Source organism: Ochlerotatus camptorhynchus, unplaced genomic scaffold (assembly GCF_037179485.1).
Source record: "Ochlerotatus camptorhynchus isolate MF236.1 unplaced genomic scaffold, CSIRO-AGI_Acam_v1.1 ptg000062l, whole genome shotgun sequence".
NCBI classification, from domain to species: domain Eukaryota; kingdom Metazoa; phylum Arthropoda; class Insecta; order Diptera; family Culicidae; genus Ochlerotatus; species Ochlerotatus camptorhynchus.
The window spans coordinates 3,581,368-4,728,130 of record NW_027040552.1 but is presented as its reverse complement, the minus strand read 5'-3'; the positions used below and the strand labels follow the sequence as shown (position 1 = coordinate 4,728,130).

Sequence of the window (1,146,763 nt, the reverse complement as noted above, 5' to 3'; positions counted from 1 at the left end):
GGTCGAAACGGGGTTTTGATCCCGAAAACGTCTGGTTTTTCGCCAAATTTCATTCGTCCTTGACAGAGGCTCGTCACTTACTGACTCGTCGCTCAGTCGGGATCTCTCTCCTCCGTTCTGCTTCGGCCAGTCGTTTGCGATCCTCTCCATCCGCCCACGATCGTAGGTAGCGTAGAGCGCTATCAGCTACCTACTGCTATCAGACGGCTCACGCGATCCACACCGTCGGGCGTTGATCGCCCCCACTTCAAATCGACCGTTAGCTACACTAACAATTTTATTTACCCTACTCCCCACATCTAATGATGGAAAACAAAATGTTACCCGCCGGTAACAGTATACAGAACCCTCATAAAACCCAAAATGTTACTTGGGCGGCGAGACAATGGGGGTTGGTGCAGGCCCTACAAGGCAGCCGTAAAAAACAAAAGTACAGGAAGCAAGCAATGTAAATACGAACCGGAACAATCGGCATAGACCCAAGCAACGGAAACGGACTAACGATTGGAAACTCGGAGCATGGAACTGCAAGTATCTCAATTTCTTGGGAAGTACCCGCATTCTTTCCGATTTATTGAGGGTCCGCAAGTTCGACATCGTAGCGCTGCAGGAGGTTTGCTGGAAGGGATCGTCGGTACATACGTATAGGGATGGTTATACCATCTACCAGAGCTGAGGCAATACAATACTACTGTGCAATACTGTACTAGCAAAATTAAATCCATCTTTGGACTGGTGTAACTTCGTTGAATATTGTTCACTTTTTATTCTTCAAGAAGCATTCAACTGGAAAACTAATCAAGTTTTGTGGCAATGGAAGTGACCATGGTTACCGGATACTCACATTGAAAGTCTCCTAAGAATTCATTTTCATTTATCCTCACAAATTCCTTAGATTTCTCCTCTTAATTTGCTCCTATTTCGTTGTCTTTCACCAACTTAATGTAATTATCCTCAGAATGCCCTTGGAATTTTCCTCTGAAGTTCACAGGAGGAGAAATTCCTATGAGTTATAATTAAAATTTACTTTGAATTCTATTCCAGGTTTTTTTGAAATTCTATTCAAAACTATCTCAGGCTTCTCATGAAATCTAAAATTCCTCAGAACTACCATGAAAGCAGATTGCACTTAATGTTTTTCTCATAGATTGTTTTTCCCAGAGCTCCCATGGATTGAAGTTTTTCGAAATTATAATAAAATTCTATGAGCCTTAAAACTGTGCAAAGAATTTGACTCAGTTCAGAATTTAAAAAAATTGTGGGAAATATGCATATTGTAGAACAATCATCTGAACAATCTGATTTTTTTAAATGTATTTGTTACTGAAGATCAGATTAGATTGATCTTCAGTAACAAATACTCTTTAAAGTTTAACGTGTGAATGAAAATAAGTAGGAATACTAAATGTTTTTATTTTAAAATACATTATTTTCTTTGAAATGTTCTTAGTAAAGAGTTAATAAATTTCCTGAGTAACGATAAGATTCCCTGAGACTTCCAGGTGTTTTCAGGAAACATAAAATTCCCTGAGAATTCCCGGTTTTTCAGGTTTTACAGGTAGTATACACTTGAAGGTTTAGTCATAAACTTTCTATACACGATACACGCCGCCATCGCAGAGGCTAACACAGCTTCTACGCCGCTGCCGCCGATGAAACTGCGTGTCACTAGCTTGTTCACAGCATCGATACGCAGTTTACGGGCTTTGTACTCTGAGAGTTAATAGTACTTTAATCGTTTTTCAATAAGTTACACTATTTAAGCTACAAAAATAGATGAAGGGAATAATAAGCACAGTTTTTAACAAACCTCAGACGGATCGAAAATTGAGGATCACCTGTGCTTGCTACCATGGGAAGGAATGGGCTAGTAAAAGTAGAAGGGTCTGTGCCTAGGGGCACGAACGGAAGCTTGAAGTAGGACCGCTAGTGGACGGAATAAATGTGAATAGCATTTAGTTCTTTTAATTGATCAATTATCTATTATCTCCGTTTTTGAATTGTAGGCGTACCAAATTTGTAGTATTTTTTTTCAAAGAGAAAGTTGATTAAGAGAATCAATCAAAATCACTTGCACCCCTGCTTCCAAGTTTGGTTACAAGATTACAACTCTGGAGAGCATTTTGTATGGTCGTTGGGGGCTTGTGGTTCTGAATATGGACAAACAAGCACAGATAAATTCTATTCCAACTCTTTACTGATGTAAGCTTCATGGCCCTGAAAAGGGCCGTTTTATTGAAGAGGATATCCATGGCCACTTACGCTTGGCGTGTTTAGTGTAGGTGACAGCATCTTGGACCTCATTTTCCAGGAACACCTTCAGCACACCTCGTAGATCAGACCGGAGATACGTTTGACACCACCACGGCGAGCCAGACGACCGATCGCGGTTATCTCGAAGAACTTTGCGATGACGCTTAGCGCCTCCTTTTCCTCCTTTGTCACGACCAGTCAATTGTTGCTTGTTAGGTGTGAAGGAGTGGACTAGCCACCACCTTCCTACTGCTGCTATTGCTGTTCAAAAGCAAAAATGAGCTAATGACATACAGCAGCGCTCTTTATATCTTTTCATGTTACAGCAAAATGATGTACAACCAAGTGGTATAAAAGCTACAAAGACTCCTCCCATTATGAGTAGTTTGCTATCAAGTAGCGACACTGGCTCTTTTCCTTTTGCGTACACGGCGAATGAGAACGACCCAAATTTGAGTTTAGTTCACTCATAATGGCCAAAAGTACAGGAACTCAGCGATGAGCGATGAAAACCTAAAAAATCTGCCAGAAAATGAGGAAATTGACGAAAATTTTATTCAGTCTCGGAGTAGTACCAATATACTGAGTGAATCCAATCTTTACTTTTCTCAAATTCGGGAATTTTTCCCTGGAAAATCCTGGAAAAACCTGGGAAAACATGAGGAATATTTACTCATCGCTGAGTTCCTGCACTTTATATCTTATTTCTGAGATAACTAAACTCAAATTTGGGTCGTTCTAATTTCCGTGATATCACCTTGAAAGATATCGGCGCCGGTGGTTAGCGTGATTACCTCTCATCTCTGATCACGCCTTCCTTCGGGAAGTAAAGCCGTTGGTTGAGTTGATGGGTCGATTGGTAGGGTCCAGGTGTGGGAGCTGCCTGCCTGGCGTCGGTAGCATTGGAGCTCAGTACGGAAAACAAATCTCGCGTCACTTTTCAATAGGTCCTATCTACATTGATCGGTTCTCTTCATCGACACTCTCTTTCGTAAATAACTCGGCTTCACAAATGTTTCCTGCCGTCTTCGTCGAATTAGATGCTAGATTGTTGCTTCTTCCATCGAAAATATTCGGCCGTGGCGATTCAAAGTTGATCAAGGTTGATCAAAATAATTTGTACCCCTGCTTCCAGTTTGATTACAGGAGCATTTTGTGTGATCGTTGGTTCTGAATATGGACAAACAGGCAGATGAATTCTATTTCTACTCTTTACTGTAATAAGCTTGGTGGCCCTGAAAAGAGCCGTTTTGTTGCCAAAGTTGGTGATGATTTAATCTTCGAAACCAAACAGAGTGCGTCTCTGTCACTTCACTTGTTTAGTGTAGGTGACATCATCCCGGATCTCACTTTTTAGGAACACCTTCAGCACACCTCGTAAATCAGACCGGAGATACGTCAGACACCGCCACGGCGAGCCAGACGACGGATGGTGGTTATCTCGAAGAATTTGCGTTTGTTTCTGAATATGGCGATGAGTGTGCAAAATATTACGCAATTCCATCCTCCCTATTCCCATGCGCCCGGATCGGAGGCGAATGCCACTTCGACTTGTTTCGTCTACTTACTACTCTCTGACGACTGTGCTGGGAAAGCAGCACATGCTTGTAGGTAATTGGTGGATTTGCTAGTTAATTCGACACTTTTGGACAATATTATACATTTACCAGTTTTTCGATGGTATCGATGCGTAGCCATATATCTGATCGATTGGTGATAAATTTATTGAAATTGAACCAGGGGCAGCTGAGTTACTAACGTTCAAAATCTTTCTTTATTTGTTACATGTTCCATTTTCGGTTTTCACAAAGTGTACCCCAAAGACCAACTAAGTACAATCTCAGTAAATGCTTTTTTTTCCAATATTAGGGGAACCCATAACAGGTTTCTAATAAAGTCCATTATTGTTAAAACACTTCTGCCATTTTTAAACATATTTTTTTTAATTTTCGTCGTTTTTTGAATAATTATTGATCAAAAAGAAGTTCATACGGCTTTCCGCCCACACTGCAACTTTAGGAGCTGCAGTTTTTTCTGGAACGTCTACCCTATTTCAAGGAAAACCAAATGCTCATTTTCGACTCCGTCCAAGCATTTGTGTCGAATTTCTTTCTGAGGAAAATAAACTTTCCGCCACTGCACAGCGGCTTACAAGCGCTGAAACGTGCGTTTTATCATTTACACAAAAACCGATTATTTTAGATGCGTAGAGTTTGGTTTCCCATACGACTTTGGAACAGTTTTTTCTACTCTCACAATAAGCATATCGATTGAGAAAACTATTGAAAACTAATGATTTTTTATGTTGATTCAGCAGCGCTTTAGTTCTTGAGTTTGCTTCGTATGCTTTTCCCGACTTCGAGTTGTTGGCCTTAGAAAAAAGTGCGATTTTTTTGCTCATCAAATATAAGAGATAGAAACATACTTCCAAAGACAAAATGGTGCATATTTATAGTACACACAAGTTTTTAGAACATGTCAATGACGGAAAATTGCTACCCGAAAAGTAATTGACAAACATTGATTTTAAAAGTATTCAATCAAAAATCTGACATAGCTCTAAAACGGTAAGATAAAGAGAGTCTTATTCAAAAATTAATATTATCTAAAACTTTGCAGAAGACACACTATCTCGACTTACAAAAAAAAAATTGTTTCTATCTTCCTGCTAGGTGGATTAATCTTGAAAAAGTTAAGTTCCAAAGAACGAGCTAATCATGTAACTTCTTCAAATACACTGTATGTCTAAACGAAACCGTTTTCGCGTAAATAATAAAACACACGTTTGAGCGCCTTTAAACCACTGTGCACTGTTATTGTCGTGCAGCGATGAAAAGTGCCACCCCGACATTTTCTGAGTGCGACTATATCCATAGATACGTCTTACACCATACCATCCGTGCATTTGCTGTTTTCCACGAAATTTGCTCAGCTGAATTTTCAATACCACCGAGCGGGAAAACTCGTCACTCGTACGGCTTCGCAAATCGATAGCCGGCGTGTTTATAATTTTTCTTGTTGATTTCGATGGATAAGGGCTCCTGTGGTAAAATACAAATTCGAAAGAAAATTAGCTTGAACATTTTAGCTAGATTCAAATGCGTTGACAGTGCAGGTTTCGAGTTATCATTTTTATAAGAAATAGATATATGGAATGTAGTAAAATGGTGTTTGTCAGCTGGTCCCGCTGCATGACCCGCCGAAAGATTTGGAACATCCGTAAAATTGAGTGCTGCGTAAATTTGATCAAAGTAGGCCTTGATTTTTTCTGCAACTAGGGGAAATGTCGGCTTCGACAATACCTTAACCTATTATCGTCAGCGGGGTAAACAACGTCCTTGAGAGACTAATTTTGGCATGTGGATACATTGTGTTTCAGAGCATTTACTGGCCAAATTTAAGTGCTCTAGGACTTTGTTTACCCCCTGACGATAATAGGTTAAGGTTTTGCCGAAGCCGACATTTCCCTTATATGGAATGAAGAAAAATTGTAATTTTGACATATAAGCTGACATTTCACATAGAATCTGAACAAACCAAGGCCTACTTTTAAATAAATTACACAGCAATTATTTTTACAGATGTTGCGAATCTTCTAGCCATCTGTTAAATATTTGGATCCAATGACCAGCTAATATATAAAAATTCACCATTTTACTACATTTCATATAGTTGCAGATAAAAATAATGGCCTTCTTTGATTAAATTTACGAATCAAGATCTTCCAGATCTTCGGGGGACGGGAGGCATCTGGAGGCCACTTAGAAGAAATGACCAGCTAATGTTAGAAGTTGATCTTGCAGGCGATGTAATGGTTTTTTGCCTTTTTTATTTCGTGTTCCGTCTGTGCTTTCATCCACACAAGCAAGCATTTGTCTTGATTTTTATGTATAACATGGCAGAACGACGCACACACTTGCCTCGAATCTCTCCAGCAGAAAAAAGCATACGAAGTCAAGTGTGAGAGGAAATGAGCGCTTCTTGTTTGCTTTTAGGCTATCCATATTCAGAAGCATGGAAAGAGCAGTGGAAAAAGCACAGGTCTGATAATCACAACGTTCGTGGTTCGAGTCCCAGTCGGCAACCTTTTTCCAATTTTTTTCGACATAATTCATTTCACTCACTAATACACTCCACATTTTTCGGTCTCCAATTCTCTTGCATTGGACCGCAGCTAGGTATATTGCATCCTCGGTTCATGCGGTCTCCACTTACATCCTCTGATGATGAATCCCACATAATTGTAAGCGAATCTTACATCCACCGGTTGGGTGTATATATAAATAATCGCCATTTTACTACATTCCGTTAGGTGTCATAACAAATCAAGGCCTACTTTTATAAAATTTACACAACAATCAATTTTACGGATATTCTGGATCTTCTGGCGGACCATCTGGTGACCACCCGGAGCCAATGGTTCAATGAAATTGCTGAGGTTTTGACAGAACTCTATATACAGTAGCGTCAAAAGCATGCTGTGGTGGGTTCAAAACTTGACCATCTAAATTGATCACTTACCAGCACCAGCTAATAATCAGCAAATACCATTTTTCCACATTGCATATAAATGCGGAGAAAAATGAAGACCTACTTTGATCAAATTTACGAAGCAATACATTTTACGGATATTCCAGATCTTCCGGTGGGCCATCTAGGAGCAATGACTGGATAATATTTTAAAAATCACACAGCAATCAATTTTACCGATGTTCCGAATCTTCCGGTGGGTCAACTGGCAACCTCTCGGAGCCAATGACCAGCTACCATATCAGCAAACATCATTTTCCCACATTGCATATAAATGCAGATAAAAATCAAAACCTAATTTACGAAGCAATACATTTTACAGATGTTCCAGATCTTTCTGATCAACTGACAACCTGGAAATAGTGGAATACCTAGCTCTGGTCCTCACACATTCCTACTTCACGCCTCCCCGAGTCATATGATAACAAAAGACTACCAGCTAAAACATGGACACAGCTGGGTGGCGTAGCCTGGGCAATGTTGCCAGTCCAGCAATAGCAAAGTGAAGAGGTGCGACGCGAACACTGGCGCGGTAACCATAGTACGGTGATAGAGGAAATGCATCACCAAACCTGAGCGTCTGTCCACCATGGAGGTGCGGCTCAATACGGCGTCTGTTCTCCATGTTAAGAGCGGCTGATCACCGTCCTAGTGCCAGCGTGGGACTCTAAACAGAGCTGTGCATGATGGTCCCCCGGAGAGACAGGGGATTGGGGCAGGCCCTGGAAAAAAAATAAAGTTGCAAATACTGAAGAAAGAAATACGGATCGGAACAATCGGCACAGACCTACGCGACGAAATAAGGATCTGCCCTCACGAAGGGAGACCCGATGACGAGAAAGAAGCGTTATATGCGCAGCTGGAGCAGGTGTACGACGGCTGTTCGCAACGGGACGTCAAAATCGTCATCGGCGACATGAACGCTCAGGTAGGACGGGAGGCAAACAGCCTGCATGCCGTATCGAACGACAACGGCCAACGATGCGTGAACTTTGCAGCCTCTCGGGGTATGGTAGTTCGAAGTACCTTTTTCCACCGCAAGGATATTCACAAAGCCACCTGACCAACACACAGAAAACCAAATCGATCAAGTTTTAATCGACGGGAAATTCTTCTCCGACATTATCAACGTCCGCACGTACCGCAGTGCGAACATAGATTGGACCACTACCTAGTTGCAGTATGCATGCGCTCAAAACTCTCGACGGTGAATAACACCCGTCGAAGTCGAACGCTGTGACCCAACATTGAGCACGCCGGAGTTGCCCAGTATTACGCGCAGCAGCTAAAAGCTGCACTACCCACGGAAGAGCAGCTTGACGCAGCTACTCTTGAAGATGGCTGGAGGGACACCCGTTCCGCAATAGATAGTACTGCCAACAAGCAATACGAAACTTACAATTTTAAATTGGCTCACTACTTGACTAGCCTATTGGTCCCAAGCAAATCGATTAACGTATCCCATTCTTGTCAAAATTCTAGTACTACACAATGTTTGTTTTGATTCGCTATGAAAATTTGACAGATAAAATGAGGGGTTAGTGGATTTTCCTATGTTTCGAGGGGTGAATCGATTAGCTTGGGACCGAAGATAGTACCAGAGCTGAGCCAAAAAGTTGAGCACGTTTCTTTGAGGCCTACTAGTCTTAGAGTTACCTCTATGGTACTGCTGCAGCGGCACTAGGTAGTGCAATCCCGGACCGAAGAAATGACTGGTTTAACGGCGAATGCAAACTGTTAGTAGAGGAGAAGAATGCAGCACTGGCGAGAATGCTGCAACACCGCAAGAGATTGAATGTGGAGCGATACAGACAAGCGCGGACAGTAACCTTCTCACGAAGGAGTGTGAGGTGATTGAGAGGTGGAAGCAGTACTATGACGAGCACCTCAACGGCGATGGAGCAGAAAACAAAGGTGGCACGGCAACAGACCTTGGAGCACGCGCAGAAGACGAAAGGATACCGGCCCCTGATCTTCAAGAAGTTGAAGAGGAGATCGGTCGGCTGAAGAACAACAAAGCAACTGGTGTAGATCAACTACCAAGTGAGCTATTAAAATACGTTGGTGAAGCACGGAAGGAGGAGATAATACCGGAGGAGTGGATGGAAGGTGTCGGCAAGTTGGATTGCTGTAACTACCGCGTGATCACACTGCTAAGCGCCGCTTACAAGGTACTCTACCAAATTCTATGCCGCAGCCTGTCAGCATTTGCAAGAGAGTTCGTGGAGCGATACCAGGCGGGATTCATGGGTGCCCGCGCTACCACGGACCAAATTTTCGCGATTCGGCAGGTTCTGCAGAAATGCCGCGAATACAAAGTTCCCACACATCATTTGTTCATAAACTGACGCGATTGGTCAAGGCGACGATGGATCGAGTGATGTGCGTTGTTCGAATATCGGGGACACTCTCGAGTCCCTTTGAATCTCGAAGGGGGTTACGGCAAGGTGATGGACTTTAGTGTCTGCTATTCAACATCGCGTTAGAAGGTGTGATCAGAAGAGCTGGGATAGACACGAGTGGCACGATCTTCAGGAAGTTCATCCAGCTTCTTGGCTTCGCCGATGACATCGACATCGTGGCACGGAACTTTGAGACGATGGCGGAAATGTACATCAGACTGAAGGCTGAAGCTAGGCGGATTGGACTTGCCATCAACGCATCAAAGACAAAATACATGAAAGCAAGAGGTTCTAGGGAAGACAATGTTAGCCTCCCACCCCGAGTTCAGATTGACGGTGACGAAATCGAGGTGGTCAATGAGTTCGTGTATTTAGGCTCACTGGTGACCGCCGAAAATGATACCAGCAGAGAAATTAAAAGACGCATTATGGCAGGGAATCGTGCCTACTTTGGACTCCGGAGGACGCTCCAGTCGCATAAAATTCGCCGCTGCACGAAGTTGACTGTCTACAAGACGCTGATTTGACCGGTGGTCCTCTACGGCCACGAGACCTGGACTATGCTCGTGGAGGACCAACGCGCCCTTGGTGTTTTCGAACGTAAGGTGTTGCGTACCATCTACAGTGGAGTGCAGATGGATGACAGAACGTGGATGAGGCGAATGAACCACGAATTACTCCAGATGCTGAGAGAACCATCCATCGTCCACATTGCAAAAATTGGGCGTCTACGGTGGGCTGGGCACGTCGTAAGAATGCCCCACGACGACCCAGTGAAAATGGTTCTAGAAAGCGACCCAACAGGAACAAGAAGAAGAGGCGCGCAGCGGGCAAGGTGGATCGACCAAGTAGAAGGCGACCTGCGTACCCTTCCCAGACTACGAGGCTGGCGAAGTGTGGCCATGGATCGAGTAGAGTGGAGACGACTTCTTCGGACAGCAGAGGACAACAAGGCCTTAGCCTGATTTGTGAGGTTTGTAAGCTAATATATAAAAAATCACTACATTCCATATAGTTGCAGAGAATAATCAAGGCCTACTTTGATCAAAAATACATAATAATTAAGATTAAAGTTGATTCGAGTCACTGGATGGCCTTCCGGTGGATACTCAGTATTTTGAACCAGGTTGTGGGTTGGTTTTATTCAAATATTAATAAGCACTACCCATAGATGCCTGTTGTTTTGGATTTCCAGCACCACCTTGTTCTAGACGACTGGTACCTTTTCTCCCACTGATGTCCTCTCGGTAACCCGGAATAAACCGGAACCACTAGGCCAATGTGTTCCAATTTTAAGCAGACCATAATTTCGAACATTTTTCTACTCACATTGAGAATTTCGGCCAATTTCAGCGTTAAACAAAAAAGTTATACCCATGCAAACATTGCTATTAGTATGCCTGTTCGCAAAAATATAATCCGCACCAAGTGCGTCAGGCCCTCCCCAAAAGTAAAGCAGGTGGTGTTCATTTGAAACGCTGATAACTTTTCGAGGGTAACTCGGATTCGCATCCAGTCTTGAGACAAGATGTTCCCAATACTCCAAAAGATCTACATTTCGTTCACGAAAAAAAAAACCCACTACAGCCCCACCTAGAGCCACGAATGTGAAAGTGGCTCGCTTCCCCATACATTTGGTCGATTTTCCTTATGCAAACTTCAAGCCATTTCCCCATACAAACTTCAAACTCACGAGGGGTTCCCGTGAACCAAATGACTTCAAATTTTGGCAGGGTCTTTCCGACCCTCCAAACTACCATGCCAGGGGGTAGCGTTTGAAATCCCAGGATTGACCTATTTTGTGTATGCATAATCCGACACAAAGATAACATTTCTCGATTACTTTTTCGGAGGGACGTATCACACTGAAAATAAAATTTCGTTTATACAACGAAATCACTCGTTTGTTTTCTGCAACGAAATGCATTTGTATATTGTATGAAGCTAGTTTCGTTAGAACTGCCACACTCGCTATCGCTACACCCAACCAGCGGTCCACAAGTGTTGGTTGTGGATACCGAAAAATATGGAGTGTGTAAGTGAGGATGGGTAAAAATAACTTCATCATTGGAAGGAATAAATGACAAAAAAAATAAAATTAGGCTTCATACCGTACTCGACTCATGAACCTTGCGATCGTTTGATCTGAGCTTTTTCCATCGCTCTATTTGTGCTATGAGAAGAGGTAAAGCTAAAGGCAAATAAGAAGCACTCATGGAGCGGTACTTCGATTTCTCTTGCTTTTTCTGCTGCTTGCATGTATTTTTTTTTCTCTAACATAAAACCACGGCGATGATTTATTCTGGTAGCTTGCATGTATTGGTCAAACCGACAATATTTCTAAAAAAAATATCCCATCCCCAACACACAATCAGCACTTTAGGAGACAATAAGCGCATATGTTGGTTTGATTGTACGAAGATGTATTTGTATATTATACGAATAAGGCGTAATATTGACATTGCGCCAGATGACAGGAAGAACGAATGTTTCGTACCATTTATGAAAGATGTGTTGTAGGTACGATATTCATTTTTACGAAACGGTTTTCAGAGAAATAACGAAAATACATTTTCAGTGTATAAAAAGAATAGAAAAACTTCTAAATGGATCAAGGCGTTTCCCTAATAAAAAATAACCATAAACGAACGATAACCCAAATCATCGAACTATTCAACAAATGGTTTGGATGATACTCAGAACACGTCGTTAAGCAAATTAACCATACAATTTTTATTAGGGTTTCCTTTTTTGAAAATATAAGAAAAGGAAATGATTAATTCTTTGGATATACGATAAAGAAGGGAATATGCTCTTCTTTTAATATATGAAAGAGAACATAATTAATTCGTTAAATATATGATATGACACTCCCTACTTTAAATATGTAAATAATATGAAAAGGAAAGGAATATTCCCTTCTTCGAAAATATAACAAAAAGAAAGAATTAATTATTTGGATACACGTTAAAGAAGGGAATATTCCCTTTTTTGAATATATAGAAGAGAACATCATTAATTCGTTAAATATATGATAAAGAAGAGAATATTCCCTTCTTAGAAAATATAAGAAAAGGAAATAATTAATTCTTTAGATAAACGATAAAGAAGGGAATATTCCTTTCTTTGAATATATAAAAGAGAAAATAATTAATTCTTTGGATGTATGATAAAGAAGGGAATATTCCCTTCATTTAAAATATAACAAAAGGAAATAATTAATTCTTTGGATATACGATAAAGAAGGGAATATTCCCTTCTTTGAATATATAAAAGAAAACATCATTAATTCGCTAAATATATTATAAAGGAGGGAATATTCCCTTTTTTGAAAATATAAGAAAAGGAAATAATTAATTCTTTGGATAAACGATAATGAAGAGAATATTCCCTTCTTTTAATATATAAGAAAAATATATAATCAATAGCTTTTCGCAAGGGATTCGGGGTAATGACCATTTGGGATAATAACGAGTGGAATAATGTTATAAATTTGTAATCGGTAGTTCAACGTTCCATGCACCGATGTTTTAATCCATCACGAGAAATTTTTCAACTCAGGTCGAACAATTCTTCAATAAGGTTTAACAGTTTCCGACTGGTTGAATTCGATTGCATAATAGACCCTTTGACTTATTAACTATTATTATAAAGAGCTAAAAAATTGTTTGGAATTGATAAATTCATAGTTCCATAAGAGTAAAAATAGTGTATTATCAATAATAAAAAAAAAAGAAAAGTGAAAATTACTAATTTCATCATCTTTTCTGGGGAATGATTTTCTGGGGAATGGTACATTCTGGGGATTTTTTTCTGGGTAATGGTTCATTCTGGGGATTTTTTCTCTGGTAAATGGTGCATTCTGGGAAATGGCATTCTGGGGAATGGCTTTCAGAGGAATTTCATACCATCCCATCAGATAGGGGAAATTTTCCCTTACCTGATAGTGGTGTTAGTATGCGTTACGCCAAACCGACGATCTAACGCATTGTTTACAAAAGCAGATACGTCCCTTCGAAAAAGTAATCGGGATTTGTAGTTGTTGTATTCTCGATGAAAATTTCAAATGGTCCTATCTGCTTTGATCGATTCTCTTCATCGACTTTCTCTTTTCATAACCACTGCTATGCAAACAGATTTCGCGTTAATTTTACCACATAGTTTGATAAAGGAGGTTCTTATCTAGCGTCCAAAATGTCAAATACAACAGGGAAAGGTTTTGCAGCTGAGTTATTGACGAAAGAGAAAGTCGATGAAGAGAATCGATCAAAGCAGATAGGACCATTTGAAATGTTCATCGAGTATTCATCATGGTTGTGCATCAAAATTCTCAGTGGTGCATTTTACCCGCGCAGCCGCTATTTATTTAGAATGGTAAAGCAACTCCAACCAGACCCCTGAGACCAAGCACTAAACAAAGAAGAAACGTAGGGGTAAGAGGCAGAACAAACGACTGTAGCTTCTGTGGGTCCATGCATAAATAACGTAGCATGTTAGGGGAGTGGAGGGGTCTGCAAAATTTGTGACCTTCTATACATTAGGTTAAGGAAAAAAAAAGCTAGGAGGGGGGATATGAGGGTCGAAAATTGCCGAAAAATATGCTACGGCAATTAAGAATGCTCCCTGTCTGTATTCAAACAAAATAAAACGAGTGTAGGTTTTGGTTCATACGTACTTTCGAGTAAAATAGAGGCTTTCCTGTGCCTTGTTTGCTCATCGTGAAACAACACAAGCAAACGAGAAATGGGAAAATATGAAGTAAGCACACACCGGACCTACAGTTGCGAACGACCATCTCGTATCTGACTGAATAGGAAGGCCGGCCGGAAACGAACGAGAATCAGTACGGTCAGGCGTCAGGTCAGGATGTGGAAGAAGGGTGCAAGCCGAAGAGTGGGCGTCACGAGTGCGCGCAACTATGGCTTCCTCCATTTTCATTTTACTTCAAATGAATAAAGCGACGGCATATCGCTGCTTCGTCGCGATAGAAAGGAAACTTTGGAGGGAGGAATAGGAAGCAAATGAAAAAGAAAACATCAAATTCAATTGCGTTTCCATGGAAGACAATAGGGGAAAATTGGGTACTTTTGCCATAGAAGTAATGTGCATGTTTAATGCTTGAAGGCTACTGTAACTATTTGTTTCATTTTAGAATGAACATTTATTTTTCTCTAGCGCAAATACTTTAACAATCTTAGACTAGCTCAAAATGTCAAAAAATTTGTAAGATTCGGTAATTTTCTCTCATGTGCTTCATAAACCGTCATTGGTTACTAATATGATAAGAGGTATTACTGATTTTCAATAAAAAAGGTTTTTCTTCACAACAAGACCATGCTGGAGGTGGCTGAGTTCGATTCCCGGTCCGGTCTAGGAATTTCTCGGGTTGATAAATTTCTTGACTTCCCTGGGCATAGAAGTATGATTGGACTTGCCACACAATTATACTAATGCAAAAATGGTCAGGCATCGAAAGCTCTCAATTAGCAACTGTGGAATTGCATCTAGAACACTAAGGTGGGAGCACACAATAAGCTAATATGCAAAAAGCAATAAGCTTGGAATGCAAATAATAAGAACAAAAAATACATATATGTAAACGTTTAGATATTGATTCCAGTCCTAATATTAGCATGTTTGAGGCCATATACATATTTTTTTAAGTTTCTGTATTTACCTCAAAACTAGTGATTTTTTTATGTATGCCATTTGATTACCTACACTGCTAAAAAAAAGTAGTGTAAATTTCCGTTACTATGATGCACATAAATGGAGCGTCATGTATCATTCAAGTTTACATTATAGATCGTGTAAATTTATGAGACATGTCATGCAATATGCCATATATTGTATGCAACTGTCCACCTTTGTTTGCAACATTTCTTGCAAGCTGTTAGTTTACGTGAAAAGGAAGTTTACATGCTTGAATGTTTGCATGCATGGATGTTTACATCACCAGTAAAATTCAGATTTTTTTGCTGTGTATGACTCAAAGCGGCAATGGTGACGTAGGACTACGTGGTCTTATATTATAAATCTTATTTGTTAACTGCAGCAGGAGCTTGTATTTTGTGTAGGAATAGGAATTTGAGCGGGGTTCTCTCTGTTTATACTCTTCAGTATGACGCGCTTGACATACATGGCCCACAGCGACTCACGAAGAGCTACTGATTCCGATCAATAGCGGTGCGGCTTCTTCCTCCTTCTATGGATGCTCATGTGGGCTGCAGCTCGCCTTTTGCAGGCAGCCTTTCGTTGTGTACTGGAGAGCACCACCACTCACCACGCGGTGATTGAATAAATATCGTTTGGTGCGATCGGATGAAATTCAACTTTGGAACCTGTGTTAGGAAAATCACTTTTCGCAGGCAATCGGTGCTAATTTAAACTATCATAGCAACAGTTGCCCATTCGTGCAATTTCCAATAGTGACATTTTGAAAAATGATAAAGTCTTAATTTTGTAGGATGCGTAGGAATATTTCTGAACGATTGGTGGTACAATTATTGAAATTGGTCCAGGGGCAGCTGAGTTATTAACGTTCAAAATCTTTCATAATTTTGTTACATGTTCCATTTTCGGTTTTCACAAAGTGTACCCCCATATAGAAAGTACAGACGTAGTCCTATCATTCAAAGGACTTATGCATTATATCCTTAAATATGTAGAATTTTCCAAATGTCATTAAATGTTCTTTTTAATCATTTCATATTTAAGCTGTTAATGTTTTCCCCTTCAATAATCTTGATGAGAACAGAATATTCTTATCGGTTGTTTTACCCCACGATTCCATTTCGGTTATAAAAAGAACACTTTTTTAATCTGTTCTAATATTTACGAGTCAAATGTTTGCTTTTAGTCTGTAGTTATGATGTGCCTGGAACTATTCAGTTAATTGAAAATCACTCGAATTTCTCGGTATCATTAGTGATGATTTTCTAAGGATAACCAAACTGCCCCATGTCCCTCTATGTGAGAAAAGAATGCTATGTGGGGTCCCATTTCTTTTTCCAAACACTGTCGAAGCTGGTGGTAGAAGGCAACATTTGTATACTTACAGTGAAGGCGTAAGGCAACAACATTGTATACACGAGTACACGGCAATGAGAGTAACGCAAAATTGAGTTGACTTTGACTAAACATTGCAAAAATTGGAGTTACTCACTAATCCCACTTTTTGCAATTTTGAATTGAATTCGACTCAATTACTGAGCTACTATCATCAGCCGTGTACTTTGAAAAAAACATGTTTCCTATGGACATCGGTAACCACACTCGGAAACACAAATCTCACCTTTGAATTTCGATTTTGTTAAATGGCCAGTCATGTTTGAAGTGAACAATCAAGTTGTAGCCTAAAAGCTCCGCACTTCACGCGCTTCAAAGTGTCTGAGACCTGAAGATTCTCATAAGAATCATGTAGGAAAATTTTGAAGATTGTCCCTAATAAAAATTGTATGTTTAATTTGCTTAGCGACGTGTTCGGGGTATCATCCAAACCATTTGGAATTTTGGAATAGTTCAATCATTTGGGTCAGCGGCGCCGGTGGTGTAGTGGTAAGCGTGATTGCCTCTCTCACCCCAATGGGGCTGGGTTCAATCCCAGTCGGCGCCGTCGGGATTTTCTGAGGCATAAAATCTCTGGTCACGCCTTCCTTCGGAAGGGAAGTAAAGCCGTTGGTCCTCGGTCCATGAGTTGATGGGTCGGTTAGCTAGGGTTCAGGGTGGGAGCTGCCTCCCTGACGTCGGTAGCATTGGTACTTCAGTACGGAAAACACATCGAAAAATCAATCATTTGGGTTATCGTTCGTTTATTAGAGTGGCTGAGACAAATTTTCGAAACGATTTTACAGTGTTGGTGACGTATTTATATATTACTAGCTGAGTGTGCCCGGCCTTGCTCGCGATTCAATATTAGCTTGAGTTTATGAGCCGATTAAAAAAAAACATACTATATTGTGCGTAGCCCCCGTCTTAACTAAGGGGCTACACCCTATTACCATCTCCTTATACCCCCACATGCCAAATTTGGTTCCATTTGCTTGATTAGTTCTCTAGTTATGCAGAAATTTCTGTTTCATTTCTATGGGAGTCCCCCTTACATAAGGGGGAGGGGTCTCAAACCATCATAAGAACCTTTCTCGGTCCCAAAAACCCCTGCATTCAAATTTTCTCGCCGATCGGTTCAGTAGTTTCCGAGTCTATAAGGGTCAGACAGACGGACAGACATACAGACAGACATACAGACAGACAGACAGAAATTCATTTATTTATATATATATATATATCTATATATATATACATATATATATATATATATATATACATATATATATATATAGTGTATACATATATATATACTAGCTGAGTGTGCCCGGTCTTGCTCGGGATTCAATACTAGCTTGAGTTTATGCGCTGATTTAAAAAAAAAGCATGCTATATTGTACGAACCCCCCCCCCCTCCTATTATCTAAGAGGCTACCCCCTATGATTATCTCCTTATACCCCCACACTCGCCCCCACATGCCTAATTTGGTTCCATTTGCTTGATTAGTTCTCGAGTTATGCAGAAATTTCTGTTTCATTTGTATGGGAGCCCCCCCCCCCTTACAGAAGGGGAGGGGTCTCGAACCATCATAATAACCTTCCACGGCCCCAAAAACCCCTGTATACAAATTTTCACGCCAATCGGTTCAGTAGTTTCCGAGTCTATAAGGGTCAGACAGACAGACAGACAGAAATTCATTTTTATATATATAGATAGATAGATTCTCTTTTCCCATCCAAAAAAATGTAAATCTCCACTAACCTCAAGACAACCGCGAGTACTCGGTCCAGTTCCTTTCACTTTATATATAAGACAGTAATAACATAGAGGTAACTCTAAGACCACTGGGTCCCGAAGAAAATCATTATTATTTTTGGCTCACTCAGTACCAGAACAACGGTCCCAAGCAGTCCCAAGCTATTTCACTCACCCCTGCATGTTCTGCATGAATCCACACACCCCTGATGTTAACTGTCAAACTTTCATAGCGAATCAAAACAAACATAGTGTAGTAATAGAATTTCAACTAGAATAGGGTACGTTAATCGTTTGCTTGGGACCAATAGGCTACTAAAGTGGTGAGCCAATTTAAAATCGTTAGTTTCGTATTGATTGTTGGTAATAATGTATAACGAAAATGATAACTCGGCTCTGTAAAGTTTATTCAAATGAGCCTATATAAATAAAGTAATTAATAAAAAAAAGATAGATAGATAGATATAATGGATCCTCTGAGATGATCCGGGAGAAACGCCCGTGCCGCTTGAAATGAATGATGAAAATTTCCAAACCAACAGATCCCCAATCGGTCCGTTTGGATTCAGCAGTCAAATTCAGCATGTTGTGGCTCTACACTTGGGCGTCAAAAAAAATCGATAAATTTACTTGCTCACCCCTAGAATGGCATACTAGACTGTTAAAAACAATAGGGGATTTCTTTTACTATCGGACTGGTTTCATTTTCATTTTGTAGTGCAAGGTGGGGCAGAAAGAGTGCAAGTCAATCCAAGGCCGATAGTAAAAAAGGGGTAATGGCTGAATCGCCACATGCAGGCTACATGATCACCATGGGAAGGGATAATGATTAGATTGAGGTAGGTGGTTGGATGTTTTTTGGATTGAGTTGGTCACGATGCTACAAAATGATATGGAATCTAAGCTGGAAATAATTTGAAATATGATTGAGTTATTTAGAATTCATTACTGAGAGTTCTCCTCTGCTTTGAATAAAATTTAAGCTACTTAAAACTGACGATACTTGACTTAGCGTGTTCGTCTAGATTCTAAACACCGTATGCAAAAAAGAAAAAGAAAAATCCGTCATTTATAAACCCTTGTATCCTAAAATTTAGGAAAAAAATGTTCAAAAGATTATATAACATTATAATAACCCGGAGCGGTTCAATTGAATATCGTACTCCACAACAATAAGACTTAAAGAAAATAGATTGGTCTCACCCGATATTCTTGAAATAATTGACGTTTTGAATAAAACATTGCCATTTTCAGATTTTGTGTTGTTAGTTTACTTGAAGGTCTTGTACTTAATGCTTGATTCATCTTTAGTTTAGTATTTCTACGAATTGACTCTATAAATAGATAAAAAACAACGATTTTCGCCCAAAAACTCTAGACCGAGTGCAGAACCTTTATGATGATACATTCCAAACGTGCATACCCATAGAAATAAATCTAATGTCCATAAAGGATTGACTAACAAAACAGATGATTTCTTTCTTCTTCTTCTTCGCATTTCAAGCATATTGCATATCGCATATTAGCTTATTGCGTGCTCTCAACTTAGTGTTCTAGATGCACTTCCACAGTTATTAATTGAGAGCTTTCGATGCCTGTACCATTTTTGAATTAGTATAATTGTGTGGCAAGTCCAATCATACTTCTATGCCCAGGGAAGTCGAGAAATTTCCAACCCGAAAAATTCCTAGACCGTGCCGGGAATTGAACCCAGCCACCTCCAGCATGGTCTTGCTTTGTAGCTGCGCCTTTACCGACTGAGCTAAGGGAGGCCTCACAGATGATTTCTACTGTAACTAAATCCAGCATTCCTACTAGAAAATCAAATGCTATGCTTAATCATTTATTATTAGTTCAGAGCAAAAAATAATGTACGGTGATGTTTAATCTGTTAATATGCTTTTACAAACGGGTAAAAAAATCGGAATGACAAATTTTCCACATTATCACAGCAATCCAAAAAAATAATAAACATATAATCTGAAAAATATTTTCCTTGAAAATATTCGCGGTGAAGAAAATTCGCAAGGAAATCCGGAAAAACCAAGAATAATTTTTCTAATGATTTTTATCATGCTTCAATATTTTTTTATCTTTCACTGGTGAAAGTTTCAGAGTAGTGTCTCTTACCGATTTTGAGCTATGACCAAAAAACTAACGGCCTTGGGGTGAAGGAAAACGCGATAGCCAATAGGGGGAGAGTGAGTGCCACAACGAAAAAAGCTATAGGCATAAGACAGTGATTCATCCTCTAATCTATGGGAGCTCTTCGAAATCGCCATGAAGTCATGGATTCCTTTGCAGTATATCGGGTGAGATCTTTCCTTTATTGTTCTCTTAACATTCATTTCATTATCATATGACACATTATATGCTGGGTATGGGAAGGTCCAACCAGGGCAATTGATTGAAGCGATTTGGATGGGGAGAGTGGAATTGCCAACTTCCTGTCGTTAATAGATCGTGAATTGAAGGCGGTGTCTTCTTCGCCACTCATTTAGACATCTCCTCGTGCGATGGCTATACATTACCGGGTTGTAGGATTTTATTGTTGGAAGGAGATTCTCTTTGATCCCGCGGACTAAGCGTAAGTGCCTCTGCTTACAGGTTTGCCCTCCGTTTTTGGCCTTTCATATAATGGTAAATTGAATACATCAGGTGTTGTACGTGATCAAGTCGTACGAGGTGGACATTCCACTATCTTATGGTTGTGCCTGCAACAATGAGTGGTTTCCTTACTGTACTTATTTATTTATTTATTTAATTGATTCCATCAACAGGCTTCAATAAGCCCCAATGATGTTAAGTAATACAAAAAACAACATGATTGTCTGTGCTTAAAACTTAAACATTACACTGCTATTCACGGTTACCTGTGCCCGAAAATATCGAGGTGAAACTACGGCGAAGCGTCTGACGTGGTACGTGAAAATCGAACACTGAGGCAACTCTGTTGAAAACTCGCTGCAGTCCGTTTATTGCTCCATTCATTCCGTAGTTCGTGCGACGAAAGGGAAGTCTCAGCATAAGACTGTTTCTTAGTGCACGTGGTCGTACATTCAAATCGATTTTTTTCGAGGATAGTAGGACAATCGATTCTCCCTTGCAATGTATCGGCAACAAGTAAAGCCCTTGCAGCGTCTCTTCGGGTCGAAAGAGTTTCCAAACCAATCAGCTGACATCGGCTTTCATAGCTAGGCAAACGGAAAGGATCTCTCCAAGGCAATCACCGAAGGGCGAAGCGTAAGAATCGGTGCTGGACTGATTCGACTCTTTCAACACCATTGTTGTAGCTTGGATTCCAAACTGCTGAGCAATATTCAAGGACTGATCGGACCAGTGAGGAGTACAATGACTTCAGGCAATAAATATCAGTAAAGTTTTTGGTTATTCTAAAGATAAAGCCTAGTGTTCTGGAAGCTTTATCAACGACATACGAAATATGCTGCTTATATGTGAGTTGCGAATCCAAAATGACTCCCAAATCCTTTACGTGGCTCACTCGTTCAATTGCTGAACCCAATAGGTTGTAGTTGAAGATGATTGGTTCTTTTATCCGAGAAAAGGAGATTACTGAGCATTTCGCCGGGTTAACTTCCATTCGGTTCAAGGTGCACCAGTCAGCAAAAGCATGAAGCTGGCGTTGAAGAAAGTGACAGTCGGCAATGGAACGAATCCGAAGGTAGATTTTTAGATCGTCAGCATACGATAGTCGAGGTCCGTCAAGCACATAATTCACATCGTTGAAGTAGAGCAGGAAGATCAAAGGTCCAAGGTGGCTACCCTGGGGTATCCCCGATGTAGCAGGATAAGTATCAGATCGGTAATCGCCTATGGCAACCATCAGTTGGCGACCGGTTACATACGATCGAAACCATTGTAATAGGTTACCATTGATCCCAAGTCTGTCTAGTTTAGCAATAGCAATAGCATGGTTTAGCTTATCGAACGCTGCTGACAGATCGGTATAAATCACATCCGTTTGAGCTCGGTCAACCATGCTATCAGTTACATAAGATGTGAGGCATAGCAGATTGGTGGTGGTGGAACGACCTGACATGAAGCCATGCTGATCATCACTCAAAACATGCTTGCAGTGAGAAAGTAGCGGTTCCATTATGACTAGTTCAAAAAGCTTCGATACGGTGCTCAGTGAGGTAATTCCACGATAGTTGTTGACATCTCGTTTGTTTCCTTTTTTGTGAACAGGAAACATGTGAGCAAACTTCCAGCAAGAAGGAAAAATATAAATATAATTGGAACACGTGACAGAGCGGAGTCAATAGACTATCGATATTCTTCTTGAGAAAAACGGACGGGATTCCATCGGGTCCAGGGTTGCAAGAAGATTTCAGCTTGGAAGCAGCTCTTAAAATAGTCATATCGTTGATGTCGATGCCATTTAATGTATCGCCGTGCATTGGAACGTTGCTTGCTGCGAGGTTAACATATTCGTCAGATAGGCTCTCGTCAGTGAAAACATCGGCAAATTTGAGAGAGAAGAGTCGGCAAATCTCCTGATTTGTGGATCCCACTTCGCCATTGAACACCATGGACGATGGAAGACCGGATTCCTTTCGCTGCTCGTTTACATAGTTCCAAAAGGATTTCGGATGTGATCTCATCCTGCGCTGAATTCCCTGCTGATATCGCGAATAGCTTTGGCGACTGATCCGTTTGAATTGATGGTTTAGTCGAACATAATAGCATTTTAATTGGAACGTACGGTACTTGGTGTATTTGCGTAGTGCAGCTCTTTTAGTAGATTTCAGTCTACGGAGCTCCTTAGTCTGCCATGGATGATGAGCTGTTTTCTGGTGACTTATCTTCGGGACATGTCTGTCGATAGTATACGCCAAAATGTGTAAAAAGGTTCTTGCGGCTACCTCAACATCGTGATGATCGAGGATGTTTTCCCAGTCCAAGCTGGAGAGCAAGTCTGAGATGCTGCGGTAATCTGCTTTTCGAAAATCGTAGGACACAGCAACGGGTGTTTCGTCGAAATCGTGAAGTAACTTGCTCTCCACAGTCACAATCAAAGGAAGGTGATGTGGAGTTGGTTTCACTAGTGGAGCGGGTGCACAGGAGATGAATGGAGCGACATCCTGAGAACTGACGAAACAAAGGTCCAAGCTGCGGTTGTTCTCGTTGACTACATGATTGATTTGCGATAACGTAGACGTACTGTAGCTATCAAGAAGCATAGTGGCTCCACAATGGAACACTGATCGTTCTGGATCCGGATACAGAAAACTGCTATGGGATGGTTGCCACGAGATACCAGGTAAATTGTAGTCTCCCAAGACAATAACCTCGTCAATAGCAGTTGCGCTTTCCAAGACAGCTTGAATTGAACGACAATAGGCGTCGATGAAATCTATATCTCGAGCTCGGTTTGGAGGTATGTAGACCACACATACAAACAACGTGCGATCCGCTTGGTCCACAGCTGCCCAGATCTGCTCTACGCTGTTCCACAGATCATTTTCAATTGCTCTGGCTTTCACTTCAGAACCGACAGCCAAGAGGACACCACCTCCCGTTGATTTTCGGCTGTTGCGGGGGTTACGATCACAACGGAAAACCTCGTATTCAGATCCAAACACTTGATTGGAGATCGTGCGGGAGTCGAGCCAAGTCTCTGTGAGAGCAATAATATTATAGCATCGGTCAGATACGGATATACGATAGTCTTCAACGTTCGAGTTCATCCCGCCTACGTTCTGATAGTAAATAGTGACGTCCTGGTTAGTACTAGCAACACGTTGAGAATCAGAAGGTGGGGCTGCATCGGAGAATCCAGTGGTGCAACCCGCACTTCGAGTGTTAGAGAGTACCGATACAGTGCTGAAATTCGGAATGGCGTCAGGCGGTGAATGTTCAGAGTTATCATTGTACTTGCCTGGCATAGCAGGCTGGAAGACCCCCGAACCCCTACTAACAACAGGACCAGGACGACTGTGAAGAACGCTGGCTGGTACTGGCAGGACCGTGTTAGAGGGACTAGGGGCTTCCAAAATGCTATTTTCAGTGCGTCCTGGTTCCAAAGGTTGATGTATGAAAGGGTGTGCAATTTCCTGTGTACGGGAAACTTTTTTACGCGATGAAGTACTAGGTCGAATCGAGTACTTGCCTGTACTGCTATTAATTTGAATTTTTTTACCTGGTGTCTCATTTTCCGGCAGGTGCTTCCAAACATTAATATTTTGTAATCGTAAAATTGAACATATTTGTAGTTCTTTGGCCAACGTTTCAGCTCAATTGATCATAAGTTAACAAAGCTACATCATGTCATGCGCTGCTATTTTATCGAAACAGCTGTACATGACCAAAAAACTAACGGCCTGGAAAATTATGGTCCAACATATCTGAATTTTTCCGAAATTCGCATACTTTGAAAGTCCACTGAAACAAGTTGGGTAAACGCTCCTATAGTTGCGGTACGTTAGAATCCTGTAATGTACCCTAAAGCCCTCTAGTAAAAGTATGGACGACTGTCACCACAAAACTGAAAAAAAAGCTGTTCCAATCGAGCAAAGCGGTGCATTTTGACGGTTCGATTGGAACAACTTTTGACAGATGTCCATACTTTTATTGTAGGGCCGAGACGGGACTTGACAATCGACCTTCTCACTCTTCTTAATGGTTTTGATGAAAGCCCTTCGAATATTTTTGCGTGGTGTTTAACGGAGTTGAGTGATGCCAGGATTACAGAATGTTTTTTATATTTAAATTTGGGTTTGATTCGGAGTTTCAACAGCAGTTTACCTCCTTGTATATCAGTTTTGCTCATCACAATAAAAACAACCATAAATTGACAACAATATCCATCGTTTAAAACACGCAGTGCACTCAATTTTTCACCTTTCCTTTTGCAAATGTAAACAATTAACAACGCCATTGACGTCAACATTGATTCCGGCATCACTGCCAGTCAGATTGCTGCGATCCCTCTGTCCTGTTTATTCCGCGTTTGCTACTGTCAATCCGACCAATCAGCAACTGGCTCGTATTTGACAGCAAATTGGCTCTAAATCGCTGCCCGTTTGTCAAGTCCCCTCCCAGGTTTACCCTATCATAGAAAAAAAAACTTTTTTAGCTAAATAAAAAGGAAATTATCGCATAATCTATAATATAATATAATCTGAAAAATGTTTCCGATGAACATTTTCACGGTCGAGGAAAATTGCTTAGCTTAGACTGACTGATTATATCAATGGTTGCTACTCCGTGATTGCTCACAACCATTAAAATTGCGCATTGAATTAACTGAATGGGGTTGGAAATTACATTCCATTCTCATTGTACAAGTTTCAGTGACTTCAAATTCTAAAAATCAATAACGGCGCCAACCTCGTCCTTGCAATCTGGTGGAAGTAGAAAAACAGGGTGGCCAACGAACCGGGAATACCGGGAAATATCCGGGAATTTGAAAAGTAACCGGGAAAAACCCGGGAATTCAACGAGAGAACCGAGAAAAATAAATTTACCGTACCATAGGAACAAATTTTTAAACCAGAATTTCAGAATAAACCCTTGAAACAGAGTGATTATTTTCCAAATGAATGTCTAAAGGGTGTCCAAATTGCATCACGGTAAATACGCTGTAGAAAATTACCCATTGGGTATTTTCTCTTGAAAATTTGGGTAAAAGTAGTTTAGAGTGTATTGTTTACACTGTATTTTTATCGCTGTCAGTTTTTCGAAAGTTGCAAAAAATGGCGTCACCCGAAAAGTAACATCGCAAATTGATTTTGCGCAAGCACCTGGAAAATCCTCAACTCTCCTCATCGGGACATCGAAAAACAACTCGGAATCATGCAGTCAACGGTGAGTCGTGTGATTAAACGTTACCTACTACGAAACTCTGAGCATCGGACGAAAGGAGAAATGCGGTCAGAATAGATGTTCTATTAGTGATAAGGATAACAAGCGTGTTGTGAAAGCGTTCAAGCGGAATCCCAATGCTTCGGTCAGGGATGTAGCCAAAATGTTGAATATGTCCAAGTCTTTCGTTCAGAGAGCCAACTGTTCTTCACCGCCCAGCACAAGTTTGATGTTCCGGAGGAAGTAAGGAAGCAGAAACTTTCAAAGTTTGCCAAGAAATACATGATATGGCAAGCGATCTGCTCATGTGGCAAATGGAGTGCGACGTTCATGACTACCGTGACTGTAAACGGAGAGATCTACCTCAAGGAGCGTCTACAGAAGCATCTGCTTCCTCTGTTGAAGCAACACGAGGGCCCTACGATCTTCTGGCCGGATCTAGCCTCGTGCCACTATTCAAATATTGTCCTGTAGTGATCGAAGACAACGTGGTCACTTTCGTACCCAAGAACATGGATCCCCCCCCCGCCCCCCCTCAACGCACCGGAACTAGGCTATTATAAAGCAGACACTACGGGAGGTCAAATCTGAGGAAGACATGAAGAAAAAGTGGGTTTCCGTACAGAAGAAGCTGCAGCCAGATGTTGTACAGAACCTAATGAGTGGAGTTAAGCGTTATGGTATTGAAGTTGAATGAAATAAATATGCCAAAAACTTACTTATGAATTATATTTTTTGGGACACCCTTTAAGCACTTTTCTTCTTAAGTCATAGTGTTGTTCATGATCTAGTTTTCGCCACCGCGGAGACTGTTCTGATCCTCAAGTATCGCAACAGACTTATCAGCCCTGCCTGGTACACGAATAATGGAATTCTGCTCTGAAATATCTTTAAAATTTTCAGAAATGAACCAGAAAACGCCGCTTAGAAATTACCGTTGAATTATTTTTTTTTATTTTCTTGAAACCCCTTGTAAGAATTTGATTGGAATTCTTCTAAGAGTTTCCCTTGAACCTATTCGGAGACTTTGATTCCTTTGAAATTCTTTTCAAAATTTACTTTTAACTCTATTCAAAACAGCAGAAATCCTTCGAAATTTTATTTAGAAACCCCTTGGATAATTTTAAATATTTTTTTTTCTAATTATCAACATTTTTTTTTTGCAATCAATTTTGTTGGAGCTCTGTGATCAATCTTTCGCACTAGGGTTCAAATTATCACCATAACACTCTTAGGACTCTGTTTCTTGTTGGATTCTCATCGTAATTCTATTGATATGCTTCTTAAAATTCATCTGTCATTTTCCTCGCGATCCCCGTAAAAATCTCCTCAGAACCACGTAGGAATTTTCCATAAAGTTTTCTTTTCACAACTCCTTTTGAAATCTTCCAAAATTATCTAAGAATTCAATTTAGAGTTTTATTTAGGGCTTAAACTGCACGATATTTAGGTATACGATTAACCTTCCTTTCATATCATTTCCAATTTCCTTCGCTCAAATCAGCCAAGAGCCAAGCCAAAAAACTGCATGATCGAACGTATTTGTATTATCTACTATTTCAAGAACACACAACACTACGATGAAAAATTCCGACTCATCACACCGTCACAACCGAAAAATAGGGGAATTGAATGTAATGTAAGGCCCATACAAAAATTCAGCAATCGACTAAATTTTCAATAGTGACAAAAATATCCATTAGTATCGTCCCAATGACGCGTGCATCTAGATAAAATTGATAAATAGCAGATTTTTAGCGATGGGCTCAATCTTAGATCCATTGGCCAACATTAGAGCCATTTCCCCTACATAACAAGCGTTCAAGATCCGGGAATGGAAAAAAAGAGAATGTGAGAGTAGCACACAAAGCACAATTCAAGAGCAAATTTTCATTATGTCGTAAGTAACATTCGCACCGATCCGAGAAAAATAAAGTTTTGTTTTGATGACCGAAAAGTTATTCCTATTTCCAATTATACACATATAATCTCATAGTGATAGCAATGTTTAACATATTTAACCGGGTTTTAATCATACAAATGCCAATCGCTAGCTTTCATGCTAAGAAATACTGGTTTTTGAGTCAAAAGTTATTATACGTCGTTTGGTGGCCCCTATTGTTATTTAAGTCAAAGTGTATTTACCAGGATATTCGGGAGAATTATCAATTACGTCTCCTTACGTGCAGCCCATTCATCATTTTAGGACCACCGAAATCATCTTAGCAACAAACAGTTCGATTTATTCACTTTAATAATGAGAAAGCAAAACGACGAAAGTACACTTTTCACGGGTTTCTCAGTGCTGTTACTTAAGGCAAACGGCATCTCCATAGAAATCGGGTGACTTAAGTAACATCGAAAACTATTTTGATCGGAAGGTGATTACGTCAAAAAGCAATTCGACTGGTAAATAAATTTAAAAATGGGATGTGATCCTATATTCGGACAGTATATAGTGTAATAGCAGGAGCATCGATTGACACTAATAGCTCGACTTTGTTTACCTTTGTTACATTCGACGTAATGAAAATTTGCTCTTGAATTGCAGCAGCAATTGAAGAACAAAGCGTTTACAACTATAGAATTCCATAAGATTTAAATATCATCGTTCCACAAAACACAACCGACAAATGTAAAACCCACTCGAGAGCAAAATGTATGCAAAAACCTACTTTAAATAAATGCTCACGACCCACGCCCGGAGCTTATACAAAACACGACCGTATCGGTCGGCTCTCTTTTCACGGAGGAGGAAATTTGCAAAGAAAAGCACTAAAAACCATCTTCCGATAAATTACTTTTCATTTTCAATTACTTTTCTCTTGAAAATCTCTTATCTTTCACTGGAAATTCCGAGTGGTATATCTTACCATTTTTGAGTATTTGCCGAAAAACTAATGGCCGGCTACGCGCTATTCGATGAGAATTATAAATCAAACAGGAAACGATAATTTTCATAGCATTCCTATGACTTGTCGTTAATTTTTCGGTTATATCTAAAAAACGGTGGAGGCACCATTTTGCAATTTTCTCCAGTGAAAGATATGAAATTTTCAAGCATGAAGCATGAGCACCAATGCTACCTACGCCAGGGAGGCAGCTCCCACACCTGGACTCTACCTATCGACTCATGAACTGGGGACCAACGGCTTTATTTCCCGTGATGTTATGCCTCAGAACATCCCGGCGGCGCCGACTGGGATAGAACCCAGACCTGCTGGGGTAAGAGGTAATCACGCTAACCACTACACCACCGACGCCGCTATTTTCATTACCCTGTCAATGGTTTTTCCTGATTTTGCTGGCGATTTTCCTCCACCATGAAAATGTTCGTGGCAATAATTTGTCAGATTATATTTTTAATGCTGGGATAATTTCCTTATGTTACTACACACAACGATCTTTCTATGATGCGTTCATGAGTTATAGATTCTCAAAGTAGGTATGAGAATTTCGGAAAAATCAGAGAAGTTGAACCAACATTTTTATTTTTTTAGGTCATAATTCAAAACCGATAAGTGACACCACACAGCAAAAAAATAATGTTGATATCGCATCAAAGTGGATGCACTTCAATCGTGTCGAAAATATGATGTAATATTACCTGCCAAAATGGACAAAATTATCATTATTACAATGCATGAACTAACATTACGCTGCTTCAACTACATTTGGTTATTTTTGTGGCCATAAAAATTGCAAGAGATTTTCGACATAATCGAAGGGCATCCTCTTCGATTTAATACTAAAATTTATATTTTGCTGAACACTCTGAAGTGTTCACCAGTGAAAGATAAGGAGTACCGAATCATGAAAAACCGGGAAAATCTTCGTTTTCAGATTATATTGTTTATATATTGCTGAGATAATTTTCTTATCATTTCATTTTCAATGCATTTTCAAAGTAGGGGAAATGACGGCTTCGGCATGACAGACTATTTTCGGCAACCCAAATTGAAAAACTATTTTCACTGGATTTTCTTACGAAAACACTTCGCTGAATGCATGCAAACGATTCTTTATGCTTTCAGCTTCAATTTGACTATATTTTTACCACTGAGAAAAAGCAATCTAGCAGGGTTTTCTTGAAATGAAACACACGCACTACACATTGTAGCTGATTTCGAGCTGCCGATAATAGAACAGCAGATTTACATGCAGTTCAAATGAAACGGTTGCTGAAGAAAAACTGGTTGCCGACAATACTCGCTCTCACTAGAGAAGATTGGAGCTTTGTAAAAGCGTTTCAAAACAGTTTTTGACAATTCTTTCGACTGAAATTGTTAGAACAGCTGGCAGCAAAAGATTGTAAACAAACCAATACTGCATATGTGTGCGTTCCATAGAGAAAAAGGCTATAGAAAGAAGGTCGCTGCTTAGGTTGCCGAGAATACGTAAATTCCCCTACGTGATGTCCGCATTTTTTTCTTAACTCCATCCTGTGGGCAAAATTTCATAAAATTCGGAAACTCTTCGGCCCATTTTAATCGATGTTTAAAAAAAATCCCCGATAGGGGAAATGGATGTAATGTCGGCCTAAATGCCCCTAATTTGGGCCCATACATGAATTCAGCAATCGACTATATTTTCAATAGCGACCAAAAATATCCATTAGTAAAATTGATAATTAGCAGATTTTTAGCGATGGGCTCAATCTTTGATCCATAGGCCAACATTAGAGCCATTTTTTTAAGCTATTATTAGATTATTCATGAAATATCTAAACAAATATGTTTTGAGGTTGCACGCTTAACTTTTCTGGAAAAAATTCTGAATTATTTCCAATAATGTATTCAAAGGTCTGGAAAGATAACCGACGCTCGGTTATTGTAAAGTTGAAAGCATATGAAAATTTACAGACAATCCCAAATGGTTATTGACCTCAATATTTTCCGCCGTTCGTTCAAAATACGCATAAATCTACCAGTAAAAAAAAAATCCCCCCTCAGCGAGACTCCCTTTCGTTTTATATTATTCAGTGCGTTTTCACATGTTCACGACCGGTAATTTAAATTAGCACACATCACTGATTCTCCCTTCCATCTTCCGATCAGTCCAGACCATCATCGACGGTAAGTTACCTGCTTCTATTTATGTATTGATGAGCACTTTAAGAACTTGTTGACGAAAGGTAGACATGAGAAGAAACATCTCCTCCACAATGCTGGCAAACTCGTTGTAGCATCATTGCCGACTCCGTCTCGGTTTTGATCAATGAATTTCTTCTTACTAACTAAGCCTGATGAAGAGATGCGTTTTACCTTGTTTTACTAACCAGTGACAAATAAACATCTTGTGACATCAAAACTGAACTAACTTGAATAATCTTCTGATCTACACAAGTTTCCCATAGACCAAATCTTATAGCAGGTGCTGTACGCTACAAGTGGAGCAACACAGTCAACATCAGTGTTGCTGCTTTTGAAAGGTATTGGGCCGAGAAAAATAAGATACGAAGAGTGATCCTCGCATCCTTTCCTTGGTTGATTGAGTCCAGTTACGATCACCCCGTTTCATTGTCTGGTTTACGTACACGTCATATTCCGAAGTCATCTCCGTCCGGTTCAACTAGTAGTGGTGGTAAAGTTTGATGAGAATGACCACCCAGCAGATGACATACGTAAGAAGGCATATTATACAGACCCAACAGGCGCTACCTTTTTGCTTCCTTTTTCTACGCTATTTATGTGGGCACAGAGGGAGAGGTTCAGAGGTGCGTAGATGTTCATTCGTGCACCAGGCAGGGCCGATTTGTGTGTTGCGATACTTGAAGATCAGAACAGTTTCCGCGGTGGCGAAAACTAGATCATGAACAAGATTATAACCTAAGAAGAGTGGTTCATTTTGAGATCATCTATTTTTAGATGAATAAAAAAATCGGTATACTTACTACCCAACAAACCAAACCCCCCCCCCCCTCCCCTTACCTGTCTACGTGCTTTATGGACATCCCATAAAGTTTATTTGAGTTTGTATTTCAGCCAAACTTTGCTTAGATGTTTATTTCGATAATTCGATTTTAGATTTGGTTCTGAAGTGCTTTGCTCTATTATTTTTTTTATGTTTGTTACACTACCATATAGGACTAAACAACATCATTTCGTCGGCGACAAATAGCAACCCGCACAAACGGCTGCTATGGAAACGTAATATTAAAACGATGAAATGCTCCTTTCCGTGTTTTTTAGTCAGAGGAGCAGAACGACGTTCAAGCGTCTGAAATGAGCTTCAAAAAGAGCTTATTTTAGAACCTTTTTTAGAAGCTTTTTTTTTTTTTTTTATTAATGCGTTTATTTTTCCAGGCTCATTTGCCGTAGCTTTGCGGAGCCGATATTCATCGTTTGGGTACAAAATTACTTAAAACTAACGTTAGTAAAGCGGGGGCCGATTACTCGCGGCTTTCTCGAGGTTAGGGGTAACAAATTGTAACAAACGGGTGGCAGGGTAGGGATTGAGAACATAAGGTTTTTTATAGCAATGTGCTCTTGATCTAGAACTAAGCGACATACTGGAGAAAAAGACAAACATGGGGGTACACCGATGGAGACCTAGCAACTTGAGAGAACACAAGATGACACTAACTACTAAATCCTCAGATCGATCCGTTTTAAAAACACATAAATTAAATTGAAATAATCGGGATCTCGGCTCGCCAAGATGTCTCTAACGGGCCGCATAGGTTGTTTTCCTCGGGCCCTGAGGGATGTGGATAACTCGGATCTAGCAACACAATGGAGGGTGCATGACCAAAGCACGTGGTCGATATCGTGATAGCCACTACCACAAGCGCACAAATTGCTGCCTGCGAGCCCGATTCGGAAGAAATGCGAGTCTAACGAGTAGTGATTGGACATGAGCCTTGATATAACGCGAATAAAGTCGCGGCTCATGTCCAACCCTTTGAACCATGGTTTGTTCGACACCTGTGGGAGAATAGAATGTAACCATCTTCCCAGATCACTCTCATTCCATTTTTGTTGCCAGTTGGTGAGGACGTGCTGACGGGTAATTGAAAAAAATTCCGCAAAGGCGATTTGTCGATCAAAAATATCGCCTTCCATAGCGCCCACCTTAGCTAGCGAGTCCGCTTTCTCATTACCCGGAATTGAGCAATGAGATGGGACCCAAACTAAGGTGATAGTATAGGAGCAGTTAGATAAAGTACTCAATTTAGCTCGGATTTCGGTCAGGAAATACGAGGAGTGCTTCATCGGCCTCATTGATCGAATAGCCTCCAACGAGCTAAGGCTATCAGTAAAAATAAAATAGTGATCAGATGGTAGTGAGGCAATTTGCTCTACTGCGTAAAATATGGCTGCTAGTTCCGCAACGTATACGGAACAGGGTTTTTGCAGTTGATATGAGGCGCTATGAAATTCGTTGAATACTCCAAATCCAGTGGAAGCGTTTATAGTTGACCCATCTGTGAAAAAACTCTTATTGTTACTAATATGGTGGTACTTGTTTGCAAAAATTAAGGGAACAACCATCGACCGATGGTGATCTGGTATTCCACGGATTTCTTGCAACATGGTCAGATCAAAATTTACAGAGGAACTATAAAAGTCTTGGAGGCAAACACGAGAGGAATTGAATGAAGAAGGGCCAATCTCCAGCGTCATGTAATCGTAATAGAGACTCATGAATCTTGTTTGAGGATTTCTGTCGAGCAGCTTCTCAAAGTTTTCTATTACCAATGGGTTCATTACTTCACAACGGATAAGAAACCGAAAGGACAGCTCCGCGAAACGATCTGTCAGTGGAAGAACACCCGCGAGTACTTCGAGGCTCATCGTATGCGTCGAGTGCATACAGCCAAGCGCGATTCGGAGGCAACGGTATTGAACTCGTTGCAGCTTCAAGATATGTGTTTTCGCCGCGGATTGAAAGCAGAAGCTACCGTACTCTAGAACCGACAAGATGGTTGTTCGATACAACCTGATCAGATCTTCCGGGTGTGCTCCCCACCAAGTTCCGGTAATTGTACGAAGAAAATTGATTCTTTGTTGGCATTTTTGTTTCACATACGCAATATGCTTTCCCCATGTGCTTTTGGAATCGAACCAGACACCTAAATACTTGAAAGATATACTTTGAGTGATTGTTCTACCCTTTAGTTGAAGCTGTAACTGTGCAGGATGATGCTTCCTAGAAAAAACAACCAACTCAGTTTTCTCCGGAGAGAATTCGATACCCAGCTTCATTGCCCAAGTAGACAAATTGTCTAAGGTATCTTGCAATGGTCCTTGCAGGTCCGGTGCACTTGGCCCTATAACGGACACAACCCCGTCATCTGCAAGCTGCCTAAGCGAGCAATTTTCATCAAGACAACCATCAATGTCTTTTACATAAAAATTATAAAGAAGGGGGCTTAAACATGAGCCCTGGGGGAGACCCATGTAACTAATTCGTGAAGTTGTCGAGTTTCCATGAGAGAAGCTCATATATTTCTCAGACAACAAGTTGCTCAAATAGTTGTTCATAATTGGTGAAAGCCCACTATCGTGGAGTTTATCCGAAAGGACATCGATACAAACAGAATCAAAAGCCCCCTTAATGTCCAAGAAAACTGAACCCATTTGCTGTTTTTGCGCATAGGCCAGTTGAATTTCAGTTGAAAGCAACGCAAGACAGTCGCTCGTTCCTTTGCCTCTCCGAAATCCAAATTGCGTATCTGAAAGTAAACCATTCGACTCGACCCATTTGTCTAGACGAAAAAGAATCATTTTCTCCAACAATTTCCGTATACAGGACAACATCGCGATGGGACGGTACGAGTTATAATCCGACGCGGGTTTACCGGGTTTTCGAATGGCGATAACTCTTACTTCCCTCCAATCATCCGGAACAATGTTGCGCTCCAGAAATTGATTGAATAAGTTCAACAAGCGTCTCTTCGTGACGTCTGGGAGATTTTTAAGCAAGTTGAACTTGATTCTATCCATTCCTGGAGCTGAGTTGTTACATGAAAGGAGAGCAAGTGAGAATTCCACCATCGAAAACGGGGAATCTATTTCGTTATTACCCGACGGACGATCACGAACGTTGGTTTGAACCGGTACCGAATCCGGGCAAACTTTCCGCGCGAAGCTGAAAATCCATCTGTCCGAGTACTCCTTGTCTTCATTAATCGGTGATGACGCGTTTCGCATTCTCCTGCCGACATTCCAGAGTGTTCTCATGGAAGTCTCTCGCGACAAACCATCGACGAACCGACGCCAGTATCCGCGTTTTTTTGCTTTAATTAAGTCCTTAAAGGTTTTCTCGAGGTCGGTGTACCGCTCGAAATCCCCGACCTTACCGTGTTTGCGGAAGCGTTTAAACGCGGCGGACTTCTCGCTGTTCGCGTCGGTGCAATCCTTATCCCACCACGGGGTGGGAGGTCGCTTGCGGACGGAAACACCCGGAACACGTTTCGTCTGTGCTCGCAGCGCACAATCGATGATGACACGCGCGAGAAAGGAGTACTCGTCCAGCGGAGGAAGTACGTCAACCGATTGACTGGCATCAAGAACCGCGGACGCGAATTTTCGCCAGTCAATGTTTTTCGTAAGATCGTACGCGATGTCGACCGAGTGAGTAGAAGATGAACCATTGGTAATAGAAATTTTGATTGGCAAATGGTCACTACCGTAGGGATCTTGAATTACTTTCCACGAGCAATCCAACGATAGTGAACTCGAACAAAGTGAGAGGTCTAATCTGCTTATTTTTGCTGGAGGTTTGGCTACTCGTGTTGCTTCCCCGGTGTTCAGAATTGTCATTTTGAAGAAGTCGCACATGTCGTATATCAAGGTTGAGCGGTTGTCGTCGTACAGTTCCCCCCAGCCTGTACCGTGAGAGTTAAAATCTCCCAAGATCAACCGTGGCTCCGGCATAGCCGTGCAGATATCCGCGAAACTTTGACGAGAGATCGCGGTTTTCGGTGGAAGATATACTGAGGCAATACTGAGGCATTTACCTCGAATATTAACCTGACATGCAACTACTTCAATGCCTGTCACTGAAGGCAGATCGATTCTATAGAAGGAATGGAGCTTGTTGATCCCCAGAAGCACCCCTCCATACGAATCTGCGCGGTCAAGGCGTATAATGTTGAAATCGTGGAAAGCAAGATCGTTGTCTGAAGAGAGCCATGTTTCACAAAGGGCAAATGCATCAGAAAGTGAGTTGTTAACTAAAAATTTAAATGTGTCAAGTTTTGGCATAAGACTTCTACAGTTCCACTGAAGAACAGAGATCATATCCCCGACCTCATTCGGAGAATTATCCATCAAAGGATATGATCGATGCAAGGAAGGACCACCTAGAAGCTAGTTGCTTCAAAAGAGTTTTCACCATTGGCAGCACTAAATTAATAATGCTCCTCGTTGAGTCAGAGACATTGAATATACTGAAGAAGCTATCCACAATACCAGAAAACGTGAACATGGGAGCATGTTCTTGCTGATTATTCAGCTGATTTTCTGGCCGAAAAACTGGAACATCTGGGGTTTTAGATGATCCTGGAAGTGACGGAAAGTTCTTGTCATAATTACAAGGTTTATAACCCGGTGGAATGGGTTTCGGTGAATTTCCGTTACCTCTTGATTTTTCCAAGGTGGAAGGGTGGTCCGTACGAGTGGCCTTACGAGGCTTTTCGGTGGTGTGTTTTTTTGCTCGTTTTCTCGTATTGCCTTTAAAGACAAACGGACTATCCTCACCGACCTCTGAGTCAGAGTCTAGATCATCAACTGGCAAAATGGAGAACGTGTTACTGCTTTTTGGTGTGGTCTGAGAAGATGAAGCGGTATTCTTCAAGAGTTCTGCTAGAGTTCTCTTGGAGCGAGCTTGCAGAGACCGCTTAAGTTTTTCTCCCTGCTGTTTATACCTCGGGCAGTCAGTCAGGGTATGTAGGCTTTCCTTGCAGTACACGCATTTTGGAGGAGCACCGCAAGGGCCCTCTTGATGTTGCTCGCCACACTGATCGCAGCGTGGTTTGTTCGAGCAGTAGTCCGATGTATGACCAAGTTGTTTACATTTCGAGCAGTTCATTACCCGAGGTACAAACAGACGTACAGGCAGACGAACCTTGCCAATAGCGACGTAGTGAGGTAACGCTGAACCCGAAAAGGTCACACGAAACGAGTTTGACAAGGAATACGTTTTTTTGGAGCCTACTACGGATACTGACTGCATTTGAAGGCAGTCCAATATCTTCACCTTCGGCAGGGCACGGTTTTTAAAGATTCCGAAGGAATCGGGACCCAAGAAATCATCACTAGTCAAACTCGCTTCGGTGACCACTCCTTCAATTTCTACCTCACTACTGGGTATGTAGACTCGGTATTCCAATGAAAAAAGCTCGCACGCAACAATTTGGTTAGCCTGCTTCCGGTCATCAACGGTAACGCGCAGTTTTATTGGTGTTACCTTGAAAATATCGGTAACGGCCGAAAAATGTGTTGTTAGATCCTTAGAGATCCTCGGAATGTTCAAAGGTTTTTGTTTGGGCCGGAAAAAAACAACCCATGGGCCTTTCGAGGCTTCTGGGTAAGCCTTTAGGCGGGGGAGCGCAGAGATTTTTGGGGGCAATGGTGTCGGGGGTGCAGGACGAGGAGGTGATGGTGGGGGAGAGGGTTGTGGGGGATACCTTTTCTTGGGATATGCTCCAGTATTTTTGCTGGAGAGCGAGTCAACTGGGACGTCAAGGGTTTCCATTTCCACAACTTCCTCGAGACTTTCGTGTGAGGAGGAATTAAGAGTTTCGTCGTCTGAGATGGAAAGCGACCATCCCCCGCCTTTATCATTTTCATCCATTGCGGTTAAATATCGCCGCAATGGTGTTTTTGGTAAATATTTTACAAATAATTACAGTAATTTCAAATAATATCAAAAATAGAAAAACAAAAATGCAAAAATAAACAAAAAAAAAAATTGATATAGTTTTACTCTACTAAAGAGTAATATGAAAGAAACAAAAAAAAAAAAAAACCAAGAAAAAAAAATAGAAAAAAAAAATATATATATACTGAAAAAAAAAATTTGGATCACCCTAACTATACTCTACTTAAAAATAGTACGAGAAAAAAAAATCAAGAAAAAAAAATTATAGATATATACTATTTACAAGATTTTGGATCACCCTAATTATGACCCAGCCTAATCTAATACTGGACCATGCGGGAAGATGCGATACTGGTGAAAACAAAGCGACACGGTATACCTATTGCACTGAGGCGGCAGATGACTGGTGCGATGCTATTGTATTCCCCAACGGCTGTTGGGTCGATAGCCTTGCAGCTGGTATGCCTCTTTCGCCTCGGTAGGCAATTTAACGTGCTTTCGTTGTTGCTATCAATGGGCCGATAGTGGTGATGATTTTACAGATGTTGATGTTAAAGCTGGACCGTAATCAAAGCGCTCGGCGTATGATTAACGGCTTCCTTACTCGCGCACTAGTTGTCTTAACACTATGCCAACTAACTTTGGCGAGAAAAAACCCTCGCGTGGGGAAAAACTCAAAAACTCAAAAACTAGTGTCGTACAACGAGACCGATGCGACTTGACCGGCTCAGCGTGCGAGACGGAATGTTTTTAGAAGCTTATTTTTTAAAATATTATTTTAGAAGCTTATTCTAGAAGCTTGCCCATCGCTACGCTCCTCTAGCTAGAAACAACATGGGCAGGACAGTAAATCTAAGTCGCTACCCAGTAATAGAGCATTTTTCCAAGCTTCTTAATCAGATTATTGTTAATTCATGCGTGAAGTAGAAGATTACAAAGTTTTTTTTTTAATTTGCTATCCGTCGATGTTTGTTTTTCATTTATACTGACTTATCTGCTGCCTTCGATAGATTGAATCACCGCATATCAATCGCAAAACTGGACAGACTTGGTATCCACGGCTGCCTTTTGCAATGGTTTCAGTCATACCTCACCGATCGCTATATTACTGTTGTCATTGGTGATCACCTGTCCCGTATGTTTGCTGCCGCGTCCGGCATACCCCAGGGTTGTCACATGGGACCGCTGATTTTGCTGATTTACTTCAACGACGTGAATCTAGTAATTAAGGGACCACGAGCTCTTACGCAGATGACCTTAAACTCTTCCTTCGAATTCGCTTGAAGACTATTGCTTCCTTCAACGTCAGCTGGTGTATTCTGAATCATATGGAGGTTAACCCGGCCAAATGCTAGGTTATCTCTTTTTCGCGCAAGAAAGAGACTATTGTGTTCAAGTAAGTTTTGTCACCCAAATTAAGAACCTAGGTGGGTCTCCCCACTCATTGGGGCATCTTTCTTTTTGGGGGCTTGTCTTTTTGACCAATTGGCTGATCAAGTTGCTGGAAGGAGATTCTTTGTTTTTCCGTAGATGCGTATAGGCGACTTTGCCTATCGATCTACCCAATCCGTTTTTGGCCCTTCATACAGCGACATGTTGCGGACAATCAGAGGTTATTAAGCTTGATCAAGACAAACAGAGAAGAGAGCCCACTGCTGTCGGACTTAGTTTCCGTGCTACAATGGTTTGGAGTTCCTCAAGGCTCCCATTTAGGACCGCTTTTATTTATTCTCTTCGTCAATGACATATCTTTCATTATTAAGAAATTGAAAGTTTTAATCTATGCTGACGATATTAAACTTTTTTTGGAAATAAAAGATGCCAAAGACATCATCACTTCAAAGAGGAAATACAGATATTCCATACTTGGTGCCAAAAAAGCCTGCTACAATTAAATATAAAAAAATGTAACTCAATTACCATTAGTAGAAAACGAATCCTACCCGATACAACAATCACTTTAAGAAACCATATCGTAGAAAAGTGTGATAGAGTCAGGGATCTAGGTGTTATTTTGGACTCAAAACTTACTTTCACCGATCATTATAACACAATTATTAACAGAGCTAACAACACGCTTGGTTTCATAAAACGTTTCTGCTATAACTTTCACGATCCGTATACGATAAAAACATTGTACATTGCTTATGTAAGGTCGATATTAGAATATTGCAGCATAGTTTGGTCTCCTTTTTCAATCACACACGAAGAAAGAATAGAGTCCGTTCAAAAGCAGTTGCACCCCACAAGTTAGGTTGGACTGTATTTCCTCTGCCATCTTAAATACACAGCTCGGTGTTTGCTCATAAATATCCAAACATTAAAAGAGCGTCGTTAATTTGCTATGATTTCTTTCGTAAACGATATCGTATCACATCGCATTGATTCTATAGAACTATTGTCATCCTTAAATTTATATACACCATCTAGGCATTTACGAAATAGAAATATATTTGCTACAAATCGTTATAGTACGAATTATGCCAAATTTGGACCCTTGAACCAAATGATATTTTAATTCCTCGCATAACGTCAGCTAGAAGTAATGTTTTAACTTGTTCTCAAGACATTTTATAAAAAAAAATATGAACAAAGACAAAATTGTAAAAATAGCTCTTAAGAAAACAATTGTAAAACGGTCTACACATGTTCTCCTTGAGCAAGTTGACATCAATGCTCAACCCAGAGCCCTACGGACATGCTCGGCATATACAGTTTTGGTCACGAACTGCTCATTTGCTAATAACTTTGCACAGAGTTGACGAAAAATAATTCTTTTTGAAGCAGTAGATAGAATAGAGTTTAAACTTGTTATAGATACGCAACAAAAAGTTGATTTTAATTCTAGTAATAAACTATATTTGTTTTTGCGTTGTAAAAATGAAGTGAGAAATGCTCGCTGCACATCTCGGACTTTAAGTGTAAAAATCCATTGGTGTTGGTTCAAATATTAAGATTTACCCTAAGAGGAAGAGGTGACAATTGGCTTCTTCCTCTTTTATTTCTATCTCTATCTGCATCTTTATCTATCTCTATCTCTATCTTACGCACATAAAATCGGCCAACAGGAGCTGGTTCACGTTTGACAGAAAAGTGGTTCATTTTCGCCCCGGTATTGTCACCTCTTATCTAAGGATTTACCGAGGGGGACGACTCTATCTACGATGCAAAAAATATTGTGTTTTGCTGTGGCTAGCTGCTCGCACGCTGAGTACATAGAAAGAAGATTGATGTCGATTCTGAAGATTTCCTGTAAAAAGATGATGCGCGATGCAAGTAGATGCGCGAAATGAAAGAAGATTTTTCGAAGATTAATGCACTAGTATGAGTTTTTTGAGCATCTACGATTGAGATTTAGATGTGTCGCCTCCCTCGAGATTTACCTACTCTTTGCATATCTATAGTAAACTATGATCCTAATCTATCAATAACTTTAAAGAAAATCAAATTTAGGGTGTACAACTGTGCATGCCAAGCATGCCTACGGAATAATTCAATGCTTTTTTTTTTCCTTGGTTTGTTTTCCGTCGATCTTGTTTTCCGTGCTGAGCACCAATGCTACCGACGCCAGGAAGACAGCACCCACACCTGGACCCTACCTATCGACCCATCAACTCATGAACCGGGGACCAACGGCTTTACTTCCCTTCCGAAGGAAGGCGTGATCAGAGATGTTATGCCTCAGAACATCCCGGCGGCGCCGACTGGGATTGAACCCAGGCCTGCTGGAGTGAGAGGTAATCACGCTTACCACTACACCACCGGCGCCGGTGATAATTCAATGCTGCGCCTGCCCATACAACGAACTAATTATAGCATATTTGGCGCAATCGGTGGTTTACAGAGACTCTTCAATAGGGTCTTCGCGCTATTTGACTTTTACCTTACTCGCCAGCAGATTCACCGGAGGTTTAGTTCGTTTTTTTTCTAGATCAGTTTAGTTTGTATAGCAATGTTCCTTTATTTACGAGCTGACTATTGACTTAGTGATTTTTGATTTTAGTACTTTTCATAGTTGGTTGGAAATGCTATCTAACATGAAGCTTTAGTGTGATAATTTATTAGCTAGAGAATGATCTTATAAAAGGGTAGGTAGATCGTTCCGTTACAGTACGGCAGTATGAAAGTTGAATAAAAGTTGAAAATGAACGAAGAGCCATTAATGCGACACTGCAAGTCAAACGCACACTCTTTGCCTAACCCGTACGTTGTACGCGAAGATTTGAAATACTTTTCATGTTTAGTTTAGGTTACATCATTGGGGCCAATGACGCCTGTTGATGTTAAATAAATAAATAAATTACATATGAAGCGAAAACTTAATCATATTTTGTTGTGGAGTGTTATGGTTTTTAGAAGCTCGATGACCCTGAAGGCATCGTTTTTGCTTAATGAGTAGAATATCATGAGTTTAATCCTAAGCTCTTCCACAACAGAATAAACCGCCATTGTTGGGTTCCGAGAGCATAAAGCGCAGTTAATAACTAAAAGCTGAATTGTTTAAACCATGCATTTCGGAAACGGTGTTTGCGTGATCCAGTTTGGAAGACATTTTTGGCTGCTTTCGGGGACGTCGCTTCATTTGAATAACTTTTTGTTAAGTCGGTCGTACGCAAAAGAAGTAATATTTGAGTTTTAAAAATGACGTGTTAATTGGAGATCCATATAAAATTCTTCTCATGATCAGTTTTTATCGTCGTCGGAGAAGATGTCGCCCGGATCGAAGCATAGTAACAACAAATTGAACGGAAACTTGATCGTAATTGTTTTGTGATATAAGGTGCTTGGTGTCCTAGTGGTGACCGATTTTGTTTACTGTGCAGAAGGCCGTGGATTCAAACCCAAGCTTCTTCACACTATGCAATCGTTAGAACATAAATTCAGCATATCGTTTACCAAAACGAATCCTGCTGCAAACCCAACCCTTTTATCCAACATCCGAGTGATTTCTCGTGGAAGTGCAGAGGTGTTCTTGGCTTTCATTAAAGCGAGTATTACGTCAACATAAGGACTGTTCATTAAAGAAAGTAGACACCTCTTTATCAATGGCTTAGGGTTAAAACGTAACGAAAAATTGTGAATTTTCGCTCTGTGTAAAATCATTGTTTATTTTGGCAACACACCTGAAAAAAATTAGAAATTTCGAACGATGGGTCGGATCAGTTTATCAACTCGCAGATTGATTCTGCTCTAATGGTTTTCCGAAAATTTGTCATTTCGATAATTGGCAAAAAGCGTGAAGTGCAGTAAATCTACAGTGTTCAAGATTGTTAAGAAGTTTGGAGAAACGTGTTCTCTTGAAGATTTACCGAAATCAGAGCGCAAAAAGGAGGCATCGGACCAAAAAAAGGAGCTGGCAGCAGTACGCCTTTTGAAATCGCATAAACCGTGTTCCGTTCGTGAAATTGCCAAAAAATTGGACATTAGCGTCGGAGCTGTGCAGAACATCAAAAACGTAACAATATCAGAACCTACAAGAAACAAAAAGCACCCAAAAGGACGGATTCACAGAAAGCTTCTTCGAAAATACGGTTACGGAACTTGTATGACGTTCTCCTTAAAAACCGAACCGGTGCATTTTGATGGACGACGAGACGTACGTCAAATTGGATACCAGTACACAGCAGAGCAGAGGACAGATGTGCCTGATGATGTGCGATACATCCGAACCGAAAAAATTGCAAAAAAAAGGTTTTGGTGTGGCACGCCATTTGCTCCTGTGCCTTGAAGAGTTCTTCGTATTTCACAATGGACACAATCAATGGTGAAAATTACAGAAAAGAATGCATCAAAAAACGGCTTCTACCCATCTACCGAAAGCGTACGGATCCTCCATTGTTTTGGCCGGATCTGGCATCTGTTCACTATGCTTCTGCTACGTTGGAGATGCTCAAGAAGGAAAAGTCGATTTTGTTGAAAAATTCCAAAATCCCCCAAACTGCCCTGAACTGCGTCCTATCGAAAGATACTGGGCAATAATTAAACGGCATCTTAAAAAAAGATGGAAGAGAAGCAAGCTTTGTTGACTGCTTCAAGAAAATTTGGTCTGCAGCACAGAGTTAAGAAGAAAGTTGTACAGAATCTAATGGGCGGTATCAAGAGAAAAGTCCGAGTGTTCTTCAGAAATGAGAAGTAAACATTCAAACTCACGTGAAATCGGTCAATATGTTGATTTTCATTTATATAACGTAAACTTATGAATTTGTTCGATTTTTTTTTAGTAGGCTGTGCGTGTGATTGAACCTAACGTTTGTTTTTTTCCGTGGAGTTTTTTTTTATCTATAATCGGTTGCTGATCTGGCCAAAACCAGGCCCAGGAGACAATTTCTAGCTCATCAGTCGCTATTATTTGCCGCTGAGAAGCTGTTCCGAGGCCAAGTAGAACCTCCACGAGGCGTTCCGTCATTCGCCCCATCATTAGTTCCATCATTCGTTGAGTCGCAGCGTTTAACCTGACTATTGGCCACGAAAAGGCTTGCCAAATGCACATCAAAAATCGACTACATACAACCGAACATTTTTTTTATCTCAAATCGACGGAAGACATTCCGCGCAACTAAACCGAACTAGTTCACGTTGATCTGCGTCAAGCTTTGGACTACAATTTGGAGTTCTACATCAACACATGTCAGGCATCCTTCAAGTTCAATTGGCTAAACTTGGTGAGTTCGTTCCATTTTGTAAATTTTTATCTTTTCAAACCTGTACCGTTGGGAGCAGGCATGTCTAAACGCAACACTACACTGCGTACTGCCTCTTTTACACACCACCAAGAGCTTTGAGTTGTACGCTCCGGACCAGTGCTCGATAGAAAACACCAAACGCAGCGAACAAGGCACCGGTACCGGTGCCCGTGCATAATTGTTTGCACCGGTGTATGGATCTTCGGCAAGCACCAAAGCCGAGTGTTTCTGACTTCGGCAAACACCGCAGCCGAGTGTTTTCGATTTCGGAAAACACGCTTGCTGCTCGCAGGTATTTTCTTTGGGGCGAGGGCGACTTATGAAAGATTATTTTGTTACACAAGGTAGGGGAATTTACGTATTCTCGTCAATCTAAGCAGCGTCCGCACTTCTATTAGCATTTTCACAGCGTCACGCACATATATGACGTGTCTGTTTGTTTCAATTCATCTGCTGCTTGCTTCTCCATCTATTCCAATCGACAGAATTCTTCAAAACTGTTTGAAAGCGTTTTTACAACGCTCTAAACTTCTCAGGTGAGTGTGACTATTGTCGTCAACCTCTTTTTCTTCGGCAACCTTCCCATTAGAACTGCGTGTTAACCAGCTGTTCTATTATCGGCAACTCGAAATCAGCCCCATTTTGTAGTACGTATGTTTCATTTGAAGAAAAATCTGGCATAACAGGATTGCTCGGTCCTACAAATATAATCAGATTGAAGCTGAAAGACTAAAGAATTGTTTGGATACATTCAGGGAAGTGTGTTGATGGTAAAACATAGTGAAATTAACGTTTAAATTTTGGTTGCCGAAAACAGTCAATGGGTGCCGAAGCTGACATTTACCCTAGTTCTAAAACGCGTCTAGAGCTAATAGACAAGTGATCAAAGCAATGGTCTCATAATGTCAATGTCCAAGGTTCGATTCTGGTCTGCCACCTTTTTTTTTACTTTTTTGTCAACATTTTTTGATAAGGTAAATCTATGAAATTCATTTAGATTTATTTTGGCGAAAAAGCATAACGCAATCTTATGAATCTTATGAGCTCAAAGGATCATCTACCAGGATTATTAAAAATACGCTAATCACCCACTTCGAAAAAGTGTGTTTCTGTTGCCGTCCACCCACTGGTATTTCTTGGCTTTATGTTAACAAATTGAACATTCCACAAACTGAAAGTATTCCGCGGGCCCGAGCACCACTTAATGGTCGTGAAAATCACAATACAAAACCGTAAGAGAATCTTGCCGTCTCTGGTTGAGTGTAAGATCAAAGAAGAGTTTGCTCCTGAAACGATATTCAGTGAAAACTTAAAGTTAGTTTTAGGTGAAGCGGTCGGGAGTCACGCCAATAGTGAAAGTTATTAAGTGTAGCAATGGTCACACTGTGGTACGGTAACTTAATAGCACTATATTCTATTTGGTTCTATCAAATTATTTGTCTTTTCCAATTGACTCATGAACAATCGATCAAATATCTACACTTTCTTGCGCTCGCAAACGATTACAGTCGACTGCAACTCGAACCACTCACCAATAAGTCAGTAATTCTTGTCCGAGTCCATTGTGTTTTTTTTTTTTCATTACCCATGGGGACGCCGCATGAGGAAAACTGCATAATGTGTAACAGTGATATGGGAACATCATGTCATCAGGTCGGGATTAAGTTAGAAATATATATAAAAAAAATACAAAGCAGACAACCCAGCGCACATCATAATAGGAGGAAAAAAGTATCAAATGTGGCTTTGGACGACGTCGTCGTTTGCCGTTGAACAGCAGAAGGAAAAATTATGGAAAAAGGAAACAAACCATCAAGGGTGGTGGTCTGGCTGGCAGGCGGCTCGAGCAGGAAGACGACGAGGGCAGCAGTGTTTTATTTATATACATAGGGATAGTTTGCTGGTGGGTAATATTGACGGTGCAATTTGCGGGTGTTTGGTCGTCCAAGTATATCAGGCAAATAAGTATGATACCAAAGTGCTAGGGGTGATCAAAGCTCGGGAAGTTGATCACTAGACCGTTCAATTTTCGTTTCAAAACAATCCTTTTTCATGATATTGTTGTAAGATAATTTGTTTAGTACACAGTTTAAAAAAAAGTAGTGTAAATTTCCGTTACTATGATGCACATAAATGGAGCGTCATATATCATTCAAGTTTACATTATCGATCGTGTACATTTATGAGACATGTCATGAAATATTCCATATATTGTATGCAGCTGTCCATCTTTGTCCATGAATATTTACATCACCAGTAAAATCCAGGATTTGTTTCTGTGGCGTAGGCAAGTACAATCGCTGCCTGAAACATTCTTGGTTTCCAGAGTGCCATCGTATATGTCTGCTCCTCGACAATTATGGTCTGAAAATGAAAATTTACCGGAAGCATCCAGATCCTCTGAAGAGTGACGGCGTACATCATCATGATGAATCAACTTCTGTTTGTTTACTGTGACGCTCTGCCGTCGGGATCATGGAAGCCCCCGAGCCCCCCGCCACAGTCGAGTAGTTTCCGCCAGCGACCTGCAGCCGTCCCGGCCCTGTGTGCGTGCCTAGTGAAGGGGTCTTCCAACCACTTACGGCAAGTATGTGGTCCAGCCTTTCTACGACAGGTGATCTTTTGCTCCGTTCTCGGATCCTGGACAAGTTACAATTGGCTCGCACTGAACACTCTAGTGGTTTACGAGTCTACTATCAGAATACTAGGAAACTCAAGACTAAATTGGACGATGTTTATCTGGCTGCACTTGACGGGGAATATAATGTTTATGTATTCACAGAAACTTGGCTCGATGGGAGGATCAATTCAGTGCAACTGGTTGACGTCTCCTTTACTGTCTACAGATTCAACAGCATTCAAACCACGTGTGGCCGAAAGAGTAAATCTTTCGTCACTACAGGTACAATCAACAAGGCGATTTACCAGAAAGAGTGCCTGCAGAATCAATTGCTACCCTTCACAAAAGCCACAAAGAAAACCCTTTGTTCTGACCCGATTTGGCATCATGCCATTATGCTAAAACTGTGATGGAGTGGTACGAAACAAATCAATCAAGTGAATATTGTACCAAAAACCACAAATCCGCAAAATTGTCCAGAGCTACGTCCAATCTAAAGATATTGGGCTCTGATGAAGCGGAAGCTTTCTGGAAAGAAACAAGGAATCAAAGATATCAATCACTTCCAACAAATTTGGACCAAGACGGCCACCACGGTATCTGAGGAGTCTGTACAAACCCTAATGGATGGAGTTAAGCGCAAAGTTCGAAAATTTTATGCAGATACCGAATAACTATGTTTTGACTTCGTGAATTTTTAAATCATGTCCCATGAATCTGAAATAAACAACTACAATTGAAATATATTGCGAAATTTGTCTTTTACTTAATTTTTGTTGTATCCGGATTATTGTGGATACAGACCTTATTATTCCCCAATAATTCATACCTTGAGTTTGAAATACTTAATTTAATAGCTAACTTTTCAGCATATACTAAGCTAATACATCAGATAATAGCCTCGAACACCCCTAGTAACGATTCGAACGGGATGCATCCAGTCTACGTTAGGCCTACTATTGGTGACGAATCTTCACGGCCTCCGTTCCGTTCGCTCCCGTTCGATGGTATGACGATTGCGGGATTGAGGAGACCGGAGAGAAGGGTGCCATCCGCTACATGGCACTATCCTTATGGTCGACTCACACCCCCTCTCTCTTCTTTGCTTTATTCTTTTATGCTTGGTCCGTACCACACGCCTGTGTTCTTCTTGCATGTGTTGTGTGCTTGTATGTAAAACGAGGAGTCCATCAAACGAGGTTCCTCCTGATGATGTGACGTTGAAAGGGTCGGTCGATCGGGTGAACGGAACGGACATCGCATTATGTCGCGCCGATAGTTGGTATGTTTTTGTAGTTTGGTTCAGTCCACGAAGTACCCTCAACCTGTCAATATCGTTTCCTTCCATAGTCGAGATATCGGTCGGTTCGATTCGATTCTTCTTTTTTGTTTTTTGCTCTTGAGAAAAAGTGGTCTTTCGGATCCTAACACTTCCCCGTACTCGCGACAATGTTGCCGTGCTAAGAAATATCAGGATCATTGGTGATCTCCGATCGCGAATAACGGTGCGCGATCGGTGCATCCTTCACGAGCTGTAGTGTTCTTGCGGATTCGACTTTCAGAGTAGAAAGTCTAAAAAATCGCAACAGTGATGAGCAGGTGTCAGCGAGCACGTGAAACAGTGAAGATCCTCAATTGCTCTAAAAGTGTGACCCAAGTCATCAGAAGAATAAAGTGTTACTTATTATGATACACGCGAGTGTTAAACCAAACGTAATCCAGTGGCTTACGCATGCTTAGAGGCTACATGTGTAGAATTAAGGAGTTTTGTATGTCTCATGAATTCAATGTGTTTTCACAACAACTGTTAAGTTTTATTCGTTATATTTTTCTCAACCACTAATCTCTCATTCTGGGTAAGTCGAAAAGATGCAATCATATTTGGAATATTTGGAACATAAAATTAAAGTTAAATTTATTGCAAAAAATGCAACCTTCCATTTCTTGCGTATTTCGTAGCGTAAAATGCATCATCTGAAATCGGAAACCTGCCCTATGAAGCTATGCGAGTGTACAAATCAATTCGTTCGTTAATAACAGTAAACCAAGTTGCCTAGCATCCGCTTTAATTTACCGAAATTTGGCAAAACCTATTCTGTTCATCAAATCTGATATGGTGTAGGAGAATCCAAGTCTGCCTATGCAAGGTAGCAGGTCACTTTTTTGAAGTCAGTCACTAGAAAGTCACTTTTTTTTCATATTCACTATTTCTTAAAATTTAGTCACTAAAGTCACTTTTTTACGACCAATGTTGAGAGTGAAGAATTTGACTTTAAAATCTCACATCGAATCACAGCTTGATTTTATGTTAGAAAGATTAATTAAAAATCAGTGTGTTGAAGCTGACAAGATAATTGTCAGACCAATTGGACGGAATTACTAATATTTTTATTTATTTTTTTCAATTCCGTGGACATGCAAGTCCGTTATTTTCTAAATTTGTCCAGATTGTTAAATTTCATCTTTTTTTCTTTCCTGTGATCGCCAAATTGCGATAGACCTATCACAAACTTTCTGAGGTTTCGAAAAAACAATACTAGATCCAATATTCTAGCTATTTTGCTTCTTGATCGTGAAAGTTTTCCAAACCCAAGATGTCAAGAAATGGTCTAGGAAAAATTTCATTTTTTTTTTATTTTAAAGGACAGAAATTTCAAAAATTCTTTAAGCCCGGAATCTTTAGTATTTGTCAAACATCGAGAAAAAAAAAGTAATGTCACAAATATTGAGTTCCTTTTAAGACTATTAAACTGGATTGTTTTTTTTTGCGGGGGATTCGGAATAACTGTCACTTTCAAAAATGGTCATAACGATTGAACGCTTGCATGATTTTTTTGATATCAGTATATTCCAGATATAAAGACTGGAACGCGCAAAAATTAGTCCACAAAAAATCGTTTCTTTCAGTCAAAATTCATGTCACAAATTCTCCTTATTTTTATTTTGGTAGTTCAATTCATATATTTAAAGGAAAAAATGTTCGTTTATTCTTTTGGTTTGCCAAATCCGAAATGCCAAACTTTTTTTTTTTTATATTCCGTTTGACCAAGGCCCAATACCAAGGGGTAAGACAGCTCTTAATCACGAGCAATTTTAGAGTTGCTTTTGAGGCACCTCGAGTAACTCACATTTCGCAGTGAGCAAAATCACCGTCATTGGCTTTCTCAGTTTTCGCATCAAAGCAACATTTGGAGGTGCGAAGCCGAAAAGTTGCTGTCAAACATAACAACAACAAATAGAAACATCCGGCGTGAAGTAATAGAAAAACTCAATCCGCCGGACCAAATATTTCCGATCCGACAAATTATGTGTGCCCCGTACGTCATCTGATACTAGTAGAAGCGATCCCATTGATGGACAACCTGCCACTGGATAATACTGCGATCTGAGCTCTGGATTACTACGGCGACGTTCTGCTGCCAGTGGGTACCATCCCACTTCTGGTGCTACTGATGTGCCTTCTGGATAATCGTGATATGGTGCGATACACCACCAAGATTTTTGTGCGGCCGTTGACGCGGAAGTCTATATTTCTGCGTGTATATTTCTTTCAGAAAAAAAAAATATTTTTCATCGTTAGTTTAATGATGATTTTTTTTCTATTATGTATTATATCCGCAGCATGTTTCTTTCTTCAGTTTCTCGTCGGCAAAGTCCATAGCGATGATCCTGTACTTGTTCAGATCAGATTTACTATTGAAAATCTTCGGATCACCAAGAACCCTTTCCTTGCATTCTTTCTGAACCATATGCAGGATTCGATTTCGTCCAGTAGATCAATGATGGGATTACAGTTCGGACGACGATCGAGGATCGTACTCACCGGCTTCGGCAATGGCGGCTACACTGGATACTCTGGCCTCTTCTATACCGGTGATTTCACGTTCTCCTCGGTGGACATCTGAAAGCGATTCCTCTGGTTTTTTTTATGAGAACAAATAGCCTGTTTCCACCTACCTTCAGTTAATTCACATCCAACTTTTCGAGACGGAAAAGTACGAACAAAAATCACTTCCAAAACAGTTACAACAGCTTTGGAATCATTCCCAGCATAGTTCGAGCCGTTTTCCGGACAAATTCCTTTTGATCCAAGTGGTACTGCAATTCATATCGTTTTAATAGCAGATCTGAACAATCTTACTATGTTTACAGACAAAACTGATGTCTAATATGAGATAAATTTTTTCAAAGAGAGTAAACGGAGTAGGCTGAGAGAAAAAATCGATTAACGTCGATTGAATTTTGAGTTACATTGAGTTACTCGCGAGTTACTCACTGCAAAAAAGCAGCTCAGAGTAAAGCAGTCTCACCCCTTGCCCAATACCGTTCGATAGGGCGGAGTTCTGGGCTGTTGGGAGGGTTGTGGTCTTTGGGTACCACAACCACGTTGTTCGCATCGTACCACTCGATTGCCTTTTTCCCATAGTGGCAGCTCGCCAAGTCCGACCAGAACACCACAGGTCTATTATGTTGCTTTAGGAATGGTAGCAGCCGCTTTTCCAGGCACTCCTGAACGTAGATCTCTTGATTGATGGTTCCCGTAGTAATGAAAATGCCGCTTTTTCAGACCACACGTGCATATGGCCTGCCAGACGTGATATTTTTTCGGGAACTTCGATAGATTGATGGTTTTGAAGATTTCAGCCACCTGCCAGACGTGATATTTTTTCGGGAACTTCGATAGATTGATGGTTTTGAAGATTTCTGCCACCTTCAGCCACCTTCCCTTTTGCTGATGCGGTATAAAACTCCTCTCCCGGAAGCAGCTTGAAATCCGCCTTCACATAAGTTTCGTCGTCCATGACGACACAGTCGAACTTTGTACAGCTTTCGGGACCGCTGCTTTGCCGACGTGTTTTGTTTGTAATCTCGGTTCGCCACCTTCACCTTCTTAAACGTCGACAACCGACAACAGATATCGAATTTTTAAGTCCTAGCCCCTGGAGCAGCCAGGATTTTCGTCTGGAGTGAGTTTGAATAAATGCCGGGACTAAAAAAAATACATCTTGGGAAACAATTTCCACTGATTTCACCAAATATCAAGTTTCCCACTTCTAGGGAAGCAAGGGTGATATCATGGGATGCAGATAAAAATGGTTGCTTAATATACATTTTCACTAAAAATAGACCACACCGATCAGGAAACCATTGCTTTGCCGGGAATTTACTATGTATAGAACTATCAATAAATTATAAGAAATTTCCAGTGGAAGCTGAGGGATACTTTTGGACCGGTTGAAAAGAACTTCGGAAAGTTTGGAAGTAATTTCCGGAGGAACCTGGCAGTATCGGTTAAGAGATAAAAATCCAGGAAAAGTTTGAAGAAATTTCTGGGGGAAGTCTGAAAGGGCTTTAAGGGTAAATCTGAGGACACATTCAGATAAAGTTTAGAGAAACTTCCAAGTTGGCAGACAATTCCGGAGAAATTTAGCAGGACTTCTGAAAGATGAAACTTTCGAAACAAGTGTGGAAAAAATCTCCCATATGGAGGATTGGAAAATCATTACATTCATTTCGTGCATTCTTTTACATTCATTTGTTTCTAATTTCTTTATCAAAAAATTCCATAAACTGTTGTATGAAGCTTTTGTAGGTTGCTAAGTTGTAGCTAATATCTTAACCTACAAACGCTATGAAATTTTACGAAATTCTGTTGATACACAAAGATAGAGGCAAATCAAAGTAAATGAATGCACGAAATGAATATAAATGATTGAGAAAAACTTCAGGAAGAAGTCAGAAGCACTTCTGGAGAATGTGGGAATAAACTTCCAGATAAAGTTGTAGGAATTTTCCAGAGGTAGTCATAATAAACTTCTACGGAAAGTTAGAAGAACCATATGGAGGAAGTCGTAAGATCTTATTAAAAAACTAGAACTAGCTTCCGTAGAAAAATGAAGGAAACTTCCAGGGAAAATTCTGGTGAGTTAGAAAAAAAAAATCAGTAGTGGAAGACACTTTCAGGGGAAGTAAAAATAACATTTGAAAAGTATCCGGGAAAATCTGGAAAAAACCAGAATTTTTTTCGACTCAAATTATTTTATAGTTTACGAAGTTAAACTTAAGAATTTGTCATGATTTCTGAACAATACAGATCTCAACTTTATCAACTCATGTGTTATGCTTCTAATTCATTTATTATTAAATTAATTAATGTTCAATCCAAAATTTGAAAATTGTTTTAGATTAATGATATTCATTTTATGCAATGGTTCGAAGTAGGATTTGCAACGTGTTATGTTATAAACCCAGAACAATTGCGATATTTTTTTCTTGTATTTTGAAAACCGAACTTATCAATATATCATATTCAGAATTATCATGAAATTCTATAGTTACTCTCCTCGCAATTACCTTGGAATTTTCGTTCGAATTCCCTAGAAATTCTCCTAAGAATTACCTTGGAATCTTTCATAAATTTCAATGCAACTACATGTTTCATTAATTAAATATCTTTGAAATTCTTCTAAATATTTTCAGGCTATTAACCTCTGAATATGACCCTTCTGATATTTTTGAAGTTCTTTTCTGAATCTTCTTCAGTATTTCGAGAAATTATTCTCAAAAAAAAACCCATTGAAATCTGTTCATAAATCTCTTTGAATTCACTTTAAGATTAATCTGGTATACTCCTCACGATTGAAATACAATTCTCTTTGGAATCACCTAGGAATTAAATTCAGAACTTACTTTCGTCCCTCAAGTTATACCTTAGAATTAAGCTAGGACTTTATCTTAAAATTAGCTTGGAATTCTGCACTCCTTTAGAATTTTTTCCAGGATTAGGAATCCACCTTAGCTTTTCATTTGAATTCATTTCCATAGGTATTCTCGGCTGAATTCTATTTAAAATCTTTAATTTTTTAGGTCCTTGAAATTTCTTTCAAGTTCCAAAGTCTTGAACATTTTTGAGGGTAAGATCGAAGATCTTAATTTTTTTTCAATTGATGGATTTCTTCTAAATAAGGATCACGAAGGTTTTTAAAGGCTGACTAAAAGTTACTTGGTACGCAGAAAAAAGATCTGTAATTCGTTCAATATGTTTAAAAAGTCCGTTAAGGGAAGTTTACCGCACCGAAAATAAAAAAAAATATTTTCGACACGTTTTTATTATCATAATAATATCAAAAATCCAAGAAAATCAGTTTCTTCCTTAGATTCTTGACAAAAATTACGTGTACAAATATATTTTCTATCTCATCATGAAAAAATATTGGACTCTCAGCAAAACCGAAAAGTTGATGTTTTGTGGTTTTTTGAGTCCAACTTTGAGTGTACAAAAAATATTTTAGCACATGAATTTTCTTTGGCAAATAAGAAAAAAAATGTGAATTTTTTTTCGGCACGTTAAACTTCCCCTTTATGGTTGCTTTACAGAATTTGTATTGCCCATCAACGCCCGCACACTGGAAACGGGTACGGAATCAGCGTATTTCTTTCATTTTGCCCGCATTTGCTGGATGTCCTTGACTGTCGAAGTCGCTACTTTGAAATTGCCCAGTATTTTTCGATTGGTCGGAATTCCGGGCAGTTCGGAGGATTCGTTAGCTTGGGGACCACCTTAAAGTAGCGGCAGCTAACCAAATCGGGCCAAAAGATGACATTGCCCCTATGCTTGCGGATGAACGGCAATACACGCTTTTTCAAGCATTCTTCGATGTAAACTTGGGATGTCATCGTCGAGGATGTGGCGAATGTTTCCGTTTTCAGGCCACAACTGCAAATCACTTGCCAAATCATGGCCTTCTTCGCGAACTTGTTGGCAAACACGAACTTGAATCTTCCCGGCACATCCCCACGTCCAGTCGCGATGGAATATTTTTAACCTAGAAGCTGCTTAACATCTAGTTTGACGTATGTTTCGCCATCGATCAAAGTGCAACCCTTGTGTTTCGTCAAAACATGGCCGTACAAGAGCTTTGTACGCTTTTTGGCCTCGGAATTCTGCTTCATGCGCCGGTTTGGATGTTTACTGGCTCTGTACGACTTCCCAACAAACAATTTTAGTTGCAGATCAGCTTATACAGACAAAAATTAGCTGCATAAGGCAATTTTCGGCTGTATAAGCTAGTCTGCAGCTAAAATTGTTAGTTAGGTTGTATCCGTCCCTGGCAAGGCTGTTCCGCACCGTTTGAAAGTTTGAGTTTTACCTTTTGGCCACATCTCGGATCGAAAGACCGGGGTTGGCTTTAACGCACCTCAACACCTTGCTGCTCAGCTGACGATCCATGGTTCCAGTTTTTTCGTAGGTCCACTGATTCCTTTCCACACTCAGGGTTTCATCGTAGGTTTTGAGCACTCGACAAACTGTTGTTTTCGGCATCTTCTGCACTTTAGCCGGCTTGGAACCGGACCACTCCGGATTTTCCAGGTGTTTATGCACAATTTTTTTTCTTCATTCGAGTTCCTTTTGACGTTATTTCTGAACGCGGTCGACTTTTTTGATCAAACTTGCACCAGTTGTTGTCTATAAAAGTGTAAACAAATCACTGTCAAAGATTTTCGATTCCCAACACTAGAGGCGTGCTAGCGGCATAGAGGTAACTCTAAGACTAGAAGGTCTCGAAATAACGTGCTCAACTTTTTGGCTCAGCTCTGGTACTCCCTTCGGTCCCAAGCTAATCGATTCACCCCTCATTTTATCTGTCAAACTTTCATAGCGAATCAAAACAAACATTGACTAGAGTGGGATACGTTAATCGTTTGCTTGGGATCAATAGGCTAGTCAAGTAGTGAGCCAATTTAAAATCGTTAGTTTCGTATTGATTGTTGCTAGCGGTGCGTGAGGGGCGTACCAATTTACTGTTAATCAGCCTTTATAATGCATACAAAATCTCGAAAATATGTCTAAACATATGACCAATCTAGAGAATTTTCTTAAATCCCAATTTTACTGAATACTTTCGTTTCTTGCTGAATATGAACAACCGGGAAACTTTTGCCAAATCTAGTCAAATCTACGTGTCCGCCGCTTTAATTCCAGAGTTGTTACAACTACGCGGATTTTGCGATTTTACGAATTAAAGGTATTTAAGAAAACCTCAGGAAAGCTAATGTTAAGCTTAGGGAAGGCCAAATGTTCCACGGAGTAGTTTAGGTTTCTTTCGAAAATTTAATAAAAATAGTTAGTGCTTCGTAAACCTTTATTAGATTAGGAATGCTCGGAGAGAGAAAGTCGTAGAAATTCCAGAAAATTTAGGGGACCTCAGAAAAGTTCAGTGTACTTTCGATATGCTATAAAAAATTAAGATACATCAAAAAGCTTTTAAATATAAAAGTAGTTCAGGAAACCTCATCAATATTCAAGGAAGTATAAGGTATTTCGTGAATGTTCCCGGAATTTTGAAGAAGTTCAAGACAGGCTCATCCTCAAATGTTATAGTGTACTTTATTCATAAAAATTGGCCTAAAGGTGGGTTTTGCTATTAAAAGCTGAAAGCCAGTTTTTAGTCCTATTGGTCCTCTAATTGGCCATATTTTAATAGTAACAGTTTTTCATTCTTTACCAAATTTATTCCGATACAAGGTTAGGACCTGTGCGCTGGTCCACTCATCGGCGGCGGCGATGTGAAAACCATTTTTGTCTCGATGGCAGCGGCGTGACGCCGTTGATTTTGGTCGACGTATGGCCATAGAGAAAACTTTAAGACCAGAAGGTCCCAAAGAAACGTACTCAACTTTTTAGCTCAGCTCTGGTCATACTTTCTTTTGGCTCATTTTATCTGTCAAATTTTTATAGCGAATCAAAATAAACATAGTGTAGTACTAGAATTTCGACTGGAATGGGGTACGTTAATCGATTTGCTTGGGACCAATAGGCTAGTCAAGTAGTGAGCCAATTAAAAATCGTTAGCTTCCACCATTTGGTATGATTATGGTGGCCGTCAAATGTTCATTTGTTACAGATAGAGATTTTTGGTAATTGTTGGACAGGTTTGATGGGTCCCACACACTTAGATTTTTTTAGCCAAAATTTGCACCACCGAGCAGGCTCGGCATTTATTTTTACTGAGATCTCAGCAAAATTTATGTTTGTTAGCCGAGACCTTGGCAAAATTTCCGTTTGTTAACTGAATCTTGACAAATTTTTCACTGAGATCCAGCAAAATAGATTGCCGAGCTGCTCGGTGGTGCCCATCTCGGCAACAAAAAAATTAAGTGTGCAGAATGTTATGAAACTTTGCTAACAGGTAGCTTCATATGAACGAAAATAAAAATTTAAAAATCTTGGGGAGGCCAATTTTCTCGGAAATTTTTAGTTGAATTTTCCTAATTTTCCCGGACATCACGTACTTTGAAAATTCTCAACTCATGAACCAAGAACCATAGAAATATGTAATAAGTGAAATGATAAGAAACTTATCGCAGCAATCCATAAACAATATTTTCAGAAAAATGCTTTCATGGTTGAGGAAAATTGCAAAGAAAAACTGGAACATGTACGATTATGGCCATTAAGGGCCTACACGGGAAAAAATACGATCTCCGAAATGAGATAAATGACTCATGATTTCATGAACACAGCGTATTTTCATGTTATGAAAATACACCATGAATAATATTCATGATATCATGAGCAACTTTTGCGTAACGCAGCAAACATTCCCAAAATCATGAATCATCCGAGTTGAAATCATGAGCTAAATTCATGGGTTTAACTTTTAACCAAAAAAATGTAAAAAGAATAAAATAATGCAACAAACTGGATTCGAACCAAGAACCTTGACATCACTAAACCCACACTTTGACCACTAGACTATCAGTTGTTGTTTAAGTTGGAAGGCAAAAGGCGAATAAGAGATGCCTATGTAGTTCGGTTTATGAACACGGTTTGCCAAGTACGTGTAACGCTTTTAGCGGTCTTGATTCCTCTGCATTATGAAATCATGAATTTCCATCCCGAAATCATGAATCATTGTTACGATTTCAAGGGATGGCTAGTTTTTTCATTTCATGATTTTTTATTCATGAAAATGGAATCGGATTTGTTTCCGTGTAGGCACTTTGTGTGACACCCAATAAAACATGTTGTTTTAGAACTATTATGTGACTAAGTTTCGCATGATAGGCTTTGGCTCAAGCAAGACTCTGACCACAGGGGTACCAACAACTTGTTCTGATATGAACAATGTAGCCCTGGTTACTCATTATGGCTTCCATTAATCTTGTGTTAGATTTCTCATTTGTAGGGATTTCGCGGATGCCGAAAGTGATGAAACTCGGCTTTTTTGTGCTACAGTTGTCAGCTCTCCTTTTGAAAACCTTTTCTAATGTTCAACGAATCTCATTCGCTTTTTTAGTGGTATTATTGCACCGATGAATGCCTTAAACATCCATCTTGAAGATGAATGAGAACGATTTGGAATTACGATTATGTGAAATTATTAAATATTAAAAGTTTGATACGCGAAGGGGCTGACAAAATCGGGTCATTACTGTAATATGTAATGCAGTGCTTTTTTATGATGGATAAGCATATTGAGTCTGATCATAGCTATTCTATCATCGACCTGATATTGCATTAATATTTTTCGATATTAACCAAACATCGTAGGGGAAATGTCGGCTTCGGCAATACCTTAACCTATTATCAACCGGTGGAAACTAATGATTTTAAATTGGCTCACTACTGACTAGCCTATTGGTCCCAAGTAAATCGATTAACGTACCTCTTTCTAGTCGAAATTCTAGTACTACACTATGTTTGTTTTGATTCGCTATGAAAATTAGACTGATAAATTGAGGGGTTCGTGGATTTTCCTATGTTTCGAGGGGTGCATCAATTAGCTTGGGACCGAAGAGAGTACCAGAGCTGAGCCAAAAAGTTGAGTACCGTAAAACGGGGTATGTTTGATAATGCGGGTAACTTTGATAGTAGAATACAATGATTAAATTTACTCTCTGCGCCTTTTCCGAATTGGAAACATTGGTTCCATATTGTAGATCAGGGCATTTCCGTTGATATGGTATATAGTTTTTATATTGTATGTGTTACATATTTTACAAACATATTAAAATTCAATTTTCTTCTTTATCAGCTGTTTGAAAAAGCATTCAAATCATCACTTATGAAATGTATTTCTAATATAGCCATCACAAATAAAATGTTGTATTCTTATTACTGATGATGTTTTCTGATTATATACTCATTCAAAGTTGCATATTTCAAGAACTAAATTATTTGAGTTTCACGCATTTTCTTCTACATTCAACGAGGATTATCAAAGTAACCCTAAATCAAAATACTGATGTTCGGTCACAAGACTAAACAAATAGTGCAAATGATTTAATTTCCGTCAAGCATATTACTAACGAATTGACTCAAGGATCGTCAGTCCTTGTTTTGAAAAAATAAAATTTGGAAAAAATTAATTGCTGTAAAAATATTTAGAATAAACTTCAAAATACTATCAATGTTACCCCGTTTTACGGTACGTTTCTTGGGACCTTCAAGTCTTAGAGTTACCTCTATGCTATTATCTTCAGGGGGTAAATAAAGCCCTAGAGCTCTCAACTTTGGTCAATAGATGCTCTGAAACACAATGTATCTACATGCCAAAATTGAGCTCTCAAGGACGTTGACGATAATAGAATAAGGTTTGCCGAAGCCGTCATTTACATTTGCACTTCTTTTTTTAATTCATCAAAAAACTACAGTGCTTCGATGGACAATCAACTCTGCACACTGTGCCGAAACACAGCATGACACACTGTTTGGTACATTAATGCACACTTTGACAAGTAGGACACAAACAATATAATATAAAACGGCATCACTGTTGAGTGAGGCCGTTTTATATTATGTTGCTAAGGTTTACTACTCAGTTCAATATTGTGTTTACTCACAAATTAAGCTAGTTAATTTGTGAGTAAACACAATATTGAACCGAGTAGTAAACCTTAGCAACATAATAGTGAAGAGTGTCATACATAAAACTGGTGATACAAGGATTCAATCATGAATTTAAAAACAATAAACGGGTAACGGTATTGAGGATCCTTCGAAAAATTCTATAAGTGTGAAGCTGTAAGCGTGAATTTTTCACTTCCGAATCACAGCCAAAATCCCAGCTATTCGGGCCTCAGTCGAGTTCATCTACCCCATGGGCGGTCCAGAGTCTTTTGTCGATACGGCAGTCAAGATGGCTGAAACGGATTACCTCTAGAGACGATTCGTTTTCGTTTGAGGATGGAATAATGGTGAAAAATGTCTGACGGTTGCCTTTGATGATAAATTTTGAAGGTCACATCAACAATTTCATCAATATGAAACAAATAGATCCCAACTAAACGACGGGAATGGCGGAACACCTACAATATGCTTTTATTCGTACGAAAAGTACCATGCATCTTGCGAAGATCGGATTTAATTTTGGAACGATGAGCATCGAGCATCTATAACGTGATGAATCCTCACATTCAGTATTGTGAAAATACACCAAAACTCACTTTGACTCGCGAACTTTTTCCTTGATGAACTTCGTGAAATATTGCGAACTTTTCCATCGCTGCTCACATTCTCGGCCATTTGCTATACCCAAAGGTCACATGTCAGGCTGTATTCCAGAATACACTTCTTATTTTTGAACTTAACACTTTATACTGTCGTGGATATCCAATTTCGAAGCATTAGAGCAGAATCTTCTGCGAGTGTTGAGGTACATTCACAATTTTGTTATGCAGAATGAACAATAAAGAAGAAATCAAGCTTATCATAAGGGGCGGCCAGATTTGAATCCCAGTCTTGCCGAGTATCCTCGCGACGTTAATTTTCACATTTTCTCCTGTGTTTTTCAATCCACAACTAAAACATTTGAAGAACAAAAATCAGAAAGCACACAAATTATACAAAAAGGAAAGCACTAGCACAAATTTACAACACTATCATAACATATGCAACCAACTCAACACAGCCATTAACACTGCACATGAAGAATATAATCGTAAAGTTGAAAATGAAGTCAAATCATACCCTAAGAACTTTTTCAATTATGTAAAAACTAAATTGAAAAGTAATAATTTTCCGTCACGAATGCATTTTGATGGAAATGTAGGTGAAAATCCTTCTGAAATCTGCAATCTCTTTGCAAATTTCTTTCAAGAAGTATACACCACATTTTCTGAAAAAGACTGCGACCGCGACTTCTTTGCATTAATTCCCGAAATCTCTAACAACATATCTGTCAATCAAATATGTCAACATGAAGTCCTCAATGCACTAGAAAATTTGGACGCATCTAAAGGACCAGGACCTGACGGAATTGCACCTGTATTCTTGAAGAATCTTTCAGAACAATTTACCCTTCCTTTGGAACGCCTTTTCAATATGTCTATGAAAAATGGGAAATTCCCTGAAATTTGGAAATCGTCTCATTTGGTGCCTAAAGGGTGTCCACGATGAAATTGCCACACACAAAATTGATTCGCAAAATTCGAGTTTTCATCCGATTGCCATCAAATTTTCAGGGATTGAGAAATAACTATTAAACTTCATTTTACCATTTTACTCGTATTTTATTTACAGTCCATACGCAAATGCCCGCACCTTGGCCTTAACCCCGGCCATAAGATTCTGCACAACCTCTGAATCAACCGTTTTTTGCATGTAAACCCATACTTTCTTCAGTTCCTCGACTGTCTTCACTACCTTAGGTCGTTTAAGAAGGTGCTGCTTCATAATCGCCCAGTACTTCTCGATGGGGCGGAGTTCCGGAGTGTTGGGAGGGTTGAACATTTTCGGCACGAAATTGACCTTATTGTCCGCATACCACTTCAGCACGTCCTTGGAGTAGTGGCATGAGGCCAAATCCGGCCAGAAGATTGTTGGGACGTTGTGGGCCTTCGGGAGAGGAAGCAGCCGCTTCTGGAGGCACTCTTTTATGTACACCTGTCCGTTCATCGTGTCCTGGGTCACGAAAGGTGCACTCCGCTTCCCGCACGTGCAGATGGCTTGCCAAACCAGGAATTTCTTCGCAAATTTGGACATCTTCTGAGTGCGGACATGCTCCGGAACGCTGAACTTATCCTTGGTCGTGAAAAACAGGTTGCCGGGGATCTGTTTGAAGTCGGTCTTCACATATGTTTCGTCGTCCATGATGCAGCATTCAACTTTCGTCAGCATGTTGAGGTACAACTTCCTGGCACGGGTTTTGGCGGACTTGTTCTGCTTCTCGTCGCGATTAGGGGCCTTTTGTACCTTGAACGTTCGAAGCCCAGCCTTAGTTTTGGCCTTCTGGACAAAACTTCGGCTTAGGTGCAGCTTCTTAGCAACATCCCTAACGGAGGCGTTCGGATTTCGGTTGAAGGCCCCAACTACGCGGTTGTGATTTTTGATGTTGTACGGAATACTTTTTCCTTCACTTCTGGGCTTCCGATCGGTGGTCAACCGTTCCTCGAACCGCTTAATCACTCGCGACACCGTGGAATTCGCGATTCCCAACGTTTTAGCGATGGAACGATGCGAGAGATCCTTGTTCTCGTGATGAATGCGCAAGATTTTATCACGCACGAGCTGTTCTTTCGACTCCATTTCCGCGAGTTTTGATCACAGGACTTTAAAACTTGCAGGATGTAAATAATGCACTATGAACTAAATTCACCCAAATTTTCATTAAATTCTACCGAACGGTTAAAAAGTTAGAGCAATTTCATAGTGTGGCAATTTCATCGTGGACACCCTTTATTTGCAAATCAGGCAAGAAATTTGACATCCGTAATTATCGTGGAATTGCCATTATCTCTTGCACCCCAAAACTGTTTGAATCAATCGTAAACGACAAAATTTTTCAGCAAGTAAAAAATCAAATTACAAACAAACACCACGGCTTTTTTAAAGGTCGTTCAGCTACCTCTAATCTTCTCGAATTTGTAACCTTCATTCTTAACGCAATGGAAAATGGCAAGCACGTGGAAGCTCTTTATACTGACTTCAGTAAATCATTTGACCGAATCGACATACCATTATTACTCTTTAAATTGCAAAAAAATAGGAATGGAATCTAGAGTTCTGAATTGGCTCCAATCATACTTAACTCAACGCAAACAAATAGTTCGTTTTCAGAATAAACTTTCAGAACCTATTTCGGTCACCACTGGGGTGCCCCAGGGTTCTCATTTAGGCCCAATTCTTTTTATTTTGTACGTAAACGACATTTCCTACATACTTAAAAAATAAAAGTTCTTATATATGCAGACGACATGAAGCTCTTCATGGAAATAAGTAATTCTATCGATATTATCCAGAATGAAATCAACGTATTCAACACTTGGTGTAGTAAAAGTCTACTCCAACTCAATGTAAAAAAAATGCAACGCAATTGTATTTAGCAGAAAAGTAGAAATATCTCTTTTTGAAATATTTTTAGGCAACCAAAAAGTAGAAAAATGTAAAATTGTAAGGGATATAGGTGTGATGCTAGACTCCAAACTCACTTTTGTAGAACATTATAATACAATCATAACGAAAGTAAATAGTATGTTGGGCTTCATTAAGAGGTTCAGCTATAATTTTCAAGACCCATACACTATCAAATTATTATATATTACATACGTAAGACCTATTCTGGAATACTGTAACCTGGTATGGAATCCGTACATTGCCGTCCAAAAACAATTCCTTTTATATGCCCTTCGGAAATTGAATTGGACCGCATTCCCTCTTCCATCATATGAAGCACGCTGTATGCTCATCAACTTACAAACACTCAAAGAACGCCGCGAATTTGCAATGCTTTTCTTCATCAATGACATTATTTCACATCGCATAGAATCATCAGAAATACTTTCACAATTTAACTTCTACACACCCTGTCGGCATCTAAGAACACGAAAATTATTCTCAGAAAAATCACACAGAACAAATTACGCAAAAAATTGCTCCTTCAATCGAATGATGCGACAGTATAATCTACACTGTGAAGTCATTAGCATCACTATGTCAAAAGAAGAAATTAAAACCAAACTAAAACATTATAGAAATAATGCATAGTATGTAGAGTAAAACATTGTAACCATTGTATGTAGTCTACTTTGCTTGACGAAACTAAATAAAATAAAATAGAATGAAGGTGAAAGCTTGCCATGATCCATCAGAGAAATTGAGAATGTAAACACAATCAATAAAGTCATATAAAACTGTCGACGTTATGGTTTTAAGATCAAATAATATTTTAATTAATAAAAAATAGAAGAAAATTGAAAACACCATGTTTGATGTGGTTTATTTGTTTTAAAATTTTACATTGGCGGCGTATCAAAAATGATCACGGCGCGCGCCGGCACAAAATCGTTCGTCACGGCGGCATGTGCAAAAGTATCAGCGGCGGCTAGATAGATTTCCTCTGTTCGGGACATAAATCCACTGCAACCAGTTATTGCGGTATCCTTCGTGTACTTAGTTCAGTGCATCACTATTGAGAAATGATGATGATGAATGATCATTTCGGTTGATTTCCTCATGGTTGAATTCGTCATCAACTGATGAGCATCCATATGACTATGCTCCAAATAAAGGATGATATTCATTAGAAATATTTTTCACTTGATATTCATTAGATATTCATTACTAAACCGATTGTTTACATTCCCATATTGAATAGCAATGAACAGCCATTCATCATGGATACAAAAATTACTTGTTGGTAGAGGAAACTTCCACCACGAAATAGACAATTCAGACCAATTGAAATCAAAAGGACGTAATTGCATTTGTAAACAGTGGCTTTAGCCGTCGATAGATGACTATCATTCTGCAGAGAGCAATACGCATTCCAACTGAAGGCTTTATCCCTTCTCATAACAATGTTCGTCCTGTATTCGAACGGAAAATCATCTGATTTCAAAACAACCGTCATCCGGTTGCAGCTATCTTTCGAAAAAGCGATTTCGATGTTTCGATTTGAATGATCTGAGGTTTCATTCGAACGGGACGGTGGTTTGGTACAGTGTATGAGTTCATGCAGGTTTTCCCAAATATGAGTAAATTTCGTATGGAAATAAAATGCTCTGAGTCAATTGAATTCAGTCGCTGAGTTCTGGTTGGCCGTGTAGATGATAAAAAAACTGCCTAGCTCATTGATCAGTTCACGAAGATTTGCCGCACTCTTCTCTCACCCGTAAGTTTTGACAGTTTTGGGTGGTTTGTTTGGGCTCCCATTCGTTGCTATCTCTTTTACTCAGAAGCAAAATGATAGGGAGCAAAAAGTGAGGTTAGGGACCGTGCACTGATCTATTGTTTCCTTGTTTCAAGATAATTCTCGGACAACACGGTAACCGCAAAATACCCAATAATGACTACAAAGTAAGCATTTTCGAGGGAAACTGAGACTACCCATTAAATGAGTAAAATTTTAGCCATTTATGAGTAATTAAAACTACAAAAATAAGTAGTAAGTATTCATTTTTGAGCACCAAATACTCATAAATAGGTAATATGTTTACTCATTTAATGGGTAGTCCCAGTCTCCCTCGAAAATGCTTACTTTGTAGTCATTAGTAGGTATTTTGCGGTTACCGAGCCGAGTCTGGTCACTATCAACAAGACTTAAATTGTAAAAAATTAAGATGTATTCCTTTGATTACGATTGATTCCCTAGTTTGAAGTAGTTCGGTGGTAAATCTTAATGCCAGTAACGCACCACGAAAATGTAATTTACCAGCCTTTACCAGTGTTGGAAAAGTTCGCGATATTTCACGAAGTTCACCAAGGGAAAAGTTCTCTAGTCATAGTGAGTTTTCGCGAACTTTTCCATCACTGGCCTTTACTATCGTCGCTATATTCATAGTCTGGCGGATAGAATTTCGATCTATAAAAAAGCGGAACCAATTCTATATATTTTAGACCAACAATTGAAAAGGTACTATCAAATTTATAAACAAAACGTTGATTATTTGCATTCATTTACATTCATTTGCCCCTAACTTTTTTCATCGACAGAATTCCTCAAAATGATGTATGGAACTTTTGTAAGTTTTGCTATTACCTACAACTTTTGTTAACAACTCAAATCCGTATCTCTTATGCAGTTGATCTTCATCATCCGCCACTAGTCGTCTGCTTACCATCTCTAGTTGATGAAGGTGCACTGCTGCTGAATGCGAGTGATGAGCTTGCGTTAGACTATAGCAAGATTGATTTCGATGTTCTAATGGACTTCCTTTCCGTCACTGACTGGGATCTTCTTTTCGATGGACTGAATGCTGATGAAATGGCTGAAACGTTGTGTGCTGTGCTAAATAATTGGATGGATACAAACGTACCGATTCGTCGGCCTGCTGTTTCTCCTGCGTGGAGCACCGCTTTGCTACGAAAACTAAAACGAAAAAGAAATGCTTCGCAACGTAGACTTCGGCGATACCGTTCCCTGGCAAATAAGCGTAGTTTTCACTTGGCGTGTAACGAGTACCGTAATCTAAACTCTTCGCTCTACAAATCGTACGTTTTACGAGTGCAAACTAATTTAAGGCGAAACCCCAAGAGCTTTTGGAGCTATGTAAACTCGAAGAGGAAAAATTCAACAATGCCTGCAAGCGTTTTTTTTTCAATGACGTTGAATCGTCGATAGGCGGGGAGAAATGTGAGCTTTTTGCTGCTCATTTTTCGTCGGTTTTTGCCGCAGAATCCATCACCTCGACTGAACTTGTCTCGGCTGTTTCGGATATGCCTTCAAACCTTGTTGACATAAACACTTTTGAAATAACGCCCGTTATGGTAACTAATGCCGCCAAGAAAATGAAATGTAACTTCTCGCCTGGACCAGATGGCATTCCTTCTGCAGTGTATAATCGTACTATTGGAGCGCTTGTTGAACCGCTTTGCAGAATCTTCAACAAATCTTTTGTAGAGTCGAAATTTCCTGCAATCTGGAAAGAGTCATTTATGGTTCCGGTACACAAGAAAGGAGATAAACGTGACGTTAAAAGCTACAGAGGAATTACTAATCTCTCTGCAGCATCAAAACTGTTTGAGATAATTGTGAGTGGTTTCATTCTTGAGCACACCAAATGCTATATCTCTAGTGACCAACATGGCTTCATGCCTGGACGATCGGTTACCACAAATCTTCTAGATTTTACCACGACAGGTTTTGAGCAACTGGAAAATGGGGCACAAATAGACGTCATCTACACTGATCTAAAAGCAGCGTTTGATACGATCAACCATGACATTATGTTGGCAAAGCTATCCAAACTCGGTGCGTCGGACCGTTTGACTTCGTGGTTGTGCTCCTACTTGACTGACAGGTCTCTGCGAGTGAAACTCGATTCCAGTACTTCCTCGTATTTCACGAACTCGTCAAGTGTACCACAGGGTAGCAATCTTGGCCCGTTGCTGTTTGTGTTGTACATCAACGACGCACTTCTTCTACTTGGAGATGGCTGTAAGCTTGCGTATGCCGATGACCTAAAGCTGTACTTCGTGGTGCGGACTGCTGAGGATTGCATTCGTCTTCAATCGGTATTGGATCTGTTCGTTGATTGGTGTCGTTGGAATAAGCTTACCCTCAGCATTCCTAAATGTATGGTAATGTCGTATTACTGCATCAGGCAGCCGATTGTTTTTGACTATGCCATCAACGGTGTGGTTCTTCAAAGAACCGACCAGTTCAGCGATCTTGGTGTTCTACTGGACCATAAGTTGACGTTCAACCTCCACCGCTCTGCTCTGATCACAAAGGCGAATCGCCAGCTAGGTTTTGTGTCGAAAATATCGAAGGACTTCATTGACCCACACTGCCTGAAAGCTCTCTATTGCTCACTTGTGCGACCAATCCTGGAAAATGCCTCCTTGGTCTGGTTTCCTCATCAGTTGACTTGGAGCTTGAGGATCGAAAGTGTTCAGCGCAAGTTTATCAGGATAGCATTACGTAATCTACCATGGCGTGATCCGCAAAATCTCCCGCCGTATTCTGATCGCTGCAATCTGCTGAGCTTGGATACTCTGGAATGCCGACGGAAAAATCAGCAAGCAGTTTTTGTTGCCAAGCTATTGAATGGTGAGGTCGACTGCTCGAGGCTTCTCTCGCTGTTGGATATCCGAGTACCACCGAGAACATTACGAAGTGGTACCCTTCTCCAACCGCGGTACCATCGAACGGCGTTCGGTTACAACGAACCACTAACAACTATGATGCGTACGTTTACGGCTGTCGAAGAATTATTCGAATTTGGGGAATCTTCATCTCGCTTTTTGGCACGGATTAGAAACACTTGAATTGTTTTAGGTTTAAGGTTGTTTCATGTAGACAATAGTCCGATGAATAAAATTAAATAATAATAATAATAATAATAATGACGAACCAGAGCGAACAGAAGCCACTACTGTTGTTCCGTGAATGTATTTTACATTCACTGAAAAACAGTAACAAGTTCTGCCTGCTCTAATTCTTGATGCAGAAGAGATACAGATTTGAGTTACGGGCAAAAGTTGTAGCTAATAACAAAACCTACTAAAGCTCTGAACATTATTTTGCGGAATGCTGTTGATGAAAAAAGTTAGAGGCAAATGAATGTAAATGAATGCATGAAATGAATGTAAATGATTTTCCATGCCTGCTGGTCACTCGACCCAGTGTGACATTCGAGCTAATCTCTCTCCATGTGAGCATAAATTAATAAATTCTTTACAATGCAATTTCGATATCGTTTGATATGAATAAAAATAATCGAACGTTGCGTTGGCGCGATTTTGATAGAAGGTTGACGTGGATCTATATCAAATTTCTCGTTGCAACCCTGTAATTCGTGAAATTTGACATAAATGTTTTGAAAGATATACAAAATCGTGCGTTTACCGCGCACTCATACTTAGCCTGTTTCTCATTCATCGGTGAATGTTTATAGAATCCACAAATGGCCGCTACTTTGGTTATTTTGCCTATGTTTTTAGGAGCGGATTCAAAACAAACTGCCTTGGCAACCTGTGCTTATGCAGTTTCTAGCAACACCGCCAATGCCATCAAATAGACGCTGCTCGACTAGCTCTGGCTTTGACAGTTTGTTTGGCTCAAAACCAGCCAATCCGCTACTCTCTTATCCTAGACCCTCTATAATGTCCCTTATGTCAGCCTAAATAACCTCAATATAAAATCCAGATAAATGCGCAGTTTTGGTAATGTTTCATTCAAAAATAATCATTTGTACCGTTCAGATGCCCATTGATCTAGGAAAACTGTGAAAACAAAAGATTGTCATCGAGAAGGTCCAATCTTATATTTTTTTTTCCGGGGAGCGTCTAGAGTCCAGTCACAAACAAAACCAGAAATCCAAATCTAATCAAAGTTTTAGCAAGCGAGCCAATTGAAATGGGGCGTTGCCCATTCCCAGCTTTGAAATTGCATTCGATTCTCCTGTGTGCACATTTATGCTCTGCCGCTTTCCCATGATGATTCCAAATGCTGGCACGTGATTGGTTGGTTGTGCTTCAAGCATAGCAGCAGCAGCACAAATTGGTGCGCGTCGTACTGTGTATTTTTCTCTGTCTCTCCTTTTCCGTCATCGGTGTTGGTTGGAAGAAGAGGAAACGTGAAACACGTTATTGCTAAAAACGATGAATGGAAACGGAATTCCTACTTGGGTATTGGTTGTTGTCATGACCACGCGAGCATAGCAACGGGCGGTCGATAGAGGCGATGATGAACATGTTTCGCAGTCCACAAGGGAACGATGCGGAAAGAAATTCTAGGGTAGATGAGGTAATTTTGAGCTTTGGTGAACGTTATGCAATGTTTAGAGTGGATTACAAATTGTATTATTGAAATGTAATGCTCTGGTTGAATCATAACTATTTCGTTATATAGCTTTAATGATTACTTAATACATCAAGAGTTTCAACACCTGAATTTGTCGTTCCTTTACAGATCATCCAAGCGTCAGAGATTGCAACCATAACGACGGCTTCGAATCCCGGGAAGGTGGAGCTATGTATATATCATGCGGGAGTGCCGATAGTACAACTCCCATGGAGCCGGAAACGGGATACGTCCCGAATAATCCCCTATTTGGGATGCCCCTCGACAGTCCGCAGGTGAGTAACTCGGGGGAAGTTGATGGCAGGAAATTGTGAAATCATACTACATATTACTACATACCATGATGGACCGTCGACGCTTAGACGACTAGAATTCAGTCTCGATTTTCATCTCGGGCGATTCGGTTCAACGGTTATTGCACGGGTTTCGGAAGGTTCTCTCGGATTTGTACTTTGCAAGTGAAAGTGAAAGTGTTTCTGAACATTGGTGACTGGATATGCTTGCTCCTAAGAAGCTACCCATGAGGATTAAACAAGTGTGTTCCCACTTTCTATTGGAGTAGATCGATATTCGCTTAAAGATAAAAGACAGCCTCAAGGACGAGAGTGATTGCTTGACTTGAACATTATTTTTTCCAAGGATTACATCAAAGAGGTGAACATACTAAAACAGTGCAAGATGTTACAAGATGTTGTCGGAGAAAATTACGTGATTACGTGATTGTCATCTTGACATCTTACTCGTATACTGATGTGATAGTTTGCATTTGAAATAATTAAAGGAAACTTTTTCTTGAACCAAAATTGCTATGATGATTTACAGTTATTTTTATTGGATTTTTGAACGGGTGCAGTCATGTACTAATGTAAAATAATGAGACATAATTTATGGAAGCACCATCGAATCAATTATTATCTAATGCAAACCCAGCTAGTTTTTAACAGCCACTGGATAATTATAAACATTCATTGGATGGATGCAAATTATGGTATTTTCACTCCAGGCCCGGTTTTACAACCTGACAACATATTCGGACTCATTTGGTTAAAAACTAACTTGACATAAACCTCTGCTCTGGTTAGAAATTTATATTCCAATATACTATTGGAGCACCAATCTTTTCGTTCATATCTTGGGATTGTACAACTCGTACAATCCATGTGAATCGATATTTTCAATATAATTAAAATTCAAATATAAATTAGTTGTCTTTGGTAGGATCTAGAGTGGGGTACCCGGAACATGGCCGGATGTGGCCAATGTGGTCCTGGACACTCGGCTTGGCTGTCATTGATCTTGTTTTTATTTAATTTTGATGCTATTTGATCCGACCATAATATCTTATCGGAATAATGCACTGCAGAGCAATCACAACACCAGTCGAGTGTTCACCTCATGCGAGTTAAGTCAGGACGTTTGCATCGTCATTCTGATAGATTTGCTTTCAGTGGTTGAACCAAGTTGGCTACTTGTCGGCACGGACTGATATGAATCAGGATCCAGGATTCAAAATAATTAAAGGAGGTGTAATATGTCCCACATGAAAAAAAGAGGACAATGTGTAATATGTGAATAAAGTGCTTGCTCAGATAATCTTCCATCATGTATCGTCGCTTAGAAGTATATTTTTTTTTTTGAAAGTTAGCAATGCAGTTTTGTTGACCGGCCTTCAAATCTTGACGTTGCAGTAGATCACACAAAAGTATCAGAAATATAACCGTGAAGAGCTATGGAAGATTATGAACAAGAACGGGTTTCCTAGAAAACTACAGTACAGTGGTGTGTGAATATATCGAGTGCACCAAGGTGATAGTATTTCCTGCCTCCTGTTCAACATTACTATTGAAGGTATTTTGAAACATGTGGGCTATAACAAGCGGAGCACGATCTTGAATAAATCCACCCAGCTCATTTGCTTTGCTGACGACGTGAATATTACCGAAAGAACGTTAGAGGCGATGGTAGACCAGTACACTAGGCTGAAATAGAAAGCAGAAAATGTTCGCTGAAGGTAAATTCGTCGGATACAAAGTATCTATCGACTCGACTGGTGGAATCGAGCGCGATATAGCACGCATCGGAAGAAGTGTGATTATTGACGGAGATAAAACATCAAAGAGGTGGATAATTTGTTCCTCAGATTATTTGTGCCGTCGAATAACAACTGCAGCAAAGAAATTCTGAGGCGAATTATTGCTTGTAGTCATGGCAGTACGGAATCCACAAAGCCTTCAGGGCTGGTAAGCTTCATCAAGCAAGCTGATAAGACCGACAGTTCACGAGACGTGGTCGAAGAATCTGTCGCGGTTAGTTTGGTTTTCGTGTTAGTTTAGCACAGTATTGAACAGTAGAAAGATACCATGGCCGTTATATACCAGAACGTTATTGAATGTTTCTGGATTCGTTCCGCTGGCTCCAGAGCAATGGCCGGAACATATTCCGGCGAGTATGGGTCTTCAGAACACAACTTTTCAAAAACGTGCTAAACCCACCATGCGATAAATCAATTCACATGAGAATTCGAAAATAAGATCATTGAGAGCCATGATGAGAGCCCAGCACCATGTTTACCATCCGGACATGTTACGGGTATCCCCGGGGAAGTGGTAAAACCTTTTCAAATCAATATCCATCATGCGACAGAATGAGAATTCAAATACATATCCATTGGCGGTCATATTGAGGATCGTAAGAGCTATATTGGCCACATCCGGACATGTTCCGGATACGCTAGGGGAAGTAGACGGAATCTGTCTTGAGTCAAATATCACGATGCTATATGTTGTTTAAAGCACTGTCCAGACAGAGCAGTTATTCCATGTAACATTGCAAGTTTTTATAGCATTCTACAAGTCTAAATCATGGTCTACAGAACCTTTATAAAACCAGAAATGTTACTTGGTATAACATGTTATAACGGTTGTCAAATAATTGTAACATAGAAACGACCATCAAGATAGCGCTATAACATGCTATAACTCTGTAGTCTGAACGTACTATAACATTCTTAATCCTATAGAAGCAAGCCTAAAAACATAGTTGTGACGTTATTTTATAGTTTATTCAATAAAATCTTATTTTTTCCTTATGGGACTGACTTGCGGGTATTTTTCACTGTGACAATTTGACTTGGATTTGTTTTAAATTTTTCTTGAACAAACCACCATGTTTCAATAGCACATAGAAAGATAGTAGGGTAAACGCACCTATAATGGAAGTACGTTAGTGCAATGTGTTCCTATAGTGGCGTATGGAGAGTCCATATTAGTGGCTTATAGGAACATGTTGTACTAACGTACTTCCACCATAGGTGCGATTACCCTAGTATTCCCCTTCAAGTGGATGAAAATAATCCGCAGTTCCATTAATCGTATGCCAAGGAGCGAACTTTTGATCTGACGCTACCGATGAGCTTCAGCACAGATTCCTTAGCGGTAATTTTGGCCACTTTTGTCCAGTCTTTTTTCAAATTCTTCTGTGTGCAGCTGATTTTTTTGCTATAATCTTCTATACACATGTACATATCATGCCTCATATACGGATTTATAGGATATTACAGGATGTGTCAACTTTTTTATCACGATATATTTATTTTATAGTTTAAATAAGATTTTCATAAACTGCTCCTACGAAGTCAAAACTAAGTTAAATCAGCTGATGCCATGTGGAATATATATTGCAATACCTGCTAAAGTACTATCCATTTTTGCAAATTAATGTGATTATTCCAACACGATTAAACAACAGGCAAGTTTGCACTGATGAAATAATGAGTACTGGGCATTGTTACCCTGCCTCTGAAGTATACAATGCATGCATTCAGAATCTGTTTTGACTTATTTCGAGAAATCGACTTTTGGCCAGCTAGCGTAGAACAAATACCCCTCCGTGCGCGTGGTGTAGTGGTAAGCGTGATTGCCTCTCACCCCAAAAGGCCTGTGTTCAATACCAGTCGGCGCAACCGGGATTTTCTGAGTTATAATATCTCTGTTCACGCCGTAAGTAAAGCCATTGGTCCCCGGTCCATGAGTTGATTAGTCGATAGGTAGGGACGTTCTTTTCTTTTCCCTTCGAAAAACAGAGTTTTGTCTGTTTGGCGCTTGTCTGTATCGCTCCACATTCAATCAAGTGCGGTGTTGCAGCATTCTCACCCGTGCTGCATTCTTCTCCTCTACTAACAGTTTGTATTCGCCGTCAAAGCAGTCATTTCTTCGGTCCGGGAATGCAGTACCTAGTGCCGCTGCAGCAGTCCTACCTATGGCGGACCGGATGTCCCTCCAGCCATCAATCTATGTTCGCACTACGATACGTGCGGACGTTGATAATGTCGGAGAAGAATTTTCCGTCGATTAGAACGTGATCGATTTGGTTTTCTGTTTGTTGGTCAGGTCTACAGGTGGCATTGTGGATATCTTTTCGGGGGGGAAACGTACTTTGGACTACCATACCACGGGCGGCTGCAAAGTTCACGCATCGCTGGCCGTTGTTGTTCGATACGGGATGCAGGCTGTTTGGCCCGATTGTCGGTCTGTACTTGTACATTGCCTCCCGTCCAACCAATCACGCGTTGTCGCATCTTACTCAGCACTACTCGTTTATGGTGCTACAGATTTAGTAGAAAGTCGCCACTCGATGCCCGCTTTCCGTACCTTTTGTCCCGTGCAACAAACTTCCTGTAGTGCTACGACTTCGAAGTTGCGTGGTTCAAGTTCGTCATATATTGACCTACCGCAATCCGGGAAGCCGAGCGATTTGCAGTACCATGTTCCGAGTTTCTAAACGTAGTCCTTATTTCGTTGTGTAGGTCTGTGCCGATTGTTCCGATCCGTATTTCTTTCTTTGGTATTTACGTTGTTGACAGCGTTGATCGTTACCAGCCCGGCCAGGGAGTGAGAAAGCAGTCACGTTTATCACTATACCACTGAAGCCGTCATCATTAAATCATTTAAAGAAAAATATTGCAAGAATCCTTAATGTTTGTATGCCATTCGAAAGGGAAACGTCAGTGCTTTTATTTGGCATATTTGGAAATTTTTTTTTTTTTCAATTTTAGGCGGCCATATTGAAATAAACTGGATTTTTTTTAAAGAAATTTGTTTTTCATAAGCTTACCTTCCACCAATTTAAAAAACTAAGGACGCTATTTGAAAACTGAGACTTGGTCCTATAAAATACTTATTATATTATGATAGAGCCACTCGTTTTTCGTAGGGAAACAGAAGAAACAAAAATTAATCATCACTACTTGACTTGGGTGCATCGATTAGCTTGGGACCGAACAGAGTACCAGAGCTGAGCCAAAAAAGTGAGCACGTTTCTTCGGGGCCTTCTGGTCTAAGAGTTACCCCAAACTACCCAAAAAAGCAACAACACATTCCACCTCCTGCCAGATGGTGATCAGGGCTCTGATTCAAAGGTTGGTGAGGGTCGTCCCTTTGTCTTTAACGGCAACCCGAGGAAGCGATCCTAAACAAACGTCATCCAAAAACCTCGTAAGGTCTCTCGTATGGACTCTCAACCAACCTTGACAAATTTAAGAGGTAGCGGAAATGTACCAAAACCCCCACCACCTTGTAATTTTAACAAGGACTTTCCACCACTTCCGGGATCATCTAAAACCCCAGATATCCCAGTTTTTCAGCCAGAAAAACAGCTGAATAATCAGCAAGAACATGATGCCATGTTCACGTTTTCTGGAATTGTCATCTTCAATATATTCAATGTCTCTGACTCAACGAGGAACATTATTAATTTAGTGCTTCCAATTGTCATATGTAGCTTAAATCATTTACACCACTGTAAGAATTGAACTTACTAAATTTGCCGATAAGACAGAAAAATGCATATCATGCAATTGCACTCACGTCAGTAGCGTTCACTTCTACCATAGCCTTGACAAACATAATTATTCATTTACCTTTCCTACACCCAGAACAGCGAACGCGAATGCGCGGATCATGTTACATCTTTCAATACGCTAATAGCCTAGCAAGCACATTGACACCAATGAAACAAACATAGAATTGTCACACCGTTTTAGGCATCTCACTTTGCCTACAGTAATTAAATATAAATCACACTATGCCAATGCAACAAATTATAAAATGTATTATGACAATAACTCCGTATAGAAACCCCAGCAGTTGATTAATAAAGACAGATACTTTCGATGAAAGAATCACTTTGGATTGCGATCCTCTCCTGCCCAACTTGGGATACACAGGTTTGGACACCGCTAAAAGGAAAAGAAATTCCCCAAGGTTCTGCGATCCTCTGAGATGAGGACACCGCATCCATTCTTTGATTATGCCGCAAGCCTGCTTACTTGTAAAAGGGCATAATACAATTGTGAAAACTCTTTTGAAGCAACTAGCTTCTAGGTGGTCCCTCCTTGCATCGATCATATCTTTTGATGGATAATTTTCCGAATGAGGTCGGGGATATAATCTCTGTTCTTCAGTGGAACTGTAGAAGTCTTATACCAAAACTTGACACATTCAAATTTTTACTTCACAACTCACTTTGTGATACATTTGCCCTTTGTGAAACATGGCTTTCTTCAGACACCGATCTCCCTTTCCACGATTTTAACATTATTCGCCTTGATCGAGCAGATTCGTATGAAGGGGTGCTTCTCGGAATTAATAAGCTCAATTCCTTTTATAGAATCGATCTGCCTTCCGTGACAGGCATTGAAGTTGTCAGGTAAATATTCGAGGTAAAAGCCTCAGTATTGCCTCAGTATATCTTCCTCCAAGAACTGCGATTTCTCGCCAAGGTTTCTCTGATATCTGCTCAGCTTTATCTGAGCCTCGGTTGATCTTAGGAGATTTTAACTCTCCCGGTACAGGCTGGGGGGAACTGTACGATGACAACCGCTCAACCCTGATATACGACCTTTGCGATAACTTCAATATGACAATTCTAAACACTGCGGAAAGTAACACGAGTGGCCAAACCTCCAGCAAGAGAAAGTAGATTAGACCTCTCCCTCAGTTCGAGTTCACTATCGTTGGATTGCTCGTGGAAAGTAATTCAAGATCCCTACGGTAGTGACCACTTGCCAATCAAAATTTCTATCACCAATGGTTCATCTTCCACTCGCTCGGTTGACATCGCGTATGACCTCACGAAAAACATCGACTGGCTAAAATTTGCGGACACGGTTCTCGGTGGTATTGAATCGGTTGAGATACTCCGTCCGCTGGATGAGTACTCCTTTTTATCGCGACTTATCGTTGACTGCGCTCTTCAAGCACAGACGAAACGCGTTCCGGGTGTTTCCGTTCGCAAACGACCTCTCACTCCGTGGTGGGATAAGGATTGCACCGACGCGAACAGCGAGAAGTTCGCCGCGTTTAAACGCTTCCGCAAACACGGAGATTTCGAGCGGTACACCGACCTCGAGAAAAGTTTTAAAGGCTTGATTAAAGCCAAAAAACGCGGTTACTGGCGTCGGATCGTCGATGGTTTGTCGCGAGAGACTTCCATGAGAACACTCTGGAATGTCGGCTGGAGAATGCGAAACGCGTCATCACCGGTCAACGAAAACAAGGAGTACTCAGACAGTTGGATATTCAGTTGTGCGCGGAAAGTTTGCCCGGATTCGGTGTCGGTTCAAACCAACGTTCGTGATCGTGCGTCGGGTAGTAACGAAATAGATTCCCCGTTTTCGATGGTGAAATTCTCACTTGCTCTCCTCTCATGTTACAACTCAGTTCCAGGAATGGATAGAATCAAGTTTAACTTGCTCAAAAATCTCCCAGACATCGCGAAGAGACGTTTGTTGAACTTATTCAATCAATTTCTGGAGCACAACATTGTTCCGGATGACTGGAGGCAAGTAAGAGTTATCGCCATTCGAAAACCTGGTAAACCCGCGTCGGATTATAACTCGTACCGTCCCATCGCGATGCTGTCCTGTATACGGAAATTGTTGGAGAAAATGATTCTTTTTCGTCTAGACAAATGGGTCGAGTCGAATGGTTTACTTTCAGATACGCAATTTGGATTTCGGAGAGGCAAAGGAACGAGCGACTGTCTTGCGTTGCTTTCAACTGAAATTCAACTGGCCTATGCGCAAAAACAGCAAATGGGTTCAGTTTTCTTGGACATTAAGGGGGCTTTTGATTCTGTTTGTATCGATGTCCTTTCGGATAAACTCCACGATAGTGGGCCTTTACCAATTATGAACAACTATTTGAGCAACTTGTTGTCTGAGAAATATATGAGCTTTTCTCATGGAAACTCGATAACTTCACGAATTAGTTACATGGGTCTCCCCCAGGGCTCATGTTTAAGCCCCCTTCTTTATGATTTTTATGTAAAAGACATTGATGGTTGTCTTGATGAAAATTGCTCGCTAAGGCAGCTTGCAGATGACGGCGTTGTGTCCGTTATAGGACCAAGTGCACCGGACCTGCAAGGACCATTGCAAGATACCTTAGACAATTTGTCTACTTGGGCTATGAAGCTAGGTATCGAATTCTCTCCGGAGAAAACTGAGTTGGTTGTTTTTTTCTAGGAAGCATCATCCTGCACAGTTACAGCTTCAACTAAAGGGTAGAACAATCACTCAAAGTATATCTTTCAAGTATTTAGGTGTCTGGTTCGATTCCAAATGCACATGGGGAAAACATATTGCGTATCTGAAACAAAAATGCCAGCAAAGAATTAATTTTCTTCGTACAATTACCGGAACTTGGTGGGGAGCCCACCCGGAAGATCTGATCAGGTTGTACCGAACAACTATCCTCTCGGTTTTAGAGTACGGTAGCTTCTGCTTTCAATCCGTGGCAAAAACACATATCGTGAAGCTGCAACGGGTTCAATACCGTTTCTTCCGAATCGCGCTTGGCTGTATGCACTCGACGCATACGATGAGTCTCGAAGTACTCGCGGGTGTTCTCCCACTGACAGATCGTTTCGCGGAACTGTCCTTCCGGTTTCTTATCCGTTGTGAAGTAATGAACCCATTGGTAATAGAAAACTTTGAGAAGCTGCTCGACCGAAATCCTCAAACAAGATTCATGAGTTTGTACTATGAGTACATGACGCTGGAGGTTGGTCCTTCTTCATTAGCCTCCAATCGTGATTGCTTTCAAGCCTTCTATAGTTCCTCTGTAAATTTTGATCTGACCATGATGCAAGAAATCCATGGAATAGCAGATCACCATCGGTCGATGGTTGTTCCCTTAATTTTTGCAAACAAGTTCCACCATGTAAGTAACGATAAAAGATTTTTCACAGATGGGTCAACCATAAATGCTTCCACTGGATTTGGTGTATTTAATCAATTTCATAGCGCCTCTTATAAACTGCAGAAAGCATGCTCAGTATACGTTGCGGAACTCGCAGCTATATTTTACGCAGTAGAGCGAATTGTCTCACTACCTTCTGACCATTATTTCATTTTTACGGATAGTCTTAGCTCATTGGAGGCTATTCGTTCAATGAGGCCGATGAAGCACTCCTCGTATTTCCTGCCTGAAATACGATCTAAACTGAGTGCTTTATCTAACTGCTTCTATACTATCACCTTAGCTTGGGTCCCATCTCATTACTCAATTCCGGGTAATGAGAAAGCGGACTCGTTGGCTAAGGTGGGCGCTATGGAAGACGATATTTTTGAGCGACAAATCGCCTTCAACGAATTTTTCTCCATAACTCGTCAGCAAGTCCTCATCAGTTGGCAACAAAAATGGAATGATGGTGAATTGGGAAGATGGTTACATTCTATTCTCCCACAGGTGTTGAACAAACCATGGTTCAAAGGGTTGGACATGATCCGCGACTTTATACGCTTTATATCAAGGCTTATGTCCAATCACTGCTCGTTAGACTCGCACTTCTATCGAATTGGGCTCTCAGGCAGCAATTTATGTGTGTGTGGCAGGGGTTATTATGATATCGAGCATGTTGTTTGGTCATGTACCTTACACCGTGTTGCCAGATCTGAGTTATCCACATCCCTCAGGGCCCGAGAAAAACAACCCGCGATACCCGTTAGAGATGTCTTGGCGAGCCGAGACCTCGACTATTTGAATTTAATTTATGTGTTTTTAAAACGGATAGATCTGAGGATCTAGTAGTTAGTGTCATCTTGTGTTCTCCCAAGTTGTTAGCTGCCAATCGGTGTACCCCCATGTTTGTCTTTTTCATCAGAGTGTCGCTTAGTTCGAGATCAAGAGCACATTGCTCTCCAAACCTTATGTTCACATTCCCTACCCTGCCATCCATTTGTTACAATTTGTCCCCCCTAACCTCGAGATAACCGCGAGTAATCGGCCCCGCTTTACTAACGTTAGTTTTAAGTAATTTTGTAATCTAATCAATGAATATTGGCTCCGCAAAGCTACAGCAAATGAGCCTGGAATAATAAACGCATTATAAAAAAAAAAAATTAAAATATCTTGCGCGTCTGGTAAACATGATCCAGGAAAAATTGAAAAATAATGTTAAATTTTAAATGGCTTGCGCCCCTTGCCCCTAAACATGTTACGGAATCAATCAATCAAAAATGGTACAATTGAAGTGGCCTGTGCCCCTGATCAGGGAAAAAAAAAAAGTTAAATAATACCACTGAACTGTTAAAAAGTTCAACTGATTGAGGTTAACCACTAACGGTGCAAATCCTGATTGGCGGACAAAAGTTGGCGCTACTTAGTGGCGTAAGATAGAAATTTTGACATGATGGTGCTTTCAAATTTCTTTCACGGTGAGGTATGGGAGAGTAGTTTGGAATCATATAAAAAAGATCGACATCACTTCGGAATGTACTGAATCACTTGAGAATAGTTCGGAATCACTTCGGAAAGTACTGAATCATTTCAGAGAGCACTGAATAACTAATGAAAAGTTCTAAATCACTTCAGAAAAGTTTGGACTCACTTCGGAAGTGCTAAATCACTTCAAAAATGTTTTCAATCACTTCGGAAACTACTGAATCACTTAGGAATGTATTGTATCACTTTAGAAATGTTCACTTCTGAACGTACAGAATCGAATCAGAACAGTTTGGAATCACTTCAGAAAGTTCTGAATCACTTCATAAATGTTGAGAATCACTTCACAAAGTACTGAATAACTTCAGAAAAGACCCAAAACACTTAATAAATATTCGAAATCACTTTGGAAAGAACTGAATCATTGCGGAAATTTCACTTTGACAATAATTGAATCACTTAGCAATGCACTGAATCACTTCAGAAATGTTCGGAATCACTTCGGAAAATACTGAATATCTTCAGGAATATTCGGAATCACGTTGGAAAAGTTCATGATCACTTCGGAAAGTACTGAATTATTTCAGAAAGCACTGAATCACTTCGGAAAGGGTTGAACCACTTTAACCTTGGAATTTCTTCGGATTATATTGTATCACTTCAGAAAATTTCGGATTCACATTGGAAAGTACTTAATCGTCCCAGAAAGTTTGTAATCATTTCCGCAAGAACGGAATCACTTCGAAAATAATTTAATTAGTCAGGAATGCACTGAATCACTTCAGGAACGTTTGGAATCACTTCAGAAATACTGAATCGCTTCAGAATGTTCAAAATCACTTCGAAAGGCACTGAATCATGTCAGAAAGTACTGAATCTCTTCAGAAATGTTTGAAATCACTCCGAAAAGTATTGAATAATTCCAGACAGTTTGAAATCAATTATGAAAGTAATGAATCACTTCAGAAAAGCTTTTAAATTCTTCGGATACTATTGAATGACTCCCTTTGGAAAATACTTAATCTTTCCAGAAAGTTTGCAATCGCTTTCGTAAAAATTAAAAAAAAAATCCGGAAAGAACTGAACAACTTCACACAATTTCGGAAAGTACTGTATTAGTTCTTTCAAGTTTACAATCACTTTTTCAAGAGCTGAATTACTTTGTAATAACTTCAGAAAAGTTTGGAATCCCTTTGAGGAGCACATGATCATTTTATAACAGTTCAAAATCTATTCTGAATGAATTGAAACACTTTAGAAAATCTCGGAATCAGTTTGAAAAGTACTTAATTACTGCAGAAAAACTTCAGAAAGTACTGAATAACTTGAAATAGTACAGACAGTATTGAGCATGAGAATGATTAACCGCTCGCGGTTGCTAATCCGTTATTACCAGATCACCTAACAGAGAAGCAAAAAACGATGCGTTGGGCTAGCATACATCTGCAATGTTTAAAAACTGGTAATCACATACTTTACGATAGGCAATAACAGAGCTGGCCGCTTCCAAATGTAGGTCAATTGTAAACTATCAAAAATCGAGAGATCCTTCTCACTTCCACAAATTTTTCAATAGTTTTTCAACAGGATTAACTTAAGAGAGTATTGATTATTATCGCTAAGTCACTCAATTGTGACACATCAAAAAGATCTCGATTTTGGTAACATAGATGAAGTACAGTCAACTCTCCACAACTCGATGGCCACTAGTTCGATATCGAGTTATATAACCACATTAAAAAAGAGTGTCATGGCTACTGCGATAGCTATGTTTCCAAAAACGAGATCTGTCTATACTGACATTACATTATATTAGGAAAGTTTGGAATCACTTTGAAAAAGTTTAGAATCCCTGCAGAAAGTACTGAATAACTTGAGAAAAGCTTAGGATCACTTTGGAAAGTACTGGACCATTTCAGAAAAGCTTAGCACGTACAGAATAACTTCAAACAGTACTGAACTTTACAAAAGTTTTAAATCACTTCTGGAAAATTGGAAACACTGGATCCGTGTATTCAGCTCATAACATATTTAATAATTTCAGAAAAGCTTGAGTTCAGTAGGGAAAATGTTGAATCGCTCAAAGATAGACTCACTTCCGAAAGTGTTAAATTTTCTGGACTGATTTAATACTTTCGGCAGTAATGTCACGAGTTCGTGGGAACGTCTAAAACAAGATCCTGCTATTAACGTAAAAACCTGGCACTGAAATAGTTAACGTATCGCCTATTAAGGTTTCCAAAGGTGACATCACTGTTACACTGTTGAATCAAACGGAAAACTAATTCTGCTTTCAATGAAATCAATTTGATTACTGATTTTGCATTCATAAAGTTTGACTGAATACGGGCCTGTCGTAAATGGTTAGCATCCATGCTTCTCATGCTGAAAGATTTGAGCCCAAATGTCACCTCGGGCTAGTAACGAATGACCTAAAATGTGTTAAACAAAACAAATAAACAATAATCGTTAGTTCAACGGCAGATGAACTTAAAACAAATTTTAAACAAGAAATTAACAGCAGAACTTCAACCTAAGTTGCTTTGATTTAAAAACTCTTGACTGCATATTGAAAGCACAATATGATATCAGACTTCTGTGGCGAAAATTGAAATCAAAATGAGTTTTCATTATGATAGGAACTGCAAACTTTAATATCGATTTGCTTTCATTTTGTTAACCGACTTTGCTCGGGTAGCCTGTCATCTTCTGCGCGTGCTCCCAGGTCTGTTGCCGTGCCACCTTCGTTTTCTGCTGCATCATCGTTGAGATGCTCGTCATAGTATTGATTCCACCTCTCAATCACCTCACTCATAACCACCGGGATCGCAGTGCCTAGTGCCGCTGCAGCAGTCCTACCTATGGTGGACCCGATGTCCCTCCATAAGGATCGTACAAATTCTAGCTACAACCTCTCTATATTGCTCTACTGCATGAAATAAAAGCTGCCTAAAAATGAATATGTAACATGTAGATATCTATTGTATAAATATTTGTTCCACCTATGATAATGCCTAACATCTAATAATCACCACTGACGAGACGAACATAACCAACAAGATGTTACCTACATCTTTAACAATGAATGTATTTGCATTGCGATAATATTTCTGGTTTTTGGCAAACCGCATCTAACTGAGAATTAAATCCCGCTCTTTTGTTAAATTTTCCCCAGGAATGTCCATCTTCTTGCGGTGGGAGCGGTTGTTCTAGCTGTCAGGAGAGCACATCTCTTCCATTGCCAGGCCTGCACGGATCGGATTTCGTCGACTGCGGAAACTGTCTCGACCACAACGGTGCGCTCAGGTAAGTTCGAAAGGAACATTCAAATCAGCACAAAAAAAATAAATAATGCAAAAATGGTTACCATCTCTTATTGGCCACCGGCCAGGCAGTTTAGTAATTCGGTTTACTGTTGCGGTGTAGCTCTGAAATACTGAAAGCAGTAATCCGTGCATCAAAGCTATGGTTCACGAGATATCAGCGGCAGAGTTGTAGCTGGCTCATGTGATGGACCCGATCAGAACTAGCTACCTCACTGTGAAAGGTAATCACTCAATCTACCGGTTCTCATACATTTCTCATAAAAAGAGCAAACATATTTGAAGTAGGTACGAAAACCGCATGTCGCCAGTATCTGCCGATTGAGTTTCTTTGCGTTTTGGCTGAAAGACTATGTTGAGGGTCAACCAAGCCAAAACGTCATCGTGGGAACCGCATTTTAACATCGGATCATGGCCAACGAAACATAATTACCTACGCGACTGCCACGACATGGACCCGGGACCGTCCGCTTCTTATCAAATAGATTTGCACACTCAACTGAGTCCAGTTGAGGTTACCGCACATTGTATTTGCACTCTAAAACCAGATCGGTGTCGATTACACGTAGGGCCTTACTCTGACCACTTACCACCACTACTGATCTGGAATGGATGTGGATGCTGCTGGAGATGGGAACCATTTTGCCATTATTTTTTCACATCCCATTCCTATCTTGTTCTCATTTATTCGACATTTACAGTTCACAAAACCACCTAGGCAACTACTGGAGCGAAGATATGAGCACATTCCCAGGGCTGCCACCATTGGACATCGACCCGTTGCCCAGCCTGTTTCCCTTCTCACCTTGTGGTGCTACGTACAAGTAAGTTGACGACGTTTTTAGGAGCTAAGTAGACGGCCGAAGGGAATTGGATTGCAGCGCATGGAACGAGTTCATTTAGCAGGTCTCTATTTTCGCTGACGCATGTAAGGTGATCTGATGGAAAATGGCACTAATCAGGGGCTAAATTTGATCGGAGTGTGGTTTTCATTACTCCCGTGATAGTTACTTGATGCTTATCTGATCCGATCAAATGAACAAATAAGCTTCCAGTGCAGATTATCTATTTTGAAGCGTGAAAGGTGTACTAGCCACGTTTAAGGGTAATTTAGCGATTGTAAAATTGATTTTAACGGAGAACAAGCAAAATCAGTTTCATCGCTTTCGACACGTTGAAGTCACTCGTGTATTTCTGTGAACATCGTATTGATACCAGTATGACACAAATGTTGAAGTAACTATTTGTTGTTACAAATTATTTTTAGAAATACCATTCACGGAATCAGTCAGTTGAATGTTCAGTAAATGTTGAAGAATGTACTAGGGTAATTGACGGCTTCGGCAATACTTTATTCTATTATCAACTGAGGGTAAACAACGTCCTTGAGAGCTCAATTTTAGCATGTGGATACATTGTGTTTCAGAGCATCTATTGGCCAAATTTGTGTGCTCCAGGACTTTGTTTACCCCTGACGACAATAGGTTAAGGTATTGCCGAAGAAGAAATTTCCCCTATGTAGTTTGCAAATCGCAAAAAGAACGACGATTGTTATTTTTGAATGTTTCGTGTGCTGCCACCGAACAGCCGCAGATCAAAAGGCTTGGGTTCAATCCCAGTCAGCGCCGCCGGGATTTTCTGAGGCAAGGGAAGTAAAGCCGTTGGTCCCCAGTCAATGAGTTGATGGGTCGATAGGTAGGGTCCAGGTGTGCGAGCTGCCTCCTACAGCATACAGCATTACAGAAAACAAGACTGACGAAAAACAAATCAAGGGAAAAAATCAGTGGCAGAGAGATCAGATCAGAGAATCATATCTAACTTCCTACTGTTTGTATACCTTTAATCATTTATAAAAAACAACAAAAAATCTATGAAAATATGACAGAAGCTAATGAAAACATGACGACCGAAAAAAAAACTCGTCCGTCGTCTCGTCAGTTCCGTTCCTGCTCCAATGGAATATGAACAGCTTTGTTGAAAAATATCAGAATATTGTTGAAAACCTCGGTGACCTGGAAATGCTGACCCAAAATGATCCTCCATCGATTATTGTTCTCCAGGAGATCAATAGGGTAACCACTGAACAAATGGATCTAACGCTCCGGGGTAAATACCAGTGGACCACTAAACGGGGCAATAACATTCTGCAATCTATCGCTATCGGCGTTCTAAGAAGCATCCCTTCCCGCTTCATCGAACTGGATACCGACCTACCCTGGTGGTCTGAAGAGACAAAAGCGGCAGTAAAAGCTAGACGAAAGGCACTTCGGCGTGTCAAGCGCCTCCCAGCCAACCACCCTCAAAAGGAATTAGCCCTACAAACATATAGAGAACGGCACAACCAATGCAGGCAGACTATCCGGGATGCCAAAAGAAATAGTTGGACCGACATCCTGGAGAGCATAAATGCTTCACAGTCGCCCGCGGACCTGTGGGGAAAAGTTAATTCCCTTAGCGGGAAAAGGTGCACCACACCGCTCTCAATCGAGACTGGCGGAACAAACATCCTCGACCTTGATGCCGTAGCTGAGGAGCTCGGCACCTATATTGCCAAGCTTTCCGCTATCAACCAATATGAGCCCACCAAGACCATCTACTGCGGATATCACCAATTTCCAAATTCCACAAGACAGCAAGCAAGCAAGGTGCTGGAACCATAGAGGTAACTCTAAGACCAGAAGATCCCGAAGAAACGTGCTCAACTTTTTGTCCCAGCTCTGGTACTATCTTCGGTCCCAAGCTAATCGATACACCCCTCGAAACATAGGAAAATCCACGAACCCCTCATGTTATCTGTCAAACTTGCATAGCGAATCAAAACTAACATAGTGTAGTACTAGAAATTTGACTGGAATGGGGTACGTTAATCGATTTGCTTGGGACCAATAGGCTAGTCAAGTAGTGAGCTAATTTAAAATCGTTAGTTTCCACCGGTGCTGGAACGCATGGTCAATCGTCGACTTCGCGCTGCATTGGAGGAAAATTGATATCTTGGCCACCGGCAGCACGCCTTCCGGGCAGGAAAGGGAACCTCCTCGTATTTTGCTTCGCTGGGAGAACTGTTAAAGAACACGTAGGAAAAGGGCCACCACGCGGAGATCGTCTCCTTGGATATCTCCAAGGCCTTCAACAGAACATGGACGCATGCTTGGCATGCACAGTTGTACACAAAAACTGTTCATTTGTTAATAACTTTTCACTCAGTTGTTAAAGTTTAGTTATCTTTAAATTAATTGATATATTAGGATCATAGTTTACTGTTGACATGCAAAGAGTATGTAAATCTTATCATTTGAATCAACACTGTGAAAAGTTATTAGCAAATGGGCAGTTCGTGAGAAAAAACTGTGTATGCCAAGCATGCATGGCCGCCGTTAGTACTTCGAGAGCTCATCACCTGGGGATTCAAGGGAAGTATCCTTTCCTTTATCCGAGGCTTTCTGGCAAGACGATCGTTTAAAGTCACCGTGGGGAACACCAAGTCTTCTTCTTTCCCGAAGGAAACAGGGGTGCCGCAAGGCTCGGTTATCGCGGTGACGATTTTCCTAATAGCGATGAACGGGATCTTTACTCGTTTGCCACTCAACATCCACATTCTCGTCTACACGGATGACGTGCTAATTATGGGGCATCGCAAGGACCCACATCCAAGCATAAGCCGCTGTATCGGCAGTTGCCAAATGGTCGGCCACGTCTGCGCTTCAGGTCACCGATTCGGCGGCGCTTCTATCAAGATCGAGGATCAACCGATCCCCCTGAAAAAAAAAACGATATGCATCTTGGGCGTTCTAGTTGATCGACACTTAACCTTCACGAAACACTTCCAGAGCGTTAAGGATAGTTGCAAGACCCGCATAAACCTTATCAAAACAATCTCCATGCCGCACCGCACTAACAACCAAGCTATCCGGCTGCATGTAGCCAAGGCTGTTATTGACAGTCGTCTACTCTACGGTCTGGAGCTCACCGCAATGGCCAAGGACAAACTGTTGCAAGTCCTTGCACCAGTTTACAACGACTACATCCGCGTAGTTTCAGGTCTCCTGCCCTCGACGCCGGCCGACACAGCCTGTGCTGAAGTCGGTGTACTTCCTTTCCGGTGTTGAATCGACACCACAGACGCCATCAAATCATCGGGTAACGAATGGATCTATCTCCTCGAGGAGGGAAACAGAATTCTCCGTACAGCAGCCAATACTGACCTCCCCCCAATAGCCAAGAGCCACTGACTGGGAGGAAAAAGTTGGCAATCGTTAAACATCGAAAGTGGAATTAAGGGCAGGAGACAACTCGCCGGCGCTCAAACATGCCGTCGCGGAGATGCTAAACTCCGGGTACCCCAGGCATACGCACCGTTTTACGGACGGGTCCAAATCGCACAACGGAGTTGGGATAGGCATTGCGGGAAAGATCTCGCCAACGAGCTTGAGCCTACCGCCATAATGCACTGTTTTTTCTGCAGAGGCTGTGGCGATTTTCGAAGCAGCAATCACATCATCCGACCGACCAGTCCTAATCCTCTCTGATTCACACAGCGTAATATCTGCTCTCCGGTCCAACATGCCCACTCATCCGTGGATTCAAGGGATCATCAGACATGCCCCCCTACACAGTATTCGCTTGAGCTCCGGGGCATTGTGGCATCACTGGCAACTCCGACGCTGACTGACTGGCCGGGGTGGAACCATCTGGTGCCAGGTACACCGATGAACTTCCCCTTCCGGACATCAAGCGATGGGTCGAAACTTCCATGCAGGCTAGGTGGCAAGAAGAATGGTTGGCAAACCAAGGACCGCTTCTAAGGAAAATCAAGGAGAGCATGCGTCCATGGAAGTTCCTTTGGGAACCTGAAGGAGCAACGAGTCATCTCCAGGTTTCGCACAGGTCACACCCGGCATCCACACGATTTCGGTGGAGGAGTTTTCCGCAAGACTCCGATCCTGGCTACCCTGATCTCCTTCCTGAAGGGCGCTGGTTTGTTTTTCAATGTTTCATTCCTTCCTTTCGGTCGTCGGGGCATCTCTACCGGACGGGGCACCGCCTTCCACGGTGGAGCTCTGCCTTGTTCGGATTAGTCAATAAGTTAACTCAATGTCAATGTACTAGTTTGTTCTTCTGTGTTTCCCAAATTTGTAACTCTGTAAATTCCAACTGTGTTTTTTTCCAAGGCAGGCCTTATACCTCTGATATTTTTTTCCTGCAAAGTGAAGAACTAGCCAATGGCTAAAATTCAATAAAATAAAGAAAGAAAAAAAAACAAAACTCGTCCATCCTCATATTTATAAATACAGGGGATAGACAAAATTATCGGGACAGGAAAAATTGTGTCCAAATCAAATGGAATTAAGAGGAAGTTCACCGTTCCGACAAAAATAATTACGTTTTGATTTTTCTAAAAATATTGGTAAGAGATTTCAATTGATAAAACTACAGGGCTGTCCCTTGGGATTGTACGCAATGGTTACGTAGGACTACGTGGTCTTATATAATACATGTTATTGTGGTCTTATATTAATACATGTTAACTGCAGCAGGAGCTTGTGTTTTGTGTAGGAATAGGAATTTGAGCGGGGTTCTCTCTGTTTATACTCTTTAGTATGACTATGATTGCCCTGAAAAGAACCTTTTGATATGAGTCCTGATGAATGAAGGCGGCTTAGTGGAATTCCTGTATAAAGAGAAAGGGAAGGATTAGTAATTTCCATTTAATTTTCGAGTCGAGTATTAGTACAAGATACTGAAGAAGCCTGCACATTGTAGACGAAATACGCGTATCTGTCAGGATAAGCAAATAAGGTAGTGGAATTAAATGGAAATTACTAATCCTTCGGCGAATTTATGATCCTGTTTTACGTCATGGTTCTTTCTCTATGCCTGTTCAGATAAATTAGTACTTTTATTTATTTTCTCTACTGCGCTAAATCAAACGAGTAGAAATAAGAAGGGATGTCGGTTACGCGCGCGAATAATGGAAAATTCGATAAATATTTAATCGAATAGCTGGAAAAATCTTTACGATTAATCGTTAATCGAATAATTAGACTTTTGGGTATCCCTAGAAAAAAGATGTAATTTCATGTTTTTTGGTGGTCCTTTGAAAGTGTCGAACAGCAGAATTGCAACCAGCAAGTGTAAAACGCTTTAAACGCTGTCCAGACTGGAGAGTTATACATTTTATAACGGTTGCAACACAGAAACCACCATCAAGATAGCGCTCTAACATGTTATAAATCTGTAGTCTGAACGTACTATTACAGACTGGAGAGTTATAACGTGTTATAACGGTTGTCAAATAATTGCAACACAGAAACCACCATCAAGATAGCGCTATAACATGTTATAACTCTGTAGTCTGAACGTACTATAACCCAAGAACCAAACGCGGTGCGATGCTAGTGTTCATTGCTATGAGGACGACTGAATCAAGGGACTTAGAATGAGCATGATTGACCGCCCACGGTTGCTACTCTGTTATTGCCAGACCAGCTGTAATTAAAGGGCGAACACGAAATTATTGCGACACCGAAAATGTCATGCCAATTTTCTTATAATGTTTAGAATCAAAGCAAAATTTTAGGGTAGTTTAATACATATATTTACTTCAAAAATCAAAAGAAAAATTAATCGATGGAGCCTTGAGTGTAAAATTGAACGCATTTTCGCTTGATGCCCTCCATCAAAGTCTTTACAGTGTCATCCGGTACCAGTTTCTCAGTTTTTTTTTCATTTTCTTAACATGTCCTTCTCGTCTTTGACTGTCTTCTTGCTCTTCCGAAGTTCCCGCTTCATTATTGCCCAGTACTGCTCAACCGGGCGCAGCTCCGGACAGTTTGGCGGATTCATGTCCTTTGGAACAAAATGGACAGAATTGGCCTCATACCACTCTAGGACACTTTTAGAATAGTGGCATGATGCCAAATCTGGCCAAAATAGCGGAGCTTCGTCGTGCTGCTGCAAGAACGGCAAAAGGCGCTTCTCGAGGCACTCAGATTTGTAGATCTCGCCATTTACTGTGCCCTTTGTCACGAAAGGCTCACTCCTCAGTCCGCAAGAGCAGATGGCCTGTCAAATGAGATATTTGGAGGCGGACTTCGACATTTTCTTCTTCTTAAATTTGTCGTCCACATCGAACTTGCTCTTGCCGGTGAAAAACTCCAACCCCGGAATAGCATAGCATAGCATAGCATAGCATAAACCAGGTTGCACAATGTCGTAGGTGGTACGAGCTCTAAACTGTTGCTAAGAAGGAGGCGCATCCTCATCCGTTGCTGTTAGATAGTAATTTGTGATTAATTACTACCTCTTAGATAAAGGATGTGTTTCCCTCCAACAGACCAGAGCTGTCCTGGCCACGTCCTTGCACCTGTCGGGGATGGGGGAGGAATGTTAGTCCGACACTTACTTAAGAGAGATGCAGAGAACTCTACGACCCCTCATAAGTGTCACGGTAAGGGTGGAATTTTGTTAGTAGGGAGGGTAAGCCATAGGATACGCCCAGCCGGCGTTGCTGGCAATCGTTATGTCAAGTATTTAAGAAATAAAACCTGTAAATCATTTATCCGTTGACCGTTGTTGCTGCCCATTACCTAAACATATTATTCAAAACCGTCTTCATATTCCGGATTTGCGATACGTTAACGCTCGATCCTGTTGCTCCTTTGGCCCAAGAATTCGGTTGTTCCTAAACATATGCACAATCCATTCTGATCGATAAGATGTTCTCATGTGTAAAATGTTGTTTATAATGTGTGAAATCATAGTTTGGAATGAATATTCGTGCATGGTTTTTTTCAGTGTTGTGAGAATGAGTATGCTGAGACTGTGAATATGTTTAACGGGTTTCTTTTTATTTTTTGAATGGTGAGGGGAAAAGCCCGCGGGAGTGAAAAAATCATGTTATTTCTTCTCTCGTAGGCACAAAACCTTCACGTCTTTTCAGATTGTCAATAATAACACATTCAAACATTTTAAAATACTATAACAATACATCAGATAGTAGGTCGTATGAATAAAAGCGTTTACTTTACTTTTCCCGTAAGAAAAGCACGGGAAAGTAAAGTAAACTCTTTTTATTCATACGGCCCAGTGAGCTCAATAAAAAATAAATTCAACTAGAAAAATATGGAAAAAACATTAAATTTAGGCAAGATACGATTGATAATCCAAAAAACTCCAACCCCGGAATTTGCTTAAAATCGGCTTTTATATACGTTTCGTCGTCCATCACACAGCAGCCATATTTTGTCAGCATCTTCTCGTAGAGCTTCCGTGCCCGAGTTTTAGTCGTCGATTGTTGCCGCTCATCGCGGTTTGGGAAGTTCTGTACCTTGTATGTATGTAGTCCAGCTCTCTTCTTTGCATTCTGGACGTAGCTCTGCGACATGCCGATCTTTTTAGCCAAATCACGGCTTGAGACGTTGGGATTTGCTTTAATCATCCGCTTCACCTTTCCCTCCGTCTTTTTGTTCTCCGGTCCCGGTTTTCTTCCAGCTCCTTTGCCGTGGTCCAACGTCAACCGCTCCTGGAACCGCTTCAACACTCTGGAGACGGTTGAATGGTGAATGTTCAACATTTTTCCCAACTGCCGGTGCGACAGGTCAGGAAATTCCAGGTGTTTGGAAAGAATTTGTTCTCTCAACTCGCGTTGGTTCACCTCCATTTTCGTTGAATCGAAAAACACGACTTCGAGTTTGACAGCATGTACACAATACACATCAATGAGAAAGTGTGCAAAATTTGGTTGATTTTTACCCAATGGTAAAAAAGTTATGCCCTGTTGAATGTGTCGCAATAATTTCGTGTTCGCCCTTTACTGGCGGAGATGAACCAGCGTCTGGCTGAAAATCTCCTTAATAAAGACAACCAACCAACCAGCTGTAATTACACAGAGAACCAATAGACGATGTTTGGGACTAGAAATCATCCTCAATATGTAAAAACTTGTGATCTCAAACTAAGCAATACCAGCGCCAACCGCGCCCGAACACAGGTCAAGAAAGGAAGGGGTAGGAATGTGTTGACGTGACACTCGCTTTAATGGAAGCCGAGAACACCTCTGCACTTCCACGAGGAATCACTGGGATATTGGGTAATAGCATAGAGGTTAACTCTAAGACTAGAAGGTCCCGAAATAACGTGCTCAACTTTTTGACTTAGCTCTGGTACTCTCTTCGGTCCCAAGCTAATTGATTCACCCCTCGAAACGTCGGAAAAAGCAATAACCCCTCATTTTATCTGTCAAACTTTAATAGCGAATCAAAACAAACATTGCGTAGTACTAGAATTTTGACTAGAATGGGATACGTTTATCGTTTGCTTGGGACCAATAGGCTAGTCAAGGAGTGAACCAATTTAAAATCGTTAGTTTCGTATTGATTGTTGGTTTACGTTTACCACTAGGCAGACGAGCTCCTTTTTAATCATCGAGTTGCTGTTATTACCATGTAGTCATGTTAACAAATAAAACGATTGACGAATCTTGAATGTGGATGGGCTTGAGATTAGACTCAGGATGTTCTGCTCAGTAAGCAAAAACGGTTGCTTTAAGGCCACCGAGCCCCTCATATCACATTATACCGTTACTCAAGTTGTTATAACTATTCAAACCCGGCACCGACGGTAACGAAAAGTTTTTCAAAATACACGATAAACAAGCGATCTTACCATACATTTTTAATATGAAAGGACCTGGGACCGCGTTTTTCTGCTCAGTAAGCAAGCCACTGCAACCGACGATCTTTCAAATCCTAAAACTAAAAGCTACGAAAGAGTACTTAGGCCTTCATTAAGTTCCACTTTCATGCGACGTTCAATGTTTCGATTTGCTCTTTACGCATGGTTCAAGCAATCATAACAAGCTATGACCGACGTGACGATTGTTTAAGCTCTGGTTAAACAAGCTATTCAAATGAAATTACGTTCTCGAATTTCACTTGGTAATGAACAACAGAAATACACGATAATTCAAATAGTTTCAGCGGTTGATGGTTAATTTTAAATTTACTAACGGTACTGCCTACGGCGATTACGACGACAAATACGACGGCACCTACGACAACGACAACAGCGAATTTGTAACTTACCATTTGTCTATAATATTACACCTTTGCCCGGCACCTCCACTTGAGCTTTATGTCTGCTATCTGTCACTGTTTGCAAAAATCTCTAATAGCAATTACCTTTGTTGTAATACTTCCTGCATTGCCACGGTCATCTGGGAGCAGTGCTGCAAAATTTCGACAGTACACGGTGATATTGACAATTCTGCTTTGGTCACTCATTTGAGCTAACAGTCATAGTCAAGGCAAACCATGTCAATTGTCAATGACAATGGTGTCAGTGACGAACATGTGCAGATTTGTTTATTAGCTAAATTTGTAATGAAATTAAATAACTTGAGCAGAACAATTACATGGATCAATTTTAATGAACAAGTATCTACGTCCTGAGCTACTTGGATAACAATAATGTGACACAGAATGTACTAAATTACACTTTTTGTTACCAGGTGAATCTTTGTCATTGACGAAAAAATGAATGAGATTTTGACGAAGGTTTTTTGAGGATCAAGTCTGTCAGTGACTATGTGACGAACAATTTTGTCAATATCGCGCGAAAGTCTGTCAATGACAATGACAAATCTCAGCACTGTCTGGGAGGAGGTTCGCGTCTAGTGTTTTCCCCAGGAACCGTTAACGGCCACCAGCTACCGCCCGTTTTGTCTTGGGCGTATCCAGCGAGGCATCCTTCAGCTTGCTCACAATCTCCGACACTGGCGAGAGACCAGCAGACGAGCACTTTTGCAAGCCGTAAACTCGCTGATTCACGGCAACGTCGGTCACCGAATCACCACCAAAACTCGCGGCGGACACATTAGCGTTAGCGTTGTTATGATATACTTCGTAGATTGGATACTAGTGACACTCACGTCGCTTCTGAAATTCTCAGTTAGACTACTTTCAGGAATAATGCTGGGGAGTAAACATTGATTCCAATCTAAACAAGAGTAACAGAAGCATGACTGTCGCTATTCCCGGCCACGCCCATCTTTACCATAACTAGGGATAGGGAAGGAAATGTTGATGTAGTACTTATTTAACGAGAGGCCACCGACTTAGCGACACCCTCATAAGTGCTACGGAGTTGGAGGGTTGGGTAGGGTATTCGGTTAGGATTCACCTCAAGTTGGCGATGCAACCAAAAGTATGTATAGTTTATTTGTTGTTTATTTAATTTCTCGATAGCCGGCTATCGAAAGAACATATTCATTTTGTTTAGTGAACATGAATTTTAAGAGTCATGACGGAGAGCTTGGGATTAAGCCCATGATTTTCTGCTCAGTAAGCAAAAACGATCCCTCCAGGGTCATCGAGCATCTCAGAAGCATAACGCATCGCGACAATACAGGACTACGTTTTTGCATGATATGCAAATAATCTCCGAGGTTAATTTTCAATATCAAATATACAAATGTTGGTGGCGATTTCTTGTGCTGTGGAAGAGCTTGGGGTTAAATCCATGATTGTCTGCTCAGTAAGCAAAATCGATCCTTCATCGAGCATCTCATAATCCACAGGTGCTATACTGCAGAAACATGAATAAAGTTAGTGAGATAATACGATTAAGCGGAAGATTTGGCACCATCAAGCATAATGTCATCAATAAAAAAACTAAATTAATATGAATGCTTTATAAATTACTGCTGTTGTTTGCTCATCAATAGCTGGTTTTCAATTACCTGTAAAACATAAAACTTAAAGCAAAACGACCACCTCTCCCATGACCGAAAAGCGCTAATACGTGTTCAGGGAATTATCTGTGGAATAGATCCATCAGTTGGTCCATCATTCGAGTATGGTACTTTTTAGGTTTCTAGCATCCTAAAAACTGGTAATTAAATTTTTTAATGTTAATTAAATGATTTTAATAAAAACGACGCACCACCATAAACGCTGCGCCGGATCATGCCGTGTATGAGCACCTTAACCTCACAGCAAAAAAATTATTTTGATATCACATCAAAGTGGATGCACTACAATCAACAATCAATACGAAACTAACGATTTTAAATTGGCTCACCACTTTAGTAGCCTATTGGTCCCAAGCAAACGATTAACGTACCCTATTCTAGTTGAAATTCTATTACTACACTATGTTTGTTTTGATTCGCTATGAAAGTTTGACAGATAACATCAGGGGTGTGTGGATTCATGCAGAACATGCAGGGGTGAGTGAAATAGCTTGGGACTGCTTGGGACCGTTGTTCTGGTACTTAGTGAGCCAAAAATAATAATGATTTTCTTCGGGACCCAGTGGTCTTAGAGTTACCTCTATGCTACAATCGTGTCGAAAATTTCATGTAATTTTTATAACCACATAAATAAACAAATGCAGTAAAAGCACCGTAATGTCATGCATTGTATTAATGATAATTTTGTCCTTTTTAGCAAGTAATATTACACCATATTTTCGACATGATTGTAGTGCATCCACTTTGATGTGATATCAAAATTATTTTTTTGCTGTTAAAACTCTTCACACTTATTTACTTCAATGGAATGCCGATATCCTAATTCTCCTTTCTCTATAATAACTCTCTCTCCTCCACGCGCGAGGCCTCCACCACCACCACCACCACCCGATAAATTAGAAGAGCGAGCGACACGAGAGAAATGAAGAGAGAAATAGAACTGTTCGAGAATCGTTTCTCAAGTCGTCTCTCCCTCTCCTCCAACTTAAAGAGAAATGGCATGGCACGTCAACTTTATCGCTTCTATATTTCTATTTAAAACTAGAGATTGCTGACGTTTATCGTACGCACACTACGTTACGTATACATATACGCAAAATGTTTTCGTCGGGAAAAAAAAACTTCATAGCGGAAAATTTTCCCAATGAAAACAATCACTGATACAGTCACACTTTAGCTAAACTCGCGGCGGACACATTATCAGCACTTTCCCCAGCTAATTTACGAAAGCGTAACATCCGAACACGGTGAACTGGCCACCCGATAAGCACACTTGCACACCGCTGGTTACAAAAAACACACCCGTGCTAAGAAACAGATCCAATAAACGTCACTCGCGAAAGCAAACCCGTCATCTTCAAACGGCAAAAAAAAAGGAACTCAGTGAGCAATTTTGTGATACGGAATTTCCACTGAAAATCAACCGGGAATGCACGAATTTCATCACATCCAACTGCGAAACACGTTCAGAAGCACTTTTGATACATTTTCGGTATCAATTTCGGTCGAAAACACTTATTTTTTTTTGCAAAAATAATTGCGAGCGAACCAACATCAACACCGGCCGTGCCGGGCTCTTTCACGCACCTTCAGAAGTAAGGGACTTAGAAGCCGAGGGTTGAAAGTCAATTCTCTTCATCGATTTCCTTTTTTGGTGACCATGACTTCACTAACCTATTTCGCACTATTTCTGCTATGCTATTATATGCTGGCTACAGATCCAAGATCTGTTGCGAAACAACCGAGGTTTGTCAATTTCCTTGAAATCGGTTCCGGTAAAGTGACCAGTAATGTTAATCTTTTGAATCACGTCAATATGGGTATTTGAATGATACAAAATTTGACATTCTCGCTCCACAGTGCTCAAACGGTCCCAAGTCGGGTCCTGATTAGCCTCCCAAAATTTGAACTAATTTCGTAAGAAACTGTCTAGGCACAAACCATTTGAATTTTGTATGGAAATTACTATACGAAATTTAAACTTTTCGTTAGTTGTCTTGTAGCATTTTTCTATATTGCACAGATCAAAAGTTCTATAGCTATTCTTATGGAAAATTTTCTAAGCTACAACTTTGCAGATTTTAGTTTGTAAGCCAAACGTCAATTAAAATAGTTATTAATTGTTTAAGAGATTGATAATATGATGGCATGATCAAGCAACTGTTTTGTGGGCAACACTGTTGTCTGCAGTGTGACATAGAAGTCATGATTTTGGTGCTCTATTCTACGAGCCAGAAACGCCAAGGTTGCCTGCTAAACAGTTGATTGAGCATAATCATAAGAAATCAGTGGCTTGAATCAATTATAACTGTTGATGCTTACTTTCTATCGAAAAGTGATCTGGAACAAAGTTGTAGTTGGAAAATTTGCTACAAGCTCAGTTATCATTTTTTAAAGCAAACCGATCTGGTGAATTGTTAGATGGATATGAACAAAACATTTGGTTTTCCCATAGTAATTTCCATGTAAACTTTAAACGGTTTGTGTCTTGCCAGTTTCTTACCAAATGAATTCAAATTTTGGGAGGTTAATCAGGACCCGATTTGGAACCGTTTGAGCACTGTGCACCGAAAATGTTAAATTTTGCATCAGTCAATCCTCATGATTTTTCAGCGCGATGTCTCCAGAATCGTTTTCAGTATCACAAGTTGCGAAGGCCAACCTGGAGCAGGTTCTGGGTTCCCCGGGGGAAGTAGCCAATTTGGGACATGACCCATATCAATATCGGTGTCAAACTTCAAGATTTTTTAAGCCAATGTAAATATGTACTTAGGTTCGCATGTAAAGGGCCTTACAACAGCTTAGTAGCACGGAATTCAAAATAAAGCACGTAATCCAAAATAAAAGTGTGATTTTACCATTAATTCTGAATGTTCACTATTATCATTCACTGACTACTGCAAAAAAAAAGTGTTTTTGAACGTATTCTTTCATAACTGTTTAAAAAATAATCTGTCGAATTTCAACTTAGTTTTACTCAATATGGCGGAAGTGTTATATAAGTCCTTTTGAAAAAGTACTCGAGAATCGTTGAAAAATTTCTCAACGATCCGAAAATCGCAACCACACTTCTCAGCATGTGTGGAGCCTCATAGCCTAGTCAGTAAAGGCACGGTATTACCAAGCCGGAGGCGGCGGGTTCGATTCCCGGTCCGGTCGAGGGAATCTTTCGGGTTGGAAATTTTCTCGACTTCCCTGGGCATAGAGTATCATTGTGCTTGCCACACAATATACAAATTCATGCATTGGTATTGGCATCAAAAGCTCTCAATTAATAACTGTGGAAGTGCATTTAGAACACTAAGTTGAGAGCACGCAATATGCTAATATGCCCTAAGCAATAAGCTTGAAATGCGAACAAGAAGAGAAGACTTCTCAACATGATCTTGCTAAGGGCACCCCACTTTCTGGAACATACCAAGCTCTTTAATCCACCACAAAAATGTTATGATTAACAAATGAGATTTTACTGTGTTGTCCATGGAACAGATCCCAAGTTTGCTGTTAAAAAAATACAAAGTGTAGGCCGCGAAATCGTAGCTCATCGATCCTTGTTACTGACCATGCGGCTCCATTATTCTCTACAACCGATTCAATATCTTCAACTTCAAATTATATTAAATTGATATCGAGAGAGTAAAATTCCATTTTTGACGTCTCTTCAACAGCAGACCCGAACGTCCAACCCACGACGTGGCCGATGTGCTGTTGTCGCTGAAACACGCCGTCCTCAAGCAAAGCCCAGATCCGCAGCAGCTGCCCCAAGCACCATCGCCCAGCTTTGCCCCTCCGCAGGCATCACTTTCGTACACCGTCCACCCGCAGATGCTCCTGTCGCCGGTTAGCCATCACAATCACAATTCGCACTACAGTCAAGCTCAATCTCAGAGTGGATCATATCCCTCGAACTATTACGAAACGTCTTGTGCACAACATTCAACGCCAATCTATCCGAGCATGAGTGTGAACGTTAGCATGAACATGACAATGCACGGTTACGGTGCAGCGGATGGAACAATGCCAATGCAGTGCTCCCAGATGCAGTGGGGTCCTCAGACTCCGTCATCCTCGGTGAATGTCCTGTATCCACCATTGCTCAGTCCAGTGCCGTATCCGGCTGGTGCTACCTACTCGTTCACCGCTGACTTTAGGCCACAAAATCAAACGCAGAATCTATCACCAATACTGGAATCCTCAAAGAATTCCAGCTTACAGTCGCACCACCATAAATCGTACTATCAACCGAACGCGGCAGACTACTCGCCACCAAAGACTCCTCCGGAATACGAACAGACCGATTTTCAACTGAAAATGAAAACGGAAAAGTCGTTGGGAATCAACTACGAGGAGGAAGACGGAAGCGGCAGCGACGGTCAAAACGGAGACAACAAGCCGAACCTCTGTCGGCTATGTGGCAAAACGTACGCCAGGCCAAGCACGCTCAAAACACACCTTCGAACACACTCCGGGGAGCGCCCGTACCGGTGTTCGGACTGTAACAAGAGTTTCAGTCAGGCTGCCAATTTGGCCGCTCACATTCGCACTCACACGGGGCAGAAACCGTTCCGGTGTCCGATTTGCGATCGACGTTTCTCGCAAAGTTCTAGCGTCACAACCCACATGCGCACTCACTCTGGAGAGCGACCCTATCGCTGCCGGGCCTGTAAGAAAGCCTTCAGCGACAGCTCCACACTTACCAAGCATCTGAGAATACACAGCGGCGAAAAACCCTATCAGTGTAAGCTGTGCTTGCTGAGGTAGGTTACTGTCAAAACCGACGGTTCGCTTTGATTTCAATACATTCCTTTAATTCTAGGTTCTCCCAGTCCGGCAACCTTAACCGCCATATGCGCGTTCATGGAACAAATGGACAGGCTCTCATGACATGACAGCAGAAACAAACGCAGCAACCGCCTCCACCTCTTCCTCCGGGGTCTTTTACGCACCCCTACGGCCAATCTCCTCAGAACGCGCTCCATCACTACAGTCGCACTTCGTCTGCATTGATGGCCCCGGCAGCCGTACAATCCGTTGGTGTAGGTGCTCCGACCGCCACGGGAACGACAAGCACATCGACAGGCTCCAACTACGGAAGCAGCATGCCATTTTCCCCTGTCGGAACCAGCGCCAGCAATTCCTACAACAGCTTCAACTTCAAACCATTCCCACCGCCACCGCATCATCATCACCAGCTGTCCTACTTTGAAGAGTACCACCACTATCAACAGCAGCGCAACAAATACGATGATATTAACCTGTTTAGGAACAACTTTGTGAATATATTTTAAGCTCTCGTCTTTCTACTTCGCATCTCACGCGCATTCCTTCAGCTATGGAAGGTCACAATCAATATCTCAATATACTTGTGTAATAGCAGTTCTGATTGTTAGGTGTCAAGCAGCGCGCAGCAGTCGTTAATCGTTAATTCTAGTCAGCGTTTTTTTGAAAGGTACACAAACAGGAAATTGTAACTAATGGCGAATCAACGAGCAACCAGGTTATCAACTAGCAACATGAAGGAAAATTTAGACATTGGTAGCATTCTAGGATACTCCTAACTGTTTTCTGTACATGTTCCAAGTAGTTTGTACGAAGGATGATGGAAGAGTTTTGTGTGATTCAAGATAACTGTACTGAAATAAATCCAGTAACTTTTAAATAATATGTCGTTTCAATTGTAGAGAACCCCGCTCAACTGGGAATTCTTTTCCACTGGACTCGATCCTGAGCCAATCGCTTCCAGTCACACACGTTCAAGACCGGCCAGTTTTATCGAGGTTTTAAAGCATTCTTCAAGTCTAAATCGTTGTCTACAAAATTGGTATTTTCTTGGCGGGCTCTATGCTATCTTGTATTGTGCATGCGACGGGGTTCATAACATAACATGGCTGATAGAAATCCGCAAAAGATATCTCGGTAAAAATGCTGAAGTACTCTTCCTGTTTTCCTTAAGCATTTTTACATTTTCGCCAAACCCTGAGAAGATGATTGGAACATTACATAAAATCTTCGAACAATCTTCTATGTCTTTTGTGGGTTTCTATCATAAAGTAGCTCTAGCTCATCTAGCGACTGTCGGAGCAATCGACCGAGACTGTTTGTGTCGCTGATGCGCGTTTTCGCTTTTCGGTGTGTGGTCAGTGGTCGTCGGTTTGAATTTGTGTGTTTTTGTGTAGTGGAGTGGAGAGTCCCTCGCCGACTTGCAAACCGAAACGTTGAAAGGCAAACTTGCCGACGCCGGTGGTGTAGTGGTAAGCGTAATTGCTTTCTCACCCCAATGTGTCTGGGTTCATTCCCAGCCGAGGTAAGGAAGGGAAGTAAACCCGTTAAGGCCCAAGCGCAATGACAGCGGAAGCGGAACGGCAACGGCAGCGGAAAAGCCCGATCTGAGTAAGCCAACTTGTCGGATTGAAAACTTGTTGAAACCAAATCGACTTCGGTTAGGCATCTTGATGTCATTCGTGAGAGTCTGAATGATTCAGAGGTAAACGAGCCACTGACAGCCGAGAACTCAGTCAGTAGCTCAGTCAACACGTTTATTCTGCCGTGATGGTACCCAATATTTGTTTTGAATGACTGAGCGTACATTTTCTATGGAAAAATGACTCAATTACATGCTGTGTGAGCGAAGGCAAGCGGTGTGTGTCGCCTGCTCGTGAGTGACTGAATGTTTTTGTTGGCTCTTTCATTGCCTCGTCCTTTACCGTTTGGTACAAATGGTCTGCACAGAGCAATGGATTGAATAGTGCAGCGCTTTCACACTCAGCATAGGGAGTCAATAGTTTTAAGCTCTGACCATGAGAACCAATTTTTCAAGCTTTTCTGACAGCACTGCCTAGAACCAAGAATGTTTTCATTCGTTTGATGCCCTTTTTTATTTTTGTTGATTTTTTTTTTCTGAAGGAAACATCTCTCTCCAGCAATCGGTATAGGATTCCACCGAGGATTCCACAGAAAACTGATCGGGACATGGAAGTAACACTCACTCTCGCAATTGAAAAAACAGACAATTTAGCCTCTAGAATATCTGCAACTGTGTATGAATGAAGGAGCGGATAATAATTATCACGTCAATTATTGACTGATAACTGAAGAGAGATAGTTGAAGCAACAATCAATACGAAACTAACGATTTTAAATTGGCTCACCACTTTAGTAGCCTATTGGTCCCAAGCAAACGATTAACGTACCCTATTCTAGTTGAAATTCTATTACTACACTATGTTTGTTTTGATTCGCTATGAAAGTTTGACAGATAACATCAGGGGTGTGTGGATTCATGCAGAACATGCAGGGGTGAGTGAAATAGCTTGGGACTGCTTGGGACCGTTGTTCTGGTACTGAGTGAGCCAAAAATAATAATGATTTTCTTCGGGACCCAGTGGTCTTAGAGTTACCTCTATGGTTGAAGATGCTAATTTCAAATAACAGACTGTAGTGGTAATTTTTATACGATAGATGGAGTAGATGAAAGCATAGAGTTGATAGTTCCGTTAGAGTACGGCAGTGTGAAGATTGTATATAGATATTAGAATAGCAAGCTAGGACAACTGTTAAGGAAGGTACAAATCGGTTTTTTCATCTCTCTTTACCAAACTCCCCCTTTGGCAGGTATTATGTGTCAAACACAGCAAAATTGGCAGGTATTATGTGTCAAACACAAACTTTACAATATTTTCTTGTTGCTTACGCAAACAAAATATTATCAACAATCAATACGAAACTAACGATTTTAAATTGACTCACTACTTGACTAGCCTATTGGTCCCAAGCAAACGATTAACGTACCCTATTCTAGTCAAAATTCTAGTACTGCACAATGTTTGTTTTGATTCGCTATGAAAGTTTGACAGATAAAATGAGAGGTTAGTGGATTTTCCTATGTTTCGAGGGGTGAATCGATTAGCTTGGGACCGAAGATAGTACCAGCAACAATCAATACGAAACTAACGATTTTAAATTGGCTCACCACTTTAGTAGCCTATTGGTCCCAAGCAAACGATTAACGTACCCTATTCTAGTTAAAATTCTATTACTACACTATGTTTGTTTTGATTCGCTATGAAAGTTTGACAGATAACATCAGGGGTGTGTGGATTCATGCAGAACATGCAGGGGTGAGTGAAATAGCTTGGGACTGCTTGGGACCGTTGTTCTGGTACTGAGTGAGCCAAAAATAATAATGATTTTCTTCGGGACCCAGTGGTCTTAGAGTTACCTCTATGCTACTAGTCTTAGAGTTACCTCTATGGCTTTACTGGTTTGAGCCAGGATCTCAAGCATGAGAATTTGACGGCTGAGGAAGTACTTTTGAGATCGAAGTCGGACATATACATCACACTCTTTTAGATAGGTGATGTGGATGACGATCAAGGATGTGAATTTGAAAAAAACATAGTGTAGTACTAGAATTTTGACAAGAATGAGGTTCGTTACTCGATTTGCTTGGGATCAATAGGCTAGTCAAGTAGTGAGCCAATTTAAAACCGTTAGTTTCCACTGGTTGCTAGCACGCTCTCACATATCGCACCAATTCAACCGGATATGACAATCTCTATAGATACAATATTTTATTCGTATACGTATATTTACATTTCCTTCATAAAGAACCTCGTAAAGAACTGAAGCCTCATTGGAGTGATCGAAACGAAGCATTTTCCGATCATTTTTCATAGCGCTAACTCGACCGCTAATATGAAAAAGTCGATTCGATTTGGTTGCATAATGTGGTCCCGATTTTTTCAGATTTTCATTTTTAAATAGCTAAGATTTCCTCTGGACAACACGGAAGAAAGAACAACACGAATGCTTAATTTCCTACATGAAACGGATTTGTACAAAAAGCTCTAGAATAACAAATTACAAGAACTTTAGAATAACAAATTGCACAGGTGAAAGAAAGATTAAAAAACACGAAGTAGAAGACTAGAATAACAAATTAAAAGACTATAGAATAACAAATTACACAGGTAAAGATTATAGATACTATAGATTCCATAGATAAGCGGAGGCACAAAAAGTTGTTTCGGCAACCATGAAAAATAAATGATCTTACTGGCATCCGTGAAAAAGTTCATGCCATCATAGAGCTCTTCGTTGTGCAGTTTTGTTTTGTTTCGTGCGTAAAAGTTCAAAATGAAGTACAAAGCAAATCTTTGCAATAATGTATCGAGGAATGGTTTGCTTTATCTTTTCTCCTTCCATTGTCCGCGAAATAAATCGGAATGTGGAGTGTGGAAAGCGTTTTGTGCTCATAATATTACAATACTTCTCCCTCAAACAACACCATGATGACGTCATGCTCGTTTGGCTACACTAACTGACAGTTCGTTTGGCTACATTATACTTTTCCTCCGCTTATCTATGGAATCTATAGTATCTATAGTAAAGATGATAGAAAGATAAAGCAATTCGTGAAGAAAAGCGAAGTAGGAGAGTAGTATCAACAATCAATACGAAACTAACGATTTTAAATTGGCTCACCACTTTAGTAGCCTATTGGTCCCAAGCAAACGATTAACGTACCCTATTCTAGTTGAAATTCTATTACTACACTATGTTTGTTTTGATTCGCTATGAAAGTTTGACAGATAACATCAGGGGTGTGTGGATTCATGCAGAACATGCAGGGGTGAGTGAAATAGCTTGGGACTGCTTGGGACCGTTGTTCTGGTACTGAGTGAGCCAAAAATAATAATGATTTTCTTCGGGACCCAGTGGTCTTAGAGTTACCTCTATGGTAGTATCAACAATCAATACGAAACTAACGATTTTAAATTGGCTCATTACTTGACTAGCCTGTTGGTCCCAAGCAAACGATTAACGTAGCCCATTCTAGTTGAAATTCTAGTACTACGCAATGTTTGTTTTGATTCGCTATGAAAGTTTGACAGATAAAATGAGGGGTTATTGGTTTTTTCTATGTTTCGAGGGGTGAATCGATTAGCTTGGGACCGAAGAGAGTACCAGAGGTGAGCCAAAATGTTGAGCACGTTATTTCGGGACCTTCTAGCCTTAGAGTTACCTCTATGGTAGTATGAAGTGAAGCGAAGGAGAAATGTAATTGTTTGGAAGCAAAGAAGAAAAGAAGAGAGAAGCAACTGAATTGTAGCACTTACACTAACAAAAACACTTGCACACCATACACAATACACCAAACAACAAATCGAACGGACATGAATGCATCACGGAGATGTCAAATGTCCTTAATAAACAAAAAAAAAAAAGATTTCCGCTAATTCAATAATAAAGTATACCTGAAACAACTAAAATCATAAAATTTTCATAGAATAATAAAGAAAATGATTATTCCAGGGTACAAATATTTATAGAATTACTCGAATCTTATATTATCTTTAAAATTACCAAATTATTTACCAAGCAGTACACACAAACAACGAAAATATAGGTAAACTGAAATCACCCATAAATTACCCACAATTATTTTATTACATTGAAATTTCTGAGTAATTCAAAATTCACTAATTATTTTAATAATTTGTACTAAATTTCGATTACCGATCACCTTATACAAGCTTGTTAAAAAACCATCGGTTTCGCCGCTTGCAGAGGGAGGTGGCTGTCAAATACGAATTGGTTACGGGTTCTTTAATTTTGATAAATATATCGGTTTTTATATATCATCTGAAAGAGCTTCGTTTTCTGAGCACAGTGATATTTTTTTCACACCCATACACTTTCATCTCGATTTTTAAATCATGATTTAAAGCTAAATAATAACTTCACTGTTTGACACTAAACTGACAAACTGACAGCTCACTCCCATACAAAGTGACACCGAGCGATTTTTGCAAATGTAATCGTACTTATTTAAAATAGTTCCAGTGTACCAAAATTGATGAAATTTTGGGTTTGGGTTCAATTTTTAATGCAGATTACGAATATACATTTACCCTTAAAGAACCCAATTGGTTGCAAACGTAAACAAGCCATGAGAAACATACTGGGTTTGTTTGCGTTTGGAACCAATTTCATACAAGAATGATCAGTAGGTTGATTTGACAGCACGTACCCCCCCCCCCCCCAGGTTTTCGGTTGAGTTTTCCGAATTTAAACAACAAGGAAAAAATGACACGCTGAAAATTGTTCACCCTGTTGAAATAAACATGCTTGCTTTTGATTATAATTCAAATATACATATTTTTGTGGAAAACATGTTCTCAATTTACTTTGAACTATTCATATTTTTATATAATGAAAATATATTTTTGATTTATATGAACAAAATTTGGTTGCGTGTATCAGTGCGTGAAAATACATGAGAATCTCAAGCGTAAGATTTGTTTACCAGATTCGCACGCGAGTTTTCCAACACATGGTCAGGAGAGTTGCGATTTAGCGTAACTTTTAATCAGCTTTAGATTTGAAAATCATTTGAGTTTACATAGCGGAAATCTTCCAGCCACCCCTTGTCACATAGTGATCAATAACCCCCACCAGCGACGACGCCCATGATTACGAAACGCGTGTGAGAAGAAAATGCCGAGAAACGTCAAATCAAACTTTTTTCACGACAAAACGCTTACGCGGAGGCACATCAACCAGTGCATGTAAACAACCGACGATTTTTTCCTGATTTTCCTTAGTTTTTCATTGGTTTTCCACGGAATCTGACAAATTTAGATTTACGATCCCAGCACGATGATCAAACAACCCGTTCTCGCGGAATTGCAGTATTTTGTCAATAGCGTTTCGCTGTTGTACAAAGGAATCCCGCTGAAAGACTCGGCCGCCCTCGTCAAGTGCAGTCTGCACCTGCTGGAGGATCTCCCGTCGACTCGGGAAGCCGTCTTCGAGTACTTCTCCCTGGTCTTCAATGGAGCCGTGAAACTTTACCTGATAAATGTGGAGGTAGGTTTGAATTAGATGTTGTCATTTTTTTTAAATTAATAAACATCGTTGTTTTAGAAAAATATTCCAGATGCATCCCAGGACGACGATGCAATCCAGGAGATACATGAAACGTTGGAGCGGTTGGTGACTAATGGGCCACCGGCGTGGTCACCTTTGATCTCGTCGTGGTGCTTGAGGTTGCTGGGAGAGATATGCGACAAGAACAGCCGCAGAAGGCAACTGGATATTAGAACGTCGTGCAACCTGTGGCTCGGTTGCAATGCTATTCGTTGCTTGGTAGGGTTAACCGCGCTCTGTTTCAGCAAATTGAATGAGCAGGAGGTAGACGCTTGCATCACCGGACTGTTGAATACGTTCGCTCAGTATTCGCCGCACTTTGATTGGGTGGTGGCCCGACTGGGAGGATGCTTTCCCTCGAAGGTGATTTCAAAGATGCTGTACTGCGGTTTGAAACGGTTCACCGGGGAATATGACCAGGTTGATTCCGAAGTGGAAGTGCTGAGCTACTTGGCCGCTGCAAATGAGGAAGATTTGAAGCAATCTTTGAAGGAAATTTGCCAGAAGGAAACGATGAACAAGCTGGTGGTTCCCTATTTGTTGCATCTTTCGAAGCACTCGGATATCCTGGCTCAGGCGCTAGCTGCAGTGTTTTTAGAAAATTGTAAGTTAATACAGTGACGCTTGGGATTGGGTTTTGAATCTTTCTTTTTCATTTTTAAGATACGGACAGCCATCTCCAGCTGATCAAAACGCAAAGTAAATTTTGGCCCAACAGCTACAGCACCACTAACATAATTCACATCGTAGCCGGTCTGCTGTTGAAGATCAAAAAGGCCTCTATCCAAGTTCTACTAACTCTACCTCGAATAGCGGAGAAATTTTCCTGGTGTCAGGAACTGTTGGAAATGCTCTTTGTCGAGCTGGAAGCAATCGTGTTGGAAAAGCGAACCTGTCCGCTGTTGGACGATGCCACGAAAGAAAGCTCCAAAGAACTGCTGTGGCGATCGTGTCTTAGCGAATCTGCCCTGCTACAGCAGAGCGCAGTCCGTTCGATTTTGCTAGCTAGTCTAAAATCGTCCTACTTTTTGCATCAATCGATCGCCCAAATGTTGGCAGCTTCTTCAGGAACGGAAGCAAATGCCAGCAAGCCACACCTCAATGCACTGGTTCGGTTGCTCGGAGGACCACACGGTTCGTCCGAGCTGCCGAAAATTAAGCCTGGCTTCGAGATTGCCTTGGATAAGATGTTATTAACGCCGGGACGGAATCGGGAAAATTCGAACGTTCTGAAGAATTTAGTTGAAATTGTCAAATTGGAGCGGGATTCGTTCAATGTGCATCTTAAGAAGATGAATTGCGTGGGGATGTTGCAGGAGCTGCTTGGAAAGTTGCTGGCCATTTGGGAGATGTTGATGAATCAGGAGAAGCTACCCCTACAACAATCGATACAATCGTCCACAGTGGGAATTCAGGTAAGTCTTCTTTGGGCTTTGGATTTCGGCTTGGTGATTGTAACATTCATTTTCCAGAACGAAATCAAAAAAGTCAAGCGCGAAGATGGCGGGACGGAATCGATGGACACAGGCGAAGGTCCAAGCGCTATCTTCCATCCACCGCCCAGCATCACCTCCAAGTCCGATCAAATCCACATGCTAGCTAAACTCATCGACTGCATGGAACTTAGTTCCAAAGCCTTCGTTCTGAATATGTCAGAAACGTTAAAGCTGTCCCAACTGACCGTAAGGTACTTCTTCTTCTGCTTGGAACAGGCTTCCAACGAAGGAAATCTCACTTCCGAGGGCGATACGAACCACCACCGATGTTGTCAACTCCTGTCGAGACATTGTGCCACTAGGAAAGCAGCACGGACCGCTGCGCTGAGGGATATTCTAGAAGGTGCTCTCTATCTACATGGACATTTGTTTGGGTCGCACACGGAACCGGATACCGTCGATTATGGCAAACCGGACGAGCTGCTCATAAGGCTGAATCAGAAACAAGGAATAACGATGAATGCCTCTAGGGCGACTGTACTGCACGCGGGGGTTATTGGGCAAGGACCAAAGCTCCCGTTCAAGAAGCCCGATGGTCCAGAAACAGAAATGCAGAACCGGTTAATTAGTGCCATTGTGGCATGCTGCCAGGATTTGGAGCATCAAAATACGATCGATGGATTCAGCTACGTTTCGTTGCTGTTGGTTGAGCTCGTCTCACCCGATGTGATGTACAATGGGCTGCCTTGGCCGGAGGAGGAGTTCACCAAGGTGACCATGGAGCGAGACCTGCAGATTCGACGAATGTTCCGTAATAGTCCTATCTTGTGGTCGATTCTCGGTTTGATCGCTTGTTATAGACCAGCTCTGTGCTACAGTTCGGTCCTGTTGAGGGCTCTGTGCGCTTCGGCTCTGCACCAGTGGCGGTCGAAGTCCGCCGAAACGATGAACGGACAGAAAACGGAACTGATGTTCGTGACGACCAAATTGCTGGAACTGCTGGCCCTCGGACAGTTGCTTCCTCCTCCACTCAGCTATCTGCACATTGTACTGCCGTACCTGGATGCAAATGAGGTTAGATCCCCCAAATTCGTTTAAGCTATATAACAAATACATACTGCCATTGCTGCCTCTTTACAGGTCATCTACGTTCTGAAGGAATGTGTCTGGAACTACATGAAGGATTACGTCCCGTCCCCAGTGCTGTTCGTGTGCGATCCCACCGGATTTCATTGGAGAGATCCGCAAACCTCTCGGCCCCCACCGCAGTATACAAATCCTTTGAGGAACACTATGCAGAAGAAGTTGCCCAACATCGGTCATCTGTACCATCAGATGTTTGTTGGGCCGGAGTTGAGAAACCCGACCATTTCGAACGTAAACATGGTCAATGGGCTAGGGGGTGGTGGTCCGGTGGTGCCCCACGGACCGAATGTCAATGCTAATGGGAATGGAGTGCCGACGGTGGTACTGCCAATGGGGGGAGGACTTCCGGCTGCCAATGGGAATGGTGCGTTGAGTATGTTGAATAGCGGTGGAGGAACAGGACCCGGAATTATACCGGTCGTCACGCTCGACTAGGGTAAGACGAGTAGTTGTTTTTGATTGTCATCGTCTTTGTGTAAGATTGTAGGTAGACAACTATCGACAAGTAGAAATAGAAACGTTTACAGTAATTGAAATTTAAAGGTAAAACGTGTAATTTTTTTTTTTGGCTATATGGTTTGTGTTGTTGATTTGTGCCGAAAAGTTAGTGGATACAAAAGTTTGACATTATATAATGATAACATATGCCAAATTGTTAAAAATCACTTGCAATGATGATATATGAATGAGTTTTAATCTGGGACCAAGAACAGCGAAGCGGTACACACTAAGATTTTTTTACAGTATACCGTAATTTTTACCGAATATGGAACAGCTGAACATTCGGTAATCTATTCGGTATTTTTTTTATTTACAATCCGTTCGGTAAATTTTGTTCACTTTGTGAGCTGTCAAAATGTACGGACCAGGACTGTAAATTTTGCTGAATGATCGGTGAAGTTTGCAATATAGCGTTCGGTATAATTTTTACCGAATGGCTGTACTTAATTTGCCTGAATAAATCATTAATAACATGATTTTTATTGATTGATTAATCATTTATTTGACTAATCATCTATTTATTATCTATAAACATACATTTTCATCGTGCATCCGTATATAAAGTAAGAACCTGACCGTGGTTAGCGACCCAGTAGCGAACCGTGCACAAATTCGCTTTTTGCTGTTGGGGACGAGGTTTGTGTGTGAGATTTGGCCATTTAATGTCCATGTCGTCTGAAAGCAATTGTCCAAGAAATGAAGAAGCATTATATAATTTATACTTTCGATGTAAATTGGACGGATTATAGGAAAAAAGTAACGTCTTACTATTCACTAAGGATAGCTAAAGAACACTCAACTTCAAAATGACAGCAAAGCTTTACAGTGTGAAGTTTGCAAATCTGTTCTGTATTTTTTACAAAAGTCTGGTACATTACTGCTGTTTGTTTTTGTAAAAGATTATTTTTACAGCACATTCGTCACAATGTTTACAGTATTGCGGAATTGTAGCAATTTACGATTTAGATCAGTAATTTTGATTTACAGTTTTCGGTAGATTTCTATAAATTACGGAAATTCAGCAGTTTTGATTGCGGAAAATTGGTAAATCAATACTTTTACAAAGTTTTCGGTAAAATTTATATTTTACAGAACGAATCCAGCAAAAAAAAGTACCGAACAAGATTTAAGAAATTTGGTGTGTGCAGCGTGCTTCATATGATGGAAGAGGCAATGAAGTCCAACCTAATTTACGAAGAGCGTATAATAGAAATTGTTTTTGTACTGATTCTAATCCGAGTTCTAATCTTTCTTCGTGCGTGATTGAAAATGGAGACCATACAATGCTGCAATATTCCAGTACCTCACATAGGCAATATATAGTGTTTTAATTGTGTAAGGGTCCTGAAAGTTATAGCAAAAGCGCTTGATAAAGCCTAGCATGTTATTTGCCCTGTGAATAATTGTATTGTAATGGTCTATGAAAGTTAGCTTAGAGTCTAAGATAATTCCTAAATCCCTAACTCTTTCACATTTGTCTACAGTTTGATTTCCTAATGCAATTGAAATGTTTGAAGTTGTTCTTTTTCTACTAAATGATATTAAGTTACATTTTTTTACATTCAACTCTAGTAGACTTTTTTTGCACCATATGTAGAATATGTGTATTTCATTCCGGAATATATTGATGTCTTCTTCATTTCTTATTTCCAAAAAGAGCTTCATGTCGTCGGCATAAATAAGCAATTTAAGTTTTTTGAGAATGTAAGATATGTCGTTTACGTATAGAATAAAAAGGAGAGGTCCCAAATGAGAGCCTTGGGGGACGCCTGAAGTGACTTGAATTGGGCTCGATTTCTTTCCGTTGAATTTAATTATTTGTTGGCGGTTAGTTAAATATGATTCAAGCCATTTCAGGAGCCCTGACTTAATTCCAATTTATTGCAGTTTAAAGAGTAACATTGGTATGTCAATGCGGTCAAATGCCTTGCTAAAGTCTGTATAGAGAGCTTCTACGTGGTTTCCATTATCCATTGCATTCAATGAATAGTCTATAAATTCAAGTAAATTTGTCGAGGTCGAGCGACCCTTGAAAAAGCCGTGTTGCATGTCAGTAATTCTATTTTTGATTTGGAGAAATAATTTTTCGTTGATAATTGACTCGAAAAGCTTAGGAATGCAAGAGATAATGGCTATACCACGATAATTACGTACGTCAGATTTTCGACCAGATTTAAAGATAGGTACTAGAAATGAGCTTTTCCAAATTTTAGGGAAGGTTCCGGATTCCAGGGACATATTAAAAAGCCAAAACAATGGAGCAGTGAGTTCCATTGCTAGACATTTAATAAATACTGGAGGAATTCCGTCAGGTCCAGGACCTTTTGAGGCATCTAAATTTTTTAAAGCCTGCAAAGTGTCCTGCACTTGAAGTTGATTGAGGCCAATGTCCCTTGAAAATTCTGGATAAAATGCAAAATAATCGCGGTCACGATCTTCTTCAGAAAATGTCGTATAAATTTCTTGAAAAAATTTTGCGAATAGATTACAGTTTTTCCGAACTATCACCGACATTTTCGTCTAGGTGCATTATTGAAGGAAAATTGTCAGATTTTAATTTCGTTTTTACGTAATTAAAGAAGTTCTTCGGACAGGACTTTATTTCACGTTCAGTTTTTGCATTATATTCTTCAAATGCAGTACTGATAGCTAAATTCAGTTGATCGCATAGATCCAAATAAATTAATAAACTATTACTACTATTGTATTTTTTTATAAATTTTATGTGCTTTTTGCTTCCGATTTTTCAAGTTTTTTAATTGTCTGTTAAACCAGACTGGATTTTGTGTGTTTCTGTTACGTCTTTTTTTCTTCAAAGGTATTTCTTCCGAAATTATTTCTGTTAAAATTTTGTAGAACACGTCTATATCAATTTCGACATTTCCTACATTCCTTAAAATTAATTGCCAATTGACACTGTTTAATTTAAATTTTATTTTTTCGTAGTCTGCTAATTTGTATTCAAAGACTTCTTTGTATTCGCAGTCGTTGGGTCTTTGGTTTTCATGCATAAATAAAGAATATTCAATTGCTGTGTGAAACGCTTCATTTTTCCACAGTGGATTTAATGATTCGGTCACACAGAAATCTTCATAAATATTCGTTAGTAAAAAGTCCAAATAGCAATTTTGTTGGTTTTTGATGTGGTTAATTTGGGTCAGTCCTAAATTAGCAGTTTTGTCAAAAATGAACTGCAATGTTTCATTATCCCCAACGACTGGGAGTAAGATACATTCATATTCAGAGTCCAGAATGAAGTCAGCATGGCGTTGATTAAAGTCTCCATAGATGTGAACTTTAACCTCAGGAGGAAGGTCAGATAGAATTTGTTCAGCACTTTGGAAGAAGGCTTCATAAGTGCTTTTATGAGCATGGTCTGGTGGAAAATACACTGAGGCGAACACGTGCGTTTCACCGGCTATGTGTGATTTCACCCAAATATGCTCAAATTCTGTAAATTTTGGTGTAAAGATGAGTTCTGAGTTAAAATTGGCCGAAAGAGCTATAAGAACTCCACCACCTGACTTCTTCTGTGTTGCATGAGAATTTCTGTCGTCTCTGAATACATTAAAGGCATTTCCAAAGATTTCTGCACTTTTTACGCTTTCGTCCCAGCTTGTTTCAGTTGCCAGAATGACCGAAAAGGATGAGCATAATAAATGTTGATAAATTTCCTTCATTTTAGCTGGGCAATAAATCAAAATTTCAGTCGCATTCTGTCTGTGTGAAGAAATTGTTGGAAATACGACGGTTGATAAAGTATGGTCATTGTTATTATTAGTTACCTCAGTCTCATGCCGAGCATCGTTGTATAGAAATAATGAGTCTTCCTCAAGGTGCGTCAGCGGCGTTGAAAATTTACAGGATTGTAACATTTGAGGGCGGCCTCCCTAGTAGATTGTAGCCGTTGCGTGCGTTCACTGGACAGGAATGTACGGTAGGATTGCAGGTCTGCCAAGGCGTCGTTTCGAGTAATTCCAAGTTCTTCATGGACGTCCAGGAAAATTTCGTGCAGGAGATTTCTGTCTTTTGGTAGTCCTTCAGCTGCTAGCATTAGAATAGCACTGGTTTTGGTGATTCCGCGAATACATGTTGATGATGGCTGGTCATGCAGGAAGGAGAGGTAGGTCCGAACAATGTCCATAATTTTCGGGTCCCTTAGACGCGCCTTCAGGAAGCGTTGGTCGCCAGTTACGGACTGTTCAGTAAGTCTCACTATTGGCGGACGCATGGGGTCCAGAAGAGGAGGGTGTTCTCGCTCAGTTGGTTTTTCAGTTCGATAAGGGTTAATAGTTTCCCCTTTTTCGAAATTAATGAAATTTAGTCCGCTTTCTTTGGGTGGCCGAGAAAATTGTATTCGTGCAGCAGCCAAAAGTTCTTTATCCAAAGGTAATGCAGTGCTGTTGTAGAGATGGCTGCTTCGGGTCCTGTTGTTGTTGATGTTGTTGTTATTGCTGTTGTTGTTGTTGTTATTGTTGTTGTTGTAGTTGTTGTTGTTGCTGTTGTTGTTGTTGTTGTTGTTGTTGTTGTTGTTGTTGTTATTGTTGCAATTGCCAATAGTGTAGTTGTTACTGCCGCTGTTTTTGTTGGTATTGTTGTGGGGGTTGTTACCTGGTTTCTTTTCTCGTTTTTTGCGCCTAAGTCTGGCTTTTTCCTCGTTTTTTTTTTCCTGGAGACGGCGGGAATGTTGCTTGGCGTCATATTCTGTCCAGTCACGCTTCCATACTTTTTTATTTCCCAAGATTCGCCAGCTGGGGGCTGGTTCGTCAATTGTGTAATTCTTGGAAATGATGACGGCTGGTGTTGAAAGAGATTTTGCCATTTCTTCCATGTGAGATTTTATTTAGTAACATTGAGTACTTTGGGAGTCCGCTAACTCATTCTTGAGTGTGGAAATTATTGCAGGTAGTTGGTTAATTGAGTGCGTTGTTGTTGTTGTTATTGCCGCTACTGCTGCTGTTGCCGCTGATTTGGCTGCCGCTTTTACAGCTGTGCAGTATAGTCGCTATATTCATAGTCTGGCGGATAGAATCTAGGGAACCAATTGAGCTGTCAAATAGCGGAACCAATCGAGCAAATCACGACCAACAACAGAAAAGAGCACATCAGCTATTGCGAACAAAACTTCGGAAACCCTTTTCTCGTGACTCAAGGCTCGCCTACGCAAACTAACACCATCTTTGGGTTGGGGAAAGTTTTCCCTATCCGATGATGCCGGTAATTTGCGTTCGATTGGCAAGGAAAGAATAATCAACGTTTTGTTTATAAAAGTTGATAGTACTTTTTCAATTGATGGTCTAAAATATATTGAAATGGTTCCGCTTTTTGATAGATCGAAATTCTATTCGCCAGACTATGAATATAGCGACTATACTGTGCAGGTGTCCGCCGAAGGTGTGTCCAGAATTGATGAAATTGCATTTTTCATTTCAACAGCAATAAGTTTGTTGCTGCTGGTGACGGTCGACATGCTACGCTTAATATTGTCAAGCATTTCTTCAATGTGTTCAAGCACTGCGTCATGCGTCGCACTGAGGTTTTTGAAGTTAGTAAGCAATTTGTGATTTGCTTCCAAAGTATTGCCAATGTTTTCTTTGATGCCATTCAATGTTGTAGACAGTTCCTTCAGATTAAGTTCATTTATGAACTTATCCTGGCAGTCTTGGCACAAAGGCAGCATGAAGGTCCGAAGAATGTCTTCATGATTTCGCTGTGCACCAACACAACCTGCGTGAAAGGTCCGGTTGCAGGTGCCATGGCAGCGCCATAGAAAGCGATTGTCTTTTTGCACGCAATTCACTATTCCACACTTCATTGCACTCGCGTCGGATGATAAAAAAAAAAAAAAAACGTTTAAAATAAACACGGAGTTCGCGCGGGTCAGTTTTTAAAATATGATAAAAAAATTGTTTGGATATTTAAATGTATATACAAGAGCGCTGCTAAAGCGCGTCCGAACGCAAAGGTGGTTCGTTATGGTTGTTTTTATTGCGTTAAGTAAAAATGATGTACAAGGTGCTAAACTGTGGTAGAAACTCCGAATAAAATAAAAATAAAAATAGAAGAATCATTCTGCATTCCTGGCATCATTGGTCAATTCCGTCAAACACCATGCACTAATTTTCGACGGGCATTCATCAAAAACATTAAGAAGAGTGAGAAGCTGGATTGTCCAGTCCCGTCCCAGATTCATACCTCATCGTTGATATTGTTATTGTTACTGTACAGATAATAAGGCCCAGTTTTTTTCCGGCGTCTTCCGTTCTTGGTTGAAGGACATCGGAGAAATACCGGTGGGTGGACGGTGCCACCCACTGTAATTACGGAAGGAAGGACACAGATTAGATCGGTACGACGGAGGAGACTAGCAGACGACCAACGAATTGGTATGCATGAACTTGCTACTAGAATCAATATACTGTTAAGCAACTTATTTTTCTTGTTGTTTTAGAAGAAAGCAGATCCTCTAATTGGCTTGAGTCGAAGATTACGGACGTTTGCTGTTGGAAATATGAACGATTGAGAAGTAAGACAAATAAACAGGCATGTGATACTCATTAGCATTTTTATTCACTGATTGGTTTCCAACTTATTGGCTACAAAAAGAATATCCTTATTTTGATTTGACGCCTAGTGGTAAGCACATATGACGTGCTTTTCCCTTCCTTTTAAACATTTTATTTTTACCGTCGATGGGTGAGGGAGGGCTTAAGTTTTTTGAGGAAGGGCTATACTTCCTGATTCTAGGAGCAACTTATGCAGATCCGGTGATTGGCAAAATTGCACCCAGCTCCAGCAACTTTCAAAGCAGAGCAAACCAAAATGAGCAAATATTTTGATATCAGCTGGAAAAGTGTCCACTGGCAAATACTTACGTTTCAATGTTGCAGGGAAACTTGTAAAACGATTTGCTGATATTTCGCACATTATTATTAAAACAGTTGTAAACTTTGCAACACCGGCCCATTGTCAATATTTTGGAAACTTTCCACGGTAGTGCAGTGGATGCCTGGTGTTGTTTTGTTTATGCTTGTGAAAGGATTCATCAAGATGGCCGCTGCGCGAACGTCGTCATTGTAACAAACGTCATTATCAATTTGACAGTTGCGATCACTCGACATTCAAATTGACCGTTACATATTTTCGGTTACGGTCCAAAAACGAGTGTCACGTCGGTTTGTCGGTGATTCTAGTACCTACTTTAAATAAATTCCAGATGATCATACTGACCAATTTTTACGGGAGATTGGCACATAACTTTGATTTCAATAGCATTATGTTAAAAACAGGATTTTTTGGAGCATTCCAGATTTTTCTGAAAACGACCTGGCAACGCTGGTTGCGGCCGTGTACTGTTTTTCTCCGCGATGAAGATGGCCGGAAAATCCGCGTCACGACACTATCCTGTCAACCCGCAAGAGAGATTGAACATCACCTAACAACACGGGACTGTACAAGATCTGGTTGCCAACCCTAATAAAAATTGTATGGTTAATTTGCTTAACGACGTGTTCTGGGTATCATCCAAACCATTTGTGGAATAGTTCAATGATTTCGGTTATCGTTCGTTTATGGTTATTTTTATTAGGGAAGGTAGATGTTGAGGTAAGTCTTCTGCAAGTCAAACTCGCTTCTAAACATCTAGAGATAGCTAGATCGAGACGAGGACACGTGACGCCATTCTACAGCACTGTTCTAAACTTCAGCGAAAGTGGACAGACGATCGGCAACGCCAGCTATCTAACCTGAGCACACTATGGCAAACCCAGTATTTATTTATGGAACGTCATGGTTTAATATTTTGAGTTCTCCGGGAATAGATTGCGGGAAGGCTTAAATTTTATTATAAGGGTTCTTTCATCGAAGAGCAAAACTTTCCACGTATGTACCGTTTTCACTCATTTTTATTTTCTTTTCAATTCTCTGTTTATGTTTCCTCATGCAATTTCGTTTGTTTTCTTCTTCAATATATATAGTAACTTTAAATCTAGTTTGTTTGCTCATTTGTCCTATATTTTTCGTTAATTTATATACTTTTCTCGCTCTCTCTCACTTCTCTTCTTTCTCATTTATTACATAACCTATAAAACACCTTAGATTCTTCTCTTTTAATGCTTGTTTTTTTTTTTACATATGTGTATCTCAAATCTTATCAAATAGTATTTTATTGTAATGTTGTTCCTCTTTTCACCTGCAGCCCGCTCGGTTTTTAGTTATGTTGGTTTTTCTTCTCTTCAATGTTCGATACATATTTTTTTTTGTATTATTCTTTAATTATGTTATGGCAAGGAAGACTGGTTCTCAACTGTACCAATTTTGAGTGTGATTTTAGTTGTTTATCATTTTTATTCTTGTTCGGCGGGCCTCGGGTAGCCTTCAAATCCCTTTTCATAAACTCTATCAGTGACTAGTTCTCAATAAATTACATAGTGGTTGGTGTGTGTGTGTATTTGTGGGGTCTAGAATTTATGTTTTTATATTATATTTTTTTCTCTCTCAAAAAGGAACTCTCCGATTTTTGTTCTCAAATTATAAAATAGTTACACACAGTTTGCAATGCAAAACTCGCGGAATGAAAACACTCTCGATTAGTGGGTAAATATGATTGATTGATAGTGTGTGCTGATGAACGATCGTGTGAAGTAATACTTCTTTCAATTTGTTATTCTCGCTGCTTGCTACATACATATGCATATTTACACGTATATCAATCGAATGGTGTACGTACTACGTATTTTGCCTTTACTGTGTGAATCAGATTGATAAACGAAACGTGCTGAAAGTCGATGTTAATATCTATGCATCTATTCACGTAAAATGAGTAAAATTCCACAACCTGATCAGAAGTTTTACGCGATTTAGTCTACCGCATGGACAAGCAGTGAAACAGTTTGTCACTGACAGGATCACATTCGAAATTTTCTGGGTCAAGACGGCAGCAGCGCAATTCCAGGAGCTTGGTTTACTGATTCTTTAATTACCAACATCTTTCATCTACATGTTACCAGCAGTATTTTTAAAGACAGTTCAATTTCGTATATCAATCTGATTCTTCGAAACTAAAACTGGAGCAATCGAATGTTTTCTTAAATGTAACCCGGCAAATGGGAAGTTCCTTCAGTTATGTTATACTTTCTCTCATACATTAAACGGAAAGACCAGCCAAATGAGCCGGTTATCTGAGTGCGGTGGTGATTAACCCTACAACAAGGCATTTCAGTTTGTCTGACCTGATTTCAAAACGTATTTCTTTTTTGCAAAACTAATCCGTAATTTGCATACACTGAGCGTTCGCTCTTTTGCTAGCGTCGTTTTGTATATAAAAAAAATAAGATTACCACTAAAACTTAAAAGATCGATACACTACGATTTTCTTTACCATCACTAAAAACAAAGAGTAGGTGTACCTACGGTTCACTAGCAAAATAATCAACAAAATGGCATCATCAGCACTCGCATGCGGAACTCGCTTCTCCGTCCTCTTCTTCTTCCTCCTCCTCCTCGTCGTCGCTATTTCACGATTGTCGACAGTGGGACCACTTTCGCCACGAGATGCAGGACACGGGCTTCCGCGACCGTGACCGTTTGGAATTGCTGGCAGCGTTCGATGTCGTCGCCGCGGAGACAGTGGTCGCGTGCCGTGAGCTCACCTTGGGCGACAGCGAAAAGCTACGCATCTTCCGGTGGCTTTCCCGTTGGCCACTTTCGACATCGCCGGCGCCCTCGCCGGAATAGACTGCCATGGCGGCGGCGCTACTGCTGCTATTGTTACCGTTATTGTGATACTGCTGTTGATGGGGCTGGTGACGGTGATGATGGTGATTATGATGATTGTAGTTGGATGGATACTGCTGATGCGAGGGCGGATGCTGATAGTCATCCGAGTTGAACGATAGGGAATCGAAAGCGCCACTCTGTAGGTAGCGAGGATCGAGTGAAGCACTCTGCTGCTGCTGTCGGGCTATTTCCTCTGTAAGCAAAGAATGGGAAACGGATCTGGGTGTTAATTGGTACTGCATTGTTCGAGGTATGGGCGATTGAGGACTGCGATCAGCGGTAAGTAAGATGGGAAAGATTTTACATCCCTAATCCGTCTGCATTATGAGCTACAATAATGTTGTGGGCAATATGGCCAATGGGGCAATGTGGCCACTCGCTTGAAAATCAACTTAAACAAAAAATCTGTTCCTGGCTTCATGGTTGAAGCCTGCTTCAACTATCCATTTCATTTAAGTCTAACAAAATACTTTTCTCTAGAGCAAATATTCGAAAAATGTAAGACAAGCTCATAATGTCAAAACTGTTATAAGATCTCTGAATCAGAACATAAGGCCTATCAGTAGTTCCTTAGGACATGCTCGGGTGGGTTATCTGGGCTTGATTGCGAATGGAATTCGTTTGGGATAAATTCGAGAGGACTTTACTGGCTTGAGCCAGGATCTCAAGCATGCATGACATGAGAATACGACGGTTGAGGGAGTACTTTTTGAGACCGGAGTGGAACTCCAGACAAACTCTTTTAGATAGGTGATGCGGATGACAATTAGGGATGAGAATTTGAATTCCTGTAAGTTGTTTCCGTAGACGGGGGCTTTTTTACTGGGATAAGCATGGAATCATGTGCTTTCCAAAGTAGCCATAGGCACGTTATTTTGCCTTTTTGCCGATATACAGCTGAACAACGGCTATACCCGTGTTTGTAAGTTCTGATGAGGCGCGTATATAGCCAAAAAGGCATAATAACGTGCCTATGGTTACTTGCTCATCATCTTCGACTACGTCGTACAGACTGATTACTTAAAACATAATTTCTAATAATCTAAACCCCTTATTCTAGCACTAAACAAACGTTTGGTCAAAATAAAATCAAACTCGCTACAAACATCATTAAAGGAACGCAAACAAGAATTAAATCAAAAATTGAATCCAAAGTTCGTTCTGTGAAATGGGATTGCAAGTAACGGGGAATTACGGAATCGTCGAGGAGGAGTATTCCACGGAATCAGTTCCAGGAGTTCGGGACAGTCCACGTTGCCTGTTATGAGGTCGAAGATAAACAGTCGTTGCAATTTAAGACGCCTGGCAGAGAGGGATTCCAAATTAATCAGCTTGCATCGGAGATAGCTAGAAAGATTGGCTGGATCATTCCATAAAACTTTTCTGAATTTCAACCGCAAGGATATGCGTAGCGTAAAATGGAGACCAAACCGGGAAAGCATATTCTAAAATGCTGCGAACCAGCGAGCAGAACAGCGTCTTGAGACAATAAACATCGATGAAACCAGAAGCATGACGACGAATAAAATCAAGCACAGTATATGTTTGTCTGTGGTATATGCTTCACCAGTTACGATGTTTATGTGTTCGTTAAACCTTAGCTTTAAATCGATCGTAATACTTAGATCACAGATTGAATTTGCACGTTCTAGAGAATCCGACCCCATGTACAGGGGTTGTGAGAAATATAGGGTACTAAGGGATTCCATCCAGAATGAGCTGAAAAAAACCTGAAATCGTGCAAAGTATCATCCATATCTTCGATTTGGAAGATAATTTGCCCATATTTTCAGTATGATAGACCAAGTATTTTCCGAGGGGGACGACTCTATCTACGATGCAGAAAAGATTGTGTTTTGCTGTGGCTAGCTGCACGCACGCTGAGTAGATAGAAGGAAGATTTATGTCGATTTTGAAGATTTCCTGCAAAAAGATGAAGCACGATGCAAGTAGATGCGAGAAATGAAAGATGATTTTTCGAAGATTGTTTCGCTAGTGTGAGATTTTTTGAGCATCTAGAATTGAGATTTAGATGTGTCGCCCCCCTCGGTATTTTCCGCAGGAGAGGAGACCCTTTCGACTCAAGGGTAATCTTTGAAAAGGGCCTATGTGTTTTTGCACACATACTTAAAAAAAAATGTAGTTCGAAAACAGTTGGTTGTAGAAAAAAATTTACTAAGAAGGAGTTGTAGGAAACTAATAAGACTTTATAAAAAAAAAACGGAATTTTTTTTTCGTTTTTTTTACAAAAAAAAAATTAAAAATAAACCTCAAAATTCAAATAACAATAAAAATGTATTTTTGATTTTTTTTTATATTTTTTATAAAAACTTGAATAGAAAGCAGAAGTTTTGAAAACAACTCTAGGATGGACAAACTTTCAATAAAAAAGTTTTTCTAAAAGCAACTTTTGAAGCATTCTTGAAAATTTCATTATTTACGGCAAAATGTTCAGTTTGATGTTAGTATATGATTATAAAAATCATTTCAAACGATAGTGCTCATATTGATAAACTTCCTAAATATAACCGTTTTCGAGATATTCAAATTTACTTTCATCAAAATCAATTTTTTGTAGAAAATAAGCCATTTTCATAAGTTAATCGTGATTCTCCATCAGCATTGATAGGTTTAGCAAGATACACATATATTTACCTTCAATTTGTCTTTTGAGGATTGAACGATCAGACAACCCGTTTAGAATTTACAGGGGAAATGAAAATACTATTATTTTAAATATAGAAACCAACACAAGTTAAGTTGCACTTATTTTCATTATCAAGCGTAGTTTCATCCTATTTAAGTTGTTAATATTGATGTACCTATTCATCTTATTATTTTAGGTACATTATAATGTCTTCCATGGTATTTTTCATGAAAAAAAGAGCTTCTCTGTTAGAGTAGCTTAAATACCAAAACAATATTTATACCTGAATATCCAAATGGTACCTACGTTTGTATATAAGCATGACCATCCTTTTGAAAACAGACATCACTAAAAAATCTTTTTGAGTGAACAAGTATAATTTGAATATGGAATTCAAGAAGGTCGAGTGTTGCAAGCCGTTTCCTAACAAACGGTGTTCGTCAAAGCTTCGTAAATTATCCGAAAATTTGATTGAAATACATAAGTTCCTAGAGTGGAAATTTAATTTGGATACATCTCTATCAATCTGTGATACGTGTTGCTTGAATTTAAATAGAATCGAACCATGTGCTGAAAATCTGGAACTAGAAGTGCAACCGTCAGTCATGGACATCGCGGAGCCGTAGCCATCTACATCTCGACATGGCTTCGAAGAAATACCATCAACTACGTCAATAACAACAGCATCATCTCAGGACAGTGAAGAGCAACAATTTTCCAGGACGCATAATATTGAGCTATTCAACAAGGGCATAGCTGGTATGTATCAACGTATCGCCAATATCGACAAAAAAAATTCCAGAATGTTAACTATCCCCGGAGAAAGTATATGGACATTACCAATGGCATTAAGAAACGCATCTTCGGTTTTCAAGCGGAAGAAGATGACCTGGAGCAACTAAAATTGAAAGCTGCGGAACACAATGAGATGATCGGACAACTGAAGGAAAGATTTGCTGATCCAGGTTCATCGAGAGACGATCGAATAAGGATTCTGACGATTTTTCCGAAATCTTGGTCAACGCAAACGGTAATGGACGAGTTTGAAAAAATAAATACATTGTATTGCAAGCTCAATGCTTGGCAAAAGGGAAAGGAGTATTGGCCACCCCCAACGAAAGGTTAGGACACGGTTTGGATCCCGAAATTAAAAACGAGGTATTGCAGTTCTTCGAAACCGACCAGATAAGCAGAGCCACGCCAGTGCTAAACGATTACGTTTCAGTGAAGAAGGAAGGTAAGAAGATTCATATTCAAAAGCGACTTTTAGTTTGTACATTGCAAGAAGCTTTTATTAAATTTCAGGAAGTTAGTAAAAATAGCATTGGATTTAGTTCATTTGCAGCACTAAAACCAAAGCATTGCAAATTACTTGGTAGTTCAGGTTCTCACAATATTTGTGTTTGTGCCATCCATGAAACCAATTAATTTAATGCTTCATTGTCTTAGAAAATATTCATTCGAAAAAGATTTCAACCATTATTTTGAAGAAATATTATGCAGCTCATCATCCAGAACTAAACATTGTTATCTCCGCGAATGCGAACGTTGTCCAGGTCTCTCAGATTTTGAAAGAAGTTTTTCAGAAAAATTCGAGGAACAGGGTATGTCTGAAATATGTTTTGAACAATGGGTTTCAACTGATCGATGTAGTTTAGAGAAACTTGTAAAACCAGTAGATGGATTTGTTTCTTATTTTTGCGAAAAGTTGGAAAAACTGGTATCGCATGATTATATTAAAACTCAGCAGTCTAGTTTCTTGAGAAATACAAAAAATACTCTTAAAAATGGAGAAGTTGTCATTATTTGTGATTTTTCCGAAAATTATTCATTTGTTCTTCAAGATGCTGCCCAAAGTAGTTACTGGAATAATCAACAAGCTACTATTCATCCTTTTTGCATTTATTATTCAGAATCAGGTATAATTAAAAATTTAAGTTTGATCGTAATCTCTGAAGTTTTAAAACACGATACAATTGCGGTGCAAGTATTTATTTCAAAATTACTGACCTTTTTGCAAACAAAAAAATCCACATTGATCCACCGGGCAGGTGAATAGAACCTTTGTTACCCAGTATAATCTCCTTTTTTGATATTATCCATAGATATACGAGGCCTTAGAGGATATTTTTATTTTTACTGGTCTCAGTTTCTGCACTGCTCAATTGAACAGCAATTATTATTCAATAATCATTTGATTTATGTCCTCACGTTAATTTTCTAACATGACAATAATTTTAAGATATAATTGTTGCTTATCTATGAGGAGCTGACATGAGTTATACGTAGTGCAAAGTATATATAAATCACTTTCTTCTTCTTGGCTTACTGGAGCTTTATTACTTTATACTTAATCTGCTTTATTATGCTCTACATACATAAGCACAATTTTATTATATACAATATATACCAATAAAGTTAAATAATCAATCAGCCTGATTCTCTTAATCGATATTCTCTTTCGCGAATAACCCGAGTGCAATTGAATTTCCCATTCAGTGTGTTGATTTAGGCGCAAGCTAACTATAGTCGCTATATTTATAGTCTGGCGGATAGAATTTCAATCTATTTAAAATTCAATATATTGTAGACCAACAATTGAAATGGTACTATCAAGTTTTATAAACAAACCGTTGATTATTCTTTCCTCGCCAATCGAACGCAAATTACCGGCTTCATCAGATAGAGGAAATTTTCCCCAAAGATGGTGTTAGTTTGCGTAGGCGAGCCTTAAGTCACGAGAAAACGGGTTCCGAAAGTTTTGTTCGCAATAGCTGATGTGCTCTTTTCTGTTGTTGGTCGTGATTTGACAGCTCAATTGGTCAAACAGATATTTGACAGCTCAATTGGTTCGCGAGATTCTATCCGGCATGCTATGAATATAGCGACTATAAAGCTAACATCATCTTCTGTCGAACTGTCTTGTGAGCTTAGCGAGAAATTCATTTATGTTCCTGTGGTTAATCAAAGAGAAAGTCGATGAAAATAATCGATCAACGAGGAGAGGTCCTTTTCAAATGTTATGCGAGTTAAATTCGAACATTTGTGGCATCACTGCCTACGGCACCCCCAATAGACGAGTGCACGGATGGATTTGAGTTCACTCACTCGATAAAAAGTGACACAACAGCGGGGCCCTGTTTTCTTAAAATGAACACATGAATAATACTCGCGTAACATTTGAGACGGGCCTATCAACTTTTGTACACAAAACTTGTTAAGCCCTTTTCGCGTGAACCGAATACGTCTACGCAAACTTACAACACCATCGGGTAGGGCGTACATCGGTTATCGTGAAAAGGGCCTACAGTAATAAAAATTCAATGCGAAATTTCATGTGTACTTCTGGGTGGATTCTGTTTATGTGTGGACACATGAAAATCATGTGATATTTTACATGGAAAATTACCAATAAAAATGTGTCGATATTTAACAGTGTAGCAAATTGTTTACAAAAGTTGATAGCTCCTGTTCAAATGTTACACGAGCATTATTCCGGTATTCATTTACAGTAAACAGGGCCACGCTGTTATGTCAATTTTTTTCAGCAGATTAACATAAGTTTACCCGTGAACTCGGCAGGAGCTGATCGGTGACAGATTAATGATGTACGAGTTCTAATAGCGATTTTTAAAAAGGGTGATATATAGACCAAGGTTTAAAGCGTCAGTTACACTGTCCTCCTTGTGAATATTATATATATTATATAACATATAGAGACCAAGGTTTAAAGCGTCAGATACACTATCCTGAACAAAACAATGCAGGATGCACGCTATTTCTAAACAACTAGGATCTACTCATATCCCCCAAAATTGAGTAAACAAAGTTGGGACTGACAAGATGGCGAATGAACACCTGAATCCGAATGTTAATTTGTTATCTTGTCAGTTACAATCTAGTTCGCTCTATATTGTTTAGCCCTAATTCTAATGGAAATGAGTAGATCTTACTTAAATTTGGATTGTTTAGAAATAACGTGTGCAGACAGGTGGAAAAACTCTCTGCACACGGCCAACGAGATCAACCCAAATTTGATTTTACTTTACTCATTAATCGCAAAAAGTGCGATTTAAAGGGTGATACCAACAATCAATACGAAACTTACGATTTTAAATTGGCTCACCACTTTAGTAGCCTATTGGTCCCAAGCAAACGATTAACGTACCCTATTCTAGTTGAAATTCTATTACTACACTATGTTTGTTTTGATTCGCTATGAAAGTTTGACAGATAACATCAGGGGTGTGTGGATTCATGCAGAACATGCAGGGGTGAGTGAAATAGCTTGGGACGGCTTGGGACCGTTGTTCTGGTACTGAGTGAGCCAAAAATAATAATGATTTTCTTCGGGACCCAGTGGTCTTAGAGTTACCTCTATGGTGATACGGTCAAAATTTGGTCAATATCAACTTGACGTATTTCTTTCAATTTTGCATTTAAAAAACCTGAACACCCCTCATTTTGAAGGTGTGTGTGTGTAGAATGTTGCTCCTATTTTGATTTTGGAATTCACTCTTCAGTTGTCAAAATGCCGTCCAAGCAAGAAGAGCAGCGTATCAAAATTTTGCTCGCGCATCGCGAAAATCCGAGCTACTCGCACGCAAAGTTGGCAAAATCGCTAAAAGTTGCCAAATCAACCGTTACAAATGTAATTAAAGTGTTTGGGGAACGTTTGTCGACAGCCAGGAAGTCTGGATCGGGGGGAAATCGAAAACCGGAAGCCGCTGAGACGACAAAGAGAGTTGCCGGTAGTTTCAAGCGAAACCCTAACCTCTCTCTCCGAGATGCCGCAAATAAGCTGGGTGTATCGTCTACAACCGTGCATCGAGCCAAAAAACGAGCCGGACTATCGACTTACAAGAAGGTAGTGACTCCAAATCGCGATGATAAACAAAATACGACGGCCAAAGCGCGATCCCGGAGGCTGTACACGACGATGCTGACGAAGTTTGACTGTGTGGTAATGGACGACGAAACCTACGTCAAAGCCGACTACAAGCAGCTTCCGGGACAGGAGTTTTATACGGCAAAAGGAAGGGGAAAGGTAGCAGATGTTTTCAAGCACATGAAACTGTCAAAGTTCGCAAAGAAATATCTGGTTTGGCAAGCCATCTGTACCTGTGGCTTGAAAAGCAGCATTTTTATAGCTTCCGGGACTGTCAACCAAGAAATTTACGTGAAAGAGTGTTTGAATAAACGTCTGCTGCCTTTCCTGAAGAAACACGGTTGTTCCGTACTGTTTTGGCCGGATTTGGCATCTTGCCATTACGGTAAAAAGGCCATGGAGTGGTACGCCGCCAACAACGTGCAGGTGGTTCCCAAGGACAAGAACCCTCCCAACACGCCAGAGCTCCGCCCAATTGAGAAATACTGGGCTATTGTCAAGCGGAACCTAAAGAAGACCAAAAAACTGCTAAGGGCAAGCAGCAGTTCAAGGCAAACTGGCTTTCTGCGGCGAAGAAGGTGGACAAGGTGGCTGTACAAAATCTGATGGCAGGGGTCAAGCGTAAGGCCCGGCAATTCGGATTTGGAAAAGCGGAAGCCTAACTGAATATTTTTCCTGAATTTTATACTAATTGAACTTGAAAAAGAAATTTAATTTGATTTTTTAAATAAACGATTTCACCGATTTACACGCGTTTTCCCTTGACCAAATTTTGACCGTATCACCCTTTATCACTGCTAGACTAGATCTTTGGTTCTCTCATGCAGTGGTTTATCAGAGAGGGGAAGCTTAGTAATCCCCATTGCCTGCCCATGGCGCCATTCTATCGCGGCATGAGCCAGCAACGCCGGCCATAAACCTACCGTCTCCAGCACTCCACTAAAAAGCATGAAATTAAGCCCGCCCACCAGCATCAAGGTGCAAAAACTAGCCAAGGGGAAGGGCAACATAAAGGCCAAGGATTATGAAATAATATTGAACGACCAGGTATTTTTTCAAAAAAACCTTAATTTATTGAAAATATTTTGCTAATGATGTAATATTTTGACCAATTTTCCATAAGGCATTGCCAATGATGAAGACCGTCTTTCCTGATGGGAACGGAATATTCCAAGATGACAATGCTCCAATCCACACTGCGCGTACGATCAAATCGTGGTACGCAGAGCATGAACATGATTTCCTTCATGTTCCATGCGCAGTCACCGGACTTAAACATAATCGAGCCACTCTGGTCAACCCTTGAGGCCCGTATTAGAAATGTGTTCCCACCACCATCATCACTTAAAGAGTTGGAAAAGTATTTGAGGAGTGGGATAAAATGCCTATTGAAACTGTCCAAAATCTGTACGATTCAATTCCCAGACGGGTCCAAGCCGTTCTAAATACGAAGGGTGGACCCACATCATATTAAACATTCACTTTACATCCACAAATCTTTCTTGATAGTATTATTGAATTTTCATCAGTGTATCCGAAACTTTCTATAATGTCGAAACGTTACATCATCTTGTTCAGTGCATTCTAACTCAGTTCGATGCGTTGTATAAACTCAAACCACTTCCCCGGAGGTTTCACAAAAAAACTTGGCGGAACCAGTGTGATTCCGGATTCTCCAAATGATTGCAATTGAACTGGGTTTTGAAAATGTATGCCACTTTATGTGTTACAGGACCCCCGGGCAGGATTTCCTGTAAAAAGGTGGAGAGCGATCCGAGTAGATGGGTTTAGATGCAAGAGATGAAAAAAGATTTTTCGTAGATTGATCCGCTAGTGTGAGATTTTTCGACCATTTAAAATCGAGATTTAGATGTGTCGCACCCCTCGTTTGCCTCTAACTTTTTTCATCAACAGAATACCGTAAAATGATGTATGAAGCTTTTGTAGCTTTTGATATTAACTACAACTTATATTAGTAACTAAAATCTGAATCTCTTATGCATGATGAAATAGAGCTGGCAGAACATGTTATTGTTTTTCAGTGAATGCAATTTACATTCACTGAAAAACAATGGTGGGTTCTTATCGCTCTGATTCATCATGCATAAGAGATACAGATTTAAGTTGTTTACAAAAGATGTAGCTAATATCAAAGCCTATTTTACGGAATTCTATTGATGAAAAAAGTTAGAGGCAAATGAATGTAAATGAATGCACGAAATGATTTTCCATCCCTGCCTCCGGGGGCATCCTGGTAGTTCCAAGAGCAGCCAATGTGGGTAATAGTCCAATTCAAGTCTATCCAGTATTTTGCGATTGTTAATGGCCGTCGTGAGTGCCTATGAGTACCCATGTTTTGACATTCAAGGAGGAGTAATTATCAATATTATTCACTTTTCATATTGTGTACATTTCCTCAAATTTCTGTTGATTTTGATTGTCATTTACGCTGTTTAAAGTGGTTGCAATGCCAGCATGGTTTTAAAAATATAAATATTAAGTTGATTGCATAAAATGACAAGTGGCGTTTGCTTCAGGCATCAGGTTTACTCGATCCTTATGGGAGATAACATTGCGGCGTTTCACTCGATACGGCCATTCCTTTCACAAACCAAAGGCCCCGGGGAATTTTGTGCAAACGCGTGTTTGAGAAAAATCGGAATGCCGCGCGGTGTATCAAATCGACGGAATCCTACAATATTGCCTCCGTGTATAATGTTAAAAGTACACACATTAGAATTCACTTGGCAGCCATTATCGTGCGCAAATTACGGGATAACGTCTTCAAAATGCAATTTTCTCCTACTCAAGGTTTCCCGGAGGGCATTACGGCGGCCAATGTGATTAATGATCCAATTCAACTTTATAGAAAGCCTACTGATGCAAAACCATGAAGAAAGAGCTGTCGCACGGCATGTTTTGGTGTAAAAATGCAACTGTCCCCTACTACAGGTGCCCTGAGGGTACTCCGGTGGTTCCGGAAGTGATCCATTTAAAGTCTATAGAAAGCCTACGGATGAAAAAACCACGAAGAAAGAGGTGTTGTACGGCATGTTTTGGTGTAATAATGCAATTGTTCCCTACTGCAGGTTCCCCGTGGGTACTTCGGTGGTTCCAGAAGTGGCAAATGTAGTCAATAATCGATTTAAAGTCTTTAGAAATCGTACTGATGAAAAACCATGAAGAAAGAGGTGTCACACGGCATGATTTTTGTAAAAATGTCCCCTACTACAGGTTACCCCGAGGGCACTCCGGTGGTTCCGGAAGTGGCCAATGTAGTCAATTATCCATTTAAAGTCTAAAGAAAACCTATTGGTAACAAAAACCATGAAGAAAGAGGTGACATACGACATGTTTTAGTGTAAAAACGAATTTGTCACCTAGTACAGGTTCTCCCGGGGGCTCCGGAAGTGACCAAAGTGGTCAATGATCCATTCAAAGTCTATAAAAAGCCTATTGGTAAAAATACTATGAAGAAAGAGGTGTCACATGGCATGTTTTGAGTGAATGAAAGAACTGACCGCACTCAGAACCCTCTGAGCCGATTTTAGCTCTTGGTGCGTCATTTGCTTTGAAAATGGTTCTATTTTTGGCGTATGAATAAAAAACACAGATTAGTAACGGAAACCCTGAGAAAAACTCGTCACAAATTTAGCAATTTAGACATCCCTAGATCCCTAATAAACAAATACCATAAACGAACGATAACCCAAATAGTCAAACTTTTCCACAAATGGTTTGGATGATACACCGAACACGTCGTTAATCAAAATAACCATAATATTTTTATTCGGGATGCCCTCAGGAAACCCGGAATATCTCCGGTATCCGGTAACCATATTCACTTCCATTGCCCCATCAAAAAACTTGCATTGTTTTCCAGTCGAATGCTTCTTGAAGATTAAAAATCGATCAATATTCAACAAAGTTACAACAGTCCAAAATTGGACAAAATTTTGCTAGTACCCTATATTTTTCACAACCCCTGTAATTGTTGTGGTGATGGTGAATAACGTTGTTGCAGCGAGTGAAGGATGTTACCAACCAGTGGAAACTAACGATTTTAAATTGGCTCACTACTTGACTAGCCTATCTTGGTTGCAAGCAAATCGATTAACGTACCCCTAGTCGAAATTCTAGTACTAAACTAGGGTTACGGTATGTAATGTGGGTCTAGTCCTTTCATTCGGCCTATCACGCAAATAAATAATTAATTAAGGAATATTACACAAAAAATAAGGAAAATATTGATCACTGATGATTGATAAATGTGTACCACACACAAATCAATTTATATCACAACATTTCAATACATTTTCAGCTCTCGTAAGTAATAAAACTGGTTGAGAATATCACTCTGTTCGGAGTTTTTAGCCGCCATGACTTCTAAGGTTAAGATGGGAAGGTTGCACTGACGATCATCAAATGGCCTGATTATGGCATTTATTGAATGGAATTACCTGATAATACACACTAGACGTAAAACTCACAGTTACTGTTTGAATATTTTATGTTTATTTTAATTGTTTAACAACGTTTTCACAAGTAAATCATGGACCCAACTTTAGGGACACATTTCTTTTCTATGTTCCTAACTTTGGCCCATGAAATTCATTTGACAGCATATAGCAATAAGAGTAACGTCAACAATGTGGTTTGCATTTGGATGATAAGGAACGAACAGGAAGGGAGATTTTTTCTGCCAAATCTGTATAATGAACATCACAATGTTTTGATTTAGATATTCTGCGGTCGAAAGACGATAAGCGAAATTTTTAATTTTTAATTTTTAACTTGAGTGATTTAATGTAGTTTTCGTAAAATTTTCTCTAAGAAATGTTTTGAGGAATGAAGAGTATTAAGTTAACAGTGATAGTGATAAAAAAAAATACATAAGAAAACGTTACCAAGAGCGTTTTTTTTGAGAATCAAACAGGATATGACGAAGTTGCATCCATAAATAGACCCAATTTGGGGACAATAGACCGATATTACATACATTTCCCTGGTGAGTTTTTGTCTTAAAAAAAGTAAGTTTTTCAACTTTTTGCGGTTCCTGATAGCAAACGACATGATAAGCATATCTAAGCATACCATTTAGCAGTAGAATATCGTTTGCAGGTAAATTAATTGATGAGTTATGATTAAAAACGTAATCTATGGCTGCATATTAGACCGAGGTTAGGGACGTATACCCTATGTTTGTTTTGATTTGCTATGAAAGTTTGACAGATAAAATGAAGGGTTCGTGGATTTTCCTATGTTTCGAGGGGTGCATCGATTAGCTTGGGACCGAAGAGAGTACCAGAACTGACCGACTTCGGTAATTCATTTACCGAATTCTCAACAGCTGAACGGTCGGTAATGTTTTCGGTAATCGAGAAATTAACGAAAAATCTGTAAACTGGATCAGCAAAATTAGCTGTCATATTTACCGAACGATCGGTAACGTTTACCGATGTGCATTGCTTGATTTATAGTCGACTATACCGGAGAACTGTAATTTTGAGGACGATATGCAAATCGAAAATTACTGAGAGATCTGTAATTTTTTAAAAAGGTAACCGACTCAACTGTAATTTGCTTTAATATTGTTTCAAGGTGGCGGTCACTGCAACCCCTGTAAAAATTTGGCTGCAGTCGTCTTTTGTCGGAAGGATTCGGCGCTACACTGAAAACAGGGAAGCATTGGATGAAGATTCCAAATGCTGTTTTCAGATCGTCGCTAACGGGAATGGAACTTGGACCGACAGAAAAAGCAAGCAACAACATCGGCCATCTGTAATCGGTATTTATTTAGATAACGAAAATTAATTACTTACGGAAAATATCTACGATTGGCTCAACAGATTGGCATAACAGCCTCCATAATTTCACCTTTTTATTTTTCACAAAGACGAATGTTTTCAAAGTCGATCGAAAATCACAATATGGTGGATTTGACGTTTACCGAGACCGTTACCGAACTCAGAAATTGAACGCTTTGTTTACCGAAACTTCAGTAAAATATTTCATCGAAGTCAGTGATACAAAAATGTTTACCATTTTCGTTAAATTAAAAAGAAATTACCGAAATTCGGTCATTCCATCCTCTTCCGGTTCTACCAACTTAAGTTTGCCTTCCTCCTCGACAGCAATAGAAAGCACACAAGGACCAGACCACCATTCTTCACTACGCATCAGATCTGCTGGGAAGACTCCACGGGACACCAAATCCGCCAGGCTATGTTATGGCGAGATGTAATGCCATTAGTTGGATGTAAACAGCTTTCGAATTTTCATTACGCTTCAATCAGCGCAACACAATTTTCGAATACAACCAAAGCACAACATTTGCGGTTGTTAATCGCACAGCGATACACCTCAATGGAATTCTATGAAAAAAAAACCGATTTTGAACACAAAACCATAGAAGCATTTGGAGGAAGTCAAATACGTGACTGGTTGGAGCTATTTAGTGCTTCATGGGTCACTGGATAAAAGTATTTCCCTATGTGTGGGAATTTTTTGGACAAAAATAGGCCAGAAATGAAAACACTTATAAGATTCCTGAATTAAAACAATATCCATGAAACTGGAATAAAGCATTCATCTAGTCAAACATCACTCAGTGAACATCCAGGAGACATTTAAAAAAAGAACCTGAATTACGTTAGTACAAAATCCAAAAAAAACGACCACACCCACCCCTTCCACTCACCGTTAATATCGTGCTCGGTAAAGTACATCCCGGCATGGTCCCGATCCGCTTCGTAGTGATGAGCTTCCAAGTAAGGCAATACAGTGGAACGTCGTATAAAGTCCCCTTTCAAAGGGGGCACGGGCACGCATGGGCTCGTGGGCTCAGGTGCAAATTTGAACCACCTGAAATCATTTAAACAATTTGATATTCAACAACTCTTAGGAAATGTTTGCGTAGGAGAAAATTACTCATGGATTCGAATTTGTTGCAGACTGAATCGCTTCGTTGGATCCGCCTGCAGAATGTTGGTCAGTAAATCCGCCAGCCTGCTTTCCAGCCAATCAGGCGCCACCCATTCACATCTTCCTATGTTTTCCAACAGTTTGTAGATGTTATCCCCTTCGAATGGGTACAAACCCGTTGTAATGTTGTACCTGGAAGTGTTTTCGATTAGGAAGTGTTATCTGTGAACATGAAACGGCAAGATACATACAGCGTAACTCCGGTGCTCCATATATCCACCTTGAAACCGGAAAAGACTTCGTGCCCATTGGCGATTTCCGGCGGTTGGAACGCTGGTGAGCCTTGTCCGGTGGTGCAGTCGTCATTTGAAGCGAATACGTCTAAGGCCTGATTCGAACAAAAGAATCCATTTTATTCCAATTAAAAACTGCAATTGTATAAATCCTACCTCCGCCACTCCAAAGTCCGAAATCTTCAGAGTAAGATCCAACGTTAGCAGTAAATTGCCCGGCTTAATATCTTTGTGGATGATGCCACACCCATGAAGGTACTCCAGTCCGTCCAACAGTTGTACGAAATAATCATGAGCTTGATGCATGGGAAGCTTCTTTTCCGGAATGGAATCCAACATCTCCTGCAATCCTCCGACGCAGTATTCCATTATCAAATACATCTTCTGCTTTTCTTCATTGTACAGCACATCGAGCAGTTCAATCACATTCCGGTGGTGTAACTTTCGCAGTAGTTTGATCTCACGCCGGACATTCTGCTCTCCGTTTGGAATGCGTCGCAATTTTCGCTTGGTGAGTATCTGCAACAAAACGAACAAAATTAAACTTTTTCCAGCCATTATGCAACAGCCCCAACCCACCTTCACAGCCATTCTGCACAGCGTCTCCGAGTCGAGGACTTCCTTTACCTTCCCGTAGCTTCCCTCCCCGAGGACATCGCCCATCACATACTTCCCGACGAGTTTACACTTTTTCCGCTTCGCCTGATAGATTATGTCGGCGCTGTCCACCCGATTGAACACTATGTGGGCCGGATCGATCGACACCGACAGATCTAACTGTTCGATCTCGTCATCGTCGTTCATCCACTGAACTCCCGACCGTTGACTATCAACCGTCCGGTAGACTTCCTCCAATCCGTACTGGTCCGAGTTTCCATTACTATTCCCCTCATTTATCGAATCTGGATCATCCCCAGCGTAAGCGTACCGCTCTTCTTCATCCCGATGATGCCGCTGCTGCAATTCATCATCATCCTCGGGTTCCGCTTTGGGAGCTAGCATTCCGTTGTTGTTATTCGGCTGCTGCTGTTGCTGTTGGGTTTGCTTTCCACCCATTTTCTCTGACAGGTAGCACATCTCCGACGGGAAGGCAGACTCCACCTCCATAGTCCACGGACCCACCGATCCCTGCGCACTCACCCAAGGACACCACGAACGGGAAGCGCTCGATTTCACCTTCGGTAGTCACACGATAAAAACATTCGAATTTTCAACACTACACACTCCAATCGAGAAGAGCAGCAGGAGACACACACAGAATAAATAAAAACTTCTTTCGCAACAAGCAGACGAGGGCGCGATCCGGACCGAGAAAAACGAACCAGTGTTTAGATAATGCGCCCTACCAGCGCGGATCGCATGTTCCCGATGGCCGAACCGGACTTTTCCACTTCCGACTCGTACGTCCGCACGAATGAGCACAATTTTCACCACAATTTGGCACCCTCTACCAAGTTTTGAGGGGTTTTACCGTCTCTGAAAACGAAATCACACACAACACCAACTTTTCTCAAACGAAAAAATTTACGACCCGGTTGACATTTGGACGAGATTTTTCTTTTGTTTTTGCTTTCTTCTTGCTTTTGCCTTCGGTTGTCGCTGTTTTCGTTTTGATTTCGTTTTTCGTATTTCTGATTGGGGTTTCTGTTCGTCCGTCAGCTGTCAGGTGACCCCTTCAGAAAAAGACGTATGGTGAACACGGTGTTTCGCGAAAACCCATTAATGGGTACACTCAAAAATATAACTAAACATTGATAGATTACAATTTATTCATTTTATGGTTATGCTACATTTATACATTGCTCCGATTAAAATTTCTCTTTAAATTTATACCAACTTCGAATAACAGTGTAAAATTCGTTCAGTGTATTGACTTTTCTGACGTTGCGTTGCCGTTCCCGTTTTTCCCGAGGAGCTCCAGGCTAAACTGTACCAGTTGAAGCAAGAAGAGTGGCCACGGGGTGATCGTCATGCATCTTGCCGGCGGATAATTTCCGAATTTGAACAGGTAATTACGAGTGCTCGGATGGTTTGCAGATGTCCGTTTGATTATAGAATGACCTAACACTTTTTCTATTCTTTGCAGATCTCACCAATTGGTTTCCGCAAGGCAACTAGCATGTCGTGTTGGATAAGATTTGGAAGTGTGAAGACTCAGAACCATTCCGAGAGCCGGTAGATACCCTTGTGCATCCAGGTAAAGTCAAATTAGCGCAGAAACAGATCTTCGATGAGTTACGAATTACAATTATAATTTTAGATAACCAACAACGATGATGATAATGAGGCGGGTCTATCGAGACGGCTAGCCCGAAATGGAACAACTAGCAGGATTTCAGATAGGGGTTTCGTCCAATAATAACGTAATCGCAATCGCAAAAGCTGACCAAGAAGGCCACGACCAAGGCCATAATTGTCCAGACTGGAACGACTTGTGTCGGAGGGCTAATCATGTTCCCCGAATTCATATCAGCCGATGCGGATCTTTACTGTTTATCTTTCAGTTGTTGAAATATAGCTTCGACTCCAACTAACACATGAGTCCAAAGAAATAAATATATTTTACATATTTGTATTGCATTTATTTACCAAACCAACAACAAGCAAATAAAACTGACAGCAAGGGAAGCAACAATAAAAGCTAACACGAATAAATAAACACTATGCATCAAAAGAATAGATGCCCTTTATACATCCCCAGGTATAAACAATTTTTATACTAAGTTAGTAATCTCTCTCTTTATACCGATCTATGCGTCAGGCAGGAGAGTTGCGATTTAGCGTAACTTTTATACTATTTAGATTTGAAATTGTTTTGAGTGTATAAAAAAACACATTTCCGCTAAAAGTGCCCCTCCTCATTTAATTGGTAAACTATGGTTTACTCATAAATGGGTAAATGGGTGGTCTGTCAATAAATGGGTGTTTTTTCATCCATTTTCTTATATTGTGTTTAACGTAAAATGGGTGAAAAAATACCCATTTTTACAAATGGAGGATGCAAGCGCTCGTTGATGTAAAAATGTTTCTAAAACATTGAAAATAAATGCAGGTGTTCCGCTCAAATTTTTCACGAAACATTATAATACAAATTATCCATTGTATTGACTTATCCGTAAGCATCTCCAACGTTTTGGATTCTAACATTTTCCGGAGATCGTCTATTTTCGCCAAATATGCTGCGGACAGTAAAGGCCCAAGCGCAATGGCAGCGGAAGCGGAACGGCAACGGCAGCAGAAAAGCCCGATCTGAGTAAGCCTACTTGTCGGATTGAAAACTTGTTGAAACTAAATCGACTACGGTTAAGGCCCAAACGCAATGTGGGCGGAAGCGGAACGGAAACGGAAAGTTTGACAGTTGTCACTAATGACATCAAGATGCCTAACCGAAGTCGATTTGGATCTAACTAGTTTTCAATCCAACAAGTAGGCTTACTCAGATTGGGCTTTTCCGCTGCCGTTGCCGTTCCGCTTCCGCCGTCATTGCGCTTGGGCCTTTAGGCATCTTGATGTCATTTGTGACAACTGTCAAACTTTCCGTTTCCGTTCCGCTTCCGTCCACATTGCGTTTGGGCCTTAACTGTTTGCATTCCCAATGAGCCAGTGACGGAAATGAGACGATAAAATTTCGAAGTGTTTTTTCACCCATTAATGGGTAAAAAATATACCCATTATTCAACCATGAACTGATTCTTTAAATGGGTATTTTTCACCCATTTTATGATTTCAAAATTCCCCCATGTTTTGACAGCTGCATACATGGTTTGAAAATGGGTATTTTTTACCCATAAATGGGTTTTCACGAAACACCGTGAAGGTGAACACGGTGTTTCCCGAAAAACCCATTAATGGGTATAAAAAACCCATTTTCGCTAAAAGTGCCCATCCTTATTTAATGGGTAAACTATGGTTTACTCATAAATGGGTAAATTGGTGGTCTGTCAATAAATGGGTGTTTTTTCACCCCTTTTCTTTAATTGTGTTTACCGTAAAATGGGTGAAAAAATCAGAGTGGCCAGACATACCGATTTATCGGTAGTCCTACCGATTTTTGGGATGCCTACCGATTCACAGACGGAAGATTCAAAACTACAGATTTTTCACTTTTCCTACCGAGAATCACAGATTTTAAGGCTGTGTTCCATTTGGTAAATTTTCACTTAAACTTTACTCTTCGAAAATAAATTATAGTGTTCGAAAATTTCTGTTGTTGATCGTCCGATTTTTGAGAAGGTGTTTGTCGATATTGATGGTTTTGCTCCTCCGTTTCTGACAACATTAGAACACAGAGAACAGATTTTGAGGCTCGAACTAAATTTCTGTAAAAAAACTTGTGTAAATATTCCTATTCCATTTAAGCGCCACCAACCAACGCCGACTTCCCCACTTAAAAACCCTCTTTGACAACATGATGGCGCTGGCGTTGCACAACTTACACTAGACACTAAGTGCCGGTAGTGCCAAGTGGTAATTTTCATCCGAAAATTTATCGATGCTAGCGCCAAATTGGTCGAAAGTGGAAAATTTATAGAGGAAATCAGGAGATGATTGCGCCACGTAATGGCAACGTTCCCACTTATCTTTACACAAGTTTCTGGTGGAAGTTGGACGTCTGTTCTCTGTGATTAGAAGGAGAAAAGAAGACAAACTAGTCAAAAGTAGTTAAAAGTGAACTGGCCGTTGGGCACTTTTTTCTTATCGTGTACGAAAGATTTTTTTTACGTTTAATCGACTTTCTCTGCCTGATGATATTTTCCGTTTCTCCCTTTTTTGATTTCATATTCCGTTCGTCCCTTTCGTCCTACTCGAACTTACTCGTTATTCTTAAATGTTATTGTTAACATTCGCATATTCTTGAGGGGTACGAATTACTCATATCATTCAACCGATGGCTGTAGGACGGATGTCTTTCTGTTTACCTTGTGTTTAAAACTAATAGAATGTCGGACACCTAGGAAATCGTAAAGGAAGTACACCAGTATTGGCCATAGGTTCCTATTTTAGCCACACCTCAGAAAACCGATTAAATTGCAATATTCGTGCATCTTGGGGTCAAAATGTGTATGTACACCGATGAATATGATTTGTACCAACAAACTTAACGCAGCTGAACATCTCAAACTTGTAAACAACGTGAAATATCGTCAAAAGGTGGCCAAAATAGGAACATTGCCAATACTGGTGCGTTTACCCTGTTAAAAAATCGGTTCGAAAGTCCAAAATTGCACGTAATTTGTTTTCATCAACCCCCCCTCCGCTCACAAACGTTTCAAATTTTGGGAAAACCTTCTTAAGACGGCCTACCGATAACTACCGATAAAAGTTTTGAGAACCTACCGAAAAAAAAAAATAATCTGGCCACCCTGGAAAAAATACCCATTTTTACAAATGGAGAATGCAAGCGCTCGTTGATGAAAAAAACTTTCTAATACATTGAAAATAAATGCAGGTGTTCCGCTCAAATTTTACACGAAATATTATAATATCATATTGGATAATTTGTATTGACTTATCCGTAGAGGCCCAAGCGCAATGACGGCGGATACGGAACGGCAACGGCAGCGGAAAAGCCCAATCTGAGTAAGCCTACTTGTCGGATTGAAAACTAGTTAGATCCAAATCGACTTCGGTTAGGCATCTTTATGTCATTAGTGACAACTGTCAAACTTTCCGTTTCCGTTCCGCTTCCGCCCACATTGCGTTTGGGCCTTAAGCTTCTCTAACGTTTCGGATTCTAACATTTTCCGGAGATCGTCTATTTTCGCTAAATATGCTGCGGACAGTAACTGTTTGCATTCCCCATGAATCGGTGACGGAAATGAAACGATGAAATTTCGAAGTGTTTTTTCACCCATTAGTGGGTAAAAAATATACTAATTATTCAACCGTGAACTGGTGCTTTAAATGGGTATTTTTCACCAATTTTATGATTTCCAAAATCCTCCATTTTTTGACAGCTGCATACATGGTTTGAAAATAGGTATTATTTTTACCCATTAATGGATTTCCAGGAAACACCGTGAAAGTGATCCGTATCAGTCCAGCGTTGCCAGATTGTTTTCAAGCTTGTCGGCATCAAATGTTAAAAAAAAAATCGGTATTCATCGGTATTTACTCGGGTATTTACTGCTTTTTTAAATTTTATATTTTTGTCGGTTTTGAAGGTGAAAATTCAAATTTTTGGAATAAGAATGGAACATTTACAACAGTAATGGGAAAATATTTCCAGGGAATATTTGAATTTGCAACTGAAGGAAGCCGAAAAAACTTACAGAAAGCGAATAAATAAGTTCTTTTGACGGAAGCTTAAAGAAATTGGTAAGTTCGGGGTGCTTCCAAGAAAAATCATGGTTAACTTCTGGCGAAAATTTAAAGGAACTTTTGGAAAAAAAATCGGATTGCACATCTATTGGAAGCCAGAAAAGTTTCAGACATCGAAAGCAAAATCCAGACGCAGCCATTTCCAGGGGAAGCCAGAAGAAGCTCGGAAAAATCTTCCCATTCTATGCATAGAAGTCGGAAAAAAAAACCTACGGAGAGTGGCTTATGGAGAAACTTCCAGACGAAGACGAAAGAAAATTCTGTGAGAATTCGATAGATACATCCGGTAGAAGATTAATGGAACTTCCCGGAGAAGATTGAAGAAACTTGCTGGAGAAGACTGAAGAAACTTCCTGGAGATGCTGGAAGTAGCTTCCTTAGGCAGATTGGAAGAAACTTCTGGAGAAAGTCAAGATATTTCTGGAGATGTTAGCAAAATATTCCCTGAAGATCCTTACATGTTCTAATGATCCAAAAAACTTCCTGATATACATAAAACATCCCTGAAGTTATCGGAAAATTCCTAAAATATATCCTTTAATTCCTCGAAACTCCTTAAAAGTTCTTGCAATTTTCCAGAAATTAGTGCGTCTGGTTTGAAGTTCTCTGATCATCCTCGAAGTACACTGAACATTCCCTGCGTATAATGAAACTTCCGGAAAATCTTCTTTGAAGGTCCTGGACTATCTTGAAAATTTCTAAACTTCTTAAGTGCTCTCACAATTTTCTGGACATTAATAGAACATCGACATTGAAGTTTTTAATATTTCGAAACTGCCATAAGAAAGCACGGTACTTCGCTTGAAAGGTTCTCACAATTTTCTTATGTACTTCCCTAATGTTCCCAACAATTGTCATGAACCTCTCAGAAGTTTGCTGAAGTTTTCGAAAATTCCCTGAGTTTCTCTGAATTTTCTCGAAATCAATTAATCCTGATGTTCTCAGAGTATCCCTAAAGCTCGCCATAATGTTCTCTAAATTCTCCTGAAACAAATGGAACTGTTATGGAAACCATTAAATTTTCCTGCAGTTCTTTGGACTTGTGAACTTTCCGATATATTTCTGATGATTCCGTAAGTTCACTGGAGTTATCTGGACTGAGATCTGGACTTTCCCGAAATTCCCATGTTCTCGAATTTTAACAGAAGTTAATGAAATTGTCTTTATATTAACATACCTTTACAGCTCTTTAAACTTACCCAAAAGTCTGACCGTTTCTGCAGTTTCAGAACTTCTTAAAGGTTCCAGCAGTTTTTTGGAAGCTAATGGAAGCATCCCTTAAGTACCGGGGAAGCTGAACAAAAAATCTGACAGAAAAAGATGGAAGAACGTTTCGAGCGAAGCCAAACATCTTTAATTTTTTTTAAAATAACAATGCACTAAAGTCTTTTTTTACACGGTTTTTTTTACGCGGTTTTTTTTTTACACGGTTATTTTTACACGATTTTCCATGATTTACACGGTACGTTTTTAACGATTTCTCGACAACGATACAACCTATCGACTTGATTCCAATCACATTATCCGTTTCAAGCTATAGGTAATCGAATGGCATACTTAGAAAAAAATCACAATTTTTGGTGTATATACAGAAATTTTTAAAATATGTCTGTATGGACCATATCATGCTTTAATTACAAATGGCATCAAAATTCGATTTTTTAAAAACATTTAAGCATGCGAAAAATCAAAATCTCGTAGGTTTTTTTTACACGGTTTTTTTACACGGTACGTATCCCCCGTGTAAAAAAAGACCTGAGTGTATTATTTTTAGTTTTCTTGCTCAAATTTCCAAAGCATCAAAATTGTTGATTTAACAAAACGCATGGTTTATTTCAAGGGCAACATAAAAATTAATTCAGATACCATGATTGTTGATTGAATTATATTTTTTCGTTTAGTGTGGAGAAGCTAGAAACCGAACCCGTCATTCGCCATTTTGTTCAAGTGCCAGTAAAGTTTTGCGTATCAAAATGTGTTCCGGTTCCGATAATTTAATAATTATTGAAGAACTGGATGTAGAAAAGGTGTTGGTTGAAGAAATCGAGTTGATACATTTATTGAATAGTTATGGAATGTCCGAACGAGTTATTGAAGCGTTTCTCGGTAGGTAGTATCCTTTTTTATTCAGTTACCGTTTCCCCATCGGGATCCGTCTACGGAACCCGTCATCGGGATCCGTTTACGGAACCCGTCATCGGGCTTGTAGCTTTTAGTAAACACACTCACCAACCTGCAAAGAGATCTTGCTGCAAACTCCCCGCCGGGATCCAGCTTCGGACTCCCTACGGGGATTCGGCTTAGGACTGGTACACTTTCCTAAAAAAAACATAATTACATTACATTGCATTACATTAATAAATTCACATTTACTTACCAGAAAAAAACATTGAATCGCCACCAAAACTCGCGACGGACACATTATCGGCACTTTCCCGGGCTAATTCGTCGAAAAACCAAACTTTTCCCACTGCGAAAAAAAACTACACGGCCAATGAGATCAACGCAAATTTGAGTACAGTGTACTCAATATCGAAAAAAGTGCAGGATGAGTAAATTTGCCGAATGTTTTCCTGTGGAAAACCTCAAAAATCTGCCCTAAAATTAGGAAAATTTACGAGAATCCAGAGAATCCAATCTTTGCTTTTCTCATATTCGGAACATGAGGGAAATTAATTCAAAACTGAGTTCCTGCACTTTTTGCGATTTATGAGTGAACTAAACTCAAATTTGGGTCGTTCTCATTCGCCGCCCGCATAAGCAATAACCATAAGATGCGCCTAACATCCAATTCGGGATATCATACCAATTTTATGTGGTATGGTCGCACCATCTAAGATATCGTCAGTTTATGGTACACGTTTATTAGGGCGTATTTCGGAGATGAACTAGCCATAAGATAAAAATCTCCTTAATAAAGAACTAAAAAAAAAAATATTAGGGCGTGTAGTGCTGACTCAGGACAAAACAAGCTTTGCATGCGGCGAGAGACCGAGGGACAACAATTTACATCGTGATGAAGTTTGATTCTAATGTAACGTTAGGTTCTGTTGTCATTGGATGTATTCTGATGTCAAATTTTACATCGTCAAGACGTTTGATTCTGATGTAACGTTTGAGGCTAATGTATTTTTATGTACTTGAACGTCACACTGAAGTCTGAATACATTAAGGTTACAGCAATACACGTTAAAATTTAATGTGTTGAAGATGTCTGCTGATGTTTCCTACATTACAATTTCTATTCGGGTGATGGTCTTCGGCGACAGTGTCGTATGACAGAGCCCTAGACAGAGCCTGTTGTATGACATTTTAGTTTAGTACTGTAATTTGAAAGCTATTTTTGCAAGTGTCGGAAGAAAAGTCAGTCGATTATCACATAAAATGTGTCGACTACGGTGACCGCTTACAAGACTGGTCTTGATACGACTTTTATTCGCGTTCACACGGCACTGTTGATAATTTTTCTCTTCATGCAAAGATTGACAGTATCTTATGGGAACTTTCGGCGAAGTGAAGAGATAGATCGAAGGCCACCATGTTTCACGTTTGCATACTCAAAAAGCGGATACACTGAACCAAAACATCCGCAATACTTCGAATGGTTATTGCATTGCTCGAGCCCTTTAACAATATGCATTCGAATTTCGGATGATTTTCTTATGGTTGAATTCGTCGTCAGATGATGAACATCCATATGACTGTCATCCAAATACAGGATGATTTTCATTTGAAACATAAAGCATACAGCATTCAGAGGACAAACATTTAAGAATTGTGTGACATGCAAGTGCTTTTAATTAGATTTATAATTTGACTATCTACAATTCCATACTAAGCCATTCTATTATGGATACAAAAAAAAAAAATTCGTGGTGGAGAAAACCTGCTCCACCACGAATTAGCCAAACATTGGTTTTCATCCTTTACCTATGTTCGTACACACAAAGAACAAAAATTGTTCCTATAAAAATAATGAAACTTCAATTTAAAAGTTTCTTCAATTTTGTAGTTTTAACAACGAAAATATTCAAAATAAAAACATTTTTTTCGGATTAACAGTGTTTCTTTCAATTTCAACTTGTAATTTCAAAAGTTAATTTTTTTAAATAAAAGTCGCAGATCTTTCAAAACTTCCTCGTCATTGCGAAGGTTTTGGCATCACTTAACCTTCGTTTGCCGCTAAATTTGAAAGCGTGAAAAATAAACCGTGTCTTCTACGTTTCCACATTACTCTTCCGTCGGTATCTCTTTCGAACTGGAATCGGTTCCCAAAAAGTGGTACGCCACCTCTAATTCATTTTCATCGGATTGCAGGTGATCGTCAAAGCAGCCAACGGAGGGAAGCAATCTTAGATGAAACATAAACTCTATCATAGCATGGCGGCAATGATGGCGCTCTCGGGCAAAAGAAACAATTGATGTGCTGGAATTGACGGTAATTTGGTATAATTTTCAATGAATTTCCGATTGTTCTAATTGAGTTGTTTTAATTTTCAGCAGCCTCAGTCTTGCCGTAGGTAGGCAGCCTCAGTAGGTTACTCCCACCTCGACTCTCACCCCCATCAAGATGCCACTTTCATTCAAGTACCCCCACACCGCCACACCGAGTCCGTCAGGAGCAAATTATTCCAGCTTTGATCAACAATCTAAAATAATACAATTCATATTGTAAAAGCATCGGGAGCGTCACTTCTGCTGCTTTGAAATGGACAATATAATTATTATAAAAAATAAATTAGAATAAAAGGAATTTCCCTGGTTATTTCTTTTAAAAAATAAAAGTAATTGATTTAAAACTAATTCACATTTAAGATAAAAACGTATGTAATTGCGATTAAAATGCTTATAATTTGAATTAAAATTTGTTATACGTCAATTTAAAAACTATAGGCTTTCAGTTTGACAGTTCTACAATTTGATTTGAAAGTTTCAACTTTTAAAAGTAGAAAGAGAGCTACTTTTGAATTGACAGTTAGGGGACTTTAGTTTTGAATGCTAAATACTTTCTACCAAAAAGAACCAACGCTAACTTTTAATTTTACCAATGTTTTTATTAAATTTATTAACGATTATTTTTTGTGTGTAACAGCTCTGATAGCGATGCATATGCTTCCACCTCGTTTGTCAGCTCAGATCAGCAAATCAGCAAATGACGTTCGATAGAATTATTTACATCATCGTTTTGAATAATTTGCGTTATGGGGCTGAACCAATACCATATGCATTTCCATTTAGTATGACAGTCATTCTGCAGAGAGCATTACGCATTTCAACTGAAGGCCCTATCCCTTCTCATAACAAGTTTCATCCTGTATTCGAGAGGAAAATCATCTGATTTCAAAACAACCGTCATCCGGTTGCAGCTATCATTCGAAAAAGCGATTTCGGTTTTTTGTTTTGAATGGTCTGAGGTTTCATTCGATCAGAGGATGATGTTTGTGTAGAGTGTAGTATCATAGAGGTAACTCTAAGACCACTGGGTCCCGAAGAAAATCATTATTATTTTTGGCTCACTCAGTACCAGAACAACGGTCCCAAGCAGTCCCAAGCTATTTCACTCACCCCTGCATGTTCTGCATGAATCCACACACCCCTGATGTTATCTGTCAAACTTTCATAGCGAATCAAAACAAACATAGTGTAGTAATAGAATTTCAACTAGAATAGGGTACGTTAATCGTTTGCTTGGGACCAATAGGCTACTAAAGTGGTGAGCCAATTTAAAATCGTTAGTTTCGTATTGATTGTTGGTAGTATGGCTACTACACAGTTGCAAAATAGTGCTCGAATAATGAAACTGCAACTCAGCATTGCGAGAGGTGCGTTTGGTTTAGTTGTAAATTGCAACAGTCCTTATAAAATACAACAGCATTGCGAACGGCCTAAATAGGTAGTGTTATCTGCGAGGTTATCGAAATTTCGTGCAGACAAACGATGAGAAACGTGACGGATTTCGCGATATCTTGCTGCATGCTGCGATGTCCTACTTGGAAGCATGCGTGGTGCTGGACGAGAACAGCCGGCGTGAATGAATCAGAAGAATACGAATTTATTCGTGGCACTCGAGAGGACCGTGACACCGGTTGTAGGCATCCTTTTTGTTGGATTGAATGTTCCGGTTTATGTACCTGCTGTACAATATCCGCTGCCAAAGACCAACCCTTTTGTCGTAGGTTTTCCGTTATGCTAGAATGCACGTCTTACCTTCACCGCTGCCAAGACACGAAAGAGGATGAAGCCTCGTGCTGCGTGGTCTGGTGAGCTGAGTTGAGTGAGTTGTGCACGCTTCTTCGGACCTACTAGTCTTATAGCGAATTCGTTTATTATTCAGTTCCAACCTGGATCGGGTATCAAGATTGAGCCTGCTTGTTTTCTGACAAACGTCAGTTTGATCGTTTGTTTTTAAACCCAGCTCAGGTTGAGGTTCGCACTGACAAAAAGTTCGGTTTCGCACTGGGTTGGAACTGGTTCCAACCTCGATAATAAACGAATTCGCTATTAGAGTTACCTCTATGCTTATTCATTCCATAAGACAAACAACCTAGGTCCTATAAGAATGCATAAAAGGTATGTGTGACTGTTTATACATTTCATTTGGTACATGCTCTTCATTAACTTTTTGCAAGGCGTCTGCTTATTAGTTGACTTATACATTTTATGAATAATCAACAATAGAAATTTGCCAAAAGGTATAAGCTCGGGTATAAGGAGATTTCTATCCGTGTATAGAGGTAACTCTAAGACCAGAAGCGAGACCAGAAGGTGCTCAACTTTTTGGCTCAGCTCTGGTACTATCTTCGGTCCCAAGCTAATCGATGCACCCCTCGAAACATAGGAAACCCCTCATTTTATCAGTCAAACTTTCATAGCGAATCAAAACAAACATGGGGTACGTTAATCGATTTGCTTGGGACCAATAGGCTAGTCAAGTAGTGAGCCAATTTAAAATCGTTAGTTTCCAACCGGTGGTATTGAGCTGTGAACCATTTGCCGAGTTAAATTTAACTCGTGGTTAAAAGTGACATTTCGAAAGTTATTTTCTATGTTCGAACTAGAGTCGGTGTATAATAAGTCACGCCAAGAGTGAAGCCAAGTCTACCTATTGAACTGTCAAACCGGCTACCTATCGTGCAAAGTAAACAAACATTACGATGCTATGAAAGGTCCACGAAAGGTATTGCAATAAAATTTAAAACATAATTGAAGAAATGATCATAAACACGCAGTGAACATTAAATTGTCATGGGATACGTTTGGTAACGATCAGTAATGAGAATTTCTACTATTTTTTGTTAAGATGATTGGACAAAATCACTGATATAATGATTTACAACAGCTGCTATATTTTTTTGCTCGCTAGAAGTCATTTGAAGTTGATGTAGCAGTCCTCTGTTGCCAAGTGAAAAGAAAGGGAATCTTTCGAAAACCGTGATGCGAGTTCAACTGTTTTTCTCTTGGCGTGACTCATTATACACCGACTCTAGTTCGAACATCCCCGTGCTGTCGATCGACCGGTTTTCGAGCCACGGTTGTCAAAATTTAACTTCTTGTCTGTCAGAAATAACCATGCTCGGATAGCAGGGTTAATCGATAACTTTCCATCTGTCAAATTTTAACCAAAAGTTAAAATAATCCACCAAATGGTTCAGAGCCTTAGTATACGAAATATTTATATACTACTCTAGTCTTAAAAACGTAGATCTTCGACTATTCTAAGAAGTACATGTCTCTCATAAACTTGCAAAGTTTGATTTATGATTAGCCGAGATAAATTAGACGCAAACAAACCACGGCAATTTTGGATGACTTAACGATCACTTCCCAGTCAATCGGAGCACTTTGAAAGAACGACCAAATATATTTGTTACTTCTAATCCTATCAATTGACAGCGATCGTTTTAGCTTGCTCCCGGTTTACCGGTCGACCGTAAACGAAGCCATAAACTTGCAATAAACCTACGTATCCAAAGGGGAAAGATATCATATAGAAGAAACACTAAAAAATATGATCGATGGAATCAACGAACTAAACAGCCACTTAAAAACATGTCTATTTGTTTTGATTAATGAACTACAAGTAGCAGGTTCGCGCACCGCATCTGATATAGCTAGGTATCGCATGAGGTTGGTGATCTTGGGCAGAAGTGAAAAGAAATGCGAACGTGCGGACAGGTTCCTGGGTCCCGCAGCTATCAGTGAAGGCATCATCCTATTAACTCCCCTCCCCCCTCGGTTGAACTTACAGCTTTCCGACCAACGGTCGGGGCCTGAGTGCGAGTATCATGGTGAACTTAGACATGTTTCGCTTGCTATCGGTCTAGATCACATTTAATATCTTGAGTTATTTTCTTTTCGTAATTTATAGTAGAGGAACAAAAACAAAGACATCCCAAAGGGGGAATGGATAGCAGTTTTTGTTTTGATTAATGATCTGTCAGGTGGTAATCCGCTTGATTTGCCAAGATACTCACATTTATAAATTGGATAACGTGAATGAGTTCAACGATATGATATCGGTTGCCATAGTAACCGGTCAGCAAATTTGTCAATTCTAATTAAAACCACCATCATTTTGCATAAGAATTATCAGAGTATAAACGAAATCGAAACATGCTGAAGACCGGATACTAACGTCGATTTGCCATTCTGTTTGTCGTTTCGTCTTAAACCCGCTGGCCACAGCTAATCCTAATTTATGACTGAAAACATGCAGCCATCAGTGTTTTATAAGACTTCCCGTTCATATTTTGGTCGATTATAGCGATACAAAGGCAACGGACACATAAAACCGCAACAATTTCAGACTTGGCCGTTGTTATTCAAATTTACCTCAACTTCAAAGGTGGACTCAACTTCGCACGATAACAGTCGCACAAGATGATACAGTCTGGAAAATCTTGACATGGCATTTCGAAAGAAGTTTATCTTCGCCCTATCCTGTCTTATGTGTTGGCAGAAAAGGTGTACAATTTTTAACATATTAATTTTCCAGATCCGAGGGATACCTTTGGATGGCAACGCGCGGTCCAACTACGCAATAAATTATTAGAATACATCGCATGCGCATCGATCCAGCACGGCACACTGGATTGGGTAATGATAAAATCGTACGATGACAGTTGGCTGAAGCATCACCCTTTCGTTCGTTCCGTACCGCTCCGACGTGTTGGATAAGAGCTTTCACGGGTCATGAGAAAGGTCCGGCGGTCGGAAAAAGGGAATCGAGCATAAATCATGCGGCGAAGAAGCTGGCTGCGACTGCGAGACGGGAGAGTAGTGAAGAATGGATGGGTAAAATTGAGTTTGGCGATATGAATCTGCGTTTACTTTGAAAGGTAAACAAACCATCGGATAAACGTGTTTAGGTTGAACTATATTTAATTAATTTTTGCTACCCTTATTTGCGATAATGTATTAAGCCGATGGTCTATAACCCGATTATATATTTCCGGTTCGTTGAATGAAATTATTCGAATTATGCATTATTACGCTATAATTGGTCGCCCAACAGTCAGTTCATAAAGAATTAACATCAGTTATTTCTACTGATTGCTCCTTAAAATTTGAAAAAAAAACCTTAACGCCTCCGAATCAACCATCATGGGCGGCAGTTCGTACATGATTGTTAAATAACTCCATCGGTCGTGAATGAAATCTGATCCAATCGTCTGTTGCAATCCGATAAATATAAGAAAGGAACCGGCGCCTGATTGGATTTTGAATTCAATTCAAATCTTGCTGAAGCCAATCGGCCGATAGCCATCTCTCGGGGCACAGCAGGCCACATGTTAAACTGCGTGATTTTTTTTTTTTATTTTGAAAGAAATGGATCCGTTGTGCGATTCCGTCGTGCGATTTCGTTGATGCTCTACGAAAATGTAACAATATACAACCGCAGAAGAATACGGACAGGAGATCGGTTACGAGATTTTAATCGGAAATAATGTTTTAAATTACAGTTCCGATCGAATTAGGGAATAATATGCACCTTGTTGGATGTTTAAAACGTAGAACTACATTGGTTTGACACTATGCACTGGTTATATAACTAGGGTGGCATCTAGGGGAAATGGGTGTAATAGGCACCAGCGGCGTAATATGACCATTGACCTTTTTTAAAGTACGCAATTGATGTGAACATTTTGTTTGTACACAGTGTTGACTAAAATCAAGATCAGAAAATCAAAATCTGCAATCTTTCAAGATCAATATCACCTAAAATCGCAGGCACCAATATCACAAGCCATCATCAACACGAAAATCACACGTGGTTTTCGACCAATATCAGCCGTGATTTTCGATTCCCAAAATCAACCAGCATCAATATCAACCAAGATCAAAATCAACGAAAATCATAGAATTAGAAGACATGTAAAATTCAAGAGTTTGGGGCATTCCGAAATTCCCGTCAACATTCCGGGTGAAATTAAAATGGTGGATTTCAACCAAAGATGGCTTCCACAAATCCAAGATGGCGGACTAAAATCCAATATGGCAGCCCCCGGACAGGGAATATGCATCTAAACCCATGCAATATGGGTACCCGGGGAATGGGCTCGGTGAGAGGAAGTAAAAAATTGACATCCGCGCCATTTTGGAATCCAAGATGGTGGACCAAAATCCAATATGGTGCCCCCCGGCAAGGTAATATGCATCTAAACCCATGCAACATGGGTATCTGCGGAATAAGCTCGATGAAAGGAAGTGGAAAATTGACATCCGCCGCCATTTTGGAATCTAAGATGGTGGACCAAAAAAAACCAAAATGGTGGACCAAAATCCAAAATGGTGGACCAAAATCCAAAATGGTGGCCCGCGGACAGGGAATATGCATCTAAACCCATGCAATATGGGTATCTACGGAATGGGCTTTATGAGGTAAAGTGGAAAATTGACATCCACCGACATTTTGAAATCCAAGATGGTGGACTAAAATCCAATATGGCGGCCCGCGGACAGGGAATATGCATCTAAACCCATGCAATATGGGTATCTACGGAATGGGCTTGATGAGGTGAAGTGGAAAATTGACATCCGCCGACATTTTGGAATCGAAGATGTTGAACCAAAATCCAAAATGGTGGCCCGCGGACAGGGAATATGCATCTAAATCCATGCAATATGGGTATCTACGGAATGGGCTCGATAAGGGGAAGTGAAAAATTGACATCTACCGTCATTTTGGAATCCAATATGGCGATTTGAATCCAAGATGGTGGAACAAAATCCAATATGGCGGCCCCCGGACAGGGAATATGTATCTAAACCCATGCAATATGGGTATCTACGGAATGGGCTTGATGAGGTGAAGTGGAAAATTGACATCCGCCACCATTTTGAAATCCAAGATGGTGGACTAAAATCCAATATGGCGGCCCCCGGACAGGGAATATGCATCTAAATCCATGCAATATGGGTATCTACGGAATGGGCGCGATAAGGGGAAGTGAAAAATTGACATCTACCGTCATTTTGGAATCCAATATGGCGATTTGAATCCAAGATGGTGGAACAAAATCCAATATGGCGGCCCCCGGACAGGGAATATGCATCTAAACCCATGCAATATGGGTATCTGCGGAATGGGAATTTCAAATTTCTGTAAAGACTTTTAAAGCTCTTTAAGACGAATGTTTTATAGTCAAAGTTGTTGTCTATATCTCTTCTAATAAAAACATATGAATAAATAAAAATTGATTAATACGAGTTTACAAAATAACAAACCTATTTTTTCATATTTTATTGAGAACAACATGCGCTCTTTCAAATGCCATAAAAAACTGTTTTTTTGTTTGCTCCAACCAGAGATATTAGCATTTGAAGAGATCATACTTTCAGTAGAAAAACATCAAATCATATCGACAAGTTCTGTGCAGAAAAAATTTGCGCCTTCTAAAGATCTAAAAGTTATTTTAAAACACCTTTGCTGAGAAATTTGAAATAAGAAAACTAGAGCAAAACAACTGGTTTTTTAGAGACACCCTAACTCAATTCAAGAAAATAGCTATAAATCAGTCAATTTAAGAAAAAAATATTTTTACAAAATTGCTTGAAATTAGCTCAGCTTGTCGGAAAATGTATACATTAATTTCTTCAAATAAAAAAGTTAGATTTTTGATTTTAATGATAATAAGAACCACCCTAGAATCCATTGTCATAAAAATGAGGGCCTAACTATAAGGAACAACTTTGTAGAAGAGACTTTTGTCTGAAGTTTCAATTTCAGGCTCCAAACATCCTTTCACCTAAATCTGCATTCTGAATCACTGTGCACTGGGGCAAACAAACTTTAGAATTCCGTAAAGCATGACTAATGAACCTAAAAAATGTTGGTTTCATAAGACACTTATGAAGCGCAACTTATGAATGAGGCGAGGTGGCCCAAGTAACCAAAAGTTCTGATAAAAGGCTATTTGTGGCTTAAGCAGCTTGGTTGAAGGTGGTCTATAGAATTATAAGCAGCCTAATGTTTAAGTCGTTATAAGACCTTGAAAGTTCCGGTACCATAATTGAAGAGCATTCTAAGCAGCTTCTGGTGGAACTTGAACGGAACTTTTAGAAAATAAATTAAAAAAAGGTTTTTGTCCTGTACATCAATTTTATAATTAGTTTGCACTTTTATAAATGTTAATTCTAAAGTCAGGTCTTTATGGAAGTTATTTCTAAAGGCAGGTATGAAGTTTTTTTTTTTTTTTTTTGTCTTTATTTTAGAGATTTTTAGCCTGAGGCTAGTTCATCTCTTACAGGTATGAAGTGTATTGTATTGTATTAGTAGTAGTATTGAAGCTGTTTGAAAAATTAAACCCAGTCCTTCTGCGTGAGAGCCCCAGAACGAACCACTGCGTCATTTGAGATATATTAAAGTGAGCTGTTGTCCCACCTACTGTTGGAGTTTTCAGTGCCAGCTGACTGACTTGAATACGAAACAAAACACTTTGATGAATTTTACATTGGTGTTTGCCCGCATTGTATTTCAACACACTTGTGGCGTACTGCCACTGATCATTTCATATTTACGTACATTAATTTTTGTTCCTAAAAATTGCTTCATGTGGGCTATGACGGACATTTTGAGAAACTTTGAAGTTGCTAAGAAGTTCCACAGGGAACTTTTAAGATAATTTAAAGTTGCTAAGAAGTTCCACTGGGAACTTGTTCGGAACTTTGTTGTGGCCATGTTTTCAGCTTTGCCTGAAGTTCCTAAGAAGTGCTTTATGGAACTTTTTTGAACTTCAAGAGCCTCGTGTGCTTTCTATAGCTTCTAAAGTAGCCAGAAAGTTGTGTTGAAACTTTATGTGCACTTTATGGAACTTGAAAGTGGGTTTTATCGTTGTGGTGAAGTGTGCGGCATTTGAGTGTATGGAGTGGTACACACTTAATTTTTTTCGCCGAGATTCCAACAGCCGAGTAGTTCTGCAATTTAGTTTGCTGAGGTTCAGTAAAATAATTGCCAAGACTCAGCTAACAAATATCATTTTGCTGCGATATCAGCTAACAAACATATATTTTGCAGGTACCTATATCAGCAAAAGTAAATGCCGCGGTAATCGGCTGTTGGAGATTTTACCGAGCCAGATTAAGTGTGTACGGTGGTACCGTAGCCGATTGTAATAAAGAGATGAGTGTACAAGTGTGAATGTGACAGCACGATGTGCTGGCTTTTTGTTTTTTGGTGGAGGTGTACTGTACTGTTATGCATGACAGGGAAATGAGAGAATGGGAGGTATAGCGAAAGGTTGCCTAGAGTAAAACGAAAGTTGAAAATTATAATGTTTCAAAACAGCAGTCCTAACTTTCTGTGTACGGATTATAGTCAGAGTGAGCATTCAGTTTTTGGAAATTTTCATGCTGCATTTCATAAAATCGTTTATTCAGAGTAGATGTGAGGCTATTGTGTTTAGACGGGAGTTGTCCAAATAAGTGTTTTCTGTGATCTTGGCAGCCCAGGTTGGGTAGAGCTGGACAGTGGAGAGAGGACACAAATACATACGGTGACACGTGAGTGACCTCACTTGTTTGTGTTGTGACGACAGTGAATGACACATGGTTGTATGACAGATTTAAATTGGAAAGACTGTCCCTCTGATGTATTAGATTTTGCACCGTCGGGGTTAACCTCAATCTGATGACAGTTCAGTGGTACTGTTTACGTGGACTTAGTCGATTTTTTCTTGGGTGGATTTTCACGATAATTTTTCAGACTGCAGTGAGATGTAAACCACACTTCTGTAATGTCCACGAGCAACATCTTTTCAACGCGCTGTTCCTCGACAATTTTCAAGTTAAAATTCGGAAACGACTAAGTGCTTGTAAACAGTACCACTGAATTGTCAAAAAGGTTCAGCCGATTAACACTGAGTTCATTTGTGACGTCACGCTGCAATACCTAATGTGAAGGTGTGTGTTTACATTTCTCCAGGGTAGAAAGAGAATTAGGTTTTGCACCATCGGGATTAACCTCAATCTGATGACAGTTCAGTGGTACTGTTTACGTGGACTTAGTGGTTTTTTTTCTTGGGTAGATTTTCTCGATAATTTTTCAAACTGCAGTGAGATGTAAACCACACTTCGGCATTGTCCACGAGCAACATCCTTTCTACGCGCTGTTCCTCGACAATTTTCAAGTTAAAGTTCGGTAATTTTAGAATAATTAATTTCGAAAAAAACGACTAAGTGCTTGTAAACAGTACCACTGAACTGTCAAAAAGGTTCAGCCTATTAACACTGAGTTCATTCGTGACGTCACGCTGCAGAACCTAATTGACCAATTAGGTTCTGCAGCGTGACGTCACAAATGAACTCAGTGTTAATCGGCTGAACCTTTTTGACAGTTCAGTGGTACTGTTTACAAGCACTTAGTCGTTTTTTCGAAAAACAATATTCTAAAATTTCCGAATTTTAACTTGAAAATTATCGAGGAACAGCGCGTTGAAAGGATGTTGGTCGTGGACATTGCAGAAGTGTGGTTTACATTTCACTGCAGTCTGAAAAATTATCGAGAAAATCCACCCAAGAAAAAATCGACTAAGTCCACGTAAACAGTACCACTGAACTGTCATCAGATTGAGGTTAACCCCGACGGTGCAAAACCTAATGCACGGAATGAACTGCATGAACAAATTTGATGTTTGAGCGGTGCCGTGTTTACTAAAAATGAACACATGATTAATACTCGTGTAAAATTTAAAAATGACCTATTAACTTATGTACACAACACTTGTTAGACATTTTTCGCGCGAACCGAAGTACGCCCATGCAAACCAACAACACTATCGGGTAGGGTGAATTCTCCCTTTTCCGGTAGTGGTTTGGTTTGCGTGGGTGTTCTTCAGCTCGAGAGAAAAGGGCCTAACAAGTTGTTTATAAAAGTTGATAAGATGTTTTCTAAAGTTACGCGAGCATTACATCATGTGTTCATTTTTAGTAAACACGGCACCGCTCAAAAGTCAAATTTTTTCGTGAGTTCATTCCGTGCATTGGTCAATAGACGAGTGCACGGATGGATTTGAGTTCACTCACTCGACAAAAAGTGACACAACAGCGGGGCCCTGTTTACTAAAAATGAACACATGAATAATACTCTAGTAACATTTGAAAAGGGCCTATCAACTTTTGTAAATAATTTGCTAGGTCGTTTTCACGAGAACCGAAGTACGCCCACGCAAACCAAGAGCACTATCGGAAAGGGGAGAATATCTTCTGCCCTATGGTGTTGTTAGTTTGCGTGAGCGTATTCGGTTCGCGCGAAAAAGGCTTAACAAGTTTAGTGTACATAAGTTGATAGACCCGTTTCAAATGTTACGAGAGTATTATTCATGTGTTCATTTTTAGTAAACAGGGCCCCGCTGTTGTGTCACTTTTTGTCGAGTGAGTGAACTCAAATCCATCCGTGCACTCGTCTATAGTGATTTAGGTTTCTGCAATGAATGAATGTAAGGAGTGAATTGAGTCAACAGCAAGGATGGTATGCATATAAATTTAAATCTAAAAAGCTTAATTCCGTGCAGTGAAGGTTTGAATGAATATTAAGTAGTTGCAGTTTAATTACTTATTTGTAGACGCAAATGTGTATTGATTTTATTAGCTTGGTCAATGGCGAATTGATAGTGCGTACAGTTTGGTTGAATGAACATCCACGCAAAGTGTTGGTTGTGTGAAAAGATCATGAAATGGGGAGAAAGGCGTGTGGGTGTAGGTGTTCATTGAAGATATAAGTGATAATGATTGTATGGGAGAGACACAAGCTTAATTCCGTGCAGTGAAGGTTTGAATGAATATTAAGTAGTTGCAGTTTAATTACTTATTTGTAGACGCAAATGTGTATTGATTTTATTAGCTTGGTCAATGGCGAATTGATAGTGCGTACAGTTTGGTTGAATGAACATCCACGCAAAGTGTTGGTTGTGTGAAAAGTCATGAAATGGGGAGAAAGGCGTGTGGGTGTAGGTGTTCATTGAAGATATAAGTGATAATGATTGTATGGGAGAGACACAAGTGTGTATAGGTGTGTTGGCAGTGAATTGAACGTAGGGTGGATGTGCCGGCCTTTGTTATGTTTATGGTGTAGTATGTGTTCTGGATGCGACCTCGAGAATTCCATGGATCTCGGGTGAAACGTACCGTGATGGGGGAGTATGACCGTTCAAACCAAGACGACCTCAAATTATAAACAGCTTCCGGGGACGCCGTGTTATTTGCATAGCTTTGCTGCGTATGCAACCACTCGACGAACACTTGAAGAAATATTATTACATATTTAAAAATTTATTTTCAGCTTCAGCTTCATCATTGAAGAATGATGAAACAACTTTTGAGTTCGTTGATGACGGAACATCTTTGGATTTGTAACGTAATGATTAGTTTTTCTCAGCCTTCTCTAAAGTTAGATCCATTGTTTTAAATAAGATAAGTTTATTTTCAGATCGTTGAATATTTAAATATATGACATCACTAGATTTACATAATAATAATACACTTTTTTTCAGTTTTCATTCATGCGGGTTGTATGGATTTTAATTATTTAAGCTTGCTTTCAGCTCTTCGATGATGAAACACCTCTAGGATTATATTATAATATTTCATTTATATTATTGAATTTTGCATTTATATTATTAATATTCACTTTTTCAGCTTAGAGATGAACTAGCCTACAGAAGTTAAAGTAAAGTTAATGTAAAGTTAAAGTAAAGTTAAAGTAAAATTAAAGTTAAGTTAAAGTTAAGTTAAAGTTAGTTAAAGTTAAGTTAAAGTTAAGTTAAAGTTAACCCAACAAACAATTGCCTATTGAAGAAACGACTTCTTGACGATTTTATTCCACTTCATGCTTAATAATACTTGTACTATTTTCAATAACAACTTCTGTTCAGGCTTTGTTCACAAAAATCTGGAGAATTTATTCAACCACAACATCAAAATATTTAGTGTTGAATAAGGTATGTCGAGCAGCTTTTATTCGACTTACAAAAGTTGTAACAGAGCTTATTCGATCAAGTTTTTGATTATTCAGCGTTTATTAGACATCATTACTTCCTTAAACAGCGATGGTATAAAGGTGTATATAAAGACGCTTGATTCTCATGTGAAATAATTATACATTTATTAAACGATTATTCAACTACGGGATAATTAATCCGAAAATAAGAACGGGACAGAGCAGGGTTGTTCTTTCTCGTTAAAGATTGTTGTGTCATTACTTCTGTCGAAGCAGAAAATTAATTACATGCACACATGTCGTTGGATGGGAATCGAACCATGACCTTCCGATCACCAGCCGCTTGCCTTGCCATCTGAGCTATCCTAGAATACATCAAATGGGCAGCTTAATAAGTAATAAAAGCTTGAATCTGAAAACCTATCAGCACTCCCAGCCGTAACTCTAGCTAATGTGAGAATGATTAATTCATTCATAGTTGTTTAACATGAGACCAACGTTACCTCCCCATCTCTCTAATTTCGATGCAAAGGATGCTATTTTTTTTCAATAGATCTATGAATTGGTTGTCGTGTCGTGTGTGATACGATCTATGATTACGATTTAAATTAATTAGGCGTAGAAAATAAATTAAAAAAAGGGTTGAGGTTGGGATTGAACTCGCGACCTTTTACTTGGAAAGCGGAAACGGTAACCACTATGCTACCAATTTCGTTTTGTTGTTAGCCTGAAGCAGTGTTGTGGAATAATGAATGAATACGCCGTTTGTAAAGCATTTACAAAGCATGAAATCAGGGTTACTTCCACTCACTTGCTATAAAAAGATGTTTTTCGGAATTATGAAATCATGAAATAGTATAATGCTACTTAGTACTTGTTAGAAACAAGAAGAGGCCAAGAAGTATATGTTTGACACATAAAATCTGTCAATATTGCTTTCAGTGCGTCACAATCAGTGATTTTAGGACTCGTTAGCGCTCACTCAGAGTGAACGCTCACGAATCATAAGATTGCTGATTGTGACGCTCTTAAAGCAATATTGACAGGTTTTATGAGTCAAACACATATTTTACACCCTCTTCCTGTTACTTAAAAGTAGAATATACCATTATAACATCTAATGATTGCATAATTTCGAAAAATATTTTTTTATAGCAAGTGAGTGGAAGCAACCCTGCATGAAATTAAAACATGGACGCATAGTGGTATAAGAGCTATTTTGCTAACTTTATTCACCTTTATACAGAAATATTGTAAAGCAATGCAATGGAATCTAATAATGGAGCCAGAAAACATTTATAAGACGTCTAATAAAGCATTTTATTAAAACAGTCGAATTAAAGCGACAATGTATAAGCAAATAATACTTATTCCGTTTGTTATTAGATCAAACTTCTGGTTCTGAATCAGGAAGACAGTCAACGTTTATAAAGTTTTTAATAAGTTAATTAATCATATCAGAGCAAACGGCGGAATAAAGGCGCATCTATCGATCTCAATGAGCTTTTTTCAGCACATAATTCGACATCCTGTTTTATTCAGCATTGTACACTGTTATACAGCATTTATTCGATGTGTATGCTTATTTGTGACTTTGAATTGTTTGTTGGCAAGTTAAAGTTAAGTAAAAGTTAAGTTAAAGTTAAGTAAAAGTTAAGTAAAAGTTAAGTTAAAGTTAAGTAAAAGTTAAGTAAAAGTTAAGTAAAAGTTAAGTTAAAGTTAAGTTAAAGTTAAGTTAAAGTTAAGTTAAAGTTAAGTAAAAGTTAAGTAAAATTTAAGTTAAAGTTAAGTTAAAGTTAAGTTAAAGTTAAGTTAAAGTTAAGTTAAAGTTAAGTTAAAGTTAAGTTAAAGTTAAGTTAAAGTTAAGTTAAAGTTAAGTTAAAGTTAAGTTAAAGTTAAGTTAAAGTTAAGTTAAAGTTAAGTTAAAGTTAAGTTAAAGTTAAGTTAAAGTTAAGTTAAAGTTAAGTTAAAGTTAAGTTAAAGTTAAGTTAAAGTTAAGTTAAAGTTAAGTTAAAGTTAAGTTAAAGTTAAGTTAAAGTTAAGTTAAAGTTAGGTTAAAGTTAAGTTAAAGTTAAGTTAAAGTTAAGTTAAAGTTAAGTTAAAGTTAAGTTAAAGTTAAGTTAAAGTTAAGTTAAAGTTAAGTTAAAGTTAAGTTAAAGTTAAGTTAAAGTTAAGTTAAAGTTAAGTTAAAGTTAAGTTAAAGTTAAGTTAAAGTTAAGTTAAAGTTAAGTTAAAGTTAAGTTAAAGTTAAGTTAAAGTTAAGTTAAAGTTAAGTTAAAGTTAAGTTAAAGTTAAGTTAAAGTTAAGTTAAAGTTAAGTTAAAGTTAAGTTAAAGTTAAGTTAAAGTTAAGTTAAAGTTAAGTTAAAGTTAAGTTAAAGTTAAGTTAAAGTTAAGTTAAAGTTAAGTTAAAGTTAAGTTAAAGTTAAGTTAAAGTTAAGTTAAAGTTAAGTTAAAGTTAAGTTAAAGTTAAGTTAAAGTTAAGTTAAAGTTAAGTTAAAGTTAAGTTAAAGTTAAGTTAAAGTTAAGTTAAAGTTAAGTTAAAGTTAAGTTAAAGTTAAGTTAAAGTTAAGTTAAAGTTAAGTTAAAGTTAAGTTAAAGTTAAGTTAAAGTTAAGTTAAAGTTAAGTTAAAGTTAAGTTAAAGTTAAGTTAAAGTTAAGTTAAAGTTAAGTTAAAGTTAAGTTAAAGTTAAGTTAAAGTTAAGTTAAAGTTAAGTTAAAGTTAAGTTAAAGTTAAGTTAAAGTTAAGTTAAAGTTAAGTTAAAGTTAAGTTAAAGTTAAGTTAAAGTTAAGTTAAAGTTAAGTTAAAGTTAAGTTAAAGTTAAGTTAAAGTTAAGTTAAAGTTAAGTTAAAGTTAAGTTAAAGTTAAGTTAAAGTTAAGTAAAAGTTAAGTTAAAGTTAAGTTAAAGTTAAGGGGGCTTATTACCGATGTCACTTCACGGTGAAAACTTGTCACTTGTCGTCACAGTGAAGTGATTCCCATTTGTTTTATACGGCTATCACGGCTCTTATTACGAGTATCACTTCCTTATGACCGTTTAGTGACACCCGTATTAAGGCCCATCATCGGTAAGAGACGTGTGTGTGAGAAAATTTGCGAAAAAAACCTAACGGTACCGGTGGGATTCGAACCCACAATTCCCATTCAGTACACGGGTATATTATACATCGGTGGACCTATATGGTGCCCTTATATTTTTTCGCAAATTTTCTCACACACACGTCTCTTAACGATGATATGTGGTTACCTCTCAGCATGTTCAAACTTTCTCATAAACAATTAAATTGACTGAAAAGTCGTTAAACTTTAAGGTTATGATTTCCATAATTAATCAAACTTATGATGTCCATAATAAATACCTGTGTATTTATCCCAGAGTCAATGATTTCTTTTATTCAAATCAGATAGGGTAAATGGCTCTAATGTTGGCCTATAGATCTAAGATTGGGCCCATTGATAAAATCTGCTATTTATCAATTTTTTGATGAATGCGTCATTGGGACGCTACTAATGGATATTTTTGGTCGCTATTGAAAATTTAGTCGATTGCTGAATTTATGTATGGGCCCAAATTAGGGGCATTTAGGCCTACATTACATCCATTTCCCCTATCTCAAAAAGACCCTGAATTTTCATAACTTTTGTTCATCTGAGATTTCAAATTGTATCATACTTCTAAACTTATTTCTTTCTTACCTCTAATTTCTTAACTTAAGTTTTGAATTAATAGGGGCAATGCAGGTAATGTCAGCCTAAGTGTTCCTAATTTGGGCCCATACATAAATTCAGAAATCAACTAAATTTTCAATAGCAACCAAAAATATCCAAATTGATAAATAGCTGATTTTTAGCGATGGGCCCAATCTTAGATCGATAGGCCAACATTAGAGACTTTTCCCCTAACTGTGGAAGTGTTTCAAAGAACATTTGGTTGAGAGAGGGTATAAGCTCGTGTAAGAGCGTCAATCTCAGTAAGAAGAAGAAGAACTCTTACTTACAAATCAAATCCTTTGTATTCCTTTTCTAATCCAACACATTTCGCAATAATTTTACGTCAAAAACAGATATTCAGGTTTCTAGGTCACTGATTTCATATGTAAACGCCTATGCGCCTCAAATCTGCTATTTCCACCAACAAATCATCCACAATAATAATGCGAGATCGATCAATAGTGTGTGCGCTTAGCACAAACAAAAAAGCGCCTTGATTCGATTATTTCCACATCACCAATATGCCATCATGGATACATATGCTTAATCGGTTGAAAACTTGCATTTCTCGTGTACACCGTCACCACCGCCACCGCCGTCGTCACCATCGTACTGAACAAAGAATCGTTTCTGTTTTCTTCGACATGGAAAAAGTACTTCCAACAGATTGCAGTTCACTGTAAATCCGGAATTTGGTTTGCTCCCATGTCGCCTTCTCAAAGTTCCCAACCCAAAGATCAAGGACCTTCTGTCGAAATTCGATTTGCACAATCGAACTCAGTACTCTGGAACAATGTAGGCAACGAAAAGCGCTGACGCGTGGGTGTTCAGTTCCAGCTCCAGCATTTCATCCCTCAATTTGCATTGTCATCGCTAACTTGGGATCTTCAGCGCGCGAGAAAAAATTGACGACAACGACACGTCTCCGGCGATAGTGGAACGTTCCTGGACGACGACGACAACGACTATTTGTTTATATTACACTTTAAATAGCAAATAGTTACAGCTACAGCATGCTTTTTGCAGTATGATTCCTCTTGAGAGATGAACCCAAGAAAAAAAAAATGAGTGGTTGTCGTTTAAACAAATACGCCACAGCAGCGAGACCACCATCATGCCATGCATTATGATGGTCGTTCTGCAATACCTACATACAACTACAGGGAAGGCGGTGGGAGGCGCGGGTGTTTGGCATCCTAGAAGAGCCGTGAAATGTGTGGATAAACATGATCCGCGATGCATCCGTCGATGCATGCAGCTATACTGTGCAGTTCTCTAATGCCGCATCCATTCGTACCAGCGATAAATTGAGGTTAGGTATGAACTGACGAGAAACAATCACGTTTCGATCGTTTCGTCGGTTGATGCCTGAGTTGCAAATATCGATAGTATTTTGTTGTTTTCCTATGAAAACGGTATTGCTTTGGTTTTGGATTTAGAGCGTCTGGCTGAATTTTAACAAAGGATTTCTAAATCATCGGTCAACGATCTAGTACTTTATCAACAGATCAGATTTCGTATTATGAAAACGATGTTATGTGAAAAAATGATGTTATTGCCTACATTTAGGCGTGAACACAACTTCCCCCCGTTTTACGGTACTTGATTAAAAATGCTGTTTGAAAAGTGCGGTTAAATCATCTGGCGAATATTTTATCTCCAATGAGTATACGTGTTGGGATCAAGAGCAAACTTGTTGGACCCCGGCCAACAACGACGACGACAAAGATGGCTTCGATTCAAGCCACATTGCCACCAGCATACATATGTGACAACTACTTTGAGTTGTCAATAAGTCGTTTCCCGATTGCTGCGACGAAATTTTCCCCGTCCAACTGGCAAATGCTACGAGTTTCTTCGCCTACTTTTCCCAGCAATATATCAATCGGAAAACGAGGAATCTCTTGGACACGAATCGGATGAACATATTTTCCTAATGCATTCCTGCTCTTGTGGTCTCCCGAAAATTTATGCCACAGACAAGTCTCGAGGCTGTATGCCCCGAAAGTTTAGAGCGTATCTCAGAGAGTACAGATAAAATATGTCCATAACGAGCAAACACAACAATCGGACAGCCATTGCCGGAGGGTATGTGGAGATTTATAGCTGCACTTTTTGGATGACTTTACTACTTCTCGATATGTGTGGAAAGCAGCCGGGGGAGCGATAAAAAGGCCATTTCCGCACTTCTTACGCTTACGCAATCCATTACAAGACTCGGACATTATCCAGACTGTCTGCAGGGCGAAAGAGCGAGAAGAATCGTGATAGGCCAAATTAGGTCAGTTTATTATGTGAGAACATAGTGAGGCAACCCTCCTCCGCCTCCTACGATTGTCAGAATGCATTCCAATTCCAAACAAAAAAAAAAATCATCGAGAGTTATGTTTACATAAGAATCCTACACAAGTAATTAACAACATAATTAACTGAAACATGTGCCCGTTGAGCCAGACAAGAAGCATTCGCAGTCCTACTTACAAACAGATCACCAAAGATTAAGGCGGTTCAGCCGAAAGAACATGTGTTCGCACGCCTTCTCCTTCTCCAGTTCTCTTTGTGTGTCCTCTCGAGGCTTGAAATTGCGTCTTCTCTGGTTCGGTCTGGAGCGTGTCTGAGTGAACGATGCAGTTTATAAATACCGTTTACACACTGCACTGTTTGAATGGTCCGTTTGTGGGTTGCCTCTTGAATATCTAAATACTCCCTTCCTGACTCCGCCGAATAGAGCATCGAAGAGTGAGTACTTGTAATTTGTCTTTTGAACAACCGAAAAAGCGTGGTTGACAACGGGTGTTGATATTTGTGAGAAGATGCTTATGATAAATTACATAACCGAACACTGATCACTTGTCATTGTTCAGAGAGAATGAGGACATACATTGGAGGCTCACTTTGAACTTTTATTAATGATTAAGAAACCATATACAGTCATCTTTCCATTTCTCGATGTTCAAGGGACCATCGAGATATAGGTCCATGGAGAAACTAATGAACTAGATTTTTCTATCGACATATGGAGAGTAATTTGTTCCCAAACATTTTCTAGGGACCATCGTCCACCAGAGATGGATGCACACCATAATTTGTGCCGAGAGTTTTAGCTGTGCCGAAAGCTATGCCTAGCGCTGTGCCGTACGTATCGAAGTAAGTTATGAGTTTGGATACTCTGAATTTGTAATGACTTTTGTGATTATTTATGTTTACATTGGTTTTCTGGTTGGAGGAGTTTAAAAATGTTGATGTAAGTATTAATCTTTACAAATTCAGAACTCATTTGAAGCAAGCCATTTTGTCTCTATACAGCTGGAGGAAAGAGTCATCTCATGACAATTTCACATTACCAGCAGGGAAGGTCGGAACGGGAGCTGTCCAGTTCAGTCAGGATGCCAAGCGTGGAACCTACCACTGGATATGTTCCGGGCTGAGAACGACAAGTGTTCTGCATTGGAGCAACAAAATGAGAAGCACAAAGGATGATTCATCGATATCTTGTGTTCGCAGATTTTTATTGTTCAAATTAATTGTGCTTATGTGTAACTGAGTGAAACAAAACTGATCAATAAAGTTTTTCGGTTTTATATGATGATTAGCCCTTTGTTTTTCAGTGCTTTGGAAAAGTACGATTAATTTTGCCGGTTGGTGTCACCTTATTGGTATTTTGTTACTCTTGCTGCTTCTACTTATGCAGTTGCGACTGCATGCCTCGATTTCTGTACATGTCTTATCAGATTTTTTAATTAAAGAACCGAGCAAACAACTATGCTGTATAAGTACTCCTTGCCATGAAACCAGCTGTGTAATAGGTAACATAGCCGGGGAACATTAATCCGCTGGGTCCTATCGGGAGTCTGTTGAATTTACACACTTAGACAAAATCACCGACTTCGGTAATTCATTTACCAAATTCTAAACAGCTGAACGGTCGGTAATGTTTTCGGTGTGGTGGATAGAGTTGGTGTGAAATAATAATGATTAAAAAAAATGAATATTAAGTCATGTAATGAAACGCTTAATTTGAGTAAACCCAAATTAGCGTGATTGTGAATAAAATCTAACTATTATTGCTTTGTGAGGACAAATCCAAAGACAGTTAGCAGTGCTGTGTAAAAGAGGGAACATTCGTTGGGTATAAATATGGGTTATGGTCTCTGCTTGATCGTCAAGCAGTCCAGTCCGGTCTCGTCCACTCTCTCTCTCTCTGTAGAGTATTCGTTTTCGTTCGATAGTGTTCGCGTCTCTCTTGCGCGGTGTTAAGTGAAACATCGATTGATCCCAGCATGGGAAAACCGGCGCGTGGTCATGCGGTTGCAAGCTCGTCTGGGAAGCGTCCCTGACAGGAAACCGCCAACGCTCAGTCGGCATCGAACACGCTACTGTCAAACAACCGGTACGCCATTCTCGAAAATGGTGATGAACTGGAAATAAAGAAAAAGGAGAAACTACCACCCTTCTTCGTCAAAGGATTTCCGCCCGGGCTTCAGGAGAACATCAAATTCTACATCGAGCAAGGCTTAAAGTGCACCATGCGCATGTGCACTGAAGGCATCATGCTGATGGTACCAGCATGGAAGTACTACAACGCCATCGAAGAGCTGCTGAAGCGGGAAAAATGGGAATATTTCTCTCACGATGTCGAGGAAGACAAGCCGTTCAAGGTGGTCCTGCGTGATCTACCCGCGCTGTCGGATGAGCTGAAGAAGAACGGTCTAAAGCCGTTGCAAGTCTTCAAGATGAATCGGCACGACGTCTCCCATAAGTACCGTTACCAGCTGTATTTGGTCCACCTCGAGCGAAACACAACGTGTTTGAAGGACCTGCAGTGTATTCGGGCGCTTTTCCACATCGTGGTTAAGTGGGAACGCTACCAACCTCGCCCCCGTAACGTCACCCAATGCGCAAACTGCCTCATGTTTGGGCATGGGACCAACAATTGCCACATGGCTCATCGCTGCAACGAATGTGAGAGGATGGAGAACGCCGATCCACAATGCGCCAACTGTGGTGCAGCACATCGAGCTACCAGCAAGTCTTGTCCGAAGCGTGCGGAATTCATGGAAATCCGCAAAAGGGCCTCCCGCAGAACCAGCCGGGTCGAATAAAGGTACCGGCGCGCAATGAGCAGAATTTCCCCACCATTAGCCAACGGCGTCCGATTCCGATTCTTCCGCCACTACCATTCAACAATCGTTTGGCAGTTGCATCGGTCCCGCCAATTGCTGAGGTGCCTAACCATCCGGCTAATCCGAACCGTCAGTCCTATGCGACTACGGTTTCGTCCCCTCCCCCGGGACTATCGTGGCGTCGAGATGATGCCCCACCATCGCATTAAAACGAAGAGCTACTCACAACAGAGGAACTCATTACCATCATGACAGAATGTAATGCCTGGACTGACGGGCTTCGGAACTTCCAAGCATACAGCATGCTATACACGTGGAGCACACATGAGCTGAATGTTCTATACCTAACCCAAATCACATAACCAAATCCTTTTTAGATTATCCTTCAAATTTCACGACATGAGCATTGAGTCTCATGCTGACAATATTTTCCCATATTTCCCACATTTAGAACGCTTGCAATAAATTACTGCTAAGGTAAATTTCTATCCGAAGCATAAACAATTATACCAATTGAGTCATAAACATTGTGACTCTCTTTTCCCACGCAAAGAACCAAGCCATGAGTCAACGTTGTTCGCGATGCCACATGTGTACATGAAAGTTGTGCAAGTTAGTTTAGGTTGGTTACAAAGGGTAGTACTAGATTAAGTCTGTAGAATAAAACTAAAAGAAATGAGAAATAAACGACATTCGATGATTCGAGTTGAAACGTAAGAGTCGTTGTACATTTTATCCGAAGCCCGTCAGTCCAGGCATTACAAGAAGCAATCATCATCAAGCGTTCCTGCAGAACCGAGCAGAGCAGATTCTTGCTGCATCACGTTTCATCGACAATTATGGACCGTGAAACTATCAAGATCGCCAACTGGAACGCTTGCTCGCTCAAGAGCAAGATCATCGAGTTCGTTGACTTCCTCAACAAACAAAACATCGATATTTCCGTTATCACCTGAAACCGGTGGTAAACGTCTACCTTCCTGACTTCCGGCTTCTAAGACTTGATCGAACCAGCTCCACGGGAGGAGGAGTGGCCATTGCTGTAAGAAGAAACATCTGCTGTCGGCTTCTGCCGAGCTTCCAGCTGAAAACCATCGAAGCTTTAGGGGTAGAAGTCTCCACTCCTGTCGGCCCTATCACTATCATTGCGACCTACTGCCCCAAGCAAGTCACCATCAGGGACGGGTCGGCAGCAGACCTGCCGAGGGACATCATCAAACTAACTCGACGGCGCGAAAAGTACATCATCGCTGGTGACCTGAACGCCAAACACCAGGCTTGGGGCAACAGTCGATGCAACCAAAACGGCACCATCCTGAACGACGACCTGCAAGAGGCTCGCTACACCATATTAGCGCTGGACTGTCCCACCCGGTTGAGCCGGTCTGGTGTTCACTCCACGATAGACATCTTCATCAGCAACATAGAAGACGACATTTCGCTACCTGTGACCCATCAGGAGCTGAGTTCGGGTCACTATCCGGTGGTGGCCGAAGTAGGCTCATCCGTCAACCGAATCCAAGCTTCCCGACGCAACTACCATCGTGTCAGCCGGGAGCAGTTCCAACACTGTGACGACTCCACTGTCCTTCCGGAGATGCCCGAAGACGTTGACCGGTGTCTGCGTTCCATCGAGGAGGCGATATCCCCGGCCAGGGAACAACACGTGCCAGTATCCAGACAGGTGAGCAATACTCTGAAACTTGATAGAATTACCAAAGATCTCATCAGACTCCGTAACTCCATCCGAAGGCAATACCAGCGTTCTGGTTTACGTGTCTTGAAGACCCATTGCAATCGTCTTGCAAAAACCATCCAAGCCAGAATGGTGGACCTCACAAATCAAGATTTTGCTAACAAGATCCGCTCTCTCCCAGATTGTGCAAACTGGAAACTAACGAAAATCCTTAAAAAATAAGCCAAGCCCCATTCCACCACTGACCGCAGTGGATTGTCCCGGCGACCCAGTGGTTCATCTGATAACTCCTGAAGAGAAGGCTGCCACGATAGGTCAACACTTCGTCAGCTCCCATAATCTCGGACAAAACATCGTCAGCCCTCATGAATCTGAGGTTGCTAACATTCAGATTCCTAACATTTTTCCAAAGGAATCCGAGATTACGGCTGACGAACTGTTGGCCTTTATCAAATCATCTAAAAACATAAAGGCCCCAGGTTTCGACAACATCCTGAATCTGGAACTCAAACACTTGAGTTCCAGATTCTACAACCATCTGGCACTGATTTTTAATCAGTGCCTCAGACTTGGCTATTTCCCCTCGTGTTGGAAGTCAGATAAAGTCATACCCATCCGGAAACCTGGGAAGGATCCGTCCTCTCCTTCAAGTTATCGACCAATCAGCCTTCTCTCAGGGTTATCAAAACTGTTCGAAAGAGCTGTCTACCACCGACTCCTAACATCTGCCGAAGAAAACAACTTGTTACAGGAGGAACAGTTTGGTTTTCGGAAAGGTCGTTCGACCCATGCCCATGCGACCCATGAACATCTGCCATGGCGTTGTTGGACGTTGAAAAAGCGTTCGACAATGTCTGGCATGATGGCCTGGTGTTCAAATTGCAGCAGTACGGTCTTCCAATCTTCCTAGTGAAGATAATAAACAACTATCTATCGGACAGGACGTTCAGAGTCTCTCTGAATAGCATCACATCGGATGCTTTCAACATCGGTGCCGGGGTTCCACAAGGAAGCATCCTTGGCCCCATTCTATTCAACCTGTTCACCTCCGATATGCCAGCTCTCCCTGATGGTGGATCGTTGTCTCTGTTCGCAGATGACACATCCATCGTCTACAAGGGTAGGGTAATTGGAGCTCTGACTGCCAAACTTCAGAGAGGCCTGGACGTCCTGGAGTTACGGAGAGCTGACTCCATCTTAAGGTTCAGAGATTGCTGTAGATCGTCAGGGATCTGGCACGTTAGGTTAAGTTAGGTCAAGTAGGTAGAATAACAAATTAAAACATTCAAACAACATACATCACAAGAAGAAAATTGAAAAACATTACACAGTAAAACACAACATGTACAACACAAAATCAAAAAGTTCACCAAAGATGAAGAGCCCTTCTGGCTAACCTCTTGCCCTGTATTAGCAATTGTAAACCACATAACAAATCAAAATAAAGAAGAATTTTACTACTACTCGCAGAAGGCATTCTTGTGACGAACGTTGAAGGCGACGGACGAGCAGCAGCAGTAGCAACAGTAGCAGTAGTAGCAGCAGCAGCAGCAGCAGTGGAAGCTTAACAGCCGAGATTTGTGTAGCCGTTACCGAGGCTGGAAACCTCGGTCCGGTCACGACATTCGGCAATCGAGAACATTACCGAAATATCTGTAAACTGGATCAGCAAAATTAGCTGTCAAATTTATCGAATGTCGCGAAGTGTGATTCGGTGAGCGGAAGAGAAAAACATTTCCGAAATGGCGGACCAGCGGTTCTCGCTCCCGAAGCTGAGCAATCATAATTACCAATCATGGAAATTTAAAATGGAGATGTTGCTTATCCGTGAAGAAATGTGGAGTGTTATTGATACTGCAAAACCCAATCCGGTGAGCGACGCGTGGAAATAGATGGATACGAAAGCGCGAGCAACAATCGGTTTGTGTGTTGACGACAGCCAGACAAGTTTGATCCGAAACTGTACTTCGGCAAAGTATGTTTGGGACTCGGCTTGGGATGCACTCAAAAACTATCACGATAAGGGCTCGGAAGTGTATTTACTTAAAAAGTTGACGCGATTAGAACTTCCTGAAAACGGTTTGCAAGAATTTACGGATTTGCTGCAGCGCTCAACAAACATTGGAAGCAGAATAAGAGCTTATTCAGGCAAAAATATGCTTCTTCAGCTAAAAAATTGCTTATTCAGCTTTCAATCAGCTCAGTTTGTTGGGCGTATTGCAGATGCAGGTGAAAGAATTCCGGCGAAGTGGCAGGTGGCAATATTGCTTTGTTCGTTGCCTGAATCGTATGATCCATTGACGACAGCGTTGGAGCAGCGGCCAATAGCGAAGCTTACCTTGGATTTGGTGAAATCGAAAGTGGTGGCCGAAGCTGAAAAGCGTCGAGAGCGTTCCGGCGTTGCATCGGGAAGAGTCGTGGTAGTGCTAGTGTGAGTAGTGGCATGGAAACGCGTGTTTGTTTTCATTGCAAGAAACTAGCACACTTATAGCGAAATTGTCGTATGTTGAAGAAAGGTACAGCAGAAGGAAGAGAAGTGGAAGGAGTGAAAGCAAAACAGGTAAATGTTGACAGTGGACCGCTTGGTCACGGAGATCCGGCGGATTGGTTTGTGGACAGCGGAGCGTCGCGCCACATGACCGGCAACAGAAAATTATATTTTAAACTCGAGGAATCTGCTGGTGTAAGTGTTATGCTGGCTGATGGGGAGAAAGCGGATGTTTTAGGGACTGGCTCGGGAAGCATCGGCGGTGTAGATGGTGCAGGTAATCCTTTCGACATAATGTGATGTCCTTTTTGTGCCAAAGGTAACGAGCGGATTGGTATCGGTAAGTACTCTGGTTCGAAATGTTTTGATGTTGTATTTTCCGACAACGGCTGCGAGATTCGAAATCGTAAAGGGGAAGTTTCGGCGCTAGCAATGCGTCAGATTATGTACTCCGGACCAGGCGATGGTGAGTATCCACCCGTCGCAAACAGCCAACTGCCAGCATACCTGATTTGGTCATCGGGATCCGGAAGTGGTGCGTACAATTATTAACAATGGTCATGCTGAAGGGATGAAACTTGTCGACTGTGGAGTAAAGACAGTCTGTATCGATGGGGACGACACATCTAAATTTCAATTCTAGATGCTCAAAAAATCACACACTAGCGAATAAACCTTCGAAAAATCTTCTTTCACTTCTCGCATCTACTTACATCGCGCATCATCTTTTTACAGGAAATCTTTAAAATCGTGTAAATCTTCTTTCTATCTACTCAGCGTACGCGCAGCTAGCCACAGCAAAACCCAATATTTCCTGCATCGTAGATAGAGTCGTCCCCCTCGGTCTGCAGTACTTGTATGGAGGGTAAGATGTCGCGGATTCCATTTCCAAAGCATACAGATCATGAAGTTAAAGAGAAATTGGATCTGGTTCATACTGACTTGAGTGGACCAATGGAGGAGACACCCAGTGGTAACACCTTGATTGATGAATTTACTCGGATGACTTTCATTTATCTTCTGCGAAAGAAATCCAATGCGGCAGAGAAAGTAAAAGATTTCGTTCGATTTTGTAAGACGCAAATCGGAAAAACGCCCCTAAGGATCAGGTAAGATGGAGGTGGGGAATATGTTTGCAATGACCTACAGAACTTTGTCAGGAGTGAGGGTTTCTTGAACCAATTCACGGCTCCGTAAAGGATGATACGGTCAAAATTTGGTCAATATCAACTTGACGTATTTCTTTCAATTTTGCATTTAAAAAACCTGAACACCCCTCATTTTGAAGGTGTGTGTGTGTAGAATGTTGCTCCTATTTTGATTTTGGAATTCACACTTCAGTTGTCAAAATGCCGTCCAAGCAAGAAGAGCAGCGTATCAAAATTTTGCTCGCGCATCGCGAAAATCCGAGCTACTCACACGCAAAGTTGGCAAAATCGCTAAAAGTTGCCAAATCAACCGTTACAAATGTAATTAAAGTGTTTGGGGAACGTTTGTCGACAGCCAGGAAGTCTGGATCGGGGGGAAATCGAAAACCGGAAGCCGCTGAGACGACAAAGAGAGTTGCCGGTAGTTTCAAGCGAAACCCTAACCTCTCTCTCCGAGATGCCGCAAATAAGCTGGGTGTATCGTCTACAACCGTGCATCGAGCCAAAAAACGAGCCGGACTATCGACTTACAAGAAGGTAGTGACTCCAAATCGCGATGATAAACAAAATACGACGGCCAAAGCGCGATCCCGGAGGCTGTACACGACGATGCTGACGAAGTTTGACTGCGTGGTAATGGACGACGAAACCTACGTCAAAGCCGACTACAAGCAGCTTCCGGGACAGGAGTTTTATACGGCAAAAGGAAGGGGAAAGGTAGCAGATGTTTTCAAGCACATGAAACTGTCAAAGTTCGCAAAGAAATATCTGGTTTGGCAAGCCATCTGTACCTGTGGCTTGAAAAGCAGCATTTTCATAGCTTCCGGGACTGTCAACCAAGAAATTTACGTGAAAGAGTGTTTGAATAAACGTCTGCTGCCTTTCCTGAAGAAACACGGTTGTTCCGTACTGTTTTGGCCGGATTTGGCATCTTGCCATTACGGTAAAAAGGCCATGGAGTGGTACGCCGCCAACAACGTGCAGGTGGTTCCCAAGGACAAGAACCCTCCCAACACGCCAGAGCTCCGCCCAATTGAGAAATACTGGGCTATTGTCAAGCGGAACCTAAAGAAGACCAAAAAAAAACTGCTAAGGGCGAGCAGCAGTTCAAGGCAAACTGGCTTTCTGCGGCGAAGAAGGTGGACAAGGTGGCTGTACAAAATCTGATGGCAGGGGTCAAGCGTAAGGCCCGGCAATTCGGATTTGGAAAAGCGGAAGCCTAACTGAATATTTTTCCTGAATTTTATACTAATTGAACTTGAAAAAGAAATTTAATTTGATTTTTTAAATAAACGATTTCACCGATTTACACGTGTTTTCCCTTGACCAAATTTTGACCGTATCACCCTTTACTCTCCGCAGCAAAATGGGTTAGCTGAGGGGAAAAATCGTTACCTGAAGGAAATGACCATGTGCATGCTACTGGATGCGGGCTTGGATCTAGGGTTCTGGGGAGAAGCGGTGTTGACGGTGACATACGTCCAGAATCGTCTTTCGACCCGGTCTATCGGTGTGAGTCCGTTCGAAAAGTGGTATGGGAGGAAACCGAACTACGAACATTTCAAGATTTTTGGTTGTGAGGCATGGGTCCAAGTGCCAGCAGAGAAAAGGAAGAAGATGGAAGTGAAAGCAAAAAGATTAGTATTCGTGGGTTATTCAAATGAACACAAAGCGTTCCGTTTTCTGGACAAATTAAATGATCGTATTACCATTAGCAGAGATGTGAAGTTCGTTGAAAAATTTGATATGCTGCGTCAATTTCATGTGAGTGAACAACCAAAAGGTGTTGTATCGGAGGAACTTGTAAGGCCGGTGCCAGATCCGAAACCGAAACCAGTGAAGCCTATTGTGCATTCGGACGAAGAAGAGTTTTTCTGTTTTGAGTCTGATGAAGAAATGGAAAGCACTAGTGGCGGATAGCGAGAAGTGCCACACAGAGAAACCAGAGGTGTTGTTCCGGCTAGATTGAGGGATTACGAACTGGGTGGCAGGGTTACCAAAAGGAAATCTGTGTTTTTGTCCAAAAAAATCTTTTCATCTTAGTTTTTGTCCAGAAAATTTGTGATGAGATCTAATTTAATAATTGAATCCTTGAAAAATTTCCTTTGAAAAGTGATTGAGCCATTTTTATTATAAATTTATTTATTTATTTATTTATTTATTTATTTATTTATTCGTCAATCAATCAAATCGTAGACTACATATTAACATTAAGACTTATGTTCTATGACTTCGCAGGGTTCTGAAATATATTTTTAATTCTGTTGAGGGCATATTTAGGTCAATCATTTCATAATGATGATTATAAACAGTCATCATCTGATTTACCGGTCCAAATTTAGCGTAATTGGTCCGATGGCGATCTACTGCGAACAACTGTCGATTGCGTAATTGTCGGGAAGGTGCATACAAATTTAACCTTGACAATAGATCAGCTGAGTCAATGCGTTGCGAAATGATATTGTTTAATAAAGAAATCTTTGCGTAATCCCGACGTTCTTTCAATGTTTGAATGCTGATCAGCAAGCAACGTGCTTCATATGACGGGAGAGGAAAAGCCGTCCAACCTAACTTACGTAATGCATATAATAAAAATTGCTTTTGGATTGACTCTATTCGTTCTTCATGCTTTTTCATATAGGGTGACCAAACAACGCTACAATATTCTAAAATTGACCTCACATAAGCAACGTAAAGTGATTTAATTGTAAAAGGATCTTTAAAGTGGAGACCGAAACGTTTTATAAAATTAAGCATATTGCCTGCTCTATGTATTATTGTGTTATATTGGTCCACAAATGTCAATTTAGAATCTAGAATAACACCTAAATCTCTTACATTTTCACATTTTTGAACATTTTCATTACCTAATGTAATACAAAGATTTTGTTTGTCTAGTTTTCTACTGTACGTTATAAGATTACATTTTTTGATATTTAGTTTCAATAAACTTTTACTACACCATCTGTAAAAAACATGTATTTCATTCTGAAACACATTCATATCGTTATCGCTTCCTATTTCTAAAAATAGCTTCATGTCATCAGCGTATATAAGTACCTTGATATTTTTTAAAATAAGAGAGACGTCATTAATGTACAAAATAAAAAGAAGGGGACCTAGGTGCGATCCCTGGGGAACCCCTGACGTGACATGAATTGGCTTAGATGTTTTCTCGTTGAATCTTACAATTTGCTGGCGATCAACTAAATACGATCTAATCCAGGTGATGAGCTCCATCTCAATTCCCATTTTTTCTAATTTAAAAATCAGCATTGGGATATCAATTCTGTCAAACGCTTTGCTGAAGTCTGTATATAGAGCTTCTACTTGGTTACCTCTGTCCATTGCATTTAATACAAAGTCCACAAATTCCAAAAGGTTTGTGGTGGTTGAACGGCCTTTAAAAAATCCGTGTTGTGCACTAGTTATTCTTTGTTTTATTTGGCCAAAAATGTTTTTATTTATAATTGATTCGAAGAGTTTTGGAATGCACGAAATGATAGCAATCCCACGATAATTTCGAATATCGGATTTTTTACCTGATTTATATATGGGTATTAAGTAAGATTTTTTCCATACCTTCGGGAATATACCGGATTCAAGCGACATATTAAACAGCCAGCATAAAGGGGTTGTGAGTTCAGTTGCTAAGTTTTTCATAAAAGTAGGTGGGATTCCATCTGGTCCTGAACCTTTAGTGGCGTCCAAATCTCGTAGGCCATTCCAAATATCATGAAGCGAAATGTTATTAACGCCAACAGTAGTTGAAAAGTCAGGAAAATAAGAAAAATATTCATAATCACGATCATTATCTGAAAATTTCGTGTATGTTTCTTGAAAAAAATGGCGAAAAGATTACATATATCATCAGAATTATTACCTTCCTTTTCATCCAATGTCATTTTTGATGGAAAACTGCACGATTTCATTTTAGTTTTGACGTAATTGAAGAAGTTTCTTGGACATGATTTAATTTCATTCTCAGTTTTTATGTTATACTCAGAAAGTGCCAAAGAAATTGCATCATTGAGTTGATCACAAATCCTTAAATACTTTTCGAGATTTTCACGATTTTTATGTTTTCTGTATAATTTGTGAGCTTTTTGTTTACGATTTTTCAAGTTAATGATATGATTAGTGAACCAAACCGGATATTTGGAGGAATAATTGCGTCGTCTCCTTTTTAATGGAATTTCCTCGTGAATTACGTCAAACAGAATTTTATAAAAAACCTCCACGGCACATTCAACATTTACCTGATCCTTCAAAATGGTTTTCCAATTTAGTCCATTGAATTTGGTTTTAATATTATCATAATTAGCATTTTTGTAGTCGAACACATTTTCATACTCACTGTCGTTGGGGTGTTGAATCTCATGAACAAATATGGAATACTCGATTGCTGTGTGAAATGCTTCATTCTTCCATAAAGGAGAAATAGATTTACTTACACAGAAATCTTCATGTATATTCGTTAACAAGAAATCTAGGAAACAATTCTGTTGATTTCTTACATGGTTCATTTGGTTTAATCCTAAAGACGCCATTTTTTCAAAAATAAATTGTAATGTTTCGTTTTCCCCAATGACTGGGAGAAGAAAACTCTCATTATCTGAATCAGGTATAAAATCAGCATTGCGTTGATTGAAATCTCCATAAATATGAATTTTGAATTCAGGGGGAAATTGAAATACGATTTTTCAGCTATTTGGAAAAACTTTTCATACGAGGACTTACAAGCGTAGTCTGGGGGAAAATAGACTGTGGCATAAATATGAGTTTCACCAGCTATATTTGTCTTTACCCACACATGCTCAAATTCTTGAAACAATAAGTTCTGAAATAAATTTTGAAGAAATAGCAATAAGAACTCCACCACCTGACATTCTTTGGGTTTCGAGTAAGTCACGATCATCTCTGAAAACATTATAATCATTTCCAAAAGTTTCCTCACTTTTAATGTTCTCGTTCCAACTAGTTTCAGTGCCCAAAATAACTGAAAAAGAGGAACTCAGTATATTTTTATAAATTTCATTCATTTTTGTTGCGCTTTTCCTACGATTAAAATTTTGACAATGTACCACAATTTCCGTAGAATGTGTTTCAGATGAAATTTTTGTTTGTTCGTCAGAGCTTAGAATATTATTAAAAATATCGGATTCATTACCAGTCACATCCGGTTCGTCACAGTCTGCCTCAGAAAAGTGCGTCAGGTTCATCTCCTGCGAAACGTCGTGATCCTCGTCAATTTCATTCTCAGCCGCATCCGGTACGTCACAGACTACTTCTGAAGAGAGCATCAGATTAACACTCCGAATACGATGCCTCCGAAAAACGTGTAACGGCAAGTTTGCAACGGCATAACTTAGCCATTTCTTAATGAATTTCAGAAATTGTGGTACCTTTAGAATTACTAGGGTCTGCAGATTGTTTTCATTGTAAAAATATTGCAAATAGAGTCGTCTACTTTTTTAAAAAGCGAAAAGAGTTGTTACACGTTTTTTGAAAGGTGTGTTTGTAGGGTTTTGCAAGTGGCGCAAGATATGTAATTTAGATTAATGGGCACAAATGTTCACAATTAGCCAGAATACAGTCGTGGTTTCTATCTATGGATCCTGGAGACAACGGAACGGTCCTTGAAAAATCCGGAACATCTGTAAAATGGTCAATCCATGAACCTGATCCTAGAGCTCTGCGGTTTTTTTGAAAACATTAGGAACTGTGATATAAAAAATATTTGGGGTCGTGACACAAACATGTACATGGATGGCCATAGGACCGTCCTCAGGAAGATCCGGAACATCCGTAAAAGTGGTCAATCCATGAAACTGATCCTAGAGCTCCGCAGTTTTTTAAAAACACTAAGAACTGAGATGATAGAATGAATTTGGGGTCGTGACATAAACATGGACCTTAATGGCCATGCGACCGTCCTCCGGAAGATCCGAAACATTCGTGAAAGTGAAAAATTTACGAAACTGATCCTAGAGCTCCGTGGTTTTCTTGAAAACGTAAGGAACTGTGATATTAAAATGAATTTGGGATCGTGACATAAACATGGACCCAGATGGCCATTGGACCGTCCTCCGGAAGATCCGGAAAATTCGTAAATGTGGTCAATGTATGGAGCTGATCCTAGAGCTCCACGGTTTTTTCGAAAACACTTGGAAATGTCATATATAAATTAATTTGCGGTCATCATATCAACATGTACCTAGAAGGCCATGGGACCGTCCTCCGCAAGATCTAGAACATCGAAACTGATCCTAGAGTTCTACGGTTTTTTCGAAAGCATGTGGTACTGCGATATAAAAAAGAATTTGGGGTCATGACATAAACATGGACCCAAATGGCCATGGGGCCATCTTCTGGTAAGTCCAGAACATCAGTAAAAGAGGTCAATCAATGAAACTGATCCTAGAGCTCCGCAGTTTTTTTTTCCAAAAAAACATTAGGAATTGTGATATAAGAATGAATTTGTGGTCGTAACATAAACATGTACCTAGATAGCCATGGGACCGTCATCCGGAAGATCAAAAACATCCGTAAAATGGTCACTCCATAAAATTGAGAGGTGGAAGCATTACTATGACGAGCACCTCAACGGTGATGCAGCAGAAAACGACGGTTGTACGGCAACATACCTTGGAAGACGATAGGCTACCAACCCCTGATATTCAAGAGGTTGAGGAGGAGATTGGTCGGCTGAAGAACAACAAAGCAACAGGTGTTGATCAACAACCAAGTGAGCTTTTAAAATACGGTGGTGAAGCACTGGGTAATTGCCAAGATTTGGGAGGAAGAGATATTACCGGAGGAGTGCATGGAAGGTGTCATATACCCAATCTACAAAAAGGGCGACAAGTTGGATTGCTGCAGCTACCACGCGATCACAATGCTGAGCGCCGCCTTCAGAGGTTCGAGGTGGTCGATGAGTTCGTGTATTTGGACTCACTGGCGACCGCCGAAAATGATACCAGCAGAGAAATTCAAAGACGCATCATCGGGAATCGTGCCTACTTTTGACTCCGTAGGACACTCCGGTCGAATAAATTCGCCGCCGCACGTCAACTGACTATCTACAAGACTCTGATAAGACCGGTGGTCTTCTACGGCCACGAGACCTGGACTATACTCGTGGAGGACAAACGCACCCTTGGTGTTTTCGAACGGAAGGTGTTGCGTACCATCTACGGTGCAGTGCAGATGGATGACGACGTGGAGGAGGCGAATGAACCACGAATTACACAAGCTGCTGGGAGAACCACCCATCGTCCACATTGCGAAAATTGGACGACTACGGTAGCCTGGGCACGTCGTAAGAATGCTACACGACGACCCAGTGAAAAAGGTTCTCGAAAGCGCCCCAACAGGAACAAGAAGAAGAAGCGCGCAGTGGGCAAGGTGGATCGACCAAGTAGAAGGCGACCTGCGGACCCTTCGCAGACTACGAGGCTGGCGAAGTGTGGCCATGGATCGAGTAGAGTGGAGACGACTTCTTCGGAGAGAAGCGGACAACAAGGCCTAGACCGAAATTACAAGCAAGCAAGTCATAAAAATGATCCAAGAACGGAAAAACCGTGGAACTGTGATATTAGAATGAATTTGGGGTCTTAACGTAAACATGGACCCGAATGACCATGGGACAGTCCTCTGGAAGATCCGTAAAAGTGGTCCATCCTTGATACTGTTTTTAGAGCTCCGTAGTTTTGTCGAAAACACTTTGAACTGTGATATATGAACCGTCAGTTTCATTGATTGACCACTTTTACGGATGTTCCGGATCTTCCTGAGGACGGTCCTATGGACATTCAGGTTCATGTTTACATCACAACCCCAAATTATTTCTTTCATCACAGTTCGAAATGTGTGGATTTACTACTTTTACGGTTGTTCCGGATCTTCCGATGGTCATCTGGGTCCATGACCCAAATTCATTCTTATATCACAGATCCTAATGTTAAAAAAAATGCGGAGCTCTAGGACCAGTTTCATGGATTGTCCACTTTTAAGGATGTTCCGGATCTTCCTGAGGACGGTCCCATGGCCATCCATGTACATGTTTGTGTCACGGCCCAACATATTTTTTATATCACAGTTCCTAATGTTTTCAAAAAAAACCGCAGAGCTCTAGGATCAGGTTCATGGATTGACCATTTTACGGATGTTCCGGATTTTTCGAGGACCGTTTCGTTGTCTCCAGGATCCATAGATTGAAACCATGACTGTATTCTGGCTAATTGTGAACATTTGTGCCCATTAATCTAAATTACATATCTTGCGCCACTTGCAAAACCCTACAAACACACCTTTCAAAAAACGTGTAACAACTCTTTTCGCTTTTTAAAAAAGTAGACGACTCTATTTGCAATATTTTTACAATGAAAATAATCTGCAGACTCTAGGAATTCTAAAGGTATCACAATTTTTGAAATTCATTAAGAAATGGCTATGTTATGCCATTGCAAACTTGCCGTTACACGTTTTTCGGAGGCTTCGTAGTCGGCGTAAAGTTTTTTACCCACCGTATTCGGAGTGTTAAGCAGAAACACATTTTCTTCCTGCAAAGGGTGCGTCAATTGTGTTGAAAACACGAGTGCCTGCATGAGCACGCCTCATACGATGAAGCTGAAGTTGACCGGTTGGTTGGATGTGCTGTTATAGAAGGTGGAAATTCAGCACTCGTCGGGTACGGGTTCAATATCTCTCCCCTTCGAAATTGAATTGTAGGCCGATAGTTAACCGGCGGTCGCGAAAACTGATCTTTCGCTGCCGCAAGAAGTACTCTGTCAAGCGGAAGCAAGTGGTTGCCATTTTTTCTGCTTACTATGTGATTACCCTGAGCGCTGATGTTGTTATTGTTGCAGTTATTGTTGTAGTTGTTATAGTTATTGTTATAGTTATTGGAGATGTCTCTATTGTAGTTGGTGTGATTGGTGTTGCAGTTGTAGTCGTCGTTGTTTCTGTTGTAGTTGTTGTGGTTGATTTTATTGTTGCTGTTTTTGTTTCTGCTACGATTGTGTGAATTGTTGTTTTTGTTGAACATTTTTTGGTAGGCCCTTTTCTGCTTCCTCCGCTTACTAGCCTTTGCAGCCAATTTTTGCTGGCTCAGATGTCGTGATTTTCGAGCATCGTACTCCGTCCAATCAGCTTTCCACACCTTCCTGTCGCCCAAAACCCTCCAAGGCAAAACATAGATAAAAATATAGGGGAATTTACGTATTCTCGTCAATCTATGCAGCGTCTGCACTTCTACTAGCATTTTCTCAGCGCCACGCACATATATGATGTGTCTGTTTGTTTACATTCATCTGCTGCTTGCTTCTCTATCCATTCCAATCGACAGAATTTTTCAAAACGTTTTGAAAGCGTTTTTACAACGCTCCAAACTTCTCAGGTGAGTGTGACTATTGTCGGCAGCTTCTTTTTCTTCGGCAACCTTCCCATTAGAACTGCGTGTTAACCAGCTGTTCTATTATCGGCAACTCGAAATCAACCCGATTTTGTAGTGCGTATGCTTTATTTGAAGAAAAATGTAGCATTACTGAATTGCTCGATCGTTCAAATATAATCAGATTGAAGCTGAAAGGCTAAACAATCGTTTGGACACATTCAGGGAAGTGCGTTGATGGGAAAACATAATGAAATTAACGTTTAAATTTTGGTTGCCGAAAACAGTCAATGGGTGCCGAAGCCAACATTTACCCTATGTTCATAAATTACTTATGGCTCGACAAAAAAGAATACCTCTGACAGTTCTCATTCTCCTTTTCTATCCGCAAAAAAAAGCATGTATAGATATAAAAAGTTGGTGATGATAAAATTTCACTAAAGTGGAAAAAAATGTTTTGTTTTTAAACATCTCAAATTTAAATTTTTTAAATATTTGATCATTTTTTAAAAATCTCTATAAAATCTGTTTAAATCCTAAAAATCTGTAATCTGTGAATACAGAATCTTGGTTTTAAAAACTCCGAAAAATCTGTATAAATACAGATTTATCTGAAGTTTTGGTAACCCTGCTGTCAATACGAACCGGCAACATATAAGGAAGTTACCTGTTGTATCGAAAAGGAGCGATGCGAGAGGAGTTTTAGTCCTTGATATCTAACAATACGTGGGAGCTCGTCGAGTCACCAGTTGGACATAACATTGTCGGATGTAAGTGGGGTTTATCGGAAGAAGCTTAACGCGCAAGGGAAAGTGGAGAGATTCAAAGCAAGACTTGTCGCTCAGGGGTTCACGATTTGTTTCAGGTTATACCGAGGTGTTTGTGCCTGTGGCGATGCAATCAACATTTCGAGTACTTTTTGCAATTGCGGGTCACCGAAAAATGTTTGTCAGGCATTTGGACGTAAAGACTGCAACCTTTACGGGAAATTGAGTGAGGAAATATATATGCGGCAGCCACTGGGATTCGTCATTCATCAGAGTTCGACGAAAGTATGCAGACTCCGTAAAAGTATTTACGGGCTGAACCAGACTGCTAGAGTCTGGCATCAAACAATTACAGCTATACTATTGGATTTAGGTTTCAGCTAGTGCAAGTCAGATTCCTGTCTATATAGGAAGTGTATGGGTACGGAATGGATTTATCTACTCATTTACGTGGATGATATCCTAGTGTTATGCAAGCTGGAGGAGATGATAAACGTAATCGAGATGGACAAAGGATCAAGATTGTGAAGCTCGGAAACATAAACTACTTTCTCGGTATACAAGTACACAAGGATTTGAACGGATGGTACAGCCTGAGTCAAGATGCCTTCGTTGATAGGATTGTGGAGCGTTTTGGCCTGGGTGAAGCTAAGATGTCGAAGTATCCAATGGACCAAGGATATTTTAAAATTTGCAAGGATAGTAAGGAGCTGAATAACAATTTTGAATATCACAGTCTCATCGGATCTTTGCTATACCTTGCATCACACAGCCGTCCAGATATTGCCGCCAGTGTTGGAAAACTAAGTCGAAAGATAAGTTGTCAAACAGAACTCGATTGGAAGGAAGCAAAACGTATTTTACGCTACTTAATCTTCACAAGACAATACAGATTGAAACTTGGAGGAGATGTAAAGTGGGAGCTTGTGGGTTATAGTGACGCCGATTGGGCGGGCGACGCAAATGATCGGAAGTCATGTAGCGGTTATCTTTACAGTCTAGCTCTAGGAGGAGCTACTGTGAGTTGGACCAGCAGGAAACAAAGTTGTGTCACTACGTCCACCATGGAGGCGGAATATGTAGCCCTATCCGAGGCTGCACAGGAAGCTGTATGGCTCGCAGCCGGGTTTGCTCAAGGAACTCAATGAAGACCAGACAAACCCAATAGTGATCTTCGAGGATAATCGCAGTTGTCTTGACTTTGCTGTGTTGGACCAACAAAGAAAAAGGTCGAAGCACGTTGATACGCGCTACCATTACACCTGGGTCAGGCGGACTCGTAATGGATTTCGAACCAATTTGAACTGTCAAAATCGAACCATTTTTTACTGTTTTTATTAGAGCTCATATGGAAGAAACAGATAGGGAGTATTGTAATCTGAGTATAACGTAGTTGTTATTATTTTTGGAAACATATTCATAGTTTTGATGAATAAACGTATTTTTGTTTTTTTTTTTTAATTTATTAAAACAAATATAAACAAATAGAGTACAAAAAAAAATAGCAAGAAAATCTTACAGCATCATAGATTTGCTACTGAATCGTCTCTTCTTCACTTTCATCTTCTGCATGTATTTTAAACGATATGTTATAAATGAACGGATCAATTTTGCTTGAATATCATGGCATTTAGCACAGAACAGAAGAGGAAGTGCGAACAAATCGGTGAATCAAAAGGTGTTTCGTTTTTCTGCTCAACAAGCGATGTATTGTGGTAGCGTTTCACACGGGATTTCAATGTGCACTCATACTATCATAGGATGCTGTCTATCTAAACTGCAGGCAGAAGATGCCTTCTACCGCTAGGTGCGCTAGTGTTCGCAAATGACAAGTGGAGCCACTTTCTGATCCGAAGTTCCACTCCTGTGCATTTAGGCAAGTTAATTGGAATTTGGAGGAGTATGGAGAACATAGCTTTTTTAACATCCACACATCCACGTCGGACATAGTGCGCTGTATTTGTACAATGATGCATCATAATGCACACCATGTCCGACGCTTTATTGTTGTACAGAACGAGAGTAAAATCGAAAGTCGGGTGTGGGGTTTTCCGATGTCAAACGCGACCGAAAATAACAACGAACTACAACAGACTACAACCATAGAGGTAACTCTAAGACCACTGGGTCCCGAAGAAAATCATTATTATTTTTGGCTCACTCAGTACCAGAACAACGGTCCCAAGCAGTCCCAAGCTATTTCACTCACCCCTGCATGTTCTGCATGAATCCACACACCCCTGATGTTATCTGTCAAACTTTCATAGCGAATCAAAACAAACATAGTGTAGTAATAGAATTTCAACTAGAATAGGGTACGTTAATCGTTTGCTTGGGACCAATAGGCTACTAAAGTGGTGAGCCAATTTAAAATCGTTAGTTTCGTATTGATTGTTGCTACAACTACCAATCAATATTTCAAGAGAGTCACTCACAATCTTGCACACATTTGCTTTGTTTATTAATTTGACAACCGTTCGAACAGAGTAAAGCTTGCTGCAATGTGACTTGGATAGTGTCTGAAGCTGGCCGCGATTCGACTTCGCCAGACCCAGCATCATGGTGGGTATACAAATGGTGATACAGCTTTGTCACTATATAGGCGAGGAGGTCGCGGAGGGGAAAAGTGCAGTTTTAGAGCAAATTGTAAACAAACTCGGTCGCTGTCCCATACAAAAATCCAACATGCTGAATCATGAATTTGACACATTAGAACACCTATATGTAGTCACCTTGCCCAGCATTACACCAGGGAGATAGTTACGAAGAAACAAATCGAATTGCGGTACTGTCCAACGGATGAAATAGTAGCAGCCATTTTGACTAAGCGATTGGGATCCACCAAGGTTAAAATGTTTGCTATAGAAATGGGTTTAATCGAAGAAGCATTCCAGAGATGAGTTTGCGAGGATGAGTAGAGATTGCGTGGAGAGTGATTGCATATCGCGCAACAGAGGAAGAGAGAAAGTATCAACCATTTTGTTTTTCTTTACTGTACGAATGTTCCGCGAATAAAGACGGAGTAAAAGTTACTCCGTGTTCTTGTTCCTTCATTTCACCTGGTGTTTCCTTTTCGTAATTATTCCTGTGGTGTGCGCCTCCCAAGTAACATTTCAGGTTTTATAGCAGTTTTATAGCATTCAACAAGTCTAAATCATGGTCTACAGAATCCTCATAAAATCAAAATTGTTACATGGGCTCTGCCTTTATTCCGCCCAACAGAGTCCACTTCGCTAGGGATCTTTTTTTCACTGTTATAGTTTTCTCTGGCGTGAACAAAATAGTATTTACAACAATGATTGGCAACAGCGTTGCTGTTTTATATTAAATTATGTCAATTATAGCTGTCAACGTGTGCCCTTACGTGCCGGACAGTGTGCTATGCTGTGTTTTGGCACAGTGTGCAGAGTTGATTACCCCTTTGATTTAACTGAAGTTTTGGCCACTACAGTAAATTTGTTGTAATTTTCCTTAATTTAATGAATGTGCTCTGAAGCTCTTGATCTTGACTGAGGTAAATTTTCCTGAAATCTATTAGATTGCCCTGGAGCTGTCGAAACTCACTCTTAAAGATCTTTTAACTGTCCCCAATTTATATCAATCAGAACTTCTTAAAGGTTCCTACATTTGTTTTCTGATGTCAATAGATCTACCGTATTAAATTCGACCAACCGAGTTCGATACATTCACAAGGTAAAATATGTAATCTAGTAATCCAGATCGGCATCCAAACATGCCTTTATGCATTTTGGTGCGCGACTTTTATAAGAGGAGCATATGACGATCGATATTTCGCTCACTTTCGCTCCCAGAGTTCTGTGACCACTAATGCGCACATGCCGGTCCCAGTTTCAAATTCATTCATGTAGCATCACAACAAGTGATTTAAAAAAATCGCTGAGCTATGGATCTTTTTTACGAATTGACAACTTTTACGGATGTTCCGCATCTTCTGGAGGACCGTTTCTTGAGTATCCTGGTCTGTAGTTGGATCTTAACCTTCAATCTTCAGTCTTCATGTTTTTTTTCCTGGATTTGTGTTCCGTCGATCTTGTTTTCCGTGCTGAGCACCAGCTACCGACGCCAGGGAGGCAGCTCCCACCTATCGACCCATCAACTCATGAACCGGGGACCAACAACTTGACTTCCCTTTCGAAGGAAGGCGTGATCAGAGATGTTATGCCTCAGTTAGGAATATCAATATTGTCGACAAAAAAAAAATTAAAGGGTTGTGCCCTAGACACGTCCGTAATATGACATAGAACCACGCAAAATTGATGTTTGTCATGCATTTTTGACTATTAAACTTATTATTATGAATGGGGCGGGGCAGAACGTATCTTTTGTGCAGAATATGGATAAAAAGGCTGGACTTCGGATGTTAATCTAATTGCTTAAATAGAGGTACCAGATATGTTTTACAGTCAGTTGTTGGTAACTTACCAACATAATATCATGAAATCTCTTCGGATCACACCTTATTCAGATGTGACCGCAGTGAATTGATCAGTCAGTACTCGCGTGGAGGAGGAGTGCTCGTCGCGGTCAAAAACAACATCGTTTGTGAACCTGTCACTTTGCCGAACTGCGACCAACTGGAACAAGTGGCAGTTTGCGTAAGGTTGGGGCATCGTTCGCTTTACACCGTCACCATTTACCTTCCGCCGAATTCATGCTCCGACTTAGATTCAGCTCATGTAAAAGCAGTTCAGCATATGTCAATCCGTTCTTCAGAAGTTGATATTATTCTATCACTGGGTGCCTTTAACCTGTCGAATTTGCGAATTGGCATTTGGATGGTGATATAAATGGTTACATTCCCTCAAACGTTTCTTCGGAACACGAACAATTCCTCATCGAAAATATGTTTGTTAACGGCTTCCAGCAGATAAACAGTTTCGTCAACATGAACGGTAGACTTCTCGATCTCGTGTTCGTCAACCTACCTGAGTATCTAGACGTCATCGCACCATCTACGCCACTGTTACCCGTTGACAATCATCACGAGCCATTCATTTTACTACTCGACGAGAGCAGCGACGATCTGGCTGCAATGGACGACCAAGACGAGAGTTTCAACTTCGATTTTAAAGCATGTGACTACGATCTCCTAAGCAACGCGTTTGCTGGTATCGACTGGGATCTTCTACTGCAGAACAGAACAGTGGACGAAACACTTGCAGTTTTTTTTATGAAAAGCTGTACGAAGTTTTTATCGAGCATGTACTTCGGAAAAGTTTTCAGCAAACCATGGTGGACTACCGAGCTGAGATATCTCCGGAATAATCTCAGAAAATCACGCAAACGGTTCTTCTTAACAAGGGCTGATAGCGACAAAGTTATCCTCCGCGAAGTGGAAACGTCGTACAAGGAACTTCTTTTCTCGTCATATAGAAACTATGTATCGGGAATTGAATCTTGTGTGAAACAAAACCCTGCATCTTTCTGGGATTTTGTTAGGAAACAGAAATCTTCCACCCGTTCATTACGACGGAACTCATGAATCAACGCTGAAGCTGCTGACCTGTTTGCGACGTTCTTCGAGAGTGTGTTCACTAATCTGTCACCTGTACTTCGACATGACAGCTTTGCCCATATTACTACACATAACATCACGCTTCCTGTTCTCCAGTTTTCTTTAGAGGAAATTCAAAAATCTCTTGAAGATGTAGAATCAAACAAAGGGCCTGGGACAGACGGCATTCCTCCACTGTTATTGAAAAAATGTTCGTCCACACTAACATCTCCAATCGCTCGATTGTTCAACCGTTCGCTGCAGGACAGGACTTTTCCAACTGCGTGGAAAACGGCATCGATAGTACCAATCCATAAATCTGGCAGCTGTAATCGCGTGGATAATTATCGTGGGGTGTCTAAACTTTGCTGCCCAAGCAAGGTTTTGGAAAAGTTAGTTCACAAGGTCTTGTATAATGCCTCTTCCTCGATTATCTCGGAGAGCCAGCACGGGTTCATGAAACATCGGTCTACAACAACAAATCTGATGTGTTACGTCACCAAACTGTCTCGTGAAATTGAACAAAGAAGGCAAGTAGACGCGGTGTATATTGTATATCGGTCACTGATAAAATGAGGCACATAGGATTCCCCGATTGGATAACAGAGTGGCTCTTGTCGTACTTATCAAATCGAAATGCTTATGTGGTTGTTAACTCTGCACGATCCCATTCATTCAACATCATGTCTGGTGTACCGCAAGGTAGCGTTCTCGGTCCTCTAATCTTCAACATTTTTATTAACAACCTGTGCATACTACTTTCATCATTCAAACTTTCCTTTGCCGATGATCTCAAAGTGTATCGCATCATTGCCTCGTCTTTAGGCTGTGACGCTTTGCCGGATTATATAAACGTCATGCTTATCTGGTGCGGTGACAACGGCATGCGCGTTAACAGCAAGAAGTGCAAGATAATATCTTTCACTCGTTGTATCGGTCAAACTCACCATCAGTACTATATGGACGGTAAATTCGATCTGCGATCTGGGAGTCACCAACGATTCAAAGCTGAGGTTTAACGATCATGTAGGGATTATATCAGCCAAAGCTTTTTCGGTATTAGGATTTATCCGTCGACACGCTTCTGACTTCACCGATGTATATGCTCTAAAAACACTCTACTGTTCATTGGTGCGCAGTATCCTGGAGTACGCTGCACCAGCTTGGTCGCCGTATTACGTAACACAGACTCTGACGATCGAACGTGTGCAGAAAAGGTTCATAAGATTCGCTCTTCGTCAACTTCCTTGGAACGATCCAGAAAATCTTCCTCCCTATGTCGATCGATGCCAGCTGATTAAACTCGAACCTCTTTCTGCCAGGCGAGTCAACATGCAACGCTTGTTTGTCTTTGACCTCATCAAAGGATCCATCGATTGTCCTGCACTTCTCGAACAGATTCCACTGAATGCTCCACCCAGACGCTTCCGCCACTCGCCACTAATAGCAGTTCCTTATCATAGGACAAACTACGGCCATAATAATCCATTCGACTCGTGTCTTCGAGCATTCAATGACGTTAGCGATGAGTTCGATTTGAATTTGTCTAAAAATGTGTTTAGTAATAGGATTAAAGATAAGGTTTATGTTTAATTATAAGTTATTCAGTCTGTACGACTAAGTCGAAGATGGTGTAATAAATAAATAAATAAATTAAAATTATCATTTGTACATTTTTCAAATGTTTTTGTGGAATATTAAAAAAAATATTTCAGCAGATTCGTAATGTAAAATCCTATCGATTGGTTTATTTGGATTTTATTTTCATCTATAAATGACAAAGTTACAAGCGTTGAAAACCTAACACTATTTCACCACACATATTTTTTGATTTGCACCCCAGTATAGTCGACAAAGACGTAGTTCTACGTCAAAAAAACAATCACGAAACTCTGTGATCAATTTCCGTTCGAAGTTCGACGATAAGTTTAGCGACTATCGGTGCGAAAGCCTAAAACATAAATTAACAATCATGATACATAGCAACAACCGGTGCGTAGACAAGTTGCTAACTAAAATAGCAATGGCTAAAGTTGTCAAACTAGCAGACTGGATAGGAAAGCACCGGTGCGGGTGCTCTTAGGTTAGGTTATTCAATTTGATTAATTTTGATCGCAAACAGGAACGCTGAACACCAAATTCGATGGAGGGGGTTAATAGAATCATCACAATCAACTCAAATTAAAATACTAAAATAAGTTTGTAATTGCTAACCAGAATAAATTGAAAAAAATGCTACCTGTTCGACGGGATTCCAATTACCGGCAAACACCGACTTGCGACACACAATAAAGTCCTATACTCGTCATAGCGTCCAGCAGAAGAAGCAACGGCAAGGTCGATTTTGTTTATGTTTACGTTTTAGGTTTCGAAAAAAAAAAGAGTAGGCTGTGTGAGATACGTACGACCATACGAGAGACGCCTGCTGTTCTCACAAAAATATTGAGTAAAGTTGGACGGAGGGAGAGTGAGAGTTTGGATTTGTTTTGATTCTCTCTAGCCGTGCTGTTGAGAGTGGATTCTCATAATATTATAATTCCGTGTGTATGTGCAACATTCAACATTTCTTTTTTTTTATTATTTAACCGGAGATTGCTTCCAACCGGTGGAAATTAACGATTTTAAATTGGCTCACTACTTGACTAGCCTATTGGTCCCAAGAAAATCGATTAACGTGCCCCATTATAGTCGAAATTCTAGTACTACACCATGTTTGTTTTGATTCGCTATGAAAGTTTGACAGATAAAATGAGGGGCTAGTGGATTTTCCCGAGGGGGCGACACATCTAAATATCAATTCTAGATGGTCAACAAATCTCACACTCGCGAATCAATCTTCGAAAAATCTTCTCTCATTTATCGCATGTACTTGAATCACGCATAACATTTTTGCAGGAAATCTTCAGAATCGTCATCAATCTTCTTTCTAAATATCTACTCAGCGTGTGCGCAGCAAAGCACAACAAAACACAATTTTCCCTGCATCGTAGATAGAGTCGCCCCCCTCGGATTTTACTATGTTTCGAGGGGTGAATCGATTAGCTTGGGACCGAAGATAGTACCAGAGCTGAGCCAAAAAGTTGAGCACGTTTCTTCGGGACCGACTAGTCTTAGAGTTACCTCTATGGTATAAGGTCCTAACTCGGGTCCTGAGTAACATTGATCGATTGTTTTCATCGACCTTCTCTTTCGTTAATAACTTGGATACAGAACCATTTCTTGTATTGTTTGTCGTATTGAAAACTATTTACCTTTATGATAATACCTTCTTTCATCGATCTGTGTGCTGAAAATAGCTTGGAATGTCTTAACATGGCCTTGAGGTTGCAAAGAGAAAGTTGCGAAGAGAATTTGTGAATGTTACCTATGACCTAATGCATTGGTCGAAGCATATGAAAACATTCAATCGGCGCTGTCGGCTTCGGATTCCTCTCTGTTTTGATTCTCTTCGCTTTTCCGGTGAGAGAATATCGTTTGCGAGCACCCGACGCCTCGTGAGAATGTTTTGTTTATCTCAGCCGCCGCTGTAACGACTGAAGGAAGGAGCTGCTACAACGAGTACTACTGACGGCGCGGTGGTGATCCCCGATGTCCCTAAACATTCTGTCCGCTGTTGATTGCTTTTCAGTCTGTCGTTGACAGTCATTCGAACTGTAAGCGAGTGTGGCTGTACCGTCGTATTCTATCGCGCCTTTGGGAATGTGAGGGGGTGAGATTCAAACTTAGATCATTGGTAGTTTTCGTTGTTTTGTGTCTCGTAAAGATTCTCGTTCCTGTTTGAAATTGAAAAGACGCTTGGCTTGGGACGATTCAGATATTGTGGAAAAATCGCGCGTCGCTCTAGCGCGAGTGGCAGTTGATTTTGCCTGTCACGTGTGCCGGTGACGGAAATTAGCAAAGTAGTGTTCCAGTGTAGAGTGTTAATCGGTGAGGAAGGAAAAATATTTAGTGTGGATTAATAATCGCTAGTGCAATAAGATTACTCATGTAAGCGAGATCAGTGGCAGTCTTCGATTTCAACTGAGTGATGTCATTTAATTGATTGTTTGAGGTTTTTTTTTGCGAGAATCAATTAATGCGTTTGATGATAGCTGGAGGAAGATTAAGGTTCATCTTCATGTGATCACAGGCTACTCTGCTCGGCTTGGAATGCGAAGTGATGAAAACAGGAAAACGGAAAAATTAAGAGGAAAAGAAGCTGATGCTTTGAAGTTATACCGCTTGAGCTGGAGGCTGGAGCGTACGCGCTTGAGCGATTGTTGACAAGTCGCTAAGTGAGTGACGTGTGTGAGAATTCTCCTATTGGATTACAAGAATTCCGCTCTTTGGAACTATTTTTCGACTGTTGGTGTCGATTTTGGAACGTTTGTAGTACTAGATTGATTACATTGGTGATTCAAATTTGGAAAGTTCTATCGGCTCTTGTAATCCAGTAGTGTGCTCGGAAGATGCTTATTTGGTGAAAGTGCTCTGACGAAAGATTGGATTTTAAAGAAGAGTCAGATGACAAAAGACATCAACAATTTCCAGTGACTTTTTCACAGAAGGTAAGTCCCATTTCCTGTGGCTTAATTAATCGACTGCTACTTGTAAAACATTCCTCCATCGTCTCATATTTCACGGGATGACATTTTTTTCGCTGCGTCTCACGCCCCATGTTTTACACTAAAATAAAAACCTAGCTTAAAAAAGAACAACAATAATAGGTTCAAGTCGAAAATAGATATACCCCCACCGTCCCGTTTCCGATAGCCAATCGGTGTTGTGTTCAAGATCTGGAGTAGCAGGTTTCGATCTCCGTAAAACCCGTAGGGAACGAACGAAGTCTCACTACACCGTCTCCTCGCTACCCCTCAGGGGCAACACAATTTAATCATCGCTACAAATCTTTTCTGATCTTCGTCTGTCTCGTGGTCGTTTTTCATATGTACGCTCTTTTATACTTTTTGTTGTTTTCCGATAGGTTCTTTTCCACCTTTTCATTTTTGATACACTCTTCTATTCATATCTCCGACTCCGGCCGAAGCCAACCGGCCTCATCTCTTCTTCATTGATTCGATTCGGCAAAATAAAACAACAACAAAAAACTGAATAAAAAGACAACAGAAGGTAAAACAAAACACACGGTTCAAGCGAGCATCAACAATCCGCATGAATATTAAAGCCTGATCTGAACGAATGTACGTAGAGGAATCCGGTCCGTATTCCTCTCTGTCGTCGTCGTCGGTCCTCCACATATGACGCATCCCGTTCCTCGCGAGCTCGCTCTTTTTCGATTTCATTGTATTTTTTTTTCTTTCAAATCGGGATTCATCTTCATTCCTCTAGTTCTCCTTCATCATCTCATTCATCTTCGCCAGCACCGCGCGCGTATGTCGCGTTCTTGACTTGCGACCTGACCAAGGTCTTTTTTTTTCATATAATGCATAGATCCGAATGGAATAGATGCGAAGTGGTGAATTTTGATTCACCTCTTTTAGAGTTGGGGATTACATTTGACGTTTGGTGTTTTGGATTTTATTTTATTGGGTTGAAAACACTTTGGTATATGTATTATGTATGCCACTTTTGCCTCTACTTGAAGCTAACTGGTAAGTGTTTTCCCGTGTATCCGTTTGGAAGCTGATGAATCTATTCGGTTGTTTGATTTGTTTCTCGATGATGAATCCAAATGGGAATCGAAAAATGTACTTGAAATCCGTTTCCCATACATGAGATCTTTCTTGGTTTGGTTTTAGTATGGTTTTTTTTAGCAGCCTGAATAAGATGACCATCAAACATTTCAGTCAATTCAACCACGGCTGGATTTGATCGCTTTTGAATTGGCTTTCCGATGCGAACCTATAATTGGCTTTTCATTGGACTTCAATTCGATTTGGGATGAAATTTTTAATTTCATTTCTATCGTACTGATATATTATCACACACATTCTAGACAATCAACCAATCTTGGTTAGAGGATACATCATACCATGAATCATCGGTTCTCTATCTTACGTTAATTGATGTAGCTCGTTTTGGAAATTAAATAAACTTGTGACCCATAAATATTGGGACATATATTTTGACAGGTCAAAGTGACTTCAAAAGCATTAATGCTCGGAAAAAAATCCGTTCCCGAAAACGGGAACGGACCGTGAACTAAAAATCACGGCCAACTATCCAGAACAAACTTTTCTCAAATATACACCGTGAACTATGGTTCACGGCTGTGGTTCACGAATATGGGAACTCTTTTTTTCCCGTGTGACCTAAAACGTTACAAAACGGCATTACGACATCAGAATGCACAACGACCATCATGTGTCAAAATAGCTTAAATCTATAAAATAGGAAAAACATCCAAGATAAGCTTAATACTTTCACGCTCAGAATTGAAATACATCAAATATTAAAGGGTGTCCCACATCAAATTGCATCACGGAAAAAACGCTGTAGAAAATTACCTAGTTGACCGATCCTTTTCAAACTTTCACACCATAAAATATAACCCATTAGTAAGCTTTTGGCATATTTATTTCATTCAACTTCAATACCATAACCGTACGCTCGCATCTTACGCTTAACTCCACTCTTGCTGCAGCTTCTTCTGTAGGGAAACCCATTTTTTCTTCATGTCTTGCTCAGATTTGACCTCCTTGGGATGCTTCCGTAGTGCCTGCTTCAGAATAGCCCATTATTTTTCGATGGGTCTTAGTTCCGGTGCGTTGGCGGGAGGGGGGGGGGGTTCATGTCCTTGGGTACGAAAGTGACCCCGTTGACTTCGTACCACTCCAGGTCAACATTTGAATAGTGGCACGAAGCTAGATCCGTGTTGCTTCAACAGAGAAAGCAGACGCTTCCGTAGACACTCCTTGTGGTAGATCTCCCCGTTTACAGTCCCGGTAGTCAAGAACGGCTCACTCCGTTTGCCACATGATCCGATCGCTTGCCAAATCATGTATTTCTTGGCAAACTTTGAAAGTTTCTGCTTTTTTACTTCCTCCGGAACATCAAACTTGTACTGGGCGGTGAAGAACAGTAGCCCCGGAAGCTGCCGGAAGTTCGCCTTGACGTAAGTCTCATCATCCATGATCACACGACTCACCGTTGACTGCACGATTCCGAGTTGTTTTCCGATGTCCCGATGAGGGAGTTGAGGATTTTCCAGGTGCTTGCGCAAAATCAATTCGAGACGTTGCTTTTCGGCTGACGCCATTTTTTCCAACTGTCGAATAACTGACAGCGATAAAAATACAGTTTAAACAATACACTCTAAACTACTTCTATCCAAATTTTCAAGAGAAAATACCCAATGGGTAAATTTCTACAGCGTTTTTACCGTGATGCAATTTGATGTGGGACACCCTCTACAAAATTCTTACTCCTTGATACAAAATTCTCTATGATGAATAATGATCCAAATTCAATTTTTTTTTGGCTACTATAGATGCTGTTTGGTGCATGGAATATGAAAATGTACTTACCTTACCAATCAGGCTAAGGCCTTGTTATCCTCTGCTGTCCGAAGAAGTCGTCTCCACTCTACTCGATCCATGGCCACACTTCGCCAGCCTCGTAGTTTGCGAAGGGTCCGCAGGTCGCCTTCTACTTGGTCGATCCACCTTGCCCGCTGCGCGCCTCTTCTTCTTGTTCCTGTTGGGTCGCTTTCTAGAACCATTTTCAATGGGTCGTCGTGCGGCATTCTTACGACGTGCCCAGCCCACCGTAGTCGCCCAACTTTTGCAATGTTGACGATGGGTGGTTCTCCCAGCAGCTGGTGCAATTCGTGGTTCATTCGCCTCCTTCACGTTCCGTCATCCATCTGCACTCCACCGTAGATGGTACGCAACACCTTCCGTTCGAAAACACCAAGGGCGCGTTGGTCCTCCACGAGCATAGTCCAGGTCTCGTGGCCGTAGAGGACCACCGGTCTAATCAGTGTCTTGTAGACAGTCAACTTCGTGCGGCGGCGAATTTTATTCGACCGGAGCGTTCTCCGGAGTCCAAAGTAGGCTCGATTCGCTGCCATAATGCGTCTTTGAATTTCTCTGCCGGTATCATTTTCGGCGGTCACCAGTGAGCCCAAATACACGAACTCATCGACCACCTCGATTTCGTCACCGTCAATCTGAACTCGGGGTGGGAGGCTAACATTGTCTTCCCTAGAACCTCTTCCTTTCATGTATTTTGACTTTGATGCGTTGATGGTAAGTCCAATCCGCCTAGCTTCAACCTTCAGTCTGATGTACGTTTCCGCCATCGTCTCAAAGTTCCGTGCCATGATTTCGATGTCATCGGCGAAGCCAAGAAGCTGGATGGACTTCCTGAATATCGTGCCACTCGTGTCTTTCCCAGCTCTTCTGACCACACCTTCTAACGCGATGTTAAATAGCAGACACGAAAGTCCATCACTTCGCCATTCAAAGGGACTCGAGAGTGTCCCCGATACTCGAACAACGCACATCACTCGATACATCGTCGCCTTGACCAATCGCGTCAGCTTATCCGGAAATCCGTACTCGTGCATAAGCTGCCATAGCTGATCTTGATCGATTGTGTCGTATGCGGATTTGAAATCGATGAACAAATGATGTGTGGGCACGTTGTATTCGCGGCATTTCTGCATTTCCGCCTGGTATTGCCCCACGAACTCTCTTGCAAATGGTGACAGGCGGCGGCATAGAATTTGGGAGAGTACCTTGTAGGCGGCGCTCAGCAGTGTGATCCAACTTGTAGCCCTTTTTGTAGATTGGGCATACGACACCTTCCATCCACTCCTCCGGTAATATCTCCTCCTCCCAAATCCTGACAATTACCCAGTACAGCGCTCTAGCCAGTGCTCCACAACCGTATTTTAATAGCTCACTTGGTAGTTGATCTACACCAGTTGCTTTGTTGTTCTTCAGCCGACCGATCTCCTCCTCAACTTCTTGAAGATCTGGGGCCGGTAGCCTGTCGTCTTCTGCGCATGCTCCAAGATCTGTTGCCGTGCCACCTTCGTTTTCTGCTGCTTCACCGTTGAGGTGCTCGTCATAGTACTGCTTCCACCTTTCAACCACCTCACACTCGTTCGTGAGAAGGTTACCGTCCAAGTCCTAGCACATATCGGCTTGCGGCACGTAGCCTTTACGCGAACTATTGAGCTTCTCATAGAACTTCCGTGTATGGTTTACGCGGTACAGATTTTCCATCACCCCGCGATCTCGGTCTTCCTGCTGACGCTTCTTCCTTCGGAAAACCGAGTTTGTCTGTTCCGCGCTTGTCTGTATCGCTCCACATCAATCTCGCCCATACTGCATTCTTCTCCTCTACTAACAGTTTACATTCGCCGTCAAACCAGTCATTTCTTCTGTCTGGGATTGCAGTACCTAGTTCCGCTGCAACAGTACTACCTATGGCGGAACGGATGTCCCTCTTCAAGAGAAGCTGCGCCAAACTGCTCTTCCGTGGGTAGTGCAACTTCTAGCTGCTGCGCGTAGTCCTGGTCAACTCCGGCGTCCCGTAGTTGCTCAATGTTGGGTCGCGGCGTTCGACTTCGACGGGTGTTATGCTCCGTCGAGAGGTTTGGGCGGATGCATACTGCAACTAGGTAGTGGTCCGAATCTATGTTCGCACTGCGGTTGATAATGTCGGAGAAGAATTTCCCGTCGATTAGAACGTGATCGATTTGGTTTTCTGTGTGTTGGTCAGAGGCACGTCCCCATCTAGAACGGCGCAGAATCTCCAGGTGGCTTTGTGGATATCCTTGCGGGGGCAAAAGGTACTTCGAACTATCATACCCCGAGAGGCTGCAAAGTTCACGCATCGTTGGCCGTTGTCGTTCGATACGGCATGCAGGCTGTTTGGCCCGATTGCCGGTCTATACATTGCCTCCCGTTGTACCTGAGCGTTTATGTCGCTGTTGACGATTTTGACGTACCGTTGTGAACAGCCGTTGGTCGTACTCCAGCTGCACATAGAACGCTTCTTTCTCGTCGTCGGCTCTCCCTTCGCGTGGGCAGTGCACGTTGATGATGATGTAGTTGAAGAAACGGCCCTTAATCCTCAACTTGCACATCCTGGCGTTGATCGGCTGCCAACCAATCACGCGTTGGCGCATCTTACCCAGCACTACAAAGCCAGTTCCCAGCTCGTTGGTGGTGCCACAGCTCTGGTAGAAAGTAGTCGCTCGATGCCCGCTTTTCCATACCTTTTGTCCCGTCCAGCAAAGTTCCTGCAGTGCTACGACTTCGAAGTTGCGTGGTTGAAGTTCGTCATAGATTAACCTATCGCAGCCCGGGACGCCGAGCGATTTGCACTTCCATGTTCCGAGTTTCCAATCGTAGTCCTTATTTCGTCGCGTAGGTCTGTGCCGATGGTTCAGATCCGTATTTCTTTCTTCAATATTTGCAACTTTATATTTTTTCCAGGGCGGCTTGTTGGGCCTGCCCCAACCCCTGTCTCGCCGGGGGACCATTGTACACGGTTCTGTTTAGAGTCCCACGCTGGCACTAGGACGGTGATCAGCTGCTCCTAACATGGAGAACAGACGCCGTTTTGAGCCGCACCTCCATGGTGAACAGACGCTCGGAAGCCTTTCCTCTATCACCGTACTATGGTTACCGCGCCAGTGTTCGCGTCGCACCTCTTCACTTTGCTATTGCCGGACTGGCAACATTGCCCAGGCTACGCCACCCAGCTTTGTCCATGTTTTAGCAGGTAGTCTTTTGTTATCATATGACTCGGGGAGGCGTGAGGACCAGGGCTAGGTATTCCGCTCCTTCCAGTAAACTCACCATTTTGTAGTCATCTGGCCACCGTCATCTGGCCACCGTCATCTGGCCACCGTCATCTGGCCACCGTCATCTGGCCACCGTCATCTGGCCACCGTCATCTGGCCACCGTCATCTGGCCACCGTCATTCGGCCACCGTCATTCGGCCACCGTCATTCGGCCACCGTCATTCGGCCACCGTCATTCGGCCACCGTCATTCGGCCACCGTCATTCGGCCACCGTCATTCGGCCACCGTCATTCGGCCACCGTCATTCGGCCACCGTCATCTGGCTGTTCCATTCCGCTGTCATGATAGCCAACGTAGCCGCGCACACCAGACCAGATCGATCCGCCCAATAAACATTCAAGGTAAATTAATCCATTGCGTTAATTAGGACAGCGTACACCGAAAATTCCCCCTCGCCGACAAATCCTGGGATCCGGGAACAAAAGAGGCCTTTGGTGCCCACCCCAGTGGCTACCGACAGGCTTAGACCAGCAGCTAGGGGTCTAGGCACGTCCCCATCTAGGACGGCGTAGAATCTCCCGGGGTCCAACAGCAAAGAGTTTCACAGTTGACCGATTCATAAAATCTGGTCTATAGTAAATATACCATTAATTTGGTCCTTTTTGTAAAATTCTGTGCAGTGACAAGAAACACGTCTTCTAAAAATTAAAAGTACAAAACACATATTTACATTGCCGGCGTATCAAACATGTTAACGGTGGTGTATCAAAAATCATTATGGCGGCGCGCCGATTCAAAAACTAAATCTTTGGGTAACATTTTGAACTTTTTGTTAGTACAATTCTCTGTAATTTTTTTTACAGGAAACGATTAAAAACAAAAAAACATCTTAAATATTGTTTCCTATGTTTAAATTGCATCAAAAATTGTATTACCAAAATATTCAAAAATTAGACTAAAATTTCTTGTTTTAAGATTTTTGTATGTTTTCTAATGTCCATGGTATTGAAAAATCCAAAAGTTTGCATTTTTCATGGGTTTTTTTTTGATAAAATAATTTCAAACATTGAACAAGCCAAGGGGTAGGTCACTCCGCACACCAATTTTGGGTAATCTTTTTTGTCAGTGTGCCGCAAGTATGCTGATTGTGCCGGTATTAGAGCAAGCTGCGATTGTTTGTAAAATACCCATCCCGGCAACCCGGTATTTCTGACACCTTGAATGTTTTGGTTTGAAATCGCAAGGACAAATCGGATTGAGAATGACGCGGGAAGTGGTCGGTGTGCAAAATTTCGGTGTTTTGTGTTTCATAGCCCATAGGGTAATAAAAGTCCTGTGTTTTAGTGTTTTATAATGCCCTCAACGGCATACCAGAAACCTAGCCTTTCGGCCGGAAAGAGTTGGAACCGGTGGGGAGTATTGTTGGAGACCGACTATAGACTAGAGACTTCTTTAGTTTGTTTTGTGTGAGTTGCAGCAATATTTGAATTAAGGATACTAATGAGGTCTGATTAACTGCCTCTTTCTCTTGAGTCCACTCTAAAACCTACATTTCGTATTTAGATCTATAAGTGAACTGCTGGTCTGAGTTTCTCTGGTATACACTCAAAAAATTTATCACATATCTAATGGATGAAATCCATGTGATTTTCACATAGCTTTCCTGTGATCACATAGCAGCAAATCCCACCACAGAATCACATGAATATTATGAGGTCCATGAAATTCATATGAAAAATCATATAAAATTAACGTGATCGTATAAATGTTATGTGAAATTCAGATGAATTCCATTAATTTTGATTATGGATGAAAATCATGTGTGTTTACAATGGAAGCTACATGAAAACTATTTTCGGTGTATTCAATTAGAAGATGTTCCTGAACATACAGTCAAACAGCACGTAATGTTCTGAACAACTTCAATGACAGTTGTCCAGCTGTGCTCCCATTTTATTTACACCAATCTAACGCCTACGAGATTGTGCCGAAGGTATGCCGAAAATGTGCCGATGGATGTGCCCATCTGTGTAGAATATAATTCCGACACAATGTGCTGAGTTACTTACCCCTTGGAACAAGCACATTTCAAGAATTTGAGTTTTTAACACTTACTTTAATAAAATTGCCGTGTTTATCGCAACAACTTATTCACCGGCGTTTTTTCGATCAGAAGTGATGTTTATGTGAAAGTTAACATTTTGAAAAAAAAAAACAAATTACAAGGTTCAAAATGTCCGAATTTTAGCAAACATGTGAATGTCCAAACAAACAATTATGCAAAGTTTCATGCAAATCGGAGAAGGTCGAAATTCTACAATGCGTGATTTGGCGTAGATGTGAACAAAAGTGTGCTCCGTATCCTGATTTAGCCAGAACATTACAAATTCACTAATCAAATGATACCAAACAAAGCGACAAGCGTAATTCGTCAACATCAGAAGAAAAAAAAAATGTTCGCTCGTCGCAAAACTCGCGACCAATTATATCCCGCGTCAATCAGTCAAACAATCGGAATCGATTGCTCGCAAATTAATCCATCGCGCTCGGTTGACCCTTAAAATTGCGCCAGTCATACGTGCGTGCGATGAGAGACCACATCAAGCGGAATGAATGATTGAAAAGTATGTGTGTTGTGTGTGCGTGTGTGAGTCCTATGCACAATTAAATTGTTTGCCTATTCGCTTGTTTGTTGTCCGATTTTAGCACGTTTCCATCTAGGTAGGCAGGCAATTCCAATCCCCCATGTTTTGCACACTTCACTGTCTGTCATTTGTCTGCTGTTCGGTTTCGGAATTGGTTCGGTTCCCGTTTATCTGGTATGGTAAAAGCTGTCAGTTGGTTTAAATGATGTATGAGAAATTAAAAGGCCCATATATCTAACCCGAAAAGATTGGGAAATTGTGTGCAATTGCTGCCGTGGTTGTCCGCTATAAGCGGTATTGTATGTAAACGCATTAGGGAACACATTTTTCTAAAGCGCCCTCAAAGTGGCTTTCCGGCTGCCGACAACGAAGGGACGTGTCACATGTCCGCCCGGGGTATTATGGCGGTAGTTGCGACGGGCCCCGAAGTGCGATGTGGTGCCACATGAATAATTCATGTCGCTTGGACGATTGGCGAACGAAGAAAAAGGTTTGTGACGCCTGTATGGTCTGTTTTTACTCTTTTTATTTGAGGTTAGTAATGAATCCGTTCCGCATACCCTTAATTCATATTCGTCTAGATTTACATTAATACACCGTACATTTCCGCCGTTGTATAGTTCTAGACCACGATAAAACCTTATTAAGGTCTAACATTTCTTTTAGTTTTTGGCTTCGACAACCCTTCACCGTGAATGAATTCCCCTCACATTCACCTCAACCCCATCAAACTAATTCATTTTTATAATTTTACAACCGGATAATTTGTTTGTTGAATGCCTATTATTATTACTACTGCTTTCTGAAGTTGGTTCCCTTTTTTGGAATGCACACAGGTAATCACACCGCGCGCGCGCTCTGGTGATTGAGTGGAGTGTTTTGTCCACTAGGAAGGGCCCCAGTCTTGTCGGTCGGTCGGCCACCTTTTGACAACCGGATGCTCCCATTTACGAACATATGCGTGTACGTATAGATTCAGGAGATGCGTGCGCTCGTAGAACTATGACAAAAGCTCTTTGGGATTCGTTTGCGGTACACAACGAGCCAGAAGGCATCAATCACACCGGAGACCGCATTTAAATTCGGCGAGCGCACGCAGATCGATAGGCGACAAATAGGGCGCTGCTGGTTTTGTTGCGATCGAAAAAAAAAAAAACCGTTAGGCCTTAAGTGATTGGTTATGAATTTTGATCGATTTTTATTTTTGTGGATTGTATTGGTCCCGCTCGATCGGAATTTGAATTGGGACAGTTTACCTCTAGCGGATGGTTTCATTCATAGATCCCAACAAAGTCATCGCGCGTACTCCGATTGTATTCATCAACCCACGCACCATTTACGGTTTTTCGTATTTGTATACATGACGTCTCATTTGAATATTGTGGAGAGTCTTATCTCCGCCCGTTCGTCACAACCCACTCCGGAACAAACCACCGTTAATTGTCAATTATTGCCATTATTTCGTTATGGGAAAAAATTCAGCTGAAATAGTAGACCGCCGTTTACATTCAATAGCCCGCGCCCTTTTTCCACGGTTGAAAGCAGAGTGATTTGTTACTGCATTGTAGAGATGATTTGCGCTGCCGTGAGCATGTGGAAGGCATTGAACTCTTCGTTGCAACAACAACACTTATGAATACTAATCATGGAATATTCGTTGCGGAGTTAAAAGGAAAGGGGTGTAAGTCCCAAGCAGGATCAAACATTTTTATTAAGCCATTAACACCCGAATTGCTTCATATTTAAATTTGTTACAGTAGCATAGCATAGATCAAGCTACACAAATTTGTAGGTGGTACGAGCTCTAAGCTACTGTTAAGAAGAAGACCCACCTCCTTCCGGTACTGTTAGATAGTAATTTGGGATTAATCACTGCCTCTTAGTTAAAGGATGTTTCTCTTTCCAGCAGCCCAGAGCTGTCCTGGCCACGTCCTTGCAACTAATGGGGATGGGGAAGGAATGTTAGTCCGAATTTTACTTAAGAGATATGCAAAGAACCCTACGACCCCTCATAAACTTCACTTCATCTCGTTAAGTTTAAAACAATTTTTATTTTTTAGATATTTGTATATGCATTGTCTACACTGATTGACGACAAATAAATAAATAAATGTCACAGGAATTTCGGATTTCGTTTAGTTGAAAAGTAGTTAAGTTTAGTTTTCTTTATAAACAAGATTTAGGTAGTTGAAAAGTAGGCCAAAGGTTAAACCCAGTCGGAGTTGCTGGCAATTATTGTTTTTTTTAAAGTAAGTCTGTAATAAAGCTAGAAAATATGATCATTCTTTGCTGCTGCTCCCTACCTAAATACGAATAGCGTTACGATTATGCTGCTGAAAAGTAAATCTAAATGAATTTAATAACTGGATCAATATAACATAAGCATGAGATTTAATATGACCGAAAGTAAGTTGCAAAAAGGAATTCATGATCTGTTGACGTTTCGACTAAGAGTGGAAAATAAACTATGCTTGAATCAAATACGTTCTGATATTCTGCTAAAAGTACCTGATTATCTTCCTATGCCTACACAAATAAATTCTAGTTAGTCCGGTAGTGTTTTTATGGAAGAAAAATGTTTGCAATATACATAATCTATTATTATCTTATACTGATCCCATTGCAAACAATTTTAACCCGAAAGTTGAAAGATGATAGCTCTGTTGAGATTCAGTAACCCATTTCAGAATGGTCACTCACGTCCATTCCGAGGTTACTTTCACTTACAACAAGCCCCGCATACACGTAGTACCGATATAAAATGTATATTGGTACTGCGTGTACACTTCCATCATCAAAGCAATTCCTGCTTTGTAGATGGCACGTATTTAGTAGGATGCATTTAATATCTAGTTGTAATCAGTTAGATCTCACCGCTTATGTATTGTGTCCTTGCTGCTGAATCTTTGTCATCTCGATTATCGTTGAGTCCTGTTGAATAATCGGCATCTGTATTGGAATACTCTTCTCTCTCTTTCTCTATCACTTTTCGATGTTTTTCGTATCTCTTCAATTTAGTTGACTGCTGGTTAACTTTATGTGGAATTAAAATAGCGAGAAACCGTTGAAAAACTGACTATTCTTTTCCAGTTCTGATCGAGTGTAGCTCTTGAACAACACATCGTCACTTCATCTCCAGCTCCACCTCGATACGTAGTTCAGTATCAGATTACGCTAGAGAATTTCTCGATCCGGAAAAAGTTTTTCTTGTTGTTTTGCTCCTTCATGCTTTATTTTGATTCTCAGAATTTGCACTACTCACCGAATCTTCCACCTCCAGATTCTATGGCCCAGCATCGAAATGCTGGCGTTTGATGCTGCTTTCTCCAACTGCCAATAAACCGTGCTACCTTGATCCTGGTAATCGTATCCTGAGTTATCAGCGATAGTTAAGAAAAAACCTCAGGGCAAATTTTCACAATACAAAAAAAAATCGAAAAAAAAAACTTGACAAGGAAAAAAATATCCTTCATCTTGAAGCACAGCATACTTCGATATTCTCTAGTTAGTTTAATAATTCATATTACAAAATTTGTTGTTGTTTTTTATTAATTTATTTGATAAGGCTCCATCGAATTAACTTTACACAGCCAAGGATTCTTGTTCTCTATACAACACATTTTAAAACTATAGTGAAAAGGTACAACACAATAAACACTTTATCTTCAGCAGGTTTCATTGTATGGCAGTATCGCCAACGGGAGGTAGAGCGCTTCCATTACAGCAATGGACGCAAAACGTGGTCAACATTCACACACTCATCACGAAACGGTTACGATGCATCGACCGAAAGAACTGCTGATGTAGAACAATGAGGAGGACCTGGGACGGGACTTGAAAATCGGGTAGCGATTTCGAGCCAATTTGCTGTCAAATCCGAGCCAGTTGCTGATTGGTCGATTTGACAGTAGCAATCGTGGAATAAAAAATGACAGAGGGATCACATCAATCTGACTGGCAGTGATGCCGGAATCAATGTTGACGTCAATGGCGTTGTTAATTGTTTATATTTGCGAAAGTAAAGTTGGAAAACAGGGTCCACGGCGTGCTTTAAGCGATTGATATTCTTGTTTATTTATGGTTGTTTTTATTGTGTTAAGTAAAAATGATGTACAAGGTGCTAAACTGCGGTAGAAACTCCGAATAAAATAAAAATAAAAATAGAAGAATCATTCTGCAATCCTGGCATCATTGGTCAATTCCGTCAAACACCATGCACTAATTTTCGACGGGAATTCATCAAAAACATTAAGAAGAGTGAGAAGCTGGATTGTCCAGTCCCGTCCCGGAGGAGGACCACACAATGGTTGCTGCCGAGTAAACAGACGATCCCGTGCTCCAAACACATAAAGCAACGAACGATACAGACTAAACGGTTGCTACGACTACCATGACAAACTCGCTCTGTAAAACAGCTCGATCGGAGTGGTAGAAGGATAATGATATATTGCTTGCGTGCTTTGTTGCAATATAAACGAATGAAGACATAGCTTGATCTGAATCAAGAAAAGACATAACACAAAAATTTACACTAACACACGTGTATCATCTTCGGCTTTACTTCGTGAAGCAGCTTGCCAACAATTTGCTCGTTTCCTTCTACCGCCCCGAGTGTCACAGCTCACAGCACGGGCTACTTGTGATGCAAAAAAGGAAAAAGATTGTATCATTGTTGCTTTTCACTTCTGACATAGCGTTATCATTCGGTTCGTTGATCGCTTGTCATTTTGTCATTTGGAGATATTTTTGATTCCTTGCGTGACATACATTGAGAGTGGCCTGCTTCTGTCGACAGCCGAGTGAACACTGATTTTGTTGTTGTTGTATACTTCAACAAAAGTTTTAAAATACAAGTTATTCACAGCCGTCCCAGAAAGTCCTTTTTAAGCCTGGTACGCAGCTGAAAAGAAAACGAAAAAGTATTTTTTGAGGAATATTCCCAAAAGTAAATTTGACAGCTATAGAGAGGTGTCTTTTGCTAAATTTTGAGATCATAGGGATCGTCTAATTTAAAAATCAACAATTATCAGTTTTTATGTTGCTTAAATGCATCCAAAAACATCATTTTTACAACAAACGTTAAAATTACCTAATGATTGAAGTTCATCTTCGGGTCCAAAAGAACACCAATATCAGTCATATGATCTACTCTGCGAAGCGAAAAGTTATCAATGTGGTAGTCATATATGACCGGGCTCTTAGAGCGGTGGAATGTCATTACTGCACACTTTGGAATGCTGATGATGAGCTTATTGCGGCGGCACTAATCCACAAACAAATCTAGGAGAGGTTGAAGACGATGACAATCCTCAATCGAGTGAACTGTGACGTAAAGTTCAAGGTCACCTGCATAAATGAGAAGCTTGCATTTTACTCCCAACAATGCTGCTACATCGTTGAAGAATAACGTAAACAGAGGTGCTGGTAAACGTAGAAGAGACACAAGATCCTAGTCGTACTCGAAGAGTTCGTCCGGCCAAGTACGCATGTAGTCATGATATAAGCTGCTCTGAAGCTCCTAGTCGGGAAAGCTTACATAACAATACCTTCTGGTCGATCTTATCGAATGCGGCTTTCATATCAGTCGACTTGTGCCTTATCCTCCATCGCGGTGATGCATATACTGGTGCAATCCAATAAATATAAAGGTAACCGGATAACCGGATTTTAGAATATTCTATTGAGGTAACGGATGTTTTTGTCGGTTACTTGGGTGAAGAGTTTCTATTTTGGTCTGAAAAAGTAAGAGGTTGATTGGAGGAATTTCTTGCTAAAAAATTTCATTTGTGAATTATTCGCGATCAATCATATAAATTCGCGATTTTTTTGCTTTTTTCTAGCGTCCTGGAGAAAATCTTACCTTAATTCGAAGGGTTTCTGGGTAATTGACAAGGTCATGTGGTATCCGGTCATTGCGAGAATTTGTATGTACCATTTCAATACTGTTGCGCATTTAACCACAAACATTTGGCTGCTGGGTACATTATCGAAGAGCTTTGGGGGTGATTGTGGCTGGCAACAATAATTTATGGTGGTCCTTAAAAGAACCGTTTTGTCGTGATGGTAGAGTAATGCTATTAGGGTGTTCAACACGGATGAGGCTGGTGAGCTGTATGTTGTTTGGAACGAGGGTGACGCGCTTGGCATAGATGGCCAACAGCAACTCATGAAGAGCTACTGATACCGATCAGTAGCGGTGCGGCTACTTCCTCCTTCTTCAGTGAATGGACGCTTATGTGGGCTGCTGCTCGCGGGAAGCCTTTCGTTGTGTACCGGAGAACAATGTTAGTGAAAAATAATGTCGAATATTGTGGAAGTTCAAGGAAATATTGGTAAGTGCATTCATGTGAAACTCTTCGCAATTTCTCATGTGTCAATCGATTTACAGTTAATCGAAAGCGTTTCAAGAAGCCTCGATATCTAGCTGAAGACGAGGCGTTATACGTTTGGTTCCTGCAAAAACGGCAGCTAAACGTTCCTGTAAGCCACGAATTGCTTCAAGTACAGGCTCAGAAGTTCTATTCATCATCTATGTTCTGTGTTCCGAAGATGAATATGGTAGTCGTGGGTATGTTGACACATTTATCAAAAGGCATGATATTCGCTTCTTAAGATAACTGGGGAAAAACTGTCCAGTAACCTTGTGGTTATCGGCCAATATGTTGTAGTTTACTCACAAAAAATGCGTTGTCGTAATTTGCAACCTGTTCAAATATGGACGGTTCTTTGAAGCTTCCATTCATGTTAATTGGAAAATACATGTTAATTGGAAATCCACGACCACTGAAGAACCTAAAGAATCTTCCTGTCTACTACAGAGCATCCAAAAATGCGTGGAAGACGAGAGAGTTGTTCAAAAATGTGTTTTTTGAGCAATTCGTCCCGCTAGTTACTGATTTTTTTAAAAGAACTAGGCCATCCTGTGAAAGCAGTCCTCGTATTGGATAACTGTTCGGCTCATTATAGTACAGAGGAGTTGTGAACAGATGACGGAGCCATATTTTGCAAATTTTTGCCACCCAATACCACAGATGGATCAACATGTTATTCAGATAGTGAAGGCTTGTTACAAGATGATCATGACAAACGAGATTTATGGAAGAGGGGTTGATTTTCACGATAACGTCAAACGCATGGAACGCATTCTGAAATCTGCCATTCAGAAGTCCTGGAAAATATTGTACACGGAGACACCGGGTGATGAGGAGGATGATTTGTCATTGTACGTATTGTAAGAAAGAGGAACATAATGAATAATATTAACCAGTTGGAAACAATTAACGAGGAAAACGCAGAGTTCGAGATCCTGAAGGACGATGAAATCGTTGAGAAAATACTCAACTTATCAATTGATGACCGTGAACAAGAAAGCTTTGATAAGGCGTCTTCTCCGGCTCCTCTACGCCTTCGATTGCTGTCTTTTTTTTAACGCATCACATATCATCATCACCAGCAGCAGATCTGCATCATCATAAAAAATAAAATACTGCTGCTGGTGCCTCCGCTTCGGTCACCAGCTTGGGTCCTATTGGGTATTCACCTCTCACTACTAGTGAGATTAATCCTAATCACTCAGCGGCGATGAAGATTCGAGTAAATCAAAACAAAACAACTATCGAGCAGCTGCACCTCAAAACTCGAGCACTGATCTCACTTTCCACACAATTTCGAACTGTTTCGCTCTCTCCCACACACACAAGCATAAGCTTTTATCACTGCACTGTTGTGTGTTTTGACACTCCGGGAATCTTCTCGTTCCTTTGGTGTGCGATTGGTCTTCAGCAAGCACACTTAAGTGGACCGTACACGATTGCTTTTATTGACAATAATCGTATTGTCAATACATTCTATATTGACGTCAATACATCGAGATTGACAATATTTCTGAATTCACATCATCAATATTATTGTCAATAATTCCCCTTCGCTTCAATATATTGATGCGTGTGGGGTTTGCTTTACACCCCGCTGGTTCAAAACAAAAAAAAAAACACCCGTGTAAAGAAACGGATCGAACGGTGAGCAATTAACCACTTCATTCGAGCAGATGAAATGACGTTTACTAGCACTCGAACTTTGAAATGAAACATTATTTTAAGATTTTTCTTCTAGAACCTCGAGAAAAGTAGCCAACATTTGTGCGTTTCACAACAAAATAGAAATTAGTTGGTCCAGTTTTGTGGTAGTTTTCGCTGGTAGAAAGTCACGCCAAACCTGCTTGACAAAGTGGTCAATTTTTTAATACGGAATTTCCACTTAAAAACAACCGGGAATGCATGAAAACACGTTCAGAAGCACTTTTGGTACACTTTCGATATGAATTTCGGTCGAAAACACTTCTAGATAGAGCTGGAATTAGGGCGTAACAGCCTTTGTAAACAATGACTTATATCGATGATTTCTAGGAACTCAAGGCACGCCCACGCAAACCAACAAAACCGTCAGGTAGGTTCTACCAGATGGTATTGTTCATTTGCGTGGGCGAGCCTTGACTTTCTAGAAATCATCGAAAGAAGTCATTGTTTACAAAAGCTGTTACGCCCTAACTCCAGCTCTTTCTAGACTTAATTATTTTTTTCAAAAATAGTTGCGAGCGAACCAACATCAACACCGACCGTGCCGAGCTGTTTCACGCACCTTAGTTACAGCGCGTAAATAAACTGAAATTATAAACTATTACTCGCGATGCCGCAAATTTCTGGTCCGGGAGAAAAAAAACCAAACAACGCAGATAGCAATATCTCTTCTGATGCTTGTAAACATTAGAGTCGGTGAATAATGAGTCACGCCAAGAGAAAAACAGTTGAACTCGCATCACGGTTTTCGAAGGATTCCCTTTCTTTTCACTTGGGAACAGAGGACTTCTACATCAACTTCAAATGACTTCTAGCGAGAACAAAAAATTGCGGCTGTAGTGAATCATTATATCAGTGATTTTGTCAAATTATCTTATCAAACAATAGTAAAAATTCTCATTACTGGTCATTAGCAAACGTATCCCATGACAATTTAATGCTCACTGCGTGTTTATGATCATTTCATCAAATTTATTTTAAATTTTATTGCAATACCTTTCGTGGAACTTTCATAGCATCGTAATTTTTGTTTACTTTGCACGATAGGTAGCCGGTTTGACAGTTCAATAGGTAGACTTGGCTTCACTCTTGGCGTGACTCATTATACACCGACTCTAGTAAACATGATGACCGTCCGGGAGGCAGAGTGCCAGCGCTAATCCGGCAAATGCAGCTGAAAACTATGAAAGCGAACGCACGCACAAAACAGAGAGCAAACTTAAAAACAAAACCGTATCCGAAGGGGTTCGAAACTTCACTCACTGTTTTGCAATTCTAGGTGAACAGTATTACCAAAAGATTTGTAATTGTGATTTATTTAGTTTACGATACCCTGTTGGTTGTACCCTTTGTCAGGTCAAGGAAAATACATTTATAAAATATGAACTTTGGAAGCTAGAGATGGTTGGTTGTTGTTTGATGGCTATCGGCAGGTTATTCCAGGTGAAGGCACCGTCGACGAGCACACTTTTTCTTTCGGAAGTAGTGTGCCTCGGGATGGTGAAAGATCGAGCTCGATCCATTTGGCCCCTTGGAAGGTGTTGTTCAGGTAGGGATCCCAAGTACCCTTGGCGCATGAAACAGCTACCCTTGCCGCATGAAACAGCAAGTCGGTAGTTGATTTCTAGTTCGTGTCCATTCTAGACCATCGCATGTTTTTGTCCATGTGCAGGCCTAGATTTATGACTCTATCAGCTGCAGTGATGATTTCAGAGCAGAATACAATGTCGGTGTTTGTTTCTACCGAGCCCTACTTGCAAAAAAATAATTGCTTGTGTTTTCTTCGGGTTGGGGAAAAGCGCGTTTCGTCGTGCCCAACTTTCGATAATCGCCAGGTCCGAGTTAACTGTTGCAATAAGTACATCAACTTGGTCCTTGGGACCTGAGATGTATATTTGTAGGTCGTCTGCGTAAAGCTGATATTGACACTTCAAATCCCGTGGCAGGCTATTGATGTACAAACTGAAAAGGAGAGCGCTCAGACAGGAACCTTGTGGTGTGCCATCGGTGACTGGATGCTCGGAGGACGATGCATTGCCGAATTGTACGGTTTGGCTACGGTGACGAAGAAACGATGCAATCAGTTGGACGGCTCCAGATGTAAAGAAACATTCATCGCGTAGCTTATCCTTCAGCTTCTGATGGTTTACACAGTTGAAGGCAAGTGAGAAATCTATCAGAACCATAACAGTACATTGATTAGCATCAAAGCTACTGTAGATGTCATGGGTTATCTTGGTCAGGGATGTTGTTGTGCTGTAGCGTTTCCTGTGCCCAGATTGATTCTTTGCTAGTAGCTGAGGGCCAGCATTGTCGGTGTAATCGACAATTTGATCTAGCAAAACCTTCTCAAGCGCTTTGGAGATGGCAGGAAGGACGGTGATAGGTCGGAAGTCCTTCGGTTGTGTGGGGTTCGCTACTTTCGGAATCGGAGTGACGACTCCTTTCTTCCAGATGGCAGGAAACGAGTTGGTATCAATAGCTGCATTAAACACATTCACCAGTAGCGGCAAGATGAACGGGTATAGCAACTTTACGAAGGATATTGGGATGCCATTTGCACCTGTGGCGTTGGTTTGAATCTCCGCTATTCTTCTTACAACTTCTGTAGCATCAGTGTGTCGAAAACTGAATTGTTCCCCGTCTTGGTTATTGGTCCCGCGTTGTTCGACTGTAAAAGTTGCCGGTGCTAAGGTTTGAAGTATCTAAGATTGGGCCCATCGCTAAAAAGCTGCTTTTTATCAATTTTATCTAGATGAACGCATCATTCGGACGGTACTAATGGATATTTTTGCTCGCTATTGAAAATTTAGTCGATTGCTGAATTTATGTATGGACCCAAATTAGGGACATTTAGGCCGACATTACATCCATTTCCCCTACATAATTTGTCAATTCATAAAAAAAAATCACTGGATAACTGATCAAAAGACAGTTTTAACGTGTGAAATGCAGTGTCTTTTAAATTCTGTAAGTGCTGCTGAACGTTTGATATGTCTAGGCATCGAATTGAAAACATTTATTCCTTTATAATATACTGAATTTTTTGAAGCACAAGTCAAGAAATGTATTATATCTATGAAAGTCACTTCCTTTTTCAATTCGATCACACAAATATCGAGGCAGCAAACCGTTAACTACTTTAAAAATGAACACCATAGTCAAATATACAATTCTTTGCTTCACCGACAACCATTGCAAGGCGTCTAGCATCAAAGTTGAGGAAGTGAATCTATTACATCTCAAAATCAAACGCATTATTTTATTCTGCAAGCGCTGTAATCTCGATATTTGGGTTGAATTGGCCAGAAATAAAATGGAAGGGCAAAAGTCTAGATGAGGAGAGATGATTGATTTGTATAGCTGTATTTAACTGGCAATAGCTAAATCGTTTTTCAGTCGACATAGAATTCCATACTTCTTGGCAATTTTCTAGATGACATTGTCAATGCGAGAGTTGAACTTAAGTGTGTCATCAATAATCACGCCAAGATATTTAATCTCCCGAACGCGATCAATAGTCTCATTATCAATTACAACAGAGACTTTCTCATTTACTCGATTCCACGAAATTATCATAAATTTAGTTTTACTCGTATTCAATTTGAACTGCTTATACTTCAACCATCTATTTAGAGAACAAAAATCTTCATTCAAGTGTAAAACGGCATCATCTATATCGCAGTATCATCTGCAAAAAGATTAATGTCGCAAAATCGTAAAACACGTCGCAAGTCATTAATATACATAATAAATAACAGGGGCCCTAATACACTTCCCTGGGGCACTCCAAGGGTATTCCCCACGGGACTGGAAACAGAATCATTAAAAACAGTCCGTTGAGTTCTGTCAGACAAATAGCTTTCAAACCATTTATATGCAGTACTCGTAATTCCAAAGCGTTTGATTGTACTTAACAGTAAGGGCCTACAAATTGTTTCAAAAGCGCGTTTAAATTCCAAAAAAACAGCAACAATCGTATCTTTACACTCCAAGTTATTTTTCCACTTCGCTAATACCAAATTCAACGCGGTTTAACAAGAATGACCTTCCCGATATCCCGATTGTTCTGGTATCAACAAACTATTACTATTTAAATACTCCAACAGCTGGCCTTTAACAACAAGTTCTAAAATTTTCTCTAATGTGTGCAATAAACTCTTCGGCTTTAATCGTTCCAGCAACTTTTTGAATAGGGAACACTAAGGATTCCTTCCAAATTTGCGGCACATGTCCAGTTTGTAATGATTGATTAATAAGGTCCAGCAAGATGTGGCCAATGACATGAAAGCAATCTTGAATAACTCTAGCATTAACATTATCTACTCCAGCCGATTTTCCTAATGAAAAACAAATAACTCTAAGTTCATCTAATGTAATTGGGTGAAAAACTTCAAATCTACAACTGCTATTAACTGGCTGTTTTATTCCGTCAGGTTCATCGACCAATTTAATAGATTGATTAATCAATGAAACACTATCTACGAAATAATCATTAAACTTAGCTGCAATTACTTGTTCTGACTGTTCTAATGTGCCATTAAAAGTTATGGACCGCGGTTTGCAATTACTAGGTTTTAATAAAGATTTCAAAATTTTCCATAACTCTTTGCTGTTGTTTTGATGCTGATCAATCTTCCTTTGAACATATTCACAACGCGTTTTCTTTATCGATTGTGAATACTTATTACGCGCGATTGTGTACCTAGTCCAATGATTGTCATTATTAGATCTACAAAACTTTTTGTACCATTTGTCCCTTTTCCGTTTAAGACACAAAAGATCCAAATTGTACCAGCTGTTCGAGTTTTTCAAAGAAACAAACTTTTGCTCAACTAGTTGATTGGTACACGTTTTCAAAGCGTTATTAAGAACAGCTGTAGATTCATCTAAGTTACCGGCCGCGAATGGAAAATCCAGGCTTCTCTCAACAAGATGAGGGAAGCAGCTCTGTCACGTTTACGGATGTAGATGCACCAATATTCGTCAACTCTTCTGCGGTTCGGATTGCGTGAGTAGAGTGTATGAGCCAGGTCTCTTATGTAGATTGCTCGTTCGATTTCCGCCGTTATCCATGGTGTTCGCTTGTTTTTGACCATAATAAATTTTTGAGGGGCGTGATGATCCATAAGGTTACGCAACTCAGTGGTGAGTAACGTCGCTTTGGTGTTGGTATCTCTGGCGTTCAGAATGTCCTTATGGTTACATATCTGAAAATCGGCTTGGAGTCTAACAGTATCAATATCACGGAAATCTCTTACTACAACTCGTTGCGCTTCCTGTTTTCTGATTCAAACATCAGATATTAGGAATATGGTCTCCTGATCAGAAATGCTATTGGCGATTGTTTTAGCAGCAATGATGGTTTGTGGACGGACAGTCAGTTACCATGAGGTCAATAGTAGCAGCGCTCCTATCCGTAATCCTAGTAGGTGTTGTAGGGTGGATAACGACTCAGTGCTGCATGATTCCCTATCGGATGTGGCACAGATACATTGATGTTGTAGTCTCCTAGCAGGAATAGTTGGGATTGTAGATGACGGCGATTCCAATGTTCAGTTCGTTTATTCTGGTTTGGACAACGACAAATTCGAACCTCTGTCCGACAGGAACCATAGGGATTGAGGTTTGGTGGTTGGTGTAGCTTTTATCCCTTTCAAAACATACAGACCGAGCCCTCCACAGCATTTACCACCGCGGCCTCTGGTTGATGGTAGACAGTGCTTAATAAAGTTGTATGAAGGTAGACGGATCGGTCCGATCGGACTGGATGATTTGAGCTTAGTTTCTGTTACGCCGAAGAAGTGGTACTGGTTCCTGTGTAGTAGAAGTTTCATCCATCGATGTGGCATTCAAGGCCACGGACGTTGAGATGGCCGAGTCGCATGTTGTTGTTATTTGGCATATTGTAGGAGGTTGTGTGAATCGTTAGCGCGTTGGTAGTTACTCTTGGTGAGAACATTCGGATTCGGCGTCGAAGAAATATGCTATATTTTCTCATAGTTTATCAAAATAATGCAAAATGAACTGTGTTTCTTAATTTAAACATCATGATATAAGATACAATTCGATATAACATACATTCGTAAAATCAAAATGCATGTTATATCGAAGTTTACCTTTAATCGGAATTTGCTGGGCATCATGGTATGAATAATAATGAGCTGGGTAGCCTAGTGGAGACCGTTTATGCTTATTGAGCAGAATATCATGAGTAAAATCTCTAGTTTCTTCGTTCTATAGAGCTGTTAGGGTCGCAATGCAAACTCATCACATACCAAGGGGAATAATGATCTGCTACCTTTCCACTGACATTGATTCCCTTCTCATGATAAATGTGGAGATGCAGAGGTAGGTAGCAACACCTGTCATATTGACATGCGGAATCCGTACACTGAGAATGGACTGCCAATACCAAGCCCCGTTAGTTTGAATCTTTATGTATATTTCGTTAAATTTGGTCAATCGCGGTGTAGCAGCTGCCAATTGTAAAACTATCAATGCTCAAGCTCAGAACTTCTGGAGATATATTAATAAAAAATTGTCTAAGAATTTTAAAGAAAAAATTCACTCTCAAAGCTACCGAGGGGTGTATCGATTTTACTTCTATAATGCTATTTATCTAGTTTTCAGCCGTTTTCATGCTCTCAACTTTTAATTACGCTACCATGAAAATATCACACCGACGTTTCACATTGCCATGCAGCAATACTCCGTAGCAAAAATTACACTCAATTGTTGTGCTCTTCTGAGCCTGCCGGAGACCCCCAATCCACCCACGCGCGCAAGAAAAGGTTATGGGGAACCGCTTTTTCGTTGGTCTGTTGATGATGGCTGTCGTCGACCTACACGCGATAGACAAACAGACACACGGCGATCTCGTCGCTCTCGTTGTTGGTGCTGTTGCTGCTGGCTGCGGTTAAATTTTCGGCTGGAAAATGCGGAAACTTTCACTGTTTATGCTGCGCATTTATGCGCCCGTCTAGTGCCTAGGTAACGGACCGGGGTCGCTGGTTGTGGCAAAAGGACCGTAAATCGGGGCTCCATCACAAAAACAGCCCTATATAATTCTTCTCTTATCTGTTGCTGCGCCAAGCAACCGGCGGTTCGTTATATGAATAACCCACGCGTAAATTTCGGAAGATTCGTTTCGTCGTAGTCGTCGGGGAACCTTTTATTTGGCCTATCGCTCGCGCTCTTCTGATGAAAGATCAATCTGGACCAAATTAAAACTTTCGGGGAGGCATTTAAAACGTGTAAAAGTTTACAGTTTACGATCGTTCCGATGCTATCGGGATTTTTTTTTTCGGTTTTATTGTTGGAAAAAGCGGGTGTAAGATTAATGATTCTGCTTTTGAATGGAAAGTAGATTTGTTTGACTTGCATTTATAGTGCAGAAGCGGAAAAGGTGTATCAATGTAGCAACAATCAACCCAATAGAGCATACGTAATTACCGGGCTAAATTGGAAATTTTAACCCCACCATGTGGGTTCGTTCACGGTGAAGGGTCACGACTTGCGAGTGAAAACTTACAAACAAGTAAGTTTCTCATAGAATGTTAACTAATCGGTTTTCGAAGACAACTCGCGAAAAAAGACCATTATGGCCAGGGTAGACGCGATTCGCGACGCGACGCCACCAATTCAAAAGAATCTTATTATTTATTATTATTCCTTGCGTGAGTCGCATCGCGTCGCGTCGCGTGTCGCGTCTACCCTGGCCGTGGCCTAACACTTTCAATATATATTTTTGAAAGAGCCACTCGTTCGTTACATGTTAAGGCTTACACTTCTCCCCTCAAACAAGGCGTGGTGTTACAAATTCTCATCACAGCTGATCCGAACAAGCCGGCTGGACACGATAAAAAGACGAGTAAAGGAAATCCAGGAATGTAGTGGCCCAGCCAGATGAGGTCACTCCCAAGGCTTGTTTTATGACTGCCTCCTTTCCCGTATCCTAGCCTCTTCCCACTTGGCAACTTCCCCGGGTCCAAATAATTCTTCGATCGTTAAATTCGTTGTCAATCAAAATTAAGAAGCGGAACAACACGCAGTGAAAACATGCGTACCAACTTTGTATCCAACCGAAGAGATAGCTATTAATTTATTTTCCTTCTACCCCGCTTACTTCCCCCCTTCTACCGCATTTCAAACTTTAGTGCATCGTTTTCGATGTAAAACAAATTATTTCTCATGTATCTCTTTTGCTTAACAAACCAATTCTTGATTGTTATGGCCAACAACAGTCCATCCAGCAGTTTTACAATGATATCCCGCATGGCTTGCGCCCGCGCGCGCGTTGATTACAACTACGATGATTAATTCTAGGAAAAACTCAAAACCAGCAATCAACGAACGGAGGAACCGAACCGAAACCCGATGACGGCGACGATGAAGACGACGCCGGATGGATAAAGGGAAAAACAACAGTCACTTCAGTGTGCACTCGCCAACAAACTGTGTAATATAAGAAAATTAATTACGCTTTCAACATTCTTTCGCCGGTCCGTCCCCGTACGTGACTGGAAAGCGCTCGCTCTTTTCGTATTGACGGTAAAGTCGACGATCGACGACGACGACGACGACGACGACGATGACAGTTTTTCTGCTTCTTTGCGAGCTCAATCGAAGTATACCAACAACGAAAGACTGCTTGAAGAGTCCCTGGCCGGTTGCTTTGGTGACAGGTAGTGTCGGTAGCATGCTGAGAAAAATGTTGGCTTCATATAGACATCGTAGTAAGCGCGAAATGCCCGAAAACGGTTTGCGACGCGACATGGAACCATGTGGGACTCGCGTGTCAGTGAGACCGATTGCTGAAAAAAAAAGAGATCCGTCATCATGTTCTAGACATCTTTTTTTTCGGCACCGTAAACCGGGTATACTTTGGCCGTTGATATTTATTGCATTCGGATTTACAATGTTCATTTAGGCTCAGACACTCGGTAGAATTTAAGTAATGGTGGGTCAAATTTTTTGGATAATTCTATACAAAATTGGCTTTAAAGAGGTTATTTTAGAAAATATCACGGTTCTATTTTCTTTATTAAGGGGAAGCAGACCGCTCCGAAAAAAAGTTACGTTTTGATTTTTCTAAAAATATTGAAAAAAAGTATCAAAAATCTAAAAAAATCACATTTTTTCTAATTTTTTAAAGAAAATTCACGTGCAAAAACATGTTTTATAAGTCATTATGGCATAAAGTTGGACTCAAAAAACCACAAAACATCAACTTTTCGGTTTTTCTGAGAGTCCAATTTTTTTTTCATGATGGGATAGAAAAAAATTTTTTGCATGTAATTTTTGACAAAAATCTAAGGAAGAAACTGATATTCTTGGATTTTTGATAATTTTTCCCAATATTTTTAGAAAAATGAAAACGCACCGAAAATATTTTTTTATTTTTGGGCCGGTGAGCTTCCCCTTAAGAAGGCAAATCAACAAAACCAAAAAAATCTGCTTTTTAATATGACGGCCCTTTATACCTGATTTTTACTGAGAAGTGTTGAACATTGACTACATTTTTTGGAGGGTCAATTGGCTTTAGACGGGATAAATGTAATGATCAACCTTGTGTGTGTATGTGTGTGTGTGTGTATTCCATCTATCCCCCACTGACCGGCAGTGTTATTATGGAAGAACTCTCTCTACAATGTCACATTTATGGTCATTGTAGACCGATGTCAATCATACAAGTTCTGGAACAACAGGCAGCTTGCTGGTGTTAGAAGCAAAAATGTTGTAAACATTGCTGAGCAAGCGAATGCCTATGTCACGGCAGCACAACATTCCATATTGCTGTTTCGTGTAAAAAGATAAACATTACGATGAAATACGAACACCACTAAACATGCCCACATTTCACTAATACCAATAAGCCGGTTAGGCCAGACCTTGTATAATTGACATCGATTGTAGACAGCTTTAGTCCGGGAGTTAGACGATGATAGCTGATCTAGCAACCCATTTCAGAATGTCTGGAGAGTCACGCCCATTCCGAGGTTATTTTCGCTTACAATAAGCCCCGCATGTATGTATTACCTCTATCAATTGGATATTAGTATTACACACACACTTCCAGCTTCAAAATGTTCTTTTGAATCCTGGCACGTATTTAGTTTATGTTTTTTTTTATTGTAAAAAGTATTTGGACTGGTCTCACCATGTTAATTTGATCCTCCAATCCATGGGTTACGTAGTTCCGAACACAAATGTTCTTGCACTGCCATCCTGGGAGGATGTTCGCGTCTAGTGCTTTCCCTAGGAACCGTTCGTGGCCATCAGTTACACCCCGTCAAGTCTTGAGCGAGGCATTTTTCAGATTAGTCGCAATCTCCGACACCGTCAAGTGACCAGCAGCCGAACACTTTTGCAAGCGGAAAACTTGCTGATTCACGGCAACGTCTGCCACCAAATAACCACCAAAACTCGCGACGAACACATTATCAGCACTTTCCCGGGCTAATTCACCAATCGGACCGGATTAAAACTCGTCCACGGTGACGAATCTCTCAATAGAACTACGCGCCGAAAGTGTGGCATCCGAACTCGGAGAACCAGGCTCCAGGGAGGCAATTAAACCGACACCAAACAATTGAACTGAAGCTGCGACGTAGATTTTGTAGGTTAAATTCAAGGTCAACCGAAGCACTCAAGGCGGACCTTTTTTTCTTGCTTCTTTCTTTTGTCACTGCATGTTTCTATTTTTCACTTGCTATATTCTTCCCTTTTTTAATTCTATTTGGCTTCAAAACTGAACGCCTCAACACAGGAAATTAACACGACATAGTTGTAACTAAATGATAAAGTTATGAACACTTGAAACTAAATTTCAGCACACAAATTAACAAATTCAAGACAAAAAAAGCTTAATTCGCTGACGAAAAATACGCAGCAAAAGAAAAACACATCTGCTTTCAAGCGCGGCCTACTGCGATCATAAATGTAATGATCAATCTTACACTCTTAATCGCATACTGGATGTTCGGTACTTTTGTAGTGGACTACATTTGGCAAAACAAAGAAATTGCTACACATTCGGCTATATTTCCATGTTTAAAGGCTGACTAAAAGTAAATTGGTACGTACAAAAAGACCCGTAATTCGTGATTCAATAAGTTTAAAAAGTCCATTAATGATTGCTTTACAGTACTTTTATTAAAACTTTAAAGTTACAGCATTATATGGTCACATTTCTCCAGTTCGAACGAAATCTCGAACCTTCCTCTTGATGGAGCCCATCAGCGCCCGCAAGATGGAAACGGACACGGAATCAGCGCATTTGCTGGATGTCCTTGACGGCCCCGCCGCTTCGTCAGCGTCGCTGCTTTGAATTGCCCAGTATTTTTCGATTGGTCGAAATTCCAGGCAATTCGGAGGATTCATTAGCTTGGGGACAAAATCGATCTTGTTTGTCAGCATACCACTCCAGAACCACCTTGGAGTAGTAGTGGCAGCTGGCCAAATCAGGCCCAAAGATGATTTTGGATGTCATCGTCGAGGATGTGACGAATGGTTCCGTTTTCAGGCCACAACTGCAAATCGCTTGTGAAATCATGGCCTTCTTCGTGAACTTGTCGGCAAACACGTACTTGAATCTTCCCGGCACATCCCCACGTCCAGTCGCGATGTAATACTTTTGACCTGGAAGCTGCTTAGAATCGAATTTGACGTATGCTTCATCATCGATCAAAGTGCAGCCCTTGTGTTTCGTCAAAACACGGTCGTACAAGCGCCTTGCATGATTTTTGGCCACGGAATTCTGCTTCATGTGCCGGATCGGATGTTTACTGGCTTTGTACAACTTGTATCCTTCCCTGGCAAGGATGTTCCGCACCGTTTGAAAGTTTGTGGTGTACCTTCTGGCCACATCTCGGATCGAAAGACCGGGGTTGGCTTTAACGCACCTCAACACCTTGCTGCTCAGCTGACGATCCCTGGTTCCAGTTTTTTCGTAGGTCCGCTGATTCCTTTCCACACTCAGAGTTTCCTTGTAGGTTTTGAACTGGACCACTCCGGATTCTCCAGGTGTTTGTGTAATATATTTTTTCTTCTTTCGAGTTCCATTTGACTTTATTTCTGAATGCGATCGACTACTTTGATCAAACTTGCACCAGTTTGCTCTCTATAGATGTGTAAACAAACCACTGTCAAAGATTTTTGATTCCCATAGCGGCGCGTGAGGGACGTACCAATTTTTTTTAGTCAGCCTTTAGATCGAAAACAGAGCCATGAGTTACTGAAGGCCAGTATTTTCTAAAACCTTTTACTGTGTTCTGTTATTTCTGCTGTAAACTTAAATTCTATCCTGTGGTCCATTATTTCGGTAATACCAATTACTGGCTTGTCGGTAATCATTGTGTTATTTGTATTTTTTTTTATTACAGAGGCTTTACCCTTATGGGGCATTCGTCTCTGGTTAGTTATAATCACGCGTGGAATATCTGTCAAAAACTTCAAAAACATGCCAGTTTGTATACACTCGACAACCAATCCACGCCAGCAGTGAACACCTTACCAATAGAGCCACAAAAATCATTCAAGGAAATGAATACAGCTGCGCCAAGGGATCGGACAAGCAACTGTACAATTTGCCGGTCCACCATTGACCACCGACCCAATTGCAGCCCTCACGGTCTCAAAATTCTTCAACTTTAGGAAGGGTTAAACCACAGACAAACAGACATAACACATTGAATATTTCTCACTGTAAAACATCGTCGCTAAAACATTACCGCCATCTGTTGAGTATACTGTGGTGGGTAGTACGCTGAACAGATGGCGGTAGTCTGTAAACGTCAAACTCAAGGGAATTGGCTATGCGCGCCATAGGTGGCGGTACTACCAACTACGATACTTTTAAATTGACCATTAAATGCTTGTTCGATGAACAACTTGCGAGTGTATGTCTGTTTGTCTGTGGTTAAACCATCAACCAATACCGAACAGAAAACCAGGCAGAATACAACAACAAGACTGAATCGCCACCAACAGAAAACACTTCTGCAATCAAATTCAACACTGACCCTATGTGCACACCCATCGTAAGCTTGACGCAACAATCAGCTGATGGAGACGCGACACAAAATCATGGCTCATGCGAAAGCTTTACCACAGAGAACAGACGGTGAGGCTCGAACAAAATGTCTCTAAAAACTAGTGCAAAGATTCCTATTCGACTTAAGCGCCAATAGCGGTGACTTCCCCACTTAAAATCCTCTTTGACAACCTGCTGGCGCTGGCGTTGGAAAACTTACACTAGACACTAAGTGCTGGTAGCGCCAAGTGGCAATTTTCAACAGAAAATTTATCGATACTAGCGTCAAATTGGTCGAAAGTGGAAAATGTATAGAGGAAATCAGGAGATGCTAGCACCACGTAACGGCGATGTTCCAACTTATCTTTACACAAGTTTCTGACCGAAGTTGGACGTCTGTTCTCTGTGGCTTTACGGAGTCGAAATTCATTTCACTTTTTGCAATGCTTCTTAACACAAGAGTTAGTACAAGAGGTGTCCGAATACGTGCGGGTTAGTCGAGGTAATGCTACAATCTAATAACAGGTAGGGAAGGGATCAAGCAAAAGGAATACAAGGATGCGATTGATATATTTATCTCCATCGCCATTGAACGACTGTTGATCATGGGAGACGCAGTACGGTGACGGGAAGGTGCTCTTGATATCACTCAAGAAGTGCTTGGGAAGGGACAACGATGAGAGAACAGATGCTAAAATTGGCACACGCACAGGCAAAACACTACCACACTCTCAAACGTTAGTATTTTCAAAGTCAAAGTTGACGATCGACGAAAGCAATGGCCATTTATAAGCTAGTTGCTTCAAAAGAGTTTTCAACATTGGAATCATTAAAACATTAATGTTCCTCATGGAGTCAGGTACATTCAATATTTTGAGAATGCCGTCCACAATTCCAGAAAACGTGAACATGGCTTCATGTGATCCTGGCTGTGGAACTGGAACATCGGGAATCTTGGAAAAACCTGGAAGTCTCGGAAATTCCATATCAAAATCAAATGATTTGAAACCCGGGGGAGGGGCTTTCGGAACATTACCGCTACTTCCTGGTTTTTTCAAGATGACTCGAGGTTCAGTACAGGCCTCCTGAGGCTGTTGAGTGTTAATTTTGGATCGCTTCCTAGGTGGAGCTTTGAAAGCGTTAAGGTCAGAGCTCTGATCATCAACTGAGAGAAGGTCGAACGGGATACTACACTGGGGAACTCGGGTAGATGGAGGAACTGATCTTACGATTTCCGCGAAGAAACGCTGCGCGCGAGTCTTCAAAAACAGTTGAAGTTGTTCTCCCTGCTGTTTGTACTGTGGACAATCAACGAGGGCATGCGGAATTTCCAAACAATATGAACATTTTGGGGTGGCACGACAAGAACCCTCCGTATTTTTCTCCCTAGTCCCTAGCTTTAGTCGCTTGCATTTTGTTCAGTTAATTACCTTTGGTACAAACAAGCGCAATGATAGTCGGATTATCCCAATCGGGTCGTTTTCGGGTAGAACTGACCCGGTGAAGGTTGCACGAAAAGAGTTCTAAAGCGAGTAGATCTTCTTCCTGCCAACTAAGGGCACTGAATGCATTTGAATGCAGTCTAGTATTTTAATTTTGGGGAGGTTAGGGTTCTTCAAGACACCAACCCCGCCTTTGAAGAAATGATTGCGAGTCATACTCGCTTCAGTAACAACTCCCTCGATTTCAACTTCGTTACTTGGAATATTCACTCGATATTCCAGTAAAAATAGCTCAAAGGCAATAATCTTATTTGCTGGCTCACGGTTGGCAACGGTAACGTGCAGTTTATTTGGCCTCTCCTTCTGTAGCCAGCCCGGAAGATCCGACTTAAAACGCGTGGCTTAAGCGCCACTCCACAAGTGAGATCACATGCCCAATGTAAATTTGTCTGGTTGAGACTCTTCTAAGGGCGAGTCCATTAAATTTCCTAGAAAGGATTTACGGATCAGGCAAGCCGGCTTTCAACTAACCGTCCAAACGGGAAAACCCTATTATCTCCGTAAAATCACAAACACGATAATCATTCAGAGAGGCGGTGAGAGCTCACCCATACCAAAAAGACCTCTACGAATGAGAATTTATCCTCATTGGCAGTCTCGTCACTTGCCACTAAACGTCAAATTTAAGTGTGTAGTAGTTCATTGTATCTGCTTCCGAATAGCCGAAGATTTTGTTTGATTTCATTTTTTCTAGTGTTGAAAAAACGTTTACGAGCCTTACGCAAAACGTTTCGCAAATTGGCATTGACGAGAGCTCTGTAACTCTTTACTCCTATGGAGAAATCTCATATGTAACTGTCAGTCTATGTGTGAAACATGGCGGACTTTTTCTTATTCTATCACTCCAACGCAAAACCCCATAAGGAACTGTCAAAATGTGTGTGAAGAAACGTCACTTCGGGACTGGTGTCAAGGCGAATTGCTCAGCTCAGTCTGAGAGGAACTCGCTTATAAAGAGTTTCGTATAGTTTGTTGTAGAAGAGGTCTGCAACAACATCAACAGAATCACCTTCCAGAAGTTGTGTCCAGTTTATAGAAGTAACCAGTTTAAAATTCGGGAGGTTCCAACAGCTCGACAGTATCCGGTTCGATGATGAAAGCTAGGTCTAGAAGCCTACCATTCAAATTAACGAATGAATTGACTTAGATTAGCCCGCTAGCTTGCATCGGTTCCGTGAGAGCCAACTCCTGCTTCGTGGACGCATTAGATGGTAAATAACCATTCAATTCTTAGCGGTGCCGGTAGTGTAGTGGTAAGCGTGACTACCTCTCACCCCAACAGGCCTGGGTTCAATCCCAGTGGGCGCCGTCGGGATGTTCTGAGGCATAACATCTCTAATCACGCCTTCCTTCGGAAGGGAAGTAAAGCCGTTGGTCCCCGGTTCATGAGTTGATGAGTCGATAAGTAGGGTCCAGGTGTGGGAGCTGCCTCCCTGGCGTCGGTAGCATTGGTGCTCAGCACGGAAAACAAAAAAAAAACCATTCAATTCTTCGTCGAAGTTCCAATTTAGAAACGGGAGGTTGTAAACGCCATAATGATGCCGGTGTGAGATGTGTATGAATCCGGGCTGGAAAGCGGACGCAAATATATTCCAGTGATGAACAGCGAGCGAAGTAACACATTAATGTGCACAGCCACTTGCTCAAGATGGCCAACATTCTCGAACGAAACCACACGAATGCCTAGATTTGACAGCGATTAGGACACAACTTCCCCTGGTGAGAGCTCACTTGTACCTTGATTGTGGTCACACCGGAAGATGTGATAGTCTGGCGAAATCTCACAATGTTGAATTTTCGGTCAAACAAGGACGTCGTAATCGCAGCGATAACGTCAATCGGAGTTAGTTTGATCTCTCACGTTTTGGTAGTAGATGCTGAACACGGGATTCGTTTGACTATTGACTATTGGATGAGTAATGCCACTTTTGACATTACAGGCAGAAACGCTGGCTGAATACTGGATTCTTGCGGTCGATATAGTCGACACATCGTCCTGAACCCTAGCACTGGAGTTGGAACGAATATCAGGGAGCAACAGATCTACGGACGTTAGGTACTTGCCTGGAACAGCAGGCTGGAAGACCCCTTCCTTGGTGGAACTTGGTTGAAATAGTGTTTAAACAGTCTCGACTGTTCTGGGCGTAGAAGGAGCGTCCCGGTGTTTGCTGACTATCTTCTGCAACTGCAGCTCCTACATGATTAAGCTGAATCTTCTCCTGCGTTCTAGACACAGAGCTAAAATGATGTGTACTCTTAGCAGAAACTGTGCTGGGTGCACCCAATCGATTATGTAGGCTGAAAGCAAATATATCATATTAACAATATGATTCATTCATACCTTTTCCAAACATTGCAATGGCGACCCGCAAAATATTGCTTCACGCACCATCTAGCGTTGAAAAAGGTTAGCAGCAATCATTCGATTACAATCGAGGGGTGCGAATATAGCACTTATTACACAAGTAAGAGTCACATTATTTTCATTAATTACATTGTGTATATTACTTTAAAATTTGTCTAACATGTCACTGTTGTCATCAAATAAAATAATATGCTGAAATACATTCATTTGAAATATTAAACAAATTTTCATTTGGTTTACCCCTCGTGACGATAAACAAATACAGTGGTAGGCTTTTTGGCCACAGAAGTGCTTTCATCGCTAAAAATTTGGTTCGCCAGCTAAGCGAAAGAGTGGATCATATTGTTAATATAATATATCTGCTGAAAGGCTATGCATTTGCATAGGGAGAATGACGTTCAACCACATTTTACTTGCCTGTAATGGGTTTTTGGAAGACTCCCTCCTCACTTCTTACCACAAGTCCGAGACGACTTTGAAGGCAGGATACAAACGGTGTAGTCGATGATGGTGGGTAGGAGGAGTCAAGGGCTTCCATTATGCTATCTAAAGCGTGTCTCGGGGCAGAACGTGGTGTTCGATAGCTTCAAACGAGTGATAAAACAGGTAGACAGCTAAGATAAATGTGCTCAGAGCGAATGTGCCCAGCTTTACCAGACGTGTTGCTGAAAACCGAAGCTTTGTGAGAGACCGAAGGTTCTATATTGCAAATGTACTTGCCTGACAAGGTAGACTGGGCTGCCCTGTCTCCGATGGCGAACACAGGACCGAGGCGACTACGACTGGAACTGACTGGAGATAGCTCAACTGTGCCGAAAGGATAGATTGGTTCATCTATCCTTTCGGCAAGTGTTGAAAAGTTCCGAGAACTTCAGGGAAGATCAGAGAACCTCAGGGGCAGTTTCAATAACTTTTGGGAAATACCTAATAGAAATTTGAAAGAGCCGACGCCAGTGTGTAGTGGTAAGCGTGACTGCTTTCTGACCACAATGGGTCTGGGTTCAATCCCAGCCGAGGTCGGTGGGATTTTTCTGAGGCATAAAAATTTCTGGTCACGTCTTCCTTCGGAAGGGAAGTAAAGCCGTTGGTCCCGGCCCATGTGTGCTGAATGGGTGCGATATCCTACGCAGGTGTGGACGGTGCCTTCCTGCATATTCGACTGCCGTCAATGGATGGCAATCGATGCCTGTCGGTGATTGGCACTAGGTTGCGGAACAGAGACCGACATTAAATAAAGGAAAGAAATTTGAAAGATGTTTAGGGAACATTGTAAGAAAATTCCGTGCGCGGTAGTTTCGAAAACTTCAAATGAACTTCAAGGTAGTTCTATTAACTTCAAGAAAATTGTGGGAAGTTTTAGAATTCTGAAAAGTACAAGCAGAATTTTGGGGAAGTTCAGAAAATTTTACGGAAATACAGATAATTTTTTTTTTATTAAATACAGAGACATTAAAGAAAGTTTGAAGATTTATAGGGAAGTTATGTGAAGTTCAATGAACATCTGAAAAATTTCACCTTTGCCTTACTTTTAATCTGAGTACAGCAAATTACTGTCTCAATTCAAGTTATTGAAGTTTCATATTCACGCTTAAATTATTGACAGCTGTTGCCTGCTGTTATATAATGTAGCGAAAAGTTTCGTTATTATCGTTTCCCGGTTCTTATTTGTAAACGACAGCAAAACGACAGCAAAACAATCATGGTGAGATGGAACAGTGCTTATTGGCTTATTTTATCAAGGCGAGGACCTGGGCTCAATTCTTTATGAATGGTGCTCTTCCCTGTTAGTATTCTTTAGTTTGGATGATTAGAGGGAACCAAATTGAGTGTACATACGGTGTGGCCCCGAACTTTTTAAAAATCAGTAAGTAACCAGCTCTTAGTTTACCCTGACGGTAGTGACTAGAACTGTTGTGTTGCAAAATTTTCATCCAACGCATTGTCCAGTCGTTTACCGACCCAATAAAAAGTACATGATTTCATCAAATCCCAAAAATATTCTTTTGTCCATACTGAAAATTTAAGATTTTACCGAAGACAACATATCAAGAAGACTGGCAACTTTGCCTGAATCCGAGCGACAGACACAGTAGCGCTGTGCTCGAGCGAAGGTGGAAGCAACGCATAGAAAAATGAGCAAATGCACAAACCTTTCTTCTGAGGATGGAACCTTTGCTATCCAATTCGTTCTGAGCATTTACCTTTGAGTGGCAGATGACGCGATTGTGCCTGTCTCATGCTGGTTGTTTGAGAAAATGGAAGAGTTGCCAGTCTTCTTGATATGTTGTCTTTGATTTTACACAAATTTTTCAAATCAAATCAAAATCAAACAAGCCATACGCTTCTTTTTACGCAAAAATTTGATACTTCTAAAGGACACCCTTCGAATGGATAGTTTTCTACCTTTTTAGCTATTTGCAAATGAGGATTTATTGCAAAATTCGCCACAACCTAGTGTGGAATCAATATCATCAGAAAACTTTTAACTCACCTTGTGAGTTGTCTTATAAAGAGGTATCAGGTATCAGATTAAAATGTTTTATTGATAATTTGTATGCAACGTTTCGGTTAGTTCGAGACCTTTTCCAAAGGATCGATAGTTACAGTTTCTACAATGTTCATTCAGCTCACAAAAGTATAACATCACAGTGGTGTTCAACGGTATTATTGAGTCAGGCACATATATCTGGTAAAATAGCGCTCTCCGATAAGCATGAACGCTTTTTCTGAGATAGCACACAATTGCTATAAATACTCGTAGCTAATTTGCATCCCATCGCTGATGTTGTTTGTTTTCATCATTTATGTCATGTCATCGTAATTGTTCCCGATAGGTCTGCCTCCATCAGTTTGTTTTTCTTCTAATCGTCCAAAGATGGATCGAACGAACATCCCAGAAGCCTTGCTCGGGACTGGTTCTACATCGTTCGCTGCTTTGCTGATTACTGATCAAACACGTTAGATAAAAGCGCTGCTGGCTGCTGTTAACATACATCGGTTGGTCATCATTTTCATGCTGTGTGCGTGTGTGCGCAAATAAACGTGCGTTGCGTTGGGGTGACCCAACAGGAACCTCCTAGCAACACGAGATAACTAAAACAATTTTATATGCTTCTCAATGCCAAAGGTGATAATGGGCATTCCAGTTCGGCCTTCCTCCACCTCTGCCGGGTGTTTAAAAGGTGTTAACGAGTGGTGGAATAACGATGACGGTCCGAATATTTTGTCAGCGATCGAGCGATGTGTTAAAAGGGATGATATTTTAACAAAATGGCTGGATTGATTAGGTGACAAAAATCATGACGTGAGAATGCAGTTATGCTTTGTGAAGTGTCAAAACCTAAAAGCTACCCGCCATAAACGCAAACCATAACTTGACCTTACCAAAAATGGTTAAATATGGTTTATAATGCTTGCTCAATTTTAACAGAAAATGTTATGGAACTGAACGTTTGTCTGATAAAGTTTTAACCTTATGGTTTTTTGGAACTGTATCTTACAAATAATGGGTTGTTAAGATCCATTACCATTCAAAATAATTTCGGAAAGGGAACGATATTAAGGCCCATGCACATTAGATCCGGATCGGACGCGTTGCGGTAAAGTGACAGCTAAATCTATTGTCTAACTGTCAAATTTACGTCAACGCACCACAAACGGATCTAATGTGAGTGGCCCTTTAGAACCTTTTTACTTATGGTTTGAAAACTTTAATAGTAACTGTTATGGCAGCCAGTAAGGTCTATGGATAGTTTTGTAATATCGGTCAACTTTATGTGGAATATATCGCGAATTGGTAATCATTCATTTAAGGGCTACCAATTCGCGATATATTCCACATAAAGTTGACAGGTGTTACTGACTACAATAACAGTTACCATTATAGTTCTAAAACCATAAATAAAATGGTTCTAATATACCATTCATTATAGTTCCTTTTACGAAAATGTATGAAGAAAACACGAATTTTGAATGGTAATGTATTAATGCATGGTAATGTATTATTTGTAAGGTCCTGTTCCATAAAATCATAATACATAAGGTTAAAACTTCATTGGACAAACGTTCATGTAGAGTTCCATACCCATTTTAGTTAATGTTTAGCGAGATAATAAACAATTTTTAACCATTTTTGGTAAGGTTAAGTAATGATTTGCGTTTATGCGGATATACAATGAATGGTGAGAACTGATAGTAACATATAGCAACACGTACTGTGCCAGCACCATATTTGACGCGTCCCTAATGATGACGCACTCGTCTATTTTGCATCGCATCTCGATTTTGACAAGATATTTTTTGAAATTTTGTTACACCAGCATCTCTAGAGCACAGAAACTAATATTTGCAGAAGTAACATTTGAAAAATAATGATTGAAAGTAGTCGAACATTATTGAGTGTGTCGATTAAGGGACCGCTTCGAATATGGTGCCTCCACGTTACTAGTTGCATACTGGTTGCGGCAGCCTTTTCGTAGTTTCCCTAATTCGTCAATGCTCTATTCAGGCAGCTTCGCCATATACCTAGCGATCGGACCCATCTATTGCATTATTCGCGTTAATACGATTAGTTCGATTGTATCAACAAACACATCACGACCATCAGATTTGCCATGTGTGCATTCCGCTGACGATGGCCCGAGCCGGCTGATTGCATCACCGGCACCCTTAGGAGGAACAGTGTATCTCAAAATTGAGCGTACACCTGAATTTTTTTTTTGCATAGCTAGATTTTTGAAATCGTACCTGGAGGTTTAAAAACACTGTGCAACAAATCGAAACTTTTTTTTCTAGGACTGAGAAAGTTGACCATATTTGACTTTTTTGTAGACTTCTGAGTAAAAGTCCTGAACATACCTTTATCCTAACACGGTGATCGAAGTAGGCTGCGCATGAAGACTGACGTGTGAATTTTTGCTGCGTGTTTTTCTTCCGCTGATTTATCGATTTTTAATTTAATGCTGTAATGCTTGTAAAGTGTCGCGAAGCTTTTAAAACAATGTTGAAAAGTGCATAACAGAAACGCGTGTGAGTTCTGTGCAAGATGAGTGAGATTCAAAGCTCTTGCCGGGTAGCATAAGCAGCTGGCTTGTGGGGCACGAAGCAGAGGGTTGCCAATATGAATGTTTCGTTCTATTCTGCTAAGTTTCCCGAATTGTGCAGCCACTGGGAATCGTCAAAAGCCTGGAGTATGGGGATTTGAAAGGTTCATCCATTCAACAAGACGGAAGAAGCAAACAAAGATAAGTTTAGTTCATTTCGAGGAATCCATCATTTGATGTTCACCCAAGCAACCATAGGCACGTTATTTCGCCTTTTTGGCTATATGCGGGCCTCATCAGAACATACAAACACTGATATAGTCAGAGTTGGTTGGAAATGCTAACATGAAGCTTTAGTGTGATAATTTATTAGCTAGAGAATGATCTTTAGAAGAGGGTAGGTGGATAGTTCCGTTAGAGTACGGCAGTATGAAAATTGAATAGCAGTTGAAATGAGCGAAGGGTAATTAATGCGACAGTTTTTAAAGCAAGACGCACATCTTTTGCCTAACCCGTACGATGTACGCGGAGACTTGAAGTATGTCATTAAGTCTACAGGTAAAAGATGTGCGTCCGCCTTCTGCTCATAACTGACTGCGGCTGTGGAATAGTTCTAGCGATGTGTCATCACTACCTGACACATCTGATATAGTTGTTGTTCAGCTGTGCCTATGGTTACTTGGGCAGTTTATAGTCATAAGTACGTGCGTGCGTGCAAAGAATCATTACCAACATAGGAGAAAATTTGGTAAGATCCTTCCATTGCATTATTTTATGATTCTTCAATATTGAAAAAAATATTTACACATTACACACAACTACACATAGTAACTCGGAGCGTTTGGTACGGTATGTCCACGCATCCTTCCACTCCTGTAGACTCAAGACATGTTCCCATACGTTTCCAAGAATCATCTTTGCGGCAAATACAACGCAGTAGGCCTGCCTGTATTGATGTTTATATCATATCTCAGATATGCTGTAAACATCAATTAGACAAGAAAAATTATTAGACCTCATCTAACCTAATCATTTTCTAGGATGCTTTCTCGTACTGGCTGCGTTTGTATTAGATTAGATTAGATTAGATTAGATTAGATTAGATTAGATTAGATTGAACATACCTATATCCTAACACGTCCTAATTTTGTGGTACCGCCCTCTTTATGAAGTTTGGTATGTTGTCCCGATGTCGGTCGTATACTGCCTAGCTAAAGCAAGTTACGACGTTGCCTTCCAAGAGTTTTTTGTAGAAAACTACTCGAGCAATATTTTTCTAGAATATTTGAAAACGATATCTTGTTGTCTTACCCCTCGTTTGGGTGATTTTTCAAATTGGGTACCACCCTAAAAATCTAGAATTCATGTAAAATCACTGTAAAACCCTTAGTATGTGCTGGTATGTTGAGATTTCCATGAAGTAATTATTTTAACAACCCATAAGAATAAAAAACTCTAAATCCGATGATTTTAATCATACTTTATTGTTATTTTATTCTATTTAAAAATGTTATTGGCCTTTCCTGATTATAAGAAATACTTAATGGCCCGGATATCAGGAAGCTAGAGAAGAGTACAGTCTTCGAAAACAATCTTTTTACAAAGGAAAAAATTGCCTGGAGATGCGTTAAAGATGTGATTTATATTTGTTTCGGATAATGATAATCGATATAATCGGGCTGAACGATATAAATGTGCACATGCACATGTCCCTAATAATCCATTTCCTGCATTGCTATTTCGATGAACTCGAAAAACAATTGAGCACCGAAACCGATGAACACGGCGAAAGATTCCATCAGATTGCTGCACCATCTGAAGCTTGGTATGCATGCAAAAAATGGTATCTCTGTTGACAGAATTATGCTGGAACTTATTTGAAGCCGAGTAATTAATAGTTGCAATTTTGGTTTTTTTGAGCATTTCCCATAGCTTTAGATCTTTGAGTGAGTATTTTATAAGAAAAATCACCAAAATGAGGAATAATAGTATGTGTAATGGTTGTACTGTGAATTTATATGGATTTTACATTTTTGAGCGGGGGTGCCCAATTTTAAAAATCACCCAAACGAGGGGTAAGACGGCGATATATCGTTTTTAAATATTCTAGTAAAATGTTTCCCTAATCGTTTCTAACAAAAAACTCTCAGACAGCAATATCGTAACATGCTTTAGTTAGGCAGCATACGACCATCATCGGGATGACATACCAACATTCATATAGAAGGTGGTACTAAAAAATTAGGTCGTGTTAGGGTATAAGTATGTTCTAGACTTTTAATCAGAGGACAACAAGAAAGTCAAATATGGTGAATTTTCTCAGTCCTAGAAAGTTGTATTATTCTTATAATCAGGCAAGACCGGTAACATAAAATAACAATACAATATGACTAAGATCATCGGATTTAGAGTGTTTTCATTCTTTTGTGTTGTTAAAATAATTACTTTAAGGAAAATTCAACATACCAGCACATACTACGGTTTTTTTTTATAGTGAATTTCCATGAATTCTATATTTTTAGGGAGGTACCCAATTTGAAAAATTACCCAAACGAGGGGTAAGACAACGAGATATCGTTTTTAAATGTTCTAAAAAAATGTTCCTCAAGTAATTTTCTAAAAAAAAAACTTTCCGATGACAATGTCGTAACATGCTTTAGTTAGGCAGTATACAACATAGCAAAATTCATAAAGAGGGCGGTACCAAAAAATTAGGACGTGTTAGGGTATAAGTTTGTTCGAGACTTTTACTCAGGGAACCACGAGAAAGTCAAATATAGTGAATTTTCCCAGTTCTAGAAAGCCTTGTTGCACAGTGTAACTATTTCGATGGCTGCATTTTATTAAGGTGAAAATGCTTTTGAAAGCAATGACTTCAACCCCCGAATTAACGCAACTGCAAGATTACTCCTGCAAACTAACCATACCAGCTGGTAGTCGAAAAATTCCTCTGCTTGCAAGTGCGAGCTTTTATTCGCCAGAAATTGACGGCTAAAGGTATTGTTTACAAAGGAGATTCACCCTCTTGAAATGCTGATGAAGATTTATTTATTGATTTATCGGTATAGTTTTTTTTTTAAAGGCAAAAAGTGTGCGCTTGACTTTGCTCAAATACTACCTGCGGCTGTGGCATACATGCAGATAAAAGAACGTAAGAATTCCATAAGAAACACTTATAAATTTTAAACATTAGAAATGAGTGTTTTTTTTTTTTTTTTTTCTTTATTAGAGAGATTTTTAGCCATAGGCTAGTTCATCTCTTATTAGAAATGAATGTGAATTTCATTGATTTACCTTATGAAAAATAATGTTGACAAAAAAAAAATCGGAGCAGACTGGAACCGGAAAATGGATGTTGAGGTTAGGGGGCCCGTGTGTTGTCCACTCGTCTTTCAACGCTTGGGAATATGTAATGGTTAAAGGCGTATAAGAGCTGCCTCATGTTACTCGAAAATCATTCATATATGTTGTTCATAAGTCGAGCCTTATGAAATTCTTAGGTCTATGATTTTCGGGTAGCATGAGGCAGCTCTTATACGCCTTTAACCATTGCATTTTCCCAAGCGTTGAAAGACGAGTGGTCAACACACGGGCCCCCTAACCTCAACGTCCATTTTCCGGTTCCAGTCTGCTCCGATTTTTTGTCAACATTATTTTTCATAAGGCAAATCAATGAAATTCACACTCATTTCTAATGGCTAAAATTCATAAGTGTTTCTTATGGAATTCTTACATTCTTTTGCCTGCGTGTAGCAGTATTTGAGTAAATTCAAGCGCACACTTTTTGCCTGTAGATTTGAAGACATACTTAAAATCTCCGCGTACATCGTACGGATTAGACAAAGAGTGTGTGTTTGATTTGCATTGTCGCATTAATAGCCCTTCGCTCATTTTCAACTTCTATTCAATTTTCAGACTGACGTACTCTAACGGAATTATCTACCTACCCTCTTCTAAGACCATTCTCTAGCTAATAAATTATCACACTTAAGCTTCACGTTAGATAACATTTCCAACCAACTCTGAAAATCGCAAACTTTGCGTATGAAGTAACACAAAAACACTTTGAATGCAAATATACCGTTTTCATATGTCGTAATATTTTTTTTTGGAAAAAAAAACATGTTTTATATAAGCTTCTATAAAAAACTAGTTCAGGGATCAACTCTGTTTAGGCCTGATCTAGCATCCTGCCACTACCCTCGAAACATGTTGGAGTGGTACCGACCCAACGTAGTCAATTTTGTGCCAACCAACCAAATTCACCGAAACTTTGCCCAATTGAAAAATTCTGGCCGATTATGAAGACGGAACTTCGCAAACATCCCAAAACTATTAAAACAGAGCTGGAGTTGACGAAAATTTGGGGAAAAACAACAAAAACATTGGGAAAATTGGTTGTACAAAATTTGATGGGTGGAGTGAAAAGGACGGTGCGGGCATTCGGGATGATATTTTTTTTTTAAACTTTTTCAAGAGATTTTTAGCCTTAGGCTAGTTCATCTCTAGGATGATAAAATTGAATAAAACAAATTTTGTAAATCATAACTTATTAGTAGTTTTTCATTCCCTGAAAATTTCAAGAAAATCCTATATTCTGTTTTATTTTGGTGAGTAAATATGTGTGAGCGATTTTTATCGAATACACATATACCGATCAGTGTCTGTTTTTCTCATTTGCCCTCACACGCATTGACTATCGCTTCTACCCAGTGTAGATGAATTGCGGTTGTTTTAAAAATCTTCGCTGTCAACGTACGAGTGAAATGAACAAATGACCAAATAACTTCATTGTCTATCGATGAATTTGCGTTTGTTGATATTCATCAACGCTTGAGTTTCTAACCCAAAATTGTCAAAATCGGAAACGATCCTCAAGAGCAAAAAAAAAAAGTACAAGGGTCTGTGCCTAGGGGCACGAACGGAAGCTTGACGTAGGACCGCTAGTGGACGGAACAAATGTGAACATTTAGTTCTTTTAATTGATCAATCATCAATTATCTCAACTCTTTCCGTTTTTTGTTTGTAAGCGTATCAAATTTGTAGTATTTATTTCAAGGAGAAAGTTGATGAAGAGAATCCAAGGGACTGTCAACTTAAGTATTTTAGATTCATCTACCCGACTTTAAAAGGTGTATTTTGATTTTTCTGTTATTTATGAATTTTTAAGTTTTGTGCATTTTGGTATTAAAGTGTATTCAATTCACCCCTCACAGGATTTCCTTCCGAATTATATGAATGGGGCGGGGCGGAAAGTATCGTTTGTGCAGAATATGTAAAACAGGAGGGACTTCGAGAGATTGAACTCGTCAGAGCTGATTTTATTGGCTGTCTGGGGACTGAATATACACCCAAAGCGAATTATTCCCACTTCTCTCAAATTCTACATGGATTTTTAACACTTCCTACCAGCGTGCTCTGGAAAATGGTCGGACGATGATTAATCTCACCAATACATTCGGGCCTACAATACCACACCTTCTATAGAGACCAGGTTGAGCCTTGATAGCTAGTTGGTGACCTTGAGAAAGGCCCAAATAATACTCTTAACAAATTTATGGTGGTCCTGAAAATGACCGTTTTGTAGTGATGGTTGAGTAATGCTGAGCTGAGCACGACGAGCTACTGATTCCGATCCTAGCCTAGCGGTGGGACTTCTTTCTCCTTCTCTATGGTTGCTCATATGAGCTCTGCAGCTCGCAACTTGCAGGCAGCCTTTCGTTGCTGTTGTTGTTGAAAGCACTCCTGCTGCTGCTGCTGCTGCTGGACTGGACACCACCACTTACGGTGATTGAATGAGCAGCGTTCAGTGGGACCGCATCGAATTCGATTTTTAAGTGTGTGTTAGGGAATGCGCTGTTTTCAGACATTCGGTGATAATTTTGATCACCATTGCAACAGTTGTACATTTGTTTTTTTTTTCAAAAGTGACCTATTGAAAATTAACTAAGTATTCATTTTAGCAGATTGGTAGATAAATGTCCAATCGTTTGGCTTGTTTAGAATCAAAATCTATCTGCTATTGGTCGAAACCTGACCTCTTTTCGTAATGCTGTGCATTTTGGTTTTTTGAAATTGCGTGGATTCTATAGATCCTGTGGAGATCTATCTAGCCCTGATGTATGTGTTGGTAGAGGGAAAAATGTAAACTTTGCGGGAGACGATGTCTTAACACTCGAAAGCAATTTAGTGAAATATGAAGTAAAACAAATCCTAGCTAGTTTTGCATGATGATTTTGTTTGATTTTATTTATTTGTAAAGTCGCCGGGAAATACCAGCTTATGATTTGTTTTTTTTTATGATAACTCCTCACTTGAAAACATGCAAAAACCCACAAACAGGCTGCTTTTTCATGGTATACAGTGTGATAATTCAATAATCAATAAATTATCTCAACATTTAGTGGCAAACCATTCATAAATTTTGGTAACATATAAAAAATTCTATAATCCACATTAAATTTCTTATGTAAGCGCCGATTGAAACAATCTTTTTGACGTCACTACAAGGGTGATTGATTATACGAAAGAAACGAATTGCACCAATATATTCAGGCCTACAATTCTACACCTTATATAGACAGGTTGAGCCTCGATAGCTAGCTGCTTGCGGGAACTGATGACCTTGACCAATGTCCAAATGATAATCTCTCTCACAAATTTTTGGTGGCCCTGAAAAGGACCGTTTTGTAGTGATGGTTGAGTAATTCTGAGCTGGGTGTTCAACACGGATGAGGCTGCCGAGCTGTATGTCGTTTGGAGCGAGGGTGACACGATTGGCATAGATGACCGACCCGCAGCGACTCATGAAGAGCTACTGATTTCGATCCATAGCATAGCGGTGCAGCTTCTTCCTCCTTTGATGGTTGCTTATGTGGGCTCTGCAGCTCGCTGCTTGCAGGCAGCCTTTCGTTGTTACTGGAGAACAATTTTCAACGCCACACGCCGCTATTGCTGCTACTAATTTCGACAACCGAACACCATCACACAGTGGTGTGGTCGTTGGGAGCGTGTGGTTCTGAGTATGGCGATGAGTGTGCAAAATATTACGAAATTCCATCCTCCCTATTTGCACGCACCCGAGGATCGGAGGCGAATGCCACTTCGACTTGTTTCGTCTACTTACTGCTCTCTGACGACTGTGCTGGGGAAGCAGCATATGCATGTAGGTAATTGGTGGATTTGTTAGTTAATTCGACGCTTTTGGAGAATGCTGGACACTTACCAGTTTTTTAATAGTTTCTTGTTGAAAATCCACATTTCTGATCGAATGGTGATAAAATTATTGAAATTGGACCAGGGGCAGCTGAGTTATTAACGTTCAAAATCTTTCTTAATTTGTTACCTGTTCCATTTTCGGTTTTCACAAAGTGTACCCCCATATAGAAATCAAAGACGTAGTCCTACGTCAAAAAAAAAAATCAAATCCAGTTGGCCATAAATGATTATTTTGAATATTATCGATTGCAGAGCCTAAATCCTTGATATTATCATCAATTCTGCAAAAGGCAATAATCTTCCATCGATCTGAGTGAAAAAAAAGCAACATAATTACACGTTCCACAACGGTATATTTGTGTAAAACGAAAATAATCATTTCGGATTTGATACTCAAAATCATCCCCACCAAGACAACAGAACAGGGCGATAATGAATACGCATCTTTGAATGAACAAAAACAATTGTTGACTTCGAAACTCAGCGGTTGCCTTGATCAAGAACATGTTATCATGTCAAAATTCAAATTCATGCAGATAGTTGGTTTATCTTTCAATGTTGCCTTCATTTTCAGTTGACTGCTCGTGTTCCAATCGTCAGAAGAAAATGGAGCATCACTTAACCTTTCTAGCTTTGATGCTTCCAACGACCAACCAATCATATAATTACCAAAATCGGAATGTACGGTACGAGATGTCCACGTTTCATTCATTTATTGGATTCTGAAGCATTGTGTTTAAGTCCTCGATTTAAACAGGCCCGATGTTTTCTGAATCATCTTACCCCTTAAATACTGCACAGTAGGCCTTGCGGTTTTGATATGTAAAACGCATCTTTGATGTGAAACATATATCAAATAGACAAGAAAAATGATGTAGGTATATATATCATTTTCCAGGATGCTTTCAAGAACTGGCTGTGTTGGTGTTAGATTAGATTAGATTAGATTAGATTAGATGTTGCCTTCATTTTCAGCTTATTTGAGTGTAGAAGAAATGATGTTTATGACCACTGATACGGATACGATATACGGATGAAAAATCATGAAGAAAGAGGTACGGCGTAATTTGTAAAAATGCAATTGACCCCTACTACAGGTTTCCGTGGAGCCTCTCGGTGGTTCAGTGAGTGGGAAATGTGATCAATGATCCAATTTAGGTGATACGGCATCTTCATACAAAACAGTAAATTACAAATTACATACCTTAAAAAATGGGCCTGAATTGTATGAATAAGATCTGGATACATATTTCAATACTTTTTCACCAAAATATTGCTAATTCATTCACGCATTGGTAATATTTGCATTAAAACTACGATCAGCCGATTTTGTTCTGCTCACGGCATGCAATTTCAATAATTGTTTTCACTAGCTTTCACTTCTCAGAACCACACTAAAAACAATTACGACACGTGCTTCTACAAGCACTTTCAAGTTAATTCACTTTTAAAGACAACATTTACATAAATAATATCATTTGCATCGTTAAAAACGCGTGCCGCGAATAATTTTGCAAGCTGAAACTGTTTTGTTTACCTTTTTTCTACACACCGCATTACGAAAGTGTGTGTACGAATCATCTATCATCGTATCCAGTGTTGTCGATTTAATTGAAACAAAGTGTGTAAAAACAATGCTTTTATTGCTTTAAGGTGCTTAAACTGTGTTCAATTGAGAGACCATCACTAATAAATGTTTAAAACAATTTCTTATTTTGTTTCTCAAGACAAAAAATGAAAGTAAATGAACCTAGAAATCTTCCATAGAAAACACATGTGTCGTTCTGGTTGCACTGCTCGAAGCCATCAGCTGATATGCAAAAGGCGGCAAAAGGATGATTCAAAAACAAAAACATACACGATAAGAAAAAATATCTAGCGACCAGTTCATTTTTGCCTACTTTTGACTTTGAGTATAATCACGTTGAATCGCGTAATATATTTGAATATAATCACGTAATGATATTCACCTACTTTTGGGTACAACTATTTTTTTGGTAGAAGCGAATTGTCAATTCCACACTAGTTGAACACAATCAAATGAAAACGCTTCGACCCACATTACCTACTTTTGGCATCCTGCAATATGTGCCGAGATTTGTGAAAATGTGTCACTTTGGGATATTTTTTCTTACCGTGTACCTGGAGGTTTGAGCTCTGGAATCACTTTAAGACAGGTTGTATGTAACCAAAGTGTACAAAGTGTGATGTGAATCAATTAACTACTTTGATGACTTGACATGTTGGTCTTGTTGGTTAGACGCATAATTATTTTTTGTATAGGAAGGAGTGTCCTGGGAGGTGGTAGGTCTATAATATTGGCAAATTGAATAGAAATGTAGTGATTGTCTCAATATTGGATGATAAAGAGATATCTTTATCTTTTTAAAAATGACGAAGGTTGAAATTTACAGTAAGATGGACATAACTTATTCTTTTATCATCTGTTACACATTCGACCTAATAATAACGAACTCTAGCAGCTATGTTTACGGTAGTTGCGGTAGTGCATGATGTACACTCACACCACTACAGCATCAATGATAATCAATTCACTGACACATAGAAACAAGAGAAAAAAGAAAAAAAAAAGCGTGACGTATAGTATCACCTTAAAGTTTATAGAAAGCCTACTGATGACAAACCATAAAGAAAGAGCTATCGTATGCCACAGTTTGGCGTAAAAATGCAATTGTCCCCTACTGCAGGTTTCTCGGGGGGCATTTCGGTGGTTCCTAGGCGGCCAATGTAATTAATGATCGAATTCGAACTTTATAGACCTAATGATGCAAAACCACGAAGAAAGAGTTGTCACACGGCATGTTTTGCTGCAAAAATGAAATTGTCCCCTACTTAAGGTTTCCTGGGGGCTTTCCGGTTGTTCCGATAGTGGCCAATGCGATCAATGATCCATTTAAAGTCTATAGAAAGCCTACGGATGAAAAACCACGAAGAAAGAGGTGTCGTACGGCATGTTTTGGTGTAATAATGGAATTGTCCCCTACTACAGGTTCCCCCCGGGGGAACTCCGGTGTTTCCGGAAGTGGTCAATGTTGTCAATGATCCATTCAAAGTCTAAAGAAAGCCTATTGGTAAAAAACCATGAAGAAAGAGGGGTCACACGACATTTTCTTGTTTATTAATTTATTTGATAAGGTTCAACCGAATTAACTTTACAGAGCCGAGGATTCTTGGTCACTACACAATACATCTTAAAACTATAGTCAAAAGGTACAACACAATAAACACTTTATCTTCCGTTAGCGTTAGCGTTAGCGTTAGCGTTGTTATGATATACTTCGTAGATTGGATACTAGCGACACTCACGTCTCTTCTGAAATTCTCAGTTAGACTACTTTCAGGAATAATGCTGGGGAGTAAACATTGATTCCAATCTAAACAAGAGTAATAGAAGCATGACTGTCGCTATACCCGGCAACGCCCATCTTTACCATAACAAGGGATAGGGAAGGAAATGTTGATGTAGTACTTACTTAACGAGAGGCCACCGACTTAGCGACACCCTCATAAGTGCTTCGGAGTTGGAGGGTTGGGTAGGGTATTCGGTTAGGATTCACCTCAAGTTGGCGATGCAACCAAAAGTATGTATTGTTTATTTGTTGTTTATTTAATCTCTCGATAGCCGGCTATCGAAAGAACATATTCATTTTGTTTAGTGATCATGAATTTTAAGAGTCATGACGGAGAGCTTGGGATTAAACCCATAATTTTCTGCTCAGTAAGCAAAAACGATCCCTCCAAGGTCATCGAGCATCTCATAATCCACAGGTGCTATACTGCAGAAACATTAAAAAAGTTAGTGAGATAATACGATTAAGCGGAAGATTTGGCACCATCAAGCATAATGTCATCAATAAAAAACTAAATTAATATGAATGCTTCAAAAATTACTGCTGTTGTTTGCTCATCTAATCAATAGCTGGTTTTCAATTACCTGTAAAACATAAAACTTAAAGCAAAACAACCACCTCTCCCATGACCGAAAAGTGCTAATACGTGTTCAGGGAGTTATCTGTGGAAAAGATCCATCAGTTGGTCCATCATTCGAGTATGGTACTTTTTAAGTTTCTAGCATCCTAAAAACTGGTAATTTTTTTTTTTTTATATTAATTAAATGATTTTAATAAAAACGACGCACCACCATAAACGCTGCGCCGGATCATGCCGTGTATGAGCACCTTAACCTTAAAGGTTAAAACTCTACACACTTATTTACTTCAATGGAATGCCGATCTCCTAATTCTCCTTTCTCTATAATAACTCTCTCTCCTCCACGCGCGAGGCCTCCACCACCACCACCACCCGATAAATTAGAAGAGCGAGCGACACGAGAGAGCGAGAATCGTTTCTCAAGTCGTCTCTCCCTCCCCTCCAACTTAAAGAGAAATGGCATGGCACGTCAACTTTATCGCGTTTATATTTCTATTTAAAACTAGAGATTGCTGACGTTTATCGTACGCACACTACGTTACGTATACATATACGAAAAATGTTTTCGTTGGGAAAAAAAACTCATAGCGGAAAATTTTCCCGATGAAAACAATCACTGATACAGTCACACTTAAGCAATCTCTATATTGAAATTTTTTTCCGAAAATTCACGCGCAAAAACTTCCACCCTTCATTGATACGATGAAAAGACGGCCACGAATAAATATCAAAATCCCGATTTCACGACCATCCCCTGCCATAAAAATGAACATCACAACCCTCTCAAGGGCCACCCACATTAGATTCGTTTGCGTTGCGTTGACCTAAATTTTACAGTTAGACAATAGATTTAGCTGTCACTTTGCCGCAACGCGTCCGATCCGGATCTAATGTGCGTGGGCCTTCAGAGCCCCGGCAAAACGTCCAGTAAAACGCGAGTTTACTTTTTCGTTCAGGATGTACGATTCCAATACGCGTGCGAGCGAGACAAAAGAAAAAACAATCCCGTGAGCCCTGTGTACCACTACCACAAAACTTTTACAACGCTCATCGCTTCTCCTTCGCTAAAAAGATCAACAGATCAAAATATTCTCACACATCTCAACCAAATAACCTCAGAAATATTTATACTGTAGCACAACAATTTGCAAGTTGATCAAATTGAGAAAAATTAAACCCGCGCTTTCATGAATAAATACACCGAATCATTGGAATTTTGGGGTACTGAAAATCATACGTTGTTATATATATGAAACTTAGCTGATTCCTCGTAGTATTCAGTCCTCAAAAACTTCGATCTAGCAATAATGGCTGCATTTGCGACATCGACGCACACACACATTAACACACGCGATCTGATGAAGGCACTGCGCAACCGAACGAAAAAAAAACATGGCGGATCGTAAATCTAACTGATGTAAAAAACACGAATTATGACCGGAATGCACTGATTTTCTCAAAAACTTCAGCGTCCTGTGCATTCCTAGGTGCAAAACTATCACTTATCACCAATTTAACTATTTAATTCCGATATTAACACTCAAAATGAGATCAACATCGGATGCACGTGAAACAACAACCGACCACGAAGCCGTCACCTATCGGATCCAAATTTTCAACACACAATAAACACTTTATCTTCCGCTATCCAAAAAGCCTCCTCCATCAGAACTGGAGCCGCTTCCAGTAGTTTCATTGAATGGCAAATTGTTGTACGCCAACGAGGGTCAGAGCGCGTTCATTGCAGCAATGGACGCAAAACGTGGTCAGCACTCACACACTCATCACGAAACGGTTGCTTTCCAAAGTCGACGACGCATCGACCGAAAGAACTGCTGATGAAGAACAATGAGGAGGACCACACAATGGTTGCTGCCGAGAAAACAGACGATCGAGTAGCACACATCGAGAGTGGCCTGCCTGTGTCGACAGCCGAGTGAACACTGAGTCACACGACATGTTTTGGTGTAAAAATGAGTTTGTCGCCTAGTACAGGTTCCCCCGGGGGCACACCGGTGGGTCCGGAAGTAGCCAACGTGGTCGATGATCCATTTGAAGTCTATAAAGCCTATTGTTAGAAAAACATGAAGAAAGAGGTGTCACATGGCATGTTTTGACTGAATGAAAGAACTGACCGCACTCAGAACCCTCCCTCAGAACCGATTCCAGGGAAATGGCCGTATCTCGGTTGATTCTGAGCCGGTTTTAGCTCTTGGTGCGTCATTCGCTTTGGAAGTGGTTCTATTTTCGGCGTATGAACAAAAAACACAGATTAGTAACGGACACCCTGAGAAAAACTCATCACAAATTTAGAAATTTAAACATGCCCTCTGGAAACCCGGAATATCTCCGGTATCCGGTAACCATGGTTACTTCCATTGCCACATTATGAAATCTTATTAGTTTTCACGTAAGACTACGTCTGTGATTTCTATATGGGGGTACACTTTGTGAAGACCGAAAACATGCCGGAACATATAACAAAATTCTGAAAGATTTTGGACGTTAATAACTCAGCTGCCCCCGGACCGATTTCAATAATTTTATCACCAATAGATCAGAAATATTTCTACGCATCTATTCAAATTAAGACTTTATCATTTTTTTTTTCAAAATGTCACTTTTGAAAATTGCACGAATGTGTAACTGTTGCTATGCTAACTAAAATTATCACCGATTGCCTACGAAAAGCGATTTCCCAAACACAGATTTCTAAGTTGAATTCCAGCTGGTCTCACCAAACGGTGTTTATTCAATCACCGCGTGGTGAGTGGTAGTGTTCTCCAGTACACAACGAAAGGCTGCCTGCAAGCCCACATGTGCATCCATAAAAGGAGGAAGAAGCCGCACCGCTATTGATCGGAATCAGTAGCTCTTCGTGAGCCGCTGTGGGCCATCTATGCCAAGCACGTCACCCTCATTCCAAACAATATACAGCTCACCAGCCTCATATGTATTTAACACCCTAATAGCTCAGCATTACTCAACCATCACGACAAAAAGATCCTTTCCAGGACCACCAGAAATTTGTAAAAAAGTATTTGTTGAAAATTTGTCAAGGTCATCAATCGGATGTCAGTTCCCATATCAAAATAGAGCTGCAATTAGGGCGTAACAGCTTTGGTAAACAATGAATTTTTTCGATGATGTCTTGAAAGTCAAAGTTCGCTCACGCAAATCAAGATTACCATCAGGTCGGGTAAGACTTCCATTACCCATGTTGATTTGCGTGGGCGTGCCTTGAATTCCTTAAAATCATCGAGAGAAGTAATTGTTTACAAAAGCTGTTTCGCCTAATTCCAGCTCTATCTAAATATGTTTAAACCTAACATACCATGTTCTTGAAGGCAACATTGGGGATGCAATTTCAAAAACCAAAGTCGGTCGCGGCATGAAAGTGGTCTTATTTTGATCCAGAGATGATGGATTTTAATTCTTAATACGCCAATCGATCACACTTAAATCAGATCACCGAAGTCGGTAGGATTTTAACGGGTTTTTGAACAGCAGAACAAGTCGGTAAAATTTTCAAATGACCGTTGCACATGAGAAATCAGGAAAATGAATAAATTTTATTTTTCATGAATAAATGGGGCAAACTGAAAAAAATTCTGTACAAGCTCGGATTAAATTTATTAAAAATTGGATTTTTCACTGATTTTCAAACTTTTACCGAATGACGGAGCCCAACAAACATTGATCGCTGAATAAGAGCTTATTCAGGCAAAAATATGCTTCTTCAGCTAATTAATAGCTTATTCAGCATTTAATCAGCTCAAATTGTGTGTTGGGAGGCCTGGATTAGTGTGATAGGAATTTTTCCTACGATTTTGTTGAAATTAAGATTTTATCATTTTTCAAAATGTCACTATTGAAAAAAATTGCACGAATGTGTAACTGCTGCTATGCAAATTAAAATTATCACCGTTTGCTTGCGAAAGCGATTTCCCTAACACAGATTTCAAAGTTCAATTTCATCCGGTCTCACCAAACGGTATTTATTCAATCAACGCGTGGTAAGTGGTGGTGTTCTCCAGTACACAACGAAAGGCTGCCAGCAAGCAGCGAGCTGCGGCCCACATGAGCATCCATAGAAGGAGGAAGAAACCGCACCGCTTTTGGTTGGAATCAGTAGCTCTTCGTCAGTCGCTGTGGGCCATCTATGTCAAGCGCGTAATGCTGAAGAGTATAAACAGAGAGAACTCCGCTCAAATTCCTATTCCTTCACAAAACACAAGCTCCTGCTGCAGTTAACAAAATATAGTTTTAACTGATAGTTCTTTATAAACATCAAGCTAACCCATATTGGACCCTGCCAACCCACGGCACCTGCACGGTAATGTGAGCCATCAGAATGGTTCATCGGCTACGAAGTGAAGTACTTCTCAAATGTTTCAACTGTATCCTATCGTAAACTTAATATTATCACCAATATGCCCGCGGCACTTATATTGTTATATTGTTAAATTGTGTCCACACAGCTATTTGTCTTAACTTTAAGGACAGCTGTACGCTCAATTTTGAGATACACTGTAGATATAGCTAAACCTTCATATACCTCTACAGTGCACTAAATTACTACACGACTCGATCACTACTCCCGAAGCGCATCCATTAGGTGAACATCGTCAGGCATATGACGGAGGTCTACTAATAAATACTAAACTTTGCCTTACATAACCTCTCCCCAACAGTGTACTGGCTGACTTACTGCACTTGAAAGCGTGTGTGTCTGCTCTGCATTAATGACTACTTGGCTCTCATCATACCTACCTACACGTTTTACTATCATATGCCTGCATGACAGATTGTAAGCATATGAGCAATGATGACACCTAGCTCGTATATCCACACATCTCCATCATACGTGTCTGACGACACAACAACGTGTGAACGGGGAAAAGTTGGCAAATTGCGCACTCAGAATCCCGATGAATATCTTCGAGACGACTTGCAAATTAGTCCCAGCTTGGGTAAGACTAGACTAATAAAGAAAAAGCGTTCCAGAAATAAAACATCAACTATTTGGGCGTAGTTTTGTGCGCCGTAAAATTCGAACCGTCTGGGAAACTTTCCATCAGAAGCGGCTGCACTTGACGTCTGGCTGGAACCGTTGTTTGTGGTGGAAAATGTGCCGGAATGAGGGGCGGGGAAGTGGTTGACTAAATTCTATTTCGACTTGTTCCTCTGTTACACTTGTATGGTGGCGCAGCACTGGCCAGCTGCCCGATTAAAATATTTTCAGCGGGATTAGGGTTGGGTTGAAAATGCTTCTCTGAACATGTCCTGAAAATCTGGCAGTGAAGTAATCCCTCCGGACCTGAATTATTGTTATTCCGCATCATAAGGAAATCTTATTGTAACTTCATTTCTAATCGGGATGGTCGTAGAAAAATGCCCATTAAAACCAGATGCGCATTTAAAATAAAATTGCCCGAATATGCTGTCGTCATCGTGTCAGTATCCCGCCAACGGGCAGCCAGCAGCGTCTGAAGCTGCACCATTAAGATAAAACCTTCCGGAACAGCGGACAAAAAAAAACTCTTTTCAGATTCTATCCAGATGGCACGGAAATGCGGATTATACGTCAGCTTCGGAAAAATGGATTCAAATCGAAATCGAAAGTGAAACCGAGAGTGACCCACATTTGTCACACTTTCCCCGATTGTTTTAGTGAAGAGGGCCTGAACCCGTGATCTCCGACATCCTCTTCAAACATTCCAGGCGCACTCTGATTGACGAAAAATGGGTCCGAACGTCTGGAAGCTGACAACGACGACGATGTGGGGATAATTCATGCGCATTTTATAAATAAATTTCGGTTTCGTAACCTTCGTAACACAGATACCGGAGAGATATACATCACTCGTTGCTGACTGCAGCAATCGTCCGTGGCGAAGGGATCCGGATGGAAAGTGTGCGGGTAAATTGCATTTAGATTTCAACGGAGAAATCCTGGAGTTTGAAAGACAGGATTGTGCATCAGAGTTGGAATGTGGCGTTGACAAGGGCTGACGGTGGAAAAATTGAAAATCGTCCGGATTCTTCTCTGAAGGTGGGGATGTAGAATCAATCCCACGCTGCCGTAGGAGTAAACGATATGTCTACATTGTAGTTTTCATCGTTTCTGGCTGATAAAGGTTGGTCCAGTTAGAATCTGGACGCAGAATTTGCTTCATAGCAGTGCTCCCTAGTGATTGGTGTTTTGACAGCAGTTTGATTTGAAAGTGTTTCTCTTGAAGTGCTGTAGCATTCCACAATTCGTACTGATTTAAAAACGTTATGCCAAATGGAAGATGAGAAAACAAATTGATAGGGAGATATTCGTGATCAATCATGTAAATTCGAGATTTTTTTTTGAGGTAGGACTACGTCTGTGATTTCTATATGGGGGTACACTTTGTGAAGACCGAAAATGGAACATGTAACAAAATTATGAAAGATTTTGGACGTTAATAATTCAGCTGCCCCGGGACTGATTTGAATAATTTTATCACCAATGGATCAAAAATATTTCTACGCATCTGTTAAAGTTAAGACTATATCGTTTTTCAAAATGTCACTATTGAAAATTGCACGAATGTGTAACTGTTGCTATGCAAATGAAAATTATCATCGATTGCTTGCGAAAGCGCTTTCACACAGATTTCAAAGATGAATTCCATCCGGTCTCACCAAACGGTGTTTATTCAATCACCGCGTGGTGAGTGGTGGTGTTCTCCAGTACACAACGAAAGGCTGACTGCAATCAGCGAGCAGCAGCCCACACGAGCATCCATAGAAGGAGGAAGAAGCCGCAACGCTTTTGATTGGAATCGTGAGTCGCTGTGGGCCATCTATGTCAAGCGCGTCATGCTTAAGAGTATAAACAGAGAGAACCCCGGTCAAATTCCTATTCCTACACAAAACACAAGCTCCTGCTGCAGTTAACAAATAAGATTTATTATATAAGACCACGTAGTCCTACGTGACCATTGCGTACAACCCCATAGGCCTGTCCCTTGTATTTATTTTTTTATTTTTACTAGCGTCCTGGAGAAAACCTTTCCTTACCTTACCTACCTAGCTGAAGTGTTTCTGGTTAATTGACAAGGTCATGTGGTATTTGGTCATTGAGAGAATTTGTATCTACCACTTCAATACTGTTACACATTTGACCACAAACGATTTGTCTCTGGGTACATTATCAAAGAGCTTTGGGGGTTATGTGGTTGGCAGCGAGCGTCCAACGAAAATTAACTATTAGATGGCCCACAGCGACTCACGAAGAGCTACTGAATCCGATCAGTAGCGGTGCGGCTTCTTCCTCCTTCTTCGGTGAATCGAGGGCTCTTTAGGGCAGCCTTGATGATAGCTAACTGTTTGCGGGGAGTCTTTCATTGTGTACTGGAGAACAATGTTCAAAGCCATGCGCCAATAGCACTGCTGTTGCTGCTGCTGATGATGACCGACCGGACACACCTCGCACTACACGCGGTGATTGAATAAACACCGTTCGGCGAGACCGAATGGAGTTCGATGTTGAAATCTGTGTTAGGGAAAGTGCTTTTCCCAGGCAATTTGTGATAATTTTAACTAACATAGCAAACCATCCTCCGCTGGAAATGTTTCTTCCCGTTCAAGTCAGATGCCAGATTGATGATCCGCACCATGCTGACTGTGAGAAAAATGCCAAGCAACGTAAGCATCGTGCTTTACAGTCGTCTGACAGCAAGATTGGATTCCAACGTGCTAGTAAGGCGTATCGCAATTTGAATTCAGCTTTGTACAAGGCTCATGTCATGAGAGTGCAGACTAATGTTCGGAGAAATCCAAAAAGCTTTTGGAAGTTCGTCAATAGTAAGCGGAAAAGTTCATCTGTACCGAGCAACGTGATTTTTGAAGACGTCGAAGCGAAATCTTCCACTGAAAGCTGCGAACTGTTTGCCAGATTTTTTGCTTCTGTGTTTGACCAAACTCCTGCCTCTGAAATCGAAGCTGAGTCTGCTGCTTTAGACATTCCCATGGACTTCATTAGTCTGTCGACATTCGTAGTTACTCCTGCAATGATCATATCTGCTGCCAAAAAGTTGAAAAGTTCGCTTTCTGCTGGTCCCGACGGTATACCATCGATTTTGTTTTGCCGCTGGGCTGTTGACTTAGCTGAGCCACTGTCTGCAATTTTCACCCGGTCGCTCGATGAAGGGGTTTTTCCTGAGGTATGGAAGCAGTCATTTATGTTTCCCGTCTTCAAAAATGGTGACAAGAAAAACGTCAGGAACTACAGAGGAACAACGAGCTTATCAGCTGCGTCAAAGCTGTTTGAAATAATTGTCAGCGATATGATTCTACGCCAGTCGCACAGCTATATTTCTACCGTTCAACACGGTTTTATGCCTGGAAGATCGGTCACGACGAATTTACTAAGCTTCACCAACACTTGCATAACTGCTATGGAAAGCAAGGCTCAAGTTGATGTCATCTATACTGACCTGAAGGCGGCTTTCGACAAGATCGATCACAATGTGCTGTTGGCTAAACTGTCACGTCTCGGATCATGCTCTAAGCTAGTGTCTTGGCTGAACTCTTACCTAACGGGAAGGAAACTCCGCGTTAAATTTGACTCCTGTGGTTCTTCGACCTTCTGCAATACATCCGGTGTTCCCCGAGGAAGCAACTTGGGACCATTATTGTTCACACTGTTTTTCAACGACGTTGCTTCGAAATTAGGCTTGGACTGCGTGATTATCTACGCCGATGACCTGAAAATATATTTGGTTATTCGCTCAACTGAAGATTGTCACCGTTTGCAACATCTTCTAGACCTATTTTCTGACTGGTGCCATCGGAACAAGTTAATTATTAGCATACCGAAGTGCTCTGTTATGACCTTTCATCGTTCAAAACAACCGATATTGTTCGATTATCGCATCAAGGGTACTTCACTTAAACGAGTTGAAGTGATTACTGATCTCGGAGTTGTGCTGGATCCAAAACTGACGTTCAATTCTCACTACACTTCGATAATTGCCAAGGCGAATCGACAGTTCTGCTTTATTTCGAAAATTGCAAAGGATTTTACGGATCCATATTGCTTGAAATCCTTGTATTGCGCGCTGGTACGCCCAATTCTCGAAACCGCTTCTGTTGTTTGGACGCCAAATGATGTTTCCTGGACCGTAAGGATTGAACGTGTCCAGCGACGATTCATCTGGCTAGCACTGCGTCATCTACCTTGGCGCGATCCGTTGAACCTCCCTGCCTATTCCGATCGATGTAGACTGTTGGGCATGGACACCCTTGAAAGAAGGCGAAGACTACAACAGGCGACATTCGTGGCGAAGTTGCTAAGTGGTGAAGTCGATTCTCCCCGGCTACTTTCTATGTTGGACTTCCGTGCTGCTCAACGTCCTCTTTGGCAGCGGTCACTACTACAGGGCAGATTTCACCGTACTTTGTTTGGATATAATGAACCAATATCGTCGATGATTCGAGCTTTTTCGGTGGTGGAGGATCTCTTTGAGTTCGGCGAAACTTCTGGTCGTTTTAAAAATAGAATTACTAGTTTGTCAATTTTGTAGCTGTTTTGAAAATGTATTCTCATATTAATTAAGATCACATATGTCAGATGAATTACAAATAAATAAATAAATAAATAAATAAATGAACAGTTGCACATTCGTGCAATTTTAAATAGTGAACTTTTGAAAAATGATAAAGTTTTAATTTTAACAGATTGAAAAAGCACCGCCAATGTTTCTTTAAAATACATGGTTTGTTACATTTAAACTTATAGGAACTGACATCTGATTGATGACAAATGTCCAGAACATACTCTTTAACAAATTTATGGTAGTCCTGAAAAGGACTTCTTTGTCGTGATGGTTGAGTAGTAGTAGAGTGTTCAACACAGATGAGGCTGGTGAGCTGTATGTTGTTTGGAACGATGGTGACGCGCTTGGCATAGATGGCCCACAGCGACTCAAGAAGAGCTACTGAATCCGATCAGTAGCGGTGCGGCTTCTTCCTCCTTCTTCGGTGGATGGTTGCTCATTAGACTGATGTTAAATTTGACTTTTTCGCTCCACAGTGCTTAAATGGTTTCAAATCGGGTCGTGATTAGCCTCCAAAAGTTACAACTCATTTGGTTAGAAACATACTTCGCACAAACCATTTGAAGTTTACATGTAAATTACTATGGGAAATCTCAACTTTTTGCTCATTACCTTCTAGTCTTTTGCCATATTGAGCTGCGAAACAGCTCGATAGCTATTCTTATAGAAAATTTGCTCAGCTACAACTTTGCTAAAGATCGTTTCAATGTAAAACGAGACAGGAAATATTTATTAATTATTTAAGAGATTGGTAAACTTATGACATGATCAAGCAGCTGCTCTGTAGGCAACACTGTATTTTGCAGTGTGACATAGTAGCCATAATTTTTGTGTCCTATTCAACGCCCCAGAAACACCAATGTTGCCTGCTGAGTAGCTGAGTTGATTGAGCATGATCATAAGACATCAGTGCATTGAACCATTAATAACTTTCGATCCTTGCATTTAATCAAAAAGTGGTCTTGAGCAAAGTTGTAGCTGGGAAAATTTTCTACAAGTAAAGTTGAAAGCTTTTGAAGCAGACCGATATGGTGAATTATTAGATAGACATGAACAAAAATCTTGGTTTTACCATAGTAATTCCCATACAAACTTCAAATGGTTTGTGCCATCTCAGTTTCTCACCAAATGGGTTCAAATTTTGAGAGGTTAAGGAAAATTTCAAACTTTGCATCACTCTATTGCTCATGTGCGCTGCAGCTCGCTGCTTGCGGGCAGCCTTTCATTGTGTACTGGAGAACAATGTTCAACGCCACGCACCGATAGCACTGCTGCTACTGCTGCTGCTGATGACGACCGACCGGACAACACCACACACGGTGATTGAATAGGCAGGCACCATGGCATTCGTTTTTGAAATCTGTGTTAGCGAAATTTTGATCACCATTGCAACAGTTGGACATTTGTGTAATTTTCAAAAGTGACCTTATATAAATTGATAAAGTGTTCCTTCTAGAAGATTTGTAGAAAAAATTCCAATCGATTGGCTTGTTTGGAATTAAAATCCATCCGTTATTAACAGAGTTATAAATGGTCAAATCCTTACCACTTTTCGTAACGAGGTCGATTGTGGTTTTTTGAAATTGCACCCCCATTATGTTGCCAAAAGACGTAATCCTACGTCAAAATAAATAGAATTATTGTTTAAAACGTGTTTCTGATCAAATCGTAGCGAATAAAGACACCCGCGTAAATTCCGAAAACCACGTTTATTTTGAAAATCGCGTTAAAAGCGACTCCAGTGTACTTACTATGTAAAAATCGGAGGGTCAGTGATGTTTCAGACTGTAGTCAAATACGTTCATTTTTAACAGTCTATTTAATACACTGTATTTGAACCATCCTACCAACCGGTGGAAACTAACGATTTTAAATTGGCTCACTATATGACTAGTCTATTGGTCCCAAGGAAATCGATTAACGCACCCCATTCTAGTCGAAATTCTAGTACTAAAGGGCGAACACGAAATTATTGCGACACATTCAACAGGGCAAAACTTTTTTACCATTGGGTAAACATCAACCAAATTTTGCACACTTTCTCATTGATGTGTATTGTGTACATGCTGTCAAACTCGAAGTCGTGTTTTTCGATTCAACGAAAATGGAGGTGAACCAACGCGAGTTGAGAGAACAAATTCTTTCCAAACACCTGGAATTTCTTGACCTGTCGCACCGGCAGTTGGGAAAAATGTTGAACATTCACCATTCAACCGTCTCCAGAGTGTTGAAGCGGTTCCAGGAGCGGTTGACGTTGGACCACGGCAAAGGAGCTGGAAGAAAACCGGGACCGGAGAACAAAAAGACGGAGGGAAAGGTGAAGCGGATGATTAAAGCAAATCCCAACGTCTCAAGCCGTGATTTGGCTTAAAAGATCGGCATGTCGCAGAGCTACGTCCAGAATGCAAAGAAGAGAGCTGGACTACATACATACAAGGTACAGAACTTCCCAAACCGCGATGAGCGGCAACAATCGACGGCTAAAACTCGGGCACGGAAGCTCTACGAGAAGATGCTGACAAAATATGGCTGCTGTGTGATGGACGACGAAACGTATATAAAAGCCGATTTCAAGCAAATTCCGGGGTTGAAGTTTTTCACCGGCAAGAGCAAGTTCAATGTGGACGACAAATTTAAGAAGAAGAAAATGTCGAAGTTCGCCTCCAAATATCTCATTTGGCAGGCCATCTGCTCTTGCAGACTGAGGAGTGAGCCTTTCGTGACAAAGGGCACAGTAAATGGCGAGATCTACAAATCTGAGTGCCTCGAGAAGTGCCTTTTGCCGTTCTTGCAGCAGCACGACGAAGCTCCGCTATTTTGGCCAGATTTGGCATCATGCCACTATTCTAAAAGTGTCCTGGAGTGGTATGAGGCCAATTCTGTCCATTTTGTTCCAAAGGACATGAATCCGCCAAACTGTCCGGAGCTGCGCACGGTGGAGCAGTACTGGGCAATAATGAAGCGGGAACTTCGGAAGAGCAAGAAGACAGTCAAAGTCAAGAAGGACATGTTAAGAAAATGGAAAAAAAAAACTGAGAAACTGGTACCGGATGACGCTGTAAAGACTTTGATGGAGGACATCAAGCGAAAATGCGTTCAATTTTACACTCAAGGCTCCATCGATTAACTTTTCTTTTGATTTTTGAAGTAAATATATGTAAAATTTTGGTTTGATTCTAAACATTATAAGAAAATTGGCATGACATTTTCGGTGTCGCAATAATTTCGTGTTCGCCCTTTACACTATGTTTGTTTTGATTCGCTATGAAAGTTTGACTGAGGGGCTCGTGAATTTTCCTATGTTTTGAGGGGTGCATCGATTAGCTTGGGACCCAAGAGAGTACCAGAGCTGAGCCAAAAAATTGAGCACGTTTCTTCGGGACCTTATGGTCTTAGAGTTACCTCCATGATTCTACTGTGAATCCTTATGTTCTCTTGATACATGGGTACCGATAAACTGATAAGTAGATAGATAGTCAAACGGTCTAGTAGGCTAATATTGTTCTATATCTTGATCTCTCCATATCTCGATAATCTCTTCAATATCGAAATATGGAGAGTTGACTGTAGTAGATATTGCTATCACACACCTGAGTCTATCTCATGTGGTGGAAATCATTTCATCATCAGCCCAAATAATCGCTGCCAGTTATCATCGCTGTTTACATCGCTGATGGGAGTCAAGTGCCGATGGCCTTCTGGCAACTTAACGGATCATCATCTCCTAACAAACGGCAACAGCACACGCAGCAATTCTTCGACAGCATACAAGGAAGAACCGCAATCGAAAAAGGCCAAGACTTGACAAGCCATCACAAATTTGCATTCTTCTTGCGGGGGACCAAGAAGCGCCTGCCTTCCTCAAGCGCTTTTGAGATGACGTATGATTGACTGCTGTTTGGGATGGAATGGGTCAATCCGAACACGCGGGTGTGTTTCAGTTTCAAATTGCCCTACAGAGAAATCAAAACGGTGATTATCTAATGTCTAATTGCGAATCAAACTTTCCACTTTTGAAGCATGGATGACAATTTCTCCCTGCGAATTGACTCTATCAGCTGCCGCAGATCTGCACTCTAGTGGGTTGGGTTGGGTCCGCTCTAGAATACAATTCGTACTGATCACACATACACCCGCACGCACGCACGCATTCAATGAATGCTAACGAGCCACTCAAGCAGAAATTAAACGGGAAGTAAGCGTTTAGTTGTGAATACCAAAAGGTGCGTACCTAACTCGCCTGATCCGATGTAGGTAGGTTGGTTACGACGAGGAGGTCATTAACTCATAAAACATCGCCGGCAACAACGAACGTACATACGTTCGGCCGTAATGCTCGCGCTCTTCGCCTTGGCAGTTTGTCATCTTTCTGTTTAGATAGGTAGATTGGATGGAAGGAAATACGCCGCGCAGAGACCCGAACCGAGATTAAGCCAATTTTGCAAGTCAAGCTTGCAAATCTCCTCTGATCTCTGATCACCGTGCGCCATGCGGTGATGGGCAGGTCAATGGCGAATCGCGGAGGCAACGAGAACGAGAAGGTCGGTCGGTTGGTAAATAAATACGCGTAACATGAAATCGATTGATTTTGGTAACCTGATAGGGACGACGATGACTGGAGCTCTGTTGAGGTGAAGCTGCCAACGAACGGTGGGTGTTCTGTTTAAGCTGAAGATATTTGGTTTCTTCTTCCGGACGGATGGGGTAAATGGCGAAAGGACAGGATCAGGGGTGAACATTACCTTAATTTTGCTGTGAGATGATGGATCATTATTTTTTTGATTAGGTCAATATGGTACAGGATCTGGTCAGACAGTTTGAACACGATGAAATCAGTTTTTCTGCTTGAGTATTGCGTTTCTTTTGAAACTGTGAATCCGCACGCATTTATTCTTTGTGTATTTCAACAATTGATTTTTTGACGTAGGACTACTTCTGTGATTTCTATAAGGGGGTACACTTTGTGAAAACCGAAAATGGAACATGTAACGAAATAATGAAAGATTTTGAACGTTAATAACTCAGCTGCACCTGGACCAATTTCAATAATTTTATCAACAATCGATCAGAAATATTTCCACGCATCGATAGCAATACCTTCGACTTTTGTTTTTTTTTTACAAGAAACTATTGAAAAGTGGTAAATTTTAAGCATTGTCTAAAAGCATCGAAAAAATCAACAAATCCACCAATAACGTACATGCATATTCTGCTTCCCCAACACAGTCATCAGAGAATCGTTTCTAGACGAAACAGGTTGAAGTAGCATTCGCCTCCGATCTTCGGGCGTGTGCGAATAGGAACCACACAAAATACTCTGCAGATTTGATTTTGATCGATTCTCTTCATCGACTTTCTGTTTTGTTAATACATCTACGGCAAACGCATTCTTTGAAACGTTTGTTGTTCTGGATGATAGAAGAGCATAGCAGAAATAGTGTGAAATAGGTTAGTGAAGCAAGTCCACATCGTAAAAAAAATTCCAGCTATTCGATTAAATATTTATTGAATTTTAAATTTTTTGAGCGCATAACCGATATCCCTTCTTATTTCTACTCGTTTAATTTATCGCAGTAGAGAAAATAAATAAAATTAATAATTTATCCGAACAGGCATAGAGAAGAACCATGACGTGAAACAGGATCATAAATTCGCCGAAAAAAGTGTTAAGCGTCTTTCTGCTAAAAGTGGACCCTACACGATTGCTTTTATTGTCAATAATCGTATTTTCAATACATTTTATATTGTCGCCAATACATCGATATTGGCAATATTTCTGTATTCACATCATCAATATTATGGTCGATAATTGCCCTTCACGTCAATATATTGATACGTATAGGGTTCACTAAAGGCTAAGTTGGGAGAAGGAGTTTAACGAGAAAAACTGAAAAGGAGACGAACTTTAGCTGGATGGACACTGATATTCTACCGCCTGTTTCTATACAACGAATATTTTAGTTTAGAAAGGCACAGCAGATAAAGTGTATCCAAAATAAAAAATTCTAACTTTCGAAAAATTATTATTTTTTCATGTCCGATTGACAAGCGCCAAAACCGTAAAAAGAAGAGGAACTCAAGGTTGCAAAGACTCATTTCAGCTAAAATAATGTTTTTCGGAATAATAAAACCAAAAGATGGTATGATGGCATGTTTTACTTGTAACTTACAAGAAGAGGTTACAAAGTATGCGTTGGAAACATAAAACCTGTAAATTTTGCTTTCTATGAGTCACAATCAGCGATTTGCTGATCGCTGAGTGAGTGAGTGAGTGAGTGAGTGAGTTTGTGAAAAATCGCTGATTGTGACTCTCATGAAGTGAAATAAACAGGTTTAATATGTCAAACACATTATTTGCAACCTCTTCTTGTATCCTACCAATTCAAAATTTGACCATGGCATCTAATTATTTCATAATTTAGAAAAACATTGTTTTAGCTGAAATGAGTCTTTGCAACCTTGGAGGAACTTCAGCTGATATGCCCTTAATTGTTGCTTTCGTCCATACAGTAGCTGACCGAAGCTCCTCCCATTTGGTGGTGTCATTAGCATCTAGTGTTACGTTCGATGTCCAGTGCCATATTGTTTATTGAATCGCATCACAGGTTTTCCCTGTAGTATCTCAGGTGAATCACATTTCATCATTATCATTATTTTCAAAATTTTGAAGACGAAAACTATGACTCGCCGTTTGAGGGGAAGCCGTGCTCTGGTCAATTCTAGTTCCTGCATTTCCAGGCATCAAATTGCCGCTCTGATGGAGTCTTTTGTGGACAATTGCAAGCAGCAAATTGCTGAGGCTTTTGTGTAAGACCAGAAGTAGAAGACCAGCCGAGCTCGCCAGAGAAAGCGGAGAAACAGCAAACTATTCATGGACCGGAAAATTAGGGTACTTGGTAACAAACTGTTTGTTACCTTCAGCGTGCCGCTCATTTCTGCTCACCTGCCACATCTGATACGGTTGAATAGCTGATTGAATTTACACAAACGGCCCTTTTCAGGGCCACCAATTTATCTTCAAGATAGAGATTTTTTTTTTTTTGTCATTACTTTATTTGTACAGGCTCAATCGAATAAACTTTACAGAGCCGAGTTATCCTTTGCGTTATACATTGTTACTGTCTTATATTTAAAGTTAAAGGAACTGGACCGAGTACTCGCGGTCGTCTCGAGGTTAGTGGAGATTTACAATTTTTTGGGAAAAGGGAAGAAGGAGGTTTTAAATGTGGTTTACGATATAACTATTTAATTAATCCTAAAGCATGAAATTATTTCTATTCATCTTGAAAACAAACATTGAAAAAAAAAAACCCCAGACGTACAAAACACAAACTAAACACAAGGTTAATCAAACTTACAATCTAAGGTTAATATACTTAAAGTAAACATATATGAGTTTCATAAACTCTAGATCGCGTCTAGCCAAAATATCCCGAACTGGAACATTAGGTTGTCTACCTCGAGCCCGAAGGGAATCATAAAAATGTGATCTGACTCCACGATACTCCGCACAAGACCAAAGGATGTGATCAGCGTCCTGGTAACCTTGTCCACATTCACAGAGATTGCTGTCTCCCAACCCCACACGGAACAAGTGAGCGTTTAGACAATAGTGATTGGACATGAGACGAGACATCACGCGTATGAAGTCTCGACTCAAGTCCAACCCTTTGAACCATGCAAACTTCGACATCTTAGGGATAATTGAATGTAGCCATCGTCCCAAGCTCCCTTCACTCCATTGATGTTGCCAGCTAACGAGCGACTGCTGACGATAAATAGAGAAAAATTCACTATAGGCGATCTGTCGATCATAAATGTCGCCTTCCATAGCGCCCACCTTCGCAAGTGAATCCGCCTTCTCATTGCCCAAAATTGAGCAATGCGAAGGGACCCACGCGAAGGTGATGATGAAAGAGCGCACGGATAAAGCACTAAGCAGTTCTCGTATTTTCAAGAGAAAATACGAGAAGTGCTTTACCGGCCTAATGGAACGGATAGCCTCGACAGAACTGAGACTATCCGTAAAAATAAAGTAGTGGTCTGGAAGAAGTGAAGCAATAGTTTCCAAAGTGTAGTGAATTGCTGCCAGTTCAGCCACATACACAGAACAAGGAGCTTCAAGTTTTCGAGAGGCTCTATGAAATTCATTAAATACACCAAAACCAGCGGACTCCTCTATTAGAGATCCATCTGTGAAAAACGTTCTTGCAGAATCAACATGGCCAAACTTTGCAGCGTATAATGACGGAGCAATCATAGGACGATGATGCTCTGGAATTCCGCGGATTTCCTGCGTCATAGATAAATCAAAATTCACTGAATTGCCGAAATCGGAGAAGACTACACGATTGGGAATATTTCTTGAAGGGCTGACATCCTGTGTTAAATATAGGTAGTACAAAGTCATAAAACATGTTTGAGGATTTAGCTCCAGAAGCTTCTCAAAATTTGCAATCACCAGTGGGTTCATTACTTCGCAACGGGTGAGGAGCCTCAGAGATAACTCTGAAAAACGGACGGATAGTGGCAACATGCCCGCCAGCACTTCGAGACTCATAGTATGAGTCGAGTGCATGCATCCTAACGCGATACGAAGACAACGATACTGGATCCGTTCCAGCTTGATGATGTGCGTTTTAGCTGCCGACTGGAAGCAAAAACTGCCGTACTCTAAAACCGATAAAATCGTTGTCCGGTACAACGTCAGAAGATCTTGTGGATGGGCTCCCCACCACGTTCCGGTAATTGATCGAAGGAAATTGATCCTTAGTTGGCATTTTCTTCTCAGATACTCGATGTGGGATCTCCAGGTGCATTTGGAATCGAACCAGACCCCGAGATATTTAAAAGACATGGAATGAGTGATCGGTTTACCCAAAAGTTGAAGCTTCGGTTGTGCTGGGCTATGCTTCCTAGAAAAAACGACCAACTCAGTTTTCTCCGTGGAGAATTCGATACCTAGCTGAATAGCCCAAGTAGACAAATTGTCCAAGGTATCCTGTAAGGGTCCTTGCAGGTCAACCTCTTTTGGCCCTATGATAGACACTACGCCATCATTTGCAAGTTGTCTCAACGTGCAATTGTCACTAAGACAATTGTCAATTTCTCTAACGTAGAAATTGTACAAAAGGGGGCTTAAACATGAGCCTTGGGGGAGACCCATGTAGCTAAATCGAAAAGCTGTAGAGTTTCCATGAGAAAAGCTCATATGTTTTTCTGACAGCAAATTGTACAAAAAATTATTCATTAATGGAGACAATCCACAAGCGTGGAGTTTCTCTGAAAGAACTTCAACGGATACTGAATCAAAAGCCCCCTTGATATCCAAGAACACAGAAGCCATTTGCTCTTTCTTAGCAAAAGCCAACTGAATTTCCGAGGAAAGCAACGCGAGACAGTCGTTCGTTCCCTTACCCCTACGGAAACCAAATTGAGTATCTGAAAGAAGGTGGTTCGTTTCAACCCATTTGTCGAGGCGAAAAAGGATCATTTTCTCCATCAATTTCCGAATACACGACAGCATCGCGATGGGCCGATACGAATTGTGATCCGACGCGGGTTTATCAGGCTTTTTAATGGCTATCACCCTCACTCGTCTCCAATCGTCGGGAACAATATTGAGCTCCAAGAACTGATTGTACAAGTTCAACATGCGCCTCTTAGCGACGTCTGGGAGGTTTTTCAGCAAGTTGAACTTGATTCTATCAGATCCCGGGGCAGAATTGCCACACGAAAGGAGAGCGAGTGAAAGTTCGACCATTGAAAAAGGCTGACTGATTTCGTCTACCGAATTCACGGTTTCGCGAGGAATCAACTGCGACGGCACGGAATCCGGACACACTTTTCGCGCGAATTTAAGAATCCATTGATCCGAGCATTCCTCGCTTTCGTTGTTAGTAGACCGGTTACGCATTCTTCGCGCCGTACTCCAAAGCGTATTCATAGACGTTTCACGCGACAATCCGTCTACAAACTGCCGCCAGTAACCCCGTTTTTTGGCCTTGATGAGGCTCTTGAGTTCACGTTCAAGAGATGTGTATGCGTCGAAATGCTCGCGTGTTCCGCGTTTCCGAAAAAGTTTAACCGGTCGGACTTTTTACGGTAAACCTCCGTGCATTGTTGATCCCACCAGAGCGATGGTGTTTTCTTACGAATAGACGATCGCGGCACCGGTCGTGTTTGAGCTTGAAGTGCGCTGTCGACGATGAGATTAGAGAGGAAATTATATTCCTCCAACGGCGGAAGCTCTTCCACTGACGATACTGTATCATCTATCATGGATTGGAACTTAGTCCAATCGATGTTACGGGTTAGATCATACGCGACGTAAACGGATTCTGACGAGTTGAACCCACTGGCAATCGAAATTTTGATCGGCAGATGATCACTACCGTGCGGATCCTGGATTACATGCCAAGTGCAATCCAACGAAAGTGAATTGGAGCAAAAGGTGAGGTCTAATCTGCTACCATTCGAGGATGGACCAGCCAAACGTGTTACTTCTCCATTGTTAAGGATTGTCATGTTGAAGTTGTCGCAGAGATCATAAATCAAAGTAGAACGGTTATCATCGTACAGCTCCCCCCAGCCTGTACCGTGGGAGTTAAAATCTCCCATGATCAACCATGGAGCGGGAAGTACCGCACATATGTCGAAAAGTTGTTTGCGATTAACAGAGACTCTAGGAGCAATATATACAGAAGCAATACAAAGGCTCTTACCTTTAATGGTAGCCTGACATGCGACAACTTCAATACCGGGGAATTCGGGAAGATTCACTCTATAGAAGGAATGGCACTTTTTGATCCCCAAAAGTACCCCTCCTCCACGTGAATCCTCACGATCCAATCGAATAATGTTAAAATCGTAAAAAGGGAGATCAATTTCTGAAGAGAGCCATGTTTCACAGAGGGCAAATGCATCGCAATTATTGTTATGGACTAAATACTTGAACAAATCTAATTTCGGAATAAGACTTCGACAATTCCACTGTAGAACAGTGATCAAATCCCCGACCTCGTTTGGAAAATTATCCATCGAAGGAGATGATAGCTGCAAGAAGGGGCCATTTTGAAGTCAATTGCTTCAAGAAGGATTTCACAGTCGGAAGCAATGTGAGGACAATGCTTTTCAGAGGATCAGAAATGTTGAGGTATTTGAGAATACCGTCCACAATGTCATCAAATGAGAACAGCCCAGATGAAGAAGGGGTTTCTATTCTTAAAATTGGGGCATCAGGGGTTTTGGATGTCCCCGGAAGAGGTGGAAAGTCCTGGGTATAATCAGTTCTGCGGAATCCAGGAGGAGTAGAAGTCTCCTTTTTTCCACTACTCCTTGATTTGGGCAAGCTGATTTGGGGTTCTTGATCTGCAACTTTCCGCGAACGGATGCGTTTTCGTTTCCGGGCAGAACCTTCTGGAAAACTGAAAGAAACTCCCTCCTCAGCCAAGTCAGAGTCAGTCTCGTCATCTGACAAAAGAGAAAAGGGATTTTTGTCATTGGTCGATGGCGTGCATTTTTAAGCATTTCTGCAAAAGACCGCCTGGAACGTTCCTTAAGGGAGCGTTTCATTTTGTCCCCGAGCTGTTTGTACGCCGGGCACGACGAGAGAGCATGAGGAGGAGTTCCGTTGCAGTACACGCATTTTGGTGCAGTAGCTGCGCAGGCGCCATCCTCATGCTTCTCCCCGCATTTGGAGCAGCGTGCCTTGTTGCCGCAGTGGGAGGCCGTATGTCCCAACCGCTTACAATGCTGGCAGTTCATGACCCGAGGTACAAACAACCGCACAGGAAGACGAAGTTTTCCCAGCTCGATGTATTGAGGAAGGGCAGATCCAGAAAAGGTCACCCGAAACGAGTCTGTGGGGGTAAAACTCTTTTTACCCTCGCTGAGAGATACTGACTTCATTCTATGAACGGCCAGTATCTTTACCGGAGGAAGCAAGGGGTTCTTGAATCGGCCAACCGCTTGCTTCTCCAGTATCTCGGGGTTCAGACTCGCCTCAGTGACCACGCCTTCGTTCTCCACATCAGAGGCTGGAATGTACACCCTATATTCCAGTGTGAAAAATTGGGAAACAGCAATTTCATTGGCCTGTTTCAGGTTAGCGACGGTCACACGAAGTTTGTTGTGCCTAACCTTCGTTATTTCGGTCACGGCAGAGAATCGCTTTGTCAGATCATCAGATATCTGAACAACATTCAAGGGTTTGTTTTTGGGCTGAAAATAGACAACCCATGGGCCAGTCGAGTCATTCGGGTAGGCCCGCAATCTGGTGCTTTTCTCAGCCTGCCCATCGACAGACTGAGACGACGAACCAGGGATGACATCATCATTCTTCTGAGATGAATGGTCATCCATGTCGTCTTCTGACAAAACATCCATTTTGTTCAACTAGTGGGAGCGTAAAACGCTCTCCCACTGAACGCACAGACACAATACACAGAAAACACTACAAACACAGAAATACAAAATGAAAATGTAACTAATGGGGGAGTAAAAGAAACAAGAAAAAAAACAAAAACTTATCTGATAATTCTATACTACCACCGAGCGTTATATGTGTAGGCGTTTACACAGATGGCTGGGAAGCGACGCGCAGCGTGGATAACCTTCGCTGTGGTGCACTTGATCGAGGCGCGGCACTCAGCGCACACAGGCGCACGATGAATGATGAACGATATAGATGTAGAAACGGGTGCACACACTCGATGATAATGATACGTAAGCGGGTATGCGTGAGCGCGTATGCGTGACCACGCAACGATGATGCCCAAATTTGTTTGCGAATTTCCAATAGCACGGATTAATCTTTCCGAAAATGACACTTTCTACTAAAAAAAAAACTCACTTTTCGATCAATTTACCGGGATCTATGCCAGGAGTCACTTAGTGAGAAAAAAACTGATAAATTATATCAAGCGAATACCGAAAAAACTTCCAAAACAACGGAGCGCGAAACAAGTCGACCGTACTTCTTGCTAGGACGCAGTGGGATGAAGATAGAGATTGATATGACAGAACTACTCAGAGTTAGTTCAATGGACCGAGTAACTCGATGTACCTCAAAAAATGATCGATGGTTTAGAAATTCGAAGCTAGAAACCACCTGTTCATAATAACAATACTTACTGACATTGTCTGCAATTGTGACCGCAAAAAGGACAAATATTTTCTACGGCGACCACAAGAAAAGCAGCAGTGTAAGAGGATGCAACCAAGCTTCTAATCCTGAAGCAACCGGGCCGAGACTCTTCTGAGCAGGGTTCTGCATTTTCGAAACAAAGAAAAGAAAATGAGCTCTCCGCAGAATCGCTTAATTTCGAACAATATCATTTTCGTGTAAGTCATCATGTTTCTTGTTATCGAATCACGATGATCATCCCTCTTTTCAAACATGACTGGACTATCGTTTGTTCCGTTCGTCAAGTGCTTCAGTTCATTTCATTTGAAGCAAAGACTGACGCAATGAATGACTCGAAAACTGCTTCCTTCGTTTTTTCCACTTTCACTTCAATCCGGGCTCATTCGACTTGTCACGACCTGACGACGCAGGTATCAAAATATAGCATCCGGATAGTTTATCCGCACAATATCGGTTGCCGATAGGGATGGCATCCGGATTATATAGTAATAATATATTATTTTATATTAAACGACAATTAAATTAACGAGACCATCCTGGACTTCAAGTTGGCAGCCATAGGGGTCAGGTAAAATCTAAAATACCCTACGAAAGGTATGCTGAAAATCGATACCTGACGCCATTTTTAAAATCAATGCCCACTATCATTGATTTTAAAAAGTGTTAAATACCCTAAGATATGGGTATTTTCAGAACAGGAACAACGCGTAGATGCCAAAAATCGATATCCGAAGCTATGTTGGAATCCAATATGGCGACCATAGGGTTTCAGAAAAAGTGTCAAATACCCTACAATATGATTATTTTCGGAACAGAGAAAACGCGTAGATGCCGAAAATCGATATCAGATACCACTTTGGAATCCAATATGGCGGCCATCAGGGTTCAGAAAGTGTCAAATACCCTACTATATGGGTGTTTCGGAATGGGGACAACGTGTAGATGCCAAAAATCGATATCCGATGCAATTTTGAAAACCAATACGGTGACCATCCGGTTTCACAAAAAGTGTCAAATACCCTAAGATCTGAGTTTTAGTTGGAGGAGCTTCCACATGATTCCGGTGGAGATTTCCGATGCTGCCAACGGAGGTTCTACTGAATTTCTACGGAGTTGTCTCGCGTTCTCGGCGGAGCAGGTTTTGCGTGATTTTGATGTTGGCAGGGGAAATTCCGGAGGGAGCTTCTGCACGATTTCGTTTGAGAGTTTCTTTGCTACCGGAGAAGGTTGCAGGGAGATTTTCTTGAATTCTCTAGTTTAAGTTTTCTTTTCCTGCTGTGTTTGTTTATCTTCGCCTCGATGTATGTTTGTATGTATAGGTGTCACCGAAAAAGCGCATCCTTTGTTTTGATGTTCACATCCCCACGCAGAACAAAAATTTGTTGATTAGGGGAAATGGCTCTAATATTGGCCTATGGTTCTAAGGTTTATCAATTTTATTTAGATGAATGCGTCATTGGGATGGTTCTAATGGATATTTTTGGTCGCTATTGAAAGTTTTGTCGATTGCTGAATTTATGTATGGGCCCAATTTAAGCGCATTTAGGCTGACATTGCCCCTATTACATCCAAACAGCTGCACAGAGATCATTCCGCCGGTTGTGTAATATTACGTTGTACGATGTACATCGATTTTGCGAACAAAATTACATTTTTTTTGCTGTGCACTGAATGGTTGATGCAAACGATGGAAATTAAATGCATTTGATTTAAATTAAATGCTTATTCAATGGGCAATCTAAAAGTGAGACTCCCTTAGAATCTACCGCAACCGTCATGATTTTTTTCCTATTTCTGCATAACCTTCTCATCGTCCCATCAACACACTCCCGGAGTAATTTTGTCGCAGTCCATAGCTTAAGCCGCCACATCCGCTTCATAACTAGTTTCCACTACCCTACATTCAGGGCAATGAATGGAACCCCAAAAAATGTATGCTTTTGCATGAAATAGTTGCAAACAATAGCCGCACCTGAATGCATTCTATCTTTTTTTAGGCATTTTGCTTTTCTTTCCCTGGGTTTGTTCCGGGATGCACAACGCCATCCAGGAAGTATTGTACAATTTACGTAAAAGCTTCTGATGTGACTCTTTTCCCTATGTTGCGCTTTTCCGTTGTTAATGGTTGGACATTCATTCGTTTGTTTTGGAATGTTCCACTTTTAATTTTTTTTATTTTTGAAATTCCTCAATCCTTTCCATTTCCTTTGTTGGAGGAACATGGATGTTTTTGTTTACGTTTGAAATTATGTCGAGTAGTAGCAAAGTTCTGCCATTCGATCTAGAAGCCGCGATGTTCTGTGGTGTAATCATTATTTTACGACATTGTTCTAGTATTACACAGCAACGGCTCTACCCTATGATATTTATCCATTAGCGAAGTAGAATAGTAGCATTATTTGACAATACTTGACACAACATTTTATTACGCACATTTCCCTATGGAGTCGTAATTTTCCTGGTGTTACATCTGTATCCAAGTGGGAAGACTCTTTACGACCGTTTTCCCCTTTGGTTGATGAAGTAATGCCCTCCAAACAGCTAACAATTTGTCAAAAATGTGAGGTACTCACCTTTGACCTTGACAGTATTTTTTTTTCGAAACCAACCCAAAATCGCTGAAGGGATGATGGCATCGCAGCACACAAACTGTGCAGCAATGAGATCAATCATAAGAACTTCGAAATGGGTATATGTACTGACACACCGAAGAAAAAAATTAGTCATCATCCATCTTGTTCCGTGGAAAAGATGCAATCAAACTGGGTATTGTTCCCCATGTTCGGTACCGGCAATTTTCGGTCGTGATCCAATATTTTCGTCACCCCTCGCCAACCCGCCCTCTCCCTCTTACACACCTAGCATCGGTAGGTACCTATTAGCGATTGGTTGGTAATAAAACACCAAGTTTTTTTTTAAGGTGACGCTTCTCGACGCTAGCCCGCCGATTTCAGCAAAGTTTCAATCGTAAACGTGCGGTAACGTGAGGTTATAGTTAGGCGAGGTACTTATCATATTCACACTCCGTTGCAAGCTCACGTTTTTTTTTCTAGAAACTTGACTTGTTCAGCTTCTCCACTAAACAAGTAAAAACCCGACAACATAATCCCATTTTTTGCTCGTTTGTCTTCTGCTCTGGATGCCACCCTGAAAAAGGGAAAATGAACTGGATTCTCTCCAAATGACTCTCGTCTTGCGGTGGCGGTGGGTCGTGATGAGGTGGTCCATCTACCTTTTATGGAAGAAGAATTATGATCATGGCCTGAAGGAACTTTGCGTTCTAAAGTTACGCTCATATCGTCATCGTCGTCGTCGTCGTCGTGGTCGTTGAATGAGACAAGATAAGATGCCAAAATCTACATAGGTTGAGTTTGTCCAAATTTATGGCTACCGTGCTACCTAGGTTTGTCTTTTGCTACTTGTTTCTTCCCAATGGAGTAGTGGTAGTATGGTAGTATGTGAAGATTTGGACGTTGTGATGATAAAAAATGGGACCATATTATTTTGATGACGGTTTAAAAAAGTAAAACTTGGACGTTTTCAATGTTGCAGTTACTGGAGATAATATGTATTTGTGCATTTTGAGTTGTTCTTTTTTTTTGCTTGGAGTATTACATGTTTTCTATTGTAGATATTAGATAAAAAAATACTTATATCATTCTCCGTTTCTTCTATTTCAGGTGAAATAACTTTGTTCTTAGCAATATAAAGACTCATTTTTCAACTTCATGAACGTTGGCAAGGTAAGAATAAAGTATCCGTTAAATAGTTTTTTTTTCGCCCTGTCAATTTAGAATCGGTACGCTTACAATTGAATGTATCTCAGAATCTGTTTGGTTTTAAATAAAACATTAAAAGAAGAAACATTGGTTGCGTTGTGCACAAGACACGACCGCATGGTTGACGTAGTTCTTGATATTGATTTTAAATACAGTAAAAGTAATCCATGATTTCGGTCCTATGTACATGTTTTGGATTTCATACTTAGTAAAACTTGGTTCTATTACATTTGACTCCTAAATTGCAGTCATATATAAAGGCAGGGCTTTCCTCAGGTGATTCCTTGGAGCGCCCAACAATTTCCGTCATGATGGCTGATATTCTCTATCACTTCAAAATTTATGGAGCACAACTCTTGGACGCTGTTGTGACATCACTCATGAAATTGGAACTCCTTGTGTACACAGCGATTCACTTTCAGAATGCTAAAACAAATACACATTCAAAAACCGGGGTACGCAATTTTGTGCCTATTTTATGCAACATTTCGCAAATCTGGCTGTTATGCTTGCAGCCTGCAGGAGCAAATATTAAGCCATGAATCTACCATAAAAGACTTAGGCGTCCTACTTGATTTACAATTCACCTTGAAGGACCATGTGGCTTATGTTTCCGCTAAGGCATCTTCTCAACTTGTGTGTGTATGTGTGTACAATCTAACCCCCACTGTTCGGCAGTGTTATTATGGAAGAAAACTGCTTTTTATTACCCTTAAATTAAAGCAGGTTTAGTCCGGGAGTTAGAAGGTGTTAGCTCTATTGCAGCTCCAGTGACCCATTTCAGAATGCCTGGTAATTCACGACCACTTCGAGGTCACTTTTACTTACAATAAACCCCGCATGTTCACTCTACCTTTATCAAATGGATAATGGTATCATAAACACACTTCCAGATTCAAAAAATATTATTTCCAATTCTGGCACGTATATAGTTTTGAAATTTGTTCAACTGTATTAAATCGATTTGAATGGACATTTCTTACCAATTTTGTTTCGAATACCTCTTGATTCATCTGCTGGCAGCACTTACTGGCCCTTACCGGCGACCAACTCGTCTGCCCGCAAAAGCAACAACGCCTAACTCTCAAAGCTCTCTGGACGTCCCCTCGAAAATGCAATCGAGATATGTATAAGAACAATCTTCAACTGGAACGTACTCACCAAATCAATACATTCGGGAGCAAATTCCCGATGCTTATTTTTCTCTCGCATGCCCGTCGTCGTCGAACGGCAAAAAAAAGGGAACTCGGTGAGCAATTTTGTGATACGGAATTTTCACTGAACACGAATTTACGAATTTCACCACTCCCAATTGCGAAACACGTTCAGAAGCACTTTTGGTACACTTTCGATCAAGTTCTTTCGAAAACACAAAAAAAGTTGCAAGCAGCGAGCCAACATCAACACCGATTGTGCTGAACGCTTTCACGCACCTTGCAGCGCGTAAATAAACTGAAATTGGAAATTATCACTCGCGATGCCACTAAAATCAAATAACGCAGATTGCGACATCTCTTCTGATGCTTGCAAACATGTTGAATCACCTTTTCTTTCTCTATTCTAAAACTTCCCGGAAAGCGAGAAAACTACCAATCACACACGTATAAACGTCCGGGAAGCAGAGCGCCAGCGCTAATCCGGTAAATTCAGCCGAAAACTATAAACGCGAACGCACGCACAAAACAGAGAACAAACTTAAAACACAACCGTATCCAAAGGCGTTCGAAACTGCACTCTCACTGGATCCTCATCTATCACTGTCTGAATAATCCGTTACATCCTGCCTTGTCATGTTTCAAAATCTTATGAATAAATGCTTCAACTTCCCGGATGGCGGTCCGCTTGATTCACTCCATCTTGATGACCTTCTGTTTGCCTATAAGCCTCTTCCACTTTTCATCCTTCAGATACAAATCCGGAATCAGATCTTTTTTTTTGCACAATCAATTTTAGAGTTTTTTTAATCGTTCAAATTTGATAAAATCCATAAAAACACAGAGACTGTTTTTTTCCCTAAGGCATCTTCTCAACTTGGCTTCATTTTTCGTTTCGCCAAAGTTTTTAGGGACATTTTCTGTTTAAAAAGACTCTATTGTTCGCTAGTCCGCTCCACATTAGAGTTCTGTTCCGTAGTATGGGCTCCTTTTTACAGCAACGGGGTGAATCGTATTGAGGCCATTCAGCGAAGATTTGTACGTTTCGCCTTTCGTTGGCTACCCTGGAGTGATCCTTTCAATCTCCCTAGTTTATGAAAGTCGCTGTAATTTAATGTTCCTACAATTACTTAGTGTTCGCCGAGACATCTCTATGTATACCTTTATTGCTGATCTCCTACGATCGGACATTAATTGCGGTTCACTTCTGCACCAGTTGAATGTCAATATCAGACGCGTAAATTTACGTTCTTATTATTTTTTCAACATCCCGGCTTCTCGCACAAACTACGGCGCTAATGAGCCGTTAACTAGCATTTGCAAGATTTTCAACAAATGTTATAGCTGCTTTGATTTTAACAGCTCTCGTGTTAGGCTTAAGAATTTGTTTTATAATGTACTTTTTACTTTCTGACGGTTTCTGTTAACATATTTTAAATACAGTTAATTATGTTATCATTAATATCTTGTTATGTGTGTTCAAGCTAATGTAACTGTACTGAAATGATGAGATTTTGCGCCAACTAGTGTGGGCTTTTCCCTCCAAATAAATTAATACAATAAATAAACAGCTGGGAATGTTTTGATTTACCTAAATTAAGTTTTCATCACAACCCTACAACTGGTGAAAAGGATTTATTATTATATAATAAAAACCATATAAAAGAATCTAACTCTAGAATTGGATCTCGAAATAAATAATACAATGAATATAATATGCACACTACAAAAGGCATTTAACACTATTGAAGGAATTCCCAACATAACACATGCGTCAAATATATACTACAATAATGCAATGCGAAAAGCAAGGAAAATGGACAAGAAATTAGCAATTGCTTCAAATGATTTAATTTTCAAATTCGTCGATATAAATCTGTTCAAACAGATAGGTAATTCAATTCTTATGAATATTACCGTAATAATATTTGAAAGGCCTCAAATAGTAACAATCGATAAGGAAATTGAAAATATCCTAAATTATTATCATAATTCTCCTATAGGTGGACATATTGGAATAAACTGACTTTATAGGAAATTAAGACCAATATACTATTGGAAAAATATGAAAACATTTATTTCAGATTACATTAATAAGTGTAATCAATGTAAAAATAATAAGCATTTTACACCACTGCAAACTCATGCAGTAGTGACAACTGCACCCAGCAAGCCCTTTGACGTAGTGTCAATTGACACCGTCGGACCTTTCACAATGACTGAAAGAGGAAATCGCCACTGGCGTGCGCAGCCCTTTTAATTTGGGAAGGCCCACCTACCAAAAGGGGGCGCTTCATAGCTTTGAGGGCGCTAATAATTTTGAAGAGTAAATGTTTACTTACTTACATTTTCCTTGCTTTCCAGATTTTCACGATTTGCTTTGAAAATTTTCGAGGATTAACAAAAACTTTTAAAAACTGTTGTTTGTTAGACACATATCTTAATAAACATTTAATTTACAAAGTAAATAATATAACACTGAGACGAAGATCTCTGTAAAATAATTCATCCACTGAATTATGTTTTGCACTCCACGCCCAAGTAGGGTAGAGAACTACTTGGGCCTAATCGCCCATTTTGGGCCTATCGAGCAGAAAATTTCAAATTAATCCATGATCTCAGAGTTAACCAGTCAATTATGCATTTGGTACGATACTTTAGTTAATAAGCTACGGAACGAAGTCAATGCGATCGCGTGATATGTACCCATTATTCCCAAAAACAAAAGAAGCGCTCCGACTGAATCAATTTTTATCTTCATCCGATAGGCCGAAGTGAATTCATTGGCATTTCAATGCGTTAGACCGAGTTTAGAATCCATAGGCCGAGTTTGGCGTCAAGAAGCAGTGTTAGACTTTTGACAATATCCCAACGATTGGTTTCTCTTTATCAAATATTACGGTACATACGGAAAGGTAAATAAATGTTGAAGCCATCAGTAATAATAATATTCCGTTTGGTGCTAAGCTGCGCTAGATTAAGAAAGATAAAGTGTGGGTTGTGCTTAATAGGCCGGAAATGCGGTATTTAACCCTACAAGAGATTTTAGATGCAGCTTTAAAACTTTCAATGCACCTAAAGCTAACCATTTAGCTAACACTAAGTTTAACGCGGTTTCACAAGAATGACCTTCCTGGTATCCCAATTGTTTCGGTATCAACAAACAGTTACTATTTAAATATTCTAACAGCTGGCCTTTTACAACAAGTTCTAAAATTTTCTCTTATGTGTGCAACATGTGACATTTTCGCTCCACAGTGCTCAAACGGTTCCAAATCGAGTCCTGATTAGTCTCCCAAAATTTGAACTCATTTGAAAAGAAACTGACTTGGCACAAACAATTTGAAGTTTATATGGAAATTACTATTGGAAAACCAAATGTTTTGTTCATATCCATCTAACAATTTACCATATAGCTCTGCTTTCAAAAATGATAACTGAGCTCGTAGAAAATTTTCTCAGCTACAACTTTGTCCTGAACTACTTTTCAATATAATGTAAGCATCAAAAGTTAACAAAAATTCAAGCCACTAATGTCTTACGATTATGCTCAATCAACTGTTCCGCAGGCAACATTGGTGTTTCTGGCGCTTGGAATAGAGCACAAAAATCATGGCTGCTATGTCACACTGCAAGATATAGTGTTGCTCACAAAACAGCTGCTTGATCGTGCCATAAGATTATCAATCTCTTAAACAATTAATAACTATTTTATTTGACGTTTGGCTCAACAACTATATTCTGCTAAGTTGAAGCTGAGAAAATTTTCCATGAGTATAGCTTTTGAATTTTTGAACAGTGCCATATGGAAAAAGGTAAGAAGACAATGAACAAAAAGTTTGGATTTCCCATAGTAGTTTCCATATAAACTTCAAATGATTTGTGCCAAGTCAGTTTCTTTTCAAATGAGTTCAAATTTTGGGAGACAAATCAGGACCCGATTTGGAACCGTTTGAGCACTGTGGAGCGAAAATGTCAAAATTTGCATCAGTCTAGTGCAACATGTTGATGGGACGAAACTCTTCGGCTTTAATCGTCCCAGCCAGTTTTTGTATAGGAACTAAAGATTTTTTCCAAATTTGCGGCACGTGCCCAGATTGCAATGATTGATTAATGAGGTCCAGCAGAGTGTGTCGAATGGCATGAAAGCAATCTTGAATAACTCTAGCATTAACATTATCTACTCCTGCCGTTTTTTCCTAAACAAAAGCAAATATTTTTAAGTTCATGTAATGTAATGGGGTGAAAACTATCAAATCTACAGTTCCTATTAATCTGCTGTTTTATTGGGTCCGGTACATTAACCAGTTCATGTTGGGACTTTGGACCAACTCTATTTTTTTTTATCACTTTTCGGCTGGGCTCACAGATGACAGTCAAGCTGCCATCAACGTCGATGCCATGACAGCACCAACAAGAAACGTCATTGAAAAAACAGAGAGTAAGAGAAGAAGAGAAGAACGCTAAGAACCGCGAACACGCGTAATTTGTAACCGTCTCATTTTATCGTAAAATACAGTTTTAATTTGATTAACTTTACGTGTCGCGTTTTAATACTGCTATTCCGAAACGGCCACCTCGGACACACGCGACCGTAAAAGTGGCGACTCGGGAAAATTGTTTTTTCTCGCAGTGAAAATCGTCGGGAAAAGTGTCGCACGCACGGAAGAGACGCCGGCTCAACATGGATGATGAGCATAACCGCAATCTGGGCCCGGGAAATCAGCCAGCACCAGGAATCAGCGGACAACGAGTTCAGCAACCACCTGGAGTGAACACCCAGCGCACCGGATCGCAGCAGAATCATCACCCACAGCCAAATCCTTCGCATCCAGCTCCAAATCCGCAACCGGCACCAACCGAAGCAATTTTCGCCCACCTTTTCCAACAGCAGCAGACTTTCGCACACCAGCTCATGCAGCAACAGCAGGAGTTCATGCAGCAGCAGCAAACACTTTTTCATCAAGCATTGCAGTCGATTCGCGTTCAGGTACCTCCAAACCCTGATGATGATCCTGGATTCGCTGGCGAACAACATTAAAGAGTTTTGCTACGAACCAGAGGGAAGCGTCACGTTCGCTGCTTGGTACGCCAGGTACGACGACCTGTTTGAAAAAGATGCTGCTCGCCTAGACGATGAGGCCAAGGTCCGCTTGCTCATGCGGAAACTGGGTGCTGCGGAACACGAGCGATACGTAAGTTTCATCTTACCGAAGGTTCCGAAAAACTATCCGTTCGGTGACACAGTAAAAAAACTGAAAACGCTTTTCGGTGCTGTCGAGTCCGTTGTAAGCAAACGGTATCGCTGTTTGCAAATTGCAAAGCAACCTACCGAAGATTTAATTTCGTTTGCCTGTCGAATCAACAAGAGCTGTGTTGAGTTCGAATTGAGCAAGATGACCGAAGAGCAATTCAAATGTTTGATGTTTGTTTGCGGTCTGAAATCGGAGGGAGATAGCGAAATACGAACAAGATTGCTTTCGAAGATAGAGGAGCGGACGGACGTCACACTCGAACAGCTGTCAGCGGACTGTCAACGATTGTTGTGTCTGAAGCATGATACGGCAATGATCGAATCGCCAACGTCAGCAGCAGTGCAGTTCGTCAAACGTAAGCAATTCAACAAGTATCCACCGAAGCCCAGCATCGGATCCGCTGGAACCGGAACGAAACAAGCCAGGAACGTGCCAGCATCACCCTGCTGGAACTGTGGAGCAATGCACTTTAACCGGGACTGCACGTATAAGCAACACAAGTGCAACGATTGCGGTCTCGTCGGCCATCGTGAGGGGTATTGCTCGAGCGTTCGGAAAAACCCCAAATCATCGGCTTTCAAGTCGAAAGGCCGACCGAAAACTGTCTCAACGAAAACAGTAAGTCTTCTGGTAAATACCGTTAACAAAAAGCGTAGTTTCGTTCAAGCTCAAGTCAACGGAGTGGATGTACGTCTTCAGTTAGACACTGGATCTGACATCAGTGTTGTGTCAAAGCGGATCTGGGAGAAAGTTGGCAAGCCACCGATAATGCCATCTACGGAACGAGCCGCAACAGCGTCAGGAGATCCGTTAAAGCTACTTTTCAAGTTCGTCTGCACCGTATCAATCAACGGTGAGCAACGCCAAGCACAATTCTACGTGGTGGAGAAGTCCCTTCAGCTGCTAGGGATCGACATGCTCGATGCTTTCGGATTGTGATCTGTGCCTATCAATTCCTACTGCAACCGTGTCACCAGTTCTTCTACCACTGTGGACACCCTCAAGGCGGCATTTCCGGAAGTCTTCCGAAGTGAACTTGGATTGTGTACAAAAACAAAACTCAAGCTAGAGCTCAAGCAAGATGCAGTACCGGCGTTTCACCCTAAACGTCCTGTGGCTTACGCCATGTACAGCGCGGTGGATGACGAGTTGGACAGATTGGAGCGCGCCAAGATCATTTCACCGGTTGATTTTTCCAACTGGGCGGCCCCGATTGTAGTCGTCCGCAAGGCCAACGGCTCCATACGGATTTGTGGGGATTATTCTACCGGCCTCAATGATGCCCTGCAGCCGCATCGGTACCCTCTCCCGTTACCGGTAGACATTTTCGCCAAGTTAGCCAACTGCACCGTGTTCAGCCAGGTAGACCTTTCTGACGCCTTCCTCCAGGTGGAAGTCGACGAATGTAGTCGGGATCTTCTTGCCATCAACACCCACCGAGGATTGTACCGCTATAACCGTCTACCACCAGGAGTCAAGACATCACCAGGAGCATTCCAGCAGCTGATAGACACCATGTTAGCTGGTCTCCCGTGCACTTCTGGTTACCTTGATGACGTGGTTGTTGGCGGAAAAGACACTGAGGAGCATTGGACCAATCTTCGTGCAGTTTTGGAGCGGATTCAAGAATTTGGTTTCACCATCCGGCCAGAGAAGTGTACGTTCGCTCAGCCACAAATCAAATATTTGGGCTACCTGCTCGACCGCAACGGGCTACGACCAGATCCAGCGAAGATTCAAGCTATCACCGACATGGCTCCTCCCACTGATGTCTCCGGCGTACGCTCTTTCCTCGGGGCGGTTAATTATTACGGTAAATTCGTCCATAGAATGAGAACTCTTCGTTTCCCGTTGGACGAGCTACTCAAGGCTGGCACCGAATTCCGTTGGACAACACAATGCCAACAGGCGTTCATGAGGTTCAAGGAGATTCTTGCTTCAGATTTGCTCCTCACCCATTACAACCCGAATCTCGACATCGTCGTATCGGCAGACGCTTCTTCTGTCGGTGTTGGTGCCACTATCAGCCATAAATTCCCGGATGGTACCATGAAGGTCGTTCAGCATGCGTCGCGAGCACTCACACCGGCCGAGCGGAACTATAGCCAACCGGATCGCGAAGGCCTAGCCATCATATTCGCGGTAACGAAATTTCACAGAATGTTGTTTGGTCGGCGCTTCCATCTGCAAACGGATCACGCACCTCTTTTGAGGATTTTTGGCTCGAAGAAAGGCATTCCGGTCTACACGTCGAACCGATTGCAGCGCTGGGCGCTAACGCTGATACTGTACGACTTCACCATCGAGCACGTTCCAACAGCGAAGTTCGGTAACGCGGATGTGCTTTCTCGACTCATCAGTCAGCACGTGAGACCGGATGAGGATTACGTTATCGCCTCGGTTGCTCTTGAGGACGATATCAGGTCAGTTACCACCGATACGATTAATATCCTTCCTTTGAGTTTCAGGATCGTACAAAAAGCCACTCAGTCCGATCCTGTCTCAAAAAAGGTATACCGTTTCCTGCACGATGGCTGGCCAGCATCTAAGCAGATTTTCGACCCAGAGTTGAAGCGTTTTTGCGACCGTCAGGAGTCACTCACCACTGTCCAAGGCTGTATCCTCTTCGGCGAACGTCTGGTCATTCCTTCGTCGAACCGCAAGCGCTGCCTCGACCAGCTTCACCGAGGTCATCCGGGTATTCAACGAATGAAAGCCATTGCCAGATCGTACGTCTACTGGCCATTCTTGGACAGCGAAATTGCTGACTACGTCAAGTCATGCCGACATTGCGTCACCGCTGCTAAGTCTCCACCAAAGTGTGCCCCGGTACCGTGGCCAAGATCCAGCAAGCCATGGGAGCTATTATAAACAATGCATAAATATATCTCAAACAACATAGAAAAAATAAAACAGATGCGAGCACAGCAAACTAATTCTAAAATTAATGCAAGCAACATCAACATCAATAAATATTCCTAGCGACATTCGTTAACAACACCTGAGTGAGTACACATGACTCTATATCACAGTCTGAACTATTTCACAGTGTTGGGAAAATATAAAAAAATCAAATCTCACCAACGCCCAAGAGCAGGCTTGATTTTCGTAGACAAAAATCAACTAAAGGGTGTCCACGATGAAATTGCCACACTATGAAATTGCTCTAACTTTTTAACCGTTGGGTAGAATTTTATGAAAATTTGGGTGGATTTAGTTCATAGTGCATTATTTTAAAGTCCTGTGATCAAAACTCGCGGAAATGGAGTCGAAAGAACAGCTCGTGCGTGATAAAATCTTGCGCATTCATCACGAGAACAAGGATCTCTCGCATCGTTCCATCGCTAAAACGTTGGGAATCGCGAATTCCACGGTGTCGCGAATGATTAAGCGGTTCGAGGAACGGTTGACCACCGATCGGAAGCCCAGAAGTGAAGGAAAAAGTATTCCGTACAACACCAAAAATCACAACCGCGTAGTTGGGGCCTTCAACCGAAATCCGAACGCCTCCGTTAGGGATGTGGCTAAGAAGCTGCACCTTATCCGAAGTTTTGTCCAGAAGGCCAAAACTAAGGCTGGGCTTCGAACGTTCAAGGTACAAAAGGCCCCTAATCGCGACGAGAAGCAGAACAAGTCCGCCGAAACCCGTGCCAGGAAGTTGTACCTCAACATGATGACGAAAGTTGAATGCTGCATCATGGACGACGAAACATATGTGAAGGCCGACTTCAAACAGATCCCCGGCAACCTGTTTTTCACGGCCAAGGATAAGTTCAGCGGTTGATTTTGCAAGCTGTGATATCGCAGCTCGGAATATCAAGCTAACAAAACTCACCAACTGCAAATCTCACCAAACTGTGGTGAGATTGAGTTTAATGATGTTTGCTTTACACCCGAATGCAACCGAAACATCCATAACGGCTTGCATCAGTCCCTTCGCGTCTGCCATCGGTGAAGATTAAAAAGAGATAGATAGTGAAGATTGAAAAGAGATAGAAAACGATGTGTTATAGAATCATTTACATGGTAAGCCAAAGGCCGCATGAAACCCTGAATTAGGGTTCACTTGTGTGATGGACTTCTACCACCGAAACAGGTGTTCCGTAGGCAGCTGTGTCATTTTGCCGAAGAACGTTTCGCCGAAGAACATTCCCCCGAAGGACATTTCGTCGAATGGGTCATTTTGACGAGTGGGTCATTTCTAAAATGTAATACATTGATTGTACATTTGAAACATTTCTAAAAATGTAATACAGTGATTGTTTAATTTTTTGACGTAGAACTTTTTCTTTGTCGACTATACTGGGGTACAAATCATAAAATATGTATGGAGAAAAAGTGTTAGGTTTTGAATGCTTGTAACTTTGTCATTTATAGATGAAATTGAAATCCAAATACGCCAATCGATAGGATATTACTTTACGAATCTGAAATCTAAAAAATCTGAAATAAATATTTTTTTCCAATTTACTACAAAAATACTTGTAAACAAAGTTCAAATGATACTTTTATCTCTGTTTTCATGAAATAAACGTTTTCTCCAAACCCAGTCGTCATAATCGAGCTGGTTACACATCGTTCTGCTTGAACCTGAAAAGATATAAAACAGCGCTGCTGTCATGCCTCTGCTCATAGCCGTTTCGGACGGCGTGGCACTGGGTCCTGCAGCAAGCAGGAGCAAGTCAACGGTTAATGTGGTGTTTACATCTATGTGGATTTGGTAGTGCTAGTGTACTAGCACTGTGCAAAAAAGTAGCTAGCATAATGCAAGCTGAGCATCAGCGTCAAGCGAATACGCACAGATGTAAACACCCCTAGGTGTTGTTCATTAACTACGCAGACAGTTAGGGGGGGAGAGCAGTTAGAAATTCTCCACGGAGGTAGGAAAATCAAATTAATTTGGGTTATTAATTTTGGTTGAACCTATCCAAAAATAATTCATGTAGGACCTATTTTTACCGACGCTAATTTATCTCCAAGAAAGTCTGAGAAACTTCTTCTAAAAGCTCATAACGACAATGAAAAATATTTGTTTTAATGATCAACATAATTTTGATTTTATTATGTTTTCAAAAATAGCTCACATTTAACTTATTTTCTCATCAATATGACTCAATTTAGAACGTCAACAAGAGGAATGTTTGCCTACATTTTCAGAGTTTTTTTTGCAGCATAATACTACTAAAAGATGTAAACTTCATGCTAGCAGACTATTAATGCATAAATTTTATTGATGTGTTTGAATATTTGGCAAAATTACTAATTTATATTTGTATCATGGTTGAACCTAGTTGTTTCCTGCATTGGCTGTCAGGTGTGCTTCGGTTTGTTTAAAATTTCCTTTGCGCACAGCAACATAATTTTCTGTTTACTTTCATATTTACAACTTTCTTAAACAGAGCATAGAGGAAGTAAATGAATTCTCATGTGATCGCATAATGGATTTTGATCCAAGTCTAAAACTGGCTTCTTTCCTAGGGGTTTCCGGAAATTGACTGGATCCTGGCTATTCCTAATAACTGCCATTGAACTGGTTGTTGAATTTTAATGTGATTCAATTCAGAAACTGGTCACTTTTCCGAGGGGATCGAATCATGGCCAGGTGTGGCTAATGCGGCACTCGGCCGCCTAAATGACAACCATTGAACTAATTGTTCAATTCTAATGTGATTTTAGGTGTCAATTGACAATTTTTATTCGTTTGAGGTCGTAATTTGCCTTATGCCTCATACGAACTTTCGCTCTGCCTTTGAAATTCAATTATTGAATCCCCTTAATTTTCAATAATTGTTGTACTAAGGACCTACTTATTGGAAACCAAACGTTTGATTTGAGAAGAGTCACAGAGTATTCTATTTTGCATCATTCTACGAGCACGCTGCAAACTACATAATGATGATGCTTGATAATTTTATGTTAGGGTTGTCCTCCAACTTTGAGAACAAAGAGGTGCTTAAACCCCGTATGATCGTTATACCCCTTCCTCCCCTACTTCGCTGACATATGAACCAACATTTTGTTCAATATTGAAAGTGTCGTCTTATGATAAGGAGAAAAAAACTGATTGTTGCGTTATCATAAAATACAACCTTCACTCTCTTCTCTGCTTCAGAGACCTAATTTAAAACTAATGATGGAGCTACTGAAAAAAATAGCGTATTTTTGGCAATCGTTTTATCCCACAACATGCATGGCGTCTTAGTGGTCTATACTGGGGTGCTACTCCAAAATATATAACGGCTTGTTTAGGACCACACATTTGAATTTTCATAATTTATTACATTCCAGGAAAAATACTTGGACCAACATTGACCCATAACCGAAACAATGAAATACTTGGAAAATTTAAGATAGAGTATAATATTCAAAAATGCATGACATACATCAATTTTCAAACTGCAGTCGTGTCTTGGACACAATCCTTTAATTTTTTTGAAATCAGTACAACTCGAAAGAGCTGCTTATGTTTAAAAGAAGGAAGCATTCATATAAATCAAAAATATTGATCATTTGAAAATTTCTGAAATCAGTACAACTCAAAAGAACTGCTCATGTTCAAAAGAAGTAAGCATCACTTTAAATCAAAAATATCTATGATTTGAAAATTTCTGAAATCAATACAACTCAAAAGAGCTGCTGATGTTCAAAACAAGGAAGCATTAAATTTGAATAGTTTACCACAGGTTCCCAACCTTTTTGCTACAGCGGCGCATTTTGAAATTTTCTAAAAAATCCGCGGTGCACCAATATTAAATAGAAAAAAAGGGCAGATTTCTTTCTAGAGAATGAAGTTTTTTTTTGTTTTTATATAGGGGAAATGGATGTAATGTCGGCCTAAATACTTCGAATTTGGGCGCATACATAAATTCAGCAATCAACTAAATTTTCAATAGCGACCAAAAATATCCATTAGTATCGTCCCAATGACAATCTAGATAAAATTGATAAATAGCAGATTTTTAGCGATGGGCCCAATGTTAGATCCATAGGCCAACATTAGAGCAATTTCCCCTATTTTTCAATTTTACAAGCTTTTTGATCACCAAAAACGTACAAAATAAGGCAAATTTCCAATTTAAAAAGTGAAAATTCTGCTGTGAGTCACGTTGGACAGATGTTTTACATTTTTATCACCGCTACGACAGCAGCGCCACGGGTGGCCGGTGGTTGGTTGGATTTCACTATTGCAGGGGGAGAGATTTGAGACCACTTCTCAACTACAGAAGTGAACAGAGGATATATTGAATTTTGTATTGCATGTTTGAATATTAGGCACTGGTCATGAATGAATTTGGAAAAAACACATACGTTCCCTAGCTGGATTTTAATATATATTTTGTAATGAGCCCGCGGCGCACCTGAGAAAGCTTCGGCGGCCGCGGCGCCCAGGTTGGGAAGTACTGGCTTACCAGATTGAAAAAACCTAACCTTCTTAACCTTTTTTCGAGACCGATTTCAAAATTTACTAAGAAAAGTTCCAAACCATAGAAAATGGCTTGCTATTCGGCGAAATTACTCATTCGGCGAAATCAACCATTCGGCGAAATGACCTTCGGCGAAACGTCCTGCGGTGAAATATCACGCTCCCGTTCTTTAGTGCTATTCTTAGTAGGTCTAAACAACCACTACCGACAACTGCACGGCTTATGTAGGCTGTTCGGTTATAGAATATAACAAAACTTAACTTAACTTCTTACGTGACCGACCAGCCCCCGTACTGAGCAACAACAAATACAATACACAACTGGTGACATCAAAGCAAAAGCAGCAACAGTGGATCTGCTGCAGTAAACATGCCAACCAGCAAGCATGTTGAAATTGAACAAGTATCAATTACACGTTCAACATTTCACCAAGGCAGTTCTTTGAGGCCAAACAACCACAGCCCTTTCTATCATGACGACTCCGGAACGTTCATACCATCACATTTCACTGCACTGTGACATGCGACAGCCTCCTCTTCATTCGATTGATCGAACATATGATCACAGATCGGCAAAAGGTAGCCCAAGTGACCATACGGCTTTTCCTTCTTTGGTAACAGAAATCGAAAGTCGTTGTTGTTTATGTTGTAGGCCAGTTTTTCATTTACCTTCAATTTGTTCGCCTTATGGGAAGGAAAATTAATACCTCTGGAACGTACGGCTGCAACCGATACGTGATTACATTCCCATTTGCGGTACCAAATGGCCTGGTAGCAAGACTCAACGTGATTAATTTATGGATTGAAAGCATATTACATACTATCAATTACGAGGGATATTGGCTTTTAAATGTACCGTTTAAGCTTTTGAACCAACCGCGTCTTAAATAGGACAAATCTGAACTCATAAAACGAGACATTACAGAGACATTTGTGGCTTATCTATGACTCGTCTTATCGCTTCCCACACTGCCAGCGGTGAATTATATGTTTATCCGAAAAAAACATCCGACCAAACACCCACCACCCCATTTCGTTCCGTTTTTTAAAGGTAGATTTCCAACAAGCTTCCCATAAATTCTTCAGTAGTTAAGACTCCTTAGGAAAGAGCCCATTCCACTGCAATCTAAATAGGTGATTGACTTTTCTCTATTACCACTCATAACCGATGGGTCTGGCTCGGAAAGCTTTTCATCTTCATCAGTCAAGAGTCACTCATCGGCTTAGGCTTATGGCTAGGTAGCTCATCAACGTGTAATGGAAAACCATCATCATTCGAAACACACAGAAAAAAAGAATGGAAACAAACAGTCTCAATTAGTCAGCTCACGTCGGGATTACCGCTCTATTTCCCTGTTGGTTCGGCTCTGGTCTAGTGGGAGCAGGAGAAAAGTGCACTTCGTAATTAAATTTGTATATTACGAGCATTTCTGAGATAACGAAGCACCGCAGAGCCGCCACGCCATTTCCAGTACCTACTGCGATGCGTTGGATGGTCTACACTATACAGTGAGGAAGATGGGATATGTGCTTAATAAGGCGGCGTCCGTTAATTACGTAACGCTCCAAATTGACCCCCTTCATGTAACAAAACGTAACGCGGAAAGTATCACCATCTATTGAATACGTAATGCTCTGAAGGCCCCGGTATCAAACCACGAAATGAAGGTTTTAAATAAATGTTTAATTTGGTTATAATTTGTTTATTTCATGGTATTTTTAAATTTTCAAAATAAAAAATAAAAAATAAGCGTTCCATCGAGTACGTGGTTTTCAACAGTTTAACGAAAGCAAAGACATTCAAAATAGAGAATTAAGGCGGTACTCTTCAAAACACAAATGTCAGCTTCCACAAAACTTACAAATGCGAGATTGCTGCGCTACAAAAAACAGAGAGTAGTAATTTAAGTATTGTATGTTTTGTTGCAGTTGACATTTGTGCATTTGAACTTTCACGCTAAGACTACTTTAAAACACATCCATTTTGCGAGCAAGAATTAGCGATGACATTTTCTTTTCTGTATTTTCCAACTTCACTTAAGCTTTACGTAAAGCTTTACTGTAACAATTCGTATCGATAGAGGTGACCCCCTTCCCCCCCTATAATCGTAAAGTTATTTATGATCGCTGCCTAATAACTGGAATACTGAAGAAGGTTGGAACCGCGTCGCAGTCGAGGAGGTCGTCGCGGGCGAGAGTGCGTGCTTAAAAAGAATAAAAAAATGTGATATGTTAATTACAAAAATTCTCGCTGTATGCTCTCTGCTCTGCGGCTGCTGCTGCTGCTTCAGCACAGATGAGTGAGGGTTTGGCTGGAGTCTGTTTTGACAAGCGAAATAGTGTGTTTCGAGTTGAAGGGCACTTGGTGCCCTATCGGGTTGGAGGATTATTTTTTGGTATGAGGTTCACGATCAGCAGATGTCGCTGAAGCTCATCTTTGTCTGTTTTCAGGTTCTAGGTCTTCTGTAAAACTCATATATGATTTTAATGTATTAGAATTCCTCCTGCCTGTTATAAGAACATTTACCGTGAATATGGGATCACAAATTTGCTTTTATTTAGTACTAATTAAATACTCTCGGCGTAGCTCTAGAAAAAAAACTTACCCCAACAATTTTTAGCTCCCTCTGGATATCCTTTGAAGTTATACTCTTATTCATCTACTACTAGTCTGGATTCTTTGAACGATATGTGCATGTGCCCAGGAAGCCCTCAGAATTAACATTCAAAGGCTTCTTAAGTTATCAGTTTCGGGCCTGAACTTCATGAGTAACCAGCTCTGCAGAATGATTTTTGGGCACAGGCATTTTGATCTACACGCACCATTCTAGTCTAGGCTGCATCAAAATCGAGGGGGAAGAAAGTACTAGATTTATTCGATTTTTCCCGAGAAACCCTCTTAATTTCAATGGATTGACTTATATTCGATCAAATCCGTTTTATCCGATATAATCGCTCCTAAATCTCTAATAATGAATAAAACCGTTTTTCAAATATCGGTTCACATCTCTAATGGAGAAATGCTCTGGCGAAAATAATTTGCCGACTCTTTTATTCTACCAATGATCTTATTTATATAACGACGGGATTGACGTTACACTCGCTGTTGCATAAGATCAACAGGAGAATGAAAGAGGCGACAAATTCGCATTGTCGACCCTATTCTCGATTACATTGTGACACACGGCGAATGAGAACGACCCAAATTTTAGTTCAGCCTTTAGCTGCTTTCGCCAGCGACGACATTTCGTTAAGATGAGCACATCGTCGACATAGATCGCCGCGAACAGAATTTTGTTGCCAGTTAAAGGGTGATACGGTCAAAATTTGGTCAAGGGAAAACGCGTGTAAATCGGTGAAATCGTTTATTTAAAAAATCAAATTAAATTTCTTTTTCAAGTTCAATTAGTATAAAATTCAGGAAAAATATTCAGTTAGGCTTCCGCTTTTCCAAATCCGAATTGCCGGGCCTTACGCTTGACCCCTGCCATCAGATTTTGTACAGCCACCTTGTCCACCTTCTTCGCCGCAGAAAGCCAGTTTGCCTTGAACTGCTGCTCGCCCTTAGCAGTTTTTTTGGTCTTCTTTAGGTTCCGCTTGACAATAGCCCAGTATTTCTCAATTGGGCGGAGCTCTGGCGTGTTGGGAGGGTTCTTGTCCTTGGGAACCACCTGCACGTTGTTGGCGGCGTACCACTCCATGGCCTTTTTACCGTAATGGCAAGATGCCAAATCCGGCCAAAACAGTACGGAACAACCGTGTTTCTTCAGGAAAGGCAGCAGACGTTTATTCAAACACTCTTTCACGTAAATTTCTTGGTTGACAGTCCCGGAAGCTATGAAAATGCTGCTTTTCAAGCCATAGGTACAGATGGCTTGCCAAACCAGATATTTCTTTGCGAACTTTGACAGTTTCATGTGCTTGAAAACATCTGCTACCTTTCCCCTTCCTTTTGCCGTATAAAACTCCTGTCCCGGAAGCTGCTTGTAGTCGGCTTTGACGTAGGTTTCGTCGTCCATTACCACGCAGTCAAACTTCGTCAGCATCGTCGTGTACAGCCTCCGGGATTGCGCTTTGGCCGTCGTATTTTGTTTATCATCGCGATTTGGAGTCACTACCTTCTTGTAAGTCGATAGTCCGGCTCGTTTTTTGGCTCGATCCACGGTTGTAGACGATACACCCAGCTTATTTGCGGCATCTCGGAGAGAGAGGTTAGGGTTTCGCTTGAAACTACCGGCAACTCTCTTTATCGTCTCAGCGGCTTCCGGTTTTCGATTTCCCCCCGATCCAGACTTCCTGGCTGTCGACAAACGTTCCCCAAACACTTTAATTACATTTGTAACGGTTGATTTGGCAACTTTTAGCGATTTTGCCAACTTTGCGTGCGAGTAGCTCGGATTTTCGCGAAGCGCGAGCAAAATTTTGATACGCTGCTCTTCTTGCTTGGACGGCATTTTGACAACTAAAGAGTGAATTCCAAAATCAAAATAGGAGCAACATTCTACACACACACACCTTCAAAATGAGGGGTGTTCAGGTTTTTTAAATGCAAAATTGAAAGAAATAAGTCAAGTTGATATTGACCAAATTTTGACCGTATCACCCTTTATCTTGTAATCGGGATCGTAATCGGTTGAAACCAGACCAAACTTCTTCAAAGCAGCGTCCAGCTTCTGGTTCCACACGGGACTTGATTGGTTTAATCCATAGAGCGCCTTGTTGAGCCGACACACTTTCGACTTGTTGTGGGTGTCTTCGAAATAGGCCGGTTGCTCCATATATATCTCCTCGGATAGTTCCTCCTGGAGGAAAGCGGGAACCACATCCATTTGATCAATGTCGAGATTCAATCGTGCAGTCATAGCAAAGAGATATCGCAGGGAGCTGTAGCGTACAACAGGGGAGTACGATTCTTCGTAGTATATCCCCTTACGTAGCGAATATCCTTTAATTACCAGCCGGGCCTTGTAACGTGCTGGTCTTCCATCCACGTCTAGTGGATTGCATCGAATAGCTTTCCTGCCTGCCGGGAGATCCGTCAGGGTCCAGGTTCCGTTTCTGATGAGAGCTTCATGCTCCTCCTGCATCGCGGACTTCCAGTGTTCATCGTCGTTGACAGGGTCGTCAGAGAGAAACTGTGGGGAATCATAACCGGTACAACTGATTTCACGATTGGTAATACTTGCCTTGACGAAGGCGTCCCCTATCGCAAAGCATCAACCCTTGTTGAATATCCTCAACTGGTCTGTGACTGGAGCACGACGGGGACGCAGAACTTTGGGATGGTCTAAGATTGTCGACCGGATCATTGATGGCCTCACCAGTGTAGTTGCCAGTTACGTCGTCGCTGGTATGAGATGGACAATCCGAAAACGTCGAACCGGGTAGACCTTTGCACTGGATGTCAAATGGTGTGTACTTGCCTGGTATGAAGCGCTCCCTTTCGCTTCGCCTCAACGCCTCGTGTGACTCGGGCGGATATGAAACTGTTTGCGATGGGAGCGCAGCAGGAATCGTAACAGAGTCGTCAGCGCTATCGTAATCATCTTCAAAGCTGCTATCGTCATCTTGTTCGGGCAGATTCGTACGGTTTCCTCCCAGAATGTCATGGTTGTCGTCTGGCAAAACAAAATCCTCAAGATCCAGCCGAACCATCGCTAACTGTGGTCAACTCGCTCTCATGTGGGCTTCTTCTTCTTCTTTTTCGTCTTCTTCTTCTTCACGCTCCGTTGGCTCTTGGCATGCTGCTGGTATCCTTTCGTCGATAAACGTCACGTCCCTTCTTGTTCTTCGTGCTATAAAGCCGGTACGCCTTGCTTTCTTCATCAAAACCCATCAAAGCGTATCCCATTTACGGCGTTTCTGTTTCGGAATGTGTGACATCGTTATTGTTCCGAAAAATCGCAGATTGGACTAATCCGGTTTCTGTCCCGACCATGCTTCTTCGGGTGGTATTTGTATTCCTGCCGATGGTGATCGGTTGATCACATACACAGCGGCAGCTGTAGCTTCAGCCCAAGACATGTTTGGTAAGTTGAACTTCGTGGAACATACAACGGGCTCTCTGGACAATCGTTCGATGTTCCCGTTCTGCCATCCCATTCTGTTCAGGTGTGTACTCCACAGATGTCTGATGGCAGATTCTTAGCCGACGAAGGAAATTGTCGAAATCGCGATTCTTGAATTCCTTCCCGTTGTCGGTCCTCAACACCTTAAGCTTCTTGCCGGTCTGTCGTTCGGCCAAACTGCAGCGTTTCTTGAACACTTTCAGTACTTCTTCCTCCGACTTTGTGTGCAAGAAATACACGAAGATCCTGCGAGTTTTGTCGTCGATGAATTTTAGGTAGTAGCGACTTTCTCCGAGAGAAACTTCCTCCTTAGGACCACATAAGTCGGAGTGGACTAGCTCGAGAATTTCGGTAGGCCTGGTACCTTCCTTGCTGAACGGCAATCTGGTTTGTCGACCCACAGTGCAAATTTTGCAGTCATCGGCTTCCGATTCGAGAAAATCCACACCGGTCACCAAACCGTTTCTCAGCTGTTTCAGGCATTTGATTGAAAGATGTCCCGTCCGCTTGTACCACATATCGATTAACTTCGTTGACTGACACGCCAATGCGCTCCAGCTTGAAAAATCCATTTGATCGATGTCCAGTCGCGATTCGCTTACCATTTTGGTTAATCACCTCACAGCCTTGTTGTTTGAAAATAACGTTATGACCTTTATCGACAATTTTTTCGAAAGCAAATTAGCAGCCACCTCCGGTATTAGTTGAACTTCGTTGATATCAATCGATGATTATGAACACGTTGGATTTAATACCAAGGTTCCTTCCACGACTACCTCCATCACACCCTTATTCGCAGCGAAAATTTGTGCATTGGCTCGCTGCACGTTACTTAGCAACGACTTATTACGTGAGATGACGACAGGATCTCGAATCGAAATAAGGCTGTCCACGAGACAGTTGCGATCAGCTGACTTTTTTGTTTACCATGAACTTTTGACAGATCACAGTAGAACTGGCAGTTCATTCTCATATAAATTTCTGCTTTGTTTATGTTTACATTCAGCACCACTTACACCAGATCACTCACACACTCTAGATTTCTAGCTGTCAGTTCCACTGAGAAACGTCTCTGGGATCACCTTGTACCCGGGACGGGACTTGACAATCGAGCTTCTCACTTTTCTTAATGTTTTTGAAGAATGCCCTTCGGAAATTTGTGCGTGGTGTTTGACGGAGTTGACCAATGATGCCAGGAATGTATTTTTTTTCTATTTTAATTTGGATTTCATTCGGAGTTTCTACCGCAGTCTAGCAGCTTGTACATCATTTTTGCTCAACACAATAAAAAAACAACCACAAACAAACAACAATATCCATCGCTTAAAACACGCAGTGCACTCAATTTTCCAACTTTCCATTCGCAAAAATAAACAATTAACAACGTCATTGACGTCAATATTGATTCCGGCATCACAGCCAGCCACTACTGTCAAATCGACCAATCAGAAGCTGACTCGGATTTGACAGCAAATTGGTTCGAAATCGCTACCCGATTGTCAAGTCCCGTCCCAGTGAAATACCAGTCTTCGGCTTCATCCATCGAAGCAACCGACAAAATTGTGCAAAAAGCGTCACCCTTTTGACATTTTTCTTCGCTGACTCCTTCGAGGGACAAAAACGAGCAATATCGACGAATGACCTTCAGAACTGCAGTGCTTGTTTCTTCTTGATCCCTTGAAAACGGACGCTGGATCGATGGCTGTCGATGACTGTTGAACCTCCGGCAATAGCTTCGTTTTCACTACGTCGCCGGTTATCGTTGCTCCGGAATTTTCTAATGCCATGACCATGGGTTTATACGTTTCCGGTAACCCAGCAAGAAGCAGCATTCCAAGCCATTCTTCGTCAATCTTCAATCCGACTCAGTTCAATTGGTGAGCTGTACCAACCATCCTCGTCACGTACGCTTCCATTGGTCCGCAGCTATCCAGGTTGGTTGTGATGAGCTTGTAGAGAAGTCTCCATTTTCGCGTGAGGCCGCTGTCTTCAAATACCTTCTCCAGTTTCTTCCAAGCTTCACTGGCCGTTTTCGTATCTTGAACGTGGACGTACAGCGTTGGATCTAGGTCGAGAATGATTTTACCTCGGAGACAAGTTTCCTTCTTCATCCGGAGTAGGTTCCACGACTTAGCAAAACTCTTCAACTTCCAGATACGTCCGTAGAGCAAATTTCCACGTGTGTCAGTTTTCGCGACCGACAAGTCTTTCGATTGCCTGCATTCCGGAAGAAATTTGAACTCCATTACCTATTATGGGCCCATAACCTATTGAGCAGAGAGAAATTATTTGGTAAAATCTTACACTATTCAAGAAGTCGTAGGTTGCCACGTTGTTCGCTTCAATAATAGGCAGCCATTTGTCTTTTTGTTGAAAAATGTATGTCCTTCAATAATCGAGACTTCCTTGGACACGTCCATGCGAATGATTTGTGGAAATGCCATTGAATAAAGATGTAGAAAACATTGATTGCCCATTCACGCGAGAATTGTTTGTAGAGAGAAACCGAACCTCTACTCCAAGCTTGGGGTGTTATCCAGAAAATTAATAGGAAATCCAGCTCGAAGATGCTCTATTGTGCGATAAACATGCTGCAGAAAATGAGCGTTAAAGTTAAGAATTGGGCCTCGATGGGTTGAGAGAGGATGAGCTGTGCGGGACTGAATCGCCACCGCTGTCACTTCATCCGCTTCCAGAAAGAATGTTATGTCATGTCTTCATTTTGGAAGCAAAGGATGAGGGCGGTGACGACGCTAAAAGTGACGCAAATGGATGCCCCACAAAAGCACAAAACAAAGATGGATTTTTCTTCTCCTGACTGTGTTGGCGACCGCGATCGACGCAATTGTGATTAACTTCAAATAAAAACTACAAGGGACAGCCCTAGCCGAAAGCACTGCTGCTGCTGCTGATGTCGACGATTGGACAACACCACACACGGTGATTGGAACTAAATTCGATCAGTGGTTTTGGGCAGTCTTGATAGGTAGCTGCTTGCGGGGAGCCTTTCGCTGTGTACTGGAGAACACCACCACTCACCACGTGGTGATTGAATGAACATCGTACGGTGAGACCGGATGGAATTCAACTTTGAAATCTGTGTTAGGGAAATCGGTTTTCGCAGGCAATCGGTGGTAATTTTAATTATTTTAGCAACAGTTGCACACTCATGCAATTTTTAATAGGAAAAATTTTGAAAAAAAAACGATTAGGTCCAAAATTTAACAGGTGCGTAGAAATATTTCTGATCGATTGGTGTTAAAATTATTGAAATTGGTCCAGGGGCAGCTGAGTTATTAACATTCGAAATCTTTCATAATTTTGTTACATGTTCCATTTTCGGTTTTTACAAAGTGTTCCCCCATATAGAAATCACATACGTAGTCCTACGTAAAAAAAAACTATTCAATTATCGCGCCGCGAAAGTGTGGTTTACCTGTGATAAAGAATAGGACGACTCAGAACACAGCATTCACGCACTGCGGCGACAGTGATTCCTTTAATATATTACTTGGGGCTTTTAGGACACTCGGATCTAAATAAACAGCACGCGTATAGTTTGGTAGTTGAGATAAAACTGAACTGGTTTATTTACTCCGTGGGGTTTATATAGGGATTTCTAACAATACATGAGTATCTTACAGTGCATATTTACTCGTGTTGGTTCAGTACCTCTTGGTCGTTTAACGAATCGATCATTCAGTAGATTCAGAGACTGAGTCTTATGGACACGCTAAATATAATTTATTCAAACACTACAATACCTTCCTCCTTAAGTTAAACCTCCATTTCAATCCTATTTAGATTTCAAATCCTTGAATTCATCGTTCTATATATGGTTAATCTTCTAACTCATCATGCTTAATATTCGAATTCAATTAAATTGATAGAATTTAAAAATACACGAACTCTTTATCTTCTTTCCTTTTCTTTGTTCGAGTGGATCTTCTTACCACGGGCCGATCGTATTGATTAGTCGCAACTAAGCTTTGCATCTGTGGAGAATGTAGGGCATCTGGGTGGACTTCGCGTCTAGACGGTGGAGGTGCTTCGAATGAGGAATCCATATCTTCCTCTAAATCCTCATAACGCCTCTTCGTACCTCGCATTGAAACCGACTGAAACGCCACTTTGCGCCGTTCAGTTTTCGCTGGCACCCTCATTTGCCCCCTGTGGGCCGAAACTGGGTGAGAACCGATGGCAATCTGAAACATATTTTTGGAAAGTCTTTTAATAAACTTAGCCTCAATCCATCGCTGCGATACGTCATTTCTGTAATTTTTATAATATACCTTGTCTCCAATTGCCAACCTTGCAAATGGATCGAGGTCTTCGATCTCAAATCCTTTAGGATCCGGTTGAACTGTCACTGTTGGCTCAGGCAACTGTCTCTTGAAATTTTTCTTAGGATTTACCAAGTCTAGCAATGTTCTAGGTTTGAAACTTAACACCTTTTCTGAAGGATATTCTCCAGTGGAAGTGAGGCAAGTATTACGGTAATTGAACAAAAAATAGTTTAGTCGATCCTCCAAATCTAAATGTCTAAAATCTGAATCAATGAGAAATTTTTTTAAGACCTCTTTTGTCACTCTCACTAAACGTTCTGCTTGTCCATTACTCTGTGGATGGTATGGTGGACTTTTCATTACATTGATCCCTTGCCTCTCAAGAAAATTCACGAAGTGTGTTGAATTAAATGGTGGACCATTATCTGTCACTACAATATCTGGTAGGCCGAACCTAGCGAAAAAGCAATAAATTTCTTGATAACCTTTCCAGCATCTGTTCCAAACCTCATCCAATCTATTTCCAACCATTTAGAATGGCTATCGACAATCAGCAGGAAAGTATGTTTCTCAAAAAAGAAAAAATCTGCGTGAACTCTACTGAAAGCCTTGTTTGTAGGGGTCCACTCTGAAATAAACTTCTTTTCTGAGACAACAGCCATTTTCATACAAGCATCGCAATGTTTTACATAAGTTTCAATATCTTCATTAATCCCAAACCAATACACATTTCGTCTAGCTTGCTGTTTCATTTTTACCACTCCAGAATGGTTAGCGTGTAGAAGTTTCAAAAGCTTCCTCTGTAATGATCCTGGTATTACTACTCGATCCTGGAAAAGTAAGCATCCATCGACTTCTTCTAAATCCTGATGTTGGGAATATATATCTCTGAACCATTTATCAATACGCTCAGGCCAGCCATTTTTTATGAAAAACATTGTTTGTTGCAAATATAAATCTTTTCTTGTCTCTTCAGCTACCAATGAGAAATCAAGAGGAAATTCTTCAGAGAAATTCAGACTTTTGATAAAGTGTTTTTCAAAACTACCAGGAACCTCATCCTTCAGCGGAAAACGCGAACAAAAATCAGCGTTGCCCATTCTTTCCGAAGGCCTGTAAATGATGTCGAAGTCATAAATGGATAACTCCATTATGTAACGCTGAAGTCTAGTTACAAATTCCGGCCAGGTTTGCCAAGGATTCCAATTAAAGGTTTATGGTCGGTAAATACAGTAAATTTCTGCCCGTATAAAAATTTATGAAACTTTTTTATTGTTGAGACAACAGCTAAAGCTTCCAAATGTAATATGGGATATGACTTCTGAGCATTGTTTAATGAAAATGATACAAAACTTATTGGTTTCTCTTCACGATCAATCACATGGGAAATAACTCCTCCAAGTCCATAAGATGAGGCATCACTGCTTACAACAATTTGCTTTTTAGGGTCATAAAAGGTTAAAACGTTAGCATTAAGCAGCATTTTCTTACACTCGTGAAAAGCTTTGTTACAATGTTGATTCCACTCAAATTTAATATCTTTTCTCAATAGATAGTACAATGGATTCAAAACTGATGATAAGTTTTGAAGAAACTTTCCATAAAAATTGATAAGTCCAAGAAATGCTTTTAATTCAGTGACGCTAGTGGGTGGTTCAGCTTCATGAATCGTTTGAACCTTTTCCGGATTTGGTAGAAGGCCATCTCTTGTTATGATATGTCCCAAATAAGGTAACTCTTCAACGAAAAATTTACACTTTTTGTAATTGACCTTAATATTGGCCTTGTTCAAACGATCCAACACAAGCATCAATTGTTTATAGCAATCATCAAAATCTTTTCCAGCAATCAACACATCGTCAAGATAGCAGTATACAAATTCAAGTCCAATCAAAATAGTGTCCATAATCTGCTGAAAAATTGCAGCACTAGATGATGCACCTTGTGGGAGTCTATTGTATGAATATAATCCTTTAATTGTGTTAATAACAACAAATTGTCTAGATTTTTCAGAAAGATTTAGCTGAGTATATGCGGTTGTCAAATCGAGTGCACAATAAATTTTACAACCAGCTAGCGAAGCAAACAGATCTTGAGCAGTAGGTAAAGGGTAGGTGTTTGGAATTAGCACTTTGTTTATGGAAACCTTGCAGTCTATCACTAAACGTATATCATTATCCTTCTTGATAACAACTACAACTGGTGAAGCCCATAAACTCGTTTTAACTGGTGTGATGATACTGTCTTTCTCAAGAGCATTTAAATGTTCCAACACTTTTTCTCGCAAACGATAAGGCACATCATATGCCTTTTTAAAAATCGGCCTGTCTTCTCGAAGAACCAAATCTGCTTCAAATCCTACAATGGGTTTCGAAAAATCGCGGGTAAAAATACTATAATATTTAGTTTTCAATTCATTTAATAATTTATCTTTGTTGCTGTCAACAACAGTGTTATGAACTGACATTATATCAGAAAAATTATTTCTCCATCCACAACAAAACACATCTAACCAGTCTCTGCCTATCAGAGGTATGAATTTATGATCACCATCTAAAATAATGAGCTCAACTTGATCTACTTTTCCGTTCAGGGAAACGGTCACACATACTTTACCAAAAACTTTTAAACTAGAACCATTAATCACTAGCAACTTTTTCAAACAATTCCTCACAACAATATGGCTGAAACTTTTCAAAAAATCATCTCTGCTCATCACTGACACAGCTGAGCCACTATCGATTTCCATTGAATACCTTTTATTTTCAATGTTGGCTTTAAGGAGACAAGGTTCACTAATATTGTTGATCGATTCAACCATTAGACAAGGATAGTCACCTGAATCATCGCTGTCACTGTTATAGTCTACCTTTAGACGTTTAAAATACTCGTTTACTTTGTCTGGTTTCGAAGTTTCCTCCATGAATTTCACCGTCGTTCTCTGGGTGTCATTGTAGCGGTAACAGTTTTTTTGTATATGCCCCTTTCGTTTGCAAAAATGGCAGGTAAAATTTGCATATCTGCCACGGTTGATCGATCTGTCGCCTGATCGCGACCTTCCTCTATATGCTCTATGGTTCACATGAAAATCATGACTTCTACTTCTAACACGACTACGTTCTCTTTCAAACCTGTCGAATCGGCTATGTCTATTGCCTAAGCGATGTTTTACAGAATTTATGCCTACTTCAGAATTAATCGCTTGTGCCTGAGAAACAGATATTTCACTATTTTTTATCAACCGCTCTGCTGTCCGAACTGTTAAATTTTCTTCGTTCAATAGTCGTTTCTGAAGATCACGATCAAAAACACCGAAAACTAATTGGTCGCGAATAGCATCGTCACGATGATTGCCAAAATCACATGATTCCGCCATCAATTTGACCGCAAGAACGAAATTTTCCCCCGTTTCTGATGGACCTTGCTTCCTACACCTAAATTTATATCTAAGCACAATGGTGGAATCGATTTTATCGTATCTTTCTTTGAGCTTCTTTGTAATATCGGCGTACGACAGGGTTTTCAAATCTGTAGCTGGGTACAATAGTTTCAATTCTTCAAACACTGTGATCCCCGCTAGGCTAATAAAAATGTCCTTTTTGCGACTCGCTTCTATATTATTGGAAGAAAAGAAATATTCTACCATTTCAACATAGTTTGAAAAAGACGTGCCAGGCACGTAGGGGTCAACGGCACCAATCAAAGCCATTTTTCACTGCACCTGATAAAACAACCACACGGTGCACAAAGGTCAATACGATAATAGAAAAAGAGAAAAAAAATGAAGCACGTACCTTTTATTACGGCCCAATGGATGTCCTCAATGCTCTTGGAATTTCCAATGATGGTGTCTCCTATTATAGGACTTCCCTTCTGGTAGCTTCGGTCGTTCGTTTTGTTTCCGTTTTCATGCACTTTTTCTTCCTGTTCTCGCTTCTCAGCTGTTTTCACTGCACCTTACGTTTTATCTGGATAACTGATCTTTATTTTTATTTATTTTTTTTTTTCAACTAGTAGATTTTTACACTTCCCGTAGTCGTTTTACCAAATAAACTCTCACACAACAATAGATTAAATGCTTCTCCCGACGACGCTACGACAGCGCAAATCGTACGGGGTTAAATGACCTTGCAAAACGACCAGCAACAACAGCCACCAACACTACCGATAGCAGCAATCACCAACAGCAACAACCAGCAACACTCTTTTCTTTTCCACAAATTTCAATTGTTTTCTCCGGCAAGCTCACCTTGCGAGAAATCTCCAGTATAGAACAGCCGTACAGCCACGATTATAGAATTCTACAGCACCGTAGAACGTACTCACTACAATTATCTACAACCTTAAGACTTTTGGCGGTCTGCAAATCACTGCAGCCAATGCGTCGCGCCTGTACAATAGAAAAGCCTACTGCAGCGAACGAAACACTTGTATCACCACGATCACCACTCACTACCTAGTTTTCACTCTTTGTTTTTTTTTCCTCGTCGTCAGTTTTAATATATTACTTGGGGCTTTTAGGACACTCGGATCTAAATAAACAGCACGCGTATAGTTTGGTAGTTGAGATAAAACTGAACTGGTTTATTTACTCCGTGGGGTTTATATAGGGATTTCTAACAATACATGAGTATCTTACAGTGCATATTTACTCGTGTTGGTTCAGTACCTCTTGGTCGTTTAACGAATCGATCATTCAGTAGATTCAGAGACTGAGTCTTATGGACACGCTAAATATAATTTATTCAAACACTACAATTCCTAGGCACCGATGGTGGTTTCTTCGACGACAGCGACGGTGTTTCATCCATCCAATTCTTGACGTTAATCACTCACAGTATCTTCCGAATGCCGCACGCTATGAACGGTCGGTACCGTCTATGTTCGGATCGGATCCATACCAACGTTACTTCGGAGTCTGACCAGTACACGCAATGGTTGAACTGGAAGAATGAAAATAGTGGGATTCGTAAGACCACCACCATCAGCTCCAATCGAGTAATAGCGATGTTGTTCTCTACAGCGATCTTTGCTTGTAATTGCTGACACAATAGCACATTCCACCGTCCCGTCCAAGTAGACTCGCGTCTCCGAATACGTGGACCCCCACCGAATCGTATAGATCAGCACCAGGCTTTTCGGAGCAGCACCTTGGTGTTCAAAGTTTTCAGTTTGTATTCGAAAAACAATGTGCATTAATCAGCTAAGGGTAAAAAACGGATTGTTACAGGTTAGTTTCATCTTCCATCATATTTAAAGTTGAACACGGAAAAACCCGGACACATTAAAAACGCTGCCATAGGGCATTTGTTGAGTTTTTTTTTAATTCCACTGAATCAAGCCAATAGCTTATAGAATCACAGTAGGCATTGGTTGTCAGGACAAGTTCATTTGTTTACATCATGGCTTCATCAGCTTGCACACTCGAAAAGAAAATCCCGGTCTATCCGCTCCTGGCAGTTTTTGATCAATTCCAAGGCATGAATTTTATACCTCGATTGATTGGAAAAGTGCCTTGGAAGAATAGTAAAATCAAAAAGAAGTTGAAATTCCCCAAAAAGTTACTTGTCTGGCATGCAATCTGCAGTTGTGGGCTGAAAAGCAAAACTTTCGTTAATTCTGGGACCATGAATCAGCAAGTTTACCAGGCGGAGTGCCTACGGAAGAGACCACTGCCTTTTCTGGATCAGCATGAGGTGGATTGCTTATTCTGGCCGGACTTGGCAAGTTGCCGCTACTCAAATTCCATCAAACAGTGGTACAGCCAAGGGGTTGGTCACTCCGCACAGTGATGTGATGTGATGTGAATAGAACCCACCATCAGTGCAAGGATTACCTATGACTGCAGATACTTCACTGGTTGTAAAGTTCTGTCTGATGGTTTGTTGCAGCAGGGTGAATCAACTTCATTGAAGACCTTTGGAAGACAAACGACAAGATGTACGTCTATCAACACGTGACAAGGGACTGGCAAATCCACGAACCCTTGTCCAGTCTACAAATCCATTGAAACCCCCAAACCCAGCATATAATAATGTTTGATTAATGAAACGTATTCAAAAAAGGGATATTTAGAGAGAACAATCTTCAACTGGAACGTACTCACCAATGCTTGATTTTCTCTAGTCATTTTTAAACAATTCCTCCTCCAGCGAATCCAACCACACAATAACTAAATATCACTTTTCTTCTTCATGTCACTCTGTGCACAAAAGCAATGCACACCGCAAAAACCTAATAATAGATCAGCGCGGTCGAGTCACATAGTCAACAAAGGGAGCGAGAGCACACCAGGCACCAAAGCAACAGGGGAAAAACATCAGCACAAATCATTCTAAATAGAATTATCGCGTCCGGGACATAAAACTATTCAAATGCGAGCACCGAAAAACTACACGGCAGCACAAAGATAGCCCGAGCCCTAAAAAAAAAGCACGCAGCGGAGCAAAAACACACAACCGTTCTCGGACGCTTCTCAAAGCGGACTGGTTGGTCACTCCGCACAGTGTGCCAAAAATACAAACGGACACACCTGGGCACTTTCATTGGCACCTATGGTTAGAAATTTTCATGATATTTAAAGTTACTGGCAACACTGTAAATCTTTGTTGTTGACACAATCCGATTTTTGATTTCATAACTTCAACTGTAAATCTCCTCACAGCGGACATATTGCCAAAACATTAGGATGAGCGAGGTCATCAAGGCGATGACCTTTGCCAAGTACAACAGCAATCTGGAATTCTTCCGGATGGTACCGGAAGGCTTCGAGATCGGAGAACCTCCACTCAAGACGATCGAACTGTTCGAGGATCTGGCGCGGAAGGCTTTAGTGTTTCAGAACAGTTTGATCGAAGTTGGAAAGTTCCGCAAGCTGATTGAAAAGAAGACCATGAAGGAACTGCTACTGGTCATAATGTCGATTCAGAATGTGATTAGTGAGTTGATTAGTGGGGGAGATGGAAACCCTGAAGGAGGAAGTGAAAGGAACGTTGAAGATGGTGATAGATCGATTTGTGGCGAGGAGATTCGTGACGGGGCTGAAATCACAGCCGAAGGAGGTTAAGTGGAATTGTAAAATGTTTATTGGTCAGTTGTTGGGCTTGAAGGTAAGCTCCTGAAAGTTGACATCGGTGAGTTGGTTGAAGGATAGGTATAGCTCTTAGACACGGACTTTGGTGGCTTGAAATAGATTATTTAGGCTTTGCGGAGAAGAAGTCGTGGCGAAGTGTAAAGAGACCGGTGTTTTCCATGGTGCCAGCGATTGGAGCAGTTCGATAAGCATTTTAACATCGCGGTAGAACATCATAGAACTGATCCGAACGCAGCTTTTCGAACAGCTATAAGGTACGAATAGATTATTGAATCCGAGCCGCAAAGAAGGTCGTAAAGGCATCGGTGTCCATACAAAGGTCACCATCTGGCTGTAGTAGTTTTATCAGTGGTCGTTTAAAATGTTTGATTCCGTAACGCTTCACCACTTCGTTGATCAGCCTGAGGATCAGCCAACCAACATTCAGTTTCTTCATTCGTTTCTCATCGTAACTGACATATGTTGATGTATTCGCCTTCGATGATCACCGGTGTTTGCTTTTCTACCATCGACAGCAGGTGTTCTCTGGCCGGCACTGCTATTCACCAGAGACATCACGCTTCTCTCCATTTGTCCGATCGTTGGAATATCTTACCGTTTGGAAATATTAAACCCCACCTCCACCAGGGAAGTCTGATCCCGGTTGAAACTCCCACTAGAACGCTGGCGACGCATCTTTGATTGAGTCGATGGCTTTCGGGAGAAACTCCTCCCGGAAGCGTTCATCAGAATCTGAAGAGCTTCTGGACCAGTTTCCTCTGATGATGCACGCTCGCTACGTCTACTTACCAGCGTCACCTGTGGTTAATCCGAGTCCTCATCATACTCCAATCCAGTAGAAGTTATTGTCCTGTCGGAAATTGAGAACATTATCGCTCCAAGCTTCGATTCGGTGGCTAAGGCCGTTGCTTATTAGGTTCAGTGTAGTCCTTTTCCGATAGAATTTAGGAGCAACGAACCCAGATTCACGACAGTTAGGATCTGGGATAGGATACCACTGCTTGTTGTTTTGTTTCAAAACCAAACATGTGAACTGTCAAATTAATCGTGTTGCCAACCATACCAGGCACATTGAGAAAAAAAAGTGACAACCCCTTGGGTACAGCGAAAATTGCGTCACAATGGTTCTCAAGGAAATGAATCCGGTCAATACTCCGGAACTAAGGCCTACATACTAGAGGAATACTAGAAATTTGTGAAGCACATACTGAAGAAAAAGGGTGGAACTGCAATTGATCTGAAGGATTTACGAAGAAATGTTCGAGCAATGGCCTATGGTAAGAAGGAAGACTGAAACAATGGTCTTACAATAAGCATAATATCTTCTAATGTATAGCTGTTAAATTGAACTATGAAAAATGAAGCGCATTTTTACACCCCAACACTGTTCGGTCGTGTTCAACCTTTAGTTGCTTATCAAACAGTTTTCTATTGAATGACAGGAACATATTTGTATACGATGGTCAATTTAAAATCGAGAGTAAGACGTTTCACTCGTAGTTCTCACACCATTTCCCACATAGTGGTCCACCGAAGTGGACCACCCGTAGGGTCCAAAGTACCTTTGTTTGCACTTTTCAAACAACCTCGTCGTCTGATTGTATTTTTAGTAATATAGGCACACAAACGACACATCGGACGGTCCAAAGGTAATCAAGACCACCATCCTGCTGCGGTTTCCACTTCGCACTAAAAATACAATACATCTATTTAACTACACTTGTTTTCTCAACCGTCTACGATGCAATGACAGTTTAATTACGAGTGATTCCCGTGTGCGTGTGTTTGCGTTCGACGGCATGATTAATTGTGGGAAAATTTATTCCCACGCTTCCTCCTGAATGGATCTCTAACCACCAAACATCCGTCAGACGGGCTGCAGTTTGATTTATGATCCATCATAAGAAAATCCCCGGTGTTGGTATATCTTGTAGGTGGTAAACGAACGAAGACCGCAGACGGTTCACTCCATAACCAGACCAGTCAACCATTCTTACTTCCAAAACTGACTGGCAGTCTGTTTGCAAAACAGCAGCGCTTAGTGCTGTTTTCGGTGTCTTGATTCGATTAAATTTTAACGAAACGAAAACAACAACTCGAACAGTTTGGCTCGGTCACAGTGACGCCAAATTTGAGTGTTCAGTTTCAGTTCGGTTTCAATCATGATCTTCCTCAATTCATCACGCTGTAGGACAAAACTCGAACTCGATTCCTATTTTGAGTGCGACGAGGGAATGGAGCGGAGGGAGGAAAAGCGTGCTCAAAAGTCGCAAAGGAAAGGAGCAACGAACGGTGGGATGGATGGGTTGTGGCATGGGTGCGTGGGTTTGGATTTCCCAAGACGACGACGACGATGACAACAATTCGATAGAGGGACAACTACCGAAATGTGACACGACTGCGGGCGCATATAGACACACTGTATATGCCATATTATATAGAGCTAGATGTCATATTTTGATCCGTTCTTTCTCGGTCTCGGAAATGGGATTCGAGCAAAAAAGCAGATGTTTTTCTTTGTGGGGTTTAGGGGGGGGGGGGGGGGGGCGTGTGAGGTTTGGTTTCTTTATACTTGCCTGGAGCGAGTCGGGTGGAGCGCTGAAGGATTAAGGGTGAGTCAGAGAGATGACGGAATAGAAGTGGATTTTGATGATATGGATAGAACGGGACTTTATGGATATTATTACTCAATATTGTTGTTGTACTTTGTTATTTTTATATGAAGGGAGAAACAGATTGCTATTCGTATGGTTTGGCTTGGAAAGACAGTTTAGAGTGACGATGGTTTATTAAGCTCAAACTAAATCGTTTCTTATATTTTAAGAAAAAAAAACGAAACGAATTGTTCGTCGCGGTTTCGAATGAATTCACGAACTTTTCCCTTAATACAACCCACAACTGGCGCACAACGGTCTCGACTACTGTTTAGGCGATTTTATCCAACGAATTTTACATCTGAGCTGCCGTTTTGATGACTGTACCTTTTAACTTCAGTTTCCTCTTCATAATTGCCCAGTAGTTTTCAATGGGCCTGAACTGGGGACAATTGAGCGGATTAAAGATTTTCGAAACAAACTGGACTCCGTTGTTGTACTTCCCGGCTATAGTGACAACTCGCAAGATCCGGCCAAAATGTCACTGGACTATCATGAGACTGGATGAAGGGCAGAATTCGCTTCTTCTGGCCGCAGCTGCAAATTCCCTGCCAGATCATATATTTGCGTGCGAATTTATCAGCAAAATTAAATTTTAATATGCCAGGGACACCTCCCTTCTTTGGGGCCTTCGCCTTGTAACATTTTGAGCCTGAAAGCTCCGAAGTTGGCCTTTACATAGGTTTCATCATCCATGAGTATGCACCCACCGGACTTGGTCAGTAGGTTGTTATACAGCTCTCGAGGACGGGTTCTAGCTACGGTTTTCTGCTTGAGTGATCGATTTGGTTGCCTACTGGAGTGGTATGCCTATAAAGGGTGATACGGTCAAAATTTGGTCAAGGGAAAACGCGTGTAAATCGGTGAAATCGTTTATTTAAAAAATCAAATTAAATTTCTTTTTCAAGTTCAATTAGTATAAAATTCAGGAAAAATATTCAGTTAGGCTTCCGCTTTTCCAAATCCGAATTGCCGGGCCTTACGCTTGACCCCTGCCATCAGATTTTGTACAGCCACCTTGTCCACCTTCTTCGCCGCAGAAAGCCAGTTTGCCTTGAACTGCTGCTCGCCCTTAGCAGTTTTTTTGGTCTTCTTTAGGTTCCGCTTGACAATAGCCCAGTATTTCTCAATTGGGCGGAGCTCTGGCGTGTTGGGAGGGTTCTTGTCCTTGGGAACCACCTGCACGTTGTTGGCGGCGTACCACTCCATGGCCTTTTTACCGTAATGGCAAGATGCCAAATCCGGCCAAAACAGTACGGAACAACCGTGTTTCTTCAGGAAAGGCAGCACACGTTTATTCAAACAATCTTTCACGTAAATTTCTTGGTTGACAGTCCCGAAAGCTATGAAAATGCTGCTTTTCAAGCCACAGGTACAGATGGCTTGCCAAACCAGATATTTCTTTGCGAACTTTGACAGTTTCATGTGCTTGAAAACATCTGCTACCTTTCCCCTTCCTTTTGCCGTATAAAACTCCTGTCCCGGAAGCTGCTTGTAGTCGGCTTTGACGTAGGTTTCGTCGTCCATTACCACGCAGTCAAACTTCGTCAGCATCGTCGTGTACAGCCTCCGGGATCGCGCTTTGGCCGTCGTATTTTGTTTATCATCGCGATTTGGAGTCACTACCTTCTTGTAAGTCGATAGTCTGGCTCGTTTTTTGGCTCGATGCACGGTTGTAGACGATACACCCAGCTTATTTGCGGCATCTCGGAGAGAGAGGTTAGGGTTTCGCTTGAAACTACCGGCAACTCTCTTTGTCGTCTCAGCGGCTTCCGGTTTTCGATTTCCCCCCGATCCAGACTTCCTGGCTGTCGACAAACGTTCCCCAAACACTTTAATTACATTTGTAACGGTTGATTTGGCAACTTTTAGCAATTTTGCCAACTTTGCGTGCGAGTAGCTCGGATTTTCGCGATGCGCGAGCAAAATTTTGATACGCTGCTCTTCTTGCTTGGACGGCATTTTGACAACTGAAGAGTGAATTCCAAAATCAAAATAGGAGCAACATTCTACACACACACACCTTCAAAATGAGGGGTGTTCAGGTTTTTAAAATGCAAAATTGAAAGAAATACGTCAAGTTGATATTGACCAAATTTTGACCGTATTTCCCTTTACGTGCTGTTCCACTCATGCGTCGTGTGCGACGCTTATCCGTCCGTTGCTTGAAAGCAAATTACGAAGAAAACGAAATGGCAAGCGTTTTTATTATCGCTGCTTTTTTCCTCCCTTCCTTTCATTGGTGAAATGGTGAGCGGTCAACCGAGCGATGAACTCGCAAATGTAAGCATGCGCAATGTGTCGTGTGTTCGCATTGCGTTCTATCCGTTTGGGATTTTTCGTTACATGACCCCAGTATAGAAATGAAAGACGCAGTCCTAAGCAAAAAAAAAAGAAAACAAATGGAAATGTTTTTATAAATCTGGGATTGAAAGCACCTACTCAAAATGTGAGGTTATGAAACATTTCCAAGATTCCAGATATCGTCCTGAAGTTCTAAAACTTTTAAGATTTTTTTAATACTACCGAGAATACGTATTGAATATCTGGGAGGATTTGAAAAGAATTAAAGTGTTAAAAAAATACTGAAGAAATACTGAGGATGATTTCTTAAAGAAAATATGCAAGAAATTCTAAGGAAATTGTGATAATATTGAAATGTAGTTCTAAGAAATTAAGCAACGAATTCCGAGGGATTTTTGTGTAGATGAAAGAAAATATTGAATTGAATACTGTCGACGAAGTGATTCTCGAAGTAACTCGAAGCTGTAGACGTAGTACCGATGCAGCATAACCTTCGCCGCTCTTACTCCGAAGCATTTATATTCTTTACGAAGGGCGCCTGCGTAGGTGAACAAGACGCTCCAAATATCGCCACATCCATTGCTTCCAAAGGCAGGTTAGCGGAGTTCTGGCAGAAGTACAGCAGTGCGCTGCGGTCATCTTCACGAACGAACAGCTGGTAAAACATTTCTCTTACATCCGCTGAGGTCGCCCGCTCCGGATATGGGTATATGACGTGCAACAGCGGAGTCAGTAGATCTGGACCTATCATCAGCATCGAGTTGAATGACACTCCAAAAACCGGGGCTGCCGCGTCCCAAACCAATCTGACTTTGCTGGGCTTTTGAGGGTTCAACACTACCCCCAGTGGTAGACACCACGTGCGCCGAGGGTCGAATCGCTCCATTTCATCCGCTGTCACTTTGCGGGAATAACGTTTCTCCTGGTACTCGGTAATTTGATTCCGGATATTTTCGTATAAGTCGGGACTTTCCCGCAACCGTCGCTCTAGACATTCCATTCGTTTTATGGCCATCCGCTTGCTACCCGTGAATTCTGGAAACTGGTGAACTACCTTCAGCTCCTCACCAGTTTTCAGTAGACAGCTCAGCCCAAACGGGTCTTTGTGGCGGTTGGATCGTGCTCGCGTCCTTCTTTCAACTTGAGACTAGCCAATTAATTCACGCTATTGAGACCGATTTGGATTCCTGGAACTGCTGCCTGGCGCTGCGCTGACTTGGGTCCCACACGGGAAGATTTCTGAGATGCTCGAACTCTGTCGCTAGTTCACCGAACTTCATTGTTTGTTCAAGCATCCCCAGATTACCGACTGTGTAGACCTCCGATACGTTGTACCGACGATCTTTGTCCATCGTAGATATTTCCACCGAAACAACCCGTGAATTAGAGTAGTTTTTCTTTATTCCACCCAGTGCATGCACAGCGATTCTGACACTCCTTCTAGTCCTAGAGCGCCAACTAGCCTGTCTTCAATCAAGCATAAAAGCATATGTCTCCATTTTCCCTTTTTCTTCCATGCAGTGTTACCGGTATAACCCTGAACATATTGAACGAAGTCGGTAGACGGTGAATAGATACAGTAGCGTTCTTTCCCTTATCTTCCTGCTTGACACCGGAGAGTTATCGTAATTGAGAAAGCGATGATGACGTTTAAGATATTCGTTTATTCCAGAGACGATGTTATATAAGAGACGCACGACGCCAAAAGTTTCAATCGAACCGTCAAACGCCGTTCCAATCGAGCAATGTAAATAAACACGAGCGCTTCACGAAGAAAAGCGTGGGAAGTATTGAGATTGGGTTGAATTGAATTGTTAAGGCTGGTTGTCATTTTTAAAGAGATTTTTAGCCAGACACTGGTTAACTTCTTCTTCGCATTTCAAGCTTATTGCATATCGCATATCAGCTTATTGCGTGCTCTCAACTTAGTGTTCTAGATGCACTCCCACAGTTATTAATTGAGAGCTTTCGATGCCTGTACCATTTTTGCATTGGTATAATTGTGTGGCAAGTCCAATCATACTTCTATGCCCAGGGAAGTCGAGAAATCTTCCTACCCGAAAAATTCCTAGACCGGACCGGGAATCGAACCCGCCACCTCCAGCATGGTCTTGCTTTGTAGCTACGCCTTTACCGACTGAGCTAAGGGAGGCTGGCTAACTGTTGAGATATAAATAATTATAATTAAGTTTGCGTATGAAAAGTGAAATTGGTCGTTCACCAGCTGTATTCTCGTTAAGTTCTCACGAAATATTTGCTCCAGCGTAACGAAATACATCTACACAGGCTCTGTAACAAAGATCAAGGCGTTTCCGGTGTAATTTTTCAAGATAGTAAAATTTGTGAAAGACTTAAAAAAAAAGATAGATTTCACTCATACATGATAGGAAGCAACAATCGCAGAATTAATAATTTTGTGCAACGCTCTGTAGAATAAACCCTCCAATGTGGTATATTTGGTTTCACTCACAGTTGTCAAAAATTGAGTCTTCAAATACTTCCATTGAATAGCGATACTACCGATACGGTTAAAAAAGTATTCATTTTACCGTGAAGCTGAAGCAGACGACAGTCGCTCAAATTAAAAGTCACCTGAAGTAAACCCAAAATTGCGGGTTGCTAAACCCGACAGAAAAAGAAATTAGTTGGCCGTGCAACCAGATTTAGTTTTATTCTCTCCGCGCGTCTCTTATATAACATCGTCTCTGGTTCATTCCACATACCTGCCCATGGTCAACGTGCATGCGCTGTAAGACATCGACTACACAGCCTGTTCTCCTTCACTTTTTACATGACTTCGAAGCGGCCGAGTTGTTTCCCACCTCGGACGGTCTGAACGATTGTTCCGCATTTGCTGACTGCTCCCTTCTAGCAGCTTCCTTCCACTTCTTTGGTGACTCCGGTTTAGAATGGGCATTAATGTAAGCACGTTCTTTCCCCTTCGCTCGATCATCTCTTGTCTATAACTTAAATGTGCCCAATATATTCAATATGGAACTTGTATTGTCTGAAAGAGGTCTTCAATACCTTTTTAAATATCTGGACAACATTTTGCTTCACAGTTGTTTGTGCTTCTACACACGCTAAACAAATTTCTCTTACATCAAATGTAAGACTGGATTTATTACATCGTCTGATCATTATCGTATAAAACCTTCAAGAGGTGATTTTCTAGACGCAATTCATTAGGTGAAACAAGCGGAGCCGAATATCCCTTACTGGAGGAGTTCTTCATCAAGGCTGAATTGATGTCCTCCGATTAGTAGAGTTTTTCCTTCGAAGTACTTTCAAGCATTCGTTAAAGGGTGCTAGAGGTTCACAATCGACAATGTTCAGAGGTTTGGTAAGAGTTTCCTTTACCGTACACGTTGCACCTGCCGAGGCGATCGATTTCAACGCATTGCAACTGGCCGAATTTGAAAGATTGGGAAAGATGGGATTTTTCGGCACGGAACTGACGATGATCGCTCACTTTCGGTTTGCAACATTGCAGCAAGTAAAACAAAACATTTGAACTGTCAAAATACCGGGTTGCCAAACATACAGTTATTCACAAACAATGTCAGTCCGATGACTGGCACTCTCGGCACAGCGCGACACACTTGAGACACACCCTTAAATATTATATTTTTCAATACATCATTTTCAACGCTAAAGTATGTTGGTTACTTTTTTTTAACAAAAAAAAAGTATTACGATCGGCAAACATACTTTTGAATTTAAAAATCGAAAAATGATCCATAAAATATTGGAAAACGGTCCATAAAAAAACATCCAAATGATCCATAAAACATTGGAGAAAATTCTTAAAAAAAGGTGTGAATGATCCATAAAAAATATCAATATGATCCATATTTCATGGAATATTTCTAAAGAATGAGCATTGAAATTGTAAGAATTGCGCATAAACATATTGCAATTGATCCATAACATATTCAGTAGTGAACCTTAAACTAAAGAAAGTGATCCATAGAAAATCAAGTTTGCGCACTTAAAAATATAGCCATGTTCGGATTAACGAAAGCAACTTCCTCAGAGCAGTCTCGTTTTGGACAGCTTGAAGCTGAAATAGGTTTTATTAAACTAATATAAAATCTAAGCCAATCTTAATGCTTATAAGGGATGGTCCATTAATTAGTTCACGCAAATTTGGCCCATTTTCAACACCCCCTCCCATCTTTGTCACATTTTTTGTATGGACCTTAATTTTTTTTGTACGGCTCGTCACAGTTTCAAAACCCCCCTCCCACCTAAATGTGTGACATAACTAATGGACGACCCCTAATAAAACCTAGTTCAGCTTCAAGCTGTCCAAAACGAGTCTGCTCTGAGTAAGTTGCTTTCATTAAATGTCAGAGGGATCAACACCACCGTTGAGCGAAGAACAGAACAGCAATCGAAACTGTACGCTTTTGTGAAGGCCATGGCCACGTAGATGATATGGTCCAGTGATTTCTGGACCCATTATAGTTGTGCTGGTAAGACAACAGCTGTAAAGGAGGTTTCGTAGACGTGCTCGAAGTGCACAAATATGCTGAAGGTGCCGAAAGGAACCAAGAGGTCTGTCCCAAAAAAAACCACCCAGCAGAAAGAATAGTGCGAGGAGTGCCGGATCCGAATCTGGAAAAAGAAAGAGGTCATCCTGGAGGAATCCCTAGTCCTGTTGCAAAAGGAGAAAAGCGCAAAGAAGAAAACGCTGGAGGAAGAGAAATTCCTCCATGAAAAGCGATAGGAGGCTGAGCGGGAGATTTTTCAAACCGAGAGTTATCACTCTTTCAACAAAGATTTGGCTAGATTTAGGATTTAGGGATTCAATTATTATTTTAGTTAAGCACGCAAACGATGTAGAATGAGCTACTTACTAGTTACTTAGGGTAAATCAAGTATATAGCGTTTAGGAACAAATTGTAGGTTACCAGATGTTAGACTACACACTTAGATTTTTTTGCCGAGATGGGCACCACCGAGCAGCTCGGCATTTTATTTTGCTGGAAATTCAGCAAAAAATATGTTTGTTAGCTGAGATCTCGGCAAAATTCCCGTTTGTTAGCTGAATCTCGGCAAGTTTTTCACTGAGATTCAGCAAAATAAAATGCCGAGCTGCTCGGTGGTGCCCATCTCGGCGAAAAAATCTAAGTGTGTAGGTTAAGCAAGTATAGGGTTATTAAATTCAATATTTTCACGAATTCCACCTCCAACTAACCTACTTCGGTAGCTAGTTCACTACAAATCACTACAATTTAATGAAACGATAGGCATAGTAACAATTTTAGCCAATTAACTTGATTTAGTTGTATAACGTGTTCTAGATGGCTAGGAATTGTACCTTCTTTTCCTCTTTTTGTTTCGTTCTTACTCCAACCTATCTAAACTCACAGTTCCGATGAACCAAACCTGACGTCTGTCATTTCTGACAGCGATCGTTACCGTGCTCTCCGAATCTCCCACAGGGTTGTCGCTGGGCTTGGCGGTACAGGGTTATCCCGATATTCCGAACAGCCATGATCCATAAATTAGATGTATATTATTCACGTTTTGGACAATATATTATTGATTTTGATCCATAAACCATGAAAAAATGCTCCATTACTGCGTAACTACTAAGATTTACTGTCATGCTGTGTTTTTTTAGCTAGAGGTGCGGAGCGATGGTCAAGCGTCTAGAATTAGCTTCCAAAAGAAGCTTCTATAATAATCTTCTTAAGAAAATATGAAAAATAAATATTAATTTTATGGATCATACCTAGCGTAGGTGTTTTATTTATTGGTAGACGTTCTTATTATGGTGTGTTCCAATTATATTCTATGGGATATACATATGTTTTTCATGTTTTGGACCCTTTTTAAATATGATCAATAAACCTTCGAAAATTGCTACATTACTGCGTAGCTACTCAGGTTTACTGTTCTGCCCGTGTTTTTGTTTCGTCTCGTCAGAAGAGCGGAGCGATGGGCGAGTGTCTAGAATAAGCTTCTTAAAAAAGTTTCTAAATGAAGCTTCTTAAGAATATTATTATAGAATCTTCTTTTGGAAGCTAATTCTAGACGCTTGCCCGTCGCTTCACACCTCTACCTAACATACACCGGCAGGACAGTAAATCTAAGTAGATAAGCAGTGGAGAAATTTTTCAAGGTTTATGGATCAAAATTTAAAAAATATTGTCCTAAGCATGAATAATATACGTCTAATTAATGGATCTATATTTTTAAGTGCGCAAACTTGACTTTTTATGAATCATTTTCTTTAGTTTAAGGTCCATTGCTGAATGTGGTATGGATCAATTGCAATATGTTTATGGGTAATTCGTACAATTTCAATGCTCATTCTTTAGAAATTTAGCGGTACATTTTTACAATTGTGTTGCTAAATTTCACAGAAAATATTGATAATATTGATAATTTTTTTGGATCATCCACACTTTTTTAAGGATTTTCTCCGATGTTTTATGGATCATTTGGATGTTGTTTATGGAACGTTTTATCAATTCTAAAGGTGCATACTTAAGGCTGCCATTACGATCACGTCTCTGATCCGGTAAACTACTCTTAAGCTTATTAAAGTTTGAACGCATTTTACTGCCGTCATTGAAACAGCACAGTTATCCTCAACTCCAGTCTAGAAATATATAATCTTACCCCCTGAACCTTCCGAAACTTATCTCAAGTACGCACACTGGATTGCACTGAAATGAATACCACTGATTCTTGCATCGCAAAAACTTTCCACGGAAGAATAATTCTACCGGATATCGTCAGAACCCAGTATCTTCGACGATATCAAATCAATCATCGCCTGGCAAAAACAAGTAACCTGATCTTTCAGAAACAGGAACAAAACAAAAATGCCATAATCAATTCAATCGACGCGTCAAATCGATGCTTAGAAGCAGATGAAATTACACGTTTGTCCAAGAGTCGTCACCACCCGTTCCCAACAAAGATTGAACAGAACACTTGATTAGTGCTCGCGTTGTTCAAGTTCTGTTTTGGTCACACAGATATTTATTTAGGAATAAATCATACGCTGATTTACATAATTGTGCCGTTAAAGGTTTTGCTCTCTACTTCTGCTTGGGCCCGTGAACCAAAAGGAAATCCTCCAACCACCAGAACCACTCTCTGGAGGTCGTATCAGGTTACGTCTTAACGTGTGTCGTTGTCGTCGTCGTCGGTACGCATGTTTGGGTCCATTATGCAAATCGAGCTGGTCTCAAATTGTAGTAATTTGAACAATATTTGGTCCGACCCAATGCAACCACTTACGTCGGCTTATGGGACAATTATTCCTTTTCCGAATGAGAGGTGTGTGTGTGAGTGTCATTATGCTTTAACTCAAATCAACGATCGTGGCATATGGAGAGTGCATAAAATGGAATTAGAAAACTCTGTCACTCAATTGGACGCGTTTCTTTTTCGCGTTAATTCGAAATTGCAATTCCAAACAGTACCCATAAGTATGAGAGACAGCTCGGCATTACGACAATACCGCACGTAAGTACGCCTCTTAGACGGACAACGGAGTTGATTGCTGTTTAAATAGTGTAAAACTAATCTCGTTACGCGCGCGCGCGAGGTTGATTAAATGCGAGTGACTGACGAATGCGGGTGGTGGCGGCGGCGGTGGCGTCGATTCGGGAACTATAAAATGTGTAAAAAACCAGACCGAGCAGCACTTGAGCTGATGGGAGAGCCTTAGTGGCGGGGCTTTGTTCTTTGCCGACACACATGGGGCACAGTGGACGGCGGAATTTGCCTCCAAATGCAGAAGGGTGTGAATATGTGTAGTACGGTACTGGTCTTTTGAACCGATTTACCTAAAGTGATGATTAGTATTCTTGGCACAATTGCTATTCCCAGGAAATGGTTTCTTTTGGGCACTTTTTTTTTTTCAATCTATGCTAGATCATTTTGAAGAATGTATCAAATTGAACATCGTTTCACATATGAATAGCTGAATTAACCGATCCTTGTGTGGCCTTGTTTAATTTAAAACACAAAAATTATGAATATTTATGGAAACAAGTTCTCACGATCATTGCTGGAAGATCGGACGTTGCAAACTTGATTTTAGAAGCTCAAACAAAATTTAAACCATTGTAAATCTCCATCTTCTTGGCTATAGAGATTGCTGACGTTTAACGTACGTACACTACACTGCGTTAACGTTGGGTTAATTGACCTATCGTAGCTGTTTTAGCTTATATAGAAGGTAGAAACAAAATATGAGGGCAAAATACATTAAATTTTATTAGACCTGTGAGCCGTCGTGCCTTTTCGTCGCCACAGGTATTTTTTTAAGCCGGCGCAGCCAATGAAAATCACCTCGCGCTCCGCCGGATCAAAATCAGTCCGCCGGCGAAATTTATGTCTTATCTTACTTTTCCTGGTCCGACGCCCCTTAAGATTGCACCTGCTTCCCAATGTTACGGCACCTAAATCGGTTCGTGGCTGCTTGTCTCAAATTTCTTGACCGTCCACTTAGTCTAACCACCTTGCTCGCTGTGCTCCTCTGCGTCTAGTACCCACCGAATTCGAGGCAAACACCTTTTTTGCGGGATTTTCGTCCGGCATTCTTACAACATGTCCCGCCCATCGTACCCGTCCAGCTTTCGCGACTTTCTGGATACTGGGTTCGCCATAGAGTTGCGCCAGCTCGTGGTTCATCCTTCTCCTCCATACACCGTTCTCAAATACCCCGCCAAAGATGGTCCTAAGCACTTGTCGTTCGAAAACACCCAGTGCTTGCAGGTCCTCCTCGAGCATCGTCCACATTTCGTGCCCGTAGATAACTACAGGTCTTATCAGCATCTTGTACATGGTACATTTAGTACGGCGGTGATGTTTAACTGACCTCAGGGTCTTGTGGAGTCCGTAGTAAGCATGACTTCCGGAAATTATGCGTCTACGAATTTCTCTGCTGCAGTTGTTATCCGGCGTCACCAATGATCCGAAGTACACACATTCATCCACCAACCCCAAAATCATATCCCTCGATTGTCACGCTTCTGACTATGCGAGCCCTATCGCGCTTGGTTCCTCCAGCTAACAGATACTTTGTCTTCGACGCATTCACCTTTAATCCAAACTTCTCTGCTTCACGTTTCAGCCTGGTGTATTGCTCCGCCATGGCCCGAAACGTTCTTCCGACAATGTCCACGACGTCAGCAAAGTAGATGAACTGGCTGGACTTATTGAAGATCGTGCCCCGCATGTTAAAGCCCGCACGTTTCATAACACCTTCTAGCGCAATGTTGAACAGGAGATAGGAAAGACCATCGCCTTGTCGAAGTCCTTTACGAGTTTCGAACGGCTCCGATAACGCACCCGATATCTTCACGCAGCACTGTACACCGTCCATCGAAGCCCTGATCAGCCTGGTCAGCTTCCCGGGAAAACCGTTCTCGTCCATAATCTTCCATACATAGTAGTAAAACTCTTCTTTATTTGTGATTTGTTGCGTGGTTTACAATTGCTAATACAGGGCAAGAGGTTAGCCAGAAGGGCTCTTATTCTTTGGTGAAATTTTTGATTTTGTGTTTGTACATGTCGTGTTTTACTGTTGTAATGTTTTACAATTATCTTCTTGTGAAGAATGTTTGTTATTCTACCTACTCAACCTAACTTAGCTTAACCTAACCTAACATGCCAGATCCCCGATGATCTGTTGATCGGATCGCCTACAGCAATCTCTGAACCTAGCGATGAAGTCAGCTCTCCGTAACTCCAGTGTCTGAAAACCAGCGGTGGCGGTGAACCTCAGAGTTTCTAGTCCGCGATGGACTATTGACGATCATTCTCAGGATCTTATTCTGGATCCCAACTCTCCCAGATTTGCATCCTGTATTCTATTACGGGAAGGATGATTTGTTTTTAGACAGCAAGCTTATTTTTCAGGGACAGGGTAGACCTCCTGTTGATGAGTGGATACAATGATCTTATCAGGATGTTGCACTTGGTTTTGGTTTTGTCAACGTGCTCCCTGAAAATCAGCTTGCTGTCTAATGTTAGGCCGAGGTACACGACCTCTTTGGACCATTCCACCACTGTGCCGTTCAGGCATATCTTATTACTCTCCGACGGAACAAGTCTGGGAGATTTTGAGTGTGGAAGATGATGATCTGGGTCTTTGCCGCGTTGATACGGATCTTCCAGTTGTTGAAATATTCAGACAGGACGTCCAGGCCTCTCTGAAGTTTGGCAGTCAGAGCTCCGATGATCCTACCCTTGTATACAATGGATGTGTCATCTGTGAACAGAGACCACGATCCACCATCAGGGAGAGCCGGCATATCGGAGATGAACAGGAGGAATAGAATGGGGCCAAGGATGCTTCCTTGTGGAACCCCGGCACCGATGTTGAAAGCATCCGATGTGATGCTGTTCAGAGAGACTCGGAACGTCCTGTCCGATAGATAGTTGTTTATTATCTTCCCTAGGAAGATTGGAAGACCATACTGCTGTAATTTGAACACCAGGCCAGCAAGCCAGACATTTTCGAACGCTTTTTCAACGTCCAACAACGCCATGGCAGATGTTTTTGCTGGTGGATGGTCGAACGACCTTTCCGAAAACCAAACTGTTCCTCGAGTAACAAGTTGTTTTCTTCGGCAGATGTTAGGAGCCTGCTCTTTCGAACAGTTTTGATAACCCTGAGAGAAGGCTGATTGGTCGATAACTTGAAGGAGAGGACGGATCCTTCCCAGGTTTCCGGATGGGTATGACTTTAGCTGTCTTCCAGCACGAGGGGAAGTAGCCAAGTCTGAGGTACAGATTAAAATCAGTGCCAGATGGTTGTAGAATCCGAGGTAGAATCTGGAACTCAAGTGTTTGAGTTCCAGATTCAGGATGTTGTCGAAACCTGGGGCCTTCATGTTTTTAGATGATTTGATATAGGCCAACAGTTCGTTAGCCGTAATCTCAGATTCCTCTGAAAAAAATGTTGGGAATCTGGTGAACATTGGTTGAATTTTCAGCAACCTCAGATTCATGAGGGCTGATGATGTTTTGTCCGGGATTATGGGAGCTGACGAAGTGTTGAACTATCGCGGCAGCCTTCTCTTCAGGAGTTATCAGATGAACCACTGGGTCGCAAGGACGGTCCAGTGGGGTTAGTGGTGGAATTGGTCTTATTTTTAAGGATTTTCGTTAGTTTCCAGCGGATCTTGTTAGCAAAATCCTGATTTCTGAGGTCCACCATCCTGGCTTGGATGGTTTTTGTAAGATGGTTGCAATGGGTATTCAAGACACGTAAACCAGAACACTGGTATTGCCTTCGGATGGAGTTACAGAGCCTGATGAGATTTTTGGTAATTCTATCAAGGTTCAGAGTATTGCTCACCTGTCTGGATACTGGCACGTGTTGTTCCCTGGACTGGGATATCGCCTCTTCGATGGAACGCAGACACCGGGCGTCTCCGGAAGGACACCGTAGTCGACAGTGGAGTCGACACAGTGTTGGAACTGCTCCCAGCTGACACGATGGTAGTGGCGTCGGGAAGCTTGGAATCGGTAGTGATCCGAACTCAGCTCCTGGAGGGTCACAGGTAGCGAGATGTTGTCTCCCATGTTGCTGATGAATATGTCGATGGTGGAGTGTACGCCAGACCGGCGCAACCGGGTGGGAGAGTCCGGCGCTAATATGGTGTAGCGAGCCTCTTGCAGGTCGTTGTTCAGAATTTTGCCGTTTTGATTGCGTCGACTGTTGCCCCAAGCCTGGTGTTTGGCGTTCAGGTCACCAGCGATGATATACTTTTCGCGCCGTCGAGTTAGTTTGATGATGTCCCTCCGTAGGTCTGCTGCCGACCCGTCTCTGATGGTGACTTGCTTGTGGCAGTAGGTCGCAATGATGGTGATAGGATCGACAGGAGGGGAGAGAGAGGGGGGGGTCACGTTTGTTGCTCTTCAGCGCAACAAGGGTGGTGGAGCCCTTCGTGAAGTGGACCAGAAGCACTTGGTCACGATAGTTAGTATTGGGCATTGGCCGTCGATTCATTGGGTGGAGTGCCTCTGGTTTCAATCTGAGCCTCACCAGTTCATCTTTTACGGCAGGTTTCACCGAAGGCGAATCGTGGGTGTAAAACTCCACCGTACTGTTCTTCAGTACCGACCTGTACTGCTGTAGGCTGGAGCACATGATCTTAGTTCCTGCGCTTTAGATCTTGAATCGCGGGAACAATTTGAGTTTTGCCAGCTCATCCCTAAGCTTGGCGACGTCCTTCATTGGGGTAAACAGCGGGGGAATCCGCTACTTTTTGGCAATTTCAGCTGCGTCATCACCGCCATTTTCAACTCTGAGCACCGAGAATTGGTTGCTCTGTTGTAGCCGATTAGCTGCCTCATCCGAAGCAGCGATGGCGTTCATTTGGGCCTTTTTACTAGGGCCCTCCGTTGCACGAGTAGTAGAACGTTTGCGTACTATGCTTTGTTTGGAGGCAAGTGCAATTAGACTTGCCAATGTGCCTGTCGGCACTTCCACGACGTGGTTCACGAAGAAACTCGATAGCGGAGCGAACGAACGAACTATACTGCTAGACGGTCTAGCAACCAATGACCATGAGCGGAGGAACGACAGCAGAGCTCTTATTTAGTTTTACAGGTTCAAGCATAACGATGCACAACCAAATGGTACTCGATTATGACGACTTGGTTTGGGGAGAACGATTATGAGAGTTATTTTCTATCGATTGGTGTATTTGTATTTTATTTTCATATATAAATGACAAAGTTATAAGCGTTCAAACCTTACACCTTTTCGTGACAATCGCAATTTTAAATTTTCTATTTACCCCCAGTACCTTCCCGTAAGACGCAGTCCTATGTCAAAAATAATGATGATTTCATAAACGATTCTCAGGTCCGTTACTCATTGGAGAAGTCTATGTGGTGCGTTGTTAACCCAGAATAAGAAAAAACTTTGAGAGCTCAGTCGACTCTGGCACACAGAAACTTTTCAATGCGGATCAATTGAGATTGATAAATGGAAAGATACGTCAAGTGAAGGAATGGTCAGAAACAACAATAATTGACAGTCTGCAAATTCGGTTTGCATACCAGAGAAGATACGACAAGCTTATCAAGCGAGGGTTTCCATTTCCATCAACCAGGACTCTACTGCGTCGAGTTGAAGGCATTAATTTATCCGCTGGTAATAAACAAGCTATTCAAGAGCTCACTTGAACTCTAATCACATTTTCATCATAGGCATTCTTGACGATATCTTTGCTTTACTCAAGTACAAGATTTCAAACATGTCAGCCGCCGAAAGAGATTGTGGGTTGGTGCTAGATGAAATGAGTATTGATGAAGCTCGAGAGTTTTGTTCTACCACTAAACGTTTTGTTGGTAAATAACACAACGCTCCCTGATTTGTTAGCTTCTAAAGGCTTAGTACTGATGCTAGTTGGAGTAGAGCAGCGATGGAAGCAGGTTGTAGCCTATGAGCTCACCGGATGGTCTATTCCTCAAGACCACCTGAAGCAATTGGTGCTATCGGTTGTCCAGAGAGCAGAAGAAATTGGATTGCGGGTACAATTTATCACATCCGATTTGGGATCTGAAAACCAACGAATGTGGAGAGGAATGGGTCTTGCTTACGGGTGTGAAAACGTCATGAACGATTTATCCTTGGTTCATCCTGTTGATAAGAGCCGGATAGTCGAAATTGTCCCCGATCCGGTACATATTTTCAAGAATTGCCCCAACGGATGGATTAGTAAAGAATTTTTGCGGATCACCTCAACGGTAATAAAGATATTGGAATTTACTGCAAATTTACTAACACTTCTCTCTCGTTATCACCTCAAAGTTCAGATGTATTAAGAACATGGAAACCAGTTTAGGATGGCTCACTCAGTGATGCAAAATATCATGACACTCACGCGACACTCGTTTCCGCATCAACCGACTATCGCTGACAGAACGTTTTGTCACGCAGTGAGAGGCAGAGCCATGGCAAACAACAATCACCAGTAATCGCCGCTGCTCACAAGCAAAACGTTACACTCGCTGCTGATGATGAAAAGCACACCGAAAACAGTGAAGACTTCTGCAGTACGATCATGACAAAAAGCGAAACGACAGAAGAAAAGGAAAACAATGCCTACGCATTCCAAGTTCGTCTCGGCAGGCGCGACTGTGTGAGTTACAAACAAACCAGGCAACATTAAACGGAAGCTGTTGGGCTCACTCACCAACACACTTACATATGCAATCAAACCAGGAACTGCTTCAAAATGAGCACAGATGAGTGTCGTGATTGTCGGGAATGACCAGATCGGTGATGGATCACAACCGAAGACGACATTCACCAGTTGCTTTTAACTTCTTTCGTCAACTTGATGGATGGTCATGAAGAGAGCTTCGACGAGCACATTGATAGGAATGTACAAAGCGTTACTACCATCAGCTGTTTGACGATTGTGATTGTGATAGGTCGCAACTCTGTGGCTCACCGATTGTCTCCAAACGACGTAGCATTCCACTTGCCAGCGTCTTCGGTGGACAAAATGGAAGTTTTCAATGCCCCCAAGTTTTGCAATCGAGCGGTTGCTGCTGGTCTGCGAGTGGTAGCATCAGAAACTAATCAACCAGAATTGTTTCATCGAAGACTTAACAGCGTGGTTTGAAATAATCAACAACCGAAGTGGAGATCATGCTTTGCGGTGCGCTCGATTGGTGTATGATTTACTTGTTGGTGATGGAGGAAGATGGAAACCATAGAAGTCCGGATTAGTTATGTGCAGTGTTGGAAAAGTTCGCGATATTTCATAGTGAGTTTTCGCGTTGATTGATTTCCTTGCTCAGCGTCACGAAGATCAAAAAAGCACCGGAATAGAATCGTCATCTTCTACGGATTCCAATAACACTATCGATGTAGATTATGAAGTGCTCCAGGATATCCCACGAAGCCCTATCCAGTATAAAATGAACTCTCTGTTTCACATATCGGGATACATTTTAAAAAGCTTATGTAACAGATCCATCACTTGCAAAACATGTTTGCATATGGCGATCAGCCGGGATATATTTGAATCAGAATACCAAAAGTTTTCGTATTACCGGGCGAATGTTGGTAAGAAGGATTTATATTTCCCATCGATCAAAACTTTTGAGTTCTTCAAAAACATGGGAATCGTGCTCCGGAGTTCAACACAGGTCACAAATCTGATGCTCGACTGTTCAGCTGTTCAGTTCGTATTTTCGCTCAAGTTCTCGTTTCGATTTTGATTCGTTTTGTGCTGTCGCGTTGCGCCGTGGAAGTGTCGTCACCTTCTCGCGTTCTGGCAAGTTTACTTGAACTTGCAAACACGAAACAAATGGTGCGTAAACGTGCCAATGAGACAGCAGCGGGACCTTCAAAGAAGGTGCTAATCAACAACTGAAGCGCTCCCGGAAGAAAATTGCGCTGGTGACGCCGTTCCCATTGCTAGAAGAGAGCGGATTCCCCCACTTTTCACGCCGGTTAAGGATATTGCCAAGCTGGCAAAACACTAGCTGCTGCCTCGCTTCAAGCTTTGCAGCATCGGTATTAAAATCATGTGCTCCAGCCTGCAGGAGTACAATCAAATAGGATGTTTCCTAAAGGACAACAACGTGGACTTCTTCACGCATGATCTGCCATCGAACAAGCCACTGAAGGTGGTTTTACGTGGATTACCGTCGTTCGAGGCGGCTGCGGTGAAATCCGAGCTGGAGCGATGAACCGGCGTTGCAACCACAACACCAGCTTCCGTGACCAGTTGTTCCTGGTGCACTTCACGAAGGGATCCACCAGTCTTGCGGCTCTGAGATCCAAAATCCGGGACCTGTTTCTGGTCATCTTCAGTTGGGAGCATTACACACCCCAATATCGTGATGTTACACAGTGTATGAACTGCCTCCCCTACGGCCATGGCACCAAAAACTGCCATATGAAGACAAACTGCGGAAAGTGTGCTGGAACTCAGTCAACTGTGTCCTGTGAGCAAGATGATGACATAGAGCCAACGTGTGTCAACTGCGGTGGAAACCACCAAGCCTCCAAGCGAGTGAATATCCGTCGGAAGGCTACAATCAACAATCAGCCCGGTTGCCTCCGTAATCATCGTTCGCATTCTGCACTCACGGAAGTCCAGTTCTCCAGCCTCGTCGACATGTTCCGAACCTAGCCCCGCTTCTGCTCAACAACCAACAAGCCAATCCTGTGAGTATACAAATGGTTCTCAACAGTCGGACAGTTCAGCATCGTCTCGCTACTGTTGCGGCCCAGCCAATTCCAGGTTCCTCCACCCCCTCTGTTTTATCATACGCTGGTGCTGTCTCAGGTGAGCCTATCGACGATTCTCCGTTCACCTCGGAGGAACTTGTGACGCTCGTGGCCGAGATCATCATCATGCGTACCTACAAGACTCGATCTGAACAGCTACCGTGAAGCCATCAAGATCGTAAATTGGAATGCTTGCTCTTTGAAGAGCAAAAACATCGAGTGTGTTGACTTTCTCAACGAACAGCACATCGACATAGCCGTCATCACCGAGACTCACTTGAAGCCCGAGCTGAACCTCTTCCTTCCCGACTTTCGGCTCGTAAGGCTTGACCGCACCAGCTCCGGGGGAAGGGGAGTGACCGTCGCTGCGAGACGGAACATCAGCTGCCGGCTACTACCAAGCTTCCAGCTGAAAACTATCCAAGCCATCGGAGTTGAGGTGAGGACATCGCTTGGTCCAATCACCATCATCGCGGTATACTGCCTCAAGCAAACCAACATTAGGGACGGCTCGGCAGCAGACCTCCGAAGAGACATCATCAAGCTAACATGACGGCGGCAAAATTTCATCATCGCTGGCGACCTGAACGCCAAGCATCAAGCCTGGGGCAATAGTCGGCGAAACCAGAACGGCACAATCTTGTACAACGATCTGCAGGAAGCCCACTACAACATCCTGTGTCCAGACACTCCCACCCGGTTGAGTCGATCCGGAGCTCATGCCACCATCGACATCTTCATCAGCAACATTGGCGATATCATCTCTCAACTTATCGCCAACTCTGACCTCGGACCACTATCCGGTGCTGGCCGAAGTAAGTTCCTCGGCCAATAGTTTTCAAGTTTCCAAGTGAAATTACCATCGTGTCAACTGGCAGCAGTACTAGCGCTGTGGACACAGCAATCGACTATGACGTCCTACCGGAGTCGTTCGAAGAAGTCGATCGGTGTCTGCAAACCATCGAAGAGGCGATATTCCGTGCCAGGGAGCAACAAGTACCAGCATACATACAGGTGAGTCATACTCTGAACCTTGACAGCCCAACAAAAGATCTTATTAGGCTCACCTAACCTAACACCATTGGTAGGCAGTTCCAGCTTTCTGGGCTGCCCCATTAGAAGATCAATGTCAATAGGCTAACCAAAATTATCCAGGCAAGGATGGTGGAACTCAGAAATAACGATTTTGCCAACAAGATTCGCTCCCTCCCAGATTGTGCAAAACCATTTTGGAAGATGACCAGAATTTTGACTGATTCCTCCACTTTCCTCTGTTGGCCAGAACTCGGACCCATACCTACTCATAATCCCAGTTGGAAGGCCATTGTGTTTTAACATAATCTTGGCCAAACCATGGTGAGCCCTCAGGAGCCTGCCGTAATGGAGGCAATGTCTAGAGTCGCTGACACCCCCGTAGTAGTGCATGATGATAGTAGAATATCGGCTGATGAGGTGTTCGCATCTGTTAGAAGCACTAAAAACATGAAGGCTGCGGGTATGGATGGTGTAGTCAACCTCGTGTTGAAAAACTTGAGTATTGACTTCTTCAACCATCTTACCGTTACCTTCAACAAATGTTTGGAGGTTGGCTACCTCCCTGCATGCTGGAAGTAAGCCAAAGTGATTCCAATACACAAGCCTGGCAAAGATCCTACCAGTGCCAAAAGCTATCGCCCCATCAGCCTCTTGTCCTCCATCTCGAAGCTATTCGAAAAGTTGATATTCAACCGTCTGCTGGTGTTTTCAAATGATAATAACATCTTTCTCAAAGAGCAATTCGGGTTTAGGAAAGGCCACTCTACCATCCACCAACTCGCACGGGTTACTAACATCATCAAGGGGAATAAGTCCGTTTCCAATACATCTGCCATGGCATTGTTGGACGTCGAGAAGGCGTTCAACAATGTCTGACATGAGGTCTAGTGTACAAGCTGCATCGATACAACTTTCCGATCTACCTCGTGAAGATCATCAAAAACTACTTGTCGGGCAGATCATTCCAGGTCTACTTGAACAATGTCCCCTCTGATACGTTCAACGTTGATGCAGGGGTCCCTCAGGGTAGCCCGCTTGGGCCTATCCTATTCAACATTTTCACGTCAGACGTTCCTTCACTGCCGGGTGGTGGTATCCTGCCAATGTTCGCAGATGACACCTCCAACATCTATAAGGGTCGAGTGATCCGTGCTCTGGCGAGTAAACTACAATCAGGCCTGGATGTTCTGTCCGATTATTTCAAGAGTTGGAAGATTTGTATCAATGCAGCTAAAACTCAAACCATTCTGTTTCCACACTCGAATTCACCTCGGCTTGTTCCGCCTGCTAACGTCAAGATCCATCTTGATAGCACTCCCATTGAATGGTCGAGTGAAGTAGTCTACCTTGGTCTCACCCTCGATAGCAAATTGCTATTCCGATTCCATGAGGACAAGACATCCACCAAGTGTAACATCTTGATCCGGTCGCTCTACCCTCTGATAAACAGGAAGCCCACTCTGTCCCTCAAAAACAAGCTTCCTGTCCACAAGCAAATCATTCTGCCGGCTATTGAGCATGGTATGCCAATCTGGGAGAGTTGTGCTAAGTGCCATCACCTAAAGCTTCAGAGGATCCAAAACAAGATCCTCAGAATGATCCTTAACAGTCCACCGCGAACTCGTAATTCTGAGATTCACCAATTGGCCGGTCTTCAAACACTCGAAGAGCGAAAGACGTCCACGCTGAAAAGGTTCAGAGTCGCCTGTCTGCGATCAAATCACCAGATCATTCGTGATTTGGCAACCTAGTTTAAGTAGTTAGGTAGGTTATCAAATTTTTAAATTCAAACGAAAACAATCCCATGTATCATGTAAATTAGCGCTAAACGCAATCATCATATTAGAATAACCAATTAACTAGAACAAAGATGAAGAGCCAAAGGCAAACCAATTGCAATGTAGAATCGTAAATTTAACTACTACTCCGGAGTTCCACAACTCGTGGAGCTTCTTCCGCACGGTTTTCATTATCAGAATTTCAAGTTGGCGTTAATAAGGAAATATGTTATGTTCCGTCTGAAATCGGGGCAAAAGCGGAAGCAGCGTAAAAGGAAATTTGATAGCAGGAGTATGATGGTTTGAATTTAATTTCTTTAATAATAGCAATCGGGCAAAATAATTGTTTAATTTTGAGGATATTGCATTTTATACAAATCGAAAATAGTATCTTTTAAATTATCATAAAACTTCTTGTGGATGACTTCACGATATTTCAAATTTTCGAACAGATTAAATAATGTCAATTTTTAAAACAAAAAATCAAATTAAAAATGGTAACCGACTTTGGCACGGGTTTGCTTTTATCAACTCTATTCTTGTTACCACATGCACTACTCTATTTGAAAATACTATTGATGCCCATCTCGCTTTGTAAAAATACTGCATCAAAAAGAGGTTTTTTTTTTCTTTCGAAACAAACCATTCAATTTGAGCTGACGCATCCTGTCCTAGGTCTAAACTAGCAATGCTGCATGATAAATCCACGAAAATATATTGAAAATGTATTCCAAATTAGCCACGGGGGTGCATCTTCCCTTCTTACCCTTTTTTTTAACTAGTTCGTTTATTTGGTAGGCTCTATCGCGTTAGCTATACGGAGCCGATAGTTCATTGTTCTCTGTTTGTAACATAATTCACTTAATTCTATGTCTAGTAGGAGTTGGACCGAATACTTGACTTTAAATAATCTTTATTTCTTATGTTTGTGTGAATTTTTCAAGTGACACAGATGCGTCCTTTCAACTTTAGTGCATTTGAGATTTTAATTATTATTTACAGTTCCTAGTCCTATCAGGCCTATTTTAAAGTATGACCACCTTGGTGGGATTGGTTTGTTGTGAATTCGAAAAAGGAAACTACTTATAACTACTATTTACAACTACAACTAACCTACAACTACTATATACACCTAATCTACTATATACAAATTGCTTATCAAAGCATGTTTTGATAAATTACATTTTTGTGCAAATTCAGTCTTAATTTCGTTAATTTTGGAATCTATTTTGGCAATGCCTGCCTCTTCATGTAAATTTGTTATTCTAGTGTCGAAAGGACGATCAAGTACCATCCTCAGCACTCTATTCTGAGCGACCTGAATTTTGTTCCTGTGAGTCTGTGCACATGATTCCCACACCGGAGCTGCGTAGAGGATCGCAGGTGCTATGATTTGTTTGTAGACAGCCTGTTTGTTCACCCTTGAGAGGCGGGATCTGCGGCAAATCGGCGGATACAGACATCTAGCCAAGACAGAACACTTGATTACGGTTTTCTTCACATGCGAACGGAAGAGGAGCTTTTCATCGAACAACATCCCGAGATAGGTTACTTCGGCGCACCACTCAACCCTTGTGCCATCCATGATTACAGTACAAGATGGAGCCGGTTTCAGTTTGGGCGATTGCCGATGGAGGAACATGATCGCTTGTGTTTTGGAGGGATTGATTTTAATTTTCCACGTGGTGGCATAATCAGCAAAGGCGTTAAGGCATCGTTGAAGTTTGTTCGTTATTTCGCGAGGCATCCTTCCTTTGACGGCTATTGCGGTATCATCTTCGAACAGGAAAAACACGCAAACGTCTCCGAGGGGAGGAATGTCGGAAGTGTAAATGCTGTAAAGCAAGGGGCCCAGCAGACTGCCTTGCGGGACTCCTGCTGGGATGGAAAACGTGTCTGAAAGACAACCATTCAACGATACCTTAAACGACCTTTGCTGGAGGTAGTTACGGGTGATTTTAACCAGATGTAATGGAAAGTTCAAGTTACAAAGCTTGTACACAAGTCCATCATGCCAAACATCGTCAAACGCCTTTTCAACGTCTAACAAGGCCATGGCTGTGGACTTGGATACAGCTTTGTTACTTCGGATGTTATTCATCACCCGTACTAGCTGGTGATTGGTGGAGTGCCCCTTTCTGAATCCAAACTGTTCCGGAAGGAGAATGTTATTTTCCTCGACAAACTTGAGCAAACGATTGAGAATGCAATTTGCTGAGCACTGAAAGGAGGCTGATTGGTCTGTAGCTTGAAGACAATGTTGGATTCTTTCCAGATTTGCGGATTGGTATGATTTATGCTACTTTCCAGATGCCTGAAAAATAGTGCAGTTCCAAGCATCAAGCGGTTAGAAGAGACTGCACTTTCATGCTGAGTCTTTTCAAGATCAAGTTGAATATACCGTCAAACCCGGGAGCCTTCATGTTCTTGGTGCATTTCAGCGCTGAGCAAATCTGTTGTACTGTAGTCATATCCGCCGGAGGCACGACACAAGGGGAGGCATCTAGGTTTTGAACGCATTGCGCAACCTGATCTTCGAGCGGACTTTGGATATTCGAACCAAGCAAAAACCATGAAGCGACATGCTCGCCGATCGCATTTGCTTTCTCCTGTGGGGTTATTAAAAGCCGATCGTCATCATTTTCGACTCTGAGAGGTGGAATGGGTTTGGGATGAGTTTTCAGGCCCTTAGCTACCTTCCAGAATGGTCTGGAGCGGTCGTCCAGATTCTGGACAACACGCCCGAAACTTTCATTTTGGAGTGAGTCCATTCTGGAAGCAATCTGCTTGTTCAGATCGGCCATTTCACGTTTTTTGTCCAGATCTGAAGTCCTCTGAAACTGGTGTCTACGAACATTTCTCAGGCGAATCAAAAGTTGGGTGTGGGAATCAATGGCAATAAACTTACCCCTCACAGGAACTCGTCGGACGCACGCCTCGTCAGCCACGGTTATGGCTTGGTGGAGTCCCTCCAACGCTCGGTCGATGTCCTCCACGGAGTCAAGCGGCGGGTTATCGATGATTTGCCTGTCTACAACGCGTCCAAACTGGGCCCAGTTTACGCGCTGATAGTCCTTGCGCAGGCTTGAAGCAGGAGCCACGTTGTAGCCCAGTTTAGCCATCACCGGTTGGTGGTCGGAGCTGAGTTCGTTCAAGGCTACCGGCTTGGACAAGCCGATATTTGTCAGGAACAGGTCCAGCGTCGATGGGTTGCCCGCCGGTGAGATAAATGTTGGTTCATCCGAAAACCAAACGGAGTACAGCACATGCTGTGAGTGGTCGAACAGCAGACGACCGTTCTGGTTCTGCTGGTAGACGGCGATGAACTGGACGTATCCAGTCGACGACTCCACCTCCTTACCAAAGGCCTCGATGATAGAGGTGCGAATATGGGACATAGTGTGGTATTTTATTCCTTTCTTGACGACGACCGCAACACCACCCCCCCCCCTGGAGCTGGTGCGATCAAGGCGGATAATGTTGTGGTCAGGCAACCAGAAGCTGTCGCCGGACTTTAGATGGGTCTCGGTTAGAAGACTCACGTCGATGCTGTGCTTGCGGAGGAAGTCGGCAAGCTCAATCTCTTTTGCTCTTACAGAGCAAGCATTCCAGGTGACGATAGGTAGCGGCTTAGACGCCACACTGGATGATGAACTTACCGAGCACTTGGATCTGTTCGGGCTTATTGCGGCACTTACGAAGAGCACCGGACATGTTGACGAAAATTTCCATCAATTCATCCGCTGAGAACAGATCGGGGTTGTTGTTTTCCGTTGTTGGTTGTCTCCAGAATCCAGGGGGATGGAGAGCTTTGGCCAGCAGAATCACCGGAAGTTGCTTGGGTGGAATGCACCCGCGAATTCGCTTGCCTTTGCTGAGGAGCACGAAGAGGCGGGAAATCCTCCGTCCAAAATGCCGGAACTTTGTCCTTCTTGCGTCCTGGTTGGTTGTTAGTTGCCGCCTGTTTTCGGATGCGTTTGAAGTCCTTGCGTTTGGAGCACTGTCTGTCGGAACCTTGATGAGCACCACCACAGTTGGCGCATTTTAACGCCACGGCTCCATCCGCAGGGCAGTTGGAAGTGGCGTGTTCTTGAGCGCAGTTGCTACAGCGTGGCTTGATGTTGCAGTTGCGGGTACCGTGTCCAAAATTGAGGCACCGCTGGAACTGCATTACGTCACGATGGCCGCCACGGTATGGCTCCCACCGTATGATGATGGAGTAGATCGATCGGATGGCTTGCAGTGCATTGAGAGTCACCGGCCCTTTTTGGAAGTGTACCAGGAAGAGACAATCCGGGTACGTCTTCACGTTTTCGTCTCTCCTCGTCATCCGAAAGACAGCGATTGGGGCCAGCTTGTACCGGTCCTTGAGTTCTTCTTCGATCGCCTTGGGATCAACCTCCGGTAGACCCCTGATAACTACCTTGAAGGGCTTTTCACCGGGGATGTCGTGCGTGAAGTATTCCGCATTGGAGTCCTTCACGAATTTGACGGCGATTTCGTATTCCGCTTTCGTCCGGAGCATCACCTTATTGCCGATCCTGCTGATCTTGTACTCAGCTGCGATGCCCAGCGATGCGAAATCGCCAATGAGCGTCTTGAGTGGCACTACCTTCACCACCAGTGGAGGAAGCTTGACTTTCACCGCACTCGGGCCGGCAGAATTCTCGGTTTCGACGGCGTCACCGAAATCACCGATGTCGCTGGCGTTCGTCGCGGTAACATCGTCGCGTCCACTCGTACCATCGCACTGTCCTTGATTCTTCTTCCTCTTTTTCGTCCGCTTCACCGGGAGTGGGTTGGGATTCCCAACATCGGTGGGAAGAGTAGCGTACCTATTTGAGGTAGGTACTGAGCTACCCTCACCACTGTTCTTCTTCTCCGCTTGGTCACGAAGTCTGTTCCGGGAGCGCTGTCTTTCCATCACGCGATGCGACCGACACTACTGACGACGCGACGTGCAGTATATCTGCGAACGTTTGTAACAAACTAAAGGTTTATCGAACAACTCGACAGAGCGAGCAAAGACCGAACTGTACTGCTTGACGTTCAAGCAGAGAATGTGAGCTGGGCGCTGGGCCGAATACTCGCGGTTTACTCGAGGTTAGAGAGGTACATTGGCGTTGACGGCACCGTCGAAAAATTTGCTCTTCCAGCAAATATAGACAGTTTCATATGGGAATTTTCAGTGGAGTGAAAGGATAGTACAAAGTCCGCCATGTTTCACGCACAGTCTGACGTTTGCTTATGGATTTTCTCATAGGAGTAAAGAGCTACAGAGTCGCCGTCAACGCCAATTGTCGAAGGATAGGATAAGAGGAGGAGCTTGGGGGTAAGGTTTCGTTGTCTCATCAGAGTGTTGTCGCCAGTATGAATGGTAGTGCGGTTCTACCCAAGCAGCACACTTCGATCGAAATAAGCTGCTGCAACTTGATTGTGACTGGAATAAGTGGCACACAAGTAACCACAATTGTTCAGTGACATGTGTGCTGCTTGGGTAGTTTCGTCTGGAGTTCGACCGGCTATGGTGACCAGTGGGCGACGATGAGACTCATCGAGACGGGGGGACAAGACAAACAAAAACTATTAAAGAGAGACAAAAGACAAAGGAATTAAATTCTTATACTAGACATTTGAAGAAACACATAAACCGACTGCATATAGCAGATATCGCGAGTTCCCAACACTTCTCTGATAGGAACATAGGGTTGTCTTCCTTGGACCTCAAGGGTATTCAAAAGTCGCTCTCTGGCGGCGTAATTATCCGTACATTGCCAAACTGCGTGATCGATGTCATCGTAACTGTTTCCACACCGACAGATGTTGCTGTCCACAAGGTTTATTCTATTGAGATGATCATCTAGCGAGTCCTTCTTACCCTATAATTCTTTTAAATTCTCTAAACAAAGGTGACCACTCTTACAACAACAAATAAAAAACATAACGTTAGCATGGAAACTCATATTTTCTATCTTTTTTTCTTTACAGGTATTGCTCAAGGATGACTACTGTTTATTCCAGGTGAATTCATTTATGTTGATAAGTCTTTCATGTCAAACAACTATAATATATTTTTGTAATGCCTTGTTGACTCTTCATGATTAGATACAACATTGTATTGCATCGTCAAAATTCCCAACTAAAACAAACAGTTAATCACAGCAACCTTCCACTTCACACTGATTGTGAAGCTCGCATATCTGCCTGTAGCGTCTGGATCATAATCAAAAGCAAAATATTTACCCACCAGAACTGTATAAAAGTACGCATCGCATAAAGTGCCAATGCCGCTGTTCAGCGATACGCACGTATGACAGTTTTTTTTAGGCATTTCTTGGAAGGCCTTAAGTTCAGCGGTACCTTCGAGCGATCTGCGCCACCATCGAATGTGCGTGTGGGCATGTTTTAATAAAGCTTTATAATTCGTATAGCTCCGATCGTTGTTGGGTCCCGGTTTAATGATTATTTAATTCACCGCGGTTGCCGTCTTTTGATTAGTCAAACATGAGTTTTTTTTTTGTTTAACTGTTCCTCGGATCGGGCATCTGATGTTGCGTGACAATGTGAGAAATCGCGTTTCAATAGGGGTAATTAGGTAGCCCACAGCCGTTGGGGTCTGATTGTAGGGGTTTTCATTAGCACCAGCGTCCTCCCAAATGATGATCGTTTGTTATTGGGTGTCATACAATTATCGAATGTTATTCCGAAAACGAAAGCACTTTCACACCATCTTAAGGCATGCTAGTTTGTGTCAAAGTCACGGTCAATTACGGAGCCATGAATAAAAGTGTGGTTTTCGTCGTTTGTTTGGACTACTACGTTATTTGCATTTCGACTGATCACACTCAATGCCGTACAACAAAAGGTTGCTTTTTTTAGCTATTGATGGCTGCTAATGGATCAACAATAACAGTGCATTAGCCGAGAAATTCAACTTTCAAGCATCCAATTCTTTCCACCTGAATCGCAACAAGTTGTTCCGCCCACTTGCTTAAAAGTTTAGTTGAATAGGTATGTATTTACCCAGTCATGTACATCCACTTGTTGTCGCATGTAGGTGTCGCTAATGCTAGTTTATATTTGGTCAGCGCGTGGCGTGTAGCGAAATGTAAACAAATACCAGTCACCGTCTCATCATTACCATAATCGCCATGTGGGCCCGCGAAACTTTTGTAATCATGTGGAACAAATTTTTTGATACTATGCTAGGTATTATGGGCATTAGGCGATCGCGTGTGTCAGGAAACTGGCGGGATCCGATCTGATGGAGCAAAATTAAGCAGTTAATATGTTGACAAGCCGGATCGGGCTTCATGCTCGAACGGATACAGCCGGTTAGATCAGCTCAATTGTCTAATCAATGATTGTTTGTTATTGATGTTGGTTGTTGCTTTGTAATGTACATCGTAGCAATTATAACTGATTAAATATGGAGGGTTCAGCTCAGTCGACGATCAGTTGCGTCATGTTTTGATGACCTGTACTATAGTGTATTTATTCGTATGTTTAGACGACGTGATGCCGGCGATTGTGATCTGCTCGAGGAATTTCCACCAGACTGTACACTATCAGTAATAATGCAGTCAAGTTCAAGTGCAAGATCGAAGCAGTGAATGAATGATTGATGTAGTTTCATATGGAATTCCAGTGAATCGATGTTTCATTCCTAGAAACTGTTGATTTGAACTACCATTTAGTAAAGTATCCAGCAGTTTTTCTGTAGTTGGCACACGGTAACCGCAAAATACCCAATAATGACTACAAAGTAAGCATTTTCGAGGGAAACTGCGACTACCCATTAAATGAGTAAAATTTTACACATTTATGAGTAATTACAACTACAAATATAAGTAGGCAGAACAACAGCAGCATCAGTTTGCTCTATCTGATGGTGAAGTTAGTTTGCGTGGGCGTGTGGTGAGTGGTGAGCAATTCACGTTTAAAGTAATTGTTTACATTCGGCGTACAGGCTCTCATCACATGTTGTTCTAGCAGTGATACAGGTATATCTCGATATAACGTAACTGTCACTTTTGAGTTTCATCGTCGATTTCTCGCAAACAACAATTCAACCACACAAATTAACGTTGCGATTAGATAGGGGATTGTCTCACCTGTCCGATAGTATTGGTACTTTGCGTGATTGAATTGTTGCTTGTGAGAAATCGACGATGGAAGTGAAAAGTGACAGTTAAGTTACATCGAGGTATACCTGCAGTTCGAAGCGAGGAGGGCGACTCTATCTACGATGCAGGAAAAATTTCACTTTGCTGTTGTGAGATGCGTGCACACTTAGTAGATAAAAAGAAGATTGATGAAGATTTTGAAGATTTCCTGCAAAAAGTTGGAGGGCGATGCAAGTAGATGGATATAGATGCAAGCGATGAAAAAAGATTTTTCGTAGATTGATTTGCTAACGTGAGATATTCCGACCATCTAATATTGAGATTTAGATGTGTCGCACCCCCTGGTTCGAAGGGCCTAATCGGAATTGTAATGCACGGCCGATGAGATCGACTCAAAATTGAGTGGCTTTTCACTCAATATCGCCAAAACGTAGGTCCACTCATGGACTGTGTATAATGTTCCTCACTTTTCCTCAACATTTTACTCAGTCTAGGAGTATACGGCAGTAGAGTAAATGGCAGAGTTATTTACACATTGGCTGTTTTGTATTTATTAGCATGAGAGGCATTCTATCATGTTGTTCTTTAACAGCAACATGAGAGGCATTTATAGATACTAATATAAAATAACTCAACTGTTGGGTAGTCGTGTACGGGTAAACACCCTTTTTGAAAACTCGTTCGCTAGTTTGTTTTGACGGTTGGATTCGTGACTACAGAACATTACGGACATGGTATTTTCATACAAAGATTGACACTAGGCTCGGTAGAGTGACCGAATAAGAAAAAGTCGTCATGTTTTACGCATCCAGTGTCGTTTGCTCACGGTATTTTCCCACAGGAGTATAGAGTTGCAGAGTCGTCGTCGACGCGAATGGTTTCACCAATTCCAATACAAAGTCATCAAATAAAGTTCGTAGGCCATAATTAAGAACCCGTCTCAAAATAATGTCAATGATGTTTGGAATGGAAATGGAATATGGAAATGGAATATGGAAATGGAATATGGAAATGGAATATGGAAATGGAATATGGAAATGGAATATGGAAATGGAATATGGAAATAGAATATGGAAATGGAATATGGAAATGGAATATGGAAATGGAATATGGAAATGGAATATGGAAATGGAATATGGAAATGGAATATGGAAATGGAATATGGAAATGGAATATGGAAATGGAATATGGAAATGGAATGTGGAAATGGAATATGGAAATGGAATATGGAAATGGAATATGGAAATGGAATATGGAAATGGAATATAGAAATGGAATATGGAAATGGAATATGGAAATGGAATATGGAAATGGAATATGGAAATGGAATATGGAAATGGAATATGGAAATGGAATATGGAAATGGAATATGGAAATGGAATATGGAAATGGAATATGGAAATGGAATATGGAAATGGAATATGGAAATGGAATATGGAAATGGAATATGGAAATAGAATATGGAAATGGAATATGGAAATGGAATATGGAAATAGAATATGGAAATGGAATATGGAAATGGAATATGGAAATGGAATATGGAAATGGAATATGGAAATGGAATATGGAAATGGAATATGGAAATGGAATATGGAAATGAAATATGGAAATGGAATATGGAAATGGAATATGGAAATGGAATATGGAAATGGAATATGGAAATGGAATATGGAAATGGAATATGGAAATGGAATATGGAAATGGAATATGGAAATGGAATATGGAAATGGAATATGGAAATGGAATATGGAAATGGAATATGGAAATGGAATGTGGAAATGGAATATGGAAATGGAATATGGAAATGGAATATGGAAATGGAATATGGAAATGGAATATAAAAATGGAATATGGAAATGGAATATGGAAATGGAATATGGAAATGGAATATGGAAATGGAATATGGAAATGGAATATGGAAATGGAATATGGAAATGGAATATGGAAATGGAATATGGAAATGGAATATGGAAATGGAATATGGAAATGGAATATGGAAATAGAATATGGAAATGGAATATGGAAATGGAATATGGAAATGGAATATGGAAATGGAATATGGAAATGGAATATGGAAATGGAATATGGAAATGGAATATGGAAATGGAATATGGAAATGGAATGGAAATGGAATGGAATATGGAAATTGAATATGGAATATGGAAATGGAATACGGGAATGGAATAGAAATGGAATAGAAATGGAATGGAAATGGAATACGGAAATGGAATAGAAATGGAATGGAAATGGAATGGAAATGGAATGGAAATGGAATGGAAATGGAATGGAAATGGAATGGAAATGGAATGGAAATGGAATGGAAATGGAATGGAAATGGAATGGAAATGGTATGGAAATGGAATGGAAATGGAATGGAAATGGGAATGGAAATGGGAATGGAAATGGGAATGGAAATGGGAATGGAAATGGAAATGGGAATGGAAATGGGAATGGAAATGGGAATGGAAATGGGAATGGAAATGGGAATGGAAATGGGAATGGAAATGGGAATGGAAATGGGAATGGAAATGGGAATGGAAATGGGAATGGAAATGGAATGGAAATGGAATGGAAATGGAATGGAAATGGAATGGAAATGGAATGGAAATGGAATGGAAATGGAATGGAAATGGAATGGAAATGGAATGGAAATGGAATGGAATGGAATGGAAATGGAATGGAAATGGAATGGAAATGGAATGGAAATGGAATGGAAATGGAATGGAAATGGAATGGAAATGGAATGGAAATGGAATGGAAATGGAATGGAAATGGAATGGAAATGGAATGGAAATGGAATGGAAATGGAATGGAAATGGAATGGAAATGGAATGGAAATGGAATGGAAATGGAATGGAAATGGAATGGAAATGGAATGGAAATGGAATGGAAATGGAATGGAAATGGAATGGAAATGGAATGGAAATGGAATGGAAATGGAAAAGAATCTTAAGGTGAATTTAGATAAATCATAAAAACAGTGCTGCGTGGTGTGATGATTTTCTTTACTGATGCATGATTATTCATTGAATAGTTCAATCCCAATAATTTTGATAAATGAATTGTGGTCAAATTATGTGAGGCATACGATTACGGTAAATGATTAATGATTAATATCTAAAAAAGTAGAAGGGTCTGTGTCTAGGGGCTTGACGTAGGATCGCTAGTGGACGGAATTTTTAATTGATCGATAATCTATTATCTTAACTCTTAATGAGGACTAACACGAAATGCATAAACGTGCTACCAATTGACGTCTGCGGGAAGGTTTAGAGCTGGATGATTTACGCAAGTTTATCCTCTCACGTGAGACTCAATGACCCAAAGCTGATAGTATTTTCCCGAACACTGCTATAGGCACGGATTGATGATTCTTTGCTGTTATTTCTCTCCATGGTTCAAAAATATTTCAATTCTGTGAACCTGTTTCACCCACCATCTAGAGATCTTAGAAGAAATTCTATAGCGTAGAAATATAGTGGCCCTGAAAAAGGCCATTTGGAATCCAAGAGATTTACATGGTGGTACTTTCGGCCTAACGGAACGACTGCAGTGGAACGTCCGAAAGATGGTGAAGCTACGCAGAGAGCCTCCGATGATCGCGTCCTTCAGAGTACTATCAAATTTGTGGTGACCATCTCCGTCGCAAATGAAACTGCCATTTTAAATCGAAGCGAACAAACTGGTGTACTTGTACGCAGGTGATCATTGTAGTCAAACTCAGCTGTGTAACGTTCGAAGGATGTCGTTACGGTTGGTAATGCTTCTCATTCCGATGTCCACGTTCACTTTCTGGGTCTTTCAAATTAGTTGTGACGACTGTCCCCTCAGCTAATGGAATTGCAACTGATCACGTTCACTGAATTACAGTCTGTTTTAAACTTGCAGAATGGCTAATTGTAGTATTTTTCGTCAGAGCGTTCCTAGTTGACAGCATCCACACCAGACTAAGACGTGATCAGTCGAGCATTGAATTGGATTGTTGTGAAATAACAACTAGCGCTACTTGACTCTTTCACACCAATGTAAGTCAATGCCGACCTGATGACGGCGGCCTACTCATGCTGCCTATTGCGGGAAACCTATCCTCCGGTCGATGTGGGTACATTCGTCGTCGTCTTCGTATTGGTGCGATGCGTGCTGTTCTACTCATACGTCATGTTCGACGCTTATCCGTCCGAAAATGACGAAGAAAACGATTTGGCAGGCTTTTTTATTCCTGCTGCTTTTCTCCTCTCTTCCATTCATTGGTGAAATGGTGAGCGGTCAACCGAGCGGTGAGCTTGCTCATATGAGCGTGCGCAATGTGTCGTGTGTTAGATTTGCGCTCTATCGTTACGTCCGTGTTTGTGATTTTTCGTTACATGTCTGGATTTTGATTTTTTTTATTGTGACCCCCACTATAGAAATTAAAGACGTAGTCCTACGTAAAAAATCAGGATAAGTGACTATGATTAATCAGTAATCATTATTCATGATTAATTTTATGATAAATCACTAAGGGCTGTTCATTAACTACATAGACAGCTTAGGGGGGGGGGGGGGAGGTTTGTCAATCATCCACGGCCCATACAAGTTTAAAATTGTTGTATGGACAATTGTCTACGCAGGGGGAGGGGGGGGGGGTCAAGAATCACAAAAATTGTCCACGTAGTTAATGAACAGCCCCAATGCTCTGCATGATACATTGTCTATGTTGTTTTTTCCTTGGTTTAATTAATGTACTTGGAGAAATTTTGTAATGAAAGAAATTGCTATGATAATTGAACCGCTTTTCATAACATATAATGGGACTCAAAATACCTTTAAATGAGTAATTTAATTACAATAAAAGGAAAGATAGTAATTCATTCTGCTCGCTGTCATCACATTAAATTTCGTTTCTCTACACTGAAAATGTATTTTCGTTATTTCTCTGAAAACCGTTTCGTAAAAATGAATATCGTATATACAACACATCTTTCATAAATGGTACGAAACATTCGTTTTTCCTGTCATCTGGCGCAATGTCAATATTACACCTTATTCGTATAATATACAAATACATCTTCGTACAATCAAACCAACAACTGCGCTTATTGTCTCCTAAAGTGCTGATTGTGTGTTGGTGATGGGACATTTTTTTTAGAAATATTGTCGGTTTGACCAATACATGCGAGCTACAACAATAAATCAAATTACTCGTCGCGGTGGTTTTATGTTAGAGAAAAAAATACTTGCAAGCAGCAGAAAAAGCAAGCGAAATCGAATTACCGTTCCATGAGTGCTTCTTATTTGCCTTTAGCTTTACCATTTCTCATAGCACAGATAGAGCGATGGATAAAGCACAAAGCTGACGATCGCAAGGTTCATGGGTCGAGTCCGGTCTGAAGCTCATTTTTATTTTTTTGTCATATTTATTCCTTCCAATGATGAAGTTATTTTTACCCATCCTCACTCACACACTCCACATTTTTCGGTTTTCACAACCAACACTTGTGGCCCGCTGGTTGGGTGTAGCGATAGCGAGTGTGGCAGTTCTAACGAAACTAGCTTCATACAATGTACAAATCTATTTCGTTGCAGAAAACAACGAATAAATTCGTAGAACAAACGAGCGATTTCGTTGTATAAACGAAATTTTATTTTCAGTGTACCATCGCAATACTTCACACCGTTGAGCATGTTTGAATCCTATGACGTTTGCAAACCTGTAAACCTATTTACGAGGTCAACTCTGCTCTTTCAGAAAATATCTAATTGATTCCAACTTCCTACACAACGTAGTTCAAGTGAATGACCGCAAAAATTGTTTCAAATATATTCGTTTATAGTTATGAAGAATTAGCTTGATCCAATTATCTTCTTCTTCTTCTTCTTCTTCTTCTTCTTCTTCTTCTTCGCATTTCAAGCTTATTGCATATCGCATATTAGCTTATTGCGTGCTCTCAACTTAGTGTTCTAGATGCACTTCCACAGTTATTAATTGAGAGCTTTCGATGCCTGTACCATTTTTGCATTGGTATAATTGTGTGGCAAGTCCAATCATACACTTCTATGCCCAGGGAAGTCGAGAAATTTTCCAATCCGAAAAATTCCTAGACCGGACCGGGAATTGAACCCAGCCACCTCCAGCATGGTCTTGCTTTGTAGCTGCAGCTTTACCGACTGAGCTAAGGGAGGCCCCATGATCCAATTATCCAATCGTTGATTCTCGTATTTCCACAATTTGAAACCACCCCATTCCTTGCCATCAGAATGATAGGAAAATTAATTTAATCCCATCATCATACAGTCAGGTGCGAAACCTAATAGTCTTAATAAAGCCTAAATTGGCATTTGCCCCATCAACCATCGCGTGGTCGAGAGGATGATATTTACCTTCTTACCATCGTCACGATGATGATGGGACACCGACACACCGCATCAAAATTAGCGCTATTCGCATTAATCAAGAAGAACGTTTGCACACACACGCACTCGAGGGCCGTCGAAGGTGGGTAGGATTTCGACTTACCATCCTGAGCAGCCACGTGCTTGATCGTGTCATAATCGGAGCAAAGATTAAGCCGATTGCACAAACACTTACTCCGTTGGGATGGTCGGCCGGTCGGTGATATTAAGTGCCATCACAGCTTTCAATTTGACTCATGATGATTACAATGAAGAAGAAGAAGACGAAGATGATGATGATGATTATAATGATGATGAAGGTGATCGGTTTTCAGTCTTCTAAGCCTCCGGATCCGGAGTAAATCCCTGATGTTTTATGAATGAAGTTCCGAGAGGCACGGACAAGCGCAAGATGGGAATCGTGAGTCGAGGATTAGAATCCGGTTTCAACTGCCGCGGTAGAAAAGTCAGAACATTATCTGGAAGGTTTCATACCTTCCAAAGAAGTTGGGGTTCTTTTGATTTGCTTGGAGATAGTAGTGAACCAGGGTGATCCAAAAGCGAAAGATGAATGTTATTTTTTTAGATAGCCCAACTCATCCCGGTTCACCCTACTAAACATAAATCTTCGCGGTAGATTTGTGTGGAAAAAAAAACAGGCCAGTTTTGGAGGCCACCGACACTGATACCTATGGTCAGTTGCGTCAATCCAAAACATTAGAGAAACATTTATGCTAATAATAGCCTATTGGATTGTAATTTCCGTAGGCCACACTAGACGAAGCGGGCGATAATAGCGGCGATGATATCGGCAGAGCCGTAAGGGCCATTAATCATAATCCGTTATAGGAGGAAGCCACATCGTGTGTGTGCCATATGGCATACGATCGATGTTGGTACGCCTGCCAAAGGCAATTCGGCAATTGTGTAATGTCCACATAGCGGACTCTGTAGGTCACTGCCAATCGGAGAGAAAATATGGGGGACATTGAGCCTAACGCAGTTTCAATTACGATCGAGCTCTGTCAGCATTACGCGGAAGTATCAGTTTGGAGTTGCGTCCGATTTGGCAAACGCACACCAATCCGGACGGACGAACGGATGGGCGGAAGACATTAATAACTTGGTGACCCCGTTTTTTCTGCCGCCGTTAGCCAAGATGTCTAGTCACTGCTGTGTGCAGAGAGTGCTGGTTTGTGCCAGACGGGGTTTTTGTTGTCCGATTCGGCTTTCCCGGGCAACGCGACAGTAAATTGCATCTGCTGGAGAAGTATGTTTTGCTCGCGGTATGTGTTTACTATCCCGAGAGTACTCTACTCGCTCGCGACGACGACGGACTCCTTCCTCTAGGAGGGTAGTGAACCGGATAAATGGTGGCATTTTGGGCCGCCGACAGGGCAGCCTCGGTACAAGAATGTGTGCGTTGGTAAGCTAGTGGTGCTCGTGCGGTTGAGGTGTGAGGTAAAGTTGCGCAATGCTAAATGGGTTTTTGATGGGCGACAAAAATGTTCCAAGTCATGGATGATTTACTGTTCTGTGGGAATGGTGTCCGTGTGGTTACACTACAGCAGTTTGGCCTTTAGCAGTTAGTCATTTCGTTAGTAGAGAAAATGGCTAATTGAATCGCAGTTGGGGTCTAGACAAAGACTTATGCAGATTTATGCAAAGGAGAAACATTATCGTAGGGTAGTATTTCCATTTAGTTTGGGAACCTTCAAAACCATTTCTATAAAAAGTTTTCTGTGTAAATGTTTTCCGATTAGGAAAGAACTTTTGCATCTAGTCAAAATGACGTAAGCGGCAAAAATAAACAAATTGATGTTTTGCTTCTAACCGATTATAAAATAATGAAAATCAAGTTTTGAAATTTTATAGAATTATGGAAAATATATTTAATGAACTCCCTATGTAGTCTTCTTTCAATGTTTTCAAAATGGTTTTGAGACATCCTTTTATTCTCAACATGACTTTACTGTTAAAATTTGATGATACCACAAAAACTGCAGTAACGCTCCCAGTGAAACGGCATATGTGAAAAAACAAAGACATCATTTTTAATTAGCAGAATCCATACATTTAAAAATAAATTAAACATGCTAATGGATCATCATGGTTGGTTTTAAAACGTTTTGTTTACGAGGAACTTTAGGACAGTTAAACCAATTTCAGGAAAATGATAGAAATTTTACAGAAGTTCTGATAAATTTGGGAACGTTCAGGAAAACAAAACAGGAAAGTAGGAGCTATTACAAGAACTTTAGGGAATATCCGAAACATCTGGAGACATATAAAAAACTTCAGGTAAGTTCAAAGAACTACAGGAAAATGCAGAACTTTGAGAACTTTACGGATAAATTCCCAAGATTACAAAACAGTTAAATTTCGCGAACTATGATGATACAGAGAACTTTGCAACAGCTCAATTAATTTCAATAAAATTTCAGAAACTTTAGGGAAGTTCCGAAAACTTCTAGAAAAATTTAAAAACTTATGGACCGTTAAATTAAGTTCTGAAAAAAAAAAATGCAGGGACTTTACAGATGCTCAAAGAACAAAAAGTCCAGAAAACATATAAAAGTTGGGAGTCTAATAAAGCCAGGAATTTTAATGAAGTTCCGAGAATTTCAGGAATTTTTCGAAACCTTTATGTTAGTTCCATTAACATCAAAATAATGCGGGGTCCTTTAAGAATTAGAATTCCTTGTAACCTCTAAAAGGCCACCCACATTAGACCCGGATCCGATGCGTCGCGGCAAAGTGACAGCTAAATCTATTGTCTAACGGTCACATTTACGTCAACGCAACGCAAACGGATCTAATGTGCACAGCAAAAAAAATGTTATCGATCAATGTAATTCAAGCTGATGTATAAAATGATTATGGAATAGCAAAAAGCAGATACGATATTACATCAATGGATGTAATTTTGTTCGCAAAATCGATGTTCAGTCAGGAATCCTTATTGCCGGTATCCCTTATTGCCGGACCCTTATTGCCGGGCTATCCGCGAATAAGGATACCCACAGCTTATGGGATTTTCACTAATAGGGGCTATGGTGGATTATCTAATTTGTTTCAATATATAGAGCTATACTGTATTGGACAAAGTTGTTGTACTGGGATAGACCAACAAGCCTGTGTCATTGAATTTAGGTTAAATTGGGAACTACGCCGCTAGAGGCGCTTCACTTTTATGTTACTTATGACGGGCGCTATAATATATGGATCTTAGGTCCAACATAGAATATTCTGTGATCCTGGCCATATAGAAAGTTACTGTCTTGAGCAAAGTTGTTCAAGTGACCAAGTCCTTTCGGATGGTGGCCATATTTGTTCAGAACTCTCTCACTACGCAGCGCTAGTGTGCACATGATCTTGCTATATAAGCTGTATCTCAAAATCCTGGCCATATAGAAGGTTATTGTCTTCAGCAAAGTTGTTCAAGTGATAATGTCCTTTTGTATGGTGTTCATATTAGTTCAGAACTCTCTCACTACGCAGCGCTAGTGTGCATGTAAACTTCTTATATAAACTGTATCTCGAGAACCTGACCATATAGAACGTTGCTGTCTCCAGCAAAGTTGTTCAGGTGACCAAGTCCTTTCGGATGGCTATAGGCCCAACATCAATTGGCTTTCGAAGGGACTATGGACAGCCAAATTAACGTCGACTATGTACACCCCGATAATCCACTAGGAAGATGAATTTTGCCTAATTAATGTTTTAGGATATTTTGAAGCTCAAAATCTTGCCTCGTATTAATTTTCCTGAATAATGCATACCAATCATATTGCGTATAATTTGTATAATGTGTATAACATATTATTGAGCAATATGGCAACGTTTCGACTTCCCTTAGCAAATCTTGAATTTTTGCACTCTGTTCGACATTACTGTCCAATGTGCAGAAGCTTTCAAACTCGGAGAGTTGATTTATTCTTAACTCGATTTCTGCCAAGGTGAGATGAAAATATAATCCATATTCATTGTATTTAGATGGGTAAAGTTCGCTAACAATTTCATCTGCTGTAGCCGGTTCATCTCTTATGATTTCGTTGATTTCACCGTGTTTTTTATCCCCGTCGCACCAAACTTTCCGTGAATTTGTTGAATTTCGGACATGATCTACAAATCCTCATTGTCGTCCTCATCGAATTGTGAATTCACGAAATACGACGGAAGAATTTTCTCCAAGCAGTTTAGCAACGTGCTTTGTTTTATATCCTTTACACATCCAAGCAGTCGAAACAATTCTTGATGCTGAACTACTTTCGTTTATCCGCTAGTGAAAGGCCTTTATTCTCGGCTGTTTCCAGAAAGTTTCCAGAAAACTGAAGCTTCTTTTGACATACTTCAGCTTGAAATTTGTGATGATGCCTCGATCAAGGGGTTGAATCAAAGACGTGATCTTTGGTGGCATGTATAGAAGCATTATGTTGGGATTGCTTATGGTGGGCGGATGCGATGGAGCGTTATCAAGGAGCAACAAAGCCTTGAAGCTAATGTTCTTGGCTGCGCAAAAGTCCTCCAACTGTGCACTATGGGAAGTTCACATACAAATAGATGGCCAAAAATATGTCGATCTTTAAAACTGTTTTTTTTTGTTACCCTTGATGTGTGCGATAGCATTTTATAACTCATAACTCTTCAGTGAAATGGTTAAAATTAGGTTTAGTAGGGTAAAGTACGTCATCATCAGTATTTATGAAAATATCATTTTTTTTCCTTGGATTTATTTTCCGTCGATCTTGTTTTCCGTGCGGAGCACCAATGCCACCGACGCCAAGGAGCAGCTCCCACACCTGGACCCAAGGGCGTAGCCAGGTTTCGAGCTAGGGAGGGGCGAAAAAAAAATTACCATGGAAAATTTGGCCGAATGCCATTTCACCGAACGCCATTTCCTCGAAAGCCTTTGTGTTGCCGAGTTTAGGGGGGGCAGTCAACCCCCCCCCCCTGCCCCTATCTGGCTACGCCTATGCTGGACCCTACCTATCGACCCATCAACTCATGAACCGGGGACAATGGCTTTACTTCCCTGAACATCCCGGCGGCGCCGACTGGGATTGAACCCAGGCCTGCTGGGGTGAGAGGCAATCACGCTTACCACTGGAAATATCCATGTCTGGAGATATAAATGTTTTCAACAGCTCATTGATAGTTTGATGCCCGTATTTTGTCAATGAATCTGAAAAAACACTTTTTTTGTAAAATTTAGAGCCTATTCAAATATTACGTATCGTCAGAGAAGATACGCCCACGATTACCCCCTGAAATAACGGTACAAATGTATTACACAAAGAAAAAGTGCTTGATGAGGGATTGGAAGGTAAACCAGCAATCAATGTTTAGCGTTACGGACTATTTAAACTAGTCCCTTAAATAATACGTCGCAAATTACAATTCATAAATATCCTATGCATATTATCAAATCAGTACCTCTACCGAACTTTTTTACCTTAGCTTACCGTGTATTAGCGAACAAATACGTTGACAAAGTATGATCAAAAAGGTAAAGGCAATAGTTATTATAAAATATTCTGAACTTTTCCTTTTCATAATGAATAAATGAACCAGTCAAATCTCAAACATATAAAACAAATTGAAAATGTTAGAATAAGTATGTTGTAATAGATAGCATTGTTGTGTATTGAACAGAGTTATAAAAAAATAACAAAGAATAATAAAAAAATGCACAAGGGAAAGATTTAATAAAAGTTTCATGAAGCATAAAGAAGATTAAATCATATTTTCATTAACGTTATCAGAAACTGTGGTCTCGAAATCGAAATCTTCTGCAAAATCTTCGTTTAAGTCTGCTACATATTCCATTATTTCGTGTAACTCGTTTCTTTCTTCAGAGTTGTTCTCCACATTTGTTTCTCCATAGCTGTCGGGATCATCGAATACAAAGAAATTCTTCACAATTTCTGGCAGTTCAAGGGTTTTTCTGCCCTTGAGCCTCTTTCCTGGAAGGAAAATTGTATCAATATGTTGTCAGGATGTTGTTTACTTTATACGTACCAATCGAAATTGAACTTATTAACGGATCTGAAGAATTCATTGCACGAATGAAGACATCATATAAGTTATCTTCCCGTGATGTTTTCCTGGCATGAATTTCTCGATCTCTTCGATAAAATTTGTTACGACATTCGGAAGCCTCTTCTCCTTCCAACAGGTGCAGGAGAATAAATTATAATTTCTCCGCAATGTGCAAGTACTTTGTGTACCGATGCTGGAATTTTGTACCATGCATAACAGCGAAGGTAATGGCGGTATGTTTCTCGAGCATATACGTCTACATTTTGCGGGTTTACTGGTTGTTGACAGTTGATAGTAATCAATATATTTCTGAATCTGACAACCAAGTCATGGTCTATTTCCAGAATGCTGCTAAGCAGTTCAGTATCCGAGAAAAGTCTTCGACAAACATTCCCGGTTGTGCTGTTTCCCGATCCTCCTGCTCTTGGCTCATCAACCCGCACGCCAAATGATTCGTAGAGCTTCTTTGTAACTTCTTGTTTTCGTTTTTGATACACCTTTCTAAACTCTTTTGTGACCCGCCTGCTTGAATTGAATTCTGTATGAAATGTGAAGTAAGCATTCCAAAAACCTCATCCAGGCGTGTAATGGTGAAATTCCATACTGCAATGTCTCCAATCTTGACGAGAATCCTTTTTCAAACTCACTTTCATCGTTCATTTTATTTGGCGATGCACCACAAATAGGGCAACATTGCATTGAAGACGTGCCGGTTATAAAGGTCAAATTTTTTCCATCAATCATACTCATAACGAAGTCGAATAAAACTGTGACTGATTTTTCGTCAGATAATTCAACTTGAACTGGCTTAAGATTGCTGAATTCTAATTCAACTTCCTCTTTCGTTTTAAGTACAACTTCTTTGCTCTCTTTTATAAACTCCAATATTATTGGTCGACAAAACCGGACGCTCTGAGGCATTTGATTGAACCAAAAGATTTTGTTCGAATCATTGCTCAGTGAAAGCCGAATTGGTGTTGTGGCAGTAGCTAATAAATCTTCATCTGTTAGTGCTTGCTTCTGACTACAACTTGGAAAGTGTTGGTGGTGTTGCGAGTGCCCAGAAGATCCATCTAATCCCCATGTACTGAGAAGAATCAATTCTACATTTTTCAGGTCGTTTGAATCCAAGTATTCGATCATTTCAGCTTGTTGCATCACAATCAACCGTTTAACTGTATGTTCCATGAGATCTTGAGGGTTTGCCTTCATTGAAGAAAATAGATAAATATATCGAAATACCATTCAAACAGTTTATATATAATATAAACAAATGAATAAATATTTTATTGGGCAGTTTTCTGTCTTTAAGATCCTCGTGATCTTAATATCATCATTTTAAAAATGTTAAATAACTGTTTTAGGGATAAAATCTCCTATTAATTAATAACTATTTTAGGAATAAAATCTTCCCTGAAATAGTTATTTATTAAATGTATGTAGGAAGATGCAAAAACATATTTTATCAAGCAGTCGCACTTCAGTAAAACGATTAAAAATTACCTTAATTTTTTTTAGCTGTTATTTCAATCGCATTCACAGGTGGAGCACAAATGGCTTTCATCTTTCGAATACTCCAGTAGCTTGGGAATCGTGCAGGATCTGCACTATGTATGTTTTCATACTGCGATTTCGAAAATCCATTATCGATGAAGAAGGTAAACGCTTCTTCCGCTGACATCAAACCACGGTGCTTTTTCAACTTAACATACATGCTATGCGCGTTGTTTTGATTCTTCAGGATGTGGCCAAGAACGTTCATTAGATTGAATTGCTGACTATTGAAGGCTGTTCTTCTTGCAATCATCAGAACTTTCTCGGATGAATCCGATTTCCGATCAACTTCATTTGCGATTAGACGACGTTTACTTCTATCGCTAAGTTCTGAAAACTCTTTCTCAGGTCTTCCACGTTTACTGGACGAGGCAGAATCTTCGATGCCATCCTTTTGTATGAATTCGTCGATACCAAACGATGTATTGAGCCAGACTTTATTAACCCGATCGAACTTTTCTTTCTGTCTGTTTGCACTTCTCCACTTTTTAACGAATTTAGTGTAAACGTTTCTTATTTTACACCGTAGAATTTCTTTTTTTGACTCAATTATTTCATAAGTTTGACAAATTTCTTCGAATGTCGTCGTAACTTTGTCAACAATTCGTTGCTTAAAATCACACGATCCAACGATGTCCATATATTTCATTTTCACAATATTAAATACATTCACTCTAACCTACTTTTCAAACAGAATTCTGCAATGTTCGTTCAGCTGCACTTGTTGACAGTTTGTAGACAGTGGTGATGATGGATAAGGCGAGTAAAACAAAACCAAAACAAACACACCAAAATAAAACAACCTATTTTAGGTAAAATAAATAATCTTAAGTAGGAAAAATTTCACCTTCGGCATTTTTTGGCCAAAAGATGAAACGTTGAACTGATGATTATCATGATGTACCCTTACATAAAAAAAGCGCTAGAGTACATAATCGACTTATTTGTAATCCATCCGGTGTTTGATGAATGAAAACATAAAATTTTCAATTGGTGCTTTCTCGAGATAGAGCAAGTAAGTGCAGATGCAACCTTTGGTGAAAGTTAGCACTAGGATTGTACTTTATTCTCTTATGAACAGTTGAGCGAACCGAGGTGGACTTTTTTATTGCGACATGATTTAGTCTTGAAAAATCGTAATTTTTTGGTATTTTTTTCATGTGACTATTCAAAAATTTGATCGATTTGTAATGTTGATAACGCCAATGGAAAGCTTAGATTTCAAGCTTTAAAATGGTATGTTTCAATATTTTTACATTACTGTATAGCATATGGGAAACATAAGATGAAAAATACGCTTGATTTCTATGATTTTCCGCTTTTTTCAACTTTGGTAGCATGTATCTTCCGTTAGCCACAATATTATGTTGAAATATTTTCAGCTTGTCTTAACTAGAGTATGTACTCTCAATTGGCATATCAATATGTGAAATTAAAAATAATAAATTTTTATATTAATGGCCACCCTTCTCCCCATAGTGCTGTGGTGAGAAGCAGTCGTTTATCCAGTCCTCAAATAATTCTCGGGTCATCCAACCTTTCTTGTTGCCGCGATAATGGCTAACGAGATTTACTTCCTGTAAATTTTGCTTTAGAGAAAAACATGATTGAGAACCCTTGTTTGTACCCTTTCGGTACCGGCATTGTTTTCAGATGCTCTGAGATATAAGGTCTATGAAGCTTTTTTTTGTAAAACAGTTTTGTTTCATCATAGTTAAACACTTGGTTAAGGCAATACTGAACACTTTCAATTTCTTTTTAACCAACGATCAAATGGCCTCTACACGTCGTTCCCTTTCCGGAAATACCCATATTTTAGAGCATTTGACAGTTTTTCTCAAACCGTTTGTTACCATCTTGGATTACAAAATGGCGTCTAGCATCGATGTACAGTCTCTACACGTCGTCCCCTTTCGGGAAATATCCATATTGTAGGGAATTTGACAGTTTTTCTTCCTTCGCCCGGCATGCTATTGGTACCCTTTAGTAAGCTGCGGCTTTGTAAATGTCTGCTTTCGTTCGTATTTACTTGTGTCTCTGTAGTGTTGCATGTAAAGTTTATGTGTATAGGTGGATAGATATGGCAGAGTGTGCAATATGTAATTTGCGGATTAGTAAGTGATTTGCCAGTTATCTGTGTGGGTAAGTGTGCTCGTGAATTTCACTGCAAATGCATTACACTTACGCGGACTCAGGCAAAGCTTAATCACGGACAATGCAAATGTTCAGTTCAAGTGTGATAATTGTCTATCAGATCAGAGTTGCGACGAGCAGAATGATCTGATCTTGCGCGCCAAAAGGATAGAGGAAGAGATGAAGAATGTATTTCAACTCTCGGACTCGATCACTGGCATGCGAGATCACATCAGTGCTAACATTTGAAAACGGCACAAAAGCAATTTGTAAACAAATGGTTTGTGGGCCCTTTACTCGCTACGCGAAGAACGCCCACGCAAACCAACAGCATCGTCAGGAAGGGGAAAATTTCCCCTACCCGATGTTGCTGTTGTGTCGCGTGGGTGTACTTCAAGTAGTGAGTAAAGGGCCCACAAACCATTTGTTTACAAATGGCTTTTGTGCCATTTATGCTCAGCTGGGATTGAACCCAGACCCATTGGGGTGAGAAAGTAGTTACGCTTATCACTAAACCACCGGCGCCGGCTAATGATAATGATTATGTTTTTCAAGAAAATGCGAGTTTTGCGGATGTTGTAAAAAGACATAGTCGTGCAAGTAAAAGTAAAAATATTAGTAACAGTAATATTAACAGTAACATCAACAGTAACAGTAACAAACAGAGTAACCGTAAGACTCATCCGGTCATTGTGATTAAACCAAAAGAGTCCAAAAAAGCTTGCCAAGATACTCGTAAGTTTTTGAAAACACAATTAGATCCAAAAACACACAAAATCAGTAATTTCGCGAATGGTAAAGATGGCTCCATTATTGTTGAGTGTGCAACAGGAGCTAATCTAAATGATCTGAAAAATGGTATTGAAAGCAATCTGGGAGAAAAATATAGTGCTGTTGTTCCCTTTTCGGTGCCAAGATTGAAAATAGTCGGCATGAGTGATCAGTATTCCTCCGATGTCTTCATTGACTACTTAAAATGTATGATGACTACTTAAAATATAAATGATGTTAAAGTAGTGAAAATCCACGCTTCACTTATAACAAGTTTAGTGTTGTAATTGAAGTCGATGTCGATACGTATAAATGTTTGTTATGTGTAAAAACAGTAAATGTAGGCAGGATTGCTTCCACTCACTTGCTATAAAAACATATTATTCGGAATTATGCAATCGTTAGATGCAATAATGCTATGTTGTACTTGTAAGTAACAAGAAGAAGTAGTAAAGTATGTGTTTGACTCATAAAACCTGTCAATTTCGCTTTGAGAGCGTCACAATAAGCGATCTTATGATTCGTGAGCGTTCACTCAGAGTGAGCGCTCACGAGTCGTTAAATCGCTGATTGTGACGCACTGAAAGCAATTTTGACAGGTTTTATGTGTCTTACATATACTTCATGACCTCTTCTTGTAACTTACAAGTAGTAATTAGTATTATACTATATCATGATTTCATAATTCCGAAAAACATTTTTTTATAGCAAGTGAGTGGAAGTAACCCTGAATGTATGGTTTGATCGGTGCTCGATAGTTCCCGCGATTAATGTGTTGAGATGCTTCAAATGTGGAGAATTTGGACACAAGAGCATGGATTGCAAAAATTGTGATGGATGCTCTAGGTGCAGCCAACAACACAAAACGTCAGAGTGTACGTCAACTGTATTGAAATCGAACTCCTGGAATGGATTCGATTGTATTAAATGTTTGAAAATGAATAAAGAACGTAAAATGAACTTGGACGTCAACCATGCCGCATTTAGCTCTGAATGTTCGCTCTATAAAAGACTTTTTGATCAGAAGAAAAGCAGCTTGCGTTTCAATAAATAGCAGCCAAGTTCCAGGAATGTGAATCAATTCCATTTTTTGTATTTTAATATTGCGGGGTTGTCAACAAACTACGTAGCATTACGTCCAGGCTTGCTTCCACTCACTTGCTATAAAAACATGATTTTCTGAATTTTGAAATCATTATAAGTTATAATCATATTTTGTTCTTGTAAGATAAAAGAAGAGGTTGAAAGGCAAGTGTTTGACGCATGAAACCTGTCAAATTCGCTTTCAGATAGTCACAATCCGCGATTTTACGACTCGCGAGCGCTCACTCTGAGTGAACGCTCACGAATCATAAAATCGCTTATTGTAACACTCTGGTAGCGAAATTGACAGGTTTTATGAGTCAAACACTTGCCTTTCATCCGCTTCTTGTATCTAACAAGTACAAAATATCATTATAACATCGAATGATTTCAAAATTCAGAAAATCATTTTTTTATAGCAAGTGAGTGGAAGCAACCCTGATTACGTCAGATTGTTGAGGAAAAACGTCCTCTTTTAGTTTTATTATCTGAAACTCATATTGTAGAAACTGAAGCTTTTGATCAGTATAGTATTCCGGGATATATTGTTGCTGCTTGTTTATCAAATTCTAGACACACTGGCGGTGTTGTTATTTATGTCAAAGAATCAGTTCAATTCAACCTTCGTACCAACGAAGTTATTGATGGCAACTGGTTCTTGGGCATTACAGTTGTACGTGGCATGAAGATGGGTAATTATGGTGTTTTGTATCATTCTCCCAGTTCTAGTGACCAGCGTTTTGTTGAAATTCTAGAGAACTGGTTTGAGACATTCCTTGATTCTAGTAAATTAAATATATTGGCTGGTGATTTTAATATTAATTGGCGTGATAACCATAATTCGAATCATTTGAAGCGTTTAGCTGAGTTTTTTAATTTAGAGCAAACGGTAAATGAGTATACGCGTATTTCCAGGCACAGTAGAACTTTAATTGACCACGTTTATTCCAATGTTGATTCCATTTGTTCAGTTACTGATACTGATTTGAAAATAACCGATCATGCTACCTTAGTAATTCATGTCTTAGACCATGCTAACTATAATGATAATTTTGTAAAATTGAAATGCTGGAGGATGTATTCGAAGCAAGCTGTTTCGGATCTTGTTGAGAGGAGCGTAGATTTTCCATTCGTGGCCGGTAACTTAGATGAATCTACAGCTATTCTTAATAACGCTTTTGAGACGTGTACCAATTAACTAGTTGAGCAAAACTTTGTTTCTTTGAAAAACTCGAACAGTTGGTACAATATGGATATTTTGCGTCTTAAACGGAAAAGGGACAAATGGTACAAAAAGTTTTGTAGATCAAATAATGACAATCATTGGAGTAGGTACACAATCGCGCGTAATAAGTATTCACAATCGATAAAGAAAACTCGTTGTGTAATACGTACAAAGGAAGATTGATCAGCATCAAAACAACAGGAAACAGTTATGGAAAATTTTGAAATCTTTATTAAAACCTAGTAATTGCAAACCGCGGTCCATAACTTTTAATGGCACATTAGAACAGTCAGAACAAGTAATTGCATCTAAGTTTAATGATTATTTCGTAGACAGTGTTTCATTGATCAATCAATCCATTGAATTGGTCGATGAACCTGACGAAATAAAACAGCCAGTTAATAATAGTAGTAGATTTGAACGTGTTCACCCAATTACATTAGATGAACTTAGAGTTACTTGTTTTTAATTAGGAAAATCGGCTAGAGTAGATAATGTTATCAGAATGGACATGTGCCACAAATTTGGAAGGAATCCTTAGTGGTTCCTATTCAAAAAGTTGCTGGAACGATTAAAGCCGAAGAGTTTCGTCCCATCAACATGTTGCACACATTAGAGAAAATTTTAAAAATTGTTGTTAAAGGCCAGTTGTTGAAGTAATTAAATAGTAATAGTTTGTTGATGCTAGAAAAATCGGTATATCGGGAAGGTCATTCTTGTGAGACCGCGTTGAATTTGGTATTGGCGAAGTGGAAAAATAACTTGGAGTGTAAAGATACGATTGTTGCTGTTTTTTTTGGATCTTAAACGCGCTTTTGAAACAATTTCTAGGCCCTTATTGTTAAGATCAATCAAGCGCTTTGGAATTACGAGTACTGCATATAAATGGTTTGAAATCTATTTGTCTGACAGAACTCAACGGACTGTTTTTACTGATTCTGTTTCCAGTCCCGTGGGGAATAACCTTGGAATTCCCCAGGGAAGTGTATTAGGGCCCCTGTTATTTAATATGTCTATTAATGACCTGTGACGTGTTTTACAATTTTGCCGCTAAGGATTTAGATGATGCCGTTTTACTTTATTTTATTTATTTACTGTACACCGTCTTCGACTACGTCGTACAGACTGATTACATAAAACTAAAACTTGTTTAATCTAAACCTCTTATTCTATTACTAAACACGTTTTTGGACATGGTAAAATCAAACTCATTACAAACATCATTTAACGAACGCAAACATGAATTTAAACAGATATTGAATCCAAAGTTAGTTCCGTGGATTGGAATTGCCAGTAATAGGGAGTTACGAAATCTACGAGGAGGAATGTTCCATAGAATCCATTCCAGGAGTTCGGGACAGTCGACATTGCCGGTGATTAGGTCGAAGATGAACAGTCGTTGCAATTCGATACGTCTTGCTGAGAGAGATTCCAAATCAATCAGCATGCATCGGTCTGGATAACTGGGAAAATGACTGGATCATTCCATGGGAGCTGACGTAAAGCAAACCTCATGAAACTTTTCTGAAGCCGTTCAATCGTAAGAATATGCGTAGTGTAAAATGGAGACCACACTGGGGAAGCATATTCTAAAGCAAACCCCACACGTATCAATATATTGACGCGAAGGGGAATTATTGACATTAATATTGATGATGTGAATACAGAAATATTGTCAATACCGATGTATTGACGTCAATATTGAATGTATTGACAATACGATTATTGTCAATAAAAGCAATCGTGTACGGTCCACATAAGATACTACGAACCAGCGAGCAGAATAGTGTCTTGAGGCAATAAACGTCGGTGAAACCAGAAGCATGACGAGGAATGAAACCAAGCACAGTGTATTCTTTGGCAGTTACGATGCTTATGTGTTCGCAAAACGTTAACGTGGAATCGATCGTGACGCCTAGATCGCAGATTGAGTTGACACGTTCTAGGGAATCCGGTCCCATGCAGTATGGATGAAGAGTAGCTCTATTGCTGCGGGTGAAGGATATGACTTTGCATTTTTTGCTGTTGACTCGCATGCCGTTGTCACCGCACCAGACTAGCAAACGATTTATATCTTCTTGTACTGCAACACAGTCAGTGCAGGAGAAACAATTACACGAAAAAATTTTAGGTCATCAGCGTAAGACAGTTTGTACGATGAAAGCAGCTCACACAAGTCATTCACATAGATGATAAAAATAAGAGGACCGAGAACACTGCCTTGTGGTACGTCAGATGGAGTGTCGAAGGTCCTGGAGCGAAAAAAAAAGTTACAGACAATTTTTGATGTCCGTTTTATAACATAAATAGTCGCCCCGTAACGTGGGTAGCTCACCTTTTCCTGGTACGTTACGGGATGTAAGATCCACCACCGATTCCTAGTCGTGACTACTTCAAATTAGGGGAACAGGATTGTTCAGTAATCAAAAGAACACATCTTAGTCCTTGTTGCTTTTTATGCCTTGTTGATAGTGACAAGACTCGGCTTTGTCCACCGAGGATGATCTTGAAACAAGGAAAAAATTAGTTAGTTAGTCTTCATTCATGTGATTCCTAATCTTCTATTCGTTGTTTCCTAGTTTGAAGTGGTTAAGACTAGGGTTCTGATGCATGGTCAATATCGGTGTCATTTCTTAATTTTGTTGCTAAGGAATCCAATTTTGACTGACAAAGGGGCGCGCCTTTGGAGGGTGTTTCAACACTCCGAAGGGTATAAATAGCGGAACCTTTCAATTAGAGTCGGATCCTTGCGATAAATGCGAGAATGACAACTGTAAAAAAACGAATACTTCATCATTTATCAATAGTGATGGAGTAATACGACATGCACTAAACTAAGGACACAGGATGTACGGCGTATTACGGATATAAAGGACTGAACATAAAATTTGTTAAAAAAAAAATGTAATTTTGAAGCTTGTTTGGAAGATACCTTGACATTACTGAAAATTCCGGAGAACTTCGAGATTAGGGCGTACTTGCTTTCGTAAACAAACGCATCAATCACCGATTTCTCGCGAATCAAAGCTCATTTTCAAAAACCAACAACACAAACAGGTAGATGAATGATTTCTCTATCATTTGGTATAGTTTGTTTGCTAGATTGAGCTTTTATTCGTGAGGAATCGGGGATTGAAGTGTTTGTTTACAAAAGCAATTACGCCCAAATCAAATTTCGGGGTTGCTAGTGTAATAGGATGCTTTGTTGGTTCATTAACTCTCGATTACTTGTAATGTAAAAAGGCTAACTAAGAGGTGGACGCCTGAGCTTTTCCACATTTATATCGCTGTGAAGCTTCTGTAAACTCTAGAAGGAATTTATATCTGCAACTGAAACCAGTTCGATTTTGTTTGCTAACCTGGTTAAAATGTCATATTTAATTATCTTAAAGATAAATCGTCCAGCTCAAATCTTTGTAGGGGTAAGTTGTCTTAAATTTGACGACCCACCTTATTTCACAATAAGGGTCCAAAAGGCCCCTTTATCATAATCCGGCTCTTTGAAACCCATTCACAATTTTGATCATTTCAAGGGATAAGTTTGATTCTATACAAATACAGTTAAAAAGACCAGGTCAAAGCCCCACCAAGATTACCTCATAAGCCCTCATTAAACATACATTAACACTTCCCTCGAGTTCTGTCACGTTCTGTGTTGTCGTCCTCGTTGCAGTCGGATGGAATTTCTTCAATGAAAATTGTTTTGTTTCGCAGTATTTTTTTTCGTTTTGCTCCTAGTTGCATTCGAAACGGAACGGACAGAGCAAATTAAAATAAAAACCAGAAGAACTTGCTTCCATTCATAAAACATAAGCCTCGTAAAGCAAAATGAAAACAACATGAAGAACGTGCGGGTTTGTTGTGATAGTTAGTTTGGCCGAAGCTGATGATGCCCTTTTCCCCCATTGGTTGTTTGCGATAGCAGTCGCCCTACCATGCGACAGGAGCACATATGCGACGGAATGTGCGCAGAAAAATGCCATCGAACCGACCTTTGGGAAAGGTGCACTGCTTGTGGTGGCCAAGAGCGGGAGATGTCTCCACACCGATAAAACTTTGCTGCAGTCCAGCCACCACCACCGCCGGTAGCAGTGTCGGGTCCGATTCGATCGATGGTGTGGACAGAGGTTTGCCTTTTGTCGTTCCGAAATGGTAAAATATGGTTTGGAAAATCAATTTTCGATCTAGGCTTTTCTTGAACACAGACGAAGCAATTAAAAATCTGTTCTCTTTGGAAGGGTGGCTTAAATCGTTAATTGTTTACACATTCATAGTGTTGAATAAAAGCAAACATCCTCGATAGGTGGATTAATTTGCTTTTTTTTTCTACTATAACCTTTCTCCTGCCTGCATTCTGACTGGTTCAATTGTTTTCCGATTGTATCGCTTTCCAAGGTGGAAACTCGTTTGTGCTTTGTGCAACCCTTCGAGCAAAGTTTGAGAAGGTTCATCACTGTTCTGCTAAATGCCCTCACAAATCGAATAAGTCTTGATTTTGAAAACATTACTTTCGGAAACTTTTTTATAAATTGATCAATTAAAAGAATAATCCTCCGACATTATAACGAGAGACTTCAACGGAGCGCAAGCCACAAACCGCAGAATGTTAGAAGAAATAAGCAACAAATTGTTCATTTTTTCGAACGTTGGGTCTCGAATGGGTTTGGACTGCAGTCACGCAAGAAACAAAAGCAACGGATGGTCGTGTGTGCACCTGGTTGCTGGTGGTAGCAAGTTTTCAAGTTAAATGTTGCTTTCAGCAGAAAGGACAATTGCGGTGCCACATTCCAGCATGTGTGGAAAACGGGTAACAACGACTCTCGAGAGATGGTGACAGGTTTCCTCGCCCTGTAGTGGTGCTGCTGCTGATTTATTCGACTCTTTATAAAATATATTTATTTATCGCGATAAGAATTCATCACCCGCGCCGGTCAGCATTGGATGGCAAGGGCAAGTCGTTAGATGAGGAGAAACTTGGGTTCCACAGATGCAATTTCTATAGTGAGCTAATTTATGGTTCTAATTAATCGCTTCAGTTTCATGAAATCACGAGGACTGGTAGTTTCCAGATGATAATTTATTTAAATGATGTTTAGTAAATCTGGGACAGAACAAACTTTATTGTTTTTATGAGAAATTCGCAAAATTTTAAAGGAAATGAATTCATTATGCTTCAAAATTGCACTGTGAATCTGGCAATAACACTTAATTGATGTTAGCAAAACGGTTGCAGTGCATAAAAGAGAATTACTCCTATGTTAAAATCCAGTCCGCATCGTGCTCTCTTGCCGTGCGGATCTATTTGCTTTTTGCTGAAGGAAGTGTTACTACTACCTAAAGCTACAACAAATTTAAACAGCACTTTTCAGTGCTCAACCTGTAAAAATTTTCTACCTTGTTCAACTCTTATTCCTCTTCGATCCTTGTTTGGACCCTACCCGAGGTAATCCTTCTTGGATATCGATTTGGAAAATTCCTCTTCGATCCTTCAGATTCTTATAGTAATCTGCTTGGAAGTCGATTTGGATAAAACATTTACTGCCGCCATGGCGCCTAAACGCAAAAGAAAGGGGCAAACTCTTGACCCCCCTTCTGATGAAATTAATTTGAGTAATCAATTTGATTTGCTCACGGATGATGAGAATGATCCATCATCCAAGAAAAATTCTAGTAAACTTTCCCGGCTTAATGCCAAGAAGGAAAAGATTCCCCCTTTTGTGATAACCACTACCGATTTCCATGCTCTTCGCATGGAACTTTTGAATTTCGTGAAAGTTAAGTTTTCACTACAAATTGGACGTCGGGGTGAATGCCGTGTATTGGCTGAAACCTTGGACGGATTTAAATGTCTTCTCAAGTATCTTACTGAGAAGAAGCACAAATTTTTTACTTACGACACCAAAACTGAACGTGTGTTCAAGGTTGTCATGAAAGGACTGCCCAGTGGTGAATCCCTGGATCAGATCAAAGATGAACTGGCAAAATTACTTGGAGTTGTGCCACTCCAAGTAATCAAAATGAAAATGAAATCCCGTCCTGGCGATTCGCGCAACGGGATTTCTAATGATTTTTATTTAGTTCACTTCAAATCTAGTGAACTAAACAACCTTAAGGCCTTAGAAAAAGCTAGCCTTATGCTCCATGTCCGAGTGAAGTGGGAACACTTCAGGAAGACTGGAGGAAATTTCCAAAACCTCACCCAGTGCCGTAAGTGCCAGGGATGGGGTCACGGAACTAAAAATTGCTACATGCCAGCTAAATGCATGAATTGTGGTGATTCCTCTCACGCAAAGGACGACTGTCCTGTGAAGGAAGATCCTAAGAAATTTAAATGTTCAAATTGTGGTGAAAACCACAAATCCAATTTTTGGGAATGTAAGACTCGCAAAGCGATCCTACAATCTCGTTCTAACCGTCAGGTAGGAAACGCTCCACGTTTCCGACCAGGTACAAATTCCTCTGCTGTTAACAACGGTCAGCGAGGAACAAATTCTACATTCGTACCCGTAGGTACAAATATCTCCCCTGCTTCAAATGTTTCATCTGTACCTACTCCCCTCGCTGCTAACAATGTTCAGCGAGTTAATGGAGCTACCTATGCTGCTATTGCAGCGGGTAGAAATCAAAATACTAACCACCGTTCTAACGGAAATTTTGACAATTTTGACTTAGGAAGCATTACTGCCCCCAAAATGGAATTTTTACAGAATTCATTAATTGATATGATTTCTGATATGCTTAAATCTAACTCCATGTTTGATGCTATTCAAACTGGAGTAAAATTTGCAAATAATATTGTCATGACTTTAAAATTCAGTAATGGATTTTAAAGCATTAAATATTGTAAATTGGAATGCTCGATCTCTTAAAGATAATGAAGACGAGCTATTTAACTTTTTGAGAGTTCATAACGTGCATATTGCCGTTATAACTGAAACGTTCCTTAAACCTGCCCATAAGGTTAAGAAGGACGCAAATTACTTGATTTACAGAAATGATCGTCTTGATGGACCCTGTGGTGGCGTTGCCATCATTATTCATAGACGAATCAAGCATAAAATTCTTTCTTCATTTGAAACCAAAGTTTTTGAAACTTTGGGAGTTTCTGTTGAAACAAAATTTGGACAACTTACGTTTATAGCTGCCTATTTGCCATTCCAATGCGTAGGCCAGCAAAAGAATTTTCTCAAGGGTGACCTCCAGAAACTTACCCGTCATAGGTCTAAATTCTTCATTATCGGTGATTTTAATGCAAAACACCGCTCATGGAATAATGCTCAAAGCAATTCCAATGGTAATATTCTGTTTGATGATTGTTCTGCAGGTTATTACACTATTCAATATCCAAACAGCCCAACATGCTTTTCTTCTGCAAGAAATCCCTCCACTATTGATTTGGTCTTAACTGATTCATGTCAACTTTGTAGCCAATTGGTTACCCATGCTGACTTCGGTTCTGATCACCTTCCAGTAACTTTTGAAATATCCCAAGAAATAATTTGTAATCCCAACAGCTCTACTTTCAATTACCATAGAGCTGATTGGGAGCAGTATCGAACATTTATGGAATATAACTTCGATCCAAACATTCCTTTGCAAACCAAAGATGAAATTAATTATGCTCTTGAATCTCTGACTACTTCTATAGTTGAAGCAAGAGCTGCCTCAGTACCAAAATGCGAGGTTAAATTCGATTCAATTATAATAGACGATGATCTTCAGCTCTTGATCCGTCTTAAAAATGTCCGTAGGAGACAATATCAAAGAACACGCGATCCTGCCATGAAAGTTATCTGGCGGGATTTGCAAAAACAAATTAAAAAGCGATTCTCTGCCCTGAGGAACAAAACTTTTGAAAATAATATTTCTAAATTAGACCCGAGTTCCAAACCCTTTTGGAAACTCACAAAAATTTTGAAAAAACCTCAAAAGCCTATTCCAGCGCTTAAAGAAGGTGGTAAAATTTTGATCAAAAATTTGGAAAAAGCTCTGAAACTTGCTAAGCAATTCGAGAGTTCCCATAATTTCAGTTTGGGTCTTACTAGTCCTATTGAGAATCAGGTTGCTCGGGATTTTCTGAATATTTTCTCTCGGGAAAATATTTTTGATGATTCCTGGGGGACTGATTTGGACGAAGTAAGGTCTGTAACTAAAAAATTTCAAAATATGAAAGCTCCAGGTGATGATGGAATTTTCTATATCCTCATCAAAAAACTCCCAGAGAGTACCTTGTCTTTCTTGGTAAAATTATTTAACAGATGTTTCCATTTGGCATACTTTCCTGATAAATGGAAAAATGCAAAAGTTGTTCCAATTTTGAAGCCGGATAAAAATCCAGCTGAAGCTTCTAGCTACCGTCCAATAAGTTTGCTTTCTTCAATAAGTAAACTTTTTGAAAAGATAATTTTGAATAGAATGATGCTTCACATCAATACGAACTCAATTTTTGCAGATGAGCAGTTTGGATTTCGCCATGGGCATTCAACTACTCATCAACTCTTAAGAGTTAACAATTTAATTCGTTCAAACAAATCTGAAGGCCACTCAACTGGAGTTGCTCTTCTAGACATAGAAAAAGCATTCGACAGTGTTTGGCATGAAGGTTTGATTGCTAAATTGAAAAAGTTTAATTTTCCACTTTATATTATGAAATTAGTTCAAAATTATTTAACTGACAGAACTCTGCAGGTAAATTATCAAAATTCCAAATCTAATCGACTACCTGTTAGAGCAGGAGTTCCTCAGGGTAGCATTCTTGGGCCTATATTGTATAACATTTTCACTTCGGACCTCCCTGATTTGCCTCAGGGTTGCCACAAATCTTTGTTCACTGATGACACAGGCATTTCCGCTAAAGGAAGAAGTCTACGTGTCAAGTCAAAACTCAACTTATAATATTTCCACATAAGCCTAGAGCTTCGTTTTTGAAACCTAGTAGTAGTCACATAGTCACTATGAACGGAGTTCCAATTTCCTGGTCAAACCAAGTGAAATATCTTGGATTAATACTTGACCAAAAATTAACTTTTAAAGATCACATTGAGGGCATTCAAGCCAAATGTAACAAATATATAAAATGTTTGTATCCTCTTATAAACAGGAAATCCAAACTTTGCCTGACGAATAAACTTCTAATATTTAAACAAGTTTTTAGACCGGCCATGCTTTACGCTGTGCCAATATGGTCTAGTTGCTGCACTACCAGGAAAAAAGCACTTCAAAGGATTCAGAACAAAATTCTGAAAATGATTTTGAAGTTGCCTCCCTGGTACAGTACAACCGAAGTACATAGAATTTCGAATGTTGAGACTTTAGCACAAATGTCCAACAAAATAATTAATAATTTCAGGCAAAAATCGTTGCAATCCTCAATTGCAACGATTAATTCCCTTTATACTTAGATAAGATTTAGTTTTAGTTTTTAGTTTTAAGATATCAATTGTTATACTGACATGCAGGTTAAAAAACCTGTTTAAAATACTGAATTGCCAAGACATGAACAATGTAAAAACACTTAGATATATATCATAACAATTAAGGCTGGTACGTTACTGCAGTAACTGGAGCACCTAGGTTAAAATGAAATGTAATTTATTTTGAATTTGGAACAAATAAAGAGTTAAAAAAAAAAAAAAAAAAAACTCCTATGTTAAAATGTGCAAATATTCAGAAGGCTTTTGCTATTTCCTGTCTGTTAGATCTTGCGGAAACAATTTCCTGGACAGTTTGGCTAAGACCTGCTTTTCTTTATCAATCCGTCTCCGTTCCTAAGAAATGTTCAAATATTCAACAACCAGTAACATTATTAGATAAATTGTTCGAAGCAGCAACCACACCATTCGACCGACCAGTCCTAATCTTTACAGATTCACACAGCGTAATCTCTGCTCTCCAGTCCAACATGCCCACTCATTCCCTGGATGCAGGGGATCATCAGATATGCCTCCACCCCCTCAAACACAGTGTTCACCTGGGTTCCCGGAAGGTTTGCCTAAACTCCTCGAAATTAGATTATGCCGTATAGATGCTCACGATGGATCATTCTCATCATCCGTAAGCATATCAAATTGAATTTCATCATAAAGGGGATCAAGAGATTGCCCTTTTCTTTTGCGCTTAGGCGACATGGCGGCAGAACCAAGTTTCTCCAAATCTTCCAAGTCGATGGCCAAGCAGGATTACATACCTTGGGTAGGGTCCAAACAAGGATCGATGAGGAATAAGAATCAGATAAGGTAGAAATTTTACTGCTTGAGCCCTGAAAAGTGCTGTTTAAATTTGCTGTAACTTTAGGTAGCAGTAACACTTCCTTCAGCAAAAAGCAAATAGATGCGCGCCGCAAGAGAGCACCAGGCGGACTAATTGTGAAGGAACTGAAAATTTTTGAGGGAATTTAACCACATTAACTCACCTTGTAGTGATAGTGAAACATTTTTACACTTTTTTCTTGGTTGAGAAAGAATGTAAAGAAACGATATAATGAACCCATCAATCAGATTAAATTATCATATTTATGGCTATTCCAGAATAGATTTTGATGTTCTTTAGTTAAATTTGTTTTAATTACAACTCACCAAGCTAATGTACATAAACATCTTAAATTTAGTACAAACAATATAAGAAATAATTTATTAATAAATTAACGCTCTTACAGCAGCTGGGAGTGATACCCTGAGCTGAAATAGAGTTTTTTCTCAGTCCGGTTATAATAGGATCCGACTTTATAAGGAGCCTGTGCAATAAATCAGTATTAGAAACAACACTTGACATTTTCCGGGTATAATCTCTTCTAAACTCTTTTACGAATTTGTTATTCGACTCAGATAATCATCCAATTGACAGTCAATTGGTCAACCACTTCAGACCCATGAATGCGGACCTTATGAACAGATGGAGGCATATTAAACCAAGGATACTCATCAACAAGCTGCCGAACGGTATCTAAAGTACAGTATAAGCTTTAAATTCCTCCTTTAGTATGTTGTATCCTGATCAAGGAATCAAAAATATCTCCAAATGACAAAATGACAAGCGATCAACGAAACGAATGATAATGCTATGTCAGAAGTGGAAAGCAATAATGGTATAATCTTCTTCCTTTTTTCTCATGACAAGTAGCCCGTGAGACACCGCTCACTCAGGGCGGTAGAAGGAAACGAGCAAATTGTTGGCAAGCTGCTTCACGAAGTAAAGCCGAAAATGATACACGTGTTTTAATGGGAATTTTTTGTTATGTCTTTTTTCGATTCAGATCAAGCTATGTCCTCATGCATGTATGTTGCAACCAAGTAGGCAAGCAATATATGATTATCCTTCTACCGCTCCGATCGAGTTGTGTTATAGAGCGTCATGGTCAGTCGTAGCAACCGTTTTGTCTGTATCGTTGGTTGCTTTATGTGTTTGAATTCGCTGATCCTGATGCTAAACATTGTAGAATTATTCCACACCTATCTATAATTTCTTTGTTTAGTTCAGTTATTTCAGCTGATGTCATCGAGTTTTTAAAAAAATTCCTGGCCGTGTTGTCATCATTTGATGTGCCACTTCCACCGCTTCGACGTTTACCAATAACTAGCCCTAACCTAAATCTAAATTTACTTTGAATGTACCGTTTCCTTTTTTTTTAGAGAGTATTTTTTATCATGTGATCTAACTTGCCATTTTTTAAACTCCAGTCGATACGATAAATAAATAAAATATTCAAAGAAACGAATCCATGAATGGAGAGAAGATAACCCGAACTGGAATGCATCATCTTTTTTTACGAAGGCGGTCTGCAATACCTTGTAGATGAGGGGCGGGGATTTTTCCAAATGATTCTGTTTTCATCTGGAATGTTTGATGCCAGCTTCAGCTGAAGAGGGACGTAAGAGCTAACAAACAAGCTTCCATCATCCACTGAAGAATCTCTGCAGCATTGCTTGTATTTGCTATATCCAGTATTACCAACAATCAATACGAAACTAACGATTTTATATTGGCTCCCATACTTGACTAGCCTATTGGTCTTAAGTACATCCCATTCTAGTCGTATCCCATTCTAGTCGAAATTCTAGAACTACTTCGGCCTAATCGCCCATTTTGGGCCTATCGAGCAGAAAACTTCAAATAAATCCATGATTTCAGAGTTAACAAGTCAATTATACGTTTGGTACGATACTTTAGTTAATAAACTACCGAACGAAGTCAATGAGAACGCGTGATATGAAAGTTTGCACCCATAGCTCCCAAAAACAAAAGAAGCGCTCCGACCGAATGATTTTTTTTATCTTCATCCGATAGGCCGAAGTGAATTCATTGGCGTTTCAATGCGTTTGGCCGAGTTTTGAATCCGTAGGCCGAGTTTGACGTCAAGAAGCAGTGGTAGACTTTTGACAATATCTCAACGATTGGTTTCTCTTTATCAAATCTTACGGTACGTACGAAAAGTTAAATAAATTTGGATGCCATCAGTAATAATAACATTCCGTTTGGTGATAAACTGAGCTAGCTTAAGAAAGACTAAATACGGGTGGTCCCTAATAGGCCGGAAATAGGGTAGTTAACCCTACTACACTATGTTTTGATTCGCTATGAAAGTTTATGAGTAAAATGAGGGGTTCGTGGATTTTCTTATGTTTCGAGGAATGCATCGATTAGCTTGGGACCGAAGATAGTACCAGAGCTGAGCCAAACAGTTAAGTTTGTTTCTTCGGGACCTTCTGGTCTACAAGCTACCTCTATGGTATTACCATCAAAACCCCACTTTCCGAATAGAACGATATTTTTCTCTGTTTGGCTTAACCCTACCAGCTCGGACGTTGTTTGTTGATTTGAGTAACCGTATGATCTAGTAAGCTCTATCCTTATTTCAGCTGAGGTTTCAGTGACTTTTTCGTTTTTCGGAAAACATTTCTTTTTGGAACATAGCATCTTCTAATAGGTTGGTAAAATATTACAAGATGTTTTTTTTTAGTTAATCGCTTCTCTAAGTTATGAATTGAACTTTGAAAATCCTTTCGCCTTATCATCAAACGTATCCAGGAGAACTTTGATTGCAGAATCATCAACTTTAGACAATTATCTAATAATCTAATCTGATTATGGTTAATAAACTCATTAAATGCATATCGATTTATATCGAATTAATTTTGAATTTGGAACAAAAACAGAATTAAAAAAAAAAAAAAAAAAAAAAAAAAAGGTTACATAAATACCATCTTCTCTTAGCGCGATCGCTACATCCAGCAAAGTCACTTTTTGGCCTCCCACGATTACAGCTAACCCTAACAGCCCTTTCTTGTACAATTAGATTTTCTCTAAACATTTCAAGCATTCTGAACATTAGAAAATCATAGTTGATTTTGTTCTGTTTACTTTCTTCCAGTGTACCACAATTCATTTATATATGTAGCCAACACGCGTCCCACACTCATTAGCATTTTCGATATCCTTTCCATCAAGAGTTTCCATAACAATATCCGTCACTTGGCGGGTCTTATTTCCAAAATGTACATCCTTGGGAATGAGCAGTGAATTACCGATGCTGAAATAACAATATTATAAGAACTAATGTACCAACAGCCTCGTGTTGTTGGTAAACATGCATGTTCAAAAAAAAAAAAAAACCCGTGGACAATGAATGAGGTAAAATGGGCAGCTGAACCCAATGAGCTGGATTACCGAGGTGAAGCAATCACTCACACAACCACTGTACGATACACGCAAGTACACGCAAGTAGTGACGTCACTACTTGCGTTTACGTTGATTTTTTGGTTTACTAATACAACCCTATTTCACGATCTGCGCCACCTCTCTCTGTACCTCATTGAGCTGAACCATGTATTGTTAGGTTCCCCGAGGACAGGGTAACACAATGGAATACGACTTATTGCCAACGAAACTCCCTGATTTATTCAAATAGTATCAAAAACTTATGTTTATTTTGATGAATTGATTTATACCCAAGTAACAATTCAAGCTGAACATTAAGAATAGAAGCTGATTATTGGTTGATTTAAGGTGTACAAAGCTGATTAACATCAGGCTAAATATGTAGTTGATTAGTAGTGCATAAAGCTAATTGTATCCCCGTAATTCAACCTTAATAAGTTAGCTGATCTAAAGTTTGAACAAGCCTTATTTTAGCTTAACACTACTGCACAAATCAGCAATGCACTACAAATATTTTGATAGCCCGATTTGTTAAATGTAGTCAGTGTCACTCGTTGCATTTCTGGATTTTTTTTCTTGTAAATTCACACCCTACCTTTTCAATACCAAGCAGCGGCAGCAGTACAGACAAGGTAGAGGAGCTTTTTAGTAATAGCTCCAGGTAGAAGTGCGACGACGTCGGAAGTATTAACATTTGTATTTCTGTGTGGCATTAAAATAGCTTCCATATGAGCATCGAAATAAATCGCGCACATTGTGTTAACTCCACTTGAAAATGAAAGGAATGTTTTACTGTCACCAGTTGTTGTTTACAGTTCTGCATTGCTGTATAATACTCTTCCAGTTGCTGTTATTCAACTTAAATTTGACGTGTTTCATGTTAATGATCTTACCTTTTGCCACACATACTTAAGCATATGTCCAGTAGGTATGATTGATGCCCGTGACTGCCGGACTTATAATTACGATATAAATATGTTATTCCAATTAGTCAGCACCTTGTTGGAGTCCCATAAAAATTTATAAGATATGAAACGGTCTTCGACATTTATTTTAAAATAAAACTAGAAGGCTCAACAAGGGTTAGAAAAAAAAACTGTTATTTAATGCCTTAAAAAGCTTATAATTTATATAACTACTAAGCTTTTGGCTGAGTAAAATCACCAGATTCAGATGTTTAAAAGCTGAACAAAGGTTAACGTGGTCTATGTATAACAATTATTCAAACTAAGGCTGAATAAAAATCGATTGAACAACATTTGTTAAGCATGAAATTGTTACCTGGGTATCTTAATAAATCCATTGTATCCGATATAACCGCGCTCAAATCTCAAAAATGAATACTATCGTTTTTTATCGATCACATCTCTAGCATATCGGATCACATCTCTAACTATAACATGACAGTTAACGATATTTTGAGGAAGGATCGTCCCTTCGTGATTCAATAGAGCTTTTTGATGTTTAATTCGCGCATACTACTGCACCATTTAAATCGAACGAGTGCGAGCAAGAGGGAAACAGATAAGTGGGAAAACAAACCATCCATAGGAGCGGCGCCGGTGGTGTAGTGGTAAGCGTGACTACCTCTCACTCCAGCAGGCCTGAATTCAATCCCAGTCGGTGCCGCCAGGAATGTTCTGAGGCATACATCTCTGATTACGTCTTCCTTCGGAAGGGAAGTATAGCCGTTGGTCCCCGGCTCATGAGTTGATGGGTAGGGTCCTGGTGTGGGAGCTGCCTTCCTGGCGTCGGTAGCATTGGTGCTCAGCACGGAAAACTAGATCGACGGAAAACAAATCAAGGAAAGAAAAAACCGTCCATTCATCCATGTGCGTTATGCCTTGTTCAGACTACAGAGTTATAACACTTTATAGTGGTTTCGGTGTTGCAATTATTTGACAACCGTTATAACATGTTATAACTCTCCAACCTGGACAGCGTTTTATAGTACGTTCAGACTACAGAGTTATAACATGTTATAGCGCTATCTTGATGGTGGTTTCTGTGTTGCAATAGTTGACAACCGTTATAACATGTTATAACTCTCCAGTCTGGACAGCGTTTTAGATAGAGAAAGACGATTAAACGTCAAAAAGGTCTATAGAGATAGCTAAAGTGTGATTGTGTCAGCAATCTCTGTGTGATATAAACAATGTGAATTTGTCGTCTTTTTCGTTCGCTGTTATATGGTTGATGGAGTGTGAAATCGAACTATGTCGTCCATTTAAACAGCGGAAGAACGAGAGAGATGAAAAATTCACATTGTCTCATTGCAATAGAGAAAAAAGGGCGCGAAAAGATGTGGACGAAGGTCTTTCAAGTCGGAGGCGGAAGAGGACCAAATCAAAAGATTTTTGGTCGATGGCTGGATTTTGAAAGAGTTCGATGGACCAGATCTTACGAAAGAAATGCCTGGGTTAACAGCATAATACGGAGAGTACCAGAGCGAGCTTCTGCTGGTTTATCAATCGTGGAATGGTTTGGGTGAAGCTGGGTTTAGACTAGGCTAGTCAAATGATCAACTCAGTTGAATTCAATTGGCTTGAAAAGTTAAGCTTGGTTCAACTTTTTTCAATTCAAGTGAGTTGATCAAATCAGTTGAATGGCATGGTTGACACCAGGGCGTCACAATATCAGTTTCAATCGACCAAATCGATGCGACGAAGAGATTGCTGGCTTTCTTTTTCTGTTAAAGTCGAACAGCTTCGCAGCATTCTAGAACCTCAGTCGGCGTGCACAAACAAATGTTCAATCGCTTGTCTCTCTTTCTCCCGTCGCTCCATTGGTCTTCCTTTCAAGCTTCGGTGAAACGGATGAGCGAAAGAGTGCTCGACTTTGATAGTTTTCTCTTTCATGAAACACATCAACAGAGGTTTCATGACGTATATGACGGAAAATGAAATTACACATTTAAAGCATTTCTCACGTGAAAACACTTGAAGATTACACGTAATATGTTTAATTTATCTTCCATTCACAAATTTATCTAAAAAAAATAACGAAAACGGGACATAACGCATTTTAAACAAATTGAAAGAGCGGTGATAGAGTGTTCGTGAAAGGGGATTGAAAGCCATAATGAGGTTTCGTTTAACTAGAAAATCGACATGACTTACATTGAAAGCGATGAGCACAGCAACGACGAGAAGATCCACAGCCAGTGTTTCCTTCTAAGCGTGCTTCTTTTTCATTATCATTTCTTGCTGATAGTCTAGCTAGGCTTTATAGAAATGAAGCGTTGAACACGTGTGTATGAGAGAAATAAAACTCGAGTTCATTTTAGAGATTCGAAAATGTAGAGCCCTGGTTGACACGTTCAATTCGCGTTAAAGTCAGTTGAATTCAACTGACTTGCCCTGTCTAAACCCAGTTTAAAGGTTCGAAAGGGTTGGCACGATTGGGGTTTATGGGCCGTAGAAGAAGATGGTAGAGCTCGGTTTGACACTGAGAAACGCAATCTGCTAGATCTCTAATCCGGTCTTATTTAGTCCGCGGTAATTTTTCATGCCATTGCTATACTAATGTGGACTGAAACTGGCGAGTGTGATGATTGGGTGACCAAATATAATATACAAGTTAACATTATAAATTTCCATTAAACATTCCCCGCTTAATGCCAGAAAAGGAAAGGTTCCCCCTATTCTTGTAACCATTTCCAATTTCCAGTACCTTACTGAGAAACAACATACATATTTTACTTATGACAGCAAAACTGAACGTCTGTTGTCTTTAAGGTTCAATTTACTTTGATGCTTTTTCGAAAAATTCAAGAGCAGTTTTTTTTTTGACGCATTAGTTCAGATTGCAAAATGCTCACACTATTCGATTCCTTTTGCTATTCTACACAAAATGACGCGCGCTTTAAGCAATCTGAAATAATGCGTCGAAAAAAACTGCTTTTGAATTTTTCGAAAATGCATCAAAGTAAATTGAACCTTAAAGTTGTTGGTTGTCCAGTGGTGAATCCCTGGATCAGGTCAAAGATGAATTGACTAAATTACTTGAAGTTGACCCTGTCCAAGAAATCAAAGTGAAAATGAAATCCCGTCCTAGTGATTCACGCAACGGGATTTCCAATGATTTTTTTTTTTAAATTTAGTTCACTTCAAGTCTAGTGAACTAAAAGACTTTAAGGCCTTAGAAAAAGCTAGCCTCATGCTCTATATCCGAGTGAAGTGGAAACACTTCAAGAAAACTGGAGGAACCTCACCCCGTGCCGTAAGTGTCAGGGATGGGGTCACGGAACCAAAAGTTGCTATATGCAATTTCTAATGTTAATTTGAATATAAGTTCCGCGAACTACTAGCCGCAGCGCTGACATACATTCTATAGAACTTTTATGCAATATTGTTTGCGAATTAGCAAGAAAGCTTGTTTTCCGCGAGAAGGCCGAGAGATGTCGTTACTGAGGTCCTATTTTGAGATACTATGTTTTCAAGAAAAACTTTTTCAAAGAGTTACGTCTGTTTGTCTGTGCTTTACACAGAACTTAGCTGAAAATGAAGACAACCTGAACAGATGGACCAACTACACACTTAGAAAAATTCATGTAAATTTAGGTGCTTCAAGAATATATACGAGCGTCAATTTTGTTTACGTCTCATCTTTTATATCAAAGATGGATTCCATTACGTGTAAAATTAGTTATTTCTTAGTGTGTACCTTCATGAATTTGAATTTTGACATAACAGCATTCTCTTGATCAAGGCAACCTCTGAGTATAGAAGTCAACATTTGTTTTTCTTCATTCGTGGCTGGATGTGTATTATAGCCTCTGTTGTTGTCAATATTAATATTCATTTTCATCTTGGTGGGGATGATTTTGAGGATCAAATGCAGCCGGCGCCAGTGGTGTAGCGTGACTGCTTTCTCACCCCAATGGATCTGGGTTCAGTCCCAGCCGAAGTAGGTGAGATTTTTCTGTAGCATAAGAATCTGTGTGTTGATCAATCCTCTGCCAAGAAGGAGGGTTGCGGAAGCCACCACCATTGGTGGTGTCAGCACTATAGCCTACAGTTTTTATGCTATGTTTATATGTGCATTGACGACACGTATGCGTTAAAAAATCTTATGTGAATAATAATTAAAGAAACTTGAATTTTTCATGATTGGCTTGCCTAATTTATAAATTAATATAATTAATGTTTAATTCCTACATGTACGCACTTGTTGAACATTTATCACGATTATTTTGCAGCGCAACAAATCAAACACCAACAACTTTGGCTTCAAGCAAAATGTTCGTGGATGACGTTTCTGCCACCGGAGTGGTGTTGATGAATGGGTGTAATTGGTGATTGGCACTAGATATCGGAACAGAGACCGACGTTAAATAAAGGATGAAGAAGAAGAAGAAAAAGGATCAAACGAAAAATGATGATGATAAAATCTAGGTTTTAGGCTCTGGGGTCGACAATACTCAAAATAATTATTTTGCTCATAATGAATTTGATTATTTTGCTTTTGAGGATCGCTTCTGATTTTGACAATTTTGGGCTGGATAATCAAGCACTAACGAATATCAACAAACGCGTATTTGTTGATGTTTACTGCACTCACATGTTCATTTTGCACGTACGTAACAGCGAAGCTTTTCAATACAAACGCAACTAATCTACATTGGGTTGAAGCGCTACCCTTTGCTTGTGATGGTAAATTATAAAAACAGACATTGATTGTTATACTGACATGCAGGTATAGAAAACCTGTTTAAAATACTGAATTGCCAAGGTAGGAACAATCTAAAAACCCTCTTAAATATATATCATAACAATTAAAGCTGGTAAGTTACTGTAGTAGCTGAAGCACCTAGGTTAAAATTAAATGTAATTTATTTTGAATTTGGAACAAATAAAGAGTTTAAAAGTCTTTTCCTCAAGAAGAACATTAACATGAACAAAAATTGACCCCCTCCCCTTGCGTGGACAATTGTCCATACAAAATTTATAAAATTTGTATGGGCCGTGGATAATTGCCACCCCCCCCCTAATCTGTCTACGTAGCTTATGAACAGCCCCTAACGAGGTTTTTGTAAACGGTTTTTTTACATGGTACGTATCTCCCGTGTAAGAAAGACCTGAGTGTATATCATGTTCAGAACTTTCTCCACCTAATGCAATATCACACGAAAGTCCCATGTTGATATTAGTAAAGCATTTTCCTGGTTTTGCAAGCATTGTATAAAGTAAATCTCGGAAGAAATTCGATTGATATCTTGGAGGTAAAATATCCTTTTGATGAAAAGAATGGGGGCGAAATAACCCATTCGGTGCATTTTTTCAGGCGAAATGTCCTGTTCCACTTCCAGAGGACCAGTTTGTGAAAATTCTGGCCACAACACTAACAGGGCTATTCTGCGCGGCGTGTGAGGTGAAGTGACAGTGAAGTGAAAATTGTCACCTCGGGTGAGGTGACTCTCCATTTGATTTGCACGGAGAGTCACCTCACCCGAGGTGACAATTGTCACTTCACAAGTGAGAGCGTGTCACCTCACCTCACACGCCGCGCAGAATAGGCCTGTAAACTTATTGTGAAAACTAATCAACATGTGCTGATGAAACTTGATCTTACCGTAAGTTGGGGTTTTATGCGATTTGCACATAACAACACCCAAGTTCGTATAACTCTCATAAGTTTTAAATGTATCGAAGATCATAGTCCTTATTTGGTTTTCAGTAGAAAAACGTCTAAGGAAATAAATAAACAGCAGTGCAGTTTATTTTCAACATTTTATTATTAATATATCTTGGCCTCCTTAGAAATATTTTAACAAAATAGGAGATTTTTGATAAAAAATCACCTAAATCCCAAGTTGCACAACCCTGCATGAGTCAAAACCAATTCCATTCGATTTCTGATATTTTTTGATGATTCTTCTGGGGGACAGAAGATATAGAGTTTTGAGACATTTTTGTTTTATTTATCCCCAGTGTGCGACCGGTTTGCACACTCTTCCGAATAATTACGGATAAACCGAACTTTCCCCAAAGTCCTGTAAGAGAAAGTTGTGAGCCTTGAATTAGGGATGCTCTGAATGGAATTAGAATGGTTCCAAATACTTGAAGTTTTTAGATATTCAGTTTTTTTCAAATGGTTTCAAGATTTTGCCCCACCTTACTCTGTATACACTTATTTGTAAGAAGGATGAACCATACCTTGGATCTTCAAGAGTTTGTAGTAGATGGTTACGAGTCTTATCACTCATGAATGTTTTAAAATTAATCGTTTACACAAAGTATTTTGCAAATGACTTTTAATGCTAGTTCTTATGCGAAATGCTTTAACGTTAAGTTCCATCATTCAAACTTCAATCGATGCTGAGATTGTTGCCCTCTTGGGAATGAATCAGCCACTTTCAGACGTGGAGATCTATCCCGCACTAGTGCTACCAGAAACCCCAAAGGTTCGGCACCTTTCATCCACGAAAAGAAGACTGACGGAAAGCAAAAGTCCACCGCTCGATCGCGATTTGCGTGCACAAAAGCAATATTGATTGTAAAATTGAGAACTTCACGAAAGTGTAGAAGCCGCAACGAGCTTTGACGGACCCGGCTCTCACCGACACACAGTGGAACGAACCTATTGAAATCGTGCGTTTTTCTAATTGTTTGTAAATTTGTGATTTAACATGGGCAATGTCTTGGAAGAAGTTTATTGGACTAAAATCCGCGTATTAGGGTGATACAAAATTTACTTTTTTTTTTAATATACATAAATTAAGTTAGTGTTTTTACAAAAAATGTAGATCACATTAAAACAAGCAACTTTGCTCAAAACAGCAATTTCGTATCTCTAAACGTTGACGAGACATGATGCATTGATTGTGGAAAGCCATTGAAACCCGTTTTTCTTAAATAACTCTTTAATGCAATCATTTTATTGCTTTAAAATGTTCTACAAAGTTTATCATTGTATCAAAGTTTACATTCACAATGTGATCTATATTTTTTGTAAAGACACTAACTCATTTTATGAATATTAAAAAAAAGTAAATTTTGTATCACCCTAATACGTGGATACATCACCACCCTAATGGAACGAAAAGATAGACTATTTTAGTCCTCTAAACTTCTTCGAAGACATTGCCCTTGTTAAAGTACAAATTTACACGCAACTAAAAGAACGCATGATTTCAATAGGTTCGTTCCACTGTGCGATGCGATGATGGCACCGGAGATCAAAACAGTTCTGCCCCTTCCATCGTTCCAATAATGGGGGCGCACATCAGTAAATGGGTACAATAACAATAATACTAAGTGCACGGGCCAAGCATGAGCCCCTGCTCTGGAATCATATCTCGACTGGTGGATCGCGTCTTGCTCGGCAAAATTATTGTAAGGAAATTAGACGAGTGGGGCCAAAACGAGCATAAAGGGTAGTATTGTGTGCGGGCGCGAATGTTTGTGTTTTCGCCTATTGATGGCGGATGGAGGTGGAGGGGAAGATCAATCAAAACATGGACGAAAGAAACTGGAGGTCTTTGAATTAAATCGGCTATTCGGCGATGACGGCGATGGGATTGTTTAGGAGGCAAATCGATTGCCGCCCCTTCAGCTTCAGCACCGGTTCGGGCGCAGTCAGTGGTGAATGGGAATCGTTTGATTATTAGCAGTGGTGGTTGCGGGGATGTTTTCAATGGGAATTGGAAGTAGGTATTAGATGGATCACTATTTTTGAATCATCGGGGAAAATGTTGCTGATGAGAAATCATGATCGGCTTGGAATGGCTTTAGCTGGGCATTAATAGCTATTTGAGAGACCAATAGACCACCCGGTAGCGAGGTTGACCTTGCTGCGTCGACGAAGGAAATGTGGGGCGTTACGCGCGGAAAGCAACAGGCTGGAAATCCCTCCGAGGCGTTTTCGTAGGACGGCCAGTCTGGGCGGGAGAATTTAATTATCTCGGAAATGCGATACGAAAACGATGAACGTTTAAAATGGGTAGCCGATGCCGGCTTCTGGCCTTCCAGCAATCTGTGAAGTAAAATTGCGTTGCAGACGTCGGCCAAATTGAGGAAATTAATAAATTTATGAAGAATTTAATTCGATCATATTTGCAAGGTGTGTTCCAAGCAGACTTATCTGAAATTAAAACTGACAGCTTCTACAGTTCATTACTAGGCTAGCTGAACTCGATCCGGTTGTTTCGAACTAATTGTTAGCTATCTAATCAGTCATAATTGAGTTGCTGTCATCCGGCGGAGTGCACAACCTTCGCTTGCTAATGCGTTCCGATTCATTGCACCCGCCGTGCATGCCTTTCCGATGACAGATTTATCGGTTAGTAATGCATTTCCAGTGTTGGTGACTGCTTATATGCAGCGATTATTAGGTCGAATCAACTGCGTCGCGTCGCAGTCTTAATAGTTCCTACCTTCTACCAACCTTGCGCCAAGCAATGACTGTTCTGACTTCCATCAAGATTCAAAGATACTAATGGTAGGAATTTATTTGAAGCCCATCTCGCACTCAACACGAAAATTCCCTTCACCCTGTCAATCATGATCCTCGTGTCGCAAAAACAGATTATGAAACACCTTTCCCCACGAGCGAGCAGGACGAACCTGGTTTAAGCTTAATTACTAGACCATGTGCTTCTTGCCTTCATCACCACTGTTCCAAAGCGTATGATTAGAGTCAGTCACCGAGTAGCGATAGATTCCCTTTCCAATCTCCTCGAACAACGACGACGACGACGACGACGATGACTGTCACTGCACCGGGCGGTAATTACTGGTTTCGCGCGCCAAACCATTCGCGTCGATATGGATAACACGTGATGGCGCAAAAATTACGTACCCATAACATTGCAATCTCGGATGCAGCAAAACATATTTGAATATGTATTATGCGTATTTATCTATGCTCTCTCGCTCGGCTGCATATCTTGCCAATCAGCGCAACGTGTAGAGATTGATATTCAAATTAGCTGCTGTTTGGCTTATAGGTATCGGAAAGTTTTATCTTTTCTAATGTTTTTCACACTGCCGATGCTGGCTGGCTGGCTGGCTGCTTGCAGACTGGAAAAGCTAGAGGCGACATCCAGGAACGATTTTTCAGATGTTGATAAATTTGTTTGCTAAATTACGGCCGAGGCCAGCAGCAGCAGCAGTTTCCAGATCTGGTGAGATAAGCGCGATAGTGTGAGGTTGGGTGTAATGGTTATGTTGTAATTTGCGTGCGTGGTGAAGAAGTTTAATATTATGCAGAAAACGGGGGCGCGAGGGAATATTGATGTCTAAATAGTTGCATGAAATGTCGGCGAATAGGCAACTTTTGAGCACAGGCAGGTGTGAATGCATTGACTCGTAAAGTACTTAAATTTCGCAAAAATTCTAACACTTTCTGAAGGTACTGAGTTTTGTGAGTATAGACGGTTGTTCTCAGTGACCTAGAATTTTGTGGAGGTTCAAAGAAATGTTCCTAGAGGTATTAGGTAGCATGAACGTAACTGGACATTGATACTTACTTACCAATCAGGCTAATTCCTTGTTGTCCTCTGCTGTCCGAAGAAGTCGGCTCCACTCTACTCGATCCGTGGCCACACTTCGCCAGCCTCGTAGTCGGCGAAGGGTCCGCAGGTCGCCTTCTACTTGGTCGATCGACCTTGCCCGCTGCGCGCCTGTTCTTCTTGTTCCTGTTGGGTCGCTTTCTAGAACCATTTTCACTGGGTCGTCGTGCGGCATTCTTACGACGTGCCCAGCCACTGTAGTCGCCCAATTTTTGCAATGTGGACGATGGATGGTTCTCCCAGCAGCTGGTACAATTCGTGGTTCATTCGCCTCCTCCACGTCCCGTCATCCATCTGCACTCCACCGTAGATGGTACGCAATACCTTCTGTTCGAAAACACGATCCACGAGCACAGTCCAGGTCCCGTGGCCGTTGAAGACCTCCGTTCTAATCAGCGTCTTGTGCGGTGGCGAATTTTATTCGCCCGGAGCGTCCTCCGGAGTCCAAAGTAGGCACGATTCCCTGCCATAATGCGTCTTTGAATATATCTGCTAGTATCATTTTTGGCGGTCACCAATGAGCCCAAACACACGAACTCATCGACCACCTCGATTTCGTCACCGTCAATCTGAACTCGGGGTGGGAGGCTAACATCGTCTTCCCTAGAACCTCTTCCTCTCATGTATTTCGTCTTGGATGCGTTGATGGCAAGTCCAATTCGCCTAGCTTCAGCTTTCAGTCTGACGTGCGTTTCCGCCATCGCACAGTGGGATATTTATTAATTCTAGCTGGCCAAAAATATTTAACCACTCTAACTTGTCACAGACATCTTATTATTCAAGGATAATAAAATTGTTTGATCAAAAAAGGGTGGAGTCATATTTCGGAGGGGGGAGGGTCAAGTTATAGTGATGTTTTTTTTTTGAAAACTTGTAAGTCGTTAGGTATTCTTCGGATTTAGTTACCGTCAAAGGGTGAAATGTTGGGAACTAATAATACTTTAAATAAAAAATATATAAATACACTTACATCTGCGGTCAATAAAAAAGCACGAAAGGCCGAATTTGGTTTACAAACTTGCCGAGTTTGACATGTTGTAACTTTGTTCTGAAATTTTGACACAGAACCACAAATATGCTGAATTTTCCGCGAAGAAAAGGCCAAACTTTTTGAAACTCCTGGAAAAATTTGCGATATGGTAATAAATGTTGAAAATAATTGCGTTTTTGATATTCGAAATATTTCAAGAGCCTCATATTAAATAATTTTTCGTACACGAAAAATTCACCATAGTTTGGTTCTGCATAACAATATTAGCTATACTGAATATAACAAAACAAAGTTACATAAAAGTTGGCTAATTAACATGAAAATCCGCCTATTTTTTGGCTACAGGTGTAAAAAATTATAAGAAAATAAAATATTGACGTTGACGCAATGACGTTGACGTCAGTCATTGTAAAATAAGTTCAGCTAAAAAAGAACAAGATATTTATATTTTGCTTTGAGATTTAAGGTAAAAGTTGATGGAATCCACAAATGGCCGTTGTTTTGCCACTTCGATTTTTTGACGGCACAGATCACAGAAACTAAAAGGATTTCGTGTGCCAAATTATAAACACTCTTTTGCTGCACTGCAGCATCATGCTCAGAAACTTTGTAGTTTATGAAATTCGAGGCGCCCAAAATTCGAAGTGGTAAGGCAAAATAAACAAAATAGCGGCCATTTGTGGATTCCATTTACTTTCCCCTTAGGAAAATAATTATAGTACACCGAGTATTACACAGCAACAACATATTTAACAATTCAAAAACAAAAACAAAACAAGTAAAAAAAAACAAATGAAACGAAAATAAAACTTATTCCGAATTTGAGAAGACATTTTCTTGTTCATTAGAAATATCTGATTCATATGTTTCTTCAATCTCTAATTTTTCCAGCCAATCTTCGCTTTTTTGCATGAAGCCCTCTGAGAGTAACATTTACAATGTTTCTGTCATCAAAACCCTTGACTTTTTTCGAGGGATTTTTATTAATCCTAAAAGAATATTTATTGTCTTTCACGTATGATAATCATTACCTGTGATTTCAGAATCAGAACTAAGCAGCAGTCTGTTCAGTGCATCCATGTTGTATAGCTTCTTCTGACAACTGCCCTATTGGTAGCAGTGCATGTTCTATAACAATGGTACTGTGGATTAAAATTTTATGCAGAATTGGAGTCATCGGATACCATGGATACAGTGGAACGTATGTCTCCGCTGTTTCTTGAGTAAATGTTTCGAACTTTTCCGTTTCAATTTTAAAACCACTAGCTCGTGTCTCATATAATAACTTCAAGCCGGTAGATCAAACTAAAATCAAACCTGTTATTTGAGCAGCGGTTCCCGGATCAGCAAAGAACCTTAGACTAGTGTTGCCATCCGAATTTCCAAAGTCTGGTTTTGGAAAATCCACAAGGAGTCCCAATTTCTTTCTGAAGTCTTCTTGAATGTGTTCTTTTCTTTCTTTGACGATTTGCTTTTCATTGCCAGTTAACCGCCATGTTTAGATCGGCAACTTGTAAGAAAGATGTAAAATTGTCTCGAATCCTGGCATGAAAAATTGATAATCCGAATTTAAGAGAATCTGTGTTAATTTCCGTTTTAACACCAAGATTATTGAATTCCTTTGAACTTGCGCCACCTACATAATATTTCATCGCTGATGTCGTTTCACCTGCTGCATTACACACTTTCCCATCAACCATAGTGAGCATAAAAGTACATATGTCTAATATTGAACTGTTTGTCATTTAATGTAACTTGTGTTGACCGTAGCGAATTAATTGCATTTTTAATATATCTGATCTCTTCATTAATTACCTCAGATGATTCCTTGATAAACCTAATGTGGATTGGGCCACAGTAGCGAGGTGAAGATGGAGTTGGGTTTTGCCAAACTATGTTTGCATTGGATCCACATACTATTCTCAACTGTGGAACACGCTCGTATCAGAATCCATATCCATACGCACCTGATGGAATTATGAAACAAGAAAAATATACCTGAAAGGCAACCCCCCCCCCCTCCCCGCTCCCAAAACAAGGCCTTGACCGCCAAGGTTGCCGCCTTGACCGATGTATAATGAATGAAAATGTCTATAACTGTATACTGTGTACTTTTTTTGATAAATTCACCTATATGGACAGGCCATCTTCATTTTCCAATATCTCGAAAGATCGCAAATAATCGCAGCTGATTTTTTGCTATTATCTTCTATACATATGTACATATAATACCTCATATACGACTTTACAGGATATTACAGGATAAGTCAACTTTTTTTATCACGATACATTTATTTTATAGTTTAAATAGCACTTGAAGACAAGATTTTCATAAACTGCTTCTACGAAGTCAAAACTAAGTGAAATCAGCTGATGTCATGTGGAATACATATTTCAATACCTGTTTGATCACTATCCATTAATTGCAAATTAAGGTGATTATTCCAACAACAAGTAGATACACGAAAACAATGGCACTGCGGAACGATTTTTTCTAACAAACCAACACGATTCAACAACAGGCAAGTTTGAACTGATACCACAACGCAATCAGTTTAGAAAAATAAATAATGAGTACAGGGCAATGTTACCCTATCTCTGAAGTATACAATGCATGCATTCAGAATCTATTTTGGCTTATTTTGAGAAATCGACTTTTGGCCAGCTAGCGTAGAACAAATACCCCTCCGTGCATCGTCTCAAAGTTCCGTGTCATGATGTCGAAGCCAATAATCTGGATGGACTTCCTGAAGATGTCTATCTCAGCTCTTCTAACGCGATGTTGAATAGCAGACACGAAAGTCCATCACTTCGTGATTCAAAGGGACTCTAGAGTGTCCCCGATACTCGAACAACGCACGCTTTGACCAATCGCGTCAGTTTATCCGGAAATCCGTACTCTCGTGCATAATCTGCCATAGCTGAACTCGATCGATTGTGTCGTATGCGGATTTGAAATTGATGAACAAATGATGTGTGGGTACGTTGTATTCGCGGCATTTCTGCAGAACCTGCCGAATCGCAATCAGTCCCTGTTAGCATTGGCACCCATCAATCCCGCCTGGTATTGTCCCACGAACTCTCTTGTAAATGGTGACAGGCGGCGGCATAGAATTTTGGAGAGCACCTTGTAGGTGGCGCTCAGCTGTGTGATCGTGCGGTAGTTGCAGCAATCCAACTTGTCAACCTGTTTGTAGATTGGGCATACGTCGACTACTACGCGTGCTCCAAGGTTTGTTGCCGTGCCACCTTCGTTTTTTGCTGTATCACCGTTGGACATTGATGGCTCTTCTTAAATGTTGTTAGAAGTTTCAAAAGTTCTCTGGGTTCAATTTTTCAAGAGCTCTCAGAGCTTTTGAAGTGTCAGAGGCTCTTGGATTTATGAGAAGAGTTCTTGTTGTTCTGCTTTTTTTGCGAAAGCTCTGAAGTGCTGTCTGCACAGCCAAGCGGAACGCTCTCATGTCTTCATTACATTACATTAGTTTGATGTTGCATTTCCCTTTGTTATCCTGTATGACCTCGACCGCGCTGATCTATTGTTCGGTTTTTACGATGAGTAACACCTTTGTTCACAGAGTATGGTGTAAAAGAATATATATCGAAAACACGATCGATCATGCAGTGTTTGAATTTGGTCTTTGACTGATCATCATTGGCGATGAAAGTGCCAGCCAGCAAAAATGAAAATGATATGACAGAAAAGTTAATAGCACGGCAAGGGTCATTTTTACAATATAATGCTGATATATGGCTATATATATTATATATTATATCTATATATATATATATATATATATACATATATATATATATATTAGCCTTATATCAGAATTATCTTACACTTTTTGCATTAGTGGGCTTGAGCGTTACTTGGAGAGTACCGGGTCGTATTCTGCATTTCTGAATCTGAATAGATGACTTCATTTGGCCATTCAATGGGAGTATTATCAAGGTGGACTTTAAAGCTACCAGGCGGGACAAGCCGAGGTGAATTGGAGTGCGTAAATAGTATGGTCTGTCTTTTAGCTGCATTGATACAAATCTTCCAGCATTGGAAATAGTCGGACAGAACATCAAGGCCTGATTGGAGTTTTCTCATCTGAGCACGGATCACTCAACTCTTATAGATGATGGCAGTGTCATCCGCAAACATTGACAAAATACCACCATCCGGAAGGGGAGGAACATCTGACGTGAAGATGTCGAAGAGAATAGGACCAAGGAGGCTATCCTGGGGAACCCCAGCATCAACGTTGAACGTATCAGAAGGTGAATTGTTTAAGAAGACCTGGAATGATCTGCTCGACAAGTAGTTTTTAATGATCTTGACAAGGAAGATCGGGAAGTTGTACCGATGCAGCTTGTACACTAGACCATCATGCCAGACATTGTCAAACGCCTTCTCGACGTCCAACAATGCCATGTATTGGAAACGGACCCTTTCCGCTTGATAATGATAATATCTCTTCTTAGTTGGTGGATCGTTGAATGACCTTTCGTAAGCCCGAATTGCTCCTTGAGTAAGATGTTATTTTCGTTGGAGAACTCCAGCAGACGGCTGAGTATCAACTTTTCGAATAGCTTCGAGATGGAGGACAAGAGGCTGATGGAGCGATAGCTTTTGGCACTAGTAGGGTCTTTGCCAGGCTTGTGGATTGGAATGACTGACTAACTTCCAGCATGCAGGGAAGTAGCCAAGCATCAAACACTTATTGAAGACCGCTGCAAGGTGCTCAAAGAAGTCAACACTCAAGTTTTTCAATTCGAGGTTGACCACTCCATCGATACTAGCGGCCTTCATGATCTTGGTTGATTTAATCACTGCTATCACCTCATCAGCCGATATTCTACTTTCGTCAGGGACAACTACTGGGTGGCAGCGACTCTAGACATTGCCTCCGAAACAGCAGGCTGGTGGGGACTCACCATGGCATGGCCAAGGTTATGTGAATTCACAAAGTGTTGACCGAGAGCATTGGCCTTTTCAACTGGGGTTATGAGTAAGGATGGATCTTTGCCATTTTCCAGAATCAGCACAATCTGGGAGAGAGCGAATCTTGTTTGCAAAATCTTTATTTCTGAGATCCACTTGGATGACTTTGTTCAAGCGGTTGCAATTGGTCTTCAGGTTAGGCAGCCCAGCACGCTGGTACTGCCTTCGAATCGTGTTGCGGAGTCTAATGAGGTCTTCAGTAGGTCTGTCAAGGTTCAGAGTCTGGATACTGGGACAGGAAATCGCTTCATCGATGGATCGCAGACATCGGTCGATGTCGTCGGTCGTTTCCGGGAGGACGTCATAGTCGATACTGGTATCAACGCAGTGTTGGAACTGCGACCAATCTACCCGACGGTAGTTTCGTCGCGATGTTTGGAACTTGTTTACTGAGGAACCCACTTCAGCCACCACCGGATAGTGGTCCAAACTGAGTTCCTGATACACGACAAGTTGCGATATGTTACAAATGTTTTTTTTTTCTTTCCTTTATTTAACGTCGGTCTCTGTTCCGTAATCTAGTGCCAATCACCGACGGACATAGATTGCCATCCATTGACGGCAATCGAATGTGCAGGAAGACAGCTTCCACACCTGCGTAGGATATCGCACCCATTCAACACACATGGACCGGAACCAACGACTTTACTTTCCTTCCGAAGGAAGACGTGACCAGAGATTTTTATGCCTCAGAAAAATCCCGCTGACCTCGGCTGGGATTGAACCCAGACCCATTGGGGTGAGAAAGCAGTCACGCTTACCACTACACCACCGGCGCCGACTGTTACCAATGTTACTGATGTAGATATCGATGGTGGCGTGAACACTCAACCGGGAGGGAGCGTCCGGACTCAAGATGTTGTACTGCGCTTCCTGCAGATCGTTGTTCAGGATGGTGCCGTTTTGATTGCGTCGACTGTTGCTCCAGACTTGATGTTTGGCGTTCAGGTCACCAACAAGCCGCCGAGTCAGCTTGTTGATATCTCGTCAACCCCGATGGCTTCGATAATTTTGAGTTGGAAGTTCGCAGCAGGTGGCAGTTGATGTTCCGACTTTAGATGCCAATGTCGATTTCCTTGGCGTTAGGCCTGTCAAGCAGTTCGATATGCTTGTTCTTCAGCGAACGAGCGTCCCAATTTTTAATCTTTATAACTTCACGGTCCATACTTAGTAACAAGAGACTGGCACAGCACTGGCATACGATAAACCAGGGGCAATGGAGGGAGCTTGGTTCGGCTGGGCCGCTGCTGGGCTGATTGGCGAAGGGGGGCCGCTTTCTCTGTTGGAGAATACCCATCGGCGGTTCTAAGGGCTCGTTGATTGTTGAGGGGAAGCGATGCTAGGTTCGGGACCAGTCGATGGGACTGGATTGCAGGATACTGAGCGTCAGTGCGGTGGCGACCGATCTGTTTACATGTTGCCACCTTTTGGCGAATATTAATGAATTCTGCTCGCTTGGGGTAGTCATGTGTGTACTCGCGGTGGTTTCCACCGCAGTTGGCAAACTTTGGCTCGTTGTCATCAGCTTGACCACAGGACGCTGTCGTGTGGGTACTTCCACACTTGTCACAGCGTGGCTTGATATGGCAATTTTTCGTGCCATAGCTGTTCATGCACTGCGTTACATCACGGTGTTGAGGTCTGTACGACTGCCAAGAGATGATGACCTTCAGCCCGGCAAGTGTGGTGGAGCCCTTCATAAAGTGGACCAGGAATAACTGGTCCCGGAAGCCGGTGTTCGGCAAGGGTCGACAATTCATCGGATACACTACCTCTGGTTGTAGACCAAGCCGCTCCAGATCAGCCTTCACAATGGCTGCCTCGTATGACGGTAAACCTCGCTAAACTATCTTCAGTGCCTTCAGCGCTGGCTAATCATGGGTGAAAAAATCCACGTTGTTGTCCTCCAGGAAACTTCCGATCGCCTTGTACTCCTCCAGACTGGAGCACATAATTTTGTTCCGACGCTGCAGAGCTTGAACCGAGGCTGTAGGTTGTGATCTGTCAACACAGTTCCAAGCTGGTCGATATTCTTCATCGGAATGAAAAGTGAGGGAATCCGCTCCTTTTTTGTGATGGCAACAGTCTTCTTCGTAGGGCCTCCTACTGCTGATGCGCTAGGTCGCTGACGTACCATCTGCTTTTTTTTTGACGAGTTGGACCAACCTTACCAGAGCGTGTGACGATGACGACACTTCCACGGTGCGAAACGAAAAGACGAAGTACGAGACAAACTAAAACCGAACAACTCGAACAACTCGAGACCATGAGTTGAGGCACGACGGCAGCGCTGTTTTATTACTTTTCAGATTCAAGCAGCACGATGTGCAACAAAATGGTACTCGATTATGACGACTGGGTTTGGGGAGAACGTTTATTTCATGAAAACATTTATCACTTTTTATTTGTGAATTTTTCAACAGTTTTTTTCAAGGGAAAAGAAAATTAGCGATGTTGGAGAAGCCGTTTTGGAGATGTATTTCATTGAAATAAAAAAAAATTGTTCCGCAATATATACAACACATGTGCATGGAAACGATGAAGACGCAAAGTAGTTCACAATGCGTCTCCATCGAGTCACAACAGCTGTGACTAAAGAAATATATGAGTAACTTACAAGCTGGGTGCAACATTCAGTTTTGCCTGGGGGCTGTCCATAAGCCACGTAAACCAATTTTTAAACATTGCAGATTCTACCTTCCCCCTCGTATAATTTACTAAAACTTTAAAATAGGGTCCTTTCCATAATAAGTTGGAAAAAAATTCCACACGGCAGCAATGCCAAAATCTTTTTGCATGTTACTTCAGTACCTACGAGTAAAACCCATTGCCTACGAACAAGTGATATACCTATGAGTTGCAGCTTAGACTCGTAGGTATATCACTCACTCGTAGGAACGATATAATGCTTCACATAAAACTCCAAAGCATTAATATGAAATATCTCCAAAGCATTAATGTGAAATAGGTCATGCAATATGCCATTCGACGAGGGCTTACTTCAGTAATTTTGTGGCATATAGTACAAATAGTGCAAATAGTTAAACAACTAAGAAATTTAACTAAAATTTGTAGCATCAAAATTTCCCATACATTTGCTTACATCATAAGGTGTATTTCCTAACAAAGACATCACATAGTTGGTCCCAAACGAATCAAGCCGTTGCCGCATTTCCTTTCGAACTTCAAATGTGTTCAAAAGGCTCCACAAGCAGCTTGCTGTCAAGGCTGCCTGCAAGAACGCTCTACACTCAGAAAAAAATTCACTTAGATGTTACATAAAACCATACATAGATTTTTTCCATCTAGTTTTTCACGTAAATTTTACGTTTTTCATATGTGGATTGGTTTGAAAGTTCTAATTTCAATCCACATAAAACTCGAATCAGTAGTATACTGCCGGTGGAAGCATAACTGTCCCATGTTACAAAACACAAAAATGAGAAAACTGCAGTTAAAGGTTGAACAGACGTTTTGCTGCTATCGTAAAGCTTCACGGAAAAATTTGGTTCTACTTCGAAAAGCTGACGTAATATAACTATTCCATAGAAAGTTTGTCAAAATTTTACCAAAAAATAAATTTTTCCATTTAAAAATTTTCTGTGACACTTATGCCGCGAATTTCTCTGACGAGTTGAAAAATGTACGCATATCTGTCGCACTGTGAACAACTTCTCAGTTGCTGCTGTTATTATGTTTGACACTTCGTGGGTGACGTTAAGCATCATAATCCCAAAAAAGTTGAAATGTCACATGGGACAGTTATGCTTCCACCGGTAGTATAGGCTTTGGAAGTAAATTTCACTTTATTTTCATGTAGCATCTAAGTGAAAATTACTCGAAGTGAAAAGATCGTTGCCCAATCCAGTAGAAAACAACATAGATTTTATGGTACTTTCTAAGTAAATTTTATTATGTTTTTACTTAAATTTTAGTAAATTTCTTCGTAGCATCATCAATTGTTAGGAATTTTAAAATAATTTTTCAAGATAATAAAAATTGTATTGTTCAGAAAACTGATAATATATTCCTAATACAAAAATTACCATAAGCGAACGATAACCCAAATAATAGAACTATTCCAAACATGGTTTGCATGATACCAAAACACGTCGTTAAGCAAAATAACCATAACAATTTTATTAGGGATGTCTTATGTGTTCCAGCAACTTCCGGCCAGCTGCACATCCTCTGCCAATCTTCCGGGGGGGATCGTTCCTCGTCCGTCAATTCCTCGTTCTAAAAACATACCATAAATAAATGGTGTAGCATGACAAAAATAAAACATCATACTTATCAGAAAATTCAACAAATCCAATGGTATTTGTGAATGCAGCAACAACTCGTCATGTTATACACTCAGAAAAATTTTCACTTAGATGTTACATGAAAACATATATAGATTTTTTTCCATCTAGTTTTTCACGTAAATTTTACGTTTTTCATATGTGGATTGGTTTGAAAGTTCTTATTTCAATCCACATACAACTCTAATAGGAAGTATAGGATTTGGAAATAAATTTCACTTTATTTTCATGTAGCATCTAAGTGAAAATTACTCAAAGTGAAAAGATCGTTGCTCAATCCACTAGAAAACAACATAGATTTTATGGTACTTTCTAAGTAAATGTTATTATATTTTCACTTAAATTTTAAGTTTCTTCGTAGCATCATCCATTATTAGGAATTATAAAACTATTTTTCGAGAAAATAAAAATTTTATTGTTCAGATCTGTATTGTATTTCAGAGATGATGTATATTCCTATTAAAAAAAATACAATAAACGTACGTTAACCAAATAATAGAACTATTCCACAAATAGTTTGGATGATACCCAAACACGTCGTTAAGCAAAATAACCATAACCATTTTATTAGGGATGTCTTATGTGTTCCAGCAACTTCCAGCCAGCTGCACATCCTCTGCCAATCTTTCGGGAGAGATCATTCCTCGTCCGTCCATTCCTCGCTCTAAAAACATGCCATAAATAAATGGTGTATCATGATAAAAATAAAACATCATACTTATCAGAAAATTCAACAAATCCAATGGTATTTGTAAATGCAGCAACAACTCGTCAGCAATGCACCGTTTGGACGCCATGTTAGGTTTTGTTTGTGCCATCACCACTCAGAAACTTTCACACTATAAATTCATGTAGAATCTAAGTGAATTTATTTTACATGAAATTCATTTGAAACATATATATATATATATTCATCTAAGTATCCGTGGAGGTCCCAGAATTTTATTACTTACTACCAATGGAACAGCGCCATCTATGTGAACAATAGCCTTGACTTAATGGTTCATTTGGCCAACATCCTAGCGAAGCACAACTCGCATGAACAATTCTAGAAGTTACCACCACGTGTTGCAACCTGATTGGATAATGCAACTAACCAATCACTTTTCAGCAGCCACTATATAAGATTGCCGTCGAGCCGATCCCCATTCTTGTGCTTTTGTGATTACATAAGCGTTGGATAGTCCTTACTTCTTTTGAGGGCCATGCAACATCAAAATGGCTTAGAGATGAACTAGCCTAAGGCTAAAATCTCTTTAATAAAGCCTTAAAAAAAAAAAAAAACATCAAAAGGGCTCTTTTCAGAGCCACAAACCATCAAAACGGCCCATTTCGGGGCCACCACAATTTTCAAAGAAAGAGTTAGTTTGGAATATTTTCTAACACAAGAATAATTACACATGAACTGAAAAAGAATCTTATTAGCATTAAACGGAAAATGGACACTGACCAATTATTACACTTCGGAAGAAATTCACGGATGTCATAATAATATCGGGATTTTTAAATAACGTTCGTTCAAAATAGTTAACATATGTGAGCGTAGTCCTACGTCAACTGTTCGTAAAACCCCATTGGGCTGTCCCTTGTAGTTTTTTTTTATGAAAGTCTTATGTTCATTTGCCTCAGTGTAGGGTTTTTGACACTTTTTCTGAAAATCTATAGCTGCCACGTTGGATTTCAAAATGACACCGAATATCGATTTTCGGCATCTACGCGTCGTCGTTAGATACAAGAGGTTGTAAAGTATGTATTTGAACATAAAACATGCAAATTTCAATTTCAGAGAGTCACAATCAGCGATTTTATTATATGTGAGCGTTCACTCTCAGTGCAGAATCAAGAAGTTCTTCTAGTTTCCCCTCTATTGGATGCTTTCTAAGAGTTCAAAAAGGTACCCATGTTCCGAATTATTTTGTAATCGTTACCAGACTTGCATCCCATCAAACTCACAATCAATATACTACTAACGCTAGACTCATTCCATAGTGAGCGCTCACGAATCGTAAAATCACTGATTGTGATGCTCTGAAAGCGAAATTATGTGTCAAACAGATACTTTACAACCTCTTCTTGAAATTCACAAGTACAAAATATCATTCTAACATCTAATGATTTCATAATTCTGGGGTTTATGCTGTTACAATTGAAAATATGTTACGAAAAATGGGGTACACACTTAATCTAGCTCGGTAAAATCTCCAACAGCCGATTATCTCGTCATTTACTTTTGCTGATATCTCTGCAAAATATCTGTTTGTTAGCTGATATCTCAGCAAAATGTTATTTGTTAGCTGAGTCTAGGCAAATGTATGCTGTTGCTGTATGCTGTTACAATTAAAACTATGTTACGAAACATTGTGGTTCACTTTTGTAAGATTTCAATACTGGACAATAAATACGAGCAAAGTAAAGGTTCAAGTAAGTTGATTCAACTGACATTCGATCAATTGGTCAATCCATTTCAAATGGATTCGATTTTCTACGGAAAATTCTTTACCTTCTCATCGAAGGTGGAGAATATGCGTTCCTAAACGCATATTAACCCGTGTTTCTGATACGGTTACTGCTCCTTCCAACATCGTCCGGCCCTGGATCATGAAGGCTCGGCCGGCGCCCGAAGGTCAACCGACACACACCGTGCAATGAATGCATATTCATAAACTTTCATTGCGTTGGCCGTGGTCTGACAGACACGGTTTTATTTTTTCCCCCCATATAATACGGTACCATCCATGGACTGTATTCCGGCTTTGGTTTCGCTGCGACCCGATACGCGGTGCGGTGTCGTCCAATAACCAGGTGTAGGTACAAAAATTTCAATAAATCTTGAAAGGCCAAGAGTGGAAATGGCACCCCGAGGGCTTTTGCTGTCTAAGGGAAAAATTGCGGTGAGATATGTTGCGGAATGGAAAGAGTTTCAAGAGATGAATGGTTGTGCGAAAATATGAAATCAGAGCACGGATTTATTGTCTTGTGCGATGGTGGAGAATAAGAGAGAGAGTAGATAAGTGACTCGATGAAGGTGTCAAGGATCGGATGAAGTCTGCTTTTCTGTGAGGTATATTTTAGAAAATAACTTTCTTGTTACAATGTAGGGGAAATGTCGGCTTCGGCAATACCTTAACCTATTATCGTCAGGGGGTAACAAAGTTTTAAAGCACTCAAATTTGGCCAATAGTTGCTCTGAAACACAATATATCCACATGCCAAAATTGAGCTCTCAAGAACGTTTTTTACCCCCTGACGATAATAGATTAAGGTATTGCCGAAGCCAACTTTTCCCCTATATGTTGAGACTGCACAGATACTTTGTTTTTCTAGTTCATCTGGCTTGGAATTGGGCTATCCTCAACGTAGCTTTCTTCCTAAGTAATTATTAAAAAAAAAAGTATCTAATCAACAGAGGCGAGTTTGAGAGTGAGAGTTTGTTTGACGAATCATGAAAATGACGCTCCTTTCCTAATTGTTTAAACCAGCAAACATTTTTTTTTTTACGAATTCTCTTTATTAAGATTTGTGCCCCAAAATCTTGAAAATTGTTTGACCTTGCATTTTGGAATTTCCGCTATGCCTGAATTACCTGTATTATTTCGTTGGAACTCTTCACTGGTTGGGAGTTTTTTAAGAATTCCCTTTGAATCTTTTCCCAGAAAAGCTGATGGGCCCTTTTCTATTGTTGGTCCAGTGCATTATAACACACCATCGACTGGAAATGCTTTTGGCAACGGTAGTGATGAAACATCGCTAGAACTTTTCGACACCGGCAGACAGTACACTAGCAAGTCAAACGCGCACTTTTTTTGCCTGTAGATTTGAAGAAATACTTCAAGTCTCCTCATCCTTAATGTATGAGTAAGGTAAAGAGGTGTGCGTTGCGGAAATTATCACACTAAAGCTTCATGTTAGATTGCATTTCCGACCAACTATTTTCAAACGCCTGATCTTTATTGTAATAACTCGCGAAAATTTCCAGATTTTGCTTCAGTGTCTTGTTGCTGACGGTGCTTTGGCTGGCATTGAATTTCTTGGCGATATCATAATCCGCCAGTCCTGGGTTTGCCCTAACCGTTCTCAACACCTTCAAATGCAGCTTCCGATCCTTATTTTCACTATGACGCTTGCTATGATCCTGCTGATCGATAGTATGCCGGTCACGGAAACGTTTGAGAACACTGCATTATGGGTCAACTTTACGCGGAATATATCGCGAATTGGTAATCAGTAATTTACAGGCAACCAATTCGCGATATATTCCACATAAAGTTGATCGATGTTACAAAACCATCTATAGGCCTTACCGACTACCATAACCATTACCATTAAAGTTCTCAAATCATAAATAAAATGGTTCCAATATAGTTCCTTCCCAAAAATGTATGGAGAAAACAAGAATTTGGAATGGTTATTAAAGTGAGAGTTATTGCCATTCGAAAACCTGGTAAATCCACGTCGGATTATAGCTCGTATCGTCTCATCGCGATGCTGTCCTGCTTACGGAAACTGTTGGAGAAAATTATTCTTTTTCGTCTGGACAAGTGGGTCGAGACGAATGGTGTACCTTCAGATACGCAATTTGGGAGGGAGGGGCAAAGGAACGAATTACTGCCTTACATTGCATTCTACCGAAATTCAATTAACCTACGATCAAAAAAAAGCAAATGGGTTTGGTTTTCTTGGACATGATTTCGTTTGTATCGACGTCCTTTCGGACAAACTCCACACAAGTGGGCTTTCACCAATTATCAATAACTTCTTGACCCGTTCAACGACAAAACCACAAGCATCAATTGCTGGTCGTGGCAAGGGCGGCAAAGGTCTTGGTAAAGGAGGAGCCAAGCGTCATTGGAAGTTCTGCGTGATAACATCCAGGACCTGCCATCCATCGTCTGGCTCGACGTGGTGGTGTCAAGCGTGTCTCCGGTCTGATCTATGAAGAAACCCGAAGTGTGCTGAAGGCGTTCCTAGAAAATATGATCCGTGATGCCGTCACCTACACTGAACACGCCAAGCGCAAAGCCGTCACGGCCATGGATGTCGTCTACGCTCTGAGCCACAGGGACGCACTCGGAGGTTAAAACTTATCACCAACGTAACAAAACGGCCCTTTTCAGGGTCACCAAGTTCATTTAAGAAAAGAGTAAGAATAAAATTTATATAAAGTATCCCCTGCTTCCATGTTTGGTTACAAGATTACAAATCTGGAGAGCAGCGGCGCCCGTAGTGTAGTGGTAAGCGTCCCAGCAGGCCTGAGTGCAATCCCAGTCGGTGCTGCCGGGAAGTTCTGAGGCAACATGTCTGATCACGGCTCATGAGTTGATGGGTCGATACGTGGGGTCCAGGTGTGGGTAGCATTGCACAGTGGTCCAGAATGTAGATTTAGGTGGAATGATATGTTTTGAGCCTGAAATTGAAACTTTAGACTAAAAGTCTCTTCTGCAATAACTTTTTTATTTGAAAATTCTCATGAATGTTATCTTCTAGACACTTTTAAAACTTTTTAAGACAAATGTTTTATAGCTGAATTTGTTGCCTGTATCTCTTCTAATAAAAAAGATATACTCAAATATAGTAAAAAATATGAATAAATTTAAATTGATTTTATACGAGTTTAAAAAATAATATACCTCCAATTTTTTCATTTTATTGAGAATAACATACGCCCTTTCAAATGCTGCAAAAAAATTTTTTTTTTTGTTTGCCCCAACCAGAGATATTAACATTTGAAAAGTGTATATTTTTAGTATACAAACGTCAATAACTCTTGATCGGCGAAAGATATTGACAAGCTTTGTGCAGCAAAATTTGCGCCTTTTTAAGATCTAAAAGTTATCTCAAAACACCTTTGCTGATAAATTCGAAATAAGAAAAATAGAGCAAAAAACCTTTTTTTTAAGAGCCACCCTAACTCAATTCAAGAAAATAGCTCTAAATCGGCCAATTTAAGATATACAAAAAAGTTATTTTGAATTAAGTTGCTTGAAATTTGCTCAGCTATAAATTTGCTGAAAAATGTATACCTTAATTTATTCAAACAAAAAAGTTAGATTTTTGATTTTAATGATAATAGGAACCACCCTAGAATTCATTGTCATAAAAATGAGGGCCTAACTATAAGGAACAACTTTGTAGAATAGACTTTTAGTCTAAAGTTTCAATTTCAGGCTCAAAACATATCATTCCACCTAAATCTGCATTCTGTACCACTGTGCATTGGTGCTAAGCACTCCTAAATCTGCATTCTGTACCACTGTGCATTGGTGCAGAGCATTTTGTGTGGTCGTTGGGAGCGTGTGGTTCTGAATTGGCAACAACATGTTCCGCAATTGCATCCTCCCTATTCGTACACGCCCGAAGATCGGAGCAGTGATGCCACATATACAGATTTATCTGTAATCATACAGATTTTTGTCAATATTTTGATACAGATATCTGTATATACAGATTACAGATTTTTCAAAAATATACAGATTTTTCAGATGTCTCAAATGAGAGGAAAATATGTTATACTATTTTTTATATTTTTTAATTCCGAATAATAATCTTTTCTTACTTTTGAACAGCTTGAATTCAATCTGAGCATCGAACCCAAATTGTCTTTTTCACTAAATAAATTATCATTGTTTTAGCTTCGAATGGACTTGGAATCTTTTGAATGGACTTCTGATGTTCAGATGCTCTGATTTCTCGTTGGAAGAAATAGTAGTTTTCCTTTCTATTTGTCGGAGAATCAACTGGGTATATTGATATTTGATTAACAAAATTTAAGAAATAATGAATATTGCAAGGGGCAATCAAATCTGCACACTGTGCCGAAACACAGCATGAGCATGACACATTGTTCGGCACATTAAGGCACACTTTGATAAGGAAGACACAAACAATATAATATAAAACGGTACCACTGTTGAGTGTTGACGTTTTGTCAATCATTTCTAAGGTTTACTACTCGGGTCAATACTTTGTTTACTCACAAACGAAACTAGTGGGAGAATGTCATACATAAAACTGGTTATACAAGGATTCAATCAAGAAGTTGTAAACGACAAACGGATACCCACTGGTGTTGGGGATCATTCGAAAAAATCTGTAAGTATCCCAACAAACAATTAAAAGCCACAAATAAGCATATATATTGAATAAATGCTGTATAACAGTGTACAATGCTGAATTAAAAAAGTTGTCGAATTATGTGCTGAAAAAGCTCATTGTTCCACTCTGATCTGATTAATTTACTTATTAAAAGCTGTATAAGTGTTAAATGTCTTCCCAATTCAACGCCAGAAGTTCGATCTAATAACAAACTGAATAAGTGTAATTTGTACATACATTGACACTTTAATTCGACTTTTTTCAATTGATTTAATAACATGCTTTATTAGACGTCTAATAAATGTTCTCCAGCTCCTTTATTAGATTTCATTGCATTACTTTACAATATTGCCGAATAAAGGTGAATACAGTCAGCATAATCTCTTATACAACTATGCGTCCATATTGTAGTCACATGATTTGTAAATGCTTTATAAACGACGTATTAGATTCATTATTCGACAACACTGATTCAGTTTAACAACAAGGCGAAATCAGTAGAGTAGTGGTTACCGTTTCCGCTTTTCAATTAGAAGGTCGTGAGTTCAATTCCAAGCTCAACTTTTTTTTTATTTGTGTAGAACATAATTAATTTAAATAGTAATATCGATCACATGACTCACGATAATGAATGCTTTGATATAGTTTAGAATTTAACCGAACATCCTTTCTTTCAACTGGAGTTGTGAAGAGGCAACATTGGTATCATTTAAAACAACGACGAATGAATTTATCATTCCCACAGGGCCTTGAAGGAGCTAGAGTTGCGATCGGGAGTGCTGATAGGTATCTTCTTTCATGCAAGCTTTTATAGGCTATTGAGTTGCCCATATGATAAATTCTAGGATAGCCCAGATGACAAGGCAAGCGGCTGGTGATCGGAAGGTACATGGTTCGAATCCCATACAATAATGGCATGTATAAGTATTTAATAAATTTTCTAATATCTGTATGGTGCGAGCCACGTCAGAAATATTGAAATACAATACACTTAAGCAACACAAAACACCCTTCCCTCTCCCCCCCCTGTCCCCTGTCCTCTTATTTTCGGGTTAATTTTCCCACAGTTGAATAATCGTTTAATAAATGTATAATAATGTCTAATTAAACGTTACTTCACAATGAGAATCAAGCGTATACAGAGCATCACTGTTTTAAGGAAGCAGTGATGTCTAATAAACACTGAATAATCAAAAATGTTATCGTATAAACTCTGTTACAACTCATAAGTCGAATAAAAGCTTCTCGACATACCTTATAAACAACACCAGTAGTTCAATGTAGAGGTTGAATAAATTCTCCAGATTTGTGTGAACAAAGCCTGAACAGAAGTTGTTATTAAAAATAGTACAAGTACTATTAAGCATGCAGTTGAATAAAATGGCCAAGAAGTCGTTTCTTCAATAGACGATTGTTTGTTGGGATTGTCTGAATCGTGAATCTCTTCAAACCTAGCAAAACTAAGTCCGTCTCTTCCGATTTCCACAGCAAACATCACAGCGGATCGTGTTTTCATCTAGAACAGCTTCTATCAGGGCCTCACTTCAGTCGAGTTCATCTATGTACACCATGGCCGGTCCAGAGCGTCTTGTCGAAACGGCAGTCAAGACGGTTGAAACGGGTTTCCTCTAGAGACGATTCGTTTTCGATTGAGGATGAAATCATTGTGAAAAATGCCCAATGGTTGCCTTTGATGATAAATTCGAACGGACACACCAATAATTTTATCAATATCAAGCAATTGGATCCCAACTATACAACAGGGATGGCAGAACACCTGCACTATTCTGTCATTCGTATGAAAATAAGAGTACCATGCATCCTGCGAAGATCGGATTTAATTGTGGAACGATGAGCATCGGGCATCTATAGTTTGATGAATCTTCATATTCACTATTGGAAAAGTTCACCAAAACGCACTAGGACTCCCGAACTTTTCCCTTGATGAACTTCGTGAAATATCGTGAAGATTTTTCCAATGCTGCTCACATTATAGCCCACATGCTGCCCCACTGGAGGCTTTATTCCAGAACACACTTCGTATTTTTGAACATAACATTTGATACTGTCGTGTGTATCCAATCTCGAAGCGTACAACGAAGGATCAGAACAACATCTTCTGCGAGAGTTGAGGAACATCAACAATTTTGCTATACATAATGAACACTAAAAAAGAAAACAAGTTAGGGGAGGCCAGATTTGGCTCCCGGTCTTGCCGAGTATCTTTGGGACGGAAATTTTCAAATTTTCTCCTGCGTTTTTCCTCGAATATTCTTGTCAGTCAGTAGTCTTAATTGGTGTGGTCTTTGATAGGACAACCACAAGAATTTAAAGCGATGTCCATAGAATATTGAAAGGTGTTTCTGTAATGCTATACACAGCAAAAAAAAAATAATATCGATCAATGTAATTCAAGCTTATGTATGAAATAATGATGTAATAGCAAAAAAGCAGATACAATATTACATCAATGTATGTAATTTTGTTCGTAAAATTGATGTACATCGTACAACGTTATATTACACAACCGATCGATTGACCTGGTTGCAGCAGTTTGGATGTAATATTCAACAACTTTTTTTTCTGTGTATGCTCTTGAATCACCAATTGCCCACGTTTGTCATCTGTGTGGAGCTGACTGGATTGGGCGGAATCTTCTCGAGTTCTATACAGATCTAAGGCGCCTGATAAAGCACTTCCGCTGAAGTCTGTGGTGGCTGACAATCCTAATTTCAACTTATTGCAGTTCTTCAGGGGAAGGCATCATAATCAGCGATACGATAGACTTGGGTTATATCTTTGAGGACACGCACTTCTGGTTCGACGATGTTGCTTCAAGCGTGGGATTGAACTATGCTTGGTTTGATGGTTTGCAGTTCCTCTTCCACCTCCCGACCCACTAATGATCTAATGAGAATGGAGGTGAATGTTTACCATGATCCATCAGAGAAATTGAGAATGCAAACAAAATTATAAAAGTCATAACTTTCAGGGTTAACGGCGCCGGTGGTGTAGTGGTAAGCGTGATTACCTATCACCCCATGCAAGCCTGGGTTCAATCCCAGTCGGCGCCGCCGGGATGTTCTGAGGCATAACATCTCTGATCACGCCTTCCTTCGGATGGGAAGTAAAGCCGTTGGTCCCCGGTTCATGAGTTTATGGGTCGATAGGTAGGGTCCAGGTGTGGGAGCTGCCTTCCTGGAAGTCGGTAGCATTGAAGCTCAGCACGGAAAACAAGATCGACGGAAAAAACAACCAAAGGAAAAAAAAAACTTTCAGGGTTGCCAAACACCTTGATAAGCATACTTTAATTGTCCTTGATAGGTACGTTCGGCAGAGCGCTTGGCACAGCTTTTGACACAACTTATAACTCGGCACGAATTAAGGTGTGCAGAGTTGAACACCCCTTGAAATATTGCATACAATTCGACTAAACTTTCAGTAAAAGTTTTGTGTTAAAACTTATTGAAAAATAACGGAGTTTAAAAAAAAAACAAATGTCCAGATAAAGGCGAGGATAAAGGTTGTCATAATTGCAGACATACAAAAAATAAAATTCTAGAAATTGTGATAGTTACTTCATTAAGAAAATCTTCAGCCGGAAACAAATTCGCCTCTCACAACTGGAACTTAATGTTTTATATTTTCAATCTATAGCAAAGATACCCATCACTTAACAAAGTATTTTGTAGGATTTGGGGATTTTTCAAATAGGCAAATTCTTTAGAAGGCATGGCTGTGATTAGTAATTTTTCAAGATTCTAAACTTTGAACAAAGTCCTTCTAAACTATGAATTAACTCAATGAAGAGTTACGTAAAGCTGCACTAAGACCAAAATAAAGAAATTTTACAGATTTGTTTACAGATTTTTGTCGGTCAGATACAGATTAAAAAGATTTTTTGCGATGAAAATACAGATTGAAAATCGAAAAATGTGGCATCACTGGATCGGAGGCGAATGTCACTTCGACTTGTTTCATCTAGAAACCATTCTCTGATGACTGTGTTGGGAAAGCAGCACATGCATGTACATAATTGGTGTATTTGATAGTTATTTCGAAGCTTTTGGACAATGCTTGACATTTACCACTTTTTCAATAGTTTCAATTTGAAAATCAAGAGTCAAAAGCACTGTTATCGATGCGTGGAAATGTTTCTGATCGATTGGTGATAAAAATTTTGAAAGGGGTCCAGGGGCAGCTAAGTTATTAACGTTCAAAATCTTTCATAATTTCATTTTTCGGTTTCTATAAAGTGTACCTCCATATTTCCGAAAGACGTAGTCCTACGTCAAAATACATGCAAGCAGCAGAAAAAGCAAATGAAATCGAATTACCGTTTCAGGAGAGCTTCTTATTTACTTTTAGCCGTACCATTTCTCGTAGCACAGATAGAGCGATGAACAAAGCTCAGATCTGACTATAGCAAGATTCATAATTCGAGTCCGGTCTGATGAAGCCTTTTTTTATTTTTTTTGTCATGTTTATTCCTTCCAATGATAAAGTTATTTTAACCCATCCTCACTAACACACTCCACATTTTCAGTCTACACAATCAACACTTGTGGCCCACTGGTTGGGTGTAGTGATAGCGAGTGTGACAGTTCTAACGAAACTAGCTTCATACAATGTACAAATCAATTTCGTTGCAGAAAACAACGAATAAATTCGTAGAACAAACGAGCGATTTCGTTCTATACACGAAATTTTATTTTCAGTGCAGGCTCGCACTTCTATCGAATTGGGCTCTCAGCAGGGTGGCCAGACCTACCGATTTATCCCAAGGCTGTGTTCCATTTGTTCCCATACACTTCGAAAATAAATTATAGTGTTCGAAAATCCCTCTGTTGTTGATCGTCCGATTTTTGAGATGGTGCTTGTCAACATTGATTCCTGATCGGTCATAAATAAGTCTGCTGAAATTGCAGGTTTGTTTGAAATTTTTTCATCTGTCAAATTTAGGTGAAAATTCACCATTGGAACACAACCTTACTTATCTTGAAAAATGTTCGAAACCTATGTTTTGTTTTCCGTGTAGTCAGTCAGTTTGAACGAACGTAATGTGCTTTGCAACTCCAATCCAACGATAAGAAAAAAGCACCCAAAAGAAAGTTCTTTTCACTCATCTTGGCACTATGGTGCAGGAACCAAAAAGTATGTAAAGCGGCTCAAAGTAATGAATCGATTAAATTGGGTTGTTAGCGGAATAAAACAGCAAAAAAGGTTATCTTCCATTTAATTCCACTTAATTTATTTTTGCATCCATGACATATACGTATTTTGACTACCCCCTTAGGTTTTTGATGAGTCTTTAGTGGGAAATGACACTGATGAAGGCTGCACATCGTACATTGTAAGTAAATATGGAATTTTCCACTAGATTTCTACCCAAAAATAAGTTACTTGAACCTAATAGTAGGTAAATATGATTATACTCAACGTTGGGTTCCCACACTTTACTACCCCTGTGGGGTGGTTTTAAGGGGCCTCATAGCCTAGTCAGTAAAGGCACGGTATTACCAAGCCGGAGGCGGCGGGTTCGATTCCCGGTCCGGTCGAGGGAATCTTTCGGGTTGGAAATTTTCTCGACTTCCCTAGACATAGAGTATCATTGTGCTTGCCCCACAATAAACAAATTCATGCAATTGGTATTGGCATCGAAAGCTCTCAATTAATAACTGTGGAAGTGCAAGCAATAAGCTTGAAATGCGAATAAGAGGAAGAAGTGGAATGGTTTTGCTCCTCCGTTTTTTACAACATTAAAAGGAGAAAAGGAGACAAACTAGTCAAAAGTAGGTAAAAGTGAACTTACCGTGTACGAATGAGTTTTTTTTACGTTTAATCGACTCTCTCTGTCTGATGCTATTCTCTATTTCTCCTTTTTTTGATTTCGTGTTCCGTTCGTCCTACTCGCGCTTACTTGATATTCTTAATTATTATTGTTAATATTCGCATATTTTTGAGGGGTGCGAATTACTCATATCATTGAACCGACGAATGTAGGACGGATCTCTTTCTATTTACATTGTGTTTAAAACTAATAGAATGTCGGACACTTAGGAAATCGTACAGGGTAATTACACCAGTATTGGCCGTAAGTCCCTATTTTGGCCACACCTCAGAAAACCGATTAAATTACAATATTCGTGCATTTTGTGGTCCCCTAACCTCGCGATAGCCGCTTTACTAACGATAGTTTTAAGTAATTTTGTGATCCAAACAATGAATATCGGCTCCGCAAAGCTATGCCAAGTGAGCCTGGAAAAATAAACGCTTTATTAAAAAAATATAAACTACAAGCAAAGCTTGGCGCTAGTGTTAACAAAAAGTAATATGGAACCACTTTTGGATCCGATGTTCAATTTCTGTAAGGTTGGTAAGCCTGGTTTAAGATTTAAGCGGAGGGCGAGGCGAAGGGAAGAAATTGCACCTAAAATTTTGAAAATCATGATAATCACATCATATCGGGTTTCAACTACAACACCAAGGTTCCAGGCTTAACAACAATACACACACCATTATTGCTAGTGGTGGTACTGGTGGTTAAACCCATCAAATGAAAATCGACATGCTTGAGTCGCAATTCCGAAGATGCCGACTTGGTCGTCGGGTTAAGCATTTTATGCAAATTCCGAGCAAACATTATGTCACATTCTTTTAAAGCAATGATGAACGACTTCGTTTGGCAGAGCGTACCATCGAACGGCTTCGCATAAAATGTCACCCTACGGCGCGGTAGCGGCGGCCACGGTGGCGGTGAAGTTTCTCGAAAAAAAAAATGACAGAGTTTTCAACTTCCCCACGGGCAAACAGACCAGCAGGAAGGCAGGCAGGCAGGCAGTCAAGCAAGCAGATTAATCGATTTTCTGGCGTTGACAAAGTTTGTGGGTAACCTAATTTATTCATATTCGGGTTAAGGGAGGAGATTTGCATAAGAAATTAGTTTTGCGGAAGAATAGACTCGAATTAGCGCTCACGTGGAAGATTGATTCGGCTTAATCTTGAGGCAAACGAGAAGTTAATCCCCAGGTGCCGCTTGGGTGCTAGAAAAATGACTTACAATTAGCGGATCTTTCAAGAATGGCAGAACAATCAACGGCCGGGACTCTTGAATAGGCTACTTGCAGCGATCCCAGATCTGTATGAATGTCAAACGGCGCTCACGTATGTTTGGACTCAGAGCCAACAGCCACCCGTGTAAGGATAAGGAAGATGAAGGGCATGAAGCAATGGAAGGAACAAAACAACACAGATACATTCAGGAATTCATAAATCAAACGTCGCGGCGTGTGGAATTATTCATACATAATGTGCTTAAAAGATTTATAGCAATAATGATAATAAACGTCTAGCAAGCGCGTATGCGAGAGAATGTATGCGGCGAAAGAGACCCGTCAGATCGTGCCTTGGATGCTTGAGCCCTCGCGTCGATATGCTTCGGTTGCCTATCATAGCAAAAGATATAATGCTAATCTCAGCCAGCAGTCTATGCGAATCACAAAAGTGTTTCACAACTTTTCCGCTTTCGCAATTCTGTTTTCGAAGCGATAGAGGTGAGCAAAACGGTTCACCGTACTGAGTGATTCTGAACCGTTCCGTTCACTAAAGGGAACAGTACTCAAAAATAGGGTTCGCCGAATCCATTTCCTAGTACCATTTACATTTCTCCCCTGATTACCGTGTCCACAACAACTCGCTACCACCGATGTTCGCAGAAAATTAAGTTGTGGGACGATACCGGTGAACTTTTTCTTTTCGCTTCTTTCGGTTGTCCGAGGGCAAGTATGTTGAGCATGTTTCAAAATATTTTCCCCTCAACCGCGGCTGTGACTGTGTGATAAGAGGGGGCGTGAATGGATTTCAATTTTAATGAAACTCTCAACCCTTCAAGCTGACGTTGTGCGGGAGCTTGGGCTTTCTCTGATCTGATGGGAATCATCAAACCGCGAGAGCATATTCTTTTTCATATTGTGGAACCAGGGGGAAATAGGGGGGGGTGACACCTCCTGAAATTACTAGTTTCCATTCATTGAAATGTAATAAAGTAGTCGAGAGGGAGACACACGCGAGAGCATAAATATGTCATGATGGACGGCGATACCGATGCGATGTCCTCCTCCCGCCCCTGAAGCGAGACGGAGAATGGGACAATTGCACAAGGTGAGTTATGCTCAAGGTCCGGCTCCGGTGCGCGCAGTTGGATTTGGATTATGCGTGACAGATAAAAAATGGGATTGCGACTGCGACTGCGACGGCGACGACGATTTATAATAAGGGATCATGTCACGGCGTGTTCGGCTTTATGGGTTACTATTTTTGACAATGGAATGTCGCCTCCGGGGGGGTTTTGGTACGATTTGATGGTTATTGTTGGTAAGCTGGACTGCTTTTAATATAACTGATGTTCAGTTAAGCTCAATTGTGTTGGATATGGATTTCCAGTGACCTAATGGCTTTTCTTATTTCTATTTTCAGGTATGCACTTACTGATGAATGCATCATGAATTGTGGTATGTTATGTTATGCTAACGCTAATGCATCATGAGTTTGGTATGTTTTTTTAAGGCGTTTATCGCCATTGAACTGATTCGATAGGTAGATGACACTTAACCCATCCGGATCATGAATCAATCAGGTTTACAAGTTACAGCATAGTCTTTAGGTACATCTGCACATCTAGGTGCAGTTGAGAATAATTTAAAGATATATATGCATTGAAAGGAGCCTCAGATTGCCTACCCAAGTAACAATTCAAGCTGAACAGTAAGAACAGAAGCTGATTATTGGTTGATTTAAGGTGTACAACGTTGATTAACATCAGGCTGAATATATAGTTGATTAGTCGTGCGTGAATCTAATTCTATCCCCCTAATTCAACCTCAATATGTTAGCTGATCTAAAGATTGAACAAGCCTTATTTTAGCTTAACACTACTCCACAAATCAGCAATGCACTACACATATTTTGATAGCCTGATTTGTTAAATGTAGTCAGTGTCACTCGTTGCATTTCCGCTATTTTAGGTCTTCTAAATTCACTGCCTACCTGTCTAATCCCAAGCAGCGGAAGCAGTAGAGACAAGGTAGGGGAGCTTTTTAGGAATAGTTTCAGGTAGAAGTAGGCTGCGACGACGTCGGAAGAATTAACATTCGTATTTTTGTGTTTTGACTGCTATATTGCACTGCATTTTCAGACAGAATTCCAAAAACACAACTCAATTATGGCACTAAAACAGCTTCCACATGACGATCGAAATAAATCGCGCACTTGTGTCCACATTGTGTTAACTACACTTGAAAATGAGAGAAATCTTTTACTGTCACCAGTTGTTGTTTACAATTCTGCAGTGCTGTGTAAAACTCTTCCGGCTGCTGTTATTCAACTTAAATTTGACGTGTTTCAAGATAATGATCATACCTTTTGCCACACATATGCTTAAGTGGTCCAGTAGGTATGATTGATGCCTGTGAATCAGTGACTACGGGTTCGAATCCCGAAATGCAAAGGTAATTTTTAGACTTATAATGACAATATAAATATGTAAATCCACAATTAGCTTCACACTACTAATCAACTCTGTATTCAGCCTGCTGTTAATCAGCTTTGTACACCTTAAATCAACCAATAATCAGCTTCTGTTCTTACTGTTCAGCTTGAATTGTTACTTGGATAGTCAGCACCTTGTTGCAGTCCCAAAAAAAAAATTTAGGTATGAAGCGGTCTTCATTTTTTTTTCTAAATAAAATTAGAAACCTGAACAAGGGTTGGAAAAGACAGTTATTCAATGCCTTAAAAAGCTTATAATTTATGTAACTGTTATTCTTTTGGCTGATTTAAATCACCAGATTTAGATGATTAAAAGCTGAAAAAAAGGTTAACGTGCTCTATGTAAAACAATTATTCAAACTAAGGCTGAATTAAAATCGATTGAACAACACTTGTTAAGCATCAAATTGTTACCTGTGTAGTCAGCCTAGTCGAGGAAATTTTTAAGGTTGGAAATTGTCTCGACTGGAACGAATACCTATATTTAAGATGTCTGAATTGTGAATTCAATAGGGAATTTTCATGGAATTCTTTGGAAAATTCCGGCAGAATTATGAGGAAAAGTTCGACTATTGGAAAGGGCTTTCAGACTGAAACTCCCAGCAAATCTTCTGAAAAGATGTCAAGGGAGTTCCGAGGATAAATTCAAGTAAAATCTTAAATCGAAGGGTTGTTTCCAAGTGAATCCTAAAAGGAGAACTCCAATAGAATTACGAACACAATTCGAAAGGAGTGCTGGAAAAAATTCCAAGGAAATTCCAAGATGAATTCTAATGACATTTTTTGGTAAATTCTTTGGAGAATTATATGCTATTTTTGAGAAGTGTTTTCAAACGAGAAGCATTCGAAGAATCTTATGAGAATAATTTCATAGTATTTCCAAGAAAATTTATAATTCTACACAGCAAAAAATTAATTTTGCTATCACCTCAAAGTGGATGAACTTCAATCGTGTCGAAAATATGGAGTAATATTACTTGCCAAAAAGGTCAAAATTATCATTTATACATTGCATGAGCTGACATTACGCTGATTTTACTGGTATTGTTTATTTTTGTGGCCATAAAAATTATATGAGATTTTCGACATGATTGAAGTGCAGCCTCTTGGATATTGAAATTTATTTTTTTACTGTGTAGATTCAAGAGTATTCCGAGAAAAATTCCATGATATATCCGAAGGAACTCAATGGAGAGTTATTAATAGATTCTGAATAGAATAGAAAAGGGGCTTCAAAAACAACATAAATCGCAATTCCATGGCTGTTTCGGAAGAATATTCAGGGAATGCTAAGGAATTTTAAATGATGATGAAAGTGGTCTACCACTTATTGCAGCACGAAAACTAGTCCGATAGCTGTGGGCTCTTCTCACTGTTTCACTTGTTCAAGCTTAGTAACCTTTGACTGTCATCAGCAAATTACTGTTTGAAGGACCAAAAACGAATAGAAGGATGGGATTGTGAAGTATATACTATAGAGCATTTAATAGAAATTCTGTTGAAAGTTTCAAGGGAGTTCTAGAAAAATGGTGAAGGGAGTTCCGATTCGATTTTCAAGGTTATTGTGAGGAGAATTCTAAGAAAAAGGTGTCCAGTGAACCGGGAAAACCGAGAGAACTGAAAATTAGCCGGGAATCGAAAACAAAAGGTTGACTATGATGCATCATCGTATCACTGTGGTGGCTGTCAAAATGCCACACTTTAAAGCTGAATTTAAACCAAAATATTGCATTACTGTATATGTGACTTGTTGCAGATAATTCTATTTTGAATTTGTTACCGAAAACAGCATCAACATATTTCGGAATTTCTGGTAGACTTATTTGCTGTTTTGTTTTGATTCTGTGTTCCGTTTCGCATCGTTCCATTTCGCTTTTCTCCTTTCCATCTGCTAAATATTTAATAAAGCAATAATTTGCACGGCGTGTCAGTTTACCGAGAATCCAGGGTATTGTTTTTTTAACTTTGATCTTGTTTGTGTTTTATTATGTGTAATGATTGGCGAGAAACGCATCTGTCAAAATTTAAAAGTATAAACAATATTACAATGACGGCTTTTCAAAAACTATAACGATGGCGTATCAAAAATCATCACGGCGCCGCACCGACTCAAATTCAGCGGCGGCGGCGGCGCGCAGAATTAGTACACATTCCGGGCTCAGATACAAATTCATTTCCATGACATAGTTCTACACTAGAAGTGATTTCAATAGGAATCGTGGAGTTCTTGAAACCGTTTAAAAAATTGACCACTTTTACGGATGTTCCGGATTATTCTAAGGACCACCCAGAGCCCACATTCCGATCCCGATGTTAGTGGAGACCGCATGAACGAAGAATGTGATATAACCGATGCATGAAAATGGAGACCGTAAAATGTGAGTGTATTCGTCAGAGAAATGAATTTTGTTGAGTAAAATTGAAAAAAGTTTACCCACTGGGATTGCGATTATCAGACCTGGGCTTACTTCACTGCTTCGGAATATGGATAGGCTAAAAATGAATAAGTTGCGCTCATAGTACCATAACTCGAATTCGTATGCTTTTTCAGCTGAATTTGACAGAATCGTGACAAGTGTGTGCGTCGTTCTACAATATTATAAACAAATTGTTTGCTTTTATAGTTGAAAGCGTAGACATAACACGGAAAAAATACATATTATTAAATCGTCAGCAAGATCAACTTATATCATTCGCTGCGGTATGCGCTATGGAGGATGATCAATTAAATTCATTTTTCGTTTGCGTGTACAAGTTATTCAAACGAAATTAGGACTTAAGAATCAGTTTCATTAATTTACCACTTGTCTCAGAGTTTACAGTCCAGTTTCTGATCAGAATGCATTCAAACGCTGTCACTTCAACTGATTTTAAAAAAATCAAGAACGCTTGGAGTAGATCCCTTTGTATTTCGAATCCAGTTATAAATTTAAGCACGTTTCATCACTATATATCAGTGAAATCTTTAATCAGTTTTAATAATTGACTTCTTTTACTGATGTTTAGGATTATCATCGGATGGTATACTGGGACTGACACATGGATTGCGGCATTTCGGCACGTTCGGCACAACGCTTGGCACAGATAAATTACTCGGCACAGATCAAGATGTGTAGAGTTGAGTATCCCTTGCATCCAATTGAAAAAAAAAAAAAGGCGTTTCACAAATACGATTGCTCTATGGTAATTGCGTGGATAACCTTAGGTACATTCTTAAGAGAATTTCAATAATCTAAGTATAATTGTAACAGAAAGCTGATGAGTTTCTAAACTGAATTCTGAAGAGTGTTTTAATGGAAATTTTAAGCAATTTCTATGAAAGATCTCTGGAGCATTTCAAGGAATTTTTGGGTGAACTCCTATGCAATTCTAAGCAGAAATTAATGGAAATTTGAAAGCTTAATTCCATGGTAATTTCGAGAAAATCCAATGCAGAATTGTTTCGATTTTCAAAGTGAGTTTTATATTGAGATATTTATCTTGAGATATGAGTAAAACACAAGAATATACACGATATGGCTCTTTTTATTTGGTTTTATTTCATCCCTACTGTAACTTTATGCCAGCTCTTAGTGTTCTTTGAGCACATCCACAGTTGTTAAATGAGAGATATCTTACCAATGTTGCATTAGTATTATTGTGTGGCATGCTCCATGTCCAGGGAAATCGAGAATTTTTCCAATTCGGAAAATTCCTAGATTGGACGGAGAATCGAACCCAACCACCTCCAGCATAGACTTGCTCAATAGCTGCGCCTTTACCAAGTGAGCCAAGGGAGGTCCTGACATGATGCATTGTTAAATTTTGAATGAAGATTCTGAGATGATTTTAAGGAAATTCGTGAAAGAAAATCTATAGAAATCCTATGCCGAGTTTCAAGTTTCAAGATGATTCAGACATAACAAAGTTAAGATCGTAGACACTATTAAACGGTTCTGATTCTGACTGGTTTACAAAATACCCTTTGGGATGTGTGTTTTGATTGAATTTAAAAATTTGATTAGCTACCTACTAACGTGCCAGATTCCTAATGATCAGCTGATCGGATTGCCTACAGCAATCTCTGAACATTTGGATGGTATCTGTTCTCCGTAACTCCAGCGTCTGAAGACCAGCCAGGCGATGGACCTCAGAGTTCTTCAATCATGGAGGACTGTTGAGGATCATGTTCAAAAACTTGTTTTGGATCCTTTGTAATTTGAGGTGATGGGAATGTGCGCTACTCCCAGATTGGCACTCCGCATTCTATTACAAGAAGGATTATTTGCTTATAGACAGCAAGTTTGTTTTTCAGGGACAGAGTGGATCTCCTGTTGATAAGTGGAAATAAGGATCTCATCAACATTTTACATTTGGTTTTTGTTTTGTCAATAGGGGTATTCACTATGCACATTGTAAACATATACACTATCGTAAAAATACCAGGGTCAATTGGAGTGTAATGGAAGTTTACACATTTACGAAGGTGTATACGTTTACGATGCGCTTTGTGAATACCCCTAATGTGTTCCCTGATAAGCAGCTTGCTGTCGAGTGTAAGGCCGAGGTACACTACCTCTTTTGACCATTCCACCTCTGTGCCATTCAAGTTGATGTTATTGATGTTTTAGATACAGACTTGTTCCGTCTGAGAATGTTTGTAACTCGAGTGAGCTGGTGAACAGTCGAGCGACCTTTACGAAAGCCAAACTGCTCCTCGAGCAATAAGTTGTTTTCCTCGGCAGATGTCGATGGTAGACTGCTCTTTCGAACAGCTTTAATAACCCCGAGAGAAGGCTGATGGGTCGATAACTTGTAAGAGAATATGGATCTTTCCCAGTTTTCTGGATGGGCATGACTTTAGCTGACTTCCAGCACGAGGGGAAGTAGCCAAGTCTTAAGCACTGATTAAAAATCAGTGCCAGATGGTTGAAGAATCTGGAACTCAGGGGTTTGAGTTCCAGATTCAGGATTTGATCGAAACCTTAGGCCTTCATTTTTTTATATGATTTGGTATAGGCCAACAGTTCGTCAGCCGTAAGTTTTTAGGAATTCGATGGAGGTTGGTTGCAACTGCAGTATCGTATGAACTAGGCATGTTCAGTCCGAGATTATGCGATCTGCCTTCTCTTCAGGGGTTATACGTAGGGGTATAGGGGTACGTATTGGTAATGGCGAACGTTATAGTTCATTTCGCAGTGCTGTGATAAATATTCAATTCGCTGGTTCTCGTTCATTTTTTGTATTTTCCTTCGCCCGGCAAGCTAATTGGTACCCTTTTAGTAAGCTACGGCATTGTAAATTTTTGCTTTCGTTCGTTTTTACTTGTGTCTCTGTAGTGTTGCATGTAAAGTTTATGTGTATAGGTGATATATATGGCTGAGTGTGCAATATGTAATTTGGGGATTTTGGTAAGTGATTTGCCGGCTATCTGTGTGGGTAAGTGTGCTCGTGTATTTCATTGCAAGTGCACTACACTCACGCGGACTCAGGCAATGCTTATCACAGATAATGCAAATGTTCTATTCAAGTGTAGTAATTGTCTGTCAGATCAGAGTTGTGACGAGCAGAATGTATCGGTTTCGGATACCAAAATGCTGGGGGAAGCAATGAAGCAATTGTCTTCTGTTGCTGACTCTATCACTGGTATACGAAACAACGTTGCTGCTCAGATAGACAACGCGTTGAGAATTGGCATGGAAAAAATGCAACAAAATATGAACGATTCTTTAAGTTGCTTTGAAAAATTAATTAGTGAGAAATGGAATACGATGACTAGTTCATGTTTTGAAATTAGTACGGAAAAAAATTTAGCTGCAACGAATGGTGCATCTAGGACGGTTCATTCTGAATCGGACCGAAATCCCAGACGCAAAAAACGTAAATTTCAAAATAGTGACAACGATTTGACTGATGATGTTTTTCAAGAAAATGCGAGTTTTGCGGATGTTGTAAAAAGATCTAGTCATGCAAGTAAAAGTAAAAATATTAGTAACAGTAATAGTAACATTAACAGTAACAGTAACATTAACAGTAACAGTAACAAACAGAGTAATCGTAAGACTCGTCCGGTCATTGTGATCAAACCAAAAGAGTCCAAACAAGCTTGCGAAGATACTCGTAAGTTTTTGAAAACTCAGTTGGATCCAAAAACACACAAAATCAGTAATTTTAGGAATGGTAAAGATGGTTCTATTATTGTTGAGTGTGCAACAGGAGCTTATCTAAATGATGTAAAAACTGGTATTGAAAGCAATCTGGGTGAACAATATAGTGCTGTTGTTCCCACTTCGGTGCCAAGATTGAAAATAGTGGGCATGAGCGATCAGTTTTCCTCCGATGTCTTCATTGACTACTTAAAAAGTCAAAATGAAGACATCGCTATAAATGATGTTAAAGTAGTGAACATGTTTGAAAATCCACGCTTCACTTATAACAAGTTTAGTGTTGTAATTGAAGTTGATGTCGATACGTATAAATGTTTGTTATGTGCGAAAAAAGTAAATGTAGGGTTTGATCGGTGCTCGATAGTTCCCGCGATTAATGTGTTGAGATGCTTCAAATGTGGAGAATTTGGGCACAAGAGCATGGATTGCAAAAATTGTGATAGATGCTCTAGGTGCAGCCAACAACACAAAACGTCAGAGTGTACGTCAACTGTATTGAAATGTATTAATTGTTTGAAAACGAATAAAGAACGAAAAATGAACTTGGACGTCAACCATGCCGCATTTAGCTCGGAATGTTTGCTTTATAAAAGACTTTTTGATCAGAAGAAAAGCAGCTTGCGTTTCAATAAATAGCAGCCAAGTTCCAGGAATGTGAATCAATTCGATTTTTTATATTTGAATATTGCGGGGTTGTCAACAAACTACGTAGCATTACGTCAGATTGTTGTGGAAAAACGTCCTCTTTTAGTTTTATTATCTGAAAATCATACTATAGAAACTGAAGCTTTTGATCAATATAGTATTCCAGGATATAGTGTTGCTGCTTGTTTATCACATTTTAGACTCACTGGTGGTGTTGCTATTTATGTCAAAGAATCAGTTCAATTCAACCTTCATACCAACGAAGTTATTGATGGCAACTGGTTCTTGGGCATTACAGCTGTACGTGGCATGAAGATGGGTAATTATGGTGTTTTGTATCATTCTCCCAGTTCTAGTGACCAGCGTTTTGTTGAAGTTTTAGAGAACTTGCTTGAGACATTCCTTGATTCTAGTAAATTAAATATATTGGCTGGTGATTTTAATATTAATTGGCGTGATAACCATAATTCGAATCATTTGAAGCGTTTAGCTGAGTTTTTGAATTTAAAGCAAACGGTAAATGAGTATACGCGTATTTCCAGGCACAGTAGAACTTTAATTGACCACGTTTATTCCAATTTTGATTCTATTTGTTCAGTTACGGATACTGATTTGAAAATAACCGATCATGAGACTTTAGTGATTAATGTCTTAGACCATGTTAACGATAACGATAATTTTGTAAAATTGAAGTGCTGGAGGAAATATTCGAAGCAAGCTGTTTCGAATCTTGCTGAGAGAAGCCTGGATTTTCCATTCGCGGCCGGTAACTTAGATGAATCTACAGCTGTTCTTAATAACGCTTTGAAAACGTGTACCAATCAACTAATTGAGCAAAAGTTTGTTTCTTTGAAAAACTCGAACAGCTGGTACAATTTGGATCTTTTGCGTCTTAAACGGAAAAGGGACAAATTGTACAAAAAGTTTTGTAGATCTAATAATGACAATCATTGGACTAGGTACACAATCGCGCGTAATAAGTATTCACAATCGATAAAGAAAACTCGTTGTGAATATGTTCAAAGGAAGATTGATCAGCATCAAAACAACAGCAAAGAGTTATGGAAAATTTTGAAATCTTTATTAAAACCTAGTAATTGCAAACCGCGGTCCATAACTTTTAATGGCACATTAGAACAGTCAGAACAAGTAATTGCAGCTAAGTTTAATGATTATTTCGTAGATAGCGTTTCATTGATTAATCAATCTATTGAATTGGTCGATGAACCTGACGAAATAAAACAGCCAGTTAATAGTAGTTGTAGATTTGAAGTTTTTCACCCAATCACATTAGATGAACTTAGAGTTATTTGTTTTTCATTAGGAAAATCGGCTGGAGTAGATAATGTTAATGCTAGAGTTATTCAAGATTGCTTTCATGTCATTGGCCACATCTTGCTGGACCTTATTAATGAATCATTACAAACTGGACATGTGCCACAAATTTGGAAGGAATTCTTAGTGGTCCCTATTCAAAAAGTTGCTGGAACGATTAAAGCCGAAGAGTTTCGTCCCATCAACATGTTACACACATTAGAGAAAATTTTAGAACTTGTTGTTAAAGGCCAGCTGTTGGAGTATTTAAATAGTAATAGTTTGTTGATACCAGAACAATCGGGATATCGGGAAGGTCATTCTTGTGAAACCGCGTTGAATTTGGTATTAGCGAAGTGGAAAAATAACTTGGAGTGTAAAGATACGATTGTTGCTGTTTTTTTTGGATCTTAAACGCGCTTTTGAAACAATTTCTAGGCCCTTATTGTTAAGATCAATCAAGCGCTTGGCTAATTGGCAACACGGGCATACTATAGTCCAGGCGCCGAGGCAGAAACATGATCTGGCAGGGCCGCTGCGGCAGTGAGGCGATGCTGAGCTGAGGGAGCGGCTCGTTGATTGTTGATGGGTAGCGGTGGGAGATTTGGGACCAGGCGACGAGGCTAGATTGCCGGGTATTGTTCATCCGTGATGGCTGGTGGTTTACGTTTGTTTCGATGTCGGCCTGGCTGGTTGCTAGTTACCACCTTCTGAATTCCGTTCACTTGGGGCAGTCCCGAGTAGTGGCACGGTGAGTACCGCCGCAATTCACGCATTTTGGCTCGGTGTCATCAGCTTGAACACAGGTCGCTGTTGAGTGGGCCATAACACACTTGTCGCAGCGTGGTTTCATATGACAGTTCTTCGTGCCATGGTCGAAGGAGAGGTAGCTTGTGCATTGGGTCACATCACGGTGTTGCGGTTTGTTGAATTCCCAGTCGATAATGACCTGAAACAGGTCACGTATGTTGCTCTTCAGCGCAGTAAGGGTGGTGGAGCCCTTCATGAAGTGGATCAGAAACAGTTGGTCACAATAGTTGGTATTGGGCATAGGCCGTCGATTAATTGGGTGGAGTGCCTCTGGTTTTAATCCGAGCCTCACCAGTTCATCTTTAACGGCAGCCGCTTCGTACGACGGCAGTCCCTGTAAAACAACCTTCAATGGTTTAAACGAAGGCAAATCGTGGGTGTAAAACTCCACTGTGCTATTCTTCAGTAGGTCACTGACCGACTTGTACTGCTGTAGGCTGGAACACATGATCTTTGTTCCATCGCTACAGATCTCAGCCAATTTGCTGCGTCATTCGAAGCAGCGCTGGAATCCGTTTAGGCCTTCTTACTAGGGCCCTCCGATGCAAGAGCATGCTTTGCTTGGTGGCAATAGCAATTAGACTGGCCAATGCGTCTGTCGATGAATGCACTTCCACGACGCGAACGTAGCAATGAAACAAACTAGAAAAAACTCGAACGAACGAACGAACTATACTGCTAGACGGTCTAGCAACGAAAGATTGATGATCATTTGAACGTAGGACTACGTCTTTAATTTCTATACTAGGGGACACATGAAACAAAAAAAAAATCAGACATGTAACGAAAAATCCCAAACACGGACGTAACGATAGAACACAAATCGAACACACGACACATTGCGCATGCTCACATGAGCGAGCTCAATCCTCAGTTGACCGCTCAGTTGCCATTTTACCAATGAAAGGAAGGGAGGAGAAAAGCATCGGTAATAAAAACGCTTGCAAAATCGTTTGCATCGTCATTTGCTATCGAGCAACGGATGGATAAGCGTCGGACACGACGTATGAGTGGAACATGTACCCACATCGACCGGAGGAAATTCTTCACGCAATAGGCAGCATGACTGGGCCGCCGTCATCGGTCGGTCGGCATCGACTTGCACTGGTGTGAAAGAGTCAAGTAGTCACAACACTCCAATTCAATGCTGGCCGGAACACGTCTTGGTCTGGTGTGAATGCTGCCAAATACTTGCAACCAGGAACGCTCCAGCCCGTAGTAAAAACGTTGCATCACTTCTGATCGGCCACAGATGTGTCATGAGATCCGCCGCTGTGAGCCATCATTGTAAAGTGCGTTGCGCGTTACAGCGTCACCATCATCGGCATCGTGAAGCAATGTCATCTATGAATCAGGTCCGAGCGAGTGGACCGGCCTTTTTCAGGGCTGCCAATAAAAATACAGAAGGAGTTAAGATAATAGATTTTCGAATAATTAAAAGAACTACGAGCAAACACGTTTGTTCTGACCACTCACGGCCTTTGCGCTACATATTCCAGATCTTAGATGTAAAGTATTCATCACCTATTTCTCTTACTATCGGCTTATACTTACTGATATAGATATGTAGTAAAATAATCATTCATTTTAAAATTACTGGTATCATTAATCAATATTTTTGATCAGCTACACGGTAGCCGTCCCAAAAAGATCAAAAGGCCACAATTTGAAAGAACTAAATGCTCAACATATTTGTTCCGTCCACTAGCGGTCCTACGTCAAGCTTCCGTACGTGCCCCTAGACAAAGACCCTTCTACTTTTTTCTCCAATATTCTGAACTTTAAGAATCTGAGATTCCAGCTATCAGTATCACCGACATGGAGATTTTTTTCAAGTCTGTAATACGAAAAGTTTTTATACAGGGTGATTCAGAATGACTGTCACTGACATCAAAAATACGCAATCTAAATGGGTAAAATGGGTATATGTTCAAGCAGGGCTGTCATCTGATCACTGATCACTGATTTTCTGAAATATACAAAGTGAGAATCAAGCAAACACAAAGTTGGCTTGTTTTTCACCCTGCGCAAGAGTAAAGTAGCGGAGAAGAGAAGACAGACACACACCCAGAAATAACGAAAGCTCAATGTGTAGTCATTGCTCCGACGGCTCCGACGCAAAGAGCGCCACTTGGTGTATGGCTGCAAATGGGAAACCTAGCAAAAAGACAAAATTCTTCTTCATCTCCTATGCATGCAGCCGTGGTAAGCAAAGTCTGCAAAGAATTCAAAGAAGACATTAGCGCTTGTTGTATTATATTCACTCCCTGTGCCGCACGAAGTGTACCGCTCATTGTGTGGATCGCTTTCTCACAGATTAGTTGAAAAAGAGTGTGCGAAGTAAATGGGAGAACCACACACTCTTTGTCGAGTGTTGTGAGATGCATGCACAAAGTTGGTTTGCTAACGCTCTGAAGTGCTTTCCAGCACTGTGTTCAAGTATTTTTGTTTTAAAGAATATCAGCTTGTTTTGATAGTAATATTTGAAATTTCATTCGTGTCCGATTTCAAGCAGCCACGGACGTGAAAATGGAGCATGTCTTAAATCTTTATAAATTCGTGTGCTATCTTTTAGAAACTGCGATATCTCCGAAAGAATTAAACATTTATTTTTCGCATCATTTTAGAGGTAATAAGGAACAATGGGTGGAAAATACATTCAATATCAGAGCTTAGATGCATCGCCAGGACTCCAAAAGTGCTGAAACTAAAACGTGCGTGCCAGCTGTGGTTCATTTCCGGACAAATGTGGCTGGTAATTATAGGTAAAGTGACAGTTATTCCGAATCACCCTGTAATCTATTTGACTTATTCGTGGCATTACATCAAGAGTCTGAGATTGTTCATTGAAAGATATAAGTGCTCAGGGTTCTTGTTTATTTCCCCATGATTTAAATTCTAGTAGCCGCACTCTTTGTGGATTTGTGGATTTCCAACAGCAAAATTGGTATTCAAAAACCCGCAATGGAATCACATAGCATCGTATGTCAATCCACATGCAGCGGTTGCAATAGAGACATTTTGCCATAAAATACCACGCAAGCCCCATCTCTCCATCTCCATTTAGCAGAAATAGAAATCCAACGATACCTCCATTCTGCCGGCTCAACGTGAAAAATTAATGATATGCCACTTATGGGCTAAGATTGCCTAGGCAGGGTTCGTTGGGGGCTCTCGCATGTCCCACTGCCATTTATTTCAATTTCAGTTTACATTCCATTTAACGGAATCAGAGTAACGTAAAACGTTTAAGAAATATTTCCCCAACGTACGAATAAACGACCGACGACGACGACGACGACGACGAGGGCAGCAAAAGATGGCAATGATATAGCTGCTCTCGATGGTGGCTGTCTTTTCAGCATCCCAAATAAAGAAAATGCGACCGCCATGCATGTTCCTATAAATGAGCGAGAACAGAATAGAGGAAACATTTTGAGGTCGATAATAACGGCCGAACAAGTAAAAGCACTGCGAGTGGATACTTATGAGAGGATGTGGGAAGGTGGCGGTTGGTGCCTTCCAAACGACATCACAAAGAATCTCTAAAATACACAAACACGTGATTGTGTCTACGGGGACTCACGATTGTGTTTCCTCATGTTAGGATGCCTACATCGCTTTGTCTTCTATGTGGGTATTCCGAGAGCAGGCAACAGTGCGCTAGGTCATGGACGGGGAGCTTTCCGAATCTTACGTCACAGTTCGGAATGCTGGAAGGATGATTTGGGGGGAACGTCGTCATCTATGGAGTTTGCCAACCGATGATGATGTGGTGGTCGTTATTGCTTGTATGGTGCTTACCGAAGCATGGTTTTTATTGTTCTGTGAAAATTGTCATGTACAATTTGAACGTTACAAGCAAACGTTAAAAAATGCTTTACAACTGATAAATGTACAACCGTCGCATCGTAGCAGAAGTTGAACGACCTTGTTGCCAGTTGTTATACTCGAAAACCACTTGGTCGGTCCAGGAGGATAAATCGTCTTCGATAGCTGTTGTAATCAATTAACTTTATGATGATATTGTAGTTAATAAATAACTCGTTAAACAACGGAGCAGCAGGAAAGTACGGGGCCCCCTTTCTCGTAAGTAAAGAGTTAATTTATTACCTCATAAGCGTGTGTTCAGCAGTGTGTATTCAACGACCGACAGCGACGATATCGATAAACCAGGAGCACCTTTTTAGGAAAGCCATGCCCCGTGCCACAAACCACGGTTAACTATTTCAGTGCCGTAGTCAGGGCTGTGGGACACAGTTTACAAGCAGAGAGCATTCACCTCACTATGCCGGTGGTGCAGCTTATTCCGTCCACTTTCAGGATCTCGTGTGGAAAATTGATTTTTCTGTATTTTTCTGCTTCGCCTATCGTCTCCATTGAATAACAACAACGATGGGGAATTGCACATTGCAATGAACCGACAGATCGACCGACCGACCAACCAACCGCCGTAAAGATGCCAGTCAGTGCAATAGAAATGCATTCCTCAACTCTGCGGCGGGGCTCGGGCAAGAACACGATGCTGGAGAAATAAATTAAATCCGGGCTAAAGTAAAACAGAAAGAGAATTACGCTGCCAGATCCCGACGCAGATTCAGCATGGCAAAAGACCAAAAGTCTGACTGTGTCGGCTCTCGGGGTGCCACCGCGTGCTGCAGCTCCTCAGTCCCGTGCAAGGAAATGTGCAAAAAAAAAGCAAAACAGCAGAACCAAGCCGACGAAATCGATTTCTCTACACTTGCATGTTCGCGCTTCCTTTCAACGCTTATTTGATTAATAAATTAAGCTACCGTAAAATCGTGAATTGCCGGTCGAACGGTCGGCACTGCAGACGAGATGCTGCCGCACGCGATAGCGGAAAGCTGTCGCTAAAATTTATAGTTGACATGTACGACAGCCACAGATAGAGTCGTCTCCGGAGATTGCTGGGCTGTTGGGGCTGTTTCGTGTCTGGAGGTAAAGAGGTCTAATTTGCATCAATGTTTTAGCGAGGAGCTTTCCAAGCGTAAAAGGATCACCGAGCTTTTTGAAAATAACTCAAAGTTGAAGCTATTTTTACGGTAGATCCAGGTACATCCAGAGTCTTGAAACAGGTATCTGTTCGAATACCATTCTTTACGGACTGTGCTAATATTTTTTGAGGACCTCGGGCTCTCCCTTAGCTCAGTCGGTAAAGGCACAGCCATGCTTGGCATACACAGTTTTTGTCACGAACTGCTCATTTGTTAATAATTTTGCACACAGTTGACGTAACGTAACTCTTTTTGAAGCAGTAAATCATTCCTTTATTTAACGTCGGTCTCTGTTCCGCAATCTAGTACCAATCACCGACGGACATCGATTGCCATTCATTGACGGCAACCGAATATGCAGGAAGGCAGCTTCCACACCTGCGTAGGATATCGCACCCATTCATAACACACACATGGGCCGAGACCAACGGCTTTACTTCCCTTCCGAAGGAAGACGTGACCAGAGATTTTTATGCCTCAGAAAAATCCCACCGACCTCGGCTGGGATTGAACCCAGACCCATTGGGGTATTGGAAAGCAGTAACGTTTACCACTACACCACCGACGCCGGCTCAGTTTTTGAAGCAGTAGATAGAATAGATTTTAAGCTTGTTATAGGTACGTACAAAAAAGCAGATTTTAATTCTAGTATTAAACTGTATTTGTTTTTGCGTTGTAAAAATGAAGTGAGAAATGCTCGCTGCACATCTCGGATTTAAGTGTAAAATTTCATTGGTGTTGATTCAAATATTAAGATTCACCTACTCTTTGCATATCTATAGTAAGCTATGATCCTAATTTTTCAATTACTTTAAAGAAAAACAAATTTTAACAACTGAATGAAAAGTTATTAACAAATGGGCAGTTGGTGTGTACAACTGTGCATGCCAAGCATGGGCACAGAAATAGAGCAAGACCATGCTGGAGGCGGCTGGGTGTAAAGTCTCAGTGTGGACATTTTTTTTTTGCAAGGCGGAAACCTTCAAAAGGCCATCGTGTCACCGCTTGATGACTGGGCGCACAGTCGCGGTGACATGGTGTGTGGGATTCTTACCGCACTAAAACCTCCTTGGACGCATTGCCCTTTTCCCCCGGAACCACTTGTCTTATTACTTCGGAGGGGCCCTTCCTTACGCACCTCACACGCACCTCAGCTAATTGGCGCTTCCAGTTCACTGGTAGTATCTCCAATTTGTGAGCCATTTAGCTCCCAGCGTCGCGTTCTACTCGGCTAACCCCCGGTGGTGGATTCAGCGTACTCTGACGGTGAGTTCACTTTGCACTTGTGTGAGCACATTACTACTTTCTAGCTGGTCCTCTCGCCATTTTCGCTGCAGCGCTGACATGATCTGCGTTACTGCTCTGCTAACGGCGTTCAAGGTGCCCTCCTCTCGACACATTTCTTAGACGACATTTTCCGTGCTAAGCGCGAGCATCTCCTCTCGCACAGCTTCGAAGACCACGTGCTCTGGTGATTCTTCCACATTCCCACACTCCGGACAGAAGGGTGACGTTGTGTGTCCGAACCGATGCAGGTACTTCCTGAAGCAGCCATGACCAGACAGGAACTGCGTCAAGTGGAAGTTGACTTCTCCATGCTTCCTGTTCACCCAGGTCGAATGAATCGGTATTAGCCTGTGTGTCCATCTACCGTTCTCTGCTGCATCCCACTTCTGCTGCCACTTAGCCATTGACGCGTCCTCCGCCAAAGTGATGCCAATTGGGATCATACCGGCGATAACGCATACTGCCTCCATCGAAATGGTTATGTACGCACTCACGACTCGCATGGCCATGAGCCGGAACGTACTGCTCAATTTCCTTTGGTTCTGCTTCGTTTTCAGCGCTTCAATCCAGGCTGGACCTCCGTACCTTAGTATCGAAGAGGACACACCAGCCAGAAGAAGCCTCTTGCTGCTGCTGTATATTCGATGTGGCTGTTAAACCTAGGCCGGTCGTCGATCATCACTACCAGATACATCAGCACGCGCTTTGAAACAATGGTGTGCTCTCCAACGGTGATTTCTGCCCGCTGCACTGCTTTGCAGTTACTGACCAACATCACTTCTGTTTTGTGGTGGGCTATCTGCAGCTTCGCTCCTTGCATCCAGTTACCAATCGTATCTATCGCCTCGGCCGCCAGCATTTCCACTTCTTCCAGCGTCTCACCGGTTACCGTCAAGACGACATCGTCCGCAAAGCCAACGCTCTCAACTCCTTTGGGCAGCTTGAGCGTCAGCACGCCATTGTACATTCCGTTCCACAGCGTGGGACCTAGAATGGAGCCTTGTGGAACTCCCGCCGTGATTCTAAGCGATTTTTTCCCCGTGAGGTAGTCTGGAACCCTCATTCTATGGAGCGCCTTGGCGATTCCTCTCCGCTTCTGTTTGGAAGCTTTCTTGGCTCTGTCAATCACTGTCCGAATTGCATCCACCGTCGACCTTTCTTTACGGAATCCGAACTGCCTCTCCGACAATCCGTGTTCACTCTCCGTGCATTTCTTTCTTCAGGACAACAAAATGGACAGAATTGGCCTCATACCACTCCAGGACACTTTTAGAATAGTGGCATGATGCCAAATCTGGCCAAAATAGCGGAGCTTCGTCGTGCTGCTGCAAGAACGGCAAAAGGCGCTTCTCGAGGCACTCAGATTTGTAGATCTCGCCATTTACTGTGCCCTTTGTCACGAAAGGCTCACTCCTCAGTCCGCAAGAGCAGATGGCCTGCCAAATGAGATATTTGGAGGCGAACTTCGACATTTTCTTCTTCTTAAATTTGTCGTCCACATCGAACTTGCTCTTGCCGGTGAAAAACTCCAACCCCGGAATTTGCTTAGAATCGGCTTTTATATACGTTTCGTCGTCCATCACACAGCAGCCATATTTTGTTAGCATCTTCTCGTAGAGCTTCCGTGCCCGAGTTTTAGCCGTCGATTGTTGCCGCTCATCGCGGTTTGGGAAGTTCTGTACCTTGTATGTATGTAGTCCAGCTCTCTTCTTTGCATTCTGGACGTAGCTCTGCGACATGCCGATCTTTTTAGCCAAATCACGGCTTGAGACGTTGGGATTTGCTTTAATCATCCGCTTCACCTTTCCCTCCGTCTTTTTGTTCTCCGGTCCCGGTTTTCTTCCAGCTCCTTTGCCGTGGTCCAACGTCAACCGCTCCTGGAACCGCTTCAACACTCTGGAGACGGTTGAATGGTGAATGTTCAACATTTTTCCCAACTGCCGGTGCGACAGGTCAGGAAATTCCAGGTGTTTGGAAAGAATTTGTTCTCTCAACTCGCGTTGGTTCACCTCCATTTTCGTTGAATCGAAAAACACGACTTCGAGTTTGACAGCATGTACACAATACACATCAATGAGAAAGTATGCAAAACTTGGTTGATTTTTACCCAATGGTAAAAAAGTTATGCCCTGTTGAATGTGTCGCAATAATTTCGTGTTCGCCCTTTATACGATGCAGGATCCTGAACATGTCCGGGAACGTCAGGATCGCCGCCTTCAACGCCACGTTGGGAATTCCATCCGGGCTGGGAGCTTTATTCGCCTTCAACCTTTTCGCTGTTGCTATGAGTTCCTCGTTGGAGACTTGTTCAACGCTGTCTTCATCTTCCTCGCCATATGGGGTAGGTGGTCAGGTCGTCGGGTAATGCTGTGGGAAAAGTCCCTCCACCATGACTTTCAGCTTGTTGGGACACATTTCAACCGGCATCGTTGGACCTCTGATCTTCGCCATCGCGACTCGGTATGCGTTGCCCCAGGGGTTGGCATCGGCATCGCGGCACAGCTCCTTGAAGCTGTTTGACTTGCTCAGCTTTATCTTTCGTTTCAGTGCAGCCCTGGCCTCTCGGAACACCACCCTGCGCTCCTCAGTAGGGACGTAATATATCCAAAGAAGAAGTGGGTACTGTGGCACTGTATCATGCAAAATTAAACATCATCTGCAAACATACAGCAAGAGCCATTCAAGAGGTATGACTCCAGACGGATTTAACTATGATTTACAAGATCTAGATTCTAGATCTTGTAAATCATAGTTGAATCCGTCTGGAGTCATACAAAGAGTTGCAAAATCTCACGATTATCATGAGACCGCACGTAGCCAAAGGAAAAGACCAAAGCATAATTAAACGAATCTCACCTATGAAACTCACCACACCAAACCACGACTGACTTGTGGAGCTATCTGACAATCCTTCGAAAAATTGACGTTCAATCTGACATTCGGAACCTGAGTGTCGACTGAGTGACTAGATGATGAGACGTCAAGACCAAGACTGAGTGCGACACAGACAACAAGTAATGATTGTTGTTGTTTTGATGATCGTGAGCTTCGTTTTTGTGTTAACAAATCTGGAGAACTTTGAGAATTCTACGTATTTACTTTTGTAACATCGGGCCAATCACCGATTTCTCGCAAATAAAATCTCAACTTCGAAAGCATACACCACAATTAGGTAGATGATTGATTCCTATATCATTTGGTATTGTCTCCTTGCGAGATCGAGCTTTTATCTAATCGCAAACGGTGATTCACGTGTTTGGTTACAAAATCAAATACGTCCAAATCACAATGTTCTCCAGATTTATTGAAACAAAAACGAACCAGGCTTCAACATTATCCGGATAGACATGGATATTATAACTATCTGGATAGACCTAACTAGTGGATAGAAATAAACGGAGTCTATCTCTATGCACATATCTTTCCCTTCCGAATAATATCCAAGTGAAAAATTATCTGGATAATTTTAACTTGGATACTATTCAATATTTTTCTATCCGGATAGTATCCGGAGTACTCCGAACAGTTTATATTTAGAATAGGGATGTTTGATATCAAATATGTATCCATAAATATGGATATTTTTTTAAACAGGGACGACCGGTAGATGCCGAAAATTGATTTGCAATTCAGGATGGCGACCATATCGTATAATATTTTACATTTTTTTCTAACACCACCATCTGGCCACCATCTTGCATTCCAAAATGGCGTCGAACATCGATTTTCGTCCTTCACGCGTCGTTCCCGTTCCGGTAATACCCATATTGTAGGGTATTTCACAGGTTTTTATAAACCAATGGCCGCCATCTTGGACTTCAACCGGAAAACGATTTTCAGCCTCTACGCCTCGTCTCTTATCCGGAAATACCCATATTGTAGGGTATTAGCCACTTTTTCTGATACCGATGGTCGCCATCTTGGATTCCAAAATGATGTCGGACAAGGATTTTCGGAATCTACCGATCGTCCCTATCTCTAAAATACCCATATTGTAGGGTTTACCACTTTTTCTGAACCCAATGGCCGCCATATTGAATTCCAAAATTGCGTCCGACATGAATTTTCGGCATCTTTACGTCGTCACCTCCCTTAGCTCAGTCGGTAAAGGCGCAGATACAAAGCAAGACCATGCTGGAGGGGGCTGGGTTCGATTCCCGGTCCAGTCTAGGAATTTTTCGGGTTGGAAAATTTCTTGACTTCCCTGGGCATAGAGCATGATTGTACTTGCCACACAATTATACTAATGCGGAAATGGTACAGGCATCGAAAGCTCTCAATTAATAACTGTGGAAGTGCATATTGAACACTCAGTTGAGAGCACGCAATAAGCTAATATGCGATGTGCAAAAGGCTTGATATGCGAAGAGGAAGAAGAAGTACGTCGTCACCGTGCCGAAAATACCCATATTGTAGGGTATTTGCCACAATTTCTGATCCCAATGGCCGCCATATTGGATTCCAAAATGGCGTCGAAAATCAATTTTCGGTATCTACACTTCGTCCCCGTTCCGAAAATACCCATATTGTAGCGTATTGGCCACCTTTTTTTAACAAAATGGCCGCCATATTGCATTTCAAAATGGCGTCGGATATAAATTTATGCACTCTAGACATCATCACGAATTCAAAAATACGCATATTTATGGGTACATATTTTATATCAAACATCCCTATTCTAAACATATATAATGGATATTATCCCTACCCACTGCGTAAGATAGTTGTGGTCCCTCAATTACCAGATTCACGTCGTTGAAGTAAATCAGAAAAATCAGCGGTCCCAGGTGACTACCCTGGGGTATAAGAGTGATGCAAAATTTGAAATTTATGCTCCACAGTACTTAAACGATTCCAAATCGAATCCTGACTAACCTCTCAAAATTTGAACCTATTTGGTGAGAAACTGAGATGGCACAAACCATTTGAAGTTTGTATGGGAATTACTATGGTAAAACCAAGATTTTTGTTCATGTCTATCTAATAATTCACTATATCGGTCTGCTTCAAAAACTTTCCACTGTACTTGTAGGAAATTTTCCCAGCTACAACTTTGCTCAAGACCACTTTTTGATTAAATGCAAGGATCGAAAGGTATCAATGGTTCAATGCGCTGATGTCTTATGATCATGCTCAATCAACTGCTCAGCAGGCAACATTGGTGTTTCTGGAGCGTTGAATAGGACACAAAAATCATGGCTACTATGTCACACTGCAAAATACAGTGTTGCCTACAGAGCAGCTGCTTGATCATGTCATAAGTTTACCAATCTCTTAAATAATTAATAACTTTTTTCTGTCTCGTTTTACATAGAAACGGTCTTGAGCAAAGTTGTAGCTGAGAAAATTTACTATAAGATTGGCTATCGATCTGTTTCGCAGCTCAATATGAAAAAGACTAGAAGGCAATGAACAAAAAGTTGAGATTTCCCATAATAATTTACATGTAAACTTCACATGGGTTGAGCGAAGTCTGTTTATAACCAAATGAGTTGTAACTTTGGGAGGCTAATCAGGACCCGATTTGAAACCATTTAAGCACTGTGGAGCGGAAAAGTCAAATTTTGCATCAGTCTACTGGGGTATACCGGACGTGGCAGCGAACATACAGGACTGGTGATCACCAATGATAACAGTAAGACAGCGATCGGTGAGGTACGACTGATACCATTGCAAAAGGCAGCCGTGGATACCAAGCGTGTCCAGTTTTGCGATTGATATGCGGTGATTAAATTTATCGAAGGCAGCAGATAAGTTAGTATAAATGAAATCCAGTGGTGGTGTAGTGGTAAACGTGATAAGCTCTCATTCCAGCAGGCCTGTGTTCAATCCCAGTCGTCGCCGCCGGGATGCTCTGATCACGAAGGGAAGTAAAGCCGTTAGTCCCCGGTTCATGAGTTGATGGGTCTATAGATAGGGTCCAGATGTGGGAGCTGCCTCTCTGGCGTCCATAGCAGTGGTGCTCAGCACGAAAAACAAGATCAACGGAAAACAAATCAAGGAAAAAAAATACACAAATGACATCCATCTGAGAGATGTAGGCTCAGCAAGTTAGTGGAAGTGGAGCGACCAGCCATGAAACTATGCTGGTCGATACTAATATACGGCTTACAGTGAGCGAGTAACGGTTCCATAACAACGAGTTCGAACAATTTAGCAACTGCGCTAAGCGAAGTGATGCCACGGTAGTTGCCAACGTCCTGTTTGTTACCCTTCTTGTGCGCTGGAAACATGTGCGCTAGCTTCCAACAGGATGGGAAAACGCTGACGTCAACGGACCGTTGAAGAACGTGCAGCAGTGGAGACAACAAACCGTCCAATGGAATTCCGTCAGGACCCGTATTGTACGACGAATTAAGTTTCGAGGAAGCTCAGGAAAACATCTCGGGATTGATGTCAATTCTGCTCATGGTTTGGCGAGAAAGTGGTACGTTTGTTTGCATCGTGACGCTAATAACATTATAGTACTAAGAAGTCTGTGATTGAATTCACGATCTTCTGCTCAGTAAGCAAAACCGATCACCACTAGGTCACCGAGCCTTTACATCACAACAAATCACTTGTACCGACGATTGTTCGAACCCGGCGCCATGAAGTTTTTTGAATTAAATTACGTCGCAGGTCAACTATGATTTCGAGTCAGATTTGAGCATACGTCAGTTGCGAAGGATTGTTCGGACTCTTATTGTTGGAAAATGCGTCCGTCGTTTGGCATCCTCACCATGTCATGTGGTGCCTGAGGATTGAAACGGTTAATTTATCTGGCACTGGGAAACTTTGAAAAAACCCTGAAAATTTGCCACCGTATGCCATCTTCATAGTGCCGCCAAGTGCAATTTTCCATCTTCATATCGCATTTTTTAATCAAGCCTTATTTTTGAAGAGGGTCAATAAAAATAATAATAAGCACATCTTCAGAAAACTGTTAATCGGAAATGGTTTATCCGATCGGTTTGGTGCCTTGAGCAATGTTGTAGGTGATAACTGGGACTATTTGAAAAAAAAATAAGCACGGTCTAAAAAAATCTTTTTTTCTCAATAACAGTTTCTTTTCTATTTTTTTATTTGTTGATATGTTCTAGGGGATAAAAAAAATGCCAATGATTGCACTATAGGTCATGATGAAAAAATGATGAACAAAATTGTTTTGATTTTTTGAAAAATAGACAAATAGAAATAACTGCCAAATTTGGTCAAACAGTAGTGCTATCTACACAAATTAAAGTAGGTTTTGCACTCAAGCTACGAGTAACCGTGGTTCTAGCGAAAGTGAGTAAACGGAACGCAGAGTTGAGTCAGATTCCTCGGCCGTGCATGAGCGAACGATCACAACTCTCACCGTACCAAAGGAAATGAATTAGGTCTTTCTGTCTTCCCAGCTGACTAGGACTGACTCCAGTATCTCAAAAATTAATTACAAAAAAATCTGACTCATGACAATCGGATAACAGCCCCGAACGAATTGCAGCATTGTAACCAATCTTACCGGGCGCTCGTTGAAACAAATTACTCGCAAATTAAACCCCCATGCATCATTCTCGGGCCGGAATGCATCTGAGGGGATGTACCGGCCATAAGTTTACAAAGAAATGCCTCCATCTGAGGGCTTCTGAGCTTTGCCTCACTCTTTAGGTAGCCTCCGGTCAGTGGATGTTGGTTGGCACATTCATCATCCCATGTCCAGTGGCTGTTTTTCGCCTCCTGGAATGTGAATGAATGTGTGTGTGTTTTCAACTTATGAGGATAAATGTGCCTCCGGAACGGAATCTCCATCTGCATCCTTTTCGCCCAGTGCCATTTGCCGTTGGCCGTTGAAAAATTGGCTCAACACGCCTTGCAGCTTATATTCCATACTGGCGCGAGCTTTTAACGAGTGATGGTGGAAATTAAAAAAGCTGCCAGAGCGAGCCAAATTAAAAACACAATCCATTTAGCCCCTGTTTGATGGTGGTAATGCTTCACAATAAATTTGCGTCTCTCGTGGTCGTCGTTTATTACTTTTCATCCCATGCTGCTTCCACGACTGTGTGTGCATTGCTCTCGTAATTGATGATGATGCGATGGCTTTTTGCGAGTCAAGTGTAGGGGAATTAATCTGCCACGCGAAATTAAAAGTGAGGATTTTTTTTCGATTAAAACCATCTTCGTTAGTGTCAGGGGGTTGACGACGATCTTCCGTCAAAGTCTCGATTCAAAATATGTTGTGCTTGAGAAAAACAATGGAAATCACGTCTATAGCTCGCTCATAGCATTAACCCACATAAACCACACAAACAGAAAACAGTTGATTGCCAAGCAAGATATTGCACCACCGCCGGGTAGGGACGCCCACGCAAAATAGCATGAACATTGAACATATTGACTGTCGATTGCTTTCCCGAACTGTGCGCCAAACGACAGTAATCAACTAAACCCACCTCTCCCGCAAGGCAGAGAGCGTTTAGACAAAGTCGCCTCTCGAGTTGATTGAGCTGAAAGTAAATAGAAAGGTAAACTTTCCTACTGACATCGTACAGCTCCAGGACGGGCTGACTTCACTGCTCATAGGCTTAGGTATGGACTGGGAAAAGATGCCGCTGCGGAGATAAGCAAATTGTACTACAGCGAACGACGGCGACGACGTGGGATGTTTTGGGGGCGCAGTTTTCACATTATTGACTGACTGACAGACTGGAGTGTGGAGTTCGCTGATTGCGCGAATAGACGATCGACAGATCTAGTGCTATTCTACGACGTGCATGAAACTGGCTGGTGTGGCGCTGATGATGCCCTCAAGGGGTAATATTTGCTGAAGGATTTTTGCGTACACAGAAAGAGAGTAATTGAGATCTTTGGTCGGAGAAGGATCAAAGAAACCGTGAGCCAGTTAGGACGTGAAAGGAAAAATGACGGCTTCGGTACTTCTTTACCTATTATCGTCAGGCATGCAATTGCTGATAACAGCTAAAATGCTATTTTTTGGAAATTATTAAACTAACAAACACTATAAAGATAATTTTTATTTGTAAGAAGCAATAATAGGTGGTGAAGTTTGGGTATGACATATAAAATTTGTCAATTTTGCTTTCAGAAGGTCACAACCAGCGATTTTATGATCGCTGATTGCTCGCTCATCGCGTTGCTCATCGTTACAGCTAATCGCTATTGTGACCCTCCGAAAACTAAGTTTACAGGTTTTATGTGTCATATACACACTTTACCTTTATTTCTTGCATCTTGTAAAGAAGAATCATCATTAAAATATTTCATAGCTTCAAAAATCCGAAAAATAGCATTTTAGCTGTAATGAGCATTTGCAAGCTTGATTATCGTCAGGGGTGCAAACTAATAGCGAATTCGTTTATTATGCAGTTCCAACCTGGATCGGGTATCAGGATTGGGTCTGCTTGTTTTCTGACAAACGTCAGTTTGCTCGTTTGTTTTTAAAACCTAGATCAGGTTGAGGTTCGCACTGACAAAAAGTTCGGTTTCGCACTGGGTTGGAACTGGTTCCAACCCCGATAATAAACGAATTCGCTATAAGTCTTAGAGTGTTCTTTTTTTGCAATACGATGCTCTGGAATATATGATGCAGAAAATCTTCAGTCAAGGATTTCATTTACCCCCTTTGGAAAATACGGGTATTTGTCAGTATTTCTAAAACCGATGGCCGCCATCTTGGGTTCCAAAATGGCGTTCAACTACGATTTTTGACCTCTACACGTCACCACTGTTTCAAAAATAACAAAATTTTGGGGTATTTGACAGTTGTTCTAAAACCGGTGGCCACCATATTGGATTCAAAAATGGCGTCCACCTTTGATTTTCGACCTCTAGACGTCGCACTGCAGTGGTGCCAAGGGTATCAAAACACGCACTTTTTTATTTACGCTGAAATGGTTGATTAAAGGTACTTGTTGTCTTCTGAGAAGTTTCTTGGGTTACAACAATCCTTCTTATCGTAAAAGAAAATTAAAGAATAATCCACCTAAAAGTGAGATGCAATTTTTTTTAATATGATGAGATACAAAATAATTGTGCCCGGCAAAGCTGTAGAAAACATTTCTTTAAACAACTTTGCTCAAGACTATAACTTTCTTGCTCTTATAACTGCTGAGATATAAAGTTTTTTTTTGTGGAGGCATCGTTAAAATAAGTTTTGTATCTGTAACTTTTCTTACAATATTTCTACATGTCTGGCATGTTCTACTTAGATATTAGAAATATCAAATTACATATCTTCTCAGAAGACTGCAAATTGCTATCATTAATATTTGAAAAGTTATTCACATTTTTTGGTTGAAAACTACCCAACTTCCAATACCAATAACTTCTCAACTGACAAAAACGAGCAGGCCATTCTTTGAGCAATTGAAAGTACAAGAAAATGCAATAAAATGGTGAAGAAACTAGACCGCTCCCACGTGACCCTTAACCGAAATACTTGCACTGAAACTTGTCACTTTTCAGAAATTGAAATGGCGATTTTGTGAAACCACGGGACTGTTATCGAGTAGGTGTGAAAAGAGGCATACAAATGGATAACCAAGCAACCTGGGTTATTTCTTGTGACTAACAAAATGACTCGGGATCAAAACCAGACCACCCCCAAACGACCCTTGACTGAATCGCTTATGTACTTTGAATATTTTTCGATTTTGTCAATAAACAATACCGGCATTAATCCAGATGTAATCTATCGATGCAAAAGAATGTGGGAGGGAATGGCATCATGTAATAAATGATATAAATACTTGGATAAATTCAAGTAATAACTCTTATACTATCATCAGGCAGAGAAATTAACTGCGAGAGCTAAGAAAGCTACGGAATAGAAACGGCTCGTAAACTAGTCGATCTATATCTATGGTACTATCTCCCCGTGTCTGTTCATAAAGTGCGAAAGTGATTTCCCATTGGGCAACTATCTTAAGAGGCCCAGGAAAGCAGAAACAAAGATACCAAGCAATTGATGAATTTACGCGAAACTGAACCTAAGTTTGAAATCCAAATCCACAAAAGTGATGATGTACTAAAAAATATTCCATACAATTTGACAGATAGCAAAACGTCATTATCATTTTCACATCATTTCCATCTTCTGGTCGACCGTCACGTAAATTCATCAATACAGAATACACCACACAAGAATCTCTTATGGAATCCTCCGATCCGTTAATTTCCAACATGAGGGAACTACCATCAGGATCCGACTATCGGCATCCCCATCGGGATCCAGCTATCGGCATCCCCATCAGGATCCGGCTATCGACATCCCCATCGGGATCCGGCTATCGGCATCCCCATCGAAATCCGGCTATCGGCATCCCCATCGAGATCCGGCTATCGACATCCCCATCGGAATCCGGCTATCGGAAAACCGTCTACGAAAACCCCATCGGGAAACCGTCTACGGAATCCCCATCGCGATCCCGTTACTGAATCCCCATCGGGAACGGGATCCTTTCACTTCCACTTTTATATTAGTAAAATTGAACTAATCATTACCTTTATCTACTCCCTTTTGGAATCCGGCATCGGTTCCCTTTCGGATGCACTTTCCTAAAACGAAAAACATTTATTCACATATACTTACCAGAACAAACAACTTGTTCCGGGAACTTATTTTTGTTGCTCCTTCTCCGACCACAAAACAAAACACTTCGGCGCGCTTCGAGGCGCGCTTTTCTTGTTCTGCTGTCAAACAAAATAGCAACCCATCTCGGGTTGCAACTCGGTCTTCAAATTTGAAGACGCGCTACTACCCGGGAGTGCGTTCACGGTTAAGTTGCTATTTGGCACACCGTTTTAGCACCCCGTGGTGGGAGTCGTTACAACCCATGGGTTGCTAAAATGGGTATTAAACCCCGTTTACCGCCCTGCGGTGGAGATGCTCTAAGGTATTTGACAGTATTTCTATAAACCGATGGCTGCCATCAGCAACAGCCTTAGGGTACGGCCAGGGTAGAAGCGATTCGCGACGCGACGCGACCAATTCAAAAGAATCTTATTATTTATTATTATTCCTTGCGTGAGTCGCATCGCGTCGCGTCGCGTGTCGCGTCTACCCTGGCCGTCACCTTAGGCTTTGAACCATTTGGTGCTATCCGCTATCCGCTATCCGAGCGTGGTTATTTCTGACAGACAAGAAGTTAAATTTTGACAACCGTGGCTGAGTTCTCCTCGAAAACCGATCGATCGGTAACACAGGGATTTTCGAACATAAGAAATAACTTTCGAAATGTCACTGGTTCATAGCCTTAATGTACGGAAGAATACAGCACTCCTGCTTGTACATTTAGGAATCCATAGTCTTGTTTGTCACGAAAACTTGGGTTTTTTGTCCGCAGCTGCAAATACCTTACCAAATCATAAGCTTTCTTGCAAATTTATCGGTAAAAACGCATTTGAACTTGCTAGGGACATCACCTCGACCAGTGGCTTTATAGAACTTTGTGTCTGGGAAGCTGCTCATAATCCATCACGTACGTTTCGTCGTCCATGAGGAAGCATCCTTCGTACTTTGTAAGAATCTCATTGCATATCTTCCGGGCACGTCTTTTGGCCACTAGATCTTGCTTCAGTGTCCTGTTTGGTTCCTTACTGGCCCGAAAAGATCGAATTCCTACTCGCTGACGAATCCTTCTGACGGTGCTTTGGCTGGCATTGAATTTCTTGGCGATATTATTGCGCTCTTCTCCCTTAAATGGACTGCACAGTTTGAAAGTGCAACCATGCATAAGTGTGATTAGAAGTGCTATCTGTCAAGTTCTGGCATGCGCTGTTTTATTTATGACATCTGTCATTGTTTGTTTTGATTTTTCATAGCTGTTCGTTTTCCGTCGATTTTGTGGAAATTGATTATTTACAATAGGAACATGGCCAACGTAATCCTACAGAATGTTGAAAATAAAAGAGCTAGCACGAATACTAAGTATCATTGCCTTTATGGCTACTATTTCCTCGGGCTAACAAGAGCCAGGCTTGCAATTGTGTACCGTAAGAGCAAAACAACAATCAGCGGCTGGATAACATCCTACGAGGAGAATGGACTACTTTCCTCTAAGCAGCGGGAGTAAGTATTCCGGAAATTCAGTACACGACAAAGGCAATGGATTTTGGACCTCTACCATCAGAACCCGATTCTCTACCTTGAGGAATGTCGAGATCTTTTCTACCAACGATTCCAGATCAAGATTAGTGGATCATCTATCTGCAGAATTTTGCATGCTGAAGGATTGACGTGGAAGGCTTTGGAACGAAGGGCCATCCAAATTCTCCGTTACTGCTCAGAACTAAGTTCTTTTGACTGGGATACGTATCAACTAGTATTTCTAGACGAAGTGTCGTTGGATAACAGAAGCATCTTGAGGAATCGTGGCTACGGGATCAAGGGGAAACGACTCGTTTTCCGGGGTGAATTTGTGCGTCGTCCCAGGGCATCATTCTTATGTTTTCTGGGTTTGCATGGTGTGTTGGATTGCTTTGAAACAGAGGGAACATTAACCCGGAAGATATTTTTTGAATGTTGGCGTGAATTTGCCCTAAAGAACAACAAAGTACTTCAATACCCAGGAAAGAACTCTGTATGGATAATGGATGGCGCTCGCATCCATTGCGATGCCAACATCATTCTGTATCTTTGATCCATAGGCATCATTCCAGTGTTCCTACCTCCTTACTGTCCCTTTTTCAATCCGGTGGAAATGATATTCGGCATGATGAAATCACGAATTAGGAAAGTATACGTAGAAAATCGAAACGAAAACCTGTCCCATTTGGCTCTGGAAACATTTATGGGGTTGGAAAACTATGATTGTACCAATATTTATACTCACTGTGGATATTCACCGGGTGGAGTCTTTAACCCTTCAGTTGGGTTGTCGCAAAATGCTGGGCAGCCAAATTATGCTAAATGAGAGTGAAGTTAACAAAAGTGTGAGTAAAAAGGCTTTATTTGAATAAAACTGTTCAGGTACAAAAATCACGTATGTATTTGAAAATGATGATTCACGAATGATCAATATCATACATATCCGAAACGTTTTCTGCAAAGGAACGGCTTACTTCATTCTCCTCTGGTCTGAAAGAGTCCTGCATTGCTGAAACTAGACTCGAATTGATCGATGATCGAGCCCGCAGTGCACTAATGCGGTGCTTTACCCTCTGTCCCAGTGCAATCAATTGGTCGGCCTCTTCTTCCAATACTGTTAGCTCCGTTGAAAATGCGTCATTGATGGTGCTGGCAACAGATAGCCCATTTCGAGTACTTTCCAGCTGCACAGCTTCGGAAATAGGTACAGAGCTGAAGAACTTAATTATGGAGTACGGAGGTAACTCTGCCATTCTTCGTTCCCGTTTGTGTGCTGGAGCCGTGTGGATGTAATTTGCCCACAGCTTCCACGCGCTAGCGTGACCGGTAAACTGTCTTCCATGCAACTCTCGAAGCTCATTAGCCAACACGGAGAGAGACTGGTTGTTGGGAGCACCCGCTCGATCAGTATCCTGAAACTGCACCAATTGTTTGTTGACCAAATCCCACAGTTGCTTGCACGATACAGCCGTTGAGTAGATGTGTACATGCACTCGTATGTCCTTAGTGTCCCAGCTAATCAGCAGTTTGCTGTCAATTTGGTCAATGTTTATTCGTCTCCGATTCTTATTCTGCATATAAACGAATTTCTGCAAATCCTCATACGATGGTTCACTATCAGCCCAGGTAGGAACCTGACTTCCATTATCCTCGATGAAAATAACTTCACGACAAATGACCGGCTTCACAATTGTCCACACACTTTGCAGAATCTCCTCTACTGTATCACCGTACAGTATTTTTGAAGCTATCAAGCTACCGGATGTTTCTCTAACAAACCTACGCTTGAAGAATGATCCACACAGCGATAAATTATGTTTCTTTTCGCTTTTGTCCGTACTTTTCGCAGGCTCGTCAGGTTTTCCTCCATTCGTGTATGAGTTTCCTGCAGCGTCATCATGACCCAAAGGAAGAATCAGAGGGTCACAATCATCGTCGAGAGCTTCAATGGAGTATTGGTCAGAATTATCATCAAAGCTGACGTCGTAATCCACTTGATTCGTAGTGTCCCGATTCTCCTGATCCTCAGCGTTAGCCTCGTCATTGTCCATGTTGCTGCAAGCAAACATTATCAAAAGTTGAATCAGTCAATGATCAAAAGATAATAGAAACTTAATTTTACCTGGTAATCGTTGCTACTACAATATTTATTTCGACAACAATTTTCAAGCGCACAATTCCGAGGCAGCAGGAAACTTGAAGAAAACAACAACAATCAAATTTCAACTCTGTTTTGTTTCTGTTGACAATCTGAAGGATCGCTTCTGGCAGTGTTGCCAGGATGTATTGTGCATAAAAAAATTGTAAATTGTAAATCCAAAAAAGTTTTTTTTTTCTTTGTTATGATTTGTAATGACGCAAAAAACAATAACAAAAGATTACAAAGTACATGGGATAATTGTAGCGTGCAAATAGTGAATGCTTAGCACTTATATTCAAGCAAGTATTCAAGAATTTGTTAAATTATTTATCAATACGATATCAAATCTTTTCTGGCAACAATATAGCACAAGGATAAACTGTGATTTGAGAAGTGTGCTGAAAATCCAACTTTCAATGCAAACTGCAATATAATCCGACAGCCTTGGGTTTGCCCTAACCGTTCTCAACACCTTCAAATGCAGCTTCCGATCCTTGGTTCCACTAAGACTCTTGCTATAATTCTGCCGATCGATAGTATGCCGCTCACGGAAGCGTTTGAGAACACTGCACACCAATTTCAACGACTTCGCGTTTTTGGAACCTGAACACGTCGGATTTTCCAAGTGGGTGTCCAAAACGAGGGGGGCGACTCTATCTACGGTTCAGAAAAGATTGTGTTTTACTATGGCTAGCTGAGTAGATAGAAAGAAGATTTATGACGATTCTGAAGATTTCCTGCAAAAATATGATATGCGATGCAAGTCGATGCGAGAAATAAAAGAAGATTTTTCGAAGATTGATTCGCAAGTGTGAAATTTTTTGAGAATCTAGAAATGAGATTTAGATGTGTCACTCCCCTCGGTCCAAAATTAGTTTTAGGTTCGTGGCTTCCATCAAGATAACTTTTTTTAAACAACATAAATCGTGACGAACTTTTCAGCACTCAAAGAGGAAACATTTCAAAACAAACTGCTGTCAAAACATTCCAAATGGTTTTCCACATCAAATTGCATCACGGAAAAAACGCTGTAGAAAATTACTCATGGAGTACTTTCTCTGTGGGTAGAAGTAGTTTAGAGTGTATTGTTTACACTGTATTTTTATCGCTGTCAGTTTTTCGAAGAAAAAATGGCGTCACCCAAAAAGCAACGTCGCGAATTGATTTTGTGAAAGCACCTGGAAAATCCTCAATTCTCTCATCGGGACATTTGAAACAAACTCGGAATCGTGCAGTCAACGGTGAGTCGTGAGATTAACCGTTACTACGAAACTCAGAGCATCGAACGGAAGGAGAAATGCGGTCAGATTAGATGTTCTATTAGTGATCAGGATCACAAGCGTGTCGTGAAAGCGTTTAAGTGGAATCCCAATGCTTCGGTCAGGGATGTGGCCAAAAAGTTGAATCTGTTCAAGTCTTTTGTTCAGAGAGCCAAGGACCGGGAGAGACTGCATATGTACAAAGTGCAGAGGGCTCCAAATCGTGACGAACGGCAAAATACGGTGGGAAAGTCATGGGCCCGGAAACTGTACACCCAGATGCTGACGAAGCCTCATTGTCTCATCATGGATGATGAGACTTACGTCAAGGCGGACTTTCGGCAGCTTCCGAGGCTACTGTTCTTCACCGTCCAGCACAAGTTTGATGTTCCGAAGGAAGTAAGGAAGCAGAAACTTTCAAAGTTTGCCAAGAAATACATGATTTGGCAAGCGATCTGCTCATGTGGCAAACGGAGTGCGCCGTTCGTGGCTACCGGGACTGTAAACGGGGAGATCTACCTCAAGAAGTGTCTACAGAAGCGTCTGCTTCCTCTGTTGAAGCAACACGAGGGCCCTACGATCTTCTGGCTGGATCTAGCTTCGTGCCACTATTCAAATGTTGTCCTGGAGTGGTACGAAGCCACTTCGTACCTAAGGACATGAACACCCCAACGCACCAGATCTAAGGCCCATCTAAAAATACTGGGCTATTATGAAACAGGCACTACGGAAACATCCCAAGGAGGTCAAATCTGAGGAAAACATGAAGAAAAAGTGGGTTTCCGTACAGAAGAAGCTGCGGCCAGATGTTGTACAGAACCAAATGAGTGGAGTTAAGCGTAAGGTGTGAGCGTACGGTTATGGTATTGAAGTTGAATGAAATAAATATGTCAAAAGCTTACTTATGGGTTATATTTTATTGTCTGAAAGAAGGGTTGCTTCCACTCACTTGCCATAAAAAAATATATTTAGAAATTATGCAATCATTAGATTATATAATGATATGTTGTACTTGTAAGTAATAAGAAGAGGGTGTAAAGTATGTGTTTGATTCATAAAACCTGTCAATTTCCATTTCAGGGCGTCACAATCTGCTTACAAATATTAATTACCATCTAATGATTTCATAATTCCGAAAAACATTTTTTTATAGCGAGTGAGTGTTTGAAAAGGATTGGTCAACTAGGTAATTTCCTACAGCGTTTTTTCCGTGATGCAATTTCATGTAGGACACCATTTAGATCCGACCGCTAGGAGCGCTGCAGTAAAACAATCAGTGCGTCCAGATATTAAATGACTCAAGCTTTATGTCAGAAATTTCACATTTTCTCTTCCCTCAAGCAACAGAAAGTCTCACCCGTTGACCCATTTTTTCCACACAATTGAATCCATCCACAAAGGGCGAAAGTGCTTCTCCACCTAAACTGCCGACTGCCGTGCATTGCAGCGTGAAATGACAAATGACAATAAAAATTTAAAATCAAATAAATTACGAACCAGAACCAATTGTGTCAAGCCCGGTGGTGTGCAACACACACGTTTCCAATAATCATGAAATAATGGTTCCATCATACCACCCAACCCAAAACCCATCAAGCGAACGACCGGGAAGCATCCGAATCGAAACAAACCCGACGACGCAATCTACGGTGGCTGCCAGCAGCAGCAAACGAAAGAATAAACTTCTCAAATTGAATAATCACCTAATGGCGGCGGTGGTGGTAGAGCGCATCCATTGTTTGAGGAACCCCTCGCCTCCCTGTTTCCGATCTTCCATCCAGAACGTGGGTCACGTTTTCCCCGCCCGATGTCGCAATATGTCTTTATTTTATTTTGGGTCATTTTTCTTCTCTCATCGCCCGTTGGGAATTTGCCATTGACCTTTGTGTTACGACCGTAGGTATAGGTATACGAAATACAACAATGCTAATAGGATCAAAAGCAGATGCGGCGGATGTCCTTGAACTTGGGTTTCCGATTCGGGTGTCGGTAACTGTTGCACACGCTCGGAGCGATCCGTAAAAATTAAGCTGTTCAGTTGTTGGGTAAACATATTCTCTGATGATGACGACGACGATGGTCCACTGCAATTTGATCCCTTCGACGGTCACCGGTGGCACGTACCTACCCAAATACGTCGGACAAAAGGACGGTGCAGCAAGGTTTCAGCTCAGCCGATGACAGCGATGTTTATGCTCTGTCATGTGTTATGAGACCATTTGGTCGGATGTCTCTGTTGTCGACGCCGGTTGAACAATAATGTCTTGATTTGCACCGTGATTTGCAGTGTTGCAAAGCATCGGTATAATAAGTTAATTTTATGGAACGAGTGAACTTGGAGTAGAGTGGTGGGTGTGTCGATTTTAGCATTTCATAGCAATCGTCGCGAATGCTGGGCTGACAGCTGTACCTCAGTATAGCTGAATTTTATTTTTATTTACGACAAAAGGGAGAGAACAGTTTTGCGCGTTTCCTTTCGGGATTGTTCATAAACTAAGCAGACGGTTTTTGAGGAATTTTCCCTTCTCCTGTACGGACAATTATTCTAGGTGAATATGGCCATAGGCCGCCAAATTTTTAAGATGACTTTCAACGTCGATTTTTTGTGGTTTAAGAGTCATTCAGGCAAACCAACAGCAGCACCTGGTAGAGGAAATTCGCTCAATCAGATAATGCAGCGTTTCTCAATCCATGGATAGCAACCCACCAGTGGGTCGCGGGATGCCTTCATGTAGGTCGCTGAAATTCAGACAGCTTGAATTTAGATTTATTTAAAACAAAAATCGAAGATTATTGAATTTTTCTTTTGGCGTTATTATTTGATGTTGGGACTGTTTTGGCGATTTCATGTCATTTGAGTGATTTCATGGCCTATTTGAAATTTTTTTTTGCGTTTTTAGGACTATTTTGAATCAAGATTCTTTTACGAGTTCCTGTTTTCAAGATTATTAGAAGAGTTGCCAGACCGTTTAAAGAATTTTAGCATTTCCAGCCCAAAACGCTAAAAAATGTCAATTCTGTCTCGACCCCTTCCGATTTGAGTGAGACATTGCTCATATGTTCGCTGCTACGGTTGCAAATGTCGTTTAAATATGTTTTTTTTTTTCTTCACAGTAACTTTTAAAAAGGACCTTTTTTTTTAAATTTGAATATATTTTTTTCAAAAAAATCATAATATGAAAACTATTGATCTGATCAAAATTAGATATGAGAAGAAGTTGTAGTTTGTTAAATTAAATTTGAAGAAAAAATCACCGAAAGAAAAACTTTAGTAAATTATAATTAATAAAAACGTAAAACATTGATTATCTAAAAACAACCCCCTTCAAGCTATATAAATGGTTTTATCAGCAAAACTGAAGAAATAAGTCTTGAATGTGATATGGCCGTAGACAGGGTTTACTACTACTTGAAAATACGTCTTAGCTTGATGAGAGACAAACTTGAAATAGCATTTTATTTCAGACTATGAGAATACATTTATTTGTGCTTCGATTATTCGTCACTTGCTAGGTTTCTACCTCCAACAATAAGAATTGCCTCTAATGTTAACCTATGGATCGAAGATTGGGCCCATTGCTAAAAATCTGCTTTTTATCAATTTTATCTAGATGAACGCGTCATTGGGACGGCACTAATGGATATTTTTGGTTGTTATTGAAAATTTTGTCGGTTGCTGAATTTATGTATGGGCCCAAATTAGGGGCATTTAGACCGACATGACATCCATTTCCCCTATTCATAAATTCAGTGAACAGTGTACGCTGGTAGCTTGCTTAAAAAATTAATTTTTTTTTAATTTCAGTTTATTTTTAAATTTGTTTCCTTTATTTAACGTCGGTCTCTGTTCCGCAATCTAGTGTCAATCACCGACGGACATCGATTGCCATCCATTGATGGCAATCGAATGTGCAGGAAGGCAGCTTCCACACCTGCGTAGGATATCGCACCCATTCAGCGGTTTGGTAATAGTCCTTTCTCCTTAAGAAATGCCTCCAAGTTGGCAATGAAAAGTTCACACAGGAAGGAGGATAGGGGGTTTCCCATTGGGGCTCCTTTCGTCTGAAGTTACCTCGGAAAGAAAAGTAGATCTCTTCCATACAAAGGCGGGCCAGCTTAAGGTACGTCCGAACCTTATTTCTCCATGCTGCATCCTCTCGTTGTGTTAATAGCCAGTCCTCCAAATGGTTGATCGCTTCATTGACCGGTACGTTGGGAAAAAGATCTGTGACGTCGAAAGATACCATAATCTCGTCCTCGTTGATGTCTCCTGAAGATTGTAGATGCGTTTGTGGGTGGGGGAACCAACTGCAGACACGATCTCTCGCATTTCATTTCCCGGTTTGTGGACTTTGGGGAGACCTTTGATCCTGGGTAGAATGGGATTGGGTTCCCGTAAACGACCTGCTCCATCTCCTAATATCGATTTGCACTCCTTCAGTGCTTTCTCCACGCGTTTTACTATGTTCTGTAAGAGGTCTACTCGAAGCTGTCTATACGGTCCGTTGTTAATCTTCGTTGTCATCTGATTGTCGTAATCGTCCTTGGCCATGATAACGGCCGCGTTTCCCTTGTCTGCCTTTACGTAGTATACTGCTTTACTTTTTAGCTCCTTTACAATCAGAATTTCTTTTTCGTTGGTGCGACTTTGTTCCTGTCCGTCCTTGATTATGTTCGATGTGATAGTCCTAACCGTATTCTATGATGTTGTTGGAAGCGTCTTGGTAATCGCTGTTTCTATGTCAATGATGATCTGCTTGGATGTAACCGCGTATCCTAGCCCCTTGTTGCGGTGTGTCAATTGTTCTTCCGTGAATGCGGTCGTCGATCGGTTGACAACCAACCCATCAATGGAGTGAACCCTCGGCGTCGTTCGGTGTGTCGTCCGTCTCCGTTGAGACTCCTGTCGTAGTCTGTTTAGCTTCCTATCCTGCAGCTTCCGCTTCCTATCCGATTCGCACTCCTCTGCTACCTTGGCCCTAGACCGAAACTCCTGGAATTTAATTGGATACTCCTTGGCCAATTTGAGATGTAGATAATAACATTCCAAAACCTTCATGTCCAGTTTGCTATAAAGCCGTCTGATGCTATCCTTGATGAACTCTGCTTCCATCCTCTTTACTACGCTGGGTGGGGTGGGTGTCCTTACCTTAATCCTATGGCTTATAGGTATAACCTTATATTTTTGGCATTTCTTCAGAAATGCTACGTCCTTGTGAAGCGATGCGATAGTTTTCTTCAATCCGATGAATTTATTTGGCTCCGACGGCTTGGTTGCCATGATGAATCCTGATGAATGTGGGCGTCTTAGTGGAATACCTGTATAATGAGAGTACTTCCAACCATTCGTTCCAGCAGAAAATGACCGCCTTTCACCACACCACATGATTCATCGAATGCAGACTCTTCCACTCAGCGATACAGGAAAGGTTAAGGAATTACAGTACATCTTCGAAGCAGCAAGACTCAACGGATACAAGGAGACCACAATCCAGACAATCATCGATGAAAAAGCGAGAATTCTACAAAGGAGATTATTTACAACCATCCCCGCAGCACCTGAACCATTGAAACGAGTGTCCGTTCCAATCGATCAAGATATTACTTGTAAGTTAAGACCACAGTTACAATTCGTCCGGTAAATTTCCTTCAGCAAACGTCAGTCTGTGCGTGAAACATGGTGAACATTTCCTTACCCTTCACTCCAATGAAAATCCCATAAGATACTGTCAAGCTTTGCGTGAAGAGACGGCGCTTCACTGGTAGCATGGTGGAGTGAAGAGATAATACAAAGTTCGCTAGATTCATGCACAGATTGACAGATGATTATGGGATTTTACTACAGGAGTAAAAAGTGCAATGCAGAGTCGTCGAAAAAAGTCAATGCTTACTGAGCATGCAACCATAAATCTGCTTCTCTTTCAAAAGAGCCAATGTCGCAAACGTAAACAATTACTTTTTCCGCGAATTTTTCGAGAATGAAAAACCACTCAAGTAAACCACTACAATGATTATGTAAAAGGAGCGTCCCCTTATCTGATAGAATTGGTGGCTTACATGGATTGACTTTGAACTACGAGAAATTTACGGAAGAAGCCATTATTTACGTTTTCAACATTGGTGCTTGTGAACGCTCAGTATCTATATCATGAAATTTTTATTTTGACAGATCGATGGCCAACTATACCAGTTATACCACTGAGGCAATACAAAAAAGGGGCCAACTTTTACTCAGTTATTTTGCATGAAGTTCCACATATGTTATGTGGTTGTATCCAAGATGAATGCGAATGTTGTTGGTGATTTCAATCTTGCTTCAGTCAACTAGTCATCGAATGAAACAGGGTTCTTTCATCCTCGCTCTAATGGCTCATATATTACACATCTAGTAGCATCTTTCCGAGTTTGCTACAATACTGCTGATCTTCTGCAACGGAACGAGATCTCCAATGAAAATCATAGACTACTTGATCTATGTTTCCTTAGCCATGAACTCGCCTCTAATTGCTCAGTTCAAGAGGCACCCCTAGTTAAACGTTGTAGACACCATTCACCTCTGCAGTTATCATTACACTTAAATATATCAGGCTTGCACTTTTCGGGTTACCTTGTACAGCGTATCGTATGACTACCGTAGGACTGACTTCGAGGGAATGGCAACCTTTTTCGAAAGCATCAGCTGGGACGATGAACTCCGAGATCGTGACGCGAATGCCGTCGAATATTGTCGTGTATGCGATCGATCAGTTTGTACCCATGACAACTCCACCCATATCTAGTAACCCTCCTTGGACCAACTACCGGCTCAAGCGACTGAAGTCATCCAAACGAGCTGCCTTGAAGACATTTTGTAAACTCCGAACGGATGCATCGAAGAGGAAGTACAACCTCATTAACAAACAGTATAAGCGGCCCAACAAACAGTTTTATCAAGCCCATCAGCGCCATCTACAATCTAAACTCAAAGCAAATCCCAAGAGCTTCTTGAATCATGTGAACGATCAACGGAAGGAATCGGGCTTACCTTCTACAATGTACAATGCGGATCAAGAAGAATCAGATACGGAAGGAATCGCTGACCTGTTCATGTCACAATTCAGCAGTGTCTTCGTCAAAGAAAATTTACCTAACGAGCACATCGTAGCTGCCGTAAGTGATGTTTCCGTACTTTCTACTGTTGGGCCGCATCCGCCTATCTCGACTAATGATGTTGGTAGAGCAGGCCTTCGTTTGAAAAATTCTTTCAGCACTGGCCCTGATAGAATCCCTTCCGCGGTTATTAAGAACTGTTTTGGAGTGATACATCTTCAACCTCTCTTTGGATTCTGGGTTTCCCGACTGCTGGAAGGATTCTTTTGTTTTCCCTGTCTTCAAAAAAGGCAATAAGCAGTCGGTGTCCAACTACCGTGGTATCACTGCTTTATGTGCAGTCTCAAACTTTTTGAACTTTTGATGCTAGATCATTTAAAACACACATGCTCTAGTTACATCGCGACTGAACAACACGGTTTTATGCCGAAGAGGTCGACCACTACAAATCTTGTTCAATACACATCATCAATCATACGCTAGATGGAAAGAGGTCATCAAGTGGATGCTATTCTACACCGATATTTCTGCTGCTTTTGATAAAATCAATCACGAGATTACAGTGGCCAAACTAGAGCGACTGGGTTTTCACGGTTCTCTTCTTGCTTGGCTTCGCTCATACCTCACCGGTTGACATATGTCAGTGAAGATTGGAGATCATTTTTCTCAACCGTTCGCTGTTTCTTCTGGTGTACCTCAAGGCAGTCATCTGGGACCGTTCATATTTTTATTGTATCTGAATGACGTTCACTTTGCGATCCGTTGCCTGAAGCTGTCTTGTGCTGACGATTTCAAACTATGCTTTGTCATCAAAGATCGAAGTAATACATTTTTTCTTCAGCAGCAGCTGGACGTTTTTGCTGTTTGATGTGACAAGAACAGGATGGTATTAAATGCTTCTAAATGTGCCATTATAACGTTTTCCAGGAAAAAATCCCGCCAGATAACTTTCACGGCAGGATCGCGTATTCTTTGATATTGCCTCCTACGGACATTTTTCAGACGGATCAAGCTGAAGATCGTCGTCTATTATAATTGAATCGTATTTAACCTCGCATTTTGGTAATGAGGCAGCTCTTGCTTCAACTATAGAAGTAGTCAGAGATTCAAGAGCATAAATAACATCAACTTTGGTTTGCAAAGCAATATTTGGATCAAAGTACTTTTCCATAAATGTTGAATATTGCACCCAAACAGATCAATGGTAATTGAAAGTAGAGCAGTTGAGATTAGAAATTATTTCTTGGGATATTTCAAAAGCTACTGGAAGGTGATCAGAGCCAGTTAGCATGGGTAACCAATTGGCTCTCAAAGTTGACATGAATCAGTTAAGACCAAATTAATAGTGGAGATGTATTGTTCTCAAACTTCTGTGCAAAGTTATCCTGAATCGGATACAGGAGAAGATCGACGCGACTCTCCGGCAGCAGCAGGCAGGATTCCGTGCCGGAAGATCTTGTGTGGACCATATTGTCACGCTCCGCATCATCCTGGAGTTGGTCAATGAATTCCAAGAGTCCCTTTATTTGGTATTCATTTACTACGAAAAAGCTTACAACGGCGCCGGTGATGTAGTGGTAAGCGTGATTGCCTCTCACCCCAGCAGGCCTGGGTTCAATCCCAGTCGGCGCCGCCGGGATGTTCTGAGGCATAACATCTCTGATCACGCCTTCCTTCGGATGGGAAGTAAGGCCGTTGGTCCCCGGTTCATGAGTTGATGGGTCGATAGGTACGGTCCACGTGTGGGAGCTGCCTTCCTGGCACGTCGGTAGCATTGGTGCTCAGTACGGAAAACAAGATCGACGGAAAAAACAAACCAAAACATAAGTTGTCCAAATATTAATTCGACAGAATCTCCCGAAGATTAAAAAAAAAATGGTTTCAAATGAAGAGCGAATTTGATGTTTGGTACGTCTATGAATAATGATGGCATCGCCACCACCCTATGCAGACGATCATTTCGAAAAGTTAAATAAGTTACGTCCCTTTAACCTTATGGCCAGGTTTAAGAAACGTTTCAGTTATAACGGCAAAATGCACGTTTTCGGGAACGTGGAGCGTTTCCTACCTGTCGCTTAGAACAAGAATGTAGGATCGCTTTGCGAGTCTTACATTCTCAAAAATTAGATTTGGCATTCCTTTGCATTGCAGTTGTTGAAAGTCTTCGAGCTCGTATGTTTCGTTGCCCATTTTTTTTTTCGATTTTCCAGCTTTGCGAACCTCGTTACGAACTGCAAGGTTTGGATACTTCTCAATAATGGCTACCACCTTCTGGCTCATTTGTCGAGAGCATACTTTTCGATTTGTTCCGCTTCCAACCTTCCGATCCACTGGCCAAACGAATTGCACACACTAAACACGGTACTCTTCGGCAGTTGTAGCTTTTTGGCGAGATCGCGCACCGACAACGTTCGATTTTGCTGCCGTTCGTACAAAATGCGTTTGCGTGCTTCCACTTGATTTGACGCCATTTTACGAAACTGAACAAGAATGTAAACATGTTGTACTACGGAATAAAGTGGAGAGCTTCAGCTGTCATATAAGTGAAACGTTTCAGCGTGTAGGGAATGAAGGTACTAGATACAACTTATTAGAAACCTCTGGCAACACTGCTTTTGAGGAGAGTTGTGAATGGAGAGAATCGTCATTGAAATATCAAGTCAGTTATTGGTCTATTCTTGGTTCGTACGGATGGTTATTCTCGAAGCATTCAGAAAAGCATTCCAAAATGCGTCGTCAGTGTTCACTCGGTTGTAGACAGAAGCAGACCACTCTCAATGTGTGTCACGTGATCGTCTGTTTACTCGGCAGCAACCATTGTGTGGTCCTCTTCATTGTTCTTCATCAGCAGTTTTTTCAGTCGATGCGTCGTCGACTTTGGAAAACAACCGTTTCGTGATGAATATGTGAGTGTTGAACACGTTTTGCGTCCATTGCTACAATGGAAGCGCTCTGACCATCGTTGGCGAATCTGCCATACAAGTAAACCACTGGAAGCGGCTCCCGTTCTGGTAGAGGCGGCTTATTGGATAGCGGAAGATAAAATGTTTATTGTGTTGTTGACTATAGTTTTAAGATGTATTGCATAGTGAAGAAGAATCGTCGGCTCTGTAAAGTTAATTCGGTTGAGCCTTATCAAATAAATAAATTAATAAAAAAAAAATGCGTCGTCGAATCACGAAAATTGAATGATGAAGAACATTGAGAATAATTAACATTTCTAGATGCCGGCAAGATGGAACTTTCTTGGGACGAGATAAACGTGGAGGCACAGGTTGATCTGGAACTGAGGAAAGTACGAGAAGCAATCACGTCCGGCCATTGGGAACCAGGATTCCGCAGATTCGAATGCCAAGCATAGCATCCAAGAGTTTTGGGACCTTTGATTTTCAAAGACTGTAAAATAGTTCTTCCTAGCCTCCGACGCAAAGCATTATAATCGGCTCATCAGGGCCACATGGGTGCTGCCTCAATCAAGCGCATTCTCCGCGAGTATTTCTGGTGGCCAAAGTATTCGTCGAACAGTATGAAACTCTTATCGCGAAAAAAAAAAATCTTCCATTCCACTCTCTTGTCCTCCCAAGGTCCTTGGGAGATTCTACAAATCGATTTTTCACTGACAATGAGTTTGGGTATGGCGAACTCTTGGTAGTGGTGGACACCTATTCACGGTACTTGCATGTCATTGAAATGAAAACAATTGATGCCGAAGCCACAAATATGGCACTGAATCGGATTTTCGAGAACTGGGAATACCCGTTAGCTGTCCAGAGCGACAATGGTCCGCCATTTCAGAGTGAAAGGTTTATCAAGACATGGGGGGACGAAGGTGTTAAGATATGGAAATCAATTCCTCTGAGCGCCCAATCTAATGGTGCTGTCGAAAGACAGAATAAAGGGATAAAAGACGCATTGGCTGCAGCAAGAATCGAGAAAGTTAACTGGAGATCGGCGTTGGACAGATACGTTCATATGCATAACAAGGTCAGACCATTGTCCCGACTGGGAGTTACCCCTTTCGAGTTATTAGTCGGATGGAAATACCGAGGTACGTTTCCACATCTCTGGGAGACTCGTGGAATACTAGATCGCAATGATATACGAGAAAAAGATGCTCTTTCTAAGCTAGAAAGTAAACAGTATGCTGACAATAAAAGAGGAGCAAAAGCATCCAACATTGTGGTGGGTGATACTGGTCTAATATGCAGGCCAAAGCGATTGAAGAGCTATCCAACGTTTGGAACAGAAAAGTATACAGTGATAGCCCGGGACGGAGTCAAAATTGTGGTGCGCAGTGAACGTGGTGTTCAGATTTCCCGGAACGTACAGGATGCCAAAAAGGTTCCGGAACTCGACAGTGCACCAACAGGACCAACCGATACCGAAGGAGGTCCCACTGCTGATCTTACCGTTGATGAAGAATCTAGTATTCGGGGACGCTTCAGTTCATGACGATCCACCGAGGAAATCAAAAAGTAGAAGGATCTGTGCCTAGGGGCACGAACGGAAGCTTGACGTAGGACCGCTAGTGGACGGAATAAATGTGAAGAGCATTTAGTTCTTTTAATTGATCAATTATGTATTATCTCAACTCTTTTCGTTTTTGAATTGTAGGCGAACCAAATTTGTAGTAATTTTTTTCAAAGAGAAAATTGATTAAGAGAATCAATCAAAAGCACTTGCACCCTTGCTTTCAAGTTTGGTTACAAGATTACAACTCTGGAGACCATTTTGTGTTGTCGTTGGGGGCTTGTGGTTCTGAATATGGACTAACAAGCACAGATAAATTCTATTCCAACTCTTTACTGATGTAAGCTTGATAGCCCTGAAAAGGGCCGTTTTATTGAAGAGGACATCCATGGCCACTTACGCTTGGCGTGTTTAGTGTAGGTGACAGCATCACGGACCTCATTTTCCAGGAACACCTTCGGCACACCTCGTAGATCAGACCGGAGATACGTTTGGCATCACCACGGTGAGCCAGACGACCGATGGCGGTTATCTCGAAGAACTTTGGGATGACACTTGGCGCCTCCTTTACCAGACCTTTTCCTCCTTTGCCACGACCAGTCAATTGTTGCTTGTTAGGTGTGAAGGAGTGGACTAGCCACCACCTTCCTACTGCTGCTATTGCTGTTCACCACGCCGTCCGAAGCTAAAATGAGCTAATGCCATACAGCAGCGCTCTTTTACATCTTTTCAGGTTAAAGCAGAATGATGTGCAACCAAGTGGTATAAAAGCTACAAAGACTCCTCCCATTATGAGTAGTTTGCTATCAAGTAGCGACACTGGCTCTTTTCTTTTTGCGTACACGGCGAATGAGAACGACCCAAATTTAAGTTTAGTTCACTCATAATCGCCAAAAGTGCAGGAACTCAGCGATGAGTAAATTTGTCTCATGATTTCCTGTGGAAAACCTAAAAAATCTGCCAGAAAATGAGGAAATTGACGAAAATTTTATTCAGTCTCGGAGTAGTACCAATAGACTGAGTGAATCCAAAATTAACTTTTCTCAAATTCGGGAATTTTTCCCTGGAAAATCCTGGAAAAACCTGGGAAAACATGAGGCAAATTTACTCATCGCTGAGTTCCAGCACTTTATTTCTTATGTCTGAGATAACTAAACTTGATATCACCTTGAAAGATATCGGCGCCGGTGGTTAGCGTGATTACCTCTCACCCCAGCAGGCCTGGGTCCAATCTCAGTTGTACCCCTGCTTCCAGTTTGATTACGTTAGCATTTTGTGTGATCGTTGGTTCTGAATATGGACAAACAGGCAGATGAATTCTATTCCTACTCTTTACTGTAATAAGCTTGGTGGCCCTGAAAAGAGCCGTTTTGTTGCCAAAGTTGGTGATGATTTAACCTCCGAAACCAAACAGAGTGTGTCTCTGTCACTTCAAAACGTAGATGACATCCATGACCGCTTACGCTTGGCGTGTTTAGTGTAGGTGACAGCATCACGGATCTCATTTTTCAGGAACACCTTCAGCACACCTCGTAAATCAGACCGGAGATACGTCAGACACCGCCACGGCGAGCCAGACGACGGATGGTGGTTATCTCGAAGAATTTGCGTTTGGTTCTGCATATGGCGATGATTGTGCAAAATATTACGCAATTCCATCCTCCCTATTCGCACGCGCCCGAGGATCGGAGGCGAATGCCACTTCGACTTGGTTCGTCTACTTACTACTCTCTGACGACTGTGCTGGGGAAGCAGCATATGCATGTAGGTGATTGGTGGATTTGTTAGTTAATTCGACGCTTTTGGACCATGCTGGACATTTACCAGTTTGTCATAGTTTCTTGTTAAAAATCAACATTCGAAAGCATTGTTATCGATGCGTAGCCATATTTCTGATCGATTGATGATAAAATTATTGAAATTGGACCAGGGGCAGGTGAGTTATTAACGTTCAAAATCTTTCTTAATTTGTTACATGTTCCATTTTCGGTTTTCACAAAGTGTACCCCCATATAGAAATCAAAGACGTAGTCCTACGTCAAAAGAAAATCAAAGAAACCATCTAAATTTAAGGATATATTGTTACACACTATTTTCGAATAGAATTGGAGAGTACAAGTTCAATTAATGAACAAATAAATGAACACATATATAAAAATAGTCATACTAATATTAATGAATCAACCACAGAGTAGAGGTAGGGAAGAATGCAGGGAATGAAGGTACTAGGTACAACTTATTAGAAACCTCTGGCAACACTGCTTTTGAGGAGAGTTGTGAATTGAGAGAATCGTCATTGACATATCAAGAGTTTTTGGTCTATTCTTGGTTCGTACGGATGGTAATTCTCGAAGCATCCAGAAAGGCATTCTAAAATGCGTCGTCGAATCACGACACAGTGGTTCGTTTTTTTTTTTTTAATTCTTTATTTAAGAGATTTTTAGCCTTAGGCTAGTTCATCTCTAAACAGTGGTTCGTGAAATATTTCAAAAACTACACTGAAAGAAAAGCGTCCGAAATTTAACTTGGATAGGCTTTAGAATGACCGAAATCTCGCCTGATATGGGGAATCTTCAGTAACGACAGTTGATTATAATCATCGGAGCTTATCGCTAGTGGTACTGATCATGAGTATAACATTAATAAAAATTGCATTATCTTTATCATAATCGGTAATTTTGATACCTTGCAGTGTTGGAAAAGTTCGCGATATTTCACGAAGTTCACCATGGGAAAAGTTCGCGAGTCATAGTGAGTTTTCGCGAACTTTTCCATCACTCAAGGTATATTACAATGCGGTTAATGTTTTTTTGAGAAATCAGGACACATTGAGTTTTGTAATGATCGAAAGTACATTTTTAATTTTTTTTCTCATGAACATCTAAGTAAAATATTTTTGAACGAAAAAATCTGAAGCTACAATAGATTACAATCTAGTCCGAACGCTTAGCACCAGTATCACAAAATTCTACAAGCAGCTATTGCGGGAGAACACAAATCAACAGTTCCCATGTGTATGTACAAAAAATCAACAGAACAATATTTTCTTTCCTGCTAAAAGCATCAAACATTCCCACATGTCTAACTCCGTCCCTGTCCGCTCCGACAGCATGTCAGTGTGAAATACTGACAAAACAGTTCACGGGTGGTGGGTAATGGAATGGGTCATCTCTAGACACATCGTACATACTTCGGTTCTAAACTACGGCCGATTAGGTATGCGCTCATCATAGGGCGCGAAAAGATGCCGCCGCCGCCGCCGCCGCCGCCGCCGCCGCCAAGTTGTCCGTGCGGTCTCTGTTGACTGGTGAAATGGCAGTTCAATTTCTTCGAAACGGATTGGTTTGTACCTAGGACGTGTGCATCTAAATATCTATGCTACGCTAGGCGTCGTAAACGTAAACGGTTCTCCGTTTGCTCGTCTATCGTCACCCACAGACCACTGCCCTGGACTGGACTGGAGGTGAGGTGTGCAAGCGAGGGATGCACCGAATAAACAAATAAAATAGCTTCATATAATGCGTAATGATGGTCATAAAAGTGGATTATGAGCTGCTCTCTTCACAGGGCTTCGCCGCTTGACTTTCCAACGAAGCGACTAGCTTACAGATGGGAGACCCGAGCAATGTTTGAGATCAAATTGCAATCAAAATTTGCTGTTATGACGTGGCTTTTTTGATTACTCACTTTGATCTCATTTTGATTTAGCACAGCAAATCTGAGAGCAAAATTTCACACTGGGGAATCAAACGGGAAGTTCAAATCCTACCCTGGACAAGTCCAAAAATGTGGTGTTGTTATGTACACAACAGTTGAATCCACATTACCAAAACTAAAACTTGAAGTTAAGTTGCTTTCATTTTTAAAATATCTTGACTGCATAATGAAAGAAGCTTAATATGATATCATACTTATGTCACAACAATGAAATCAAAATGATTTTTTTTCATTTAGATAGGAACAGCAAATGTTTCTAGCGACTTGCTTTCAATTTGTTAAGCGACTTTGCTCGGGGATCACTCACCACTTCCGAGTGCGGTGGATAGGGTTTGTATACAGCAATTAATTCCAGTTTTTAGTTGCATTTTGGAGTATGCGTTAAGAGATCGAAGCTGGTGGATAAATTTGAAATTGATCGCTTTTGAAGGTAAATAGTTAGGTTAGCTGTTGACTGCCAAAGAATCGGTAATTATGAACCGCATCACCAACCCTATAGCAAAGCAAACCGTTTGCAAACGGCATAGGTGCTGAATGAGAAAAGTGCTTGTCGGCTACAACTGGAGCATGCTATTAGTATCAACCATACATAGTCAGGAAATGCAGCAATGTAATTGCCCATCAGTGTAAAAGTAAAAACATACACTCGTTACTTGATCTCGATTTTTTTTTTTTTTTACTTTACTGAGAACCTATCGTAATGATTGGCACGTGTACATCAGATGCATTTTCCAGCCACCAGCCAGCGCCTACTAAGCAAGCGCAGTTGTGATATTTTTTTAGGTTAGATCAACAATTCCCTTGAATCGAATCCGGAACATCTCCGCCTGAACGGCGTATAATCAGATCACAGAGGTCTGGAAATGGGAGAAAGTCGTTGTCTGCGGCGTCGCGTCGCCATCGAACGGAAACAATCATAAATACTCCTCACTGTCGAAGAGCTTATTTAATACTCCGCCAGGGAATCAGCCTCAGCTCAAGACATATATCGGAAAAAAGGGGGTATTAAAGTGAAATACAACCCACTCCATAGATCACTTTCAATCGTGTGGTTAAATTAAATAGATGCAATGATCCTCCCCCCGATTCCACGGAGCTTTTCTCACTCTTCTGTCCGAGAAAGACGACGATGAGATGCTTCTTTTCAATGAATCGCATTGTTTATGTGGCTCGGAGAGAACGTCCGTGTTCTTTGCTCCTCTTCCTTCCCTTCGGAAGGAAAGTGGTTTTTTTTCCTCGGTCTTTGCTAGTGATTTGCTAGTGAAAGACTATGCAGGGTATTTGAAAGAGCGTATAATTTATGCTTGAGTTATTAGATTCCCGTTTGAGTTATTATTATTTTCTATCGTTCAAACTTAAGTCCTGCACGGCGTTAATCGGCCTCGTAGAGTTTTCGTGAGGGGCTTTACCGAAGCAACACAATTTCATAACTCATCATTGATTGTACTTTTCTCAATTCTCATTTCAGATTATGAACAACAACAGTGCTGAAACGGCAAATTAATCGCAATTTTTCGCGAAACGTGGCGTCCGAACTGCGCAAAGAAAGATGTGAAATTTCGGATTTTGTTTTTCCCGGAATTGTATCGCAGAAGAACAATGACTCCCGGAACGGGTTCAACCCACAAGTAATACGAGTGCTGAACGATTCCAAGTGCGTACTCTTCGGGTACTGTGACTGACTCTGAGAGGGAGAGTGCGTCGGTTGTGCGCGCTCCGTAAGATGCCTTGGGGCTGTCTCTGTTCCAAGGAAAAGAAACGCCCGCAAATTAGCAGTCCCATCCTAAAGGTAAGAAACTTTCAATTGAACCAATTTCATTAAAACAGGGAGGGACACCATGCATCCATCCGGGGAACGGAAGATGATGATAGCTTCATTAGGATTTCAGCGCAAATTGAAATGTGCGTCACCTTCTTCGGTGTTCCGCGTGGCTCCCTTTTTAGCGCATGCTACGATGATCGACCCCCGTTGTGATTGGTTCATAAACGCCAGGTAAAAAAAAGAGAAAAGAAATAGCGACACAGCCTACTTCCGTTTCTGCGGAAGGGCTGAAAAAAAAATCGCTCAAACCGGGTTTCAAACGTGACAGCCGGCACACGTGCCTTCATGTGTGTAATAATAATAATTATCAACATCGTCATCAGCATCACCAAAGCGAATAAATTATTTCCGCCCATTACAACACTTCTTTGTCGGTTGTCATAATTTCAATAAAAATTAAAATGAAAAACAAACCGCACGATGCGTTCGGCGCTGATGGCCGAGTGCAGATAAGGCCACCCCAACTTACACAGTTCTCACACAGAATGGGCGGCAATAATGTAAATGGTACCGGAAAACTTCAAAGTTTTTGAGCGTGTCGAAAAGGTTGTTCTCAAATGAATAAACGAAATTGGTCTTAATATGCAAACAGTGCTGTCATGATACATTTGGAGCTGTTTATTTTACAAATTGGTTACAAAGTAAAACTAGGGTATAGGTAAACTTGTCTGCTATCAGGTCGCCATAAAAATTAAAACTACTTAATGATTCGAAAATTGGCTTTTCAGTTTAACGGTGGATCAAAACGCTAGGATGTTTTATGCCTGACGTTTCGGTATTTGGACTTTTTCCTTCTTCAAGGGATATAGAGTTGTACCATAGAGGTAACTCTAAGCCCAGAAGGTCCCGAAGAAACGTGCTCAACTTTTTGGCTCAGCTCTGGTACTACCTTCGGTCACAAGCTAATCGATGCACCCCTCGAAACATAGGAAAATCCACGAACCCCTCATTTTATCTGTCAAACTTTCATAGCGAATCAAAACAAACATTGTGTAGTACTAGAATTTCAACTGGAATGGGGTACGTTAATCGATTTGCTTGGGACCAATATGCTCAAGTAGTGAGCCAATTTAAATCGTTAGTTTCCACAAGGTCTTTTATTCAGTCCTGATTAAGATTCCAACTGTAACTCTTTTTATTGAAGACTGAAGGCCGAAACAAAATGACTTGTTCTTCAAAATCTTCAAACTTCCCCGATAGGCTTGACTTTTCTGAAGTTTTCGGAGCTTCCTTGAAGTAATTGTAACTGCCATAAAGATCAATTCAAACATGTTTTCTAGACTTAAATTTACCAGAAGTTTTTAAAATTTGCCGCAACTTTTCGAAAGATAACTGAACTGATCTGAAGTTCTTTGATGTACCCTGAAGCTCCCACAACTTTTCTGATTATATCGACACATCTTTGAAGCTTATGAAAGTTCCACAACCATTTATAAACTTCTCTGAAGTTTCCTCATATTTCAAGAAGCTATCGAATCTTGTTGTGATAAATGCGGTATTCCCGAAGCAAACTCGCTTTTTGTGGTGCAAGTAAGCTCAAAGCTGAAAGGGTTATTTATTTTTGGATTACATGACATACTACGAATTTAACAATTACTTTCATTTAGTCTCCGAAATTGAATGATTCTAGACTTCAAATTACAAATATCAACAATTAGGCTAAGATCTAGATTTATGGTGGATAGATATAATTTTAATATAATATAAATATAAGTTTTACATTTAAGTTAATTTAAGGTCAACCCCTCGTCACATAAGATCCCGACTGCTACTCACTTCTATAGCCTATTGTTGGACAAGATGATTGCTCCTTACATGTATGTGTGTGAGTAAGTAGCGCATTCGAAGCTGCACTTATCATCGAAATGCCCTACTTCTGTTCGAGGGGTGTTCGTTCCTAGCATCCGGATCAACAAGATTCTCAGCTTATCGTCGGTATAAGAATGGCAGTGGATACCAACGAAGCTCAACGTGGCCGATGAAACCACAAAGTGGGGAAGGAACCATCCTTCGAATCTGACAGCCGCTGGCTCCATGGACCCGAGTTCCTATACGAAAACGAGTAAGAGTGGCCGAGGGATTGCCGTGACGAAATCGAACCGACAACCGTAGAACTTCGTCCTGCCTTTGTTTGCAAGCATCTTGACATTGAACCGATGGTGAAAGTCGAGCGATTCTCGCGATGGAAGCGGCTAATACGAAGTGTTGCATACATCGACAATCGGATGCGGTTGCATAAGAAAACTCCATTGCTGCTGAACGGTGTTTGTGGCGGATGGTACAGTCTGACGGATGTCCAGATGAAGTTGCAGTGTTAAAGCACAATCAGTCAGTTCCTGCAAAATGTCGTCTCCTGGATCGAAGCAGCTGGTTTGCTAAACTCACTCCAGCAATTGACGAGTTCAACGTGATCCGTGTTGACGGTCGCATCCAAGCAGCTGACTTTATTGATCACGATGCCAGAAATCCAATTATATTACCACGAGATAGTCGTATCACTTAACTGCTGTTGGATTCGTATCATCGAAAGTTTCAACATGCAAACGACGAGACCGTGGTAAATGAGATCAGACAGAAGTTCTGGATACCGAAGTTGAGGGTGCGTCTGGTGAGGAAACAATGTGGATGGTGCCGTGTGTACAAAGCCGTTCCGGTTGCACCTAGAATGGGATCTCTTCCAAAAGCCAGATTAATGCTATTCTGCCGTCCATTTAGCATGGTTGGAATAGATTACTTCGGGCCATACACGATCAGAATATTGCGTCGACCAGTGAAGCGGTGGGTCGTTCTCTTCACGTGCTTGACTATCAGAGCAGTACATCTGGAGATAGCTGCCACCTTGTCGACGGATTCGAGCAAGAAAGCAATTCGACGGTTTGTAGCCCGTAGGGGTGCTCCACGTGAAATTTACACGGACAACGGGACCAACTTTGTGGGAGCAAACAACCCAAGTAACCAAAAGTTCCGCATTCAACGATTAAAATCACTTCCAAGTTCCATAAAGTTCAAATGAAGTCCCGACAGAACTTTCAAGTTCCATAAAGTTCAAATAAAGTTCCGACAGAACTTTCAAGCCACATGAAGCAATCCGCACTAGTCTTTATTAGTAACCAAATTTAATATACGTAAATATTAAACGATCAGTGCCCCGAATAAATCATAAATCTTATATCTATGCAGTGCATCAACATTCTATCCAAACATAAAAACAAATAATTAAAAAGTAATTTCCTGGATTCGAACCCGTGTATTTGGCATGCGATCTACGAACGCTAACCACTGCACCACAAATGTGTTGGAGTACCATGCGGGCAAACACCAATTTAAAATTCATCAAGGTATTGTGTTTCGTATTCAAGTCAGTCCACTGACACTGAAAACTCCAACAGTAGGCGGGACAACAGCTCACTTTACTATATCTCAGATGACGCAGCGGTTCGTGCTGGGGCTCTCACGCAGAAGGACTGGGTTTAATTCTTCTAACAGCTCCAATTCTACTACACCCAACCGGTGGATGTAAGATTCGCTTACAATTATGTGGGATTCATCATCAGAGGATGTAAGTGGAGACCGCATGAACCGAGGATGCGATATACTACCTACCTAGCTGCGGTCCAATGCAAGAAAATTGGAGACCGAAAAATGTAGAGTGTATTAGTGAGGTAAATTAACTATGTCGAAAAAAAAAAATAGGAAAAAGTTGCCGACTGGGACTCGAAAAACGAACGTTGCGATTATCAGACCTGTGCTTTCTCCACTGCTCTCTCCATGCTTCTGAATCAAGATAGCCTAAAAGCAAACAAGAAGCGCTCATTTCCTCTCACACTCGAATTCGTATGCTTTTTCTGCTGGAGAAATTCGAGGCAAGGGTGTGCGTCGTTCTACCATGTTATACATAAAAATCAAGGCAAATGCTTGCTTGTGTAGGTGAAAGCACAGACAGAAAACGAAATAAAAAAGGCAAAAAACCATTACATCGCCTGCAAGGTCAACTTCTAACATTCGCTGCGATGTTCATGAACAGAGGATGATAGGAAATGGAACTAACATTTATTGTAATAGATTTTTGGTTTGCGTGTACTAATGCCTATAAATCAATACACATTAATACCTGTCTGCGAACAACACACACCTTTTTTAATTTATTTTCTAAAAGTTCCGTTCAAGTTCCGCCAGAAGCTGCTTAGAATGCTCTTCAATTATGATACCGGAACTCTCAAGTTCTTATAACGACTTAAAAATGAGGCTGCTTAGAATTCTATAGATCACCACCAACCAAGCTGCTAAAGCCACAAATAGCCTTTTATCAGAACTTTTGGCTACTTGGGAAAGAACTAACGGAGGAAATACGAACGATCAATCAGCAGCTAAGCAACACCTTCACCGGTACCAACACTCAATGGAGATTCAATCCACCAGCGGCACCGCAGATGGGGGGATGCTGGGAGAGAATGGTTCGCTCAGTGAAGACTGCTCTGGGAGCACTTCCTACCGAACGCATACTTGACGAAGAGTCGTTCGTAACCATGCTCGTCGAGGCAGAGCATATGGTCAATTCTCGACCGTTGACATTCATCCCACTAGAGACCGCTGAACACGAATCCTTGAGGCCGAACCATTTCCTCCTCTTTAGCTCCGATGAAGTACGACAGCCAGTTAAACAGCCCGTGGATGAAAGATCTGCAAAACGAAGTAGCTGGAACATGATTCAACACACGCGGGACAACTTCTGGCGACGATGGATCAGAGAATATCTGCCAACTATTAGCAGAACAAAGTGGTTTCATAACGTCAAAACCAAGGTTGCAAAGACTCATTTCAGCTAAAATAATGTTTTTCGGAATAATAAAACCAAAAGATGGTATGATGGCATGTTTTGCTTGTAACTTACAAGAAGAGGTTACAAAGTATGCGTTGGAAACATAAAACCTGTAAATTTTGCTTTCTATGAGTCACAATCAGCGATTTGCTGATCGCTGAGTGAGTGAGTGAGTGAGTGAGTGAGTTTGTGAAAAATCGCTGATTGTGACTCTCATTAAGTGAAATAGACAGGTTTAATATGTCAAACACATTCTTTGCAACCTCTTCTTGTATCCTACCAATTCAAAATTTGATCATGGCATCTAATTATTTCATAATTTAGAAAAACATTGTTTTAGCTGAAATGAGTCTTTGCAACCTTGGTCAAAACTATGAGAGAGGGTGAGATAGTCGTCTTAGTAGATGAAAATGCACGGAACCGGTGGCAAAGGGGACGAGTTGTACGAACATACCCAGGAAAAAATGTTACAGTACGAAGGATGGATGAATCTGGCGGTATTTTAGGACGACCAGTCGTCAAACAAGCCGCGCTAGACGTAGATCCGAGCTGTGACGCCGAAGCGATAGTTCTGGCGTCACGAGGGGGGGGGAGGGAATGTTAGGGACGAACACCCCTCGAATCTAGATCTTAGCCTAATTGTTGATATTTAAAGAATATGATTTTACGAAAATGACTCCACTCCCTGTCGGGTGGCTTTACGGCATTTGGCCAGAACTTTAGCCATAGCCGTTCAAAAGAAAGATGTTTTCAACTCTCTGGTCGCTTGATTGATCAGTTCCTTTTGGGTTTTCAGGAGTTTCGGGAAGTTCGTGTGAGAGAAATACTTCAGGTCTCTGCTCACCTCCTTCCTGGGAGACTTGAAATAACCGGTCCCCTGCCAGTCATTGCCGTCGAGCAGCAGGTACGTCTCTCGTCGTCCATAATCACAACCACGTTGCACTTCGCAGGGCAGACAAGCACCTTTAGCCGCTGCTTTTGGGTGACTGCTTACGCTTCCTCATGACGAAGTCTATGTTGGCCAAATACCCTTTGACCGTCCTGACCCAAGGCCTTCCGTCTTCCGCTTCAGAGCTTGCTGCACCGGAAGACCGGTCACGCAAAACCGTCGGAAGGCCGGAATCCGGCTTGCGCTCGATGCTCTCACCTTTATCCAGAAGCGCCAAGATCTTGTATATGGGCGTTCGGCTGCTTGCATCATGGCTGCCGTAAACGAACTGATAGAGCTGTCATTTTTTTTTCAATACTTATATTTATTGACGATTCAACAGTGGGCCCATCACCAGGTGGCAGTATAATCGCATGAAAAATCGGTGAACTTTGTCTTTTTTTATGTAAATGCAAGCGTTATCTGATTTTCCTCGAAATACCTGGAACATCCCTGAACATAATGAATCGACTGAAAATTTTGTAAACTTCTCTAAAGTTCTCTGATCCTCCAAAGCTCTCGAAGCTTTGCAGAGGTTTTCGGAAATTATCTGAGTTTCGTGACACTTTTGTGAAGTTCCTGTAGTGTCCATGAAGTTATTTTAAGTGCCCTGAGGCTCTCGAAGCCATCCTGAAGTTCTTGCAATTCTCCTGTAGTTGTTGGTACTGCCCTGAAATAAATGGAAGTGCACTAAAATTCATTAAACTTCCCTGAAAATCTCCGAACTTCTGTGGAATTCCCAAAACATGTCTGTAGTTTTCTAAAAATTTCAACAGTTCTCTTGACTTCTCTGAAATTCTTCGAACTTTATTTTTCCTTGATTTGTTTCCCATCGATCTTGTTTTCCGTACTGAGTACCAACTCTAGCCGACACCAGGGAAGCAGCACCCACACCTATCGACCCTTCAACTCATGGACCGGGGACCAGCGGCTTTACTTCCCTTCCGAAGGAAGACGTAATCAGAAATGGTATGCTTCAGAAAATCCCGGTGGCGCCGACTGGGATTAAACCCCAGGCCGTTTTGGGGTGAGAGGCAATCATGCTTACCATAGGCACCGCTTTCCTGAAACTTCTTAAAGTTTCTCAAAATGTTGCTGACGCTCATGGAGCTGTCCAACGTCCACAGATTTTTAACTTGCCCAAAAGTCTGGACACCCTTGAGGTTGTGGTGACAGTCTTAGGATCTCTGAGCTCCCCTGATAATCTCTAGACCTATCTTCCCTGAGGTTCTTGGAACTTCTTTAAAGTTGCCACAATTTTCCTCAAGTTCTCTGAAGTTTTCTTGACTTTCCTGATGCTCTGTGGATATCCCTGAAGTTTCAGGTATGTTTTTATTCCGAATTTGACGCATCATTTTAAGAGTCTAATTTGATGGCTTTCAGTGCTTAAATAATTTAGAAATTTAATTAAAAATTCGAAATCCTTGATATTTTTCACGGTGAATTCTAATGAAAGTTCAAAGGGACACCTTGGAACTTTCATTAGAATTCACTCGAAATTGTCTTTCTTATTCCCTCAGAATTGTAACAAGTGTAAGTGTTGCGTCCAAGATTGGTGAGATCAATCGCGTGTAGCTTTCGTATATTTAGTTATTAAATTCCAGGAAAAAGCTTACATGTTCGTAAAAGGTAAAACGTCCCAGAATCCCCACGAACGTAGCCAGTAGGAGACACAATGCCACTAGCCATCACCAGAGCACGCTGTGTGCAGTCATGAATGGACGTCCATAGGGGTGGCGTAATCGGGGCCATTGCGTGGAGAATTCGTGGCACGTACGACGGTTCAACGGTCACGGTTCGGGGTCATAGTCCACCAAGAGACACAGTCATAAGCCTGGTGACCATTATAGACTACGGTCACATAGCGATAGTCAAAGCTAAAAATTATTAGTTTGAAGGTGCAAACTAAAGGTAAAGTGCTAAAGTGAGCTAAGTTGGAAGTTTGAAGAAGTTGTAGAGGAAGTTGCCACGAATCATTAGACAGCTTAGACCTCGCGGTTTTACCGTAACATTTGTGAACTCAACGTATTTTTCCGGAGTCGACCACGCTAATCGCCGGTAGTGTGTCCGAATCGCAGTTCGAGAATCTGATCCCTCAGCTACAGTGTGCGCCACCAATTCAGGCAAGTCAACTTACCCTTGTGGTTCGTTGAAACCTCGAGTCCGTCACCATACTCGAGGGGCGTACCGGACAGGTAGATGCGTCCACCCCTGGCCCAAGAAGGTGATGCGGTACCAGAGGAAGGAGAGGAACGACGACGACGGCAGTGGCAGGTGAAGGGGCCCCGAAGACAAAAGAAGAGTAGTGCTAGCACAAGGTAGGAGTAGACATCTAAGGAAGTGGGAGACCATCCATGAAGTGAGTGTCATCAAAGCGAATAAAGTGGGAGTTTGTCTTAAGTGAACTTTGAGTGTTTTCTTGGTTCGGGAAATTATCACGAGCGTGTGCCGACCTTGAGGCTTGGAGACGGGGGTCTCATCAGTGTTGGGAGTAACACCGCACTGGGACGTTACAGAATTGAATACTCTCGGAATTTCTTTGAAGTTCTCATAAAAACTCTCTTTGCATTCTTCTCGGAATTTATTTAGCATATTCATTAGAAATTAACCTGTAATCTTCTTTACAATCGTCATGTATTTTCACACAGAACCACCTAATAATTCTACTTTGAACTTAAACAACTTGGCGTTGTAGTCAAAACTACTCTATAAAAATACATACTTCCAAAAACTCTATTGGAATTTGTATATTACATATCTTATCTAGAATTCATTCTTAAATTTCCTATAAATTTCTTTGGAATTTTCATCAATATTATCGAATAAGTACTTCAAAGTGATTGTATCCGGAAAATCTAGTGGTTGAGAAGATTATTATTTTCCAAAGAGAGGACGAAGTGTTTATTTTCCCGGTTTATCATCGAAATTCACGAACTTCTCCCGGTGATTAAGTGTCTTGTATACAATAGCACTTATCCATCTGAATAAAATTATTAGAGATAGCAATCTCCTATCTAGTCAAACCACAGAAAACGAAACTAACTCAGAGAGTGAGTAACTTTTGCACATTCGTAAGAATACATTTCTAAATGCGTTGGTCACTTGAGTAACCTACGCAAAAGTGACTCACTCTCTGAATAAGATTCGTTTTCAGTGAATGTAGACTGCTTAAGCAAGCCTTTTGAATCAAATGTTACTAGCGCTGCATGGTGAGTGAATTCTGAACTTAGAGGCCAATCATGCGAAAGGTATTGTCAGTCCGAATAACTTCACTCAATACAGAAACCTGCTATCTGGCCATCCTGTCAAGTTAAAACATGGAATTTGACGCAAATTGCACACTGAGCTTCCCAAGTAACATTTTACGTTTTATGAAATACTACAAGGCTGCTATAAAACAACATTCATAAAACCCTGGTCAAGACGACTTTGCCTTTATTACATCCACCAAAATCTCATTAAGACTAGAGTCTGTCTAGTTGGCCCACTCCGAAAAGGTTTTGAAGGGCATATATTCGAGGCACTTCAAGATTGATTTGCTGCAAAAAGGTAATACTACGAAAGCATTGAAAACCATTTGAAATCCTTATCAAAACTACAATAAAAGCCATTTGGCATCAACACTTGTGCTATTTGTCTTTGACGCTTGCCAACCACATTGAAAATAAAGCATTAATCAAGATAAAAAAGGATACATAAATATCATCAGATCTTGCCAAATTCAGTGTTCAAAAATAAATCTTTCAAAAATCTTCTTACATTTCCTCATCTAATGTTAAAGAATTACAGAAAAAAAAAACCAGTTCTCATTTTGTGGTCTATTTTTAGGTGACATTAAATCTAATGTGAAAGATCGAAAAAAATAAGTCCGCCTTCGGAAATCGTTGATTAAACTTATTATTTTTAATTTAAGAAACAACGTATAGTTATGTTTTATATCAATCATTGCATCCAGCCGAGATAATTTAATGATTTTCGGAATCTCTATTACTGCCCATAGTTGAATTTATGAGATTAAAGTTATTTTCATGGAAAAACAAATGTAATAATAGCAATATGCCGGTGGCTTAAAACTTGATTTTCCATAGACCAATTGGGAAAAACCTATTTTGCTTTCATGAAATCGCGAACAAATACAAAACGTTTTAATTTGACTTTAATGAAGATAATTTGCAGCCTGAATTGTATTTATCTGAGGCCATTTTACTTGATCCTATTCCGTTTATTTTTATGACGGCATTAATGGTGCCTGGAAAAAGTTAAACGTCAAAATTTGTTTACATTTCGATAGTTTTGTTGCGCGATAATTGCACCGAGCTTCTACTTCTGCGTTGGATCAACAAGATGCGTCCTCAATAAGAACGATTATCGTCCATTGGAAGCAGTTCATCAGGAAGTATATCTGCATAACTTGGAACAGGTGGAAGCTCAATCGTTCCCAAAAAGGTTCCCTTCCCCCGGATGATCCGAGGAAGTTAATGTGCGCTTGCTTGGATTTTTGGAACAGTTGACCCTTTCGCCGAATGAAGCCACTGCAATGGTTCGGTGGGCAGTAAGTTTCCAGCTGACTGACAGTTTCCTGTCGGTAGTTTTCCGCAGTCCCAGTTTGGCACTGATGCATGTTACTTGAATCATCATCGAAATACGATTTCTGGAGTAAATAGGTTGATCTGTGTTTACTCATATCGTGTCACAAACGCCATTGACAATATGTTGGGTATTCCCATCAATTGTAAGCGTCTAATTTGACGGCTTCCAGTGCTTCGTGAACCGCATTCACTCACTCTTCTCAGTCGGCTGTACTGTCATTATTGACAGGTTCAGTCAGAGCTGCTGGGCCTCCCAGGAAGTTCTGGAATTGGAGTCTTTTTCCTTTCCGTCGACAGCATCGCTACAATTATTCCTCCTACTATCGCTAGTACTATTATTAGACAATTCCTTTGGCATTTCCTTGTGATTCTTCGTTTAAAAGCTCCAATCAATTTATTTTTCTCTGTCCCTAGGCGAATCCATATTTTTAGTTTAATTTGTAAACAGCAGGGAGTTTTGTGATACACTTTATTGACACCGAAAAGCAGCAATATATCAGGCATAACATTTGATAACGGCACAAAAGCATTTGTAAACAAAGTTTTTACCAACCAACAACATCATCGGATAGGGGAAACTATCACGTTTCTGAAAGTGGTATTGGTTTGCGTGGGCGTACTTTGATTCGCGTGTAAAGGGCCTTAGAAAGTTTGTTTACAAATGCTTTTGTGCCGTTATCAAATGTTATGCCTGATATGCTTTTTGCTCCCGTTTGAAACCGAACGGTTTTATAATTGCTTATATAATGATAAAATACCTTTATGGAGTATTTTGTCGTGGCATCAATAAAACAATACCGAGCAGGTTTCTGATTGACGAATTGCACAGTCTTATGCAGGGATAGAGTGCTGCTTTATATTCATTTTTAAAACCAGACCCGTTTTGACTTTATCTTCAGACTCTAAAAGGTTTTTAAGACAACAAAATGCTGAATGACTGACCAAGAATTTGTTGCACTTTTAAATGCTGTATTTAAACCGAAAAGATTGCTTATTGTCATTATAAAACAACAATAAATCAGTGTGAAAGCCAAAAGGCTGCCAAATTGTTACTTGGGTTGACTATCCAATATCCAATTTTTATCCGAGATGGCCAGCTAAATAACGAATGAAAACGAATATTACTCAGAGAATGAGCTTCTTTTACTGATTCGTATGGAGAATTTTTTTTTAAATTGTAGGTTACTCGTGCGTTGAATAACCTACGCTTTAAGAAAAAAAAAATCATACGAATGAGTAAAAGTGACTCACAACTGAATAAAAGTTATTCACTGCCTGTCTCGTTTTCAGTGTGCAACGCAACGAACACCCCTGTTTATCACTCGGCAGCCAAACGATGACTGCAGTCGAACTGTCTACGTTTCGCTTACTTAAGCACTTGGATTATCATTCTATGCCCCTCATTTTTTTCTGTATTTAGCTGATGTAGGCGAATAAATAGAAAAAATGCTACGATGTCCACGCTGAAGCGAACAAGTTTGAGGTCACCCGTCCAACGTGCAGCGCTGAATGATTATGCGGCTTCGGCTTGTGTTGTTAGGGACCAACTTTCTGATGGCTGTGTTAGGGGTGAGCACCTTGCGGTTGAAGAAAATATATTAAAAATTTGAATGTTTCCATATTTCTTAATTTTTTAACTATTTAAATATTCAGCATACTTCAAAAATCTTATAAAACTGCCGAATTGATCGACATAATAAAAATCATTAAAATTTATTGATTATTGGCCAAGTTATTAGCACTTAAATCCTGACCAAATTTCATTACTTTCCCTGGATTGGCACCCTTCCCAAAAGACGTAGTCCTTCCTCAAAAAAATGTTTATTGCCGTTATGAAACCACGAGAAATCAGAGTGAAAGCCTAAAGGCTGTTGAATTGTTACTTGGGGTGTCACCTAAGGACTTTACATTGCAATCTAACAGGAATCGAACCTAGAATTCCAATAGTTTGATGAAATATAATTGCAAAGTTTGCTTTTAATTGGATTTTTGCTATTCTTTAGATATGGCAACAACTGACTTTGCTATAACTCAGTTATGGTCCCATATTGATATTTTACCTCTTATATCAATCAAACTAAGAGAAATTTTGTTCTGTTCCACAATTTTCAGAGTAAAAACTTGCAATTGATTTGATGTTCTCGTCTACTCGTCATATTTTGTAGTTGTTTTTAGCAGATAAGTAATATGAATCTATGATCTGCAAAAATATTACACTTCCAGAAGCTAGTTTTCAAGACCTGTGGAATGTCACAAGTGTACCATTACTGCCGGATACAGACGTTATAATTAATATTTAACCTAAAACTGGTCAAAAATGGCCGTGATCCAAAAAATGACGTCGGATCCAAAATATGAATCTGAATCAGAACCGTAAAATACTGGCGCCAACTATCTGATAGGACAACGAAGCTCCATTTCAAATTTCCTCCCTTGATCTTATCCTGAATAATGGAAACCGCCTAATCTCGAATGAACCGCAAGCAGGTAGAGCTCGGTCCCATCCCTAGAGGCGTAGATTTAACTGATATTTGTGAAACAGAATTATCGGCTCCGTAAAGCTCTTGCGACAGAAATGAACAAATAAAAAAAACTTGGAATAATCTATTTAGGTAGGCATAAAACCCTTATACACTCACAAAGCCACATTATGGACGTGATCGAGGTTGTCCTGTCGGTGGTCCCGGTGTGCCTGTTGCTCCGTTCTCGAATTGATGTACGACAAATAAAATCACTATACCAATCCTAGGGGAAAATTACGATGCTGGTAAAATAAGACCCAGTCGATTTTCTTTTTCAATCAGCTTGAGCCTAATCCAGGTTCTCCGGTGGGCAATTAGACCTCACTGAAGTTGCTCCGTGCTCTATAGAGACACTTCAAACTCTAAATTATGTTAGTTTATAAGCTACAATGAATCCCTCTTGGGTTCTATTATTATTTAAAAGAGGTCTGGCAACTGAAAAACGCCTACCAAAAAACGGCCAACCTCTGTATATTCAACTCTTCTTAAATCGCTCCAAAAATTCAACCATGCTTTCCATCGCACAAACACAGTCAATCGAACGATCAGCTCACTTTATCCAATTATCATTGAAGCGCAATCGTCGAAAGCATCAGGAGGGCGGAATCCTACTCTTCCCTTCCTTTGCATTTTTCTTCCCACAAAACCCATCAATGAGACTGCCCGCGCAAAAAAAAACGAACCACAGATTATTACAGAGAGACGCTTCGCCGCCAATTGAGTGGATGAGGGAATTCTTCCTATGAATTTTGCGTGAAACCAATTTTCACCAATTTCAAATTGGCAAGATATGCGCGATATAGCTTACCCCCTAGCTACCACAGCACCTCATCGGTAGCCAACGGTAGTTATTTATGGGCTTCATATTAACCGAATCACGTTAATGATTGAGGCCCTCAACGGAATGCATTTCCCCCTTTCGTTCCCTAAATCTTTCCTCAAGCCAGTACGTATTGAACTGTAATTTGCGATTGCACTATTACGTGCCTGAAACTATTCCTTTCAACCACTCAAGCTGAGTAGATCGATTTGCGATTTACCTTTCTCAGTGTGGATAAAATGGACGGACTGGAAAAACGGACCCTTTAAAATGTCAAACACTTCTACCACCATATTGCCGGAACTACGACGGCGACGACGACGACGACGACATCTGCAATCGCAATTTTCCATTCATTCACAACTTTTTCCAACAACTCCGGCATTCTGTTGTGCCATTCAACACACAATCATCATCATCTTCGTCAAATGACCTAGATATGCATAGCACGTAGGGAGCAGCAGAGGAAGAGCTCCGTATTATTCGGCTTTGTTGCCGCATCGCTCTCGCCTGTCATCACCGACCGTTGTCAACGATGAAGGGATTGCAATTCTGTTGTCCCACGTTGCAGCGGAATTCCGCTGTCGCGTTGGACATTTTTGCGATTTGCACAAATTCCACCAGCATCGTGCATGCTTCTTTGCATTCTGATGCTGCGCTTTTCTTTTTTGCTCTGCATTTCACACCTTTTTTTGTTAGAGACACACAGAGGATTTCAAGTGCATTCTCCTTATTTTCGATTTCACACTCTCAGTGATGATGAGGGAAGGGGGTGAGGTACGGCTGACGATGGTGTCATACATTCAAGTTCATATTCTGTGATGAGATGTAGGCGAGCCGATGCCTCATAGAAAACTTATAATTTGAACATTTCAAATCAATATTGTGGAAAAATGGATCCTGTCACTTAACATTGTCAATACGAGACCCTTAACGTTTCAAGTTTAGTATATATTTTTTACCTAAAATACAAGGTTTCCAAAAATATTCGTAGTCTAAAATATAAGAAATGGGGATTTTTTTTAACTATCGGACAAATTCGGCCAAGGGTCTTCGCTTTTTATGAAACTTCACCCATAGGTAGAGTTAATATATATAGGGTAAATGGATGTAGTGTCGGGGGCAAACATGTGGGCCCATACATAAATTCAGCCATCGACTAAATTTTCAATGGTGACCAAAAATATCCATTACTACCGTCCCAATAACGCGTTCATCTAGATAAAATTGGTAAACAGTAGATTTTTAGCGATGGGACCAATCTTAGATCCATAGGCCCACATTAAAGCCATTTCCTCTATTAACAAAAGTAAATTTTGAAAAAAAATCAGGATTTTTTTTCCGGAAAACCTTAGTTAAAGTTTTCCGATTTTCTAAAACACCACCAACTTAAAAAAAACCATAACTTATGAAACAAGCATCGCACAGACAAACAGACGTAACTCTTTGAAAAAGTTTTTCTTGAAAACATAGTATCTCAAAACATAGGACCTCAGTAACGACATCTCTCAGGCTTCTCGCGGAAAACAAGCTTGCTCCCTAACTCGCAAACAATATTGCATTAAAGTTCTATAGAATGTATAGAAACGTCAAAGTGATCCGATGCCAGCGCTGCGGCGAGTAGTTCGCGAAACTGATAATATTCAAATCAACCGTTAAATGCGTGAACGAAGATACACAACGAAGAGTTACGTCTGTTTGTCTGTGGTCAAAGTCAATTAACAAAAAACACTTGAAATTTTGTCAACTATTCAATTGGAAACTAGCTTTTGATCAGCATTGTACTGATGGTCCTTGTTTGAATCGAACCCACACCTCTCAGTACGCTAGACGGTACCTCTACCACTATGCTACCGTAGACTTGATGCTACCCTCATCAATCTTACGAAGTTGTTGTCACCAGGCGATTGTGTGACCGGGCGCTTCCTCGACTTGGTCGAATAACATTTCGTATTAGGAATGACAACCGTTGAAATCGAAAACAGTAATCAGAAGTGTTTTTTTTTTTAAGAACCACGTTAACACAAAGTGAAATTCATCTGCTTGTGGAATTATTTAATATTGATATAAACCTAATTGCCTTCAATTAGTACAAGAATAGTGGTCTGGATTAGTATAATCTAAATATTATAAATCCGTCAGTCATTTAATTTATTAAATTCAGAATTTGATCTAATTAGTTTCCTAACCTAGATTCACCACAACCTAAATCTAAAGTTGAAAATAAGATAATTGGGATCTAAATTCGTTATAAATACTGAAATGTAAATACATTTGATAACTATATATCGATAAAATTAAAACCTAAATAAAATTGCAGGTTTGAAGCTGTAAGTAACAGCTAGCAGAATTTAAGTTTTTTGCTTCCAAACTATCGCAACATTTTCTTCAAAGATTTCATCGATTTCGATAACGAAAGGACTGAAACTAAGGATTCTACGACGGATGTAGCCCATAATCCAGGTGAAATAACCGCAATGCATTACATTGTGTGCGATCGTCCTGATTCGAACGATGATTTAGTGCAGTGTGATCGTTGTGATCAGTTCGTGCACTTCAGCTGCGCAGGGGTGAACGAGTCGATAGCTAACCCTGATCACAGTTTCCTATGTACTCAGTGTACAGAGAAGGATGAAATGATTGCAAGAGTATCCAGAAGTTCCAGCCAGGGATCTCGCAGTAGCCGAAGCTCGGCTCAGCTGGCATTAAGTTTGAAGAAGTTGGAAGAGGAAAATCGACGAAGAGGAAAGATTCAGGAGGATGCGATTGGAAGCAGAGGAAAAGTTATTGAAGCAAAAGTTTGAGTTACTTTGAGACAAGGCCAGCAATAGGAGTGGAGCTAGTCGACAAATAGTTCGGGAAAACATTGAGTCATGGGTTGAAAAAGGAGGTCAGATTAAAGGAGCAAACAGTAATGCTGCCGCGTCGTGCAGTAATCATCCACAACAGTCTTCGCCGAGGTAACCGCTCAACCGTTGGTCGTAACTGCCGTAGAACAGATAGAAGAACCGAACGTTTCGGTACAGGTTCCTCCGGAATCCACATTAATAAGTACTCCTAAAGATGCTTCAACAGAATCCAGCGTTCTTCCAGGTGAGATAGCTGAATTGAAGGGAAAGTGTACATCGTTTACGTTTGTACCAGTGTCATCGTCGGGGCCTGGTATGCGGTATAGATTCGGCCCGGTCGATTCGATGACAACAGTGTCACCGCCGGGACCTGATGTACCGGTTCCCAACACCATCTCAATCGTTTCATCCGCGTCAACAATGTCAATAGTGCCGAGATTAGCGCTACCACCGAGGCCAATTACAAGCGCACTAGTGACCATTCCGTTGGCGCCAGTGCTGCCCCCGACGTAAATTCCCAGTAGCAAACAACTACAAGCCCATACCGACAACAGCTATAAGTAATGTAGCAACAATAGTTGAACCAGCGAGAAGTGTTGCTATGGATCTCAACGTAGATATGATGAGTTCGTCAAAACCACTGCCGCCCCCCCCCCCCCCGTAATCAATGGACACTGTATTATTTCGATATGAGTAGGTATGCGCCAGAAGCGCTTCCTAAGCCAGTTCCATTACACAACGACAGTGCATTCGGGACCGAGTTCGGAACGTCAACGTCAGTACGCTTCTCGAGGGCCGAGCAGATAATTCATCATGCTGTTATTGGTCTTATAACGACAGCGCCTACGGTAAACAGGGCGTATCATGTACCTCCGTCACGTATTTCGTTCGTTCCACAACCACCGCCGGGGCTGGAATCTACATTCAGTCAGTGAATGTTTCGTTGCCGTTAGTGCCACCGCCGGGGCTTACCCAGGCTGAGCACAACATCCCAGCAGCTATGCCGTCTAATACGAACCAACCACCTAGGTTCCAACCATGGGATTGTCGTGTGCTTCCCGCGTTTCGTTCGTTGGCATCGGTGCCACCGCCGGGGCCCGATTTGCCGATATCACGCAGTTTCCCAACGATCAGCTCGTCTGCTGAAACAATGCCGTTGACGATTTCTGGTACTATTCCTCGTACACTAACCCAAACACAAGTACCAGGGCTTCCTCCGTCAGGATATGGACCCTACGTAGCACTAAACATGGACGTACCACGTCAGTCAGCGCCTTACGGGTCGGTGCAAAGTAATTCAACAGGCTGCGTGGGCCGTAATGCAGTACAAGTCGCGGCCCGACAAGTGATAACACGAGAGCTGCCGATTTTTTTCAGGAGATCCCCAAGACTGACCCATATTTTACAGTTCATTTCAAAACTCCAGTGAAGTATGCGGCTACAGCGATGCGGAAAATTTGGCACGTCTGCAGCGATGTTTGCGAGGGCACGCCTTGAAGGCTGTGCGCAGTCGACTTTTGATCCCGGAATCAGTTCCGCATGTGATGGCCACTCTACAACGATTGTATGGCCGGCCGGAGGTGATCATAAATGCTTTACTCAAGCAACTGCGTAACGTGCCTGCTCCAAAGGCGGACGACCTGAAGATGTTGATCAGATATGGCATGGCTGTACAGAATCTGGTCGAGCATATGGTCGTCGCAGAACAAAAACATCATCTGTCGAACCCTATGTTGCTCTACGAGTTGGTGGATAGATTGCCACCGAACTTCAGGCTTGAGTGGACGAACTACAAGCGAACAAGACTAGAAGTGAACCTGGCCACTTTCACCGAGTTTATGGCCGACTTGGTAGCAATGGCAAGCGATGTGACGATGCATGTTGATCCAGTGCCTGCAGCGTGTGCCAGGCAGGAGAAGAACACGTGTGAAAAACATCAGAAGGAGAAGATATTTACTCACCATTAGTACCCTTAATTAAAATTTACACTGCAACTAACACAAAACAAACTGAAGAAGTCTATTAATCATCCTCTACGGTTGGTCTCCAATAATGCTCCCCACCGGTTCCAACAATTCCGGACGCCGTTCTCGCCGCTGATAGACCGATGCTTTTCACATCATTAAAGGCTAAGTTTCTGGTCTGCCTTTGAGGGCATTATCACAAACGAAGTGACAGACTTTGGTGACGAACCTGCTATTGCAATTTTTCAGTGTATCACATGGCAACACTACTACTGGATTGTACTAGCATTTTCACCAAATGTACACTGAACCAAAACATCCGCAATACTTTGAATGATTATTGCATTGCTCGAGCCCTTTAACAATATGCATTCAAATTTCGGATGATTTTATTTTGGTTGAATTCGTCGTCAGATGATGAACATCCATATGACTGTCATCCAAATACAGGATGATTTTCGTTTGAAAATTAGCTATAAAACATACGGCCCTCAGAGGACAAACATTTAAGAATAGTGTGACATGCAAGTGCTTTTAATATTAGATTTATAATTCGATAATCTACAATTCCATACTGAATAGCCATTATAAGCCATTCCATTATGCATACAAAAAAATTTCGTGGTGGAGAAAACCTCCTCCACCACGAATTAGCCAAACATTGGTTTTCATCCTTTACCTATGTTCGTAACAGCTCTGATAGCGATGCATATGCTTCCACCTCGTTTGTCAGCTCTGATCAGCAAATGACGTTCGATAGAATTATTTACATCATCGTTTTGAATGATTTGTGTTATGGGGCTGAACCAATACCATATGCATTTCCATTTAGTATGACAGTCACTCTGCAGAGAGCATTACGCATTTCAACTGAACGCCCTATCCCTTCTCATAACAAGTTTCATCCTGTATTCGAGAGGAAAATCATCTGATTTCAAAACAACCGTCATCCGGTTGCAGCTATCATTCGAAAAAGCGATTTCGGTGTTTTGTTTTGAATGGTCTGAGGTTTCATTCGATCAGAGGATGATGTTTCTGTACAGTGTACTAGAATGTTTTGGTTCTATCTCTTTCACTATACTCAAAACTGAAATGTATAAAAAATGATAAAATGATACACTCTTTGCACACTGTCAAAGATCACTGCCCACAAAAACCAAGGGGAGAGGTGGCTGTCAAATACGAACAATCGTCGCCTACCTCGCATGCCTCGCATAACTGGTTCCAAACGCCAGTTAATGTTACCTCGGGAGTTCCACAGGGATCTCATTTAGGTCCTTTATTATTTATTTTATTTGTGGATGACGTGAAGTTTGTTTTAAATCGTTTAAATGTGCTCATATATGCTGACGATATGAAACTGTACATGGAAATCTTTGACAATTCTGATTTGCTACATTTTAAAAATGAAATTGATGTTTTCTACAACTGGTGCGTTAAAAGTCTGCTGGATATTAATGTTAAAAAATGCAATATTATATCATATTCCAGAAAAAACACTACTCTAGATTTTACATGTACTCTAGGAAACCAGCTGGTTGTAAGGTGCGATAAAATTAGGGACTTAGGAGTAATTCTTGACTCGAAGTTGACATTTGTAGATCATGTGAATACCACAATTCACAAAGCAAATAATATGTTGGGGTTCATAAAAAGATTTAGTTATCATTTTAAAGATCCATATACCATCAAAACACTTTATATAGCTTACGTGAGATCAATTCTCGAATACTGCAGTGTGGTTTGGGCTCCATACCATGAAACTTATATAAATCGTATGGAATCAGTTCAAAAACAGTTTTTGTTATTTGCTCTTAGGAAACTAGGCTGGACCTCTTTTCCCCTTTCTTCTTATGAGTCCCGTTGCATGTTGATAAACATTGAAACACTTAAGAAACGAAGAGAAATTTCCATGATTTCCTTTGTCAATGATATTATCTCACAACGCGTAAATTAAAAAAAAATATTAGCAAGATTAAATTTTTACGTACCATCACGCATGTTAAGAACTCGAAATGTATTTCAACTGTCACCTCACAGAACGAATTATGGTAAAAATTGACCAATTAATAGAATGATGAGAGTGTATAATAATTATTGTGAGCATATAGATCTAACGATGTCTAAAGATACAGTAAGGAGAACACTAACTGCTAGGATTTCATCTCGTTAAGTTTAAAACAATTTTTATTTTTTTAGATATTTGTATATGCAGTCTACATTTGCTGACAATTTCAAATAAAACGTATGTTTTAAAATAGCATGTAAGGCAACAGCACTATTGTAAAACGGTCTACACTGATTGACGACAAATAAATAAAATAAACGTTCAACAATAAAAAAAAAAAACGTAAACACGCCATAAGAAACATACAGCGTTTGTTTACGTTTGGAACCAGTTTCATACAAGAATGATCAGAAGGCTGATTTGACAGCACGTCCCCCCCCCAGACAAAAACAACTGTGCTTAAATCAAAACAAAAATAAAACAGCAAAAAAGGTTATCTTCCATTTAATTCCACTTAATTAATGTCGGTATCCATGACATATACGTTTTTCGACTACAATGTGCAGTCTTCATAAGTGTCATTCCCACTAAAGAACTTATCAAAATCTAACACCCAAGTACTCATCCCTAGGTAAAAAAGTCAAGATCATAGGTATAAAAATGAAACTACAATGTGTTGAATCGGAACCTACCTAACTAATAAAAAACAAAGATTTAAGTAAGTAAGGAGAAAAATCTATACAACTCTCTAATAAGGAAAATCCCATAGCTTTGGTAGCCATTAAATGGGGCCTTCCTTAGCTCAGTCGGTAAAGGCGCAGCTACAAAGCAAGACCATGCTGGAGGTGGCTGAGTTCGATTCCCGGTTTGGTCTAGGAATTTTTCGGGTTGTAAAATTTCTCGACACAATTATACTAATGCAGGAATGGTACAGGCATCGAAAGCTCTCAATTAATAACTGTGGAAGTGCATCTAGAACTCTAAGTTGTGAGCACGCAATAAGCTAATATGTGATATGCAATAAGCTTGAAATGCGAAGAAGAAGAAGAAGAAGAAAAATAAGAAAAAAAATGGAAGATAACCTTTTTTGCTGTTTGATTTAAGCATTCCGCTAACAACCCAATTTCATTACTTCAAAACAAAAATACTAGCCCATCTGGTGGCTGATGACCAGGGGTTGAAACAGTTGACGTTTTTTACCACACTCGCTTCGTTGTCGTTCGTGACAGTCTGTTTGTATTCGAACACTCATGCTCTACCGTCGTCTCTCTCACACAACACGAGCAGTAGAATAACATTCGAGCTAAAAGAAAATTATCAAAATAGCTTTGATTTGACATGTGTGATTTCGTTATAATTCCTCAATTTGGTGTAATTCAAACCATTTCTGATCAGAAATATTATTACTAGGACATCATTGCTTGCTATTTTCAGAATTAACACAAGCACAACATCAGCAGCTCTTATTATGAGAAAAACTAAAATACATACATTGATGACGTTCTTCGGTGACAGTGTCGTATGACAGAGCCTGTCATATGACATTTTAGTTTGGTACTGTACTATGATAGCTTGTTTTGCAAGTGTCGGAGGCAAAGGCAGTCAATTATCACAGAAAATGTGTCGACTACCGTGAGCATATACAAGACTGCTACAAGCCTTCTAAGAAAATTCTATTACAGCGAACCACATTATTTTAATTGATTTCTTCGCCACTTAGTCGTCTGTCACTTCGTTTGTGGTATTATAAAAGACTAAAACAAAGAACTTTTATTATCCTATGAACACAAAACACCAAAATTTCGCAAACCCGACACTTCACGAGTCATCCTTGATTAGATTTAGCCTTGAGATTTCAAACCAAAACATTCAAAGTGTCAGAATACCGGGTTGCCGGGATGGGTATTTTACAAACAATCGCAGCTTGCTGCCGGCACACCTGCGGCACATTTGTGGCAAACTGACAAAAAAAAGATGACGGTGTGGAGTGACCCACCCCTTGCGCCAAAATGAAATTTTTTCTCTGAATTCGAAATATTTTTATCGGATTTCCTATGCTTTATCGCCTTAAGGCCCAAGCGCAATGACAGCGGAAGCGGAACGGCAGCGGCAGCGGAAAAGCTCGATCTGAGTAAGCCTACTTGTCGGATTGAAAACTAGTTAGAATCAAATCGACTTCGGTTAGTCATTTGTGACAACTGTCAAACTTTCCGTTTCCGTTCCGCTTCCGCCCACATTTTCCTTGCGTTGTTGTGCACAGTGCCGTTTACGTTTGTCATTATCGGTCCAGTCAGAGCGCCATACTTTTTTCGACCCAAAAGTGCGCGTATCATGGTCACTGACTGGTCGATCAATTTATCCATTAGGCTGGGGGGTAACTCTGCAGGTGGCAAACGAGCATTAGTTAAATTGCCGTCCAAAGTGTTAATTGCGTTGGTAAGGGATTTTATTTCATTTAAGATAACCCCACTAACTGTGTTGGCAAAGTCTTTCACTTCATTCAATAACGGTGTTGACTGACTAGCATTGTGTGCAATGAGCAACCATGTCAATAGTTATGCTGCTCAAATTTTGAACCTCACTGCATATTGATTTCAGCTCACGGGACAAATCATCTGTACTCCTCTATGCGCTTTTTTGTAGTTTCCATTGAAATATTGAACAGCGACGTCAAATGGTTTTTTACACTGACGATTTACTAGTCAGCATTACTACCCGAGTTGTTTTGAATATCGTGCGATAGTGTCGACACAGTGCACAGTGGGCCGTTCTGAAAAAAATACGGTCAAAAGTCTTTTCTCGCCTTTATCAACGTTTTAGTGCCTAGGTGTATCCAGAGAAGTTTCTTCAAATTTCATTTTGCATCTTTTGAAATATGCACCTGAATTTTTATCAAGGGGGTATTACACTTAGAAAATCTAACTTTTTGTAGTTACAAGACAATGGGTTTATGCCTTCCTCAAAATTGTAGAAAATCAAATTTTAAGTAACTTTGCTCAAGACATCAAATCTCTACATCTTAACCCCACAGAGATATAGGTAGTTTTCTCTCAGGACTACTTTAAAAACGTTTTTTTTTTTTTAGTTTTTCTAATACTTAAGTACATTATATCAATCCAATTTGTTCTAAAAAGTTTTAGATAACGTAAAAGTACGCAATTTCTCTGAAAACACCAACTACTGTTGTTGACATAAGTGTGATATACAGCGAATTTAGTGTTAAATATACCAATTTTCAAAACTATTTTATTCAAAAATGTCAATGTTGTGAACCAGTACTCAACGTCATTAAGTTTTTCATAGTTTAAAGTATGAGCAAGCAACATATTTAATGTTATTTCATACATCACCATTTAAGCGAGATTCTACATGTTTTTCAAATAATGCTTCATTATACTGAGTTTATACCTTTATTAACGAATGTGTTAAAGTTATTTTAGATAGCACAACCGAATACTTTTATTTGAATGGATTTTCTTATAATATTTTGTCTATTACATGACAATTCTTGCTGAAAACTAGATGCAAATCTTTAAAAAAAAACCGGAAAAACTGCTTTAGCTTTAGTTTGTTGAACATGGATTGTAGCAAAATATTTAAAGTTAGATATTAAAATGTTCAGTTTCTGCTTCCGAGTCGCTATCAGAGTTTGCTTCTGACTGATTTTGTAGTAACTGCATTGCTGTCGGTGTCAATATCTGTGTTTTCTTCTTTTGCTGTTGTCGCAAACTTGCGATGTACCGATCAGAAGTCATCAGCAACCTTATGAATACATCATGGTTGCTGGCCTCAATGTATGCATAATAGGATGGATAGAAAACTTATCAGTAATTAATAATAATATTTGAAAATTATGGCATACCTTGAACACTTCCTTGAACGATTTTCACGAAACTTTTTAGGATCTTTGTTCCTACACTCCTGTGGCTCCTCCGACAGGCATCCAATGAGTACGATTGCTGCAGCAATAATATCCGCTCCATGAATCGGGACTCGGTGTACCGATCACGGCATGTAATACCACCCGAAATGTTGTATGTAGCACTTGGCAGTCTCATGGCAGAAGTCTTTGAAGGCACTGACATCGATGGATTGGCCGCATGCCAATACACTTAGAATTACTGCAAATTTCTCAACAAGTTCTTCATTCAGTCCGTTAACTTTGGATCCGCAAAAAAGCGACAGTGTTACCATCATTGCTGAATCCTGAGCCATGCTTCGGTATATCAATCAATAATCCGAGGCACCGCTTGAACTCTTTTTGAATGGTTTTCTTCCTTGCAGGCATTCCATTAACCGATATCAATAAATAAGATTATATTTAAAGTACTAAGAACCTAATGCGGGCATGTAGCGGAGAAACGCCAAATTGGAAGGTGGATTTATCGGCAGATCTGTATTTCATGGCATCAAGATCGTTAAATTGCTTTGGTGATGCAGACTTTTCCGTCTATCATAGAACACATCATGACATGGGGGGAGAGGTAGCTCATCGATTCTTCCGGTTCGCCTCCTAACATCGTGCTATAAGGTACCAGGCGATAACCAGGGTAGTTGATCGATAGCTCGATGCCGTCATTTCGTTGACGTCTGCAATGGGAAATTCTCATAGCAGGCGTTGACGATGGGACGTTGTCGAGTTGTTGAATAGCAACTATCGTGGAAACTCACCGATTACCTGTCGATCTGCCAAATTTGGAAAGACGTCTGCATTGAATTGTCTCATATAATAATATTCCGCCCACTATATCACAAGAAATTGCGAGTAGCTGAGTGGAATGGAGATAAGTTAAGCATTGGGTACAGGACCAAGTCTCTTCTGGGTGGTGCCAAAAGATGAGCGCAATAGAATCATCAAGTTGCCATAAGGCACGGAATGAGACTATTGCATGGCTGGGTAGTCAAAGTCTTCCATTCGTTAGTCATTTCAGGTGGATTAGAACAGGTTTAGGTTTAGGGTGGGCGTTGGCCAGATTTGGATTTTTCAGATGTAATCCTGGATAGGACCCTGTCATTGAACGTCGCGTGAAAGTGGAACTTAATGAAGGCCTAAGTACTTTTTCGTAGTTTTTAGTTTTCGGATTTGAAAGATCGTCGGTTACAGTGGCCTGCTTACTGAGCAGAAAAACGCGGTCCCAGGTCCTTACATATCAAAGAGATTTATGGTAAAATCGCTTGTGAATCGTGTATTTTGCGAAACTCGTTGTTGTCGTTGGTGCCGGGTTAGAATGGATACACAAATTTGAGCAACGGTATTATGTGATATGAGGGGCTCGGTGGCCTTAGAGCAACCGTTTTTGCTTACTGAGCAGAACATCATGAGTCTAATCTCAGGCCCATCCACATTCAAGATTCGTCAATCGTTTTATTTGTTAATATGACTACATGGTAATCACAGCAACTCGGTGATTAAAAAGGTGCTCGTCTGCCTAGTGGCAAACGTTTTTGCTTACTGAGCAGAAGACCGTGGGCTTAGTCTCAAGCTCCTTCACGTTATATGATCGTTAGGACATCAATTCAGCTTATCGTTTACCAAAACGAACCCTGCTGCAAACCCAACCCTCTTATCCAACATCCCAGTGATTCCTCGTGGAAGTGCAGAGGTGTTCTCGGCTTCCATCAAAGCGAGTGTCATGTCAACACAATCCTTCCCATTCCTTTCTTGACCTGTGTTCGGGCGCGGCCGGCGCTGGTATTGCCTAATTTAAGATCACCAGTTTTTACACATTGAGGATGATTGCTAGTCCCAAGCATCGTCTATTGGTTCTCTGTGTAATTACAGCTGATCTGGCAGTAACAGAGTAGCAACCGTGGGCGGTCAATCAAGCTCAAGCTCAAGCTCAAGCTATCATAGAACACACCATGACATGGTGAATTTTCACTCCATGCACATCAGTAGGCAGCAAACTTTGAATTTTCAAATCAAAATACTCCTTTTCTTTCAATGATGGTGCTGCAGTCTCCTTGACAAACTGCATACGGATTGGTCGACATAACCTTGTAAATGATGGTCTCTCATTCATCCATAGAATTTTGCTAGGATTACTTTGAACTCGTAATCGTTATGAAAACAGAGCTGTCATCGGAATCAGCACATGAAAATGTTTGCTTATAATTTGAATGATCCGATGATCCATCGAATCCCCATTTTGAAAGTAGGTTCAGGTCTTCACTGATCTCCGGTAAATCTAGCGATAAAATTCGTTTGGTAAAGGGTGTCCACGATGAAATTGCCACACACAAAATTGATTCGCAAAATTCGAGTTTTCATCCGATTGCCATCAAATTTTCAGGGATTGAGAAATAACTATTAAACTTCATTTTACCATTTTACTCGTATTTTATTTACAGTCCATACGCAAATGCCCGCACCTTGGCCTTAACCCCGGCCATAAGATTCTGCACAACCTGTGAATCAACCGTTTTTTGCATGTAAACCCATACTTTCTTCAGTTCCTCGACTGTCTTCACTACCTTAGGTCGTTTAAGAAGGTGCTGCTTCATAATCGCCCAGTACTTCTCGATGGGGCGGAGCTCCGGAGTGTTGGGAGCGTTGAACATTTTCGGCACGAAATTGACCTTATTGTCCGCATACCACTTCAGCACGTCCTTGGAGTAGTGGCATGAGGCCAAATCCGACCAGAAGATTGTTGGGACGTTGTGGGCCTTCAGGAGAGGAAGCAGCCGCTTCTGGAGGCACTCTTTTATGTACACCTGTCCGTTCATCGTGTCCTGGGTCACGAAAGGTGCACTCCGCTTCCCGCACGTGCAGATGGCTTGCCAAACCAGGAATTTCTTCGCAAATTTGGACATCTTCTGAGTGCGGACATGCTCCGGAACGCTGAACTTATCCTTGGCCGTGAAAAACAGGTTGCCGGGGATCTGTTTGAAGTCGGCCTTCACATATGTTTCGTCGTCCATGATGCAGCATTCAACTTTCGTCAGCATGTTGAGGTACAAATTCCTGGCACGGGTTTTGGCGGACTTGTTCTGCTTCTCGTCGCGATTAGGGGCCTTTTGTACCTTGAACGTTCGAAGCCCAGCCTTAGTTTTGGCCTTCTGGACAAAACTTCGGCTTAGGTGCAGCTTCTTAGCCACATCCCTAACGGAGGCGTTCGGATTTCGGTTGAAGGCCCCAACTACGCGGTTGTGATTTTTGGTGTTGTACGGAATACTTTTTCCTTCACTTCTGGGCTTCCGATCGGTGGTCAACCGTTCCTCGAACCGCTTAATCACTCGCGACACCGTGGAATTCGCGATTCCCAACGTTTTACCGATGGAACGATGCGAGAGATCCTTGCTCTCGTGATGAATGCGCAAGATTTTATCACGCACGAGCTGTTCTTTCGACTCCATTTCCGCGAGTTTTGATCACAGGACTTTAAAACTTGCAGGATGTAAATAATGCACTATGAACTAACTCCACCCAAATTTTCATTAAATTCTACCCAACGGTTAAAAAGTTAGAGCAATTTCATAGTGTGGCAATTTCATCGTGGACACCCTTTAGTGTGGTCTATTAACAATTGAAGCTGAATTTCAGCTGATATCTCAACACCATTATATTGTCTGGGAGACATCTTTCGCGATATTTGATCACCCTCTTATATAAGGGATAATTCTGTGAAACATTACATTGCTTTGTAGTATAAGGCAACAGCGTCCATTGGTCCTTGGAAAAGTCCCCATCAAAGAATAAGGACAAACCTTCGTCTTCAGTCATAGATCGCACACTTTGAGAATCGTTGTGCAATTTCCAAACCTGTCGAATTTGGGGATGTTTGTAATGCTTAATGCACAAGTTTGCCGTGTCCTCAGATCCATCTGCACGTGTATTCATTTCCGCCGCGTAAGCCAATTCCTCGCTTGTTCCCGAGCTTCTCAGAACTTTACTCTTCGCCTCTTGTTCTGCTTATTCAGCTCGGTGAACGATTTTTTTGGCTGTCCTTGGACTTTCTCGTGTGACATTTTTGGAAAAACGGGTCCCTTCAGCCAATCCGCAATTATTTGTCTTTTGAAATTCCAACCCATTTTGAAAGCACTTGATCCAGGACATTATGCATTTTGATTTCACGAGATTTACCTAGTTTCTCCTTCCATACTCCGAACAATTCATTGCGGGCCGGTTGATAAGCACTCATTTTTCACGAAAAATAAAACGCAAACAGTAATAAACACAACACAGCTATCACCGACGTTACCACTTTGACAGCATACACATAACATAAATGAACTCGATCATCAAAAATCGTCCCCATTTCAGTGATTTCAAGTTGTATAGAAAGATATCAATGTGGGGTTAAGATGTAGAGACTTGATGTCTTCAGCAAAGTTTTTTAAATTTGATTTTGTACAACTTTGTCCAAGACATAAACCCATTATCTCGTTACTACAAAAAGTTAGATTTCTTAAGTGTAATACCCCCCTAAATAAAAATTCAGGTGCATATTTCAAAAAATGCAAAATGAAATTTGAAGAAACTTCTCTGGAGACACCTAGGCACTAAAACGTTGATAAAGGTGAGAAAAGACTTTTGTCCGTATTTTTTCAGAACGGCCCCACTGTGCAGAGTTTGCAACTTTCGACGGTGTATTCTTATTTAAACTCGTCACCAATTATTTTAGCTGGAGCTCAATATTGTCAAAAAAAACTCATCAATCGCATTAAGCTTTTTGAAGTCAGCTGTTATGCGTAGATTGGCATCCGTTTGGGACTCAATTGAATCGATCAGCTGTTCTTGTTGGCAAAGAACCTTACGTGTGTCGATTCCCGTTTTGAGATGATGTTGGCAGTCCTCACAAAGTGGAATAATGTATGATGATATGACAAGCTCTTGATGACGTTGAACTCCAACACAAGCCGCATGATAATATTTACTACAAACTTCACACTTCCATAGGAAGCGATCGTTACTGATATTGCACGACTTTACACTGCAATTCATTTTGATGACTAAGACTTGATCGGGTCCCGCGCGTGAAAAAAAGGGATATAATTAAAAACCAATTGCGGAGCGTAATGGAAATACGTTTACACTCGGTGACGGTCTGCGAATAACCAAAGATTTAAGTAAAGCAAAGGAGAAAACTTTATACAACTCTCTAATAAGTTAGCATTCCTTTTTTGTTTCAGCATTCCGCTAACAACCCAATTTTTTCTTCTTTGCTTTAAGTTTGTTTATTATTAGTTAGGTATGTAGGTTCCAATTCTACACGTTGTAGTTTCATTTTTACCTATGGGATGAGTACTTAAGGGGGTCAGATTTTGATAAGACTTTAGCGGGAAGGACACTGATGAAGGTTGTACATTGTAGTCGAAATGGATACTAAAATTAATTGAGTGGAATAAAATGGAAGATAACCATTGTTGCCTTTTTATTTAAGCATTGCGCTAACAACTCAATTTCATTACATCAGGATATAAACAATTTCGAGCATCCCTTAAATCGCGATTAAGTCCATATTTACGGAGATAAATGGGTTTACAGATTTGGAAAACTCAAACAGTCATCAACCCAACTCCGAACAATTACCTTTGAATCTTAGAATTCTCCTCAGTTGTTGGACTTATCCCTTATAGGGTTACGGTATGTAATGTGGGTCTAGTCCTTTCATTCGGCCTATCACGCAAATAAATAATTAATTAAGGAATATTACACAAAAAATAAGGAAAATATTGATCACTGATGGTTCATAAATGTGTACCACACACAAATCAATTTATATCACAACATTTCAATACATTTTCAGCTCTCGTAAGTAATAAAACTGGTTGAGAATATCACTCTGTTCGGAGTTTTTAGCCGCCATGACTTATAAGGTTAAGATGGGAAGGTTGACTGACGATCATCAAATGGCCTGATTATGGCATTTATTGAATGGAATTACCTGATAATACACACTAGACGTAAAACTTACAGTTGCTGTTTGAATATTTTATGTTTCTTTTAATTGTTTAACAACGTTTTCACAAGTAAATCATGGACCCAACTTTAGGGACACATTTCTTTTCTATGTTCCTAACTATGGCCCATGAAATTCATTTGACAGCATATAGCAATAAGAGTAACGTCAACAATGTGGTTTGCATTTGGATGATAAGGAACGAACAGGAAGGAAGATTTTTTCTGCCAAACCTGTATAATGAACATCACAATGTTTTGATTTCGCTATTCTGCGGTCGAAAGACGATAAGCGAAATTTTTAATTTTTAATTTTTAATTTGAGTGATTTAATGTAGTTTTCGTAAAATTTTCTCTGTGAAATGTTTTGAGGAATGAAGAGCATTAAGTTAACAGTGATAGTGATAAAAAAATATACATCAGAAAACGTTACCAAGAGCGTTTTTTTGAGGATCAAACAAGATAGGACGAAGTTGCATCCATAAATAGACCCAATTTGGGGACAATAGACCCATATTACATACATTTCCCTGGTGAGTTATTGTCTCAAAAAAAGTAAGTTTTTCAACTTTTCGTGGTTTCTGGTAGCAAACGACATAATAAGCATATCTAAGCATACCATTTAGCAGTAGAATATCGTTTGCAGGTAAATTAATTGATGAGTTATGATTAAAAACGTAATCGATGGCTGCATATTAGACCGAGGTTAGGGACGTATACCCTATGTAAGTACCAGACTTGTGATTGATTTCCCAATCTCATTGCGCAAGATTATTGCAAAATGCACATCCGAAAAAAAAAACCATCACAACTACAACCCTTTCCCACTTCCCTAAATTGCTCCCGGTTCCCAAGACATTCAGCAAGTTCAGATCGATTCGATAATTTCTCTTTTAGCTGTATCATTTTCATCCCCTAGGGTGGTAATCTTGCCCAGCTCTGCACGTCTCTGCTTTCGATTATACTACTAACTGTGCACACTCCTTTTCGTTCACGGTCGTTCGTCGGTAGTTATGATAATGAAGCAGTTGCTGCTCGTTGGTGTAAAATACAAATCAGCCAACATAAAAGTAATCCCCCGGGGGGGAGAAGGACTCGACCAAGTGGATGCGTCGGCGTGCGAAGCGGAATTCCCATGGTCTTGTTGCGCCTAATGCAAGTTGTCTGTCTGCTCTCTGGTCGGTCGAGAATGCCCGCAACATCTGTTTTTCATATTTGCAATATTTTTTGTCGCTTTGTCGGGGCGGTTGCTCGCTCGCTTCTTCGACTGCGGTCAGTGGCTTTCGGCAGTGGTAGTTGGTATTATGATTCGATACAATTCAAAACACCGCTCTACGGGTAAGGCCGGGCAAGGCAGGGATGGAACTGTCGATTCCCAGCGGGATTCAATTACCTTTACGCTCGACCGAAGTCATTCCATCGGGCCAGGCCTCTGCCACAGCACTACTGACAGTGTTGCGGTGCATATGGACACAAATGGACGAACGCAGCAGGGTGCAATAAACAGTTTGTAAACCGCCATCAGATTTAATTTCTCGGCTTCAATGGAACATTAGATTCGATTTTACGGCCTAATGGCTTTCGCAGATGGAAGCGCGAGCGAGGAATGTGCGGTATTCGTTTTGCGTATATTTACTTTGTACCAACTTCTCGGGTAGAAATGAGTGACGAGTTGTGCATGGTCCCGGGATTTCCTCACTCTTCTGAAAGGCTTGGGATCGCTCGAATTTCACTTTCTCTTTCATCTACGCTGGGAGCAGAAGCCAAGAAAAGAACCATAATATCTCCTTCTCACTTTCAACGTCATAAAGCAAAAAAAAAAAAAATGTGGCAGTTGTTGCATTTCCTGATCCAAGAGTATCAAAAAAGTGGCACTTTTCAAGTAGCAACCGCAAACAATAAACCCTCGGGAAAGTCGATACTTTTCAACTTCTGGGGCCCCTTTGAAGCTTCTCTTTCGCCAGTTTCACCGGTAGCGGTGGATAAATATTTACGCTTTTCCCCTTGTTTTCTTCCGCCTCAGGAGCGTGGGTTGATGTTGTTGTTCCGTATTTGGAAATCACTTTTCAATGTTTCCGTGCAGTTTCAGCGCAAGTTTAGGGATTTGATATTACATACAGATTGTGCGTAAACATGAGCCGAGGTATTAAGCGCATCGATGAGTTTTGCCTGATGGGTTCTTTGGGAATTGGGTAAGGTCGTAATGCAATGATCTCTGATCCGATCCAGGGTTCGGGGGTGCGTTGAAATCGACACCCGCAGGTTTGCCCTTCATAAACTCCATCAGTCAAGCTATAGGGACGGCAAACGAGACATGTGTTTGTCATCGGGTGTTTGCCCGGTGTAATGCGACGACTGACAACACAATGTGCAATCTGCCGGAAAAGCTGATTTTATTGAACTTCTAGGTTGAAGAAGTTTGTTGGAAAAGACTTACGGTAATTACGTCATGATTGATTTCAATAATTTATTTATTTAAACTCAGAAAAAAGACGACACTCCCTATATCCAGAACAACATGTGAAAAGGGCATACAAGCTTTTTGTAAACAAACCTTTGTATGCCCTTTTCTCGCCACCCATATGACACCAACGCAAATCTTTAACATCACCGGGTAGGGGACACTTTCCCCTTCCCGGTGATATTGCTGGTTTGCGTGAGCGACCCTCGGTTGGTGAGAAAAGGGCATACAAAGGTTTGTTTACAAAAAGCTTGTATGCCCTTTTCACATGTTGTTCTGGAAGTGTCCCCTACCCGGTGATGTTAAAGATTTGCGTTGGTGTCATATGGGTGGCGAGAAAAGGGCATAAGAAGGTTTGTTTACAAAAAGTTTGTATGCCCTTTTCACATGTTGTTCTGGATATTGTGAATTCCAGAATTTTGAAAATTTCTTAGGTTTCGTCATTATCATAAATTGATGATGATGATGATGATGATGATGATGATGATGATGATGATGATGATGATGATGATGATGATGATGATGATGATGATGATGATGATGATGATGATGATGATGATGATGATGATGATGATGATGATGATGATGATGATGATGATGATGATGATGATGATGATGATGATGATGATGATGATGATGATGATGATGATGATGATGATGATGATGATGATGATGATGATGATGATGATGATGATGATGATGATGATGATGATGATGATGATGATGATGATGATGATGATGATGATGATGATGATGATGATGATGATGATGATGATGATGATGATGATGATGATGATGATGATGATGATGATGATGATGATGATGATGATGATGATGATGATGATGATGATGATGATGATGATGATGATGATGATGATGATGATGATGATGATGATGATGATGATGATGATGATGATGATGATGATGATGATGATGATGATGATGATGATGATGATGATGATGATGATGATGATGATGATGATGATGATGATGATGATGATGATGATGATGATGATGATGATGATGATGATGATGATGATGATGATGATGATGATGATGATGATGATGATGATGATGATGATGATGATGATGATGATGATGATGATGATGATGATGATGATGATGATGATGATGATGATGATGATGATGATGATGATGACTGGCGTTCGACGGCAAATAAGGTCGATGAGACCACTGTGCAAAATTTAATGGAAGGGGTTAAACGGAAGGCACGGCAGTTCGGATTTGGTAAACCAAAATAATAAACGAACATTTTCTCCATTAAATGTATCAAATGAACTACCAAAAGAAAAATAATAAGATTTTGTGATAAGAAGTTTGACTGAAAGAAACGATTTTTTGTCGACCAATTTTTGCGCGTTCCAGTCGTTACTTTTCGTTGTGTAACGAACTTTTCAGTCCCGGAGCACTTAATTTTACATGACATGTTTGTTTACGTCTCATCCTTTATGTCAGCGATGGATTCCATCACGTGTAAAATTAGGTATTTCTAAGTGTGAGTATAACTTGCATAGCAATTTGTTCGAGATTCTCGCAATCAACCAGATGCACGGCTTTACAATTCCGCATGGATTTCACGGTAATTAACCCAACAAACATTGAATGTTGAATAAGAGCCATTGATGTTCTAAGGAGCATACCTTTTAACGAGATTGACCTGGGAACTGATCTTCCCATAGTTGCTGTTCAATTGGAGAAGCCGGCAAACATTGCGATTGCTTGTGCATACCTGTCATGTGGGAGAGCGTTGCTACAAAATCTGTCAAATAAAATCACCGGCGTTTTCAGCAAGCTACCCGAACCAAGGATGTTTGTCGGAGACCTGAATGGGCATTATCCAAATTGGGGCTGTCCTCGTCCGGATCTTAGAGGAAGCATCCTAATGGACCTACTCGATCAGGAATACATGGCGGTGCTCGACCATGGAAACCCAACATTCTTCAATGGACCTCACGCCACGGCTATCGACGTCTCTTCGATCAGCCGTTCCATAGCAGGAAAAGTCACGTGGTGCTTTCGTCAGCCAAGGCCCCAGAAGTCACGAAAAGGCCTCGTTCACGGTACGACGAGGCTGACTGGGATGGGTATCAGTGGACAATTCTGTCGCTGATCCTCGAACGCAATCCGCTAACCATCCCGGATTTTTCTAAGTTGGTGTTAGATGCTGCATCCGCTACCATACCAAAGACCAGTAGCCTACCTGGACGAACAGCCCTCTGTTGGTGGAGCGAAGACACCAAAAAAGCCGTTAAAGCCCGCCGGAAAGCTCTACGGAAACTCAGGTGAAATCCGAGAGATGATTTTCGGCCATCTCCGGTTACGATAGCCACTTTCAGCGGTTGGCACAGCCTACCCGTACATCGGTCGCTGAGTTCAGCATCCTGCCTGACACGGACTACCTCGAGATCAACGAGCCTTTCTCCTGGGAGGAACTCCAGCACGCATTAAGCTGCAGCAAACCCCGTAACGTGGGTAGATCACCTTTTCGTGTACGTTACGGGATGTAAGATCTACCACCGATTCCTAGTATTGACTACTTCAAACTAGGGGAACAGGATTTTTCAGCAATCAAAGGAACACATCTTAGTCCTTGTTACTTTTTATGCCTTGTTGATAGTGTTAAGTCCTCGGGTTGCCTGGACCGAGGATGATCTTGAAACAAGGAAAAAATGAGTTAGTTAGTCTTCACCTATGTGATTCCTAATCTTCTATTCGTTGTTCCCTAGTTTGAAGTGGTTAAGACTAGGGTTCTGATGCATGGTCATTGTCGGTGTCATTGTTTATTTTTGTCGCTAAGGAATCTAATTTTGACTGACAAAGAGGCACGCCTTTGGAGGGTGTTCCAACACTCCGAAGGGTATAAATAGCGAGACCTTTCAATTAGAATCGATTCCTTGCGATAAATGCAATAATGACAACCTTATCAAAACCGAATACTTCATCATTTCTCAATAGTGATGGAGTAATGCGACATGCACTAAACTAAGGACACGGGATATATTACAATAGATCAAATTACTGGTCGCAGTGGTGTTATGTTCCGAACAGAGGAAAAAAATCCGCAGCAACGGCAAATCTGCGGGACCTGAAGATCTCGGGTATCCACTTTTAAAAAACCTGCATGCTTGAGATGCTCAACCAACTCTGGGTCTCGGATACCTACCCGACGCTGTGGAAGGAGAGTCTTGTCGTGCCCATCCCGAATGCAAACGAAAAAAGACAGGGACACATCTAAGTTCCCGCCGATCGCTCTCACATCCTGCATGGCCAAGGTATTCGAACGAATGGTGAACCGTCGAGTTAAGAAGTTCCTTGAGACCAACAGCTTGCTCAACCACCGACAACATGCCTTTCGACAAGGTTTCGGTACGTCCACGTACTTTGCCACTCTGGGGGACGTCCTCAAGGATGCTTACGACCTGGGAGGGAGAAGCAAATACTACACACAAAATCTAATAAATCAATCACAATATTGCGCAAGAAAATTCTTGGCAAATAAAAATTATCAAGTAATTTGTTCCCATAATGAGGGGTTTCGGTTTTTCGTGTCTCTGTTGTTTACGTGTTACCGTCGGATTACTTAATGCTTGTGGAAAGTTGGAGTTGAAAAATCACTTGTAAAGACTCGTAGTGAACCAGCCAAAATGAAGTGTCAGGTGAAATACTGCGGCCAGAACTGCAGGAATTATCCTGTATTGGATTTTTTGCGCTTTCCTACTAATTATATCACAAGATCCCAATGCATTAAGTTCTGTCGGATGGATTCCGGAACCGGCGAAATTAAACCAAGCTCGCGAGTCTGTAGCGTAAGTGTTGACGGTACAAGTGTTTTGCATTTTATCAATGTTGCTATGATCTTTTTTAATTATTCGCAGGCCCATTTCTTAGAGGACTGCTTCCGCGTCGATAAAAATGGGAAGAAAACGAAAAAAAAATATGCCGTTCCGTCGATTGAAGCTTTCTTGCTACCTCCTGAAGACGAACCGGAAGAGAGCGATCGGTTGTTGGACTTTTATAAATCCCGTCCCCCTACTCTTCGCCGGCTCTTCTGGATCATAACTACGCGAACTTTGCTGCTGTGGTGCCTGAATGGGTTGCTATTGGAGATGAAAAAAATGAACAGAACACTGAAGAGGATTCAGACCCGGAAGTCGCCAGGAACGATCTAGATTTGGAGGAAAAGTTCGAACCACAAAGTGAACCGGTCTGTGGTACAGCGTGTAACGAAGGAACTCATTCGGGCTCAAGGATTAGAGCTAGTGAGAAGGAAAATTCATTCAAGTTGCTCAGGTACCCGACCCCTGCAATTAATGGAATTAATTTAATTACGGCTACTTCCTGTGCCGGAGTTGAAGTTTTTGCGTGCCCCACGATGCTACCCGTACCCAAATATACACCTTACCCGATCCGAACTCAAAAATATTTTCTTCGTATACTCGTACCCGACACAAACCCGAAAATTTAGTAACCGTACCTGAATATCTCTACAACCCCCTCCATTTTGAGAAAAATATCAAATTTACGATATAACATGCTTGATACATTACAATTTAGATAAATTACATACCGATTCCTAAACTGAAGAAACGAAAATTTTGCAGTGCAACATGTTTTCAAGCAAGAAAATATTTTGTATTCGATATCAATACTTCCCATTGATTGATGTTTTATACTGCTGGCTCCCACTGACAGTTTGTGACAGCTCATTTCTGGCTTCACTTGACATTCACATTTTCCGAGTCTGTTTCTCCCTCCCAGCTTACGACCAGGAACACCACGTTGAAATCATCTCTTTGAGCATCTCCAAGGCTTTCAATCGGACGTGGACGCCAGCCGTCCTGAAAAAACTTTCAAACTGGGGCTTGAAGGGGCATATGATGTATTTCATACGAAACTTCTTGACCGACCTGTCATTCCGTGTATTGGTGGGGAACACGCGGTCGAAATGTTTCATTGGCATTCAGAGAAAAGTTGACACTCTTCACGAATCCAATTGGACAATCGGATCAAGAACCACTTCAAAGCAAGGGATGCATCCATGATTTTGCGCAGATCGATCTCCGAGTTACAACTATGCCTACCACGTAAACCGGTACACCGACGGCTCCCGATCGAGTGGTTCCGCAACAGAACTGCCTTCATCCGCAAAGTCAAAGGGTCAACTGAACCATGGAGCGAACTGGACAACCTGAGGGATCAACGCGTGATTTCGCGGCTTCGAACCGGGCACACCAAACTCTACTATAACTATGGTGGCCTGCCGTTCCGCAGAAGCTGCATCATCTGTGGGGTACCCTACACCGTCGATCACATCCTGTGCAACTGCCCGGAGTTCCAAAATCTTCGGGAGTCACTCTGCCTAACTTCCAGCATCAGCGATCTGCTCGAGAATGATATCTCGATATGATATGATATGATATCTTACATCCCCCGGAAGACACTTTCGACTTTACCTAGAAGTTTCTTCATACCTCCCAGCAGTTTCCTCGAACATCCCCTAGACGTGTCTCCTGGTTCCTCTGGATAGGCTCTTATATTTTCCCCAAGGCAATCCTGAGTTGTGTGGTTATTTTTAATAACATTATGTTTAGCATGGTTTTTGTACAAAAAAATGTTTCCCGGGAAGTCAAACTAGTTAAGTAAGAATCACTAGGAAGCTGGAATTTGGCCAAATGTTTTCAGAAGATTATTTTTAACTCATGAAAATTAATACTCAATCTCACGAAATCGGTCAAAGAGGTTTCTCATCTTGTTGCAGTACATGCTTGAAATGAGGAAACACATCATTAATAATTACTGTACAACGTGATTAGCAAAATTGTATATACAAGCATTCATAACGGAAGAGGGATATAAATTTCTGAGAATATTTAGTTAGAAAAAGTCAGAGTTAGGGTCAACTCTCTGCAGTAATGTCCGTTGTTTCCCCTGATACTCCTGCAAAAAGGCACCAATAGAACAGGAACGGAATGAATTTTCATCGTCTGGTATTGTTGTGATTATCCACATTGTTTTGTAGCTTTGCGGAGCCAATATTCATCGTTTGGGTTACAAAATTACTTAAAACTAACGTTGGTAGAGCGGGGGCCAGCATGGGAACATTGTTGAATGTAATATTTTATTTAGCTGTTCATCCCGGGTCAAAATAGGTTAGTTCTGGCCAAGTTCATAGTTCCTGTATAATAATTTATTTGATAAGGCTCAACCGAATTAACTTAACAGAGCCGAGGATTCATGGTCACTATACAATACATCTTAAAGCTATAGTCAAAAGGTACAACACAATAAACACTTTATCTTCCGCTATCCAAAAAGCCTCCTCCATCAGAACTGGAGCCGCTTCCAGTAGTTTCATTGTATGGCAAATTGTTGTACGCCAACGAGGGTCAGAGCGCGTCCATTGCAGCAATGGACGCAAAACGTGGTCAGCACTCACACACTTATCACGAAACGGTTGCTTTCCAAAGTCGACGACGCATCGACCGAAAGAACTGCTGATGAAGAACAATGAGGAGGACCACACAATGGTTGCTGCCGAGTAAACAGACGATCGCGTAGCACACATCGAGAGTGGCCTGCTTTTGTCGACAGCCGAGTGAACACTGAAGTTCATAGTTGATTCTATTCTGAAACTTATATGAAGTTTGTCAATGAGCGATCGTAGATGGGATGCAGGAACCACCACATCTCATTTTTTCATACTGGGACTGTCCAGAATCTCCTTTTGAATTGACTGGATTGTTTGGAATCCCCCTTGAATTTTAATGAATCCCCTTCAATATTGAGTAAAATCCTCCCTAAGATTGTCCGGAATCTCTCCTGGGATAGTCCATATTCCCTCTTTGGATTGTCCGAAGTTCCCTTTGATATTGTTGGGAAGCTGCACTGGGATTTTAATGAATCCTCCTTGGGATTGTCCATCAGAATCCGTACTATGCGGTTGCTAATGTTTGCAGTACTCGAACGACTTGGCAGTAAAGGAAAACATCTCTGACTGTTCCGTAAGGTCACCAAAAAAATCTTCCATCGATTTTGAGGGGCAGCTTGTAGTTCCATTCGTACACGTACAATACGAAAGTGCAATTGCCCTTCCATTGCCGAAAGATCTTCCTGGTTAAGCATTGCAAGCGCACCGTTTAAAATGTTGTTGTAATACGTAAATTTGCAGGCTTGACAGTATCGGTTGCTATGCGTATTTGATGTTGAGCAACGCGAGTTACTCAGAGTTAATCAAAATTAACTCAGATATTACTCATGATCAAAAGCTGTCTTGCCCCAAGACTGGCTCTGATTGCTGTTCGACGGACCAGGATCTGCGTTCAGCACCGGCTTCCACCTTGTATCATCCTCAATACACTCCCGAAATTCGATTCCTTATGGCCAAGATAAAGGATCCATAGCTTTAGACTTCAATTCGAGGCTGACTCCCACCTTGTATGATACGAAAGACAGTTTCGACAGGGGCCGGCCTCTTGGTATCAGCGATTTCACAAAAACTTCGTCCACATTCAAAGATTCATTGGCGAGTTTCTCGATGTCTGACTTGTAAGCTGCGGCTTACCTGCCAGCCTATAGCTGGCCCGATTTTACCCTGGCGGGGCGGCCTCGAGCAAGGGTACTTCCCCCAAAGACGTTCGGATTTGGGTGAAACAAAACAACAAAAAGAAAATGCAATTTTAGACGTCTATTATCCACTGCTGCTGTTCGGTGGGGCCCTTCGATGACGGTCTGGTGGCGGTTCTGCTGCTACAAAGCACGGACTGTGCTGAGCGGTTTCCTTATTTGGCTGCTTAGCAGCTGTCCTTAACACTTATCGGGGGGATGAGCTGGGCTCGTCTGTTGGAACCCCCCCCCCCCCCCCGACGACGTTGGTGACGAATCACCGGATTGCCTACTCGCCGTAGGCAACCCCGGCAGACACCGCAGTGTTTCTGCCCAAGCAAACTCACCTGTAGTACTGCCTGCTTCGTCCTGCTTGACAATTAACTGCGGTGGCGAGACTGGCTCTATTGGCTGAGCCACTACAGTCAGGATGGCGGGTGTTGGCCGGATCCTTGGTGATTAGCCAGAGAAGCGTAACGCTCCTTCTTCCCACAATGGCGATCCGACACCCTTGGTTGTTGCACCAAACAACACTAAGATGCGTCCTTGCACTCGCGACGCGATTGGAAATTCTTCTCGGGACTAAGGGAAAAACGTCTCCGAACCAAAAACCCGCGTAGACTCCACCGTGGCTCGAATTGTTCTCCTTTTCCGACAATCACGGACCATAACAAAAACCGCCATCGTTCTCCTGCAACCGCGTTCGACTGTCATGTTGATTATGTTTTCGCCTTCTTTTGCAGCGGGAAGAGAAACAGGACCTAATTTTATATGAAACGCGAGACAACATGAAACGATAATTTTTTCCTTAGCTAACTAAACTAACAACATAAAAAACTGAATAAAATTACGCGCAAATTTTACAAATTAAAATTATCCATGAAGGCATAGTGGTGAGTATGTTGCCGGCCGTGAAATGACAACAAAAACAAAACATAACAAACACAGCACACGCTCGTGTGAAACACGGCTTAATTACACTCGGTGGCAAAACTACACAAAGCGGGATTAATTGTAACACGCAGGTTACAGACTGTGAAACGTCGGGTGATATTTTGGTTAAGTAGACCCAGAACTTGTCTACCGATTTATCTACAGCGGCTGATGATACGTTGAGCACCGTCAAACCGATGCCACGTAGAATTTTGGCTGGTTGATAAGATGAAGCGTTTTCGTCATCACGCTTCCCAGACAACCAGAAGTCGTATAACAATGTACAGACAGTATCGTAAATTGCTACAGTTTAAGTCAAAATCGCATATTAGAATGGCATACCTCGCATTATGTTTAAGTTAAATCGTATAGAATGCAAATTTCCGACTTATATGCGATGACTCATTTTTCCGTCGTACTGTATCACAAATTTAATCGGATTACATCGTAAGACTTTTCAAAATGGATTAATTATTATAGAACAAATTGCATATGATGTTAAATCAACTCGTTTTAAATTAAACGAAAATATGCACGTTTATGGCCTCCACTTTTGTACGTATAAGCCATTTCTTTGCATTCTATACGACTTGTTTGTTTGTATATATGTTTGTATATCACGAAAACAACTTTGAATATACGTGCATTCTGGTTGTCTGGGTTTCTTTTTGGCGTGTTGGAATTCACCTTCACCCTTAGAAATAACTAGTTTTACACTTGACGGAATCCATCTTTGACATAAAGGATGAGACGTAAACAAACATGTCATGTAAAATTAAGTGCTCCAAGACTGAAAAGTTCGTTACTCGAAGAATAGTACGTTTGATTGATTCGCGTCTATTATTATTCAATTTTATGTCAAAATTGACGCTCGTATATGTCAGTCTCAGAGCACCTATATTTACATCTGTATATCTTGAAAATCCGAGGAAAAGGAGATAGTAGCACCGGAGACAGCTTGTTCAACCCTCCTTGGATCTCCTGTCTAATCTTGACTATCAGGCTGGCCTTTATCTCACTCTTAATTTCTTCAATTATTGTTTGGTAAGTATCGTTGAGTTCCATCGCAGCAGCATTCATGGGTGTCAGAGCGTTCTTAAAATGAGCATTACTCATAATGTTGCAGCAGCCTTTTCACATTCAGAAAATAGCGAATGGGATTCGAATTCTTGCCTTTGTATCTAACTATTCGTTAGCGTTAGGTATGATTCGAGCAATTTGAGCAATTAATTTTAATTTGAGTAGTAGGACGGGTATGTTTCCTTAGATATTCACCTTAATTTTTTACCATAGCTTCTTATTCTACTTTTTGCTTTCTCTTACTGAGATTCTAAATATCAAAATTGATCTTCAGCCTTGATCTTGACTTGCGCTTATTTTCTTGTTCTTCAATGTGACATTAGCATAGTTCTAAGGTTCAAAAACAAATGACCATACACCGAGCTATTCGTCATCACAAACAAAACAGAATTTCGATTCCCCATATTTACGACAAAACTAAATTCTAACGACGCCAAGATTTATTGCCCAAAAGAGCCAATAATCATGACACATCGTTACACATAATAAAATTCAATCTGTTGTCGTGTCCCTTTTCCCTTTCAACTCTTGCCCGGATAAAAACGACAACAGTCACACAGACTAATGTCTCCAAAGGAGCTTAGAAATTCCAAACCTCCAACGTAGAATCATCTAATAAAAAAGAAATATTCATCAACTAATCAATTTGTAAGGTTCTTTTTTCATCCTCACTTCCCATCTACAAAATATCCAGTAGCCACCGCATTGAACTAGACTGCAGTACCTAACCGTACGGGTAAAGCCATAAATCTCCATTCCTCTGATCATCCCATCCATTATCGATTAAGACGACGAACGGACGGGCTATGAAGAAAAAGTACCCCCTGTCATAGAAACCGCATTCCCAATCCGTCTCAGTTCTTTCTTTCTCGTTAATTTGGGCTTTTAAGAACCATAAAATTTAACAAAACGGACACGTTCCACGTTCTGCATCCATTGTGATGGGGAGTCGGCGTTTTATGCAGGCCCACTGCGATGCATATCAATTGCAGTCACCAAGTAATTCCAATATGGTGGATTCCAGTCTGCACTTGGCGATTCGGAAATCACATAGCTCGATTTGTACAAATTGTAAGAGTACGGATTTTTTACGCGTCGGATGGGGGTGCGTGAGCATGACCTTTGCTGTAAAAAAAAAATCCTTCCTAACCAAGCAGAAAGTGTTTACTCTGCCAGAAACTAGCGAAAGAAGTACGTTCCCATTATGGTGAATCAGCTGTTTTTCAATTCGCTTTCCGAACGTTCATTCCCTTCTTGACGGAAGAACGGTGCTCTACAGTAACTGGTAGCGGTCTCATCCCAGGTGGCCTTGAAACGGCAACGCATTGCGCCACAGTAGGCGCTGCTGCAGAATCCTCCATAAAATTTAACGACCACTGACTGCTTTTAGAGAGTTTATCGACAAGGCGAAAAATTATTTATCGCCCAATGCTCTCAAGCCGAACGAACGGATGCTAGAGGAAGCCTAAGTAAAGCTAGACAAAAGGGAGAGACCGTGCTAAACACAGAACAAAACATTATGAAATTCAATTAAGTTTAATTTTATCGCTCGCTTGATCTTGGCCTGTAACTAGACTTCTGCGCTCCGGCGGGCAGATGTTCGTCGGGCCTAATGGGACTTTATGGACTGGTGGGAAAATACCACGCGTGTGATATTGAGATCCAGGGCTGAAGTTCTGACCGGGCATTTTTTTATTTTTTTTTTTCTTTTCCAGCCCGACGAAACCGGAAAGCATCAGCTTCTGCCGGCCGTAAGACGCCCCCTGCTCAGAGCACCCGAGAAGCTCGAACAGCGCCTACTTGATCCGAACCTCAACGAACTCAACGACCGATCGTCGGCCGAAGCCAATGGCGACGAGAGCAGCGAAGAGTTTCCCAATGGCAACGGCCTCAAACGGGACAAGCTACAGCAGCAGCTAATCCAAAAGTCCAAACTCAAGTCTTCAAACCTCAAAAGTACCACCTACACGCGAAACACGGAAAATGACAAGTTGACGAGACACTTGAACAACGTTAAATTTGCGTTCGATGAACCGCAGCCCACCACTGCTGGCACCGCCGCGGCAAAACCAGCCGCAGCGACAGTCGCAAAAACAGTTCAGTCGGAAGAGTTGATTAAATTGGATGACGAGGCAAGTGCGAAAAGAGGTGAAGATCAAGTGGACCATAACGGCAATGGTAACTATGATGTCCTCCCACCACCGCCGCCGCCGCCGGAGGTCATTCTCCAGATCGTCGAAAATACCGACGAAAATAGTAACACCCACCTCCGACCCCCGGCGCCGGATGTAGTCAAAAGTAGCACCGAGAGCATCCCATACATCGATGACGAACAGTCCCAGGTGCTGCGCAGCCTGAACAATGACCCGAGCAAGCTTCGGAACTTTCACGATGCTCGAATCATCACCCTTACGCCAAAGAATGTCGGCTCCCAGGTGGAGAAGCTCCGGGGACCGTCGAGTCCGGAACTGCAGCAGCTGGTCCGGGCCAAACTGCACACCATCGAGCCGGATGTTACGAAAATCCGATTTACGCACAGCTTCCACATACTGGCCAGTGGTTGCTGCGATCGGGTCTGCCAGCACTGTCACCTGGTGCTGAGTCTGGATGTGGCCTTGCGATGTGCCGTGTGCGAGTTCACGTGCCATCAACGATGCGTGCAGTTGCAACAGGTGAGTGCGGTTTTGCTTTTTGTTTTCAATCAATTTATTAACGGTTTGAGTCCGAACTGAAAGCGTAACGCCTCCCTCAGCCGAAGCAAATAGCTTCGCAAATTATCCGAAAGGGGTCTTTCAGTTGGCGTTACAATACTCTCGCAGTGAGCGAATCAAAGTGCTCTCTTGCTCCGCTACTCCGCGAAATAGAGAAAGAGCGAATCAAAGCGCGGTTCCACTTTGGTCGTATTACGGAAAGCAAAACAACCAAATGAAATGTAAACATTGAGCGGTGGCCGGAATCCACCGCTCAGCAAGCAACACGTGCTCCCCTTGCTCTTGGTTAAATCGCGTAACCATCAAAATAAAACATCAAAACAAGCTTTGAAACGCAAAAGTACCGCTACCGAACCGACCGCAGCAGTGTCGGCCTTGATCGAATTCTCTTTCTCTCCAACAAAAAAAAAAAATAATAAAATCCGAAACTGTCTCCGAGTGATGTGCGATGGGAGTAAGTTGAATGTAATTCCCTGCGGTGATAAGATAACGATCTGAAGCTTGGAATCGATTTTTAATTGAATTGCTCAATACGAATGCGGGGCTGGGATTGCGAGTTGGCTATACGGGACGATTTTATAATGTTTCTTTTTTATTGCTGGCAGGGAGAAACTAGAGTGAGATTTATGGTGAATTCATTGTTATTCAATTGAAATTTGTGTAAGCCGATGGGAGGCAAATGATTTCTGCGGCACATGTGCTGTCTTAGTGGTGTCGGATCAGCGTATATTCACACAATGGATCAATGATGATGGTTAGATTTTGGATGTAGCGTTCTGATTGGTACTCATTTGATCCTTTTTGTATTGAGAGTGTTCATAACTCAGAATTGAGTAACTTTAAGGATTGACAGATAAGATAACGTACATATAACGTATGGAAGTGAGTGGGCAAGGGGCGGAACGCTCGCACTAGAGAATCCGGATTAAGAATCCACATGTTGCGCGAGAGCCACGAGAATCCAAATGTTGTTGGGAACTAGTACAGAATCTGGTACCTACAGCTGGCGACGAGGATGGCATCTTATACTGGTTACAGTAATTTGTAATTTAAATCTAATTCAGACTGCGGAGTTATGACACGCATCTATATATCACAGACGTAACGCTTCCTTCTGGATCATCGTTCACTCATTGCATCTCGGAAAATAAATGACTCACTCTATTTTTATCCCATAAAAATTTTACTCAGTTTCGTAAAAAGTGGAGCTACTCAGTGCTATGAGTAACTCGACTTTTTACGAAACTGATTAAAATTTGTATGAAAAAAAGGAAGTCAATTTGACTCAGTCTTTGAGTTACTTTCGACGGGCATGTGTATTCTATACTGTGCTCTTGATAAAAGAGAACCACCGGTCTAAACGTGGAATCTGGACTTAGAAAAATGGTGTACTTTGCCCAAATTCGCTCTATTATACTGGAAATAATATAACTGTACTTAAACCTAATATGAATCTAGGGAAATATATCTGGAGAACTTTGATATTTGGGCGTAATTGCTTTTGTAAACAAACACGTTAATCACCGATTGCTCGCGAATAAAAGCTGAATCTCGCAAACAAACTATACCAAATGATAGAAGAGTCATTCCTATACCTGTTTGTGTTGTTATTTTTTTAGATTCGCGAGAAATCGGTGCTTGTCGTGTTTGTTTACAAAAGCAATCACACCCTAATATCGAAGTTCTCCGGATATGTATGCTACCACAAGTCAGTAGTGAAGTTTATGCAGATGTGACAAGAAATTACCTGAAAATCACAAAATTTAGTAGAAGCACCTCTAAATTAGAGAGGGTTTAGTATAAAAGAGGAGCGGATTCAAAACAAACTGCCTTGGTAACCTATGCCTAGGTGAATTTTAGCAACACTGCCAATGCCACCAAGATAGGCGCTGCTCGATTGGCTCTGGCTTTGACTGTTCGTTTGGCTCAAAACCAGCCAGTCCGCTCCTTTCTTATACTTGACCCTCTCTACTCTAAATCATCACCAATTTTGCTGAAAAGTTGTCCAGAAGCTCATCTTGGATCCCGATATTTTTTTGTAAGAATGAAAAATTATACCTTTTGGGCAATAATTAATTTATTTTGCTAAAATTCAGCCATCTTGGATCTGGTGAAAATATGAAAATGGAGTACTTGAATTTTTTCCACAAATTAAAGCGTTGAAACGGTTTTTATGATCGAAATGTTGTCTGAGACACATTTTTCCTTCTCGGGAAAATCATCATAATATGTTTTTTTTTTAATATTTTAAGTAAAAATTTAAAAACAAATTACCCGATTTTATAAAATATATTTTGAATAAACGCCTTTTTTGATTTTACACTGAAGTGCCTAGATCCTTCTGGGCTACAACCCTGGATTTTCGAGATTTAAAAAAAATCAACTTTCAGAAGAGATTACTCCACAATCAAATAAGCTTTTCGTGATCTTAGAACGTCAATTTGAAGGTTTTTTAATATAGATTTACATAAGTGTGCCCACATTTTGCTTTTGTTATAGTAACTACAGTAAACAGACTGATTACCGAAAGGTATCATAATTGCCAAAAAATTGCCTATTTTCACCATGGGCGGGATTTTTTATTTCTTAATATTTTGGGCTCAAATTTTCATCACACTTTCGAAAACTCTTCTACTAGATGTGTTTCGAAGGGCCAATGATTTGAAAAAATTGGTTTTGAGATATGACCAGATGAGTGAGTGGTTGTTTTGAGCTATTCTGGTAGAAAATCAATGCTATTTAATTTTATTTTTTCTATTCTTAGAAGAAGAACATGACAGTTACGATAATGAATGGAAAGTGTGTTTTCAACAAATGAAAAATAAAGGTTCAACATTTATTTTTCTTTATAATTACATTAACAAAGCATTCTTGCTCGTGAGATTGTATCTAAAAAAAAAAGATCAATTAAGGGTTACATTCAAAGTGTTTTTATGTTACTTCATACGCGAAATTAGCAATTTTCAGAGTTGGTTGGAAATGCTAACATGAAGCTTAAGTGTGATAATTTATTAACTAGAGAATGATCTTTAGAAGAGGGTAGGTGGATAGTTCTATTAGAGTACGGCAGTATGAAAATTGATGAAATTTGAATATGAAGTTGAAAATGAGCGAAGGGCCATTAATGCGATAGTTTTTAAAGTCAAACGCACATCTTTTGCCTAACCCGTACGATGTACGCGGAGACGCGGAGTATCACTCGCTCATTTTCAACTTCTATTCAATTTTCATGCTGCCGTACTCTAACGGAACTATCCACCTACCCTCTTCTTAAGATTATTCTCTGACTAATAAATTATCACACTAAAACTTCATATTAGCATTTCCAAACAACTCTAATTAAGGGTATTATTCAAGTAGCAGCTGTCATCCACAACTGAAATTTTATGTACCTGCTTATCTATCTGATTTCATCGCACTTCTAAAGCACAACATTTTGGCTGTATCCTATAAGAATATATTTTCGACGAGGCTCGGTAGCTCAGTGGTTACCGTTTCTGCTTACTGAGCAGAAGGTCGGGAGTTCAATCCCAGGCCCGTCCCCTTACTTGCAATTTTTCACTTTGCCTTATTCTATACCCACTAGATTTTAATGAAACCAAATTCTTCTTTAACACCGATCACATCACTTACCACAGTGTGGGTCCTGATCTAAAAATAGAAATTGGATGAGTGCGCGCGCGTGTGTGTGTGTGTGTGTGTTTGTGTATTATAATCGCTCTACCAAAAACGATCCCTGCGTGTGCGTGCAACCTTTCCCCACATCCAACATCCCAGTGATTTCTCGTGGAAGCGCAGAGGATTTCTCGGTTTCCTTCACAGCGAGTATCACGTGAACACATTTCCTTCCCATTCCCTAGTTGACCTGCATTCGGACACGGCCGGCGCTGGTATTGCTAAATATTAGATCTCCAGTTCTTACACATTGAGGATGAATGTTAGTCCCAAACATCATCTGTTGGTTCTCTGTGTAATTGCAGCTGATCTGGTAATAACAGAGCAGCAACCGTGGGCGGTCAATCTGATTTCTGATTTCTGATTTCTTTTCCTATAAGAACATATTTTCACTTTTAGGACCACAATTATATTATATACAGAAGTAAATAAATGAACTAGGCCATATAACGAGAATTCTGCCTATAATATGCTACAAATAACATAAGAATATTATTGTGCCATCGGCGTGAAGGAATTCGAGGAAAAATAACTAAATATTAAATAGCTTTGATTTTGAACTACCTCAGACTCATCAGTTCATATCTCAAAAACTATTTGTCCAAATAATTTGCCCTTGGAAACACAAAAAGTAGAAGAGTTTTTCAAAGTGTGGTGAAAATTTGAGCCCAAAATATCAAAAAATAAAAAATCCCGCCCATGGTGAAAATATACCATTTTTTGATAATTTGGATACCTGCCGGTAATCTGCCTGTTTACTGCAGTTACTATATCAAACAAAAAAATATGGGTACACTTATAAGAGTTAACATTAAAAAACCTTCAAATTGACGTTCTAAGATCACGAATAGCTTATTTGGTTGTGGTGTAATCTCTTCTGAAAGATGATTTTTTTTAAATCTCGGAAATCCAGGGTTGTAGCCGAAAGGGACCTAGACACTTCAGAGCAAAATAAAAAAGGCGTTTATTCAGAATGCCAATATAAGCGTTTTGGCTAAGTTTAGTTCAAATCAGTGACATCGACCACAGGTGGTGTACCCACTTGAGCTGGAATGACCCATATACAACTTTGTCCCACACGTCACTTCGATCAGAAGTGCCATTTCAAAATCGTGATGAGTATTTCAGGCATTTTATTGAAAAAAAGATCAATAATGAGGGCAGAGGGTCGTTTCAGGACAATTCCAGAACATTAATGAATAAGATTCCAGAACCATTCTAAAATGAACTCAGCTCTAAGGGGCTGGAAAGCAATACTGGTATAATCTTCTTCCTCGACTCGAGACGAAAAAGTAACATTTTCTCCAACAATTTTCGAATGCGCTACAACATTATACGAGTTGCAATCTAACGCGAGTTTTCCAGGCTTTTTAATGGCTATAATCCTCATCATCCGGAACAATATTGAAAAACAAGTTAAACATGCGCCTCTTAGCGACGCCTGGGATGTTCTTCGACAAGTTAAACTTGATCCTATCAGCCCCCGGAGCCGAATTGGCACACGAAAGCAGCGCGTGTGAGAGCTCCAGCATTGAACAAGACTGGCTGATCTCGTCTACCGAATTTGTTGTTTCGCGAGGAATCATCTTTGCCGGCACGGAATCAGGACATACTTTCGCGCGAACTTGAGAATCCACCGATCCGAGTATTCCTCGCTCTAGTTGTTTGAAGACCGGTTACGCATCCTTCGCGCCGCGTTCCAAAGCGCAGGAGGTTTCCTACGGAAAGACGTTCCTGGGTCCGGCCGAGTTTGAGCTTGAAGTGCAATCTCCAAGATCAGAATTTTCTAATGTACGCTGTTGAATCGTGTTCGTTTGGGTTTAGTTACAAGTGCATAACGATCCGGAAACCGGAAGTTACAAAATAAGTCCAGGAGGCAACGGCGATATTCAGTGGAAGTAGGTTAAAATCGAACGTGCAAATTTTCTCCTGCAAAGTGCTACCATAGAGGTAACTCTAAGACAAGAAGGTCCCGAAATAACGTGCTCAACTTTTTGGCTCAGCTCTGGTACTCTCTTCGGTCCCAAGCTAATCGATTCATCCCTCGAAACATAGGAAAATCCACTAACCCCTCATTTTATCTGTCAAACTTTCATAGCGAATCAAAACAAACATTGTGTAGTAGTAGAATTGCGACTAGAATGGAGTACTTTAATCGTTTGCTTGGGACCAATAGGCTAGTCAAGTAGTGAGCTAATTTAAAATCGTTAGTTTCGTATTGATTGTTGGTGCTACTGCCTGCAAGCCAAAATGGGCGCGTATCTATCGGAACCACTCACAACGAAGGATTCGAGCGAGGAGGCAATAGATTTGCTTGCTTGCGGTTCCAGCTCGATGCAACGCTGGCTGATCAGCCAGGAGTAGTAGTTTCTACTGAAAGAAATGATCTCCATCACATCACTAAACATAACCACGAGCAATGACGAGGAACTGCATCCCAAATCCCATGATAAACAAAGAGCGAATGCATCCAACGAAACTTTTAAGAGCAAAAGAATCATTACCAACATAGGAAAAAATTTGGTAAGATCCTTCCATTGCATTATTTTATGATTCTTCAATATTGTACAAATATTTACACATTACACACAACTACACATAGTAACTCGGAGCGTTTGGTACGGTATGTCCAGGCATCCTTCCACCGCTGTAGATTCAAGAAATGTTCCCATTCATTTTCAAGAATCATCCTTGCGGCAAATACAACGCAGTAGGCCTGGACGTATTGATGTTTATATCATGTCTCAGATATGCTGTAAACATCAATTAGACAAGAAAAATGATTAGACCTCATTTAACCTTATCATTTTCCAGGATGCTTTCGCGTACTAGCTGCGTTTTTAATAGATTAGATTATATTAGATTAGAAGCGCGCTGTCCAAAATCATATTGAAGAGGAAGACATAACATTGTAGAATACATTTATTTTCCTTTAATCATAGTAGATAATGATCTCAAGTAGTTAACATTCTATGAGTACAGCAAAGTTCGATATTCCACATGTTTTTTTTTCAGAAAGAAAAGTGTAGAATACATTTACTTTTCGAGATTCAGATTCGTTTTTGTGCAATTCATTTTAAGGTGGTTTGCTGTGAGATCCTGATTCTTGCTACCATTTCGAAATTTTAAGTGCACAAATAGAAGCTTCCATGACACGTACTATAATGAAACTGTTACTCCACGTTTGCTGCGCTGCAGCATACATGCAGTAGAAATGTTAAGTGAAATGGAACTCTAATTTCCGAGTTTTGTGTAATTGAAAATTCGAGGTGGAAGTGCATTTATAGCCTATGTGGTGGCCATTTTTGGTCTCTACAAGGAATCACCTTAGTTCAGCATAAGGGGGAATTTGGGCAAAACTGTCCTTTTCTGGCATTCAAAACAAGAGGCGCTAGAATTTCCTGATGTTTTCATTGCATACCGGTGCAGTTTGATATTAAATTTCACGTACTGCATACAGTTACTTCAATTTGAAGCAGTACAGGGACAATTCGGGCATATTAGACCAATAACTGCAGTGCAATCATTTTTTACTTGAAAATAACTACCTATCAAGATTTGAGGAACGGTAAATTATAGGGGACAACAGGGTTAGATGGCCAGCTTAAACTTGAAGTGAAATTTAACCAAAATTGTTTAAAATTTCTACGATAAATTTAGTGATTATTGATCTTTTGAGTATTTTCCCTAATCACACATTGATGTTTAGAAAATTTTCTTTGCATTTGATGATGTTTTTTCACGAAACAAAAACAGCCTAATTAATGAAAAAAAAAAAATCATGCATTGGCCACCTCAAGGGGTAAGACTGCCACATGAAACATATCATGATCCTGGCCATATAAAAGGTTACTGTCTTCGGCAAAATTGCACAGTAAGTCAAGGCGGATAGAGAACAGTAGTACAGAATTTTATCACTATGCAGTGCTAATGTGCAAGTCAATTACCTGTGCAAAATATATCTTGAGATATTTACTATTTAGAATGTTTCCGTCTTCGGGAAAGTTGTTCAGGTGATCAATGTTTTCAAATTTGTGGGTTAGTTAGTTCAGAATTCTCTCATTACGTGACACTAGTCTACGTGTGCACTTCATGTAGATGTCCTGACTTCCTAGATGGTGAGGATTTCAAGATATAGCTTGTAGATACAGAAAGTTCACATGTACACTAGCGCTGGCTAGTGAGGGAATTCCAAATTTACTTGTGCACCATCACCATTTGGAATGCCTTGATCATCTTACTTATAATGCCGGTAACCATGCTTGGCATGCACAGTGGTACACACCAACTACTCATTTGTTAATAACTTTTCACTCAGTTGTTGAAATTTAGTGATCTTGAAAGTTATTGATAAATTAGGATCATAGTTTACTGTAGACATGCAAAAAGTAGGTAAATTTTATCATTCGAATCAACACCAATGAATTTTTACACTTAACGTCCTAGATGTGCAGTGAGCATTTCTCACTTCATTTTTGCAACGCCTTTTTTTTACGTATTTATAAGAAGCTTAAACTCTATTCTATCGGCTGCTTCAAACAGAACTATGTTTAGTCAACTCTGTTCAAAGTTATTAACAAATGAGCAGTTCGTGAGCAAAACTATGTATGCCAAGCATGCCGGTTACATAAGCTAGTTAAAAGTCCTGAACCTAGTTTTATGAATTGACTGCTTTTACGGATGTTCCGGATTCATTGGCGGATCCCCCCGGGCCTCCATATTACGAATTCATACTGATGACAGATCTACAAATGTTTTCCATGTAACAGCTTCTGTAATACCTCATAATTTAATGAAAACTGTATATTTTGCACTTCGAACAGACATGTGTTATCATTATAGTAACGTTACTTTATATATATGATAGCTCTAAAGCAATAAATTCCGTAAACAAAAATTAATAAATGCAGGCCGCCGCAATGTGCAATGTTTGCTTTTGTTGTTTATTTAGATTGTTCACTTGTTTTTAAGCTAGAATGTGTTCTACATCATTATTTTTTTTTTCTAGAGTTGATTGTTTTAATAATCTAAAGGATGGCCGTCTTTCCCCGTCGACTCCTAAGAGGATTCTATCAGATCAATGGTAATTTTAGGGAAAATGGGTCATCTGCCGGCGATGAAATAATCACCAATCGATTTGTCGCTATTTTTTACTCAACAAAGGTAGTTTTTAAGCACCTCAATCAGCAGCGAAAATAAGTTCCTCATTAGCCACTGATCACTGGCAAATCTGACAGACAATTTTACAACCCGCTGTTCCTCGAGAGGCAGCTAATCTAGCACAAGCCGGCGCCGGTGGTGGTGTAGTGGTAAGCATGACTGCTTTCTCACCTAAATAGGTCTGGGTTCAATCCCAGCCGAGGTTGGTGGGATTTTTCTGAGGCATAAAAATCTCTAGTCACTTCTTCCTTCGGAAGGATAGTAAAGCCGTTGGTCCTGGCCCATGTGAGTTTGAATGGGTGCGATATCCTGCGCAGGTGTGGAAGCTGCCTTGGATGGCAATCGATGTTCGTCGGTGATTGGCACTAGATTGCGGAACAGAGACCGACGTTAATTAAAAGAAAGAAAATAATCTAGCCAGGGGTTAAACTGTTGACGTTTTTTACTACACTCGCTTCGTTGTCGTGCGCTACAGTCTGTTTGTAGTCGTACTCTCAGGCTCTACCGTCATCTCTCTTACACAACACAAACGGTATAACAACATTCGAGCAAAAAGAAAATTATCAAATAACTATCATATGACATGTGTGATTTCTTTCTAATTCCTCAATTTGGTGTAAATTAAATCATTTCTAATCAAAAATATTATTACTAGGGCATCGTTGCTAGCTATTTTCAGAATTCACACAAGCACAACATCAGCAGCTGTTTCTATGACAAAGACTAACATACATACATTCGTAAAGGTCTTCGCGACAGTGTCGTATGACAGAGCCTGTCATATGACATTTTAGTTTGATACTGTAATTTGATAGCTTGTTTTGCAAGTGTCAGAAGCAAAGGCAGTCACTGAAATTGTATCAACTACGGTGACCTCTTACAAGACGGAGATGAAGTTTTCCCATGATGTGTATCCATCCTGCTCTTACTTGTTCGATTTAGATGGTGCAGTAGTGCGCATCGATTAAACTTCAAAACACTCTATAGCAATTCCCGGTGCGGTAGTTCCGTTATGGTGGAGGTGGCTAAAACAGCTTTAGCAGCGCACGTGATTTTCGACCAATTTCAGTCGTGATTTTCGATTCTCAAAATCAACCAGCATCAATATCAACCAAGATCAAAATCATCAAAAATCATAGGATTAGAAGATATGTGAAATTCTAGAGTTTGGGCATTCCGAAATCCAAGTCAACATTCCGAATGAAATTAAAATGGTGGATTTCAACCCAAGATCCCACATATTTGATTTTGGTACACCATATTGGATTCCAAAATGGCAGCGTATGTCAATTTTCAGCTTTCTCTCATCGAGCTCATTCCGTAGATACCCATATTGCATGGGTTTAGAGGAATATTCCCTGTCCGGGCCCACCTATTGGAATTCGGTCCGCCATATTTGATTCCAAAATGGCGGGGGATGTCAATTATCCACTTCCACTCATCGAGCACATTCCGTAGATACCCATATTGCATGGGTTTAGATGAATATTCCTAGTCCGGGGGCCACCATATTGGATTTTGGTCCGCCATCTTGGATTCCAAAATGGCGGCGGATGTCAGTTTTTCATTTCAACTTATCGAGCCCATTTCGCAGATACCCATACTGCATGGGTTTAGATGAATATTCCCTGTCCAGGGGCCGCCATATTGGATTTTTATCTGCCATATTTGATTCCAAAATGGCGGCAGATGTCAATTTTTCACTTCCCCTCATCGAGCTCATTCCGCAGATACCGATATTGCATGTGTTTGAATGCATATTACCTGTCCGGGGCCGCCTATTGGAATTTGGTCCGCCATCTTGGATTTTGGTCCGCCATATTGGATTCCAAAATGGCGGCGGATGTCAATTTTTCGCTTCCCCTCATCGAGCCTCTTCCGTAGATACCCATATTGTATGGGTTTAGATGAATATTCCCTGTCGGGGGCCGCCATATTGGATTTTGGTCCGCCAAATTAGATTCCAAAATGGCGGTGGATGTCGGATTTTCACTTTGACTGTAATACCAATCTTTTGATTTTTCGTTTGGTTTTTGTTACCGCAAAATCAGCTAAGGTTAAAATCAGCCTTGATGTTCTGCTGTGTGATTTTGCTACTCTCAAGATCAGCTAAGATAAAATCCGCCGTGATTTTCTGCAGGGTGCCTTCCATTCATTTTGACTAAATAAATGTTTTATGAAATTATGGAACAATAAGATATTATGATGATATTTTGAATGTGTTAGTTATAAGAAAAGATTGTAAAGTTTGTGTTTCACACATCAAACTTGCAAATTTAGCTTTGACAAAGTCACAATGAGCGTTTTTCTGATCGCCTCTTCGCGAAGAGTGAAGAGCGAAGAGTGGATGAAATAAATTACAAAATCGCTTATTGCGACTCTCATGTAGCAAAATTGGCAGGTATTATGTATCAAACACAAACTTGACAATCTTTTCTTGTTGTTTACAAAATCAAAATATTTTCATAATATCTTATTATCCCATAATTTCTTAAAACATTTTTTTAGTCAAAATGAATGGAAGGCACCCTGATTTTCTGTTTGTGATTTTGCTGATCTCAAGATCAGCAGTGATTTTCGACCGTTCCTGATTTTGGATTTTCTTGATTTTTTCCATCACTGCTCTTGACATACTCCCTTAAACTTGGAAGGCCACTTCTAGAATTCGAAAATGTTTCAACCTTTTGAATTTTCCCTACGAAAACATCTCGATTATCCTGCATAATAATACCAGTCCTATGTGCATTTTTTGCAACAATGAGTCCTTAAGTGAAATTGATTGTTGCCCGAAAGTTGCCTGTCTGGTCCTGAAAATCGAAAAACAAATCCAAATCGGCTCTGCGCTCTGAAAAAAAATATCATAATCACTGACATATGCACGATTACACGGTTATTCAGAAACAACACACATTTGAATGCTAAAAACTACAAGGGACAGCCCTATGGAGTTGTATGCAATGGTTACGTAGGACTACGTGGTCTTACATAACAACTATTATTTGTTAACTGCAGCAGGAGCTTGTGTAGGAATAGGAATTTGAGCGGGGTTCTCTCTGTTTATACTCTTTAGAATGACTATGATTGCCCTGAAAAGAACCTTTTGATATGAATTTTAGTTGGTACATGTTCAGAAATTTAACTCTTTTGGAAAATATTGGTGGCCGATGGTAGTAAAGCCTTTGAAAGATGATGATGACGTGTAGGCAGCTGTATCAGCAAATCGGACCGAACAATCCCATATTCTCCGGTTCAATGATTGGGCACTTGCAAGAGTCTCGGCCCGTCTGCTGCTCGACAGGGGTTGAACTGGTGTCTGCGACAGGTTGGAAGGCCGCAGAATATCAGTGTCCACCCAGCAAAAGCTCCTCCTCTTTTTAGATTTTCTCGCTAAACTCCTTCTTTCAACAAGTTGGTAAATCTTAACCCTTAGCAGAAAGACTTACAACACTTTTTTCGGCGAATTTATGATACTGTTGCACGTCATGGTTCTTCTCTATGCCTGTTCAGATAAAATTAATACTTTTATTTATTTTCTCTACTGCGCTAAATCAAATGAGTAGAAATAAGAAGAGATGTCGGTTACGTGCGCGAATTATTTAAAATTTGATAAATATTTAATCGAATAACTGGAAAAATCTTTGCGATTAATCGTTAATCCAATAATTAAACTTTTATGCATCCCTTGGAAATAGTGTAATTTCATGTTTTTTTGTGGTCCTTCGAAAATGTCGAACAGCAGAATTGCAACCAGCAAGTGTAGCCCAAGAACCAAAAGCGGTGCTATGCTAGTGTTCATTGCTATGACAACGATTTCCTCTTTTGCTGACCATGGCTCCACAAACCTATTTCACATTATTTCTGCTATGCTCTTCTATATCCAGAATAACAAACGTTTTAATCTATGAATGTGTTTGCCGTCGAGTTATTAACGAAACAGACAGTCCATGAAGAGAATGGATCAGAATTACTTGCACCCTGCTTCCAAGTTTGGTTACACGATTACAACTGTGGAGAGCATTTTGTGTGGTTCTGAATCAGTGGCGTAACAAGGCGAAATGGCGCCCATGGCAAGTACTGAGATCGCGCCCCCGATGAACAGCAGAACATCTTCAGGTCGTGTTAGTTTGACGTTCGTCCTCGTACTGATCATGATTCTGAAGTCCAAAATCTCCTCGTACAGCTGCTCACCATCAACATCACGGTTGTAAGTCTGGCCGAAGTTCTCGCACTTTGTCTTCAAGATGTCCCTGCTGATACCGGTACATAATCCCTCGACGTCGAGAAGAAAGCCAAACTTCGCATCAGTGTCGTGCAAACGAGTGAATCTGTCGTCCATCTCGGTGTGCAGGCGGTCGATCGTCTCCTTCATAGCTCGTTCGATTTCCTGCGTTGTTTTAAATCCAGCATCTTTAGATGTTTCGCCAGCCATTGTCTTCTTTCGTCTTGGTCGCCTTTCCGTCTCAACCTCCCACTCTTGACAGAGATTAAGCCCAACCTCCAGAGCTTTACTCACTAGTCTTTCCCTCTCGTTGTAGAAATGATCTCGTAGGCTTTCCAGGTATAACGCGGCATCGTGGAAGTTCATCGCCGGATCTTGCAACCTTTTCTGGACTCGGTCGATCGGGAGAAGCACGTTGGTCCAAAATCCAAGTAGGGTCAAAAATTCAGGAGTCAACATCCGGTTGTAGAGCTGCCTCGCTTCGCTCCGTGTGTCTGTGGTCTCCGTGGCACCATCCATCATGGCTTGAAGGACTTGGAGTATCTCGTCGAGGTTATTGTTGATGGGCTTCACCGCTTCCACCCTTGCGCTCCATCTGGTTGTTGACTCCGATTTCACAACTTTAGGAACAGCAATCTTGAGTTTTTCCCAGCGCTGAGTCGAGGAGGAAAAGAATACGTAGAGAGCTTGAATGGTCCCAAAAAAAGTCACCATCATAACGTCCTGTTTGGCTGCGTTGACACCAACCAAGTTGAGTGAGTGATTGCCGCAGTTCACGAAAACTGCCTGGTGATTCTTCTCGATGATCCTTTGTTGAACACCACTTTTGTGTCCCGCCATCACAGCAGCGTTGTCGTAGCACTGCGACCGGCAATCCTGGAGGTCCATACCGTCTTTCTCCAAATGGCTCAAAATGGTCCCAACTAAGCTCTCAGCGTCTTTCAGGTTGATCTGGATGAATCCTAGAAAAGATTCTGCAACACGTACCGTTTTCTTTGTAAAATCCACGTCCACATATCTAACTACTTCTGAAACTTGCTCACGGTGTGCTTGATCAGGGGTCGAATCAAACATGATACCAAAATATTTCGCTTGACGGATCGTTTCGAGCATATTTTCGCGAACCTTAGACGCCATCAAATGGATAAACTCGTTCTGTGTGGCTGCCGAGAGGTAAGAAGTCGATCCGGGACGATTTTTGGCATTTTTGAGGTGCGCTTGCATGACAGGGTCGAAGGCGGCGAGAAGTTTCAGGAGTCCAAGAAAATTCCCGACGTTAGAGGCGTCGTCCGACTGGAGGGATTCTCGGTGTCCTCGCAGAGCCAGGTTTTGCGTCGCAAGAAACTTGATGCAGTGAATAAGTCGTTCCAGGATGTCTCGCCATTTTTGTTTCTCCACATCAATCTCTGACTGCAGCTCCACATCGATCAATCCTTTGTTCTCGGCCAAAGTCCGTTCCATTTGTTTCCATTGAGTGAAGCATTCACGATGATTCTTCGACATTTCATGAACAGTCATGCGCTCAGGTGCTTTCGACTGAGGGTTTGATCGAGAAAAGAGCAAACAGCAGATGCAGAAAGCTGATTGCTTTGCTGGAGAATAAACTAGCCAGGACCGAGTCACCTTCTTCCCGTTCGCCAGTGTCCTTTTGAACCAGGATTTGTTCATCGACCGGTTGTTTGTTGGTGCAAACCGGTGCAAACGGCCCCTCGTCGTTCTGGAAATAGGTGGAACCCAACTGGACTATTTCCACTCTCAGAGAATCAGCAACCTTGACTTTTCCGGCAGCACCGTGAATTTCCAGAAGTCCAATGTCGTGCCTATTGATGACATTTGGAATGACGGGTCCCCTGGGATCTTGAGCAACGTCGCCAGCATCTCCAACCGTGGAACTGGCAGTGTCCGGTTCAGCGTGATCTTCAGTGGTTTCGGTGGATCTGTCTGATGTTTGGTCTTCCGGCTCCATCTCTGATGCATTAGAGTTCAAAGCAGCCAAACTTGACGACGATGAAAGGGGATCTGTAGGAGCGGGCTTTCCGAAAAAACTCTTCAGAAGCTGACTTGACTTCCTCTGTCTCCAACTTGCGCCTTTTCCGCCCCTCCGCACCAGACTCCTTTTTCTTTACAAGCGTACGTTTCATCGCCGTTTTCTATACGCTCTATAATATGCATATGTTTTTGATTAGACGAATAATTTTCAAACCTGACATTCACGAACTACGACCCTTATTATTCTTACCTCACATTTAACTAAGTTTTAGGTTGACTATGAGTTATTGGCGTTCTTGTCGAGTGCAGATGACAATCTGAAGCAAAAGTAACAGCGTTAGTGATACAACGAGGATATTACGGAAGTAGAATTTTTATTGAGGACTGTTGGACGTTACTGTACACAACGTTTTAAAACGTTAGATAAGATAAGTTTAAAAACGTTTTCAAAACGTTCAAACCGTTTAAATACAATGTGATCAAATCAAAATGTTTGATTTTCAAGTTCATAAAACTTTTTCAACACGTTTATGTAAAACATTCTCATATCGTTATTGACTATCGTTCGACTACATTTTAAACGTAGTTGAAACGATTTAAAAACGTCAGTGAGACATTCTTCTCACATATATGGCATTTCATTATCACGATAATACCCAAACATAAATACTTACTTGCAGACATTAATTAACAAACATACTTCATGATCAATTGCTTACCTCGGAGCTGAAAAGCACGACGACGAAAATATGCATTAGTAATGCTTCTGAACAATCTGGGCGCAAAAGTAAACAGAGTTTCTCTGCTGTTTTTATTGAAGCGACATCTACATGAGAGGTCGGTATGGTAGAAGCCTTTCGCTCACTGCTTACCCCCAGTTACGACTGCTGGTATCAACCGCGATGCGGGAGATTTCAAACCGCTTATAAGAATAGAATCACAAATCTCGTTAGCTTACGCGCTTGCAGCGCATTGCGGACTGTCAATTTACAGTCATAATTATCAGCATGTTAATATTTATGAGAACAGTCGATGGAATACTGAAAAAATGAGTTAGTTTTTTTCGCGATAATTTTTTATGACCTTACAAACTAAATATCCGCCGATCAGCGATCCCGGCGGGGGAGCAATCCGCCCAAACGAACCTTTCCGCAACGTCGGGCGCCGCTCATTCGCATCGGGCGCACTTTTCGTTTTCCGTGGGCGCGCTACGCGCCCAAATGTCATTCGCCGCGGCGCCCCCTCGACTGCGAAAATTTCTAGATATCATTAGAGTGGGTTTTTTGTGATCGCTTTTTGCGCCCAAAATGGTTTTGTACCCAAAAAATGTCCGCAGCCAAGGGGGCGCCGCGGCGCCCCCTCGACTGCGGCGCCCAGGGCAAGTGCCCTGTCTGCCCTACCCAAGTTACGCCACTGTTCTGAATATGGCGATGAGTGTGCAAAATGCTACGCAATTGCATCCTCCCTAGTCGCACACGTCCGAAGATCGGAGACTTGTTTCGTCTACTAAAGACTCTCTGATGACAGTGTATGGGGAAGCAGCAATGCTACCTCGACATGTTTTGTCTAGACACGATTATCTGATGAATGTGTTGGGGAAGCAGCATATGCATGTACGTAATTGGTGGATTTGTTAGTTATTTCGACGCTTTTGGATAATGCTTGACATTTACCACTTTTTTCAATAGTTTCTTGTTAAAAATCAACATTCAGAAGCATTGCTATCGATGGGTTAAAATATTTCTGTTCGATTGGTGATAAAGTTATTGAAGTTGGTCCCGGGGCAGCTAAGTTGTTAACGTTCAAAATCTTTCATAATTTCGTTACATGTTCCATTTTCGGTTTTCACAAAGTGTACCCCTATATAGAAATCACAGATGTAGTCCTACGTCAAAAGTTAACATCTAACGCCTTCCTTTTTTGAACGTCCTTGGGATGTCATTCCGTGCTATTGATTTGATTGAAAATCAAAACAAATCACAGTCAACCGGACGTAGTTGGTTGTAAAATCTCTTCACAAATTGCAGTATCCGATTTTCAATCTCCCTCCGCAAGCATCATAGGCGTATTTGAACGACTTTGTTTTGACTGTGAGAAAGTACCTATTCTCCCATTCTAGTTCGTAACAGAACTGCACTTCAAAGTTCGCTGCATCCCACACGTCTCTAGGGAAGAGCGCAGCATCTTTGAACGAACGTGTTCGGAAGAGAAGCCATTTATGTTTATTTCTTCGGTGTGTATGTGCACAAATCGATCGTTTGGTGTTTGATGCTTACCCTTTGAGCATCTCGGAACATGTAGGATAGCCGCACTTTCCAGGCATCCTCTTCATCAAACTCCCGCAGCATCGCTCCCCCGACCAAGGGGAGAAGTCATGGGAAACAGAAATTTATTTAAGAACTCTGTGGATGTAGATTCCATTAACCTTTGAAATGAAAACAATTAACACCACCGAGAAAGATCAACATTTGGAAAGTTTTTACACTTCATATTTCCTTCGCGTGCTCAACATTTCTGAGGTTCCAATAATTTTTTATGACCTTTCGGAGCGCAGCTCTTCCAGTACTAGTCTTCTTTTGAAAGTTTTGCCGAATGAAAAATGCGTTTTCCAGTTCGTTCGGTTAACCCTTTTTCTTAATGTATAAATTTTTCCCTCCGATAACCACAAAGCCCACACCGCAGCGAGTAACAGTGAATGCATAACAACAACCGTCAACAGTCGGAAAGAAAATATGGACATAAAATCACAAACATAAATGGCAATTATCTGTCACGATATGCCGCGCTCGGCTGCGGTATCCAAGTAGGCTTTTGGCAGATAAGTGCGATAGGTCACAGAGAAACAGAGAACACCGATTTATAAATTTGAGCATTTTCAAAACTTACAAATGGACCTCTAGTCTAGAATCTAGTGTCGAATCCGTTTGGATCACGAGATTCGCGATGTCAAAAATGCGAACTAATCGAGCTTATTTTCTTAAGAAGACATCCGTTTGTCTGTGAGGTCTGGATAAACCGTGTGCTGCTGCAGAAAAGGGCTCTTTCTGTGTGATGCACTTTTCATGCTGCCTATTCCTTGTGCGCTGAGCCTCCATTATACAGGAATTGAAATAAGTGGAACAACCAACCAACCGCCGTCATTCGATGAATGAACGGGAGACTCTCCATCCAACAAGACGACGTTGCGGTGTTTATTTCATCAAGTTTACGATCTCTGCCCGCATGCGTCGCGTCCGACCATCGCCGATTCCGTTCCACCCACCTTGCACTGTCTGTGTTGGTCGCAAAAGGACAAGTTTGTATCCCATTCATTCATTCATTCACCAGCTTTTGAACGAATCGCTGCTGCAAAAAAAATAAAAACCCCGAAGAAGGAAACTGGTCTGATTAAATAGCCGAGTTCCGCTCCGTATGCGAACTACCAAGCCAAGGCGGGAACCAATAAGGTATGTTGTCAAACTTGCATAATGGCGTTTCTCACACCCACTATTGAGACATGCGTTGATCTTGTTATTGAGTGTAGGCTTTGAGTTTGCTCCGGCGACAGAAGATTCGGATTTATGTCGTTTTCATTTTTGATACACTACACCGGTGTAGTGTAAGCAGCAATAAGCGCGAGTCATTGACAGCTCATCATCATTTGTTTGTAAACAAAGGTGCAACCGATAGCTACACCCTGAATTTTTTCGGTGCTCGGCGGTGTAGCACCGGTGTAGCTACACCGCAAAAATGAAAACGACATAAGATCCTCAAACTCTGTCTGTCTGTATCCTGAATTGTCAAACTGAGGAATGCGCGATTCACTAGTAAAGCAATAAATTTCGGGAACTGTGAATTGGTTCTTGTTTCTGATCCGTTTGAGTTGATTCCAAATACGCCATTGTGAACAATTCTCCTGGGAAAACTCTTCACTCACGACGAATCTCAGCATGTTTGTTTACATTCGGTGAAAACCAAAAAACTTGAACCTGCTGCACTGTACATAGGGTGCGTTGGTGTTAAATATACATACATGTGTAAGATGAAATTGACCGATCGGATGTAGGTTGTCGACGACGACTGTTACAGGAAGAGAAGAATGTGTGAATGAAAATAAATCCAAAGGCACGCCGCAGACAGTGCGAGAGAAAAATGTTTGTTTTGATTTTTTATAGCTTTTATGGGTGGTATTTTATTTCTTTTGTTTTGGTTTTTCTTGAACGGAAAGGACGGAATGTGCCAGAGCGAAGGCGTTTTCTAGAGCATGCCACGATGGAGTGCGATGGTTTGTGATTTATTTGCGGAACTCAATTGCTAGGGAGATTAGGTAACGACTTTTGACTTTATAAAAATGTCTCATAAAATTTTGATTAGTTTTCAGACTGAACATTTACAAGTCCAGGGTTTCTTCCATTCACTTGCTATAAAACATTGTTTTTCGGAATTATGAAATCATTAGATATTATAATGATAATTCGTACTTGCAAGTTACAAGTGGTGGTAAAGTGTGTGTTTGACTCATAAACCTGTCAATTTCGTTTTCAAAGCGTCACAATCAGCGATTTTATGATTCGTGAGCGTGCACTCAGAGTGAGCGCTCACGAATAGTAAAACCGCTGATTGTGACTCTCTGAAAGCAATATTTACATGTTTTATATGTCATACATACTTTACAACCTCTTCTTGTAACTTACAAGTACTAATTATCAAACATTTTTTATAGCAAGCGAGTGGATGCAACCCTGTTTACAACGCAGTTGTTAGAAATCAAGAGCAAATTTTCATTATGTCGTAAGTAACATTCGCACCAATCCGAGAAAAATAAAGTTTTGTATTGATGACCGAAAAGTTATTCCTATTTCCAAGTAAACACATATAATCTCATAGTGATAGCAATGTTTAACATATTTAGCAGGGTTTTAATCATACAAATGCAAATCGCTAGCTTTCATGCTAAAAATACTGGTTTTTGAGTCAAAAGTTATTATACGTCGTTTGGTGGCCCCTATTGTTACTTAAGTTAAAGTGTATTTACCAGGATATTCGCGAGAATTATCAATTACGTCTCCTTACGTGCAGCCCATTCATCATTTTAGGACCACCGAAATCATCTTAGCAACAAACAGTTCGATTTATTCACTTTAATAATGAGAAAGCGAAACGACGAACGTACACTTTTCACGGGTTTCTCAGCGCTGTTACTTAAGTCAAACGGCATCTCCATAGAAATTGGGTGACTTAAGTAACATCGAAAACTATTTTGATCGGAAGGTGATTACGTCAAAAAGCAATTTGACTGGTAAATAAATTTAAAAATGGGATTTGATCCTATATTCGGACAGTATACAGTGTAATAGCAGGAGAATCGATTGACACTGATAGCTCGACTTTGTTTACCTTTGTTACATTCGACGTAATGAAAATTTGCTCTTGAAATGGCAAAATCTCGAACTTAATGGAATTGACTTAATCAAAAAAGTGTCTTCAATTAATTGTTCACATAGGTATCGCCCACAATCTTATAATTCCGGAGTGATTTGAGATTTGGGCGTAATTGCATTTGTAAACAAACACCTCAATCACCGATTTCTGGCGAATAAAAGTTCAATCTCGAAAAGTAATAACACTTTGAGGTAGAGGAATGATTCTTCTACCATTTGGTATAGTTTGTTTGTGAGATTAAGCTTTTATTCAAGAAAAATCAGTAATTGTTTACAAAATCAATTACGCCCAAATCTCAAATCACACCGGAATTTCAAAAATTTATCATGGCCTACTATGAAAAAAAAAAAAAAACCTAACTTGTTCACCTAAACAGTAAAAGGATACTTTTTTTGGTCAATAACGTTCTAGACAAATGTATACAAAGTGAAACTACATGTTTTTGCTGAAGACAGTATGTGGCTATGTGCTAGGTATAACTTTGCAAGGAATGCACATAGCCACATACTGTCTTCAGCAAAAAAAAATTTTTTTCACTTTTTTTAGATTTGTCTAAAACATTTTTAGCTTTAAAAAAGATTATATAAAGTTGTATGTATGTATGTATGTATGTATGTATGTAAAGTAGCCACCATCCCTTCGAAGATCTTGTCTTGTATGCAGCTCCACTTAATAGCAAGTTCAATTTGAGCTACCGATCTGAATTCACATATCGCTGTATGAAGAGCCAAAAACGGTGGGGTGGACCCGTAAGCAGAGGCACTTACGCGAAATCCACGGGAATTTAAGAATCTCCTTCCAACGATACGATCCAACAAATCGAATAACGCAATTCACAATACTTATTAAGCTTCCTACAGGATGGTTTGTTAAGAAGGGCGCGTCAATCTCCATGAAACTGTTGGAGTAGAATTCACACCATCACAATCGAATCGGTAGGATAAAGAAAATGATAGTGTTTATTCCCTCCTAGACTCCGGTTGTCATACCACTCCAATCGTCCAGTTCCAGGTCAAATGATACCCTGATGCTCCCTCCCAACCCAGTTTTTATTTATATATATTGTAAACATATGTAATGGAGAAATGAAATATATCAGAACATTAAAATACGTAATAATGAAAATACATGGATGAAAAAACTGGTATTCTGCAATGAAAATAATAATTATTTTACATACAATATGATGCAGCTCTATGTCTCCTCAGCTCCCAATAAGGAAGATGTAACCCTGAAATTTCCAGGTTATATTATGCAAATAAATATTTTTAGCTAGAATGATACTTGATATTTTTGTGTTGTGTTATGTTGTGGGAGAGCTTGGGATTAAACCCATGATATTATTAAGCCAAACCGATCCCTCTAAGGTTATCGAGCATCTCAAAACCAAAACACTCCACGGCAAAACATGATTAAGCCCTCACCTGGTATGTAATGAACAACAGAAATACGCGATAATTCATATAGTTTCAGTATATGATGCAATATCACAACTGTTGATAAAAGGAACGGATCCCATCTTATTTAAGACCTGGATGACCGGAAATGTGTGTTACCAGGTTAATACTTATTTAAATGTAATAGAATATTGAAAATGCGTTATAAACACAAGATTTTTACAAAACAGATAATGGACGATTCAGATTTCTTTTTAAGCTGGCACTATGCTTCCCTGAAGCCGCTCATAATAGCTTACATTAAGAATTAAGTATAATAAAATGTAATTTACAATAATATTAAATGATGTAAAGTCAATAATGAAAGATATGTAGTACTATAAACACTATACATATACGATAACCAATAGCTAGCTAAGCTTAGATTTACTGCACATATCAATGGTTGCTACTCCGTGATTGATCAGAATCAGTGAAATTGTACAATGAATCAATTGAATGGGGCTGGGAGTTACCGTCCATTCTCATTGTACAAGTTTCAGTGACTCTATATTTTGTAGATCAATAACGGCGCCGGCCACGTCCTTGTAATCAGGTGGGAGTAGGGAAGGAATATTAGAGTGACCTTTGTTGTTTGTGGAATGGAGATTTTGTTAGTAAGTTGGGTTCGTTGGATCAGGATTCACCTTGATAAGTGATGCGACCATAGTTTTAAATGAATCAGTGTTATCATGCATTATACTTGGATTTTCCCGAAGCCAAAACCAAATGGAGTATCATTGGGCCTTATTACGGGTGTCACTACACGGTGATAAGCAAGTGATACTCAGAATAAGAGCCGTGATTACCGTACAAATCAAATGGGAATCACTTCACCGTGACGACAAGTGACAATTTTTCACCGTGATGTGGCATCCGTAATAAGCACCATTATAATATAAATCTGAAGACGTTCCATCATCGAAATGCTGAAAATAAACTTAGAGCATAAGCAAGAGCAAAATTAATCGTCCGCGACTGCCAACACCAAAGAACTGAAAACCAATTCTAACAAATCAAATCAACAGACAAAACCAGGGTGAAAGCTGTAAGAGTGAATCATTACAGTATAAATCTAATGATGTTCCGTCATCAAAAAGCTGGAAGAAAACTCAAATAATTTAAATCAATAGATCCGGTCTGAATGAAGGCTGCAAAAAGAGAATAATTATACAGCAATGACCCCATTTTGTCAGCTAGCAAAGTATGTGTATCTTAAACATTCATCTTGAAGGAGGAAGGTATGAAATTACAATTATGTGGAATTATTGAAAAATAACAGTCTGATGCGCGGAGAGGTTGACAGGATCGGGTCATAACTGTAATGTGAATATTAGGAAGATTTATCATCTTCAATTTATTCTTGAATTAACCTGGAAAAATGCTTGTGAATAATTGTTATACAGATAAATTAAATTGATAAACTAAATGGTTCAAACAACAACTCCAGCCTGTAGAAAAGCTGAAAATAGGGAATCTTTACAATGTGGATCCCCCACGGTCTTCTACTCAGTAAGCAAAAGCGGCAGCCACCAGGCTAGTCGAGCTGCTCAATTTAAATATTGGGACCTTATTTTGTGAAGTTCTTAAGAATACCGATAGAAAAACAATGTAAAAAAATAAAAGTTAAAAGTCTCATCCGAATCAAATGATTCGATACGCATTCATAGAAATTAAGTTTAAATAGACAAAAGTAGAAAAAAGGAACAATCTCACCAAATCAGTCCAACTGAATCCCTTGCAAGCAGCTATGTCACGCTTGGTGTAGTAGCTCCGATCATAGACCCGCCCTACGGGGATCAATCCTCTGGTCGAATGTAGTCGATTGCTCCATGACGGGAACACGAAGCAACCGCTCACAAAATCATACAACGCGTAAACAAACTGAAATAAAAAACTATCACTCGCGACGCCAAAAATTTCTGTACCGGGAGCATAAGCGAAGAAAAAAAACAAACAACGCAGATAGCGACATCTCTTCTGATGCCTGCAAACATGATGTATCACGTTTTCTTTTTCGATTCCAAAACTTCTAGGAAAGCGAGAAAACCACCAATCATACACGTATAACCGTCCGGGAGGCAGAGTGCCAGCGCTTATCTGGCAAAATCAGCGAACGCACGCACAAAACAGAAACAAACTTAAAACACAACCGTATCCGAAGAGGTTCGAAGCTGAATGTTTATGGTCGTGCAGAAAAAGTCGCTGAACTTCATGTTTATTACCTCCACGTTTTTATTGGCCTTTTCGACCAATGCTGAAAAATTTGGAAATGTTTGAGCTGGTTTGCTATTGCGCATGCTTTTTCGATGGCAGCATGGACGCTATCTGCAGCCATGAACGTATGTCCAGTTTCGAAAAACTTGAACGAAACTTTTCGAACACTAACAGCATTAGAATTCAGCTGCAGTTGTCCAGCCAGAAAATTATTTCCTCATAGCCGTTGAATCGCTCGATTACTTGGTGGAAACAGCTAGTTATATTGGTAGCGTGACGTCCTGCAGTCGACTCATCCCATAGATATGGTATTACATGAAGAATCTTTGCGTATTTTCCCATCGGTGCAAAAGTTTCGTTGTAAGTCAACAAACGTTGAGAAAATACAATGCTTTTAAATCCATCAAGCCTTGGTAGTTGTATCACCTAGAAAACACCATTTACTGTGGTTAATATACTGAAATGTATTTGTTTATTTGTCAATCATATTTTACCCACCTTTTGTAAATCAACTGAAACCACGGCGCAACCGGGTTTCACATCATCACCATCTTTTCGGTACGCATCTGGCGACATAGCTGCCGAACGCAAGTGCTGGATATATCTTTCGCATATCGAACAAGACTCAGTTTCGGCCGAGGATTCAACAGTGGCTGATGGGGCATGTTCTGATGTTTTTTGATACTGAGTAACCCAACTTGAAGATGGAAATGTTCATCTCCTTCAACATACGGCAATAGAATGGGTAGCTGACTTTTGGACAGTTTCCTGTATTGAGGTAGTGCTCAAACATTGCTTTTTCAGTCAAGTCGGATGGCAAATAGAACCTGTTGGGTGCATGCTCACGTCTGTAATGTGAAATGGTTGGGTTGAAGTAGTTGATGTGCGCCACTACCGAATCTCTCTTAGTCGTATCCCGGCTGTGCTTCCCTCGCTGTGACAATCTTCGGTTTCCATCCTCATCACCATCGACACATCGGTACATGACATTTCTGGCAATTGGCAAAGCGAAATGAAGCGGCAAGCAAAGCAACCTATGACATAGTGAAAGCGTTTTTAAAAACATTACAGTCGCGCGCGCAGTGCAAAATATTTGTTCAAATTTGTTTCAATGCAGCATGAATTCATCCGATGAGGAATATTTCGCTTCCTCAAGCACGATTAATTTCGTAATGAACAACAAAAGAGAGTTTGCAGTTCAACCGATCAATCGAAATAGAAGGCGAGATGAGGAGTTCTTCAGATTGTACGAAGATCTTTGTAAATATTCAGAGAAGTGTTGGTCTTACACAATAAGGATATGGACACATTCGATCTGATTTTGAATCTAGTAACATACAAGATTATTAGTCCACTTGAGATCACAGGCGTCAAAACACAACACGAACAGCTCTGTCGCTTTGCTGAACGCTGCACACCTCTTCGCATCGCTTTCACTATTGTCTTTTTCGTTTTTGCGGTGTAGCACTGGTGTAGTGTAAGCAAGAATAAGCACGAGTCTTTGACAGCTCAACATGTAAACAAAGGTGCATCCTATATCCACAGACAAACAGACGTAACTCTTCATTGTGTATCTTCGTTCACGCATTTAACGGTTGATTTGAATATTATCAGTTCCGCGAACTACTCGCCGCAGCGCTGGCATCGGATCACTTTGACGTTTCTATACATTCTATAGAACTTTTATGCAATATTGTTTGCGAGTTAGCGAGCAAGCTTGTTTTCCGCGAGAAGCCTGAAAGATGTCGCTACTGAGGTCCTATGTTTTGCGATACTATGTTTTCAAGAAAAACCTTTTCAAAGAGTTACGTCTGTTTGTCTGTGCTATATCTACACCCTAAAATATTTCGGTGTACGGCAGTGTAGCACCGGTGTAACTACACCGCAAAAACGAAAACGACATATGTTAGGTTTGGGCGATTCCCATAGAACGCTCATAGAGGGAGCTTTCACGCAAGCGCTTCGCTTATTGCCAACGCATCGAATCGCTTCTACTATGTTGTTGGCCTAAGACGGATTCTCGAAGCTCGGATGGATTTTCAATGCCTCTGGCTTTGCGCTCCGCCGAAGCTGCAAGTGCAACAATGGAAGCTCTGGATTTATCCTCAAAATTTTTCGTTACCGTCAACAAAACCATAAAACTCTTCATCAGACAATTCACTAGACGAGCTTTCATCCGTTCCGTACATCGAAAGTTAATTGAGCACCGACATTTTTCAAACTTTTCTAACGCCACTAATAACCGAAACATACAGTCGCTGTCAGAACACGCTCACAAATCGTCGCTCATATTGAACTGAAACAGCGTCGCTATAGACGAGTGCTTGGATGGATTTGAGTTCACTCACTCGACAAAAAGTGACACAACAGCGGGGCCCTGTTTACTAAATATGACCACATGAATAATACTCACGTAACATTTGAAACGGGTCTATCAACTTATGTACACAAAACTTTTTAAGCCTTTTTCGCGCGAACCGAATACGCTCACGCAAACTGACAACACCATCGAGCAGAGGAAATTCTCCCCTTCCCGATAGTGCTCTTGGTTAGCGTGGGCGTACTTCGGTTCTCGTGAAAAGGACCTAGCAAATTATTTACAAAAGTTGACAGGCCCTTTTCAAATGTTCCGCGAGCATTATTCATGTGTTCATTTTTAGTAAACAGGGCCTCGTTGTTGTGCCAATTTTTTTTCAGTAGATGAACTAAAGTTCACCCGTGCAACTCGTCTATGGCGATGTGACTAACTTGCGGTTACTTTTCTGATTCAGGGGAAATACAGGTAATGTCGACCTAAGTGTCCCTAATTTGGGCCCATACATAAATTCAGCAATCGACTAAATTTTCAATAGCAACCAAAATATCCATTAGTAACGTCCCAATAATGCGTTCATCTAGATAAAATTGATAAATAGCAGATTTTTAGCGACGGGCCCAATCTTAGATCCATAGGTCAACATTAGAGACATTTCCCCTATATGCAATGTAACCGCAAGTCGGTCCCAGTCAGATTTTGGGCATCCAAAAAATTTCTTTTGCTTTTGTTTTCAATATGTTTGATTAAGTATAGATGGATTCTATAAGAAAGCTCGTTAGTTGTCAAAGTTATTCATCCAAAATAAGCGTAGAACGAGAAAACTTGTGAAATCTTTGCGCGCTGTTTTCTCATTTTCGCTATTTTACAGATTGAACTCGTGAGAGCTAATTTTCTCACAAATTTGATTTTATTGGCTTTCTGGGGACTGAATAAACACACAAAGCGAATTATTCCCACTTCTCTCAAATTCTATTGGATTTTTAACACTTCCTACCAGCGTATTCTGGAAAATGGTCGGACGATGATTAATATCACCAATACATATTCGGGTCTACAATTCCACACCTTCTATAGAGACCAGGTTGAGCCTTGATAGCTAGCTGCTTGCGGGAACTGATGACCTTGACAAATGTCCAAATAATACTCTTAACAAATTTATGGTGGTCCTGAAAAGGACCGTTCTGTAGTGATGGTTGAGTAATGATGAACTGAGCACGACGAGCTACTGATTCCGATCCTAGCCTAGCGGTGGGACTTCTTCCTCCTTCTCTATGGTTGCTCATATAAGCTCTGCAGCTCGCTGCTTGCAGGCAGCCTTTCGTTGTTGTGGTTGGTTGTTGTTGTTGAAAGCACTCCTGCTGCTGCTGCTAGACTGGACACCATCACTTACGGTGATTGAATGAGCACCGTTCAGTGGGACCGCATCGAATTCGATGTTTAAGTCTGTGTTAGGGAATGTGCTGTTTTCAGACATTCGGTGATAATTTTGATCACCATTGCAACAGTTGGACATTTGGTATTTTTCAATAGTGGCTTATGAAAATTAACTAAGTGTTCATTTTAGCAGAGTGGTAGATAAATTTCCAATCGTTTGGCTTGTTTAGAATTTAAATATATCTGCTATTGGTCGAAACCTGACTTCTTTTCGTAACCCTAATAAATAAATATCATAAACGAACTGTATCCCGGATGGGTAAACTATCCCCCAAATGGTTTGGATGATACCCCGAACACGTCGTTAAGCTCTATTTTATGGTTATTTTTATTAGGGAATGCTGTGCATTTTGGCTTTTTGAAATTGCGTGGACTCTATAGATCCTGTGGAGATCTAACTAGCCCTGATGTATGTGTTGGTAGAGGGAAAAATGTAAACTTTGCGCGAAACGATGTCTTAACACTCGAAAGCTATTTTGTGAAATATGAAGTAAAAAAAATCCTGGCTAGTTCTACATGATGATTTTGTTTGATTTTATTTATTTGTAAAGTCACCGGGAAATTACCCTCCTTACATGAAAACAGGCAAAAACTCACAAACAGGTTGCTTTTTCATGGTATACAGTGTGATAATTCAATAATCAATAAATAATTATCTCAACATTTAGTGGCAAACCATTCATAAATTTTGGTAACATACAAACAATTCTATAATCCACATTAAATTTCATATGTAAGCGCCGATTGAAACAATCTTTTCGACGTCACTACAAGGGTGATTGATTAAACGAAAGAAACAAATCGTACAGAATGAAAGCCGAGGAAAAACTAATTGCACCAATATATTCAGGCCTACAATTCCACACCTTCTATAGACAGGTTGCGCCTTGATAGCTAGCTGCTTGCGGGAACTGATGACCTTAACCAATGTCCAAATAATACTCTTTAACAAATTTTTGGTGGCCCTGAAAAGGACCGTTTTGTAGTGATGGTTGAGTAATTCTGAGCTAGGTGTTCAACACGGATGAGACTGTCGAGCTGAATGTCGTTTGGAGCGAGGGTGACACGCTTGGCATAGATGACCGACCCGCAGCGACTCACGAAGAGCTACTGATTCCGATCCATAGCATAGCGGTGCAGCTTCTTCCTCCTTTGATGGTTGCTTATGTGGGCTCTGCAGCTCGCTGCTTGCAGGCAGCCTTTCGTTGTTACTGGAGAACAATTTTCAACGCCACACGCCAAAAGCACTGCTACTGCTGCTACTAATTTCGACGACCGAACACCACCACACAGTGGTGTGGTCGTTGGGAGCGTGTGGTTCTGAGTATGGCGATGAGTGTGTAAAATATTACGCAATTCCATCCTCCCTATTCGCACGCGCCCGAGGATCGGAGACGAATGCCACTTCGACTTGTTTCGTCTACTTACTACTCTCTGACGACTGTGCTGGGGAAGCAGCATATGCATGTAGGTAATTGGTGGATTTGTTAGTTAATTCGACGCTTTTGGAAAATGCTGGACATTTACCAGTTTTTCAATAGTTTCTTGTTGAAAATCAACATGCGGAAGCATTGTTATTGATGCGTAGCCATATTTCTGATCGATTGGTGATAAAATTATTGAAATTGGACCAGGGGCAGCTGAGCTATTAACGTTCAAAATCTTTCTTAATTTGTTACATGTTCCATTTTCAGTTTTCACAAAGTGTACCCCGATATAGAAATCAAATACGTAGTCCTTCGTCAAAAAATCAGGAAATCGAATGCCGCTAGTTTTATCTTGCGCAGACAACGAAAAATGCTCCATTTTGCCCGTTACTCCCCCATTTAATGCTGAAAGTAGTAGTTATTTAGCTTTATATACGACTGCTGGTTATCTAGAGCCATAACATGCAAAGAATGATCTGCAATGAATGATTGCAATTCAAACCCATTTCATACTGTGCAGACTTAATAGATGGCGCATTTTGCCACATTTCCTCCAAAACTCGTTATTTATTGGTAATTACTAACAGTTTTGAAAACTCTACCAAGATTTCAGACATAAGGGATATCATTTCTCAAATAAAAATGTCCAACAAATTGATTGGGGTATGCACCGGATAGTATTTATTTCGGGAAGCAGCTCATTTTGTCCTAGATTGTAGGCAGTAAACACATAATTTCTTTTGTATAAATGTCCAACGAATCGATTGGATCATGTATTGGATAGTGAGGAATTCAGAAAGAAGCTCATTTTTCCCTACAATGACAAAATAAGATTAATTGTCAGATGAATATGAGCAATCAACAACGCCAATTTCATCACAACAACAATAGGCCTGTTGATTATTGTCATGACAACAACATATTATTATTTTTCAATGTTTTAACAACTACAATCAAAGTTAAAGCAGTGTAAGTGAACATCAATCATTTCCCATCGAAATCTCCACACAAAATTCAAATAATTGGCGCTACCTCTAAACCTTCATTAATCTTTACCAGTTTTTGCACTGGGTCATATTTTGGGGTTATGAATCGAACTGGAAGGTGGCCTATCATAAATTCATCACTATACACATGTTCAACTTCGTTAACGAATGGCGTAAGTCGAAACAGCGTGCTGCGTTTGTCTAAGCCTTCTTGATCCACTCTCGGCCGATCACAATTGCGAGAAAACACCACCTGTTCGGTTTGGAAAACTTGCCATTGCACTAGACCCACGTTACAATCAACGTTCCTGCTACCTCCAGTAGATGCTCTTGAGTGAGATAACCGATATTCAGCTACTGATAAAGAGATAATCGATAAAGTGATATCGAAAAGTGCACCCGTTGATTCCACATTGACTTCTTCTTCCGTGCGAATTTAAACAGCTACGGCAGTGTTCATTGGTTTGCAGCGTAAACCAGTGTGCAGTGTGCACTCCTTTCCAGCAGCTATCAAAACTGTATGAAGCTGTCACAATCCTGACCTTTCGCCACTGCTTGGAGTTCCTCGTTGGAGACATGTATACGTTCGACGTCTTCGCCTTCTTCCTCGCCGAATGGTTTAGGTGGCCAGATCGTTGGGTCGTGCTCCAAGAAGAGTCCCTCCACGATGATCTTCAACTTGTCTGGACACATTTTATCGGGCGTCGTGGGACCTCTGATCTTCGCCATCACTAAAGGGTGATACGGTCAAAATTTGGTCAATATCAACTTGACGTATTTCTTTCAATTTTGCATTTAAAAAACCTGAACACCCCTCATTTTGAAGGTGTGTGTGTGTAGAATGTTGCTCCTATTTTGATTTTGGAATTCACTCTTCAGTTGTCAAAATGCCGTCCAAGCAAGAAGAGCAGCGTATCAAAATTTTGCTCGCGCATCGCGAAAATCCGAGCTACTCGCACGCAAAGTTGGCAAAATCGCTAAAAGTTGCCAAATCAACCGTTACAAATGTAATTAAAGTGTTTGGGGAACGTTTGTCGACAGCCAGGAAGTCTGGATCGGGGGGAAATCGAAAACCGGAAGCCGCTGAGACGACAAAGAGAGTTGCCGGTAGTTTCAAGCGAAACCCTAACCTCTCTCTCCGAGATGCCGCAAATAAGCTGGGTGTATCGTCTACAACCGTGCATCGAGCCAAAAAACGAGCCGGACTATCGACTTACAAGAAGGTAGTGACTCCAAATCGCGATGATAAACAAAATACGACGGCCAAAGCGCGATCCCGGAGGCTGTACACGACGATGCTGACGAAGTTTGACTGCATGGTAATGGACGACGAAACCTACGTCAAAGCCGACTACAAGCAGCTTCCGGGACAGGAGTTTTATACGGCAAAAGGAAGGGGAAAGGTAGCAGATGTTTTCAAGCACATGAAACTGTCAAAGTTCGCAAAGAAATATCTGGTTTGGCAAGCCATCTGTACCTGTGGCTTGAAAAGCAGCATTTTCATAGCTTCCGGGACTGTCAACCAAGAAATTTACGTGAAAGAGTGTTTGAATAAACGTCTGCTGCCTTTCCTGAAGAAACACGGTTGTTCCGTACTGTTTTGGCCGGATTTGGCATCTTGCCATTACGGTAAAAAGGCCATGGAGTGGTACGCCGCCAACAACGTGCAGGTGGTTCCCAAGGACAAGAACCCTCCCAACACGCCAGAGCTCCGCCCAATTGAGAAATACTAGGCTATTGTCAAGCGGAACCTAAAGAAGACCAAAAAACTGCTAAGGGCGAGCAGCAGTTCAAGGCAAACTGGCTTTCTGCGGCGAAGAAGGTGGACAAGGTGACTGTACAAAATCTGATGGCAGGGGTCAAGCGTAAGGCCCGGCCATTCGGATTTGGAAAAGCGGAAGCCTAACTGAATATTTTTCCTGAATTTTATACTAATTGAACTTGAAAAAGAAATTTAATTTGATTTTTTAAATAAACGATTTCACCGATTTACACGCGTTTTCCCTTGACCAAATTTTGACCGTATCACCCTTTACTCGATATGCATCGCCCCAGGGGTTGGCATCGGCGTTTCAGCAAAGCTCCTTATATCACTTTGATTTGCCCAGCTTTAGTGCGGCCCTGGCCGCTTGGAATACTAATCTACGCTCCTCTCTGTCTGCTTCAGATATTGCTCTTTGAATACGTCTTCTGGCTCTAAGGCAACTAGCACGAAGGGTGCTGAGTAGGTCATCCCTTATTTTTGGAAAATTAGAAATCTCATTGATTCAAACTCTTAAAATGTTCGTCTTGGCTTGAAAATGAACATACTTCAAGATGAAGTTCGAACGTCTATGTTTAGGGGTCCAACGGAATAGTAGTACAGGTGGCCTCACGCAGTAGAAAGCACGCTACTGTAGTGTATGCTCGATAAATATCAATAAGCCACTTCATGACATGGTCTTATAGGTCGACTGACGGCAGTTTAAAAACATTTTATATGGGAAATGGCTCTAATGGATATGTGATTGGGCCCATCGCTAAAAATCTGCTACTTATCAATTTTATCTAGTTCTAGATCATCAATTTTATCAATTTTATCTAGATGAACGCGTCCTTGGGACGGCACTAACGGATATTTTTGGTCGCTATTGAAAATTTATTCGATTGCTGAATTTAAGTATAGGCTCAAATTAGGGGCATTTAGGTTGACATTACATCCATTTTCCCTATATGAAACTGGATTGATATGAGACATGAGATGATACTACTTGCATAATCAATATGTTCTAGTTGTTTAAAGCTTTGGGGCGCTATCTCATCATTGCACCGTTATTTTCAAGTCATCGCATATTTCATTCCATAGAAGAATTAAATAATTGTTTTAGGCAACCCAATTCAATACATTTGTTTTACTAATTAACAAAGTTTCCAAGTGATGTCTTCTGTTTGTTTGGGAGTTTCTTCCGGAAATCTTCAACGTTGAGCAGCAGATTATGCAAGTCGTTTTCCTATTGTAGTCTTGCATAAGCTTGATCGATCTCTCCGCATGATCGTTCACCACTCTTAGGTTATTAACAATCTCTTCGCCTTTTTGGTACTCGCGATTTTTACTCCAGTCTTTTGCTAATTTATCGAAGAAGCACGTTTCAATATTCAATACTTTAAAAACTCCACAGTGTTCGTCGAGGCTAGCTCATCAAGAGAAATGTTCAGCTCAGTGATATTTCGTTTCTTGGGAGGATCGTCACTACCCCGTCTGGCTCTTATGGACTCAAACAGCTTCTCTCGTTCTTCAAAAGAGAAACCTATGTCGAATACAGACAGGCCAACAAGTTCCACGTTCCAGTACCACAATTGGGCTGAGAATTTTCTTTGAGCAGCGCCAGCAGCTTCCGGATGCGAAGACTCAAACACTTTCAGATCAACCAGGAACTTGAGGTTACTACGCGGTGCATATGTGGCAAAGGGTGCAGAAAACCATGTCAATGGCACTTCGTATTTTTCAGTATCAATAGCTTTCCAGTGGCCTTGAAATTGTTTGAAGATAGTAAAGTCGGGTCCGGTTGTCGGTCTCAAAATGGTGTAGAACACACTTTCTAGGTTGAGTTCCAAAATGTGGTGTCTACATGGCAGCCACAAAAGATTTGACCAAGTTGGCGCTAAAAGGTTGTCAAGTTTGTTGCAGAAGCGACTTTCTCCTTGGATCTGCGCCTTGCCGTTTTTCCGCGACGTATAATCCAGCATGAAGTGATTCGACTTTCGCAATACAATGTATTTCCACATCGCCGCAAAATTTTTGATCTGTGCTTATCTCTGGTCTTGCATTTTGACGTAGGACTACGTCTGTGATTTCTATATGGGGGTGCACTTTGTGATAACCGAAAATGGAACATGTAACAAAATTATGAAAGATTTTGAACGTTAATAGCTCAGCTGCTTCTGGACCAATTTCAATAATTTTATCACCAATGGATCAGAAATATATCTAAGCATCTATTAAATAAAAGACTTTATCATTTTTCAAAATGTTACCATTGAAAATTGCACGAATTTGCAATTGTTGCTATGCAAATTAAAATTATCACCGAGTGCCTGCGAAAAGCGATTTCCCTAACACAGATTTCAAAGTTGAATTCCATCCGGTCTCACCAAACGGTGTTTATTCAATAACGGCGTGGTGAGTGGTGGTGTTCTCAAGTACACACCGAAAGGCTGTCTGCAAACAGTGAGCAGCCACATGTGCATCCAAGCCACCATGAATTTGTAAAAGAGTATTGTTTTAACATTTGTCAAGGTCGTCTGTCGGATGATAGTTCCCATCTCAAGTTAGAGCTGGAATTAGGGCGTAACAACTTTTGTAAACAATGACTTCAATCATCGAGAGAAGTCAAAGTTTACAAAAACTGTTACACCTAATTCCAGCTCTATCTAAATGTGTTCAAATCCAACATATCATGTTCTTGAAGGCAACATTGAGGGTGCAATTTCAAAAACACAAGTGGTCTTGTTTTGATTCAGAGATGATGGATTTTAATTCTTAGTACGCCAATCAAAAGGAATTCTGTTACGATTCTGTTAAAATTAAGACTTTATCATTTTTCAAAATGTCACTATTGAAAATTGCACGAATGTGTAACTGTTGTAATGAAAATTTTAATTATTACCGAATGTCTGCAAAAAGCGAATTCCCTAACACAGATTTCAAAGTTGACATGCATCCGGTCTCACCAAACGGTGTTTATTCAATCACCGCGTGGTGAGTGGTGGTGTTCTTCAGTATACAACGAAAGGCTGCTTGCAATCAGCAAGCTGCAGCCCACATGAGCATCCATAGAAGAAGGAAGAAGCCGCACCGCTATTTATCGGAATCAGTAGCTCTTCGTGAGTCGCTGTGGGCCATCTATGTCAAGCGCTTCATACTAAAGAGTATAAACAGAGAGAACCCCATTCAAATTCCTATTCCTACACAAAATACAAGTTCCTGCTGCAGTTAACAAATAAGATTTATTTTATAAGATCACGTAGTTCTACGTCACCATTGCGTACAACCCCATAGGGCTGTCCCTTGTAGATTTTTTTCTGGATGAAATGTACTTTTTTTCCTTGATTTGTTTTCAGTCGATCTTGTTTTCCGTACTGAGCACCAATGCTACCAGGGAGGCAGCTCCCACACCTGGGCCCTACCTATCGATCCATCAACTCATGGACCGGGGACCAACGGCTTTACTTTCCTTCCGAAGGAGGGCGTGATCAGAGATTTTATGCCTTAGAAAATCTCGGCGGCGTTGTGTCCAGACAAGCTGAAGGTTGTGGTGGAGCGACTCTTCTCGGAGCACGACCCAACGATCTGGCCACCTAAACCATTCAGCGAGGAAGAAGGAGAAGATGTCGAACGTGTCTCCAACGAGGAACTCGTAGCAGTGGCGAAATATCAGGATTGTGACAGCTTCTTAGAGTTTTGATAGCTTCTTGTATTGAACTCAGGCCCTTTAGGGTAGAAGACAATCACGCCTACCACTACACCACCAGCACCGCTAGGATGAAATGTCACCCAGCATCGAAACATCAAACTACGACAAGATTTAATTACACTAATTTAGTACATTTTCTCACTCGGGAACACCTCCTTCAATAATGCAATGGGTGCAAGAAAAATATCAACATTCCACCATACTCAACACGCTCGCGCTCACCCGCATCTAAATGTAGGTAGGCGAACCAGTGTATGTGGATATTTACCGTCCGTCTCCGTAGTCACACCAGGCTAGGCATGCATTGTCAGTAAGCCACATGGCTTGCTGCTCTGAGACGGACGGACGGAAGGTGTGTGTTGTTGTTACTCGATGCATCCCACACACCCGGACGGAATCTCTCAATGGGAAATATCAACAACTTCAACCTTAAACCGTTTCAATGTGTGAGTAGTAGGGTGGTTCAAAATATTAGTTTTGCTCCAGCCCACTCAAACGATTCCAAAACTGGTCCTGATCCATATCCCTAAATTAATTTACAAGTGAACTTTCTATCTGTTCTTACAGCAAATTTTCTCAGCTACAACTTCGATCAAGACCAAATTTTGATTGAAAGTCTGTATAGTTAGTTATGAATTGGGAAGTTTATATTCTTCTGACATGATGCTCAGCTGGCAACATTGGTGTACTTGGCGAAGAAATAGGGCTAACAAATCCAGGCTACTATGTCATACTACAAGATCCAGTGTTTTCTTGACAGCAGTCGATCAATCATATGAAATAGCTATATGAGCTTTCGAAATCAATTAATTACTAATTTGAATCAATACGTGATCTGAAAGAAAATTGATAAAATCAATAAAAGAACATCTACGCAAATTTTTACAGAAAAAAGTTAGGACGATGAGAACAAATAGTTCCCTTTTCCCATAGCTATTACCATATAAATTTCAAAGTGCAGTATGAGATTGCAACCAAATGAGCTCAAATGTTGAGATAATGATATCAGGACCCGATTTAGAATCGATTGAGATTGGCCGTGCAAAAGCGATATATTGAACCACCCTAGTGCGCAGTGAGTAGGAAAAACCTGCTTGTTTTTTACAACTCCACCAACGCTTACTTCGCTCGCTTGGAAGGTAAATAGTAACGTAATGCAACCAAGATTCTCACTCTTGTAAGTCGCGCGCTCTCTCGCATCCGCTACTACGCTTCATAACACTACAACAGTACTTAACCTCAAAAACTCAGCACGGTGCACTGTGTTGCTGGTGGACGGGAGAGTAAAAAGCAAAACAACTCACACATCGGAGGGAAAAATACGACTCTTTGAAGAGTTCGTGCTGTGGAGTGAGTCGGTGCGAGAAAGAGGAAAAGCGCATTTTATTTTGATTCGTTGACGCGATCACACACGCTTTCGTCCGCCTGTTGTTCCGCGCGCGTTCGTTTCGTCTTCGTCAGTTGGTTTATCAAAACGAGTGTCAAGACAAAAAAAAGTGCTCGGTTTGCACGAATCCAGTTCGCTCGTCACCGTCGAACAACAATTATTTCGGGTGAAATGTTTACATTGTTTGTTTGCAGCAGCTACATTGTTTCAAGGTCCGGATTGTCGAAAGAAGAAGCGTGTTGAAAAGTGAGTTTTCAACGACCATCAGGAGCAGAGATAAAAGTGTGAGCAGCGGTGATTGACAAATGATGATTAATTGATGTGCTGTCGTGGTTTCCTCAGGTGAAAAGTGAGAACAAAATTTGTTCGGGGGGCCTCGATTGGTACGCTATTATTGGAGCGAAGAAGATCGAAAACGAAGAAAGTGAAAAGCGATAAACGCAATTGGCTGGTGCTGTGCTGCCGTGCATCTCAGCGATAGCGATCAAAGCAAGCGTGAAAAAGTCAATTTTCTTCGGATTGGGTTACTTTGTCACCGTTTTTTTTTTTTTGCTGTTGTAGTGTGCAGTGTTGTTCGATGAACAACGATAAAGTGTAAGCAATATTTCAGCGCTTTTCTTGGGAAGTCGGTGTTGGGTTTCCTGAATGATACGGCCAGCGAGCGATGCTTGAACCTCACACGTGAACCTACGCCACCGCCGACGCGGTTGAACGCATACATCTACAAATGCATTCACACGAGCGCAGCATGACGAGCGGGTTATCGATGGCTATCAATTCCGATGGTTGCTGCGATCGGTCTCTAAGTGTGGAGGCGCTCAAATCAGTAGGCGGTGGCTTGAATTGTAACGGGGAATTTAGCACACAGTATTTGGAAAGTTGCTGCCACTAAATCACGTGCGTTTGTGTGAAACTAAACTTTTTTTTTCCGGATTTCTCTTCTTTTTGGACGATCAAGTTGGTGCGAGTGCGCTCTTCAGTGATCTATTTTTGTAAACTCCTACGGCAGCACGCGACGACGTAGACGATGCAAATGGAAACTGGCAATAAGAGATCTATCTTCAGAATGCTATAATGTAAAGTGGTTCTTTCGACAAGGCGACGAAGTGGCAGCAGTGGTTGACAGATTTCTAGAGGGATACAGCGTTGGCGTTGGCTTCTGAAGTTCGCGGAACGGTGGTAGAACTTCACGGCGTGACAAGTGTGAAAAGCGTAGAAAATGAGTACAAATCTCGCTGATTACTTCCTGATCCCGAGGGCGTGCGCTGTACCCGGTACTCACATGAAGTACTGAATCCTTTGAAAAGCCGCACTGATTGTCGCAGTGATATTTTAAAGAGCTGTTGCGGTTTGTTTCGCCTCTGTCTCGACCCCGCACCAGGCCAGATCTTTTGTATTTTAAGAAAGACCAGCGGTGTGTGGCGGCAATGGACGACGACTACAACACGTTGTTTAAATAACGATAACGAACCGAGACGAGGTGCTGCGATAAGTTGGTGTAGAATAGTTGGTCTTCGTGGACCTGCTGCAACGTTAAGATAACGGATTCCTGAGGAATGTCTTGTTTACCTAGTACGTGACTTGTCGAAATTAAACGGCCTACTATTATGAGTAGTTTTTTTTTATCCAAAGCAACCTGTCAAGTTCTGTCAGATATCTATTCAAATTTCCATCGGAATCTATCAGTGATTGTCAGTCAAAGGCTTCGACGCACCCCTATTACCAAATAAGCTGCGTCACGTTCTTGCGCCCATCCACGGCATTCCAAGCAACGAAGGTGCCGCAATTATCTAGAAACAAATAACAAAATCAGACCGGCAGCAGCGGATTCCGGTCAAATATTTGCTTCTCTGTGGATGTCTGTACGTCTTGCAGCCGCAATCAGATGACTTCTTCGGCGACGTAACGCTAGTAGCGTCCTAATGCATTAATTTAATTAAGTGCTAACGTCGCCGATTCTGTTATCAAAAGGGCGGAATGACATTCTTTCACGATTCCCGGTGCTCGTGCGGGTCCAAGGTTGCAAAGTTGAAGAGTTTTATATCGAGAAGTCGAGATTGATGGTAGCTGATCCTGGTGTGGGCATTGCGTGTCGAAAAAAAAACTATCTTTCGAACCTTACCTAATTGGCTTGTTAGTGCCTACCTATAAGCTGATGATACAGAAACTTCGAGCTGCAAAGTAAAGACCATCCTTCCGCCCATCCATCCGGTAAAATGTGTTGCATAAACCGAAGAAAAATAGCAAGGCAGAAGCAACCTGGTCTGACCAGACCAGATCCTCCCCGCGCCTCCATCAGTGAATGATAGTCGTAATAACTATAATTGTTATTAGCAATTTTACACACGCATAATTTTGATTGCCTTAATAAGCCTCGCTCCTCTCACCTTGTTTGTGTACCTACCTTCGTCGTAGACTATCCGAGACCAACGAAGCGGGAATGGTTGGGGCAGGCTTTCACGCTTGCTTTCTGATTCCTACCTAATCAAACCAAGGTCGGTCGGTCGATTGGAGGTGGGATGGATGGAACAAGAAATGAAACATAGCAAGCTGTCTGCAGTCAACAAAACAAGCAAGAGGCACAACAACTTTATAACTTTGGTTAATTTTAATTCAATCAACTCTGACACTTGTCGCCCGCCAGTTATGAACTGACTGAATAGGACTGGATGTTGTTTGTTTTCTTTTCTCGGTTTAAGTTGATGAAAAGTGGAAGCGGGAGACGTGCAAATATGAAGAAATAAGTGAAAACTTGTTCCAAGAAGAAGAATAAGTAAACATTCAGCTGTGGCAACCGTAAACGAAAGCAATTTACTTGGGCATTATTAGGAAACGGTGTCTCCGAGCGTCGACCTGACCGGATTGTTTTGTAATTTGATGGATATAGTCTGAACATGGCGACCCTGGCAAAGCTTTCCAACTACGCGAAATGTTGCAAAACTAACGAACATCTCCTGCTTTAGCGTAACGTTGTTTAAATTTGTTGAAAAAAATCTCCACCGTAAAGCTTGTATGTTTTCAGAAACCCATCGACCCATCAACTCATGAACCGGGGACCAACGGCTTTACTTCCCTTACATGATCAGAGATGTTATGCGGCGCCGACTGGGATTGAACCCAGGCCTGCTGAGGTGAGAGGCAATCACGCTTACCACTTCACCACCGGTACCGCTGAAACGAATTATTCGTCGCGGTTTCGGAGGAATTCTTGAGCTTTTCCCTTAATACGACCCATCAAGCAGCGCACAACGGTCTCTCCACTGTCTCCACTGGCAATTTTATTCCACCAAATTACATCTGAGCTGCCCAGTAGTTTTCAATAAGCCTGAACTGGGGACATTTGGTTGGATTGAGGGTTTTCGGAACAAACTGGACTTCATTGTCATTTTACGATTGTTGTACTTCCCGACTGTAGGGAAAATTCGCAAGATCCGGCCAAAATGTCACCGGATCATCATGTGACTGGATGAAGGGCAGAATTTGCTTCTGGAGACATTCGGTTTTAGTAAACCTCCGAGTTCATCATTTTCTCAGTGACAAAAACCTTTGTCTTATAGTCGCAGTAAATTCCCTGCCAGATCATATATTTGCGTACGAATTCATCAGCCAAAACAAATTTAAATCTGCCAGGGACACCTCCTCGAGCCTTCGCCTTGTAACATTTTGGTCCTGGAAGCTGTTCGGAGTCGGCCTTTACATATGCCGTTTTAGTTTGAAGCGAAACCTCACCCGGGTTGCAACCTAAGAGCTGTAAAACTGATAGTTTCTAGACCAAAAATTGAAATAGGTGGAACAACCAAACGTAAACAATGGATTTAAACGCAAATTCCTCTAGAATCAAAGCACGTCCAAGCAATCTAACACAGTCATCTGATAGAGCAAACTTCATTTATCAAATGGCATTGTTAGTTTGCGTAAGAGTGTTTGGATTATCGAGAATTTTGTGTTTAAAACAATTGTTTACGTTTGGTTGTTCCGCCTATTTCAATTGTTGGTCTAGGTTGGAACGCCGAATTTTTTTCAAGGTTCATCAGTTTCGCGCATACATTCAATTCCCAGTGCATATTTAAGCTGAAAACTGCTTTTGAGCAATCGCTTGGCAGCTAGCTGTCATTGTCTTTTTGACTTTTCTATTTCAAGTCACACATACACATATACACAACATTTCAGTCCACCCAGTTCACCGCGAGAGGGATATTTTGAAGAAACTTACCCAGATTCGAACCTGGTTCATCAAACTAAAACGGCAATTAGGTTTCATCATCCATAAATATGCACCCATCGGACCGATCAGCAGGTTTTCAAACAGCTTTCGAGCAAGGGTTCTAGCTACGGTATTCTGCACTCAGTTCGATTTGGTTGCTTACTGTTGCGATATGCCTGTAAGCCTTCGCGGTAGTGAACTCGCTGCACTTTACTACGGGCGGCTCCATACTTTTTACTCGAATCGCGATCGGACATACCTGGGTTGCATCTGATGGACCTAACGACTTTTCCATGGAGCTGACGGTTGACAGTTCCACTCCGGCGTTTACTTTGATGCTTCCGATTCGTCGTCAAGGTTTCCCTGTACGTTTTGAGCACGCGCCATATGACTTGGATGGATTTTACATGTGACTGTGCACGTTTTTTTATACGCTCCTCTTGCATGGTGACTGTCTCCAAAACAAGAACGTTTTATGGACTGGAAAAATACACTGTTATTGTTATTGTTGTTGTCAACAAAAAAACGTCAAAAACTTCCGATATCGTCCACTAGGAGCGCTGTGATAACCAAAGTGGGTCATGGTTTAGGTCTAAAAAAAAAACAATCTAGAGATGACCACTTAAGTTCATTTGGTGATATTTGTGTACAACAATTGTAGTTTCAAAGAATTTTCAGTGTTCAGAGAAACTCTAAATAGAGGTATTCAGACAAATTAATGGATCTTCTACAAAAGTAAAGTAGACATGGGATTATATCAAGGCTCAAAGCAATACCTAGAAGACCAAAATCAACAATACAAGGTGATTAAATCCTCAAAACTGTTTCGGAATTGTATTCGTACAAACAATTGCAGAGCAATGCGTCGAAAATGATTTTTTCTGTAGAATGGAGCGGAGCTATTGTTCACCAACATGTGTGCGTGAGCGATGGAAATCTGGATCTGGAATGGTGATGCACTGCTCCCACCTCTTACCCCTACAAAGGTTTGAATAATCACGCCAAAATATTTAATCCCCCGAACGCGATCAATAGTCTCATCATCAATTAACAATCAACGCAGTATCGTCTGCAAAATCGTAAAACACGTCGCAAGTCATTAATATACATAATAAATAACAGGGACCCTAATACACTTCCCTGGGGCACTCCAAGGTTATTCCCCACGGGACTGGAAACAGAATCATTAAAAACAGTCCGTTGAGTTCTGTCAGACAAATAGCTTTCAAACCATTTATATGCAGTACTCGTAATTCCAAAGCGCTTGATTGATCTTAACAATAAGGGCCTGGAAATTGTTTCAAAAGCTCGTTTACGATCCAAGAAAACAGCAACAATCGTATCTTTACACTCCAAGTTATTTTTCAACACCGCAAATTCAACGCAGAATTATGAAAAAAACATCATTCTTCTGAAGATAGATCTGCGCCCTATCTGAATGGCGTGATCTGAAACTAATGAAGCGACTTAAACAAATAACTCGTATCCACCAGATCAACTTACAAACTTCCAGTATGTCAGAGCGCTTCGAAGTTGTCCAACAAAAGTAGTAGTATGACCCACTATGTACAATTTTAAAGCATATTTTTTGATCAATACAGGTTAATGTAGATTGCTGATAGCTAGCTAATTACCACAAATATAGTCAAATAAAGCATTATGCCAAAAAATAATTTAAGTAATTATAATTTTATTGGAGGTTTTCATTTAAACAGAGAGTGAATTTAAGTTAGGTACGTTGATCATGACCGATCAGAAAGTGTTCAAGGGATATTTGATGATGGAGTTTTCCAAACAGTATCATGCGTCTCCATAATTATTTAAGATTTTAAACGTTTTTTACGCAATTAGAATATTTTCAAGAGATCCACATAAAAAAACACTATTTTGGTCCTAAAGTAGCACTTAAGCATAATGTTTTTTATATGAGGTCGGGCTAAAATTTTCCGAGAAATTTACTTCCTTGGTCAGAGTTTGTATATAACCCGGTTTGGAAAGTTTAGTATTTAGTGAAAATGAGAGGTACGTTAAAAATGAATTACAAATTCGTAAAGAATGCATTTGGTACATCACATTTCCTGTGCCATTCGATTCTGGTTTAATTGCAAATTACGCCACTAGAGGCGCTTCAGTTTTATATTACTTATGACGGGTGCTATATGTATCATAGATCCAGCATAGAATATTTCGTGATCCTGGCCTTATAGAAAGTTACTGTCCTCAGCAAAGTTGTTCAAGTGATCAAGATTTTTTGGATGTTCATCTTATTAGTTCAGAACTCTCTCACTACGCAGCGCTAGTGTGCACATGAGCTTCCTATATAAGCTGTATCTCAACATCCTGGCCATATAGAAGGTTACTGTCTTCAGCAAAGTTGTTCAGGTGATCATATCCTTTTGTATGGTGTTCATATTAGTTCAGAACTTTCTCACTACGCAGTGCTAGTGTGCATGTGAACTTCCTATATAAACTGTATCTCGAAAACCTGGTCATATATAAAGTTGCTGTCTTCGGCAAAGTTATTCAGGTGACCAATTCCTTTCGGATGGTGGTCATATTATTTCAGAACCCTCTCACTACGTGGTGCTAGTGTGCACATGAACTTCCTTAATATGTTATGTCTGGAAAGCTTGTCCATATATGATATTGCTGTGCAATGTGAGGACACGAAACGGAATAGGGATGACGTGTAAAGAGGCTGGAAATCGATTTCCGACGCCAGTTTAAAATCCAAGATGGCGGTTATTGATTCGAGAAAAACTGTCAAATACACTACAATATGGGTATTTCCGGAAAGAGAATGACGTGTAGAGGCCGGAAACCGATTCAAGTCGCCATGTTTGAAGCAAAGCTGGCGGCCATCGGTTCAATAAAAACTTTCAAATACCACAATATAAGTATTTTCGGCGAACGACGTGTAGCGATCATATATCGATGCCAGACGCCATTTTGAAATCCAAGATGGCGGCCTTTGCTTTAACGTAAAATATTAATGGGGACGACGTGTATAGATCCAACATCGATGTCTCCACCATTTTGGGATCCAAAATGGTGGAAATTGACTTTCAAAGGGACATTTAGTTGCTATGGACAGGCTCGTATCAGTTCAGCACAGTTAACGTGGACCGTTTACGGGGTAGGTCTGGCGATTATCCACTAGCAACATGAATTTTGTCTAATTAATGTTTTAGGATATTTTGGAGCTCAAAATCTATCCTCGTATTAATTTCCCTAAATTAGGCTTACCAAGCATATTTCGTATAAGTTGTAAAATGTGTATAGCGTATCATTGAGCAAAATGGTATCATATTGTGGAAAATTCCTCAAAACAATTAAACGCTTTAGTTTGTTTTGTTTTTTTCTTTTCTTTCGTAAACTGTAGTTCTATTCCACAATGTATTTCCTCTTTTGATGACAAATAACCAATTGTCATGTTTTATGCATTCTAGTCACCCTCGTTCTTCCACTCCTTGATAAGGGTTTCGACTTCCCTTAGCAAATCTTGCATTTTTACGCTCTATTCAATTTTACCAACCGGTGGAAACTAACGATTTTAAATTGGCTCACTACTTGACTAGCCTATTGGTCCCAAGCAAATCGACTAACATACCCCATTCTAGTCGAAATTCTAGTACTACACTATGTTTGTTTTGATTCGCTATGAAAGTTTGACAGATAAAATGAGGGGTTCGTGGATTTTCCTATGTTTCGATGGGTGCATCGATTAACTTGGGACCGAAGATAGTACTAGAGCTGAGCCAAAAAGTTGAGCACGTTTCTTCGGGACCTGCTGGTCTTGGAGTTACCTCTATGATATTACTGTCCAATGTGCAGAAGCTTTCGAGTTGATTTATTTTGAACTCGATTTCTGCCGTGTTGGATTGAAAATATAATCCATATTCATTGTAGATAGGTCCAGTTTACTAATTATTTCATCTGCTGTAGCCGGTTCATCTCTTACGATTTCGTTGATTTCACTGTGTGTGAATTTGTTGAATTTCGGACATGATCTGCAAATCCTCGTTGTCGTCTTCATTGCATTGTGAATTCGCGAAATACGACGGAAGAATTTTATCCCAGCAGTTTACCAGCGTGCTTTGTTGTATGTCTTTTAGAACCACATCCAAGCAGTCGAAACAATTCTTGATGCTGAACTTCTTTCGTGTATCCGCTAGGAAAAGGCCTTCTCACTCTGTTGTTTCCATAAAAAAAACTGCAGCTTCTCTTGACATAGGGGAATTTACGTATTCTCGTCAATCTAAGCAGCGTCCGCACTTCTATTAGCATTTTCACAGCGTCACGCACATATATGACGGGTCTGTTTGTTTCAATTCATCTGCTGCTTGCTTCTCTATCCATTCCAATCGACAGAATTCTTCAAAACTGTTTGAAAGCGTTTTTACAACGCTCTAAACTTCTCAGGTGAGTGTGACTATTGTCGGCAGCCTCTTTTTCTTCGGCAACCTTCCCATTAGAACTGCGTGTTAACCAGCTGTTCTATTATCGGCAACTCGAAATCAGCCCCATTTTGTATTACGTATGCTTCATTTGAAGAAAAATCTGGCATAAAAGGATTGCTCGGTCCTACAAATATAATCAGATTGAAGCTGAAAGACTAAAGAATCATTTGGATACATTCAGGGAAGTGTGTTGATGGTAAAACATAGTGAAATTAACGTTTAAATTTTGATTGCCGAAAACAGTCAATGGGTGCCGAAGCCGACATTTACCCTAGTTCAGCTTGAAATTTTTGATGATGCCTTGATCAAGGGGTTGAATCAAAGACGTAATCTTTGGTGGCATGTATAGAAGGAATATGTTGGGATTGCTCATGATGGGCGGATGCGACGGAGCGTTATCAAAAAGCAGCAAAGCCTTGAAGCTAATGTTCTTGGCTGCGCAAAACTCCTCCAACTGTGGTAAGAAGCAGTCGTTTATCCAGTCGTCAAATAATTCTCGGGTCATCCAACCTTTCTTGTTGCTACGACAATGCACAGGGAGATTCGCTTTCTGTAAATTTTAATGACCCTTGGATTCGCGACATTGTTGATAATCAACGGCTTCATAATCAGAGACCCTTTCGTGTTAGAGAAAAACATGATTGAGAGCCCTTTATTGTCCCCTTTAGATCCCGGCATTTTTTTAGATGTTCTGAGACATAAGATTTGTGAGGCGTTTTTGTTTTTGTAAAACAGTTTTCTTTCATCGCAGTTGGTCAAGACAATACTGAACACTTTCAATTTGTATTGACCAACGATCAAATGGAATCAATTTCTGGCCTCTACACGTGATTCCCTTTCGGGAAATACCCATATTGTAGAGTATTATACAGTTGTTCTTGAACCGATTGATGCCATCTTGGATTACATATTGGCGTCTGGCATCGATTTACAGCCTTTACACGTCATCCCTTTTCGGAAAATACCCTATTGTAGGGTATTTGACAGTTTTTCTTCTGACCATCATCTCCTGGTCGGTGAGATCCGCCTACGCATTGCGCGGGTTCAACGGCGGGAGGAGAGACTCGGGCGGCGATTCAACACACGCCGACTGGAAGACCCAGCAGTGAAGAGATCGTTCGTCGAAGAACTCGAGGCTCGCGCAGCTAATATTCCGGAAGGTGGCAGCGTAGAAGAACAGTGGACGAGCATCAAGAATGTCTTTATTGAAACAAGCGAGAACAACCTGGGTGAGCTGCGCACTCAGAGGAAGGGGTGGATCACCGATGAAACCTGGAGGAAGATCGAGGAGCGGAGAGAAGCAAAAGCCGCGATAGAGCGAGAAAGGACCCGAGGAGCCAAGAACGAGGCCCGTCAGCGATATTCGGCTCTAGAGAGGGAAGTTAAGCGTTTCTGTATACGGGACAAGCGAGCGTGGATGGACTCCCTGGCTGATGAAGGGGAGAAAGCCACAGCAACTGGCGATATCCGCCTCCTCTATGATGTTTCACGACACCTGAGCGGGGCAAGGATGAACCCAAGGATGCCTGTGAAAGACGCGACTGGACAGCTCACCGACCCCACTGACCAGTTGAAACGTTGGCACTTTGAACAACTTCTCGAAGTTTCAACGGTCAACCAAACATCAACATCTCGGCATGATCCGCCAAGGGTGAGGCGCGTTACTCGCGTCAACACTGAAGCTCCATCATTGCAGGAGATGGAAGCAGCCATCCGAAGTATGAAGTCCAACAAAGCCCCGGGGATCGATCGCATATCAGCAGAGATGCTCAAAGCTTACCCCATGCTATCCTCACAAATGTTGCATCAACTATTCGTCAATATCTGGGACACCGCGACTTTTCCGGCCGACTGGATGCAGGGCATCTTGGTAAAAGTCCCCAAGAATCCAGCTGTATGAGACAACTGGCGGGGTATCATGTTACTGTGTATTGTTCTCAAAGTTCTGTGTAAAGTTATCCTCAATCGGATACAGGAGAAGATCGACGCGACTCTCCGACGACAGCAGGCAGGATTCCATGCTGGAAGATCCTGTGTGGACCATATTGTCACGTTCCGCATCATCTTAGAGCAGGTCAGTGAGTTCCAAGAGTCCCTGTACTTGGTACTCATTGACTACGAAAAAGCTTTAGACCCACTAAACCACGAACACTTGCGGGGCACTCTGAGACGCAAGGGAGTTCCTGATAAGATCGTCAACCTCATCGAAGCGCAGTACGAGGCTTTCTCATGCAGAATGTTGCACAACGGAGCTTTGTCTGATCCGATTCTGGTAATCGCGGGTGTGAGGCAAGGATGTATATTATCACCGCTACTGTTCCTCATCGTAATCGACGAGATCATGGTTGGAGCCGTTGACCGTGTACCGAACCGTGGGTTGCTGTGGCAGCCTATTATCATGGAGCATCTCAACGACTTCGATTCGGCTGATGATGTTGCGTTATTAGCACAACGGCGCTCTGACATGCAGAGTAAGCTCGACGACGCTCCTCTGAAGCAGGTCTAATCATCAACGTCAACAAGACCAAATCGTTGGATGTCAACACGGAAAACCGTTCCAATTTCACGGTAGCTGGGCAGGCAGTGGAGAAAGTCGAAAGCTTCCAATATCTTGGCAGCCAGATAGCGTCAGACGGCGGCACCAAGAGCATAGGTGCACGGATTAAGAAGGCAAGGGCTGCTTTTGCCAGTTTGCGAAATGTATGGAGAGCGAATCAGATCAGTCGACGCACCAAAATCCGAATTTTTAACTCGAACGTGAAGTCTGTGCTGTTATACGCCAGTGAAACATGGTGTGTATCAACGGAGAACACTCAGAAGCTGCAGGTGTTTATCAACCGATGCCTGCGGTACATAATTCGTGCCTGGTGGCCCCACAATTGGATCTCAAATTCCGAGCTTCATCGTTTGTGCCATCAGAAGCCGATAGAGACGGAAATTCGTGAACGGAAGAGGAGGTGGGTCAGCCACACACTACGACGGAGCGGAAACGAAACCTGCAAGCAAGCACTGGACTGGAATCCAGCAGGACATCGCAGCAGAGGCAGACCCAGAGGCTCGTGGCGGCGGAGCCTAAACAGTGAAATTAAGAACGTTGATCGAAATTTGATTTTGGCGCAGGTCAAGGCCAAAGCTAGTAATCGCCCAGGATGGAAATCACAAAGGCCCTTTGCACTCCTGGAGGTGCGCAGGACCGTTAAGTAAGATGGCTGCCATCTTGGATTTCAAAATGACGTCTGGAATCGATTTCCGAACTCTACATGTCGTCCCCTTTCCGGAAATACCCATATTGTAGGGTATTTGACAGTTTTTCTTGAACCTATGGTCGCCATCTTGGATTTTTAAATGGTGTCCGAAATCGATTTTTGGCCTCTACACACCATCTCTTTTCCGGTTCCTGTCCTCACATTGCACAGCAACATCTAATATGGACAAGCTTTCCAGACATAACATATTAAGAAAGTTCATGTGCACACTAGCGCCGCGTAGCGAGAGAGTTCTGAAATAATATGACCACCATCCGAAAAAAAAACTTGGTCACCTGAACAACTTTGCTGAAGACAGTAAACTTCTATATGGCCAGGATTTTGAGATACAGCTTATATACGAAGCTCATGTGAACACTAGCGCTGCGTAGTGAGAGATTTTTGAACTAATATGGCCACCATCTGAAAGGACTTGGTCAGTTGAACAACTTTGCTGAGGACAGCAACTTTCTATATGGCCAGGATCACGAAATATTCTATGTTGGACCTAAGGTCCATGTATTACAGCGCCATAAAAGTGAAGCACCTCTAGTGGCGTAGTTTTCAATTAAACCTGAATCCAATGGCACAGGCTTGTTGGTCTATCCCAGTACAGCAACTTTGTCGAAGACAGTATAGCTCTATATATTGAAATAAAGGAGATAATCCACCACTGCCTCCATTAGAGAAAATCCCATAAGCTGTGGGTATCCTTATTCGCGGTTCCTTATTCACGCCCCCGTTACCCCGGCAATAAGGATTCCTAACTGTATGTCGCTTACTTTTCGAGAAACAAAAACCCCCAAAATTACGTCTTTTAAGGCCTCCTAGGTAGGCGTGACGCCTTATACTGCTCGAATGATGTGATCTATTGCAGATTGTTTTCAAGGAGAGCATGTGTAGAGATGAACTAGCCTAAGGCTAAAAATCTCTTTAATAAAGCTTAAAAAAAATCAAGGAGAGCATAACATTTATCAATTATTCAATAAAACCTTCTTTTCTAGAAGGTTTCAGAAGAAAAGAAAACACATGACATTGTTCCATGGTAAAGTTTAAGTGGTGGAAAACGTAAAACGGATAAAGGTAAAGAGATAAATTAATTATATTGTGATTTATATCAATTTACCGAAATAACTTTTATTTTATGATTGAAAAAATCAGTATGTTTTTGTACGAATTCTACTCAATTTCCTATTTGAGAATTTCCACAGTTGATTTTAAACGTCGAATTAAGAGTTAACTTTTGATATCGGAATTTAAATGTATCAAATAAGCAAAAAACATTGTTGAATCTCATTCAACTTAACTTACCTATCATTTCTTATTACAGTGTTATTGCCAACTGTCAAAAGTCTAGAATACAAAAAAAAAATGGTTAGGAAGTCATTCTATTTATCTTTTCTCAACCTTAAATACGGAAGAAGAAAAAACCAAGAACCCTACGTAATCCGATACCGCTCTTCCGGATTCTAAATTGCACTTTCACGCCATCACGCCAGCAGCACGCGCTCCCGGGGATCTGTTTTAGTTTTGCTTCGCTTCAATTCCCATTACAGACCGTCGTCGTCGTCGTCGTCGCGGATTCCGGCTCCCGGAAACGTGTCGATTATCCCGATGCTTTTTAGAAAACCAGACATGCACCATAACAACATCGCCGTAAAGAACCGATGGGAGTTGGGAGCGTTGGTGTGTCTGCTATGCTATGATGATGGTAAACATAACCTACTTACGGCGGTGGTGGTGGTGGGACCGACACGACACGACGGACGTCGTCGTCGTTGTCGGCTGCTCCGATGCATAGTTTAGTATAGCTATTGGGTGCAGTATGCGTTTTATAGAATTTGCCGAACGATTTCTCGGAGGAACCGAAACACTCGATGGGCTCATAAGGAAAAACCAAAGGCGAAAGTAAATTTGAAAATAAATTATTTATGAAGCGCATAGAGAGCCGCTCCAACGTGCTACATGTGGTATATTGGAGCAATTGCTGCTACGTTTTCATAACAAGCAGTAGCAGTGCCAGCAGGTCGTCTCGGTTCTGATAACTTGGATCAGGTGTGGAAAGAGGTAGGCAAAGACTCGCTCGTGTAGGTGAGCGAACTCTAAACCGTACTCGGGGGACTGGTAGTTAATCATAGGAGTCTTGGCGACAGCCGTAAACACCATACCATCCGTCACGGCCAGCGGGATCAACGACGAGATTCACCGTATGGCTTTGACTTAGCGATAAAGTGGTCCAAATGTTGGTCGGCAAATAAGCACATATTTACATGATCAAAATGGTCAATACCTTTTGTAAAAGAACTTAATTTCAGTGTTTGTTTTTTTCGGGGCAAGACCTCTAAATCGTATTAATTTTGATTTCACAAATAGAATCGCATCATAAACCATTGAACCAATGTAGCAGTTGGGCGTCGCCTGCTGCTTTCATTTGGCCACTAGGCGCTATGTCTTCAGTTCAAACATTAAACGCTCGTGCCCGTATAACGTGCTAGAGCTGCTACTGGGCTTTAAAAAAAAAAACTTCCTCAAATACACTTTGTCGTCGTCTTCGTCGTCGTCAACGTCAGCAACGCCTTCTACGCTTACACACATGGCCTGCTTAGATCCATTCTCCGTCACCTTGCCCTCCGCATCTGCGCTTCCATAATCTACGGTTTACTTTTAACTAATTTTAATTTTTATTTGTCTATTTCCCGTGTTTATCCTCGACTTGGGTGAAGGAGAAATGCCAGTGCTCTAGTGCAGCAGAGAGCGAAAAAAATACTACTTTCAACATGTGCATTTTAAAGAGACTTCAACATATACCTACCCGACCTGCTTTTGTACTCTCTTAACATAGAAATCACCGTAGTTAGTTGCCGTCGAAAATGTTGTTGGCTCTTTGCATTCCATACCTAAGCTGATGATGATGATGATGATGATGATGATGACGTTTTCAGGCTGATGGATGGACATCTGACAAACTGCTGATTTTACGATGTTTTGCTGGAAAAAAATACATGCATTTAATGACAAAGTACCATCCATCTTTTTTTCCCCGCTCCTGGACGATGGTTTAGAATTTACGACTCGGTAGTAAATGTCATTCTCGCGGAAAATGAAGGCAGCATCAGCAGCAGCGGGTGAAGGTCGCGTACAAATGAGAGGTTCCGGTTACGGCACTATATTAAATGGTGCAAATCAGCTGTTTTAACCCTTCTGAATAGTGTAATTAAAGGATGTAGGGTATTACTAACAGTTGTTTTGAATACATTCCTGTGTCCACGCATGGAAATAACGTTTTGTCGGCAACGTACACATGACCGGATATTAAATCAAGAGCAAATTTACATTACGTCGAAAGTAACAAAGGTAAACAAAGTTGAGCTATCAGTGTCAATCGATGCTCCTGCTATTACACTATATACTGTTCGAATATAGGATCACTTCGCATTTTTAAATTTATTTACCAGACAAATTGCTTTTCGACATAATCACCTTCCGATCAAAATATTTTTTGATGTTACTTAAGTCACCCGATTTCTATGGAGATGCCGTTTGTCTTAAGTAACTGCGCAGAGAAACCCGTGAAAAGTGTACGTTCTTCGTTTCGCTTTCTCATTATTAAAGTCAATAAATCGAACTGTTTTTTGTTAAGATGATTTCGGTGGTCCTAAAATAATGAATGGGCTACACGTAAGGAGACGTGATTGACAATTCTCCCGAATATCCTGGTAAATACACTTTAACTTAAGTAACATTAGAAGGGCACCCAACGACCTATAATAACTCTTGACTCAAAAACCAGTATTTTTTAGCATGAAAGCTTGCGATCTGTTTTGTATGATTAAAAACCTGCTTAATATGTTAAACATTACTATCACTATCAGGTTATATGTGTTTAATTGGAAATAGGAATAACTTTTCGGTCATCAAAACAAAACTTTATTTTTCTCGGATCGGTGCGAATGTTACATTCGACATAAAGAAAATTTACTCTTGAAATGTTACTTACTAATTTAGTTAAATCCTAAGAGGAAGAGGAGACTTCTTTTTGTCTATGACGTGTTCTTTTTCTCTCGCGGAAACGACCGTGCAAAAATTATTTCATCATTGACGACGCAGTCGACTGTCAAAATACAAAAAAAATATATATTCCCTGTTGTAAAAATTCTCGCGTTTCTAAACGTTCACCATCAGACGCTGGTTCGCGTTTTAAAGTAAATTGGTTCAAAAAGTAAGAGGCGATGCAACCTCTGTGACGAAACTCCCAGATTTATATAAATTTAATGAAATAATATCTTTAATTTGATGAATCAATTCATATGTTCATGAATCCATTTTATCCGATATAATCTCTAAAATTATTCATACCGTTTTTTATCGATCGCATCTCTATCATATCGGGTCACAGCTCTAACTATCTCATGACAGATAACGAAATTTGAGGACGCCGCGAAGGAGTGTCTTGGTGCGTTCCAATCAGCGTTGCTAGGTAATTTTCTGAAAATTATGGACCAGTCTAAATATAAAATCTGGATATGCTCCAAAAATCCTGTTTTTAACATTATGCTACTGAAATCAAAGTGATTTGTCAATCTCCCGTAAAAATCAGTCAGGATGATCATCTGGAATTTATTCAAAGTCTACCAGAATGTTTACGAAATCCATGTTTAAAAAATATATAAAACCAACTTGTTAGCATTTCTAAAATCATCCAAAAGTTAAGAAAAGTATTGACACATTGTTTCCAAAAAAGTTTAAATATCCATTATGCAGCATTTCAAAATTGATTTAAATTTTTGGTAAAATACTGCAGAAAATATTTTTAGGATTCTGAAGCAGCAAAGAGTCAAGCAACTTTGATGGAATGATTTTTTTAAAACTAATAGTTGATTTAGTCCTGAATGTTTGATGCAGTACCAGAATTTGTCTTAATTTTTTATTAGTTTCAAATAATTGTAATATTACGCTAGGATTGATCCAATTTCATTCTTGACATCATACAACTCACAACACTTGGTAGACCAGTAGGCAATTTTATTTTAAACTAAAATTCTCCTGGCTGAAGTGAGAATCAAAGAAGCCTAACATCATAGAGGTAACTCTAAGACCAGAAGGTCCCGAAGAAACTAGCTCAACTTTTTGGCTCAACTCTGGTACTATCTTCGGTCCCAAGCTAATCGATTCACCCCTCGAAACATAGGAAATTCCACTAACCCCTCATTTTATTTGTCATACTTTCATAGCGAATCAAAACAAACATAGTGTAGTACTGGAATTCATACTAGAATAGGGTACGTTAGTCGATTTGCTTGGGACCAATAGGCTAGTCAAGTAGTGAGCCAATTTAAAATCGTTGATTGTTGCTACATCGTCGTACTCACACACAGTTTACCTAAACTACGGGAAAATCCACATGACCATTACCAATAGTTTATGCCAAAGAATAATATTATTACACAACAAAAATGAAAGTCTGAAAGCGTCATTTTTGAAGTCTCAGGATCTTAAAATGATTCTAAATTCTGGAATTTATATTTTTCCTGGGTCCCAGATCATGATTTTTTTTGTCAGCGGGAATTAACTTCATTTCCTAGAATTAACTAATCTTGATAATATCCAAACTTAGAACATTCCAAGAGTGCTAAGCATTATCTCTTGTAATCTCTTGTAAATCGCTCTTTGATTCCACAATTCCCTCAAACTGGTAATAATTTCCAAGAATTGGCATAATTTTGTCTCCTTTTTTCTCTATGAAATTCCCTTACATTATTCTTAATAATTTCCTTCCCAAGTAACAATTTTCGTTTAATGAGGGATCTGTAGACCATTATTTGGACTAGTAGAATGCTATAAAACCTCTATAAAGCTTGCAATGTTACTTGGGTTGGTACATTCTTCAGAATGACCGTCACATCGTTCTCAGACTAATCCTCTTCAGTATTTCCTAAGTACTCAAGTACTTTGCCAAAAAGGCCTTGAAAGTCTCCCAAAAATTGCCAGATTTCTTAAAACTTGATAAAACCTAATTTCCATACAAACATTGGACATAATTCCATTTAAATAATTCTCACCATTCGAATCAGCATTCTCCTTAAGTTGCATCTAAAGAATTTTCTATGATTTTTCTTCCAAATTCTAACTAGGGGAATTTACGTATTCTCGTCAATCTAAGCAGCGTCCGCACTTCTATTAGCATTTTGTCAGCGTTACGCACATATATCACGTGTCTGTTTGTTAACATTCATCTGCTGCTTGCTTCTCTATCCATTCCAATCGACAGAATTTTTCAAAACGGTTTGAAAGCGTTTTTACAATGCTCCAAACTTCTCAGGTGAGTGTGACTATTGTCGGCAGTCTCTTTTTCTTCGGCAACCATCCCATTAGAACTGCGTGTTAACCAGCTGTTCTATTATCGGCAACTCGAAATCAGCCCCATTTTGTAGTGCGTATACTTCATTTGAAGAAAAATCTGGCATAATAGGATTGCTCGGTCGTACAAATATAATCAGATTGAAGCTGAAAGACTAAAGAATCGTTTGAATACATTCAGGGAAGTGTGTTGATGGGAAAACATAGTGAAATTATCGTTTAAATTTTTGTTGCCGAAAACAGTCAATGGGTGCCGAAGCCAACATTTACCCTATTTCCTTTCTTCACAAAATCTCCATGCAATTGTCATCAGAGTTTGCAAAAGACAATTTATACCGTCTTCACTTCAATCAAAGGTTGCACCTAAACTTCACTGTAAGCTATTTTCAGAATTACCTATCTAGGGCAATTCAGAATTCTAAAGTATTTCAGACTGCTAAGGTTACTCAATATTTACAGGTACTTTAAAATTCTATTTAAAAATCTAATTAATTATCCTCAAAAATATCACGAACATACTTCAAAGCCTTGGTGGTTGTCTAGGTAGATTCAAAAGCCTTGCTAATTTTCCAAAGCTCAATTTATTGTTTTCAATCCTGAATAGTTTTCGATATCTCTAAATTCCAAAATTAGGAAAATTCCAAAATCTTATGTTTTTTTTTCACCGAGTTGCTTGAGAAAATATCCGATTCCGACGCGCCCATCTTGACCCGTACATAGCGATTCACCAAGTAAGATCTGAACCAATCCACAGCCGTTGACGAGACGCCAAGTATCTCCAGCTTGGCAAGCAAGATATTATGGTCCACTTCAATTGGACATGGAGCATAAGGCTAGTTTTTTTTTCCAAGGCCTTAAGGTTGTTTAGTTCACTAGACTTGAAGTGAACTAAATACAAATCATTAGTGATCCCGTTGCGCGATTCGCCAGGACGGGATTTCATTTTCATTTTGATTACTTGGACTGGCTCAACTACAAGTAATTTGGTCAAATCAGCTTTGACCTGACCCAGAGATTCATCACTGGGCAGACCTTTCAAGACAACCTTGAACAGAAGTTCAGTTTTGGTGTCGTAAGTGAAACATTGGTGTTGTTTCTCAGTAAGATACATGACGTTTCAATCCGTCCAAGGTTTCAGCCAATGCATGGCATTCACCCCGATGGCCAAGTTGAAGTGAAAACTTAAATTGAATGAAATTCAAAAGTTCCGTGCGAAGAGCATGGAAATGGGAAGTGGTGATCACAATAGGGGGGACCTTTTCCTTCTTGGCATTGAGCCGGGGAAGTTTAATGGAATTTCGCCTGGATGATGGATCATTCTCGTCATCCGTGAGCATATCAAATGGTTAGCCAGTAATCCATAGATATTGAGATATCTATCCCTGGACCAGCTACCCCTGCTCCCACACGATTGTTCAATCTTGAACTGTCTGTATTAAAAACAGTTGAACCTGGACGGATGTTTGGTCGTCCACTTTCCCAAACATTACGATCAATTTCTGTTGCTTTGTAAAAAAAATCTTCATTTTTTAATATAAGAGAATCAATATCAAACATTTTTAAGAATACTAAGGTGTCCTGTAAGATCACCTTCAAGGAAGTACTTTGTCTATTAACGCATTAAAGCGCTCCTTTCCGCTTCTAATTGGATAAACTGAGGCAACGGAAGAAGGTAAAGTAGAGCATCTAGTACTATACTCGGTGTACTGTTCATTTCACCAGTTATTGAGAGAGTAGCAAGTCTTTGCAGTCTCCCCAGCTTCTTCTGAGCCTATTTTTCACTAGTTTTCGGCGCAAAATCAATGACGCGTAGGATATTCTGGATCTTACAGTCGTCAAATAAATCCAGTGGATCATTTTTGGTTTTTAAACAGCATTTGTTGACTTCCAGTTATGTTTACTGTCAAGAATTACTCCCAGATACTTGTCTGTGCGTAAAAGTTCATAAGATGTTCCTTCCAATTTTAAGTTATGTATAGAAAATTATCTTTTCCGTGTGAATGGTACAATAGTGGTCTTAGAAGGATTTATGTTCAACCCCCCTCTTGAATGAGCCATCATGACGACCAAACACAATTTAAGTAGTTTGCATTCTATTTTCTGGGGCCTCCCTTAGCTCAGTCGCAACTACAAAGCAAGACCATTCAGTCTAGGAATTTTCCGGGTTGGAAAATTTCTTGACTTCCCTGTGCATATAGAGAGTATGATTGTACTTGCCACTCAATTATAGTTATGCAAAATGGTACAGGCATTGAAAGCTCTCAATTAATAACTGTGGAAGTGCATCTATGGAACACTAAGTTGAGAGCCCTCAATAAGCTAATATGCGATTAGTAATAAGCTTGAAAATGTGAAGAAGAAGACGTAGCATTCTATTTCTGATGACATTGTCAAATTTTCCACGTGCTATTATGCCTATATCAGTGGTTCTCAAACTTACGTTAACTGCGACCCATTTTGAGAAATTCCATAATCTCGCGACCCACTTGAAATACGTGGAATTCGAAGGCTCTAGAATCGCCAAAATTACTCTTAAGACGCCAGAAATTACCAAGAATCAATCAATTAGTCCTAAAACTTTAAGAGTTTATTAATGCCAAAAACAAATCGATCCACCAAAATGCCCCTAAAAACGCCAAGAATGTCTTGAAAAGGCTAACAGCATTGAATCGCCCTAGAAAGCCTTAATAGCCAGCGTCTAACAGTGCTGTGATTGCGAGTAGTCGCTGAAAGTCGACGGCTACTTAACACCAGACCAAAACATTTTAATTTTTTCGTCGGAAAAGCACAAACGAATTTGGATTACGAGAAGCGATGACAAATTTTAATTGGAAAAAACGCAAAAGAATTTGGATCACGAGAAGGGAAGTCAAATTCAACTTGGAAAAGCGCAAACAAATTTGGTTTGCTCGAAACGAAGTCAAATTTTACTTGGAAAAAAGCAATTGAATTTGGTTTATTCGAAACGAAGTCAAATTTTACTTGGAAAAGCGCAAACGAATTTGGATCACGAGAAGAGAAGTCAAATTTTACTTGGAAAAGATCAAATGAATTTGGTTTACTCGAAGCGAAGTCAAATTTTACTTGGAAAAACTCAAATGGATTTGGATTTCGAGAAGCGTAGTCAAATGTTACTTGGAAAAGGGCAATTGCATTTGGTTTACTCGAAACGAAGTCAAATTTTACTTAGAAAAGCGCAAACGAATTTGAATTGAGAGAAGCGAAGTCAAACTTTAATTGGAAAAATGCAAATGGATTTGGATTTCGAGAAGCGAAGTCATATTTTACTTGGAAAAGTGCAATTGAATTTGGTTTACTCGAAGCGAAGTCAAGTTTCACTTGGAAAAATGCAAACGAATTTTGATTTCAAGAAGCTAAGTCAAATTGTATTTGGAAAAGTGTAATTGAATTTGGATTACTCGAAGAGAAGTCAAATTTCACTTGGAAAAGGGTAAAAAAATTTGGATTACGAGAAGCGAAGTCAAATTTCACTTGGAAAAGCGCAAATTAATTTGGTTTACTCGAAGCGAAGTCAAATTTTACTAGGAAAAGCGCAAATGGATTTGGATTTCGAGAAGCAAAGTCAAATTTTACTTGGAAAAACGCAAACGAATTTGGATCACGAGAAGCGAAGTCAAATTTTACTTGGAAAAGCGCAATTGAATTTGGTTTACTCGAAAGCGAAGCCTAATTTTACTTGGAAAAGCGTAAACGAATTTGAATCACGAGAAGAGAAGTCAAATTTTACTTGATAAAGATAAAATTAATTTGGATCTCAAGAAGCGAAGTCAAATTTACTTGGAAAGCGCAATTGAATTTGGTTTACTCGAAGCGAAGTCAAATTTTACTTGGAAAAGCGAAATTGAATTTGGTTTACTCGAGCGAAATCAAATTTTACTTGGAAAAGCGCAATTTAATTTGGTTTACTCGAAGCGAAGTCAAATTATAATTGGAATAGCGTAAATGGATTTGGATTTCGAGAAGCGTAGTCAAATGTTACTTGGAAAAGGGCAATTTAATTTGGTTTACGCAAAACGAAGTCAAATTTTACTTAGAAAAGCACAAACGAATTTGGATTGAGAGAAGCGAAGTCAAATTTTACTTGGAAAAACGCAAACGAATTTGGATCACGAGAAGGGAAGTCAAGTTTTACTTGGAAAAGTTTAAATGGATATTGATTTTGAGAAGCGAAGCCAAATTTTAATTGGAAAAACACAAACGAAATTGGGTTGAGAGATGCAATGTCAAATTTTACTTGGAAAATTGCAAATGAATTTGGATTTAGAGAAGCAAAGTCAAATTTTATTTGGAAAAGCGCAATTGAATTTGGTTTACTCGAAATGAAGTCAAATTTAACTTGGGAAAACGCAAACGAACTCGAATTACGAGAAGCGATGTCAAATTTTACTTGGAAAATTGAAATTGAATTTGAATCGCGAAAAGCGAAGTCAAATATTACTTGGAAAAGCGCAATCAAATTTGAATTACGAGCAGTGGAGTTATATTTTCTTTTAACCATCAGGTTTAAAACGTTTATAATCAGCAACAACAAATTCCCCCTCGAAAAGCACTTTATTATTAATGGATCAATGAAAATACTGAGGTTTTGACAGAACTATGCTGTGGCTACCACAGTATATTAACCCGAACAATAGTCGAAAGTCCACTGGTGGCGGTGTCCTGATTGCTGTTCGGTCCGAGTTGAATGCTAGAGCCATAGAGCACGACATGTGGAACTGCGTTGAACAGGCATGGGTAGCTGTCAAGCTGAGCGATCGCACACTGTACTTATGTGTGATATACATTGCACCCGACCGAGTTCACGACATTGAACTTATAGAAACTCATTGTCGATCCGTTTCCACCATAGATTGTGCGTCACCTATCGATGAGATTATTGTTCTGGGCGACTTTAATCTTGCTGGTGTTTCGTGGAAACCTTCCCACAGTGGCTTCTCGACAGCTATAGCGCAGCGACGTTATCTCAAATCAATCCCATGGTTAACGAGATCAATCGTAGCTTAGACCTCTGTTTCGTAAGCGCTCAGGATATCTCGTCGGCTCCTTCTCCGTTCATCTCGTCGGCTCCTTCTCCACTCGTAAAGGAAGTTCCTCATCGTCCTCCTTTGATTATTACTGTTGAAGACAATCACATTCGGGATCTCGAAGACATCTCCTCTACGGTGTCTTACAATTTCCGGAAAGCCGATCATCGTAGAATCGCCGATGTGCTGTCAAGCATTGATTGGGAAAACATACTCGATTCCGATAACGTCGAAACCGCTGCTCAAACTTTTTCACATGTCTTGGCTTATGTCATTGACAGACACGTACCTATATAAGAGCGTTCACCAGATTGCATCGCACCTTCCTTGGCAGACGAACGAATTGAAGAAGCTGAAATCGATCAAGAGTGCCGCGTTGAGGGAAATTCACTAAATATCGAACGATGTCACTGAAACGTCACTACGTTAAGCTCAATTATCAGTTCAAGCGAGTCAGCCGTCAATGCTACTTGCATTATCTGCGAGGGATTCAAAGGAAATTCAAGTCGCACCCGAACTCTCAGAGAGTCCGGTCTACCATCATCCATGATATTGAACGGCGAAGTCGCTTCCACTCCACAGGAAGTCTGCCGCTTGTTCTCTAACAAGTTTGCAAGTGTCTTCTCTGACGAGAGCTTAACCAACGAATACGTGACTCTAGCAGTAAGCAACGTTCCACTTTCCGGTCAAGCTCTGGGTGGAATTGTTGTCAACGCTGAAGTGATAACAACTGCCGCACTAAAACTAAAGCCTTCTATCAACCCTGGACCGGATGGTGTCCCTTCAGTCTTTCTGAAGAAGCATATCGCTAACTTACTGTCACCGCTACAACATCTGTTCCGATTGTCCATATCGTGTGGCATTTTTCCATCGAACTGGAAATTTGCGCATATGTTCCCTGTGTATAAAAAGGGTAGTAAACGGAACGTGGATAATTATCGTGGAATTACATCGTTGTGCGCAATTTCGAAGTTATGCTCTCCCATTGCAAGCAGTATCTAAGTGAAGATCAACATGGCTTCACCTCTGGTCGATCTACTACCACGAATCTATTGTGTCTGACATCGTACATCACGCAAAGTATGGTTGAAAGGTCACAAACAGACGTCATCTACACTGACTTGTTTACCGCCTTCGATAAGATAAATCACGCCATCGCGATCGCCAAATTGGACAGACTTGGGATTAGCGGAAATCTCTTGAGATGGTTTCGCTCATATCTCGCCGATCGTCAGTTGGTGGTAGCCCATGGTGACTGCCACTCCGAAATTTTCGCAGCTACGTCAGGAATACCTCAAGGAAGTCATCTGGGACCGTTGATTTTCTTACTCTACTTCAATGACGTGAATTTAGTTATCGAAGGTCCACGACTATCGTATGCAGACGATCTCAAAATCTACTTACGGATCTGCTCGATCGACGATTGTCAATTCCTCCAACGTCAGTTTGAAGCGTTTGCCAGCTGGTGCCATTTTAACCGAATGACAGTAAATCCTGCGAAATGTTCAGTCATCACTTTTACCCGAAAGAAAGAACTAGTTATTTTTCACTATGCTCTCCGGGACACCATTATTGAACGTGTGAGCCATGTAAAAAATCTAGGTGTCATCCTGGATTCTCAACTTACATATAAGCAACACATATCGTACGTCGTCGACAAGTCGTCAAGGACATTGGGCTTTATCTTCAGAACAGCTAAGAATTCCTCCGACATCCATTGCCTCAAGTCACTGTATTGTTCCCTGGTACGTTCCATTCTAAAATATTGTTCTGTGGTTTTTCAGTGCGAACTACAACAATGGTACAGAGATAGTCGAGTCCGCTTTCTGCGATACGCGTTGAGAATGTTACCTTGGAGAGACCCGTTTCGTTTGCCCAGCTATGAAAGTCGCTGCCAGCTGATCGACTTGGAGCCGCTTCGCACCAGAAGAGATACTTCAAAAGCCCTGCTTGTCGCGGACACGTTACATGGCAGAATTGATTGCATGGCAATCTTGGAGCAAGTAAACATTAACGTCCAACCCCGAATGCTTCTTAACAATGTTATGTTGAGAATGCCACTACGTACGACAAACTATACAATCAACGGTACAATAGGCGGACTGCAGCAAGCATTTAATCGAGTTTCATCAGTATCCGATTTTCACCTGCCACGACCAACATTTCGGAGACGTTTCACTTCATTCTTCTCCAGAAATGGAAACAGTCAATGATCTTGTTTTAATGTTTTGTAGTTTTAATTTATGATTTTAATTTTAATTTTAAGTTAAACCATCATTGGGACCATATCGAGTCTGTTGATGCTGACCAATAAATAAATACCATATGATCGTCCATATACAGTAGCACCAAAAGCATGCCGTGGTTGATTCAAAACTTGAGCATCTAAAGTGATCAATTCTTAATTTAAGCCGTGTAAATTCCAACTCAGGTTTTATCCCATATAATTTTAAAAATTGATCTCCTGCGACCCATTTAAGGGCAGCTCGCGACCCACCAGTGGTTCGCAACCCATAGTTTGAGAAACACTAGACTTTATCATCAGCAAAGGCAATAATCTCGACTATTAAGGACCATAATAGAGCTCCAAGCACACCTCTTTGAGGACACCCTTTTACAGCTCTAACTGTTATCGATGAGCTTCCAACGTTTGCTGAGATTTTGCTTTTAGAAAGCATCTCATTAATCCACTTAACGATGCTTTTGTCAAATCCATGCTGCTACGTAGGGTTTTTCAGTGAGTTATAAGCAGTGCGTAAAATATCCACATCAATACCTTCAGAACACTGAATTTCACTAGCCACCTGCTGTCAGTATCAGTTCACACAGATAGAATATCAATATCATTCGCCTCATTGTCAGTGCGCAATTGACATTGACGCCGTAAAGGTACTTTGGAAATTCAAAGTTCTGCCTTAAATGTTTCTTGTATACGCCAGGTAATTGAGTACCGATCTTATGAAAACTCATCTTGCATTCAGAAAAGTTGATTTATTGAGATAAAAGTAAGATTTTCAACATTTCCCTAGTGATATTCATATGAACAGCAATATCAAAACCGTACCGCCTGATATTATGCTTGCCAAGAATATCAGTGTCGGAAGTGAAATTCAGTGCTAGTCCAATATCTTACGTCAATTGACATTGTTGACAGCACGCAGCACTGGTCATAAGATGCATTATCAAATGGTCCTTTAATATCATTGAACGCTGCTAGTGAAATTTCCTTTGATTCAAAAGATTTTTCTAAATAGTTTTGTAACAAGCAAGTTGTTCAGTTACCGAACGCCTCGAATTCATTAAGATTCTGTTCCCAGTTGATGCGATATTTCACAGTTCACATTACTTGCAATAAAACCTCAAATGATGAATTTCCCATTGTAATTTAATGCGCAAGTTGTAAACCTAAAAATCAAGGCCTCCTCAAATGTCACAGTAGAGTAGAACATACTGTTATAGAAGATCTGCCAGTTGCAAGCTGTAAACGTCCAACATAACCTCAAATCACTGTTGCAACCACGGGGATTGATTGCACACCTCGGTAATTTATGCTGCAAACTTGAATCGAATCCAGTCACAACATTACCCACTACATACTGAAGTGATACACCTTCACGAATAGCATATTTCCCTTTCCCATTTTCAAAGAACCTACCGCGCGATGTTGGATGATGCGCCACCGCAGCAACACACAGCCTGATCAATTGACGTTTATTAGCGACGGTCGATGATTGGAGTCGTAGGGTTGTGTGTAACCACATTCACCGAAGTTGATGCGCTCAAATGGGCATGAAATTTCAGGCGCTCTTGAGGAACAGGAGGCCGATCACGATCCCAGTGATGGACTCTCAGTTTGGACGCTTGGCCGAAGACAAAGTATCGAATCACGCACCGTTCGCCGTTGTAGAGAGATTGGTGTAATGAAGTCCGATCATTGCGGTGCGGTGGGTTGCATTTGCATTTGCTGGGTTGTTTACATTTCGACTCGGCTGGGAAACGAGTTATGATGATGATGATGATCATGCTTACCGATGCTGAAAAGTGATCGGAAGGGTTAGCTATAATGTAAATTGTTTACGATTTCCGAAAGGTAAACACAATATTGATGGGTGGATTGACCCCTCGTATGCTTAATTCCGATTAACAGAGTTGGGATTTGTTTTCTTACTTTCAGCTTGAGAGTAGTCAAACGTAGAACCGCTTTTGGAATTGGCTTGATTTATGAACTCCTACAATATGAAGAGCATCAACTGTGGCGGTGCAGTTCCTATATTTTAAGACCTGAAAAATGTAATCTGCTTTTGGTGGAAATTTAATTCTATTAAGTTATTAAGTTTAAGAGCACCACGAAGACCTATATGGTCCTAGTCAAAAAAGCACAGTCTGTTATCATACATATTTTTAAAAGGGATTCTCTGCAAAATATAACTTCTGGAATAATTTTAATCAATTCAATACAGAGCTGCAAAAAGGGCCTAACAGCTATAGTAAAAAAAATACTTCTCTCGATGATTTCTAGGAATGCAAGACACGCCCTCTCAAACCAACATAATGGATATGTTGGTTTAAGTGATCAACTCTAGACTTTCTAGAAATCTTCTAGAGAAGGCTTAGTTTACCAAAGCTGTAAGGCCTTTTCCAGCATAGGATTGAATTGTACATATTCCTATGAACTTTCACAAAAATTCACTGAATTTTACTTCCATAATTTTGAATTCCCATTTTTTAATCAAATTCCCATCCTGATGAATGTGGGCGTCTTAGTGGAATACCTGTATAATGAGAGAGAGAAGGATTAGTATTTTCCATTTAATTCCACTACTTTATTTGCTTATCCTTGACAGATACGCGTATTTCGTCTACAATGTGCAGACTTCTTCAGTGTCTTGTACTAATACTCGAAGTCGAGTATTAGTACAAGACACTGAAGAAGTCTGCACATTGTAGACGAAATACGCGTATCTGTCAAGGATAAGCAAATAAAGTAGTGGAATTAAATGGAAAATACTAATCCTTCTCTCTCTCAAATTCCCATGTTAAACTCTTCAGTATTATGTACCTTATATAACACTAAAAAAACGGTCCGATATTCGTGAACAAAAAATCACGATAAGCTAAATTCATGACTTAGTTTCTATAAACGTGATCGAGTAAGTCGAATTTTCATAAAAGTAATGTCAAATCCGTGAACTTAGTTCATGCTAGAGAGGATCTAGTATACGAGAGGAGAGAGGTAAGTGACTCCAGCACCATCCGGAAGCATTCTAGTATTACCTCTAGATTACAGTTGTACTTGGCAACGGTTATCGCCTTGATGATCTCGCTCATACTAATGTTTTGAAAATATGTGCGCTGTGAGGAATCCATGGCAGAACTTCGCAATCATTAACATTTTGACACATGCACAGAGCAGGTGCAGATTACAGTGTTGCCAGTAACTTTAAATATCATGAAATTTTCTATTCATGGGTGCCAATGAAAGTGCCCACACACTTAGAAACATTCATGTAAATTTAGGTGCTCTGAGAGTGACATATTCGAGCGTCAATTTTGACATAAATTTGAGTCATAACAGACGCGAAATATAGCTCAATCAAACGTACTTTTCGTCGAGCAACGATTTTTTCAGTCTCGAAGCACTTAATATTACATGACATGTTTGTTTACGTCTCATCTTTTATGTCAAAGATTGATTCCGTCACGTGTAAAGTTAGTTATTTCTAAGTGTGCAGGTGTGTCCATCTGTATTTTTGGCACACTGTGCAGAGTGACCAATCCCTTGATTTTACTCTACTCACCATTAGTTTGGTAGGGCAGTGTAACGATTGTCAGAAGATTCACTTTAATTTCACTGGTAAATTAAATCTCACGGAGATTGATTCTTAGCTTTATACCGTATCACACAAGTTGACGTCGCGTTCTGAAATGTGCAAATTTGTTGACGTTGATTTATTAAATTTTAAAACAACAAACATCTTTTGTACGTTTAGAGACAACTCGTTCAACTCAAACAGTGCAGACTCTTTTTGAACTACCTTTCCGATGTCCATTGTTTCAACATTCGTTTTTTTTTGCATTTCCAGAGTGTTCCATAATGGCTGACTCTAGTTCTTCTTCTTGCATTGTCATCTTACGATGTGGATTAGTGTTCTCAGTACTACAATCTGTTTGTCCATGATTAGGGGATCCTTTGATCAGTCGTTTTGCTTCTTCTTTGAAAAACTTCATGATTTGCGCTCATGCAATAATTAGGTAGTTCAGGTGTTGTGTTTGCAGGAATCTCAATAAGGACACTAATGCCTTATTGCGTCGCTCTGAAATTCTCTTGGGCTGTTTATAGCTCGTCTGAAAATGAGCTATTTTGTTGCTTCAATTTGGAATATAGGAAAGTCAAACTTCCTTCAGCAGTAAGGAGTTTCGCGTCACGTCTACCCAGAGCCTCCAATGCCATGCATAATGCGTCTTCGAATTTCTCTACTGGTATCATTTTTGGCGGTCACCAGTGAGCCCAAATAAACGAACTCATCGACCACCTCGATTTCGTCACCGTCAATCTGAACTCGTCGTCCCTAGAACCTCTTCCTCTCATGTATTTCGTCTTGAATGCGTTGATGGCAAGTCCAATTCTAGCTTCAACCTTCAGTCTGATGTACGTTTCCGCCATCATCTCAAAGTTCCGTGCCATGATGTCGATGTTCCGTGCCACTCGTGTCTATCTCAGCTCTTCTGATCACACCTTCTAACGCGATGTTGAATTGCAGACACGAAAGTCCATCACGCTGCCGTAACCCCCTTCGCGATTCAAAGGGACTCGAGAGTGTCTCAGAGTAGTAGTAGTAGTAAAATTTCGTTTATTTCTGTTGATTATGATGTATACATTGATTTTAGATTTCAATTGATTAGCCTATCTGGCTCTTCATCTTTGTTCATTGGATATTCTAATTTAGTATTTGCGTATTTCATCTAGTTAACAGAATACCCCTTGGGGGGTGTGTTTTGTTTTAATTGAAAAATTTGATAACCTACCTAACTACGAGTCTAACTTAACTAACGTGCCAGATCACGTATGATCTGAAGATCTGGTAAGCGTGATTACCTCTCACCCCAGCAGGCCTGGGTTTAATCCCAGTCGGCGCCGCCGGGATGTTCTGAGGCATAACATCTCTGATCACGCCTTCCTTCGGATGGGAAGTAAAGCCGTTGGTCCCCGGTTCATGAGTTGATGGGTCGATAGGTAGGGTCCAGGTGTGGGAGCTGCTTTCCTGGCACGTCGGTAGCATTGGTGCTCAGCACGGAAAACAAGATCGACGGAAAAAACAAACCAAAGGAAAAAAAAAATAAAATCTGAAGATCTGATCTCAGACAGGTGTCTCTGAACCTTTCCAAGGAGACCGTTCGTCGCTCTTCGAGAGGCTGAAGGCTAGCCAGGCGGTGGACCTCAGAATTTCGGGTCCGTGGACATCCAGGCCTGATTGGAGTTTTCTCGTCAGAGCACGGATCACTCGACCCTTATAGATGATGGCAGTGTCTCTGCTGTTTCCCCAGGCTTGGTGTTTCGCGTTGAGGTCCCAGGCGATAATGTACTTGCTCTGCCGCCGAGTTAACTTCATGATGTCCTCTCGCAGTTTTGATGCTGACCCGTCGTTTATGTTGACTTGCTGATAGATGGTGATAGAGCCAACGCAAGTGGAAACTTCCACACCGAATGCTTCGATGACTTGAAGATGAAAACTCGGCAGCAGGCTGCAGCATATGTTCCTTCTAGTGGCAATCGCTACCCCTCCCCCTCTGGAGCTGGTGCGATCGAGTCTGAACAATCGAAAATCAGGTATGGCAAGGCTATCTTCTGGTTTGAGATGGGTCTCGGTAAAGATACCGACGTCAATGTTGTGTTCATTCAGGAATGAGGCTAGCTCGGTCTTTTTTGCTCGGATTGAGCAAGCATTCCAATTTGCAAAGCGCATGTCGCGGGGCTCATTTGACCCCATAATTGTACAAAAGATAGCCTATGACCTGAATCTGGTCGTCGCGGGTTTTGCACCTTTTTATCATGTTGTGCATCTCGGTGAAAATACTCCACGTTTTCGCAGAGGTGTACAGCGACGGTTCACTTTCCTTTGGAGGGAGGTATGCACCATCTTGTCGCCATTGAAACCTGGGCGGGAAGCCAGGTGTAGCGTGTGCGGTATGAGAACCAGAGGGAACCGATGCAGCTGCGGCTGACAAATGTTTGTTGAGCGGCAGTGGAGGATGTGTACTTGATTCGCTTTGGGCAATCACGGCTAGTGGCTCGATGGTTGGATCCACAATTGATGCACTTTGGCTCTGCCTCGTCGGAAAGTTTGCATTCCTGAGTCTTGTGTGCGTCACCGCAGGACCCACATTTGGGCATGTGACAGTTCTGGGTGCCATGTCCAAAACCATGGCAGTTTGTGCACTGCGTGACAGGATTGTACCGATTCCATTTCACTATCGTGGTGAAAAGAGCGCGGATGGTATGCAACTTTTCCATGTTCACTGAATGTTTGACAAAGTGGACAAGGAAAAGAACGTCCCTGTAGTCCACACCGGTGTTGTGTCTCATCATCCGGAACACCTTCCCTGGCTTGCTGGCCAGCTCTTGCAGTTCCTTCAGTATTGTATTCGGCTCCGTATCCGCAAGCCCATGCAGCACTGCTTTGAATGGCTTGGATGCAGCCACGTCGTGTGTGTAAAACCCCTGCTTGTGATGTTGCAGAAATTTACCGACGGCTTCGTATTCGTCAGTTGTCCTGCACACAATTTTGGTGCCGGTGATGCAACGCTTGAAAAATGGTTTCAAGTCACATTTTTCCAGCTCATTTTTCAGAGCATCACTGTCCCGTTATGTGGTGAAAATTGGTGGAAGATTGATTTTTGCTACTGTAGTATCCGATGCTTGCTCCTGGATAGCCAGAAGCCGATTTGCGAAGGGCCTGGCGCTGGCGGCGCCTCCTCACGGTGGTGGTAGCTAACAGTGGCGTCAACGCGAGAAAGAAAGTTACGATAACGAGCGAATGTGAATAACCTGAGTAAAGCTAAAAGACACGGCCGAACTATAGATACTATAGATTCCATAGATAAGCGGAGGCACAAAAGGTTGTTTTGGCAGCCATGAAAAATAAATGATCTGACTGGCATCCGTAAAAAAAAGTTCATGCCATCATAGAGCTCTTCGTTGTGCAGTTTTGTTTTGTTTCGTGCGCAAAAGTTCAAAATGAAGTGCAAAGCAAATCTTTGCAACAATGAATCGAGGAATGGATTGCTTTATCTTTCCTTCTTCCGTTGTCCGCGGAATAAATCGGAATGTGGAGTGTGGAAAGCGTTTTGTGCTCATAATATTATAATACTTCTCCCTCAAACAACAACATGATGATGTCATGCTCGTTTAGCGTTAGCGTTAGCGTTGTTATGATATACTTCGTAGATTGGATACTAGCAACACTCACGTCTCTTCTGAAATTCTCAGTTAGACTACTTTCAGGAATAATGCTGGGGAGTAAACATTGATTCCAATCTAAACAAGAGTAACAGAAGCATGACTGTCGCTATTCCCGACCACGCCCATCTTTACCATAACTAGGGATAGGGAAGGAAATGGTGATGTAGTACTTACTAAACGAGAGGCCACCGACTTAGCGACACCCTCATAAGTGCTACGGAGTTGGAGGTTTGGGTAGGGTATTCGGTTAGGATTCACCTCAAGTTGGCGATGCAACCAAAAGTATGTATTGTTTATTTGTTGTTTATTTAATCTCTCGATAGCCAGCTATCGAAAGAACATATTAATTTTGTTTAGTGATCATGAATTTTAAGAGTCATGACGGAGAGCTTGGGATTAAACCCATAATTTTCTGCTCAGTAACCAAAAACGATCCCTCCAAGGTCATCGAGCATCTCATAATCCACAGGTGCTATAATGCAGAAACATTAATAAAGTTAGTGAGACAATACGATTAAGTGGAAGATTTTGCACCATCAAGCATAATGTCATCAATAAAAAACTAAATTAATATGAATGCTTTAAAAATTACTGCTGTTGTTTGCTCATCTAATCAATAGCTGGTTTTCAATTACCTGTAAAACATAAAACTTAAAGCAAAACGACCACCTCTCTCATGACCGAAAAGCGCTAATACGTGTTCAGGGAATTATCTGTGGAAAAGATCCATCAGTTGGTCCATCATTCGAATATGGTACTTTTTAGGTTTCTAGCATCCTAAAAACTGGTAATTATTTTTTTTTAATATTAATTAAATGATTTAAAAAAAAAACGACGCACCACCATAAACGCTGCGCCGGATCATGCCGTGTATGAGCATCTTAACCTTAAAGGTTAAAACTCTACACACTTATTTACTTCAATGGAATGCCGATCTCCTAATTCTCCTTTCTCTATAATAACTCTCTCTCCTCCACGCGCGAGGCCTCCACCACCACCACCACCACCACCACCCGATAAATTAGAAGAGCGAGCGACACGAGAGAAATGAAGAGAGCGAGAATCGTTTCTCAAGTCGTCTCTCCCTCCCCTCCAACTTAAAGAGAGATTGCATGGCTCGTCAACTTTATCGCGTCTATATTTCTATTTAAAACTAGAGATTGCTGACGTTTATCGTACGCACACTACGTTACGTATACATATACGCAAAATGTTTTCGTCGGGGAAAAAAAAACTTCATAGCGGAAAATTTTCCCGATGAAAACAATCACTGATACAGTCACACTTAAGCAATCTCTATATTGAAATTTTTTTCCAAAAATTCACGCGCAAAAACTTCCACCCTTCATTGATACGATAAAAAGACGGCCACGAATAAATATCAAAATCCCGATTTCACGACCATCCCTTGCCATAAAAATGAACATCACAACCCTCTCAAGGGCCACCCACATTAGATCCGTTTGCGTTGCGTTGACGTAAATTTTACAGTTAGACAATAGATTTAGCTGTCACTTTGCCGCAACGCGTCCGATCCGGATCTAATGTGCTTGGCCCTTCAGAGCCCCGGCAAAACGTCCAGAAAAACGCGAGTTTACTTTTTCGTTCAGGATGTACGATTCCAATACGCGTGCGAGCGAGACAAAAAAAAACAATCCCGTGAGCCCTGTGTACCACTACCACAAAACTTTTACAACGCTCATCGCTTCTCCTTCGCTAAAAAGATCAACAGATCAAAATATTCTCACACATCTCAACCAAATAACCTCAGAAATATTTATACTGTAGCACAACAATTTGCAAGTTGATCAAATTGAGAAAAATTAAACCCGCGCTTTCATGAATAAATACACCGAATCATTGGAATTTTGGGGTGCTGAAAATCATACGTTGTTATATATATGAAACTTAGCTGATTCCTCGTAGTATTCAGTCCTCAAAAACATCGATCTAGCAATAATGGCTGCATTTGCGACATCGACGCACACACACATTAACACACGCGATCTGATGAAGGCACTGCGCAACTGAACGAAAAAAAACATGGCGGATCGTAAATCTAACTGATGCAAAATACACGAATTATGACCGGAAAGCACTGATTTTCTCAAAAACTTCAGCGTCCTGTGCATTCCTAGGTGCAAAACTATCACTTATCACCAATTTAACTATTTAATTCCGACATTAACACTCAAAATGAGATCAACATCGGATGCACGTGAAACAACAACCGACCGCGAAGCCGTCACCTATCGGATCCCATGATGATGTCATGCTCGTTTGGCTGCACTAACTGACAGTTCGTTTGGCTACATTAAACTTTGCCTCCGCTTATCTATGGAATCTATAGTATCTATAGTCCGATCGTGTCTGCTAGTCAGACTGGAATGAGAGTGTCCCCGATACTCGAACAACGCAAATCACACTCGATCCATCGTCGCCTTGACCAATCGCGTCAGTTTATCCGAAAATCCGTACTCGTGCATAATCTGCCATAGCTATATTGAAGGTTTCGGCAAGGTTTTGCATATTAATTCGTCTTATCCCGGGAAAGTCGGCAATCCCGGGATTTGGCAAATTCAGGAATCGGTGATTTCCCGGGAAATTTACTTTCTACTTGTACTAACAAGATCTCATAAGTCTCTGCAATGTCTCCTCTGAAAATTCCATTAAATTTTCATAAGAATTTCGATGAGTTTATTCTTGGAGCACTCTAAATTGACATTAAACATATCTCTTTGAATCTTCGCAGTATTCTCTAGAAATGTTTCTAGAGATTCTCTTCCATTTTAAGTCGAAAATTCTTCAAAAAATCCAGGTTATTCAATTCTGCTGGAATCATACTCATTTTTTGACCTTCTTCGGAATTGTGTTTCATTGGAAATCATCGCGGAATTCCTTTTAAAAGCTGCTCAGAGTAACTTTTGCATAATCTTTAGATTTTTATACTTATTTTTATTCTTTATTATGATTCTATTTAGCTGCATATGGTAATGAAATTTTTATTCTTGCTTATACTAATTCGCTTCTGCAACTACTGTCAAGGAAAATAATTCAGACTGAGGAAAGGAAGCTGAGGTACATTGAAAAACAAATCTCTTCAGAATGCCGAAGAAATTATCGATAGTACTCATTTCGATTTCTCATCCTAATTCTCTTCAGAGCTATCTTGAGATGTTCTAAATAATGTACCAGAATTTCATCTCAAATTTTTCATAGTATTTTGTTTCATAAACTCATGGAATTTTCCCTTGAATTGTTTTGCAATTCTACCTTTAAATTCATTTGAAATTCTTCTCAAAATTCTTAAGAGAATTCTCCGAAATTCCAAACTCTTGAAAAAAAAAATCAAAGCAGCCCAATCTAATGGTTTTGAACGTTTCTTGATAGAGGTGGAATTAGGGCGTAACAGCTTTTGTAAACAATGACTTCTCTCGATGATTTATCGAAACTCAAGGCACCCCCAGGCCAACCAACATAACCAACGGGAAGGGGAAGACTTCCCCTACCCGATGGTGACGGTGATTTGAGTGAGCGAGCCTTGGCTTCCTAGAAATCATCGAGAGAAGTCATTGTTTACAAAAGCTGATACGCGCTAATTCCAGCTCTGTCTAGGTTTTTCAAAAATCCCACTCTGCCCCACTCTAGCTAACAAGGTCTCACAAGTACGCCACGTTCATGCAAAAGCTAACCTCGCTTTCAATTTGTATGCTTCAAAACTGTTCCATTCACTCAAATTCATCGATAAATAATGCTAATCTTTTCTTAATCAATTCCCCTGAAATTGCACCCAATTTCGCAAATCGTGTCACTCCCATTACTCACTTCGCAACCATAGGAAATCAACCTGCGTAATATGACATACGACATATACACTAAATTAGCAGCTCATTTGCACCTTCTCAGCGGCGAGTGGAATCGCTAATCGACTCGTGGCCGTCGTCATCGTCGCGATTGCTCTAGATCCGAATCCGATTGCATTGAATTCGTATAGCGTTGAATCCGATCGCAAAATACCGGTTCCTTGGGTGCACTCTGCGACGAAGACGACGGCAGGTAATCGACACGACACTCCCCTCCGCAGAGTAGACTGTGGTCTATCGTCAGGCAACGCTTGCTGGGTTTGTGCGGTTTAGCAGAAATATCGTGAACGTGAGATTTCGGAAGCCTTACAAATTCCGGTACTTTAGTTGAAATAAAAAAAATGGATCAATAACGGGGGTGTGAGGTTAATTGATTTCGACGTCAACGTAAAACTTGATGGTGTCTGTTTGGTGGATGACTCAGCTGCCACCACCGTGAGGTAATTAGTTCTAATGGCAAAAACAAATAGCCACCGTTGACTCAGCAGTTTGTGGTTTTTGGAAAATAGATGGGGATTGGTTAATCAATCTTCATAAAACTTGAACTATGGATAGAACGGATGTTATTAATCGATTTCATGTTCCTCGCCTTGTGGAAAAAGTATGTCGATTGTAAACTACCGTAGCAAATTTGATGGTAATTTTTATTTAAACGTCAAATTACTTTGAGAGACATTGAACCACATTCAATCAACTCCAAGAAGAAACCATCCAAATTGAAAGTTAAATTGTGTAAATTTTGACTCGAACTTAGTAACCGTAAGATTTTTAGTATATCAACCGATGTAAAATTAAAAAAACTTAATTCTCATCGATTGCTGACACACGCTTGAATTCAAACATCAAGTTCGGGTGTCGATCGGATGGAAAAAAAAAATGCGGATTCAACGGTGAAGGTCATTTGAATTAATGTTTCAACACTCAACATCCCAAATCCCCATCATCGGAATCGATTTCCATAGATTAATAAAATAAAGTGACCGTGTACAGCTTCTGTGAACTCACTCGCCACTGGCGGATCATCGTTAGCACGGAGCGTGAGATAACCCAAGGTCTAATCGTGCTGGGATCATCCGCCGCACGGTCGCTCGCTCGTTAGACTCACTTGGCTCGCTCTGACTCGCAGAACAACGGAATATGATATCAATTCAACATTGAGAGGTACTTAAGTAATTACTTAAGCAAATAATATGAACATCCTCCGGCAGTGACTAGAACCACTATTCGTTCGCCTGTATGTCTCTCTCGCAATAGAAATGTTACTTATTCCAATGGGAAGTTGTTCGTATATCGCGATCCGACCACCTCCCGCTAGGGGCACCCACTGCAACCGTATAGCGATGAACCTTTCTAAATGCAGATGATTGTTTCAATTAAGATTAAATCTTATTCGTCCTACTTCTCCTCCCTCATCCCGAATATTTGCTCCAGTTACATCTCGAGCGGGATTCTTCAGAATCGGCACAGACAGAGGAGAAGGATTGTGCCTGAGTCGATGCGGCCGGACCACCAAGACCAAAGCGAAGCGTGCCGATCCGATGACATGTTCATTTTTCAAAACCTGCCCTGTGCGCGCTCTTTCCCGATCCTCGGATGGTTGGTCCAGAATTGTCCGTTACTCTGCAATTAATCACTTTGCGGTGCGGATTGAGAGAGCTAGTGTGCACCACACCGCTATCGATTCATGCGTGGGATCCGTGTTGATGGTGATGTCATTTGTCATAAGTCGGCTGGATTAAGACCTGCTGATGAAGGGATTTGCGGAACTGCTTACTGTTCGGGTATCTTTGTAGGTCAGTTGATCTCGTGATGAATTTATGAGGAACGTTCACTGAAAATGATCGGAAGGCCTGCGAAGACTTGTTGCAAAACTTCTGGATCTGTAGATGTCATTGGAGCTAGGCTTTCAAAGACTAATTCCAAAATGGCGTGAGATCAATTTCTGAGCCATCATCTTTCATTCGAGATTATCGTTCGTTTGTACAGGAATACGCTGTATTCTTTTTCTTTAGTGATTTTTATTCTAATGTTCTAAAACAATTTTATAAAAAAAAAAACTTTTTAGAGATCTCAACAGGTGTCCCCCTTTAATGAACAAGCTGCGGGAACATAAGGAAAGTTCTTAAATCATTTTGAAAATATGGTAACTTCGTGGAAGCTTTGGGAACTTCAAAGCTGTTCCATTAGCTAAAACAAGAGCTCCAGGAACATTTAAGAAGTTTCTCGAAATTCCAGTAATATTTGGAGAACTTAACGTAAGTCAATAGAAATTTAGAGATGTGGACAAAATTCGAGAAAAAACTTCAAGGGATAGATGCCGAAAATCGATACTCGATGCCATTTTGGAACCCAAGATAGCATGCTTGGCATGCACAGTTGTACACACAAATTGCTCATTTGTTAATAACTTTTCACTCAGTTGTTGAAATTTGTTTTTCTTTGAAGTAATTTATTGATTATTCTTTAAAGTAATTTAAAGATTAGGGTCATAGTCATATGCAAAGAGTAGGTTAATCTTAACGTTTGAATAAACACCAATGATTTTTACACTTAAAGTCCGAGATGTGCAGCGAGCATTTTTCACTTCATTTTTGCAACGCAAATACATTTTAGCTAGCGCTCAACTTCCAAGCGGAGCAGACGTTTTATTTCCCTGGAAGCCACACGCAAGCTATATTTTTTTGCAATTTTCGGTTCGCCTCGTTTTAGTGGTTGTTTTCGCGTGTTCTTTTCGTCGCGATTATCACCGCGATGAGTGTTCGACGTGAAAACACGTTTCGCATCGATTATTCGAACGTGCCGAAGAAACCATCCTATGATGAACTTCGTGACTTTGTTGCTACCGAATTGGGTCTACAATACGAAGAAGTTCTTCGTCTCCAGCCAAGTAAGGTATTTGGATACGCCTTTGTGAAGGTCGTCAACCTAGAGCTAGCGCAGAGAATTGTAGCAGAACACGACAACAAGCACGAGACCGAAGTAGACGGCAAAACCTATAAGCTTCGGATCACAATGGAGGACGGGGCGGTTGAGGCGAAGCTGACGGACCTGTCCGAAAGTATCACAAACGAACAAATTACTGAATTTCTCTGCACCTACGGTGAAGTGCTCTCGGTCACCGATCATGTATGGGATAGCAAATATCGCTTTGCTGGGCGTCCGACTGGCGCTCGCATCGCGCGCATGATGGTGAACCGCAACATCGAAAGCTACATCACTATCGACGGTCAGTCAACGAGTGTGACATATATCGGACAGCTGCAAACGTGCCGCCATTGCAGCGAATTTGTACACAATGGCATCTCTTGTGTACAAAACAAAAAATTGCTTATGCAAAAAACGTAGGGGAGAACAGTACATAACGCACCCCCGGGGTAAGACGCACTTTTTCATTTTATTTTGAGTTTTTCTTGGAATTTTAAATCCAATTCTAGGATTTATCATGCAGGATTTTGAGTTCAGATACTATGCTAGAAGTGCTGCTTGATAAGACAACAAAAAAGTTACTTAAAAGCCATGAAAAACACAAATGAAAGTCAGCTGGTGCGTTCTGCCCAGGGGGTGCGTTCTATACCATTCTCCCCTACACGTATGTCAATGTGGCAAAACAACCGGGACCGAAACCAACCGCCCCGAAAGCCTCTGCAACGACGCAGAAAACACCATTCGTCAAACCGTTTGGACCGAAGCCCGGTGAGGGAGGAAAGCAACGAATCAATCCACTGACCCAAAGACCAAGTGCAACTCAACCTGCGCTAACTGCTCCGAAGCTGTCCACACACAACCCTGTCGAGCCGAAACTGGCGAAAACAAACCTTGCCGAACAAAGTGCTACTCTCATGGCACCACCGGCTTTGATAGGTTCAATCAGTAGAATGGTCACACGTCAAACCAGCGATGGAAAGGAAACAGATGGGTCATCGACTTCGGGAAGCTACAAGCGCCGAGGTGGTCGTCCTCCAGGCAAAAAGCAACGACATGACGATGCGAACGAGGAGGTAGACAACGAACTATAATGGATCTCAGCAGCTATAATATCACCTCGATTAATATCAATACCATCACCAACTCAACAAAACTCAAAGCACTACGAACTTTTCTACGAACGATGGATATAGACATCGCACTATTGCAGGAAGTAGAGAACGAGGAACTCAGCTTGCCTGGCTACAACGTCGTGTGCAATGTAGATCACTCACGAAGGGGGATGGCAATAGCGCTGAAAGAGCACCTGAAATTCTCAAAAGTCGAGAAGAGCTTAGACGGACGGCTGATTGCACTACAATATGTAACGTTTACGCTCCATCTGGTACGACCCTTAGAGCGGAGAGGGAGCGTTTCTTCATCAATACTCTCGCTTACTATCTCCGACATCGCACAGAGCACACATTGATAGCTGGCGATTTCAACTGTGTTCTACGGCAACGTGATGCAACGGGATACAATCACAGCCCCGCTCTCCTCGCAACCGTACAGCAGCTGCAGCTCCTCGATGTTTGGGAACAACTCTGTCCAAATATACCGGGCTACACGTACATTACACACAACTCATCTTCTCGCCTAGACCGTATGTACGTTAGCCAGGGTCTACGAAGTCAGTTGAGAACAGCTGATGCGCATGTTTGCTGTTTTTCTGACCATAAAGCCGTAACAACGCGAAGTTGTCTTCTTCAATCAAGCCGCGAACCTGGTTGTGGTTTTTGGTCGCTACGTCCACACCTGTTGACAACAGACAACATTCACGAGTTCCAGGTACGCTGGCAATACTGGACCCGCCAGCGTCGAAATTACCCCTCATGGATGCAGTGGTGGCTGTCGTGCGCTAAGCCTAAAATAAAATCATTTTTTCGTTGGAAATCAAAGGTTGCTTTCGACGATTTTCATCAGGAACACCAACGCCTATATGGAGAATTACGGCGAGCGTACGATGGCTACTACCAAAACCCTGCGATGCTGTCAACAATAAATCGCGTAAAAGCAAAAATGTTGACTCTTCAGCGCAGCTTCACGCAAGCATTCATGCGCGTAAACGAGTCCTTCATCTCTGGAGAACCGATCTCAATGTTCCAGCTGGGCGATAGGCGTAGGAAAAAAACAACCATCACACAACTGTGAGACAACGATAACCAACTCATCGATGATCCTGGTGCGATCGAACGACACATGCTTAGCTTCTACCAATCGCTATACGCTGCGGGTGAGACGGAAAGAGCAGCAGCAGACACATTCGAATGCGAGAGAATGATCCCTGAAAACGACCCGGTAAGTGAGTCCTGTATGAATGAGATAACTCCGGCTGATATATACACAGCCATCAAGACTAGCAGCTCGAACAAGTCTCCCGGAGGAGACTCTTTGCCACGAGAGTTCTATCTCAAAACTTTCGATGTCATCTGGAGAGAAATCACACTCGTCATAAACGAGGCAGTTAAAAACGATAACTCGGCTCTGTAAAGTTTATTCAATTGAGCCTGTACAAATAAAGCAATTATTAAAAAAAAATAAACGAGGCACTTTCAGGTAACTTCCCAGCTGATTTTGTTGACGGTGTGATCGTACTTGTGAAGAAGAAGAGAAACGATCGTTCAGCGCACTCTTATAGACCAATCTCATTACTCAACTTTGATTATAAAATCCTCTCTCGTTTTCATAAACAGCGTCTGGAGAGCGTGATGAGTACCCACCGAGTGGTCAGCGAGAGTCAAAAATGCTCTAACTTCGGCCGGAATATATTTCAAGCTACCCTTGCTTTGAAAGATCGAATCGCACGACTGACCAAATGTAAACAACGTGGTTTACTGGCATCATTCGATCTCCGTCACGCTTTCGACGTAGTGGACCGGTCGTTTCTTTTTCGTAACATGTGCTCGCTCGGGTTCAATCCAAATCTCGTTCATCTACTAAGCAAAACCGGAGATTTGTCGTCCTCTCGCCTGTTGATAAACGGGCATCTCTCGGAAGCATTCCCCATCGAGCGATCGGTTCGCCAGGGGGACCCACTCTCCATGCATCTATTCGTCCTCTATCTACACCCATTGATGAAGCGGCTCGAGGAGATATGTGGACCTGATCTCGTTGTTGCATATGCCGATGATGTGTCGGTGATCAGCACATGCCTGGCAAGAATGGAACTGATAAGTGAGACATTTCAACATTTCGAACGTGCCTCTGGTGCAAGGCTGAGCCTAGAGAAATCTGCGTCGATATCAGTGGGCTACACTGACGTCTTGTCACTGGCTTCGGAACGAAAACACCGTTCGTATTTTGGGCGTGACTTTCGCTAACTCGATACGGCTGATGAACAAGTTAAACTGGGATGAGCTTGTCGGTAAATTCTCTCGACAGATTTTTTTTTTGTTTATTAATTTATTTGATAAGGCTCAATCGAATTAACTTTACAGAGCCGAGAATTCTTGGTCACTATCCAATACTAAAACTATAGCCAAAAGGTACAACACAATAAACACTTTATTTTCCGCTATCCAAAAAGCCTCCTCCATCAGAACTTGAGCCGCTTCCAGTGGTTTCATTGTATGGCAAATTGTTGTACGCCAACGAGGGTCAGAGCGCGTCCATTGCAGCAATGGACGCAAAACGTGGTCAGCACTCACACACTCATCACGAAACGGTTGCTTTCTAAAGTCAACGACACATCGACCGAAAGAACTGCTGATGAAGAACAATGAGGAGGACCACACAATGGTTGCTGCCGAGAAAACAGACGATCGCGTAGCACACATCGAGAGTGGCCTGCTTTTGTCGACAGCCGAGTGAACACTTCTCTCGGCAGATTTATCTCCACTCTCTCCGTACTCTCACCTTGCACCAAAAAGTGATCCTGCTCAACACATTCATCACATCAAAGATATGGTATCTCGCATCCATTCTCACACTAACTGCCGCTCATACGGCAAAACTGACTTCTACGATGGGAACCTTTCTGTGGCGAGGCATCGCAGCAAGAGTTCCAATGCAACAGAGCTCGCGCGTAGCAGAGAAGCAGGTGGCTTGAAACTGCACTTGCCAGCTTTAAAGTGCAAGGCGCTGCTACTTAATCGACATGTGAATGATATCGCTTCCGTTCCCTTCTATAGGTCCACTCACCAAAATCCCACCCCCCCCGCAGATTGTCCTTGCCTCAAACTTATCCTTTTAAATCTCCCAACACTCCCTCCGCAAGTCCAACAAAACCTTACCGCCGATAGTATTCATAACCATTTCATCGAACAAACGGAAACACCCAAAGTTACTCGTGAGTATCCAGCAGCAAATTGGCGGCAAATCTGGACAAATATAATCATGCGACAGCTGAATTCAAGTGAACAAAGTGCCTTATTCTTGTTAGTCAACAGAAAAATTAAGCACCGAAAACTGATGTACCGAATGAACAGAACCGATGGTGAAAACTGCCTTCACTGTAACGCTGCCTGTGAAACACAGCAGCACAAGTTCAGTGAATGCGTACGCGTGGAGCCAGCTTGGAGGCTGCTGCAGCGGAAGATAACGATTATACTCAATGGATTGCGTACACTCTCGATAGAAGAACTATTAAGGCCTCAACTGGGGAACATAGAAAGAACCAAAAGACATAGAATACTCAAATTGTTCATAAAATATGTCACCTTTGTTATGTTGTGTAATAATGTTATTGACATAGCCTCATTAGAATTCGAATTAGATATCGAAGTTTGAATAATTATTTTGTAATTACTTTTTAAACTTTCTGAAGAATAAACAAATTTTACAAGTAAAAAAAAATGATAAAACATGAGCTCCAGGAACATTTAAGAAGTTCTCGAAATTCCAGTAATATTTGGAGAACTTAACGTAAGTCAATAGAAATTTAGAGATGTGGAGAAAATTCGAGAATAAACTACAAGGGACAGCCCTATGGGGTTCATAGATGCCGAAAATCGATACTCGATGCCATTTTGGAACCCAAGATAGCATGCTTGGCATGCACAGTTGTACACACAAATTGCTCATTTGTTAATAACTTTTCACTCAGTTGTTGAAATTTGTTTTTCCGTGAAGTAATTTATTGATTATTCTTTAAAGTAATTTAAAGATTAGGGTCATAGTCATATGCAAAAAGTAGGTTAATCTTAACGTTTGAATAAACACCAATGATTTTACACTTAAAGTCCGAGATGTGCAGCGAGCATTTTTCACTTCATTTTTGCAACGCAAAATCAAATACAGTTTATTTAAAAAGAACTATGCTTCGTCAACTGAGTGCAAAGTTATTAGTAAATAAGCAGTTCGTGACCAAAACTGTGTATGCCAAGCATGCAAAATAGTAACCACTGGTTTTCAGAAGTGTCAAATACCCGTTCAGAAGTGTCAAACCTCGAAAAATCTCACACTAGCGAATCAATCTACGAAAATCTTTTTTCATCTCTTGCATCTAAGCCCATCTACTCTCATCGCTCTCCACTTTTTTGCAGGAAATCGTCAAAATCATAATCAATCGTGTTTTTATCTATTGAGCGCGAGTGCATCTCACAACAGCAAAGCAAAACATTTCCTGCATCTTAGATAGAGTCGCCCCATTTTTGGAATCGGTATGACGCCTAAAGATCGAAATTTGATAAACAACGCAATTTTAAAATCCAAGATGGCGGCTTCCGATACAAGAAAAAGTGAGAAATTATGTCAAATACATATCAATATTGGTATTTTTGGATTCAGAATGACGTCTAGAGGCGGGAAATCGACGTCCGAGCCATTTTAAAATCCAAGATGGCGGCTTCCGATTTCAGAAAACGTGGGAAATACTGTCAAATACCCATCAAAATGGGTATTTATTTAAGCGGGGTGACGTCTGACTCCATTTTGGAATCCAAGATGGCAGTTTCCGATCTCAGAAAAAGTGGGAAATACTTATGCCGACCCATCAATATGGGTATTTTGGAATCGGGTTGATGTCCAGAGTTTGTAAATAGATATGCGACGCCATTTTGAAATCCAGGATGGTGGATTCCAATTTCAGAAAACGTGGGAAATACTGTCGAATACCAATCAATTTGGGAATTTTTGGAACAGGGACGACGGGTAGATGCTGAAAATCGATATCCGACGTCATTTTGAAATCCATTATAGTGGCCATCAGGTTTCACCAAAAGTGTCAAATACCCTAAGATATTGGTAGTTTCAGAACAGGGTTGACGCGTAGATGTTGAAAACGACGACATTTGTAGGGTATTAGACACTTCTTCTGAAATCTGAAGGCACCATCTTGAATTTAGAGATTTTATTGGACATCGATTTCCAGGCTCTAGATGTTACCCTGATTCCAAAAATAGCCACATTGATCTGTATTTGGCAGTATTTCACACTTTTTCCGAACCAAAATGGCGTCAAACATCGGTTTCTGACCTCTATACGTTACAATGATGAGGTATTTGACAGTATTTCCCACTTATTCTGAAACCAGAAAATGCCCTTTTTATTTTAAAGGTATTTGCAAGGATAAGTCACTTAGCACATTGAGACGAAATTATATTCGGCACAGCTTGGGCACATCCATCGACACACCTTCGGCACAATCTCGTAGGCATTGGATTGTTGTTAATAAAATAGAAGCACTGCTGGACAACTGTCATTCAAGTTGTTCACAACATTACGTGCAGTTTGACTGTATATTCAGGAATATCCTCTAATTGAATATACCGGAGAAACTCAGACCAGCAGTTTACTAATAGATCTAAATACGAAGTGTAGGTTCTGTAGTGAGATCAAGAGAAAGAGGCAGTTAATCAGACCCCATTGATACCATTAATTCAAATAATGCTGCAACTCATCAGAAGTTACATTTATAAGCCTCTACAGTCGATCATCAACAATGTTCCGCACCGGTTTCAACCCAAGATTGGTGTGCGGTGTAACCTACCCCTTGGGTATTTGACTCTTTTCCTCAAACCGAAGGCTGCTGTCTTGGATTTCAAAATGGCGTCGGATATCGATTTTCGGTTTCTAGACGTTACATTGATTTAAAAAAAACCGTATGTCTGGGGATTTGATAGAATTGACCACTTTTTCTTAAACCGGAAGCTACCGTCATGGATTTAAAAATCGCGTCGCATATCTATTTAAATCTCTAGACATCACCCCGTTTCCAAAATACTCATATTGATAGGTCAGCATAAATATTTTCCACTTTTTCTGAGATTGGATGCTGCCATCTTGGATTTCAAAATGCCGTCGGACATCGATTTCCGGCCCCTAGACGATATGCCGATTCCAAAAAATACTAATATTGATGGGTTTTTGACAGTACTTCTCACTTTTTCTGAAATCGGAAGCCGCCATCTTGGATTTCAAAATAGAGTCGGTCATCGATTTCCGGCCTCTAGACGTCATCCCGATTCCAAAAAAAAAAAAACAATATTGATGGGAATTTGATAGTATTCCCACTTTTTCTGAAATCAGAAGCCGCCACCTTGGATTTCAAAAGGGCGTTGGACATCGATTTCCGGCCTCTAGACGACATGTCGATTCCAAAAAATACCAACATTGATGGGTATTTAACAGAACTTCAAATTTTTTTCTGAAATCGGAAACCACCATCTTGGATTTTAAAATGGCATCGTTTATCAATTTTCGATCTTAAGGCGTCATGCAGATTCCAAAAATACCCATATTGATTGGTATTCAACAGTATTTCCCACGTTTTCTGAAATTGGAATCCACCATCCTGGATTTCAAAATGGCGTCGCATATCTATTTACAATCTCTGGACATCACCCCGATTCCAAAATACCAATATTGATGGGTCGACATAAGTATTTCCCACTTTTTCTGAGATTGGAAGCTGCCATCTTGGATTCCAAAATGGAGTCAGATATCGATTTTCAGCCTCTAGACGTCACCCCGATTAAAAAAATACCCATTTTGATGGGTATTCGACAGTATTTACCACGTTTTCTGAAATCGGAAGCCGCCATCTTGGATTTTAAAATGGCTCGGACGTTGATTTCCAGCCTCAAGACGTCATTCCGATTCCAAAAATATCAATATTGATGAGTATTTGACCGAATTTCTCACTTTTTCATACGACGGAAGCCGCCATCTTGGATTTTAAAATGACGTCGTTTATCAATTTTCGAACTCTATGCGTCATGCCGATTCCAAAAATACCCATATTGATGGGTCGGCATAAGTATTTCCCACTTTTTCTGAGATCGGAAGCTGCCATCTTTCATTTCAAAATGTCGTCGGATATCGATGTTCAGCCTCTAGACGTCACCCTGATTAAAATAAATACCTATATTAATGGGTATTTGACAGTATTCCCACTTTTTCTGAAATCAGAAGCCGCCATCTTGGATTTTAAAATTGCGTTGTTTATCAAATTTCGATCTTTAGGCGTCATCCCAACAAACAATTTTAGCTGCAGATTAGCTTATACAGCCAAAATTTGCCTTATGCAGCTAATTTTTGCCTGTATAAGCTAAGCTGCAGCTAAAATTGTTTGTTGGGATGCCGATTCCAAAAATACCCATATTTATAGGTCTGCATCAGTATTTCCCACTTTTTTCTGAAATCTTAAGCCGCCATCTTACTTTTAAAAAATGTCTTCAGATATCGATTTCCGGCCTCTAAACGTCACGACAATTCCAAAAATACCCATATTGATGGGTATTTGGCAGTATTTCCCGCTTTTCCTGAAATCAGAAGCCACCATCTTGGATTTAAAAATGGAGTCAGATATCAATTTTCAGCCTCTGGACGTCATCCCTTTTCAAAAATAGCTACACTGGAAAAGTTTTCACTTAGTTTCTATTAGGAACGCACATAATATTTTTCCAATAACAAAAATAATGATTGTTATATGAATATCACATAGCAATTTCCAATTATTGCATCACATGAAAGTTATGTGAAATTCACAAGGATATTTTCCACTGGTTATGTGATTTATTTAAGAGTGTATATCAATGGGTATCTGACAGAATTTTCCCTTTTTTAACTGAAAGCCATCATCTTGAATTTAAAAAAAAGGCGTCGCATATCAATTTTTGAATTTTGAACGTCACGCCCATTCCAAAAATACCCATAAACCGGATGCCACCGTCTTGGATTTCAAATGGCGTCGGTCATTGCTTTCCAGGCTCTAGACGTCACCACGATTTAAAAAAATACCCATATTGATGGGTAAACAAACAACTCTACAATGATAAATGTGGCATCCTCGGGCACAGGTCTTTGCATAAATGAACAATTCTAGATAGAGCTGTAATTAGGGCGTAACAGCTTTTGTAAACAATGACTTCTATCGATGATTTCTAGGAATTCAAGGCACGTTCACGCAGACCAACCTAACCATCGGATAGGGAAAGTCTTTCCCTACCCGATGAGGATGTTGGTTTGCGTGGACGAGCCTTGAATTTCTAGAAATCATCAAGAGAAGTCGTTGTTTACAAAAGCTGTTAGGCCCTAATTCCAGCTCTATATAGAATTAACAAAATTCAGAAAAACTACGCGAATTTGAATCGAACAGCTATGCTTCACTGCGAAAGTAAGTTCTTTAGACAATGAAAGACGTAATGAACACCAGTCAAGCCAAAACAAACTGCATGAAAACTGATCAAAAGTGGTCTTGTTGATGTTGAAGGGGATCTGCTCATAGAGAAGACAGAATGAGTTTCAATTGAAAGTGATGGTTGACAGCTTCGTCGTCGCTTGACGATTTTCGATTGAAAGTGACTTGGTTGGGCCCTGATTGGAACCGTGAAACATCCAAAGCTTTTGTGAAGAGATCGGACTGTTGCTCAGCTGTAGAAATTGGTTCTAATTTGAAGGTCCCATCAGCCATATGATCCTTGATGAAATGGTGCTTGATGTCGATGTGCTTAATCCGCTTCGATTCAGCATTCTTGGCTTGTCCTATCCTCGGTTATCTTCGTATAGTATGACAGGATCTGTTGATGTATTGGCGTTGAGGTCTTCTAGATGTCCGGCTGTTTGCGGCTGGCTCAATACACCGTTGAGCCATACACCTTAAACATGAAACTCGTGACTGACTTGCGGTCTTCTATATCAGTTGCCCAGTCTGCATATACGAATCCGACAAGTGATCTGCTATCTTCATTCCTCTTGAAGTGTAGACCTATGTCGTTTGTTCCCTTCAGGTATCTGCAAATCCGCTCCAGTGTTTGCCAGTGATTATCCATTGTTGTTTGCTGAAACCACCCCATATAGCTGACTGGGCGAACACATAGCATTTGATACATCAAACTACCCACTAGCTCCCGATATGGCTTGATGGTATGATCTCCCTCACGGCTCAGCTGAAGTCCTTTCTCCATTGCGCTTTGGTGGAATTGCAGTCCAACATTCCAAACTTCTCCAGAATCTTGATGGCAGTAACTTCTTGTGACAGCGTCAGTACACCTTGCTCCTGATCGTAGTTGAGTCGTATTCCCAAGAAAAACTTTGCTTCACCGCAATCGGTCATTCTGAACTCTTCGGCAAGACGGTGCTTCAGTGCTTCAATTGTTCTAAGGTTTCTTCCAACTATTAATAGATCATCCACGTAAAGCACCAGGTAGATTTAATCATCAGACAAAGGGGCAGTAATCATGTCTGGATCGATAAAATCCCAGTTTCAGCAGCGTTGAGTTGAAACGTTGTTTCAAACCTTACAGTGACCTCTGTAGCTTGCATACGCTGCCAGATTTCGCTTTCAGGGCGTTGAAGGAAGCCCTTCATTAACAGTCGTGCCTTGTGTTGGACTTGTCGTCCAGTCTCGTCCTTCTTGAGCCGGAACACCCACTTCATTCTGTGTGACTTCACACCATTCAGTTGTCATGGAGTTGAGCTCTTCGCTTACCGCCTGGTACCACAGTCATTACGCGGTCGTCACGAATGGCAATTTCAGTGCACGTTTTGGGAACATCTGACGAGGAGACACAATCCACAGCAGTTGCTCTAAAACCAGTAAGATAGTCAAGTAACTTACTCGGAAATTTGCGCTTCCGTTCGCTATGCCTCTTGAACGGTTCGACAGGTAGGCCGGAAGTTACGTCCAGATCTAAATGCGAAGGGAGCGTAGAGTTATCTGGTTCCGGTGGATCTTCATCTTCAATCTCATCATCGGTCAAGACTTGATCATCATCGTCTAATGGATCGTCCAAAACGGTATCGTCGATGATCTATAAAACTTGACGTCACGAGCAATCACGATTGTTGTTCTTGTCCCATATTCGGTAACCATTTGGTGCACATCTGACCATCAGCAGCTCACGGCTCTTCGCGTCCAGCTTCTTCCGATGTTGGTTCGGCCCCTACGCATAGGCTTGACATCCGAAAACACGTACCTTCTCAAGGCTAGGTTTCTTCCTGAACCACAGTTCAACTGGTGTGTGACTATTTGATAATGCAGAAGTTGGGCTCCGGCTTGCGAAGAAAACAGCCGTCAACACGGTTCTACACCACACCGACTTTGGTGCTTTGGATCCTATCAACATTTTAGTTCTGTTAAATCTCTCTGCAACCCCGTTTTGCTGCGGCGCCTAAGCTACTGTTGGTTCGATCTGGATTCGTCGAGCTTGTTTTCCGTGCTGAGCACCAATGCTACCGATGCCAGGGAGGCAGCTCCCACACCTGGACCCTACCTATCGACCCATCAACTCATGGACCGGAGACCAACGGCTTTACTTCCCTCCGTGATCAGAGATGTTATGCCTCAGAACATCCCGTTGGCGCCGACTGGGATTGAACCCAGGCCTGCTGAGGTGAGAGGTAATCACGCTTACCACTACACCACAGGTGCCGCTCCCTTGGTCTTGTAGGGCTTCTTCTGATTGCCCGAGCAATATTCACGCCCTTGATCTACTGTGAGCTTCGAAATCTTCGTTCCACAGGCCGCTGTCGACATGGCTTCAAACCCTTGAAATGTTTCAAACACCTCCGGTTTCTTCTACAACAGCGTTGATCTTCTTCTGGAAATCTTTCTTCATGCGACCCCTTTTGCCACAGACGTGACATTTTCTGCTAAACTTCTCGCTTCTTTGCTTCTTATGAAACTCTCGAGAAAATGCTGTAGGTTTCTCTTCGAAGCTTTGACCTCTGTTCGTAGGTCAACTCATTCTCCGGTAGGTTCTCGAGGGAAGTCAAGAGGGGGTCATATGACCCCGGAAAAGTTAAACTAAGTGCTGTACAGACATCGCATACTTCAAGTTTTGAACCTGCCACTCGGAGTTGCCGAACAAGGTCCTCAAACTTCAAAAGATGGGCTCGCAGTGACGTTCCTTCACTCAATTGAAAACGAGCGGGGCTTTCCACATTTCCTTCGTTGTAGATTTCTCCCGGATACATTCTAAGTACTCGTCCGACTAGCAGTGAAACTTGACCGCTTCTGCAGCTACCGCTGGAACATCCCACACATTCGAGGCTTCGAGGTATACCTGAACTTCCAAGTATCGTAGCCACTTCCGGAAAATTGAACAATTCCATGAGCAACTACTTCTTTTAGCTTGTCGCCCATAACCTATTGACTTTCAAGGCAAGTCTAGAGGGTATCCAGGGTCAGTCCAATGATTCAACATCCCGGGCATGTTTGTAGAACTTTAAGGGTATATCTAGAGTCTTCATAGGAATGTCAGAAATATTTCAATAGTAAGTCCTCGGGGTCTCTAAGAAAATTTCTGATGATGAACTCTAAGGTCAAGTACATACAACCTAACAAAAATCGTTAAACTCATAGAGTAGGTCAGACCACTTTTAGAGCTAATATAGAGGACATCCAGAACATGTTCAGAGGACTTCCTAGACACATCCAGGAGACTTCTAGAGTCAATTCAGAGCTCAGAGGACTTCCAAGGTTAGGGTCTCCCTTGGCTCAGTCGGTAAAGGTGCAGCTACAAAGCAATGCCATGCTGGAGGCGGCTGGGTTCGATTCCCGGTCCGGTATAGGAATTTTTCGGGTTGAAAAATTTCTCGACTTCCCTAGGCATATAGTTTGATTTAACTTGTAACACAATTATATTAATGCAGAAATGGTACAAGCATCGAAAGCTCTCAATTAATAACTGTGGACGTGCATCTAGAACTCTAAGTTGAGATCACGCCATTAGCTCATAGCTATTAGCGAGGAAGAACAAGAAGAAGAATAAGAAGAAGGACTTCCAAGGAATGTCTATGGAACCTACAGGTCCAGAGGACTTCCTGAGAAAGTCTAGAGAACTTTCAGAAAAAATCCACTAGACTTACAGGGAAAATCTTCAACGAACTTCCTGATCATCTACAGAGGACTTCCAGTACTAGTTCGAAGGACTGCAAAGGCAAGTTAAGAGGGCTTTTAGAATCCGTACAGTGATTCAACATCCCGAGGAATTTCGTAGAGCTTCAAGGGCAGATCCAGAGGCCTTCATGGAAAAACCACTTATGAGAACAGCTCAGAGGACACAGGCAGAGGACTTCCAAGAAAGATCAAGAGGACTTCCAGGACACATCTAGAGGACTTCCAGGGAAGATCCAGAGGACTTCCAGAGAAGATCCAGATGACTTCCAGGGCAGATCCAGAGGACTTCCAAAGGAGATCCAGAGGACTTCCAAAAGAGATTCAGAGGACTTCCAAGGGAGATCAAGAGGACTTCCAATGGAGATCCAGAGGACTTCCAAGGGAGATCCAGAGGACTTCCAAAGGAGATCCAGAGGACTTCCAAAGGAGATCCAGAGGTCTTCGAAGGGAGATCCAGAGGACATCCAAGGGAGATCCAGAGGACTTCCAAGAGAGATTCAGAAAACTTCCAGCGCAGGTCTAGAGGACTTTCAGGGTAGCTCTTCATCGAACTTCGGGACTAGTACAAGTTCAAAGCACATTTAAGGCAAGTTTAGTAGGTCCCAGGATCAGTCCAGTGACTAAACATTCTGGCAGTCACAAATCAAACTCCAATGCTAATTAGATAAAACGCAAAATATAAATCGTTAGACTTATGAGAGAGACTTCCAAGGGAGATAAAGAGGACTTCCAAAGGAGATCCAGAGGACTTCCAAGGGAGATCCAGAGAACTTCCAAGGGAGATCCAGAAGCAGGTTTCGAAGGCAGGTCTAGAGGATCAGGGCAGCTCTTCATTGAACCTCGGGACCTGTACAAGTTCAAAGCACTTTCAAGGCAAGCTTAGTAGGTTCCAGGGTCAGTCCAATGACTAAACATTCTGGCAGTCACAGTCACAACAAACTTTTAGAGCAAGCCCTTGGGGCTACCAAGTAAATTTCAAATGATGAACTCCAAGGCCAATTAGATAAAACGCAAAATATAAATCGTTAGACTTATGAGAGTGGCTCAGAGCACTTGTATATGATGCATAGAGGTTTTCTGGGGAAGATCCAGAGGACTTCGGGGGTAGATCCAGAGGTCTTCCGGAGAAGATCCAGAGGACTTCGGGGGACGATCCAGAGGACTTCCGGGGAAGATCGGAGGGACTTCCAGTAAAGATCGGAAGGACTTCCATGGAAGATCCAGAGGACTTTCAGGGCAATTCTACTAAACTTCCAGGATAGATCTTCAAAGAACTTTCTAACCATGCAGTCCAAAGTTCAAAGCACTTTCAAGGCAAGTTTAGTAGGCTTCCAGTGTCAGTTCAATTATTTAACATTACTGGCATGTCCGTAGAACTTCAAGGGCAGACACTAAGACAATCTTCAAGAGCAAGTCCCGCAAAGTTTCTGATGATGAACTCCAAGGTCAATTAGATAAAACGTAACAAAAACCCGCTAGAATTACGAGAGTGGTTCAGAGCACTTATATAGAATGCACAGACGACTTCCAGGGAAGATCGAGAGCACTTCCAGGGGCGATCAAAAAGACTTTCAGGAAGATCCAAAGGACTTCCAGGGAAGATACAGAGGACTTCCGGTGAAGATCCATACAACGTCCACTGCAAGTATTGAAGTCTTTCAGGATGATAGGCACGTCCAAAGGACTTCAAAGGTAGATTTAAAGAACAGTATCAGTTAAAAAAATATCAAGGGCATATCCTCAGGATTTCTAAAAAAAGTTTAGTTGATGAACCCCAATTTATCCCCCATATTAACCTTATATTGCAAAAACTCTGATTAGTGGGCAATAAGCAGGCTTGGTGATTAGTTTGGAGTTTAAAATATGTTTAGAGCATGTTCAAGAGATTTCTAGATGGATGTCTACAATATTTCTAGATCAAATCCAAATGTCTTCAGTGTATGGGCAGAAGATTTCAAGGATGATGCCCAATAACTTCAGGGTTAGGCAAAACATCGAGTAAGGGAGAGTTGACTTTAGTTTTATTAAACGAGTACTCCACCGAGTTTTTTTTTTTTTTCGAGTGTTAGTGTCCTAATTGCACCATGTCAACCGCTGAGCGAGCCATGTTGTGGTTCCTGATCTGACTTCCACACAGATCCAGGAAAATTGTGGGAAATTTTAAAAAGTTTCGTGAAAATCAGGGAAGTTCACGGAATTTCGGATAGCCCAGAGAATTTAAGACAAGTTCAAAGAATTTAAGGGAAATTAAGACAGTCTTGAATATTCTATAGAAATTTACATCTTTTCAGAAGTTATGTGAAGTTCGTGAAATTTCCAAGAATTTCAGCAAAATTACGAGAATTGTAAGCCCGATCTATGATCTGGAAGATTTTAGGAACTCTAGAGAAGAGCTACTATAGAAGAGCTACTATAGAAGAGCTACTATAGAAGAGCTACTATATGTGTTCAACCAGTATCAGTCTTCCGGCCCAAATCCACAGAACTCCAAAGAATACAAGGCAAACCAAGGATCGCTTCTAAGGAACATCAAGGAGAGCACGCGTCCATAGAAGGGCCGTGGGAACCTGAAGGAGCAACGAGTCGTCTCCAGGCTTCGTACAGGTCACACCCAGCTCTCACACGATTTCGGTGGAGGATTTTTCTGCAAGCCCTACGTCGTCTGTTATATTCCAGCCACCGTCGAGCACATCCTCTACGTGTGTCCAAAGTACGAGCTCGTGCGGCAACACAACGGCCTTTCGGGGAATATCAGCGTCATACTGGGCGACGAACCTTCGATCCTGGCTACCCTGATCTTTTTCCTGAAGGACGCTGGATTGTTTTTCAATGTTTGATTCCTTCCTTTCGGCAGTCGGGGCATCTCTACCGGACGGAGGAACCACCTTCCACGGTGGAGCTCTGCCTTGTTCGGATTAGTCAATAAGTTAACTCAATGTCAATGGTCTAGTTTGTTCCTCTGTGTTTCCCAAATTTTAAATGTCGTCCAACCAAAACTCTGTAAATTCGAACTGTGTTTTTTCCCAAGGCAGGCCTTATATCTCTGATATTTTTCCTGCAAAGTGAAGGACTAGCCAAAAAAACAAGGAAATCATCAGATGGACTCAAGTACACGTCCAGGACCTTCACGTCAAGTCTAGAACACCTAAATGAACAGCTTAAGGGAAGGTCACTTCAATTTGATCAAATCAAACAAAAACCCTCTCTAATTCTGTTATCAACCGAACAGTGATTCAGCTTGTCCCGGTATTCCTGGACAATTTCAGAAAACCCACTTTCCACTTGAACAACAAACAAACTTTCCCACCAACATGACTCATATCAACCGGTAGATCGACAAATGTATGTAACATCAAAAAGCCATTCACTAATTGCCCCAGACAAATGATAACGACCATCACTCGACTCATCTTGTATAAAAACTCCTCTGACAGTTCGAACCGACATCACTTGCACAAACAGTTCGCTAGCAGTAGTAACAATGAAGCTCTCAACACTTTTGATAACAACATTGGCCGTGACCATGGCCACCGCCTATCCTCATCAGCGACCAACCCGGGAAGAATTCCGCCTACAGCGTTTGGACCACTTCCTATCGATGCTTCCGGAAGACCTCCGCCTGGAAATTGAAGAATCCGTCCGGACCGCCGTAGCCAATGGGGAGCGTCCGCAGATTCCAGACCAAGTTCGCGATCAGATCCGAGAGCACATGGCCGATTTGAAGCAGCAACACCAAGAAAAATTGAACCGGTTCATGTCGATGTTGCCGGAAAACCTACAGCAAGAGGTGGAAGCACTCCTGGAGAATTCGGCTGCCAACGGAGAGTTTCCAAAGGCTTCCGAGGAGCTGAGGAACAAAATTCGGGAGCACTTTGCTGCTGTGAAAGATGACCGGAGACAACGGTTGAATAGGTTCTTGGGTTTGTTGTCGGAAGAATTGCGAGTGGAAGTGGAGGAGTTGCTGAGGAAGCCTCTGGTCAACGGAGAACGTCCACACGCATCGGAAGAGCTAAGGGAGAAGATTCGTCAGCATTTCCAGGGCTTGAAGGGAGTTCACATGGAGCGCTTGGATCGCTTCATGGCAATGCTACCGGAAGATCTTCGCCTGGAAGTCGGTGTGGTTCTGCAGCAGGCTTTGGTCAACGGTGAACGTCCACGTGCCCCGGAGGAACTCCGCGAGAAGATTCGGGAGCACTTTGATCAGCTTAAGGAAGCACATCGGGATCAGCTGGAGCTTTTCTTGAACTACCTGCCGACGGAACTTCGTGAACAGGTCAAGAGCGAACTTCGACAGGTTGGCGCAATTCATGGCCAGCGGCCTAGATTTTCCGACGAACTTCGCAACAAGCTTCGTGAGTATTTTGACAGGCTGCTGCCGGTTGAACTGAAGCAACAGATCCTGGAGCAAGTTCATCAGGCCCAGGAAGCAGGTGTGTTTCCGACTTTCAGCGATGATTTACGTCAACAGCTGCACCAATTCTGGGAACTGATAATGACTCCGCAGTTGCATTGAAGACTTTGTCTGGTTTTAGAAGTGTAGAATGATAAAGATAGCATGTCAATCATAGGTTTTTTGGTTTCACTTTCTCCTAAATAAGCCCTGCGAACCAAGCGCTTTAGTTTCAGTCCTAGGTGTGCCCACCGACTTGTTGATTTATGTAATTGATACAAATCTACACGCAGCTACTCCCGCATCGTGTCCGGCGCAGTGTTGAACTGTTCCCACACTATTCAAATGCGATCTGATTCCGAAACCTCTGGCCCTCCGCGCTGCCATATACGGACCCGAAATCCGCCGTGCCTTGATCAAAATCTGTCCGATGACTAATTATGGTAATGTGTTCATTAGTCAATCTCACTGGCGGTTAGTCTGTTTTTGGGATAGACCTTCCACCCACCTGCTTTCTGGAGCTATCTGTGATGCTGTGGTTAAAATTTCAAATATCGTAATTGCAAGCCGTTTGTTGAAATGGATATCCATAGGCGGTGCCAGAATGCTGTGCACTGAAGCTTTGTGCCCTCGAGCATTTTGTTCTTTATTATATGAAGAGCCACTAAATTGCGAACTAATCGGAAAGGACCTTGAAAGGTTATTAGTATCATTGAAAATGATCCCCAGCTACAGTCCCTCTAAATGATTGCCATTTCTCTAATTGACTGCCGTTTAGTTAATGAAGAACACATGTATGTTGTGTGAACAAACGTGACTCTTCGCTTAATTTTAATAAACGCGAGAACAGCAGTGTGAAGACGAGAATCGTCATAGTGAACTGAACTAGTGTGATGAGCTAGCTACTTGTTAGTAACGACAGGAGGAAATCAAGCATCGCGGCTGGCATTATCGCCCAACATTCAACAGCGTGACACTAGTAGACAACCTTCGATTTTTGTTTCATTGCAGAGTGCTGTGGCGTTGCTAAAATGGAGGCAGAAAGAATTGCCGGATAGCAGAGCTCCGTCGAACCGAAGCAGAAGAAGAATGGATGTACCGGTAAGTTTTTGGCACAATGATCATTTAGCATAAGTAAGCCCTCGCCTTCAAGTCCTTCGTTCTGAGCAGTGCCACCCGCCGTGTAGATCAAATCGGAGATTTCCTTTGCTCCAGCACAAAGTATTGTAAGAGATCTTATCGCAAAACAACAAATCAGACCGACACGATGAACTGATATAGGAACTTATGTATTGTTGTTGTTGTGGTTGTTGTTCAAGTACCCTGGTGGGGCCGGCCACACACGGCTTGCACTCGATCGCATTTAAATCGTCGCCGTTGACGGCGACGGCGACGACGACGATGCAAGTTTAAAGTGTTTAATAAAACGATCAACTTGACCATCCCATCGTTACCGTAGCAACACGTGTGGTCGCACTTTCATCCCTCTGCGGATGGGAGACGAGAATCCAGTTTTTAGTTGCCGAAAAGGTCATGTGATGGGACGGCTCTTGAAAGTGGAATGAGTGTGCACAATATACTGATGCAAAATTTGAAATTTCAAATTGGGTCCTGATTAGCTTCCTAACATTTGAACTCATTTATTAAGAAACTGACTTGGCACAAACCTTATGAAGTTTATTTGGAAATTACTATGGGAAAATCAAATATCTCAAAATTCACCATTTCACTCTGCTTCTAAAAATAATAGCTCTGCATGTAGGAAATTTGCTCAGCTACAAATTTGCTCAAGACTACTCTTCGATCGAATTTTAGGAACCAAAGTTATTAATGATTCAAGTCACTGATGTCTTATGATTATACTCAATCAACTGTTCAGCAGGCAATATTGCTGTTTCTGGCACGTAAAATTGACCACAAAAACCATGGCTACTATGTCACAGTGCAGAATACAGTGTTGCCCATAAAACAGCTGCTTGATCATGTCATAAGATTATCAATCTCTAAAACAATTAATAACTATTTAATTTTACGTTTACAGAGAAATAGTATTCTTCAAAAGTGTAACTGAGAAAATTTCACATAAGAATAGTTATACAACTTTCAAACAGTGCATTATGGTAAATGGTTGAAAGTCTATGAACAAAAAGTTTGGTTTTCCCATAGTAATTTCAATACAAACTTCAAACGGTTTGTGCCACGTCAGTTTCTTACCAAATGAGTTTAAATTTTGTGATTTGGAACCGTTTGAGCACTTCAGATCGAAAATTTCATAATTTTCACGGTCGCAATAGTGCCAACCGTGGTTCCTACAAAAGGATTATGTACATCGGAGGGAGAGTTGCCAAGAGGGAAATTGAATTTCAGCATGGGGTCAGACATCGATTTCCAGTCCCTACACGTCATCCAGATTTCAACACTACCCAGTATTTGACAGTATGTCCCTAGTTGAGGATGCTAATTTCAAATAACAGACTAAAGTGGTAATTTTTATACGATAGATGAGGAGATGAAAGTATAGAATTGATAGTTCCGTTAGAGTACGGTAGTGTGAAAATTGCATATAGAGAGTAGAAAGCGAGCAAGGACAACTTTAGGAAGGTACAAATCGGATTGATCATCTCTCTTTACCAAACTCCCCCGTTGGGGAAGGATGGTGAGGGGTATTCTCCCCGCCACCACTGGCAAAAAGAGATGATCACCGACACGCTCAAGTACCGACGATGTGTTTGAAACAGTTCTATCCATTTTTACCGCACTTAAGTTGTTATCTGAAGGAAGGCATCCAGTCGTAGGTTTGGAAATTGCAGCTATTGTTAACTCTACCACGGTATGTGCTCCTGTCATCGTCTGGATGGGAGCATACCATCAATTACTGCCATTGGTCGAAAGGTACAGTAGCAGCATCTACCCTACCCGTGTCCCTCGAGATCGTCAAGTCGACGATGACAGGAGCACATACCGTGGTAGAGGTAACAATAGCTGCAATTTCCAAACTTACGACTGGATTCCTCCCTTCAGATAACAACTTAAGTGCGGTAAACATCGATAGAACTGTTTCAAACACATCGTCGGTACTTGAGTAGCACAGTTATAAATACTGTTCTGGAATTATCGAAAAACTTCCCTACGGTATATTTCAAGCTAACAGTATTTTAAAACAGGTTCATTAATTTCAGTACAATTCGTATTCAATCTGATAATTCCAAACATTTGTGCATATTCCTGAAATTTCATAAAGAGATTTGATGTTCCTCTGAAAATCCCGGATCTCTCAAATATATTTGCTGTCAGCGAACCTTTTAAGAACTTTTCGAATCTGATTAAAAAACGGGGCTGTGTCATTTCGCCGAAGGACGTTTCGCCGAAGGACATTTCACCGAATGGGTCATTTCTCCGAATTTTAATCAAGAATCAAATTGAAAGAACTGGTCATGTTTTAAAGGAGGAATCATTTCTAGAAATCAAAAATATTGATTATTTAGAAAATAACTAAATCAATAAAACTCGAAAGAAAAGAAGGAAACATTTCTAAAAATGTAATACAAAAATTTTCTGAAATCAGTATAACTCAAAGGAACTGCTCATATTAAAAAAAGGAAGTATTGCATTGGAATAGCTTGCCAGGTTGAAAAAATCAAACCTTCTTAAACTTTTTTCGAGACTGATTTCAAAATTTACTGTGCTTTGAGAAAAGTTCAAAACAGTAGAAACGTCCTTCGGCGAAACATCTTTCGGCGAAACGTCCTGCGGCGAAACGTCCTTCGGCGAAACGTCCTTCAGCGAAACGTCCTTCGGCGAAACGTCCTTTGGTGAAACGTCCTTTGGCGAAACTTCCTTCGGTGAAACTTCCTTCGGCGTAACGTCCTTCGGCGAAACGTCCTTCGGCGAAACATCCTTCGGCGAAACGTCCTTTGGCGAAACGTTCTTCGGATTCCTATGGCAAAACGTCCTTCGGCGAAACGTCCTTCGGCGAAACGTCCTTCAGCGAAACGTCCTTCGGCGAAACGTCCTTTGGTGAAACGTCCTTTGGCGAAACTTCCTTCGGTGAAACTTCCTTCGGCGTAACGTCCTTCAACGAAACGTCCTTCGGCGAAACGTCCCGCTCCCGTTTGATGTTCCTCTGAAAATCCCGGATCTGTCAAATAAATTTGCTGTCCCCAAAACTTCTAAGAACTTTCCGAAACTGATTTTAAAAACAAAGTTACCGATTTCGGAGGAGTTCTGAAAAGTTCAGAAAAGTTCATGAGAATTAAAAAAAAAATTCGATCGTTCAGAAGATCTAAATACTTTGGAAATGTTATGGCAACTTCCTAGATGTTCTGGAAGCTTGTGGAAATATCTGGATGCTTCAGAGAATGAATGGTAACTTAGAAGAATTTAAAAACTTTAGAAAACTTTGGAGATCTATCCGAATCAATGGTCAAAAGTCTTGGGAATGAAGATAACTAACCAACTTTTGAGAAAATCTGGGAACATGGGGATTTCCCTTAAATGTAGGAGAATCTGGAGAACATGAAAACAGTTCCGGGAACTTAAGAAAATGTGTAAAATCTTCATAGAAGATCGACGATCTTGGGAACTTGTGATAATTTTTTTTTGAACGAAAGAATTTATGACAATATGAATGAAGTTCTTTCTGATAAGTTCTGACTGATAAGTTTTGTCTGATAAGCAGTGTTGGTTAAAATCAAAATCAGAAAATCAAAATCAGCAATCTTTCAAGATCAATATCACCTAAAATCACAGGCTTCAATATCGCATGCCATCATCACCACGAAAATCACGCGTGATTTTCGACCAATATTAATATCATATCGATTCCCAAAACCAACCAGCATCCATATCAACCAAGATCAAAATCATCGAAAATCATAGGAATAGTAGATATGTTAAATTCTAAAGTTTGGTGAATTCCGGAATTCAAATCAACATGACTGATGAAATTAAAATTGTGGATTTCAAACTAAGATGGCTTCCACAAATCCAATATGGTGGCCCCCAGACAAGGAATATACATCTAAACCCATGCAATATGGGTATCTACGAAAATTGACATCCGCCGCCATTTTGGAATCTAATATGGCGGACCAAAATCCAATATGGCGGCCCCTGGACAGGTAATATGCATCTAAACCCATGCAATATGGGTATCTGCGGAATGGGCTCGATAAGTGGGAGCGCAAAATTTACATCCGCTGCCATTTTGGAATCCAAGATGGTGAACCAAAATCCAATATGGTGGCCCCTGGACTAAGAATATGCATCTAAACCCATGCAATATGCAATGGGCTCGATGAAGGGAAATAGAAAATTGACATCCACCGCCATTTTGGAATTCAAGATGGCGGTCCAAAATCCAATATGGTGGCCCCTGGACAGGGATAAGTGGAAGTGGAAAATTGACATCCGCTGCCATTTTGGAATCCAAGATGGTGGACCGAAATCAAATATGGCGGCCCCTGGACAGGGAATATGCATCTAAACCCATGCAATATGGGTATCTGTGGAATGGGCTCGATAAGTGGAAGTGGAAAATTGACATCCGCCGTCATTTTGGAATCCAAGATGGTGGATCAAAATCCAACATGGCGGCCCCCAGAACCAGAGAATATGCTTCTAAACCCATGCAATATGGGTATCTTCGATAAGCGGAAGTGGAAAATTGACATCCACCGCCATTTTGGAATCCAAGATGGTGAACCGAGATCCAATATAGCGGCCCCTGGACATGGAATATGCATCTAAACTCATACAATATGGGTATCTGCGAAATGGGCTCAATGAGGGGAAGTGGAAAATTAAAATCCGCCGCCATCATGAAATCCAAGATGGCTGACCAAAATCCAACATAGGAGCAGTTATTAGAGCTTCGTTGCGGTCCTAAGAAAACGAGAAAAACAACAGTGGTTCAGATAATTTTTGAGAATTTGAGGGCAGTTCCATTAAGTTCAGGAAAATAGCTAGAACATTCTAGATGCTCCGAATATTAAAGATAGCGCAGAGAGCATCAAGAAAATTTGGGGAACTTAATTAAAAATAGGAAACGTTACAGAGGCTCCAAAAAATCAAGGAAGTGCAGAAAATGCGTAGACCTTGCGATGAATGAAAGGAAATACCGAGATTTTCAGGGAAGTTTCATGAACAAACTGCGAGATTATAAGAGAAGTACTTCTTTAAAAATGTTGTCACCTCAGAGAAGTTTCCAGCAATTCAAGGCAGGTCAATGAGCTTTAGGTAAACTGCAGGGAACCTTTAAAATGTCAAAGAACTTCAGGGATATCCAGAAAACTTGAGGGAAAGTGTAGAAATTTTAAAGAAATTTCAAGATCCTCAGAGAAGCTACGTCTAGAGATGATCAGGAAAGCTTATAGATCTTAAGGGCAATCCCAATAGCTTTAGGAGAGTCCATACATTATGGAAAGTTTATACACTTATGCAATTCCACACATTTTTATTGACGAATTTCCATGTGACCACACATAAACAGAATCCACCCAGAAGCACACATGAAATGTATGAGTCAAATAAATAGTGTGTGTGGTTACACATGGCTTTAATTTGTGCACATATTAAGTATGTGTCCGACACATTTGTTGATCACATTGCAAAAATTTATGTGTGGGACACACAAAGGGTAGGTCACTTCGCGCACCAGTCTTGGGTCATCTTTTTTATCAGTGTGCCGATTGTGCCGGTCATAGAGCAAGCTGCGATTGTTTGTAAAATATCCATCCCGGCAACCCGGTATTTCTGACACCTTAAATGTTGTGGCTTGAAATGGCAAGTATAAATCGGATTGAGGATAACGCGAGAAGTGGCGGGTGTGCGGAATTTTGGTGTTTTGTGTTCATAGGATGATAAAAGCCCTGTGTTTTAGGGATTTATAATGCCCTCAAAGGCAGACCAGAAACCTAGCCTTTCGTGATGTGAAAATCAACGGTCTATCAGTGGTCGGAAAGAGTTGGAATCGGCGGGGAACATTGCAGGAAACCGACTATAGAAGATGATGAATAGACTTATATGGTTTGTTTTGTGTGAGTTGCAGCATTATTTGAATTCATGGTATAATTGGGTCTAATTAACTGTTCCTTTCTCTTCAGCCCACTCTAGAATCTACATTTTTTTATTTAGATTTTTAAGTGAACTGCTGGTCTGAGTTCCTCAGTCAGTCAAACAGCACGTAAAGTTGTGAACAACTTCAATGACAGTTGTCCAGCAGTGTTTCCATTTTATTTACAACAATCCAATGCCTACGAAATTGTGGCGATGGATGTGCCCAAGCTTCGCCGAATCTAATTTCGGCACAATGTGCTGAGTGACTTACCCCTTGGGGTAAACTTTGAAATTTTATCAGTGTAGTTGTGTAAAGGTTAGTGTCAATAAATTCAAAGCAGCTCAATCAATTTCAGAAACAAATTAAGGATTTTTGAGAAGTTCTGAGAGTTCATTCAAAGTTCAGAAGTCTTAAGAACTTTAAAAAAAACTTCAAACATGATTTGGGAACTTTTTAGGAGTTCACAGATTTTCAAGGAAATTAGAATATTTTTGGGACAGTTCCTTTTATTTTAGGACAGAGCCAAAAACTTCAAAAGAATTGCGAGAGCTTCAGGGTAGTTTCGAGAATATCAGCAAAGATCAGAGAACCTTAAGGTGTTCAATAAACTTGATGAAAATTACTTTATAGAATGCCCGAGAAACTCAGTGAATTTAGGAAAACTTCAACATGGTTCCGAAATTATTATTATCTTTATTGTCTTCACTCCTGAGATCTTAAGGGAAACCCAAAGAACATCAGGCAAGTTTTGAAATTTGTGGGAAGTTTATTTATTTTCAGGGATGTTCCAAGTACTTATAAGAAGATCAGAGAGCCTCAGACCAGTTCCGATGAATTATGTGAAAATCCTGGAATATAATAAATGTTCCAAAAAAATCAGAAATACTGCGAGATCTTAAGGGAACTTCTTTGGAACTTTCAAGAAGATCCAAGAACTTATTGAACATTTTAGAGAATTTTATAGTGAAGGAAGAAAAACTTCAGCCAAGTTCATAGAAGTTCAGATAAGTTATTTGACCTTCAAATAAGTTAAGAAAACTTCTGGAAAATTCTGGGAACTTCAGGATAGATCAAATAACTTCAGGGAAAATTATATACAATGTGTGTTTTGGATGACAATAGATAAGTTTAATCATTGAAAAACTACCCTAATAATAATACCATAAAGGAACGATAATCCATATGATTGAACTATTCCTCAAATGGTAATACACGTCGTTAAGCAAATTGACCATAACATTTTTATTTGAGTAGTGAAATATATGTGTTTCAACTAACTCTACTTAATGGGATAAGATGAAATGTTGAACATCATAATTGTTTCCCTGCTTTCAATGCTCTCAATTAAAATTCAATTGAAATGTTTTTTAGAAGAATATTAAATATGCCGTTCAATGATAGCCAGAAATACTGCTGAGCTCAAAATTGTGACGGCGAACAGGTCTAACCCAATTTCTAGATCATAGTAAAAGTACCACCAGATGCTACTCTTCCCTACGAACGAATGGAACTAAGTAGTTGATGGCAATTAATCTTGTAACCTACGGTAGGGTCGCTAGAGATGTAGGATCGGAAGATTCAACAGTTTCCGATGAGCGTCTGGAGAGGGAAGCAAGAACAATAATATTTATCTTTCAATAGTAAATTTTAGGATTTATATGCTTTTATGAACTACTGCTACCGGTCTCAAATGGCAGCTGGGCTTTGTTTGATGAATCCGACGAACAGTTGATTTTGTTTGTATCAGTTGATGCAGTCCTGCCAGCAGGGTTACTCACTTCGCTATAAAAAAATGTTTTTCAAATTTATGGACTCATTGGATGCAATTATGTCAATTTCGCTTTCAGTGCGTCAAAATCATCGAATGTATGACTCGTGAGCGTTCGCTCACAGTGAGCGCTCACGAATCGTAAAATCGCTGATTGTGACGCGCTGAAACAAATAATGACAGAGTTTATGTATCAAACACCTTGTTTACAAACTTTTCTTATAACTTACTAGTACTAATAACCATTTTGGGTTCTGATGAATTCATAATTCCGAAAAACAAGTGAGTGGAAGCAACTTGGCCTGCCAGTGAACATTTTTCTGAAACCCAATGATTTGCCATCAAATCTTGATTGACAGATTTTATTATCAGTATAGTTGAAATCTGGAAAACCCCAAAATCGATTGGCAATCGATTTTACTCTTGTTCTGTACGTTAAACATAGTATTGGACATAGTGCGGTTTATTCCGACGTTATGTTTAATGTACACAACGAGAGTAAAATCGAAGGTCGCGTGAGGGGTTTTTCGCTATCCAACTTGACCGACAATACCAAATTCGGTTAAACTTCAACCGTATCGGCTCTGATAATGAAAAAGCAGTGTGACAAGAACTCCGCAAGCCCTCCCAAAGAGACCTCCCACGTTGTAGCCTTTAGCATGCATTGTACACTCGCATGCAGCAGGTTCCTATCTACTTAAAATGCACCCTCATCTCGCTGATAAAGATACCATAAACTGCCTGTCGCTGTCGTCGGTTTGAGCTCACGAATCAGCTGAAAAAAAAAAAAATCAGCAACAGCAGCCGTATTTTGACAGCATCGTTCAAAACATCATTTCCAAGTAGGTACCTACATTAGTTCCACACACGTTCGAGCGATCATCGCATGCGGATTCTTGCGTAAAAACGTGCCTATCATAAGAGCCGTAATTCAAAGAAACAGATAAGTACGGGTGTACGTATTTATGTACAAACATGTTGCAGGTAGCGAACCTTTCGCAAACATTTAACATGTGTACAATATGTTGTTTGTACACTTGTTAAAGCCCCCTGCCCTGGCTCGTGTCCATCAGAGGCAGAGGCGCAACGGGTCCGAAAGTGAGAGTTTTGCCGGGCTTCGTGAAAAATCCATTAACATGTTAAACTAGCAAGCCACGGAGCATGGTTCATGAAATGATGCTGACAGCCGTGGATTGTCAATTATCTTTCTCCAATAATGGCACGTTGTTGTTGTGGCGTTTCATCCTAGTAGCCCGGTTTTCGAAGTTTAATTGCAGAAAAAGGCACCACCGACGTAGTGACCTTTTGTACCGTTGTTGTTGGTGGATGCAAAGAGCGCGATGATAAAGCAATTTTTTGGTAGTTTGGAATGTGTCGAGGGAAATATTTATTGCCTTCGATTAATCACGACCGAGGTGACCCGAGGGTGGTGTGGTTGCGAGAGAAGAGGTTAAACTGCTGCTACTCTAAGGGGTTGGGTTAAGGCACTCCTGAAATTATTCGGATGCTATCTATGTACCACTTGATATCAGCTGGACGGATTCAACCCTTTCAGTGTTGCGTCCAGTTCGACCGAAAGATGAGCAACCTAAACGAACATTGCAAAAGGTCTAACAAACAGGATGGGTGTTCTTATCGATTGTATCCACACATTTGGTATTCATGTATTTGATTCTCATGAACACGATGAAAACACTCGTTCTCCAAAACCTCATTGGATTAAGAATTCGCATACAACCAAAGAGTATTCTTCAAATAAGTAGTCTAAATGTTGTATTCAAATTATCCTGGAGTTAGGATCACTAACGTGCACAGGAATCTTGTTAAGGAGGGGCAATTTTTTTTTCTATGGTGCATTTAATCTGGGCATGGGGAGGACTCCAAAGTGCGTAGTGGATGGTGCTGTCCACCCACCACTGTTTCCCTACTGTTCAATTTAGCTAATTTTATTGATTTTTTGCTCCGGTGGTTGTTTCTTCTTATTCAATGTAAACAGCTTTCAGACAGCCAATGGAAATTCGACAATGTCGATGATGATCGGTTCGTCAAATGGTTGTGATAGTAGGGCTTTAACCGAAATTATACATTTGCTGCAATGTTGTTGCCTTGGTGGTTGGATTCAGTTGAAGTCACGGCAGATGGTGGTGATAGCACCGACAAACCGACATGAATGATCAATAAGAATCGCATTATCCTTTCGCATGCACACTGCATCGACAAGTACAAGGTTCAAACAGTGCGTATAGCAGTGAACAAACAGTATATTGCTCTTGATCAATCCAATCTTGATCAATGTTGTTGAGTACTTGGCACTGATGAAGTCTGCAAGTAGTAGACGAAATACGCGTATCTGTCAAAAGATAAGCATTTATAACGGAATTAAAAGGAAATAAACCAACACAGTCAAAGCTCTTCATAAAAGTATATTGCTGTTTTTGTCCTTGCACTTGGCTTGCACTCTATCAGTGCTGCCAGCCATTGCGTTGGCACCGTCAAAACATACTGCCACCGACAAACCGACATGACACTTAGTTCTGACTTATACTTGAAAATCGTAAACGGCCGATTTAAATGTCTGTCAAATTCATATGTACGTCAATGTCTGTCAATGAACTGTCGAATCCGTAGGATTTTTTGATCTAGATTAAAATTAATTTGTCCAGAATAGATCAGACACGAACCAATTCATAGCTTTTGCATGGGGGCTCATGGCTTAGCCAAATATTTCCCGCGAACACGGAGCCAGCTGTCAGTAGTGTCCTTTGGTCAGAAATTTTATTGTATTTGCTATGGTCATTCATGTCGGTTTGTCGGTGATACTGCCATCACCTGCTCCCAAGAAATCTGTCAGGACCTCAGCAATAGTATTGAAGATGGTCGTCCCGTCTGTTTTCAACACCCGTCTCACACCCACGAATGTTTCCGTCGGCCGATGATTATCAATATACCCGATGACAATCGCCAACTTCTCGTGGTGGCCACAATCGCTCGTCCCATCTGCAATTATTGCCACTGGTTTTCCTCGCAAGGTTTTCGCGATGTTCCGCAACATTACACTGTGCAACGACGTAATCATGTCATTTTGAATACGGTTACTTGTGTACTGGCAAATTTTTTGGCACCTTCCGCCAAGTGTTTTTCCAGCACAGGATCGTAGTTAAGGCCCAAGCGCAATGGCAGCGGAATCGGAACGGCAGCGGCAGCGGAAAAGCCCGATCAGAGTAAGCCTACTTGTCGGATTGAAAACAAGTTAGAATCAAATAAACTTCGGTTAGGCAGCTTGATGTCATTTGTGACAACTGTCAAACTTTCCGTTTCCGTTCCGCTTCCGCCCACATTGCGTTTGGGTCTTTAGCCACCAACTGGGTGACACACTTTCCGCTCCTTCTGAATTTCCACGAAGTGGTCGGCCACCATTGCAAAGTATGCGCACAATATCGATGAAACCTTCCATTATATAGCTATTTTGTAGCCGCTTTGCCTCTATAGCAGCAATCATAGCTGTTTTTTGGTGGTCCCACTCTTCGTGGATACCCTTCCTGGTTTTGAAATTCTTCCACGCTTCCACACTACCAACATAGGTATCAATGCGATTGTGTTTGCCCAGCAACTCGGTCGCTTTCTTCCAATTTCTGAACCCTGTAGGAATCGGACAACTTGGATCGTCCGAAAAGACCGGTAGAAAAATGTTTAATGGTGTAGAATTGGCTCTGAAAATCCATAATAACATTGAACATAATTTTTCGAGTTTCTATAATTTCTTGGAAGTTAAAGTTACAGTCTGAATAATATTTTGATAAAAAAATGTTGTAATAATGTTTTGCGTCATGCTCTTCTTTACATGTTACAAATGTTATCCTAAGAAAATATATTCCTCATGGTACTGATATCATCTTTAATTCAGTTACCTTTCTGAAATTTTGTGCAGTACGTTTTAATGTACTTTGAAGGCATCGTTACAGTTTATTTTTGACTATTTCAATGTTTTGTAAGCCCTTATATGCTGTTGAAGTTACACTTTACTATTACCGTTGCGAGTACTTGGTCATTTTCAGCGAAAATTGTAGTTCTATTTTTTTTTAAATTTTGACCTAAATAATAGAATCATTAAAAAGGTTTAAAAAATATGTAACGATTGGAACACAAGCGCACAAAACCTATTTTGACAAGCGGGTACAGTATTGTTAACGGAATGACGACTAGTGCGAAGGATTGAGCATGTCAACCCTGTCCAAAAGTACCGCCAGTCAGGATGACAGAAAATGATGGCGAACATGCTACATGTTTTAAAGATGATATTTTTCCGAATTTATTGCAACGCACCACGGTAACAAATGACTTGACATTTTGTTGCATTCATCCTGCTAGCCAGAAGAGCGGACTACCATTGGCGAAAGTGACAATCACTGGAGGGCTAAGCTCCAACCAAAGAAACAAACTAAACCATTCAATTTACTTGCGAATCATTGCTATATTCTCATCGTGCCTTCCCACATGGGCATCCCAGAGTCTAAATCATTCTCCTATCTGGTTCCCTTGTGCTTACGCGACTAACAGATTTTGGGTTTGCTTAATGGTTAACACGTCTACTCACGCACACCGACCCATGACTCGTTGTTGTTTCGGCTACGTCATCGACCGACCAAGAATGTCGCCCGATCAAGCATCCCGTCGACGCTCGTTCACTTGTCGGCCTGCTCCTACTGGCACCGACCAAGTCTTCCTGCTGCACGTGAGTGCTTCCTGGCTACGCCGTCCGTGAGGCCACGCGAAGTTGGCGCTTGCCTATGGAACCCAATGAGCCCTCTGCTTCCGTCAATCACCGCCTTGGCGAGCAGTTGACTCCCTGCTTCGGCGATATTGGCCGACGACATCTGCGGGCCCTTGAAACTCGTATCTACCTGAGAATGCTGCAATAAGACCCTGCGATGGAACAGCTGATTAGTTCCTGACAACTGGCCGTCCAGATCGATGATGCTTACCCTTTGATGGGGTCTTCTTTGTGTTCGTGTAGCCTTTCTGGTTGCGACCACCAAGCAAGGCTGCTAGCCGGCGATCTAACACGGGTAATGTCGGTCGTATGATTTCGTCCAGTGACGATGCTTTGGTGCGTTTCTATGGAATGCATCATGACATAAGCGTCAAATGAATGAAGAATGGAGTTTACCCCTAGCTCACTTACGGATCGTACTGCTTCCACACGTGTGCGCTTCGAGTCCGTTCTTGGCGTGTTCGGCTGTCGTGCAATTCCTCCAAGTGCGGTTGGTAGAACGCCGATCGTTTGACTTCGTCCGGTGACGATACTTCCGCTTGCCTCTGTGGAACGGGTTGCCACCACCCACGTTGCAATCCGAGTTACCGGTCGTTTTTTCTGGCCGAACTGCTCTTAAAAGCAAGGTTGACTGTGTCGTGTGATTTCCAACGTTTGGCCTAGTCCCTTGACGGCCCCGTAAGCCGAAATCCAAAACGCCAGACTAGCTCTTCTACGAGTATGGCTGCTGGTCAACTTCCTGTCACTTTTCACAAAGCACACCAAGCGCGTGAATCCACACGGTAAAAAGCTGTAATGTCTAATCCAAATGCTCTTGCACTTGACTCAGTCTGTCATTCGACACTACGAATCGAAGTGATTTATTATTGATTTTCAAGTTATTTGCGTTATGAAACAAAGTGATTTGTTTTTGAAAAATATGTACTGTATAACACCTTTAAATCAAAATGATTATCATTTTAATCGTCACCACTGTTTTCATCCATTGAATTTGATTTGTTTTGCTTTTGGAAGCAAATGTCAAAAACGCACATGAAAAACATTACTGGCGAAGATGGCAAGGCAACAACAAATGAAGTCAAGTGAGAGAAGCAATAATGCTCCATCTCCAACCGAAATAATTTGCGTTCTAGTGCGTGAGAGCCGAAATTGTTGCTGTTTTCAATAATATTGTATTATTCAGAAAAGTTCGATTACAAAACATTGCCAAACTTATCAAATTTATTGCTCAATGCCTCGCCTTGCTGCTATTAAAAGCCTTGCGATGTTATTCAATATCACTTGGAAACATATGATCTGGGTAGTAATATGATATGGTCATATTTTGAATAACATTTAACAAGGCTTGTAATATGAACAAACCCATTTTCAGCAAAAATTAAATCCAGGGATAAATTATTTAAACTTAAAGTGATAGATTGTTAATATCAGTATGGTTGACATTTATAGTTCAAAGCACAGCACATCAACAACGATGTGTAATACAATCTAAATGAAGTGATTTGCTGTTGATTTCATCGTGCTTCGATATGATCTCTTCCAAGGGATTTGCACATCGAATTGCAATGTTTGGCAAGTAGTGCAAATTCAACAGCAAATCACTTTACATGAACGTGATGTTTTTTTACCGTGCACCGTACACTGGAGAATAGAGCTTTTTGACGTTTAATCAGCGCACACTAATGCACCATTCAAATTGAAGGAGTGCGAGCAAGAGAGAAACAGCTTAGTGGGAAAACAAACCATTCATTCATCCCTGTGTGCCAGATAGAGAAAGACGATTAACCGTCAAAAAGGTCTATAAGAATGACGAAACAAAAGCATCTGATCTTTGCTGCTGCCCTTGCCCGCATTTGTCTGTTTGATGCGTCCGTGTGAGTGCAATCTTTTCGCTCTCTCGTTGCGTTCGTTTGCAGCGTCGCCTTGCAAAAGGCCTTTTGCGGTGGAGTATTTTGACTTGGCGGTTGGTCGATGCGTGCGTACGAGCGTACTGATGACAAAATTGTACTAATTCTTCGGCACTTAAAGCTAATGTTTCTCTGGTCTAATACCCACTTTTCAATTAAGGAATCCAAAAGCTGTCTTTAAACTTTTTGCAGTTGCGAAAAAGCCCATCCTCAGAATTCCTTGAGGTTCTTTTCGAAATTTTTAGAACTCTATGAGTTCTCTTTTAATTCTTCTCAGAAGTCCTCTGGAATTATTTTAAGGATTCTTCTTGACTTTTACTCAGAACATCTTAGAGTTTCAGAAGAATTTTCTCAGTATAATCCAGAAATTATTCCCGGAATGAGCTAGAAATTATCGGTAAATTTTCCTCAAAATCGCTTTGGAATTTCAGTGTCTTGGAACTATCTGCACGATTCACTAGAAATTATTCGCAGAAAGCCTTAGGAACTGTCCTCAGAATTCAATTTCCTTGGGGTTCTTATTGGATTTTTTTAGAACTCTCCTAAGATTTCTTTTGAAATTCTTCTCAGAAGTCGACTGTTATTATACTTAGAACTCTTAGCATTTTTTCTCAGAACACCTTGGAACTGAAATTCCTTTAGAGTTTCAGCAATTTCTCCCGGAATGAGCTAGAAATTATCCTCGGAATTCGCTTGAAATTTTGCTTAAAATCCCTTCGGAATTTTTCTCAAAATTTGATTTTCTCGGTATTCTTTTTGAAATTATCTAGGAACCAGTGTTGGGAAAATATCAAAAAAACAAATCTCACCAATGCCCAAGATCATGCTTGATTTTCGTAGACAAAAATCAACAAGCAAACTACTGCGGTTGATTTTGCAAGCTGTGATATCGCAGCTCGGAATATCAAGCTAACAAAACTCACCAACTGCAAACCTCACCAAACTGTGGTGAGATTGAGTTTTTTTTTTTGCTTTACACCCGAATGCAACCGAAACTTCCATAACGGCTTGCAGCAGCCCCTTTGCGTCTGCCATCGGTGAAGATTAAAAAGAGATAGCAAACTATGCTTTCTCTTTCTAAAAAAACGATGTGTAATAGAATCATTTTTGTGTCGAGTCAACTCGCAGCTTGAATTTTGCATGTTGTGAATAGTCTCGCAATATCAAAGGAGCTTATAAAATCAATATCAAGCGTGATATTTTGTTCCAATATCACGCGTGATATTGCGAGCGCATGAGAGCGGAAAAATATCAATTGATTTCTAATTTTGCCAACACTGCTTGGAACTATCTGCAGGATGCACGAGAAATTTTCCGCAGAATTTTAATGGAATCATCCCAGAAATCTTTTCTTTTGGAACTGTCCTCAGAATTCAATACCCTTGAGGTTCTTCTCGGAAGTCAAGCTTAAGCTGTCCGTCCATTCACCAAAACGTTGTAGTTTTTCTACCGGAAATGTTCAATAAAGCTTGCCCCTCCATTCACCAGAACTGTACATCAGCAATTTTCAATTCAGCTTGCCCCTCCATGCAGCAGATTTTTGCAAATCTTACACCAGTAATTTTCAATACAAACCTGTCCCCAGAAAAATTTTACGTCAGAAAATTTCAATTAACCGAACGATGCAAATTTTCCACCGTTAATGTTCAATAAAAATTGCTTCTCCAATCGTCTGATTGGTGCAGATTTTCTTTTTCAATTTTCCATTAGACATTTTCAATATAGCTTGCTTCTCCTTTCATCAGAATGTTGCAGGTTTTCCACCAAATAAAGCTTGCCGCAATTTTCAGATTTTTCATCATAAATGTTCAACAAAGCAGCTTCCCTCCAATCATCAGAATGGTGCAAATTTTACACCAGAAATTATTATTAAAGTTTTTTTTTCTCTATTCAGCAGAAGAATACAAATTTAAGGCCAAAAATTTTCCGAAAAGCTTACCCATCCGTTCACCAGAACGGCGCAGATTGTCCACCAAAAATTTCAATAAAGCTTAATTTTAAATAAAGCTTGTGCCTTCATTTACCAGACCAGTAAAAATTTTGCACCAGAAATTTTCAATAAAGCATGCTCCTCCATTCACCAGAACGGTGCACCAAAAATTGTCAGTGAAGCTTGCATTCATCAGAACGATGCAAATTATGCTCCAGAAAAGTGAATGAACCTTGCTTCTACATTCACCACAGTGTTGCGAACTTTCCACCAGAAATTTTCATTTAAATATTCACCTCCAATTTTTTAGCGTGATTCAATTTTTTCCACCAGAGTTATTCATTTTGATTAGTCCCTCCATGCATAACCTTGATGATATATTTACACCGATAAAAAGCTTTTTCTTCGATTTACCACCACGAAGGTGAATTTTTACCTCTTCTTTTAACCCTCCGTTTACGTTTCGAGTTAGACCCTTCTGATATGTTTCCCCTGAATTTGTATATTGTGTGGCAAGCACAATAGACTTCTCTGCCACCGTTAGTATTAGTGAATGGTTTCACTATTTCATTATGGTCGACGCAGTCGACTGTCAAAATACAAGAAAATGGATTCCCTGTTGTAGAAATTCTTGCGTTTCTATACGTTCACCCAACCAGTCAGGCGCTGGTTCGCGTTTGACAGATAATTGGTTCATAAAAGTCCCCCTATTGTCTCCTATCCTCTAAAATTGAACATTAAAAAAAAAAAACCGCTGTCATGTCGAACACATTGACAGATGATTCCTTGGTTGAAAATAATACATAAATCAATTCGACAGTGAGCATGTATAAGGGCGTATAAGCGGTAATCGATTCTCTTCATCGATTTTCTCTTTGCATTGCTGCAGCTAAGCGAAACAAGTTTCTAGAATTTGTTCAATGCAGATTTGTAATAGGTAGAAACGTTAAATCTATCGAGTTATTAACAAAAGAGAAAATCGACGAAGAGAATCGATCATCGCGTTTACGCCCTTATGCATGCTCACTGTCGATATGTACACTGCTACACTAGCTAGTTGGTATAAGTGACAACATGCGGCGAGAAGTCAATGGTACTACCAGGGAAGTCAAGAAATTTCTTACCCTAAAGTGGTGTGTTCCTAAAATTTTAGCTAAGTAGTCACTCTCAATACTGATTTGCGCCCTTAAAATATAAATTTGAAGTTAATTTCTGAAGCGATTAAATATTTTCTGAAGGGATTTAACACTTTTCTGAAGTGATTCAGTTCTTGAGGAAGTGATTGCAAACTTGAGAAAATTGATGCAGAATTTTCCAAAGTTTTGTGAAGTGATTCAGTCCTTTCCGGAATTATTCAGTTCTTACGGAAGCGATTACAAATTTTCTAGAAAGGTTAAGTATTTTCCAAAGAGATTTAGAAATTTTCTTAAGCCATTCAATACTATCCGAAGAATTTTCGAGCTTTTCTGAAGCGATTTCGAACTTTTCTCTGAAATGATTCAGTATGCCCAGAGGTGATTTCGAACTTTTATGAAGTGATTAACTACTCTTCAAAGTTTTTTTTTTTTTTTTGTCTTTATTATAGAGACTTTCAGCCTTAGGCTGGTTCGTCTCTTAGACTCTTCAAAGTGATTCCGAATGATTATCAAGGATTCCGTACTTTCCGAAGTGATTTCGAGCTTTTTTATATGATTCCAAACTTTTCTCCCATACCTCACCGTGAAAGAATCTTGAAACCATCATGATGTCAAAATTTCTATTTTAAGCCACTAAGTAGCGCCAACTTTTGTCCGCCAATAAGGATTTGCCCCGTTAGTAGTTAACCTCAACCAAATGAACTTTTTAACACTTCAGTGGTACTATTTAACTTCTTTTTTTTTCATAGTTAGAGATGCTGAATGTCAAATATCAGACTTAAAGTTCTCGTTTTATACGATAGATAAGGAGATGAATGTATAGAGTTGATAGTTCCGTCACAGACAAACAGACATAACTCTTAGAAGAAAATTCTTCAAAATGTATCGTCAAGCGTATTTTGCATGCGTACTAGCACCATCTATCATCCACATTCCCAAGCAATGTTTTGCAACCGGAACATCCCTCGTGCATGCAATTTTTTCACTAGTTGCTTTTCCCTCATTCTGTCAACTCGTCAGCTGTGTTGAATAAAAACAAAACAGATGGAAGTCAGTGATGTCGGTTCTACGAAATTTTCCGAAGATCTTTAAAATTGATTGAATTCTGCAGAAATACGGATCCGAAAGAAAAATTCTCAGAAGTTAAGACTTTTTTACGGATTTGTTTTGTTTGTTTAGTGCGCTTTTTCTTTTGCTGGAAACAAGTTTTTAAACGAGGTAATGCCACCGACAAACCGACATGAATGATCATACAAAGTATCATCAAATTTCTGATCAAAGCACAAAACTGACATCTGCCGCCGTGTTCGCGAAAAATGTGTATCCTAGCCACGAACACACGTACTAAATGTATAAGTTGGTTCGCGTCTAATCTATTCCGGCAAATTATTTTTTATCTAGATAACAATTTTCTATGGTTTTGACAGATGGGATCGCTGCACATTTGAATCCACCGTTATGGATTCTCGATCAAGAGTTAAGTTTTAGTTTCATGTCGGTTTGTCGGTGGTAATGCATCACTTATTAATGCCCTTTTTACCACCGCTCATCACATCAATGTGTACACAGGAGAAAAAAAATAATATGTATCAATCAATGATATTCATGGTGAAGTATTGAACATCGATAACTGGTAAAAGTTGATAGAATATTACAGTCATCAACATGATTTGTTCTCGAATTATGTGTGCATCGTACAACGTAATATTAGGAACGGAATGACTACTGTGCAGCAGTTTTGATGTAATATCCGACAACTTTTATTCTGTATTCGTCAGATGTGGTATGTGTCTCCAGTGGAATGCCTTGGCCACTTATCATTTTCAACATCTACTAACTAGACGTGAGAAAGAACTGGCATCACTGATAAGTTCAAAATGTGGTGGCTTGCTCAATGCTTCAGTGGCGCCACCATGACAAATGCAAGCACATTCCCAACTAAAACATTATTTGCGATGAATGTGATTGTGAGTGTTATGTCTGTTTGTCTGTGGTTCCGTTATACACCGTACAGACTATGGCTTGTATCATGTTATATAGGCTGTCTTGCAATGAGCTCTCATACATAGGATTTCCAATGAAAACTAGATGTATGAGTGCTCATTGCAAGACAGCCTATATTATATGATATAAGCCATAGTCTGTACGGGGTATTAGAGTACGGTAGTGTGAAAATTGTATATAGAGAGTAGAAAGCAAGCAAAGGTCAATTTTGAGGAAGGCACGAATCGGGTTGATCATCTCCTTTACCAAACTCCCCTGTTGGGGAGAGATTGTAAGGGGTATCTCAGAAGATCATGAACCTGATTCGTGCCTGTCACCTTTATTCCTGAACGTGTATTTAGAGGGCCCTGAAAATGTTTATGTAACTTTTTTTTAATTTTTTCCCTGGACTTTTCTACCAGGAGCGGTAGCTATTTAAGCTAAAAATATCTGTTTTTAATTTTTCTTGACCGTGTCCATCAGGAGATTTTAAGATTTTTATCAATTTTTACCTGAAATGCTTTACCAGGGAGCTAGCATTTTCCAATTTTACCAAATTGTTCCCTGATCATATTTACCAGGGGCACCACTATTTAAAATTTAATATTATGTATAAATTTCTCCTACATCATGTTTACCATGTTTGTTTTTAAATTTTTCCGTAAACCTGTCTACCTTGCCTTGTTACTATAGCCATTTCAAATTTATATTTTTTAATGTTTCCCTGATCATGTTTACCAGGGGTACAAGCTACTCCAAATTAAGCTATTTTGATAGATTATTACCTGAACATGTTTACCCGGGGCGCAAGCCATTTCAAATTTTACATATTTTTCAATTTTTTCCTGAAGTTGTCTTCCAAGGGTGCAAATCATTTCAAATTTAACAATTATTTATCCCAGATCATGTTGGTATGTCAGGGGCGCAGAGTATTTCAAATTTTTAATTTTTATTTTATTTTCTGATTTAAGATTTAAAATTTTATATATTTTCAGATTTAACATGTATAAAAAAAAATCTGAACAGGAATATCAGGGGCGCTAGCCACTTCAAATTGAACAATTTTAATAAGTTTTAACATGCTTATCAGGGGCGCAAACCATTTCGAATATTTTTTTTTTTTCCTTAATGTGTATGTCAGGGGCACAAGCCGTTTAAAATTTAACGATTTTGATAATTTTTCTCTGAACTTGTCTACCAGGGGCGCTTGTCATTTCAAATTTACCGATTTTTCAATTTCCACCTGAACATGTATATTGGATTGGATTGCTCTATTATACCTATATTGTAAACTTTTTTTTCGGTTTGGAGCTAAGTACTCGTCGACTACCCTCGACTACCCACAACCACAGCACTGAGTGGACCCTACACGATTGCTTCTATTGACAATATTTGTATTGTCAATACATTGTATATTGACGTCAATACATTCGTATTGACAATATTTCTGTATTCTCTATTACCATCAATATTATTGTCAATATTTCGCCTTCGTGTCAATATAATGATACGTGTGGGCTTCGCTTAAAGGTTGTCAAAACCAGACTTGGAATCTAAGCCGTTACCTAAGGCTTGGTAATACCTTGACATAACTTCGAGCCCCAGCCCTTAAGCGACCCCCACACGTATTGATACGTGTTATTCAATATATATTGAAATATTTTCAATATCAATGTATTGACGTTAGTAAAAAATGTATTGAAAATACGATTATTGTCAATAAAAACAATTGTATAAGGTTCATCTTACGTCCTTTTCAATTATCTTTTCAATATTCACTTCACAATCATAGCGACCGGCGCTCAGGTCTAGCTGTGAAAAAGTAGAATTTCCTCGTACAATAAGTCGATGCACCGGAGAACATCTGGATGCAGGCACGCACACCCAATTGAAAATGTATAAGACCATAAAAACAAGATCAAGGTGATGAGACACAGACTGCCGGAATGTTATTGCTCTTCTTCGTCGTTGTCGGTCCATTTCCGCTCCTCTCCTTTCTCGTCAAGTGTTTACACAAATCACAATAATTTTTCATTCACCCCACCCTCTAAATTTCCCCGTAGCAAAAGAACACGTGTTTTTAACTGTGTTCATATTTTTCTTCCTACCACTCTGTGGTTAGGCTACTACAATTCCTTCGTTTCCCTTCCATCGATATTTCCCCCAGCATTCTAATCGCAGTAGGTTATTGCGCCTATGAAGTAATCCGCTCAACGCTCAAAACAAGCATATATACGTTGACCTTATTCCAGAAATTTGTTTTTTGATTCTGTTTTGACTCATCCATCCGCTGTTATCAGCAACCGAAAACATAAAAAAAAATTGAGCATTGATAACAGGCAATCGTCGTCGGCCGTGCGTTGTCACAATCTTTGCGTACCTTCAGTTGATAGTTGTCAGTGACCGTGCGCGAAACTCTCAGAACGAAGGACAAAGCGGGTACCCAAGCCTGCTTTGATTTGATTTACTAGTGTTCTATAAACTAACAAACAAAATGCCTTTCCTTCTGCAGCCTAAGTCACGCTACACGGATACCTCGTACCTGATCTTTCAGCAGCTGAAGGAAGGAGGACTGCAGTGTGCCTTTCCGACGATTTACGAACTGTTAAATCCGGGATCCAGACCGAACGGAAGCAGAACTGTCGATGAACTGCCAGCCGGCGTAGAACCGATTGCTGAATCGAAGAATGGCGGCAAGAAGCCTGCGGTTGGTGGACAGTACAAATCGAAAGACAGCCGCAAGTCGGTGGCCAATGGGATTCCACGGAAGCAAAGCAAGATTGCGGAGAAACGGAAGAATCGGAGGAGCTTGGAGTTGAAAGCCGTGGAGGAGGCTACGCGGGAGGAAGAAGATGCAGTCAGTGTTGCCAAAGAAGTTGTGGAGCATGTGCCTGATGAGAAGAAGGTACAGGTTTGTGATTTGAGTGGGGGTGGTGAAGAAAGTGTGACCGATTCCAGGCATGTGAGTGTGATCAGCAGTGGTGACGAGCAGGGATGTGTCGTACAGAAGGATATCCAAGTGGCCGTGGATTTCCACCACAGGCCCAACTCGGAAGTAGATCGCCGCAGCAGTCAGGGCAGTGTAGTTCTGATGGTGGTGGAAACGAATAACAACGATGTGAAGTTCAAATCTAGTAACAACGACCCCGGGGGGGAAGTGCTGGCCGAATCGGACGTGGAATCGGTGCGAACCGTTACGCCGGGTGGAGCTCCGAAGGCTCCAAGTGTCCAAATCAGAAGAAAACAGTACCTCTACGAGCCGCCCTATCTGACGGGATCGGAGTACAGCGATACCGATTTTACCGATACGGCTAGCAGCATTGGGGAGCTGGACGATGCGGTGGAATATGCGCGGGTGGAATTGCGACAGGTATGTTTGTGATGGGGAATTGTGTAACATGACGCCACCACCGTTTGGCCAGATGTTTGTGTGTGTGTTTTTTTTTGTGGGGTGATAAATATTTGAGTCGTAGGTAGCAGCTGATTGAGTCATTCGTCATCGTCAGCCGTGATTGAGGGAGAAGAAGGAGGTGCAAAAATTCGTTTGTTCCATTATTGATTTTTAATCACCCGCATGATTTAGACACTCCGGTGGCAGAAACGTCATCCACGAACATTTTGTTTGAAGCCAAAGTTGTTGGTTCTTTGGCTCGATTATCTGCCAATCTAAGACAGCTGATGCGAACATTGAGAAATTATGCTCCGTACACATAGATGTTTGATTTGTTGCGCGGCAAAATAATCGTGATAAATGTTCAACAAGCGCGTACATGTAGGAATTAAACATTTATTAATTTTCAAATTAGGCAAGCTAATCATGAAAAATTCAAGCTTCATTAATGATTATTCCCATAAGATTTTTTAAAGTATACGTGTTATCAATGCACATATAAACATAGCATAAAAACTGTAGGCTACAGTGCTGGGAGAGGATTGGATTTAGACCTAGGCGGAGGCGTAATAAATTTGTTTTATTATTTTAGCCGTCCATACCGGTATATATTGGTTTGTTTTGGAAGGTTTTGATTCGTTGGAAAATCCAAATTTACGCACTAATATCGTTTATGATTTTTAACAAACAAACATTATCTTCTTACTTCTTTGCTCATGCGCAAATTTGATGCATGTCATCCTTTTAGACAAATCTGCAAATCCGGCAAAATCATCAACTTACTAGGAACTTCTTCTCATACAATTATTTTGGTTTGAGTAAAGTTGTTTGTATTCGCTAGAGTTTATTTTGAAATATTTTTTTTATTTGCTTAATAAGGTACATGTCCCTAACCTGCGGCTAATAAGCTGTCACCAATTGATAATTTTAATCATATTTCAACAAATCTCGACTACTTTTTCAAAGGGACGTATCAGCTTTTGTAAACAATGCATTTGATCGTCAATTTGGCGTAACTGGTAGCTCGCACCCGCTTACTAACACCATTAGCAGGTAGGAAAAAATCGCCTAACTGATGGTAACGTTAGCATATGTGAGCGAGCTACCAGTTACGCCAAATCGACAATCAAATGCATTGTTTACAATAGCTGATATATCCCTTCGAAAAAGTTATCGAGAAATAATTGTCCTGAGAACGAAATTCCACCGTCAACATACGCATTGGTTAAAGCTCATCTTTCCCTAACAATTGAATACGGTAATCAGTAACTAAACATACCATTTTCACTTGAAAACTTTTCACAAACATTGCTCCTCATCTTAGAACCAACAATGGATCTAACTTTGGCTCCTCTAAAAGGTCCTGGACATGAGAATGCTGGTTATTTTTTTTTTTTACTTTCTCGCTGTTATGCAAAACACAATTCTCATAATTTAAGTAGTAAATTCACTTAGTAAATTGAACAAAAAGCGTTCTAACAAACGAAAAACTTTTTGTTCCTCCTCCAGCGAGCACAGAACACAAAAGTTTTTGAATTTCTTTGAAGATAGGCTCAAATGTTGGCCTATGAATCTAATATTTGGCCCATTGCAAACAATCTACTATTTATAATTTTAATCTAGATGAACGTGTCATTGGGACGGTACTAATGGATATTTTTGGTTGCTATTGAAAATTTAGTCGATTGCTGAATTTATGTATGGGCGCATTTAGGCCAACGTTACATCCATTTCCCCTATTATGATTTTTCAAGGATAAGGCGTTGTTAGCGTGACACACACGGCGAGGCGGACAAACTATCGGCAAACTTTCGTCCCATGTCTTCCTGGAACGTACTCGTCGCTGTCGATTGGCAATCGTCGAACCTTTCTGACGTCTCTACGGAAAACACTCTTGGCTGTCTTGACCGAGACAACCCTGACGAGTCCATCGTTCCCCGGGAAAAGCTCCATAACACGTCCCAGGGGCCACCGCTGCGATTTTTCGTTGCCATCAACAAGCAGGCTTGCTTCCACTCACTTGCTATAATTTTTTTCGGAATTTTGGAATCATTAGATGTTATAATGATAGTTTGTACTTGTTTGATACAAGAATAAGTTGAAAGGCTAGTGTTTGACTCATGAAACCTGTCAAATTCGCTTTCAGATAGTCACAATCAGCGATTCAACGACTCGCGAGCGCTCACTCTAAGTGAACGCTCATGAATCATAAAATCGCTGATAGTAACACTCTGAAAGCGAAATTGACAGATTTCATGTGTCAAACACATCCAAAAATCATTTTTTTATAGCAAGTGAGTGAAAGCAACCCTGTCGACAAGGAGCACAAAATCACCTTCTGCGACATTAGGGGATGATGCTTGCCATGTTGCTACTGTGTTACATGACCTATAACGAATATACGTTGTATACGAGTACCCCGAATACAACGTATAGTTCGTCTAATTTTACATTGCAAATGCTATACAAAATTAGACGAGTCATACGTTCTATTCGAGGTACTCGTATACAACGTATATTCGTTATAAGTCAGGTAGGTAACACAGTAGCCGTTGCACAGTGGTCTAAAAGTGCCAAATCGTTCGTTTTTTAGTTTATGCAAAAACGTTCCATATAAGCCATATAGTGTCTTGGGAGAAGTGTGTACACTCAAAAAGCCCCTTCTTTTAAACTTAGCCATTTCATGATTAATCCACCTTGCAGGGAGATGAAAAATTTACTTTTTTTTTGTTTGTCAAGATAGCAAAATGGTGTCTTGAGCAAAGTCTTAGACAATATTAAAACAAATATTTTTGCTGAAGACCTCAACCTTCTATCTCTTATGTTTACAGAGATATGTTATTTTTTTTTAGGTAAGAGCCTTCAGAAAATCAATTTTAGCAAATAACTTTTCAGGAAGTAATTTTTTGACATTAGTATTGCTGATTGCATCTCTAACTGGACTGTCCCAAAAATGCAAAAAGTGTGATAAAAGTGCACGTTTCCGTCAAATCGTTTTGATGTCTTCGGAGCACTTATTGCTTGCATCATAAGGATAAGTGCACCGAAGACACCAAGACGATTAGACGTAAACTTGAAGTTTTATCACACTTTTTAATAAGTGAAAATGCGCTTATTAGTCCAATTTGGTGTGAAACGCGCAAGTTCTACACTAATGTTTGTTTAAAAATACGCCATTTTGTCTGGGGAAGCAAGTCCCTATCTTCAATATTTCTTGAGATATTCAAGGTTTTGATCCAAAATTAGCACTATTTCCAAGGCCAGTAGCTCAAAGTCGGGTAAAATTGGTCAAACCAGGTTGATTACATTTGAAAGTATACTTAAAATGCTGCCCAATGCATACCAAATCATTAGTCTTCTTTAGTATTCTCTGCTGATCTGCTTATTACCAAACTATAGTAAACCGTATACAGATAATCGTTTTCTTGCATTTGTACATAGAGGCTACTTCATACGTCACTTACTATTGGTGTTGAAGAACGAAAATTCGAATTCGGTTAAATCGAAGTAGGCGTGCAAAACAAGAGTTGGCGTTGCAAAGCCGCGTGTGGTAACAGTTTTGATTCCAAATTCTAAATTGTAGTGAGCGGTTGACAGGACAAGAAAGTGATTCGTGGTGTCTATTGTAGTGATTCGTTGACTGAATAAACAGTGGTTCTCGTGACAGGTGTCTATTGTAGTGCTAAAAAGGACGGTAATAGTGACCGGTTGATTGAACGAACAGTGGTTCATGTTCTTCCCGGAATGTGATTCTCGGTGTTTGTTTTAGTAACCGGTTAACTGAACGAACATTGGTCCTTGTTCCTCCCACTATTTGAGTCCCGGTGTCTGTAGCAATGTGTCATTGGCTTTCGAACGTAAGCGGTTGTATATAATCACGATAATAAGCTCTGAAATATCTTTTTTGGTTTCTTCAGGTAAGTGCAATTTATTTTGATCACTATTTGAAACGTTTGAAAATATGTGTTTATTTTAAATATTTAGAAACTATTGACAAACGTGAGTTGTTTAATATTTGGAGGAGAACTGCAGGGAACCAAAATAAAAATTGGGTTGCGTAGCTTCTAGTTCCATCTACCGATGCATGAACCGATGGTGAAACAGAAGTAAGCGACAATTCTGAAAGTGACGAGGAAATGGGTAACGATAAATATTTTTTTTTCTTTGATATTGTATGAAATGGTTGATGAAATATAACTATATTCAGATATGGGTAGTAATAATTTGAGGTAGTAATGTTGTATTTAATGTTCATAAAAAAAAAACAACAGTAGCATAATAATACGGAAAGTCGTGACCCTATAGTTTGGTAATAAGTAGATTGGCAGAGAATACTAAAGAAGACTAATGATTTGGTATGCATTGGGCTGCATTTTAAGTATATTTTCAAATGTAATCAACCTGGTTTGCCCAATTTTGCCCAACTTTGAGCTATTGACCTTGGAAATAGTGCTAATTTTGGATCAAAACCTTGAATATCTCAAGAAATATTGAAGATAAGAACTTGCTTCCCAAGACAAAATGGCGTATTTTTTCAAACAAACATTTGTGTAGAACATACTAATGTAAGAAAATTGCTTCCTGAAAAGTTATTTGCAAAAATTGATTTTCTGAAGACTCTTACCAAAAAATGACATATCTCTGTAAACATAAGAGATAGAGGGTTGATGTCTTGAGCAAAAATGTTTGTTTTAGTATTGTCTAAGACTTTGCTTAAGACACCATTTTGCTATCTCGACAAACAAAAAAAGTAAATTTTTCATCTCCCTGCTAGATGGATTAATCCTGAAATGGCTAAGCTTAAAAGAAGGGGCTTTTTGAGAGCACAAACTTCGCACAAGACACTATATGGCTTAAATGGACCGTTTTTGCATAAACTAAAAAAACACGTTTTGGCACTTTTAGACCACTGTGCGTTGGAGCGATAGCACGTACTCGAACTGCCACCGAGCTCGAAAATCTTGAGCGGTACGGTGCACATAGTTCCACCTTGACAGCGAGCCTATCTGCTGTTCCAAATGGTTGACCTCCTGGAGAGCGTCAAGAGGTCGCCCGATTAAGAAGTGTGCGGGCGTAAGGGGTTGTGGATCGGTGGGGTCGTCCGAAATCGCGGAGATCGGACGCGAGTTCATACAAGCAGCTACCTGGACGAGAAGAGTGCTTAATTCTGCAAAAGTGTAGTTGTAATTACCTGCAATTTTACTAAGAAACCCCTTTCGCAACCTTGATACCAGCCTCCCACAACCCACCATGATGTGGAGAGCGAGCGGGTATGAAGAGCCATTGCACCCGTCTATTGGTCAGGAAGTCGTTGACCTCGTCGCTGTGTTCGGTGGCATCTATCTGCTGGTAGAGTTACCGAAGTGTAGATTCGAAGCGTTGTCGGAGTACATCTTGCTGGGTACGACGTACCAACTGGTGAACCGTGTGAAGGCGGCGAGAAATGAAGACGCACTTAGATCAGAAACTGCTTCCAGATGCACAGCTCTCGTTCCAAGGCAAACGAACAGGACGATGTTATACAATCACGGAAAACTTTGCGGGTAGCGCTGCTACCTCTTAATATCCAGAACCTTGTCCTTGAAGCTGCAAGTAACGACTGAGGTCCACAGTGTAGATGTTTTTGGTGTTCGTGGAGAAGAATGAGCGAAGTCAATATCGAATGACGGGGCAACAAGATCGGATGTTTGTTGTCGTAACTCAAATCCGATTGCTGCAGCCTTCCGCCCACCCTGACGAGACCGTTTTCATCCAGGAACGGATTGAGTTGATGTAGCAGACTACTACGTTCGACGCTGAACTTTCTTTGCAGTCGACTGAGTTCTCCGGAAAAATGTTGCTGTTGTGTGTGATGCAGACACTTTCTCAGAGTGTCCAAAACGAAGCATTCGGGCAGTTATACGAAGCAGAAGCTGGAGATTCGGGTAGTACCTGGCCATCATGTCATCCAATAAACTATTATCATACACAGTGAAACAAACCACGGCTGTGACTCGCTGCTCTTTATCTATTTTCCGTCGTTCAATAGTGTCGAGATCGCCGTTTGGTGATGATCCGCTGTTCGTCTCCGATGGTACCCAGACGGGTTCATGCCACCAGAGAGGGTTATATTGAAGCTAATCAGGAAATACATCACGAGATACCAGATCTGCAGGATTGTACTGAGTGCCTACGTGATACCAGATGATGGAGAGCAGATAAGTGAAATCTCCGCAACGTGATTAGACACAAATGTCTTCCACCTTGCAGCGCCGCCAGCTAGCTATGCCAAGACGACTTTGGAATCGGAGAAAGAGCAGCTCTCACGTTTGAGGTAAGTCGTGCAAGAATAACCGCTGCACTCAATTCCAGACGGGGAGTAGTCGTTCTGCCGTTGCCTATAGGTGCCAGTTTAGATTTAGCGCACAGTATTGCCGTCGTCGTTCACGGCTCGAATGTAGATGCACGCGCCCATTGCCACATCGGATGCGTCGCAGTAGCCGTGCAGGTAGAGACGAGACCAATTCCTCATGTCGATCACTTTTCAGGGAATCTGAAACGAATTGAGAAGCGAGAACTGTTGGACCAAAACTTACCAATCATTGGTTAACTCACCGGGAGGAGTTGCATCCCAGGCCACCTTCAGCTCCCACATCCGCTGCATCACTAGCTTTGCCTTCAAAATGATTGGTGCAAGAAATCCAAACGGGTCGAAAAGACTGGCGATTTGCGATAGGATGATTCGTGTTGTGGACTGAAGGATCTCGGTAGACTGGTAGGAAAAATGGAACTCGTCACTGCACGGCTGCCACTGCATTCCGAGGGCCATGATGGTACTGCTTCCGTTCTCCTCTATAGGAATTTTCACCTCCAAATCTGCATCAGAAACTCCTTCTAATACCGCTGCGCTGTTCAAGGCCCATTTCCGAAGGTGGAATCCACCGACCGCAAACATTTCGGTGAGTTGTTCCCGTACCTAGCACCTTTGCTTCTTCTTCGGACGACGCACCAGTGACAACGTCATCAACGTAGTTGCTTTTTTCCGCCTTCTCAACCGCTACCGCCTTCTCAACCGGATGCGCTTTTAGTCCCTAAAGTGACCGTATTTAGACGATACTCCCTTATAACCTCGTCCTTTGTCCACCTCCACGGGACCTTGAAAAAGTTACGATCGCGCATATTCAACCAAACCATGCGATACATTTGCTTCGCGTCACCAACAAGAACGATTGGTGGGAAGCGAAATCGGATCAAAATATTGACCAGTGAATCTTGAACGACTGGGCCGCACATGGGCACGTCATTCAATGAGAGACTACTGGTAGTCTTTGCCGAAGCATCGAAAACGACTCGACATTTGGTGGTAGAACTTGTTGTTTTAACCACGCAGTGGTGTGGGAGATAAACCGATTTGTTTGCTGTGGTTTCATTATCGACGAGTGACATGTGATCGAGATCAATATACTCACGGATGAACGCATGGTACTCATTTTTAAGCTGCGGGTTTCGGTCAAGCTTTCTCTCGATGTGGTGAAGCCTTTTTCGACTCTCCCAGTTGATGTGGGTCGAGCAAAAAAGGGAGACAGACGATGAATTTTCCCGACTCATCTCGAACGGTACGATCCGGGCGATGGAAGAGTGGATCGGCCAGATTTATTGATCCTGGAATAGGGCAATCGTCGATATTCGCTGGCTTGCAGGGAAGCGTTTTGGGGATTTTCTCCAACACCATGCAAGGCACGGAGGTACAATAGTCCGTGCAACGCGAGGAGATGATGATTTTGGCACACTTGTCAGCGTGGGCTGATGTAGAAGAAATGCCATGTCGGCTGCTAGTTTTTTGAGGCCGAGCTGCTTGCGAAAACTATCGCTGATGAAGCTGACTTGAGAAGCGCAATCCAAGACGGCACAGCAGGCGTGTGGGCGTCCATGGCTATCCAAGACATTGATGGCTACGGTGGCAAGGAGGACACTAGACGCATCGAGGCATGTTTGTTAGTCGAGGGCTGAAATCAAGGACTGGGCTGGTGGTCCGGGATTTGCCTGGGCCATGACTGATGATGATGTTCCTGGTTGTGAGTTTGCTGATGTCGACGCCGGGTGTAGCAAGGTATGGTGAGGTAAGTTGCATATCCTACACGTACCTGATTTGCAGCTTTCACCGGGATGTACTTTCAGGCAATTGTTCCACAGCTTCATCCTGTTTACGTGAGCGAGTCGATCGTCATGGTTCATGTGAATGAACTTACCACATTGGTAGAGATGGTGGTTTTGTTTGGTGCACACTAGACTGATACAAAATTTGAAATTTTCGCTCCACAGTGCTCAAACGGTTCCAAATTGGGCCCTGATTAGCATCCCAGAATTTGAACTCATTTAGTGGGAAACTGACTTGGCACAAACCATTTGAAGTTTATATGGGAATTACTATGGAAAAACCATAATTTAGGTTCATATCTATCTCAAAATGCACCAGTTCACTCTACTTTATAAAATGATAGCTGAGCTTATTGAAAATTTTCTCAGCTACAACTTTGTTGAAAACCAGTTTTCGATCAAATGTAAAGAACAAAAGTTATTAATGATTCAAGTCACTGATGTCTTATGAATATGCTCAATCAACTGTTCAGCAGGCAACATTGGTGTTTATGGCGCTAAGAATAGAGGACAAAAATCATGGCTACTATGTCACACTGCAGAATACAGTGTTGCCCACAATACAGTTGCTTAATCTTGCCATAAGATTATCAATCTCTTAAACAATTAATAACTATTTAATTTGACGTTTGGCTGAAAAACGATTTTCTACAAAGTTGTAGCTTATAAAAATTTCCATAATAATAGCAATAGAATTTGTTAACAGTACAATATGTAAAAAGGCTAAAAGACCATGAACAAAAAGTTTTCTTTTCCCATAGTAATTTCCATATAAACTTCAAATGGTTTGTGCCAAGTCAGTTTCTTATCAAATGAGTTTAAACTTTCGGAGGCTTATCAAGACCTGATTTGAAACCGTTTGAACACTGTGGAGCGAAAATTTCAAATTTTGCATCAGTCTAGTGCACACGTTGCAGAACGGAGGGTTCGTGGCGACGAATGCGGTGGCACCTCTGGGTTGAGGTTTTTTAGAGGTTGTTTGAAGGGCACGCTGACTTTTGGCTTTGTTGGCTGCGCTGACTGTAGAGTGAAACTGTGGGATTTGACGAACTTCAGGAAGCACTGCAGAGTGATGTCAGCTTCTTCCATTTCTGCAATCTTCTGGCACCACAGCTGTTTCGTGTCGAGATCAACCTTTTTGCTGAGAATAAGCAGGATCCATGTGTCACAATCTTCCCTATCCATTACTTGGAGAGCTCGGATAACCTCATCCGACACGTCATGTAGCGATCGCAACCCATGCGAAGAAGATGATGTCATCGTTGGCTGTGCTAGAAATTGCTTAATATGCTGGTTAGCAATCTCACGTGGCCGGTAATTGGCATCCTCGATTTTCAGATGCGAAATCAACGACGCCACCTCACCAGCGAGATTTATTTTCAAAAAGTACAGCTTTTGGCTATCCTTCAGCATTGGATTTTGGTGAACCAAACTGTCGAACAAGTCATAAAAAGGCTGCCACTCAAGAAAATTACCGCTCAGTGTTCACTCGCCTGTCGACAGAAGCAGACCACTTTCAATGTGTGTCACTCGACAGCAACCATTGTGAGGTCCTCCTTATTGTTCTTCATCAGCAGTTCTTTCAGTCGATGCGTCGTCGACTTTGGAAAGCAACCGTTTCGTGATGAATGTGTGAGTGCGCCCATTCCTGCAATGGAAGCGCTCTGACCACCGTTGGCGAATTTGCCATACAATGAAACCACTGGAAGCGGCTCCCGTTCTGGTGGAGGAGGCTTATTGGATAGCGGAAGATAAAATGTTTATTGTGTTGTACCTTTTGACTATGGTTTTAAGGTGTATTGTATAGTGAACAAGAATCCTCGGCTCTGTAAAGTTAATTCGGTTGAGCCTTATCAAATAAATTAATAAACAACAAGAAAATTACCGCTGAAGACAGGAATGTTCATTCGCGGCAACTTGAGGTGTGGAAAAGGGGATGCAGCGGCGTTGTTACGTACCACGGAAGAAGTAGTGGAAGAGGCGGCCACGTTGGTGGACATTATTTGTAGAAATTCAGCCTGTTGGTCGGCGCGCTGCATCATGACGTCATGCGGTGGGGTTTGTTGGGCATTTTCATCCTCTATTAACATCCAAAATCTTCTTATGCACTGCACAAAAGGCTGCCCACACCTCACTCAAAGCGTCCAGCTCGATTTGAATATCGACTTCTTTAACCGCATCTGGCCTTATTTTGTCCACTGTATCGAAGATGCGTGTTAATCGCGGTTCGAGCGATTTTCAATCGCGGACGAGGTTATCCATCTTTGTGGATTTCGCGCACTTAGGTATTGTCCAAAAAGTAACTGCTCTTTAAACACTGCTCACACCTTTTGTTTTCTGCTCCACTGAGGTACCGATCAGCAGAAGCACTTGGGACCTGTAGGGTGGCAACGGGGCCTATTCACGGGCACTAGCGGTCACAGAATACGTGATTCGCGGCGAAATGTTCGCTGATCCGGCTCGAAGGACCATATGTTAGCGTGAGCTCCAAAAAACAGCGCGTTAAATCATGGACTACTTCTAAAAATTCAATACTTGATCTTTATTTTCTAATCTGTGTGGCGTTTATATACCCATTAGAACAAAAGGCAGAAGGCCCAGAACATTCCCTTTAGAATACAGTAAAGGAGAGATACACATATATTACTGTAGTGCCATTAGGTGTTATTTGGTAATTAACATAATTCAATCGCTTGCGGTTGCAACGAGTAGGGTAGCGCTTCTCATTCTCGCTCCAACAGGCGTTTTTCTCAAATAGCTTTTACTTTAAGTAACCGCAATATTTTCCCTACAGAAAATGTAGGCATAGTTCCGTTTAAATTGGAAACACTCAAATTTGGTCATTGGCCGATTTTGGGTGGAACTGCCCAAAAGTTTGAGAAACGCTGCTTTATATAATACCTTTCTTTCCTTACTTACTTCCCACCGTTAGTACAATCTTGCTTACAGAAAAATCCAATGATTTAATTTGAAATAGAATTTCAGGAAACAGAGCTTCTTTAGATATGGGACAATACTACAATAGAAATGCTCCAAGTCTGTTGTAGTCAAAGAGTCTTCAATTTAGTTTGTGAACGATTTGGATCCTTGTGTGGATCCATGATTGAATCCATGGAGTGAATCATGCCCGTTGAGATTGAAAAAAGCCATAGGTTTCAACAAAAGTAAATTTTCAAGATCGATTCACAGCTTACTTTATTGTATGTCAGAGCAAAGGGATGTTTTGATAGACTGCTTCCGAATTAATCCTGAATGTCCATTGTCAGACTGTGATACATTTGAAACAAACATAATGTAACATACCTTTTCGCTCCCTGCACTCGAGATAAAAGCAAAAGAAACCCTCCGGGCTCAGTCGCAGAGTCCGCATTCAAATCCGCTCGCGAATGCACGCCGTGGTGTTACGCGTTCTAGTTCTCAACGTTTCCACCAGATGTCTGCCGAGCGCCTACTTCGGGGTTGTTGCCCACGCTTTATATACATGTCTCGTTTCTGCAAGCGCGTGCACATGCACATGTGTGCGGCCTGGCGTTATGTTCTCCCGACATGCTCTCGCACCTCACTCAACGGCCTTAACACGTGCTCTTTGAGAAACATAGTGCTGTATGTGTGTTTACATTCCGACCAGCTGATTTTCGTGCGAGTTGTTTTACGCTTAAAATATTTTGAATTTACGAGCTCCATGTGAGCATCATCACAGCGTGCCATTTATTCGAAAGTTGCAATTCCCAGCCTACTTACGTCGGATGGCTTCCTCCAACGACGTTTCACCTCGAAAACTCATCCCTTCGAGGTAAGCAACTTTTCTCCACATTTTTTGAACCTCTTTCGTTCGTTCGTCTTCTTCCTCTGCCACCCCGAATCAATAAATTCACATCACATTACGCTTATAAATTTCCTCATTTTCCTCGCTCCTATCTTGCTGGTTCTTCCTCCGCCGCCGCATCCGTCGGCGGCGCCCGTTGTTATTATGTTGTTAACCATTAATGCTCAATCGCTTTCGGGTGTCTGTGTGCGGCGGTATGGTGCAGTGGCGCGCACGTTTCGGCTTTGTCGGGACTTCCTTTTGTATGCCGCCGCCTCAGCATCCGCCTCCACCGCCGCGTCTCCAGCTTCTAATATTTTCCGCCTTTTAATGATAACACATTTTCCCGTGATCTCCCTCATTCCTCCGGGTTCCCAACTGTAACCTTGTAATGGCTATAGCTTTCTTGGGCATCTTAAAAAAATGAAGAAAGAAGCGAGGGGAACAAGGAAAAGGTAAAACCCTTTCGGGCACGTACGGGAACCGGACAATGGCAGGCTAGAAGGCAATTCCGAATACAGACGAATAAGCTGATAACATACATCAAACGGCACTCGTCTTTATTGCCCCTCACGGTTCGGGTCGGTTGGACCCATCGAACACATCAGGATAGGAAGCGCAATAGAAGGTTCAAACGCAATGAGGCACCAACGGAAGATGCAATCTGTACGGCAGAGGCCTAGCAGCTCGACGGTATTGACTGCTTGACCCACAGCTGCTGGGAATGGAATGGTCTACTGGACGGTGATAAACTCCATTGGATTGAAGAAGCCGAAGGGAGTTCTCAGGAATACTTTTTTTTTTCGAGATTCTCAGCTTCATCAACGCGTTTGAGTTCCTTCGCCATTAATTGTAAAGTTGTATACAGCGGAGACGAGCCAGCCAACGGCTGAAAGTCTCCTTAATAAAGATATAAAAAAAAATAAGCTTGTATTGAGAAGCTCATGTGTCTATTAATCTTGCAGCTCATCCAATTCTAGGTTCTTTAAATCCAAGATGGTATTCACTGGATCCTTGTCGACTGAAATTTGAAAAATCTTAATTAGGATATGGAACATTGCGGCTGGGTTTTACAAATTGCCCAATAGAATCCGGAGAATTGTTTCTGAAACTCGGAATGGATCAAAAAATTAAAAAAAATTCGTTACCCCTTTTATAAACTTAAATAATACCACTGGCGATTGCTTCACATTTATAACCCTTTCACGGCATTTACAGCTGATCCATTTTTCGGTCACTTTCTTCACGCTGCTGCCTCTTAATTTAACCCTTCCCGTGTTGGTAGTCGAAGGGCAATCGGCCACTTCCCACATTCGAATTAATAGTTTCGTCTCGCTGGCTGCTGGTAGTCGGCTCGATAGGTTCTCACATTCATCTTCCTGGCACTTTACTGCTCTATGCGGGCTCCGCTGCTCCGAATCAGTAGAAATTAACTTTATGGTCCACCATAACTCATTCCCCCTCCGTTCCATTCAATTCTGGATAAACTTGTCGTTCGATTCGTCTACCAACCAACCAGTCGTTCCAGATCCGTCGTCGTCACGTCAGTTAGTCACAGTCAAAACACAGCTGTTTCAGGCCTTTCTTCGCTTGCTAAGTGTAAACCGAGTGGTATGCGCATAATTCAATGTCATTATCATGTCGGTCCTGATGTTCGCCTCGGTTCAGTTCGAATTCAGTTCAGGCTTTAATTTTATGCTCGATCACGATTTTCTCCGCTACTTTCTCACAGCCGTAACTGATCCGCTCGGTAAACAGTAGTTCGGTACTTGGGGCTTCTGGATTTGGGCTTTCTTGAGTTGGTTGGCCATGTGACATTGAAAGGTTCGCGCAGAGACAAACGTTTTCGCTGCATCTCCTCCTCCAGCCGTGTTAGTAGAGCATGTGGTTGCTTTAAAGTGCAGGGTGTATAATTTATAGGCCCATTGAAATGTTGTTCCGATTTTCTGCTTCTGCTTTTGTTTAAGGAGGAGAAAGTTTGTCAATGGTTAAGGCCCAAGTGCAATGATAGCGGAAGCGGAACGGCAGCGGCAGCGGAAAAGTCCGATCTGAGTAAGCCTACTTGTCGGATTGAAAACTAGTTAGAACCAAATCGTCTTCGGTTAGGCATCTTTTGACAACTGTCAACCTTTCCGTTTCCGTTCCGCTTCCGCCCATATTACGTTTGGGCCTTTATATACAACTGCTAGAAGGAGAGGGTGAAACAAACTGCGTAGTAAATTGGAATGCATTCGTATTTCGGCCACAGGCCATCATTGTAAGAATTTTTTTCTTTGATTTTGGATTTTAAACGAAGATCAATTCCATGTTAAAAACTTGTCTCATTCTTCGCAGATTTTTATTACGTTCGGAATAATTCATAGGACCGTTTATGCACGACCGTAGATTCTGAATCAACGATCGTTGTGAGTGATTTTCATTTGATTGTTTCTCGATTTTTTGGCACCAATTGCATCAAGTTTGGTTTCATTTGAATATCGGAAAAAGGGTTGGATGTATTAGAAAATAAAGCAGCTCAGCAGTGTTATCGATGTTTTAGGACTAAAGTGTGTTAGTTTTGAACCACTACATTATTTTCCCGGAGGATGTTGCCTTATTTTTTTAATACTTACTAGTAGTCCGGGGTTTGTTCTGAATTTTAGTCAAGTTTCGGCTCTTGGATTCTCTGTAGTTTGATATATTGTTTACTTATATATATATTTCGTGAAATTCCGCTTCAATGTATACTCGCCTCGGCGAGCCGGCGTCAAGTAAGGGGCCCGCTCAATAATTTTAATAGGTTCAAATCATCATTTGGCCCCTCTACAATATTCAGTTTTTTTTTTAATGTTTGCCTTGAAGAATAAGAAAAATGAATTTAAAAAAAAATAGTGAGCCTGCCTGTAGATATAAAATTGCAATCCAACCGTCAATCCAAATTAAAATTTTGAATTTTGAAAACAAACGTTTAAATAATATGCTTGCAAATGTGCTGTGAAAATAGATTTAATATTTGAAGCGCCCATCACGCAAATCAAAAATGTACTATTGATAGCGGTAAGCTCCATCGAGGATGATCGCCAATCTCCAATTATCCTAGATTTTACCAAGCACCGTATCGTCCTCAATTTTAATCTCGGATATATTCGATTTCGGCGTATAGTCCATTCCTGGGAGGGAGAAGCAGATAGCACACACGGAATTCATTGTATACTTGTTCTTCTTGTCATGAAAATTTGTGCCGTTGAAATCAAATCAAAACAGGCGTAGCAAAATAACGTGTTTTGCTTTGAGCGTGTAGTGATTGTTTGAGTTTGTTCAGTGTGCAGTGAGAAACTGTACTTTTCTGTTTGGTATTTTACTATACAACTAGATGTTTTGACAAAACCTTGGCTTTCAATATTGATTTGTGTGTATTTTGAATGAATTAATGTTTGTCACAAATTACTTTACGCAAGATTTCAATACCGCTTTGTGCATTCTTGTTCAACTGTAAGGAAAGCATCATAACATTGCGTGGCTCCAAATGACAGTTCGTGACAGCAGCCGTCTGGCTGCATTTGACGTTCCATTTTTCTCTCCACGCGACTCTCCCTCAGGTCAAATCCAATGTTCTATTAAGTTCTCCCCTAAAATTGTTTGAATTTCTTTGAAGTTCCCAAAGCTATCTGGATTCCTGTGTTCTCGAAGATTTCCTGAAACTCAATTACATCACTAGAGTTCTTTGAACTTCCCTCAAGTTTACAGGGCTTCTTTAGGTTTCCTAAATTTTCCTGAAATTAAAACGAAATAATGTATGAGGTAAGAAATTCATTGAACGCCTAATTTTCCTGAAATTCATGGAATTGCCCATAACTTTCCAATTTAATTCTTCAACACTTCTTTAACATCCTTAACAAACTTTCGAGTATTCTTACTAATTTCCTGTGATCTTCAGAGAGCTTATGCATAGTGCATAACCTATTCTCCGTGGTGTGAAATGTGAGGTAGCTCACTGTCCTGGTGAAGTAATATTTCACCTCAACCTTAAACATGAACAAATATCACTAGATCAAACATGAAATTCACAAAATTCGGTGAAGCTCTCAGAGCTTTTTTTACGTTTGAAGAAATTTTCTAAAGTTCACAAAACATTTCTGAAGCGCGCTGAACTTCTTTATAGTTTACAATACTTCCTTGAATATCGCAGAATTACTCGGAAGGAGCTTTAAAAAATCCCCATGCAATTTCTAAATGATCTGATCAGTGCTGATAAAGATCATTCCTTCTACTCTCAACTTAGCTGAAAATGAAGACAACCCTAACAGAAGACCATCTACTTGCATGAATTTGAATTTCGACATAGCAACATTCTCTTGATCAAGGCAACCTATGAGTATCGTAGTCAACATTTGTTTTTCTTCATTCGTGGCTGGATGGTCATTATCGCTTTCGTTGTTGTCAATATTAATATTCGTCTTCATCTTGGTGGGGATGATTTTGAGGATCAAATGCAAAATGATTATTTTCATTTTACACAAATATAGTGCTGAAGGACGTTTTACATGCAAACCGATGGCAAATTATTGGCTCATGCTGAACTGATTATAAAATCCTGGTTTTAAACTCTGAAGTCGACAATATTCAAAATAATCATTTTGCCCAAAATAAATTTGATTATTCTGCTTTTGAGGATCATTTCTGGCTTTGTCAATTTTGGATTAGATAATCAAGCACTGGAGAATATCAACAAACGCGTATTCGTTGATGTATAATGAACTCATTTGTTCATTTCGGTCGTTCATAACAGCGAAGATTTTCAAAACAAACGCATTTCATCTACACTGGGTTGAAGCGCTACTCCTTGCATGTGATGGTAAAGCTTTAGCTTGAGCTTGATTGACCGCCCCCGGTTGCTACTCTGTTATTGCCAGATCAGCTGTAATAACACAGATAACCAATAGACGATGCTTGGGACTAGCAATCATCCTCAATGTGTAAAAACTGGTGATCTCAAATTAGGCAATACCAGCGCCGGTCGCGCCCGAACACGGGTCATTAATGGAATGGGAAGGATTGTGTTGACATGACACTCATTTGCGTGATGGTGACCTTGCATGTGATGGTAAATGATAAAAACAGACACTGGATCTTATAGCATGAAGGGAAGTTCTCTGAAGGTCAGGAGAAATTATCTGAACTTCAGGTGAATTTCTCTACACTTAGAGGGAAGTTTAGAGAAGCTCACAGTTCAACAAGAAGTTCACAGAACGCATAATTTCCAAAAACTTGTTCACAGAACTTCCGCCAAAAAGTTTACAGATCTTCCCTGTAATACTTAAAAAAATCCCTAAGGTTTACAGAACTTCCCTGAAGTTCACAATCCACGTTCCCTGAAGTTTGACGAAAAGTTCAGAGAACAACAATAAGTTAAGAGAATTTCCGACGAGAGATTCAGAGAACTTCTTACAAGAAGTTTAAAGATCTTCCAACGAGCAGTTCAGAGAATTTCTGGTGCATAGATCTTCTGACGCAAACCTCAGGGAACTTCCAACGAGAGGTTCAGAGATTTTAAAAAGAGAAGTTCCGATAAGTTCACAGAACCTCATTCCAGTTCGCTGAAGGTCCGACGAGAAGTTCAGCGAGCGTCAGACAAGAAGTTTAGAGAACATCCGACAAGGCGTTCAGATGTTCTGAAGATGTTTATAGTACGTCTGACGAGAAGTTCAAAGAACTTCTGAGAAGAAGATCAGAGTACTTCCCAGGAGACGTTTAGAGAACTTCCGAGTACTTCCGAGAAGAAGTTCAGAGAACTTCCGACAAGAAGTCTAGAGGATTTCCGAGGAGACGTTCAGAAAATTGTCAAGCAGAGGTTCAGATAGCTTCCGGCGAGAAGTTCAAAGATGTTTCGATGAGAAGTTGAAAGCTTCGGAGGAGAAATTCAGCGAACATCCGAGAAGAAGTTCAGAGATGTTCCGAGGTGAAGTTCAGAGAAGTTCCGACGACAAGTTCTGAGAACATACGTCGAAAAATTCAGAGAACTTCACAATTTTTCCAACGAGAAGATTAGAAAACTTCCAAGGACAGGGTCTCCTACAAGAAATCCAGAGAACTTCTGAGGAAAAATTTTGAGAACTACTGACGATAAATTCCGAGAACTTCGTACTACAAATTTACAGTACTTCCAACGAGAGGTTCAGAGGTTTTCCGATAAGTTCACAGAACTTCATTTCAGTTCTCTGAAGGTCCGACTAGAAGTTCAGCGAGCGTCCGACGAGAAGTTTAGGGAACTTCCGACAAGACATTCAGATGTTCTGAAGATGTTTATAGTACGTCTGACGAGAAGTTCAAAGAACTTCCGAGAAGAAGTTCAGAGAACTTCCGACAAAAAGTCCAGAGGACTTCCGAGGAGACGTTTAGAAAACATTCAAGGATGAGCGTCTCCTTCCAGCGAGAAGTTCAAAGATCTTTCGAGGAGAAGTTGAAAGCTTCCGTGAAGAAATTCAACGAACCGAGAAGAAGTTCAAAGAACTTCCGACAAGAAGTCCAGAGGACTTCCAAGGAGACGTTCAGAAAACATTCTAGGAGAGGTTCAGATAGTTTCCAGCGAGAAGTTCAGAGCTCTTTCAAGGAGAAATTGAAAGCTTCCGAGGAGAAATTCAGCGAACATCCGAGGAGAAGTTCAGAGAAGTTCCGAGGTGAAGTGCAGAGAAGTTCCGAGGACAAGTTCTGAGAACATACGTCGAAAAATTCAGAGAACTTCACAATATTTCCGACGAGAAGTTTATAAAACTTTCAAGGACACAGTCTCCTACAAGAAATCCAGAGAACTTGTGAGAAAAAATTCTGAGAACTACTGACGATAAATTCCGAGAACTTCCTACTAGAAGCGCGATGAGCAGCATAATCAGAAGCATAATCCATCCCGAATAGACAACAAGTGTCTTGGCAAACATGGAACATGAAATAGGGAAATAGGATGTTGAGGAAAAGTCCATTGTGGAATTTCATATTTTTGCCGACACTTTCAATCACTTGTTGCTTCCTCCCGATGCGTACAACTTTTCCGAATTCATGTACTGCTGCCGATTAGACCGTTCCGATTGGGACCAATCCGTAGCAAATTTTCTGGTAGCTGCAGTTGGAACCAGCGTTGCCAGATCATTTTCTGAAAAATCTGCTCAGTCTAAATATAAAATCTGGATAAATCTGGAATGCTCCAAAAAATCCTGTGATACGTCAATCTCCCGTAAAAATCGGTCAGTATCATCATCTGGAATTTATAAAGCCAACTTGTTAGCATTCCTAAAATCATCCAAAAGTTAAAAAAAAAGTATTGACACATTGTTCCCAAAAAGTTTAAATATTCATTACACAACATTTCAATATTCAACATTAATATAATTTTTTGCTAAAATACTGCAAAAAATATTTTTAGGCTTCTGGAGCAGCAAAGAGTCAAACAACTGTGATGGGATGAAGTGTTAAACTAATAGTTGATTTAGTCCTTAATATCTGTTACAGTACCAGAATATGTCTTAATTTTTTTGTTAGTTTTGAATAATTGTAATATTACTCTGCGATTGATCAGAATTCCAATTTCTTTCTTGACATCATACAATTCACAGCACTCGGTAGACCAGTAGGCAATTTTATTTTAAACTAAAATTCTCCTGGCTGAAATGAAAATCAGAGCCTAACATCGTGGTACTCACACACAGTTTACCTAAACTACGGGTAACTCCACATGACCATTACAAATAATTTTATGCCAAAGAATAATATTATTATATAACTTAAATGAAAGCGTCATTTTTTAAGTCACAGGATCCTGAAATGATTCTAAATTTTGAAATTTATATTTTTTCTGTGTCCCAGATCATGACATTTTTTGTTAGTCTGAATTTACTTCATTTACAAAGTTCAATTTTAACCACCCTTGAATTTCATTATATTTCTATTCTGGATTCCCCTTAACTAATCTTGATAATATCCAAACTTATAACATTCTAAGAGTGCTTAGCATTATCTCTTGTAATCTCTTGTAAATCGTTCTCTGATTCCACAATTCCCTCAAACTGGTAATAATTTTCAAAGAATTGGCATAATTTTGTCTCAATTTTCTCGATGAAATTACCTTAGAATATTCTTAATAATTTCCTTGGTACGCTCTTCAGAATGACCGTCACATTCTTCTCAGACTTAGGGAAGATCAGAATTGTTTTGAAATCTTCTTCAGTATTTCCTAAGTACTCAAGTACTTTGACAAAAAGGCCTTGAAAACCTCCCTTTAAATTGCCAGATTTCTTAAAATTTGATAAAAATGGACATAATTCAATTGAAATTATTCTCACGATTCGTATCAGCATTCTTCTTATGTTCTAAGTCCTGCACATTGTAGTCGAAATACGTATCTGTCATGGATACCAAAATTGATTAAGTGGAATTAAATGGAAGATAATTTTTTTTTTGTTGTTGTTTTACTTTGTTCCATAGATATTCAGCAATATTTTTTGAAAGTTATATGATCATTTGATCAAGTTTTCTTTAATGTACTTTCGATTTAATAGAGTTATTCAAAACAATATTAATTTTTAATTAAATCACTGGTAAGTTCTATCAGAAAGAGAATTCCAGTTAGCTACGTTGGTCATGACCGATCAGAAAGTGTTCCAGGGATATTCAGGAATATTTTCTGAAAGATATCGGAACATTTGAGCAGGTTTCCTCTATTGAACCTTCTTTGTAATGGGATTTTCGAAAATAATATTAATTTTTAGGTTAGTTCTATCAAAAAGTAAATTTCATGACCGATCAGAAAGTGTTCCAGGAATATTCAGGAATATCTTCTAAAAGATATCTGATCATTTGAGCAGGTTTTCTCTAAAGTAACTTCGGTTAAATGTTTTTAAATAATATTAACTTTTTATTTAAATCATTGGTAAGTTCTATCAATAAGTGAATTTCAGTTAGTGCCATTGGTCATGACTGATCAGAAAGTGTTCAAGGGATATCTTATGATGTAGATTTCCAAACATCACCATGTGTCTCCATAATTATTTTCGTACATTTTTAAGGGATGCAAATTAAAAAAAAAACTATTTTTGGTCTTCAAAATGGCTTGAATGTACTGAAGTTTAATGTTTTTTATATGAAATCCGCCTAAAAATTTTCGAAAAATCCAATTTCGTGGTTAGAATTCATATATAAACCGATTTAAAAAGTTAATTATAAGCATTTACATGAATATAAGAGGTACGTTAAAAAAGAATCACATTTCCGTGGGCGATCCACGCGGTCATTGCCGAAATCGTATGTCTATTCAGCGGGACACGGGTTTTCCGAGAAGCTTTGAGGTACGTTCAAAATCCTTGAAGGTACGCTATTGGTACATTCCAAAACACGTATAAATTTTGAAATTCGTTAAGTTTGTTGCGCTGGATAGATTGACGTCTTATTCCCGCTTAAATTAATGGTGTCTCGTAGTGCACGGATGGATTTGTGTTCACTCACTCGACAAAGAGTGACACAACAACAGGGCCCTGTTTACTAAAAATGAACACATGAATGATAGTCGCGTTAGATTTGAAACGGGCCTAGCAACACAAAACTTGTTAAGCCCTTTTCGCGCGAACCGAATACGCTTACGCAAACTAACAACACCATTGGGTAGGGGAAATTCTCCCCTTCCGGATAGTGTTCCCGAGTAACAATTTTGGTTTTATGAAGGTTCTGTAGACCATGATTTAGAGTTGTAGAATGCTTTAAAACCTCGATAAAACTTGCAATGTAACTTGGGTTCTTAGTTTGCGTGGACGTACTTCGATTTTCGTGAAAAGGACCTTGCAAATTGTTTACATAAGTTGATAGGCTCTTTTCAAATGTTACGCTAGCATTATTCATGTGTTCATTTTTAGTAAACAGGGCCCCGCTGTTATGTCAATTTTTTTCTTCAGTAGATGAACAAAAGTTCACCCGTGCACTCGTCTATAGGGAGCTGAACGCTGACGTCACGAATGAACGCGATGAAGCCGCATTCATCAGTTTGACATCCAGTGGTAGTTTGTTTACCTTTGCTTGTTAGTCTTTTCATGTGGATTTGAGGTTTTAAATAAACAGATTTAAAATATATGATATCGTTTGAAAAATATTCCTCTCCAAAAAATCTAAAAAAACATTTAATATTTTTATTTTTTCTTAGTCCAGATGTCAAAAAAAAGTGAGGCTAACCTGACGGTGCAGCTCCCTATTGCCTGTTATGCAATTCATATTTCAGTGCCAACAATTCAAAGGGGCGTAATTGCTTTTGTAAACAATGACTTTAGCCATCAATTTCTCGCGAATGAAATCTTACCTCTTCAAAATAACAATGCTAGCTGGTAGAGGAAACATTCCTCTACCTAATGGTGTCATTATTTTTCATGAGTGAGCTTTTATTCGCGAGAAATCGATGGCTAAAGCCATTGTTTACAAATGCAACTACGCCCCTTTGAAATGTTGACACTGATTTGTGAACGATGACAGTTAAAAAAGTATGGTGGGATAGAACAGTGATTAGGGGTTTGGCTAATCTGGGTCTGGGTTCAACTCTCGTTTTAAGTTTAATGGCGTGCTGATTGCAGATTTTTTTTTACCCATGCTTCAGTGTCGATTAGAGGGAACTGAATTCCGTGTGCATGCAGTTGTATATTCCTATGTTACAATTATAGGCGCTTTTGAAAGATGCGCTCTTGAAAGAGGGTGCTCTAGTAGTATTACAACAGGGTATGTAATGTAACGCGTGTTGGCCTAATTTGTCTTGTATCTAACTTTTTTGTAACCACCGTTCCCTGGTAACTGAGCAATATTTGAAAAGACGGGCTCAGAACAAAATCGGTTGAAATCAACTGAAATAAATGATTGGCATCAGAATTTCAGTCCGCGCCTCCCAATTTTCCTATACACAGTTATTAACCGACGAATGGGTTAATTACATTATGAAATACTCCGATTCCGACTATATGCACTTCAATCGGAAAAATGTAAATAAGCATCGATCAAAAATAAATATTATTTTATTGATGTACGAACGAGTTGCTTCGACGTGCCAATCTATTACCGAGACGCTAGTAGGCCAAGCCGCCCGGTAAATTTCGTAACAAGCGTTTCGAATCCAATTCTAAACATCCAAAAATAGCCGCGCTATTCGACGCGGATCATTCATGGCCTACTATTAGCAGCATGCCAAGTCCTAACTTGCTCCCGAGCGCGTCGGTTGTCAAAACGGTATGCTGAGTTGGGGCAATGGGGCGGGGAATCTATTGTTTACATTAGAAAACAACCAGACGCATCCGGCCGGGTAATCCGGTGTACTGCTGCGGCTAATGGAACTCTGTTGCCAGTTGGCTTCAGCGCGGTATTTAAAAAAAATAGTCCATCGATTAGACCAGAAGGCAGTGGATTGAAAATGGAGGAATGGAATGAATCTCGAAAGAAGTAACCAGTAACGTGTCATACTGATTCTATTAGGGGGAGAGTAATGGAAAACCAAAACTTACGCACTAATCGATAGCAGGTTCAAAATTTCCCATTTACCAACACATTTGGACGGAAAGTATTGATCTCGTCACCATCACAAAGCTTTCAAATTTGCCACATCTGTCTAATGTTGAAGCCTGACGTTTGTGCAAATAAATCGATCCTATTTGTTTGTAAACACAACCAGTGTGAGTGTCGTTTGTCGAAAAGACCATATGTTTCCTGCAAAAGAAAAACTTGAAATGCGAGCGGTTTTGTCTAACCTTGATTCGGAGTCGTGATTTTTTTTTTTCAAACGCGCTTCTTGCCGAACTTTGCTCTAGATTCTAATGTGTAAGATCAGCCGGGGCTAATTGAGTTACGAAATCTCTTCCTACCCATTTCGGTTGGCCGCGGTTGATTGAATAATGGACTAAAATTAGACTGACCCGCAAGTTGCCATTTGAGGCCGATCGGCTTTGTCTGCTTTTGATTGATGATCCGAAAATTCTTCTGAAATGTGGAAAATCGTGATGTGCAATGGAGGAGGTCTCCATGAACCTTTTACCCGGCTTCGATCTTCGAATCTTTTTCACAGCGATTGACACACTTAAATACAGAACCCTATTGCCCTAACCGTTCGCCGAGGTCCGTTAGAAGGTCTTTTCACCCGTATTCAAGTAAGCGCCCACTGTCTGATAAGATGAAAAATTTCCCAAAGGCCGAGGCCGTCCCGGCTGGAACATTCATCAGCCGCCGTCGTGAGTGGCCCCCAAACCGTACCCGTTTGGAATGCATGCGTACGAACATGCATCCCTCCCCCTGTGTTCCCCTATCTCGTTCAACAAAGTGATTGAGAAAAGCGTTCCAGAAGAAAAGAGCTTTGAAAGAGCGGATCCTCTTGAACAACAACAACAGTAACGGCAACGGCAGAGGTCATCTCGTGTGTGACTTTGTACGATCGACGATCCTCGAGGTGGAATGGTTAGTAGGTAGGTAGGTGCATGAATAATACAAACAGTGCAAGGTTACCTCTCTCTGCAATGACGATCACGAGCTCCGAGGCCGGCATAGGCTTTCTGCTTTCTTCGCTTTGGTGGTCACACGACTCAAGTGCTTTCACGTTTATGTATGTCGATCTTGTGCGAGGAAGCTCCGCTGATGTGGTGACTGAGCACAGATTTGGATTTGCATTCCGTTTGAGTTCAAACTGCTGTCTGTGAACTACTGACAGTATGAGTACCAAGGCGAATGACTGCAGCTTCGAGTGATTACGAGGTGGTTTTGCGGAACGGAACGGAAGCCTAGTTCCACAGTGACGTAACTAGTTCCGAACTGGCTCCGAATTACAACGAGGCGAGTTCTCATAGCAGTGAAATCCTCCTGAAACAAAGTATTACCGCTGAACTTGATGGATGTGAACACTTGAGCTGTGGAAGTGTCTGTCCTACAGTTTGAAAATGCTGCCGCTGCATGGGATACTGTTATGTTGATGGCCACTACATCCTTCCCCACTTGCCGTTGTCGTTTTACAAAGCTATCGGAGGTTACTTGCTCAGGAGCGCTTCCTCCGAGCAGGAGTTTGCGATAATCGAGAGGTTATTAGCATTAGTTGTATTCCGGTGGTGTAGTGGTAAGCGTGATTGCCTCTCACCCCAGCAGGCCTGGGTTCAGTCGGCACCGCCGGGATGTTCTGAGGCATAACATCTCTGATGACGTCTTCCTTCGGAAGGGAAGTAAAGCCGTTGGTCCCCGGTTCATGAGTTGATGGGTCGATAGGTAGGGTCCAGGTGTGGGAGCTGCCTCCCTGGCGTCGGTAGCATTGGTGCTCAGCACGGAAAACAAGATCGACGGAAAACAAATCAAAGGAAAAAAAAGAAGTATTAGTTGTATTCTTCATGTTATTATAATTTCGTAAGGTATTTTGGAGATTGCCTGCCTCCCTTGCAAAATAACGTACACAATTTAGATTTATAATCTTACGCAATAGGCGCATTGTCCTTAAAATGTTCGTCTTGCGATTACCAACCACCATATTTTAGTCTTCATTACTAACCACCGCCATTCTTTTGATGTAAGTGATATTAGGGTGGCTCTTGTTATAAGTAAGATCAACATTTTATTTTAATTATTTTAGATAGACCGGCACAATGTTCTACAAACTTGTAGAACAAGTTATTTGAAGCCACATTGCTGAAAATACATTCTATCTCTAATGGTTCTCAATTTATGCTGATTTGAAAAAAAAGGTAACTTAGGGTGACTCCTAAAACTTCAGTTTTTTTGCGAAACTTACCCTTAGAAAGTTATGAACGATTTTTGTTAAAAAAAATATGCAATTTACAAATATTAATACAGTATCCCTCGCTATCCTACAAGGGAAAAAATCCGATTACATTTTCATGAATAAAAAATCATGAAATCGAAAAACTTGCCATCCCATGAAATCATAACAATGATGAATGATTTCTTTATGGAAATTCATGATTTCATAATGCAGCGGAATCATGACCGCTTCAAGCGTTACCTAGAAAACCGTGTTCACCGCACTAAATAGGTATCTCTTATACGCCTTTTGCCTTTTATATCAAACAGGTACTGATAGTCTAGTGGTCAAAGTATGGGTTTAATGATCGTAAGATTCTTGGTTCGAATCCAGTCTGATGCTATATTTCTGTTTTTTATATGTTTAGGTTTAAAAACTAAAAGTTAAAATTATGAACTTAGTTGATGATTCTAACTCGGATAATTCATGATTTTGGGAATCTTGGGTGCGTTACGCAGACAAAGCTCATGATATCATGAATATTATTCATAGTGTATTTTTATAACATGAAAATACCAGGGGGAACGACACTCATTTGGATGTATTTTTTCAGTCTAGTAATTACTTGGGATTTTCGAGAAAAACATAATTGATGGGATTTTTTTGAGTGTGTCCTGTTGACGAAAATAGAGCACGGATAGAAAAAATAGATGAGATAGATCAGGGAACACGCTCGTTCGGGAATACTCTAAATTGAGTGGAAAACCACTCAATTTCATTAAAACTGGATCTACCCCAATTTGAGTAATTTAGTTAGAACTCAATTTTGAGTGAAGCAGGCATATATTTATGTTCGAGTAATTTATACTCATTTCCATTAGATCAGAAATGTAGTAAAATGGGTGAAAAATAAGCAAATATGTAAAAATATTTTTTTTATTCTCTTTTTGTATTTGTGACGTAAAAACGAAAAACAACCAGTTAAAATAAAAAGAGTGAAATGATTTTATTTAATTCCATACTCATTTAAGTAATGTGATATGGCAGGTCACACAAACAAATAATCATCTCATACTTGATCTTCAGCATGTGCTGCTTCTTTGAATGAGGCGGCGAGTCTGTTGACCGTCATTCGTGTGCTGTGATTCAGTGTCTTGTAGAGAACGATGGCCAGGAAATCGATCAACATAATAAGTCCAGTAGGAACTTTAATTCCGAAGACCGGAAAACTTTTAAACAAAAAATCGATGGCGTAAATGGACGATTTCGCTTCCACGTAAACTTGATTGTTAATCACCAAGTAAAGCTTTCCAGCATTCATAGGATTGGCAATGCATACGATATGCGGGTGGGGAACACTATCGAGTGAGGCCATGTGATCCATCAATGCGTTTTCTGAAGGCTGAAATGGTGTAAAGTAAATGTTTATTAAATTTCAAAAATCCATGAATATCTGAATGTTTCTTACCGCTACCCAATAGACCAAAGGATGAATAGCTCGTTCCTCGTCCATGGACGGATTCAATTTTACTGTGCGATGGTTTCCACGAACTGGCATCTTGTCATTAATTCTCAGTAATGCCCGGATGTATTCTGAAATTTGAGTGGGATTAAATTAGTATGCAATTCAAATACAGCAAGGATGTCCCAACAAACAATTTTAGCTGCAACTTAGCTTATACAGGCAAAAATTAGCTGCATTAGGCAAATTTTGGCTGTATAAGCTAATCTGCAGCTAAAATTGTTTGTTGGGGTGTACTTACCATCCTGAACCTGAGCGAATTTATGAGAGTTATATAAGAGGCATTTGGATAAAATTCCTGTATAATCAGGCTTTGGATCACAATCCGGAAATAGCATTGAAAATGTTTGGTAAATCTGAAATAATGAATAAAAACCGTAAATTATAATCAATATTAATAGCACACGAATGAGTGTATTACCAGAAGACCCTTGAATCCAATTAAATGCGGGAACATTTCCAAAATTTCCGCGATGCTCTTCTTTTCTAGTAAGAACATTTTGTGTAGAGGAAAGCAGGCCTTCATTTCACTGCAGATTTTTGATTTCTCGGTTGGATCAATTTCTCGAAGAGCTCGAGCTCGAGAAATAATCTCAGATGACACTGATGTCTGCTTACACGGTATGCGTCGTTTGAATTTGCGCATTTCACTTGGCAAATCTTTTATTGTATTTCTTATATGATGGTATATCAGACCATTATGAGCACCTTTATCCAATCCATTGTGACACCAGAAAAAAAGCCACTGTAAATAAGAGTAAATGTTAATACTATATAATATAAAGCATTATGAATTAAATTACCTCATCAGGTGCACCTGGGGGTCGATATTGGTTGCACGTCAACTGTGGAAATAATAAAACAATTTCTTGGCCCAAGAGTTCTTGCTCACGTGCTGTAGGATAGCTTAAAACATAAATTTTATTAAATATGAATGGGTATAAACCCAGGTACAAACAAAATACTTAATAATAAGAAAATCAAAACTTTAATACAAACAATATTTTTACTCACCTGTGACCTTCTCGGATACGCTTATCCATAACTTTACAAGCAATCCTTGTAATAAAACTAAGGCCATTCTTATCCGGGAGTCTTCCTTGGTCCAATATTGGTAGCAGAATATTGAAGCGAAATTTGGAATCTGCCTCAAATATTTGACGACAAATCTAAAAAATAAATAAAATACAACAGGTCTTGAAACTTGGTACTAGGTGCTAATGCTAGTTTTGTTTATCTATAAATCACCCCTAATAAAAATTACCATAAAAGAGAGCATAACGACGTGTTCGGGGTATCATTCAAACCATTTGTGGGATAGTTTACCCATCCGGAATACAGTTCGATTATGGTATTTATTTATTAGGGACGTGAAATAAATAATGGACGATTATTAATGATACGTTCAGCAATAAAAAAAAAGCAAACAAACCTGCTGTGAAGGGCCTGCCTCTGCCTTATTTTCGTCTTCAACGAACGTCCTCAATTTCTCTGCAATTTTTAAAATCAATACTCTTGGTCCTTTTTCGGTTATCTCCATATCGATAAGATCCTGCTCCTCTAAAAACACCAGGGATGCATCGTTGATTTTGTGAGCTATGAAAAAAAAAATGCAAGCAAATCAGATTTTAGGTCATATGAATAAAACAGTTCTAATTACATCAGGGGGCTGTCCACATTCCACGTGGACAGTTTTTGGGAGATTTAAGCCCCCTTTACCCCTGTTTGGACAACCATTCATATTATAATGCTTTATGTATGGTCCGTGGACATTTCCTCCTTGACTCTGCAGTCCGTGTGGTAAATGGCTAACCCTTATATACGAACATCATAAAATGTAATATCTAAATGAATATAATACAAATATTGGGCCGTATGAATAAAAAGAGTTTACTTTACTTTCCCACGCTTTTCTTACGGGAAAAGTAAAGTAAACGCTTTTATTCATACGACCTATTGAATCTTTGAATTTGAAATGTTCATGTTTTACGTAAATCAGCAACACCCTTTTGAGTATTTCAAATTTGTAGTACATAAATTATGGATAGTTTGTGTTTAAAGTGTTTTATGTTTAGTTATTTTGATTGATCAGTACAAATTTTTTATTTTCGTTTTTCCTGTGTTTCTTGTGGATGTAATTTCTATTATAAATCCAAAAACCTACTTTCTAATATGTTGTTTCATTCTAGGACTATTTATTATCAAAAACGTTTAGGAATTGCCGATACATACGAGGATACATATGACCGCTTCTATCCAGTGCTTTTCTTCGATAGTCAACAATATTTTTCTCGATGATTTGCTTTTGGATGACACATTAGGACTCGAAATAGCTGTTCAATCTGGGATCTGATAAATCGATGATTACTTGACCGTCCAACCCAATTTTTAGTATCGATCATAAAGGCCCAAACGCAATTTGAGCGGAAGTGGAACGGAAGCGACAGTGGTCACAAATGACATCAAGATGCCTAACCGAAATCGATTTGGTTTTTAACTAGTTTTCAATTCGACATGAAGGCTTATTCAGATCGGGCTTTTCCGCTGTCATTGCGCCTGGGCCTTAAGAGGAGGGTTCATCGTGATATCCTAGCACGATGGCCAAACACCAGCCAAGATCTGAAAACCCTCGTGAACAACAAAGCCTTATGAAAATAGTGCGATTGTTAAATAATCTCACTAAAGTACCATTCATTTATTTCAACTAGGATGTCATACATAAGTAGACTGTTCGTTTGAATTCAGATAATGCTAAAATAGCACAAAATGTGTTAAGCTAGAGCAATCGGTCACTAAAGAGAAATTTAATTATGGGAATCAATCAATGCCATAATAATGGTTCTTAAGATTTATTTGATAGCTTCTTAATAAACAATGTTTCTTAATACATTAATCATCATTATATTTCAAGCTTATATAATACGATTGGCTGATCACTCCATTTAACTGCCATAAGCTGTAAGTTTTTCTTGTTAACAATTTTTCTTTGGAAATTCGGACAATTTTATCGGTGTGGATAACCTTATAACTATTATATGCTTCGCAGAATGCAATACATTTTAATTCTTCAATAACAAACGCTATCTCTTCGTTATGCAGCGCTATTAACTTTAAAACTCCATAAAACACTTCTCCGCACATATTATACTTTACAATCAAATCTGGCCTGAAACTTGTTTTATTTATCTGCATGTGTTTAATACTAGTAAAAACATCTGGAAAATCAAACAATACATTTCGATACTTCAAAGTATTCTTATTAATGTTGGTAGAGGATAATATGCTTACAGTTCCAATAGCATAGTTTTGGTTAAGGATTGTACTAATTTGTTTTAGATTCAAACGCTTCGTAAGGCTGAATGTAAGATTCATAAAATTATTGCATGTTTTTGCTTGCCTTTTTGATTCTTTAAACTTAGCCTCGTAAGGCATGCATGAATGATTTGCAACAGGTCCATCTTGACGTATGATTGCCGGATAATGGGAAAGATGATGGATTTTATTGATCGGTTTAACCAGCGGAAAACATGTTTGGAACAACTTAAAAAACATTTGGATTTGAATTTCTAAATCTTTAACATGTTCGTGGGTGAGTTTGTTGGAAAACGAATAAAAACAAATTTTTAGTAACGAACCTACCAAGCAAATGTAATTACCATTAGTTGTTAATATTGTATTAAATATGAATGAAAAAGCTCTGAGCAAAACCCATGATTGAGCAGCAGATTGACTTATAGCATTATTACGAGACTTTAAACTCATTACTGAAAAATTGGGCGATGGTTTATCTTGTTTCTCAGCTATTCCATAATTGAAATCTCTAATTAGACCATTTAGCTGGTCCACCGTAATGAGCTTCCGATCAATAACTAGGTCTTTCAGGATTAATTTCATTACTCGGATCACTCCACACTCCGAAGGTTTTTTCAAATTTGATGCCACCGCTTCTAAATCTGTTCGAATTGATTCTGGAGTTCTTGAGCAATATACAGCTCCAAACGATCCCTGATGTAATAAATCTCGCGACGCGTAACACATTCGGCAGAATAACTTAGACTGCGGTCCCATCAGCTCAAAAATTTCGTGGATTGCTAGAGTATCGCCCACAACATGAACTAAAATAGCTCTCAAAATATGCTCTTTTCCTTTAACTGTGATTTTTACACCGTCGTTCGATTCTAAACGAAGAAGGTCTTTGATGAGTGGACGTAGTATCTTTGCGTAACCGTACTTCCTCACGGCCTTTGTATGTACAGTCAAAGTCAGGTAGATTTGATCTGGATTAGAATTAACAACAGGGTTGAAGTTTTCAATTTTTATGCTAACATTGGTGAGTTTTTTGTTGCCTTTTCGCGACCCCAATGCATTCAGGTACTCCACATCGTCGATATGTATAGCCAATCGGAGAGCATCTGGATGTGAATTCAGGAACGGATGATTCGTGAAGCGCTCCCCATCCTTGAATCCACAAAGAATACCATCATGAGGAGATTCATTTGCAACCGCCACCCGTGCTTGATCGTTTTGCATAATCAATGCCAATGTGTCGATAATGGGTATATAATGTGCAGCGTGTTTGACTACTGTTGTGTTCTTTACAACCATTCTAGGATGACCATGAGCGCAAGAGGGAATCTTAGTTACTTTTGTGGTCCTAATTCGACCCAGAAGTTCTTCCCTTGGGATAGGTATCGCATATCCTGCAGCTCGTGATAAATAACTCATACAATCCTGAGGGCTGCGAACATTAGAAAATACATCCGGGATCTTAAATTTGTTGATAGCGTTTACAGCGTTAACATCGTTGTATGGAGTTGCATTTAACTTTAAATATGATTTGAAGATCCCGAGATGGTACTTTCCAGAATACTGAAGGAGATCAGCTGTCGCTTGCATAAAGTCTTTAATTTTTGACTCCGGTAGTCCAACATCGCAACGCATCTTCATCACGTATTGCTCTGCAAGTTGTGTCATCTCTAAGGTAGAAATAGAAGATTCGAAGAACGTGGGATTTGTGATTCCAGAATAATCTGGATCATTTTCTACGGTGTGGATTCTTGGATCCGACCCCGACGAGCTAGGACAACCTGGTAATGTATGATAATTTTCATGTTCTACTTTGAAGTTCTTGTCGGTGTTTTCACGAGGGTGGACTTCAACAATATGCCGCTTCAAATTCTTAAAGCGATTATAGAGAGAACCGCATTCCGAACAAGCAAACGGAACATTCGCGGCATTGCTAGTGTTGATTTTATGTATTGCCTTGAAGTGAGTTTTCAATTCTTCTACGTATCCAGTAACGATTATTCCACATTTTGGTAGATGACATCGAAGACCTTAATGTTGATAATAAACATTATTTCAAATAATTAAAAACTTGCCAGCTTTTCCCCAAAATTGTCGATACAAAAATTATACATAAAATTTTACAACTTGAGTTTTTCTGCGGAAAAAAATACCTCTCAATTTTCGATACGTTCCCGCATCAACCGTGGCTGCAATCTGCTCCATTTTTGCAAATTTTCTTTTAAAATTTCAATTTTTTGTTTGAGACACCGGAAAGATGAACTTCGTGTTAATAACTTTTTCACAACGCCATTTTGATTTTTGTTTTGAGTCAATTAACAGGCTGAAAACTCATAATTGAGATCCATACTTATTTATTTTTTGTTGAGTTGATGTTACTCAAATTTATAAATATAAACCACTCATTCGTTGACGTTTCAAATGAAGATATGAAAATGAGTAACTCCAACTCAGTTTTGAGTACCCTCGAACGAGCGTGAATGGATGTGATGTGAGGGGTGTTAAAAAGTCTCAGAGGAATACAAGTCCGAACGCGAAGAGGATAGGTGTAAACAGAAGAAAAATCTACTGCAATGCAGCGTCCATAAATAACGTGACGCTTATAGGGGGAGGGGGGGGGGGTCACCTATATCGTTACAATTTATTACATAAGAGTGTTAGTAGAGATTTAGAAGTAAAGCTCTCCGTTACGTAACCTCGAGAACATTTTTTTTTGTTTCTTGATGTAAAGTTTGAAAATAAAGGTAAAAAAATGCCATCACTAAATGTTGCTTGCAAAATGGATATGTTTTAATTTTATATCTTGTGATTTTTGCTACGTCTAAACTTTTGAAAATCAGGTACTCGATGTTACGCTGATCTTTTTTTTTTTATTTTGACAATAATACAATAACCTAGAAATAAAAAAGACATACAGGAATGAAAAATTAATTAAATCAAGACCAACAATTGAAATGGCCTTAACTCAATTTTGTAAACAAACCTTGTAAGGCCATTTTCTTGCGAACTGAAACCTTCATTCGCAAACCTAAACAAAAATCGGGTAGAGGAGAATTTCCCCTACCTGTTCATTATGTTGGTTTGCCTTTGCGGACTTCGGTTTGCGAGAAAATGGCCTTACAAGGTTTGTTTACAAAATGGAGTTAAGGCCATTTCAATTGTTGGTCTTGAAATGAGACGGGCGGGGGGGAGGTGTATTTTAGAGCGTTACGTAATAAATAGAGGGGATCATTTCCAGTGTTACGGTTTGTTCTGAAGGGGGGGGGGGGTCTAAAATTTTGATTTTTAGCGTAACGTAATTAATGGGCACCGTCCAACAATGTTAACCAAAGATCACAGCTCCAGTGCAGAAAACGGTTCCGTACCAAATAGGTCGAAACTGCACAGTATGAGGAACGGGTGGTGGCGATGGATCACTAGGTTCCGGTTAATATTCCCAGCTATATTTGGACGGTAGAAGTCATTGTTTACAAAAGCTGTTACGCCCTAATTTCAGCTCTACATAGAAATAGACTTCTGTAGTTTGTTTTGTGTGAGTTGCAGCATTATTTGAAATAAGGGTACTAATGGGGTCTGATTAACTGACTCTTTCTATTGAGCACACTCTAGAACTAACATTTCGTATTTAGATCTATAAGTGAACTGCTGGTCTGAATTCCTCTGGTATATTCAATTAGCAGATGTTTTTGAATATACAGTCAAACAGTACGTAATGTTGTGAACAATTTCAATGACAGTTGTACAGCGGTGCTTCCATTTTATTTACAGCAATCCAATGCCTACGAGATTGTACCGAAGATATGCCGAAGGTATGCCATAGGTGAGCCAATGGATATGCCCAAGTTGTGCCGAATCTAATGTCGGCACAATGTGCTGAGTGACTTACTCCTTGCTCATTGCCCATAATTTGGATCTCTGAGGCTGGTTCAGCTCCGTAATTTGAATCAATAGAATGCTTTAAAACCTTGATAAAACTTGTAATACTACTTGGGTTCAGGCCATATGTCAATAATTTGTTTGTACAACTCATCTTCTTTTGGTTTCCAGTTCTGGCTTCCTAAAAACAAATTAGATGAATTTCTATTCATAGTGCATCGGAAGAAAAGCACACACACACACTTAGTTCAAAACTCTCACCTATGTTCGTAAAAAATTGTGAAAATACCAAGGGGTATTCAGCTCTGCACGCATTAATTCGTGCCGAGTGATTGAGCTGTGCTGAAAGCTGTGCCAAGCGCTGTACCTATCATGGTCAATCAAAATAAATCAAGGTGTCGATATTCCATGAGTTTGACAACCCAGAAAGTTATGACTTTTGTGATTCATTATCATTAGAGCGTTAGCGGGTTGAGAAGTGGAAGAGGAACTGGAAGCCATCAAACCTATAGCACAGACAAACAGACATACCTCTTAGAAGGAATATTTTCAAAAATATCGTCGAGCGTATGCACATTTCTAAGCATTGATTTCCAACCGGAGCATCCCACGTTCAAGCAGTTTTTTTTTTCACTAGTTGCTCTTCGCTTGATCTGTCAACACACCAGCTGTGAAATAGAAACAAAACAGAAGCAATTCAGTGATGTCGGTTTGATTTAATTTTGCAGAAATACGCATCCGTAGGAGATATTCTCAGCTCAGACTTTTGACGTAGGACTACGTCTTTGATTTCTATATGGGGGTACACTTTGTGAAAAACGAAAATGGAACATGTAACAAATTAAGAAAGCTTTTCAACGTTAATAACTCAGCTGCCCCTGGTCCAATTGCAATAATTTTATCACCAATCGATCAGAAATATGGCTACGCATCGATAACAATGCTTCCGAATGTTGATTTTCAACAAGAAACTATTGAAAAACTGGTTAATGTTCAGCATTGTCCAAAAGCGTCGAATTAACTAACAAATCCACCAATTACCTACATGCATATGCTGCTTCCCCAGCACAGTCATCAGAGAGTAGTAAGTAGACGAAACAAGTCGAAGTGGCATTCGCCTCCGATCTTCGGGCGCGTGAGAATAGGGAGGATGGAATTGCGTAATATTTTGCACAATCATCACCATATTCAGAACCAAACGCAAATTCTTCGAGATAACCACCATCCGTCGTCTGGCTCGCCGTGGCGGTGTCTGACGTATCTCCGGTCTGATTTACGAGGTGTGCTGAAGGTGTTCCTGAAAAATGAGATCCGTGATGCTGTCACCTACACTAAACACGCCAAGCGTAAGCGGCTATGGATGTCATCTACGTTGTGATGTGACAGAGACGCACTCTGTTTGGTTTCCGAGGTAAAATCATCACCAACTTTGGCAATAAAACGGCTCTTTTCAGGGCCACCAAACTTATTACAGTAAAGAGTAGGAATAAAATTCATCTGCCTGTTTGTCCATATTCAGAACCAACGACCGCACAAAATGCTCATGTAATCAAACTGGAAGCAGGGGTACAAATTATTTTGATCAACCTTGATCAACTTTGAATCGCCACGGCTGGATATTTTCGATGGAAGAAGCAACAATCTAACATCTAATTCGACGAAAACGGCAGGAAACATTTGTGAAAGAGAGTGTCGATGAAGAGAATCGATCAATGTAGATAGTGACGTGAGATTTGTTTTCCGTACTGAGCTCCAATGCTACCGACGCCAGGGAGGCAGCTCCCACACCTGGACCCTACCAATCGACCCATCAACTCAACCGGGGACCAACGGCTTTACTTCCCGAAGGAAGGCGTGATCAGAGATGTTATGCCTTAGAACATGCCGGTGGCGCCGACTGAGATTGGACCCAGGCCTGCTGGGGTGAGAGGTAATCACGCTAACCACCGGCGCCGATATCTTTCAAGGTGATATCACGGCGAATGAGATCGACCCAAATTTGAGTTTAGTTATCTTAGAAATAAGAAATCAAGTGCAGGAACTCAGCGATGAGTAAATTTGCCTCATGTTTTCCCAGGTTTTTCCAGGATTTTCCAGGGAAAAATTTCTGAATTTGAGAAAAGTAAAGATTGGATTCACTCAGTCTATTGGTACTACTCCGAGACTGAATAAAATTTTCGTCAATTTTCTCATAATCTGGCAGATTTTTTAGGTTTTCCACAGGAAACCATGAGACAAATTTACTCATCGCGGAGTTCCTGCACTTTTGGCGATTATGAGTGAACTAAACTCAAATTTGGGTCGTTCTCATTCGCCGTGTACGCAAAACGAAAAGAGCCAGTGATAGCAAACTACTCATAATGGGAGGAGTCTTTGTAGCTTTTATACCACTTGGTTGCACATCATTCTGCTTTAACCTGAAAAGATATAAAAGAGCGCTGCTGTATGGCATTAGCTCATTTTCGTTTCGGACGGTGTGTTGAACAGCAATAGCAGCAGTAGGAAGGTGGTGGCTAGTCCACTCCTTCACACCTCACAAGCAACAATTGACTGGTCGTGGTAAAGGAGGAAAAGGTCTGGTAAAGGAGGCGCCAAGCGTCATCGCAAAGTTCTTCGAGATAACCGCCATCGGTCGTCTGGCTCGCCGTGGTGGTGTCAAACGTATCTCCGGTCTGATCTACGAAGTGTGCTGAAGGTGTTCTTGGAGAATGAGGTCCGTGATGCTGTCACCTACACTAAACACGCCAAGCGTAAGTGGCCATGGATGTCCTCTTCAATAAAACGGCCCTTTTCAGGGCCATCAAGCTTACATCAGTAAAGAGTTGGAATAGAATTTATCTATGCCTGTTTGTCCATATTCAGAACCACAAGCCCCCAACGACCACACAAAATGCTCTCCAGAGTTCTAATCTTGTAACCAAACTTGGAAGCAGGGGTGCAAGTGATTTTGTTTGATTCTCTTAATCAACTTTCTCTTTGAAAAAGATTACTACAAATTTTGTACGCCTACAATTCAAAAACGGAAAGAGTTGAGACAACAAATAATTGATCAATTAAAAGAACTAAATGCTCTTCATATTTATTCCGTCCACTAGCGGTCCTACGTCAAGCTTCCGTTCGAGCCCCTAGGCACAGACCCTTCTACTTTTTTTTTTAGGGATTTCCTTTGTTTGTTCAGTGTAATTTTTATTTTGCTGGAAACAAGTTTTTAAATGAGGTAACCCAACAAACAATTTGTGCTGATTAAAGGCTGAATAAGCAATTTTTAAGCTGAAGAAGCATATGTTTGCCTGAATAATATCTTATTCTACTTTGACTATATCCAGAACAACATGTGAAAAGGTCATACAAGCTTTTTGTAAACAAACCTTTGTAGGCCCTTTTCTCACCAACCGAGGGTCGCCCACGCAAACCAGCAATATCATCGGGAAGGGGAAAGTGTCCCCATACCCGGTGATGTTAAAGGTTTGCGTTGGTGTCATATGGGTGGCGAGAAAAGGGCATAAGAAGGTTTGTTTACAAAAAGCTTGTATGCCCTTTTCACATGTTGTTCTGGATATGTTTAGTATTACTTCTGCGTGAAGTCAACGATTTACATAGTTGAAGATGCTAATTTCAAATAACAGACTAAAGTGGTAATTTTTATACAATAGATGAGGAGGAGATGAAAATATAGAATTGATAGTTCCGTTTAGAGTACGGCAGTGTGAAAATTGCATATAGAGAGTAGACAGGTGTAGTAGATAGAGTTAGTGTTGAATAAATAATGAGTAGAATCAAGTGAGCGTGAAGCGTGATAGTTCGTATGTAAACAGAATCTCATTGGTTAGAGAATTTTGATAGGTTAGCAGGTATAAATATGAAGTACCTAAGCTCGTTGAAGGATTCTTGTAACGAATTTTGGAGGTGACGGACCACCACCAGCAGCAGAAACAGCAGCAACAGAAACAGCAGCAACAGAAACAGCAGCAGCAGAAACAGCAGCAGCAGCAGCAGTAATAGAAGCAGCCGCACCCGCATAATTCGTGTTGCCGTTACCGAGGCTGGAAACCTCGGTCCGGTCACGACAACAGGTAACTAGACAACTTTTTTAGGAAGGTACAAATCGGTTTTATCATCTCTCTTTACCAAACTCCCCCTTTGGAAAGGGATGGTGAGGGGTGCCCCCCCCCCCCCCGCCACCACTGGCAAAAAGAGATGAACGCCGACCGCTCAAGTACCAACGGTGTGTTTGAAATAGTTTTACCGATTTTTACCGCACTTCAGTTGTTATTTGAAGGAAGGCATCCAGTCGTAGGTTTGGAAATTGCAGCTATTGTTACAGAAACTATCAATTCTATACTTTCATCTCCTCCTCATCTATCGTATAAAAATTACCACTTTAGTCTGTTATTTGAAATAAGCATCTTCAACAATCTTATTCTACTTCCAATGTTACAGTTACAGTATTGAACTTCAATAACTGGTAAAAATGGATAGAATATTACAGCCATCAAAATGATTTCTTCTCAAATTCTGCGTCATCGTACATTACTATTAGAAACGGAATGACTAATGTGCAGCAGTTTGGATGTAATATTCAACAACTCTTTTTCTGTGTTCTTCAGATGTAGTATGTGTTTCCAGTGGGATGCCTTGACCACTTATCATTTTCAAGAGCTATTATCTACTAAATTGACCTGAAAAAGAACTGGTATCACTGATAAGTTCGAAATGTAGTGGTCTGCTCAACACTTCAGTGGCGCCACCATGACAAATCCAAGCACATTCCCAACTAAAATATTATTTGCGTCGAATGTGATTTTGAGTGTTGTGTCTGTTTGTCTGTGCTTATAGGGTGTTCAACTAGGTGTTCAAGCAAATTCAACCCATGCACAACATTCTGTGTATCCCTTTAAGCTGTTGATTCCTTGCAGGTGTAGAGTAGCAAAGGAGGAACCCGATCGATGATGAATGAAATTTTTACTTACTAAATCCTCCCCGACTAAAGTAAACCCAGAACTCGAACGAGTTTCAAATCATCTGATCGACTCAGAAGTGCGTGACCTCAAAGCTATCATCCAAGCCTATCGTATCGCTGATTATGATGCCTTCTACCACCTCCACCACACACAGAAAATCCAAAATTTGTTGGTTGATGGATTGGAGTGCATCATGAATAAATATACCAAAAGGAGATTCTTGTAATCAGCGGCTTCCACGATTTTATCTAAGTGTTTGAAAATGTTTCAAAAGAGTGCGCTGCTCAAGAACGGATTCTTTGAAGAGCGTTCGGAATCTTGGACAAAGATTATCCAGAACCTACTTTGATAATTTTTCTTATGACCTTGGTAATTTTCAGGGGATCTAGGGCACCTTTTGGATCACCCTTCTAAAAAATAAGCGAGGTGAACAAGTTTGTGATGTCACCGTCGAACGTTGGAACCGGTCATGATTGGCAAGTTGGCTTTGATGGATCCAACAAGAAGGTTTTAACTTCATAATACCGATGGCTCAACTCCATGCGTAGTTTCTCATAATGATTTCCCTTATCCTTCAAAGTTTTCATGAGATTTTAGCTCGACCAATTTCTCGATAAATCTCTACTACAAATCCTTTCTAATCTAACTTCTTCCTAAACATCACCTGTGAGACTAAACAGCGGTACCCCTCAACCGATCAGAACCAAATCGAAAATTGTTGTGCCTTTTAGCGAATGTCAGCAGCGTCAGACTCCAAAACGATCCAGTGAATGACAAAAGGGTAGAAAAGAGCGGATGTAGTATTCAAAGACCCAATCTTCGGCTGTACATATACCGTAAAGCTCACCTAGAGAATTACAAAGAACGCCAACAGCCAAGTTCGAAAAACACCTTCGATGTACAGCAACAGAGTAGCAAGTTGTCTCAAAGAGGAATATCCAGTGCAACAGAGGGAAAAACAGCAATGTAGTATCGACAGAATGCCTGCGATGGCAGGACATATACTTTAGCCTCACCTGGAGAGTCTAAAGATGGCGCTGTACGACTCAACAACGACTCAAAGTTTCGTCTAATGAAGCTCTTGAGCATAGGGATTGCCTCCGTAAGGAAATTTAGCCAAATTTCATCAAAAAAGGTAAAATTTATTCTGTGGTGCAGCATCAACGATAAAACCAGCTACGGCTGGGCATATATCTAAATATAAGTTTACCTGGCCGAAAGGTTCGATGGGTGTTGCCCAAGCCCGTATGGTTTCGTGGTGTCGTGGTGTAGCTTCCTTGTTCCTCTTCGTTAGCTCCTTAGCCAATCCCTGACTACCGATTCGCCACTAGTAGTATTCGAATGGTCTGCAGATATGTCGCGATGGCTCCCTGTTAGCTGGCTCACCATTTAGCACACCGGTCGATTATCTGTTGGAAAGTGAAGAAATGGTCGAATTGTTGATGTTAGATAAATGAATATTGGCTTCGGCCGGACATACACCTGTTGAACCTACCTGAACGATGGCAGATCAACACTAAGGTTGAACTACGTAGCCCTGAAGATCTTTCTTGCGTCCGAAAATATCAGCAAAATGCGAAAGCACCTCGTTGAAAACAGCTACTTCAATCGGCCATTGCCATGCCAATAAGTGCCAATTGATTACGATGTCCAAGTGCAATGGCGCACTGAGACTGGATGTACAGAGCCACGGTGCCAAACCAGTCACGATCGTGATGGCGATCAGCGTATTCACGTCAATGTCTGATGATGGCGAAGGTCCTTTATGTGGACCACCTGCGATGGCGTAGATCTCTTTCAGGTAGGGTGATAATGGCCTACCTCGATGGCGCAAATCCTTTCAGGAGGACACAATGGCACTTCTTGGATGACTCTTCCGATGCAATGGCGATGTCCTCTAATATCCCAACAGTTGACTCACCGGTAGTTGAAATCCGGTTCGAAGGACCAATTTATGTTGGGATACCGTCAATAATTCCGTGCAGTTCGTCCTTGAGCGACCTTGCCAAAGTCACTGCATCGCCTGACCAGTCGTTGATGAACCGTTTTACTCCGCAGGAAAAGGCAGAACTATCCTGGACCTCTTATAGTCACTTCGTGGACACTCTTATTTCACAAGGTAACACACATTTTACATTAAAAGGCTACACTTTATTTAAAATGAACTACAATTTCTATATTAAACTAATCAAAAACATTCAACATTTATTTTTTAACTTCTACGTGCGGAGGTTTGCCCTCCGATGACCGATCGCGAGCTGTGGTAGATGCAGACTGGTGCTCTCCGTATTGATCTTTGTTGATCTGATGGTCTTCTCTTCTTCGTCAGTGGTATGTGTTGATTGCAGCGAAATCCTTCCAACGAATGAGTTACCGGTATGGTTCTCGCCCGACTCCGACACTGCTCCTCAATCAAACAGTTCGATTGCGTGGTGTGGCTGCATCCGTATGGACCAATCTCGTCATTCGCAGACACTGGTGATTTCATCAAAAAACTTCTGAACAAATGACTGGTGCTTCTGGGACGACAAACCTTTCCGAATGGTGAGCGGCATGATTATTTTGTGTTGAACAATCGATAGAGAAACTGATTGCGTAGTGTGTGAACTTGAATATCTCAAATTTCTCCAGAGGCATCATTGTCAGGTTCAGGTTCAACCGAGGTTCATTCTCTGCTTGATCGTCAAGCAGTATAGTTCGGCTCTTGCTCGCTCTGACGAGTTGTTCGAAAAAGTTCGTGGTGAAGTGTTCGCGCTCTCTCTTTTTCGCGGTGTTTTTTGTGTGTGTGCGTGCCCCGATATGGGGAAGCATCGCTCGCGAAGCCCGGTGAAGGAAGTTCGGGTGTACCTACATCCAACAGGTTTGCTGTTCTCCCCATGGATGGGAATATCCAACCAGCTGTGACGGAAAAACGCAGCAAGAAGAGGAAGAAGAATCGGGGCCAGTCCGATGGCACAATTGGTCGCGAGGATGCCTCTGCGACAAACGAAGATTTCGGCGACGCTGCCGAAATAGAAAATGCTGCTGAAAGGTGCGCGACAAGAGTGAAACTACCTCCGCTGGTAGTGAAAAATGCCCATCTTAACGAGCTCATCGCGGATCTGGCGTCGCTGGGCGTCAAAGCCGAATTCAAGTTGGGCAGAGTCGGCACCAAGGTGGTGCTCCGTACGAAAACGGAGTATGACTTGGTCATCGCCCACCTGAGGACTTCCAAGGTGGAATTCTTCACCCATGACATTCCCGGTGAGAAACCATTCAAGGTCGTCATCAGGGGTCTACCGAACTTTGACCCGAAGTTGATCGAAGCGGAAATCAAGAACCGCTACAAGCTGGCCCCAACTGCCGTCTTCCGGATGACAAGGAGGGACGAGAACGTCAATAAATATCCGGATTGCCTTTTCCTGGTGCATTTCCAGAAGGGAACGGTGACGCTTAATGCGTTGAAGGCTATCCGCTCCATCAATTCCATCATTGTCCGATGGGAGCCATACCGTGGCGGCCGTCACGACGTCACCCAGTGTCAGCGTTGCCTGAATTTCGGGCACGGCACCCGAAACTGCTACATCAAGCTGCGCTGTGGCAAATGCGCCCAAAATCATGTCTCCTCCGAGTGCGTTGTCGACGAGTCGGATACGTGCAAATGCGTCAACTGTGGTGGAGCTCATCAAGGGTCCGACAAACAGTGCCCCAAACGCGAGGATTTCAAGCGGATCCGAAAGCAGGCGTCCACAAGAAGTCAACCAGGACGGAAGAAGGAAAACATTCCGGCATTCAGGGTGGAGGGCTTCCCGCCTCTTCGTGATACGCAACACGGTCAAGCAAATCCACGGGTGTAATCCGGCCCCCGTCAAGAAACGTCTGGTGCCTCAGCTGGACAAAGCTCTCCATCCCCCCCTGGATTCTGGAGACAACCACCAGCACAAAACGCCAATCCCGATCTCTTCTCTGCGGATGAGCTGATGAAGATTTTCGTCGACATGACCGGTGCTCTTCGTCAGTGCCGCAGCAAGCCCGAACAGATCCAAGTGCTCGGTAAGTTTATTATTCAGTATGGTGTCTAAACCGATAACTGTCGTCACATGGAACGCATGCTCTGTAAGAGCAAAAAGACTCGAGCTTGCTGACTTCCTCCGCAAGCAAAGTATCGACGTGGGCCTCCTAACAGAGACCCACCTTAAATCCGGTGACAGTTTTTGGCTACCTGATCACCACATTATCCGGCTTGATCGTATCGACTCCAGGGGGGTGGTGTTGCGATCATCATCAAGAAAGGAATAAACTTCTACACGCTGCCGCATATCCGCACTTCTATCATCGAGGCCCTTAGTGTGAAGGTGGAATCATCAACCGGAAACGTCCGGTTCATCGCCGTATACTGCCCTCGTCAGTGTGCTGCCAGCAACGGACTAAGGATGAAATTCAAGAACGACCTCACCGCTATCACTCGCACGAGCTCACGATTCGTCATTGAGGGCGATCTAAATGTCGATCTAAAAGTCTCTCCAGAGGCGAACCAGCCTTTAGGCTGAAACCCTGTTAAATAAAGGAAAAAAAATATATCTCAAATCCGATCATTTTGATAATCACAATGATATTTTCAAACTCTCGAACAGGGTTTCAAAGGACCTCAACAAAACGCAATTTCTCTCACGCAAACACATCTGGTCATTCCTGCTGCCTCGTATAGAGGCCTTGCTTAGCCTATGGAACATGTACTCTTCGTTTGGTTTCCATGGAGACTCGACTTCTATAAAAGGTTTTATTGGTTTATTGTCTAAATTAACTGCAATATCTAGGAAAGGACTCTTACATTTGTTCAATCTGTTCAATTGAGATAGTAATATCATAGAGGTAACTCTAAGACCACTGGGTCCCGAAGAAAATCATTATTATTTTTGGCTCACTCAGTACCAGAACAACGGTCCCAAGCAGTCCCAAGCTATTTCACTCACCCCTGCATGTTCTGCATGAATCCACACACCCCTGATGTTATCTGTCAAACTTTCATAGCGAATCAAAACAAACATAGTGTAGTAATAGAATTTCAACTAGAATAGGGTACGTTAATCGTTTGCTTGGGACCAATAAGCTACTAAAGTGGTGAGCCAATTTAAAATCGTTAGTTTCGTATTGATTGTTGGTAATATTACTACCTGGAAGGCTTATCATTACCTACAAGCTAATATGATCAATCATTATCGGTACTGAATGCAAGATTTTCGCAATTCTAGTAGAGACCTTTCTGAGTAGTAGGATGCCATGCCTTCCATACACTCATCCAAAAATTATTCACTTGCACTAAACCGAATGGACATTTAATTCTAAAAGACGAGCTTGCCGCTGAACGGTTGATTTCCTCACCCAGGCCACCTTGAAACTATTGAATCCATTTGGTGGGCAAGACGCAGGGATGTGCATCGACCAACAAAAGTCGTGTTCTTTCTCCAGCGCGCACTATTAAGCTTAATCTTGTTTCTCGCACGTCAGCTATAGAGCTCTTCTTACACGGTGCGACGGAACGACGGATGGTGGCCAACCGAGATCGCTTCTTTCAAAACACTACTGCAAGCAGCCAGCATGACGACGGTGAAGGAAGAAAGGCAGGCGCTGCCAAATATGGCAAATAAAAGCTCCCCATGCCTACTGCCATCGTCGGGTGGTGCGGCGGAATAATTTAATCGAATAAGGAAGTTTCAATCCGTTCGGGAACCGGGACCACGAGGATGGAATGCGTTTAGGCACACACGTTTGAGGTTATGTAGGTACTCGAGTTAATGAACTCGAGTCGCTTTGCGTTCGCTCGAGGAGATGAAAGTTTTGGACCCGGCAGCTAATCTTTGGCATATGATGGATTTGGTACGCATTGTGGAGTAAACTGTCGCTTCCAAAAGCAATCATCCCCAATTGGTTTCCCGTTAAGTGCCTTCTTCTTTAAATGGCACTTAAGGGCAGCACACTTGCGATCTTCGTTTTCAAGGGGCAACCAAGAGCAAGACCCGGGTGTAGAATGACTTTCAAATTGAGACAAATTTCCTCGTCGTTTAATGTTGCTGTTGTTGTTTCCTCTTTCCACAACAACGATAACAACAACAAAACGGCAATTGTCACAGGCAATTTCGTGGACAGAAACCTAGATTTGCATGCGTGAATGTGCGAGCAGGCAACGCAGGTAACTAAATGCGCTTTCCATAAAAAAAAACTGTCATAGAAAAGTGAAATTCCTATGGAAAAAAAGGTAAGGGTTAAATATCGCCCACATTTCTATAATTCAATGTAAGCAAAACCGCCACAACCTCAATATAGGCGATACGATGGCAGTTCACGTAACTGGCAACTTTGCATTTAACATACCATTTACATTTCTCACCCGGGGAAAAGATGAGAAAGCATAGCCTTCTTTTCTCAATTGGACTTGACTTAACCAAAGAGTAGCTCCAAGATTTATAGCAACCCAACAACAGCAACCATTCTGCACTTTGACGGCTGTAGTGTGTACCAAATAATGATGGCGACAAAACGAACAAAATCACCGAGGTAAATGGACGCGCGTTTCTCGCTCAAATTGAAACTTTTCTCACAGCCTTTTCGCCTGCCACTCTCACAATAAGTGGTTGATAATTTATCGCCCCGTGCCGTACGGGTACGACCTCCTTGGTCGCCGTAAGTAAATATCTAGGACAATTTAGCAAAACAGATTTGGCAAAATCGTAAACAAACACATGGTTGACGAATTTGCAATTTTTTTTTGTTGTGTCGAAAAGCAAAACCGAAGGATGAGCTCAGCCGCGGCTGTTAACTCTGTTAACTATTCATGAGTTGAATAGCTTGTTTGGATACGTCGTCATTTGAATATGTACAAATATTGAATCTAAAAATTGTTGCCCGCTGTTTACCTCTCGTGGACACCAGCTTTTGTTTTCACCATGACAGCTAACCTCAAAATCTGATTCGAAACGGAACGTGCGCGGCAATCTCGACTTGAAACGCACTCACACTTTCACCTCAACCTTTGCTCGAATTAATTGATCGAATAAGGTCATCTCATCACCGGGATCAATCGATCTATCGGAGGCACTCCGTAAATGGCGTCTATACCTTTCCCGTCCGGCTAATTAATCTATAAACGACTAGGGAGTTGATTGCAGTGTCTTTAAAAGCTTCTACCTGGCGACTGGCGACTGGATTTTATGATCGACTAAAAGCTTTCTACCCAGCATGATGCAGCGCCCACATCCAAATTGGGCAATCGAAAATTGGTCGTTTGTTTAGGCAGAAGAAAGTTTTTCTGACAACGATATTAACCATGAAATTGAAATGATTAAATAGTGACACCCTTTTCGATGGAATCAAACTCCAATACCTATCCCCAAGATTCCCATAGCACTGTCGAATCAAATTTACCATCGTAATAATTATCCACCCGTTGGGGAAATAGAAAATACTTGCAATAAAATTTGCAAATCACCTTCTTCAGCATCGCTATGCAGTGTACTTGAGTTCGATAAGGTCAGGTCACCTCCTCGCTGTATTTGCCTCTTCATCCCATTTAGAAAATCGTTATAACCGTTTACCGACACTCCAGCACTTCTGCCGAGGAATCGATATCATTTGGCGTAATCTATTTCTCATTATAAATACCAACTCCAAACGGAGTCAATGTGGCGGAACCAAGAGGGCGAAGACACTCTCGTCAAAAATCAACTTCAACATCGAACAACAACAAAACACTCCTTTCGGCATGACTCGGCGCATTTTGTACGTCATCAAAATGATCTCATTCTTCAAATCATCGTTATCGATCTTGACCCAAGCAAGCGGTGTGGTCGGTGGTGGCTTTGGAGCCGCTGGCACTGCAGTGTCATTTAGCGGTTGACCCCTACCATTAGTACAGTACTGCTGCGCTAAGATGACGGTGGCGGTGGTGCTGCCCTCAGGGATTAATTCGATTGCTACCGTGCTACCTCCGCTCGATGGGTGGTGCGATATGTTTGTTATTTCTACGCGGTTCCTATGAGGGGAGCTCAACTCACGGTAGGTACCTACGCAGATACTGATCCGAACTGACAGCGAGTTCTGTGGGTTAATCGTTGATTGGTTGATCGTAGTGACCCAAGGATAGATGTATTAATCATTGACGAAGGAAAAGTGTTTCGCGCAGTAGGCTGTGTAGCAGTCGGTGTAGTCGTCGTCGTCGTCACCGTCGGGGGGTCCGCTACTGTGTGTGCAAGAATGTGATTCCGACAAGCATAAGGCTCTTTGTAAATATTTGTTCTGTAATCACTTTGACGTGTCGAATCAATTAGGGATATTGGCTTTTATTAATTTGGTTCTCTGTTGTTTTTTTCTTTGCAGGTATGTACCATTAGGTCATCGATTTATTAGTGGTTTTTCGCAGACATGTAAGTTATTTTATTGATTACAAACTTAAGCGGATAATACGCTGGAACAGGAAGAAAAAAATGTTTTTCATATAGCGTAAAGTGGTGAGAGATGGGTCACGGGGTAAGCTGGGGCAGCTAGTACATTTAATAATATATTTGTTTGTTCAATGCAACCCCAATGATGCTTTGCTCTTCGTTAGATGTTTTTTTGAAGTAGGACTACGTCTGTGATTTCTATATGTACCCCCTTTGTGAAAACCGAAAATGGAACATGTAACAAAATTATGAAAGATTTTGAACGTTAATAAATCAGCTGCCCCTGGACCAATTTCAATTATTTTATCACCAATCGATCAGAAATATTTCTACGCAACTGCTAAATTTAAGATTTTATTATTTTTAAAAACTTCTCTATTGAAAATATCACGAATGTGCAACTGTTGCTTTGATAATTAAAATCATCACCGATTGCCTGCGAAAAGCGATTTCGCTAGCACAGATTTCAAAGTTGAATTCCATCCGGTCTCACCAAACGGTGTTAGTTCAATCACCGTGGTGGTGTTCTCCAGTACACAACGAAAGGCTCCCGCAAGCAGCTAGCTATCAAGGCTAGACTCAACCGCTGATCGGATTCAGTTCCAATCACCGTGTGTAGTGGTGTTTGGTCATCGGCATCAGCTGTAGGAGCAGCAGTGGCGTTAAACATTGTTCTCCAGTACACAACGAAAGGATGCCTGCAAGCAATGGGCTGCAGCCCACATTAGCATCCATAGAAGGAGGAAGAAGCCTCACTGCTATTGATCAGAATCAGTAGCTTTTCGTGAGACGCTGTGGGCCATCTATGCCAAGCGCTTCACCCTCAACAACATACAGCTCACCAGCCTAATCTGTGTTTAACACCCTAATAGCTCAGCATTACTCAGCCATCACGACAAACCGGTCCATACATTTTTAAAAGAGTATTTTTGGACATTTGTCAAGGTCATCAATTGGATGTCAGTTCTCATATCAAGATAGATCTGGAATTAGTGCTTAGCAGCTTTTGTAAACAATGACTTCTTTCGATGATGTCTTGAAAGTCAAGACTCGCGTAAGACTTCCCCTACCCGACGGCAATGTTGATTTGCTTGGGCATGCCTTGAATTCCTAAAAATCATCGAGAGAAGTCATTGTTTACAAAAGCTGGTACGCCTAATTCCAGCTCTGTCCATCCGGTCTCACCAAACGGTGTTTATTCAATCACCGCGTGGTGAGTGGTGGTGTTCACCAGTACACAACTAAAGGCGAGCTTCAGCCCACATGAGCATCCATAGAAGGAGGAAGAAGCCGCACCGCTATTGATCGGAATCAATAGCTTTTCGTGAGTTGCTGTGGGATATCTATGTCAAGCGCGTCATACAAAAGAGTATAAACAGAGAGAACCCTTCTCAAATTCCTATTCCTACACAAAACACAAGCTCCTGCTGCAGTTAACAATCCTATTTTCTTATTATATAAGACCACGTTGTCATAAGTCACTATTGCGTACAACCCCATAGGGCTGTCCCTTGTAGTTTTTTAATTAGACTACGACTACTTACAACCATTATCTTGAAAATTGACATATTCCTAGAAATAATTTCTAATCCCAACAGCACTACTTTCAATTCCCATAGAGCTGATAGAAAATTTATGGAATTTAGCTTCGATTCAAACATTCCTTTGCAAAGTAAAGATAAAATTAATTATGCTCTTGAATCTCTGACTACCTCTATAGTTGAAGCAAGAGCTACGTCAGTACCAAAATGCGAGGTTAAATTCTATTCAATTATAATAGACGACGACCTTCAGCTCTTGATCCGTCTGAAAAATGTCCGTAGGAGGCAATATCAAACAACAAGCGATCCTCCCATGAAAGTTATCTGGCGGGATTTGCAAGAACAAATTGAAAAGCAATTATCTGCCCTGAGGAACAAAACTTTTAAAAATAATGTTTCTAAATTAGACCCGAGCTCCAAACCCTTTTGGAAGCTCACAAAAATTTAGGAAAAACCTCAAAGGCCTATTCCAGCGCTTAAAGGTGGTGAAATTTTTATCGCAAATTCTGAAAACGCTCTGAAACTTGCTAAGCAATTGGAGAGTATTTCATAATTTCAATTTGAGTCTTACTAGTGCTATTGAGAATCAGGTTGCTCGGGATTATCTGAACATTAACTCTTCGGAAAATATATTTGATGATTCCTGGGGGAATGATTTGGATGAAGTAAGATCTGTAAGTAAATGTAGAAGGGTCTGTGCCTAGTGGCACGAACGGAAGCTTCACGTAGGACCGCTAATGGCTGACTAAAAGTAAATTGGTACGCACAAAAAGACCTGTAATTCGTGATTCAATAAGTAAAAAAAAGTCCATTAATGGTTGCTTTACAGTACTTTCATTAAAACTTCAAAGTTACAGCATTAGATGATTACATTTCTCCAGTTCGAATGAAATCTCGAACCTTCCTCTTGATGGAGCCCATCAGCGCCCGCACAGTGGAAATGGACACGGAATCAGCGCATTTCTTCCATTTTGCCCACATTTGCTGGATGTCCTTGACGGCCCCGCAGCTTCGTCTAAGTCACTGCTTTGAAATTGCCTAGTATTTTTCGATTGGTCAAAATTCCGGGCAATTCGGAGGATTCATTAGCTTGACGACAAAATCGATCTTGTTCGCAGCATACCACTCCAGATGACTTTGCCCCTATGCTTGCGGATGAACGGCAATTCACGCTTTTTCAGGCATTCTTCGATGTAAACTTGAGAAGTTATTGTTCAGAATGTGACCGATGGTTCCGTTTTCAGGCCAAAACGGCAAATCGCTTGCCAAATCATGACCTTACTTGCGAATTTGCCGGCAAACACGAACTTGAATCCTCCCTGCACATCCCCACGTCCAGTCGCGATGTAAAACTTTTGACCGGGAAGCTCCTTAAAATCGAGTTTGACGTATGTTTCCTCATCGATCAAAGTGCAGCCCTTGTGTTTCGTCAAAACATGGTCGTACAAGAGCCTTGCACGCTTTTTGGCCACGGAATTCTGCTCCATGTGCTGGTTTGAATGTTAACTGTCTTATCCTGGCAAGGATGTTCCACACCGTTTGAAGTTTGGTGTTGTACCTTCTGGCCACATCTCGGATTGAAAATCCGGAGTTGGCTTTAACGCACCTCAACACCTTGCTGCGCAGCTGACTATCCCTGGTTCCAGTTTTTTAGTAGGTCCGCTGATTCCTTTCTACACTCAGGGTTTCCTTGTAGGTTTTGAGCACTCGACAAACTGTTGATTTCGGCATCTTCAGCTTTTTAGCCAGCTTAGAACCGGACCACTCCGGATTTTCAAGGTGTTTGTGCACAATATTTTTTCTTCTTTCGAGTTCCATTTGACGTTATTTCTGAACACGATCGACTACTTTGATCAAACTTGCACCAGTTGTTCTCTATAAAAGTGTAAACAAACCACTGTCAAAGATTTTCGATTCCCAACACTAGAGGCGTGCTAGCGGCGCGCGAGGGGCGTACCAATTTACTTTTAGTCAGCCTTTATGTTGATCATTTAGTTCTTAATTCTTTGCGTTTTTGAATTGGTGGCCCTGAAAAGGACCGGTTCTTTTTCAAATGGTGGCAACACCAGTGTAAGTCGATACAGACCGGATGACAGCGGCCTAGTCATGCTTCCCATTGCCTTTCCTCCGGTCGATATGGGTGCTTGCGTCGTCGTCGTCGTCTTTGTATTGGTGCGATCCGTGCTGTTCCACTCATACGTCGTGTCCGACGCTCATCCGCCCGATGCTCGAAAGCAAATGACGAAAAAAACGATTTGGCAAGCGTTTGTATTATCGCAGCTTTTCTCCTCCCTTCCATTCATTGGTGAAATGGTAAGCGATCAACCGTCGTTACATGTCTGAATTTTGATTTTTTTTAATGTGACCCCCAGTATAGAAATTTAAGACGTAGTTCTACGTCAAAAAAAATTCAACCCTCACAAGCTTTTTTTGCATGATCGTTCTCATAGGGATAGAAAAGCAATGTATGGATTTGGACAGGATGTTCGATTTGTATAATCTTAGAGTTTCACCCCTTGCCCTATTTGCTATTGTAAACAGTTTGTTTTGTGTATCAAAGCACACGTATGCAGCATTGTTGAGAATTAAAGAAATATCTTACAATAAGGGACCATTCTGTTGGTTTGCATGTGTTTATAGACTCAAGAATTTGCCAAAAACAAATAGGAAATAATGGGAGAATACCTGATTTATTAAACGGATAGTATAGAAAATACAATGCAGGATTTTTGAACCTAGTGTAAAACAATGCCTTCACTTTGAATCAGGTTTGAATGATATATTAATGACTGTAATAATAAGCCTGAAAAATACGTTTCGATGCTGTGAGCCAGCGCGACTGACCCGGACAGGAGCTTGTTCGCAGCACCAACACCCATTTTGCAGGCTAAGTATTAGGTCTAAATCAGAATAAATATTGTGTGTCAATAAACGTTAACAAAACATTTTTCTCTTTTTAAAATAAACTCAAAATGGAAGCGCGTTTTCAAAATGGGTACAGATTCCTTAATGTGAATTAATTGTCAAACAAAGTTGATTTTAAGATATTCAAAGATTTATTACATTCATATTTTGTACAAACGATGGTAACGCTTAATGGAAATATTTTTTAAACCTAACGATCGGTGAAATGACTCAGGAGTTGACACAGGCGTTTCAGTGACCGGTATGGACACGTTTTGTTCAGCTGTGGAATATAAAATAACAACATTTAAAACAATATACAAAGAGAAATATAAATCTATCTAAATTTCTAGAAGAATTTTTACAAAGTTTAATATGTCTCGATCGCAAAACAAACATTCAAGCGTAACTATTCAAATCGACGTATCTGATTTTGTAAACAACCACTTCAATCGACGATTTGTCTTAACTGCTAACACACCCACGCAAACACCATCATCAGGTAGGGGAATTTCTCCCTTACAATCTGGTGATGTTAGTTTCTGTGAGTGAGCTAGCAGTTGCCACAAATCGTCGATTGAAGTGATTGTTTACAAAATCAGATACGTCGATTCACATAGTTACGCTTGAATATGATCAATAGAAATCATCATGTTTTAACTGTAAGTATATAAACGGCCAATGATATCAACTCAAATTTTAGTTTTGTTCACTCAAATTCGCCAATACGTCGATAACTCGTAGACTGAGATAGTTTTTCGGAGCTTTTCCTCAAAAATCTGCTCAAATATGAGAAAAATCGACGAAAATTTTACACAGTGTTATGATGTCGATGTTGATCATAACCCACCACAACTTTCGGTATGGGCTCGGACCCTATTTGAGTTTGTTATAACATAATAACAGGATCTAATGGCTGGAGTCCCGATGACGTGTCATCTACTGCGAAGTAAAAGATAAATAATAAGAAAAAAATATGAGGTTATGCATTTTTTTTGTCAATGGCTACTTTGTCTTAAAGGTTATGCTAGTTATTCTGGTTATGTTCTGAGTTCAAAATTATTTAATAATATCACTCACCAGCTAATGTATCGAAGCTTGGATCATCCTCCTTAAGGGAATCCTCTTCGTCCCCGAAATCTTCAGAGATATCTGAATCATCTAGAGATTCCAAATTTCCTCTTCCTCTTCACCTACATCTTCTTCTTCTTCCGTTTCCTCTTCATACATCTCTACGTCCAGAAATTCTGGATGATGTATCATGTTTATTTTCACTTCTACTCTAAATCTAGCACTGAATGTATATTTACTCACAATGAATCAACAAACGAACATCCGAAACGCGAAAACATCCACAGTTTTTACATCGACGCGCACGGAATCCAACCACTATACAGGACACACGACTTGTGAATGGGAGCCGACGCCGACCAAAACGACTCACTTGTAGTGCTACAGCACTAGTCACGGCGAGTTGTTTGTCCTTTTCATTCCTATTCTGTTCTTATGAATTAGCTAAATTCATATCAAATAAGAAGCAGAGGAACAAAAGAGACAACGAATTCCATACGGTCAAACCCGAAATATGTGATATTGAGGTTGTGTTGTACGATTTGACAGTTCTACAATTTTCACGTTGAAAGAAAACACTTTTAAATCTACAACAGAACCGATGAAAAACACTGTTAAATCAAACAAATAACTTTTATACTAAAAAAAATCACTTTTATTTCAATAAAAACAAAACACTTTTTGAAACAAAAGTATAAAATATTCAATAGAACAAATATTATATTTTGAGTGTATGAAAGGGAGATTTTTGCGCTGTCTAAATATCCTACTATCCCATGGACCCCTGTTGATCTGAGCGACACTTCGTGCATATTAACGGAGTTCATTTTGAATTTGAACTTCAAGGATGCTTGTAACCATCAGAAATGTGAGTTTCTGGTAGCCTTATTTGCTGTTTTGTTTTGATTCTGCGTTCCGTTGCGCAACGTTCCATTTCGCTTTTATCTGTTCCATGTGCTTGATGACGTTTGAACAATTTTTAAATTGCTTGGCGCATAACATATTTGGAACTTCATGCAAAAAGCTGACTCAAATCTGACCTCTTTTTTGTTTTTCCTCAGTGGTATAACTGGCATAGTTAGACATCGATCTGTCAAAATAAAATTTTCGTGATATCAACACTGAGCATTCATAAAGACCAATGTCGAAAACATAAATAATGGCTTCTTGCGTAAATGTCTCGTATTTTTTTTTCCTTGGATTTGTTTTCCGTCGATCTTGTTTTCCGTGCTGAGCACCAATGCTACCGACGTGCCAGGAAGGCAGCTCCCACACCTGGACCCTACCACACCAACGGCTTTACTTCCCGGCGTGATCAGAGATGTTATGCCTCAGAACATCCCGGCAGCGCCGACTGAGATTGAACTCAGGCCTGCTGGGGTGAGAGGTAATCACGCTTACCACTACACCACCGGCGCCGCTTAAAGGTGGAGGTCAGATCTGAGCGATATTTCACGCGTGGAGAGAAGTTTTGCGAAGGTACGAGAGGGAAAAAAGTACTAGTTGTCTCTCTCATTCCAACGCAAATTTTGCTCCGCTCCGCTAATGTACGCTTAGATCTGAATACACCTTAAATGTCTCGTAGGTAAAAGTCAATCCATGTAAGCCACTAATTTTATCGGATAGGAGGACTATTTCTCTACACAATCATGGTGTTGGTTTTCTTGAAGGAGTTTTAATTTTCGAGAAATTCATTGGCCCTTACGAAAGTAAACATTGACGTTGACGGCCTGCAACTCTTTACTCCTAGTAAAATCCCATAAGCATCTGACAATCTGTGCATGAAATCTAGCGGACTTTGTCTTATCTCTTCATTCCTCCAGCAAGCCGCCGTATATTCACGCAAAGATTGACAGAATCATATGGGATTTTCATAGGAGTGAAAGAGTAAGGAAATGTTCACCAAGTTTCATGAACAGACTGATGTTTGCTTATGGGATTTTACCATAGGAGTGAAGAGTTTCAGAGTGACCGAAGAGGCGAATTGGCAATAGTCACGGTAATGCGTAATGAGATGGTGTTCGTCCGCTGTTTAAATCAACCGGTGAACACTCCTGTTTATTTCAGTTACCGTGTGGACGTAATTTGTGATGAGCCCCGGTCCCTTTCAAATTGTATCATTATTTATGTAACGTCCATATATTTGAAATGACGTTTGACATTCATCTAGTGATGGCCGATTTTCATTCGAATTATCGATTAATCGATTAACGAACCAAAAAGTAAAATATTTGCAATCGGTTATATCATGCCGATATAAGCATTAACTTCTCCAGAGGATCATTACCGATCGTTTCAAACATGTGCTGCACTCTCATTGGTGGAAAAATGGCAGCACAGCGAACAAAAAAAAATCGATTAGTTGTTAATCGAGTAATTAAAAAATGGGACACCTCTGATTTTGGTGTGTTTGTTTTGATAAAAATGAGCGCAAAATTTCATCTCTACCGAAGGGGCAGCAAAACCACAAAATTACCTTGAATACGAGGGGTATTCAATGGATGAAAGGGACCGTGAAAGAGGACACTAAAATAGAAAGTTTTTCTTCCGACAGTTTCATCTTAGTATTCATCTTTGGTTTAAATGCTTTACGGAGTTTGACATGTGGACATTCTTTTTTCGACTAGCTCGACAGAAGGCTTTTCAAAGGATTTTTTAGCTAGTATTTTCAAGTCGGTCAGAAGCAAATCAAGAGCGTTGTTATTCAGTAATATTGCCTATTTACACATGCATTATTTTTTCGTATAATTGGTTTGCATTGGATTCATGACGGAAATTATGTTAATTTAATGCAAACATTCGAAGATTTGAGGATTAGGTTGAATAGGTGTAAAACTATCATTTTGTCCGTGGTATGTTGAAATATTTTTAACTGTGCTTTTAGTGAGTCAACTTATGATTACATCACGAAATATCGAGTTGATGCATATTAACGATTTTTTTGTTAGTAAATAGTGCTTAACTTTGATACAGCTAGCTAGGAGTCCCACCCTGGGACCTTAGCCATAGTGGTCGAAAAAAAGTTTGTTTTGATTGTATGTAGCTCTTCTTTTGCCTTTTCAATCAACAAGGATCAACCTAACCATGTTTTTAGAGAAAATTTTCAATTGACGGCAATTGAGAAACATAGGGAAATCTTGGGTATTGCAGGTATCGATAAGCACTCGATTTCATTTATCGTTCTGCTTACAAAATTCTGGCAAATGGAACGATGCACGGTCAACTCAAAACACTGAATATTTTTCAAATGGTACTTCTGATTCTTGTTCCAAATTTTGCTGCTTCTCTCTGGACTTTAAAATGTTAACACTTAATTCCAAATTTACGCGGTCATGTTTTTCTACGAAACCTAACGAAATCAAAGTTTGATGCAATTAGTTCCAAAAAAAATAGAAAGTGTTCAAAGAAGAAAATTTTACTTACATGTTTTTTCTAAGTTTATAACAGTTTTGCTGTGTGAATCAAGGTGACGCATTTGTTAAAGTTAGCTATATAATTATAAATAATGCACATAAATGGTTAAGGAAATAGTAAGACATGAGTTCAGGAGTGCTAGGAACACATAGAATTATAAACCACGGTAGAATCATTCAAAAGAATTGACAAGCCCCTTGATCCCCTTTCTCATTTTACAGCTGGTATGATCAATTTGACAGATCGATGTCCTTCTATACCACTTGAAATCACTGAAATGGGGTCGATTTTCGATGATCGAGTTCCACACATGTTATGTGTTGGCGTGCAGATTAGCGCAGTTAGAACTAAAAAGTGTTCAGATTAAGAACGGTCAGATTACCGGAGGTTTACGGTTCTGCTGAAAATTTAACAGAAACGGTTCTGTTTGAATGGCGAAGCTACCAGCAGGTAGTTGGTAAGTATATTATAAGTTTCTGAACTTTGAAAATATTTTTAATATTTAACTTTTCAGGTATGCATTTCTGGTCAATGCTTGTTGTTGGTTGTGAAGCAAATTTACAAAACTCATTCAAAGGCGCATCTATATGATCCGGAATTTTATACGATATCCCTACTTGGGGATTGCAATGTTGAATTCGATTTCGAAAACTCATGTCTAATCACCTTGATAGCCTAGAAGAGCCAGTCCGATGAGTGTAGTTTAATATAGAGCTTCTGCAACGGGACTCGACTTATCATATCTATCAAAATGGGCAAAGTTTACCCAGATAGAAAACGTCAACATCTGACTAAACTTCACTCAGTTTCCTTTGAAAGTATGTTTACCCAGATCTGGCTAAATGTACGTTTTCCCCTTTTTTGGGTAGGTTCAATTTTGATCGAACTGGGTCGACTCTATCCAATTTTGAAAAGTTTTAAAATATCGTGTAGGATTTTAACATTTCTGTAGTAAGTATTTTGGCAGCTCTCTACTTAAAACAAACATCTAAGCTTAAATATTATTCGTATAAGATTATTCTTTTTTTTTTTATTACATGTTATATTCTGTTTTGCCATAACCTCCAGTTTGAATAAAATTGTGATATAATGAGTTTATTGTAGAAGTGAATCAATGCCGAATGAGTTTATTGTAGAAGTGAATCACATTTCCTCGGAATTGGAACCTTCGATGCTCTCCTGGTTAAGGCTTATTATTAAGGCTGAACATGACGAACCAACATATCCGCTTTGTGTTAATCTCGGAATCGCTTTAAACATTGTTTGGGAAATTGTTTGAAATAAATTCATATATTTTATTTTATAATCACACGAAATGAGAAAAAATAAGTTAGGTTTTTGCAGTACATCGTTTTATTTGGAATATCAATGATTTGAAATTAATTAATATTACAGAACAGATTTATATTTTCGTTCTTTTCTTTACTGGTTTCAAAGCCTAAAAGATAGAGAATCAATTTGATTTCACATAAATCTTTCGGCTACTATCAGGATACTCACTCAACTCCCTAACCAATCCGTCGTAACCGGTGTAAGTTTCTCGTCGTAACGAATGTAAGTTTCTCAAAACGCGGCAATCAGTTCAATTTAAAGGCAGTTAAGTTATGCTTCATTGTATTTCTATTGCTCTCTGACAAACAACTAGCGTAGTCCTAGTATCCTAGTCAAAAATTCCGTACTCATGCAGCTTGCAGTAATTCTTAGCCGAAATTCTGTCCAACATACGCTTTTATTTGGTAGGTTAGGAAGCTCAGTTTGGAATTTGGTTGCGAGTCTGGACGACAACGGCACCATTAAGCTCCAACTAAGCAATAGAATTCAAAACTTGGATATCGTACTGAACAGCCAGGTCGAAATCATAAATAATTCAGATCGGATAAATTCTCGATCCAACAGCAGTCCCTGCTCCAACCGGTTCGCTCAAAAAATGGTATTTTGATGATATATTTCATATTCTACTTAGTACTTGCTCATAAACATGATTACACTACTTCGTTAATTTTTAACAGATTGAAGTAATACATTGACGGAATACACAACAACAAATAACTACATTAGAAAACGGTTACTACGATAAAAAAAAAATCAAAAACTTAAAATACTTAAAAATACTTAAGAATACTTATCATATACATGGAAATACTTAATTGATACTAGAGCTATAGTTTAGAGTGAGATGCCCCTAGCCACACACTAAGATTTTGTTATCGTGCTCGGTAAATTTTTACCGAAATCAAAACAGCTGAATGTTCGGTAAAACTTTGACCTTTATTTTAAAGTCCATTGAATTAAAACATAATTTTAAAACATGTTCAACCTTGTTTAAATAATTAAATCTTGTCATTTTAGTGGAGATTTAGTTTCAAAATAACTTTGACGCACTACGATCCATCGCTTGAGAGGAATATTTTTGGGATCGCAGTAGACCGCACTTGAAAGCTGACGTGTTTTTCTTTTGCTGCGTATTTTTCGTTAACGTTAATTTGTGTGCTGAAATTTAGTATCAAGTGTTCATAAAGTTAGCATTTAGTGATATACCGTGTCTTGCCTGTGTTTGCTTTGAGTGACTCGGTTGACCTTGAATCTAACCTCCAAAATCTTAGACGCAGTTTCAGTTCCATTGTTCGGTGTCGGTTTTCATTGCCTCCCGGAAGCCAGGTTCTCCGAGTTCGGATGCCACACTTTTGGCGTGTAGTTCTGTTCTATTGAGAGATTCGTCACCGTGGGCGAGTTTGAACCCGGTCCGGTTGGTGAATTAGCCCGGGAATGTGCTGATAATGTGACCGACGTGAGTTTTGATGGTGATTTGGTGGCCGACGTTTTCCGCTTGAAAAAGTGCTCAGCTACTGGTCTCTCGCCAGTGTCGGAGAATGCGAGCAATATAAAAGTTGCCTCGCTGGATACGCCCAAGACTGGACGGGTGGTAGCTGGTGGCCGCGAAAGGTTCCTGAGGAAAGCACTAGAAGCGAACCTCCTCCCAGATGACCATGGCAATGGCAGCAAAATTGTGTTCCTCGAAGGAAGTATTAATTAAAGTGGTGAGACCAATCCAAATACTTTTATCAATTTTTTTTTTATAATTACTTTATTTGTACAGGCTCAATCGAATAAACTTTACAGAGCCGAGTTATCTTTTGCGTTATACATTATTACTGTCTTAAATTTAAAGTTAAAGGAACTGGACCGAGTACTCGCGGTTGTCTCGAGGTTAGTGGAGATTTACAATTTTTTGGATGGGAAAAGGGAAGAAGGAGGTTTGAAATGTGGTTTACGATACAACTATTTAATTAATCCTAAAGCATGAAATTATTTCTATTCATCTTGAAAACAAACATTGAAAAAAAAAACCCACACGTACAAAATACAAACTAAGCACAAGGTTAATCAAACTTACAATCTAAGGTTAATATCCTTAAAGTAAACATATATGAGTTTCATAAACTCCAGATCGCGTCTAGCCAAAATATCCCGAACTGGAACATTAGGTTGTCTACCTCGAGCCCGAAGGGAATCATAAAAATGTGATCTGACTCCACGATACTCCGCACAAGACCAAAGGATGTGATCAGCGTCCTGGTAACCTTGTCCATATTCACAGAGATTGCTGTCTCCCAACCCCACACGGAACAAGTGAGCGTTTAGACAATAGTGATTGGACATGAGACGAGACATCACGCGTATGAAGTCTCGACTCAAGTCCAACCCTTTGAACCATGCAAACTTCGACACCTTAGGGATAATTGAATGTAGCCATCGTCACAAGCTCCCTTCACTCCATTGATGTTGCCAGCTAACGAGCGACTGCTGACGATAAATAGAGAAAAATTCACTATAGGCGATCTGTCGATCATAAATGTCGCCTTCCATAGCGCCCACCTTCGCAAGTGAATACGCCTTCTCATTGCCCAAAATTGAGCAATGCGAAGGGACCCACGCGAAGGTGATGATGAAAGAGCGCACGGATAAAGTACTAAGCAGTTCTCGTATTTTCAAGAGAAAATACGAGAAGTGCTTTACCGGCCTAATGGAACGGATAGCCTCGACAGAACTGAGACTATCCGTAAAAATAAAGTAGCGGTCTGGAAGAAGTGAAGCAATAGTTTCCAAGGTGTAGTGAATTGCTGCCAGTTCAGCCACATACACAGAACAAGGAGCTTCAAGTTTTCGAGAGGCGCTATGAAATTCATTAAATACACCAAAACCAGCGGACTCCTCTATTAGAGATCCATCTGTGAAAAACGTTCTTGCAGAATCAACATGGCCAAACTTTGCAGCGTATAATGACGGAGCAATCATAGGACGATGATGCTCTGGATTTCCGTGGATTTCCTGCGTCATAGATAAATCAAAATTCACTGAATTGCCGAAATCGGAGAAGATTACACGATTGGGAATATTTCTTGAAGGGCTGACATCCTGTGTTAAATAAAGGTAGTACAAAGTCATAAAACATGTTTGAGGATTTAGCTCCAGAAGCTTCTCAAAATTTTCGATCACCAGTGGGTTCATTACTTCGCAACGGGTGAGGAGCCTCAGAGATAACTCTGAAAAACGGACGGATAGTGGCAACATGCCCGCCAGCACTTCGAGACTCATAGTATGAGTCGAGTGCATGCATCCTAACGCGATACGAAGACAACGATACTGGATCCGTTCCAGCTTGATGATGTGCGTTTTAGCTGCCGACTGGAAGCAAAAACTACCGTACTCTAAAACCGATAAAATCGTTGTCCGGTACAACGTCAGAAGATCTTGTGGATGGGCTCCCCACCACGTTCCGGTAATTGATCGAAGGAAATTGATCCTTAGTTGGCATTTTCGTCTCAGATACTCAATGTGGGATCTCCAGGTGCATTTGGAATCGAACCAGACCCCGAGATATTTAAAAGACATGGAATGAGTGATCGGTTTACTCAAAAGTTGAAGCTTCGGTTGTGCTGGGCTATGCTTCCTAGAAAAAACGACCAACTCAGTTTTCTCCGTGGAGAATTCGATACCTAGCTGAATAGCCCAAGTAGACAAATTGTCCAAGGTATCCTGTAAGGGTCCTTGCAGGTCAACCTCTTTTGGCCCTGTGATAGACACTACGCCGTCATCTGCAAGTTGTCTCAACGTGCAATTGTCACTAAGACAGACATCAATTTCTCTAACGTAGAAATTGTACAAAAGGGGGCTTAAACATGAGCCTTGGGGGAGACCCATGTAGCTAAATCGAAAAGCTGTAGAGTTTCCATGAGAAAAGCTCATATGTTTTTCTGACAGCAAATTGTACAAAAAATTATTCATTAATGGAGACAATCCACAAGCGTGGAGTTTCTCTGAAAGAACTTCAACGGATACTGAATCAAAAGCCCCCTTGATATCCAAGAACACAGAAGCCATTTGCTCTTTCTTAGCAAAAGCCAACTGAATTTCCGAGGAAAGCAACGTGAGACAGTCGTTCGTTCCCTTACCCCTACGGAAACCAAATTGAGTATCTGAAAGAAGGTGGTTCGTCTCAACCCATTTGTCGAGGCGAAAAAGGATCATTTTCTCCATCAATTTCCGAATACACGACAGCATCGCGATGGGCCGATACGAATTGTGATCCGACGCGGGTTTATCAGGCTTTTTAATGGCTATCACCCTTACTCGTCTCCAATCGTCGGGAACAATATTGAGCTCCAAGAACTGATTGTACAAGTTCAACATGCGCCTCTTAGCGACGTCTGGGAGGTTTTTCAGCAAGTTGAACTTGATTCTATCAGATCCCGGGGCAGAATTACCACACGAAAGGAGAGCGAGTGAAAGTTCGACCATTGAAAAAGGCTGACTGATTTCGTGTACCGAATTCGCGGTTTCGCGAGGAATCAACTGCGACGGCACGGAATCCGGACACACTTTTCGCGTGAATTTAAGAATCCATTGATCCGAGCATTCCTCGCTTTCGTTGTTAGTAGACCGGTTACGCATTCTTCGCGCCGTACTCCAAAGCGTATTCATAGACGTTTCGCGCGACAATCCGTCTACAAACTGCCGCCAGTAACCCCGTTTTTTGGCCTTGATGAGGCTCTTGAGTTCGCGTTCAAGAGATGTGTATGCGTTGAAATGCTCGCGTGTTCCACGTTTCCGAAAAAGTTTAAACGCGTCGGACTTTTTACGGTAAACCTCCGTGCATTGTTGATCCCACCAGAGCGATGGTGTTTTCTTACGAATAGACGATCGCGGCACCGGTCGTGTTTGAGCTTGAAGTGCGCTGTCGACGATGAGATTAGAGAGGAAATTATATTCCTCCAACGGCGGAAGCTCTTCCACTGACGATGCTGTATCGTCTATCGCGGATTGGAACTTAGTCCAATCGATGTTACGGGTTAGATCATACGCGACGTTAACGGATTCTGACGAGTTGAACCCACTGGCAATCGAAATTTTGATCGGCAGATGATCACTACCGTGCGGATCCTGGATTACATGCCAAGTGCAATCCAACGATAGTGAATTGGAGCAAAAGGTGAGGTCTAATCTGCTACCATTCGAGGATGGACCAGCCAAACGTGTTACTTCTCCATTGTTAAGGATTGTCATGTTGAAGTTGTCGCAGAGATCATAAATCAAAGTAGAACGGTTATCATCGTACAGCTCCCCCCAGCCTGTACCGTGGGAGTTAAAATCTCCCATGATCAACCATGGAGCGGGAAGTACCGCACATATGTCGAAAAGTTGTTTGCGATTAACAGAGACTCTAGGAGCAATATATACAGAAGCAATACAAAGGCTCTTACCTTTAATGGTAGCCTGACATGCGACAACTTCAATACCGGGGAATTCGGGAAGATTCACTCTATAGAAGGAATGGCACTTTTTGATCCCCAAAAGTACCCCTCCTCCACGTGAATCTTCACGATCCAATCGAATAATGTTAAAATCATAAAAAGGGAGATCAATTTCTGAAGAGAGCCATGTTTCACAGAGGGCAAATGCATCGCAATTATTGTTATGGACTAAATACTTGAACGAATCTAATTTCGGAATAAGACTTCGACAATTCCACTGTAGAACAGTGATCAAATCCCCGACCTCGTTTGGAAAATTATCCATCGAAGGAGATGAAAGCTGCAAGAAGGGGCCATTTTGAAGTCAATTGCTTCAAGAAGGATTTCACAGTCGGAAGCAATGTGAGGACAATGCTTTTCAGAGGATCAGAAATGTTGAGGTATTTGAGAATACCGTCCACAATGTCATCAAATGAGAACAGCCCAGATGAAGAAGGGGTTTCTGTTCTTAAAATTGGGGCATCAGGGGTTTTGGATGTCCCCGGAAGAGGTGGAAAATCCTGGGTATAATCAGTTCTGCGGAATCCAGGAGGAGTAGAAGTCTCCTTTTTTCCACCACTTCTTGATTTAGGCAAGCTGATTTGGGGTTCTTTATTTGCAACAATCCGCGAACGGATGCGCTTTCGTTTCCGTGCAGAACCTTCCAAAAAACTGAAAGAAGTTCCCTCCTCAGCCAAGTCAGAGTCAGTCTCGTCATCTGACAAAAGAGAAAAGGGATTTTTGTCATTGGTCGATGGCGTGGCTGTCTTAAGCATTTCTGCAAAAGACCGCCTGGAACGTTCCTTAAGGGAGCGTTTCATTTTGTCCCCGAGCTGTTTGTACGCCGGGCACGACGAGAGAGCATGAGGAGGAGTTCCGTTGCAGTACACGCATTTTGGTGCAGTAGCTGCGCAGGCGCCATCCTCATGCTTCTCCCCGCATGTGGAGCAGCGTGCCTTGTTGCCGCAGTGGGAGGCCGTATGTCCCAACCGCTTACAATGCTGGCAGTTCATGACCCGAGGTACAAACAACCGCACAGGAAGACGAAGTTTTCCCAGCTCGATGTATTGAGGAAGGGCAGATCCAGAAAAGGTCACCCGAAACGAGTCTGTGGGGGTAAAACTCTTTTTACCCTCGCTGAGCGATACTGACTTCATTCTATGAACGGCCAGTATCTTTACCGGAGGAAGCAAGGGGTTCTTGAATCGGCCAACCGCTTGCTTCTCCAGTATCTCGGGGTTCAGGCTCGCCTCAGTGACCACGCCTTCGATCTCCACATCAGAGGCTGGAATGTACACCCTATATTCCAGTGTGAAAAACTGGGAAACAGCAATTTCATTAGCCTGTTTCAGGTTAGCGACGGTCACACGAAGTTTGTTGTGCCTAACCTTCGTTATTTCGGTCACGGCAGAGAATCGCTTTGTCAGATCATCAGATATCTGAACAACATTCAAGAGTTTGTTTTTGGGCTGAAAATAGACAACCCATGGGCCAGTCGAGTCATTCGGGTAGGCCCTCAATCTGGTGCTTTTCTCATCCTGCCCATTGACAGACTGAGACGACGAACCAGGGATGACATCATCATTATTCTGAGATGAATGGTCATCCATGTCGTCTTCTGACAAAACATCCATTTTGTTCAACTAGTGGGAGCGCAAAACGCTCTCCCACTGAACGCACAGACACAATACATAGAAAACACTACAAACACAGAAATACAAAATGAAAATTTAACTAATGGAGGAGGAAAAGAAACAAAAAAAAACAAAAACTTATCTGATAATTCTATACTTCTACCACCGAGCGTTATATGTGTAGGCGTGTACACAGATGGCTGGAAGGGACGCGCTGCGTGGATGACCTTCGTTGTGGTGCACTTGATCGAGGCTCGGTACTCAGCGCACACAGGCGCACGATGATTGATGAACGATGTAGATGTAGAAACGGGTGCTCACACTCGATGATGATGATACGTGCGCGGGTATGCGTAAGCGCGTATGCGTGACCACGCAACGATGATGCCCAAATTGGTTCGCGAATTACGAATAGCACGGATTAATCGTTCCGAAAATGACACTTTCTACTACAAAAAAAAACTCACTTTTCGATCAATTTACCGGGAACTATGCCAGGAGTCACTTAGTGATAATTTATATCAAGCGAATACCGAGAAAACTTCCAAAACAACGGAGCGCGAAACAAGTCGACCGTACTTCTTGCTAGGACGCAGTGAGATGACTTTTATCAATTAAAAAATAACATAAACTGAATACGTGCCAGGATTCAAAAGAATATTTTGAAAATGGAAGTGTGTGTGTAATTCTAATATCCAATTGATAAAGGTAATACATACATGCGGGGATTATTGTAAGTGAAAGTAACCTCGGAATGGGCGTGACTCTTCAGACATTCTGAAATGGGTTGCTGGATCTGCAATAGAGCTTTCACCTTCTAACTCCCGGACTAAAGCTGTCCACAATGAACAAAAATGCGACATTGTAGAAAGAGTTCTTCCATAATAACACTTCCGGCCAGTGGGGCCAGAAGGAATACACAAACACACACAGATTTAGTTTCAAATAAACTGAAAAGCAATTGAATTTTTTTTTTTTGTTTATTAATATATTTGATAAGGCTCAACCGAATTAACTTTACAGAGCCGAGGATTCTTGGTCACTATACAATACATCTTAAAACTATAGTCAAAAGGTACAACACAATAAACACTTTATCTTCCGCTATCCAAAAAGCCTCCTCCATCAGAACTGGAGCCGCTTCCAGTAGTTTCATTGTATGGCAAATTGTTGTATGCCAACGAGGGTCCAGCGCGTCCATTGCAGCAATGGACACAAAACGTGGTCAGCACTCACACACTCATCACGAAACGGTTGGTTTCCAAAGTCGACGACGCATCGACCGAAAGAACTGCTGATGAAGAACAATGAGGAGGACCACACAATGGTTGCTGTCGAGAAAACAGACGATCGCGTAGCACACATCGAGAGTGGCCTGCTTTTGTCGACAGCCGAGTGAACACTGAAAAAGCAATTGAATTGAATTGCATAAATTTTACCATAATTTTTTTTTTTCAGAGGTTTCCGTAAAAAATACTGAAATCGGCGATAATTTCCAAGTGTGCACACGGGCAAAAATACTCAAAAGTATTGACAATCATATTGATGCAAATATTGAAGAACATATTGACGCAAAATCAGAAATGATTGATTTCTTGTTTCAATATATCCCATCATTTTCCCCTTCTGTTTGACTACTGCCTGTTTCTTGGCAACTTTTGTCAAGGTGGTTATGATTTGACTCGGAATATTCCATCGTATACATCAAGGTTAGTGAGAAGCGACCCTGTATTGACATGAACATGTTGATGGAAACATTGACGAAACTTCTGTCATGTGGGGTGCACTTGAGAGTTCTGGTTGAAGAAAAATATAGCCGCTCCTCCCTCCTTACTCAGCTTACTGTTTCTTATGTAAGGCGGGATAGAACAATGGCTTATCAAGGTGAGGGTGAGGCATCTCTAGTTAGCGAAAATATTTTGCGTCTCAGATATCGATAACCACAAAAGCGACTTGATTGCATTTTATGAATGGCAATCTATGCTTTTAGGAGTTAAGTATTTTTAGTTTTATGGCGAGTTGATGCCATATAAGTTTTACCCCCATTCCAGTATCAGTAATAGGAAACTGAATTATGTTTACATGCAGTTACACATTATTTTATTACAATTGGGCGCAAGGGTTTGAGGAGGAGGAGGGACGCCCATATGAAAAATCATATGTAATCGACTTCTTTAAAACATGTTCTTATTTTATTAAGATGGACATCTTTTCTCTTGAGGTCAAGTCTCGAAAAAGCTCCGTTTTGGAGTTATTAATTATGTCCAGCTAGATTGCATTCATGGTCCACTATGCAGTGGAACGCAATGCTCAGTAATTTATCTGCCACCTAATTCAATTAATGCATCGAAAAAATAGACTGAAAAATTCGACTAGAAAGGAATATTTTACTATTCGCAATTGCAAATTTAGGAAAAATCATCTTTAATTAAAAAAACACATTCTCAAAATTATGGGTAGTCCCATCCTGAAAACAACAGCTTCCCTCCTCTCTTCTTCTTCTTATCAAAAAAATCCAAATCTCCCATCGTGACGCGTCACGATGAATTCCGATTCCCGTCATAACGGATTCGTCACCCAATGGCAAAAAAGCGAGCTTCGGACACTTCGGAGACAGGTTCATCAATCAAAACCACCGCAAAAACAAGAAGAATCAGCTCGTCTCATTTCGCATTCACCATCATCAAATCGACGTGACATGACGGCTGCCTTCAGTCACTTTGCAGTGTGAGAGGAAAGTGTTGATGAACCACCAACTCGGCAAGCCAATTAAGACCATTGGACATCCTTTCCTTTATTTAACGTCGGTCTCTGTTCCGCAATCTAGTGCCAATCACCGACGGACATCGATTGACATCCATTGACGGCAATCGAATGTGCAGGAAGGCAGCTTCCACACCTGCGTAGGATATCGCACCCATTCAACACACATGGGCCGGGACCAACGGCTTTACTTCCCTTCCGAAGGAAGACGTGACCAGAGATTTTTATGCCTCAGAAAAATCCCACCGACCTCGGCTGGGATTGAACCCAGACCCATTGGGGTGTTAGATAGCAGTCACGCTTACCACTACACCACCGGCGCCGGCAAGACCATTGGACATGGATCGTCAGATTTTTCTTTCCATCGACGAACCGCATCTGATCCGCATTTAGCGTGGGGAAGTTTCAGTCATTTTTTCAGCGTTGCCAGATTACTAAATGGTGGTGTGTGGATGTGTTTCTATACAGCTAACATACCATTGATTTGACAAAGAAAATGATTAGCAGCACTCGCGTGCGCATCCGAATTGATTCCACGATCTGTTGATTGATATTTTCACCTATTTTTGAACACGAACGATTTTGGTTATCCACGCAGTGGACATTAATCACCTGATTATGAGCTTCTTCTGCTGCTGCTGGTGGTGGTTAACCACGGTTCAACACGCCATTCGTGACTCTCGCAATCTCGACGAAGACGACGGATGTTGTTTGAAGTGTAAACGGATTTAACAGCAACAACCGGACAGAAGTAGATCATCCCAGCACGCTTGTCACGCTGGTAATTGTTTCATAAATTATTCCTAATAGTTTTCGCACATTTCTCGGCTGCAGTGCCAATTGAGGTTTAGGGTGGGATGGTGGAATGCAACGGATGGGGGATCATAAGTACCTACGATTCATTTATCACCTCCAGCGCTCAAGTCCGTTTCCATTTGTGAGGGCACGCGAACCAACGGAGCGGAGGCGAGGCCATTTAAGAGATAGGACAGCCTGGCCAGCATCGCCGCCATCGTTGTGTCGTGTCGTGATCACGAGGAAATGGAATACAAAATATGTCTCTTTTAGCCCGAAGGGCAGTCGTACGGCAGAACTGCAGCAGCAGCGACATTAATCCATCCGTTGATGAGCTACGGGTCAGATTTATGGCCCTGTTGATTCTCCACGCGCGGACCCCTTTCAAATACCCGACTACCCGAGGGTGACTAATGGTGCAGAGTTCAAATCTGCTGGCTTGTCGTCGTCATCGTGGTCTCCGTCGGTTGTCGGTGAGGGGTTTGAATTTGTTTGATTTATTGATCCGGCGCCGCCACTTGACAGCTAATAAGGCAAACTTGTACTGGAACTGAGCTGTTGCGCTACACCTTTCGCTAAACGGTGAAGATATTGTGGACACGCATTCGGATCACTCTCTTTCTCGGGTTGAGTGATTAATTTATTGCGCAGCTCCTTCTCAACACGGATCATAGCAAGAAGAGGCGGTCTTTTCTTCTGAACAAAACGAGTTCCGAGATAGAGAGGACGCCACACGCACGGTCCTCAGGAGTTTATCAAAGAGAGCTAGCAGTCTGATATGCGATCCACCGGGTGACAATATAACAACGACCACGGACGGAGCAGTTTACGATGTTTGCATCCAAGATGGCTTTGTCGGAGGCGAGGTTGTGTAAACAATCTGCATACTAGATTAGACCCGGTGCAGTTGCTTCAGTAAGCTCTGCTGATTCGGCAAAATGCCGGCGACCACGCCGAGTCGATGAAGTCGTTGGGGAACTTGAAAAGAGTAAACGCGATATGTGCATGAATTGCGTACTTACCTTGTAGAGATGGAGAGGAAAACGGGGAGCAGGCGCCGCCATTTGCATATCAAATTTAGAGCTGATTACTTTTTCGCCGCGGGCGGTCGGTAAGCTTTGTGTAGTGGTGTAGTATGGAAATTTTTAATCTAGTTAAGTCGATTTTAATTTGCATCACAGCCTGCTGCGAGATAGGAAAGTGAAGTTGCTTTTTTATTGGGTACATTACGAGGTGGAGGTGATTACCTGTTGATGTAATTTATAAGCAAAACTATTACGCTGTATGGTTATAATAGTTCATAAAGCAGCGAATCTTACAAATTCAATATTTCAACAACTGTTAACTGAAGCTCAGCATAGTTTGAGTGAGTGATACATTAAACTATACAACAAACTGGAACGGTGATAACCAGGTGATGATTTAATTATATAGTTTTATAAAATCTAGAGCTTTTGCACGGACACAACTTGATGATCGGGTGACCTACTGGATATAGGCATGGACTTTTTCATATTTGACAGAGCATTCTAAGTAATAGTCTATCAAGTTCCTTTTTTCGGAACGTGTTCTTGCAGACGCTTGTTCTGGGAATATTTTGATCTGATTTTGTCAAAAGTTCTGTCCATTGAAGTTCACAGCACAAGCCCTAGAAAAGTTTCATGGACGTTTCACATATTTTGAACCAAGCCTTGAACTCTGATAAATCTATTGTCAACTCTCTATAAATCGATATTGAGGGGTCCATCGAGTTGTAGAATTATCGACTTAAAGAATAAAAAAAAAGTTTTTGTTCATCCATAATTTTAAATGAATCTCGAATTATTCTATCTACTGCAATACGTGGCCTTATTTACCCATTTTAATTCGAAAAATGGTGTATTCATAATATCAACACAATTGGACTGTCACTTCTTGAAATTCAATTTGTCTTATGAATGCGAAAGGTGGTAGTTTTTGGCAATTTACCCAAGGATACCCAAAAAAATGGGCAAACATACTTTTGCATGCATACATTAATAAATGATCCATAAGAAAAATGATAATCGATAAACGTTCTTTAAACAACACCCAAATAGTCCAAACAACTGGTGAAAATCCCTAAAAAAAAGTGTGAATGACCCTTAAAAAATGTCACTATGATCCATATGTTATGTAAAATTTAGCAGACTTTATCCATCGTTAGCCGTAATGGTTTGTTTTGATCAAAGGAGCTCGGTGGCTTAGCAGCGAAAAAAAAAAAAAACGTGTTTGTTTTCTATTGTCGGGATTTTTTGCGATAATCTTCTGTCAGCGTTTTGGCTGGTGGCGCTACGCCATCCGGAAGAATTATCGTTTGAATTATTTCCAAATGTATAGTCTAGTTCAGTTTTTACGTATTCAGTAACCGTGTTGTGCCAGTGTTAGTGATTTAGACCGTGAAATCAGCATGGAAAGAAAAGATTCCCATTGGTTAAACCCTGTTAAGCCGTGCCGTTCTTTTCTGGATACTAATTTGGTGAGCTCGTTCCTTAATTTTTGTGGTAATTCTATCGTAAATATTTTTTTTAAATCATTAAATACGCGTCAATCAAATTTTGCGCTACTATTTTATAGAAAGTTTCAGTACATTATCAGCATCGGGGCTTATTGTAAGCAAAATCTTCGGAAGCATGCGATCTTGAAATTGGCTAATGGGTATACGGTAAAGCTATCACCTTCGAACTCCAGAGTTCAAACTTTTTGCAGTCATAAAAAAATGGTTACAGGTAGATTTTATACATAATACCACTGCCAGACCACTGCCAGACAGGAGTGTGATTGTAGATACATACAGTACATACAATAAATGAACGAATGAAAAATTGCATCAGTCAAATGTGTCAAAATTAGTCTGTTTTTTTTTTATAAAATCTTTATTCTGTCTTCCTAACATATAAACATGTCTTACAAGCTAAGCTATTCTAAACTAATTACAGGCATTTATTTCTAAGAAGAATTTGAAGCTAGGCAAGGAGATCATATGTCGTTCTGTTTCCAAAATATATTGACTAAACTGAACAAATTTACTTAGAATCATAATTTTGTCATCCCTGCTAAACTCTTCTAAGGTTGGAGCTATCAAACTGGAAAAGGTTAAGAAGCGCATTAAACGAGGATCAAATCTGTTTAGTAAATGTCTAATAAAATAGTTCCATGACTGATTGACCGAAAAACATTTACAAAATATATGCTCAAGATCTTCGAGGAATCTGCATGATAAGCAATTAGGGTTGTCAGCAATACCTATGCGATACAAATGAGCTCTGTGATCAATTTTCCTATTATAAAGTAAATAAAGAATAGATTTTTCATTTGAGTTCAGGTTCTTTAAGTTAATATTATTCCAGACACGTGGCCAATTGTTTTGTTCTTTAGTTTCATTAGTTGGTCTAGGCAATGATCCAATTTTATCAGAATATAGTTTTGTCATAGAAAAAGGTTGTGTTAGATCATGTTCGTAAAACAAATTCATAAAAGAAGGATACATATGTGGTAATATAGTAATAGGTTTCCTAATGACTACTGACTACTGATATTAGGCAGAATATAATTTTTCAACAAACACGTGTCGGTCGAATTAGGATTTATCCCAGGCTACTATTGTAGAAAAACGCAATTGATAGATATTGGGCGGAACGCGTCGGAATGTTTAGAAAAAAAGGGCGCACGCTTGATCCGGTTTAAGATACATTATTGACTGCTTTCGGGAACGTGATTTCATTTTAATAACTTGTTTACTTGTTTAACCATTGAACGTCGCGTGAAAGTGGAACTTAATGAAGGCATCAGTGCTTTTTCGTAACTTTTATTTTTCGGATTAGAAAAATCATCGGTTGCAGGACAGTGTTACCGATTTATATTGGATAATCCAAAGCTATGTTGATCATTATAACATTAAATTTTGAATAACAAATGATAAGACAATCTTATTCAAATGTCGTAATAATACCTCTGACCAAGGAAAAATGATTTATATAGTTTTCAGAAAGGTGGACACAAATACTAATGAGGAAAGGAATTCCGCATTTCCTTTTCCCAAGTCCTTTTCCTCTCCTTCCCTTCCCTTCTTCTCTTTTCAGAAAGCGAGTAATGGCCCTATAACCATATGCCATATAGGGCTAGGACAAGAGTTAGTGCTCAGGTCCCAACCGCTAGAAGAAAATGGTAGCGAGCAAGGGCGCTATAACCTAGGCGAATACAGCATTCCCTCCGTATAGGTTACGTCCGCACACCGCTCTGTGTTGTCCTTCGACTGAGGTCGGCTGGATCGATTGAGGGATGGCAGTGGGTGGGCGGTGCCGTCCACGCTTGTACGGAGGGAGGACTGTACGCTCGAACACAAGGGGTAAATACCTGTGTTCCATCCCAGGAGATCGGACAACCAAGGAGTGTACATTAACTTTCTTAGCTCTGTCACTCCCAACGATTTATATAGCCTATTTTCAAATCCTGCATACGGAGCGGTTGGTACGGTATGTCCCCGCTCTTTGATTACCTGTGGATTAAATGTTAACCACTGTCTATACTTATTAAGTAGACATGGTAAACATTCACTTCCACAAAAATTAACTAAACGCTACACAGTAGGCCTGGCCGCTTTATTGTTTGTTTCACATCCTTGATGTGCAGCAGGCATTAATAATGACAAGAAAAATGATAAATGTATTTTATCATTTTCCAGGATTCTTTCAAGTACTGGCTGTGTATGTGTAGACTAGACTAGACTAGACTAGACTAGGAGCTCGGTGGCTTAGCAGCGACCGATTTTGCTTACTAAGGCATGAATTGGTGGTGGATTCAATTCATTTTTTTTATCATTCCTATATTTTTTAGTGATTTATGGTTCATTGTTGAACGTTCTATGGATCATTCGCAATATGTTTATGGGTAATTCACTCATAAAGTCACAGAATAAAGGGGTTGTGACCTATCCTCGATGACTGTCTACGCAGGAGGAGGGAGGGGGTCTAGACCCTCTCAAAAACAATCTACTTAGTTTCCGAACAGCCCCCTATTAAAAATAAATTAAAGCATGTCCGAATGAGACCAGAAAGAACTCTAAGGAGAGCAGCTAGCTCTGGTGTTAAGCCAGATATTCACCCAGATATCTAGCAATAGCTAACCTCAAGACGAACAGCAACAACTGCAGTTTGGAAGAACCATAATAATGGAGGTCAAGAAGAAGATTTAACTGGAAGAAACACACTGCGCATCATAAGATCAGAAAACTTTTGACAGGAATCAAATCAAGTAGGATCGGCAGAACAGGAACAAAAAGCCTGGAGGACAAAAGCCGAAAATGCACTGAAAATGTCTACGAAGGAGCCGTGGTTGGCTGTAGTGGAGAAGAAGCCGAACGGCCCACGAATTTGCGTACGGAAAAGAAATATAAGGATACGCCAGGAGAGGAAGAGGTGCCCAAAGATTCTCAACGAGGCAACAAAAAGATAAAAAGGAGAAGTGGACAGTGGCTGGCGTGCTTTACAAAATCAGAAAAAGTCAGAGAGAAGAAAATATTTCGGAAAGATAGTGAAAATTTTATTCAATATAATGCACATATAGGAGAACTAGATGTAATGTCGGCCTAAATGCCCCCAATTTAGGCCCATACATAAATGCACCAATCGACTAAATTGTCAATAGTGACCAAAGCTATCCATTAGTACCGTCCCAATGGCGCGTTCATCTAGATAAAATTGATAAATAGCAGATTTTTAGCGGTGGGCCCAATCTTAGATCCATAGGCCATCATTAGAGCCATTTCATCATACAAGTTTACATTTTAGCTCATGTAAAGCTATAAGACATTCAATGAAATATTTCATATATTGCATGCAACATCCTTCCTTTGACGGCTATTGCGGTATCATCTGCGAACAGGAACAACACGCAACCGTCTCCGAGGGGAGGAATGTCGGAAGTGTAAATGCTGTAAATCAATGGGCCGAAAAGACTGCCTTTCGGAACTCCTGCTGGGATGGAAAACATGTCAAAAAGACAACCATTCAACGATACCTTAAACGACCTTTGCTGAAGGTAGTTACGGGTGATTACCAGATGTAATGGGAAGTTGAAGTTACAAAGCTTGTACACAAGTCCGTCATGCCAAACATTGTCAAACGCCTTTTCAACGTCTAACAAGGCCATGGCTGTGGACTTGGATACAGCTTTCTTACTTCGGATGTTATTCATCACCCGTTCTGAACCCAAACTGTTCCGGAAGGAGAATGTTGTTTTCCTCGACAAACTTGAACAAACGATTGAGAATGAGTTTCTCGAACAATTTGCTCAGTGCCGAAAGGAGGCTGTTGGATCCTTACCGGGTTTGCGGATAGGTATGATTTTTGCTACTTTCCAGATGCTTGGAAAGTAGTGCAGTTCCAAGGATCTGTTGAAGATAGCGGTCACCATAAAAGTGCAGTCTCTTCAAGATCAAGTTGAATATACCGTCAAACCCAGGAGCCTTCATGTTCTTGGTAAATTTCAGAGCGGAGCAAATCTAATGTACTGTAATCATTTCCGCCGGAGGCACGACACAAGGGGAGGCATCTAGGTTTTGAACGCATTGCGCAACTTGATCTTCGAGCGGACTTTGGATTTTCGAGGCAAGCAAATGCAATGAAGCTACATGCTCGCCGATCGCATTTGCTTTCTCCTGTGGGGTAATTAAAAGCCGATCATCATCATTTTCGACTCTGAGAAGTGGAACGGGTTTGGGATGAGTTTTCAGGACCTTGGCTACCTTCCAGAATGGTCTGGAGCCGTCGTCTTTCATTTCGGAGTGAGTCCATTCTGGAAGCAATCTGCCTGTCCAGATTGGCAATTTCACGTTTTTTTGCCCAGATCTCCAGCCCTCTGAAATTGGCGTCTACGAACATTTCTCAACCGAATCAGTAATTGGGTGTGGGAATCAATACACATGCCTCGTCAGGATATGGCCTGCTAGTGTCCTTCCAATGCCCAGTCGATGTCATCTATGGTGTCTAGCATTGGATTTTCATCGATGTTGCTGCCCATCATTGGTCCGTACTGCACACAGTTGACATGGTGGTAGTCTTTACGCAGGCAGTTTCTAGCAGGAACCATGTTGACAACGACTTCAGTCACCACTGGTTGGTGGTCGGAGCTGAGATCGTTGTGCTTCTCCGGCTTGAATAGTCCGATGTTCGACAGGATAAAAGTTCAGGGTGGATTTTCCACCAAATAGATGGAAGTTGGTTCGTCCGAAAACTGCACAATGTGCAGTCCAGGTTGTGCGTGGTCAAACAATAGACATCCGTTCCGGTTCCGCTGGTAGTTCCTCCAAGCTTCATGGCGGGCATTCAGGTCGCCCCTTACGATGAATCGGGAGCTAGTATGGGTGATGGTGGTCAGGTCGTTCTTGAATTGGATTCCTAGTCCGTTGTTGGCGGTACACTGTCAGGCAACCAAAAGCAAGCTCAATCTGTTTTGCTCTTACAGAGCAAGCGTTCAAGGTAGCGATAGTTAGCGGTTTAGATACCATACTGGATGATGAACTTACCGAGGCACTTACGAAGAGTACTGGCCATGTTAATGAAAATTTCCATCAGTTCATCCGCTGAGAACAGATTGTCATTATTTGTTTGAGCTGTTGGTTGTTTCCAGAATCCAGGGGGAGATAGAGAGCTTTGTCCTGCAGAAGATCCAGACGCTGCTTGAGGTGGAATTCGTTTGTCCATGAAGATGCTCCCTGAAATCCGGGGCCTTATCCTTCCTTCGTCCTGGTTGATTGTTGGTGGACGCCTGTTTTCGGACGCGCTTGAAATCCTCGCGTTTAGGGCACTGGTTGTCGGATCCTTGGTGAGCACCACCAGTGTTGGCACATTTGGACGCCACAGCTTCATCCGCAGCACATTCGGAGGTGGCGTGGTTTTGAGCGCAATTGCCACAGCGTGGCTTAATGTTGCAGTTTCGGGTGCCATGTCCAAAGTTCAGACACCGTTGACACTGAGTCACATCGCAATGGCCGCCACGATATGGCTCCCAGCGGACGATGACGGAATTGATGAAGCGAATGGCTTTCAGCGCGTTGAGCGTCACCGTTCCCTTCTGCAAGTGTGCCAGGAAAAGGCAATCCGGATACGCCTTCACATTCTCGTCCTTCCTTGTCATTCGATAGACGGCACTTGGGGCCAGCTTGTACCGGTCTCTGATTTCAGCTTCGATAAACATCGGGAATGTCGTGGGTGATGAATTCCACCTTGGAAGTCCTTAGGTCGGCGATGACCAAGCCAGCGGAGGTAGCTTCACTCTTACCGTGCTCATGTCGGCAGCATCGTCGTGAACAATTGTGCCATTGGACTGGCCCGATTCTTCTTTCTCGTTTTTCCGTCACAGCTGGTTGCATATTCCCATCCATGGGGAGAACAGCATACCTGTTGGGTGTAGGTACTCCCGAGCTTCCTTCACCGGGGTTCTTGTCCTGCACCGGGCTTCGCGAGCTATGTTTCCCCATTTTGGGGCACACACAAACAAACACCGCGAAAGAGAGAACGCGAACACTATCTAATCTAATCTAATCTAATCTAATCTAATCTAATCTAATCTAATCTAATCTAATCTAATCTAATCTAATCTAATCTAATCTAATCTAATCTAATCTAATCTAATCTAATCTAATCTAATCTAATCTAATCTAATCTAATCTAATCTAACACCAACACAGCCAGTTCTTGAAAGCATCCTGGAAAATGATGGATACAGGGGAAATGCAGGTAATGTCGGCCTAAGTGTCCCTAATTTGGGCCCATACATAAATTCAGCAATCGACTAAATTTTCAATAGCAACAAAAAATATCCATTAGTAACGTCCCAATAACGCGTTCATCTAGATAAGATTGATAAATAGCAGATTTTTAGCGATGGGCCCAATCTTAGATCCATAGGCCAAGATTAGAGACATTTCCCCTACCTCATTAATTTTCTTGTCTATTTGATTCATGTTTCACATCGAAGATGCGTCATACATATAGAACGGCCATGCCTACTGTGCAACATTTAAGGGGCAAGATGATTCAGAAAACATCGGGCCTGTTTAGATCTACGATTTAAACACGATGCTTCAGAATCCAATAAATTGATGAAACGTGGTCATTTCGTACCGTACGTTCCGATTTTGGTAATTATATGATTGGTTGCTTGTTGGAAGCATCAAAGCTAGAAAAGTTAAGTGATGCTTCATTTTCTCTTGACGCTTGGGACATGAGTACTAACTCTTGTCCTAGCCTTTTATGACTTATGGCTATAGCGCCATTACTCGCTTTTTGAAAAGTGAAAAGGGAAAGGAAAAGGAGAAGGACAAAGGGAAAAGAAGTACGTAAACTCTGTGAACATAAACAATATTTTTTTATTTGGAATATACAATATAGAAATGCATAACGGCGGTGATTACTACCCGAGTCTTGTCACTATTCAAAAGTCATAAAGAGTAACAAGCACTAAAATGTAATCCTTTGATTACTGGAAAATCCTGATTCCCTAGTTTGAAGTTCTCACGACTAGGGTTCGTTGGTAGATCTTATACCAGTAACGCACCACAAAAAGGGGATCTCCCAACGTTACTGGTTTGAAAAGATAAAAATTTACAAAATGGAACGAACTCACCAAGTTTAGCCAATTGAACCTCAAGGCTGCCTGACATGTGTTGATGTAGAAGTCCAAATTGTAGACGCAGCTTGACGAAGATCAACATGAACTAGTCCGGTTTATGGTAGTAGCGCGGAATGTATTCCTTCGATTTGAGATAAATAAATGGTCGGATGTATGTAGTCGATAGCCTTTTCGTGGTCAATAGTCAGATTCAACGCTGTGACACAACGAATGGTGGAACTAATGATGGGACGAATGATGGGACGCCTCGTGGAGGTTCTACTTGGCTTCGGAACAGCTTCTCAGCGGCTAATAATAGGGACTGAGGAACTAGAAATGGTCTCCTGGGCCTGGTTTTGGCCAGATCAGCAACCGATTATAGATTAAAAAAAAAAACTCCACGGAAAAAAACAAAAGTCAGGTTCGATCACACGCACAGCCTACTCCATCGCGAAAGAGAGAATGTGAACACTATCGCAACGAACTTTCCGAGCAGCTCGAGCGCACGAGCTAACACCGAATTGAAGTACTTGACGGACAAGCATTTATTTATTATTATTATTATTATTCCACACCAACTCTATCTACCACAGAGAGATTTGATATTTTGATATTTCCCAACACTGACTTTGATAGTGAATTTTCCATTCATTTATTCTTCTACCTTTGTGTTTGCACTCCGCCCGCTTGTCACTGATGTTCACGTTGACCTAAGACCAAGATTTGTTAGCTGGCATCTTTTTGATTGTAATCTGTTCTTCTTCTCTCGAGGAAACGACGCTGCAGAAACAGATCCAATGCGACCGACTCGGCCAACTGTTAATGCACATGAAACTTAACTTCCTATTGTGAATATGATCAGGTTTTAATACGTAAGTAGGATACAGTGGAACAAAACGCAAAATAGTAAATTGCTAGTGTATTGAAGCTAAAATTGCATTGCGTTGCGATGCGTTGCGTTTGTAACGGAGTAATTCGTAGATTGCATACTGGCACCTGTCATGTATAAACTTTAACGTTCTTATTCTGATTGCTTGAGGAAAATTATTTGGGAGTGAATAGATTTACAATCAAAGTTCAGAGCAGATAAAGCATGACAATTACCATTACCGGCCACACCCATCTTCTCCGTTAGGGGGGAAGGAACGATATTGTTGCTGTAACATCTACTTAACTGGAGGCCAGCGACTCACCAACGCCCACATAGAGGCTACAAAGTTGGATAGTTGGTAGGAGATGGACCAGGATTCGCTTAAGCAGGCGATGTGACCATAATAATTGTTTTGTTTTGGAGGAGCTTAGGAGTAAACCCACGATATTCTACTCAGTAAGCAAAAGTGGCAGCCGCCAAGCTTGCCGAGCTCTTCTCAAATTCCAATCCTGTTTAAAATAAAATGTTACAACCAATAAGGAAGCCGTTGAAGTTTGCTGGTCAAGGCCACAGGCGCATTCCAACAGTGCTGCCAGATTTGACAAAATTAGTGCAAGACATTCGAGATCTGAAACATAAAAAACTTCTTACGATCTGGACAGTAAATGGCCGACAGTAAAATAAAATTTAGATTTCCGAAAATTTGACGATCCACCTAAGAGCAACCAGTAGGTCCATTTTCCAGTTTTCCATAGATTGAGAACCGCTGCCCTAGAGGCTTGACACGTCAACTACTTTGTGTACTCTGATCGCACCACTCCCATCCCTGCAGTCCTCAAAAACTTTTGCTATGAAAACTAGCTTAGTCATCGTCATTATTCGCGAGCAGGAGAGGCCTCTGCACCCAGCTGATTCTAATGTTCTTTGACATGTTACTTCGCTGAGCCCTCATAGTTCACACGGCACTCAAATGTCACCCGTCCATCTACGTAAATCCACACAACGGAACCCTTCCAAATGGCGAATAGCCAAAGTAAGCTCGCCCTGCAAGTACCTTATACCTATTCTCAATCGTTACTTCAGTGCCAACCAGGCGCAGCTCCCATAACACCAGACTTTGATTTATGTCAAGGCTTTCCAGAGAGTGCAATTTCCAGACCGCGGCCCGCACCACAAAGCCCCTTCCCTCGCTGCTTGCCGCTTCTGGCGACATGTTAATTCGCGCTGATAGATGGCGTTTCAGGAATTTCGCTGCGCAACAGAGTCTATCCCCACTTAGCCTTAGCCCCTCTATGTAGGTAGGTATATCTACGCGGAGGTTGTAGGCCTAATGTGTGTTGTGTCGGATTCCGATTCGGAGCTAGGGGGGACGAACGCGGCGGAAGAACAGGAATTTCTAAAATTATTACCCGCTTGCATCTGGAAGAGATTTGCGGCGGCACAGGCGGTGGTGCTGGTGTCGAATGCGAACGCGAAAATCCATGGGATTTGGAGGTAAATGGTAATGGTTTGCCTACGTGTTGCATTCGGTTTGGCCAATTCGGAATGTGGATGCAATAACAATTAGAAGTGTGAAATGGCACGCCCTCGATTTGAGAAACAAATGGGTGTGTTAAATTGTGACGCGTTTCCACCATCTATGCAAAAACATCTTAATTTTACATTTGGTGAAGTACTAGATTGACGGTGATAAGATGCTGTCATTGTAAATCAGTAACACCTCTTACTCTTAAAAAAATGTATCACTTTCCAATGTTAATCAACTGTTTTTATTCGGGTTATACGTCAAATATCAGCTCCGCATGAAAGCCCCGATAGGAATCCGTTGTTACGGAGCAATTCCGCAACAAGTACGAATTAGCCACCCACTCAGGTCCGAGGGGCGTCATGTTTGCGCAATTACCAACGACAACGAGCGCCATTGGCGTCAGAAACACAGCAGCGAGAAGAAAGCTCATTGGTCAACCGTCTCACGTGTCGAGGAACTACCTGTGATGCCTAGGCGTAGGAACCAAGGTACCTGATTACAGAGTCCGACGACGACGAAGACGATGGACCGACAGCATTTAGCTCCGGGTGTTGGTTGCAACAGACGCAAACCACGGATTTGAGATTAAAATCACACCATATCGTCGTACTAGTTCCGAAGAGGAACAACAAGAAGCAGCAGCAGTACTTGAGCAAGTACACGCCAAAGAGAAACTGAAAAATAAAAAGCCGTTTCACCTAAATACTAAATGGCAAATCATTCACCGCGGAGCCGATGGGAATCTTGTTCCGTAATTTGTTGTGATTCGATCAAATCAAGTTGGCCATTATTTATATGTTTCCGACTGTCGCTTATTCCGCTCTTTTTGCCGTGGTGCATCTTGACTAACGACTAAATTTGCCATTAACTCGTGCTCCTGCTCAAATGTCATCGTTCCGTCGTTCGTTCCTCTCTCGGTGAAATATTTCACGCCAACTGTTGTTGTCGTCATCCTTGCCCCTCTAAGCTTCCTCATCCCATTCCAAGCGAAATGGCCTCGGCAATGGCGCAGTAAAGTGCATATGCATGCAAAAATGCTTCCTCTCTTCCACTTTACTTTTTCTGGGAACGAAACTCAACAGATCGTGGATACATGATGGCCATAACGAGCAAAAAATCTACTACTCACCTACATTTGCCCTCGACGACAAAGCAACGGCAATGTGGCGACGACGACGAAAACTGAGAAGATCTCTCTCAAATCAAAGATGACACGTTTCGGTGTATACTTTGTTTACAGTGCAGCTGCTACTTCTACCGCTGCGTTCAAGCGGAACAAAGGATGCTGTTTTGCAACCTAAATTGCTCACTTTTTGCTTATTTTGCTGGTTTGGTTCCGTGAGCTCGCGCGGTTCCTACCCAAGCACACTTTGATCGTGCTGAGTTCGAGACGCCGCTGTGCCACCCAAATATTAACTTTTCAACTTGCACCCGAACACCCTCTTCTAAAGACAGTTTTATTCTTCAAGTACTTACTCCACTCTTTCTTCATTCATTTCCGATCCTAATCCTCAATCTTCTTCTTATCCTCACTTTTTTTGTTGTCGCTGTCAAATCAAATGGATGTTTTCTTCCCCAGAAACAAAAAATTAACCACCGTACGATGATCGTACGCATGCATGAGTATGATCGTTTACAGACCTACGTCTACGTGTGTTCTCGTTGGTTTCTTTTTGCTCTGGTCCTTCGTTTGGTTCCTCGAATCACCTCGAGAAGAAGCATCTCCTCCGGTCGTCGGGGTGACCAACGACCGCCAGCACCAGCTATGTAACTTGTTTACTTCGCAGCACAGATGATGCTCTCCGCAATTACGCACTCTCTTTGCTCTCTCCTCAGCGAGCTAAGCCAAAGCCGTCGTCGGTCGTGTTGGCTTGAAGATGCGAAATTTATTGCTTAGCGTAGCGAATATAAGCGATCCGGCTCAGCATGCGGACGAAATCGGTGATGGCACGGCGCGACGGACTAGCAACGGCGTCGTCCTGCTCCCCCCGCCGGGAAAGATAGATAGGTGATAGGTATCAACACCCGCTGCGTGCATCGGTTGAACTGTGAGAGAATCAAAACGGCCAGGGCCCCAAAAATGAGAAGAGAGAAGTAGAGGATGCAAAATATGAATTCAAAGCTTAGCATGGCTAGGGTGGTTCTTGTCAAATTGTCTTTAAATAATTTTTAAAATTATTATTTATTAGCAACCTGCTTTAGCTTAGATTAGTTTAGACTGACTGCCCAGATCAATGGTTGTTACTCCGTTATTGATCAGAATCAGTGTAATAGCACTGTAGCATGGTCACTTTTATGTAACTTCGTGCATTAAAACTGACGTTTTGAATTTGCTGCTGCTTTATTTTTCGAGATGTTTATTGAAAATTTAGTGCAATAAGTCCTTTAGCTGGTGCATTTTGGACACCTGAAACCTTTTTTTTTTTTAATAATTTCGCGTGTTTTTATTAGTGCTGTGTTTGGTTATTTAAAAAAATAGGATCGAAAGAGCAGATCTCCGCTGAATTTTCTAATGTACGCTGTTGAATCGTGTCCGTTTGGGTTTAGTTACAAGTGCATAACGATTCGGAAGCCGGAAGTTACAAAATAAGTCCAGGAGGTAACGGTGATATCCAGTGGAAGTAGGTTACAATCGAACGTGCAAATTTTCTCCTGCAAAGTGTTGCTGCCTGCAAGTCAAAGTGGGCGCGTATCTATCGGAACCACTCACAACAATGGATTCGAGCGAGGATGCAATTGGTTTGCTTGCTTGCGGTTCCAGCTCGATGCAAGGCTGGTGGATCAACCAGGCATAGTAGTTTCTAGTGACAGACATGATCTCTATCACATCACTAAACATAACCACGAGCAAGGACGAGGAACTGCATCCCAAACCCCATGATAAACAAGGAGCGTATGCATCCCATGAAACTTTTAAGCGCAAAAGAATCATTACCAACATAGGAAAAAAAAATCGGTAAGATCCTTCCATTGCATTATTTTATGATTCTTCAATATTGTACAAATATTTACACATTACACACAACTACACATAGTAACTCGGAGCGTTTGGTACGGTATGTCCACGCATCCTTCCACCCCTGTAGATTCAAGAAATGTTCCCATTAATTTCCAAGAATCATCTTTGCGCAAATACAACGCAGTAGGCCTGGCCGTATTGTTGTTTATATCATACACACTTATAAAAATTAATGTAAATTTAGGTGTTTTGAGACTGACATATACGAGCGTCAATTTTGACAGAAAATTGAGTCATAATAGATGCAAAATTCAGCTCAATCAAACGTACTTTCGACCTTTTCAGACTCAGAGCACATAGTTTTACATGACATGTTTTTTTACGTCTCATCCTTTATGTCAAAGATGGATTCCGTCACGTGTAATATTAGGTATTTCTAAGTGTGTATCTCAGATATGCTGTAAACATCAATTAGACAGAATAGAAAAATGATTAGACCTCATCTAAACTAATCATTTTCCAGGATGCTTTCTCGTACTGGCTGCGTTTGTATTAGATTAGATTGTAGCATGGTCACTTTTATGTAAATATAATTTAAGAATCTCAAAGTATTATTTTGAGTTTATAATTTGTTTTGCCATATATTTTTGCATTTCCATATTAATTATCGTTCACGTTATATATTTACCAATTACAGGGTGAAAGGTAATTCCTGTCAGTAAAGTATATGGTCATAAAAATGAGAAGATGTTTGCCGGCGCCGGTGGTGTAGTGGTAAGCTTGACTGCTTTCTCACCCCAAAGGGTCTGGGTTCAATCCTAGCCGAGGTCGGTGGGATTTCTCTGAGGGATAAAAATCTCTGGTCACGTCTTCCTTCGGAAGGGAAGTAAAGCCGTTGGTCCCGGCCCATGTGTGTTGAATGGGTGCGATATCCTACGCAGGTGTGGAAGCTGCCTTTCTGCACATTCGATAGCCGTCAATGGATGGCAATCGATGTCCGTCGGTGATTGGCACTAAATTGCGGAACAGAGACCGACGTTAAATAAAGGAAAGAATTAAAAATGAGAAGATGATGTGAAATTTAATTTTCAGTGTATTTCCTATTTCGTGTATCTATAACATTTGTCTTAACTAAGTTCAATTCAAATCTTTCTCCCTTTCCTTTAATTATGAGCCGCATCCGTTTTTGAAAATCGTTACAGCTGGCACGCACGATATCTTGAGGCATTTCGTCCCATATTTTCACCAAACGTTGCTTAAAAGTTTCCACGGTTAGTCCCTTGGTATTCCCTAGTTCGCCTAATATGTAGCCTCATGCAAAGAAGTCGAGAGGATTCAAATCGGGTGAGGAGGCATGCTACTCTTTCGACGAAATGAAATCCGGGAAATTGGCCTCACACCAAGCCTGTGTTACTTTTGCCTGATAGGACGGTGCAGAGTCTTATAATGTTTTTGGGCGAAGGGAAGCAAGTGGTTCTTCGAAACATTATCGATGTAATATTTACTGTTGATTTTAACACCAGGTTCAATGAACAGCAATGGAGTTTTCAATGTTTTGGAGAAACATCCCCAAACCCTTGGAAACATTCTGGAACCTTTGAACAGCTAGTTTGTCACGAGGAATATCAGCAAAATATGCAGCATATACCCGATCATTTTGCTGGTTTCATTGTACCGTTTAATGGTGCGAAAGATGAATCTTTCGTTTATTCCGACTGGTTTTAAGCGTCTTCAAAATAGAACACGGTCTATGATGCTTCAAAAACAGACTTATCACGAGTTCCCTTTTCGCGTCCATGATTATCACGAGTATCAAACTAATGAAAATTCAAAACAAACTTGCATGCCGTGTTGACATGTGAACACACTTTAAAAGAAAAATATGCAGACATGTAGATGATTAACCCATTTCATAATACAATTGCTAAAAAAAACACTGACAGGAATTACCTTTCACCCTGTACATTTATTCATTTTGTGGAATAATTACACGTAAACTTAAGCTAAACTGAAATCACTATTACAAATGAAACGTATTGTGAATCTGCATAAAAACGAAACGCTTGCATACAAGCTGCCTTCCAAAATTCATTTTTACCGCCACTGGATACGTTCACTGTTTTGTGAGACTCGTGGTAAAGTCCAAGGTTCGATTCCTCAGTCTATCAGCTACAATTTTCAACAGACGAAAATGCTCCTTCAAAGTTCTAGACGCAATCACGATGTCGTCTAGGTGCACGAAAACCGACGGCATCAGGTCAAAGCCAATAACATTATCCATTAACCTGCACATGGTGAAGAGTGCATTGGTGACTCCGAACGGTAAAACCTTGGACCTAAAAAGTCCTCTGGTGGTGCCCAATGCCGTATAATTTCTGTTTTCTTCCTTTAGCGGAATTTGGAAGCACGCATCCTTCAAATCGATGATCGAAAAGTACTTCGCATTTTCTAATCTCTGGAATATCTCAAGCATATTTCTGGTAGCTATCCTTCACGGCCATGCTGTTTATCCGACGGGAATCCAAACAAACCCTAATTTTGCCATTTCATTTCCGTACCGGGTTTGTCCACTAGCTATAGCATTCCTCAATGACATCCATGTCTTTGAACCTTTGGATTTCAGCATCGATCTCCTTTTGAATTGCAGGTGCGCATCGGTACATTACCTGGTTTTTCGGTTTAGATCCTTCCTTAAGTACGATCTCGTGCTCTATCAAATGTGTCCGTCCCAATTTCTTGCTGTAGGTGTATTCAAAACCTTTCTTCACCTGCACTAATTCCTGTTGCTCTCTATCCGACAAATCGTGCTCCACCTCCACTGTATCCACCGTAGGTACTTGTGCCTCCTCTGGAATGTCAAAAGTTGGAACGTCCAACGTTGTGTCGTTCCCCGTTATTGGAATTTTTGGAATTTCTCCTACAGGTTCCAGAGTGAAAGCGATGATCTCATCCGCATCACAGAACTGACCTACTTGTTCTGGGTTCATGACCTAAGTCAGCCATTGGTGTAATGCCAAAGCTTCGCCAGAAATTATAGCCTAGTATAGGTTTCGCGATTTTCGGAACAACTACTGTTGGCACTACCCTTATACTACCTTTGTAGGTATATGGTATATTCAGGTAGGTACCCCAAACATTTGTGTTGTCGGCTGTACAGACTCTCAATCGAGTTGGCTGAAGTTTCAATCCATACTTCTCTGACAGCTTGAGAGACATTTATTCCGGCCCCTGAGTCCAGAAGAGCTGCAAGTTCTGTATTAAATACTGTTACGTTGAGCTAGGGACATCTTCTAGTTTGAATGTTAATGGTGTGTATGCGGTCAATTGGATCGAAGTTTGATTCTTCGGGAACCTTGTCGTCCTTCGGAATGTGCGGGTCGCCCAGCGTACATCCCCTTACTGGTTTCCCTGGTTCTGGTCACTCCTTCGGCGGCTTGTGCGACCTAGTTCGCCGCATCCGTCGCAGAAGATTCCTTGCAGTCTCACCAATTGTGACCAGCTTTCCTGCAATTCCAGCATACGTTTAGTGATGCCAGTGTCGTCTGCTGTTGATTCGCTGGTGCTGTCCTCAATATTGTTGGTTGATTTCTCGGGCTAGGTCTTCGATCTCTGTAGTTAGTCCTAGCCTCTATCGCGTCCACTACTTCAGGTTCCTCACTTTCGTATTCTGATGACGCGCGTTCGATTTGATGTACGTTTCGCTGATTCTGTGACTCCGTGTTTTTGCAATCAAGTTGTTGTTGAAAACTAGAGTCCGCCGCGTCGATTCTGTGGTTCAAACTGATCAAGTGATCCAACTCTCGAACTCGAACTATGGAGATTTTTGAACGGTAGTGTGGCCGCATTTTGTCCCAAACCACCTCGAACTTTCGCCGCCTTGACAGTGGTTTTGAAAGCATCTTGTGCAGTCGCGCTATCTCCGACACAAAAGCGTTAAAAAATTCGTTCCTGTTTTGTTTCCGTTCATGAATCCCTTGATCATGATTTGGATTCCCAAACCGAAATCGAATCCTCTTTTCAAAGTCATTCCAATCCTCGAACTCATCAACGTATGTGAAGAACCAATCCGAGGCTTGTCCTTTCAAGATCAGGTGAATATCTCTTAATAGACTCCGCTCTGAAACTCGTTCACGTTCCGTTTATACAAAAAAAAATTCTACCGAGACAGCTCTGTTGTCTCCGGAAAAGGAGAGCTTCCAGTGCTCAATCCTTTGAAACTGTCGAAAATCACTGCTCTTTCTTCCACGGTATCTGTCCGATCCACTGGTTCTATCGTTACTGGGACTACTACCCTCGTTGCTTCGTCGATCGTTGGCCTGCCTTCTGTTACGATGTCAGTCACACTGCCGTTCGTCGATCCCACGGTCGGATTCGTCTGAATACGATCTACGTCCCTTATTGAGTTTACTACTTCTTCCTTGTCCTTTGCCACTATGCCTCCTTCTATCCTACTCACTGCTGTCGGAATCTGTGGTTTGTGACTTTTCATTAGCTGATAGCCTATTGGCTGGTTTCGTTCGTTCTGTCATCCTACGATCCTTACTCGTGTTCTTTTGGTCGTCCTTGGCTCTCAGAATCTTCAGTCGCTGCAGTGTGTTCTTAAGGTCCACAATATATTGGTGCAACTCTTCGAAGGTTGGCTGTTTGTCTTTCCCCTTCGAATCCTTCTTGTTGTGGATTGGTCGTGTCGGTGATTTAGTTAAGGTTTTGCTCCAGTCTTATTCGGGTCCTTGGGTTTCCCGTCTTGGTCTGTTGTGTCATATTTCTCTGTACCTATGTTGTCCTCCGAAGGTTTGTCGGTTAGGCCGCGTAAAGTTTCCTTAATCGATCTGTTGTTGTTGACGCCTCTTCTCTTTTCATCCGTAAATAGTAATGTCGTAACCGTCGAGTCTTGTTTGGCCGGTTAGAAACCCGACCTCAGGGCGGGTTTGTTTCAATCAGAACCAACAATTTAAATTGAGAACGAAACATAGGTCTCAAATCTTATGATGGATCGAGATTCACCACAAGTAGAGGTAACCTCAATCGCGACAAGAGAATGGTTGATGCTGCCGGTCGTTCTACCTACTCATGAAAAACGCCACTCACCAGTACCATAACCGGAGGAACTCACTTATCCAAAAATCCCCGCCCATCGAGACACGCGAGTGGAGAGACTGATTTCCCAGGCAGTCTAACCTTGCGTAAAAGAACACAAAAACAAAAATGTAGAACGACGTGAAATGTGAGAACTCTCGAAACCATAAATTAATTTACATGGAAAACTTTATCTTTTAACGAATCAATGTTTGGAAAAAACTCATGCACGAGTTTATGCGCCTATGAGTTCAACGATGAGTTTTCAGGTTAAAAAATTCATTTATTTATATTTTGGTGTTATTTATTGTTATTACTATTGTTTGTGCATCAGGGGTTGGAAAACTAACAAAACATGCATAACCATGGTATCAATTGACGTTTGAGTGGTTTTGGTTGTGAGTGCGTGAGTATGCATGAGAATCTCAAGCGTGAATTTTGTTTGCCACATTCGCACGTGAGTTTATTCTCGCAAAGAGACTCAATGAATGAGATTTGAGAATGATTTTCCGAACACTGAAACGAATAAACATTTATTGGGGTAAACTACTTTAAAACATTTAATTATGTTTATTTAATTTTATAACCTAGCTTTTCATATTCGTGTTTCTTCTTCTCTAGTTTTTTCTACTGTGTGCGGATTTATTCTAGTGATCGCTAACTTTTTTCGCTCATCGAGCTCTTCTTTCGTGGTTTGTGTGTGGTGTAGTTAACACATGTGCATGGTTTGATTAATTGTTTGGTTTACTCACGGTACCGAAACAGCTGCCCGATGAATTGGTCGGCAAAGCAGATATCGGCTGGTTTGCGGCGGTATTGCGGTTATCGAACGAAATGCGGCGATCGACGATGATGCTGCGAAGATTCCCAGTCGATGGTTGGTCTCGAAACTGGTTCTGAACTCGCGTCGAAATGCATCGACGGTGCAGACGACGTTGGGGAGCATCAATGGTTTTACACATGTTTACTGCGTGTGGCGGGAATGGCGAAATGGCCGCTCTGTCAATACGGTTTGTTCCCTTCCGGTTTTCCCCTCAAACCGGGACTCTTGACGCAGAAGCGTGGGGTCGAGAGTAGCGTCTAACTAAAGATGCGATGTGCCGAGCTTCGACCGTATATCGCTAGAAGCGAATCCTGAATAAATAAATAAAAATGAATAATATCGTATTGGCTATCGAAATTCACATGAATAATATTTACGTTACATGAATAATATTAATAAAATTTTATGCGAATTAGGCAAACCTATCAACTCAGTAATGCAAAGAGATCTGTGATAAAATCCACGATCTTCTGCACAATAAACAAAATCGGTTGCCACAAGGCCACCGAGCCCCTTGGAATTAGCTGGATTTCAGGCACTGCAACTTTGATTCACTTAACGCCGCGGTCGACTGGCAACATTTTCCACACGAACGAAAAAGGTGCTCTTGTTTCATGACAAGCTGTATGAGATTCTTCACCCAAATGTTCCTCGCCACCGTTGTACTTTAGGGGACAACAGGAAGCCAATGAGAACAGAGATTTGCCTCGCCTCATGGAATCATCCTATAATGAACTGCTCACTGCAAGCTTATAAGTTGAATGCACCAACTGGAATCAAACCTAAATGAAAAACCCATCGATGTTCTGGAGGTACGTTAAGAGTTAAAGAGCTAGCAACCGTGTGCTGAACAATGTTAATAACGGTGATGGCGAGTCAGGTCAAAGTCAAACAGTGAGGAGACCCTATTGAAGAATTTCTGTAAACCACCGATTGCATTGAACATGCTATAATTAGTTCGGTGTATGGGCAGGCGCAGCATTGAATTATTCCGTAGGGCTCTGGGTTGAACATTGATGCCAATTTGCTTAAGGAGAACAGGGTAATCGGTGCGTCCTTGCAAAATATCTGCAATTAGCAATGCCCTTGCTATATCTCTTCGGACCGACAGGAGCTCCAGATGGATCAGTTGCAAACGATTTTCGTAGCTAGGCAAGGGATCCGTCCACGGTAGTTTACGTAGCGTATATCTCAGGAACCGTCGCTGAACAGACTCAACTCTTCCGACACCGTTGTTGTAGTGAGGAGTCCAGACAATCGAGCAGTATTCTAACATGGAGCGAGACAAGGAGCAGTACAACGATTTAAGGCAGTAGATATCCGTGAAGTCTTCGGCAATCCTGAAGATAAACTCTAGAATTCTGGAAGCTTTGTCGACGGCATACGAGATGTGCTGCTTGAAAGAGAGCTGTGTATCCAGAATCACACCTAGGGCCTTAATTTGGCTGACAAAACGTATTTGAACATAATAGTCTCTTTCTTGCGCGAAAAAGAGATAACCGAGCATTTGGACGGGTTAACCTCCATATGATTCAGAATACACCAATGACCAAAAGCATTCAACTGACGTTGAAGGAAGCAACAGTCTTCAATTGAGTGAATTCGAAGGGAGAGTTGGTCATCAGCGTAAGTGATTCGTGGTCCCTCAATTACCATATTCACGTCGTTGAAGTAAATCAGGAAAATCAGCGGTCCCAGATGACCTAGGGGTATTCCGGACGTGGCATTGGTGATCACCATGGATTTATGACATCATATGACATAATATACCGTGCCGATTCAAATTTCGGACACTTAAACTCGAATTTCGGACACTTTTAAAAGTTGATTATCTCGGTCGAATATGATCCACATGTCTTGTAAATTTTAAATTTTTTTGACTAGTGCCCTCCACGATCATCTAACATTATTACTTTGTTTCTAAATGGATGTAATATTTAATTAAAAATGAAAGTGTCCGAAATTTGAATCGTCCGAAATTTGAATCGGAACGGTAACTGAAAATGTGCAGGTTGTCTTATAAGGAGTTGAAAATACTTTAAAATAACACTCTGGCAATTAGATGTACGCTTTGCTGCTAACAAAACATCTTTATGACGGATCGAAAGCGTGTTGAACGAGAATATAATTGTCCATAGCAAAACGATATAGTGGATCTCCGATTTCCGATTTCCGATAAGGAACAAGCCTACCCATTTTTTACAAAATTCTGAAAACCACTATATCGTTTTGCTATGGAAAAGCTGTATTAATTTATTGTTTCGAGATCCACCCTCATCCTTTCAATTAAACCAACTCAGGAAACAGATAGCCCAAAACAGGCAAAATGCGATGTGTAGAAAAAGGTCTACGATTCACGATTTGAACCGTGCTACTCACGCAGAAAGCCGGCGCTGACCAACGACAACGACCCGACCCGGGAGAAGTTTGGGTAGTTTGGAATTGGAACCAAGCAAGTTGTGGTGGCTAGCGGGCTAATAAACATAGTAAGCTTTGCTCCTTAGCTCCGTGAGCGAGGGCAACACGCGTATGAGAGAGCTTGAGGATGTGGACAGAGATAAAGAGAGAGAGAGCGAGCGACTAACCAGAAACTGCACGCGCTCGCATCGCATAGGGTTTGCCTTAGTCGCATATGGACCTTCTAAGTGATCGTACACGTTCGCCAGTGTGGTTTTAACGGTTTTTAAGCCATAGCCATTCCTAGTATAGTGCTAGTATATAGCGGGAATATCGCGCATGTAAATCTGTACTCGTTTTCCGCTTCGGTTTTCGGTTTCTGCTTTAACCCACCACACTCTACTTACGGTTTAAGTTCTGAATTATTGACCCCCGGTGACCGCGACTCCTCCACGACCGTGTTGCTGTCTTTTTGTGCATATGCGTATGTGACTCCAGGATTGTGTCTGTAACCTGATCCTGCCTAGCTTCAGCCGTCTCGTAAGTGCAGCGTGGAAATTTCGCGCTTGGTCAGTGCCAAACGCTGTGTGCCCGTGCGGATGTTCCGTTATCCATCTTCGGCCACTTGCAAGCCTCCGAAGAGGGCCCTCAAGTCGAAAATTAAAAAAAAGTTGGTTTCAGTTCGGTGCTTGGCTGATGGTGAAGCGCGCGTGTGTTGGCCAAAGTGTAAAGATTAAGGTGTGAAGGAAGCAAAGTGCCGACGATAGGCTCGTGTTGTGGATTGAACACGGTGCGGTGCAAAAAAAAGGGCCTAAGGAGGTTTGATTTCACGCGCAAAATTACGAGCCGTGGGGAAGGCTTTGGTTGTTTGTGATGATTGCGCCGTAGCACTCGAAAATAAAAGTACCCTCTTCTAGTGTCTCGTCAGATGTGTGTGCGTGTGTATTTATTGATAACAACCGAGTGCTAATTACCAAGCCTGAACACTGTTCGATGTGCTGAAGACGACGACGACGACGACGGCGATGATGATGATGAAGATGATGGGAGGGAAAGGGTATTTAAAAGTGGCAAATTGTGACTATTATCGGAGTGGAATATGCGTGGGAAATGGCAATGGAATGGGTTGTTGGTAGAAAATTGAAAAAGTACAGTTGTGTTATTAGGAGGTTTAAATTCAAGTTCATAATCGTTGCGTTGGACGCTTCGTTCGAAATTTGAGATGTAATTGAAGCTTGGATAATGATGTGTTTAGCCGAATTGGAGGTGAAATCCCAATTTACATACGTGCGAAAAATTGCTTCAAAAAATAAATAAGAGTGTTGCTGGGCTTTAGATAGCTTAGTCAAAGGCACGGTATTACCAATCCGTAGGCGGTGGATTTAATTCCAATTCAATTCTGTAGTTTCCTAGGACATAGAAGAACCATTGTGCTTGGCACACAATATGCAAATGAATAGATTGGTTGGCATAGAAAGCTCCTAATTATTAATTGTTGAAATTCTTCAAAGAACACTAAGCTAAGAGTACACCCAACCGGGAAATGTAAGATTCTATTACAGATTTGTATGAAAAATATGCAGAATTTGCAATGTTTCGCGTGATATGAAGCAATTCTGCAATGTGGTCGCCAAAAGCTTTTAAATTATTTTAGTATTGTTTATGTTAGTTTATTTTTGGATCTAGTTTGTTTCCGCAAATGCTTTGTGTCTAGAAAATCATCTCTAAAGATTTTATACAAAAATATGCATTCTGGGAAGAAAACTTGCTTGCACGCTGCAGTCCATTGTAATAACTGCCATTACAATTGTTGTATGAAATATATGCAGAGGATGTAAGGAAATCCAACGTTACATTGAATGTACGATAAATTTGTGTTGCGGGTAGGCAAGACGCTTCCATAAGAAATGACAATGCCAAGGAAGTAGAAGATGTCTGGATTGATGTACATTTTGATTAGCTATGCACTAATCAATATTTAGTACGAATGCATTTAAAATAAAATTAGTACTTCATTTGCATCTTCAGAAAGAGTTACACTATATTAGTACTATAGTTGAAAATTGATATAAAATAAATACAATGGCAGAAATGGGAATTTCGGTATACTGAAGGTTTACAATTCTTCACTTTCAAGCAAACAAGCAAGTGACTCATAAAAGCAGATCATAGCTCATTTACTAGAAATTCTACTCATTATGTCCATTCAATTATTCGCAGAATCCTCTTGAAACCCTTCTCAAAAACTCTTTGGGAGTGTACTCTCAAATTTCGATTCTCTTGGATTTCGCATGGAACTCATTAACACTTCGAACACGATGCCTCCGGTAAAATGTGTAACAGCATATTTGCAATGTTCGAAAAATCAATCGTTGAATTTTAAATCTATTGGTGACATTTGAAACTACAGACTTTAAAGATTCATTCGGCATCAATAGATTTAAAATATATCGATAAATTTCTGAACAATGATTTTTCAAACATTTCCAATGTGCCGTTACACATTTTACCGGAGGCATCGTGTTCGGAGTGTTAAAGAATCCTTTTGGATTATCTTCAGAATTTTGCTGGAATTCACAAAATAATAATGATAATGTTTAAACTTTTTCCAGAATTCGATACCATTGGAGTTCTGCTGTGTATAACTTTGGGATGCTCCTCAGAAATCAGAACCCTCCTTATGAACAGCCCCTTTCGTCGATTAGGGAAGTTATCGATGATGTTCGTTGTTATTTCACAGAAAAAGTAGTCCATTGCATTCAGTTTAGTTAGCAAACTCTTCATCTTGAAATGGGGAAATGGGAAATGGAAGATCTTCTATGACTCTAATATTGGCCTATGGATCTAAAGATTGGCCCTATCGATAAAAATCTCCTGTTTCTAATTTTAAGACATTAAACCTGCTACAGAGATTAAACGTTCATCAGTTTCCATCGGAAGCTTCTGGTAGATTTTGGGTAAATTTTGGCTCGTTTTTCGATGAACGATATTTTTTAAAAGTCCTAGTTCCCGACTAAAGCATAACAGCTGCATATGTTCCTAGGGCTGGATGAGCCTGAAATCTTCGTGACACCAGGAACTTCTCGATGAGGAAATGTCTCAGAACTACAGCCAATCCAAAATTTATTAAATTTTCTGGTACATAGATAACTCTCAAAGCACCGGAAACCTTAAATTTTCCTGATAAAAAATCCTTGAACCAACGAAAATTAACATTATAGTCTCAAAACTATTGCAAACATTTTCGGGATTTCACTGGAAGTTGCCAAAGTATCGGCATTTTTTGAAGTTTCAGGATTTCAAAAATTACTTGAAGAATCGTAGTTCCGGAAGTTTTTGACAGCTCCAGAATGTGTCTGAAATTTCAAGAGTTGCTTCTTGAGTTTTTGTAATTTGGACAGCTTTCGCAGTTTTGAGACTTCTGACCATTCTTGAACGGTTAAAAGTTTCAAGAGTTTAAGAGTGCAAAAGTTGTCAGATTTTTTAAAGATATCGGTGAACTGGAATTACCCGCAACTGTCGAGAAGTCTATAAGGTTAAAACAAATTCGGATTATATTCCAAGAGCTGAGGGCTCCGGGACATTTGGCTGAATGCCGCTAGGTCTATCGGAAGATTGGACGTTTTTTACAGATTATGATCTTCAGAATTAACATAATAAAGCTGAAAGCTTTGAAAAAAATATTAAAAAAACAGTCAAAGATATTAAGATATTCATCTTGATCAACCTGAAATCTTGAACAATGATCCAAAGAACTTTAGGAGCATGCTTTAAGTACGTCACGTAACATTTAGTGTAAACAACCCCACGCCTCCCCCCTTTTGACAAGTTTTTCCTATACCTAATGCATTGCTTGTCACATAATTTTACCCCCCCCCCCCCCTTCCCCATATAATGAGTGGCGTACTTAATGGATGCACCCTTTATTGAAATTAAGGATCAGCTATTTATGTTTCAAACAATTCACATGATAATATCTGATCAACCAGCAGTCTTGCGATAATATCTGGAGATGTCAAATTATTTTTTTGAACAGTTTAAGATCTTCAGAATAATACTTGATCAACCTGAATTCTTGACAACATATCCAGAGGACTTTTTTTCAAATTAGCTGACAATCTTTTACATATTTTCTGATCAGCTTGCCGTCTTAAATGAGTATCTGAGACACAACATTTGAATTTTTGAACAGTTGCAGATCTCCAGATTAAGACCTGATCAACCTAAATTTTTAGAACATATCCATAGTGTCTTACCCTGAAATTCAAAAAAAAAAAAATTCTGAACTTTTATGATATTCCCTGAGCACCTACAAAATTCGTTGTCCTTCTAACATTCGAAACTATATGCACCTCGGTAGTACTTACCAGGGATGCAATTTCTTCAAGTTCATTAAACTGTAACGAAGTGCCTTGAAGTTAAAATAAGGCTTCATAAGTTTTATGATGTTTTCTAAAATAAAATAAAAATCCCTGAAATTCAACGAAGTCCCACCAACTTTAACGAGTTTCCTTCAACTTTTACGAAGCTTTCTCAACTTCATCGATGTTCTCTCAACTTCAACGGAGTTCCTTTAACTTCAACAAAGTGCCATCAACTTCAACGGAGTTCCTCAAACATTTACACTTGTTTATGAAGTTTCCCTTAATTTTTACAAATCTTCGAAAATCTCTGAAACTCTACGATGCTCTTCAAATTTATATTAAATTTCCTGAATTTCAACGATGTTCTCTGATCCATCTACAAAATCCAATGAAGTACCAGAAAAATCCGTGAACTTCAACGAAGTTGCCCGAACTTCTTCAAAATACGACTAAATTTCTCTAGTTCTACGAAGTTCACTGAGCTTTTATCTACGAAGCTCACTGAGCTTTTACAAAATAAGCTAAAATCAGCCTATCAGGGCCATTAGGCTGAACGTCATAAGGCCGAACGCCAAAAGACCGAACGCTATTAGGCCGAACGCGATTTCATGGAATTACATGGCTACGGAATTTTCTGAACTATCTCTAGTTAGGTTAGGTAAGGTTCACTTTATCAAGGAGACTTTCATCTCCAAACATTGTCTAGTTCATTAAGGTTTAACGAAGTTCCCTGATGTTAAAACAAAACCCCGGAACGTTTATGAAGTATTATGAAATAAATCAAAGTTTCCTTAACTTCAAAGAAGATCCCTCAACTTCAACGGAGTTCCCTTAACTTCGACGAAGTGCCATAAACTTCAACGAAGTTTCCTCGATTTCAATGAAGTTCCCTCAACTTCAATTTAGTTCCCTCAACTTCTGCGAAGTTCCTCAAACATTTACACTTGTTTACGAAGTTTTGCTCAAAATTTTTACGAAAATCCCTGAAACTCTACGATGTTTTCCAAATTTCTATTAGACTTCCTGAATTTCAACGATGTTCCTAGAGTATCTATAAAGTCCCTGAAGTTTTACGAAGTCCAATAAAGTACCAGAAAAATACCTGATATCAATGAAGTTCACTGATCTTTTACAAAGTTAGCTAAACTCATCATATAAAATTTGGTGTAGGGCTATAAGCTTGAACGCCATTAGGCCAAACGCCATTAGGCCGAATGCCATTAGGTCAAACGCTATTAGGTCAGAATGGTTATTAGGTCGAACTTGTCACTACACCGTTCGAAAAATTCATGTATATTTCTGCGATATATAGTGCACACAAAGTGAACGCTGGACTTGGCGTAAATTTACACGATATTTCGTGTAAATTTATGCGCAATATCACATAAATTAACAATATTATATGCAAACTTGTTAACGATTTCATTGGTTATGCCAACTATAGCTCAACATTAAACGAGGGGAGATTTTACGCTATAGTTAAAATTCAGATTTTTTTTTAAGTCGGTCGATTTTTGATGAGTAAAATATTTTTTTTTTTTTTTTTATTATTAATTTATTTGATAAGGCTCAACCGAATTAACTTTACAGAGCTGAGGATTCTTGGTCACTATACAATACATCTTAAAACTATAGTCAAAAGGTACAACACAATAAACACTTTATCTTCCGCTATCCAAAAAGCCTCCTCCATCAGAACTGGAGCCGCTTCCAGTGGTTTCATTATATGGCAAATTGTTGTACGCCAACGAGGGTCAGAGCGCGTCCATTGCAGCAATGGACGCAAAACGTGGTCAGCACTCACACACCCATCACGAAACGGTTGCTTTCCAAAGTCGACGACGCATCGACCGAAAGAACTGCTGATGAAGAACAATGAGGAGGACCACACAATGGTTGCTGCCGAGAAAACAGACGATCGCGTAGCACACATCGAGAGTGGCCTGCTTTCGACGACAGCCGAGTGAACACTGAGTAAAATATTGACCTATGATATTTTATTGGAACAATTTTCAAAACTCTAAGACTATGAAAATTTCTCAAGAACCCTGTCACTCCACTCAGACACTTAAGACATTAGGAACTCTTGAACCACACAGAAAAAAAAAAATTTCTGAATTTTAACTATCGCGTGGAATCTCCCCTCGTTTAATTTTGAGCTACAGTTGGCATAAACAACGAAATCGTTTACAAGCTTGCATACAATATTGCTAATTTAAGTGATATTGAGCCTAAATTTACACAAAATATCGAGTGTATTTGTGCCAAATCTAGCGTTCATTTTATGTCCGCTATATCCAGGGTGTCCACCCAACCGCGAAAACCGGGAAATCCGAGAAAAAACCGGGAATTCGAATTTACCGGGAAAAAATATGGGAAAACCCAAATTGCACCGGGAAAGATTATGAATATTCATCCCAAGTAACAATTTTGATTTTATATTTTTTTTCTTGTAGGCCATAATTTGGTCTTGAAGAATCTTTTAAACCTGCAAAAACATAGAGATAAATTAAACATTAATTTCTGCACTTTGTGCTAACCACATACCAAGATTAGGACATCTTTGAATACCGAAGTTAGTTTGTAAAACATAAAGATCTGAATCCATACCTCTCACTCCAAAATCATGAGTTCAAATCTCACCAGGATAAAGCACGAATGATCCAAGAGTGTTAAAACTACTATAAATAAAAATACTTTCCTTAAAATTGTGCTAAGCTTTCTCAAATCATCTTCTTAGAATCCTGTAAAGATTCTTTTAAGATTATTTCAAAAATCATCATTGGAATTTCCTTGCATTTCTCTTCTCAATTTCTATCCCAAATTGAGAATAACATATTTTGACCTTACTACATATATTACATACTGTATTCTTTAGGGTCAACAGTTAAGCGAAATAATAAAATATGCTTCAAGTAAGGATTTGGGTTTCTTCAAGCGATAAAACTTGTGATGGTACTTGAGGTATTTTACCATATTTAACTGTTTCAATTAAACTGGGAAAACTAGGTTGGACAACTGAAAAAAAAACCAAAAAAAAAACAGGTTTTGAATTTTTTTTTTTCCACTGTCTAAAATCTCGAGATATCGCAATTTTTTTGAGGTTTCGAAAAAAATTAACTCTGGTTCCGATATCTCTTCGTCATCTTGAAAGTTTTCCAAGCCTACTATGTTGAAAAAAGGTCTAGGAAACTTCCCAAGCGCTAGAGATTTTTTCAATGACCTGAATGTCGATAAATCTTTGAAGACCGGAAGCTTTATTATCGGCCAACATCGAAAAATCATGTAGTAGAATCTTCTTTTTTTCAGAAGTTCTTTTCCAAGCCCATCAAATTGTATTTTCAACAAGTCCGGAATCAACAAATTTTATTATATAATTTATAATATTTTTTAATCCCAGTTTTTAGATAAATTCTATATTGAACGAAGTCTTCAAGTCTTTTCTATATTTTAGAAACATTAAAAAAAATTCCGGACTGTGAACTTTCATTCTAACATATCGTAAATTATTCTACGCTTTCTTAATTTGTTTGAATTTAAGATCGCGAATTACTAAGTACCAGCATTAAACAAAAAAAAAGTCCAATACCTCTAAAATGTATACAAGAGTCTTACAACTTTTTTGAAGGTTGAGATTTTTCGAGAAAATTTTCTTCGTTCCAGAATAATGATAATTATTGATACAATCCACAACACTTGTCTAGGTTCTAGAGATATGAAAAGCTTGTCTTAAAATTGACAAATTTTTCCAAGACGTTAAAAATTTTTTCCTGCGCCTCTTTTTTTTTTCAATTTCAAGATTTCCTAATAAATTTCTATGTTCAATCTTTTACATCCCCAAATTCAACCAATTCGCGATCTGTGTGTGTGTGTGTGTGTGTACAATCTAACCCCCACTGTCCGGCAGTGTTATTATGGAAGAAAACTGCTTTTTATTACCCTTAAATTAAAGCAGGTTTAGTTCGGGAGTTAGAAGGTGTTAGCTCTATTGCAGCTCCAGTGACCCATTTCAGAATGCCTGGTAATTCACGACCACTCCGAGGTCACTTTTACTTACAATAAGCCCCGCATGTTTACTCTACCTTTATCAAATGGATAATGGTATCATAAACACACTTCCAATTCGCGATCTGACTCTAAAATCAACTTATTCAACGGTTGGTTTTCAAAAAATCGTGGAAGAAAAATGAGTATTGTGTGAGGAAATGGAGGTTATAAATTAAACTATTGATTATTCAATTAATACTGATTTTACGAAAACAAATTTATAAGATGTTTCAACCATTTGTTTTATTTAAAAAAAAGCTCGTAAATGTTCATGGTTAGATCCATATCTTTGATATCTTTCCGATCAATAAATGTCACTATTTGTCACTATTTGGTCACCTTGTTTTCGTTATTGTAGTCAATACCATTGTATAAAATACCCACTACCAGCCCTGCATATTGTAGAGGAATTCTGCTGAAAAAATTAATAAATATCCCTATAGGGTTATTTTTGAACGCCTTTTTTGTTTAAGGTAGAGTTTTTTTTTTAAACCGGGAAAAAACCGGGAATTGAAAAATGGAATTTGAATTGACACCCTGTATATCTCGTAGAAATTTACATGAATTTTTCAAACGGAGCAAGAAAATCTTTCAGGATTGCACGTTTTTGAAAATATTTGGAAATCTCACACTAAGCAAAACAATAAGAACTTGAAAGTTCTTTTATCATATTGTGACTTTGAAAAAAAAATCGGTAATCTGATCGTTTTTAATCTGAACTCTAAACGTCGTGCAAACTAAAAGTGGTTCACGCGTAATTTTGCTCATGGATTTGAATAAAGTGAAATGAAACATTGTGACGAGGAAAACAGAATCAAATCAAAACAGTAAATACATATGTCAACCAGAAACACGTTTTTCTGATGCTTATAGGGGTACAGGAAGCCAAAATTAAAAATGAACCCCGCTAGAATGTATGAAGTTTCGTTTAAATTAACGGAGGTCCACGGTACACTTTATAATCACACATGTCCATCTCCAGTCCATATCTGAGCTAAACTGAAACGTACACATTTAGAAAAATTCATGTAAATTTAGGTGCTCTAAGGTGACATATACGAGCGTCAATTTTGAAATAAATTTGAGTCACAACTGACGCAAAATATAGCTTAATCAAACGTATACTTTTCGTCTAGCAACGAACTTTTCAGTCTCAGAGCACTTAATATTACATGACCTGTTTGTTTACGTCTCATCTTTTATGTCAAATATGGATTCCGTCACGTGTAAAATTAGTTATTTCTAAGTGTGTAGGTATCAGTATTTATAACATGCATAGTTTCTGAATCACTGCTGCAAAATCTCGGCCATACATGGCACTATTGCCAAAATAGCATTTGTCACTAACACGAAAATAAAATGATCTCCAAGAGGTTTTAGTTTCTTAATCAGTTTTAATCAAAACTTCGGCAAAAAATACGATTTTTAAGAGCTGATTTATTGTATTTTAGTACAAATGCTTCCTAATTTGGCTGTTGGACCAACAATCTTGAAACTTTGTCCAACTTCAACTAAGTTCCATCAACTTGAACTTTTACAGAACTTTTTTTTATCTCGCAAAATTTCTACGAAAATCTCTAAAGTAGAGCTCTCCGATTTTCATTAAAATTTTTAAATTTCTACGATGAGTTCCTTTCAATTTTGGATTTAAAGCCATTAGGCCGAACGCCACTTGGGCCGAATGGGTCATTAGACGGATTTTTGATACGTAAAATAGTAATTCATTGGAATAACTTTCAACACTCTAGGACATTGAAAATTTCTCAAAATCCGCTGTCTCTCCCCTCATTCCGATATTAAAATCAATGAAATTTAAAGGTTGTTAAAATTTAAAAGCTCTTTGAAATAATCATCACTATTCAACATCACAGTAGAACAATAATGTTCTCAATTAATAAATAAGGTTACAACAAGTTGTAAAAATACGTCTCTATTAAACTTCCCATTCACGTTCGTGTTATTGATAACCAATTAAATTCTTGAAAACAATACCGACCATTGCAAATGGTATGCAATTTCTTCATTTCCATAATTTAAACCGCACTATAAATTTGATAGCCCATATCCTTAACGCACAGTGCTTGAATGATTGCTGTTTTTAGCAACCAAGCATGCAAATTTTCAAATCCATCCCCGGGCCCTACTCCTCCCACTGCGTGTCACTCCGCAATCATCACAGTAGAACGCCAGAAAGCAACCACTTGAAACGTGAACTGTTATCGAAAACGCCATTGTTTGTTTACTTTAGCGCCTACCTCACCGTCCATACCGTGTTGTATGCATACCATTCCAGAGTATTGTGAATTGCAACCAACTGCTTCTGCCATAAAATAAGCCTCAAGTGCCGCCCGCGAATAAGAAGAAATCGAAGAAAAGTTGCCCAATTCTTTGGCTGACGATGATGTCAGTGCTATTGTCGTCGTCTTCGCTCACCGTCGCCACCGTTCGCTGCTGCTGCCGTATTCCTGCTGGATGGTGTTGTTTTATCAATCAGCTATAAAAAAATAAATAAGCAAAACATCGAATACTAATCAGCTGTACACAAGTTCAGAAGAGGAATACACGCCGGATTATTGAGCGCCAAACGTGATTCTGCACAGCTCAGCGAAACCAGGAAAAGAAGAGGAAGGAAGAAAGGAGAGGAGATTGACGACGCCCCGTTCACAGTGCCCGTCCCCAACATGATAAGAGTCAACTCGCAGTCGTTCAGTCTGTCCAGCACGCTGAAAAAGGTAAATTTTTCAATGCAAATATTGTTGCTGGTCGTTGGATCGATCGGTTTCCGGTTTGATCACATTTCGCGCATCTAGCAAGCACCATGTCACAGTCACATTGACGGTCGATGATGGACTAGTGGAGATTGGTTTGACGCGCCGTTTCAAGGGTTGTGCAAATTACGAGACGGGACTTTTGTTTACAAAATATACAGTAAGAAGGGTGGCGTAATCTTAGCGGGCTGTGGTTTTTATTTCTCTCGGAATTTGTTGGAAGTACTCATGGAAATTGTCGTTCTCTCTCAAGTATCCTGCGCACCTTCAATGCACAGTATTATTTTGAACAATTTTACCTAGAGTCTCACTTTCCAACAGGTGCTTCAAAAAATTTTGTATTTTGTAATCGTAAAATTGAACATATTTGTAGTTCTGTGGCGAACGTTTCAGCTCAATTGATCTTAAGTTAACAATCATGTCAAAGTTGACCATTTTGTATGGAAATCGGCATGCGCTGCTATTATATTGAACACAACTGTAAACTCAAAAAATTCTACACGTTTGATCGAAGTGTTTAAACACTTGATTTTTTAAATGCACAATCACATTTACTTTAAGTGTATTTCACCTTGGTTCAATGTGTTAAGCGCCCATTACACATATCAATATATTGACAGTAAATTGATATACTGACAATATTATTGAAAAGATGATATTGAAGACGATGATTGATTGACGAAAAGCTAATTTTCATTTCACTTTGTCAATACTCAGAATGTATTGACAAAAAACCACCAATTTCGCCATCAATATCATCAATATACGAATATTGACAACATTAATGGCAATACATTAGAAGCCTTTTTATCTCAATGTATTAAAGTCAATATTATTTTTCTCAATTTCCCCACACAAGAAACATGGATCAGCGAAAGAAAGTGTGATTAGAGTTAATATTTTTTTTTTTTTCATTCGGGTCCAAACCGAAAATCAACGAAGTCGATAAATTTTGCCGGGTTTTTGAACAGCTGAAAAAATTGGAAAAATTTCAAATGACTCGAAGGAAATCAATAAAATCGACAAATTTGATTTGTATCATTAAATAGGGTTGACTAAATAGGTCCGTACATTTTCGGAATGAATTTCCAATTTTTTTAATTTTTCACTGATTTATAACCGAACAGTTCCGTAGTTCAAAAATTACCAAACAGCGGAGTCCTGGTTCAGTGGATATATATAGAAACAAATTTCCACCCAACATTCACTTATACCTGAACATTTTAAATTAATTTTCAGAATTTTTAGAATAAATAGTGTTAAATAATCATCTATTCCAGGCCTATTCTTAACTTACCAGAATGATGTTAGAACTAGGTGATTAATTAAAGCATCCAATTTTATTTCTGATATCACTGAACTCTCCTGCTTCGTTAGAACAATAATTTGACCCATACATATAATGCTAAGTTTTATCATAATGATACACTAGTTTTATTAAGATGAAAATCCTCTTATACTTTCTGGCAATTTACTATTGATGATTATTAAAGTCAACTAATGACCAGAAGACGTGCAAGAAAGTTAATGTAGGTAATATGTCATATAAACTGTATTAAAGGCTACACATATAGTTTATAAATTAACATAGGATATACCGTGAACGTGGGTTATTCCGCGTGAGCTGTAATACCAAATTGGTATACCAAATGTTGTAACTGTTTGATAGGACACAGAAAATACATAGGACAACAGATAACATGACTTCCAAATTGATCGAATTTAATCAAATCGATTGTATAGTGCGCGGAATTACTACGTGTGGAATAACCCACGTTCACGGTACGCAGTTTCCCAAATAGAAACTATCAATCATGCTGATGTTTTGGTAAACATTCATAAATGAAAATCATGCATATAATAAATTATTTACGTTACGTGTAGGTATGTGAAACGCTGATATTTAGTATTTATTTTATTTTAAAGTAAAAAAGTAACATGATTCTGCTTGTGATTTTGTAGAAAATGTACATCCATATAAACGAAGCCAGGTGACTGTGAAAAGATACATTTTTTATTTATTTTGAAATCGATTTTATATCACTAATGAAGATTTAAACAAATGGCAACACAGCATGCCACGCTGCATGCGCGAAGTTGCTTTGTGAGTCAGTCGACCTAAATGACGTACGTTCTCCCTCATCTTGGGTAGGGGAAGAATATTGACAAAGTGAAATGAAAATCAATTTTCAACAATACTCGTCATCAAACCATCGTCATCAATATTACCTTTTCAATAATATTGTCAGTATGTCAATTTACTGTCAATATATTGACCCGTGCAACGAGTGCTTTAGCGTGTTATCATTAATGTTGTCAATATTTATGTATTGATAATATTGTAAGGAAAATTGACAATACGATGTTTGTCAATATATTGACATGTGTAATGGGCGCTTTTATTTTTTTTATCTAGTTCGTTTATTTGTAAGGCTCAATCGCGTTAGCTTTACGGAGCCGATAATTCATTGTTCTTTGTTTGTAACAAAATTCACTTAATTCTATGTCTAGTAGGAGTTGGGCCGATTACTCGCGGCTTACTCGAGGTTAGAGGGGTACATTGTCGAAGGATAGGAAAAGGGGAGGAGCTTGGGTAGGGTTTCGTTGTCTCATCAGAGTGATGTCGCCAGTATGAACGGTAGTGTGGTTCTAGATTCGTCTGGAGTTCGACCGGCTATGGTGACCAGTGGGCGACGATGAGACTCATCGAGACGGGGGACAAGACAAACAAAAACTAATAAAGAGAGACAAAAGACAAACGAATTAAATTCTTATACTAGACATTTGCAGAAACACATAAATCGACTGCATATAGCAGAGATCGCGGGTACCCAACACGTCTCTGATAGGAATATAGGGTTGTCTTCCTTGGGCCTCGAGGGTATTCAAAAGTCGCTCTCTGGCGGCGTCATTATCCGTACATTGCCAAACTACGTGATCGATGTCGTCGTAACCGTTTCCACACCGACATATGTTGCTGTCCACGAGGTTTATTCTATTGAGATGCGCATCTAGCGAGTAGTGGTTGGACATAAGTCTACTCATCACGCGAATGAAGTCACGACTTAAGCCCAAGCCTTTAAACCACGCTCTCGAAGAAACATTAGGAATAATTGAATGTAACCACCGTCCAAGATTTCCATTGTCCCAATCGGTTTGCCAACTCGAAAGGGTACTCTGACGCACTAAATGGTAAAATTCATCGTGTGAAATTTGCCTGTCATAAAATTCGCCTTCCTGCGCGCCCACCTTTGCGAGAGAGTCCGCCTTCTCATTGCCTGGGATTGAGCAATGTGAGGGGACCCATACAAAGGTAATCATATATGATCTTTCGACCAGCACACTCATCTGCTCCCTTACCTTTGAAAGGAAATAAGATGAGTGCCTACTTGGTTTCATCGACCGAATAGCCTCAATAGAACTGAGACTATCCGAGAAGATGAAGTAATGGTCTGCGGGCATGTTGGAAATCATCCCCAAAGCGAAGTTGATTGCCGCCAGCTCAGCAACATAAACGGAACAAGGTTCCTGAAGTTTGCGGAAGGCGCTAGAGTTTTCATTGAAGACACCGAAGCCAGTGGATCCACTGAGACGAGACCCGTCTGTAAAATATCTGTTCACGCAATTGACGTGTTGGTACTTTTCAGTAAAAATACGTGGGATAATAATAGTTCGAAGTTGATCTGGAATCCCGTGAATCACTTGTTTCATGGATAGATCATATTCAATTGAGGAACTGCGATTGGTGAAGTGAGCACGGTCTGGAGTATAACAAGGAAGACACATATCCGAGGATATGTAGTGGTGGTAGATTCTCATAAATCGAGATTGTGTGTTCAGCTCAAAAATTTCTTCAAAATTTGCAATTATAAGTGTGTTCGTCACTCCGCATTTGATTAGTATTCTGAGAGAGAGCTCCCAGAAACGGTTCTGGAGGGGTTTTACTCCTGCCAGAACCTCGAGACTCATGTTATGCGTTGAATGCATACAGCCAAGAGCAATACGCAGACAACGATATTGAATTCGTTCCAATTTTATAAGGTGGCATTTTCTTGCCGAGAGAAAGCAGAAAGAGCCGTACTCTAGAACAGAGAGAATTGTTGTTTTATAAAGCGTTATGAGGTCTCCCGGATGAGCACCCCACCATGTGCCGCAAATTGAACGGAGAAAGTTGATCCTCTGCTGACATTTTTGCTTCAAATACGTAATATGGGTATTCCAAGTGCACTTTGAATCAAACCAGACCCCAAGGTACTTGAAAGACAATGATTGAGTAATGTTTCTGCCCAAAAGATTAAGTTGCATTTGGGCTGGGTACCGCTTTCGAGTAAACACTACCAGTTCAGTTTTCTGCGGCGAGAATTCGATCCCTAGATTCCTAGCCCAAGAAGACAAGTTATCTAAGGAACTTTGCAATGGTCCTTGCAAGTCCATGGCATGTGGACCTCTTACGGAAACCACACCGTCATCTGCAAGTTGTCTTAGCGTGCATTGTTCTGCCAAACAGTTGTCGATATCTTTGACATAAAAGTTATAAAGAAGAGGGCTGAGACATGAGCCTTGGGGTAGGCCCATGTAGCTAATTCTGGAAGTTGTCAGTTGTCCAAGGGAAAAGTTCATTTGCTTTTCTGACAACAAATTGTACAAGAAATTATTTAAAATTCCAGAAAGTCCACATCTGTGCAGATTGTCTGACAGAATTTCAATGGAAACTGAATCAAAAGCCCCCTTAATGTCCAAGAATACTGAAGCCAATTGCTCCTTGTGCGCAAAGGCCAGTTGAATATCTGAGGAAAGCAGCGCTAGACAATCGTTTGTTCCTTTGCTCTTGCGGAACCCAAACTGTGTATTTGATAGCAAGTTATTTGTTTCGACCCACTGATCGAGTCTCCGAAGGATCATTTTCTCCAACAATTTCCTAATGCACGAAAGCATAGCAATCGGACGGTATGAGTTATGGTCAGACGCTGATTTGCCAGGTTTTTTAATGGCTATTACTTTGACCTGTCTCCATTCAGGCGGTACAATGTTGTTTTCTAGCAAGGAATTGAATAAGTCTAGCAAGCGTCTTTTAGCGATATCTGGGAGATTTTTCAGAAGATTGAATTTAATCATATCGCTTCCCGGTGAGGAGTTGTTCGATGAAAGAAGAGCCATAGAGAATTCCAGCATTGTGAATGGTCTATCCAGAGAGCTGCCGCTCGGAGACGCTTCTCGAAGAATGTGTTGTGCTGGAGCTGAGTCCGGACAGACCTTTTTAGCGAAATCGAATATCCATCGGTTGGAGTATTCTTCACTCTCATTAGAAGATGAGCGGTTACGCATGTTCCGAGCCACCCTCCACAAGGTGTTCATTGAGGTTTCTCGTGAGAGTCCCTCGACGAAATTGCGCCAATAACCGCGTTTCTTTTCTTTGACTAATTGTTTCAGCTTTGTCTCAAGCTTTGAATATTCCTCGAAATATGTGGAAGTTTTGTGTCTACGAAAAGCTTTGAAAGCATCAGATTTTTCTACATACAATTTTGTGCATTCTTCGTCCCATCCAGGTGTGGCTGGTCTCCTTTTGAAGGGCGCACTTGGAACTTTTCTTTTTTGTGCTTCCAGTGAACTTTTGTATATCAAATCGGCGAGGAATCGATATTCTTCCAATGGTGGAAGCGTATCTATTGATTCGACACCGATTGTCACCGCCGTTGCATATTTATGCCAATCTATGTTCCTTGTAAGATCAAATGGAACTCGAGATGGTTCTGCAGAGTGAGGGGCACACTTAATTGAAATGATGATTGGCAAATGATCGCTACCATGGGGATCATTGATAACCTTCCACAGACAATCCAGTGATAGCGATCTTGAACACAAAGATAAGTCGAGTCGACTTTCTCGAGCCGGAGGTTTTGCTATACGTGTCGCTTCACCAGTGTTCAAAATAGTCAAGTTGAAATCGTCGCATAAATCGTAAAAAATAGCCGCTCTATTGTCATCATATAGATCGCCCCACCCAGTACCATGGGAGTTCATATCACCCAGAAATAATACTGGGGATGGAAGAATCGAAACTAGATTCCAGAGTTGACTACGGCTAACGGAGGTTCTTGGTGGAACGTATACTGAAGCTATGCAAAGATCTTTGTTCTTCACATTTATTTGGCAAGCAACGATTTCGACGCCGGATAGAGCAGGAAGGGAAATTTTGTAGAAAGGGTAGCACTTTTTGATCCCTAAAAGTACTCCTCCATAAGAATCGTCTCTATCCAGGCGTATAATGTTAAAATCGTGGAAGTTGAGTTCTTTATCGGAAGAAAGCCATGTTTCACAGAGAGCAAATATATCACAATCAGAATTGTGAAGTAAAAATTTGAACGAGTCTAGTTTAGGCACTAGACTACGGCAGTTCCACTGTAGCACAGTGATCATATCTTCAACCTCGTTCGACGAATTATCCATCGAAAGATATGATTGATGCAAGGAGGGGCCATGAAACAGTCAATTGCTTAAGATATAATTCTAGTGTTGGAAGCAAGGCAGAAACTAAGCTTCTAAGAGGGTCTTGTATGTTGAACATATTTAATATGAATTCCACAATGTCCGAAAAAGCTAGCAAACCTCGTTCGGACTTGGATTTCTTTTGAGAAGTTTGAGGAGCAGCTTTTTTGTTTTTCTTATCTTTGTTGGGTAATGGCGGAAAATTCTTACTGCAGCCAGGAAGTGGAGCAGTAGGAGCCTTCGATTTAATTTTTTCATCCCCATTACCCTGGGAATTTTGCAATCCTCTGGGAGTGACTTTAGTTTTCTTACGGCGCACTTTCGGGGAGGAGCATTTTCGTTTTGAGGATCCGTTCGTTTTCAAAGGTGCGTGTACCACCGTAGAGTCACCCTCATCGGATGAGTCAGAGTCCGATTCTTCAGCTGACAAAATCGAAAATTGATTTTCATCTTGGACGGCTGATGCAGCCTTCACCATTTGTGCATATGACTGCTTGGAGCGTCCAGAGATTGAACGCTGCACTTTATCGGAGTGCTGCTTGTACATCGGGCACTCCTGCAAGGGGTGAGGATTCTCGCCACAATAAGCGCATTTTACTGATTCTTTGTGGCAAGAATCCTCTTTGTGGTTTTCACCACATTTGCCACAACGAGTTTTGTTGCCGCAATGGCTGGCCGAGTGTCCCAGCCTTTTGCAGTTGGTACAATTATATACCCTCTGTACAAACAACCGCACCGGAAAAAAAGCACCATCAACTTTAACAAAGTTTGGGAGAACTGAACCAGCGAAAGTCACCCGAAACGAGTCTGAATGCTGATAAACTTTTATGCCATCTTGCAAAGATACTGAATGCAGTTGCCTGACATCCAGTATCTGTACCTGATCTCCGATTTTCGAGTTTTTGAAGCAACCCGATGCTCGTTTTAAGTCCGCGACACTCAGACTCGCGTCGGAGACCACACCTTCTATCTCCACATCTCGAGAAGGGATGTAGATGTTGTACTCAACACTAAACAGCTCATGTTCAGCAATTTTATTTGCCACATCATAAGTCGGTGCTTCTACACGCAGTTTATTGAATCTCTCTTTATGTACCAAGATTCCCGGATACTTACGCAGCAAGTCTCTTGAAATGTCGAGAGTTTTCAAAGGTTTATTTTTAGGCCGAAAAAAGACAACCCATGGTCCTTTTGAAGACGGTTGATAGTATCTAGTTCGCGCAACGTAGGTATCTGAAGACGCCATAAGTGTTGCGCAAACGCGGTGCACAACCGCTTAAAAAGGAAAAAAAAAAAATACTTCAAAAAACCTTCACCAATTAATCTACTTAACTACTAGTTGTTAATATTTTGTTGCCCAGTGTATGAACAACCAAGCAAAACAAAAACAAAATTACCAAAAAAAAAAAAAAAAAAACTTTTTACTAGTTGCAAGAAGTTGCACCACTATAGCCCTCACAACCCTATCAGGGGAGAGGGCAAAGCCACGCGCAAAATTCTATAACAAAAGCGCGGCAATGGGCTAGAGAAGACTATTGTATAGTATACTTAACACCGGCCGTTGCCGGCTGTGTGAGCTGGTGCAGCCACTCCGTTTGCTGCTTTGTTGTTGTTGCTTGCTGCTTTGGAGTGGTGATGAGACGATGACGGTGAGATGATAGTCCACCTATAGCGTCGCTAAAGGTGGCTACTTCCTCTGCTGACTGCGGTTGCCTTGGGCACTGAACTTCGTCCACGGTAGGTAAAACGCGCGATATAAAAAAACCACTATGGTGGGGAAAAAAAACTCCACCGGCTACGAAACCAATACCCGCAACGGAGACACGAACAAACTACGTCCGGCTACTTCAAGCTATCGGCGAGGAATGGTAATGGGCGCTTTATACACGTTAATTTCTAGTGTTTCAAACTTTGAGATGAGAATCTTTCACTATATATTCAAGTGTGTTGCACATTGAATCACGCTACTGTTCAAAACAGATGGATTTAAAGTGTTATGCATTTCAATACGATGTGATTTCTAGATGAACATTTTATGTGTGGGTGCATAGAGCGCCCAATGTTTCTCAGTGCACTGTGCTGAATGTTCACACATTTCAAATGGTCCTATCTGTATGGATCAATTCTCTTCATCGACTTTCTCTTTCGTCAATAACTCAGTTGCAATACCTTTCCCTGTTGTATTTGACATTTTGGACACTAGATAAGAACCTCCTTTATCAAACTATGTGGAAGCATTAGTGCGAAATCTGTTTGCATAGCTGTCTTTATGAAAAGAGAGAGTCGATGAAGAGAATCGATCAAAGCAGATAGGACCATTTGAAATGTTCATCGAGAATTGCTTGCTCAGAAAGGTAAACATCGAAAACAAGAGTTGTGACTTTATCCTATCAACCCGCCTCATATATGAGAACAACCGTGGCACAGTGGGATCGATCGAAGACTCCGGCAGCAGCACACCCCAACAGTCCATGATCGAATCCCAAATCAGACCCATTAAAAAGATATGTGAAAGCTCTGGCCCCTGGAAGTTTTGTTTATATATTTGTCGATTCATTTTTAGAGTCGGTAAAGTAGAAGTCGATAATGTAGAATATTGCATCCAAATGTGTCACAATTCAAATCCATAGTGTTAAGGCATGGTTCATAGCATAAGATTCACACAAGAAATGGATGTGTTTCACAATAAAGGGCAAAATTAAGTGTGAGACACATGAAGATGACGTGTTGAGTTTTTTGAGTGTAGATAAAGATAGAGACAAAGATAAAGAGTAAGAAGCCAGTTGCCTACTCTTCCTCTTAGATAAAGATCAGCCATTATGGTAAGGGGCAAGACAGATGTACTCAGAGTAAATATATTTGCTGCGAGTAAATTTGAGTTCCTCATATTTACTCAAAAATGAACAAAGTAGTCTAGTATTTTTCATCATAAGAAATTCTGGAAACAACCATCGTCTGACAGAATGTTGTATTTAAATATTTTCAATAAGGAGAAAATTTAGCCAAGTTACATTGATTTTGTCCAGGCCAGGGGCCATTTTTGCTTTCTAGGGATTTATGATCTTCGAAGTTTTTCGTGATGTGGTGGTGTGATTTCGAGACCAAAAAAGTTGGTATTTGACCTAATATTAAGAGAAGATTATTTTAGCTCATGAACACTAATACTCAACCTCTCAAAATCGATTTAAGAGGCTTCTTGATCTGTGAAATTAGTTTCTGGCATGAGGAAACTCAACATTACTAATTATTTATAATTGAGGTGTACCAGCAAAATTAAATTTAAAAGCTTCCATAATGGAAAATTGATATAAATCTCCGAGAATATTTGTCTAGAAAAAGTCAGAGTAATGGTCAACTGTCACTAGAAAGTTCCGTTGTTTCCTCTGATACTTTTCTTTTTTTTTGTTCGGGACATAACACCATTGTAGTATACACGGGAACAAATCAAAAATCCTGAATGAGAAAAATGACTCATGATTTCATGAAAATATCGTATTTTCATGTTATGAAAATACACCATGAATAATATTCATGATATCATGAGCTATGTACCCAAGATTCCTGAAATCATGAATCATCCGAGTTAAAATCCTGGTCTAAAGAGTTTAACTTTTAGTTTTTAAACAAAAACATATTAAAAAATAAAATTAAGCCACAGGCTGGATTCGAACCAAGAAGCTTAAGTTAGCGTTAGCGTTAGCGTTAGCGTTAGCGTTAGCGTTAGCGTTAGCGTTAGCGTTAGCGTTAGCGTTAGCGTTAGCGTTACCGTTAGCGTTAGCGTTGTTATGATATACTTCGTAGATTGGATACTAGCGACACTCACGTCTCTTCTGAAATTCTCAGTTAGACTACTTTCAGGAATAATGCTGGGGAGTAAACATTGGTTCCAATCTAAACAAGAGTAACAGAAGCATGCCTGTCGCTATTCCCGGCCACGCCCATCTTTACCATAACTAGGGATAGGGAAGGAAATGTTGATGTAGTACTTACTTAACGAGAGGCCACCGACTTAGCGACACCCTCATAAGTGCTACGGAGTTGAAGGTTTGGGTAGTGTATTCGGTTGGGATTCACCTCAAGTTGGCGATGCAACCAAAAGTATGTATTGTTTATTTGTTGTTTATTTAATATCTCGATAGCCGGCTATCGAAAGAACATATTCATTTTGTTTAGTGAACATGAATTTTAAGAGTCATGACGGAGAGCTTGGGATTAAACCCATGATTTTCTGCTCAGTAAGCAAAAACGATCCCTCCAGGGTCATCGAGCATCTCAGAACCATAACGCTTCGCGACAATACAGGACTACGTTTTCGCTTGATATGCAAATAGCTCCTAAGGTTAATGTTCAATATCAAATATACAAATGATGGTGGCGATTTATTGTGCTGTAGAAGAGCTTGAAATTAAATCCATGATTTTCTGCTCAGTAAGCAAAATCGATCCCATCTCATAATCCACAGCGCTTTGCGTCAAAGTCCGAATATATGGATGAACTATCTATTATTGATAAACTATTATTTACGATAATTACATGAAAGAAATAAAATATAAACTACAAACAAAACGCGACTACTAAAATCTCAAAAAGATATTTTCACAAATATATTTCACGAAACCAGGAATCTCAAAACCATTAGACCCTATAATGATACTCTGCACATGTTAGACACAAGAATAGGCCAAAAAGCAAGCGTCCGACTCACAAAACCTGCCAAATCCACTTGCAGTCACAATCGGTCTACACGTCAAAAAACGGTCTACACTGATTGACGACAAATAAATAAATACAAATAAATAAATAAATAAATAAATCAACGGTTCTACGAATCGCGAGCGCTCACGAATCATAAAACCACTGACTGCGACTTTCTGAAAGCGAAATTGACAGGCTCTATGCGTCAAACACCCGCCCTCCAATCTCCTCCCGCATCCAACGACACAAATCTCCACTACAACACCTAACGAATAAAACTCCGAAAATCACTTTTTCTGCCTATCTTTCTATTAGGCCTGCGGACATGCGTTTGCTTCGAAACTTCTAACCAAACTGGGAAAATTTTCAGATCACAAAAAAAAACTTTTAAACGTTATTACAAAATAAATATTGATTATTTTACGCAAAAACGAGCACTTTTGTATCGTATGCTGAAAATAAAGTATTAATATAATTAAATGCAAAATTTGCTAGAAAATCATTACTTTATTGGTGAGAAGTTTCTAATAAGCCCTCCCAGTTCCTCTGTATACAGAACAAATCTGATACTATAATCAGAATTGCTCAGTCTGCATGAAGCAGCCGATTTCATCAAGGAAGTTCTATTAACAACCAAGAATTAATCGTTTGAGGCATACTGAAGCATTAAGAAGGTGATATGTGTCACTATGGGAAATCATCATCGTTGCAAACATAAAGAAATTAAACATAACCCTTTGCTTCAGTACCGTCAACCTCCATGTCCATGGGGAGGGGCTGGATTAGAACCAAGAAGCTTACGATCATTAAACCCATACTTTGACCACTAGACTATTAGTACTTGTATATTTAACTATCTAACATGACAGTACACATTCCCTCCTAGACTCCGGTTGGCACTCCACTCAATTGTCCAGTTACAACTTCAATGATGCCCTGATGCTCCCTCCCGTCCCAGTATTTATTGTAATTTACATTATGAATTTATATATAATCATGTAATATATAATGTATATAAAATATGTAGTAAAATGAAAAATATAATAAAAAATAAAGATGTATAACAAAATACAAATAACCTAGATTATTGGGTCCAATACACACACTTTTTGTTTTATGTGCCATGAAATGACATAATGCATCATTGTATGTTTTGAAAATATAATACTAAAGTATTGAATCAATAGACCGAAAATCGAGGTTATTTGGACATGAGACATAATATTTAAAAGGATACTACCAAACCGACCATCAAACGCACTGCCCACAAAAGCAGACACGTCCCCTCGAAAATGCAATCGAGAAATGTACAAGAACAATCCTCAACTGGAACGTACTCACCAAATCAATATATCCGGGAGCGCATTCCCGATGTCGTCGAACGGCAAAAAAAGGGAACTCGGTGAGAACATTTGTGATACGGAATTTTCACTGAAAACAACCACGAATTTCACCACATCCAACTGCGAAACACGTTCAGAAGCACTTTTGGTACACTTTCGATATCAATTTCAATAACATCAAAATTTCGATTATTTTTTGCTGAAATAGTTGCAAGTGTACCAACATCAACACTAATCGTGCCAAGCTTTAAAACACGCACCTTGCAGCGCGTACATAAACTGAAATTAAAATTTTCACTCGCGATGCCACAAATTTCTGGTCCGGGAGAAACAATCAAACCACACAGCGCCACACCTTCTGATCAGAATGAATTCGGAGTTATAACCCGAATATGATCCCAAGAGACCACGGGATGGTTCACCGGATGATCCTCCGTGTTTTTTTCGAAACCACTCACAGACGTCTTATCAGAATGAAGTCGGATTTGTGACCCGAATATGGACCCTGGGGATCACGGAATGATCACCGGATGATCCAGAACATCTGTAAAAGTGGGGAATTCATGAAATCTGGGGATTACGAGATGGTCCATCGGAAGATGCGGATCGTCTGCAAAAGTGATCAATTTATGAAACCTGATCTAGTGCTCAGCGGTTTTTTTTTTAAGACGTGATAAGTCACAATTAATTCAGAGTTGTGAGCGGAATATGAATCATGAACATCCTCGGATTTCTCGAAAAATACACAAGCTTGTTTTATTGCTCGAAAAGGAGCACATGGTGTGCTAAATTTGTAGCGTATAAATGAGTGACTGTTACCTACAAATGAAATAGTTACTCAAATAGCGGGCTAAAAATTTCTAATTTTTGGAAATAAAAATTTAAACCAAAACGCAAAAACCGAGGAAATAAAAAAAACTGATTTTTGTATGGAGAAGTACCCATCACTCCAAAAAATGAACGTAAGCAATGGATGGGTAACGGTTTTAAACCCATAAACTAGCAACCGTTACTCACAAACATAAGAATATTCAAGTAACATAAAAATACGCTACACGAGGGAATGCTGATGAATTTGGGTAACAGATATTATTTTTTGTGTAAAATTTTATCCCATTCATTGAGTATGTGCACTTATAATGCACTTGTAATGTTATCACAGAACATCATTCTATTTTAAGGCCCATTTCTAGCAGCTTTTGTTCTTTGACTGTTAATATAAAACAAGTTAAGTTTCTCAGCACATTCTGCCGAAATTTGATTCGGTACAGCTTGTTCACATCCATCGGCACAATCTCGAAGGCATTGGATTGTTGTAAATAAAATGGGAGCACTGCTGGACAACTGTCATTGAAGATGTTCACAAAATAACGTGCCGTTTGACTGTATATTCAGGAACATCCTCTAATTGAATATACCAGAGGAACTCAGACCAGCAGTTCACTTCTTGGTTCACTTATAGATCTAAATACGAAATGTAGGTTCTAGAGTGGGCTCAAGAGAAAGAGGCAGTTAATCAGACCCCATTAGTACTCTTAATTCAAATAGCGCTGCAACTCACACAAAACAAACTACAGAAGTCATATTCATTATTCAATATAGTTGGTCTACAACAATGTTCCCCGCCGGTTCCAATTCTTTTCGGTCGCTCATTGACCGTGAATTTTCACATCACGAAAGGCTAGGTTTCTGGTCTGCCTTTGAGGTCAATGTAAAACTCTAAAACACAGGGCTTTTATTATTCTATGAACACAAAACACCAAAATTTCGCACACCAGCCACTTCCCGCATCATCCCCAACCTGATTTATGATCAAACCAAAACATTCAAGGGACCATAAATACCGGGTTGCCGGGATGAGTACTATACAAACAATCGCAGCTTGCTCTATGACCGGCACCATTGGCACACCTGCGGCACACTTACGGCACACTGACAAAAAAGATGACCCAAGATTGATGTGCGGAGTGACCTACCCCTTGGGGAGCATACAATTTTTGATTTTTTCAAAATCTCTTTGGTGTTCATTCTTTGCGCAATAACATCTTTTTAAAAAGCAATGATTGCAATCTCTCTTCATTTTTTGAGCCCCTTTGAATTAATCAATATACATCGCGACTCATAAAATGGTAGTGGTAAAATCGTCCAACCAAATTTTCATAGAGCAAACAGTAAAACTGATTCCGAACTGATTTAATACGGTTTACATGTGTATATTGATATGGAACCCAAATTATACTACAATATTCAAAGAGGGGCCTCACACTTGCTACGTACAATTTTTTGATTGTATAGGGATCATTGAAGTGCAAACTAAACCTCCCCACACAACCAAATTTACAAAACTCAGTTGCCGTATGCTTGGAATAAAACAAAGTTATGTTAATGAAATCATGTTCTCCATAGTATTCTCTTTCAATTGGATGAAACTAATCCACAGTTCCTTTAATCATATGCCTAGGAACGAACTTTTGATATGACGATGCCCTTGAGCTTCAGCACAGATTCTTTGGCGATAATTTTGGCCACTGTTGTCCAGTCTATTTCAAATTGTTCGATTGAATTCACCGCCTTAAAGAGTTTCCGTAGATATCCCTTGGAAAGGGCCCAAAAAGTTTCGATTGGCCGGGCCTCAGGACAATTCGGAGGATTCATCTCTTTTGGCATGTATTGCACATTGTTTGTTTTGTACCAAGCTACCGTGTCTTTCCAACAGTGCATTGACGCCAAATCGGGCCAAAATAGTACTGGGTCATCATGTTAACGGATCATGGGCCGCAGACGCGGACTTCTGAACGTAAATTTCAGTGTTCATCGTCTCCTTCGTCGCAAATGGCTCTGACAACTTGCCACACATACATATCGCTTGCAAAACCATGGCCTTCCCGAGCAAAGTCCAGCATCAAAATGACAGCAAATTGAAATCAAGTTTTGATATCAACATCAAACTGAAATCATAATTTGATTTCAGTTTACGCAATTGACAAATTTGATACCTAATTTTGTTTTCATTTTGCTGTACATTTGCTCTCCAGAAATATGTTGTTGCGGGTTTGTTTTCATTGCCTTAGCATAACATCAAATTGAATACTTGTTTTGCTATCAACAGGAAAAATGGATATCAAATTTGGTTTTCAGTTTGCTCTCACTGATAGCAGAAATAGTTTTCAATGTGATGTCACAGGAAGATATGTTTGCTCTCAATTGTGATATTTTAACCGTTAAAACGACCAAAACGGCAGCAACCTGAGTAATCATTATCAGTGAAATCACAACATCAAATTTAGATTTCAATTTGATCTCAGACTTTGCTCGGGTTCTTACCAAATTTTTCGGCAAAATTGACTTATCGACATCGTCAATTTCCTCACCATCACGAACTGTGTAGTATTTGTCTCCTTGAAGCGTCTTGTAGTTAAATTTGACGTATGTTTTCTCGTCCATGCTAACATACGCCAATTTTCCACACAGCAGGCTTCAAATAGCTTCCGAGCCCTCGATTTGATGGATGCGGTTTGTTTATGACTCCGTTTCGGCTTCTGGAACGTTTTCAGCCCGTTCCTTGCCTTGGTACGTTGGACGTTACTCTTCTATGTTCTCAGATTTCTGGTCAAATCTCGAACAAAGGCATTTTTCTTATTGACGGAAGCTTGGGTGATCTTCCGGTCGGTTCACCGGTCCTGGTTTGGGGCCAAATTTCGGTGTGTCTTCGAAGGTAACTTCTTCATCGAAACTTCGGGTTCCGCTCCGATACTTACTTCCTCCATTTGTGGCAGCTTCCATCTGTGCACGATCTGTTTGCGCTTTTCCGGGGAAACGCCTCGCATGTTGATGATTTTGTAAATCTTTTAAAATTTGTCGAACATCTTAACGGAATCCCTTTATGAAGAGCTTTGAGTGTGTTGGTTTATTTCCATTAAATCAATCCTAGTACCTAATCAATAGGTACTAAAAATCAACAGGTAACCACTGCCATGTTACAATTTACCTAACCAGGTACCTAAATTTAGTCTCCATCAGGTAGATGCATGCTACGATGTGTTTCCAAAGTCCTTTTCGTCTGACCAATGTAGGTTTTATTGCAATCTGGACAAGAGATTTTGTAGACTCCAGCTTTCCCTAAGACATTTATTGAATCTTTTGTTGATCCCAACAGTGACTTCAGCTGATTTGTCCTGCTGCTGAATACTAAATCTAGGCCAAAACTTCTAAACTTCGAAATCAATGGTTTGGTAATGTTTTTGTCGAAATTCACCGCTACCCGTTTTAAACCCTCAGTTACTGGTGTAAGAGTTGTCGAAATACGCCTAAAATGATCCCTTGTTATTTTATTGATTACTGCTTGAATTGTTTTTTTTTTTCAAAAATGTGAGCTATTACCTTTGATTTGCCTGTATCGCTAAGAGGAAGAGTTTGCATCCTGTGAACCATGTGGTGAAAAGCGGCCATTTTGTGTTGATGGCAATGGTTTGAAGGGCTTGGTATTACTCTCTTTGTATTTGTAGGTTTCCTATAGATTTCGAAATTGAACGAAGACGTTTCCCTGATGATGAGGAAATCTAAGAAAGAGAGTTTGCCGTCTCTCTCTTTTTCGTGAGTAAATTTGATGTCCTTGTGAACGTTTCTTATGGCCTCCAAAGTTTTTCCGTTTGACATTGTTAAAAATCTCATCCATGTACCTATACCAACACTTGGGCAACAAATTCCTATCCTCCAGAGTATTTTTCAGGTTAGCCATGAACAATTCACATAAAAATCAAGAAAGCGGATTGCCCCTTTAGTTTGTTTATAAAAATGTCCTCTGAAAATGAAATAATTTTCCTCCCTACAAAGACGAGTAAGCCTGAGATATGACCGAACTTTGTTTTTCCAAGTAGAATCCTCACGTTGCTTCAGTAAAACAAAATACACTTTACGAACACAAACTTGTTGAGCAATAAGTAAACAACAACACACATCGATGACAGCTGATAAACTTCATCGGGGTGGACATGGCGGTGAGTTGAAAGTGTGCTTATACTTTCTGGGACACCCTATAGTAGAATTTACAGAATCAAATTGATCAGTAACGGATAGGAGACGGAATGCTAAAGAAATTACTTTTCTTAAGCATTTCTTGACCCAGTACGCAGTTCAAAAGAAATCGGTAAAGGAAAGATCGATTACATTAGTATCGTGAACGACATGAAGGTGGCGCATGCCGAATGAAATTTATCTTTCCTTGCGGAATAATGGTCTGATCAAATATTTCGTTAGGTAATTTTAACGTTTGTTGTATAAATTATGTTTTGGATGCAAGTTGTTAGACAATTCTTGATTTTAAAATTTGACGACACTTCGCTATGACCTCAAAATATAACATATAACCTCCCTATAGCTGTCAAATTTTCTTTTTGGGAATAATCCTCAAAAATTACTTTTCCGTTTTCTTTTCAGCTGCGTATCAGGCTTAAGATTGTATCATTTCTAGATGGACATTTCAAAAGGTTCTCTTCTTCGACTTTTTCTTTCGTTAATAACTCACTTGCAAAAACATTATCTGCTACGTCTGACGTTTTGAACGCTATATAAGAACCTCTTTTATCAAACTATGTGGCAAAAATGGCACGAAGTGGTGGAAATTTTCCCTCGAACCTGCTTAGGATTAAAGCAAACGATTAGCTATCGCAGATATCGCACCATTTGAGTAGTTCTAAACACAAGCGACCAACGCCTTCTTAGTTGGAAATCAATTTCCGATCAAATCACAGCCGTGTACGAGGATAAATAATAAATATGATGGTCGCGATGGAGCCACACCTTCCGATATGACCCCATCACTATTTGCACGCTGTGACGAAACCGAAAACAAAATTCTTCACCCTGCGGCTGCCATTAATAGATATCTACCTACACGTGAGATTGGTATAAAAGTAACCGATAGCAACGCAATCAGTAAATATTTGCTCCGCGGCGAGATGGATGGATTGCTGTGTTGGATGTTTTATTTTAAGCAAATCATTATGGCTTTTAAAGTTGTGAAAAATAATGACCGTGGGTAAATGTGGCTCTTTGATGGGAGGACGGGACGGGGATCATAAATCACACCACTACTACTCATCTGTCTGAGTCTCTTTAACTGTCTTCGCCTTAGGGGGGGCTAGTAAAACTCGTAACCTTTCGCAAATTCTCCCGGTTAGACAAGCGTCGAAATTACTATCATTATCGGTTACAGATTCCAAGCCCTGTTTTGCGATTCAGTGTATGCAAAAGGTGTGTAACGGAAAAAATCGAGTTATTGCATGATGGAAATCCAACATTGAGGGTAATTGCCATTTTTCCCCATTGAAATATATCATTCGAAGTCTGTGGAAAGGCATACCCGATTAAAAAGACATGTTACAATAACGGATTCTGATTCACCAACAGTCAATTTTTGATGGTGATGTAAATGTTCATGCATGCAACTTGCAAGCCTGAAAATCGACTTGACGAAAGTAGAGTTGTTTTTAAAAACCTGGATTGAATAGGAGTTTTAATTCGGATCTCGATTATAGCATGTCTAACAATCATTAAATTTAAAGCTAATTCCATAATGTATCCTCTCCACCGAAGCTGATTCGTAGATTGCCTGACGTACCTATAAAGAAGCACGTTCGAAATGGCCGACATTGTGTAGTTAATCGATATGTAGTGGCTCATATATTGGCACCCTCCACCACCATACCATCATCATCATCATCATCATCATCATCATTTCGCCTTTTTGAGCTTCTTTCAATTTCAAACCGAGGGTCAGGGAGCGCAATGATTTGTAGCGTTTGATTCAATTTGGAACACTCACATAATTAGGACCTGTTGTTGGCTGTCTGGATTACAATAATCAAATGGATTGTGCATATTTGTGAAAGGTTTTGAAACCGGTTGGGTTAATTGTCAGGTTAGTTTAGCATGCATTCAACTCACAAAACAACTTCAAGCGTTCTGCCCCGATTCCCGTCATAAAGCTTGGTTTTATTTGTCTCTCAAAAGTGTCTTCTAAATGTCATTTTTTCTCAAAACTGCCAAATTTGCCCCTGTATTTCAGATTTGAAAAATCGATTCCGTGTCACCCGGAAATTCTTTTGCAGTTTTGACAGTTTACGCTTCCCATAAAAATAATAAACAAAAACAACAGCAAGGAAAACAAGCAAGCTTTGATCGCCAGCATGCCGTCATCCTGTGAATTCTGCAAATTTAACTTAATCGACAAAAGAAAACAGTACAAACATAACCAAAACAAACAAGAAAACACCACCGAGCGATCGACCGACCGACGAAACCAGTTCCAGAAGCCGGGGCCGCGCTACCGTCGATTCATAATCATCATTATCGTGCGATTCCGGGCATTTTTCTTGCAATTCTTCCGACCCTCCCCCCTCCCCTATCCCATCATTTCACGCGGGTTGCGCGCCGCGCCAGTGCAATCCGGAAAGGCTATCAAAAATCCAAATTAATAATAATATCTTTTGCGGTCGGAATTTGACTGTTTTGTTGATCTCAAGGTCATGCATGATGTGGAATCGTTGGAAGTTAGGGGCTTAAATAACACATCCGCTTTGACAGCACCTACTTTGGCTTTCAAAATAATCGCCCCGGAATTTTAGTCATGCGGGAAAGCGTTTCCATATATAAATTCCTCGATTTTGACAACCGATTGATGAATCGACGATCCGGCGCAGCAGCTGGCTAGTCCCAGTATGCTTATCTTTATCTGTCAATTGTTAGCTTCATTTCCAGCAATAATCGATTCGTCATTGTACAAATTTCAATTTGAATTCCATTTGCTGGTATTGCATTTTTTTTTTCCTGGACGATTCCCAAGCCCGAGCGCCTCCCTGGCCAATATGACAATCAACACAAAAGTGTGCTGTGATGATGAATCACATTTTTCAAACAGTGTTCAAGATCGCGAGTACAATTTTATTCCTATAGAGATAAGAAAGCACAACGCGTTCCAAGTTTTTGACATATTGACATAATCATTGAACCGTGTCGATCGACGACGACTGTTGATGTGTGTTCTTCTATAACTTGACTGGAACATGGCTGTAATGGCGCCTAGCAAAACAAAACAATACCTTATACACTTCTGATACGGTCATTTAATGTTCAAGGTAAGGTTTTCCCGAATTTGGACATACTTTTTCGCCGGCTGTGAGCAGTTGCTATCAAAACAAAACGACGAGGCAGGTAGATTTCACCTTAACCTTCACAAAAGAAATGGCATAAAATGACACACGAAGAGGAAAACATAAATTAAAGAATGCTGGGTGTGATGATTGGATCTGTTGCCATGGATTTCGGGGCTCGAAATAAGAAACAAATTGATGTGATGGGCTTCCTCTTTCGTCTAGTGTGAGCTTGACATTATCGGAACGGGGAGATCTCCGACCAAACTGGACGGGGCAGCGGTAGTGCGTGGTAGGAGATTTTCGTAGAAAGATCGACCGGCAGCGCGAAACATTGAAGTAGAAGCGTTGTAGGGTGTAGGGAAATACTTCGGCACAAGCGCCCATTTCCGTCATATCGAGCATAAACATTAAACATATTAATGATTATCTACGAGAACGAATTACGTTCGGTACGATACTTTAGTTCAAAAGCTATAAGAACGCATAATAGGAATAGACAAAAGAAGCGCCCCTAGCGAATCATTTTTTTCTGCCTTCATTTGTATTTAGAAGAATGATTAAAGGAACGAGGTGGGAATTACCAATGAGATTATGATGGTGAAGTGATGTCCCCGGGGAAGTCCAGGACTCAGGCGTTTAAATCGTTTCAATCCAGGAAAAAACAATATGTAGACGAAAAAATATGGGTTTATTTTGCAGCAAGCTTATATTTTCATGCGAAAAACAGAGTGCAACTCAGAGCAACCCAGAGAAAATTCTCAAACCTCCTGTTGCGATCGATTGTCCTTGTCGATGAATAGAATCTAACAATATAAATAGGACCTTTTGAAATGTTTATTTAGAATTCAAGCTGAACGGTAAAAACAAAAACTGATAATTTATACGCTCTCAATATCACGTGTGATTTTGAAACAAAATTTCATGCTGGATTTTGATTTTATAAGCTCCTTTGATATTGCGAGACTATTCCAACGTGCAAAAATCAAGTTGAGAGCAGTGTTGCCACATTTTAATCTGTACTGGAAGTTGCAAAAATCTTTTTCGTCTGTACTATTTCTGAAAAAATCTGTACGAAAATGTGTACCATTTTTTTTTATTAAACAAATCCACTTTATTTATTTCAAATATTGTAACACAGGCTTTAAACGATGCGTTATTTCTCATTTCGGTGATGTTTACACATTGTCTTTGAAAACTTCGACTGCATACCAAATTTCAACTGCCATCCCGCCGATTGACCAATTTTTTAGAATTGATTGTTTGATTGATTGTTTCGTTGCTAAGCTGATTGCGAAGTTTTGTTTTATTGTTGTTATATTAGGAAAAAAATCTCTCTGCGGTTGCTGAGCAGTGAGGCATTATAAAAATATTATACACAAGACGTCGAAGTGCTGGAAATGCATGAGAACCGTCTATTCTTTTCAAACCTGCGATGTTTGTCCACCAATTCTGCACATGTGCGGTTTCTTCAACTATTATTTCTTTGCAAAGCAATTTAATTTTTAAGGCACGGAATTCGTTTTGCAACTCTTGCAAATCTCCATCATAGAAACCTGGAAACGCGTCCAGTGCCATAATGATTCCTGTCAAATTGGAAAAGTTTCTAGGATTCAACATTGCAGCAGCCTTAAGGATCGGATCATTGAAATCGAACCGCTTTCGCATCTGCTTAACCAACTCCACGAAGAAACTGCGACAGATGTCCCTGAAAATGTTTTGCTTTTCTCCGTCCATTGATTTAATTGCTTTTTCAGCTGCAAACCCAATATAAACATCCTTTCCACTTTTCAGATGTTTTTCAAAATTGCCAGCATTTGCCCAGGATATTATTTGTAAGTAAGTTTCATCGCAGACATTAGTAAGAATCATCCGATAAAAGTCTTTCAGTTCTTCATGCAGCATCGTGAATTCGGGCTTTTCAGACTGGAACAATGGACATACCGAAAATCAGATCGACCACATCTGCATCAGCCGAAAATGGAGACGGAGCCTTCTTGATGTCCGGAATAAACGCAGCGAAGACATCGCGTCTGACCATCACCTTCTAATCGGTGAAATCCGCCTACGCATGGCGCGGATCCAGCGACGGGAGGAGAGACTCGGGCGGCGGTTCAACACACGCCGACTTGAAGATCCAGCGGTAAAAAGGTCTTTTGTTGAAGATCTTGAGACTCGAGCTGCGGACGTTCCAGAAGGTGGCCGCGTAGAAGAACAATGGACGGCCATCAAGAATGCCTTTATAGAAACAAGCGAGAACAACTTGGGTGAGCTGCGCACCAAGAGGAAAGAGTGGATCACAGATGAAACCTGGCGGAACATTGAGGAGCGTAGAGAAGCAAAAGCCGCGATAGAGCGGGCGAGAACCAGAGGAGCCAAGAACGAAGCCCGTCAACGGTACTCGGCTCTAGAGAAGGAAGTCAAGCGCTCTTGCAGACGGGACAAGCGAGCGTGGGTGAACTCCCTGGCCGACGAAGGGGAGAAAGCCGCAAACACTGGCGATATACGCCTCCTCTACGATATCTCACGACGCCTGAGTGGAGCAAGGATGAAACCGAGGATTCCAGTGAAGGACACGACTGGACAATTGCTTACCGACCCCACTGACCAGCTGAAACGCTGGTTTGAGCACTTCGAACAACTTCTTCAAGTTTCGACGGCCAACCAGCCATCAACATCTCGGCATGATCCGCCTAGGGTGCGGCGCATCACTCGCGTCAATTCCGAAGCCCCATCACTGCAGGAGATTGAATCAGCTATCCGAAGCATGAAATCCAACAAGGCTCCAGGGGTCGATCGCATATCAGCAGAGATGCTCAAAGGTGACCCCATGCTATCCGCACAAATGTTGCATCAACTATTCTGTAATATCTGGGACACCGCGACTTTTCCGGCCGACTGGATGCAGGACATCTTAGTGAAGGTCCCAAAGAAGGGGGATCTGACTGTGTGCGACAATTGGCGAGGCATCATGTTACTGTGTATTGTTCTCAAAGTTCTGTGCAAAGTTATCCTGAATCGGATACAGGAGAAGATCGACGCGACTCTCCAACGGCAGCAGGCAGGATTCCGTGCCGGAAGATCTTGTGTGGACCATATTGTCATGCTCCGCATCATCCTGGAGCAGGTCAATGAATTCCAAGAGTCCCTTTATTTGGTATTCATTGACTACGAAAAAGCTTTCGACCGTCTCAATCACGAGAATCTGTGGGGCTCCCTGAGACGCAAGGGAGTCCCGGATAAAATCGTCAACCTCATCGAAGCGCAGTATGAGGCTTTCACGTGCAGAGTTCTGCATAACGGAGCCTTGTCCGACCCTATCCGGGTAGTCACTGGTGTGAGACGAGGATGTATACTATCACCGCTACTGTTTCTCATCGTAATCGACGAGATCATGGTAGGTGTAATTGACCGTGTACCGAACCGTGGACTGCTTTGGCAGCCTATCACCATGGAGCATCTCAACGACTTCGACTTGGCTGATGATGTTGGTCTACTAGCATAACGGTGCTTTGATATGCAGAGTAAGCTCAATGACCTAGCCGAACGCTCCTCTGCGGCGGGTCTCACCATCAACGTCAACAAGACCAAATCGTTGGATATCAACACGGGCAACCCTTCCAACTTTACGGTAGCGGGGCAAGCAGTGGAGAAGGTCGAAAGTTTCCAATATCTTAGCTGCCAAATAGCGTCGGACGGCGGGACCAAGAGCGATATAGGTGCACGAATCAAGAAGGCTAGGGCTGCCTTTGCGAGTTTACGAAACGTATGGAGATCCAACCAGATAAGCCAACGCACCAAAATCCGAATTTTCAACTCGAACGTGAAATCTGTGTTGTTATACGCCAGCGAGACGTGGTGTGTATCAGCGGAGAACACTCAGGTCTTCATCAACCGATGCCTGCGGTATATAATTCGTGCCTGGTGGCCACACAACTGGATCTCGAATGCCGAGCTCCATCGTCGATGTCAACAGAAATTCGAGAGCAAAAGTAGAGGTGGGTCGGGCACACACTTCGACCGGGCGGAAACGAAATCTGCAAGCAAGCGCTTGATTGGAATCCGGCAGGACATCGCAGCAGAGGCAGTCCAAGGGGCTCATGGCGGCGGAGCCTAAATAAGGAAATTAAGCAAGTCGATAGAAATCTGACCTGGGCCCAGGTCAAGGCAAAAGCGAGCAGCCGCCCAGGATGGAAGTCTTTCACGTTGGCCCTTTGCACCGCTGGTGGTGCACAGAACCCTTAAGTTAAGTAAGACTGGAACAAGCGATTCAGTCTATTAATCTGGGGCGAAATATACTCCAAAAAGAGCAACAAATTCTCTGAGTCAATTAAATTCATTCGTTGAGTTGGTATGATTGGCCGTGTTGTTCATTCATACACAGGGTGCACCAAGGGGTGCATCTCAAGTGGCTCCATGTAATGATGTTATTAATAATATTAAGCACCGCTTGAAAAAATCCGAGGTTCAATATTATAATTTCAGCCATCTAAAAAATCTGTACCAATCTGTACTTTGACACAATAATCTGTAATCTGTACGTGTGGCAACACTGGTTGAGAGTTGACTCGACAGAACAATGATTCCGTTGCACATGGTTTTCTTAGAAAGCGAAAGTATAGCTTGCTATCTCTTTTTACTCTTCACGAATGGCAGACACGAAGTGACTGCTGCCAGCCGTTATGGAAGTTTCGGCTGCACTCGGGTGTAAAGCTAAAATCATGAAATTTAATATCACCACAGTTTGTTGATATTTGCAGCTGGTGAGTTTTGTTAACTTGATATTCCGAGCTGCGATATCACAGCTTGCAATTTTTTGCTTGTTGATTTTTGTTTAAGAAAATCAAGTGTGATCTTGTGCATTGGTGAGATTTGATTTTTTGATATTTTACCAACACTGATAGCATTTCTCATGCTTGTTTTATCATTCTTCCTTCGAATAATGCAAAAACAAGACTAATAACAATGATCAAAGACAACATGTGAATAATGAATTTCAGATAAGGAAATCTCATTGGCTCTTAGAAATTATTGCACAGTTGTATTTCGCATGTAATCTGAGTCGGGAATGTCCGGAATCCTTGTCAAGAATATCTGGTCGGGAACGTCTTTGCAAACATGCAACGCTCATGACGAACATGTTTCACGTTTTCAACACGCTTGACAGATAACAACACTGAAGTGGATGCGGTTTATCAAAAGGTGAAAGCATTAATCACACGTGACTGAATAAACATATTTTATATGATTTACATGTACAGTGCGGGCCAGCACAAAAGAGTATTGTTATAATAACATTGCATCTCTGTTGTTTGTGAACCAATTGTTATGACATATAAATGTCATAGTTCCTCAGAATCACACATTACTTTATTATAAAACTCCTGAGATATTGTCGAATATGTAATACAACCTCAAATCGTCGCAGAAACGTTCTTTTGAAAATTCATCCTTCACGATTCATGAAGAATTGTAACTTCTCTTTAAATTACTTTTTTACCTACCTTTCTGGGAAGTTTGCTCCTCTATTTTATCCGGAAACTGCTTCCAAATGGCTTCGGATGGTTTATTTAAATTAATTATATGATTTGAGTAGTAGCTATACTGAAGATCCGAGAGATGTCGCCCCTTCAGTGGTAGGAAAATCATTTTTGTAGTATGGAAAATATCAGAAAATCCACGATTTGTGACTAAAAATGCTTTCACAGAAGGAAACAAATAAACGAGTGTTTACCTTACCACCATAGTAATGAACTCGTGGAATTTTTGTACATTTAAAACTGCCCATAAAGACGATAATGAATAAAAACTGAAAATTTTCATGCATTTACAGATGGTTTCCTACCATTCCCATACATTCGAAAGTGACTGGCCCTCTGGATGTGGATGATGTCAAAAGCAACAAAACATGATTAATTTTCCTCTTAAATTTCACCTAGAAGTCCTTCTGGTTTCTCATGGAAATTCTCTTGCCAACCTGGAAGATTCGCGAAAATTCCCCCTAAAGTTTCTCCCGACACGCTAAAAAATTGTTTCTGGCATTGGCCGGGAGTATCATTCATCAAACTTCCTTTCGGAAGATTATGTTGGCTTCTTCTAGAAGTTTCTTCCGACTTCCTCCGAAAACCTTTCTGGATTTCGCTGGAAGATTCCTTCGACATTGTCCAGCAATTTCCTCCGATCGAACTCAGTAAGTATTATTGATCTTATCCACGAAGCTTTTCTAACTTCCACAGGAAGTTACTGCCTATAATGCAATAGGTAGCATTCATTGTCCCCTAAAAAACGTATCTCACTATACCCCTCGCTTCATCCAAATGAGCCAACTGCCCGCCCTTACGTCAAAATAGGTTCTATTGTCATGTTTGTTTACGTTGAATTCAGATCAGATCAGATTAGATCTGATAAGTAAATTGAATTATTATCATTATACGCAGTAGTGAGTTACACAACGTTTTTTGGTGAATTTACTATCCTACATTTGGAGCTGGAGTATGGCTAAATAAATCTCCACATCAAGCATATTAAGAACACAAACCTCAAAGTCTGAATAAGACAGAGCTATACACCGGAGGAACCGGGAGGGTCCCCAGCAGACAGAGATGTCCCAACAGCCGAAAGGAATATAAAAAAGACTAAACTTTAACTCCTTTAGCATCCTTTATTTAAAAAGCGCATTACTGCTGCCAGTGTGGAGGGATCATCACCCAGCATGTCACGTATGCTATTTGGTAGCTCCTGCAGGTTATGACACTGAGAGCATACGCATAGAATGTGCTTGATTGAGGCTGAGGTTCTACAACCGACGCAAGTTCTGTGGAACGGCGTTCCACCGAAATTGTGCGAGATCTTGCTGTGACCGGTTCTCAAGCGCGACGCTATCTTCTGATCCCACTGGTTCAACGGTTCTGTCCACTTCTTCGTCGTCTCTTTGATCCGTTTTTATAAAAAGGGAGTGGTTTTGGGCCCACTCCGCGTCCCAAGCTTCCGTTGGTATAGCGAGGGGGAGATGGTCCTGACCTAGCCAGAAAGTCAGCTTCAGAGTTGCCTGGTATCCGCAGTGCCCCGGAACCGTGCTTAGTGGCGCGGACTTCATCGTCGCCTGTACCCAGGGATGAGTTGGGGCCTTGGATTTCAGGGCTTGTTTGACGCTGTGCGAATCCGTAAGGACCAGGATCGGTCGGTTCGAGGGCGTTGTAGCAGCGATAAAGATAGCAAATGAAGTTTAATAATTATAATCTAAAGGTCGATAGAAATCTTGTCCACTCACATCTGTTCCTTTACTATGCCCTGAAGACAAAAACCCCAGAGGCATCATAGTTTGAGTAACTTTTACACCATTGCTTCAACTGAAGAGCTAACCTTATCGAATGATATTCATCGATAAGCAAACATTTGTGCTTACATTTCACTTATAGAGTCGCCGTGTCAAGCAACGCCCTAGTCTATTTTCAAACATTATTTACAGAAGATACATCTTAAACACAGCTTCTAATGTAATTGTTAAAAATATATTTCAATAGCAACAACACCATCATCATAAGCATTATCAACATGATCGACAATAACCTAACCATCCTTTGAAAAAATAACATTCGATTCCGTTTTTCAATGAACCATCCATGAGAGCTTGAAGTTGTAAACAAACAATCTCAAAAGTCATAATTGCAGGGTTGCCAAACTCATGGGGTACTGAGACCCAACCTGGTCTATACAAGGTGTGGAATTGATGGCCTGTACGTATTGGTGCAGTTCGTTTTTCACTCGGCATTCAGTCGGCTTCGCACGATTTGCTTCTTTCGTACGCTCAAACACGCTGGTAGTTACGTCATAACGTTTGTTTCAATCAGCGTTTGCATTGGAAATTGAATGTGAATTATAGAATTTCTGTATGAAACCAAAATTAATTAATGTTTTTCCACTCAATGTTGAGATAATGCATTGATTATTTTATTAGCACACTGTATAACATGAAAAAGCAGCCTGCTGGTCAGATTTTGCCCGTTTTAAAGTAAGGAGCTACTATAAAAATACAAAACGCCTGCTGATATTTCCGGATACTTTACAAAAGCATACAATCAAGCGCAATCATCATGCAAATATATCTAGAATTTGCTGTACTTAATATTTCACAAATTTGCTTTCGAGTGCTATGACGTCGTGATCACACTCCCGCAATGTTTACCTTTTTCCCTCTACCAACACATACGTGAAGGCTAGATCTCCACACCTTGTGTAGACCAGGTTGACTGAGACCGACAGCTTGATTGCCACAATGCGGCACGTTCGGTGCAACACTAGGCACAGTTGTTGGCACAGATAAAGTACTAGGTACAGATTGAGGTGTGCAGAGTTGAGTACCTCTTGGGGATGGGCATTCGAATGGAATATTAAGTGTTAATAAAAATAAGTTTGAAATTATATTATATAATTATATATTCACACTGAAATCAGGACAGGAAAGCGTTTTTAGCAAAAGCGTTAAGCCTTTTAAAACTCGTGAAATTGAATGCTGTGAAAATAACAATAACAAAGTTTCCGTTGTTTAAATTCAATGCACATCAATTTTTGTAACGCCAATCAAACAATACTTTGAAGTTCCTCTCAGTGTTTTTGGCGATTGACAAGCCGCCCAGTTAACGAGTGGATTTCGATAACTGGGCTGCACTTTTAGCCCAGTTAGCGAACAAGTACTGCATTATACTTTTAGATTAACTTGCTACACAATATGTAAGTTAGTTTATTCTGTTGCCGATACAAACACTAATTGAAGACAAATTGTATGAAGGAAAATTACTTCGTCAACAGAAAACTTGAATAATTTCGACGATTTGGGATGTCCACCACCAACAGGTATTCGACTATTCGGCAGACGCGTTCGTGAGTGCCAGCAACGATAGCAACCTCGCAGCTGAGAGAGATTCACTGGAGAAGGAAAGCTTGTCGCGAAGCTCGTCGCGAAGCTCGATCGAACCGTCTATTATCGATGCTGTAGGAGGAGGTAAGATCGAATGTGGTGGTTGTGACAAACCAAACAATGCTGAACTGTACATGGTTCAATGTCGAGACTGTTCTCGTTGGTATCAGCTTTCCTGGGCCAATGTCAGACAGTCCACCGTTCAGAAAGAGGTCTTTATGTGTTCCTTTTGTGTTCCGCGGATTCCGATCAAGCAGCCGAGTTCCGTTACGAGTCACACTACAACCTCAAACGTACGACAGGCGAGGATCGGTCGTGCATTAGAACGTCTCAATGAGGAAAGAATGCACCGAGAAGAACAGCAAGATGAACAGGAGGGATCACGAACTTCGAATAGTCACCGTAGTCAACAGCCATCAGGACAAAGAAAGCATATTGCAGAACTGGATAAATGACGTAATTACGATCACCGAGAAGACTTTTTTCGTAGAGCAATCGTCGGAAATCCTCGCGAAAGATGCAAATCCAATAGTTGCCGCCGATGTTCATGCTGCTGGGATGGTACGGTCTGCACCAGTTCGTTTCCGATTGAGTAAGAGCTTCGGAATGGAATCGATACCTCTCACCACGGGGAGCATGGCGATCGGTGAGACGGCAGCGGAAGACTCAGATGGTGGTTGGAGCTGATGGTGGGTCACAGAGAAATCTAAATCACAAATAGTACCGTTCGTTGACGTTGGTCCTTTCAACGTTTTACTGGATGATCCAGTAATGACCACATCGAAGACAGGCACTCTTCCAAAGCTCATCAGAAATCAATCAACCTACAAGCAATGGCGTTCCCGTACTCAATAACTCGAGCAAAACTACAAAGAGGAGAACAATATTCGTCGCAAACGTGAATTAGAGCTGGTTTACCAACTGAACCGGCTGACGATGCAGAGAAACGAAGACCTTCAGAAACAACGCGATGTGGAATAGGAACTGCAACGCCATGAGCAAGAGCAGTACAGATTAAATGAACAAAGACGGCATGATTTGGCTAGATTGGACGAATTGCAACGTCGTGAGCAAGAACAGATTCGGGTTATCGAGCAAAGGCGACGTTATTTGAGCTTGTTGGAAGGACATTTACATCGCTGAGAACACGAGCAGTGTATGCTCAACGAACAACTTCAGCGTGAGTCATCAGAGCGTCTTGTCAAGCTGGAGCAAGAGTATAAGACAGTCCATGGAAGCTCAAGCACGTCAACAACAATCTTCTCCAGGTCTCGAATCGGAAGACGAGTCGCAAGGTGGTGCTCAGCCACATCCAGGTGACCACAGTATCCTGGACAGGAACTCTCTGATACGGAGAACAAATTTTCGGTATTTCGTGCGGCTACACCTTCGTTTAGGCCGTATCACCCACAAAACCAATGGTATCCTCGCTTCCCATGGATTTCAGGTCCCCCTATGATGAGCAACTATCCACCTCATTTTCAGATTACTCCAGCATCTCAGCAACTAGCTGCTAGACTGATTACCGATTTTTGCGGGTGACCCTATAGATTGGCCATTATTCATAGACGAGTGCACGGATGGATTTGAGTTCACTCACTAGTCAAAAAGTGACACAACAGCGGGGTCCTGTTTACTAAAAATGAACACATGAATAATACTTACCTAACATTTGAAACGGGCCTATCAACTTTTGTACAAAAAACTTGTTAAGTCCTCTTCTTCTATGAAGGGTAGTGTCAAGGAAGCAGTGAGTAGTTTCCTGCTGCATCCGTCTTCAGTAGTCCACGTTGGCCATGCCACGGGCAGGTATGTGGAATAAACGAATGGCCTAAACGTCATCATCGCTTTCTCCATTACGATAACTCTCCGATGTCGAAGCAGGAAGATAAGGGAAAGAACGCTACTGTATCTATCCACCGTCAATCGACTTCGTTCAATATGTTCAAGGTTATACTGTTAACACTGCATGGAAGAAAAGGGAGAATGGAGACATATGCTTTTCTCGACGATGGATCATCTAGAAGGAGTTGCAGAATCGCTGTGCATCCACTGGATGGGTGGAATATAGAAAAAAAAAACTACTCTAATTCACGGGATGTTCCGGTGGAAATATCTACGATGGACAAAGATCGTCGGTACAACGTATCAAACAAACAATGCAGTTCGGCGACTGATCGAAAGAGTTCGAGCATCTCAGAAATCTTCCCGTGTGGGATTTGGAGGCAGCGATTCCAGGAATCCGAATCGGTCTCAATAACGTGCATTTATTGGCTATTCTCAAGTTGAAAGAAGGACGCGAGCGCGAGCTAATCACCACAAAGACCCGTTTGGGCTGGGCTGTCTACGGAAACAGTCGAGGAGTTTAAGGTAGTTCACCACATCGTCAGATGTACATTTGTAGTCAGCAATTGAATCACAATTTGCATGATTGCGTACGCGAGTTCTATGCGTTGCAGTAGCTCCTGAAGTGAAAGGAGCTCATAAGCAGAGGGTGAACGCCATTTTGAACGAGACGAAAGTCGGCATTATTAATATTCTGTTAAACATTCTTCAAATTACTTTTCATCGATGACAGTTACCTTGTTCGAATATCTCCGCAATCACTGAATGAAATATTTCATTTGTCTTCCACACCCATATTAACTATTCCTATGCCAAAATTTGGAAGGAACTTACATTGTAAATTTCACCCCGAGAATTTCCCATTTTGATCAAGTGGATACCATAAAACAGTCTAGCAAAACTTTCTCCCACCATCTGCGTGAGTCTGAGCCAATATTTGCAGCCACAGCTACACCGTTGTTGACCTTGGAGTACTCGAAAGCCAACGCAAACAGATTCTGCCTTTCGAGCATTTGTTTCTTGTTTAGTCTCACGTCATTCCCCCATTGGAAGATGTGATACTGTGCAGGAAAATGGTGGATGGTGCCACACGCAATACGGCCCCATATCACACATCTGTGCTCAATCTAACTTGTTGTAATTATGATGCCAATCCCAGATTCATGCCTAGGTAGGCCACTTTTGTGATTAATACCCTTTCTTGTACCCGCCCAAACGCATGCCGCATTCTAGGAGGAGGTCTGTTTTTACGCAATTTCACGTTGCTGGTTTCCCGAAATGAAAAGTCGTTTCCTCCAAATACCTTCCAGATGCCCGATCAACATCAACATGTGGAGTAAACACGAACAAGATCGAAGAAAAATTCCCCCGCGCCCCCGCGGAACCTTTACACTCCATCCTATAGGGTGAAATTCTCCGAACGGAATATGGACGATCTTGACGATGGAAATAGCGTTTATTAATTTCTGTTCCACATTGTATGAGCATAGAGAAATAAGGTGCGAATCGCTCTAAACGGATATTGCATCACTTCAGCGTCATCACCATCATCGTCGCTAGTGCTATAATTGAGCGTATGGTGAATTTCATAGGGAGAAAAAATATCCAGATATATCAAGTCAACCTTACAGTCTCATAAAAAATGCAAATTAAACTATTCGCCTTGAAGTTCGCGAAACCTTTTAACCTTTTTTTTTTGCTCCAGTCAGAGTTTCTAAGAACCGGCGCGAGTCGACTGAATGGATTGATTTGTTGCTCACGTTAAGCTCGCTACATTGGCAAGCCGCTACGGGGTGATAATCCAGTCGATAACGAGTTTCTACTAATTAAATTATTGCTGCGCCTGAGCTAGAGGGTGTCCACGCTAATACGGCTCGAGAAAGAGAAAAGAGGGGGGTGTGGTTCGTTATGGGGGGCAAAATTGAATGATAATTACTCTATAGGTTGTCCTAGCCTGTATGGATTGCACGGATGGTTGGAAGTTTGTGAGATCACACGTTTATGTGAACAAGTTTAATTAATTCTGCATGAGAATAATGGCTTTGAACAGCGCTGCTCGACTGAAAACTTTCAGATAAATGGCTGAACATTGTTATCCCGAATATATAGTCACACTAGTATTATGGACCAACTGTTAATCAAATGGGGTGGCTCATAATTGTGGGTGGTCCATATTACTGGGGTGACTGTAAAATCTTTTGTTTGTGCTTGTAGATATCACCTGGTTTTGGTAAACGTTGACCTCGAAAGTAGTTCCATGCATTTTTTTTCAATTTTAACGATGCAAACATAGGGTTGCCATTTTCTATTTCTGCTTACCTTGTACAAGCATTGAATTAATCATATATTTATTTATTTATTTACAGGTAAATATCATATTGATCGGCAGGATTCAAACAGCACATGTGAGTAGGAAAATTAGCAATCAATCTGATCAACACAATATTCAAAAATAGAGAGAGAATGGGTAGAAAAGATGATTGTGAGGAACATATGTTGAAACCTTTTCATTATTACGTTTAACGTTTTATATGCCATTAACTTATTATTATTGAAATTATATTTATGACTCGGAGCGTTTGGTATGGTATGTCCACGTATCCTTACATCCCTATGGATTCAATATATGCATCGCTTTTATTATATTATTTTTTAACCTCAAATTATTATCGAAAATAATCTTTGCGGAAAATGTAACGCCAGCTCGTTTTGATGCTTTTTTTCAGTGTTGGGTACAGGCATGGAAAATCATTTGCATTCATTTCGTGCATTCATTTACATTCATTTGTCTCTAACTTTTTTCATCAACAGAATTCCGCAAAATAATGTATCGAGCTTTTGTAGATTTTGTTATAAACTACAGCTTTTGTAAACAACTCAAACCCGTATCTCTTATGTATGACGAACCAGAGCAAACAGAAGCCACTACTGTTTTTCAGTGAATGCATTTTACATTCATTGAAAAACAGTAACAAGTTCTGCCCGCTCTAATTCGTGATGCATAAGATATACAGATTTGAGTTATGGGCAAAAGTTGTAGCTAATAACAAAACCTACTAAAGCTCAATACACCATTTTTCAGATTACTGTTGATGAAAAAAGTTAGAAGCAAATGAATGTAAATGATTGTATGAAATGAATGTAAATGATTTTCCATGCCTGGTTGGGTGTATTCATCACTGCGACTATTTTTTTTTTCCTGTTGGGTACATTACCACTGCGACCATTTATTTGATCTATTGTAGTATATTCCCCGGTTTTTTGTTAACCTTATTAGGGTGAAAATTACTATTAGAAATAACCATCAACGCCTAACTTTAGGTATATTTCCAGCAAGGAATTATGTGTCGTATGAAACGCACTACCTTACTAGGAGATGAACACCATATTTCAAAGGGCTGTAGTAGTCCCTTATCAAAGAACTTTACCCTTATGTTAAGAAGTGCTGCACAGTTGCACAATAAATGTTCGGAGGTTTCTGTTTCCTCGTTACAAAACCGATAAATATCATCATCAACTTTTTGATGAGTTTAGAGTTTAGAGAATTTGAACATGTATGGGTGAAAGTGCATATGGCTGGTGAAACACACATATTTGGCTTGGTGTATTTCCCCCCAACAAAGCCCGTTAAGAAACATATAAAAAGTTTTTTTAATATTGCTGAAGAAATTACAGCTAGTCTTCGCCTGAAGTAAAAAATCATATTTATGGAGACTTCAACCAACGTACTATTGACTTCATTCCAGACTCTGAAAATTATACTATTTTACTTCCAATCGTTGGGGAAAATGAAACACATCCAGTTTATTTTTGACAAAACTGCTTTTTTAGGTCTTAACCAGATAAATCATATAAAAAATCAGCAAAATTGCTATTTAGATCTGTTATTGACGAATATTCAGGAAGATTTCTGTGTAACCGATTCACTTCATCCATTATGGAAAAACGAAGCGTTTCACACAGCAATCGAATTTTCTTTATTTGTGCATGAATATAAAAGACCCTACGATTGTAAGTATGAAGAGGTTTTTAATTATCATTCTGCAAATTACGAAAATATTAAATTTAGATTAAGTAACATAAATTGGCAAACGATTTTTAGGAATGAAGAAAATGTTGAAACTGCTGTTGACGTCTTCTACAAAATATCATTTGAAATAATATTTGAAGAAGTTCCATCAAAAAGAAGAAAACGTCAAAGTAACTCAAAACATCCTGTTTGGTATAACAGTCGAATTATAAACTTAAAAAATCGAAAGCAAAAGGCACATAAGGCTTATAAAAAGCAAGGCACCAATGAAAATTTGGCAAACTATTTGCGTATTTGATATTGCATTTGAGGAGTACAATTCAAGAACCGAACTCGAAATAAAATCTAGTGCAAAAAAATTCTTCAATTACGTTAATACTAAATTATAATCAGACAATTTTCCATCAAAAATGCATTTTAATGAAACGGTTGGTGACAACGCAGCCGATATCTGCAATCTATTTGTTACTTCCTTCCAAGAAATTTACACCTCTTTTTCAGAAGATGATCGTGATCGTGATTATTTTGAATTCATCTCAGAATGTATTAGTGATATACAAGTTAATCAAGTTAATGTGCAGAATATTATGGCAACTTTGAACAATTTGGATGCTTCCAAAGGCTCTGGACCAGATGGAATTCCACCAGTATTTATGAAGAGCCTGGCACTGGAACTTACAGCTCCATTATTCTGGCTTTTCAATATGTCACTAGATTCTAGAATCTTCCCAAAAACATGGAAAAGCTCTTTTCTAGTGCCTATTTTCAAAAGTGGCAAAAAATCTGACCTACAAAATTACCGAGGAATTGCTATTATTTCCTGTATCCCAAAGCTTTTCGAAGCGATCGTCAATGAAAAACTATTCAATCAGATCAAAAACAGAATCACTAACATGCAACATGGTTTCTTCAAAGGACGATCAACTAATAAAAATTTACTTGAATTCGTCAACTATTCTTTGGTTGCAATGGATAATGGAAACCATGTAGAAGCACTCTATACCGATTTTAGCAAAGCATTTGATCGTATTGATATACCCATGCTTCTTTTCAAATTACAAAAAATAGGAATTGAACCTGGACTTCTCAAATGGTTTGAGTCATATCTAACTAATCGCCAACAAATAGTTAGATTCAAAGGTGAAAAATCAAACCCTATTACTGTTACTTCCTGAGTAAGGCTCGCATCTAGGCCCTCTTTTGTTTATTTTATTTGTAAACGACATCTCCTTTATTCTTAAAAACATGACAGTTTTAATCTATGCGGATGACATGAAGCTCTTTCTAGAAATAAGAAATAAAGAAGATATACAGACATACCAGATTGAAATAAAATTATTCTATGTTTGGTGTAACAAAAGCCTCCTGCAACTAAACGTTCAAAAATGTAAATCAATAGCTATTAGTAGAAAAAGAAACAAACCAGAAAATGCAATTGTATTAGGAAATCAGGCAGTAGAAAAGTGTGAACGAGTTAGGGATTTAGGAGTTATAATTGATTCAAAACTAGCATTCACTGATCATTATAATACAATTATCAACAAAGCAAATAATTTGCTTGGCTTTATCAAACGGGTCAGTTACAATTTCCATGACCCGTATACAATAAAATCACTGTACATTTCATATGTAAGATCAATACTTGAATATTGCAGCATAGTTTGGTCACCTTTTTCATTCACGCATGAGGAACGATTAGAATCAGTGCAAAAGCAATTCTTACTATTTTCTCTTCGTAAATTAGGTTGGACAAGATTTCCTCTTCCATCATATGAAGCACGCTGCATGCTCATCAACATTCAAACATTGAAAGCGCGTCGTGAATTTGCAATGGTTTCGTTTGTGAACGATATAGTATCGCATCGAATTGACTCAGTAGAACTGTTATCAAAGCTTAATTTTTACATACCTTCTCGGCAACTGCGAACTCGAAATATATTTACTACAAATCACTATCGCACAAATTATGCCAAACTTGGTCCACTAAATCAAATTATGACTGCTTACAATAAACATAGTGAAGCTATTGATTTTATAATGACAAAAACCAGATTAAAGCAGTACTTTAATTCTATTCGTAATTTTAACACATGACTTGTAACTTGTAAAAATGGTCTACATCTGATTGACGACAAAATAAATAAATAAATAAATAAATAAATAAATAATTAGTCTTAGATGATATTAGGCTGGACAGTGCCCTGTAATTATTCCTATGTAAGTACATAGGTCTTTCTTTGAGATACTAAGGAGTTTTTGTGTGTTTGATGCATTTGGCATCACAAACTTTCTTGATTGTCGGGCTGTGATAGTATTATTCCAATTACAATCTATCATCATCTTTTTCCAGTTCCTTAATTCCATCTTGATGGAGCTTGGAGATACCCCACAGAATGGTTCAGGTCCTAGAAATTGTTTAGATGATCCTTGCCTGGCTAGTTTATCAGCCTTTTCATTACCTTCTACTCCTCAGTGTCCTGGCACCCAGTAGAGATTTACTGTATTGTTATCAGACAACTGTTGAAGTAACTGAATGCATTCCCATACTAACTTGGAAGTACATGTAAAAAGATTTCAAAGCATTCAAAGCTGCTTGGATATCAGAAAAGAAGCATAGATTTGCATGTTTATATTTTCGCTTTAAACACACAATAGTGCATTCTAGTATGGCTTGAATTTCAGCCTGAAAAACGGTTGGTCATCTACCCATAGAAACTGAAATATTAACACCAGGACCTGTCACACCAGCTCCCACTTTATGATTTTCTTTTGATCTAGCCGTGTATATCCAATGGATCATTGCTGGCCTCAGTCCCCATTTATTTCCAAAGGTTCTTTTACTTATCCATAGTGCATTTGTTGCTTTACCTATGATTTGGTTTAAGTGTTGGTTCCAGTTGTAACTCCTAGATATTTGACTTCAGGTGAAAGTTTCATTTCCATGTGAAGACCAGTTATTTTTATGTTTCTTATTATTATTATTATTATTATTTATCTTTATTAGGGAGGCTTTTAGCCTTGGGCTGGTTCGCCTCCAGACATGTTTCTTCTTTTTGTGAATGGGATATTATGTGTTTTTTGAGGATTTATGCTCAATCCTTCTGACTTGCACCACGCAATGGTGTGATTTATGGCATGTTGCATCCTGTTTGTAATGACATCGTCATATTTTCCCCGAACAATTATTACAATATCATCTGCAAACACAATTATCTCAAAACCCTGTGATTCTAGATTTGTTAGTAAATCGTCTACTACTAATGACCACAGAAGTGGAGACAAAACACCCCCTTGTGAGCATCCTTTAACAGCTCTTACTGAAATAGATGAGCTACCGAGCTCAGTCGAAATTTCACGTTTTGAAAGCATTTCACTAATCCAGCTTATGATACGTATGTCAAAGCAACGCTTTGACATTGTCTTTGCCATAGAAGTGTGTGATGCGTTGTCAAATGCTCCCTCAATATAGAGAAATGTTGCAAGCAAAATTTCTTTTGATTCAAATGATTTTTCTATTTTTTAAACAAGTGTGTGTAACGCTGTTATAGTTGATTTTCCTGATTGATAAGCAAACTGATGGCTGCTCAAAGGATTACTTTTCAAAAAATTTGATTTTATGTGTTGATCTATAAGCTTTTCCATGATTTTTAGCATTACGGATGATAAACTTATCTAAACGATTTAGATGAAGTCTTATCTTTCTTGTTAGCTTTCGGAATAAATACAACACGTACTTTTCGCCATGATGACGGTATATACCCAAGCATAAGACTTGCTTTAAACATATCAGTAAGAAATGAAGTAAGTATCCCATTACTTTTTTGAAGATAGGCAGGAAATATTCCATCCCTGCCAGGAGATTTGAATAGTTCAAATGATTTTATGGCCCATTCTACCTTAGAACTAGTAAACATTTCATCAGCTATGTTTTTCCATCATATGTAGATGTTAATAAACCAGCATTGGACCTTTTTATGTTACATTCATCCTGAGCATTTATCTTGGGTTTGATTTGATCAGTATTGTCCTGTAAGGTTGGTAAATTGTTTTTGCTTATAAGTACTGAACATGGGAAATGTGTTTGCATCATTACTTCCAGTGTTTCAGTTCCATCGGAAGTAAAGCAATTGTTTTCCCTTTTGAGAGTTCCTAAACCATTTGAATGATCTTTGGAAAGGACTTTTTGCAGTCTTGCAAGTACGGGAGTATTTACAATGTTTTCACAAGTACGCCTCCAGTCCATTCTTTTTGATCTTCTTATTTCTTTATTATATTCGGTTAGGGCACTTCTATATTGATCCCATTGCATTGTATTTTTTGCTTTATTGAACAATTTTCGTGCTTTCTTTCTTAGTTTTTGTAAGCGTTTGTTCCACCAAGATACGTCTCTATCATTTGAACGCTCAGTAACTGGACAACTAGCATAAAATGCCTGTTGACATAAGTTTGATATTTGCACCGAAGCATCTTCTAGTTCCTGAATTGTTGTAAAGCTACCTACAGGAATTCGACCTTCTTGTGTTAAATTAGTACAATATAAATCCCAGCTAGTTTTCCTGGGATTCGGAAAAATTTCTTTTTTCAATTCGTTTGCCTGATATTCGAACAATATTTGTCTGTGGTCAGACAAGGATATTTCATCCGATACATGGCAATTTTTAATGTTTTCTGATCAGCTGGCACCACATAGAGTCAGGTCAAGAACTTTTTTTTCTAATTGAATTAATAAAGGTTGGTTCACAGCCTTTGTTGCAAATATCAATATTGTTATTAATAATAAATTCTAAAAAGAACTCACCCCGATTATTGACATCAGTGCTACTCCATACTGTATGGTGAGCATTCGCATCACAACCAAGCATAATAAACGGTTTGTTGCTGCTTTTACAATAAAAGATGAAGTCTTTAACATCAGTTGGAGGAATCTCCTCGTCATCTCCAGGAAAGTAAGCGGAAACCACATACATTTCCTTCACTCCACGCGAAGTTGGAACCTCCATTGAAATTGCAACAATATCTCTTTTGATATATTCCGTTATTCGTAAGAAATTAGTTTTGCCATTGACGAGAATGGCTGCTCTTGGTGCTAGCTGATTTTTCTCGTATATCAACTTACCTGACTGTGTAGGTATTCCCAATACTCTACAGTTATTCGTCCATGGCTCCTGAATTAAAGCAACATTCAGTTGGCTTTGAATGAACTTTTTACAAAGTACAGCTGTAGCTCTCTTTGCATGATGTAAGTTTATTTGAATAAATTTGATATTGCTGTTGTTGTTGTTTTGACTATTGTTTCCATAGCCATTCCTGTTGATAATAATTTTATTTGCAATATTTCTTCATTTTGTGTTCGGTACAGTATCGCTTTTCTGGGGTGCTTTCAGTCCCCCTGTATTGGTTTTGCGATCACCCAAATTTTTCATGTAATTTGAAATGTACTTATTTGTATGTAAATTGTTTGTTTTGTGACCCTTGTTTAGACCAGTTTTGAAGTGTGGTACTGTATGATGGGTTTTAGGAGAGTTGTAAGCATTTTGTTTGGACCCCACAGAACCTTTAGATCCTGGGGTTGTTGAAACGTGTTCTGTGGTCCTTGTACGGGTTACTGGTTCCTTCGGGAATTTTAATAATTCCACTAGGTCCCGGTAAGCACAGTACTTTGGAATCTGAACTACTCTTCATACTTCCAGTACTCTTATGCTGTTCTAGAGGGATCTTCAGCTGCTCATCTTCCTTGCCCCCATTCAGACCATCGCCATCCTGTTCTTCTGTTTTATCCTGTTTATCATCAGTATTTCCATCTAGTCTTTTATCGGTAATTTGTTCACCCCGGTTTTAGAAGCCTGGATTTGTGACTTATTTTTCTGCATATTCTTGCGTCGGAAAGGAGCTGTTCCAAACTTGTAATCAAGAAGGAATTCACATTTCTTGATAGTGTTCAGTGAGACTTTAATGTGGATGGCGTCTAATTTAACTGATAACTAATTCAACATGTAGCTGATTGATGGTGTTTCTTTTCTAGATTCTCCATTCATCAGTATTTAACCCTTCATTTTGACTCTAAATGAGTGCTAGAACATCATCAGTAGAGTCTTCAGCACTCACAGGAAAAAAAAACCAATAGTAATTTCAGGACGCGGAATATTTGTTTCATCCACAGCAGTAAGCTCTATTTCTCCCAAGATGGTAATGGTAGAAATTACGCTTTTCAGCCAGTCAGCTGTTTCCTGATTTTTGCAGACGTCCTTGACCTTCTCGTTGCGTTGCTGCACATCTTTTGTAAGGATAGCCTTGCGTATGGCTACCAACTGTTGTGTGGATAATTCAACGTTAGGGTAGTTTTCCGGAATAATTCCTAGCTTAACACTATTCACCACATCACGACAAAGAGGTCTAGTATCTTTCCGTGTATTTTCAACACGTTCAGAGCGATCCTTCTGATTGACAATAAATCGATTTTGAACCGAGGCCTTTCCCAGATCAGGGCGGTTTGGTTTGGTATGGTGATATTTATCCCATCTTCGACTATTACTTTGATCTATTGTGATATACTCCCCGTTTTTATATTGCTTTATCAGTATGTCATATCACTATTTTGTGAAGCGACCGATATAGACTTACCAAAAGCATTTTCCCAGGCAGGTATCGAATGAAATGTACAACTTGACTGGGACTTGCATTCCAAATATCAGAGGGTTCAAACCCGCTCCTTATCCAGAAAAATACGCCTTTTATTGTCCAGAGTCTTCCTTTTCTATGCCACCGAACCGACATATATCCTCTTGAAGTTTTCATATTAACTTCAAGTGATGTTTACATGGGCAATGTCCTGTTATCAAACCAGTATAGACGCTGGGATCTTTCTTTGATAATCATCAATGGAATGTTGTTCCAGTTGGTCTCACTTTTCATTTTTTTTTTCATTTCTTAATCTCCTTTTTAAGAGAACAAGCAGAAACTCCACAGAATGGTTCTGGTCCTATGAATTGTTGGGATGATCCTAGCCTGGCTAACGTGTCGGCTTTTTCATTCCCTTCAATTTCACAGTGGCCAGGAACCCAATATAGGTTTACTTGGTTATGGCAGGTCAATTTCTGAAGTGAAATTGCACATTTCCATACGAGGTTTGAATTGCATGTTGCTGATTTTAAAGCATTGAGCAGCTTGACTATCAGACATAATGCAGATATTCGAAAGTTTATTTCTCAAATTTCTACTTTGAACCTGGTTGGCCAGTAGCCCATAGATATTGAGATATCTATCCCTGGACCAATTACCCCTGCTCCCACACGATTGTTCAATCTAGAACCGTCTGTATAAAAAAACAGTTGAACCTGGCCTGATGTTTGGTCCCCCACTTTCCCAAACATTACGATCAAATTCTGCTGCATTGTATATACGATCTAAATTATATATATTTTCCATCCAGTCTTCATTTTTTAATACTAGAGATCAAACGTTTTTAGAATGCTAAGGTGCCCTGTAAGATCACCTTCAAGGAAGTACTTTGTTCGTAGAACCCTTAAAGCGCTCCTTTCAGCTTCTAATTGGATAAAATGATGCAACGGAAGTAGATAAAGTAGAGCATCTAGTGCCATACTCGGTGCAGTGATGGAATTCTCACAAAAAATATAATTTTCTCGTGCGATACGTTTTCTCTTGGGAGCTTCCGGTTACAAGCATACTCACACTCCAACATTCTCTGAGCGATCTTTCTGGGATGAGAGAAGGATATATCGCGAACTTTTTTAACTCGAATCACCAACGCGAGGATACGAAAAATATCAGATCACTTTTTCTCTCTATCTCTTTACACCACATTCGTTCTTGAAAATCGCACTGCACATTTCACAAGGGAAAGATCTAGACACAAAGCTATCCCGAGTAAATCAATACACTCTCTGAAACCTGATAAGTCAGGTAGCTGGCACCTGTTGTTCGAAGTACGCGTTATCAGAGGATGATGTAAACAGTTTTTTGGAGCTGATTGGTGCATTCGTTTTTGGCAAAAATTAATGAATAAGCACAATTTTGAACGCGGCATTAACGAGGAAGGGGGGAGAAGAGTGTAAGATTCTGTGACAAGTAATATTTGAAAAAAGTGTGCCGCAGGGAAAGGGAGGGGGGGGGGGTTGCGGAAGGAGGATCGCTTAATGTGTCCTAAATTTCGTGAGATATAGTTAATGCATGACTTCTCATCACCAGTATTCGTAATATCGTTCCTGTAAGGTACCATACAATAATTGTATATGCAAGAGGGGGGAGGGTTGGGGAATATTTGAAATTGTGATTGTGTTTTTAACTATGTAGGGGAAAAGTTGGCTTCGGCAATACCTTAACCTTTTATCGTCAGGGGGGTAAACAAAGTCCTACAGCACTCAAATTTGGCCAATAGTTTCTCTGAAACACAATGTATCCACATGCCAAAATTGAGCTCTCAAGGACGTTGTTTACCCCCCTGACGATAATAGGTTAAGGTATTGCCGAAGCCAACTTTTCCCCTATTCGATGTGGTAGTGAACTTTTTCACTGTGCTATTACTTTCCTCTTCCATGACTGGAAAACCTTGTAAAACAGTGTAAAACCATAAAATATGTGGTATTGCTACACTACTGAACTTCAATATGCTCGATTTCTAACCAAGGATCTGACAAAAATATCTTTGTAGTGTATGTAGTGTAGTGCCAATCTCAAAATACTTTCAACTTGCGAAGTGATGGATTCCCAAGTGAATACATCTGCTGAATAAAAATTATCAAACAAACTATTTTTTTGACGTAGGATTACATCTTTCGACAAAATATTGGGGGTGCAATTTCAAAAAATCAAAATCGATCGCGTTACGAAAAGTGGTCAGGTTTTGACCACATACAACTCTGTCAATAGCGGATGGATTTTAATTCTAAACAAGCCAATCGATTAGAAATTTTGCCACGAATCAGCTAAATTGAATACCTTATCAATTTTTAATACAAACTGGGGGCAACTTGACAACTCCAGTATATTGCCAGTGTACCCCGACAATTTGGTGCTGGTGGTTCTGTCAAATTCACAAGTTTCAGAAGTGTTATCTGAATAGGGCGAAAGCAGAAATGATGTACACTGGAGTCGCTTTTTACGCGGGTGATACGTCCCGCGTAAAAAAAACCGCGTAAATTCCGGAATCCGCGTAAAAAAAACTGCGTAAATTCCGAAATCCGCGTAAAAAAACCGAGTAAAAAAAGACCGTGTAAGAAAAAACCGCGTAAAAAGCGATATACCGCGTAAATTCTGAAATCCGCGTAAAAAAAAACCAAAATCCGCGTAAAAAAAACCGCGTAAATTCCGGAATCCGCGTAAAAAAAAACCGCGTTAATTCCGAAATCCGCGTAAAAAAAACCATGTAAAAAACCGTGTAAAAAAACCGCGTAAAAAGCGACTCCAGTGTACTGTAAATAAATGGTTCAAAATTCATCTTGTGAACGATTTCACTATTTATACCAAGTATAGCTCAAAATTAAACGAAGGGAGATCTTACGCAACAGTTAAAATTCAGAATTTTTTTCTGTGAAGTGGGTACGTGAAACTCAGGTTATCTGTCACCTTGCCGGGGACGTGTTTTAATAGGTCACTATTGAAAATTACACAAATGTCCAACTGTTGCAATGGTGATCAAAATGATCACCGATTGCCTGCTAAAAGCGCTTTCCCTAACACAGATTTCAAAATCGAATTTCCTTCGATCTCATCGAACGGTGCTTATTCAAGCACCGTGTGTGGTGCTGTACGGTCGGTCGTCATCATCAGCAGCAGCAGCAGTGCTTTCGGTTCATGTACTCCTGGCAGTTTTCGATCAAGTTCCTGGGCAGGAATTTTATACCTCGATTGACCGGAAGAGTGCCCCGGATGAATGTAAAATAAAAACAAAATCGAAAATCCCCAAGAAGTTCCTTGTCTGGCAAGCAATATGCAGTTGTGGGTTGAAAAGTAAAACTTTCGTTACTTTTGGGACCATGAACCAGCAAATATACCAGGAGGAGGTAACAATTTGATGCTTAACAACTGTTGTTCAATCGATTTTAAATCAGCCTTAGTTTGAATAATTGTTGTACTTAGACCACGGTAACCTTTATTCAACTTTTAAACATCTAAATCTGGTGATTTTGATGAGCCAAAATCTTAACATTTATATAAATAAACTTTATTAAACATTAAATAAAAGTCTTCTCGAACCCTTGTTCAAGTTTTATTTAGAAAAAAAAATAAAATGATGGAAGACCGCTTCATATCTTATAAATTTTTATGGGACTACAAGGTGCAAATAAAATGCAATTTACCTTTGCATTTCGGGATTCAAACCTAACCAGTCACTAATTCACAGGCATCAATCATACCTCCTGGACCACTTAAGCTTATGTGTGGCAAAAGTTGAATATCAGCAACCGGAAGAGTATTGTACAGCAATGCAGAATTGTAAACAACAACTGGTGACAGTAAAACATTGCTCTCATTTTCAAGTGTAGTTAACACAATGTGGACACAAGTGCGCGATTCATTTCGATGGTAAAGTAGAAGCTATTTTAGTGCCACAATTGAATTATATTTTTGGAATTCTGTCTGAAAAAAAAAACAAAGCCAAAACACAGAAATACAAATGTTAATACTTCCGACGTCGACGCAGCCCACTTCTACTTGGAGATATTCCTAAAAAGCTACTCTACCTTGACTCTTCTGCTGCCGCTGCTTGTGATTAGAAAGGTAGGCAGTGAATTTAGAAAAAAACTAAAATGCCAGAAATGCAACGAGTAACACTAACTACATTTAACAAATAAGGCTATCAAAATATTTGTAGTGCATTGCTGATTTGTGGAGAAGTGTTAAGCTAAAATAAGGCTTGTTCAAATTTGAGATCAGCTAATTTATTGAGGTTGAATTATGGGGATACAATTAGCTTCATGCACTACTAATCCACTATATACTCAGCCTGCTGTTAATTAGCTTTGTACACCTTAAATCAACCAATAATCAGCTTTTGTTCTTACTGTTCAGCGAGGACTGCCTTTTTGGAGCAGCATGAGGTGGATTGCCTGTTCTGGCCGAACTTGGCAAGCTGCCACTACTTAAATTCCACCAAACAATGCTACAGCGAAAATGGCGTCACAGTGTTTCCCAAGGAGATGAATCCGGCCAATACTCCGAAACTAAGGCCAGTTGAGAAACACTGGTCAATAGTGAAGCACATACTGAAGAAAAAGGGTGGAACTGTGATTGTCTTCTTTCTTCTTCTTCGCATTTCAAGCTTAATGCTTATCACATTTTAGCTTATTGCGTGCTCTCAACTTAGTGTTCTAGATGCACTTCCACAGTTATTAATTGAGAGCTTTCGATGCCTTTACCATTTTTGCATTGGTATAATTATGTGGCAAGTCCAATCATACTTCTATGCCCAGGAAAGTCGAGAAATTTTTCAAACCAAAAAATTCCTAGACCGGACCGGGAATCGAACACAGCCACCTCCAGCATGGTCTTGCTTTGTAGCTGCGCTTTTACTGACTGAGCTAAGGGAGGCTCCAACTGTAATTGACCTGAAGGATTTCAAGCGGCAATAGAATTTGGCAGCCAAACAAGTGGGAACAGGGCTCGTGCAAAAGATGAGCAGCAGTGCTTTCGGCACGTGGCGGCGTTGAACATTGTTCTCCAGTACACAACGAAACGCTGCCAGCAAGCATCGAGCTGCAGCCCACATGACCGTCCATTCACCGAAGAAGGAGGAAGAAGCCGCACCGCAATCAGTTGCTCTTGGTGAGTCGTTGAGGTTCATCTATGCCAAGCGTGTCACCCTCGGCCCAAACAACGTACAGTTCGCCAGCCTCATGCCTTTCGAACACACCTATACTGTAATAGTTCTCAAAAGGACGAAAACACTAGTATATAAATGTTCTTTCAATCACTTGACAGAATCTCAATCATCGGTATGCAACGGATGAAAAATCCTTCCACCTTCTAAAAGAACATCAATTGAGGACTACTATGCCATCGCCCTTCACCAAACTGTTCACCGATAGTCAATAGTCGTCAATCAAATGTAGACCAGTTTCCAGTAGTCAGCAAAGCCAATTATCTCGACGCCCTTTGTTTCTAAGTCTTTGAGAAGTTCGTCAACGTTCAAAGATCATAAAAGACGTGAAAGCACACTTCCTTGAGGACACCCTTTTACAGCTCTAATTGTTATTTATGAGCTTCCAAGATTTGCGGATATTTCTCTTTTAGAAAAGCATCTCATTAATCCACTTAACGATGCCATTGTCATTTAGTACATTTCTATTCGTAGAGCGTTCCTTTGCAGGACAGCTGTCGTAATAAACTCGTCGGATTAAGCTTGAAAGCTGATGAGAATTTTTCTGAAGTTCATTGCATGTTTTTGAACATCCTCTCAAGTTATTGACTCCAACTATCAGCTTTGAGTTGTATTGCTCCCAGTTAGTTTTCCTGGGATCTCTTATAGTTTCAATGATTTGTTGATTAACTTCATAATCAAATAAGATTTGCTTATGTTCGGACAAAGATACTTCATCCGATACGCGCCCATTTTTGATTTTGTCAGAAATCGTTGGACTACATAGTGTTAAGTCATGAAATTCTTGCCTAAGTTTATAAAAGTTGGATCATTCCCCTTATTGCATTTATATATATTTCATGTGTTGAGATAAAATCTAACAGGCACTCACCTCTGCTGTTGATGTCTGAACTGGACCACAATGTATGATGGGCATTTGCGTCACATCCAACTATGAATGCTTTATTTTGTTTCTTGCAGTAAGACACAAAATGTGCAACCTCTGGTGGAGGTACATCTCCCTCGTCTCCAGGAAAGTATGCCGAACCAACGTAAATTTCTGGCAGCTCCATCGTAATTGCTGCGATGCCTCTTTTAATAAATTTTGTAATCGGATTTTTTTTTTGCCTAATTTTAATGGCAGCTCTTGGAGATAACTGCCCTTCATCATAAATTAACTTACATGATTTTGTAGGAATTCGTAGAATCCTACTTTTATTTGCCCATGGCTCCTGGATTAGCGCTACATCCAGTTTGCTTTCTGTGAATCGTTTGTATAGCACAGCGATTGCTCCCTTTGCATGCCGCAGATTCACTTGAATACATTTATTTTCAAGTGGTTGATTGGCAAGCCCAATAAGTGTCGAACTAGCTCCCCAACATTGATGCTTACATTTATTTTAGTGATTTTTTGCTTCTGTTTCTAAACACGATCACTTATTTAACGACCACATTATTTGTCAGATCGATTTAATTTGATTAGCATCATCTTGGCAGGTCTGAACGAACGTCGTTCGTGGTGTTTGATTGTGATGTAAAGCGCTCAATGGCCTACTAGCGACTAGTTTTGCTAACTGAAAAGAAGATCGTGCATTAAATCATATCCAGATAACGCGGAAAATTCATAGTGGTAGAAATTTATTTATCAATTTGTCGTCAATCAAATGTAGACCAGTTTAAGTTATAAACCAGTTCAAGTTACAAAAAACTGCTCTTGCTCCGATGCCATCTCGATAACCACTTGACAGATTGAGATGCGTAAACATCACACTTTTAGCTAGTAGTCAGTCAAAATTTAATCAATTTTACCCGCATGCTAAAAAAATTGCAAACTAATCAATGTGTCTCACTTTTTTCGAGTACAGTCTTCATACAACTTTGTCTCAGAGATCATTTCGATCAGAAGTGCAACAATTTATTGGAGAATTTCATATTTGAACATTTTACAAGCTCCAATTTGTGACTCCAATTTGTCTCAGTACAATTTCTTAGATTTTTTCCATAATCATAGTCCGTTTTCTTGATTTTTTTTTATCTTGATTTATTTCATGTCCATGATTTGTAAGTTAAATCTCTTATTTTATAAAAAATCAGAATTATGGCGACCGGAGCTATATTGCTAGAGAAACTATAACATAGAAAACATTTCACATTTAAAAATGTTCGCACGTAAGTTTTTAAATCTTATCTTGATCCTCAGTCGTTTATTTTTTGATCTCGGCTTAGAAATCTGGGATCTTAATTATAAAAATAATACGTGAACCGGAGTTGTTTAGAAGTTCATTAAATGTATGCTATAAATTTTATTTTTTTTAGTCAAATGGATATTTTGCTAATATTTTTATTAAAATGACGCTGGCTAGATTCTATTCATAAAAGTTTTCAAATAACAGCTCGTAGCACCACGCTCAACCAAACGAATGATACTGCGAAAATTAACAAAAACTTACGGAACGTCTGATTAAAATTCAGCATATCAGGTTCTGCTTTAAATCATACTTAAAATTACTACCGCAACGTCAAAACTCACCAATGCGCCGCTCGCTAATATATTAAAATTAGTTTTATCACCCGAGAATTTCCATTAACATTCCAAACTACACAAGTCGATGAAAACCAAACGGTGGTGAACACGGGGTGGAGAACGGAGAGCAGTGCAATTGACGCCATAAATATTAATGATCGGTACCTATGCCAAAGTTCCCCAGCCTGGGAGTGCGAAGACGAACGATCTCCGAGAAGAGAGGAGGAAATAAGGCGCACCGTCACGCATCATTTTGAAAACAAGTGCAAATTTGAGTTTGCCCAACTCCAAGTCCATTAAAATATGTTTGACTTCACACTGCTGCTACTGTGCCACACCATGCCGGTCACCAGCACCGGCGTCGGAAGGCAAATGAGAGTGATGCGAAAGAATTGTTACGACAAGAGGATAAGAGCGACCGCTCGATCATCGCATCTGTTCAACATCTTTGGCCGGATCAAGAAGACTTTTTCGAGAGTAGGACCCTCCAAAACGAGGTTAATAACAGTGCCAGCTACTATGTGCAAATCAATTGAAACGTTTGATTTTTCGGGGTCACTTTCCACGAAGCGTAACTCAACGGTTCTATGAATAACTCTCCGTTCCCCGTGAGGGAAGCCAAGCTGAGTTGCGCTGCTGGACAACCAGTTCCATTGTACGACGGATAAGTCAGAGCCCGGAAGACACTTTCGAGAACGAGGAAGATTGCATGCAAAACACGTGTTCACGAAATGGATCAACTGACTGATCATGGGCGTGCGGATTGCATATGAATCTTCGGTTTTGTTCACGGCAGGCGGCGCCCCCAGCCAGCAGTCAGACAGAGCAGCGATGCGGTCACGGGAAAAGTATAAACATTGCACTCACAGCGTGTGCTACACATGTCTCTAATAAAAGCGATATTTAACACGAACACTGTTTTATTTGTAATGCCCATTCGGGGAGGGACGGTGGTGTTGGTTGATAAATGGGAGCGCGAGCACATTCCGCATTCAGTTCGAAGTTGGTAGGTTGGGTCGCGGTCGGGGACCAGAAGAAAGTGCAGATCCAGATCATCTGCCACCGCCGGACAAGATGAACCGAGAACCGACCGGCCGTCGTCGTCGTCGTCAAGTGATGAATTGAGTAATTGGACAAGCCAACGTCTAAACAAATGGTTTCGACCTAAGACTTGAACCGTGCGATCGGCGGGTGACGACGTGGTGGTTGATTTCCGAGAAGAGATTGTGGACAGCAGTGCGTAGAATCTAGGTCACACATCTTTGGATTTGTTGTCGTCGCCCGCCGATCCGGATTGGCGGAACATTCTGTGCGGTGCTGGGAAATTACGATACTCAACTAGATTGTTTGTTTTTGTTTATCATTTAAAGCAAATTTTACCACTTCCACGCATTAAATCATCATAAAGCATGGCCCACTTAGTAATGGAACAACATCATTTTGGGTCTATTTCGGATTTGAAAACGGCATACTATTCCTTATGTTTTAAGAAAAAAAAATACGAATCGAATTATTCGTCACGGTTTCGAAGGAATTCTCGAACTTTTCCCTTAATACGACCCATCACCCGGCGTGTAACGGTCGCGTCCATTGTTTTGGCGATTTTATCACACCAATTTTTCATTTGAGTTGCCCAGTAGTTTTCAATGGGCTTGAACTGGGGAAAATTTGTACGGATCTAGGGTTGTCGGAACAAAGTGGACTCCGTTGTCATTGTACCATTGTTGTACTTTCCGGCTGTAGTGACAACTCGCAAGATCCGGCCAAAATTTCACCGGACCATCATGTGACAAGATGAAGGGCAGTTTCATCATCCATAAGTACACGCTTAGAAAAAATCATGTAAATCTAGGTGCTCTGAGACATATTTCTTCTTCTTCTTCGCATTTCAAGCTTATTGCATATCGCATATTAGCTTATTGCGTGCTCTCAACTTAGTGTTCTAGATGCACTTCCACAATTATTAATTGAGAGCTTTCGATGCCTGTACCATTTTTGCATTGGTATAATTGTGTGGCAAGTTCAATCATACTTCTATGCCCAGGGAAGTCGAGAAATTTTCCAACCCGAAAAACTCCTAGACCGGACCGGGAATCGAACCCAGCCACCTCCAGCATGGTCTTGCTTTGTAGCTGCGCCTTTTACCGACTGAGCTAAGGGAGGCCGCCAACATATGACATATCCGAGTGTCAATTTTGACATGACGTGAAATTCAACTCAATCAAACGTAACGTAACGAACTTTTCAGTCTCGAAGCACTTAATTTTAAATGAAATATTTGTTTACATGTACAACACTGCAATTATGTACAATAGATATTGATGATCTTTAATAAGTTAACTAGCAGCTTTGGCTTTTTATTTTTTGGATGAAACGGTAAATCAATATCAGTGATATTGCTAAAGCAACATATTTAAAAAAATCTGGGAAAATCTGGAACATATTGAAATCGTCTGGAAATAAACTTGATATGTCTGTGAAAAATCTGAAAATCTGGGATATCCAAATAAATCTGGAATGCTAGCAACGCTAGTCACTATATTCATAGTCTGACGGAGACAATGACGGAAGTCAATTTGACCTGTCACTTGCGGGAGCCACTCAAGCATGACGAAGTATTGTGATCGTGACGTGTTGTTATCGTAACTAGAAATACTCAGAGGGAGAGATGGGCGGAGAGAATGTTTTGAGCCAAATAAACTGTCAAAATATGAGCCAATCGAACATTCCAATTAGAATTTTCCGATGATTTCTTATTCTTACAAGAATAAACTTGAGAGTATTGCAATCGAACAGAAATTCAATCACCTTTATGTTTTGTGTGCTTCTGAAATTCAACTAGTTTTTGGAAGCTAAAACAATATTCTAACTCTATTGATTAATTGATCTTCGTTGGTTAATGAATGGCACCAAGAAATGTGCATAATATTGCGATGCAATCAATTATTATTTTGCACGTAAATCGAACCAAACATAAAAGTCATTTGAAATGCTAGCTTCTAGCAAGGGTTGCAAGATAATTTAGGAACAAATCCCTGCTACCGAATTGTATTTTGTTTTCTCCGCCTATCTCTCCCTCTGAGTATTTCTAATCGTAACAGTAATTAAATCGAACGAAAATTAAATCAATTCAGGTGGTAATTTATCAATGCATTTCTGAATGCTATTTTTACTTTTTTCATGGAGAACATCGATGCGGCTAATGTGTAGACGACAAATAATATACTTTTTGATAGATTTTTTTACGTATGGAATGGCAATTTTGCCGGTATGCGTTGAAAAGTGTTACTTGATCGATATTATTTTAACATATTTCCTCCTATTCCGTCGAAAATTGTATACATTGAAATTGATACTCCATAGATAATAAAAAATATGTTGCGTAAAAAGAGAAAAAGTTCTGCAAAAGCATGAGCATTTTCACGGGGTGCCAGATTATTATTGAAGAAATCAAAGTTGCCAGTTTGCAGCATTTTGTATCCACCAAACTATAAATATAGTGACCTATTGGACCATGATGAAGTGGGAACTCAGTAAGACCAAGGAGAAAGTAAATGATTCAATCGGAGACGAGCCAGCCAATGGCTAAAAGTCTCCTTAATAAAGATATAAAAAAAAAAAAAAAAAAAAAAAAAATGATGCAAATGACATGCGGGGGAAATGGATAAAAAATGAGAAAAGATACCGGATACGACTGTACAAGCTCTTATGGATGGCGTGAAGCAAAAATCAAAAATTGATCCAATATATGTATACTGAGCTAAATACATGTATAGACCAACCCTACAAATTTGGTTTTTATCTGATAAATACGTGAAATTTTAAAGCAAATTAAATGTGTTGCAATAATTTCGTGTTCGCCCTTTATTAGGGTGTTCAACACAGATGAGGCCGACGAGCTATATAATGTTCGGACAGAGGGTGACAGCGACTCACGAAGAGCTACTGAACCTGATCAGTAGCGGTGCGGCTTCTTCCTCTTTCCTCTGTGAATCGAGGTCTCTTGAAGGCAGCCTTCATAGTTAGCTGCTTGCGGGCAGCCTTTCGTTGTGTACTGGAGAAAAATTTACAACGCCACGCACCGAAAGCACTGCTGCTGCTGCCGACCAGTGATGTCATATTTTTTTCGAATTTAAATTTGTATGTTCATCGCAAAAAGTTTTTTAATCAGAATCTGGCTGACAAAAATCTGTATAATTTCCGTATTATGGCCTTAGTGCGGATTTACGTAAATCTCCATTGAGCAAATGCATAGTTCAAAAGGAGTTTGTTCTAAGTTTGCTTTATAAAGAATATGTCCATTTTAAAAATCTTTAAATCCTACAATCTTGATGTGTTTTGTATCTCTTCTACAATCTGAAAATACAGAACATTAAGCACCAGTTATGAGAGACAAATCTGTGTCCGGCTGAAAATTTCCGTAATGAAGTAACTAGGGGAAATGTCGGCTTCGGCAATACCTTAACTCAAACTCAATGTATCCACATGCCAAAATTGAGCTCTCAACGACGTTTTTTATACCCCCCCCCCCCTCTCCCCCTGACGATAATAGGTTAAGGTAATGCCGAAGCCAACATTTCCCCTATCATAATTTCCTAGAATTTGATTTTTTTATGTCTGAGATTACGAAAACCTTTATCTGGACATTGGACATAACACAGAACTTTTACTGGAAGTGTAGTCGAATTGCATGCAATAATCTTTATTTCTGTAATTACGCTTTTCAAATATAAAACTATCCAGCTGCCTCTTCAACTCACAAATTGAAATCAACCACTTTGTAGGTTTTCTAAAATGGCTTGTTTACCGATTTGACAAAAAATATATTGAATTAACCTTCGTATCTGTAACCATGTGACATGGTGACATGGTTAATTAAACAACTAGAAAGGGAAACTAACATCCCTTACAACGAGAAAATAGAACATCTGAACATCAGAGGTCCATTCGAAAGATTCCAAGTCCATTCGAAGCTAAAATAATAATATTTATTAATAATATTTTGGGTTTGATGCTCAGATTGAATTCAAGTTGCTTAGAAGGGAAAAAATGATTATTTATCTTAATTAATAAAAATAATAAATTAAGTAAAATACACTCCCTTTCTATGAAAAATCTATATATTTTTTCAAAAATCTGTAATCTGTATATACAGAGAGGTTAAATGATGGCTTCGGCAATACCTTATTCTATTATCATCATGGGGGGGTGTAAACAACATCCTTGAGAGCTCAATTTTGGAATGTGGATACATCCATTTGAGTGCTCTAGGACTTTGTTTACCCCCTGACAATAATAGGTTAAGGTATTGCCAAAGCCGACTTTTCCGCTATCTGTATCACAATATTGAAAAAAAAATCTGTATCATTACAGATAAATCTGTATATGCTGCATCACTGCCGGACACCACAACACACGTTTCGGCGAGACCGGAGGGAATTCTATTTTGAAATCTGTGTTAGATAAAGCGCTATTTGCAGGCAATCGGTGATAATTTTGATCACCATTGCATCAGTTTGACATTTGTGTAATTTCAATAGTGACCTATTGAAAACAGATTAAGTGTTTATCAGAGCTGGTTCGTAGAAAAATTTCCAATCGATTGGCTTGCTTAGAATTAAAATACATCAGCTATTGACAGAGTTATAAGTGGTCAAAACCTGACCACTTTTCATAACGCGGTCGATTTTGGTTTATTGAAATTGAACCCCCAATATCTTGCCGAAAGACGTAATCCTACGTCACCTTCTTTTTCCCTTTTCCTATTTTTCAGACGTCATTTCGGTCAGAAGTGCCGTTTCCGTGCTCCCAAATTCTAATAAATTTCAATGATGTTATTTTGAAAATTTTTATTACATCCAAAATCGCAAAATTTTAGCTAAAATGAGAATTGTTGCCCATAACAAACAATTCTAGATAGAGCTGGAATTAGGGCGTAACAGCTTTTGTAAACAATTACTTCTCTTAAAGATTTCTAGGAATTCAAGACACGCCTACGCAATCCAATACAACTATCGGCTAGAGTAAGTCTTCCTCTACTCGATGATGATGTTGATTTGCGTGGGCGAGCCTTGATTTTGTAGAAATCATCGAGAGAAGTCATTGTTTACAAAAGCTGTTACGCCCTAATTCCAGCTCTATCTAGAATTATGCAAAGTTTCTTGCAAATCGGAGAAGGTCAAAATTTTCCGATTCGTCATTTGGTCTGGAACAGTTCTTTTAAAAGACTTTCTCATATAATGTTGCCTTTTCTTCTTGTCTCAAATTGAGACGTTACAGATTGCGTGTGATTGATTAAATGCAAACTACTTTTTCATTTCCGGCTAAATGATCCAGTGCTTAGATCGAGCAAACTTCTCAAGCTCACAAAACTCACTTCCTTTAATAATGCTCCAGGCTTTTTCCCCTATTAACAATCAAGACCGTACCGAAGCAATGTTCCGTAAAATATGCAAATAAGATACCGTTTTATGTAATTCAGTTTAACCTCATTTTATCGCCTGCGTGAACCATCGACCAGGCTTGCGTTCTGACCAGTTTCGAATCGAACGAAAGACCTCCCGCGATCTGCACTTTGAGACCGTACGAACCCCGCATCCCTTTCATCCCACCCTGTCCATCCGGATAATGTGTTCTCGCTCGCTCGTATGTTGATTCAGGTTACGAGCCGTTAGACCTGGAGAACAGATTTATTTAACGCTAGTTCGCGGCGGGGTCCAGCTACAGTCAGTGGAACGAGATCATCCCGTGTGTGAACCAACATTATCTGGAGACCATTAGCCGGCTCTCTAATGTCTCTAATTACGATCATAAAGCGATTTTTCGTCCTGTGCCGGTTTCTCCGTGATGTAACACAAGAACCTGTTTAATTTACTCGGAATAATTTGTTCCACGTCGTTTACATGTTCTCCACACTTGTACCTTGCGACTATAATGCTAATTAAGATTCTACTGCAGCAAAGAAGCCTCGAACAGAGAACACAATCAGCTCCATGAAGCCGTGTGTCATCATAATGGGAATGTAATTCTAGAATCGCCTGTTATTCAAGAAAAAAAAAACGAGCTGTCAGAAGAAATTTGATCAGTGTTTGTGCTTGTTGTACGGTTTGTTTGCCTTTCGTCGGAACTGAATCGATTCACCGTCATCTCTCAAGTCGGTAGCTCTTGGAATTTGCATATATTTTTCGCACTCGAGATTCCCTGCATCGCGCCGTTGAGCTCATCCGTTTTAAGTGGCTCCGAGCACTTAATGCATATATGTAGCTATCGAGTGATGATTTCATGCAATGTGCACTTTCACAAGCGTTGTAATTGACGCGAAAAATCATGGATTAGGAAATTTGGGGCGCTCTATCTGTGATGTGGATTGCAAATTTCCATAAGCAATTCCATTTGGGAGCAGTTTGATGGAGTGAAGTGGAATTACTTGATCGATTTGTAGAGCGATGACAAATTTACGCGAATGGTGATCAGATCGATGAGGTACCATACGACAGGTTCAATAATGAACAGACTATAGGCTAAGAAAACCGGCTCCATTGCTACAGACGCTAGTCAGTCCGTGGCAGCGTTGAAAATAGCCAACTTGTTGTTTGCTGTTATAATTGCTGATAATTGTGCACAACACTCACAACATTCATGCGGTGCAGTTGAACTAGTGTGACACACGATTGCAGAAAATAGAATATACGGTTGTAAAATTTTACCTCGTAATAGCTGTGCTGCTCAATCTATCTTGAGCAGATGTTGGCCATCATTGAAAAAAAAAATATCCTTAATTTATTTTCACATTTAGAAACAATATTGGATTTATCACTGCATTTTTGCTCATGATTTGGATTAGAATGCATTAAAACCTTGATTACTTAGGTTCAGTCCAATTGTCAATGATTAGTTTGTACATCTCTCACCTTCTTCCAGCTATGGCTTACTAAAAACAAACGACATGACGTTCTACTTATAGAGCATTGAAAAAAAAAAAACATACACTTACTTCAAAAATTTCCCTGAACGTAAACATTACAGAAAACTGTTCAATACAGATCACCATCTTCACCAACGTGAGTTGATTCAAGAGCTGCAAGAAACGGAATGCCAGAAGCTAAAAAATTGTTAAACAACTGATTTTTTAGCAATTAGCACACAGCCTTTCCGAAGCAGTACATCATTCAGCACAAAACTCCACGTTCACACATTTCGACCACGTACCCTCAATGCACGGGTCAATAATATTTATATTATTTGGCAAAACCCAGGTAATCATGGCAGCAGTACCGTATGCGTGATAATGTTTGCACCATTGAGCATCGTCAAAATTTAAAAAAAATCTCAAAAATTTCGTTTTCGAATTTTTTTATTTATTCAAAGGGGGGATGCTTCTCAGAGTCTTAAAGTATGTTAATCATCGATCGAGTTTCCACTTGCTGCAATTACGGCCTCCACACGCTTTCGGAATGCACGGCAGGTTCTAATAATGTAGTCTGGATCCATTTCTCTCCAGGTACAGGTCAATGTTTGTCTGAGGCTTGCTGTACTCGGGTGGCGTTTAGAACAGGCCTTGGCCTTCATGACGCGGCATATTGAGTAATCCAGCGGATTAAGATCGGGGCTGGATGGTGGCCACATATCCTTCGCCCAGAACGCCCAGAAGAAACCTTCGCGGATAGTTGTCCTTTCTTTTCTCGGTCTAAACCCTTTTGACGGTCCACTGGGATACTCCCACGGCGATTGAAATGTCTTTTTGCGACATTTGCGCGTAGGACAAATCACGAATACGTTGCTACTTCGCCATGGTGGAACTGTCAAACTAAGTAAATCATTTTCTTTTATACACAGCCTACTACCATAGAGGTAACTCTAAGACCACTGGGTCCCGAAGAAAATCATTATTATTTTTGGCTCACTCAGTACCAGAACAACGGTCCCAAGCAGTCCCAAGCTATTTCACTCACCCCTGCATGTTCTGCATGAATCCACACACCCCTGATGTTATCGGTCAAACTTTCATAGCGAATCAAAACAAACATAGTGTAGTTATAGAATTTCAACTAGAATAGGGTACGTTAATCGTTTGCTTGGGACCAATAGGCTACTAAAGTGGTGAGCCAATTTAAAATCGTTAGTTTCGTATTGATTGTTGCTACTACGGTGTGAACTATAGGTTACGTGCATGCAAAGAAAACCAAGTCATTGTATGCACAGGTGAAACGGGAACCTTATTTATACGATGGTGCAAACATTATCACGCATACGGTAGGTCTCTTTTTGCCATCCGATTTGATTTCAATACTTAAGTGACATGATTACCTGGGAAGTGTCAAATAACGTGAATATTATCTACCCGTGCACCGACAAATTGTGTGAACGTGAAGTCTTGTGGAATGGTGTACTACTTCGAACAGGCATTAGAATAAGTTCTGGTTGAGTTCGGTTTTAAGAAATGCAATCACGTTTGCGGTAATCTAATAGAGCAATACACTATAGAGGAATAGCACTGCTTTTCCCTTTGTTCTGATGTGGAACTAAACTGTTAAAATTCATAGATTTTTCTCGTTTTGAAAGTCGCATACCTATCAAAGCGTCACAATATCAGCTTCAATCGACAAAATCGATGTGACGAAGAGACTGATAGTTTTCATTTTCTGTTGAAGTCGAGCAGCTTCGCAGCAATCTAGCATCTCAGTCGGCGTCTACAAACAAATGTTCAATCGTTTGTCTCGCTGTCTCCCGTCACTTCATTCATTCGCTTCATTTGCTTTCAAGCATCGGTGGGGTGAGTGAAAGAGCGCTAGACTTTGATAGTGTCGTCTTTTATGAAGCACATCAACCGATGTATGTGACGGAATATGAAAATATATATTTAATCAATTTCTAACATGAAAATACTGGAAGATTACTCGTAATATGTTTAATTTATCTTCTATCCATACCTATATCTTAAAAAAAAAGTAACGAAAATAGGACACAGCGTATATTAAACGAATTGACAGAGCAGGTGACAGTGTCGTTGAAAGGAATTGAAAGCCATAATGAGGCATCGTTTCAACTCAAAAATAGACGTTACTTTCATTGAAAGGGGTGAACAAAGCAACAACGAGAAAATTCACGGCCAGCCTGTCGTTCTAAGCGTGCTTCTTTTTCATTTTCGTTTCGTGCTTCTAGCTAGGCATTTTTTCTTTAATCCTTGTCGGGTGTTTTCATCACTGCGACCATTTTTCTGATCTATTGTGATATATTCCCCATTTTTTAGCTATATCAAGATGCCGTATCACTATTATTAGGAGTGATAACCATTGTTTGACTAATAGCATTATCCCAGCAAGGCATTACACTTCGAATAAAGTACACTGCCGTACTGAGCGTTGTTCTCCAAATGTCAAAGCGTTCTATCAGCCCCTTGTTGAAGAACTTAAATCTTTTATTGAAAATTGCCCGACAGTGACATAGCAAATGTTCCGAGTCTTCCTTTTCTATGCCACAGAAGCGACATACATCATCTTGAAGTTTTCCAATCAGCTTCAAGTGATATCGGATCAAACAATGACCTGTTATGCTAAGATCTTTTTATGAAAGTTCCAGGGTGTGTTCCAGGGTGTGGGTCACAGAAATGTTTGGATTAATGAATCGCTTTAGCTCCATTGTAAGAGATGCAGCCGATAAGCCACAAAAGGGCTCTGGCCTTATGAAATTTTGAGAAGATCCGAGTCTTGCTAGTATATCAGCTCTTTCATTTCTGTCAATCCCGCAATGACCAGGAACCCAACATAAGTTGATTTGATTATGACAAGACAATTTTTGAAGTTATTGAACACACTCCCAGACAAGTTTTGATGTACATGTCGGCGATTTTAAAGTATTCAGAGCAGCTTGACTGTCGGATATTATGCATATATTTGAACTCTTATAGTTTCTACGCAAACATATAATAGAACACTCTAAAATTGCTTGCATTTCAGCTTGGAACACAGTTGGCCATCTGCCCATAGGAACCGATATGTCTATTCTTGAGCCAGTTACTCCGGCTTCCACTTGATTGTTCCATCTTGAACCATCTGTTTAAAAAACAATCGATCCTGAGCGAAGAACACAAATCAAGAACACTGACAACTCTTCCATTTTCTCATATGAACGCTGTGAGACAGGTACAATCGCATCATCTGCCGCTCAAAGGTTAATGCTTTGAACGAATTTGATAGCAAAGATTACATCCTGAGAAGAAATTTGCTCATTTTTCTATGCGTTGCTTCCAACTTCACTCATGCGCAGCGCTATTGTATCTGTCGCTTGGATTCTGGCAAAGTTGCCAGTCTTCTTGATATGATGTCTACAATATAAAGCAAAGCATCCAATACCTTCGATGGTGTACTTCTCATTGCACCTGTTATCGAGAGAGTTGCTAACCTTTGGAGTTTTTCTAACTTTCTCTGAGTAACACTCTCTTTTGCTATTGGCCACCAGCCAATGCACCTGGTTTTCACAATTGCCGAGTAAATCCAATGGAGCATTTTCCGGTTTCAGTCCCCACCGTTTACCGAATGTTCTTTTGCATATCCATAGAGCTTTGTTTATTGCCTGCTCTAGATACATCAATTAAGTTTACTGTCAAGGATTACTCCAAGATATTTGACAGAACTAGAAAGTTCTAAAAGTGTGCCTTTCAATCAATGTTACCTAATGGAAATTTCTTCCTTCGCGTGAATGGCACAATGGTAGTTTTCGAAGGATTTATGTTCAATCCTTCCCTATCACACCACGATGAGACAAAATTTAAGGCAATTTGCATTCTATTAGCGATAACACAATCATCACAATAGAGGTGATAACACGCCTCCTTGCGGACATCCTTTGGTTACTCTTACACTGATGAGTGAGCTTCCAAGGTTTGCTGATATTTCTCTCTTTGATAACATCTTATTGATCAAATTTACAATGGTTTGATCGAAAGCACGTTTCATCATAGCTGTACACACTATGAAAAAGTCATGTAAATTTCAGTTCCCTGAGACCGACACATGTAAGCTACCCTTTTGACACAAGAATCAGTTGAAAGAAACGAGAAAATCAATTCAATCCAACGTTCTCTTCGTCGACTTGCTTATGTTTCGGTTTGAGAGCACTTAATTTTACATCAAATCGACAGTGAGCATGCATAAGGGCGAATACGCGATGATCGATTCTCTTCATCGATTTTCTCTTTGCATTGCTACAGCTAAGCGAAACAATTTTCTAGAATTTGTTAAATGCAGAGTAGTAACAGGTTGTATTGGTTATCAAAAGCAACAGCAAACGCACCGAGAAACGTTAAATCTAGCGAGTTATTAACAAAAGAGAAAATCGACGAAGAGAATCGATCATCGCGTATAGGCCCTTATGCATGTTCACTGTCGAAATGTTTGTTTACGTTCCATGATTTCCGTCCAATCGAGGGGGACGACTCTATCTACGATGCAGAAAAGATTGTGTTTTGCTGTGGCTAGCTGCACGCACGCTGAGTAGATAAAAGGAAGATTTATGTCGATTTTGAAGATTTCCTGCAAAAATTTAAAGCACGATGCAAGTAGATGCGGGAAATGAAAGATGATTTTTCGAATATTGATTCGCTAGTGTGAGATTTTTTGAGCATCTAGAATTGAGATTTAAATGTGTCGCCCCCCCTCGCGTCCAATATGGATTGCGTCTCGTGTAAAATAAGTAATTTCTAACTGTGTAGTCATTGAATCGTGTGATGAATTATCGAATGCACCTTCAATGTCAAGGAATGCAGCAAATGCAATTTCTTTGGCTTCGAAAGATCTTTCTAGTTTTGGTAACAACCGTATGGAGTGCTGTTACTGATGACTTACCTTCCTGATATGCAAACTGATATTTTCTTAGAGGATTTATTACTAGATATGATGACTTTATGTGTTCATCTACACACTTAGAAAAATTGATGTAAATTTAGGTGCTCTAATTCTGACATATACGAGCGTCAATTTTGACATAAAATTGAATAAAAAAGAACGTGAAATTCAGCTCAATTAAACGTACTTTTGAACTTTTCAGTCTCGGAGCACTTAATTTTACATGACATGTTTGTTTACGTCTCATCCTTTATGATGATGGATAAAAATAACCCGCACTTGTCGCCACACTGGCGGTATATAGCTTAATATTAAGTTTGCTTGAAATAGCTTTGTTAGAATAGGCGTTTAAACCGCTTTTTCCTTCTGTAGTAGTACAGGAAACATTTCATCCTGGTGACTTGAAAGGTTCAAAGGAGTTAATCGCCCATTCAACTTTTCTTTCAATAAAGATTTTGTTGGCCAAAGTGCAAGCATAAGCTCTTGTTCTGTCTAACTCAGTCGTTTCATTCAATATTTCATAAAATGTTCGTCCTGGTCGATACCAATTTCTGTTGTTGTTGCGTTTTGGTCTTCGTTTGAATTGATAATAGAACATGGAAAATGCGTTCTCATCATAAACTTTAACGTTTAATTTATAGAAGTAGTAAAAGCGCCATCCTCTTTTTTTAAAGTGAACAGCCCATTTGAATGATCTCTAGCGAGTATTTTCTGCAACCTAGCAGTTGCTGGAGTTTTTTTCATTGTTCTCACATGTATGCCTCCAGTATATCCTCTTCGATCTCCATATTTCCTGATTATAAGCGGTGAGGAATTCCTTATATTTTCCCCACTGTTGTGTACGTTTAGCCCTGTTGAAAAGCTTCTGGGACTTTTTACGAAGTTTCTGTAGCATGTTGTTCCACCAAGGTACATCCCTGTTTGTAGAGTTTTCCATTTCGATGCAACCCTCATAAAAGGCATGTTGTATCAATCTTGAAAGTTGTTTAGAACTCAAGCTGAACATTGCATTAGGTCCTAGGTAACATTGGCAGATTCTCTTCGTCAACTTTCTCTTTGTATCCCCACGGCCACGTAGAGACATTATCAGGTATTTTCAGCACACAGATCGATAAAAGAAGCTTTTATCTAGCATCTAATACGACAAACACAACAAGAAACAGTTATGTGCTCAAGTTATTAACGAAAAAAAAAGTCAACAAAGAGAATATATCCATGTTACTTAGGACCTAATGCAATGTTCAGCTTGAACTATTCTCAATTTCTTCACATGTGTTTGAGCTAATAACTATCGTGTCTCTTCCTACGTCAACATAGTTTGTATGAAAGCAGATGTTCACCTTATGTTTACACCATGAATAATTTTAGCGCATGGTGCAGCGCTACACCGACCAACGTAAATTAAGCTGAACATTGTATTAGGTCCTAAGTAACATTGATCGATTCTCTTTGTCGACTTTCTCTTTCGTTAATAATTTGAGCACATAACCGTTTCTTGTTGTGTTTGTCGTATTATACACTAGATAAAAGCTTCTTTTATCTATCTGTATAGACCTTTTTGACGTTTAATCGTCTTTCTCTATCTAGCACACATGGATGAATGGACGGTTTGTTTTCCCACTAATCTGTTTCCCTCTTGCTCGCACTCGTTCGATTTAAATAGGGCAGCAGTGTGTGCCGAATGAACGTCAAAAAGCTCTATGCTAAAAATACCTGGGAATGTCTTTACATGGCCGTAGGGATATAAAGAAAAAGTCGACAAAGAGAATCTGTCAATGTTACTTATGACCTAATACAATGTTTGGCTTGAAATAACAACGAAAACGGCGTAGCATTTCAGTAATTAAAAACTACAAGGGATAGCCCTATGAGGTTATACGCAATGATGACGTAGGACTACGTGGTCTTATTTAATAACTGTTATTTGTTAACTGCAGCAGGAGCTTGTGCTTTGTGAATAGGAATTTGAGTGGGGTTCTCTCTGTTTATACTCTTTAGTATGACTATGATTGCCCTTAAAAATGAAATTTTACTCGAAAATTTAACTTTTTTTGAAAATCATGGTGGCCCTGAAAAGACTTAAAGCCTTTGGAAGATGATAATGACGTGTAGGCAACTGGTTCAGTAAATCGAACTGGACAATCCCATATGCTTTGGTTTAATCATTGTGCACTCTCAAGAGTCTCGGCCCGTCTGCTGATGGACAGGGGTTGAATTGCTGTCTGCGACAGATTGGAAGGCTGCAGAATATCAGTGTCTACCCAGCTAAAGCTCCTCCCCTTTTTAGTTTTTCTCGTTAAACTTCTTCTCTCAACAAGTTGGTAAATCTTAGCCTTTAGCAGAAAGACGCTTAACACTTTTTTCTGCGAATTTATGATCCTCTTTCACGTCATGGTTCTTCTGTGTGCCTGTTCAGGTAAATTATAACTTTTATTTATTTTCTCTACTGCGCTAAATCAAACGAATAGAAATCAGAAGGGATGTTGGCTACGGGCTCGAATAATTGAAAATTTGATACATATTTAATCAAATACCTGGAACAATGTTTACGATTTATCGTTAATCGAATTATGGGACTTTTAGGCAGCCCTACACAATTCGAAAAAGTAGTGTAAATTTCTGTTCAATATGATGCACATAAATTGAGCGGTACATATCATATACGTTTACATTATATATCATGTAAAGTTCTGAGACATTTCATGCAATATAGCAAATATTGTATACAAAAGCCCATATTTGTAAACAACATTGTTAATGAATGTTTACATCACAATTAAAATTCAGATTTTTTATCTGTGTAGAAAATAGGGTAATTTCATGTTTTTTGATGATACTTCAATTGGGTTAGCAATTATTCACGGCCCATACAACTTTTAATTTTTTGTATGGACTATTGATTTCGCAGGGAGAGGGTCAAGAATCTCAAAAAAAAACTGTCTACGTAGTTAATAAACAGCCCCTAACCTATTTCGCACTATTTATGCTATGCTCTTCTATCATCCAGAACAATAAAGGTATCAATGAATGTGTTTGCCGTCGAGCTATTCACGAAATAAAAAGTCGATGACGAGAACGAGGGGCACGCAATAGCCTTTTTGACTGCGTTGGATTTAAAGTACAAGGTGTTCAACTATGTAATTAAGTAATTAAAAATGAAAATTAAGTATTTCATGTAATTAAATTTAATTTCGCGTAATCAAAGCAGTGACAGTGTAATTACTGTAATTAAAACACGTATTTCAATTTTATTACGTAATTAATGTAATTAAAAATTAATTTTCTGTAATTAATGTAATTAAAGTTACACAAATGTAATTAAAAACGTACCCAAATCCTTATTCTTGAACTATTTAAAAAAAAAGTTGAAGAAAACCCTTAACACATACTCGAATGAATCAATTTATTCAAAAACTCTTCCTACACCCTGAAATACGCATATTAATGTTTTACTAGACTACAAACATGACCAATTCTACGAATACTTATACTAAATTTCTTGGAGCACCATGCTAGAGTTGGAAACTGAAATAATCCACTCGCGACAATCGATTTCACTTTCGTTTTGTACGTTCAACATAATGTCGTATCTAGAGCACTGTATTCGCAGAACTAGAATAAAATCGGAGGCCGTGATTGCCATACAAATGAAATGGGAATCACATAGTTGTGACGACAAGTCTTCAAATTTTACATTTCCTTAAATTCAAGCAATTCCTCGAGCGAAATTTTCGTTTATTTTTTTGATGGGACTGTGGACTGTCTAAGACCATTATTAGCCGTGCAGAATCATGAAGTTTGATATGTTGCACGAAGGATTTTGGTTCTTGTCGAAAAATATACCCGGGAACACCGGAACATGCCAGGGAGGGCCAATGGGATCGTGGGCTCTCAAAAAGACCATTACTGGCCGAGTTCAGCAGAATCATAAAGTTTGATATGTCGCATGACGCGTTTTGGTTCTTGTGGAGAATCGGTCACTTGCCCGGGGACACAGGAACATGCCCGAGAGGGCTAGTGTAACCGTTGAGTCTCATTAAGGCCATTACCAGCCAAAATTTGGAAAATCATGAATTTTGATATGTCGCACGATGGGTTTTTGGCTCTTGTTGAGAATTGCACACATGGCCACTTCTCCGGGGGCACCGGAATATGTCTGGGAGGGCTAGTGTGACCATGGACTCTCAATAAGACCATTACTGGCCAAGATTTGTAAAATCATGAAGTTTGATATGTCACACGATGGGTTTTGGTTCTTGTTGAGAATTGGCCACTTCCCCGGGGGCACCAGAACATTCCCGGAAGGGCTAGTGTGACCATGGACTTTCAATAAGGCCATTACTGGCCAAGATTTGTAAAATCATGTTGTTTGATATGTCGCATGATGGGTTTTGGTTCTTGTTGAGAATTGGCCACTTCCCCGGGGGCACCGGATCATGTCTGGGAGGGCTAGTGTGACCATGAACTCTCAATAAGGCCATTACTGGCCGAGATTTGTAAAATCATGAAGTTTGATATGTCGCATGATGGGTTTTGGTTCTTGTTGAGAATTGGCCACTTCCCCGGGGCACCGGAACATTTCCGGGATGCCCAATGTGATTGTGAACCATCGGAATAGCTGCCACTGGTCCAATTACATCGTTTGAGAGAAAAAACATGATGTTCATCGTGTGTATACTTATTACAGAACAATAAAGCCGAATGCCGACCAAAAGTGACCCCAACGGGAACCGAAATAACTCCGGAACCATGAATTGATCAAAATATTTTCAGATCTATTCAAAAATTTCAATAGATTCCCGACAAAATGCAATTTGATGTAAAGAAAAATATTGAGAAATTATGTTTTTAGAGCTAATTGAATTTTGAAATCTATGCAAATTTAGACGTTAGGCACGCAAAGGTTAACATAATTTTCTATTGTAATTCTGTTTTCGTTCACATTCACCAAATTAAATTCATTATTTCTTAGGTTGAGTTCAAAATTGGAACAATCGATTGTCTGTCAAAGTCATAGGAAAAGTCTAAAGAGCCTAAATTTATAAAGAGGCGACATGTCAAAATTGGAAGAATCGATTGTCTGTCAAAGTCATATGAAAAGTCATTCCAATCGTGCAGAAGACCTGTCAAATGGAAAAGATGTCACCTCTGTATAAATTCAGGCTCTTTATATTAGAGCTGACATTATCCTTAACGTAGCAAAAGGGCCTGTGAAATTTTTGTTTCACGGGCCAATAACGAAAGGGTCTAACGGTACGCTGGGGGAAATTTAAGTACATTTCTCGTTGTACATTAATGGAGTTAATGTACTTAATTTATGCGACTTGTAATTAAAGCTGAAATTTGTACTTAAAAGTAATTAAATCAAAAAATTTCCCACGCTCGTAATTAAAGTAGTTAATCATGTAGTTAACTGTAATTATTGTACTTAAAAAAGGCTTGCGTAGGAGTTAAAGGTTATTGCGTGCCCCTCGGACGAGAATCGACCAAAATCACTTCCCTGCTTCCAAGTTTAGTTACAACATTACAAATCTGGAGAGTGTTTTGTGTGGTCGTTGGGGGTGTAAGGTTCTGAATATGGCAATGAGTGTGCAAAATGTTACACAATTGCATCCTCAATTGCACGCCCGAAGATCGGAGGCGAATGCCACTTCAACTTATTTCGTCTCCTAACGACTCTCTGGTGACAGTGTTGGGGAAGCAGTAATGCTACATCGACAAGTTTCGTCTAGAAACGATTCTCTGATGACTTTGTTGGGGAAGCAGCATATTCATGCACGTAATTGGTGGATTTGTTAGTTATTTCAACGCTTTTGGACAATGCTTGACGTTTACCACTTATTCAATAGTTTTTTTTGTTCAAAATCAACATTCAGAAACATTGTTATCGATGCGTGGAAATATTTCTGATCAATGTGTGATAAAATTATTGAAATTGATGCAGGGGCAGCTGAATTATTAACGTTCAAAATCTTTCATAATTTCGTTACATGTTCCATTTTCGGTTTTCACAAAGTGTACCCCTATATAGAAATCACAGACGTAGTCCTACGTCACAATATGAAATCTCATGCAAGGTACACCATATTTCCCCTAAAAGCAATGAAACCAAAATTGCATCACCGATAGGTGCATGCAACAAAATGCATCTATTAAGTTTATTTCTGCAAATTACACCACTTAAATCAATCAAACAGAAACACACAAAGTGGATAAATATAAATGCTGCGTCGTTTCTACCACTTGGGCATCGATCGATCGCAGCTCCGCACCTCCAGAGTAGTACAAATTTTTCCGATAAGATAGCCATCGATCACTCTCTGTTCACACCCCCTGAAGCTGATCTGATCTGACTTGGAGAACGTGAGAGCGAGAAATACCATGCAGCAATTAGTTTGAACAGGAAAATTGCGTGCTAAAAGCACATGCAAATAGTACCTACTACTTTATCTTGCTAGATCAATGTTGATGTCTGAGACTAAGAGCAATCAGCAGCAGCTGGCGGAAACAAATCAAAACATTCTTGTTGTTGTTGTTGTTGTTGTTGTTGTTGTCATTTAACACCGTACAGGGTACAGTACTGTTGTAGTGTTCGTTTGAAGTTTTCCGACTAACCTTTGATTTTCCCTTAGCTTGAGCTGAGCCTCTGCCTTCAGGCCAATATCTAATGGGTGATGATCTCATGAAAATTATATTTTTACGATTTTATCTCAGTTCAGTTTAGAGTGGTGGCCGGCGGTTCGCCTTGGCAAAGGTGATGATGGTTGTCTACTAGCGGGAAATGAGCCAATTGAATGGGGCAAACCACATACAGGTTACCGACGACAAATTACCGATTTATGGCACTTGATGCCTTCTGTTTATACTGTTCGTAACCCAAAGGTGAACGGTGTCATTCTCACGGCTTTTGTGTCAAGTTTTATAGTAACAGTGACTCATGGACGGGACACCCTTCCAGAAGGGGGTATTTAGTAACCACTACTGTGGGGGATGATTTACTAACCAGCTGCCGCAAGTGTCATGTTTCAAGAACTGTTCGCGATCGTGTCCGCTTAATTGAGACACGCCCTGTTTCGACCTTGCCGTGGCGTCGTCATCATGCTTAGAAAACTGACGTGATGATAATATTTGGGCATTACGCAATAGACTGCCCGAAAAAAAAGGTGGAATCTAGATATTCACTTAAACGTAATCAAAATGTTTCACTGATGTTATGAATTTCAAATTTTGAGTCTACGCCAGAATACAATTCAAATTTCAGTTTTTGAGGAATACTTACCTACTTAATTAATTCATGCTTAATCGGATACAGTCTTCAATAATTGAATCTACGTAGGACGAAAACTATTTTGGCATTCATTCTACATGTCCAGCTCACCGTAGCCTGTCGTGTTTTATTGCCTTTAGGTCACGTTATGCTTTAGGTACTGTAGATAGCTTAACTGTTATAATACAGTCTACGTAGATTAGATGGTTTACATACACAGTTTATACGAAGTTTAAAGTTTTTGTTACGTCATTGTACACCCAAATTTCTACTCGGGCTCTGAATAAATTGTCAACCTGCGTGTGACGCAAATTGATCAACTTTGTAACGTGTCTCACAATTCACTTTATTAATTATAATCCCGTAGTGTGAACAACGAAACGATGTAATAATAACAACAAGCCGGTCTCGTTAGTCACGAGACTGTATTCGAGTCGCATTTTACTTGAGCGCGTTCTGACGTGTACCTACTCCGGACGAAGCATTGACAGTGACATTTCATTCGCGGATGCCCAGCTGTTCGTCGCGTCCACGAGATGACTTTTATTTTAATAGCACTACCTACTGTGTGTCTGCGATGGATGTTCGGCGACAGAGACAGCGAAAGAGTAAGGAAAGGTTGATGACAAAAAATTCGGCAATTTTTCATCGCATTCAGTTTTTTATTTTTGTTTTGATGCGGGTGCCCGATATTGAGAAAGAAAAATTGGAAGAAACATACAACGCTTTGGGCTGTGACAAGGTCGACATATACGATGGTGTAATTAACGCCAAAATAGAACGTTTCTGTTGTAGTGATGGCGAAATCGGTTTATTTTCGGATTTGAGAGGGATTTCTTGAGTAACTACTGTACCCATCGGGTATTTAATAATGGAAATAATTCGCCCCTGAGAAGATCTCCTAACAGAAATTGACGTGCATTAGACGATTCTGAAGGTTCCAACGAATGTAATTTAGATATATGTGTGCACGACTTGATCTCACGGATTGATTCGGCAGGTCTAGGATCCGCTGATTCCACTTAAGTCATACCTTCCCATCATTTACAATGCCAATAACAAGTTAATGCATCTTGATCTCGAAATTACATGCTTGAAATCACCTACCACCCGGCAGCCTACTAAATAGCACATCCCATCCATGAACATTTGGCAGCAAACTAACCACACCGAAATTGTTTACATTTTGCATAGCTTAGTAATTCATGGTTGAGTTCAAGGTTTGAGCTCGCGTGTGTAAAAATTAAATCCACTTACCATCAGCGATCAACTACCTACCCTATCCCAGATGATCGCGTTTTGTTTAATTTCACATACCACCACGGTTTAGATTATTTGAGCAACCAGCTCACGTTCATCTTGTTTTTGTGATAATTTCGGCAGGGATGATGATGATGCCGACGGACGATTGCAATCGCAATCGCACTCTGGTTGGCGGCTTTTCGCACTTGAGTCATCGCTGGAAATAGAAGGCTTCTCAACATCAAAAAAGCTGCCACTAATGCGTTTTAGGGATCGTTTGCCGCCTGCAACATCATTTTAAGCCAATCAGTGCTGATGATGATGTCGGAAGATGACATCACCAGCAGCTAGCGACTACAACGGTGGTGTGCTAAGCCGGAGCTTTAATCCGGTTTCTTTTTATGAATGGCGGTGACATTTTGTGCAAATTGCAAAAAGATTATTTCAGGCGAAAGAAGGACTTATAAGAACCGGCTTAGAGCGTCCGGTTGCAGACTAACAGGACAAAGATGGTATTATTTTGAGATTATGCAAATTAAGATGTATAACACCTTTCTGGCCATGGTTAAAAGTGACCTTTAAAATCATCCATACGATACGATGGCAATATTAACTTTTAATTTTGTTTTGTTTCTTTGCAGGTAACTATGAGTCCATCTTATTGCATTGATTTTGAGGATTCAACAATCCAGAAGTGAGTAACAAAACTAGCGCCTAGACTCGAGTATTGTTTTAAGTTTGATGCTAAACCTTCCCACAACTCTTGTTCAGACCAGACCTGTGATGGTGGTTACTCATGATTACTCCATGAGTAACCAACTTCGAAAACCGATTTTTTATCAATGCTAACTGAGCGCAGAAATATCAATCTACATGCATTTCTCAAACAAACTAAACTTAACATAATGATGATGATGGTCCCACCTCTTACTCCTACAAAGGTTTGAGCTGGACGATTTATCTTTAAGATAATTAAATATTACATTTTACCAGGTTAGCAAACAAAATCGAACTGGTTTCAGTTACAGATATAAATTCCCTCTAGAGTTTACGCAGTTGCTTCACAGCGATATAAATGTGGAAAAGCTAAGACGTCCACCTCTTAGCTCACCTTTTTTTAACTAGTTCGTTTATTTACTAGGCTCAGGCGTGTGTGACACTTTGCGGAGCCAAAACCATTAATGTTTGATTTATTTTTAAATAGCAGTATTTCTAGGTTAGTATTGGGTACCAATTACTCGTGGTGGGCTCGAGGTTAATGGGTAACAATTTCGATTGGAAGTATCTAGGTAGGAAACTTGTTTTCTGAAGCCTCCTTCAGATACTACTCTCGGACGGTTGACCAAATCCTGGCTGGGCAGGGACGAGTAGCACATAAACAGGAGGATAATAAGACTAGGACACAATGGCGGGAAACTGTTAGGAAACGAGGGGATAGTCACATCAAACTCTAACATCAGACAAACAAAGGAATTCGTAGATCGCTTGCATGTAGAGAAGATCACGTGTTCCCAATACATCTCTTACTTCACGGAAGGGTTGTCTACCTCGGGCCACTAGGGTATCCAATAGTCGTGCTCTGAAGGCGTAATTACCCGGTTTTGCACCTACATATATTGCTGTCAACGAGATTTATTCTATAGAGATGTGAGTCTAGCGAGTAGTGGTTGGACATAAGTCTTGACATCACTCGAATGAATCCCCGACTTACATCCAGACCTTTGAACCACGCTCTCGAGAAACATTTGGAAAAATGGAATGTAACCACCGCCCAAGAGAATTACTTGTCCAATCGTTTTGCCAACTTAAAAGAGAACTCTGATGTACTATTGGGAAAAATTCATCATGTGAAATTCTTCTGTCATAAATCTCGCCTTGTTGTGTGCCCACCTTTGCGAGAGAGTCTGCTTTTTCATTGTCTGGGATTGAGCAATGTGAGGGGACCCATACAAAGGTAATCATATATGATCTTTCGACCAGCAAACTCATCTGATGAGTGCCTACTAGACTGATGCAAAATTTGACTTTTTCGCTCCACAGTGCCTAAATGGTTTCAAATCGGGTCCTGATTAGCCTCTCAAAGTAACAACTCATTTGGTTAGAAACAGACTTCGCACAAGCCATTTGAAGTTTACATGTAAATTACTATGGGAAATCTCAACTTTTTGTTCATTACCTTCTAGTTTTTTCCATATTGAGCTGCAAAACAGTTCGATAGCCATTCTTCTCAGCTACAACTTTGCTGAAGATTGTTTCTATGTAAAACGAGACAGGACAAATTTATTAATTGTTTAAGAGATTGGTAAACTTATGACATGATCAAGCAGCTGCTCTGTAGGCAACACTGTATTTTGCAGTGTGACATAGTAGCCATGATTTGTGTGTCCTATTCAACGCACCAGAAACACCACTGTTGCCTGCTGAGCAGTTGATTGAGCATGATCATAAGACATCAGCGCATTGAACCATTGATAACTTTCGATCCTTGCATTTAATTGAAAAGTGGTCTTGAGCAAAGTTGTAGCTGGAAAAATTTCCTACAAGTACGGTTGAAAACTTTTGAAGCAGACCGATATGGTAAAATATTAGATAGACATGAACAAAAATCTTGGTTTTACCATAGTAATTCCCATACAAACTTCAAATGGTTTGTGCCATCTCAGTTTCTCACCAAATGGGTTCAAATTTTGAGAGGTTAGTCAGGATCCGATTTGGAATCGTTTAAGTATTGTGGAGCGAAAATTTCAAATTTTGCATCACTCTAGTGCCTACCTTGTATTGAATAGCCTCAATCGAACTGAGACTATCCTAGAAGATGAAGTAATGGCCTATGGGCACATCGGAAATCATCCCCAATGCGAAGTTGATTGCTGCTAGCTCAGCAACATAAACGGAACAAGGTTCCTGAAGTTTCCGAAAGGCGGTTGAGTATTCATTGAAGACGCCGAAGCCAGTGAATCCATCAATGCGTGATCCATCAGTGAAAAACTTGACTTGTTGGTACTTTTCAGCAAAAATGCGGGGAATTGAGATAGGTCGAAGTTGATCTGGAACTCCTTGAATAGCCTCTTTCATGGAGAGATCATAGTCAATGGGGGTACTGTAGTTAGTAAAGCATACACGAGAGGGGTTATAGCAAAGAAGGCTAATATCCGATGACATATAATTAAGATAGATTCGCACGAATCTAGACTGGATGCTCGATTCGAGCATTTCTTCGAAGTTTTCAATCACAAGGTTGTGACTGACACTTCATTTAATCAATATTCTTAATGAGAGCTCCCAGAAACGGTTCTGCAGGGGTTTTACGCTCGCTAGGACCTCTAGGCTCATATTGTGTGTTGAATGCATACAGCCAAGGGCAATACGTAAACAACGATATTGAATACGTTCCAATTTGATTAGGTGGCTTTTTCTTGCCGAGAGGAAGCAAAAAGGCCATACTCAAGAACTGAAAGAATAGTCGTTTTATATAGTTTAATGAGGTCGTCCGGATGAGCACCCCACCATGTCCCGGGTACCCCAAGTGCATTTTGAATCAAACCAGACTCCAAGGTATTTGAAGGTTAAAGATTGGGTAATGTCTCTGCCCAAAAGATTTAGACGCAGATTCAGTTTTTTGCGGTGAAAACTCGATCCCTAAATTTCTTGCCCAGAGAGACGGATTCTTTAGGGAATTTTGCAATGGTCTTTGCAAGATTTCTGCACGTGGACCTCTCATGGAAACCACGGCATCGTCCGCAAGCTGTTTAAGCGTGAATAGAGGGACTTAAACATGAACCTTGGGGTAAGCCCATGTAGCTAATTCTAGAAGTTGTCAGTTGACCTAGATTGAAGGTCATTTGTTTTTCTGACAGCAAATTATACAAAAAATTATTCAAAATACCGGGTAATCCACTACTGTGCAAATTGTCTGACAGTATGTCTATGGAAACCGAATCAAATGCGCCCTTAATATCCAAAAAGACTGAAGCCAATTGCTCCTTGTGCGCAAAGGCCAGTTGAATATCAGATGAAAGCATCCACACTAATCCAGTCAGTAAGGTTTTACTGGGTTTTTGAATTGCGGAACTGTTCGGTAAAACTTAAAAAATCTGTGGAAAATCCAAAAATAAGAAAATTTATTCCGAACTTGTGCAGACTTAGTTCTGTTAACCCCATTTAATGGTAAAAAATAAAATTTATCGAAGTAATTGTTTCCTTACGGATAACGGTCATTTGAATTTTTACCGACTGTTTCAACAATTCAAAAACCCAGTAAAAAAATACTGACTCCTGTAAAATAATCTACGTGTGTCGCTAGAAAATCGTTTGTTCTTTTACTCTTCCGGAAACCAAATTGCGTATTTGAAAGTAGATTGTTTTATTCAACCCAATGGTCAAGTTTTAATAGGATCATTTTTTCTAATGATTTCCTCAGGCATGATAACATAGAGATCGGACGGTAAGAATTGTGATCAGACGCTGGTTTCCCAGGCTTTTGAATAGCTATTACTTTAACCTGTCTCCATGCTGGTGGAACTATATTGAATTCCATAAATGAATTATATAGGTTAAGTAATCGTCTTTTAGCGATATCGGGGAGGTTTTTTAGAAGGTCGAATTTGATCATATCGCTTCCCGGAGCAGAGTTATTCGATGAAAGAAGTGCCATTGAAAATTCCAGTATTGTGAATGGTTCATCCAGAGAACCGTTACTTCGGGCTATATCCCGTAAAGTTGGTTGTGCTCGAACAGAATATGGACAAACCTTTTTAGCGAAGTCGAATTTCCATTGGAAGGAGTATTCTTCACTCTCATTGGAAGATGAGCGGTTTCGCATATAGCGAGCCTTTTTCCAAAGCAATGTCATCGAGGTTTCTCTAGAAAGTCCCTCGATAAAAGTACGCCAGTCATATTGTTTCTTTGCTTTTAGTAAGTTTTTAAGCTTTTTTTCAAGCTTAAGATACTGTTCAAAAAGCTCAGATCTTTAAAGGCATCGGATTTCTCAAGATACAACTTTGTGCATTCGTCATTCCATCCAGGGGTGGTGGGTCTTCTTTTGAGGGATGCACTTGGAACACGTCGTTTCTGAGCTTCTAATGCGCTTTTGTAGATTAGTTCGGTAAAGAAACAATACTCTTGCAGTGGTGCTAGAGGATCGGTAGAATCAATACAAAGAGTTACCACCGATACAAATGTTTGCCAATCAATGTTCCTCGTGAGGTCAAAAGGAACTTGAATTGACTGATCTGTTTTTAGACGACCACTTTTGATTGAAATAATAATTGGCAAGTGATCACTAAAGGGTGTCCACGATGAAATTGCCACACTATTAAATTGCTCTAACTTTTTAATCGTTGGGTAGAATTTAATGAAAATTTGGGTGGATTTAGTTCATAGTGCATTATTTACATCCTGCAAGTTTTAAAGTCCTGTGATCAAAACTCGCGGAAATGGTGTCGAAAGAACAGCTCGTGCGTGATAAAATCTTGCGCATTCATCACGAGAACAAGGATCTCTCGCATCGTTCCATCGCTAAAACGTTGGGAATCGCGAATTCCACGGTGTCGCGAGTGATTAAGCGGTTCGAGGAACGGTTGATCACCGATCGGAAGCCCAGAAGTGAAGGAAAAAGTATTCCGTACAACACCAAAAATCACAACCGCGTAGTTGGGGCCTTCAACCGAAATCCGAACGCCTCCGTTAGGGATGTGGCTAAGAAGCTGCACCTAAGCCGAAGTTTTGTCCAGAAGGCCAAAACTAAGGCTGGGCTTCGAACGTTCAAGGTACAAAAGGCCCCTAATCGCGACGAGAAGCAGAACAAGTCCGCCAAAACCCGTGCCAGGAAGTTGTACCTCAACATGCTGACGAAAGTTGAATGCTGCATCATGGACGACGAAACATATGTGAAGGCCGACTTCAAACAGATCCCCGGCAACCTGTTTTTCACGGCCAACGATAAGTTCAGCGTTCCGGAGCATGTCCGCACTCAGAAGATGTCCAAATTTGCGAAGAAATTCCTGGTTTGGCAAGCCATCTGCACGTGCGGGAAGCGGAGTGCACCTTTCGTGACCCAGGACACGATGAACGGACAGGTGTACATAAAAGAGTGCCTCCAGAAGCGGCTGCTTCCTCTCCTGAAGGCCCACAACGTCCCAAAAATCTTCTGGCCGGATTTGGCCTCATGCCACTACTCCAAGGACGTGCTGAAGTGGTATGCGGACAATAAGGTCAATTTCGTGCTGAAAATGTTCAACCCTCCCAACACTCCGGAGCTCCGCCCCATCGAGAAGTACTGGGCGATTATGAAGCAGCACCATCTTAAACGACCTAAGGTAGTGAAGACAGTCGAGGAACTGAAGAAAGTATGGGTTATCAATGATCCCCTTTACCATGGGGATCATTGATAACCTTCCACAGACAATCTAATGATAGTGAGTTAGAGCACAAAGATATGTCAAGACGGTTCTCTCGAGCAGGAGGGTTTGCTATACGTGTTGCTTCACCAGTGTTCAAAATCGTATGATTCGCCCCAACCAGTACCGTGTGAGTTCATATCGCCCAGTATTAGAACTGGAGATGGAAGGATATTAACTGAACTTCAAAGCTGACGGCGGTTTATGGAAGTCCTTGGAGGGACATATACAGAAGCTATGCAAAGATCTTTGGTCTTCACATTTATTTGGCAAGCGACAATTTCAATGCCTGAAATTATTGGGGTTGAGATTTTATAGAAGGAGTAGCACTTTTTGATCCCCAAAAGTACGCCACCATATGAATCATCTCGGTCCAGGCGGATAGTGTTAAAATCGTGGAAGTTTAGTTCATCTTCAGAAGAAAGCCAAGTTTCACAAAGTGCAAATATTTCACATTAAAAATTGTGAATCAAATACTTGAACGAGTCTAATTTAGGTATTAAACTACGACAGTTCCATTGTAATAAAGTGATCATATCTTGATCCTCACTCGACGAATTATTCATCGAAAGATATGAATTCCCCAATGAAGGGCCATGATACAGTCAATTGCTTGAAGTAGTTTCCGACTATAGGAACAAGCAGGTCAATAAGCTCTTGCTCGCCTTTTTTGTTTTTCATCAAAAGACATATTTTCTTTAATTGTAGGTCTTTACTATGTTCAACAAAGTTGATAACTATTCTAAAATACACATCTTTCTAGAACATACTATACCTGCATTATTTTAATAGGATGAGTTATTGATACATTTTGTTCTATTTTCCACATATTTTGGACTTGCGTATCTTTCTTAGGTGCGGGAAGGTGCAAATGAGGTCAAATGCATCTAAAACTACATTAAAAGAGCTTTCAAATGGTGGTAAACTTGTCCGTCCATGACCGTCTGCTGGGGAGTTGTGATCAAAACAAGTATCCATATCTTGAGTCTGTTTTATGATACAACCAGTATAAAAAAGATAATCAACTTCAATATATCCACATATTTTTCTTGATTTTCTTAAATTCATTTTTTTTCGATTGGTTTTGCATTTTTGTTGTCAATATTTTGTATTGTATTCAATTATCATCATTATTATCATAATCATAACCATTAAAATAATCATTATCGTATCCTTTAGCTTCTTCTGCTAGCAGCTGTTTAGCATCGCTCGACAATGGCTTCTCGTGCTTTTTAGGCCATCCACGAATGCCAGTAATCAATGGATCTGATGATACTAGAAACCAGTTCAATAGATCACGATTTGTAAGCAATCTTGATTGCTTGCGGGTATTGAACTATCGGTATCTGTTAAATAAAAGTTTTATTAATGTATTCGTTGTTAGTTTTGGTTAAATACATGTACCTCTTCCAATCCTTGTTCCTTGCCTCCTGTGCTTCCTCAGAAAGCTGACCGATTGGAACAAGGAAATGTTCAATCACGGCTGATCCATGTATCAATACTTTATGAATACTAGCTGGCAAGTAATGCCAGGTTCAAAGAATGAACCAACTTATTTTCGGCAGGACTTGCGTGAGAAACGTTTTTCAGGATATTCGCCACCTCTTTCTCACCTGATTCTCTCATCTTCATTTGTGTCGCAAATGCTAGCTCATTAAGCTGGTAGCTATTCCGAACCTCTGCAGTTTTCTTCCTACGTTGTTTCACAACATTCTTCGAAAGGAACAACCTTCCGTCTTGCCACACTTTTCGCATTTTCAGAAGTAGACGAAAGCAAGTTTAAAACGTTTTTCGGAAACGTGAACGGCTTACTGAAATACTCAACGTGACACTTGACAACCATGGTCCAGAGCTTTTGAAAAAAGTCGCACATCGTTTTCACGGGTTTTCCGACATGTGCAGCCACATCCGGCATAATATTCACATTTATGGCATAACACTGGAGTACCTTCTCATAAACGCAGTTGAATTTTGATGATCGGCCTCCACTCGTTTTTGACCAGAGTGACAAGAGATCACGCTTATCAATTTCAACTTAAATTGAATCAAGAAAAAAAAGATCATTAGCACTTGTTGTTGCATGGGGCCTCCCTTAGCTCAGTCGGTAAAGGCGCAGCTACAAAGCAAGACCATGCTGGAGGTGGCTGGGTTCAATTCCCGGTCCGGTCTAGGAATTTTTCGGGTTGGAAAATTTCTCGACTTCCCTGGGCATAGAGTATGATTGTACCTGCCACACAATTATACTAATGCAAAAATGGTACAGGCATCGAAAGCTCTCAATTAATAACTGTGGAAGTGCATCTAGAACACTAAGTTGAGAGCACGCAATAAGCTAATAATGCCATACGCAATAAGCTTGAAATGCGAATAAGAAAGAAGAAGAACTTGTTGTCATTGCGATGAATTGAAAGATTTAAAAGAAATTAAGCCCTACCAGATAATTCCATTTTACTTCAAAGTCCTGATCTCGTAGCTTCCCCTGCTGTCCAGTTTCTTCGGCAAAATTAGTCTCTCTCTCCTTCGCTTGGCTTCCGCAGTTCTTCTATCATGCATTCTTCCATATACTTTTACAATTGCTTCACGCTTGATGAAAAACAGTGATGAGCACTATGGAAAAACACTTATCGACTCACAAGTTTAACTGAATTTGACGAGGGGGACGAAAGTAATCCATTCGACAGTTAATTTAATGGATTTCAATAAAATTTGCTTCATAAATTGGATTTTTGTGGATTTTTCCGATTCGTAAAGAATAATAACATGCGCTTGCCGATATAACCCGATTTCATCCGCTATTCATCGATAATCTTGAATGAGTCAGAATTATCCAACCGTTATCCCATTTAATTTTTAGTGTGTATCACGGTTTGACTGCCTGTCCTTTTATTTTTTATCGCACCTCGGACCACTCATAGATAGCCAGCAGAGGCTGCTGTTTGATATTTTCGAAAAGTTGTGCGGAAATAACATTAACCCACCCAAATTCTACATTCCCCCAACCATCTACAGCAGAACTCTAATAAAATAGTTATGGTTGTTTTGCTTAACGACATGTTCGCGATATAATCCAAACAATTTGTGGAATCGTTCAATCATTTGGGTTATCATTCGTTTATGGTACTTTTTATTAGGGAAGCACACTCCAAAGCTCTTCGTAAGAAGCTCCAAACCAACGAATTTCTTTCATAGTATCACTTAGTTTATTTCACCGAGGCCGGCAAAATAAATTGCCGAGAATCCAACAGCCGAAATTTCGTTAAAAATCTTGGTAAAAGTATAGAATACCGAACGCTTGGTAATTCTCAGTTTTATTCAGCTGTCAAATTTTACCGAGAACATCGGTACTTGTATGCCGAGCGTTCAGCTTTTATTTTACCGAAATACCTCAAAATAAGAATAAATCTTTTACCAATCCTTCGGCAAACCGTTCATGAAAAGATTTAGCCGACTATCGTCGAAATTTCAACACAAATTAATTGGATTATTCAGATTTGCAATAATAATAATAATAATAATGATAATAATAATAATTCCAAATTAGTGGAAATTCTGCGAACAAGTCTTTATTCAAGTTATTCGCGCAATGGCACATTCTTTCTCACTCTTCCACTCACCCATCAGCGTGTCCCGGAACTAGTTGTTTGCACGAAAAGCAGCGTAAGCCATCTCCTGTCTCTATAAATCTGTAAATCTGAAAACAAATAAAGGTTTAGTACTTACAGAATAGTTGACGCAGTTTTTGGCTTACAGTTTCTCCTCCACCATCGGTTTGCCGCAATATTTCCTCCGTTTTACACTTCATTGACTCACACTCAACACTTTTAGCAAAGCAACTGACGACTAACTCTTTGACAAAATAGCTGACAATGAATGTGGACAACTGACAGATACTTACTCTTTCAATTGCCGAGGTTCGTCACTTTTTATTACCGAAGTCGGTGAAGCAAGATTTTAACAAAATTCATGGTAAACCATTACCGAACTTCAGTAAATGCTTTCATATAACTAAAACTCGTTAAATGTATATACAAATATTCAGTAAAAAACATGATTTCTAACGAGAAATCAGCAAAAATCGTATTTTACCGATTAAGTTCAGCAATCTATTTTACCGAGATAAAAATATAAGATTAAGTGTGTAGACCTCCATTCCTCACCGAATATTTCTGAAATCCAGCCTTCAGCTGAAATTTGTTTGCCTTGGCAACCACTTTCGCCTTCGAGTTGGAAGTTCCAACTTGGAACACCTCCTAACCGTGACATTATCATCGTCCTCATCTTTTACTTTTCCATTGTCTTGCATCCATTTTTAAATGTTAACTTCCTCTCTATTGAAACCGAAACATTCTTTGGTTTCTTCCCCCACTACGACCACTAATGTGATGTAAACAGGGGAGGCAATTCTCCATCCCATCAACCATTCAAACAGTAGGAGAATGAAAGAGACGACAAAATCACAATGTTAACATCGCATTGTACCTCGCCGAGACGTCCTTCGTGGCGTCCTCAAATACCGTAATCTGTCATGAGATAGTTAGAGATGTGACCCGATAATATAGAGATGTGATCGAGATTCCAAATAGAGATTAAATTTTCATAAAACTTGAATAAATCTGGAAGTTTCGTCCCCCTCGGAATTTGACAGATTTTTTCGTTCTTGATGCTTCAGTTTTGCCTTCTGGGAAACGTTTGAAAAGAAAATGTGCAGTTCTTGAATTTTATAAGCTCTGAGCAGTGGGAAGTTTGTTTATCGTGCCGGTTACTATGGAAACGAATTTAGGGTAACTGATGATGGTTGGACCTATTTAGGCCGGTTTCACACGACGGCAACATTCATGTCGTATTTTTTTTTATGAATTCAACATATAATTATAAAAAATGCGTGATTAGGGGAAAGATCTACCTTTCTTGTTTCTAATGATAACATAAAAAGTTAAATATTGTCAACAAGTGATTTTATAAAACGTTTTTATTCAGCAAAGAATTATGACCTAAATTGGACCTAAAAAATGATGATGGTTGGATCTATTTTTGCAAATGCTAGTTTAGCCCATATTTGTTCAAAAACTTTGTTTAGAGCTTATTTGTATCATGAAAAAACTCTTTTTATACAGCTTTTATGAATTTGCTATTTATAAAAATCAAGAAATTTGAGTTTAACTTCGTTTTTAAAAAAGTTCACTTTCCACGCATTAGCTATTCATCATGGCTCATTTTCTCGGAAATCATTTGGAAAATTTTTAACGTCAAACTATAGGTATTGTGGTCCCATTGAAAGCTATCAAATATTTCTGGAATTGGTCAACTGGTTCCGGAGATATGGCCGGAACAAGTTCCAGGGTATATGGAACATGGACCTAATTTTGACATGGAAGGAATAAAACCTATCATTCGATAACAAGATCAATAACAAAATTGAGTGCCTTGGACCACATTGGCCACTTCCGGGCATGTTCTGGGTGCCCCCGGGGAATTTAGGGGCTTAAAATGACAGAATATCAGAACTTAATTCCGGTTTTATAGTTCTTTTTTCTCCTAGGAGTTTTTTTTCGGAAATAAGTTTCAGTTAGCAATTTTTAGTTTGTTAACATTTTATTACAAATTAATTCACACATAGAAGGTGTATGAGAAGTGCTTAATATAAATTCATATTAACAGATTCTTTCGGCGCTTTCGTGGTGGTTCGGAAATTGGTGGTTACCCTTTCAGCCAACCTGACGATGGAATTCCTCCTTTAAATTTACGCCCAACTAGTAACGCAAGATCTTTAGCAGCTTCCAAGATCTTTTTGGCCGTCTTGGCACAGCCAGAAGCAGCACACATACACACCCAATCCGCTAGCTGGTTTTCCAAATCAACACTCAACACTATTTCCCTTCCATATTTCTTGCCGTGGCTTCCCTTAAATTTTGCGTGAAGTGTCGTTTTCGGAATATTGTACCTTTCCTGTGCCTGATACGCGGTAAGTGATTTATTTCTTACTAAAAGAACAGTCTCTTGAAGATTTTTGACCGTATAACTCTTTTCTTTGGCCATTTTTTCAAAACGAAATCGAATTTCAAATCAGCTGCGCATGAAGGATGTAGACAAACCGAAGCGCACCTAGCGGCCGTCGTAGGAAACACATAGGTCCAACCATCATCATGCGTAGGTCCAAACATGATCATATTTATCTATTCGAATTTCGTAAATTATTCAAACATTTTAGTGAAACCAATGGATAAATGGCGTACTAACGTGTTGTTTACACCTTAAAGCAGTATTTTACTGCATGAAAATAAAAATAAATGAAAAAATATTCCTTTTTTGTATATTTGAAAGTAAGGCATTTGACGAGCAAAAGCGTGGAAAGTGAACTGTCACTGAACTATCAACGGGTGTTTGTTTTGATCACAACTGAGGGTCGTGGACGGACAAGCTTACCACCATTTGAAAGCTCTTTTAATATAGTTTTAGATGCATTTGACCTCATCTGCACCTTCTTGCACCTAAGAAAGATGCGTAAGTCCAAAATATGTGGAAAATAGAAGAAAATGTATCAATAACTCATCCAATTAAAATGATGCAGGTATAGTATGTTCTAGAAAGATGTGTATTTTAGAATAGAAATCAACTTTGTTGAATATAGTAAAGACCTAAAATTAAAGAAAATATGTCTTTTGATGAAAAACGTGTTTTTGGGGGTCCATCCTCAAACAACCCTCTCTATCTCGATTTGAGTGAAATTTACGACTTTCATAACTTCAGCAAAAATGTTTGTAACAATTTTTGTTACAACTTTGCTCAAGATGTCAACCATTTATCTTGACATTGTGAAAAACTAAACTTTTCATTTCACTTTTAAGGGGATTAATCACAAAACCCATGCCTTCCAAAGATGAAGCATGTCATACTTATCAACTTTGCTCAAGACCTCATTACTCTAAATCCACTCTCCATGGTGCTATTAATTAAGAGCGTCAAAATGGACTTTTCAACCACTGTGCATCGTGGCGAACAGAAATAGTTTTTGCAGTGCTACAATAATTATTAAAAAAAAACTAGAAGGGTCTGTGCCTAGGGGCACGAACGGAAGCTTGACGTAGGACCGCTAGTGGACGGAACAAATGTGAACATTTACCTAGTTCTTTTAATTGATCAATCATCAATTATCTTAACTCTTTCCGTTTTCTATTTGTAAGCGTATCAAATTTGTAGTATTTATTTCAAAGAGAAAGTTGATGAAGAGAATCCAAGGGACTGTCAACTTGAGTATTTTCGATTCATCTACCCGACTTAAAAGGTGTATTTTGAATTTTTTGTTATTTATGAATTTTTAAGTTTTGTGCATTTTGGTATTAAAGTGTATTCAATTCACCCCTCACAGGATTTCCTTCCGAATTATATGAATGGGGCGGGGCGGAAAGTATCGTTTGTGCAGAATATGTAAAAAAAGGAGGGACTTCGAGAGATTGAACTCGTGAGAACTAATTTTCTCACAAATTTGATTTTATTGGCTTTCTGGGGACTGAATATACACCTTAAGCGAATTATTCCTACTTCTCTCAAATTCTACATGGATTTTTAACACTTCCTACCAGCGTGTTCTGGAAAATGGTCGAACGATGATTAATCTCACCAATACATTCGGGCCTATAATTCCACACCTTATATAGAGACCAGGTTGAGCCTTGATAGCTAGCTGCTTGCGGGAACTGATGACCTTGACAAATGTCCAAATAATACTCTTTAACACATTTTTGGTGGCCCTGGTGACCGTTTTGTAGTGATGGTTGAGTAATTCTGAACTGGGTGTTCAACACGGAAGAGGCTGTCGAGCTGTATGTCGTTTGGAGCGAGGGTGACACGCTTGGCATAGATGACCGACCCGCAGCGACTCACGAAGAGCTACTGATTCTGATCCATAGCATAGCGGTGCAGCTTCTTCCTCCTTTGATGGTTGCTTATGTGGGCTCTGCAGCTCGCTGCTTGCAGGCAGCTTTTCGTTGTTACTGGAGAACAATTTTCAACGCCACACGCCGAAAGCACTGCTACTGCTGCTACTAATTTCGACGACCGAACACCACCATACAGTGGTGTGGTCGTTCGGAGCGTGTGGTTCTGAGTATGGCGATGAATGTGCAAAATATTACGCAATTCCATCCTCCCTATTCGCACGCGCCCGGATCGGAGGCGAATTCCACGTCGACTTGTTTCGTCTACTTACTACTCTCTGACGACTGTGCTGGGGAAGCAGCATATGCATGTAGATTTATTAGTTAATTTGACGCTTTTGGACAATGCTGGACATTTACCAGTTTTTCAATAGTTTCTTGTTGAAAATCAACATTCGAAAGATTTCAAAATGTTCCATCACTCTTTGCTGTTGTTGTGATGCTGATCAACCTTCATTTGAACATATTCACAATGAGTTTTCTTTATCGAAAGATTCCCTTTCTTTTAACTTGGCAACAGAGGACTTCTACATCAACTTTAAATGACTTCTAGCGAGAAAAAATAATAGTGGCTGTAGTAAATCATTATATCAGTGATTTTGCCAAATTATCTTAACAAAAAATAGTAGAAATTCTCATTACTGAACATTACCAAACGTATCCCATGACAATTGAATGCTCACTGCGTGTTTATTATCATTTCTTCGATTATATTTTATATTTTATTGCAATACCTTTCGTGGACCTTCCATAGCATCGTGATGTTTGTTTACTTTGCACGATAGGTAGCTGGTTTGACAGTTCGATAGGTGGACTTGGCTTCACTCTTGGCGTGACTCATTATACACCGACTCTAATTCAGACTAGATTCACTTCCACAGTTATTAATTGACAGCTTTCGATGCCTGTACCATTTTTGCATTGGTATAAATGAGTGGCAAGTACAATCATACTCTATGCCCAGGGAAGTTGACCGGACCGAGAATCGAACCCAACCACCCCCAGCATAGTGTTGCTTTGTAGCTAAGGGGACATGATCTTATCTTTGATTAATTATGAAATAATTAATAGAAATTTCGGCATTAACTTTGAATCAAATTGCATCGAATGATGCAGAAAAAACAGATAACCTAACAACAAAAGGCTTTCTCTTTCAGTTTCTAACCTCTAATTTAGCTGAAAAAAGGTCAACACCTTTTCAACACCGCATTTGGATTGACGCGGTCCTTAAACCAAATCGAATGCAGCCATAATGCAACACAACTCGCTAGGTGTATGCAATGCACCAAAACAAAGAAAACGAAACCCCTCTCACTAATTGGCTCTAATTGATCGCCTGCCTGATTGAGACTAACTTCACTTGTCGTCGTCGAATCGGACACCAAATATAGCGGATTATGTCCAACTCGACCCAATAATGGCTATTGGGCTTAATCATTACTGAAAGAGCCGCGCCCCGAGAGACCGAAAAGCAAACCACATTTCAACAACTTGTCACTTTGTTATTATTGTCTTTTATTCCTCGATCGAATGAAATGGATAAGTCGCACTCTGTCAGCCTGAGTAATATAGAGGAGGGATTTGCACGTGATAAGACAAGCGCTGAAATGCTTTAGTGCATCAGCGCGGACTGGTTTGGTTCTGGTTTTTATCTTAATTGATCGGAACGGACAAAATTTGGTAATCGTGCCCGGTTTGGTTTTAAAAGGATTTCTTTTCCCTTGCAATCGATGGGAAAACAAGACACTTGCCTAATTGAGTGGGTGTTACAAACGAAGCAAGCGCAAAGGTTTTATCGCACTTCGTTGATCGGTTATATAGTGCTGGTGTTTATGTTGACAGCTTAGTAGGCGGGAAAGTTGACACCAATTTTGGGCCGCACCACCACCGAACTGGTTCTGTCAAACCGGCCTGAAAGCGAACAAGCAAATACTGCCAATTGTTTTAACGATGACCAGCAGAATAGTGTCTTTTTTGCACAATTTTATTCGCCTCGATTTCGCACGGGTCCAAGCCTCATTAGCAAACAATGACTTAGCCGTCGCCTACTGTCTGCCGTTCACCCCGCGCCCTGGTCAGGATCGAGCTCACGTGCGATGTGACAGTTGGTTTTGAATTTGGACGCTGCCACTTCGAATTAATCAACAATCGACATCCTATTTTTTTCGATTATCTACTTTTGTACGATCGTTTACTTTTCGCCAAAGAGGGGGGGGGGGGTGTGACAAATTGAGTGATGTTTGAGAGTGGAATAGTATCGGTGGGACCCCTCTCGCTGTGAAGTCCATTAGGGGGTGCGGCACGTGTATGTCACACTGCTATTCAGTCAATTTGAACATGTGCGACCGGACTGGGTGTTCTTCTGAGTTAAGTGAAGGGAGCGAGGGGTCCAATTAATAACTCGGTGGATAAACAAACGACGTATTCCCATCACTCCCTCGGATGTTGTTATTAATTGTAGTTTAACCCCATCGCTAACCTCGTTCGTCAACACGACGAGCGCGTCTGGAAGCTCTGAGGTCTCGTTCGAATGGTCCATCGGTTTTAGCTTGATTCAGAGGGCAATGTTGATGCATTACTTTTGGTATAATATGATGATAAAAGGAATCCCGCTAGCGATTAGTTTTTTTTTTTCTGATTCCAAACTCTGGAATGCGAGAGATTTTATCATCTGTCGGGAAGAATGCAAATTGTAACAATTATTGGCGTTGCTTGCAGCTAATGCGGATGCGCGTGTGTAATGAATTTATGAGTTCTACATCAGTTGCAATGAAATCAGGAACGTTGATTTAAAACAATTGTTATTTATTGCTTTGCCTAATGATGGTAGCAGCGATGGGATATTGGGCTACAAAATGGTGAGTTGACAACCTGGAAGGAGCGGAATACCTAGCCCTGGTCCTCACAAGTTCCTACTTCACGCCTCCTCGAGTCATATGATAACAAAAGACTACCAGCTGAAACATGGACACAGCTGGTTGGCGTAGCCTGGGCAATGTTGCCAGTCCGGCAATAGCAAAGTGAAGAGGTGCGACGCGAACACTGGCGCGGTAACCATAGTACGGTGATAGAGGAAATGCTTCACCAAACCTGAGCGTCTGCTCACCATGGAGGTGCGGCTCAAAACGGCGTCTGTTCTCCATGTTAGGAGCGGCTGATCACCGTCCTAGTGCCAGCGTGGGACTCTAAACAGAGCTGTGCACGATGGTCCCCCGGCGAGACAGGGGGTTGGGGCAGGCCCAACAAGCCGCCCTGGAAAAAAAACAAAGTTGCAAATACCGAAGAAAGAAATACGGATCGAAACAATCGGCACAGACCTACGCGACGAAATAAGGACTACGATTGGAAACTCGGAACATGGAACTGCAAATCGCTCGGCTTCCCGGGTTGCGATAGGTTAATCTATGACGAACTTCAACCACGCAACTTCGAAGTCGTAGCACTGCAGGAACTTTGCTGGACGGGACAAAAGGTATGGAAAAGCGGGCATCGAGCGGCTACTTTCTACCAGAGCTGTGGCACCACCAACGAGCTGGGAACCGGCTTTGTAGTGCTGGGTAAGATGCGCCAACGCGTGATTGGTTGGCAGCCGATCAACGCGAGGATGTGCAAGTTGAGGATTAAGGGCCGTTTCTTCAACTACAGCATCATCAACGTGCACTGCCCACACGAAGGGAGACCCGACGACGAGAAAGAAGCGTTCTATGCGCAGCTGGAGCAGGTGTACGACGGCTGTTCGCAACAGGACGTCAAAATCGTCATCGGCGACATGAACGCTCAGGTAGGACGGGAGGCAATGTATAGACCGGCAATCGGGCCAAACAGCCTGCATGCCGTATCGAACGACAACGGCCAACGATGCGTGAACTTTGCAGCCTCCCGGGGTATGGTAGTTCGAAGTACCTTTTTCCCCCGCAAGGATATCCACAAAGCCACCTGGAGATCACCTGACCAACACACAGAAAACCAAATCGATCACGTTCTAATCGACGGGAAATTCTTCTCCGACATTATCAACGTCCGCACGTACCGCAGTGCGAACATAGATTCGGACCACTACCTAGTTGCAGTATGCATGCGCTCAAAACTCTCGACGGTGCATAACACACGTCGAAGTCGAACGCCACGACCCAACATTGAGCAACTACGGGACACCGGAGTTGCCCAGGACTACGCGCAGCAGCTGGAAGTTGCACTACCCACGGAAGAGCAGCTTGGCGCAGCTTCTCTTGAAGATGGCTGGAGGGACATCCGTTCAGCCATAGGTAGTACTGCTGTAGCGGCACTAGGTACTGCAATCCCGGACCGAAGAAATGACTGGTTTGACGGCGAATGCAAACTGTTAGTAGAGGAGAAGAATGCAGCACGGGCGAGAATGCTGCAACACCGCACGAGATTGAATGTGGAGCGATACAGACAAGCGCGGAACAGACAAAACTCGGTTTTCCGAAGGAAGAAGCGTCAGCAGGAAGATCGAGATCGCGAGGCGATGGAAAATCTGTACCGCGTAAACGACACACGGAAGTTCTACAAGAAGCTAAATAGTTCGCGCAAAGGCTACGTGCCGCAAGCCGATATGTGCAAGGACTTGGACGGTAACCTTCTCACGAACGAGTGTGAGGTGATTGAGAGGTGGAAGCAGTACTATGACGAGCACCTCAACGGTGAAGCAGCAGAAAACGAAGGTAGCACGGCAACAGACCTTGGAGCACGCGCAGAAGACGACAGGCTACCGGCCCCTGATCTTCAAGAAGTTGAGGAGGAGATCGGTCGGCTGAAGAACAACAAAGCAACTGGTGTAGATCAACTACCAAGTGAGCTATTGAAATACGGTGGTGAAGCACTGGCTAGAGCGCTGCACTGGGTAATTGCCAAGATTTGGGAGGAGGAGATATTACCGGAGGAGTGGATGGAAGGTGTCGTATGCCCAATCTACAAAAAGGGCGACAAGTTGGATTGCTGCAACTACCGCGCGATCACACTGCTGAGCGCCGCCTACAAGGTACTCTCCCAAATTCTATGCCGCCGTCTGTCACCATATGCAAGAGAGTTCGTGGGGCAATACCAGGCGGGATTCATGGGTGCCCGCGCTACCACGGACCAAATTTTCGCGATTCGGCAGGTTCTGCAGAAATGCCGCGAATACAACGTGCCCACACATCATTTGTTCATCGATTTCAAATCCGCATACGACACAATCGATCGAGATCAGCTATGGCAGATTATGCACGAGTACGGATTTCCGGATAAACTGACGCGATTGGTCAAGGCGACGATGGATCGAGTGACGTGCGTTGTTCGAGTATCGGGGACACTCTCGAGTCCCTTTGAATCTCGAAGGGGGTTACGGCAGGGTGATGGACTTTCGTGTCTGCTGTTCAACATCGCGTTAGAAGGTGTGATCAGAAGAGCTGGGATAGACACGAGTGGCACGATATTCAGGAAGTCCATCCAGCTCCTTGGTTTCGCCGATGACATTGACATTATGGCACGGAACTTTGAGATGATGGCGGAAACGTACATCAGACTGAAGGCTGAAGCTAGACGGATTGGACTTGCCATCAACGCATCAAAGACAAAATATATGAAAGCAAGAGGTTCTAGGGAAGACAATGTTAGCCTCCCACCCCGAGTTCAGATTGACGGTGACGAAATCGAGGTGGTCGATGAGTTCGTGTATTTGGGCTCACTGGTGACCGCCGAAAATGATACCAGCAGAGAAATTCAAAGACGCATTATGGCAGGGAATCGTGCCTACTTTGGACTCCGGAGGACACTCCGGTCGAATAAAATTCGCCGCCGCACGAAGTTGACTGTCTACAAGACGCTGATTAGACCGGTGGTCCTTTACGGCCACGAGACCTGGACTATGCTCGTGGAGGACCAACGCGCCCTTGGTGTTTTCGAACGGAAGGTGTTGCGTACCATCTACGGTGGAGTGCAGATGGATGACGGAACGTGGAGGAGGCGAATGAACCACGAATTGCACCAGCTGCTGGGAGAACCATCCATCGTCCACATTGCAAAAATTGGGCGACTACGGTGGGCTGGGCACGTCGTAAGAATGCCGCACGACGACCCAGTGAAAATGGTTCTAGAAAGCGACCCAACAGGAACAAGAAGAAGAGGCGCGCAGCGGGCAAGGTGGATCGACCAAGTAGAAGGTGACCTGCGGACCCTTCGCAGACTACGAGGCTGGCGAACTGTGGCCATGGATCGAGTAGAGTGGAGACGACTTCTTCGGACAGCAGAGGACAACAAGGCCTTAGCCTGATTGGTAAGTGGTAAGCGATGGGATATTACAAAGCATCTGATTTTACGGAATGCGGTATTATTTTTTTTAGTGTGTACACATACAGACGATGACTTCGGCCAGAATTTATAATATTTATTATGCAATGGACTTCTCTGAAGTTTGTGAATTGCATAAGTATTAATGCAGAACTTTGGGTAAATTCAAAGGTTTGCTTGCGCTAATACTTATAATTTACCCCGAGTTCTGCACTAATACTTGTGCATTTCACAAATGTCAGCCAAGTCTATTATATGCATTCTCCATCTTTAGCGTCAGCAACCGATGTCCGCTATAATCAGCGTTGCGAGTATAGTTTTAAGCATTTTTAAAGTACCTGTAAATATTAAGTAACCTTAGCAGTCTGAATTACTTTAGAATTCTGAATTGCCCTAGAAGTCAGAATTTTAAGGTAAATATGAAAATAGTTTACAGTGAAGTGTGATGTGAATTCCTTGTGAAACCAAAGGAGAATTTCAAGCTAATTCTGAGTAGAGTTCCATCCACATTCGTGGTCGTGCGGCGTCACCCGTCGTTCAGGCGTATTGTGAGTTCCACAAAGTGAGGGTTCGATTACCGCTCCAGCCGGTGTAACTTTTCGCAACCTGAAAATTTCCCTTATAGTGTGGTGTGTTGTCAGTTGTCTAGTATGCAGTCTGTGCAACTTCTGGTTGAAGACGGTGTCAATTGTCTTTTAACAACTCTGGTGACAATTGCATGGAGATTTTGTGAAGAAAGTGAATAGTTAGAATTCGGAAGAGAAATTGTAGAATATTCTTAAGATGAAACTTAAGGAGAATGCTACTAGGAATCGTGAGAATAATTTCATTGGAATTCTGCCCAATGTTTCTATAGAGATTCATTTTTATCAAATTTTAAGAAAAACGGAACTATGCGGAGAAAAAACATTTGGCAATTTCTGGGAGATTTTCAAGGTCATTTTGGCACTTAGAAAATACTTAAGAGGATTTCAAAACAATTCCAACCTTACCTACAAAACAGTTCAGAGGAAATTATCGGATAGGTATGAGAAGAGTGTGAAGAGTGTACCAAGTAAAATATTAAGAATATTCAAAGAGAATTTCATAGAGAAAAATAGAGACAAAATTATGTCAATTCTTGGCAATTATTATCAGTTTGAAGGAATTGTGGAATGAAAGAGTGATTTATAAGAGATTACAATAGATAATGCTACGAACGTTACTTCACATGATAATCAGGCGTGTACATCATCGCAAAGATGTATAATAAACGCTGAATAATAAAAACATTTGATCGAATAAAAGCTCTGTTACAACTCATGGAAGTCAAATAAAAGCTTCTCGACGTACCTTAACCGACACCATGTTGTGGTTGAATAAATTCTCCAGATTTGTGTGAACAAAGCCTGAACCAGACGTTATTATTAAAACTTGTACAAGTATTATTAAGCATGCAGATAAATAAAATCGTCAAGAAGCCGTTTCATTAATAGGTGATTGTTTTGTAACCGAACCAGTATCCTCTCCCGTTACCGCTGAAGATTTTTGTGAAGCTTGCCAACTCTCAAATCTTCAGTATCATCGACAAGGCCGATTCATACCTGCAGCTGTAGGAGGACCAAGTATCCCGTAAGCTCCTTGCTATAAAGACTCACCTGGGCATATACGAAGTAAATCGTCTCGCGCCTGGAGCATTTCAGCAGGTAGTCGATGCTATGCTGGCAGAACTCAAGCACACCTGCGGCTACATCGATGACATCATCGTCGGGGGAAGGAACGAAGAAGAACACTGGCAAAATTTGAATGTTCCAGCGACTCCAGGAGTTTGGTTTTACCGTACGGCTTAAGAAATGTTCGTTCGATTTTTAACCGCAGATTAACTACCTGGAGCACCTACTGGATCAGCATGGAGTTCAATTTGACCCTGCGAAGGTAGAAGCAATCAGGCAGATGCCAGAACCTGTTAATGTTCGCGCTTTTCTGAGAGCCGGAAATTTGTATGGCAAGTTTGTGCCCAATATGCGCGCCATTCGATATCCATTGGATCAGCTGTTGAAGGTGGGGACAAAGTTCAAGTGGACAGTGGAGTGCCAGTCCGTTTTCGATAGGTTTAAGGATATTTGGACGTCAAACTTATTCTTGACGCACTATAACTATAGAGGTAACTCTAAGACTAGAAGGTTCCGAAGAAACATTCTCAACTTTTGGCTCAGCTCTGGTACTATCTTCGGTCCCAAGCTAATCGATGCACCCCTCGAAACAAAGGAAAATCCACGAACCCCTCATTTTATCTATCAAACTTTCATAGCGAATCAAAACAAACATAGTGTAGTACTAGAATTTCGACTGGAATGGGATACGTTAATTTGGGACTAATAAGCTAGTCAAGTAGTGAGCCAATTTAAAATCGTTAGTTTCCACCGGTTGCAATAACCCTGCTCTGGAGATCATTGTCTCGGTTGATGCGTCATCAATCGGCTTAGGTGGAACGATCAGTCATCGTTTTCCGGACGGGCCGATAAAAGTGGTCCAGCATGCGTCGAGAGCGCTAACTCGGTGTTACGAAATTCCATTGTATGGTGTTCGGCCGGATGTTCCGGCTGCGAACGAATCAAGCACCTCTGCTGCGGTTTTTTGGGTCTAAGAAAGGTATTCCCAACAATCAATACGAAACTAACGATTTTAAATTGGCTCACCACTTTAGTAGCCTATTGGTCCCAAGCAAACGATTAACGTACCCTATTCATAGAGGTAACTCTAAGACCACTGGGTCCCGAAGAAAATCATTATTATTTTTGGCTCACTCAGTACCAGAACAACGGTCCCAAGCAGTCCCAAGCTATTTCACTCACCCCTGCATGTTCTGCATGAATCCACACACCCCTGATGTTATCTGTCAAACTTTCATAGCGAATCAAAACAAACATAGTGTAGTAATAGAATTTCAACTAGAATAGGGTACGTTAATCGTTTGCTTGGGACCAATAGGCTACTAAAGTGGTGAGCCAATTTAAAATCGTTAGTTTCGTATTGATTGTTGCCCTATTCTAGTTGAAATTCTATTACTACACTATGTTTGTTTTGATTCGCTATGAAAGTTTGACAGATAACATCAGGGGTGTGTGGATTCATGCAGAACATGCAGGGGTGAATGAAATAGCTTGGGACTGCTTGGGACCGTTGTTCTGGTACTGAGTGAGCCAAAAATAATAATGATTTTCTTCGGGACCCAGTGGTCTTAGAGTTACCTCTATGGTATTCCCGTGTACACCGCTAACCGGCTGCAACGGTTTGCCCTCATGCTGCTCATGTATGACTTCACAATTAAATATGTGTCCACGGGGGAAATTCGGTCAAGTGGATGTCTTGTCTCGTCTCATTAATCAACATGCCAAACCAGACGAGGATTATGTCGCAGCTGCAGTTTCGTTTGAGGATGATGTGAGGTCAGTGGCCTTCAATTCGTACAATGTTCTTCCGCTAAATTTTGTCTCAGCTGACGGGTCAACTCCACCATTTTGGCCCTTCATACACAAATATTGTGAATTCAGAATAATAGCCCAATTTGATCTTACTATTAAGCGGAGCCGCATACATTACAAGATCTACGAAATTATGATGGCTACCTTACATATATACATACACACACACACACAATAATACTTGATCAAACTGAATATCAACAGCACCGATGATATGCTGGCGACATTTGGAATACTTCTTCATTAACCAACCATCTTGGGAAAATATCTGTCTACTTAATGATCAACCACCTGCCAAGGGAGAGTATCTGATGAACATCATTTGAATATATGAAGAGTTCAAGATCTTCAGGATTATTCTTCGATCAGCTGGAAATCATTTGAATGATGCCTAACCTACTTCCAAGAACACCTAAGATCACCGCTGAAAATTGTCATTCTCATGGAAAGTTTTCACGCGATATTGACAAAATTATTTTTGACATTGTCGCTGAAACATTGGCACTGACAATTGACATGATTTCCCTAGAAGATGATCTTTAGCTCGAGTGAGTGACGAAAGCTGTTAAGTCAATATCGCCGAGTATGGTCGATGGTTTCCAGCACTGCCTAAGATACAAAATTTGAATTTTGGAACAGTTGCAGAACTTCAGAAAACTATTTGTTCTACCTGAAGTCTTGAAACATATCTATTTAGAGGACATTATCGGCCACACGAAACACCTTTTATATAATAAGCAGAAAAGCATGTTCTATAAATGTATTATAAGTGATGCAGAAAACATCCAGTGTTTTAAAAAAGCTCTGCAAAAGCATCTCACTTTTATATAACCACAACGAAACAGGAAACGATTCAAAATTGGCTTTACAATGATTGACGTTTTATTCACTATTTCTGTATTTCAATTCAACTGGAAAAGTGTAGGTTGTCATAAAGGAGTTGAAATGATAATTCAGATGACGCTTCTAGTACTTTTCAAAACATCTTTATGGCAAACCAAACGCATTTGTTCTAGAATATGATTTTCCTGCCATTGACGAAAACATCATAAAGGCTGACTATTTAAAAGTAAATTGGTAAGCCCAAAAGACCTGTAATTCGTGATTCAATAAATTTAAAAAGTCCATTAATGGTTGCTTTACAGAACTTTTATTAAAACTTTAAAGTTACAGCACTAGATGCTTACATTTTCCCAGTTCGAACGAAATCTCGAAACATTCTCTTGATGGAGCCCATCAGCGTCCGCACAGTGGAAACGGACACGGAATCAGCGAATTTCTTCCATTTTGCTCGCATTTGCTGGATGTCCTTGACTGCCCCGCCGCTTCGTCAAAGTGACGGATTTGAAATTGCCCAGTATTTTTCGATTGGTTGAAATTCCGGGCAATTCGGAGGATTGATTAGCTTGAGGACAAAATCGATCTTGTTGGTAGCATACCACTCCAGAATCATCTTGAAGTAGTGGCAGCTGGCCCAATCGAGCAAAAAGATGACGTTGACACTTTTTCAGGCTTTCTTCGATGTAAACTTGGGATGTCATCGTCGAGGATGATGTGACGAATGGTTCCGTTTTCAGGCCACAACTGCAAATCATAGCCTTCTTCGCGGGCTTGTGGGCAAACACGAACTTGAATCTTCCCGGAACATCGCCACGTCCAGTCGCGATGTAAAACTTTTGACTGGGAAGCTGCTTAAAATCGAGTTTGACGTTTTGTCATCGATCAAAGTGCAGCTTCATGTGCCGGTTCGGATGTTTACTGACTTTGTACGACTTGTATCCTTTCCTGGCAAGGGTGTTCCGCACCGTTCGAAAGTTGGCGTTATACCTTCTGGCCACATATCGGATCTAAAGACCGGGGTTGGCTTCAACGCACCTCAACACCTTGCTGCGCAGCTGACGATCCCTGGTTCGAGTTTTTTCCTAGGTCCGCTGATTCCTTTCCACACTCAGGGTTTCCTTGTAGGTTTTGAGCACTCGACAAACTGTTGTTTTCGCACATCTTCAGCACTTTAGCCAGCTTGGAACCGGACCACTCCGGATTTTCCAGCTGTTTGTGCACAATAGTTTTTCTTCTTTCGAGTTCCATTTGACGTTATTTCTGAACACGATCGACTACTCTGATCAAACTTGCACCAGTTGTTCTCTATAGAAGTGTAAACAAACCACTGTCAAAGATTTTCGATTCCCAACACTAGAGGCGTGCTAGCGGCGTGCGAGGGACGTACCATTTTACTTTTAGTCAGTCTAGAGAAGCCTATGTTAGTCAACTTTCGGAATTAGTAAAATTAGTAGAAGTATGAAATGAAGTATTTTCAAATCTAATTTAACACTCATATAAGTCATAAATCAGTATTTTAAACACCCTTATGGAAAGTTGTGTTGCTTGGGCGATAACTTCTCAAAAATCCGTGAATAGACGAGGTAGGTTAGTGGTTACCATTTCTGCTTACTGACCAGAAGGTCGGGAGTTCATTCTCAGACCCATCCCCTTCCTTGCAGTTGCCTTATTCTATCCCCACTAGATATAAATAAAACAGTGTGCTGCTTTTTACTGATCGCATCACTTACCACAGTGACCCCTGATCCAAAAATAACCCTGCCACTAACAGAATTATTTTCCCCGTGGAAATTGTGGAGATGCAGAGGTAAACTTGGTCTGTAGTAACAACGATTGTCGAGCTAATCAGCTTTCCTCCCCTCCCTCAAAGACCGTGAGGACGTGGGTGGCGTCGGAACTGATTTATAAATAGAAAGAATCAGTGAACATTGAATATAGAAATCTAATCCCCAGCTACATCTATGTGGTTCTCTGTGCAATTTCACTAGTTCTGATCAGAATTAAAAGAAATCTCAAAATCCATGAATACCAACTTTGAAAGTCAACGGGATTTTTTTGAACTTATACCAAGGTTCATGTACTTCTACCAAATTTCTTGAACCTGTACTCAGTTTCACGAACTCAAGCGAGCGGTGCACCTGCAGTGCATGTACACAATCTTTGTGATTTGTTGAAATCAAGGTCGAAATCCATCGCAGCAGTCTGAAGGTGACTGCAATTTGTTTTCGCCAGATCTAGATTAGCCGGCGCCGGTGGTGTAGTGGTAAGCGTGACTGCTTTCTAACACCCCGATGGGTCTGGGTTCAATCCCAGCCGTGGTCGGTGGGATTTTTCTGAGGCATAAAAATCTCTGGTCACGTCTTCCTTCGGAAGGGAAGTAAAACCGTTGGTCCCGGCCCATGTGTGTTGAATGGGTACGATATCCTACGCAGGTGTGGAAGCTGCCTTCCTGCACATTCGATTGCCGTCAATGGATGGCAATCGATGTCCGTCGGTGATTGGCACTAGATTGCGGAACAGAGACCGACGTTAAATAAAGGAAAAAAAAAAAAAAAAAAAAGATCTAGATTAAAATCTGGAGCAACAATAGAAAAGGGCCTAAGAGCAAAATGTAAACATTGTGTAAATCGCATTAGAATTTCGGAAACTTTAAAATCCTATTTTAAGATAATAATCAAAATTTTGAAACAAAAAATCAATCCATAAGAAGCCAATCTATGTAATCTATGAATAGTGTTATTAATATTAATAGTTAATTTTAATAAAATATGCGTTAAACCCTTTTTCTATATTTATGCTGCATTGAGCCCTTTTTTCCATTGGGTCATTTTGACATGTGCCTATTATGGAGAAGTGTTTGCGTTTAGGCCCTATTTGCTAAATAAAAGTGGGCAATAATCGAATGGACCCGTTATCGATCCACCATAAATAAGAATCAGAATTGTTTTGTAATCTAGTTTGTAATTTATATAAAATAACTAAATGGAATTAATGATTCAACGAGTTTTATTTGGTTGAAAGCAGCATTTTAGTTTACATTTAGTTATAATAAAGGTATTGTATAAAGTTTAGAACATTCGTTCCACATCTTCCAAGTATTCAACCGGCCAGGCTTCTTCCGGGGCATCCATATCATCATCGAAATTATTATTTTCTTCTAGCAGTTTCCTCCTTCCGCGCTTTGGGGCTGTCAAACTCTTCAAGAGCGTCTCGTAATATTGCTTATTCGAAATGTAAGGCATGAGTTTTTTCAAATCCTTGAGCTTTTCCTGACTTAGAGGAATTGGACTAGTTTCTATTGGATTCAGATCCGGCAGAGGAGATTTTGTTTGGTCGTGTGAATGTCTCTCCCTTCGCTTTTAGATTCTTGTTCTTCACAATATCGTAATATGCAGTAAGTTTTTAAGTTTTTACCATGTTGCTCTCGTTCAGTTCTTCAAATCCAAAATCGTTACCAGGCGCAGCATTTTCGGCATCAGTCTTGACTGCAGGGAATTCTAGGAAGTTTTTAACTTAATAAAAACACTTTGTTGTCCAATGAAAAGTTTCATAACTTACCTAGTAAATCTTCAGAATCAGAATCGCCTACAATCACCGAATCGATACGATATGGTTCAAAATATTCTATCATTGAAAAATCGTTCAACAGCTTAGCCTCCATGTTACCAACACTATCGTCATCTGTCCGGGATGATCTACGTCGGTTGCATTAAGCTGTCTATCAATTGCATGTATTTCTGTCGACCTGCCATTCTGTTCATTTTGCTGCGGTTTGCTTTGTGTAACACCGTTCTTACCAGCATTTCCGGAAATCAAGCCAACAAAATCGATTTTAAGAAGGGCATTATAGTCTTATTACTGGCACTTAATGTTTATGATGCATTCATAATATCGTCTAGCACATTGACATAAGGAGTGTGATTTGCTTCGCGCAGCATACGAGCTGGCTGACACAGTCGCGAACCTGATCTTGAATGGTTTTCAGGATGAAGCAGTCTTCGAGTCTTCTCAGGAATCAATCCGGTTGTATCGTCAGTATTTGATTGTTTACCAAAAGATAGGTTTAGTGGCATTTGCAACACGGTGTTGCATTGTGGAGAAGTTGCTGGTGTAATTACCAAGTCTAGCGGAACCTCGGACTCATTACTGACCGAATGAATAGATAAATCTAATGGAGATTCCTCTACATCCATCGTCGACAGGTTCAAAGCAAACGATGGTTGACACTGCAATGGGGTCAATCTAGGTGTCGATGAGAAGACGAACGAGACTGATAGCGAATAATTTGCCGTTATCTCCGAATAAGAATAATCTTTGGGTATCGGTGTTTCAGCTGCACCAGAGCTTCTGCTGGTCGAAAGACTCGAATGGCTGAAGTCGGCTCCAACTTCCGTATAGAAAGCCACGGTTGGCGTAGCACATGAGCATGTTCGCTGCTTTCGTTGAAAACAACATCTGCTGCCTCTGAAAGAAAAATAATACACAACATCCACAATTATCTAAATCGAAATTCTCATAGCAATTGATATACTTACGTAGCAAAACATCTATTTTCGATCACTTTTTCCAGAGAAAGCAGCTTACTGCTGTTTACATTGGGTAATTAAGAAGTTTGACAATTTTACATTAGGTTTCATCACTTAAAATAAAAAAAAGGCTTAATACATTGTTTTGACAAAAATGGGTTCTTAGTTGATTTGTGCCCGTTTACCACGTAGGGCCTACACGCAAACCAAAAATCTATTACAATGAATGTTAGTTCCGTTTCCTATCAACCTCTGTTCATGAACATCGCAACGAATGTTAGAAATTGACCATGCAGGTTTTCTGTCTTTTTTATATCATGTTCTATCTACGCTTTCGCCTATACCAATAAGCTTGTAGAACAACGCACATTGTAGAACATTGTAGAACGACGCACACACTTGCCTCGAATCTCTCCAGCAGAAAAAGCATACGAAGTCGAGAATGCGAGAAAATGAACGCTTCATGTTTGCTTTTAGGCTATCCATATTCAGAAGCATGGAGAGAGCAGTGAAGAAAGCACAGGTCTGATAATCGCAACGTTCATGGTTCGAGTCCAGTCGGCAATCTGATACCTATTTTTTTCGACATAACTAATTTACCTCACTAATACGCTCTACATTTTTCGGTCTCCAATTTTCTTGCATTGGACCGCAGCTAGGTATATCGCATCCTCGGTTCATGTGGTCTCCACTAACATCCTCTGATGATGAATCCCACATAATTGTAAGCAAATCTTAAATCCCCCGGTTGGGTGTATGCTCATTCAAACTACAAAAAATTGTTTGTGGATATAAGCCATTTAATGATGTAAGTGATTTTTATGTTGAAAAAAAAATTTGTTCACATTTTGCTGTTAAGCCCTTTTCTATTGTTGCTCCAGAAATGTAATTTGCCAAGATAAACATGTCAAGATCAAGTATAAAAATTAAACTACATCGTGCAGAATCGAAACCTATCTAACTAAAACCTTGGCATTCAAGTAAAGAAGGAAACTTTTATATTTTTTTTTATATTATTGTACTTTAGATTGATATTGCTGAAACATATCATCGTAATTGGAGTCATATTGTACGCGTTGTTGGACGCTTCGCAAAATGTATTCCTGATCTCAAAAGAATCTTTCAAACCGCTATACCATTACCTACACATTGCCGCAGTCGCTGCCAACAGCTGATCGTAACGCTCCATATAACGCTGTTTTTCCACCCCGTTACGCTCGATTTGTTTGGAAAAGGACAACATCCAAACATCCTCCCCAAACCCCTGATTTTTCCATCGCCCTCGCGTGCCATGAAAACATCAACAACACGATTCACCGTCGGATCGTTCGCTCACGTGTGTGTGCCCTTGAAATTCTCACTGTTTTTGCCATTAGATTCATCCACCATCTTGCATCCCTTTCGGTGTCACATCACAAACAGAGCAAATCACCCGAACTTTGCTAGGTTATGTTACCTACACCGATCTGTGCGCAGAATCCAGAATGTCTGTTCATTTGGCGACGAGACCGCAGCAATCGGCATTCTTGTGCCGCAACAGGGTGTGTCTGGCTTTTAACTCAAATTACGACCATAAATCTACCTCGTGGCAAACATTCAGATCATAAAATGCGTTTAATCATCTTGGCTGTGTTTTTTTTTTACGATGCGACCGGAAGCCATTTTTCGCCCTTAATGTCACTATGGCGGTGTGACAAAGTGAAGGGTGTCCCTATTTCCACTCACCAGAGTGTCGTAGACGCATTAATAACCTACACACTTTTCCGCACACTCACATCCGAGTTGTGGTTTTTCCATCCTTTTCCGACGAACTCATGCCTTCGGGGCGTCATCAATGTTCGGAATCGGGATTCGGTGGAAGGCCATCGTCGTCGTCGTCGTCGTCGTCGTCAGCCCCAGCAGTCAGTCCCACTCCGGCGGTGACGGAACAATCTAACCGCAGTGCAGTGTCGTCCTACTACGCACATACACACCCACATTTGTTCAAGTAGGCCGTTGATGCCTATCGTTTTCTTTGCCTACTGTGCGTTTCGCTATAAAATTATCTATTCGTTGATCTTTCGATTTTGGTAAAGGTTGCAATTTGCTCCGTTCGGTAAGTCCGCGGGCGTCCTTGAAGAGGAAGTGCAGCCAACGGCCTTCGAAATGCCCTCTCAGTCCTCAAGTCGATAACGCGAACGCGAGTGTGCACGACGACGAGGTGTCGCGGTCGCGTCACGGGTCGCGGGTGCATGAACTAACGGTCATTGGAACGGAAGTTCTTTTTTCCGGATTTAAGGAGGATTGTTTCCTGCGGAAGGGCAAGGTTGGATTACGGTGAATGTGCAGTGGAAGGAATCTTGCGAGATAAAGGCATTCGGTTGACATTCAGTGACTTTTTGTATTGTCGCATAAGGAAGATGAACAATTTTCGAGTGAAAATTACAGGCAGCGTTTGTGCGTAAACGTTAATTTATTTTTGGACCGTTTGAGTTACGAGCCGGCTAATGACTTATTGGACGAGTTGGGTGACTGTTCTATATACATGTTGGTTTTGCGAGTAGATGAAAGAAAATCTATAGGTAGAGAAATAATCTATAAAGTGCTGGCGATTTCCTTACAAAATGTTTCGTGTTAACCAAGATTTTTCGAAAGGCTAAGAGAACTAACAGATTTTTTCAGCAGAGTTCACTGCAATTTCTGAAAGGAGTTCAATAGAATTCAAATGAAATGCTCACAGGAATTTCACACAGTTTCTGTAAGAAATTGAACGATATTCCTGAAAGGTATGCTACGGAAATTCTGATAGGAATTCAACGGAAATTCCTGAAATCAATTCAATGAGTAAAGACTGTACTCTAAAAAAATGCAACAGACAAAAATGATCACCAAAAATTCATTTTAAGTCTGATATTTTTAAAACTCTCAAGGAATAAGTAAGCACATATTAGCTATGTTTTTGCAAAATAGGTTTATTCAACCTCCTCTCCTAGGCTAAATGCCCGCACCACAGACAAACAGACGTAACTCTTCATTGTGTATCTTCGTTCACGCATTTAACGGTTGATTTGAATACAATAAGTTCCGCGAACTACTCGCCGCAGCGCTGGCATCGGATCGCTTTGACGTTTCTATACATTTTATAAAACTTGTATGCAATATTGTTTGTGAGGTAGCGAGCAAGCTTGTTTTCCGCGAGAAGCCCGAGAGATGTCGTTCCTGAGGTCCTATGTTTTGAGGTACTATGTTTTCAAGAAAAACTTTTTCAAAGTGTTACGTCTGTTTGTCTGTGCCCGCACCTTGGACTTAACGCTACCCATCAAACCCTATGCAACACTTGCGCCATCTTTCTTATACACTTTCATCCACTCTTTTCCGGAGCTTACCTTTCATATCCGCCCAGAATTTTCCTGGCGAAGTTCTGGCGAGTTTGGCGGATTTGCCTCCTTGGGCACAAAAACAACATCGTTGGCTTCGTACCACTCCATCACCGGTTTCCCGTAATGGCACGATACCATTTTGAAGATTTAATACGAAGGGGAAAATTGCTCATACGAAGGGAAAAATTGCTCAAATTTTATATACCAAAGGTTCACCCAATGTTACACTATTTTTCATAATTTTGTCTGATTGATCATGATTGATTTTCTTAGAATTGACTTGAAAAAAAATTTGAAATTAAAAGTAGTAGTAGAACCCTTATGCTATACCATTCATACCATTCAAATAACCTAATAACCTAATAACCAAAATTAGACGTAAAATGAGAGAGCTTTGAACAAAACACATTTGCATGTTCACCATCCGGAAGAACTTTGCCGCAGGTACAACTTTGACGATAACAGTTACTTCTTGACCTTAAGCGATAGGATATGCAAATATTTTACATGCACACTGGCGCCGCATACCGAAAATATTCTGAACTATTTACTGTTCACCAGCAAAAAAGCTTTGATCTCCTAAACAACTTTGCCGAAGACAGTAATTTTCAAGCTGTTCGGGATCTCGAGCTGTATCATATATGAGGACTGCACGTGTATACTAGCGCAGCGCAGTGAGAAAATTCTGAACTACTGTTCACCAGCCAAAAAACCTTGACCTCCTGAACAACTTTGCCAAAGACAGTAACTTTCTATTTGGTCAGGATCTCGAGATATTTTATACGTGAAAATGAGAAAATTCTGAACATTGTGCATCAAGAATAGGCTTTAACATCCAGTACAAGTTTGTTCAATATAGTAACTTTCTATCTGGTCAGGATCTCGAGATATATCACAGGCGAGAATTTCACATTTCACTAGCGCTACGTAGTGAGAAAATTTTGAACAACTGTCCACGAGCAAAAATTTTGTGATATCCTGAACAACTTTGCTGACGACAGTAATTTTCTATCTTGAGATATTTTATATGCGAGAATTTCACATGTGTACTAGCACCATGAAATGAGAAAATTCTGAACTACTGTCCACCAGCCAAAAGACCTTGACCTCCTGAACAACTTTGCCGGAGACAGTAACTTTCTATCTGGTCAGAATCTCGAGATATAGCATATGCGATAAGTGTACATGGTTAACCACTTCTCCAGCTGATTCTCCCCAATCTCCTCATCCCATCCAGTTCTCGCTCTCCATATCTCCTGTAGCAGCACTTTCAAATACATCAAGTAATGAGCGATGAGCCCCAGGGAATCATAGATGGCCATCAACGTACGGAGCACGTCCCGTTTGGTAGCGTGCTTTCGCCCAGTGAGAAGCTCGTTGTTGCGACTCGTACAGAGTTTGTAACGGAAGACATCGGACGTAGTACTCCACCACATTCCAAGGACCTTCTGCATGCCAATCTCAGCGTTCATCTCCATAGACTTCTCTGACTTCGGGCTCTCACGTAGCGCTTACAAGACAGCCGGCGAATTCAAAACCCAGTTCCTCATGTGAAATCCACCCTGCTTGTGAACGTATCGAACCTCGTTCGCCAATTTGATCGCTTCTTCCTCTGTTTCTACGCTTGTTAACATGTCGTCAACGTAGTGTCTATGGTGGATAGTGTCGACGGCAGCAGGATACTCGTTTGCGAACCGGGTTCAGAACGAAGAGTGCCGTGCTGGGTGAACATGTAGCACCGAATATCACCACCTGCATCACGTAGTCACATGGTTCTGTTGTGTCTGCGTTAGCGCACCACACGATCCGCTGACTATCTTCATCACCAGCATTCATCCGCATCTGATGAAACATCTCCACTAAGTCGCCTCCCAGGCCTATCAACCTTTCTCGAAACTTATACAGTACAGGTGGAAGATCATTCAGTGATCTGGGCCTTTCATCAACACAGAATTCAGGGAGACACCTCCAGAACAAACGGCTGCATCGAACACTATCCGAACTTTCCCTGGTTTGTTGGGATTGAACACCGGGAATATCGGCAGGTACCATGTTCGATGACCAGTCTTTCGGCTATGCGGTCGCAATGTCTCTGATAAATCAGGCTCACGTTCCATCCTCTTTGTCAAGCTTTGTCGGTTGTTGTGCAAACGCACATCGTCATATTTCCAGAGTAGGCCAACTTCGTATTGTCCGCCTGGAAGGATGTAGTTTCTTGCAGTTTTGCCAAAGCACGTTCATCTTCCTTGGAGAGTAGCTGATTTCGTTGCACACTGATGCCTAAACTTTCAAGTTGGAAATAGTTCTTGACAGCTTCGTGCAGAATTTCGTCCGAAACGTGAGAATGAAAGCAGATATGGAAGTTGTGTGTTTCATCTGATGCCATACCACCTGCCGACGGACAGGTGCCATATACCGTCCAACCTAGACGTGTCTTAACTGCTGCGGGCTCATCTAGCTTTCCTTCACGGCCTTCCAGGGGATGCAGTACCCTAACATTGCTCATCCCGATTAATAGCTTTGGACGAACGTTGTTGTAGGGTTCTATCGGCAGACCCTTAAGTTGAGCGTACTTTCCTGACAGCTTACGTGCAGGAAGAGATTGTGACGGAAGCTTCAGATCTTTAACAGTGTAGACCTCCGACAGGGTGTGCTGAATACTATTGCTGTGCGTGCCGGAGATGCTCAAAAAGACAATTGTGGCATCTTTTTCATATCGGCATGTATCAGCAGTCCAGCGCAGACAAAGTGGATACTTCTCACCTCGCAGATTCAATTCTTTCGCCAAACTCTCCTCCATCAATGTCAGGGAAGATCCACTGTCCAGGAATGCATGTGTACGCAGCTCAATTCCATTGTGGTACAAAATAACTGGAATATACTGGAATAATACAGCTTCGTTTCCTACACGATGCGTGTTGCATGATTCGGTTTCTGGCGAACTTTTGGTTCCTAGCTGAGGACCGCGGTTGTTCGGACTGGATGACAACGTATCTTGTTTATCCTTTGCGTCGTTGTGCAGAAGCCGATGATGTTTGAACTGGCAGCCATTCTTCCCACATTGTTTTCCAATCGTATAGGGGCCACGATGGTTGCCCAGACAACTACGGCATAGCTTGTACTCCCGGAGTGTGTCCCATCGAACGGAAAGACCGAACGAAAGAAATTTCTCGAACTGCATCGCAATCTCCATGGCAGACGACGCAACCACGGCCAACTCCGGGTTGCTTAACCTTCGGATCTATTTCGGTGTGAGAGTTCAAGAATCCATCATCCTTTCGTCCACGATGAGATTTGCTGTCGGATGAACTTGAAAACTGCGGCATTCTGGCGGCTGTCTAGCTGCTTCCACTAGATTGTATAACCAGTCACTGAACTCTGATATCGTCACGCCCAATTCAATCGAATCATCGGAGGAAGTCGTTCAGTTAAGCTGTGCAGAAGAGTGAGGTTGCATAAGTGCTCCTCTAATTCACAGGCTTTAACGGTAGCCACCATATTACGCACGGCCAAAGCAAAATCAATAAGTGTACCAAGACGATCCGCTTTGGGAGCAGGCAGCATATTAATTTTCCGTAGCAGCGAATGTACTATGATTTCTGGACGCCCAAAAAGCATCTTGAGCGTGGAGATTACTTGTTCCAGGTTGCTAGGGTGCAACAGCTGACATCTCACCGCTTCCAGCGCTTTTCCTTTAAGGCACTTCTGCAGACGAACCATGTTTTCTTCGGGGGAAAATCCGCGGAGGTGCGTGGTGTTCTCAAAGGAGGCAAAGAATAGCGGCCACTCTTCTGGTTCACCGGTGAATGCTGGTAACGCATGACGAGCGGCGATTTGGCTTCCATTCAGCAGTGCCGTCGCCCCCATGGCGGAAGGAGAGTCATGATAGTCATTTGGCTGCCCGAGCAAAGTCGGTTAACAAAATGAAAGCAAATCGATATTAAAGATTGCAGTTCCTATCATAATGAATACTCATTTTGATTTCAATTGTCACGACATTAGTATGATATCATATTGTGCTTTCATTATGCAGTCAAGACATTTTAAATGAAAGCAACTTAACTTGAAGTTCTGCTGTTAACGTCTTGTTTAAGATTTAAGTTAAGCTTATCTGTCGTTGAACTAACGATTATTGTTTAATTGTTTTGTTTAACACATTTTAGGTCATTCGCAACCAACCCGAGGTGACATTTGAGCTCAAGTCTTTCAGCGTGAGAAGCTTGGATTCTAACCATTTACACCAGGCCCGTATTCAGTCAAACATTATGAATGCAAAATCAGTAATCAAATTGATTTCATTGAAAGCAGGATTAGTTTTCCGTTTGATTCAACAGTGTAAAATTTTGCTCTCATTTTTGATGTGTTAACCCCAAAATGAGATCAAATGGAGTATTCAAAGTAAGTTACATCATAACAGCAAATTCTGATTTCAATTTGATCTCTAACTTTGCTCGGGTGGTACACTTGAGCAGTAGGACGCGGAAGACCAACATATGGGGCAAACGCGGAAGCGTTCTGGCGCTGATGGTGATTCGGCTGAGAAAACAATGGAATATGCGGACGCTGGTCAGTATGAGGAGGATCAAACGTTGAAGCATTGGGTCGTTGGTATACTGGATTAACTGCCGGTATATGCCGCTGTTGATTGACTCGAGGTGGATCAATGGCCGAAAAATTGGGTCGATTGCTGACCAAATGTGGAACGTCAACCGGGACGTACAGTTGTTGCTCTCTCAGACGCGGAATGAATGTTGACTCGTTACGATTTTGGTGGACCAAAGGTGGAGCAAATGGTGGAATGTTGCGACGATGATCGTTCATAGGTGACGAATGAAAAACAGGAGCATCTCTTACATCGTTACATGCTGGACCACTTCTATTGCAGTTGCCTTGAACCACAGGTTTGACATTCGCTGATGAGTCGAGCAAAAGCGGAAACCTACGTAGAAGAAACTTTCGCTCGATGGCTTCCTCTTCTTCCAACAGCTGGATCCGGAGCTCAGCAGGAAGTTTGTTAACTAGATCGGGATCAACAGAGGCTTGTCTGGGAGCTAGCGGCACTTCCGGTGGCACAATCAGTGTTCGTGGAGTACGCTGACGTGGGATTGGTGGCTGCAGATTTGGCAATCGCGGTGTCCGAGGACGTGGTGTAGGTGGTTGCGGAATTGGCAACGGACTACGCGGTAGTACGATCGGTGTTCGCGGAGTTTGCAGTCGTGGTGAGGGTACCGGCGAGATTGGTGTTTGTGGTGCGGGCAGACGTGGGACTGGTGACTGCGGGTGTGGTAAAGGCTTACCTGTAGGAGTTCTTGGATGTGGCGATCGTGGAGCCGGAACTCTGGCAACGATGCATTCCTGACAGCTCCAATCGTCGTTAGCCACATCAGCGTTAACTCCGACACAGTCAAAATGAAACCACCGTTCACAGTCGTCACAGCAGACCATGTCACTATTGTCTGGCAGTCTACAAAGTGGGCATGTCTGCTGCAAGCTGTCATCCGGCAATGGATCCCGGGTTCGGTCCCTCCGTGGCATCTCCGATCGATCCGAAAAACGAAAATTTTAATTTGTTGCGTATGCAACGATGGAAACGCTTTTCCGAAATAGTAACCCTGTTTATTTTGTACAGCGATTAAAATTTTCCTACAATATAACAATTTGAATTAGGCATCAATAGGGGGTTGTATAAGCTTCGTCGTACTCACGTTTGTAAATTCCATATAATTTACGTATGATCAATTCTTAGGTAAATGCTACGGACACCAGGTTATGCTACCCCTGTGCGACTACTGGTTTACTTATTTGTGTTCTATTGTTAAGTAATAGTAATAGCTTTTCATCTAGATGTAGTTCATAAGTATTTACCTCGAGGTAACGTAGACATAACCAAATATTAGATTATTTGGAGCTTTGCAAAATTGATCGGTATCCTATAACATACTTACTTAAGGGTCCTGTGCACCACCAGCGGTGCAAAGGGCCAACGTGAAAGACTTCCATCCTGGGCGGCTGCTCGCTTTTGCCTTGACCTGGGCCCAGGTCAGATTTCCATCGACTTGCTTAATTTCCTTATTGAGGCTCCGCCGCCATGAGCCCCTGGGTCTGCCTCTGCTGCGATGTCCTGCCGGATGCCAATCCAGCGCTTGCTTGCAGATTTCGTTTCCGCCCCGTCGAAGTGTGTGGCCGACCCACCTCCACTTTCGCTCTCGAATTTCTGTTGCTATCGGCTTCTGATTACATCGACGATGGAGCTCGGCATTCGAGATCCAGTTGTGAGGCCACCAGGCACGAATTATATACCGCAGGCATCGGTTGATGAAGACCTGCAGCTTTTGAGTGTTCTCCGCTGATACACACCACGTCTCGCTGGCGTATAACAACACAGATTTCACGTTCGAGTTGAAAATTCGGAATTTGGTGCGTTGGCTTATCTGGTTGGATCTCCATACGTTTCGTAAACTCGCAAAGGCAGCCCTAGCCTTCTTGATTCGTGCACCTATGTCGCTCTTGGTCCCGCCGTCCGACGCTATTTGGCTGCCAAGATATTGGAAACTTTCGACCTTTCCACTGCTTACCCCGCTACCGTAAAGTTGGAAGGGTTGCCCGTGTTGATATCCAACGATTTGGTCTTGTTGACGTTGATGGTGAGACCCGCCGCAGAGGAGCGTTCGGCTAGGTCATTGAGCTTACTCTGCATATCAGAGCGCCGTTGTGCTAGTAGAGCAACATCATCAGCCAAATCGAAGTCGTTGAGATGCTCCATGGTGATAGGCTGCCAAAGCAGCCCACGGTTCGGTACACGGTCAATTGCACCTACCATGATCTCGTCGATTACGATGAGAAACAGTAGCGGTGATAGTATACATCCTTGTCTCACACCAGCGACTACCCGGATAGGGTCGGACAAGGCTCCGTTATGCAGAACTCTTCACGTGAAAGCCTCATACTGCGCTTCGATGAGGTTGACGATTTTATCCGGGACTCCCTTGCGTCTCAGGGAGCCCCACAGATTCTCGTGATTGTGACGGTCGAAAGCTTTCTCGTAGTCAATGAATACCAAATAAAGGGACTCTTGGAATTCATTGACCTGTTCCAGGATGATGCGGAGCGTGACAATATGGTCCACACAAGATCTTCCGGCACGGAATCCTGCCTGCTGCCGTCGGAGAGACACGTCGATCTTCTCCTGTATCCGATTCAGGATAACTTTGCAAGAACTTTGAGAACAATACACAGCAACATGATGCCTCGCCAATTGTCCCACACAGTCAGATCCCCCTTCTTTGGGACCTTCACTAAGATGCCCTGCATACAGTCGGCCGGAAAAGTCGCGGTGTCCCAGATATTACAGAATAGTTGATGCAACATTTGTGCGGATAGCATGGGGTCAGCTATGAGCATCTCTGCTGATATGCGATCGACCCCTGGAGCCTTGTTGGATTTCATGCTTCGGATAGCTGCTTCAATCTCCTGCAGTGATGGGGCCTCGGAATTGACGCGAGTGATGCGCCGCACCCTAGGCGGATCATGCCGAGATTTTGATGGCTGGTTGGCCGTCGAAACTTGAAGAAGTTGTTCGAAGTGCTCAAACCAGCGTTTCAGCTGGTCAGTGGGGTCGGTAAGCATTTGTCCAGTCGTGTCCTTCACTGGCATCCTCGGGTTCATCCTTGCTCCACGGAGGCGTCGTGAGATATCGTAGAAGAGGCGTATGTCGCCAGTGTTTGCGGCTTTCTCCCCTTCGTCGGCCAGGGAGTTCACCCACGCTCGCTTGTCCCGTCTGCAAGAGCGCTTGACTTCCTTCTCTAGAGCCGAGTACCGTTGACGGGCTTCGTTCTTGGCTCCTCTGGTTCTCGCCCACTCCATCGCGGCTTTTGCTTCTCTACGCTCCTCAATCTTCCGCCAGGTTTAATCTGTGATCCACTCTTTCCTCTGAGTGCGCAGCTCACCCAAGTTGTTCTCGCTTGTTTCTATAAAGGCATTCTTGATGACCGTCCATTGTTCTTCTACGCTGCCACCTTCTGGAACGTCCGCAGCTCGAGTCTCAAGCTCTTCAACAAAAGACCTTTTTACCGCTGGATCTTCAAGTCGGCGTGTGTTGAACCGCCGCCCGAGTCTCTCCTCCCGTCGCTGGATCCGCGCCATGCGTAGGCGGATTTCGCCGATTAGAAGGTGATGGTCAGACGCGATGTCGGCGCTGCGTTTATTCCGGACATCAAGAAGGCTCCGTCTCCATTTTCGGCTGATGCAGATGTGGTCGATCTGATTTTCGGTATGTCCATCACGGGAAACCCACGTGACTTTGTTTCGATCACCATGTCGTTATTGCCACAAAATTCTACAAACAGCTCACCGTTCTCGCTCATTTCGCCGAGACCATGGCGTCCCATGACACGCTCATAGTCCGTGTTGTCGGATCCGATCTTCGCATTGAAGTCGCCAGTGTAGATCTTGATGTCACCCTTTGGAACCTTATCCACGACGGCATTCAGTTGACTGTCAAAATTCTCCTTGTCCTGTAGCTCGGCAGCATCGGTTGGCGCGCATAACATTGGATTATGGTAAGGTTTCGAACCCGTGTTCTAAATCTGGCAACGATTATCCTCTCATTAACAGGCTCCCACTTGATGAGCGCAGCACTTGCCTGGACGCTAAGTAGGAGACCAACTCCACGATGGCGGGGAGCGTTTTCACCTCGAATACCAGAGTATAGTAGTACCTGTCCCAACGGCAGTTTGTGTTCTCCAAAGTTTGGCCAACGAACTTCACTCAGTCCCAGGATTTCTAGCTTCATGCGTCGCGCCTCGTTGGCGAGTTGTGCCAGTTTACCCTGCTGGGCTAACGTCAATACATTCCATGATCCAATTCGTGTCCGTTGTTTTGCGCTAAAAGTCGTTGCTGTTATATCAGTTCGATGTCTTTCTCTGTTGGTTTCTGTAACAATTGTGAAGGTTTCAGAGACAGTAGGTGGTTGGCCTAAGGTCTCCTATTCGCCGTGATGGGGCTGCCATCCTAGGTGTAGCTTCCGGGGAAGAGCATTTCTTATTCAGCCGCTGGATGCCAGTCAGACGCTGTTTGAGCCGCACCTCCATGGTGAACAGGCGCTCGGGTTGGCGAAGCATTTCCTCTATCACCGTGCTATGGTTACCGCGCCAGTGTTCGCGTCGCACCTCCTCACTCTGCTATTGTCGGATTGACAACATTGCCCAGGCTACGCCAACCAGCTGTGTCCATGTTTCAGCTGGCAGTCTTTTGCGATCATATGACTCGTGGAGGCGTGAGGTAGGAACTTGTGAGGACCGGAGCTAGGTATATCGCTTCTTCCAGATTGTCACTCACCATTTTGTAGCCCGGTATCCTATAAGTTATCATTTAAATCTTTTAGTTTTAAGTTCATGTTTTTCATCTTAAATTTATAAAGCGCTCTTACCGTATAAACTTAGAATAAACCTCAAATTAAGTTAAGTTTAGATATTCACTTAGCAATTATATTTAGTATTAAGAATGCAGGATAATTGGCACGTGCGGTTGATCTTCAATTGTTTAATTGCACCCGTCATCTGACGACGTCAATGACAGTTCTCTGTCCCCTCATCGTACCGCAACCAACTTAATGTCGTTTTCGTTTTTGCGGTGTAGCTACACCGGTGCTACACTGCCGTACACCGAAATATTTTAGGGTGTAGATATAGGATGCATCTTTCTTTACAAACAAATGATGTTGAGCTGTTAAAGACTCGCGCTTATTCCTGCTTACACTACACCAGTGCTACACCGCAAAAACGAAAACGACATAAGTACAACAACGCAAATTCATCGAGGGACAGGACTGCTAATCAATGAGTCTCCAAAATAGGTGCGGCGTTGCCCGTATGGTGTACGCAACAGTCACAGTTTACGCGGTTTCCATTTACATTTTCCCTATTATCCGCATTTTTAGGTAATCAAAGTTTAGCTTGTTTAGATCAAAACAAGTTTTTTGAGGAATACTCGTTGGTTTCAGATCGATTGGTAACTCAGCAACGAAATGGCAATGTTTTCCATGTTCTCATATGTGTTGTACAAAGTACAACAGCGCGGGTAACGGAGAGTTAATGACATTTCAACCATACGAATAGTTTATGGGATTTCTCAAAATCGGTTAAAATCATCGAAAGCTTGAAAACCGCTATGTTAGGGAACACAAATTTAGAATTTTTTACGGTGTTTTGATTATTCCGTGTCATTCCAAGGCCGTTTAACATATCAGCAGTTCCACACCAAATGACGAATCGATAAAACTTGACCTACTCCGATTTGCATGAAACTGTGCGTACATTTTTGAAATGGGCAATATTTTAACACTATAAGGCAGTTACTTCACATTCATTAAATCATTAAACTGTAGCACGCAAACGTCACTTCCCATTGAAATGGCGCCTAAGACAAAGTCTTAGCGAAAAATGAAGTCTTTTTGAGAAAAATATACACGGTTTATTGTTTTTAGTAATTTTGACAATTTTTTTCCAAAAAGTGTTACATACTCAAATATCTCAAAATGTACACCTAGGAAAAAAACTGAAGACCCAGAATTTGCACAACTTTTCGAGTTCTCTATCTGGATTGTAAAAAAATTCTATGATTCTTTCACTGAAATGATTTTGAATTCCGGAACATAGGTAAAATTTATGAGAACCTCGACCGACGTTTTCAAGATCCCAGATAATGCTAAATTAGGATTTCGATTGACTTGGAAATTTGTTGACGTTAACTTATATCAATTTTAAAGATCTCAGACATGAACATTTTTGTTTTAAATCGCCAGCACTTTTTGAAAGAAATTTTCGAATGGTTCAAAATGATCTTAAGGAGGCATACACTTCTCCAAAGTTTACTCCGCAAATTTTGGAAACAAGACCATTCTAAAACTTCGCAATCTCCTAAGCTCCATCCCAGCCGAATTGGTACTGTGTGTCCTGCGACATCAATCGCAACCCCGGAAACGTCGAGTAAATTCAAACCCCGTGCAGCCGTCCAGCCATTTCCGAATGTATTTATTATAGAAGCAAATCGTGTTGGCATCTAGTTATATACATGCACATTGCAGTTCCTGCGAATGGGATCCACTTTCTCGCTTCTGGTTTGCTGCAGTAAAACGCTGCAACATCAGAACAGTCGTCGTCGTCGCAGTGTGAGCCAACCGAACTACTGCAGCAGCAGCAGCAGCGACAGCCCAGCAGCACTCCAGCAACTCGAACCCCATCAGCTTCTGCTTCTCCAACAATCGCAATCACAGCCACAAAATTGGATTAATAATGTAAAACGTTGCGATAATTAAGTGATAATTGCAATTACATTCGCGCACACTCACTATCACCTATCTCTCTTCCTACTTTTGTGAATAGCTTCTGGCCACTCTTCTATCGCGTAATACACACACACACACCGGAGAAATCGAACAGATGCGTGTAAATAAAGGAAGGGATGTGTAAACTAACAGCTGATGTGGTCGATAAAGAAGGCTGCGCTTTGCATTGCTCTCTGCTGTGTACAGTTATTGTGATGATGAAATTGAAAAAAAAAGCGAATGAGTGATCTGGTGAGCAAAAAACCAACCGAGTCAAGGAATAGTTGCAATTCATTGTACAAAAAGGCTATTAATTGATGTTGAGTGGGTAAGTCTGTAGGTCAGTGCGAGGCGGACAATTAGTTGTGCTAATTGAATATCGAGTAACGGCAAAAAAAAAACGGTGGAAAAATGGCTTCCTCACCTCGAAACTTTGCGGTCACGGATCTCAGCGAGCATAAGGCGCACGGTGATGACATTTTGCTGACTGTTTAGACTCGTGTGAGCATACAATCCTTCACAAAATCATTGTCTGCAGCCTTACGGATCTTGAGATCCGAGCTGTGATATGCTCTCAAGTGTCGATAAAGTAGATCGACTGTTTTGCGGCAAACATATTTCAAGCACCACCGCTCCAAAAATGCATATCAGATTCAGCTGAGTTCGATTCCATGTCCGAGATATTGGAATGGCCATTCCAAGCGGTGTCATGCAAAAAGTCGTAAAAACTCCGCCGTCTGGCATACATAGCATGGATTTTATGTCACCGACTGACTCTTTCTTCCTGCCAGTTTCGATTCAAATCGTGTACGTACATCCGATGGAGCGTACAGATAAAAATCTGTTCCAATTCTTCCGATTTTAATGACTCTGTTTCTTTTCCGAGATTTCGACTGTCTTGTCGGTTTTGTCTATTTCCCATATGTACTTCGTATCTTGATTTGATGAAAATGCTGGCAAAGCGGCGAGACAAAGCCACAAAAAAGTGGAAACGATCTGTTGACGGAACATGATGACTACGACGATGCTGGGATATTCATTTTGTATATATGTGTGTAGGAACATGTGCTTCTTGTTAGAGGGATGCAAAATACGCGCCCGGAATGTTGTTGCCGGCGAAAACACGAAAATAAAGCCGAAAAAAGCGTCATGCAAGTCGTGTCTAATTTTAATTTCGTTCGCTTGTCTTGAGCCGGTCTTTTTTTTTCAGCGAAAAGTTTGCCCATGTGATATGGTTTTTTTTTGTTTGCGTGTGGAAGAAACTGAAATTGTGCCTTCAAAGTGAAACATTGCCGAAGTACGAAAAACAAACGCTCAAGTGATAAATAATGTAGTCTAACTCTCAAGGGAAAAAAAGGAAAACCAAAACCAAAATACTAGTGCCAACCAGCTGTTAGTAAACACCAACGCACCGTGATACGACTTTTTCCAACCTTGGAAAAGAGTAATGAAACTGAAATAACTAGAACACCACCACGATGGCCTAGAATGACACATATCGTCATCATCAACATCAACAGCAAGAACGGCGTCGTTAGTACTAAGGGAGTGATAAACGACAGAGACAGAAACAGCGACGCTTCCGTCCAATGAATGCATCCTACAACCCATTCAACACGTTCGGTTTAATATGTACGATGATCACTACGACGAGGCTAGCGATCCCAATGCACCCCGTTGCTCGATAACAACGTTCCTCCATCGGGTTGCTTTCACCGTGCTTCATGCGTCCTTTTTCATAGAAAATGTATGTTCGAGCTTGTGGTTTGGTTCTATATTAGTTTTTGCATGGTTTTGTGCACAGCTTTTGTCGTTATTTTGCCACGGTTTTTGATAGTCCTCATGTTTTTATTTTTTCATCATTAACAGTCATACTACTGAGTCTGCAAAGTCCATGGCGATACAGTGAACAAGCTCGCTTCTCGGCAACGGGGCAGGTTTGTTGTATTACAGCACTTCGGATCAGAAAGTGGCTTCACTCTTCATTGGCGAACACTAGCGCACCTAGCGGTAGAAGGCATCTTCTGCCTGCAGTTAAGATAGGCAGCATAGTTTGATAGTGTGAGTGCACATAGAAGCCCGTGTGGAACGCTACCACAACGCATCGTTTGTTGAGCAGATAAACGAACCACCTTTTGATTCAACGATTTGTTTGCACTACCCCTTCTGTTCTGTGATCACAACATTGCCATGAAGTAGGCAGAGTCGGTAGTATGACTGTTAAAATGTACTATATTTAAATGTTCTGATGCACCTGATGTTACCCAACGGAATCTTAGCCATAATAGAAACGTATAGCAATGACTGGTATATCTATCTTATTTATTATTTGTTAAATACAAGCTAAAGCACATCAATTTCGAATTGTAGATTAGATTATATCTAGCGTTCAAAGTCATAAGGGCCTAACTTCAATGATCGATTATCTTTATCGAGTTTATCTTAATCGATTTTCTCTTGATTGCTTTTCTGACGTAGATATCGGTCTCAAAAAACCTTGCTCCTTTCATATCCTTATGCTTATGGAATATGAAAGCAGGATCACAGATAGACGTTGCGTACACGGATCTTAAGAAAAATGTTTTAATTGAATGAAACCGTAAAGCCCGGGACAAACTTTTCATTTAAAAAAATTGGTACCGCAGAGATGCCATGACCGATTAAATAGATTGGAAATCGGTAGAACTGTTTCAAATACATCGTCGGTACTTGAGCGCGTCGGAGATCATCTCTTTTTGCCAGTGGTGGCGGGGGACACACCTCTCACCATCCCTCTCCAAAGGGGGAGTTTGGTAAAGAGAGATGATAAAACCGATTTGTACACCCAACCGGGGGATGTAAGATTCGCTTACAATTATGTGGGATTCATCATCAGAGGATGTTAGTGGAGACCGCATGAACCGAGGATGCGATATACCTAGCTGCGGTCCAATGCGAAAAATGTAGAGTGTATTAGTGAGTGAAATTAGTTTTGTCGAAAAAAATAGGAAACAGATTGCCGACTGGACTCGAACCACGAACGTTGCGATTATCAGACCTGTGCTTTCTTCACTGCTCTCTCCATGCTTCTGAATAGAGATGGGCGATCCGATCCCGAGCTGTTCTTTAGACCCGATTCTCTAAAGTGAGCTGATGACCTGCGGTTCATGTTTTAGGAACCGCAGGTCATCAGCTCACTGATATCACAAGTCTAAACCATACATTCCATCACTCATAGCGGAACTTTTAAAAAAGGACACATTACTCGACTTACGCATTGAACAGTTACCGCGTAAACCAGGACGCGCGCGTAATACAACATATGCCTACTGATCGACAGCACCAACGGTAAAAGCAAACTTCCAAGCGGCTGTTTGGGAGAGTGAGAAATATGTACATGTGCTACACGATCTTAATTTTCTAATGGTATTATCCAATTTATTTATGTACCCGGCTCTTATTGCTGATGTTATTCCTCCAGCATATGTGCTCTCACCTCTCCTCCCATCATTATCTGGGGGAGCGGAAGATCCGCACAAAAGCAAATAACCGAAAAGCGAAATGCAGCTCTCCAGCTTATTAGCTCAGCTCCGGATCCGAATCATCGACTCGAATGATTCACTGGGAGCTGTTTAGGATGACAACTGTCGGACCCGTCCAGCTCTTCGGATCTTTTTTTTCTCTCTCCATTCTTCACGATTCATCTCTGGATCCGTATCTGAGCTGATGATCTGGAGTAGAGATGGGCGATCCGCTCCAGAGCTGTTCTAAAGACCCGATTCACTGAAGTGAGCTGAAGACCCGCGGTTCATTTTTTTTAGGAACCGCAGCTCATCAGCACACTGTTATTACAAATCTAAACCTTTCAATCCGTCACTTATAGCGGAATTTTTCAAAAAAGTACGGATTGCTCCTTTACGCATTAAACAGCCACTGCGTAAACCAAGATGCGCCCGTAATTTAACAGGTACCTACGATTAGACGATCTTAAATTTCTACTGGTATTATCCAATGCATTTACGTACCCGGCTCTTATTGCTGTTGTTATTCCTCCAGTATATGTGCTCTTACCTCTCCTCCCATCATTCTCTCCAGCTTATCAGCTCAGCTCCGGATCCGAATCATTTGCTCGAATGATTCAATGACATAACACCTCTCGGACCCGTCCAGCTCTTCGGATCTTTTTTTCTCTCGATTCAGCTCCGGATCCGGATCTGAGCTGATGATCTGGAGCTGAAGCCGAGAATAGTGAGAGCAATTGTGCTGGAGAATCAAGGTGGATTCTGTCCTGAGCGATATTTCACACGCGGGGCGAGATTTTGCGAATGTACGAGAGGGAAAGAAGTACTAGTTGTCTCTCTGATTCCAACCCAAATTCTGTTCCGCTCCGCTTATGCACGCTCAGATCTGAATATGTACACCATTAGACTTATGATGTCAGTGAGCTGATGAGCTGCGGCTTCTAAAAATGAACCACGGCTGACTTTAGTGAGTCGGGTCGTTAGAACAGCTCGAGAGCCCATCTCCAGATCTGAGCTGATGATCTGGAGCTGAAGCCGTGAGAGAAAATCTGCTGAAGAATTAACATCCGAAATAAAATCTGTATGTAGACTGGATTGCATAGCTTGAGAAAAGACGTAACATCGTGTAACACAATGTCGATCATATCATCGCGTATGACATTTGTTTCAAAATTTCTATAATTTCATGGTGAGCTAAAGAGCTGTTCGAAAGAATCGATTCCCTTTAATGAGCTGGACGATTCTGATCTGCTCAGCCAGGTGAGCTATTTTGCCCACCTCTAATCTGGAGCTGATGCCGATAATAGTGAGAGAAATTCTGCTGGAGAATTAACATCAGAAATAAAATTTGAATTTAGAGTGCATTGCATAGCTTGAGAAAAGGCGTAACATCGTGTGCCACGTTGTCAATCATATAATCAACAATCAATACGAAACTAACGATTTTAAATTGGCTCACCACTTTAGTAGCCTATTGGTCCCAAGCAAACGATTAACGTACCCTATTCTAGTTGAAATTCCATTACTACACTATGTTTGTTTTGATTCGCTATGAAAGTTTGACAGATAACATCAGGGGTGTGTGGATTCATGCAGAACATGCAGGGGTGAGTGAAATAGCTTGGGACTGCTTGGGACCGTTGTTCTGGTACTGAGTGAGCCAAAAATAATAATGATTTTCTTCGGGACCCAGTGGTCTTAGAGTTACCTCTATGATATAATCGCGTGTGACATAGGTGTAGCTCTATCGCATACAATTTTTGTTTTACTGCTATGTTGTTGGCACATTTTGCGCGCATGTTGGTTTACACGATGCTTGATCAGTTGTTGCGTTAGTAGCGTATTCCATTGAAAAGTAAAGCCATGTTGTAAGGTACGGATTTATTGGTTTAGACTACTTTTACGATTTTATGCAATTTTAAGCACTAAAACCACTAATTAATTTTTCAATTTTAAATTTGTGTCATAATTTCTATAATTTCAATGTGAGCTGAAAAGCTGTTCAAAATAATCGACTCCCTTTAGTGAGCTGGATGGGTTTTATCCACTCAGCCAGATGAGCTGTTTTGCCCACCTCTACTTCTGAATATGGATAGCCTAAAAGCAAACATGTAGCGCTACATCGCCTGCATGGTCAATTTCTAACATTCGTTGCGATGTTCATGAACAGAGGATGATAGGAAATGGAACTAACATTCATTGTAATAGATTTTTGGTTTCCGAGTACCTTCCTAAAGTTATCCTAGCTCGCTGTCTATTCTCTAAATGCAATTTTCACACTGCCATACTCTAAACGGAGCTATCAATTCTATACTTTCATCTCCTCATCTATCGTATAAAAATTACCACTTTAGTCTGTTATTTGAAACTAGCATCTTCAACTATGTTTTTTTTTTACATCATTCCGACGAGTGGTTCTTACATCTATTGGGTGGTACTCCCCCTCAGGGCCTCCCTCTTTGTTGTTTATTCGAGAATGTGTTGGCACGGGAGTGTTTTATTTCAATCTTTATCATATATCTTACTTGAAGCTAGAGTCATTTAATATCTGGGCACAATCTTTATTTTACTGCAGCGCTTCTAGCGGTCGGAGCTGGAATGTTTTGACAGCAATTTGTTGAAAAGTTGGTTACGATTCATTTTGTTTAAAAGAAGTTATACTAGATGAAAAATCACACTTAGAAAATCCGACGTGGTCAAGTTCAAAAATCGCGAAGCCGTTGAAATGGGCTAAATCGACCGTGTGCAGTGTTCTCAAAACGTTTCCGTGAGCGGCATCCCGAGCAAAGTCGGTTAACAAAATGAAAGCAAATCGATAATAAAGTTTGCAGTTCCTATCATAATGAAAACTAATTTTGATTTCAATTTCCGCGGCAGAAGTGTGATATCATATTGTGCATTCATTATACAGTCAATACATTTTAAATAAAAACAACTTAACTTGAAGTTCTGCTGTTAACGTCTTGTTTAAAATTTAATTTAAGTTCATCTGTTGTTGAACTAACGATTATGGTTTATTTGTTTTGTATAACACATTTTAGGTCGTTAGTATTTTGCTCGGGATGAGATTTGAGCTCAAATCTTTCAGCGTAAGAAGCATGGATGCAATCCATTTACACCAGGCCCGTATTCAGTTAAACGACATGAATGCAAAATCAGTAATCAAATTGATTTCATTGATAGCAGGATTAATTTGCCGTTTGATTCAACAGTGTAACATTGTGCTCTCATTTTTGCTGTGTTAACCGTTAAGTCAACCAAAATGAGATCAACTGGAGTATTCAAAATAAGTTACATCATAACAGCAAATTTTGATTTCAATTTGATCTTCAGCTTTGCCCGGGATACTATCCATCGGCAGGATCATAGCAAGCGTCATAGTGGAACTAAAGGCCCACGCACATTAGATCCGGCTCGGACGCGCTGCGGCAAAGTGACAGCTAAATCTATTGTCTAACTGTCAAATTTACGTCAACGCAACGCAAACGGATCTAATGTGGGTGGCCCTTAACGATCGCATTTGAAAGTGTTGAGAACGGTTAGGGCAAACCCAGAGCTGTCGGATTATGATATCGCCAAGAAAATCAATGCCAACCAAAGCACCGTTAGAAGGATTCGTCAGCGAGAATGATTTCGATCTTTTCGGGCCAGTAAACAACCAAACAGGACAAGAATCGAAGTAGGCCGCGCGATTGAAATGACGTGTTTTGATTTTGCTAAAAAAAAGTCTCTGTGTTTTTATGGTTTTTATCAATTTGAACGATTAAAAGAACTATAAAATTGATGGTGTAAAAAAAAAGATCTTATTCCGGATTTGTATCTGAAGGACGAAAAGTGGAAGAGGCTGATAGGCTAACAGAAGGTCATCAAGAGGGAGTGAATCAAGCGGGCCCCCATCCGGGAAGTTGAAGCATTTATTCATAAGATTTTGAAACATGACAAGGCAGGATGTTAACGGATTATTCAGACAGTGATAGATGAGGATCCAGTGAGAATGCAGTTTCAAACGCTTTTGGATACGGTTGTGTTTTAAGTTTGTTCTCTGTTTTGCGCGTGGGTTCGCGTTCATAGTTTTCGGCTGCATTTGCCGGATTAGCTCTGGCGCTCTGCCTCCCGGACGTTTATACGTGTGTGATTGATAGTTTTCTCGCTTTCCGGGAAGTTTTAAAATAGAGAAAGAAAACGTGATTCAACATGTTTGCAAGCATCAGAAGAGATGTCACAATCTGCGTTTTTTGATTTTCTCCCGGACCAGAAAGTTTATTTACGCGCTGCAAGGTGCGTGAAAGAGTTAGGCACAATCGGTGTTGATGTTGGCTCGCTTGCAACTTTTTTTTTTGTGTTTTCGAAAGAAATTGATCGAAAGTCTACCAAAAGTGCTTCTGAACGTGTTTCGCAGTTGGGAGTGGTGAAATTCGTAAATTCGCGGTTTATGTTCAGTGAAAATTCCGTATCACAAAATTGCTCACCGAGTTCCTTTTTTTTGCCGTTCAACGACGACGGGCATGCGAGAGAAAAATAAGCATCGGGAATGTGCTCCCGGATGTATTGATTTAGTGAGTACGTTCCAGTTGAAGATTGTTCTTATACATATCTCGATTGCATTTTCGAGGGGACGTCCGGAGAGCTTTGAGATTTAGGCGTTGTTGCTTATGCGGGCAGACGAGTTGGTCGCCGGTAAGGGCCAGTAAGTGCTGCCAACAGATGAATCAAGAGGTATTCGAAACACCTCGGAGTGGTCGTGAATTACCAGGCATTCTGAAATGGGTCACTGGAGCTGCAATAGAGCTAACACCTTCTAACTCTCGGACTAAACCTGCTTTAATTTAAGGGTAATAAAAAGCAGTTTTCTTCCATAATAACACTGCCGCACAGTGGGGGTTACATTGTACACACACACACACACAGTAAGCAACCAAACAGGACACTGAAGCAGAATCTAGTGGCCAAGAGACGTGCCCGGAAGTTGTACAATGAGGTTCTTACAAAGTACGAATGATGTATCCTCATGGACGACGAAACGTACGTGAAGATGGATTATGGGCAACTTCCCGGACAAAAGTTCTATAAAGCCACTGGTCGGGGTGATGAACCCTAGATAGTTTAAATTCGTGTTTTGCCGATAAATTTGCAAGAAAGCTTATGATCTGGCAAGGTATTTGCAGCTGTGGACAAAAAACCCAGGTTTTCGTGACAAACCAGACTATGGATTCCAAAATGTACAAGTAGGAGTCTGAAAAAACGTGAGCCAAATCTGTTAAAAAATTGATGCCATTAATGCGACAGTTTTTTAAAGTTAGACGCACACCTTTTGCCTAACCCGTACGATGTACGCGGAGACTTGAAGTATGTATTCAAGTCTCCGCGTACATCGTACGGGTTAGGCAAAAGATGTGCGTCTAACCTTAAAAAACTGTCGCATTAATGACCCTTCGCTCATTTTCAACTTCTATTCAATTTTCATACTGCCGTACTCTAACGGAACTATCCACCTACTCTCTTCTAAAGATCATTCTCTAGCTAATAAATTATCAAACTAAAGCTTGATGTAAGCATTTCCAATCAACTCTGAAAATCGCTAACTTCGCGTATGAAGCAGCATAAGAACACTTTGAATGTAAGAGTTTCAAAGTTATTCTGTGATTGATTTTTATTTTTGAGAATTCTGACAAAATACGATGGGAATTCTAAGGAGAATGCGAATTAAGTTTCCAATTGAATGGAGGGAAGAAGTCCAAGATTATTCTAAGCAGAAATTTATGAAATCTCCAAGGTTAATTGCATGGAAATTCTAAAGAGAATTCAAATAGTCGGAGATGCTTAACGTCAAATATCAGACTTAAAGTGGAGATTTTATACGATAGATGAGGAGATTGAATTATAGAGTTGATAGTTCCGTAATAGTACGGCAGTGTGAAATTTGTGTACAGAAAGTAGAAAGCGAGCAAAGGCCAATTTTGAGGAAGGTACAAATCTGGTAGTTGTTTACGTCAGATTGCGACTTGAGTGTGAAACAATCGATAGAACTGTTTCCGCACATCGGAGGTACATGAGCAAATCGGCGATCATCCCTTTTGCCAGTGACAGGGGAAAACACCCCTCACCATCCCTCATTAACGGATGAGCTTGGTAAAGGAGATGCTCAACCCGATTCGTACTTTCCTCAAAATTGTCCTCTGTTCGCTTTCTACTTTCTGTACACAAATTGCACACTATAACGAAACTATCAACTCTTTACTTTCATCTCCTCATCTATCGTATAAAATGTTCACTTTAATACTGATATTTGATGTTAAGCATTTCCAACTACGAAAATAATCTATTTCCAAGAATTTTGATGATTGTTCTGCAAAGAATTTCAAGACTGCAATATTATGTTTGTAAAAGCTTATTTGCCTCAAAGTTTAAGAGAAGGGGAATTATTCTAAAAAAGTTCTTGAGATTATTCTGAAGAAATACTGTGAAAAGTTCTTAGCGAATTATCAAAGTTATCTAACTAGATATAACAAAATTTTAAAGATTTCGAACGCAGAATCAAATTCAAGATCAACAACAACAAACCGTAATTGAATTTCTAAGTTACCATATAACTAAATGGTTACTTATTTAGTTTTTATAAGTCACTATTTATTTATTTATTTATTTATTTATTTTTTTTGTCTGCATCAACAGGCTGTGTATAGCCCCAATGATGATTTAAGTAACTAATATTGGTAAATCAAAAAATAAAAACTAAGAATAAAATACATAAATAAAACACACAATCATTCACGGTTAACTTTGCCAGAAAAGAACGATGAGAAGTATCTTCGTAGCAGCTGTCGAGGCATATGGAAATCGAAGATGCCCGAGACTCGATTGAACACTCGTTGCAGCCCACCTATTGCACCGTTCATGCCATAGTTTGTGCGCTGAAGTGGCAATCTCAGCATAACGTTGTTACGTAGCGCACGGGGTTGGACGTTAATGTTGACTTGCCCCAAGATGCACTGCAATCAATTCTACCTTGTAAAGTGTCCGCAATGAACAGGGTCCTTGAGGTGTCTCTTCTAGTTCGGAGAGGCTCCAGATCAATCAGCTGGCAACGACTTTCATAGCTGGGCAGATGAAATGGGTCTCTCTAAGGCAGCTTCCACAGAGCGAATCGAAGAAAACGGCGTTGAACGGACTCAACTCTCTCAGCACCATTGTTGTAGTTTGGACTCCAGACCACAGAACAATATTCCAGAATGGATCGCACCAAGGAACAGTACAGTGACTTCAAACAGTAGATATCGGAGAAATTCTTTGCTATCCTGAAAATAAATCCCAATGTCCTAGACGTCTTGTCGACAACGTACGAGATGTGCTGCTTGTACGTAAGTTGAGAATCCTAAATAACACACAGATCTTTCACATGGTTTACACGGTCGATTACAGTGCCGTGTGATTGGTTCTTTCTTCCGAGTAAAAGTGATCACTGAACACTTAGTGGGGTTAACCACCATTCGGTTCAAATTACACCAGCTGGCAAATGCTTCGAACTGACGTTGAATGAAGTGACAGTCATCAATCGAGCGGATTCGTAGGTAGATTTTAAGATCGTCTGCTTACGATAGTCGTGGGCCTTCGATGACCAAGTTCACGTCATTGAAGTAGAGTAAGAAAATCAAAGGTCCCAGGTGACTTCCTTGAGGTATTCCTGACGTAGCTAGATAGATATTGGACCGGTTGTCACCAATGGCAACCATCAGTTGCCGATCAGTGAGATATGAACGAAACCATCGCAAGAGGTTGCCGCTGACCCCAAGTTTATGCAACTTGGCAATCGCGATGGCATGGTTTAGCTTATCGAAGGCAGCTGACAAGTCGGTGTATAGACGTCTGTTTGAGTCCTCTCTGCCATGCTTTCCGCAAGATACGATGTCAAACACAGCAGATTTGTGGAAGTAGAAAGACCGGAAGTGAAGCCGTGTTGATCACCACTTAGATACTGCTTACAATGAGACAGTAGAGGCTCCATGATAACTAACTCGAATAACTTCGCAACTGCACTCAACGACGTAATTTCACGATAATTGTCCGCATCCCGTTTGCAGCCCTTTTTGTGGATAGGAAACATATGTGCGAATTTCCAACAAGATGGAAATGTACCACTCGAGATGGACAATCGAAATAGGTGAAGCATGGGCATCAGCAAGCTGGCGATATGCTTTTTCAGGAATACGGATGGAACGCCATCGGGTACTGGATTGAAGGACGACTTGAGTTGTGATGCGGCAGTGGAAATCATCTCGACGTTGACATCCATCGCACCCAGTGTTTGACCGTACAGTGGAACATTACTAGCTGCTAGGGTAACGTGTTCGTCAGTTAATCTCTCATTCGTGAAAACACTGGCGAACTTCTTAGAAAACAAGTGACAGATCTGCTGAGGAGTGGAAGCAACTGCTCCATTCAACACCATTGAAGAAGGTAGGCCGGATTCCTTGCGCTGCTCATTTACGTAATTCCAGAATAACTTCGGGTGCGACACTATTTCCGTAATTTTAGTCACTAAAGTCACTACTATTATATCGCATCAGCACTACTAGCCCTGCAATTGTCAAACAGAAGTTGAAGAAGAGAGGAAAGGTGACTCGGCATGCAAAAAATATGAAGAGATGGTAGAACAAAACGGCCGCTCAGGTTAGCCAACAGAATGTCTCAAATATGATGACACATTGGAATTTTGTCGCTATTTTTCCTTTAAAGTGCTTTATCATTGCTACAACATATTGATTTTTTTCTTGGAACTCTCGAAAATGATAGAGAACAATCATAAGACCCCATACATACCTTGGGTTCGGATTCGGATGTTCCGGATTATGGATTCATATGGTCGAATTTATTATCTATCATAACCATATCGAGCGACATAGCAAATCACTTCTACTCAATGAAATATGACCAATGTGCCAAATGACAACCAGAAAGCCGTAGAACCAGTTCAGGATATTCCTGATAATGATTCCGTATGTTCATATTTGATATCTCTCATAACTATATCAAGTAACATATCAAATCACTTCTACTCGATGAAATATGACCAATGGCACTCATAACGACAACCATAGAGCCATTTGGCCACCATAGAACCGGTTCCGGATATTCCGGATCGTGGTTCCACAATTTTATATCTCATGTAACCATATCAAGAGACATATTAAATCATATCTAACCGGCAAATTATGACCAGAAGCACTCAAAACAAAAACCATGGAACCATATAGTCACCGAATAACTGGTTCCGGATATTCCGGATCATGGTTCCACATAGTCAAATTTTATATCTCTTATAACCATATCAAGCAAGATATCAAATAAGGGTGTTAGAAGGAAAGGGGTGTAAGTGACTTTGATCGATTCTCCTCATCGACTTTCTCTTTCGTTAATAATTCAGCTGCAAACACATTCCTTGATTCTTGTGCCATTCTGGATGCTATGTGAGAACCTCCTTTATCAAACTAAGTGGAAGAAATAGCGCAAAATCTGTTAATAAAGCTGTGGCTATCAAAAGAGAAAGTCGATGAAGAGAATCAATCAAAATTACTTACACCGTTTTCCTTCTAACCCCCTCAAATCACATCTAAAGTCTCGAAAGCGCCACAATTGATCAACTTCAAATTTATGTAGGTATGTAGGTAATGCAGAAAAAAAAACCTGAAATGCTGCATTTGAAAGTTGAGTGTATATACAATGGTTGCTATGATGAGTTTTCACCGTTTGCTCTCCAGTTTTCAAAATGACGTCCAAGCAAGAGGAGCAGCGTGTCAAAAATTGCTGGATGTGGCCAAATACACCGTGACAAACGTTTTTAAAGTGTCTGTCGACCGCCAGGAAGCCTGGAAGTGGCGGCAATCGTAATCCGGACGTGGCAGCGACGACGAAGAAGGTTGCGGTTAAATATAAGCGGAATCCTAACCTCTCCATCCGGGACGTCGCTGGCAAGCTCAATGTCTCCCATACTACTGTGCAGCGGGCCAAGCAACGAACCGGGTTGTCGACGTTTAAGAAGGTGATGGTGGCGAACCGAGATTACAAACAAAACACGTCGGCAAAGCTGTATACGAATCTGCTAACAAAGTTCGACTGTGTCGTCATGGACGACGAAACTTATGTGATGGTGGATATCAAGCAGCTTCCGGGACAGGAGTTTTATACCACATCAGTAAAAGGGAATGTGGCTGAAATTTTCAAACTATCGAAGTTCCCGAAAAAGTGTCTCGTCTGGCATATAGCCTACACGTGTGGTCTAAAAAGTGGCATTTTCATTACTACTGGAACCATCCATCAAGAGATCTACGTCCAAGAGTGTCTGGAAAAGTAGCAGCCTAGGGGTACGAACGGAAGCTTGACGTAGGACCGCTAGTGGACGGAACAAATATGTTGATCATTTAGGCTCTTTCCGTTTTTTTATTGGTGGCCCTGAAAGATACAAATCACTCAAAAAAAATCAAGATTCAGGATTTCGAGGTCTTTTAAATAGATTAATTATTTAAAAAGCAAACTTAAGTCATTCTTCAAGATTCTAAGCTATGAACAAACTATTTCTGAACTTCAAAGTATATTTACGACGATCCGCAATAAGATCATACTATATGATTTATACAGATTTTTGTCAGCCAGAAACAGAAGAAGATTTTTTACGGTGAAAATACAAATTGAAATTGGAAATAATGTGGCAACACTGTATCGTCTTCGTATTGGTGCGATGCGTGCTGTTGCACTCATAAAGGGTGATACGGTCAAAATTTGGTCAAGGGAAAACGCGTGTAAATCGGTGAAATCGTTTATTTAAAAAATCAAATTAAATTTCTTTTTCAAGTTCAATTAGTATAAAATTCAGGAAAAATATTCAGTTAGGCTTCCGCTTTTCCAAATCCGAATTGCCGGGCCTTACGCTTGACCCCTGCCATCAGATTTTGTACAGCCACCTTGTCCACCTTCTTCGCCGCAGAAAGCCAGTTTGCCTTGAACTGCTGCTCGCCCTTAGCAGTTTTTTTGGTCTTCTTTAGGTTCCGCTTGACAATAGCCCAGTATTTCTCAATTGGGCGGAGCTCTGGCGTGTTGGGAGGGTTCTTGTCCTTGGGAACCACCTGCACGTTGTTGACGGCGTACCACTCCATGGCCTTTTTACCGTAATGGCAAGATGCCAAATCCGGCCAAAACAGTACGGAACAACCGTGTTTCTTCAGGAAAGGCAGCAGACGTTTATTCAAACACTCTTTCACGTAAATTTCTTGGTTGACAGTCCCGGAAGCTATGAAAATGCTGCTTTTCAAGCCACAGGTACAGATGGCTTGCCAAACCAGATATTTCTTTGCGAACTTTGACAGTTTCATGTGCTTGAAAACATCTGCTACCTTTCCCCTTCCTTTTGCCGTATAAAACTCCTGTCCCGGAAGCTGCTTGTAGTCGGCTTTGACGTAGGTTTCGTCGTCCATTACCACGCAGTCAAACTTCGTCAGCATCGTCGTGTACAGCCTCCGGGATCGCGCTTTGGCCGTCGTATTTTGTTTATCATCGCGATTTGGAGTCACTACCTTCTTGTAAGTCGATAGTCCGGCTCGTTTTTTGGCTCGATGCACGGTTGTAAACGATACACCCAGCTTATTTGCGGCATCTCGGAGAGAGAGGTTAGGGTTTCGCTTGAAACTACCGGCAACTCTCTTTGTCGTCTCAGCGGCTTCCGGTTTTCGATTTCCCCCCGATCCAGACTTCCTGGCTGTCGACAAACGTTCCCCAAACACTTTAATTACATTTGTAACGATTTTGCCAACTTTGCGTGCGAGTAGCTCGGATTTTCGCGATGCGCGAGCAAAATTTTGATACGCTGCTCTTTTTGCTTGGACGGCATTTTGACAACTGAAGAGTGAATTCCAAAATCAAAATAGGAGCAACATTCTACACACACACACCTTCAAAATGAGGGGTGTTCAGGTTTTTTAAATGCAAAATTGAAAGAAATACGTCAAGTTGATATTGACCAAATTTTGACCGTATCACCCTTTAATGTGGCAACACTGTATCGTCTTCGTATTGGTGCAATGCGTGCTGTTGCACTCATACGTCGTGTCCGACGCTTATCCATCCGTTGCTCCAAGCGATTTTTTTTATCTCTAGCTCTTCCCTTACTTTCATTGGTGAAATGGTGAGTGATCAACCGAGCATTGCGCTCGCTCTTGTGAGCATGCGCAATATGTCGTTTGTTCGATTTGCGCACTATCGTTGCGTCCGTGTTTGGGATTTTTCGTTACATGTCTGAATTTTGATTTGGGTCACAGTATAGATATTAAAGACGTAGTCCTACGTCAAAAAAAAAATGTTTGGATACAGGCAAATCCGTTGTCTATTATTTTTATTAATTTTTGGTTCTAATAATTCAAATATTTGTTATCAATGGTAGTTGTTCAAAGGTTAGCAAGCATTTAAAATATGTATAAATGGATGTCTTCACGGGAGAAGGTGGTTCTAAATTCTCTATAAAACGATCTGCGTAGTTTTAAAATAGACCCAAGGCAACTGACAGTCTATCAGCCAGTTTCATATACACGATAAGAGGGAACATTAATCTACCTGATTTTATGATAGGCACTATCTTCAAGACCAGTTAGATGGCCATATGGCTCTATCTTTGTTGTTTTGAGTCACATTGGTCATATTTCGTTAAGTAGATGTGATTTGATATGGAAATCATAGATAACGAATTTGTTCTAGGGTGGCCATATGGCTGTGTTATTAATTCTTAAAGCTTTCGGTCATATTTTGTCGAGTAGATGTGATTTGGCATGTCGCTTGATATGGTAAAGATAAATAACAAATTTACCCATTTAGAGCCATAATGCTGAATATATCTGACACCTGTTTTACGGTCGCCATTCGTATGCAATTCGTCGAGTAGATGTGATTTGATTTGTCACTTAATATGGTTCCGAAAGATAACAAGCTGCAAATTTTCCTAAAGCTACATCTTTACTCTTAGAGTATCTAAGATTTGTCTGCAGTTTCTCACGCGAGTTCCATCATTCTCATCGTGGATAACTGGAAATGTATTAAGTCAAATAAAAACAGCATCAACTATTCAAATGGAAAACCGATCATAATGACAATTCCGTAGCCTTCAGCAAAATTTGACCACAAAGTAAACAACTTTACGCCAGCAAAAGCAAGGTGAGTCAGTAGGTATCGTATTACTATAGTAAACATTAAACTGCGCAACTGTCACATAAAGATCGCCTTCGATAAGCTTCGCTTAATGGCAACTTTAATCGGAAAATCGACATTTTATGCCCCAACTCGTTAAAATTATAATCTTATTGCATCCACACGTGTGATCTCCATAACCTTAATGTATCGATTAATGAACCAAATGGGTCATAACTTTAATCCCAAACTGAGCAGATCGACATGGCAATGCCATTAAATGCGTCCCTATATAAAATGTATTCCTCCTTCACCTAGAAGCAATCTGGCTTCAAAGTTTAAAGAACGAAACTAACCCATCGATAAAGAAGAGTTCCATTTTTATTTGTACGCTCATCCCGTGTGTGTCGACGTCAGTTGCGTTCCGCGAGATTTATTAGTACGAATCGGTATCTTTTTCGCTTCTAGCAATAACATGCGAAATTTGGCGCTGATTTTGCATAAATTATGCTCTGCCGTCCGATACAACCTGATTTAATTTTTTTTCCGGTTTTTGTTTCTACACTTGCGAGAGTGTCTACAATTGCCAAAAAATGCCGACGACGACGGACGGCGGCTCGGCGAGTACTTATTTATGATTGTCTTGTTTTCAAATTATTATTCGCCAACTTTCCCTGCCGTGTATCGACCGTGCCTGGACTTGGTCAAAACAAAAAAAAATGAACCATAATTTGAAGGTCCAAATTCCCCGAAGGTCTTTTCCTCTCTGGCCGTTGTCGGCCTCGTTATTGCTGTTTGAAATTGTGTGTGGAATTCCGCTTATTGAGTTTTTGCTTTGTTTTGCTTTTTGTTTTCGTGTCAATTATCTGCACCTATTGTTGATTATCTTTTGCGAAGCATTTTTTTCTCCTACTAATAACTGTTTCCAAGTACGTGTCGCTATTTGCATTGACACGTCTCCGTTCATAGTTTACAACCATAAAGAAGACTGTAAATAAACCTAGTTTACCCACATCGATTTATGCTTACCTTAACGTTTACTGCAATGGTCGCACTTTCTGCCTTCCCCCGCACTTTTCCCATCCAAACTCTGGGCAGCAATTGCCAATTTTACGATCAATAAAGCAAGCCTTGATTGTTCGATTCTTTCACCCTTCGAAGAATGCGTGCTTCGGTTTTTTTTTTCTCACTCTCAGCATAGTTCATGTTTGGATTCGCTCATTTTCTGTTTTTTGCAAACTCTTAGTTTTTATGTGTCAACTCCGACATGTACACCGCGTCGCTTTTTAACAGCAGTTAATTTACATATACGACTTTTTTTCTCTCTCCGTTCTTCTTCCCACAGAAAAATGCCCACGAAGATGAACAACAGCAGCAGCAGCAGCAGCAACAGATTATCAGCAGCAAGTACAACTCGGTAAGTGGAAAAGTGGGATGATTGTTGCCCATAGGATTATCGTTGTTTTTTTTTTATCTGTTAGATACCGTCTTAGCATGGTGTCACGCACAAATGTTTATGTTTCATTCCGTACCGATCGTAAAGTTATGAATGGGCAAGCGGTACTGCAATTTGCATCCATGAATAACGTGTTTTAATGGATTCCATTCGTCCCGACCCGGATTAGGGTAATGGACCACGATAGCTGTGTAATGCTGACTGATTAGCACTTGTGGTTTGCTTCCAACAGTAGGACTCGTGGTTTTGGGGGAAATAACTTCAAATTTGTTCAAATAAGTGGAGAAACAGTTAAAATCACGCTTGTCTAATGAGAGATGCTTGTATGATTAGATTTTTAAGGAGGACGAAATTAACAATAAATTTTACAAGATTACGGGACCAACTGGTCCGACAGAAGTGATGATAATGGTTTTGTTTCTCACGTTGGTTAGATAAGTGGTCATTGGGGTGGGTTAAATTTGTATGGTGGATCACAACCCCCTGTTCCCTACTGCTCATCCCATGTGTTTTGAGATCCCCATCAATTGTATGGGAAACGAAATGAAACTATTAATTTGCTTGCCAAAATTTCAAATATTGCGGAAATTTCATCATTTGGTCATTTAATTTATTTGGTAATTTGTCAAATAGTAGATGGCCTTTTTGACGTAGGACTACGTCTTTCGGGAAAGGAGCCATTCAGGGAAATGAAACGAAAATTGGTCTGACTTTAAATGCTAATAACTTGGCCAATATTCAATGGATTTTGATGATTTGTATGTCGATCGATTCACCTGTTTCATAAGATTTGTGTGGTATGTAACAAATTATAATTATTACATATTTATATAGTTAACAATGTAGAAATATGGAAATATTCAAATTTCCCATACATTTTCTTCGACCGCAAGGTGCTTACCCCTAACACAGCCATCAGATAGCTGATCCCTATCAACACAAGCCGAAGCCGCACAATCATTCAACATTGCACGTTGGACTTGTTCACTGCGCATGGACATCGTAGCATTCCTAGCAGCTCAATACATACACCTCACACCAATGAAAAAAAACCAGACGCCTAAAATTCCGTCGAACATCCAGCTCATCGGAGTAACTGTGATCCGTCGATATCAGAAGAATTTTAACATTGCAATCAGTAGAAATTGTTCAATTTATCATTTATAAGTCACCCATAAAATGTAGTGAAAACAAACGGCTTTTTCGAAGGCCAGCAATAAATCATTACATAAGAGCTCTAGTTTATTGTAAATAAAACTGAACCGTCCTCAAAGGTGCAAAAAACTTGAGTAATAGTGCGCGATTAGCTTGTATCGTTTTGATGCGTTCGGCAAGCAAGACCCCTCAAAAACCGATCTGCTGTTTCTACAGAAAATTTCATCGCACGTCTCTATCAACGTCTCTGGCAAGACCGAGAAAGAGAAAGTAGTCTGTTTCCCTCTTGCTCTCGCTCATTCGATTTCAATGGTGCAGTAGTGTGCGCCGATTAAACATCATAAAGTTCTATAATCTTCTCTCTGTTCGGCTCTCGTATTTCTTGGGATCCCTCTCGGATGAGTTTTAAGATATCTAAATTAAGTACTTTCCGTACTTACCATCTGACCATCTAATCGTTTTGTTTTATATATTAATCTTTCGTTTTTTAAATCGTTCATTTAATACCAATAAAACGAATATTATAACCTGTTAAATCACTCATCTTATCAAGTATCCTGAGCAAAAAATTCCACACATAAAATGAAATCAAAATAGTCCTTTACTATATTCTCATCATGAATGTATGTTACACTCACAACTTTTACTGCGTAACCAATTTATTTCTCAATGATTTTTTTTTTTTTTTTTTTTTTCTTTATTTTTGTGATTTTTAGCCGTAGGCTAGTTCATCACATATTTCTCAATGATATAAATCATCACACTAAATGACTATTATAAGTGAAAATTTCATAATGTCATAACAAGATAGCTTATGTAACGTAATATCAACTTTAGCCTGAACTTGGCGTTAATCTGCACAAACTTTCCTATGATCCGTTATATTTGAAATATGTGCCATTTTGAAAAATGAATTGATTCAAAACATCGATTCAAAAAGATCGATTCGAAATGATTGATTTACTCGATTATTTTTAAAAAACATTAATCGGTTCACTAAGACCGATTCTTGCCTCAAGATCGCCCAATTCTAGTCATCACACCCAACGGTTCTTCGGGGGATTTTTTTTTTTTTGGTTATTTGTGGTAATTTTTCGGAACTGTTTTATCCCACAACATTCATGGTGTCCTTTTGAACTATAATGGGCGTGAAAATCAAAAAAAAAAAAAACAAGATGGTGTCAAGTTTTGAACGCGTATAACATGGTCATTTATTATTGAAATGCAATTTTAATTACATCATTTTATTCAGGTTGAATTTAAGATTTGTTTGGTATAACGATGCTACACGGATAGAAATCTCCTTATTCCTTTTGGCAAATTTCTATTGCTGATTATTCATAAAATGTATAAGTCAACTAATAACCAGACGCCTTGCAAAAAGTTAATGAAGATCATGTGTCAAATGAAATGTATAAGCGGTCACACATATCTGTTATGCATTCTTATAGGATCTATATGGTTTGTCTTATGGAATGTATAAGGCTGATGTTTTGGCGAAAATGTATAAGTGAAACACATGAATAAAATAATTGATTTTCGTTTCGTGTAGTTGGTTAAAGATTGTACTCGAAAAAAAATGCAACACATTCTAAAAACTAAGTTTAGAGTGTAATGTTTACATGTGCACCTAAGAGGAAGAGGTGACAATTGGCTTCTTCCTCTTTTATTTCTATCTCTATCTTTATCTATCTCTATCTCTATTTTACGCACATGAAATCGGCCAATCAGGAGCTGGTTCACGTTTGACAGAAAAGTGGTTCATTTTCGCCCCCGTATCGTCACCTCTTCTCTTAGATGTGCACAGGGGCTGGCTGGCGGCCATGTTTTTGATGCTTTCATCTGCTCTTGTCTGTCTGCTCACAACACGAGTTTGCGTCCCTTTCCTTCATGTATACGTCAGGCGGGCCGTATTTAAATAAGGCCCGTGATCTTGCCTACTGTCAAACGTATAGGATTGATATGGGGTTGCCAGTCTCCTGGATGTGCACAATCTCGTCGCAATCTGTCACGTGGTTATTTTAGACTGGGGGATTGCCTGTACAGGAACATAATTGCCTGGGTTTTGGCGGCATTGATTTTGATTTTCCACGTTTTCGCGTAGTCAGCAAAGGTGTCAAGGCATCGTTGAAGCTTGTTGGTGATTTCGCGAGGCAATCTGCCTTTGATGGAAATTGCAGTATTATCTATGAACAGGAAGCACACGCACCCGTTACTGAGATCGGGTATGTAGGAAGTGTATAAGCCGTAAATCAAGGGGGCCCAACAGACTACCTTGTGGGACGCCTGCTGGGATGGAGAACGTGTCGGAGAGACAACCATTCGACGATACCTTGAACAACCTTTGCTGAAGGTAGCTACGGGTAATTTCTATCAGATGTAAAGGAAAGTTGAAGTTGCAAAGCTTGAGTATAAGGCCGTTGTTACTTCGGATGTTGTTCATCACCCGTACTAGCTGGTGCGTTGTGGAGTGCCCTTTCCTGAACCCAAACTGTTCCGGTAGGAGAATATTGTTTTCCTCCACAAACTTGAGCAATCTATTGAGAATGAGTTTCTCAAACAATTTGCTCAGCGCTGATAGGAGGCTGATCGGTCTGTAGCTTGACGGCAATGCTGGATCTTTACCGGGTTTGCGGATCGGTATAATTTTTGCTATCTTCCAGATGCTTGGAAAGTAGTGCAGCTCCAAGCATCTGTTGAAGATGGCAGTTAAAACTGCATAGTCTTTCATGCTAAGCCATTTTATGATTAGGTTAAAAACACCGTCAAAACAGGGGGCCTTCATATTCTTTGAATATTTCAGCGCTGTTCTACCGTAATTCTATCCTCCGGAGGCACGGCACAAGGGGAGTAATCTACATTTTCGACGCATTGCGTCACCTGATTTTCGAGCGGACTTTGGGTAGCTGAGCCAAGCAAATGCGATGCAGCAATATGATTGCCAATCGCATTTAAAGGGCGAACACGAAATTATTGCGACACATTCAACAGGGCATAACTTTTTTACCATTGGGTAAAAATCAACCAAATTTTGCACACTTTCTCATTGATGTGTATTGTGTACATGCTGTCAAACTCGAAGTCATGTTTTTCGATTCAACGAAAATGGAGGTGAACCAATGCGAGTTGAGAGAACAAATTCTTTCCAAACACCTGGAATTTCCTGACCTGTCGCACCGGCAGTTGGGAAAAATGTTGAACATTCACCATTCAACCGTCTCCAGAGTGTTGAAGCGGTTCCAGGAGCGGTTGACGTTGGACCACGGCAAAAGAGCTGGAAGAAAACCGGGACCGGAGAACAAAAAGATGGAGGGAAAGGTGAAGCGGATGATTAAAGCAAATCCCAACGTATCAAGCCGTGATTTGGCTAAAAAGATTGGCATGTCGCAGAGCTACGTCCAGAATGCAAAGAAGAGAGCTGGACTACATACATACAAGGTACAGAACTTCCCAAACCGCAATGAGCGGCAACAATCGACGGCTAAAACTCGGGCACGGAAGCTCTACGAGAAGATGCTGACAAAATATGGCTGCTGTGTGATGGACGACGAAACGTATATAAAAGCCGATTTTAAGCAAATTCCGGGGTTGGAGTTTTTCACCGGCAAGAGCAAGTTCGATGTGGACGACAAATTTAAAAAGAAGAAAATGTTGAAGTTCGCCTCCAAATATCTCATTTGGCAGGCCATCTGCTCTTGCGGACTGAGGAGTGAGCCTTTCGTGACAAAGGGCACAGTAAATGGCGAGATCTACAAATCTGAGTGCCTCGAGAAGCGCCTTTTGCCGTTCTTGCAGCAGCACGACGAAGCTCCGCTATTTTGGCCAGATTTGGCATCATGCCACTATTCTAAAAGTGTCCTGGAGTGGTATGAGGCCAATTCTGTCCATTTTGTTCCAAAGGACATGAATCCGCCAAACTGTCTGGAGCTGCGCCCGGTGGAGCAGTACTGGGCAATAATGAAGCGGGAACTTCGGAAGAGCAAGAAGGCAGTCAAAGACGAGAAGGACATGTTAAGAAAATGGAAAAAAAACTGAGAAACTGGTACCGGATGACACTGTAAAGACTTTGATGGAGGGCATCAAGCGAAAATGCGTTCAATTTTACACTCAAGGCTCCATCGATTAACTTTTCTTTTGATTTTTGAAGTAAATATATGTATAAAACTACCCTAAAATTTTGGTTTGATTCTAAACATTATAAGAAAATTGGCATGACATTTTCGGTGTCGCAATAATTTCGTGTTCGCCCTATACTTTCTCTTGTGGGGTAATGAGCCGATTGTCATCATTTTCGACTCTGAGAGGTGGAACGGGTTTTGAATGAGTTTTCAGCACCTTGGTTACTTTCCAGAATTGACGGGAGCGGTCATCCAGATTCTGAGCAACACGCCTGAATCTTTCATTTCAGAGTGCGTCCATACTGGAAGCAATCTGCCTGTTCAGATCGACCATTGCACGTTTTTTAACCAGATCACCAGTCCTCTGAAACTGGCGTCTACGCACATTTCTCAAGCGAATCAGTAATTGGGTGTGGGAATCAATGGCAACAAACTTATCCCTCACAGGAACTTGTCGAACACACGTCTCGTCAGCCACGGATATGGCCTGGTGGAGTCCTTCCAGTGCCCGGTCGATGTCCTCTACTTTGTCAAGCGGCGGATTTTCATCGATGTTTCTGTCAACCACATGCGCAAACTGCACCCAGTTAACGTGATGGTAATCTTTGCGCAGGCTTTGAGCAGGTGCCACGTTGATGCCGACGATGATCGCAACCCCTCCTACGATACGATCAAACCGGATAATGTTATGATCAGGCAACCAAAAGCTGTCACCGGATTTGAGATGGGTCTCTGTTAGGAGACCCACGTCAATACTATGCTTGCGGAGAAAGTCAGCAAGCTCGAGTCTTTTTACTCCTACAGAGCATGCGTTCCATGTGACGACAGCTATCGGTTTAGACGTCATACTGAATAATAAACTTACCGAGCACTTGGATCTGTTTGGGCTTGCTGCGGCACTGACGAAGAGCGCTGGTCATGTCGACGAAAATCAGTTGATCAGCTCATCCGCAGAGAAGAGATCGAGATTGACGTTTTGTGCTGATGGTTGCCTCCAGAATCCAGGGGGGAGGGAGCTTTGTCCAGCAGAAGCACTAGACGTTTCTTTTAATCTCCACGACTATGGACCGTCCTCAGAAGTGGCCCCCCAAAGGGCATCAGTGTTTTTATCACACATGGCTGGAGTAAATTGGATTATTCGGGTGACACGGTTCCTTTTTGTTTGTTTAATTTTATTTTAAACAGGATTAGAATTGAAATTAAGCAGCTCGGCTAGCTCGCCTGCTTAAGCGAATCCTGACCCTTCTTCTACCAAACTATCCAACTCCGTAGCATCTATGGGGCGTCGATGAGTCGCTGGCCTCCCGATAAGTAGATGCTACATCAACAATGTCCTTTCTTTCCCCGTAACGGAAAGGATGGTAATTGTCATGCTTTTCCTGTTCTGAACTTTGATTGGAGAACTATTCACTCCCAAATAGGTTTTCCTTAAGCAATCAGAATAAGAATGTTAAAGCTGCCAAATGACAGTTGCCAGTATGCAATCTACGAATTACTCCATTACACACGCAACGCACGCAGAAGCACCAGACGTTTTCTGACGAGGGCCGGATTGCACCCGCGGATTTGCTTGACCGACCGAAGAGACGGGAAGTCCTCCACCCTGAATGCCGGCGTATTGTCCTTCTTTCGTCCTGGTTGGTTTCTTGTGGACGCCTGCTTTCGGATCCGCTTGAAATCTTCGCGTTTGGGGCACTTTTTGTCGGACCCTTGATGAGCGCCACCACAGTTGGCGCATTTGGCCGTTTCCGGCTCGTCGACATCACACTCGGAGGAGACATGGTTTTGGGCGCATTTGCCACAGGGCGGCTTGATGTAGTAGTTTCGGGTGCCAAAATTCAGGCAACGTTGACACTAGGTGACGTCGTGATGGCCGCCACGGTATGGCTACCACCGGAAAATGATGGAATTGTTAGAGCGGATGGTCTTCAACGCATTGAGCGTCACCGTTCCCTTCTGGAAATGCACCAGGAAAAGGCAATCCGATAGACGGCAGTTGGGACCAGCTTGTAGCGGTCCTTGATTTCCGCTTCGATTAACTTCGGTTCAAAGCTCGGTAAACCTCGGATGACCACTTTGAAGGGCTTCTCGCCTGGGATATCGTGAGTGAAGAATTCCGCCTTAGACTTCTCCAGGTAAGATGTGGCCAGCTCGTATTGTGCTTTCGTGCGGAGCATCATCTTTATTCCGATTCTACTGATTTTGAACTCAGCTTTAATGCCCATGGACGCGAAGCTAGCGATGAGCGTGTTTAGAGGTGCATTTTTCACTACCAACGGTGGTAGTTTGACGTTTGCCGCATTTGGGCTGGCATTTTCGGTTTCTTCAGCGATACCGAAATCGCCGATATCGCTGACGTTTGTCGCGGTAACATCGTCGCTACCAATCATGCCATCGGACTGGCCTCGATTCTTCTTCCTCTGTTTAATGCGCTTTTCCGTCACAGTTGGTTGGGTATTGGCGTTAACGGCGACTCTGTAGCTCTTTACTCCTATAGACTGTTCCAGAAAGTATAAGCACACCTTATTTTAACGGTCACTTTGAATATAATGAAATATTTCAACATGTTTTGGCTGCGTCCTTTTGTTTGCTCATTTCTGAATGACATAGCATCAAAAAAGTGCTGTCAAAATGCGTGGTCTTACTCCGGAACAACGAAAATGTATCGTGCTCTCCGGAACAACGAAAATGTATCGTGCACAAATGGTGCACTGTGAGCGGACTCTCCTTGAGAAAATTGGCCAAGGAAGAGGGTGTAAGCGTCGGAGCGGAACGAACTGCGATTAAAAAATATAGAGAACAGTGCACGTTTGAAGATGCGCCGAAGAGTGGCCGGAAATCCGGTCCTGTAAGTCCGGATATCGATAAAAAAGATCAGGGATGTCTACAAACGAAAACCAGCGACTTCCGTTCGGGATGTTGCCAAAAAACTAGGGACCTCGTCGAGTAACGTCATGCGTGCCAAAGAAAGACTTGGGCTAAAAACATACCGGAAGCAGAAAAAACCCAAATGGAACCCAAAACAGGCCGCGTCCGTGAAACCACCGCCCGCAAACTCTACGATTCGTTATTTTGTCGAAATTCTGGTTGTGTAATAATGGACACGTACGTGAAACTAGATTACAAAACGCTTCCCGGCCCACAATTCTATACTGTAAGCGAAGGCAAGGACATCCCCGAAACGGAGAAGGCAATTTTTACCGAAAAATTTGGTAAGAAGGTTATGGTTTGGCAGGCTATATGCGAGTGTGGTAAAACATCTAGTCCGTACATCACAACGGAGACGATGAACACTCAGAAATACGTTAAGGAATGTCTCCAGAAGCAGTCCGCATCGTGCTCTCTTGCCGTGCGGATCTATTTGCTTTTTGCTAAAGGAAGTGTTACTACTACCTAAAGCTACAACAAATTTAAACAGCACTTTTCTGTAAAAATTTTCTACCTTGTTCAACTCTTATTCCTCTTCGATCCTTGTTTGGACCCTACCCGAGGTAATTCTTCTTGGATATCGATTTGGAAAATTCCTCTTCGATCCTTCAGATTCTTATTAATCTGCTTGGAAGTCGATTTGGATAAAAATTTACTGCCGCCATGGCGCCTAAACGCAAAAGAAAGGGGCAAACTCTTGACCCCCCTTCTGATGAAATTAATTTGAGTAATCAATTTGATTTGCTCACGGATGATGAGAATGATCCATTATCCAAGAAAAATTCTAGTAAACTTTCCCGGCTTAATGCCAAGAAGGAAAAGATTCCCCCTATTGTGATAACCACTACCGATTTCCATGCTCTTCGCATGGAACTTTTGAATTTCGTGAAAGTTAAGTTTTCACTACAAATTGGACGTCGGGGTGAATGCCGTGTATTGGCTGAAACCTTGGACGGATTTAAATGTCTTCTCAAGTATCTTACTGAGAAGAAGCACAAATTTTTTACTTACGACACCAAAACTGAACGTGTGTTCAAGGTTGTCATGAAAGGACTGCCCAGTGGTGAATCCCTGGATCAGATCAAAGATGAACTGGCAAAATTACTTGGAGTTGTGCCACTCCAAGTAATCAAAATGAAAATGAAATCCCGTCCTGGCGATTCGCGCAACGGGATTTCTAATGATTTTTATTTAGTTCACTTCAAGTCTAGTGAACTAAACAACCTTAAGGCCTTAGAAAAAGCTAGCCTTATGCTCCATGTCCGAGTGAAGTGGGAACACTTCAGGAAGACTGGAGGAAATTTCCAAAACCTCACCCAGTGCCGTAAGTGCCAGGGATGGGGTCACGGAACTAAAAATTGCTACATGCCAGCTAAATGCATGAATTGTGGTGATTCCTCTCACGCAAAGGACGACTGTCCTGTGAAAGAAGATCCTAAGAAATTTAAATGTTCAAATTGTGGTGAAAACCACAAATCCAATTTTTGGGAATGTAAGACTCGCAAAGCGATCCTACAATCTCGTTCTAACCGTCAGGTAGGAAACGCTCCACGTTTCCGACCAGGTACAAATTCCTCTGCTGTTAACAACGGTCAGCGAGGAACAAATTCTACATTCGTACCCGTAGGTACAAATATCACCTCTGCTTCAAATTTTTCATCTGTACCTACTCCCCTCGCTGCTAACAATGTTCAGCGAGTTAATGGAGCTACCTATGCTGCTATTGCAGCGGGTAGAAATCAAAATACTAACCAACGTTCTAACGGAAATTTTGACAATTTTGACTTAGGAAGCATTACTGCCCCCAAAATGGAATTTTTACAGAATTCATTAATTGACATGATTTCTGATATGCTTAAATCTAACTCCATGTTTGATGCTATTCAAACTGGAGTAAAATTTGCAAATAATATTGTCATGACTTTAAAATTCAGTAATGGATTTTAAAGCATTAAATATTGTAAATTGGAATGCTCGATCTCTTAAAGATAATGAAGACGAGCTATTTAACTTTTTGCGAGTTCATAACGTGCATATTGCCGTTATAACTGAAACGTTCCTTAAACCTGACCATAAGGTTAAGAAGGACGCAAATTACTTGATTTATAGAAATGATCGTCTTGATGGACCCTGTGGTGGCGTTGCCATCATTATTCATAGACGAATCAAACATAAAATTCTTTCTTCATTTGAAACCAAAGTTTTTGAAACTTTGGGAGTTTCTGTTGAAACAAAATTTGGACAACTTACGTTTATAGCTGCCTATTTGCCATTCCAATGCGTAGGCCAGAAAAAGAATTTTCTCAAGGGTGACCTCCAGAAACTTACCCGTCATAGGTCTAAATTCTTCATTATTGGTGATTTTAATTCAAAACACCGCTCATGGAATAATGCTCAAAGCAATTCCAATGGTAATATTCTGTTTGATGATTGTTCTGCAGGTTATTACACTATTCAATATCCAAACAGCCCAACATGCTTTTCTTCTGCAAGAAATCCCTCCACTATTGATTTGGTCTTAACTGATTCATGTCAACTTTGTAGCCAATTGGTTACCCATGCTGACTTCGGTTCTGATCACCTTCCAGTAACTTTTGAAATATCCCAAGAAATAATTTGTAATCCCAACAGCTCTACTTTCAATTACCATAGAGCTGATTGGGAGCAGTATCGAACATTTATGGAATATAACTTCGATCCAAACATTCCTTTGCAAACCAAAGATGAAATTAATTATGCTCTTGAATCTCTGACTACTTCTATAGTTGAAGCAAGAGCTGTCTCAGTACCAAAATGCGAGGTTAAATTCGATTCAATTATAATAGACGATGATCTTCAGCTCTTGATCCGTCTTAAAAATGTCCGTAGAAGACAATATCAAAGAACACGCGATCCTGCCATGAAAGTTATCTGGCGGGATTTGCAAAAACAAATTAAAAAGCGATTCTCTGTCCTGAGGAACAAAACTTTTGAAAATAATATTTCTAAATTAGACCCGAGTTCCAAACCCTTTTGGAAACTCACAAAAATTTTGAAAAAACCTCAAAAGCCTATTCCAGCGCTTAAAGAAGGTGGTAAAATTTTGATCACAAATTTGGAAAAAGCTCAGAAACTTGCTAAGCAATTCGAGAGTTCCCATAATTTCAGTTTGGGTCTTACTAGTCCTATTGAGAATCAGGTTGCTCGGGATTTTCTGAATATTTTCTCTCGGGAAAATATTTTTGATGATTCCTGGGGGACTGATTTGGACGAAGTAAGGTCTATAACTAAAAATTTTCAAAATATGAAAGCTCCAGGTGATGATGGAATTTTCTATATCCTCATCAAAAAACTCCCAGAGAGTACCTTGTCTTTCTTGGTAAAATTATTTAACAGATGTTTCCATTTGGCATACTTTCCTGATAAATGGAAAAATGCAAAAGTTGTTCCAATTTTGAAGCCGGATAAAAATCCAGCTGAAGCTTCTAGCTACCGTCCAATAAGTTTGCTTTCTTCAATAAGTAAACTTTTTGAAAAGATAATTTTGAATAGAATGATGCTTCACATCAATACAAACTCAATTTTTGCAAATGAGCAGTTTGGATTTCGCCATGGGCATTCAACTACTCATCAACTCTTGAGAGTTACCAATTTAATTCGTTCAAACAAATCTGAAGGCCACTCAACTGGAGTTGCTCTTCTAGACATAGAAAAAGCATTCGACAGTGTTTGGCATGAAGGTTTGATTGCTAAATTGAAAAAGTTTAATTTTCCACTTTATATTATGAAATTAGTTCAAAATTATTTAACTGACAGAACTCTTCAAGTAAATTATCAAAATTCCAAATCTAATCGACTACCTGTTAGGGCAGGAGTTCCTCAGGGTAGCATTCTTGGGCCTATATTGTATAACATTTTCACTTCGGACCTCCCTGATTTGCCTCAGGGTTGCCACAAATCTTTGTTCGCTGATGACACAGGCATTTCCGCTAAAGGAAGAAGTCTTCGTGTTATTTGCAGCAGACTGCAGAAAAGTTTAGATATTTTCTCTTCTTATTTACAAAAATGGAAGATTTCTCCCAACGCTTCCAAAACTCAACTTATAATATTTCCACATAAGCCTAGAGCTTCGTTTTTGAAACCTAGTAGTAGTCACTTAGTCACTATGAACGGAGTTCCAATTTCCTGGTCAAACCAAATGAAATATCTTGGATTAATACTTGACCAAAAATTAACTTTTAAAGATCACATTGAGGGCATTCAAGCCAAATGTAACAAATATATCAAATGTTTGTATCCTCTTATAAACAGGAAATCCAAACTTTGCTTGACGAATAAACTTCTAATATTTAAACAAGTTTTTAGACCGGCCATGCTTTACGCTGTGCCAATATGGTCTAGTTGCTGCACTACCAGGAAAAAAGCACTTCAAAGGATTCAGAACAAAATTCTGAAAATGATTTTGAAGTTGCCTCCCTGGTACAGTACAACCGAAGTACATAGAATTTCGAATGTTGAGACTTTAGCACAAATGTCCAACAAAATAATTAATAATTTCAGGCAAAAATCGTTGCAATCCTCAATTGCAACGATTAATTCCCTTTATACTTAGATAAGATTTAGTTTTAGTTTTTAGTTTAAAGATATCAATTGTTATGCTGACATGCAGGTTAAAAAACCTGTTTAAAATACTGAATTGCCAAGACATGAACAATGTAAAAACACTTAGATATATATCATAACAATTAAGGCTGGTACGTTACTGCAGTAACTGGAGCACCTAGGTTAAAATGAAATGTAATTTATTTTGAATTTGGAACAAATAAAGAGTTAAAAAAAAAAAAAAAAAAAAAAAAAAAAAAAAAAAATGTCTCCAGAAGCGATTGTTGCCGATGATCAGGCAGCACGAAGGTCAAGTAGTATTTTGGCCTGATTTGGCTTCATGTCATTACGCAAAGGACACTTTAGAATGGTACAAAAGTCAAAATGTATGTTTCGTGCCGAAAGCCATGAATCCGCCGAACTGCCCGGAGGCACGGCCAATCGAGACTTTTTGGGCTTTAACCAAAGCAAAGCTTCGAAAATTAATAAAATCAGCGGACGACATCCAAAAATTCAAAAAAAGATTGGCCAAAAGTGGTCAAAATGGTGGGAAGTACCACTGTGCAGAAGCTAATGAGTCATGTTCGAGGAAAAGTTAGGAGTCTTGGCTATGATTAAATATGTTGATTAAACGAGAGTAAAATATCATTTGAAATACAAATACAAATATGATTTGCCAAATAAAATTATTAAAACATAAAAAAACATGACTTTTTTTGTTATTTTGAAAGTGTGCTTATACTTTCTGGAACAGTCTACATGAGAAAATCCATAAGCAAACGTCAGACTGTGCGTGAAACATGACAGACTTTGTACTATCCTTTTACTCCACTGAAAATATCCATAAGAATCATAAGGGAAGTAAAGCCGTTGGTCCCCGGTCCATGAGTTGATGGGTCGTTAGGTAGGGTGCAGATGTGGGAGCAGCTTCCCTGGCGTCGGTAGCATTTGTGCTTAGCACGGAAAACAAGATCGACGGAAAACAAACCCAAGGGAAAAAAAAACATATAGCTATATCCTGTCCTTATGGTCAGAATACACCAACTTGACTACTGTTTTAAACGCTTCGTTTTTTAGATACAAGAATTCCTGTTCTTCTTCTTGTGTCCAGTAGAATACGTCCGACCGTGTTAATAATCTAAGTCTCTCTGTGTCTGGCTCTATTGATAATAAGGTGCTTTGTAAAGTTCATCAGGCCCAGGAAACGTTTTCACTTCTGATAACGTTTCGGGTCTGCGGAAACTCTCTATGGCTTTCCGTTTGTTATCTTTGACACTTCAGCCGTCAGAAGATCCATTAAATTTAACGGACTGCTTGCCAAAAACACTCTTAACCGAATTAATCAAAACGTTATGCTCCTTTAGCTTTCGTAGTACCGCTTCCAAGTTCTTGTCGTGTTCAGCCTTAGATCTTCTGAAGATCAGAATACCATCGAGATAATAGATCACTCCATTGCAATCCGCTAGCACTACCGTCTGCAGAATCTCTTGGACAATATGTGGTGAATTACGTAAACCGAATAGGAGTTTAAATCTATAGGTGGCGTTCCCAGTGAAAAAGTTGGTCAGGTGCCTCAAATCCTGATGCAGCACCACATGGAAGAAAGCGCTCGATAGATCAATCGCCAAGAACCGACCGAACCAAGAGCCGATATTATCCCAAGCCCTGCCTTTTTTAACCTTGATTTGTTTTCCGTCAATCTTGTTTTCCGTGCTGAGCACCAATGCTACCGACGCCAGGGAGGCTGCTCCCACATCTGGACCCTACCTATCGACCCATCAACTCATGAACCGGGGATCAACGGCTTTACTTCCCTTCCAAAGGAGAAGGCGTGATCAGAGATGTTATTGCCTCAGAACATCCCGGCGGCGCCGACTGGGATTGAACCCAGGCCTGCTGGGGTGAGAGGCAATCACGCTTACCACTACACCACCGGTGCCGCTACGCCATGGCTTCTCTTTAAAGGCTGGAGGAATACAGGTAAACAGTTTTTTGATGGTGGTAAATCCTTGGCACGCTTAATTTTGGGAACTCTTCTGTCGAAGAGACTGCGACCACTTCGCGAAGGCAATAATCGTGACTTGTCCGTGTCTGGAAAATATTGAACTGGGACGCTCAGACCCAGTTGTAATACACTGTACCTTCTTGCTGTTCTTCAGTTGAGCAGAGCATTGCCACCATGAATAACATAGAACTTTTCCAATAAATGAGGACGATTTGGAGTGATGAATAATTCCGCAACAAATGAAGCGGCGTTTAATCGGATGTAATCGCGGCGATCTTTGACCTTGGGGCTGAATTCGGTTCAGTATTCTCGCCTGCGTGACGCTTTCGTCTGTGTGCTTCGCGACAAACACGTTCGATGTGTCCCTGAGGAAGCGAAATTGACAGGTTGTATGTGTCAAACAATCTCTTTTTGTATCTTACTAATAAAAAATATGACCATAAAATCGAAGACATCATATTGATTTGTTGTCTTCAATAAAATCTAATGATTTCATAATTCCGAAATAACATTTGTTTTCTTAAATCGGTATTCTGAACCTTGTCTTTGCTCTGACAAATCCGCCAAACAATCCCAACAAAGAGCGCTTAAATCCCTCCGCAAGTCAAATAAACTCATCACCTTCTCACGCTCGCAACCCAATCTTGACGTTAATAATCTCCGATTAACTTCACGCGCACTCCTTCATGCACACAGAGCCCTCAGATCGTGCACAATAATTTTAAATCTGGATGTCATAATTTCGCTCTTGGTTGCTACTTTACCATATTGCTCTGATTGCCACACGTGATCGTCAGAGACACTCGAATCACTCGGCGCATATCCACATGAGCAGCGTGAAGATGAAGACTCCTTTCTTCAGCAGTCGTGCCGTCGTGCTTGACGACGTGAGTCCGTTGCTAATGAGATGCAATCGTACCGACGACCGACCGTCGAAGGTAAATCAACGCCTCCTGCGCGATGAGAGGGCCACCACCCGGAGGACGACGGTCAGTCAAATGTAGAACTGTCGTCACACACACGGAACAGTGGACTCCAATAAAAAGAGCCTTCGAAGTGTCGAGTTCATACAGTGAGGATTCTTGCAACGCGGTGGATTACGACACTACGATTTGCTTATAGGGACAAATTTGTTCAAATTGAATTTTAATGTGGCTTTGCAATTATATTGTGTTCGATTCTACCTGGTACCAATCAACTGCGTATTATGCGAATTTCAACTGAAGCAAATCGTGGCGCTCGGCTATTGATGATTGTAGTTCATTAATTATGCGCGGGAAAAGTTGGAAGAGAACGACTGTGCGACAAGTTTCTCAATTAAGGCGACAAAAGGAAGCGGTCATCAGAGGTGTAGTTTTTCGAGTTTCTCCGAATCCGAATATCGTTGGTCATTCCCGAGGTGTATAATTTGCCATTTTCAACGCTTTGAAACTATAGTCATCTACTCCGTGATGATGATAGCGAATGGTTCGGGTGCGGTAGATGGAAGCCGTGGAAGATGAATTCGTTGGCTATTATTTATACGCCGGGGTCGTATCATTAACCAGCCAGGCCGGGCCTAATGTCATCATTAGATTGTAGCACGTTTGTTTGATTAATCTGCGATTTGTTGCGATCGGATAATTATGTGGTTGCCTTTTTTGAACTAAAAGCTATTCTCTTAAGGGGCATCACGCCTCATGGCTTTTGAGCAACACACGCAACGCGCTTCTCAAATGTCGTGATTTATGCTTCCAGTCGTCAAGGCCTGCTTGAGTCACGATCTCAGCGCATAATTTGAACATCCAAGCAGGCACCTCTCACTCTCTGCCTTTCTCGCTATTCTTTGCGGGAGGTCTTTGGTAGTATGCTGTTCTCGAGTTACACTTCCTACGGGGCACATCCGTGTGAATTTCCTCAAGGATTGCAGCCTTTTTTGGCACAGCTGACGTAATCATGTCGAATTTAAAAATTCTCCTGAAGGGGCGACACAACAACAACACCAGAAAAGGCCATTGATCCCACGAAGACGATCATTATTTCGCTTCATTTCATTTCCCTATGACCACAGAGAGGGGCACCGAATACCAATGTTACCGGAATCGAACCAACTGCTGTTCAGACTCAGACCCAGCCGGCTCGCCATGCGACGACGGCAAAATTATCTTGAGGATGTAAGCAATTTCAGTTGATCAAATAAATTCGCCTCAATTTTATTTTGTTTTGCTTGGTTTCTTCGGCATGTTGTCGTTCCCTTCGATGAAGACGTGAGGTTCATTGATCGACCTGTTCGAATGTTTACTTTTGAATCGATTCCGTATCTCTCACATCAGATCTTGATGAGAATTTTCCCTCTTGTCTCTTTGCAGCTCCCGAACCACCCGGTTCAACATCAACAGACCCGGCAGACCACCAGCAGTAACCTGAATCATGTAAATAACAACAGCATCCCCAACGGTAGCAGCCATTATCAGCATAATTACCCGTCACAGCAGTACCACCACCAGCAGCAGCAGCAATCATCGCCCTATCACAGTATTGGATCCTATCAGGAACCAGGATCGACGGCGACTACCTTGAGGCTAAGTTATGTCACCGAGAGGATACTGGCATCGATACTGCCCACGCGGAGATCATCCCGGAACGGTGCCACCAGTCCGGGCTTTGCCGATGAACACGAACGGGAGCTGATCGAGATGCTGGAGCAGAAGCACGAGAAGGTAAGGCTTCGGGATTGATCTACGATGGGTGAAAATATTATCAGGGAACTCATATGTATATTTTTAAAGGATGCATTACATTTTATCGATTGGGGAATTTTATAATTTTAACTTCTTCATGTGTTTGGAAGATTAGACATTAGATAATCCGATGACGGTTTGTTGCATTTTCAGCAACCCCGGTAGCGTATGGACTTTTGATGTGTTGCCCGAGATTATGGGAGTTGACGAAGTGTTGACCTATCTCAGCAGCTTTACCATAAGGAGTTAATAGATGAACCACCCATCAGAACAATTCAGTGAAACGAGTGGTGGAATGGGCCTCGGCTTATTTTTTTAAAAATATGTTGGTTAGTTTCCAGAACGGCTTAATACAATCTGGGAGAGAACGGAACTTACGAGCAAAGTAATAGCTTCGAAACAACCTGGTCGGATCTTATGTAGAAAAAAAACTTCTTCACAGCAGCCTTTTGCGGTTAGCAGCTTGAAGAATTTTAGTTTCTTCCTTTCCTCCTGCAGGCAATCGGCGCAGCAAGTACCACTTTTAGGTCCACCCGGCTTCAATACAATCTCGATCTTGTTAGTCGAAAACGCTCGACGTTGAAAAATGTTTTCTTCAGTTAGTTTTAAGACAATTTAGTATTTCTCAATTCAAACTGTGATAAATTTAGTTTAACTAGGATAGCTACTATCAAATTGAACCTATAATTCCAAATCGTGACTTGCCTCTGTCCTATTCTTCTATCTGACGTTTTAAACTTGATAGACGTCACGACCGAAGTTAAGTTGTCGGCGATCCCTCGTGGAAGTTTGATTTATTCTAAGAGAAGAGGTGACAATTGGCTTCTTACTCTTTAATTTCTATCTCTATCTCTATCTTTATCTATGTCTATCTCTATCTTACGCCCATCAAATCAGTCAATCACGAGCTGGTTCACGTTTGACAGAAAAGTGGTTCATGTTTGCCCCCGTATTGTCACCTCTTATCTTAGGATTTATTGCAGCTGCCCAGTGACGTTGTACGCAACAAATCCCCGACCTGTAAACCCGATCCAGAATCATCCACTGGATCTGGATTACCATCTGAAATCTCCAGTACCGCTAACTTGGCAGTTGCCCGTTTAAACACTCCGCTGTTAGTCCGTACCAGTGTCTATTTTTATCATTTACCATCACACGCTTCAACCCAGTGTAGATGAATTGCGTTTGTTATGAAAATCTTCGCTGTTACGTACGCACTATATTTGTGTAAAATGAAAATAATCATTTTGCATTTCCGGAGAACTTTGAGATTTGGGCGTAATTGCTTTTGTAAATAAACACGTCTATCGCCGATTTCTCGTAAACTGAAACTCAATCTCGCGAACAAACCATACCAAATGATAGAGGAATCTTTTCTCTACCTGTTTGTGCCGTTATTTTTTATAGATTGAGCTTTAATTGGCGAGAAATCGGCGATTGTCGTGTTTGTTTACAAAAGCAATTACGCCTTAATCTCAAAGTTCTCCGGATTTGATCCTCAAAATCATCCTCACCAAGATGAAGACGAATATTAATATTGACAACAACGGAGGCAACATCCAGTCACGAATGAAGAAAAACAAAATTTAATGTTGACTACGATACTCAGAGGTTGCCTTGATCAGGAGAATGTTGTTATGTCAAAATTCAGATTCATGCAAGTAGTTGGTCTATCTGTTAAGGTTGTCTTCGTTTTCAGCTAAGTTGAGTGTAGAAGGAATGATTTTTATCAACACTGGTCCGTACCATAGCCTGACGTACCCGTCCGTCACTGGACACGATAGGTTCTTCGACCACTCCTCGCACCCAAGCCTTTCGGCGATCTCCTTCAACGACGTACACCAAGTCACCCTTCTGCAACTGTTGCGCTTCCCCAAACCATTTCGTTTGCTTATTGATGGTAGGAACGTATTCCCTTATCCAGCGCTTCCACATTTAATCTGATAGTTGCTGAGACCGTTTGTACGAGTCTCGTAGAGCCTGAGCTATATTCGTTGGTGGCACACTTTCCTGCGGTTCATTTGGCGAAACGATTTGGAGTGATTACAATCTCTGAGGAACTCTGAGAAACGAACATAAGGGGCCGACTATTTATCATATCTTCTGCCTCAGATAGAGTGGTCAGAAGAATCTCGTCAGACAGTTTTCGACCGTCATACAATGCTGCCATTCCCTGCTTCACTGTGCGCACCATTCGCTCCCAAACCCCACGGGGCGGAAGGGGAATTGAAGTGCCAGCAGCTTTGTACACTGGTGAACTCTTCTGCGCATTCCTTATTCATTTCTCGAATCTGCTGTAGGATTTCTTTGCTGGCTGCCTTTAGATTAGTGCCGTTATCCACCGGACCAAGATAGTCGACTCCAAATATGTAAACGGTCGCTGGTATGGAGTCAACCGGTGCACCGGGAGTGCAGCCATCCGAGGCACACTTGGTCGATTCTTCTTCACCTTACACCAGACACATCCTTTCTCAACTTTTGTGATGAGCGAACTAAGAATGGAATTAAGAACCGCTGTTTGATCTCGTTCTTCACAGTCTCTCAGAAAGCGTGCCCAAACCTTTCGTGGAAACTACGCACTAGTTTCTCCGTGATAGTGCTGTCGCGTGGCAGCGGAATCCAATTATTGCGTTCCAGTTGTTGGTTCTTCCACAGACAAACAGACATAACACTCGCAAGTTGTTCATCGAACGAGCATTTAACGGTCAATTTAAAAGTATCGTAGTTGGTAGTACCGCCACCTGTGGCGCGCATAGTCAATTCCCTTGCGTTTGACGTTTACACACTACCGCCATCTGTTCAGCGTACTACCCACCACAGTGTACTCAACAGATGGCGGTAATGTTTTTGCGACGATGTTTTACAGTGAAAAATATTCAATGTGTTATGTCTGTTTGTCTGTGATTCTTCCGTAGTGTCTTGATTTCGTCACCGAACGATTCGCCTTGTGCCATCTTGAACAAAACCTCCTCTGCCTTCTGAAACTCTGCTTGTCGTAGGGGAATTCTAACCGAAGGAATTCTGGTCATGATCCACCTTTCTTGAGACGCCGTAGGTTGTAAGGTTTCGATAGGTTGTCTACGAGCCTTCAGCCGACAATTCGACTCGAATCTGAAGAGACAAGCTACTGTTCGCACAAATAAATTCGATTTCGAAATGTTGTTAGCGTTGAAGAACGGTTTCACCAGGGCGATGTCATGGAACAAGAACATGGCTCTCAGTTCTGTTTTCGTGTTTGGGTGAGGGAGTGCTTGTTGCGGCCATGTACAGAAATTCTGGCTCCCGAAACCATGGACTTGTGGAATGTAATCTAGGATAGCGCCCCCACTTAGTTAGACAATCAGAAATGTTCAGTTTAGATGGTATCCAGAGCCGATCTAACAAGTTGGATAGGCTTAATATTTCACCGATTCTGAAGCCGACGAACTGTTTATATTTTCGCTGGCCCAAACGGATCCAGGAGAGTACAGCTTGTGAATCGCTCCAAAATAAAATTTGCTGAATCTCAAGGGAATGAATTTGTCGAATATTTTTCGACATGCGTGCTGCCAGTACCACTGCTTGCTGTTTTAAACGAGGAATAGTAAGCTGTTTCAGCGAGGCTAGCTTGGATCGGGCGATCACCAAAGAACATTGTACTCCCCATCGACATCAATCCGTAGCAAACCAGCACAACCAAATGCATTTTCACCTGCGGCACAAAATAGGTGTAGCTGAATCGGTCTAAAACGATCCGACTGGATACTCCCGAAGCAGGACCTTGGAATCTTTACCAATCTCGCCGATAGCTTCATCCCATTCACATGCCGTACGCCAAAGATCTTGGATCAGCATCTTTCCTAGCACAGTAAAAGGTGCCAGCAGACCCAACGGATCGAAGAGAGACACTACCGTGCTGATAACTTCTCTTTTGGTAGGACGCTCTAACCTATTACAAATCCTTACGTTACTAGATGGAACCGAGTATGACAGCATGTCTTCTTGCGTATCCCAAACTACTCCCAGCACTCGTTATCGATCGACGGACTTGTCTTGATTGAGGTGAATCATATTATTTGACCTTGACTCACCTAGATGCCGCAATACGTCATCGGAGTTTGATGCCCAGTTTCGAATTTCAAAGCCGGCATTCGAATGGATGAAACGGATTTCTTTAGCTCGCCGTATAGCTTCTTCCTCAGTATCTACGCTGTCATTCCCGCACGTCACCACCAAAGGCAACCGGTTTTTCGCGGAACATACAAATCACAGCAGGGAGTGAACTATTTAACATGTCGGGACCCTTGAGCAAATTGGAATCCAGCGACACTCCATTAACTGTTGCCGCAGTATCCCATGTCAGGTGCACCTTTCCTGGCTTTTTGGGATTCAAAACGACGTTCAGCGGTAGATACAACACTCTAGCGAAATCTGCCGGTCTTCGTCCGACTCTAGGATAGGTACAGTCGACGTACAAAACTCCTCTAGCGTATACTGTACACCCAACAGGTCATGGAACTCCTTGTTGGCGAAAAGGTGTAAATTTTCCAATCCTATTAGCACCCTCGGTGCTTCTCCATGGTAGTCTACGACTGGAAGGTTTCGCATATGTCCGTAACGTTCTGCGATCTCGTCAAATCGAATGCTTTGTTGTGGTAATACAAGTTCTCTAACGGTACGCGCATGTGAAAGTTGATGCTTAGTCGTACTTTCCCTGGCGGATATCGATAGGTTCAATCTCATCGACTGATCTTCGACCAGCTCTTGTACCAGCATTGGGTTACACAAGTGGTCTTGCAGTCCAGCTGCCTCGAGGTGGTCGCAGAGTTGCTTAACGGTGATCCCGAAGTATAGAAAGGTTTCAAGTTTGTATAATCTCGGTGATTGTGCCTTCGAACCTTCGCTACTAGCGTCTTGCGTAGCTTTTCCGGATTGCCAAAGAGTTTGCGTAAGTCATCCATTACTTCGGGCACCGAACCAGGTATCAGTAGCGGCTTTGGACGGCTTCCTTAGCAAGACCCTGTAGACTGTCTTGAAGTATCTTCAAATTATCCGTGTTGGTGAAACCGCATGCAGCTGTGGTGTACTCATAGCAGCTGATAAAAAGAGGCCAAACTTCTAGTTCTCCCCTAAAAGTTGAATTGAAAAAAGTGAAAACCTACCTAACTACGAGTATAACCTAACGTGCTAGATCACGTATGATCTGATGATTTGATCTCAGACAGGTGTCTCTGAACCTTTCCAGGATGAATACTCTCCGTTCTTCTAATGTCTGAATTCCAGCCAGGAGGTGGATCTCAGAATTTCTAGTCCGCGGGGGACTGTTTAGGACCATCCTAAGGATCTTGTTCTGATTGTGATGCCATTCAGAGAGACTCGGAACGTCCTGTCTGATAGATAGTTGTTTATGATCTTCACTAGGAAGATTGGAAGACCGTACTGCTGCAATTTGAACACCAGGCCATCATGCCAGACATTGTCGAACGCGTTTTCAACGTCCAACAACGCCATGGCAGATGTTTTCGAAGCAGACTTGTTCCGTCTGAGAATGTTTGTTGCTCGAGTCAGCTGGTGGACGGTCGAACGGCCTTTCCGAAAACCAAACTGTTCCTCGAGTAACAAGTTGTTTTCATCGGCAGATGTTAGGAGCCGGTGGTACAGTGCTCTTTCGAACAGTTTTGATAACCCTGAGAGAAGGCTGATTGGTCGATAACTTGAAGGAGAGGACGGATCCTTCCCAGGTTTCCGGATGGGTATGACTTTAGCTGACTTCCAACACGAGGGGAAGTAGCCAAGTCTGAGGCACTGATTAAAAATCAGTGCCAGATGGTTGTAGAATCTGGAACTCAAGTGTTTGAGTTCCAAATTCAGGATGTTGTCGAAACCTGGTGCCTTCATGTGTTTAGATGATTTAATATAGGCCAACAGTTCGTCAGCCGTAATCTCGGATTCCTCTGGAAAAATGTTAGGAAAGAAGATTGGTTGCATTTTCAGCATTATGGGAGCTGACGAAGTGTTGACCTATCGCGGCAACCTTCTCTTCAGGAGTTATCAGATGAACCACTGGGTTGCCAGGACAATCCAGTGGGGTCAGTGGTGGAATGAGCCTAGGCTTGTTTTTAAGAATTTCCAGAAGGGCTTAGCACAACCTGGGAGAGAGCGGATCTTACTAGCAAAATCGTTATTTTTGAGATCCACCATCCTGGCCTGAATGATCTTTGTTAATCGATTACAATTGGTCTTCAAGTTAGGCAGGCCAGTACGCTGGTACTGCCTACGAATGGTGTTACGGAGTCTAATGAGATCTTTGGTAGGGCTGTCAAGGTTCAGAGTGTTACTCACCTGTCTGGATACTGGCACGTGTTGTTCCCTGGCCCGGGAAATCGCCTCCTCGATGGTTTGTAGACACCGGTCATCATCTGCGAACATCCCCGGTTGGATATCGTAGTCGATGGGTGTGTCGACGCAGTGTTGATATTGCGCCCAGTTGACTCGATGGTAGTTGCACCGGGAAGCTTCGAATCGGTTTACCGACGATCCAACTTCGGCCACCACCGGGTAGTGGTCCGAGCTCAGCTCCTGGAATGTCACAGGTTGCGAGATGTTGTGTCCCATGTTGCTTACGAAGATGTCGATGGTCGCATGGACCCCAGACCGACTTAACCGGATGGGAGAGTCCGGGGCCAAGATGGTATAGTGGCCCTCTTGCAGGTCTTCATTGAGGATGATGCCGTTTCTATTACTCCGACCGTTGCCCCAAGCTTGGTGTTTTGCGTTCAGATCGCCAGCGATGATAAAGTTCCCGCTCCACCGGGTGAGTTTGATGATGTCTTTGCGGAGGGCCACTGACGACCCGTCCCTGATGTTGGTTTGCTTAGAGCAGTAGGCCGCGATGATGGTGATTGGGCCAAGTAATGTGCTCACCTCCACTCCGATGGCTTAAATTGTTTTCAGCTGGAAGTTTGGTAGCAGCCGGCAAATGATGTTCCGTCTTGCAGCGATGGCCACTCTTCCACCTCCAGAGCAGGTGCGATCAAGTCTGACAAGCCGGAAGTCGGGAAGGAATACGTTCAGTTCGGGCTTCAAATGCGTCTCGGTGATGATAGCAATGTCGACCTCCTTGGTGTTGAGGAAATCGAGTAGCTCTCTATGCTTGTTCGTCAGTGAGCAAGCGTTCCAATTTGTAATTTTTATAGCTTCACGGTCCATACTTGGTGACGAGTGACAAGGCAGCATGAAGCTGTTCAGATCGAGTCTTGGAATTGGCTGGGCCGCAGCAGCAGCGAGACGATGCTGAACTGTCCGACTGTTGGGAACCATTTTGATGCTCGCAGGATTGGCTTGTTGGTTGTTGAGCGGAAGCGGGGCTAGGTTCGGAACATGTCGACGGCGCTGGAGAGCTGGGTACTGGACTTCCGTTAGTACAGGAGGCGAACGATGATTACGGAGGTGACCGAGCTGGTTGTTGATTGTGGCCTTCCGACGGATATTAATGAACTCCACTCGCTTGGGACATCCGCGATTGGAGGCTTGGTGGTTTCCACCACAGTTGACACACGTTGGCTCGATGTCATCGACTTGCTCACAGGACGCAGTTGAGTGAGTTCCAGCCCACTTGCCGCAGTTTGTTTTCATGTGGCAGTTTTTAGTGCCATGGTTATATGAGAGGCAGTTCATACACTGCGTTACATAACGATGTTGGGGTTTGTAATGCTCCCAACTGATGATGACCTGAAACAGGTCCCGGATTTTGGATCTCAGAGCCACAAGACTGGTGGATCCCTTCGTGAAATGCACCAGGAACAACTGATCACGGAAGCTGGTGTTTTCGTTGGGACGCCGGTTCATCTGGAACACGGCCTCAGGTTGGAGCCCAAGCCGCTCCACTTGCGGTCTTCACCGCAGTCACCTCGAACGACGGTAATCCACGCAAAACCACCTTCAGTGGCTTGCTCGATGGCAGATCATGCGTGAAGAAGTCCACGTTGTTGTTCTTCAGGAAACATGCTATTTGTTTGTACTCCTCCAGGCTGGAGCACATGATTTTGGTACCGATGCTGCAAAGCTTGAAGCGAGGCAGCAGCTTGTGTTTTGCCAGTTCGGCACCCAGCCGCTCTGGGAATCCGCTCTCGTCTTGCAATGGGAACGGCGTCACCATCGCCATTTTCTTCCGGGAGTACTGCATACTGGTTGGCTTGCAGTACTCGTTTTCCGGCGTCATCCTGCGACGCGCTGGGCTTGATTAGCACCTTCTTTGAAGGGCCCGCTGCTGGCTCATTGGCACGCTTACGCACCATTTGTTTCGTGTTTGCAAGTTCAATTAAACTTGCCAGAACGCGAGAAGGTGGCGACACTTCCACGGCGCAACGCGACAGCACAAAACGAAACAAAATCGAATCGAGAACTCGAGCGAAAATACGGACTGAACAGCTCGACAGTCGAGCAAAGAATAATATGAAAGTAGATGCCAATTGATAGCGTTGTTATCTCAAAATTGACGAAAATCCATATGGGAATGATATGCGATTATGGGCAGTGTGTTGTTGAACCGATGGGGTATACACATTGCAGAGGGTAGTGTTGTGTACACACAGCGCTAGTAGTCTTCCATCCAGGCTCTTCTCTACGTGGGAGAACTTGATGTGCTCTTTGAGAGCAATAGCCATTCCTCTCCTTACTTGGTCGACGTTGCAGACAACATTGTAGCCGGACAAGTTAAGCTGATCGTTTTCCACCTCGTGCAGGAATACGATGTCCAGTTCCATCGTGCGAACGGCATGAGGACATAAGCGCTTTTTCGTAGCTGTTTCGTCTCCAGGCTTAAAAGGTCGTAGAGGCTTATTCTTGTGTAAAGGGCACTTGCGTCGAGTTTGAGTTTGAGTAAATCCTAAACCCTATCATAATCAAGAGGCTTATAGTAACATTGCTTGAGTATCGTGTGTTTTGTGAAACTTAACATCGTTATCAACGTCACCGTAGGGGCCGGTTTTGAATGGTTGCAATAACAACGCGATCGTAGCTTGTATGATATGATATGAGGGGCTTGGTGGCCTTAGAGCGACCATTTTTGCTTACTGAGTACAACATCATGAGTTTAATCTCAAACCCCTCCACATTCAAGATTCGTTAATCGCTTTATTTGTTAAAGTGAATGCATAGGAATAACAACAAATCAATCATTGGTGTGTTGTAATAGAAGGAGCTCGTTTACCTAGTGCTTACTGAGCAGAATATCATGGGTTCAATCCCAAGCTCCTTCGCGTTATATGATCGTTAGGACATCAATTCAGCTTATCGTTTACCAAAATTTCCTGTACTTCTATGAAGATTTACAAAGTTGCTTATTAATACTATGAAGTTTGGTGCACTTCTACGAGATTCCCTGAAGTTCTAAGAATTTCGTTGATTTTTTGTTAAGTTCCCTTTAAGTTCTGCAAAATTTCCTAAACTTCTACGTAATCTCCTGATCTACTCCAAGTTCATTAAACTTTAGCAAAGTGCCCTGAAGGCCCCGGATTGAAATTGAACAAAGTTAACTTCAACAAAGCTCTCCAAACATGTAAAAAGCTCCTACTTCGACGAAACCCCATTCAAAATTATCTCCTGATATATTTAATTAATGATCTGACAGTTTCCTATACACTTTTGCAATCTACTTCCAACTATTTCTATTCACTTCTGATCTACGTTCCTACCATTCCTCCATTTTTTCCCATTTCAATTTCTCACACTTGACCGGCGATCCAACTGACCATCTTCATGTAGCAACAACGGGCAGTGAAATTAATTACACCGCCCTTAACCATTATTCAATCACTCAATCAAACCGCGCCAATCTCCGGCACCCGGAGGAATCATTCGTCGTCCAACAGAAACAACCATTTTTTAACCCATTTCGATTCTCTCCTATTCTCCCCCTAGAACTACCGGATATTCGACCTGGAGTCGTGCATTGCCACCGTCAGCCTGGAGAAGCTGTGTGAGCTGTGCAAGCACATCGATTCGTGGCTCGGCAGCGGCAAGGAGAAGATCGTCGTGCTGCAAGACAGGTGAGTTTGCTGACTGGGAGACGGATTTGCATGCATTGTAGATGGACGAGGAATGCCTTCGTCGTCGTCGAGCAATGTAGAAGATAATCGCTCATCATTCGCTCAGTGTGTCTTCCAAGTCATGGTGATTTCTAATAGGTTGACTGCTGCCACCACTACTGCTGACGTTTGAGACCTCTGGCAGCCCTTTGCAAAGCCGAGGGGTGATAATTTAATTTGAGATGCACCCAGTGCACCTACATAGCAATAGAGAAGAGACTACCGTAGGCCAGTAATTTATGGTAGGTGACTTCATCTCTTGTATCGAGTTAGAGAAGAGGCCACACACCGGTTTCCACCCCCTAAGCTTGTGTGTATCTGCATTGCAGATGAAGAGTAAGATAAACTTTCAAACTGCGCGCCAAAAGTCGAGTGCGAAACATGAAAAATTGCATACTTACGGGCGGCGGCGCAGTTCAATGTCAGATGTCAGTGCTGCTGATCAGGTCGGGGCCCGTTCATCTAAATGCAAATAATATAACTACCACCTTGCGAAAAAAAATGCAGGTATTAATTTGCAAAACTGGAATTTAATCAAACTTGTATTTGCGTTCATCGCTATAACCAGATTTGCAGCCATGAATAATTTATGAGAGTTCATAATTGATACTTTTGGCGAACGTTTTTTTTTCGGCAACGTCATTGATTGGTTTGTGTATGCCCTAAATCGATTTACTACGGAATGACGAGAAAAATGTTTCAAGAAGCAACTGGAACACCAACGGCGAGTGTATTCGGTTCCAGGTACACCTTACACGGGCAGGCATGTAAATTAATACACCTCTTTGCCGTGGTGGCGGTGCGCTATAAGTCGATTTTATGCATGTCGTCGCTCGCTGGCGGCACAACACCAAACACGGACTAAAATAAATAAAGTTAAAAACATACACCCGAGAAGAATTATATGCATGTTCGTTCGTCCAGTCACATCGCAAGGCTATAAAAATTTAAATTTGACGCCGCCATGAATAAACAACGAACCCCCGAACGGGGACGAATGTGCGAACCGAGGTGGTGACCAATGGGGATGATGGCTTGGACGCAAAAGCCGCGTTTTTACGTGCGTGAAAATGAAGCAAAACTTCATCCGAACAGCTTTTTATTCTTTGTAATTGTAGCTTCGAAAGCTTGCCTAGCAGTTTCCGTTAGATGTCCACAACATTTTTAGAATAGTCTTACCTCTCTCCCACAGCAAAGTCCAGCAAATCGAAATGACAGCAAATCGAAATCCCCTCATCCCCACACAAACATAAAAATCGATAATACACTCTTTAGAACCTTCTTGAGGGTAGGCCAACTAGACAGATTTTGGTCTTAATGAGGTTTTGGTGGATGTAATAAAGGCAAAGCTATCTTGAACAGGATTTTATGAATGTTGTTTTATAGAAGCCTTGTAGTACTTCATAAACCGTTAAATATTACTTGGGTAATCTTCGTCAGCACCTCATCAATCAGCTGCTGATTAAAGTCTGGTCACCAGGTTGCCGAATCGTAAAAATCGCTTATGGGTCCAGTACAAGAGAAACAAAGGAGAACCAACGCTAGCGATCCCTGTCAAACTTTCTTATTGAGATTAAGGGACGCCAGATTTGAAGACATGTCTTCATTTTGAAAATGGCCAGGTAAATGTGACATGGCAGTTGGATACCTGTTGATTTTTAGTACCTATTGAATAGTATATAAGTCGTAGATAAAAGATGGATTTTTCAGTGGTGTTGAGTACTTGGCACTGGTGAAATAAATCAACAAACTCAAAAAGCTCTTCATAAGGGATTCCGTTAATAGGTTCGACAAAATTAAAAGATTAAACATGTCATGTTTAGTGAAGATTTTTGTAGATATGATGAAACCGAAGAAGACTTCCGAAGACTTTTTATATTTTAAGCAGATATGGAGATTTTTGCTGTAGAAATGAAAATTTTGACTTAATCTAACTGAAATGTTCGATTGAAGCTGGAGATCATTTGAATACTGGGGTTACAAAATGGTGAGTTGAAGGAGCGAATACCTAGCTCTGGTCTCGCAAGTTGCTACCTCTCGCCTCCTCGAGTCATATGATAAACATGGACACAGCTGGGTGGCGTAGCCTGGGCAATGTTGCCAGTCCGGCAATAGCAAAGTGAAGAGATGCGTCGCGAACACTGGCGCGGTAACCATAGTACGGTGATAGAGGTACTGTTTCACCAAACCCGAGCGTCTGTTCACCACGTTAGGAGGGGCTGATCACTGTCCTAGTGCCAGCGTGGGACTCTAAACAGAGCTGTGCACGATGTTCCCCCGGCTAGACAGACCTACCCGACGAAATAAGGACTACGATTGGAAACTCGGAACATGGCACTGCAAATCGCTAGTCTTCGCGGTCTTCTACGATAGGTTAATCTATGACGAACTTCACCCACGCAACTTCGAAGTCGTAGCACTGCAGGAACTTTGCTTGACGGGACAAAAGGTATGGAAAAGCGGGCATCGAGCGGCTACTTTCTACCAGACCTGTGGCACCACCAACGAGCTGGGAACCGGCTTTGTAGTGCTGGGTAAGATGCGCCAACGCGTGATTGGTTGGCAGCCGATCAACGCGAGAATGTGCAAGTTGAGGATTAAGGGCCGTTTCTTCAACTACGGCATCATCAACGTACACTGCCCACACGAAGGGAGACCCGACGAAGAGAAAGAAGTGGGCTATGCGCAGCATGAGCAGGTGTACGACGGCTGTTCGCAACGTCATCGGCTTCATGAACGGTCAGATAGGACGGGAGGCAATGTACAGACCGGCAATCCGGCCAAACAGCCGAAATCGAACGCCGCGACCCAACATTGAGCAATTATGGGACACCGGAGTTGCCCTGGATTACCCACGGAAGAGCAGCTTGGCGCAGCTACTCTTGAAGATGGCTGGAGGGACATCCGTTCCACAATAGGTAGTACTGTTGCAGCAGCACTAGCTACTGCGATCCCGGACCGAAGAAATGACTGGTTTGATGGCGAATGCAAACTGTTAGTAGAGGAGAAAAATGCAGCACGAGATTGAATGTGGAGCGATACAGACAAGCGCGGGACAGACAAAACTCGGTTTCCAGAAGGAAGAAGCGTCAGCAGGAAGGCCGAGATCGCGAGGCGATGGAAAATCTGTGCCGCGTAAACGACACACGGAAGCTCTACGAGAAGCTAAATAGTTCGCGCAAAGGCTACGTGCCACAAGCCGATATGTGCAAGGACTTTTGGACAGTAACCTTCTCACGAACGAGTTGGAGGTGATTGAGAGGTGGAAGCAGTACCATGACGAGCACCTCAATGATGATGTAGCAGAAAACGAAGGTGGCAATCTACAAAAAGGGTGACAAGTTGGATTGCTGCAACTACCGCGCGATCACACTGCTGAGCGACGCCTACAAGGTACTCTCCCAAATTATATGCCGCCGCCTGTCACCATTTGCAAGATAGTTCGTGGAGCAATACCAGGCGGGATTCATGCTACCACGGACCAAATTTTCGCGATTCGGCAGGTTCTGCAGAAGTGCCGCGAATACAATGAGCCCACACATAATTTGTTCATCGATTTCAAATCCGCATACGACACAATCGATCGAAATCAGCTATGGCAGAGTACGGATCTCCAGATAAACTTAAGCGATTGATCAAGCTGACGATGGGATCGAGTAATGTGCGTTGTTCGAGTATCGGGGACACTCTCGAGTCCCTTTGAACCGCGAAGGGGGTATGGCACGGTGATGGACTTTCGTGTCTGCTATTCAACATCGCGTTAGAAGGTGTGATCAAAAGAGCTGGGATAGACAGTAAGTTTCGTCATCCATCACGATACAAGACGATTTGGTGAGCAACTTCGTGTAAAGTTTTCGGGTGCGGGTTTTCGCAGTGATGTTTTGCTTTTCATTCCGGTTTGGGGCTTTTTGCACCTTATAAACAAGTAACGCTGCACGCTTCATGGTTTTCTGCACAAAACCGACTGACACCTTGAACTTTTCAGCGACATCTCGAATTGACATGTTTGGACTGTTCTTGAACTGTTGCAGCACTTTCCTGGCCATTTTACTGCCCATTGGACCACTTTTACGACCACTCTTTTCCTTCCTTCAGGCACTCAGACGCTCCTTGAAGTTTCTTATCACACGAGACACAGTTGTATTTTTTTAACTACACCGTTCTAAAAATTCATGTAAATTTCGGCGAGATATACTGCCGGTACTCGCGTAATTGCACAGTGGTACAGAATGCAGATTTAGCTGGAATGATATGTTTTGAGCCTGAAATTGAAACTTTAGACTAAAAGTCTCTTCTACAAAGTTGTTCCTTGTAGTTAGGCCCTCATTTTTATGACAATGAATTCTAGGGTGGTTCTTATTATCATTTAAATCAAATATCTAACTTTTTTGTTTGAATAAATTAAGGTATACATTCTTCGGCAAAGTTATAGCTGAGCTAATTTCAAGCAACTTCGTTGAAAACAATTTTTTTGTATCTCTTAAATTGGCCGATTTAGAGCTATTTTCTTGAATTGAGTTAGGGTGGCTCTTAAAAAAACAGGTTTTTTGCTCTATTTTTCTTATTTCGAATTTCTCAGCAGAGGTGTCTTTAGATAACTTTTAGATCTTAAGAAGGCGCAATTTTTTGCTGCACAAAGCTTGTCAATATCTTTCGCCGATCAAGAGTTATTGACGTTTGTATACTAAAAATATACACTTTTCAAATGTTAATATCTCTGGTTGGGGCAAACAAAAAAAAAGTTTTTTTGTAGCATGTGAAAGGGCGTATGTTATTCTCCATAATATGAAAAAATTGGAGGTATGTTATTTTTTAAACTCGTATAAAATCAATTTGAATTTATTCATATTTTTTACTATATTTGAGTATATCTTTTTTATTAGAAGAGATACAGGCAACAAATTCAGCTATAAATCATTCTTCTTAAAGAGTTTTAAAAGTCTCTAGAAGATAAAATTCATGCGAATTTTCAAATAAAAAAGTTATTGCTAAAAAACTATTTTTTCCAGGAACACCCTAAGTCAACTCCGAAAAATTACTCTAAAATGAGAACGTTAAGAGATAGAAAAAAAATTTCTTCAACTAAGTTGCTTGCAAGTAACTTATCTACAACTTTGTTGAACAACACATGTTTATATTTTGTAGAACAAAAAAGTTAGTTTTAAAAATTCCCTAATTTGAGGACCACCCTGACGTTTACAAAAACCAAAAGAAGGGAATTTTTAAGAACAAAAACTTCTTCGAAGACACTAAATGTCCAAATATTGAAACAAATGTACTAGCACATTTTATATAAATTTGTCATTAGAGTGGTCCTATGAAATCCATCTTTTGCCAATAACTTTTTTATTTGAAATTTATCATGAAAGTCATCTTCTAGAGACTTTTAAAACTCTTTAAGACGAATGTTTTATAGCTGAATTTGTTGCCTCTATCTCTTCTAATAAAAAAGATATACTCAAATATAGTAAAAAATATGAATAAATTCAAATTGATTTTATACGAGTTTAAAAAATAACATACCTCCAATTTTTTCACATTATGAAGAATAACATACGCCCTTTCAAATGCTGCAAAAAAACTTTTTTTTTGTTTGCCCCAACCAGAGATATTAACATTTGAAAAGTGTATATTTTTAGTATACAAACGTCAATAACTCTTGATCGGCAAAAGATATTGACAAGCTTTGTGCAGCAAAAAATTGCGCCTTCTTAAGATCTAAAAGTTATCTGAAAACACCTTTGCTGAGAAATTCGAAATAAGAAAAATAGAGCAAAAAAACTGTTTTTTTAAGAGTCACCCTAACTCAATTCAAGAAAATAGCTCTAAATCGGCCAATTTAAGAGATACAAAAAAGTTGTTTTCAACAAAGTTGCTTGAAATTAGCTCAGCTATAACTTTGCCCAAGAATGTATACCTTAATTTATTCAAACAAAAAAGTTAGATATTTGATTTAAATGATAATAGGAACCACCCTAGAATTCATTGTCATAAAAATGAGGGCCTAACTATAAGGAACAACTTTGTAGAAGGAACTTTTAGTCTAAAGTTTCAATTTCAGGCTCAAAACATATCATTCCACCTAAATCTGCATTCTGGACCACTGTGAATTGTCCCATCTTTGCTTGATTTCCTATTCATATGGGACAGATATGCTTTTATGGGCAGTATAGCGCACATACAATTAACGCTAGATTTGGCACGGTTAATTTACGTGATATTTTGTAAACGATTTCGCTGTTTATGCCAAGTATAGCTCAAAATTAAAATTCAAAAAAAAATTCTGTGTTGTGCGTTTATTTACTAGGCTCAGTCGTGTGTGACACTTTGCGGAGCCAAAAATCAGTAATTTTTGATGAAGTAATTAAATTGGGTTGCTAGCGTAATGCTTAATTAAAACAGCAAAATAGGTTTATCTTCCATTTAATTCGACTTAAATAATTTTAGTATCCATGACAGATACGTATGACGAGAATGACACTGTTGAAGACTGCACATTGTAGTTGAAATACGTATCTGTCATGGATACCAAAATTATTTCAGTGGAATTAAATGGAAGATAACCCTTTTTTGCTGTTTCATGTAATTTTTTAATTTAATTTTTAAACAGCAGTAGTTATAGGTTAGTATTGGGTAACAATTACTCGTGGTCGAGGTTAATGGGTAACAATGTCGATTGGAAGGAGCTACACAGTTCGAAAAAGCAGTGTAAATTTCTGTTCAGTATGATGCACATAATGAAGCGTCGCATATCATATAAGTTTACATTATATATCACTTTTGTCCAACCACTACTCGCTAGATGCACATCTCTACAGAATAAACCTCGTTGACAGCAATATGTAGGTGCAGAACCGGTTATGATGACATCGATCACACAGTTTGGTATTGCCCGGGTAATGATGCCTTCAGAGCACAACTGTTGGATACCCTAGTGGCCCGAGGTAGACAACCCTTCCGTGAAGTAAGAGATGTATTGGGAACCCATGATCTTCCCTACATGCAGGCAATCTACGAATTTCTTTGTTTGTCTGAATGTTAGAGTTTGATGTGTTCATCCCCTCCTTTCCAAACAATTTCCAGCCATTGTGTCCCAGTCTTATTATCCTTCTGTTTCTGTGCTACTTGCCCCTGCCCAGCCAGGATTTGGTCAACCGTCCGAGAGTTCTGAAGGAGGCTTCAGAAACCAGTTTCCTACACAGATAAAAATTCTGAATTTTAATAGTGATGTAAACATTCATTCACGTAAACTTGTATTTCATTTCACGCAACCGAGCAACTTGTAAACAATGTTGTTTACAACAATGGGCTTTTGTTGTTTACAACAATGGGCTCAGGTACTACTCTCGGACGGTTGACCAAATCCTGGCTGGGCAGGGGCAAGTAGCACATCAAACTCTAATATCAGACAAACAAAATAATTCGTAGATCACCTGCATGTAGGGAAGATCACGGGTTCCCAAAACATCTCTTACTTCACGGAAGAGTTGTCTACCTCGGGCCACTAGGGTATCCAACAGTTGTGCTCTGGAGGCATCATTACCCGGGCAATACCAAACTGTGTGATCGATGTCATCATAACCGGTTCTGCACCTACATATTGCTGTCAACGAGGTTTATTCTGTAGAGATGTGCATCTAGCGAGTAGTGATAGACAAAAGTCTTGACATCACGCGAATGAAGCCCCGACTTACATTCAGACCTTTGGACCATGCTCTCGAAGAACCATTTGGAATAATGGAATGTAACCACCGCCCAATCGTTTTGCCAACTTAAAAGATAACTCTGACGTACTAATGTGAAAATTCATCATGTGAAATTCTTCTATCATAAATCTCGTCTTGTTGTGCGCCCACCTTTGCGAGAGAGTCTGCCTTCTCATTGCCTAGGATTGAGCAATGTGAGGGGACCCATACAAAGGTAATCATACATGATCTTTCGACCAGCAAACTCATCTGCTCCCTAACCTTTTAAAGGAAATAAGATGAGTGACTACCTTGTTTCATCGACCGAATAGCCTCAATCGAACTAAGACTATCCGAGAAGATGTAAAGCTTGCTTCAGATAGAATTGGAACAAAAACAATTGCCTGTATTTCAGTTATTTATTATTGAATTCAAGATCTTTTTTATTCAAATGTAGCGTTTTCTTCATACTTTTAAGAAAAAATACGGATAAAATTATTCGTCACGGTTTCGAAGGAATTCTCGAATTTTTCCTGTAACACGGCTCATTAGGCGGCGCACACCTTCTTCGTCCATCGTTTTAGCTATCTTATTCCACCAGGTCTTCATCTGATTGATGTCTTTGACAACCTTTCCCTTTGCCTTGAGTCTCCTCTTCATGATTGCCCAGTATTTCTCAATAGGGCGGAACTGGGGGCAGTTGGGTGGGTTAAGGTTTTTCGGAACAAACTGGACCCCTTTCTCCGCATACCATTCTTGAACGACTTTGCTGTAATGACAGCTTGCCAAATCTGGCCAAAACATTACGGGATGGTCGTGGGATCGAATGAACGGCAAAATTCGTTTTTGGAGACACTCTTTTTGGTATAGTTCCGACGTCATTGCCTTATTTGTAACGAAAACTTTCGTTTTTTTGCCACAGCTGAAAATGCCCTGCCAAATCATAAATTTTCGTGCAAATTTGTCGACAAAAACAAATTTAAATTTGGCTGGAACATCCCCCCGAGTCGTTGCCAAGTAAAATTTTTGACCTGGGATTTGCCCGAAGTCAGCCTTGACATAGGTTTCATCGTCCATCAGAAGACACCCGTCGAACTTGGTCAGCACCTGGTCGTATAGCTTCCGCGCACGGATTTTGGCCACACTATTCTGTTTTATGGTCCGATTTGGCTGTTTGCTAGCTCGATACGACTTGATTCCTTCCCGGAGTCGAGTTCTCCTCACGGTACTATGGGCAGCACCGAAATTTCTGGCCAAATCACGGTCCGACAGATTGGGATTCCTCTTAATCGTCTTCAAAATCTTACCACGCAGTTTCCGGTCGACAGTTCCACTCCGACGATTGGCTTGAGGCTTCCGAATCGTCGTCAATGTTTCCTTATACCGTTTGATAACGCGCCATACGGTATTTCTGGGCAATTTCAGCTGTTTAGCTAGCCTAGATGCAGACCACAATAGATTTTCCAAATAACTGTGCACATTTTTTTCCCTTCTTTCGGCTTCCATGTTGATTGTTTACAAAGTACAGTCGATTTGCGGAATGTCAAAAATACATACGTGAAGCTGACAAAATTCCCGACACGTGGGCGCCAAGAACTTCCAAATCCGTCCACCAGGAGCACCACAATATGAGCAAAAGTGTGTTCCAATTCAAAATGAAGCAAGCTTTGTCTGTGGGCAGGTCCGAAATCATCCCCAATGCGAAGTTGATTGCTGCTATCTCAGCAACATAAACGGAACAAGGTTCCTGAAGTTTTCGAAAGGCGGTTGAGTATTCATTGAAGACGCCGAAGCCAGTGGATCCATCAATGCGTGATCCATCAGTGAAAAATCTTCTATTGCACACAGTTGTATTTGTAATTCCAAGCTGTTTAGCGATCCATCGGTGGGACACCTCTGAATTTTTTATTGTAAGTGTACACAATTTTTTCACGGACAATTTCTTGTTTCGACGACATGTTCCAGTCACTTGATGAATAACTATGAAACTTGACAGATGTAAAAAAAAATACAATATGAATAGGATTTACCCAAATTTTCAGGTTTTTACTCATACGGTTCAAAAGTAACAGAAGATGCCATTTTATCGAATACACCCTTTATAGCACGGAAACGGCACTTCTGATCGAAATGACTTCTGAGACAAAGTTGTTGATAAAAAAATTCTATTTGGTAAAAATAAACAAAAAATAATGTTTTTAGGTAAAAAGTAAAAACTCAAATATCTTAATATGTCCTTTTCCGCTTTTGGAAATATGTTTTTCAAATAAAAACATATGTAAAATTCAAAGTGTTTTTTGTTAGGGTAGATGTACCAGTTATGGCTATACGCTCCTATTATGGTGTACTCCAATTATGGCTTAGTTTTATTGAGACATTCGCTTTTGAATGTATATGGGCATTTTGTATATGAAGATCCAACATTCAACATTAAACCAAAAGCACCAGCCCTTGTAACGTTAAAAGGAGCTGAAACATTCAGAGAGTGGTTATCGCACCAAAAGAAACGAGCCTGAATGTTGCCTGTCTAATTAATTAATTAATATGTCCATAATACTAACTTGAATTGTGATGCTGTCTTCAGCAAAGTTGTTCCTCATAGATTAAGCTACGTGTGCTGAAATTCTGAGCTTAATCTAGTTTGCTGAACCAGTTCTATGCACGAAATAGATGAGGAGTATTATTTCTCCATACATTACAATCAATATCCCTATGTAAATTCGAAATCAAAAGCACCAGCTCGTGTTACATCCGAATGAGCTGAAATTTTCAGAGAGTGGTTTTCTCACCTAATGGCACAAATTTGGCCCATTGAAAAAAATTACAAAAAAAAATTGCCCCGTATAAATGTGGGCCAGTCTAGTACGGCAGTATGAAAATTTAATAGAAGTTGGAAATGAGCGAAGGGACATTAATGCGACAGCATTATTCAAACGCACACTTCTTTACCTAACTCATACATGAATCGATGAGAAGACTTGAAGTATTTCTTCAAATATACAGGTCTGTTGAAGTCACACAAAACATTCGGAAAGCTTGATTCAGAATGTAAAAAAAATTACACGATTTAAATCGCAAATTGAGGTCGATAACATTCTTCCAGCACTGCATTTTTTATCTTGGTCACTTTAACACTCTTGGGGCATTCGCAACTTGTCCGGAAAGAGATTTGAACTCGTGACTTTGGCGTTTATCCACTACGCCGGGGCTGTCCCATTCCTTTATCATTCAAAACCATAGACAACCATTCCTGCGTAATGAATTTTCACTCCATAAGGGGTAAATAAACTCTTTCTCTCGCAAACCAAAGACCAACTAGTCTGCTCTACTCACTCACAACCGTCATCACCGGCCATGCTCCATTCGATCGGTCAGCTCAAATTCATCGTAACTTTAATGCGCCATAATTCGCAACTTACCCCCAAGTGCCAATAGCTGTCCAATTAGTCGGGCTTTCAGCGCCTCGCCTATGGCCAGCCAAACTTGAACCAACCAAGTTGTGCTTCCAAGTACCCACTCCGCGCGCCACCGGTACCAAAAATGGTCAAAATTCATTTCGAATAATTTATGAAAATCAGTACCTACCTTGCCAACCTCTCTTTGCATGGCTGCGGGTTCGATGTCGTGAGCTCGCGCGTGATCTGCAAAGCGACAAAATTATATTTTATGGTATCTTTCTTTTGCATATTTTTTCCCTCGGTGATCTCCTCTATCTTTTTCACTTTTTTTTTTTTATAGGTAATGGTTCAAGTTTTGCCATGTTTGGACCGAGACCGGCTTTTATACCTTTACGCACAGCACTCACGACGATCGCGGTGATGCTTCTTTTTTGGGCGATGTCTAATTATCAGAAAATAATAATTACGCAAATAACGATAATCATAATCCAAGTAGGCAGTCATGGCGTAATAAAAAAAAACTGCTGAACTCATGCGTTGTCGATCACAGTAGGCGCCGTGTACCAAATCGACACAGGTGGCTTGGAAGATGCAGATTGTTGTTATTTATTTCTAACCATTTGATTCTGATGTAAATTGTGCTCTTCATTCATTCCAGGGAGGACAAACAACGTCTCGGTACCGCCATCGCTGCCTACCTAGAATACCAGAAAATATGCGGCTCCAACTTCCCGCAGTCCAACCGTACCAAAGCCCTTCAGTCCCCCGGTTCTGACCTCAGCGGTCGTCGCACGCCCACCTGGCTCGATCTGGACATCTACTCTACTCAGAAATTCCTGGAATCCGTGGCCGGCCCGCTGCGGATCCCTTCGCACAAACGTTACATCAAATACTTTTCCGGTCTCCTGTCCGGTACCATCAAAATGAACGCAGCCTCCCTCTTTCTGCGGGCCATCATCGTCGAGTCGCCACCCTGCCTCCACTACCGATCCGTCACCGTCAACAGCGAGTGGCGAAGTTTTATCAAAGTCTACGAGGGCGTGCGGTGTCTGTTCACGTCGGACATCTACGTGATACCGATCACCACCCGGCAGTTTATCTACGAGATCAAACACCCGCTCCGGTTGCGAGGGGACGTCCTCATCCGGTGCTACCAGATCATACCAAATAACAACAAACTGCACGACGAGAAGGAACTCATCTCGGGCGTGCAGTTTCACACCTGTGCCATAACCGAGAACGAAGTACAATTCGCCAAGATCGAGCTGGACCTGGCGTGTAACGGTAAGCGTTTTCAGTCTCCTGAGACAACTAATTTGAGCTGCCTGTTTTTTTTTGTTGCAGATGACCGGTTTCCGGCCGATCACAAAGTCAGACTCTGCTTCAATACGACACCAAATGAGAGGAGTGCGATACTGGTCTTTCAGAATCCGCTCGTACGGATAGAACCCATCATCGAGGGCGGAGACCACCTGGAATCGATCAACGAAGGTGAGTTTGGATTTCTGCTTTAACTCTCCATGGTAATCCAGGGCTTCGCGTTGCGGTATTTCTTGAAATATGCTAAAGTTTGGGTGTATAGGGGAAAATGCAGCTTCTGATCCGTAGTTTGTAGGTAACAGGTCAAACGAGGCATACATGTTGTTTAGGAAAGACCAACAACCAACACTACAAATACTATTTTTGTACCTGTGAATTTCACGCTGTATTGTAAATCAATGGCTTATGTTGGACCATAACTCACTTGGTTCGATGGTACTGATTGGAGCATTAGTGCACAAGTTGAGGGTGTGATTGTCTTTAAACTAGTCTTTATGTATGAATCAAAACAAGAAGCTATGTTTGAACTTTTGACGTAGGATTACGTCTTTTGGCAACATATTGGGGGTGCAATTTCAAAAATCAAAATCGACCGCGTTACGAAAAGTGGTCAGGTTTCGACCACTTATAATTCTGTCCATAGCTGATGGATTTTAATTCTTAACAAGCTAATCGATTGGATTTTTTTCTACCAATCTGCTAAAACTAATACTTTATCAATTTTCAATAGGTTACTATTGAAAATTAAACGAATCTCCAACTTTTGCAATGGTGATCAAAATTATCACCGATTGCCGGCAAATAGGACTTTCCCTAACACAGATTCCAAAATCGAATTCCATCCAGTCTCGCCGAACGGTGTGGTAAGTGTCATCAGCAGCAGCAGCAGCAGTGCTTTCGGCGCGTGGCGTTGAACATTTTTCTTCAGTACACAACAAAAGGCTCCCCACAAGCAGCTAGCTAACAAGGCTGCCCTCAAGAGCCCTCAATTCACTGAAGAAGGAGAAAGAAGCCGCACCGCTACTGATCGGATTCAGTTGTTCTTCGTGAGCCGCTGTGGACCATCTATCCCAAGTGCATCACCCTCGTTCCAAAAAACTTACAGCTCACCAGTCTCATCCGTGTTGAACACCCTAATAGCTCAGCATTACTCAATCATCACGACAAAATGTTCCTTTTCCGGACAACCAGTTTAAGAGTTAATTTTCATTGAACGTTCGCTCGCCTTACTGCCAGCCACATCTTTTTGATAATGTACCCAGCAACCAAACGTTTGTGGTCAAATGCGTAACAGTATTGAAGTGGTGCACCAAAATTATCGCAATGACCGACTACCACATGACTTTGTCAATCAACCGGAAACACTTTGAATTAAGATAAGGTTTTCTCCAGAACGCTAGAAAAAAGCAAAAACAAATCTCGAATGTATATTACATGCTTACATTTATTTGTACAACATCACATTTAAGATGAGACATAATCAACAATAGTACGCCACAGTACTCGGTTTGCGCTGCCGCTCTCCATCCTCGGTCATGCCCAAGGCTCGCTAGATCACGCTCTACCTCGTCCGCCCATCGTGCTCTCTGCGCTCCACGCCTTCTTGTGCCAACCGGATCAGTAGCGAACACCAACTTTGCAGGGTTGTTGTCGGGCATTCTTGCAACATGCCCTGTCCACCGCATTCTTCCGGCTTTGGCCACCTTCTGGATGCTGGGTCGCTGCACTCTACGAGCTCGTGGTTCATTCTTCGCCGCCACTCACCGTTCTCCTGCACACCACCGAAGATCGTCCTTAGCGCACGTCGCTCGAAAACTATGAGTGCTTGCAGGTCCTCCTCGAGCATAGTCCATGTCTCGTGTCCATAGAGGACAGCCGTCAATAAGGATCCAAGGTAAACGAATTCCTTCACTACCTCGAAAGTATCCCCGTCTACCGTGACATTACTTCCTAGACGAATCCTGTCATGTTCGGTTCCGCCTACTAGCATGTACTTTGTTTTTGACGCACTCACCACCAGTCCGACCTTTGCTGCTTCGTGTTTCAGGCGGGTATATAGTTCTGCCACCGTTCCAAATGTTCTTGCGATAATGTCCATGTCGTCCGCAAAGCACACAAATTGACCGGATTTCATGATTTTCCATAGTTCTGTGTGGACGATACTGTCGTATGCCGCCTTAAAGTCGATGAACAAATGATGCGTTGGGACCTGGTATTCACGGCATTTCTGGAGGATTTGCCGTATGGTGAAGATCTGGTCCGTTGTCGATCGTCCGTTGATGAAGCCGGCTTGATAACTTCCCACGAACTCGGTCATTTTAGGTGATAGACGACGGAAGATGATCTGGGATAGCACTTTGTAGGCGGCATTCAAAATGGTGATCGCTCTGAAGTACTCACATTCCAAATGGTCGCCTTTCTTGTGAATGGGGTAGATTACCCCCTCCTTCCACTCCTCCGGTAGCTGTTCTGTTTCCCAGATCCTGACTATCATCCGGTGCAGGCCGGTGGCCAATTTTTCTGGGCCCATCTTGATGAGTTCGGCTGCGATACCGATTGTTGTTTTTGAGCTGCTGAATGGCATCTTTAACTTCCCTCAGCGTGGGAGTTGGGTCAGTTCCGTCCTCTGCTACACTGACGTAGTCGTTTCCTCCATTGCGCTGGTCTCCCATTCAGGTGCGCATCGAAGTGCTGCTTCCACCTTTCAATCACCTCACGTCAGTCCGTCAAGAGGCTTCCGTCTTTATCCTTGCACATTTCGGCTCGCGGCACGAAGCCGTTGCGGGATGCGTTGAGCATCTGGTAGAACTTCGTGTTTCTTGGGAACGGCACAGCAGTTCCATTTCCTCGCACTCCGCTTCTTGAAGGCGGCGTTTTTTCTCTCGAAAGATGCGGGTCTGCTGTTTCCGCTTCTGTTTATACCGTTCTACGTTCTGTCGAGTTCCATGCTGCAGCATTACCGCTCTGCTCCTCCAAAATCACTCTGCACTCCTCGTCGAACCATTCATTCCGTCGACTTCTTTCCACGTACCCCAAGATGCTCTCGGCTACGTCGGTGATGATGGCTGGTTTTACTGTACTCCAGCAGTTCTCTAGAGGGGGCACATCGAGCTCGCCCTCCTCTGGCAACGCTGCCTCGAGATTCTGCGCGTATGCTAAGGCGACATCCGGTTGCTTCAGTCGCTCTAGGTTGTACCAACAATCAATACGAAACTAACGATTTTGAATTGGCTCACTACTTGACTAGCCTATTGGTCCCAAGCAAATCGACTAACGTAACCTTATTCTAGTATAAATTCCAGTACTACACTATGTTTGTTTTGATTCGCTATGAAAGTTTGACAGATAAAATGAGTGGATTTTCCTATGTTTCGAGGGGTGAATCGATTAGCTTGGGAGCGAAGATAGTACCAGAGCTGAGCCAAAAAGTTGTGCTCGTTTCTTCGGGACCTTCTGGTCTTAGAGTTATCTCTATGGTTGTACAGTGGCGGGCGTCGGTACCGTACATTGTTGATGACGGAAAGTTTTGGGCGCAGTTTGACCATCAACAGGTAGTGGTCAGAGTCGATGTTAGCGCCACGCGAATGGAAAATTTTAGCAAAACATTCCCCCAATAAATTTTCGCTTCTTTTTATTATCTATTGAATAAATGAAAAATCCCGGGCGTTTTGTGCACGAAAATGCGTAATTTTGTCATCAGAAAACGAGGCGCTTCCATGATGAGAAAAAGTGGTTTCACTAACACAGTCGCTGAATATTGATTCCGAGCACATAATCCTACGTCAAATCTACGGGCGTGCTTGGATACAACATCTTACTTGTATTCCCGATAAATCGACGGATAAAGCTATTTTTTACAAATGCAGATTTACCCTTTTGAAATGTTGTATCGATTATTTGACCAATACGTTGGCTGAATGAAGGTTTAGTGCCTCTCCTGAATCACATTTCTTCCGATCCTGATGGTAGCGACAGTTGTGTCCTGGCCCGGCGTTATTGCACACATAATTATTTTCAGTTTCTTTCATGCACTCTAGCGCAATTTCCCTAAATTTTCTCTTCTGCGCTTTTGATGCAGTCAGTCCTTTCGCTGGTTCGGAGGCTACTATTCCTGCTGGTCCGGATTCAACTGATCCCACTGGTCCAGATGTTACTGACCCCGTTGACCTGAAACCGACTGATCCCACTGATCCGGATGCTGCTGATCTTGCTGGCTCAAGTGGTGCTGATACTGCTGCCGTTGATGTTGATGCTGTTCCTGATAATACAATCGCCTCTGCCGCAGTTGTTATCGGTGCTTCAAATTCACCCGACACTACAGATGCCGGTGGTTTCATTTTCACAACACTAACTTTTAATCACTTTTATCACACGGAAAAGCTGTGCACGGTGAATAAATAATAAAAGAGTAAATTTTCAAAAATCCGTATCTGCTTTTATGAACAAAGATTCAAACGTCAATTCGTCCACACTCTTAGCTCGCCCACGCAAACTAACATCACTAACATCATGGTGTTGTTTGAGGGAGAAGTATTGTAATATTATGAGCACAAAATGCTTTCCACTCTCCACATTCCGATTTATTTGTCGGACAACGGAAGAAGGAAAGATAAAGCAAACCATTTCTCGATTCATTGTTGCAAAGATTTGCTTTGCACTTCATTTTGAACTTTTACGCACGAAACAAAACAAAACTGCATAACGAAGAGCTCTATGATGGCATGAACTTTTTTCACGGATGCCAGTAAGATCATTTATTTTTCATGGTTGCCAAAACAACTTTTTGTGCCTTGTGTTTATCTATGGAATCTATAGTATCTACACGCTTTTTTCAAAACTATTGTGATTCTTAAGAAAAATCCACATAATGCCCAACAACTTATGCGCCGATCAGTTGCGCGCCGGGTTGTGCGCCAGCTATCTTGATGAATATGTAAACAAACAAACGTCAAAAAAATCCGTATCGAACAGCAAATTTTCCGAGTTTGTTCTATTCATAACAGTTTCCAAATCCATACTTTCCATAACATTGACAAAATGTATCGAATTAAAGAAGAGGTACTTGGCCGACATGCATCAACCAATACGAAGTATCACGTGCTGTACGGGTTCTATTTCCTGGGCTTGTCCAAATCGCAATTGGCAAAAATGTACGGGAAGCATCACACTACAATTAGCAGCTGGATAAAACGTTATCGCGAAAGTGGATTGGTGGCTCGCAAAGAGAGAAGAAAAGTGTCCTTGCAGTTTGGAGCAGAGAAACGACGGTGGTTAATCGAACAGTTTAAAAAAAATCCGACATTATTCTTAGATGAGGCCAGGGATAGTTTTGAGAAAACTTTCAACTGCTCCATCTGTACGTCCTCTGTTTCCAGAATACTACACGAGCAAGGATATACGTGGAAAGTTCTAGAGCGTCGGGCGATCCAGGTTCAAGAATCTCAGATTTGTCATTTCGTCAATGAGCTGGCTGCAATAAACTGGGACCTACATCACCTTATCTTTTTGGACGAAGTATCGATCGACAACAGAGGTATGTTGCGGAATCGAGGCTACGCCAAGGTCGGCGAAAAATTGATTTACAGGGGTGAATTCAACCGCAAAGCCAGAGTATCCTTACTCTGCTTCTTGGGCCAGACAGGAATGAAGAACACGTACTTGACGGAAGGAACTTTCACGAGGGCAAAGTTCTTTGAAAACTTCTCCACTGTTGGCAAAGTCGTACATCCTGACGAGTGTGATTCAGCACGTTTTGAGAGCATGAGGGAACCGTCTGGAACAAATGTATCAGATGTTGGGCAGGTCCTCGCAACTTCAATTCCTCTCGTTCAAGCGCGTCTTTGGTCAGTAAGTACGAAGCCCATACAGACCAGTTGATGTCCGATGAAATGTAGGATAGCTTGTAGAGTTCCTTCAACTCAGTGGACAAATTACTGTTTGCCTGGTTGGATGCTGCTCCTGCTCGGTCACGCTCCTCCGGTTTTATCAGCTGCACTCGCAGTGTTTCGTACATAGCGGCTGAGGTCACCGACTCCGAATAAATGTGCACAAACACGTTAATATCTCTGTTCAGAAATTTCTGCATTTTGTCTGGCTTTTCTAGCAACTGTAATGGTTTAAACGTGCGTTTCGAGGCTTTATCTTGGAAGGAGATGAACTTATCCATATCGCCGACTTCTGGGTTCAAATCATCATTCCAGTGCACGGTAAATTGATCAGCATCTCCACCAGCGAGTGATTCAAACACGGCCTCTCTGCGAATGAACTTTTCACAGTAATCCCATACAGTTTGCATTACCTCCTCAGCTGATTCACAGTTCACTTGCACTTTTCCCACAGAAGGACCTTTTTTGTGGCCCTTGAAGTTTCTGATGAATACAGTTGCTGGGAATCGAAATATTTGTTTTGGCTCCGCTTGTTCACTTTCACTTCCAGGGCTTCCGGGCGAAGCAGAATCCAGTGTATCCTGGAACGATCGTTTTGCCTGCTGCACATTTGATGGTCCTGCTTCTGCTTCCTCCTCCAGAAATTCTACCTCGTAGTCAACCTCCCGCCCCTCCAGTCCTACAAAAGTTGGAGACATATGCATGATGGCACATCTGAAAAAGAAACACTTATTATGAAATGCATTTCATTTGAATTCATACGAAAAATATTTTACCTGCGATTCAAAGCCGACGTCGAACGGGCACAGCAGAAATCAAATGAAGCCGCTAGGAAAAATGAGTTGACAGTTTGTTTTGTTTTGTTTGGTGAAGGGTAACTGATGGGTTGTTGACTATGTACGATTGCAAGTAATTTTTTTTTATTTGTTGATTTGCAACTGTTTTATGTGAAATTATGATTCACTGGCCCGAAATACATATAGGTAATAACGAGTTGAAGCTTTAAGAAGGGTAACGTCAATATTTAAAGACAATTTTTGAAGCAATATAAGATTTCGTTCGAGTCAACTATCAGTCACATACCCTTGCGCACAAAAGAGTGACAGCTGAGCAAATCAAGCTTTTGCTAGAATTTCTCGGGAACCACAATACCCAAATTTGGATAGAATCCACCCAGATCCGTCAAAACTGAACCTACCCAAAAAAGGGTAAACTGTGTTGGGAGTGACAAGTTGACAAGTGAACAACATTGACATCAATCCGATCGACGTTTTCCATTTGTCAACTTGTCACTCCCAACACAGTTAACCCATTTTAGGGTAGGTTCAGTTTTTACGGATCTGGGTGGATTCTACCCAAATTTGGGTAGTTTTGAAATAGCGTGTATAGTTTTATCAGATAGACGTTTTGGTGTTGCAAAACAACATTTCATTATAGCGAATCTGGTTTTGTGTAAAAAGCCTGAATTTATAAAGAGGTGACATCTTGTCCATTCGACAGGTCTTCTGCTCGATTGGAATGACTTTTCCTATGACTTTGACAGACAATCGATTGTTCCAATTTTGACATGTCGTCTCTTTATAAATCCAGGCTCTTTAGTTTTGTGAACAATTACTTCTACCACCGATTTTTCGCAAATAAAAGTTAAGGGTTGTGTCCAAAGCACGACCGCATTGTTAACGTAGAACTACGAGATTGTTTTGATGCTCCATTGACACATATATTAATAACAAAATAAATGGTTTAGAAACTTAACTCAAAAATGAACAATTCATTGTTCCAAATTTTGATATTGGGTGGTTATTGAATAAATCCTGAAATTAGGATTACCTTCGGCCGCTTTCTTGTTGGCTCGACACATTCGAACGCGTTCAGTAACGATCCGCGTCTGTTTAGCAGGTTTCCCTGGTTCCCTGTGTTGAGACATTTTGAAGATTTTTACATAATTTCTCAATAAACACTTGTTTCACTTCGAGTATTGACTCTATCCAACGCGGAGTGCAAACACTGAAGCACTTACTGTACCAATTGGAATTTACAGAGAATGGTACAATGCATAATCACGATGGTGTTTCAATATGATGTCTGTGCTTGGGAAACAATCACAAAATGAAATTTTGATTTCCTTTTGCGTAGTTTTCCAATGTCACTATCTTGAGGGCAAATTAACGAGTTATTAACGAAAGATGAAGAGAATCGATCAAAATCATTTGCACCCCTGCTTGCAAGTTTGGTTACAAGATTACAACTCTGGAGAGCATTTTGTGTGATCGTTGGGGACATGTGGTTCTGAATATGGACAAACAGGCACAGATAAATTTTATTCCAACTCTTTACTGCAATAAGCTTGTTGGTCCTGAAAAGGCCCGTTTTGATGCCAAAGAAACCGTACAGAGTGCGTATGTCACTTCAAAGTGTAGACGACATCCATGGCCGCTTGCGTTTGTTGGCGTGTTCATAGTAGGTGACAGCATCACGGATCACATTTTCCAGGAACACCTTCAGCTCACCTAATGTTTTCTCGAAGATAAGTTTGACACCACCACGGCGAGCCAGACGATGGATGGCGGTTATCACGAAGAACCTTGCGATGACGCGTGGCGCTTCCTTTACCAAGACCTTTTCCTTCTTTGCCACGAACAGTCATTGTTGCTTGTTAGGTAGAAGAGTGGACTACCTAACCTGCCACCACCTTCCTACTGCTAATATTGTTCCTTCTGCTGCCTGGTCACCAAGCCGTCCGAAGCGAAAATGAGGCTAGACAGTAGCGCTCTTTTCTATCTTTTAAGGGTATAGCAGAATGATGTGGAACCAAGTGGTACTCGATTATGATGGCTGGGTTCGGGAAGAACGTTTATTTCATTAAAACAGTGCTAATATTATCAATTTTTATTTGTATATTGGACAATGCTCGACATTACCACTTTTTCAATAGTTTCTTGTTGAAAATCATCAGTCGAAAGCATTGCTATTAATTTGTAGAAATATTTCTGATCGATTGGTGATACAAATATTGAAATTGGCCCAGGAGCAGCTGAGTTATTAATGTTCAAAATCTTTCATAATTTTGTTACATGCTCCATTTTCGGTTTTCACAAAGTGTACTCCCACATAGAAATCACAGACGTAGTCCTACGCTGGTATAAAAAATATTATGTATGGTTAGTTTGCATTGTGAGTTTTTATTCGCAAGGAGCCGATGGTAAAAGCTTTTATTTACAACATCTGTTTCCCCCTTTTGAAATAATGATGGTGTCTTGTCGTCTTGTGGCTGATGGTGAAAATCTGCCGTTTATTATTTTTTTTGTGCCCACTACCTGGTGATGGTCAAACTGCGCCCAAAACTTTCCGTCATCAACAATGTACGGTACCGACGCCCGCCACGGTACAACCATAGAGATAACTCTAAGACCAGAAGGTCCCGAAGAAACGAGCACAACTTTTTGGCTCAGCTCTGGTACTAAAGGGTGTCCACGATGAAATTGCCACACTGTGAAATTGCTCTAACTTTTTAACCGTTGGGTAGAATTTAATGAAAATTTGGGTGGATTTAGTTCATAGTGCATTATTTACATCCTGCAAGTTTTAAAGTCCTGTGATCAAAACATCGCGGAAATGGAGTCGAAAGAACAGCTCGTGCGTGATAAAATCTTGCGCATTCATCACGAGAACAAGGATCTCTCGCATCGTTCCATCGCTAAAACGTTGGGAATCGCGAATTCCACGGTGTCGCGAGTGATTAAGCGGTTCGAGGAACGGTTGACCACCGATCGGAAGCCCAGAAGTGAAGGAAAAAGTATTCCGTACAACACCAAAAATCACAACCGCGTAGTTGGGGCCTTCAACCGAAATCCGAACGCCTCCGTTAGGGATGTGGCTAAGAAGCTGCACCTAAGCCGAAGTTTTGTCCAGAAGGCCAAAACTAAGGCTGGGCTTCGAACGTTCAAGGTACAAAAGGCCCCTAATCGCGACGAGAAGCAGAACAAGTCCGCCAAAACCCATGCCAGGAAGTTGTACCTCAACATGCTGACGAAAGTTGAATGCTGCATCATGGACGACGAAACATATGTGAAGGCCGACTTCAAACAGATCCCCGGCAACCTGTTTTTCACGGCCAAGGATAAGTTCAGCGTTCCGGAGCATGTCCGCACTCAGAAGATGTCCAAATTTGCGAAGAAATTCCTGGTTTGGCAAGCCATCTGCACGTGCGGGAAGCGGAGTGCACCTTTCGTGACCCAGGACACGATGAACGGACAGGTGTACATAAAAGAGTGCCTCCAGAAGCGGCTGCTTCCTCTCCTGAAGGCCCACAACGTCCCAACAATCTTCTGGCCGGATTTGGCCTCATGCCACTACTCCAAGGACGTGCTGAAGTGGTATGCGGACAATAAGGTCAATTTCGTGCCGAAAATGTTCAACCCTCCCAACACTCCGGAGCTCCGCCCCATCGAGAAGTACTGGGCGATTATGAAGCAGCACCTTCTTAAACGACCTAAGGTAGTGAAGACAGTCGAGGAACTGAAGAAAGTATGGGTTTACATGCAAAAAACGGTTGATTCACAGGTTGTGCAGAATCTTATGGCCGGGGTTAAGGCCAAGGTGCGGGCATTTGCGTATGGACTGTAAATAAAATACGAGTAAAATGGTAAAATGAAGTTTAATAGTTATTTCTCAATCCCTGAAAATTTGATGGCAATCGGATGAAAACTCGAATTTTGCGAATCAATTTTGTGTGTGGCAATTTCATCGTGGACACCCTTTAATGAAAAGCGGCAATTTTTACTAAAAATATGTTAAAATCCAGGACTCGTGCCACCACTGCCCCGTACAGACTATGACTTCTTTTTATTTCCTTTATTTAACGTCAGTCTCTGTTCCGCAATCTATTGCCAATCACCGACTGACAGCTTCCACACCTGCGTAGGATATCGCACCCATTCACAACACATATGACATGGGTCGGGACCTTCCGAAGGAAGACGTGACCAGAGATTTTTATGCCTCAGAAAAATCCCACCGACCTCGGCTGGGATTGAACGCAGACCCATTGGGATGAGAAAGCAGTCACGCTTACCACTACACCACCGGTGCCGGCAGACTAAGGCTTATATCTTGATAGAGCTGGAATTAGGGTGTAACAGCTTTTGTAAACAATGACTTCTCTCGATGATTTCTCGAAACTCAAGGCACGCCCACGCAAACCAACACAACCAACGGGAAGGGGAAGTCTTCCCCTACCAGATGGTGACGTTGATTTGAGTGAGTGAGCCTTGGCTGTCTAGAGATCATCGAGAGAAGTCATTGTTTACAAAAGCTGTTTCGCCCTAATTCCAGCTCTATCTAGATATAATGTAATATAGGCTGCCTTGCAATGAGCACTCATACATCTAGTTTTCACTGGAAATCCTATGTATGAGGACTCATTGCAAGACAGCGGGTTGATAAATGCCGTTATACCATAGAAGTAATTCTAAGACCAGAAGGTCCAGAAGAAACGTGCTCAACTTTGGTACTATCTTCGGTCCCAAGCTAATCGATGCACCCCTCGAAACATAGGAAAATCCATGAAACCCTCATTTTATCTGTCAAACTTTCATAGCGAATCAAAACAAACATAGCGTAGTACTAGAATTTCGACTAGAATGGGGTACGTTAATCGATTTGCTTGGGACCAATAGGCTAGTCAAGTAGTGAGCCTTAAATCGTTAGTTTCCACCGGTTGTTGTCAGTGCCAGGCCCTTTCGAAACGTCTAACCTTTGCAAAGCTAATAATATTTCGTTCTGGCTCACAACTAGAGGTGTACAGTTCAGATTGTATGCAGGGTAGGTCCTTTCACTGTCAGGAGAATTCACCAAAAAGATTAGCTAGTTCATGTGGTGAATCAGCAGAGAAATTCTTGAAAGTCATCTCGGCAGGAATACGATTGGATTGCTTACGGCAACGTATAAACGACCAAAAGGATGACGGGTCTTGCTTCGCGGTCAGCTCCATTCGTCCGATGTAGCTACGGAATGCAGCAGTCCGCCAATCGCTGTAATCTGTTTCGAGCGAATGTAGTTTGATCCGGTTCTCAGCAGTGTGAGTTCTAAAATAGCGTATACAATCCCATGCATTGGTGGGCACATAAAGCTTTCGATTAATAACTGTGGAAGTGTCTCAAAGAACACTAGGTTGAGAGCAGGGTAAAGCTTGTATATGAGCGGGAAAGCAAAGAAGAAATTGATATATGTTCAGGGTACCGCGTGGATGTGGTCAGTATCTGATTTGGGCTAAATTCTATCATTCGACGCATCAGCCCAAATGAGAGAAATAAAACAAGATATCTTCATATTAGGTCACATGGAGTGTCCGGGACTGCATTGACCACAGGTGACCCCCGGGAAAGCGATCATAACACAAACACTCTTCACTATTGAAAAACCAGGCTTACGATGATATTATTCATAAATGGTTTGACTTCTCTTCCATGAATGCAGATTAATTAATTAGTAGGAAGGGCCATAAATTCAGGTTTTAAATTAGTGTCAAATCTATGTTGTGTCAAGTTTGAACTGATTGATTTATCCTTTTATATTTTTCCCTGAAAGCTTATAAAACTATCTAATGGAGTACTCTATGGTAAAATTGCTCCGGAAGATTTTGATAAAACAACAACAGAACCATGCAGCGTGCCCAACAGGTTAATAGATAGTTGAAGACGCACCCGTTTTTGCAGCCATATACCAATTCCACACCTAGCTTTCAGTTAAAGTGTTCCGTAGATAGATGTGGAACATGGCATACTGAAAAGCATTGCACTCAAGCGTTACTCGATCCGATACTCCGCAAAGTATGCAGCACAGCGCACAGCCACGTGCTTTTCCTTAAGCATCGTACATACCACTGCGAAAAGTACCATCAAGCGATCAACGGCTCGTGCCGTCCATACTGCGTTGAATTTTGCACGGCCACGAAAATAATCTCAATCGTTTTGCTGCAGCTCTTATTGAACAAACAATTTACATTTGATAAATAAGCATTCTTTGTGTATCTTAACAAATACATTGAACTCTATCCGTGATCGATTTATTCTTAGATCTCTCACACAGCAGATTGGGTCCATCGCTCTTCAATTTTTCTTAGAATAATGCGGCATCTGGACAATACAAATGCATGATTTTGGTTGGTAGTGAAAAATTTGTCCAATATTAGGGACACTTAGGCCAACATTAGAGTCATTTCCCCTACATAGATCGCCATTGTTGAAACCCTTTCAAAATCTCCTCTTCGACGGCGGAAGTGAGTGCTCCGAAACATAGACATCATGCACTCTCTCTCTCCTTCTCTTTCTCTCCAACCCAAACAACAACGAGACCCAAAACACAGGATGAATCATCAGTAGCAAGGTGCTATAAATGAGACAATTTAAGCACACACTCCACTCGCTATCATTTTTGTTGATTTCATTATTTGGATCGTACATAGTCCGATGATGTTGGCAACTGTCGGTCACAATATGTAACTTCCCGCGCACGCTATAGGTGGTGGGTCTCCCTCTTTCTTCGATTGTAGTTTGCGTTCGGTTTGACCTTGATACGAAAGGAGTCATCCACGGTGATCATAAAAAAAAAAACAAAGTTAGCCGACGCAATCGTAAAAGACAGCAAAACTAGGTTCATATAAAATTAATTGCCACTTGTTGATTAATTAGTTCGATCTTCTACCGTGGCGTGGCGCCAGCACACCGGTTTCCAATCCCTCCGCGTGCGCGTGTGTAGGTGGACAAGTTTTACACACAGTCTTTTATCACAACCGTTTGTTTTTTTGGCGCCATCGGGAATTTTGTTCTTCTGAATCGCGCCCAAACAGTAATTTTTCATCCACAGAAACGATGAAACTCTATTTCTCTCAGTTCGTGCAGTTGAGGCGGGGAAAAGGTTTTCAACTGTTTCTTTCATGAATGGCTTTTTTAACAGATTATTACAGTTACAGATAATTACAAGATTCATACAAATCTTCATCAAAAGAAATTACGTTACTCAAAGGCCATCGAAGATATTGAAATCGATGAACCGCTGCGTCAGTCAGTCAAATGGCAATAGGTCAACACGGGTGTTGAGGAAGGTTAATTTATCGATTGATAGCTTTTCCCCATCGTTTATGACGAGAAGGAAGCGCTGGGCTCTATTAGGCACGCTGTTATTGGGTGTAGGTGGAGGTGCAGCTGCGGCGCTAATAATGTTTGATGTACGCCGTGATGGTAGATTGCCATCGTAGATGGCCTTGACGGTTACTATCGTTGATGGAGGTGTATCTAATATGAGAAGGGGCTACACGTGTGACTACTGAGTTTGCTCAAAATTAAAACAATTTTAGATCTTGATCGAAACTCGTTGGATTCGTTTGTTTACAATCCGCCTCCAGCTAAGAGATCAATCCATCAAATCACAATGACAATTTCCAACCCAGTTCTCGTTTGTACGCAAAACTGCGTAGTCCGTGTCGGCAAGGTCTTTCCCGCGATTTGCTCGATTAAATTCCCAGATTTCCTTCCCGCTCTTCAAATCAAACTCGTAATAATTTCACGCTCCAGTTGTTGAGTGACATGACTCCGCCGGCGCTGGTTGCTTGGATAGTTGGGAAATCCTCCCACCCGTAACGCACTTCTGCCCAAGTTTCAGCAAACGTGCGGGAAATTCAGAATAATTTATTTACAGTCCTACTTTATGAGTTGGCATCGTAAATCTTTCCCCGGCTTGGATTGGCATAGATTTTTGCTGCATTGTTGTTGTGTTTTGATTTTACTTTCTTCTAATTTCTGATTCGGAAAATGTGCTGCAATCTGACAGCTTGAGCTCGTAGTTTGTGCCGTCGGTTTTGAACCATAATTTCTGGATTAAGCGTAGTGAATCCCAACAAAACAGAATTAGTGAATGAAATTAAATCTTATTACGGAAAACGGTCTTCCCTGTGCGATGCTCTAAAATTAGATTGTGGTTCCATGATGATGGAACGCGTACTTCTCCGTTTTAAAGACCGGCTCACATTGCCTTTGGCCAGGTGTGGCATCTGCTAGCATATCAGAACATCATATCGACGGGCGACATACGCCACACGACTTATGACATGTTGCATGATACCACATCACCGCCAGCCTTACAATGTTTAACTGTTAGTTTTCCCGCAACGTATTACTAACGGTTGCAATGTGCATGGGCCTTTAATACATGGTTACAAAGTTGGTAACACTCGTCCATTTTTTACTATCAGTAGGCTGCACCGTCCGCCAACAGACATCATTCTGAACTTGACACGTGCTGGCTGGCGGTTGTAGTCAACGAGTCAACGACGCCCCATTCAGCAGCACAGACTACTTGGATGAGCTTGAGCCACACACACACATACAAGAGCCACTTTAGTGAGAATGTGAGATATTTAGGGATGCAAATCACCACATACAGTGTATCGCAAAATTGAGCGAACACCTAAATAGACGATTTTTTGAAACCCTGTGAATAGCGAGGGATGCGACACGTCTAAATTTCAATCCTGAGATGTTCGAACATTTTACGCAATCGAATCTACCCACGAAAAATCTTTTTTTTTTCTTTTTGTAGCTACAAAATCTTCATCAATCTTCTTTCTATCTGCTCTTCGCACGCACATCTCATGACAGCAAAACAAAATCTATTCTTTATTTTAAATAGAGTCGCAAACCTCGGTGAATAGATACTTTTTAAAAATCTTGCTTGGTGGTTAAACAAATATTGATATTGATTTATAGCTATAGTTTGAAGATTGGATTCGGATTGGATTGGAGTGGATGGATTTTAGTATGAGTAGCGATGATGATGACTGCAAATGACCAAAATTTCAAAAAATTGGTTCATTGTATTTCTATAAATTGTGATTTTTCGAGAAAAATGCTTTATTGTATAATAGCTCTAACTTCTTACACACTCATCCCGATATTCGATAAACGTTTGATGAGCCTGCAGCCAGAAATCTATGCTTTAAAATTGATCCCGAACAACTGTTTTTATTATTATTATTATTTTATGTAAGGACAGCTGTATGCTCAATTTTGAGATACACTGTAAGCCGCTACTGCTGTCTGCCTACTCGGATTGCAGAATAGCGGGAACGCACAATCTAAAGGAAATTCTTGCCTTGCTCAACGCCACGCTTTTTCCACTTTCAGGCAAAAAGTATGCAGTTTTTTTCTCGCAAAGAAAGGGATGTTGCTGGGCGTTGGAATCACTTCGTGAATAGTGGGATTAAGTGACCGGTTGTGATGGACACAATTAACTGATACTGCAACTTCTATTCAGAAAATAAATAAGAATCTCGAGCAAACAGTCAAATCGACGTAAGTTCCATTGTAAAAAAAATGTATTCAACGTCAATTTATCGAAACTGATAGCTCGCCCACGCATGCTATCAGGAAGGTGAAAGTAGCCCTTTCCCGATGGTGGTGTTAATTTGTGTAAGTGAGTTATCAGTTTCGATTAATTTACGTATGAAGGCAATGATTTATTTATGCCGATTTGACTATTTGCTCGACAGTTAAAATCCAGATTAGAATTAAAATTTGGATCACCCGAATAACTTACACATCAAGATTTTCATCAAATGCCGCCAAAAGACCTACAGAGATAATGATTGAGCTTGAGCTTGAGCTTGACCTTGATTGACCGCCCACGGTTGCTACTCTGTTACTGCCAGATCAGCTGTAATTACACAGAGAACCAATGGATCATTTTAGATGGCTGAGTTTTGAACCCACCACAGCTTGCATTTGGCGCTACTGTATACGGACGATCCAATGTAAAATACTGTGGTAGCCACAGTACGGTGCTGTCAAAACCTCAGCATCTTCAATGATCCATAGACGATGCTTGGGACTAGCAATCATCCTCAATGTGTAAAAACTGGTGATCTTAAATTAGGCAATACCGCCGGCCGCGCCCGAACACAGGTCAAGAAAGGAATGGGAAGGATTGTGTTGACATGACACTCGCTTTGATGGAAGCCGAGAACACCTCTGCACTTCCACTTCGAGGAATCACTGGGATGTTGGATAAGAGGGTTGGGTTTGCAGCAGGTTGGTAAACGATAAGCTGAATTGATGTCCTAACGATCATATAACGCGAAGAAGCTTGGGACTAAACCCACGGTCTTCTGCTCAGTAAGCAAAAACGTTTGCCACTAGGCAGACGAGCACCTTTTTAATCACCGAGTTGCTGTTATTACCATGTAGTCATATTAACAAATAAAACGATTGACGAATCTTGAATGTGGATGGGCCTGAGATTAGACTCATGATGTTCTGCTCAGTAAGCAAAAACGGTTGCTCTAAGGCCACCGAGCCCCTCATATCACATAATACCGCTGCTCAAATTTGTGTATCCATTCAAACCCGGAACCAACGACAACAACGAGTTTCGCAAAATGCACGATACACAAGCGATTTTACAATAAATCTCTTTGATATGTAAGGACCTGGGACCGCATTTTTCTGCTCAGTAAGCAGGCCACTGTAACCGACGATCTTTCAAATCCGAAAACTAAAAACTACGAAAAAGTACTTAGGCCTTCATTAAGTTCCACTTTCACGGGACGTTCAATGACAGGGTCCTATCCAGGATTACATCTGAAAAATCCAAATCTGGCCAACGCCCACCTAAACCTGTTCTAATCCACCTAAAATGACTAACGAATGGAAGACTTTGACTACCCAGCCATGCAATAGTCTCATTCCGTGCCTTATGGCAACTTGATGATTCTATTGCGCTCATCTTTTGGCACCACCCAAGGGAAACTTGGTCCTGTACCCAATGCTTAACTTATCTCCATTCCACTCAGCTACTCGCAATTTCTTGTGATATAGTGGGCGGAAAATTATTATATGAGACAATTCAATGCAGACGTCTTTCCAAATTTGGCAGATCGACAGGTAATCGGTGAGTTACCACGATAGTTGCTATTCAACAACTCGACAACGTCCCATCGTCAACGCCTGCTATGAGAATTTCCCATTGCAGACGTCAACGAAACGACGTCATCGAGCTATCGATCAACTACCCTGGTTATCGCCTGGTACCTCATAGCACGATGCTAGGAGGCGAACCGGAAGAATCGATGAGCTACCTCTCCCCCTAAAAGACCTACAGAAATAATGATTCGGTATTTAACTCACACCTCGAAATACTTAATTTTACAGGTGACGTAATCCATCATTGATATAAAATATAAGACGTACACAAATATAGGGGAAATGGATGTAATGTCGGCCCAAGTGCCCCTAATGTGGGCCCATTCATAAATTCAACAATCGACAAAATTCTCAATAGCGACCAAAAATATTCATTTGTACCGTCCCAATGGGGCATTCATCTAGATAAAATTGATACATAGCATATTTTTAGCGACGGGCCCAATCTTAGATCCATAGGCCAACATTAGAGCCATATCCCCTATCATGTAAAATTAAGTACTCCGAGACCGAAAAGAACGTTACTCGACAAAAAGGACGATTGGTTCAGCTGAATTTCGCGTCTGTTATATGTTATCTGAGTTCCTCCCCATGTCAAATTCTGGTCACTTCGCGAATAGTGGGATTGAGTGGCAGGTGTGATGGACACAGTTAACTAATACTGAATTGAAGCTTCTTAAAACGATATTGCCTTTAACTTTGTCGAATATTGCAACTTCTAGAGGAAATGGATGTAATGTCGGCCTAAGTGCCCCTAATGTGGGCCCATTCATAAATTCAGCAATCGACTAAATTTTCAATAGCTGTCAAAAATATCCATTAGTACCGTACCAATGACGCGTTAATATCGATAAAATTGATTAATAGCAGATTTTTAGCGATTAGCCCAATCTTAGATCCATAGGCCGACAATTCGACAGTGAGCATGCATAAGGGCGAATACGCGATGATCGATTCTCTTCATCGATTTTCTCTTTGCATTGCTACAGCTAAGCGAAACAATTTTCTAGAATTTGTTCAATGCAGAGTAGTAACAGGTTGTACTGGCTATCAAAAGCAACAGCAAACGCACCGAGAAACGTTAAATCTAGCGAGTTATTAACAAAAGAGAAAATCGACGAAGAGAATCGATCATCGCGTATAGGCCCTTATGCATGTTCACTGTCGAATGTATCTAATCTGATAGCTCGCCCACTCAAACTAACACCACTATCAGGAAGGTAAATGTTGAGCCAAAAGTTCGGGAGAGACAGGATGTGTATTCCATTTGGTGAATTTTCAATTAAATTTGACAGATGCAAAATTTTAAAATAATCCTGTTATTGTACCAGACTTATATCTTACAGACCAGGAATCAATTTTGACAAGCACCTTCTCGAAAATCGGACGATCAACAACAGAGGGATTTTCGAACATCATAAATTATTTTCTAATTGTCAACTTTAAGTGAAAATTCACCAAATGGAACACTGCCTAAATGACATCAAGTTCTCCCTTTTTTATGGCACAGACCTCTTGGAGTTTTCACTGCTAACTTCCTTTGTTGATTGAGGGATTGCAATCACTGTCACCTGAGTGTCTGCGTCAATTCGTTTTTCGAGCCAGTGTACACTGGGCCAGGAATGCGATCTAGCGGAGCAAAATTAATAACTCCGAAACGAAGCATTTCCGTGACTTGGTATCTTCGGCAAAGTTTCTCCTCATAATAAGGACCATCTATTGACATAAACAAATAGTTCAAAACTCTTCTGCAAAGATGGTGCCACAATCTAACTTCTTTCCCTGACGTTTTGGAGACTTAATGTCTTGAGCAAAGTTGTTTATCTTGACAAAATAAACAACTCTTGTCGAGTTAAATAAAGTTAAAGAAAAAAATTGCGAAAATATGGTTTTTTCCTTCTGTTTCGGTTGTTTTGCTTACAACCATATAATGTTATATTTTTTTCTTATGCAAATCCATTAAATAAATAACTTTTGTCAAGAAACATACTGGTTTAAACTTCAAATTTTAAAGATATTCTTGAAAAACACGAAAAAACAGCAAATTTTGAACTTAAATATCTCCCAAAGCGCAAAAAATCGCAACCTGACATTTTCAGCAAAAAGTAAACAATACTCGATTAACAAAATATCAAAATTTGAGAGAGGTATAGTCTGGTGTTTTTGAGATTTCTTCATTTTTGTGGAACTTGTTTTTTTTTCCTACAGCTTTTTTAATACATTGAAATGGCGTTTTGAAGACTAGACGTCTAGGGCAAGGTTGTTTATTTTGATAAAATAAACAATTCTTTTGAAGACGTCAAAACTCCACAGCCTACTATTTCCGAGTTAAATTGAATTTAAGAAAAAAAAAATATGAATATAGTTTTTAAATTTTAAAATTATTGTTGAAATGCACGAAAAATTTGCAATTATTTAACATTGATATTTCAATACTTTACGTAAAAAATATCAAAATTTGAATGAGGTTTATTGTAGTGATTTAAAGACTCTTTTTTATTTAAATAGAACACGTATTTCATCCAACAGTATATGAATAATGAAATTGAATGATTTATTTGCTTGTATTATTCCAAAAAAATATTGTAAACTACAATAACAAGTTTCGGACTTCTTCTGGAAATTCTTCAAACGTAGTTTTGGATTTAGTTTCATTTAGCGAGATTACTGGGTCCGATGTTAGCAGTAGTCTTTTGAAAACATCCTCGATGTTTGCCAGCCGGTCGAATTTTCTCGAGTGACTTTATTTCTCCGTTCTTGTACTTCCTCGGTCATCATACCAATTGGGAGAACACAATGCTTTATTATGGATGCACCATGAAGCAGCATCTTGTGCACTGATGGCGAGGGAGGGTAAAACGAATAAAGCTTAGTCAAACGCAATACCGTTTGTTCAGCATACTGCTGGTATGCTTATCGCCATCTTCGAAGACAGGGCCCTTAAGATGAGTATTTCCTCATCAAGGTCGGTGATCTGCGCTGTCTCCGCAGGATCTACAAAAAATCGTCGAGCTGTATTCCCGTAGACCGCTTAAACTTTCCTAAAATAAAAATAAAGCATCATAGTATAACATATAACATATCAAAAATATATGAGAGTCATTGTATGACTGCAGCTCTCCATCAGCTTCTTCCGAAAAGGTTATTTTGTATCTTGAATGATTGCTTGACCCATCGCAACCCCACTTACAAATGACGGTAAATTCGCCGGACTGTTAGAGGTACGGCAACATTTTATCTTCCTGTGAGACTGCAAAGGAACCTCCTCGATAGAGGGGCATATGGTAATACCTGCAGATGTATATGTATAAACATTGTTCGTGCATCAACATTATATACAGCACGAATGCACATCGCAGAGCCATCTACTTGCCAACCCACACATCAAACCCATTGCCGACCTCCCGAACATCGTTAGACCGACCGACTCCGACAACTGTTGGCTGACATTAACGGCCCTTCGGGAACGGCAAGATGGAGAAACCATTACTTCCGATCACCCCTCAGCTATAAAAGCTCGAGTCGTCGTGAGTGTGCTATCTTGGTTCCTGGACGTCAACGATACAAAATGTAAACAGTGAAGTTCTATTGATAGTGAAACTAGAGTAAAAATTGTATTGCATGAAGAATAAATGAATTTATGGTGAATTAAGTACAATTAAATAAAGTAGTTAGTAATTTGAGAAGAAGAAGAAGTGTTAGTGAATGTTTAATGGACTTACCTGCATCTGGAACCGGCACCTGAAAAGAAAACCAAGGGAAACCCGACTTACCTGCACCCGTGAACCGCTGCATCACCTGCTGCTCGTCTTTGTGCTATCGACAAAGTGGTCCTTGGAACCGGATTACCGTCGAACTCCGGTCATCCGCCTACCCTACTGGAGGTTTTTACCACGTGCCCGGCCAGGTTGAGGTTACCTGCTTCGCGTCGATTGGAAATTAACACAAGGCATAGCTTTGCCTTAGATCAGGTAATTAGCTTTCCAATCACCTAAAATCAACCCTTTTGATCTGCGTGGTCTGTGGTTTGCAGATCCTGTGCACCCAATCGAATTGTTCCTTCCACGATGTCCAACGATCGGCGAATTAAATCGCTGAAGACGAGGCAGAAGTCCTAACCTCGTTCGGACTCATCAAGGCGTTCGTCGATGGCTACCTGGAATAACACGCATCGAGACTCAACGCCGTATCGTTCCAGAATCTGACGACCTTCATTCAACGCCGAGTTTCGGTTCTGCAAACCATCGGAAAGACCACCGAGACTCTGTTACCAATCAACTTCTCCAAGAAACCGGTTCAACGAGTGGTTGCCAAGCGGCACCGGTGGTGTAGTGGTAAGCGTGATTGCCTCTCACCCCAGCAGGCCTGGGTTCAATCCCAGTCAGCGCCGTCGGGATGTTCTGAGGCATAACATCTCTGATCACGCCTTCCTTCGGATGGGAAGTAAAGGCGTTGGTCCCCGGTTCATGAGTTGATGGGTCGATAGGTAGGGTCCAGGCGTGGGAACTGCCTCCCTGGCGTCGGTAGCATTGGTGCTCAGCACGGAAAACAAGATCGACGGAAAACAAATCAAGGAAAAAAAAAAGTGGTTGCCAGTCACGGAGCAAGTCCAACCAACCAACGAAAGTGTGTTGCTTGCTCAGATCATCACCCTTTGTACCAATGCGGTGTATTCTCCAGAATGAATGTCGATGAGAAGGAAAAGGAAGTTCGTCGCCACCAATTGTGCCGTAACTGTCTGCGTAAGGGGCATATGGCTAAGGAATGTCCGTCATCAAGTACTTGCCGTAAATGCAGAGGTCACCATCACACTCCAAGGTTCTGCTTCAACTAGCTTTGCCAAGGTTCTGCTGCAACTAGCTCGAAAGTCATCGAACCGCCTCAACCGAAGGAGAATTCAAGCCAACAATCAACCGAACAACCATCCGCTTCGGTATCAGCAACCCTCAACGAGCATGCCAGCATGCCGTACTTCTCGTCACCGCTGTAGTCATCGTACTCGACGATAATGGGACGGAACATGCTGCTAGAGCGCTGCTAGACTCAGGCAGTGAATGTTGCTTCGCCACAGAAACGTTTTCGCAACTTGTCAAGGTCCAGCGTAAGCGGATCCACCTTCCTATCGCCGGAATAGGACAGTTTTCAACGGAATCGCGCTTCAAGTTCCTCTCGAAAATCCACTCTCGTGTCTGTAACTATGCCACCACCGTTGAACTTCTCGTGCTGCCGAAGGTCGCAATAGATTTGCCCTCAGCTGCAGTCGACACGTCATCTTGGGAGATTCCGCCTGGCATTCAACTAGCTGATCCTGCTTTCTATCGAACCAGCCCAATCGATCTCATTCTAGGTGCGGAAATCTTCTTTGAATTGTTCAAAGTCTCGGGTAGAATCCAACTTGGTCCTGGTCTGCCAACGCTCATCAATTCCGTCTTCAGCTGGGTTGTCTCCGGGAAGAACACCCAGTGTCCTTCAACCACTCCGATCGTTGCCAACGTCGCTGCCGTTGCCGATTTGAACACCCTTATGGAGAAATTCTGGTCCATCGAAGAAGACAGTTCAAGCCCTAACTACTCGGTGGAGGAAACGGCATATGAAGAGCACTTTTGTCGAACGGTCTCTCGAACTCCCGAAGGTCGTTACATCGTTTCTCTGCCTCTGAAGCAAGACATCCTCTCTAACCTCGGCGACAATCGGCGCACTGCTATTCGTCGCTTTCGTCTCCTGCAAGGTCAGCTAGCTCGAAACGATGAACTCGGCAAACAGTACCAAGATTTCATGGACGAGTACCAGCAGCTAGGTCACATGGAACTTGTGCACGATTACCAGCAAGCGCAATATCCTTCTTACCATCTTCCCCATCATGCCGTAGTACGAGAGGACAGCACCACCACGAAGGTACGCGTGGTCTTCGATGGGTATTGCCGTACACCGAATGGACCATCCTTGAATGACGCACTCATGATCGGACCCATTGTACAGGAAGACCTCCGATCGCTGACTATGCGATCCAGAATCCGCCCGATCCTGCTCAACGCCGATGTCAAACAAATGTATCGGCAGATTCTGACGGACCAACAAAGCAACAACCTGCAGCATATCGTATGGAGTCCATCATCAGAAGCCCCTCTACAAACATGCGAGCTAAAAACCGTTACTTATGGTACCGCCAGCGCTCCGTTTCTTGCTACACGAGTGCTTCAGCAACTGGCTGATGACGAGCAAACCGACTTCCCCGAAGCTGCCAACGTTCTTCGTAAGGAGTTCTACGTCGACGACCTGTTTTCCGGAGCGAACACAGTAGAAGAAGCAATCGCTCTACGAAAGCAGCTAGAATCTCTTCTCAAAAGAGGAGGTTTTGAACTACGAAAATGGGCACCAAACGAACCAGCGGTTGTAGAAGACGTCCCGACCGAGAACAGGGCTCTCAAGTCATCAGTTGACCTCGACAGGGATCAATGCATCAAAACACTAGGGCTGCACCGGGAGCCAGCCACCGACGTTCTTCGCTACAAGACTCAACTTTCTCCGACGTCCACTACCGAAGCTCTGACGAAATGTGCCACACTCTATAGCACGCTTATTCGATCCACTAGGACTAGTTGGACCGGTCGTAACCACAGCGAAAATCTTCATGCAGCCCATTTGGACACTTGTGGACGATGAAGGAAAGGCATGGAGCTGGGATAAAGAACTTCCATCAGCTTTAAAAACTCGTTGGGAATCGTACCAGTCGCAACTTCCTTGCCTCCACGAACTACGTGTACAGCGTTGCGTTCTATTTCCGTCACCAACGTCACTGCAGTTCCACATCTTCACCGACGCCTCCGATCACGCATACGGTGCGTGTGTCTACATTCGATAAACGAACGCTAATGGTTGCGTCAAGGTAGCGCTCCTGGCCTCAAGAAGCAGAGCATTCCGCGACTCGAACTGTGCGGTGCACTCGTTGGCGCTCAACTCTACGAGAAAGTAATGAAATCTCTTCAACTGATAGCGGACACATTTTTCTGGGTCGATTCCACTGTAGTCCTCTGCTGGCTGAAATCTTCTCCCTCTACATGGACAACATTTGTGGCGAACCGTGTATCCAAAATCCAGCTTGCTACCGAAAACTGCTCGTGGAATCACGTCGCCGGAATACAGAACCCAGCGGATCTCATCTCTAGGGGAACGACAGCAGACAATCTCATCGAAAGCAGTCTTTGGTGGAACGGTCCCGACTGGCTACAACGTGAACCTGCCGTATGGCCAATAGCAACCAAATCCAACCCTAATCAACCCGAAGAAGCTCTGCGAGAAACTAAGAAGTCGCTTTTTACTGCTGGTATAGCTGTTGAAGAACCGTCATTCATCGATGAGCACGTCGAAAAGTTCTCCAACTACGCACGCATGCTACGGATTACGGCATAAAGGGTGATACGGTCAAAATTTGGTCAATATCAACTTGACGTATTTCTTTCAATTTTGCATTTAAAAAACCTGAACACCCCACACCAGGTGTGTGTGTGTAGAATGTTGCTCCTATTTTGATTTTGGAATTCACTCTTCAGTTGTCAAAATGCCGTCCAAGCAAGAAGAGCAGCGTATCAAAATTTTGCTCGCGCATCGCGAAAATCCGAGCTACTCGCACGCAAAGTTGGCAAAATCGCTAAAAGTTGCCAAATCAACCGTTACAAATGTAATTAAAGTGTTTGGGGAACGTTTGTCGACAGCCAGGAAGTCTGGATCGGGGGGAAATCGAAAACCGGAAGCCGCTGAGACGACAAAGAGAGTTGCCGGTAGTTTCAAGCGAAACCCTAACCTCTCTCTCCGAGATGCCGCAAATAAGCTGGGTGTATCGTCTACAACCGTGCATCGAGCCAAAAAACGAGCCGGACTATCGACTTACAAGAAGGTAGTGACTCCAAATCGCGATGATAAACAAAATACGATGGCCAAAGCGCGATCCCGGAGGCTGTACACGACGATGCTGACGAAGTTTGACTGCGTGGTAATGGACGACGAAACCTACGTCAAAGCCGACTACAAGCAGCTTCCGGGACAGGAGTTTTATACGGCAAAAGGAAGGGGAAAGGTAGCAGATGTTTTCAAGCACATGAAACTGTCAAAGTTCGCAAAGAAATATCTGGTTTGGCAAGCCATCTGTACCTGTGGCTTGAAAAGCAGCATTTTCATAGCTTCCGGGACTGTCAACCAAGAAATTTACGTGAAAGAGTGTTTGAATAAACGTCTGCTGCCTTTCCTGAAGAAACACGGTTGTTCCGTACTGTTTTGGCCGGATTTGGCATCTTGCCATTACGGTAAAAAGGCCATGGAGTGGTACGCCGCCAACAACGTGCAGGTGGTTCCCAAGGACAAGAACCCTCCCAACACGCCAGAGCTCCGCCCAATTGAGAAATACTGGGCTATTGTCAAGCGGAACCTAAAGAAGACCAAAAAAAACTGCTAAGGGCGAGCAGCAGTTCAAGGCAAACTGGCTTTCTGCGGCGAAGAAGGTGGACAAGGTGGCTGTACAAAATCTGATGGCAGGGGTCAAGCGTAAGGCCCGGCAATTCGGATTTGGAAAAGCGGAAGCCTAACTGAATATTTTTCCTGAATTTTATACTAATTGAACTTGAAAAAGAAATTTAATTTGATTTTTTAAATAAACGATTTCACCGATTTACACGCGTTTTCCCTTGACCAAATTTTGACCGTATCACCCTTTACTGTCTTCGGTTTCTGCAAAACTGTCGGCTTAAAACCACTCAGCGTCAAGCAAGTACCTTTCTCACCACGGAGGATCTCATCAAGGCGGAATCGACGCTAATCAAGCTACATCATCAATATTATTGTCAATAATTTCTCTGCACGTCAATATATTGATACGTGTGGGGTTCGCTTATGAGAGCTTTTCGGATTCCTTTGCAACATATCGGGTGAGATTGTTCCTTTATTTTTCTCTTAACTTTCCATTATTATATGAATCATTATTTGATGGGTACAGGACACCCGAATGAAGCGAAATTGATGGGAAGAGTGGAAATGCCAACTCCTTGTCTTTAACATTTCGTGAATAGAGGGCGGGCTCTTCTCCCCACTTATTAGGACATTCTCGAGTGGGATGGCCTGTTTTTTGACCGGTTTTTTTTTCCTTTGTTCGGGACCTAACACTACTGCGACCAGTAAATTGATCTATTGTTGAAACACCTTCCAAAGGCGCGCCCCTTTGTCAGTCAAAATTGGATTCCTTAGCAACAAAATTAAGGTATGACACCGATAATGACCATGCATCAGAACCCTAGTCTTAACCACTTCAAACTAGGGAACAACGAATAGAAGATTAGGAATCACATAGATGAAGACAACTAACTCATTTTTTTCTTCCTTGTGTCAAGATCATCCTCGGTAGACAAAGCCGAGTCTTGTCACTATCAAACAAGGCATAAAAAGTAACAAGGACTAAGATGTGTTCCTTGGATTACTAAAAAATCCTGTTCCCCTAGTTTGAAGTAGTCAGGACTAGGAATCGGTGGTAGATCTTACATCCCGTAACGTACCACGAAAAGGTGATCTACCCACGTTACGGGGCTTTTTTTTTTACCGGTTATATGATCCTGTTGGAAGCAGATTCTCATTTATCCCGTGGATGCATGTGGGTGATGTTGCCCACGGATTCACCCTAATCGTTTTTGGCCCTTCGTACAATGGCGGGTTGAATACAATTAGAAATTATTAAACTTGATCAAGTCGAACATCGAGGATAGTCCACAGTCTACCGAAAGTTTTCTTGGTACAGTGAGTGGCAGTTCCATATAATCATCATAATAATCATATCTCCGGAACCCGTTGACTGATTCTAGAAATATTTAATTGCAACGAATGGGAACCACCGTACCTTTCATTTGGCGTTTGTCACGTCTAATTCGGCACAATGGACGCCGAGATCTTGTCGATTTGACAAACGGCCCTCCGACCCTCGGATCGAAGGTTAGTTTTCCATAGGATAAAGCGCTGGTTTCGAATTTTGACCAACCTTCCCAACTGCTCCCCCCACCATGCAAGCAGATTCAACGCGAAATGCTTTCACACTGCGCTGCCGGTGTCGCCTCTTCTCTCTATATATTCCAATCCAACTAAACCGCACGGGCTCAGCTCGAGAGAAGAACGCACCGCAGTTTAGTCACCATTGACTCGCGAAGTCGCCGCCACAGACAACGATAGACCAAACTCGCAAAGTCAGTGCGACTTAAGTTCGGAACAGTTCAAAAATCGCCGGCCGATCTCGAGTTTCGTTTGTTCGAGTGCTTGCCAAAAATAGTGTCCTCTATAATCGCCAATTGTCGATCATCAATCAGGATTAATTTCACGCTTTTATCGGGAGGGGCGGACGGAGGCGGCGCGCCGGTGAATCGATCGCGTGATTTGTCGCTTAAAGTAGGCGCTCTGCGTCGCGTTCGCCAAATGTTCACATTACCGCGCCGCAAAAAAAACATGATTTCGCGATCCTAGCTAGCCAGAGTGCCCGGTCTGGTTGATTGAGTTCGATATTTAGTGTTTTCTATTGTGCGTGAAGAGCACCACGGTGCCCAATTTGGACGGATAGCCATAACACAGCTCTGATTTACTGCCGGTGATAGCTCGAGAAGCGATTCCGTGTGACAAAGAAAAATGGTTTTGTGTAAGTGTCGATTTTGTTGGCGGCTGGCGGCGACTGAATGTCTGATTGCGATTTCGATGGGTGATAACGAGTGGACTTTGAATGATTGGATTAAATGTTAATTGTGGTGAATTCGTTTTTTTGGGCAGGAATTTTAATGCACCAGGGGCAGTACGTGACGAACGTCACCTCAGCCCAATGCGGTTCCAGATGTCAGATGTTCTGTGTTTGCGTATTACAGGGCTGTACTTTATGAATCATTGTTCATTTTAATTAGTGCAAGACTGTCTATTTGCCAGCAACTTTGCTGAGTAAACAGTATTGGTAATTACTTTGGAAAATCATACTTTGTATGTACGAACAAGTGTTGATTGGTTATTGAAACACCCCTGTTTGGTACAACGCCATAGTAAGCCAGAAAGTGATAACAGAGATAGCAGTTATCTTCGTTAGGGAGATCGCACTGCATGGGTTTGCGTACATTGGAAAAAGTTGTCATATAGTTGCCATTGATATTTTTCCAAAACTGAAATTCACATACATTTGTTCAGTGTAGTACATCTTAAAACGGGCTATTTGATTTTTGCCAGACTATTTTTGCGTCAAAACGCACCTCACTTCGATTCAAATGAAACACACACCGAGTGAGAAATTTAGAAATAGTTTTTCCCCGCGTTCCTCCATCGAAAACCCCTACCAAAATAGAATCAAAATATCACCAGTTTCACACACCGAGTAGATTGCTCCACACTCACCGTTTGTGTGCGTGTTTGTTTACATGCGACACACTGTTTAAAGATTTATCGAAGTTTGACGGCGTTCGTAACTGTCTCCGATCCACTTGTTGAGTTGGATCCATCATTGTCGTCGAGGAAATTTTTTAATATTTATTAGACTTCCTCCCTCTACCTCACATTGCAGCTGTATGAGGCATCATCATAACCTATAATTAAAATCGATAAACTATACTGAACGTGCGTAAGCTCCCACTGCCAAATGGTCCCGGAATGGCTTATCTAAACAAAAGTACTTTTTCGCCTGGCCGATGGTAAACAATGACTAAGCAAGCGGGCCCCCACTCCCCGACACCGTTTATATCTACGGTGTTTTGATGCTTTGGCAAATGGCCAACTTGGCATGGAACTGTGTGCAAAGTTGTCTGCTGCTGGTGATGCCAAACCTGCCGCGAAGATTTGTGAGGTGAAATGGGAGTTCCACCACGCTGCCGGATGGTTCGATTCTTTGCGAATAAATAATGCGAATACGAGTCGGGGCCGGGGTGGGTCTCGAACAATGGAAACAATAACTACCGTTTCTAGTTTTACAATGGGCTACATTTTTCAAACTACGAATTGTGGAGTTAGGAAATAACTTCCAAAACAGCATAGCTATGATGTCACTACTTTTGAAAACAATTAAATTAAGTTATATTGTTTGTTTATGATGTACAAAGAATACTAACAAGCACCGAGATATCCCTCTGGATATTTTGTACCGATGTAATAATGAACTATGAAGGATTAAAAAATACACGATTTTTATGCAAATCAACTTGCGTCCCTAATAAAGTTTTACTAAAGCAAGTAGAATCGAATGTGGTGGAACTTGCATGGGGTGGACAGAGCCGTTTTAACGCTATTTCGATCCTTTCGAAGCCATGTTGGAATTCTATCCGAAAGGCATCATCGAAAATGGTATGACCATTTTGGTTTTAAGACAGTTTTATCCTTAGAGCTAATGCTGGAAGTTTTTATAGATGTCATTCGGATGACATCCAAGTAGTCTATAATGTTTTGAAAATTTCAATATGTCTGCATCACAAATTCTTTGGGACCACCTCACTTCCTGAGAAGAGAGTGGGTGCAGACAAACTTCCACTCCTAAAGCGAACGATCGTAGAGGTATTACCTCATCACGTCGTCGTCGAACCGGGTTGTTTACCTTTCTCGATACCATCCGTTTGCGTTCGGTTCTGTTTGGCCGGGCTCCATGTGTATAATATAAGCCTATATACATGTACGATAAACGCAAAGTCTCCGTATGGGCGGGAACCGGCGATATGTTTAGTACAAACAAGTTCGAATTTTAATACCTTGCTGTTGCAGCAACAGCTCAATTTGCATGCAATCTTTCAGCTGCCCAAAACCCGCTGCCAACTTGCAGTCGCTCTGATGGCTCTAGTGGACGACACGGTGGGGTAAGATTTCTTCTTTCTTTTAATCGGACATGTCCGTTCTGGTTCTGCGGTTGGCGACGTGTTTATTTCTGCTGACTGACCTGGTTGTTCCGCGCTGACCAAACCGGCCCACCCAATATCGGTATCTTTTCGAGTTCGAACGCTCCGTCCACAATCGCAGCGCAGAAAAAAAAAGGGTGCTGGCTTTGTTTGTTCAACCAACGCAGAAATCGCCACCAATCGGCCTCGTTTGGAACCAACCTGCGAACACTCTAAATCGAAGCTGTACGATTTTATTGCAAATTCGCTGAACAATTAACGCATTTTTTGTGATTAGCATTTAGGAAATGTGTTAAGTAAATAATCAACCAATAATGGATAAATTACATTAGGAGTGTATCGAATAAAACAGACGGTTAAAAGATAGGTGAAAATCGCTGCACCAGGAGCTATTCACATGTAGCGTCAGTCCATTACTAACGTTCAGGCAGGCTGATAAGGTGTATCGCTCTGTTATCACTTTCGCATCATTCGTGTCGTGCTTCATCAGGTGGGCTGTTTTGCGATAATCGTCGTCATTTTTTTCGGGGTTTTTGTCGGTGAAGGATTAAAGCTTGTTTATTCGGTCAAAAGCATGTGATAAACCTTTAAAAGTGCAAAATATTGTCTGATCTAAACGAGGTGTTTGTGTGCCTGTGTGTTTGAGTGCGTTTGTGTCGACGATACTAATTATGGATATGTTTTACATCGTTGTTTTGTGGTTTATGGCGGCCGGATTTTAACTGGTTTCAACTACATAAATCGACACACTGGTGATGACCGATTTTAACCTACAGGTTGGTCAACGAAAGGTAATTGGTAGTGCGGAGTTTATTACTTGATTACTGGTTTATTTGATTTTTTTAAGTGCGCCTGATTTGTTTGCGTGGAAAGCTTTAACCAAAAAAACCGCTTATTTATCATATTTTTACAAGCCTTTAAGCGTTCAACATTGCATTTATTAATCCTTCTGGGGCCTCAGAAAAAAATATTCCAACCTTTTCTTAAAAGTTGATGCTTTACGATTTTTGCCAATAACAGAAAAGTTATCAATTTTTAAGAGCTTTCAATTAAACATAAGCTTAAAAATCATAAAAATGTGTCATACTATTGAAGTTTTTGCAAGTATTTTTTCAATATTGACGTAGGGCTACGTCTGGCGTCTGGGGTGAAAATTAAAAAAATTGAGTGACGAAATAGTGTCAGGTTTTTAACGCTTATGACATGCTCATTTATGATTGTAATTCAATTTTAATTACATTATTTTATTCAGATTTAATGTAAGATTTGTTTAGCATAAAGATTTTTTTTTTCCTTTGGTTTGTTTTTTCCGTCGATCTTGTTTTCCGTGCTGAGCACCAATGCTACCGACGTGCCAGGAAGGCAGCTCCCACACCTGGACCCTATCTATCGACCCATCAACTCATGAACCGGGGACCAACGGCTTTACTTCCCATCCGAAGGAAGGCGTGATCAGAGATGTTATGCCTCAGAACATCCCGGCGGCGCCGACTGGGATTGAACCCAGGCCTGCTGGGGTGAGAGGTAATCACGCTTACCACTACACCACCGGCGCCGTTATAGCATAAAGATAATAGTTGTTTATCAATGGTTAACTATTGAAAAAAAATTCAAACTTGTAATCAACCGTGCACGTTGTAGTAAAATTTACGTTTATTTGCTGGTTCTTTATGGCTTAATATTTCAATTGGTAATCATTTGGCTCTTCATTAAGTTCATCGGTTTTTTTTTTTTTTTCTTTCTTTATTACCGTGATTTTTAGCCGTAGGCTAGTTCATCACGTTATACATCAGCTGGTCAGGCTAGGTCCTGCCTAAAAAATAGGTTTCAATTTGACATGAACGTGACTTATAACTGGCTCTGATTACCCAACAAATGAGACAGACAACAATTTAAAAACTTAATGTAAGGTGAGGATTAGATCGGGGCTGTGGTGAGGACTGGGTGCGCGAACAAGGTAGAGCTCCACCGTAGGAGACAGTGCTCGGTCCGGCGGCAGAAAAAAAATAGAAACGTATGGAACACACGATCAGTGCACCCACCGATGGGGGGCTAGATTTGATCATACAAGTGGACTTTTTTCAGAAAGACAATCAGCGCAGCGGGAGTCCATGTTGTTCGCGTAGCTTCTGGAACTCCGAGCAGACATACAGCACGTGTTCCACCGATGCGGGGATGCTGAAAATTGAACAGACCTTGCGGAAAGGTGTCCCACCGAAATCCTCGCATGGCCGGTCCGGAGTCTGGAGATGATCCGCTGGTCCTTGTACTTGTGGCTGTCCGGCCAGGAGCGTACGGTTTCCTTGATCTTCCTCAGGAAAGTGGTCCGCGACTGGAACCATTCCTGCTGCCAGGCTTCCATAATGGTATTCACAATCCAACGCCTGACGTCTAGGAGGGGTACGTTCCTGGTGTAGCGGGGACGGGATGCACCAGATCCCGCCAGTCTGTCCGCAGCCTCGTTTCCGGGAACACCGCAATGTCCGGGGATCCCGTAAACACGGTTGAAGGTGGGGCGTACCGTGTAATGGCTTGTATCCAGGGGTGGCTCGGGGCTTCGGCTTCCAGCGCTTGGATGACGCTGTGTGAGTCAGTTAATACGAGGATCGGTTGATCTGCCGGAGTGCTGGCTGCGTCTAGAATAGCTGCGGCTTCAGCGGAAAAGACGGAACATTCCTCCGGTAGACTTTGACTCGTTGCAGTGTTCGGTCCTACCACTCCGAGTCCAACTCCAGCCCGCGACCACGATCCGTCCGTAAAGCGATGAACGTGTCCCGGATAAAGCGACCCGAGAAGTTCTGCAACAGAACATCTCAAAGCTAGAGTTATCTCCGGCTTGGAATCCACACTTAATCCGCTTATCTATTTTGACGACGTTTGATCGCCAACTCTTCTCTCCATGCCAGTGGACCCTGGCCACCGGGGGGAGGTCACGGTTGGCTGCAGTGCGGAGGGCTCTGTTCCCCTCTTTGAGGAGAAAGACCCTTTCGTTCGCGGATGTTTAATCAGCGAGGGCAGCGGCTTTCGTAGCAATTGCTGCAGCAGATCGACAGCGGAAAGGGAAGATTCCGATTTCCACACATGCGGCGTCTGCAGGCGTAGAAGGGAGAAGATTGGATACGATGCGTACGTAGGTATTGTATACCGGAGCGAGGAGGTGGTTGAGCTTCTCGGTGGCTAAGCAGGTTATGTCGAGGCCGTAGAAAAGTTGACTGTCGATAACAGCCCGAGCGACACCAAGGCGGATCTCACGGTTGCTGGAGCGATTCGGGCGGGAGATTGTCCTGACTATGTTGATGCGGCTACGACAGTTTTCTTTCACCTTAGGGTGCGATCCAGTACTACCCCCAAAACACGCACTATTTTGTTGAGCGGAATCGGATGATCTTGGATGGTGATCGGTGGTCCTCGAATCAGATGGCCCGAGTGACAGATATGGCACCGTACACTCTTCGGAGCGTAGAGCTGAAAACCAATCGAAAGCGCCCACCTGCTGACGGATATGTTCCTGGTCCGCTTAGTCGTTTGTCCCGTTACGACGATGAGTATGTCGTCGGCATAAACGATTACGTGCACGTTCTTGGGCAATCGGCTGAATACCCCGTTCATTGCCACCAGGAATAACGTTACCGCTATGACGGATCCCTGGGGGTTATTCTAATGTTATGATTGCGTTTAGCGCTAATTTACAGGATACTCTTTTAAGGGCTTGTTTTCGTTTGAATTTAAAAATTTGATAACCTACCTACTTAATCTAAAGCTTAACCTAACGTGCCAGATTCCTAATGATCAGCTGATCAATCCGATTCGCCTACAGCAATCTCTGAACCTTTGGATGGTAGCTATTCTCCGTAACTCCAGCGACTGAAGACCAGCCCGGCGATGGACGTCAGAGTTCCTCATTCGTCGAGGACTGTTGAGGAGCATCCTCAAAAACTTGTTTTTGATTTTGTAATTTTAGGATGATGGGAATTTGCGCAACTCTCCCAAATTGGCACCCCGTATTCTACTACAGGAAGGATTATTTGCTTATAGACAACAAGCTTGTCTTTCAGGGACAGAGTGGATCTCCTGTAGGTGGATATAGGGATCTCATCAGGTTGTTACATTTATTTTTTTGTTTTGTCAATGTGTTCCCTGAAAAGCAGCTTGCAGTCTAGGGTAAGTCCGTGGTAAACAACCACTTTATACCATTCCAACACTGAGCCATTCAAACAGACCTTATTATTATCAGACGGAAAAACACGAAGGCTTGGGAAAGTGGAAATATGATGACATGGGTCTTTGCCGCGTTGATATGGATCTTCCAGCTGTTGAAATATTCTGATAGGACATTTAGGCCTCTCTGAAGTTTAGTGGTCAGAGCTCCTTTGACCCTACCCTTAAAGATGGTGGATGTGTCATCTGCGAGCAGAGACAGCGATCCACCATCAGGGAGAGCCGGGAACAGGTGGATTTAGAGTGGGCCAAGGGTGCTTCCCTGTGGGACACCCGCACCAATGTGGAAAACATCCGATGTGATGCCACTGAGTCCTGTCGGACAGGTAATTTTTAATTATCTTCACTAGGAAAATTGGAAGACCGCATCGCTGCAATTTGTAGATCAGGACATCATGCCAAACATTGTCGATAGCTTTTTCAACGTCCCACAATGCCATGGCAGATGTTTGAGATACAGACTTGTTCCGTCTGAGAATGTTTGTTACTCGAGTCAGCTGGTGAACAGTCGAGTTACCTTTACGGAAGCCAAACTGCTCCTCGAGCAATATGTTGTTTTCATCGGCAGATGCCAGGAGTCGGTGGTAGAGAAGGCTGATGGGTCGGTAGCTTGAAGGAGAGGATGGATCCTTCCCAGGTTTCCGGATGGGGATGACTTTAGCTGACTTCCAGCACAAGGGGAAGTAGCCAAGTCTGAAGCAATGATTAAAAAACAGTGCCAGATGGTTGAAGAATCTGGAAGTCAGGTTTTTGAGTTCAAGATTCAGGATTTGATCGAAACCTGGAGCCTTCATATTTTTAAATGATTTGGTATAGACCAACGTTGGTTAGTCGTAATCTCAGATTCTACAGGAAATTTGTTGGGAATTCGATGGAGGTTGGTTGCATTTACCGGAACTGCAGTATCGAATGTACACTAAGTAGATATAATGAAAGATAATTGATGAAGCTATCCTGCAAACAGATCGAGCTCGAAGCTAGTAGTTGGACTTGGAAAAATTCAGAGACTGACATATACATATAATGACAGGTTTAATTACGTCTCATCCTTTATGTCAAAAATGTATTCCGCTACGTGTAAAATTAGTTATTTCTAAGTGTGTGGTTAAGGAAGCGTGATAGGAAGAAGATTTTCCGTAGATTGTTTCGTAAGCCCAAATCCCATTACATAGCAAGACCATGCTAGAGGTGGCTGGGTTCGATTCCTGAACCGATCTAGGAATTTTTCGGTTTGGAAAATTTCTGGACTTCCCTGGGCATAGAGTATGATTTTACTGGCCACACAATTGTTCTAATGCGTTCGGATGTGAGTCAAAAGTCCACTGGTGGTGGTGTTCTGATTGCTGTTCGGTCCGAGTTGAATGCTAGAGCCATAGAGCACGTCATGTAGAACTGCGTTGAACAGGCATGGGTAGCTGTCAAGTCGAGCGATCTCACACTGTACTTATGTGTGTGATATACATCGCACCCGACCGCGACATTAAACTTATCGAAACTCATTGTCGATCCGTTTTCACCAGAATGGATTGTGCGTCACCTATCAAGGAGATTATTGTTCTGGGCGACTTCAATCTTGCTGGTATTTCGTGGAGACCTTCCCACGGTGGTTTTCTCTTTCTGGACCCCGCAGATTCTGCTTTCCATTCTGGATCAGTTAGCCTTCTCGACAGCTATAGTGCAGTGACGTTATCTCAAATCAATTCCGTGGTTAACGAGAACAACCGTAGCTGAGACTTCTGTTTCGTAAGCGCTCAGGGTACGGCTCCATTCATCTCGTCGGCTCCTTTTCCACTCGTAATGGAAGTTCCCCATCATCCTCCTTTGGTTATTACTGTTGAAGAGAATAACATCCAGGATTTCGAAGACATCTCCTCTACGGTGTCTTACAATTTCCGGAAAGCCGATCATCGTAGAATCGCCGATGTGCTGTTGTAGGAAAACATACTCGATTCCGATAATGTCGAAACCACTGTTCAAACTTTTTCATATGTCTTGGCTTATGTCAGGCACGTCCCTAAAAGCGTTCACCAGATTGCATCGGACCTTGGCAGACGAACGAATTGAAAAAGCTGAAATCGATCAAGAGAGCCGCGTCACTAAATATCGCACGATGTCGCTGAAAAGTCGCTAGTTCAAGCGAGGCAGCCGTTGATGCTACTTGCATTATCTGTGAGGGATTCAAAGGAAATTCAATTCGTCTTTCTGGTATCTTTCGCTCATATCTCGCCGATCGTCAGATGGTGGTAACCTATGGTGACTGTCAGTCCGACATTTTCGCAGCTACGTCAGGACTACTTCAAGGGAGCCATCTGGGACCGTTGGTCTTCTTACTTTACTTCAATGACATGAATTTAGTTATCGAAGGTCCATGACTATCGTATGCAGACGATCTCAAAATCTACTCACGAATCCGCTCGATGATTGTCAATACCTCCAACGTCAGTTTGAAGCATTTGACAGCTGGTGCCATTTGAACCGAATGACGGTGAGTCCTGCAAAGTGTTCGGTCATCACCTTCACTCGAAAGAATGAACCAGTTATTTTCCACTACGCTCTCCGAGACACCATTATTGAACGTGTGAGCCATGTAAAAGATCTAGGTGTCATCCTGGACTCTCAACTTACATACAACTTTCCCCCGAAGAACGCGTTACCCACTGAGTTCTACCCACCGCTTTGTCTCGGTGGGTTTTCAACCGAGCGCTCTGATTTTCTGCGAGTGACTAGTTCTCCATTGGCACTACTCACATGCAAAAAATCCGACCGACTGGTTGAAACCCCGCCGAGAAATAGCGGTGGGTGCAACTCAGTGGGTAACGCGTTCGTCGGGGGATAGCTGTACAAGCAACACATCTCCTACATCGTAGACAAGTTGTCAAGGGCATTGGGATTTATCTTCAAAACAGCTAAGATTTTCTCCGACATTCATTTCCTCAAGTCCCTGTATGTTGCCTGTATTGCAACCTGGTACGCTCCATTCTATAATATTATTATAACACACCATCGACTGGAAATGCTCTCGCAACGTGGGGCTTTAGGTAGTGATGAAAACGTCGCTAGAACTATTCCACAGCCGCAGTCAGTTTATGAGCAACAAGAGGGACGCACATTTTTGCCTGTGGACTTGGAGACATACTTCAAGTCCCCGCGTACATCGTACGGGTTAGGCAAAAATGTGCGTCTATCTTGAAAAACTGTCGCATTAATAGCCCTTCGCTCATTTTCAACTTCTATTCAATTTTCATACTGCCGTACTCTAACGGAACTATCCACCTACCCTCTTCAAAAGATCATTGTCTAGCTAATAAATCATCACACTAAAGCTTCATGTTAGCATTTCCAACCAACTCTCATTATTCTGTGGTTTGGAGTCCGAACTACAACGTTCAACGCCGCTTTCTGCGATACGCTTTGAAAATGTTACCTTGGAGAGAACCGTTCCATTTGCCCAGCTATGAAAGTCGCTGCCATCTAATTGACTTGGAACCTCTTCGCACCAGAAGAGAGACTTCAAAAGCCCTGCTTGTCGCGGACACGGACACGGAGTAAGTAAACATTAAAGTCCAACCCCGAACGCTTCGTAGCAATGTTATGCTGAGAATACCACTACGTCAGACAAACTATGCAATCAACGGTGCAATAGGCAGACTGCAGCGAGTATTCAATCGTGTTTCATCGGTATTCGATTTTCACCTGCCACGACAAACACATCGGAGACGCTTCTCTTGATTCTTCTCTAGAAATGTAAATCGTCAATGATCATGTTTTAAAGTTTCGTAGGTTAAACTTATGACATACTTTAATTTTAATTTTAAGTTATACCATCATTGGGATCATATCAAGTCTCTTGATGTTGACAAATAAATAAATAAATAATGCAAAAATAATACATGCATGGAAAGCTCTCAATGAATAACAGCAGAAGTGCATCTAGAACACTAAGTTGAGAGCACGCAATAAGCTAATATGCGATAAGCATTAAGCTTGAAATGCGAAGAAGTAGAGGAAGAAGAAAAAAGAAGAAATACAATTTCAAGCATCTTGGGCTTCAGATTTAGATTCGACACCGTTCTCAATCCGAAACGCGGTATTGAAACTATGTCAAGGCTCTTGTTATAACGAACAAGAAAGTGCTATGGAATTTCGGGTTTGACATACAATCAACGAATCCAAACACATAAAGCAACCAACGATACAGACAAAACGGTTGCTACGACTACCATGACAAACTCGCTCTGTAACAAAGCTCGATCCGAGTGGTAGAAGGATAATGATATATTGCTTGCCTGCTTTGTTGCAATATACACGGATGAGGACATAGCTTGCTATGAATGGCGAAAAGACATAACAAAAAAAAATCCCATTAACACGCGTGTATCATCTTCGGCTTTACTTCGTGAAGCAGCTTGCCAACAATTTGCTCGTTTCCTTCTACCGCCCCGAATGAGTTGTGTCGCACGGGCTGCTTGTCATGAAAAAGAACGGTGAAGATTATATCATTATTGCTTTCCACTTCTGACATAGCGTTATTATTCGGTTCGTTGATCGCTTGTTATTTTGTTGGAGATATTTTTGATTCCTTGCATACAATTGATTTAACAGCTATTGTGCGACAGACATTTAAGGGTTGTTTTAATTGGCTCTGTTTTTAGTTCCGTAGGGAAAAATTAAGAGGCTGTATCGAAGACACGACCGTAGATTTAACGTAGGATTACGTGCTCGGTATCAATATTTGGCGACTGTGTTAGGGAAACCACTTTTTGCAGGTAATCGGTGATAATTTTGATCACCATTGCAACAGTTGGACATTTGTGTAATTTTCAATAGTGACCTATTGAAAATTGATAAAGTATTCATTTTAGCAGCTTCGTAGAAAAACTGCCAATCGGTTGGCTTGTATAGAATTAAAATCCGTCCGCTATTGATAGAGTTGCAATTGGTCAAAACCTGACCACTTTTCGTAACGCGGTCGATTTTGTTTTTTTTTAAATTGCACCCCCAATATGTTGCCGAAAGACGTAATCCTACGTCAAAACCTGGTGTATCTCAGGAAAATGTATTTAGGCCACCGATGAATTTTACGATTTTGTGATACAACCAACTTTCCATTGCTCTATGGTCTGTATTTCGATATTTATCTCTATCTCGATGATTTGGGCAGTCTCTTGTTAATGGCTAGCCAGATCGGCTGGTTTAAATGAATTCCCCTAACCTCTGGTCTAGCCACTGAGATCGTCCTGGGTGGGCTACACTCGCCTCTTTTGTTGGCTAGCTCAAGCTCGAAACCCTAGAGCTTCAAGGTCGGCTCCTGGCTTGTCGATACTGATCCGACGCACAAAAACACCTTGTCTTCATTTTTAACTATTCTATTACTCACGGTATCGGTGTCTGTAGTGTGGGTGTGTGCAGTGCTGGCCAGCGATGACGGGATTCTACAGCTTCTCGGCGGCGGCTGAATAGTGCGTTCCCGGAGGATGACAGTGTTCGACGGTTGTCACAGTGTGGTACTACGGATGTCGACGGTGGACTTGCTGTTCACCTGTTGTTGGTTTAAAGCGGTCATCGGTAGCTTGCCGATCGACGCTTGCTAAACGGGTGCAATGTGGCAGTATAGCGTTCGCCCTCACACTTTTCGACCAACGTTTTTTGTGTGGCTGGATCGCAATACCTTTTAAGCCCGTATTTAATGGATCCTGAGGTGGATATGAGATGTGGTCTTAGGGCTGGGAATTCCGCTACTGGGTTATTAATTAGGTCCTACCTAACTCTGTATTTGGCAGTATTTGCCGGTATTTGTTCGGAACTCTTTTAACTTCCTTACTTGAATGGTATCAAACTAGCGTGTTGGGGCCTCGTGTTGCTTCAACAGAGGAAGCAGACGCTTCTGTAGATACTCCTTGAGGTAGATCTTACCGTTTACAGTCCCGGTAATCTCGAACGGCGCACTCTGTTTGTCACATGAGCAGATCGCTTTCCAAATAATGTATTTCTTGGCAAACTTTGAAAGTTTCTGCTTCCTTACTTCCTCCGCAACATCAAACTTGTGCTGGGCGGTGAAGAACAGTAGCCCCGGAAGCTGCCGGAAGTCCGCCTTGACGTAAGTCTCATCATCCATGATGAGACAATGAGGCTTCGTCAGCATCTGGGTGTACATATTCCGGGCCCGTGACTTTCACACCGTTTTTTGCCGTTCTTCACGATTTGGACCCTTCTGCACTTTGTACGTATGCAGTCCCTCCCGGTTATTGGCTCTCTGAACGAAATACTTGGACAGATTCAACTTTTTGGCCACATCCCTGACCGAAGCATTGGGACTCCGCTTAAACGCTATCACGACACGCTCGTGATCCTGATCATTAACAGAACATCCATTCTGACCGCATTTCGCCTTCCGTTCAATGCTCAGAGTTTCGTAGTAACGTTTGATCACACGACTCCTGACTGCACGATTCCGAGTTGTTGATGTCCCGATGAGAGAGTTGAGGATTTTCCAGGTGCTTGCGCAAAATCAAATCGCGACGTTGCTTTTCGTGTGACGCCATTTTTTCAACTTTCGAAAAACTGACAGCGATAAAAATACTCCTGATTTATCTCGCTCGAAGTGGATAAGTAGGGTATAGGAGCCAAAACGGTGACACTCTTCAGATTCCCATAGTTCTCTATATCACAGTATTCTCTCTGTCTTGATCTTTCTCTATAGGGCTGCTCAGAAAACTTTTGAGGAGGGGGTCGGCCTTTCCCAGGCGTAGACAATCGTCTATACAAATGTTTGAACGCTTACCAATCTCACAAACTTTCAGATAGAGTTAATGTCCCTAATTTCGGTCTATACATACATTTTGAATGGAAATATATTCTGACATTTTTTTTAAAAGCATCAATATTAATTGTCCACATGACGGATTGTTCTACACGGTAACTCGCAACAACTTAAAATTGAGTCGAACATCCCAACAAACAATTCTAGCTGTAGATTAGCTTATACAGGCAAACATCAGCTGTAAAAGCCCATTTTTAGTTGTATAAGCTAACGTCTAGAACGCGCAAAAATTGGTCAACTTCAAATTGGTGTATTTCTGTTAAAATGCTTAAAAATAAATCCTGAAATGCTGCATTTGGAAGTTGAGTGTATATACAATGGTTGCTATGATGAGTTGTCACCGTTTGCTCTCCAGTTTTCAAAATGACGTCCAAGCAAGAGGAGCAGTTCCCCAAATTTTGCTCGCGCAGCAAGAGAATCCGACGTTCTCACACGCCAAGTTGGCAAAATTGCTGGATGTGGCCAAATCGACCGTGACAAATGTTCTAAAAGTGTTCGGGAGCATCTGTCGACCGCCAGGAAGCCTGGAAGTGGTGGCAATCGTAATCCAGACAAAGAAGGTGGCGGTGAAATATAAGCGGAATCCTAACCTCTCCATCCGGGACGTCACTGGAAAGCTCAATGTCTCCCATACTACTGTGCAGCGAGCCAAGAAACGAGCCGGGTTGTCGACGTTTAAGAAGTTAAAGGTGGCAAAACACGTCGGCAAAGCAGCGGTCCCGACAGCTGTATACGAATCTGCTCACAAAGTTCGACTGTGTCGTCATGGACGACGAAACTTATGTGATGGCGGATTTCAAGCAGCTTCCGGACAGCAGTTTTATACAGCATCAGAAAAAGGGAAAGTGGCTGAAATTTTCAAAACCATCAAACTATCGAAGTTCCCGAAAAAAAATATCTCGTCTGGCAGGCCATATGCACGTGTGGTCTAAAAAGCGGCATTTGCATTTCTACGGGAACCGTCAATCAAGAGATCTACGTCCAGGAGTGCCTGGAAAAGCGGCTGCTACCATTCCTAAAGCAACATAATAGACCTGCGCTGTTCTGGCCGGGCAAGGCGAGCTGCCACTATGGGAAAAAGGCAATCGAGTGGTACGATGCGAACAACGTGGTTGTGGTACCTAAATACCACAACCCTCCCAACAGCCCAGAACTCCGCCCTATCGAACGGTATTGGGCCTTGGTCAAAAGGAATATCAAAAAACTAATAACTAAATCTATGGAAAACGAACAGCAGTTTAAATCTAACTGGCGTTTGGCGGCGAATAAGGTCGATGAGACCACTGTGCAACATTTAATGGAAGGGGTTAAGTGGAAGGTGCGGCAGTTAGGATTTGGCAAACCAAAAGAATAAACGAACATTTTTTCCTTTAAATATATGAATTGAACTACCAAAAGAAAAATAAGAAGATTTTTGTGATATGAATTTTGACTGAAAGAAACGATTTTTTGTCGACCAATTTTTGCGCGTCCCAGTCTTTAATCTGCAGCTAAAATTGTTTGTTGGGATGCTCATTTCAGCGGGAAGTATGCCTACTCAAATGAGTAGGCGACTTTAACAAACTTTTGAGTAAACGACGTTCTCGCGCCTAGTGATTCAAAACCACTCTGTGATATTTTCAGCCGAGAAGTTTGTTTTTTTTTTTTATTTGTTTTGATAAAAAATGGAAATTACCTGCTCCAGATTAAATTTAACTGGAGCTGAAGACGACTGAAAATCGTCTCCGTATGCAATTCCTACTTAGCTTAATGCATTTGGGTCGGTGATATACGATAATTTAGCCGTTTCTCTCTGACACGGCTGGATTTTTTTCTAAGTCCAGGATTTGGCTGACTGAATGGCTTTTACTTTGACATTTCTCGTTTACTCAGATTTTGACAACCTAATGCATCAGACAAAATTGAGAACGATCGACTCACCCGGTGAGTAAGCTGAAGTAAGCGTGTATGAAAAATTGAAATGTTTCATCGATTGGCGCATATTTGCTTTCCAAATATTAGAGCCATTTCCCCTATGTCTGTATAATTCACATAAAAATTAAACTGTATTTGCGCAACTATAACCTATATTCAGTAGCCAGGACTGGAAATTTCCAAAATGTGTGACACTTGTATAGCCAAAAATGCAACCGGTATACTGGTCTCATGTCTAGAAAAGTAAACCCAATAAAGCAGATTACGAAACTCCTCCTCCGCCTCCTCCTCCGTAGCGGTTATTATGATCTGCTGCAGGCTGACTGACACAAACGAGTGGCTCCGTGTAAGATTCCCATCGCATAACACGCACAATGTGGAGCCAGTAGTGTGAGCTTGCCTAATGTCTAATACCAAATTAATTATCAATAATCGTTCACCTCTCATGCTCTTTTAATTATGAACCCATTAATGTCCGTCCCCCGGATCGTTCGGAACATGATGAAGACGGTGCTATCGTGCAATGTGCTTGCCAGTATCCGTGCGATGAGAACCGGTTGCATCTGGTTGGGATCAGCTCATTATACGAAGATTTATGATTTTATGTTTATCGTGTATCGAATGTTTGTTTTGCTGACGAATTTCGCATGTTTCGATTAGATATGGGTTAAGCGTGTTTGTGTGGCTTTATTGACCTTTATTAATCTGCTGCACTACTGGCGTGAGATAGCACCTTATTCTGCTTGTTTTGGTTTTACGACGTATAATTTTTGCAAACTTTCCATGCAAATCTGTAATACACGTCGAGAAATGTTTTAACCCGAAACATTCCTAGACCGGACCGAGAATCGAACCCAGCCGCCCCCAGCATGATCTTGCTTTAAAGCTGCAACTCCTGCTGCAGTTAACAAATAAAATTTATTATATGGGTCCTTGTAGTCCTACGTCACCATTGCGTACAAACCCCTTAGGGCTGTCCCTTGTAGTTTTGTTCAATTCAATTGTCTGTGGACTGTACATACCTTGCCTAAAACTCGCATTCCATCTAAGGCCACCTACTGTAAACGGAATTCATCATTTGCCAAACTCTAAACACCCCTTAAAAAAACATCGCTAATTGCCAATTGAAGCTTGATTGGAAATATATAAAAATAATCATTGAATATAAAACGGTTCATGATTGTGCACTTTTCCCCGGTTTCGATTCTTTGGCCGCTGCGATCGATATCTATCCCTCTCCTAGCTCCCCAAGCGTGGTTCGGCACATGAACTTTTGACCAGTCGCAGCACTGTGCCACACACGACCGGAAGGTAATCAAGCCTCCTTATATGGACCTCCCGTAAGGAGCCCACCATCAATTCCAAAAACCCGATCGACCCGCTATGCTATGCGGCCGAAAAGAAGAAGGCCGTCTACATTCGGGTCTACAACACGAGATGACTTGATGTTTATCGCTCTGTCTGTTCATTTTACCGAGATCTAACCAACTCGTTCCTTTTCGATTCATTTCAGACGAATCTAGCCACACGCACGGACCACTGGACGGTTCCCTGTACGCGACGATTCTCAAGAGCCCGAAATCTCCTACCGGAAGCGGTGGTCCCCCTCAGACGCTGATCTCTCCGCCGGCCGAGTTCAGTAACGGAAAGTCGATTCCGAACGGCCATCACGTGCCACCGGTGACGCCTCCGCCGCGGAGTTCGTCCTCAGCGAGTTATTCCATCTACGAAAGTGCCAAACGCGGTTACCAAAGTGCTACCACCACCACCACCACCCCCTACAACAATAATAATAGTACAACGAGTCCCGTTGTGAACGGAAGTGCGTATCAACAACAGCAGCAACAGCAGCAAGGTTACCAACAGGCAAACAGGGGACAAGTAGTGAGTGAGAGTGCTAATATTAGTCATAGTGAAAGTAGTGGTAATATTGTTAGTAGTAGTAGTGCTGGTAACTACCGAGATGTGATAGGGAATGGGAGCAGTAGTGCGTTCGATCAGAATCAGAACCCATTGAACCAAAGTCAGCAGCAGCAGCAGCAGCAGCAGCAACAGCAACAACAACAACAACAACAACAACAACAACAACAACAGCAGCAGACTCATACACAGATAAGAAGTCAAGCTGATGGTCGTGAATCGGTGAGGAGTCCGTTGACGCTATCTATGGACTCGGGTATATCGAGCAGTGGACCCGTTAATCGTAAGTATTTCGCCCGCCCACAGCCACCGAATAACGGTGTGAATAACGAGGAAAAACCTTTTTCTGTTTTTGTGCAAATTCCACTTCCAGGTCGCCTACAGGGCTCGAGTGTGTCGCCATCCAGTTTCCCCAGTCAAGCTAGTCCGCAAGGTAAGAGATTTTTCCGTATTCTAACTATCGTATGGTCATAGGTGGAGCAAGTGAGGGTCGTAATTAGGTTTGCTTTCTTAAATGAGCAATGTTATGCCAACATTCATTTTGAATGTTCATACTTCGGTACTCAGATTGATGCAAAAATACTATAGAGCTATTACGCCAACAGCAATTAGACTGAAGGCAACTTTTGAAAAACTCAAGATTTTTTTTTATCAAGTTCGTTTATTAAGAAGGCTCAATCGCGTTAGCTTTACAGAGCCTATAATTCATTGTTCATTGTTTGTAACTAAATTAACTTATTTCTATGCCTAGTAGGAGTTGCGTCGAATACTCGCGGCTTACCCGAGGTTAGAGAAGTACATTGTCCAAGTATAGGTTCAGGGGAAGAGCATGGAGTGGAGATTCGTTGTCTCATCAGAGCGTTGTCGCTAGTCTTCTTTCCTTTATTTAACGTCGGTCTCTGTTCCGCAATCTAGTGCCAATCACCGACGGACATCGATTGCCATCCATTGACGGCAATCGAATGTGCAGGAAGGCAGCTTCCACACCTGCGTAGGATATCGCACCCATTCTACACACATGGGCCGGGACCAACGGCTTAACTTCCCTTCCGAACGAAGACGTGACCAGAGATTTTTATGCCTCAGAAAAATCCCACCGACCTCGGCTGGGATTGAACCCAGACCCAATGGGGTGTTAGAAAGCAGTCACGCTTACCACTACACCACTGGCGCCGGCTATAGCGTTGTTGCTAGTAAAATACAAAATATCACACTGTGTGTGTGAACACTGTGAAATATTTGAAGATCTCCATCTGAGATGGGGGTTGAAGATGTTTCAAAATCTTGAACAGATCTATATTGTAAATGAAAGTAACCTCGGAATGGGCGTGACTCTCCAGACATTCTGAAATGGGTTGCTGGATCTGCAATAGAGCTATCGCCTTCTAACTCCCGGACTAAAGCTGTCTACAATGACTATAAATGCGACATTGTAGAGAGAATTTTTCCTTAATAACACTGTCGGCCAGTGGGAGATAACCCAAATAAATCTCAATCATTGTGACACAGCACAGCAACTGTTGTGGCAGTCGACAACGGAAACAAAGAGCGACGTTGCAATGATTGTAGAGCCGTATCGAGTCCCCCTCGATAACGATAACTGGGCGGCCGATAGAGCAGGGATGGCGGCAATACAAGGTATCCCATGCAAGAAGTGGTGACGAAGGTTTTGTGATCGCCAAAATTATGGAACCTTCGTATGTAGTTGCTACGCACCCCCGAGATGGACAATGGAGCAGTTTCACCAGATGCTAGATGAAGCTCACCGGGGAGCTCACCCGACGGAGACCAATCGTCATTGGAGGAGATTTCAATGCTTGGGCAGTGGATTGGGGGAGCAGATGTACCAACGCAAGAGGGTATAGCCTGCTGGAAGCTCTGGCAAAGTTGGACGTCAGTCTGGCCAACAAAGGAACCATCAGCACCTTCCGCAAAGATGGTAGGGAATCCATTATCGACGTCACTTTCTGCAGTCCGTCGTTAGTGGCAAGTATGAACTGGAGAGTGTGTGAGGAGTACACTCATAGTGACCATCAGGCGATTAGGTACAGCTTTGGTCAACGGATACCTACGGCAATGTGGAAAACGAAAGTAAACAAGCGGAGGTGGAAGACGAAGACATTCGACAAGAACCTCTTTGTAGAAGCTCTCCGGTTAGACAGCAGCGTCCCAGACTAAAGCGCGGACGAGTTGACCGAATCGTTACCGAGGGCATGTGACACAACCATACCGAGGAAATCGGAGCCAAAGAACACACGGCGCCCAGCTTTCTGGTGGAACGAGGCACTTAGCACCCTTCGCGCTAGTTGTCTCCGAACCAGAAGGCGCGTTCAGAGAGCAAGAACTGATGCAGACAGAGCAGAGCGAAGGATGGTGTTTCGAGCGGCCAGGGCTGCTCTAAAACGGGAGATAAAGCTGAGCAAGTCAAACTGCTTCAAGTAGCTGTGCCGAGACGCTGATGCCAACCCCTGGGGTGAAGCATACCGAGTCGCGATGGCGAAGATTATCGTCCAACAACGCCCGTTGAAATGTACCCAGACAAGCTGAAATTCATCGTGGAGGGACTTTTCCCGAAGCACGACCAAATGACCTGGCCACCTACACCGTACGGCGAGGCAGAGGCAGACAACACCGAAGGTAGACAAGTCTCCAACGAGGAACTCGTAGCAGTGGCGAAAGAGCTGAAGACGAAGAAAGCTCCCGGTCCGGATGGAATCCCCAACGTGGCGTTGAAGGCGGCGATCCAGGCGTTCCCGGACATGTTTAGGATAGTGCTGCAGAAGTGTCTGGATGAAGGTCACTTCCCGGACCGATGGAAGATACAGAACCTAGTGCTGCTGTCGAAACCTGGAAAACCGCCAGGGGATACAGTCGTAAAGCTATTGGAGAAGATCATCCTCAACAGGCTAACGAAATGCACGGAGAGCGAGCACGGATTGCCGGTGAGGCAGTTCGGATTCCGGAAAGGGAGATCAACGGTGGATGCAATTCGGACAGTGGTCGAGAGTGCCGAGAAAGCGTCCAAACAGAAGCGGAGAGGAGATCGATATTGCGCCGTGATAACGATCGACGTGAAGAACGCATTCAACAGCGCCAGCTGGGAGGCCATCGCCGAAGCACTGCATGGAATGAGGGTTCCTGATTACCTGTCCCATGTAACAATTTGGGTTTTATTAGGGTTCTGAAGACCATCATTTAGGCTTGTAGAATGCTATAAAACCACGATAAAACTTGCAATGCTACTTGGAGTGTAGCATTATAAGGAGTTACTTCCAGAACCGGGTTCTAGTCTACGAGACGGACATGGGAGAGAAATCAATCCGGATCACGGCGGGTGTTCCACAAGGCTCCATCCTTGGTCCAACGCTCTGAAACGCGATGTACAACGGCGTGCTAACGCTGAAGCTGCTCAAAGGAGTCGAGATCGTAGGATTTACGGACGACGTCGTCTTGGCGGTAGTAGACGAGACGTTGGAAGAGGTGGAAATGCTGGCAACCTAGGCGATCGACACGGTTTCCAACTTGATGCAAGGAGTGAAGCTGCAGATAGCCCACCACAAAACGGAAGTGGCAGTACCTGCCTGGTCATGGCTGCTTCAGGAAGTATCTGCATCGCTTGGGACACGCAACGTCACCCCTCTATCCGGAGTGTGGCAACGTGGACGAAACGCCGGAGCACGTGGTTTTCGACTGCCCAAGATTTGAGGCAGTGCGAGTGGAGATGCCGGCCCTTAGCGCGGGAAATGTCGTCAGTGAAATGTGCCGGGATGAGAGGACGTGGAGCGTCGTCAGCAGGGCAGTGACGCAAACTTTGTCGGAGCTGCGGCGAAAATGAAGAGATGATTAGCGAGTTATCAACGCCGGCTAGCTGAAGTTCTTAAGCACAGCCCCCACGATGAAATACTCTAGGGGAGTTCCGGGGGGATAGTGGCTAGAGGCGAGTAAGGTTTTAGTTGTTAAGAGTCCCACACTGTGCCAGAAGGAGAACACACACGCAACACAGTGACAGGCCAGGTTTTTGAAGCTTTCCTTACTATAAAAACACACACACACACACACACACACACACACACACACACACACACACACACACACACACACACACACAAACCAGGTTACATTCCTATTTTACGAGCCACCGTTCGAAAAGAGAGATTCGGGTTTTCCTTCAATATCCTCTTCACCTTTCGGTTCATGACAGGATCAGCATGTCCAATGTTTTCATCACTTCTCGATGAACATTTCAAATGGTCCTATTTTAAATGGACTATGTGGTAGAATTAGCGCGAAATCTGTTTGCATAGCAGTGGTTATGAAAAGAGAAAGTCGATGAAGAGAATCGATCAAAGCAGATAGGACAATTTGAAATGTTCATCGAGACTTCTCGATTTCCTCTCGACCTCGTCAAACTTTCCGAAAATGATTTGAACACACCGTGAACAGTGTATTTAGGTAAATCCAATTTTGTTGCAAGTTCCCATATTGACAAATCCGTACAAAATCCGCTCGCGCACGTGTTTTTCATTCGTCGCCATCTTGAACACTAACCATGGAATGTAAACACCAATCATAGTCTTTTTCAACAATGACTCCCAGCTATACCTCAGTGAAATTTTTCACTCCTACGTGCAATATTTCAAAAGTTACAGTGAATTGAAGGTGTCTGGATTAATGTGGATACAGACCTTATTGCTACATCTAACATAGAAAGGAGGAGGGGTCGGGTATTAGAACAAGAAATTAAGCCGAACAATGCATTAGGTCTGTTTCCTGATAATTGTAATGTATACTTTAAAGCATTTTTTGTCATTCTCATTAGATTATGATATGAGATTATAGATGAGATGAACATCAATTATTATACCTTAAAAAAAAACATAGTGCACTTTATGCTAATTAAGCATAAATGTATGACTTATTTATCAAATCCAGGAGGTGCCCCCAAATATTCGAGTCGAAACGCCGCCACTGCATGTCCTATCATATTTTCCATTCGCCCAATCTCAATCGTATCTTCGAGATCTTGCAGGTGTTTCATAAATGGTCCAAATTCCCTTTTAAGTAAGGACCAATTCTAGATTTGTTTAAAACGTATGCTCCATATGGAGAGCTTTGAAATGATTCATTTAGTTCAGATAGATATCGATATGCTTTTTGCTTGATTCTGATTTTTTTTTCAATTCAATCATTTGACTACATTTTTAATCGTAAGACATTTTTTAAATCATAGCTGACAACTTAATTATTCACACCTTCCCACATTTTCCGTGATCAATGTTTGATAACTGTAAAGAGAAAAAAAAAACTGCACCCAACAAAAAGTGAAAATTCCAACTCGCTGTAAATGCCACACCATTTTCAAACCATGCGCAACACCAGGTGCGAACCTTTTTGGGACTCGCGATTACGAAATTCGAATGCAAACTGCAATCGACGACGACGCGAAACGTCATGAGAGTGAGAAAATTAAAGCCTTTTTTCCTCACCCTCGATCGACGCGGTGCAGTTGCCTTTTTTTTCCTCGTAACTCGTTTGGACCTCTTGTGCGGGCACGCACAGGTCCAAATCTCACCTTTATGTCACATGAGCACCCCGAAATAGTGAAGTTGTCACCACCAACTGCGATCGATGGCTGGAAAAACGGCAACTCGTAACGAAAATATGCAGTGCCTATAGTTCGGTCCTTATAGGACACCCTGAAGGGAGCCTTATGCACTTGGACCCTCCGGTCCCGTCCATCCAGCAGTCCGTCGTATGTAATTAATAATCGTGAAATTATTCCAAATATGTGTGAAGCGAATGCCAAAGATTGATCGCAGAAGCCCGCTGAGCTCGCGAATCTCAAAGGGAAAATCAACTCACGGCCTACTACTGGGTGCCTACACTCGCTCTAAACTGTCAGCCGGATCTCATCTAATATACGCGCGTGGAGGTGAGAAATATATGGCTCTGGTTTAGAAATCTTGCGCCCAGTTCAAGAGTCTGGTGCCTGGTGGCAAAAAGTTAAACACATTATTATGCTCTGTAACGAGTTGCGATGTCCATAGTTACGAATTAATTCGAGTCTGGGTTCCTTTTTATGGATGGCAGATTTATGCTCCACCGAACGATCGGCGGAGGGAGGGGTTCGTTTCGCCGTTTTTGACAGCATTTTTTCGCGTTGATCAAGCGATCGGTTTTGGTGCGTAAATCGCGAGTGATTTTGGAAAAACTACTCTCATTTTTGCCCATAGGATTGGTTTCACGGAAAACGGTGCCAGCTTTTGGTCCGCTGGAGGACGACTGCTTTGCAAGCAAAGGACGTTTAGCGTACATGAAAACGAAAGGTAGATTTGGGATCTCCGAAACCACTCGGAAAAAAATCCGTTCCCGAAAACGGGAACGGACCGTGAACTAAAAATCACGGCCAACTATCCAGAACAAAATTTTCTCAAATATACACCGTGAACTATGGTTCACGGCTGTGGTTCACGAATATGGGAACTCTTTTTTCCCCGTGCAGGAGTCCGATACACTTCAAATGTGGGTCTTGCTTGATTAACCAAAATCGATCCAAATCGTCTGACTCAGACAAACTGACAGACCACGCGCGAACGCTGAAAAAAAAAGTGTTGACTTTTCACAAATTCACTTGCCACGATCACTTCAAAGATAATGCTCTAACGATGACAGCTTTCCGTCGTTTGAAAACAGAAAAAAAAGAAGTTTAATTCAATGACAACTTTTTATCTGCTTTTGCAACAGCCTACTACTCTGATCGTGAGTAGATCTGTATGTTGCGGCAACTACTGACATCTCTCCTGCTCATTTATGCGCATTTTTGATGTGTGATAAGTTTCGCTGTCACCGCACTCGACATAAACCAGATTGAAAGACCTCGTTTGCCGCCGCCTGGCTTCTTGGCCGGGCATGAATTTTGAAATTCATTCAAATTTAGGAAAAATCGGACCCAATTTCCACCTCGATAACCACCGCGAGGCTTTCCTTCGAAAACTTTCTTTTTCTCCGCGAAACGACCTCGAAGTCGACGCATTCCTTAATTGACTCCCGGAGATGGCTGCAGATGGATGGAAGACTTGAACGAGTACTTTCCTTTTGTGGGCGATGGACGACCATCAACTCGAACTCTCGCGCCCGGTTCGGTCCAAAAACCGATTCAATATGAGAAAATTCACTCCAACCAGGCAACCCGCTCGAGACAGAAAGTCTCTTCCTACGGGCTTGGAAATCCGGCTCTTCTTCGGTCCGGCTGCGTGCGTGCAAAGTTGAAGGAAATTCTACTTGCCCTCTTGGAATGTACAATCACGCGGTATAAGGAAGCTTGAATCAGGCCGTGGGTTGGTGGCTGGTGGCGAGTGCGGCTTCACCGATGTGGAGGTTGGACGGAATTTGAGATGTTTTTTTTGTTTGCTACTTGAGACAAGTGCTCTGGCTGGTGTATTAACTTACAGGTGGAAAAGTGTAACACAGAAACCAGGAGTTTGAACAATTCTAGATGAATATTTAAAAAGGTCCTATCTGGAAAGATTGAATTTCACCCAACAGTTATATTGAAAAATTTAATATCTATCGCTCAGAACATCTAACATAACTGAGAATGTTTTTGCACCTTAGTTATGGTCATGATTCATTTGATATTTTCATCCAATCTTTTTGTCCACATGGGGTTTTAAGAAACAAATTGCATCGAAGAAGAGTTGTTAGTGTACTTTGTCAAAAAATAAATTGGATCTGTAAAAATCCGCAAATACCTGCTGCAGCTGTACATCACAGAAATGACTACCAAAATATTGATTCACAGTCACTTATATCGTGATCGAAGACTTAATATCAGGCTTGTTTATATTTACTACTACAAGGCCATATAATCTGACTCAAATGTGAATTTCATTTATTTATTTTCGGTAAATCCACAGTTTCTCATAGACTGAGTAAAATTTGCTCGAACTTGAGTAAATGTCTCTCATATTCGATCAAAATTTGGTCAAGCTCGAACATATGTTCGCTCACTAACCGTGGATTTAGCGAAAATGAGTAAACGACATTCAAATTTGAGTCATATTATACGGCTGTGCAGAAGAGAGCTCACGCTCAGCTGCATTACTTAGGCTGTGAACCATTTGCCGAGTTAAATTTAACTCGTGGTTAAAAGTGACATTTCGAAAGTTATTTTCTATGTTCGAAAATCCCCGTGCTGTTGATCGATCGGTTTTCGAGCCACAGTTGTCAAAATTTAACTTCTTGTCTGTCAGAAGTAACCACGCTCGGATAGCAGGGTTAATCGATAACTTTCCATCTGTCAAATTTTAACCAAAAGTTAAAATAATCCACCAAATGGTTCAGAGCCTTAGCCAGAGATACACTCAAAAAATTCCACACGTAATCACTTAATTTTGCGCTTATTGTGAAACACATTCATATCATATCATTTTTATGCTATGAATCATGCCTAAACACTATGGATATGAATTGTAACACACTTGGATTCTATGTACTTCATTTGGTGATATCAATAGCTTTGCACATCATAGTTCAATATTCTACAATATTCTACTTTATCGACTTCTACTTTACCGACTCTAAAAATGAATCGACAAATATATAAACAAAACTGCCAGAGGCCAGAGCCTTCACACATCTTTTTAATGGGTCTGATTTGGGATTCGATCATGGACTGTTGGAGTGTGCTGCTGCCGGAGTCTATATATGAGGCGGGTTGATAGGATAAAGTGACAAGTCTTGTTTTCGATGTTTACCTTTCTGATCAAGCAATTCACAACGCATTGAAATACAAAACACTTTAAATCCATCTGTTTTGAACAGTAGTGTCATTCAATGTGCAATACATTTGAATAGATAGTGAAAGATTTTCAACATTTCAAAGTTTGAAACACTATAAATTAACGTGTATAACACACCAAGGTGAAATACACTTAAAATAAATGTGATTGCGCATTTAAAAAATCAAGTATTTAAACTCTTCGATTAAACGTGTGGAATTTTTTGAGTGTAGGAACATATAATTTTCCAGATCTACGCTTTAACTGAAAAGTACCCTATATTAATGGGTACAATTTAACCCATTTTGAAGTAAAGTAGGTTAACCCATTTAATGTGTAAAAAATTACCCATTAATGGGTAACTAAAACCCATAAATGTGTAATTGTTATTTATTGATTGTTTATTGCTCTCAGTCTTTCTTCTTACCATAGGCCATTGTTCGAACTTTTCTTCGTACAGGGCCCTTCATCTTTTGCACGAGCCCTGTTCCCACTTGTTTGGCTACCAAATTCCATTTCCGCTTGAAATCCTTCAGGTCAATTGCAGTTCCACTCTGTTTCTTCAGTATGTGCTTCAGAATTGATTTGTATTCCTCAATTGGCCTTAGTTCCGGAGTATTGACCGGATTCATCTCCTTGGGAACCACTGTGACGCCATTTTCACTGTACCACTGTTTGGTGGAATTTGAGGCAATAGGCAATCCAGCTCACGCTGCTCCAGAGAAGGCAGTAGTCTCTTCCGTAGGCACTCTGGTAAATTTTCTGGTTTATGGTCCCAGAAGTAATGAAAGTTTCGCTTTTCAACCGACAAATGAAGATTGCTTGACAGACAAGGAACTTTTTGGGGAATTTCGACTTCTTTTGATTTTACATTCTTACGGAGCACTCTTCCGGTCAACCGAGGAATAAAATGCTTGCTCAGGAATTTGATCGAAAACTGCCAGGAGCGGATTTTCGTGCAGGATCGAATCGCGACGTGCTTGCTCCAGTGAAGCCATGATGTAAACAAATGAACTTATTCTGACAACCAGCGTTTCCAGCATGTTTTAAAGCTTATCGGTATCAAAGGTTTTAAAAAATCGGTATTTATCGGTATTTTCTAGTTTAATTAATTTTATATTTTTTCCGTTTTTAAAAGCGAAAATTTTAACTTTTGGACTATGATTGGAAAATTCCGGAAGAAAATTCCGGGGAATCCTTGAATTAGTTTCTGGAGGAAGCAGAAAACAACATCCAGAGAAAGAAGAAAGAAGTTCTCCTGGAGGAAATTTGAGGAAAGTTCTGAGAGAAGTCGGAAAAACATCCACGGAACTTCCAAGACATAAATTGAGAAACTTCTGGCGAATATTTAAAGAAACTTCCAGGAAAATTCGGATTTCACATTCGAAGGAAGACAGAAAAGTTGTGGAAGAATCATTCGAGCGAAGGCTCAAGAAGCTTCCAAGGGAAGTCGAAATAAGTTTCCGAGAGGAATCGTAATAGAAAATTCCAGATGAAAGTTGGAAGAAAATCCAGGAAGTTAAATAATGTTTAAAAAGTATTTCCCGATTCCCCCGAAATTACCAGAAAGAGCCATCGACTGTTTATCGATTCACGGAATGCAAAAACGGTGAGGAAATTGAAACATTAATCGAAAGAGTATCCATACGACATTTTTGAAGAAGATTTTTTTTTTAGACTCAAAAAATTTGAGATATTCAAAAAGATACACAATAATTTTCTCCGAAATTCTTAGAGCGGGCAGGCAATAATCATTCTAATCATTTAAAAAAAACGGTATAAATCGGTATAACACCTCAAGAATCGGTATTCTGAGGAACCTTATCTGTATATTGGTATCTAGTTCGGAAATCGGTATAAATACCGATAAATCGGTATATCTGGCAACGCTGCTGACAACTAATGCCTACTGTGATTATATACACTCTTAGCTTGATTCAGTGATATTTTGAAAAATATTTCTCAAAAAATGCCTTCATTGGAGTTTTTAATGTGTCCGAATTTTTCGAGAATTTTTGTTAAACCTTTAGCTAGATACACGCTATTTCTAAACTACCCAAATTTGAGTAGGATCCACTGATATCGGTCAAAACTGCAGCTACTCAAAAATTAGTAAACTAAGTTGGGAGTGACAAGTTGACAAATGGACAACATCAACCTGAATCCGATAAAATGTTTTTCACTTGTCAACTTGTCAATCCAAACTTAGTTTACTCATTTTTGAGTAGCTTCACTATTGACCGATATGGATGGATCCTTCTCAAATTTGGGTAATTTATAAATAGCATGTACACATCAAAATAAGCTATCACAATCACGAAAAAAAAAGTTTGAAGAGATTATTTTTTGACGTAGAACTACGTCTTTGTCGACTATACTGGGGCGCAAATCAAAAAATATGTGTGGTAAAATAGTGTTCGGTTTTGAACGCTTGTAACTTTGTAATTTATAGTTGAATATAAAATCCAAGTACGCCAATCGATAGGATATTACATTACAAATATGCTGAAATAAATATTTTTTTCGATTTTCCTCAAAAAACATTTAAAAATGTACAAATGATTATTTTATCTCTGTTTTCATGAAATAAACGATTTTCCCTAACCCAGTCATCATAATCGAGTACCATTTGGTTGTACATCGTTCTGCTTGAACCTGAAAAGATATAAAACAGCGCTGCTGTCATGCCTCTGCTCATTACCGCTTCAGACGGCGTGGCACTTGGTCCTGCAGCAAGCAGGAACAAGTCAGCGGATTAAGGTGGATCATGGCGTGACCACCTATAACAATGAGGAAATAAGGAACTTGAAAAAGTTATACATGCAAAACACCCACCCAATAATCAAAAATGCATGACATACAATAATGAAGCTGGCAAATTTCCTCGATCCCATATTTTAAAATCAAGATTTTCACACCTGGAAAATGGTCAAGGCTCATGGGCTTACATGATTAAGTTAAAGGAAGAATTTACAAGATAATGTCGTTGAAAATAATGGAAAAGCTTCGCGATAAGAACTTTAGGTGAATTCCATGGAGAAGGAAGTTATGAGTAGAATTAAGTGATAAATCTGAGGAGAATTCCGTAAGGAATGTAAGGAGAAGCTCAGGAGAATTACAAAGGAGAATGTGAGGTGAATTTCTGAGGAGAATTCAAAGTAAATTCTAAGGCTAATTTCAAATAGGTTTTAGCAACAGCTCCACAGGAATTCAGACCACAATTCCACGAATATTATGAAAAAGACAAATTTCCAAAGAAATTCTGACTTAAGTTCCAAGAGCATTATGGTAAGAATTTCGATAAAATCTTCATCTGGTATGTAGTTTCAAAAAGTTGCAAATAATGTTTATGGAAAAATTAATCTACGAAACCACGAAATCTTTCCAAGAGAATTATGAGCAAAATTCCAAAATAATTTCGGAAGAATACTTAGGGAATACTTTGTAGAGTTAAGATACCCAAGTAACCAAAAGCTCCGCTTTCAACGATAAAACTCTCTTCCAAGTTCCATAATGTTCAAATAATGTTTCGACAGAACCTTCAAGTTGTCCTGAGGCATAACATCTCTGATCACGCCTTCCTTCGGATGGGAAGTAAAGCCGTTGGTCCCCGGTTCATGAGTTGATGTGTCGATAGGTAGGGTCCAGGTGTGGGAGCTGCCTTCCGTGCACCTTCCTAGCATTGGTGCTCAGCACGGAAAACAAGATCGACGGAAAAAACAAACAAAGGAGAAAAAAAAAGAACCCTCAAGTTCCATAAAGTTCGGATAAAGTTCCAAAAAGAAAGAAATTTTTTCCCAAGCAACCAAAAGTTCTGCATTCATCAATAAAACCCTCTTTCAAGTTCCATAAAGTGCATATAAAGCTCCAACACAACTTTCTGGCTACTTTAGAAGCTATAGAAAGCACACGAGGAACTTCAGGCTCCAAAAAGTTCCGATGCGTACTCCTAGCAACTTGAAGTTCAAAAAAAGTTCCAAAAAGGAATTCCAGGCAAGGCTGGAAACATGGCCGCAACAAAGCTCCGAACAAACCCCAGCGGAACTTCTTAGCAACTTTAAAGTATCTTATAAGTTACCTACGGAACTTCTTAGCAACTTGAAAGTTTCTAAAAAGGTCTGCCATACACACTTATAAAAATTCATGTAAATTTAGGCGCTCTGAGAGTGACATATACGAGCGTCAGGTTTGACATAAATTTGAGTCATAACAAACGCGAAATATAGCTTAATAAAACGTACTTTTCGTCGAGCAACGAACTTTTTAGTCTCGGAGCACTTAATATTACATGACATTTACGTCTCATATGTTATGTCTGAAATGGACAAACACTAATTTAAAATTCATCAAGGTGTTGTATTTCGTATTCAAGTCAGCCAGCTGGCACTGACAATTCCAACAATAGACAGGACAACAACTCGGTTTAATATATCTCAGATGACGCAGCGGTTCGTGCTGGGGCTCTCACGCAGAAGGAATGGGTTTTATTTCTACAAACATCTCCAATACTACTATTACCCAACAAAAATTGCAAGCTGAATGAGAGCTTATTTAAGCAAACATGTGCTTTTTCAGCTAAAAAATGGCTTATGTAGCTCTTAATCAGCTCAAATTGTTTTCTGGGTAATGCTGATAAATCAATACACGTTCATACCTGCCTTTAGAAACAACTTTCATTGAAGGCCTGACTTACGAATTCACTTTCATAAAGGTGCGAACCAAATATAAAATTTGTGTAGAGGACAAAAACCTTTTTTAACTTATTTTCCAAAAGTTCCGTTCAAGTTCCGCCAGAAGCTGCTTAGAATGCTCTTCAATTATGGTACCGGAACTTTCAAGTTCTTATAACGACTTAAAAATGAGGCTGCTTAGAATTCTATATACCACCTTCAACCAAGCTGCTTAAGCCACAAAAAGCCTTTTATTAGAACAATTGGTTACTTGGGAATCTTCAAGAGCATTATGAGTAGCATAACAATGTTATTCTACATGGAGGGGTTGGGAGGATTTGTGATTCAGAGGAGATGCATTGAAGTTTTTGAAAGAACCGAGTATTTTAAAGAGCGAGATGCCATGTTCATCCAGCGATGAAGATTGAGAGGAGAACGATCAACTGTAATAAAAATTGAAACCAAGCAGGAATCAAAAGAGTTCAAATAAATGTGTTACCACATGCTGTATTGCCATTTAATATTGATAGCTAGTGCAAATGTTAACCATAATGATTTCTTTTGTCATAATTAACAGTAAGCAACACGTTTTTTGTCTTAATGTATGTACATACTTGGAAAAATCTTCATGAAAACAGCAAAACGTAACAAAACATTGAGGTATTTTTTTTTAATTTATTAAGCATCCCCTTGGATCCCCCAATGAATAGTATATGAAACAGTAGGGTATAAGTTGCTGAATGAAATTACGTTGTCATTAGCTGCTAATACCTGCTAACCTGCAAGGTACACCTCTTTAAAGATAGTGTAAAAAAAATGTAAAAACTGGCGGAAATCCTTTCAACAAAGAGATAGCGATTGGCTGTCTTGTGCAAAAATGTGCATTTTCTAAGCACTTACAACTTTGTAGAATATTTTAAAAACGAGAAAATTCAAAGAAAAAAGTTATGGTGAAAAAACGTTTTTTAAGGGGGTACTACCGTTTGTAGTCCATTTTCATCCTATAACTTCGTCCACTTGAGAGATAGAAAGTTTACACCTTGGACAAAGTTTCATAAAAAGACTTCATCTTCAATGCTTCCATAGGTGTTCATCAAATTTAACAAGACATAAAAATGTTATATTTTTTTATCTGAGTGTATACCCTCCTTAACCAAACTTTTTTTACTACTTAAATAAAGTACTTAAAAAATAAAGAAACATTCTAGAAGACAACAAAAAGCTATACTCAATAGTTTCGTCGCAAATAGCCATGTCCCACTTTTTTTTTAATTCGTCCCACGTATGATCGCCATGTCGTATGACATTTTAGTTTGGCACTGTATTTTGATAGCTTGTGTTGCGATAGTCAAAAGGAAAAGTAACGTCAAAATCCATTATGCAGTACCTCAAATCACCAACCCAATTATTCTATTTATTTCAGTATACATTAGACTGATGCAAAATTTGACTTTTTCGCTCCACAGTGCTTAAATGGTTTCAAATCGGGTCGTGATTAGCCTCCAAAAGTTTCATCTCATTTGGTTAGAAACAGACTTCGCACAAACCATTTGAAGTTTACTTGTAAATTACTATGGGAAATCTCAACTTTTTGTTCATTGTCTTCTAGTCTTTTTCTATATTGAGCTGCAAAACAGCTCGATAGCTATTCTTATAGAAAATTTTCTCAGCTACAACTTTGCAGAAGATCGTTTCTATGTTAAACGAGACAGGAAATAGTTATTAATTATTTAAGCGATTGGTAAACTTATGACATGATCAAGCAGCTGCTCTGTAGGCAACACTGTATTTTACAGTGTGACATAGTAGCCATAATTTTTGTTTCCTATTCAACGCCCCAGAAACACCAATGTTGCCTGCTGAGCAGTTGATTGAGCATGATCATAAGACATCAGTGCATTGAACCATTAATAACTTTCGATCCTTGTATTTAATCAAAAAGTGGTCTTGAGCAAAGTTGTAACTGGGAAAATTTCCTACAAGTTAAGTTGAAAGCTTTTGAAGCAGACCGATATGGTGAATTATTAGATAGACATGAACAAAAATTTTGGTTTTACCATAGTAATTCCCATACAAACTTCAAATGGTTTGTGCCATCTCAGTTTCTCACCAAATGGGTTCAAATTTTGAGAGGTTAGTCAGGATCCGATTTGGAATCGTTTAAGTATTGTGGAGCGAAAATTTAAAATTTTGCATCACTCTAGTATACATGGGTTCAACAACATTTCCTGTTGGTAGGACAAGTTAGCATCAGTCTTTAAAGCAAAATAAATCGCATCAACCTTCCAAACAATATTCAAAACGATACAGTTTGCATCACCTAGATTTGATACCACTCATTTATAACGGCCAAATTGTATCCCATCTTTTCTACGATCAAATAAAAAAAATTGCCGGACAGCTCAACTCAAACACGGCATACGTAAATTTGCATAATCTCATGATTTTGCGACGCTCCAAAATCCTGACCATATTTCAAAATCAATTAGTAGTTATAAAAAACTCCTCTTCTCAATGACCAATTTAGCACTCTTTTTTTTCTTCTCTCCCCCTCGCAGATGATCGCCATCGAGAATTGGACGATCTGCTGTCCGACATGTTGATGACGGTTCAAGGCATCCCCGACGTCGGTCGCAGCAAAACAACATCAACAACGCCATCCGCACAAACCACCCACCATCATCATCATCATCATCACCTTCACCATCAGCAACAGCAGCAACAGCAGCAGCAGCACCAGCAGCAACAACAGCAGCAGGCGAGCGATCATTTCGTAAACACAAACACCGACACGATCAAGCGATCGTACTCGGCCCAACTGCCGGTACTCAGAGAGACGGCCAAAGAGCGTGAGTTGCTGCTGTACGAAACGAGCAGCACGACGACCACCCTGACGCCGCCGCCCAGTGAGAGTGGTCGCGAAACGCCACAGCTGAGCAGCGCCTATTCCACCATTCGCGATAAGCGGGATCTCTGCCTCACGCCGACCGAGCGGGAGCTCATCATGAATCTGCAACATCAGTCTTTCGGCTATTCCCGTCAGGCGCGGTCTACTACCGGAGCTTCGGAACGGTTCACTTCGGACGACGACGACGATCAGTACAACGGTAACAACAAACAGCAGCAGATTCCTTATCACGCCCGGGAGGACTCACGACCCTTCACCTACGGCAACATACCGCTAACGGGTACGCCCCAAAATCCGCCCGCTTCAACTATGCTCAAGATGCAATCGGGCCTGTCGAGTCCGTCGATGGTGCGCAAAGCGCTCGGGACGCCAACGTCCGCTCGGAAATCCACCGGTGGTGGCTCGTCGGGTGCTTCATACGGTGGCTTCGGTCGGAATTCGGAATTCGAAGAAATGTTACGCGAACGACGCGAGAAAGTGTTTAGTGAAAAGTACACCATTGGAGATCAGTCTCCCAGGGGTACCGATACGGTTGATAACCGGTGGAACTATAGTGCTACGATCAGGACCGCGGAGCAACAGCAGGGCGATACCAACGGATATCCCCATCCACCCGAGCCGCTGAAACGGTCCAACACCATGGACGGTAGCTTTGGGCGGCAATTCTCCCACGATGGGTAAGTACCTAGGGTAGGACCGGGGGTTCTTGAAAATTCTATACTTGACCTCGAGATACTGAACAGCCAGCGGGGTGCGAGATTGCGAGGTCGTCGTCGTGAGAGTGCTGAAAAATAACATGTGTCTTTTTTTTCTCGTAACGTCTTCTCGTGATGATGGAGCGCGCGCGACGGCGTTGAAAACACGAAAAATTATATTTGCAAGTGCACGAAAAGAGTAGTAAAGCAAATCAATGTGAAGTGCCGAAATGTACTAGAAAGAAGTGAAAATCGAACAGGAAAAAAGAAGACGTGAAAAATGACCTTCCCACAGGAATAATATTTAATTAAAAAAAAGAAAACATCTAAAGACGTCATGCGCGGCACAAGTGTTTCGGGACTGCTCTGTTATCAGGCTGGTGGATTATTTGGACCTATAGACGATGTGCGGCACATAGACAGGAAACTAATTCTTTTCGATAATCACAGTGTGAGCAGCAAATTCCAACGACCAGCTGCTAAGTGAACGTAACTCTCGCTGGGAATGGGTTTGGGGAGGGTGTAACCGTTTTAGCAGTGCAAATATTGATTGAAGAATTATCTCACATCACAGCAGTATTTGTATGAAAAGTTACGCGTAATTCTATACTAAACATTGAACGAAACGTTTTGAAGTCGATTTATTAACAAAAGAAGGTGTCGATGAAGAGAATCCATCGTTGTACTTTGTGGGAACCTTTTGTTTTGTTCAGTTTGAATTCTAGTGATCAAATTTTAAGCACAAAATAAAAAGGTTGTAGTTTTTCAACCTTGGGAAATTTGGAAATTTGTACAATTAACTCAGAACGCACGGAAACTGTAGCCAAGCTAATACAACATAGAAGCAACGAAAAGCAAAGACAACACGACAGGATAAACGTATTTAGACAACCACTAATAAAACTTCATCCCTGAGGAAGGTCCAAAGCAGAACCAGAACGTCACAGCGAGTAAATTGAGCTTCGTTTAATAAGTAAATAAGACTCTAGAGCCAAAATATGAAATCAGAAGACATTGATTACATTTGGCACCTAGGCCCTATTCAAATGTAATGCTCGATTTGAACTTCTTCCCTGGACTACAATCATCATCAGGATTTGGCATCTGAAGAACTTTAATTTTGCTCGCATCATTGTCTTCTCTTCTGTCTTGTCTTCTGACCTTGTAGGGTAGAGAACTACTTCGGCCTAATCGCCCATTTTGGGCCTATCGAGCAGAAAACACCATATAAACCTACGATTTCGGCGTAAACAAGTCAATTGTGCGTTTGAAATGATACTTTAATCCAAAAGCTACCGAACGAAGTCAACAAGAACGTGGGATATGAATGTTTGCACCCATTATTCTAAAAAACAAAAGTAGCGCTCCGACCGAATCATTTTTTATCTTCTTCCGACAGGCCGAAGTGAATTCAATGGCGCTTCAATGGCGTTTCAATGCATTAGGCCGAGTTTGGGATCTAGAAGTAGTGTTAGATATTTAACAATTTCTCAACAATTTATTACTCTTTATCAAATCTTGCGGTACGTATGGAAAGGTAAATAAATTTAGAAGGCATTTGCTGTAAAAACATTCTCTTTTGTGAAAAATTCAGCTTGAAAAATAGAGGCAAAGAGCGGGTTGTGCTCAGTTGGTTCAAAATTAGATCTAAGCCCTACTTGTAGTCATTTCAAGTTGGACTTTTGAGGTTTTTTGAGCTAGCTCTTTCGAATATCTGTTCTGTGATAATGTGGAGATACTATTGATAATACCCGTTTACCTCTAGAATGACTCTAATGTTGTCCCATGGATGGATCTAACGATAAAATTCCTTTGTTTTTAAATTTTCACTAGATTTCTTTTTGGATAATTTGCAAGGAGGATCTGGGAAGTTCTCCGGGTTACTCGATCAAATTTACATGTGGTTCGTTGTGGTTGCGTCATCGACCCTAGTGACAAATTAATACACGGACGATGAGATCGACTTAAAAATGAGCTGGATTCGACCCAATTTTGCAAAAAGTGGATAGTGAGTAAAGAATTTCTCAATTTCCTCAAAGAAAAACTTCTCGAATATGAAGAAAATCAAGAAAAGATTCGCTAATGGCGGTAAGCTCCAACTCGGATTAACTTTTAATACCGTCCCTGTTTGTATGATCTGAAAAATGTTTGCTCAGAATTATGTTGATTAACTCTGATGTCGACATCAAACCAGCCGGACATTCTTGATCGGGATTTAATCCGAGGATAATACCGGTTGGAGCTTACCACCATAAGTCTATTAGTATGCCTACCAGTGTTGCCAGATATACCGATTTATCGGTATTTATACCGATTTCCGAACTAGATACCGATATTCAGATAAGGATCCTCAGAATACCGATTTTTGAGATTTTATACCGATTTATACCGATTTTTTTTTTAAATAATCAAAATTATTATTGCCTGCCCGTGCTCGAATTTTGGAGAAAATTTTTGTGAGAGACTTGTATCTTTTTGAATACCTCATATTTTTTGAGCCTTCAAAATTCTAAACAATCCTCTCTAAAGTTGCCTTATGCTTGATACTCTTTCGACTAATGTTTGCGTTTCCTCACCGTTTTTGGCTACCCATCAATCGAGAAATAGTCGATGGCTCTTGCCGGTAGTTCCTAGGGAATCAAGAAATATTTTTTTAAATATTATTTAACTTCCGTAAGTTTGTAATCATTTTTAAATTTCCTGAATTTTTCGAATTTCCAACTTTCCCTGGAATTTTCATCCATTTTCTTCAAGGTAAGGACCTTGGAAGCTTCTTCAGCCTTCGCTCGAATGATTCTTCCATCTTCTCCCGCCAGTTTTTTCAACTTTCCCGGAACTCCAAGGATGCTATCAGATTTTTATTGCGGATTCACACTAGCTGCAGAATTCTGAAACTTCAGAAAAGTCCAAACTTTTGTGTAAATTGTAAATTGTGATAAATTAAAGACAGTTTCAATAACTTCTGGTAAAATTCGAAAATCCGGAAATTCCAGAAAAGTCCAGCGAACTCCAGTGAACTTAAGGAAACATCCTAAATATTTTGGAAACTTCATAAGTCCAAAAAACTTCAGAAAAATTTAATGGTTTTCAGGAACTTTAGTGGAGCTCAGAGAACATCAGGACAGATCAATTAATTTCAATGAAATTGCTGAAATTATAAAAGAGTTTCGAGAAACACAGGCAGTTTCTGAAAACTTCAGCAATGTCCTGAGAGGCTCATGCAAATTTAGGAAACGTAAGCGAAGTTACATGAAAATTAGAACATTGTGAGAACATTTTATGAGAAGTTCTATGCCTTTTACTGGCAGTGTCGATAGCTTTTATAAATTAAAAAAATCTGGAAGATCAGAGAACTTCAATGCTGATGTTACAATAAATTCAAGAAAATTGTGAGAGCACTTAAAAATTTCGTAATCTTCAAGAAAGTCCAGAATACCTTAAAAGATGATTAGAGATATTCCGGTAGTCTTATTATAATCAGGGAAGTTCCGAGAGCTTCGAGGATGACCAGAGAACTCCAAAAAATTACAAGAACTTTTAAGGAATTTTGAGGAATTATGGAATATTCCTAAGTGCCTTTCAGGAATGTTCGGAAAATTTCAGGGAAATTGCGGAGTCTTCAGGGATGTTTTGATGAATATCAGGAAAATTTTCTGGATCATTAGAACATCCCCCAGGAATCTCTTTCTTCCGAGATTGTATCCTTGTTTTTTTCGACTGTTCCGTAAGCGCTCTGGCTTCCGACTTTTTTCAGATGTTTCTTTCAATGTACCTAAGGACGTTTCTGCCAGCGTCTCCAGGAAGTTTCTTTCGTCTTCTGCAGGAAGTTCAATTAATTCTCCCAGAAATTTCTTTCGTCTTCTTCTGGAAGTTTGACCATAAGCCAAAGTTTTTTTTTTCGACTTTTATTGGAAGGTTTTTTCGAGCTTCTTCTAGCTTTCCCTGGAAATGGCTACTTCTGGAAATTTACTTCCGCTTTCTGAAACTTTTCTGGCCTTCTTTGGATGTGACATCCGATAGTTTATTTACATTTTCGCCACAAATTTCTCAATACGTGTCTTGGAAGTTTCCCGGATGTTTTCCAGCTTTTCTCGAACTTCTTTCGTATTTCTCTGGATGTTTTTTTCAGCTCTATTCAGAAGCTAATTCAAACTTTCGCGGAGTTTTCTTCCGGAATTTTCCGATCATAGTTCAAAAGCTAAAATTTTGCTTTGAATAACGGCTTGCTCAGTCTTAAAACACTGCAACGACTACGATGTAATCTGCCCGACATTTCGGCCATGGATTGTGGCCTTTTTTAAGTAAAAATATTGTTTGTCGTTATTGTCAATAGTTTAGTCGTCAATGTGGCTAATTTTCCATATTTTGGTTTCATGGAATGATATTTAATTGAAAAAAAACACTACTTGGTCACAATTTTGAACTCCACTTGAAGACAACGGGGCCTACCTTAGCTCAGTCGGTAAAGGCGCAGCTACAAAGCAAGACCATGCTGGAGGTGGCTGGGTTCAATTCCCGGTTCAGTCTAGGAATTTTTCGGGATGGAAAATTTCTCGACTTCCCTGGGCATAGAAGTATGATTGGACTTGCCACACAATTATACCAATGCAAAAATGGTACAGACATCGAAAGCTCTCAATTAATAACTGTGGAAGTGCATCTAGAACACTAAGTTGAGAGCACGCAATAAGCTAATATGCGATATGCAATAGGCTTGAAATGCGAAGAAGAAGAAGAAGAAGAAGAAGACAACGATAATTTTTAAAATTAAAGAGTGTTTTAAGACTGAGAAAGCCGTCAAGCAAAGCAATTTCGCTCAAATCCCAGTCGTCACCATCGATAAAATTTTTTGCTTTGTTTTGTTATGTTTTAAAACAATCTGGCAACGCTGATACCTACTCCTCGACAGAGTAAAATTTTCAACTATATTTGTGAGTAAATCCAACTCAATTTTGAGTTGGTCTTATCGCCCGTGTAGAGCAAATTAATCACGGCCGATAAGACCGACTCAGAGAGAGATGGGCACTTCTCCCCAGCGTTGAGTAACCTACGGTTTTAAAAAATTTCTCATACAACTGTACAGAACCACAGAACCTAAGTGGAGACAACTGGCTTCTTACTTTTTGATCTCTATCTCTATAGATATAGTTATAGATATCTATAGATATCTTTAACTCTGTCTTACGCACTTCAAATCGGCCAATCACGAGCTGGTTCGCGTTTGACAGAAAAGTGGTTCGTTTTCGCCCCCGGGTTACTCAGTGAATGAGTAAAATTTTTATCGATTTTCCAGGTAAACTTCGTGAATATCGGGAAAATCGAGAGACATTTCACTCAGTCTTTAAGTCCACTTTAAGACTGAGTATAATTTTAGTAGATATTCATTAAGTTCAAGCAGTTTTCCCCGGAAAAGTGTGGACAATTTTACTCATTCACTGACTAATCCCACTGTTTTCAATTATGAGTTGATGGCACTCAAATGTTAGCAGTGCTGGCATGGTAAATTTAGAACTGGATACTTACTAGTTTTCTAACGGGTGTTCAATAAAATATGAGATTTTTTTCAGTCATAGCTAGTAAAAAAAAATTACAACGAATTCAGTATTTTTTATTAAAAACATAATGTTTATTCTTCAAAAAAACGTCACTGAATATTGAAGAAGGGGCCCTGGTCAGCCGTACGACGCAACTTAGTCGTGATGCTCTTACAAAAGCGCTGGACGGCACTGACGTCCATCTTCCGGATACAATTCCGGATACAATTCCGGATCCTTGTGGTCAACCGCTTCGTATTCTTGGCCCACCAATTATTTGTGTACACTAGGGCACTGAGGGAGCCGAAAAAATCCTCAATGGGACTGCACTGCTCAAGATACTCCAACGTCTTCTTGGCGTAATGGGAAGATGCCTTGTCTGGCCAGAAGACGTTCTTCCCATCCGCACGATGCTCCTTTAAGAACGGCAGAAGAATTTTCTCAAGACACTCCTCCTGGTACACTTGTTGATTGATGGCCAGACCGCTCGGCTTGAACCACGGCTTTGAAAGCCCTCTGCCCGATATGGCGATATACAGCATAACTTTTTTTTTTTCAAATTTATGCTTAAACTTATTTTACTTCGGGGGGTGTGACCGACTTGTCGCTGGAATAGTAGCTGTCATTTCCTGGAATGTGGGTCTTCGAGAGCGGAAAGTAACTTTCGTCGTCCAGCACGCAGTAGTTCTTCGTCATCCACAGGCACTGCGATTTCACGGTCGCTATCGCCTCGTCCGTGTACTCGGGGGACCGAGTCTTCTTCCGACAGATGATGCTCTCCATCTTGAAGGTTCGTTGAATGAAGGTATGGGAGCAGTGATATTTTCGGCCGGCGTCACGCAAACTCGTTCCATCCTTGTTGTCGAACAGCTTTTTCAACGCTTCCTTCTTCTTCTTCGTCATTATCTTCGCCGGACGGCCGCTACCGGCCTTCCGCTCCACGCTCAGGGATGCCAGGATCCGGTAAACTGTACTCACGAGACCGTTTTCGTCCCGAAAGTGGTCTACCGTAAACTTTTTTCCACGATGACCATGTGTTTCGTAAAACCGTACAACACGCTCACGGAGTGCTTGCTGTTTCGACGCCATCTTCGATTGAACTGACAGAACCCGAGTGAAAAGAAACATGCCACACATTTTTAGGGAGTCCAGAGAGCAATTCTCTTGGAGAGAAAAAAAATTACGCTCTTTACTTTAAAGAAAGGTATTGAAATCATTCTCATTTTTTATTGAACACCCGTTATATGTGTGCTCAAACTTAACCTCAAATCCATGTGCTCTTTTTAAAGAGAATCTGGAGAATTTGGTAATGTATATTGTACACACAATTCAGTTCTCTCTAATTCTCTAGCGTACAGGTAAAGCTTGCCTGCAGTCAGCTTGTCATATCACTTAAAATGTATCGCACACTTAATTTTTTTTTGCCGAGATTCCAACAGCCGAGTAGTTCTGCAATTCATTTTGCTGAGATTCAGTAAAGCAATTGCCGAGACTCAGCTAACATAGAGATATTTTGCAGAGATATCAGCAAAAGTAAATGCCGAGGTAATCGGCTGTTGTGAATTTAACGGAGCTAGATTAAATGTGTGGATTTTCGGATTAACTGTAGATCAAAAGCTACGATGTTTTACGTCAAAGGTTCAGTCTTTGTACTAGACTTTCTTCATGGGGATATAAAGTTTTACCATCTTTCCTTGAGCGCAAAAAGGATTACAATAAAAAAAAACTTGCCCTGATGAAGATCCCAACCCCTGGATCTAAACGTTGGCGATGATAAAACTGTAGTCAGCTATTTTTTTCATATCATGTTCATCATAAATCATATTCAAATCATATTTTTATTAGTTCTTCCGTGAAGTTAACGAGTTCAACAATTGGAGATGCTTAATGTCAAATATCAGACTTAAATTGGACAGTTTATACGATAGATGATGAGATGAAAGTATAGAGTTGATAGTTCCGTTATAATACGGCAGTGTGGATTTTATATAGAAAGTCGAAAGCGAACAAAGGATAATCAACCCGATTCGTACCATCCTCGAAATTGTCCTTTGCTCACTTTTTAGTTTCTGTATACAACTTTCACATTGCCTTACTATAACGCAACTATCAACTCTATACTTTCATTTCATCGTCTATCGTATAAAATGGCCACTTTGAGTCTAACATTTGACGTTAAGCATCCCCAACTATGTAGTTGTTCAAGATATTTAAACTTCCCCGAAAGTCTAGACATCTCTGAAGTTTCCGGTGCTTCTCTTATTGGAACTACCCTAAAGATCTCTGCAGTGCAATATAGTTCTCTACTCTTCTGAAGCTAATTGAAATGCCATGAAATTCATTGATCTGTCCTGAAGTTCCTGCAATTGTTCTACAACTTTCCAATCTTCCTTGAAGAACGTGGAACTTATCTTAAGATCTCTAAACGACCCTGAACTGATCTGGAATTCCTTATAGCTATGATGCTCCTTTAATGTTCAAGAAGTTCTCGGAGCTTCTCCAACGTTCCAACAAATTTTCCTAATATTAATGTAACTTCCCCTAGGACCTCGCAATATTCCTGAAAGTTTTGGAATATTCCAGAAATTCTCAAAATTTTCCATTATTCCTCAGAACTTATTGAAAGTTCCTAGAATTAATTAATGGAACTGCGCTTCACTTCACTTCACTCACTGGAAGGAAGTAATCGGAACATCCCTGAAAATGTTGAATTTGCCTAAAAGTCTCTATACTTTTCTGAAGTTCTCTGGACTTCCCTGAAGATCTTGGAGCTTTGATGAAATGTTTGTAAATTTCCTTAGTTTCCAGGATTTTAAAATCTGTACAATTCCTGCAATTTCCTTGAAGGTAATTGACCTGATGTAAGGTACTCTAATTATCTCCTGAAGTTTTTGTTGATGCCCTGAAATTATTGGCACTGTCATAAAATCATCAAACATCACTGAAAATCTCTGAACTTTTGTAAAGTTTTAAAAATATGAAGACTTCAATACTAAATTTCTTTACAGTTTTGATTTTGGCTTTCTCAGTCTTGTGTAATCCAAATGGACAGCTTTACATTGGTTGTGGACTTTCTGAAGGGTAAAACTTCTACAGTAAGGCCACAATAAACGGCTGAAGCTAACTGTTTGGATTGCTCAAGACTAAGCAATCCAAAATCATAAACCAATGAACATATAAGGCGTAGGTTGTGCGACACTTAAAAAACTTGTCAGGATTTTTCTGGACTTCCCTAAAATTCTCAGAACTTCTTAAAGTTTCTCTTGATTTCCCTTTTTTAAATTAAATTTAATTCTTTAATTAAACTTTCCCAAAAGTCTGGACTTTCCTACAATTATTGATGCTGCCCTTAAAATCCCTGAGTTTCTCTGACTTGGCTTGACTTAGCTTCCCTGAAGTTCTTGATTTTTTTTTAAGTATCCACAGTGTTCCTCAAGTTCTCTTAACACCTCTGAAGTTCAAAGAACTTTTAAAAAGCTCCTACAGTTTTTTTTTATCCGAAGCTGATATGACTTGCCTGAAGTTCACGAAACTATATAAAAATTTTCAAAATTTCCATAGGAAGGGAACTTTACCGAAATCCTCGGTGTTTTCTTTTATTTCTAATCCTCAGAACTTCTTTAAAGTTCCTGAAAAGTTTTAGACCGGCCTCAAGTTCCCTTATTTTTCCTGAAGCTCGTGGAACTTTCCTTAAGTTCTCGTCATTGTTCTGAGAATGTTCCAGGAATTGCCCTGAAACCAATGAAACTACCAGGTATATATCTTAACTTCCCGAAGTTTTCTGCACTTCTGTTTATTGGAGCTTTTAGAATAATCTCTTAGATCTTGAAAGATCCCGCTATTCTGCTGAAATTAATGGAACTGCCTTAAAGTTTTCGAAATACACCTGAACTTCTCGCAAGTTTTCTGATATTCTGATCTGCTCTGAAGTTTTGAGAACTGCCCCCAAAATCACGTAACATCACTTCAGATTTTTAGAAATTTTTTAAAAGTTCATTTTTTCCGAATTTAGTGGAACTGCCCTGAAGCTCTTTCTTCTTCCTTAAAATTCTTAAAATTTCCGTGTAAGGTTTGTACCTACATTAATCCGGACACCTTCAAATTATAGTCGCTATATTCATAGTGTGGCATAGAATCTCAGGAATCAATTGAGCTGTCAAATAGCGGAACAAATCGAGCAAATCACGACCAACAACAGAAAAGAGCACATCAGCTATTGCGAACTTTGGAAACCCTTTTCTCGTGACTCAAGGCTCGTCTACGCAAACTAACACCATCTTTGGGTTGGGGAAAGTTTCCCCTATCTGATGATGCTGATAATTTGCGTTCGAATGGCGAGGATGGTCTAGACGGAAGTGGTTGCCTGGGCACTGATCGAGTAGGGTTTCCATATCTAAAAATATCGAGGTGGTGTACTTGAATACGCGAAATCATACCCTTCGCAACCACTCTAAAAAATAACCATTCCTAACGATATATCTAACCTATCTGCCCCATCCCGTACATTTCTTAATTATTTGAGAAGTTTTGAACTTCCGAAACTGTGACAATCTTAGATGTTTATTGACCGAGCCAAATTCGGCTCAAGTCATTCATGGATCCAAGAATATTGCCCACCTTCCCGTTAGGGAAGTTTACGCACCTCTTGTTCCAATACCCATTCATGCAACATTCAGTATAGTGTAATTCTCCAGCAGAGAACAACCGCTTCGTCGCCCACGTGCTCTCTCTGTCGCTCCTCCCATAAAACGATTCTTGAACAATAAATTATTCTTAACCTTTTTCGGAGGCGCCTACTCCGCCACCGGAAATGAAAGCCATTTCATAACTTGTTCGCTACCAAGCTTTTTTAATCAGCCAAATGTCAACGAGTATGAAAGCAAACTAATCTCAAAATTGGAGAAAAAAAAGTCATCGCCTACTGTAAACACGCAAATCGTGACCTCCTTCATTCTTGTCGGACAATGGCCCAAAGTCAGTTCGTAAATATTCGTGCGAAATGATCTTGCAAACACCAATTCGTTACCTTTCCGCTGGGGAAAATTGTTTGGAGGTGTGCAAATTCCAAAATTAGCAGTCTGGCGAATAAATCGAATAAACAAGCGCAGCTCCGTAGAATGTTTATTATTCTTCCAATAATGCATCAGTATTACAGCGCAGGGAATGCAATTTCGGCGCAAACACGCGCACCGCAATTAGCCAACGACGAGAATAAATACATACTTGCATTTGCGCGTTCGTTAATTGCCACATCGGTGCATTTTGAGTGGGTGGGGTGGCATGAGATCAAACGGGGTAAATTCCTGGCCAATCCAGAACAATAAACCCGTCGATTCCAGTTGTGGGGGATCACGTCTCGGCAGAGTTTTATTGGCCATATTTGGCCATTACGAGGTTCAAAGCACGCGAGCGAGTGAGCGAGCGAAGGTGGACAGGTCGGTTGTTCGACGCTTGAAACAATCAATGGAAACATTCTGGTATAGTACCAGTACCAGCAACAACCATAACCATTTGAAGTCGTGTCCGATCGCTTCACACTGTGCGAATATAATATTTGCGTAGGTGTCGATGGAATTTATTATTCGCGTTTTTGTTTTGAAAATATTCCCACTTGCAAGTTCGCTCAACACTACTCTGCCTGATGTCTACACCCATCAGGGAAGGGAATCTCGTGCGCACAAATGTCACACCTCCCAGAAAGGTTTGCTTGGAAACGCCTTCGGGTTTAGTAGGTTCATTTGGTGCCATGAAATTGATTTTTTTTTAGATACAAAGCAGATGGGAAAATCACTTCGTTAATCCTAATCCTAAACAACTCAAAGCCTACCTTGATGAGCGCTGCCATTCATCGTGATGGTGGTAGGTAGAAGGTGAAAAGGAGGATTTCGGGATTGACATCTGAGCGTGCAAATCTAGGCAAGCGCTGGGAAGGAAAACGAAAAAGAACAAATTGTTTGTCTTGTCAAACTCTTTGTTAATCTAAACGGTGGCGTTGATAGATTTACAAGTGTGAATTTTATCAACTCGTTTTTTAGCGTTTAGCAGTCACATCAACCATTGCCGGTTTGCGATGATAATAAAGGGATTTGAAAAAAATCTATATTTGTTAAAGATTATCGCTCTGAAAAAAAAATGTAGACTGGCATGAAAAGAGCTGAGCTTTTTAATCATCAATTACGAAATGAAATATAACCACACAATGAAAAGCCCTACGAGAGTTAGATTATTTCTCAAAGAATCCTATTTTGAAAATTATTTAAAATAAAATGTTCAGGCTCTTTACCCAAGTAACATTGTTAGTTTTATAAAGGTTTTATAGCATTCTACAAGTCTGAATTGTGGTCTACAGAACCCTCATAAAACCAAAATTGTTACTTGGGTATGGACATTGAGGTAATTGCACATTCGTAATCGGTATTACAAATGGAATCATCCATCAATTTTGGAGCACTGGAACTATATTAGAAGAGTGTAATTACATTAGCAAAAATCGCCATCTTAGCACCCCTTGGTGGTACGCTGTATGGCTGTGAGCTGTCAATTTGATAGTTTTGTGTCAAACCGTGTACTGATTATTCTGCTTTAAATCTTTATTTAAAAATCGATGGTCAGTTCCCATATCAATATAGAGCTGGAATCACGCAAATCAACATCACCATTAGGTAGGGTAAGACTTCCTCTACCTGACGATAATGTAAGTTTGCGTGGACGTACCTTGAATTCCTAAAAATCATCCAGAGAAGTCAAAGACAAAACCTGTAACGCCTAATTCCAGCTCTATCTAGATATGTTTAAATCTAACATACCATGTACTTTAAGGCAACATTGGGGGTGCGATTTCAAAAACCAAAATCGGTTGCGGCATGAAAGTGGTCTGTTTTTGATCCAGAGATGATGGATTATAATTTTTAATACGCCAATCGATATGATTTTTTTCTACGAATCTGTTAAAATTAAGACTTTATCATTTTTCAACCTGTCACTATTGAAAATTTAACGGATGTGCAACTGTTCCTATGATAATAAAAATTGCGAAAAGCGATTTCCCTGACACAGATTTTAAAGTGGAAAACGCCATTTTAGAAAAATTATCCGCGGGTCATAGTGAAAAATTATGCAAAGTTTCATGGAATTCGGAGAGGTTAAAGTTTGATTGGATCGTCAGCTGGTGTGGAACTGCTCTATACCTTAGAATGACACTCATTCTTCAGAACAAAACAGAACCGAATGGATAATGTTTTTGGATTTCAAACTTTTAACCTTTCAACCTTTTGTCCCTTCTGATAGGGCTGAGCAGATATCGAGAATATCGATAATATTGCCGCACAATTATACTGGTACTGGCTTAAAAAGCTCTCTATTAACTAGTGCTCCGGCGCAAAACCCCAATTGGGACGTAATATAGCCAAAAACATAAACATAATTGGATCGTTAGAAAATTATTACCGTTGAACCAAACTGCCGTTATACGCATAAAAGACCCACAACTAGAGCTTCCATCCCGGAGGAACTTCTATATGTCGCCGACTTCGCTCTTGGCTTCCATAGTTCTCTCTCTCTCTCTCTCTCTCTCTCTGTGTGTGTTATTTTCTAACCATTTCTTACGTTTACAGGTATACATTACCATTACCCGTTAGTATGTAATGCATGCAATCCTAAAGAAGTTTTTACAAATACATTCATGAGAGACATCATCCACCCTAATCATCATGATCTGCATGAACTATTGTGAAATTTGGTTGACAAACATAACATCACGTTGCATCAGGAATCTTTTTAGAAGTCAAGAGCCATTCATTTGATTTCAGAGAACTTCCTAGAAGTTCGTGGAACTTCGTAAAAGTTCAGGGACTGTTATAGAACTTAAAGGAATTTCAGGATACGTGGAAGTTTACCCAAGTAACAATTTTGGTTTTATGAGGGTTCTGTAGATCGTGATTAAGACTTGTATAATGCTATAAAATCTCTATAAAACTTGAAATGCTACTTGGGTAGGGAGCTTCTTTTAGAAGAGAATATTTTCTAGAAGTTCAGTAGAAGTACAGCAAATAGGATTTCAGCTAACTCTGAGAATGCGAACTTTGTATAACTTCCGTGAACTTCGTAGAAGTGCAGAGAAGGTTGTTGAACTTCAGCGTAGAAATTCAGGAAATTCAAGAGAAATTTGGAGAAATTCACAGAGCTTCAGAGAATTTCGTATGAAATCAGAAAGCTTTGTTAAAATTCGGGAAAACTTCATAGAAGTGGGAACTTCTGTTTGGGGAACTTTGTTGAAATTTACGGAGCCTTGCTTTATTTCAGAAAACTTCATAAAAATGTTCTGGGACCTTCTCCTAATAACAGGGCACTTCGTTAATGGTTTTCGTTAGTTTATGGAATTCCGTAAAACTTCACGAAACTTCGCAGAAAATCATCGGAAAAATCCTAAAAGTTTAAGAAACTTTTTAAAAGTGCGGTGAACTTTGTAGAAGTTTATTGCAGGGAATTTTGTAAAAAGATCAAGACATTTTCTAGAAGTTCGGCAAAATTTGCAGAGGTTGAGAAAATTTCGTTGAAGCTCAGAAAATTTCGTAGCTGTTTAGGGAACTGTGTAACTTTGGGAGCTTCGTTTCGCCAATATGTTCAGGAAAGTTCCTAGAAAAAGGTTCAGGTTCATTCCAGAATTATGAATCATAATAAGTTCAAAGACCTTTTTAGAAGCTTAGAATTTTTGTTTTATAAGTTAAGCCAACTTTGTAGATGGCTACGGAACATTGTATGAATTATTTGAAATTCGTGCAAGTTCAGCAAACTGGGCAAAAATTTAGCTGTAACTATCGAAAAGCCAATTTAGTTGTAACTATGCATGTTAGCTATGGAAAAATCTTTGAAGTACTGGGAACTTCGTAGAAGTTGGCGAAAAATCCCAGGAGCTCGTCGAACATTTCACATATTCTGGGAACTTTTTAGAGCCTTTGACTATGTTTAAGTTCAAGAAACTTCTTGAAAATCTGCAACTGTTCAAAAATTCAAAAGACGTCTTTCAGACATCCTTTCAAGACGGAAGTTTGATTATAAAGTATTTAAAGGATATACAGCCAGTCGGAGATTTAAAGCCTTCTGGATATTTCTCAAGACTTCAGGTAAGGGTTCCTTTGTTTTTCGGAATTATGAAATCATTAGATGATATAATGATATGTTGTACTTGTAAATAACAAGAAGAGGGTGTAAAGTGTGTGTTTGTTTCATAAAACCTGTCAATTCCGCTTTCAGAGCGTCACAATCAGCGATCTTATGATTCGTGAGCGTTCACTCAGAGTGAGTACTCATGAATCGTGAAATCGCTTATTGTGACGCACTGAAAGCAATATTGACAGGTTTTATGTGCCAAACACATACTTCACGACCTATTCTTGTAACTTACAAGTTCTAATTACCATCTAATGATTTCATAATTCCGAAAAACAATCTTTTATAGCAAGTGAGTGGAGCAACCCTGCTTCAGGTTTATCAATTATAATTCTTAAGATATTCAACTATTCATGAAATTCAAATTACATCTCCAGATAGTCTCTAAAGATTGCTGGTTGATCAGATATTAGTAAATAAAGGTTTGTCAGGAAATCTGAAGAACTTAAACTGGTCAAAATTCAATTGGCTCTCTCAAGATGGTATATCGGTCCGAAAGTACTTAAAAGATCTCCAGCTGAACGAAGATTTAAAATATGAAGTCAAAAACTTCATTTATTTATCAAAAATTTTCATATGCCAGATTAAAGTTAAAAGAATCCATTAGAAGTCTTCTTCAACTTCAGCATGTCTTCAAACAACTTCACAAATCATGAAATGTCTGCATGAAAAAAATATCTTCACAAAATGTGAATCATACGACTATTATAAAATAATTTACCATCTTTATACACTTTCCGAGATCCCGGAATTTTCCGAGAAATCAAATAAATTTTTTACCGAATCCCGGGAAGGTGGAAACCGCCTGCAAACGGAAGCTCTACCCTCGACCCATAAGGATAGCATCGAACATGGTATAATTATGCGTATAACGGCAGCAAAGTTTAAAATACAAATATCGGACATCGAGCCAATATCGATAATTTGAAATCCTATACGATACCGACAGTTAAACCAAACTACATCGCGATAACAATAAACATTTGTTTTGCACAGTCGAACCTTTCAACCTTTTGTACTTTCAACCTGTCGTACTTTAAACCTTTTGTCATAGGTTCATTCAATGGAGGAATCAATGACAAAAGGACGAAAGACAAAAGGTCGACAGTTGACTCAGCTATTTGCGACGCCACCTGATCCAAAAGTGCTGCAATTTTTGTTGCATCAGCTGGTAACGGTTCAGAATTCAGGATCTGGGAGGGCCTGCAGTGAAGAACCGGACAAAAAATGTACTGGTGTCAAAGGTTCCAAATCGTTTGGATCATCCGACATCGATGTCAACGGACGGGAATTCCGACAGGCCTCAACCTGTGTAAGTAGTGTGGAAAAATCTTCCGATGACGCTGGGTTCTCTCCTATCACCTTGATGAGATGGTTCTTAGCTGACCGGACTGCTGCCTCCCAGAGTCCTCCGAAATGTGACGCGCTAGGTGGGTTAAAGTGCCACTGAATTCCGTCCTTACAGCCAGTTCACTAGTGACACGGTCACAATGGGTACGATCGCTCAGCAAACTGTATAGTTCTGCTAGCTTGTTCCGGGCACCGACGAAGTTCGTACCGTTGTCGGAATAGATGTCCAAACACTTTCCTCTCCGTGAAACGAACCGTCGCAAGGCTTGCAAAAAACGATCCATCGAAAGATCGGAGACCAGTTCCAGGTGTACTGCTTTGGTACAGAGGCAAATGAACACCGATACGTAGGCCTTCACTGCAGCTCGTCTGGGGGCTGGTCGGATGTAGACAGGGACAAATAATCTACTCCTGTTTTCATGAACGGACGTGAAACAGTGACGCGGGATGACGGCAATTCACCCATGAACTGCTGCATTGTGGACGGTTTCGTTCGGAATCATTTCACGCTACATTTCTTCCACCGAGTGACCAGATTTGCATCCGGACTGCTCCCAGTAGCAGTTGCGGACCAGCATGTAGTAATCGCTAGTGAAAGCAACCATTCCTCTGCGAAGACCTCTCGTTGGACGTTACGGAGCACAGCGATTTCAGCACCTTTGAGTTCAGCAGTGTTGGGGAATTCATTTGCGGGATGACTTGCTGCTGGTATTCGTAGGAGTTTCATGAGTCGAAGCCAGTATGCTGTTCGCCGAACCAAGTCAGAATACGATTCGAACTTGCTGAGGTACAGTTCGTTGAATTCTGCTACGGATGATACAGTGCACGCAACTACGGTGCGACGCCTCTCTTCCTCTCCTCCTTCTGATATTTCTTCGACAGCACCAAGCAGGCCATGCTTCTGGAGCTTCCTTCAGCCAATGCGGACCTTCTCACCAAAGTTGATTGTCGAAGATATCTTCGGGTGACACTCCACGCGATATTAGGTCCGCTGGGTTGTCTGTACCAGGCACGTGTCTCCATTGCCATCCCTGCGTTAGCGTTTGAATTTTTGTCACCCTGTTGGCAACGAACGTGGTCCATGTTGCTGGCGTAGATTCGATCCAACGCAGCACACATGTTGAATCTGTCCAGAAGAAAGTCTGAACCGCTAACCGAGTAGAATCCTTGACCTTTTCGTATAACTGGGACGATAAGACCGCACCACAGAGCAACAGAGTGGAGCCACCTTGGATCGGGATGATAAGAGTCGAACCTTGATTGTTCCGCTGGAATCCTGACTTCGTAGGTAGACGCAACCACCATACGCCTTATTCGAAGCGTCTGAAAAGCAGTGTATATCCACTAGTACTGCCTTGGGAATGATGACACAGCGATCGACCTATCGACTTATTTAATTGTAGTCTGTTTAACAATAATTTCCGGGAAAAACTGAACGACAAAGTCCCTGACGAATTTCCTTAGGTTCACTTTTTTTTGACCTGAATATTCACCGAAAGCGAATTATTCCCACTTCTATCAATTTCTATATGGGGATGTTTATCACTTCCTACCAGCGGAACAGCGCCATCTCTGTGGAAAACGGCCGGACGATATGATTAATTGAACCAAACTACAGCGCGATAACAATAAACCTTTATTTTGCACAGTCGAACCTTTCGACCATTTGACTAGTCGACTTTTTGTACTTTCAACCTGCTGTTCTTTTAATATTTTGTCATAGATTCCTTCAATGGACATAAGGTCGAAGGACAAACAGTGTAAGGAACAAAGGGTTTAATGGACAAAAGGTCGGAGGACCAAAGGGTTGAATGGACAAAAGGTGGGATGGACAAAAGGTGGGATGGACAAAAGGTAGAATTAAATGTAAAGGTCTAATAGACCTAAAACGAATGGACAGAAGTTCGAATGGACAATACGTTTTATGGAATGTATAGAATCTTTATCTTTCAAAGAACTGTTCATGTTATAAAGAAGAAAGTTTACTTTTATCAGTCAAAGAACTGCTCATATTATCCAGCTTTCCACGCACAATCATGGTGACCTGCATGTTTCTTAAAATGCATACTTCACTGTAGTTTGTGATAATAACTGAAGGTTACCTGTAGTTTTTTTTTTTTTTTTTGAAGGAGTCAGCTTCAATATTAGGAAATAACATTTTAGCTTTTGCAGTTGAAATGTTCAACTATTTTTATCTGTCCAAGAACTACTTATGTTATATAGAAGGAGTCATCTCCAAGAGTGAGAAATAACTTTCGAGTATTTCAGTTAGGTTACTCAAATTACTTGCAGGAAAAGTTCGTGAAAACTCACTACGACTCGTGAACTTTTCCCTTTCGAACCTTTTCTGGTTCAGCGATATTACCTTTTTGAGCCACTAAAAGTAAATCAACCTTTCATTCGACCTTTTGACCATTCGACCTTTTGGTCAGTCGACCTTTGGTCAATTCGACCTTTTGTTAATTCAATCTTTTGTCCCTTTAAATTTAATTCGACCTTTTGGGTCCCTTCAAATTACATTCAACCGTTTGTACATTTGGCCTTTTGTCATTAAACCTTTTGTCTTTCGACCTTTTGTCTATGCGACCTTTTGTCTATGCGACCTTCTGTCCTTCAACTTTTTGTGCTACAACCCTTCAAACTACATATTTATATATAGCTTTGGAACAAAACCATCGTACCAACCGAATGATTGATTCTTCTATGGTGAAATGATAGATATATTTCTCGAGCAAATATTCATATCGACCTCGGAAGTGTTTTTGTAAGTGAGTAAGCCTACTTGTCGGATTGAAAACTAGTTAGAACCAAATCGACTTCGGTTAGGCATCTTGATGTCAGTTGTCACCAGGGCCCCACAAAGTCACTTTCAATCGAAGATCATCAAGTGACGATGAAGCTGTAAACCATCACTTTCAATTGAAACCCGTTCTGCCTTCTCTTCGATCAGATCCCCGTCAACATCAACAGAACAACGGCGCCGGTGGTGTAGTGGTAAGCGTGATTACCTCTCACCCCAGCAGGCCTGGGTTCAATCGCAGTCGGCGCCGCCGGGATGTTCTGAAGCATAACATCTCTGATCACGCAAGGGAAGTAAAGCCGTTGGTCCCCGGTTCATGAGTTTGATGGGTCGATAGGTAGGGTCCAAGTGTGGGAGCTGCCTTTCTGGCGCGTCGGTAGCATTGGTGCTCAGCACGGAAAACAAGATCGACGGAAAACAAACCAAAGGAAAAAAAAAAAAAAAACATCAACAGTACCACTTTCGATCAGTTTTCTGACTCGTGTTCATTTCTTCTGTCATTGTAAAATGAACTTACTTTTGCATTGAAGCGAAGCTGTCCGATCCAAATTCGCGCAGTTTTTATGACTTTTGTTGATTGTTCACTCGGTTCATTTAAGCGTATGCGCATAGATCTGTGCACGTGGATGTTGAATTTATCATTTTCGGGTGGTTTGTTTACCCAACAATATGGGTATTTTTTTAATCGGGGTGACGTCTAGAGATCGAAACTTGATATGCGACACCATATTGAAACCCAAGATGGCGGCTTCCACTTTAATAAAAAGTGGGAAATACTATAAAATACCTACCAATAGAGGTATTTTTGGAATCGGGGTGACGTCTAGAAATCGAAACTTGATATGCGACACCATATTGAAACCCAAGATGGCGGTTTCCACTTTAATAAAAAGTGGGAAATACTGTAAAATACCTACCAATAGAGGTATTTTTGGAATCGGGATGATGTCTAGAGCATCCTCTCAAAATCGATATCCGACGCCATTTTGAAATCGAAGATGGTGGCTTCCGACTTAATAAAAAGTGGAAATACAGTCAAATACACATCAATATTGATATTTTTGTAATCAGTATGAAGTCTACAGATCAAAAATTGATATGTGACGCCATTTAGAAATCCAAGATGGCGGCTTCCAATTTAAAAAAAAATGGGAAATATTGTCATACCCATCAATATAGGAATTTTTGGAATCGGGATAGTTTCTAGAGGCAGGAAATCGATATCCGACGCCATTTTGAAATCGAAGATGGTGGCTTCCGACTTAATAAAAAGTGGAAATACAGTCAAATACACATCAATATTGATATTTTTGTAATCAGTATGAAGTCTACAGATCAAAAATTGATATGTGACGCCATTTAGAAATCCAAGATGGCGGCTTCCAATTTAAAAAAAATGGGAAATATTGTCATACCCATCAATATAGGAATTTTTGGAATCGGGATAGTTTCTAGAGGCAGGAAATCGATATCCGACGCCATTTTGAAATCCAAGACGGCGACTTTAGATTTACGGAAAAGTGTCAAATACACTAAAATAAGGTTATTTTCAGAACGGGGATGAGACGTAGATGCTGAAAATTGATGGCACGCCGTCTTTAAATCCAAAATGGCGGCTTTGGTTCAGAGAAACTGTGAAATACTGCCAAATACCGATCAATGCGGGTTTTTTTTTTTATCTGGGTGACATCTAGAAGCCAAAAACCGATCTCCGACGCCATCTTGAAAGTCAATATGGTGGCGTCCAATTTCAGATGCCCTGCAAATGGCATCGAATATCGATTTTAAGCATCTACGCGTCGTCTCCGTTCCGAAAAATACCCTGATATTAGGGTATTTGACACTTTTTATGAAACATGATGGTCGCCATGTTAGATTCCAAAATGGCATCGGATATCGATTTTCGGCATCTGCAGGGCTACGTAGACAGTTTTTTGGGATAATTGAACCCCTTCCCTGCGTATACAACAAATAGACATTTTTTTAATTTGTATAGGCCGTAGATAATTGCCAACCCCCTCCCTCCCTAAACTGTCTACGTAGTTTATGAGCAGCCCCTACACGTTGTCCCCCTTCCGAAAATACCCAAATTGTAGGGTATTTGATGCTTTCTGAACCCTGATGCCCGCCGTATTGGATTCCAAAATGGTATCTGATACCGATTTTCGGCATCTACGCGTTATTCCCGTTCAGAGAATAACCATATTGTAGGGTATTTGACACTTTTTCTGAAACCCGATGGCCACCATATTGGAGTCCAACATAGCGTCGGATATCGATTTTCGGCATCCACGCGTTGTCCCCGTTCCGGAAATACCCATATCTTAGTATTTTACACGTTTTATGAAACTTGATGGCCACCATCTTGGATTCCAAAATGGCATCGAATATCGATTTTTGGCATCTGACGCGTAGCCGTTCCAAAAAAAATTCCCATTCCAAAAATACCCATATTGTAGGGTATTTGACACTTTCTGAATCCTGATGGCCGCCATATTGGAGTCCAACATAGCGTCGGATATCGATTTTTGAAATCTAAGCGTTGTCCCCGTTCCGGAAATACCCATATTTTAGGGTATTTGACACTTCCGAAAATCAATGGTCACTATTTTGAATTCCAAAATGGTGTCGGATAGCGATTTTTGGTACCTTGGTGTCGTCCCCGTTCCGAAAATACCCATATTGTAGGGCATTTGAGACTTTTCCTGACCCCTATGGCCGCCATCTTGGACTCCAGAATGGCCTCGTTAATTTAATGTTCGTTTAATATAAAATAATATATTATTATTTACTACATATCATCCGGATGCCATCCCTATAGGCAACCGATATTGTGCGTATACTAAATTTTGATGCTTGACGACGCGATGCGTGACAAGTCGAATGAGCCCGAATTGAAGTGAAAGTGGAAAAAACGAAGGAAGCAGTTTTCGAGTCATTCATTGCGTCAATTGAAGCAAGTCTTTGCTTCAAATGAAATGAACTGAAACACTTGACGAACGAAACAAGCGAAAGTCAAGTAATGTTTGAAAGGAGGAATGTCATCGTGACAAGAAACACAGTGACTTACACGAAAATGATATTGCTCGAAATGAAGCGATTCTGCGGAGAGTTCATTTTCTTTTCTTTGTTTCGAAAATGCATAGCCCTGGTTGTGACAACTGTTAAACTTTCCGCTTCCGCCCACATTGCGTTTGGGCCTTTAGCTTGCGTAGACAAGCTATCAGTTTCGATAAATTGACGTTGATTGGCTTCAAACGTACTTACGATGATGTTCATGTTTTTTGCTCGATGAGACGAAATTAGGCACAGGGTTTATGTTTTTCTCAGAATTCTGGTCTGCAGAATTTTCAACAATTCTGGGCTTAGAGAGACTTCACGAATTGTGGACTTTGAACTAAAAATATTGAATTGTATATATTCTATAATTATATGATTTTATTCTTCTCGGGGATTTTTTGAAGAATTATTGATTTTAGATAATTTTATTTGAACACAAAGATATTCCATTCAAAATCATGGTTTTCTTAAAAACACGATTTTTTTCATGTCGAACAATGGAACATTGAGAAGGATAAAAACAATTCATTATTTTTCATTGGAAAAATTTAAAATCTAGGACCTCCTAGTAGACTGATGTTTTTGCTATTGCAGCCCACTGCATCCCATACTACGAAAGACAACTTTTCAATTTAAATCATAAAATTAAGCACATCACCTCCGAAAATAAAAATTAAGAACATGTAGATCCACGAAACCAAACTCCCATTCACCACCCAGTACTGATTAAACAGAAGAGAGAAAAAAAAACCTGTTCTCCCACTCGATCGCTCCTTGATTTCTTGATGATGTTGATTGTTGTTTGCAGATCACTTCCAGAAAACCCGTCAGCAGAGCGCAGAGAACACATCGATCGGGTCTCAAACATAAAGATTCAGGGTCATTATAAAAATTTGCATCCGCAGCCGCCGCAGCCTGAAATTCAACAATGCAATAAACGTCTTTATAAATTTCGAACCAAACAGGTTATGCTCCCCAGCGTACACTTCTTATAACGGAGCAGGGCGCGCAAATTGCACTTTAAGGTGACAGTCTGCTGCGCAAATCTCGCGACTCCAACGGGCAACCGTTGAAGGTGAGAGGTGGGATTGAGTTCATTAAACCGCACATGGATTCCGGTTTTTACGCTCTGGTTTTTACTTCAATCGTCAAGTGCCGAATGATAATTTCGGTCCACTAATGACTTCATTCGCGTTTTGCGATTCGCGATTATCCGGATTTTTATCGGATTCTTAAGGTGAAGAAATCTCAGATTCGATCCACTTTCTATTGGCTTCTTTTTTTCCCTCGGTAGCTCAAAAGTGATCACCAGTTAGATCCGGATCGGTACTGTCCATCGATCGCGTAGGAAACTTTCAACGAGCCCAACGACATCGATTGTTCGTGGAAACATTCCCGCGAAGGCTTCCCTTAAAATGGCTATTGATGTCAGTATGGGGAGCACACTTCCCATTATGGATCACTCTTTGCTTCGACAGATAAGCGAAGGAAAGCGGGCCCGAACCTCTCATCAAGGTGTATGAGAGGTCCATAAAAATAGCCAGCGAGAGCTTTCCTACAAGGAAAAATATGTGAAAACATGTTTACCTTCTATGATGAAAAGTGTCGTTCGTGTTGCCAACGGCGACGAATACGACGACGGTCGTCGTTGATTGGTTGCTTGGATGTGGGATGAAGCGAATGTGAAAATTTCGCCTACTTCGATCACAATGTTTCCAAAAAAAAATGGCAAGTGGAAATGTTCAAATAAACCGCAAACCAGAACCAAAGTTATACGAGCAACCGCTGTCGCCCATGTAAATCATCCGTGATCAAGCGCAGAAATACAGTTTGTTCTACGATCGCACGCCATCATCGTGATCCAAATTTGACAGGTGCCAATGACGGAAAAGCTTAATCCAATCCGTCATACACACATACACACGTGCCCACAGTCAAAATTTCGTTCGAATGACCTTGGCCTTGTTGCCAACCTTAGTTACCTGTGGAAAATCTCGTTGCCAAGGTGATAAATCACTCATGCTTGGCGTTCGAGACGACAGTAATGATCGCTCTCATTCGGAAAAAAGAGACCCTAAATTTCTATAATAACATCAGCAAACGCCCAAGTAAACAGTTTGTTTATTCCGATGCATGTTTGTATGTTTATCAGGAAGCGGGAACGAACCGCGCGGAAAGGGAAATCTATTTTCACTTTCATGAAAACGTGTTTCAAAAGGTTTCTTGGACGTGTGTCGGAAATATTTTTTGGTTGAGGATGAGAACTTAATCGGGCACCCACACTTGTTTTGATGTGAGTGTGCGGACAAAAATATCCGCCCTAGACATACGAAGGTTACCAACAACGAAACGAATCTCGATACGTCGCCGCCAGCAGCCAGCCAGCCAAGCCAAGTGTCAGATCCAATTAATCACTTCGCAGTTTGTATGTGTTCATGCTAGAGTGAGGGAAATCTTGAACCGACGCCAACTGCGTCGGACTCGGGCATCTGCTGGAAGCTGGAGTTCGTTAATTTATCGATCCATCTAAGATCAATCCACCCTTTTGATGGCTGTTCGACCTTGATGACCTTCGCTCTTCAATGTAGGTGCAAACTATGGAGATCACCTACTAGCAGCGGCACGTGTTTTGCATCTAATTTGAATGATCAATTGTATCAACCTACAATTTGCCTGCACCCTGCCAAGTGACGGTAATAGTAGATTCAACTCGTTTGATAAGAACCAGTTTTTCACTTCAATCAAGCCCGGCGGCAGCAAGTAGGTACGTCTAACGACTTCTAGTTCATTAGAAGTATACTTGTGTCATTTGTAGCAAGAACGATACATTTCATCGATCAAATAAATCATTCCCCATTTACGTCTCAGCTTCCACCAAATAGATTATCCCGTAACTTATCTCAAACCCGAAACGGATGACACGTAACGAAGGCGCTTCCCACCTTTTTGATCCAAATTGCTAAGCATCAACCAGCCCCACCGACCGTGTGGCGGCGTGGCGATCGCTAATATCGCGTCTTCGTTTCGCGCGTGTCCCCCTCCCACTTCATTCCACTGGTAGGGAGGTATTTTCAAAAAAGGGTACACCTTGCAGGTTTGGCTATTTCGCTCGATCGGAGGATCGGGCGTGGGATGATCGTCCTCTGCTCGTCTATGCGCGCGCGAGGTTGTTTTCATCCGCCTCTTCACCACTCACACGAACGAACGACGACGACGAGAGTGAACGCGAGTTCCTCACCTGAGTCCCGTCAACGAAGCAGGCGGTATGGTTGCGGTGATGTGAGTTCGTTTTTCTCGCTTCGCACTATTTTCAGCATAAATTAATATTGTTAAAACTTGAATAAATCGATGATAAATTTGACAGAATGGCAAAGTTGAACCAGGGCCTTTTTATGGTTTGTTGGTTTTCTAGATTAATTTGTTTGTTTTTCATCGGTGTGTTGACAGTTGCTTAGAAGTGATATTAATCTGTGACCAAATTGAGCTTGCAAACTGGAATGCTGACTGAAAGCAATAATATTTAAAAATGCTTGCAAAATTTTCCATTCGAGTAAGGTTAACTGAGTACCAAGCTGTTTCGAAGAATTAACTGATGAGAGTTAATTTAAATGTTAAGGTATTCTATAGAAAATACTATAACGTTCTCTTCATTAAGTAAACTTACAAAGGGATTTTTTTTTAAATGTGTTTAGTTTTGAAATGCTTGAAGGGCCTAAAATGAGTTCTATTTAATGTAAATTACTTAACCTTATCCTGAGATTAGTTCTTGAAACTTCATAAATACAGCAAACTTTGGAACAGTTCGGCGAACTTTTACGCAGTCCTTGTCAGTCTGGAGATGCTTAACTTTGGAGAAGTTCAGCGATCGTCGGTTAAGTAGATGAGAAACTTTGAGTAAACTCAAAGAATTTTGCAGAATTTCAGGAATTGATGATGAAATTTTGAAAAAGCTTCAGTTAAAGGAACTGTAAGGAAGTCCAGATAATTTTGTAAAAATGTAGGCAGCTTTAAAGTACTGATTTATGAAACTTGAATCCGCGAAGATTTATACACAAATTTTAGAAGATTCGATGCACTTTTGAAAGAATTCCTAATATTTGCTCGGTGAACTTTAATTCAAATATATTCAAATTTACACTACCTGCAGATGTACACTACCGATCATAAGTTTAAGGACACCCCAAAAAACCATGCAAATATGTTTTGTTCAATTTTCGATCTCCAAAGGTTATTTGAATGGTATGAATGGTATAGCATAAGTGTTCTACTACTACTTTTATTTCAAAATTTGACCAACCCAATTCTGAGAAAATCAGTCACGATTCTTCAGAGTAAATTTTGAAAAATATTGTAACTTTGGGTGAACTTTTAGCACACAAAATTTGAAAATTATATTGAACAATTTGCCCACGAAAATTGGAAGTAACATGACAGAGATATGAACATAACAAATTTGTCATGTTTTTTTGGGGGTGTCCTTAAACTTATGATCGGGAGTGTAGCATAATGAATTTAAAACTAAAAATCTTATTTTGTAGTACTGGAGATGCACCAGTTTTAGCATGGACCAGGCCTCTGAGATTTAACTTTCCAGCAGTCAGGGTGCACTGAGTGCATGGCCGTAGAGCGTTAAGGATTAAAGACCTTTAATTAAATTCTTGATTACTTTTTGGAAGGGACGTAGCTGCTTTTGTAAACAGTGCATTTGATCGTCTATTTGGTATAACTGGTAGCTCGCCTGCTCATGCTGACACTACCATCAGATAGGGGAAATTTCCCCCTACCTGATAGTGGTTTTAGTCAGCGTGGGCGAGCTACCAGATGTTTTCAAAAGTTGATACGTCCCTTCGAGAAAGTAATCAAGACTTGTTATATAATTAAAAGTTTATATTCTATGATTAATAAACGAATCTAAATTCACAATGATTAATGATAATTGATGGGCTTAGGAACAAAAGATCGAAAGACAGGAGGTCGAAAGACAGAAGGTCGCAAGACAGAAGGTCGAAAGACAGAAGGTCGAAAGACAGAAGGTCGAAAGACAGAAGGTCGAAAGACAGAAGGTCGAAAGACAGAAGGTTGAAAGACAGAAGATTGGTTGGTTGGTTGTCTTTATTAAGGAGATTTTCAGCCAGACGCTGGTTCAACTCCGGGCACTTCTTAAGGGGGTTCCCCAAATAATAGAGTTGAAAATTGAAAGAAGTGTCCGGAGAGGGCACTTCGGAAAGATGGGGGAGGCTCCAGAAAGGAGTTCCCTTAGTATAGAATACTTATGTAAGACAGAGTAATATGTAAGGTACGGTTGTTGTGGTTTCCTGGGATGGCTGACGGAGATGAAGTCCTTGTTTTTAGATGTGATCGTGGTTGTTGATGATGTTTGGGCTGGTCGTGGTGTGGTGTACAGGCAGTTGTCCTGATGGTTGGAGTTGAGAGACAGCAGGAATCATTGAGAACAGGCCTGTCTCGCGGTGAAAAGCCAGTAGTGCCACTGAGTGGCAGGGATCTTCACTGAAGGCGTCTCGAATGGTTGCCGGGGATATCGAACAGGTCTCTAGCTCCTTGATATTGCAAGCAGTGGCATATGAAGTGTTCCACCGAGTGGTGGATCTGGCACAGTGGAATTCACCGTTTCCGGTTATGTTATGTGAGATACGGGTGTGTCCTGTCCTCTGTCTGGACAACACCACTTGAGAGCGGTGGTCCTTACAGCGGAGTGTCTCATCTTTAATTTTATAAAGAGATTTCGTGAGCCCAGCCAGGCTCCAGGACTCCCATGAAGTTGTGGATAGCCAGGTTTTCAGATCCGGGCCTTGAACTTCTCTCGTTAGTTTGCTCATTCGTCGTCCTGAAGATGCGAGGTGGTCAGCTTCGACGTGGCACTGGATCCCGCAGTGACTGGGTATGCAGGTGACGGTGGTTTGGAGTGGAGCGGACCGGATGATAGGTTGGATCCACGGATATGTGGGGTGCTCGGCGTCAAGGACGGCTACCACGCTGGCGGAATCCGTGAACAACAATCCAACCCCTGGCTCCAACCCAGTGGACCGTGGACACTGGGGGGAGCCCCTGGTCAGCAGTTCTAGCGAGGAGCTGGTTTGTCTCCTCTAGGAAGAACACTCCGTCGCTCGATCCAGTAGTTTTTTTTTTTCAGGAAGGTTACGGCTCGGCGGCAGATGGTGCGTGCGATGAGACGGTCGAAGGGAAAGACTCCTCCCTCGACGCATACTGCCAAACCCGGAGTTGACGAGAGTAGACCGGAGGTAGTTCGGATGGCTCTTTGATACACAGGAGTGAGTTTCTCGACGAGAGCTGTTCTGGCCATGCAGGTTAGGTCGATCCCGTAGGTGAGCCGGGTCCGGAGGTACCGATCTGGGTGGCGTCTGTCGATCAAGCGAATAAGGTTCAACCTTGACCGGCAGTTAGATTTAACCTTATCGAAGTGGGGTTCGAACGATGAGCCGTGGTCATTTCGAACTCCCAAAATGTTAACGGTTTTATGCTGCGGGATGGCCTGAGACCCGATGATGATCGGTGGCTGTGAGCACAGATGTGCGCAAAAGCAATCTTTTCAGTCGACAGCTGAAATCCGGCATCGGTGAATGTGGTTGATGGCTTGGGACAGTTTAATGCGGAGGATTTTTAACGACCATAAGTACTATGTCGTCGGCGTACACGAAGATTAGGATCCCCGCTGACAGGTTGCTAAAGACTCAGTTCATTCTGACCAGGAACAGGGTGACTGCAAGGACGGACCCCTGGGGTTCACCCGTCTCTTCGTGAAACGTACTCGAACGGTAGTTGCCGATGATGACTTGGAAGGTCCAGTGGTGTAGGTTTTTGGCGAATTGGAGGATGTGGCCTTTTATTTAGCCCCCCAGTTGGCTAGTTGTAGAATGACCTGTGGCATCCAGGCCCAGTTTAACGCCAACGTTGAAATGTCCAACGTTGCCAACTCCACAAGCTGGTTATCTTTTATTGTGTCGTGGAGGGCCTGACCGAGCGACCCGAAGCACGTGCCCTGGACGGAACGCGCGAGGACTGTGTTCGAGAAGGTTGCAGTCGTTCATGAAGCTCATGAGTCGACGGTTAATCATCCGCTCCATGATTTTGGAGCTGCAGCAAGTGAGCGAGATTGGGAGGAAATCCCCCGGCAATTTGCCGAATTTGCCGATCTTCTTGATGGGAACAACCAGGCTGTGGCTCCACTGCCCCGGAAGGGAGTTACTAAGCCACTACTTGTTGAGGAGTTTCAACAGTTTGATCCTCCCTACCGCGGGTAGGTTTTTTAGGATCGGGTAGCCTACTTCATCCGAACCGGCGGAGCTTCCTTTTGCAGTACTGGAGTTGCTGGTCACGTAGTGCTTACCGCAAAATTCCGCAAAATAGTCGTCTATCGCTGACAGGGAGTGGAAGCACGTGCCAGTCTGGTTGGCAACGATGACGGGATCTGTTTTTGTGGGGCCGTTGATCTCTAGAGCTATCCCTTGATATTTCTTCTTCCCGCTGAGGGAGTTGACCCTCCCCCCACAGTTCGGAAGCTGATTGGTTGGGGTAGTGCTGGAAGGCCTTCTCTCGGTAGCCTCTTTGCCGCTCGAAGGGCCTTGCGTATGGCTTTGACGACTGTTTTTGTTTCGGGTGACCATCAGTGGAGTGCTTTTCTGTCGAGATTGGAGCTGGTCTTGGGAATCGATGTTGTGGCCGCTCCAATGATAGATGCCATGAGCTCGTCGATGGATGACGGACCTGTATTTTCACACAACGTTTCAATTGCGCCTTGGAAAGCCGTCCAGTTAGTCTGCTTGTAGAGCCATCGTGGTCTGCGGGTTGTAGCAGTCACCTGGTCGTTAGACCAGATGGTGATTAGATGATGATCACTGCTCATTGGGTCGTGCCGGACCTGCCATAGTAGACGGTGGACCAGGCATGAGCTGGCAAAGGAGAGATCCAGAGCTGAGTCTCTATGGCCGCCCGGAGACGAACCAGCGTTCAGCTGAAAGTCTCCTTAATAAAGATCACTAACTAACTAACTCTATGGCCGCTTGTGAAAGTAGGTGAGCCGTCGTTAAGTTAAATCAGGTCCAGGGCTTGCGCTGCTTCAAGTACGTCGATGCCACCACGGTTCGATGGTCGGCTACCCCTAAGGCCTGGTGGTGGCCGAGGAGGGATAGGACCGTTGTGATTTCTTAGTATGTTAATCACTTGGTTGTGCAGATTGATGATATTGCCGTTTTGGAGGTACAAAGAGAAGACTGTGACCGGATATGGATGACTAATGCGGACAGCGCCGATTGGTAGATCGGAGAGAATATCGATAGGTTTAAAAGGCAGGGGTACCCGAATACCGATGGCCGTGGAATGATAGATATTTTGACGGCTCGTTAATGTCCACTTATATTGCCTGGATAGCGAGTGGTCCAGCTTTGCCAGATCGGCTCGATGGACCTCTTGAATTGCCAGTATGGCAGGCGAGAGATCCCTGACAAGTAGATTACAGAGGTTGTTGAAATACCGATTAATGTTCTACTGCAGCGCCAGGGCAGGGCCTTCAAGGGGCACGTGTTGGGAGATCTGGATGCTGCGAGCTGATTGGTTGGTTGGTTACCTTTGTTAGGAAGACACTTCGTGTTCGTGTGTTTGGGGGAGGACCCTATCAGCCAGTTGGTGTCGGGGAGGAGTCCGCCAAGCTGGCCCTCCATTGATCGTACTTACGCGCGTCTGCTACAGTCTTTCGAGAGATTGGGTTTTTGCACAGTAATCGGGCTGATTTTCTCACGGGGGAATGGAAGTGTTCCAATTTTCGGCGGAGTTTGCCAACAGGCGCCGAGCGATGTCCACGACTTCCGCCCGAGTGGCCGAGGCCTTATCCTGTATGAAAGGAGCTGGCCTGGGGTTTATAGCCGATGAATTTCCAATCTCTGCGTCCGGTTTGTGGGATGTGATGATATCGCTCGACCCAAGCGTCCTGAATTGTCCGATGTCCTCATAGGGGATTATAGCGTTGTCTCGTGACTCGTAGTCCCCGTCAGCACACGGATCATTTGTCTTGACTCCCTCGCTGTCCTGGTTCTTGAATATGGCCTTCGATCCCTCGTTGTCCATAGGGGAATAGGAGAAACGAAAGGCAGAAGGTCGCAAGACAGAAGGTCGAAAGACAGAAGGTCGAAAGACAGAAGGTCGAAAGACAGACTGTCGAAAGACAGAAGGTCGAAAGACAGAAGGTCGAAAGACAGAAGATCGAAAGACAGAATGTCGAAAGACAGAAGGTCGAAAGACAGAAGGTCGAAAGACAGAATGTCGAAAGACAGAAGGTCGAAAGACATAAGGTAGAAAGACAGAAGTTCGGTAAAGGAATCATTCTTAGGTTGGAATGGTGTGAAACAAGAAAAAGCTATGTTCTCGGTAAAATATAAGAACTGGATTTGAATAGTTATAGCAAAATAAAAGTCGCTCGGTGGCCTAGTAGCCACCGCTTTTGCTTACTGAACAAAAGATCGCATCACATTATAGAGTTAGTGAGTGTCGCATTGCTTGACCAAATCATTTCAAATCAGAGTTTCGATTACTAAAATGAATCCTGCGGTAAGCCCAACCCTATTATCAAACATCCCAGTGATTTACCGAAGGAGCACCGAGGATTTTTGGACTTCCAACAAAGCGAATATAACACATTCTTACCCATTCCCTCATTGACCTGGATTCAGACCGAGCTGAGCTTCTACACAGTGATGATGATTGCGTTTTATTTGTTTATTTGTTTATTTGTATGATTATTTGTATGATTGCTATTTCCAAGCGTTATCTGTTGATTCTCTGTGATCTGGCAATAACGGAGTAGCAACCGCGTGGGCGATCAATCATACTCATGTAACTTTGTTTGTTGATCTCAGTTATCACAAACTTCTTATAATTTGCTAGATTTTAGACTTACGCACTTCGAAATTATTGCTAAATTCGGAAATGTTTAAAGAAATCTCAACTGTCCGGGGAAATATTAGCAAATCAATTTAATTGTTTCAAAGCTACAATATAACGAAAACTGCACTACAATGACAAGATTTGATCATTTTAATAAGGTTGAACGTATTTTGAATTTATTTTTGAGTAAAATAGGCTTTACAATTATTGTCAAAGTTTTATCGAACGTTCAGCTGTAGAGACTCTGGTAAAACGTTACCGAAGACAACATTAATTTCTTAGATGTTTAATGATTTCATAATTCCAAAAAACATTTTTTATAGCGAAATGAGTCTAAGCAACCTTGCATCACCTTTCTTTGCATTCTTTCTCCTCCAGCTCGATTTGTTCTTAAAACGCAAGAGTGGGAGGCAATATATTACACACCATGCAGTAGGTATAGGAAAAGTATGTCATCCCAAGTAACATTTCAAGTTTTATCAAGGTTTTAAAGTGTTCTACAAGTCTAATTCATGGTCTACAGAACCCTCATAAAACCAACATTGTTACTTGGGATGAGAGTGTGGGGGACGCCTTTTTGAGTTACGTAATGTTTGACCGACTCCTGATAAAATGTCGATGAGTATTTAAATTTCGGTCGATTGACCCATTTGTTCTAATGATGCCTAACCGAAAAATTCAACCGGGATCACGGTTTTCATAGATTGAGCATTATTTAAAATTTTATCCTGCCTACGTTAGTTACCCAATAATATTGACAATTTGACAAGTTTGTAGCTAGCAGAATCGCCTGGTTGTTATTGAAGAATAAAGTATGTTATGTTTAAACTTGAACACCCCTAAACCCACCCAAGAAGTATCACCAAGCAGACAGCGTTGCTGAACATCATAGCGCCAACGTTCGTCGTTGTCGTCGTCGTGGTCTTATTTATTGCAACTATGCCGCCGATACAAGGTCAGTGGGTCCTCCCCGCATCTCCACACGCACACATCACCGGCTGCAGCGTGGCAAGTGCCTTCCCGGCACTTCCACTTGACTTCTGTTCTGCCGTTCGTCGTTGTCGGTGGGATGGCTGCACTGAGTAAGATTAAACTGCCTGTCGCATTTAATCGATAATTAAACTTAATCGATACCATTCTGCTGCGTTTAGTGCGGAGCATAAAGGATTGATTCACTGCGTATTGTTCCGAAGTCTTCGGCTAGAAACGGAGCGGTGGCGCCAGGCGAATTGACCCCTGTGGCCCCTGTGGGGGAACTGAACTATTGATGACTTTAATCTGAGTTTAATTTGATGTGCATGATCCTCTCATGGCCAACCGTAGCAGAGCTGGTCGACCAATCAACAGCTGTTTGGAATCGGGCAAAGTTGCAACGTTTATTGTTATTAGCATTCTACGGGGGCAGTGCGGAATTGCGAGAACGCGTGGGATGTTCGCTTAACTGCCAGCTAATCCGACAGTTTTAGAATTTTATGAATGAACACAACCGTCACGCCACCTTCGGCGCGTGGGTTGATTGCAACGGAACAAAAACAAAGCCATACGGACGAAATGGCGTGGATTCCAGAGTCAATGACAAGGTTAATCTACACGACGAAGTAAATTTCCGTGAGATGTAAGAAAATTATAACCTTTTCTCGGAAAATCCAAATGACATGGATCACTAGATCGAGTGGATTTCGTTGCTTGTGCAAACTATAATGGTCACATTATTCATGTTGAGCGCTCTGAATAATGCTGTAAGTCCCATAGCAGGGGGATAACGATCCTCATTAAACTGAACCACCTCACCTCACACGAGACAGAGACTTCCAGTGTGGTAGAGAAACGAAGTGGTTCGAAATCAACACTGCGCAGCGACACAACAAACTAGGCAACAGGTACTGGACTGGTTTTACCAAATTTGGCATCCCGGTGGAGGTCGGCCACTGTGAGTCGTCGTGTGTACTCCGTGGCCGTTCGGTCAACGCCATAAGGGCCCCTACGCGGACGCTGACTATGCTGATCATAGAGTTTCTCGAGAGCTGTAGCGGCAAAGCATTGTAATCTAATCAAGGTGAAGAGCTCGATGCAATGATCCCGTTCAAGGTTTTTTTTTTCCCCCCGGGGGTTGTTTTGATTTTCATGATTAACCCGGAAGTTGGTTTGAAGTTATTCTGGGTATCCCTATACGAGCAATTGAGCATTAACATTCAACCGTTGCGCATCTTGCCCGTCCTCCCGATGTGGTAAAAATTGAGGACTAAAGTGCGCTAAAAGTGTCATAAATCAACACCAAAGTGCGCAGCCGCTGCGCAGGTATCGCAGATTTTACTAGCGGCGCCTCCTTTGTTGTGCAGATTGTGTCATAATTTACGCTGTAAAATATTGTACTGAACTGCGAAGCAGGGCCATCTTCAACCTGTTTTGCTTCTTTTGTAACATTCCTCCACAAGCTCAGCGGGATGTTTTGTTTCAGTTGCGTACAATTTACATCTCGGAATCGGAACTACATCCGGCCTACTGTGCGAGTGGGATGTGTCATCTTCTTCTTCGAAGACAGACGATGCGATCAAGTTGATCGTCGCCAATGGTAAATAGTGCGAATTCCGAGGGTCAAACGAACCCCCGGTAGCCGCCCACTTCCCTTGTGTCTTTCGTATACGTATACATAGAGATCATCTGTTCGTCCGCGCGGTGGGTGAATCATCATCAGCTCGTAACATTGGCTTGTGTACCTACGACGATTACTCTAAAATTAACATCATCTCTTTCGATTCTGCTCGACTCGATCGGGGACCGGGTCGAATCGTTGCCGCGAAAGTGGACGACTTGGCGTGGCACAGAAGAAAGGATTAATCATCACGAAACGTTTGCTACACGCAGATAGTTAGCAAAACCTTCCGATTATGCTATAAAACCGAAATATTTTCACTTATTAGCTGGTTACTCACAAAGGAGAAGGCCTCGAGGATTACCTTATTCGTTTCCATCTCAATTGCATTTCATCGAATAAAATTAAGTGCAGTTCAGCACAAAGGAGCCGCCTCTGATAATGGTGATATGGATTGGTTATAAACTGCTGATTGGAAGCCCTCGGGGGGTGCGTGATCATAACCGCTAGAGCTACCCTTCCCCAAAACGGGTTTGCAATGACATCATAGGAGGATCTCTTTTCGCCGATATTGTAGCAAATTGCAATAACTGGGTATCCGATTGTTGATTTAATTTGAAGTTAACAGCGGAGCGGTCTTACTCAGGGATCGAAACGATGGGTAGGAGAATAACGCTTCTTTAGCAGAGGACATCAAGGCCTTATTTTTATATGACTACCAAGCCATTTCACGATGTTTAAGGTGATTCCTTGTACCGTCCTTTTTCGCATTACACTTTGCACTTTCACAAGTCATAATATTAAGAATTCACGTAGTTGAAACTACTACTTGTTGTTCACTGCAGAGAAGCAAGCAATGTCTGAAATTTACAGATTTATAAACCTTGAAATTGTGCTTCTATGTACCTCGGTAGTACTGTACCAGGGAGGCAACTTCAAAATTATATCCAGATCTTCGTTCTGAATCCTTTGAAGTGCTTTTTTTTCCTGGTAGTGCAACAACTAGACCATATTGGCACAGCACAAAGAATGGCCGGTCTAAAACCTTGTTTAAATATTAGAAGTTTATTTTTCAGGCAAAGTTTGGATTTCTTGTTTGTACCCAAGTAACATTGCAAGTTTTATTGAGGTTTTAAAGCACTCTAAAAGTCTAAATCATGGTCTACATAACACTCATAAAACCCAGATTGTTATTTGGGTAAGAGGATACACACATTTTATATATTTGTTGCATTTGGCTTTGAATTGGGGTTGATTAACCGGTTTTACCGAAATGGTATTACCGTGCTATTTTACAATACCGGTTTTTGTACGATAAAAAACCGGTATTTCCGGTATTTTTGTTGTTCTCCAGCATATTTCATTGTTTTTTACACAGCGCTTTCAAGGCGTACACGTCGTCGAATTGTGCAGTATAACCGTAGTTTGCTGTCCAAGATGAGGCTTGCATTCCATTCATCTGACACCAGGATGACAATCGCTCTATATCAGCTTGTAGTGTGTAACAATCCACGATCGATTTGATCACACGGTACAGCTTAAGATCATCCGCATATAGCAACTTACAGGAACTTAGCATATCACACACGTCGTTAATAAACAGAACGAAAATGAGAGGTCCTAGGTGACTCCTTTGTGGAACTCCCGATGGTATATGGAATACCTCGGATCTGGAATCACGTACCTTGGCGAAATCCTTCCTGGATGATAAGTATGATTTCAACCAACAAACGATCCACGGTGGAAGACCAAGGCGGTTTAGCTTCATAATGGCTAGGTCGTGATGGACTTTGTCAAAAGACTTAGAGAAGTCGATGTAAACGGAGTCCACTTGCTGACGCTTCTCGATGCTACCTATAAGAGTGTTCGTGTAAGTCATCAAGTTAGAGACTGTCGAGAGCTTTTTCATGAATCCATGCTGAAACTCTGAGATTATGGGTTGAACAGCTGGATACAACTTCTCATGCAGAAGACTTTCGAAGACATCCGGAAAAACGCCATCCTTAAGCGATCGATTGAAAATAGACATAACGGGAGTGGCCAACGATGCTGGACAGTTTCTGACGAAAGACGGTGGAATACGGTTCGGGCCTGGACCTTTCGATAGATCGACTGAGCAAAGGGCTTTGAGAATAGCGTCTTGACTGAAGATGAGCTGCTGCAGGCGAATGTCATATCTTGGTAGCTGATCAATGTATTGCTGCGGTGGAGGAGTTTGATCGGGTTCGAAAACACTTCGGAAAAAGTCAGCGAAAAGGTCCAGCAGAAGCGGTGTCGGTGGTGGAGCTTCTACTACCGTAGGTGACGTCCACGGGAATACCAGCTGATCTTTTCCGAGAGTTGATAAAAGACCAGAACGACGATGGATTTTCCTTGAAACGAAAGCGAGCTTCCTGCAAACTATTATACTCTGCTTCTACTAGCTGCACCGTATACTTGTTTGCAGCGGTCCGGGAACGAAAGTAACGTTTTCGAGCTCTACGCAGACGGTTACGCAGATTACGCAATTGCGGATTCCACCAAGGTTGTTGGAATTGCAAACAAGATTTTCGTGTCTTCACCGGAACAGTATCTTGGATTACTTTATAGATGTTGTCGTAGAATACGGAGACGGTGGCATCAATGGTGGGTTGGTCAAGTATTTGTACCCAATCCAAGGCGGCAATCCTCGTGTTAACAACATCGAAATCACATAGTGCAAAATTATACTCACTGCGGGCTGCCAGGTACGGGAGCGGATGATCTCTCGAACGGGAGTCAACTTTTAGAACCAACGGTTTGTGGTGACAATCAACTTTCATAATTGCAGAGGGTGGTTCAAACAGCTCGATGCAATCGGAGTCACTAACGAGAACCAGGTCATGAAGCTTACCGTTCGTGTTCACCAGATCGTTGATTTGCTTCAATCCAGCAGACAGTATGGACTCCACTACAGCGAGTACCTGTTCTGATGAAGCATTGAGAGGCAGAGATCCTCTGACGTCCTCATCGAAGTCCCAAGCTAGATTTGGCAGATTGTAATCGCCCACAACTATGGTTGTATCGTGAGGGTTCGCCGTACCAAGGAGCTGTTGTACGGACTCAGCGTGATTGGTGTAAATGTCGGGCTGACTGTTTGGTCGAATATACATGCAGCACAGGAAGATCGATTGATGTTGTAAACCGACTTGAACAGCAATTTGTTCGAGGCTATCAACGCACAGCCTTACATTTCCGCTCGGATTTCACGGCAATTAAGACGCCACCGCCACGTCGCAGTGCGCTGGTGCGAGAATTCCGGTCACAGCGGTAGATTGTGTAGTTGCTTGCGAGTTCAGCATTCGTAATGTCGGTATGAAGCCAGGCTTCAGTGAATACCACCATGTCGAAATCACAAGAAAGCAGCGAATGGAGTAGAGCGTTAGTTTTTGTCCTCAAGCCACGGACGTTCGGCTTATGCATGTTTTCCGTTGTCTTCCAAATCAATCAAAACGATGAAGAATTTCAAGCGAATGCTTTATCAAAGTAGACCACGATGTCTTGAATAATACTCCAATGTAGAGGGGGTTTAGTATAAGAGAGGAGCAGACTGGCTGGTTTTGAGCCGAACGAACTGTCAAAGCCAGAGCCAATCGAGCAGCGCCTATATTGATTGCATGGGCAGTGTTGCTAGAATTTACCTAGGCATAGGTTGCCAAGGCAGTTTGTTTTGAATTCGCTTTTCTCTTATACTAGACCCTCTCTACATTGTAGTATTATTCAAGACATCGCGGTCTACTTTGATAAAGCATTCGCTTGAAATTCTTCATCGTTTTGATTGATTTGGAAGGCAACGGAAAACCGAGCGAAGAGAGGAGCTGAATCGACTGGATGATACAGCTGATGTAGAGAACGATGGTTTGACCACGAAAAAGACGGTTGCAGCTGTCAAAGTTTGCAGCTTCCAGAACTAGCTCAGCGCCAACGTCAGCATACAGTTTGAAAAAGTTATTAAACAAGATTTTGCCTTCTACGATGCTGAGGGTTTGAAAGGCAGATATATGAAGATGATTTACGATGCCCTTTGTATTGTACGTCCTATTTACTGCGTCAGTAAGATCCGTTCTTATTTGGAAGATAATACGATAAACGCTCTTTGCATTCTTAAATTTTACTTTAACGAACTCGCCTCGCTTTGATGAGCGCATTTCTTACTGATCCATATACCAGTAAACACATTTTCTTATAATTATATACAGTTTTTTTTTATAGTTCCTCCTAATACCGGTTTTAGAAATAAGCCTCCGGTATTGCCAACCCTAGCTTGAATGGTCTCAATGTGATCTTTAAAAGTTATTTTTTGTATAGTACTAATCCAAGATATTTCACTTGACTTGACCAAGAAATTGGAACTCCGTTCAAATTTGAGTTTTGGAAGCGTTGGGAGAAATCTTCCATGTTTGTAAATAAGAAGAGAAAATATCTAAACTTTGCTGCCGTCTGCTGCAAATAACACGAAGATTTCTTCCTTTAGCAGAAATGCCTGTGTCATCAGCGAACAAAGAGTTCTGTCAGTTAAATAATTTTGAACTAATTTCATAATATAGAGTGAAAAATTAAACTTTTTTTCAATTTAGCAATTGCCAAACACTGACGAACGCTTTTTCAATATCTAGAAGAGCAACTCCAATTGAGCAGCCTTCAGATTTGTTTGAACGATTTAAATTGGTAGTTCTTAAGAGTTGATGAGTAGTTGAATGCCCAAGGCGAAATCCAAACTGCTCATCTAATCTAATCTAATCTAATCTAATCTAATATAACACCAACACAGCCAGTTCTTGAAAGCATCCTGGAAAATGATATATATATCTACATCATTTTTCTTGTCTATTTGATATATGTTTCACATCGAAGATGCGTCACACATATCAAAACGGCCTGGCCTACTGTGCAGTATTCAAGGGGCAAGATTATTCAGAAAACGTCGGGCCTGTTTAAATCGAAGATCTAAACACGATGCTTCAGAATCCACTAAATGGACGAAGCGTGGACATCTTGTACCGTACGTTCTGATTTTGGTAATTATATGATTGATTGGTCGTTGGAAGCATCAAAGCTAGAAAGGTTAAGTGATGCTCCATTTTCTTCTGACGGTTGGGGCATGAGCACTAACTCTTGTCCTAGCTTTTTATGACTTATGGCTATAGCGCCATTACTCGCTTTCTGAAAAGAGAAAAGGGAAAGGAAAATGAGAAGGACTAAGGGGAAAGGATTATGTGAAATGTATGAACATAAACAATATTTTTGATTTGAAATATACATTATAGAAATCCATAACGGCGGTGGTCACTACCCGATTCTTGTCACTATTATCAAGTCAACTCGGAATATGCTCTTCACCATGCAAATTTGAAAATCACTTATGCAGTTTGACACAAATTTAAAAATCAGTTAAATTACTCATTTGACCTAGTGACCCCTTGGGCCTAGATACATTCGGCTTAATAGAGCCTGTTGATATCTGGCCATGTGGAACTTGTCTACGCCCTTGCGATCAGGCTATGTCGCCAATCCTCCTCAATGGTGGGTCTTCCCATCTCCTGTTATCCCCCTTAATCCTCCGGAAGAATTGATTTCCTGACTGTAAGCATTCCGCATTTTCAGCAGTTTTATATTGTGGTCACGAGCCAATGATATAGATCCAGGGCAGCGACCTCCCAGGTGTAGCAGCTTGCTAGTCTGCCAAAGGCTGCAAAATGTGCTGTTTCCTCGTTTTCATTTACTCCGATGTGTCCTAGGGATCCATACAAAATAATATACTTCTGAATTCCTTTGATACAGGGTTATTTGACCATGTCGAACTGGAATTTGATTAGTATGCTAGCAGAATCACTTCCTCCTGGGGTCATTCAATAGTGTCAATCCACTCTGCACCCACGATAATGGCGTCACCGTGCTGTGGCAATGATGGCGATTATCTCTAATCCAAACCAACCTGATTTGGAAGCACTGGCTAAGCGACTAATTGCATGAGCATCAGCATGAGCATGATTAACCGCCCACGGTTGCTGCTCTGTTATCGCCAGATCAGCTGCATTTACACAAAGAACCAACAAATGATGTTTGGGATCCTGGCCGTGTCCGAATGCAGGTCAAATAGGGAATGGGAAGGAATGTGTTGACATGACACTCGCTGTGAAGGAAACCTAGAAGTCATCTGCGCTTCCACGAGAAATTACTGGGATATTGAATGTGGGGAAAGGTTTACAGCATGGATCGCTTTGGTAAACTAATGCTGATTGTAGCGTACACAGGTGACTATAAACAGAACATCAAATGATATTTGTTTGTCAATGTATTTACAGTTAAATTTACAACTCTTTAAATCAAATAAATGGAAACTCTAATTAATGGAAAGCTAATTCGGCAACTGTTCAACGCTGTTGACGATCATCATCACAAGTGAATTAATTAATAGGAACGTACTCACCAAATGAATCCATGAGCAATGTCAGCCGGATGAAATTGCATGGCGCTGCTGGTCCATCTTTCTTGCTTGAATCAGAATGATATCCACCCTTGACCGCTTCCTCCACCTCGTACTGATGATACTTTTCAACTGAAATAACATGCTTGAATACACCTTGATCCATGGTGATTTATTTTAATCTAAGGAATTTCCTGTCTGTATCTGTTCTTAAAGGAGTCTCCAGGATCACCACTTGTGGGTCGCTTCTCCGTGACGTCGTCGCACACGAAAGAACGTCGGGGGTACAGTGGGGGAGTTTGTTTTCGGAGCTCCTTCTTGACTCTTTGCTTGAACTCTTTGTTATCGACTTCTTAACCGGTGTGATGGTTGGTTTTTTATACTGTTATAAAAATATGACGAAATATATTTTCCTATTTTTACTCGTCAAATAAACAACGGAGAAAATGCACTTTAAACTTGTTCAAAGGCAAAGCCTACTATTTGTATTTTTGCGACATTTGCGCGTGGGATAAATCACGAATACGCTGCCACATTCTATTTAAAATTACCTTTTCAAAAAGTTTACTTATTGAAGAAAGCAAACTTATTGGACGGTAGCTAGAGGCTTCAGATGGATAAAAATCCAGCTTCAAAATTGGAACAACTTTTGCATTTTTTTTTTCATTTAACAGGAAGTATGCCAAATGAAAACATCGGTTAAACAATTTTCCCAAGAAAGACAAGGTACTCTCTGGGAGTTTTTCGATTCAATCACCTGGAGCTTTTATATTTCGATTTTTTTCAGTTATAGATCTTAATTCGTCCAAATCCGTCCCCCCTGAATCATCAAACATATTTTCTCAAGAGAAAATATTCAGATAATCCCGAGCAACCTGATTCTCAATAGGACTAGTAAGACCCAAACTGAAATTATGGGAACTCTCGAATTGCTTAGCAAGTTTCTGAGCTTTTTCCGAATTTGTGATCAAAATTTTACCACCTTCTTTAAGCGATGGAATAGGCTTTTAGGGTTTTTTCAAAAATTTTCCAAAAGGGTTTGGAACTCGGGTCTAATTTAGAAACATTATTTTCAAAAGTTTTGTTCCGCAGGGCAGATAATCGCTTTTAAATTTGTTTTTGCAAATCCCGCCAGATAACTTTCATGGCAGAATCGCGTGTTCTTTGATATTGCCTCCTACGGACATTTTTCAGACGGATCAAGAGCTGAAGATCATCGTCTATTATAATTGAATCGAATTTAACCTCGTATTTCGGTACTGAGGCAGCTCTTGCTTCAACTTTAGAAGTAGTCAGAGATTCAAGAGCATAATTAATTTCATCATTAGTTTGCAAAGGAATGTTTGGATCGAAGTTATATTCCATAAATGTTCGATATTGCTCCCAATCAGCTCTATGGTAATTGAAAGAGCGGTTGGGATTAGAAATTATGTTTTGGGATATTTCAAAAGTTACGGGAAGGTGATCTGAACCGAAGTCACCATGGGTAACCAATTGGCTACAAAATTGACATGAATCATTTAAGACCAAATTAATAGTGGAGGGAAGCTTGCTTTCTGAAGAACTGTTCTAATATTGAATAGTGTAATAACCTGCAGAACAATCATCAAACAGAATATTACCGTTGGAATTGCTTTGAGCATTATTCCATGAGCGGTGTTTTGCATTAAAATCACCTATAATGAAGAATTTAGACCTATGACGGGTAAGTTTCTGAAGGTCACCCTTGAGAAAATTCTTTTGCTGACCTACGCATTTGAATGGCAAATAGGCAGCTATAAAATTAAGTTGTCCAAATCTGGTTTCAACAGAAATTCTCAAAGTTTCAAAAACTTTGGTTTCAACTGAAGAAATAATTTTATGTTTGATTCGTCTATGAACAATTATGGCAACGCCACCACAGGCTCCATCAAGACGATCATTTCTATAAATGAATTAATTTGCGTCCCTCTTAACCTTATAGTCAGGTTTAAGGAACGTTTCAGTTATAACGGCAATATGCACGTTATGAACTCTCAAAAAGTTAAATAGCTCGTCTTCATTATCTTTAAGAGATCGAGCATTCCAATTTAAAATAGTTAATGCTTTAAAATCCATTACTAAATTTTAAAGTAATGACGATATTGTTCGCAAATTTTACCTCAAACCGGTTAGTTTTCAGCATATCAGTAATCATGATTTCTGTAAAAATTCCACTTTAGGAGCAGTAATGCTTACTAAGTCAAAATTATCAAAATTTCCTTTCGAATTATGTTGGCTAGAATTTTGATTTCTTCCAGCTGCAAAAACAGCATAGGTAGCTCCATTTACACGCTGAACAGCAGAGAAATTTGCATCTGGTCGGAAACGTGGAGCGTTTCCTACCTGTCGCTTAGAACGAGATTGTAGGATCGCTTTGCGAGTCTTGCATTCCCAAAAAATGGATTTGTGGTTTTCACCAAAATTTGAACATTTAAATTTCTTAGGATCTTCCTTCACAAGACAGTCGTCCTTTGTGTGAGAGGAATCCCCACAATTCATGCATTTAGCTGGCATTGTAAAACATTTTGGTTCCGTGACCCCATCCCTGGCACTTACGGCACTGGGTGAGGTTTTGGAAATTTCCTCCAGTCTTCCTGAAGTGTTCCCACTTCACTCGGACATGGAGCATAAGGCTAGCTTTTTCCAAGGCCTTAAGGTTGTTTAGTTCACTAGACTTGAAGTGAACTAAATAAGAATCATTGGAAATCCCGTTGCGTGAATCGCTAGGACGGGATTTCATTTTCATTTTGATTACTTGGACAAGCTCAACTCCAAGTAATTTTGTCAATTCATCTTTGATCTGATCCAGGGATTCATCATTTTGCAGACCTTTCAAGACAACCTTGAACAGACGTTCAGTTTTGGTGTCGTAAGTAAAAAGGTGTGTTGCTTCTCAATAAGGTACATGAGAAGATGTTTGAATCCGTACAAGGTTTCATCCAATACACGGCATTCACCCCGACGGACAATTTGAAGTGAAAACTTAAATTGAACGAAGTTCAAAAGCTTCTTGCGAAAAGCATGGAAATCGGAAGTGGTTACAACAATAGGGGGGCCGTTTTCCTTTTGGCATTAAGCAGGGAATGTTTAATGCAATTTTACCTGGATATGAATCATTCCCATCATTCGCAAGCATATCAAATTGATTGCTCAATTGAATTTCATCAGAAGGGGGATCAAGCGATTGCCCTTTTCTTTACTGCAGATTACTATAAGAATCCGAAGGGTTGAAGAGGAAATTTCCAAGTCGATGGCCAAGCAGGATTACCTCGGGTAGTATCCAAACAAGGATCGAAGATGAATAAGACGTCATTTAGATTAGAAGTGAAGTTTTCGTGCCACGGTTTATTGAAAAATGTCAAAAATGCAATTTAAAAAAAAATGCTAGATTCAAAATGGCCAAAATTTAGCACAAATGTGAATTATTGTCAACAGCAAACAATTATGCAAAGTTTTATGCAAATCAGAGAAGGTCGAGTCAAAAAGTTCAATTTGTTCTACTATTAGGCCTGGAACTGACCGTTTGGATTACCCTAGTCTGAGAAATCCATTAGCAGAAATTAAATCATAACTTAACAGGTCAGCTCCAGAGGTCTTATAGAGGTATTTTGCCATGCCTAGTAGAGCTGTGGGACACGTCCACGTTTTGTATGAACATGTTCAGTGGATTTAAAGGGCAAGTCCCAAGATTCACCGAAGCAAGTGTAGTAGGAAGTTCAAAGGCCTTATTGGCCTTAGTACCAATTTTTAATGCATAAGTCCTGAGGCCGTATATGAAGTGTCTCAATTTCAGCTACAAAACAACTTATGCAGGCAACTATTAGCATCGTTAAGACATCTGGAATTAATATTTGGGCCTGACGTAGTCGAAGTAAGCACATAATATCTCCGGAGTTGATTCATTAGACCTATAAACATAAGCCGGAAGTCCTCCACTATTAAATTATAAGTACTCTGCAGCTAACTCATAAACGCTGTGGACTTTACCCTTAGCGCCTTTTAATTTCACCAGTAAGGTCGCTAACCTTTATGACCTTCGAAACAAGCTTAGAAGCTGTTTGAGCTTTTCTTATCAGGTTCCCAAAGATAACCAATTCAAGTACTCTGGAGTTATGTCAAGTGTTTCCACGACATCACGTTCAAGTATTTCCTGTACCACACCCAACTAACAATTTTGGCAGCATAAGCCTATTTTTCTCTGCAAAAGCTATTCTGCTGGTAAAATTGTTTGTTGGGCAGGCTTGATATGTAAAAAGAACTGAGGCCTGCAATTCCAAGCAATGAGGCAAATAGACTTATGCGACTTATGGACTGTTTTCGTCTAACATTAGGTAGCTCTTATAAGCCTTTAGCCATTCCATTTTGCCAAGCGTTGACAGACGAGTGGTCCAGACACAGGACCCTGCTCCATTTTATAATTTTTTTGCGATATTATTTTTCATAAGACAAATCAATGAAATTCATACCGATTTTTTGTGGCTTAAATTCATAAGTGGTTCTTATGTAACTCTTACGTTAATTTTTCACAGTGTACGTTTGCATCGATCTTGTTTCAATCGGAGTGAGCTTAACGATGAACTTCACGGTGCCTCTTTGGTAATTCGCTCTCGAAAAAATCTAGTGCAGGAATATACTGCCCATAAAAGCATACCAACCACATCTTTGCTTGATTTCCTATTCTAATAAGATTGTATGCGTTTATGGGCAGTATGGGATCCCTGATCAAAACGTCTCCCAAGAAAATGGTACAACGGTAGAACAATGTTGAGGTCTTAAAAAAATTGTTTTGCCTAACACAGATTCTCGTATAAATCCAGTAATATCAAGTCAGACGAGAGAACTCCGTTTTAGAGTATTTCTGTTGTTATCCACTATGCCATGCCAGTGGTTCATGACTCGTGACCCCTTCTGAAGGATCCAAACCATTCGACGATTCTCGGATGTCTACTATACCAAGCATTATGGAAGTTTGTGAAGGAAAATCGGCCCTAGTAGCCCACTTGTCACAATCCGGTTGAATTAGCTACTATATGACTTAGTAACAACAAGTTGCTGCAAGTTTGTGTGACTGAAGTTTGCTACTTAGGGAGTCATCAAGAAGCCCTAATTAAGTTTTTCAAAACCTCATCCGAAGTTATAACCTGGATCTCGTAGCTTGTCAAGTGTTCATAAGTTCTGAACTTTGTCATTGCAAGATTACTTAACGTCTACCGCTACAAATCGTCTGAATAATACAGACAAGATCTTATAACGTTTGCCAAAGTTGTTTGGAGTGCCAACATCAACAGTCGTATAGTTGTCACGATGGGTTTATGAGCCAACTTATTTCCACAATACATATGTTAGATATTAACTACATATTTGGAGACCATGTTCATTCTTCATTGTTACGTCTCTCAAAATCATAAACAACCAACTGGTGACGTTATTGCTTCACAAAGAGTTAAAGTAGATTGTGACGTGATGTCAGTCAGTCCGTTCCTTGACATAGCGGTTGTTGAACCGCATTCGACATCTGGTCTGCGTCATTCTTTTTCTGACAACAAAGCGACGAACGTGCAATATCCTGTCTCAAACCCATAAATATCTTGCAAATCCATGACTTCACACCCTTTCAAAGCAAATAAAAAGTAAGTACTTGGAAGTACCAATCCTCTTCGAAAACCTGTCTTTTCGATCGCCGATATTTGACCATCCTCACTAGCCTACTAACTGGCAGAAATCTCTGTCACTCGGCACTTTATGCGACACATAAATATCGAATTGCACACAACAACCGCCTGCTATGACACGCACCGCTTGGATAGCAAATAACCGTCACACCAAACACACAACAGGTCGTATACACACGCAACGCAACCATTCCTGCTATAATAATCAACAACAACAACAATCCGGTGCAATATTCATTGGCTCTTTGCCTGTTCAACTCCGCCATCAGAGCTCAGCAGAGACACCATCTGGTACTAAATCATCCCGCAGATCCGCAGTGGCACCAGCTGGCTCCAAATGACCGCCGACCCCGGTTAGGTCTAGCTACAAACTCCCCTTTGCATGAAAATTTGCACCCCTCCGCAAGCAACCGGAGGGTGAAATTGGAATTTTCATAATTTCCCCCAACCGCACTCTCTGAAGCTCTCCTAACCTCACAATGTTCAAACCTAACTCGATTGCGAATTGATACCGATCGTCAACCTGAGCCGACATCGGTGAAGGATTTCAGGAAGTGGATTCGAATCATCACCATCATCGTCGTCATGACTCAAGAACGCCCGTTTCGCTCCTTAATCCAATTTGAAATCGGGCTCGGCCGAATATGGCAGAAAGTCCTACGGAGGCATAGGGCCCTCGCTCTGACTGACTTATAAATTCATCACCCAAAGGCAGCGATCTGCGGCCCGAAGCGCGCGCTCGCGCTATTTAAGGCAAATAGTAATAATCATAAAAGAGTTTAATATGAAAATAAATCGGATGGGACTAGCGGACTGCGCTCCATTTCCATGGAAGCTGAAGTGACATTGTGCTTCCTTCCCTGGCGGAGGAAGGGATGGCGAAGGAGTAACCGATACACATATCGGGTGGTGGTTTCTCATGTCAGCGAGAGAGCGAAGCAAGCGCCGCCGCCAATCTGGCCGCGACCGAAGAAGGCATGAGATAATCGCCTGCCTTCGCCCGTCCTCCGCCAACAACAAGCCAAAGCAGGCCGCGAGTTTCGATGTTTATGACGACGATGACGATGGGAAAAATATATATGTGACTGACTGTATGTTATTAACTATTATTTGCTTTTAATTATTTAAATTGAAACCAGTTACGGCGATACTATTGGGTTTCGATTTTCTAGGCTACTGCGATGGCGGGGGTAGCAATTACTCGACGTCACAGCAGGCGTGCGTCCCCCCTGTGGTAATGAATGACCAGAAATCAGTTCAGCACGCTTGCGCGGCCCTGACCTGGGATGTTTCGAATAGCTGGATCATCGACCAAGTTCGTTGGAATCAGCGTGATGCCGAAAATAGTTGGTATTACTTTTTCTTCATTGAACTTCCCGGCGCGGCGTGGCATGGCCGGATTTGCGTTAATGCAGCATGCGTTGGTATGGTCTAATCTGGATTTAGCGAACGCGTGTGTATCTATATTATCGGTGCAGCTCTAAACTGGAAATCGGAAGAAGTGTGCTGGTATCGCACAATGATGCGCTAAATGCGCACTACTTCCGACACTATGTATAACGTACCGAGCGAGAGTAAAATCGGTTTTCGCTAACTAGTGCGTTTATCCAGTTTTCAACTGTAACGACAGTATGTTTGTTTTTGATTCAGCAGCAGCGGGAATACGACACCTTCGCAACGAAGATTATGTAGGAGTTGGACCGCGTCGTTTATAACCGCTGCTCTAAAATATCAATAACGTCATTTCGCACCGGTTCTCGTAGGTTTTCTGTTTTGTTGACATTTCACCAGGTTGTAAGTATGTGGGCGGCCTGTTTGCTTTGCTGAAACGATTTTGGCGTTTCCATACATGTCAATCGACTCTGCATTTGAATAGAATTATTATTTTGGAACCCTCCGTGGCAGTCGGATTTGAAAGCGACTTTACGTAAATTTAATGCTTGTCCACAGTTTGGCAAAAATGGCATCCGTTGCTAAAACTATGCCGTCAATGTTATCTTTCACATGATGTACTATTCATGAATTGTTGTTGTTTTTTTTTTAGTTTTAATAGTTTAGTTTAAAGTTTTTTCACGGAAGAGTTGCAGAACCATGAAAATATATCAAAGTTACGTTACTGTGGGCTGAATGGCTGTTACGCAAAATTTTTGATAGTAATAATCTATATCCGGGAACATTTTTTTATGAGATGTCGAGCTTAAATAAAATTACCGGATTCTTTACCTTACCAAAAAAACCAAATCCAAAGCATTGTTTTTTTTTCAATTCTGCAGTATAATTTTTTGAATCTTTAAATTGGTCGAACCGCTTAACGGAATCCTATATGAAGAGCTTTGAGTGTGGTGGTTTATTTCCTTTTAATTCCGTTATACTTGCTTATTTTTTGACAGATACGCGTATTTCGTCTACTAAAGACTGTACTCGAAAAAAAAATGCAACAGACAAAAATTATCACCAAAAATTAATTTTAAGTCTGATATTTTTGAAACTCTCAGAGCACATATTAGCTATGTTTTTGCAAAGTTGGTTTATTCAACCTCCTCTAAAATCTAAAGGCTAAATGCCCGCACCTTGGACTTAACGCTACCCATCAAATCCTGCGCAACACTTGCGCCATCTTTCTTACACACTTTCATCCACTCTTTCTTCAAATCCTTTTCGTTTTTGAAGACCTTCCCTGTTTTCCGGAGGTTGCCCTTCATAATCGTCCAGAATATTTCTATTGGGCGAAGTTCTGGCGAGTTTGGCGTACCACTCCATCACCGGTTTCGCGTAATGGCACAATGCCAGATCCGACCAAAACAGAGTGTCACCTTCGTGGGACCGGAGGAAGGACAGCAGGCGCTTCGGGAGGCATTCTACTTTATATATTTGGCCGTTGATGGTGCCGGTCGTTATGTACGGCTTGCTTAATTTGCCGCACCCACAGACCACCAACCACACTAAGTACTTCTTGACAAATTTGTCGATCTTCTTCTTCCGGAAGTTCTCCGGAACATCCAGGCGGGACTTGCCGACGAAAAACTCCAGGCCGGGGATCTGCTTGGCGTCCGCTTTAATGTACGTCTCCTTACGTCGTCCATTACATTTCGGCTGCACCAACCATTCGCGGTATAGCTTCCTGGCACGGGATTTGGCCACCGTATTCTGTATATCGGTTCGGTTAGGCGCCTTCCTTACCTTGAAGACATAAAGTCCGGCCCGCTTCATTGTCTGCTGGACGAATCAGACGAAATAATTGACCTCCTTGGCCATTTCCCGAATCGAATGGTTCGGATTGCGCTTGAAGTAATCCCTCATCTTCCTTGCGTTCGCAGGGTCGGTCGTCTTCGCTTTTCTTCCGCTGCCAGCTCGCCACTGGGTCATCTGGGTTTCTTTGAACAATTTTACGACACGGGACACGGTCGACGGTCGAATTGTCGATTCCAAACTGTTTCGCGATCCACCTGTGGGACTGACCTGGATTTTCCACGACCGCTCCCCTAATTTTGTGTCGAAGCACTTCTTGCTTGGAAGCAATCTCGATAACCACTTGGCAAATTGTGACGAGATTTTGTACATGTTAACATTACACTCTAAACTAGTTCTACTGAAATTTCATCAATTTTGACCCATACATTAAAAAGTTATACACAAAAGAAAGTGTAGCATTTTTTTTTTTGAGTACAATCTTTACTTGCAGACTTCATCAGTGCCAAGTGGTGTTGAGGTGTTGAGTACTTGGCACTAAAGAAGTCTGCAAGTAAATATGCGTATCTGTCAAAAGATAAGCAATTATAACGGAACAACACACTCAAAGCTCTTTATGATTTTTGACGTAGGACTACGTCTTTCGGGAAGGGTACCAATACAGAAAAATGTAACGAAAATTGGTCAGGCTTTAAATGCTAATAACTTGGCCAATAATCAATGGATTTTGATTATTTGTATGTCGATCGATTCGGCAGTTCTATAAGACTTGTGTGGTATGTCACACATTATAAATTTTTAGTATTTAAATAGTTAAAAATTAAGAAATATGGAAACATTCAAAATTCTCATACATTTTCTTCGACCGCAAGGTGCTTACCCCTAAGACAGCCATCAGAAAGTTGGTCCCTAACAACACAAATCAAGGCCACATAATCATTCAGCGTTGGACGGGTCGATCTCGAACTTGTTCGCTGCAGCGTGGATATCGGCATTTTTTTCTATTCATTCACCTACATCAGCTAAATACAGAAAAAAGAAGGGACATATAATGATAAACCAAATGCTTCAGTAAGCGAAACGTAGAAAGGTTGACTGCAGTCATCGTTTGGCTGCCGAGTGATAAACAGGGGTGTTCGTTGCGTTGCACTACTAAAAACGAAACTAACTCAGAGACTGAATAATTTTTACTCCGTTGTGAGTCACTTGTACTCATTCGTATGATTTTTTTTTTTTCTTAAAGCGTAGCCAACGCATGAGTAACCTAAATTATCCATACGAATCAGCAAACGAGACTAATTCTCTGAGTAATATTCGTTTTCAATGAATTTAGCTGGCCATCTCGGCTAGAAATTGGACATTGGATAGTCAAGCTCATTGTGCAATTTGCGTCATAACATATGTAACATAAGTCCTGGGAAAAAATCAAAAGCATGGCATTTGAAATCAAACAATTTAATTTTAAAATCTTCTTCAGGGTATTTTATTCTATTTATAAACTGTTGAAAAATGCATTTACAGTATACTCAATGGACCATTATCTTCGATTTTTCGCAGTGTGCAGCGAAATTGTTGAATCAGGGTTTGGACGGTGTCTTGAACGATTTCTTTTAAATTTTGCTTGATTCGATCAACCAATTGTTGCTCAATTTGAGCTTCCCAGCCGTTGTCGTACACCGTAGCCTAGAGTACACCCGATTGGACGAGCCTTCGGCACGTTTGATGGATTGTCCTTTTTCGGTACAAATGGTATTTTTTGCTCACTTCCAAAATGATGCATTTTCTATTCGCAAAAGGTTCGCGACGAAGTGCACGGCAAAATTTTGGTATTTTTCGAGTTGTTGCTATGTATATTTTAGAGCACAATGACGTTTCCGATAGATTACGTTGTATTTTTTTTTTAATCCGATGGATTGTCATGTTGAAACATGAAATTTTCGTACTAATTTGCATGTAGATTGACCAAATTTGTTTTCAGCACTTGATAACACTTTTTGGTTGTTCTGGCACTCAATTTTGTTGGGCGACAGCATTTTTTTTTTATTTTCCGGGTCTTTGCCATCACGACAATCCTTCAAAACACGATAAATAGTTGATTTTGATATTGGCTTGTCTTTGAACACGCTTAGAATTTCATTTGTACTGAGCCGTCCAAAAAGGATGGCGACTTGTGCACATAAATCCAGCTTGTACGACATTTTTAATGGAAACTACTGCGAAATTTGAGCTTGACAGTTCAGTAGTAGTATAGATAAGCGTGACAAGTGCATTGGTTGACATGTGTATTTATTCATGCCGTCAAATAAACACCTGAAAGTATTCCCAGGACTTATGGTACATATGTTATTCCATGTTTTATCTTGACAGCATGGCCAGAAAGCAGGTTTCTGTATTCAGTGAAGTTATTCGGATTGACAATATCTATCGCATGATTGGTCTCTTAGTTCAGAATTCACTCACCATGCAGCGCTAGTAACATTTGATTCAAAAGGCTTGCTTAAGCAGTCTACATTCACGGAAAACGAATCTTATTCAGAGAGTGAATCACTTTTACGTAGATTACTCATGCGCTGAGTGACCAACGCTTTTAGAAATATATCCTTATGAATGAGCAAAAATTACTCACTCTCTGAGCTAGTTTCGTTTTCTTTTGTTTCGACTAGATAGGAGATTGCTATCTCTAGTCATGTTATTCAGATGGATAAGACCTATTGTATACCGGACACAGGATGACCAGTGAACCGGGAAATCAGTAAGTAGCCGGAAATACTAAATCCTGGAATTTCGACGATGACCCGGGAAAAAATATACTTCGTCCTCTCTTTGGAAAATAATAATCTTCTCAACTGCCAGATCTTCCGGATACAATCACTTTGAAGAACTTATTCGATAATTTTGATGAAAATTCCAAAGGAATTTAGAGGAAATTTTAGAATGAATTCTAGATATAATAGGGCTCTCCGAATTCCATGAAACTTCGCATAACTGTTAACTAGGGGCAATCAATCAATGAGCCGGAATGCAGACATTTTGACCCTCGCCTAATTTTTCAGAATGGCGTATTCGATGTTTTTAAATAAAACATAGTACAAAAACCTATCACTAATCAAAATGATGTCTGAAACAAAGTTGTAGGAAACTGGATTACCTTTTGAAAATAAAAAACAAACTGAAAAAAATAACAAATTTTTGTCTAATAATTTAAAAATAACTTTTAAACTTCAATAACAAAAAAAGTAATTTTCAAGATTTTCATTAGAAACCTTATCATAAATCCAAATTTTTATTAAACTGACTCAAAGGACACTTTAAAATTTATCCAAATCGTAGAAAATCAACTTTTAGTAAAACAATTTTTTTTAAGTAATTTTTATGAGAATTTTGCATAGTAAACCATTTTTCGGACTAAAAAGTATGTTTCCTGCATTAAAAAAAATAAAAAGTATTTGTGGAAAAAATCTTTTACTAAAAGTTTATGTTCTACAATTTTGGTCAATTTTTAAGTGTCCGTTGTGTCCATTTCAGAAAAATTAGAATTTTTGAGATAAATATAAGTTTAAAGATCAAAATATTTTGTTTTTGGTTTTTAATGTTTTAAATACATTTTAAGATGAAACTTCATGTGCGATCAAAGGAATTCTTCCATTGTAATTCTGAGTATAACTCCAAGATAATTCAGCAGACCTTTTGATTTCAGATGAATGCTTATCTAAGCTTTACTTATACCGAAGACATCATATCAATTAGACTGGCAACTTTGCCAGAAAACCAAGCGACAGAGGCAGTAGCGCTGCACTTGAGCAAAGGTGGAAGCAACGCATAGAAAAATGAACAAATACACAAACCTTTCTTCTGAGGATGTAATCTTTGCTATCAAATTCGTTCGAAGCATTTACCTTTGAGCGGCAGATGACGCGATTTTACCTATCTCATAGCGTTGGTATGAGAAAATGGAAGAGTTGCTAGTCTTCTTGATTTGTTGTCTTCGCTTATACTGACTGCACATATCAAGGATTGCTACGCCGTGATTAGGCAGAATCAGTTAAATTGCCCACTACCACGACCTTGCAGTCAGGTGAGACAGGAGGAGAAATATTACTCAAGAAACCATAGGCACGTTATTTCACCTTTTTGGTTATATACAGCTGAACAACGGCTATACCAGTGTTTGAAAGTTCTGATCAGGCCCGTATATAGCCAAAAAAAAAAGGCGAACCGTGTCTACTTCTGCGTCCCCACAAAGGTCAGAAGAGGTGAAATTTTGTTAGTAGGTAAAGTTCTAAATATCATAATTTCCCATGATTTGTAACTAGATTATAACCTGCTTGCCTGCTTTGTTGCAATTTACACGGTTGAGGACACAAATCCCACTAACATGCGTGTATCATCTTCGGCATTACGTCGTGAAGCAACTTTTCAACAATTTGGTCGTTTTCTTCACTCAGGCCGAGCGAGCTATATTGCAAAGGCCGTTTTTCATGACAAAATAGGAAGAAGATTATATCATTGTTGCGTTCCATTTCTGATATAGCATTTTTTTCCTTGATTTGTTTTCCGTCGATCTTGTTTTCCGTGCTGAGCACCAATGCTACCGATGTGCCAGGAAGGCAGCTCCCACACCTGGACCCTACCTATCGACCCATGAACTCATGAACCGGGGACCAACGGCTTTACTTCCCATCCGAAGGAAGGCGTGATCAGAGATGTTATGCCTCAGAACATCCCGGCGGCGCCGACTGGGATTGAACCCAGGCCTGCTGGGGTGAGAGGTAGTCACGCTTACCACTACACCACCGGCGCCGCTGATATAGCGTTGATCGCTTGTCATTTTGTCATTTTGAGATGTTTTTGATTACTTGCTCTTAAATTAAGAAAACCAACCAACCATAAACCATTTATAACGACGATCTATCAAGCATGTTGACTGGCGTCATGAAGCTATTCCAATTGAATGTTTTGGCAGGAATTTACAATGTTTTTCAGTTCGGATCACGCTTACGGCGCTTTACTGCGAATACCAGTTTTTCCTGTTTCACACCGTTCTGACATATCATAAGCGATTTTCTGCGTTCTGTCCTACAAAAAAGGTCTGAATAACCAGAAGCCAGTAGCTACTAGGACACCGAGCTCGTTATGTTATCTAGTTTTCACTGGAAATCCTATGTATGAGTGCTCATTGCAAGACAGCCTATATTACATTATATAAGCCATAGTCTGTACTGGGTATTACATAGCAACAAACCATTACAAACGACGATTTATGATGAAGACCGGTGACATGCAACTATTTCATTTTAATCGATTAGTTAGATCATAAGGGGTGGGCACCCTAATCATTAAGGAATACACGTAGCATCTCCCTTAGCTCAGGGTAGGGGTCTCCCTTAGCTCAGTCGGTAAAGGCACAGCTACAAAGCAAGACCATGCTGGAGGTGGCTGGGTTCGATTCCCGGTCCGGTCTAGGAATTTTTCGGGTAGGAAAATTTCTCGACTTCCCTGGGCATAGAAGTATGATTGGACTTGCCACACAATTATACCAATGCAAAAATGGTACAGGCATCGAAAGCTCTCAATTAATAACTGTGGAAGTGCATCTAGAACACTAAGTTGAGAGCACGCAATAAGCTAATATGCAATATGCAATAAGCTTGAAATGCGAAGAAGAAGAAGAAGAAGAAGAAGAAGACGTAGCATCTCAAGTGACCGAGCCAATGCATCGACCCTCTCCGATTTGAACCAAAATAGGTGGGCCTACTAGTTTTGTACCAAAACTAAAAAAATCCAAAGTTTTTAGCCAATCAGCCAACCGTATTCTGTTTTCTAGAACTATTCAACAGCCGCAGACAGCATATGAGCAAAGTCAAGCGCACACTTGCCTGTCGATTTGAAGTCATACTTCTCCGTGGAGCTCAAGGATCAATTTCATGAATTGAGCACTTTTAGGGATGTTCCGGATGTTCCGATGGGCCAACCCGTTGTCTCCAGAGTCCATATTCTGAACTCAACTCCGAATTCATTCTGATAAGATTAGGTTAGGAGACTTTCAGCACTGGGCTGGTTCGTCTCCGAAAGTTCTGATAAGATGTCTATGAGTAGTTTCTAAAAAACCACGGACCTCTAGGATCAGTTTAATTAATTGACCACTTTTACGGATGTTCCGGATATTTTGATAAGACGTCTATGAGTGGTTTCTTAAAAACCATGGAGCGCTAAGATCAGTTTCATGAAATGAGCACTTTTAAGGATGTTACAGATCTTTCGGTGGACCATCCCGTAGTCTCTAGAGTCCATATTCTGAACTCAACTGATAAGGTGTCGATGAGTGGTTTCTAAAAACCCACGGAGCTTTAGGATCAGTTTCATGAATTGGCCATTTTTCTGATGTTCCGGATCTTCCGATGAACCATCCTGTAGTCCCCAGGGTCCATATTCCTGTCACAACTCTGAATACATTCTGATAAGACGTTTATGAGTGGTTTCGAAAAAACCGCGGAGCTCTAGGATCAGTTTCATGAATTGAGCTATTTTACGAATCTTCCGGATCTTCCGGTGGACCATCCCGTAGTCTCCAGAGTCTTTATTCCGAACACAACTCCGAATACATTCCGATAAGACGTCTATGAGTGGTTTTGAAAAAAACCGCGTAGCTCTAGGATCAGTTTTATGCATTGACCATTTTTACGGATGTTCCGGAACTTCTATTGGGCCATCCCGTAGTCCCCAGGGTACATTTTTCGATCACAACTCCGAATACATTCTGATAAGACGTTTATGAGTGGTTTCGAAAAATCCGTGGAGCTCTAGGATCAGTTTCATGAATTGACTACATTTACGGATGTTCCGGATCTTCCGGTGAACTATCCCGTGATCCCCAGGCCCATATTCTGGTCACAACTCCGAATTCATTCTGATAAGACGTTTATGAGTGGTTTCGAAAAATCCGTGGAGCTCTAGGATCAGTTTCATGAATTGGCCACTTTTACGGATGTTCCGGATCTTCCGGTGAACCATCCCGTGGTCCCCAGGGCCCATATTCCGGTCACAACTCCGAATTCATTCTGATAAGACGTTTATGAGTGGTTTCGAAAAATCCGCGGAGCTCTAGGATCAGTTTCATGAATTGGCCACTTTTACGAATATTCCGGATCTTCTGGTGAACAATCCCGTGGTCTCCAGAGTCCATATTCCGAACACAACTCCGAAACATTCTGATAAGACGATTATGAGTGGTTTCGAAAAGTCCGGAGAGCACTAGGATCAGTTTCATGAATTGGCCACTTTTACGGATATTCCGGATCAGACTACCGGAGACTGAATCGTCCCAAAAGGTGGCCAACTTTCTGCTTAACAACTTCTCAGAAGACAACAGGAAGTTATCTCGTCAAATTGCCGTACAATCAGTGTTTGCTCTAATCCCATATGCTACGTGTATTCGTTAATGCCGGTTCCTATAGTACGGTCCCTATTAACCGTACTATAGGAATCTTGACTGTATGTTTTTAATTCAAACTGAATGTCGGGGGCAGAGATGCCAGGCTTATTTTGAAAAAATCTGGGAAAATCCGAAAAAAATGTCTGGCAAAAATCTGGCACAGCAAATTAACATAGGAAGCTGCCAGATTTATCAAAAAATCTGTCTGGCAGAGCTAAAATTTCTCTGGCTGTGCCAGATAAATCTTGCAGCCTGGCAACGCTGGTCGGGGGTTTGACAGCTATGGAATACCCATGAAAAAAAAAGTTTCGATGTATACACCATTGTGTCGCGTTGCATTAGTGAGCAATACACATCAGCAGAGCATTCGCATGCAACTCAAATAGACACATGTTAAGGCGACTTTAGCAAAAGATTGAGCTGTTTGAGTAATAAAACGCTACTGGTCTTATCAACACCAACTAATTCAAAAGCATCTATAATGCTGGGTTTAGACTAGGCAAGTCAAATGATCAACTCAGTTGAATTCAATTGGCTTGCAAAGTTGAGCCTGGTTCAACTTTTTTCAATTCAAGTGAGTTGATCAAGTCAGTTGAATGGCATGGTTTACACGTTCGATTCGCGTTCAAGTCAGTTGAATTCAACTGACTTGATCAATTGACTTGCCCTGTTAAAACTAAAGCCCTACAGTAAAAGTATGGACGTCTGTCAAAACGTCTGTCAAAAGTTGTTCCAATCGAACCGTCAAAATGCACCGCTTTGCTCGATTGGAACAGCTTTTTTCAGTTTTGTGGTGTCAGTCGTCCATACTTTTACTGTAGGGCTTTAGTTAAAACCCAGCTTAATGCTCATATAGGTAGTGCTGTATAAAGGCTTTTAGCATTAGCAATGCTGTCTTATTATCGGTAGTAATGCTTGCTGAGGGCCTCAAACAGCCTAGTCAGTAAAGGCACGGTATTACCAAGCCGGAGGTGGAGGGTTTGATTCCCATTCCGGCCGAGGAAATGATTCTTGTCATACTATATACTAATTCATGCATTGGTTGACATCATCAAAATTTATTTAAAATAACACTTCTAAAAATAGTGTTAAATCCAGCTCAAAATTTGGTAAAGCAACTTCATTCCCAAGTAACCAACTAGCCCACGCATTTCCCTTTTGTCAATATGAGATAAATATAGAGTTTTTGCACTTTATATTAGTCGAATAGCAGATTTTTAGTTGCAAAAAAAGCAGGTTTGTTGCTTACTCGTGTTGTCCGTCAATATCTTCAATGGATAGATTGATGACGCATATACGACGTTGCTATTTTTTACATGATGTAGGTAGGGGAATTTACGTATTCTCGGCAACCTAAGCAGCGACCTTCTTTCTATAGCCTTTTTCTCTAAGGAACGCACACATATGCAGTATTGGTTTGTTTACAATCTTTTGCTGCCAGCTGCTCTAACAATTTCAATCGAAAGAATTGTCAAAAACTGTTTTGAAACGCATTTTCAAAGCTCCAATCTTCTCTAGTGAGAGCGAGTATTGTCGGCAACCAGTTTTTCTTCGGCAACCGTTCCATTTGAACTGCATGTAAATCTGCTGTTCTATTATCGGCAACTCGAAATCAGCTACAATTTGTAGTGCGTGTGTTTCATTTCAAGAAAACTCTGCTAGATTGCTTTTTCTCAGTGGTAAAAATATAGTCAAATTGAAGCTGAAAGCAAAAAGAATCGTTTGCATGCATTCAGCGAAGTGTTTTCGTAAGAAAATCCAGTGAAAATAGTGTTTCAATTTTGGTTGCCGAAAATAGTCTGTCATGCCGAAGCCGTCATTTCCCCTTAATTGAAACTTAACTAAATTCAATGTTTTGTCAATTTCGGTAAATTTAAAATGGGATTTGATCAATCTTAAATCAATTATAAATACCAATACCACATTCATCATTATCTAGATTTACCTTTGTTACCTATGATATCTCCAACACCAACAAGCTGATCATCCACTGAACCAGACTTTCCACGGTCAAGATCATAACCTGGTACACTTGACCAACACTGAAATAAAAAACGCCACCAGATCAGATTTTCTCACCTTTTAACCAACAAGGGGAGAACTCTTACGCAAGAAATAAAACCACTACACTTCAAAACGGCTAAAAATACCCATTGCTCAAAATAGAAAAATTAAGACGTCCAACAAACGACAACAAACAACACCCGCTCTAGTCAGAGATAGACTTTGTTTGGGTTCCTGAGAAATCACAATTGCCATCAAAAACACACATTCAGCGAAGCAGGTTATTGCTTGTTCCCGCTCCGAGATTAATATTAATAGGCGGATGACATTTTTTTTTTGTTAAAGAAAAATGTTTACATTTTGCGACATCCATCCCGTGTTTCCCCGCTTTTTCCGGTAGGTAATTCCTCCTAAACCATATAATATTAGGCCAGGGAATCGCAAACAAAGCAAAGCTACTCTAAGCGAATGCGTAACGCACTGTGAAGCGGAAACGTGGAGGCGACAAATTTACGACATTAATTTCTGTGTAATCCAATCATTTGTAATTGAATGTCGTTCGAGACTAACGAACCTGTCTTGTCATTGACCGACCGACCGACCGACCATTTTAAGAAAACTGCGTAGGACGGTAACGACGACGACGCACAACTTGCAAACTGTCCACAGGTTGAAAGTTTGCAAACTCTTAGCCGACTTAACGGACGGTGCAGAACCCCAATATGAGCAACCGCTTGGGCTTTCGCAACATGACACCATGTCATGTTGTCTCAATTACAAATTCAGCAGTGTCTCGCGTTTGGGAAACCATAAACCATTCATCACAAGCAAGAAAGCAAGCAAAAAAAAGTGCCATTTCCTAACAAACACCGTTTGCTTTTGATCTCTCTTGCAGAATCTCCGGCCAGACATGGCTTCAGCTTCAGCAGCAAAAGCTACGTGCCAGAAAGGAACAACAGAAACGAGAACATTCAAATAGCTTTAGGTATGTAATGCAGCACCATATCGGTGCACAAGAACACATTGATTCTATTTAACCGACCCCCCCTCCCCCCTCCCCGCACCTCTTGTAACTCGTTACAGTTATAGTTATGGCAGCCCTGCATTCCCCACCAACGCCGCCGAAACGCCGTACAACACCAGCACGACGCACAGACGTAGCCAAACTTTGTCGCCGGTGCGAAACGAACGCAGTTATCACACACTAACGACGACACACACGAGGACAAACTCGACCGAGCGGCCATTCGTGGCCATCAAGCGGGCCCACGAGAACGCCAAGATGCAGTCGATTGGTGTAAGTACCTTGCGACGACGCCCACGTGGTGGTATTAAAACTATTAGCAGTAAGAGTGGTTTTGCACACTTGCCTGAATCAGCAACCGCTTTGCGGTAGTAGAATGAAGTTTAAACACAAAATTGCATTTGGCCTGAGCAGTCGAAATTTTTCCGTTTTGTACAGTTTTATTTTGCATAATGCATTCTGCTTCCAGTTGACTGAAATGAAAGAAAGAGAAGAATTCGCAAGGTTTGGGTTTTCGCGGGTAGTTTGATTGAACGTTTTGTGTTGCTCACAGGATGATACAGAGCTAAAGGGTGTCCCATATCAAATTGCATAACGGAAAGAATACCTTACGCTTAACTCCACTCATTAGGTTCTGTAGGTACAACTTCTGGTTGCAAGCTTCTTCTGTACGAAAACCCACTTTTTCTTCATGTCTTCCTCAGATTTGATCTCCTAGGGATGCTTCCGTAGTGCCTGCTTCATAATAGCCCAGTATTTTTCGATGGGCCTTAGTTCCGGTGCGTTTAGGGGGGTTCATGTTCTTGGGTACGAAAGTGACCCCGTTAGCTTCGTACCACTCCAGGATAACATTTGAATAGTGGCACTAAGCTAGATCCGGCCAGAAGATCGTAGGGCCCTCGTGTTGCTTCAACAGAGGAAGCAGACGCTTCTGTAGACACTCCTTGAGGTAGATCTCCCCGTTTACAGTTCCGGTAATCACAAACGGCGCACTCCGTTTGCCATATGAGCAGATCGCTTGCCAAATCGCAAACTTAGAAAGTTTCTGCTTCCTTCTGCTTCCAGACCCGGAAGTCCGCCTTGACGTAAGTCTCATCATCCATGATGAGACAATGAGGCTTCGTCAGCATCTGGGTGTACAGTTTCCGGGCCCGTGACTTTCCCACCGTATTTTGCCATTCGTCACGATTTGGAGCCTTCTGCACTTTGTACGTATGCAGTCCCTCCCGGTCCTTTGCTCTCTGAACGAAAGACTTGGACAGCTTTAACTTTTTGGCCACATCCCTGACCGAAGCATTGGGATTCCGCTTAAACGCTTTCACGACACGATTGTGATCCTGATCACTAATAGAACATTAATTCTACCGCGTTTCTCCTTCCGTTCGATGCTCAGAGTTTCGTAGTCGACTCACCGTTGACTGCACGATTCCGAGTTGTTTTCCGATGTCCCGATGAGAGAGTTGAGGATTTTCCGGGTGCTTGCGCAAAATCAATTCGCGGCGTTGCTTTTCGGGTGACGCCATTTTTTCCAACTTTCGAAAAACTGACAACAACAAAAATTCAGTGTAGACAATACACTCTAAACTGCTTCTACCCAAATTTTCAAGAGAAAATACCCAATGGGTACAGCGTTTTTCCCGTGATGCAATTTAATGTGGGACACCCTTTATTCCATGGGTGGCAAAAACTGAAAAAAACATGTTCTGGGAATCTATTTAGATATTTTCATTAATAATCAATTTAGGGACAGTGGAAATTCGCGGTCAAAAATCCAAAATTTCGCGGTCGATAAATAAGAAAAAGTGGAAATTTCGCGGTTGATTTTTTTTCTTTCAATATACCGTAGAAAAGTGAAATTTTCTTTGCTAAAACAACCAATGAGTCTTTATTGAACTAAAATACAGTTATTCAACGGTACATTTTATGCTTTCTTTGCATTATTAACCAAAAGTACATGATTTGTCAAATTATCTTCCGTCATATTCTGTCGTCTACAAGTATTAATTAAATTGTACTGACTTACGCTCCGTCCTGCATCAACCGAGTTTCCAGGGATTGACAGGTACTTTATCGCTATTCTGAAAAGCTCTGGAAAACGATTACGATTCGAAAACCAAAACGTCAATGGTTTCACACTGTCACATATTTCCAGTACTGCTTGCTTGTATGCTGTCAGTTCATCTTGCAAGGTCAATTTTCTGGTTGTGCACTCTGGAATCCCGTCGTACAGGTCATCAATAGACAAAAACTTCGCTTGATGGGGATCCAGTAGTCGAACCGCCCGAAGAAACTTCAAACCAGGTTGACAGAATCGCGTTGTGGCTGTGGGTGTGTGATAGTACTGTTTCATTTTATTCGATGCATCTGCAAAGGCTTCCCGCTGCCATCGAGGTACAGACTTTTCTTCAGATTTGTCTGAAAATACTGTAAGAAAAAATTATTAGTGGATTTTTTTGAAAAAGTACTCCATTAATGTACCTGCTAGCAAGTCCATGATTTTATTGTACGCTAAATGTATCAGAACATGGCGGCTTTCAAACCAGGTCAAAAGCTCAACCAATTTGGTCGTACTTTTGTGGATGAACAGTATCTTCTCTCTCAGTTTTCGGTCCTGAAGCAATTCATGTAGCTCATTCAACGCATTTGTTGCTGCTGATATTTCAAGTTCGTTGCCGATGAAATTTTGGTAGTGATTCACATACTCAGCATGGTAGGCGACAGCATTTAGCCAACTATTCCATCTCGTAATGACTGGAACGGGAGGTAACGGTACTTTGTCCTTCTCAACCCCGGTAAGTTCAGCCATCAACTCCTCGTTCAACAACGTTGCTTTCTCGAGGCAGAATGAGTAAAAATGGACTTGAAGCATGCCACTAAACGATCAACGCTAGGGAATCTCTTCCTCCACACTTCACCGATCACCCTCAAAATATGGTCATTGCACGTCATGTGAATGCAACACGGAAGTAGTCCTTTTAGATTCTCGAAAGCTTTAGTCATGTAAGTGGCGTTATCCGTCACAAAGGCTGTAACAGCATCAAAATTAACACCATATTTAGCCAATGTTTTTATTATACTTTGGGACACAGTTGTAGCATTGACATGTTACAAGTAAATAATATCAGCTGTTACAGCTTCCATCTTCTCCTGTTCAGAGATCGTAACAGGAAGAACAAATATTACATGTAGAACAAAACGATCCTGTGAATCACTGGCTACATCTGTTATGATTGCAATCGAGGTTGAGATTTTAACTCTAGCTTCAAGTTCTTTTTGGTTCTGATCGAATACCTTTGAAAGGTATTCCTTTCGGAGGTGGGATGAATTTGGTAGTTGTCCCAGATTTTTAACACTCGATTGGAGATACTCACGCAGTTTAAGATGGTCCAATTTATGTAACGGTACATTCGCGGCACAGAAAGCCTCTACTAACTCGAAGTGTGCCACGTTTCGCGCATCTCTGGAGATCGTTTGACGCTGAAATGCTCCGACAATACTCGCTTGTTTTTTTTTTCTTTTTGCGCAGCCTCGTCCTGTTGCACTTTTAGCTTTTGCAAGTGCTGTTGTGATTTCAGGTGCTTGTCGATTGAGTTTTTCCTCGAGTTGTCCAGGGTCACGTTGCAGCAGGAACAAAACAGTTGTCCGGCATCCGCATGTAAAACTCCCTGCGGGTATTGTTTAACACGGTCTTGGCACGATATGTTCACAGCTTTCTTCATGATTCTATCACAACACGTCGAAACGCAATCACAAATTCACTTTGTATCAATTGTTTTTAGACAAAATAGCGCGATAAACAACGAGCTCAGCACCGAGCGGAATTTCCTAAGCAGAGCTTTTTGACGTTTAATGACGCACACATGAAAAAATGCAAGAAGGATGGAAAAAATAGTGAGAAAACTACGAAATCATGCATCCCCGTGTGCTAGATAGAGAAAGACAATCAAACGTCAAAAAGGGGGATTGGCACAAATGTCGAAACTCGTCGAAAGAAGGAAACCCCATGGGTATTGCATGCAAGTCGCATGAAAACAAAACGAAATATTTCAAGGTCGACATGCAGTGTTAGTTTTTTTCATGAATTTCGCGGCATTTCGCGGGTTTTTCTAAATTTTGCGGACGATGCCAAATTTCGCGGAATTCGCGGCTTCCGCGAAATCGCGAATTTCCACTGTCCCTAATAATTATGTAAGGTAATATGCTTTGAGCATGACCATGAGCATCATTGACCACCCGCAGTTGCTACTCCATTATTGCCAGATCACCTGCCAGAATATTTTTTTAGAAAACGTTCTTTCTGATCAGGATTTATGCTATACCTTTAGACAACTATGCTTGGAGAGTAGACCTAAATTCATCGATAAAAGAGCTCAATTTCATTTGAGAATGATGGATATTACAGGGTGACCAGTTTTTTTTCGATGAAAAATCGGGAGAAAATAAGATCCTGGGCCATGAAAACAAGATAGATGTTTAGGCTAAATCACGTTGAAGAAATTTGGAGAGAAAATTGTATAAAATTCCATAGTGATTTTGAGAAGATTTCAGTATTAATTCAAGAGGTAATTCCGAATAAAAATTTCCAAAGGAGTATTGGGAAGAACTCGTATAGCGCCAATCCCGTATTATCCTCAATTTTAATTTCGGATCTCACCCGATTTCGGGGTATTAAAGAAAAACCGAGATATCAGAGTAGGCTGCGCGTGTGAACGAACATGACGTTCGTTTTTTTTTATCTCGGAGTTGTTTATGCTTATTTGGTTAGTAATCCGGTTAACATTTTCGAAGATGGCCAAGAAGGCGATTATCCGTTTCAAAAGGAATCAATACTAATACAGAAGAAGCCCTGCAAGAACTGCATCCCATCCCCCAAGGGATACTGGCTGTACGTCATGCTGTTGTACTGACTGTGATTTGCCGCTGAGATACGGTTTCGAAAACGAAGAGGAACCTTTATTGGAACCAAGATATTTCATTGTTCGTCGTATTCGCGTCAAGGAATTTCAAGTTGCTGAACCTGATACTTGGCTATCTACGCTCGGATCCAGCAATCGACTACAGTCGATTATCCTTTATCCCAAGCCGGAGGATCACTACATTTGGACAGGGTTGCTTCTACTCACTTGCTATAAAAAAAACTGTCTGGAGCTATGAAATCATTAGACGTTATAATGATGGTTAGTAATTATAAGTTACAAGAAGAGGTTGTAAAGTATGTGTTTGACATATAAAACCTGTCAATGTTGCTTTCAGAGCGTCACAATGGGTGATTTTACGATTCGTGAGCGCTCACTCTGAGTGAACGTTAACGAATCCTGAAGTCGCTGGTTGTGACGCTCTGAATGTCAAACACCTACTTTACAACGTTTTTTTATAACTTACAAGCAGGGTTACTTCCACTCACTTGCTATAAAAAAAATGTTTTTCGGAACTATGACATCATGAAATAGTATAATGCTAATTAGTACTTGTAAGTTACAAGTGGAGGTCATGAAGTATATGTTTGACACATAAAATCTGTCAATATTGCTTTCAGTGCGTCACAATCAGCGAATTTACGACTCGTGAGCGCTCACTCTGAGTGAATGCTCACGAATCATAAGATCGTTGATTGTGACGCTCTGAAAGCGAAATTGACAGGTTTTATGAGTCAAACACATACTTTACACCCTCTTTTTGCTACTTACTAGTACAACATATTATTATAACATCTAATGATTGCATGATTCCGGAAAATATTTTTTTATAGCAAGTGAGTGGAAGCAACCCTGCTTACAAGTACTAACACTAACTATCATTGTAACGTCTAATGATCTCATAATTCTGAAAAACATTTTTTTATAGCATATGAGTGGAAGTACCTCTTCATTTGGACACTTCAAATTGGTTCTACATAGGACAGGACTAGTTTATGTCGATCCCCATCAAGCGAACCGTCTTTGATTGGAACTACAAAGCAACAATAGCACGGATGCTTCCTGTGGATTCATTTGGACTGGCTTGGCCATTTTTGTGTCTTTGAAATCATCACGCCAAATGTCTGCACATTTTTAAGCATGTATGACTGTAAATCATATATGTTCAAAAATTATATTAGGTATATACTCGATTGCGGGGCCAGCCTAAGGGAACCAAAGGATTTGTTGACTGGACGAGGGTTCGTGGATTTACCAGTCCCTTGTCTGAAGCTGATTCGCCCTGCTGCAACAAACCATAAGGCAGAACCTTACAACCAGTAAAGTATCTGCAGACATTGGTAATCCTTGTACTGATGGTGGGTTCCATTCACATCACATTAAAGAAAAACTGAGATATTCAAAAAGTACGCAGCCAAAAATACATGCTTTGACCACCCACCCTCAAACATGTTGTCATTTCGTTTGTTTACCGTTCGATATCGGATCGTCCGCTGCAGCACCATTGACTTCTCGACGCAAGATCTCACTAAAACAACCTAGCTAGCGTAGCCGTGTAAAATCGATTTATTTATTATTTTCAACCACGAAATCAGCTGTCACTTGACGAAGTGTTCAACTTGGCAGCGGTTTGTTTTCAACCAGTAAAATGCATGCATTAGTGAAACTTCTCACGAATACTAACGGTGGTAGAGAACTCTATTGAAGAACGGAAAGAACCTGATTAATGTGACTGGATATGGACAGGTCCTGGACAGCCTCAGAAGGCCATAGCAGGGGGAATCTGGTATCACCGTATCCTGCACCAGACACCTTCGCGTTGTTGGAGGCAATCAAGAAGAACGAAGATAGCCGCCAGTAAACCGAAGAACGTAGGAAGGAGAATACAACTGTCCGCCATGCAGAGACCGTTCAATCCCGCAACAACCGGAGGACAATCAGGAAAGTTTGGATAGCGAGGTGCAGCAATTCGACCAATGAAAAGTTTCTGTCCCTGGTGGCGAGAAATGCAACATCGAACGGGTCAAGAACAACGTCCTTCTGGTTTGCAACCTGCTATATCCCGTCACCACGACTAATTGTAACGTGGATGACACATTCGCTTCGATGATCTTGGAGAACTTGGTGACAGTGGTGCGAGAAGTTTAACAATTTTAACCCACTAATCAGAAGAGTCGCGTCACTGATTTGCTGAAGATTCCTCTCATTAGCTGTGACCTGAAGACGGAGCGGATGAGACGCCCTAATCAGCGGTCATTCTCGTAGGAGAGTGAACCAAGCAATAGAAAGGTGTGCCGCTAAGGGATGAACTTTTCCCGTGTGGATTGCCACTTTTCGCATCCCATGAAATGCTCCTCTGGGGTCATCTCGAGCGCTCCCACGCCAGCACAGCTTTACTTACTTACCAACCAGGCTAAGGCCTTGTTGTCCTCTGCTGTCCGAAGAAGTTGGCTCCACTCTACTCGATCCATGGCCACACTTTGCCAGCCTCGTAGTCTGCGAAGGGTCCGCAGGTGGCCTTCTACTTGGTCAATCCACCTTGCCCGCTGCGCGCCTCTTCTTCTTTTTCCTGTTGGGTTGCTTTCTAGAACCATTTTCACTGAGTCGTCGTGCGGCATTCTTACGGCGTGCCCAGCCCGCCGTAGTCACCCAATTTTTGCAATGTGGACGATGGATGTTTCTCCCAGCAGCTGGTGCAATTCATGGTTCATTAGCCTCCTCCACGTTCCGTCATCCATCTGCACTCCACCGTAGATGGTACGGAACACCTTCCTTTAGAAAACACCAAGGGCGCGAGCATAGTCCAGGTCTCGTGGCCGTAGAGGACCACCGGTCTAATCAGCGTCTTGTAGACGGTCAACTTCGTGCGGCGGCGAATTTTATTCGACCGGAGCGTCCTCCGGAGTCCAAAGTAGGCACGATTCCCTGCCATAATGCGACTTTGAACTTCTCTGCTGGTATAATTTTCTGCGGTCACCAGTGAGTCCAAATACACGCCAGCACAGCAGTTCGCAGAAATCGCTGAAGTTTTCGAACTACTCGAAATTTCACGGAACTTCTCAGCACTGCTCGAAAATTCTTGGAAATTATCGGAAGTTCTTGAAAATTCTCGGAGGTTCTTAGAATTTCTCGGAAGTTCACAGAACTTATCGAGAATTTTCAAAACTACTCGGATCTTCTCTGAAGTTTTCGGAAATACTCGTTACTTATAGTAATAGTTTTCGAAACTACTCGGAACGCCTCAGAAGTTCTCAGAATATTTCGCAAGTTCTCAAAACTTTTTGGAACTTCTCGTCAGTTCATAGAACTTCTCAACAGTTATCGAAACATCTCGGAAGTTGTTAGAACACCGCTGTAGTTCTCGGAAGATTTCTCAAATTCTCTGAACTTCTCAGACGTTTTCATAACTCCTCGGAAGCTGTTAGAATATCTCTGAAGTTTTTGAAAATTCTCGGAACGACTCAGAAATTCTCAGAACATCGCTGAAGTTATCAGAACTTCTAGGAAGCAGTTCATAGAGCTACTAAGCGCTTCTCTCAAGTCTTGGAAATTCACGAAAGTTCTAAGAACTTCCCAGAACATAGCTAAAGTTCGCAAAACTTCTCGGAAGTTCTCAGTACTTCTCGGAAAGTTCCAAGAGTTTCCAAAAACTTCCTAGAATTTCTAAGAACTGCAGCGATGTTCTCAGAAGTTCGGAGAGCTTCCAAGATGTTCTGAAAACTTTTGATAAGTTGCGAGATCTTTTGAAAATTTCCGAAAATTTTCGAAAACATCCGGGAAGTTTTGAAAAATTCTTAGATCTTCCGAAAAGTTCTGAGCGCATCCGAGAATTTTTAAGAAATTCATAGAAATTCTGAGACCTTCCGAGATGTTCCGAAGTTATGAGAACCTCTCCGTATCCAGTCAGTCCTCCATGGAGCTGCAGCGGACATTCCGATATCAAACGGTAAACAAATAAAATACAAATTTCGCGTTAGTTTTCAAATAGATTAGTGGTCTATTCTCTTCATCGACTCTCGTTAATAACTCGGCTAAAAAAAAACTAGATGCTAGATTGTTACTTCTTGCAACCGTGTGTCGAAAATATCAGAACATATCTCAACAAGGCCATGGCGATCCAAAGTGAAAATCGGTTAATGTAGATAGAATTGAAAAGTGACTATTTCTCTGTGTTGCGGTGGCGAGACCGATTACAATTGTTGCAAGTGCTCCTGTAGCGGTAGAGCGAAAATTACTGAGAGGCGGACAAAAGCACAAACATTAAAGGGCAAAGGTTCCAACAAATCCAAAAATGAACTCCAAAATGCATTTTTATGCTTATACTTTGAATCCTGGCTTTGGTCCCTTACATTGGAGTTGTTCTTGCTTCTACTTTCCTACTATAGTATACTTTACTCTTACGGCATCTTGGTGCCTCCTATTATCTTTCCAATCATATTTTCTCTTCTTGTGAGAACTCACTGTTACCGGTCGGGTGCACCCTTACCGCCGCTCGATTTTCGACGAACCGCTGCAATCAGACGCCGAACCGACGCCGCACGACACCACACATCGATGCTGTCTCCTCCTCCGTTGATCGAAGACCATTCTGCAGCACCCTTGGGTACTTCCCGTCCGTCGTGTCCGCCGACCTGCTTCGTTGACTGTCACTCGAAACTATCGGTCCGACAGATTGCGTATGCTGCATCAGTCTCGCGAAGCGCCACGATCCTCGAACTGGCCGTCTCTTGGCGGTGGTTTTATAGTTCGCCTCCTTGTCGGTCTCTTGCCAACGGCGTTCCTGGTCGTCGTACGGGCAGCTCCGACGCGTAGGTAAAAACCAGGTACAAAACGTCCATCTCGCGAAGGGCTACGACTTCGTTTCGTCCTCGAAGTGACCGTCTCTTGGCGGTGGCTAAGAACCTCGCTTTCTGGTCGGCCTCGGCAACGGTGTTCCTGACCGTCGTACGTGCAGCTTCGTAGACCGCCCTCGAAAGATGGCTGCAAAGCCGAAACGTGCCCTGTCGATCGAACCGCCTTCGTCTGCGCCGCTCCGAATCGATGGGATAATCGAACCTGCAAAACACGAAACAAAAGCCCTGGGACGCATTCCACATTAGCCTCCATTTGACGGCCATCTTGTTGAGTAAAACTCACTTGTTTGTCCAACACGGTGACCTGCCGCAATCACGTGTCTCTTGTCAGGGTGCTCGACTCCCAATCTGTGTAATTGTTTGACACATTGTTAGTTGCAGCACAGCATAAATTTTAACTGTAGTCACTTTACCGTGGATTCCAAAGGTAGGGTAGTTCCGCGCTCTCTCGCCCGTTGTTGACGACCGATTTCAACCGATTCCCTCCAAGAATAGTGCACTGGTGTGTTCCGATCGTGTGACGCGAAGCTGTATCGAAACCCCCGTGTTAATTTTGGTATTTGATTATCATCATTTTCCTGGACTAACCTTTTGACAATCGTCAAATCCCGCAATCCAATCCGCGTTTTGGCTCGATCTGCGTGGTAATCCTGCCACCCACTCTCGAGAGGATGATATTCCAAAGCACGGCAGATTCGGTTTGCTTGGAAAACGGCTATTGCAGGTTACCTGCTACTGCGCACTCGGACGGTCTTCCGAACAACGGGTTTTCCCCACGAACTTCCTGCGTACTATCGAAACTCGGTTCGACCACGGCAATCCGCACCATGAAGGAAAATAGCTCCAATCACCAACAGCAGCACTCACAACGAATGGAATTCTTTCCACCACCGGCACCTCTAACACAATCGAGAATTGAATTTTCACACGGCACTACAAACCACGCCGTTTCGCGTGCTATTCGGACGAGGACAAGCAAACTTTTGCTCTGAAGGTTTCTCTGCTTCGCATGCTGGTCTATAGTGTGTCGGTGTGCGTGCGGCGGAAGCATTGTCAGCGGATGCTGTCGGTGACGTCTTCGTTGTTTGGTTCGTTTCCAATTTGAAGCCCCTGCAGCATCATTGCTTGTGTGTGCACGCTCACGTGCGATTACTCACTAGTTGAGTCAACAGACTGTACTCAATACAAATAGCTTCATATTCTAATACGTAACACACTCACACACATAAACACTGTACGCTACAAAAGCAAATGGCTGCGTGCTATATCCTTTCATGGTGTTTACCAAATCGAGGATTAACATTTAATCCAGATTTTCGAAAATCTGGAGTAAATCGCGCATTATCCTCAATGGAGCTTGCCTTTATTAGAGAGCTTTAAATAACACTAGAAGGAAATTTAGCAGCTCCAGGCCTAATAGCAAAAACAAATGAATTTTTGATTCGACCTTCTCCGATGTGCATGAAACTTTGCATAACTGTTTGTTGGGGGTAATCATTACCATTTCTGCTAAAATTCGTCCATTTTGAATTTTTCCATTATCCATCAAAAATTTCGTTGTTTAATATTTTTGATTTTTATATAAGCTTTGAAAAATGCAAACTTGTGGAATATTGAAAACTTTGGACGGTTAAAAATGGTCAAAAATCGTAGAACAAGAAAGGTAGGTAAATTTGTTGAATGTTGTTCATTTGGAATATTTTTGTAGTTTAAAAGGTCTCAGATATTGTATTCTGTGAAAAAATATAAGAACGTACGATCAAAGAGCTCAAAAGAATTTCATTATTTTGCTTTTGAAGATCGCTTCTGATTTTGACAATTTCGGGTTGGATATTCAAGTACTGGTGAATATCAACAACGATGAAGTACAATGAACTCATTTGTTCATTTCGCTCGTACGTAACAGGGAAGTTTTTTTTTTTAAACAACGCGATCCATCTACACTGGGTTGAAGCACTATGGTAAAGATAAAAACAGACACTACTAAGTATTCCTAGGTGTCTAAAACTGTTTGTTAAATGCATAAGTTATAATGCCATTCAAACCCGCGTCCTCGAAATTTCCGCTAAAGGACAAGATTGATAGAATCCACAAATGGCCGCTATCACGACTGATTTTTCAAGGAAAATCACCCATGACAACGCCCATTTGTGAATTCTTGCAACCTTGTCCTTAAATCCTAAAAAACATGAGGAAATATTTCAACGGCCATAAAAGCGACGAACCCGATCTTCCATTAAATAAACCACCAAACGTCTCCATCATTCTAGGCAAACAAAAAGTCTTACAAATGTCTGTACCTTCTCGAAATTCATAAAAACGCTGAACATTGCGAATTCTTCTCTTTCCGATCATTATCACAATATGTATTAAGTAAGTCATCCGATAGTTTGTTACCCCAATTTTCCGTTTGCCTGTTATATTTTCTTCACATAAATCAAAACACTCTGCACGGTTTCGCACACATGCACGCAACTCGCATCATTCTACCACCAAATCATCTCCTCAAACCGTAGTCTGCACCGTTATCCGTTTTGAATGCCTCACCGCACGGTCACATTGCACAAGCCCAACAGCAACCATCGCAGCCAACACCAGTAACAGCCCCATCGCCGTCCCCATCCGCCGCCTCGACGACCATAGTTGCCGTTGATCATCATCAGCAGCAGCAGCAGCAGCAGTACAGCACTGTCGGTAGTAGCAATGCTAGTAGTTCCATCAACAATGGCCATCATCATCATCATCATCACGAACAGCACAATGTCAGTTTCAACAATAGCGTGGCCAGTCAGAACCAGGTCCAAAACGGACTGCTCTCGCTGGCCGATCATGATCATTCAACGCCGAAGCACGGACATGTGAGATTGGTAGGTTCCTTACACTTAACAAAGCAGGTTTGTTATTTTTTTTATAAAAAGAGAGAGAATATCATTACACTTTTGGTGTTTGTTTGCTGTGTTTTCATCGTTTTACCATAATTGGCACCTTTGTAAATGTGTGTTTCGTTTTTGTTTTCCAAATTCATCATGTTATTCTCATTCGTTATGATTTCCCTTCATTTGTACCTTCATTGCATTTTCGTTGTTGTTTGTTGTCGCCACATGTCGTTTCCCTCTCTCTCTTTCTTGTCTACTTCTAGGAGTCCGAACAGATAATCTTCAGTAACATAGACAGCCTCAATAATCTCGATACTAGCGAAAAACTAAACAATTTGCTAAAAGACATAACCTACAGTGCGGCCGCGGTGCAGCGTGCGACCAAAAGTAATGGCCGCGCCCCGTCGACCACCATCAGCCCTGCCGCTGCCAGCAATGTCGTGACTAGCACTAGCAATAATCCAAGCGCTGCTACTAGTAATACCTTCGCTACTACCACTACCACTACTACCATTAACCACAACCATCATCATCAACAACAACAACAACAACCACCACCACAACCGAATCATGCTAGGCTCATCAATCATACCCATTCGAATCATTACCAAAATGGTCACAGAAGGCCTATCCCGGAACCGATGGACATCTCCCCGACGGATGGAAACGAGTGCCTCCGGATAGGGGAAGATCCTATCGCACCACTGACCAGCAGTGGTCAGTTGGCGCTGGATAAGCTGCTTGCATCCCTGGCGCTGGAAAACGACGTTACCGAACAGCATCTTGCCAAGATCGATCAGCAGCAGCAACTGTCGGCGGTGATTGCCAATCTAACGGAGTACAATTTGAGCGAAGCTCAACGACTGAACGGGTACAATGGGAACGAACTGGGAGGGGATGCCTTCCGGACGCACGCCGACATTGTCAATGGAAATGGATTTCAACACCCGGGTCACCATCACCCGATAAATGGTAGGACAAATGACCCCAGTAGCCTTCTAATTAACAATCACGTAAGGAGGATAGCGTCGGAGAGCGATAGTACAATCTCGTCCATCTCGCCGAGCCTTTCGGAGCGAAGTAATGCCATCTCCTGGTGCGATCAGGTAATAGCCAAGCAAAATGCATTCTCATCTCACCTTTTTGCAATCATGCCACAATTCATATTTCCTCAATAGTTACAGTGTCTAATTCTGCATGCTTTTTACATTGCTCACATCTATATATGTTACTCAAAACTGGAAACAGTGGCCTACTAATTGTTGCACTCTGGACAGGATGATTAAGATCTCTCAGTACCAATATAAGAAATCTGGGACGAAGTCCCAAAAGCGAACGGATTTGAATTGCCGTCGTCCAATGACCATTTATTAATACTGCGATTTCTTTCTCTTCCTTCCGAACAGGCTAGAGAAGAATCATTCTCGTCCTACCGCTCGGAGACGGAACCGGACAACTCACCGGCCGGCGGTTCACCACGGCCCGAGACGCCAGCCTTCCCCGTCACACCACGCACACCGTATGGCCTTAGCAATGGCACCTCTAGTCCAGCATTGCCGCCCAAGAGTCCGACATCACAACGGTAGGTTTGCTTGCTCCTTCGTACGCTTAGCAGTAGTACACAGCACAGGATCCTGGTCTTTCGCGGTTTTTCTTTCGTTTAGTTGCCCTTCAATTTTCTGAGCTACACTCCCAAAATGTGTCATGTCACAACAAATTTACAAAGTGCTTATGAAAAATGCCATAGAATTTAAGAGCAACATAATACAGCAATGACCCGATTTTGTCAGCCCCTCCGCGCATCAGACTTTTATCTTTCAATAATTTTACATAACCGTAATTCCAAATCATTCTCAATTATCTTCAAGATGGATGTTAAAGGTATGTTTTGGTGCAATAAGAAGAAAAGATTTTCAAAATGGGGGCTGATAAAATCCAGTCATTACTGTATAATCTATCCGAAAGTAATATAAAAATAAGAAATGGAGCAAATTTATTAACTTAAACATGAGGGGTAATCAAATTAGCGAAACAAAGAAATGAACAGACCACCTGTGTGCGAGAATTACTCAGACTGATCACCTACCTACCTGCATACCTTACTCATCATCATCGTCCACGCCCATTTCAATACCAGAACATTAAGTTCATTTTTGAAACTCAAACTCAAAAACCACTGAACCCACCTCTTTTTTTTTAAATCTCTCAACCCAAACCAACCTTGTTGAATACCACAGAAAGTATAACTCGACATGGTCGCTGAGAAGTCAGAAATCGACCGTCTCCACATACGACATGAGGTTAGCCAAAACCGTCAAAACAAAAATTGTCTCAAAACATTCACACACGAATGCCGCTCTTGCTCGATTTCACAAACCCAAAATAACGCACAGTACCGTTTACCGAAGCGGGGAAAAGGGTCCGATTAGGGACAAAGCCCCTCCCCCTTGCATCCATCTATTGTAGTTCGATATTGCACGGAATCACTTCGCATTGGGCGTGTCGTTCGTTCGATCGTTCGTGTTTTTGGCACTCGCGAATCGGGTGGCTTGATCTACTAATCCAAAATTAGTCTCACATTTGTTGGCACGATTCAGTAGAGAAACAACTAGCGAACACCTAACACTCATTGAGCGAATCAAAACAACCGACAGGACAATCAACAGCAGAATCATTATCTGGAAATGCTAGCATACTAACCATGATTTCTTCCTACCGCTTATGTCGATGTTACTATTAGTAAGAATTTCATACTTGAGTACTACGAAAGGCTCAAGGTCAAAGCGAGCCTGTTCCAATGCGTTGGGCCGGTGATCGAGAAGAAACCCGGTAGTTGCACGTTCTACTACGAGTAAGTCGAAGGGCCACAAACGTGGCGATGCTGTGTTGAAGTGAAGCGAAAATAATGTTGAATGTTAATTTTGTTATATGTTAAGGGGGTGAATTTTTGTTGAGTCCTTTTTCTCGTTACATTTTGCAATTTCACAAGCCAAAATATTGAGATTAGAGTGTTTCAGCGTTATAAGGAAAACAAGTCAAAGTCTGGAATTTCAAAGGCTACCCCCTGGAATGGTAGTTTGGGGGGTCAAAAACACCCTGCCACAATTTGAAGTATTTTGGTTGACGGGAACTTCTCGCTCAAAGGGCTTGAAGTTTGTATGGGGAAAATCGACAAAATGGCATTCGTCGGCTCTAGGTGGCGCAGTAGTTGGTCGATTTTCTTCGTGTGCAAAATTTAGAACCTTTGGAGTATTGAAAACATCTTGGCTGAAGACCGGATGTGAATCCAAGGTCACCCCGAAAATTTATTACCGTTTCAAATGAACACCACCTGCCTTACATTTGAGGAGAGCCTAACGCGCATTGTGCGGCTCACGACGAGCAACTGAATCCGATCATTAGTGGTGCGATTTCTTCCTCCTTTTTCGGTGAATAGAGGGCTTTTGAGGGCAGCCTTGATAGCTAGCTGCTTGCGGGGAGCCTTTCGTTGTGTACTTGAGAAAAATGTACAACGCCACGCACCGAAAGCACTGCTGCTGCTAATGACGACCAGACACCACCACTCACCACACGCGGTAATTAAATAAACACCGGCGAGACCGGATGGAATTCGATTTTGAAATCTGTGTTAGGGAAAGCGCTTTTCGCAGGTAATCGGTGATAATTTTAACTATCATAGCAACAGTTGCACATTCGTACAATTTTCAATACTGACCTTTTGAAAATTGATATAGTCTTAATTTTAACAGATTCGTAGAAAAATTTCATATCGATTGGCGTATTAAGAATTAATATCCATCATCTCTGGATCAAAATCAAACCACTTTCATGCCGCAACCCACTTCGGTTTTTAGAAATTGCATCCCCAATGTAGCCTTAAAAATACATGGTATGTTAGATTTAAACTTTTGGGAACTGAAATTCGACATCCGATTTTGACTAATGTCCAGAAAATACTCTTTAACAAATTTATGGTGGTCCTGAAATGAACCGTTTTGTCGTGATGGTTGAGTAATGCTGAGCTATTAGGGTGTTCAACACGGATGAGGCTGGCGAGCTGTACCGTATGCGTGATAATGTTTGCACCATTGAGCAATGTCAAAATTAATAAAATTCTCAACAATTTCGTTTTCGAGTTTTTTTATTTATTCAAAGGGGGGATGTTTCTCAGAGTCTTAAACTATGTTAATCATCGATCGAGTTTCCACTTGCTGCAATTACGGCCTCCACACGCTTCCGGAATGCACGGCAGTTTCTAATAATGTAGTCTGGATCCATTTCTCTCCAGGTACGGGTCAATGTTTGTCTGAGGCTTGCTGTACTCGGGTGGCGTTTAGAACAGACCTTGGCCTTCATGACGCGCCATATTGAGTAAAACAGCGGATTACCGTACCGTAAAGTCACTGATCCCGTGTTCCTTTGCCATTTCCTTATTGGACGCACTGGATTCACCCGAATCTTCCTTTTAATAGCAGCGATAACCCTCGGAACCCGAGCTAACCTCGTACGACCTGTGGCCACCTTCGCGGATAGTTGTCCTTTCTTTTCTCAGTCTAAAATCCTTTTGACGGTCCACCGGGACACTCCCACGGCGATTGAAATGTCTTTTTGCGACATCTGCGCGTGGGACAAATCACGAATACGCTGCCACATCGTCATGGTGCAACTGTCAAACTAAGTAAATCATTTTCATTTATACACAGCCTACTACGGTATGTGCTATAGGTTACGTGCATGCAAAGAAAACCAAGGCATTGTATGCACAGGGGAAACGGGAACCTTATTTGTACGATGGTGCAAACATTATCACGCATACGGTAATTCAGAAATCCTTTTTGCCGGGGTAACGAGGGCGTGAATAAGGAAACGCGAATAAGGATACCCACAGCCAGGCATGGAAAATCATTTGCATTCATTTCGTGCATTCATTTACATTCATTTGCAGACATCAACCTAATTCTGCAAAATGATGTATGGTGCTTTTGTGGGTTTTGTTGTTAGCTACAACTTTTGCTAAAAACTCAAATCCGTATCTCTTATGCATGACAAACCAAAGCAAACAAAATCCACTACTGTTTTTCAGTGAATGTATTTTACATTCATTGAAAAACACTAACGAGTTCTGCCCGCTCTAATTCGTGATGCATAAGAGATACAGATTTGAGTTCTTAACAAAAGTTGTACATCATTTTGCGGAATGCTGTTGACGAAAAAAGTTAGAGGCAAATGAATGTAAATGAATGCATGAAATGAATGTAAATGATTTTCCATGCCTGCCCACAGCTTATGGGATTTTCACTAATAGGGGCTGTGGTGGATTATCTCATTTATTTCAATATATAAAGCTGTACTGTCTTCGACAAAGACCAACAAGCCTGTGTCATTGGATTCAGTTTTAATTGGGAACTACACCGCTAGAGGCGCTTTACTTTTATGTTACTTATGACAGGCGCTATAATATATCGATCTTAGGTCCAACATAGAATATTTCGTGATCCTGGCTATATAGAAAGTTACTGTCCTCAGCAAAGTTGTTCAAGTGACCAATTACTTTCGAATGGTGGCCATATTAGTTCAGAACTCTCTCACTACGCAGCGCTAGTATGCACTTGAGCTTCCTATATAAGCTGAATCTCAAAATCCTGACCATATAAACGGTTACTGTCTTCAGCAAAGTTGTTCAGGTGATCATGTGTCCTTTTGTATGGTGTTCATATTAGTTCAGAACTCTCTCACTACGTGGCGCTAGTGTGCGGAAAGGGGATGCCGTATAGAGGTTGGCCAGATGCAATTTTGGAATTCAAGATGGTGGCCATCGAATCAAGAAAAACTGTCAAATACCCTACAATATGGGTATTTCCGAAACGGGGACGACGTGTAGAGGTCCGAAATCGATTCCAGACTACATTTTAGAATCCAAGATGGCGGCTATTCGTTCAAGAAAAGCCGTCAAATACCGTACAATTGTAGGGTATTTGACAGTTTTTATTGAACCGATGGCTGCCATCTTGGATTCCAAAATTATGTCTGGCATTGATTTCCGGCATCAACACGTCGTTCCATTTTCGGAAATACCCATATTATAGGGTATTTGGCAGTTTTTCTTGAATCTATGACCACCATCTTGGATTAAAAAATAGCGTCCAAAATCGATTTCCAGCCTCTACACGTCATCCCTATTCTGTTTCATGTCCTCAAATTGCACAGCAACAAGCTTTCCAGACATAAATATTAAGGAAGTTCATGTTCACACTAGCGCCGCGTAGTGAGAGAGTTCTGAAATAATATGACCACCATCCCAAAAGGACTTGGTCACCTGAACAACTTTGCTCAAGACAGCAACTTTCTATATTGTCAGGTTCGCAAGATACAGTTTATATAGGAAGTTCACATGCACACTAGCACTGTGTAGTGAGAGAGTTCTGAACTCATATGAACACCATACAAAAGAACATGATCACCTGAACAACTTTGCTGAAGACAGTAACCTTCTATATGGTCAGGATTTTGAGATTCAGGTTCAGCTCAGGTGCACACTAGCGCTGCGTAGAGAGAGATCTGAACTAATATGGCCACCATCCGAAAGGACTTGGTCTCTTGAATAATTTTGCTCAAGACAGCAAGATCCATACATTATAGCGCCCGACATAAGTAACATAAAAGTGAAGCGCCTCTTGCGCTGTAGTTTCCAATTAAATCTGAATCCAAGTTTGTTGGTCTATCCCAGTTCAACAACTTTGTCAAAGACAGTATAGCTTTATATTTTGAAATAAATGAGATAATCCACCACAGCCCCTATTAGTGAAAATCCCATAAGCTGTGGTATCCTTATTCGCGGTTCCTTATTCACGCCCCCGTTACCCCAGCAATAAGGAATCCGGCAATAAGGATTCCTGACTGTATGTTGTTTGGAACGAGGGTGACGCGCTTGGCATAGATCGCCCACAGCAACTCACGAAGAGCTACTGATTCCGATCAGTAGCGGTGCGGCTTCTTCCTCCTTTTTCGGTGAATGGACGCTCATGTCGGCCGAATTTTTGCAAAAATGTGAATTATTTCTGCTGCGACCCTGATTCAACGTTAACTTGGCGCACGGAAGCCCCTCGTTGCACGGTGGGACGAAATCGAAAAAAGTGGGACATATCCATTTGCGACGAAACTATTGAGTGTAGCATTTTGATGTCTTGTAGAGAGATTTTTGAGTACTTTATTTTAGTGGCAAAAATTTTGATTAAGGGGGGTATACACTAAGATTTAAAAAAAAAAACATTTTTATGACTTGTTAAAATCGATGAACATCTATGAAAACATTGTAGGTGGCATCATTTTAAGAAACTTTGTCCAATACGACAATTTTCTATCTCTAAACTAGACGAAGTTATTCACTGAACCAATATGACATATTCCTGTTATGTGGAAGTCAAATAAATTTGCACTATAAGAAAATCCAATGAAAACGATATGATTGAAAATGTGTCAGGTAAATTATATATCGGATACATTTACAATGCTGATGAAAAAAATCCTAATATTGCTCAAATTTCACCTAAACTTGAACTTACATTGAGAATACTATACCAAAAAACTTTGCCGAAGCTGCAACCCATCCTAATGTACATACTTGGAAAAATAATTATGAAAACAGCAGAACGAAACAAAACATTGAGGTACTTTATTAGAAAATTCACTAGGCATCCGCTTGGATCCCTTTATTAATTGTATATGTAACAGTAAGGTAAAAATTGTTTAACGAAATTACGTTGAGTTTAGCTACTATAACTGCTAACCTTCAAGATACAACCCCTTAAAAGTAGTGTAAAAAATTTATAAATATGGATGTATATCCTTTAAACACAGAGATAACTATTTGTTTTCTAAAACAAAATGTGCATTTTTAGAGCACTTACAACTTTGTAAAACATTGAAAAAGTTTTAAAAATCAAACAAAAAAAATATGTTAAAAAAAACGAGTTTTAAGGGGGTACTACCGTTTGTAATCCATTTTGACCATATATCTTCATCCACTTGAGAGATAGGAAATTGTCGTGTTGGACAAAGTTTCTTAAAATGATAGATGTTCAAGACACAAAAATGTAATTTTTCTTTAATCTTAGTGTATACTCCCTTAAAGCAACATTTTCACCACTTAAATAAAGTACTCAAAATTGAAGAAACATTTAAGAAGATATCAAAATGCTACACTCAATAGTTTCGCCGCAAATGGCCATGTCCCACTTTTTTTGATTTCGTCCCACTGTGCGTTGGGTTGATTTGCTCTTTTATTGTTTGACAACAAACGTAAGAGCGAATAAAAGGCACCAACTCAATAGTAAGTGCCAATAACTCAACTTCTTCTTCTAGGCTTTTACGTAGCGAGCCTTTCGCCGGCTCTCAATAAGTGTTTTAGACGAGGGGGACGACTCAATCTACGATGCAGAAAAGATTGTGTTTTGCTGTGGCTAGCTGCACGCACTCTGAGTAGATAGAAGGAAGATTTATGCCGATTTTGAAGATTTCCTGCAAAAAGATGAAACGCGATGCAAGTAGATGCGAGAAATGACAGATGATTTTTCGAAGATTGATTCGCTAGTGTGAGATTTTTTGAGCATCTAGAATTGAGATTTAGATGTGCCACCCCCCTCGGTTTTAGATGCACTTCCACTTATCCACTTATGCACTTCCACACACTTGCACACTCTATGCCCAGAGAAATCGAGGAAATTTTCAACCCCAAAGATTTCCTCGACCAGATCGGGATCGAACTCTTCTTATTTTTCTTTTGGTAGTTCAATTCATATATTTAAAGGAAACAAATTTCGTTTATTCTTTTGGTTTGCCAAATCCGAACTGCCGTGCCTTCCGCTTAACCCCTTCCATTAAATTTTGCACAGTGGTCTCATCGACCTTATCGCCGCCGAACGCCAGTTAGATTTAAACTGCTGCTCGTTTTCCATGGATTTAGTTATTAGTTTTTTGAGATTCCGTTTGACCAAGGCCCAATACCACCGTTCGATAGGGCGGAGTTCGGGGCTGTTGGGAGGGTTGTGGTCTTTGGGTACCACAACCTCGTTGTTCGCATCGTACCACTCGATTGCCTTTTTCCCATAGTGGCAGCTCGCCTAGTCCGGCCAGAATAGCGCAGGTCTATTATGTTGCTTTAGCAATGGTAGCAGCCGCTTTTCCAGGCACTCCTGGACGTAGATCTCTTGATTGATGGTTCCCGTAGTAATAAAAAAGCCGCTTTTTAGACCACGCGTGCATATGGCCTGCCAGACGAGATATTTTTTCGGAAACTTCGATAGTTTGATGGTTTTGAAAATTTCAGCTACCTTCCCTTTTCCTGATGCGATATAAAACTCCTGTCCCGGAAGCTGCTTGAAATCCGCCTTCACACAACACAGTCGAAATTTGTGAGCAGATTCGTATACAGCGTTCAGGACCGCTGCTTTGCCGACGTGTTTTGTTTGTAATCTCGGTTCGCCACCTTCACCTTCTTAAACGTCGACAACCCGGCTCGTTTCTTGGCCCGCTGCACAGTATTTAGTATGGGAGACATTGAGCTTGCCAGCGACGTCCCGAATGGAGAGGTTAGGATTCCGCTTATATTTCACCACCACTTTCTTCGTCGTCGCTGCCACGTCCGGGTTACGATTGCCGCCGCTTCCAGGCTTCCTGGCAGTCGGCAGACGCTCCCGAACACTTTTAGAACGTTTGTCACGGTCGATTTGGCCACATCCAGCAATTTTGCCAACTTGGCGTGTGAGAACGTCGGATTCTCTTGTTGCGCGAGCAAAATTTTGACACGCTACTCCTCTTGCTTGGATGTCATTTTGAAAACTGGATACCAAACGGTGAAAACTCATCATAGCAACCATTGAATATACACTCTACTTCCAAATGCAGCATTTCAGGTGTTTTATACATTTTTAAAAGAATTACACCAATTTGAAGTTGACCAATTTTTATTATTGCATTATGGGTAGCGTAAAACGGGGTGAAGTTGATCACTACTCCGCTCAATTTTCGATTCTCAACAATCCTAGTCTATGGTATTGTTACGAGATAATTTGTTTAGTATGTCATTAGGTAGTATTAACAACAATCAATACGAAACTAACGATTTTAAATTGGCTCACCACTTTAGTAGCCTATTCGCTATGAAAGTTTGACAGATAACATCAGGGGTGTGTGGATTCATGCAGAACATGCAGGGGTGAGTAAAATAGCTTGGGACTGCTTGGGACCGTTGTTCTGGTACTGAGTGAGCCAAAAATAATAATGATTTTCTTCGGGACCCAGTGGTCTTAGAGTTACCTCTATGGTATTAAGTAGTACTTTTGCCAAGTTTTCCCTAACAAACGATGGATTGTACCGCTCTAAATGTACAATTTTGTGAAACTGTTCCTTAAAACCGATTATAATGTGCATTTATTCTGGTGCTCTGTTCGGCACAATGACTTATTTTTTTTAATTTTGGATCTCTGAATTTAAATCTGAAATCAGATTTCATTAAAATGATCTATTTTGTATCAGAAAATGATTTTATGTAAAAAACCTGATATGAATTACTTACATTTAGACGCATTTTTATCTATGTTGCGTTCGAATTTGAAGTTTTATCGCAAAACACAACTTTTGTAGAAATTTTAACACTAGGTTTTTCTTCAGCGAACACGATCAAGTATATAAATGCCAACTAAAAACCTGCAAGATCGACTTCACCCCTGAATTGAAAATTTGCATTTTGAATCTCATTTTAATTCTAAAAAATAAACTAAACATACCTTAGAAAAGCCTTTGCTAGTACAGGTTTGAGAGGTATTAGCAACAATCAATACGAAACTAACGATTTTAAATTGGTTCACTACTTGACTAGCCTATTGGTCCCAAGCAAATCGATTAACGTACCCCATTCTGGTATAAATTCCAGTACTACACTATGTTTGTTTTGATTCGCTATGAAAGTTTGACAGATAAAATGAGGGGTTAGTGAATTTTCCCATGTTTCGAGGGGTGCGTCGATTAGCTTGGGACCGAAGATAGTACCAGAGCTGAGCCAAAAAGTTGAGCACGGTTCTTCGGGACTTTCTGGTCTTAGAGTTACCTCTATAGTATTAGCAACAATCAATACGAAGCTAACGATTTTAAATTGGCTCACCACTTTAGTAGCCTATTGGTCCCAAGCAAACGATTAACGTACCCTATTCTAGTTGAAATTCTATTACTACACTATGTTTGTTTTGATTCGCTATGAAAGTTTGACAGATAACATCAGGGGTGTGTGGATTCATGCAAAACATGCAGGGGTGAGTGAAATAGCTTGGGACTGCTTGGGACCGTTGTTCTGGTACTGAGTGAGCCAAAAATAATAATGATTTTCTTCGGGACCCAGTGGTCTTAGAGTTACCTCTATGGTATTAGTTTGTGTTCCATAGGTACCATATGGTTGGGAAAATATGCAGGTTTATCGGTAAAAAGCGTTAGTTTTCCGATTCTTACGGAATCAGTTAGGCGACTAAAGGGTGTATTCGATAAAAATGGCACACCGAAAAATGGCGCACCGAAAAATGGCACACTGTAACTTTTGAGCCGTACCCAGACAACCAGAATGCACGTATTTTCAAAGTTGTTTCTGTGATATACAAACAATCATATCGTATAGAATGCAAAAATGGGCTTATACCTACAAAGGTGGAGGCCATATACGTGCAAATTTTAATTTCTTATTAAACGAGTTGATTTGGCATCATATACGATTTAATCTGTCATAACAAATTCAATTTTAAAAGCCTTACGATGTAATCCGATTTAATTTGTGGTACAGTACGATGGAAAAATGATTCATCGCATATAAGTCGCAAATTTGCATTCTATACGATTTAATTTAAACACAATGCGATGTATGTCATACTTATATGCGATGTTGACTTAAACTGTAGTTATTTACGATACTTTCTGTACATTGTTATGCGACTTCTGGTTGTCTGGGTATGAGTAAAAAACCTGAAAATTTGAGTAAATCTTATTCATAGTGTATTGTTTACATCTGTTTTATATTTATTCATACAGTAGTTCCAGTCATGTCGCCGAAACAAGAAATTATCCGTGAAAAAAAATGTGTTTACTTACAATCGAAATTCAAAGGCGTCCCACCGATGGATCGCTAAATAGCTTGGAATTGCAAATACAACCGAGGGAGACGACTCTATCTACGATGCAGGAAATATTGTGTTTTGCTGTGGCTAGCTGCGCGTACGCTGAGTAGATAGAAAGAAGATTTATCACGAATTTGAAGATTTCCTACAAAAAGATGATGCGCGATGCAAGTAGATGCGAGAAATGAAAGAAGATTTTTCGAAGATTTATTCGCTAGTGTGAGATTTTTTGAGTATCGCCCCCCTCGAATACAACTGTGTCTCGTGTGATAAGAAACTTCAAGGAGCGGAGTGCCCGAAGCAAGGAAGGGAGTGGTCGTAAAAGTGGCCCAATGGATAGTAAAATGGCCAGGAAAGTGGTGCAACAGTTCAAGAACCGTCCAAACATATCAATTCGAGATGTTGCTGAAAAGTCCAAGATCTGTTTTGTGCAGAAAACCATGAGGCGTTCTGGGTTACATGTTTACAAGGTGCAAAAAGCCCCAAACTGTAATGAAAAGCAAAATTTCACTGCGAAGACCCGCGCCCGAAAATTTTACACGAAGTTGCTCACCAAATCGTGTTGCATCGTGATGGATGACGGAATCTACGTCAAGACCGACTTCCGTCAAGACCGACTTCCGTCAACTTCCTGGGCAAGAATATTTCATTGCCAAGTCTAAGGCTGTGTTCCATTTGGTCAATTTTCACTTAAATTTGACAGATGGAAAATTTTCAAATAAATCTGCTATTCCAGCAGACTTATTTCTGACAGACAAGAAATCAATTTTGACATACATCTTCTCGAAAATCGGACGATCAACAACAGAGGGATTATCGAACATCTTAATTTATTTTCGAAGCGTCAAATTTAAGTGAAAATTTACCAAATGAAACACAGCCTAAGTTTGATGTTCCGGAGGATGTTCGAAAGAAGAAATTATCGAAATTTGCAAAGAAGTTCGTGATCTGGCAGGTGATTTGCGAATGTGGTGAAATAAGCGCTCCCTTCATCACTTCCGAAACAATCACCGGTGCGATTTATACGGAAGAGTGTCTTAAGAAGCGTCTCTTGCCATTCATAACGAGGCACAAAGGATCAACTTTGTTTTGGCCTGATCTAGCAACCTGCCTTGCCACTACGCTCGAAACGTGTTGGAGTGGTACCGAGCCAACGGAGTCAATTTTGTGCCAAAAGATATGAACCCACAAAATTCATTGAATCGTCGCCCGATTGAAAAATTCTGGGCATATATGAAGAGGGAAGCAAACATCCCAAAACTATTATAACAGAGCTGGAGCAAGGCTAGCAAATGTCATTTTAATGAAAGATCTCACGCGATATTTACAGAGATACTCCTGTCACTATCATTGGATGAGAAAACGATTATAGAGATTTTCTTCAAAATCTCATCGATTTTTTTGTCATGACAAAAAATTCGATCATCGTAATTACTAGCTCATTTAATGTTATTAAAGTAGCTTGCACCGAGGAAATATTATTAATATATTCACTCTACCGATAACATACGGTTGTTTGTTTAAATTCATCTAAATCAGTTAGAAACGTTGATGTCAAGACCCCATAAGAATTGTTCTCATGAGTGCTTGAACATTGGAAAATGACAAGAAGTCTCGTGATAGGTAGTTTCGTCTCGTGATAGTGAGAGGACCTGTTTTCTCATTGTCACATGACGGCCGTGATATTTACCAGCTCTGAGCTGGAGTTGAATACAATTTCGGTAAAAACAACAAAAACACTGGGAAAATCGGTTGTACAAAATTTGATGGGGGGGGGGGGTAATTTGGTGAGTTAATATGTATGTGCCATTTTTATCGAATACACCCTTTAGAAGGTTAGGTTAGGCTTCTTTATTAAAGAGACTTTCAGCCATTGACTGGTTCGTCTCTGGGGATCTCTGAGGGGGGTCCCGGGAAGGAGTATGAGGCCCCATAAGGGGGTCCCCCTAATACAGAGTTATTTAAAACAGAGTGTTGTATGCTGTCTAGTTTGCTGTCAGGAAGGGTCAATGGTTCTTTGCGGGTTAGTTCTGGTTGTGCCGTTGGTCTGTTGGGGTCAGTAGTTCGGGTTTTGGAGTAGCGATGGTGCGGATGGTCGGTCCATGAGGGTATCACCAGTATCAGAGGTCCGTTGCCGGCAGCGAGCACCGAAGTGGTAGTTGTCAAACTTGGTGGAAGAGTTCTGCCTCTTTAAGACAACATAGTAGAGCAGCGGTCCGGCTTGCGTCAATGCTGAGCGTGTCTTTTACACTGCTTGGAATTCCATAAAGTTCTCTTGCGCCCTGGTATTGGGAAATGCTCAACAGAGTGTGTTTCCACCTAGGTTTCCACTGAGGCTGTGGGAAAGGCGAGTGTGGCCAGATCTTCGGCGGGAGAGGACAATTTTCCCGTGTCTCCTTTGATTTTCCTGATGAAGAGCTCGCGGGAGTTAATCCAGTCCCTATTCCAGGCTTCCCTAGTGATGCTAAAAATGGGCCTGGGAGTTTACGCGTGTATAGGCACATATGTCTACCGGAGGAGGCGAGGCGATCAGCTTCCCACATTGCCTTGAATTCCGCAGTGGCCGGGTTTACAGGCGACAGTAGTGCCATGTGGGGCACTCGAGAGGATGGCCTGTATCCATGGGTTAGTGGGCTGTTCAGCATCAATGGCGGCTACAACACTGGCTGAGTCGGTGAAAAGGACGATTGGTTTGCTTGACGGAGTGGAGATAACAAAGAAAGCGGCGGCGGCTTCAGCCGAGAACACGCTGCACTGGTCTAGGACGCTGGAACAAACCCTAGCTTCGTTGATGGAGATCCCAATGCCGACTTTACCTTGGGAAGGTGATCCGTGAGAGTAACGTAAGCTATATCGTTTGTATCGGTGTTCGATTAGGTTACGGTGGGTCTGGATAACGGCAAGAGTGATGGAACCGGCCTTGAACGTTTGTTTCATTGTCTGATCGATGGCAATTTTGGGCAAATTCCAAGCCCTGGCTCCCCACCAGTGGATCCTGGACACTCCTTCGCTAGAACCCGTAGTCTTCTCAAGGAATCCAATTGTCCGGCGGCAGATGGTCATGTAGATAAGTCGGTCAAAGGGGAGTATGCCGCCCTCAACGTAGGCAGCTAAACCAGGAAAGTAGATCGGAGGTAATGTGGATGGCCCTTTGATAGACAGTAGATAGTTTTTCTACCAGGGTCGACCGAGACATGCACGTGAGTTCGATCCCGTCCGTAAGCCGGGAGTCGGTGATCGCCTTGGCGATACGGATTCGTATGTGTGCCTATTGCTGTTGGGATGGCGTCTGGTGAGGGAGCGGAGTAGGTTCAGTCGAGTTTGGCAGTTGGCCTTAAACTCATCGAAGTGGGCCTTGAAAGAATAAAGGCTGCGGTCGAGTCACACTCCGAGGATTTTGACGGTGTTTCGTTGCGGTATAACCTAGGGATGGGTGTGGACAAAGACCGGTGGCCATGGGTGTGGGTGAACGAAATTTTCTCCGCTGACAACTGGAATCCGGCACCTGATGCCCAACGATGCACAAACTTAACGGCCTGTGCCAGTTTCGTCCGGAGGATTTTGATAGTATTCCTGACGGCCATAATGCCGATATTGTCGGCCTAGACGAAAATAAAAATGCCCACTGGGAGATTCGACTAGAACGTGATGTTTTTTAACCACTGTCTTTTTTAAATCCTAAATGCCTATTGATGCATTTGACACCATTCAATATGGCTATCTAAGGAATAAGCTAGAGTAGTTGAAGCTGATGATCGATATCTGCCACCATTTTGGAATCCAAAATGGGGGGGATTTAGCTCAAGATGATGGCTTTCAGAAAATATTCGCATTCGCAATTGGGGGGAAATTCGTTCAAAATTGTGGCCTCCAGACATTTGATACCAAGCAATATTTATATCCACGGAATATGCTCGGCGAGCCACTACATATTAGTTCGATAACGGATATATCCATAATACGTGGTATCTGTTTTTTTTATAGAAACCGTAAGATATCATTTGAAGGCATCGATTGCCTTCATACTTGCCATGAGATTAGGTTTTGATAAATATTCAAAGAGTTTAGATTCTAAAGATTGTAACTTCAGTTGATAACCGTTGATTGTCGTCCAACTAACTTCACTATCGGTGTAACGAGTGACCTGTCTTGACCATTACTAACATCCCATCAATGTTTTGCCAGCTCGCTGTCGATTTTGCATGCTGGGTTCGTTTGTTCCAAGCGTGTTCACATTATCCTACCAAGCACAATCTAATAACTTTCTTCTCCATTCCAACAAAATCACAGCAAGGACTTGTTTACCGGCAACCAGCGCCCGCAGCAGGAGATCATCAACCAAAACGAAACGGTTTCATGCTACACATCACGCCGCAATTCGACCACATCCAACGCCAACAGCGAACCGCAGGAGGTGGCCCCGCAGTTTGTGAAATTTGCCCGCGATTCGTCCAAGTACTGGTACAAGCCGAACATCAGCCGCGAGGAAGCGATCACCTTGCTGAGGAACGCTCCACCGGGAACGTTTGTAGTGCGCGATTCAACCACGTTTGCCAACGCCTACGGGCTGGTGGTTAAGGTGGCACATCCTCCGCCAGGGGTACAATCGAAGGGACCGAACAGCGAGGAACTGGTACGTCACTTCCTGGTGGAACCGACCATTCGGGGTGTCCGGTTGAAGGGTTGCGCGAACGAACCGGTCTTTACGTCCCTCTCGGCGCTGGTCTATCAGCATTCGATTACCCCGCTGGCACTTCCCTGCCGGCTGCTCATACCGGACCTGGTGAGTCTTTAAGATTGATTGGGTTGATGAACTGGGTGGTAATTTGCGCACTTTGTTGCAGGATATTCAACAAACGGACTTGCAATCGCCGGCCCAGCAGCAGCTGCTGACGCAAGGTGCCGCGTGTAACGTGCTGTACTTGTTTACCTGTGATACAGAGTCGCTGACAGGTAGGACTAGGAGACGCACCGTGGTTTTGAAGTGGAAGATTGGAGGCTAATTTGGATTCCCTTTTTGTTTCGTAGGACCTCAAGCCATAAGGAAAGCAGTGGGATTGCTACTATCGCTACGACCGCTGCCAAAACCCACGCAAGTGCACTACAAAGTATCGATCCAGGGAATCACGCTCACGGATAACACCCGGCAGTTGTTTTTCAGGTGAGACCGATTTCTACATCAAATGATTCCATCCATTACTAACTTCTGAAAATCTTTCACGAACGACAGACGACACTACCCATCCAACAACGTTTCGTTCTGCAGCCTGGATCCGGACGAACACCGATGGAGCATTCCATCGACCACGGGAGACATCCCATCCTCCAAGTAAGTACACATACACATTCATCAGATTTGGTAAACAGGAAAAAAGAATCACCACTAACCGTCCTATTGTTTTTCGGCATTCTACAGGCGCATCTTCGCCTTCGTCGCCAAGCGATCACCAACTTCGGCCGACAACCAGTGCCACGTGTTCTGCGAACTGGAACCCACCCAGCCGGCCACGGCCATCGTCTCGTTTGCCAACAAGGTTGTGCTAGGTGGCACCGGTGGCCAGCAGCCAGCACCGACGCGAGCAATCTAGAAAGAAAGAGAAAGCAATACGCAATTGAGAGGAAAATCGAGTCATTTTGTAATTGTAAATCTAACTCTTTTTTTGATAATTTATATGTATAACTCTGAAAATCCGACGCGGAACGAGGTCGGATTAAAAATTACTTCTTACATATTGGTACTACTTACTAAAAACAAATAAGAAATTGAGCAGCCACGGAAGCAGCTATAACTGCATGAAAATTTAGAAGAGATTGGGCACCACGTGTAGCATATACTTTTTAAGAAACCTTACACTAAAGTTGTGTAGTCAAGTTGAACGTTTTACACGAACTCAAACGCAAATTTACACTTATTAATTTGAAAGCATCTGTATTAATTATGTTACAACAAGCAAGCTAATAACTCTACCATGTATGTCAGTGTAATTATTACTATTATTTAGCTGAAGAATAGAACGCATGTATAAATGTACTTCTCCGCGCAAAAAAAAAGAAGAGAAAATATTATTTAACATTGAGGAAAATATTTATAAAAAAAAAAACAATAAATTAATCCGCCAAATATGTAAAAGAAACTCCACACGTCTTTTAGTTCTCTTTTCCTATCTTTTGTTGCACTAACTCCCGCATTGAAACAAAAGAAACTGACCTTTTGCAACCGATTGATTAACATTCATTTCTGCTTCTTCTGCTTAGTTTTACGTTACGCTTCCACACCGTTCTAACTAACTTAACTTAATCAACACAACCAACGAACGACAACGTACACTAACACATACACAAACACACACACACACACACACGGAAGAAGACGCGAATGCAACAAACACTCAATCAAATCACTTTATTCTTTTTTGAACAGCAGCAAATTCCCTCATCAATTTCCTTCTGCAATGCTTCTTTCTCACAGCATCAATCCTTATCTTTTAAGTCTAAATTCGTCGGTTCGAAATTACCTTTTCGAAAAACAAAAAATCTTCCTTAAGCCTTTTTCCCTTCGCAGAAAATTGCTTTGAGAGAGTTGCCAAAAATCTCGGAGTTCTTCCAGAAGAAAAAAAAAACAAGTTGAAAATGAGCAGAATATTTTTTCGCTTTGCCGTACTGTTGTCAAAGAAGAAAAAAGTGTTACGAAAACAAAACAAAAAAAAAGGATTAAACGAACAAACGAACGAATAAGTGCTGCCCCGTTGGCGCAAGCACTTATGTATTAGACTTATAAACTAATGAAAGTATTAAAACACACAAGTTAGTCAATAGTGTCAACAGTTGAGAACACACAAACAAACTTATTACATAACCTACAAACAAACACACTCACACTAACCGCGAGACAGTCAGTGATAGTTGAGGAGGAAGCTAATGAAACAAAAAAAAATAACGTGCCTATATTTGATGGCAGTGGTTTTCCCAACCACTGCTCTCCCCGGTGGAAGAAGTCGAATTTACACCAACATGAAGAAATCAGAAAAAGATATACGTGGTTGTTTTTCTATCGGTAGAAACATTCTTGGAAAAAGTTTTGCATTAACATGCACGTAATCATAATAAAAAAAAACAAAGAGTTTCATAATATAAACGTTAAATATAAATTCTATCGGCAAAAGAGTCAAAACAAAATACAAGTGTTTAAACTAGTCCTGTATACTACACACATACACACACACACACACACAAAAATACAATAGGTACCTTCGATAAAAACGAAAAGCAATTGTTTATTGTCCTCATATTCTCCATCTCCCAAATTGGATTTTACGTTACTAATTTATTTAGCTGTCTTTAGTTTTGTTACTACCCCAACTCCCTCCCACAACTCCAACACAGAAAGATTTTTTTTTATAAATAGAACCTAACCTATTACTTAACAGTATACCGCATAGGCAAAATCAAAATCGTAAACCATACAAATCTTGTTCAATATAGAAAATCAACTTCTGACAAAAGAAAAACATGCAAATTTATCCGATTTACATACTTTTACATTACAATTGTTGTGTACATATAATGGCAGGAAACGTGAAACAAACTGTTCAAATAATAAACGTGAAAAATTGAATCTTGAATTAATAAAAACAAGCATATCCTTGAACTACATGTATCACAGTCCTGGGCATTGCAATTGCAGTGCTGTTACAAGATCTTCAAAATTTGATCCGTGAAATCAAAACCGTGATTTCTCAAAAGAAATCCGTGACCTCAAATACTAATCCGTAACTGTTTTCACTGTTTTGATTTTTCTAAAAATATTGGAAAAAGATATAGAAAATCTAAGAACAATAACATTTTTCTTTTTTTTTCCTCAATATTTTTATAAAAATAAAAACGTGCCGAAAAGAAAAATATATATATATATATTTTAGGCGGTAAACTTCCCCTTTAAAATACCATTTGTTTTACTACTACATGGCCTTTCAAGCAGACCTGTGCGCCACCATGCCACGCCGCCGCCGCCGATACTTTTTCACACACCGCCGCCGTGATATTTTTTGATACGCCGGCAATGGTTCGTTATTTTAAATTTTAAACCAAAACAGTATGCTGTGCCGTACAGACTATGGCTTATATCATGTAATATAGGCTGTCTTGCAATGAGCACTCATACATCTAGTTTTCACTGGAAATCCTATGTATGAGTGCTCATTGCAAGACAGCCTATATTACATGATATAAGCCATAGTCTGTACGGGGTATAAGACACCATATCAATCAAACAAATCGTTCACAAGATATATGTTTTTCTATTGATGCGTATCATTTTTGCATAAGCCCTAAGTGTTAGCCGTGTACAAAACTAGGGAACCAAATATGTAAAATGACATGTTGGACTATAACAAACAACTGTGCAAAGTTTCAACATAATCGTAGAAGGTCGATCAAAAAATTAAAAAAAAAATCGTCATTTGAAATGGCACTGCTGTACGGGGTATTAGAAGAAGTTGCGGACAAGTATTGTGCCTTTCAAGAAAAAATATACACTGTAAAAAATTATTCTCTTTTTTTTAATTCAAATTATCAAAAAAAAAATAAAATTACTCAAATTGCATATTTTTGTTAAGTTATTTTTTTACATTTATTTTGTAGTTTAGGTTAGAGTCGGTGTATAATGAGTCACGCCAAGAGTGAAGCCAAGTCTACCTATTGAACTGTCAAAGCGGCTACCTATCGTGCAAAGTAAATAAACATTACGATGCTATGAAAGGTTCACGAAAGGTATTGCAATAAAATATAAAATATAATCGAAGAAATGAGCATAAACACGCAGTGAGCGTTAAATCACAGACAAACAGACGTAACTCTTTGAAAAAGTTTTTCTTGAAAACATAGTATCTCAAAACATAGGACCTCAGTAGCGACATCTTTCAGGCTTCTCGCGGAAAACAAGCTTGCTCGCTAACTCGCAAACAATATTGCATAAAAGTTCTATAGAATGTATAGAAAAGTCAAAGTGATCCGATGCCAGCGCTGCGGCGAGTAGTTCGCGGAACTGATAATATTCAAATCAAGCGTTAAATGCGTGAACGAAGATACACAATGAAGAGTTACGTCTGTTTGTCTGTGGTTAAATTGTCATGGGATACGCTCGGTAATGATTAGTAATGAGAATTTCTACTATTTTTTGTTAAGATAATTTAACAAAATCACTGATATAATGATTTACTACAGCCGCAGTATTTTTTCTCTCGCTAGAAGTCATTTGAAGTTGTTGTAGAAGTCCTCTGTTGCCAAGTGAAAAGAATTGGAATCTTTCGAAAACCGTGATGCGAGTTCAACTGTTTTTCTCTTGGCGTGACTCACCGACTCTAGTTTAGGTAAAAAAATACCAACTGACAGTGTGACTACACCGACTCTAGTTTAGGTAAAAAAATACCTACTGACAGTGTGCATTTGCTGGGCAAATCATCCCATCATAGTGTATACGACAGATGGCGGTAGGGTTTACAATGATAAATGTTCAATGTGTTGTGTCTGCTTGTCTGTGATATAACATTGAGGTAACGTTATACCCCGGACAGACTATGGCTTAAATCATGTAATATAGGCTGTCTTGTAATGAGCACTCATACATAGGATTTCCAGTGAAAACTAGATGTATGAGTGCTCATAGCAAGACAGCCTATATTACATGATATAAGCCATAGTCTGTCCGGGGTATTAGGATAAAATCAAAACATTGAAAAATATTACGCATCACTTTCAGAAATACTTCACTTCGCAACCGATGAACCATTCTGACGGCCATATGAGTACCCAAGTAACCATATAGGCGCAATATAGCTTGTATATTCTTACTTTACTTGAGTATGGTTAGTTGGGGAATCTGATGAAACTGTCACTTCTTGAAACTCATCCCTTTCGTATTTCTTTCACTATCCTTTCGCACACGGAGCGCTCGGTGGACCAGCGACTTTGGACGTGTTCCTCGTCCCAGATCACCATGGCAATTCAATAACATATGGTGGACATCAAACCGACCAAAAAATTCGGAATCATATTAGAACCAACCAACCAAGGACGATCTACGGAAGGAAATTGCCGGTGAAGCACGGAATGAAATACGAAGCGTTAGTGAAAAAGCAAATATATTATATTAACAATATGATCCATTCTTTCTCTTAGCTGGCGAACCAAATTTTTAGCGATGAAAGCACCTCTGTGGCCAAAAAGGCTACCAATGTATTTGTTTATCGTCACGAGGGGTAAACCAAATGAAAATTTGTTTAATATTTCAAATGAATGTATTTCAGCATTTTATTTTATTTGATGACAACAGTAACATGTCAGACAAATTTTAAAATAATATACACAATGTAATTAATGAAAATAATTTGACTCTTACTTTTGTAATAAGTGCTCTATTCGCACCCCTCGATTATAATTGAATGAATGTTGCTGACCTTTTTCAACGCTAGATGGTGCGTGAAGTAATATTTTGCAGGTCGCCATTGCAACATTTGGAAAAGGCATGAATGGATCATATTGTTAATATGATATATTTGGAAAAAGTCCAAGGGATTCCAAAGGAAGCAATTAATGGCGGCGGAAGAGCAGAATATGGTGAGAGCTGTCCAAATTTTTGTTTACAAATTAAATATCAAAATTAAACTAAATACGTGCCAGGTTTCAAAAACACATTTTGAAACTGGAAGTGTATGTGTAATACTAATATCCAATTGATAGAGGTAATACATACATGTGGGGATTATTGTAAGTGAAAGTAACCTCGGAATGGGCGTGTAGGATTTGAGACGAAGTGTATAAACCTTGATTATGTATTTATCTTGATTAACGGCACGAGCGTTTAACGAACTGAGCTGAATGTTCGGCTGAGTGAGATACGGGAGGGAGAAGTAGTGCAACCATTGAAGAACACGGTACGTGAGTGCGTGCTGGGAAGACGAGTGAGAATTGAAGGAAGAAATCGTATGCTAAAACCCTACATTTGGCGACGAGGAGTAAAGGAAAACAATAAGGTAATTATTTATATTATTTGAATTGAATTCAAACAAAATAAGCAAAAAAAAAATCATAAAAAAAAGAACTTTTCGTGAAAAGGCAGAGTTTTGTGTGTGTGTGTGTGTGTGTGTGTGTGTGTGTGTGTGTGTGTGTGTGTGTGTGTGTGTGTGTGTGTGTGTATGTGTGTGTGTGTGTGTGTGTGTGTGTGTGTGTGTGTGTGTGTGTGTGTTTTTTTTTTTTTTTTTTTTTTTTTTTTTTTTTTTTTTTTGGCAAGGAGGAAACCTTCAAAAAGGCCATCGTGCCACCGCTTGACGACTGGGCGCACAGTCGCGGTGACACGGTGTGTGGGATTCTTACCGCACTAAAACCTCCTTAGACGCCTTGCCCTTTTCCCCCGGAACCACTTGTCGTATTACTTCGGAGGGGGCCGTGCATTACGCACCTCACTTTACCTCAGCTAATTAGCGCTTCCAGTTCGCTGATCGTCTCTCCAATTTGTGAGCCATTTATCTACCAGCGTCACGTTCTACTCGGTTATCCCTGGTGGTGGATACAGCCTACTCTGACGGAGAGTTCTCCCGGCTTCGGCTTTCAGTTCGCACTTGTGTGAGCACATTACTACTTTCTAGTTGGTCTTCCCGCCATTTTCGCTGCAGCGCTGACATGATATGCGTTACTGCTCTGCTGACGGCGTTAAAGGTGCCCTCCTCTCGACACATTTCTTCGACGACATTCTCCGTGCTAAGGGCGAGCATATCCTCTCGCACATCATCAAATCTAGGACATTCGAAGACCACGTGCTCTGGTGATTCTTCCACATTCCCACACTCCGGACAGAAGGGTGACGTTGTGTGTCCGAACCGATGCAGGTACTTCCTGAAGCAGCCATGACCAGACAGGAACTGCGTCAAGTGGAAGTTGACTTCTCCATGCTTCCTGTTCACCCAGGTCGAAAGAGTCGGTATTAGCCTGTGTGTCCATCTACCGTTCTCTGCTGCATCCCACTCCTGCTGCCACTTAGCCATCGACTCCGTTCTCACCATTTTTCGTACTCCTCTGGTTTCTCTCGTCATATAGCACTCGTAGTCCTCCGCCAAGGTGATGCCGATTGGGATCATACCGGCGATAACGCATACTGCCTCCATCGAAATGGTTCTGTACGCACTCACGACTCGCATGGCCATGAGCCGGAACGTACTGCTCAATTTCCTTTGGTTCTGCTTCGTTTTCAGCGCTTCAATCCAGGCTGGACCTCCGTACCTTAGTATTGATGAGGAAACACTAGCCAGAAGACGTCTCTTGCTGCTGCTTGGACCAGAATTGTTCGGCATGATTCTGGCTATTGCGTTGATGACCTTCGTCGCCTTCTCGCAAGCATATTCGATGTGGCTATTAAAGTTTAGCCGGTCGTCGATCATCACTCCCAGATACTTAAGCATGCGCTTCGAAGCAATGGTGTGCTCTCCAACGGTAATTTCTGCCCGCTGCACTGCTTTGCAGTTACTGACCAACATCACTTCTGTTTTGTGGTGGGCTATCTGCAGCTTCGCTCCTTGCATCCAGTTACCAATCGTATCTATCGCCTCAGCCGCCAACATTTCCACTTCTTCCAGCGTCTCACCGGTTACCGTCAAGACGACATCGTCCGCAAAGCCAACGATCTCAACTCCTTTGGGCAGCTTGAGCGTCAGCACGCCATTGTACATTCCGTTCCACAGCGTGGGACCTAGAATGGAGCCTTGGGGAACCCCCACCGTGATTCTAAGCGATTTCTGCCCCGTGTCTGTCACGTAGACAAGGACCCGGTTCTGGAAATAACTACTTAGAATCCTGCAGAGGTAGCCTGGAACCCTCATTCTATGGAGCGCCTTGGCGATGGCCTCCCAGCTGGTGCTATTGAATGCATTCTTGACATCGATCGTAATCACGGCGCAGTATCGATTTCCTCTCCGCTTCTGTTTGGAAGCTTTCTCGGCTCTGTCAATCACTGTCCGAATTGCATCCACCGTCGATCTCCCTTTCCGGAATCCAAACTGTCTCTCCGACAATCCGTGTTCACTCTCCGTGCCTTTCGTCAGCCTGTTGAGGATGATCCTCTCTAAGAGCTTTCCTACAGTATCCAGCAAGCATATTGGCCTATACGATGCAGGATCCCCCGGCGGTTTTCCGGGCTTCGGCAACAGCACAAGCTTTTGTACCTTCCACCTATCAGGGAACTGACCATCGTCCAGACATTTCTGCAGCACCATCCTGAACATGTCCGGGAACGTCTGGATCGCCGCCTTCAACGCCACGTTGGGAATTCCATCCGGGCCGGGAGCTTTATTCGCTTTCAACCCTTTCGCTGCTGCTATGAGTTCCTCGTTGGAGACTTGTTCAACGTTGTCTTCATCTACCTCGCCATATGGTGTAGGTGGCCAGTTCGTTGGGTCATGCTGTGGGAAAAGTCCCTCCACGATGACTTTCAGCTTGTTGTGACACATTTCAACCGGCATCGTTGGGCCTCTGATCTTCGCCATCGCAACTCGGTATGCGTTGCCCCAGGGGTTGGCATCGGCATCGCGGCACAACTCCTTGAAACTATTTGACTTGCTCAGCTTTATCTTTCGTTTCAGTGCAGCCCTGGTCTCTCGGAACACCACCCTGCGCTCCTCTCTGTCTGCTTCTGTTCTTGCTCTCTGAGCACGCCTTCTGGCTAGAAGACAAGTAGCACGGAGGGTGCTAATTTCCTCGTTCCACCAGTAGGCTGGACGCCGCCTGTTCGTTGGCTCCAGTTTTCTCGGCATAGTTGTGTCACATGCCCTTGCTAATAATTCGGTCAACTCATTCGCGCTTAGGCCCGGGACGCTGTTGTCTACCCTTAGAGCTTCGATGAAGAGATCCTTATTGAATGCCTTCGTCTTCCACTTCCGCTCGCTTACTTTCGTCCTCCGCATTTCCACCGGTGTTCGTTCGCCGATACTGTACCGGATCGCCTGATGGTCACTATGGGTGTACTCCTCGCACACCGTCCAGTTCATATTTGCCATTAGCGACGTACTGCAGAAAGTAACGTCGATTATGGATTCCCTACCATCTTTGCGGAAGGTGCTGATGGTTCCTTCGTTGGCCAGACTGACGTTCAACTTTGCCAGAGCTTCCAGCAGGCTATACCCTCTTGCGTTGGTACATCTGCTCCCCCAATCCACTGCCCAAGCATTGAAGTCTCCTGCGATGACGACTGGTCTCCGTCCAATGAGCTCTTCGGTGAGCCCATCTAGCATCTGGTGGAACTGCTCAATTGTCCATCTCGGGGGTGCGTAGCAACTACATACAAAGATTCCATTGATTTTGGCGATCACGAAACCTTCATATGAGCTTGCCACCACTTGTTGTATGGGATACCTGCCCATGACTTGTATGGCCGCCATTCCTGCTCTATCCGCCACCCAGTTACCATTATCGAGAGGGACTCGGTATGGCTCTGCAATGATTGCAACGTCGCACTTTGTTTCCGTTGTTGACTGCCACAACAGTTGCTGTGCTGTGTTACAATGATTGAGATTTATTTGGGTTACCTTCATTATTGCTGGCCCACCATCGCCTTCTTGAACTCAGGGCACCTGAAACTTCCCGTCACATGGCCATTTCCGTCCTCCTTTTTGCAGAGCATGCAGTGTGTGTGTGTGTGTGTGTGTGTGTGTGTGTGTGTGTGTGTGTGTGTGTGTGTGTGTGTGTGTGTGTGTGTGTGTGTGTGTGTGTGTGTGTGTGTGTGTGTGTGTGTGTGTGTGTGTGTGTCTGTGTGTGTGTGTGTGTATTTTTTTTTCATTACTGGAAAAGATGGCGGAAATACCACATGCAGTGATTGTGTTTTCGTTGTTTTGCGGCTGCTTTCTCCTTTGAATGTCAGCCATGTTGGAATGCACTTGGAATTATTGAAAGCTATGCAAAAATAAGAAAATTTAGTTCCAAGGGACATGGTGAGGAGAACTGTGGTAGGATACCCGGTCGGAGTTGTTTGTGCCAAGAGTTTTAGGGACAAGAGCCGTGGTAGGGTGCCCGGTTGGAATTGTTAGTGCAAGGGGGCCTGAAAAAGAGAACCGAGGCAGGGGGCCGGTTGGTGTTGCTTGCGCCTGGAGGTTTAAAGAAGAGAACCGTGGTAGGGCACCCGGTAGAAATTGCTAGTGCCAAGAGGCCTACAGAAGTTAAACGGTAAGGTGCACAGTTAGAGATGGTTGACATAGAGGAAAAGCCAACATATGGTATGTGCTGTGTATTTTTTTTTTTGTTGATTCTAGTAACGTTACTAGAGACAAAGCACTTGAAAGCTTGAGAATCTTTGCAATTTAAGTTGTAAAGCTGAGTTTTTCAACGATAACGTGGATCCCGTGTTTTCTCTATTTATTTATTTTAGATGGAAGAAAGCCGACCGATCCCGATGTTCAGGTGTGAACAAATTGAGGGTGGAAAGCTTGCTAAAGAGTGGCAAGAGTGGAAAAGTTCGTTGGAGTATTATTTTGAGTCGGCGCAAGTGTCCGACCAAAAAATGATGCGTTCTAAGATGCTGCACATGGGTGGGCCACAGCTGCAGAAAGTTTTTAATACTCTTGAAGGTACGAATGATTTTCCTCTGGTAATGTTGGAGAAGCGTTGGTATGACGTTGCTGTAGATCGCTTAGAAGCGTATTTTAAACCGCGTAAACAGGATGTTCTCGAACGACACAGACTGCGCAGTATGAAACAGGGCCCTAACGAACGTTTTTCGCATTACATTCTCCGCTTACGCCAACAATTAAAGGACTGTGGTCTGGAAAAGTACTCACGAGAGGTGAGCAGTACTATGGAAGAAATCATGATGATCGACTTCATTGTTGAAGGCTGCAACTCTCAAGAACTTCGGCGTAGGATTCTTGAGAAGGATCAGTCGTTGTACGATATCGAGGTACTTGGTGAGTCGCTTGAGAGTGTTCGGAGTCAGGAGCAAGAGCTCAGAATCGAGAAAAATAGTGTCGGATCTGAATTCAGTGAAGTATGCAAGGTACAAAAGGTGTTAAAGTCAAGAAAGGAGCGTAGGGAGGACCGAATCATGAGCCGGTTTCCGATAGCTGCATCTGCTTTGAACAAAGATATGAGGATTTGTTTTGCTTGCGGTCGTCAGGGTCACATGTCTAAGTCACCTCTGTGTCCTGCAAAAGATCAGAACTGTCGACGGTGCAAGAAGCTCGGGCATTTTCAAAACGTCCCTCAGAAACACGTTTTTCGGCTCCAAGGAAAGTGCAGATAGTTGAACAGATACAGGATGATGTTCAGGAAACCTCGCGACCAGCACCGCAGTTGGCGCCCCTCCGCACAGCAGCTGAAAAGAAAGTCTACTATACTTTTCACACCGGAAGCGATATTAATGTATTTGACTGTACTGTTGGAGGAGTGAAGATAGAGGCGTTCATCGATTCAGGATCAGATGTTAACATACTCACATCAGAAACCTGGGAGAAACTTAAGACGCAACGGGTTGTTGTATCTAAATGCGAACGCGGAAGCAGTAAGACCCTGAAAGCGTACGCATCGAGTCAGCCACTCACTATTTTGGGAACTTTTCAAGCAGAAATCCAGATAGGAAAGCGTTCCATAGAAGCAGAGTTCCTTGTGGTTGAAAATGGACAGCGGAATTTGCTGGGCGACACGACTTCGAAACAACTGGGAATCCTGAAGATTGGTTTGGAGATTAACCGAGTTCTGGATGGCAAGAACAATGATTCTCCGTTCTCCAAGATATCTGATACAAAGATACGTATTTTGATGGACTCAACTATAACTCCGGTGTTCCAGCCGTTACGACAAATCCCAATGCCCCTGGAGGAGGCTGTTAACCAAAAGCTAGATGAACTGCTTCGTAGAGATATAATTGAAACAAAAGAAGGTCCCGCAACTTGGGTATCGCCGTTGGTGGTTGCCAGTAAGGCGAATGGTAGTATTCGACTGTGTGTTGATTTGCGCAGAGTAAACCAAGCCGTTATTCGTGAAAGGCATCCAATGCCTGTTATTGATGAGGTTCTGGCTAAAATTGGGAAAGGAAAGGTTTGGAGCATCCTTGACGTTAAGGATGCGTTTTTTCTTTTGGAGTTAGAAGAAGGATCTAGGGACATTGTAACATTCATCACACACCGCGGACTGTACCGATTCAAACGGCGTGGTCTGGAATCAGCGTTTCGTGCCATAAAACAAAGATTAGCAGGCTCTCAAAGGTTAGGGTTCTATAAGTTAGAAGATAGAACTGCTGTCATTGCCGACGCAAGTCCACATGCTCTTGGTGGTGTACTTATTCAAACAGATAGAAGTGGAAATTCATTGCCGATGTGTTATCTCGCCTATCGACTTTCCATCCAATTCATTTTGATGAGACGGAGGAATTAGTAGTAAACGAAATAGTAACCGCTGCTGCGAAGACGATGGCTCTAAAATGGGAGGAGATAGAGAAGATGAGTCAAGAAGACCCAGAGATCACGGAGATAGGTGAAGCATTGAGGTTAGGTAGGATTGATAACTTACCACTGGCATACAAAATAATTTCATCAGAGTTGTGTATGGTCAACGATGTTCTGCTGCGGGGTGATAAGATTGTGGTGCCCAACAAGCTACGCCAACGAATTCTAGAGCTGGCCCATGAAGGTCACCCGGGTATAAGGATTATGAAAACTCATCTTCGGGGGAACGTTTGGTGGCCTAAAATGGACTTGAATGTAGAGAGATTTGCCAAGGCTTGTCGAGGATGTTCCTTGGTATCATCACCTAGCGAGCACTATTCCTTACTGGCAACAGATGAATGGAGAGGTGGAACGACAAAACCGATCCATTTTAAAGCGCTTGCGCATAGCTCAAGAGCTTGGTCAGGATTGGAGACAGGAATTACGCAAATATCTGATGATGTACCACTCATCAAGTCACACAACAACTGGAAAGGCACCAGCGGAATTGATGTTTGGCCGTAAAATGCGAACAAAGCTACCCTATGTTCCAGTGAAAACAATGGATTCGGAATATGTAAGGGATCGTGACAGATTGGAAAAAGAAAAGGGGAAAGAGTATGCGGATATTCGACGAAGAAAAAAAGCCTAGTTCTATTGAGGTGGGTGATTACGTGCTTGCAAAACGAATGAAGAAGGACAATAAATTGAGCTCACAATTTGCCCCGGAAGAATTTACTGTAGTCCAGAAGAGGAGTACTGAAGTAGTTATTCGCTCGACTGAATCTGGTAAACAATACAGAAGAAGTGCAGCCCATTTGAAAGTCATACCTGCAAAGATCGATAGTGCAGATCAGGGTTTTAACCCACCAGTTCATTCAAATCAACAGGCTGTAGAAACTATGGAAGAATCGACAGCATCAATTCCGATGGAGAGTGGTTTGACAGAAAAGGTAATTAGAGCGTCGAAAAGGATTAGGGCAGAATCAAAGTTGCTTAAAGACTATGTAACATATTGATGTCGAAGAATCAGTTGATTAAATAAAGAAGGGGAGGAATGTAGGATTTGAGACGAAGTGTATAAACCTTGATTATGTATTTATCTTGATTAACGGCACGAGCGTTTAACGAACTGAGCTGAATGTTCGGCTGAGTGAGATACGGGAGGGAAAAGTAGTGCAACCATTGAAGAACACGGTACGTGAGTGCGTGCTGGGAAGACGAGTGAGAATTGAAGGAAGAAATCGTATGCTAAAACCCTACAGGACGTGACTTTCCAGACATTCTGAAATGGGTTGCTGGATCTGCAATAGAGCTGTTTTCCGTCGATCTTGTTTTCCGTGCTGAGCACCAATATTACCGACGCCAGGAAGGCAGCTCCCACACCTGGACCCTACCTATCGACCCATCAACTCATCAACCGGGGACCAACGGCTTTACTTCCCTTCCGAAGGAAGGCGTGATCAGAGATGTTATGCCTCAGAACATCCCGGCGGTGCCGACTGGGATTGAACCCAGGCCTGCTGGGGTGAGAGGTAATCACGCTTACCACTACACCACCGGCACCGCTAAATATTAGTGCTTGCAAATGTTCATTACAGCTAAAATGCTATTTTTCGGATTTATGAAGCTATGAAATATTTTAATGGTAATTCTTATTGACAAGGAGAGAAGGTAAAATATTTGTATGATACATAATAGTACGTTCAGACTACAGAGTTAAAACATGTTAAGGCGCTATCTTGATGGTGGTTTCTGTGTTGCAATTATTTGACAACCGTTATAACATGTTATAACTCTCCAGTCTGGACAGCGTTTTATGCCTTGTTCAGACTGGAGAGTTATAACATGTTATAACGGTTGTCAAATAATTGCAACACAGAGACCACCATCAAGATAGCGCTATAACATGTTATAACTCTGTAGTCTGAACGTACTATTACAGATAAAAATTATCATTATTGGAAGATTGCCGTAAAAGCTCGACGCAGATGTCGCCACTGCATGATGATGATAATGTTGACAGACTGCATATAAAATTCGTGAAAATTAGCATTAAATCATAATTTTCATCAAGCCTGCGTAAAATCCTTCCAATATAACATTCGAATTGAAGAAGAAAATGTTTTCACGATCAGACTGATGTGCATCTTTGACTTTTCCAGGTGAACTTTCATAAGATATATTCATTTCATTTCACAGCTCCATCAATGCTGCATCGTACATATGATGTAAACAGAAGTAAATTGCTCAATTACTCTAAATAAAGATGATTTGTCATCCATGTGTTGTGTTGTGCGTGTTGAGTAAATCAAGTTCCGTTGCGTTTTCCGTTGAAAATTGTGAGTATCAATATGTTTACCTAAAAAAGGCCAATATGAACATTTATTAAATATTGGCGTCCTATACAACCATTTTTCCATTATCACCAGCATGATACAATTTTTCCTAAGTAAATTCACTTAATTTCCACTGTTATCCTAGTGGAAATCGCATATATTCACCATTTTCCGAAAAATGCAGCTGCGCAGGAGGTAACCTCTACCTGTGGGTGCAAACTTGTTACGCATAATTTTCCATGAAAACAAAACGATCCATACCGAAATAATAACAATTAGTTTGCAAACACGTTTTCTTACACGATTCAAGCAAAAGTTTCCACCGGAAATTATTAGTTTTGCTTTATGTACCGATTTGCCCCCAAAATCGTTTGTTTTATTTGGCGAATTTGGAAACTATCCTCCTTCTAGTAGTTCTCACTTCGAAATGTAGGTGGCGAAAGCTTGGAAAAGTTTCACTGCAAGACGCCAATAGTATCTAATAGTTTCATAATTCCGAAAATTAGCATTTTAGCTGTAATGAGCAATTGCAAGCCTGATTTTCGGGATGCCTACCGAATCACAAACGAAACGTTCAAAACTACCGATATTTCACTTTTCATACCGAGAATCACAGATTTTAAGTAATGAAAAATGTTCAATACCTATACATACGAGGTGTGCTGAAGGTGTTCCTGAAAAATGAGATCCGTGATGCTGTCACCTACACTAAACACGCCAATCGTAAGCGGCCATGGATGCCATCTACGTTTTGAAGTGACAGAGACGCACTCTGTTTGGTTTCGGAGGTTAAATCATCACCAACTTTGGCAACAAAACGGCTCTTTTCAGGGCACCAACCTTATTACATTAAAGAGTAGGAATAGAATTCATCTGCCTGTTTTTCCACATTCAGAACCAACGAACACACAAAATGCTCATGTAATCAAACTGGAAGCAGGGGTACCAATTATTTTGATCAACCTTGATCAACTTTGAATCGCCACAGCCGGATATTTTCGATGGAAGAAGCAGCAATCTAGCATCTAATTCGACGAAGACGGCAGGAAACATTTGTGAAGTCGAGTTATTTACGAAAGAGAGTGTCAATGAAGAGAATTGATCAATGTAGATAGGACCTATTAAAAAGTGAAGCGAGATTTTTTTTTCCGTACTGAGCTCCAATGCTACCGACGCCAGGGAGGCGCTCCCACACCTGGATCCTACCAATCGACCCATCAACTCAACCGGAGACCAACGGCTTTACTTCCCGAAGGAAGGCGTGATCAGAGATGTTATGCCTTAGAACATGCCGGTGGCGCCGACTGAGATTGGACCCAGGCCTGCTGGGGTGAGAGGTAATCACGCTAACCACCGGCGCCGATATCTTTCAAGGTGATAACACGGCGATTGAGATCGACCCAAATTTGAGTTTAGTTAGCTCAGCAATAAGAAATAAAGTGCAGGAACTCAGCGATGAGTAAATTTGCCTCATGTTTTCCCAGGTTTTTCCAGGATTTTCCAGGGAAAAATTCCCGAATTTGAGAAAGTAAAGATTGGATTCACTGAGTCTATTGGTACTACTCCGAGACTGAATATTTTTTTTTCTTATTTTCTGGCAGATTTTTTAGGTTTTCCACGGGTAACCATGAGACAAATTTACTCATCGCTGAGTTCCTGCACTTTTGGCGATTATGAGTGAACTAAACTCAAATTTGGGTCGTTCTCATTCGCCGTGTATGCAAAAGGAAAAGAGCCAGTGTCGCTACTTGATAGCAAACTACTCATGATGGGAGGAGTCTTTGTAGCTTTTATACCACTTGGTTGCGCATCATTCTGCTTTAACCTGAAAAGATATAAAGCAGCGCTGCTGTCTAGTATCAGCTCATTTTCACTTCGGACGGCGTGGTCAGCAATAGCAGGAGTAGGAAGGTGGTGGCTAGTCCACTCTTCTATAACCCAACAAGCAACAATTGACTGGTCGTGGCAAAGGAGGTGCCAATCGTCATCGCAAATTCTTCGAGATAACCACCATCCGTCGTCTGGCTCGCCGTGGCGGTGTATGACGTATCTCCGGTCTGATCTACGAGGTGTGCTGAAGGTGTTCCTGGAAAATGAGGTCCGTGATGCTGTCACCTACACTAAACACGCCAAGCGTAAGTGGTCATGGATCTTCTTCTTCTTGTTCGCATTAGCTTATTGCTTAGCGCATATTAGCTTATTGCGTGCTCTCAACTTAGTGTTTCAAATGCACTTCCACAGTTATTAATTGAGAGCTTTCGATGCCAATACCAATGCATGAATTTGTATATTGTGTGGCAAGCACAATGATACCATAGAGGTAACTCTAAGACTAGAAGGTCCCGAAATAACGTGCTCAACTTTTTGGCTCAGCTCTTGTACCATAGAGGTAACTCTAAGACTAGTAGGTCCCGAAGAAAATCATTATTATTTTTGGCTCACTCAGTACCAGAACAACGGTCCCAAGCAGTCCCAAGCTATTTCACTCACCCCTGCATGTTCTGCATGAATCCACACACCCCTGATGTTATCTGTCAAACTTTCATAGCGAATCAAAACAAACATAGTGTAGTAATAGAATTTCAACTAGAATAGGGTACGTTAATCGTTTGCTTGGGACCAATAGGCTACTAAAGTGGTGAGCCAATTTAAAATCGTTAGTTTCGTATTGATTGTTGCTTGTACTCTCTTCGGTCCCAAGCTAATCGATTCACCCCTCGAAACATAGAAAAAACCAATAACCCCTCATTTTATCTGTCAAACTTTCATAGCGAATCAAAACAAACATTGCGTAGTACTAGAATTTCGACTAGAATAGGGTACGTTAATCGTTTGCTTGGGACCAATAGGCTACTAAAGTGGTGAGCCAATTTAAAATCGTTAGTTTCGTATTGATTGTTGATGATACTCTATGCCCAGGGAAGTCGAGAAAATTTCCAACCGATTCCCTCGACCGGACCGGGAATCGAACCCACCGCCTCCGGCTTGGTTATACCTCGATGATTATACCCTCTATATGCAATTTACACAATGCTGTACACTGCCGGTGGGGTAGTGGTAAGCGTGACTGCTTTCTCACCCCAATGGGTCTGGGTTCAATCCCAGTCGAGGTCGGTGGGTTTTTTCTGAGGCATGAAAATCTCTGGTCACGTCTTCCTTAGGAAGGGAAGTAAAGCCGTTGGTCCCGGCCCATGTGTGTTGAAAATGGGTGCGATATCCTACGCAGGTGTGGAAGCTGCCTTCTTGCACATTCGATTGCCGTCAATGGATGGCAATCGATGTCCGTCGGTGATTGGCACTAGATTGCGGAACAGAGACCGACGTTAAATAAAGGAAAAAAAAATCTCTTCACTCTATCGTATATAAATTACCACTTCCGTCTGTTATTTGAAATTAGCATCTTCAACTAAACTAACTGTATGCTTGATTTTTCACTCCTCCCTGCGTGTCAAAAAAAGTACAGTGAACAATGCGTTTTAAAACCCGTGCATGCCGCCATTACCGAGCAAAGCTGAATAGGAGAAGATGGGAAACATTGATCTCCATAATTTATTATCACGATGATGCATTGTGAATTTGAAGTATTTTTTTGCAAATCGTCTAATTTAATGCTGCTATTTTATAAAGTTTCCTCGTCCGGAACAAGAGTTTCCACCTTCCCCTACAAATTTCTCTAAGCCCCTTATAACGGATGTCACTTCACGGTGAAACCGAAGTGAAGTGACCAGTTGTCACTCACGGTGAAGTGTTTGCCGTGCAAATCAAATGGGAGTGATAAGTTGTCACTTCACCGTGAAGTGACATGGGTAATAAGGGTCTAAGAGTCAACTTGAAGTGCGATATGGGTGAATTATAGCAAATGGAGATCGGACTTTTTACAGAAGTTATACCAAATTAGATCAGTGGCCAGAAAGTGACGCTCGACTCGACTTACATAATAGAGCCCCATTTTTCCAATTGGAATGTTCTTTCAAAATAACAACCATTTCGACCACTTCCATTTGAAACTATTTTATTTTAGTTTTATCTTCACTACTTTCAGTGTAAAGTGAGAAAATTTATACACATGCCCAAAGTTTACCGGCACAGTTATCTTACGAACTCGTGATAGCGAGATTGAGTAAGGAGAAAATCTTTATCACTCCGGTATTTCTCTTCTAAAATTGAAAAACAATTATACTCCATTTGAATGTAACCATTTTCGTAGGTCGATGATTTGAATGCAAAAAAAATGTGTCAATTTAAAGCTCAATGTGATCATATCATATTTTTACATCAATCATCTGGTACTATCTACACAACGGATCATGTTTGTTCGTGAACCAAAATAAAAAATTGAAACTCTTACAAAATGATAAGAACAAGAAAAATTCTCTCTAAAATGGCATATCCGTAACTTGAAAAAAAAAACACCCGACCAAGTACAGCAACATCATCTTATCTTCTACGATCTCGGTCCCGGTCCCCGTGCTTCGTAGATCTATGTCGATCGTTACTGCTGCCATGTCGGTGACTACTGCTACTATACTTGTCCCGTTTGTCGCCATTCCCGTGGTTACTGCGGTGGTCCTTTCGATAGTCGTCACGATCGTAGCCACTTTTGTCCCGGTGTCGTTCACGATCACGATTCCGGTCCCGTTCCCTTTCCCGATCAACCTTCGACGAGCGATCGCGATCGCTTCCGTTGATGTACCGATTGTCGCGTCCGTCTCGGTCGTCTCGTCGGCGGTCGTATTTCTTTTCGCCGCTGAAATCAAATGCAAGAAAAAATAGGATTAGCCTATCGATCATCGTCATTAATAAATCAAATAGAACTCACCTCTTTTTGTACTTTGGTGGTGATTCGGGTGTAGGCGAGCGCGAACGCGAGTAGTGCTTGGACTTCTTTTTGCTGGACGACTTCGACGGTGTCCGCGATCGATGGCGAGTCTTTTTGCCTTTTCGCGAACCGCTCTTGTCGTTGTAGTGCGATGGCGAATGTATCGTAGGGGAGGATCGTGACCGGGAGCGCGAGCGTGACGGGGTCCTCGACCGAGGAGAGCGAGATTTCGAACGCGACGATCTGGACGGTGAGCGGGAACGTGACCGTGAGGGTGTACGCGAGCGAGAGTGCGATCTTGATCGGGATCGTGGCGAACGTGATCGCGATTTTGAGTGTGACTTTTTCCGGTCTTTTTCGGTGTTGTTGTTCCCATTGTTGTCCCCGCTGGCTGTCACGGGGAGAGCTCGTGAGATGAAACCGCCCCACGCGTTGTGGGATCCGTTGTTCCGATCGACGGTTACCACCGCTGGCGGGGTATTCGTATCGGATCGATCCTTCTTTTTCTGATCTTGATACTTTTTCTTGAGACTCTCCACCGCTTCTTCCAACAATTCAGCATTTGGTTTCGATCTTTTGTACAGAGCCATTATCCGATAGCAAACATCCAACATATTATCTTCGCTAACCCGGAATATTAGGAACCACGATGGGTTGTTAGGAAGCGGAATGTTCAACTTCCGGGCAGTCAGATAGATGCACGCGCAAGCGATTGTCTCTGGTTGGTACCGTACGAAAACATCCGTCCGAAATGAGTCGTTCATGAAATTCCACGCCATCTGCATCATGTTCTGATGCTTTTCCAACTCCAGGTACTTCAGGTACATGACAATCAGCTTGTGAGGATGCTTCACGTGCACGCAGAATCCAAGCTCCTTTAGGACTCGTCTTTCCGCTTTGATCACCTGTGACTTTAGGTTGATATAGTGCTGATCCAAGATCATCGGAATCAGAGGTCTAGATCAAACAGAAAAGGGACGAAAAAGAAAAGAGAAAAAACATCATATAGGCTTACGCTGCTCTGGCTCTCTCTGTCTCTCGCTTTGGGTTGCTCGACTCCCCCTGAACGCACGCGGTTCTCTCGTTTGGACACTTCCGGACGTGTAGCCACGATGACCCCCCTGTGATGAACACGCAGATACGTTCGCTACGAGGATCCAGGCGTGTGCAGAGTGATGTGCAAATAGCTTAGACGCAAAAAATGTATTGTGCAAAACTGATCCAGATGGGATTGCTGAAATGAAATTAGGGTTATGGATACGAGACACATCGGTCATCTTACCAGGTGCCAGGTGATGTTGGGTAATCTGAAAAGGAAAAGAAAATCCAAAGGGATTTCGACACATAGGATAGTGTCCCTAATATTTTACCCCTTCATACATTTCGAAGTAAACCATTTTTTGACAATGTTTCACAAGCAACCAAAAATATTAATTTGTATTGTTCAGATGACGCATTGTTCTACGAAGTAATATTGAAGAACATTTTAATCGATGGATCCAATATTTAGGTCAATAGGCCAACATTAGAGTCATTTTCACTAGACTGTAGCGCTGATATCCACAGGTAGGCTTGGAAAGCTCCCAATTCATAATCTACTGGGCCAAATTGTAATAGCCTAGAGACTAGAGTATACCAAGAGGCCACCGTCTAATCCCAGTGAAAATAAGTAATCTAGCACTGTCATTTTTTCCTCGACCGAACCGGAAATCGAACCCGCCGCCTCCGACTTGGTAATACCGTGCCTTTACTGCCTAGGCTATATCAGGCCTAAAATAATGTTTGGATAGCGTATCCCATGAACTCTTTTTGAGTCTGTAAATACAAGGATCAGAACTCCAGAGTAATTTGAACGTGCTAGATCGCCCTAAGAAATCTTATCGAATGTTTCTATGTTTTTGTAGTTTTGTTATGACCAAGTTCTAACATATTTTTTAAAAAAGTTCCTTGTAATAAGCCTTAACAAATGAGACGGAAAGGGTTAAAACTATGAGCGTTTGTCGTCCTTAAAGCCTGGTACGCAGCTGAAAAGTTATGTCGTTTTTACGTGCTACAAGATAGAACACGGAATGCTAAAGAAATTACGTTTCTTTATCATTTCTCGACCCAGTACGCAGTTCAAAAGAAATCGGTAAAGGAAAAATCGATTAAATTAGTATCGTGATCGGCATGAAGGTGGCGCATTCTGAATGAAATATACCCCGTTCACATTACAGCGTATATCACGTGATATACGGTGTCTTGGCAATGAGCACTCATACATCTAGTTTTCACTGGAAATCCTATGTATGATTGCTCATTGCAAGACAGCCTATATTACGTGATATAGACTGTAATGTGAACGGGGTCTTACCCAACATCCCAGTGATTCCTCGTGGAAGGGCAGAGGATTTCTCGGCTTCCATCAAAGCGAGTGTCACGTCAACACATTCCTACCCATTCCTTTCTTGACCTGTGATCGAGCGCGGTCGGCGCTGGTATTGCCTAGGTTGAGATCACCAACCGTGGGCGGTCAATCATGCTAATGCTCAATTATTACGTTAGGTAATTTTAACGTTTGTTGTACAAATTATGTTTTGGATGCATTTTAACAACATAAAACTGATAATTTTTTTTATTTTAAATTTGACACTTCACTATGAACTAAAAATTTAGCAAAGACACCTCCCGATAGCTGTCAAATTTTCTTTTGGGAATAATCCTCAAAAATTACTTTTCCGTTTTCTTTTCAGCTGCGTACCAGGCTTAACATGTTAAGTTTTATTGTAGCTGTTTGTTCGGGGTTATATGGATCGTACACTGCACTGTTTTGTGGGGTAATTTAGGAAGATAAGGCACACAAATGAACGAAATACGGAGCAAGGCCATTAAGTTTGTATCCATTGTCGTGGCAGAAGTGCAGCGATATGCTTAATTATATTTTTTGTAGATAGTGCTGATAAAAATCATTTCTTCAACACTCAACTTAGCTGAAAATAAAGACAACCTTGGCAGATAGACGAACTACCTGAATGAACTTGCATTTTGACATAACAACATTCTCTTGATCAAGGCCAATGACATTTATATAAGGTCTGGGCCAACAGGCAGCTTGCTGGTGTTAGAAGCAAAAATGTTGTAAACATTGCTGAACATCTCCGAACAGATAGAAATACGTCACTGCCAACATACTGAGAACAGATAGAAATACGTCACTGCCAACAGCTGTGTCGTGTAAAAAGATAAACATTGCAATAAAATACGAACACCACTAAACATTTGCACATTTCACTAACACCAATAAGCCCTTTGGCCCAGACCTTATATGAACGTCATTGGATCAAGGCAACCTCTGAGTATTCAAGGTCAACATTTCAGTGCCAACATTTCAAAGGGGCGTAATTGCTTTTGTAAACAATGGCTTTAGACATCGATTTCTCGCAAATGAAAACCCACACCTCCAAATTAAAAATGCTAGCTGATACAGGAAACATATTCCTCTGCGTGCTGGTGTCATTCATTTTCATGAGTAAGCTTTCATTCGCGAGAAATCGACGACTAAAGCCATTGTTTACAAATGCAATTACGCCCCCTTTGAAATGTTGGCACTGATTTGTTTTTCTTCATTCGCGACTGGATGTTCATTATCGTCTCTGTTGTTGTCAATATTAATTCGCCTTGACACCAGTCCCGAAGTGACGTTTCTTCACACACATTTTGACAGTTCCTTATGGGGTTTTGCGTTGGAGTGAGAAAATAAGAAAAAGTCCGCCACACATAGACTGACAGTTACATATGAGATTTCTCCATAGGAGTAAAGAGTTACAGAGCTCTCGTCAACGCCAATATTCGTCTTCATCTTGGTGGAGAAGATTTTGAGGATCAAATGAAAAATGATTATTTTCATTTTATACAAACAGTGCTGAAGACCGTGTCGTTTTGGTTTTTACACACAGGTCGATGGCAAATTATTGCCTCATGCTGAATTGATGATAATATCGAGGTTTTAGACTCTGGGGTCGATAATATTCAAAATAATCATTGTGTCCAAAATTAATTTGATTATTTGCCTTTTGAGGATCGATTCTGATTTTGACAATCAGCGAAGATTTTCAAAACAAACGCAATTGACGTTGACGGCACCGCCGAAAAATCGTCTCTTCTAGCAAAGATGCCATATCACCGCCACACAAGGTAAACGGAATTAGGGCACAGAATACTTCTTAAAAAATGAAACACACAAAAATTGTGTATAATACACATAAAAAATATATGAAAAAATATAAACATATAAGGCTTACATTTTCAAATATGGGAAGAGGGCGACAAGTCAAACCTTCTAGTACTTGAGTTAAGCTTCAAGCAAACTGGTTGATTTTGCGTCCCCACTTGCCTCATTATCTCCCATAAGGTCTTGATTTTTTTTTTCCTTTTAAATACAAGGTTTTCAGCCAAAGGCTTGTTCACCAGTAAGTTCATGAAGTTAAGGAAAAATAAAGCTCAAGTGTACTATAACTTTACAAGGAATGATTATAGCGATTTCTAGTCTTGAACAAAAACGTATGTTTTGACCGTATGCTTAAGGAATTAACACTAAAAAGCTATTTATAAAAAACTAAAGGGAACTACCAGAACTCCTCTATATCTCCAAAGGAAAAAGTTTGTTTTTTTGTCACTTCCAGATTGTGGGGAATATCCATCCAAATAATTCTTCTGAAGACACTATATGCACAGAACAGAAGTGGAACTTCGGATCAGAAATTGGCTCCACCTTTCATTGGCGAACACTAGCGCACCTAGCGGTAGATGACATCTTCTGCCTGCAGTTAAAATATGCAGCATGCTATGATAGTGTGAGTTCCCATAGAAAGCCTGTGAGGAAGATCTCCAGAACGCATCGCTTATTGAGCAGAAAAACGTACCACTTTTTGATTCACCGATTTGTGCTGTGCTATAATGGGTAAAATGAAAAAGTTAGGCTCTAGGGAAAAAAGATCCATATTTTTTTCCATTTTAGAACACAGTCGTAAAAAAGGGACTTTTATGACTTTTTAGTAACTGACTTGAAAATAGTGACCTAGCCACTCAGAGCCGTGATTACGATATTAATGTAGGTGGCCATCTCATTATTGCGAACCCCCCATCATTTTTACAAGTCCTTACATTATTGGGTGTGGCACTTTTGCTGCACGAATCAAGAAGACTAGGGCTGCCTTTGCGATTTTGTGAAAACGGTAAATGGATACGTCAATAATAAGCGTAGCTGTCAAGGATAAGCAAATAAGGTAGTGGAATTAAATGAAAATTACTAACCTTTCTCTCTTCCCTTATACAGGTATTCCACTAGACGCCCACATTCATCAGGATTCGGTTAATGGATATCAAATGCACCAAAACCAGAATATTCAACAACGACGCAAACGTGGCACATAGCGGAAATGATTCTAATGTTGGCCTATGGATCTAAGATTGGGCCCATCGCTAAAAATCTGCTATTTATTAATTTTATCTAGATGAACGCGTCATTGGAATGGTACTCATGGATATTTTTGGTCGCTATTGAAAATTTATTTATGGGCCCAAATTAGGGGGCATTTAGGCCGAAATTACATCCATTTCCCCTACATACTGAAAATTCTAAAAAACTGCAACAAGTCTCCATCAACCGATGTCTGCGGTATATTATTAACTGTGCGTGGTTTTCCCACAACTGGATCTCGAGTAATGAGTTAGATCATTTTATCACACTAAATATTTGGCTAAATATGAGCCCTCAAGGACTTTGTTTAGTACGTTATTTTACAGTTTTGGTCGAACTTCTTCTTATAAATAATCAATCAAATTAAAAATTAAAATTATTTTTTTATAGAATAAGTAAACTCTCTCTAATAGCGAATTCGTTTATTATTCAGTTCCAACCTGGATCGGGTATCAAGATTGGGTCTGCTTGTTTTCTGACAAACGTCAGTTTGATCGTTTGTTTTTAAAACCCAGCTCAGGTTGAGGTTCGCACTGACAAAAAGTTCGGTTTCGCACTGGGTTGGAACTGGTTTCAACCCCGATAATAAACGAATTCGCTATAAGATTACCTCTCACCCCAGCAGACCTGGGTTCAATCCTAGTCGGCGCCGCCTAGATTTTCTGTGGCATAACGGTCCGGAATAAGAGCCGTGATTGCCGTACAAATCAAATGAGGATCACTTCACCGTGACGACAAGTGACAAGTTTTCACCAAGAAGTGACATCCGTAATAAGACCCAACATCTCTGATCACGCAAAGAAGTAAAGCTGTTGGTCCCCGGTTCGGGTCGATAGGTAGGGACCAGGTGTGGGAGCTGCCTCCCTGGCGTCGGTAGCATTGGTGCTCAGCACGGAAAACAAATCACGGAAAAAAAACTCTCCCTAACTCGATATTGAAGGGCACATCGAGTTAAGCAAACCCCACACGTGTCAATATATTGACCCGAGGGGGAATTATTGACAATAATATTGATGATGTGAATACAGAAGTATCGTCAATATCGATGTATTGACGTCAAAGTAGAATGTGTACTCGTATTGTCAGAGTATAGTCAATAAAAGAAATCCTGTAAGGTCCACTTTAGGGAGGATATCGAGTTACGGAGGTAAATTTAAGAAATTTGTAAAGCAAAAGTAGCCTGGATTTTCATCGAGTTAGAGAGAGATGAGAACGAGTAAAGGCGAGTGCACTGTATAAACAATTTGTGGCTCTTCAAACGGTATTAAATAGAAGTCATCTTTAGTAGAAACATTCTTGAGACTTGAGGTAAGTAAATATGCTGCAGTTAGAGCAACCGTAACGGTCGTTGTCATTTGCGCGACTATTTTAACAGTGCACAGCGCTCTCATTTTAGTTTAGTCACTCTTCTCCACACCGGTCGCTGCTATCGCGGTTATCAATTTACTCACCGTAGTCCGTACCGGTAGTGAGCATTTTGACATTTTTACGAATAGCAACCTTTCTCCCGCACTGCTATCGCGCTGCTAAATTTGGTAACGCGCTTCTCACCGAGAAGCCGACTGCTATTTTAGTTACTCGTATGGCAACCCCCGAGGGCTGCTAAAATGAGTTTAGCAGCGTACCGTTACGGTTGCTCTTACTAAATATAAACAGTTTTTCTGTTTTTTCCCTTGATTTTGTTGTTTTCCGTACTGAGTACCAATGCTCTCGACGCCAGGAAGGCAGCTCTCACACCTGGACCCTACCTATCGACCCATCAACTCATGAACCGGGGACCAACGGCAGAGATTTTATGCCTCAGAAAGGTTTTTTTAAATCAATCGTAAATTATTATTGAATCAATAAACATATTTTTTATTCTACTGCGTATATTTTCAGGCTTAATAAAATAAATATGATTGAATCAACAAGAAATCTCTTTTAAAAACAAACATTTTTTTGTTGTTGACCCAGCTGCCAAATTTGACAGCTTACGTCAAAACCATGAAAGCTCTTGTAAATTCGAAAAGATTTTCTTTTTGATTTAACAATCCATGGGTTTTGAGAAACAAAAATTCTGGATTGTTGAAACAATAATGATTTCTTTTTGCATCCAAAACAAAATGAAATTCTTATTAATTTTATTTACGTCAAACATTATAACGTTTAAAATATTCTTTTCTGCGTGTTGACATACTTAATAGATGACGACCTGAATTCTATTTCAATGCCGTTAATTTGTTGGTACGATAAGCCCACCAATTACAGCTCATGTTACAATAATTGTCGTTCAGTGCACGGCCGATGAGTCACTTGTATTCAGATATAAAAGAAATTTCGAAAAACTTAAGCTCTCTCTCTGCATTAGTCTCATCGACCGTGTGGTGTTAAAAACTGGGATTTTGCACATCATAATCACCAGATATGATCAACCTTTCGGTTTCCGCTTCACAATGACTAAAGCAACAAGGGTCTGATACATTGGCATAAGGACATTTAGCATATTCATTACGAATCGAAGATCATTGAAACTAATAGCACAGACAAACAGAAATAATACTCACAATCACACTCATCGCAAATGAGGTTTTGATTGGGAATGTGATCGCATTTGTCATGGTGGCGCCACTGAAGCGTTAAGTAAGTTATCACATTTCGAACTAATCAGTGATGCTAGTGCTTCTTTAGATGAATTTAGTGGATGTCAGCTCTTGAATATCATTCGAGACTCGAAGCTACGTTCCTTGCCAAGCCCCGATTGATCGAAAAGTTAGCGCCGGTCTATCAACAATCTCTCCGAATCTGTTCGGGTCTTTTACCAGGTACCCCCGGAATAGCTGCTTGCATCGAAGGAGGACTGCTCCCCTTTGATCGCTTCATCTCCAAAACTATCTGCCAACGAGCCATCGGACTTTACCAGCAGACATCAGGAGACGACAAGATTCCCTCCTCACGGAAGCGAACAATTCACTCAGGGAAGCATCCAACCCGACTCTCCCCCCAATATCCAAGGTTTACTGGGTCGGAGCGAGGGGTTGGAACATGCCGAAGATTCTGACCGACCACACAATCAAACACCAATTCAGAGCTGGTGCCAATCCTTCAGCGGTGGCACAAGCGGTACTCGAACTCCAGAACCGGAAATACGGAGGATACACCATTCGGTACTCGGAGGCCCCGGTAGCCCAGGGAAAGGTAGGAATCGGGATTTTCGGTCCAAACCTCTCGGAATGCCATAGACTCCCGGATCAGCGCTCCATTTTCTCTGCGGAAGCCATTGCCGCCTTCATTGCAGCCACCATTCCCGACGACCGACCAATAGCCATCTTCACCGACTCCGCTAGTGTGGTAGCCGCACTGGAATCCGATACGAGCAAACACCCTTGGATCCAGGCTATACAGGAACACGCGCCAAACAACACAGTCTTTGTGTGGATACCTGGACACTGCCGGGTTCATGGTAACGTAAAAGCGGACCAACTAGCCAACTCAGGTCGTCGTATGGCCAAGTACACGCGAATTGTACCTGGTCCGGACCTCAAAAAATGGGTATCAAAAATCACCAACGAAGGTTGGGCTCGCGATTGGGCGGCCAGTGAAACCCCTGCCATCAGAAAAATTAAAAGAGACATCTACAGGTGGGTGGACCCACCGATACATCGAGAGCAGGTCATAGTATCCCGACTTCGAACACATCATACAAACATCTCCCACAACTACAAGGGAGACGGACCTTTCCATAGGATCTGTGATCTATGCCGAATTCCTTAAACGGTGGATCACATTATCTGCCACTGTCCGAAATACGAAGCACCAAGAACCCGCTACGACATCCCGGGAAGCATCAGCGATGCCCTCGGTAACGATTCTACCAGAATTACAGCCCTTTTAGCTTTCCTGCGGGAAGCTGACCTGTTCGATCTAATCTGGTCACCTAACTCACCATCATCATCATCACCACCATACCAGAGCACACTCGGAACCAGAATCTCACAACCAACCACCCACATCAGCAACTATACAGACCAACGCAACGAAAACGGAATTCTCCAACAAAATGACAGTATTAAGACAGCCACTAAGCAACTAAGAGACCCCTTTCGGAGCCCCACCCTCGGAGGTTCCCCTCCAGGGCCACCAAATTAAAAACTCCGTAGCTAAAAACTCTGTTTCCGGGGCCACACGTCCTTTTTCGGAAATCCCCCCTCTGGGATCCAAACTATGTTGTTAGGGTAATTTCCCTCTGGAATTCCCACCGCCCTCAAATAGGGGATTCCCCATCTGGGATTCCCAGAGACGAACCAGCCCAAGGCTGAAAGTCTCTTTAATAAAGAAAAAAAAAATCAGTGGAGACACACCACGTCGAATAGAGGAAAAAAAAGTTGTTAAATATTACATCACTGCACAATGGCTATTCCGCTTGTGTAATTTTACGCTGTGCGATGTACGCAGAATTTGAGAACAAATCATTTTGATGGCTGTAAGTGGGTGTAATATTCTATCATTGTTTACCAGTTATTGATGTGCAATACATCATACAGTGATGCATTACCACGTTTGAAAACTTGTTTCCAGCAAACGGAAAAATCGCACAAAATTCAATCAAAGCAACATAACTGTCTTGTATCTGTTTTGGTTTTATACAACACAGCTGTTGACAGATCGAGGGAAAAGCAACTAGTGAAAAAATTGCATGAACGGATGCTCCGGTTGCAAACCAATGCTTGGGAATGTGCATGATAGAGGGTGCTAGTGTGCATGCAAAATACGCTTGACAATATTTTTGAAGAATTTCCTTCGAAGAGTTCTGTCTGTTTGGCTGTACTAATAGGGTAAATGATGGCTCCGGCACTCAATGACTGTTTTCGGCAACCAAAATTTAATAGTTAATTTCGCGCACCAAAACACTTCGTTGAATGTATTCAAACGATTCATTAGTCTTTCAGCTTCAATCTGTTTACATGTTTACGCTGATAAATTCCCTAATAAACGGGTACCATACACTAACGATATTATAGATGGTACGACTATACCACATAAAGTTGGGATGATATCCCGAATTGGTGGTTAGGCGCTTCTTATGGTTATTGTTTATGCTGGTGCGGACACTGCTTAGATTTACGACAATACGTAAATTCCCCTCGTTAATTTACAACCAAAGATAGCTCTTTCTTTTCATTGCTGCTTGTTCTTTCGCATAGAATTGTAATTGTATTACAAGTCACTGTGTGAAAATATTTTCTTCTTCAGATGTTTAATAAAGAAGGGAGCAGTTCCTTCATTGAATATATCCCTAAAGAAGAGAATGCTTCTCCAATGCATTGTGCGTGAACGAATATTAATGTTTGGGTAACAGCAGATTTTGCCCATTTTCAAACATGAGCAGTTTTACGGGGAAGGTTACCGGCCGAGAAAAAAAAATCGGTTCTTTATTATGTTTCTAAAAATATTGGGAAAAATTATCAAAAATCCAAGAAAATCAGTTTCTTCCATAGATTTTTGTCAAAAATTGAAAAAAATTGCCTCTTAGCAAAATAGAAAAGTCGATGTTTTGTGTTTTTTTGAGTCCAACTTTGTCATAGGGTAAATGTTGGCTTCGGCACCCATTGACTGTTTTCGGCAGCCAAAATTTAAACGTTAATTTCACTATGTTTTCCCATCAACGCACTTCCCTGAATATGTCCAAACGATTGTTTAGCCTTTCAGCTTCAATCTGATTATATTTGAACGATTGAGCAATCCAGTAATGCTACATTTTTCTTCAAATAAAGCATACGCACTACAAAATGGGGTTGATTTCGAGTTGCCGATAATAGAACAGCTGGTTAACACGCAGTTCTAATGGGAAGGTTGCCGAAGAAAAAGAGGCTGCCGACAATAGTCACACTCACCTGAGAAGTTTGGAGCGTTGTAAAAACGCTTTCAAAACGTTTTGAAAAATTCTGTCGATTGGAATGGATAGAAAAGCAAGCAGCAGATGAATGTAAACAAACAGACACATCATATATGTGCGTGACGCTGAGAAAATGCTAGTAGAAGTGCAGACGCTGCTTAGATTGACGAGAATACGTAAATTCCCCTATGACTTATAAAAAATGTTTTTTTTTTTTTCCTTTGGATTGTTTTTTTCCGTCGATCTTGTTTTCCGTGCTGAGCACCAATGCTACCGACGTGCCAGGAAGGCAGCTCCCACACCTGGACCCTACCTATCGACCCATCAACTCATGTTTTTGAACATGATTTTTTTTTTTGAAAAATTAGAAAAAATGTGATTTTTTTAAATTTTTGATACCTTTTTCCAATATTTTTAGAAAAATCAAAACGTAAATATTTTTTTCGGAGCGGTGAACTTCCCCTTAATTACCACGGAAGGACATGGATATTATGAAAGAATGAGGAGTAATTAAACGAAGGAATAATCATAGTTTGTAAATTAACTCATTGGTTTTCAAAATTTTCGAATAATAGCAATTATTCCAGACATCAAGGTTCCCTTCCATTCATTTCGGCAAAAAAAATGTTTTATTAAATTATGGAATAATAAGATATTATGATAATATTTTGTTTGCGTAAGTAACAAGAAAATATTGTAAAGTTTGTGTTTGACACATAATACCTGCCAATTTTGCATGAGAGTCGCAATAAGCGATTTTGTCATTTATCTTACCCACTCTTCGCTCTTCACTCTTCGCGAAAAGGCGATCAGAAAACCACTCATTGTGGCTCTGTCAAACCTAAATTTGCAAGTATTATGTGTCAAATACAAACTTTACAATCTTGTCTTGTTGCTTACGCAAACCAATTATTATCATAATATCTTATTATTCCATAATTTAATAAAACATAGTTTTAGCCGAAATGAATGGAAGGAACCCTGCCAGACATTATGCTAAATCAAGAGCAAATTTTCATTATGTCGTAAGTAACATTCGCACCGATCCGAGAAAAATAAAGTTTTGTTTTGATGACCGAAAAGTTATTCCTATTTCCAATTAAACACATATAATCTCATAGTGATAGCAATGTTCAACATATTTAGCCGGGTTTTAATCATACACAGGCAAATCGCTAGCTTTCATGCTAAGAAATACTGGTTTTTGAGTCAAAAGTTATTATACGTCGTTTGGTGGCCCCTATTGTTACTTAAGTCAAAGTGTATTTACCAGGATATTCGGGAGAATTATCAATTACGCTTCTTACGTGCAGCCCATTCATCATTTTAGGACCACCGAAATCATCTTAGCAACAAACAGCTCGATTTATTCACTTTAATAATGAGAAAGCGAAACGACGAAAGTACACTTTTCACGGGTTTCTCAGTGCTGTTACTTAAGGCAAAGGGCATCTCCATAGAAATCGGGTGACTTAAGTAACATCGAAAACTATTTTGATCGGAAGGTGATTACATCAAAAAGCAATTCGACTGGTAAATAAATTTAAAAATGGGATGTGATCGTATATTCGGACAGTATATAGTGTAATAGCAGGAGCATCGATTGACACTGATAGCTCGACTTTGTTTACCTTTGTTACATTCGACGTAATGAAAATTTGCTCTTGAAATGTACCAGACCCAAATAAACAATGGCAATATTCTGATATGAAAAATCGTTGGTTTTAGCACCAATGAGCGGTAATTGGAACAAGAGCATAGAAACAATGTAGACATTTATTTCAATATTATCGATACAAAGTTATCAATTTTCTACGGAATACGGTACCGAACATTGTTAGCCGTTAATATTAACGATGTTGATGTTCGGTTGATCCTCAATCAATTAGAGTCTGACTGAAATGATACACTGTTGGTACTTTTCAACTTTCATATAAACATGGGACAATTATGCTGCCACCGGCAGTAAAGCCCTTGATGTTTTTTTTTTTCATTGGAATTCTCGATTGTGAACGGAGTTCTGAACAAAGAGCGTAATTCTTGATAACATCTAGCTGAGTAGGTTCCTAGGTTTCGCCCAAGTAACCAATAAGCCAAACAAGTGACCCTTCCTGCCATATACGGGTCTCATCAGAACTTACCAACACTGGTATAACCGCTGCTTAGCTGTATATAGCCAAACAGGTGAAATATAGTGCCAATGATTACTTGCGCAGTTGCCATTGGAAAAGGTGCGCTTGCAATATTGAAATAAATGTATACATACAGTGGTTAGTGATGTCACTAACTGCGAGCTTTTTCGAGACTACCAAAACTGATTTCATTGCGTCCTATTAACTGGATGACTTGCAACACCACGGTAACTAGCAAAAATCCTTCGCATTACACATATTTTGTTATGATAATAATTCCGGAGATCACTTTAATATTTGTTGAAAGTCACCCGGTTAACCGGTACCATATTAAGCCTTTTCCTCTCGATTTGCTGAACATCTAACGGCTGGAACTTTCCTAAAAGAAAACACAGTTAGAATAGATCGAAAACGCTTCAAACCTTATTTGATACAAGTATTTACTTATCGTTTGATGATCCGCCATCCGTCCAGCTCGGGGTGAACCCCGTTCCAGCGGGTGATTTCCACCTCGACGTCGCGGTGGTGCTGCTCAAACGGTTGCAAACAACGATTGCTTTTGGATGTACTTTGCCGGGCACTACGAATTTTGCGCCATTCGTTCAAATGTCGATAGTGATAGTTAGGTATTAGGAATGCGTGTTGGAAAATGATGGAAACAACCCGAAACCGATTGTGTAGTGCTCGGCTTGGTGTGCATCTAAAAACGAATTCACCGTTGTTTCCCAACCGCTTGTGCAGGGTCAAAAGCCAATCCACTCTCCTCTTTGGAAGCGCTGTCCATCGAAACGATGTCACCGCCCCATCAGTTTTGCAAGTTTTTTGTTTCGCTTTTGTTCGTTTACTCTTTCTAACACTCAACACCACATTTTCGTTACATTTCATTTAAACTAAACTAATAATAACCGAGTTTTGCACAATACATTTTTTGAAGGGGGTTTGGCTTTAGTTTTGTTTTGAGTAAGATTGCGTCTTACCTACAAAACTATAATTGAAATAGATTAATAAAGCGTGTTCGTTCAGGGGGGAAAAGGGAGTGATAGTCGGATGCGAGCAGCTCGAGTTTCGAGTCGTCACCGGATACTTACTTCTGTCCGCGGACCTGTTTGATGTGATGGAACACGTTGATGACGTCCCGGATACGGCGGGGAGCTTCTTCGATTTTAGATGCCAGACAAACGCAGCTCATCGCCGTCGCTTCCATACTGTGCCGGACGAAGGACTTTGAGTAGAAGAAGCGCTGGAACAGCACCTGCCCGGTTGCCATCGCCACCTGTTGGGTTTTGCGAGGGAAGGGTAGCAGTTGGTACGGTCGGTGTTGACGGCGTTTTCACGACGACCACGATGGCAGATAGAGAACGGAGGGGGGGAAAAATGGGGAGCAAAACAGTAGGTTATTAGATATTCATTGGATACCGTGGAACTAAGGTCTATAATTGGGCTATGTCTAATTGTTTTATGATCGTTAGGTTTTGAATATGAGCAATTGATTCTCGAAATACAGGCCTCCGAAGGAAACTTTAGGTTGTTCTCGTATTCTTGAATTATGTAATCAAAGCCTTGCTCGATGCATATTCTACGTGGATTCTAGTTCAGGATCATTTCGCACTTATGTGACCACAAATTTCAATGTAACAAACATGAACTACCAATTTTAACAAGATTCTAATAGCGCTTACGATGTATGTTCGGCCATAAGTTGGATTCCCATGAGAACCTGCGGCTTACCTCTTCACCTTCCAAAAAATTAAGGAACAGTAGCAATAGGTTTTTTTGGCAGCTTAGTATTTGCTGTTGTGCCATTTGGGGCGGTCAGTACCACGACTAGGAGACTGTACACACAATAAGACAAGGGTTCAGGTTCAGCGTCGATACCGGATAGAAGGTATAGTCGCTATATTTATAGTCTGACGGATAGAATTTCGGGAAAAAATTGAGCTGTCAAATCTAGACAGAGCTGGAATTAGGGCGTAACAGCTTTTAGAAACAATGACTTCTCTTGATGATTTCTCGAAAGTCAAGGCTGGCAAATCGACGTCACCATCGAGTAGGAGAAGACTTCCCCTACTAGATGGATATGTTGGTTTGTGTAGGCCTGCCTTGAATTCCTAGAAATCAACGAGAGAATTCATTGTTTACAAAGGTTGTTACGCCCTAATTCCAGCTCTATCTAGAAATAGCCGAACCAATCGAGCATATCACGACCAACAACAGAAAAGAGCACATCCGCTTTTGCGAACAAATCTTCGGAAACCGTTTCCTTGTGACTCAAGGGTCGCCTACGCAAAACAACTCCATCATCGAATTGGGGAAAGTTGCTGTTCAATTGCATTCGGTTGGCGAAGAAAGAACTATCGCAGTTTTGTTTATAAAAGTTGATAGTACCTTTTCAATTGTTGGTCAACAATTTGTTGAATTGGTTCCGCTTTGTGATAAATCGGATTTCTATTCGCCAGACTATAAATATAGCGACTATAGTAGAAGGTAGAGGTAGGCAAAATAGCTCATTTTACTGAACGAATCTCACTAAGGCGACCTGGGTTTTTGGAACAGCTCTTCAGCTCATTCTTAAAATATTGAAATATTGAGCAATTCCAGACGAATTCGCAAATCGATTAATTGTCGTTTTTTTTTTATTTGGCTAAAATTTTTCAAAAACCTTCCTCATGACCAACAATGCCATTTTGCATCTTCAGATCACCATTTTAAATCAAGCGTTAATTTTGAAAAGGGCCTATAGAAAAATGTTAAGCTAATCTTCAGAAAGCTGTTACTCGAAAAATGTTTGTCCAATCTGTTTGGTACCTTGGACAATGTTGTAGGGAACACCTAAAACTATTTGAAAAAAAGCACCCTAAATTTTTTTTTTTAAATTTATATAAATGAATTTTTGTCTGTCTGTCTGACCCTTATAGACACGGAAAGACCGAAAGACTCTCGCCCCTGGTGGTGATCAATGTGGCGAAGGATGGTGAACACCTAGTAGCAAAGGACGAAGGCGGAATCAATGGGTACAGTAACCACGGCGTGCTTCTAAAAGTGAGGAATGTTCTCTACGTGCCGGATCTCCGCGAAAACCCGTTGTCAGTGAAGAAACTTGCGGCCGTCGGTGTCGAGGTGCTGTTTCTCAAGAATAAAGCTGTACCGATGAAGGAAGGCGATGTTATCGCTACTGCACCAATGAAGGGGAACTTATACGAGCTCGATATTAAAGTGAGTGATCCAGTTGGTAACGTTTGCGCATCGTCGCTTGGGGCATCTTGGCCAAGGTGGAATGGCCAGAATCGTTCAAAAGGAGCTGGCCACTGGTGTGGATTTCAAGCCTGGACTAAATCGGTTCTGCGATACCTGTGCTCAAGGCAAACAGTGTCGAGACCCTTTCGATGGAACACGTACCCGAGCAAAGCGACCCCTACAGCGGATTCACTCGGACGTATGCGGCACACGGATTTCGAAACTGACCGTGGACTAAGGTCGGGAATATGGATCAACGGCACAAGTAGCCTACTACAAGAAGAAAGGTATCCATTTTGAGGTAACTGTCGCTTACACGCCTCAACAAAACGGTGTGGCTGACCGTTTGAACAGAACGCTTGTGGAAAAAGTGAGGACCATGTTGCTTGATTCGTCAATGCTGAAGCAGATGTGGAATGAAACAGCTCTTACAGCGGTGTACTTGATCAACCGCAGTCCATCCGCAGCGTTGCTGGAAGGAGTACCATCGGCCGAATATTGGATGGGATCCAAGCCGGACATATCGAAGTTTCGTGTTTTTTTTAGATGCAAGGCATATGCGTGGAAAAAAGTTGGATGCTAAAAGTCAAGAAGTTCTTATGATCGGCTTACACCCAATGGATACCGCCTATGGAATAGAAAAAGCAGGAAGGTAGTGATTGCTCGTGACGTTCGTTTCGACGAGACCTGTTTCCCGTACGCCTCTGAGCCTAGAAAAGAGAAGAAACCGTTAGTCGTTTTACCGTCGTACGAGCAAGAGGGGGAAGCAGCTGAGCCCGAAGACGAACCTGCCGATGAAGAATCAGATTTAGACAACGATGGACAACATCTCGAAGATCCAGAGGACAACATATCAGATGAAGCAACAGCCGCTGAGTAAGTTGCTTGATTATATTACTGGTTTCCAAGCAACCCCTGCGTGTTCCTTCACATTAGATGTGCCTGAAACCTACAAGCATGTGCTAGTTCGGGAAGACCGAGACGAGTGGCTGCAAGCCATTAAAGACGAGTTGCAGTCAATGGAGAAAAATCAGCTGTGGAAGATGCTACCATGCCCCGCTATAACGTGAAACCATTAAAAACCAAGTGGGTTTTCCGGATTAAGGAGGACGAGAAACCAGGACTGGACTATGACATACGCTCCGGTGACCAAGCTTGCGACGATTAGAATCATCCTTGCGGTTGGTGTTCACGAAGGCTTCTTCTTTCACCAGATGGATGTAAAGACGGCCTTTCTTCACGGCGAGCTAAAGGAATCAATCTTCATTTGTCCTCTAGACGGTACGAAGTCAGCACCAGGGATGGCGTGCAACCTGCAAAAGTCGCTTTATGGACTTAAGCAATCACCACGGTGTTGGAATCAGAAGTTCACTAGCCAGATCGAGAAACTGGGCTTTGTACGATCGAAAAGAGACTACTGCTTGTACGTCAGGTATCAAAAGAGGTACGAGCTTGATCTTCTGATTGCGGGAAGAAATTGGTGTCCAATCAACAAGCTAAAAAAGAAGCTCTCTACTGTTTTTGAGATGACCGATTGCGGAGAATTGCGACACTTTCTTGGTATACGGATCAATTACAACCGTAATGGTGGATCTTTGAGCCTGTCACAGGAAACCAACGTTACGAAGGTACTGGATCGTTTTGGAATGGGCGAATGCTATCCGATCAACTACCTCGAGGTGGACCTAGCGCTGAAGAACCATATCGCGAATTGCTCGGCAGCCTGATGCTAGAGTCAGGCCAGATGTATGTTGCCCTGTCGGTTATCTCGGGCGGTTCCAGCAGGATTCATCAACCCTGCATTGGAATGCATTGAAGCGAGTGGTGCGGTATCTTAGGGGGACAAAAAACCCGAGTCTCGAATACCAAAGGAACAGCGAATCAGTACCGCTCATAGGCTATGCCGATGCCGATTGAGCGGCTGACCTTCATGACCGAACATCCGTGAGTGGCTTCATTTTCAAGGTCTATGGATGCTTCGTATCCTGGAGTAACAAGAAAAAATCCACCGTATCATTGTCGTCAAGGAAAGCTGAGTGCGTTGCTCTTAGTGCAGCAGCAGCAGAGGCCGTGTGGATCAGCGGCAATTTGAACGACCTTCAGGTAATTGCCAATCCAGTGACGATCTATGAGGACAACCGAGGATGCATCGGCATGGCCAAAAATCTAAAAAGCAAGATCTGGTGGAGAATGGTACACTGCACATCGAGCCGATTGGTACCCGTGATCTGTTCACAAAATCTTTGAAAGCCACCCGGTTCCAACAACTGACGTCTTACCTAGGAATGTCGGATTGAGAGGGAGTGTGAAACAAAGTAGCCGAGGATACGCCGAAGCCAGGTCCGTTTGTTAGAAGGTTACTGTGGCAACGGATAATCAGCTTAAGTAAATAACAAAAGGATACCATGGCAGAAAATATAACTAATATAGTTCTAATCCAACCTTCAAGCTGTGTTTACAGTAATAAACTTAACCGTTTAAATCAATCCTGGCTTTCTCTGCTACGAGCAATACCTACAAGACTTTCATTTTGATACTTTTGGCTGGTAAATGGCTGGAATGCGTACCATTGATACACCACGCACACCAGCGACTGATCACCGTCCTAGTGCCTAGATGGTCCTCCGGCGAGACAGGGGGTTGGTGCAGGCCCTACAAGCCGACCGTAAAACTAAAAAAGTACAGGAAGCAAACAATGTAAATACGCACCGGAACAATCGACATAGACTCAGGCAACGAATACGCGATAGTAAACTCGGAACATGAAACTGTAAGTCTCTCAATTTCTTGGGAAGTAACCGCATTCTTTCCGACTTATTGAGGGTCCGCAAGTTCGACATTGTAGCGCTGCAGGAGGTTTGCTGGAAGGGATCATCGGTACATACGTATAAGGATGGTTATACCATCTACCAGAGGCAACACACATGAATGTGCAAGTTGAGACTTAAAGGCCGTTTCCTCAATGTTAGCATAATAAACGTGCATTGCCCTACCCTAGGAAGTTATTATTTTTAGATGCTTTTTTACGCGCAGCTGGAACGAGTATAGGACAGCTGCCCAAACCATGACGTCAAAATCGTTATCGGAGATCTAAACGCACAGGATGGCCAGGAGGAGGAATTTAGACCGGTTATCGGAAAGTTCAGCGCTCACCAGTTTACAAACGACAACGACCTCAGTCATAGATTTCGCCGCCTCCAAGAATATGGCCATACGAAGTACCTATTTCCAGGCTTGGCGTTTACTCGCACGTGTAACTAGGAAACATATTTGTTAACCCACACGCCGAGAAGAAAACACGATGCACGCGGAGAAAACTTTCGTTGCTCGCCGTGCACGAACGCTCGAACGGAGAGTAGGAGCATTCCCTATCGTGCACGAACGTAAAACGAAGAGAGAGAGAGACACGGAGGAGAACAGTGTACGATCCTGGCAGTACGATTTGGGGTCTTGGATTTCCGAAATCATTTGTCGTAGTCAGTTCACATCGAAAAGCGTATCCGTAAGCTGTGGTTAGAACCATCATTGCCCCTGGACGAAGATGTGGTTGCATGGTGGAACAAGAACCGAAAGATCGATCCTGCAATGGCTATGCTTGCAGAGACAGTGTTGCAGATGCCTCGCACGCAAGTGTCTGTCGAACGCGCTTTTAACAGCCTTGGTCAAATAATGACCAAACATCGAACTAAAGTGGGATTGGCCATGTTTGAAAAGATACTATTTGTTAGAGCAAATGGTAATATTATTGATAATATTTACTTTAACTATAAGGTTTAAGGTATGTTACTTCATTAACGAAATTTTCAGTCAAAAACAGATTTGTCTCTCACAACTGGTTCTTAATGTTTTGTATTTTCAGACAGTAGAACGGATACAAAACACTTTAAAAAAATCAAGATTGTAGGATTTCAAGATTTTTAAAATAGCCAAATTCTTTAGAAAGCAAACTTTAGTCATTTATCATGATTCTAAACATTGAACAAACTCCTTCTAAAAATCAATTGTTATACTGACATGCAGGTTAAAAAACCTGTTTAAAATACTGAATTGCCAAGACAGGAACAATGAAAAAACACTTAGATATATATCATAACAATTAAGGCTGGTACGTTACTGCAGTAACTGGAGCACCTAGGTTAAAATGAAATGTAATTTATTTTGAATTTGGAACAAATAAAGAGTTAAAAAAAAAAAAAAAAAAAAAAAAAAAAAAAAAAAAAAAAAAAAAAAAAAAAAACTCCTTCTAAACTATGAATTTGCTCAATGGAGGTTTACGTAAATCCGCACTCACACAGAAATTATACAGACTGGTCAGTCAAATAGAGATTAAAAATATTTTTTGCGATGAAAATACAGATTTAAATCTAAAATGATGAAGCTACTGGACAGTGCACAAAGCACAGGGAATGCGCCAGCTGTTATGAGGTAAGGAAAATGCGCAACGCAATCGCTTCAGCGAGCGTGCTCTTGCTCTGTTAAAAAAGCCGAGTGTAGCCAAGTGTAAAACTTCGGGATTTCTCATCTGCCGAAGTGAATGCGATGTATTGCACTCTCGCACTCACGTACAATCTGGTGTAGAGTAAGCCGACCTACGGTGCGCGCACCATTTTGTTGGATGCGGTGCCCGTAGCAGGTACACTTTTCTCTTTACTCACACCGAGGAGAGAACCAAGCCTGCCTATTTCCAGCACAGCCTCCCATATCGGTACACCTGGAAATCACCACTACAGACAGAATCACAAATCGATCACGTTTTGATTGATGGATTACACTTCTCGGATATCATCGACATCAGAACCTATCGCGGCGCAAACATCGATTCGGACCACTACCTTGTAATGGTAAAAATGCGCCAAGAGTCTTTGGCGCACGACTTTCCGTTGTCAACAACATTCGCCACGGTACAATCTGGAACGACTCAAGTTACCCGAAATCGCAACTGTCTACTCGCAAAACCTTGAAGCAGCGCTGCCGGATGAGGGAGATCTGACCGAAGCCCCTCTTGAGGACTGCTGGGATAGTGTCAAATCAGTAATTAACAGCGCAGCAGAAGGTGCCATTGGGTTTGTGGAACGGAATCGACGAAACCGATTGGTTTGATGATTTTTAGACGAGAAGAATGCAGCGCGGGTGATGATGCTGCAGCAAGGTACCCGTCAAAATGTGGAGCGATATAAACTCACCTTTTCCGGGATAAGTAGCGTCACCTGGAAGAGGCAGAGTGCGAAGAAATGGAACAGCTGTATCGTTCACTAACGCCTTAATGACACAAAGGCGGAATCGGTACGGCGGACGAAGTACAAGTAACAACTCCCGCGATAAGTGAAGTTAAGGATACTATCAAACAGCTAAAGAACAACAAGGCAGCTGGGAAGGATGGTATCGGAGCGGAACTTATCAAATCGGGTCCGGAAAAGTTGGCAACTTGTCTGCACCGACGACGAGTCAGGATCTGGGATACAGATCAGCTACCGGATATGCCCAATATACAAGAAGGGTGACAAGTTAGAATGTGAGAACTACCGAGCGATCACCATTCTCAACGCAGCCTACAAAGTGCTTTCCCAGATCATCTTCCGCCGTCTATCGCCGCTAGCAAGCAGATTTGTGGGAAGTTATCAAGCCGACGGGCGATCGACAACAGATCAAATCTTCACGTTGCGGCAGAGCCTCCAGAAATGTCGCGAATATCAAGTTCCTACACACCACCTATTCATCGATTTTAAAGCCGCTTACGATACTCTTGACCGTGAAAAGCTATGGAAGATTATGGACGACAACGGTTTTTCCCGGGAAACTGACGAGACTGATTAAGGCTACAATGGAAGGGGTACAGTGCTGCGTGAAGATATCGGGTGCGGTATTCGACCCGTTTGAAACACGCAAAGGACTTTGACAAGGCGATAACCTTTCCTGTCTCCTGTTTAACATTGCGCTAGAAGGTGTTATGAAACGTGCGGGCTTTAACATGCGGGGCACGATCTACAATAAATCTAGCCAGTTCATCTGCCTCGCTGACGACGTGGACATTGTCGGAAGAACGTTTCATGCGGTGGCGGACCAGTACACCAGGCTGAAACGTGAAGCAGAAAAGGTTGGATTGAAGGTGACTACGTTGAAGACAAAGTATCTGTTAGTTGGAGGAACCGAGCACAATAGGGCTCACATTGGCAGAAGTGTGACAATAGACGGAGATGAGTTCGAGGTGGATGGTGGGTGAATTTGTGTACCTCGGATCATTGATGACGTCAAATAACAGCTGCAGTAGAGAAACTCGGAGACGCATTATTGCCGGAAGTCGTGCCTATTACGGACTCTCCACAAGACTCTAAGGTCGTGTAAACTTCATCTCCGCACTATGTACAAGACGCTGATAAGACCGGTAGTACTCTACGGACATGAGACATGGACGATGCTCGAGTAGGACCTGCAAGCACTGGGAGTTTTCGAACGACGCGTGCTTAGAATGAACCATGAATTGGCGCAACTCTATGGTGAACCCAGTATCCAGAAAGTCGCTAAAGCTGGAAGGGTAATGAGCACGTTGTAAGAAAGCCGGATAATAATCCCGCAAAAATGGTGTTAACCTCAAATCGGGCTTTAACAAGACGCAGAGGTGCGCAGCGTGCTAGATGGTTGGACCAAGTGGAGCAAAATCTAGGAAGTGTGGGACGCTCGAGGAATTGGAGCCAAGCAGCCAGGGATCGAGTTAGTTTGCGCAACATTGTTATGCAGGTCAAATCCTGATGGACGTCGGAACAGCAAAAGTAAAGTAAATGATAATTTTATCTTTGAGGTTCAAAAGTTATGAATTTTTGAAAAAAAGTGATCTTTGAAAAATACGATTTTTTGGACCACCCTAATGACAAAATAAAAAAAATACAGGTCTAATATTTTGCGATAAGGAACAAAACTACCAATTTTTACGAAATTCTGAGAACCAACTATATCGTTTTGCTATGGAATGACTGTATAGGGGAAAAGTCGGCTTCGGCAATACCTTAACCTATTATCGTCAGGGGGGTACCTTGGGAGCTCAATTTTGGCATGTGAATACATTGTGTTTCAGAACATCTATTAGCCAAATTTGAATGATCTAGGATTTTGTTTACCCCCCTGACGATAATAGGTTAAGGTATTGCCAAAGCCAACATTTCCCCTACCTAATATGTAGTTTTTATTTTCTCTTCGATGAAAAAGTTATCCCAAAATACGCAGTGAAAATAAAATCACAAATTTTTGCCCAAAATTTAAAAAATAACTTGTTAAACATCTATAACATAGAAAAAAGTACAATTTTAAGAGTAACATTTAAAATGGGCCTATGTCCAACACGTAAACTAATCGGGTTTTGACACCATTTTTTAGCACCGCTTGATAGCTACTAATCCTCTTAGGAAAGTTCCGCATAATCGAGAAAAATCATTAAAAATAACTCGATTTTAGAAGCGGCCGATCAACGAAATTTTTCAATTCATTAATAGGCCCGCACGCTAAAACGGCCAACCATTCATTTATTTCATTTCATTGATAGGCCTTCTGTGTTACCTGACTTATAACGAATATACCACAGACAAACAGACATAACACATTGAAAATTTCTCACTGTAAAACATCGTCGTTAAAACATTACCGCCATCTGTAGAGTACACTGTGGTGGGTAGTACGCTTAACAGATGGCGGTAGTGTGGAAACGTCAAACGCAAGGGAATTGACTATGCGCGCCACAGGTGGCGGTACTTCCAACTAAGATACTTTTAAATTGACCGATAAATGTTTGTTCAATGAACATCTTGCGAGTGTTATGTCTGTTTGTCTGTGAATATACGTTCTATACGAGTACCCCGAATACAACGTCTACCCATAATCGCATATCAGTCCCATCTTTGCTTGATTTCCTATCCATATGGGACTGATATGCGATTATGGGCAGTATAGTTCGGCTAATTTTACATTGCAAATGCTATGCAAAATTAGACGAGTCATACGTTGTATTCGGGGTACTCGTATAGAACGTATATTCGCTATAAGTCAGGTAACACAGTAGTGACGTAGAAGGGCCGATGATTGAAAATTTTCAAACCAAAGCTAGGCCCTACTGCTTGAGGCAGTGCCGATGTTTTGTTTTGAATTTATTTGACGTTGCGAAAAGGCTTGGCAAAGGGCGTACCATTTCTGATGACAAGCACAATGGCTAAACAAAAAGGGCCTATCCATTGAAAGATTCACAAAAAGGCTTATTAATTGTTATCGATTTTCATATATTTTTGAAAGTTGGATGTTGTATATTGAGATACAGTTATTATTGTTATTGTGAACAATATAAATGCCTAAAATACTTCAATTTTCTTAAATAGGAATTGAATAGTGGCGGAAAAATTTATAACTCATTTTCTGGTTTGTTTACGTTTTGGACATAGGCCCATTTCAAATGTTACTCTAGAATTATAACAAGTTTCATTGAATTCTGACTGGAAAAGGAGCCTAATCTGCGCCGCGAGTGAGGTGAGGTGATTCGCTGTCACTAGTGAGGTGACAATAGTCACGTCTTGCGAGGTTATTTTCCAATTTTGATTTGCACGGAGAGTCACCTCACCTCACTCGCGGTGCAGAATATCCCTCAAAATCTAAAAAGTTGTGTTTTTTCCCAATTTGGTCTGGAACTATTCGGCTGAGAAAAACTACACAGAAGCAAACCATACCTCGTCCAGTCCAATCTAGGTGTAACTTTCATTGCTGATAGTAATACTCCAGCAGATTTGCTCTCACCATTCACTGGAAGGAAGGGGAAGATCCAAGCAAAATCAAAAAGCTTATGACCAGGTCGAATGATTTTTCATTCCTTCTCGTCTAGCTCCCATTGGCGTTCTCGCTCGTTGAACTAGCTCTAGCTCAGCTGTCACATTCACATAGCACACAGACGCTATCGTTCAGCTTTCGATCAGTTGACTAATTCATGCGCTATCGTTCAGCTCCCGTCCACACTCTCGTTCAGTACAACCTAGTACAGCTGTCAGCTATTTTTGTGTGGTGAGCGGGTGAGCTACCGTTTTGTTAAAAAGAGCGATCGTTCGCCCGTTCATACTGGTGAACAAGATCTTTAGCTCTGCTTTAGTGCTGCTAATTTCCGTTCGTTTATCTTTTGAGACATTGTGCTTCCCTCGGTAAAGCTATTAATTTTTCAGGACAGTTGATGACTTCGTTATTGACCAATGAGCTTTCTTAGTCTAATACCACCTAGGTGCCGGCTGTTATACGCTGACGGAGCCAAATTGTACAAGATCCATCGCCACCATCACCATCGTACGAAGTTGCAACATGATCTTTTTCTACCATGTTATTCTAATTCCTGTCAAACGTAGAAGAAGTCATGCGCAAGCCATCTTTGCTCCACAGATCAGAACGGAGAAATTTGGTTCTCCAGAAGAATTACCTCCGCTCCTGAAAGAGTGATAAAAGACAACGTAACTTCGTGCACCGCCCAGCTCGTAACCGACAGTATGAGTCAAAATAAACCAGTGCGCGCCATCAATGCACTAAAACGAGTTCAGCAAATAAATCCGACAAACACAAAAACAATAATGTTGACCAAACAATCAACACTACCAATCCATCCGTAAGTGGAAGATTACGTGACTCAGCTGTCTGTCTCCCCGTGTACGTCATGGAATTTTCAGCAAGAGGAATGAGGGATGACTTCAACATAGTAGCACTATTCCTCGGTTTGTCATTGAACTTCATAAAAATCATATCTGAAACAATCTGTCGCAAAATTTCCTCCCCCCAACAACATCGGTACTCGCACTACTTGTCACCGCACACTCTCACCTTCACAAACACACACACTCACACATCGATTCCCATCACCTTCCTCAACACGTTATTCAAGATGGCGGCCATCCTGAATCATAGCTGGGGAAAAAACGATTACAAACGATCGAAATTTTCCCGCACCAGGACGGAAATGCGATTCTCACCTGTGGCAACTTCAGCAGTATTCCGGCGGTCTGAATCAGCTCGCAGCCCAGTATTCGCAAATCGATTTCCGTCTCTCGATCTAAACCGTCCGCTTGCGAGGGCGTCAAATCGAGCTTCGGCTCTGGGAGCAAGCAGTTTTCCAACGTTAGAACGATTTTCCCGTATAAACGTTGCTGCTGCTGGGACTGCGACCCCGACGAGGTGGATCCCGTTTGCTGTGGGGCCTTGGCGGCGGCCGTTTCCGTCGTTGTCATTATCACTGCTGGAGCCAACTTTGCAGTGCTCATCTCCAGATGCACAGAACTCACTTCCGCACTTTTTCCCTACGCTTCAAAAGCTAGCAGCTTTTGCTCGGCACAAACCTTTATCCACCGATTGACTTATCCACCAAATGCATCAATCACAATTTAAGAGTGGAAAACACTAAATTTTCTTGTCACAAAGGACCCTCACTCACGCCGATTGAAAGGAAAAATCGCAAAAACGCACAACCCCGCTACGGCCAGCAAAAGTGAAGTCGCAGACGAATTTTTTTTTGTGTTCGCTTAGTCGTGCCACAGTTGATTATAGATGAGAGTTGGCTTGTCAAGTGAAAATGTCATTCTCATGTGTCATTTTAATTTCTACAGTAGAGGCCTGTTGTTTTGGTGCTCACGATATTTCTAATACCCCGTACAAACTATGGTGTATATACCTCGTACAGACTATCCCTAATAAAAATTGTATGGTTAATTTGCTTAACGACGTGTTCTGGGTATCATCCAAACCATTTGTGGAATAGTTTAATGATTTGGGTTATCGTTCGTTTATGGTTATTTTTTATTAGAGATGGCTTATATCATGTAATATAGGCTGTCTTGCAATGAACACTCATACATCTAGTTTTCACTGGAAATCCTATGTATGAGTGCTCATTGCAAGACAGCCTATATAACGTGATATAGGCTGTAATGTGAACGGGGTAATATATTTACATCCAGCTTTTTACGAGCGCTTAATGGCCGCCACAATCTACACGGAAACGAATTTTGTTCATTTAAATCAAAAATATAAATGTTTATTCTCTAAACATATGAATTATTCAAAGCAAATTGAAAATATGTTTAAAACAAACATATTTACGTTTGAATTAAATTCAAATGCATTTTTATTTCAACAATGTAAAATTCAATCGTATTTGATTATTTATTCAAAAATGTTAATCGTCGTTCCAACGGCAAATCTAGATAAACATTTCAAAAGGTCCTATCTGCCTTGCTCGATTCTCTTCATCGACTTACTCTTTCGTCAATAGCTCAGCTGCAAAACCTTTCCCTGTTGTATTTGACGTTTTAGACGCTAGATAAGAACCTCCTTTATCAAACTATGTGGTAGAATTAGAGCGAAATCTGTTTGCATAGCAGTGGTTATGAAAAGAGAAAGTCGATGGAGAGAATCGATCAAAGCAGATAGGACCATTTGAAATGTTCATCGAGAAATATGTTTGAATTAAAAATATTCGTATTGATTTTTAAGGTCATTTTTGTTGTCATATACGCCAGGAGGATCTATTTTCAACCCGTTGATTTGTATTACCGGTATCACCTCCCTGTGTGCCTGCTCAAAACTGTTCGAGATTATCATAAATGGTGCTCTGTTCGCACGCTGCAAAAATTATATCGATACAGAACAACACGGTTTCTACCCGAAGCGCTCCGTGTCCACGAACCTGGTGCAGTTCACTTCTAACTGTCTGCGATGCATGGATTCAGGATGGCAAGTCGATACTGCGTATATGGATCTAAAAGCTGCATTTGACACGGTGGACCATAATATCCTGCTGGCCAAGCTGGAGATACTTGGCATCTCGTCAACTGCTGTGGATTGGTTCAGATCTTACTTGGTGAATCGCTATGTACATGTCAAGATTGGCGCGTCGGAATCGGATGTTTTCTCAAACAACTCGGAAGTCCCGCAAGGCAGTAACCTAGGACCGCTACTATTTTCGATCTTTTTAAACGATGTCGCCTTGCTGATACCATTAGGATGCCGTGTTTTCTATGCAGACGATACGATAATCTACAAAATTATTAAAAGCCTATCGGACTGCTGGGATCTGCCGCGTTTTCTATGCAGACGATACGAAAATCTACAAAATTATTAAAAGCCTCTCGGACTGCTGGGATCTCCAGAATATGTTAGGTATTTTTGCTGACTGGTGCTCAAGAAATTTGATGAGTCTAAGCATAGAAAAATGTAACATTATTTCATATCACCGAAAAATTGAACCAATCATGTTTGACTATGTTCTCTACGGACGCTGTCTTGCTCGTGTAGAGCACATAAAGGATCTCGGCGTTACCTTGGACTGCAGACTCACTTTCATAATCCACTACAATGACATCATCTCCAGAGCTAATCGACAATTGGGCTTTATTTTCAAAATTGCCGAGTTTCGTGACCCGCTATGTCTCAGGTCACTTTACTGCTCGCTTGTGCGATCCTTATTGGAGTCAAGTTCAGTTGTTTGGTGCCCTTTCCATGCTAGCTGGATCACTAGAATTGAATCCGTTCAACGCAAGTTTGTGAGATATGCTCTTCGTTTCCTCAACTGGCGTGACCCAACGAACTTGTCACCGTACGAGGAGCGTTGCCGTCTCCTGGGAATCGAGCCATTAGAGGTGAGACGGACGGTCGCTCAAGCTATGTTCGCTGGAAAGCTGCTTACAGGTGACATTGACTGCCCAACACTGCTGTCACAACTAAATATGTATGCCCCTGAGAGGTCTCTTCGTCAACGCGACTTTCTGTTTTTGGAATCACGGAGCCGGAATTATACACAACACGAGCCAATTCGAGCAATCAGCCGGCAATTCAACAACTTTTTTTATATGTTCGACTTCAATGTATCAGCTGACGTGTTTCGTCATCGGCTACTTGGCCTTTTCCGTACCGTTGACCGTAACTATTTAGTTTAAGTTTTATTCATTTAGACAGTATTTGTCAGTTGAATTTTTCAATAAACAATAAACTAGAATCGGCAATTCATCGAGTGAATCCGTTTGAATATTGGTACACACAAAGAACAAAAATTGTTGTAATAAAAATAATTCACTTTCAAATTGAAAATTCCTCAAACTTCATAGTTTCAACTAAAAATACTCAGAGGGAGAGATAGGCGGAGAAAACAAAATACAATTCGGCAGCAGGGATTTGTATCTAAATTATCTTGCAACCCTTGCTAAAACGTAGCATTTCAAATGACTTTTACTTTTGATTCGATTCTCACCGCAATATTTTGCTCATTTTTTGGTGCCATTAATTAACCAACTAAGATCAATTAATCAATAGAGCTAGAATATTGCTTTTGTTTCCCAAAACTAGTTGAATTTTAGAAGCACACGAAACATAAAGGTGATTGAATTTCTGTTCGAATGCAATACTCTCAAATTTAAGCTAGTAAGAATAAGAAATCCTCGGAAAAAATCTAATGGTAATGTTCGTTTGGCTCAGATTTTGTCAGTTCATTTGGCTCAAAACATTCTCTCTGCTCATCTCTCCTTCTAGTATTTCTAGTTTCAACAACGAATATTTTCAAAACGAAAGCTATTTTTTGGTTTGAAAGTTTTTCGTTCACTTATGACTCGTAATTTTAAAAGTGAATTTTTTTTTAAATGAAAATTGGTTTACTGTCAAAAATACCGCTAAACACCAACACTTTTGGCAGCACTGAAATTTTGCCGCTAAATTTTAAGATAAAACATGCAAAACAAAACAGAAGCAGCAGCAGTAGTGTCATATCAATCCACTTCCCAAGCATACATTCTGCCCGTCCCTAAAATTGGCTTCCGGTTTTAGATTTCTGTGAATGGTTTTGAAATGACCAGTAAGTGTTTTTTTTTTTTCATATTTTTAAATAACCTTCATAAATGCTTACTACTTTTGCTGTTTACAGTATTACCTCAAAACGCCCCAAAATGAACGTTTCTTGGTTCGCACCATGTGCTGGCCAAAGTTGGCCTGGAACCGTTCATATTATCCCAAGATACCACGATCGAGTGCCGCACCGATTGAACTTTAGCAATCAATTACTGCCAAAATAAATGCGAAGCCCGAGGCCTTTACCGGATTCGTTTCCCAGATTTGACTGTTCCTCGGACTGTACAATGTGCATTATATTTACTGTAGGTGTAATCTATTTTCTCAATGATTTTGAATTATAGACCCTTCAACATGTTCACAGGTTACAAAGATTATCAATCTTAAAGGAAACCAGGGAGCTGGCCTGGAGACTACTGGCAGAGATAAAAGCAATGCTTACAGTGTGCCAAATGCATGATATCTAACGATACAAAACCGTTGATACATACTGTCTTAGTTCATCAGTTCATCACGAGCCATGATTTGATATCATAATAAAAATAGTGAGAAATATTCAATGGGTTATGTCTGTTTGTCAGTGATACACTCTCTGCACACTGTCATAGATCATTGCATACAAAATCAACTCTGTTCAAATCAAAACAAAAATACTAGCTAATGGTACTACTAGGTGGATGATGGCACAAGCTTTTAAGAAATTTCTATTACAGCGAACCATATTATTTGAATTAATTTGTTCGTAGAATGTCGTCTGTCACTTCGTTTGTGGTATAAGGCTGATGTTTTGACAAAAATGTATAAGTGAAACACATGAATAAAATAATTGATTTTCGTTTTGTGTACACAGACCAGGTCAATCCATCGGGTGTGTAATATAACGTTACATCCTAGGGGCAAGACAGGATTCAATCATGAGTAATTTTTGAGCAAATCTTGAGTTACTTTGAGTTACTCGCGTTGCTCAATAATGAATACCGTTGTCAAAATGAAATTTTTTATCGCAGCAACTCAGTTGAACAGGTTTCTCTCCGTATTTACACATTTGTGGTTCTGCTCAAGCAAAAATAAACAACAGAATAGTTCTTGATGATCTAGGAAGAAGAATACGGGTTTTAATAAGGTTACAACTTATTGACGATATAAGTTATAACACTATATCACAGACAAACAGACATAACACATAGAATATTTCTCACTGTAAAACATCGTCGGTGAAACATTACCGCCATCTGTTGAGTACACTGTGGTGGGCACTACGTTGAACAGATGGCAGTAGTGTGTAAACGTCAAACGCAAGGGAATTGACTATGCGCGCCACAGGTGGCGGTGCTACCAACTACGATACTTTTAAATTGTCCGTTAAATGCTTGTTCGATTAACCAATTGCGAGTGTTATGTCTGTTTGTCTGTGACTATATCCTTATCGTGACTACCGAATGTAATAATCATTTCTACACACAAAGAAAAATCGTTAATAAAATTAAAAAAGCATCGGTGAAATTAAAAGTTTGCGTTGGTTCTTTTTGGTAGACAACGGTTAACTTTTAAATCGAAAGTTTGTCAACTGTCATTTTAAAAGTTGCCCGCTCATGACTTTTAAAAGTTTAAACTTTCAAAATAAATTGTTCTACTGTCAAATTAAAAGCGTGGCATGGTTGAAATTAAAAGCGTATTATTTTTAATTCAAAACAAACTTTTGACATGAAAGTACGGTATACTTTAAATGAAAATAATTGTTATTTTTAATCCAACATTGAATATTTTTATTTCAAAAGTAGTATATTCAATAAAGCAACATCCTTTTAATTAAAAATTACAAATTCATTTATTTCTCTATTTTTTATTCAAATTTGATATCATTGTCTGGTTCCGCACTGCATCTTCGTCGGATTGAATAGGCAGTTTTTTTAGACAGCAGGCTGGTATGGATCGACATTTTCCACTTGAGATCCTTGTAGTACTGATTAAGGGCACTTCTCTCGGCGTCCGTCAGCTAAACCTGGTAGGGCCTTCTCTAACATCTTGCACCACTGTAGGCCACGAAATGTCTCCGATAGACAGTTGATGCTCGTGGCCTACTGGCGATTCGCCGCTGCCTGAGGATGCCATTTTCCGCAAGCGTGTTTCTCATCCTACAATTTCAAAAGCAATCAATCAATAAACATTATTTGCTCTACGGAATAGAATTTCAAATTACCGGATTGATTCGCCCGGAAGAGGATCAACGTTCCCCGGATTCCCTTTGTGAGCATTCACTACTAAATTCTCGGCTAAATTAATGATACCTGCGTATAAGCAATAATCATGGGTCAGTGGTTCAATTATGCAAATTATCTGATCTCAAAAATTACTAACGGTTTAATAAAAAATTGCTTTCCCAAACTACAATGTCAAGCAACTGCAACTGAAAGGAAAAAAATCTCTTTTCCGGCCGTATGGCACACTCCGCCAGCGCAAAAGTACATGGGTTCTAATTTGCAAGCAGTTACAGCGTTATAGACCAAATCGAGACACTTTCTAAGACAAGTTAAAAAAAAAAAACTGAAGTTTACGTAGCTCCCGTTTGGCGCGTTTTTTTTTTGTTTGCTCATGCTCAAAACTACCCAGAAATGGGTAGAAATCAACACATGAAAAGTAATTTTGACCGTTAAACAATTTTCAATTTGAAAACCTGCGCTTTTAAAACTACAAGTTAAAATTAAAACAATCACTTTTGAATTAAAAACAACCTTTTTGTATAAAACATTTTCGTAGTAAGAATAACGATTTTTTTGATACTTTTAAATTGAAAGGCTAATATTTTTACCGATACAGTTTTTGTTTTTTGTGTGTATAAATCCATATTATAGTTGATGAATTTCGTTTGATCGATGTTGGAACGTAGACAAAAGTTTTCAGCTTACATCAGTATCTGTACATAAAATAAATTGTTCTACCAAGAGGATTAAACGAGGGTAGGTTTTAACATTCCAGTTTCACGGCAAACAAAGAGTGCTTTATGCATGTACCAACCACAGCGTCCATTGGCTCTTCAATCAGACAATTCAATAGGAGGTGTTTGTTTCAAATCAACTAACTAAGTACTCACGACGGTTAAATATTACATAGCCCTTTATTTATTACAACAAAACATGTAATAAAAGGTTTGTTAAGCTTATCACTAATTTGTATTTGACTTAAACTAGGAACAACGTAATGAATTAAAATGGCGTCGTGGGTCTCCTGACCGTGCAATACTGTAACCTGGTTGAGGTGGACTGATCATTGAACCAGCACGACCGTTTCAGGTAGTTCAGTCCTCCGTCGATACGATGATTTTCTTCGGCTAGTGAGAGTGGGTGAAATCTGTTCATAATGGCTGAGATTAGTGTGTTTGTAAATATGACAGTATGGAAAAATTAAACTTGAGGCTACTTACTTATTTTTTGAGTAAATACGAGTAACTCAGAGTTACTCAATGTAAATATATTAGCTCAGAGTATAGCTGACTTGCCCCTAGATTACATCATTATTTCATACATCAGCTTGAATTACATTGATCGATATTACATTTTTTTTTGTTGTAAAGGAATACTATTTTGCAGAAAACACATCCCTAATAAAAATTGTATGGTTAATTTGCTTAACGACGTGTTCTGGGTATCATCCAAACCATTTGTGGAATAGTTCAATGATTTGGGTTGTCGTTCGTTTATGGTTATTTTTTATTAGGGATATTATCAATATAACCACGCTTATTACTGTTAAATTCATAATAGATTCAGTATAATTGACAATGAATGATAACCAATTTACTATGATTCTGGCAAAACTACTTTGGTTGCTCAAAATGCATATAGTAATTTTGATAGAAATATTAATAAAATTAAATGATTTTGTTTTCTGCAAAAATCTTTGGTGAAAGTATTATTTAATTTAAACCAGCAATTTAGTATTTTTGCCAATGGATTTTGTTTCAGTGTATGCAATGTGTGCCACAGTTGACCGATGCAACTGATGGAGTTTTTTTTTTCTACCGCGTACAACAACAAAAAATACAAAACTCACACGTTGCACATTTGACAGCTGATGAAATCACCTCAGTTCATCTGGCTTGCGGATCGTGCGTTTTTCCTCACGTCTGGGAAACCGGCAAATCAAGTGATTTTTCTACAATAATTTCCCACCCAGTGACACAGGGAATCATGCAGGAACTAACGGAACGAATCCTCCAGTATATCGAAAAACACGGCGACGTCGATACGCTGGATTTGGTCCCTGTTTTTGGCGAAGATCATCAAAAAATTGTCGGAGCTGTGAAAAGTATCGAATCGACGGCAGCGGATGTGATCAACACGACGCAAGCCACCAGGAAAACCTGGGAGCTGACCGACGAGGGTAAGCTAATACTGGCCAATGGGAGTCACGAAGCTGTACTGTTCAATGCCGTTCCGGACGCGGGGATTCCACAAGCTGAGCTGATGAAGACTTCTCCGAATGCAAAGGTTGGATTCAGTAAAGCCATGTCCAATGGTTGGATTATGATGGACAAGTCTGCAGGAGCACCGCTGATTCGGAAGAAGGTCGAGAAGATTGAGGACGTTGTGAAGGAGCATACTAAAGCCGTGATGGAAGGTAGAGATAAAGATATCCCGGATAATGTGAAGAATGAGTACAAGAAGCGGAAGATAATGGCCGAAACGGTTACCAAGAGTTTTGTGCTGTCGAAGGGACCGGAGTTTTCGACGAGTTTGAAGAAGCTGGAAACGGATTTGACCGTGGAAATGTTGGCGAGTGGCATCTGGAAGGATCTCAAGTTCAAGCCGTACAATTTCGATGCCTTGGGTGTTCCTCCGGAGCGTGGCCAGCTGCATCCACTGATGAAAGTTCGTTCCGAATTCCGTTCGATATTCCTGGAGATGGGATTCTCGGAAATGCCGACGAACAATTTTGTTGAATCTAGCTTCTGGAACTTCGACGCACTGTACGTTCCTCAGCAGCATCCGGCTCGTGATGAGCAGGATACGTTTTTCGTTTCGAATCCCAAGTTGAGTAGTAAGTTTCCTCTGCAGTTGCTGGACGCTGTGAAGGATTCGCATGAAAACGGAACGGATGGTTCGATCGGTTATCGGTACAATTGGAAGCTGGAGGAAGCGCAGAAGAATGTCCTGCGGACGCATACCACTGGGGTCAGTGCACGAATGTTGTACAAGATTTCCAACCAATCGGAAGGTTTCAAACCGGTCAAGTGTTTCAGCATTGATAAGGTGTTCCGAAACGAAACCCTGGACGCAACGCATTTGGCCGAATTCCACCAAGTGGAAGGTGTCGTTGCGGATTACGGGTTGACGTTGGGCGATCTCATCGGAACGTTCAATGCATTCTTCAACAAGCTGGGCATTACAGAGCTGGAGTACAAGCCGACGTTCAATCCTTACACCGAACCGTCGATGGAAATTTTCTGCTTCCACCCGGGACTGCAGCGGTGGATCGAGGTGGGAAATTCTGGTGTCTTCCGTCCGGAAATGTTGCGACCGCTGGGCGTTCCGCTGGGTGTTAACGTCATTGCCTGGGGTCTGTCGTTGGAGCGCCCGACGATGATCAAGTACGGTATCAACAACATTCGAGATTTGATCGGACCGAAGGTGGATCTGAAGATGGTGCAGGAAGGACCGATCTGCAGGATGAATCGCTAAGAGGTGGGACGTGTTTGTTATTTTTTTTCCTTTTTCCATGATCTACCGTTTGGTGCGTAAAATATCAAAGTCTGCTAACGAAAATTTGAAAAGAAAGCGTATTCATTTGATGACAGCCTACAAAGATTAGTTCTTTCTCAGAAATAACCTTCAATGCCTTATTAGATTTAATTCCTCTTTATTAGTAATAATAGTCTTACGATAATACACTTTCGAAGAAGCGCTTTGTTAATAAATAGTTCAATTTCTGACTTGATTAGAACAGGGCCTCAGGATGAGTGACAACAACCCTTATACGGATAAAAGCTTAATATAGAATTCAGTAACATGCATATAATTCCCAATCCTTTTAAGAACATGAGGGACATGGCCCATCGACCTTCGTGCTCCTGTGCATCCACATTGCTATCCTAATTGATGAATGAGAATAGCTAGTCATTTGAAATCAGTCTCCTATTTAAGCACTTCGAATTTGAACCCATTCTTGCAGAGCTCTTCAATCATATTAGTCTTGTAGTAAGCAGCTCCCGGTGGAAAGACGCCTCCCCTAAAAAGAAACAATGAAATGTTACAACTTCCTACAATCCGGATGGGAAACGGGATCTTACGTCGAGGGCATCTTGTCACTTTGCTTCAGGATGGTCGTCGCTGACAGTAGCAGTGCAACACAGGTCGCTCCGTAGCCTGGGTTGGTTCCTGTCACCTTGACCTTAAGCTTCTTATTCGGTGGCACCTTGTACTGATCGGACGGTTCCAGCTGTTCTTCATCCCGGTTCCACCCCTCGCCCTTGAAGTACATCGTGAACTCGGTATTCTTCATCGTTTCCTCCGAGGGACCCTCGTGCGACACAAATCCGGCCGAGAACAGGCGTGGGTACTATGTTTGGATGGAATGGTGGATGTCAATTTCGAAATAGGTGGTAAGTTAAAAAGGTTCAACTTACTTTCAACAGCAATTGACGTCCCAGCTTGAAGCGAGTCATAATGCCAAACACGGCAGCAACCAGAATTACAGCGAGCACCTCGAAGAGTGTTCTGTTTGAAATCGAGATCGATAGATCGATATCTTAGATGGCAAAATATATGGCTTTTACTTACGCAAAAGTGACATAGGCCTTCATCTGGACCGGTCGCTTTTTATCGTTGTCGTAGAAGTATCTCTGTGATCGCATCACCACCGATCGATCGGAACCCGGGAACGGCAGACACCAGCGATTGTTCGAAATCTTGGCCCTATGCAACAGTGGACGATCCTTCAAGCGGGGCTGGAAGTTGGGCAGTCTTGATTGGAACAGTTGACTTCTTAGTCCGCGCAGCTCGTTCGCATGGGCCAACCCATAGATGGCCGACTCCCACGTACCATAGTGAATGACCGCTCCACCATCCGACCGATTCGACTTCGTCTCCAAAAACGTTTCAACGGAATTTATGGTCCCGTCAAATTCCTTCTCCAGGAACACCGTTCCCAGATCGGCGGGAATACTGTCAAATCCGCAAGCGGACACCACATAGACTCCCTTCTCCTGGGCCTGCTCGTTGTACTGGAGCTGCATCCGTTCCATGTACTGTGGCTCACCGCTGACATCCACGTGGTGCGTACCGGCTTCGATGCAAGCCTTCACCACCGGTTCCCCATAGAATCGATAGGGACCACAGCAGTTGACCACGATCCGACACTGTTCGGCCATTTTCTTAAGCGAATCGGGATCCTTCACATCAGCGATCACGGTTGGCGTTTCCGAAAGATCCTTCTCGGCCTTATTGCCGATCTCATTGAGAACTTTAGCCAGTTTTTCCTTACTCCTACCGGCGACGCCCCATTTAAGGCCGTCCAGTAGTTTGATTCCCTCGTAGATGGTGTACTTGCCGGTGAAACCGGTTGCACCGAATATGATCACGTCTAGCGGGCGCTCGGTGGACATGTTTGCTGATTTTTATTACTCCGCTGTGGGTAGTGGATGGCAAATAAAATGCTGAAAGTGAAAAGAAGTGTTGAGGATGAAGTGGAATGAATCACATAACCGGCTCAGAGGGTGTACAAACACACGATCGATTGTGACATCGAGAAGGCGGATAGAAGAATGAAGAACAAAAGCACATGTAGCTATCTGGTAGAATGTGATCGTGGTATCAGTCTTGTAGAGGCAAGACTTAGGAATGGTTAGAAATCCGTTCTCATTGTAAATGTAGAAGGCGTTATGAACTTTAGGCTTTCACATTTTATACTTTGGATAGATACTGCCCATAATCGCATTTCAGTCCCACACAAATAAACCTGATCGAAGTAATGAACACTTTATTTTTTAAATGTACATTTACATCTCTGCCGCAAGTCGGTCCCATCTGCATTTTTATCAATTCAATGAAATTCATAAGTAAACTTATGAAACATAAAAAAGTTTTATCAAATGGAGCAGACTGGACCAGACATGGCAAATCATTTACATTAATTTCGTGCATTCATTTAAATTCATTTGCCTCTAACTTTTTTTATCAACAGAATTCCATGAAATGATGTATGAAGCTTTTGTAGGTTTTGATATTCCCCCCTATTCTGCGAGTCACGTGACTCTCTCTCACCGTTGAGGTGACAATAGTCACCTCGTGTGAGGTGACTCTCCATATGATTTGCATGGAGAGTCACCTCACACGAGGTGACAATTGTCACCTCATCGGTGAGAGAGAGTCATGTGACTCGCAGAATAAGGGGGATTAGCTACAACCTTTTTTTATAACTCAAATCTGTACATCTTATGCATGATGATTGAGTCTTTGTTTTGCGCTCATGTCTATCAACGCTTGAGAAATCGAATAGGATAGGGGTGCCGGTGGTGTAGTGGTAGGCGTGATTACCTCTCACCCTAGCTGTCCTGGGTTTTAATCCCAATCGGCGCCGCCAGGATGTTCTGAGGCATAACATCAGGGAAGTAAAGCCGTTGATCCCCGGTTCATGAGTAAATGGGTTAATACTCGTCCAGGTGTGGGAGCTGCCTCCATGGCGTCGGTAGCATTGGTGCTCAGCACGGAAAACAAAATCAAGGAAAAAAATCGAATAGGCTAAATGCAAGGGGCAAGAAGGCTGTACTCAGAGTAAATATATTTGCTGCGAGTAAATTTGAGTTTCTCATATTTACTCAAAAATGAACAAAATAGTCTCGTATTTTTCATTATAAGATGTTCTGGAAACAACCACCGTCTGATAGAATGTTTTGTTTAAATATTTTAAATTTAGGGAAAATTTAGCATTTGGCGTCAGATCATCAACTTTAATATAGCATAATGGCCATGAAACGGCAATATTAAGATCCAAGTTAATTGCTTTTGTCCAGGCCAGGGCCTCTTTTGCTTTCTAGGGATTGATCTTCGAAGTTTTTCGTGATGTGGTGGTGTGATTTCAAGACCAAAGAAGTTGGAATTTGACCTAACATTATGAGAAGATTATTTTAGCTCATGAAAATTAATACTCAACCTCTCAAAATCGATGTAAGAGGCTTCTTGTTCTGTTGAATTAGTTTCAAGCACGAGGAAACTCAACATTTCATATTATTTATAATTGAGGTGTACAATGACCAGCAAAATTAAATTTACAAGCTTCCGTAATGGAAGATTGATATAAATCTCCGAGAATATTTTGCTAGAAAAAGTCAGAGTAAGTTCGGAGTTCCTCCGGAGACTGTCATAAATCCTCTTTTCGATTGACTGGAATCCTTCTTGAGCTTGTCTGAAGACTTCTAGGGATTATCCAAAATCCCTGAATCCCACAAAAACTGCCTTTCCATTACCAAAATATCTTCTCGGCTAAGCTTTAGTTTGAAAGCGCACCGCTTAAAATGTTGAAATACGTACTACAAATTTTCAAATGCAATTACGCCCCTTTGAAATGTTGCCACTGAATTATCTTTGCTTGAAAGCATCGGTTTTTACACAACAACCAAGTTGCTATTAGTAAATGTTGTCGAGCAATGCGAGTTACTCAGAGTTACTCAAAATTAACTCCGATTATACTCATGATCGAAAGCTGTCTTGCTCCAAGGCTAAATGCGTAGAAGAGAACCACCTCGAAGTACGATAATCATTGATAAGTCACGCCTATGAAATTCATAAGTGTCTTATGAAATCAAAAATGACCAGGTGACATTATGGAATTTTTAAGTTTGTTTGCCTCAGTATATGGTAACTAAAAACACATTTTTTAACAATGAGCTTAAGAGCAACTCCATAGAACCTTACCCAACTAACATTGCAGGTTTTATCGCGGTTTTATAGCATTCTACAAGTCTAAAACATGGTCTACAGAACCCTCATAAAACCAAAATTGTTACTTGGGTAGTGAGCTGAACGAGCCTGATCCGCTCAGTAAGATGAGCTATTTTGCCCACCTCTAGAATCTATGGTTTCTTCTATGGAACTTGATTTTTCGTCAAGTGAAATATATATAGCAATCAGTAACATATTCATGATGACGACTTGGTACAAAATATTCGATAATTAAACAGATTCAAATGAATTTTAGGCCAATGAAGTTAGCCATGATGAGAAACACCCTCCCCTTAGCTAGTTTTTGCAACTTGTTGCTGGTGAAAGGGCTAAATTTCATGTTTCAAAATGGAGTGTTGGAGACGGAAGGTTTATGGCCAGTGTTGCTGTCTCATAGATAGGTGATAGAATGGCGACATGGACAGGCGATGTGGATTACTAAGCTTTCCCTCTCTGATGAACCACTGCATGAGAAAACCAAAGATCTAGTCTAGCAGTGATAGTATTACACTTGTTACTCCTTTGTTTGAGAGCCACGTCGTAGTACGCTTACTTATAGGCACTGACGTTGGGTGCGATACTGGCGGGTTTTTCCGTAAATCACTCTCAATTATTTTTTTTATACGCAGATAGATTGTGGGTTTGCAAATGGAATTATACCACCGGTTGGAAACTAAATTGGCTCACTATTTGACTAGCCGATTGGTGCCAAGCAAATCGATTAACGTACCCCATTCTAGTCGAAATTCTAGTACTACACTATATTTATTTTGATTCGCTATGAAAGTTGACAGATAAAATGAGGGGTTCGTGGATTTTCCAATGTTTCGAGGGGTAAATCGATTAGCTTGGGACCGAGGGGGGCGACTCTATCTACGCTGCAGGAAAGATTGTGTTGTGCTGTGGCTAGCTGCTCGCACGCTGAGTAGATAGAAAGAAGATTGATGACGATTCTGAAGGTTTCCTGCAAAAAGATGATGCGCGATGCAAGTAGATGCGAGAAATGCAAGAAGATTTTTCGCTAGTGAGATTTTTTGAGCATCTAAAATTGAGATTTAGATATGTCGCCCCCCTCGCTTGGGACCGAAGATAGTACCATAGAGGTAACTCTAAGACTAGTAGGTCCCGAAGAAACGTGCTCAACTTTTTGGCTCAGCTCTGGTACTATCTTCGGTCCCAAGCTAATCGATTCACCCCTCGAAACATAGGAAAATCCACTAACCCCTCGTTTTATCTGTCAAACTTTCATAGCGAATCAAAACAAACATTGTGTAGTACTAGAATTTCAGCTAGAATGGGGAACGTTAATCTATTTGCTTGGGACCAATAGGCTAGTCAAGTAGTAAGCCAATTTAAAATCGTTTATTTCGTATTGATTGTTGATAGTACCACAATCAATACGAAACTAACGATTTTAAATTGGCTCACTACTTCACTAGCCTATTGGTCCCAAGCAAACGATTAAAAATTTCTAGTACCGTAAACGGGGTAACATTGATTATTTTTTAAAGTATATTCTAAATATTTCTTGCAACAAAGAATATTTATCAAATTTTATATTTTTAAAACTAGTACTGAGGATCCAAGAGTTAATTCGTTAGTAATTTGTTTAACGAGAATTAAAGCATTTGCACTTTTTTTAGTTTTGTTACCGAACATCAGTATTTTGATTTGGGGTTAATTTGATAATGCTCGATGAATATAGAAAAAAATGCGTGAAACTCAAACATTTGAGTTCTCTAAATATGAAACTTTGAATGAGTATATAATCAGAAAACATCATAGGCAATAAGATTACAACATTGAATTTGTGATGGCTATATCGGAAATTCATTTCATAAGTGATGGTTTGAGCAACAATCAATACGAAACTAACGATTTTAAATTGGCTCACTACTTGACTAGCCTATTGGTCCCAAGCAAATGATTAACGTATCCCATTCTAGTCGAAATTCTAGTACTACGCAATGATTGTTTTGATTCGCTATGAAAGTTTGACAGATAAAATGAGGGGTTATTGGTTTTTCCTATGTTTCGAGGGGTGAATCGATTAGCTTGGGACCGAAGAGAGTACCAGAGCTGAGCCAAAAAGTTGAGCACGTTATTTCGGGACCTTCTAGTCTTAGAGTTACCTCTATGGTTTGAGTGCTTTTTCAAACAGGCGAAAAATACGAAAATTGTTTTTTAATATGTTTGTAAAATATGTAACACATACTGACACCCTAAGCTACAATATGGAACCATTATTTCTAATTTATAAAAAGCGCAGCGAGTAAATTTAATCCTTATATTATACTATCAAAGTTATCCGTATTATCAAAGATACCCCGTTTTACGGTACTACACAATGTTTGTTTTGATTCGCTATGAAAGTTTGACAGATAAAATTAGGGGTTAGTGGATTTTCCTATGTTTCGAGGGGTGAATCGATTAGCTTGGGCCCGAAAAGAGTTCCAGAGCTGAGCCAAAAAGTTGAGCACGTTTCTTCGGGACCTTCTAGTCTTAGAGTTACCTCTATGATAGTACCATTTTATGTGTCAAACTTTCATAGCGAATCAAAACAAACATAGTGTAGTACTAGAATTTTGACTAGAATGGGGTTCGTTAATCGATTAGCTTGGGACCAATAGCACAAACGAAGTGACAGACGGAGCGGCTCGAAAACTTTGGTGACTAACCTGCTATTTCAATTTTTCAGTGTACCACATGGAACACCACTACTGGATTGAACTAGCATTTTCACCAAATGTACTAGAATGTTTTGGTTCTATCGCTTTCACTCTACTCAAAACTGGAATGCATAAAAAATGACAAAATGATATACACTCTTTGCACACAGTCAAAGAATCATTGTACACAAAATCAACTTTGTGCAAAATCAAAAAAAAAATACTATCCCATCTGGTGGATGATGGCACAAGCTAAGAAAATTCTATTACAGCGAACCACATTATTTTAATTGATTTCTTCGCCAGTTAGTCGTCTGTCACTTCGTTTGTGGTATAACCATAGAGGTAACTCTAAGACCACTGGTTCCCGAAGAAAATCATTATTATTTTTGGCTCACTCAGTACCAGAACAACGGTCCCAAGCAGTCCCAAGCTATTTCACTCACCCCTGCATGTTCTGCATGAATCCACACACCCCTGATGTTATCTGTCAAACTTTCATAGCGAATCAAAACAAACATAGTGTAGTAATAAAATTTCAACTAGAATAGGGTACGTTAATCGTTTGCTTGGGACCAATAGGCTACTAAAGTGGTGAGCCAATTTAAAATCGTTAGTTTCGTATTGATTGTTGGTATAACCACAAACGAAGTGACAGACGGAGCGGCTCGAAAACTTTGGTAACTAACCTGCTATTGCAATTTTTCAGTGTACCACATGGCAACACCACTACTACTGGATTGTACCACATGGCAACACTACTATTGGATTGAACTAGCATTTTCACCAAATGTACTAGAATATTTTGGTTCTATCTCTTTCACTCTACTCAAAACTGAAATGCATAAAAAAATGACAAAATGATACGCACTCTTTGCACACTGTCAAAGAATCATTGTACACAAAATCAGCTTTGTTCAAATCAAAACAAAAAAACTAACCCATCTGGTGGATGATGGCACAAGCTTCCAAGAAAATTCTATTACAGTGAACCACATTATTTAAATGGATTTCTTCGCCAGTAAGTCGTCTGTCACTTCGTTTGTGGTATAACTGCACTCACATATAAAGTCGCAAATGAGATTGCTGACGGCGAGGGTTATAACAAAGAGTATTACGTCTACATCCCATCTCGAGATGTGGAGATAGACGGCGTGGTCTCTGCATTGAGCCTGACGTGTGATGACGTCATGGAAGGTATGGGGCGCCTTCAAAATGCTACTACAAAATGCAGGATATTGTATTCAGCGACCACGTTAAATGGTCAAAATACTTATTCCCCTTCAGGCTCACTACAGGTGTCTTCGGTTCTCCCAAAGTTTTTAGAAATTGAAAATGTTTTTTTCCCGGTGCGACTTTTTGTACCAAGGGTATATAATTGTACCAACTGCAAAAAGTTGGGACACACAGCTGCTTTTTATGACAACAAGCCCCGTTGTGGCAAATGTAGCCAAGACCACATGGAGGGTGCTTGCCAACAGGAAGCAACTAAATGTGCTTACTGTAGCAAAGAACCTCTTCATGCTTTGCAGGACTGCCCCGCGTACAAGAAGCGTACCAATAATGTGAAGCGTTCAATAAAAGAACGCTCCAAGCTGACGTTTGCAGAAATGGTTAAGTTGCAAAATGAAACCTCTGCTTCGTTGGCATCAGTTGCTCAAAATGAAAACACTTTTGAGATTTTGTCTTCCGATGAACTGGACTCTGACATAGCAGATGAGAGTAAGTCTCCGGAGGTACACGCCCCCGGTAAAAGGAAGCTGACTAGCTCCCCGGGAGTGCGCCGGAAAAAAAAAATAAAACCACTCTAAAAAGCATGCAAAAATCTGAAGGTAGCGGGGATTCATTGAAAAAGCCGAACAAATCGGTAATTGCTGCTCCATCTGATCCTTGCTGCAGCTTTTCCACCGCGCCGCTACCTAATAAAGGTAATCGTAAGAGGTTACCAAAAATAAACACCACGTCTACTCGCAATTCAAAGAAAACTCTCCCGTCCAAGCGAGGAAAGATTAAATTTAAGGACATTGTGGATAACATTTTTTAATGCCCTCGGCTTTCCCGACGAATCGTCACTTCGAGAGCTTATTGACCTGCTTGTTCCTATAGTCGGAAACTACTTCAAGCAATTGACTGCATCATGGCCCCTCATTGGTGAATTCATATCTTTCGATGGATAATTCGTCGAGTGAGGATCAAGATATGATCACTTTATTACAATGGAACTGCTTTCTTCTGAAGATGAACTAAACTTCCACGATTTTAACATTATCCGCCTGGACCGAGATGATTCATATGGTGGCGTACTTTTGGGGATCAAAAAGTGCTACTCCTTCTATAAAATCTCAATCCCAATAATTTCAGGCATTGAAATTGTCGCTTGCCAAATAAATGTGAAGAACAAGGATCTTTGCATAGCTTCTGTATATGTCCCTCCAAGGACTTCCATGAACCGCCGTCAGCTTTGGAGTTCAGTTAATATCCTTCCATCTCCAGTTCTAATACTGGGCGATATGAACTCACACGGTACTGGTTGGGGCGAATCATACGATGACAATAGAGCGGGTATTTTCTATGATTTGTGCGACGATTTCAACTTGACTATCTTGAACACTGGTGAAGCAACACGTATAGCAAACCCTCCTGCTCGAGAGACCCGCATAAACGCGAACCATAAATTGACCTTACCGATAGTGGTTATAAATTGTTTATAATCACTCCTTAACTTTAACTGAAATGGTTTTGGGACCTTACATGAACGTTTGTGTGATAAAGTTTTAACCTTATGTATTATGGTTTTTAGGAAGCGGACCTTACAAATAATGGGTTGTTAAGAACCATTACCATTTCAAATTCTTGTTTTCTCCATACATTTTCGGAACGAGAACTATATTAGAACGTTTTTACTTATGGTTTGAGAACATTAATGGTTATGGTTATGGTAGTCAGTAAGGCCTACAAATGGTGAGTCGACAAACTGGAAGGAGTGTTGTCCCAACAGCTCTGGTCCTCACAAGTTCCTACCTCACGCTTCCACGGGTCAGCCGATGACAAAGACCGCCAGCAAAAGATGCTGGTAGCGTAGCCTGGGCAATGTCACCACGATAAAAACATGGATCCGGATCGTGGTGATAGCAAAGTGAGGAGGTGCGACCCTCGAGCGTCTGTTCACCATGGAGGTGCGGCTCAAACAGCGTCTGTCTCGGAGCGAGCGGCTGAATAAGAAATGCTGTATCACGTCAGCTACACCTAAGGTGGCAGCCCCACCAACATGATGTAGGTATCGCGACCCCGGTAAGGTAGCATACTGAAACCCCCAACATTACTCAGAAAAACGAAGAAAGAGAAAACAACGAACGGAATTTTCGGCAACCGACCCGGCAACGAAATAAGGACAATGAATGGAAACTCGGTACTTGGAATGTCAGAACCTTAAATGAACCTGGACGAGCGGGCCTTTTGGCTCGTGAACTGCAAAAAGTGAATGTGAGCGTAGCTGCTATTCAGGAAGTACGGTGGCCTAGATCCGGAGAACGTGAATTCCGGGCGGTGGATCCCATCGCCAACACTTCCTTCAAGTATCATATCTATCACAGCGGTGGCGATAGGGCAGAACATGGAGTAGGGTTCATAGTGATCGGGAAGCAGATGAAGCGTGTTATGCGGTGGAGACCGGTAAGCGACCGCATCTGTGTATTAAGTATTCGGGGCAAATTCTTCAACTACAGCCTGATCAACATCTATGCGCCAACCAACGATAAATCCGATGACGTGAAGGACGCGTTTTATGACAGTCTCGATAAAACTTATGATGAGTGCCCAAAACACGACGTGAAGATTGTAATCGGAGATGCAAATGCGCAGGTTGGGAGGGAAGATTTCTTTCGTCCAATCATTGGTACAGAGAGCCTACATACAGTAACCAATGATAACGGCCTGAAACTGATAAACTTCGACGCTGCTAGAGGTATGGCCATCAGTAGCACCTACTTTGCACGCAAGAATATCCGAAAGCACACCTGGAGACACCCAAATGGCGAAACTTGCACCCAGATCGATCACATGTTGGTGGATGGCCGGCACTTCTCAGATGTCATTGATGTAAGGACTTTTAGGGGGCCTAACATTGACTCAGATCATTATCTTGTTGTCTGCAAAATTCGGGCGCGTCTATCGACCGTTACGAATTCAACGAACCGGAGATCGATGCGTTTCAATATCCATCGCTTGTCAGTAGAAGGTGTTGCTGCAGAGTACCGCCAGAAGCTTGATGAGCGGATTAGCGAAATCAACGTGAACGAGGACCTCAACAATCTGTGGAACACAATCCACGGAGCGGTGAACACAACAGCACAAGAAGTGATAGGTACAGCTCAAAGACGACCACGTAATGGCTGGTTTGATGAGGAGTGCCAGAGGTTGACGGATGAGAAGAACGTTGCCAGAAGCCGGATGTTAGTGTCTGGTACCCGGCTGAACAGAGAGCGGTACAAGGTAGCAAGGGCAGCTGAGAAACGAACCCACCGCAGAAAGAAAAGGCAATACGAAGAACGCGTGATTGCTGAGGCGCAAGAAAGTATGGAACATAACGATATGCGAAGGTTCTACGCGACTGTCAATGGTGTGCGGAGTAAAACAGCGCCATCTCCCGCCATGTGCAATGACCTTGAGGGGAATTTGCTGACAGATAAAACAATGGTGGCTGCCAGGTGGAAAGAGCATTTTGAGACATTGTTGAATGGAGAGAGTGAGGGAGTATCGAGGAACAGAGTAAACATCGCAGACGACGATCAAGCTGTGGAGCCTCCAACGCTAGACGAGGTTAAAAAGGCAATACGTGAGCTGAAAAACAATAAGGCTGCTGGGAAGGACGAGCTCCCGGCCGAACTTTTCAAACACGGAAGTGAGCAGCTGCATCAAGCAATCCACCGTATTCTAACGAAGATATGGGAGGACGAAGAACTGCCTGCTAGCTGGTTGGATGGCCTCATTTGCCCATTATTCAAAAAAGGGCACAGACTCGAGTGCGCCAATTATCGAGGAATAACTCTTCTGAATTCGGCGTACAAAATACTGTCACGCGTTCTGTTTAACAGATTGAGACCGCTTGAGGAGTCCTTCGTCGGTGAATACCAGGCTGGTTTTCGTGAGGGCCGATCAACGACGGGCGTTTGTGCCTTTTAAGAGGGAGACGGCGAGGATTGGGCTCACGATAAGTTCTACCAAAACGAAGTACATGGTAGCCGGTAGACAACGTGGGAGCAATAGTGGTGTTGGTAGTGCAGTGTTGTTAGATGGTGAACAATTTGAGGTAGTGGAAGAATTTGTGTATCTTGGAACACTAGTGACATGCGATAATGATGTTACCCGCGAGGTGAAGAGACGTATTGCAGCTGCAAACAGGGCCTTTTACGGATTACGTAGCCAGCTGAAGTCCCGTAGCCTGCAAACGAAAACGAAATTCGCTCTGTATAAGACGCTGATACTTCCGGTAGCCCTCTACGGCCACGAATCGTGGACGTTAAAAGAGTCTGACCGGAGAGCATTTGGTGTCTTCGAGCGTAAGGTGCTGCGAACAATACTCGGCGGTAAACAGGAGAATGGCATCTGGCGGCGTCGCATGAATCACGAGTTGTACCAAGTGTATAACGGTACGGATATAGTGAAGCTTATAAAACACGGCAGACTACGGTGGGCTGGGCATGTAGTGCGGATGCCGGAAGAACGACAAGCAAATATTATATTCAGCAGAGAACCCGGTAGAGGTCGTCGACTCCGGGGTAGACCTCGGACACGTTGGCTATTTGCAGTTGAGGAGGACATCAGGTCGCTAAACGTTCATGGCGACTGGAAGCGATTGGCTCAGGACCGAGTCCAATGGAGAAGAGTACTTCGTTCGGCGTTGAATCAACCTGGCGATTCGTAGCCCATCAAGTATCAAGTAAGTCAGTAAGGCCCATGAATGGTTTTGTAACATCGATCAACTTTATGTGGAATATATCGCGAATTGGTTGCCTGTAAATTAATAATTATCAGTTCGCGATATATTCCACGTAAAGTTGAGCGATAATACAAAACGATTAATGGACCTTACTGACTACCATAACCATAATCATTAATGTTCTCAAACCATAAGTAAAAACGTTCTAATATAGTTCTCTTTCCGAAAATGTATGGAGAAAACAAGAATTTGGAATGGTAATGGTTCTTAACGACTCATTATTTGTAAGGTCCGCTTACTAAAAACCATAATACATAAGGTTAAAACTTTATCACACAAACGTTCATGTAAGGTTCCAAAACCATTTCAGTTAAAGTTTAGGAGGGATTATAAACAATTTATAACCATTATCGGTAAGGTCAAGTGATGGTTTGCGTTTATGCGGGGAGCCATCTTGACATTTCTTTGTGCTCTAACTAACTATCATTAGATTGTCTGTGGAAGGTTATCAATGATCCCCATGGTAGTGATCACTTGCCAATTATTATTTCAATCAAAAGTGGTCGTCTAAAAACAGATCAGTCAATTCAAGTTCCTTTTGACCTCAAGAGGAACATTGATTGGCAAAAATTTGTATCGGCGGCAGCGTTGCCAGGTTGTCAGATTTATCTGGCACAGCCAGAGAAATTTAAGCTTTGCCAGACAGATTTTTTGAGAAATCTGGCAGCTTCCTATGTTAATTTGCTGTGCCAGATTTTTGCCAGACATTTTTTTCTGGTTTTGCCAGATTTTTTCAAATTAAGCCTGGCATCTCTGATCGGCGGTAACTCTTTGTATCGATTCTACCGATCCTCTACCACCACTGGAAGAGTATCGTTTCTTTACCGAACTACGAATCTACAAAAGCGCATTAGAAGCTCAGAAACGACGTGTTCCAAGTGCATCCCTCAAAAGAAGACCCGCCACCCCTGGATGGGATGACGAATGCACAAAGTTGTATCTTGAGAAATCCGATGCCTTTAAAGATTATCGTAGACATGAAAGATCTGAGCTTTTCGAAAAGTATCTAAAGCTTAAAAAAAAGCTTAAAAACTTACTAAAAGCAAAGAAACGAAATTACTGGCTTACTTTTATCGAGGGACTTTCTAGAGAAACCTCGATGACAACGCTTTGGAAAAAGACTCGCTATATGCGAAACCGCTCATCTTCCAATGAGAGTGAAGAATACTCCTCCCAAGGGATATTCGACTTCGCTAAAAAGGTTTGTCCAGATTCTGTTCCAGCACAACCAACTTTACGGGATACAGTCCGAAGTAACGGTTCTCTGGATGAACCATTCACAATACTGGAATTTTCAATGGCACTTCTTTCATCGAATAACTCTGCTCCGGGAAGCGATATGATCAAATTCGACCTTCTAAAAAACCTCCCCGATATCGCTAAAAGACGATTACTTAACCTATATAATTCATTTATGGAATTCAATATAGTTCCACCAGCATGGAGACAGGTTAAAGTAATAGCTATTCAAAAGCCTGGGAAACCAGCGTCTGATCACAATTCTTACCGTCCGATCTCTATGTTATCAGGCCTGAGGAAATTATTAGAAAAAAAATGATCCTATTAAGACTTGACCATTGGGTTGAATCAAACAATCTACTTTCAAATACGCAATTTGATTTCCGGAAGAGTAAAGGAACAAACGATTGTCTAGCGATGCTTTCATCTGATATTCAACTGGCCTTTGCGCACAAGGAGCAATTGGCTTCAGTCTTTTTGGATATTAAGGGCATTTGATTCGGTTTCCATAGACATACTGTCAGACAATTTGCACAGTAGTGGATTACCCGGTATTTTGAATAATTTCTTGTATAATTTGCTGTCAGAAAAACGAATGACCTTCAATCTAGGTCAACTGACAACTTCTAGAATTAGCTACATGGGCTTACCCCAAGGTTCATGTTTAAGTCCCTTACTTTATAATTTCTATGTCAAAGATATTGATAACTGCTTAGATAATCAATGCACGCTTAGACAGCTTGCAGATGATGCCGTGGTTTCCATGAGAGGTCCACGTGCAGAAATCTTGCAAAGACCATTGCAAAATTCCCTAAATAATCTGTCTCTCTGGGCAAGAAATTTAGGGATCGAGTTTTCACCGCAAAAAACTGAATTGGTAGTGTTTACAAGGAAGCGGTTTCCAGCCCAACTGCGTCTAAATATTTTGGGCAGACACATTACCCAATCTTTAACCTTCAAATACCTTGGAGTCTGGTTTGATTCAAAATGCACTTGGGGTACCTACATTACGTATTTGAAACAAAAGTGTCAACAAAGGATCAACTTTCTACGATCAATTTCCGGGACATGATGGGGTGCTCATCCGGAAGACCTCATTAAACTATATAAAACGACTATTCTTTCAGTTCTTGAGTATGGCCTTTTTGCTTCCTCTCGGCAAGAAAAAGCCACCTAATCAAATTGGAACGTATTCAATATCGTTGTTTACGTATTGCCCTTGGCTGTATGCATTCAAAACACAATATGAGTCTAGAGGTCCTAGCGGGCGTAAAACCCCTGCAGAACCGTTTCTGGGAGCTCTCATTAAGAATATTGATTAAATGTAGTGTCAGTAACAACCTTGTGATTGAAAACTTCGAAGAAATGCTTGAATTGAGCATCCAGTCTAGATTCGTGCGAACCTATCTTAATTATATGTCATCGGATATTAGCCTTCCTTGCTATAACCCCTCTCGTGTTTGCTTTACTAAGTACAGTACCCCCATTGACTATGATCTCTCCATGAAAGAGGCTATTCAAGGAGTTCCAGATCAACTTCGACCTATCTCAATTCCCCGCATTTTTGCTGAAAAGTACCAACAAGTCAATTGCAATAGAAGATTTTGCACTGATGGATCACGCATTGATGGATTCACTGGCTTCGGCGTCTTCAATGAATACTCAACCGCCTTTCGGAAACTTCAGGAACCTTGTTCCGTTTATGTTGCTGAGCTAGCGGCAATCAACTTCGCATTGGGGATGATTTCCGATGTGCCCATAGACCATTACTTCATCTTCTAGGATAGTCTCAATTCGATCGAGGCTATTCAATACAAGGTAGGCACTCATCAGATGAGTTTGCTGGTCGAAAGATCATATATGATTACCTCTGTATGGGTCCCCTCACATTGCTCAATCCCAGGCAATGAGAAGGCAGACTCTCTCGCAAAGGTGGGCGCACAACAAGGCGAGATTTATGATAGAAGAATTTCACATGATGATATTTTCCCATTAGTACGTCAGAGTTCTCTTTTAAATTCGCAAAACGATTGGACAAGTAATTCTCTTGGGTGGTGGTTACAATCAATTGTTCCAAATGTCTGGATGTAAGTCGGGGATTCATTCGAGTGATGTCAAGAGTTATGTCCAACCACTACTCGCTAGACGCACATCTCTATAGAATAAACCTCGTTGACAGCAATATATGCAGGTGCAGAACCGGTTATGATGACATCGATCACGCAGTTTGGTATTGCCCGGGTAATGACGCCTCCAGAGCACGACTATTTGATACCCTAGTGGCCCGAGGTAGACAACCCTTCCGTGAAGTAAGAGATGTATTGGGAACACGTGATCTTCCCTACATGCAAGCGATCTACGAATTCCTTTGTTTGTCTGATGTTAGAGTTTGATGTGACTATCCCCTCCTTTCCAAACAATTTCCCGCCATTGTGTCCCAGTCTTATTATCCTCCTGTTCCTGTGCTACTTGCCCCTGCCCAGCCAGGATTTGGTCAACCCTCCGAGAGTAGTATCTGAAGGAGGCTTCAGAAACCAGTTTCCTACCTAGATCCTTCCAATCGAAATTGTTACCCATTAACCTCAAGCCCGCCACGAGTAATTGGTACCCAATACTAACCTAGAAATACTGCTATTTAAAATGAAAATCAAAAATTACTGATTTTGGCTCCGCAAAGTGTCACACACGACTGAGCCTAGTAAGTAAACGAACTAGTTAAAAAAAAATGTGCCCATATGTCATCAGATACACTACAACCTGGTTTCATTGATCATAGCTTGTCATTTTGGCATAATATGATAACCGTTTGCCGGAATTCACAGATCCGCGTTCCGGATCCGATGCCAAACTGGCCAAAATCATCTCAAATCATCTTCATTCACTTGATTCTACCTATTTGCCATGATTTGACTTGCCCCAAGATACTTTTGCCTGAGATATTACTATGTCCTACAGTACCGATTTCCGGGACTCCCGGAACCGATAATATCGTAGCTATACGTTATGGAAATATCTAAAAACAGTCTTACTAAGCATATTTCATCTATCTGATATCATTTGCGGCACCAGACAACCGATTCGCGTGAAAATTTAAAACATTTGGTCAAACTGGTTAAAAAAGTTAAAAAACACAGACATATTTACATCTCCCAAGAACGAGGAGGGTTCAAGGGGGGTGGTACCTACGCCAAAAGTTAGTTCAACTATTGAATAAAAATCCAAGTTTATGAAAATCGGATGAGGCATTGCTGAGAACGAGTTTGTTGAAGAAAAACTTTTAACGTTGACTGAAGCTTAAGCAAACCTATAACCAACTAACCAACAGTTCAACAAGCTACCAAATTGTACAGCTTGCATACTTCTCATAATCTCAAAAAAGGAGGTATTAGTCATGACAGATAAACATTAGGAAAGACGGGCAGTTCGGCTTTGAAGTTCACCCACACACGTGCTCAATTTCCTTCCTCCAAATAGAGTGCTGCATGCGAAACGGGAAATGAATGAGCAATCACCGTATTATTCGTTCGTTTGAATTTCCATTGATCGTTTTACAGCGCTTACGGGTCTAAATTTAAACGACATTGCGCCCACCGCCACCAACGCAATGCGTATGCACTCGAAAAAATGTGAACTTTCTCTCCGATTCAAAGTGCATTGAGCGACCAAGTCGTGGTAGTGCCATAGCCATACACATGACTCGATTCTTATCTCTGATAACAATACACAGTCGGATACGAGTGGTAAGTAACGTTTATGTGACTTTTTGGTGAATTAAAAATACATTTCATCACTGAATGTTTCGGTGTCCTACAGGTGGTCTACATAATATAGACGGGCATTAATAGAAGAAATCAATTTATTTAATCATACATATGTTCAGCCAGACGAAGGGTGAAGGGTGGCGTAATGCGTCGTAGTGCCTCTGGCGCGTCAACAATGTAACACGTATTCAGTAGATGATTAGTCAACATGTTAATGATATTATAAAAGCGTTTTTTGGTCGACAGTGACTGTTTTAACATCATATGAAGCCTGAAATTAAACTGCGAGAAATTGATAACACACAATTTAATAATTTGATACATTTTCGTTCAATTCAAAGCAGTATCAGAGTTAAAGCTTTAAATAAGTTCAACATAGGACAGAAACGATATTGAATTCAACGTTAGCTCAAACGGTGAAGAAGCATTTTTCTATACACAACGAACCGATTTATTGCTCAATTTCATAACAATAATTGTACCTTACAACATCGACCGGCGCAGCGATGAGCTAATTCGGTGGGATGTTTATTTAACTTATAGACTCAAATGATTTCATCTTTTCTGCTTTTCAAACACTCAAACTAACACAGCAAAATCGAGAAGCGTCTCTGCCGTTTTTCCAGCTATGAGAAAATAAGGAACAGTTCTAAATTGCAATCCATCATAGGATATAGGAACGTACCCTTAAAATTACTGCTGCGTATCGCGATCAATAACGGAAAATTCTAGTAGAGCAGTGCAATGGATTGTGCCTTAATATCAAGTTTCTTTTCGGTAGACTTCAGCAATAAAAAAGACGATTCTTCCATTCTCAGCCAAGTTTTAATGTACACATTAATCGCCAAAGAGGTCAAACAAATGGCTACGTGTGACTCAACAGAATTATTAAGGCTAGCCGGCGTCTGCCATTTCTCCGAAAAGAGGCTTATGTTCACAAAAGTTCTTCAAGTTACATGTCACTTACCTCTCGGTGTTGCTCGTCACAGCTTTGATAATGCCAATGTTCTGATCTGGCGACTAATCACCTATGTTTGGATGTTTTTTCAGTTGCACAAAAAACTACCTTCTCACAGAATGCGGACCCTCTGCAGCGTTTGAAAGTGTACGACTGACTGAGCAGTGAAACTGTACCTTGCTGCCTCTATTCTATACATACAGTCAGCACTATAGTATACTGCAGCTCAGAGTGCGATGCCGGCCGGTTTCAACGAAATAACAACACGTCGTCGTCGCCACTCGCCACTGATGCAATCGAGGTATGTGTTCGCTTAATAGTTCTCGTTTGTATAGCCTACAAGTGAATTCATCCCTGCACTGTACACACAATACCTACATACAGAAATGTATTTTTTTCTCATCACATTCGATTCAAATACATACTGGAAGACACGCATTCTATCCCTTCAAGTGCAGCCTACGACCAACGCGTAAGTACCCGCATTAGGGTGGGTCAACTTTACAACCCCTGTTCCCCATTGCTCTTTCGATGTGTTTTGAGGTACCGAACAACTGTACCAAATTTGAACGAATTTTGACCAAACCTCGGACTTAGATTTGGAATACTATGTAGAACAACGGAACAACTTAGTTGAAAACCGTATTTTCCATTTTCCGATTCGACTTCTGTACAAAAAGTGACTTACCTTTTATTTTGGACTAAGTGCACCGCACATACCTACAAGCGTATATATACGCCTGTAGGTATGCGCGGAGCATTAGGCCTAAGTAAAATAATAATACCTTTTTGCCCAGCAGTCAAATCGACTTGCGATCTTCGACAAAGTTGTTCTACATAGTTTTCCTAATCTATGTTCAAAGTTTTGTTCAAATTTTAGGTGAATATTTTAGAATTTTTGACAAGCAAACGAAATCATCATGTTACCATGATTCTGCGTTAATTTTCCTTCAGATGTCACTGCTGTTCTTAATGATTTTTTTTCCTTGATTTGTTTTCCCGTCGATCTTGTTTTCCGTGCTGAGCACCAATGCTACCGACGCCAGGGAGGTAGCTCCCACACCTGGACCCTACCTATCGACCCATCAACTCATGAACCGGGGACCAACGGCTTTACTTCTCCGGAGGAAGGCGTGATCAGAGATGTTATGCCTCAGAACATCCCGGCGGCGCTGACTGAGATTGAACCCAGGCCTGCTGGGGTGAGAGGTAATCACGCTTACCACTACAACACAGACGCCGCTATATTCTTAATGATGACATCTATCAGAAATTACGCATACACTTAGTTCCGTTAATTGTTTACAGGGTGGCAGTGCGGTCCAAACATGTATGGCACCCAAGGGGATGGTCACGCGCCTTCATCTTTCTTTGTCGTGCAAGGGTTTCGTCGGCGATGTTAGTCGGACCCGAAGCCGAGTTTGTTCGGGTTTTATAGCATACACCTAACATCTCTATTCGAGGGGTATTAATACCACACAATTGGCACTGTTCGACACCCATAGTTACAATTTTTCTGATCTTTAAGATTACTGGCAACACTGAACTTTTTCTGCGCCTGTATCAAAATTTGTTATTGATGTTGCCACAATATAATCAAATTATCTTCAAAACACAACCGTGAATCTCCACCGAGTCTCGCCATGGATTCTCCTAAATCGAATTGTCAGCGCACATCCTGATGCCTGTCCGAAGAATTAGGAACATTATTTCACGCCGGACTGCGTACAATCAACACCCAGCATGAAGAAATCAGGGCAATCGCTTGCATAGCAACACTTCGTTATCAAAATCGTTTTATCCGTGACAGCTGTTGCGTCTTCCTCTCAGACGAAGAACAGCTGACAGCGGTATCTTGACCTGACCGAGGGTTCCGGCCACGGCTACAAGAACTAGCGATGCCCACGGCTGCGGCTGCCTCTAATGCTGCTGCTGCTGCTGCTGCTGCTGGTCCGTCTCCTGCAACATTATTTTTCGAATTTTAGAGAAGACGGACCGCAGGAGCACCATTGAGAGCAGCCGCAGCCGTGGGAGCTGCATCACTAATTCGTGTAGCTGTGGCCGACGCTGGAAATCTCGGTCCGGTCACGACAAGCGGTGCTTGAGTTTTAATCGGAAAGTCAACAACCAAACGGAAACTATACCATCCGACCATTCGAACTGCTCGAATACATCCATAGACGAGTGCACGGATGGATTTGAGTTCACTCACTCGACAAAAAGTGACACAACAGCGGGGCCCTGTTTACTAAAAATGAACACATGAATAATACTCGCATAACATTTGAAACGGGCCTATCAACTTTTGTACACAAAACTTATTAAGTCCTCTTCGCGCGAACCGAATACGCCCACGCAAACTAACAACACCATCGGGTAGGAGAAATTCTTCCCTTCCCGATAGTGCTCTTGGTTTGCGTGGGCGTACTTCGGTTCTCGTGAAAATAACCTAGAAAGTTGTTTACAACAAGCAAGCAATCCAAGACAAGCTGTGGGCACTCAACCTAAAAACGAATGCTCACGGACATCCATTGCGCTACAAGGCAAGGTTGGTAGCTAAGTGCTACGCACAACAAAGACACGGGCATTACGAAGAAACCTTCACACGGTTGACTACCATCAGAACCCTATTGGCACTCGGAACGACGAATGAAATGGAGATTCACCAGCTAGATGTCAAGACCGCTTTTCTAAATGGAAAGCTGGACTAGAAGGTATACATGCAATGTCCAGCGGTCACTTTATGATCTGAAGCAGTCACCAAGGTGCTGGAACAGTCATTGGATTCACGCGGTCACAGCATGACTACTGTTTGTATGTCCACGCCCGTATACATCGTTGTATACGTAGACGATCTTCTCATTGCTGCTAAAACGGAGGCGGCCATCAATAATGTAAAACACAACCTGATGAAGACATTCGAGATGACGGACATGAAGAATATCCACTATTTCCTTGGAATCAAAATGGACAGGGATTGGGATCGTGAATTGAAGAAGCTATCCCAGAAGGATCAGATCGAGAGGGTTTGGAATGGAGAACTGTAATCCTGCTAAAACGGCAGCTGAACTGAAGCTGCAGTTGCAGCGAGCAACTAGAAGATGTGAGTTTCCCTACCGTGAACTCATCGGAAGCCTCATATGTACCTCATGATGGGCTCCTGATCGGACTTGTGCTTTATCATTGGATACTTGGCAAGATTCTAGGATGCTGCTGGTGAAGAGCATTGGAAGCATGCTAAACGAGTCTTACGATACCTGCAAGATACGAAAGAGATGGGATTAGTCTACAGAAAAAAGCCAAAGGAACCACCAGAAACCACCTACGTGGACGCCGATTTTGCAAGTGACGAAACCGACCGAAAATGTGTTTCCGGGTTTTTGCTGAACATTCATGGAAACATTATCGCCTGGTCCTCGAAGAAGCAGACTACAGTTGCAATGTCTTATACAGAAGCCGAGTATGTTGCCATGAGTTCTTGCGTAAGTGAGACAATATGGTTGACCGGATTGATGCCTGATCTTCAAGAAATTGGGTGGATGAAGAATGGAACTGATTGTGGAAAAGTGTTAAAGAAATTAGTAGCTTTATTTGCTAGATATGGTCTGCCAGACGTTTTAGTTTCTGACGGGGGTCCTCTATTCAATGCTTTCGCGTTTGTTGACTTTTTGAAGCGGCAGGGAATTATTGTTCTAAAAAGTCCACCTTACAATCCTTCCAGCAATGGCCAGGCTGAAAGGTTGGTGAGAACCGTAAAAGATGTATTAAAGAAGTTCCTTCTAGATCCGGAGTTTTCGCATTTAGACTTGGAGGACCAGATTAATCTTTTCTTAATTATTTATAGAAACAACTGTCTAACAATTGATAGGAATTTTCCATCGCAAATCATATTCTCATACAAACCAAAAACAATTTTAGATTTGCTAAATCCCAAGAACCATTATAAAAGACACTTGCATATGGAAACCTCGCATGATATGAATATTACTAATAAATAACAACTCTTACCTATTCATGACGATGTCAACTCAAAGGATTGCGGGAATGTCCCGAAAGTTATAAAATATCCTTTCGAATATCTGATGGAAGGGGATGAGTTGTGGAATAAAAACCACAACCCCCATCATACTGCTAGATGGCTTAAGGCAAATTATATTAAAAGGCATTCTCGCAATACTTTCCAGATTCGAATTGGAAACGTGCCAACAATGGCGCATCGAGGACGGCTTCGCATATGTAAGGATCGGGACTTCTCTGGGAAGCCATATGTTTTGTTAAGTCGACGACAACTGCAGCCCGAGTCAAGTGACAGCAACGAGGCATTCCATGGTTTTACTGAAGAAGAAGTCAGAAGAGACAGGAAACGTAAATACGTGTTCGAGAATTTGGAAAATGATGTTGAAAAGTCAACAGATTTCACCCCTAGGCGTTCTAAATGAATAATAAAAGCTAACATTGATGAAGAGTTTGTATATTTATTTGTAATTATTTGTTTACGTTCTGATTTGCATTGTATGAAGCTTTGAAAAAGAAAATTATATGAAATTGTTGTAGTAGTGAATTGGATTGTAAATGATTTCTGAAGAGGGAAGAGCTGATGTGTTCTGATTTAGAGTGCAAACGATAAAACGACCAGATCGACGTCGACAAGGTCTGATCGTATGAAAAATAAAGAGGAAGAGCATTCCAGTCTGAAACATCGTCGAAGCAGAAAAGTTTTTTTAATTTTCCTCCGTAAATTCCCTGTTTTCTCCAATAGAATAGGATACAAAGGAAAGGAAGATCAAGTACCATTCTCTCAGCACTCTATTCGGAGCGACCTGGATTTTGTTCATATGAGTCTGTGCCGGAGCGGCGTACAGGATCGCAGGTGCTATGATTTTTTTTCCTCTGTTCGGGACCTAACACTACTGCGACCAGTAAATTGATCTATTGTAGTATATCCCGTGTCCTTAGTTTAGTGCATGTCGTATTACCAACAATCAATACGAAACTAACGATTTTAAATTGGCTCACTACTTGACTAGCCTATTGGTCCCAAGCAAACGATTAACGGACCCCATTCTAGTACTACACAATGGTTGTTTTGATTCGCTATGAAAGTACCAGAGTTGAGCCAAAAAGTTGAGCACGTTATTTCGGGACCTTCTAGTCTTAGAGTTACCTCTATGGTATTACTCCATCACTATTGAGAAATGATGAAGTATTATTCGATTTTTTTACAGTTGCCACTCTTGCATTTATCGCAAGGATCCGACTCTAATTGAAAGGTCCCACTATTTATACCCTTCGGAGTGTTGAAACACCCTCCAAAGGCGCGCCCCTTTGTCAGTCAAAATTGGATTCGTTAGTAACAAAATTAAGGTATGACACCGATAATGACCATGCATCAGAACCCTAGTCTTAACCACTTCAAACTAGGGAACAACGAAGAGAAGATTAGGAATCACATAGATGAAGACAACTAACTCATTTTTTGCCTTGTTTCAAGATCATCCTCGGTAGACAAAGCCGAGTCTTGTCACTATCAACAAGGCATAAAAAGTAACAAGGACTAAGATGTGTTCCTTGGATTACTGAAAAATCCTGTTCCCCTAGTTTGAAGAAGTCAGGACTAGGAATCGGTGGTAGATCTTACATCCCGTAACGTACCACGAAAAGGTGATCTACCCACGATTTGTTTGTAAATAGACAGCCAGTTTGTTCAGCCTTGAGAGGCTAGATCTGCGGCAAATCAGCGGATACAGGCACCTAACCAAGGCAGAACACTTGACTACAGTTTTCTCTACATGCGAACGGAAGAGGAGCTTCTCATCGAACAACATCCCGAGATAGGTTACTTCGGCGGACCACTCAACCCTTGTGCCATCCATGATTACAGTACAAGATGGAGCCGGTTTCAGTTTGGGCGATTGCCGATGGAGGAACACGATCGCTTGTGTTTTGGAGGGATTGATTTTAATTTTCCACGTGGTTGCATAATCAGCAAAGGCGTGAAGGCATCGTTGAAGTTTGTTCGTTATTTCGCGAGGAATCCTTCCTTTGACGGCTATTGCGGTATCATCTGCGAACAGGAAGAACACGCAACCGTCTCCGGGAGGAATGCCGGAAGTGTAGATGCTGTAAAGCAAAGGCCCAACAGACTTCCTTGCGGAACACCTTCTTCTTCTTCTTTTTCACCTATCAAGCTTATTGCTTATCGCATATGAGCATATTTTGTGCTCTCAACTTAGTGTTATAAATGCACTTTCACAGTTATTAATTGAGAGCTGCATGAATTTGTATATTGTGTGGCAAGCACAAAGATACTCAATGCCCAGAGAAGTCGAGAATATTTCCAACCCGAAAGATTCCCTCGACCGGACCGGGAATCGAAACCGCCGCCTCCGGCTTAGTAATACCAACAATCAATACGAAACTAACGATTTTAAATTGGCTCACTACCGTGCGGGACCGAAATCCGTACACCCTGTTGAATTTGTTTATTTATATGCATCATAACAATGTAAATATTATACATGAATACATATTCATGTTCATTCATGCATCAGCTTGATGTTTACTTCAACAATTAAGCAGTATAACATGCAATTAAAATAAGAAAAATAAAAACCTTATCACGTGTCGGGCATTTCTGTCAATCGGTTGCGTTCTTAACGATTTTCTAAGAAAATGTCTCGGATTTACTTCCAGTTGTTAAGCGTATTTAAGTGATTTTTGCAAGTAGTTTCCTGAAGGTCGATCGGAAAGGTAAGTGTTTATCGTTTTATATCTCAATTCTAAGCAATGGATCGTTCATATGGTATTTATTTATCAAAATTAGTACTGTACGGATTTTGATCCATATATAACAGCTGATTCTAAATCAGTACACTTGTGCATTCACAATTATTTTATTCGTATTGTAAACGTTACATTATTAATATCTTTTAATGAAGAGCGTCAAGAACCAGCCGAAAAGTAAAACAACGCAGCTCCCCTACAGGATATCACCAACACGCATATACAAATTAGGGACCATGCATAAATGACGTAGCATTTGAGGGGGGAGGTGAGGGTTTCAGAATTTGTGACCGGCCATGTATTGGATATAGCCAAATACGCTACGAGGGGGGGGGGGGATGAGTATAAAATTGATCAAAAATATGCTACGTCATTTTTGGATGCTCCCTTACAGAGAGCAGACAGAAATGGGCCAGAGAGCATTCCCAGCTACCAGCGAGGAATGACCGGAAATACACATGAAAGTAGTGCGGGCGAAAATTGATAAAGAGAACGCAAAGAAACAAAGGATTGAGGAATGACAAAAGAAAAAGGTTGAGCGAGAGAGGAAGAGGAGGAAGAAAAGGAAGAAGAGCAAAGAAAGTTCCCTAATAAACGAATACCATGAACGAACTTTATCCCGGATGGGTAAACTTTCCCACAAATGGTTTGGATGATACCCCGAACACGTCGTTAAGATCTCTATTATGGTTATTTTTATTAGGGTAAGAAGCAAGAATGCATTATAACTTGAAAAGGCAATGGTAACAATGGAGAAGAAGCAAAAGAAAGCTGTGGAAAAGAAGCAATGAAAGATCTGTATTTTTATGATTATTACTCTCTTGACGTATTAAATTAAATTAAGTTATAGTCGTTATTTTACCAATTTTAATTTTCATGCACAAAACGAAAAACTAATCCTTGATGTCAGTTCATTGTCTTTTTTTGTTGGTTTCTAAGATGGTTGTATTTTTCTTTTACTTATCCGCCATTATAGGGCTACCATCTTAGGAACCGGTTAATTTATCGCTTGATGCCAGTGGGTTGGTGGAGTTCCAAAGTATGGCGCATCTTGCACGTTATCACATGTCAAATTTCAAAAACCTCGAAGTTTTGATCGGAGGAAAACTCCAGTAAGAATATTTAACCCAAAGCACTGGTATAGAATAAAATTTGGAAGAAATTAATCCTTAAACATGATATTAGTTAGCATAAAAATTCAGAACAGTTACCTTCTTAAATAAAAAGAATTCAGCTACCTCTCCTTTGAATCGATTGGAGCATCAATTAATATAACGCTGATATCATTAGTTAAAAAAGTAAAAGTAAAAAAAAATGAACTTGAACCTTTGAAGAATGATTCTTATGTAAAATCGTGCACTGAATTCAACAATGTAGTTGAAAAAAATGTCAGTAGGATAGTTTTTGAGATACAGCTAAAAATGAAAATTCACTTTAAACAAGTTTGATTACTATAATACAAATATCTCCGGTTGTAATGAGATTATATCAATCATTTTAACGCTAAATTAGAGGTAAGAAATTTTTTCGTTCGATCAATTGAACATCAATTGTCAGTGAGATTGATGGTATTGTTGTTAGTTAATAGTTTGTTTTTTTTTAAGTTTTCCTAAGAAAAATTGAATTTCTGCTAAGTTTTTAAGCAATGTTAATTAAAATATTTATGGTGGTTCTACCATTACTCTCACGGAAAAATAGTGTTATAACGGTCGAAATAAAATTTTATCATGTTTAATTTGGCGTTAAAATAATTAATATCACTTCATTGCAGCCAGAGATATTTGTTTTTTAGTTTTTTTAACGTGAGATTTCATTTTTTAGCTAGGGGAAGGAGGGGCATAGTGAACAGGCGGGGCATAGTGAGCATCCCGTACTTTGGCTCTGGATCTCCAACTGCATGAAACAAATCAACTGGTAGTAGGATCAATATCATTAAGATATTGATCCTACAGCCAACAAATTTGTTCTGAACGGCCGGAAGTCCGAGCTGGAGCACGCGCGATGCTCACTATGCCCCACCTGTTCACTATGCCTCTCTTACCCCTATATCTCCAAAACTATTCTACCGAGATTTTTTTTGACTATATTTTTGGATTCAGCGCACGATTTTACATGGGAAATGACCATCAGCGTACAAAGTTCAAATATGCTGTAAACTAGTGTATTTAAACGAATATAGCTGTTTTGGACTCTTAGCCAAGCAACTACAAAAAAAATACTTTATTCAAGATAGCAACACGTTTTTTTTCATTGATTTGGATCGATTTACATTCATGTACGGATTTTGATTCATCCTCAACACAGTGTACGGATTTCGATTCAAAACTGTACGGATTTTGATTCAATCGTAAAACGCTGTACGGATTTTGATTCAAGATATGTGCAATTTAAATCCTTTTTTCTAATAATTGAAGGTAATTTTAAGACCTGGTGTTTGCAAATATTGGAAAAATAAAGATAAATGTAAAGGAAAAAGATGTGATACAGAGCATAATGTGATAGCATTATTTAGTATTGACCGTTAATGATTCTCTCGTGCTTAGGTGTACGGATTTCGGTCCAGCACGGTACTTGACTAGCCTATTGGTCCCAAGCAAACGATTAACGTACCCCATTCTAGTCGAAATTCTACTACTACACAATGTTTGTTTTGATTCACTATGAAAGTCTGACAGATAAAATGAGGGGTTAGTGGATTTTCCAATGTTTCGAGGGGTGCATCGATTAGCTTGGGACCGAAGATAGTACCAGAGCTGAGCCAAAAAGTTGAGCTCGTTTCTTCGGGACCTTCTGGTCTTAGAGTTACCTCTATGTATATAACGCGTATCCCTGTATATACCCTCAAAGCATAGATCGGACATTTGTCCCGCACAAATTTCTCATAGCACGTTATCCAGCCCGTTGTCGGGTACCTCTGGTGGAAAGTCATACACACGCACATATTGGATGAATTCACCAGCATGCGACATGCGTACCTTTGATGTCGTTCCATTCGCGTAATGGAATATTAAATCCTCCGAATTGTATGTCAGAGCATGGAGCATCGCTTCCTCTGATTTGAACTTCATGAAGACTCCCCTTTCCTCACCAATGCGATAAACAGCTTCCATTTCAGCTGGATCCGCGTCGAGTGCTTTGGCGAAATTTACTATCTCTCCGATGTTTGGTTTAGCATTACCAAGTTGTACGACCAGAAGTAAACGAAACCACACTGCTGCGTAATGGATGACGCCAAGGATAAGTGTGATGTTCCCGAGAACCTCCGGACACAGAAGATGTCGAAGTTCGCCAAGAAGTTCTTAATTTGGCAAGCGATTTATACTTGCGGAAATAGGAGTACACCTTCCGTTACCGCAAGTACCATGAATGGACAGGTGTATTTGGAAGAGTGTCTCCAAAAGCGACTTCTCCCTCTCCTGAAGGCTCACGACGGTCCGACGATCTTCTGGCCGGATTTGGCATCATGCCACAACACGAAGGACGTGCTAGAGTGGTATAAGGCGAATGATGTCAATTTCGTGCCGAAAGATTTGAACCCCCCAAGCACTCCGGAACTGCGCCCAATAGAAAAATACTGGACCATTATGAAGGAGCATCTTCTAAAACGAGTGGTGAAGAATGTAGAAGAAATAAAGAAAACATGGGTTAATATGCAAAAAACTGTCGATTCTGAGGTCGTTCAGAACCTTATGGCTGGGGTTAAGGCAAATGTTCGCGCTTTCGGATGTGAAGGTGAAATAAATTAAAAGAATGATGCCTAAACTAACTTCAATTGTTTCTTTTTACTCCCTGAAAATTTGGTGATAATCGGATAAAAACTCGAATTTTGAGAATGAATTTTGTGTGAGCGGATTTTAAACGGTACACCCTTTACTGTACCGCGTGCTGAAAAATAGGTAGGGTAGAGCACTACTTCGGCTCAATCGCCCGTTTTGGGCCTATCGAGCTGAAAACATCAAATAAATATCTATGATTGCAGTGTGAACACAGGTTTTGTACGATGCTTCTATTCAATAGCTGCACGACGAAGTGTTGAAGAACGCAAAATAAGATCTCTAAAACAAACTTGATGTGTACAAAAGGCGCACGCGAATTCACTTTTCTTTCCGTTCGATAGGCCAAATAAAATCCCAATGGCGTTTCAATGGCTAATAGGCCCAAGAAAATCCGTAAGCCAAGTTGAGCCGAAAGAAGCCGTTTTGCATTTTCAACAATAAACAAATATTTCGCGACCCCTTATCAGAACTAACGGTACATATGGAAAGGTGAATAAATTTGGGAGTCATCTGTAATAATAACATTCCGTTTGGTGCTGAACTACTTTTCAAATAAAAAATGTTTTAAATAACATAATGGCCTACTTTTCATAAATGGAATAACAGTGTCGAAAAGTACTACCACTACTACTTTTCAGCATCCAGTGCCGAAAAGTTCTACTTTTCGACACTCTTTTGAATGCAAACCTTTTTTTTTAATACTTTATTATAGAGAAAGTGCAAAACATTTGGTATGCAACTCGTTGCAAAATACGATTTTTTCAACACTCGTCGTCAACACGACTAGTGTTGAAAAAATCTTCTTTCTGCAACTTGTTGAATAAATAGCTATTTTGAGGTTAGAAATTTAGGATGTACATCTTGGCATAAGGTGTTTGTAAATTTATATTAAGGCCGTTCGCAATGCTGAGTTTCAAAATTGTTTTAAACTACTCGTCAATTCTATAATTTGAAACTGTCAAAAATAAAACTGCAACACGATCAGCACAACGCACAGTTCTAAAAGATGTTTGTCATCATAGTTCCATAAACTTTACTGTTCTCTATGAAGTTCTCCGTTTTTTGTTTGTGAAGCTCTTCGAAACATCTCGAACACATCCAAAGAAATTTGAAACAGAGTGCCATTCGTGTTTCAAACTCGCTCAGAAATAAAACAGAATAGTCGAGCAGTTGCAAATCTGGTGCAAAATAGTGCTCGATTAATGAAACTGCAACTCAGCATTGCGAGAGGTGCGTTTCTGTTCTAGTTTCAAATTGAAACAGTCCTTATAAAATACAACAGCATTGCGAACGGCCGAACGGCGTTTAGTTTGCAACAAAACAATCATATCAACTGGTTAACGGCAAACGCTTCCCATTCCCTAAGATAAGACAAATGCTCACGACGTAGGTATTGGTGTATCACCATCAGACGTAGTCGCAATAAATGCGTTTCTAGCGTGTCTGCATTATAGCAGCGCTGTTGTGTTAATGTGTGAGCATCTTTGATCGCTGAAGCCAGGCCACTATACGGCCCAAGAAAGCATTTGTCACATCCACACAACTTTACTTTTAATAAATATTTCCATACATCATCAATGAACCGGTCTCCGCTCATCCCCAGATAGCGCTCACTTTTGTAAAAAAAAGGCTATTTTTCGGATCAATTGGGTTCTTTAATTTTGAAAAATGTACAGGTTTTTATACATCATCTGGAAGAGTTTCGTTTTCTGAGCACAGCGATATTTTTTTCGAATCCACATACTTTTTCTTGATTTAAAGCAAAATAATAACTTCACTGTTTGACACTAAACTAACAAACTGACAGCTCGCTCCCATACAATTTGATTTTTGCAAATGTAATCGTACTTATTTAAAATAGTTCCAGTGTACCAAAATTGATTATAGTTGGGGTTTGAGTTCCATTTTTAATGCAGATTACGAATATTGAAGAACCCAATTGCCGTGCAAACTAAAAATTGCTCAAACGCCATCTAGCACAGGGAACAGAGAAAAACGACATGGAACGATGCGAAACGGAGCGCAGAATCAAAACAAAACATCAAATAAGGCTACCAGAAACTCGCTTTTGTGATGGTTGTAGGGTTACTAGAAGTTTAATCTTAAACTTTGGTAACCTTATTGCCGAGAACCAGCTATGTCAACATGCATCGACACGTATTTTGCAGCCTTGGGGCTATGTCAGTCCTTTTACAATTGTAATTGTCCTTTTACAATTGTATCGATAATGTTACGCTTATATAAAAAAAATGAAAAGTTACAGAACACATTAACTGTTCTTCCGGTCAAAACAATATCAATTAATCAATAAAAATCAAATAAAAATTAATGGAACATTGGATCTAGAAGGAGCGTCTCATCTCATCAGAACGTGAGCGGTAATTGGTACATGAAACTGAATCTGGTTTACTATTAATTTTAAATATTATTTTGCTGATTTGTGTCTTCTATTTTTTTCGCAAAGCGCATTTTTTAACTTTAACATTGCCTTAAACGAGCGGAAATAGGTACTCACTTGGTTTAAGTCGCCATGGACGTTAAGCGTTAAATAATTGATGAAGGTCGAACTAGGTACGTCGCCAGATGACAAACTCCGAAAACTCTGTTTATCGAACCAAGACTACGTCCTAGGTACAACTCCGTACTTAACTCTGTTTAAACGAAAACTCTGTAAAACAAAAACTCTGTAATTAGGGGGGCTACCCTTCTGGAACACCCAACTCCGAAACTAGGGGGCTCCTTTCTGGAATCTTCACCCTTCAAAACTCTGTAACTAGGGGGCTCCCTTGACGAGCTGCCACTCTCTTTTCCCAAAAAGACGAACCAGCCAGGTGCTTAAAGTCTCTATAATAGAGCTAAGCTAACTAACTCAACAAGTTCTCTGATCAGTCTCCTATTTATGGCCGTAAAAAGCTACCGGAAGTTCAGAAGTACATTTTAGGAAATTACAAAGTCGCTATATCCATAATCTGGCTGAGACAATTTGACCTGATACTTGCGAAAGCCAATCGTGCATGTTTGTTCTTTCAAGATCGCGACGGTAGTTAAATTGAACACACAATCAAATCATTTTAGGTGGTAATTTACACAATATTAGTTGAAAAATTCAATTATTTTTATCACAGCCCTTTGAATTAACCCCGCCGGGCTTCAACGATACAAAAAAATATTCCTCTACGCTGCATAACTAGTGGATTGGTTTCAGCGAGGATTGCTCGCCATGAGTCGCTATAACGTATGTATATGTATATGCGTACATAAACGAAGCAAAATAAAAACGCCGAAAAACAACATCTTATATCATATGGTTTGAATCGTAGATGTTGCACTGTATGTAGACACTCGTCGTCATTCATTCAAACTGAGAACGTCGAAATTTTATGTGTCAAATGTGATTTTATTTTGTTATTTATCTGACATATTTTTTGTGTAACGTTGGATCATCTAACACAACTACGCCACCTTAAAAAAAATCTAGTTTTAAAATGTAAGTACATATCTCAGAAACCTGTTCACTAAAATGTAATCTTATCATATCACTTACACCAAGAATGACCTTTACCCTTCACGCTTTGTTCCCTGCTTTAGGTCCGCGGCACGCAAACTAGACGTGATCATATTCGGTGCCACCGGGTTCACCGGCAAGTACACCGTATTCGAGGGCATCAAAATTTTGGCCAACATGAACTGGGGTATAGCCGGTCGGAATCGGTCCAAGCTGGAAGCGACCCTAGCGGAGATGGGCCAGAAGGCTAGCACGGATCTATCGCACATTCCGATCGTGACGGCCGATGTGGGTAATCAACAATCGTTGGTCCAGATGGCTCGGGAATGTAACGTGGTGGTCAATTGCTGCGGACCGTACCGTCTGTTTGGGGAACCGGTAATCCAAGCTTGTCTGGAAGCAGGAACACATCACGTAGATGTTAGTGGTGAACCGCAGTTTTTGGAAGGGATGCAGCTGAAGTATCACGAGTCGGCTAAGGAGAAGGGAGTCTACCTAATATCGGCTTGTGGTTTTGACAGTATCCCGGCCGATATGGGAACGGTGTTCCTGGAACAGCAGTTCGATGGCGTGGTCAATTCAGTGGAAAGCTATGTAGTGTCTAGAATGAAGGGCCAAAAAGAGCTGGGAAGTATTCATTATGGAACGTGGGCATCGGCAGTGCATGCAATTGCGAATATGAAGGAAGTTGGACAGATTCGGAGGGAACTATTCAAAACGAAGCTGCCGGAAGTGGCCCCGAAATTGAAGGAACGGCCCGTGATTCATAAATCAAGCGGTAACAAGTGGTCGCTACCATTCATGGGAGCTGATCGGTCATGTGTCCTGAGAACCCAGCGATTCTTGTATGAAACCGAGGGTAAAAGACCTCTGCAGATGCGGGCGTACATTTCTTTTGGGTAAGCTCTTATTTTCGTTTGCGTTATATTCCTAAGATCCGACGTTTACTATTTGCAGTGGTATACTGGAGGTCATGGCCGTATCCTTCATCGGAGCAATCTTCTGGCTGATGGTGAAGACAAAAGTCGGTCAGAATCTACTGCTAAACTACCCTCGACTATTTTCGCTGGGGCTGGTCTCCCACGAGGGACCTTCCGACAGAGCTATGAACAACACTTCCTTTGCAATGCATTTCGAGGGACGCGGTTGGGAAGAGAAGCTCTCGGATCCGAATGAAAAATATAGCTATCCACCGAATAAGATGATCCGGACTAAGGTAACGGGAACTAATCCTGGCTATGGAGCCACCTGTGTAGCATTGCTTGTGTCCGCAAAGACCATCCTCAAGGAGGCTGACAAAATGCCTGGAAAGTAAGTTGATGAGCAATTAATGGTCACAAAACACGAACTAAATTAAATGAAATTATCTTTTTCTGTCAGTGGCGGATTCTTGACTCCCGGTGCTGCATTTGCCAAAACCAACCTTATTCCCGAGCTGTGCAGCAATGGCTTCACGTTCGAGGTGGTATCCAAAGCTAAGCTCTAAACATTCCTTGACGGCGTCATCAGAACGAGATATAAATATATGCGAATTTTGTTAATTATTTCCTGGCCTTGCGTTACGACCAACTTCTACTGAAAGACTAGACCAAAGAAATCCGAAACTATCCCTGCTGACCTATAAAATGGCAGTCACGCTATTCACTGCCCCAAAACGTCTCCCTCCTCGAGGTTAACGACTTTCCACTCACTCGATAAAATCAGTTTGGTACCTATTTTACAATATGTAGGCAAACGGTCTTTCCCTAAGCCTTGGCGCTAGTTGAGTGGAAAACAGGATAATTGAAAAATGATAACAATCATCTTTAATGTTATAGCTCGTCCTCGCATACCGCACCGTATAGAACCTATAGCTACTTAATTAGCGTCGAAAATTGTTCCGCTTCGTGTTCTGTCGTAGAAAGGATAACGGAATTGGACAAACACTTTACATTCGGGTTTTCCCTTTTTTTTGCTGTCGCTACTGACATCTACCTTACTACACACAACCTGATTTTTCACTTTCATTTATGTTGTGGAACTTGAAAAAGTTGAACATGCGCAGTTCAGTCAATGCATTCAGTTATGGGGAAAGTCCAAAAGTTACGCGATACTCGAGTTGTTTAATTGAAACTTTGTGGTACTTAACACATTTTATATTTTAAGCTCATTGATATGTTTAAGTTCGACACATTTGATTATGTCTTATATTTTCTTTTAACTCATACCTATGTTTTGAATTGCACTTCTGACATTTTTCTTAAACTTCGAATATATGGAATATTTTAGATAGCCCCTATGCACATAACTGTTTCATGATACTTTAATTAATCATATTTATATTACTTCATGCGTGTGAAAGATTTACATAGTAGGTGATGATTAACGTCAAATATCATGATTAGTTAAAGTACATAGCTTTAGATGGGAGCTTACCATCAATCATACTGTCATTGGTCGAAAGGTACAGTAGCGCAGCCCTTCTCTTACCCGTGTCTCCTTGAGATCGTTAAGTTGACGATGACAGGAGCATGTACAGCAGTAGAGGCAACAATAGCGGCAATTTCCAAACCTATCGACGGCATACGTCAGATGACGACTTGAGTATGAAACAATCAATAGAACTGTTTCCGTACATCGAAGGTAGATTTACAGGTTTGGAAAACCCACAGGCCGACAAATAAAGATTTATGTACTATTCTATATTGGGAAATCCGGGTATGAAAATTTCGATCACCTAAACACTAGGAGCACGCAATAACCTTTAACTTGACCCAGGCAATGGCTGTAATTAAATTGAATTCATTAACTACTGCTTTAATTACATTAATTACACAATGTAGAACATTAACTACTTTTTAAGTAAATTGATTACAGTCGGAATTTCGTAATTAAAGTACATTAATTAAATTTTCAATACTTTTAATTACATTAAGTACAGATATTTAATTTTAATTACCGTCAGTACTGCTTCAAAACGCATTAATTACTTTAAGTACATTCAAAGTGTGTTTATGTTACTTCATACGCGAAGTTAGCGATTTTCAGAGTTGGTTGGAAATGCTAACATGAAGCTTTAGTGTGATAATTTATTAGCTAGAGAATGATCTTTAGAAGAGAGTACCCGCATAGACAATAACCATAAGAAGCGCCTAACCACCAATTCGGGATATCATCCCAACTTTATGTGGGATAGTTGTACCATCTATGATATCGTTAGAGTATGGTACCCGTTTATTAGGGTAGGTGGATAGTTCCGTTAGAGTACGCTATAAATCCATTGAAAATGATATGATTGAAAATGTTTCAGGTAAATTCTATATGAATATCTGGTACATTTACAATGCTGATAATTTGGTAACTTTTATATGATCGTCATATGATAAATGAAAATCGGTCAAATTATAATAATTAACTGAAATGGATTTGAAACCCATAAGCATAAGCTTTACTTTTCACCAAAATATAATATATAATATATAATATATATATATATATATATATACATGTGTCATAAATCATTGGAAGTAAAGTTTATGTGAAAATGACATGAAATTTACTTCTTCTTTTGACACTTATATTTAATCGATTTTTAAAAATAAATCGAAAAATAAACATCAGGCAGAGGGAGCTTTCACAGTTGTGTCTTTTTTATTGTAGCTGATTTGGGATTCGATCCAGAACTGTTGAGGTGTGATGCTTTCGATGTCTACGCTCGATTCCACTGGGCCAATGCTGACTTCAATATTGAGCTCGTTCAATTAGTATGAAGTAAGAACAGCTCTCCCGACATGGAATGTAGTGCAACGATATGCTCGTTTTGCTAGAGTGAAAAAAAAAAAAAAAATAAATAACACTGACAAATGTATGCTCCGTTTCGGTGGTGTCGTGTATTCAAATCTTTCTTAATGCTCCTGTGTGCAATAAAACAACGACTACATTATAACAGTCTGCATCGTGCTCTCTTGCCGTGTGGATCTATTTACTTTTTGCTGAAGGAAGTGTTACTACTACCTAAAGCTACAACAAATTTAAACAGCACTTTTCAGTGCTCAACCTGTAACAATTTTCTACCTTGTTCAACTCTTATTCCTCTTCGATCCTTGTTTGGACCCTACCCGAGGTAATCCTTCTTGGATATCGATTTGGAAAATTCCTCTTCGATCCTTCAGATTCTTATAGTAATCTGCTTGGAAGTCGATTTGGATAAAAATTTACTGCCGCCATGGCGCCTAAACGCAAAAGAAAGGGGCAAACTCTTGACCCCCCTTCTGATGAAATTAATTTGAGTAATCAATTTGATTTGCTCACGGATGATGAGAATGATCCATCATCCAAGAAAAATTCTAGTAAACTTTCCCGGCTTAATGCCAAGAAGGAAAAGATTCCCCCTATTGTGATAACCACTACCGATTTCCATGCTCTTCGCATGGAACTTTTGAATTTCGTGAAAGTTAAGTTTTCACTACAAATTGGACGTCGGGGTGAATGCCGTGTATTGGCTGAAACCTTGGACGGATTTAAATGTCTTCTCAAGTATCTTACTGAGAAGAAGCACAAATTTTTTACTTACGGCACCAAAACTGAACGTGTGTTCAAGGTTGTCATGAAAGGACTGCCCAGTGGTGAATCCCTGGATCAGATCAAAGATGAACTGGCAAAATTACTTGGAGTTGTGCCACTCCAAGTAATCAAAATGAAAATGAAATCCCGTCCTGGCGATTCGCGCAACGGGATTTCTAATGATTTTTATTTAGTTCACTTCAAGTTTAGTGAACTAAACAACCTTAAGGCCTTAGAAAAAGCTAGCCTTATGCTCCATGTCCGAGTGAAGTGGGAACACTTCAGGAAGACTGGAGGAAATTTCCAAAACCTCACCCAGTGCCGTAAGTGCCAGGGATGGGGTCACGGAACTAAAAATTGCTACATGCCAGCTAAATGCATGAATTGTGGTGATTCCTCTCACGCAAAGGACGACTGTCCTGTGAAGGAAGATCCTAAGAAATTTAAATGTTCAAATTGTGGTGAAAACCACAAATCCAATTTTTGGGAATGTAAGACTCGCAAAGCGATCCTACAATCTCGTTCTAACCGTCAGGTAGGAAACGCTCCACGTTTCCGACCAGGTACAAATTCCTCTGCTGTTAACAACGGTCAGCGAGGAACAAATTCTACATTCGTACCCGTAGGTACAAATATCACCCCTGCTTCAAATGTTTCATCTGTACCTACTCCCCTCGCTGCTAACAATGTTCAGCGAGTTAATGGAGCTACCTATGCTGCTATTGCAGCGGGTAGAAATCAAAATACTAACCAACGTTCTAACGGAAATTTTGACAATTGTGACTTAGGAAGCATTACTGCCCCCAAAATGGAATTTTTACAGAATTCATTAATTGACATGATTTCTGATATGCTTAAATCTAACTCCATGTTTGATGCTATTCAAACTGGAGTAAAATTTGCAAATAATATTGTCATGACTTTAAAATTCAGTAATGGATTTTAAAGCATTAAATATTGTAAATTGGAATGCTCGATCTCTTAAAGATAATGAAGACGAGCTATTTAACTTTTTGAGAGTTCATAACGTGCATATTGCCGTTATAACTGAAACGTTCCTTAAACCTGCCCATAAGGTTAAGAAGGACGCAAATTACTTGATTTATAGAAATGATCGTCTTGATGGACCCTGTGGTGGCGTTGCCATCATTATTCATAGACGAATCAAACATAAAATTCTTTCTTCATTTGAAACCAAAGTTTTTGAAACTTTGGGAGTTTCTGTTGAAACAAAATTTGGACAACTTACGTTTATAGCTGCCTATTTGCCATTCCAATGCGTAGGCCAGCAAAAGAATTTTCTCAAGGGTGACCTCCAGAAACTTACCCGTCATAGGTCTAAATTCTTCATTATTGGTGATTTTAATGCAAAACACCGCTCATGGAATAATGCTCAAAGCAATTCCAATGGTAATATTCTGTTTGATGATTGTTCTGCAGGTTATTACACTATTCAATATCCAAACAGCCCAACATGCTTTTCTTCTGCAAGAAATCCCTCCACTATTGATTTGGTCTTAACTGATTCATGTCAACTTTGTAGCCAATTGGTTACCCATGCTGACTTCGGTTCTGATCACCTTCCAGTAACTTTTGAAATATCCCAAGAAATAATTTGTAATCCCAACAGCTCTACTTTCAATTACCATAGAGCTGATTGGGAGCAATATCGAACATTTATGGAATATAACTTCGATCCAAACATTCCTTTGCAAACCAAAGATGAAATTAATTATGCTCTTGAATCTCTGACTACTTCTATAGTTGAAGCAAGAGCTGCCTCAGTACCAAAATGCGAGGTTAAATTCGATTCAATTATAATAGACGATGATCTTCAGCTCTTGATCCGTCTTAAAAATGTCCGTAGGAGACAATATCAAAGAACACGCGATCCTGCCATGAAAGTTATCTGGCGTGATTTGCAAAAACAAATTAAAAAGCGATTCTCTGCCCTGAGGAACAAAACTTTTGAAAGTAATATTTCTAAATTAGACCCGAGTTCCAAACCCTTTTGGAAACTCACAAAAATTTTGAAAAAACCTCAAAAGCCTATTCCAGCGCTTAAAGAAGGTGGTAAAATTTTGATCACAAATTTGGAAAAAGCTCAGAAACTTGCTAAGCAATTCGAGAGTTCCCATAATTTCAGTTTGGGTCTTACTAGTCCTATTGAGAATCAGGTTGCTCGGGATTTTCGGAATATTTTCTCTCGGGAAAATATTTTTGATGATTCCTGGGGGACTGATTTGGACGAAGTAAGGTCTATAACTAAAAATTTTCAAAATATGAAAGCTCCAGGTGATGATGGAATTTTCTATATCCTCATCAAAAAACTCCCAGAGAGTACCTTGTCTTTCTTGGTAAAATTATTTAACAGATGTTTCCATTTGGCATACTTTCCTGATAAATGGAAAAATGCAAAAGTTGTTCCAATTTTGAAGCCGGATAAAAATCCAGCTGAAGCTTCTAGCTACCGTCCAATAAGTTTGCTTTCTTCAATAAGTAAACTTTTTGAAAAGATAATTTTGAATAGAATGATGCTTCACATCAATACGAACTCAATTTTTGCAGATGAGCAGTTTGGATTTCGCCATGGGCATTCAACTACTCATCAACTCTTAAGAGTTACCAATTTAATTCGTTCAAACAAACCGGAAGGCCACTCAACTGGAGTTGCTCTTCTAGACATAGAAAAAGCATTCGACAGTGTTTGGCATGAAGGTTTGATTGCTAAATTGAAAAAGTTTAATTTTCCACTTTATATTATGAAATTAGTTCAAAATTATTTAACTGACAGAACTCTGCAGGTAAATTATCAAAATTCCAAATCTAATCGACTACCTGTTATAGCAGGAGTTCCTCAGGGTAGCATTCTTGGGCCTATATTGTATAACATTTTCACTTCGGACCTCCCTGATTTGCCTCAGGGTTGCCACAAATCTTTGTTCGCTGATGACACAGGCATTTCCGCTAAAGGAAGAAGTCTTCGTGTTATTTGCAGCAGACTGCAGAAAAGTTTAGAAATTGTCTCTTCTTATTTACAAAAATGGAAGATTTCTCCCAACGCTTCCAAAACTCAACTTATAATATTTCCACATAAGCCTAGAGCTTCGTTTTTGAAACCTAGTAGTAGTCACATAGTCACTATGAACGGAGTTCCTATTTCCTGGTCAAACCAAGTGAAATATCTTGGATTAATACTTGACCAAAAATTAACTTTTAAAGATCACATTGAGGGCATTCAAGCCAAATGTAACAAATATATAAAATGTTTGTATCCTCTTATAAACAGGAAATCCAAACTTTGCCTGACGAATAAACTTCTAATATTTAAACAAGTTTTTAGACCGGCCATGCTTTACGCTGTGCCAATATGGTCTATTTGCTGCACTACCAGGAAAAAAGCACTTCAAAGGATTCAGAACAAAATTCTGAAAATGATTTTGAAGTTGCCTCCCTGGTACAGTACAACCGAAGTACATAGAATTTCGAATGTTGAGACTTTAGCACAAATGTCCAACAAAATAATTAATAATTTCAGGCAAAAATCGTTGCAATCCTCAATTGCAACGATTAATTCCCTTTATACTTAGATAAGATTTAGTTTTAGTTTTTAGTTTTAAGATATCAATTGTTATACTGACATGCAGGATAAAAAAAAACCTGTTTTAAATACTGAATTGCCAAGACATGAACTATGTAAAAACACTTAGATATATATCATAACAATTAAGGCTGGTACGTTACTGCAGTAACTGGAGCACCTAGGTTAAAATGAAATGTAATTTATTTTGAATTTGGAACAAATAAAGAGTTAAAAAAAAAAAAAAAAAAAAAAAACGACTACATTATATGAGTTTATGGAACTGGTTCATGAAGTTCGAGTACTAGTGCTGGAATCTGAATTAGCCGTGTAGAAAGCTTACAATTAGAATCTTAGCAAAGCTAATATTGCAGTAGAATATTTTTTTTCAATCTTAATACATTCTTTTCCAGAATCCCTTATCTTATGGAACAATAACAAACAAAGATTATTCAATACAGTATCATTGTTGTTAGCAATATTTAGTTCGACTAATCATATTAATGAGTGTACGATAACATTGTTGAAAATTGTTTCAATCATTTATAAAGAACAATAATGTAAATGTTTTTTATTAGGAGCGATATTCATCCCGGAAAACAATGCCAAAACAAATGTTTGCTGTTGGATTTCTTAAAAGGCAAATCTATATGACTATATAATGATTGGGATAGATCTGTTAACAATCTTTAAACCTCGAAAATCAAAGGAAGCTTTTCCAATGAGATATACATACATGTTTTCCTATAATGCAAAGTTAAATGACAATCCAATAGTTTCTACATGTCTGTTTACACGTGACATATCAACAAACGTCAAAAATCGTTAAAAGCAACTCCAATAAAATATACATGATTATCTTATAAGATATATGTTTTAGTGAGCAATGTTCATCATGAAAACAGGTATATTTTACTGAATTTTCTCATAGTGCAAACTTATATGATTTTCCATTAGTTTCTAGATGTCTGTTACTACCCATGACATATCAACAGTTTTTCACCATGAAATATATCAGACAATATTCATATACATCTTACCTATCGCTAGCCACGTTCGAAGCAAAGTATTATCAAGTACTAAGTATGTGAAATTACGATAGAAATCATTCCATGTCGCAGTCATAGTTTTTAACTGATAATCCAATGGAATCTGTCAATCATCACATAGAATGAATAAATCTGCTGACATTGCTATTTTATAAGATGGATCCAATAAACGGTACATGTCGATTTGTTTCAGTGTATGAAGTAGCAGGCAGCTACACTGAACGAAAATACATGCCAAATATCAAATGAATCGTCATTCAAAGAGCTCTGTAATGCCATCGGTTCGTTTTCGAATGACAACAGAAGTAAACGACACAGATTACTTATATCACATGCGAATCATCCTGCTTGCAGATTATAATGGCTTTGATTTGTATATGCCTTCATGATTGATATTTGTATGCACACATAGCTAAAGAACTTCATCTCAAACGCAACAGATAAATAGATCACAAATAGGGTGTGTGATAAGAAGTAGAACTACAAAGTTAAATGTTGTTAGTCCTCATGCTAGTCAGACATATTGTAGACAACTTTCTTTATTTTGTGTATTACCTGATTATATCCTCGATTATATCCAAACAGGTAAGTAATAAACAAATTCGCAACGCGTTATTATGAAAGATCTATAGCCTTCGTTTATTCCCATACAGAACGATCAAAAAAGAAAGTATTTTCACTTCAAATACCAGGAAAAGTTACAAAAGTTTGAAAAGCACCAGCGATGCCGCTTCCCACAATAATTTATTTTATTTTCTCAGGGAACGAAACAACAGGAAGACATATACCGACCTTGCCAATAATATCCTGATCGACGTCAATGTGGAAGAGATCCAGCAGGTGGAGAACGAACTACAACGAGTGCTGAAACGGCAGCGTAACAAATAGTGGATTCAGGAACAGTATTCTCTGGCACAGGTATCCCGTGGGCACGAGGACAACTCCGAGACAACACGCTTGCATCATCTGACCCTGGTGCAACCATAAACCATTATGCAGCTCACCTACAACACGGTGCATGCCATGGACTCGGGAACCATTCGGGTTGGTTCAAATTCCAACATGAACACGTAGGACTTTCACCGGTGGTGTTTAGCATATTGAGCAATCTTGTCCTTAAGTGTAATTTTTTATTGTTTAAGGAAAATAAAGTGTCTTTATAAATGTTTCTACCATGCAGTAATCATTTTAGCTGGAAAAAAATTCAACATCATATGAATTATGTAAATGTTGGGGTAAATTTCGTTCAGTTCTAAGCGTATTTTCATTAACGTAACTGATTAATTTTCGTTTGGTTATCAGATAGCGAACATTTTAAAATTGTATTCTAGCATTCCAAGATCAGGATGACACGCATATGAAACACATGGCATAAGGTATAAGAAAGAGCAAAAGATAATCATCCGAATATCGAATGATTAGTGTTATAGGGCTCCATCGAATCAATAATCATAGAATATTTGACGGAAGTTTTCGGTCAGTGTACTTGTATCACTGAGAGTATCTTCCGAGTCTTCGTATTCTGATTCCAAAATTTCAGTGAACAATCTTGTTAAACTCGCTTCAGTTATTAGCCACCTCTTGCCAATAGTCCGCCGATCGACCGCTTGCTTCTACATCGTGCCTTGAGCTGGTTTTCCAATTTTCTTCTTCTCCGGGATCCCATACTAAAGGGCTTTCCTGATAATCTGAAATTATGGTTCTGTTTTTATGAAAATAAAATGATGTTCTATCCCTCTATAATGGCTATATGTTCATCCAGCATGCAGGTAGTTAATATCGTTGTCTTCTTTAAAACTTCATATTCTTGATCTAAAGAAACGAAAATCGCCACTCGATCAAGCCAAATTCAAAGGTAGTACCTGTGTGATGACGCATTGCAAAAGTTTTGAACCAAACAGATAAAAAATTGCAGCTATTAGACTAAATTATTTAGAAAAACAATTCATAGTTAAAATCAAAATTCTAAACTACACAATTGTTTTACTTTGGCTAGCAGTTAAATTCCAACAAACTTTTGATCGGCTACATAACAACTGGCATCACTATAGTGTGCATCTTTCAAAATGTAAAGATACAGACAAACCCTGGGACCTGGTTGCAGTTAAGTAATCCTCAATGCCAATGCCCAGGCGAGAACCCGCTAACCGACATATGAAGGTTTTTGTAATATTTTATATTTGGAAATCCAGGTATGAAAAAAACGATCACCCAAACGCCCTCAAATCGCGATTAGAGCCGTTTTTACGAAGATAAATCGATTTAAAAGTTTGGAAAACCCACCAGCTGACAAATAAAGGTATGTGATGTATTTTATACTGGGAAATCCGGGTTGAAATTTTCGATCACCTGAACACCCCTGAAAATCGCAATTAGAGCCATACCACCGACGAAATATAACCAACAATCAATACGAAACTAGCGATTTTAAATTGGCTCACTACTTGACTAGCCTATTGGTCCCAAGCAAACGATTAACGTACCCTCTTTTAGTCGAAATTCTAGGACTACGCAATGTTTGTTTTGATTCGCTATGAAAGTTTGACAGACAAAATGAGGGGTTATTGGTTTTTCCTATGTTTCGAGGGGTGAATCGATTAGCTTGGGACCGAAGAGAGTACCAGAGCTGAGCCAACAAGGTGAGCACGTTATTTCAGGACCTTCTAGTCTTAGAGTTACCTCTATGATATAACTGCTTTCTTTTTAATTCGAGGTAAGGCATAATGTGGCATAATGTTCGGTTTGGTCGTTATCATTTGAAGAAGAGATTGTACCCCTCGAAACATAGGAAAATCCACGAACCCCTCATTTTATCTGTCAAAATTTCATAGCGAATCAAAACAAACATAGTGTAGTACTAGAATTGCGACTAGAATGGGATACGCTTATAGATGTATTTGGGACCAATAGGCTAGTCAAGTAGTGAGCCAATTTAAAATCGTTAGTTTCCATCGGTTGCTTGTACTGTCTGTACCAAGATTTTACAAACCTTCCAATGTATTCCAATAAGACCAGTTGGATTTTGTCCTTCAGCTAGTTTTTCCATGTTATTTTTAAAGAACCCACATTTGAGTAGAATCTACTCATTTCCGACTAACGAAATAACAAATAAACATTCGGATTCAGGTCGATGTTGTCCGTTCGTCATCTTGTCAGACCCAACTTTGTTTACTCAATTTTGGGTAGCCCTACTTTTGACGATTATAAGTAGATCCTACTCAAATTTGTGTTGTTTAGAATAGCGTGCACAACGCGCTGCTTTTGAATAGATGTATGTAAAGGATACCACTCATTGTTACAGGGCACAGCCATTAGTCACTGGACTGTCCACCTCGTATGATTTGACCAAGTGCGATACCTGGTTGTATTCAATTTACCACTGTATGAAGGGCAAAAAACGGAGGGTGGACCCGTAACCAGAGACACTTACGTGTGATCCATGGGAGCAAGAAGAATCTCCTTTCAACGATACAAATGTTTCAACCCGATACAGAACAAGCCATCATACTAGGATGGTCCCAAGGTGAGAAGAGCCCACCTTCAATTCACGACATGTTAACAGAAGGGAGTTGGTAATTCCACTCTCCCCATTCAAATCGGTTTCATCCCTACCTAATGAATTTATATGATTATATGAAAATATGTAAGTTACAAGCCTTCGGGCATTGGGAACGTTTTTTAAAAAACACAACCGATTCCGTTGCTCGCTGGACTAATCATGATATATGCTTAAAAATGATTAGCATTAGTCTGACTTATTGTTTATAAGATTATCACGTACCTAAGCTGTGGCGCGACTGAACCAACCGGTGGAAACTAAAGATTTTAAATTGGCTCACTACTTGACTAGCCTATTGGTCCAAGCAAATCGATTAACGAACCCCATTCCAGTCGAAATTCTAGTACTACACTATGTTTGTTTTGATTCGCTATGA

The 1,146,763-nt window shown here is 40.9% G+C and overlaps 11 protein-coding genes and 1 pseudogene across 20 annotated transcripts; 8 read left to right on the top strand and 4 right to left on the bottom strand.

The window, feature by feature from the left end:
- The first annotated feature begins 48,271 nt into the window (after window positions 1–48,271).
- gl (glass) lies at window positions 48,272–101,129 on the top strand. The gene is made up of 6 exons (XM_065216349.1): window positions 48,272–48,803; window positions 69,804–69,970; window positions 83,595–83,725; window positions 84,444–84,566; window positions 99,160–100,248; window positions 100,308–101,129. The coding sequence occupies exons 2-6, from the start codon at window positions 69,866–69,868 to the stop codon at window positions 100,378–100,380; spliced, it is 1,521 nt and encodes a 506-aa protein (XP_065072421.1). The 5' UTR covers window positions 48,272–48,803; window positions 69,804–69,865; the 3' UTR covers window positions 100,381–101,129.
- Window positions 101,130–107,037: 5,908 nt separating this feature from the next.
- Window positions 107,038–110,612, top strand: omd (integrator complex subunit 5 omd). 2 transcript variants are annotated; one of them, XM_065239675.1, is made up of 5 exons: window positions 107,038–107,362; window positions 107,420–108,026; window positions 108,086–108,837; window positions 108,895–109,932; window positions 109,999–110,611. In XM_065239675.1, the coding sequence occupies exons 1-5, from the start codon at window positions 107,153–107,155 to the stop codon at window positions 110,437–110,439; spliced, it is 3,048 nt and encodes a 1,015-aa protein (XP_065095747.1). In that variant the 5' UTR covers window positions 107,038–107,152; the 3' UTR covers window positions 110,440–110,611. The 2 variants fall into 2 exon arrangements, with proteins under 2 accessions (XP_065095747.1, XP_065095746.1); XM_065239674.1 differs by having other exon boundaries at window positions 108,086–109,932; window positions 109,999–110,612.
- A 9,392-nt stretch (window positions 110,613–120,004) lies between these two features.
- Window positions 120,005–136,530, bottom strand: Lkb1 (Lkb1 kinase). The gene is made up of 6 exons (XM_065216343.1): window positions 135,614–136,530; window positions 135,191–135,553; window positions 134,993–135,129; window positions 134,748–134,933; window positions 134,518–134,681; window positions 120,005–120,475 (listed from the first exon to the last, which is right to left on the bottom strand). The coding sequence occupies exons 1-6, from the start codon at window positions 136,139–136,141 to the stop codon at window positions 120,021–120,023; spliced, it is 1,833 nt and encodes a 610-aa protein (XP_065072415.1). The 5' UTR covers window positions 136,142–136,530; the 3' UTR covers window positions 120,005–120,020.
- Window positions 136,531–192,303: 55,773 nt separating this feature from the next.
- On the top strand, window positions 192,304–1,046,913 carry by (blistery). 9 transcript variants are annotated; one of them, XM_065239770.1, is made up of 24 exons: window positions 192,304–193,177; window positions 451,815–452,135; window positions 496,381–497,337; window positions 592,779–592,868; window positions 614,832–615,689; window positions 852,130–852,201; window positions 869,376–869,726; window positions 879,648–879,775; window positions 891,556–892,181; window positions 892,242–892,388; window positions 937,418–938,107; window positions 938,198–938,257; window positions 953,833–954,859; window positions 1,014,956–1,015,045; window positions 1,015,144–1,015,357; window positions 1,027,370–1,027,720; window positions 1,027,993–1,028,835; window positions 1,029,136–1,029,311; window positions 1,029,967–1,030,029; window positions 1,044,175–1,044,667; window positions 1,044,729–1,044,837; window positions 1,044,913–1,045,045; window positions 1,045,115–1,045,213; window positions 1,045,301–1,046,913. In XM_065239770.1, the coding sequence occupies exons 2-24, from the start codon at window positions 452,070–452,072 to the stop codon at window positions 1,045,470–1,045,472; spliced, it is 7,815 nt and encodes a 2,604-aa protein (XP_065095842.1). In that variant the 5' UTR covers window positions 192,304–193,177; window positions 451,815–452,069; the 3' UTR covers window positions 1,045,473–1,046,913. The 9 variants fall into 9 exon arrangements, with proteins under 9 accessions (XP_065095842.1, XP_065095843.1, XP_065095844.1 ...); XM_065239771.1 differs by lacking the exons at window positions 192,304–193,177; window positions 1,029,967–1,030,029 and having other exon boundaries at window positions 451,825–452,135; XM_065239772.1 differs by lacking the exons at window positions 192,304–193,177; window positions 1,027,993–1,028,835 and having other exon boundaries at window positions 451,826–452,135.
- LOC135717603 (uncharacterized protein K02A2.6-like) lies at window positions 275,526–277,035 on the top strand. Its single transcript, XM_065239730.1, has 2 exons — window positions 275,526–275,788; window positions 275,832–277,035. The coding sequence occupies exons 1-2, from the start codon at window positions 275,526–275,528 to the stop codon at window positions 277,033–277,035; spliced, it is 1,467 nt and encodes a 488-aa protein (XP_065095802.1).
- LOC135717602 (uncharacterized protein K02A2.6-like) lies at window positions 277,222–278,967 on the top strand. The gene is made up of 2 exons (XM_065239728.1): window positions 277,222–278,519; window positions 278,565–278,967. The coding sequence occupies exons 1-2, from the start codon at window positions 277,222–277,224 to the stop codon at window positions 278,965–278,967; spliced, it is 1,701 nt and encodes a 566-aa protein (XP_065095800.1).
- Window positions 431,297–442,214, top strand: LOC135717601 (uncharacterized; annotated as a pseudogene).
- On the bottom strand, window positions 432,589–433,722 carry LOC135717575 (uncharacterized). The gene has a single exon (XM_065239711.1). It carries the CDS (start codon window positions 433,720–433,722, stop codon window positions 432,589–432,591), a length of 1,134 nt encoding a protein of 377 aa, XP_065095783.1.
- A 16,759-nt stretch (window positions 1,046,914–1,063,672) lies between the features above and the next one.
- On the bottom strand, window positions 1,063,673–1,091,685 carry LOC135696829 (cyclin-L2). Its single transcript, XM_065216345.1, has 4 exons — window positions 1,091,175–1,091,685; window positions 1,079,052–1,079,236; window positions 1,064,499–1,065,455; window positions 1,063,673–1,064,426 (listed from the first exon to the last, which is right to left on the bottom strand). The coding sequence occupies exons 1-4, from the start codon at window positions 1,091,460–1,091,462 to the stop codon at window positions 1,064,117–1,064,119; spliced, it is 1,740 nt and encodes a 579-aa protein (XP_065072417.1). The 5' UTR covers window positions 1,091,463–1,091,685; the 3' UTR covers window positions 1,063,673–1,064,116.
- A 7,433-nt stretch (window positions 1,091,686–1,099,118) lies between these two features.
- Window positions 1,099,119–1,100,795, top strand: alpha-PheRS (phenylalanine--tRNA ligase alpha subunit). The gene has a single exon (XM_065216353.1). It carries the CDS (start codon window positions 1,099,221–1,099,223, stop codon window positions 1,100,709–1,100,711), a length of 1,491 nt encoding a protein of 496 aa, XP_065072425.1. The 5' UTR covers window positions 1,099,119–1,099,220; the 3' UTR covers window positions 1,100,712–1,100,795.
- An 87-nt stretch (window positions 1,100,796–1,100,882) lies between these two features.
- LOC135696840 (saccharopine dehydrogenase-like oxidoreductase) lies at window positions 1,100,883–1,119,772 on the bottom strand. The gene is made up of 5 exons (XM_065216370.1): window positions 1,119,603–1,119,772; window positions 1,101,810–1,102,684; window positions 1,101,656–1,101,746; window positions 1,101,320–1,101,588; window positions 1,100,883–1,101,258 (listed from the first exon to the last, which is right to left on the bottom strand). Exons 2-5 carry the CDS (start codon window positions 1,102,631–1,102,633, stop codon window positions 1,101,165–1,101,167), a joined length of 1,278 nt encoding a protein of 425 aa, XP_065072442.1. The 5' UTR covers window positions 1,102,634–1,102,684; window positions 1,119,603–1,119,772; the 3' UTR covers window positions 1,100,883–1,101,164.
- Window positions 1,119,773–1,133,527: 13,755 nt separating this feature from the next.
- LOC135696841 (saccharopine dehydrogenase-like oxidoreductase) lies at window positions 1,133,528–1,135,298 on the top strand. Its single transcript, XM_065216371.1, has 4 exons — window positions 1,133,528–1,133,639; window positions 1,133,741–1,134,556; window positions 1,134,615–1,134,968; window positions 1,135,038–1,135,298. Coding segments are annotated over exons 1-4 (1,278 nt in total). The 5' UTR covers window positions 1,133,528–1,133,637; the 3' UTR covers window positions 1,135,144–1,135,298.
- Window positions 1,135,299–1,146,763: the final 11,465 nt, after the last annotated feature.

Bases quoted from the DNA above. Each gene is read 5' to 3' on its own strand.
- LOC135696829 (XM_065216345.1), bottom strand. From the start codon at position 1,091,462: ATGAGCACTGCAAAGTTGGCTCCAGCAGTGATAATGACAACGACGGAA. The intron at 1,079,237-1,091,174 runs GTGAGAATCGCA...AAAACCCAACAG, and splicing joins TACTGCTGAAGTTGCCACAG to GTGGCGATGGCAACCGGGCA. The intron at 1,065,456-1,079,051 runs GTAAGTATCCGG...TGTTTGATCTAG, and splicing joins AAACAGGTCCGCGGACAGAA to ACCTCTGATTCCGATGATCT.
- LOC135696841 (XM_065216371.1), top strand. The intron at 1,134,557-1,134,614 runs GTAAGCTCTTAT...TACTATTTGCAG, and splicing joins CGGGCGTACATTTCTTTTGG to TGGTATACTGGAGGTCATGG. The intron at 1,134,969-1,135,037 runs GTAAGTTGATGA...TTTTTCTGTCAG, and splicing joins GCTGACAAAATGCCTGGAAA to TGGCGGATTCTTGACTCCCG.
- by (XM_065239770.1), top strand. From the start codon at position 452,070: ATGCCTTGGGGCTGTCTCTGTTCCAAGGAAAAGAAACGCCCGCAAATT. The intron at 1,028,836-1,029,135 runs GTAATAGCCAAG...CCTTCCGAACAG, and splicing joins CCATCTCCTGGTGCGATCAG to GCTAGAGAAGAATCATTCTC. The intron at 1,029,312-1,029,966 runs GTAGGTTTGCTT...TGAATACCACAG, and splicing joins AAGAGTCCGACATCACAACG to AAAGTATAACTCGACATGGT.
- omd (XM_065239674.1), top strand. From the start codon at position 107,153: ATGATCAAACAACCCGTTCTCGCGGAATTGCAGTATTTTGTCAATAGC. The intron at 108,027-108,085 runs GTAAGTTAATAC...TTCATTTTTAAG, and splicing joins TGCAGTGTTTTTAGAAAATT to ATACGGACAGCCATCTCCAG. The intron at 109,933-109,998 runs GTTAGATCCCCC...GCCTCTTTACAG, and splicing joins CGTACCTGGATGCAAATGAG to GTCATCTACGTTCTGAAGGA.
- alpha-PheRS (XM_065216353.1), top strand. From the start codon at position 1,099,221: ATGCAGGAACTAACGGAACGAATCCTCCAGTATATCGAAAAACACGGC.
- LOC135717603 (XM_065239730.1), top strand. From the start codon at position 275,526: ATGGATGATGAGCATAACCGCAATCTGGGCCCGGGAAATCAGCCAGCA. The intron at 275,789-275,831 runs GCAAACACTTTT...ATTCGCGTTCAG, and splicing joins CAGGAGTTCATGCAGCAGCA to GTACCTCCAAACCCTGATGA.
- LOC135717575 (XM_065239711.1), bottom strand. From the start codon at position 433,722: ATGGACAATGACGAGGCTAACGCTGAGGATCAGGAGAATCGGGACACT.
- LOC135717602 (XM_065239728.1), top strand. From the start codon at position 277,222: ATGTACAGCGCGGTGGATGACGAGTTGGACAGATTGGAGCGCGCCAAG. The intron at 278,520-278,564 runs GTCAGTTACCAC...TTTGAGTTTCAG, and splicing joins GCTCTTGAGGACGATATCAG to GATCGTACAAAAAGCCACTC.
- LOC135696840 (XM_065216370.1), bottom strand. From the start codon at position 1,102,633: ATGTCCACCGAGCGCCCGCTAGACGTGATCATATTCGGTGCAACCGGT. The intron at 1,101,747-1,101,809 runs GTAAGTAAAAGC...GATTTCAAACAG, and splicing joins AAGGCCTATGTCACTTTTGC to AACACTCTTCGAGGTGCTCG. The intron at 1,101,259-1,101,319 runs GTAAGATCCCGT...GTTTCTTTTTAG, and splicing joins AGTGACAAGATGCCCTCGAC to GGGAGGCGTCTTTCCACCGG.
- gl (XM_065216349.1), top strand. From the start codon at position 69,866: ATGTATATATCATGCGGGAGTGCCGATAGTACAACTCCCATGGAGCCG. The intron at 84,567-99,159 runs GTAAGTTGACGA...TCTCTTCAACAG, and splicing joins CCTTGTGGTGCTACGTACAA to CAGACCCGAACGTCCAACCC. The intron at 100,249-100,307 runs GTAGGTTACTGT...CTTTAATTCTAG, and splicing joins TGTAAGCTGTGCTTGCTGAG to GTTCTCCCAGTCCGGCAACC.
- Lkb1 (XM_065216343.1), bottom strand. From the start codon at position 136,141: ATGGAGGTGGAGTCTGCCTTCCCGTCGGAGATGTGCTACCTGTCAGAG. The intron at 134,934-134,992 runs GTATGTATCTTG...AAACACTTCCAG, and splicing joins TGGAGCACCGGAGTTACGCT to GTACAACATTACAACGGGTT. The intron at 120,476-134,517 runs GTGAGTGGAAGG...CTTTGCTTACAG, and splicing joins TACCGAGCACGATATTAACG to AGGAAATAGCCCGACAGCAG.